This window comes from Microtus pennsylvanicus, chromosome 5 (genome assembly GCF_037038515.1).
Source record: "Microtus pennsylvanicus isolate mMicPen1 chromosome 5, mMicPen1.hap1, whole genome shotgun sequence".
NCBI classification, from domain to species: Eukaryota; Metazoa; Chordata; class Mammalia; order Rodentia; family Cricetidae; genus Microtus; species Microtus pennsylvanicus.
Window position 1 is genome coordinate 56,335,926 of NC_134583.1, and position 1,084,747 is coordinate 57,420,672.

The following is a 1,084,747-nucleotide window of genomic DNA, read 5'->3' on the forward strand; positions in this document are numbered from 1 at the left end:
ACCAATAACAACAAAACATATTCAATTAACTAATGACAATAAAACATATTCACAGCATATATCACCTCCCACATCACACTGGGCCTGGCTTGAGTTTACTGAAACTGTAAATCTCAACTCTAGTGACATACTTCCTCCAATGAGATCACACCTACTCCAACAAGGTCACACCCCCGATAGTGCCATTCCCTATGGGCCTATGTGGGCCATCTTCATTCAAGCCACCACACCTAGCTAGTCACACCTCAGTTCAAGTCCTCCTTTGAGTATCATCATTTTCCCCAAATCTCAAGCCCTCACTACTTTCCTGTATTCCCTACTTTGGCCAGTCTCTTCTAGTACCATGCTCTGTGGCTGGATCTGTTCCCATGGAGAGGCATGTCTGTGATGGTCAGTCTTCATCACTTGACACAAGTTAGTCATCTCCCAAGAGGGAACTTTGACCGAGGAATAGTCTCATCCAATTGGCGCAAAGTTACGTCTATCAGGGCATTTCCTTTATTTGATTACTGATGCCACCCATGAGCAAGCGATCTTGGGTTGTACAAGAAAGGAAGCTGAGCTCAAGAAACAGCTTTGGGGTCTAAAGAAATGCTCAGTTGCTTAAATGAGTTCAATCCCCAAAACTATGTTAAAAAACAATACACAGCCAGGCATAATGGTGTTTGCTTGTAATATCAGTGCAAGGCAGGTGAAGATAGAAGAATCCCCAGCGTTTACAGTCAGCCAGTTTAGCATGCTGGTCTTCTGGGACAGTGAGAGGCTCTGTATGAAAAACTAAAATAAGTCCACAGTGCCTGAGGAAAGACAACCAAGGCTGGCCTTTGGCCTCCACAAGTATATGTGTGCATGTGAACCTACACACATGAGAGCACCCCCACACAAACATGGCCTCTCTCTCTCTTTCAAAAGCCATATACTCCAATGTAGCAAATCTTTCACAGCCCTTTGGTAGAGTCACCCCATTACAGAACATCTCAGGCACCAGAGACCTTGCGGTTCCATCCACAGCACCTTCACGTACTATGTTCTTCATGAGTCGAGCCAAAGCCTCTCTGTGTCAGGAACTGTGTTCGATAGTCTCTTAGCTCTTTCTTCTGACCTTCCATGATGCCCCCACACAGCTTGGGGAGAGCTCAGATCACTCCCAGGAAGGCTAATCAGCCCCCAGTTTATAACTCTCTTCTGAAGCAACCAAAATTCCATTTTTCTTTAAATGTTCCCGCGGGGCTATGAAGAGTGTCTGATAAGAAGCTAAAGCCGTGAGTTCAAAAGCCCATTTTAGGTCATTAACACACACCACTGTCTTCAAGGCATTTACTTATGCTCCGTCCTAAGGAAAATCATCACCCAGTCCCACTTCATCTGTTCCCTGCAGCTTTGAACCAGTGCAGGACCCTTGACAGCTGAGGGCAGCCCCACCCTGTAACCCACCCCCAAACTCCATGCCTGTACACACTTCACATCTCTAACACCCTCCGCCAGGGGCTCTAGCTTTTTTACATGCAAATTTCACATAAAATCCTTCAAATGAAAACAGGTACTTTTCATTTTGCTCCCATAAACAGACACTTTCTAAATATTTAGACATCTGTATATAATGCCCTTAAACTGTTTGTTCTGAAGCATAAATAGGTATCTACATGTTTGAGTTACTGTCTGATGTGTTTCTCGTTTAAGGAGAAAACATAAAAAATAATTGGAATAACCACAGCCAGGAACAATGCTTACCCAGCATGTCAGTGTCTTTTATTATGTCTGAAAGTAAAAGCTTCAATTGTGAGTCTTTCTTCTGCAGGAAAAGAACCACAACATGTGCTGATTAACCCTTTCCAGTTTTCAACCGGCTCTGAACAAGGGCACCAGCTACATGCTCCGCTTCAGAGTCCAGTATGCTTGAGGCCAGTGACTGGTTCTCCGTTCACCATCACTTTGTCATTGGAGGAGATATATTCTCAGGCTATTTCCAATGTGAGAAAAGCATGTCCTTGTCTTCTGTCTGCTGTTTACCTCCCAAAGTGTAGAGGAGGTGAGGAGTAAGGACAGAAGTCCAGGAGATTTTCTCCTCTGACTTTTAGTTTGTATGGGCGCCACTAGGCAGGCCTGTGTTTCCCCAACCATTTTACATGGGTCAAGAAGTCTAGTTCAGGAGAAAAGGGAAGATTTAAGACCCAGGATAGAGAGATCAAAGTCATTCTCTCTATTGACTTTATGCTAAATTTCTCTTTTTCATTCTTCTGACTCTAGTGGGTTTTTGTTTATTTTAATATACATGTATGTGGATCTCCCCTTGTCTGTGTGTGTGTATTTCATGGATGTGGTCATGGTTGGACATCAGGGACCTACCTCCATCTCTCTACCCCTTACTCTTTTGGGACAGGTTCTCCTACGGCACCAATAGTCCATCAGTTTGGCTAGACTGGTTGACCAGTGAGACACAGAGCTCCACTTGTCTGTGTCTCTCCTTGCAGCTCTGGATGACAGGCATATACCTCCAGGCTTTTATGTGTTCCCGGGGATCTGAACTTAGGCGATCATTTCTGATCAACCAGCATTTTACAGTCATAACCTTTTCCACAGCCCCTTTGTAGTTCATTTAGATGGCTGATTTTTATACAGTGGGATAAGTTTTACATCTAAATTTTTTACTATCAAACTGGATACCCCTGACTCCTGAAATTCCTTCTGTGAGTGGATGAGATATTAAACTTTACATCCTTATGGGAAAGCCCGTGCAGATCATTATTTATGACTTGCTTCTGGGAGATCGAATTCATCTCTCCCCATAGCATCTTTCGACAGCCAAAGAGTTACCAGCCCCTGTCTGGACCTCCCAGCTATGGGGAATTCTCTCCTGTAGGAGTCAGTCTCTTACATTGTTGATGATTCCTGGTGAATAGAACTATTTTTTTGTTAGGTTTTGTTTACTTTGTTTAACTAGATAATCTTGTGTACCCAAGGCTGGCCTTGATCTCACTGGATAGCTGAGGATGCCTTGAGCTCCAGCCTTCACCACAAGTGCTGGAATTACAGGTGTGTACCACTACACCTACTTTATGTAGAGCTAGCGAACCAATACAGGGATTTGTGCATGCCTGATTAGCACACTAGTCCCTGAGTTATAGCCCTGGAACAGTGCTGTTCTTTGTAATAAGTAAGATTCCCTGTAACATCTGAGCATGGGTTCCATTCATTCATTGTTTGACTTACAAAGTAGATAAATCTTCTAGAATCATCTTCAGAAGTACGGAGAAGCAGAGACCATTTCCGCCATAGGTTCAGAACCTTGAGTCTGTGGAGACCCCAGGATCTCACAAGCCCACATTCAGAGTAGAGGAGTGGGTTTCCCTAGCCCTTGGCTGAGCAGCTCAGGGTGGATGGGATGGACAAACCAATGCACTCTTCCTCCTCTTTCTTCTCCTCTTCCTCTTCTCCTTTCTCAATGAAGCAGGCAGAGGGACCTTCTCAGAGGTTAGATCATGTCACCGCTCACTATAGAGCCCCCTAGAGTCTGAAGAGAACCAGAGGAAAAGCTAAAGTGCTCTGAGGCCAGGAAGGCCTGGATAACCCCGCATTCTTGATCTGTCTTCTTTTACTATTATAATAACATAAAATTAGATTGGTAAGTTATAAAGAGAAGTGTTTATTTTGGTTTATGATTCTGGAAGTCTAAATGTGACGTGACTTTTAGTCACCGTGTCCCAAGGTGTCACAGGACAACACATGGCAAGAACCAGGGAGCTCATACGTATCCATCTATTCTCTCTCTCATGTTCAGTCGCCCGAACTTTAGAATCTAACAACTAATTCAAGCTAAAAACCAAAACAAACAAGTAAAATACTGTACAGGCCAACAGGAATACCTTTATCCCCATTATTGCCATAGTTTTCCACCGAAGACGTTGGATGGTCATTACCAGGCCACACAACACCCCTGTAAAAACTTTAAAAAGTTTCACCTCTATGCAATGCACCATCTTGATTCGTAGTTCAAAGAACAAGTAATGCCTGAGTTTCAGTGCTTTTAAATCCTTTCAACTGTAGCTTTGTACAATGCACTAAGTACTCAACCACTTCACTCCATGCCTCTCTTGAGTCATGCTGACACCAACCACCTCCAGTCCCTATCCCTGGCCCTAATTCACCCAGGGCCATTGGCTCCCTGGTTTGTTGTCAATGGCATAATTACTTAGCCTGTGGCTGTCTTTCCAACTGTGTGCTATATTGGAGGAGGGTGTCATCTATCCTCACTGATGGGCAGAGTCATAGAAGGTATCTGACAAATATTGATGCAATAACCAATCAAAAACAGCGCTACTATGAGTCGGCTCCTTATCCCAGACTTGAGATGTTCCCAAACCTGAAGTCATTTTAGTCTATTGTTTGGGCTACCTGATCATCTCGACACTAGCATGTTCTCTTCTTCTTCAGCCTGGTGTACTCAGGCTCTGGGTTCCTCGTCAGCCTAGTTGGCACCTTTGGGACTCAGTTTCTCTCATCACTGGTGTTTGAAAATGTTTTGACTCTTCGGCATGCAGCTCTGGCTAGCAGAAGAATGGAAACTTGGGCTTACATTATCAAGTATGTGGAACCTGATACTTTCTCCAAAGCAGAAAACAGCTTTGGCTAGAACATTTGCCCCATTCTGTCAGAAGAACAAATGAGAAATCCTGAAGATGAAATTACTGCTCTAACCAAAGTCACATTGCTTAACTGGAGGGACTGGGACTCAAACTTCGATTGTTCTGCCTCCCTGAAGCCATGTTTTTTCCAGTATGACAGGTCTCTGTGTTCCATCAAATTAGATTTACATGCCAAGTCAGGGACCATCCTGGGTCCAGATATCACAAGCATGAGTGAGCTGGGACTATGGAGGCAGGAGAGGTCAGAGTCTGGAGTTAGATCCACTGAGAGCCCAGCGCTAGTCACTCCACTGAAAACCAAGCCCCAGCCTCACAAAGGAGAAAATGGCTTAGGCTGGGGACAGCTAAAAGGATGTTTATGGGGACAATTCAGAGGAGATTAAATCCCGTTCACTTAGGACGCCCCTGAGCCTGCTCTGCTGTTTACTGCCAGAGAAGAGAAAAGCCAAACAGAAACTTGTTTTTCCTCTTTTGCTGGTAATAGCTTCTGGCATTCATCTCAGGACAAAGAGAAAAGGTTACAGACCTGGGCCAGCTGCCATCTCACTCCATCTTCTAAATAAAAGACACATAACCCCCCAAATGAGGGCAGCAGAAGGCCGAACTTCTTAACTTTTAAATATAAGAGACTTCTGGGGTCACCAATAACCAGATGGATTATTTGAGTTTGGTATGATCTTCAGAATTCTGTCTTGTTATAAGGGACATGTCAAGGAAGCTGGAAAAGATGCATGAGGCCAGTCATCTGTGAACAAAATCCTCAAACCTCAGCTGGGGGAAAAAATCAAGCTAATATTTCAGAGCCAAAGAACACATCACCTGTTGGTTCTAGTCTTATTTTTACCTCTGAAATGTACAATTAAGACAAGCACATTGAAAGAATTAGAGAAAAATTTACAGAAGCAGATTTTTAAATCACATAGACAGGATTTACCTCTCAGCATCTTATCCAGATGCTCTGTGTGTTTGTATTTCTGTTTCGTCTTTCTGAGCTTCTATGTGTAACTGGGTTATAATCACCCTAGTGATCATCTGACTCGATACTCGTGGTGATCACTTTGTCAACAACTTTGAAAATATGATCTCAGGGTTGGAAAGGCGACTCAGTGGCTTAGAGCATTCGTTCTTACAGAGGACCTGGGTTCAATTCCAGGCACTCCTATGGTGGCTCACGACCATCTGTAATTGTAGTTGCAGGGTGTTTGGTGCTTTCATCTGACTTCTGAAGGCAGTAGGCATGTACCTGGTGCACCTATATACATGCAGGCAAAACATTCACCCATATAAAATAAACTAAATTCTAAACAAAAGAGAAAGAAAACGTTATAGCACCTACCACCATAGAGAATTGTCTAATGTAGTTTTAATTGTTCATCGACTGTGGCATTTAAGCTGAGTTTTATTAAGGCATCAGATAGCTATTATTAATGCAATAGGTTGTTAGTAAATTAATTATTGTTTAAATGTAGTTGTTCTTAAATTCAAAGATAGTGAATGCAAGAGGCCTTATTTCGTAGGGAACTGCACATCATACAGCATACTGATTAAATAAAAGTTAACTACTAGATTCTTAGCATTGGCCGAGAATGTTATAATCAGCGAACTCCAATTCTAATTGACGATAGTCTCCTTTAAGTCTGTGGTGAGCATGCTCAGTGTGGGAAAGTCTGTCTCTGTGCATGGAAGTGACTGGGTCCACCTTCGTGACGAAGACACATTCCTGTCAGCAGCTTCCCCACAGAATGAGGAAAAAATGAGGTTCTTCCTTTCCTGTAAGATTGTCACTCCCTCTTCTCCCGGTCTAAGAGAGCAATTACAAAGTCACTTAATTTGTGTCTAATCATTTAATAAATATTTATTGAGGGCTTCCCACATGTCAAACACTTCCTTAGGCACTGGATTGGAGTGAAGAACCCCCCCCACACCTCAGTCTCCAGGGACCTTTCAGGATTCCAATGTAGGCATGCGTTGGAAAGACACATGTAGCTATCTTTCGCAGACAGCAAAGAAAGGGAAGGCAGCTCAGAGGAAGGACTCCAGAGCTGAGACAAAAAAGTTGGGTCAGCCATTCAAAATTCTACAGAAGGTATGTTAGGCAAAAGACAGTATCCACGGAGATTAGGGACTGAGGACATCGGAGATGCACAGCAAGCGTGGGCAAGCATGGCAGCAGCCTCGCACTTTCTTGAGCACTTCGGACTCAAGCTTCTCGGGCGACACACTGCCCTTTCGATTAAAGAAGCACAGGGCGTCCTAGAACTAAGTAATCACAGGTGTCACAGCCCTGTGGGTTATCTAGAGATGCCCCGTGGCCCTGTTTCCCAGAGTGTGTGTTGAGGAACACTGCTTCCTTGCGTCTTAAAGGCTTATAGGGATGAAAAGACTTCTTTGTCAAAGCACATTCCAGACAGATACGGTTAAGAAAAGAACACCTTCCAGATAGACAAGGTTAAAGAAAGATGAGGACATGTCTTCACCGGGCGCTGTTTAGTGTGTTCCCCAGGTGTACCAGCATGGTCGGTCGTTCTTTAGGTGACTTTGATACGTGTAGGGTTTCTAAGCATTGTGCCACAAAATCCTCCTCCAGGAGATGCCTGGTGACACTAAGCTTCAGTGGAAACCTTTCTCTTCAGGAAGTTCAGAGCAGTTCTGACTTTTTCATTAATAGAGATACCAAGGCTGGAGAGGGGGAAAGAAGACAAAGACAGAGAAGACCCACCAGGTCTGACCCTCAGATTACTGCCTGCTCAAGTGTAATTTGCTCTCCTTTTGACGTAAAGTCTCCCCTACAGGCTCCTGTGTTTGAAGTTGTCCCTGGCTAGTGACACTCTTCTGAGCAGCTGGGAACCTTCAGGAGGCTGGGCCATGTTGAAGGAGGTGGAGCTTCCAAAGGTGGTCCCTGAAGGTGAAAGTTCGGATTTCTGTTTGGCCTGACTCTCTGCTTCCTGGTCTTCCCATATATCTGGTAGCTAGACAGAGTGACTAGACAAGTCATTAATACAGTCACCAAGCTAATGTCACCATAAGCTATTTTTCAGCCTGTCCTAGAAACTACCATATCTTAGCTGTTAAGTGCACAGCTGCCCTGAAAAGTGGGGGTCTGGCAACCTCAGGTCTACGCAATGTTATAAACACCTTTTTCCAAGACCTGCCTATCCTTGCTGGAAGTACCTAGGTTCTGTATCCCATCCTACCCTTTTTTGATGGGCCTGCTCTTCTAGTTCTAGTGATGAATGGGCCTTAGACTCGGGAGAGGCCAAGTAAAAGTGATTTTAACAATCGCCCCATCTCAGCCCTGTGGTCAGCCAGTTTAGAAATATCTATCTGTCCTTTATGCCATGGTTTCTAAGAACATCGCACTCACCAGCTAAGCCCCTCTGAGTCTGGATTGCTTTTCCAAAATAGTTATCCATGCCCTGCCCAGAAACCCAGCAAGAACCCATATCCAGAATCCCCAGTCTTTGGGGCTTAGGGCAGGTGGCTGCTGGGCAAAACCATTTAGCTTCAAAGGCTACCTACCCATGCTCTTCTCGTTCCCTCCAGCTACACTGTAGAGATGACTGGAACCTACCCTGGGGGCTCGGTGCTGGCAGCCAGCAGCTGTCGTGTTTGACTTGGGTAGCAAAGAGTTTCAAGATGATTTGTCTGAAGAGAAGCAGCTATAGATTTTCCTTTGATTGCTCTTAATTCTCATAATGAGAAAATCTATAAAAAGCACCAGGAGGAAGAGGGATTTTTATTGTCTTTCTTTCTCTCTTTAATGACAACAGAGAGACATAATGAGGAGAGAAGGGGCTTTCTTGTGGATGCTGGGGTCTCTCTCCCACAAGAAGGGCCTGGCTGGCTCCCAGCTCCTGAAGAAGGAATGTGTGAGAAAATGAGGCCGTGGGGAACAATAAAACTTCCAGGGAAGGACATGTGTCTCTTCAGGGAAAACAGGAGCAGCTGAGGGAACAGAGGGATCCTGATGAGATCAAGATTTGTGTGTGGCTGCAGCCACAGACCTCAGGACAGGCGAGGCAGGCGACTGCTTCGGAGATGGAATCTCCGGGAGGAAGCACGCACAGCCAGCTCACAGCTCATAGCTCACAGCTTGCGCTGTGGCCTATTCTTACCCGAACTTTCTCATGTGAGAAGTGTGAGAGGCTCCAGCGGAGGCAGAGGAGGGCAAGGAAGCAAGTGTGAGCTGTGTCTGCTCATTTTTCGGTCAGTCAAAAGCAAGGTGGCTATCCTAAAACCCCTAATTAGGGTTGTAGATTTTTTAATGTTAACTCCCTGACCTCCTGGACCCTCTAGGTACCATCCTAGAAGAAAGATAATACGCTTAAATTAGCTACCACAGGCCCAGAAGAAAGCATCTAGCCTCTAGACCTAGCTTCCTACATGGGGCACTGTATTAGGCCTGGTCTTCAGAAACATTTCAAGCCAAAGAAATAGGTTTCCCTGAGTAGGTACCCAATCAAGAGTCAGCTATATTCTAATGGAACCAAGTGATATAAAAAGTAGGGACCAAGGTGGAAAACCCAGTGGTCTTGACCACAGCTTTATGGTTGGAGGATGATGCAGGATGGATGGAAAGACCAGGAGGCACAATGCTGATATTCCAGCTTGGGCAAGGTTTCTTGAGATCCCTAGTCTTCAACAGTGTCTGATACCAGAATCTCCTGGGAAAACTAAACCATGAGTCAATCAGAATCATAAACTGTTCTTAAGAAAAGAAGATTCAAAATGATCAAATTTCATTTTTTCTTAATGAGTCAACCAGAATAAAATGGCATTGTTCTTCAAAGCTCCCCTGGATAATTCTTCAACAATGCTTCTATTAGATCCATTGTCATCATTAATAACATCTATTACTTCCTAAAGTAATTTGTAATTTGGCTGCTGTGTTCCTGTTCATGATCATAATGAATTGAATCTCTGAAATTGTAGGAAAGGCACTCTCAATTAAATTTCTTTATATTTATCAAAGTTGCTGAAGTCATAGTGTCTCTTCACAGAAATAGTAAACCCTAAGACAATGTTCAACAGTATTTCATACACATGCTGCATATACATGCACTCATATACATATGCACATAAAATAAATAAATAAAATTTTAAATTACTCTTGAGCCAAAGAGGCAATAAGGAAGAAAGTTATGGCCATGCTTTCTTGTCTTAAAATAGGCAAGGTTCTGTCCCTATGGTCATCACATTCCTTGGATTGGATTCATGCATCCATGTAACACCTGTTAAGCACCTGTTATATCTTAGCAGCTTCTTGAGTGCAGAAAAGATGCTTGGACAGGCTGTAGCTGGCTAATAGGGAGAAACATCCTACTTCAGAATGACGTCACTGAATTATAGCTTGAGAAACGGAGATGAAAATGAGATGGGTTACGGTTGCCTGCTTCAGCTGGGCAGCAGAGCTCTAGCTCTCGCTGCCACAATGGCTCATAGATGGGCACTTAAACCGCATTGTTTCTTTCTATAAACAAGATTGTTTGCTAGCTGAGCAGAGATTATCTGGACATGTGCCAAGGACTAATATAGACCCAAGGGCTATCAGGCTATATCTTATAACCACAAGGTCAACCGTAAGATGAAACTAAGCCATAAAGTGGCAAGGAGATAGAAACTGAGCCTAAGTGACATCCTGGATTAAACTCAGCCCAACACTGTCCCTTTCCAGTGGGCACCACAATCTCTAGCTCTTAAGCTAGTTTGAGTTGACTTAGCTGATACTCTCCACATAGAATCTTTTCTAATGCATTAATAGCACTTGCAAGGCATTTGTAATAGAAATGATACATATTAATAGAATATAAATGGTATCTATGACCACATAGAAGGAAATGCCACCAAGTGAAATTAAACCTTGTACAAACTCTTCAGATTTGTTTGACTTTATATATGCGAAGGAATTATGCGAGGGTATCTGAAAACACTAGAGGACAGTAGATGATGGGGTTCCCACTGTCTATCTTAGCTAGCTCACCTGTGGAGACCAAAACCCACCAGAAAGTCTCTAAGTCAGTGAGCAACCTCCTCTTCTCAACCCCAGGGGAAAAGCAGGCTCTGGACCCAGCATGTCTATGATGCTATATACTAGGTTATGGTGGCAACTTCTGCTTCCCTAATGCCAACACAACGGCCCATCTCAGAGACTTACTTCTCCACAGTTCCTGCTGGGTCTACAAATTCCCTGCTAAATTTGTCACTCTAGCCTACACCCAGAACAGATGGCCAGGGGCTGACAATCCCATCATCTCTTTGCATTCATTTTATTCATGCAACTAGCTAGTGCACACACATGTGCAAAGATGTCCGTGTTCCCCACCGCACCCTCCCCACACCATGCCAGGGTAAGCCTGTGCTTGCCTGTGATTGCAGGGAGGTCCCTGTTCTCCCTGCGTCCTCAGGCAATTCTCAGTTGCAGAACCGCAGCTTGTCAAGACGCACAATGTGACAGTAAGGCATTCAGCACACCTGCATGTGCCTTCCTCAAGGAGGGAGAAGATTCAGGGGCTCTGTGCCCCTAGCTGTCCTCTGTGAGTCAGAGAATGACATCTACCATCACTGTTCCTCATGGTCCATCCCCGAGTAGCTTCTCCTTCTAGTCTGATGCTCAGTGAAGGATTTGATTTTCCCTCTGCCATGTCCAAAGTTTGCACAATTTCCCGTTACAGAATAATTAAGAACCTAAGTTGTTGCAATGTTCTTTATTACTTCTTATCAATGACTTCAAAAGAAAACAACAACAACAAAATAATCCACAATAATCCCTGGCTCACTAGTTCCATCATGGTCACTTTCAGAACCTAATCATATACCAAAGCATTTGTCACTCTGACCAGACAGAAAGATTTGACTTATACAACATCTTGTCCGTGCCTGTGTTCTAGCCCCTGATTTCATAACTGACACAAAGAAATGCCATCACCATTCATCGAATTTTTAAAAACTACATAGATGTGTGTGTGTGTGTGTATGTGTGTGTGTAGATGTATATATAGATGCTACAATAATTGTCACCAGGGCTAAGGACAGAGTTCCTCAGAATGGGAAGGGACCTCAGTGAACAGCTAGCATGTGCTGTTATCAATACAGAAACCCCTTTCAGTCCCCACATGAGGCTGCGCCAGTCCTGCTGAACACAGGCTGTAATTGAGTCAGTGTGAAGAGGTGGCGAGAGTTCAGATTCCAGTTCACTCTCATGCCTCCAGAGCAAGAAAGGATTAGCAAACACCGGCATCATTTATTACAGCTTAAAAGGTCTTTCCTAAAGATTTACTCTTTTGACCCTGCCGATTTACAATATTTTATAGTATATTATCTATTTTACTGGTGAGGAAATATACTTAAAAGAAGTCCCCTGAGCAACCAACCAGCTGCTGTTTCATTTCAGGCCTAAATTTAGGTCTTAAACTTCAGAGCCAAGGTTTCAACCTTGGTGCTACTCTTTACAAGACAGCGATTGTTTTTATCTGTTTGTTTTCCTTTTGGAGAAGGCAGTAGATGCTATCTAAGGACTGAACCTAGAGCTTCATGCTTGCTGGACTAACACTGAGCTATATTTCCAGCCTTCTTTTTACATTTCACTTGATGACAGGTTCTTACCAAGTTGTTCAGACTGGCCTTGAACTTACAATCCTTCTGTGAGCACCTGGCATTACAAGTTTGCACCTCCAGGCCTAGTTCCTTTAAATTCTTGAAATGACATTATTTTTTTTCCGTTTTTTAGAAATAAGTGCTTATTGCATAAAAAGCCTGATAGCTGGGAGAAAGCAATGGTTCCAGTTGGCAGGGTGCTTGCTTTGTGGACCTGAGTTCAGACCTGCAACAACTACGTGAAAATTCAGGTATGTTGGGGAGCACCTGCAATCTGAGTGCTTAGGAGGTGGAGATAGGAGGGTCCCTGAGCTCATCTTACTGACCCTGTGAGCTTCTGGATCAGTACAAGACTCTGTCTCAAAACATAAGGTGGAGACACTTGACATTAACCTCTGGCCTCCACAACCATGTGCGTACAGTGCACCAACATGCACACACACAACAGAGAGAGGGGAAAATGGAGAGAAAGAAAGAGAGGGAGGGAGAGAGAGGGAAGGAGGGAGAGAGAGGGAGGGAGGGAGGAAGGGAGGGAGAGGGAGGGAGGGAGGGAGGGAGGGAGGGAGGGAGAGAGGGAGAATTTGCTGATAGCATGAAAGAATACAGAGGGACAGAACATAAGAATAGACTGAGCTATTGCTGGAGAAAACATTTGTATTTAATATTATTTTACTTTCTTTTCTTCTTTAGAAAATAAACCACCACCAACTTGCAACAATTAGGTTGTAGTTACAGACAGCTTAGAACAGGATGTTTTAAATTAACAACTAAATTGTCAGGTTTCTTTGTAAAGCATTTACTAGCGGGCACATTTGGAGAGAATCAATCCCAGGGGAGGCCTGTCTGCTGTTCCCTCCACTCTGTGGAGCAGATGAAGGCCACATAGCATGTCTCCTCTTTCCTCCCTCCAGATTTTTATACTCTAGCCACGCTTCCTTGGGCCACCAAGAGTGTGTGCAGGGTTTCTCAGAAGGGAAAGGACCTCAAGGAATAACACGACCCTTTACCTGCAGAGGAATACCCCCCTCTTCTCTCCTCAACCCCCAGTGAGACTTCACAAATCCTGTTGAGTGCTGACTGTAATTGAGTTAGAGTGAAGAGGTGTCAGGACTTCAAATTAAGCTCTCTGTAGCTCTGGGGACTCAGACCAATTCTGAAAACTCTGGAATTCATTGTGTACCAATTTCAGAACTCCAGAGAATAGCATACAGAATGCCCAGCCCAGGCGCTGGCTGGTCATAGTGAGCACTTAATAAATGTCAACACTTCTTCCAGTCAGTCATTGCTGGGCTCCTTTGCGGCTTTCTAGGTCCAGTTCATCTGACTGTGGAGAGCAAATCTTTCTGTCACCCTTTGCATATTGACTAAGGGCCTCCTATGCCCCACATCCCATTTCCTTCTGCACTAAACACATGGATTTTCTGTTCTTTCTTATTAAGTATGGCTTGACCTGTGCCCTTTGTCCAAGTGATTTGTGTGCACCCTGCATTCCAAAAACCCCTCCCTACCAGTGTCTAACTTCAATCAGAAGCTCAGCAGTATAGACAACCAAGTTAGATGAAGTTTATACTTCATGCTTCCTGTCTCTCCTTCTGTTGTGTAAATATATCATTTGAACGGAACCATTGTACTTCTGGGGAAGGGAGGCTCCTAAGACCAAGAAAGCTAAAGAAATATTAGGAGATTCAGGAAGCTCCCAAAATGTACAAGATTCAGGAAACTCAGAAGGTTAAGAGACCCAGAAGGACCCCTCTTCAGGGTTTTATAAGCAGTCAAGTATTCCTGTGGAGGAGAAGAGTCTTCAGTGGAGCTGCCTACAGCATGGGCAGATAACCCCAGGGTTGTAGCTTCCTTGAGCTGTCACTCAAGCTGGGGTGAGCCTTTTGGTGAGTAGACTTTGACCCACTTATTCTCCTGCAGCACCAATGAAGTCATCAGCTCACCACGCTAGACATTGGGTGGAATCATGTCTTCCTCTGTTGTCAGTGTCCTAGCTCACAGGAAAGTCACATGGAACTTTCCTTTCTTCTTCCACCTTAACCTCAGGTTCTTTCGATCTTTGAATGCTATGAATTCCTTACTCACTGACGGCCCAGGAAGGGGAAGGCCTATTGCTGAATTCAGGCAAGGTGTAAGCATATATGCTATGAGAAAGATGTGTGTCCATCTGTCTGTGATGTGACTACATAAAGGACCCCAAGAATCCCTCTGGCATCAGCACCCCTGCCCCAATGAAGAAGGACCCACATTGCTCACCCTTGACTTGATGCTCTGAAGAATATTCTTACTTCCCTAAGGGCTTCTGAGTTCCCAGGACAGGTGGACACAGCATGGATGAGCAGGGGCCTGTGCTTATTCATGCGAAGGACCCTGAATTCCTCATAAGCACTAGCAGTTACTGCAAAGGGAAACTAGTAGTTGGAGCAACAGCCAATTTGGGTCCCTCCCATCCTTGTGCCAATTAGAGATGCTTTTGTGAAAAGCCAGGACAGTGCTAACCTCATAAATATGGGCTGAGCTCTTTAATGTGCATCCAAAACATTAGAATATATAAAGAGATTTGCAATAATTAGGGGCAGATTTTTGAGATTTTTAGCAACCCCTTCCCCTAATGTCTGATTTATTTATTATTGGGAAATCAAAGACTGCTTTGTGTCAATGCGATATCCAGGCCAGAGCCTCTGAATGTGTAGAGCTGGCTTTAAAGGGACAGACATGTGTTCTAGAAGCAACTCAAGTGTGTGCATTTAAAACTAGGACTGAAGAGGCTAGGCCAGGTGTTGAGGGCTCAGCTTGAGTCACCCAGGTGAAGGCTAGAGGAACCCTCACACTGCCTGCTCATGACCACCTTCAAAACAAGTGTTCAGAGACTGGTGTGTGTGTTGATGTTAACACTTAGGAAGGTACCACAAACTGAAGAAACACCCCCAACTGTTGATTTCAAATGTAGGATTCTGAAAATGTAACCTTTCTTCAGATCTTTTTGGGTCAGAATCTGTGGAGATAGCTCGGCCAATAGTGTTTGCCTTCTTTAAATTTCATACACCCTTTCTTTTTCCGAGGTAAAAATGCACATTACCTTAGGATAAGCTAACAAATGCTTCACTGAAAAGCTAATTCTGAGCTCTGTTTCTTTAATATGTGTTTTCCCTGTGTTCTAACCACGATACCTTGTAGAGCCCGAACCCCCAAGTCAAATTTCTTTCTTTCCCCTTTCCCAATAAAAACACCAAAAAGCAAAGAGTCTCTGGGTTAGTTTCTCTAGAGCCCAAGACTTAGGTCAGCAAAACATGCTGACCTCCACTGGACACCAGTTGGCACTGGGGCCCAGAGAGGGAAAAGCAAACTCAAGAGTCGAGAGAACTTTAAGCAGCACCTGAAATATAAGTGTGTTAAAGCCACCAACTGTGGAGCATGGGGCAAGTAACCTTAAGTCAGTGTTCACGTCTGGAAACAAAGATCATTTCTAGTGCTGGGGAGGTACTGTGGCCAGCAGATGAGGCCAACACCGGAGCCCTGTCTACACAGGTTTAGTGTTAGACATCAAACACATTTCTGCTGGCTCTGAACTCTTACTTCAACTAGGAAGTAGGAACCAGTTGCCCATGAGCACCATGGAGCGAGAGAGTGGGGGGAGGGCTCTTGTCGGGCTTGGAAGCTCCTCAGGGGCCAAGTGCAAGGCTCCTGCAGCTTCAGGGAAATGGAGTAGCGAGGAAACAGACCGAGGTCCATCTCTTAGTTCTGTAAACATCAAATAGCCCACTGTGCTTGGTGTCCAAGGAAGAACAAATATAGATGCCCTTATCTTCCCCGAACCATTGATTCTGTTTGTTGAGGGAAAAAATTATATGGCCATCTTTATGGCAAACTGTAAAAAAGTATTTTTGTTCCTCATTTATCCAAGAATAACACAATCCCCCTCTAAATAGCTATTTTATTATGACCGCAATCAAAGCTGAAAACAATTTCATTTTCCTCCTTTGAGGTCTTCGGAAACAATTTTAATTTCCTAATAAAGTGAGGCAGCCCGGGGTTCGTTTCTAAGAGGCAGCAGTCGGGGAGTGTGAAGTAAGAACCCAGGAAGCGGAGCTGAGTCTGTGCCGCGGGGTCCTCTTGCAACCTGTATTCCAGATGGCTTAGAAAGCATCCCAGAAGTCACTTTCAGGATCCTTTCTGAGAAGGTTCTGGTCCCAGGAAAGGCGGAACACACATGCAGGTCATGTAGATAAGCCTCAGGAGAGATACAGCATTATGGAAGTCATCCAGCCCTTCAGCAGGTAGCACTGGGCTAAGGACTTCCCAGGGGCCACGGGCATCAGACTTCCTGTCATGAGTCATGACAGTGACCAGAAATGCTCAGCCTGTGGACCCTCTTGGAGAATGCCCTGAACTATCCAATGTCTCCTGTCACTGCATGTCTTCAGATGCCAAGTCTTGCTCATTGTTCCCTTGCATTTTCCTGGGATTGTTTTTTTGACATTTGCCTGTGGCAGTGATCCTTGCTCCTGAGCTCCCTTGGCTTTCACAGAACTGTCCCCTGCTGCCATTGAGTCCCCAGCTATTCCCCCTCACCAGCTCTGCCTTGCATTTAAGTCCTCTACCTAAATTGTTCAAGGTCACTCAATTACTTCTAGCATTAAAGTCCCAGGTCCTTAAGACTCATCATTGTTCTGTCTCTGCTTACCCCCTGAGCCTTCTCACCCATTTTTCTGCACCCCTACATATTCTGAACTATAGTCATTCAGGTCTTGCTTCTGCTTCCAAGCCAAATAAGCTGAAGTGCTTTTTCTTCCCTTGTCTGCCTAGTGAGCCCCTTCCTCTTTCAAAAGCATTACATTCCTTGAGAGGCCATCATGCACTCTCTTTTGTATGGACCCTTCAAATGGTTCTGTTTGAATTTGCTTACCTAACCATGTGCCGTCTCCTTGATTAGTCCGTCCACATTTGAATTATATTTATAGTTCCCTGTGACCAATACACTGTTACACATATGAGAGCAAAGTAAACAAGGAATGGGGAGGGAGCAGAAAAGACAAAGAGGAGAAAGAGAGAGGAAGGAAGGAGAGGGGAAAAGAGAAGAGGGTAGAGAAAAGGAGAAAGGGGAAGGAAAGGAAAAGGAAGGCATCTCAGCCCACAGACACATCTTTTCGTGGTTTCCTAAAGATCTTTCCACTTGGAGACATAAAACTTAAACTTGTATGGAATTTAGGACCTCAACAAGACAGCAAAGACACATTGCACACACGCCTGGGTATGGACATTTCCAAGAGCTTGTATGTGTCAGCTGTGTGCTTTGGGGAGTGGTGAGATTGGTACTGAGAAACCCCACAAAATGTTATTCTATAGAAGAGTCTTATAAAAGTGCAGCCAGATCCTTATTGACATATTTCCTAAACATTCCATGGTGAAAATTTTAATTGCCAAAAATTGAAAGAATTATGTCATAAGCATCCATATACCCCCAAACTATAACTAATATTTCACAGTACTTGTTTTCACGTACTGCATATCCATCCATTTCTCCACCAGGCATCAGTTCAACTTCATTTTTGACGCATTTCAGAATAATTCCCACACGTACCTGTGCTCTTACCCACTCCTTCCTTACACACAGCTACTGACTGATGGAAAGAAGTGAGACTTACAGACGCAGCAGGATGCTGAAAGATGAAGGTAGGATGATGGGAGAGAAAAAGAACTTGCCAGACATCTCCCTACTACTACCTCCTAATATAGTAGACCTCCTATATCCAGTTACCCATCACAGTCTGAAAATATTAAGTGGGTAATTCCAGAAGCAAACTATAATTCTTAAGTCTCTTGTCATTCTGGACCACATGGTGATTGATAGCTTGCTTCATCTTTCTCTCTTGACCAGGTCATGAATCTATTATGTTTTCCAGCATCCATACTATATATATGATTCTCCCATTGATCACTTAGTATCATCTCAGTTACCAAATAACTGTTAAAGTGTCCCAGTGCTAGTGTTCAAGCAACTCTCAGGCAGCAGCCTACGGCTATGTCGCAAGGCCTGTGTCAGCTCCCTTCACCTGATAACATGAGTATTTTGTCCTGCCACATTATTGCAAGACAGATGAGCACAGCGTAGTAGGACATCCTGAGACATGGAGATGCCATTTTCACATGCCTCTATTACTGCACACTGTGGCAATTATCTGACTTCACTATTAGCTATTATTGTTCATGTCCTATTGTGTCTAATTTCTAAATTCAACTTCATCACAGACATCCATGTACCATGTAGGGGAAAATGTGCTAAGGTTGAGAATCCCATTTTTAAAATTGTTAGGACCTGGGGTGGGGTGGTTCCTATTCTGGAGTTTTTCAGATTTTGGAACCTTTGCCAAGACTTAAGAAAGTTGGCAACTTTGAAGATCACCTAGGTGGTGGAAAAAGTGTTGTCCTCAGAGCACTCTAGAGCTGGGTTTTCACATGCGGGGTGCTAGCTTGAATGTTCATGGCTGAGTAGTGTCTGTCCCTGGGCTCCGTCATCACTGGAGGTCTTGAAAGCAGAGAATCCCAGGAGTCTACTGGCCAGCCAGCCTGGCTGAACTGACAAGTTCCAGGTTTGGTGAGAGGGTCTTCCTTAGAACATAAGGAAGACAAAATGCGCACACACACACACACAGACACACACACACACACGTGGGGGAGGGGAAAGAGAAAGGTGACAGGGGAGAGAAGAGAGAAGGGAAAGGCGGTGGGGAGCGAGGATGGAAGGGGGAAATGAGGAGGGAGCAACCGGAACTGTAGAAGCCCAGGTCTTGAAACCTTCCCCAGTGTCCCTCTTAGCTCATGCACCTGCACTGGGACTTCAGTTTGCATTCTGCCTCCAAACAATTTGCATTCATTGCAACATGAATTTCCAGAAAGCACAACCCTAAGGAACTTTCGAGTTCTGCACACACTCAGGCAAGGAGAAAAGGGAAGCATTTCAGCTACCTACAAAATCGAAGTTTCTCTGGAAAAGGTCCCAGGTTCAATGAAACCGGAAAGGTTGTCCCAGTCAAGTCAGAAGACAGCAAGAAGTTCAGGGCCTCGGATGGAGGAGTCTGGACTCAGCCAGGCGGCAAGGGCATTGGGAGCAGAGAGTAACGAATGGATTTCAGCCTTGTCAGGCCACGGCCTTCACGCATTTCCGATTACGGGTTCTTGGTGCCCGACCTTGCACTATCACCATGGCGAATGCGGTTAGTGTCACCCTTATCACAGCAGCCTGTATTTCTGCTGGGTCACCTAAGGAGAGGAGCATAAAACTTGCTCCGATGAGGGCCGCATGCATTGGGTCACCTAAGGAGAGGAGCATAAAACTTGCTCCGATGAGGGCCGCATGCATCCCAGCAATCTCTCGCCCATTATCCTGATGCTCATTTGCATGCGCTCCTCCTCGGATTGCATCGGTTAGCAGAGGCTTTTATAGGTGTGCATTGTGCTGTCAGCTTGCTTTACAGCGCAGTTAGCCCGTAGACACTTACAATGGATGAGCTTCTCGCCAGTGCTCACAAACACATTAACAGCGAGCAGGTAGCAAATTATCCACTGCTTCCCATAATCTGCACTTATGTAAATACCAGGTTCTTAGTAGGCTGGGATTGTTTAAAAGTCCCTCGTCATTTGTCAGGTGGTATGTCAGCTTAATGGGTCTCTGTGCTCATTTGTGGACCACCATATCCCACTAAAATATCTGCATTGTCTGGCTGCTCATTGTGCTTCCAGAAACCAACCATGTCTGAACATGAGCCAAACTTAAAGCCTGAGTATTTAAATACCTATTTCTTGTATGTTCTGCTAAGGGATCCCAGAGAAATTCCCCAAATCAACGTCCACAAGAAAGATATAGATGCAGGCAATGATGAAGAAGGCAAGTCTGGACTGAATTTGAGTCTCTCTTCTACTTACTAACTGGGTTATTGGTGGCATATTGCCTCAGTTTCCCACATGCAAATGGGAATAGCAGTAGCTCAGACATAAGTATGGAATGAAGTAAAGAGCATTGGACGACAGCAAACTTAGCTAGCGCCGAGCTGAGAGGTATAAATGGTGCAACCTCATCTCTCATAGGTCCCAGCTCTTGTTACTGTGACTCCATCTGCAAACTAAAGCCCCTGGGAGGCTCAAAGGCACAGCCAGCCAGTGACAGCTGTGTTCTTCTCAAAGAGCTACTGTTCCACTGTGCTGGCCAGGGAGACCAGAGAAAGCGGTGGGGGGGGGGGGGGTAGTGCTCTGAGAGCAGGGAATCTAGGGAGACAAATGTATCTGGCACCTTGGCGTTCGGAAACACCAATCTGTCGGGGAGACAAGACCATTGGACCCTTTGGTTCGTGTGCCGCTGGAGTAACCACACCACTGGCTACTATGTAACAGTAAGCTATGACTTAGAGCAGCAGGGTCCATGAGACAGGAGCCCATTGCCGGTGAACAGGGTCCTCTGCATACCCAAGGTGAGCAACATGCTCCTTTCTAGGTTTGAGATCATCTTTCTGCCCATGCTGAGGCAGAATTCAGGTGCTTGCTTACGGAAGTGCAGAAACCAAGTCCCTCCCTGATGGACAGGTCACCTACTGCCACCTGCCTGAAACTTAAAATGTGAAGCGCTTAGATCATCTGACCACTAGACCTGTTCAGACCAATCACACTCAGCTCTCTGTTGGGGACACATTTGAAAACTCCCATAAAAAAATAAGGAGAAAAAAAAGCCTGCCAACAATATAGATATTAAGTATACATTGAGATTTTCATAGGGTCCCACCCAAAAAAAGCAAATGTTTCTTGAGAGTCCTTCATGTGCCAAACACTAAGCTCAATGCTGAATGAAAAGCACGTCCACGAAGGAGGTGTCAGAGCCCATTTTACAGACAGAGATACTGAGGTTGAGATCAATGAATGGTTGCATCTTTGTGTTGGATGCAAATGAAAGATAAGCTAAGGGTTGTAGAAACAGACCACAGAATAATAGACTATGTGCAAAGGCGTAAAATCTTGCGTGGGGTTGATAAAATACGGACACAGGGGAGAGCCCCCTGAGGGAGATGTGGTACCAGAAATGGATCAAAGAGGAGTTCCCAGAGGCAGAAACTCCCAGAACAGAACGGGAAGCAAATGCGACACAGTGTGAAATCCTGATATAGTTTATGGTGGGACAGAGGCGCTCATGACAGTGCTTGCAACACATTTCAGAATGTGCTGGAATATGCATAATAAAAATAAAATCAAACAGATGAAACACACAAAGGCCTCGCAGATCAGTTAAGGCTTTGATCACCAACATTGGTTCTCCTCAGGAACTGTCCATGGGTGAGTCTCTGCCTGCCCTAGTCACAAACATGCCCCGTGAAGACAGGTCTTGAGTGGGTCTTTGAACATGGCTTACACAGTCCCAGCTAGACAACCGGAAGTTTATAGTTCAGAAAAGCACTACACTCCAGCTGTGGCAACCAGGAGCTGTGCTGGGTAGGGTCCAGTGTACTTCAGGAGACAGAGAAACTAATGTCCTCAGCTGGGAAGAGGCTTGGCATCTGGAGTCCCACAGGCCTAGAGGGTGACCTTGAGAGGGACGCAGTTTTGAGAGAGATGAGGAGACAGACGTGGAGTGCTTCTTGTTCTTAGAAATCTATAAAGGTCTCAAAACAGTCACCCTATCAACTCTGTACAATAGGCAATAGGTAGCTACAACTATACCCATTTTACATGACCTTGACTATGACCCAAACTGATAAAAAAAAAAAAAAACACAAGATATGCAAGAGGAGACGGAAGCCCTGGAATCTACCTGCCCAGATCTCTTGTGATTCTAACACAGCTGCTCTCATTCCACCACTATTTGCCCCTCTGGAAATTCCTTTCTAATCTCTTGGTGTCCTCCTCTGTCCTATAGCAAGCAGCCAGAGTGGGTCTGTTACCTGGAGGACTGAGGAAGGCAGAAGCAAGAGCTGCGATGGCCAGTGAAGTGTTTGCCATGCAGACATGAGGATCTGAGGTTGATCAATCCCTAGAACCTACCTAGAAAATATGCTGCATGCTTCTCATTGCTGAGCAGGGCTAGGCAGGGACCAGCAGATCCTGGAGATAACCAGATGGCCAGTGTAGTTGACACAATGAGTCCAGGCCAGTGAGAAAATATTTCAAAGAACAAGGTAGGTAGTGTCCTGACATCTGCTGCTGTCCTCTGGCTTACAACACACACACACACACACACACACACACACACTTAGAGAGAGAGAGACAGAGAGGCAGAGAGAGAGAGAGACAGGAAGGTAGTAGGTTGCATAGGTTGCAAGAGAAGTCAAGCCAAGGAAATCAAGACTGCGGTGCGCTGGATGGTTTTGCGTATTTCTTGCCATACAGAATGGCAACAGGCACAGGGCTGTCCTGAGAGGCGAGGAGGAGGATCAGACACACTAGACCAACATCAATGGAAGAGTTTCCATCTTGGTTTCCAAAACAATGGATGCCCTAGAAGAAAACAGAGTGTATCTGAAGGGAGAAGGGCAGGGGAGCATGGAAGGGGTGGAACTAAGGCCAGCTCCAGGGGTATCAAACACCAGGCTTTTGGGCACCAGGAGCAAATGCCATCCACAGCACTAAGCATGTCCGGTTGCCCGGGAGGCATGATAGCCACCCATGCTTCGAACAATTTATAGAAAGACCGCAGTCCCAGTTCTTGCGTGAATAGCAGACATTGTCATAGAAAGAGTCTCTTCAGTTCATCTCTTCCTCAGAAAAAATTTCTCAGTGAGAGAGAAGAAGAAGAAAAACAAAAACTAAAACAGACCAATGGTGTGGTAGACACTTAGGCATGTAAATTCACTCCAAAGAAAGAGTTAAAGTGCTTTCTAATATAAATTGGTTTTCGGCATTTCAGTGCCAATATAATTAGATTGTAACAAGCGAAGCCCTGTAACATAACACAGCGAAAATTTAAAAATTTGATTCTGCCTGGCAAACAACCAAGTCCCTGCGTGTGCGCAAACCTGACATTAATAAGCTACAAGAGATTACACGATTTAGAAAAGAAGCACGTGGTGTTACCAAATCAAATAATAGATCTCTAGGCTATAATTAGGAGAATTGGGACTCAACAATGAAGTCATAATACTGTAATTTAGCTGTGAGTAACAGAGCCACAAAGTCACATTAGGAGGTGGGATGGTGTCACGGTGGCATGGAGCTCCCAGCGGGGCCACTGCTCCAACATGCCACACACAGCCACCTGTTGCTACCAGGAAGCCACATCCTGGATCCTGGCCCTTGGCAGCTTCGTGGGACCCTCACAGCGCTTTAGAAACACCACCTTCAGGTAGAACTCTCCAGGGGGAGCTTAGAGGGGGAAGAGCTCCTGCCAGGGTGATGTGGGGGCAAATTGGTCCCTCAGCGTGTGCTGAGGTCTAACAAAGGACACATTATAAACATAGAAACATACGCAAAGCAAAACAAACACCATGAAACATAAAAAGGAGAGAGTGAGAGAGTCCACCAGTACGGTTTATAGTCCCCGGGCTGCAGGGGATTGTCAGGTTGGCCGAGCACGGTTTTCCTTTGAAATCGTTTCAACTTAGACCAGACAGGGCTACACTCAGCCACCTCCTGGCAGAGTAACACAATCCGCACTCATAGGTCATAAAACCATATAATTTCATGTTGAAAAGAAATCCTAGCAGGCCTTCTTAATCTAGGGACCCCCCAAGGGGTCTGTGGATAGAACTGAATTTCAATATAATTGGCTTGCTTTGTAATCCAATGTATTTTATGTATTTCAGAATGCGATCCTGGGGGGGGGGGTCTGTGGTAGACGTTGGAAGTGCCTCTCCACACATCCCTTCAACTTTCCCATAGGCCCAGCTGGCTTCCAAAGCCAGTCTCTGCGAATGCCTTCCATGAGCAGCTATGCAAGCAGCACTGTCTAGATGCCCACAGGACAGGTACAAGAGCCAGAGCCTGAGCACCATGGAACTCCCCAGCTCCTTCTCTTCTCTGGGATAATTCAGAGAGGTAGTCTTGCATCTAGCCCTAGCATCCCTGTAGGCTAAAGCTCCAATTTTCCACTCTACTGCCTTCCCACAGCTCCAGGGATATTTTCTGTTCCTCCCAATGCAAGTGACTTGTGCTGTGGGTCTGCTTCTGGGAAAATCCAAACAAAGACAGGGTCATACATGGATCAACTGCCAGGGGGACCTGTGGCAGGCAGGAAGGTTAAGAGCCCTAGGAGGTCTGCTCTCTCCAATCACCGTTTCACAGATGAAGAACCCACAGTGCAGAGCTCAGCACCTTCCATGTATGAGTTTCAAATCGTGGCATCTTCTCACTGCCTTTTCGGTCTTGATTCTCAAGATCATATGTGGTTTATGTTTGTGTTTCATGGATTCTGCTCTTTCAGCCAGACTTGTTCCTGTCCAAATTCTCTCTATAGATAGCCGCGAGGAAGCACTCCCCCCTCACACAACACTCCCACCTTGGATGCATCTGGCAAGACCTTTGTCCTGCTTGACCCTACTTCTGCACCCACTTCCAAGCCTGAACCCCAACAAAGTATGGGTGAGGCATCTCTCTTATTACAGCTAACACAAGTGTCAGTCACCATTGGGTCAGAGGACACCAGAGCGCTCACCGTCTCTTTCCATCGCTGGGTTCCAGAAGAACAGCTAAGGGGTACAATGACATCACACTCCTATTGGTCCTAGCTTGCTTTTTAGAGCTGTGATAAACATTGACCAAAAGCAAACAGAAGAGGAAAGGGTTTATTTGGCTTACAAGTTGCAACCCATTGTTAAAGACAGCCAAGGCAGGAGCCTGGGCGCAGGAAGTGAAGCAGAGACTATGGAGGAATGCTGTTTACTGACTTTCTCTCCCCTGCTCACATTCAACTGCCTTTCTTATACACGCCAGGCCCACCTGCCTAGAGCGGTACCACCCACAGTGGACTGAGCCTTTCCATGTCAATCAACAGTCAAACAAACATCCCACAGACATGTCAAGCCGATGGAGGCAAATCCTTCATGAGGTCCTGTCTTCCTGGGCGATTCTAGTTTGTGTCAAGTTACCAGCTGAAGCCGTTATGATTCCACTCATACTCATGTTGGCTTCTGAAGGACACTGATGCAGTCATGATGTAATAATGCTACAATGTATTGAAAGGAGGTTACAAGGGTAACAGATAGAAGGAAGACGAAGGTGCGGCTGCGCCAGGGGTTCCGTGATGCATACTTGGCACAGGTGGCAGCACATTGGTGGTCTTACTTGCTTGTCACTAGCGGCTCTAGAAGTACATATTGCTACTTGGAGATAAGAAAACTTCTCAAGAACTTTTGCTTTACTTTGATTTCTAATGCTGAGAAAAATCACCATGACTGGTGAAAACGGTTTATTTGGGCTTACAACTCTCAGGTCACACTCCATCACTGGGCGAGGTCAGGGCAGGAACTCAAGGCAGGAGCCTGGAGGCAGGAACTAAAGCAGAGGCTGTAGAGGAAATTTCCTACTGGTTGCTCTTCACGGCTCCTCAGCCTGCTTTCTTACACACCCCAAGACTTCCTGCCCCAGAGTGGCATCCTCCACAATGGATTGGCCCTTCTACATCAAACATTAACCAAGAGAATGCACTACAGACTTACTCATAGGCCAATCTGGTAGGGGCATTTTCTCAATTGCGGTTTCTTCTGTTTAAATGCTCCTATCTTGTGTCAAGTTGACGTGAAACTTAACACAGCTTATGTTTTACCATTTGATCCTCAAACCTGCAAGCTACTTCCTTTTTTTTTTTTTACTCTTCCAGACTATAAAACGTCTCCTTTCCCTCTTCCCTCCAAGATGGAGAGTGAAGGGTGGCTTGCTGTGGTGACAGAAATCCAGTCCATATGTTCTATTTTGCTATAAATGACTTCTAAGATCTTGGGATGATTGTCTCCAGTGAATTAATATAAATCACTGAGCTTTATATATTTTGACACAGAAAATAATGCAAAAATTATTTCAGGGTACTATAGGTAGATTGCCTCCAGGCAATATGGGCTTTCTGGATTCCACAAAATTAATTCTAAGACAGTTGGAGTTTCCAGCCAGTAGGCAATGGTCAGAAAGCGAAGGGAAGGAAAGGGAAGGGAAGAAAAGGGGAGAGGAGGGGAAGGGAGAGGAGGAGAGAGGAGGGAAAGAGAGGGTAAGGGAGGAAAGGAGAGGGAAGCGGAAGGGAGAGGAAGAAAGGGGAGGACACGGGAGAGGAGAGGAGGTAAAAGAAGGGAAGAAAAGGAAAGGAAGGAAGCCCTGAAGTAGGCAGACCACCCGTGGGCTCCAAAGGCGATTCCTCCCACACAACAGCCTTGCCTTCTTTGGTCTGCCCTGCATCACCTCAAATAATGGAGAAAATGAAGAGCTCTGATGATGGTCTTTCCTCCTGTGACCTTCACTGCGTCACCATAAGAAAAGGGTCAAGATCTAGGGTCTGCAAAATTTATTGTCAACCCAACCAACTTGATGTTCAAATAACACCTCACAGCAGCCCCTTTGGTTGTGGCTTTGATTTCTGTGCTTTTGGTTCCCCATAGTCAACTAGACTGCAAGAATCACCACATCACATTCATACCCCAAATCATCATATAGTACACTTTCACATTGACAGGACCAGATATCGTACTGACACACATTTTACCACAATAATCTTGCCATAGTGCTCAACTTTATAATCCATTATTGCACAATTTCTTATTGTCCATAATTAATGCATTAAATGTTATTATAGAAGCTATCACATAGGGAAGAACACAGGCTATGTAGACTTGAGTGTTGACGCAAGTTGAAAGGTGTCATGCAGTCGCTGCAGGTCTTAAAAGGGGTGTCCCAAGGCTGACAGGACTGCCATACCTCTCTGCGCTCCCACAGCAAAGTCAGCCTGGTTCTTCCTCTTCCCTTCGCTCGGTGTCATTCACTTCACTTCTCCCCTTGCCGCAGGCACACACTGCACTGCTGCTGTGAGCAGAGCTACTGAGCAAAGGGATGACACACTGGGGGACTTTCCTTCCGCCATCCCCTTTCGTTCTCTATGCAGACCCTATTTCTAACTTTGCATAATTTCTTGTGAGGGAGATAAATGAGAGGTGAATTCTCTTTGTTTCTGTTGATCAGACAATATCTTTGCTTTTTCTTTACCATGGAAGAACAGTTAAAGTGCATAGAGAATTCTAGGTTGATGCTTGTTCCGGTTAATACTGTACATCCTTAATTCCACCCTCTTCTTACATGGCTTCTGGAGGTGGATCTTCTAGAACTCTTATCTGGTTCTCTTTCAAGACTCTCTCGCTGCTTTTGTTTGGTTTGGTTTCATTTTCCTTGACTAATAAACTTAAGTAAAGGGTTTGATCTGTGACTTAGTGTCTGTCATTCATTCTGGAAATTTCTAGAGACCCTCATCAGAGCAACAGACTGAGTTCCCAAGGTCCAGTTGAAGAGCAGAAGGAGGGAGAAGATGAGCAAGGAAGTCAGGACCATGAGGGGTTGGTCCACCCACTGAGACAGCATGCCTGATCTAATGAGAGCTCACCAAATCCAGCTGGACTGGGACTGAACGAGCATGTGATCAAACTGGACTCTCTGAATGTGGCTGCCAATGGGGGCAGACTGAGAAGCCATCGATAATAGCACTGGGACCTGTTTCTACTGCATGTGCTGGCTTTTTGGGACCCTAGTCTATTTAGATGCACACCTTCCTAGGCCTGGATGGAGGGGGTGGGCCTTGGACTTCCCACAGTGGCCCTCTTAAGGAGGGAGGAGGAGGGAGGAGGGGAAGTGGGAGAGTGAGAGGGGAATGGGAGGAGGGGAGGAAGTGTAAATTTTTGAATGGAAAAATAAATAAAAAAAAAGGAAAAAATATTTTTTGGATTCCATTCTCTTTTCTTCTGTTTTCCGAACACACATATGTGCTACCATCTGGATTTTCTCACAGTCCTTGGATAGTGTCTGTTTCTCCCCACCATCCATTTTTCTCTTTGCATTTCATTTTCCAGAGAGTCTCCTGTTTGACTCATGCATGACTGTTTAGTCTACCGACGAGACTGAAAGCTCGTCAAAGGGTTCTCTTCGCTTCTGTCCCGATGCTTCTGATTTCTAGCATTTCCCTTTGGTTCTTAGGATCTGCATCAACCTAGTTACATGATGCATCCACTCATCAACATAGTCAGCTTTCTGCATTAGAATTTAAAAAAAAAACATTTATTTTGTATTTAGTTCTGTGTGTATATGTGTATGCATTTGTATTGGTATGGATACTTGCGAGCACAGGTACTTTCCAAGGCCAGAAGACAGTGTCGAAGCCCCTTGGACCTGGAGTGAGATAGTAGTGTGTAACCTATGTGGGTGCTGAGACCCAAACACAAGTCCTTTGCAAAAGCAGTAGCACATGCCCTTAGCGGCTGAGCCATCTCTCCAGCTCCTGCAGTATAATCCTTAGCAAATTAATGGTGGCTATGTTAAATGCCACATCTGGTAATGACAACATCTGTGCGGTGTCTGAGGCTGGTCCTCAAGCTTCACAGTGTCTTGACTTCAGCACGTCTGGTAATGTTATTTGTTGAAAGGCGGACATGCTGTGCTGAGCTGAGGAAAAGAGGCCTTTAGTGGGATGGTTTGCAATGATCTGGCTTGGATTTGGGCAATGTTAAAATTGACTGCAGCTGAGATTGCAAGAGGCTTTGAGTTCCTCTAGTTGACCTGGGTTTTGTCTCCACTGTTGCCTTCGGGCTTCACTGAGTATTCTTCAAATAATTGGGGACCTACCACCAAATTAGTTCTAAGTCACTGTTACTATGCTGGAGCCCTGCTGCTAAGGTGGTAAGGCTTGTAGGAATAAAGTGTTCTTTAATTTCAGTACAATCCCATCTCTTACTAGGCCTGGGACACCCACCCTGAGTGTTATGAAATTGTTCTCCACTGTTTTTCCCCTAGCTGAGACAGGAAGGATGGAGAGGCTTACGGTAGGAAGAAGGTCCTTTCCTCTGCAAGGTGAGGTCTAGGGAAGTCCTTCCAAACCTCTTCTTCCCATGGATGGCCTCCTTGTCATAGAGAGCGTTCTGGGTGTTTCATGATGGTTATCCCTCTTCCATGCCTGAGCCACCCACAGATTTTTCTCTGGTCTTGCTGATAGAAGATGTGGCGTTCCTTGAGGCAACTCATGAGAGTAGGAGGGACTGCAGCCACCTAGGCCACACAACCACAAACAATTCATCGGGGTCCCCCTTGCACTGTCCCTGCCAGTGTCTGGCCCCGGTGGCTTGTGATGCACTGAGCAGATTTCAGCTGTGACTCTCACGCCTATCCATCTCTTCAGATTTGCAGGAGCTGCTTTACCTACGCTTCCCTGACAGGCCAAGGGAAGTCACAAGTTAGAGTGACTTGCTCTGCTTTCCCTTGCAGGAGAACAGAAATGCATGCAGCGTCTTGACTTTGGAGTAGAAAGTTTAGACGAAGACGGGGAAAGCTGGTGTTCTGTACATGAGATCTTCCTTGCAGCCAAACGTAAGAAACAAGCCCAGAAGCAACACGTTATATTCTCCTGCCATATCAAATTACAGACTGCTCTATGAATATTAAACCTATCCTGTGATAACCCAGGAAACAAAGAACATCAGACTACTAGAAGTGCGTGTGTCTGTGTGTGTACGCATGTGCATGTATATGTGGATGTATACATGCATGCATGTGGGGATCAGAGGACAACGTTTGATGCCATTTTCCCAGACACAGTCCACTTGTTTTGTGACAGGGGCTCTCACTGACTAGTAGTCTAGTCTGGCTGGCCACTGAGCTCCAAGGATCTGCCTGTGTTCATCTCTTCATCACCGGGACTACAAGCTTGCACTTTGTACTTTTATGCAATAGTACCAGAGATGGGACTACTCAAGTCCACATGCTTGTAGGGGAAGCAATTAATCAAATCCGTTTCTCCAACCCCATGGACTTAGGTAAGATACGTCATCTCTGCGACCATTTGACAGTACCTTGTTTGATCAATCTGTCTATATCAGTAGTCTGTCTCACTCACCACTATGCCTTGATCACTGAGGTATAGTCTACCATTTAGAAGGTGTGTGACCAATAATCACTGGATGAATATTTTTATAGATCTTTATCAGTTGAAACACATAGGTGAACCTCAAAATATTGTTACATAAATTATTATCAATTGCTAAAGACATCTTGTGTTACCGTATCTAAATACATAAAGTCAATAAGGTTGACAGTCACTAACCCAAAAATCTGAAATCCAAAGTGTTACAACATAATTCTATTGGTACAGTTTATAATTGGAGTGTTTGGACAAGGAGTGTTCAACAGAAATATTCAAGTATTGCAGATAAGGATACTCGGCCTGAATCTTTAGCCACTGTTTTCAAATGAGGCAACTGAGGCACAAAGGGCTGATGTGACACACTCAAGGTCACAGGGCCCTTGAGAGTCGAAGCCTTGGCATTCTGCCACACCACCTCCTCCCCTCAGCTTCTCCTGTGTGGCCTCAGCTCACCGCCTCTGTCCCCTCCTCCCTTCACACCAGATGAGCCACAGACGGCTAAGTAGGCAGCGAACACTTCGCAAGATGTTTTCATCGATTTTGCCAACACTCAGCTGCTTTATCGGCTCTGATGAAACATTTGTGACAACCACAGCAATTGCAACGATCATTTCCATGCTGAAAACATTTGCCTACAAAGCAGACATTTTTTTTCTCTTTAAAGTAAACACTGGGGCTGCCTATGCTCCCTCTGAATCCTCGAAGGCAAAAACCCCCAAGCAAGTTGGCAGCGGGGGACAGGAGGTAGGCCTCTACTCCAAGGAAACTTGTCTGACATCTCCAGACTTCTTTTGAGGTACCTCCCCACCTACCTCCATCCCTCAGCCTGACATTGGCATTGCCGGTGCATGTGGTTGTATCTGCTCTGGGTCTTGTCCGCATCATGAAGGGAGTGGGTGGTGTCCTCATGATCTTCAGCCTAGAGCTCTCTACCTTTGCTTCACTAATGAATTAGCAGTACAAAAAACCGTGAACCCCACTTCAGCTACACTGTTTTGGGGGGGGATGAGACAAAAGGTAACACAGTAGAATGGAAAGAGGAAGAAACTTCAGGACAATTTCTTTCTTTTTATTTTATTTTAAAAGAAAACAAGCTATCAAGGCATCTTTTTTCATTTACATACCAACCCCAGTTCCCACTTCCTCCCCTTCTCCCATTTCCTTCACCTACACCCCCATCCACTCCTCAGAGAGGGTAAGGCACATTACTTTGGGTGAATGTCCAAGGACCTCCCTACTATATCTAGGCTGAACAAGGTATCCATCCAAAGAGAATAGAATCCCAAAAAGCCAGTACATGCAGTGGGGATAAATCCTGGTGCCTCTGCCAGTGGCCCCACAGTTTGCCCCAGCCATACAACTGTGACCCACATTCAGAGGGACTAGTTTGCTCCTATGCTGGTTCCTTCCCTGTCTGGCTGGAGTTGGTGAGCTCCCATGAGCTCAGGTAGACTGTTTCAGTGGGTATAGAACAATTTCTTTAAGTGTGTCTCCTTAAATCCCCTTTCAATGGGTGCCAAAGGGCAGCATTGGTTTCACTGTCAAATAGGTTAAAGCTGAATGTAAAGTGAAATGTTTTTGGTGGGTCTTCTTGGAGCCTTGGGCACACTAGCTTGCATGTTAAGTTGTCAAAAAGGTCATATATACAGTGCCCGGCAAATGCCGTTGAGATTACATCAGTTCTTGTCTGGCTCTTCTGGGTCCTGGTGTACCACAGAAATGCTGTCTATACAGCCATGGTTAGAGCCTCCAAACATGATGGTGCTTGCGCAGAAACGTGGGTATAGTCCACAGAGATCAGTAGCCTTCCCTAGGCTAGATGAATGAAGCCTTCCGAGAACAGAGAGACTCTCTAGGTGATACAGCACCTTGGTTGGATCAGCCTGACAGACAGAGGGAAGATCTGATTATAGGGCCACACTAGATCCTCTCCGGAACCTAATTCAGCCTCGTCCAGTCTTACAGATGTGCATGGCATCCTATCACCAGGGTCAGAGAGTCTAACAGGGATATCCAGTTTCTTGATAGTGCATCCAATGTTATCTGCAAATGTGCTGGACCAGTTCATAACTGTCATCGGATGCATGTCGTCTATGCTCTGAAAGTTGGACACGCAAGGTAGAGCCACAGAGGCTTGGCAGTAAGTGCATGTAGATAAGGTAGGAGTTATGATCCCTGACTTGTCCAGATGAGGGCTGCATTCTGAAAGCCACGCTCAATGTGCCTTTCATCAAAGATGTGAGGATCTGAAAGTCTCATCCTGTCTTTGTAGGACCTGACCAAAGCCCAACTACAACTCATGCCAGCCAGTGGGCATAACAGAGAGCCGCACCCAAGTCAGCCAGACTCTCCCCGGTGTCTGATCCACACGGCGACTCATGAACTTTGTCAGCTCCCCTAACTGACTGTGACTGCTTCGTTTTCAAAATATCAGTCGGCCTGTTCGAGTAATTTTATACTTAAATTATTTAAATGCAATCTATCTATTGAAGCAATTTCCCCTGCACTGGAGAAGTGTTTTCTTTTTTAGGAACTGAAGCATGATAAATAAATGAATAAAGACTTATCGCTGTGTGTCTCTCCTGAAGAAGCACTTCAGCCGCGCGTCCCTCCTGCCAGAGATCTTGGAACTCATAATATTCCCTGTGGCTCTGCTGCTCAGCATTAAAAATAACCAAAGACCCGAGTCACAGTTATTTTTTTCTTCTTCCTAGACATGAAGCACATTTTATGCCACAATGACTGGGACATCACGGGGACAGTGCAGAGCTTGCTAATGTTCTCCGCTGCCTCTCTCCCCAGGCCTGCAAGCAGTTAGAATGGCTTAGCGATGATCACAAACACTGTCCCATTTGGAAAGCTCTTCTTTAAGACAGCGCGGATTAAAATTCATGAAAGGCGTCTTGCTTGCATAAATAAATTAAAAGATGCAAAACTAAAGTTTAAACACCCATACACAACTAGCATTTTGCAAACAGCATATGCACCACAGTTCTCAATTCGGGGCTGTCATGCAAGGAGGAAGGAAAGAGGCCTCATTGGGGTTGAAAGCGTAAAATCGGGAGCACCAAGAGCACCTTTGGCACAGAGCGGCTCCGCAGCAAAGTGTGAACTAATTGATTTGAACCTTTCTAAATGGGTATGGATTTTAGAGGCACATGCGGATGTCTGGAGCATCCTGTAGACTCTGAGAGAGAAAAGCACGCCATGCGAGGTTCAATGCCGAGGCCTTGGCTGCCTTTGCTAAATCATGGCAGCGGACTGACACCCCTGTTTTGTCATTTGCGAGATAATCAAAGGATGGCTGAGGAGACAGGTCAGGCAGTTAAGTGTTTACCTTGCAAGCTCGAGGGCACAAGTTTGCTCTCTAAAAACTGCATAAGGCTAAGTGTAGTGGTGTGCACTGTAATCTCAGGGCTGGAAGCAGGGACAGGCAGATCCCCAGGGCTTGCTGGATGCTCAGCCTAGCCTACTTGGTGAGCTCTGGGTCAGTGGATGACATTCAAAAAATGACAGCTGAGGTTTCCCTCTAGACTTCATACACACACACACACACACACACACACACACACAATGTATGCACAGATGCACATAGTGCATGCATGCACACACACTCACATATGTATATCTACACAAGTGTATGCACAGATACACACATGAACACACACATGCGTGCATACACACATACTCACACATGTGCACCTACACAGATGTATGCACAGGTATGCACATAAACACACACACAATAAACAAAGGAAAATGAAACCATGATAAAGACCGTCATGTGGAAATGGAGGCCTCTCCTACTCCCACATCAGCTGGTTTACAGTGGACACTCCCTCCCTTTCTATCTCCATCGTCTTACTATTTGCTGTACTTTTATCCTGTGGTGACTTCATGGAAAGAGAATGAGTTCTCAGAGTGGCGATTTCTACATCTGCTGCTTACTTGCTGCTTGACCTCAAAGAGTTCACTTCATCTCTTTGAGCTTCCATTTCTCTATTTGTCAACTTAGGATGCAACGCCTGCCGAGGATCTGGTCTTTGCAAGGCTATGAGGTAAGCATCATAACAAGCTCATCACCATTTTAATAGACATAAACTGATGGGAAAAGATGAAACTCAGAGTCACTTGGCAGGTGAGTGGCTGAGCAGGGACCAATGGTCTCTGAAGCTAAGCCCCAGCAACTGCATGGCTTGTGTATTTTTGGTCTTGTTCTATGCCTTTTCTCTCACTCTACAGGTGACCACCACCTACCAGGTTAACGTCTGGTCCGGTTCTATGTAGCCGTGGACATGTTGGGGTCTGACTTGCTCTGGTGGGATGAATGATTCATCCTGAAGCTTCAAAGCTTTGCCACCCAATTCTGACTCTTCAGTGCAGCTGGCATCAACACAATGGAGTTTGTTCCTTGCTGTGAAACAGGCGTGCTTTCTGATAAGGTTTTTCAAGGAGTCTGAGCTGCTGGCCTCAGACAGGGAGGATGATGAGCTAGAAACTGGAGAACCTTTGCATGGAGTGCTGAGTTCTTGAGAAACAGCCTACAACAAGCATAAACTACCAGTTACTCTAATGGGGATCCCAGAAGCAACCATTTAGCATTCTCAGATGGGCACTTTTGAAAACACAGACCTCAGGCCCAGATCCAATGGAGCAGATTCTAAAGCACCTTGCATCTGTCAATGTTCTTGATGTCCAGCAAGAAAAACAAATTAGGAACAGTGGAAATGATTTTAAACGTGAGCCAATGTTTTGCAAAGAATCTCAGGAGAAATATCCTTCCAAGGCAAGATGGTAGCCTGAACTCCTCATTTCCCAAAACACCTAGAATGCCAGAGAGAAATGATGGGCAAGGGTGACGGTTTAACTGGTAAAGCGCTTGCCTCACGTGCACGATGGCTTTCGATTGATCCCCAGAACCCGTGACAAAAACTTGGCACGGTAGCACACCCTTGTCATCCCAGAGATGGCAAGAGGGCCAACGCAGACAGACTCCTGAAGCTCCCGGCTCAACCACTTTAGCCTCCTTGGCAAAGTTTCAGGGCAATTAAAGGCCCTGTCTCAAGCAGCAAGAGGACCATGTTTCAGGGGGGAAATAAACCATCACTGCCCATGCACTGACCTGGGAACTGCTCTGGTAAGTGGGTGGGAGGTGGGGAAGGCAGGAATCCAAGCATTATTGACCTAAAAGCTTGAGGTTTTATGCTGACATCTTAAAAAAATGATGAAACCTGCACAATTTGATGCTTGAACAGAAACCCCCACAGAAATCCAGAATACTCAAGTAAGAAGGAACAGACTTAACAGTCCCTCCGTGCACAGCCTTTACATGGGATACTCACTTAGCTCAAAGGGTCTCTAGGGCGAAAGATAAAATCTTAGCTAAGAATATGTACTCTTAAAGTCATTTGTTTCATAGGTCTGGATTTCTAATTTATATTGCATTGTTCGAAAGAATGTCTTACAACTAAACTATGGGATTGCAAAAAGCTTCAGAAGCCATAAGAGAAGAAAATGGGTTAGTGGACTGTCAGAATGATTATCCAAAGGAGCCAAGGGAACAGAACTTAGAGGAATAATATTGTCAAAGCAGTAGAGAAAATGTTTGTCAACCTTGAGTTCTAGACACAAATAAATGCTATCCTTTAATCATAAGATTAATGGCATGGACATCTCTGGACACACAAAGACTAAGAGAACTGGAGCTGAGAACTAAACAATGAACACTGGGGTGAGAAGGAAGAATTAAGCTCTCAGAGTTTAAATGCTAAGCACAGAGGAAATGGAAGAAACATAGCTTTTGGTAAAGAGATAAAATTCCCCTAAGGACTGAGGAAAAGCATGGGAACTTTTGGTTAAAACTAGAGGGCTCGGTACATTATTAACTACACTGTTATGCCTCTGAAATCTCACTAAGTGACAGTGGTAAATTTTCAAAGCTATACTCTAGGAGAGAGAAAATAAATAAAAACAAAAACATAAGAGGAGAAAACAGTAAGACGAAAAACTCTTTTGAACTTGAAATGTTAAATAAAAATTCACTGAGTGTAGATGCGCCTTCCAGCACTGGAGAAACTGAGGCAGGGAGGGGACTGAGTTCAAGGCAGCCTAAGTTACATAGTGTGAGTTTCATGCCAGCTTGGAATACATCATGAGATGAGAAGCAAATAAATACCTAACAGTAAAACTGAGAAAGTTGCATTCTAAGGCAGCAATGGGAAAAGTTAGGAGTCAAACCAGTTTACATCATAGAACTTTCCATAGAATCAAAATTGCATAGCAGATTTTGGGAACTGGCATGAAGATGGGGGCTAAAATCCCATGAACTGGATTTAAAGTCTGCATGGTAACCAACTGGGTCCCACTCTGCTGCCTACATCCAGGCCTCTGCAGCCATTTGCCATTAAAGGCCAAGCCTCTAGAGCTGCAATCTCTGCATTCCCTGGAGACTCCTCAGCCCAGCAAGCCATGGTCACTGAACCCACCCAGCACCCTGGGGTATCTCATCCTCTCCAGGTGAAGTCAGGGAATGCTGCTTTAAAGCAAGGGGGTTTTGAGGAGCAGGATGCTGAACACTGTTGACACCGATGCTGGTTCTGAAACCTAAAGGTCGTTGGTAAGAATTTGCTTGCTGAATATCGTGACCCATCTTACTGACTGAGCCATCTCATAAAGCATCTAAAACCCCTCTTCAGCTTGGAAGTCTGAAATATGGTCAGACAGCCCCAACCTGTAAACACCTCCTGTTATCTACAAAAGCACCCGACAGCCCCCATCTTTTTAATGGCATAAAACCAAGGAAGAGGAGAGGAGAGCTCTAGAGAAACTCAACTGGTTATACTCTTTCTCTTCCAATAATATTCTTTAAAAACATGGGTACAGCCAGGCAATGGTGGTGCATGCCTTTAATCCTAGCACTCAGGAGGCAGAGACGGTGGATCTCTGAGAGGTTGAGGCCAGCCTGGTCTATAAGAGCTAGTTCCAGGATAGCCAGAGCTGTTACACAGAGAACCCCTGTCTCAAAAAACTAAAATATACAAATAGACAAATGAATAAATAAGTAAGTAAACAAGCAAACAAATATAAAAAATAGAAGCATCAATACAGTAAAATTTGGAAGTGGAATGTTACAAGGAAAAGAGTAGACTGTGGAAATCTAAACCATTATAGCAAAAAGAAAAGAAATGCAGAGATTAGAAAAACTCCCATAAAATACAGAGGAAAATGCAGAGCAAAGTATAAAATCGATTAAATGGAAGCTTTGGAAGCTAGTAACCAAATAATAGAATTTCTAGGAAATTTGAGGAAATGAAACATACATATAGATACATATATACATATATGTTCATAGATACATATGTATATGTACATATGTATGCATTTGTGTGTGCAGATATAATATTTACATACACAAATATGTGTATTAATGTATTAAAATAAAAATAACAAGGACTGAAGACCGTAAGTTCTTAAGATAAAAAAGTTCATCAAGACATGAATTTTTTCAAAGTCCTTTTTAAAGATCACACAGCAAGGTTCATTACTGTGAATTTTTCAAATGCTAAAGACTTAGAAGCCAGTGCATGGTTTTAGGAGACAGAAGTCAAGATCACTAGCCCATGCTGCAGTGAAACCGTGTCTCAAAATCCAACAAAAAATATAATAACCAAGAAAAGTCTCCCAGTTTTCACAAGTGTTCAGAAAAACATACATCGCAGAAACTCAAGAGTGAGAACAGCTTCTGACCAGGACCAAGAACGAGGCTGGAAGACACCGGAGTGTTTGATTCTGTTCCTAAACTATCGTTAAAGTGCGAGAACAGAGCAGAAACATCCCGGAGATATCCGTTCACCTATCTCGGGAAGCTACTAGAGTGTACTCCAACAGAATGAGAGGGAACCGGGAGTAAGGAAAGGATCCAGGGGCTGTGGAGATGGCTCAGGCAGTAAGTGTCCACCTCACAACTGTAAGAACCTCAGTTTGGATCTCCAGAACTCACATAAAAAGCCAGTGTGGTGCGCATGCCTGCAACCAGAAAGATAGTGAGACAGGAGACACAAACAGGAAGATCCCCGGAGCTCACTGGCTAGAGAGCTTAGTCTATTCATTGAGGCTCCTGGTCAGCAAAGATCCCGTATCAAAGGTGGAAGGCACCTGAGCAAAGGCACCCGAAGTTGTCCCCTGGACATACACACGCACACACATGCACACACATGAATACACATACCCACATACACACAACAGAAAAGGAAGCAAAGAGAAACCCAGCACAATCAAAAGGTGGAATCTAAACTGAACAGTCAAGCGAGTGTGTGTCGCTGAGTATCATGGGAGTTAGTAACGGTGCTCTGAGCCCTTGTGAGTGGAGTGGCTGCCTCTACAAGGGAAAAGATGAATGCAGGGACTCTGGAAGGCTATCGAATTTTTTGATCCTTATTCTACAATTCTTCAGAATTTGCCTGTCACAGCCAGATCCTGGTCAGAACAGAAAAAAATCCTGACAGTTGCCATCACTGACCCAAGATGACCTAGAGTCAGAAATTTCAAGTGTTATTGGATTCTTCAACATTTTTCCTTAGTTGACTAAAATAAGAATAATTCAAAAACAAAGGGAAACATTAAAAACTAAAGGGTCCAGAAAATTACAGTTTTACTTAAATATGATCATCTTTAAGAAACAATGTAACCAACAGAGGTGTGGTCATTTTTTTCCTACTCAAATTAGTTCATTTTAGTTAATGTATTTTCAGATGTTTGAAGAGTAGGTGGGGTGGGGACATACTGTTTTGAAGGTGAAGTGACTGCTCTGAGATTCTGGTCTTTTTACTGCTCCTGGGAAAGGCAGAAGAGGTGAACAAGTTTATCCCTTCCAGTTGCTTGAAGACCTTGCTGGAGTCACATGGCAACTCCCCAGAGTGCTGGAAACACTCCTGACAAAGCCAAAATGGCAAGTGGCTGCATCTTCTGCTTTGGATTTTCCAAACAGGAAAGGAGAACACACAAAATATTTATTATTTTATTATTATTTTCCACAGCCCTGAAGGAAATTCGCTCCAATTTTAATGACGTTTCTCTTGCTTGTTTATCATCACACAAGCCTTATAAAAACTGCAGACTCTAAGAGTGTGGGATTCGGAGAAAGAAGGGAAAAAAAGAGACTGTTTCTTCCATCTAGTCTTTAATTTTATTTAACTAAAAATAAGACCTATGTTAATTTTGCAGGAGAAAGTAGACGGACAATAGATGGCCCAGTCCTGCCCAGCCAAGCCCCGAAGTGTGCTAAAGGTGACACACGGCACTGGTAAAGAGCGCCGGGCAATTCCCGCCTCCCGTGGGCCTGACCTTGCCTCCCACGCACGCTCAGGCCATAACCTGCCATGGACAGTGTTCGGTGCTGCTCTGTATGTATCCTCCAGTTATGTTCCACTCTTCAAATGCCAGGATGACAAGCAAGCTTCCTCGGGGTCACTATTTCCTGCTTCACTGGCTCGATTAGAAGCCCACTAGTGTTTCTGCTGGTGTTTTCTCCAGATCACAAATCCTTCCTGTGGCTACAAGGAGAGCTAGGAAGGTGATCATATAGCATGTTCACCTATCTACCAACACCCATAGACGGTCATGCCAGGGGCAGGGAAAATAACCGAACACTATTACCTGTGGGAAGTAGTGAGTACTGCCACGTGGTAGTGAAGTGTGCAGCACCTAAAGGCAGGTTACTGAGTCCAAGTCCTGACCCTTCTTTTCTGTTAGTTATTCAGTCAAGCATCCTCTTAACTCGGGACCTTCCTTCCTACCTCCCCTCTCCCTAGGACTTTCTTCTTTGCATATAGGACTCTTCATAAAATTCATTCTGGAGAAAGACACTATTGACATGCACATCATCCACAGTGCCCCCAACCCTCCTCCATAATTTATATGTAGCCCTGACACTCGTCAACCCAGGTTCTGCTATCTGATTATGTAGTTATCTTTTTCCTTATTATTTCCCCCATAGTTGTCCCTTTTGAATGTAAGATCCACTAAAAAAAGGAGACTTTGCCGGTCTTTGCTAAATTTTCTAATATTTGAATTCAAACTATAAATACTTGTGGTTGTACAAGTTGCAGAAGCTACAAGGTTGCTTCTCTGGGTCACAGCTCATGATCTATAAGAGGGATTAACAATTAAAGCTGCATTTTAAGGTCCTGTGAAAGATTAAGTAGGCTTAGGTAGACAAGTGGTGACCACACCCACTCAGCTTGCCTCCCCTGATTCCATCTAAAGCCTCCCCTGTGGGAGCAATTGGGCTGACACTCCTCCCTTTTAAGAAAGCTGACGTGGTAGATACAGAGAGCAAAGATGATGCATTCTTAGCTTTAAAGTTCAATGCCCTCTGTCCAGAAGGAAGACGGAAAATACTTGAGAGTGTTGCAAGATATTTGATTACACTGTGCGAGGAGATGTGTCACTGTGGTTAGTTTAATAAAATGCATAATGGCCAATAGCTATGCAGGATCTTCAGACAGAGAGTATGCTGGGAAGAAGAAGGGCAGAGATGCAGAAAGTCACCAGACAGACAGAGGAAACAGCATGAGCAATACGGAGTAAAGATTATAAAGCCACGAAACAAAAAGTAGATTGATAAAAATGGGTTGATTTAAGTTGTAAGAGCTAGTTACTATCAAATCTAAGCTATAGGCCAAGCTTTTATAATTTATAGTAAGTCTCTGTGCTTTTTGGGGAACTAGCTGGTGGAACAGAGAAAGTCTGACTGCATGAGCGAGCAGGCGATCTACTAACTCCTATTTTCACTGTCTTGTTGGTTGCCTGTATACAATTCTCCGAGTATAACATAGCAAGCAGAAGAGGTGTGAACTTTCTAATAAGCTCCATCCCCAACCTTATACCCGTGGCAGCAGAGAGGAGAGATAATAGGCCTATGGATACTAGGGGAGTAGACCCATCCTCAGGGTCCATCTAACCATCCAGAACATAGCAGCCTGAAGATGAACAGCATCAGAGAGCAGAGGGGGAAACAAAGCTCCTAGATTCTTAGGAGTCTCCAACAGCCACTGCATGGTACTTTGAAAGCACGCCTTTGCACGCCACTAAATGATATTAGAATTCAGAGAGAAAGATGTTGTGGAAGGAAGCAGCAGGGACCATACAGCTAAGGACCAGGCAGTATGATAGAACAGTTTCTGTGTGCTGGGACAAGAATCCCAGTGACCCAGAGTAGGAGTTGCATCTTGGCAGCCACTACCATTAGGAAAAGAATGACCTTGGGCCAGAACCTCAGACTTCTCCTTCCGTCTCCCTGAGCTGGATGATTCTCAACCTTGGAATGGAAGTGTCCTATGAAGAGAGTGATGGGGGAAAATGTTGAACTTCTCCTGAGCTTAAACCCAAAGCAACTTGTAAGATGCCCCAGCACCTGATTTTCTCTGGTGGCAACTAGAATTGTATATATGTCACCAGACTGCATGAAGACTTGAAATAAAACATTTAGAGAGATAATTTTGAAAAAATTGGAGAAAATTCAGGATAAATAGGCAGAGAATGATATGCATTTAACTCATGGAGTGTGTAGCTTCTTGCATACCATCCCTACAAAAATATGCAAAGAACTCATTGAGGTCTGGCATAGGTGAGGAGGAAGTTAAGTATGGGCTGCTGTAACCATAGTTAGACTGGCCTGACATAGGTCATCCGCTTTATGTGTATCATCCCTACCTCCCCCAACTGCCCTGTGAGGGAGGATTCTAATTGTTTTCTATTTACAAATAAGAAAATTGGAGCTTTGGAAAAAATTCAAAGATGTGCCAAAGTCATAGCTCAGACTTTGGATTTGGGTTGCCTGGTTCTGTCTCAATCACGTCACTGCTCTGTTTAGGTAGGGGATACCTGGACTTGGACACAACTGGTCACTGCCTGGTCACACTGCCAGTCACTGAGGTCATCCTGCCCAGTCATTGCAAGGGATCCAGGCCATGAGTGGATGCCCAAGGTTGTGTTGGCTTCTCCAAGGTTCTACAGTAGACAGGATTTCTCTGTGGTGTTGAGAGAAGCCTAGGGCCTCTGGGCTTTGAACTGGGACATTGATGGGTTTTCCCTTCAAGGTCTTGAAAGCCCTCAGCCTCAATACTCTCAAGCTGGCAGAATATATGAGAGAAAAGCAAAGACTTCCTCTGAGAATCCATAAGGTGAGGCACAGAGGGACAAAATCCTTAGCATCTCAACAAGACACCACAGTTGAAAGGACATAGCCGTGGATCCACCCTCCCCATGAGAAACAGAGGTCCAAACTGGGTTTGCAGTCCAGGAGGAGCCACAGAGCCCAATGTTCTTCACAGCAACAGTGAGTCGTGTGGATTTTAAAGGGGAAATGAGGGCTAGGTCTCAGAACCAGACACATTCAATTTCCAAAAACCCATAGATACATACTCCTAGATTTTGCTCACTGAATTGGGAGGTGGATAGAGAAACAAGGGGCAATGTAATTGTGCACACACTTCTGGGTAACTTGACTCTGTTGTTTCACCCACTTTCAACAAGTCTCTCTCTCTCTGTCTCTCTCTCCCTCCCTCCTTTCCTCTCTGTCTCTCTGTCTCTGTCTCTCCGTCTCTCTCTCTGTCTCTCTCTCTCCCTCCCTCCTTCCCTCTCTGTCTCTCTGTCTCTTTCTCTCCATCTCTCTCTCCCTCCCTCCTTCCCTCTCTGTCTCTCTGTCTCTGTCTCTTCGTCTCTCTCTCTCTCTGTCTCTCTCTGTCCCTCCCTCCTTCCCTCTCTGTCTCTCTCTGTCTCTCTATCTCTCCCTCCTTCTGTCTCTCTGTCTCTGTCTCTCTGTCTCTGTCTCTGTCTCTGTCTCTCTCTCTCTCTCTCTCTCTCTCTCTCTCACACACACACACACACACACACACACACACACACACACACACACATTCTGCTCTAGCAAAGTCTGCCCTGTCAGTGACTTGTTGGAACTGTTATTTATTTGCAGGATTCCTCTAGCCTAACTCCATTTCATCTCCCATCTCTGCACAGCAGCCCAACACCCGCCAGACATTGTTCCCTAGACTTAGAGTCTAACTTTCCCTGTAGCTGCTCTATCCAAGGCAAACCTATTGGAGGCAGATGTTGCCTGCTTTGTGAAGCACCTCCTAGGCTGCAGGCATCCAGGAATGTCCCAGGCTCCACTGGAGAACAAGAAGAACTCAACACAACCATGGCATAGTCTTCCTGAGCTAAGACTCCAGACAGAACACCACCACCCAGTACAGTGAGCCCACACCACCACCACCCAGTGCTTTGAGCCCACACCACCACCACCCAGTGCTTTGAGCCCATACCACCACCCAGTGCAGTGAATGCACACCACCACCACCACCCAGTGCAGTGAGCCCACACCACCACCACCCAGTGCAGTGAGCCCACACCACCACCCAGTGCAGTGAGCCCACACCACCACCACCTAGTGCTTTGAGCCCACACCACCACCCAGTGCAGTGAGCCCACACCACCACCCAGTGCAGTGAATGCACACCACCACCACCACCCAGTGTAGTGAGTCCACACCACCACCACCACCACCACCACCACCACCATCACCACCACCACCACCACCACCACCACCACCACCACCACCACCACCACCACCACCACCACCCAGTGCAGTGAGTCCACACCACCACAACCACCACTACCCAGTGCAGTGAGTCCACACCACCACCACCACCCAGTGCAGTGAGCCCACACCACCACCCAGTGCAGTGAGCCCACACCACCACCCAGTGCAGTGAGCCCACACCACCACCCAGTGCAGTGAATGCACACCACCACCACCACCCAGTGTAGTGAGTCCACACCACCACCACCACCACCACCACCACCACCCAGTGCAGTGAGCCCACACCACCACCACCACCCAGTGTAGTGAGTCCACACCACCACCACCACCACCACCACCACCACCCAGTGCAGTGAGCCCACACCACCACCCAGTGCAGTGAATGCACACCACCACCACCACCCAGTGCAGTGAGCCCACACCACCACCACCACCACCACCACCACCCAGTGCAGTGAGTCCACACCACCACCCAGTGCAGTGAGCCCACACCACCACCCAGTGCAGTGAATGCACACCACCACCACCACCACCAAAACCACCATCACCACCACCACAACCACCACCCAGTGCAGTGAGTCCACACCACCACCACAACCACCACCCAGTGCAGTGAGTCCACACCACCACCACCACCACCACCCAGTGCAGTGAGTCCACACCACCACCACCACCACCACCCAGTGCAGTTAGCCCACACCACCACCCAGTCAAGTCAGCTCACACCATCACCACCACCCAGTGTAGTGAGCTCCCCACCACCACCCAGTGTAGTGAGCCCACACCACCACCACCACCCAATGCAGTGAGCCTACACCACCACCCAGTGCAGTGAGCCCACACCACCACCTAGTGCAGTGAGCTCCCCACCACCACCCAGTGTAGTGAGCCCACACCACCACCACCACCCAATGCAGTGAGCCTACACCACCACCCAGTGCAGTGAGCCCACACCACCCAGTGCAAGAGCCCAGGCCTAAAGAGTGAGAAATCTGGAACCACACTGCTCACTCTGTGAAGAGGCTTCTGTGTAACATCAGGACTGAGTAGCAAGGCTACAGAAGCAGAGAACACCGCTGAAGCCAATGAAAACTGCCTGATAGGTTGGCACCCATCCATGCCAAGTTGGATTCCTCTATCCATACCCAGAGAAGGGCTGAAGGAGGCATCCTTGTGATGGAATTCTTTGGACAGAAGCCCAGAAGGGCACACACAGATGTTTCTGCTCTGTAGTAGTATTTTAAGATGTTGAGCAAAAAGACTCTGGTGACACATCCAAACCACACCCATCACAGAAAAGGGGGCTCCATTCTGCACATCCATGGAGGGGTATGTGTTCCAAATGGAGGGTTCTCTATGCAGAAGAGAGGACACCAAACCTGTTTTAAACTTGTGGCCTGCGAAACAATCATGAGGCATGCATCTCCTCTGATGCTGATCTCTTTGAACTGTGATGTCTTTACCCTCATAAAAGCTCCCCACTCTGGCAGAGAAAGAAGAGGCCTGAAGCCAAGCATCAAGGTGCTCTCAAAGAATTCTGCTGAGTCTCTGCTACGTGTCAGGACCTGTGCTAGGTGTGATTCAGTTCCCAGCCCACATAACCCTCTCCTCTCCCTGCAGGTAGGTACAGCTTGCTTATCCTCATTGTATAGGCAAGAAGGCTGCGTGTCATGCTCCTATCTAGTTATCTGCCCCACCCTGGTCATAAGATGCCCGAAGGCAGACACGGTATCTTTTTTTTATCTATATTTATTCTCAAATCCCAGCAAAGGTTATAACTATAACCAATGCTCAGTAAATGCTTTGTCGAACCCCAGGTCTGTCCTGCAAAAAATCTGCACCTCTGTAGAGAGGAAAAACAGTTACCTATTGAGCTCTGGCCACCTGTGGCTTTTGCCATGACGAAGACCAATTAGGACTCCTCAAAAAACGGGATGAGAGGAGAAAGTGGGCACTAGAGAGGAACGTGAGCCAAAACCAACTACCACGTGCGAGTACTGATGGAAAACAAAGATAAGAGGTCAAGAGAGGGGTCAGGGTTCCTCCTGGTGAAGAGGCTGCAGCTCCCTGGCAGATCTGCTTAAGGCTGGAGGATGGAGGAAGCTAATGAGTCCTTTCCCTCCCACCCCTTGGGTGCGCAGTCTGTGGGGTCAAATCTAAAAGCGAGGTCTTCCACCACTTGGCCAGGTGAAACGGATCAGTCAGGAGTTTGTCTCTTTCCTAGACAAGTTCCCTTGCTTGGTTGTTTGATGTATACATACAGTGTCTATGTGACACTGGTGTCAGGCATGAATATCCACTCCACACATCTACACACACACACGTGCTCTCGCGCGCGCGCACACACACAGACAGACAGACACACACACACACACACACACACAGAGAGAGAGAGAGAGAGAGAGAGAGAGAGAGAAAGAGAGAGGGAGAGAGAAAGATACCTACAGACAAATATCTTTAGGCACATAGACATACGCATGCACTCATACACACAGAGATACATACAGACACAGATACACTTACACACACACACACACTGCTAATGACCAGAGGCTTAATGAAATCCTCCCCCCGTCTGTGTGTGCTGCATTCATGATTCTATCTAGTAATAAATAAGCCTCTCAAATCGAAAACTAAAAACTTCCAGATTTCACCCTGCTTTTCCTTCTGTCACTTATTTTATGCCGCATGAATTGAATATTAGTTTCCCGTTTCGCTGAAATGTCGGATCACTGGGGTAGCTTGAGCAGACTCAATTTCGCTTCCAGTAATAGAGTGAGATTATTCAAAATTATTTCCAGTGGGCTGCGCCGGCCTATTCCTTCTGTTAGGAGAATAGAAGTAAACAGGTCCCCACCCTCCTCCCGGGCTGACATCCTGACCTGGCGCCCCTCTGCCTAGCTCCTTAATCACGGGAGCATTTTGGCATTAGCCACGCTCAATTAATTCATCCAGGAAAGTGTCCAGTCAGAGGGATTGATTTGAAGTAAGATAAACTGGGCATCTGCTTGCAGAACCAGATGATCCCAGACACGCACGTCTTCTGCGTCCCGAGAACTTGTCGCGCTCTCTCCACATTTAAAGAAGTCACTTTCCGGCGCTGTTGTCTTTTTTCCCCTCTTGATAATTTAAGCAGCAGCACTGGCAGAGGCAGTAAATGGCGAGCTTCTCAGGAAACCTAGCAAGACACCAAGAGGTCCCCCTGGGAACTTGCATTTCCCAGCAGACCCCAAGACTGGCCTGACCAGGTGGCGAGCACTAGGGCATCTGAGTGGAGCGAAGTTTTTCCTCCCACGCTGGACATGCGCAGCTGGTTCTCTCCAGCGAAGCAAAAAGGGCTGAGCCAGCACTTAACAAAATAGGATGTCAATTTTTTTTTCTTCTCGAATTTGATAAGCAACGGGAGATTAGCTCCCTTCCTCTAGACTCCATTTGGAACAATGTTCCTTTCAAGGCATCCAAATTGGCAAGAAAGCCCAGGTCTTGCAGACAGCCCTGAAGCTTGTGGGGAGAGAAGAATGTGTTGTCATAGACCCAAGCCTAGTTTTGGGTGCAGTGGTGTTCTCATGGGGCAAGACGAATCTACCCTGTGAGCTTTACCAGACCAGTCACACAGCGCTCTGAAGAGGACAGATAGGGAAGGATTTGCCCAGTGGAGAAGAGGACCCGAGCTGCTAGTGACCTCAAGTCACCCCCAGAATCCTACTTTCACAGTAAGGAGAGCATTACACTGCCCAAGCATGCTGGGAAACCAAGGACCAATGGGAACGCTGAAAACAGGCGTTCTGCTCCAGGGACGGGTAAGGTTTCCACCCTGCTGCCACCCCTCACATTTTCCACTGATGTCACCTCAAGCAAATAATTGGTGAAAAGGAGACTTAAAGGGGAATAAAAGGCCTGTATGGAAGGACAGAGGGATGGAGGGAAAGACAAACAAAAGGCCGGCCCCTACTGGGACCCGGGAGGTCTTTCAGTCCCGTGGCAAGCAGAGCTGTGTGCCAGCCCTTTTCCTGCAGTATGCAGCTTCCTGCGCTGACCCCTGGAAACCACACTGAGGAAGGCATGCTTCTCCACCAGAGAGGAGCCTCTGCCTCACTCTGTAACCCATGCAAAGAAGCAGAGTGGTAAACCAAGGCTGGGGACCCCGCCCTCTCTCCACCGTGCTCTGGTACTGAAGGCCAGCAACCCTCTAGGCTTTGCCTCTGGAGAGATAGCCCTTGGCCAGGGTCCGTTTCTGTAAAAAGCTGACTATGCTACCAGCAACCCAGCCTGAAGGCCTCCACAGGTAGCTCACAGCAGTTGCCGCGTGTGAAATAATGATTGCATATCTCCTGCGAGCCAGGCACCGGGCCAGGTACTTTGCTAGAACAATTTTATTCGACTTGTGTATCAACAAATGATTAGTTCCGTGCTCTCTGTGTAATCACTCGGCCAAGCACTAGGACAAAACAGTCGGTGTGACAAATACCCCCGTCCCCAGCGCGAACACTCGAGCTTGCTCGGTTTTACCTGGCGGCACCATAATGAAGTACTAATGACAGGCTATGCTATATCACATGCGCGGAGACAGCAGCTCCACGAGGTGCACTAACTTGCTCAGGGTCACGAAGAGAACCTCGGTGTACTGGCTCTCAACTCATGATTCTGCCCATTCAAGTCGGAGTTCCCTGCACGAATCAGAAAGGATGTCAAAACGCTCTCCCATTTATGAGAGGGGAACTGTGGGGAGGAGGGGAAGTGAAAGAGGAAGGAGGAGAAACAGTGGAGGGAGGAGAGAGGGAGAAAGATAGATAGAAGAGAGAGAGAGAGAGAGAGAGAGAGAGAGAGAGAGAGAGAGAGAGATCTTTAAGTCTCATAACAAAATGTTTTTGTAGATCTGCCCCTAGCTATCACTCTCTGGGAGGCCAAAGCTATGACCTGAACAAATTATAATATGATAAATCCAAATATTTCTTGTACCAACCGGGAAAGAAATGCTGAAGGGGCCAACAAGGAAAAAAAAAAGAAGAAAGAAAAAGAGCCAACCAAAAAATAAAGCTCTTATCATAATAATAGTCTTACATTAAGCCAAATCAAATTCTGAAATGACTATAGAGAAGCCGCGGAGGCGTCGCGCCCCTGGGCTGGCGCTCTGTTTATGCCCTGCACATTACACCTTCCGTCACAATCACCTAAAGTGGTACATTTGTAATTCCATAATGTATGGAATTCATTACATAGTTTTGCAATGAAATTATCACACTGTGCTTGGGACATCTGCACTCTGTCATACATCATTCTATTCATTTCTAGTTAATTTAATCCCAATATCTGCCCACATGATAAGACAGATGTTCAGCTACACTGCAGCTTCAATGGCTTTCTGCCTTGAAGAAAGTTGAAGCCGTTGAAAGAAATGACATCTATCAGACGGAGCGCTTACAGTATTAAAAGTTGGGGCGTTTGCCTCTTCGATGTCATTAGCTTCATTATTTGCTGGTCTATTGCAGTAACCTTTGCCATGAGGCTCAACATAGGCTCTCGGAGGCAGGGGGCTAATGGGAGAGCCTCCGTGAGCATTTCTGGAGCCTCTGGAAATGAGTTCCCATGAAAACTCATTTAGAAATATCTGCATATCACTCAGGGGGGAAAAATGAGATAATCGGCACTATTCTGTGAGTCACAAACAGTCCCTGCTTCCGGGAGGGAAGGAGACTGCATGGAGAGGCTCCTGTCTGCCTCCCCAGTCTGAACTCTTTTGCCTTGTGGAACCTCCTTGACACCCTTAGCTCCCCTGGAAGGCAGTTACAGGGTTCCCAGACTTGTGACTTAAATCCCCACTGCTCACCACTGCGCTAATGGAGACTTTCATTGAAACCCATGTCATCTACAGAATAGCTTCCCCTGGGTGGGGAACCCAGTGGGAGAAGCGCCATCTGCGGGATGTGGGTAACTGATTCACTAGTTTAGAACCACAGCTCTGCCATTTTGTAAACACTAATGTCTAAGTCATAGAGGTGGAACAATCAGATGAGATAAAGTACCGAGTGCTAGACATCATAAAGTACTTAGCTTGTCATATAAATAATAAAATCATGAATATTTTTAACAATAGAGTCAGATTTCACACATGTGGGAAGCAACTGGCATGATTCCCGCTCCATGGTGGCCCCTAAGGACGTTCACACGGTTGCTTTTAATGCTACTCCACAGTGAATCATTTTACATAAATGATTTTTGTCCCCAGAAGCTATACATTAAAATCATTTCTAATGTTGGCAAAGGTCAATTATTGTCCTCATTAGGTCATACAAAAGTGGACCCTAGAAATACTGTAGGGTTTAAGTGTTGCTGATAAGGAATGACAAGTGAAATAAAAACATCATTTAGCGGAGGACAGCAGGGTGTAGATGCACACCCCAGCAGGGCTGCCTCCTTAAGGACAGGCGGAGTCACTGCATAAGACAAGAGGAACCTAACTGCTGCTCCATATATATGTGAAACATTGGTTCCCTACTAAGTACCAGGAACTCTGATAGGACATTGTATAGTTCAACACTACAGCAGGTACTGCAAGAACGTACATACATGAGCACATTTCACAGGTGGATGTACATGCACAGACATATATTTTGCAAGGGACTTACAAATACAAATATGTATTTTAACACAAAATAACTGAGTAGACCTCGGGTTTAGACTGACATTCTTCATTCCCCTACCATTTAAGCAGGCACCAGCTCCAAGTTGGCAAAACTCTACCCTACAGATTGTCTGTATAACACAATCTTCAACGTCTTTTTCCATTGCCCCAGGATGTTAACAACATCTAATATAGTCTCTTTATTTTCATTTTTACTCTGTTCTAAATTGCCATATTTATATGTTCATGCATTCATGGGACTTATCTTCTATAATTTTATCTTGTTTTTCCCTCATATAACTTATCATAAACACAGCAAGAGGCTTGTGAAGGGTTCCATGGAAGGACTGACTGAATCTTGGTGTTCTACCCATCCACCACTCTACTCTGCCACCAAAATCTGCCCCTTCCTGACTCACGTCTTCTGTTACAGCGTTAGAGTAAATGGAGCATTCAGCAGCAAACCACAGCAGACGAGGAGGGGGAAGGGCTGGAGAGGCGCACTGGCTCTGGGTACTATGGTCTAACTAGAAGCATAAAGGATGAGACATTGGATGGAATCACAGATACTGCTTCACTCGGGAACTCAGCCAAAACTGAGTAAATGCTGGAGAACTTGGAATTCAGAGCAGTGTTATAGGAGATGGAGGAAAAGTAAAGGAACTTCCCTTTTGGCAAGCAAGCCCTGACCACCAGCTTTTTGGATTTAGCAATACCAATGCGAAACCAGGGAGAGAGAATGGCTCATTCCCTGCGAAGAGTTTGGGAGTCACGTTCTGAGATGGTTACACTGAGTGGCACTGAATATCAGCAGTAATGGTCTCCTGTATAGATGACACCCTCATGACTGGGGAGAATATTTCTATGCTATCCGCCCACCACCTCTTCTCATTGTGACCATCCTTTTGACTTTGTGTACCAAATTCTTGCCCAGTGATGAGATCCCTGGTGGCTGTTAAATGGTGGTTTAATATACAAAATGAGGTGAATGCCAGAGAGATTTAAGGATATACTAAATTAATGGAAGGATCCCCAGTGGAACCCCCACTTCCAGTTTAAACAACCTTTTTTTTGGATCCAAACACCACCAAATTTGCCTTCCCAGAGCCCTGGTCCCAGAAGGACCTATGACAAAGACTGGGGAGCTATTTCATCACGTGCATCACTGCTTTGCTCATTGTTCCAGGACCCCCATCATTTGCAAATCTTGGCTTGAACTTTGAAATCAAAGGTCAAGTCTATGTATCCTTTGGACCTTAGTTTTGTCATCTTTAGCTTGAGGTAACTGGCTATGTCACTCAGATATGTTTTCCTAGATTCTGTTCTCTCATTGCTGAATTCCCAGGGCTTCAAAGAGCACCCTAATGTAGTCAGTTTTTAAATATTTAATGAGCACACAAGTAAGTCAACAATGTAGGTGTTTAACCAGGTTTCAGCTCATAGGATACTCATTATTAGAAGCAAATTCCGAGAGCCCCACTTTAAGAAGACACTGAAGACAATCCTGGGGTTATCAAGGAATGAGTGTGGGAACTAATGAGCTAGGCTGTCATGGGCACAGGACTTTATAGTGCTGGTGTTAACTGATGTCAGGCTTGGTGGCTACCACCAGGAGTTTTGGGTTTTCATGTCTCCAAAGAATCAAGTAGAGACACACAATGGCAGCAGAGCAAACACAGTAGGATACTTCCAGGAGGGAAATGAGTCAGAGCAGGGCAGAGAGCAAGAGCAATAGCTAGAGCAAGAGAAAGAACCGTATGAGCCTCCACCCACTTTGCACAAAAGACGGGGTTTTTGTGCAACCTCAGAATGAGTTCATGACTCATTCTCATAGAATGCTGTTATGGCTTAGAAGAAGAGTATCTCCAGTCGACTTGTGTATCTGAAAACTGGATCCTAGTTGGTGGCATTGTTGGAGTGAGAAGGGGTTATGGGACCTGTTGAACACAGAACTTTGCAGAAAGAAGTACATCGGTGGTGCCTGGTTTGGAAGGTTTACAACCTCACTCCACTTTCTCCTAGCTCAGAGGCTTCCTGTGTGCAGTTGAGATGTGATCTCTCAGCTTCCTGCTGCCATGCCTCACCCTTCCATTATAGATGGCCTCTTTCGGTCATAATGTTTTTTCCCAGTATTAGAAAAGTATACCCAGTTTTTGTCTCACTTGCACAGTACAAGCTTCTGCTTGTTGTATTAGCACCTTAAATGTCCATGCAGGGATATAAGATTTAGTATTACAGTGAGCCATCACTTACAGATCAGACAGTCTAAAGATCCTCTGTACCTTGACCAGTGTTGTGAACCAGGTTTCGTTGATGACTGCTCTTAGACCCCAGCTTTCCTGTTTGCCAGTTTTTTCCTAATATTCTAATTCTTTGAATAAGACTTTTGGGTCCTCAGCCTCTATTTTCTTCTGCCTTGGGATGGCAAAATAGTCACTGTCATCACACAAGCTAAAACAATAGGAGGGAAAGAGAGGAAGGGTAGTATGTTATTTGTTTTGGTGCGAGGAAATCCAGAGTGATAAATTGGAATCAAAGGTGAGATGAAAGATAAAAGCAACTCCCTTCTGCCTCCAACACACTCATCTTAAAAGGGGGTGCATTCCTGCTATTGAGAGCCCCCACTTAAGGCAGAGCTGAGCACTCTTTTCAACAAGCTGGCACCTCCACTTCAGAGGGCTCCTCCCTCTTTTCAGAAAAGCCCTCTTTCTAAGTCCCAGAATCTGGCCAGGCTGGCAGGACTTTTCCACTGAGAGCAGAGATTGTTTCTGATGCGTAGGCAGTGCATAACTCCGGTTCCAAGGTGGTGGGGGTAGGGGGCAAACACAGCTCACTCTGGTAACCAGCTCTGCAAATCACGCCTTGTTTGACACAGGAAAAGAGAATTATTCTCTCTTTATAAAACAGAGCGTAAGGATAATGGCGTCACTCCACGGCATTAGAAGAAGTGAAAGGGCTTGGCACTCTGGGCATCTTTGTCTTAAGGCATCCCTTTCCTGTCTCACTTGTCTTAGAACAGCCACTTTTAGGCTGCCCCAATATTATCCCCAAAGAGCCACCATTGCTTAAGTGGGTGGAAAGAAGAGGCCTCTCCTCTGTGGTTTGCTGCCATAGGAGCTGTTCTTTCTAGATTCTGGAAGCCAGTTTAATATTGAGTTTCCCGGCTGGGGGCCTCCAGATACGCCCTGAGCATATTGAACTCCAGCTGTTGAGCTGAGCAACAGCTGGAAATTACACAATTGACACCTAAATGGGGGCGGTGATCCCTGCACAATCACCTCTCTGTTACCTACACGATACTTTCCGCCTCAGCCTTGCTGAGTTTTTTCCCTGTGGTAGCCCAAGGCCATGCTGACTTCCCAAGCTGGTCCAAGCAGGGACGTATCTGCAGGTGGTGGTCATGGTGATGATGAGGTGTGTGCGTGGATGCTCACTTATGTGTGTGTGTTGGCTGATTATCATAGCCAAATTGACACAGAGCCTGGGGAAAGCATACTGATTTTTCTCATCTGCAGCTCTGCTTCCTAATGTATCAAAACCCTGCAGCATCTCTTGAAGCAGTCATACACTGAGCTGAGCAAAGCTGTTCTTGGCTGCTTTCAGCCCTGGGGACTGAAGCACTGACTGGTCCTGAGAGACTGGCTAGGGAGAGCATAATAGCATGGTGGGCAGAACACAAACTTCTGCTTTAGCCAAGCCCGCATTCCAGCTCGCTTGTGCCCAGCTGTGTGACTTTGAACCGCTCCCCCACCCCATCTCTCTAGCATAGGTAACTTACACAGGCCACACTGGGGAGAGCTGAAAGACAAAGATTCATAGTGTGGCTATCCTGTGTCCAGATGAGTGTCTTTGCCTCGAGTCCTGGCTTATATTCTTTTCACATTATTCTGTTATCAAATACCAGGCAAGAGGTCACTCAAACAAAGAAGATTTGCTTTGGCTTTGGGCTTGAGGGTACCGTTCATTAAGGTGGGAAGGCATGGCACCAGGCTCAGCTGTGGCAGGCCCTAACTAGGTGAATCAGAAAACTGAGAAAGGGCAGGAAATAGGCCTGGCTATAAACCTCAAGCCTTTCTCTACCCCAAACAGCCCACTTCCTCCATATAGGCTGTACCTCAAACACAGCCCACAACTTCAAAAGCAGTGCCACCAGCTAGGAACCAGATGCTCAAACACACGAGATGACCGGACACTTCACAATCAAGCCAGGACAGTCTTGCCCAGCTCTTGAGCAAATGGCCTTCCTCATTTCTACGCCAGTCAAATCTGATCCCATGCAATTATCCATACCTAAAGGCCTTGCCTAGGTCCAGGCCACCTATCTGCCACTCCCTCCAGTACATACTGAAGACGTCTCCGTGTCTGTGGCCCAGATAGAAGGACTCTCCCTATATCCATTCCCGACTCTCTTTTCCTTACAAAAAACAAGAAAAGAGAAATAACCATTAAGGTATGTCTACAATCTTTCAGGAGAGGGCTGAGGTTGCTAATTAATCTGCTCATCAAGCATCCTTCCTTTCTGACTTGTAAACTGTGTTTCTGAGAACTCTGGAGACAACGTGCCGCACCTACATTCCCAGAGGTAACAAATAAAACACCACTGACTTCGGTGATCAGTCCTTAGTAGAAAAGATCATCCCAGCCAGATGACAAGATCATAAGCCTGGCCACCTAAATCTTTAGCAGTGACCAGGGAGGTAACCTGAGGCAACTGGGCAAGGGCAGTAGTTAGAGCTGACAGAAAGGAGCCAAATGATGGGGGCCAGAAAGTGAGTGAAGAAATGGCTCATGAGCATCTCGGGAGAAGAAAACCTGAGGCAAAGAGAAGACAGTGGAAAGTAAGAGACCCTTAGGAAGATACTACATTCAGTCAGTCTCTCTCCATTTCTCTCCCCCTCCTCTCTCCCCCCATCGCTCCTCCCCCATTGTGTGTGAGTGACACTTTCCTTGATCTCCTTCTTTTACCTTATGTTCAGAGAAAGGGTCTCTCACTGAACCTGGAGCTCATCCGTTCAGTCAGGCTGGCTGGCCAGCAGACTCCAAGGATGCCCCGGCCTCTGTCTCTCTAAGCAATAGAATAGCAGACACATGCCATCTCCCCTGGTGCTGTGAGCCAGATCTTTGCGCCTCCACAGCAAGCCCTTTGCCCTCTGAGCCATCTCCTTAGAGATCAGAGACCACAGCCACCATTTCTCCATCCCCAAGGCCCATGTTATTATCATGACTCCCTTCTTCAGCTGGAACAGCTTAACGAAGTCAGACACACATTTCCAGAAAGTGGAGCTCTGTCTCCTCGTGTGCATTGAAGGAATATATATTGGCATCCGCACCAGATGTCGGCTGAGACTCCGGGAACACAAGGCAGGCAGGTCTCGGCCTCCACAGAGCCCTCACTCCTATGAAAGGAGACAGACGATGATCATAAGAACCTAAGCTGGTGGTCCTCACCTGGGCTGGTCCCCCTGCCCCGAGGGACACTAGCTACCTAAGGGGGCAGGAGGAGTGGCGTGTAATAAAGACTGTCTCTTTCCATTCACTCCACTGTTACAGACTAAGTGAGAGATGCCCTGCACAGGTTCCTGTATTTAAAATTGGCATCTTTGGGGGCAGGCTCTGGAAATATGTCATGGGGAGTGTGGCGCTTTGTTTTCCGTATTATGAATGTGCTATCAGACAGCTTCCTGATCAGGCCAACTGCCACCGTGCCTTCCTTCTCACTGGGAACTCTCCCTCAGGAATCATAGGCTAAGCTGGGATAAACTCTTCCTTCTTTAAGCTACTTTTGGCCATGATATTTTACCAGAGTAACAGAAAGTAACTGGTACACCCATCCTCATATGAAGTGGGGTAAAAAACCATGGAAACCCGCAGGCCTAGGAATGAAAATTTCTCTTCCGTGTGATAAATATCTACCCCGCTCTAAATGCCACCACGCATTCTGGTTGGGACCCCTGTGGAAAAGCATGATGAGAAAAGAAGTTTGCATGTTGGGACAGACACTGCACAAGCAAAAGATCGAGGCAACGAGATTAAGGACGCCATGGAACTGATTTTCACTGTGTAACAGGGGAATGAACGCTGGCCCTCCCAGAAGCTGCAACTTCCTTGTAACAGTTCCATGAACCCACCAAGGCTCCCTCACTTGGAAACGCATCTGGGGGGATACATCTTAGATGGCCTCAGTGACCCTCGAACCCAGGGTCACAGGCCTTTATAAGACAAAGATCGACAAGCTGAGAAAGACAGGAGAGAAGAGGACGCACAGTGGTGTGGTCAGGGTAGTGTGGTCATACATCAAAGAAGATTTCAGAACAGCAAGAAATGAAATGAATCCCAACAAAGAAAGAGAGGTGGTCGGAGGAGGTGCCTCTGAGGAGGTCACCTTCATACTGATACCTGAGATCTCAGAGGGAGCCTGAACCTGCCTTCTTCAGATATAAGGAGGAATGAAGTTTCTAGGCTAAATGATTCATGCAAAGACAGAGGATTTCAGCCCTGTGTGCCAGAAATTGACCCCCAGCGTTTGAATCTTGATTGCATCCATTGGTCGCTACGAAACTGGACAAGCTATAACCTGAGCCTGTCTCCCTGACCTGGGAACCCTCTTAGCCACCTTGTCCTTGCCAAAGTTAAGGGAAAGGGTTCGTTAAGCAAGCCAACTGCCTCTGACAGTGAGCTCTCAATATTAGCTATCATCGCTATTATTGTTACCGCATCAGCTTCAAGTCACAAATAGCCAGAATTCCTTCTTGATCCCTGAGAGCAAAGAGAAAGGATTATGCAGTGTGTGGTACTATGAAAAGGCCGTGTTTTGCTGCCGAGTCCCAGGGCTGAGCCTCCCAGTTTGGAGTGAGTGGCACAGATGACTGCTTGGGCTTGAACTGCACACAGCCTGCAGATTCCTGCCTTTCAGAGATCCGTGTACGTGCCCCGCACAGATCTCTAAGGCACAAAGCAGCCTGATAAACAGATGACTGTCAGCGCCTCTGATCTCACACCTGAGGGCCCCGGGGAAGGGAGAGGCCTACCGCCTTGTCTCTTTTCCAGGAGCTGCAGGCTGGCCCAGCAAGCGCAGTCCTGCTCAGCACCGTCCTTCATTGAAAGTGCCAGAAAAAAATGTCCTGATGTATGCAGAAGAAATGCCTGCAGAGGGAGAGCCCAGCGTCCTACTTCCTCCCGACACCTCCCAGAGGCCCAACACTACTGCTAAGCCTATGATCAGCATCTCAGGACACCATGCTCCCCTCCTCCACTTGTGGTCAGAGGTCAAAGTGGGACCCCATAGTATAAGTGGGGCAGTCAGAGGGAAGAAGATGCCAGCTTCAGAATGAGGGTTGATCCCTGGGACAGCCTGAATGTTGAAGAAAGTGAGGGAAGAGCTGGGTTAGGAAACAGAGTCATTTAACTCTGGGTGACTCGTGGGGTAGAGCTATGAAATCCTGGGAGGAAATAGGTCCTGAGGGACTTAGTTAAACCAAGCAGACTTGCCTCCCTGGTTTTTACCACCCAAGGGGAATGAGCACCCAACTAAATCATCCCCCTGAAACAAGTGCAGAATTCAATCGCAAATGAGATTCACTTCCGTCATCAGCCACCCCAGCCGTCTCCCCTGGGCAGTTTGCTGTGTTCCAGGCTTCTCAGCTTCTTCCTTTAGTCCCTAAACTCTAGGTCTGATCTCTACCACCCAGGGCATGTTGCCATTTGCAGCCAAAGTTCTAGACCTGTGGGGGTTGGCCAAGGCCCGGCCCCCCTCATCACCGAGACATTTCTCCATCCAGGCTTTGAGACTAAACTCTTATGTATACGTTTCAGAGAGAAAGAGACTAGACTGGTGAGGTCCTAGTAGACAGAAGTCATGACATCTGTGAATACATGGAGAAGGAAAGGAATGAGTTTAGCAGAGGGTGAGCCAGGTGGCCATGAAACCCCTTACCAGGAACAACGTCCATTTCAAGAGGTATCTCATGGAGATGTTAGACTAGAGCATCTCTGTCTGTCAGACTGTCCCATCTTTCACTCCACCCCACCTTCCCACCTTCACTGCCACCTCAAACTCCTTCTTCACTTTCCTTCTCAAAGAGACTAACTCTCAACACCATCTAGACCTGGGTTCCTAAGGTAGCTCAACTACCCAGTAGGTAGTTACCCTCACTTCAAAACTAGCTCACAGAGGAGGTGGCAAGATCCTGTATTTAAGTCAAGACACGCGGTGCCCTTGTTTAAGATTATGGACCGCATGTATGTCTGAGTCTTCTAAACCAAAGACAGCAGGCATAACTTGGTGACAGTGGTGGCGGCAGCTGGGTCAGATAATCACAGAGGAGGTGGGTGTCAATTGAGAAAAATGTTCAGAGATTTAGCAAACTCTCTGGAGGGAAGTGAGGTTCCAGGAGAAGGAAGGACCTTACTGAGGAACACCCAGCTGATATCTGGTGGGACCCAAATCTCCTGAGTCCTTCCATAGTGCCATCCGTCCGCACAAGCTTTGTCATTTGATCCATCTGCCTGAAGAGAACACACCTTGCTGAAAACGGCACTCTTGAGTATTTGCACTTGCGTCAGAAGTCCCAAAATTAAAAATGTCTTTGAAATGTTATAAATTTTGCTCTTTCAAAGTGATGTTCAGATCATTTTATTAACTGGGTGATTCAATGCATTCTTATTAAATGTCTTTTGGTACCAACTTTTGTCTATGTGGAGAAATCTAGTGTAGAAACTGCTGGTTCTGACCACTGTGATGCAGAATCTTGAATGTGACATCTAACCCCTCTTTGCTTTAGTTTCTTCATCTAGAAAGTGGTGATAAACACAGTGTCTGTTTTACAAGTTTACTTATGACCCAAGTGAGTCTGGCAGAGAAGTGTTTGGGATAGTGCCCAGGCAGATGGAGAGAGAACAGGAAAAGCCTGCTGCTGGAGCACCAGCCTGGCTGTTTTGTATAGCTGAAGTCTGCCATCCTCAAACCGGGCGTTCGGGATTAGATTCAAGTATGCTACAAATGCTGTCCTTCTATCTGTCTCCACTGAAGACCCAAGTTCCTTACTCTCTGGATCTGCCAGGAAAGAGACGCCACACACAGGCCATAGAGGAGAATTGAATAAAGGTTTAGGAAGGATTAAAAGAAATCAACAAGAAGTGGCGGGTGGCATTCTAGAGCTGGCAACAGTGTAGGCTGTGACCACTCCCTGGCCCTGGGAGCTATCAGAGAGCATGGTGATTTGAAATTTAAAGGGTTCCATGAAGCTGTCAAATAAGTCACCTAGCAGGACCTAGGACTCTAAAGAAGGGACCCACCACCCAAGGGACTCCGGCAGGGAGGCCCTGAGTTCTGTGCTGCCAGACCTAGCTGGCACAACACACATCAAAATCAAGCAGAGCCAGAGGACACGACAGTGAGGGCATGTGAGCAGGATTCCCAGGGAGGCTTCAGTCTCCTATGACAGGACTGGACAGAGAAATGGGAGACCAGCGTGGGCAGAGGACAGTGGGGGAGATCCCACCCAATTCCTTTCTTACTTGGCTATAATGTTTTTGTTTTATGTTTCCTTTTATGTGAATGTGCGAGTTGCATGCCTCTATGTTTGTTTATTACTCATATGCATGGTGTCTCTGGATACCAGAGGAGGGCCTCAGATCTCCTGCATCTGAACTCACAGAACAGAGAGCTTTGAGCTGCCTTGTGGCGCCGGGACTTGAACTCGGGGTCCCGTAGAAGAGCAGCTAGTGCTCTTATCCACTGAGCTCTCACGCCAGGGCCTCTTTCACTTCCTTGATAAGTGCTACACTTAGGAGGAAAGGTCTGTGCTGGTGGCCTCGTGGCAGACCCAGGTCCCCAGCGCAGTCTCTACCCTGGAGGCTCAGGATGGAGTTTGGAATAACTCCCTGAGTAACAAGGAACTTTGCAGTCTCAGGAGAGGAATAATTAGAACAAATGGTGCAATTTGGCTCCGTCCTCGACGGAAAGATACAAGGAGATAATCAACATCAAACAGCCTCCTGGTCCGGATGTCTGTGAGGAAGTAACGAAGGAGTTTGTGCTTTTAATTTTTAGCTGAACTAGGTCTTAATTAGAACAATATCATTTATTGTGAACATGTCTCCATGTGGTCTCCTAATCTGCTGCAGATAAGGAAGGATTCCTACTGTGGACTCCTTTATGACTCTCTGTGTCTCCTGCCTTGTGTAAGGGGACAAGGGAGTGCGGGGTGACTCGTTCTGCCGTAGAGATATCATGGACAGCTGGCAACGTTATTGAGCTTGCCCGTCCCCATCCAAACAGACAGATCTCTCCTTCCCCTGCAAAGAACAGCAATAATTAAGACGTCTGGTCACCAACACTTTTATAACTAACTCCAGAATTTGCCTGGAGAGAAGAGATTTCAGACACTTTCTTGAACCAAGTGTGAAACTTCTGTTGAACACCTGTGGTGCTCGGCAGTTGTGGGATGATACATATTCAAACAGAATATATATCCCAGCAAGTAGCTTAGAATTGGGCTCAAAGATAAAGGCAGAGACAGGAACTGTGACCAGCAGTGACATAAGCTTGCCGGAGGGCTGGGGATTCCTCCCGGATCCCACAAGCTCAGCTCATCACAAAATGCTTCTGGGTCACATAGTCCCTAGGGTCCTAGTATGTGCCTCTGTGGGACATTGCCATGCCTAGCTCAGAGTATTGCTGTGGGAATTAAAGACTCTTTGTGGGGGGAAAAATGCTCTATCCCAAGTAGTATATTCCAAAGTGTACAAAAGTGTTACAAAGGTGTCAGGGGAACTGATTCTTTTCTTGTTTGGTGTGTGTGTCTATGTCTGTCTGTCTGTCTGTGTAAATGTGTGTGTCTATGTATGTCTGTGTGTCTGTGTGTAAATGTGTGTATGTATGTGTGTCTGTCTGTCCGTCTGTGTGTGTCTGTGTGTGTGTGTGTCTGTGTGTGTGTGTGTTGCCATCCACCTGTTTGTTTGAAAGCGTCTCATGCTGGCCTGAAGCTTTATGATTTAGCTAGCAGGACTGACCCGCAAGGCCAGGATCCCCTGTCTCTTCCAACAATGAGGTTGTCAGTAGGTGCTGCCATGCCCATTCTTTTCGCGTGGGTTCCAGGGATAGTACTCAAGTCCCTGGGCTTGTATGGCAGGCACTTTGTAGACTGAGTCATCTTCCCAATCTTAGAAATTCATTTTAAGGGACTGTCATCAGGTAAATCTAAAATAGTTTCTTAATTTGACTAAGTAATACAACTAACCATAGCCCACGGGATATCAGAACTGTTGAGCCTAGACTAAGAAATAAATTGCATTAGAAATTTAAGGAAGGAACAAATTTTGAGAAAAAGAGCTATTGTCCCTTACAGTAGAATGCAAACGCTAACAACTGTGTCAAGAATTTGATACAAGGAGAGGGCAACTTCTTGCGACAGTGACAAGTGATTCAGAGAAGAACTGCAAATCTAGGCTGAAACCAGCGAGTGGAATTGCGATGAGATATAGGACATATATTTATTCAGAATGTCTATCTTCTGAAAATATTAATTCATTTCAGGGAGGGAAATAGTGAACACATGAAGAAGCCTGTAGTTATCACCTTAGCTGAATGATCAAAGTCAGCACCATCCCTAGTGGAGCAGAGCTGTATCCTGAGGCAGATGTGCTGTAAGGAGAATTACCAACATTAACCCCTGTGATGTCTGAGCCAGAATAACTAATCTTAATCTGATCGTGGAAACTGAAATTACATACAAACTGAGGGACTGGTGCCCTAAAACTGACCAGTAATCTTCAAGAGTATCAATATCATGAAAGAAGAAGAAGGGGAAGGGGAGGAAAATGAGGTGAAGGAGAAGGAGGAAGAAAAGGAAAAGAAGGAGAAGGAGGAGAAGGAGGAAGAGGAGGAGAATAATAATAATAATGATAATAATAATAATAATAATAATAAGAAGAAGAAGAAGAAGAAGAAGAAGAAGAAGAAGAAGAAGAAGAAGAAGAAAAGACAAAGATCTGAGAAACGACCCACCCCCATCCAACTTTCACTCCACTTCATCCCAACCCCACCACACCTCCACCCTGCATACTGCATGAAAGGAAAGACATTACAAATAAATACAATGCATGACCTTGGTTAGAATCAGAAGAAGAACTTTTGTTTGTTTGTCATTAAGACTATTACAACAATTAGAACATTTGATTAAAGTCTATATGGTAGATGATAGCATTATATACTTAATTTTTAAATTTCTATTGTTTGAGACACTATGTTTTTTCAAAAGGTAATATAACAACATAAGTTTAGGATAAAGAAGAACCAGGTAGTTAGAACCAGGTATTCAGTCAATTCTATTTAATTTTTAAAAATATCTTATGTGTATGAGTGTTTGCCTGTTTGTATGTCTATGCACCATGTGCATGTCTGATGCTTTGGGAAGCTAAAAGAGGGCATTAGGTCTCCTGAAACCAGAGCTACAGTGGTTGTGAGCCACCATGTGGGTGCTGTGAATCAAACCGGAGTCCTCTACAGGAGCAAGCAGCTAGTTCTCTTCACCGATGAGTCGTCTCTCCCACTCTCCAACCAATTCTTAACTGGTTCAGAAAATAAAGCAGGATAATAAAATATACATGACAAAATGTAAACATGAAGAAAAAGTGAAAGGGGATATTGGAATAATTTATGCTATTTTTACAGTAAGTTTTCTGTAAGTTTGAATTATTTAAAAAGAAAAAGTTTAAGATACAGCACTGGGTTCTGGAGTTGACTTTACTAAATGATTTTGCATTCCTTAAACATTTTACAACTAATACGCAATTAACCGAGATCAGCTCAGATAGTCCTATGAATACATCCACGGAACAGTTTTACATTGACTTTGCTGTCAATATCTCTATTGTGTTTGATGCTTTACTGCAACACATCGATGGTTTTCTAATTGTTACCGATTCTTTAAAATAAAACCTGATATTTAATACTTTCTTAAGCTTTTGATGAATAGTAGGTAACTCCTGATTATAAAGAAACTAGGAAGGAACTGTTCAGCTACCCTCTAGAAATATAACAAAGAAGATCTGAGATAGGACCAAGGGGATACAAGTTCGATGTACATATCTACCACTGTGCAGCAAACATAATAGCAACCTACTCCCACTGAAACTTCAGGTGGCTAGCAATCAAACTACCTCTTACGTTACTCTTAGCTACACACTGCCTGCTTTCTGGGGTTCTGTTATGCATGTCTTCCTCATCTTAGAAACAAGTATGAGAAAGTCTTCTCTATTTTGGTGTCATGATTAAGGAAACAGAATAAATGGATGCAATGGACCTGTGTCTGTTCACACTGTCACATGAAAATGGCACTCACATGTGATTGATCAGAAAAGTTACATGAATAAACAAAAGACATGGGACGATAAAGCGTATTTATTCCCCAGCGATGCTCCGCAAACACATGGCAAGAGCAAAGATACATCATGTTGGAAAACAAGGACAATAAAAAAGAAACAATATAGTATTGAATAACACATAAATATCTGCTGCCTTCCATTCTACATACAAACTATTGCTCTTATCCAAGGAAGAAGGCCAAAAGCCTCTGGATTATAATATTTCAGTAAAAACACAGGTTCTTATAATACCAACTATCACAAATATGATCAAAACTCAGCTCCTCTCGATTCAATGATTAGATGGCTGATGTACTGCTCTGAGGAGTCGTCAGCAGACACTACAGATCTCAAATTGACACTTCAATAAGACCTTCGCTAGAATCTTTGAGTCTTCCTATAGAGAATACTCACTTCTACGTGATCATTTACAGTGCCTTTTGACAACAACACCGCCCGCTTATTTGGTCAGGCTGCCTAAGACACTCGCCACTGGTCACCCTCGTATGCATCTGAAAGCCTTCCACACACCATATTGATTTCATCGAATCCTCCTGAGAACTGTTTGTTCCTTCTTCTGAAGTCTGGGTTTACTCAGGAGGAAGAACATTGTATTGTCGATTTCATCTCTGGCCATTTCTTTCATCAGCGAATAACTTATGGAAGTAGCAGAGCCTTGTGCCCGCCAAACTTCACACATTGTTGTGATGGAATTAAAATAAGATGAACCCTAACAAACCTCATTCCCCAGTATTCATGCCCCATTTTTGACTTCCTATCTGTGTTGAATCTCTGAGCCTCTGTAACCAACAGAACATAGTATGCTGTGCCAAATTGGAGCCTAAGATTTAAGAACAACTGATGCCCCCTTTCATCCTTAGGAACCCTGAAGTCTTGTAAGTTTTATAATCTCCTGGGAAGTATACATATAGAACCACTGTCGAGAGGTGACCTGTGACCCACAGAGTGAATGGTTCTAGATTCAGAAAGACTCAGAGAAAGACCGCTCATATTAGCATTCCAGCAAACCTTCCCCAATTTTTGTAGCTACAGTGTAAGGTCATGTAAACTACAGAGATATGTTTCGATAGCACCCAAATTTGTGTTATTTTACATTCAATTGATCCTGCCTACTGGATATATAGCTTAGCCAGGCTATAGTAGATAGGACAAGTTGACATTATCCTGGAGAATCTCCCATCAGAAAAGAGAGGGCACTTACATGTAGTGACAGCCTTGTAGGCTACAGCGTGCCCCTGCTCAGTTCTTGTATGAACCACAGGAGTGGGAGGGGCACCAGGAGAGTCAGGATGTGGGACGGAATTTGGGTGGCATATGCCTCTGAAGGTCAGAACATATAATGAAACAGTCACACCACCTCTCCTGGGGGAGGCAGATTTGTCATGGCACATTCTGGAAAAATCAACTAAATGGCTATGGGTTCTGTTATTTCAAGAGCTCAGGGTCTTGGAGGAGAATGAGCAAGGTGAGGCGGAGCTAGCTCCAAGGTGCTAGAATTCTAGCCAGCCTCTCCTCGGGAGACACAGGGAAGTCTTTGAAGCCAAGGATCCTCTGAAATAGCCTTGGTTCCTGGAAATGCCTCCAGTCCTTGGAGAGAGATCAAAAGTCCCTGGAAAAAAGCCAGGACATGGGCAAGACAGGAGATACACTAATAAAGAGACAGCACCACAGATTCACAGTGTGGTTCCAAGAGCTAAAAGGAAAATAAATGAGGGAAAGCTAAATTCGCTCCCAACGACTGTGGCCACAGCAAGCCTCAGGAAGGAGGGCGGCTTCACAGGCAGTTGAACCACAAGCCCGGGTGTCCTGGATGATCTGCCAGGGTGAGACAGAGCTGCATTCCCAATGCTTCACCACTGAGATAGCCCTTCTCGAGGCTAGGGGAATTCTAGAACAAACAGAGCTTTCAGGACTCAGTTAAGACATGGGTGCTTTCTTTCTTAGCATCCCAAAGGGAGATTTTTTATAGTTCCGCCCTGGACAGACCTATCCCGAGCCATGCTGGAACCTCAGCTGCGCAGAAGTAGGGGATGGAGAGGATAAGAACTGATCCTGGAATAGAGGAAGAAACAGAGGACTGTGAAGGAATCCAACTGCATGTGGCGAGAAGGAGCTTTAACTGGGATGAGCTGCGTGTCAAAAGAAACGTCGTCATGGGGCCAACTTGAAACCAAGAAGTCCAATCTGAATGAGTCAAGAGTAATGGGAAATCAAAAATGGAAGGTGCTGGAGTCACGAACACACTCCGGGCCCAATGCAGCAAAAGCAAAGTCTAGGTTCTTAGAGACACAGGCCTGAGCCTAGCAGATATTTGGTCAGCTTTGGTCACTACTTGGTTGAGCACTCGAGTGTCAGAACCTCAAGAATGGGTCATCTCAATGATGGGGAACTATTAGGTCTTTTAGCTTTCTCAAATTTTCCCATTAGACCAACAAATTTAATCTAGCAAAAGCTATAACTTTATCAAAATTCATGTTTGGAGAGGCCAGTTCTCACTATGTATTTCTTTAAAAAAAAAAAAACCCTCCTGATGCTATAACCAAAGGCTCAACATCTCTCTCCTTCCAGAGATAAGAACTGAAAGCATGGTCCCCTCCTGTCCTCCTCCGTGACTCTAATCCCACCTGGGAAGATGAAGTTTTCTTCAGTGACCGTGTCAGTACTCTCTTGTGGCCTCCTTTACTCCAGCGGATTATCTGAAGCTTTTCCTCCCCCATGTGTAGGCCTCATCTTCATCTCTGCCCAGACAAACCCCAAACACCTCAAAGGCATATTTTAGTGAAGAAGAGAAGGCATAATGCAGATTCAGAAACAAAAACAAAAACCACCATAAACTATTTAGGTTCATTGTGGAACTTTCTTTTCTTTCTAAATAGTATCTTACACAGCAATCCAGTCCACATCCATGACAGAAATGCCCTGTTAAAAGTGGGAAAGGATGTTGAGAAGGCGAATTTTTGGGTCTCTGAGGGATTCACAGGTCCCTGCAAGGAAAAATAAAACATTTTAAATCCAATTGCCTAATTGACAAAAAAGAAAATGGAGACCCAGAGAACAGTAGTCTGCTCTGATTCATGGAACACATTGGTGTCAGAGTCTAAGAAACAAGGACCTTCCTGATCCCAGACTCTGCCTGAAAAATGTATTCAAAATCTTTACGTATCAAGTCATCAAATATATCCATTTGACTTGGACCCTATTTGGTAAATAAGCAAATAAATCTAATAAGGTGTGAAGCCATAATTTATTAATTTCATCTCCCCTTATTAGAGTTATTATAAACACTTTAGTAAATAGGTTAAATAGAAATTTGCACATTGAAAGAATAATTCAGGAGCTAAGGAGATGGCTCATTCAGTAAAGGGTTTGCCGTGAAATCATGGAGGATCTTAGTTCAATTCCCCCAGAACCCAAGTGAAAAAGTCAGGCTTAGGAGTAAGTGCTTATAATCCTAGTGTTGAAACAAGCAAAGACTGGGCTGTCTGTCCAGATGTTGTAGCCAAATGAATGACCTCTGGGGTCAGTGAGAGACCCTGTCTCAGGAAACAAGATATAGGAGCCGGAGAGATGGCTCCTCAGTTTCAAAACACTAGCTATTCTTGCAGAGGGCCTGGGTTTGATTCCCAGCACCCACATGGTGACTGTCAATCATCTGTAACCCCAAGGGATCTGACCTCCTCTTCTGGCCTCCACACGTAGCAGACATGAAAGTGTTGTGCAGATATACATGTAGGCAAAACACCCATATGCATAAAATAAGGCAAAAAATTTTAAAAGTTTTTCAAGAAAGTAAAGGACAAATGAGGAGGATGCCAATGCTGACCTCTTGACCCCCCCACAGACACAGCACACACACACATTCACTCCCCCAGGGATCCCCCCAACACACAAAAGAGATGATTCAAATATGTTCTGAAAATTATAATTCTCCAAAATGCCACTGAAATCATCTTTTTAGCAAAAACTAAGTTATTGTTTTAAGGATACTGAGAGCTAGAATCAGCATTTGTTTGAAGCAAGCAGCAAGTGTAGACCACTGAGCAGGATACGAGGTTTAGCAATGCCTATAGCTGGTTAGTCCTGGGATTCAAGTTTTATAACACACATATGGTAGCCATATTTTCTTAAGGAAAAATCAGGACATGCAGTTGACAAGCAGGACTATCCTTATGGGGACAATGGAATAGATGCAGCAACTAGGTCTACACCAGAGACCCTGGACCATATGGTCCAGAAAGCAACCTGCAGTGATAATTTTGTGGGACCTGTCTCCTTCACGATTTACTGTCACAGTCCCGGGTTAACAAAGTGATGTATTTTCACCATACCTGAGTCCTTAGCTTTCACTTCGTCCTCCTAAAGCAAACTTTACTAACAAAAATACACTCTGCAGAGTTCATGTACTGTAGAATTATCAACATGTGTTACTGTTAACATGATTATAAAACAACTGCACTGGTCACTTTTCTCATTACAAAACTCCTGACAGAAGCAGTTTGAGCAAGAGTGGGGTTTAACTTGTCTCACAGTTTGAGGGGATGGTGACAGAGAAAGTGTGGAGGCAGATGTGAGGTGTGGCTGCTCAGAGTGTGTCCTCAGTCAGGAAGCAGAGAGAGTTGGGGACCCCAGCTGTGGGCTATTGTCTCCCACACTGAAGGTGGGTCGCTCAAATCTCTCTGAAAACACCTCTCCAGATATGCTCAGAGATGTGTCTCCTAGACAATTCTGAATCCAGTTAAGGTGACAATGACAGTGATCTTTCACAACTACTTAAAAAAATGTGTTGTTTTTTGGACAAAATATATGTTCCTTTATCCACCCCACATGTATCTATAACAGTAGTGGACTCTGTGCTGGACATTGGAGACACAGTGATGAATCCGACTTCGAGCCTTCTTCCCCAGGAAGCTCAGTCCCAACACAGCACATTATGATGGCCACAATCACACCATAAAGTCTATATGTCTGTTAGTGACAGACCTTGGCTTATACACTCTATGACTGAGTTCATCGGAACAGATACTTTGACTTCAATAAGCCCCCATTTGCTCATCTTTCACATGAACATAATTAATCCTCATTCCCCATAGTGTGGAAGGCCAAAGAGACGTGTAAACATAATTTGTCATTACCCAAAACCCACCTAAAATTTGATTCTTTATATTAAAGGTTGGAAAGAGAGATGTAAAAATAATGTCAGGGTATTCAGTCCTTCAGGTGAATAATCTCTGCATAGCAGACTGCAAACTGCTAGGATGTAAGAGACCCCACAACCATCAGTTCAGTTCTCTCAGACTCAGAAAATAACGTCCTTCAGCTAGAGGGCTGTTCTGCGCATCTCTTCTGTACGTCCCATAGAGCACCACAATTCTGTATTGTCAAATACACAAATCTGTAATGGTCTCTGAATGTTGCAAAGAGAAGTTTCCCTGATGGGAGCTGAGGCCTACTCTTATCTATGAGTATAAGGACACATATTTAGAACGAAGTTACGAATTACACTAAAGTAAAGGAATGGTTGTAGGACCTCCTCCAAGATGTAAGACTTACTAGCCCTGGGTAGCTGGCTAGGTTTCCAGTACACGAGGTATCATTTTTGAGAATCATCTTTTCAAGTCCATCTTCAGTCCAGTTAGAGAGCTATTGGTTAGTGCCCAGGTATGTGGGCTTCTACTACTGAACCAATAGTGTGATTCCTTAGAACCTTTTTAGACATCTTTATCATTATTTTACCTCCTCCTTCCTTCTTCTGCATTACCCCCTCTAATTAGAGTCCTCCGTTTTCCCCTTTCCCCCTCAGAGCACTCATACCCTCTCTGCTGCCCCACCATGGCCCTATCCACACAATAGTCACTTTTTACTTTCCTGACTTCTGTCCTGTTTTTATTTCCAGGTTTAATAGGTTTGGCATCATTGCATGATATCCTAGCAGGTGAGTTTCAAATCCTAACTCCACAAAGACACACGGGATACTTGATCATCACTCCCTACACACAGACACATCCTGGCAAGCTTTATTCTTTTTACCCTTCACATGTGCATGTGTGCAAAATGTGTGCACATATACGTGCATGCTTTGTGAGAGTGCACATGTGTGTGCATGTAGGGAAGGCCTGAGACTGATGCCAGGAATCTTTAAAGGGTCTTCTTGTGCACTGAGACAGGGTCTCTTTATTGAGCCTGGAACTCTCAATTATAGCTGTTCTTGCTATCTAGCTTGCCTTAAGGATCCCTGTGTCTGCCTCCCGGTATTTAGCGGGCTCCCACCTAATGCTTGTGTGTCAAGCGTTTTAAATACTAAACTGTCTCCCCAAGCTTGTACCCCTTAAACACTCATGAGAGCATCCCCTTGCACTGTGCCCTCTTAGGCTGATCTCTACCAGAGAAATGCAGGTGTTCTTTGGACAGAGAAATACTCACTTGGTATTGATGGAACATTCCATGACCTTCCATGTCCCTAACATCCCACTTAGGACTCTAGCAACTGACAACCAGAGCCTAAACCCCAGCCAATGGCCCTCTCCCTTGTCTTTTCTCCTGTGTGGAGTGTAGAAGGAGAGATGACAGTGTCTCTTTTGGAACCAGTAAATAAGGGAGCTAGGGTCACTCTGCACCCAACACCCTATTCTGCAAAAGTCATGATCTGACTCCCATCCCCAGAGGCAGGAGGCAGGGGCCTCAGTGCAGCAGCAACAGCACCCTGTCTGTGGTCTGTGGTTCTCTGCTGGCTACACCCCACAGGGCTCTCCTCCTCCAGACATGAAGGCAGTGGAGACAGGAAAGGATTTCTCGGGAGGCCAGGAAGCCGGCCGGGCACCTGGGAACATAGCCATGAGTGACACATCCAGCATTCTCGCCATAACAACTGGTTAAAGGGAATAAACCATCTTTTATTTAAATGACAGGTGATGAGGGCTGTTCATTTTTGCTTTCAATAACAGTACAAAAGGAAAAATGTTTAAGGGAATGAAAAATGAGCCAAACTCACTATTTGAGCAGGGAGGCAAGGATTAGAAGAGGCGCCCTACATTGAGATCCTAGCAGTGGGTCCCCAAATGGCCCCTTTTCATCATCCTCGCTCATTTAAATCTCTTTCTTCTTTCCCTCCTATGCCAACCTCCTGTTAAGCAGGAAACTTTGTGGGTGAGTGATACAAATTCAGTTGCCATGCTATCTGACTTTTATATTGATGGGCTCTAACTCTACACACAAGCACCTCTTTTTCTTTTCTTTCCTTTCTTTTTTTCTTTCTTTCTTCCTTTGTTTGTTTCTTTCTCTCTCTCTCTTTCTTTCTCTCTTTCTTTCTTTCTTTGTTTCTTCCTTTTTGGTTCATATACGTGCATGTAATGTATCCATGCATATGTTGTCTTCACATGTGTGGGTAGACGTGTGGGCACACACGTGGAGATCCAAGATTGATGTTGATCATCTTTTATAGCTCTCTTTTATTTACTGTGTGGGGCCTCTGGGTGAACTGGGTGCTCACCGGGTCTGCCAATCTGGCCAGCCAGCTTGCTCCAGGAACTCCCATTTTGTCTCACCACACCCACCCAGCTTCTTCATAGGTCCTGGGGATCTGAACTCGTGTCTTCCTACTTGTATAGAGTGTGCTTTACCCACTGAGCCTTCTCCCCAGCCCTGTTATACAAACTCTCATCTGTACGTAAAGCCCAAAGGACAGGATCCTCTCTCAGATGTCAAGTTCGTCCTGCCTGAGGCCTCTACCCAGAGCTTGGTGGTTGACTGTGTGAAGAAACAAATGAATAAATAGCATCACAAAAAAAGATCTTATCTCCTCCTCCCATCCTCCCAGATTTGATTTTCCTGCACAATTTTTGTGATAAGTCGTCCGATAGATTTAGAATGTTATCTTCATCAAGGGCGGCTTGGTTTCAAACTACAAAAACGGCTATGGAATCCTGCCTGATTCCCTAGGATGCCTCTTCTTGCTGGGGGACTTTGTGTCTGGTTTTGGTTGTTTCAAAGTCGCTTTACATCCATGTGTCCCTTCACTCTTGCTGTGAATTGGGATGAAATCCAGCACCCAGAGCATGCTAGAAAGGGTTTTCCTGCTGACCCACACCTCCAGAGACTGTCGCAGAACAGCAGCCTGGGTGTGCTGGTCTTCGCTCTCCACTAAAGAAAGGCCAAGGACTCCTTTCAGTTGGGGGGAGCCCACCTGCACCACTACTAACAGCGACATCTCATGCTCTGGAAATCTCTGTCAGCCTCAAAGAAACATTCAAAGTGTTTAGAGGAAAATAAAATGCCTCAACATCACTGCCAAATATTTCCTGGGGAGAGAACCGCAGCAATCACCACAGGCCTGACTGGGAAGTCTATGCAAAATCCTGTTTAGCAAAGGCTCCCTCTGGGCAAAGGAGAGAGCCCTGAGTATACAAAGGTGGATGCTAGACCTGAGTCCACACCTCAGGCTGCAGAGAATCGGTGCATTTTAAAAAATGATGTTTATCAGGGCTCGGTTGTTTTTTTCAGTTTAAAACTCAGACACAAAAATGGAATTTTTAGCCAGTAACTCATACATTTAGATTCCTGGTTTTTAGGTTTTGGAAAAAATGCACCTAGTTGTTTTCTTATTACAATGCTGCTGGTTTTGTTCACCGGTTCGTGTTTTTCTTGGACTGTGGTAGAGTGGAATGTTTTAAATTACGGGCTTTTGCTTTTTACCCTCCGATGCGTACTAAATAAATCCGTTGTCTAATTCTAAAATTGTGAAGCAGCAAACTTGCTGCTGTGGCCAACAAAGCTACACTTTTATTTCAGAAAGGGTATTTCTGTTCTAAATTTACAGCAAAATAGCTCCAAAGACAAAGGCGGGATTTTGGCTAAACCAGAAGTGCTCCTTGTAACAGCACGTCGCTTCGGACGTGCTGGCTGGCTTTCCACCACGCTGAGATCTTCTGTACATTGTTAAAACCCATAGTAAGTGTTTGAAGCCCTGACTGATGTTGAGAAACAAACAAATAAAAATAAACAATCGGATCTGGGTATAGTGGCGCACACCTTTAATCCCAGCTCCAGGAGGCAGAAGCAGACAGATTTCTAAGTTTGAGGTCTGTCTGGTCTACCTAGGGAGTATCAGGACACCAAGGGCCACGCAAAGAAACGCGGTCTTGAAACAAACAAGCAAAACCAAAACCAAAAGAGACTGGCTGTGTTTTGATTTGAGCCGATAAAACAAAATCCCAACAACAACTGAAAAAACAGACTGTGGGAGGAAGCAGACTGGTGTGCTTGGACTCAAAGGCTGGGTTGCATTTTAGGCTTTCAATACCAGGCATATCACCAATCCAAAATCCGAAGTTAAATGAAATGGACTAAGTCCCCGTGGGTGGAGCTACTGCAGTAGGGTTGCATTCCTTGCTCCTCTTTCCCTACAGAAATCTTTTCCATGCCTGGGCTCAGGGCTGCATGCTTCTGACCTTCAGTACCCCTGCCCCATGGGAGATTCCAGACTTCTTTAATCAAGCCGCTCTACATTAGTAATTCTGACTCTCTGTCCCCTGTGTGCCGCAGGCACTGCCCCAGAACACAGGGTGCTCCCTAGCTGTTGGAAAGACTCATGAGTCTTTATGACTAACAAAGTCAGCACCCTTGCGCCTTCTAAGAAGGCATCCAGTAACTGATTCTAATCCTGCCAGCAGCTAGGAAACCAAAGGTAAAATGAGAGGCTCTGGTGGTGGCGGGGGCGGGGAGGGGGTTACCTTAAGTCCCTTATAGAAAACAAACAACAAAAATTCTCCATGAATACACTGTATTGTATTCACAGTTAGCGCTCCTACCAAGAATAAATAAATCAAACGCAGACAGGAAAGATACTTGGTAATTACTCCCTCTCCCACCTTCTTTCCTTCTGTTTTTCTTTGAGTTTGAATCAGTCAGCTTTAGTGACCATGTAAAACCGGCCAGTTGGCAGGGACACAATGATGTCACTGGTTCCATGTGACGGGGGTGTGTTTTAGGAGTCAGGAAAGGATGAGTGAGCTGAAGAGGCCACCACCTTCCAGCCACCCACACTCTTCAAAGGCCAGTCTCCTGCTAGCCATACAGGATGGTGAGGCGAGGATATTCTGTCTTTGTCCCTAAACAGCCATAGGACATCTATGCTGCTCACACAGATGCCTTTTCTCAGCTCCTGTTCTAAGTTACTAAGCTATGTCTTTTTCATTTCCCACCCACTCCAGGCCAAGAGGAGAATCTGGGATCCTGACAGAAGGCTTATGATCACAGGACAGGGAATCAGGGTGGGAGAGAAGAAAGTTTCACATTCATAAAACATACTATGCGAGATGGAGGTCAATGCTTCAATCCCCAACATGGCATATAAGGGGCATGGCAATGTATGCCTTTAATCAGAGCAGTCAGAAGGTAGAGGCAGAAGGATCAAAATCTCAAGGCCACCCCCAGATCTACAACATAATTTGCAAAAAGCTAACTGGTCTACCTTGGCACCTTCCTTACAAATTTCTTGTCTTTTTGACCCCTACTACTTAGGCTCTTGCCTTTTCTCAGGTGCTAAGTCCACTGCTCATTTTCCTGGCTCATAAATCATCTAATGAGTACAGTTCCACCAACCCTCACCTCCTTTTCCCTCCCTTACATTATATGTGTGTGCTGTGTGGATCCACGCTTGATATGTGTGGGTATATTTGTGTGCAGGGTGCATGTATGTAGATGACAGAGTTTGACATAGATTATCTTCCTAAGTTGTTCTCCCACCTTATATCTTGAGGTAGATCTTTCACCTGAACCCAAAGCTCCCTGATTCATCCAGGCAAGGTAGCCATCTTGCTCCTGAGATCACCTATCTCTGCCTCCTGAGCATTATTGCTGCCCCCCACCCCCATACCTACCTGACCAGTATTGAGATGCAGGCTGGGGATCTGACCCAAACTCTGGTCCTGGAGCTTGCAGCAAACATTTTATCAACTGAGCCATGTCTCCAACTCTACACAGTTACACCTGCTGTTTCCCCAGCCCCCTGGGACTTGCTCCTTTGGGACCTCACTCAGCACCAGTCAAGGTTAGGATATCACAGATACTGAGAGGGAAGGGGACAGTTTTTGTTACAGGTGAGATACCATGTGATTCTAAACACAGCCCTGTGGATCGTTGTACTCATTAGAGAGAAAACAGCTGTTGCTGCCTATGGTTTGAAAGGCTGAAGCTAACTCTTCCATATTCCTCCATTCTGGGAATGCTCTAGGGTCCAGAATGCATGGGTCAACCTACTGAAGTTCCCTATGGAAATGATGTCAATTGTTTGGGAAATGTATCTACACTTGAGTTTGTTCTGTATAAAACTGTAACAAACATACTCTCCATATTCATCAAAGGTTCTCAGGTGTCTCCTACTCTATCAGCTCTATCATTATGCCAAAGGAGAACCCATTCATCTCCGCACGGTTCCCTGCTTCATATGTTTAACAGTGATCCTACGATGCTGAGCCACGACTGGGATTAAAATTCTTCTTTATCGTTTTGGTTTGGAGCTATTATAAAAATTCTCTATTAAGTAAATATTACTTAATTTCAATTAAAGGGGGGGACTTTATTGTCTTAAAGATAAAACAAGTTCCATCCCAGATGAGCCAAATCCTGCAACCCTTATATTGTCTTTTGTGACCTTCGTCCTGGCATCTGACCAAAGCCCTTAATCTTTCTTCTTTACGACGTGCAGGTATACTTTTATCTTCTTTTTGCTCCCACTCTTTCTGATGTATATGTACTTTTCCAGTCTTAAGTACTGTAATAACTGATTTTAAGACTTAAAGGTTTGACATTACATCTTGTACTTTGGATTCACTATTTAAACCCTTCAATATTCCTATGAATAGTGTTCCTGCCAGTTAAGCAGTAGTGATGGTGCTATGATATGCTCTCTCAGAGAATGTCATGGTCATGAACTAGGAAGACCTACAGTGGGCCAAGATTCCCCATTTGGAGGAATTTGACTCCAAGGTATCGTGAGTAGTTCCTAAATACCGGGAAATGGTGTAAATTAGTATAGCCAAAGCTTAGTTCCTTCTTGTAATGAGTTCTCCCTTTCTCTATGTGAGATTATTGTAAGGTTAAAGAATTCCAAGAAAATGCCTAGGAAAAATGTCTTGTGATGGTTAATATTGTCACCTTGGCAGGAGCTATGGTCACCTAGGAAACAGGCCTTCAGAAACACCCGCAAGGGATCATTTAGTTGGGTTAACCTATATGTATGTCTGCCAGAACTGACCCATCATGGTGGAGTATACTCTAACTGTGAGTTACAGTCAACCCTTTCTTCCTTAAGTTATTGCCAGTGTGTTTATCACAGCAATGGGGAAAATGACTAAGATATATCTGTTGCATAGAAGGCCTTTTCCTATCAGCTTCACTTCCTACTTTGGTAAATACATGTTCAAATAACCAGGACCTCAAGTGGCCAGACTGTCGTCTCCCGCACACATGGCTAACTGCCCTGCAGGAAGTCACTTCTGTCCTGTATGTGGTAGTTCGCCTAGGGTCTACTAGATATGTGACAATAGAAAGCCCTTAGTGCTCTTGAAATTTTTCTCTATTGTCTGTCATGTTTCCGCAATGGCCTTGTGTCAATGATATAAAGGCATGAGATTAGAAAATGTAACTATTTGTAATAACACAGTTTTTCATATTTATGCCAGAATTGGGGGACTTGTAAGAGGTTTTCAAGGACACTGCCATCTGTTTTTCATAGCAACTCTGTCCATTTGGGACTTCTAACCCCACATTACAAATTAGCAACTTGATATCTGAAGCATTTCAATGACCAGCTCGAAGTCACAGAGCCAATGGAGGATCTGGTCCACAGCTTGCATCTTGTGATGGCTGGTTTGGCACTCCTTCAGTCTGCCCAAACCTATTTTGGTTGTAAGAATAACTAATTATCTCAAAGGCTATGAGGGAGTAGATGGGGAAGATGACCTGGCTTAACACAGATCAGAATCATTTCTCCACGAGCTGCACGAATCTGTTCACCAGATCAGCCCAGGTAAAGAGCAGGTAACTTAAAGGGCCAGAAACATAACGCAAGGAGGAACAGGAAGTGACCACTCAAAGGCCCACACAGTTTCACTATGGTGTGACTCAACCCCAAGAAACCTGGAAGACAAAGGTAACATTGGAGACAGTCTGTCAACATCACAGTCAATCCAATCTAGCTCTATTTATAATGTCTGTATCTGTACTCTTCACCCTGAGGTATCAGAGAACACCTTTCTGCTCCTAAGTATTCCCCATGAGCCCTGGCCTTGCCTCCTCTAGGGGCTGTATGGTTTGCCTACAATCATTCACAAAGTAACTGCCCACAGATTATGCCAAGAAAAACGTATGCATAGTGTGGCCATGGTCAGGGTCTGAAAAACTCCGTTTAACACAGTGGGGCTCAGCTCCTTCTTGTTAAGGATGCCTTCTCCTGTGTTCTCTAAAGAGCTCAGAACAGTCAACTATGGTGGCAGTTGACCATCAGATCTACAGGAGGTGACCAGCATCACACTAGGCACAAGAAAAGAAACCCCATCCCAAAGCATGCGCACACATGCACACATGCACACACACACACACACACACACACAAACACACACATGCTAGCATATTTGTAGATTTCTTGGCCTTATTTTGTGCAAGTATGCATTTTCCATTAGGCTTACTTATTTATCTAAATATTTGTTTGTGTGCATTCATGTCCCATTTCTTCCCACTAAGTATTTGAAGTGACCATAGTGCATAAAAGCAAACATCAAAACAAAAATAAATGAAATGAAAAAGTAGAGAAGTGAAAGCGTAAATGGAGCACCAATATGAAAAACCAGGAGCATCAACATGAATATGCCAACCTCTGGGTCAGCAGGAGTGGTTTTGAAAGGCGGCCATCCTGCCACATATGTATGGCTGGTAACAAAATCAATTCGATTTTTATTGAAAGGGGGATTTCTGTTGCTTCAAAACCTGAAAAAGCACTAAGAACTCTTGCTTTGGCCTAATGTTTTCAGACCTCAGCATTTCTAAACAATACAGCTAAAGTTCATTCCTGTCTGAACACTTGCTCTCCATCCTAATAAGCCCTTAATAAACCAACGAGAAGTAACAGAAAAAAAGAAAGAAACAGGCCCACAGAGCATACAGCCCTCCTCCTTTCCCTCTCAATTTGGCATTTTTAGAAAGGGATGGAGAACTCCCCCCCCCAAGCACAAGCAAACATTATTAAAAGGGTGTGAAACCCAAGAAATCACTCCATCACTGTAGACTATGCACATGGGGGCTTATGAGCTAGAAACAGTGCCAGAATATTTAAGTCAACAAGTGGCCAACTTGCCAGAAGTTAAAAAAACATCAGCAATAGAATTAATATCCATTTTGGTGTTTTGAATAGGTGGGAACTTTCAATAGAAGGTGCTGAAGTGAACTGAAACATATAATCAGCTGGAGGGTGGCAAATTTGCTCTTAGAGAGACTTGCAAATAGTAAATATTTTAGGCTTCACAGGTCATATACTTCATAATTATTAGACTCAGTAGGTAGAGTTACAGCATGAAGGAAGGCATGAAAAATGTGCAAATGAATAGATTTGGCTGCATTCTAATACACTTTATAAGACAGAGTAACATCTGGTTTGGATCGTAGGCCATAGTTTGTTGATTTCTGCCAAAAATGGAAAACAAAATGCTAAGCTCTTCCTTTGAACAATGACCTCAAAGACTACTCTTAAGAGTGGCTGTGTGCTGGCAGTGGCAGTGCATACCTTTAATCCAGCACTCAGGAACCAGAGGCAAGCCGATTTCTGTGGTCTGAGGTCAATCTGGTCTACAGAGTGAGTTCCAGGACAGCCAGGGCTACACAGAAATACTGTCTCAAAAAACAAAGCAAAACAAAAGAGAGGGAGTAGCTGTGCATTGTGAGCTCTATGTGTTCTTGAAGTTTCCACAAATGCCAGTCAAAGAGCATGCCTCCTGACTTGTGTTTCTTACCCAAAAGATGCTTGGTCTGAGAGTTTCTGCACTGCAAATAAACATGAGATAAGGTGTAAATAGAGACTGCTCTTTCATTCCTGGCCACCCAGACCCAAATAATCACACAAAGACTATATTAATTACAACACTGCTTAGCCTGATGACTCAGGCATATTTCTAGCCAGCTCTTACATCTTAAAGTAACCCATTTCTATTCATCTATGTATCACTACAAGGCTGTGACCTACGAGTAAGTGTCTGGAATCTTTTTATTTCAGCAGCTACAGGGCATCTGTCTGACTGTGCCTTCTTTCCTCCTCTATCTCCTCTTGGATTTCTAGCCTTGCTATATTCTGTCCTGCCATAGGCCAAAGCACTTTCTTTATTCACCAATGATAATAAAACATATTAATAGAATACATAGGGGAATCCCACAAATTCCATTTTCTGTCTAAATAAAAAGGTTTTAACTTAAATATAGTAAAATCACATATGCAAACAGTTATCAAGTAAGAATTATAATAGTTAGTCCATTTATATTTGGCAACTTAAGGAAAATACTCTATCATCTATCCTATTTTTGTAAATCTAAAGTTTCATATCTAATTTATCTTTTATCATAATTAAGGAAAACTTTAATTATAACGATCTAGTCTTCAACTCCATCAAAGACTCCAGAAGGATATAATATTACCTAAGTAAACAGAAAGTGTATTGTAAGCAACTTCCAAAACTCTAGAATTGGCAGAGACATCTCCCTGCCTGGATAGTCACCTAGAGTTCTTTTGTAACATTGGGCATCTGTCCCTAGCCTACAGGCCCATAGTATCTGGCATAATTTTCCATGAAGCAGGGAATTTGAAAGACTGATTTGCATATATTGGTAGTTTGTCAGTCACTTTCTTCTGTGTCCTGCAGAATGTCTGGCACTTTCCTCTATGAAGCAGGAACCCTGAAGGATTATCTCATCTTTTGGAAAGTTCAGCAGTCAATTGTTTTTCTGTGGGTCCTGCATGTCCAGTTCATGCAGCATACCATCAAGCAGTCCAGGCAAGAGTAGTTTCTTGGCCAAATGGCTAGCAAACTCCATAAGGAGACCCTTCAATACCTGTCTTTCTCTTGAAGTAGATTGGTGCCACCAGAAACAGACATGTCTCACTGTTGAGAAAAGTCTAAGTTCTTAAAACTTTTTAATCGTCATTTTCTGTAGGCTTTTAAAGTGTTAAAGATTATCTAACTGAAATACATTTCTATATATCTAGAAAACCTAACTAACATAACTATAAGTTTGACTATTATAAATGATTATCTATTAATCTGTAATTTTTAATTATGCATAATATTTTAAAATGAGCATTATAAACATAATACCTTAAACAAGAATAGAAATATACATACATACAGTGTAACAAAATTGACTTTAAATTTGTATCAGTAGACCATGATCCATACCATGCAAAGTATTCATCTCTATCATATCCCCTTATTTCTTTTTTTTAGAAATTGACTGTGACCATAAATTATTTATACTCAACCTCTTTTAAATGAAAATAAGTATGTATAAACAATCATTTTGGGAATTTGGGCAAAGTTTTCTCCAAACTGCTTCCTGTTGTTTGTTGGGCAAAATATTTTTAGGGTTCTTAAAGACCTTTCAGGAGGTCTTGGTACATCAAACCACATTAGTTTGGAAGGAATCCACAGGTTCTCATCCTCTGTGGAAACAAAAGTAGAACCTCTTTTCCAGAGAAACGTATCCCTAGACTCAAATTTTAAAGTCAAGATCCCTTTAATTTATATATATATATATATATATATATATATATATATATATATATGTTGATTTAGCTTAGCAGCCTGTACAATGAGATGTCTCTCTGTACTTAGTTCATTCAGTCAAAAAAATTCAAAGAAAATACAATAATATACAGAATAGAGACTCTCTATGTATATTCCATCTTTACATGGCTTATTTTTTAACTCTATTACTTTTTAATATTTATTTTATTTATATTTACTCTATGACTGTCTGTACTCTTGTCTATACTTTTTTTCCTCACTCTCTTAAGCCTACATACATTTTTAAACACAGTGTGACCCATTCAGAGATTTATTTTTGCCTGAATCTGTCTTTATTGCATATCTGTAATCATTTTCTGATCAGAAACACCTTTCTTCTTTTCTTTTACATGCTAAGCAGTGTGATTAGGACTACTGTTGCTTTGCCTTCTGACTCTGCCCAGTCCAACATGGTGGAGGTCTGTTCACAGCCAGCTCTGCAAGCTATGGTCACCGACCCAGCTGCAAGGATGCAGCAGGTCTATGTTGCCATTAAGCAACTTGTAGCACTCTTCCCACAAACCCCATTTAAGTGCTCTGTAAAAGGACTTTTCAAGAGAGTCAGAGCCATTTGTGACACCAGCATAAACCAGGAAGCTGTGTCTTAAAGGAGCCACACAGTTTTTCCTGCTACTTAAAGGAGCCAAGTCTCTGCTCACCACAGCAAACAGAGCCTATCTGGGGGAAAAATGTGGCTACCAAGAAGTTGTGCTTGGCTCCCATTTTTGTAGGTCTAGAGCTCTTTTTTTCATTTTTTTTTTGCTTTCTTATGCTTTATGTGTATGAACATTGCTCTACATTAGTCACCATTAGGAAAATGGAGACTGCTCTTTCATTCCTGCCCACCCAGACTAAATAATCTGTATTATATTTTCACAAAGACTATATTAATTATAACACTACTTGGCTGGTGACTCAGGTGTTTTCTAGCTAGCTCTTACATCTTGACCTATTTCTATTCATCTATGTATCATTACGAGGCTGTGGCCTATCAGTAATGTATTGGCATCTTTTTTCTTCAACAGCTACATGGAATCTCTCTGACTCCGCCTTCTTTCCTCCTCTATCTCTGCTTTAATTTCCTGCCTTGCTATATTCTGTCCTGCCATAGGCCAAAGTAGCTTCTTTATTCAGCAATGATAATAAAAACCTATTCATAGCATACAGAAGGGAATTCCACATCAATCAGAAAGCATGTACACTATTGAAAATTCTAATGATACTTTTTGGTACATTGAAGGTGCTTATCTCTTTAATAATCTACTTATTTATTTGATTGTTACAGGATAACCTTTTGGTATGCTCTGAAGATGTGTCTCTACCAAGGCACCTTCTGATTGGTTTAGTAAAGAGATAAATGGCCAGTAGCTAGTCAGGAGAGGATAGGTAGAACTTCTAGGCAGAGATGGAAACCCTGGGAAGCAATCAAAAGGCAGAGATTTGCCAGCCAGATGAGGAGGAAGTAGGATGCATGATATTGAGAAGAGGTAAAGAGTCATGTGACAGAATATAGAGTAATATAAATAGGCTAATTTAAGTTTTAAGAGCTAGTTGAGAACATGACTATGCTAAAGCCAAGCTTTCATAATTGTAAGTCTTCATGTCATTAATTAGGAGCTGGTGGTACAAAGAAAGAGCCATTACATTTGATGCAAAGTCTCATGTATCCCAGGTTGACCTTGAACTGCTATATAGCTGAGGATGACCCTGAATTGAAGATCCTTCTGCCTTCACCTCTAAGTCACCACCTCCACCTACCTCACAGTTTGGGCAGCTAGAAGCAAAATCTAACTTTGTAAACCATATTACACAGATTGTAGGCTTCCATCTTTTTGCCATACCCTTATACATTAGAATGATGGTTAGCATCCTCTTTATAAGCCACTAATCCATTAATGAGGGCTATGCCTCCATGGCCTTATCATCTCTAATGGCCAGACTTCTAAATATTATCACCTAAGATTTCAACATATGAATTTGAGGTAACACGTTGAGTCGTTGCATATACTATGGTATTTGCATTTACCCAAGACTCAAAAACTGTCCTACCTCCTACACCCCATCATTACTGAGAAGCAAACTGGAGAGTGTGGCTCCCAACATTTATGGGAAATGTTCAGGAGGCTAGAGATGGGTTTCGGCAAGTTATGCAGAAATGATATGCTGTACTGAAGTCACCCTGATTTCTACAGTCCCTCATTGTGACACTAACTCCCCTTCTGACTTCTCAGAAGACCTGTCTTGTTCCCCTTCATGTCCTAATGCACAGTTCCACTGATAGTTCTGAGTCTCCTAGCTCAGAACTACTCAGAAAGGGTTTGAGTAGGAGTCTACCTACCAAGAAACAGTTTACAATGCTCTTAAAAACATTCCTTTGATCAGTCTAATGCCATTAAGTACAGTGTCCAAGAGACAGGTTTCTTGTTAGTCCCTTAAACAATGCAGAAGATTAGTTGACATTAAAGGAAGGACTCTCTGGTGTTACTCTTAAAATGAATTGTGCACATTGAACTAGAATATTACAATTAGGAGGGATAGCAGAGATCCTAGAATCCTCTTGCCAACCTTTAAAATGTTGTGAACCACTGATGTAATAGGAACCTGACTATATTACAAAGAAACATTTTGGACAATGCTGATATGGAAATAGTTCATGCCCATTGCTTCTATTATTTGACTCCTTTGAGTTCCTGATTAAAGTTAAACTAATATTCACTATAGCTATCAGTTTTGTTAAATACAGATAGAACACTATGAAACATGTGATTTCATCAATGACTGTGACCAAAATGTGAACCACATCAGTAATCTCAGACAGAGTCTGTTGTGCACACTCTTTCCTCAGCTACTCTGTGTAACCACTCACCTAACTGTGAAATCCCCACACAGTCTCTGAGCAGTGTGACATCCAGAGATGAAGTCTCCTTGATGACAGGAAAAGACTAAGAATAAGGAATGCCTAATCAGCCTGACCAACTTCAGACTGGATTCTGTGGATCTCTGGCTATGGGCCAATGACAATGAATCTCTACCTGAAAGTGCCCCAAGCTGAGCTAGGAAGAAGTTGGTGGATACGCATTTGACAAATGGCTGCGAAGGAATAGTATGACCTAGTGGACTGATTCTATTTCCAGGCATTACTATGAGTGTAGAATACCACACAGAATAAAGCTACTCTGGTTGCAGTCCATATTCTCACTCAGGAGGGTTCCAGAGCGACTCCATGGACATGCTTGGAGACACACATGAGAAAACAACTCACAAATCATCACTGTAGGACCAGTCCCAGTGCTTGAGTCTGCTCAAATCTGCTCTGAGCAGGACTTTCCATTGAAGCAAAGTGAAGTTAATGGAAGTAAGTTTTGTTTTTCCGGCAATGCTGGGACTCTTTATAGTCATTATATCATTAAATCCCCTAACTCTCTTACATCAAGGCCACCCAAGAAAGTGATGTGTCAACCATGGCACCAGTGGAAATATTTATATGGGTGGGAGAGGATTCTTAATCATGTAATAGTTGTACCAGCCCAAGCTATACTTCCTGCACAACTCATAAATTGAAGCTATTGTTTCTACTTAAAACTTTTTGCAAGGCCAGAAATATGCTTGGGAAAAAAGAGCAATTTTCCCTGTTATAATATATGGCTCCAGAAAGTGAAACACTTTATTCACAGAATTCCTTTTTAAACAGAATCATTCGCTTTGCCATGAGGCATTTGATTTTTTTATTCTGTATTTTGTAAATATCCATCAGCTTTACTAAACTTGACACCTGTTGCAAAGCACATTTTCATTGTTTCATCACAGAAAGTCCAAATTGTGTAAAAAATATACTAAAGACAATAACATTTACGAAGCAAATGGATAAAAACAACAGATCCTTTACTATCAAGATATTTGTTTTGGTCTGGCTCTTCTGTTATTCACAATATAACCTATGATGGTCTCAAAAATCATGACAATCTTCCAGCCTTGCCACCAAGATTTTGTCAAACCATTTTTCTAGGTCATTCAATTTCAAATTTGTTTGCATCTTTTCCTCAACCATATATAGATTTGCATATTTTTAAAGACAAAATTAGTTTCCATGGAAGATACCAATGTCCTACCATTTAAAGGCGCATTTCTCTTTCTGTTGTTCTGGTTTGTTTCACTGCTAAATATAATTCTTCATAAAACATACATATTTTGTTTCCAATTATCCCCATAAGATACATTCTTATTAATGGGGCATTTGAGATCTACAGCAGGGGCACAGGACACGTTGTATCTTTCAAATCCTACCTTTCTGTTTCATGGTCATTCCATCTACTGACTTCAACATGAATTCTTCTATTTCCTTACGTCCCTCCCAGATATGGATCTTGCCTCTTTTGCTCGTCAGCAGTCTCAGGCTGCACAATGAACCCAAGCCCTGACTTTTCTGGTTTCATTTCATCAGCAGTTGAGTGACTTCTTCAGGTGTTTATGGACATTTGTATTTGTTTTCTTTTGATGGCTGCTTACAATTTCTACCCAATTTTCAATCTAGTTGTTTGGCATTTCTCTCATTTGATAATGTTTCACAGTTTTTTCCTAGAATTTTGATTCTACATAATTTTCCTTACACAGAAATGTTTAACAGGGTCAAACTCTGACTTTACTGTTTATGAGTTTTGCGGTTTACCCTAAGAAAATAATAACGTTTATGACCATTTTTAGTATCCATGACTTTAATTTTTATATTTCAATATATGAGCTGTATGAAATTCATTTCTATACAAAATATAAAATATGAATTCATTTTCTCAAATGGTGAATTAACTTCTAACACTATTTATGACCTAGTCTATATTTCCAGCCACTCATTTGAAATGTCATTCATAAAATACATTCCCACATTTATTGGAATTCGCCTCTGAACTGATCAATTTTCGTCAATTGAACTATCTTTCTAGTCCTAAAGGAATACTGCACTATTTTAATTAAAACATCTCTGCAGGAGCTGGAAAGCTGGCTCAGCTGTGAGCAGGACCTTCTGCCTTCCCAGACGCCTGAGCTCAGTTCCCATCACCCACATCGGGCAGCTCATAACCACCTGTAACTCCAGCTGTAGGGACTCTTATGCCGTCTTTCGGCCTCCACAGGTTCTTCCTTCCCCACCACCACACACATACGCATAAACAAAAACTAAAACTTAAAACAGAGATTTGTAGGGATTTTTAATCTTGCATACAGTATTATTATTTATAGCAAGCCTTGTATATTTGCTCTCCCAGAGTTTAATTTAAGGGTAATTCTGCTTAGTTTCCATTACAGAGACAATGGGGATACTGTTGAGGCTTTAATTAAATTTGATGTTAAGAGGTGTTTTACACTAGTAAGTGCACTAATGCCAGACAAGAACTATTTCCCCTGGAGGCTGAGATTGTAGTGACAGAGCTGTTGCCAACATGTGTGAGGCCCTAGGTTACATGCCCAGCACTGAAAACTAGCAAGAGGTGGAGGAGGGGCAGGAAGAAAGAGAGAAGGGGGAGGAGGTAGAGAGGGGGGCGAAGTGGGGGAGGGGGTATTCCCTACTCCTGTGTTTATGTTAGCATGCTGTCTATTGGCTTCTTCAAACAGAACTAGAACATTTCTTGCTGATTTTACTAACGTGTTATTTTTTTCCCTACAAGAAATGAGCACTTTATTTCACTTATTTGTTCTTTGTAGTTGAAATGTAGGAAAGCTATTATGTCTTGTTTTCATTAATCATTACATGAGCCTTTTAACTTAATACTTGTTATTTTCTAATAGCAGCTGATTATTATGCAATCATACCAGCGAGTAATAATTGCTGTTTCCTTCCTAATATTTGTTCACACAGCGTTCTGTGCTAACAGCAATATGGACTGTGGTGGGAGAATCTGTTTCCCAGACTGCCACACTGCCCGTCACAAGCAAGGCCAGTTTATGGTGTTAGCGACCTGGAGGTAGATCCCAGGCGTGGGCAGGTGTGTTCCTTTCTCCGAACTCCAATGGGAAAGGGATTTCCTTGGCCTTCTCCATTCCTCCTGTGGTGTCTCACAGGCCCTTCTCCAACTTCAAAGCGAGTGACCTTGAATGTCTCTGTGCCTGACCTCTGCCCACTACTTTTAAGGGTCACAAGGCAACTTTGTCTCTGTTTAGTGACTTTAACTCCATGTCCTTGTCCTTTGCTGGGGAATGTAACCTGCTCCTGGTTTCTGGGCAAGAGAACCTGGGTGACTTCAGACGATCAGTATGCTGCCTAACACAGCGGCTGTCTTTGTTTCACCGCTGAATTTAACCAGAACCGTCTAGTGACTCTTAACCAAGCGTATTTCAATGTGTGCACACCCAAGAAATAGAAACTGCCTTTCTACCTACTCTTAGGATGTTGCTGTCGTTGTTTTAGAATCAAGAAAAGAATTTCCGTTTTGGTAAGTTTCCTATACTCAGGGCAATATGGTGGTCTTTTTCTTTTGGTCTCTGTTAGGGTACTACTGACTTATGCCAATATATGTCATAGTATTTGAGGCAGAGTCTTACTATGTAACCTTGTCTGCATTGGAACTCCCCAGGTAATCCAGACTGGCCTCCAGATGCTGTAGTATGAACATGTTGATCGTAGCTCAGAACGGGAAATCTATGATAGGCAGGGACATTCATCTGTCGTCTTTACAGTTACACACCCACACACCGGAGCATCACAGCTCCTCCGTGGTGGTTCAGTACATCAGTCTGATCATTGAATTACTTGTATTTCATTCCTTTTGAAATTTTTAATCAAAATTTATGAATGGGATACAGTCATGCTTTTGAAAACCAAACTTATTGACAATCATCAATTCCACCCTTCTTCCCCTGAAAGAAAGTAGTCATTTTATTTGTATTATTCTCATGTTGTTTTTACTTAAACTTTACCTTATGTTTCTTTAAAAACTATACCATTTACAAACATTGTCACTGTGATTACCCTGTTCTTGAGGTATAATTATATGTTTATCATATTTAATGCTCAATTCAATCCTTCCATACTCAGTTTTACCCATTCTTGAACATTTCACATTCATTATACTCAAATATCCCCTGGCTGCCTGAAATTATATTTTTTTTGTTTTCAAGAAAAGCGGGTGAACAAAATATTTTCCAAGACCTTTTATATTTCAGCACGTTTTCTTCCCTTTACACACTGGTTAGCAGCTTAACTGTTCACAGAGTTACAGACTCTTGCTCATCTTTTCATGAATCTTGGTCAACTTTATTTTTCCCTTTTTGAAATTAATAGCCTCATTGGACGAGAGATAATAGAGTTTTGTTCTCAACAGGATCTGTCCTTCAAGTTAGAAATCAGTCACTCTGTCACCTCGGACCCGTCTTCTCTTGTGTCTTGGGATGCCTTTCTCGGCCAGCTGTAGCGCTTCCTATCGTTAAACACCTTGACTAGCTCTTTAGTGTCTGTCTTTCTGGTTGCATGGTCCTGCAGGTGAACAGGTCCGTCACTTCCCTGTTCTTTATCCTCTGGTTTTCTTAACACTTGCTCCACATGCGTTTTCAGGCATTGGTCATGGAATCTGGTGTGACTGCTACCGATTATTCTTTTCATTCTATTCCTTCTCTCATCTCTCCCAGTTTTATTTTCATCAGTTGCATGATTCTTGATAGTATCTGAGTCCCCACAGTCTGTTCTCCTTGAGGCTGTGAATTAGCTTAACTACAGCAGTTTTCCCAATGCACTTGTAAAAAGCTGGTTACAGCAGAACATGTCTGTGACCTTGGCCCTGGGAAGGACAGATGGATTTCCAGGGGATCCCTGGCCAGTGAGTCTAGCCAAAATAGAGAACTCCGGGCTCAGTGAGAGACTCTGTCTCCAAAATAAGGTGGAGAGTAATAGGGAAAGACAATTGATATTAACCTCTGGTCTCTACATGTACACACACACACACACACACACACAAATAGAAAGTTAAAAACTGAGATATTTTTCTATTTTCTTAAACATATCTTCTTTCAAAATTTGCTCTATTTGGGCTGATGAGATGATTCAGGAGGAAGGCCCTTGCTGTTGGAGCATAAAAACCAAGTTTACTTCCCTGGTGTATACAGAGACTGTGCCTTGGTTTCCCACCCACCCAGACCTGAACAATCACATAGAACCTGTATTAATTACAACACTGTTTGGCCAATGCCTCAAGCATATTCCTAGGTAGCTCTTATGTCTTAAACTAACTCATTTCTATTAATCTGTTTATCGCCACAAGGCTGTGGCTTACCGATAAGGTTCTGGCGTCTTTCTCCTTCAGCAGCTACATGGCATCTGCCTGACTCCACCTTCTGGACTCCCTGAATTCAGTTTAGCCTACTTATATTCTGCCATGCCCTAGGCCAAAGAAGCTTCTTTATTAATCAATGGTAATAAAACATACTCACAGCATACAGAGGGGAACCCCACATCACCCTAGATCCCACACAAAAGCTAAGTGATGGTATAGCAGCTCAGCTGTAATCCCAGGGTGTTGAAGGACACAGGTGATTCCCTCTGGCAAGCTGTGTAGCTAGACCAGCAGAAACAACAAGATCCAGGCTCAGTGACAGACCAACCCTGCATCAATACATATGTGAAAAGGAAGACAACCAAGGTCAGCTTCAATCTTGTACATGCAGAGCAAGCACATGTGCACTTCAACATGTAAGCACACATGCACAGCACACATATGCAGAAGATAAAATTTGCTCCATTCATATTTTTGTCATGTTGCACTACGCGTGCACTTTTTCATTGTTGCCAGTTCTTACTGTGGTCTCCTGTGGGGGAACGGCTTCCCATCTGCTTTGAATGGGGCCATTGTGTCTGAAGCTGCTCCTTCCCTGTTCTGCTGTGCTCTGTGGGAATCCTCTCCTTGCAAAATGAATTGGGATTGGGCCCTCCCACCTCCACCCTCCAGTCGCTTAAATATCCAAAGGGTGTGGACAAGATGCTGGAGGCTCATGTAACCACAACCAGAGAATTCTGTCTTTTTTATTTCTATAATCATTGGAAATAACTAACAAGAACATCCCTTGGTTGGCAACTCAGTCTGCCTGACACGAAGGACCAAGGCTGAGTTTTGGGCTTGTGCTGGCTCCGAGCTCTCTCAACAACCGACTTTAAAAGGTGCTGGCATCCTCGGTATCCTTGTCTCCAAGAAGCCTTTGACTTGACTTATACGTGTATCAACTTCCACACGCAACTGAGGCTGTTTGCTGCTGCTGCTGGATCAGTCCGACTTGACCCCTAAGAAACTGCCTGTCCGTGCCTCTCCTACCATCTGTCCTACCAGAGGTCAGAGGAAATATTGGCAGTAATTCCTGACAGCTTTATGGTGCATTTTATCAGCGTGGGGAAAGGTTCTTCACGGAAGGTAGTTCCCGGAACAGGCTGTATCTCAACCCCAGTAACTCCGGATCTGGAAAGTCAGCGAGTTCAGTGTTTCCTGCCCTTTCTTCTGGCTTAATGCTTGCTAAGAGTTAGGTGCCCACAGTAGGCATCTTTATTCAATAACACCTAAATCTGGAAACAACCTTTCCACTCTTAGAGTATGAAACCAGGGCACATGTCCAGTTTCTGTTACTCCTCCAGAGTTTGCTACAGTTGCTTCAATACTTTAAATTATTATTTATTTAAAAAGAACTTATGTACAAGTTACCATTTGAGTGTGACTTTCTTTCATTTTTATTTTCTAATTCCCAAATCCTTTCTTCCTTCTTTTCTTCCTTTATTTCTTTCTTCCTTCCTTCTTTCCTGTCTTCCTTCCTTCCTTTCTGTCTTTGTTTCTTTCTTTCAATTTTTTGGGGGGGTACGTTGTCTTAGCTTTGCAGTCTGAGCTATCTTTGAGTTCATTTAGCCCAGGCTAGCCTTGAACTCACAGAAATCCTCCTGTCTTGTCTTCCTGAGTATTGGGATCACAGGAGTGAGCCAGTGTTTCTCATTTCTGCACCCACTTGTCTCACAGTCTGCTTTAATAAAATGACAGAACATCAGAAGCATCCTGCAGAAACATCATTCATTCGTGTATCACCTACAGTGTCCCTCGCCCCTCTGCCATTATCCCCCGTCAGGCAGTCTTTCATCACTTTCCCTTGTTCTAGGAGTTCATAGGATGGGAAATACTAACCTGGATCTCTGAGATTTATCATTGTCCTTGGTGTCACGGAGCTGTCTAGAAAGTGCTCGGAGTGACAGGAAAGAAATGAGTTCTAATCTGTCACTAAATCACCTGGATCTGAGCGCACACAACTGTGAGCAGCTCCAGCATCCTGCTGGAATCCCAGCCCTGAGACTTTAAGAGTCTGACAAACAATCCAAAGGAAAACAATGGTTCAGATTTCAGCCACTGACTTGGACCGTTAACACATCTATCTGGCAAGCCTCCCAACAGACATCGTAGCGGAGGGAGAATACTTGGAATCTGAATTTCGCTGCTAAAAATATGTATTCTTTGAGAGCCGTGGTGAAACTAGATGCAGCAGCAATCATCCCTCCATCCACTGGCACGGATTCACTGGTGGCTAATCACAGCCAACCAACCTTTTAGCTTAATGCTGGTTAAGCAAACAGACAAGTCTGCATCCCAGGAATTTCACAGATCTCAACCATATTTAAGCAACTCCATGCCTAAAGATGAAGACTAAGCTGTCCTCCACAAAGAGCCATTTTACTTCACTTATCCAAAATCTGAAGCCGAACTGTAACCCCATGATTCAAAGATGGAGAACCTGTGGAGTTCTGGATAGACACAACTCCCTACAGCACAGCATTCTTGAGGTCTGGGGGGTCATGAGGAAGCAGAGAAAGGCAGAGAGGTGGCTGAGGGGGACCGAGCAAAACGTGGCCAGTCCCTGAGGGAGGCCCACATTTCAATGCTTCCCAGGTTGCTAGCTGGCTTTGTGACTTTTGGTCCTAGTAATTCTGACATTTGGTTCTCCTGTCCTCCTTATTGTCTAGACAAAAATATTAATTATAAGAAGGAGTCCTAGTTTCATTTCATGTCATCTATGTGTCTACTGTAAATTCCAAAGGGCCTTGGAAATATGTATTCAGGTGGCCCTGCTTTGGGGTACTTTCTCTTTTCTATATAGATCCAGATATTAAATTCATTCTTGGACTGATGGGATGGCTTAATGGGTAAAAGTACTTGCAGCCAATCCTAAAGACCTAAGTTCGATCCCAAGGATCCACACTGTAGAAGAAAGAAACCAACTCCTGAAACCCTGAAAGTTGTCTGCTGGTTTCTACAGTCATCATGGGCAGCCTCTCTCTCTCTGTCTCTCTCTCTGTCTCTCTCTCTGTCTCTCTCTGTCTCTGTCTCTCTCTCTCTCTCTCTCACACACACACGCACACACACACACACACACTTTCATACATATAACTAAATGAAATATATTTCATCTCTTTGTAAAACTCCACTGATGTGCAGGACTGAGTCCTAGACAGAAAAGGACGACTTGGTGAGAACATGACACTGTCTGCCCTTACATCTTTTGGTGCCTTCTGCTTTTCTTCTCCTCTCCTCCTTCCCATCTTTATTGCTCACCTTCTCACATAATTTAATCACTCCTGTTTTTCCAGAACGCTTTCAGAATGTTGTTCTTAACTAAGCAGGTTCTACTATCAGACTTCGCCTGACAATGCCAATCTATTTGCCACCTAAACCAACTAATTCACAAAAGAGGGCAATTGAAGCCATTAGATTGTACTAGCAGAGGCAAAATACTGTAGACCTACCACTTGGGAGGCTGAGGCAGGAGATCACCAGGGACAGCTTGCACTCAAAGCCTGGGCTACAGAGCTAAGACTCTGTCTCAAAATAAACAAAAGCCAAGCCCTCTTGATGTGGTTACCTAGACTGTGTTAGAGGATGAACCTACAATTGGACCAGGATCTGGTGCTGAGCACTCTTTCCACTGTGTCAGTCAGATCTTTTATCTCCTCGGCTGTGGCTCCCAGTGTGGCCACGCCCCAACCCACAGCACCTGGCAGAGAAACCCTTTTGCTTGGCAAGCTGCACGACGCTCCAGAGACGCTGAGTGCACACTCTCCATAGGACAATAGGAAGGTTGTTCTACTTTGGTGGCCCTGAACTGTTTCTCAAGGCAATCCGATTTCACCTACCTGGGTTTAACCAAGGCCAACTGGAAACAACAGGGTGTCTTCGGATCCAATTAAAGATGTTGCCCATAAACAGTAAGTTTTTGTGGCATTCGTTAGATGGAAACACTATTTTATAGCCAAGTTTCGGAACAAAGTTGTTTTTTTTTTCAAAGGAGATTTCTATCCTGGAAAATGTGAAACAAGATGTGGGGGTGTGAACATGTTGTTGAAATGACTCCTCCAGACACAATGTAATCCGCCCAAGTTAATTATTTATCAAAACCCACCCGCCCTCTGGAAACATCTTTGTTTTGGCAGAGTATTTTCTATTCTTCAGGAAGTAGGTCAATGGATTTTTCTGCCACCTTCCCTTGCTGTGGAACCCGACTTTCAGCGTGAGCTCCTTCAGACATCTGCCGAGCACGCAGGTAGGCACCCAGATAGGCTGGTAAGAGAACAGCAAAGGCTAAGAAGATGCTTCAGTAGGTAAAGCGGTTGCCCCACATGGGTGAGAATCAGAACCCAAGCAGGTATGTCAGCCTGCCTGTGATCCCAGCACATCAGAGATAGAGACAGGATCCCTGGGACAAGTTGGTTAGCTAGACCAGCCTGAGTCTCCAAACTCCAGGCTGACTGAGAGACCATGCAGCAGTAAACAGAGAGTCATCAAGGATGTCAACATCCAGCCTCCACATACAGAGACGCGCACAGCTTTGGGTGTGCACCTGCACAAATAATGTGACCATGTGCACACAGCCAGCCACAAGAGATCCACAGACACATACAAAAAAGTTTAGAGAGGCAGAGATAGAGACAGACAGGCAAGAGTACCAAGGCTTCTGGTTCCTGATTCTCCTCTAGGTGCGATTCTAAACAGAATAGTCAAGAGCCAGCTAAACACTGTACATCAGGCCGGATAAGAGACACAGTCTGTTTTCATTAGTCCCATGAGACTAATTGTGAGTACATCAATTTAGCAGGGAGTGCAATTAGGTCCCAAGACCTGAAGCATGACCACTGCATCCCTGTCCGTCTAACTCCAGGCCATAGACTCCCCGTGTCTGAGGAGAAGAAGCATGAACTATGTAAACAAGGAAGCTATTGAACCAATGACTAGCCATAGTAACTTACAAAAGCCTATGGGGCTAGCCTTGACCAAGGACAACCCATGTATCAAGTGAGTTCAAGTCTGATGCCCTCACTCTAACCCTTAAGCCTTCTTTAAATTCCCAGGAACCTCTCTTTTGTCCAGATCTGAATCAGATACAACAAAAGCAGCAGAGAAAGGGAGAAAGAAAAGCAAGAGGAAGGCAATGTTAGGGAGGAAAAGGGGAAGACAGTTACACTCTGGGCTGTCTGGTCCTTGAAGACTTGCAGCAAGCAGCTTGACTCCCAGAAGGAGCACTCAGTTGGGTTGATTATGAGTACCATACCGCCATCTCTACCTCTTTTTAATGTTTTAGTTCAGGAAAAACCTTCTCCCCTCTAGACATGTCAGTGGGCGTGGCGTTACAATTTGGGGTGATGTCTTTTAGTTCTTCAAATTCACTTTCGAACAGTCCACCCAGCATGGTTTTATTTGGCCACCAGCCCTTAAGGACTGTCCAGTGAGAAGGGACCCACAGGGCATCCCCTTCTGAGTAGGAGTTCTATCATCTGCATCTGATCATTAGTCCCCATCCTTGTCAGCAATGCTTCCTCCTGTGGTACCATGTGGTGGCACTGCAGAACTCTGGCCTTCTTCCCTGCTGCTGGCACTGGGGAACATTCAGAATAATATCTCATTTGTCTCTATCTCTGGCTCGGGCCAATATGATCCTCTGAGGGGGCTGATCCCTAGGTGACTCCACTCCCTCAGGCCATTCTTGGTCCAGTTACTCAAAGTCTCCTTTAGGTGGTGGCACATAGCCCTTCTCACCTTCATCCCTTCTAGCCTCAGGGATGCTGTACCCCATCACCCAAGTGGATCAGTTTAATCTAGGTTTAATCTAAGAGCAGGACCTTTTGGATTTTTTTTATAGATTCCATATATCCAAGGAAGAAGTTGAATGTGATTGTTTTAAATATGTATCAATGATGATTCTGGTACGTGTGTTAGAACCCAAACTTGGGAGATAATGCTTTAGAAACGAACATCCCAGCTTACCCTAGAGTTTTCACAGTGAAGATAAGAACCTCTATACGTATTAGTGTGCTCAAAGCCTCCCCTACTCAGCATCCTTAAAGTCTTTCTCATCAAACAAAATGTCCTTTAGTGGGTTGCTAGCCCATCTGGGACACTGAATTTCTAAGCAAAGGCTGACCTGGAACCTCTTTCTGAAATGCCCCTGGGTAGTGGAGCAGACACTTGTGGTAGAGCAGGGGAACTCTTTCTAACCTGAGCTACTCTGGAGCAAAAGGCCATGGTGTGCAAACTGAAGAAGGATATACTAATTTGTCAAGGATAATTTGAAATTGTACCTATGTTTTCTTTATTATACATGGAGATGGCTCCTAGAACAGGGTAATTGGTTCTCGCTAGGTTTTCCATGCCCCCTCTTTGCTCCCTGGCCTCCCTTGTAATTGGACTGGGCCCATGTTAAAGCCCAGAACAAGCAACGAAGAGTGAACGTGATGTGACTGCTACTCTCAAACCAGAGCGTTTCAAATCCTATGTGCCCCCCTCCATCTCTCCCATTTCTGCAGGCTGAATGAAGATTTGCACTCCAAATTGGAGTAACAAGATTTTGGGGTGTTTGTCAGCCTGGGCCCCTGATGACTTCATGAAGTCAAGTCCCCATGATGACTGTTGGTGATGTCGTTAAATAAATGAAAAATAGACTTCCCTGTCATTGAGCTGTGTGGTCTGGGATTAATTCATTACTGTAGCCAATGATGGCTACTATAGCTACAATAGCAGAGAAATGTTCTAAGATCAATTTATTTAGCAGATCAAAAGGTTGACAAAACAGTAGAGTCAAAAGGCTAATGGCAATCTTCAAAACTGTCAGTGTGTGGCCGGTCTGCGGGCACCAATTTGTCACTTCTTAACATGAAGAGGTAAGACAAGAGCTACCATGTGCCAAATGCATTTTGCTGCCCATTTTATATAAATTCCTGCACTTAGCCTACCCAATAGTCTCTGAATTGGCTCCTGTTACTAGTTTGTGTACACAAAAACTAGTTTCGTTTGCCACATATCACTAGATGAATGGTAGAGCTAGAATTTGTGGGCAGGAGACTTACCTTCCATGGCTTTAAGTCTTGTAAAGTGGCTTCTAATGATTCAGATGGCTCAGGTCCTTACTGCTGCTGCCTGGAGTCTTCAGAGGTCTCTCAATAAGCATCCATGCTTTTCAAACCCTTCTGGTCCCCTCATTCCTATTATCTTCATGTCATCTGCTCTATTTCTATTGTCATTTCACCTATACGATTATTGTTACAAATCCCAGGATGCAATCTTGGGTATCCCTATATCAGGCATTCCTGACCCTACACACCCAAGTGCTAGAGATTGAATCTAGGGCCCCATGCATTAAAAGGCAAGTGCTATAACAGTTAACTCTATCCAAAGACATAGGATAACAACTTATTTTGAGATTGGATCTCACTAAGTTTCCCAGGCTGGCCTTGAACCTCAGTCTGCAGTGCTTGCTGCCCTTGAACTTGTGACCCTACTGTTTCAGCATCCTGAGTAGCTTAGATTACAGAACTGGTTCATAGTGGGAATTCTTAAGCTACCAGTAACATTTCTAAGCACAATGCAAAACAATCTAATGCTTTTTCAACTCACATAATCTAAAGACCCAAGGCAGGGGGTGTGGTCACAGTTTAGTATGTGCAGGCACCCTCTTAGAGTGAGTTTACTTACAGACTGACTTCTTTCGAGGTCCCAGAATGGTTGATCTGAACCACATGTTTCCTGTTCACACTCAGAAGGGACAGAAGAAACCCCGTGAACACTAACATGAAAAGCTTCACATCAGTATTTTGGGGTCCCAGGAGAATAACCTTGGTCTCTTTGGTTTGAGCCAGCATTGCCAAAACCAAATTGCTATAGCAGGGAAGAGACTCAGATTGATTTCCACCAATTAGGGCTCACCTCTAGAGCTGGTCTAGGTCCAGTCCAGCATGCTAGCCTGACGGTGCACAGAATGAGAAAGGGTGGATGCAGCATGGGTCCAGTCCCAAGGCTAACCACGAACGATTCACTCGTCACTTGCAATCCTTTTATTTGGGTGGATTCAAGTACAAATTAATTTCCACACTCCAGTACTCACTTTTTCTGGTCTATTTTATGTATTTTATAGAATGGAACATGTTCATTTACATCAAAAAATTAAAGCAATGAAACAAAACCCAAAGCAGAAGCAGAAGCAGCCTCTAGCTGCCTGAAGCAACTCTCAGCATCCCTGCTGCTGGGCATTTCTGTTCTGTGTTTGTCCTCTGAGGATTTGTTGGCGATGCGCAGAGGTTTGACTCTGCCCTGATGGTACCATTGATGCTGCCATTTCTACTATTGCTGAGAATACTCAAAAGATGCCGTACCACCTCATGCCAGAAACAGGTTAGCTAAGCATGCTGCCGGGGGTACTCACTGAGACAAATACTTGCTGGATATCTTTCAATTCTGGATTTTTTTTCCTGTGAAAAGTTTCTGATTAGCCATTCCTGTACTAATCTTTCAAGACTTGTATGTCAGGCTAGAGAGATGTTTCGCTTAATCAAATGATTGCACGGGGACCTGAGTTTGATCCCCTGAGCACCTATGTAAATGGCGTTCAAAGCCTTACAATCCAGGCTCTGGAGAGGTACAAAAGGGAGGATACCTGTGGCTCACTGGTTGGCGAGTGTTCGAGAATAATGAGAGACCCTGTCTTGGAAAACAAGGTGGATGGCACCTGAGCTGTTAACGACACTCAAAGGTGACCTTTGGCTGTGTGATAGGCGTTCACACAGATACACATGTACCCCATCCACGTGTGCATGCACACACATACACAGTGAGAGAGGGAGACAGACAAACAGATAGACAGACAGACAGACACAGACAGGAACGAGACAGAGAGGAACAAGTCATTTTCCATTATGTAAGTTTTGACACTGACTCAGAGTTCCAGAAAATAATTGCTCATTTCCACATATATCCCTCAGATTCTTCTTTCTTCTTTCCTTTTCCTATTTTCAACATGACTTCCATGAAGATCAAAATCAGATGCATCCCCACACTGGATATTTTTTTAAACACATGGCTTCACTGTATATCCAAGGCTGGTCTCAAACTCAAGGCCCTCCTGACTCAGCTTCCTGGGGGTTAGGACTACAAGTGTTTATCACAGTGTTCAGCTCTAAAGTTGTCTTTTATGGTTCCAATTGCTATACAACCCCTGCTCCTGAACCAACTTCATCATATATCTGCTCAGGGGCGTGGTGGTAAGATGTTCTTAATGCCAGATGATTGGCAATGAAACCGCCATTGCCAGACTCACTTGTCCACTGGCTAAAAGTTTCATGTGAGGTTCCCAAAAGGGATACTTTACAGTTATATCTTCAGACTCGGGATCTGATTGGAGCCAGTGGAAACAGAGATACTCTGAGTCAAGGACATCACAGCTCAGGGAAAAAAAAAAACAAAACAAAACAGAAGGGTGATTGGTCCACAGGGCCAGCTTGGTTTAAAGCGCAAGTGGCTTTCAGATCTGGTTCTCAGCCCTCCTTACAGTGAATCTCTCTGACCGATTGCCTCCTCTGCTTGCTATATGATCCGACTGAGGCTTCCCCAAAGGGCTCCCTTACCACTTTGCTTCACATCTTTGCACTGGTGTCTCTGGAGGGAGTTCAGCTCTGACTGTGTAAGTAGACAGCAAACATTGGGGACACTGAGGTGACTTACAGGATTTACGGAAGTTTTGAGACGGAGAACACAAGCGCTCACATACTCCCAGTCCTCGCCCCCGTCCCGGAACTGGCACTTTGTCTGGGCTCCAAACCCACTCACAACTTCTGCTGACCCAGCCAGGCCATTCGGACACACTCACTTGTGCAAAGGTACGGCTCTGCTCTGTCCCCCGCCAGCCTTCCTGAGGATTGTTCTGTGAACATGCAATCCTGTGCCCACGGCTGGCCTCGGGCTAAAGTGAGAAGGGGGAGAAGCTTGCATTTGGCTCTCCCCGCCTCCCTCAGACTCTCCCCAACTGCAGCTGCTGGCTGCACCCCTGACCTAGCTTTTCCCATCCCACTGTGCCTCCATTAGAAACCACCCTGTCTGACTGGCACTCCTCAGGGCCTTGCTCCTGGCTTGAAAAATACCAGTGGGTTTTCCTTAATAGGACTTTCCTAAGAGTCAGAGACTTAACCCCCAAATGCTGTCAAGTTGGAATGATGTCTTTGGGCAGAAAGAACACTATCCATTTAAGGAAACTGAGAGACACACCCAGGCAGTCCTAAGCCACCATGCCAGTCATCGCTTTGCGCACCAAGCCCTGAGTTTGTGCCCCTTGCTCCTTTGTGGCCTTTTGTGCTTCTGGCTTCAAGGGCCCCAGCCTCCCATTTCCCATGCAAAGCTCTCTCTCTTTGACCTCAGTCCACAGTGAAACAATCTTTAGCATAGCTGCCCCTCCCGCTCCTCGCATCCATCAAACCCTGCAGTCCTCTTGAGGCAAACCATACCCTCGCTGTACCCCTTAGCAGTCCCATCCCCCCTTTTCAAGCTCTGACCTCCTGTGGGATCTGTACAAAAGTGGCCCAAAGGCAGGAGTCCCAGATCTTAACAGAAAAGAGGTAAGTACTTGACCAACACTCACGGCTCAGATCTTAAAGCTACAGCATCTCTCTGCTTCAGGCCCCCACATTTTAACACAAATAGTCACTGCTGACTGCTCCCGAAGTGTCAATGGTGAACACTTAAAGACACGGACCTGCCTGGCACAGAACACGTGCTCTGAGTCTTGTCCAGTAACAGGAGCAGCCGTATTCCTGGCAGTGATGTTCTGGGTGTTCTGGGCCAGGCCCTGCAAATGATTTGTGACACGAGCTGTTTGGCCAGATGGGGGCAGCAGAGAGCTATCAGAGGGTCAAGCTGGGACCCATGGGGCCACTTGGGGGTCCAAAGTGGACAGCCAGGACCCAAGGCCTAGGACCAAACAGAGCAAACTGGACAGACAATAGAGCTAGGAAGAAGCTCTTCTGAGCTGTCTGGCCTCCCCCTTCCAATCCTCCCTTTGCTGCTTCAGGTTTCCCATCACCGTTTACTAAGTCCGGTCTTCCTAAACCCCGTGTTCCCTCACCAACTGACACATTTGAATGGCTCCACTGTGAGAAGGAAAAACTCAAATATCCTTACGTAGGAGTCCAAGGCTTTCAAGGAACCAAGAATGGCTCAAGCATGGTCCTGCTTCCTCCTCATGCAAAGCTGAACCAGTCCTTCATGAGCATGCCTCATCTTCTCTCTCTTAAGAATACTGCCTGACCCTATTCCCCCATGCAGTCAGAATCCTGCCTGCCTGCTTGCCACATTGAACTCAAAAGCTCTCTTTGCAAAGAAGCCTCCCTGGATCTGGCCAATACCTAACTAGAAACATTTCTCTTTGGACGCCTCTCAGTCTTTCAGGTCAGATTTTCCAGCGGTCTTTGTGGCTGTCAACATCCAATCAAGGTGATAAATAGCTGCGTCTCTGCCCCTGAGATGCAGGAAGCTCTGTCACACACTGTCTCCTCCAAGACGGAGTCACGGCAGCTTCCTCCTCTCACGCTGAAGACTGTAGGGAGAGAATGACTGCAAAGGACCTGGAGCCAGCCTGGTGGTAGCAAGCACATGGGACTGTTTCATCACTACCCTATCTTAATATCATCGTTATAGAGGGACTTTACTTCGCGATGTCTAGGGATGTAAAGCCTTAAGTCCTCAACGTGGCCTCAAGACAAACTCTAGATTGTAAAACAATAGCAATAGCAATAATGGAGACCAGCAAGAAGGTTCAACAAGTAAAGGTGCTTGCCTCCAAGCCTGAGGACTGGAGTTCAAACCCTAGGGCCTACGTGGTGGGAAGAGCGAAATGATTCCCACAGGTTGTCCTCTGACCTCATCAACACTGTGGCACACATGTGCACGGACATGCAGAGAGGGGGGCGACAGAGAGAGAGAGGGAGAGAGACAGAGAGACAGAGAGACAGAACTGTAATAAAAACTTTAAAGTAATAATAACCACTTGTTTAGGGCCAGCCTGGTAATTTCACCCCCAGTGTAACTGGAGAAGTCAGATGCCCCCTCGCTGAGGCGACATGAGAGCGGGGAAGAGGACAAACTATGACGGTGACAAGAGACGAAAACTTTTTGTTGTTGTTACTTATAAAGATAGTGATGTTTTCGATAAAAATTTCAACCCGGAAATTAAAATTTAAACAACGTAAGTGCCTGGGAGAACCACGCGGCAGCAAGCAGTCCCTTAATGGCAAGATACACAGCCTTTACTTTTTAATGTGGAGAAGGGAAGGATTTGTCATTAAAGTTTAAAAATAATCAGAATCTCAGAATCAAAATCCCTTTTGTTCCACTGGGCTGGCAGCGTTGAGGGGTTGATTGTGTGTGCTGAGTGGGTGTCCAGGAAACAGTGGTCGTTTGTGTGTGTGACGGGAGTCTCGTCCAAATCTAAATTTAAGCAAGTGTTGGCCTTCTTGGGTTGCATAATTTTTGGATAAATTATCTCAAACTAAGCGTCAGGGTAGCGTTTGCGTGCTTCTTTCTCTCTGTCCCCGCACCCTTCCTCTTCCCTGCATTTAATAATTATAACACTTGAGCCAAAAAATTTGCTGGCCAGCTGCAGTGGGCTAGCTGTCTGGTTCACTCATTATTTCTAGAACTTGATACAATCACGGCCTTTGAGCCAATTAGGGTAATATTTGGTGTGTTGGTATTCTGTCCCACCCTCCCACCACCTCGCCAATGTGAGACACAGACAGCTTGTGCATATCATCCTAGAGAATTCTGTCTTCTTGGATCCCATAAGCCACAGTAGCCACGGATGGGGCTGCCCTGCTCCCTCCCACAGTCTGAGAAGGGAGAGCCAGACAGCTCAGCTATGCTCCTAAACCAGCTGTGTGGCCTTGGTGCTCTGGACTGACTTCTCTGAGTTTCACTTTCTCATCCTGAACATTGTGGCAACATTGGTCAAGACAGAGGGGCTGAAGTCAAACTTCTTGTCTTCAAATATGTTTTAAGTTGCTTTTTACATTTATTTATTTGTGGTGTGCATGCGTGCATGGTGGAAGTTGGGCACAGCACAGCGTGAGTGGGGAAGTTAGAGGACAGCTCCGGGAATTAACTTTTCCTCCCACCATATGGGTCCTAACCATCAAACCTGGGCTTGGTAGCCAGTGCCTTTGTCTACTGAGCCATCTTCCCTGCCCAAATAGACAAATTATATGTCTGCTATTTTCTCCACAACACTGGGCAAATTATTTAACTTCTCTGGCTCTCAAAATATCTTTATCTGGAAAGCAGGTGTAATAACACCAACTGCAGAATGCAGAGTATGTGTGTGTATGCACACATGTGCACGTGCATGTATGCTAATTAATTAAAATAGGTGGAAAGAGAAAAATACAAACACTTCAAGTTTAAAGTCTGCAAGGTGTGGGGTCCTCCCTGCCTGATTTGTGTCCTTCTCCATCCACAGGAGGCAGGAGAATGCTGGTGATTTCCCTCGGATGAATGAGATGGCCAGTCTATGTTTATTCACTCACTTCTGGCTTGTTTTTAAAAACAATTCTTCATGATTCACAATAAAGAGAACACAATGAAAACAGAACACCAAAGCCCGGGAACAGGAAGCAGCAGGCCAAGGAGGGATGTGCCTGTCCTCAGAGTCACCCAGGCACAGAGCTAAACAGCTTCTGAGGATCCTTCTAGCCCTGACAGCAAGGGCCTCACTTGAGAGTAATAGCCAGGATTCCTGGCTTTGATATGACTTTGGCAACTAACTCTCTGATCCTATCCTAAGCCACTGTCTCTCCATCTGTAAAATGTGATGATTTCACCCAGGAAGCTAAAACTCACTATGGGAATAGAGTCAGCGGCAATGGGGATATAAAGACAAGAGCTATTTGATTTCTTATCAAGGCATTCCCAGTTCTTCCAGCATGCTGCAGGGCACATTGTGGGACTCTCTGAATCAGAGTAGAGAACACTACTACAGAGGGAAAGCTCCAAAGTCATGCACAGTGAAGGAAAAGAATCTTGTCTAAGAAAAATCAAAATCAATGTAGCCTTCTGCAAAAACTGTAGGTTGGAACCATCCTTTGATTATGAAAACAATTAACCAATATCCATGAGGATAGGATTCCTAGCTGATAGGAGGAAAATGGAGACGGGTAGAGGCTCTAGCACACAGTCCAAAGATAAAACTAAGAAGCCAAGCAGAGATCAGAGGTGGAAGATGTGTGTGCTGACTCCTCCAGATATTTGTCCATGGCCAGCCTCTCTAGTCAATCACAGCTGTATGCTGCTGAGTTGGTATGTGCATTCAGCACCCTTCTCAACCACTGTTCTAGGCAGTCACTCTTAAGCAATCACACAGGACAGAGGATGGAACTCAAGTTCCATTACACACATACTTCTATGGTATACGTGTAATTATATCTGCATCTAACATATACACACATATTTATACACATACACTAATGTTATTAATGTGAGCATATCTATGTCTAATACATACATACAAATATATGCCAATAGTATAAGTAAGCATATCTATGTTTTTATGATATATATATATAAAATGCCAATGTGTACATGTGTACACATCTGTCTATATCTCTCATATTTCTATAGGTTTATGATTGGTTTTGACCCAAAGAGCTAAAACCTACAGAAGAAAATAAGCCTAGAGAACAAGGCAGAACCAAATTATAGAAAGCTCTGGTGCTAGAACCAAGAACAGGAACAATGGACATGCTGGCATGTCCCTCTGGGCTCAGCTGCTCTCTTCACACTGACGGAATAGCTGTGAGGTTTGTGGGCAGCAGACCTCACAGTCACACACATACAAGAACTGTAGGAGTTGAAGCCATCCCTGCCGAGGATTTCCGCCCTTCATCTGGCCCGTAATCCACCTCCCAGGCCACACAGTGCCTGGCTTGTGCTTAAACAAGGCACACACTGTACCAGTGTTCTCACATCACGCTGCGGGAAGGCAAACAGAGCTGGGGACCTATGCCAAGGTTTTCAAAGCCTGCCCTGAAACGTAAATGTGGCCTCTGTACATTCTTCAGGCGACGCTGGGGATCATCTCTGTGGTACCAGGGCCGGCACAATTCCTCTATTACTACCCGATGGCGGCTCTTGATGAATGCATCTCTGTGACGGTTCCATTTAACCTGACGACAGGAAAAGGAAAATCTATGGAAGGGGGCGTGAGGCAGAGCTCCATGAGCTCATGTCTAGTGGGGAAAGCTAAAAGCATGTGAAGGCTGGGGGTGAGTGGATCACATTGTTTCAGGCTTCAGGGGCAATGCTTTCCCCCTTCCTCTGAGGACCTCCACACTCAGCCTCAACGGGTGAGGACGTCTACCAAGTGGGATTCAGTAGAGCAGGTCTGTGTATCCTGGCCCACATCCCCCTCAATTTCTCTCTCTCTCTCTCATATGTGTGTGTATACATATGCATGCACATACATACGTGTGTGTGTGTGTGTGTGTGTGTGTGTGTATCTAAAGCCTCCAGGTGGCTTCCCATACGCACGTCTAACATCGTGGAAGGGAATAAATTTTAAATAAAAGATGTGTACAGTTTTTGAAAGGCCAGATAAAGAGAACATAAAAGTCAGGTAAAGTCCAGAATAAAACAATCCACTTGGGTTTTCTGTGCCTCAGGCTCCACATCGTCAAATAAAGGAATAATGATCTCTTTGTAAGATGGCTGAGAGGGTTAGTGAAATGCCCTCTCCTACCTACCACCACAAGTAGGAAAAGGGGGGGGAGGATGTCAGAACACTCAGGTCTGGTCTAGCCTAGCTCCTAAACCACCTTCTCTTCCCAGAAACCTCTGCAAACTTAAAGCGACTCTATGAAGTGCAGACACCTGCCAGGCGCAGCAAGCAAAGAGAAGGGAGGCACTCTGGTGGTCAGTATCTGTAGACTACTTCTCGTGGCTCTATGAGGGACATGGATTTCTTCTGTGTCTAGGTTGTCTCTGCAGATTTCCTTGTCCCTCCCAAAACCATGGCAGGTCAGGAGAGCTGGGGAGACATCAGCCTTCATGGCTAAACGCGGAGTCCTGACCTCAGGAAACGTGTGATAGTGGTATCCTACTGGGGCCTGCGCTTAAGATGAAGGAAGGGATCCTGGAAGGAGAAACCGAGGCTGGCCCTGGGGGGTGATTTCCCTAGGAGCAATATCACGGAGAAGAGTTTCAGATGGAAGCGCCCAGGCAGGTGAAGCAGAAATACTAAAATGCCCAACCGTTTGTGAGAAAAGCAGACCAGAAGTGTCTTTTTGCAGCTCCCCATCAAGAGCTCTTCTTTGGGTAACGTGTCCATCACTTCTCTTATCCGTGGGACAAAAAAGCCACTCAGGAAAAGGTTTGACTCGCAGTTTAAGAAGGGATGGAGTTGGTTATGATGAGGTAAGCATGGCAGTAGGGGTGTGAGGAAGCAGAGCATGGACAGGAAGTAAGGCTTGGCTAAGAACCCACCCACGCACGCACACATGCACATATGCACGTACGCACACGCCGCTCCTGGTGACCCACTTCCTCCGCAGGGCTTCCTCTCCTCAGGTTCCACACTTTCACCACCGAAGATGTTTCATGTCCGAAACACTGCAGGTAACAACATTTGCACTGACTGGGGAATTCCTGCTGCCAGGCTCTGCATCTACCTGATTTGAATTAAATCAATCAATCTCATCCTCCTTAACTCGGGGGAGGGGGGGGTCACGTCATGTGGTTTCCGGCCCAGCCAATGAGAGAGCTTCGCCCCTTTGTCAGGGTGACTGTCTTAGGGGGTAGATGTAAGCTTGGAGATGACCCAGCGAGCCTCATAACGGAGCCTTCTCTGGAACAGTACAGAAGAAAAACGCTTTCTAACGGGGTCAAGGGTGTGAGCGGAACTGAATTGCCAGTCTTTTTGGCACCACAAACAGAAGTCACTCTGGGAGATAAAAGGGGAGATTCTCAACCTCGCGTGGGTCCCCTGCTCCAGCCTTACCTGCTCTCCTGGGTGCTGGCTGGTTTCACTATTCAGTATAAAGGCAATGACTGACTTTGAAAGTTTGTTTGTCCCTTTTGCGCTTGACCTAGGGAAGAAATATTCTCATTTATTTCATACTTAAACCAGATTGGCCCAAGCACTTGTCACTCACATCTCTAAGAACCCTGTCCAATGATTCAGATGAGTGGACATTAGCTCCTGCTGACAGGACTGTGGCTGTGTCTGGGAGGGATAATCGTTCCTGGGTGAGCTCTAGGCCGTGAGAGACCAAGGGAGCCTTGGACCTGCCAGAGTGGAGTGGTGATGAAACCCTAAGAGCCGAAGACTTGTTCGATGGAAACACAGCGTTAACTGGAGAAACAGCTCCTTGTCAATGGGAGAGAACCAATGGGCGTGGAACCATCCACGCTGCCTCCTGTTGCAAGCCCATAAGAACCCTAGGGCCAATCAGATGTGAGTGGAGCTGGACTGCCGACTCTAGCTCTCTCCTGGCTTGGTGCTGTGTGTTTGAGCCTCCTGCTGGGCCAAGCAGTGACTTTCCAGGCCCTGATGGATGCTCATGGTTTCCCAGGGGCCTTTCTGCTTGGGTTTGACTCCTATGCCAAGGCTCTGACAGCTTTATTAGCACCTATAATTCAATGCGAGCATCGATGTGTTGGGAAACACTTTGAGGCTATCTGTTAAAGTCTGTTTAATTCCCTCTCAAATGCCTCTTTGTTTGCCAAAGTGCCAGGCAGAAGACTTCCAGGTAGGAGGGGAGATGAACGCCAGACAGGGATCAGCGGGATGTGTCTGCTGTGCGCCCAAGTCACTTTGCTGGAGGCTGATGTCATTTCCAGTTAGTGGGCTCCTGGCAGAAAGGCCTGCAGAGGCTCAGATGACATCACTGGAGACCAGCCTGTCATTGGGGGAGATAACGAATGGAGCTCAGCCCTAAGTTCCTGCTGCCTCAGGAAGTCTCAATTCATTCCTTGGCCTCACTCTGAAAGGTGTCTGGAAAGGAGACACCTAGGACCCCAGCAAATGTTTCTGCTGGCTGCTTTATGGAAACAAAACAATGGGGCATCTGAACTTTTCTCAAAGCTCTCAGTGACCATTATCATAGTCTCAGGGCAACCTTCATGCAATAGCACACACTGCTGGTCTACCCAACGTCCATTCTCCCTCCTGCTTCTAGAATCTGCCATAGCCACTTGGGCATGCTGCTCTTCGAAAGACTGGATCTCACCTTGACACAGAACCTTCTAGTCTAAGCCATTAATTCATTCATTTAACTAGTTTTATCTAGTGCATATTTCAGTGAACATCTCGACCCCAAGGACACTTATTTTAAAAAGAAAACCCCCAAAGTCCCACGAGTCTCAATTCTCGCTGAGATGACAGGAAACAAGCACAAATTGTATTACAGAATAAACATTCGATGTCAGGCCAAAGCAATCTAAACACATGATGAAAACAAAGCTGGGGCATAGGCTGTCTGCTTTCAAGGAGGTGGTGATTGTGGAGATGGCATTTGAGTCTTGGGAAGAGTTGTTTCCAGTGAGGAATCCAGATTGGTTGAATGAGCGAATGAATGAATCCGTAAGCTCTGGTGCTCGCTCAAATCGTTTAGGTACATTAGAATCCGAATTGGCAGACCTGGCTTCTGAGCCTGGCTCGTTGGCCTGTTGATTAGAATTCTGAGTGAGAACATGGGCTTTTTTGGTCTCAGTTTCTCCACTTGCACACTGAGGAAATGGGGCTAAACAATCTCTGAGGGCCCAGCTTCCTCTGCCAGTCTATGAAATTGTAAAGACACAGGCTTTGGGACCTGATGTTCTGAGAATGTCTCCCTGCCACCTTGGTACGTAGCTTCCAGCAAGTCATAGCTCCTGTCCAGCAATGTCCTCATTTCTGGAAGGATGGTGACTTATGATCTATCCAGTTTAAGTTTCTGGGAAGTTATGATGTGGTCTCCTGAATTCCCCTTCTGCTAGAAATGGTGAAAGCAAAGAGACCAACCCCTGGATATAAACAAACACACAGGGACACACTTAGACACATATGCATAACCACATCAACACATGTACACTCATATATATGCACACACATGGAAGAAAAATTAAGCATTTCCTGTACTCTGGGTCTCTTCCTAGACACCAAGCCTGGTCAGGGTGGGCATGAGGGTGTTCCTGAGGGATCTGGGGGAGGAACTGACATCCTTCAACACTTCTTCAACAGCTAGGAGTCACCCTAAAAGTCCCAAGCTCAGATGTTCTGAGTCACTCCTGTGTGTCCACTGAGGGCTTGGGGATGAATCACAGCCTGTGGGTCTACAGAACTGTTGCAGGCTAGACACACAGTGATTGTTCAACTGTCTTCTAGCTCAGACTTCTGTGTCTGGAGGGTTAAAATAACAAGTGAGCGCAACAGTAGAGTGGGAGGCATCTACAGAGCTCAGAGTTTAGTGTGAGCAAAGTCAATGGTGTCCCAATCAGGCTCAGTCATTATTAAAATTTTCTAACAAAAATTGCTAGCTTCTGAAGGAAAAAACAAAAAGGAATACAGTGGAAAGCCTTCTTGCACTGTAGTTACTAAGCCCACCCAGGCTAACCAAAATGTCTGGCTTCCAATTATATCTGCTCCATGCTATTAACATTATTAACTCAATATCATTTGTTAAAGTTGCTTAAAAGTGGATGGAAAATTGTAACTTAAATGGTGCTCTATGTTTCAAGACTTGATCATTTGTAACTTACAGGAAGAGATTAATACAAGAGTTCTTCTATATCTAGAGATTGGGAGTCAGAAAGTTAAAACATTGACTTCCTGGCCAGAGGGTTTCTGGGCATTCTATCACCCCCTTTGATGTCCAGAGCCCAGGGACCTCTGAGCTTTGTAGGAGTGGCCCCAAAAGCACAGACTCCAGGGCAAAGGGGGAACAGACACTCCAGTGACAATGACTGATTTAATTTCCAGTTAACCAGCTTTGGGCAGATATGCTACAGATGTGCAGATGACCTCATTAGGGACCAGGATGTCAACAAGACAGATACGAAGAGTCCTGCTCAAGATCCCCACAGGACCTATGGCTTTGGGATCCCTTATTTCCCGAGCTTTTCAAAGGGAGATGATCTCATCTGATTTTATGTGGCATCATAAAGAAGTCTAGGGAAGATTCAGTCTATCTTGTTTGACATGGACAGGTCTCCATAAGAGCCCACATCTCCCCTGCCCTTCCATCCCCCTTTATGTGTTATCTTCAGTGATTGCTGTCTTATGAGGTCCCTCCCGGCAGATGGGAAAGTAGGATGCCTTCAGAGGTGCCAGGGTGTACAGTCACCATCTCCAAAGGAAAGAGAAAGCCTGTCTAAATAACCCTAATCACCAGGCTGCGTCAGGTGCTCAACTATGTGACGACCAGAGAAGCCAGGCATGGATATGTATTCACATCTGCCTCCATGCAGCCCGAGGCTGCACGTGGCAGGGGCCTCTGATTCTGCTTCCTGTCACATCGTCTCCCAGCCTGGGGTCACTCACTAAGGAACACTCAGTAGATAGTTTGCTCAGCACAGACCAGGGAAGTAAGAAGCAGGCCTGGAGAGCACAAAAACTCCAGGGGCATCATAGCAAACAATATCCTGCTAGAACCAGGAATTAAAAAAAAATGTATAGCACCTTGCAACATGATTGAAGATCTTGATTTTTACTTTGGTACAATTCAACAATTAAGGAGGGTCTCTCAGGTGTCAGGTATCACTCAAAAGTTAACTGTGGCAGTAGAATCAGACCTGGCACTTGCCCTCAGAGAACTCTCAGTGGAGCATGAATGAGATAGCAAATCATCGAAAGAATGATAGCAACCAATCAGCTCACACAGGGTACTTGCTGTATGTCAGACCCCAGGCTGACCGCCTAACACGTATCAACTCAGTTCCTTCTCATAACAACCATATGATATAGATAGGGGTATGAGCTTTGGGTGTCTTATCCAGAGAAAGCAAACAACAGAACCTGGATCCAAAGCCATCTGGCCCCTAGCTCTGTATTCTTCACCATCATAACCGTGAGCCCGCAGGATCCAGGCAGGTCAGTTCCCTTTGAAGAGTTCAGTAGAGCCCAGTTTCTCTCCCCACTGATAAAGGAAAAAGAAACAAGACAAAGCAAAACAAAAAACCCTTGTGGGACATTGAGATTTTTTTTCCTAAATCATTTCTCATTTTTTTATTTAGGCTTCACACTTTCCTTGCAGCCTCTGGGCTCCCTTCCAGGCCTGTATCCGTGATTGACTCTGAGTTCCCCAAGTAAGTGATCTGTCAGTCCTGGGCCCCGGGAAGGGGCAGAGGCAGCCCGACTGGGCTGGACTTGGCTCAGCCCCCTGACATTGTACACACTAATGTGATGTGAAGTAGCAAGTCTAAATAGCCTGTCCAACTTTTTTGATGTCCCTGAACTCACAGATGGGATTCATTTCCATGCTGTTCGCAAAACGTAAACGATACAAGGACATTAAAGAGCATTAAATGACTTGATGACATTTTGGTCACATTAATGAAAAGTGGCATTTTTTAAACTACCAAAAAGACAGTTTGGTGGGTGGGTGGGGAAGGGGGAAATAAAGAAGAGAAGAGACCTAGCAGGGCGTGGGGTGGAGGAAAAATAGGAGGATATGAAGCACCCAAACTGGAGAAGAAATGTTGGCAGTCTCAGCTCCTGACATAAGAGCTTCAGGAACTGGATGTACATACAAAACTAAAACTAACTCTCTCTCTCTCTCTCTCTCTCTCTCTCTCTCTCTCTCTCTCTCTCTCTCTCTCTCTTTCTCTTTGCGACAGACTCACAAAGGTTGTGTTCTCTTCCAGACCGCTTTGTCTGCCCAAAACTCATGGACATTGCCCACATGTACCTGAGGACGGAGCAATGTCCCGCCTCCTCCAGGAGCCACCTGTGGTGTCTACCAAACCACCCTCACTGAAGTCCGCACCACTTTGTCCTTTAGCTGGGAGTTAAGTTGTCAGAATCCCCTCTGCTTCCTGTGCTTCTTGGGGGATTAAATCAGGACAAGGAGAATAGAGCAAGTGAGAGGGATTATTAATTATATGTCCTGGAGCATAGCTCAGTGTCCTTTCTGGGTGTCCACAATGCCAGCAGGAAAATGGGCAGAGGAGAAAACTCAGCTCTGGCATTGTAATGGGGCCAAATGAGGTAGACAAGTGACTTAGCCTGATGCCTGGTTCTCAACATCTGTTATAGATTAGCCTCTGCCTTGTGCCCAGCACCCCAAGAACTTGGCACAGAGGGCACTCAATAAAGTCTACTTAAGAGGAGTATCTCAACAGACTCACTTAAGAGGGGGAAAAATCAACTCCCAGGGGAACTGAGGAATGGGATTTGGAGCCATAGAGAGAAAGAGTGGGTGGCAGAGACATAACTTATCAAGTCCTATACACCTTACTTGAAAACACAATTTTTAAATTTTAGTATTGGAACCTGTCTCTTACGGGTACCTGGGGAGGTGTCCTGCTCACTCCTTCCCCCACACACAGCCAGCCAACCAACCATAGCTGGCAAGAAGGGGTGAGCAGGCCCCCACTCCCTGCCCTCTGCAGCCTTGGCAGGGCTTTCTCCTTCTAGCCCTGGTGGTTACATTAATTGCTAATGACAATGGCAACCTTCACTCTGTGTGGTTTCCTGCCCACATTCTGGATACTTCACAAGGCTCCCTTTTCTTCTCTTTTTACCCCCGCAGATAGGAAATGCAATCTGAGACGTGTAAAGAAAAAAAGAGAGAGAGAAAGAAAGAGAAACAGTGCGCCTATTGTCATAATCTCCACTCCTCCTGGGCTCCCAGGCGTCGGGGCCGTGTGTGCTCTGGGGTGCCTGCCCCGCCACAGGGAAGAATAAACCCAGACTCAAATCATAGGAAATTCGTCCACCGGGCTTCTTAGAGCTGTGTCTTTCAAGGTCTGTTTCCCTGCCATATGATCTCTAGAAACCACAACGCTGCTAGCCAGGGCACAGGACCAGAGGCGCCGGGGGCGGGAGATAATGAATGCCAAATACATGTGACAATAGTCTGATCAGAGAGCAGGATGGAGACTTCTGAATCGTGTTTTTATACGCACATATAGACCTTCACACCTGTGTGTGTGGGTACGTGGGCGCTGGTCACACTTCTGCACATGTATGTGCATACGTAACCACGGGTCAGGCACACAGGAACTCTTCATGGACTAAGTCTCTTCTGCCAGACTCAGGTAACTAAGCTCTCAATCATGCCATTGAATTACGAAGATAAAGAAGCTCTACGGATCAAGAGAATCAAGTGAAACGGGGGACTAAAGAATCAGACACTGCTCAGCTGAAGGCATTTCACTGGAAAAATTACAGATTGGGCTCGCAAATTCAAGGCGTCCTGTGCCCTAGGATTGTCATAAGACACAGCACATACGGGGGGGGGGGGCACAACTGAACAGTTATAGGTGGGAACACATTCCTGAGCTCCAAAAGTGAATGGAATGAATGCCTGAAGTGGAATCAACCACCAGCAACCTTCCTGACAACAGTTTAGGTCCTGCTTAGTCTGTCCATGCTCTTCAGTAGCTAGCCAGTCACCAGTGAGGCCTGGGAGGCGGGAAGGAAGAAGAGGAACTCAGGGAAGAAACCAGCAGGCAACCAGAAGAAGGCAAAGAGGTAATTAATGTTATAGCCTTTTAGATTCTAGAAAATACTGCACTCAGAACTGCGAGTTGACGTGGCGGGCTGTCGGCGACCCATAAATGTTTCCATGTTCACCGGCATCAGCATTCTTCCCGTTACCAAAAGAAAAAAAAAGTAATAATACATACATATTAATGGATTACATTTTGTCCTTTGGGGAACATAATTTTTAAAAGGGCCAAGGCAGCAGTAATAGTTCCCTTAAAAAATTCTAAATGCTGTAATTGTTTTCTCTGAATTATGGTGCTAGGATTGAATTAGTGATGAACGTTCAGTGTGGGCTTTGGACATTTTTGATGAATTCAGCCAAACAGGAAAGTAGTCTTGTCCTGGTCGCTCTCTCCTCGTGGTCCACTGTATAAAAGCAGTGTGTTCGAGTCAGGTTTTTACTTTCGCCAGTCTGCCCAAGTTAGGAAGGAGGTTGATTTAACCAGAGTTCAAGGAAAAACGTGAAATGTCCTGCAACTCAGTGCACACTTGAAGTTGTTTGGCTAGGAGGACGAAAAATAATAGGTAAATGGCAGAAATATTCATATCTTTAGTAAGAAGTTGCTCAAATCTTGGGTCTGAGCTCTAGACTTGAAGGATCCCCGGGTGTTAGGGCTATAGGCATGGCCCCAGACTAGGGATTTTTTTCAGTCATCTCACAAATGGGTGGTAAGGTCTGCTGGGCCCAGATTCTAAACTGGGCATTGCTCACAGGGCCCTGGCAATAGAGTCCTTGCCTGGGGGCAAACACAATTGCTTTGTTCTGCTGTTCTGGCTAAACTGCTTCTTTATTAGAGTCCCTGGAGAGAAGCCCAGAGCAGCACTATCCACAGGGCAGAATCACAGTGGTCCACACAGCAGGGACCCTTGGGGCCCAGCTTGCTTCCCTGTTTACCTTCAGGACTTCTTTCATATAAGACCTGGATGCTGTCCTGGGGTCCCTGGATCCCCTATTAACATGCAAATATTCCTGGGAAAGGTCACACCTTGAGGCCCCATCAGCTGACCTCTGGCTCACTACTTTCTTCTTAGCAAGGATTAGTAGAAACAGAACACCAAAGAGGGTCCTGGTGCAAGCTGCCAGAGGTTCAGGTTGGTGGGGAAGGAAGGCCAAAGACCTCTTTCTCATGCTAACATTTTCTGCATAGTAAATTTTTTAAAATTTGATGGCAACAAGTCAATATTTTCATTCCAATATAAGGTTGATGTTTTAAAACTGCAAAAGAAAGCCAAGTCCAGTTCCCATGCCTTTCAAACTGTCCACTTAAATTTATTCATAAACCAGTTACCAGTGTGGACTCCAGGTCTCACAATAAGAGCACGGGAAAGCAGTCTTCACTCCCACCCCACCCTCGCCCCGCTGATATACTCTAAGTATCACCTGCTCCACAGTATTCCTGGAGAACAGAAATACTCACCCCCAAACGGCAGCTTCAGATGATCAGTAAAAAATGGCAGAGTCTGATGCTGTGTTCAAATGACAGACCTAGGTAGGTAGTAAACATGACAGGCCTGGGTAGTCAGTCCAAAAGGTAGATCTAGGTAGGTAATAAGCCAAAATCACATACCTAGGTGGTCAGTGGAAGTAGCGCTTGCTCTGTCTAATACTCATTTTGTTTCCCTCCATCTTCTCCCTCCTCTATCCCATTGTATTATTTGCGTCTCCTCTTGACACCATAGCAATTTATTATTCCCACACTCGCCCTCGCCCCCTACTCTTCTCTAGAGATCTGTTTAAGCCCATTGGTCCAGCAGCCCAGGAATTCCATCATTCCTCTCAATGAAAGACTTAAGATGCCATTCTGCAAATCATCATGTTTGAGAGCAGAGGACCCAGAAATCAGTAAGAAAACCTTGGTTCAAATCTTGGTTCAGCTACTTCTAGATACCGGGAAGCAAGTGACTTCTGTTCCCTACTCATCTGTGTCCTCATTTGTCTCACAAAGGAATGGGTGACATCAACGTAAGGGCTCAAGAAACATCTAGACTGTTGTTGCATAACATACTTCTATGTTTATGAAATAGAACTCCAAAATTAGGTTCAGGTGGTTAATACATATATGTATATACATAATGTATTTGTATATATTGAATGCATATGTGCATGTATATTATACAATGTGGCATGTGCATATATACATATATATTATATGTGCATATATGTGTGTGTGCATGTATACATATAAAGAGATGGAGGTGAGGGTAAGCATGTAGGTGGTCATGGCAGGCAGGGAAGTGAACCATGAAGAGCTGAAAATGGAAGCTCAGTTCAGACTGATTTGTCAGCCTGGATCAAGACCTCAGGGAGTCTGATCTCAGACAGTTATTCCCAACAAATTTAAGCACAGTATAATTGGGGGGGGGGTTCCTTGTATAATATATTCCCTGGTGCATAAGGAAGCATAATTACATCAAAATTCAACTCCAGGTATGCCATTTCCTCCAAGAAGATGTGTTATAGAGATAGGATACCTATGCTAGTTTGAGGGCCTCAGAAAGGGTCTGGCCTGGTCTCAGTCATACAGAGAGTGGAAAGGTCATTTGGGCTATGAACCACCTCTGGTCCTAGTTGTGGGAGTTAGGGGATCCTCAGTCTGTAATGGTCATTTAGATCAATAGCCACCTCCGGCCCTGGTTGTAGGAGCTTGATATGACCTGGCCCAACAGATAACACAGATCATCAGGTGATTAATTACTTCCAAATCCCAGCCTCTAGATGGAAGAATGGTTTTTGTTTTGTTTGTCTGTTTGTTTTACATCTTTCCATTGGTAAGACAATCCTGTGTGCTTAATATTCCTGGTTTCTCTGGAGATCAGTGGACACAAGGACCTTCATGCTGTGCTCCCAGCAGGGGTGGGGTGAGGTGGGGAGGTGCTCTAATAAACAGATCTAGTGAGTATATATCTCCAAAGTTACTCTTGTAGGAAATGGTTCTTTATTTCAACATGGTGTCACTTGTCGTAACTATAATTCATTCATGCCTTCTTCATTCAGACGAACAATGATTTAGCATACCTCCACTAAATATCAAGCACTGAACTGAGTGTCAGGACATGGAGCTGGACTAGCTTGATCTAGGCTTTTGTGAGCTCACTTTAGCATGTAAAAACCAAGTGAGCAACAATGGGTACGTGTGAATAATTATCAGAAAACTATCAGTAATAAACTAACTCTTGGGGTGGGGAAGATATTTGAGCTCTGAATTAAAAGAAGATAATTATTATTGAAATGTTTCAGGACTTTCTTTGTATACTTGCTGAGGAGGAGCTTATCATTTTAATTTAGTCTACAAATGGCTGTGCAGGGAAATTCCTTCCCATGTGGCAGACAATCCTGACGCCCAGAGAGTTGTATGTCTGCAACTGTATAACTCTATATTCAAGCAGCAGAGACTTCAGTAGCATGCCAATGAGCCAGACATATCAGTGAAGGAAAAAACAATAGCTTATCAAGACATCTGCTTTCAAATTCTATAATATTTATACATACAAAATAATGTGCTAGTACATTTATCATACATAAATGTATGCTTATTTTAGAAAAGCATGAAGAATAATACATTCAGGTTACAGGTATATATGAATATGTTTATTGTATGGGTGACCATCTTGCCAAGCATCTTCGTACATGGAGGAGACAATTTTATCAATATGTAGATATAAGCATGTGTACAACTTCCTTTCTTTGCTCAATGACAGATCAAATATCCTTTTTTAATGCCAGCAAATGCACACCTAACACACCTTATTGATCCTTCTTAGACAATCTTTGGATGGAAAGATGCTGTCATTGATTAGAAATTTCAATTTTCAAATTACTGTGATTTGACATGATGTTGATTATCTTCTAGGCACATTTCTAGAAGAAGAATTGAGTCACATGTTTTAAGATTACTTGGTGGATTTTACCACATTATGTCTTATCATGTACAAATTGACACATCTATTAACAGTTTATAGAGGTATCCCAACATTTCGAAGTTTTGATGCTGTCGTGTTTCTTTTTTTAAATCTTAGTGATTTGTAAGACTTCTTTACATATTAAGGCTTAATACATACTCTGCTTTTCATACATTTCATGGTACATTTTTCTTATAAACACTTTTACATTTTGTAAGTGGAATCTATCATTTTTATGACTTCTGCAATTGATGTAATGTTTAGGCAAACCTCTTCACAATTATCACCAGATATGTTGTGACACAATTTGGTTTTATGCTGTGGGAGCTCGATCTGTTTAGCCAATGACTTTTGGGTTGATTTGCCATGGGTGTGGTTATTTCTGGAGATAAAACAGAGAAGGGTTGCATGCACTCTCTTGGGTGGACAGAGCCGGAGCAAACCTTGGTTTGTCCTCATCAGCCTTGGGAGAATGACGGGACAGCAACAGCTGGATCAGGGGTGGCTTCTTCTTGGTTCTATGCTTGTGAGCTTGTTTTTCCATTGCATCCCTTAATAAATTGTTTAATAGACTTTTGTGGGTTCTCACTTCCATTTTACTTTCTAATTTGTCCACAATTTAATGCAGTGTATGGTATGTGGGAAGAATCCAAATCATGTGGCTCCCATCCCTCCACATACAAAACATGACTTTCCTTCTGATGAAATGTACGGAAGAGCTTCTATTATTTTCCATTGAACTACTTTTCCCCACAGAATCATTGCTGCTTCATGTAGTCTTTTCTGTTTCTTGATTCCAGAAGTGGACTATAAGGTGAAAGATGACCTTAAGTGTAGCAGTCTCTTACCTGGGACAGAGGATGCTGGTTCATTTCCACACCATGTAGGGACTGTTCTGGATTTTAGAGTTGGTCTTCAGTGTTCTCTCCACCTCTAGACCAGTTGCACGCTGTTTGCAGGGTTCTAGGCTGGTGGTTTGGTTCATTCTGTCCACTAGAAAGCCAAGTAGAATGACGGTTAAGAACACAGTTCCAGCTGTGTGACATTGGGGCAGCTATTCTACATCTCTGATGCTCAGGGCCCACCTCTGCCTTAGGACATTCACATAACACTAAAGCACAAATGACCATGTAAACGAAAGATGCTTAACCAATGTTAATTAGCATTATCACATCCCAACGGTCTTGACATCCCAAGAGTTTTCTGATTTATCTCATACCAGATGAAGAAAATTAATGAGAAGATGTTAAACCAGGAACGTCAGTTGAAGAACTTGATAAGCCTCTTTGTTAAAGTTTCTAGTAATGAGAAATTACCAAGAAGGTGTTCCTTCTCATTCTGAGATTCACAATGCTAGGTCTTTAAAGAAGACTCTGTGGGGCCATAGCGAGGTGAAGTGGTGTTATGTGAGGGTTCTGAGCAAGTCTGAGTTCATTAGAAGCTATTGTAGATTCTGCTTGGCATCCTGGCCTTGGCTTTGTCTGCCAGATCAGCTTAGGGTTCAGATGGTCACTCAGTACTACAGTTCTGTTGCTATTATAAAAAAAAAAATCCCATGAACTAAAGTAACTAAAGGACTCAAAGGGTTGGTTTGAATTATAGTCCCAAAGAGATCATCCATCACGGCAGGAAAGGCATGGCAGAAGGAAGAAGCTGACTGGTCACATTTTTCTCTACACATAGGAAGCTGAGAGAAAGAATAGGAAACAGGGTGTGGTTACAAACCCTCAGCCTTTAGTGATGTACTTCCTCAAGCAAGGCTCTACGTCATAGAGGTTCTATAACTTGCCCAAATAATGCCAACAACTGGGTACCAAATACTCAGATGCATGAGACTATGGAAGACATTTCTTATTCAAATTACCACACGATCTTTCCTGCTTGCTTCTGCTCTACTACCAGCTGACATTCGGGAGTCACATTGCCCTGGATTGACAGCACAGCTCTGTCCCAGATGGAGGAATGGGGATGCCAGGCTGTCCCTTCCACCCTCCCATAAGGACTGTGAGCATAAACTACATGGAAGCATTGCATGGAGTACAAAGCCTCATAAATGGTGCTGTATCAAGAAAGACTATCTGATTCTTAGTAGCAGAAAACTCAATCCAAACCAGGTAAACCACCGAAGGTAACGATAGGGTTGCAATAACTGGGAACCCAGGGAACAGCTACTTCAGAGGTGGTTTGGCTGAGCAGTGGAGCCATGTTTTCCATGTTGGCTCCTGATTTTGCCTCATGTCTCTTCTGCCTCCTCACAGTCAACTTCACCCTGAAGCTGTCCTGTCTCACAGTCCCAACCAGTCTGAAGCACCAGCAGAAAAAGACATGGCTCCAGGTGCGGAACAAGCACTCTCCTGAGAAGTCCAAGCATGTATCTCTTGAGGGGCCTCTCAGAAGTAGGAATGAGGGCTAAAGAGGGAGACGGGATTGCACATGTTAACTGGATGGTCCATGAACCTCACGATTAGAACTGAAATAGCCTTCATGCTATGTGTATTCATTACTTTTCTACTGCTCCAGGGCATAAGAGGCCATTGTGGTAGGAAGTCATAGAAGCAAGAGACAGAGCAAGTGTGGCAGCCAGGGCAGAAAGCTGAGAGACAAAATCTTCAGCACCCAACATGAGGCAGAGAGCTGAACCGGAAGTGAAGCAAGGCTATTAACCTCCAAAGCACACCCCCAGTGATGTGCTTCATCCAGCAAGTCTGCACAACCTCACAATCTTGGGGACCACGAGTTGAAATACTTGAGCCTATAGGGGACATTTCTCAGTCAAACAGACACACAGGGCCAAAATTGGAAAGAGGCAGACGAGCACAAACTAGACCAAGTTGGGTCATTCCTGACAGAAGGGGACATGGGGGCGGGAGGCAGCCACAATACACACTCCCATTTATTCAGTTCCCCAGCAGAAAACAGTTCCCTGCAGCTTGAGGCCTTCAAGTATGGAGCGATCCTGAGGCGGCACGGAGAGGCGTGTTCAGCCCACCACGTAGTGACTGAAAATGTTTTCATAAACAGCAACAGGGACGGCAATAATGACAAGGTACAGAGTGAAACATGCATTAAAAATAGTCTTTTCTAAAGGACAGAAATGCCATTGTCCTATCCAAACCACTCAAGAAGTAGTGATTCAGACCTGTGCTGATGGCCAGGGAGCCTTTAATGGGCACAGATGCCTCTCTCTCTCTCTCTCTCTCTCTCTCTCTCTCTCTCCTTACCTCCTCTCTGTTTCCTCTGTTTCTGAGACTCTCCTCCTCAGGCACCCTCTGGGACTGCTTTCTGGCTTCCTTTCCCCAGCACCTCAGAAGGTGAGGGAGAGGGGCCCCTCAGAAGGGCGGGAGTCTAGGTGAGTCCGTGGTATTTCTCAGCCCTCAGTACCCACTGAGGAAGACTTGTCCCCCTAAAAGGTCAAATGATCAAGCTCCAGTAAGCCTTTCATTGCCTCCAGGTTGCTAAGCAACAAACACTTCAAGCTTGGAAATCTTTATCCATACCGGATATATTATCCTGGCAAATTGGACTTTCAGATCTGGCAGCAATGGGAAGAGTAACTTCTTTAAAAATAGAGACAATTTAGATGATTTCAAAGACATCTGTTCTCTTTTTCCAGCATGCCAGGCTCTTCTCTTCCACCAGCACATGGGATCTAAACACTTCACATGGAGGAAGCCCAAGGTCTCTGAGGAAAGACCCATCTTAGTCACAGGACCCCAGCGACAGAGAAAGAGCACTGCCAGGTGAAAAGATCAAAATGGCCGGGGAGGTGGCAACAGGGTGCGTCTTCTTCCATTCCTTTGCTCTAACCTGGCTTATTTCTAGTCCTTCTCTCTCTCCAATTCTCTTAGTTACTACATTTCTTCTCTCTCTCTCTCTCTCTCTCTCTCTCTCTCTCTCTCTCTCTCTCTCCCTCTCCCTCTCCCTCTCCCTCTCCCTCTCCCTCTCCCTCCCCTATTTCTATTTCCCTCCCTCCACCACTGTCCTTAGTCTGTTCTCATTCTCTCTAACCTGCCTTTCCTCACATCAAGGCAACACATGGAGGCTAATGGCTGGGTTTCTTGATCTCCCTGCCTATCACCTCATAGGACCCTGGATATGGGCTTTCCTTTTTCGCTCAGTACTCATAGTTAGGGCGACCTCAGGTTCAGTTTTCTTCCCCTCCCCTACGTCCTTAAAAAAAAAATCAAGACAAAACCAAACACCCACATACCTCCTCCACCTGCATGTTAATAGCTGAAATTCCTCCAACAGAAAATGTTACATTCCACCAGTAAAGACCAAGGTTAAAGCATAAATAATAAACAGTTCACATCTGGGCAGCTAGTTTCCGTTTTCCAAACACATCCAGCTGTTTCCTACCCTTGTGTGACCCTCACAATCGTCTGGGGATGGAAGCGTTGGTACCGAGCCTCAGAGATAGTGGGTTGGTGCACCCTTCTGTCTGACTCTCTACAGTCCTTTCTCTCCTCCTGCCCCACCGCCCTTCTCAGGCGGGCTCCTACAGCATGGCATGATAGGATGCTGTCTCCACTTTCCCCAGTCCTCTGATGTCCTGCTGATTCCTGTCTCTACAGAATCCCCAACATGCAGTACTGCTGCCACCTGCCAGGGAGGTACGCTGCCACCAGATGGCGAATGAAACAGGCTTCCACAGAGAGCCCCAGGCTCTTACCATAGCTAAAAATGAGCCACATTTTTTCTATAGTTTATCTTTTTATAATCAAAATTACAGTTCACTTTAAAAAAAAATAGCTCAGCACAGCAGCGTTCCCCATCTATCCAGATGATGCTATGAAGCAAGATGTCTATTTAGAAGAATAAATACAGGTTGGTCGCATGCCTATGAAAATGCTCACCAATTCTTTCAACTCTGTCTCCTGCTAGCCCACCCTAGGGTTACTGTGATCCTCCCCTGAGTACCAGCTCTGTTGGAGAACAAAAGAATGGCTCTCCAACCCTGCAACCATCTAAAATACCCAAAGACTCCGAGTTTCTGGTTCAATGACCCCAACTGGAGCCAGACAACTTGCATCTCTAAGTAGTCCACAGACAAGTGCTGGTGGCAATGCTCTGGGGACATCTTTAAAGCCACTAGGCTAAGGCGATACCCTCTGTGTCCTCCCCTCTTCCTTCACCTCTCATCATACCATGGAGGAGGGAGGTTGGTTTTATGGGCTTCCTAGCTTGAGTTTAGGTTCCTTTAGCGAATGATTAACCAACATCCCTAAAACTGTAGCGTGTGTACCCAATTAATTTTGGGTCATATTCAAAAATCAGAACTCATGTAGCCCAGGCTATGCTAGAATGCTCTAAACCCTCTACACTACTGGGCATTCTCTTGCACGCCCAGGTTTACCTCACAAGTGCTAGGATCACAAGCATGCAACATCATGCCGGTTTTATGGGATGCTGGAGATAAATCCAGACCTTCTTGCATACTAGACAGGCACTCTCCCACCTGAGTGCCCAACCCTTAATAAATATTTCTGCTGTTTAATATCCATTCTGATCAGTTCCCCTGTCCAGTGTGTACAAGTACTATGCATACTGTTAATTATAATGAGAGGAAGAGCTAGCCATTGCTAACACTGTCAATCCTGAGGTAACGACTACTTTCACTGACTCATCAAACCATCGTCATCACTCTACCAGAAATGATTTTATTATGATTCCCCTTTTGCAGAAGAGGAAATGGAAGTCCAAGATTTTAAAACCAGGACATTCCAGCATCTGGACCAAATATCAATTTGTCTGTCTCCAAAGCACAAGCTGTTTGAACTTATAGAAAGTGGTTCTCAGTTTTACACGGACAGTAAATGTGGCTGTCTGTTTTCTCAAATTGGTTTCTCTGGACTCTGGCAGTAAAGGGTTATACTTGTCTCCCCTGGTCTGTGCTCATTCCCCCACCAGCCTTCAAACACTCAAATGTCCTCTGCCTTAGTCCACTACGCTGGATTGAAGGAGACATGGACAGAAGGATGGTTCTTCAGGCTCCTCTAGCATCCTAGGCTAAGTTGATTCCTGGATAGAAATGTTACTTTCAAGACAAGAAAGAAGCAAAACTTATAAAGAACATCAGGAGTGGGTGAGATAAGGGAGCCACAAAACATCTGTCCTTTCTTCAGAGAAGACCTAAGCAAATCTAGTTTCTAAAGAGAGAGATAGAAAGTTGAGGAAGAGAAAAAGAGGGAAAATGAGAACCAGCCTTGGAGGAAACACAGCAAAGAACAGGCCACCACTCTTTCATGTTGTATGCCATCTTAATAAGAACATAAATCCAGGAGCGTCAGGCCAGAAAGACAAGATAATGAGTTTAAAAACAAAAACGGAGATGGAGGGTCTAAGAGCGCAAACCAAGGACCCAAGCCACCTCATTACTGAACCAGCACCAAAGTCAGAGAGAAAAGAAGCAGGTAGAGCCTCTGAATGTAAATTATTTATGTGGCTAGAAGTTGGAGATGGAGTAAGTGCAGATTAAAAGAAAAACATTATGGCTGGGATAGAGAAACAAGTTAACTTTAAAGCACTTAATTATAAAAAGATAAGACTCCAAATCCAAAAGTAAAATATTTTAATTATCCAAATTTTAAAAATTGAATATAGAAATTAAAAGGCAAAACACAAAACCACTCAAGATACAGGCTGACTAAGTGATGATACTCCAGGCATTCAGACAGCCATGGAGAGTAGGTATCAAAGGGGTTACATCCTGGCTCCTTTCAGCACTCTCCAGACAGCACTCAAAGCCAAAAGAACAATATTCACAATGTGCTTAGAGAAAGAAAACGAACAGGGAGGGCACAGGATAGCATACAATAATGCTATGTAAAAACAACCGTTTCTCAAACGCAATAAACCCAGGGATACAATACCCACAAGCCCTTCTCGAGCCAAACTGTGACAGTGGTGGTCAGTCAACTGAGAAAGAAAGAGAAGAGAATAATTTAGTAGTAGAGCCCTGTAAGGAAGCTCTAATGGAAGCAATACATCCACCTGGTACTTATACTAACACTAAGCAACAGTGTTAGTATAAGTGAACCTCCTCTGTCTCGTGTACTTGGCAGAACTCCACCGGCAGCATCCTTAGCTCCTTCGCTCCACTCATGAGGTAGCATGTGGCTGTCTGTCTTCCTCGATACTCTTATCCTCCTGCCCCCCACCCTAGCTGTGCTACTTAACCTTGACTGGATTTGGAGTCACCCAAGGGACACAGCTCTGGACGTGTCTAGAAGAGGGTTTTCAGAGAGAATCTCCAAAGGGGGTGAGATCTACCGTGAATGTGGTGGCACCATCCCCTAGGCTGGAGTCCCAGACTGAATAAGAAGATGACAGTAGGGTAAACCCAGCACTCATTTCCTTCTTCCTCTGGACCGTGGATGCAGGGTCACCGGCCACCCTGCACTCCTGACACTGCACCTTCTAGCCATGGTAGACATGATCCCCTGAAACTCTTGCTTCCTTAAGCTGCTTTCTGTCAGGAATTTGCTCAGAGATTTTTTTTCCAGGAATAAACACACCCCTTCTGCCCACCAAGAGTAAATGGGCCAGAAGATGGAATAGCTGCATAAATAGGCTTATCCTAGCCATAGGGCTATTGGTCTGAGCTATGTCAAACCACTAAAGTAACCAATAAGACTCCAGCTGTCTAGGGAAGAGAGCAGGAGGAGGTCACAGGGCACTCATGAGCTCCTCCTTTAGAGACCAAACAGGACTGCCACACACCTGGATGTGGGTGTGGCCCTGCTCCGGGGTGCCAACAGATCCGGCTTTCTCCTCTCTCTTTTGCACCCTGTGCTTGCAACTATACTGAGGTCATTTGACATCTCTGATCATCATTTTACCAAGCAGGAAAATGGGTGCTGCTACTGGGCAGTTTCCAAATATTTCCTGGCATTTGATAGCCTGAGAAGTTCTTCCGTGAAGATTCTGGTGTTGGAGGGACATCCCCTGTGAGAAGGCGATACTGGCCTGTGAACAACTGAATCGTAGCCTTTTAAAGCAAATGGTGCCAGCCTCTTCGGATTAACCTTAGATGTGTTTTCAGGAAATACTACCCCACGGTAAAGATGTATTTCCTCAACAACTTCTGCAGTCTTATTGGAGCATATTTTCCTCTGTTAAATTCCAATGAAATTGAAAGTGGTGCTTTCATGTTTTAAAATAGTATTTAGAATTATGAGCTCATTTTATTAAAGTGGTTTTAGGGGTCTATATTTTTCTGTCTATGTATATGCAAAAGCCGTGGTTTCGTGTGTTCTTGTTTTCGGTGGATTGTTTCTTACTTTACTATGTTCATCTTTCAACTTTTTCTACTTTATTAATTGCTTTTAAGAAGCATATTTTCCTCAAACATAACGAAGTAGTTTGGCTTTGCCTTAAGAAGGGAGAGAGGAGGAGGGAGGGAGGAAGGGAAGTGGGGAGGGCAGAAGGAATCACAAATGTGACTCTCATGATACCAACAACTGAAGTTGAGCCTTCCTCTTCAGCTCTCTCTCCCCCTCCCCACCTCCCTTCTTTGACCTCCTCTAACACAGAAGGGAGAAAACCAATACTGACCTGAGAAGCCCACCAGGGACTTTCCTATAAACTCCTGGTTAAGATCATGGGATGAGGACCATTTCTTTGGCATAGAGGACAATCTATCTCGACAAGGTTTAGATCTGCCTGGTTTCATGGAAATAATAGTGACTGCTACATAAGTAGCTATGGTGAGCCGGGCCCCAAGCTAGGTAGGTCTATGAAGAGCTAATCCTTTTCCTGCTCCTAACAGTTAAATGTCAGTAAGTCTTATTCTTTTTAAAGCACAGTCAGGCAGATGAGCTTGTGCCACAAATGCTGCACAGCCCAGAAGAGGAGTGTCAGGGCTGGAGATCAGTCTGCCTTGCAGCCAGTCCTCCACTATTCTACTCTGTCTCCCCTAGGCTGGAAGTGGAGTGGCCTGTGCTGGCTACCATAGAATACTGTGGCAGCCAACCCAAGGGCTCCATGTGTTCAGAGGCCAGGGAAGGACAAGGAGCAAGGGAGGAGGTCAGGGAGAATGAGGGAGGGTGAGGGCTGGTCAAGAGGATCAGGAGGAGTCCGGGAAGGTGAGGGATGGTCAAGGAGGACCTGGGAGAGTCAGGGAGAGCCAGGCTCCCACTAGGAGCTGCTTCCTGACACTGTCTTACTTGTCTCCTCCCAGATGTCTGGGTTGAACTGGACCCACCGAAGGGAAGCTCTGATGATTTCCAAAGGTGGCCCCAGTGCCAGCTTCCAGAGAGCCTAGGACCTACCTCAGTGAGTATTTGGTGGGTATCCATGGCACAGTGAACACCCAGAATAAGTCCAAGAATGGGCATCATTGGGAAGTCTAGATTCCACTCTTCTCCTGCCACTCATCCTTGCGGTATGACCCCAGAAAAGCCACAGAATGACTCTGGGACTCATTTTCCCCATTGGTGTACTGAAACTGCACAGTCTCTGAAGGGGCAAGTTCAGTGTTTCCATGATTTCGTGGAGGAAAGAGGTTCCTTGTCCTTGTGCAGCCTGGGTGGTTGGGGATAGAATTCTCTCTGAGACGGCAAATGGCTGGAGCTAAGCCAGAAAGAGGCCAGAGGCTGCTGGCATTAACTCCAGATGAGCAAGGAAAGACTTAAAGACAGGCAGTTTCATTCCAAGGTCATGGGACAGGAGCACACTTAGGTCCAACCCGGTCCCTCCTCCTGCCATGGGTTTTGACAGGCAGGCTGCAGGCCTGGAAGGATCACGGGCTACAAGATTACCTGCTAATCATGGCCTGGACATGAGCCCATAAGAGGTGTCATCTGAAGAATGAGATGCTGTTTTATGATGTTGTAAAAGAGAAAATCACCTCGGCCTTTAGCCTCAGCTTGCATTCTATAAGAGAGAGAGAGACAGCAGCGTTGGGTCTCCGGTAGCCAAAGGCTCTGATCTCAAGTCTCCACCTAGGACTGCTGCTTCCTGATGAGGTCACAGTGTGGACAAGAGGACCTCACTCTCTCCCCAGACATTAAGGTGGGGCTGGGCATTGCCAGAGTTACAGGCACTAGTATTTGGAAGAGATGGAATCCCATGTGCGAGAAGAACAGTAGCAGGCATATATGGCTAGGCATTTCCTTCTAAGCTAATCCCTCATTCTCTCTGAAAAGTTGACTGCGCTCAGAGATGCTGTTCCATGCACGGGCCACTTCTACTCACTGTCGGAGCCTCTAGTGAGGATTTTCACCCCAAAGATAAAGCAGTGGGCTCAACCCTCATCACCTGGCTGCCAATGGTGGGCTTGTTGCAGGTGGACTGATCCCCTCAACATCCACCTGAGGGATGCAAAGCTGACAGCTCCAGGTGTCTTTCGAATTCTTACAGCTAGGGACATTCAGACAAACCCAAATTGCAGTCAAGGGCTTGGGGGTGTAGCTCATTGGCAGAATGCTCATTCAATCTGCAGGAAGCCCAGAGCCAGGTCCTCATCAATATATAAACTGGGTCTAGTGGTTTCTTCATAGAAGGCTAGCACGAGAGAAGTAGAGGTAGGAGGGTCAGAAATTCAAGGTCATGCTTGACCACATATCAAGTCCAAGTCTAGTTTGAATAAAATGTTTCTTCCTCAACTCAAGAAAAAAAACCCCATGGTATTAATATCACATCTCCATTTCACACATTGGTATACTGAGTCCCAGAGGGGCTAGATAACCTCTTCAGGATACTAGAGTTGTTGTGTTGGAGAGACACACATCAACCCTAGGTAGACTTGTGTCTGCACTCACATCTGCTTCTTGTAATTCAGAGAAATACTTTGCCCTCCCTCCTTTCGGGGGAATCCTTCATCTCAATTCAAGGAGGAGGCACCAATCTCTTGCGGAGCCAAGGTGTTAGGAAGACACCTGCATTCCCTTCCCCATGCCTTCCCTTAGTGCTGGAGTGTAACCTGAGAGCTGTAAACTAATGGAAACCCTTCACTCCCTGAGCTGCTTTTGGCGGGGGAGTTTGAATGCAGCAATAGAAACCTAACCAAGACAATCACCCACTTCCCAGGCGCAGCAGGGTACCTGTCTGTCATCTAGACCTCTGCTTTTTAAAAATAGGAGCTGGACCAGGCAGTGGTGGTGCACACCTTTAATTCCAGCACTTGGGGGGCAGAGGCAGGTGGATCTCTGTGAGTTCAAGGCCAACCTGGTCTACAGAGCAAATTCCAGGAAAGCTATGACTGTTACACAGAGAAACCCTGTCTTGAACAAAGAAAAGAAAAATAGGAGCTGGACATTGTCTTTACATAACTCAGAAGAACATCAAAGGCTTGTCCAAGATCAAAAGAACAGACACCCTATCTAGATGTGGGGGAGAGGCAGAGAGTGGAGGAGAGAAACGGATGATCTGTGTTCAGAGAGACAGGGGGGCTCTACCTTCCAAGGATATAATTTCTCTCATTAATAGACAGGAATCTTAGGTTTGGGGGGTTTAAACAACAGTTCTGGGATCTATAACTGTTAAACAACCAAGAGATACAAAATTACTCAGAACCTTTGCCCACTGATTGCAGCTTTATAAGTGACAGGTCCCAACACCCAAGCTTTCTTTATAAGAGCCTGCCTGAGCGCTGTCCCGGCAGAGGAGTTGGGGGCTGGAAGACTGAACTCTGAGGCAGCAGGGCAGGCAGCCCCCAGGATTCTAGCCCCCATGATCTCTGCATCCTCACGTAGGGCGTTCTTTTGAGACCCTTCCACACAGAGAAGCCCTTAGTCCGCAGTCACTTATGGGACTCAGGCATCTTCTGTTCGCTACTGAGTGTCAAGGACCACAGCGATCCCATGTTGGTCTTCCCGAAGTCATCTCCAATCTTTGCAGAAACTGTGCCCTTGCTTCTGTAATTCCCAACCCGCCGTGCTTCTGTGCGACAAACGACGCGGGGTGCGGAGAAGAGGTACCAGACAGACTTTGATTTTAAAAGGAGGAATCGGGACTAAGCAAAGGTGAGTGAGAGCAGGGCACCCTGACTGACAGCCATCGCGGTATAATTCTGACCCTTGCCCTGCATTGGTCACTGACATCTCCCTCCCACTGGCACCTGTCTTCCACCTCTAGACCCCAGCATCCCCTACTCCTAATTGCACACCCCTCCAAGCCTCTAAACCTCTCTTGCAAGACTTTATTTTTCCTGTCTCTTTCCTCCTTGCCTGCTTTCTCCCCTTTGACTGATTAATGCCTATTCGTCTTTTTGAGCCCAGTAGGTTTAGGCCCCTCCTCTAGGAAGTCCCCAGCTTGTCCCTTTTTTCTGGGCTTCACTTGTACTCAGTGCACCTGCATCCTTCCATCGCGGTGCTCCTGCATCCTTCCATCAGGTGCTCCTGCATCCTTCCATCGCGGTGCTCCTGCATCCTTCCATCAGGTGCTCCTGCATCCTTCCATCACGGTGCTCCTGGATCCTTCCATCACGGTGCTCCTGGATCCTTCCATCACGGTGCTCCTGCATCCTTCCATCACGGTGCTCCTGCATCCTTCCATCACGGTGCTCCTGCATTACACCACTCTCCTGTCTCAGCCGGTTCGCAGCAAATAATCTCTGGCAGCTGGAGAGATGGCTCAGAGGTTAAAAGCAAGTACTGCTCTTGCAGAGGACCCAGCAGTAATTGCCAGCACCCACCTGAGGGAGGTTACAACCTCTGGTAACTCCAGCTCCAGGGGATTTCTAGTTTCTCCTCTAGCCTCCAAAAACACCTAAATTGACCTCAACATACCCCCACACAGGCACACATGCATACACACAATTTAAACAAAATTAATTATCTTAAGAAGTATCTTCAGATGTGTTGCTATTAACTTGTAATCTATCATTTAAAAAAAAAGGTCTAAGATTCTCTATGGACTCCAATACTGCAATAGGGTCTCTAAGGTCCCACCAACTCTATTTTTCCTATTGCCATCAGAAAGGAAGAAGGAAGAGAGACATTGGCACAAACCCATAAGTTCCCTAGGATTCTAGATGGTTTTCATGCCCCTCACCCTATGCCTGGGACCAGCATCTCAAGTCACCTGTAAAGCAGGGCTTTTTAACATGTTCTACATGCAGCCCCTTACATGACCCTGGACATATAGATCTATCAAGCAGTTATAAAAGCCAAATGCTTACTGATAAGTCATCAATTTATTTAAATGCCTTTATGGCACAGGTATTATGATGGTTAATATTGAATGTCAATGTGAAAACCTTCAAAGTCACTAAAAAGACAAGCCTCTGGGGTTTAAAAGAAATTTTCTAAATTATGTTAATTAAGCCCAAAAGATTTATATTTATACAGGTGACACCATCCCATAGGCTGGGGTCCCAGACTGATTAGGAGAGAGTGCGTCACTACCCTTTCTGTTCTCTCTGTTGCCCTTGTTGTGCAATGGGACCAGCTGGTTCTAACTCCTTATGTCATGGTGTCCCCTGGTTCGAACTCCTGATGCCATGGCGTCCCCTCCAAGATGGGCTGCAGCCTCAAACTTTTTAACCAAAGTAAATCCTTCTTCTCTTAGGTTGATTTTGTCAGGTTGTTTTTTTACAACAATGACAAGTAAAACTAACACAGACACAGGTTTACCTAAAGATAAAAGTGAATGTATACAAATTAGATGGGTGCGCTTGTTGATTTTTACCAGAGCCCCTTTGGTGAATTTGGTACTGTAGGACATGGAGCATCTTCAACACTCCTCAGAGCTGATCAGTATTCTGATTTTAAATCAGTCAGTGCTGGGCACACTGCTGCCCATAAGTCTGTAGTGCACAGCGACGGGCGGGTGTGCTGAGGGCCGTTTCAGAATCCCTGCAAAGTCCTAATCTCAAGTCAAAATTCACTTCCTAGCTTTCTCTGCATTTTTGTTGTTTTGTTGTTGTTGTTGTGAATGAAACTCAAGTCAGCAGGTCCAATAGCAGTTTTTAAAAATATCAAACATTCCAATCCAACCCAATGACTAATTTGCTATTTTATGCTGCGGAATGATAATGGAAAGATACCAAGTTTTTACTTTCTGTAATTAAGCCATTGTCTGCATAATATCTGAAAACTTTCTGTTAAAATTACTGCCATTTATAATATGCTTTTCACTCTCACAAAAACACATCTCAAGGCTCCTTCTGGAACATTCTTCATTGTGTATCTGTATTATTCCATGGTAAATTCTTAGGTCACTTGCTGTGTATAAAACTCGTGCATCTTTACGCTCGGTGTGTGTTTGTGTGTTGCTGCACTAAGTCAAAATCCCTGACAGAACCATTTGAAAGGGGGAAGAATTTATGTTGGCTCGTGGTTTCAGAGGGCAAAGTGTATGTTTACTGGTTACCACAAGCGTGGGCTGAATGTTGTGGCAGCAGGAACAAGCTGCTCATTGTGTGGCCATCCAGAAAGCAGCCGGGATCATAGAGTCCAACAGGCCTGCCCCCAGTGACCTACTTTCTCCCCCTCAGTCCTACTTCCTAGATTTGCAGAGCGTTTGAATCATAAACCTGTGGGGAACACCATGCATTAATATGCTCTCCTATCATCTTGTAAGGTAGTACCTGGCTCCTAATGTGCTCATCAAAACTAGAAATCGGCAGTACTTAACTGCTCTTAGCATCATGGCTAAAGCATGCTTTCTCCTCTTGATTTCCTTTTTGCTACCACAGAGGCTGAGAGTTGTCTCGTGAGTTTAAGACGATGGCTGCTCTATTTCACCCCACTGTAGGTGAACAGCAATCGCCCCGTTATTTGACTTCTTGGTAGTGATGCCCTTATGTGTAATCATTTCTTCTGCAGATGAGCTCAACCTAGTGGTTTGCTTCTTGGGGACAGAATAAATGAGGGATGCCAGTTTGTGCTTCAGAGCTTGGTTTACAAGGGATGTGCTTCCACACTGTCTCTCTGTCTCATCTTCAACTGGATTAGGCAAAGTGCCACTGCTTGCTTCTGTTTTTAGCATGTTAAAACCTGGGACTAGAATCAGGACCTTGCACACGCTACTCAAGTACTCTGCCTCTGCTGCCTTCAGATCTGTCCTCTAGAGAAGCTCACAAGGCCAAGAACCAAACGTGGCTCCTAGGACGCAACCAACAAGGAACTGAGGGTCTCCATGCAAAACCATGTGGTAGTTTGAAAGAAAATGGCCCCCGAAGGAAGTGGCACTTTTAGGAGGTGTGGCTTTATTGAGGTGGGTATGGCCTTGTTGGAAGAAGAGTGTCACTGTGGAGGTGGGTTTTGAGGTCCCAGATATGCTCAAGCCGTGCTCAGTCTCAGTTCACTTCTGTTGCCTTTGAATCAAGATGTCGAATTCTCCATCACTGCATCTGCCTGCATGCCACCATACTCCAAGCTGCCATGCTCCCCACCGTGATACTAATGGGGGCTAAACCTCTGAAACTAGAAGCCACCCTCTCAGTTAAAGGTTTTTCCTTTGTACGAGTTGCCAGGGTCATGGTATCTTTTCACAGCAATAGAAACCCTAAGGCACCCTGAGAGCCATGGAATCCTGTGGCCCACAAGTGACAGAGTTTGGAAAGGGGCCTTCTCCAGTGTACCTCGAGATCATCACTACCCTGGCCAATGTCTTCACTGCAGCCCCTCAGGAGATGTGAAGCAAAAAGATACAGCTAAGTCAGGTCAGGTTCCGCCCTGCAGACCATGAGACAAATGTTTATTGTATAGCTGCAGGCAACAAGGGCATAGCCTTTGCCTCCCCGACCTTTCCATCCATAGGCATTGTGTGATAAAGGATTCAGATATTCTCTACCAAACTTTGGTTATTATTAACGTGGGTCATCAACTTAAAACTTTTTAATTTCCTCAACTACATAAATTATCTTTGAAAATCGGCACCTTGCTTTAAAAGTCTTATTTTTAAGTACAGAGTCGCTTACATGGAGATTATGCACCCCCTTCGTTTGGCCTTCTGGACACTGAATTCTGTGAGGATTGGGGCAAGGCATGCCCTGAGGCTTGTTTGTCTCCAGACTTAGAGGCCAAGCCCTGAGTTTAGAGAATGGCCCTCAAGGGGAGCTGGCATTCAGGGAAGGCATTCTACAGACAGACTTTCCAAGTCCGCATTCCTCCCTCTGTGTATTTGCCCTGGTGTCTAATGTGTTACCTGAGTCAGGAGTGGGCGTGCATCTCTGTTTCCTCTTTGCTAAAATAGAGAATAAATCCCCTCCACCCCCTCCCATCCCTTCCATTCCTGGCTCTGGTTAAGCACGTGAACGCTGCTGCCTTTCTCTGTAACTGCACAGTGGGACTCCTCAAATCGCTACAATGCCAAAGGCCTCACCACTCTAAAAGAGAAAACAGACTAAAGTAACCTGAGGATTTCACTTCAAGTGCCAGGGAGGATTGATTGTCAAGGGATGTAAGAATTTACAGCAAGACTTAAATTGACCAGAAGATACATTTGAGGAGAAGGTGAACCTAATCGAGCCCTGACTCTACCCAGGTCTCTAAGATGAAATTAAGAAGCTAACAGGGACTACAGCCAGCACAAAGAGACCTCGAAGTCAGAGGACCCAGGCCAGGGCAGGACCCTTTGACATGCGGCACTGGACAAAGAGTTAAAGTTCGGAGGGATAAATGAAACAGGCACATGGCTGTCATTTAATATAGAAAAGGAAAGGATGGCTGAGACTTTCATGCCACCTGGCTGCCATCAACATGAAACCAAGTCCCAGAGAAGTGAGGTGAACTGTCCACAGAACCATTTCCTGTTGACACGGTCGGGGCTTTTTCCATGGAAACAGAGAGACACGGGATCCAGGAGGGAGTCGAGACTCCAAGTAGAAGAATGCCTGTCTTACTTGGTATGTCTAGAAGACTGAGCGTGAAAAATCCTTTTCCTGGGGAAGCGGAGAAGAGAGCTCGCTGCTGACATTCCATCCCCACACTGCACTGGGAGAAGGCAGGGTTTTGAGATCTTACATCTGGGCATTTAACTTGCTCTGTTTGGACTCTATGGAGTCTGTTATTGGCCAGGGACATGGAGCCCTGGTAGATCAAAGTCAGACATTGCGTTTGGGGTAAGAAGTTCACCCATCAGAATCAGAACTAGAGTGCAGAATGGACCCCATAGCCAGAGATGGGAGGAAATGTCAAAAGCAGCCCCAGCAGCATCCTCTAGGATTCTAAGTCAATTAGAGAAAGAACCCTTTCATCAAAATAGCTAACCAGCCAGCTGCTGGGTACCTGATAGCCAAGTACAGTAAACAGAGTTGGGAAGATGGCAGAAGCCGTGAAGTGCTTGCTGTACAAGCGTAAAGACTTGAGTTCCTTCCTCAGGCCTCCCAATACGGTGGTGCCTGCTGTGATCCCAGCAAAGGGTGAGACAGGTCAATCTAGAGATTCACTGGTCAGGCTTTTTTGATGAGTTTGTGAGCCCCAGATCATGTTTTAGAAAATAAAACGGAGAACAATTGAAATAGATACTTGAGTGTGACCTCTGATTTCCACATCCACATACATGCACTCACATACATGTACGTGTGCATACACATACAAACAAGGTGTACAGCAACTGAATAAGACATCTCTGGCCTCCACACAAATGCACACTCACACACATATGTATATATAGGAACACACACACACACGTACAAATAAACCAATCTACAATGAAAGGATAATAATGGCATATTTGGAGTCCCACAAGGCATAAACACAATAATGATAAATCAGCCCAAACCAACATATTCACCCTGATACTGCTGCGGGTGTTATTCCTGGAGCCAGACCAGTCAAAGCTATCCCAACCCCAGGATATGTTTCATTCTACTTCTGGCCTTAGGCTCCTTGCCGTACATTTGCATGTGACTTCTTAATTTTCCCCCTTCTATTTTATTAAGTCCTATGCCAGAATTTACTATATTATCACCCATGATAACATGTTTGAACTTGAAAATATTCTCCTTTCAGGTATTTATCCGGAGGAAAACAGAAGAGAAAAAGAGCATTTTAATAATCTATCTATAAACCTGCAAAGTCCCACTTAAAACATTCAACCCACAAGCTTGCTCATAGAAACTACTAAAGTAAGACCTCAGCCGCAGATGTTGCTGAGGATGCAGAGCAACTGGAATGCCCAGGCATTGCTGAGAATAATAACAAGCTGGTACAACCACTTTGGGATATCAGAAGAATTGACCAAAGATAGCCAAATCTATTTCCTGGGATCCAGAAATTACATGCTTGAGTTTATACCTAAGAGAAGTCAGTCCTTACGCCTTCCAAAACACTATTAGTCATAACCCCAAAATGTTCCTTAATACTGAGCACAGGGGAAAATGTCTAAACTTCTAAAATGGGATGGGGCAGGATATGCAAGCAACAGGATAAGGCACATCAGTGAGGAAGAATGGACTGTACAACATGGGAGAGTCTCACAGGCTTAGTAATGAGTAAGAGAATCAGGCACAGAACACATACTATGCCCTTTTAGTCATACACATTGAAGGACAAGGAAGGCCATGGTGATGGAATACTAGAAGCCATCATTGTTGCCTTTACACATGGGCACAAGGGAGCCTTCTGGGAGCTGGGCTGAGTGATGCTTACGTGTGTGTGTGTGTGTGTGTACAATGCAGTTATCCATCATGGATTTATATACAATAAAGAGACACCCTGTTAAACCTCAACAAAGAACAAAAGAGAAAAACTCTTAAGAACCAGACAGCAAGGATTCTTTCATGGTTTCCAGATTTTCACCAATGAAGAAATACAAATTTCTGGATTCTACCACTGACCTTCTAGATGCCACAGGAAGAGTCTAGAAGTCTGTTTTAGAGCCCGGGATATTTCAAAACATGCTAATACTTTAAGCAACTCTGTCATAAAGGAAGGTCTCATGAGCCCTTCTTCCACATATATGGAAAAATAATATTCATAGAGAAAAACTAATAGGTCCAAGTAGAATTTGAAGCCATATCAGGTCCTATTCCATATTCCTTTTAATCAAACCTTGTCAAGTACCTGTATAAAAAGATGACTTACCCACAAGGGCATGATGGGAAACTCTTATATGTATTTTTCCCATTCATAGAAAGAGGATTCTAGCTCTGGGTACTTGTGCTTCAGACAAGGCAGAAGGGCATGAGATTTAATCTCACAGGTCTTTGCAGAGAAGAAAGCCAACTGAGAACTAGCTCCTTCTTTCCCTACACTGGCCTAATCCTGGAAGGGGTTGCTGGAGATGAAAATGGAGAAAGTAAGGAGAGTATGATGCTTTGAATCTGAGCTGAAGAATTTGAACTTCCATATGAGGACAGCACGCCATGGGAACTGCCTCTTCTCCTCCCTCCACGTGAGCATGCACAGGAAGGTGAGCACTATGCCTTTCATTTGCAGTGCACACCCTACCCATGTTAGTTGGTAGAGATTATATCAACATGTATTAAATTTGTTGGTTATTTTGGGTTGTTTCTAAAGCCTAGTGAAGATGGACGTGAAAAAGAAATCCCACACTGGCTCAGAATTGAGTATAATAAAGGGTTATTTCTTTAGGGGTCGACTCACAGATCACAGTCCTCTGCATGAACAGAGAACAGGAACCGAATCCAGCAGCCAGAAGAGAGAGAGAATTTATAGGCATTACAGTGTAAGAGGCTACGCCCAAGTGGGTGGGTAACTTAAAGGCTACTACTGGCTGTAAGATTTCCTACAGCAACCTAGCCTTGGTGGAAGGGTGAAGAGTTCATGTGAAGAGATTAAAGGTAGACACAATGAGAGACTTTTTGGAAGATCCAGTCCAAGCCAAAGCAGCAGAGAGCCAGGTTCCTGTCTGGAAGGATGGAGAGAAGGAAATTAACCCCTGTACTGAGTAGCATATACTCAGTCAAGTGACATCTGGACCAGGCATATGCCTTGGAGATCTTTTCACCTGGAATCCGGGGATAACTAGAGCATGAATTTTATAGAACTTGGAGGGTCAAATGAGATCCTGGCTCAAAGCTCAGTACCTACTCAGGATGTAGAATAGTCTTCAGGGTTGATGACTCAGCAGGCAAGAGCATCTGCCATTAAGTCTGATGACCTGAATTTGATTCCTACATGGTAGAAAAAAGAGAACAGATTCTTGCAAGTTGTCTACTGACCTCCGCAGGCACACAACACTAGAATATTTACACATACACACACACAACATGCATACACAAAATAAGCAAATGCAATTAAAGGCTGAAGAAACATAGCATTCAACAATATATTGCTGTTGTTATTTCAAATGCTAAACCTTGGAAGGAGGCTTACATTGGCAATTTCATGACCTCACCATGGCTCTGGTTGAGTCTGAACAATCATTTTTGCTGTTCTTATCAAAAAAACCAGAAAAATGACTGACTGTGTGGACCTTTTAGCCCTCATATTCCCTGCATACGTTAGCTTTGATCCATCAGACAAAAACCATATCTCAGGAGAGGGTGAAACAAAGACCCACGCAGCAGAGAGATTTAGTGCCTGTCATATTTTTGGTTTGATCCCCGTGTTGTTGAATATCGCAGGAGCCAATTGGAAGACAAAGAATGTTAAGTGTAACACGTCTTCAAGGGCTCTTTATTAGTGGGATCATTAGTGCAAGGAGCGGGAGGCAGATCTCCACGTTGCTGAATATCTGTTTTCTTCATGGAAGACAGGGAACAGAATCCAAGCTTTCAGACTGTTTGTAAAGTAATCAGCATTAATTTGTTCTGCTCAGGTTTTAATTATACACTGCAGGCCATTCTGACAGGACACTGCCACCACCCGAGTCTGTCAGAGGAAATAATTTCCCACCAGGATGACCACGTACCTCATGAATTATACATGAAACTCCGTTTCCCTGTGACTGTTGCTAAAAGATGCTGTCAGCCTCCTGAGATCTCTCAAGATCCACAATTGTTTTTCCGAGAAGTCTAATTAGCAGGAAGTAGGTGGGGAGGTGTTAAGAATGACTTCCCAGGGATGTGAGATGCTGAGAGTCCCTGAGTGGTCCCCTTCTCAGCTAGGGACCCCAGAGGGCTTCATGCAGGCCTTGGTTCTGCATTGGGCGTTGAAGTCAGGTCAGGGAACTTGCTCCCAGGGGTAACAAGATTTACACTTGTTTCAGAGAGACTGAGCCCCAGCCAGACAGCCTGAGACCCTAGACATAATTCTGTTACTCAAATGGGAGAAGAGTTTGATAGCTATGCTAATGACTTTTATCTGTGAAAACATAACTAATAGCTTGGTTTACATTTGCGTACATTTATGAGCATAATTTTAGCACATAATTTTATTGCACAATAAAACATAATGCAGCATTAGTCTGCTTTGCCAAAAAAAAAGAAAAAGAAAAAAAGAAAGAATAAAAAAGAAAAAAGATACCTTCGAGTGATCTGTACATAAACCTTCACATCGCATTTATATGACAGTGTCATGTAAAAACATTGGCCCATTTGAATTAATGAAAGGGTTTCCTGGTTAACAATTAGCTACATAAGGCCATTTTCTACAGGCATAATATTGGAGGCAATGCTTATGATTTGCTACATAACTCACCATACCATTTATTGCTAAAGATTGTTTTTCAACACTGTTATTTTTCTTCTTAAATTGGCTTGAACGGAGGTGGTCCTTGCTGTGGCCATGTATAAGCTTCCTCAGAGCTCGGCCATGTGGCTCCCATTTAAGGGAAACAAACACCCACTAGACCAAAGGGTCTCCCTTTGCGTTTGAGGAACACAAGAACTTGAGAATGGAATGAGGCACCCCTTTGCAAGAGTGATCTAAGGATGCAGAATCCAAATATGAGGTTCTGGGGGACAAGAAAAGATGATACCCTAGACTGGAGGTAAGAGTTACAAATAGCCAAGGCACAGTAAGGACATAGTGATGCTTAGGGGGTCACAAAGGAAGCAATCTGAATGGCTTTGGCTGAAGGGAGAGTCAGAAAGGAGAAAGGTTGGTGATGTCCAGGGCCAAGCCCAGCTGTCATTTCTAGGTGGGTCACGACCCTTGTGGGGTCAAGCAACTCTTTCACAGAGATCACCTAAGATCTAAGACCATCAGAAAACATATATTTACATTACAATTCTTAAAAGTAGCAAAATTACAGTTATGATGTATCAATGAAAATAATTTTATAGATGGGGTCACCACAACATGAGGAACCGTACTAATGGGTCAAAGCTTTAGGAAGGGTGAGAACCAACATGTTAGACTCTTAATTGTGTGTATGCACCCAGAACAGAACACAGAGAAGAGCACCTTTCTGAGTTAAGCAGGAATATTGAAAGCAAGCAGCAGATAGGACAGGGATATCAGGGTCTGTGAGAAGCAACCGTGGTCCCTGTGTCAGCTTTCTATTGCTATTTAATACGTGCTTTTTGAACCAAATGACTTAAAATAAAATGGGCTTTTAAGATCAAAAACACCAATGACAACTTATGCTAGAGAGGTTGTGGGGAAAGGGGAACACTTATGCATTGCTTGTGGGAGTTTAAGGTGGTACAGCCCCTTTGGATGTCAGTATGGCGATTTCTTAGAAAATTAGGATACAACCTTCCTCAAGACCCAGCAATACCACTTTTGGGTATATAACCAAAGGATGCACAATTGTACCACAAGGACATGTGCTCAACTATGTTCATAACAGTTTTGTTTGTCATAGCCAGAACTTGGAAACAACCTTAATGCCCCTCGACCGAAGAATGGATAAGGAAAACATGGTACATTTACACAATAGAGTACTACGTAGCTGAAAAAAATAATGACATCGTGAAATTTGCAGGCAAATAGATAGATCTAGAAAACATCATATTGAAAGAAGTAACCCAGATCCAAAAAGACAATTATCATATGTACTCACTCATAAGTGTTTTTTTAACATAAAGCAAAGAAAACCAGCCTACAAATCACAATCCCAGAGAACCTAGACAACAATGAGGACCCTAAGAGAGACATAATGGATGTCTAATCTGCATGGGAAGTAGAAAAAGACAAGATCTCTTGAGAAAATTGGGAGCATGGGGACTATGGAAGAAGGTCAAAGGGGAGGAGAGAGACGGGAAGGGGAGGAGAGAAAAATGTAGAGCTCAATTAAATAAATAAAAAGGCTTTAATTTCTTTCTCTACAATTTACCTGGAGGCCAGAGTTAAAGAGGTCCAGGACCACTTTCTCCTAATCCCCCAAAAAAAAGGGTTCCAGGAGACAGTCCTTCCTGCCTTTCTGGTCTTGATGACTACATCACCCAGATTCTGTCTCTCCTGTCTCCCATTGGACATTTGTCATTGGAGTTACGGTCCACCCAGGAGACAGAATTGTCTCATCTCCATATAACCTAGTGACATCTGCAAACACCCCTTTCTAAATAAAGTCACACTTACACTTACAAATGACTTGCTATACAACCCTAGCAAGAGAGGGGTTTTGAACAGGTATTGCCATGTGGGAGGCTACCATGTAACCACTGCAACCAGCACCAGGTTTGGGGACATCACAGGTGTTTCTCAGTAACAGAAGACAAACTGACTTCAGGCAAAGCTAGCATCAATTCCAAACTCTCAGTGAAGTTCATGATTTGCATTCAAGAAGAGGGAAAAGATAAAAGCACCTTGTGTGTCTGTATACCTCCTGGGGGAAAAAGGTGAAACTCCCCCAGTAGGCTGCAAACAAAATTTGAATCCCTAGAGTTTATCTCTGCCTGACTCTCATTATATAGATATCCATTTCCTTGTTTAGTAAATAACCGCAATGTGTCTCTTAGCATTTTAGACGGTTTAGGAAATAAGTGACCTACATTGATAAATACTTGCAAAGAAATCAACTGTCTAACTGAACCATGAGACATCTCAAAGCTAGACAGCAATTGTAGAATCAATGAGAGTGTGGATGGCCACATTTACCGGATGCTTGGAGCTGGCTGACTGCTCCAAGAAAGACATTGTGATTTAATCAATCTGCCCTGCCTGAATGCTGGCTCTGTCAAGTTCCCTGAAGTGTGATATCTTAACTGGGAGGCTAAAGCTGAGCACAGGGCCATGCTCCTGCCTTACAGAGGATATCCTCCGCACCAACAACAATGAGCTTCCTCGGCAGGGGCACGGTGGAGCTCCTGAAGGCAGGCGGACCAGTGGTGATGCAGAGAGAGAAGCCCTTTCCTTCTCTTCTACTGTCTTTTACTTGCCCCACTTTGCAGAGGGAAGAAAAATGGAGTGTCTTGGAAGAGAAAGATGCACCCTCCCTCTCACAGATTGTAAGTGGCCAGGCTGATGTTTAAACATAAGTTCTTGTAAACCTTGATATTCTTTTGGGGACAGGTGCTGTTTTATGTAACCCAGGTTAGCCTTCAGCTCTTTGCTTGTCCCAACTCTGTGTGAGCGTGTCAGGGTTACAAGTGTGTACTCCTGTGTACAGTTAGTAGGCTACTAATAATCGTTCCTAACCTTACCTGTTGGCACAACCTATGGGCCCATCTGTCCTGCTTATATGTTTGAAACAACGGTTAAGCCAAGTTCTTACCACAAATGCCACACATGGCTAAGTCAGGAGAGGCAACACCATTAGCGGCTCTCCTTAAGTTGACTGACATCAAAGGGTAAGAAAGTTACATTTTCCTTAAACGTAGGGAGATAAAAGTGTGCAGGATATATGAGGAAGTGAAGGGGAATCCCTTTCTCTGTCAGACTCTGCAGGATTTAGAAGCAGCCATGGTTTGAAGATTCCTATCTTAATAGTATTCTGAAAGCCTTTTTCCCTTTCCTGTCTTTGCCTCCACAGTCACAGAGGGAGACCAGAAACATGTTTCAGTTTCTTGTTTGAGGAACAGTCCTCTGGTCCCAACTCACCAGACTTCACTCTTTCCTCTTTTTCTCGCCTCCTTCTTTGCCCCCTCCCTTTTTAAAATAACATCTTATACTTAGTCCTTTGTCCAGCCAGCTCGCCCTGGAGAATGCAGCCTACCCCTTTACAAACCACTAATGACACTTACTTTGGTTCCTGAGGAGATAATGGCTTAGAAAGCTTTCTCTGTGGGACTGGAGCTCCTGCCTAGTCATATGTCCCAACCCCAGCACGTGGCAAGCTTTGTGCAAGTGGGGACAACTCCATTTAGAAAAAAAGCACAGAGACCTGGCTGGGCTGGTTGTGTCTAAAAGACACAGGCCCTTGGAATGTTTTGAAGCCAAATAGCTAGCCCACTCTGGGATATCTTTCTTAGAACCCCTGAAAAAGACAAGTCAACCCCTATAAACAGACAAGTCCAGGGAAAGGGAGCATAAAGAGTATAGGCAAGCAGCCAATTCCAGCCTCCTACTAGTTAGCCAAAGGGTGGTCTTGGTTTTGCTCTCCCCTACCTGACCCATAGTTCCAGGTTTTTCTGAAATACTGAGCAAAGTTCCCTGTTTTCTCTTTGGGGTAATCAGGGAAACTCAGCCATTATTTCCTCAGTTGCTTGGGGAAGGGCTGGTTCAAATGTCTCTGGGCCTCCCAGGGCCCTGGGTTGGATTTTGAGGGCAGTTGCCTGAGGTTCCTCACACTTCTCAGTAAGTTATATCTCTCTGATCTCTGGGCCCAGAGAGTCAGGGCCAGTCAGTCCCCATTTGTTGAGGGAAAGAATAGCATTTAACCCGAATTTTATCTTCCCCACTTACAGATAGTCTGGCCAAATGGCAGAAAATGCACAGTAGGCAAAGAGATGGGGAAAAGGCAACAAACCAGACTGGGTTCACAAGGGATTGTCATGGCAGAGCAGTAATTCCAGAAGCCCCAGCAGAGTGGTCACAGCTTTCCCTTAAGGGGAGAGTATTAGTAAATATTTATTATGAAGTCTTTGCCTTTATTATTTTGAGACAATATCTCTCAGTGTAGCCCAGGTTAGCCTAAAACTCTTGTCAGTCCTCCTGCCTTAGGTTCGAGCCACAACTCTTGTCCCCCCTTCCCCATCCCAATCCTTAATGTTATCTGTAAAGCTAATGAACATAAATGAAGTGAATAATAGATACAAAGAGACGTGGAGGTTGCTAGGGTTGGAACTTGGTATTGTACAAAGGCCTGGGTTCAAATCTCAGTATTTCAAGAAATAGTTTAGATAAATAAAATTTCACCAGGTTCAACTTCTTAGAATAGAAGCCTCTGATGGGACCACCCAACACTAGGGCCTGGTGAACTGAAACAAATGTGACAGACAGGTGCCATTCTCTCTTGTGGAACAGAATATTTGTTTAACTAAGTAAAGATGTGCTATGCTACATTTGTTTAACTGTAAAGATGTGTTGCTGTTTTACCTGGCCTGCCTAAGGCACCTAATTGTTCTAATAAAAAGCTGAGCAGCCAATAGCTAGGAGAGGAAGGATAGGCGGGGCTGATGGGCAGAGAGAAAAGGGAGCCAGGGAGTCAGTCAGTGGCCAGCTAGCCAGCCAGGCTCAGAGAAAGCAGGATGGAGAGCGGGTGGATGAGGGAAACAAACCTCAGGGCAGCACATAGGTTAATAGAAGTGGGTTTAGAAAAAAAGAAAAAAAGCTAGCTAGCTAAGGTCGAGCATTCATAATTAAAAGTAAGTTGGTAGCCCAAGAAAGCCTGCTACAATTCTCCTTCTTTTTTTTTTTCAAAGTCTTAGCTGAACCTTTTTGTAGGTGAAAGGCTAGGCTCAGTGCCCTGTGTCTTGAAATTGGATGGGACCCAGAAACTTCCAATAATGCTATACTCTTAGTTTTCTGACGATGAGGCACAAACTAGAGACTCCTGGGATGAGGCAACTGAGCAAGTGCCTCATCAGATTGGTCTGATTTAATTTTTTTTAATTAATGGTTGATGTTGATGTGGCAGGGTCCAGCCCACGGTGAGCAGCATCAACGACCATAGGCAAGTGGTAGTCCTGGAATATGCAGGAAATTAGGCTAAGCTAAGTATGAGGAACAAAGCAATAAACAGCATCCCCCATGGTCTCTGCTTCAGTTCCTGCCTCCAGGTTCTTCTCTGGAGTTCCTGCCCTGACTTCCCTCTGTGACTGGACTGTGACCTGGAAGTATCACTTTCCTCTCCAAGGTGCTTTTGATCACGGTGTTTATCACAGGAAGCAGAAAGCAACCTAGGGCTGTTCCTGGGCAGGCAGAGTGTTCATCCTTCTTCAGCAGTGCCTTCAAAGTACTGAGTGGCCGTAAAGGGTGAGGGAAGGAAAGAACTACAGGTGGCTTGAGGTGGGCTGCAGCATTGCCCTGGTTTCCAGAAAGTTCCAGCATATGCATCTCCTGAGGGACCCAGAAGATGAGGTGTGGAAGTTACTGCCTGGTAACAGCCTCATCCATAAAAGTAACACTGCGAAAACCCCATTTGGTGGGTAACAATGAGAAGTTAACGCAGGAGCCATTACCCTCTCATTAGCGCGAACCTTGGCAGCGACTTTTCCGGGCTCCAGACAAGCCTCCGGAGAGCACCAGCGCAACCCAGAAGCACTCCATCACTTCTGCGAGAGAAAACGAGTGCAAACAGATTGTCGAGATGTCTGCTCCTATCACCTCTTTTTTCTTGCAAGGGATCCCCTCTGTAATTACATTTTGACTGTCAGTTCATAAATTTTTCTTATTACAAACTGGCCATTATTGATTGCTTTTTAAAAGTACTAAAACCGAGCCCAAAGCTGTAGATCTCTCTGTAAATTCAAAACATGCTGTGTCAAGTCTCGGTCCCCGGCCAGGGAGGCAAAGGGGAAAGTCTCGGAGCCCCTTTGAGGCCTCTGAGCAGAGCCAGGCCCCCTACCACACAGGCTTCACTTTATAGGCCAAGCATCGAGGCCTTTGTGTTTTAAGCCACAGTGAAAATAATACAGAAAGGATAAACTGGCTTGGCAAACGCTGGAGCTTTGTTAGCCAAGGTCTCATTGTTCTTCCGCTGGGGCTGACTGCTCAAAGGGGTCTGTTTGGGCTTTAGCTTTTATGAGCAGATGCCACCAGCTAAAGAAGAGAAGGACGGTAGAGTGGAAGGACAATAAACACCCCCATGTGAAGCTCCTAAACAGGATGGGACTTTCTAAAATGTTTCATCATGTGGTTCTGTACTTAAGCTTCTCTGGCTTAAAAAATGAAAATAAAATCTCAGGTGAAGTCCGTGTTCTGGGAAAAGAATGGGGTTTGCCATTGCTTAAGATTGGAGGGAAATTTCTAGAATCTTCCCCAGTCACAAGGAAGGGAATGTACCGTCAAAAGACGCATTCCAACCCTCTGCTTTGGCTGAGAAGTCTGAGCAAGAGAAGGCACCCAGGGTAGAAACTCCCGGATGCCTTCAACGCAGTCCCTTAATGCAGTCTCAGGAAACCCCAGGGCAGGCTGCCAGCGCTCAACCCTGGAACCCGCAGCTACACAGCCTGGGCTGGGCAGGAGGAGAGGAAAGAAGCTGCACGCGGACGGTGATTACTGATTGGGACTGGATGGAGCCCAGGAACCAGAGGGCCCCTGGGCGGTTTGCATGGCCCCCTGTCTTGGGTTGCTGGCTCAGGCAGGCAGTGCTACCAACCTGGCCTAGGAACAAAGCCTCTTTCAAGTTTGAGTCTGTCCTTAATATCAAGATAGCAGCTGGAGTCTCCATCAAGGAGGAAGCTAAGCCAGGCCAGGATGGCAATCACACCCGAGTCAACCAAGGGCACAAGATGGGAGACAGAGTGTCTGAAAGTGGAAATCACTTAGGGTCCTCCTATTGTCTGAACAAGGCACCAGCCACACTTGGGAGCTGGAAGCTATAACTCCTGTCGGCCCATGGCCTTTTGGCTCTGTGTTCTGATGTTTTTCTTCCTAGTTAGGCATCTGTGGGCTGTGGCTGCATAGTATTCACCCTGCAGACCCAACACTAGGGCTTAGCAAGAGAAGGGGTGGGTAGGAAAAACAATTTAGTCACATATTGTCTTGGTAGCTTGGATACACCCATCACCACCACCACCAGCATCATCACCACCATCACCATCATGTCTTGTTTGGTTTACAAGATAGCCCCACCCATGATACCAAACCCAGGGTACAAGTAAAAAAATCACAACCCCAGGCTTTGGCAGTGTTCCTGAGCACTGTTGGACTAGGTTGGAGGTGAGACTACTCATTGGTTTCCTGTGAGATACTAGATAAGACGAGAAAGGGCCGGGCTGCTAGAAGGGGCCAGAAATCCAGCCTCTAACCCAGGGGTAAATCTTCTGCCTAGATCCGCCCCTACTCAACCTGGTGTGGATGGAGACTCTGTTGGGCTCTGGGGAAATGTCTCCATCGTGGCATTGGGAGCTGGAGGGAACAAGGTTGGCCTAGAGGAAGGCCAGCAGGAAAATGAAGAGATGGAGGTAAGGACCACGTAAGAGGACTTTTGACAGCTTACCCTAAGCTTTGCAGATGGGCATGTCTCTCATCCCTTATCCAGTACCCTAGTGTTCTCAACAGCCTTACCTGATGAAAAGAGCACGGAAAAGGTCACATATCTGGCCCAAGGTCTTCCAGGCAGAGTCAGAAACTAACCCCAGAGCATTTTCTCAGGCCCTTTGCTATACCAGGAGAGACAACGTGACTCAAAGTAGAGACTTCTTAAAAAGCAGGAGCTGAGGGGTGGAGAAATAGCTGAGCAGTTAAGAGTACTTGCTGCTCTTGCAAATGACCTAGGTTTGGTTGCAAGCACCCACATAATAGCTCATAAACATATGTAACTCCAGTTCCAGGGGACCTAACGTCCTCTTCTGGCTTCTGTGGGTCCCAAACATGCAAGTGATGCACAGATTTATATGCAGGTAAAAAACCCATACATAAAAAAAGTTATAAAGAAAAGTGGGGGCCAAGGATCCCCTGCAATGCTACCAGTCCTCCGCTGAGTCAAGCTTGCTAGTGGGGGAAGGAGACAGCTCCATTCTCTTTGCTCCTGCCCTGGTTCCATCAGTTTTGTGTTGGTAAGAATTTTCAGGCTGAGAACAGTATCACTTAGAGGGTGGCCCTGGATAGGTGTCAGCCTCTTGAGGATGCCAGAAATGCAAGCTCACGGTCCCCTTCTGCCCCCCAGGCTTTAGCCATTCCCCTGTGTTCTTGTGTAGAAGACTCCAAGGTGGAACATAGTCCTAAATGCCTCCTGGAAGTGAGTGAGGGGCCAGCAAAGGCCACAAGAAAGCACCTTTCTCGGTATGGTTATGCCTTCGCCACCAGGACCAACTTTGATTGTGACTTCTCTCCACACTGACGAGAGGTGGGAGGGAGTCACTGTCCTGTTTCCCGGTTCTCTCGGAGCTGATTCCCCATCCCAGAGGAATGCAGCTTCCGTTTCCACACCAGCCACTGGTTAGGAAGAAGGTGGACGGGAGCCACCTCCAAACCTCAAACCCAGACTTGAGCGTTGCCCTCTCTCCCCCGCCCCTGACAACACATCTGCAGTGGGATCCTGATGGCACCAGGTAAGAAGCCAACCACACCAGGCAGATGGTACCGAGGGAACCAAAGGACAAGTAGAAGAGGATGAACACAGTCTCTGTTCCTGGGTGGAGCCGGCAGCTCCAGTTCCCAGGGCATCTTTGTCTTCATCATGCACAGTGCTAGAGGTCCTATCGCCTATATCCTGGTCACCACAGTGGGAAGGAGCCAAGGGAAGCTGGAGGACCCCACTGAGCACAATCCTGCCTCCTGTCCCAGAACCACACAGAAGCATCCAATGCAGATCCAGGACCACAGGAAGGTGTGCCCTTCATGGACAAGGACCCAGCCTCAGCCCTGCCTGAGTGTCTCATCAAGTACTTCCATGTGTTCTCTGGAATCCTTCCTACTTCTTCAGGAGAGGAAAGTCTGAAGACCTGAAGCCTAGCCCCCCTGAGTCATTCATCTATGGGAATCACACTGATTTCAGTGGGTACAACTTATGTGGAGGTGGGCAGGGCTGGCTCCTCCCTCAGGCAGCAGGGTCTGTCTATATTGGTATAACCCAAAGCAGCACCCTAGGCGACCTTCCTCCACTGCTGGCAAGTACTAAGCTAATACTCCGACAGACATGTAAAATTTTTTTTGTTGTTTGTTTTTTCTCTTCCACTGTTTTCCAAGGGGACCAGGAATGGGCTTGCCAACATTTAGACTGCACATCAGAGCAGCCTCTGGAATCTTCTCTGCCAGTTCCGGCTGTCCCCACTGTTCTCCTTATGCCCTGAGCCCACACTCTCCATGTCCCTCGTTAACAGCAGAGTCAATAATTGCACTTCTTTGACAAGTAAGAGTCAGACCCATCCCCAGGCACCCCAGATGCTCCAGTTCTGTGTACTTTTCTGGAAGATATATTGAAGAAAATAGAATAATGACGGTTTGCTCCAAATGGCAGAGTCCTCCTGACCTGTGGCTTCGGTTTTTGCTCCTGAGCTCAATTCTGAGGCCTGAAGCCCAAGGGCCTTCATGTGCAGGCAGAAGGGCCCAGCAGGCCTTGGGGCACCCCTTCCCCGCCCCTCCCAGTAAGTGATGGGAACAGTCTCCTTAATTAGACTCTCTCTTTAAGTTCCCTAGCCTGCTAATGAGTGCCAGCACCAAGACACTTGGGAGCCCTGGAGAAATGATTTGAAAGAAAAACGAAGTGGTCTCCATAAAATCTCTCACTAGTTTAGTCAAAGGAGTTACCCTTCCCCCCACCTCACACAGGACCACCTGACACAGCTCAGCTGGGGTGTGGTGAGAAATCAGACACACTGGCTTTCCTAGGGGAACAGGCCTCTCTTTGTATTCCCAGGTCCCTCTGTCCGAGGCAAATTGTTTCCCTATCAGCCGACCTCTGTTTGACCCCAAATGTCACTCACCAAGTGAGTAACCAGGCTCTCCTCTTGTTCTGCTGAAGGCCCGGGGAGGGTAAATAAATTGTTTGATGTTGCCCAGTAAGGATACAGGGGGTAATACTCGCACTTCAGGCTACAGGTTTGAGGGCATCTGATCGAATAGCTAAAAATCCTGAGTGTTCCTGAGTGGCAGGCATTGACTTATGTGTCTCTTTGTCACGTTCAGTTACAGGCCTGCTGAGCCACATCTCAACCATGTCTCCAACAGGACGCACATATATAAGACGGTGTCCCCTACTGCCCACAGCATCCCGAAGAAAAATGCACAAGAGAGGCAAATGCAGAGGGGCTGGATATGTGAGAGGGAAGTCAGGGTGGCCCATCTAAGGAGGGGGGCAGCTGAGCAGAGGTAGGTGTAGGGGTTTCCTATGCATCTTCTAAGGAGCAAACATTCTAGACTGAGGGAATAGCAGGGACAAAGGGCCTGAGGCAGAAGCCTGGTCAGCAACATACAATCAAGGACCTAGTGTGTGTGTATGTGTGTGTGTGTGTGTGTGTGTGTGTACGTGTGTGTGTGTGTGTGTGTGTGAGAGAGAGAGAGAGAGAGAGAGAGAGAGAGAGAGAGAGAGAGAAAGAAAGAGAGACAGAAAGAGAGAGAGACAGAAAGAGAGACAGAAAGAGAAAGGGGGGAGAAAGAGAGAGATACAGAGACAGACAGAGAGAGACAGAGACAGAGAGACAGAGTGGGGGGAGAGAGAAGCTGGGGCCTAAGGACAGGGCAGACGACCAGTGGGTAAAATCGTCAGCAACTGTATCAAATGGGTCCTGTTACAATGAAGTCACTGGAGCAGGAGAGATTAAGGAATTGGCTTTATTCCAATTACTGCAGACAGATTGTGCATGAGTGGCTTTTGTCCCAAGCTTGGAGCCCCAAAACTCGAAGACTTAAGAAGCTCTCTTCTTTCACCAGTATTTGCCCAACCCCCCAAGTCTGCCTCAGTTTACTTACAAGCTGGCATTCAGGGGGCCTCACTCTGTCCAGGCACCAGCAGCGAGCATTCGGGGGCCTCACTATATCCAGGCACCAGCAGCCAGGGCTTTGATGGTCAGGATCTCATCCTAATCCGCCCAACAGCCCAGTGTATGTTATCCAGAGTTAACATATGACAAGGATCCCATTCTCTCAGCAGAGAGAGCGAACACATTCCAAAGCCGATTTGGGTTTAACTCACAGAAATTTCAGCACTTAATCAACCAAACCAGAAAGTAATCCTCCTCTTGGCTGGCCCAGGAGTCTGGGGTTGCCTGCAGTCATGGGGATCCATGACTTGCCTTCACCCAAGAGCCCACTGACACATATTCCAGGATCCAGTGCCCTAAATTAAGGTCCCTGAGGTACTGAGTAGGAATCCCAGCCACTCTCTCTCTGTGGTCCATGGCATATGCCTCTCGCCTTGGCAAGACAGCAGTGGGGTTCACACTGTGCCTCGTCTGCCTTACTTCAGCGTGCGCCTCTAGATCCCCCAGGTCTATGAGGTTTTGTATTAAATCCCAACAGACTGGGTTAGACTTTGTTCTAAATTTTATTTTATTTATTTATTTATTTACTTACTTACTTATTTATTTATTGGTTTTTCGAGACAGGGTTTCTCTGTGGTTTTGAAGCCTGTCCTGGCACTAGCTCTTATAGACCAGGCTGGTCTCGAACTCACAGAGATCCGCCTGCCTCTGCCTCCCAAGTGCTGAGTTCTAAATTTTAAAGCACCTACTCTCTGCTAGCTGTGCCTTAGGTGTGGCAGCAAGGGAGTTAAGCAGCATTTCTGTAACTCAACGCATGACTCCAGCATGGAATGAACTCTGTCCTGCAAGGTTCTTCACACTGCTAATGAGAAGAGAAGAACGTTCTGGGCAGACTACACTGTGTCACCAAGACAAGGGATTTTAGAAAGCTCTGCAGATGATGCTTGTAATGACCAAGGCCAAACCACTGATCTAGGAGTTCAAATCTCTGCGCCACCAGCACTGGTCGGTTACTTCAGGTGGCCCAAATTCCCAAGCTCCGTGGCTTGGAAGGACAGAAAGGGATAAGGAAGTGCTGACTTATGGGAAGAGCAGTGCACATCAGGCTTCCAGCAAGAGGGGTGCACATTCAAGCATACCCCAAGCTGCCAAAACATGGTATACCTGCTATCCTTGGTATCCCCAGAGACAGGGAGTGCTAGGCTAGAGTTTATGCAGAAAAAAAACAGCCCCATAGGGACTGACTGCTGTCCTGGAGTTCCTCTAGTCAAACTCCTAAGGTTCCTCCTGAACCTTCCCTGGGAACTTGGCCTCCTTTGTCAGGCTGGTCATTTGGGCCCTCTCTGGGACCCTTTCCAAACAGTTCTGTGAAGCAATTAAAGATTCAAGGAAACATAGACCCTGATGTCTACCACCTTCCCCTCCTGTCTCCTCAGAGATTTGGTTTCATGGTCCTCCTGCCCAACCCCAAAGAATTCCAGCCAGTGAGGCTGAGGGACAAGGCCCTTAGCACTCCCACACTGGCCTCCATGCCCTCCCCCAGTACCCAGAAATTTCATCACATGGATTCATAAAGAGCAGAGACTCCTACCAAATTCTCAGCTGCCTCTCAGACTGCCCACATTCCCTTTCACTCTCTGGCCTTCTTCTCTTCTCCCTGACTGTCTATGCTGCAAAGGCTACATTCATCAAGGGGAGGAGGCTTCCCTCCTGCCACTGGGGCATCTTGATGACCAAGAGCAAGATGCTGGCCTGCTGAACACCTGATCTCAGCCTGCTTCCGTAGCCTTCTCATGCTCCCACCAGTCCCCAACCTGAAAGCAGGCCTGTGGAAGTTCACAGCTCAGTTTTTGGGAAGGGCATGGGTGCCTCAGGGGCTCTTCTTCTCTGTAGATTAAGAGCTGCGAACCCAGAAATAAGCAAGGACCACAATGCTCAACAGAGATGGCACTTGGAGGTGTGGCGAACCCTCCAGGGCCCAAGCAAGATGACTTTCTGCGGGGAAAAGAGTTGACTTGGGCTAGGTTCCTCCTAGATCTCCATCATAGAGATAGTCACCTTGGCCTGCTGGCTGGGGGCTGGTGTCTGAGCAACTGAGTCACCTTGTGGAATTCTAACCCCATGGCCCCCCTGCAGGCCCCAGGGCTACTTGGTGTGACCAGGTCGGTAAGGCATCATGGTTGGTGTTGCAATGCTTTGAGCCATCTCCGTGTATTCATTATTTTTCATATTACTGGGATCAAATACCTGACAAGAGGCATTTTGACATAGGTTTGACATTTGCTCATGGGTTAAGAGGGACTAGAATCCATTTTGACTGAAAAGAATGGCATGGGAGTTTGAGGGTGTTTTGTCCCATCAAAAGGCAGAGAAAGATGAATTCTGCTACTCAGCTCAGCTTCTGCTTTATATTCAGTCTGGGGCCCTAGCCTGTGAGATGGTGCCTCCCATATTCTAAGTGAGTCTTCCTTCCTCAAATACTGTCTCCGAAGCCGGGCGGTGGTGGCGCACGCCTTTAATCCCAGCACTCAGGAGGCAGAGACAGGTGGATCTCTGTGAGTTCGAGACCAGCCTGGTCTACAAGAGCTAGTTCCAGGACAGGCTCCAAAACCACAAGAGAAACCCTGTCTCGAAAAACCAAAAAAAAAAAAAAATACTGTCTCCGAGGTGAATTCTGAATCTAGTCAATGGAAAAGTAACGATCACAGACTCCTAGTCTCCTCTCTTCATCTCCCAAGCAGGCTACAGCCATGCTGCTGACAGTGTGGTCCATGTCTCAGTCAAGCTGTGGGCTGCTTAGTTCTGGCCTATGAGAAGCAAAGAACTTGCACCAGGGCGGAAACCGACTGTGTCGCCGCGCGTATAGTTTGGCTCTGTTAACATTTCTTTTTCCTAGCTAAACTTTCTTGTTGAAAGGACATCAAGACAGTTATTCTGCAACAGAGGAAGGCTCATGCCAGATCTGTCTGCCCTCTGGCCTGTCCTTTAGACCTGGTGACTAGCTATCCCTAAAACTTGGAGCTGAGCATCAGCAGAGGGAATGAGATCCTCCGTGCTCTGAGCCTGACTCCCCAGGGTTTTTGTGAGGAATCACTAGATTTGTGTTAGATTATAAAAAAGTGTTTTGTTTTTGTTTTTCATTATCCCTCATGTGGCCCCATCTCCAATAACCTACCAGGGAGGAGGAGGATTGGCCAGACAGAATTCAGGTTTATATAATTCATTCTCTACACACACACACACACACACACACACACACAAACACACACACACCGTGACCCTAGTCCCTATGTAGTTGCATTGTATTTTAACAATGCTTGCCAGTGTGTCCATGGTTACTTTGAAAGAAGCAACAGGTTTTAATGGCTGGTTATGTCATGTGGAATATGACAGGTCTGCACATGGACCTGGAAATCAAAAGTTCAGGAAATACTATACAAAGCATCCTCCTAAATACAAGCTAGCTCTTGGGGTGGCTAGGACCTGTTCAAATAACCAGCAGTGTCTCCCATGGCAATAAGCACACCTTTCCCAATCTGGAGTGATGTATGAATCTTATCACTCTTAGGATGATAGTTTAGGGCAAATGGTCTCAAGATGTTCATTTTAACATTTATTAAGTGTGAGCCAATGTGGCAGTTGAAAAATGCATTTCCACCTTGTCTGACCATCAGAGAATTTGGAGTTTAATAAGCATAGTTGCACATCCCAACTCAGGTGCGATTCCTTGGTTCTTTTGAAATTAAGATAGGTCCATGCCATCCTGACAGGTGGTCAAGATATGCAAATGTACTTCTGTTCCTTCTTTTGTAACTATGAGGTCACCTGGGGATACCTGATCAAGAGCACCTTTGCTACCTAGACCACAGAATGCTAATGATTGGATGTCTCAGAGTGATAAAGCCATTGACTGTGTGAGTTATCCTGGGTATTATATTAATAAAGACCTTTATTATGCTGGGTATGAAATCTGTGGCAAAATAAATGCGGGTGAATTTCAGGATCTCAGTCACTGGAATGCCCTTCTGATACTTTCTATGTTTTGTCCTGTTATTCTTTAAGTGTCTTCATATTCTTTTTTAATAAAATTCCCACGCCCCTACCCTGGTAAGAAGTATTTTTGTCGAGGCCAGTCCTCGACAAGCCAAGAATGCAGCCAAGACTCGATGTCCCTATCTGCGAAATGCGAGTCGAACTGGACATCCTGGGAAGAGTTTCTCTGTTTGGAAGACTTCCACAGGGAGGGAAGCCTAGGGCTGGACTGATTCTAAGGAGTCTGACAGTTGCTGATATCCGCAAGAAGGCTGACCAAGAGCGTGGATCCTAATGCCCCATGCAAAGTCCATCATAGTTCTGGACGTTAAGAGGGGTCAAAAGTCATACTAGAAGACAGAAATCCACCAGCCTTAACTAGAACCCCTGGATGTTTTTCCCTGGCCTCCAAGGGTCCGAGGGCTCAGGGTTCATGTGTCACTCAGCTGATTAAATATGACTGCAGAGAACAGCATGCATATATGTGCATATATATAAAGTATAATATATATACATATATGTATATATAAACATTATACATATATATTTATACACACACACACACACACACACACATATATCAGCTTTTCATTCCTAATGCTTTAGTAGTCCATGATCCTCACCAGGCAGCCTGTCCTGTACCATGCACAGTGGCCTGAGGAGGAAGTTTCTGTGATAAGGAGCAAAGCAGGAGATTGGCCTGTAGACTCCAGCCATCTTGTACAAGACTGGCCATGGTGTTGGTCACCAGGATGCTGCGAGTCTGTTTCTTGCCTTGACCTTTCGTCTCACTTCCTAATTGACACAGAATATGGGAGCAAGACAGTAGTATTTACCAAGCTCTTTTGTACCCCCACACAGAAGGTACGTGCCTGTTGCCGGACTGAAGTGTGATGTCACATGAGGACGTGCACAGTGCAAGCCAGAGTAGGTCGGCCTGGCCACTCATTTCCTTCTCTACCCCCAGCAGCCCCTCGAAGCCCTGCATATCGGGAAGGCACCGCAGCTGGCATGGAAGCCACCTGATTCCTGGGCTCCTGAGCCGATTGGATCCCAGAGCCAAAGGCCCAAGCCTCAGACACTGTCAGCTCCCAAGTGGGTGGTAATCAGAGATTCTAGCACAAGCTTTGATGCTGCAGCCGGCGAGGCAAGCCGGCACTGTTTGAAGTGTCTGCCTGTGTAATAGGGATTCCTAATTCGCTCGAACCAAAGCAACATTTTCAGTAAAGATCATTTTTGGAATGAAAAATAAATTGTGACTGGAGGGTCTGGGTTTGTTTCAAAAAGGGAGATCACCCACAAGCGTCGCGTCTCCAAGAAGCCAGCCGCCAGTGTGCGCTCAGATGGAGCGCGCGCCACTTGGAATTTCAAAGTGCTACTAATTAAGAACAGTTTATTAAAATGTCAATCTTTTCAACCAAAACAACTCTCTTCCCCTGCTTGCTGAGTGGCTTGCCCTGCCACTTTTCCCACCTCAAATAATCCAGTGGGCAGCTTCACCTGGGACCCCTGAAGTAACTGTTGCCCCCAACAGCTCGAGGAGAGTTTCTAAGAATTGCCATTCGGCTAAGGAGAATCTCACAGACTCCGTCTTCCAAGAGTTACATTAACCAGGCTTGCTGGCACAGGACTGCAATTTAAGCGCTTGGAAGACTGAGACAGGAGAATTGAAGTGAGTTTGAGGCCGCCCTGGGTGAGTTAGAAGCCAGAGTCGGAGCTGGGGTGGGGCTGTATCTCAAAATAACAGGACTGAGCCTGAGCATGGTGGTGCGTACCTGTAGTCCTAGCACTCGGGAGGTGGAGACAGGAGGATGAGGAGTTCAAGGCCATCCTCAGTTACACAAAACATTGAAGCCAGCCTGGGCTTCATGAAACCCTATCTCAGGGGGCAAGGGCAAAGACCAAGTACATGGACATTGAAGCTATGTGACTGTGAGCAAATAAGAAATAATCTTTTTGTGTCCCATTTATTCCTCTGTAAGTGGAGTAATGGTGTTCCAGCCTACTGGAGGTGACGGCGAGGAGCGAGAGCAGTGGTGTGTGCAAAGTTGCTGGACTGATGGCTGCTGAATACTAACATCTGGTGGGCGTTAACACTGCTGCTTCCTGAGTGTGCCATGAGAAGGCACTCTCGTGGCTCACATCTTTCCAGAGGCATGTCTCTTTCACGGTAGAAATGAACTTTCTCAGCTTTCCAGCTTCAACAGTTGAGGCCCAGCAAATATTTGTTGATAAATGTCGATTAGTCTGCACACGAATGAACATGTGTAATGTGCAACCCACCCTTAGATTCAGTGAACACGGCAATATTAGCGTGGGTCGGTGAACTGATAGCTGTCTACAAAGGATCAGGCTGTGAGGTGACCTTGACCTGTTGGCTACTCCGTGATGTCAGCACCTCCCCTGAGTATACTCCAGACCTTGACCATCTACCTAGGGAACAGAATTCAGCAAAAGCAAAGAGAGGCAACAAAGAAACCCTGCCTTGAAAAAGCCAAATAATGGTGATGCTGATGATAATTGTGGTGGTTTGAATATATTTGCCCCCCATAAGCACATAGGGAGTGGCACTATTTAATGGTGTGGTCTTGGTGAAGGAAATTGGATGACAGACATCTTTAATCCAGACTTTGAGGCTATAGTGCACACCTTTAATCTGGGCCTCAACTTCTAAAGGAAGTGTGTCACTGCAGGCAGGGGTGGGCTTTGAGGTTTCATATACTCAGGATACCACCCAATGAGTCCTATTGCCTGCAAGATGTGGTACACAAAACTATTTCTCCAGCACCATGCCTGTGTGCATGCCACCATGCTCCCTGCCATGATGGTTGACCCTCTGAACTGTAAGCAAACTGCCTCAATTAAATGATTTCTTTATAAGAGTTATGGTCATGGTGTCTTCACAGCAATAAAAAAACACCCTAAGACAACAAATAATAAAATCATTTTAGAAAGCAAAAGGAGGCAATTCCATGTAGCATTTCTTTTTTTTAATTAGACTAAAAAAAAAATACCAATCCAAATTCCCACCTTCTCCCATCTTCTCATTCCCTCCACACACTCTCCCACCCCACCCCCTCTAATCCTAAGAGAGGGTAAGGCACTTTGCTTTGTGGAAGGTCCAAGGCCTTTCCTACTACATCTAGGCTGAGCAAGATATACATCCAAAGAGAATAGGATACCAAAAAGCCAGTACGTGCAGTAGAGATAAATCTCAGTGTCACTGCTAGTGGCCCCACAGTCTGCCCCAGCCATACACTGTCAGCCACTTTCAGAAGGATTGGTTTGGGCCTATGCTTGTTCCTTCCCAGTCCAGCTGGAGTTGGTGAGCTCTCATTAGCTCAGGTAAACTGTTTCAGTAGATGAACCTTTCATGGTCTTGACCTCTTTGCTCATAGTCTCATTCCCTCTACTCTTCAACTTGTCCTTGGGAGCTCAGTCCAGTGCTCCAAAGTGGGACTCTGCCTCTGTTTCCATCTGTTGTTGGACAAAGGTTCTATAGTGATATTTAAAATAATCATCAGTCTGAATACAGGACAAAGTCAATTTGGGCACCCTCTCCTCTATTGCTTAGGGTGTTAGCTGGGGTCATTCTTGTGGATTCCTGGGAATTTTTCTAGAGCCAGGTTTCTTGCTAATCCCATAAAGGCTCCCTCAATCAAGGTATCTCTTTCCTTGCTCTCATATCTGTCCTTCCTTCATCTCCTCAACCCCAGTCAAACTGTATAAGAACCTCTTACCTACAGAAACCATGACATAAGAAATGTGTCATTTCAAATTGCTGTATTTGGGGTTCATTTGTTACTCAACAGTACAGACTGTAAGGGAAAGAAACTCTTGACTGGGAACATAGATGCTATCTCCTACCTATCTGGGATCACCCATCCTTCAACTTGCTCTACCAGCCACACAGGGGTCATAATCCAGCCCAAGAGACCCTGGAAAGAAAGTGCATATAAATAAAGTGAACTGAGTTTAGGTCCTAATGCATGTTATTCAGAGAAAGTCTCTCTGCTACTCCTCTGTTAGAGGGAGATCAGTGAGCTGACCACTGGTTGTATTGGGAAGTCACCATTATATATGAGAAATGGGTGGGCAAAATTCTAGACCTTTCAGAGTGGAAGCAGCTAGAGAGATGGCCAGATGAGTCCTGGCTGTCTCTTGCAGGAATCAGAACACAATTATGGGCATCTATACTGTGTTCCAGGTATGGTGCCAAGCAGTGAGAATACAGCAGTAAAGAGACAGCACATTCCCAAACACTCCTCACAGAGGTCCTCCTGTGGGGGCAGAGTTGCTGACAGGGTATGAAACACAGCCCATGAAGTGTGGTCATAGAAGTCTTCCGGCTGTAGGAGGGAAGAAATGAGGGATATGACTTAATAGAGGTCTTCAAAAAGACATAGCCTTTGAGCTCCAACTGGAAGGGGCAGGGGAATTTCCTGAGTGGAAAACATGGATGACTAAAAGGCCCAGCATGCATTAATAACAGAACCAGTTCCCTTATGGACAGTAGACTCAGCACACCCAGTACGCCAGACACCGTTCTAGGCAACTGGGTCAAAGCACTGAGAAAAATAGATCACTTCCTTCCTATTGAAGTGTATGCTCAGGTGGAGTTATCTTTCTCAAGTGAGATAAAGACAATAATATAGCAGAAGCCTCTAGGGCTGCCATCTGACCTGGGACCTTGGTCATGTGAACAAGCACAACTTATGAAGATACATTGGAAAAGGAGTTTAGGCAATAAAGCCACACTAGACCAAGTATCCTGAAGGCAGTCATTCCCAAGGTAAACTCAGATTACAAAAGAAAGAGCAAAAGTATGTTTGCATATCCTGGGTATACTTGTATGAATCATCTTAATGCCAAAAGAACTAAGTGACCACATCCTGATTCACGATGTATAGCCACATTTGTTGTCAACAATTTTGAGCAACCTCTAAACTCTCTGACTATCAGATAAGGTAAAAATAGGGCCTTGTCACATCTTTGGGCCTCCACAATTCCTCCCTTTTCAATCATTTTAATAAAGCCTGTGCTTCTACAACAGGACAGATGATTATGTCTGCCTTAGGTGAACACTTTACAGTTTCCCAGACTTACCCGTCTTGGTGCATGCATCCCAAATTACGCATGTCCTTGTCTTAGGTACCTGTGGGGAAAAAAGATCAAACCTGTCATTGATAGCCAATCCCTGTAAGCAAAGGTTTAAAGGGAGAAAATAGCTCTGGGCTCTATCTCTCTGAGCCAAGTTTTTGTCAAGAGAGTCCATCTGCAATTAGATAGTGTTTTGTGAATATACGTGTCCCTATGGCTACAATCTCTGTCAATTAAAGGTGTGGAAGCTCACTAGGGTTGGGAATGCCCCTTTTAATTGGTCTGGAGTGTTTTTTTAAAACAATTTTTAGCTGTATTAAAATTTAAACTTTTTATCAAATATGTCAAATCCATAAATTCATTGGAAATGTCAAACATTTCTTGATATCTTATAGTGAACCAAAGCAGTTACAAACATTAACAGGTCAAAACCAACTGCTAAAGTATCTCCTAGATTTCATCCTGCTCTTCTGTGCTATGCAAGCTATTGCTTCAAAATAAGGGTTTTTAATACCTTAACTGGTGAAATGAACAGGTGTAGCCATAAAAGCAGACCATTTTGTCATAATACTGCTGTAGAAGTAAGTTTAGTAGGTAATACTTGCCAAGGCTGATAATAATTAATATAATGTACTTGCAGTTTTTGTATAGCATATTCTATCTAGGTGAGTACCTGTCTGGCAGCTTCTGAAGAATGTCTACTGGAATTTCATCACTATTCCCTTTAAGAATTTTACTTAGTGGCTCAAGGTCTCCCATAATACATTTTAAATAAAGGTTTTACCTTTGGATATTTTATTAAAAGTTTGTAAGCTATCTTTTAAAATCAAGTTGCAAGTCTGTATAGCTGGTAGGCTTAACTTGCACATTTGCATCTTTAGACACTTGACTGGACTAAAGCTGTAGATTTTTGAGGCTACTTTTTTTGCAGGTTGGATGTCAGGCCAGGACTCAGGATCTTGGCACGCAGTTAAAACTGGGCCATACAGCGGGACACAGGGCATGCTTTCTGCTTGGCAGTATCCTGCCAGGGACTTGGGACCAGGAGGTGTCAGTCCCTCATTGCCTGCTGTGGGCACAGGTCATGATTTTTACACTTAGCAGTACCATCAGAAGCCAGTGTTAGAGGTGGCTGACAAATTTACAGGCTCTCTGCTGTCGGCCGTTGTAGCAGCTCTGAGACTACAGCATGGGACCACAAGCTTAGGTGGGTACAGCCATGCCAATTTGTACTATTTTACTTATTTATTTTAAATTTTGTAATCACAAAATGAAGAGAATTCCTGAATTCTCTCCTCTATTAAAAGTCATAATTTTATCCATTATAGAATCCTTGGCTCATGGGCCAAATAGCCTCTAGGCATTTCCATTGACCAGCTCTGGGCACTGACTATGGGAAGTACAGCCCTTTAAATGTCTTTGTCTCCTGCCTTTCCTGGCTCCATCACACAGCATGGGTCAGACTCAGCTGGCTACTGCATGTGTGCATTGCTTGCCACAATCTCGGCAGTAACCTGGGCCATTGCTAGGTCAAATGCCACATTTTCAATCCTCTTTTCATCCATTCAGCAGCAATAGAGGATGCAGCTCAGTGACCACAGCACCGCCACTTGCAGGGGCAAAGGCGAGGCCGTGCTTTGACCTCTCCTAGTCCCAGAGCAACCTGAAGGACTGGCAGGTACACCACCAGCATGGGGGTGGGAATATAATATTTGCAAACTCTAAATATCTCTGCTTTTGATTTTGCTCCACTTTAGCTCCTCTAGCTATCAAAATATATTCAAATAACTGTACAAATAGTTGAATACTATTTTTTTTGGCTCATATCTACAACTATTTACAGTTGTACTCCTGACTCTTTTGCCCACCTTTCTCTTTCTAGTTTTATCTACTATTCATTTCCAAACACTCATTATTCACCTCTCCACTTGTGGTACAATTTTTTGTGGGGGGTCCCTCAATTACTCCCTTGCATGCCTGACCATACTTCTGTGTGTTTCAGGGTTCACTGATCAGCCCCATGTTGGGCATCATAAGTCAAGGACCAGCCTCTACAAAAATACCTCTTACCAGGCAGGATAGGGGCCTGGGAATCAGAAATATAAGTAAAGAATATGAAGATGCATTTAGGAATAATAAAACAAAAAACATAGTACTGGGAGGGAGTTCCAGTGAATACTAAAATTGTTCATGTTTAAATTATCCATATGCTTTTATACCTCAATACAGAAAGGGTGCAACAAAAGACTTCTTTATCATGGTACAAAGGCAACTTGAACAGTTAATTGCTTCAACACATTGAGACAACAAGTCATTAGCATTTTGTTGTTTAGGCAGTGAAGCCACTCTAGACCAAGTATCCTGAAGGCAGCCACTCCCCAGGTAACCTCATATTATAAAAGAAGAAGCAAAAGTACATTTGCATATCCTGACCATGTGTACAACAGCCATTAGATCTATTGCTAAACAGTTTCTTCAATCTATAATTTACCATTGCATATATGACATCTTACTGGCTGATTCAAACACAGATATTTTAGAAAAAATGTTTGATGAAGTAAAGAGAATTTTGCTTTGTTGGAGATTACAAACTGCTCCTGCAAAAACATAAAGAGGAGATTCTATTGATTATTTAGGATATAAAGTAGGTTTACAGAAAATTAAACCAAAGAAATTACAAGTCAGGAGAGATCAATGATGAACGCTTAATGATTTTTTTAAAAAAATTGCTGAGAGCCGGGCGGTGGTGGCGCACGCCTTTAATCCCAGCACTCGGGAGGCAGAGGCAGGTGGATCTCTGTGAGTTCGAGACCAGCCTGGTCTACAAGAGCTAGTTCCAGGACAGGAACCAAAAGCTACAGAGAAACCCTGTCTCGAAAAATCAAAAAAAAAAAAAAATTGCTGAGAGATATTAACTGGCTATGCCCTACATCTAGATTAACAACTCAATAACTTAGTAATTTATTTCATACCTTACAAGGCAATAAAGAGTTAAATAGTCCAAGAAAAGTATCAGCTGAGGTTGAAAGAGAATTGGCTCTGGTAGAAAAAAATTACAGAATGTATAAGTGGATAACTTTAATCCAAAGCTGGATTGTATTTCAGTAATTTTACCTTCTACACATCCTCCTATGGGAATTCTTATGCAGAGAGAAGATAATATCTTAGAATGGATATTTTTTACCACAGAATCAGAATAAAAAATTAAAGACCTATGTAAAAAAGGTTTCTGTATTGATTCTGAAGGGAAAGTTGAGACTTCATCAGTTAAGAGAAATAGACCTAGCAGAAACTGTGGTACCTTTTACTAATGTTGCAATTGCCTCATTATGGGCAGAAAATGAACATTGGGAAAGAACTTGCAGTAATTTTTGGAAAAGATTAGTAACAAATACCCCAAAGCAAAAGACTTTTGTTTATAAAAAGAACTAATTGGATTCTTCCTCACATAATAAAATGCACCTCAGTTTCTGGTGCTCCTAAATTCTATACTGATGCAAATAAGTCAGAAATAGCAGGTTATAAGTCATGAAAAATAAGTTAAGTGGCTCAAAGCCCTTATGATTCCATTCTGAAATAAGAATTATATGCTATTCTCATAGTATTAGATTTTCTTAATATAGTTACTGACTCTCAATATACAGAAAGAATTGTTTTACATATTAAAACTGCTGAAATTATTCCAGATGATGCAGAATTAATTTTAATATTTATTCAACTACAAAAAATAATTAAAAGTAGAAATCATCCCTTGTTTATAACACCTACCAGATTCCATATGGGTCTACCAGGCCCTCTAGTAAAAGATAATGATGGAATTGATCAGCTATTAGTAAGAAATGTGCTAGAAGTCTCAGAATTTCATAAGAAATACCATATTAATAGCAACAGTTTGAAAAAAATGTTTTTTATACTTGAAAACAAGCCAAAAAATTATAAGGAAATGTCTTACTTATTCTTTATATAACCAAACTCTACTGCCTGCAGGAAATAACCCAAAGGGTACTCAAAGAAATTAAATTTGGCAAATGGATGTGTTTCACTTTGCAGAGCTGAGAAAATTAAAATATATGCACCAAATTATGATGCTTATTCAGGATGTCAATGGACCAATACTTTAAATTCTGAAAAGGCTGATTCTGTAATTGCATATTTATTAGAGGTCATGGCCATTATGGAGATACGTGTACAAAATAAGGCTGATAATGCTCCAGCATGTGCCTCTAGTAAAATGAAACAGTTTTCTGCATATTACAGCAATAAGCATTTTACAGTTATACCACACAATCTTACAGGACAAGCAGTTATAGAAAGATCAAATTGCATTTTATAAGACAAGCTTAATACATAAAAAGAGTAATAATTAACAAGGTAAATAAATAAAAAGAGATTACACAGTGTTTTATTAACTTTAATTTTTAAATACTAATAAAAAAAGAAAAAAGCAACTACAGAGAGACATTGAATAATAAAGAAAAACTTCTGAGTTAAATCAACCTATATATTTTAAAGATGTGTTAACCTCAGAATAGAAACCAGGATATGTGTTACATTGAGGAAGAGGTTTGGCTTTTCTTTCCACAGAAGAAGAAAAGCTATGGATATCATTAAGATTGATAAAGATTAGATCGAAAAAGGATAGTCTTCCTGATGAGGAGAGTTTATAGTTTATTAGTGTGGCCATGCAATCCAAGCTAACTTATAAAACTAACAAATGCCTTTCATTATGAAAAAATGAATAATAAATTAGTAAAAGACAATGCTTTTTCTGTTGCCACAAAACATTTTGTCAACAAAGATGTAATCTGACAGAAAAGAAACTCCCCAAATTTAGTGTTGGGGCATGTTGCGGGAGGTCCTCCCACTCCTCCAGCCTATCGCCGCTGAGATACCAGCCCCTTGGGGCGTGGTCTCTCTCCCTTTAAAAAAGCGGCCACTTCCCTCTCCTCTCTCTCTTCACTTCCTGCTCCGCCGGCGACTAGACTCCTGGTTGCATTGCGTAGAGGGCCGTTGCCTGGGACAGTGATCTGTAAGTTTTTTCCCCTTTAAATAAATATCACCCTATTAATCATAATCCCAAATTGGTGTGGCATTGTTTGTGACTTACGCCTTCAGGGGCATGGTTTTGTTTTTGTCTTTCCAGGAAAATAAAAGCATCCAATTAAGGACTGTTAAAACCACTGGACAAATGAGACATCTTGCAGGTAGATTTTTTTTCCCATTCACCAGTTTACAAATAAGCAACAAGAGATTTAATATGAATTATAAATGCTTGGCCAATAGCTTAGGCTTATTACTAGCTAACTCTTACATTTGAAATTAATCCATGTTTCTTATCTATGTTTTGCCACATTATCCACAGTCTGTTACCTCATTTTCTGCATGTTCTGCTTCCTCAGGGTCTGGCTGGTGTCTTCTCTGAATCTGTCACTCTTCATCCTAGCAACCTTAGTTTGGTTATCCCATCTAAACTTCCTGCCTGGCTAGTGGCCAATCAACTTTTTTATTAACAATGAGAACAATACATTTTTTTCAGTATACAGGATTATTCCACAGCATTTTCCCCTTTCTGTCTAGTTAAAAAGAAAGGTTTTAGCCTTGACATAATAAAACTATATATAACAAAAAGTTATCAAGTAAGAATTACAGTAATAATGTCCAGTTTGCTTATATTTGGCAAAATTAGAGAAAATGCTTTACTATCTATGTTAACTTTGTGAGTCTAAAGTTTTATATCTAACTTACCTTATCAAGAAAACTATAACACTGTCTAGTATTCAACTCCATCAAAGCCCCCAGAAAGATATACTATTACCTGAGTAAACAGGAAGAGTATAGCAAGTGATTTTCAAAAACTGAAATTACAGAAACAACTGGCTGTCAGAACAGCCACCCAAGTTTTTTCTGTTGTGTTGGGTACCCTTCCCTGACCTATAGACTTAGAATAACTGGCAAGATTTTTTTGAAAAGCAGGAAATTTTAAAGGACCATCTTACCTTGTTTGAGCAAAGTTTGGCAGTCACCTTTTCTTTTTCATCCTGTTGGTCCAATTTGACCAGTAACTCTCAGCAACTGAGGTAAGGGCAATTTCTTTGTCCATATGGCTAGTTTGGGCTATAAAGAAAACAAACTCCCTATGGAGTATTCAATACCCATTATCTTCTCTGAAGTACATTGGTGCTGTTAGGAGCAGACATATCTCACTGTTATGAAAAACCTTAGGTTATTAAACATATTAAAAGTCATATTCTGTAGGCCTTTGAAGTATTTTAAGAGTTTATATCTATGTCAGTATATCAAGTTATGATCTTGAAATGTGTAATATTACTATAAGTTTGACTATTAAAGATGACTATTAATCTGTATTTCTTAATTATATACTACATTTTTTAAAAGCTGTAATAAACAGAATACTCCAAACAAGAGTATAAATATACATATAGAATAACAAAATTAACTTTAAATTTGTATTAATATACAAAAATCTTTACCAATGTAAAATATTTAAGGCTAGTAGTTGTGCTTTTTTTGGTTTAAAGATAGATTCAATAACCCACCCTTTAATCCTACAATTTATACATCCCCCCTTTTAGTAATAAGAGTGGCGGGGCTGCGACCCCAGCACCCCAGCCACCTGGCTAGCTTATGCCCTGAAATAACAACACACAAACTGTATTCATTTAAACACTGCTTGGCCCTTTAGCTCTAGCCCTTACTGGCTAATTCTGATATCCCGATCAACCCATCTCTAATAATCTGTGAGTACCAGTCTTTCCGGGAAGATTCTAGCCTACATCCATCCTGGATCGGAGCTTCATCGTGTGTGTCTGCCCAGGAGCGGGGCATGGCATCTCTTCTGAGGCATCTGCTCCCGAGAGGAGAGCTGTTGAGTCTAAGCTCACTTCCTCTTCCTCCCAGCATTCTGTTCTGTTTTCTCCACCCACCTGTGTTCTAACCTATGAGGGCCAGCCAAGCAGTTTCTTTATTTTTTTTAGCCAATGACCTTCCTCCATCACCCCCTTTTTAATTTCCAGAAATAGATTCTTGAAACCTAATCTCCTTTGTTCAGTTTTTTTCCTGACCATTACTAATAACAGCATGTAACCAACCCCATGTTAAGTGATAAGAAACATCCACTACTTATTTTTTTAAAGTGTGGGTATCATTCTCTAGACTATTTCCTATTGTTTGGGGGTGTTGGTAATCTTGGACCCTGAGAAAATTTAGGAAAATGGTTAAGTCTTGGCTGTAATATTCTGTGTGATTGGATCACCTAAGTCAGCAGCCTTGAAGCTCTCTTGAATGCTGGATCACCTGGGTTATCTATTTTCATTGGTGTTTGGTCTCTTGTTCTGAAAATACATAAACTTCTAAAGGTAATTCACACAGTTGTATTAATACAAGTATAGACTGTGTACTGTACAGAAATTAGCCAAAGATGTTTTTTGCTTTATGTTTGAGCAGGTAAAATGTATGTGACATGTTTCTGCAGTTTTTCTAGGTTTATTTTGTTATTTTGGTATCCAGGATTTCCAGAGGATCTTCCTTGATCAACCTTGATCATCTTAAACCTTGTGTGAATCCACAGCCTCTCATTTCCTGTAGAAATAAAAGCATAACCTCTTCCCCAAAGTAACACATCTTTTGACTCCCATTTTGAAATTAAGACATTTTTAAAATATATAGGTTGGTTTAATTTAGCAGCTTTCATAATCCAATGTGTCTTAGCAGTTTCCTTTCCTTCCTTAGCAGTCAAAAATTCAAAGACAGCATAATAACATACAATGTCAAGATTCTCTGTATATTTTCCATATTTATGTGACCTTTTTATTACTTTACTCCCTTTTTAAGGACTCTATTTGATTACTTTAAAACTATATTTTTAAATCTAAGAATGAATAAACTCTCTCTTCTCTATCTCCATCATATATATATGTATATATATATATATATACATATATAGTAACCCATTTAGAGTTTTTTTTTTCATCTGAATCTTATATAATCTTTTTCTGACCACATGAGCCTTTAAACAGCTAAACAGTAAGGCTAGGACCTCCTCTGCTTTGGTAGCTGGCTCCACCTTGGTTCTCTGATAGACTAGCTTTATGGCAGATGTATCAGTGAGAGCCACATTTACCACTCCAACTCCGGGGAGGTTTTGGGTCCATGCTGCTACCAAGTAGTGTGCTGCCCATTGCTCACAAACCCCATTTAAGTGATAGGTAGCAGGGCCTCTATAAAGATCCTTGCCCATGTCTGTCACTAGCATGAGCCAAGAAGCTGCCTCTTAAAGGAATCATGCCTCTGCTTGCTGCTAGCAAACAGAGAAGGTAGTTACCAAGAAGCTGTGTTTGACTCCTTTTTTTGTGTTTAGAATCCTTTTTAAAGCTTTGTCAGGTCTTACGTGGAAATTCCAGCCCCACATTGGAACACAATTTGTCAGTGGACATTTCTTTCCTGCCCACCAATTTCCAAACAACCAACACAGAAAGTTAATATGAATTATGAATGCTCAGTCAGTAGCTCAGGCTTGTTACTATACCAGCTAACTCTTATATTTTAAATTGATTCATATTTCTTATTTATGTTTTACCAAGTGGCTAATGGTTTGTGACCTCATTTTCTACATGTACTGTTTCCTCAAAATCTAGCTGAGGTCTCCTCTGACTCAACTGGTTTTCATCCCAGCATCCTTAGTTTGGTTGTCCCATATATACTTCCTGTCCTGCTTTTTAATACAATGAGAGCAACATATTTTTTATACTGTACAGGATTGTTCCATAGCAATATCTGAAGAAGGACAAGTTATTTTCAGAAAAAAGTCCCAAGAAAAAAAGTAAAATTGGACTAATGTTATAATACATTTCCTACAGGATAAAATGTCATAAAATTTCCCAAATGGTGGTTTCTGTTGCTTTTTCAATCATAAAATGCAAATAGTCTTTTTGTGGCTCTGATTCAATTAAAAATCAAAGTTGACTTTGGAGTTGGAATATGACTCGCACTGTCTCTAAACTCAAGCATACTTGTTAAAGGACAATCCAAAATCTCTGTTTTGTGTCAGTTGAGCCACCTTGCATGAGACAGAAGAAATCCCAAAATCAGAGACTATTCTATTGTCACTGGTCTTTAAGGCATAAATATTAGCTCTAAAATTATAAAATTATTACATATTATATATATTAAACTTCCTGTTGTGATAATATATGGCCATACTAAGTAATTCTAGAAATGTACTTTATCTAGCTTTTATATAAATTCAAATTCGATTTTGAAGCAGGTGACTAGGAATGAAGTTTGTGCACCCAGGATATACACAATAGATTGTGATCCTTTAGCCTCTGTGAGGTCTGCGATATATGGCATTTACAGTGTTTACATTTCCTGCAATGAACCATAACCATTCTTAACGGTGATCTTTGAAGTCTCTAAAAAGATGATGGGGCCCTACAACAACAATTTCACCTGGATTGTGGTAATGCTATTAAACTGACAAACGCCACCCAAAACCGGTCTCATATTACAAACTTCTCAGGACAACATCAAAGCTGCTTGATGAGAGGTTTCAGCCTTACAAACCACTCTAGCCAGGACTTCTGATAAACCTTGCATTTTTTCCCCATTACACAGAGACTGGACAACAAATGTTACAGTTAGTTTCCCCAGGACTTGACTGTTATCTCAATTTTCTTAGGGTTCCCTAAAAGTATATTGCCCCAAGACAATAGGAAGTAATTTTAAAATCTCAACACTGACATTACAAGAGGTAGGTTGAGTGGTTTTTGTTCATTTGGCAGGTTATGGATAATTCTCATCATTTGGAGGATTGGTTGCAAATTGTTGTTGGTTGTGGTAAGGAAAGAAACTAAACAAGGGAGGTTAGAACAAAGGTCCTTTTCTAAAAAGAAATAGGGGAATATAGGAATGATAGGATAAAAGGGTAGATTATTGAATCTACTTTAAACTAAAAGGCAACTTTTAATCTCAAATATTTTACATTGGTAAGGATTTTTCTATATTGATACAAACTTTAGGTCATTTGTGTTGTACTGTATATATGTTACTACTCTTGAGGAATTTTTATATTTAATACAAATTAGGAATATTTTTGTTAAAACATAATATGTATATGTTTACACGCTTGTTTAAGGTATTGTACCTACGCAGTTAAACCATTTAGGATAATTAAGAAACTCAGATTAGTAATTATTTATAGCAATCAAATTTGTAGTCATGTTAGGTATGTTTTGAAGATCATATAAAGCTATATTTTAGATAAATATGTGGTCTTCAAGCACTTCAAAGATCTACAGAATATGGCATTAAAATATTTTGTTTGTCTGGGCAGTGGTGGTACATGTCTTTAATCCCAGAACCCAGAAGGCAGAAGTAGGTGGATCTCTATAAGTTTGAGCCAACCTGGTCTTCAAGAACTAGTTCCAGGATAGCTAGAGCTTTTATACAGAGAAATCCTGTCTTGAAAAAAACAACATAGAATAGCTTTGATAACATCAGGCTTTTTATGGCAGTGAGACATATCTGCTCTTGGTAGTACCTATTTGCTTTAGAAAGGATGATGAGCATCAAAGAACTTCCATATGGAGTTTTCTTTCAATGCAGCAAGGCTAGCCATTTGGCAAGAAAGTGCTCTTGCCTTAAATGCTAATAGTATGCTGTGCAAATTGGGGAAGAAAGACACAAAGAAAAAAGATTGCCAAACTTTGCCAAGACAAGGTTAGGCAGTTTTTCAAAATTCCTGCTTTGCAGAAAAGTCTGCCAGATATTCTAGGTCTGTTGGCTAAAGATGGAAGTCCCTGTATTGCAGAGAAACCTTGGGTGACTGTCCAGGCAGCCAGATGTCTCTATCTTTATTCTGAATTTTTAAAAGTTGCTTGCTTTGTACTTTCTGTTTATTCAGGTAATATTATATCCTTCTGGGGTCTTTGATGAAGTTGAAGACTAGACAGTTATAGTTACAGTTTTTCTTAGTTATGGTAAAAGACAAATTAGGTACAAAACTTTGTACTCAGTAAGATAGGATAAAGGAGTATTTTTTTTCTGAATTTGCCAAATACAAATGGACTGGATATTGTAAATGTAATTTGTACTTGATAACTGTTCCTATTGTTCATAGTTTTATTAGGTTAAAGTTAAAACCCTTCCTTTTTATTTGGACAAAAGGGGGAAATGCTGTGGAATACTACTTTAACTAGGCAAAGACATCTTCCATTTGTTTATGCTACATTTGTTGAACGATATAAAGATTTGCTGCTTTGCCTGCTCAAGGCATCTGATTGGTCTAATAAAAAGATGAATCGTCAATAGTGAGGCAGTAGAGGGCTAGGCAGAGGTTGGAAGACAAAGAGAGTAAGCAGAATGAGGAGTCTAGGCTCAGGAGAACAGAGAGAATGAGGGAGAAAGGAAGGGATTTGCCTTGGGCCAGCCAGCCAGATGCCAGACAGACAGACACAGAGTAGGACATACAGTTTGAAAGAAAGGCAGAAAGCTCCGAGGCAAAACATAGATGAAGAGAGATGGCTTAAATTAAGTTCTTTTTTTTTTAATTTATTTATTTATTAAAGATTTCTGTCTCTTCCCCGCCACCGCCTCCCATTTCCCTCCCCCTCCCCCAATTAAGTCTCCCCCCAGCCCAAAAAGCAATCAGGGTTCCCTGTCCTGTGGGAAGTCCAAGGAACCCCCACCTCTATCCAGGTCTAGTAAGTTGAGCATCCAAACTTAAATTAAGTTCTAAGAGCCAGTGGGAGAAACACAAGGCCAAGCATTCATGACTAATAATAAATCTCCCTGTTAGGATTCGGGAGCTGATTGGTGACCCAAAAGAAAGTCTGTTACACTCTACCCTTGAGGATCTTAACTTTCAGTAGAGGGGAGACCTACAAGAAGTGTTATGAGTGTCTAGAAAATAATCACCTGTTAGGGAGAACTGTAGACTTCTTTGACTTGGGATATTTTTTGTTTGTTTGTTTTTCGAGACAGGGTTTCTCTGTAGCTTTGGAGCATGTCCTGGCACTAGCTCTTGTAGACCAGGTTGGCCTCGAACTCACAGAAATCCTCCTGTCTCTGCCTCCCGAGTGCTGGGATTAAAGGTGTGCGCCACCACCAACTTGGGATATTTTGATAGATGGTTTTTCTACTTTAAAGTGTGCATAAAGTCAGATACAGGGAAGCAAGCCAGTAATCCCAACACTGGGTGGGGGGAAGGTCAGAGTTCAAGGCTAGGCTAGGCTGCATGAAATCCTGTCTCAAATTAAATTAAAATAAAAACAAAACAAAACTCCAGGCACAGTAGCACATGACTTTAATCTCAGCACTTTTGAGGCAGAGGCAGGAGGGTTTCTATGAGTTTGCGGCCGGCATAGTTTATACAGCAAGTTCTAGACCACATAGCATTACACAGTGCAACCATGTCTCAAATAAGTAAGTTTGTGCTTCAGCATGACACATCCAGCATAAACTATGCTCTGGCTTTTGAATTTTGACCACCTCCCAAGCTAGTCCAAGGCAGAACAGGCGAGTAGCCATAGCTCTAAACCAGCCCCAAGCTCAGGATCCAAGACAACGGATACTGCAGAGGGCCACACTAAGATGAAATCTTTGTTGGTTCAGGTCACTATCTGCCTGCAGGACTCCTGACATGTTCTCTTCGCAATGAGTTTCTGTGGACCTGGCTGCTTGCTCAGTGGAACAATCCCTGTCTCTGCTAGAGGAGAAGAGGATCTGATCAGGCCTCGTGGAGAATGTGACAGCAAGCAACCAGAAGGGAACAAGGGGCATCAGGTGAGGGAAACACTGGCAAAGGCTCTGAAGCTTGACCTCCCTGACAAAGGACTGAAGAGAAGGCCCAGTTTGAGAGAATGTAGACAAAGAGCAGGAGGATGGAGGGAATGAGGAAAGGGCAGGGAAGCTGTAGGGGTAGGTGAGGTGTCCCTGGGGAAATACTACGAGCATCCCACCAGCCAACTGAGCCACCCTCACCCTGATCGATGCAGTCTCGGGCTCTGCCTTGGATATTTTGCTCCTTAACGCAGGTCAAGGCTCAATCCCACTGCTCACTCGTGTTCATGACAGCCCTGTCTTCTAAGTACTCCCTTTGGGAACTGACCACCACCCAGACTACAACTCACAGCCAGAACTAGTCCCCACAGTTTCCCGTGACCCCACCAGCCCCAGGCATAGAAAAGCTCTCCATTAAGAAGAGGCTATGCCTGCAGCTTGGTCTGCTTTCCTCCCCAGGCCCAGAGACCACATCAGACAGCTATGGAGGGTGGGAGTAAGGCGTTGGGGGAAGAGGAAGGTAAGGGCCAGTAGAGGGCAGCCCTGCCTGTGCCCAGGGCCTAGGACATCTGTCCCTGGGGACTCTCCCCCTTTGGTGATTGTTTCCCAGGCTCCCTGGAGCCAGAGGAGGATGGAATGTTCTTATCGCTTCCCAGAGGGAAGACTTTCTTCTTCACAAAAATGTTAAGCCTCATAATCCGATGGAGAACCTGGACAGGCTGCAGCTGGCGGCCTGGGTCCTGCTTCTGGGAACTGCAAAGAAAGAGAGAGAGACATGGGGGAGGGTTCGGGTGGTGGGGGTGAGCCCTGGTGAAGTACTCTAGCGAAGAGGGACTGAAAATGAGCGTGTTCTGTCTGTGGGGAGCTTTCATCCAGAAGTACCGCTGTCCCACACTCAGGGATTGGAGGTGCCGACCTGTGGTCCTGGTACTGGAGAGGATGAGACAGGAAACCAGTTCGTGCTGTGCCGTGAGACTTTGTCAATAAATAAGTCAACACATGAAATTTAAAATGTCCCTACTCACTGGCAGTCTTGTTATGGAGTCACTGCCCTCTCTGTGGGGACGAGGCCTGTGCAGGAGAGAGCGAGACAGAGGAGAGAGGTGGTTCAGTGATGCCCCATTCCCACGAGGCTCCCTGACTCCCTGAGACACAGAAGTCCTGCAGACAATGTCACCAAGGTGACTTGGCACTGTTTGCTCAGTTGAACATTTTATAAATATTTACTCAGTGTCTCTGGGTAAAAGCCAACTACAGATCTACCTGGGCCTTGTGAAGTCTTCCAGAACTCTCACAGCCATGGGGACCACAGCTCTGGGAAGCCAGCAGGCCAGCCACTCCCCGGAGCTCCCCAGAAAAAGAGTCTTCCATCATCACCAGGCCATTCGTGTGAAGGAAGAGGCATGTCAGGGGACTCAGGGCTGGGCCTGGCAGAGTCAGCTTGTTTTCTTTCTCCTCTTCTGTATTCTATTCCACAGGAGCAACCACGGCTAACTGCATGAAATGGGTAATCCTATTGCTTAGCTCCAGCTTATAGGTGTGTGCCTGACCAGTCAGACAAGACCAGCACACCTTCCCCCAGAGCTTGCTACCCACTGGGTGGCTCAATCCACAGGTGGGCAGTCTGTTAGATAGCCCTTTCCATTTTAGTCAAAATAAAACATGAGCAGTCATGAGTGGAAACTGGCTTCTTAAAGTCAACGCTATAGGGTGGACATCTTTCTCCAAATGGATTAATTTCATCTTTACATATGCAAATACACATATACACGTAGATTAAAAAACAGCACAGTGTCTAAATACATTTCCATCTAAGAGGTATATGTTGCCTGAATTTTTATAAAGTATACATTATTTTATAATAAAAACAAGTACAGTGATAGTCTAAAATTATATTGTTTAGTAAAAGAGAGCCCTTATTTTGGAGCACTGGAATAAACTATAGAAAAAGAATATGGGAATAAAATTGATCAACTTGGTGCCCCTTCTAGAACACCAGCATTTCTGGGGTAAGCTTGGCCCAGGAAAGGACCCAGCCTGGTTCCAGAGCATTTGCAAGCCAACAGAATCAAAGTCTAGCTACCGACCTAAGAGCTGCGCCCTGTAACACCAGTCTGTAACCTTTGGGAAAGACGGAAAGTCCCCTGGGTCCAGGGTGCTGTTTTCCTGTGGCCCTGAGATAGAAGCAGGCACACATGTGGACCTCTCTGAAAGTGCCACCTCGCCACTGCTCAGGGGACAGACTCCAGCCCCTGCAGGCCACACCTACTCAATGCTGGCCAGCATCCAGGATCTCACACTGAAGAAAACTGAAGAACTACAGTGAGCGATGGCCTTCGGGAAGATTCCTTTCAAGGGTCCGGAGAGAGGCACACCCACGGGTCTCCACAGAAGACACTGCGAGAGCTCTAGGGGAAAGGGGGCGAGAGGAACCTCTAGACACCCCAGCCCATCTGTCCTTACTCTTAGGAAATCAAAACCAAAGTAAACGAAATTTGTGGACTGCTCACCTGAAAGCTTCCTGCACACCTCTGTGCTGGTCATTTGTCACCTATGAACATTTCTATTCCTCTACATCAGAGGCTCTTTCCCAGAGCCTCTGGAGTTGTCTGGAGACAACCCACCTTTTTTTTTTTTTTAACAGAAGCCAAAACTTAACCTTCCACATTCTCTTGTGGTGAAAACTCAGGTCCCCTCACCCAAAGGCTCCCTCACCCAGGGACTTTTCTCACCCAAAGGCTCCCCTCTCCCAGAGGCTCCCCTCACCCAGAGGCTCCCCTCCCCCACAGAGGCTCCCCTCACTCAGGGGCTCCCCTCAATCAGTTGAAGGGAACCCCTTCAACTCCAGGTCCAGTGAGGGCAGCTACACCCACCACCTTTGATTCCAGAAACCCAAAGCTTAGTTTCTAGAACATCTAACCACCAGGATAGCTGACTACAATGTAGGCCCGTGATGACAGCTGAGACACTCTCCTGGGACTAGCCCGTTTTAGGAGGTGGTTTTGGATACTCCTCCTGGCTGAAGGGCGTCCAGCCAGGGGCCATTGCTCTCCAGAGATCCCGACTGGTTCTGAACACATTTTAATAAAGCTTGTTGGCCCACATTAGCCAGAATTAGCTGCTGTGTTTGTGAGAGAAAGCCAGGCCTGCATCAGAGACCTGCAAGAATCAGAAAACAAACAAACAAACAACAACAAAAACCATCCCTTGCCACTGCCTATCTGGCCCTGGCTGTTCCTAACCCAGCACAAGAAGAAACAAATTCCTTCCAGATCTGTGGCTGTGGCTGTCACAGACCTTAGGTGTACAGGCTTAGGGATGAGTTAAAGTCCCCTTTCCCAGGACCGCTTGTCTGAACCAGTCAACAACGCAATCAAGACAGTCTTGCGCCATATTCAACAGAATGCCCTCCCTCTACCCCCTGAGAGTAACACCTTCACTGGCAACAGAGATGAGTATTTGGGGCTGAGCCTGTGGTAAGTATGGGCTGGCAGAGTGGAAGGCTTTTGCCTCATCCAGTATTTCTGTTCTCTCAGCTTCCCTGAGGCACGCACTCTCAGTCCCTACTTTCTTGGTCTAGATACTCCTCCCCCAGCGCCCCTTTTCCTCAATTATTTCACTACTGAGTGTCTGCCTGTGAGCCTCCCTTCAAGGCCAGTGCTAGAAGGGCTTGGGGAGCAACTGTGAGGATCTGACTACTCAAAGATGGCACATACCCATCTCTGGAGGCCCAAAATGCCAGTGGCAGCTCCTCACACTTGCGCTGCTGGTTACCGCAGCCAGAGCCACAGATTCGTCTGGTTCTGAGTCCTACTCCATCCCCTGGAATGAAGAGCCAGGTATCTGGCTTTAGCTGGCCAAGCTCTCAGCAACACCTGGGACCTGTGCTAGGCCATTAGTTCATCTCGCCCACTGACCACCAGACTCGGAAGCAAGGCCTCTGTGCCTCTCCCATTAGCAGCCACCCATCACTCCCTTCCTCAGCCCAGGCCGGCCTTGGCAGAGGGCTGGAGAGAGCAAACTGGATAGGGCGCTCTGGCTCACTGAGCTCCCCAGGACCTTTCCATGTGGCAAAGCGAAACCCAAGCTGAGGCCAGAAACAGAACATTTTGAATGACTTGAAGGAAAAAATTACTCTGACCAATTTTAAGACATCTGAGAGCTCAAAGGGAAAACCCACAGCCCCCTCTTTGGGAGCTGGTGTGTGTTCTCGCCAAACCCAGACAGCTTGGACTGCAGCAGCTTAAAAACAGAGGGCTGGCCTGATGCCTGGGTGCTGCTCTCTGGGCTACTGGCTGCTCTGGGACACTGGGCATTTCCTCTCCTCTGAAGTCCACCACGTCCTGTGTTTTCAGGACTCCTACCGTGCCAGGCCTAGGCTCAGCGGCACAGCTATCAGCCAGTCATATCCTTCCCCCTAAAGCCCAGCTCACACACTCTCCCCCCTGACCATTCCTGGACACCTGGTCAAGTACACGCTCACACACTATCCCCTGCCCCCTCCAGGACACCTGATCGTGTACACGCTGTTGAATGAGTACTACCGAGCCCTAGGCTCTGTGCAGGGTGTTTCAAATGAGTCATGCTGGGTGTGAGGTGTGCCAAGCAGGGTAAGAGGGATCAGCATAGAGAGTCTGCTGAGTGTCTGTCACCCTGTTGACCTGACCTATGTAGCCACACAGATATACAATACATACACACAATAGACAACAGACAGATACTCTACACACACACCCTACAAACAGCACTCCCACATGCTATGCAACAATACATATATGCCTAGCATAACGCCCATACAAGAGAAAACAAATCCCATAAAAACATGAATACCCCACATATATACTATCCCCAATATACCATACAAACATATACCACAACACACACAATATACACACCACACATCACACATACTGTATAAGGCACACACCATACCCCCACATGCCACACCATGCATACAATATCACATATGCAGCGTAGCAAACATACACCAGTCACACACCCTTTATATGGACATACATCATACAACAACACATATTAACTTACCACATACCACACATAGATACAACATGATCATATTATATACACATATACCATGTATCCCACACATTACACATGCTACACATAAAAATAAATTATGCACACATACATACCAATATATCAAAACAAACATACATCATACATGCAAATACCTCACACTGCACATAAATGCATGTACCACAACATTACACATACTATACATAATTTATACATATACCTCATACACTGTACACCCCACATACCATGCATACATACTACTCACCACATACCATGTAAATACATGTTACATGCATCACACATACCTCAGTTCATATATACACACCACTTGCTCACATAGCACATGGCACATAACATAAACATCTTACTACATGTGCCACACATGCACATACAACAGAAACACATATACCACACTCATAGTGTCCAGATGATACATATAGATGGCATACATACCACATACACCACCATATCATACCTACATACACCCCACACCCCACACAAATCACAGGTAACACAAACCTATATGCCATACTCATGACCTACTACACAAACACACTCTAAAAAAGCACATACACTACATATATACTACACATTAACACTACACCGTGTCTACCACACGCGTGTGCACACACACGTGCATGCATGCGTACATACAAACACATGTGCACACACACACTGCACACAGTTTGCTCTGTGAGTCCCTTGATGGGCACACCTGAGGGAGGTGGAGGCATCAGACCTGACATGACAGCTATCTTTCCCAACCAGTCCCAGCGGGGCCTACTCATGGGCAGTCTCAGGACAGCCACAATGTTCTTTGAGGCTGTGGACCAGCAACAATGAAGAGATCATATCTGCGGGGGGGGGGGGGTCTTAAATCAGATAACTTTAAAACAATATGTCATCTACTTTCTGTGGCATTTGATCATATTTAATGACAAAGCTATTTTGTTTAGTTTTTGTTTTAAAAACAAAACCCTTTAAAAAGTTATGGGTGGCTATAGCAAATGAATTTTAGCGTTCAGAGTCCAGATACCACCAAAGACATGTCACCTTCCTTTCGCTCCTGCCCACTCCCCTCCCCAGAGATTATCACTTCAACAAGCCTGATCCTTGCTATTTGCACGCACACATGCACGCACACACACACACATACACACACACACACACACACACGGGTCAGAACAACTTTCTTAGGTAAGAGCTCTACACATTTTTGCCCTTTAAATATATTATCCAACGAACCAATAAATCTTTGCTGGGACAGGGAAGTCAGGCCCTTGTTATCCCAGCTTCCAGAGTCCAGGGACAGACAGTGTTGGGGGTCTTCTTGCTACAGGCCATGAAAGCCACTGTGTGAGAATGAGAACCTGCTGGCCGCAAATGGGTGAAGACAGTCTTCTCATGGAGGAAGCCACTTCAGCTGAGGCCTAAAACATGTGTTGGAGGGAAGGCCATCAGCACGGAGGGACCAGGCCTGTGGAGGGCTGAGGTGATGAACTTAGCTCATGACTGAAGAGCAAGAGGGTTTTAGGAAGGACAGAGATGCTATCTGCAAAGTGATACCCAGTTCACAGTCTGGTCCAGACACCTCAAAGTGTTACGCTTTCTGGAAAGGAGATTTGGGACAGAATTAAGGTTGCTAAGCAACTAACCTGAAGACCAGAAGACCACCCTGACTGTGGAAAGAATCCAGTGTAACCATAAAGATCCTTAAGAAAGGGGAAATGACTCAGTGGCTAACATGTAGCTGCACAAGCTGAGGATTTGAGTTCGGATCCCCAGCACCCACTTAAAATCCAAACATGGTAGCTGTGGGGGCAGAGATGAGCAGATACTTATGGCTCACTGCCCAGTCAATAATCCAACCTGCCATCTCCAGATTCAAAGAGACTCTGTCTCAAAAAAGTAAGGTGGAAAGCAATTGAAGAAGACACTGTTCTTTGCCTTGGGCCCTTGTATGAATGCACACACATGCACACACACCTATACCACATACACACACACAGCATACATGCATAAAAAACGAGGGGGAGGGTGGCAGGAATGGGTAGTCAGAAGATGCAGTGCAGAATTGGGCCTGCCATCACTGGCTTTGAGAAGGAATGCAGTGGCTTCTAGAACTCGAAAGAGGCAAGGAACTAGTTTCCTGATAGAGCGCCCAGCAATTGATGAAACCGTGCTCATACCAAGTTTCACCCAGTGAGACTAGTGTCAACTTCAGAACTATAGAACTTCAGGATTATGAGATAGAAAAAAAGATGTTGGCTTAAGCCACTACATCGTTATACAGTTAAACAGGAAGCTAACTCAGAAACTGGGAGCTCCTGGGCTGTGGAGCAGTGAGGTGATACAGACCAGACAGATCGTAATGAGAAAGAGAGGAATGAGAAAAAGAGAGTCCTGGGAGGGGTAGGGAGCAATAGCCTGATATCTCCAGCAGCATGAGAGACCTGCAATGCATTAAGATGGGAAGAAAGATGTATACTTTTGCAAGGTCCATGAGGGCAAAGACCTTCTATCTCCCATTGCTGTGTCCCCATCATCCATCAGAATGCCCTGAACACAGCACCTGCTCAACAGCTGCTTTTTAAATGATTTTAGTAATTAAATAAAAGAGAATCAGAGAAGCTCCAGTTTGAGAATGAAAACATGAATTCAAAACTCGGTACCACCTCTTCTAAATTCCCTAAGTATTCCCTCTCAGCATCAGCTGTGTCCTCTGATGGACTGCCCGCCCTGCTGGGAGCCCCAGGCTGCTCCGACTCCCTGGGAGGGGCGCCAAAGGCATCCCAGCTAGAGGCTCGGTGGTGCTGACATTCCCCACTAATAGGAGGTCCTTAGCACCTGGGATGGAGCTGGACGCTCCACTTAATTCAGGCGAAAGCTACTCTCCGGGAAACAGGTGCCAATTTATAGCAATCACAATGAGAAACATCCTCTCTCTGGCTGATGCAAGCCAACAAGGTAATAGGGCATTGTGCGGTGGGAAGAGATCAAAAGGATTTTCCCCCGAAGCCCACGGTGCGCACTTAATACATCTTTTGCTCTCGCTCTCTCCCTCCCTCCATTATGGCCCGTGGACATACTATTTATGGCACCTGCATTAGTACAGCCACAAAACCACTTCGGAAGGAAAGTGAATTAGAAATGAATTTGAGCTATAACAGAGGGGCTCTCACCACTGCCTCCCCACCCTGGCCACCAGCACCCTCCCGGCCCTGTGAAGCCATAACTCCCGGCACCAGGGGAATCCATTCAGACTATGGACACAATGGCTACAGCCCGTGAGGCAGTTGTGGGATGAATCATGGGCGGAGAGTGTCAGCTGACCAGAGCAGGAAGTGCCAGTACGGGAAGAGAGGCTGAAAGAAGGACTTCCAGGAAACGGGAGCTGGAGGACTGGTCCCTTTGGACAGAGTCCTGTGTGTACCATCACAGTTCTGTGGGGTCTTGTCAGGGCCAGTGTCCCAGCCTTCCTTCCAGCCTTTCTACCTTTCTTTAACTATGGTAGCCACACGATTGAGAGGTCAGGACCATGGCTGTGCGATGGTCACTGCCCAGCCCCCCACTCCCACCCTTTTCTTCTTAGCTCTCTCCCTGATATTCCACTCTCTCTGACACAGATACACTCCAGGTATAAGATTCCATGAGGGCAGAAAGGAAGTGTCCCCTAAAAGTTTTGAAGTCAACAACTCTCCAACGAGGGGAGAAATGAGGACATGAGGTGTGCATGCCCGCCATCCTTGCTGCCTCACTGGGGTGACACACTGTAGGGGCTTTGGGTGACTAACGTCCAAGACTACGGTTTGTGATTCCTTCTCTTGAGCGCCAGCTTGACCCAGACACTGATTTCCACACATGAAGTATGACAGAAGGTCCCAGAAATTCTACTTCCGTCTTCTCCAGTCATACTCATGAATTCACTCTGGTCCTGGCCCTGCGACAGCTGCCACAAGCACCGTGGAAAGCTTCCGTTCAAGGAGACCTGCTTGGTTAGCACTCAAGGAGCCGGGCCCACAGCTGGGGGATGGACGCCCCAACCGGGGCTGTTTTCTGTTCTCAAGAATGATGAGAGTAAATGTTGAGGCAAGATAACTTATCTTGGGACAGAACATAGCATGTGCAGGACACTTTCTGGAGGAGAGCATTTCATGAAAAGGTCCAAGCTGAGGAAGCAGAAGCTGCCATGGTAATACCACATTATGGCGACCAGTGAGGAGACCTAGGCTTCTGCAGCTCCTCCAGGCTGCGGCCTTAGGCAAGCTCCTGGACTATACGCCCTCCCCTGCTCCTCCAATGCTCTGTGAGAGGTGGGGATGGGTCTGCTATGTCTTGTGTGTGTCCCAAGACTGGGAAAGGGAGGCTAGCTGCCGAAGGTGACAGCTAAGGTCATGAGAAAGGTGATAAACTGTCTTCTGCTCTCCTCTCCAGACCTGACCCCCATGACATGGGCCTGGTCTCAGCCTTCAGAGACTCTGTGATCTCAGAGGCCTGGGAGACCTCCAGAGCCTGGAGAGGAAATCTCTAAACACAGGGATTTCTTGAAGCTTCCATCCTGCTCCATGTTCAACATGTGGCCTGCTCAGTGTGGATCCCACTTTCTGTCTCAGAGAATTCTAATTTCTAGTTCTCTTTTCCCTCCATCACTCACTGAAGACTCCTGGCTCAGTCCCTAGCCTTGGGTAGAAGACATCTTAGGGCCTTGGTGTTAAGAGGAGACCTTGGAGGCAAACACTACACCCTTTTGTTCCCCATCTTTTCCCATAGGTCCCCGAGAAGGGACACTCTTCCCCAGACCTTCCCTTCTGTGCCCAGGAGGGGGATGGGTACCCTTCCCTCCACACCAGGCTGGCATGGTCCCCAAGGTCCCACTTCCCTCCCTGGAGTAACAGGAAGGCCTGGGAAAATGCAGGCAGCCTTACAGCTTCTGGGACAAAAACAAGCCCAAATAAGGGTCCATTTCTGAAACATTCTTGTAGTCTGAGGGGAATGCCAGGCCAGGGCAGGCTCCCATTGCTGCCAGCCTCTGAGCAAGGCCAGGCCAAGCTTTCAGAATTCACTCTGGGAAGAGCTATCCTATATCAGTCCTCTCTGAAGCCCAGGCAACAGGGCCTGTGGGAACCAGCTCTACCCTCCAACACAGCGCTGGGAGACCAGGACTGTCTGGGACTCTTGCAGCCACAGTGGGGCAAGGTACAAGGTTCTCTGATTATCCTGGGGGCTCCTATAACCTTCTAGGCTCTGGCCAACCCTCTCTATCCCTCTAGATTCTGGAGTCTCCAAGTCTAGAGACTAGAAGCTACGTAATCCTCTCAATTCAGGACTTTGGACTTGTCTACACTGCCATCAGGACTAGTTAGTTGTTGAGGTGGGGGCCAGGGGACCCTTTTCTGGCCACTGTAGAATATTCATAAGCATCCCTGGTTTCTACCCACTAGATGTCAGTAGCAATCCCCCACCCTGAAAATTGTACCAGCCAAAAATATCTCCGGGCCTGCCAGCTCGCAGCCCCAGTGGAGAACCACTGTCCTAAACGGGTAGAGGGACATTTTGCTGGCCACCGGCCATGTACCCTGCCTGCAGGGCTTAGTAGGAAGGCAGGAAGGAGCAGAGGGGAAGGAAATCCACTGGTTCCGTGTCTCATCCCTCCATCACGTCCTCTTTCTTAGTAGACACCCTGGATCCAGAGCAGATTAACCCAATGCCCCTGACCCCGAGAGGCTAGTGCAAACATTCACATTGTTAAGGAAGTGCCAGAGGGTCAGGTGGCTCTTCCAAGGTCACACAGCTAAGCAGAAACAGGGCTGGGACTGAGGGCAGGCTTGTAGTACCGCCCTGTAAGCCAAGCATAATGCCAGGTTGACGTGCAACCATTCCACATTGACCGACAACCCTCCGCACCTTCGGGGCACCAAAACAAAAGGTATTCCCTTCACGGTCATACTGCTGGGGGTACCAGTCCACCCGCACACACAGCCTGCCACATCTCTTGGTCTTCCTTGATGAACTGTGTATTCCAGTTACTCAGTGGTCCCGATGTCTGGTAATCGATTTGCATACCATATCGATCTCAAGGGCTGTGTAATATGTTTGATTTGTGGCACTTTGCATAATTTTCTGATTAAGTTACTTATTTAACCTATTGACCTTTTCTCTTAATTAGAATACCTGGGTATGGCAAATGTTGAGTAGTAATTAAGTTGTATATTTCCATAGTGAAATTCACGTCCTCCCCCCCTCCCTGCTACTTCAAGCTCTGCCTTCCTCTGGAGAGGGTTGTATTGAACCATCTGGCCTTCCACCTACCCAAGAAGAATGAGCTGTGAACACGGGGACCAGGCTTTCCCTGTCCCCTGCTGTTCAGAAGTTTGGAAATAAACCGAGACAGGAAACAATGTTGGCTCAGGTTAAGTATTCCCAGCTGAGTGGACATACGAAGACCAGAGAGAGGCAGAGGTTTGGACACTGTATCAGGTAGCTCTGTGTACATCACCCCAGGTATAGTTGCCTAAAATATCAATTCTTTACAATAAAAATTCATTCCCGTTTTTCAAGAGGCTCTCTGGGTTGTCTAGTCCTGACACTCATCATAATGTGGGCTGAGTTCAGGGGTTTTTTTTTGTTTTGTTTTTCAATCATTTTGTCCTGAGTGAGCTGGGGATGGGCATATCTACTGTAGCGTTAACAGGGTCACCAGGGTTGTCTCTACTGTATCTCATAATGCCTCCGCATGCTGATTTTTTTCTACCAGACAAGACAGCCATGTTCTCATGGAGGCAAAGAAAAAGGATAAGTGACCAGAAGGAAGAAGTATGAATGACCAGAGAACGATACCTGCTGCGTGAAGATCCATGAAGGTTCTGTGGGTGTCGCATTTCTTCCCATCCTAATGGCCAAAGCAAGCTGGCTCAAGTTAAGGGCCTGGTCCACAGTGGGAGGAGTTAAGAGTTAGATCCCACAGAGCTTCTTCTGCTTCGCAGGAAGATACGTCCAACTTAATGATGGCAGTCTTCACACGCGCGTGCAATCAAGGTGGACCTCCTCTTCCTGATGTACCTGCCTGAGTGCCCATTTCAAACCTGAAAGTCTGCATGCCATAAACTTGGGGCCCAGGGAAGTGAGAGCTCTCAGGACACAGTCCTCCAATGCCTCTTGCCGGATGTCTACTTCTTGGAGGACTTGAATAAACACCTCTTTTAATCTGCTTAGCTTCTAGCCTCCCTAAGGGGAAGGCTTGCAGAACTCTCCTAACCTCCCCTGCCTTGAGGGACTGTATTTTCCTTCAGTCAAACAGTTTCCAGTTCTCGGAACTTCTCAGGTTGGGTGGGGCTTCCCTCTACTCCCAGATCATCACACCTGTCTACAATGGGGAAAGCTAGCATCAGAGAGGGCTTTAGACCATTGGTCAGAGACACCCTTGTCCCCTCCCTTCTGTGTTAGACTGCCAGTCTGGTCAAAGTCGGCTATCTGCTCCATCAAAGAGCTGGAATGAGCATGGTTAGCCCTTTTGGCCTTCTACCACAAGGACAGCATTCAACTCCTCCTGCCCTGGGAGACCTCAGCAAGAGGGATCATCTCTGAAGCAAGAAGCCTTTACCAAACACGGAAGCTGCTTGTATGTTGGTCTTAAAGTTCCTGATATCTAGAGCTATGAGAAGATAATTTTTATTGTTCATACGATGCTCAGTCTAGTGGATTTTTTGCAGCCGGTAGAAAGGACCAACACAGGATGGTTAATTACCAGTAATGTTGTTACAGTGTTGAACAGTCTCCATCTGTAGAAGCAGATTGTCTAGGTGTGTGATAGATTGTTTACCCTTTTAGGAAACTGTCAAACTGAGCTGGGTTTAATGACAATTTTTATTTTTGTTTATGAGAATGTGTGTGTGTGTGTGTGTGTGTGTGTGTGTGTGTGTGTCTGTGTCTGTGTCTGTGTCTGTGTGCGCACACAGGCACGAGTGTGCAATGCCTACAGAGGCCAGAAGAGGGCAACATATCCACTGGAGCTTGAGTTACAGACATGGATTTTGGGAATCAAATTCCAACCCTGTGGAAGAGTAGGAAGTATTCTTAAGCACTGAATCATGTATTCAGCCATCAGCTGAGATGATTTTGTTTTGTTTTGTTTTGCTTTTAAGACAGGGTTTCTTTGTGTCTTGACTGCCCTGGAACTAGCTCTGTAGGTTAAACTAGCCTCAAACTCAGAGATCTGCCTGCCTCTGCCTCCAAGTGCTGGGATTAAAGGTGTTTACCACCAGCTAAGCTGATTTTTTTAAGTGGTAGCAAAATATTGTATGAGAATTCTAGTTGTCCCACACTCTTGCTAAATTGTTAAATGACCAGCCTTTTTAATTTTAGCCACTCCTAAGTGGTAGTTTAGAAGGGTCTTCATGGTTTAATGTGTCTTTCTTCGGTGACTAGTGAGTTTACATTCATATGCCTATCTGCCATCCATTCTCTTTCTTCAAATGGGGAATTTGATTATTTAACTAGAAAATGATTCTTCCAGATTCTCTTGCAGCTATGTGTACACATTTTTTATTAAGATTCCACCTTGTATTTTTTTTATTTAATAGCTTAAAAGATTGCTTGCCCTCAATTTATGTACTGTATCTGTCAGCTTTTTCTGTTATATAATATGACTCCCTAATTCAGATGCTAATAAGTCTAAGTTTCTTGCTCCCGGGACTGTAGGCTTCAGGCCCAGACCAGTGGATCTGTTCCAGGTCAGTGTAGAATCCAGGTCAGTTGCACGTGTTTCATTCTTGTACCAAGTTCTACAGGTGGCAGCTACCTCACGCAAGACCAACACATAGCTCAGAAGCTGTCAGGAGCACACACTCATGTCACTTCCTGCAGCTTTGATGTGGTCGTAAGGCAGGGAGGTTGATTGCCAAGTAAAACTAGGTCCAAAGAAACAGATTTGCTGAGCAATGAATTTACCAGTGCATTCTTCCTTTTCCACCAGGTGGATGCGAGTGTGTCTGGAATCCACACTTGACCCTGAAGCTGAGAGGAGAAGAGGTAGAGGGATCTAAATCCCTGAGAGTCCTTATGCAGCACAACTCTGCCACTGTGGCCTGCCCTTACCTGAGGCTCACTGCATGAGGACAAAGCATTTTCCTCCTCATCCATGACATGTTTATGATATATGTTTCATATATGTGCGATGTATCTGTCCATGTCAAATACCAAGACCAGAGAAGGGATGCCATGGGTCTTACTCAGTTACTCTCTACCTTATTCCCTCGAGACAAGGTCCCTCACTGAACCTAGAGTTCTAGGCTGGCAGCCAACAAGCCCCAGCCATTTTCCCATGTCTGTCCCTACAGTGCTGATGTAGTAGGCATCTATGGCCATGCCAGGCTTTTTACATAGATCCTGGGCTTTCACACCCCTCAAACTTGTACAACAGGTGGTTTAACCCACTGAACCATCATCTCTCCAGCCCCCTTGAATGCACCTTATTCCAGCAGCCCAAACTTTAATTCATGGTCTGGATTTATCTTTCCAATCACAGGGTAAATTTCTGTTTTTGCTTTATTTAATCTCTTCTCAGGTAGGTGCAGGGGGAACTCCAAAATAGCCCACAGGTATTCTTTCTTGTCTATGAATCCAGAAGAGAGAAGATACAGAGATCAAAATGCAGACATTATCGCCTCACACTTCCACCCCCCACAACCTGAGCTTCCGCCCTGATATTTCTAAGCATTCAGAGATGCAATCTTGTGTTGGTTCGACTGTATCCTTCCAAGTACCCTCTTCCTCTCAAGCAGGAACACCTTCCCTCCTACCCCAGGCCAGCCTAGCAAAGCCAGGTGTCGGCCCTGGCAGGGCCTCCAGGCAGCCTTGTGGCTCCACTCCACAGACACTAAATGACAGGCTGAGCATCTCCTGAAGCTCTGTGCTCATTAGCACACTAGGAGGTAAGTGTAGGCAACCAGGGAGAAATTACCCTGCAGCAACAGGCTTCCCCAGTTGAGGCCAAACACATCCCAGCAGGTAGCAAGTGCAGAGATGGGGGTCCCTCAAAATGTGCCTTTTTAACCTCCTGAAAAGCCATTCCCACTAATGCCCGCATCTCTGGTAGCTCTTGTCCATTCTCAGAGTTTCTTTAGCAGCCATGACTGACAGCCTTTTCTTTCCCAAGGTCATTCCTGAGAGCCTGCATTGCTTCAGCTTCATCTGGTACCTCTTCTGCTGGGACACACTCTGCCCACCTCCAATTCCACACCAATCCCTTGAGCCGCAATCCCTACAATCTACTCTCGCCTGCCTGCCATATCCAAGCCTTCTTCTTTACTTGGCAAGCTGCCATCCTGTCTCCAAATTCTGACCAGATTTGACCTTCTTGAGGCCTCCCAAGCGCGGTGGTTATTTTGTCCCCCTGCTTCATTCTGTATCCTTGTTCCAATGGCAGCAAAGTATCGATTTCTCCCATGTGTCAGCCCCTGCAAACTCTGAGGACAAGGTCAAGATCATTTACATACCCAGTGCCTGGATTAGTGGCCAGGCCATGACAGTGTTTGTGCCTGACTGGAAGAGGAACAATGTACAAAAACAGACAAATGAGTAAGCCAGCAGCCAGAGGGATGGATGGATGGAAAGTTACTAGGATGCACTTTCCTGGTCTTGCAACCCCTCTCAGGCATGTGTCTGGCATCTCCTCTCTTACCCTCTTAGCAGCTTCCGAAAGGCATGGGCCATGTCTATTTTACTGACGGCTCTAACCTCAGTAACCAGTTTGGCTAGGATCTCAGAGGGTGCAGAATAAATATCCTCCGTGTAAGACAGGAAGGAAGAGCTTGCCAGATTGTGGGGTAAGTGGGTGAGGGACTGGTGCTCAGATAAAAGCTAGATGGCCCCAGGCATTCTGGCATCTGGAAAGACTTGGAGCTTTCTCTTGGGGGAAGATGGCTCTTTTTAGGTAAGGTAGTGCTGTAACTGATCTCCTGTGTATTTTGTTAAGTCTGGGCTGTGGGTACCATCACACAGCATGCAGGAGGAGGCGAAGGCCAATTACCAAATTCTTTCTGAATCTTTTCTATGCACAAGAGAAAGTAGGTATATGTTCATGTTTTCATGTTAAGAAAGACAGGTTTTCACTGAGCTGTTCTATTAATCCTAGTGAGTAGATAGGATTCTCTAGCTATCTGATAGATTCATTCATGGCTCTGAGTACAGACAGAGAAAAGAAACAAGAAAAGTCCCTGGACTGAGTGGACATAGCAATATCTCTCCTTAGCCCCTGCAGCAGGTGAAGAGAATACCAGGAAAGAGTTCCTGATGATGGGCCATGTAGTGTGTGAGGCTGAACTAATCCTTGTCTGTGTAACCATTCCCTTTGGATGTCACAGGACCACAACTTGATGTCCTCAGGGTTTTTGAAACTGAATATGGATGTCGCATCTGTGCCTGAGCATGTTTGCTATAGCAGAAGAAAAGCATCCAGAAGAAAATGAGCAGAGAAACCAACATATAACTCATTGCGGACACACAATGGATGGATGGATGGATGGATGGATGGATGGATGGATGGATGGATGGATAAATAGATGGATAAGCAGATATATAGTGGCAGTTCAATGAATGAATGTTCACATGCATAGGTAGGCAGAGACATGAGTTCATGGAGTGATGGGTAAATTCATTGATAAGAGGTGGGGGGCAGGTGATGGGTAACTTGCTATAGTTATCACCTCTACCTTCAGATTATAGGCCAAACACAGTGAGTGGTTACAAAGGAACTGAATGCCTATATTACTTATCTGGAAAGCTCTTCCCTTTCTAGAGATGACAGTAAAAACTTCACTGTCTTTTTTGTTTCTTGGTCTTCTGCCCTGGAAACCCCTGTGCCAAGAAGACAGTCCTTGCACCTCAATCAGTCTGGAGGAAGAAAGCCCTAATTCAAAACATTCAACTGAGCACCAGGTATGTGTCTGACTTAGCAAAGGGCAAGCTGTGTCCAGCAACTGCATGCATGCATGCAGCAGCAGCAGCAGCAGCAGCAGCAGCAGCAGCAGCAGGCTGAGGGCCTTGCTCTTCCTCACAGCTGGCTTGGCTCTGCAGGTAACTGGGCAGGCAGAGGGACCATCAGCCTTACTCCCGGCCTCCTGCTGGCCTCTAAGTGAAGGACCCACCCTCATTGTTTGCCAGGTTGGGTCACGTTGCTAAGTGTCCCATGTAATCATCAAATGACTGGCCTTCTTTGGGGTTGATATGTCTGTGCTCATTCTTTAGATGAGAAGATTGGAATTCAGAAAAGTTATCCGGGACATAGAGCCAGATTTCAAGCCCAGGTCCTAAGTCCTTGTTTAATATTGCCCCTGAAACAGGGTCAGAGCGTGTTTAAATAGAAGAAAAGGACCCCTAAACCCTGAAAAGATTTCTAGGTAGGGTGAGGCTCAGGAAGGTTTCACTCTTTTTGAGTGCTTACTTTAGCTTCCCTGGATTAGAAGGTTTCAGAGACCTCCATCTTGGAACACAAGAACTAGCCCATCACTCTGCCTACCCCTAGCCTCATAGCTCTCTCCTCCTCCTGCAGCTTCACACCCTGAGAAGGCCTCTGGCTTCCTGGTTGCCGTGAGTAGAGTTGTTGGCTCTGGACCCACACAGAGAGCCTTTCTTCTTGTCAGTTTCACAGTGTGCTGTATAATACCAACTAGCTCATAACCAAAGCAAGTGGGCTCTGTGCTATGTCTCTTACTCCTTGCTCTTCCTAGACACCCCTCTCTCTCCCATCTGTATTCCAGAACACACTGCCTAGAGCTCCCAGTATTCTACCTTCAGCCAGTGCTATAAGGATATACCCAGCCTGGCTAATCTCCCACAGTGCCACTGGCTTCCATTCCCTCCCTTCTCATCTACCTGGTAAACACTAGCTGCTCTTTCAAGACTCAGCTTAAGCATCCTTTCTTGGTCCTCTTAGAACCCTCTTCCACGCATCCTTTATGTCCTGCCCAGTCTGCTTCATGGCATCAGAAGCCCACTAACCAATGAATGTTCTTCTATTGGCCTGTTTGCCATCTCTAAAAGAACGACAGAACTTGAAACTCTGAAGACAAGCTCTCTGTCTCCTTCAAACCGCTGTCTTCCTCATCTTTATTCTTCCAGCACTGCCTGAGGTGGGCACTTGATGACCACTTGGTGGCTGCGTAATCCTCATCCTGTGCAGCGTGACACCTGACACTTTGCAGTCACTTTGTGAAAGTGGACGGGCGGGTACTGGGGAAGCACCTGTTGTTCAGCATAGGTTCAGGTATCTTCGGTGAGGAAGCAGTTTTGTGTCCCCCGTAAGAAGACAGTGGAGAGCCTCCTCTAACCCACTGGAGAGCCCCAACGATACCATAGTGGCTTCTAGAATTTTCTAACATTTTACACTTAGGTTGCATTGTTTCTGTTTGTGTCCAATCAGAGAAGACACAAGAGAGCTGATGCCTGAAGCCCATGACATTGCTAAGAAAGCAGATGATTGACAGACACCTCTGGACACCCAGCTAGCCACAAATAACTCGGGTTGGAATCTGGTACCCTTCAATCCATCAACCAACCCACAGGGGCCAAGACTGGTGAAGGACAAAGCATCTCTACAGTCAGTACAAGGGTTTCCTTGGTGAATTTTTCTTCTAGGAATAATTAATTAGAAAATACTCAGAGACCGATTTGGTTCTGTTTTCATGTGCAACCCTTGGCTGCCAGAGAGACTGCCACTGTGGAACACTAGAGTTGGGTTGTGTTTTCTCAGGGATATGGCTGGAAAGTACTAGAAGACTTATCAATATTCTAACTATGTCTCTCTGGTAATCTTATTTTTTTATAAATCAGATAAAATCAATTTGGGGGTGAAGCAGAATACGAGATGGCATTATTTTACTCTGTATTCTCTTTCCCCCTCTCCCTCCTCCTCCTCCCTAATCCCTCTTTCTCTGCCTCCGATTTCCCCCACATTTTATTAAATAGCATTGAGCAATTTCTTCTTTGGTCCTTCTACCTAAGATCTGAAAAGAACAATGAGTTTAATTTACCTATCAGCCCAGGAATTCTCCTTTTGCTAGTTTGAAAGCTAAAAGTGTTTTTACATAGATGCTCACCACAGTGCTTTGCACATTAACAAAACATTATATACATAGAAGTAATGTAGAACCTGAAATTTAAAAATAAAGGGTTAAATAACTATAGTGCAACAACTTCCTGAGATATGATATCGTTGATAGCCGTGATGACCAGGACAATGTCTAGTACTGCGTAGGAAGCCAAGCCTGAAGATGAGACCATCACCTCAGAAGCCCGTCTCATTCATATGAGACACACCAGCTGCCTGAGACACGCTATCTCCTTCGTTCTGCGCACCTCAGGGATGTTGCCCTGCCCTGCCCAGTGTCTAGGGCTCCCAATGTCCTGGAAGCTTCATCCTGCTCAGAACCCATGATAGAGGCCCAGCCAGAGCATGGAATTGTTTCTATGCTGCTCTGCCTGGGAAATCAGCTTCAATAATCTCTCAAAGCCCCATCTCTGGACACCACACTGATTACAGCAAGCAGAATTCTAACAACGAAACATGGTCTTAAAACAGACCATCTCCCCCACAAATGAAGCTAACTCAGAAAGAGCCCACAACAGACATGACCAGACTCATCTGGAATGAGTGAGAGTCTGAAGGCTGACAAACATTTAGCCCTCCGGATCTTGGCATATTGAAACCTTAATGTGTAGACTACAAATAGACCCTTATGCCCAACAAGAGAGGGCAAACACATTGAGCTAAACATGTGCAAGAAATAGGAAACTCCCAAAAGTGTCCAAGTAGATATGAAAATAAATAATATGATTTTTTTTTAGAAATGAAACAGAATTTTTTAGGTGTTGAACTTTGGGTGAATATGTCAAAACAGCAGATAAGACACACTGAATGGAGGATCAGTGGTTTGGAAGACAGAGCTGAAGGAATGTTTAAGGCTGTAGGTCAGATAGGGAGGGAATACACAAGAGGTGGAGCAGTGAGCAGTGGGCAGCAAACCAGGGGACCTGGCTGTGGCAGCACACACTTGGGAGACTGAGGCAGCCTGGGTGGTACAAGACCACTTCAAGGAGAAAAGAGGAGGGAAGAGAACAGGGAAGGGAGAGAAAAGAGAAGGACTGTATTAAAAGAAGCAATATTTGAGGGCCCAAAGGCCAACAAGATTGCTAGTGTGTTAAGGTACCTGCTACCAAATCTAACAATCTGAGTTTGATTCCCGGGACCCCCAGGGAAGAAGAAGAAAACCAGTTTCAACAGCTGTCCTCTGGCCTCCACATTCATGGCTTGGCATGAACATATGCAAATATATAAAGTTTTTGTAATAAAAGCTGCTAAATTAAAAATTAACAGTTGAGAATTCTTTTTAGAACCAACAATATGAATCTATAAATACAGAAACACAAATATGCCAAGCAAGGGAAATAAGTGAGCAAATAAATCCAGACCTATAATGAAATAAACACAAAGGAATGGACACAGCAACACCCCGTAAAGCAGCCAGGGAACAAAAGCAGCTCATTTGTGAGTGGCTAGGTGATGTTAGTTGCTGGACCACAGCCCGGTGGGGAACAGTGGGGAACAGCGGTGAAACAAGACATAGCAGAATGAAGCTACCAGTCTGCTAAGAAAGCACTAGTCCCAGAAAGTGAAAGATGTGGCTCAGTGCTTGCCTAGCATGCAGAAGGCTGTGGGGTCAAAAACAAACAAACAAACAATGGTGACGACAGCAACAAGCCAGGTGAGGAGAAACTAAAGACACCTGACATAAGCAAAAGCCAACTTTGTGATCAGACTGGCCTTCTACAAAGCGATTTCTAAATCATCAGCTTCAGAAAGAAAAAGTTGGTCTCACAAGCATCACAGTCAAAAACAAAGAAGTTGGGAAACATGTAGATAAACACAACCCCGGCGCTACTACCACTCAGACAGCGATGGAGACTACGCCGCTCACTAAAGCAAACAACTGACCCAAAGGCTCCACAACAGAACCACCGAGAACAGTGTCTGCAGTGGGAGTGGGAGTGGCTGTAGCTGAAGCATTTGAACATGCTCACGCTCCTTCTTGTGTGGTGTCAAGTGTGCAAGACCAAGATCCAACACAGGAACTAAGAGGATGGAAACTAAATTGGTAACTTACAAAACTGTAGACATGAGGGGGAAAAAAGTTAAATCAATGGCAAAACCACACAAGGAAGAAACAGTACAGAAGGGGAAAGCAAAGAGAAAGAACAGTGAGATACAATGTGTCAACAACCAGGACCAACAGAAAATCAAAAGGACTAAAGTCACAAACTGATATGCAGAGCTTATTAGACTTGACTTTTCAAATTTTTAAAGTGTGTGTGTGTGTGTGTGTGTGTGTGTGTGTGTGTGTGCAATGCCCTTGGAAGCCAATAGAGGGCATCGGATTCTTTCCAGCTGCAATTATGGGCAGGTATGAGCAAACTAACTCTGGTGCTACAAATTGAACTAAGGTCCTCTGTAAGCACAGCAAGTGTTCTTAACTGCTGAGCCATCTCTCCAGTCCCTAACTTCATTCTTTTCAAAACTATTTACTGTTTAAAAGAGAAAGGTCTAAAACATAAAGTCATAAAAAGGTTAAAAGTAAAATAATGGAAACATATAGCCAGCTAAGTTTACCTAAGCAAATCTAGGTTGGCTGTATTGTTTTAAACATACACTTTGAAAAACATGGGTGTCAACGTGTTTCAAAAACTGTTCCACTCTCCAGGATGTGGTGGAGCCTATTAGCTTACATCAAATTAATAAAATATCTTTGAAGATAGTTAGAAACAGAGACAGAATTTAAAGTAAAATTTAAAAAAAAACAAAAAAACATAAAACTTAACTCCATAGTTAAAGAAAGTTCAACACAGCTCTCTAATTTTGCAAGAAAAACAAATTTAACAACAGAACCAACTCCCTGAATTAATACTCCATAATCTATTATTGCTTGACATTTCCTCAGGAATACATGAGAAATTTATAAAATTGGATCACATTTTTAAAAGTAAGAAAAAGCACCAATCAATCAACAAGCCTAAAAACAATGGGTTGCATACGGGGCCACCAAATAGTTTACAAACAATTCTCCTGACTAGTCACCAAGAGATCACTTCTAAATTCTCCTTCTAATGCAAGTGTCAGGACAGCCCTGGACATTTCACGGAACATCTGACACACAGGATCTAAATTACAGAAGCTCCCAGTGAAGCAGGTGAGGTTATCACCATTGTGCAAATGAAAAAGTCCCAACTGTGCGTCCACACACACAGACCAGCCACCGATGGCCCCTAAACATGTTCACTGCAAAACCTCACCACACATCTCTATCAAAAAAACTTCCCCTTCCAGAAAACATCTCTGGGGCTCTGAGGCAGTTTGGTTCTTAGAAGCCCAGTAGGCAGAGCTTCCATGCCAGAGGGCAAAGGGCAGCAGGCTAGGTTTAGCAAGCCGGATTCCTCCAGCTGTCCCTGGAAGGGGCCCCTGCCAGCTTCTTTGATGTCTCCACTTGAGGATTGGGATGGGATTAGTGTTCCCCCACACCCAACATACTTACAGATGGACAGGAAGCTCTGCGAGGGGAAGAAGCTGAATTAACATTCGCACGCTCTGAGCTCTGGCTTCGGCTCTGCCATGCAGCATACGACCAGCAGAGTCTCATCTATAATGCACACGTGGGGGCTTCTGGGAGCAGGAGGGGCTGTCTTTGGAGGGATGTGTTGGCAGGAGGGAAAACCGTGCTTCTGACGGCATTGTCTGGCTATTTGGACCTAGCCTGTCATGAGTGGTGAGTCTCTGGGGGATGCTCGGAAGAATCACAAATCCCACATGTGTTAAGTGGTCCAAGCGCTGTCACCGAACTCAAAGTTGCAGTGACCCAGGTAAAGTAGGACTGTTTCCTCTGGCAGCACAAGCAGCCCAGGATGATGGTCACGGTGTAGGATTCTTGCAGCTGCCACTGGGCTGTCCTTCTTAGCATATGGTTTAAATGCTGCTCAGCCTGTCTCCGTTTCAGGAAGCAGGTGGGAGGAACAAGAGTTCCCCCTCTCCATCACCCCCCGCCTTCCACAAGATCCCATTGGATGGAATCTAGTCATATGGCCACATTTCACCGCAGGCGAAGAAGCTGAGTTATACAGCTGTTGACTATGCTATATCCAGTTATTTATTTTTACTAATAAAAAGGAGGCAAAGACACTACGGGGAGACTTTGGGCCTTTCCACGCCACCATCCTTCTACCCACATGAAGGGAGAAGAGAGACTAACAGCTTGGGGCTTGGCAAATATTATGCATTGGCTATGATTTATTGAGTTCTTATTCAGCAGTCATTAACTCAGAAACCTCAGCAAATTAGCACCGCTTCATCCAGATGAATGCAGGACTACAATAAGGAATGCCCCAATGAGGTTAGCCCTGATTGCCAGCTGTTTGCATCTGGAATCAGTGAGGATGCTCTGGGCCGGTCTGCGGGGGCTTTTCCAAGAAACAATAACTTCGGAGGAGAAGCCCTCCGGAATGGGTAGCACCTTTGAGGTGGCCCAGACATAAAGGGGTCCTGGAAGGGGGCGCTGCTTGGTTTATCTACCTTTGCTTCTTGCTGCTAATCCCGTCCACCCTGATGCTATTGCTGGCACTATCACCCATCCTTCACTGCCTTCAGAAGCCAGCTTCTTCAGCTTTCCAGCAGTGAACCGATCCCAGAGGCTCTCTAGGAACACTCCAGGGCTACTTGGTTCTCAGCCTCTCCTTTATAGCCAGCCATTGTGCTACCCAGTCAATCCAATACAATCCTTTTGTAATAGATAGTCATTCCATTGTCTCTTTTTCTCTAGAGAACCTTAATAAGATTCTGCCACAGTTGCTAAAACACAAGATTGGAATATTCCAGAAGAGGTTTCCTAATAACCAGAGTAACGTTCACGCAAAAAGCCTCCCTCCATCCCATGGAATGCCTGGAACTGGGTCGCCACACCTCGTATCTCCAGGACAGCAATGAGAGACACAGGCATGCAGACAACCCATGCACCCACCACCCTGAGCTTGTCATCTGCAGAAAGCAGGGGTTGGGAGCAGAGCCCAAAGCTCGGAGCTGAAGCTCAGGGCAACACCTTGTCTTCTGCTCAAAGGCTGATGCTTCGTCATCAGCGGCAGGCTCCTGTGTGAGGCCACCAGGACCGGCAAGGTAGGTGACCAGGCAGATGTAGCTGGAATCTCAGGTGTCCCTCACGGAGCTGTGAATCCCTGTTGTAGACCCGGGGTTAAATGATAAGGGTTAACAGAACCTTGTATACAGGCCAAGAAAGGTGCTAACCACATCCCCTGGAGCACAGCCCTGAATCATAGAAGAGAATCAGAATGCCAATGTTAGCAGTTGATAGAGGCCTTTTTGTGTCAGGAGTCGTGATAAGGACTTCGTGTATATATTTAATAGAGATAAATGTATTTGTTGTTCACTGGAAGCCCTATGGGGAACGAGGAAGGTGACAGTTAAAGAAGTCAGATGACTAGCGGGAAAGAAGCAGGTCTCCTTGCCACTGCACCACGCTCCGAAGCCAGTGAGCTCAGCAGAGCCAGCGGACTGCAAGGGCCGGGGGCGTGACTTGGAGTTAGTGGGTGTGGCTGGGAATCTTAGCCTGTCACTCCCATTGTCAGCCATGTCCTCTTTGACAGAGCACTGTGTGGTTTACGTGACATGCCACCTACCCAGAGCCTTCGCGAGCACCTGACCAGGAGCGGGTTCCAGATGTGGGGACTTTTTCAACATCTTTCCTCCTGGCTCTGTCTCCAGGGCCTGGGACACTGTCTTCTCTGACCCCACATCTTGCCACCTCTCCAGCTCCCTTCTTGTACTGGTTACTTATCTCACTACTGGGACAAAAATCCTTGACAAAAGCAACTGGAGGAAGAAAGGGCTCATCTTTGTCCACACTTTGAGAGGAATGTTGACCGTGGAGGGAAAGGCATCAGCGTGAGGCAGCTGCTCACACAGCAACCCCAGCCAAGGAGAAATGAGCAGCAGCGGGGGAAGGAAGAAGAGCGAGGCTATAAAATTTCAACCCCTCCCACACCCTGGGACACCCACTTCCTTTAGTAAGGCTCCATCCACTTCCTAAAGTTTCCACATCCTTCCAAAAAAAGTCACCAGTGGGGAGGAGGGGCTGTTCAAACAACCTAAACGGGGAAGGGTGTATTCATATTCAAATCATATCACAGGGCTGTCTTCACTGCGCCTATACCGTTCTCGGCGTATTTCATTCTCTGCTGTGTTAATCTTCTTTATTATCTGTCTAGACTTGAGGATGCAGGCTTAAGTAGGACAGACTTTTCCTGGCTGCCTCCTGTGCTTTTAACATCCAGGTAATGACAGCAAAGTGTGCATACTGGCAACTTTTTGTTTCCTCTTAAAAGATGTGCTTTTTAGGGGGTGGACACTTGAGAGATGACTCGATGCTTAAGGGCCTTTACTGCTTTTCCTGAGGACCCAAATTTGATTCCCAGCACCTATGCAGGGCTCACATGGGTCTATAACTTCTGTCCTGGGCGATCCATTGCCCTCTTCTGGCCTCCTGGGGTACTGCACATACACGGTGCATAGACAACTTGCAGGCAAAACAGCTATCACATAAAGTAAAAAAGAGTTTTTTATTTATATGTATGTGGTGGGGGGTACCTGCACAGGACAGAAGAGGGTGCTGGATTCCCTGGAGCTGGAATCAGAGGTGGTTGTGAGCTGTGTAGCAGGCTTTCTTTTGGGCTGCCAACTAACTCCCAAATAAAGACAGAGACGCCTTATTAATTGTGAATACTTGGCCTTGTCTTCTGTGTGTTCCACTAGCTCTTATAACTTAATTTTTAGGGCCTCGCTTCACTTCCTTTCTGCTCTCTCCTTCCAGTTTGAGGATACGGTGTGACCAGCCTCCTCCCACCTATGCCTTCGCCTTTGTGATGGACGATCTCCTCAAACTGTAAGACAAAGCGAGTTCAAAAACAAATGCTAGTAGATTTGATGCAAATTCAGACACGAATGAACTCCTAACAGATTATACAGATGCCTTCATATGTTCCACCTCTAATGGAGGGTTAAGGAAAGCCTGCTGTGCCTAGGTGAGCACATGTTCACACGCACACGCACACGCACGTGCACACACTGAGGCAGATATGGGGGTCTGTGTCTGCAATCCCAGCATTCAGAAAGCTGAGGCAGGAGGATCTGAAACTGGAGGTGAATCTGAATTACATAGTGCTTTGATCTGGAAACAAAATAATGAACAAAATGAAATCCCTATACTGCCATGGGCTGGCGTATGCCCTCCTTGAGAAACGGAGACATGGCATAGGCCCAGGGCCATCAGTTCCCTTGCCTGAACTCACTCGCTTCCAGCTGCCCACACAAGGCGATGAACACTCTCTTCCAGCAGCATCTAAACCACCCTTCAGAGTTCCCTCCCCCACCGCCTTCTCCGAGGCCACAAGCCTCTTTAGAAGACAGCTTCTTCGGGTTCCCCAAAGCAGGACACCATGTCACTTGGCATCCCAAACAAGCTTCTATTTGCTTTCACCACACACAGAGGGTTCTGGAACGTTCTGAGGAATGGGCTTTCCTGGCCAGCAAAGTCAAACCCCAAGAATCAGATAAACAGCAGCAGCGGGGCCTCCACCCCTCTTGGGGCAGATTCATGAGGCCCACGGGTGCCCTTTAGCTGCCAGCACAGGACCCTGTGCGCTCAGAAAAATCCTGCCTGGGGTCTGAGGCGGCGGCCGGCTCCTGAGAAGAGCACCGCCTTCATAAGCAGGCGGCCGCCTCTGCCCGGGAGCCCATCCGTTATTCCCCACAGTACAAACACCTTCCACTTTGTACTAACATTTTGGCAGTTTCCTACAAACAAGCACTTAGCGCTGCTCCATAACTCTGCATTGTTGCTGGGCCCTGACTGGCACAGCAGCCAAGTGGACTGTAAAAACAACAAAAAAGGTCGAAAAGCAAACGAACCATTTGGGCTTTTCTTTTTTTTTTTCTTTCTTCTTTTTTTTTTTTTTTTTGATAAGCCCCTGCAGCCCCGCTGCTCTCCTGCTTGGTGCCATATACACAAGTATGAGTTCAGCCCTTGCACCCCACATATCTTTGGAGAGGCCCTTAAGGATGCCAGCTCCAAGGGTTTCAACAGGATGGATTGCAAAGCCCCCAGGGTGCCACTTTGTGTCCTGGGCCAGTGACTTCCTGTATCATTGCCCTGGATCTACAGAGTCCTTGCTCAGTCACCTCTCACTCACAGATAGGGCTTCATTTATCATTTGGGTACCCGTGTCACAGGCTGTTCTGAAAGGGAGGATGGAGAGTCTTAAAGGCAGTGCTGGCTACCCAAACGTCTGTCTCCACAAGCCTGCCTCACACAGATCTTGGCCCTAACAGATCAAAGACTCCAAGCTTTGCCTGGCAGGGTTAGAGAGTCTCCACCACAAGAAACAGGTCCAGGGGACTGCCAACAGCCACCGCAAGGGCTTGTCTAGACCAGAACCAGCGAAGTGACTCCCTGGCTGTCTCATGCCCCTCTCTGGACTCCGGGGACTGCTGGTGCATCCACTTAGCTGTCACCTTTGTACGTTTCCTGGCTCCTCCAAGAGCACACAACGGTTAGTTGTATTAGAAGACCAGACCTGGGCCCTTCACTTGCAGAAGTCCTAGGCCAGAAAGGAGGAGGCACGGTTCCGTGTTTTACACAGCTCTCACCCACAGGATGCTCTCCTTAAAAACTGCCCATCTTTCTACTCCAGCGCCCTTCTCCTTCCCGTCCATCCACAGTTGAGGCACTGGCCTCCAGATGCCTCCCTGTCTCTAGTAGACACGTGCGCAGTGCACCAACAGAAACCCCCCTGGACAGTGTAGGCAACTACAACAAAATGCACACACTCCAGCTCACAGGCCAAGTTCTTAAGTTCTGGCACCTACACCCAGGGACAAAGCAAGCGGGGACAGTAGAGGACTGGGGAAGAGGCCAGGCTCAGGTTGAACAAGGAGATGCAGCTGACCTAAGTCCAGCTCAGTTTGACTGAGGACATTGGCACTGGAACGGGTGGGTTGAGGTGGGAGGGGGTCAACAAGCCTCCTCTCAGATATAACTGGAGGTAGGGCACAGGCTAACCAGAGCAAGCTGGGTTCAGTCCTGAGCAGATGTCGGCTGGCTGGAGAGATGGCTCAGAAGGAAAAGCATTTGCTGCATGGGTGTTCAGAGCTCAGGTCCCCAGCACTCAGGTGGATGTCAGAAGGGTGTGGTGTCCTGCTTTAACCTCACCTTGGGGCAGACAGAAACAGGAAATATTCAAAGCAAGCTGGGTAGCAAGACTAGCCAACTACGGGAGCTCTGGGTTCAAGCGAAAGGTCTTGCCTCAAAATAGAAGGCAGGAAAGTGATGACGTCACCCAGCACTGACCTCTGACCTCCACACACATGCACATGGACATCCACACATGTCTTCCTACCCATGCACGAGCACGTATACACACCCTACACACACAAGCATTACACAGAAAGAGTAGGGGTGGGGAAGAAGCCCCCCCTGCCCGAGCTTCTAGCAGACAAGCTGGCGCTAAGATAGAAAACCAGGGAAAGTGAGCCATCTGATCAAAGGTCAGGCCTGGTAGAAAAATCTCAAAACCCAAGAACCTCACTACCTTGGTGAGGAGCCTTGCTATTACTTTTGTGTGGAAGAGGGAGTCGGTAAGAAGTCTCCCCTCCCAGGCTCAGCCTTGATCACAGCAGAAAGGCTTAGACCGCGTCTCAGGGAGACCAGCCTGCCTAGTCATCTTTCCCAGGGGAAACCCCAGCCTCAGACTGGCCGCAAGGTTCTGCCTGCCCTGCCACTCAGGCCTGGGAATTGACAGACCCAGCCCACCCAAATTATCCTCTCCTGGCATCTGCCTTTAGTTAAAGGCACAGCTCCTCTCCGTGGCTCAGAACGTCAGCCATAAACAGTGCATCTGCATGGCGCATGCTGTCGTTTAAAAATAGCTCAGCCTTGGGAACCACATTTTCCTGCCCTGGGAGTTCTTGGAATAGACGAAGAAGCATCTTTGGCGAATTTAGCCCTGTAGCATGCCTCTCCATCCTTGGTCTCAAGGCCCTGGACAAGAACAGGCTGCCATGATGACGCAGTTCCCCAAATGGCCACGAGGTGGCGCCAGGGCTGCCTTCTGGGGGCCTATGGACTCTGGGGGCCCCGTACTGCAGTCCTGGCTCGCCCACCCCTGGGCCCGGGAGCTGGCTGCGGGCAGCGGCTTGGCAGCCTAGAGCTGGGGGCGGAAGGCGGGTGGTGTGGGGTTTCAGCCTCCCCGAAGGGCCCTCTCTGCTGTGTGCTGAGCAAACGTTCGGGCCTGATGTCGGCAACATGCGGAACCAATTTGCAAGGGAACTCAGCAGCCAAACCAGCCACCTTTGCAGGGAGGCAGGATCCCTGTCGCCCCCCGGGGATTCGGGGGTCTCCTGTTTGGGAAACCAGAAGCCTCCTTATTCAGAGGCTAGCTCTGCTGAAACTTTGGAGCCACGGGGTGGGGAGGGTGAGCTCACCTGCCCTGGGCAGTACAATTTAATTCAGGGCTCTATAGGCATGGTTCCTGAACTACCTAGTATCCAGGCCATCCTCCAGGGCCCAGTCTTTAAGGAGTGCTGAGACATCGCTGGAATAAACTAGAAATTGCAACATGGGTTCAGGACACCCACACAAAGTAACCCAACTCCTCGGGTGCTCCAGGGCTCTTAAGCACAGATCACCTCAAGAGCAAGGTCATGGGGTCTACACCAGAACGGCTCCCAGTGTAGGCAGCAAAAGCAAGACGAGCGAAAGCGTTTCCTTTGACTCATGGTTGCAGGGTCAATCATGGCAGAGTAGTCACGGCAGCGGACACTTGAGGAATCTGGTCACTTTATGTCCTCACGACAGCAGGCGCTTGAGGGATCTGGTCACTTTACGTCTGTAATCAAGAAGCAAAGAGCAGTAGTCTCGAATGTTCGCCTGTCTTCATTTGATACAGTCCAGAAGCCTCAAACAGGGAATGGCTCTGCCCACAGTGGACGAGTAAGTGCATCTCAATGAACACAAGATAATTTCCTACAGGCCTGTCCAGAGGCCTGTCTTCCAGGTCGTTCTAGGTTCGGTCACGATAAGAACACTAACCATCAGACCATCTGATTGCGGGGCAGCGGCTAAGCGTAATGCCCTGCTCTTGAAACTTCTAAAGAAGTCAATTCTCAGCTTGCTAACTTGCTAAAGGCCAAGCCTGATCTCAACTTTGCAGGAGACTGGTGTAGAATGGATTCCAAGTTCAAGGCCAGCGTGGACAGCTTAAGCTCTTGTTTCTAAAAAGAGAGTGAGAAACAGGCGTCGGGAAGGGAGTTCAATGTTAGAGCACAAGGCCATGGATTCTATCTGCAGTTCCCCAAAACAAACAACAAACAAACATTAAGTCCTCATTTTCTTCCAACCAGTCAAGGTCCCTCTGATATGTGTCCCAGAGCCAGTCAGACCTAATTGCTCTTCCTCTAGCTGCCTGCTTCAGCCACCTCCTGTGCTTGCTAGATGCATGCCCCTCCCCCCTCATTGCTTCCTTGGGCAGACAGATACAAGAGTGGTCAGCTCTGCTCATCTGGCCCTTACCAGCAGGTGTGGCCGACCCTGAGGATCAACCAGGATTCATTTGCCCATTCCTTAATTAAGGAAACCTTGAAAGGCCCCAGAGAGTTTATGTTGAGTAAAGCCAACGGATAGGAATCAATGAATCAAAAAAAAAAAAAGTAAACTAGCAGCAGGAGTCCTGGTCTCAGTGGGCAGGGCCTGCAATTCAGGGACAACAGGACACAGGACCTTTTAGACAGGTCTTCATTTACATGTACGAGTAGAATCCCGGTACTGTCAGTTGAGCAAGGAGGGCTGCTCCCCTAGGCACAGGCATCTGGAGACAGGGAGAGCCGTGGATCAGCATCATTGAGACGGAAGATCCAACCCCCAAAGGAGGCCAGAGGCTCAGAGGCAGCATGGCTGAGGGCTGCAGCAGGTGTCCATTTTGACAAGCCGGGATTAGTGTTGAACTGCGAGGCGTGTGACCTTGAACAAGCTAAATCCTGTCACCTCTTTCCCCCAGCTCTAATACATGGATGATAATTTGTCCTGTCAAGCAAATCATGGAGGTGATGACACTCCGTACCATGTAGAGTGTAGGGAAGGAGAGGCCGTAATATTTCCCCGCGGGGACCATGAACCCAGGACCAGGAGCCTTCCTCCGAGATCAGGAAGCAAGGGGCACTTGCCATTTCCTCCCTCCCCACCGGGATGTCCGTGTGTCCTGTAATAGATATGACCCAGGAGTGATGAGTTCCTACATGCCCTCACCACCTGCCGCCAGGGTGCAAATGTCCAGGGGAATGCAAGCAATGTCTCTGCCCTGCCATTCATGTGCCCTCCAAATGTTCTTCCTTTATCACGTGTGTGTGTGTGTCTGTGTGTGTGTGTGTGTCTGTGTGTGTGTGTCTGTGTGTGTGTGTCTGTGTGTGTGTGTCTGTGTGTGTGTGTGTGTGTCTGTGTGTGTGTGTGTGTCTGTGTGTGTGTGTGTCTGTGTGTGTGTGTGTCTGTGTGTGTGTCTGTGTGTGTGTGTGTGTCTGTGTGTGTGTGTGTGTGTCTGTGTGTGTGTGTGTCTGTGTGTGTGTGTGTCTGTGTGTGTGTGTGTGTCTGTGTGTGTGTGTGTGTCTGTGTGTGTGTGTGTCTGTGTGTGTGTGTGTGTGTGTGTATGTCACGGTGGGCAAGCATGAAGCCGTGTGGCTGCAGCTTACCATGCAGTTTTGTTCCCATGTTAGCAAATCAGGAAGCCCAGAGCTGGATCAGAAGAAAACGGGGCCCACAGTCCTCAAAGCCCTCGGCTAGTAGCCTACGTCCGGCAGATTGCCCCAATGATTCCATAACCACCCATAAGTGTGCCACCAGCTGGGGACCAAGTACTCGAACACACAAGTCCAATGAGAACATTTTTGGTACAAACTATCACAATGTACTTCACTGGCTAAGAGTGTTTGTGGCAACCGCTAATGGGGGTACCTGCTGCTAGGAAAATGATGAAGAGGATGATACAGAAGATCATGAGAGTTCGAGGTCAGCCAGACCCCCCCCCCCCCACACACACACGCATACAGATGGAGGGTGGAGCAGAGAGGATTTGCTTCTATTCCCAATTCACTAAAAGTTTATTGAGAGAAAAGGAATTCAATGGGGCTCAAGTTTTTTCTGCATCACTTGGGTAATAACATTGCTTTTATCGTTTGTTCTTTCACATGTGAATTGCATGTATTGCTTTTAAAATATTAACCCGGAAGCCTGCAGGAGGCTCAGTGGTTAATAGCCCTAGCTGCCCTTGCAGAGGACCCAGGTTTGGTTCTCAGCACCCACGGGGCTGCCCACAATCTGCAGCTCTAGTTCCCGGGGACCCAGCCTCCTCTCTTGACGTCCATGGGCTGCTGCGTGCACGTGTTACACATGAGCCCCTGCAAGCCTACACGATGCATGGGAAATAAATGAAATTACTGAAGAAAGAAATAAGATAATATATTAAACCAACCTTGAATTCCCAAAATAAACCTCCCTTGGTCATGATTTATTTTTCTTTTGATACATTGTGAAGTTTCATTTGCTAATGTCAAAGATTCTTACATCTGTACACCAAAGATGCTTCTCTTCGTTTGTCCATCCCTCCACCCCTCACCCCTCCCACCTACCCCTTCTACCCCTCCCACCCACACTTCTACCCCTCCCACCCACCCCTTCCACCCCTCCCACCCACACTTCTACCCCTCCCACCCACCCCTTCTACCCCTCCCACCCACACTTCTACCCTTCCCTCCCATTCATTCACCCATCCACCCTTGCTATCCATACATCCCTCCTGCGTATCCCTCCCATCCCTCTTGCCCATCCCTCCCATCTACCCACCCCTCCCCTTCCTCCCTCCCTTCCACCTATCCCTCCTGTCTGTCTATCCCCTTCCTTCTTGCCTCCCTTCCTCCCTCCTTCCCTGTGAAGTATCCGTCTGGATTTAACATCAGGATAATACTAAAATCCTAGAAGGAACTAGCTGAGCCTGCATTGCTGTTTTATTTAAATGTTTGTGTTTACCATTGAAGCCTCCAAACTTGGAATTTTCTTTGTGGGGAGAATTTTAACCACAAGACCTCAACTCATAAAACTAGAAAATTATTCATACTTTGTATTGTTCTATACTCTCCTTGCTAATTTTTAAATTGCCCTGCAAATTTATTGACACCAGAGAATTTTTGTAGCGTTTCTTATTATCTGTTGCCCCCCCGTTCCTGGTGTCGATGGGGCTTGGAGCCTTTCTCTTCCTCTAGCTCCCTCTCCATGGAGGTTCATCCATTGTATCGACCTTCTAAAGGAAGTGGTTGATGGCGTCTTTGATTTTTCCCATTGCTTTCTGTTTTCTAGCTCATTGAGTTCTACTTTTTACTGTGTCTGCCTCCTACGTTCTTTGAGCTAAAAGAGACTTTCAAGCCCTTGGGTTTGCCTTCCTACAACGACAAGTGCATTTTCAAATAGCACCCCTGCTCCCTTCCACCCTGCACCCTACCCGCCCCCATCCCTCCTCCGGGTCTATCAGTCCGTAACTTCCCCGGGACTGCTTGAAAACAGAGTCAGACTGTCCTGTCATCTGTCCAACAGCAAGAAATAAAAGTCGACTGCAAATGACACGGTCATACTGCCACCCTCCCCTCTCACACTGGGCTGGAGGCTGCGATTGCACAGACCCTTCCCGGGTCTAATGGGTCAGGCCCCTCCCTGTGCAGGTCAGACACACCTGCTTGGAGTGGCTCTCCAAACAGGTGGCACTCACATTGGAAGCGACACAGCTCACTCCCACACTTCAGATGCAGCCCTGTGCTTACAGCTAGTCACCGCAATCAGCTTCTACTTTTTTAGTCTCCCCTCCCCCAAAGTCAGTGTTTCAGAGAGTGGCCTGTTAAAACGGATGCTTGCGCCTCTTGCTAACCCAGGACTCCCACTACCACTGCCTCTCTCCATAAACAAGTCCACGGGCAGCTCCTGGCTTAGGCCGGCTGGGTGCTCAGCCCCCAAGTCCTCTAACCTCCACGGGTGTCAACCCCAAACTGTATCTGGTTGTTCAGGTCTTGCCTCTCAGGCCCATCTTCCTGCTGTGTTCATTCTGTTGCATTCAGAAGATGAGCCAGTTCTGGAGACCCCAGGCTATAGAGGATGGCTGTCTGAAAGGAGCAGGGCCATCCAGATGTGGACCTCTGCTTGCATTGATGGCCATGGCTCTTCCAAATGCCCCTCCTTACTCTCTATGTCCCATGTCCTCTGACATCCCGGCAAAGAGACTCAGACTGGATAGCTTCTTGTCCAGCAACTTGAAGGAGTCCCGTGACACATTCATACCTCACCGAGGACCCTTACCTCACACAGACACTTCCTAAACTATATGCCTCTGAGGGCCCAGGTTCCCAGGAAGCCAATAAAAAGTTAAATTAAATTTAAAAAGAACGGTATCCAGAAAAAAATGTTTTACGATATCTGTTGCCTATAGACCCAGCTGAATTCTCACGGGACAGAAGAGGTTCTCACAGGAGATGCTGGAGACAAGAACGCCTGCCGGAAGAGTCCCCTCTGCGCTCATAGGGCCCCACTGGCTATCTCTGGGATTAACTACTGTACTCCAGCTTTTGGTTAGTGGCCGCCCTGTGCTTTTCTCTCTCAGCTTTAATTCAGGCTGATTCATGGATGTGGGAAGATTCCTGAGCAGGAACCCCTATGAGGCTCCGGAGGCTGTGGCAAGGCTTGTTGGGGGTTTCCCAAGCATGCTTTTGTATTTACTGCTTCTTCCTAAATGGCCCCTCCCATTTAAGTCATCCATGGCTCCATGATGACCAATGTGGCACTGCTGGCCTCGTGATAGTTTATGCCTTGACTCTCAGCACTTGGGAGCTAGAGGTAGGAGGACCAGGAGCTCAAAGTTGTTCTATGCTACATGGTGAATTCGAGGCTAGTCTGGGCTACGTGAAACACTGCTCCTCCAAAATTTAAAATTCAATGAAACAAAAAAATCAGTTCTCAATGACCCTGGTCACATTGCATCAGCACCTGTGGCCAGAGGCCCCTCTGGGCCGGTGCAGGCTTTCTGTTCTTCCAGAAAGTCCCGACAGATAGTGTTGCTCTGTCTGGGTCGTCACTGACTCACGATGTGGACATGAAGCCGGCTGCATTCAGGGCATTGTGGGGTTAGCAGCCTCTGTCCTGATCAGAGCTGAATGGGGCACTGGCCTCCTGCATCTGCTTGGAGAAGAAGCAAATCTGTCTTTGGATTTGATGAACATCTGTACTGTGTCAGGCCCTCTGCCAGGTGTTTCAAGGGCGAGATGAGTACTGTGCCCTCCCTGGGAAGGTCATGTCCAAGGGCTCAGCACTCACTGGAAGATGAGCTAGAGGGCTTGAGAAAGCAGCCCATCCTCTAAGTAAGGACTGTGGGGTCCCCTGGTGGTCCCCGCCAAGAAGGTAGTTCCAAGAATGAAGAAGAGACGTTGTGCTTCCATGAAAAGCAAGATGTGGTCCAAAGGGCTGGGTACTGTAGCTGAATTGATTTGTGTGTAGGACAGATTAACCCAGCATTGCCCCAACACCCTCACAAAACACCACACAGATTAGCTGCTCAGTAAGTACGCAGACAGCTGAACACTGGTTCTACAACCCCAGGGTTCGAGAACTGTAAATCTGTTATTCTAATCTTCAATTGAATTTCTCTGTAGTCCTCATCGTGTCTGGGTGCTAGAAACTGAGATTAAGGGATTATGGATACCTTCTCTCTCTGGGTCTCTCTGGGGTAATGGATCAGGTCTCTTCAGAAGGTTGGTCTCCTCTGGAAATGACTTTATGAATATTTTTATTTAACCCTTGGTTTTTCAAGACAGGGTTTCTCTCTGTAGCTCTGGCTGCCCTGTAACTTGCTATGTAGACCAGGCTGGTCTTAAACTCTGTCTGTCTCTGCTTCCCAAGCACCAGTATTAAGTCATGCGCCACCACACCCAGCTAATTGTTGTGTTTTTAAGCTGCATAAGGTTCAGATTTTCTGCAGTAAATAAGCTCATTTACAGGAAGGAAATTGGGACTTTAAGAATTTGAGTGAATGGATCCCATTCTGGAGAAAGTGGCAGAATCATTTGGAAGACATGCTAGAACAATGATTTCCCAGTCCCATCCTCGAACACAGAGTTTCAACCTTGAACTTGAATTTGCAACAATCTCTGCCTGCTGCAATGTAGCAACTTCATTTTCACTGGCTCAATCTTACTCGGCTGACCAGAGTCACTATCAATAAGCTGCCAAGGACTGAAATCTGTTCTCTTTGACTCTAAGCCCACAACTTTCTCTAGCCAATTATACTGGTAGAGAGAGTCTGATGAGGGATTCCAGCAGGAGAATGCTGCCGTGACTACTTTTGGTCAACTTGACACAAACCTAGACATACTTGAGACGAGGGAATCTCAGCTGAGGACCGCCTCCATCTGCTTGGCCTATGGGCATGTCCGTGGGGGCCTTGTCTTGAATGCTAGGCTTCTGTTGACAGTGCCACGCCTGAGCGGGTGGGTTTGGGCTGCAGAGGAAAGGTAGATAGCTGAAGCAAGCCAGGAAGCAGCATTCCTCTAGGGCCTCAGCTTCAGTTCCGTGTTCCTGTCTTGAGTTCCTGCCCTGAATTCCCTCAGTGGTGGAGTATAACCTGGGGGGATTTAATAAACTCTTTTCTCCTCGCCTTGGTTTTGGTTAGTGTTTTATCTTAACAATAGAAAATCAAACTAGAACCGATCCTAAATGTGTTTGTTTTACTCACAACCAGGAAAAGATGGCATGAGGGCTGGGCTAGAGGGCTGGAGTCAGTCGTTCGTAACCGCCCTTGTTTGAGCACTATGCCTTCGAGCTGCCAGCCTTGCCCCCAGACTGGCTGTCCTCCGCCTCTTCACACACACAGTGCTTCATTATGTGAGCCCCCTAATTCCACGCACAAGGCGGAATGAAATTTCATATGCCCATGTGGAGTCGCACCAGGCAATATTTTCATGTTCCTTTCAGTCCTCGTGTGAAAGTCATAACCTCACTGCCACGTAATTTCTTAGAAATTCACACCTAATACTGCACGAGTTAATGCTAAAACCAAGGAAACTTTCTCCCCCTTCCTCCCCCATCCCTGCATCCTTTCCTCAAAAGCCCAATTGCTGCTGCAGGGAACATTAAATGCATGGGAGACCCGGGAAAAGAGAAAATCCTTAATATAAAATTGATCTGTGTCTCCAATGTCAAGGAGGCCGGAGACCTGGGTGTCCCATTTGGGCCAAGTAGTTGGTGTGTGTGTGTCTTGAGTAATATGTATTTCACCCCTGGAGGATTTAAAGATTGGGGTTTGCCTTGCTCTGTAGATTGAGAAAGAACAGGAAAAGACTAGTGGAGAAAGATCAGGAAGAAGGGGCGAGAACACACCTCGCAAACCCAAAGCCACAAGGAAGGAAGGTCGTCTGGAGGCCTGGAATTACCCACGTGTGGGTAGCATCCTGGCGGATTTCAATCCACTTACGTGTGGAATGTAAGCCCGTGGGAGCTTGGGCTGTGCTCATTTAAATCCAGTAAACATTTACTGCACAGAAGAGGAGGCCGGCCCTGTGCTAAGGGCAGGGGACCCGGAGATGAAGGGAGCACTTTCTCTGCGTGCCAATGGTGGCTGGGGATTTAGGTCAGACACTAGGGTGCAGAGGTGGCATCAACCCACAGAGATTTTCAGCAGGGCCGTGATTCCAGTTACCGTTAGGGGAAGGGCATTTTAGCCGGAGGCCATTGTTGTCAGTCTGAGGCCAGGGGTTATTGCTTCTCTGTCACTATGCTAGAATACTATGGCCCGGGAACATCACAGAAGAATGAGTCTAGCAGGGTTTACCATCCAAAGGGACACGAGCCCATCAAGGTGGGAAGGTATGGCGGCAAACAGGCATGGCAGCTGGAGTAGGGAACCGAGACAGCCAACTTAAAGCAGAGTGAAGGTTTTCATTTCAAAGTCTTCTCCCACTTACTCCAGCAGGGCCAGCCCCCTAAACTTCCTCGACCAGCACCACCAACTGGGCACCAAGTCTTCAAAGGCCTCAGAGTATGGGAGGCATTTCTCATTGGAAGCAGCACAGATAGGGTACTGCCCTGGGATGCAAATGTCTGGGCAGTGATCGCACCACATGTTCAGGGAAGAACTCTCACAGGCTGCAGATCCCGCGGGACTGTCAGGAAAGCTAGGCCGGGGAGACTAGTTTGCACAAGACGGAGAGTTGACATCAACTCATTCATCCAGAACTGATTAAAGTAGCCACCCTCAAATTCATGGCTAACCTTTGAAGATTCTGGGTAGTTACCCCTGCCTGGTAGAAAAGGAGTTAAGCATCCTATGTGATTCCCAAGCACAGCCATGACAACTCACAGTTTATCGCAGGCTTTTCCAGAGGTGGAGCCAGGGACTTCCTACTGGATTTTGGAGTGTGGCCTGATTTCTCCCAGGCCTGGCTTGTTTCAGAATCTCCATATGCATTCAGATCTCATCCTCTGAAGATCAAGAGGGAGAAGGATTTTGTGGATCCTGGGGATACCTTGGAGCCAGGGGCTGGTGCCTTACCCACAGAGCCAGAGATGAACTGTACTGCAGCTCTGAAACATATGTGCCTGCTACCTTTCGGTCACTGTGCCCAAAATACCTGAATGAGACAGCATAAGGAGGAAGGGTGTCTCTTGAGTCACCAGCCCCTCATGGAGGAACGGGACTGTTCTTTTATGTAGCAGCCAGAACAGGACAGTTCCCATCATGTAGCCACCAGCAAGAGGAGAAGGGGGAAGCTGGCATTCTCTGGACTCCCTGGATCATCCAGCTCGCAGGATGAAGTACCCACAACCCCAGGTGGGTCTTTCTCTCTTTAGTTGGTCACCTCAAAAAGCCATCACAGACAAACCCACAGATATGTGTTACCAGTTGCCTAGGTGTTCCTAAATAAAATCAAGTAGACGGTGAAGATAGTTCATTGGAGGTGGGGGGTGACAGGAAACTTTTGCTGTAAGAAGTCTGAACAACTGTCTCACATATTTTGGATTATAAAGCCTCCCTTCCATTCGCTCACATTCGCTCAGCCCTGCCACTGGCATTAAAAAACAAAAACAAACAAAAACCAACAACGTAGCATCAGCCAGACTTTTAGAAGTGCGTGTGAATTGTAGGCATGTATATTTGTATTTGTGTATATGTGTACATGTATGTGTGCATGCATGCGTGTATGGTTTATGTGAATGTATATATGTGTATATGTATGTGTCTGTGTCTATATGTATGTATTTGTGTTTGTGTGTTTCAGTTATGTAAGTCACCAACTCCATTTTACTCTCTAAACCATTTAGACTGATTTCCAGTCACTTATTATAGCCAATAACTCATAACCTAAATATAAGTGATAGTTTATGGTGTTTGCTCTCTTTTGTTTCTGAGATCAGGTGCTTTAGCTCTGAACCAAGCACTCCACAGATGGCCAATCAGAAAACAGGCTGCAATTCACATGTCTGACTATTTGGATCTTAATACTGTAGAAATCAATCTGTCAATCAATCAGTCATCAGCCAATGCTCGGCCTTGTCTAGCAGTCCTCTCTTCAGTCTGTCAGCAGCCAGGAGCTGAATCGACACAGGGGGCCCCATTCTGTCTCCAAGCAGCCTATTAAGATTCGCGAAGGTAATTCCAGCTCCACGATTTGATGGACCCATTTACCCCTTCTGTTCGTCATTTCCGCAGATTTTCTTGCTTAAATTAACTGGACTTTTGCCACCCCTTGCAGCAGAGTTGCAAAAATAGAGATCCCCAGATTTCACACTCAGTTTGGCAGGCATTTGAAGTTCAACAGCCCGCCAGCCAGTCCAGTTTCTGGGCTGTACTCATAGCTGCAGATTTAGCCCCCTTGGTGCATCTTATCTGACACAGTTCAAAGTCACTTGTTTCCACAGCATTGTCCAGGGCAGGCATGCCTGGCTCATACATCCCAACACATCCACGACCTGCCTTCCTGGTACCTGTGGAAGCCCTGGTGACCTCCGCAAGTGGAGACCCCAAGGTGCTAGGGCCCAGGCATAGGGGACTGTGACTGCTTGTGACTCATCTCTCCAGTGGCCCGAGTCCAGTCAATTAATCAGGTGTTACTATTTTCAACACTCACAAACAAGTATCTTCCCGAAGCAAGTGAACTTCTTTAAGATGGGCAGTAATTGCAAGTGGTTTTATGAGGGTATTTATCCAAATGTAGACTGTGGTTACTTTTCGCAGTTAAGTGCATTCTAATTTCCCTGATAGCCATGACAGCAGGACAGTGCATCATGGCTGAACAGCTGGCTCATCCCTGGCTCAGGATTCTGACAGTTCTTGGGTCATCATGTAATTTGGATTTTTTTTCTCTGTCTTAATTTTCCCACCAGTCTGTGAAACCCATTAATAATGATATCACTACTTCTTTAATTTGCAAAGAGTACCTGCGTTATTTGCCAGGAAATTGATAGAAAGAATCCCAACTCATCATGTTCTATGATACCGTGACATGATTTACACCTTTCTGTCCCATTGTTTACAAAGGGAGTGATGAGGGCTCACAAAAAATAACACATCCTGTTACCTTCAATAGACCTGTAAACAAGATCCAAAGAAGAGAATGCACTAGTCACCTCCTTGTTTGAGTGAGCATGCTAATGTTGATGAGCCTATCAGCCTTGATCCAAGATCAGAAACTCTGGAGATTTTGTTGAGATTGACAGTTTCCCTCAATCTAACCTTTTAAGTGGAGTCGATGATACAGGTCTTTTAAGGACTGTTAGAACTTGGCACTAATATTTTCTGAGTCAGAAACCTGGTAAATTATTTTTCTTTGACTCTGTGGCTTCTCTGCTGATTATTGCTGCTTTAAGGCATCTCTTGTTGCAGTGCGGACAGAAACATCAATACGGGCTCTGTGCTGCCACTGCTATTTTGCTGAGTGACATTGCTTTCCTTGATGGGCTTGTATAGAAATGAATATTAGTCAAGTTCTATTACAAATACTCCAGGGAACTCACCCTAATACGCACACTGGCATAGGCCAGTTGAATGTTTCTGTGAGTATCTGGTCTGAGAGGGAGTCCAAACCCCTTACCATCAAGGCTGTAACTGTAACACCTATTCCTCACAGTTTGTTTGGGAGTGGGTGCTCTGTGAGCTACTTGATTCCAGCTGTCCTCTTCTGGAATTTGTGGGGCCTAGTAGCTACATACTGGCCTTGGTAAGATTGGACCACAGCTCAATTTAAGATATTGATGTCAATTTCAGGCCTTGGTGTCAACACTGGCCCTATGCAAAGGCCCTGTGGAGATAAGCTATATTTGGGTGTGGGGTATCCCAATCAGGCACCTAGTGTAGCAGACTATGCTTGCCAGAGGGTCACGGCAGCACCCAGACCCTTCCATAACTCCCCCAACAGAGGTAGGGTTGTTTTCCATCACCCTCAAACCAGGTGAGAATCCTGACTTGCAGTTTGGGTTATAAAAGAAGATACAGCTTGGCCTGCGCCTCTTTCTCTCACATGCTGTTCACTCTGAACGTACAACCCACCATGTTGTGAGGCAGATAGGGCCACACTCTGGCCTGGGCACAGGAGCAGCTGGAGGGAAGTCTGTGATGGTCAGTCTTGTTGACTTGACCACATTCAGAACCACCTAGAAGACACATTTCTGGGGAGATGAGTTTCCAGAAATTACCAGGAGGAAAGAAAGATGCAACCTAAATGTAGGTATCCCCATTCGATGGGCTAGGGGTCCTAAGCTGAATGAAAGGAAGAAAGCAAGGCACATACCAGCATCACTCTCCTTTGCTTCCTGACTGTGGGTGCCAGCCCGTGAGGCCCCTGCAGACACCTTCTCCACCATGAGGGACTGAACCCTCAAACTGTGAACCATGATAAAGCAATAAAGCCTTCTGCTCCCTGGAGACTTCCGTCAAGAATTGGTCAGCTATATTGGGAAAATAATATACTGTCTAAAATGGTAGGGGTAATGAAGACCTAAAACAGATGAAGGAACTCTGATCCAGAAAGACCTGGAAGAGTCAGATCTAAGAACGACTCCCACTCTGGTTGGCCAGAAACCCCAGAAATGGATTTGACTTCTATGAGTTCCAGTTTTTCTCCTCGGAAAAACACAGGATAACAATAGCCACAATGTGGAAACTGAGGCACACATATCCTTCCAAAGTGTTGTGCCCAAGCTTCGAAACTGGGGCCTGGGGAAGACCCGAGAACCTGGTGACAAAAGTAAGTGGAGATTTCCCAAATAGAAGGATGAGATTTAACTCAAAAGAAGGGAAACTACATGGCCCAGAGGAGTGTTGAGAGACGCAGAAAGGAATTGTGGGTACTTTAGGTCTGGACAAGATGAGAATGCGAAGGCTTGACTGTCAAGGGAGGAAGAGAGTTGGAGCTGCTCATCATGAAAGGCTAAAGACGACAGGAAAGCATGGGAGCAGGCCTGGGATTTGTGAGGACCAGTGACAGAGGATGATCTGGGAGTGAGGACAGCTTGCAAGAGGGAGTCAGAGCCTCAAATAGGCCTTGTCCTTTACTTGGCTCAGTAGGTGACAGCCCCGACATTCTCTCTGGCTTGGACGTGGGCTTGGATGTGGCAGGTCATCTCCTGGTCAGGTTCTGTGCTGACCCGCAGCATTGCGTGTTATACTTGCCAAGCTCCCGCACCCTGAGAGGTAGAGACCAGGATCCCATTTGACACAAGAGAAAACCTGACTCAGCTGGCAGAGCCACCATTACTGGGAGCAGAAACTCCCTCTAGGGGGACTCAACTGTGGAAAGAGCTAGGAGCTTCCTGCAGGAGGCAGGAATCACTGAGGGGACACCAGGTCAGCACTCCCATGTACCATAAGATGCTATGCTTGGAAAAGCTGGGTGAGGGAGGAGACCGGTGAGGGGACTCGGGGGAGGGTGCTAGTGGGGGAGGGGCTGATGTGGAGGGTCTTCCCATTTTTTCCAGCTCATTCACTCTCCAAAAGAAGTCAGGAGACAGGCAGTGACCTTCCCTCGCATCTTTGAAGAACCCACAAGCATGTCTTGATGCAGCAGTGTGTGGGCCAGGAGACACAGACGTGTCTTCCCAAGTGAAGGGCTTGGAAACTCTCAGCCCAGCCTCCCTCCCTTGTGGTGGGTTCAGACAGACACCACCAGAGGAAGCTTGGGACCTCCAGGCTCTGGCAGAAGGTGTTTCCTCGTTTGGGTCTCGCTGTGCTCTGTGGAGGAAGGGTTTGGGGGCATAGACTAAGCCAAACGCAGATGTCATAAAACAAAATTTATCTTTAATTGGTAAGTGTCAACAGCAGTACAAAAGATGGAGTGATGACAGCTAGTTTAGGGTAAGGACAGTCTTGAGGTAAATGAGATAAATAGGCAGTTCCTATAGACTCCCCGGGGCCTGGGCCCATCATGGCATATACATTATCACCCAAGGACGGCATGGCGAACACATCAGCAAAGCACCTTGTGCAAAGAAGGGGAAAGGAGCTAAGGTGCCAACATGTTCCAGGATAGACAAAGACGGCACGCCTTTCCATCACATCTTTCCCCTTAATGGTGAGGCAGAGCAGGGAAGAAGCCCTGCAGAAGTTCCACGGGAGGGTGTTCCATGCTGAGTTTGTCTCATGCCAATACTGTCCGACAAGATCCAAGAGGTCTGTGTATGTGACAGGCTAAGGGCAGTGATCCACGCCTTCTGATCGAAGTCTCCTTTCCGTTCAGTCCTTAGCAAACTTCTCTTTTTCACTATCCAGAGGAGAGCGCGCGAAAGCTGTGATGGTAACCCTTCAGGTCATTTAAAAACTTTACACTGGACTGTACAAGATTTTTTTTTGATAAACTATTTACATTTTCAGACTTTCAAACATATTCAAAGCAGCAATAGACACTAGTTTTTTAATGCTTGTTTGTTTTTCTAATTGCCCAAAATAGTTACCAGCCAAAGGCCAAGTAGGTACCTGTGGTATTCATAGAACTTCAACAAAGAAAATCTGCACTTAAAATTTGCTGGAGGGTGTGATGAATGTCCCTGGAGTTTAAAGGGCCACACCCACAGTGTTGCTATGGGAACCAATGCACAGTACCTTGACAACAGAGTTGTAGTTGTCCGGACAGCCCGACACAAGCTTTACACTTCAAAACAGCAGCCAGCATGTCAGTCCAGCATGTCAGTGAGTTGTGCTGATTAAATTAACATAGAATACAATCTCACAATATACATCACAAACAAATACAATGTAGGCAAAGAAAAGAGTTACAGTAAAGATAAGTTACGTAGTAACAGCTTAGAGGCTTGGATAGGGTGATTCAAAATTGTACACAGCAAATACAAGAACGAGCCAAAACAAGTGCTCATCTGTTTTGTATCCTAATGTGCTACGGGCTGGAGGAGGATACAAGAGAACTGCACTGAGAGAGAGAGAAGAGAGAGAGAGAGAGAGAGAGAGAGAGAGAGAGAGAGAGAGAGAGAGAGAGCGAGCAGATGCACATATGACGGAGACAGACAACTAGGGATGCACACGAGCAGACCTGTAATCTGTAGCAATGACAAATGCTTGCACATCCCCAGACTCCAAGAGTGCCCACACTGAAGCCCTGCTCTATGCCTGCTATTCCGTGGAAATAAGACACCAGCAAGGAACATCACCTACTGCCTTCCTCCCGCTCCTTGGTCGACAAAAGGGAATCTGCAGGAAGCCTTACTCTTTCATCCCGTGCCAAGTCACTCCATCTCTGCCCTCAAGCATCCCCGGTGCCAGCTTATAAGTGCTTGGAAATGATGGGATGGGGACAAAAAAGATCCTTGCTTGCATGTCATGATTTTCGGTCTATTTTTGATGTGCAGAGCCATGAGCAAGCGTGTGTGGCGTCAGAAACAATGTGATTGGCAGGAGAAATAGCTGCTTCCGAGGAAGCCGTGTCAGGGGTAGAGGACCTAAATAAATGCAGTGCAAGTGAGACAGTGAGGTCACCACTGTCATTATTCGTTCAGAGGGAGCTGATGTGCCAGCCCCATCCTTGGAGGAATCGTGGACCCCAGGCAAGGCTACAGCTGGCGGTGCTGTCACTGTGTTGGTAATAAGGTAGACCCCGCCGTCATCTCAGTCTCTTCCTCCGGACACAGCTCTGCTGTTGTTGGCACTTGGTACAGGGCTTCTATGGCTCAAAACTATGAAGGAATCCTTGGCTCCTTTCCCTAAGGAGCTGGGAAAGTCAACTTATCAAAAAGGAGTGACTAGAGCAACAGCCTCCGGGGTGGATCATGTGACCAGGCCATGTTTCTTCTGAGGGAGGTGCCCATCCCCAGAAAAGCAGGCTTTACTCTAGCCTGCTCTCAGTTCTAAAGCGATCACACCCTTCTTTAGCACTGCTGGCTCCCATGGGGCTGATGTCCAGAGGAGGCCAGCATTTGACAAGCGGGCTCTGTGAGCCCACACCTGAATTTAGAAGATGGCCTAGGAGTCTGTGTCAAGACCTTGGGGAAGGGATTCAGGCCCAGGACAGGATAGAAGGTATCAAATACCAAATGAGGCAAACCCGAAAGGCTGAGAGAGTGTTTGCAAAAACAACATGGCCTGGAACTTGCCAATGATGAAGGGAAATTGCCAACTAGGCTTCTTGTGTCCATGGATGGGCCTTCTCTCTCTCTGTCCCCTCTCTATCCCATAGAGCCCATACACTAAAAAGAGGATTGTCTGACAATACCACTATTCCCAGGCGACGAAGGAAAGCCTGATCCTGATCCTGGGAGTTCTTTCCTGGAGACAAACCTGGGTTTTTATTTAAAGCTAGTGTAAAAGAGGGGATGCTGCAGGAAGGTAACTTTAGAACCCCTTGACTGGTACCGTGAGGTTTATACTAATACCGCAGACAGATCTTTACCTCTAAAATGCAACTCTTGACTTTCTCCTAGCTCTGCTGGAAACTGAGTGTGTGCAAGGATCTTCTTTCTTTATAGAAAGTCCTCGGCTTCCCATAAGGAAAGAGGGGGAGGTCTGAGTGGGGGACCAAGGGGCTCGGGACCACATGAGAACCAGGCAGGGGTCCTGCTGTCTTGGCCGAGGATGGACACCGCCTCACTGGAGCTGACAGCTCTCTGTCCACACTAAATCTGCCTGGCCAGCTTTTAGTGTGGAGCCACACATACGGATAAAGAATAGAAAGAAGATACATAACTTATATGTCACTAGGAACTCATGAACCAAAAATAAATTCTATTTCTATGTTATATTTACACAATTAGAAAACTCTAAAAATGAGATGGTGAAGTCATAAAAACTCTGTTTAAGCCCCACTGATGTAAGCGATCTCTGTGATTGTCATTCTCATTCCCATGGATATTTAGAGCCAAATGTGGCTAATAAATAGAATAAACTGTGTACGCAAAAAATTTAGATTAGAATACAGCATCACTGTCTGAGCCAATGAGAGGCGTTCCCACCCAGTCATTCCCAGACAACCTTTGTGTTTGAGAATACGGCTAGAAGTTACTGGACCCAGTGCCGAGGCAGAGTTGGAGCGGACACGAAGTTCCTACACACATGTATTTTGCATAAATAAATGAAATAACAAGACATAAAAATGACTCAGATCCGGCAACTGTGAGGCAAGCCCACACGAGTCGAGACAGATGACTTTTGTTCATGTAGTTTCCATACCAGCTTCACATTAGTCAGTGATAAAAATACCATTTATATCCAGTGCTTGTAACACTTACGAAACAGCATCTGTGAGTGTGTGTGGTTTTTGTTTGTTTGTTTTTTCTCTCTCTTTTTATTTTTAAAGCAAATCAAGTTTCAATCCTAAAGAACAGTCCTTTGTTCTCCACCAGCCCAGAATATTATTTTGGCATGGTCATAAAAACAAACAAAATTAACTATTATGCTAAATGTTTACCTTTGTGCAAAATTAATTACATACAATACAATGCTAGCCGTATAACACTCTACCTATACAGCACAATTTAAAAAACAAAAACAAAAAAACAAAACAAACTTACCAGTGAGAGCAGAAGCCAAAGAGAAAGGAAGAAGCATGAGGAGGAATTGAGGAGAGACAGAGAGTCCAAGAAATCAGTAAGACATAATAAATACTTATTTTGTTTTTGAAAAGTGACCTCCTCCTCATATGAAATCAACGTACAATAACAAAGTTCCATTCCCCAATCAATATTAAGAACAAAACATTCCTATCAGTACCTTAAACAGCCTATGGAGAGCACTCACAGCGAATGACAGGGCTCATCTCTTGGCTGGACCTATTTATTGCTAGTAGGTATGGCCTGGAGCACTCTTTAAATAAATATGAAGTTTTACTACTTTCTTCCAAGTGACAAAATGGCTCAAAAAAATCTGATGGAGCTGTTCTTTGTCCTGACACTCAGATTCTGGGCTGTCCTGTCCACTGACTCACTCCCAAGGAAGGGCTCTGGGTAAGGCTCCTGTAAGCAACCAGGCCTAGGTTCAGGAAGGTCAAAGTTACAACACAGTAGAACCACCTGCAGTGAGGAGATGGGACAGGAAGCCTGTGCCTCCCAGCCCAGCAGCATGTCTCTGGAGCAGATCACCTCATCCACAAGCAGCCTCGCAGACATGAGGTCTGCCAGCAGAGCAGGTGGACCACCCCAGCAGCTGTCTGTCTGTCCTCCTGGCTATCAGCTCTCTCATGCTTGCCCTTCCCTGTGGTTTCCTTTTGCCCTGGTCTTTGTGTTGAGGCCTCTAACATCCTGGAAATTTTGCACAGCTCTCCATGGATGTGCCAGTCAGGACCAGCTTCCTCAGTAAAAGTGACAGCAGGCCAGCTCCACTGTAGATTCCTGTGTGGCCTATGGCCCTTGGGCTTCAGAGTGGCTGTGAGAGGCTCCTTGACTGGCGGTGACCGCTGCTGACCTTCACTGCTGCGTGGAACTCAGGTTCTACTGTTCTCTGAAAACTGAATGAAGGAGGAACTCCAGGCAAAGACCTGAGCTCACAGTGACTCACAGGGGCATACATGTTTACATGTAAGACACCTTTGACCCAGATAGACACTCATCTTTAAAAACAACAACATATGCATTTACTAGCATCAATTCAGAAATGTTTCCAGGGGCTCTGGGGACATGAGATTGCTATGTACATCTTTTGTATCCAGCAGGAAAAATAGGTGAAAGGGCAAGGAGGGCAAACAAAAAAGAAAAATTATTAAATTAATGCCACCAATAATTTTTAAAATAAATAGTAAGTGAACCCTTGACATTCTGGAATGAATAAATTATTTAAGAGAACAATGTGTTAAGATTGAATGTCAGGGTGAAAGGCAGGGGAGAATGGATGTAGTGAAAGGCAGTCTCAGGCAGGGAGACCACCGTGTCGTGTCTGGTGTGGAGACTGCTCTGACGCGTGTCGTCCCACGCCACACACTGATGGCACGTCAAGAGGCAAACACAATTGGGTTCATGCACTGTGGCAGCCTTGCTCATTCCTTACAATATCTTGTCTCCAGATTCCTGAGTACTTCACCATTTTCTGGGAAAAAAAAAAGTGTGGTTTGCTATTTTATTTTAAGATGCCAAAGATTGTCTAAGACTTTGCAGTGTCTCCAGTAAGACTTTCAAAATAGTTAAGATTCAAAAGTTATGAAAAAAGTTTGGCACATTCAAAGTTGAATTCTACACATGGAAAAAAAATGGAATTCCGAGGCCTTTTGAACATGTTCTATATGCAGCCGCACACACCGTGGACTTGTCCGGTCTCACAATACGAAATCCTCAGTTGTTCTCTAAAGTAATTCAGAATAAAAACACATTCACAACCTGTAGCCGGCACAGCATACCTGAGTGAGAATGTTTAACCCCATCTAAAACAGTAACTTAAACCCTTTGTCAACATCCCAAAGAAAAATAGTAAGACAGAAATGTAAGACTTGAAAGACGGCGATGGGCGGAGATAAGTTTCCAAGTCCCCGTGTCTCATATTTAATACGTCTTCACCTAAATAAACAACAACAGTAACGGTAACGACAAAAACTCAAGTTTATGAAAACTCAGGAAAACTTAATCTGTCTCACACGTTACGAAGCGATTAAGACCACTCTGCTGATGTATGGTGGAGCCACAAATGCATGCGGGCTCTTTAAGAACTTTGTTGTTGTTGGGGAAAGGGGGTGAAATGTCAGAGTGTTCTAATTCAGCAAACAAAAGCTCCTCAGTTGGCACTGACAGGCTCTGGGGCCTCGTTTTCGCTGCTATAGTCTGATTTGGGATCATCTTCGTAGTCGTCATAGGCTTCCATTTCATCCTCTCCATTAATCATGTCGTTCCCAGCCAGGCTTGCGCCGTCCATCTTCATACCATACGTGCTCTGGATGACAGGGAGGCTGGGCTCTGGGCTGGCAGAGGTGCTAGAGCAGTCAGATGTCATCTGAGGTGACGGTGTGGTCGTTGCCATAGTAATAGCACCAGGATACACAACACCTGTTCCTGTGGTGATGGGAATCTGAGGCTGTTGCCTGTATAGATTCAGAGACAAAATGAAAGAGGGGGAATTCTTTATAGGTTCTCACATGGGATCGGGACTTCCTAACCCACATTCTCCAAACCAGGCCCTCTATAGCATGTCAGGGGCCAGAAGTGACAACAACGTTCCTTGGAAGAATCCCTGGGCTGTCCTGATGCTGTGGCTGGTGGTTAAATAATACAACGCAGCAATCTGCTGACAGCTTCCCAACGTAAAGGCAGAACTTTCAACTTGGCAAATTTCACTAAGCTCAGATCACACTTGGCATTGGGTCAGGCACAAATGCTGAGGTTAAGACCACAACAGTCCATGTGAGACCGTTTTAAAAGAGACCAGAGTGTTTTTTTTTTAAAAAAAATAGTCAAGAGGCATGGGCATATTGTAATGATACTCTTAAGAGGGTTGGTGTCATCTTCAACTTAGTTTGAGAACTACAGATGAAAGAGAAAAATGGGAAAGGACCTGGCAAGTCGCAAATAGTCAGATTTGGCAGATTTCCTTCCTTCTCTGTTCTAATGTGTACTTGCTGGAGCTGGACTTGCCAGGCCAGGATCCTTCCAGAATAGTCATCTCAGATGCCACTGCTCCTGAGGCAGAGGATGGAGCCGGGGCGGGAGGACGCGGTAATAAAGAGCAGTGAGCTTTGCACCCTAATAATAAGATGCGCCAGGCATGCCGCTCCCGCTACATCCCAGAAGAGGCCAAGTCACACCAGATCACTCACAGATCACACACAGGCTTCATACCGTGTCCCCAGCTCAAACAAGCCAGCAGATCTTGTGAAGGTCGTGCTCTCCTGTGCAGGAAGAGCTGCCACTGTGTGCCTCCTTTCACCCTGCCCACAATTAAACTTCCACCAAGCTCAGACACTATCTCTGAGGTGACATTTTTAACTATGTAAAATTTATCAAATGAGTCTCAGTGAATTTGGGCAGCAGATTATAGTCAACATACACCTCAAGTATCATTGTTATAGCTCTTGCTAAGCTGTGGTATTCATATGTTTGTAAAAATGGGGTCAAGGTGTTCTGGAAGGCCCTCCTACCTGCTGGAACCAAGGCTTTTAGTCACCTGTCATCTGAGCAAATGGCCTTCTCATCGGCCTTCTACATCAGCAAGACTTTCTATCCACCCCACTCTCAGGAAACAAATGCATATGTATGAAGCAGCTTTGGTGCCAGCTGGTCAGGGACACCCCAGGATGGTGTCATTTCCTCGCAGAGGTCTCCACTCTCTTTTTGTAGGAGAAAGGCCAAGATGCCTGGAGATGTGTGCTTACACTGCCTTTAGGGACCTTCAGCCACCATGGGGTGTCCCCTAATTCTTTAACCCTTTACTAATATAACGTATGTTGTGTGGTTATAACACATACCTAGATAGATAAATAGATAGATAGACAGACAGACAGACAGACAGACAGACAGTTATAACTTCATTCAACGAACATAACCACCCCTTGAATATTTACTGCTCCTGAGAAGACATAAGTTGACAACTCAGCAGCACCTATCTGAGCTGGCACTGACCCTGGACTTGACATTAATCCGGTTCCTATGATTCCTATGTTGAATCTGATCTCCTGAAGAAAGCAAGTGACAGGAGAAACTCCTGTATCTGTAGATGCACCTACAAAATCCTGCTCCGTCTCAAATTCTAAAAACCTATGCTTCTTGATTCTTAAATTTGGGATACATTTGCACAAATTTAATTTCATGCTAATATTCCCAGGGGATACTGTATTACATTTATTGTGGATAATTATAATAGAATTATTTTTGCCTTAAATTGCAAGTGTAGATAGAACACTCGCCTACAATATTGGCCCATTTTACAGATTTCCTAGTGTTACAGCTATTCTAAACTTTTCAGACCAACACAAACTATCAAATGGTATATTTTCTTTAAATACAGAAAACATGTGCTTTTCACAAGAACAGGTGGTTGCTTTTTGAAATTAAATTAAAATATCTGTGTTGTGTGTGTTATTTTTATGTCTTAAATAAATGTAAGTTGAGTCCAAAGTCTGGTTCTTGGTTCTGTAGAGCCCTCTCCTAACCTAACTTTCTTTGCACTCCTGGGATTCTTCCATGGTTCACTGCTATGCTCCTCCCCTGGCCTCTGCTCCACCTCCCACCTCTCTAAAAGTCGCCTTACTAGAGGTCTGGAGATGGGGTCACTCCCTCCCTGCTCTGACAGGCAGGCACCCAGATGAACTTGGGCAGAGAAAATGCAGTTCCCTGCTTCTGCTCCTTACCTTTACAATGTGGGTTTTGTACTAGTCTCTGGTGTTGTCCTGACAGCAGCATAGGCACCTTCTCCCAGCCCACACCTCTCTCTCCTAGACAGCCCTTGAATACTTTCAACACTCATCAAATACCTGACTTCTCTCTCTGAGATGATGGTCTGACTTTCCATTGCATGTGGCAATGAGACACAGCAAGAAGAGACGTTCTGCATGCTCCCACCATCACACTGCCTCACTGGTGTTTCTGAGCCCAACCCTCTGCTTGCACTGTGCATGTTTAGTGAATTCCGAATCTGACACAGACTTCTTGTTTGTCCACTGAACCTATTTTCCATGGCTTACTATCTCTCCCCTCCTCTAGCTACGGCTCTACTTACTCTGATGTTCTAAAAGAACTAAAGAACGCTGTCTCTCTCTCAGTTCTTCCTTAGTCCCATTTCAATTTCTCCTGACACTGTACTGAAACAACTCAGGAGGAGAACACCAATAATCTCCAAAATACTAAATCCAAAATCAGCTTGATCCAAAATCCAATACTGTGGCATTAAATAGTGTCTGTGTGCTGATGATGCCAAAGTTTGTATCTCTAAGCAAGTACCTTCCTCCTAAACTCTTTCTCTCTCTCGTCTGTCTGTCTGTCTGTCTGTCTGTCTGTCTCTCTCTCTCTCTCTCTCTCTCTCTCTCTCTCTCTCTCTCACACACACACACACACACTCACACTTGCGTGTGCTTTTATTTGAATGCTAAAGGCTATCTCAGTCTTACAAGTGCAAAACCAAACTTCTAGTCATTCTCTGGATTTCCAGCCTTCAGTGGCCATTCAGATCTTGGCTAACAAATACTTCCCATCTTTCCAGTTCCTCAAGCCAATTCTTAATAAGAGTCCTTTCAAGTACTGCAGCTAATCCATTAGCAAACCTTGTACGGTCTCCATCAGGAAAATGTCTAGAATCTATCTACTTCTTGGCACCTCTACTCCTACACACCTGGTCAAACCACCATCAATTCAAGCATGATTTATCCTAGGAGCTCAGCTTCTTTCTAACAGGCTGCTCCTCCTCAGACAAGTTTCAACACAGTGACTAGAGTGATCCTGTCAAAGCCCAGCATCTTTTTTGCTTTGTTTTTAATTCTTCAAAGCCTTTCCTCTGTGCCCAGAGTCAAATTCAGCTTCACAATGGCCTATAAGGTCTTTCACAGTTTGGCTCTCTGTCATCTCTCTGACATCTACAATTCTTCCCACTGATTCCCTCTGCTCTGCTCCCGTCTTCTTGAATGAGCATAGTTATATCTGGAGACCTGGAGGGCTGTGTTTCCTCTGCCCACTTGCTGCACAGCTTGCTTCCTCACCTGCTCAGTTCTCACTCCCTCGGGAAAATACTGGGGCTACCCTAACCACTGCACCAGCCTCCAAAACACTCTGCCACTGTCCCTTTCTGTTTCATTGTTCTCTGAAGGTGCTTGTATCTATTTCATACTTATTCATTCATTCATTGATTGAATGTAACTTCATAAGGACAGGATTCTTCATTAATATAGCTCCAGAGTCCAGGAAATGCCTGACACAGAGAACATGCAGTAAATACATAGAGTTAGTGATTCTCTGATGCTGTTCTGTTGAATACATTGAGTTAGTGGATGAGGGGACAGACCAGTGAATGGGAGGGGAAAAAACGGAAAAATGTAAGTAGTATCTCAGACAAGAAAAGAAATGAGAATAGAAGTCTGAGAAGGAGCCGGATGGTGGTGGCACATACCTCTAATCCCAGCACTAGGGAGGCAGAAGCAGGAAGATCTAGATAAGCATTTCATCATTCCATACTGTAAACACCACCCATACTGTGGCTGGTGTACAAGCTACTGTCAGCCAACCCAGTGTGGTAGTTTGAATGTAACTGGCTCCCATAATCTCTTAGGCAGAGGTACTATTTGGAGGGGTGGCTTTGTTGGAATGGGTATGGCCTTGTTGGAGGAAGTATGACACTGTTGGGGAGGGCTTTGAGGATTTCTATGCACAGGATACTTCCCAGTATCACAAATGACTTCCTGTTGCCTGCAAGATGTATCTCAGTTTTTTCTCCAGTACCACATCTGCCTGCATGCTGTCATGCTCCCCACCATGATGATAAAGTATCAGCAAACCCCCTCAATTAAATGTTTTCCTTATAAGAGTTGTTGTGGTCATGATGTCACTTCACAGCAATAGTAACTCTAAGACAGAAGTTGGTACTAGGGACTGGAGTATTGTTGTGATAGGTTGGACCATGTGTTTGTTTAGAGTAATAATGAACTTTGATACTTAAAAAGCAGTGGAATGCTTTGAGCACTACTTAATGGGCCATACTAAGAGGAGCATGGGAAACAGAGGTACTAAGAGTTATTTGAACTGTCAGGGGCTCATTCAAGAGGTTTCAGAGAAGAATCTTAGTATGTTGCCTAGAGATCATTTTTGTAATGTTTTGGTGAAGAAAGTGGTTGTCTTTTGCCCGTGTTCAAAGACTCTGCTAAAGTGAAGAGTTTTGAATTAATTCCATTGGCAGAGGAACTCTCAAAACAGCCTCGTATAGACTCTGTCTTGTGGTTACTAGTGTCCATGCTTATGAAGATTTATAATGAAAAGGAGCAAGCTAAGCAGGGCAAATTACAAAATGTAAATTTTTAGGATCCCACGTGGCTAAATTTCCAATTTGTAAAAAGGAACTAGAGAAAAACTTAGAGCTGGGTGTGGTGGGACACACCTTCAATCTCAGCATTAGGAAGGCAGAGGCTGGCAGATCTCTAAGTCTGAAGGCAGCCTGGTCCGCAGAGCAAGTTTCAGCACAGCCACGGCAGGGAAACACAGAAAGCTGGTGAAGACATAATTGAACAAAGGGACCATGTTCCAGTCCCAGGAAGTAGCAGAATTTGGCAGATTCAGCCATGTGGTTCTGGGATTAGAGTTAAGGGCAGAAGAAAGAAGTTATAGAATAAAGTCTGCTGAGACCAGGCATGTGTCAGGGGCGTCCCTGAATGGAGGCCTAGTAAAGAAGCATTTGCATGAAGCTGTAAAGTTGAAGCCTGGACTATCATGGAGACCCCAAGATGTTAGAGGTGCCAGAGTCATGGGACACCTGCCAAGGAGAGGTGCTAACAGGGAGTGGAACCAGCCCAAGAGAAAAAGAGTGTTGCAGTCAACAAAGCTGAATGGAATTGAAGATCTGAAGGGCATTTCAACATCAGACATGGAGATGTAGAGTTAGGAGTTTGCTCAGCTGGCTTTCGGTCTTGCTTTGGTCCAGTATTTCCTCACTATGCTCCCTTCCCTGAGTTTTGGAATGGTAATGTATATCTTGTGCCATCATTTGTTGGAAGTATGTGATCTGTTTTTTTATTTTGATTTTACAATTAGGAGATTGCATGAGTCTCAGGAAAGACTTTGGACTTTGAAACAAATTTGAGACTGTTATTGACTATGTGGCTTCTGAAATCTTGCATTACAATATTGTTACAAGTTTATGGAAGCCAGGGAATGGAATATGGTAGCTTGGATGTAATTGGTCCTCATCATCTCATAGGGAGTGGCACTACTAGGAGGTGTGGCTTTGTTGGAGGAAGTGTGTTGTTGTGGGGGCAGGTTTCGAGGTTTCCTATACTCGGGATACTGCCTAGTGTCACAGTTGACTTCCTGTTGCCTACAAAATGTAGGACTCGCAGCTACTCCAGCACCACATCTGCCCGTATGCCGCCTTTTTTCCTGCCACGATGATAATGGACTGAACTTCTGAAACTGTAAGCTGCCCCCTCAATGAAATGTTTTCCTTAGAATAGTTGCCATGGTCACGGTGTTTCTTCAAAGCAATAGTAACCCTAACTAAGACACGCAGTCATGCATGTATCTGGCTTCTTTAGCTATGCACTGCTCTGAAAACTCTTGTCTATAGGAACAATGCCTGTGCTTTGGTGATTTAGTACAGAACTGGGCATCTTGCTGGTTTCTAACAGGCTCTTAGCAATTGACTGGTTAATCAATAAACAAACTGAAATAATCAGCAAGCAGCATCAATCAGATTCCTGATTGTCTATCAGGAATCACTTTCCTAGAGAGCACTTTTCCTTCCTTTACAGATCAATTTCAAAGTTGAGATTCAAACCCTGCAGATTTCACAGACATGAGTAGTTGGCAGGCCTTGGGCTCTACAAATAATCAATGTGTGCATCAAAATAGAAGCTGAAGATGTCTTGGAAGTATTTGCATGCAGCGACAAGAACAGAGTTGGCCAAGAACAGAGTAGTACCTGGGCTGGGTAGAGATCAGCACTGAGACATGGTTTTTAAATCACAAGAGGAGTTCTGGAACAGTCTAGCTTTACCAAATATAAAAGGATTAGATGTTTATACTGGCAAAGCCCTATGACTGTTTACCCTTAGACCTTGTCAAGGTCTGTAAGTGAAGGCAACAGGGCTCGGCTCATGAGAATGTGATCTGAGCATGACTCTGTGGCTGATGCTGTAGGAAGGGGTGGGAATATGAGCAGTCTTCTTGCATTATCTGCTGGTAGTTCTAAGCTGGTTCCTTACCAGACAGTGCAGACAACAATGTCTTACAGGTGTCACTTGACTCCCTTAGATTTACGATCAAAATGGGAGATTCCCAGATCACTTAGGGCACAATTATCTAGGAAAACAATACTTCTAATATAGTATGAAATAAATATCTGACACATAGATTTTTTTCTAAAATAACATGTCTCCATCCTACACAGTGTTTTTGGCATTTTCCATTTGCCAAGCCCTTCCGTCTTCCAAGGGACTCGTGTTATTGGTGCCATAGTCATCCTTACTCTACATCTAGAAAACTGGCAGGCAAAGAGCTTAAGGAAATGTCCTAAGGGCAAGTGGGGGCTTCTGAGGAACAAAGATCCATACATGCTAGTATAATGATGAAAACACAGTCCAGCATCGGAGCCGGTATTGGAGCTGGCATCGGAGCTGGCACAGGTTAACTGGAGTCAATGCCTTCACTACTATCCTACATGGGCTCTAATTGTGAGGTTCATACAACGTAAAGGCGAACCTGCATTAAACCCATATCAGCCTGACTTACATCTCAACAACGCACCTGACTATGTGCCTTGGACAAGTGGTTTCACGTCTACCAACACACTGCCTGTCAGTCCTCAAGGAGTGATGGTGTCTATTTAATACATTTGATATGTTTTCAATAACCTATATTCTTCACTCAGCAAAGCACATCGCATACTATGAGTACTCAATACTCTTCCAGCACTGCTGCTTACAATGACATCCCACTTGGATACGTTGCAGAATCTGTCTAATTTCCTACTAGTTCAGGGGTAAATCACTAAACATGTTCCAAATAAAAGGCAGTTTTAGCAATGATTTCTGAGAAAAATATAACATTGATGCCACGTAGGCCTCAGTGACTGTCAATTCTGTATTCATAGAATGATCACAAAATCCTGATACTTAATCTGCCATTTGAAGAAGTTAAATCCCATGTAAGAGGAAACTCTTTTATGTATTATTGACCAAACTTCTTTGTAACAGCTAAGCTTTCTGACTCAGCAGAGACAGTTGTAAAGTCACTGAAATGCTCAGAAATGTCAAGTAATGTGTGTGCTATGACTGGCTTGAGAAGGATGCATTGCTTTTCAAAATCAGCTAGAAAAATCCATCTTGCCCCATCAAGACGTCAATAGTAATCTTTGAGTTTTTGTTTGTTTTGCTTTCTGCTTCTCTGGTTGTAACCTTAGAGCTAATGAAGATCACTTTCCAAAGCTGATCCTATCTATCAGATTTAATGCTTTTTTCTTACCATTTTTTTAATTTACCAATCTATCAGATTTAACTATTTAAAAGAAAACAAAAGTCTGTAATAAGCAGGGATAACACCTAGCTTTGTGTAGCAGATATCCCTGGAACTGGGGAGAGGGAAGCAGTTAGCACTGGGAATTAAGAATGAGCCTGGTGGTGGTGGTACCCTCCTTTAGTCCCAGCACTCAGACAGCCAGGGCTACACAAAGAAACCCTTTTTTAAAAAACAAAACAAACAAACAAAACCCACACAAACAAAACACAAAACCAGGATGGATGCTCTGGCCATTGCCTGTCCTCTCGCAGCACTGTTCACTCCAGAGACTGAAGTTACCCATCTTCCACATGTCCTCCTGCCCTGTCAGGAGCAGCTCAGCCCCTGCAGCTCACGTCAGCACACCCCGCAGTCATGTGCTGCACTGATTTCAGGGTCCACAAGCACTTCGCAAACTGCATGGCTATGCTCATATCTGCTCCAGAAGAGCTTATGAAGCACCTTGTGAGGAAATATGGTAAGGAGAGCTTCTTTGCTGTTGGGATGGCAGAGGTGAAGACCTGAAGTTGGGCTTTCATGTCTCTTCAGCTTTGAGAACCATGGGGACTCTCTTCCTGGATCTTATTTAAAGGGTTATGGATTGTGTGACTTGGGTATAGAAAACACCTAGTGCAGTGTGGGCACCCAATACACCGTAGATGTCACTAAGTCATCTGAGGGTCAGGGAGTTACTGATATATTATGTCTCAAAGAAATCACCAGTCTGCACCAGTATGTACTAGTATTTGGATACAGACCTATTTTAATATATTCTGTAGCAAAACTAAGTTAAATACCATTGCTACAACTCATCTGTTCAAATAAGTGTCAGGAGACAAACAGTACTTCTGATAACCTTTCAGACTGTGGTCAAAGGGACCCACCGAGTATCACTCAACACACAGGGGCATAAGAAGGCCAGGAATCACAAAAGCTCTCAAATTTAAACTTTTCAAAAGATAAATACAGTCTCAGGGATGCAGTACCAGGTTAAACACACAAGATGTTTATCATGCAGTCTTAAATCCATATTGTGTTAAAATGACTAGCCTACTGAAAGGGCGCTGTGAACCTGTATTTTTCACAAATCGTCTCATTACCATGTGAATGGTCCAATTACATTGCATTGTACATTTTGTGTTAAAAGCATTATTTCAAAAGGCACAAACACTCATAGCACAGAAGTATTTGATAAGCCCATTTCTGTAACATCTTCATTTATTAACATGTTAGAATCTTCAATTAATAAGGTGGGACAATTCCCTTTATTCCTGAAAAGGTCTGTTTGCCGGAGTCTAGAGAAACTCACTGGTGAACTAGGGTGCTAGATAGTTTTGCTGGGGTAGTGGATACATAGTAAGTCAAACTGCAGATCCTGTCTTTGCAGCTGCTGTCCTGAGTATTGTCTTCTGGAAGTTCTGCCTTCTTGAATAGTCTCAATGATGACACAGGACACCTGCTGTCGTCCCTCCCATTTCACTTGGGAGGAAATGGAAACTGGGTAAAGGTAAGGGCCCTACCCAAGTAGTTGGCAGGGTCAGCAGTTACTGCCCAGTCATCAAACCTCAATGCCCCAGTTCTCCCCAAGACCCTGGCACAGCACATGTAGAAGACTTTTAGTAACTTCCCAATTGTGCTCTGTTTATTATTTGAATTTATTTCACCCTTTTAAACATGTGCTTCTAAGACCAGCATGTTCCATTGGGGTTTCCCTTGGAGCATCCTTAAACATAAAGAGCATCTCACCTCCCCTGGAAGGTCTCCCTCTTTGCTCCTTTAAGTAGAACTCTCTTAGTTGGCCAGGGCACCGCTTCCCTTTCTCCTTCACATGTCCAGCTTTCTGTTTCCTCGGCTCCTCTCTCTCATCTCTCTCCTAGGATTCTCCCTCTGCCTGCAGCCACAGCCTCTGTCTCCAGAGTGCCTCCCCCACACCCATAGGCTGCTAAGGTCTGTGTGCTGGAATCTCCAGGCATCTGCCCACTTATCCTGACTACTGTGGTCAGGAGGGGCCGCTTTGAATGCAGACAGCCCGTCAGCCAAGTCGAAATTTATACCAGAAATCTATTACCTAATTTTTAAACAAAATGACATGAAATCAGACTTGAAGATATCAAAAACATGCCCAGTTTCTGATTTAAGCAAGAAAATCCACATTGTTACTGCTTCCACCACAGAATAATTTACTGCAACAGGAGTTCTGGATACGATGCCAAAAATGAGGTCTTCTAACCAATGTCAAGGCCAATTATCTTGTGGTAGATCCCACAACAAAAGCAGACCATTGTGACTACAGTCAGAAGCACCACCAGAGAAGCCGGGAAGCTGTGGGGAGTTCTAAGAGGCAGTTTTTACTTTTTCTCTCTGTGTGTCTATCTAAATAAACTACCAGGAACTCTGTGTGTGGGCACTGGCTATATCGGGTGAGCATGGAAGACATGCGATCAGCAGGTTTGTGCAGAGTGGGGGCAGGAGACAAGCTGTAGGCTTGTGACAGGGCAGAGTCCCATAGCCATGACCTCCACAGGTCACAATCCTCCCTTCACTAACCTTTTCCCAAACACACACGCCAGGAGCATCCTATAGTTCTTTCCTGGGAAGGGGAGGGTGGGTCTCCACTCGGGACTACGTACCCAACAGTGAAGAACTGTCTCATCTCCTGCCTCCGGGAGCGCATCAGTTGCTTGTACTCTCCAATCCGGAGCTTCTTGCCATCCACGATGCACGTGCGTTTCGGCCGGGGTTTGTACTTGTAATTTGGGTACTTCTCTAGGTGGATCTTGCTTAGCCGAGCCTGTTCTTCATAGTAAGGTTGCTTCTCCTGGTTGGACATGGATTTCCAGCGAGATCCTAAACATGAAATTAGCCTTAAATATATAAGCAGTCATGGCGATGGCGACATGTTCCAGACCTAAATGACTGGTCATTTCTCCCATTACTTCACTGCCTTTGCTCAGGAGCTCCTGTTACTACCCACGGCTGAGCCTCCCAACTTGTTCTTTAAACTACAGAGCCAAAAAAAGAGCAAAGTCTACAATGTATTTATTGCATTTTTTCTCTCAATGTTTTATGACTGGTGATATTATGTTTTTCGTGTACATGTACATGGGTGTTCAGGTGTGTCAGAGGACATCTTTGGGAAATTAGTTCTCTCCTTCCACTTTTATATTGACTCTGAGGATTGAACTTAGGTCACCTCACCAGGCTTATGAGACAAGTATCTTTGCCTTCTGAGCCAGCCCTATTGTGCAACTGTAAAATGGCTTTGCTGCCATAGCCAAGAGCTTCCCTGATTAGCTGTCTTTCAGCTTCCACCTCTCTCTCCTCTGCCCTCTTCTCTCTCTCCCCAAGGGTTAACAGCACAAACTTTCAAGGCATGCTTCTGAGATTGACAGAATTCTTCTCAGAAACTTGAACCTGTCCCACACTCCAAGCCTCTTTAGGCACATGCTAGCATTCTTACATATATAGACACCTCCCTGTGCACTGTCACCTCTAGGGTGACACACCTCTACTTGAAAGGTTGTAGCTATAGAAGGGGAAGTGCAGTTGAAGTCATATGCACCATTCTCAAATTCTATAAATGATCACTCAAAGATGAACTAATAAAAGCACAGAGTCTTTAAAGTATGGTTTATACAGGAAGAAGGAAAAGTATTCCCTTCTCTAATATTGTTTACAAAGAATTATCTAAACACTTGACAGAGAAGGGATGTGTTTCTTCACATGTATTGAATTGCATTTCTGTGTCTGCTGGATAAAGTGGCCACAGCTGTGCAGACTGGAGGTTAGCAGTTCTTCAGCGGCGACTCTTCACACATAAACAAATGGCCAAGTTGTACAAATAGTCTCAGTAGCCAGCAATACCCTGGTTTGCTCTCACAGCATCCCTGTCCTTTCCTGATGGTTGCATGAAATTGTGCAGACCCAGTGGCTGTGCCAATCAGCTTGTTATGCTGGCTGCCAGCAACGTAGGGCCCCAGGTTAGGATTCCTGGCACCCTTGAAATGTGAAATGTTCGTGCATAACAGTTTACATTTTAATGAATATACTTTTCATGTTCCTCATCATGTTTTCACAGGATGCATATCAATAATAGAGATTCTTCAAGGCTGCCAAGATGGAAACAGAGGGCGTCTGTGCCCATCTGAAAGCTTACAAATGCTGCTACCGAAAAGACAAGAAACAAACATGGAGTTATCAGCAGCTGCGAGGCTGGAGTAACACTGATTTCTTTTATGTCTTTGAATTTAGTATATATATATATATATATATATATATATATATATATATATATATATATATATATTCTACCCATTAGGAACATTTTAGCTTGTATTTAAATTAAAAAGAATATCACTCCTCTGCCTATCTCTGAAACCCTAAAATTGAAGTTTCTCTAAATGGAAGTGATATTTAGCACTTGTTTTAGAATTCAAAAGTACCAAACAAAAAGGAAAAAGCCCGTGTTTCCATGTTCTACATCTATTTGGTCCAAAGTATGTTTTAAATTTTCTTAGAGGCTCTTGCCTCGAAATGTCTCAGAATCAAGTTAAATCATTTATTTTGTGACAAAACACGTGTATTTGTGTATGCCCAGATCACTAGTATTTACTCAGGTTAAATATTTATTGCTCTTGAACAAAACATTTAAAGAATTAAAGCCACAGTTTAAGCCTGGTGCTTTCCAGCATCTTACGCAGCTCCTTCGGGCTCTGTTCTACAGTGGCGGCTTAAACAGAACAGGGCCGTCTGTGTTTCTTCTCTCTAAAGAGGAAACATGTTGACTGTAATGCTGCATGTTGAATAAAATATGTTCAATATGTTGAGCACAACAGCTCCAAACTGTGTAATCTATGCTAGCAGGCTTACCCTGATGGTCTAAGGCTTGAGTTTAAGCTGGGAACGTGCAGGACCGTGCTGAAGAAGCAGGGCTCTGCCCTGAGGTTGCAGCTCAGCACATGGCTATAATGTGAACTAGGCATGCAGTGTCAGATTAAATCTAGCTTTAGTTTACAAGCCGTCAAGTTATCATTAGAGACAGTGTTCTGCACCCATGAATTTCACACCATTTGGGAGGCACCCCTTGTACTTGGCGAATTCTGCCAGTGACCATGTGAACCTGGGAGAACTCACCAAGTAGAACCACTACCTGTAAGGTCTGTCTGTCCTTGTGAGTCCTGTGATCTCACTCAATAGTTGCTAAATTTACAAGGTGAGCACACCACTCTAAGAAGTTCAGCTCTAAATTAAAGCGCTTAGCCAGGCTTACCCTAGTGATAATTCTGTCCGAGAAGAAAGTTTGCAGGCCTTGTCTTAGCAGACGCAACAACCCTTCACCTAAACTGTGGTGCGGCGGCACTCTGAGGCTGCTGTGGGCACTTGCCTTAATTTCATTTGCCCTAGCAAAGGGTTTCTCTTAGGAGGTCACTTCTGCCCGTTTTCCACCCTTACACCCACCCCACCCTCCTTGTAGGCCGTAGCACTCGCCTAAGATTTTGCTAATGTTTGAGTTATGCATGTCAGGGAAAGCCTGAAGAATTTTCCTCCTTTCGTCCTTCGCCCAAACCATGAACGCATTCATTGGTCGCTTGATGTGAGGCTCGCTGCTGGCACGACCGCGGGCATCCCTGTAGACGCGTGCTTCAGCCACAGTGGCGCCTCCTGTTGGCCAACAATAATACTGCTGTAGTTTAGCTGCAGAGCCATTCATTGCTTTGCTTCCTGTGATGTTAGGGTAGGAAGAACAAGATGAGGAAAGCATTATTATGAGGGCATACCACACTTTTGTGCCTGGCTCCACTGCTGTCCCCAGCCCCGCCCGTCTTCTGTTCTAAGAGGTCTTTCAGAAGCAGGCAATTTTAAATGATGTTTCCACAAGCCTTGCTGACACATTGCCAGAGACAGGAGGCTGAGCTGATCTTGCATGTTGTTCTCTACACCACACACTACATCGGTTGTAGGTGGTAAGGAAATACGATTGGTGGGCTCCCTGATATAATGCTTTCCTTCAAAAGCAAACTCTTACCAATCATTTCTAAAAATCTGCGACTTCAAACTATGTGTGTCCCCAAATGTGCCCCTGAGGCCTTCTACTCCTCCAAGCTAGACGCACTATCTTTCAAGTCGTATTCAATTGTTGCTGCTTAAGGAATGAATTAATTCAATCAAATGCACTCATTGAGCAATCACTTATGAGGGAACCTTTTGCACTGTGGATAAAAAGGTGGATAAAGCCTTCGAGAAGCTCACAGTCAGGAAGGCAGACAGTTATGACTGGCTATGTGGAAAATAGGGCAAGACTGGAATTAGCAGAGCACCTCCCATGTCCTGGGAGGCATGACATCAGCTGACCCTGGAAGGAGGAACTGGAATCAGCAGGTAAGTGAGGGAGGGGATAAAAGGCAACCAGGAAGGGCATTCAAGTTACAAGAGCAGCCAGGACGGTGAGGATCTCCATTCAGGATGCACTGGCCCCTCTGGCTGCCAGGCTCACGCCCTGAAGTAATTATTGCATATGTGACTATCTCCTTCTGACAGTTCCACTCCATCCCTGGAACATGCAATCCCTAAAGTCAGAAATTCTCTTATTCTTATACTTGTATATTGGTAATTCCCAAACAACATAGTAAATACTAAGTAAAAGGTAACTGGTCTTCAATTCATATGCAAAAATAGTAGACTATTAAATACCTGATATGCTTCTGTTGATAAAAAGGATTTCTTTATTGTTTACGAAACCTTGGCACTCTCTGAAGGTCTAACTTATTAGCACACTGGAGAGACAACTCCTCCAGGATGGGGGGGGGGCGCGGAGACTTGACTTGCAGCTGGAGTCCTGGAATCTGGTGATGTATCTGGTACACAAAATTCTAATTCCTAATATGTGTTAGATGAATGAGTGAATGAGGCTCTGGTACACAAAATTCTAATTCCTAATGTGTATTAGATGAATGAGTGAATGAGGCTCTGGCTTCTTCATACACCCGAGTGTGACACACTGATGTGTGCTCTGCCTTGTCTTTTTTTTTGTTTTGTTTTGTTTTTGTTTATTTATTTATTAAAGATTTCTGTCTCTTCCCCGCCACCACCTCCCATTTCCCTCCCCCTCCCCCAATTAAGTCTCCCCCCAGCCTGAAAAGCAATCAGGGTTCCCTGTCCTGTGGGAAGTCCAAGGAACCCCCACCTCCATCCAGGTCTAGTAAGTTGAGCATCCAAACTGCCTAGGCTCCCACAAAGCCAGTGCGTGCAGTAGGATCAGAAACCCATTGCCATTGTTCTTGAGTTCTCAGTAGTCCTCATTGTCCGCTATGTTCAGAGAGTCATTGAGCCTATAATTAGTGATCCTAGAGAAGCTAAATAAGGAGAACCCAAAGAAAAACATATAGGCATCCTCCTGAATATTAACCTACAGCAAGCGATGAAAGGAGACAGAGACAGAGATCCACATTGGAGCACAGGACTGAAATCTCAAGGTCCAAATCAGGAGCAGAAGGAGAGAGAGCACGAGCAAGGAACTCAGGACCGCGAGGGGTGCACCCACACACTGGGACAATGTGGATGTTCTACTGGGAACTCACCAAGACCAGCTGGCCTGGGTCTGGAAAAGCCTGGGATAAAACCGGACTCTCTGCCTTGTCTTTTTTATTTATATAATTTATTAACTATTTATTAAAGATTTCTGCCTCCTCCCCGCCACTGCCTCCCATTTCCCTCCCCCTCTCCCGGTCAAGTTCCCCTCCCTTGTCAGCCCAAAGAGCAATCAGAAGTTCTCAATCTACATAGAGATAGCAGTAGTTAATTGCCTTGTCTTAACTACTGCTATCTCTATGTAGATTGAGAAGTTCTATGGTGAAATGTGGAGTAGGTACAGTTGATAGCTTCAGTCAGTGTTCCTACTATACAAACTAGAAATCCTGTACCCCCCTTCCAAAATTCAGTATGAATTAAAACCAACACCTCCATTTTCTAGAACAATCCATTCAGTGTAAGCACTGGGATTTTACAGGAGCAACACGCCCCATCAATTTCTGGCCCTTCTGTCCTATTTCCAGATACCTTGCTTAAAGGAGCAATTTGTTTGTGTCAAAGCCAGTAATAAATTAGGACATTAAGGGGTGCTATTATTTGAAAAATATGGTCATCATTTACTACAGACAAAAGATAGGATAAAAGAATGGAATTTGGCTAATATTGTGGATTTTTCCCTGAAAATGAAGGAGGGCAGTGAGGCCACTTTCTGAAGATGATGAAAAAAATAACACACATTTTATAAAGAGCCCTTTCTCAAGCTCACTAGACAGAATGATGCGTTACTCAGAAAGGCTCAGGTCCCAGGATGCATAACTAATATGCTACCTTTTTGCCACCATACCCACAGTACATTAATTTCATTTAAAATGCACTGACCATACAGGATAAATTGATTTCACTTTTCGTAGCGTTGACAGCCATGTTTATTGTGCAGTGCAATGCAGTGTAGCTTCCAGCTGACAATATCCATCAACATGGGGCGATGTGCTGACTGCTGGGCCAGATGAAGGCATGCATTACTGTGGACGTGGAACACTCATTCAGATACGACAGTGTCTTCTCCTGAGGATCACTGTGGTGATTTACGACACCCTTGGTGCCATTACTTTACAACTGACATGGATGCAGCAATTTATATACTGGCATGTGTACACATAAAAGGAGACAGGTTTGTGGAGAATGTCAGATGTGAAAGCAGTTCAGTATTATTCTAAGTTAACTGTTATGCCACAGGTGATTAACACTCAGGACCTAATTTTACTGCTGGATTTTCCTCTACTAGAAAAACCCAAGAGCCAGCTTCTCACTTCTTTTTTTTTTTTTTTTTTTTTTTTTTTGCAATGGTATTTCATGGTGAATGAGATGTTCTACCCTCCCATAGATTGGCAGAAATCATGGTAGGACTTTAGAACTTAGTCCAGAGACCATATACCCCATACCACACTACTGATACTGATATTAATTCTTCTAGATTTGTGCCCAGTTCTCTCTCTTCTGTTTTTCTTCTTCTTCCCAGCCCCACTTCTCTTTTTCCCCTCTCCTAAGGCTGCTACACTGCCTTAGCTTATTCTTCTTTTAGGAGCTCCAGTGGTATTCTGCATCTTGTAAGCCACATAGATCAGCTTCTCCCTCCACCAAAGTCTTTTGCCTTTCCCAGAATGCACCACTTTTACCATGAGTCCCAGAGAGGAACTTTAGAGCTCCAAGGATAAATCTAGAATGAAAAAAATCTGAGCCAAGTGCATACTCCTATAAAACGCAAAGTAAGAAGAAGGCGGGCAGTACTTGAAGATGCTGGTCTGTGTCACCCTCCCTGCCCCTTCTCTTCTCTCTTTTTCTTGTCACCTCTTTTCTCTTCCAGAAGGAATGAACTGAAAGATGAAGGGTTATCTTAAACTGGGAGTCCTGTTAGGAAGAACCAAGATTTTGGAAGAAGAAACTTATCCTAGAAGAGCAAAGCTTAAAATCATGAACTGGACCTGATATCTGACCAGCTGCTACTGCACTGTGACTTTTAATATGTTCAGATCTGATGTGCCCAGGCCCCACTGCAAACCTCAGATAGACATAGGTGTTTGCCTGGCTTCCTTCCTTATCCTCCACTTCCTTCTCCTCTTCGTGTTCATATCCTTTCTCTCCTGACTTCCAAATCTCCTAAGGTAACCCACGAACATAGATGATGTCTGAGATGTCACTCTCCTTAACTATTGCTGATACCCTAGAAAGAGGATGTCCTTTCCAAGACATTACAATACTTTGATTTGTGTTCAGGTTCATAGAGGAAACAGTGATAAACTACAGATGCTTCGCAGGGACGTGCTGAGGGCATGTTGGATTGTCATGTTTTTGCAGTGGCTGCACCTCACACAGCTTCTATGAAGCTGTATAGAGCTCCCTATGCAGAAAGATGCTTTCCAGCAAAGACTTCCTGGGCCAACCCTTTTGATAGGAAATGTCTCTTGTGTCACTTTCTTTTTTTTTTAATTTATTTATTTATTAAGGATTTCTGCCTCCTCCCCGCCACCGCCTCCCATTTCCCTCCCCCTCCCCCCGATCAAGTCACCCTCCCTCATCTGCTCGAAGAGCAATCAGGGTTCCCTGACCTGTGGGAAGTCCAAGGACCGCCCACCTCTATCCAGGTCTCCTAAGGTGAGCATCCAAACTGCCTAGGCTCCCCCAAAGCCAGTACGTGCAGTAGGATCAAAATCCCACTGCAATTGTTCTTGAGATCTCAGTAGTCCTCATTGTCCGCTATGTTCAGCTAGTCCGGATTTGTCACTTTCTTTTTTACTGAAAGACAACAGCTCTTCTATCACTTGAGCTTTAGCTCGAGATTTGGAAAAAATGGGGAGAGAATTTCACAAAAATGTGAGAGGTGGGCGGAGTCTTACAAAGTGTACTAAACTTCCGTAAAATCTTCCTTAGAATGCAAGAGGATTGGGGACTGTTGTAGCCCTAGAAATAAACACATGCACTCTACATGCATGTATAAATTCAGAGATTAAAATGGAAATTACATTTTAAAACCCTTTTTAAAGATAGAAAATGTTTTACAGAACACTATACATTATTTTCAAAAGATATCCCATCAATCTATATATTAGAAACTCCAAATTGACCTGTTTTAAGTAACTTCTAAATTATATATATATATATATATATATATATATATATATATATATATATATATATATATAATTAAGTGATCCCTGATGATCACTCAGTGTTGCATGAGGGACTTCTACCAGTGGAGAAAAGATTTGTGAAGTCAAGAGGCTCCCACCGAAAGTGGCTGGAAGGAGTGTAGACTCACAGCAATGTATCCCATCCCGGGACCACAGCTTCCCTGCTGACTTTGAGTCTTTACTGGGCCAGCATCAGCAGCCCAAAGGACAGCAACTGAAGGCCAGGACAGCAGCACCTCCCGGGAGGCTGAAGATCCTGTCTGCTGGGATCTCCTGCTCTGTACAGTATCCCTGCACCAAGGGGCCTGTGTTGGTTAACTCAGCCTTCATCTCCAGAGAAGGCTGTGCAAGTACAAAATTTCAGGTAAACAAAGGAATCTGCAGGGAGAGGATGGAAGCTGCCAAGACAAAGATTTCCTTAGGAAGCTGTGAAGTGAGTGATTTAGAGAGGACAGAAAGCTGAGTTTTTCCAGGTGGGTTGTTAACAAGGCCCAGTTCACCATCACAGCCTGTGGCAATGGTCCTGAACCAACCTTACAAAGGGGCCTTCCTGGGTAAATCCCAGCAGCTGTCTGGGGGAGTGAGTATTCAGTGTGGGGTTTGTATATACAAAGTTTTCTCTAGGAAGACATTCTGGATATTTCTATACTGTGCTTGGTAATCACCCACACACGAATTCAGTAAATTCTCACAACAAATTCTTAGTGTACGGGAAGCACCAGGATATGCCTTCCCAGAGCTAACTAGCACAGGCACTAGTTTGGATAGGGGAAGGGCACCGGGTTAAAAGCTAGACACCAGTGCTAACAAAAGTGATCTCAGAGCACTGTGAAAGGGCATCCTTGGGGTGCACGGAGGTCATTATGACAGACCTGAGAGATAAAGCACAGCTTGAACCCTTCAAGAAGGGCAGGATTCGGTGAGCATGGTGTCAAAGTGCCCCAGGGAATCAGTATGAATAAAGACACAGACTTGCATCTGGAGCACAGAAAGATGCTGGCATTGGCTGGAGTTTCTGGAGAAGGGAGGGACACACTAACAGATGAAACTAGAAAAATAAACAGCGCTGGATTGCTAAGCACCTTGAATACCAACCTCAGAAGCCTCTAAGGTATTTAAGCTGAGGAGAGCAAATGTATTCTAGAGGAGATCAAAGCAGAAGCTAAATGAGCGAATCCCACCAAACTGTCTCAGTGATTAACTGAGAGCACATGAGGAAGAGAGAAGGATGGTACCTAAATACTTTCTGAAGGCTTTTAGAACTTACATTTTGTCAGACCGAATGAAAAAGACTGGCGTGAAGCAAATCTACCCTGGCATCTAGTAGTAGCAGATAGCTTTCTTCTGACCAAACCTGAAGGAGATAAACACTCGAAACTCGGCAGCAATCTGAAGACACCAGAGGGCTATCAAAACCCAGCAGAAACTGTGGAGGACTTTATCCCAGAAGGAAGGGAATTTCATGTAATGAAATCCTGTTTTTGCAGATTTTCCACATGGAGATACTTCCCAGTGTTCATGCACAGAATGGCTAGATGCAAACAGAAACCCTGTCAGTGCTGTTGATGGTGTAAGAACAGGCTGTGGCTTCTGGTTCTGAACCCAGAATTCCACAGGTAAAGGTAAAGGGCGAGAGCTCTCAGGTTTTTAACATATGAATGGTAAAGAGATTAGCTGTGGGACAACATAGCACAGTGGTTCAGGAAACTGAAGTGACAAACTTTAACTGTAAGAACACACCCTCCGAGACACCATTCGAAATACAGGTGCAGAGCGGAGGGAGGCTCTCAGCACAGGGGAGGCAGGCATGGAGAAGCAACATGGAAGCAGGGAGGATGTTTTTAAAATGCAGATTATATGATCTAAGCCCATCACACAGTCAGGCTAGAAAAAACAAGTCAAATAACTAAATTTTAATTTAGAGGTTTTTCCAGAATGAAAACCAATGAAATACAAGAGAGACACAATAAAAATAATTTTTAAAACATGAAGACTTAGTAATTTGAAAAACAATCAATAAAATTGGCATACCTATTTCAGACTAATCAACAGACAGAGAGAAAAATACAAAACATCAATATTTACATTGAAAGAGGGAATTTCACTATGGGTCCTAGTCACATTAAAAAGACAATAAAGGGATATTATCAATGATCGAATTTTTATCAACCTGTCAATTTAGATGAAATGAACAAATTGCCTGAAATTTGTTACTAAAATTCATCCAGTCAGTAGAAAGCATGAATTCTCTGAGAGCTCAGGAAGGTATTTTAACTTATACACTAGAAACCTCCCTGAAAAATCTAATCCTTTTTTCCTAGTGACATGATTCACAGGGAAATTCCATCATGTGAGAGAATGATGAGCATCAGCATCCCCAACGCAAGGACAGAGAAAGAAGGAGCACTTGACAATCAACAGGGCAACTCAGGAATGTAAGATTAGTTTAAAACTTAAAACTCAGACAATAACCTCCCTTGTACCGAAACAAAGAGGAGAACATGAGCAACACAGATTCAGACCCTGGCGCTGATGAAATCTAACGTTCTCTCTCCGGACAAAGGGACTCAAGAAGGTGGAACAGCAGAGAACTTTGTCATTCTGTTCAGTGCATTTAAGAAGCCTACAGCTCACCCCACACTTAACCATTATTAGTCAACAGGCAACAGAAACACACAGAAGAGCAGGTGCCACTATCTGTTCAAAACAATTGTCTGCAAAGAAAATTCTAAGGCATCTACAAAGATGGTTACTAGAATAAGTGAGTTTTTCAGTATTGTGACATCAAATAACACAGAAGTCAATTGTATTTCTGTGCACTGGCAGTAAACAATAAAAATCATTTAAAAAAAAATTGAACTAGGCATGGTGACACCCATTTTTAATCCCAGCATTTAGGAGACAAAGAAAAGTGGATCTCTGTGAGTTTGAGGCTACCCTGGTCTACACAGTGAGTGCTAGGCTAACTAGGGCTCCACAATGAGACCGTGTCTCAAAAACAATTTACATACATAATAATACCTGACAGAAAAAAAACTAAATTCAACCAAAAAATGTTCAAGAAATCTATATGGAAAACAAAGTGCTTGGACAATCAGAGGGCTTAAATAAATCAAGAATGCACCATGTTCATGAAGCAGAAAAATTAACTTAATTAATTTATCAGTACTTCCCAAATTTACTTATTCCTCAAAGAGTTTCTTATAAATATTGACACATGATTTCAAAACTCATATGAAAAGGAAAGCAAGGAGAAGAGCAAGGCAGACTTGAGGCAAGCTGGAAGACTTAATAGACTTATTGGAAAGAGGCCATGCCAGCCACCATGAGAACTGATAGTCTCAACAGCTAGCACTAAGAAAGGGAATAAATACAGTGAAAAGAGTGACCTCTGACCTCTCACCTCACACTCAACAATTCATTTGAGATGAGTTATGACTTAAAATCAAAAGTAAAATTATAACACTCTACACAAAATAAAGAGCGATATTGCAGAGTGACTTTGAGTTAAGAGTCTTTCGATGGCATACACAGCTCCAAGTTTGCAAGAAAAAGAACAAATTGAACTGCATCAAAATAAAAGCTCCACTCATCAAGAGTCATCGTTGACTGTGGGGACAGCTACAGGTGACCTGTCCTCCTAGCACTCTACTAGTTGAGGAAGGAGGGTCATCAGGAGTGCCAGGCCTGCTTGGCCACAAAACGTGTCCCATGTCAGTCTGGGCAACAGAGTGAGACCCTGTTTCTGAAGACAAAAAAATAAACAAACAGTATACAAATGTAAAGAACAGGTTGGGGGAAATTATTCAACTCATTCATCTGGTAAGACTTTTGATCTAGAATATACATATAACAGCTACATAACAACAAAATCAGAGTACCCATCTCTCTGCTTCCTGACTGCAGACAGTGACCAGCCAGCCACCCACACTCCTCCTGCCACACCTTCCCCACCTTCAACTCTACCCTCCAACCGTGAGCCAAGATCAATCATTCATCCCTTAGAAACAAATGGATAAAAGTAAACATCTCATTTTAAAAAGGGCAGAAGAAAAACAGTTTATAAAAGAAGTTATAGCCAATGGAGGCAGGGAGAGCTATTCTGTATAATTAATCATCAGGAAAATGCAAATTAAAACCACAATGAGATCTCACTCCACATTCGCTACAATGGCTTAGAAATGAAATGTTGGCAAGCATAGGGACAACCAGCACAAATGTGAGACAGAAAATAACTTCCTGGCAGTCTGTCCCCCAATACAACAGTTTCACTCCCAAGTGCCTCTCCAAAATAAAGGAAACATTCTGTCCAGAAATATCGTAGAAGTACTAGACAAAATTTGAAATAATTGGAAAATAAGTAAAGTATACATACAATAGGACACTGCCCCAAGAAAAATGTTTTAAATACATTTAGTAAAAATGAAAATAATAAAAGTATAAAATGAAAAGCCAACCAACTTACAAAATGTTTTTTTTTCTTAAGATTTTTCCTAGGAACATTAAGAAATATGTGATATTTTTAGGTCATGTTTAACTCAAAGATATTCCTGTTGACCAAAACAACATCATTATGAAGGGTCAAAAAGCTATCATTGGTTGCTTATGAGTAAATGGAGGTGGGACCAGCATCAGGTGGCACCATAGGACAGTGCACAATTGCATCATTTCAGACTGTTTCATTGTCACCAAAATGATGGCTTCTCTCCCCGAGTTACTCTTTTGAGTTACCTGCTGCACATGCTAGCCTCTTACGCGGTTAGTAGGGGCATGTGGATGGGAAGGGAATTCTGGAAAGGGACATGGAATATTAGAAAGAGAAGTTAGAAACCATGTTCAATTGACTCACCATGCTCATCCTACAAAATCCAAATCGCTGTGGTAGAGATAGCTCACTATTGTTGACAGCTATCTGTCTCCAATCAGGAGAGCCCTTTGCTAACTTCTGTTCCAGCTTACCACCAGAATGGTAACTTACTTTCATTACAAGAATGCTTATTGAAATTAAAATTTGATTTCCTCTTGTTCAAAATGAAACAACGTAAAAATGGGGAAAGGAGTTGGCTTTCCTAGTGGCTAACTTAGTAGGAAACATTCTGTGGCTGAGAAAGCCTTCATCGCAAGGGAAGCAGTTGCTCATCATGTTTAAGAAACAGACTGCCAGGCCTGCAGGGCATGGCTTGTCCCTCTGTCTTAGAGATCATCAGCTAGGTGTGTTCGTTTGTTTATTTTGCAGTGCTGGAGACCAACCCAGTGCCTTGCACATGCGAGCTAGGCAAGTGCCACACTGCTGAGCTACAGGGCCAAGCCCTAGCTGGGCAGATTAGTGACACCGGCCTGCTGTAGGGGATCTGACTTGAGGAAGACAGTAGATAGATGATTGTTTCTTCGGAACTAGAGACTGGTGAAAAACTGAGAACCAACAATGCAGAAGCGAAAGATGGGATGTCTGTGGTCCTTTGCCGAAGGACCAGTTCTTCATCTGCCAATGGGGAATACCATAGGTATGTTTCCATCCCAGGATTCTACAACTCCACTATGACAAGTACCCTACATTTACTGCAACTACAGAACTTGTCTATACTAAGAAACTTAATAGATAAACAATAAAGGTGGACAGACAGATAGTAACATGCAGTATACAAACAAAGCAAAAGCCTCCTTGAATACAGGAACAGTTAATCAGTTGCCATTCTAAAATGATCCTTTGGGAAGCAACTCAGCGTTTAGATAGACGAAGCCAGAAGTCACATTCCAGAAGAGCACACCAGGTGCAATTGTGCACAAAGCAATACTCACAGAGTGTTCTCACCAAACACATGATCTCAGTCCTCCTCACAATACTTTGCAATGGGTAGGAAGGTAGACATCATTTGGACCTAGGCTCCCAGATCATGTGATCACTCCCTGGGGTAACCAGCCTCCACCATATTAATAAGGAACAGCCACACCTAGAACTCAGGTCTGCCAGATTTCAGTCTAGCACGCCTCCTTTAGGTCAAAGTTCCCAAGTCACTATGGGGGGATTTGAGAAAACTGAATTTTAGAGTCACCATTCTCTAGCTGGGATGTTACGTTTCTCCCTGTAAGGATGCTCTTCCTTGCACAGCTAAGCACACCCAAGCAGCCCATTGCAGGATTTGAAGTTCACGCCCTTAACTGCGTTCTGAGATGCTGCCCCTGAACATGGAAGTCCTCTTGGAGAAAGCAGAGGAACTGAAATTGCAGCAGGGATTAGAAGGGTGTTAAATGAAGGCATCCTCTGGTTTCAGGGCTCTGAGAGTGTCACTGTAGCCAGCGCTTCTCTGGTTTTCCATTAGAAACTCCCTTCTTTTTAAAAGATTAACAAGAAGAACCAAAAGGGAATTCCCTAAGGTCAGCTCCGAAAAAACATAGACTCTAATTCAATAACTCGGCTACTGCCCTGAAAAAGGCTTTATTATTGCGACATCCATATGGAGCCAATTGGACATTAATGGCTAATCAATCCCTCTGCTTTCTATTCTACTTAAAGTGTCACAAACCATGTTTAGATTAGCCCATTTCCTGCTAAGGATTGCTCAAGATGTCTTTTGTTCTTTCAGGCCCAGCCCGATGCAGGCAGCTTAAACAAACACACGAGCGGAGTGGCGCAGGAGTTATAAAGTGCCATATGTGGATGAACAAAGGGGGCTACACTAAAGCCTTTTGTGGGATTTGTTAATGTTTTTCATCTGAGCTTAAAAAGGCTTAATGACTTTGCGGTGAGCTGGTGCATGTGGCCCGTGGCTTTGCAAAATGAAGGGAATTCTCACCAGTGGCTCAGCGTCTCCTGCTCTAGGTTTTGGTTTAATTTTTTTTTTAATTCTCAAGTTATATTTGCTTTATACAGATAGCTGAAGAGAGTCCTTCAGCTTGTTTCAGCTACAGGCTCCTATGGCAGCTGGCATGACTTCTGTGCTTCTCTGTTTTAATGACCAGGAAGTGGCAGAGAGCACGGAATATTCCACTTATCTGTATGCCGTGTGTAGCTCGGGAGGGCTCGTGTGCCAGTGAGCCCAGGTGGACAGCAACGTTTAAACTTGAACTAGAGACTGCTGGGTTTGAAATAAGACAATAAGCTGTTTTGGCTTCTTAGGACTTCAGGGGAACCAGCGTCTGGTAACAGCAGAGGCCCGTGGAGGACACAGAGACTGCTGAAAGCTGGTAAACTAAATAATTCACGCAGCCCAGCAGCGTCTGGCTTCACCCAGCCCTCGTTCCTACCACAGACTATGTGGAATGAAGCACCAACCAAGGCAAAGAAAAGCTTATAAACAAGACACTACCTGATCCATCTTCCCAATTCTCCCTTTGCCGATTGCTGCAGTCCTCCAGGTCTCTGCCAGACTCCTTTAAAATCTAGCCTTCTACTTTGTATGCTTCCTTTTCAGGTTCAAATACTTTAACCTCCACAGAAATACCATTTTCTGATTTCAGACAGAGTGCACTTCACACACTGACTTCTGACCAGGCCACTCTGTATCTGCACGTGTCCAGTGCTCCACCCATGCCCATAGATGAATCTCAACCTCCAGAGCAGTAGGCAAGTTTGTCTCTTGGTATGGCTCCAGTGCCATCTCTTGCCTTCTACTCAAAGCATGGGCTTTTTGTTTTGTTTTCGTGTTTGATTTTTTCAGTAGTGGAGTGTACTACCTCTAGTTCATACATACTGGTTTCAGGCTACAGATCCCAGCTCTCTATTTTCCTGCCATGGCATGTCCACCTTGCAATCACTCCCTGATGACCCATTTTAAGGACTGTTCATCCTAGGAAAGTCTGACATGCTCACCATGTTTGGCTAAGCATTCTAGGTTCCAATAGCCTGTGCCCTATGTCTACCTCTAACATGATGCTTATTCTAACTCACCCTTATCCCCAGTTACATGTGCCCACCTTCACCAGACGCAGTAAGTGCATGATGTCCTATCCATAGCTCACCCCAGGGACTAGCACAACCAGCCATAAAGTAAATACTTTAGCATGTACTGAGACAGCAGGAAATAGCAGCTATCTGCTACAGTAGGGATTTGAGAGACATGTCTGTTGTTTCCCTGGTATCTGGGAATTTCTGTAGTTGGACTGTAACCATGTCCCCATTTGATTTCTTATATTTTGTCAAGTGCCTGATAAGAACAGTTGCAATGGAAAAAACATACACTGATGGTGGTTTGAAGGTCACACACTGTCATTAATGCTTTTGCTATTTCTGTTGACTTGCCACACTGAGCAGTTCTCGTCTGCTACCCCACCACTTCCTGGACAACCTTGGCAGGAGGGTAAGAGGGTCTGAACTTCTTGGGAGTATTAAGTCTGAATGCTGTTGCCAGTGCCATGGAGTGGGTATAAGTAGGCAGAGGGATGCATGCATGAGCTCATAAAAGCACACAGTGAAACCTTCCTGAATAGCATAAAATCAGGGTAAGACATCCTCATGAAATCAGAGAACTTGTACATAAAAGGGATAATAAGAGCACTTAATACACATCTATTGTTCCATGGGAAGAAAATGAGAAGTCAAATGATGCCTGAGTCTCAGTAAATGACTCATTGGCAGCTCCGATGTGACTGCCCAAAGGTCACATGCTTGCCATCAACATGAACTTCATGGCCCCTTTCTCTTCTGTGTTTCATTTTATTTCATTTGTTCTAGGGAGTCTTTCTATTTGACAGTAGAAACAGAGAATGCAGTTTATGGGTATAGGAAAAACTAACTTTGTTTTCAAAGCTAGGAGATGTAAAGGGTATGCGAAGGTGGCTCAAGGGCTCAGAGTAGTGACTCCAACTACAAATATCTCCATCCTGAAACTTCAACACAATAATTAATGGCGTCTGATATTTCTGTGGTTCAAGTGTTAAAAAAATAAAGCTTTTACATGTGTTTTTTCTCTTGATTTTTAATGAAAACCATAGGAAACACTATTCATACAAGGGCCATTGGTCCAATCGGCTCTTTTTGGAGAAAACTGGGAAACAGTGTAGCTAAGATGCTATGTGTACATTTTAATAGATCCAAGTACGAATTATACAGTTAATCTTTCTTAGAAAAGTGAGTTATTTCTCTGGTCTATAATTTCATTTGCCTATATAAGAGGGTTAACAGTTTCTACTTTGCAACATTTTGCTGAGGAGCAATGGGAATGCATATAAATTCCCAGCACAGGGACTGGAGTCCTGAGAATCTGCAGCAGCGCTGTGGGGGCGGGGGAGGTGTTCACTCTAGTTCTGCAAGGGCAGAACAAGTGACCTCACTAGCATCTGAAGTCTTTCTGAGCTCTCTTCATATCTGGTTGATGCCTTCTAGATTTCATACTCTGTTCTTTAGATGGTTAAAAATAAACTCCCAGGTTAACTGGAGGGAGTGGGCACAATTTACTCATTAACAAAATAAAGCTCCAAAGCCAAACGTATTTCCAGAGGGTCTGTGTGATGCAAACTAAAAGAAAGTGGACGTTCATGAAGTCTGACCAAGGTCATCCCATACCTCCTGTTTCCCCTGACACCAGGTTCCCATGTGAGACCCGCCACCAAACCAGGATGCTGGGCCAGAAACGGGAGAAACTTTTCTTTTTCTTTTCTCTTATTTTCTTTTGAGAAATGTCTCAGGTCACCTAGCTTTAAACACACTATAAAGCTGGAGATGACCTTAAACAGCCAATCCTGCTGCTTTAATCCTGGGATCACAGGTATGCACTACTACTACCCGTAGCATATGAAGCTGGAGGGATGGGACCCTGGACTTCCTGTGTTCTAGGCGGACACTCAACCAACTGAGCTCCACCCCCAGTGCTGGAAGACAGTCTTATCATATGAACTTAGGCTTCAGGTTTTTCATGAAGATCCTGGTGTAGGAGGTCCTTCTGTTTGTGTGTTGCTTCCATTGGTTAATGAAAAAAGAAACTGCCTTGACCTAGTTGATAGGGCAGAACTTAGGTAGGTGGGGAAGACAGAACTGAATGCTGGGAGAAAGAAAGCAGAGTCAGAGAGAGAGATTCCATGGATCTCTGGCCAGAGGCAGCCATGCTGAATTTTACCCGGTAAGCCGCTGTCACGTGGCAATATACAGATTAATAGAAATGGGCTAAACTAAGGTTTAAGAGATAGCCAATAAAAAGTTGGCCAGTGTTTTAATTAATAGTTTCTGGTTATTTCGGTAGCCGAGTGGACGAGACGAACAGATGGGCCCTCTCCTTGCAACAGGACCCAATGTAGTGAGAAAGGATTGGGGTTATTGGTTGTAAACTTAACAAACAGAGGAGAAGGCCCTGGGGCTCTTTCCTAGTTGCTTTTCTACCTTCCACTCTAAGTGGTTGTGACCATCAGTGCAGAGCCATGCTTTACTTTGTCCCCAAGCAGAACCCACCTTCCCGCAGAACAAGGAATGGATACTGGGATTTCTCTGCCATGAAAGTAGCCTGTATTATATTTACTTGAGATACTACATTGTAGTTCAGTTGGTTTTTATGAATGAATCCTGAATGGGCCTGCAGACAACACTGATGTGTTACTGTGTGAGCTCTCTGGCACCATGATCTAATGTGGGGCAGCATGTGTAGGAAGTTTAAGTGTACACTGGACAAAAGCATTTGGAGAATTTGCTCTCCTGAGTGAGGGATCCAAGTCCAAAACTGACTTGTCACTCAGGCAGATGGATTTGTTCACATCTCAGAAGAGAGGAGACCACCAGCTGTTTCCAGTAGATCCCCATGGAAACCCATCCAACGCCTGCTCACTTTCTTCTGACTCAACAAGGACTGAGGAGGAATTAAGGGCATAGCTGAGCTCTAAGACCTCCTATGCTTTCCCTTACTCTCAATCTCATGGATCTATGTTATGCTTTAACAATTGAAGGGTAATGCCTGTGTAGTTAATGACAAATCTCAAATTCCTCACCCTGGCACACAAGGCCCTCTGCAGCAGGGAGTCCAGCTACTTGTGGGAGGTATTCAAGTCAGCAAATCTGAATGGAGTATAAACATGAGCGGAGCTTTGTGTTCCAGAGGAGGACACAGGTGAGGATGACTCCATGCTCCCGGAGCCTCCCGCCAGCTTTACTGTCTGGGTCTGCTTTTATGGTTCTGTCAGCTGAGCACCCCTGCTTTCTGTTTGTCCACCCTCAGCGTTCTTCCAGTAATACCCTCAGGTCTAGAGTTTGTGCTGTCCACAGCACTGCAGCTTCCTCCTCTAACTGGCACTTCTTCTCTCTCCCAAAGACGAGCATGAGTATGGGATATGGCAGGCTGCTTTGCCTCCTGTGGTGCTGCCATGGGATGCCAGCTATACGAGTAGTTCTTTGAGAAACAATGCCGCAAACATTTTTAATTCCTTTCTTATACATGGGGAGTGGAGAAAACCCAAGTTAATAAAGTCTTAAATGAATGCGTACATGTCAAAGATCACAGTGTTAGACAATAGAAAAATATAGGATGAGGAAAAAATGAGGAAGTCAATAACAGAAAAGTGGAAAGTTCTTTATAGGTGCTGGTCCTTTAAAACAATAAAAACAAACAAACAAACCAGAGTTCCAAACTTTGAGGAGAAGTAAAAGAGTCAATTAGGCTAAAAGGTTAGTTTCAAGTTCAGTCCTGACATTAAGCAAGGAAATTTATGCCTTTTGAATCCCATCAACCTAAGCTTGAGCTGAATGTTACATCCTCATATGGAAAGTCCAATGGTTCTTGCTGTCAGGAGTGGAGGATTATGGTTCAGGGACTTAGACAAAGATCACACCTCAAGAGCTACACAGTCCATGCATACATGTTAGATAGACCTCTGTGAGCATGCTCACTCTAGTACACTGGTTTATGTGAAGTCAACAGGCTGAGAAAGCAGTCTCACAGGAGCGTGTGCTGGCTGCTCTTGTCTTGGGTCTGATTTTCATGGTAGGAGGTAGCAACCCTTGTCATTTGTTTGTTGTAGAGCTGGGGCTCCCTGTGGTAGAAACAACGCATACGGCATCTCTCCCTTGGGATCAGGGCATTTTGTCTGAAGACTATCGTGTGTGTGTGTGTGTGTGTGTGTGTGTGTGTGTGTGTGTCTTTACAGTGAAGTCTACAGAGAAAACACCCACTGGGCGGGACTCAGTTCCTCACAGGTGGATGGGTGTTTGACTCTTTAAGCCCAGCAACTATGGGAAGCAGACTGAGTTCCCCTTATGAAGTATTGGGATGCAGCTACACAAAACCCTTGACATTTCACTCTGTTGCCCCATCAGGCCCATCTATCACTTGAAGAGTTCAATGGAAATTGTTTTCTCCCAACATTAAAAGTTATTTGGGAGCTTTTAAGACACAGCAAATATATTTCTGTAAAAGAAGTTTATTTGCTTGTTTAAGAGCCCTGCACTTTATATATAGAGCTGATATAAACTGGTGCACAGGAGCCTCTAAAACGGTTTATATCCACAGTAAAATACATTTTTGTGATACTCATACAACAGTTAGCCCAGAGCAGAGGGCTCCATGAACCCTGCTGATCCCCCTGTCAGTGCAGCTCGTACACCTCCCTAGCACATCTCAGACCTCCCTCATGCCTGGCCTGCCTCAGACACCTGCCTACGAGTTCCTCACGGTACTTCTGACTAGGGTCTCTAAGATGCCTGAACATGTCGCTTCAGGCAGCCCTCGAGGGCGAGATACTAGGCCTGAAGCACTGCGCTGGCTACCACACCTGGTTCACTGGAGTCTTCTCTGCTTTTAGGTTTATTTCTTTACTCGTTATTCCTGGCACACATTCTACGAGCTGGATACCCTTCTGAGAAAAGACACATCAGAGCTGGCATATGTCTACCCAGAAAACCATTTATCTGAAAGATTACATTAGGCTGGGTGTATAGCTCAGTGACAGATCACTTGCCTAGCACGGGCAAGGTTCAGTGTTCAATTCTCACTACTACAAGAAGAGACCAACAAACACATGGCAAGATCACATGGTCCCTAATTGATACTTGCTATATTCTAGTGGTGTCAGGGGTAAATGAGTACAATTACAAGGCAGTAAAATTGGAGAGTTAAAGAAACCAACAGCCCCGTCACTAGAAACCATCTAAATGATATCAGTTTCTTAATCTCTGGGTCACTAGCCGCACGGGATCATTTAGCCAAACTTAGAGCTGTGAAGAGGGCAGCAACAGTAAAGGCCCGTGAACACACAGTGACTCAAAATCAAGCACATGATGGACCAGAAGTGTTTCTGGAAGCATCCACCTGTGTTAGATCGAGTATGCTCACTGCAGCCTCGGCTCTGAACACAGACTATCTGCCCAGCACTGTACTGGGCAAACAACTCCAAACAGCAGAGAGAGAGCTGCCTTCCCTCCTCTGGTCAGGCCTGAGATTACAGCATGCTGTGAATCACAGCGTTTCCCCTGTGCTCACAATCTTATGTTCGTACAGAGACATAATGGTTTTACTATAGGAAACGAAGATTTCTATTATCCTTCTACCATCATCTGTCAACATGTTAGCATCAATCAAACAGAATTTCTACAGATTGTATTGCATTAGAACGTTCAGTTTTAAAAATTGCCATTTGAAATGCTGACTTGAGTTTCATAAAAGTCACTGAATTAAATTTTTGCTTGGGATTAGGACAATTACCAGCAATTTCTGAAATGGGTCTAAACACACTTCTGCCATTTTGTACTACCTATTTAGACAGAGGGGTTGCCTCTGCATTGATAATTATAAAATCTGAGTGTCAATCAACTCTGAAAAGTACTGAAGGTGCCCTGCCTCCTGGAGCATCAAATATATAGCCAACCTCTAGTTCCGCCTATAAAAATTAACAAGCAAGTGTGCTTTTGTCTTTAATAAATGACAAAATTAGATTTATACCAAGGAATTGTTTTAAAATATATTTCATTGTTACTTATTATGAGTAAATATTCGATTCATGTACCTCTTTTATATAGCTATATGGGTATATACGACACTCACGGTCTTGTAACTTTCTCAAGTGAGGGTGGGTAAGGAGGAAAGTTCAGAGCCTTGCCCCGCATCAGCCTCCTGACTCGGGCTAGAGAAACTGTGCAGAGAAGGGAACAATGGGACACAAGTCCTCTACCTCTTGAGCAGACGTGATGGATGAGGGGAGGGTGGCATCTAGTGTGGTCCCAAGTCTTATTCTGTCAGAGTCTAGAAGTCAGGCTAGATCCTTTGGATAGAAGTTAAAGGAAGCAGACATACATCGGTCTAAAAATTATTAACAGAGAAGCACAGTGCATCTGTCAAGAACAAGCCAGTTTCTCATTCTGGATCATCTGAACAAAGTAAAGCCTCCACTTCTCAGGGACAAGAGAGGGGACTTCTAAGCTAAAGCTGCAGGTATCAGGACCCCTGTCCTTTGTCTCAGACCTGAGGATCTGGTGTTGGAAGGTAAAGCAATGTACTCTGGTGGGCTTGCACCAGTGACCCTCACACTCCAAGGCATAAGCAGCCATAGCATCTGAATCCCACTTTGGACTAGGTTACAGTTTCTTCTGCTGCCTCCAGTGAGTTCTGCTTCATGGGAGCAACCCTCTTTTTCCTGGAGGAGTAAGAATGCAGAGAGACCAAAAGAAAGCAGAAAGTATGGGGGATTGCAGACTGGGGGATTGCAGAGTATGGCCGAGGGGAAGGGGGGACTGCTGTGAGGGTATGCTCTCTAACTGAGCACAGGGGAAGGGGGTATTGCTGTGAGGGTATACTCTCTAAGTGAGCCCAGGGGAAGGGGGGGACCGCTGTGAGGGTATGCTCTCTGACTGACAGATTTTGAAGGAAAAGAAAAAATACTGCAGTCTTCCATTTCTACAAGCAGAGAGCTCTAAGCTGGTGATAAATAAAACTGACCTAAGATAGAAGACTCTGAGGCTCAAAGAGGAGGAGGACCGGGAGGAAGTGTTTCTGGAAGCATCTACCTGTGTTATGGTAGGCTCACTGGTGATGGGGAGGAAAAGGGGTTGCTTTAAGAAAGAAAACTCTTGTTGTAATCCAGTTCGCCCCTTCTGAAGCTAAGGAGAGCTGCTGAGAGCCACACACCTACATAGGGAGTCCCTGGAATGGAAATATCCATCCCCATCAAATTCACCTGAGTGCCTATCACACAGAACAACATACTGGTACAATTCCAACGCAGGTTCCAAAAAATCAGCTGAAGACAATCATCTTCAGGGCCTGTCCCTAAAGGACAGGTGCATATTCCACTGTTCTTCACATCAAAACGAGGGGCAGATCCCTCCAAGGGTAGGACATAGTAGCTGAAGGTGGAAGTATGAAAAGTCAGGTTTCCTTACACAAAACCCACTGCAAAGCAGTGCAAAACCACAGATTCAAAAGGGAAACTGAGAGGGAAGGAAGAGAGAAAAAGATGGGGGGAGGGAGGGAAGGAGAGAGAGATGGAAGAGGAGGGAGGGGAGGAAAGGGGGAGAGGAGGAGGAAGAGAGGGAGGGGAGGAAGAAGGGCGACAGAGAGAGAGCATGTACAGGGGAGGAGAGGCTCGTCTATGGTAGGTGACAAGTATGTTTTCATGAATAAGCAGGGAAGCTCAAAGAACACGAAAACTCGCTTCAGCAAGTTTCAGAAATATATCCTCGAAGGCATTGTTCTCTTATTTCTCTGAAAATGAAAACCTAAATGGAACTGACTGAGCTTTCCTCACTGGAAACAGACTCTGTTTGCTAAGACGATTACAACAACCATGGGATTGGAAGGAAACATAGAGATAATCAAATCCAACATGCCTCTTTTAGAAGATAAAGATACTTATGCTGGGGGCATCAGTCGCTTGTTTCCAGCCATTGAGCAAAAGAGCTTTTATCCAAACTTCCCAATAACCAAGTCAGAGCCCTTTCCATTACACAATGCAACTTTGAAATCACAGGATTGGGGTAGGAAGTAAACTCTTGCCTACGAAGAGCTCAGGGAGGGGAAACACCACACAGAAAGTCTACGAACAGTTCAACAGCTGTTTGTCATTTTTAACACAAGGTCACAAACCCAACTAATCAAGTCTTCGCATTCTTACAAGTCCTAGAGGGAAGTGCAAATGTTGTGTGGACTTGAGTTGAGTTCAGTCCTCATCGGCTTCTAAACATAACAGGACCTTACCCACGCTTCCTAAGTCCCCAGCGCCAGTGAAGTCGCAGCTTTATAAATATCACGGTGAAGAAGAAATGCTGTCTTGTCACATTCAAGCCAAATAACAGCTGGACTTTAAAAATAAAATTTTGAAGACATTTGCCTTTTATATTTCTAATTTCTGTTTTCCTTGCTTATGGTTTGTCATTTGATTTTGATGAGTGGTTAATACACGTGCACAGCTGCCTCTTTGGGTGACCTTTTCTCTGCCGCCTCCAGGCCCAGGGCTGTGAAGCAGGCCTCTAAGCTGCTCACTGAGAATTGCCATCCTTTGTATGGCTGGCAGACAGTCCTAAGAGGATGGCTGGGACAGGACCTGTCTTCTGGCTGACTTTCTTTTGTACTTAAGAAGCCCCACAAGAAGAATGAGTCCTGCAAGGAGGGTACAGCCCTTTGAGGCTGGAGGGAGCTGGGGGATGATTGAACATGGATGGAAGGAGGTGTTCTCCCTAGGTGGAGGCATAGCTCACCTTTCAGCTTGGCCTTCCTAAGGAGCTTGCTTTCTGGGTACTTGGTAGAGCATCACAAAATCTTCCTCTTAGAGTTTTGTTCTCGGTGATGAAAAGTTAACGCATGGGCACAGATTTCCTTTTGAATCTTGTCTTTCCTCACTAGATCGTAAGCTCTAGCTGCTGAAGGGCATCAGTATTTTGATTTCACATGGTTTACCCAGGGTCTAGTGCAAGGGACTGGCACACTGTGGGCACTCAAGAACTGTTGGCCGAGTGTCTGTTTTGTTGGACTGCACAGGCTAGTGGGTGAGTAAATACACTTGGCTGTTGTTACTGACGCTCAACCCCTTTCCAGTCTTCATGCCGAGGGGAATATGAACAAGCAGAGTAGAGGCTATTCTGTGTACCTGCTGCCTATCCTGACTTTAATAGGAATTGGAACTCCAACAGGATTTGCAATCAGTTCAGGCTTGAACGGACGCCAGGAACCCTCCTGGAGTCAGCAGAAGGCTGCTCCCCACAAAGGCACTGTGCCGCTGTCCATATTAGTGCAGGTAACTCGACTCCATTCATGAACTCAGAGTCCCCCAGAGGCACATGAGGTCTCAATGGCAACTCTGGGCAGGCTTCTGAAGGGAGGTTTTCACACGCTCTGTAAGCTCCTAGGCCACTCCAGCCTGTCTACTGTTACACTCATCAGCATGCTGCTCCGTGTGATGGGGTAACACGAGAACTGACGGATGGCATGACCAGCTATATTTAGGGGAGAGGAAATGGGCCTTACTGAGGAAGGTCACAAGAAGTCTGTTCAGAAAAATGAAGGCATTACAATTATCTGACTACACAGAAGTATAATACAGAAGCTAGAACTTGAATCCTCCATCCATTTTAGCTCATCATTACTGGCATTGTCGCCTACACCACATTATTTTTTTAGCCTCAATCTTTTAACCTGTAAAATGGGAAAAAGTAATACCAGCCAGGTGTTATGGAATATAGATAGTATTTGGGAGACTGACGTAGAAACATCATGTGTTTGAGGCCAGCCTGGGCTACATAATAATACCCTATATAATAATGATGAGGACGATGATGATGACTTATTCAAAGAGTATCTAAAGATTATATGAGGAAGGCTTTAAAATAACAGATTCTCTAGCATATGACCACTGGATAGATGTTTATTTAAAAATGTCATTAGGAAAATGTACTTGAAGCTATACAATGTGGATATTGAGAGGAATTTCTACTATCCTTCTGCAGACTTTTCTCTGTTGTTAAGGTTTTTATCGTCTTACAATGGCCAGTAGTTCCATTCACACAGTCTCATCACTTGATTAGCAGTGCTACTGAGAGGCAGCTCCCTATATTTACAGCTAACGCGTAGTTAAGGAATCAAATGGAAGTGCTGGTAGAGCTAGGATCAGGGGACAGGGCTCTGTATCCCCTGGTTCATAGCCAAACGAACAGACTCAATTTCCCCAAAGTGATGGAGACTGCTTGGCTCACTACAGACAGCCAGAGACTTAGGCCCTCCACAGTACAGCTTCGCAAGGAGACTGACATGGGCCTGATGTGAAATACTTCTTTGCAGACCACCAGGCCAGCTACTATGTCTGTGTTGCAGTCAAACTATTAATCATGTCAGTCGTTTGGATTCCATGGCTGACTAGACCGAAGAATCTTAACTCTTGCCAGTGGAAGCCTGCTGGTCTATGTGCCTATGTCTGTGTGCCCCTGATACGCACTCTCTATGCTGGAGAGCAGGTAGAGTCCTTCATCTCTCACTTTCCACCACCTTCCTTTTCCTCTTCCCCTTTCCTTCTACTTGCCTCTTTCTATCACACAAGCATGCACACACACACACACACACACACACACACACACACACACACACACCATTCAGCATTTATGTTGACTCTCCGCACCTTTGTAGCACTATCCTTAAGAATTAGTATCTCCATCTAACATGGAAGCTGTACCTTCCAGAGATCTGAGGCCTTGCTGCTGTTACACCAGCCAGCTCTCAGTATTCATACAGCAATTTCCAAACTGTCTGGGGAGACTCTGTTCAGATGTTGCTGAGAACTCTCTTTGTGTGTGTGTTTAAGGGATCAGGGTCCTGTAAGAAACTCTGCCAGTAAAAAGTTAACTAGTAAGATTCTTCCCTTAAGCTAAAATAGGACTTTCACTAGGATCTGAGATTGGTAAAGGATTCTGTTACTCTTAAGAGAGCAAATTAATCTTCCCTGACTGGTGGGATGGATTCTGCCAAAGAAACAGCTAACGGGAAAGCCAGTCTCCACTCCGTGATGACACAGTAAATAACCAGGCCACATTACTAGCAAAGTGCTGACCTAACCTATAAATTGTACCCGGCCTCTGGGGAACAATTTCTGCTGACGGCTGCTTGGTACATTTAAGACAAACAAACAAAAAGGAAGCAATGAAGACGGGCATTGACAGAGCTGCAGGTAGACATCCTGAGAGTGAGGCTGCCCTTTTCAACAAACACTGAACAGGCTTCCGCCACAGTTAGTGCACACGCCCCAAGCAGGGCCTTTTCTAAGCCACCAGTAGGTTTCTGCTGAATCTGTCAGTCCCAAAGGGTTTGACTACACCTAGGAATTACTTGATCGAGGTTTTTTAAAGAAGTCCTCTTTGCATGTTTCTTTTTTTTTTTCTCAGTAAAACTCCAGTGAGGTGGGAGACACTTGGGGATCTGTTAAGGGGATGTAGTTGGATTTCTCACTACAACTTTGAAATAACATTGTGAGGTCCTTGGATTGCTGTGTGTTCACTAGTAAAGAGTCCAGCAGTGTCTCAAAGTCCTCAGCCTTAACACATACGGAGGATCAACGTTTCTGTCCCCTAGAGAATCCAGACAGTGACTCTCAAAAACGGCCATGAGGATCCCATGCCTAACTCAGACCCACCTTGAGAAACACAAGCCAGGAAAAAGTCACTCACCCTCTGCGTCTTCTGGCCGAGTGAGATCGATGACGCCTGGGCCCAGCTTCCCATCTTCACCTGACTTTCCTGTTAACTGGGGCCCCAAGTTCTCAAAGCGTGTTCTTTCCTAGGAGAAAGGATAGTCAGAGGCTTATTCTAGTCACAGCAGCCATTTGCCTCCTCCCCATTGCCTTTTGTGTAGTCGGCAAAGCATGGCCTCATGAACATCATGTCTGACCTACTCGGGCTCTGGAGACCACTGCAGGCTGAGCATGTCACTGGCAAAACCAGCAGTGTCTAGAAGGCCAGACCTGGAAGGAAGCAGAGGCCGTGGCAGGGAACCTGCCAGCACCGCTCTGCCTGTCCAGTCCTGATGTGTTGGACTCGCTTCTGGAATCTACAAGGAATGCAATAGAGAGGGGGCCAGTGCAAAACTTAAGAAAGTTCTTACTAAATGGGAGGACAATCATCCCATTTAGAGATTACAATTTTGGTTAGTATTCCTAAGAAAAGGACAAATTCGAATGTTATGTGCCAATATTTCAAAGGCAAGTGTGTCAACCTTGGTTGAGTGGACATTGGCATTGTTCCTTTTCTTGAAGCAAATCTTTCAACTGTGAGTTCCTGGGCACTGAACTTTACCTTGTAAAGAACTCAGAAAGGTTCAATAGTCCTGCTGCTTTAGAAGGGAACTCCAAAGGTGTTTGCTTATTCTCCAGTTCTTCTAAGAGCAGAAGTCTGAGACAGCACCTCTCAGATCAGTGCAGGGGCTCACTGGCCGTGCTAACATGGTGGTGTGATCTGCACAAGCCCAGCACTGGTACCCATTCTCACCTCCCATCTCTGTGCTTAGTCTCCAGACCCACACTTGGCTTTGTGTTATCCTTATGAATGAATGAGGCCTTGTTTGTTACTATGACACGATATTAAATGTCATGTCAGCTTGAATGTACAGACATGAAATAGCAGCTTGCAGCTCGGGGAATGGTTTCTGCATGTTATACTAATACATTATGCAGCAGTAGAGGGCTGATTGCTGTGCAGTCTATTGTTCAATGACCTAGTTCTGCACGGAGCATGTTCGGCATCTGACGGAAACACGCCGAGCGTTCTGTTCCGTAAGATGTTTAGAAACTTGGGAATATTCGGAAGGAGCAAACATACAATTACTTGATAGAGGATGTGCCTCATTTGTACAGCCTCACTGCGTTTGTGCTTTCTAATACGATTATTTTTGAATATCATTATATTTCTATAATTAATTCCCATCAGTCAAATTGTTGCAGTAAATCTTCCAGTTCCCCTTCATCAGAGACGGCGTTGAAATCTTGGTTGGAAGAAAACACAGCATAAACTGTGCTTTAATCTAGCACTGCTTCTAGGAAAGCTTTGCAACAAAACACAACTAGCCATCATTTCTTCAACTGGGTAACACTAACTAGCTAGTTTCAACAGCGGAGTGTGGGGGAAATTCGGAAATATGACCCGTATAACAGACAGACTGAAAATCAAAACCAAAGTGAATGTTGTTCCCTAACACCTCCTCATGTGAAAACGCGGCTGCTCGGGAACAAATTAACCCAGATGCAGCACACAACACAACGCTACCGCAGCCATGAGCTGTGTGGGAGCTTCACACGTGGTCAGGGAAGGACAGCTGCTTTCTATCAGCCCCGGTCTATTTTTGAGTAGCGCTGGGTTGTGGCAGTGTGAAGAACGTCAAAGAGAAGCGCACTGCAAAGCCACTATCAACCTTTGTCTCTGGCAGTGTCTCTCTGGCGTATTTGCATGTGAATGCCTGTTACAGGCCCAGAGTCCTCCCACCTCCTCGGAAGAACAAACTTTCAGGGCAGGTGGGGCAGGACAACTTTCTCTAAAAGACAACACTGTGCAACCTATCAATAGGCAGATTCTAAGGCTCGTTCTAGTCATCCATTCTCTTTGATTTTACTGGGAAACATTCTCAGTTTAAAAAAAAAAGTTCCTAGAAGAATATTAGTATTTTTCACAGGGAAAAGGAAGCAGGAGGATTATATGCCATGCTTTGTAAGATCCCCAAGACAACAAAGCTTACATGACGATCATCTCTTTTCCTTTCTAAAAGTGAAGCGCACTCACAATGCAGTGGTATCAGCTTGTTTTTAATCATAACAAAAACATCCAGGACGCTCCACAACACATTCACCGTGCCTTTGAAGTCAGACAATTTTTCTGACTTCATTGAAAAGAAGATTCTTTGGCAAAGACACTTTCCCTGTAAAATATCAATATTTGACAGCATAGAAGACAAGGAAGAGCATCCTATAAAATACTGGTTAAATAGGCAGGAAATAAATCAATGATAAAAAGTGTTGGGGGCAGTGGGTTGTATTTTCAATTTGATAATATTAAGCACTGTGTTTGAGATTAAAGCAGGGCCCTGCAAAGCCAAGCCCTTTCATATAAATTTCCCCCAGTCTCCCAGAAGATTTCCTTCTTTTCTTCAAAGAATAGCTCAGAATATTTATTTGCCCGCCACAGAACCCTAAGACAAGAGGGCCTGGTGTCTACCGCTTAGGTCTGTGTGGCTGAGCTAGGCACAGCTTTTCAGTGCGATAGACAGGAGCCTGTGTAAGAAGCTGAGTTTCTGGGTGTTAAACACCAATGGGTTTGTCATTGTGAGAAACACAGACAGTGAAGGGCATGTCCTCAGGTCCCAAGTTACCCATTCCCACCCCCTTGAACTATCCCTCCCTAGGCACAAAGCTCCCAAGTAGGGTGATGCAGAGATAATTCCTCAGTGTGAACTTGACCCCGTGTCCCATTCTCGAAATCCCCCTGGTTTTCACATTGGTAGTGGAATGCACACTCACTGTGCTGCCCCATGAGCAGGCTCTCGCTTGTGCATTGTTGGCCACAAGCATGCAGGCAACATGAAAGTTACCGGAAAAAATTTAAAAGTCAGCTCTACAGCGTTGTAGAGACTGTTGGCTCTCTAAGTACTTTGAAATTATGATGTATGAGGTAGATGTTGCATATTAAATAAAGATATTTAAATGATAAAGCCCCCGTTAGTGGGAGCTGATGAATGTTAAATGTTACAAGCCACAAGATGGTAGCATCCATCATCTCCACGTGTTATCGAAATCAATGATGGGGCGGCCTCACTGCTGACAGAAAGACTCTGATTATTATCCCTTATTTCCAGAGTCAGTGAACAAACCACTCAGATTCTCTGAAATTATTTTTAACTTTGCATTAAATTAGCAACTTTTCCCTCCCTACCGTGGCAAGATTGATCAGTTACATCTTGGCACCAGTGGAGAGAGAATGAATTTGGGGGTAAATAAAGACCAGGGGTTTGTTCTCATTTAAGCGAGGAAATCAGCTGCCTTTTCCTGGCAGCAAACGTGAAACTGTGATCTGGGGAAGGAACAGTGATGAAACAGTCAGCACACAATAATGGCTTTTCTTTGCACTTAGATAAAAGCTGAATTTTTGATGTACACAGTATATTTTAATAAAATTTTATATACTGTGTTTTATACACTTATTGGCTATTCCATAATAATGTGTGTGCTCACAGTAAAATTGCTCTTAAATTTATGTGTGTTATTTATACGTTCCCACGTAACAATGCTTTTTGTTGTAAAAAATATTCTGTTTATTAATGTAACTTTACAACCACTGCATCCAAGATCCGTGGTAAATTAATGACATTTTTATTATTTTATAGTGTCATTAAATTTTTACTGATCACTCCATCAAACAGAGGCAGTAAAGGCCATAATGTAAACTGGGACACTTAGATCAGGCAGCAGGAAGACAGCCATGGAGTCTGAAGAAAACTGCTGGCAATAAATGATATTTATACTATCTTTAAGCATGTGAGACTACTTGGATAAGTTTGGCAAAACCGTTTCAGTAGTAGAGTGGATGGTGTACTTAAATAACAGTTTGCTTGCCAGTGCGACAAGCCACTTTCAAACCATATGCAAGATGACGGATTGTAGCTGTCTCCAGAAAACTAATACATGAAATGCAATTCTGTACCTCACCTTCCCTCTGGGTCACTGGGGTGGCCAGCCTGTATTGTGCTTCAAGTCCTTTCAAGGTGGCCCCCTTTCTACAGCCAGAAGGGGAAAGTGGTACATGCTCAAGGAGCTTTTGTTTGTTACTTCACAAATGGATATATTCCATTCTAGACCTGTCTAGATAATGGTACCATATACTTTACTCTTGCGGTCTAAAGAGAGGCACTTTACCGACCTTCATTCAAAAGCCCATTTGTACAGATTGTCTGAGTGTGGTGTCATTCACAGTAGCCACAAAGCAAACAGATGCGCACAGGGTGCGGGACTGTTACCCATACTGTAGTTTAAAGAGGTGAAGATTATCTTGGGTTATTTTTACACATAAAATACATTATAATTGGGATTTGCTCAACATCAACTTTTTAAAATAAACTAAATATATGTTATTAACTAATTGCCAAATATTCTATTTATGTATATATGAGGTAGTAAATAGAAATTTCTATGCCCATATAATTGTGGAATTAGTAGCACCAATCTCTCACAAGGGGAATATGACATGATTCTTTTTTATGTAAATAAGAATTTTGTTGTTACATAGCCAAATGAGCATTTAAACATTTTAAATATTTAAAAACCTTTCAGATTTGCAATAAAGGTTAACATCACAGCTCGTCAATCATGTTTTTGTGCCCTTCCAAAGCACAGGTATTGCAGAATTCTGAAATACTGTCTACCCTTAAAGTTCCAGTTATGCCTAGTTATTGGGCACTTCCTAAATGAAGTCTTTTTGTCTTCATCCCGGTTCTAAGCTTCAATCTTTTCTGGACATTTGATTTCACTTATATATTGGACTGGTTCTTCAATCCAGGAGAACACAGTCCTAAACTAAATATAACCATCACCCTTTACCCAGCATCCCCCTGTCCTGCATTTGTACCAGTGCCAACTGGCTGATAGTTCTTGTCTCATTTCCTTCTTTATCCTGGTCTATCCAGGCACCTGGGATGGCTGATTTTCTTCCACAAAGCCTTTTGTTTTCCCATCAAGGACCTCATGTCACCTTTAGCCTGGCAGAAGCCTTGTGGCCTGCAGCCTTCACTGGCTGCCATAGCCTCCTGGCTGGTCCTGGCCCTGGTATCTGTCTTTTCTGATCTCTGTTCACAGTGCATCCTCAACTTGTGCAATTCCAGTGTCTAGGTCAGAACATTCTGTCACCTCCTGTTTCCCACTGCATTTTAGCCAAACCCTGGTTTGCAAGGTACGTCATTCACTGCCCATATGCCTTGAAATTTCTGTAGGTAAACACAGGCATTTTTGCAAAACCTTTGTCAAATTCCAGCAACAGAAGACATTCTCCACCAAAGACACTTGACTTATAAAGCAGTACACATTTCAGAATAAATGGTTTTATTTTATTTTGTTTTGTAAGCAGGAAAATACAGGGGAAAGCGATTCTCTGGCCCATGATGACCTGCTTTAGACATAACCGTCTGTGACTGTTCTCCCAAGACATTCTCAACCACACACATAGTCCTATTGAGTCGTCATATACATCCTTTTAATATATATCCTGTAGTTTATAATCAGTAATCTAATGATAAAAATGTTTGCTAATGTGCAATAAACATGCTCAGTGAGTAAGAATACTCACTGCTCTTGCAGAGGATTGGAATTTGGTTCCCAGCACTGACATAGGACAGCTCACAACCACTGCCTGTAACTCTAGCTCCAGGGGATCTGCCTGTGGCTGCTGTGTGGAACATAAACTCACACAGGCACGCACACACACGTACATACTAAAAATGTAGGTCTGACATATAAAAGGTGACTTTCTGATGAAGTTGTCCTAGAAGCACGGATGTTTCCAGAGTTGGTATTGAAGAGAGTAAAGCCTCTGGCTGGGAAAAAGGAAGCTCATCATTGAACTCTCTAGTCCAGTACAACTGTGTTAGCCAACATTCTTACTTTTTATAGCTCCTAATGTATCATTAACACCAGTATTGTACTGGTTAGTATTCATGAATGAGTTAAGCCTGAGTTTTTTAACCGTATTTGCTCCAGACCACAAAGATACCTGTTGGAAGAGAAGGGAGAAGAAGATCACATGCCAACCAACTTGATATAATGGAAGTCTCTCCTATGAGAATTTCCACCAAGTTGGTCAGTATGTGGCCCTCTGTCCTCTTACTTCTAAAAGAAATTAAACTGAGATTAAAACGGCTTTGCTTAAGGTTCATTCTACTATCTTTCATCAGAAATAGACATCTTTCTGTTTTGTTCTGTTTTTGTTTTTCCAGACAGAATTTCTTTATGTAGTCCTGGCTGTCTTGGACTCTGCTCTGTAGAGCAGGCTGGTCTCCAGCTCAGAGATCCACTTGATTCTGCCTCCTCTGAGAGCTGGGATTAAAGGTGTGTGCCACCATCCCCTGGCAGAAATGGACATATTTTTAACTGCTAAGTGGGGTAAGAGGAACATTCTAGGAGAGCTGAGGCTATAAGGAGAGATGTTATGGGAAGCTCTGCCATATAATTAGAGTAAGGTGGGTCTCCCATTTCCCAACAGCGGCCCAGACTGACCAGAAGGGCATTCTATTGAATTACACATATTAATTTGCATTTATCTGTCTTTTAATAATTAAATATATCTATGTAAAATAATTAAATTTGATTTCATTGTTTTTGTAAAAAATTAAAAATTAATTTTACTTTGTTTAAAAGTAAAACTAAAATAGAAGAAGAAAGGGAAGCTATTTTGGCAGGATTTAGCTACTGGATTGCCTAATCTGTTGTAAAGCCCATAAGACAGACATTATATCTTTAACAAACTGAGAAGCCACATGGACAGACCCATAAGTCAACTGTAATATGTGTTCTCTATAGTCTTGGTGTCAGAAGAAAAGGGAATGTGACAGAGTACACTTGGGACTGGCAAAAAGTCAACACAAGATTTTGTCAAGAAGAAATGCTTTAGTTGGCCTAATTGTAATGTCATCAGGAAGAGAATGGCATGTGAGGAAAATGTTTAACATATGAGAGTCCAAAGGGCTTTGAAATCCTACATTCAGAAAACTCAAAGGAGTTGTATCTGAACCTAAGATTCCAACTGAGCAGGGAATGAAGCTGAGCAGGGAGGGAGAGTCAGGGAACCTCTGAGTGCTTAAAAATGGATGTGAGATCTGACTAACACATGATTGCTGGAACAAAGGCCTAACTTTAGTTCTGGGATGCTTAGTCAAGGCAAAAGGAATGCACTCTGGTTGTCTAGGTCAGCAACTGATGCAGGAGAATGCATGGTTTTAGATCAGGGTCTGTTAATGTTTAGCTTGGAATATTTAGCAATAATGTCTTTATCTGTTATGATATTTTATTAATTTATTTTTCCTTCTTTCCTTCTATCTTGCCTTTCTGCAAAGTGTCTACACATATGACCTCTCATTCAATCATTTATCTGACAGGTTATTTTACTAATCTACACCCCCCTAATTTCTCTCTCTCTTTCTGGGAAGCATTCATACATATAACCTTTTAATCACTGCAACCCCATGGCACCAGCATTTCCTCAGCAATTTAAGGATTGGGAAAAGACACACAATAACCAAATTTTAGATTTATGATCCTGAATTTACCTCAGTACAAATACCTACCTAAATTGTAATTTATATCTTACTATTGTTTTCTAAGGATGGCCATAGATGTAACCCAGTCCAATGAGGTTGTGACAGTCAGTGCTACCACAGTCTGACTAGGTATATTAAGTAGGAGTTTGGACACAAGTGTGTTTACACTGAAGAAAGACCATGTAAGAGCAAGAAGGGCAGATATAGAAGCCAAGGATGGAGGCCTCAGAAGAAAACAACCCCACCGGCATCTAGACCGAGGATTTCCAGCTTCTAAGACCAAGACAGTAAATTTCAGCTTTTTGGGCCACCCGATCTGTATGTATGTATGTATGTATGTATATATATATATATATATATATATATATATATATATATATATATATATATACTGTTAGGATTACAGATTTTGTTTCTTCATAAAAGTTTTCTTGCTACTCATCAAAATTTATCACATAATCAAAAAGTAAAGTTTAGAGAGGTTATTAGTTTTAGCAATGATCCTTCAAAAGTATTTGCAATCAGAACCAAGTAGCAGTCTATGTTGATAATCCTATTATCTATCTATCTATTCATCTATCTATCTAGCTGCCTGTCATCTACACTTAATTATCATTAATCTACCTATCTTTTTATCATCTAGCTATCTACCATATATCTACCAATCATCTACCTATCACTTACCAGCCATTTACCTACCTACCTATAATCTATCACTTAACTATCATCTATTTGCCTATCTATCAATGAATAATTCTTCAAAGAATTTAGCCTTAAAGGGAAGAAAAACTTAAAAGAACTCATCAAATGTTGTCAAAAACCAGAAGAAGAAAACTAGAAAAAATGAATCACAATCAATAAGGGTGACATGAGCTGTTCAAATTTCTTCTTGGGGTGTTGGATTAGTGTTTGTTAACCCCTGGACCATAGGCTCCCCCTCGCAAGCACTGGGCCCTGTAAGCAGAGCAGGGCCATGCAGGACATGCCTGCTGAAATGAACAACTGTCGGCAGAGCTTCTTGTGGATGTGTTTTATGGGGCTTTCAAAGACATTCTCAAATGATGTATGACAAGTTTCCCCCAGGATGCGAAGGGTGCACCAAGCCAGAAGAGTTCTGTCTCTATAATCCTGGCAACATCCAGGTCCCATGTACCTCCTGCAACATGCTCAGACTCATGTCACCAACCATCACTTGGCAAGTGACATGGCAGCGTTAGTCCTGAAGACAGGAGCCCATTTTAGCCTTGGGAAGCACTGAATTCAATTATGTTTCTCTGGGTGATAGTGCTTACTGAAGTCCTGTAGCTAAACGCTTTCTGTTTTGCTCATATGGTTTTAATATGGCTTTAACCAATTGCAAGGTTATTTATAAGTTTGCGACTCCCAAGTAGACTTATAAAGCACCCAGATTTAAGCAGATCCAGTTGTGTGGCAACTGGAGTCCTGCTTATATGTGGTTTCAACTTTTTATTCCTACACAGAGGCATGTGGCAGATTTGTTCCTGAATATTCTCCAATTATTCGGTAACAAGTTCACAAAAGGTTTCATTGTAAAGCTGCAGAAGCTACTTCGAAAGCTAAAACATGATTTAAAAACAGGGAATTCTATCTCACTGAAGCCACCAATAACAACAATGTTAGCCTAACATTCCCACGTGAGCAAAGGACAGCAGCACAAAACTAGCGGCGAGTTAGCAAACATCTTTGTCCGAAATGGTATCTTGGGGGTCGTAGGAATTTGATTTCAGACATCTTGTAATTTGCAGTGTGTATTTTCAACATTGTTTGTGGGAACACAGGTACAATTTATTCAAGCTAAAGACATCAAAACGATACAAACCAAGAATAAATATTTTCTTCAAAATTATGCATTCTACTTCAGTTTTAGCAGGCCAACTGATAATTTTGAAGATGTTTCCCCCACAGAAATATAAACACACAAAAATGGAAAACATAAGCATTACCACAATGTATCTGTTTTAATTTATGAGCTGTATAAATACATTGCATCCCCTAAGAGGTTTTCCTGTAATTTAAAGAAAATGTGTGCTGCAAAAATAGTATATGTTCTTAAGAGAAAATCAGGGGAACGGGGAAGCTGTCACTCCAAAAGGAAACATAAAGGCCTCTTCACTCAGAGATCATGGAGGCCAGAGAGGCCAGGAGGCTTGCTTGAAGCCCGTCAGCCCCTGCGAACGTGTCCAGTGTCTACCCCAGGACCTCCAGGCTCTCTCAAGCCTCTGCTCCTTTGACTCCACCACTCTGGGCCAGCCATGCTACTCTGGGGGCTTCATCTGCGGAATCGGGGAGTTAGCTTCTCTCCGTGAATTCGTCCAGCTCTGAAACTCTCCGGCCCCGTGATATCTGCCTCTAGCTCCCAGCTCTCCCGCACACACTTCACTGGGTCACAAAACGTTCTCAACAATTATCATAGTCTCAAGAAGAGCACTCAAAATTAAGCCCTTTGTCAAACATGCCTACCAAGCTGTGGTCATATCTGGTCCCAAAGCGTCTGTTTGCTGGTTCAGAGACTCTTTGGCCTCTCCAGGCAATGGAAGGCAGGGGGTCACAGGGGAAAGCAAGACAAGGGGGCAGTGAAAATCAGAGGGAAGTCACTTTCATCTAACTGGCTTTAAATCTGCCTCTGTCTCCAGGCTGGTGTCCACTGTGGGGGCATCAGGGTACCAGGTACAGGGCAGCCCTCCCACCTACAAGCCCAGTTAGAGAGAGTGATTGTGACTCACTTTCAGAGCCACTCCTCCATGTCAAGAGTTCGTGAAAGGAACTACTGTAGAACCAAGGACACCACCAACAAATTTGTAATAAAAGTCATGGAGAACTTTAATTACATCTGATCAGAAGAGAGGCTTTCATTGAGTAAAATTAAAATTTAAGAAATGTTCTAGTTTAGTAGTAACGTTTAGAAATAACTCTAAAAATTGACAATTTTTAAAAGGCATTTAAAAGAAGGAGAAAATATTTAGGAACACTGTTGAAAATAGTACTCTAAGATGGCACGCCACAGAGGACAAAAGAAGTGTCCAACTGTGGCGATATGTGCTAATTGCACGGCTTTCCAAAGCTGTGGGAGAACTGGTGTCAATTACAATATAATTACCATCACTTCCAACAGAGTTAACATGTAGTTACTACAAAGTAGTGCACAATTAACTGTGTCACACTGCAGACTAAATAAGATACAAATGAAAATTCCCAAATGGGGTCACAATATTTTTCTAAAAAATAAACCTAAAGATAAAAGTAAAATTAAACAAGTTTTTCCTGATAACATCACACACAGGCTTTTCACATGAAATACTTCACGGGGTGGGGGATGTTCAGGAGATTTAAGTGAGGGCACACTATTTCTAGTCATTACATAAAAATGCATAAAGACAGAAATGTAAACATTAACAAAGACTTTAAATTTCTTAAGTTAAATCTATCACAAATAAAATTAAAGTTTTCTCACTTCTTTCAATTCTTGAACATTGAAACCAAATTCATGAAAATTCTCAGTTTTTAAAATGATCAACGTATTTTGATTTAATCAAGACTGGACTAGAGACTGCCTGAGCGGGACTCCAGTGCCACACAGAGAAAAATAAGTAAGGCTGAGTCTGGGGGCAGGGGAGGGAGGGTCTTACACAGACTGACTAACAGGTTATTTGCTGTGTGTGGCCGTAAATCCTGTCAACTCTTTATCAGGAGGTGAAGGGAAGGCAGGAAGAATGCTACAGCTTAGCCAGAGGAGTGAGATTCCTTGCTGGGATGTCTCAAGTCAGCAATAACCACACAGGAGACAAGGGTGGGGGCGGGCGGGGATGTGGACAAGCTAAACACACATCTAGGTTTAATTGGAAGGGAGCTGTGAAGCTGATGAGAGGACAAAGGGAAAGTAGCTGTCTTTAAAACAGCTACAGTGTGTCTGCTGTATCCTTTTCAAACATCTGGGCTTCTGGTTGAATTCCTGTGTAAGCGTTATTCAGAAATACTGCTCAGGACTATAGAAAGCTGATGGCTTTGTAACAAACTTCCAGGATAGAACTCTTGCTACAGTCTTAAGTAATCTGAGTGGAAAGTGCTATGGGATTGTCATCTTCTCGTTAGTATGCTAAGAATAAACTTTGTAAATAACATGTTAACTAGTGTAGCAGACAATATTTTATTAGCAACTTGTGTTTTGCATATTTTTGAACTTTTTTTCTTTTAATTTCCCATGCCTGACTTTTCTTCCTTCATTTTTTTTCCTTCTGGCATCCAATGCCTGCTTGAGATTAAATGCACCAGGCACATTTGTGAAAGGCTGTGCATCTTCTCTGAAAATGACATAAGCATATGTACAGATCCACAAAGCTTTGGGGCAGTTTGTTCTCCCTGAAGCCAACTCTTTCCTCTTTTTACTGAATATGAAGCCTACGAATAGACATTTATTCTTGTTCCTGTTTCTGTAATTTACGCTACTAGATTTCTGACGTTTTGTTAGGCACCCAGGGAAACCAACCTGGTGCAGAGGGGTGACGGAACAGGGATGGGTGTGTGATGATACCAGAGCACTTCCCCTTGTTCCCACAGTGCTGCTACATTCCTCTGATCATTGCAGTCTCAAGAATGTGCTGATCACCGTGCGTGTTGTGCAATTCCATCAAACCTGAGAAGCTAATATCCCAGCTAGCGTACATTATGCATGTGATGTAAATGAGCTAGGGGCTCCCTACATATATACAGTCTGTCAGAGCCCACAGACAGAGGATGCTGCTAATTACTGCCCCCATCCTCGGAGTGAATAAACGATGAAGTAGATAAAGATCACCTGATCTTGACAACGGATTCTGACTGACACAAACTCAAAGTATGTTCAATTCAAAGAATAGTCTGGGTGGATAATTTAATTTATTGTTATTCTACAGAGGGGAGAGGTTGTTGTAGTGGCATTTCATTTGTATTTTAATAAATAAATCTTGCCTGAAGATCAGAAAAGTAAAACAGCCACACTGGCTAGTCTTACAGACCAGGCAGTGATGACACACACCTTTAACCCCAGTAGCCACACCAGCTTGCCATAGAAACCAGGCGGTAGTAGTGCATGCCCTTAATCCCAGAACTAGAGAGGATTATAAAACAGGAGGAGACAGCTCTCAGTCTCAGTCTCATCTGGGGTTTCCTGGAGGCAGGATCGCCATTTCGGGCTGAGGTCAAGGTAAGAGCCAGTAGCTGGCTGCTTTGCTTTTCTGGTCTCCAGGTTGAACCCCAATATGTCTCCAAGTTCTTATTAATCATGCTTCAGGTTGTCATCTCCATATTCAGAGATGAGAGACTGAAATGCCTTATGTTATAGCTGAGACAATGAAGTTTGAGACTGCATCAACTTTGGTTTTTACTAAGTCAGAAAGCAGTCTTCAGATTTATATTTAAACAATTTAAATGTCAAGATGATGGCAGCATTAAAACTGAATTTAATTTAGTTCATAACTTTGAATTTTGGCTCATCATTCAGGGCCAGGCACTAAATAGTGAGGTGCTTTAAAATGCTGGATTTCAATTCTTGTGTAAAAGTTTCTATATATTTTAACAGTCATTTCTTCAAAGTTAGAAATGGTGATTCTTCCACATGAACTTTTTTCTAAATGAAAAAAGAGCGACCCCTCCAAGAGTCTGAGACTCACTAAATCAGCATGTGTGTCCTGTCCCCTCCCTGCCTTGTCCACAAAAGACCTGGAAACCCAGCAGAGGCAAATAACATGTTCACTCAACCCAAGACCAGCGAAGGAGAGTTGCTTAAAATGGATCTACACAGTCTCAAGGGGAAAAATCAACAGTTATTCATGGAACAAACAACGTCCCATGTGAATATTATAATTAGCAGAGGTTTTAAATGTCCGCAGAATTTTTTAACAGTAATTTCAGACCAATTAATGACTTAAGAAGACCACGAGAATTATTGAAGTTTTAAGAATTATAGTTCCTTCTATTTTGTATTTGATTTTGTTTTTGAGACAAGTCTCACTATGTAGCCCTGTTGGCCTAGAACTTGCTATATAGACCAAGCTGGCCTCTAACTTACAGAGATTCACCTGCCTCTGCCTCCCAGGTGCTGGGATTAAAGGTGTGCAACATGCCTATTAAAATCTGATTCTTGCTGGGCGTTATGGCCACAACTCAGGAGGCAGAGACAGACGAATCTCTGTGAGTTCGAGGCCAGCCTGGTCTGTCTACAGAGCGAGTTCCAATATAGTCAGGGCTGTTATATAGAGAAAACCAAAAGAAAAAAATACTTTTAAAAGTTGATTCTTATGAAACTCTACTATCAAATGTAATCCACAGAAAAGCAAAAAATAAAAATAAAACAGAGGTAAAATGACAAAATAAAGGCTAAATCTGTTTTTAACCAATTAAATAAGATCATATTTAAATTTGTATTGATTAGAACAGTTGGTTTTAATAAATGAGGTGATAGCCAAAATAGTAGCAAATTTATTAATTAATTAAAATAAACTTGGCTACGCAGGTTAAGATCTGCCATTCAAACAAGGTTCTGAGTTGTGGGCTTGCTCTCCTGTGGGCACTAGAGTGTGAGGACAGAATATAGAATGCTCAGACCCAAGGTAACAGGTCTGAAAATAAATGCATCTATTTAGGAGCTGTCTGGTTTAAAATATCAGCCTTCCCTGAAGACTAGTCAAGATGTCTGTGGGCCCGTTCACATCTTCGTCACGGCTTTAAAACACATGTGCGCTGCTCTAAACAGTCACCAGTGGTCTTACCCTCGAGACAGACAGACTTAACTCCAAAAGGCACTCTTAGTATGGCTTCTGTGTGAGTGGAAACCAGTGTCTTTTGTCTTTAAAGATCCCTTTATGCTTTTTATTTCACTAAGCAGCCTTTCAATAGTCTAAAAACTGGGGATGATAATGCTCGGAAAACAGTCTTGGTGCAACATGAAATCCAGACCCCTCAGTATTGTGGCCTTGCCGTGGAGCTGGGTCAGTAGATACCTCAGTGCTTAGCTAACTTTCAGGTCTTATGCACTGCTCTGAGGCAATTCTAAAGTGTGTCCTCTAAACACCAGAGATCTTGGGCACAGCAGACCTGATTTACTTGAAACTGACTACACTCCTCTACAGCCTCGCCTTTCCACCACCACCCACAAGGATAATAAACAATTTTTTTTTTATTTATGGAAAACCAGAGAGGACACACTACTTATTTATGTATCAGCCCAAGGCTGCCAATTTCATTCCATTCCAAGGAGGCTGCAGGCAGGAATCCCAGAGCACGGCCACAGTACCCTCCTAAGCAGAAGTCACTGCCTTACTTCTCTGGGCCCCTCAGACACCCAAGAGCCCTACTCAGCCATGGGGACACCAAACAGACTCTCAGCCTTGAGCCTACAGTCTTATGGGAAGACATGATCTACGGATGCTCCAGAACTCCCTTAGGGAGGCTCAGTAATTAGAGACTCCCCCAAGTCCCCTAGAGAACGGGCCTCTGCCTTAGCATCTTGCTCAACTCCTTCTGCATTGCTTAGTTTCTAAGACTTTGATTAGTGTTGTAGGTGTACATCAGGCCACGAGGAAGGTCGCCGTCCACATCAACTCCTGAAGCTCTGCATCTAGGCACTCGCTTCATAAACTGAAATTTCTGAAGCTCTTCAAGGCCAAGACTTCATGTCCTTAGTGCTTAAATAAATGAAACCAACCTTAAATTCTGCACAAGTCTGTCCCCTGCCACCCTCTGCACTGTGCTACCTCTTCCTCATGCAGCAATTCCTATGTGGCTTGGGGAACCCTTTGGAGATCCTGTGGCTATGTTGCTACAGAGGACACAGAACATACAAGGAGACACAGTTATATACGGTAGCCCTTCTCCACAGCAATCCAGAAGCAGCAAGTTCCTCTTACCACTGTACAGTTCAGAGAAAAATCACCAGTCATCAGAAAGCTTCAGACTGTGGCAGGGGTGCAGGAAGGAGGGAGAAGGGGATGACGCAGGGAAGGGCAGCAACTCAGAAAAAGAGAAATGCTTCCTCATACACAGGAGGAGGCAGAGACAGGCAGTGCACACTCCACAGCAGAAACACCGCCACCGGGAGGCAGGAAGTCAGCAGTGAAGCAGAACAAGGAGAGACACTGATGGTGAAGCTCTGCTGAAGCCCAGCAAGAAAGCTTCTGTAAGGTTCCCTGACTGAGCCAAGCCAGGCACATGCCAATGTGGAAACAGACTGAAAGGAAAAATAGCTTTGTGTGGCTCAGAGGAGCTAGTACAGTCTGATTTCTCGACAGAAGCACACAGATTCTGTGTCAGGGAAAGGCATGGGGACAGTCAGGACAACAGTTCTTCCTTTGCATTAGCAGTAACAGCCACAATGGGGGTAGAAAGGCATAGAGCACGGGGAAGTGCTGGGTTTGAGTCCTCAGTGCCTCCCTTGAAAGAGGACAGCAGAAAATAAGAGCTCTGTCAGGCTTCTCCTGAGAGGAGGATAAGACTCCTCACCAGAGGACTCATTAGTCATAAAAGACTATGAACTAAGATAATTACTTCAGCTTTTCTTTTGTGTTTACAGCTGCACATCCCTACCTTTGTCGCTGGGAAGAAACAACTTACCAGTTGCTATGTAACAAGTTCATTGTCTGAAAGTTTATCTGGGGAAATACTCCATTTACCTCAGCCACTACCCTCCCTTCTCCTCCTTCCCTCTTTCCTCCATCTCTCTCCCTTCTCCTCTGTCTCTCTCTGTCTTCTTCCCCTCCCCCTCCCTCTCTTAATCACAACCATTCACTCATTCTCTCCCCAGATATTCAAGACCCCCTGTCACTGGAACCCTGGAGTATGGTCTCCATCCCAGCCCAGATGAGAAGACAAATGCCAGGGTGCCCGGAGGACGCTGTACTGGGGACCTCATCTGGATGTTTCCCATAAGTCTTTCTAAGGACCACTACAAGCGCTTCCTGTTCTCCAGACCACTCTTACCCTTAGTCAGCAGTGCCTCAAGCCCCTGGCTAATAGGTGTTCTGCAAGTGGCACATGAGTCTGATCTATCTTGTCTCCTAAACACAACTGCATTTCCATCAGGGCAGAGAGGGACGAGCCAAGCCTGTGCACAAACTTGCCTATCAGATGAGACGCTCTTCTTGCCCAACTCTCGTGATGCCCTCCTGCTGGAAACCATGGAAGCCAGAAGATTTACTTCCATCTGCATTACTTCACACATACTATGTTACTGCCTCTGCCCACAGCCCTGTATATTATCATTTCTGCCTTCCCAGTGAGTGAACAAAGGCACTCGAAAGTAAGAGGCCACAGGTGTCCCAAGCTGTAAGGCCATGTGGTTGAAGTGAATGGAGTAGTCTTTAGGCTGAAGCAGCGACTCTGACCTCACTGTGACTTATTTAAAAGAGTTTTGTTTCTTCTTCCACTGATGATGCTTGACTAGACCCTTGACTAGACCTGAGGATATCATACTATGTCAGCTACATCACTGGTCTAGAATACAAAAGACTAAATCTGCTTCCAACCTCCTTTTCAAGGGTGTTACTAATTTAGGGAATTCATACTCTTAGAAGAACAAAAGGGCCCCATCCCCCTTTTTCTATAATGGTAGGGATCAAAACCAGGGTCCTATGTATGGCAGTCAAATCTGTACCACAGAACTTCATCCCCAATCCTAGGAAGTTCTTGATATGCCAATGCAACTTTTAAAATCATGAATACATGAAATTGTTTTTTTAAAATTTGTTTCTATTCTGGAGGTGGAAAGATGAAAATTGATTTTAATGTTGAAAGTTTACTATCAACATATATAAGAGGATCCCAAACTTAATGTTTTACTTTTTCATAAAAACTGTGTTGATTCTCCTTAATAGAACAAATTCGAATCATCTCTTTGGGAGTTTCTGGGGACTGACAGTCAAGAAGATATATGAACTAGGGCTAGTGGGTAATGCATGTCACAAGACACTCTTTGTGTTTCTTCAAAGCCAGTGCTGTTGACTTCATTTATAAAAAGACATAAAGGGCAAATCAGGGTTGTACCAAAAATAAAAGCAAGCGTTTCTCTCCATAGCAGGAAGACAGTACTTTGGGAAATTCTAATCTTAGTTGCAAATGTCAAGATTACAAACTGGATCTTAGCTAAAAGTGAACCTCTGCCAGAGAGCTCCTGAAGGTACATTTGGGACAAGTAGATTCAAGACAATGCTGAGAGGGAATCCAGTATGGAAAGAAGATCACATCCACTGTAAAATGCTCACATAGTCTAAAGAGGCAGAACTGACACCAACTGAACACAAAAACAACCAAACATAGCAACAGCCGCAAACATCAAGAGAGTAGAACAAAATCAGAGATGAACACAGACAGATATCATATTCCATCATAAAGCAGCCTCATGTGCATATCAACACACACACACACACACACACACACACACACGGAGTTTTGGGTTCACTAGGACACATGTCAGAAACTGACACTGTGGGAGAAGATGCAGGCTATGAAGACATGAGTAGAGTGTGAAGGGCTTCACTTTCAGTGCTCTCTGTAAGCACGCTGTCCAATAATTTGTGCTCTTGGAACCTCATCTTTACCGGCAAAGGGGAACGATGGAAAAAAATTTATAAGAGGGTTGTGAGGACAGATTGTAATGGATAAACAAGAAAAATGTTTCCTAACAAAACTCTGACATTCCCATTATTTTCAAAACTGCCAGAAAGAGACTAGTGCTACTCACCTGCCTAACATGAGAAAGGCTTATGTAAACCTTTGACAAGTGTGAACTACTGAGAACTAAAATGTCATATAAAATGTATGTACAAACATTGTTATTGGCATCAAGTTAAATCATTCCATATGCTACCAGGTGCTTACTGTGTACTGAACATACCCAGGAGACAAATGTCTCCTTTGACCTTAGCTCTAATAAGGTATTATATAACATATATATCATATGTTATATATTGTGTGGACAATATATCATATGTGCATGGCTCACTATTGCAGGGATTATAACATGTAACAGAGAAGGACTACACTGAAGTCAGTACTATGTAAACTCCAGAGTCACCAACATTGTTATCTTAGGACTTGGACATTGTCCTGGGATATGGAATACACCATGGCCTGAATGCCAGGGATGTGGGTTTTTGTGCCATTCTCTAATACCTTGTAATTTAAAGCAGGCAATTGCCCCCATTCTTTCTGCCTCAGTTTCCTCATCTATAAAGTGAGAGTCTGTACTAACTGGTCTGTACAACATAACTGTCCTCACAGAGAGATAGGTTAGAGAAGTGCTGGCTAGCACTACTTTGGTTAAGAGAACACAGAGTGTGAATTTTTACTTCTGTAAAGATGAAAAGGCTCTTAATTTATGCCTCTGAAGAGAAAATCTATCATTACCAGGGGAGAAAAAAACAGAGTGAACTTCCAATTCTGTAATGGCATTTGTAACAGGTCTCTCAAGACAAGGCAGACACAAGGTCCCCAGTTCACAGGATAAAGATCCCCGAATAGGTCACATGAACTGAGACAGCCAGGTCTCAAGAAAGGCCTATGGCTTAGAAACAGAGAGCTGAGAGTGCAGGTTCCAGGGTCCAGAGGCACCTAGGCAAGTGACAGGTGTTGCTTCTCTGGCAAGGTTGTGATCCCCAGGAGCCTTCTGTATCATCCCCAGGGGCTTGGTTAGAACAGGAAACAGGTTGGAGATTATGCAACATTCCTAAGGTTGTGTTTTAAACAGAATCTCACTTTATATTCAAAGTGTTATTAACCTTTTAAAAACATGACAACCATTCTCCTGAGAAGCAATTTTACTTATACAATAAACAGGCACACCGGGGCTCTTACAACACATTCCCATTTTGCCTGTTTACCAGGAAGCTCAGAACTGAGTCGTGACCCCCCTCATTACCAATTAAGCAAATATGAATATCAAAAATTTGTGTGCTTATTTTTCCACAGCTACATGACTTCATTTCACTCTACCTATGGACCTTAGTTTCTCACCAGTTGTTTCTTTTTCACACTATCTCCTTACCCCATACTTCTTATTCCTTACTTTATGGTATGTATCACTGTAAATCACTCATAATGATTTTTTCTACATTCAGACAAGGTATAAATACAAGTTACACAGTTTGGTTAACAGTTTTTGCCCCTTAACTCCAAGAGAATTCAACCTCAAAACTCCACTTATTTCGAAATAAATATGATGTTTGAGTGGAAGATGTTTTAAAATTAAGGTGCATACAATTCAAACATTAATGCAGATATGTGTATGATACTATCTAGAACAGCATATATGTTATAACCCCTGCCCTGAAAATTTATAGACCTTTTAGGAGGGTGGCCCAATAAGCCAAAATGCTTTCCACAGTAGAACTAAGGTATTATTTTTCCATTTAGGTACCTTTCTCTATTGTACAAACAATGGCGCTCAAAATATTATATGTCTAGGATATAATTTTAATGACAAAGCAGAAAAGAGAGACTGGCTATTTCCAAAATGAATTAGTCACTAAAGGAGTCTGTAAAAATTAAAAGCAAAGACATTCACGTTGTAATTTTGCTTTAAAATGCATAGCTACCACTCAAAATGGTACTTATAGTAATATCTAATTGAGCTGTGATTATTTTAAGCAAATAAATATCCTAATGCTCCAGTTTGTATATCCAATATGATGGATATTGGTTGTTATCATCCATGTAATCTATCTCCTTACCCCATACCCACATTCAAAGTCTCTGAGGTCTTTAGTAATTTTTAGGAGTGTAGAAGGGCCTTGAAAGCCCAAGAGCTGAAAACAGCTAGTAGAAAGACTAGACCTGGACAGATGGAGGCTTGCAGAGTGCCTGCACTGGTGAGGGCTTAATTAACACGTGTGTTTTACACACTGTGCAGACAATAAATCTTCCAGAAGATGAGTACAAACTACTACCTGACTGTGTAGAATCTTAATATGTTCACTGGGAGAAGTGGTAACTGGGTTTGGTATTTTGACCTAAATACTTATAAACAAAACTAAAAGCTTCATTTCTGCTGCAAACCCTCACCTCTGTCCTTAAAAAGCATCTCGAATCATAAGTCCATAACTATTCCCACCATTCTTCCTAGTGAGAGCACAGATGAAACAAGAATCAGAACCAAGTAAGATGTTGTTTTTTCTTTTCCTTTCTTTCTTTCTTTTTTCTTTTGTTTTCTTTCTTTTTTTATGAATTAAGCCTTAAACCAGTAGCTAGGCAACCAATGAAGTAGCCCTGACAACAGGAAAGAAAGAAGGCAATGGTTGTATTCAGCCAGAGCCTACACACAGCACCATGGAGTTGCCCAGTGCTACTGGTTTAAGTGCAAAAACGAACATTAACAAACCCGCATTACTCTCTTCTAATTTTATACCACCTCTGTACATATTACGTTTGGAAAACACCAATGCAAGTATAACTATAGCTCTTTATCTCAGAGAGAATACAGAAACACGTGTTTAGGTAGCTGCCCACAGTCACAAATAGTGATGTGTTCATTAAAATGTATGTTTGAAACTTCGATATACACCTCAGCTTAGATTCCGAGTGAAACAGCCCATCTATCTCTGGAGACATGGGGAACAAATGCAATGATGGAGAGAAGGCATGATGGGAAGAGTGGCCTTAGCTGATCTTTGCTTCCTCACCTGTGAAACAGGACCAGCAGATCCTTGAACAGATCGGTATGTAATAAATAGTATTTTTGGAGCATAAAGCACTATTTAAGCATTGTTTGTCATGTTGTGAAAGTATTGTACATTATCTTTTGAACTGACTGCTGTTCTGCCTTGCAAACAAAGATGACTATGGCCTCTGTCCCTTCCTGGGAAGTCTCCACTGTGCTCTACATTCCTCCATAGTGTATTTTTTTGGGAGCAGATTGACTGAGGAAACACTGCAACAGAGCATGCCAGTCAATTGCAAAGACAATAATCCCCATTAACTGGTTTTGTGTACACTTGATTTGGAAACAGTAAGCACCCATTGGTCTGTATAAGGAGTTCAGTCATTCCACAGTTTGCCAAATAGCTTGATCTCAGTATTGATCTTTTGATTACCCTTATCCTGTCATGCAGCAGTGAATATCTGAATCAGCTATAGAAATAATGAGAAGTTGTGGCAACTGAGCATCAGAAGCAGAGTCTCCTTCATGTGTTTCTTTCCCAGGGAGAGGCGACGCTTTATGTCACTGTGGTGTGGATGTTCTGAGTTTGCAAAGTTAGGTGAGGACTAAGGATCCACACTTGTGAAAATGCAACAGTGGCTTTGAAATAACTAACAACATATGTACCATGTGCCTCAGTGAGGAGCTTATCAGTGTTCTATTTTACTTGACTAGGAAAAACATACCATTTGAATATGAGTAATGATTGTTGCTATCAAATACAAGGCAGATTTAAAAAGAAAGTATGTATTAAAGTACATTAAATCAGAAGATAAAAAAGCTCCGTACCAACAACAAATCATATCTGAAAATTATCTTATTGGCTACACCCAGATTCTAGAAGGTCACTAGTACATGAAAGTTCCCCGAGGGTCAGTGAGATGGCTCGGAGGGTAAAGACACTTGGCAGCCTGCCTGAGATCTGAGCACAATCTCCAGAAGCCACATTAAGGCAGGAGAGAACTGGCTCTACAGCATCCTCTGACCTCCCGTGTGGCACACGTACTCACACCATCATGTACACACATCCGATAGAAACAACAAACACCATTTAAAACCTTAAAGTTCCTTCGAAAACAGAAAAGCAAAATGCATAGGTGAATTTGTGAGCAGCTTCCTGTTAGGGTCTTCGCAACCTTCACTCTGTTCTTTAGACACTGTGGCCCCAAGACACAGTAGTCCCCCCCTTTCTCCTGGAGTTTATCCAAGAGAGGGACAACTAATGAGCACAGAGTTGGCACACGGGTTTAAAGTGAGAGAGAAGCCAATACCAACAGAACGTTTTCCACATGCGATGATTGTTAGACTCATCTTCAAACAGCCTTCCAGGGAAATGAGTCCCACCTTCATCTCATAGCCCTGATCATTGAAACTCACAAAGGTAAGATGTCATACTTAGGTAAGACAGACAGAAAACACCATGGACAGAACAGAGACCCATGGTGAGTCCACACCAAGAGCCAGGCTCTCTCTCATCTATTTGTGGCCTCACCTAGCCACTTCTGTTTCTATGTCCACACCACTCAATCTTCCATTATGAATCCAGAGTAACAGGAACAAGGCACCGTGGAGACAGAAATCAGCATTTGTATGGAAAGCAGGAAGTTCATGGTTCTTTACACTATATATAGCTTTTACCTATTCCATCAAAGGTTTGAGACGGTCAGGGCAAAAGTTGTTTCATATGCCCAAGGCTTAAAGTATCATAGAAAGTTGCTAACTAAATCTGATACTGTTCTCTCTGTGGAAAGAGTAACCTGGACGAGGAACACCAAGACTTAACTGTGTTTCTGCTGTAAGTCGCTGATAGTCAGTAAGCCCCTTCCTTTCACTGGGCCCATTTCTCCTCTGGCACCGTAGTCACGGCACCAGATGGATGGAATGCTGACTCCAATACCCTTGTGTTTTGGTGGTGGTGGCTGAATGGTCTGATGTGCTCTGATTTTGGCAGACCGGGCACTGCGAACCCGCAGAGCAAGCTCCCTAGCAGTAAGCTCCACCTGCCCACACTGCAGCTCCAGTTGCAGCCACTGTACTTCAGACACAGGTAAGTGCAGTCCTTTGCCACTGTGCTCATTTGGACATCTCCCGAGGGTCAGGATCTTTCTCAAGCGATTCCCTGAGAGCCACATCTGTATGCCTGCACATTCTGCCCACTTCTGAGATCTGTGACCTGACATGAATTTTGTATCCAACCACTGAGTACACACACACACACACACACACACACACTTCAAACATACCACAGACCAAGAAGGCTACCCTGACTCACCTCTTTCTTAGTCAGATGCCCTGAGCTCAGCTCCATGACATTTATAAGTAGTGTGACTGAAATTCTGTGGTGGATTGTCATGACAAAAATACTTAGAATTGTCAGAACAATACAATGTGGTAAGGAATTCACCATAATTTGATCATATGATCTAATCGCACTGGTGCTCCAGCACAGATGCGGCCGGCTGGTGTTCTTGGTGGGAAAAGCTAACTGACGGATGAGACTCAGCCTTCTGCTGGCAGGACATTCACAGTGTGTGTGCAGAGGCTCATGGAGATGAGGGCACAGATGAAAGACCCTGAGGTGCTGTCACAGTCTATTGTCCACACAATCTAAGTATTTAGCAGACCCTGCACACCCTGCAACAGCCACCCAGAGCATCTCCACTGGCGTCGTTCTGGCCCATCAAGTCAGTGATGTTTCATACTAAAGTGGCAAAATAAAGATTTGCTCAATAAAGTGAAACAGATCATGGGTAAATATATATTCATATGGACACACATGAGCCTGTGTGTGTGATAAAAACACAGCTTTCCTGTGTCTGGGTCTGTTCACTAGCCCACAGTGGTTATATATACAGAGTCTGTTTACTCACACCTAGTGTGATGAACGTAACAGACAATGGTTGACACTGGGATGTGCTGCTCCATCCCCTTCAGCACTGGAAGGTTCTCTCTCTCCTATTTGGCTTTGCTTCAGCTAAAGACAGTCACCTCAGACAAGATCAAGTCCTCTTTTCAGGGAAGCTTTTCTTATCCAAGTACTGATTGGCATGAGTATGCAAAACTAATGTCCCTCTTGAAATTTGGAGCAATTTTCACTAATGATGGGTCCTGAAGCTTGTGAAGGGGTTGCTGGTGGAGGCACAGTGCACCATTTCCTCACCCAGTCCTGCTTTTCCCTGTCCCTTCTACAGATGCCAATTTTGGAGATTACCCCCCCACACACCCCTGCCACTAACATCCAGTGGGTAGCCCGCTTCCCAGGGAACTCAGGTGTGTGCTATGTTCTTCTGTAAAGAAGGTTTAAGTAAAAGAGAGAAGTGTGCTTAATAAATGATAAGGCCGTGATAGCAATGCTATGAAACTTACCTAAAACTATGACATGGGGTCCAAGAAACAAATTACCATGTCTATTTTACAGTTTACGGGTCTTTTTAGTTAAGGAAAACTGGGGCAGCAATTCAAAGCTGGGCAATTTTGAAGCCAGATAGCAAACTGGATTTGTCCCAATCGACTTCTTAGTCTTACTGCATATTATATACTTAACCTTTGACTTGGAAGAAAAAGTGAGAAGAAATAGCGATGTTCTTAAGGAAGGAAAGTCACAACTTTAGGATGGAGCTCTGCATGGTAAGAGCTGAAGCTGCCTCCCTCACGGGGCTCTGAAATACTGCTCTCCATACATTCCGCTAACTGCAACTAGCCCAACTAGCCTGGCAAACACAGAGATCTTCCAATAAGGCCCACACACCCACGCCAATCACCTCAAACAGCGATCTTGTTCAGGAGGCTCGAGATCCTCTGAGAAGAGCTGACAAACACATACAGCATTCCTAAAGAGCACGGGCTTTTCCGTGTCTCACATCCAACCCCAGGAACTGTATCTACTGACACAATGACTCCCTCAGCTAGGGACACCGCTTCCTGTTCTATAGAAACCACTTTGCAGCTTACCTTCAGGGACTCAGTTCTCTTCAATATATTGTAGGTTAGATTATAATTTACCAATGTGTTCAAAGTCAACCTTACTTCTCGTTTTTTCTCTCATGCCTTCTATGGGAAAAATAAAGTGTTTTTTTTTTCATTTTTAGCTTCAGATTTCTTCCTTCCTCACAAATGAATTGAGAAAAGTCAATGGGAAATAAAAATTAATCTTTGGAATTTGAAGTGTACAGTGTCCACTTTTGACCTTTGGCTCCAAATGATAATAGTAAATAACTACATATAGTGTAAGACATTAATTTTTTATTTTTTATTTTTATTTACTACCCTATAGGTACCCTATAGGTATGTGTGTGCACCTACGTTTATATATGATGTTCCACATCCTGTAGGGGAATGGAGGGAAAATCACATCTTTACTTGGCTTTGGGAAGACATCTCTCTCTGTCCATATGAGTCTTAGAGTGTCCCATCCTATTACCAACCCCATCCTACCCTGCACCCCTAGTCTCCTAGTATGGCCCAAGAGTACAGCAGTATGGTCAAAAGCTATAGTTGTGCAGATCTTGTAATGGGTCATATTGTATCCTTAACAGAAAAGTCTTAACTTTATGCAATTGGGAATTTGAGCTTGTTTTGAAATAGAGTTTTATAGATGTCATCGAGTTAGAGTAAGGTCACAACAGATTAGATGGGTTAGGTAGCAGACATACAGACAGAAGGCAAGTAGGAAAGACAGAAGGAAATCAGGAGAAGGCAGAAGTAAGCCAGGGTTCTTTTAACAATTAGAAGGCAGGAAGAGGAGGGCTTGGCCCTCCTTGAAAGCTGCAGAGAGCATGGCTGTAACACCTCGCCTGCAGACTGGCCTCCAGAGCCGCACAGCTTAAGTCCCTGCTTCTCTAGGCAAGCCAGTGTGTAGTCACTTAGGAAAGGATTACACCTGTGCTTCCAGACGGTCCCGCCACACAGGAACACAAATAGCACTGCACACCTCCCAGCTTCTTCAAGAGCAAACAGAAAAGCCCTGTGGGGAACTGCGGAAACCACAAGCTTTTATCTTACTGTGCACACTCTGCCACCGTGTCCTCACTACAGTTAGCCAGGACTGAAACAAAGGGGAGACTCCTGGCCTGAGCCCAGCAGCCTGCAGTTTTAGTTCACTAAATAAACACATGTAAGTGTTTTTAACATTTTATTAACAGCTACTACTATTGTCTGTTACAATATTCATCTGTCCCTCTCCAATAGCCCCATATTTAAACATAAATAAATAAGCATTTTCTCACAGTTTAGTGCCGGGCAAGTATTTGTGTATAAAAGGAATGAATGAGCTGTCCTGCCAGGTGCACTCCTCCCAGTCCCCCTTTCCCACTCTTCTTCAATGTCAATGAAATCTCATTCACACACTGGAGAGATCCAGTGCGGGATGAAATGAAGAGGCTTCTCAGAGTCCACCAGGCAGTGACTTCTACCTCATGTTCTCAGCTATCCCCTTTCTTGTGACTTTCTGGCCACACTGGCCCGTGCTTGCATAGCTCTACCTGTCTGGAGTGCCTCCACTCTGATCCTCCTGCAGCCGCACCATGACTTCATTCAGGTCTCTATCCTGAGTCATATCCAGACAGTCCGTATTGCCACTTCTGAAATAACCGCCCTAAGCTGGTTTCTTCCCTTTAACTTGCTTTTATTTCCCTTTGGTTCCCAGCCATGTACTGACACAGCCTTCTCCACAGTCTCTGTCCCCTACTGGTGTGTATGCTGTTTAGTTCCGGCATTCACTCCAGATTTCCTTACTTCTGTATGCGTCTATCCCAGAACAAGCACCTGATAAATTGTTTTGCTGAATCAAAATGATGAAAATTAATTGCAGTTTGAAATTTGCTTGTTTTGTTTTTTACTTTTGGATAGGAAGCTTAGCATTAAATTTAATGGTGAGCCACAATTCACTTAACCGTTACTGTGTATCCTTTTAAATATTGTTACATTCTATTCTCATTCCAACTATACAATTTACAATCTTTGCAAGAAAGTCCCTAAATAGTGCAGCCTGGGACAGAGAGACACCAACAGGCAGGTAGGTTGAGTACCTGGGAGGCAACCTAAGTGCCAGCCAGCAGTAATGTGAGCATGTGACACAGAGCAGATCTGAGTAAATGACAAGGCGGCCCTCCAGCTGGAAACCCAGATCACTGGTAAGAGCCAGGAGCCTAAAGAGAGATGAGAGTGACCCCATGGGCCTGCTATGGAGTGGGGAGGGATGCAGGGTTACCTTCTCATTCCTGCAGTTGCTCAGCCCCATATTGTTCATGGAAGACAGTTTCCCATCGACCCCGTGTGGCTGCTGTTGCTGCTCCCGCTGGATCTGCTCTCGCATCTTCCGAGCCTCCTGAATGGCTTTCATCACTGTGTCCTGGTCCCCAAACAGGGCAGGAGAGTTGAGACTGGACAGGATATCTGCATACATAGGGTGTGTTATTAGAGGTGTGTGGGGACAGTCCCTCGAGTGCTGATTGTGACCCACTCCCCAGGGGAAAACTGTATTCTCTGGACAAGGAGGGGGCACATTTGTTTTTAAGAAAACTACAACGCTAGTTAGAGTACAGAAAGCCTAGTGAAGCAAGCTGTATTGGCTCAGGGTGCAGCTAGGCCATGGAGGTACCTTGGCCCTCCAGGCTGGTAGGCTATCCCACACCCTCTCACAGTTCTAATCTTGCATGCACAGGGGAAGTATTTGCCACTTGTGCCTCCAGTTATCAATGCTCCTACATCCCCTTCCTAGCTTTCTGTGTGTCTATTCTTTGTGTACAATCTTTCCTGATAGGTGGGGGAGGAACAAGGAGGGAAGAAGGCAGAGAGATGGCTGGGATTTCTGTCCAGACACTCTTGTATTTGGTGTGTCATGTGTAGGGGAACAGTTTGAAAGCTACCAGGAGGAGACCTGTGAGGGTACATGGGTGTTATGGTGACATCTGTATGTGTGTGTTTTGTGTCCATTGCAGAAGCGAGGGGGTGGGAAGGAGCACACCACACGCTCCTTTCTCCCAGAGCCGGCTGGTTAATGAAGCATTCTTCTTATCACGCTGCCTCGGTTGTTTACCAAGAGGATGGCAACGCTGCCCCATCCCTAGCTCGGACACCCACTGCTCCCAGCCTCTCCTCCCACCCCCAGTCCTGACATACAGCGAAGCAGTATGTGTGGCAATGGCTTTCACGTGAGCACAAACCCTCAAATCAACTAAGAATAAACATTTTCTTCCATTATATTCCATGTAACCCAGAGGGGAAAAAAGGAATAGAAACTAATTTTCCTCTATGCCTTGTGCTTTACTCAGCTTAATTGAATACTTTGAATCAGTTTTTCCATTTTTTAGACAAAAGAGGCCAATTATTTGATTACTGTTAGATTTCAGCTGTTGTGTATTTGACATTATCTACTTGTGTAAGGTCCTTCCTATTTCCTCATACATGGGTATGACAGGCATGTATGCAGACACCTCACACAGACAGAGACAGGGAAACTACACTACAATCAAGCTCATGCCACACACCTTGTATGACAACACATGTGCATATCTGTGTGATTTGTGAAGTTCCAGAAACTATCTATGAAAATGTTTTTAAAAGTCAGTTCCTTTATAGGATATTAAGCTTTTTTTTTCTTTTGAAGTTTTCTGGATAAAAGGGCCACCTTCGTGCAATATTCTGTGCAGAGACTGCTCTAGCAGCAGCCACTTTCACTCTGGGCCTCCCCCACCCCGACCTAAGACGGCTTCTCTGCTGCTGACAGGAGCAGGGCCTGAGGCAAAGGAGCTCCTTCCCTCCTTGCAGATGAGCAGCCCAGGAACAAGTGCCTTCCAGACAGAATGTGGAAGTGCACTGCACAAGGCCACTTCAAGAGGCAGGCTAGCTTTCCTCTGTTGACTTTCTTTGTTCTCATCTTCCTACTCCCAAGTTGCCAGCCAAAAGAAGCAGTTGGCACAATGGTCCAGGCATGCACCTCTTCTCTTCTCACTGAGCTTCCCTGGCAGGGAGTGAAAAGCTGTGACTCCTATGCGGCAAGCCTGACTGGAAGTCAGAACAGGCTGTTGCTCACATCCTATCCTAACTCCCCAAGTGTCAGAGAGGGCACCGCATCTCACCCTCAGCCCAGTCGAGCACACCTCGACCAGGGAGCTTCCTGAGAGCAGCAGGATCTGGGTATCTGTCCTGATTCTGCTATTTCACAGCCCAGGTCTGGAGCTCAGCATTCTCCCAGAAAGAACTAAGTTGTCTAACTTGTAAAGTCAAGTGAAATGAATAAAGTGGAAGACTAGATAAAAAGAGTTGTAGTGGGTCTACCCACACATCACCGTGTCCAATCATAATAAGCAAGAGGCTCCATGAGTAGATAACATAAGGAGGAGAACATGGTAAAGAAATGGTGGGTCGGATTCCCAACCTCTTTGAATCTCACTACCTTTATTTGGAAAGCAAGGGACAAGAAGAGTCCGGTAACAACATCCTTAATGCATTTGGTTTGTTCCTGCTGACAAATGTTTTCTTGCCTATTGCTTCATTCTACCCAAGGACATGAATGTGTTGGGATTCACCTATCCTAGTCTTTCAAAATAGAGCTCCGATGCGCTGGACACTGCAAGACCCTTGTCAGGCAGACTATTTTCTTCTGGCCTACACAATACTATTCCCCATGTAGGTGTAGGGTTTAGGAAATACTAAAGTCCAGAGCCACAACACCAGCCAGTGAAGGTTTTTGGTTGAGGCATGTCCTGTTGTAAAACCCATGCTTTTGCTCCACAATTTCAAACAGCTGTGAGAAAACCTCTAGAGAGTCTTGAAAAAGCAAGAAGGAAAAGGCACCTTGTGACATGGCTTCCTGAATGAAGCCAGTTCTTGATGTCCTTACAGAATTACTTTTAGGCAAAATCTTGATAAAATTAAGACCACCTCCTTACTTTTCTAATGGCCAGGATCCATTATTATCTCAAAAAAATGGATCCGAGCAGGATTTGAGACATTTTTCAAAAGTTCTAGTCACCCAAGATACCAAGTTGGGTTCTGGTTCGGTGGAAAGAATATCACTATCCTTCCCAAAGAGCACACAGGGCCCAAGGGCAAGGCATCCTGGCCAGCATGCTTCTGTTCTAGGTCATAGGTCCCTTCCTGAAGTTGACTGTCCCATTTACCTAGAGAGGATCCTCTCCCCAGGCTCCCTCCAATGGGGCTGGGGACGCTGCTCTTGTTCGGAAGGTTGACAGGGCTGGTTTTGCTGGCTGGGAAGAGGCTCTGGGTGGGAGATGTTGGGGACTTCACAGGCTCTGCTGTCTTAGGCCGCGATGAGAGATTCAGCGGCTGGGCTGTTGTTTCATCCTACAAGAGTTTAACATAAATAATTATTTTAAAAAAGACAAATGAAGCACATTATCACTTAGTAAGCCACAGTTATTTTACACCTCCGAGACAATGCCACGTTCTCCTACAACAATAACAAAAGAAGCTAATTATCTACCTCCTTGAAGATTCATCGAAAGGAACCTCATTAATTTCCCTGTGTTATGCTTCTATTTACATTAACTGTGTAGTTGGATCATTCTTTTTGCCAAATTAAAATCTGAATTAGCTCACATTACAGCTTAATTTCCTAATGTGTTTTCAGGGATCTAAATTAACCTAGGGCATTTACAAAGAATTATTTAAAATTTCAGTAGCTCTGTAGTGCTTTTGTGTTCGTCTCTCAGAAAAGTTCCTGTGACTATAAATAGTCCCTGCAGCTAATTTTTTAATATATATTTTAAATCAAACAATTGCAAGTACTTTAGAATGGAAACATGGAGAGTCTTCTTTTGCTTTCCAGGGCCCCTGCTCTCAGAGTCCCATGCCACACCACAGGCTTCTATGTGGCTTTCTGGGTGTGGGTGCTCTCGTGGTTTATATTCTGGTCTCTATTCATGTTTAAAATTAATTTTTGTGAAGAGCAAGCATACATTATAATTATGTTTTACATGCTATGCTATATGCAATTTATTTTTCATGTTTAAAGTGATGTCTTGTTACAATCTTTGCTACATATATTTATGGAATGTCTATTTTAAGACCATATCCCTCCACACTGAACCCATTATTTCCATCTCTGGCTTGGAACTCTAGGATAGCCAGTGACTCGAAACTTAAGCAACTTTTTTTCATTTTGTCTCATTTATTCTACCATCAAAGAGCTGCAGATAATAATCATTTCAGAAATATGGATATGAGTATGTGATTTAAAGGTTCAATGTTAAGATCTACATTATTGCATTCTGAAGCAAAATCATCAGCAAATGTCAGATTCTGTTTTGTCACTGGGAGGGCACAGAGAACCTGCTTTCAATGACATTATTGAAAATACACAACGGCATCTGGTAACAGAACATTCTCTCCCATGGTTAACATGTGACCTCACTGAGGCTTTATTTCTCCATCTATAAAAAGATGGCCATATACTACGGGATGTCAATCAACAGATGTGCCAGAAAACAGCACTGGAGGAGGAAAGGCGAGAGGGAGAGCAGGGACAGAGAGCAGGGCCATGCCCAGAGGTGGCCGTGCACCAAGCATCACACCAGGCTCTCAGTGCATTAGCCCACTCAGCCACCGATGCCACCAGGAGGATGGGCTAGACTACTCAGACTTTACAAACCGGAAGGTGAAAATCAGAACAATGAAAAGCATCTTTCCAAGGCCATCAAGGGAGAAAAGAATTTGAGTCTAATTTATTGGACTACAAATCTCCACCTCCCTTTCTACCAAATGAGCAGAGGAAAAATCATTTGTATATTAATGTAGTGATGGTCTATGTTGTTGTTTGTTTTGGTTTGTTTGGTATTAATATGAAACAAGTGCTCTGTCCCATCTGTGTTGCAATACACTTTATATTTAGAAGAGGACATGTTCTGGGGAAACAAGATTAGATCCACTATGAATGTCAAAATTATCTGATGTACTAAACTAAATTGCTTCTTTTTGCCCTTAATTCAAAAGATATTTAAACTAGTCTCTTCCTTCGTGAATATTGGAATCATAGCACTTTATATGCTGTTTGGTTCATATTCTCTATGCTGCCTTCATTTGGGGTTTGCTAAACTTCTAAAATGTCTGAGTTTAGAGTTTTTGTCAAGTTAAAGAAATGTTCAGCTATTATTTCTTCAAACATAAATCCAATTCTGTCCTCTAGTTGCACGTGCTAGACAAACCCTTTCCGGTGCCATTCCGGGACCATCTTTCCTGTGTTTCAGCTTGCAGAGTTCTGTCCTGTGACTTCTCTCTCACTGCTTTTTTCCTTCTACAGGTGTAGAAACTGCCACTAATCCCATCTAAAGTGCTGCACTTATCACTTGTAGGCAACTAGTTACGTTTTCTGTGCCTTGTCTTACTCTATTGATGTTTTCTTCAATTTCCTTGAAAATATGGAGTTTATAACACCCTTTTCAGTTTTAATATCTCTAACTTATTACTTATAACTCACAATTAATGTCAAATGCTCTCTATTATAATCATGTTAGAGGGACAGGATTGGGTTTACTTTTGAGGTTAAAGACCCACCCTCCAGACAGGATCTGATTATTAGGCAGTGCTCTTCAGACATCGATGCTAAGATCCTGGGACAGCAATTTCTGAAATAAGTGAATTCTAGACTGGTCCACGTTACTATGGAGAAGGAGTTGTTGGTAAATGGTACAGGTAGCTTGGCAGCCTCCCTGAATTGAGAGTTCAGAGGTTATAAATGTTAATGTAGGCAGAACTTTTGAGGCAGGGTACCAGCAAGGTCAGATCTGCAGAGAAAGAGAGAGAATGCTACAAAGCTGCAAAAGATTGGACTGCAGGTTTAGTTTAGGGCTGATCAGCAAGTGCGTATGAGGAGGCAACTTGAGTGTGGGGGGAGTGAAGAAGAGAGTAGGCAAATGACTGCACATTCATGAAGGACTGAGAATGGCTTACTCTCCCAAGAACACAGTGCAACGGTCCTTGGACGCACATACAGGGCATTAAGTAAAGTGTCCAGGAAGTTGCTGCCTCATGATGGGGATACACTATCCTGAGATTCTTGGTTGTTCTGAACCTGACGAACAAATATGAAAAGTATATCCAAAGAGGATCCAGGGGTTCTGTGTCTCAGTAGATTTCTGATATTTAAAAAGATGCAAACACTTTAACAGTCAACACTGTGGAATTCAAAATGTGTAGCATCTATTTAATAACGATGGGCTTACACAGAAACATGAAAGTACAAATAAGGAAGAAAAAATCCAATTTCAAAATGGACACGGATGATAGAGCTAGCAGATAAGATAAGAAAAAACTTAGAGGTGGCTAAGATGCAGGCAAATCACTCTACTACAAGCTAGAAAAAATTGACAAAGACCATGTCATCAGTCTAAATATATAATCTGAGAAAACATTTATGTTCTTTCTATGTAAGGATCATGAAATGTTGAGACATTTTTGATGGGGTTAATTATATACCCCTCCAACCAGTCTAAGATAACACAAAATGTTTGTCAGGGGAAAGGCTGCAGGGACAAAGAATGCCTTGCCAGGTTGAGAAGGCTTTTGCTGTATGTAGAGCTGATAGGTGATACTCACCGTCCAGCTCAATAATTCTGGATCTTTCTCATTGTGGAACTATGTAACCAGACACTTCCATCCCCTACTTCTGCTTCTTCATGACCACTGTGAGGATCCCCACTACCACCACCATTTATAGAATGCTCATTACATGATAGAGAACATATGGCCTCATGTAAGGCCCATAATATTATCAACTCCCAGATTACAGTGACAGACTTTTAACAGATGAAACCCTGTGTTTATCTCATTAACTTCAGCAAACATTGCCCTGCAATATTTCACTCTACCATGCATGACCATTCTCTATAGAGGGAAAATGGCTAGAGTGAGGACCACGACGAATTTGGGTGAAGAAATCTCCTCAGTTAGTAGACTGAGTTTACTTCCAGAAGTTCTTCAGTAATAGGAACATTCAATTTAAATGCTCACTTTATGTCTTGGTTTATATATTTCTGCTCACATCCATAATATATGATCTAAGAAGTATAAGAAATGGCTCCTTTGTTACTAACATAAAATACTGTCAAGTCAAACCATACAGAACTCTTATGCCTAAGCATTTGCATGTGGTCAAGTGAGTAATAAAATCTGTTGGCCCACAGAGCTGGAATGGTAAAAGCAGATAGAAACTTGAATTTAGCCAGGGAACATTTACTCATCCAGTAAAGGCTTGGTTTGGTACAGTTCCAGTTGGCCAACTTAAATTACAAAATGACTTTTTCATGTTAAAATATTTAATACCCAAATAGCCCGAGTTGCTGGCATTTCACATACTCTTTCTCTGACAACTATGAAGAGACTTAGTCCTTGGGTTGAGCTGCTTGCTGTGCTATGATTTGGATTCACAAATAGGTTTTTGGAATATAAAACAATCTATTTCTACAAACTTACAATTCCTGTGTTATTGTGACAGCTCAAGATTTCTAACAATTAAGTGTAATTTCACCCTGTTTCTCTAGAGAATCTTTAAGTTCATATTCGTGAATGGAGCACAAACAGGTCGTCTGGAGGATGCTCATGTGTTTAGTCTTCAATACTTGGAGTCCATTATTTTTGCAGACTTTCTGAAATCTCAATATTGCTATCTGCGATTTACTAAAATCAAGCAGCTTCAGTGACTGCAGAGCACCCACTAGTGATATCGGTTACTCTCAACTGTTTGCTGTGTGAAGATTCAATAACTGCCCAAACTCCCTACATGCAGTACTTCTGCAAAATTACAACCATGCATTCACACTTAGCACACTTCTCCAAGTTCACAGTCAATTTACATACAGCAACTGCTTCTCCAAACTGTGTGAATTTATTAATTCAATATAGGAAGCAGAAACAATCCCCCCAAGCAACTTGTACTGTGAAGGGGCCAGATTTGAAGTGTCTGATTATAGCCCTTGTCACCAAGTACCCCCGCCCCCAGGGGACCAGTTTGAGGACACTGAAAATCAGTTAAGAAAAACATGTATCAACACTCTACCCATAACTGTGAAAGCCCATTTATCCTGTCGTAATGACATGGTCAAAAGCACCACCAGCCATTGATATTCCTCAGCACCGCTTTGCAGCCAGTTCTGAAGAACAGAGTGCCCCAAAGCTACGCCAAGTCCAGCATTAGATCCCCTTTGATCCTCTCAGGGATCCTAGGTCATACTCTGATACGCTGAGTGGGCTCCCCACCTGTTTAAGGAATGTGGATAAGTGTTGCAGGTCTGTGACAAAGACTGACAATAAAAGCACAGCCATTCCTGCCAGTGAACACTAAAAAATGAAATCCAGACTCTGAAGGGAGAGATTTTTTTGAGGAGTGAGTTTTCGGAGTTAGGGTAGGATCTCACAATATAGCACTATTGTTATCAAAAGGCAAGCACCTGTTTCTCAATGCTCACTCATGGCGTTCCCCATAAAGAGGGCTGCTTACTCCCAGCATAGCCCGCTTCACCACCTTTCTTACAAAGCTATTTTCCAAACCATTTCCATAATCCTGCAAAGCAAGTACCTTAACTTGAGTTACAGGGCTGGTCCCTCTCTTTTCATTTTTCATCCCAGTAGGTGAGACCGCCCCTGCTGTGTTTGGTGGCTGTGGAGTTGATGGCATCTTTGCTCCAGGTGACACCTGCATGCTGGCCAGCTGAGCGGCATAGAGCTGCTGCAAAACAGAGAAGGCGACCATTGGTCTCATTAAACGTGGCTGGGACAGGCTCAGGAAAACTTACCGTGCTGCCAGATAGCATCTCTCACAACCCTGCATTCCTCTCTCACTTTTTTAAAGAGGAAAATAAGAAAAATCAAGTAACTCAGAAAGGAAGAGGACTAGAATGAGAAGCATGGTACTGTAAGTGTTCCAGCAACGACACCATGGGCTGGGACAAGACTGGTCTCTCGAGAACTCGGTTCCTTCAATTGTACTAAAAGGAGTTTGGCACACCAGCCTATGAGATCCCTTCTAAGAGGCTGAAATCACTACATAATGTTCTTTAATATCTGGCGTGTCCACTTGTGAACTAAGAAACTGAACCGAATTTCCTTGAGTGTCCTTGATCTTCCCATATTTCTCTGGGGTTGCAGATCCTTGAAGATCAGTGCTGCCCCTATGCCCATAGAGTCCACCAGCAGCCACCTCCCTCTCAGTCTTTTCTCTTGGCAGTATTTAATGACCATTGACAGGGTACAGCCAGATTGGAAGTCATATAAACAAAAAAATCAAGCTAGTGTCCCCTTTATGGCTAGAACAGCTCAGCTGGTGTCTCCCCACGTTCTCCTTTGGATTGGAACTCTGGGCTTATCTCCCTCTGTTTCAACTGCTGTTTCTTGGGTCCTTTCTAAGTACTTGCTATCTTATCCATCCTCTGCTCCCTCTCACAAGTGCTCCTCTGACGTGGGAGTGTCATACATCAATCTGTTGATTTCATTGGTTAAGCAATAAAGAAACTGCTTGGCTGGCCCTCACAGGTTAAAACATAGGTAGGCGGAGTAAACAGAACAGAATGCGGGGAGAAAGAAGCTGAGTCAAGGAGTCGCTATGATTCTCCCACTCCAGGCAGATGCAGGTTAAGATCATTCCTGGTAAGCCAGCTCATGGGCTACACAGATTATAAGAAATGGGCTAGTCCAGGTGCGAGAGTTAGCCGAGAAAAGGCTAGATATAATGGGCCAAGCGGTGTTTAAAAGAATACAGTTTCCGTGTAATTATTTCGGGTAAAGCTAGCCGTGCGGGCGGCTGGGTGCTGGGGACACAGCCCCACTGCTCTTAACTCAACACTCCTCTTCTGGAGACAAAGTAAACAGATAATCTGATACTATTCATCTTAAAATGATCAACATTAAGTATATTGAATTAGATGAATGTAGACTCAAGATTGAAATATGGGCCAATGTCACTTTTAGATAATTTTAACTTTTATCAAAATAATGTTATTCATTATTTAATAAATTCAATATTACTTTAAGGCCTTTAAATAAAAAGAAAATCACAACAACACAGTCACCTTAAATAAGGTAAAGCCTCTACAACCATACCTGATCACCTTGGCATCCCCACATTGCCCTCCCCACCTCACTCCTACTTTGAGGAGACCATTCCCTTTCAACTTGGTTGACTTTTCTTACTTATCATCTCATTTGTATATGTTTATATGCTGTTCTCACACAGGAGGATAAAAGCTTAGCTTTCTACCTCACCAGCTATATATGCCTTCATGTGTCCCTCTAATAGCTTAGTGTTAATGTCAGAGATTCTAAGACAGTCTTACTGTTCATTCTACTCTGGCACTATTCGTAGCTGAGCTATGACAAGAACTATATTTCATTCTCCTCTCCTAGCCCCCTCTCTCTGGTACTAGGATTGAAGCTAGGTCCTCAGGATTGCTAGGTAATGCCACTTAGCCATATCTCCAGACTTCTTTCAATATTTTATTTTGAGACAGGCTATCATCACGAAGTTGTTCAGGCTAAACTTAAACTCACTCTGAAAGTCAGACATACCCTGGACTTGGGAACCACCTGTCTCAGTCTCCCAAGTAGTTGGGACTATATGGATTAAATTCAGCGGTAACTCTTCTCTTTAGCTCTTTGTTAGATTTAATATGTGTATTGTTTATCATTTTATCTCTCATTTATCTCTTTCTGGTTTCTAGAACTATCATGGGGAATTCAGACTCTCCCAAAGACCAAGAAACCTCAATACAATACAGTTGAATATATGGCTAATCACTGTATACATTTCCCACCTCTTAGAGATGCCTTCTAGAATTCTCTACACTTTTGCTCCAGCTCTTCATTAGACCAGTGTTACACAGAATTCCCCTTGTCTCTCCTATTTTTGATTCCATTTTCTGTCTGTCATAGCTTCCTGTTTCTTAGTTAATTGTCATATTTTCGATAGTACATACCCTCCAGGAAATACCTGAGAAAAGTGCCCGTGAGGTTAGTATTTTAGGAACAAAGGACTCAGGAAACTTATTATTATTATATTCCCTTGATACAGAATTCTAAGTTAAAAATTATTCCCAGAATTCCAAGGACAATGACTTACTGTCCTTTTACTCTTATTGCCAAGGAAGTCTGATGTCATTCTGATCTCAGATTCTTTGCATGAAATCAGTTTTCACTTGAGACAGCATTCCCTTCTTTCCTGTATACCAAGTGCAGAGATTTCCTCCTGAGGGCTGTCTGCCTGTTGACTTTGAACTCACTGGTCTGGAGCCTAGCTCTTCCAATGTATAAAACCACATGCTTCAACTCTAGGAAACACTCTGAGGCTCCCCATCAACTCACACTAATAAATGTTTGACATCCTCATGAACCCTCTGGTTTTAGTTTTTCCTTCTATCTCACACTCTTAAATGTTTTATTCTCCTCTATGACAGATTATTTCCATCAGCTTATTCTAAGACTTCTATGAACTTTCCACCATCACGATTTTAAGGATCCTTTTTGTTCTGACTGTTTCTCTTTATAGCACCTTGCTCACTATTCTGTTGAGTAATAATAATGATGGTTTTGGATTTCTGTTCATTTTCTGATCTCTGCACTTCTCTCTCTCTCTTCTTTTAATCGTTTGAGCTCTTTCTTTTATAGTTTTTGGTTGTGAACCTAGCCTTTAATGAATGAGCCATCTCTCCAGCCCCTGAACACTTTCTCACTGAAGGACTTCTAAAGTCTCTGGTGATCATTGACTAACATAAGTGACATCACCAGGAGCTGACTGGGAAGTCTAGCTGTAGGGGGACAATTAGTGAATTGCAGGATTCATTATAAAATTATGATGTCGAAAGTAGACTTTTTTTCCCTAGAGAATCCAAAGTGTCAACACTCACATATTGTTTCTCTTACTCTGGGCCATTTTATTTGTTCTTAAAGGGATACCCTCAAATCCTCGTCTTAGCTTGAAGATTCGTTTGAATGCCACTATTATTAGGACTGATGTTCCAAGACAAAAACCTATAAATACAGCTTCTCAAGAGATCAACCTTTCAGTCCCTTGCTTGGGCTGTATGCTGCTAATGAATGGTGGGAGGACTCAGTAGCCTTACCATGCATCAGGCTGAGGGTCCGTCTTTTATTGATTTCAATCAGTCATTTTGTTGACCATTCTCCTCCTATCTGTGCCTTCAATGGCATATCACCCTTTTCTTTTCTGATAGCAGTTATAACTCAAATATCAATTTCTCATGCCACTCAAACTTTTACCAGCTCTCTTTCTATTGTACTCAAAGGCTGCCGCATCTAATGCTTAACTGTCCTTGTATTAGGACTTGTGTGAAAGTGGTAATAAATGAATGTGTAATTTGCCGTGGTTAACCCACAGTCGGATATCACAGTCTTAACACTGCTGGTACCTAAAAACATCATTCAAATATTTTCTTTTCCTCTTATAATCAAGATTAAGCCAGTACCTTGATGGTCAGATTTCTATATAGAATGCTTCCTCGTTCATCAACTACAGAAAAAAGAGCTCACACTTAGCCATATTAGTAGAAGAGAAAAAACAGGTGGTTTGTATATAATTTCCAGCATTACTATCATTCAGATGGACAAATAAAAAAAATTATAGTAATCAAAAACAGACCTTTCAGCACATGTAATTAAATGAAAGCTTAATAAAGAATAATTTGCAAGAGCCAGATGTGCCTATGTCATGATTGTTGCTTTCTTTGGAACAATTTTTCTAATATAACAAGCCTCTAAAGGAATTAAAGTTTCTTAATTCTATATGCAATGACTCAGTGGCAAGAAAAATTCACAAGTACGAGTCAAACTGCTATAATTTAGCCAAAGGAAAGGCTGCAGTTTCATTCCTTTTTCACTTTAATGGATCTTTTTCTTTTGAAACTCAGCAAGGCTGAGCATGAAGCTCAGTTGGCAGAGTGCTTGCCTAGCATGCGCAAAGCCTGGGGTTCCTTCCCAGCAGTGCATGAACTAGGCATGTTAGCATGTCTGTCATCCCAGGACTTGGGAAGTAGAGGCAGAAAGACCAAGAGTTCAAGGTTCATGCATACCAGGTTTGAGGTCAGTCTGAACTACATGAGACCATAACTCAAAAATAAATAAATAAACAAATCAAAACAAGTTGGTAGGACACAGTAAACAACTTCTCTGAACCTTCTGCTTGGACTAAGCCAGCAAAGCAAAGTTTGATACCGAAAGACATGGATAGAGGCAGCTACAAATAGAAAATGCATTGGCTACTTTTGGGAGCTATAAACTATAACTGGATATTAAAGAGCCATAATGTCTTAAAGATACAGGTTCTTACAAAGAATCTACGCCTCATCAAAAGAAAGCCTATTTTGTTTTACTCAATCTTGAATCTTTCAGAGAGCTGCAACTAATAATTCAAGGGAAAAAAATCTTTGGAAATAAGTCTATATTCTAAATATCTGACTCAATTAAATGACCTTCAGATTTACTGGAAAACATAATTAATTTTTAGAAATAAGGCAGTATTAATTGTTTTCTCTGAAGTTCTAACAACCATTTCATACCCATATTCAATAAGTTCTACTTAAATGTAACAAGACCCATTTAAACTCATCCTGCTCAGAACCAGTTCTTGTGAGTTGTGATTCCTAGAGCACCGGAGTCAGGGAAAAGAGCCACTGAGTGGGGTGGACAGCAGGATGCAATAAGACTCAGTACAACAAGCTTTGAGACAAAACTCAGAAAATGGAATACAACAAAAAGAAAGCAGGCAGCCATGAAAATCAGTTTATCACATTCTACCCAATGAAGCATAATCATTTAGCTGTAATTATCACCTTCAAATTGGAGATTTTAGATTTGATTTAGATAATAAGAATGCAATTTATCAAATAGGCATGTATTTACAAAGCAATTTCATAGTTCACTTTCTAAGCTACTGTCGGCTGAATGCATTCTGCATGCAAGGCTCTGCACTGGGAGTGGAGGATCCAAAGGCTCAAGCATTCAGCCCTGAAGGTGTAAAATGGAGCTCTCCAACCTCTGACTGGCAGCATTCCTGTGGTGTCCATCACTTCAGAAACTTGTGCTGGTCAAGCATGTGTTGCTTCCTATCCTTGACAGACTGTAAACTTCCTGAAGACATGAGAGATCTATTTTTTGTTGAATGCCCGACACTAATGACGGCAGCTTAGGAGTAACAAGTACCCAAGGATTATTTTTGAATTGACATACTACATAGATCACTGAAAAGCTGCTGCAAATGAGACAAAGTCACATTTTATATTTCATGAAAAATGTAATAATGTAGAATTCTAAGAAATATAAAGCCAAGGGAATATACACTCAGTCTTTGCTATGTTATATTGTTTCACATGAGTAGTGGGAGAGGAAAGGGAAAAGAAAGAAAATGAAATTTAAGTCACAGAGGTATGAACAGGTCTCAAAGGGATCCATTACTTTATATACCAACCTAAGTACTGATTAAAACATAAATTTTAAAAACTATTTTGTTTAACAAAAATGTGTATTTTAAAACTGGCTTTATAAAAAACAACAAACAAACAAAAAATAAAGTAATTTGATAGCATATTTACTAGGCGTTAAAGAACTAATAGCTCCACTGAGGGGTGCTGCCAAAGTTCGTCACACAGATAACAGATGGAGCATAACGAAGGAAGAGCGCCAGGCCTTCCTTTTTCGTATGTTTACAAAGAACTCTGACATGTTTCTGGTATTGTGCCTTTTTGGGGGGAGAATAAAAAAATACTAGTTATTCTAATGATATAGCTCTAGTTAGAAAATCCCTTTGCAGACTAGAGGGTTCGGAAGGAGAGGGTCAGATTCTGATTATGTAGCTCATATGGTTTATAAGAGTTTCATTCCATGCAGGGTTCTCAGGCCAGAGTTCACAGTCTAGGGATGACTGTGAACCACACACAGCTGAGGTCTGAGAAATTAACAATACAGAAAAGTGGGCCACAGGTTGAGTAAAAGTCCCATAAATATTTCAACTTGGTGAAGACTTTTTGGTAAATGCAGATTTTTTTTTTCCATTGCAATTTTGTAAAATGCTTAGTGATTTTTTTGGAGGGATAGTGAAATACTTTTTCAGAAATACGTACAAAAGACATGCACATAAAATTGAACCTACTTGAACTTTTCAAAATTATAAAAGTGCTTATATTTTATAGTGTATTAAAAATTATTTTTAACTTTATTGTTAAAACTGCTCCATCCTTACTAGCAGAGGTTTAAACATCATACTTAGCATTGGAACTTGGGTAAGGGGAGCAATGACACACAGAGCCTTGAAGGGGCATATTGCTTAAACTAGCCTGACATCGTCATTCTACTGGTTAAGCAAGGTTCAAATGAGCTGAATTATTTCCCAAGGCCATACTGTTTATTCCTAGAGCTAGAGGAACCTCCTAGTTACCAGAATGTCACTGGAAGTAGACACTGGTTATGTGATCAATCCTTGCACCTTCCAAACATATTTCCAGCATCGATTAATTGTTCATTGACCAAACTTTACTCCATACTTATTAATTAAGCCTTGTACTAAACATCAGAAATGCGTCAACAAGACACTCAGAAACAACACCTGATTTCATAAGAAACTAATACAACACAGCTGCCTAGACAGGCTCATAAAGTTAAAGTTAGAAACCACTGAAAAACACAAGCAGAGGATTTCAAGAAACTCCCTAACAGAGGCACTTGAAACTTCTGGAGGATCAGCACAGCTTCTCCAAGGAAGACATGTTTTATGTAAGTAAAAAAGGCTCCCAGGGAGAAAGATTGACAGGAAGCCCTCTAGAATGAAAAACATTGAGCACTCTATCTCTGGGGTGGAAACAACAGCAAGCTGTCGGGGACTTAAAGACCACCGTGTCAGGGCTGCCCAGTGCATGACAGGCTTGGCACAGGTGGCTGCAGGCTTGCCTTGGTCCACAATAAAACACGAGTGGGGTGACGGAATAAAAGAAACGCATTTCTCACAGCTCCTAAGGCAGGGATGCCCAAGGCCAAAGCACAGGACTCCACATATGGTAGGGACCTGCTTCCTTCTAGATTATCCTCTTACTCTGCCTTCCATGGTAGAAAAAGTAAGTGCTCTCTTTGGGACTCCTTTTATGAGGGCTCCTTACTCATGAGCCAATCACTTCCTGTAGGTTGGTTTTCTGACATCACTGTGTGGGGATTAAGGCTTTCAGCATATGACTTTCGGTGGGAATATAAATAGGCAGCCCAGTGCCAGGCTACATTAATAATCCTAGAATTTATCTCTGAAGACAAGGACTTAGAAAGAGAAGTCAGCATCTTTTCCATGTGATTACTAGCCACTCATCAACCTTTAACACAAATGGATTAAGAAAATCCTCTGAGGAGTGCACAAACCTACAAACTATATACCTCTAACGAAGCTCTCTAGATCTCAGGACCAGCCAGAGGAAGGCCTTTCTCATCTCGGTGTTCTAGTGATATTTTCAAAAGCAAGTCTGTGCAGACTCCACACAAGGCAATGGCTTTTACCAGTCTAACTCAGTCTTAAGGCCAAATGCTTGAGAATCTTCTGGGACACGCACTGACTGATGCACTTTGTCAGAGTCATGCCACCACCCTTGTGCTTTGTACCCAAAACAGCTAAAGTAATGCCAAACTATATGAGTGGCAACATGATGAATCTACATTTATCATATAAAAAACATTCTGTATCATGTAAGATCTCCAGTAGAGAAGACCACAGAGAGGGGGCACCAGGCTTTTTTCAACCATAGTCACATCATTTTCACGTAACTATTCTGCCCGGCACCTAGAGATCTCTCCCATTCATCCACAAATGGCATTCAGCAACTACACAGTGAATACTAAACTAAGGTACAGTGCTAAATATTTGAATTTATTGCCTTATTTAATCTTCATTATAATTAGATAGGAAAAATAGTTATCTGTACTATCCAGCATCACCTTTAATCCCATTTCTTCTTTTAAAATCAAATTGTTTTAAATAATTAAACAGTGACTTGCAGTGAAACCCATATCTGGTTCTTAGCCAACAGACAAGGATCATTGTCGAAGGAGAAGAAAGATTTTGATGTGCCCACTGGTCCGAGTTCTCAAGCAGTCAACAACACCTCTAGATAGTTGATACGACTCCTTTATAAATGGCATTCCACAGTGCCCAAATAGTGAGAGAAAAGTTAACAGTACCACCAGCCAGCATCATCTAGACAAATCCCTCTTCAAGCAATCTAAGCCTCACTAAAAGACCTAGAACCCCTTAGTTCAACAGACTGACAGATCAGAGAGTAGAACCATGCAGAATGTTGGTAGAAACAGTGGGACTCAATAGACAGTCTAAACAACCCCAAGTATTTTCCAAAAATGGAAAATCAGCACAAAAATCACAGCATAACTTTATACATTCTAAATTCTCTTTGGAGCAGAGTCTCCTTGCATGTCATTTCATCTAATAAGGACAAAGAGTGCCCTGCTCACATCTGTCTCAAAACAAAAGGAAAATTCTCCTTCAAGCATATGCTGCCTACTGGTCGCTAATGATGAAAGGAAGGGAAGGCATACGCTGTCCAACAAAACCACATACCACCGTTACTAGCAACAGATTCAACTCTTACTTGCTTATTTATGCCCATTAATACCTAGAGCCCAGGCCTAGTGCAGACCCAGGTTAACAGATTCCACCCTGGTGTGTCACGCAATGCTCAAGAGGACAGCAGAAGTGGGAAGTAACAAGTGGGGGAGGAGAGGGACGCATCCTGAAGGAAGTGACATTCTTTACCTGGCTGATGCCCCAAGCCTAGCTCAGTTCTCCAGGCATCCCCTGGGTTCCTCTGCCTACCCAGGAAACCATGCTGTAAAACTGGACAAGTTCAGCTGTGAAGAGGTGGAAACAGAGGCAGGCAATTAAGAAACCTGATTTAGTGCTTGTTTAGCAGAGAGGAAAATATGCCAGTAGCAGTCATTTCTGACTGAAGGAGGGGCAAAGGGAGAGTTTAAAAATAATTACTTGAAAGGTTTACAAATACTTTTACTTCTCATAAACCTTCAATGTCAACAGAATGATCCAGGAAATACAGCTGCGGTTTTCTGGAAGGACAGAAATGAAGTCCCTGTTTTCAACACAGAAGGAACTTGTGTGTGGCTAGTCCATTAATATTTGAGGCCAAAGAACCCTGCCAGTGGGGCTAGAAGGTGAGAGAAGGAATAGAGGGGGTCAGGCAGCTTTCATTCTATGTACTGAGTTCATTGCCAAGTCAGCCTTGCCTTTCTGCATACTTTTATCCTACACTCTTTGCCTTTCTTTTTTTCCATTTTTAATTAAACTACAATTCCATCATTTCCTCCCTTCCTCCCTTCAACTCCTTCCATAACTTTCCCCGAGCTCCCTTTCACATTCATGGCCTCTTTTTCTTCAATCATTATTGAAGTGTGTGTGTGTGTGTGTGTGTGTGTGTGTGTGTGTGTGAATAAATGCATACATACAACCTGCTGATTCCATTTAGTGTTTCTTGTCTGTATATGGTTTTCAGAGCTGATCACTTGGTATTGAACAACCATTTAAGGGGCTCGTCCCTGTAGGGTGTGACCAAATTTCCTTCTCTCAGTAGTCATGAACTGCCTGTTGCTCTTCATCTAGGGGTGGAGCCCATGAGCTCTCCCCCATCCACATGGGTATGTCATAATTCTACCTACCTCTGCATCTCAAAACAAAGTGTGGTTCTCTGTGAAACCTGTTCTCTCGTCTGCCCCACCACATGCACCCCTCAAACCTCAATACTTTCCTTTATTTTCTCCATGTCTTTCTCTTACCCAAAATTTCCAGCTCTTCAAGAAGAGAATGACTGGGTTTTCTTTAATCTACCTTCCTACTATACAAGACAATGTCTGGCATTTAATAGCAGCCCTGCTCACACTTGGCCGTTAAACCCGTTTCATTTCCATTTGGTGTCATCTTGGGATTGCTACCATTTCTGCCAACAGCCTTTTCTCCATTTCACTTTTCCTCTCTGTACTGGCTGGTTTTATGTGTCAACTCGACACGAAGTCATCAGAGGAAGGAGCCTCAGTGGAGGAAATGCCTCCTTTAGCTCTAGCTAGTGATGAATGGGGTGGGCCCAGTCCATGGTGGGTGGTGCCATCCCTGGCCTGGTGGTCCTGGGTTCTATAAGAAGGTGAACAAGCCATGGGAAGCAAGGCAGTGAGCAGCACTTCTCCATGGCCTCTGCATTAGCTCCTACATCCAAGATCCTGCCTGTTTGAGTTCCTGTCCTGACTTCCTTCAATAATAAACAGCAATGCTAAAATGTAAGCCAAAAACCCTTTTCCCTCCCAACTTGCTTTTTTGGTCATGGTGTTTCATTGCAGCAATAGAAACCTAAAGGAATCTCAAATACAGAGGCCATCTTTGTTTCTGTCTTACTGAGGTTCTTTCTTACACAGAAACACTGGGCACTGTGATATTAGCACAATCACTGTGAGTATCGTCCTCTAGTCTCTCCTCTGCACACCTGAGCAAATCTCAAGTCCAGAGTATACAAGTGGTCTGCTTAAAAACACCAGCTGTCAAGCAGCAGGAAGAGTAAAATCCAGACTCAGGTTCGTGGTCTTCCCCAACCACCTTTATATGTGCTTGTGCTTCCATGTCCTCTGTTCCCTTAGGGAAGGGGCTGCAAACAGAATTTGTACATTTCATCAGAGATAATTTTATCCTGAAAATACTTAAGAGTTACTCTGTGGATATCGAAGAATAATTTGTTTTAGAGAACGCTTTTTTTAATATTTGTTTTTAAATGTACATATTTAAAAGTGCCACCACAGTAATTAGGTTAAGGTAATTATAATCATGTTAAGGTATTTTCAGATTTTTAAAACTAAAGCTTATGCAATTATAAAGGGGTGAAAATGTGTCTCGGGTAAGAGTAGACCTGAGACTTTACTTGGTCTTTCTATAATAGCCTAAAGCAAAATAGAACAAGTAAGTTACTGTAAGGCGCTGGAAAACAGGGCTTGTTGCATTTGATTCACTACTTCCTGCAGGCAACTCAGGAAGGTCAACAGAGGAAAGAATGCGGAAGAGCAGCCCCACTGGAGTCCTCCTGTCTGCTTCTCAAGCATTCAGTAACTCGCTTCTCTGACTTGACTCACAACAAACGGGGCAGGCAATGTGTTGGGTGTGGAGGAGAAGAGAGACCATAAGAAGGAAAGAGGATACAAGAGGAGCTCAGGACACCTTTTTAAAAACCAGACTCCATCGGATAGCAGAACTTCCAATGCTTTGCTACAACAATAATCAACTGAGATACATTCTCCCATTGCACAGGTTACATTGGGCTACATATGCTGTGTGGTACAATTGCTAAGAATAAGCAAAGCACACCCCCCCTCCATCTCTTCTCTTTTCTTTCGTGATGCTAAAGAAAATACATCAATATACAATGCCTTATTTACAAAATAAAATCAAGTCACTAAAACAACTGGTGAGTCCATTCTCAAACAAGATATTCAAAGAGGAAACCACCATTTTAGAAGCAAGCCGCTCCATGCCCATTCCCAAGAGCTGAGCAGGCGCTGCTGAGAGATCCATTTTTCTGAATGCAGTAATACCCCTGTGGCTTTCTAATCACAAAGCCAGAGTTCATGAGCAAAACCCCAGGCTCGTGCATCTCGACTCCATCAAGAGGATAGAAAGACTCATTCATGAGTCAGAAGTTTGGGTTTGAAACATAAACACTAATTCGCACACACATGGATCTGTATTTTTTAGCACATGTGTTGTTTGGTATAAATGTGAGTTTACTAATATTTGAGCGTACAGTTTCTTAGCAAACATACATAAAGTCATTCATCCCATAATCCATTTATCCAAAAATTATTTGTTGTGAGTGTGGCTCTATGGGTACTAGTGGATTTTAGAAAAACACAAGTGAGGAGTGCTCTGGTAGGGAGGGACAGGGAACAGACGGACAAATAAGCATCCATCTGGACAATCCTGCTGTGTTACTTACTATGAAATATATTTTAAAAAAATTGGGTGTGTCAGCATGCTTGGTGGTTATAGTATTGAACAGAAAGAAATGGAAAACTCAAGAGGAATGCTGGGCACAGAACTCAGTGTGAGACAATATGTGGATGCAGGCCTGTGACAAAGGTGCCCTTAGGAATCACAGAATCCAGGGTGGTAGGAGTAAGTTGTACCAGGCACCAGAGAAAGGGGAATGTGTCAGACAGACAGAAGGACGCATCCTGTGGGTCTTACATGTTATGAAATGGACTTTGGATCCAACACTGCGTTTCTGGGTTTCTAGGAAATACCATGTTAAAACAACATGGCTGGCCTGGAAATTTCTCAGTAGTACCAACATGGGAATCTGGAGAGAGGCCAGGCTGCCTGCCTGGGCCCACAATGATTGCCAAGGAACCAGCTGTTGTTGCTTGAAAAATATTCTACAACTGCCTGGCTTCGATGTTCTTCAAATTCCATCTTTAATGAAGCTTCCAGGCCAATACTGAATGAAGACAAATATGGGTTACTATGTAACTAAATAAAAATATTTAAATTGTTAAAAATATATATGAGAAACAAAAATTGCATGAAAATACAACATTTTCTAAATGGTACCTTTCTGCGTTAGTTATTGAACAGAAAAAATGCTGCTAATTGGAAATGGGTATTTAGTATGTAAAACATTGTGCGAGTTTCATGATGAACTTGCTTTTTATTTCTCGGTTTGGAAGACTGAGCAGACTCATGCTAGTAAACACAATTCACACCTATACTAAAACCCACAGATTTATTAAAAATCCATTTTATATTAATACTAAACTAAAATTTGCATTTTTAGAACTATTGGAGGAGAAAGGGATGTAGACTGAGCTCACCTGTAAGGAATCAGGTAAACGGTGAGGAATAATGTAAAATATTCTCTTAATTTTCTCATATTTTCTTCTATACTTTCTTTAAATTTGAGTGAATGTTTTGCCCTATTTCAGGGCCAATTCCGCTGTCACTATTTAAACAGCAAATTATTACTATTGCCAACTGGAGAACTTTGTCATATTTTGTAGTATGTAAATATGCCAACTGCACCTTGCAGCTATACCCATGGTTTACTCTCTAATTAGCAGAGAGGGAATACCTTGTATGTGGTGGTCATAGTGAAAAACCATTCACATGGTGGATAACAGCACACAACTTGCTTTCTTGTCAGTAGACACTGAGAGGTTTGAGCATTTCTTACAGCAGACTAACGAGGATAGCTACACAGAGGGTTGGATGTGAAATGTAGAAAAGTTAGATTGCTGAAGTTGCTCTCCGCAGCAGGATGTCATTGCCATCAGAGCCCACCTCCTTTAGTCATCCCTCTGCTCACTAACTGTGATCTTCAAAAAGGCATTTGTCTCTCAGAGGTGGGAAGTGGAGACTCAGACAGAACATTCTCCACAGGTTATTTCTGCAGTAAACTGAACTATCTTGGCATGCAGAAAGCCAGAGGTGAGGTGGGTGGGGAGAAAAAGGGAGGGAGAGAGGAAAAGAGGGAGGAGGAGAGAGGACATTATTGGTTGGGGATGTAGTTCGGTGGTAGCAGGATACCTGCCTAGGGATTTAATCCCTAACATGGTGCGGGAGGAGGGATGAGATATCAAAACTGAAAACAAGCAAACAACAAACCAGGACAAAAACACTAGTCTAACTAGTCACTCACAAAGGACAGAAAGACTAGTCTAACTAGTCACTCACAAAGGACAGAAAGACCACAGCAGAAAGCGGTTTCCACTAAGGGCACTTAGCTGAGCTTTGCTCCAGTGAAGCCCAGAAATAGGCCCTTTGTTAGTTAAAAGGTAAAAGATCACCATGAACAGAATGAGCCCAATCCCTGCAGCACACCTTGGCTATGTTTAGTAATGTCTCTTCCCTGCCCAATCCTTGGGGCCATATTGGGAGGCTGCACACTACAGAAATAAGATGTTCATGCTAAGGGTCAATGTGGCGAGATTTATAAACGTTCCCCTCCCCTCTGGTAACAGGGAAAGCGCTTGGCTATTCTCTGGGGAACAGGAACTTTGTTCAGTGTCGTCACTGCCTATTCTTGGATCAGGAGAAGACGTCAAACATTCAAAGCCCTAGCATTCTGCAGGGCATTCTGACTGTCACATCTCTTCTAGGCCTACTGTATCACATCCAGAAAACTCTACTCCTGATGTCAAATCACAACTTCGGTTTTTTAAGACAGCATCTTTCCAATGGACCATGGAATATTTATGTCTCTGTGCAGCTCTTTGAAGGAAAAATCTTTCAGTGTTGTGCCTGTCTTGGGTCAGGGGTTCACATCAGCATTTCTTTCTGTCGTTCCTTATATGCTGTGTGATAATCTACAGCACAGAAAGACCAATCACCAAACAAAGTGGCTGTCTGACTTCAGCAGCTAGTTCTAGCTAACCAGAGACTTTCAGCCTCATCTCAGCATGAAATGCTGTGTGAAAAGTATGAGAAGAACAAAGCATTTTGTCAAGTAAGGCACCTCGTGACATAAACACGTATGTCTCTTCAAGGAAGTTTTATCATTTCCACATCATCGGCGCACAAAAGGCACATTCTTGTTGCAGACCTGGTATGACGCGGAGTCATCGACGTTGGAAAACAGAGCCTGATTAGGTTCCCACACAGATATGAATAGACCACCCTCCTTTTTTTTTAATAGCTGCTTTTATTTCTTTTCAAACAGACTGCTAATTGTCACCCTAAAAGCACTGAATGATTCTCAGGCAACATTTGTTTCTGCTCTTCCTTCCTGCCTTTTTAGAATCAGCCAATACTGTTACTGTCCCTTCTGGTTGATCTTCTTCTGGTGAGTCCGAGTTAATCCACAGCTGTGTGGATGTGGAAAAGGTACACAGCAGGCTGCGGCTGCTGGGTCTCTTGTCTGCTAATAAAGTATGCAGTCTGCAGGACAGATGTTAGGAGGATCTGTTAAATAAGTCAGTGACAGAGATCCTGACCTCTGCCAAGGAACATTTTATTACTCCAGAAAGGGGCAGAGTTGCAGCATGTTAACAATGAGAAGAACCGTAGCCTTTCTCTCCAGATTTAACTTCTTGTTACATGTTGAGTGGAATAAGAGTATCCAGGCCTGCTCACTGAGAAGCAGTTTGATTGGGTTGAGCACAAACTGCAGATTATGGGATTTCCCCAAATCCCCAGGAAATGGTTGGACCCTGGCTTTGTGTCAATCTTCCCCAGTGTTGTTTATTCAGCGTGTATCGTTACACTATTTGTACAGTGTCACTTGCCACAGGGCACCATTGTTCTGAAGGGACTATCAATTTTACAAAACACAGTCCCCTAACTATTAAATCCAGTATAATGGGAAATGAAAACTAGAGATCAAATTAATAGAGGAATAGCACTCACTAAAGTTGTTCAGTAGACCTTACACTGGTTTAGTGTTTCTGGTGTGAGTAAAATCACGTCTACTATAGGCATTGCTGATCCCCTCACATTGAGTGAAAGACATGCTGTTCTCTGACCCCATGCTGACCTCTCCAGTCTCACCTCTGATTGCTCCTGCACACTCCACCCAGACCAAATACTTCTAAAGGTGCCACGCTGCCTGCTGCTATTGTCCGCACGTCGCCCTGCTGCTCTGTTTGTCTGGGCATCTTCTTCAGGTTCCTGCCATTGCACCCCTCTCCCCACACTCTCTTTCCAGGAGTCAATACTGCCAGCATCTCACCCAGAGTGTCTGCCAGAACTTCCCCAGGCAGCGCTAAGTACTTCCTCCTCCCACAGTGATTTCAAACTGGGAACATATCTATTTTAACAATTATTATATTGCTTGCTAGGTCATAGCTCTCAGAGGGCACAGGTTGAGTTTTATTGATCTTACTATATCCCAAACAGAAAAAGGTGCTTACTATGTAGTAGACATTTAATAAACATTTAGGAAATTAATGTGTAAGTGAACTAAATAATCATTTATTAAGACTACCAGCACTATAGCGGAGTCTTACTTTGGTATTTTTAATGGATAAACAATTAGATCGGTAGAACCAAATGCAAACTCTCCCGCACAGCATGCAAGCGTGCACACACACACTCACACACACCTAGGAGCTATATCACTCCAAAAAGGTAACAACATAAGATATACTGTCTTCTTGGTTGTCTTTCTCAATTCAGCCATCACTTGCTTATATGAAGCAATGGTTGCATTGGTACCTGCACTTCTCTGTACCTTCACCCAGACCCCTGATAAGCACTGCAGCTTTAGGTAAGCTAGTCTAGCTCTTTGAACCTCAATTTCTTCAACCATAAAATCAAAAGATTCATATAGCACTTGGCAGTGTACAAAGAACTTTCCACAGGAATTTTCTTAGCCCCACCAGCATCATCCCTAAAGCTACTTAACAGAAGCATTTGGGGATTGGGAACGTTAATTTTCTCAAGTTCAAGTAACAGGCTAGAAGTAGGGCTTGGCAGTTGAGACTACTCAAGGCCTATCTTTCCAGCTACGGAAATCTGTGGCTTTAACAATCTTACTTGTGAATTTTTTTTCTTTCTGCATCTTTGGTTTTTCTTAAAAAAAAAAAAAAGTACTCTAATTGCCAATGGGTTGTGATTTCTACTAGAATGCACCATGTTGGAACTTTATGATTTTTGAAGTCAGAAGCATCAGATGCAGATATGACCTGAAAATATTTTTCAGTGCCTAGATTCAAACAGTTTTGTAAGTGGGCAAACACCTATAACAAGTGAACACCCTGTGCTCTCTGCCCCATCACTCTTCACTTCCGCTCATTGCTTGGTTTTCCACCTGGACTAGAAGAAAGCAGGAAATTGCTTAGCCTGCTTGTTTAACTGAATGACATCGTACACGACTTAAAAATGTTTGTTAAATGAATAAGTGAATTACAATATAAGTACAAAGATCCAGAGGCAAAGAATAGTGAGCAACCAACCATGTATCAGACCTTGTGCTCCTTTGGTTTCCTTTAATTCTCATGACCACCCAGTAGGAGATGGGAGTCCCATTTCACAGGTGAGGAGAACGGGGTTTAGAGGAAGTTAGTCAGTGGACACTTGGTTCTGTCGAGGACCGTGTGGAACTAGGAGGAGCTGCTTTCACAAAACCTCCAAGCTACTCACTAAGTCATAGATCAGAAAGCTTGAGAAGAGAGCGAGCTAGGACTGGCAAGATGGCCCAGGGGTACAGCAGCGGCTGCACAAACCTGGCAATCCGGGTCAGATCAATCTTTAAGAGCCACAGTGGGAATACAAAAGGAAAGAACTCTCAAAACCTTCCTCTGAGCTCCACATGCAGGACATAGCCTGTTCGCACACTTTCGTGGCTTGTCTTTCTTTTTTTGAGAGAGCAAACCAGCTGCTACACAAAATGCGACATGCTGCAGTTTGAGTCACTCGCCCTGACCTGATATATAGTGACCTTCAGGTCTCCTAGAGAGGGCAGGAAAGCCCAGCAGATGGAGGTGCAGAACTAATAGGTTGTGTCTTCATAGAGGGAAATTCTAGAGGTCCATTTTGTTCTGCAACTCCTAAATGTTGTTTTTTGAAGACCACTGGTAAATGGATGGGAAACTTAGGCACCTACGTCCAAGGAGCCACATGAAGGCCTCCACTACCTGAATAAGGCCTCTCTATTGTGAGCTCTGGTGCTAGGTCTGAGCCAATCCCACAACTATACACTATTCACAGTCCCTGGAGTGTGAAGCCAGCACATCCTGTATGTAAGGAAGATGTCTTAAGCAGGTGGCCAGCACCCCCTCCAGGAGGGTGTCTGTGGTGTGGAGCTGAGCTGCTGAGACTGGAAGCATAAAGAATGCCATAGGCAGCATTTCTCCTTTTATTTTAAAGTTTGATTTCTTATTTACTTGCATTTCTCTTCAAGCAGATCAAGTGATAATCCGTTGGGGATGCCATGCTAAAGCACTTTTCCTACTGAGTTTTGAAACGGGGCCTCAGAGAAAGAGCTTGATACAATTCAGTGAGTGAAGCAATACCTTTGTCCCTTTGAGCATTAAATGGCCCATTGCAAAATAGCTTAGTTAGAGAGAAGTTCAGAAAAGAGGACTTTGTTTCTTTTTTAAAATTTCTTTCCCAGTTGAACAGAGTGAGACTTGGAAAATGGAGCTCCCTCACTTTCCCCAGCCTCTCACCAGCGTTAATTAAATACAAATCACATAGAAAGGGAGCGGTTAACCGAGAGCCACACAATGTTCCTCCCCAACACATTCCTGGGGGCACAGATGTGGTGATCTGTTATAAGAAGGTTCTAGAGCACAGAGGTCTTACGGGAGAAAAATTGTAAGAGGCAAGGCAACATAATGTGACAATTGTTCATAGAAAACACATTTTAAACTCCCCATTTCCATATCCATTGTGCTTAACTAACACATATCATAAAGGAAATTGGCATAACAGATGCTTTCGGCATTCGGGAGCCAATGCAGACTTCACGTGGATGAAGTCAAAGCTCCATGCGAGCCAGCTGGCTTCTTACCTACCAAGTCTACTTTCCCTCAAGTTAGAAAAATTTCCCCAGCACCACAAGTATCAGCATATTTTCTCCTTGTGTCAGACACCCTGTCGTCTACAGCGTCAACTGGACAAGTTGCCCAAACTCTAAAAATGGAGCTTGCTGAACCGGCGCTTCTGTCCCGGCCACTTTAAATTAGAAAACTCTTCAGCTGCTTCACTAATGGTTCTGGAAGTTTCATACACTGTCTGGATCTATTTGTAAATTAAATCGTTTAAAGTAAAGCTCTTTAATACTCCATAATCAGTCCTGTCTCTCGGAACGCGACTTTACTGCGAGCGCTCCTTCCTGACTCTCCTATTGTCCCGAGCTTCCCCGGAAAGAGGCGCCCAAGCGGTAATTCAGCATTATCGCTGCTCCAGTGCACTAATCGCTTGACGAGCAGCGAAGGCTCGGTGCTCTCTTGCCCTGGCTCCTGAGGCCCCCTGGCCCCAGGCAGGCATGGCGACCCAGCCACAGCCAGATGTCAGGAGGCATGCTCAGCTCCTCATGCAGCAGGCGCTCACTCCAGTATGGTCAAACATCTGCTTCCTCTGCGGGCGAGCAACCTGCTGAACACAATCTGAGGGCTGCGCGAGGGAGGGATGGCCAAGGACACAGTCCCCAGCTCCTCCAGGAGACTCATCAAAACTCAAACTGTAAGACGGCCCCAGGCTCTCCAAAGGATAGAACCGCGCATAGCAGAAGCACGCAAAGCGTTTCCTCCGACAAAAGAAAGCTAAGGAGTAAGATGAGTTTCCTCACAGTCCTTCTCAGTTTTCTTCAATTCTATTCAGCTTGAAGTTTCTTCTAGACAGCTGGAAATTTGAGAAAGGGTATAAACTTCTTGGGGGTGTGGAGAAGACCACACTGACTTTGAAATATTTTCCCCTTTATGATGTAATGAAATCACCTTCCATTCACTTACATGCTACCATAAGAAAGGAATAAATTGTGTAAGGAGTTCCTAAATGGTTATGCATCCTGCAGTATGGGGCTTCCTACTGTGTCACCACCAGTCATCTGAGTCTAAAGCAAAGAAGCCTCGCTGAGAAATAAATTCTAAGATACATTCCATCACTACTAGAGTCCCACCTTGTCACTAGGTAAGGAACCTGGTCCAAGTCACTTAGTTTACCCAAGTTTTCATTTCTTCTTTAAACATATAGTGTTAATGTTAAAAACATTTCTTACAAAGGCTAAATATGAATTGCTTTTTATGTCGGAAACTAGGTACTATGTAAGTATATTCGTGTACATACCTGCACACATGCATAGCATCACAATATTCAGTCAGTGCACAGTTAGCATGCGAGTGATGTGTTTCAGCTTGATGTTTTTATGTACATACATCATTACACCTAGCTCTATTTAATGATGTCTATAGCTAGCTTTTGTTTGCTTTGTATCAGAAGGGAATTCAGGTTTCCTTTGTATCATTTATTTAATATACCAGATACAGATCCTCTGCCAAGAATGGCCTCATTCATACTATTGGCTCTAAGGAAAAAGTATCCCCTGTAAAAGCTAATGACCATATTCATATCACTCTTACAGATTTATATGCTGTCGAAGTAAAAATTAACACCTCCTTATTGAAAGCTAAGCACATACTGTGCCCAGTTCCATTGGGAGAGCTGTGGCTGCTCTCAGCAGAACTGGCTGGCTAGTTTAAAACTTGCAGTTTTAAGGATCAGAGAAAAGCAAACTGAGGACAGAGTACTCAAATGGGTCTTTATTTGTAACCATCTGCCCATGGGCAGATAGGTGGACAAGGATATTTCTGCCACAGTGAGTGATAGCCGGGTCCTATGAAAACCTCCATCTTTTCTTTGTCCTTGCAGAATGCAAGCTCAGTGAGGGCAGGGGCTTCCTGGCATCCACCTGGTATCTGGATGCTTTTTTCAAGCTCAGCACTGCTGACGGTGTAGGCAGCATGGGCCTCCAATTCTAGTGACTGTGATTGCTAGTTTAAATATTCACCTGACCAACGGATGAAGAAGATAAAATCATAGAAAATACATTTAGTTCTACTCAGCTTTCATTCCTTTTAGTATAGTAAACAAGGCAATTTTTTAGATATATCTGCATTAATTGCTTATTGATATAATGGAATTGTGTCTGTTTATAAGACTTGGGGAAGAGAGCACTTATTCCTCTCAAAATTTTGATGTATTAACTACTACGGTCACCAATTATGAAGATTTGAACATACAATGGTTATTTTTATACATGTATAAAATAGCATGTAGCACAGAGTAGATGTTTACAATGAACTGAAAATGAACACTGTGTTAGTAACATTATGTCTATCAACCCATCAATCTATCATATAAAATTATAACTCATTATCACAAGTCTTATAATCTAGACTAGCCAAAATAAACTGAGATGGTTTCAAACAATTATGTAGAGGTGAACTGTTACAAAACTCCCCGGAAATAACAATTGGATGGATTCCTACACAGCTGCAGACAAGTAGCATATAAAGTTCCCAGAGTAAAGCAGACAGGTAGATCAGGGAGGTTAACCAAAACATGCCAGCCCTCAGCAAGAAAGAAGTTTTGCAGTGCACTTGGGTTATGTCTAGGAGGGAAATTTCTGCATCCCTCCAGCTTCTCAGTCTTCTTCACTTATTGAAATACCACTAAGAAATGTGTTGATCTTGATCAGTCTCATGTCACCCGATAGATAAGCTTGGGACTCCATTTTCCAGTACAAATTTCCCAACTATTGACTGTACTTACTTGTCCTGTCATTGGCCTCTTCTGCCACAGAATGTCTTACTTTCTAACTTTCTGACCCACTCTTAGTCATACTGTGTCTCTAATTCCAGTATAGACATATGTAGATACTACCAATCCAAGATGCTACAAGGCTTATTTGGCGAAACAATGCTATTATGGAAGATCTGTCACTGTTTACTTACATGCAAGGACCTCCGTATCAGTGGGGGATTTGTTCTCACCCCTTTGATATCCAAATCTCTGGATGCTCAAGACCCTTCATGCAACCTTTACATATCTTTCTATGTTCTTCAGCTCATCCCTAAATCCTGTACAACACCTAATGCAATGTAAATGCTATGCAAACACTTGTTCTGTTGTATTATGTGTAACCTGTACACATTCATTAGAGATGCAGTTTTCAAAACATTGTCTCCCCATGGATGGTTGAAATCATGGATTGTAAAAGCCACCAAAAAAGTAAGGGCTGACAATTTTTTGCATAGCAGAGTTTCTTGATTGCAGAGTGACTGGTGGGGCTGGAGCTGGGTGACTCCTTGCAGGGGTGGGGGGCTCCTCACGTTAGTAGAGAAAGACTGCACAGATTTTACATTTTCAGTGTACTGACTTCTACTAACTATCTCTGAGGGCATAGTTCAAATAACAACAAAAGGTAAAGAATCTGTGAGAGAAGAGCCAACTCTCTCAACTTCAGGCACTTCCTTTAAAGTAAATAAAAATCAATAATCCAAAAGAAAACTTTCATTCAATGCTTGATTACTCATCGCTGGGAAGAGTACAAATTTCTACTTTGCCAACCACAGTAACTAGTCAGATTCCCAAAGACTGGAGAATGCCTCTGTATCTAGCAGCTTCCTTGATCTTATTTGTATTCCTCCATCCTCCATCAGGATTCCCCAAGAACATGCATGTTTTCTTCAAGAGTCATCTAGAAATGAAGGCTTTGTTTTCATGTTCCCTACAGATAGAGCAAAAGACCAAACCTTTTTAGAATGGCTTTGAAGAAGGTTAGACCTGATGCCACCAAATACAAAATTCACTCATTCATTCATTCACTTGTTTTATTAAATGTAATGCCAGAAAATGTAAGGGATTTCACATCAAAAAGAAAGAAAAGAAAGCTTAAATCTGAGTTCAGTGCCCGGCAGTCCTGTCTGTTAGATGACTCTAAGGCACTTAGAATGTCGGAAAGATTTTATTTCATTGCCAGCATTTGGGGAAGTATGTAGTTACTTCATGATCCTGTGTGCTATTCATGGCAACCCTGAGAATATATATTATGCTTTTCTCACTATTTAAAGGCTGTCAAAAGAAAGCATTCTGGAAACAGTGCTGGGTAAACAGCAAATAAGACATGGGAGGAACTAGAGCTCAGGGTCTGATTCTGTTAGCTCAAGGCACATTGAATCCAGCTGCTGTGGTTCTCTCAAGTTTTCGTGCTCCCTGAAAGTCAAGAAAAGAAGCTGAGAGGGTGAGTGTGGGCTGATTAAGAGGCAAGTATTGCTCCTAGAAGCGCAGGTCCTTGGTTGATATCTTCAAGACAAACTGAGTCAACAATTCCCATTCTCTCCACTGGGTGGGTAGCACTGCCTCTCTCGGATAATACTGTCTTAGCTTTCAAGCCCATCCAGCAAAGTTAACTTGCCCTACTGTCCCCATCCCCATGATGAGGCTGGAGCAGCCAGAGAGCCCCTAAACACAACAGCCAACAGATGAAGCTGGAGCTAATTTAGCAATGTAGACTCTCCACACAAATGGACACTGCTTCTCTTTCCACATGAAACACTGAATTTGACAGTGTTGTTTAAATAACAAATGTGTTCCTTTTAATTTTAGAAAAACCTTCAGTGTACTCTTCCATCTTTATAAACTTGGCAAGACTTTCCCCCTAAGCCACTCAGAATAACCAACAAACGTGAAAACCTAATTCTATTGATATTTTTTTGAATTTCCACACCCAATTCCTCCATTTAGGCTACTACCTATGCTACCACTATAAGAACCAGTTTCTTAAAATATGGTCCAACTAAAGCTTGGTGGGCTTGGAATGCTGGAAAATCCTTCTCGGGGGCTAATGAAGACAGAAACTGCCCGTGACAATATTAAGTTTGTTTCCTCTGGTGATTCAGAGAAGTGAGCAATCTGTCAGCAATGCACTGAGGGAAATTACTTTCTTGGAGGAATAACTGCTGACAGTCACTTTATCTCAGGGCTGACCCAAGCATCTCCCCACTGACAAACAAATTACTGTCTAACTTTGAAAAGGTAGCTAGCTGGTTTTAATTTTCATTGCTCTTCAAAATCTTTTATATAAATATTCACTCCCACCATTCACTGTATTTTTAAAGGGGTAACAGATATATGTAGCAGTGTGTGTGGAAGAGTAGGTTTAAATTCATAAGTGAGAAAAAAGGAAGGAAAAAACGATAAGGAAAAGAGCTGTGAGGTTTCAAGACTGCGCATGCCGAAGCTGGGAGCCGACTCGCATTAAGACAGGCAGCATTGCCAGTGACTGACGGGGTGAGTGAACACATTACCCACACAGTACTGTAGGAATTAATTTTCTTCAATAAAATGATTTTTAAGGATCATATATTTCACAATCTAAACATATGTCACTGTTTCATAAACAAAATAAATGGATTAAAATAATACATTACCAATATGCTGACATGTGGAGATATTTTAATTAGAAATTCTTAAGCTGTGTGGTGTTTAACTGCTGGATTCGCCGAAGAGAAGCACGCGTCATTTACTAAGACAGCAAGAGGCAGGTGTACCACTTTGCACATGGGACCAGATTGTGTTTAATATAAGCTGAAACTACGAGACAACATTGCTCCCAATTAAACACAAAACAAAGCAAAATTACCCTAGGTTCTATCATAATGATAGTTACTATATGAAATGAATCAATACACTGAAAACACTTTTAAATGAAAAATATAATCCAGAAGTCAGGTTCTGAGACAGTATTTTCTTCAGACAGATTCTAAGATCCTGTCTATTTAAAGGCCATATTTACATGACCGCCTCATTATTCTAGTCCCCTTTTCTGAACGTTCTTTTTGACTTACTTAAGGACCAGTGCTAACACAGCTACGGAAAGCAAATGGCAAGTGGTCCAGAAATGTATACGGTGAGAGCCCCGGAGTAAGTAGCAATATAATATATTGTTTACCGTGGAAAGTGCCCTCTGTTCTGGAAAGGTCAAAAGCATTGTAACCTTAGAGTTACAGTTTCCGATTGTTCCCAGGGTTAAATACATTATCAAAATTAATGATTCAAGCCCCCCAGCCTTCAGATATATGAGCATTCGTCCCTCCATCTGCTGAACTGTTTAACTAAAAATAGCACCTTTGGCCTCCTCTCTCCTGATATTGTGCCCCTGAGGCAGAGACAACCAGGCCTTAGATCAGAAAAGCTTTCAGTGTCTTCCTTAATTTAAGACTCACTGGAATATGCTAATGTCAGAAGGTCATTCAGTTTTTTTATGCCTTTCTCCACAGGATGCAAACTTTCAGACTTTAGGGTGTGGCTAGTGCTGCTGAAGCGCAGACTTACTGACATTTGAAATGACAGCTTCTGAAGGAAAGTCAAGAGGTAGAGAAAGTCCTGTGCCTGCATCGACTGAGGGCCAGTTTGTTAGCGAGCTCCTCCCAGAGAGCAGGCACTGTCACAGCTTATCACGACTCCAATGATTGACAGAACCATGACATTTTAGCCTGTCAGAGAGAGGAAGAGAACCCGGGCTTACAGAGGCGGTGATTTAACAGTAATAAAGCAAGTTATTAAGTTTTTCCTCTAAATAGTCTAATATTGTTCTAAACAGTACTGCCCAGCATCTTAGATATAGGTTTCTGCTGTGGCGTTTAAAGATATCCTGGTAAATACGCCATGCTCAAGCCAGGGAGCCTGGGAAACCTGCATCTCAGACAAGTGCAGCCAAGGCAGCACAGAAATAAACATCAAGGTTTGTAGACACGCAGGAAAATAATATTTTTGATGGAAAGGTAAAACCACATATCCTTTCTCAGAATCAGATTTAATCTACGAGGTATACACTTCTATACACAGATAATTATAAATGTGGATACAGTATAACATTTAGAAAGAAAACCAGGAGAAGGTAATATTGGGTAACAAGGAAAAGACAGAATGCAGGCAAAAGGATACAGGAGCTATGAAAGAGGATATAAACTAGTTGTTTTTCTAGTTTCAGCTTTGTTGTACTTTTTTTGTGGTGGATAAGTACATAAACACTTAGCTTACAGTGAAAGTGTAAAGCCCTAGTTGAAGCTTAAATGGCCAAAGTAACTGTGTGAAGCTCACTGAGACTCAGGGAGTTTGGGAGTGGCTTCCTTAAGCCAGCTAGGTGATATTTTTATTTGTGAGTTCATTACAATAAGTTAACTTTCTTTTTTCAAGACAGGGTTTTTCTGAGTAGTCCTAGCTGTCCTGGAACTAGCTTTGTAGACCAGGCTGGCCTCAAACTCTGGGAGATTCACCTATCTCTGCCTCCAGAGCACTGACATTAAATGTGTGCACCACCACCAACCAACTTATCATGAAATTTTTAAATTAAGTAAATAAATTTTTTAATGGAGGCAAGAGAACATAGTACAAATAAAATCTCAGGATACTCTCAGACCAGGTACACTTAAACTTCAAAGCTATAAAAGCTCTTGCATTGAATGGGTTTGCTATCTGGCCCAATTAAAGTGATAGACAAGTGACATCTCCCTAGCTTCTCAGTCAGCACCTTTGTGACTCTGGAAAGCTATGGTACCCCTGTGTATGACAAAAGGGGTTCCAGAAGCCAGATCTGACACAACAAGCATTTGTGCCTGTGAGGGGGAATATGGGGGGGGGGTGAAGCATGGGGTAACGTGAGAGATTTGGTGGAAACCTAGCTAAAGGAAGGAGAAAGCTCAGAGCGCAATATCCCTAGAGAGGACCTTTGAAAGACAAAGAGTGAGACAAGGTCACCTGCTTTCCCAATCTCCTAGGCACTTATAGCTCTTGTGCTTTGTGTCTTGAGTGTGTTACCCTGCTACCTACAGTCACACAGATGCCCCCAATCTCTACACACTTCTCTTTAGTTCTCTGGATCAAGCTGGTTTTCACAAAGACATGGTACATTTCTATAGCCATCAGAAGGCCTTTGAAAGAACTCTTTTCCGGCTGTGTAGAAGACAGCAGGTGTTGAGCCCATCTGAGTCTAGTTATGGCAGAGTGGAAACCCCAGTCCTCCCGCGCCCATCACTGGGAAGTAACAGAGAGTACTGCAGCTTGTCTTTGGGACATTTTAAGGTGGCCTTTTATCTTGTCCTCCTTCTTCTTAGGTGTGGTCACCTCATCATTTTCCGAACAGGTGGATTGAAAAGTGGCAGAGGAGATCATATCTAAAGTCAGAGATTACTGATGTATCTACACTGACAGGACCAAAGGGCTGAGCATAGATACAATGAGTGTTTTTAGAGGAGAGAATTAGGTAAAGGTTCTCATCTGGATTAGAATATAAAGTTTGGTATTTGATCTAACCCAGAAAATTAATCTTTTTTTAAAATCAGTGGCTCCCTGGCAGCCCTACAATATCTGACAGTCCCAGAGAGGGACGCCAATGATTGATACAGGAGAAGGACCAGTGTGGCACTACAGAGAGGAGGGCTGAGTTCCCGTGCAGAGAAGGACGTCGTCTTCTAAAGGGACACAGACAATGAGGTATAAATTTCCAACAACACAAAAGAGCATTTTTCTGGGTAGTTAAACACTTTAAGGGCATCCAAGAAACTTGTGAGCCCAGCCAGACCCAGGCACCCAACTTCAACCAGAGAAAACTAAGGAAACCAGCTCAGACAGGGTTAAGCAACTGTGGGTAGTCACCCCAACACCCAGAGTATTTAACAGCTGTGGTAGATTCTCTGGATCTCTCTGCCCCTCAGCTGTAGAACTATAGAGTCAGCACCATAGTTGATCAAGGTTACAGGGGACTGTAAGGTCAAATGGAAAATGATCTTTAAAGTTTAAGTATTTGTTAAACATTACAACAGCATACACAAGAACTGGAAGGAGTGTGGAAAGACAGCTTTGAAACCACTCGCAAAAACATGGCAAAACATAGCTAGTTTAAGGGGTTTGGGTTAGGTTTTCCTTTTTTTTTTTTCTGAAGGAAAAGGAAAAAAAGAAAAGCATCCTTAGGAATGAAGAAGAAGAGACCAGCTTTAGCATTTAGGCTGTTTGTCACTTTTCAAAAGGCTAGAATATGCTGGAACCATCCAGTCCCCCACCCAAAGAAGCACCAACAGAAGCATTCATACCTCAATCTGTTTGTGGTTGTAAGAGTGGCCACCACCATGTTCAAAGGTGTCCAAATTCCTGCCAAAACGGTCACTTATGCCCTTTAGCCTTGGGTTAGTTTGTGGGTGGGAGACATGACCCTTCTGTTTAATGGCATATTCAGAAAAAAAAAGACAAAACATATTGTCAGAACTCATGAGACAACATGGAATTCAATGCAGGGTATAGACCACATCAAAAGATGGAACGCAGGCCTAGACCCAGTCTCTGTTGTACAGAAACTGGGCAGAGGATCAGCCAGAGAGGACTTCCCCCGTCTCTAACTTAAGAGAACGCCTACTGCACTGTCACAGCGGGGCCAGGAGAACTAGAGTAGAGTCACCCATGGGAGGACCCCTTTTAGACCTTCCCCTGGGAGCCCACTGTTGGGAGTCTAAAGCAAATGACTGTGAAGAGAAGCAGCAGGACATCCTGCTGCCAAGATGCCCCTGTCCCAGGTACCTCTCGTCAGGGCAATTTTATGCTGCCAATGTGAGGCTTGTCACAGAAACTTCTCCAGTGTTGCAAAATTTCTTCCTACTGCCCCAACAGAAAATGTTTTTAGTTTTGGGGTTTGTTTGTTTTCATCGTTGTTACGGCAGTGGCCTGTGTTTATGGTCACGTCTCACAGGCGGTAGCTACACAAAAACCCTATCTGTCCAAGAAGTTCCTCCCGAGATTCAAAAGGAAAGCTCAAATAAAATCAAACAAAGACTGTCTTTAAGGAACTTCGAACTGTGTGGAAATTTAACTTATCATGTATTTCTAACTAATCAAATGCTAAAACTTTGACTCTTTGTTTTTACCACTAAATATATTCATATTTAAAGTCAATTTATGGCTCTAGTGGGGTTGTTAAAAGTGTGTAAAGGCCACACAGGCCTATTCAAAATACTTCATTTTACTATGAAGAATGTAAGGTGCAAATAATTTTTTGGTCAGCCTCCAAAAATGATTAGTTTGATAAACAAAAGATGCTGACCCTGAACTAAGTTGGGTTTCATGCCTAGACCTTCAGCCCTGGTGATAACAATGTCACATTACACTCTCAGGAACAGTGTTTCTATATTTCACTAAACAGTCAAAGCAACTCAGAATAATGGCTCCTTATTCCATGAGTTACGTGGAAGAAAAGTCTCTGGTCTAAAACTGACAGTGGACAAGCTAATCTGTATATTTGTGCATAATGGAAAGGCAGATGAAACACTGATAAGGAAAAGGGTAACACATTCAATGACCAGCCTTAATGTGAAACTGTTAACTTTCTGAAAGAGAGCTCACAGTACCAAACTGTGACATCAGGGTTCCTTTAAAGATGGCTGGAACTGGTCTTTTTCTCTTCCATTTCCAGTGCATTAAGTACATAAGGTGTTAATTCTCTGGACACTGATTAAAACATGATTTAACATTCGGGCCATTATTTAGGATACAGCTGGCTTGCAGGTTTCCACTAAAGCATTGGCCCTTCTCCCACATTCTTTTCACCTCCTGGCACTTACCTGGAGCTGTAAAGGGCTGAGTCCAGAAGCAGCAGCAGCTGCCATTGTTGACGGAATGAACTGTACGGGGTAGTTATCACCTGTCGGAAAGAACAATGCGCACAGGTTTAGACAATGCACGGGGAATCGCAGCAGACAAGTATAAACATGGTCCTTGGCTCGCCCGAGCTTTACAACATTGCCCTAAGCCCAAACATCTGCAGAAACAAAAGGCTTAGCTGGGCACAGGCTTGCGCTGCCGCCTTGGAACTTTTTGTTAACAGATAGCTGGTAGGCAAACTGGCAAAACATGAATGTGATGTTGAAAAAAATTAAATGTGCAATTCAAGCATGTTCGCTCCACTACAAATCTTGTAATACATCATTTTTTTAAGAGTCAAAAAAAAATCTTAAAGCCAGGTTGATGCTCAGCACACTGTGAAAAGAGGTTTTTCTCTTAGAAGAAACAAAGTTTGAGCTTGGTAGGTAAAGTGTAGTCTTAGAGTCCAAAAGAGATTATTTGCTAGTGGCTGACCATAATGCTAAGCTTTATTTCATGAAAAGTAAGTAACATGATTTAAAAAACATCCTCTTTGATATGGCTAATCTTACCTGCTGGCACTTTGTGAAATGCTGACACCTTACTGACAGTGGAAATCTGTGTCTTTCGGTTTAACCCCAGTACTAGAGTAGGGCAGCCTAGTGTAGAATCAGGCACACAGGCACTGACTGAATCCTTTTTAGTGATGATAGTTAAATAACTACACATTTTGCATGGACTGTCTGCACTGAAAACCTAGGAGTGTTTCAAGACCATGCCAACAGCTACCCAGGAGATTGAAACACCTCCTGTCACCTGAGAACACAGGCCATCACCCGAACCCCAAAGAGCCAAGAGAGGGGATGAGAGACATATTGGAATGGCGTTAAGTGAACTAAAAATTAATATTTGTGGATGAATCACACAATATCAATGACTTAATGTAGTAGCACTCTGGTCCCAGCTACTTATTTAAAGTCAGTGTTATGCACTATCTCTAGGCTATATTTTAATAGGCTGTTCCCCCACACATTTTTGACATGTATAATAATCATGCTGTTTTGCATGAACTTTTCCACACTGAACACGGAATGTAATAATGAAGAGACATTGCAGGAAGAATTCCAGGCACTGAGGCTGTCAACCAGAAAGCAAGAGAACCTCTTGTTTTTCTGTCTGCATGGGCGCGAACACCTGCAGCTTGCCTGGTATCCCCGGTTCCCTGGAACTCGTCCTGCTTGCCATGTAAAGTGCTACTCAGCTGGCCCAATGTAAATGTTAAGTTGCTTTCACTTTTAACAAATTGTTAGCTTCTGATCTGCACAGTCTCTTTGCGTCATATCCATAATACCTCATCAGACCATTGAGCACAGTGTGCGCCTGTGCACAGTTCAGTAACAATTGGCTTCTGATTGCAAACGGGGTGCTGCTGCAGTGCACTCGCTAACGCCACATTGTGCTGGTCTCCTATGGAGTAATGTTCAAAATATCTGACCTTGTTTTTCCCCTTCCATGAGGTTGATTTGAGTCTGTCCTACTCTACGAGCTTTTTTAAAAAATAACTAGGCAAAATTATTTTTATAGTAAATGACTATCACTTTATGCTTAAATAAGTCTACTGATCGTCTTGATATTTAAACTAAATTATCTGAAGAAAGAATATCTTGATCTAAGTCAAACGGTATTTTTTTTCCATTTGGTGGATATCTTATGAGCTTTTTTTAAAAAAAAAAACACAAATGATACTGAATTAATGATGTTTCAAAAATAGAGGGGAAAAAATAACCGTTCCACCCATCAACACAGACCTCCTCCCCAAACATTTTAAATCTGTTCTTTCTTTAAATGTCATGCATTATTCATGCAACTCTACACCACAACCCCCTCCCTGAAAGTTTAATACCAGTGGCTTTATTTGTACTAAAACATTTTTCATGTCAAACATATTTTAAAAAATCAAACTCTGAAAGAATTCCCCAGGGCACTCCTTCTCCATAGCTGTCATGCCACTGTGCCGTGAAATAGTCGGCTTTTTACATGGTTTCTGGCTTGCCAGTTAATTTATGACTATCTCTACCACACCCTGTAGTACTCTCCAGCTCACCTGCTGGCTACAAACAGCTTTCTTTCCACTGTTGACAAGCATATTTTCAAAATATTTTTAACCTTTCTGCGGGTTTGAATCTGCATATCTGAATAGATCTTCAGAAAGCTATTTCTCCAGAACCCATCATTGTATCAGTACTAAAAGTCAAAATGAATACATTAGAGCAATGGAGTATATCACCAAGGATGGTTAGAAGAGGGAGGGGAGTATAAAGGCAGGGAAGGGGGATGAGGGTAAACCATAGAGGAAGAAAAACTGTAACAGAAAGGGAGATTTCAGGGCAATACGAGTTTAGTTTGTGATAAAGTCACACACTTCCGTCTACACACTCTAATGTTCTTTGTAAAAGTCGATCAAGGAAAGTTTGCAGTGGCTGACTTGGCAGGGAATCAGCCAACATGTTGCAGCATTTTTTTTTTCAAATTTGTTTCTGGATGTGAAATGTTTGCATGAGGACCATTCTTTTTAAATTTGTACAAAGAAAGAGGCAGCCTGTTGGAACAGGTTCACTTTAGACATGACTGTAATCTGGCCCTTGTTACCTCAAGTCTAAAAAGACAATCCCCAAACACCAATCTGAAATGCAGCGGTCACTCTATAAGTCCATCTTCTGACCATCTTGCTATGCTTGTAGAGTGAGCACAAAACAGAATTGAGACCCGCATAAATGTGGCTGGCACTGAATTCATTCATCAAAACAGGCAGCATTCCTTTGGCATTCCCTCCACACCAAGAGTCCCGAGAGAGAGAGAGAGAGAGAGAGAGAGAGAGAGAGAGAGAGAGAGAGAGAGAGAGAGAGAGAGAGAGTAAATTCTTAAATTTACAGAGACACTGAGATAAGCCCAAACCTTAGTGCATTTAATTAATCACTAGAGGAGGCAAACTTATCCCAAGAACCTGGAACACACTAGACACCTCCAGAATAATTTTAGTGGGTACATTTCATATATAAATCCTACTTTCTAAAAGGAGTCATTTAAAAATCAGAAAAACACAGTCAAAAGCTCACAGCAAAATTCTGTACATCTATTTTCATTCTTCAGAGAGGCAAGGGGTTGGGAGAGTTGTAGATTCTTAGATTTCTAAATCATTGATATTAACACATTGTAAAAGTCATTTTGAGACTTGGGAAGAGTAGGAGGGAAAAAAATCCCAGAACTAGAAGTGAGGACTCAGATTCTTCAGTAAAAGAATAAAGTCTCCTATTTCATTTCCCACCCTCTTACACAGAAGACCAGTATGTTACACATCCCTAACTTCACAAATTATTATGGTGGCATCACAGGACATTGACAAACCTATGGGCCTTACTTTCATGGGGTACCATTGTTCTTGCCACTGCACAAAAGTTTCTAATGCAGACTTGAGTGTGTCACTTTTGCACATCATCTCTTGGTCCTCTGCGAAGATCCAGCAGGTCCAGACTTAGCCCTGCATGATGCTGCACTGTGGCAAAGGTTTGCAGGCAATAAGCAATGTATTTAAAGCTCTCACACACTGCTTTCACTTTGTTCAGGGCACACAAAAATAGAAAACATTAGGATATGCATTTCTGAAACCAGCATATTCTCATTTCTCCTGCTAAATTCCTCTTCTATTCATCAAGTACTAGCACAAGTGAAAAGATTTTTTTGCTTGGTTTTACTTATTCATTTTACTATCACATAGACTGTCCCACAGACCTCTTAAAAAGCTGAAACTCATGGCCACATTTATCCTATCACTTACTTTGTGTCTGCATCTTAGACCCTTGGCCAACCACGTGAAAATCGTGGCACTTTCTTAATGCAATTAAGAAAGTGAATCTGAATGAACAGATACAAACCATCCCCATAAGAAGTCAACTCAGATGACAACTCAAAGCTCATGTCTAGTGAGGGCTCATCTGTGACAGGAGCTCCGTACATGAGAAGACCCAGGAAATAAACCTTGATGTTCTCACAGGTTGGGCTACACTGGTGAGTATATCTTCTTGCTGGACCTCACCACTCACACTAATATAGAGGCACTGGTGGGAGCATGGCAGAAATGCTTTCATTCTAGATATATGGATTGCATTAATCTATGTTCCAATGTTGGTGATATGCCCCTACTTTGAAACAGTCTGAAAGAGCAATGGCTGGCATTGTAAGATGCTGTTTTGGTAAACTCACTCAAAATTATATTTTAAACAAAAAGTTTAAACATTCCTTTAAATCATACCCATTTCTATTATTCTCCCAAGAGTATGAGCTATCCATCTGGAGAACTTTAGCCTGAGTGCTAAAACCATTGTTTTTGAGATGTGAAGCTCTAGAAAATTTAATTAACACTTAAATTTTTATTTTATTCTTTTCATTTAATAAAATAGAACACCACTTATCCCCACTTATATCTTAGGGTAGTTATAAAAATTAATGAGATTACTCACACACATGGGGTTATCTTGGCAACAAATGGTATGCAATAAAAGAAAAATCAGCTAACAACTGTAAGCATTGTATGCCAGGCAATTAAACAACTCAGAAGAAACAGAAAACACAAAAATTACCTAACTACTTAAGCTCAAATAGGAAATCTCAGCAGATCTATAACAAGAAAAGAATGGAATTAGTGATCAAAACCCCCAAAAAAGAAATGACTGGACTAGAAGGGTTCCCCAGCATTCTGTCAAATGCTGAAGAAGCATTTATACCACCTTTATGAACCCTTCCAAAAAATAGAAGAGAATAGTTCTTTTCTATTCTATAAGGCCTCAAATAGCTTGATGACAGGTAAGTATGTCACAGGAAAAGAAAATTTAAAACCAATATTCTTTATGAATGTAAATGCAGTATCCTTAAGAAAACATGAGCAAATTCTAGCCAACAGAATATTGGAAGTATTATTTGCCATAACAAGTAGAATTTATCCCAGAAATTATAAGGTAGTTCCATCTAAGCAAATCAATTAACTGCATTACATAATAGAACAAAGGTGTGTATGGGAGTCCTGCATGATCATCTCAAATTTATATAAAAAACATACTTAACCATTCTGTGATGAGGACTCTAGAACTCTGAGTAAAAGAAAAAATTCATAATGACCGAGAGTTAATTAAAGATACCCAGTTAACACTGTACTCAACGGCAAGAAACTAAAAGCTTCCCCTGAGACACCAGGAACCAAACAATACCCATCTCACTGGTGCCGTCATCACTGTCTTAAAAGCTCCATCCAGTACTACTGCACAATAAAAACATGGAAAGACATCAAAACTGGTAAGAAGAGTAAAAAATAATCTATTTTGGAAAACACACACAAATTCATATATATGTGTATATGCATATATAATACACCCCGTATACACGTATTAGGATTAACAGAAAAATTCTCAATTTAGTTATTTATGCCAAAAGTAAATATAAATAACCCAAACGGAAATTAAGAAAGAAATTCCATTTATAATGCTGCCTAAAAGAATTTAACACCTGGGTATAAATCTAACCAAAGAGATGGAAAGAGTTACACCCTGAAAACTATAAAACACTGTTGAAATAAATAATGAAGCCATAAAATTGCCTAAGTGTCCACCAACTGAAAAAAATGGGGGAAAACGTGGACACACACATGGAGCACTATTTAACCATAAAAGGATAAAATGTGTCATTTGTGTTAACATGCACGGAACTGACCATTGTGTTAAGAGAAACAAGCCAAAGCACAGAAGGACAAGGATTGCATGCTCCTGTTCATATGTAGAAATCTAAAGTCAGTAGATGTCATAAAAATTGGAGGTAGAACAGCGATTGTCAAAGAGTCATGGAAACTCAAAGGGAAGAAGGCATGAAGACAGTTTGATCAATAAGTACTAAGATGCTGTTAGGAGAAACAAGCCCCAGCATCCCACTGCCCAGGACGATGACTGCAGGTCACAATAAAGAGGAAGTATGTATTTCAGAAAGGACTTTAAGTGTTCCAGCATGAAAACAAAATTACAAATGTTTGAGGATATTGGTAGGCTTACCCGGTTGAACATTATATAATCTATCCATGTATCAAAACATACACCACGGGGAACACCAGAAATACGTACAATCTTCATTTGTTAGTGGATATTTTTTAATGAAAGAAGTAGAGACAGATATACACAAAAAGAAGTATCTGTATTGACAAGAAGACAACATTATTATGATGTTAAGACTATTCAAAGAAATCTACATATTCAAGGCAATCCCTATCAATAACCCCTTACACAAAATAGAAAAGAGTAGTTTTTAAGCTCATACCTAATTCCAAGAGTCCCTCAAAACTGCAACAATCTTTTAAGAGATGAGCAAAGGCAGAGGACTAGCGCCACCTGAACACTGACTACAAAGCTACAGGACTGTACTGACACAGAGACAAGCTGGCCAGCACAGCAGAGTGAACAGCCAGACATAAGCCCTCACATATACATCTAATTTATTTTTGAGAAGGTGTCACAACCATTAAAAGGAAGAGGGTGGTTTTTTTCAACAAATTGTGTCAGAAAAACTGGATGCCCACTTGCAAAACATGTGGATATCCAATTTCTATATTTTGTGTATGACTTTTTCTTACACAGCAGCCATACAATAAGCCTTAGCTACAGCGTAGAACAAGGAGTACCTGCAGGGTCCAGGCACATAATGGCTTTAAAATCTCAACTGCCTCATCCTTGGAATACAAAGCAGGTTGGACATGGTTTTATTTTTCAGGCTGGCAACTGTGAAGGGGTTTTCTCCTTTGATATCAGGCATCCATGCTCAAATGTGGTTACTGTCTCTCTGATTTTTGCATTTAGGGCTCACAAATGAGAGCAAGCAGAGCAACTTAACGTCCTGAGCCCTAGTGAATCCCTATCTGAAAGATGTCTTTAATTATAGGACCAAATAAGAATAAAATTGAGGGATTAGAATGTATTAAAGCTACTTCTATAAATGCCAGTCTGAGAGATGCCCCCTGAAGATGCTTCCTATACCGTATCCTGCTAGCAAGCTTCCTCAACTACTTGGAGATGGAAGATCTCATGTGGTGGGCACCATAGCTGGCACCCTGCAACTTCCAGAGATACAGTCAGATCACCTGGAGGGGAGCGAAGGCTCGAAGCCCTAAATGTGTCTGTGACACTACTCTAGCATAGGATTCAATTTGGCCAATTTCAACAAGCAGAAAGAGACAACCCACAATGGTCCTTGCTTCTGGCAATCAAGACAGTTGTTCAATCAGGTGAATCAGTTTCCTCAGCTCAAAACACCAGGAAAATATTGCAGTTCCAGGAGGGAGAAATGGAAGAAGCAAAAAAGAAAGGCTTTTATGTTCCATTTTATAAAGACAAGGAAGCACTTGTTCCTCTTCTCACTTAGGGGCCCAGATAGGAATGAATGCCACTGTCTCCATATCTTATAGTTGCTCATATACATTTCAAGTCAAGTGATCAGGATTCAGTTTGGGGCAGAAGGTTTGCTTGTCCAGATTCCAGTCCAACAGTGTTCACCCCAACTCCTGTCATGACCAAAGACTGCATGGCTTAGTTTCACAAATCTGTAAATTCTCTACTCACAGCTTAAGAGTGCTTAATCCATTTCAAACATAGCTTGTATTTATAATAAAGTTTAGATTAGCCAAAATATTAAAGAACTTAAAATTCTGCATAAATTATTTGATAAAAGATTTAGGTTAATAGAAAATACCTTGAAATAGAAGCTTGCCTGTGAGTAAGACTCTTCCTACAAACCTGACCCCACTGTGCTGCTCTCAACAGGGTTAGCCAGCCTAACCAAGCACATCTTTGCTATCCAAGTACACATCTCTGAGTTTACTGAAAAGTCACTAAGTCCTGTACCAAATTGTTCCCATCTTACATGGTACAGCCTCAACAACGCCGGTGGGAGAGAAACAACCTTAATTCAATGAACACATAGCCATATCTAACCCCTGAGAAATGACGCCATTGCTATAATCAGATTAAGTACCATACAGTAAGATGTCTACAATAACAAAGAACAAGGCCCATGTGTGGTCTGGAGCTGCAGAGAATATTAGCAGTAAGAATATTAAACCAACAGATAATGTCTGTTGGTTTCAGAATAATACTGAAAGCCTTCCCCCAAACTGGGTCAGGGATGCCAGCTCTAAATCAAGATGAAACAATAAACTCAGTTTACATCAATGTCGAAACGAAGTTGCCATAAAGAACTAACTCAGAGCCGATGGACATGTGCTCTCTTATACCTAATGCGGAGGCCAACTTTATAGGGAGGGGTAACTTGCTGTGAGAATTCCATTGTAGGAAATCGAATGTTTAATAATTTGAATGACATAATTTCTTCCACTCAGGTTTCTAAAAACCTCATGGGAATACAGGACCAGCACTCCTAATCTAAAATGTGGAAACCAGCAGTACCTCAGATTTTAGAATATCTGCACAGATTTAATGATGAAGAAAAAATGAATACAATGTGTTTTAAAAGCCAGAACTTTTCAACATCATTGTACACCTATCATTTCCAAAGCCTATCCTTGACCTTTTTGTGTTTGAAGGTTTTTTTTTTTTTTTTGGTCAGCCCTCAGAAGGAGCAGTCCCTCAGCACCGGTATCCCTTGGATCAGCTGAGCCTCCCCAGATGCCTTCCTCACAGGGAAGGGAGTTCCCTACCAAACACAAGTGAGGCGTTCATGGGCAGACTTCCGGGCTGTTCCATCTGCTCCTGTAGCATCTCTGAGAGGAGGTTTATATCTGTGGCTCAGGCATATGTAAATGCCTTTGTTCACACTTGAAGCCACATATGCAAAGAAACCGCTGCCCTCAGATTGGCTATACCCTGACTAGGTGGTTCATATAATCAGGTTAATGTGTTAAAAAGAACTTGACAAAGAAATTATTAATGAGCAGAACAAGGTCACTACTTCTGAGCTGGGGTCACTTACAAAGAACGCACAAATGAAATTGAGGTTGGCTTCTGTGTACTTGGCTATTTTCTTACATTGGATTCCTTTGGCAACCTATCTTTAAACATTTAAAGCCATGTTTACAAGGAGGCTCTGAAAAAGCTTCAAACCATTATACCCCTAATTGAATTCCCCAGGAGTCCAGTAAACTCAGAGGAAAAAAGAAAAATCATAACATTTGCTAAATCATCTCAAAGCATATTTCACTACAAGGTTATGTGACCTGCTTTTTTTTTTTTGAGGTTCAAGGATGAATGAAGAATATTACTGAATGCTTCATTATTTAGACCAAAATGAAAAAGAACTTTACCATTAGTGGTGAGCTAATTAAATCAGCAGTTTTAGCTTTTTTTTTATTCTGAAATAAATCTTACAAAAAATAACAGCAGCATTTTCTACTGTATGTGATTAGTTTTCCAGTGTGTGGAAGCTCAAGGGAGAAAAAAAAGATCCGTGAACAACCGAAGACACAGCTAACAGTAAAGGTGTATTACAAGAGAGAAGCAAGAGCAGCACAGGACTTCATCTGTGAGTTCAGAACAAACTCAAACGTGAGCAAAGAAAGTCAAAGTTCTAGAGACTTTGGTTTAGCAAGAATTAGTTCTTACAATGCCCTGCCTCCCCAGCCCTGGTTTTACTTTAAAATAGGCTGTTTGTGTGTGTTTTTATCCATAGCTCCCTTGTCTGCGCCTGTGTTTGTTGTGACTACTGAGTAAAAACATGTGGGCCCGAGCACTTCCAAAACCGTGCCGCAGCTCTCCACTTACCTGGCTTGTATGTTATTCCAGGGGGGAAGAGGAATCCCTGTTGGGCGGCAGCAGCTGCTGCCAGGGTCCGCTGGTCATGTGGGAAAATTGGGATCATGAGCGGAGGCATGTGCCCCTGAACCTGCTAAACAGAAGAGAGCCTGTGATCAGACAGGGAGCAGATGTCGCCAAAAGCATTTGTTTTCCACTGCTGGAGCTGCTCTGGTGCCACCCGCCTCTAACCCCTTCCAGATCTGAACTTGAGAAAGTACAGGCAAACTTCACCTAAGGCCTCTCCTTAGATGTCATCAGGACATCCATGCCATGGACTCACCATAGCCCGGCCACACCCCTGCTTCCACTAGGTGGTTAATGGCTCCTGACTTGTTTTTCTCACCCTTTTTCTTAAAGAAAGAACAGAAAACTAAATGTTTCTTTCTCTCACCCTGTGAGTGAGAGGCTTTGCCCTTTCCCCTGCATTGCATTCTGAGCGTCGTCGTGAAAAAGTATTCAGTGTCCTGGTCCAGAAAGTAACGTCTAATTGTTATATATTCCAGAAGCTGTGTCTCCCTCGTTGAGAGGCTTCTTCCAAAGCCTCGCTGCATTATATTAAACACACAGAGCTTCAGATTTAAGGCTACTATATCTTGGCGCCCAATTAAACTAATATCCTTTGCCATACACACCTCGACGCAACATATAAATTGCTTGTCAGCTTTATGCACTGCCATGTAGCTCAGTAATTATGGAGTTGTATCCACTGAACAACTCATAATAAATCCTACTATATCAGATTTCATTTGACCTCAATAAACGTATCAAAGACCACAAAAATGTGAAAGAGAGAAATATTCACTCTCCATCAGTATTTGTACTCCATATAAAGGAAATCAGAGCTATGACAGAATCATGCTCCTGGAAACCACATTTTAATCTCCTAGCTCCCTTCTTCACTCTAGCATGCTGTCCTGGTTCCAGCACGGCGGAGAGGGAAGGCTTTGTCCTGGCTTTAGGGTCTGAGTCCACAGGCTGAGCTATGGGACTTTTCTCATTGCAAGATCAAAACAGAAATGTGCCAAAAGGCACAGTCTTTTGGTTTAGACAAACCTATGGCTTTTTAAAAGCAGGAAAGGGCTATATTATATACTATTTAAGATAGAAATGTTTGCCAGCAATTCCACACACCCAAATGGTTCCTCGGCCTAAATTCCTAATTCTCTTCTTTAGACAAAATACCATATATGAGCGATGCCCCTGTCTAAACAGTACCAGCTTGCCTTCTCCTGGCCCTGGCCATTCTCAGCCAGGGACATCATGCACATGTGTCTGTGCAGGTCTGAGAGGTTTCATTCGCCAACAGTCTTTCTCTGGGGAATACCCCAAGATGTGGGTTAATAAAGGGCAAGCAAAATATAAACACTTTAAAGTATTTTTCTGAATTCATTTCTCAGGAAAATCAACTTATAATAAAAAGGTCTTTGTGCAATTACTACCTTGCCAGTGGGGCGTGACAGAAAGTAGCTTTGAGCAGCTGTTTCTTCTGTTTTAGCTGAGCTAAGCCCAAGCTTTGTCCATGGGAGAACACACTTAGCCTGCTCAAACTGGTGCTGAGCCCCTGGTGCCCGTGTCTCACCTTTAGCCTGAAAGAAAAGCACCAGGTTTGCTGTTCGAGCCATTTCCTGTGACCCTGTGTGATGTCCAAGATGAAAGTGGCATGTTCCATGTCAGAAAACAGAACACAATGTCTTTATGAGTGACAGCTGCATAGGGCACCCTTTCATGGTCCTCCAGAAATGTGGTCCTAACATGTGCCTAGAGCACCATGCAGATGCTTCACCCTGAAAATGAGGCAACATGTTTCTCTTTTCTTCCTTCTTCTTTACCCATCAATGTAATAAGCTGCTATTGTGTATTAGGGAAGTGAGAAGCAGTTGAAGAAATCACTCCTACTCAGTTTGAGGGAGAGAAGGAGGGGGGAGAGAGGAAGGAGAGAGAGAGAGAGAGAGAGAGAGAGAGAGAGAGAGAGAGAGAGAGAGAGAGAGAGAGAGAGAGAGAGAGAGAATAACATGTCATGTGTCATGTATGGAAGACAGAGCAGACAGGGAGAGAACTAGTCTCAAGAAAAATGTAATGCTTTTAGCAAAGCATTGTATATAGATGAATTTTCTAATAAGCTTATCAAAAATGTCTCTGAGATGGGGCAGCACCTGCCTTTTCCCTAGAGTTGCTGAATACTTCTACATAAGCAGGTGTGTGTGTGTATATTTATACACACACGCACACACACACACACACACACACACAAAACATATGGAGTCATTCCAACTTTATGGTTCTCTGATTACTAAAAATCTACCACTAAGAAGCGAGTGCCAGTGGAGTGACACAAACGGGCATCTGTATCACCCACCTCTCCAAGGCTCAGAGAACATCACAGAAGAGGGAGAAAAGAGTCTAAGAAGTCGGGTCAGGAAGATAGTGTGCTCAGGATATAACAGGATGGCTGTGCTCACAAGCTCACAGCAGCTGTGGCTGCCTGCACACGATGAAGCCGGCAACATTCCAGCAAGAAGGGAAAGTTTGTGAGCCTCTGCCTCTGAGGAGTTATGGACGGCTGATGGCTTCTGGGGCACAGAGTCAGTTTTCTTTAAGGATGTGGCCCCATAGATTGACCACTCTCCAGGTGATGGCCTCCCACTCAGGAGGGAGAATATGGGCAGTCCAAATTGTACTAGATGAGTTCCTTTTAAAGTGATGGGGTGCAGCGGGGTGCTGCGGAGATGGCCCAGATGATAAGGGCACTTTCTGCTCTCATGGAAGACAGAGTTTGGTTCCTATCACCTACATGGAGTCCTGCAAGCATCTGTTAGCACAATTCCAGGGGACCTGATGTCCTCTCCTAATCTCAGTGCATACAAGGCATGTGTATGGTAAACATACATATGTTTAGGCAAAATGTTCATATAAATAAAATAAAAAAGAGGACATACAGAGGTATAGAGAGGTGGGGATAGATCTGGGAGGAACTGAGGGACGAGCGGAAGATCAGGGTGAACATGACCAAATTGCATTATGTTAAAAAGAATTGACAAAAGTACTCTTAAAAGAAGATAGCGCAATGCACTTCCTTCATTTACACAGCATACATTTATTGAGAACGTACACTGTCTTTGTTAGGGAACAAGCCCAAGTCCAAGTCTGTACTCTATATTTTCTGAGCTGTGTGGTCTTGAAAGTCTTAACTCTCCTGACTCTATCTGTCAAAGCTGTGAACAGAGACGAGGCACTTTACACAGTCATTGTGAGGATACAACAGATAACCAAAGCCAAAACAGCACACTCACTAACGTAACGATGATACAGTATTATAGTCAAAATTGGCTCTTTAGTTTTCTGTATACTTGATAACAGAAAATTATCAAGTTATGGATAAGCAGAAAAGAGTGGATCTTACGCATAACTCTACTTTCAAGAAGGAAAATCTGCGCTAAAGGAGTCACTCATTTGAGAGAGCAGAGGCTCGTCATGCACTTAGCAGACAATATGTCTTGACGAGTGTAATCCAGTCCCAAGTTTCTAGGAAGAAGAAAGTTTGGAAAAAAAGAAGAGGTGGAATTACAAAAACTGTCTGGAGATGAGACATATAGGTCTCTACTGCTCCTTATTAGTTAGCATCTTAGAAAGAAACCAAATTTCCCATCAGCCGTGTCGGGGAGCAGACAACACAAGGAGCAGTTGACAGGGGCCAGGCCTTAGCTCTTGGCTGTGATTGACCATCTGAAGGTACTGTTTTTGCAGCGTTTAGCAAATGAATGTGGTTGTTTGATTTTTATTATGCATATAATGTGGTTTTTTTATGGTGTCTGTAATTTGAATGTGTATGCTCATGTGTGTGAATGCTGTGTGTCTAAATAAGCGCACCTATGGTGGTCAGAGGACAAACGGGTGCTAGTCCTCAACTTTCACCTTGATTAAGAGCATCTTTGTCGTTGATCACTGCAAATGCTAGGCTATCTGGCCTGCAGGCTTTCAGAGATTCTCCTGCCTCTGCCTCCTAGCTCGCTCTAAGAGTACCGGGATGACAGATGTGTGCTACCACACCCAGCTTTATGTAACTCAGATCCTCAGATGCACACAACAAATACCCTGCACTGAACCATCTCTCCAGTCCCTGGGGTTGTTTTTAACACTAAATAACAAAAGTATAGGTGTTTCCTTAACTCATTCTGTAAGAATTTGGGACCATTCCTTTCTATCACACTCTACAAATTAAGAAGTTTAAAAAAACAAAGTCCTCACTGGTAACTATTGTCCAGAGACTGTTTAGGTAAAGAGAAGGAATAGAGACACGTGAGAGCATAAGTGCTGATGGACCCAGAGCTGGACTGGAGCACAGAGAAGATCTAAGTACCTGGCAAATGCAGTGTCTGGCCAACAGCATCAGCCGCATTTTCAAAGAGCAAAATCTCTGGGTCCGGGTACACAGCACTTCTGAGTCAAATGCTATGAGGTGAAGTCCAATTATCCAAATATTAAAACCAAATTTTACTGGAGAGTGGTAATGTTTTGATGTGCATCCAAACAAACCAGAGGGTCCTTTAAGCCAGTGTTCTGCCCCATCCTTATGGACTTGGGGAATTTTTGTATTGAAGGCAAAGTTGGATAGTGGACATTTCATGGATATTCCCAAATAAAGCTGGCACTGCTGGCCCAGGGACCATTCCTTGAGAATCCCCATTTTAGTCCAATCCTCAAATTTGACATGCAAGCGAACCAATTACCAGCACATTTAGATCCAAGCCTAGAGTTACACAGCCTCTGACAGCTGAACCTGGAGTCCAGAACTGCCAGTCACTCTATGAAGTATGTTTGTTATTACATGGTGACTTCAGTAGTCGTAAAAAGAGGGATTGGTTTTAGCCAAAGGACCCGGAGGTCTCCAGCTGATAGTAATTCTGCATGTCAGGACCATATTCTTGAAAACATTTTTTGAGTTTGGATGATGTGAGCACTGTCAAATCTTAAATGAAGTTGCCTCTGCTCTCTCACTGTTACCCAGAATTCATTTGCTCTTGATATTTACTATCACTAATTCCAATCGCTGATTACAACGCATCCACTAGCTATGATCATTTAGCTCCACAATATGAAATTGTCCTTAACATTTTATTGCAAGTGATGGGGATCAAACCCAGGTCTTTGAGCACGCAGGCAAGAGCTCTACCAGTGAGCTACATACCCAGCACCTTGCCTTTCACTCATTTTAAATAAAGCAATGATGTGGTGGGGCAGAGAGCCCTTTATTAAAGCCAGGATAGGCATCCACTGGTGAGAACGCTGTCTGAGTGCAGACATGACATTTCCTCCTAGAGCTTTAATTAGAGAAGTGGTGATTCTGTCTAATAGCTTCCATTGTTTCCTTTGCGTCTCCCTTGAAAAGGTGATGTGTTTATCCTGTCCCATTTAATCCTCAAAAGCCCATGAGGCACTCAGTTTTAGCCCTATTCATTTAATGAGAAAGACAAAGCTGGATGAAGTTAAATAACTCTACCAACTAAAGAGTGGCATGTCCAGGATCCAAGGTCAGGGCTAAAGCTTCTACTATGAATTACCATGCTATATTAAGCATGAAGTTGTATTTTACAAAGCAGATCTAAATGGCATTAGGAATGCAGTTCTTTGTAATAACAAAGAAGTGACAGTTTTCTAGACAAAGTTGTAGTTTCATTCAGTTGTAGTAAACAATGCAGTGAGATCATAGACAGCCTTTATCTCATGTCCCTCAATTGGAAGATACTAGAATTTATACTTTTAGAGCACAACGAGACTGATAGCATTCCCACAACTTACTCAGATCTGCCCAGTGTGTGGAAAACATTGTCATAAAAGATTAGCAAGAGTGAAAAGGCCCGTTGATACTTCTATCATCTTCTACAGCCTGCTCACCAGCAGGTTCTCCATGTGTACACTATAGTCTGTTGAACATGGGAACAAAATGGAAAGAAGGGTTGAGTAATGAGTAAAGACTGGGAGAGAGGGCTTGGCGGCCACCACACAAAGAGCACAGAGGAGACAAAATATCTTCATCTTCTACAGGCTGAGAACTAAGGTCACTGCTCTGAGTGTCAGTGGCTAGGGCAGATGAAGCATTATGAAAATAAAGTTCTATGCATTCTGAAAAATTTGATCTATCTTGACTTCTCTCCTCCTTCGCATATCCCACTCACCCATTTGGTGACTTGCTGGTAAGGGTAGTCATGTGAAAGAAGGCAACTTCGCAAAGAATTTTACTAAAAGATAAAACTAATCAAATTCCCCACACTCCATCACAGAGCAACCAGTCTCCACATGTCTTGTCATGTGGACATATCAGATTTTCAGATAGCACTTCTCTTTCTTGAAACTGTAACTTTCCTTGCATATATTGAGATATTCTTTAATTATTCTATAGATAAAGAGAAGAAAATGATTTTATTAGTACAAAGAATAAAGCTTGATGTAGCCAAAATAAATCTCAGCATGAAAATGTCATTATTTTTACTGCTTTGGAAGAAAGCACTAATTGGCAGGGTATCGAGTGAGTTAATGAGAAGGAAGAATCTTATCACGGGTCAAGCTTAGTGCATCCTGGAAGAACAAACGACCCCCAAGCACAACTGTGTCCCTGTCCTACCCTTCTGCAACCCCTGACTAACGTATTTCCCTTTCAGAGAGGGTGGGGAAAACATCTTCCATCCGACAGCCTGCATGCCTAGAAATTTTAATTGGTAGGGTGTTCCTTGAATCGTTCAGGATGGAAGACAGCAGCAGATGCGTGTGAAACACTTGGGTCCGCTCCCTTCCAAATTCATGAAATAGCATTGCTGTGTCAAGACTCATGCCTTTGTTTTTCCTGTGCTAAGTTGTTGACGATGCCATTTCTTGCCATCTGCCCCCAGCTTCATTAAAGATACATGAATGGGCTAACTCTTGCCTGATAGCTTGTGAGGGACAGGTGCTATTGTTTGTCCCTGAAGACTTGCACTAAAGATCTGACTCAGAATACTTGAGAAAGAGCATCTGTAGCAGTCAGTCAGAGAGCAACTTGGCAGAGACCTGGCTGCCTGCTAATATGCAAACAGAGTGACACTCAGGGGGCCTCATTTTCTTTTTCATGGAGATGATTTCACTTTTTTTTAGTGATATGCGATAAGTATTTGTATTGAAAAATCATGTGTATATTAATGTCTGTGCCTAAGTTTAAAGACTGGGCAAGTGAGGTTTGCTTTGTTTTGTTTTATTTTTTAATGATTTATTTCTAGAATATAATTCCTGATGTGGTTTAATTGGAGAAAGTTTTTTGAAATGTTAGATAGAAAATCTCCAATGTGTGTACACCATGACAAAAAGAAAGAGGAAGATGGGGGAGAAAGAAAGAGAAAGTGAGAGAGAGAAAAAGAGAAAGAGAGAGAGAGGGGGGGAGAGAGAGAAGAGAGAAGAGAGAGAGAGAGAGAGAGAGAGAGAGAGAGAGAGAGAGAGAGAGAGAGAGAGAGAGGCAGAACTAGAACACAGACAGACACGGTGATGGTGAAGGGTCAGTTTCTAGAATTGCCACACTTTTCATTACAAAGAATACCTGAGTCATTTGCATAATGCATTATTACCACTGTAAAAAACCACAGCATCTAGAACAATGAATAAAAGGCTCAGGAAACTTATATGAAGAACTCTCAAATGTAGACAGGAGTCCCCTCTTTGTCATAAAGTACACATCAAACCATAGTACTTGAACAGTTAATTTTGGAGGATTATGAAATAGAAGGTCTCATTTGGTAGGGTATATTCTTGCCTTAGTAGTACATTTTTTTAGTGGAAAATGTTCTGCTAAGTGCTGTGGAATACCAGAAGACTCTGCTCTGCCCTTTCTTAGAAAAACTGTACACTGAATTCTGTTGACCCCAATTTCAAGTATCCACCAAGCTCTTCAATTCATTAGCCATGTCTTTCTAAATACATGCAAAGACCCTGAACAACCAGTGGCATATTTATTTTAATTCACTCCATTGTTCTCAACATAGGGATAAGAACCTAACAGACATTGTGCAATGACTGACCAGTGGTTCAGAACAAGACCAGGAATTCCCACATTGTGGTAACATTGTGCCTACAGCTGCAGAGGGTTATGGATTGCAGTGTTTTTGTTTCAGAAGAAAGTGTCAATGTACATCTTCAGGTAACCTTGCTTGTATTTGCTTGCCTTTTCTAGCAAATGTCTATCTTACTGCAGTTGGAGAATAATCAAAGGGAAATCCCAGCAAGAGCAGGTCTGAAACACACCTCTCCTAGAGAATTTGTACCCAGAATCCCACCACCAGTCAATGCACGCACACTGGGTGGATGATGTAGTCCACCCACAAAATGATGCTTGGTTACTTCTGTTGTTAGGAGGGTTTTTATCTCACCATCTCTTTCCTTCTGGCTCCCTCTCCTTTTTATCTACTCTCTCTTCCCTTTCTCCTCATCTTCTCATCTTTCTTGGGTGCCAGTATGACAACAGACAAAATAGTCTGTTGTCATTGTTAATTATTTAATTTTAATATAATTCGGTGTCCTCCAAAATTTTCAAAATTCTTACTAATTGGCCAACAAGAACTTCCCAAAGGTAGAACCAACTAAATATAGTTGAACAGCATCCTTTACAAAACTTGGGCTGGAGAGATGGCTCAGCAGTTTAAGAGCACTGCCTGCTCCTCCAAAGGTCCTGAGTTCAATTCCTAGCAACCACATTGTGGCTCACAACCATCTATAATGAGATCTGGTGTTCTCTTGAGAAAGAAACCTTGTCAGTCATCCACATCAACTTAGACCATAAAACCCAATATGAACAAGTTCAACAGAACCGTCATATACAGGCTACCCATAAATGGTTCAGCATTGCCAGGGCATAAGAAAGATGGTTGAGAAGAAGATGGTTTACAAAACTTGGTCTTTTACTTCAGTATTCTTCTTTGGTGAGCAAATTAACAAAGATCTAACTTTATATTGCAGGCATACCATTTGTCCTGGCTCTTTTCTGTTGCTGTGATAAACACAATGACTAAAAGGAACCTGGGAGGAATGGACTCCTCCCAGTCACAGTCCCTCAATGGGATGCCAGGACAAGAACTCAAGCAGGAGCCCGGACGGAGGCAAGAACTGAAGCAGAGATCATGGAGGATGCTGTTTACTGGCTTGCTCCTTGCAACTTACTCATCCTGCTCTCTTATACCATTCAGGACCACCTTCCCAGGATGGCATCACCCACAGTGAGCTGGGCACTCCTCCATCAGTCGTTAATCCAGAAAATGCCCCAACAGACTTGCCTACAGGTCAGTCTGATGGAGGCCATCCCTCACTGACTTTCCCTCTCCCAAGATGACCCTAGCTTGTGTCAAGGTCACAGTAAACAGCACACTATTCTACGCATTCCACATCAACAAGTTAACCTAAGAGAGCAGCCACAGCACTTATATCTCCTTACAAACCACAACTTTAAGCAATGAAACATGAAAGAAATAATTACAGAAGAAAGAGACACAGCTTGTCCACAGCTTCTCATTATCCTCACAACTTTGCCAAGAGTGAGCAAAATAGGCAAAACTCAATCAATTTGCTCCATCATCCTCATGACAACTATGCACACCCCTTCCAGTCCTTTCTGTTTTCCTCCTTGGTTATCAGGAGGGAAGGGGTCCATGAAAGGATGAGCACAGCAGCTGTCAGCCAATGGCACATGACTTACAACACTTCTCCAGACATACCCCAAAGAGCAAAGCCAGTCCTGATGGAGACATGCATCCTTCCCAATACCTCTTTATACCCGCTGCATATGGTATACACTGGCCCAATTCATATTTTAAGTGGCCTGACATATTATTAATCTACCAGATCCCAATAATGAAGACTATCACTTGTCTGTATGTTTTCTAGGTGCAGAGCTTTTCAGAGGAAAGAACATGGTCTTGACACTAACTGACTTACTTTCTACCATTGTCTCCCATTCACTTGTCCCTTGTTCCTCGTTCCACAAAAATGAAGAGCTTGACACAATTAATTCAGCTCTTCAAATATATATCCCAGTCTATCACTGGATGGCTGATAGCCTGGCACTAGAAATATAAAGATGTCCATGACCTCATCTCATCACAAAGTATAGGTCCTCCTGTCTGTCAGACTGCTTGGAATAATGTAAGCTAAGCAAGGAAGGATTTGCTTAAGGAGAAAATCAAATTATGGCCAAAAAATTCTGTTAAGTATTGCTCCATAGTCTTTCCATAGTGCATACACCAGAAAAAAAAATCAAGAATATTTATGAGGACATAAGTCAGATCACTTTCTAAAAAAGATGATAAATGTTAATTAAATGTGCTTAAGTTTCCTTACTATGTCTTAAGAAAATCTCACCAGGAGGGAAATAGAATATCCCAGCCATAAAGAAATTAATAAAACATGTTATGCAAAAGTAAAATTTATGATTCATTTGGAATTAGATATCTACCACCTTTTCAATCCATACAAATGCATAATCTTGTCAATTAAATATTATTGTTAAGGTCTAGTAGTATGTTAAAATCACTTTAGAGTGCGACTAAGGAAAATTCATGTGTGTTTATTACTCCTTAAGGGTCTATTAGTGGGCATTTTATTCAGATCCGTGCTGTAAAATCTGCATAAACTCAGCATATTGTTATCCCCATGTGTGCATTTGTTTGGTTAAAGCAGAACAGCAAATCTCAATTTTTGCAACTTCTGGAAAAGTCAAGAGAACTAAAACAGTCTTAATTTTAATCAGATCCAAACAGTTATCACTACAGAAGTGAAGAGTTGACTATTATGCAAATAGTCACAGTTAGTGGTCACCAGGCCATCACAGAAGACCGAGCTAGTCAATTACTCTGGATATTTCCAAAGACTAGTGAAGATGAATGTCTTTTGCTAGCCTGTCTTCTGTCCAGAGAAGTATGAAGCATTTTAGAGACTGATGATTGTTGTTCTTAAGTGGAAACCTCATTAAATACACAATGATCAAAGTGTTTTGCCAAGATGAAAATGATTTCTTTTTCATATTTTGTACAAATGCCGTGCGAGTCCATTCCCATTTGTGAAGAATGTGGTGTTCCAGTCTCTGCAGCAGCCGCATTCAGATATAAACCTTTCATAAACTTTTGACCTGTAATGAAGGCAAACTGGCTTTGACTCCTCAACTATTTTATACAAGCTTATTCTGTTAGCAATGACCACAGTTCAATTATTAAATTCCTCATCTAGAAATGTAGGTTGACTTTTGAAACTGCTGGTCTTATTAAAGTCCTGTTCAAGCAGCTTGAAGACCAGGGCTTTGTACTCGCCAGGGCTTAGGAAGGGACCTTGAACAAAGCAGGCTTGCAGGAGTTTGTGACAGATGCGTCCAAAACTTGTATTTGACTTAAAAACCAAGCCGAGGCCTGATGAAGACCAAAGACTTTTAACTGCTTGATCTAGTCGAACCTCACTCATCCTCACATGACGGGAACAAGAATAGAAACCTCCAGGCACAATTCACGATGGTGAGCTTGGGGCTGGCTATAAGTCTAACTTTAATCAATTTTAAAATTGATTTTATTCATTTATCAAGATTTTTTTCTAATTTTAACAGTTGAAATTTCTCTTTACTATAATTTGTAGACAATGCTAATAGCCTTCACCAATTGCATCATTCTTGGCTGAAAGAATAAAATGTTCTCAACAGAACCAGGAGCATAATTTTCTAAAATAATGATTAAAAAAGTTGTTATGCTATCTTGGACTAGTTATATGATACATATTCTAGACGAACATTAAGCTTCAACTCTCAGAGAAAACAAAAGCTGTTTTCTTTTCAAGCAAGATGGCCCAAAAAAGACACAGTGCTGGGTATAAAGAGAAGGCCTCCATGTTGTTGATGGCTGGCATAGGGACAGTCTTAAGAGGTGACATTGGGAGATGGCTCTGTACAGTGTGTGTGGTTGGAGGATAGCAGGTGATACTCAGAAAGTGGGTCCTGAGGACAAGCAGAAACAGTAATTGTGAGTACAAGCCAGAAGGCCTTCTGGTTTATCTACATACCATGTTTTTAAACAACAACAACAACACCAGTGCACTGTGATGTCATCCTGGACCACCCTACTCCACTTTCAGAGTGTATACCATACATACACACATATTCACAACAATACAACATACACACAAAACACACTCACACAGTACACATAATATACACACCAAAAAGCCACCCTCGCATAATACATACTAAACACAAATCATATGCACACAAAACACACACATACAAAAACAGCATGTACATATGCACATATACTACTCACACACACACAAAACACAATATAACACACATATAAGCACACATACACTATACATATATATATCACATACTCACAAAACATATACATGTTCACCCACATGTTGTAATACACACACAAAACCACACACAACATACTTTCATACATCACACATACACACAACATACACATGCTCACACACACTATGCAACACACAACACATACATTATATTCTCATATACCACACATAAATTCACATACAACATATACATGCTCATCTATACACTATACATACATGTGAAACATACATACAACAAACTTACATACATCACACTCACGTATACAACATACTCTTATCTACCATGCACATACAGTGTACACACATTCACACATATGCATACTCATACAATATCTACAAACTCACACACACAATCCTACATCAACTTGGTGACCATGTCAGTCACTGGGCCAGCAGGAAGTTGGTGTGGGAGGCAGGAAGGACAGAAGGCTTTTTGAATGGAAATGTTCAAAAGCTTCTCAATGGAAGACAGACAATAATTGTGGAAAAATATGCACCAACGTTAGCTGAGAGGAGAGAGACTCGGGCAGAGGGCTGTCAGAGCCAAGGCACTAAGGCAGCAATGATAGCCTAGAGGGGGCAGTGCCACCAAAAGGAGTATGCAGAGAGGAGAGACTAGAAAGTCAGAGACACATCAGATCCCCTAGGGCAGAGAAGAGCTTGGGAAGAAAGTGGGGTTTTATTGTCAGAGTGTTGCAAAGTCACTGGGAAAGATTGAAGAAAGTAGTGGCTTGAGACCTGATTTAAGCTTAGCACAGGAACAATGAAAATAGAAATCAATTTAGAAACTTCCTTAGTAGTCCACAAGCAGGGGTAATGTGGGCCTATTTCCCTCTTCCATACTTTTTCTGTACAAACAGAAGGAAACATGTGGCAGACACAGTCACAATAGGCTGCGGGAGAGTGTCTCCAAATGCTCCAGGAAAAGAGGGACTAAGATACTGGCTGACCCATGGTCGGCCTCTTCAACACAGCTTCTCCATTATGCTGCCAGTTGAGACGATCTTCCAAACTGGGTGGAGCCTGCTGTGTCACTGGACCTTTCTCCTACCAACTAATCCCTTAACAAAATTTTAGGCAATGGAGAAAGTTACGACAGAAACTAAATGCAAAGTATTTCTTAATTCAGTCTCTGTGTAGGAAATTAATATTCAAAATACTTAAAGTCACCTACAACATTTTTAATGGAAAAATATCAATAATAAAGATCACAAAGTCAGAATTTAATAAATGCAAACTGGCCCAAATATTGGTAACTCTTCTCTTACATTTTCTTTCTTTTTTTTTTTTTTGGTAATTAAATCTAATGCCACATTTGCCAAATGAAGATGGACTCTACAGTATTGAATCAGATGTGAGTCATTCACCTCTCAGGGCACCCTGCTGCTAAAATGACTAGCCAGTAGTGTTGTTCAATGCAGATTAGCACTAACTCAAAGCAATAAATACCTCAACAATATAACTGCATATAAAGAAACAGAAACCAATGGTGAGGAGAAACAGAAAGAAGCTGCTGAGCCACTAGGATAAAGAGAAAAACAGAATTCACACTGCAAAAAGAAACCAGTGACTCTTTAGTGTGATTGCATGAGCTAAAACATCTAAGAACTGGTCAGAAAGGGGTGAAAACACAGGGGACACAGAGGGGCATGAGGAGTGCCCCAGGACAAGATCTGTAGTGGTTAATAAGACTCTGTATAAAGAGGAAAAAGAACAAAACAAGCTAAGCATGGCAATTACATTACCTCTGTAGCAGAAACAGGATAGCCTACAAGTCTGAGACCAACCTGGCTTGCACAGCAAGTTCTAAGCCAGCCAGGACTACATAAAAAGACTTCATCTCTAAAAAAGAACACAGAAGAGGAGAGAGACAGAGACAGAGAGATAAAGATGAACAGACAGAGAGATAAATTTTAAGAACCTGTGTTTTGATGCATCCATATTTTCTGTGTAGCAGACTATTGCATTCCCTCTGATGACAATTCCTGATGGAAATACAGTAAGAATGCACAGGATAGATTTAAAAGTGCACCCATATAAAGTCATCCCTAAGCTCTTGGACCAATAAAAGAACATTGCTACACAGGTTTGCTCTAATCATGAGTAGTTAAGAAAAGAAAATGACTAAAACCAGTATGGCAGGAGCTTTGAGGAGAAGAGCAGAAGGGAGCAAAGGTGCCACCTCTGTAGCAAGCCACATCATGACTCCACTGATGCGTTCTACTCCCCGTGTTTCAACAGAAGGACACTCGGAAGTGAAGACTCCTACTACCTTAGGAATATTATGTAATGATCAGGATGACAAAGTGCTCCTTGCAAAAAAATGGAATTTCTATGGAAATTTTAAAATTTTAATATATACAAAATGTGTGTGTGAACGTGTACATCTTTGTATCTGTAGTATAGCTGTAGTTCCCCGTGCTTTTCTCTGGCTGTTTTTCTTCTATTCATTTTGTGTGGAGGATCTGGGTGGAGTTAGGGGAGGGAAAACCATAATCAGAAAATATTGTGTAAAAAAAATCTATTTTCGATTCAAAAATAGAAGAAACCCTTTAATACACACATTCATTTCATCCTTTTGTGTAGATATGTGTTTGTTCATGTGTGTGCACATATGTGAAAGAGTACATTTATATAAGTGTATGCATGCATGTAGGAGTCAGAGGTCAACTTCATGTGTCCTCCATTATTCTTCATATATTTTTTGAGGCAAACTCTCGAGTCCACTAATTTGGCAAGAACAGCTGACTGGCAAGCACCCACTGATCCACTTAGCTCTGCTCACAGCTCACAGCCTCCTGAGCTAGAGTGACAAGCATATACCACACCTGAACTTTTAGGTGGATTCTGGGGATCTGAACTCAGCTTCTTACATTTTGAGTTATATATTCAGGCCCATATGTTCACTTGTATGAATTATTTTAAACTGAAACTTCAGGTTAACATTGAAAAGTTGTGTATTTAGATTGCTAACCAAGTCAGTATAAATACATGGGCTTGATCTACCAGTGCCCCAAGTACATCCCCCTGGTGTAGGAGATGGTGCTCATTGTACCATATAACCATGCAGTGGGAGTGTATTTCCAAACCAAGCCTTTCCGACTTATACAAGTCATTTTAGGCTGTATAAATTTCTATAGGTACAAAAGTGAAGTGAGGAGAAAAAGAGACACTTATTCTCTACTGCACCCCTTCAACAAAAGGGCAGGAGAGAGAAAGCAGGGGTGTCGATCTCCTGTTTTCACCATGCTCTGACCAGCACTTCTGCACTAACGAGAGGCAGTCATGCTTTCTGTTGCAAACGGGAATACGGGAGAAGTGCCCACAGACATCCCACATTGCTATTACAGAACTGGCTTAACATAATGATCCGCAGATCCCCGTCTCCAGCTGCAGCACTCATGATAAAGGAATCACGTGGCAAAGCCTCAATCCTCAAATTTAAGTTTTTGACATTGAATAGTTTTTTTGTTACAATTTGAACTCCTAAATATTTAGCTGTCAACTTGTGAGCAGACACTGTCCATAGTCTTATTACCAAGTTCACAATGAACTGGAATCATGATCAAAGTCATGGGTAGTTCCTTTTTTTTTAAAGATGCACATTAAAATTTCCCCAAGTCAATGACACAAAGCCTAGCTTTGATTCTCTTTAGCTCTTTTTGATTTAAGTTTAAAAAATAAGCCCTTGTTAGGTTCTTCAATGCTACACTATGGCTGCAGTCTCCACGGGAGAATGAGGGTTGAATGTACATGGAAATTATGGGCCAATAACAATAGGTCTTTGTCCAGCTGTGACTACTTCCCTCCTCTACAACCAGTCCTTATCTGGCTCAGGAAATGCCTGTTTTAACTGACAGGTAGGAGATTAAATCTACAGCTGCTGCAACACAATCTCAGCTCTGTTAGATGGGCTTTCATTGAAAAGCACTACAAACACGTAATTTGTTTATGTTGTACCAGCAATCTCTGACAAAGCAGACTGTCTAGCTGAGACAAATGTGGTTAAACCCATTTATTGTATTATTTCTGCTACACAGAACAAGCTCTTAAAACGCAGGAACTAGACAAGGCACAAGGCTCTCGCTGTCTAAAGAAATCAGGAATAGACGACTTCTTGCTACCCTGGCCTTTTACACGGAAAGTGCAGGCTCCCCTGAACAGCGTAGATCCCAGTTTCTCTTTTAAGTAGGCACAGCGATTAGGTTCCTGCTTTCAGTTTCTAAGTTTCTTTTGTTCCTCACCCATAAACACACATGAAATCCCGGATCTAAACATCTCTAAACTCAGCACTATGACGAATGTTCACAGCGAGTCATGTCCTCCAAAAATACCCAAAATGATAATGCTGATGACAAATGTTTATTGCAAGTCCTGACCATGCTACTTGATTTCTTTATTTAATGACAAAGATAACTTCATAACTCAAAGACTATAGATAGGATTTCTTTCAAGTTCAATAGTTGTGCAAAAAGATATATAACTGTGTAAAATGTTGAAGGAGGATTTTAACAACAGGATTGGGAAGGGTAGTCATTGTCACCCTGTGATTACTGCTCTCTATTACAGATTACTAGTAACTAGAGTAATAAAAAATTAACTAGAAATGGAAACTAATTTTGCTTTCATATCTAAAGTTTCTTCTTGATATTTATGTTTTTATATCTAAAGTATTCTTACTCACCTCTAGTACCCTGAATATGTTTATGTATAAACTGTAACATTAGGAATAGCTACAGGTTAATACTTTACATACACATATACATACATATGTGCATGTGTTTTAAGAGTAAAAATCAGTATAACCAGATAGCAGATGGTATATAATTTAATTTTAAAACAGGAAAACATGCCATAATTCAAACTGCCTGAAGAATTAGGAAGACTGGTATAATAGACAGAAGGATTGTAGAACTGCATAGGAAACGGGCAAGGGCCTCGCACTTGAACACATCATCACTCTTTAAAATCTTACTCTATTTTACCTTAATCATCACCATAAAAGAGGAGAGTGAGAGAAGAATCTTCCAAGTTAGAATGCTTGGAACCCTGAGTTAGTTTTAAAATACAGCAAGTATGCAATAAACTAGCTGAATCCATGGGGTCTCCCTCAAACAGTATGGATAATGAGGGGAATCCATAACAGACATAAACAAACCCAGAAAGATGTCTAGACCCCGCATCATTACGTATGATATATGCCCAAGATAGATGGGCAGACATTTGAATGTTCAAGTTCAAACTTGGCTTCTATTAGACTGATTCAGTCACAGCATGGGGCTTTTTTAATAAACAAACCTCAGTGTTAGAAAATATTGGGAACTCAAATCATGTATTATGCCACAGCTAGTTAAAGGTGTGGTGTTCTAATGCCTTGTATTCCTTGAAGCTTTCTTACAACGAACTATAAATAATAATAAAGGAAAACCATAGCACATAAAGCATACAGAAGTCTTAAGATTCTTGTGTTGTATGTTCAGAACAGCGTATGCAATGCCAGCATTTCAACACATAATTAAAATTAGAAATGGTATTAACTATGTGGGCGTTGGTTTTTACTTTCTGTTACTAAAGACGTAGACTACATTCATATAAAATATCTAATGGTAATTATTTATCTTAATTCAGTAAGTTCCCTGAGAGGCTGACATACATATTATACATACACACAATATAAAAAGAATCACTAGGATCATATAGACTTTAAAAACTAGAAAGGTTTTTAGAAAAACATTTTCCAATGTACTCATTTCAAACATAAAGACAATGGGGCCCAGAGAGAACAGATTGGCCAAAATCTCAAAACCTGAGGACAAAGCCCAAACTGAAAGCCAGGACTGTCTCTGTTACTACTCAAAACAGCATAAAATCCATCTTTTAGGGATGAAAAGATTTAGACTACAGTCCAGTCATTCTCACGTAGACAAGGCAGTGCTTGTGTGCTTTTCCAGGACTGCATTTGCCCCCACCTGCTTTCCCAGTACCAACAACCACAGGTGACAGAGAACCAGACACTCATGGGGAGGCTCTGACTTGTTGGAGGCATTACCAGGTAAAGAACATGGGTGAAATCTTATTTCAGGAATTTTTATTTCCATTTCCAGTTTTCTTTTTGTCTTTTACCATAGAACTTAAAAACAGGCCCCCTTTTCTTCTCCCAACTTAACTCTAAATGAGTGTTTGGACACAAGTCCACACCATGGGGAGAGAATGAAGACAAATCTGAAAGGACATTTGACAACTAGGCTACCAGGTGACACTGGCAATTGCCCTTCTTCCTCTCAGCCACCCCACCAATGTTTATGCCTGTGATATACATTCAAATTAGTCATACATTATTTTTCTAAAAGATATATGAAACCATAAATTCTGTGAGCAGAATGATAACCTTGGCCTTCACATTCCCAGTAATATACAGAGATTTCAAAAAACACCCTAGTAAAATGTAAATTGAGTGTGTTGCGCATAATCCTGAAATTGAGTTTTAAATGCCTACACATGGGCAGGCTAAGTAGAATATAATACATGAAAAAACAATATATCATACCTAAGTGGGGGTTGTTTAGGGAATGCAAACTTGGTTTAGCATTTAAAAACCAACCAATGTAATTCATTACAATGAAGCCAAAAGAGCAACAACCATGTTAACAATTCAAAAAAATTTTAAATTAAAATTCATTTATGATTTAATAAAGAAAATCTTCAACAAACTCAACTGGAAGGGAAGTTTCCCACTACCAGTAAGGTTAATTGATGAACCAGCAGTTTCTGAAAATAAATAAAATTCACACAGTATGGAAAGAAATAATTTTTATCTGTGAAAAACATGATCATGACTACAGACAACCAGAAAAAAATCAAAATATTATAAAAAACAAAGAATTAACAAGTGAATTGAAAGGCAACTTGTTAATAACAAAAAGCCAGTTTCCTTTCTGTATATTAACAATAAGCAGCTAGAAAAAATATTTTGAAAATTCCACTTATGCTAGTAAAAAACAGACTAAGGAAACCTTAACCAAAGTATACAAGACTTTTATGCAGAGATAACATAGGACACTGGAAGCACAGTACACAACCTGAGACCCAGTCAACAACACTGCTGCTATTCAACACAGGCGAAGAATGAGGAGTTCTGGCATTCTTACCACTCGAAGAAAATACTTATGTAAAGCAAAGGAGACACTGTGATCGTTTAATTATACAGAGCACATAAAAGCAGAATATTATAAAGGAAGATCTAAAATAGCATAGTAAGAAAGAAAAACAATACATTCCTGGAATGGAAGAGTAATATTGTTAAGATAGCAATTCTCTTCAAATTGATACATAGAATAAAGTATATAAAAATTCCAGAAGTGTGTGAGTATGTAGCTCAACAGTAGAGTACTTGCCTAACACGCCCTTTGGTCGTAGGATAGATCTCAGCACTGCAAAAACAGAAGATACATAGATAGATAGATAGATAGATAGATAGATAGATAGATAGATAGATAGATAGATAACATAGATAAAGGCAATAGATACCAGTAGATATCATCAATACATATAGATGATAGGTGATATGCGGTAGCTAGATAAAATACCCTTAAACAATGATGTTAAAGTATAATAAGGAAAGGATAGTCTCTTAAGAAATTTTGTCAGAAATAAATACAGCAAGGAAAAGTAAGATTTCTTATTTGTCTTAAATTATACATAAAATTTAATTCAAATGGATCAATATATAATCATACATTAAAATTAGAAAACTTCTAGACAAAAACATAGGAAGGGGCTTTGTGACATTGTATTAGACAAATAATTAAAATCTGAGAACATAATGGAAGCTAAAAAGAGAAACAACTGCTCATCAACTAACTGAAAACACAAATCACAAGCTGGGAGAAAAGATTTCCAAAATATATATTCTGTGTATGTGAATATATGTATATGCATGTGAATCTGTGTGAGTGTGTACACTGTGTGAAGATGTTACATTTGTGTATGTGTATGCATGTATATTTGTGTGTATGTGTGAGTAGATCAGTGTGTGTTCTGTGGTGGGATGGCAGATCTATGTGATTTGAGAATCACAAAAGCATGTTTTAAAGAACAGCACATCAGATCCCAAGGAAGTACAGAGTCCTTTAAAGGTTAGAAGGCTAGCAGTAGAAATTCTAAATCACTTTATCAGACACAAAAGTAAGAGGGGCAGAACGAAGACGTAATGACAGATGCTAATCTGAATCTTATGACATTAAAATGATATTATAGTGTTATTACCCTGCTTTAAGCCACTGTGGTAATTACATGGGTGATGATAACAATGATAATGTAATAATACTAATGAAGGCCACACCAAGTCAGCATCTGCAACATGTCAGGCACTTTTCTATGATCTTCATATGAACTAACACATGTAATTCTTAAAACATGTAGAGGAGGTAGGTACTGTTGTTTTCCCACTTTATGGGTAAGCACTGAAAAGCTCACTAGCTCCCTTGAGGTCATCCAATTCATAAGGGGAGGGCTCAGGATTTGAATTCAGTCCTAGGGTCCTACTCCTAACTAGTGTGCCTTGAGGACATGTATATGCTTCAAGGCTGGAGCTCTGGGCCACACTGTGGGGGAGAGTGGGGAGGAAAGGAAAAAGTAGGAGGAGAAGAGGGTGCTGCACAGAGAAGATGTGTATGGTGCCTGTCACAGTATGGACGTGTACGGGCACCTCATGTCAGAAACGAGGTTCTTAAACACACAGCCACCATGCTGGCTTTGCCGTGGTTATGTGGTTACATGCATGTGTTAAGAGTAACTGACTCTGCCCTCACCTACCACTGTTTATGGAAAACTCACAAATATTGAAAAGCATGTATCTTGGAAGATAAAAATAAATTCTGTTGCCATATTAAACTAAATTTAAACTTAATTTTTTTTTAATCGTTAAGGATTGAATGAGGTATTTTTGCTTATCTGGGGGACAAGTGGCTCTGAAAAAGGTCAGCAAGAAAGGCTGGAAATAGACCAATATTCCTATCTGCAAAAGCTATGTTGTACTCTTGGATTTTCCTACCATCTTAGTCTTGAACCAGTATATCTTGGTTTCCTTAGAAATAAATGAGAAAATGATATTTTTGTTTATCTTGAGGGATCAAGGTAAAGTTACCAAAGAGATGGCAGAAATTATATGAAAATAAAATATCATGAAGCCCTGCATAAGACTACATCAGTATTGACAGCACCCATCTGCAAACATGGTACCTCACACAGTAATGTCTAGAGAGAACAAAGCTCAGAAGGAGAGACACTAACTCCTGAAGTCCCCAGGCTCCAGGAGATGCATCCAACCTTCACACTTTATCTCCACCAGTCCACAGAACAGTGTGTTGTACTCATTCAACCTCGGAAGGGTAAAGAATAGAGTCATCAGATTGACAAAACCAGGAGCCAAAACCAAGCAATTCTGATGCTCGTCCTCCGTCAGTAACAGTCCTGAAGCGTCCCCTACAACCTGTATTATGTCTCCATCTCTTCTGAACTAGAAGCGATCCAGGTCTTTCTTGAACTTACAACCATAGCAACTTAGAGATCTCCAAGCCAGCTATTTTGCAGACTGTGCTTAAGTTGTTTTATTTTTCACTGGATGCCTTTTATGGTTGAATTTGGATTATATTTTTTGGCAGGCATCTGACAAAAGATGTGGTTCCCTTCACCACATCCCATCAGACACTATAGGACACTAATTTGTCCCACCACTGTTAGTGCCATATGAACAGTGTGGTATTGGCCAGGCTTCTCCACCACACTGAGGAATTTTCCTTTGGCTTCCTTGTATGGTGTCTGGGGAAATGCTTTGAGACTAGGTAGATAATCTCTGGCACCTCAGCATCCCTTCATGTTCCTCTTCCAAATTCATATGACTAGCTAGGTTGGATGCCAAGTGGCTTCCCTAAGCTCTTGGACATTTTGTAGTTGGCCCTCTATTACAGAAGAGTGTTACCTTACCTATTGTTCTTATTTTTAATACACATTAACAAATACACATAGAAACCAGTTTTGTCGTGGCCCTATAGGTACTTTAGATACTTCCTCACTTTCTAGAATAGTCATTATTTTCCCTTTACCAAAAAGACTCAGGAGATGGTATTTTGAGGATATGGTATGTAATGTGTAGACAACCACCAGGGGATGCTTTATTCCTGCGGTGCTCAACCTGGAGGTGGCGACCCCTTTGGCCCTTTCACAGGAGTTGCCTATGACCATTGGAAAACACAGATATTTATATTATGATTCATTAACAGCAGCTAAATTATAGCTATAAAGCAGCAAAAAAATAATTTTATGGTTGGGGTCATCACAACATAAGGAACTGTATTTAAGGGTCACAGCATTATGAAGGTTGAGGGCCACTGCTTTATTCCTAGACCATTTCATTCACAGAAGTGAGAAATATTCTTATACGTGTGTTATGTATGCACACATGTACTGACAACTATATTCATATATAGATAGAAAAGTCTCCATATTACTATGGTTTTGATACATAAGATCATGAAATTATATTAGTACTTTGAATTCTAATCAAGTACCTGAATTTATTCTTGTCTTGTTCCAATCCATACTTGGAACTCTTTCCTTAAAGTAGTGAAAGGCCTAGAAATCATTACATAATATGCATATATTACATAAACCAATATGTAATAATATATATATATATATATACATGTATGGTTATACATGATACAATATGTGTGTGCTATCTACACATAGTATAGCACATATATTACAAATATTATAATCAGATATATATGTGTGTAATCTACACACACATTTTGTATATCTCTTCCTTGTTACTAATGTATGGCCTCATCCTTGAGCCACTTCTGAATTCAATAATCTTAATTTAGTGGGCCCTAAGTCTTCCCATCACCATGATAAGCTACTTCTATAACAGGGCTGCTTGCAGCCTAGTCAACTTCCTCAGTGTGTCCTGCCCAACATTTTCAACTGAACAAGAAAAGGAAGAATGATAAGAAGTAGGAAGTATTCTAGCTTCTGCGTCGGTCTCGACCTTCTATTAATTAACGGCTATGCCACCCCACACTCTTCATTTTTCTGGGAGTAGCGTGGCATAGTAGAGTGAACACAGGTTTTGAAACCAAAGAAAAATAAGCTGACTACCACAGCCAGATTGCTACCTCAGTTTTCCCCTCTATTAGGTGGTAAAAGTTAAAAATCATGTTGTTGTATATTTATTAAAATTAAATAAAAGGCACATCAAAACTAGACTGATGTTTGGTAGATAGAACCATAAATGGAAATTAGAATTCACTTGTCAAGCCTAGATGATAAGCACTAACATAAAGGCCTTGTGGTTTATCTGTCCTGGGTTTGGGGTGTAGCAACATGAGATATTGGCAGAACATTGACTTCTGGACTGGCTTTTGACACACAAGGGCTTGGCTCATGAACCATCACTGCTGCCTTCTGCCAAGGGTAAATGAAGAGTGTGTTATGTAAAGCATAATAGCAGTGTAGGGAAAATAAAATTTAAGAAAGAATTAAATAGATGCCCCATAAATAGAATCTTTAAAATGTCTCTTCATGCTCAGAGTGTAAGAGATGAGACAATGAGGACCATCCCATGCCCCCAGCAGCATTTGGTTAGAGTTCTCCATTAGGCCTCCAGTGGAAGTGTCCTCATGAAGTTCAATACTTCTCCACTAAGACTAGAAATGAACCAGGTTATTATTCAAACACATGATCCTAGGGAGGGATTGAGTTGGTCCCAGCCTGGACGGCTTCATCTTTTCCAGTAAAAATTTCAGAAAAGCCATTATGTCTTAGAAACTGAGTACTTTATGACACCTGGGTATCTTTAAATAGCCTACAAAAAAATTTCTATCACAGCATATTTCCTCAAAAGGGAAAGGCTAGTAGAGTTTGATATGGTTAAGCACAGCAGGATGAATTCTGCTTCCTAAGTCATTTCTTTTCCAGCGTTCTATGCGATCCCCTCTCCCTCAAAAGCAAAGTGGGAGGAAAAGGAAAAGCCTGCTCCTGCACTGTGCTCACACTTCTTATCTCCTGTCTTCCAGGCAGAATGCATGTGACTAACAGTGCTTCAGCATCCTGAGGGCACAGCCAACATACTGTCCCTGCATTCTAGGACAGATCTCAACTTTTCAGCTCCTCTTCTCTTCCCCAACCTCTGTTACTCACTGTGAGAGTTAAAGCCTGCTAGTGACTGCACGCAGGAAGCCTGAAGAAGCTGGGAATTGCTATGAGCCTCAAGTGAGCCTTCTTCATACCTTTCAAAGAGGACTCTCGCCATCACTTCAAAACTACTTAGTTCAGTGTCTTCTCACACAAACACACTGCTTTTCAGCAGCTCAAAAGTAGCAAACTGTCTCACTGAGACAATCTTGGGTACTGTTCCCTTTTCCTGCATGCTAGCAATTATCAAACAAGGGAAAAGTAATGCCTAACATTTACCATTCTACAAAAATCCAAAGTATGTTCTGCCAATCAGTTACTGAACTAGACCACCCATGTCCATATTTTAATTCTTCCACGTTGGAATAATACGGGAGGAAATTTCGTGTGCGCTGTCCTCTTTCTGCGTTTTCCAGCTAGATTAAGCTGTTGTCTACGCAATTGCCTCCCAGCTGCCGTGACTTATGAAAACAACAGACCCTGCTCTGTTGTCTGGAGAAAAGCGGGATTGTTATGAGTAACTTTATTGCAGGCACATGAGTGTGTTAAGACTTTAAAACACGCTCAAATGTCATGTGCACACCCAATGACGGGCAAGAATAATGATGAAAAAACAAGAGATCTATGTCTATGAAACCGTGTTGGACAAAATGGGCCATTCATTGTGTTCCCCTGGGAATGCCTGGACTCTGCAGTCAGAAAACAAAAAAGGCACTTTTTTCCTGCCGTAGGCTGAATGCTTAGCTTTGCCATCTGAGCCGTAAGAAAACACGGGCCCCTCTGCTGCTGGTGCACCCACACACGCTAAGAAATATTAATGTCTCTCTCTCTCCTGGTGTTTTTCCCCCCTTTCCAGGCAATCCTCTCTGTGTAGGCTGTAGCCAATATAATGTCAACACAAAGACAAACTAGTTTATCTAACAGCAGTCCCGAACAATTTCCCTCTTGTCCTCAGCTAATTGCCCTTCCCCCAACATTCAAAAAGAAAAGCAAATAAAAAGATAACCTTTACTCCAGTGGAGAGCCTGGTACTGGCACAGATTTCATACATAGCAACATCCCCTTGTATCCCTTGCATGTGGCTACTGTGAACGTTTTACCGTACACATAAACGAGCTTGTTCACCTCTGCATTTCTGCTCCTTCCCTTGGAAGCTCCAGAGTCTTTTTCACATTCTGAAAAGTACCCTCCTCTCCCCATCAACTACCAAAGACCCTTCCTGCCAGTGTGGACACACGTATTATAGGACAGAGTGACAAATGAACCCGCAGATCATTTGAGCCCCAACACATCTTAATGTGCTTGTTTCACCGGGAGTTCAAAGCTTTTGTGCTTTATTGCAATTTTGAAGCATAGTCATTCTCTATAAACAGACAAGGTAAGTTATTCAGTGATTTTCCTAGATGGATACACTTGCACGTTGATGTTCCACTATAGATGCTACAGTAATTTCCTTGGCAGCTGAATCAGCAGAAAGAATAAACAAATTTCCAAAGCAGTGAGCTTTATCTCAGGATCTTCAATCTTGAACCCTTCTGGTACACTCCAGGAAAGCAATGGAGGGTTCTTGCTCCACCACAAGCTGGGGAAGAAAGTGTCAGAGAGCTGGTGGAAAGCCATCAATCCCCATCTCATCTTCCTTTCCGGACCTCAGCTCCTTGTTCTTGTATTCCCACCCAGCAACCACTGACATTAGAGTCTGTCACTATGCTTGGGGCAAGCTGCAGAAGACAAAACCTTCTTTGACTGTTTCTAAGAGTTAAACACAACACACATATGTCAATCCTCTCTCTGACAGCAGGAAATATTTGAAAACGCTTCAAGTTCCAAATGTACCTTCTTTTTAGCTAATGAGAAAATGGCTTGTTAAAGTAACAGTTGAAGAAGTGAGATATAAATTTTATCTGTCAATAAAATATGGTTCTTTTATTTAGCTGACTGGTGTTAATAGAGCAGGTAAGCCAAAAGACAGGCAATTGTGGGTGTGTGTATATACCCCAGAGGACAGAAGGTGTATTTAAACAGTCTACTGGTTGTTCTCAGTATGCTCCCAAAGCCGTTGATTTCATGGACTAAGTAGTTAAGTTTGAATCTGTAACTGAACTAAGGAGGTCAGAAAGAATTTTAGAAACCATCTAGTTGCTTAATGCTGGGTCAGTTTACTCACTTTTTAACCTAAGTCTATTGGGAACACAGGCACTGACAGAAAAATCATTCAAGCCAGGGTCAAAGGCAGAGTATCAAAGAAGTTGGTGGCATCAAATAATCCTGATGAGAGAAGCTTACACCTTCCAAAGGAAGGAAGCATACCAGGCCCAAGTCTAGACCTTGAGTTCAGCTCCGATATTTTCCAGAAAAGACTTAGTGCTAGCAATGCCTGTACCATTCTGCAGAGAGGCCCAAGCACCAGAGCACTGAGAAAAGACCTCATTGAGGTCACAAGATATGGCCATGAACAGCACTTCTAGAGTCACTCATGGAGTGTGAGGGTCATCTCCGGAGGTTTGCTAGCCTACAGATCCAAACATGGGTCCCAAATCAGCACATTAGCCTGACACTGAAAACACACTGACAAGGGCCCTAGAATCAGTCCTGTCTCCTTGACTGAGAGATAACCACTTCCAACCTTGCCGAGCCTTCATCAGAGCAGCTCTGAATTTGTTTTAACAATTCAACAACATCACCATTCCTCATTCATCCACTTAGCTTAATTTTCCTAGCATCACTTGCGATGCTGAGGTTGTCTCTATTAAGCCATTTTTCTTGCATCATTAACTTTTAACCAGGCATCGATAGCTTTATTGTTTAAATTGCATATGACTTTATTTAACGTCAGCATTTCTTCTAGCTCCTGACAAGAAGTCACATTTTATAACTAATTAAATTGATCCCTGGGAAGCAAAAGCCACTAAACGGAATTATTCGAACCCAAGTGTCAATATATTAAATCAAAGGGCTAATGAGTTGGGTCACTGCTTCTTTTATTGGGAGGCTACAGCAGAATAGGACTCATATTATCCTCTATTTTCTGCCTTAACAATCAATTTTATTTAAACCAAAGGCAGCTAATTAATAATTTTGGATCTTATAGTAAATAGTGCCTCTTTTCATAACACACAAATGGGGGTGGGAATCTTTCTCTGATGATGCAAGCAAGGTTTTCTTTGTATTTTTTACAGAAATAAGCAAGGTGATGCATACGGTGTTCAGCAGGCAGCCAATTTTGAGATATTCTGGGTTTCAAGGCCTAGCATCCTGGATATAAACAGCAATGGAAATCTGCCTTATGGAGCTGACAATAGGGCCGAATGAGTGTGACGGGGAAACAGCAAAAATTGTCACATCAGCTTTTCCTCTCGCTCCTGCCGCCTCTGAGTAACTCTGCCGACTAACTTCATTACTTCTGTCTGGACATTGCATTTCAATCCACTACTCTGTAAGCTAGTCATTTCAGTTTTCTGCCCTACTTCACACCTTCTGACAATACTTCTGTTGTCACCTTTGCTTCCTGGCAAAGACTCTGTCGGTAGCCATATCCCCTTGTTTTCCCTCGATGTGGCTACCGCGAAAGCTCTGCCGTATATGTAAGTGAGCTTGTTCACCTCTGCATTTCTGCTTCTTCCCTCAGAAAACTTTTTAGTCATTTTGTTAAGTTTGCCAAGAGCTCCCTCCTCTTCTCTCCACATCAAATACCAGGCGTCCTTCCTGCCAGTGTAGGCACATATGTTATAGGATGCGATGACAAATGAGCCTCCAGATTGTTTAAACCCCAAACATCTTAAATGTGGTTATTTTGCTGGGATCTCCCAAGGTACTCAGAGATAAAATTTCCATTTAACATTTTACATTTTTTACATTTTTGGGGAGACAATATCTCCAAATTTATAATTTTTTTGTATTTTGAAAAGAATAGAAAACAAACAACATAAAATTAGCACAGAATCTCTCCCCATCTCCAAAACTATAAATCAAACAATCTTTAAATTACAAGTATCATACAAGCACTTAGCAAACATGGAAATCAAGAAATTGAGTCCTATACAATCAGGCCTTTAGCAGCCAACCTTACAACAGTGCGGAGCCCACTCCTGTGAAACAAAATGCGAGGACAAAGTAGAAAATGAGAGAATTGTGAACACATACACAGCCAACTGCAGTCGCTAGATACAATTCAGGCAACACCTTTAATGTGGGTGAAAGAATTTCATTGTGTGTATCTGGCATAGTTCCAGCACCACCACAGTTTAAAGGTGGCTTGAGAGTATTTTGGTTAAATGAATATTATTTATCACTTAATAAGTTGCCAAAAATCAATTCTGTCTCTAATACTGAGCTTTTTTGATTTATCAGCACGATGACATGCAGTGTGGAGGGACGTCCCCAATGCTTTTGACAAAAACATGTTCTTTCACCCACACATAGCTTGCTTTTGCAAATATTGAATTATGGTTGCCTACTTTGTAGACACAGTGGTTCTTTTTTGAAGCAACCTTAAATAGTCACTTTTCTCCATTTACAAACGTGTATGTTTTAGAAGTCCAGCAAGTGCTCTTGCTGTTTGCCACAAATGCTTTGCTCTGTTTCCAATGGTCACAAGTCACAGGCATATTTGATCCCACCCACAGTCAGCTCTGTTCCTTAGCTAGAGAAGTGATGACCGACTTCACAAATCCCAACCCAGGCCTATTGGTAAGTTATACTAATGAAATAGTAATTGCTGCTTTCTATGGAACAGATATGCATTTAAAGTCAGAAAACATCGTTTGCCATTAGCACAGATGACTGACAGAAGTGAACATACTAAGATAGTCTTGATAAATACTGATTCTGATTAAGAATTATATTTTCCTCAGCTTCCTAGTTTCATGTTAATTTACACATGTGCACACACACATACACACATACCAAGGATAGCAGATTTACTACTTTTAAGGGAAGAAATATTAATAGCCTTAGGAAAGGAAATATTTGTGAACTGAGAGGTTCACCTAATCTGTTTGGTGTCCTATGACCCTATAGAGCAATTCTGCACTAAACCCTTCTCCAGACAGAACAAACAGCCTCTAATAGGACCAGTTATTCAAATAAATTAAGCCTCTCATCCATTTACCACCCCTGCAAATAAGATAATAGTAAGGGTTCATTCCACAAAGTATTGAGCAATTGAATATACCAGGGACAGACACCCACTGAACCTATCAGAACTCCATCTGTCTCACTGTGTCTCAAGGGCTCCTTGGCTGCTGCAGCCACTGGTCTCTGGTCTCCTTGCACACAAAACACTTGAATCTTCTAGTTGTTACTCCTGAAATGCCAGGAGAACTGGAGGCTAAAATGGTAATTGATCCCAACTTGAGCTTCCTAGCTTATATACTACTAGCAAGATGTGAAGGATAATTTAGTTACTCTTAATGCTAGAAAATACAAAGTCCCAGGTGGAGACACAATAAACCTTATTTTCTCCTCAGAGTGCCATGCTCGCTGATCCTGACAAGCATCATTCTAAGAATGGACCGTGGCACAGAAAGCATGGATTTGTCCATTCTGTCCAGAACTACAAAAGAAGTAAGTAAACTAGAACTGCAATTTCTTCTCTCTAGATCTTTGCCTTTACTACAGTGGCTGGCCACCACCTGGACAGCTTTGTGATCTGCTTGGGTTTTTTGTTTGTTTGTTGTGTGTGTGTGGTATGCACACATGTGCATGTGTTTTGATATCTGACAAATCTGAGCCATAACAAAACTATACAATGAGCTCAAAATCACCCAGGGGCAGACTATAAACCTTAATAAAGTTAAAGAACTGTGTTATGATCAGGATCCTAAGTTTCTCTTACAAACACATGAAAGCAGTTGAAGTTAAGTGCACCACTGAACAGTATAAAGGGGATAGGAAAGGAGTATTGGCAGACAGTTATCTTAATAGGTTCATTTGTATGTGCACACAAGCACATTTGTGCTTATGCACACATACACAGAAACATAATTTTAAAATGTCTCTCATTTTGTGCAATTGTGAGTTTGGCCACACATCTCTGGTCGTTACCCTTTCCATTCTTACAGAACCAGCCCTTCCTCTACAGTGCGTGGAAGTTCACAAACACTGCAGAAGCTTTTTTCTACACTCCAAAGCATCCATATTGTCTTAGGTGACAACTGTCCACACCTAAACCTGGCCTTTCTATTCTCCCAGTTCTGGAGTAAATCAAGTCCAACAGCCTCCGGAAACATTCCACCACAGCATGATTATTTTAAAGTCACTTCATATAAGTCCATGGGAAGTATACAAGGTGGCTTTTTAAAAAGAGAAATAGAATTCTAGTGATATTCACATCAAATTTTCCCATTTTCGTTAACCCATCTTATGGACAACCACATCATAATATGCAGGGTTTTGTCTACCTTGAAATAAGTTACACCTTGAGTTTATAGAGAGGCATTCCTGGGGCAACCAGTCCTCTAGGGAGTGTTCAAATATTTGTATGGGACAGTTTGGGTTGCACATATTTGACTTCTTACTCATGCATTCCTCGTTTACAAGTTGTGAACCTGGTAGATTTCCCATTTTTGAAACTATATTGCTCCCTCCCTTTTTTTGTACATGTTTTTGAATTATACTCTTTGCTTGACCATAGAGTATAAGCAAAGCTAATTGTCAAAAAAATAAATAAATACATAAAACATTTTTTTCACAAGCGAATTGTTTTTTTCAAGCTTAATCCTAATTTCTACTTTGACAAAGGAATCTACAGGTCTGTCAGTCAAAGCCCCTGTGTAGGAAGACAGCGAGAGTGTGGTCACTATGGAACCATTAGCCCTAAAGACACAGACAGAGAAAGGAGAAACACTGGACGCAGGAATTAAGATGTGGATTCCAGGCTTAACTCTCAGCGTCACAGTGGATTAACCTAGGACAGATTGCTTGAGCTCTCTCGACCTCATTTTCCTCATCTATGAATGGGGATAATATTTCATACCCTGGAGTATTATCTGAAGGAATCCATGAATTCAAGTGTCTGGAGCCTTAGAGCAGTGTTCAAATTGTATGAAACACTATGTGCCTGTTCTCGCTAGGTAGAATTCTGATGGGGCGTTTTAACGTGATACTTGGCCCAAGGTCCTGACTTCCCACACTTCTGTTTTCTCAATGGCCAGCAAAGAATTACTCTGCTAATCACATGACATCAAGCATATGGATATTTATTACAGTGCAAGTGCAGAGACCAGTAAACAAACATCAGTAATTATACTGACATATACACACTCGCTATCTTGTTATCCACCTTCCTCTTCCATAGTAATTTCCTATTGCTTCCTCTCTGTCAAGCACAGCCTTTACTCTGACAAACTTTCTGAGTGTGTCTCCCTGTTCCCTAGTAGGAGCTGTATGAACCCAAGACAGGAAGAGCGGTTTCATAGGCGTCACGATGATATGCCCTCTCTTCCTTGCCTCAGTGTTCACACTCATATCTGCCCCCTCCTTTAGTAACCCAATCCTACCTCCTCTGTAGACCAAGTTATAGAAAATTCTTTGTAGCTCTTCTAATCCACTGTCCTTTCTGTTTCTCAGAGGAACAGAGACAGAATGGGTCCAGAAGCTCAAATTCCAGACCTGTCATTGTCACTATCAAATTATAGCCTGAGGGTGTCACTCTGTCTTTGGGCACAATTGCCTCAAAAACAAAGTGCTTTAAATGAGTGATTTATTTTCTAAACTAGTACAGATTAATTGTACAAAATAATGGGTTCTAACATGACACTTTTACATGCTTACATGCTGATCATAGTCAACCTGCTATTTTCTCTCTGCCATCCCCATTAGTGGCTCCCTTTCCTTTCCCCCAAACTCCCTGTTCTAACTTCCTTTTCTGTTGCTCTGACAATAGCATAATGGGAACATGGGTACATTTCAGTTTACAGGCTACATCTAGCCCACCATGGAGGGAAATCAGAACAGAAACTCAACCTGAAGCAGAAACCACAGAGGACCACTGTTTGCAAGCTTACTCTCTGGCTCACTCACAAGCCCATGCTTAGCTAGCTCACTTGAATAAGCCACAACCTAAGGCTGGTGCTGCCCAGATGGGCTGTGCCTTCCTACCTCAGTTAACAGTCAAGATAATCCCCACAGGCATACCTCAGGCAAACCTAACCTAGACAGTTCCTTTAGAGACTTTCCTCTCAGACGACTTTAGAAAGCTGACAATGCTGACCACTACATTTCCCTTCTTAATTTCACATTGTTCTTGTGGTGCTTTTGTTGGCCTGATTTTTTTTTTAAATCTAGGTTCTGCATATGAGAAAACATTCTATTTGTCTTCTTGTTGTGTTTTGCTTGTTTGTTCTGTTTTGTTTTGACAGAGTCTCACTCTGCAGCCAAGACTGGCCATAAATTCACATCAATCCTCCTGCCTCAGTCTCCCAAGAGTTAGGTTTACAAGCATAAGTCACCATTAATATTTGACTTTCTTAATCTAATGATAATTCCCAGTTCCATCCATTTTCCTGAAAATTATTTAATTTTGCTCTTGTTTGTGACGGAATAAAACTCTACCATGTACTTATTTCACATTTTTAATGAATCCATCTGCCTGTAACTACTGATCCTTATGACTAGTACTACCAGTATGGAGACACCAGTGTCTTCCAGTATACTTAGTCCTTCAGGCATATGTGCAGGAGGAGTATATCACTGAATCTCACCATAGTTCTATTTTTTTAGTTTTTGAAGAGTGAGGTTACATAGTGACCAAACTAGTTTAATTTCTACCGGCAAATATATAAAGGTTTCTTTTTCCCTGTGTCCTAATTAATATTTGCTGTTTGTTTGTTTTTTATGACAATCACTGCTACTGGTGTATTGGTGTAATAAAGAATCACCAAACAGTTTTGACTTACATATCCCTGATGATTAAGGATGTTGAAGACTTTCATGATTTATTTACTTTTTAAAAAACCTTTTTTAAAGACTGCATGAGGCGTCACAAGCTCGTTGTCGCAGTGGTAGGAGAAATGTGCCTTCACCAGAGTCTCCCACATGGACAGGAAGTGAGAGCCTGTCCAAGAATGCCGAAATCTGTAATGTACGTCGTTAGAAGAGGGGAGAGAGCATACATATTTTCAGAGTATGAGTGATTGTTGTCTACTTTAGTGCTGCTCCGTTTTAGACAATGTCATGTCAAAAAAAAATAAAACAAGATTTTTGTGTGTTATTTAAAAAAAAAAAACCTTTTTTAAGGACCATTCAAATTCATTTGCCTCTTTATTGGGCTAATAGTTCTTCTGGCATTTAATTTTTAGAGTCCTTGTATATTGTTCATATTTATATCTTGTCCCATGGATAACAATAATCTTCTCAAGACCTTCAGGCTAGGCTATCTTTTCACTCTGGCATTTGTTTCCTCTGTGGAGCATACAGTTTTTAATTTGAGGCAATATCCTTTTGTTGTTTCTTGTTATTATTTCCTTAGTTATTCAGAAGGCTGGTGCCTGTGCCTATATTTTGAAATAGTTTTCCCCAGAATTGCATATTTTTGGGTCTTACAGTCAGGTTTTTTATCCATTTTGTAGTGATTTTTGTGCAGGGTAAAAATTAGGGATGCTTTTTAAATCACTTATATAGGAATATCCAAGTTTTCAGCACCAATTGTTGAAGAGGCCATAATTTCTTCAATGTGTGTTTCTACCATCATCACAAATCCAGATATCTGTAATCATGTAGATTTGTCAGTTTTCTATTCTTTTTTATTGATCCACATATCTGCTTTATGTTTAGGGTCTTGTTTCTCTTGTTTGTGCAGTATAATTTGAAATCAGATGTGATATATTCAGGATTATTTTGGACCCTATGGGATTTTTTTGTGCTTCCATATGAATTTAGATTTTTTAAAAAAAATCTTGTAAAGAATGTTATGGAAATTTGAATAGGGATTGAATCTGTGAATTGCATTCAGCAATGATCTTTTTCTCAATATGAATTCTGCCAATCCATGTACATGGGATGCCTTTCTATCTCCTAGTACATTTCATTTCTTTCTTCAGTGGTTTAAAGTTTCAGTTGAAGAGGTCTGTGCTGGCTAATTTTATGTCTCCTTAACCATTTTGTCTCTGTGATATTACCGCTTGTCAGCATTTGTTTACTGTTCTGACAGTACTTGAAATGGCTCTTAGTGTACAGCAGCTACCTGGTAAACCTTTGTGGAATCATGCAGTAGTAATCTTTTTTGGTGTCATGCAGAAATGTGAGGACTAGCTTAAATCTGTTCTTCTTCTTACACCAGAGAGCCATTTGCTCGCCCTAGATTCATTTCCTGAGCATCCTTCAAGTCTGTTTCCATCTTTACACCCACTGTAGCTCGAATCCCGTATTTCCTCCATTTTGGATTGCTTCAATGGGACGTTAAACATCCTCTGACTCTACTTTGATTCCTCCCCCCATACTGTTCTTCACAATGATGTCAAAGCGGCCCTTCAGAGTTGAAAAGAACATCTCATTCTCTTCCTTAAAGTCTATAGAGAACTGGTTATAGTTTGCCGTCTGAGGGTCACCAAATAGACCGTTTCAGCTTTGTTCTGTCACACTTGTGCTTGTGCACTCTGCTGTAGCCTACTGAGACTAACTTAGTAACAGCCCATCAACTGTATTTGTTAGCATCCTCTAAAACAGTGGTTCTCCAGCTGTGGGTTATAACCCCTTTGCGGACTGCATAGCAGATATTTACATTTTTATTCATAACAGTAGCAAAATTATTTATGAGGTAGCAATGAAATAATTTTATGATTGGAAGGTCATCACAACATGAGGAACTGTATTAAAGGATCACAGCATTAGGAAGGTTGAGAACCACTGCAAAGGAAGAGAACTGATAAACTGAATATATATGGGTTTTATTATATTGGCTAACAAGGTACATTAAGGACAGTTGAAAACTGACTGTCACATACTAGAGAATCCAAAAACACTGGAGCTGTTCAGTCTACAATGCTGGATGTCCTGGCGGTTTCTACTGGCATTGGAGGCCTGGAGAGCTGCTGATCTTCAGTCTGCATTGGCAAGTCAAAGAAGCTGGTTCTCATATAGGTGAAGGAATGCTTTGGCAACAGGGTAGAAAATGTGTCAGCAGGAGTGAGAGCTATCAGGCAAAAGCAAAGTCTCCTTCTTCTGTATTCTTTTATCTAGGCTGTTACCAAAAGGTGCTGCCCACATGTAGGGTTAGTTTCCTACTTCAATAATCTAACCAAGAGAGCACCCCACAGGAGTGCAAAGCAGCTTGGGTTATAGCTGATTGCAAATGTAGCCCAGCTGACAAATGAGCCATTCTACCAACAAACACACTTCTATATCCCTAAGACCCTTTGTCCAGAATCCTCATGTTCTGGTTCCATTCCCGGTCTCACTTTAAACTCCAGATTTGGTTCAGATTGCCCTCAGATCATCACTCAAGCTTTTCAATTGGGAACGAGTGTCACTCTCTGCCTTGTAGTGATAATGGGTGAATACATACAGCATGTTGGTTAGCACATCACAGTGTTGGCCATAAGGAATGTGTCTTTCTTTTGTTTCAGTGAAGTTACTCAAAGAGTAGTCAAAGCTAGTTATAAGTAAAATTTGTTTTTTCTTAAAAAATCATTTAGGCAAGCCATTAACTAAGGCTAGGTGAGCATGTTCCATTAACTAAAAACTATAACTACCTCATTGAGATATATATATTATTCTCAATGATGGGAACAGTTTGCTTACTATGTCTGTCCAAACTACTCTTCCACTGTCCTTCTTCTGCTCCATTACAAAAAAATGAGAAAATAGAAAGGGATGGAGAGGACTGGAAGGTTAAAAAAGGAAGAAAAGGAATTAAATATTCTGAAATTCAGGAATAGGTTTCTCTAAATATTTAAATTTATTTAAGTTAGAGTACCTGAAATACTGGAACACAGGGCATCCAATGGTTTTTGCCATGGTAGAGGGTGGATATATCTCACATCATCTGACTGCAAACCATTTTATATTGTACATTTTAGAAAAAGAGCAGAATATGAAATAAATGTATCATCTATAGAAGAAAGACAATGCCTACAGTCCCCAGAGGACTCCATGTCTAAATTGTATCTATCGATGAGCTCAAGGACATAGCAACAGGCCATTCAGAGAACACCCTCATGGAACACATCATCAGTGCTGCTGATGCTGGCTAGAAACCTGACATGAGTACCTTGTCTAAGATCCTGTTAGGTCAGCGGTGAAGGCTGCTGAGCTCACTCCTGCTCCAGCTGAGAGAATGAATGCCACCTCTCAGATGGGAACAGGTAACTTCGTTAAATATTAACAACATCGGGGTGCTTAGAGTTGCTCACATTTATGTCATGCCCATCTATTTTATTTCTCAACATTTTCCTTCAGCTCTCCAAAACTGTTATGAGAGGGAATTGCTTCTCATTAAAGGAAAGACATGGTTCCTGTTTTGAATTTTTTGATTTGGCCTCACAGGATCAAAAGGTAATTCAATGAAAAAATATTAGGTGATGTGAACTTGTGAACCGATAGGGGGGGAAAATGAGCACAAAAGACTGTTATGCAGTGCTCTGAGTAATATAAGATCTAAACTATAAACTCATGGATTTTAGTAACCAAGTAACTGTACACACAACTGTGGAATCTTTTAAATTTTTGACCAAGTGGAATTTTAGCTTAAATTTAAAATGTAATAAAGTTTGTAACATATACAGTTACTATTAAATAGTCTCCTTTCTATTGGTTTTTATTGGCACACAGAACAATCAGACTTTTGATAAGTCTGTTTCTACCTATAAAACTCTAGTTAATGCAACAGAACGCTGGGCTCAGTGAAACTTCATTACCAAACATGCCCAAGGAGCAGGGGTGGGAGAACAGGTACTGAGATGGGAGCTAAGCCTCTTATGCACAGGGTTTTGTTTTGAGTTTCTCATGGAGTAGGGGTGGGACTATGTAAAAGGACTGCCTTACTGGGAGTGCAGGGCTGGGCTGCACTGGCCAGACCTGACAAAACTGCCTTGGCATACAAGTAGACATGCTCAGGCTGCAGCAGGGTAAGCTCTCTCTGAAAGTAGAAAGGGAAGACAATGGGATACTTAATAACGAGCTATTCTTGAAAGCTGAGGAAAAGGACCTAAGATAGGGCAGGGGAAGGGACCTACCATCAGAACTTAACAAAACGTCACCCAACAGGCAGAAAGCTCTGAACTCAGTATCTGTCTGGCTTCTGAGCAAAAACATGCTGACCTTCAGATCTAAAGCCTCTTCCCATGGAGGATCCCAGAGAAGCGCAGGGTGCTGGGCATGGAGGCTTTCTTAGAGAGTGCTCTGGACATCACTGGCCTATTTCTCCCACAGTCACTTTCCCTAAACACCAGTTGAGCCATTACACACAGTGTGATAAGTTGCTTAACAGAGACAGAAGACGGTATGGCTCCATATTAGAAACCAGCGTCATAAGAATTCTCTTTGTGTTAAAATAGGTTAGTTCACAGATCACTTCAGGTACTGATGATACACTGTTTAAAACAGTCATGGACTAAGGATAAAAATTAATTGTGGATTGTTTCATTTTCTTAGGGTAGATTTTGTTCGAAATTCTAAATTGTCCTTTTCCTGGAGTCTACAAAAGCAGCAAAGTGAACCCACAGGGCTAATTATTATTTCTAGCTGTGAATAACTTTAACATATTTTTAAATTAGTCAATGTTTGGAGCTGAGCTCTCTTAATTTTTTTTATTATTAAATACAAATTCTTACCAAAGCTTCAAGAAGTTATTCTAACTCCTAATGCTATACTAATGATTCTGGCTCCTCAAGTGGTATCAAATGCCCTTAGTTTAATAATCAGTTAGTTTGTTGTTCTCTTTGATATTCCCCCCATTGCATGCTGGGAAGCCAAATCTCAAAGAAGAAAATGCTCTGAGTTATTTGTCAGTTTCCATTGGTGCACAGAGATTTCAATCAACCAATATGATTGCACTGGACCAGAATTTGGTAAAGATGCAATTGGTTGGCGCAAAGCAATGGATTAGCTCCCACGCTTCACCACCTGTACCTTAATAATGCATCTGTTAGAATGCCCATATATTTAGAAATCTTGGCAGAAGCTGATGGTCTGGCACTTGACAGGAAGGTATAAATCAGTAGTTCCTCATCTCTGGTTTCTTTTAGCTTAGAGCCAGGTTAACTTGGACCACCCTTTGCTCCTCAGCACCGTATGTCATAGGAATTCCCCACTGGCAGAGTCAACTGCATGTCCACAATAAAAGTGAATTTTCCTGTAGTATATGCCTTTTACAATAAAACAATATAACAATTCACCTGATATTGTATAATTTGAAAGTGATGGATGGAAAGACACCTCTTCTAATCAAAGGCAAAAGCCATCATCTTTCTTGTTGTAACTTACTGTTAACTAGAGGGAAAATGTGGGGAGTAGAGAGAAAAGAGAAGAGAACCCGGAAGAGGAAAGAAATGAAAACAACTCCACCAGACGAGGCAGAGGAGGTCCTGCTGTGGAGGGCACGTGCGCAGCACCTCTGCTTCTGTCACACATATGCCCGAGCCCTGTATGTGGCTAGCAGCACTGAAAGTGAGTGATCCACGCTACCCTCCTGCCAGCTTCCTTCCAGCCAAAATAATCTAAGACCTTATCTATTTTGATTTTATCTTTCATAAAAGAACTAATTTAATGAGTAGGGCCATTATAGGAAAAAGCATGATGCATAATGGCAGAACATGTGATTTTAACCTTCCAGACTATTAAGAACCACTCATTGTTCATGAAAAAAATACGGCTAAACCACATGTCAAGAAAAGTAAAATTCAAAAAAGAAAGAAACTTTCTACATATCCAGATCAAATCCCATGATGAAAACTCTCCGTGTGTCTTAAAGATAGGAGAAAATGTGGTTAGAAAGATGGCTCAGCAGTTGAGTGCTTGTTGCTCTTCCAGAGGACCTGAGTCTGGTTCCCGGAATCCATATTGGGTTTTGTTTCTTTCTTTTTTTTTTTGAAAAAATTTCCACCTCCTTCCCACCTCCCATTTCCCTCCCCCTCCCCCAACTCCTCTTTCCCTCCCTCGTCAGCCCAAAGAGCAGTCAGGGTTCCCTGTCCTGTGGGAAGTCCAAGGTCCTCCCCCCTCCATCCAGGTCTAGGAAGGCGAGCAGGTTTTGTTTCTTTAATTCATTTACAACTACAGTTTTCTCCAGTTGGTTACAACATAATAGATAGCGTTATGGTGAAATGGTGTTTTACTTGTAGAGGAATACCTCTCAGTATGATTTCTCAGGAATTCCAAAAATGCTCTTGTTCCCCTTGGTGTGATAACTTCTACACTGTAATACCTACCTCACATTTTGGGGATGCCCTTGATGTTGCATTTTAATGAACACTTGGGTCCATCAAAAACAGATCAGTACAACTGTTTTTAATGCACCAACTATTATTTCATCCATAGTGATAACTTCATCAAGTTGATGTTAAGAGCCAGTTTGTCAGCAAATGAATGTCCAAATTGGACAACTTCACCCTGATGAGGTCAATACCAAGAGAACCCATCAAACCCCCGCATGCCCACTTTACTCATGGAGCCATAAGCTAAATATTTTAGCAGAATTTGTTTCAGACATGTGCTTTTAAAATACTTGCTTCAGTAACTAATGGGCATACAAAAAGATAAACTTAGTAATTATGGGTGTCTTCCACTAAAATGATTGAAGACCACATTTATCCTATAATATCCACCAAGCCTTCACCATGTACAATGAATGCACCATCCAGGCCTATTTAGACTGTGAAAATGTATTTGTCTCATCTTTAAATGAACACTTATCTTCTAGTAGGATAAAACATTTACAAGTAGCTAAAGTCCAATGCCCATAATAAGTGTTATGAAAAGGCCCAAGGGTTGTGGAAAGCCACAAGAGAACTGTGCTAAAAGGTGCTGGTCACTGGTGATCAGTGAAGGCTTCATTGAACCAGCACTTAATAGAACTCCAAGGCTTTAGGACATGGATGGATGTCTTAGTTTCTTTTATATTGTCACTGTGATAAGACGAATGACTAAGGAAGCTTATAGAAGAGTTTATTTGGGGCTTACAGTTTCAGAGGATGAGTCCATGACCGTCATGGCAAGGAACATGGCAGCAGGTAGGTAGGCATGGCACTGGAGCAGTAGCTGAGAGTTTATAGAGTTTTTATCTTGAGACACAAACTCCAGGTAGAGACATTTAATGCAATGGTGTGGACTTTAGAAACCTAAGCCTGCCCCCAGATACACACCTCCTTCAATAAGACAATAACTCCTAATCCTTACCAAATATTTATACCAACTAGAGACCTAGTGTTCAAATATTATGACCCTAAAGGGACCATTCTCATTCAAACAATTGCAAGGGGTATTCCAAGTAAAAAATTAATGTGACAGCTGGCCTGCACATTGGAAAGTACAAAGATGGTCAGAAGGTTGCATACGGGCAATTCAGTCATGTAAGAAAACATGGAGGAAGTTTAAGATATCAGACCATTGAACTCTGAAGACCATCACATGCTGACACATGTTACATGTACACTCCCAGTCCTTTGAATTCCAGGTTGTATGTCTTCCTGCCTGCTCAGCATGACTACCTGTTGCTCTAAAACTACTTCAACATCTTAGTTCCACACTGACTTCCAAATGCTCTGCTCTCCCTCCATTGCCCAACCTTGTTGCCTGTTCTTATCAACTCCCAGTGAACTACAGCACCTCAGTGGCAGCTCCATGTGGCCACTAGCTTAGGTCCAAATCTTTGGCGTTGCCCTGACTCCCCCCACGTTCTCTCCATGTCCCTTTGTTTCCACCTTCTCATCACATATAGAGTCATTTTCACTGTTTCTGTGGCTTTCGTCCAAGTAGCCAGCAGTTTGCCAAATTACCTTTCTTGTAGTTTCCCTGTGTTCACTTTTGACACCTTTACATCATTTACAACACTCCAAATCTTGATCAAGCTGAAATTAGTTTGCTGAACACAACTTGACACAGAATAAGCTTGCTTGGCACAACTTGACACAAGCTAGAGTCATCAGAGAGAGAAAGGAGCTTCAATTGAGGAAATGCCTCCATAAGATCCAGTTGTAAGGTATTTTTTTCAATTAGTGATAATGAGGGAGGGCCCAGTCCATTCTGGATGGTACCATCCCTGGGCTGGTGGTCCCAACTTCTATAAGAAATCAGATTAAGCAAGCCATATGAAGTAAGCCAGTAGGCAGCAGTCTTCCAGGGCCTTTGCATCAGCTCCTTGCCTCCAGGTTCCCTGTTTGAGTTCCTATCCTGACTTTCTTTAATAACAAAAAGAAATGTGGAAGTGTAAGCCAAATAAACCCTTTCCTCCCCAACTTGCTTTTTTGACATGGTATTTCACTGCAGCAATAACCCTAACTAAGACATCTTATTAAAATCCCAGTCAGGGGCCTAGAGAGATGGCTCAGAGCTTAAGAACATTAGCTGCTCTTTCAGAGGTCCTGAGTTCAATTCCCAGAAATCGCATGGTGGCTCACAGCCATCTGTAATGAGATCTGGTGCTCCATGTCTGGCGTGCAGACATACATGCAGGCAGAACACTGTACACAATAAATAAATAAATCTTTTTTAAAAACACAATCAGTAGTCACATCCTTCTTTTCAATGGTTGCCCATCTCACTAAAACATTAGAGTTATTGCTGTCTGCCAGTCACACCAGCTCTCTGGTACTCCTTCCCTACAGCCTGACGTACTTGCCTTCTGAGTTCTGCATATGCTCTTCTCTCACCCTAAAAATGTCTTCCTCCATATCCACACAACTGGCTCTCTCGATCCTTAGGATCTCTGTGCTGACCTTTTCAGTCAGTGCTTGCTCACCCTATTATAATCGCAGTTCCTCTTCTCACACGTCCTCCAGCTCTCGGCTGTCCACCATGCAGCTTGTTCTAGCTTGCTGTGTTACTCACCCTCGGGTACTGTCTGCCTGTCCCAGCTGCAATGGAAACTTAGCGGGGCAAAGGTTACCTTACCCTCAAACACTAGAATGATGTCAGAAGTACAAGCATAGGATAAAAACTGCTGAGTGGTTCAAAATCAGAAGCTAGAGGGCCCCACTGGAGACATCTAAGCACAAGAGAAATGAAGAGAAATGACTTTATGAAGACTACTTTGGAGCAGATACACAGAGGGAAGTAGAGACAGAGATCATAAGATGAGGAATCAGTTTAAACCATATCAGCAATCTGTTGATGAGGTATAGCCAGAGTCTTGTTAGCAACTGCAAGACTGAAAAAAACAAAACAAAACCAGAGGCTAGACCAGGGATACTTGAGGTGAATTGGACTAGCATTGGCAATTCCATGATGCTCAAGAGAAATCAAGTAACACATATGACATGGGAATAAAATAGGGTTGTACATAAGAATCAGAAACATAAGAATTGAGGGGGGCTTACCAAAGGCTATTGACTGTTAATTTTGGATACCCTCCTTAATAAAAATGGGGAGCAAGCTTAACTTAATTGACACATGTTAACTGTAAGAGTGCTTGAATGTTTTTGGCTCATATCTGAACACTACCTAATGTTTGGCTATGGGTCTCTGCATTTGCTCCATTAGTTGCTAGATGAATCCTCTCTGATAATGATTGGGCTAGGGTCTAGTCTATGAGTATATATAATACCATTAAAAACCTGCAGACATTTTTCATCATCGTATGCATTTTAATCTCGAGCAAATGTGGCTTGGTCAACTTAAGTGGATTGCAACATTTACTCCTAGAGCGTTCTTTATCATATAAATCACAGTCATTCTGGGTAGAAAGCTAGGTTCCTAAGAAAAAACACTTGGGAGGAAATAGCTTCATAAAATTAATTTGGCAATGTTCCTTCTGTTGCTCTTTTATGGAATAATTTGAGGAGCATTGGCATTAGCAGTTCTTTGAAAGTCTGGTAGAATTCCACAATAAAACTATCTGGCCCTGATTATTTATAAATGTATTTATTTATTTTGGGGGGAATTAATAATTGCTTCTATTTCCTTAGAGGTTATAGGTCTATTTAAATTGTTTGTTTGATCTTGATTTAACTTCAATAATGGGTATTTATTGAGACAATTGTCTATTTCTTCTAGATTTTCCAATTTTGTGGACTACAGGTTTTTAATGGTATTCTGTATACTCACAGACTAGACCCTGGCCCAATCATCATCAGAGAGCATTCATCTAGCAACTGACAGAACAGATGCAAAGACCCATAGCCAAACATTGGGTAGAGTTCAGAGAACCCGCAGAAGAGGGGGGGAAGGATTGTAGGAGCCAGAGGAATCGAGGACACCAGAAGAAAATTACCCACAGAATCAATTAAGCAGGCTCATAGGTGCTCACAGAGACTGAAGCAACAGAGAGCCTATAAGGCTCTGGGCTAGTGTCTCTATATATGCTTTGGTTGTATAGCCAGGTGTTTTTGTGTGTCTCCTAACAGTGGGTGTGGGCGTGTCTCTGATTATTTTGCCTGCTCTTGGGACCTTTTTCCTCTTACTGGGTTGCCTCAACCAGTCTTGATATGAGGGTTTGTGCCTAGTCTTACTGTAACTTGTTATTTCGTGTTCAGATGATATCCCTGAGAGGCCTCCTCTTTTCTGAAGGGAAATGGAGGAATGGATCTGGGGAAGAGGGGAGATGTTAGAAGGACTGAGAGGAGAGGAGGGAAGGGAAAAGGCAGTTGGGATATAATGTATGGAAGAAAAATAAATACATTTTTAAAAAGTCATCTGAAAAAATAAAGGAAATAGCTTTTACTTTTTTTCTTCCCTGAGTCAAGTCAACATTTTCACACTCTTAGTAAAGCATCTTGCCATTTCCTTCAGAGTCACCCACACTCTAGTCAAAACAGTTATGGCATGAAGTTGTGGTTTTTCCGTCACACCTGCTAGTACATTCACAAAGACCACTTCACTAGTCAAATGCCATCAGATCCCCACAACCATAACGAATAGCTCCCAATTTCCTATTATGTCACATAGAGTCTACCATGTATAGTATAACACTGCTCCATGCAATGAGCATGAGGTGTTCGAGCTTGTGTCAAGAGTCCATATATGAAGATTTCCCAATTTTATGTTAGACATATTAAATGTAGAAAGTATTGAAGGGGGACTTTTAAGAACATCTATTGTGAGTACTCTGTAATTTATTTCATATCATAAACCCTTACCTTATTCAGAGTCTGGAGAGATCTCCAGTTACAGTAACCTAAAGTTTACAGTTTACAAAAACCCAAAGAACTGGTAATCCCTGCTTTAAGAATGTAAAAAAACCAATGATGAATCAAAAGATGTCATTTCTCCTGAGTAGCCCTACCTTTATAATTTTCTATGTTCCCATACAAACACATTGAAACTAAACAAGCATGGCTGGAAGGTTCTAATCCAGAAAAGAACACTCTTCTGCATTAAAGATCAGTAGTCAAAAAACAGGACCAAGTGTGAAAGATGTACTTCTTCAGTTTTCCTTTCTACTGAGGCATGTGTAGAGTTTATCTGTCCTGGTGTAAGGCATTTGTCCCCATTGTATAACTGACTGATACATAAGTAGAGGGGCATAGTACAACTCTAATGAAGATAAAATGGCCTAGTGTACAGTCCTGATAATGACACGAACAGAGCAAAGAAAAATATACAACTTCCCACTTGCACCCTTTAACAATAAGAATCCCTTTGAGACAAATGAAAGATTCAAAGCCTGAACTTCACAGAAAATGCTGTCATAAAGACCCCTCCACATTTGAGGCCAGTGCTGTCAAAAGAAAAGGTTCACAGAGTGTCCAGGGGTGCCATTTAGTAAATAGTTTAAATTCCTTCCACTTGAGACAGAAATCCCAAGTATATTGGCCTCTCCCCTCCCCCTCTATTGAATTAATATTCCATGATATACACCAGGACTGCTGAGGGGCACACCTCTCTTCAAACAGCAGAGATCAGCAAATGGCTATTTCACAGAGAATAAAAATATACCGTTGTAATTTTAATATATGTTTATGTTTTTTTTAAAAAAAACTTGTGGCAGACCCATGTTAATAAACCTTCAGTAGTGAAAAATATAAAATAGTGGCTAAGCAGAGAAAGTAATTAGCCTTTAGCATCCTCTTCCTTCGAGAATGCTTCCTCCTGTGTTAGTCCTTTTGAACAGCTCCAGCCCTGGCTGCCTTTGTTGGGCTTGGAAATTGTTCACATATGAGAGAAATTAAGCCCTCATTTAACAGAGGCACATGCCTGTCAAGACCAGAGGAACAAAGACTAGTCCCTGGGGTCTGTTCAGCTCCCAGAGGCTGCCACTCATTCTGTTAGCAATGCTAACCCTTCACAGAATGTGCATAAAACCCAATGAATCATTTCATCTGCTCTGCGCAGAGCATAAGAGCCCAGCCAGTTTTCAGTGTTTTTCTTGTACAACTTCACAGCTAGTTGGGAAGGAAAAAAAGCCTCCTATTGTTTGTTTTCAAAATGTAATAAGGATTTTTTTTTGTAATGAAAATGTCCCAACATAAGTGGCCCACATAAGTGAAGAGGCGGTGTCTCCTCAGATTTCCTCCCACAGATCTTTCCCACGTGGATGGTTAATCTTGGCTCACTCATCCTGTAAAATGCCAATGCCTCTCACAGCTGGGTTTAAGCCCAGCTACAGGAGCCATTCCTGGCAACACTAAAATGGAAAGGCCTAGAACACCACAGACTTGCTATCCTATTCAAATTCAATACCTCACCTCTCAGGATACAAGGGTGATACATCTCTCAAGGCAGAGATGGCAAGGACTGCCTACTGCCAGCTCTTTCCACTAGGAAAGCTTAACAGCCTTCTTAGAAGCCCAAGCAAATCCCCTTCCTGAATTCTCATTTCCCAGGATACACAATGCTCTTGGGGGTGGGGGTATGATGAGGCAATCTGCAGAGTGTTGCCTCTCACCCCATCCTTACTTACTCCTTTCCCTGACGATAAACATGGAGGCTGTGGAGAAAAAGTATCAACCATACTTCAAGGGGCTTCAGTTTACCAAAAGCACTGAAGGGATGGGCTATAGAAAAATAAAGATGTGTTCATAATTACTAAAATGACTACTACATTTAAAAGTAAAATGCTTGTCTTATCTGTGTTATATGAAGAGAGAGAGAGAGAGAGAGAGAGAGAGAGAGAGAGAGAGAGAGAGAATATGCCAAAGGTTTGCTACAGCAGTGTTAATCTTTCTAGGGCTGTCAGCTTCCATGCTTTAAGATGCCCTGAACTCTGGAGTCCTAAGAACCTGGTAGCACAAGGACTTCACCCTAAGCAGCAGGGAACAAAAGCATGCCTGGATCTGATAAGTAAAACCAGATCTAGCCAATGGATATATGGCAAAGTCCTGTAATTAATGGGGACCATAAACAACCCATGGGAGCAGCGTGGCCACAGTTTCCCAAGAATCTGCTTCACTCATATCTACTTAGATAGCAGTCAGTTGTACATGGCACAAATGCCTTATGCAAGAACAGATAAACTGTAAACATGCCTCAGCAGAGAAGGAAGGAAGAAGTGGAAGTACATCTGACTCCTTCTCATTCACATTTATGCATCCTCCCCAGAGGGTTTATCAATTTTCAAATAGCAAATTGTTTTCACATTTAAAGCACAATCACAATCATATCCTGCAGGTCTTGGCAGAGGCAGACATCAGAATGTGACATTACAACAAAAATTAAATAACCCTTGAAAAAATAAAACAAAGTTTATTTATTAAAAATGGCATTAAGGTGAACTGCCTAATAAGAACTTGGATTTGCTTAAATAGAACATTATATGGTTCTGTTTTAGATTCATCCCTAAAGCCCTGAAATATATTAGAATTTTAGTGAGTAATTACCCTATTTACTTCAAACAAAATGGGAAGAAATCGGAAAACCATATTAAGCACTGCCACACAGAATTTCAGAAATGAAATTCTCTTATATTTTCATCATACAAACCAATAAATAAATTGTAGTTGGAAAATTCATTGGTACCAGAAGATAAAACATAACTAGCTGCAAATGAAGAAATGGCCACAAGGATCCTTGTCTACATTGTCGACACAGGAAACTTACTTCCAGGAAGCAGGTAGGGAGACCTGCCCTTCACTGACTGAACCACACCCCACCCACCCCTAGGGCTAGACGAAGTTGCAATCACTTAACATCTCTAAATGAACCACGGCTGAGGATAAAAACAAGAGCACTGAGAGCTGCAGTTGCACATTCTGTAAGCCACTGACGTAACACTTCAGGGGGATGTGTTGTAATTTCCTGCAATTAATACCTTGGAAAGTTGTGAATTTTTCCCAAAAATTGTAATATTTTACTTGTAACACTAAAATTAAGTTTGAGTCACCCTTTCCATTATGGATCCCTAGTGCCAGGAATTTGTCATTAGCGGCAAGATATGTTTGCTGTCCCCTGAAAGGAGGCATTTATGGTCCTCTTCCTAAATGAAGTTTTCTAAAAAGCCCCATAGACTGCATCTAGGTAGCAAGCATTGCCGTCCATGGCAATGTCCCACAAAGGGACTTCAAGATTCTATCTTCCTTGTTTTACAACAGAGGCATCCTCCTCTGTGAACATGGCCAGTGCTACTATGGTCAACATGGCATTTGTCCTCAAGATTTATTGGCAAGAATGCCCATGCCCTCTCCTTTCCTCTAAGGAGCCATATCCATTCTTTCACCCAGAATCACAGCTCCTTGGAACTTCAGGGGCAGGGTCTGGAACCCTTGTTCTAAACGTGGGAAAGCAGAATATCTGAAGGTCAAGCAGTAGGGCAGAACGAAGACCAGGCACCAATGGCTGAATCCAAGTCTGGGTTTCCTTCTGCCATTGAGCAAATCTTTTGTCTCTGCCCTGATTCTATTTTGTCTCCAACTTGGGTATTCAGGTACCCCACCAAGATGGGAATAAGTTCTACAGAGAGCAGTGCAGTCACCATCGTGAATCCTCTTCTACAGGTGACAAAGTGATAGCTTGCAAGAGCCAAGAAGATTATTCAAGTGCATAAAATGAACTTGTTATTGCAGGCAAAGTTAGGAGAATTAGTCAGAAACAGGTGCAGGAATCAGGAAAAATGAGCTTCAAACACTGGGAAAAACTTGACCTGCGTATTTGCAAGCTATTTGGAGACTGTTTTCCTCTGAAAGTTCTGTGGAAGCAACCAGCAACCACAGGCGGTTGTCCAGTTGTCCTAAGAGGTGGGGATTATATATGATGAGGGCAGACACAGGATAACAAGATTGACAGCCAGTCTTTCCTGAAAGAGGAATGATGACATTAACCAGGCAAGCACTACCTTCTCTTCCAGGCTCTCTCTTGAGGCTTGTTTTTAAGTAACCTTATAAGATCATACTGTTTTTGAATTATTGTATCCTGTGTTTCTTTCCAAGCAATATTATACTATAAACATCATCTAAAATCATTAAAAACTGAATAGGCAATAAATTTAATTTAATACTAAAGATCTTTCAATATACATTTAATTTTTAACAAACTTTTTTTATATAAAAGCACTTAGAAAAAATTTTAATTCTAAACTAAAAACAACAGATAACTTAAGTCTACTATTCAAACACATTTGCTTTAATGACTGTGTATAGGAATGGGTATAGAGAGGACATCACAAATCAGGGTTACTAGTTAGGGATTCATCTCACTATGAAGGACCAATGTCATCAATATGGAGGTCAAGTCTTTGTCACAGAGTTCAGCTTACCCACTCTACACACTACTACAGTCTGACCTCTCGCCACGAGAGATTATCCAGGGCTTAGGAATTCCAAGGATATTCTCCATCCTAAAATGGGGTCTGTGTGGGGCCTCTTGGAACCCAGTGAATCTAATGATCCAATCAGAATGAAGTCAGGAAAATCTCAGCAGAAACACAGCTGTGGTGTGGACAGCCCACTGCAGAGTGCTGCTCTCTGCCCTTGCATTACAGACAGTCAGCAAGGAGCTGGAATTTCCCAAGTCGGTAAAGTGCATGCTGGTTCCATCACTGTGATACTAATCTGGGCAACCTGATCCTCTAAGGCTAACCTCTAGAACCTAGTAATTCATACTTCTAGAGCACTATTGCCATAGACAATCCCAGGTCAGTAAATGGTGCCTCCACTTTATCTTGCTGCCACATGACAGAGACACCTGGGGACACAGAGACAGCAGAAAGACTTCAGTGGAGTAGTATACAGATTTTCTTAAGCTACCACTAATCACAAAATAGCCATCTCAGAAACCAAATTTTCTCTTCCTGGACACTGGTGCTCTGATATCTGCCACTACATTCCGTTTTCTCTTTCGAGCCACAGATCCCAGGGTAAAGCTGCTCAGAGCTCAGCGCTTGTACTGCAGTGCAAGTCAGGAGAAGGGAGGGCAGACATGATGACTGAGAAGAAGAAGCCCTTCACTGAACAGACACCTGCCTGCCCTTCAGCTGGGCTCCCTTCTCTCGTGGAAGTTCCCAGTTTCCAACTGCCTTCCCAGGCTCCGTTCAAGCATAATAACCTCAGAGTACCCCATATTTAACTGATTCGTCAATGTTTACAAACAACTTCTGCCAAATCCAGTTTCAGAAACACCAGTATTCTGGTAATAGTAAATAAGAAATGCTTTATTCACTTGGGACGCTGTTTCCTTAAGTGACTACTGTGGAAAAGAAAACTGACATCAGTTTCAAATCTTTTTTCCCTAAAATGAATATATATTCATTTATATATTATATATAAAGATGATATATCAATAAATATACTTAATGTTTATATTAAAAAGAAGAGTCAATGGATGAGACGATTCTAGCACACAATGGGCCTAGCCTGCTTCCCATCAGTCTGTCCCAACAGCAGTCAAGTAGCCCAGTGGAGAGCCTGGCACCATACTAATCTCAGCTACTGCTGGCAAGACATTCTAAGAGAAAATGCGTTCACTTAAATACACAGGTGACAACAGTCAAGTCTGCACTTGACTGAGGATGGACTCTAGTCTCATTCTGATCTGGGAAATACTGAAATTTCCTCCTTGAAGGATCCAACTTTACATTCTTAATGGACTGGGTGGTGGATGAAATAAACATAGGATCTGGCAAGAGATATTACTGGTTTTACATAATTTATTTTCTTTTATTTTTGAATAGGTAAAAATATTGGACTCTGGCCCTGATAACTTAGAGTGGGAATTACTATTTATGAATTAAAAATGGTTACGTCAGGACATCCCTCAGAACTCAGAGGGTATTCCCTTGTGCTCCATCAAGTCCCACACAGTATATCAATTTTTATTCCCCTCTCTCAAGCCTGGTATGCATATTGTTTAACTTCTTAAATTCTAAGTGTAGATATAACTCACAGAAGCCAGGCAAGGACTTGACTTATGGGAGATGGCACATGTAAGATTTATATCAACAACTTTATGTTAGACAAGGTCTTCCGTGTCTGGTAGCCATACTGCACAACTTCATCTGTGTTTAAAAAGCTATAAAATAAATTGGAAAGGTTCATTTACTATCCTAATTTCTCAAGCACTATCGATCTGATAACAAGGCCTGTTTTAGTGTGAGAGCTAAGAATCGGACCCTGTTTTTCCAGAATAAAATACCCTGCTCCCTCTTGATCATCTCCAGGCAGCGCTAATTCTCAGTTGACCATTTCTGCAAGCCTGATAAGCCTTACTCCGTGACAATGGAAACAGCTCTCATTTGGCAACCAGAGGAAGTAGTTGTTCTTTCTTTGCCTCAAGTCAATATGAAGATAATAATTAATTACAATGTTACATAATGATTATCTTATATTCACATTACTAATTTGTAGGTTCTGAATGCACATGTGTGTATCTACACAGAATATGCCCATACCGGCTCCTCCTCTAGGAGCACTGAAAGTATCCCTGCACCCATCATCCAGGAGCACCACTAATGATAGCATGGACACAGATACTGGGCATGGGCTTCCTTAGGGTCTTTTACAGTTTTCTCTAACCTCAAAACTACTGTAAGGTACCATAATCATCCATTTCTAGGGATTAGGAAACGCAGGCCTATGGATCTAAAGTAACGTCTCTCAGCTAATAAACAGTAAAACAGACTACAAACCTAATATTTGGCTGGATTGGAACCTGCATCCTGACTCATTCATCTCCAAAACCTGTACCAGATGCCCGTGTTCTAATATAGCATGCCTGAATCCAGATTGGTTGTTTTGTGGGCAGGAATGTAGATTTAAATGTCCCTAGACTTCTGCATTTGTCATGGATGTTAAAGTGTAGTCAATTTTATAATTTTAAACACTTTAAGAAAACAACAGGTAATGAGCTGAGGATGTAGCAGAGTTGGTAAAGTTCTTACCTAGCATAAACAAAGCCCTGGGTTGATCCCCAACATCAAATAAACAAGGCCTGGTGACTCATGCCTGCAATCCCAGCACTCAGGAGATGAAAACAAGAACATCATTGTCATCCTCAGTTATATTGGGAGTTCTAGGGTAGCCTGAGTTACATGAGACCCCACCTCAAAATTAATTAACTAATTAAATAAACAGAATTTTGAATGAGCACATATGTAAATGTAGTATGTGTGATATACACGCATATGTGGTATGCAGTTGCATATATAAATATATCACAGCAGGACAGAGTGTCCTGCTCTATCTCTCTGCACCCTACTCCCTTGAGACAGGGCATCTCAGTGAATTTGGAGTTTAGCTGGTGACCAGCAAGTCCCAAAAATCTTCCTGTCTCCACCACTTACAAAGCTAGGTTTCAGGCATGAGCATGTCCACATCCAGCTTATAATGTAGATGCTGGGATTTGATCTCAGATCTTATGCTTGTTGAGCAAGCACTGTTACCTGCTAAGCCATCTATCCATCCCATAAAGTATACGTCAGAGTGAGGATTAGTTCATGTTGCTGGTTAAAAAAAAATCTGTTTAGAACAATACAAAAAATAAGCCAGGTAGTCTCTGAAATATCACTAAATGGTTTTTGTCCCTTTTTATAGACCATATCTGATTTTTAAATGAACTGTCTCCTAAAACCATACATCTAACACCATCATTTTCTTGTGTTCCTTATATACTGCTACAAAAATTAAAAGTCAAACTACTAGAAAAACTAGCTACAGTTATTTACTTTATACACAGTCTGTTTAAGGTTGCTAGGAAGCTAAGTGTCTGTGACCAAAGATAAAAGTATATTTTAACTACTCATTTAGTTTTTAATCTATGTCCCAATCCTCTACACTTTTGGATGGACAGATAGATTGATAGATGGGTGGATGATGGGTGGGTGAGTGGGAGGGTGAACGAATGGCTGGATAGTTGGATAGAGAAAGCAAATTTAAGCAACTTAGAATTCACATTTAAGTGTGTAATCCATATTACCATGTACAGGTCAACACTTCTCAATTTTTATTATAATTATACACAAAGAACTTTTAGCCTTGCCCATGCTGTGACTGTACCCTAACTGAATAATTAAATCAAAGTATTTGACATGGGCATGAGATGTCAGTACTTTTAGAAGTCTTCCATGTAATGACAAAGTGCAAACAAGATTAAGAACCACTAACATGTAATCTCTATTGAACTAAGCAGGAAACTCTGTCCCTGCTGGCTAGCTTCCACCGTGCCAGAGGGCTCCTGGAAAAGCTACCGATGGTCAACCCAGTACTGGACCTTGCATGCAACAATACCAACATTCTAGGCAATATGTAAAATAGTGGCATGATTATTATGGAGTAATAAACTTCTATCTGATTGATTTTGAGGCTCTTATTATAAACCAGGTCAAAAGTCCTTGACAAAGAAGGTCATTGAACCTAGTGAGGGAACTTAGCATTGTTTTGTTAAATGGCCATTCTGTCAAACTGCCTTCTAAGTATTTATTTATATTCATATATTTTTGCTGCTCTCAACTTTGGTCAGAGAAACTTATTTTTACAATGGGCAATCTCTCATAACTGGTCAAAGTATTGACTATCAAGGACTGAGTGCTCAGATTCAATAAAGTATGTGTTTTTTAAAAAATATTCTAGAAGGAAATAAATAAGCAAATAATCAGAGGGGATATGTGGTGGCCCCTGTTCTTAATGGTAGCACTCTGAAGCCGAGGCAGAAAAATCACTGCCAGTACAAGGCCAGTATGGGCTATGCAGTGAGACTTCATCCCCAAAAAAGACAATAAAGAAAAGAATATATATATATATATACTTATGTTATTCCATTATGGTCATATACCCCTATGTCTCTCTCTCTCTCTCTCTCTCTCTCTCTCTCTCTCTCTCTCTCATACACACACACACAAAGGAGGAGGATGAGATTAACTCAAGACTTATACAAAACTACACACTCAGTGTAAAGAGGACCAAGAAACAAACAGAAGAAAGTGACCTTCTTCTTATAAGACCAAGTCAGCGTTGTGTGATTGTGTGATGTCACCTGCTGATAACCACCAGAATCATCTTGCCCACCTAGGAGGTGAGGAGACTTTCTAGCACTTTAATATGAAGTAAGAAGCAAAGCCTCTGGCTTCCATGAATTTGCAGAATCTCTGATTTGGGAAGCTGGGGATCTAGGATCTGAGAGGTGAATAGGTCTGATGAGATAGGAATGTGTAGACTAGACAGGGTAAAGGAGGGGAGGAACACACACAGGAAAAACCAGACTTAGAACCTTCAGTTCTCGCCTGCCTAGCAGCTTTGCACAGGCCACATTTGGAAAGTAAGTAGCTAGTGGATTAAGTCTGCAGAGCATCTCATAGGAACTTGTCTATGCTCTTCATATTTCTAGACCCATTCAAAACTAAACAATCTAGAGTGATTAATGTATAGTTTTAAACCACTTTAAGACTTTGTCATTTTAGCTTTTATGGTCCTTGCAATTCATAAATTACAGCAGCTTTACCTATTCTTTATAATCTAGAAACTTCATTATTAAAATGTTTCAAGCAGGCTATAGAGCATCTATCATTACTTTAAAAGTTAATTATATTACAGAAAAGAAATAATTAGATTTGCATTTTTATCTTGGTTTTAAACTTCCAAAGAAGATCACCACAGCTTGCCTGTAGGCAACTGAAAACAGCACACAGCAGAGAAAGAGAGAGGAGAGAGGGTCTGTTTTTCTTGGCTAATTCATGATTGAAGATAGAATTACAAGATATTTTAAGGGCTTGCTGAAGCTGGGGGCTAATCCTAGACTTCTAAGCTTTGTTTATTTCATTGCAATGGCAAGAGACTACCAGACACATGTACAATGCCAATAGAAGTATCAAATTGCTTTCGATGGATTTATTTGCTTCTTTCCGAGGCTTTTGGAAGGAGATCCATTACCGATCGATACCACACAGAACCAGACTGTTTGCTAGAGCCCAAACAGGAGCCCTGTAATTGCCTTCTGCTTCTCAACCCTAAATGCAGTTAGAAAAGAGATGCAAGCCTAAGCTGGCCTGAGAGTGGAAGCCAGCTCTCGACTGTGCTCTGCTCTAGCCATCTTGGAGAGACAATAAATGGAAGGCCCAGCTCTTAAAATTAGAGGTCAATTAGATACTTAACGATGAAGCATATCCTTAAATATATATCTATTATTTTATGCTAGCAAAAAATTAATTAACCAGGTCAAGCAGGCCATGAAGGCTAATGTACAAAGCAATTATTTCTGATCTCTAGACAACTACTTCACATACAAAGGTAGTCCTTTATCCTGCTCAGCAGATACCTGAAATGTCTGCAGTTAATCATGCTGAAGGGAGCCACAGGCAAAGTTTAGCTCAAAGCCAGAGGCTGCCTCAAACCACCACGTTTGATTGCTTAAGATAATCATGTTCTTGCTTAGAGTATTTGTATATCTCTGATTAACTCACAGGGAAGGGAGAACACACATTTACTGGTGCTCTACCACACAAGTAATATGCACATGAAATACAACGACAACATGTAGGAATAACTAAACTAGAAAATAATAGATATGAAAATACTAAATATTCATGTGCTCCTAATAAAAGAATAATCTTTCTTGGAATATATCTGAAAAACAGTTTGGGTCCTACAGCAGTTAAAAGAGAAGCTTCCAGCATAACAAAGTCTCTGGAAAAAAACAGCATGGCGCTTGTTTCTGGTTCTCTATAACCTATAACCTAACATGTATCTGAAATGATGGATGGGGGCAATCATTTGGATATTTATCATAAAATAGAGAGATAATGATTCCAAGTTTCCCAGTTTTACTCAAGAAGATACGTTGCATGAACTGACATCAGCTCCTGCTGTCCAGAAAGTCAAGTGCCTAGGAAACCCCCAGCAGTCAGTTCATCCATAGGAGACTATTCTTTAGTCAGTCTTGAAGTCAGACCACTTGATTGACTCTATACCCTAGTCTGAAAAGACTTTGATAATTGGGTAACTCCATACATCTCGGGAAATGTAAGGATTTTTTTTCACAAAGTTATTTTAATGAGCTGGACTCTCTTGTAAAGATGAAATTGCAGCATGAGATGCCATCGTTAAATGTAATCCTAATGACAGGGTGCAGGTGCCTCAGTATAGGATATTGTATCCATGAAGAAAGACTTCTCTGATTCAAACCCAAGATATGGCCAAATGAGACTAGATGAAGAAATGCATAAGGAAATCAAGGTATCTGGATTTATAACCTAATAAAGCCTTCCCTTGACTAACTGATTAAAACACTATAACAACAGTTCGATACATCAAAAGTGGGTTTTGTATGTCAGTTCACATAATACAAGAATAAAGTGCTTCAGAACACTGGCTGAGGTACCACAGTGCAGCTCTTAGGGAAGGTGGGTTGAAATGACTGAAGCCAGTATCTTTCTTTGGAAGTACAGCATTAAGAAGCAACATTGGCAAGTAGGAAGACCCACATTCCATGAGCTCTTAGCTTTACATTTTATGGTCATGCTGTTCTGGGAATATAAATCATGCCTGACTTTTCCTGGGTTCCATTGAGGAGATCCACTAGTATGTAACAACTTCGAGGGGTCACCAGCTCCCCCGTAGACACCAGTGGATTTGAGTTCACCAGGCAACAGCATCTGTTAACATTAAACTGTGTTAATTATCATTTAAGTTATTATCCTGATTTTTTTAATGGTAAACATTAGATCAAGAAAACTATTTTAAAAGTTCACAAAATCATTTATTATATTTTTAACTCTATTTACACAGTCTTAGAAGAATCTTTTAAAAAGTATAGTTAGGATCCACCAAGAAAAATTATGATATATATGTATGTGTGTGGATATATATATATATAAATATATATATATATATATATATATGCACAAAGAAGAAAAACATAAAGGAAAAATTATCTCAATTGCACATATAGGTTCTGAATGATTACAAAGAAAATTCTCATGGAACTTTTATAATACCATCTCAATAATGTCTTTTCCTAATTCTAATGAAAGACCATGGTTTTCATTTTTGGTAAATCATTGAAGTTTTCATTTGTTGCTCTTAAAACAGGTCCAGATGTGTTTGTATGCAGTTGTTAAGAGAGTTTAGACACTTTTCCCTTTATGCTAAAGCTTGCCAATTGAAAAACAAATTAGCATACTAAATTAGAATAATGTCTTGAATATAGCAACTTAATACCTACATCTGATTATGAGGGCAATTCTTGCTGAACATGTGGGCTAACAGGTTTTAAGACTAAGATTGTAGAAGGTTAAAAGTGTTAAAGCTTTCAAATTGCCTTTGGAGTCATTGGGAACTTTACAAAAAGCAGTTAAGCTGGTCTTAAATCACAGAGCTAGGGAGGCAGAACTGTTGATCTCTCTAAATTCTAGGCCAGCCTGGTCTACATAGTGAGACTCTGTCTCAGAAAAAGAAAACATTAAAGGGCTAGATTTAATTTTTAATCATCTGGTTAGTTCTGTTTAAGATGGAAACATATTTTCCTTTGTGTGATTTTTTTTAAAAAGTATTATTGAAGTAGCTTTTAATCTCACATTTTCCCTCCAAAAGTACATTAAAATTAACCCAACTGTAATCTTATAAATAAGATTGTGTCTATGGCTGGTGAGAAACTATCTTTAAAAATACAACTAACTCATGTTCTCTCCCAAAGAACTAGCTGAAAGGTTGAATATCAAAACTTGCTTTGTAAGTGTCAGAGATAAATATGTTTTGTGCAAGGAGTGTTTTCAGCATTTGAAATATTCTTAGAATGGTCTCCCGCTGATAAGATAAGTGCTGACAAGATAGGTCATGTAGCAGGAGCCCAGGACAGAAGGAACAGTAAACATAAGCCTTACTGTTCTCTTGTTTTGAAAAGCACGGATTCTTGTTAGAAAGAAATCTAGATCCCTAAAACGAGTCTAACACTGACGTTGTGTATCTTAGCTATTTTATAACTTGATTTCTGAGTTCAATTGCTGATTAGATTTTTTAAAATTTAAATAAGTAAAGTTGTGTCAAAATTAGATAATTAAAAATCTATTAGAAAACAGTTTATATTCTCTTTGTGTGTATGTGTGTGTGATGTGTGTGTGTGCACGCGCACATGTATGTTTGAGTGGATACATATGTGGAAGCGTCCACATACATGTATTGCATGCCTGTGGAGGCTAACAGTCAACCTTGCATGCTATTTCTTGTGCGCTGTCCATTTTATTTTATTAAGATAGTGTCTCTCATTGGCCTAGAGCTTACACCACTGAGGCTATATCTGGTTAGCCAGCAAATCCTAGGAGTACACCTGTCTCCGTTTCCCCAGTGCTGGGATTCTAAGTAGGGTTCTGAGAATGAAACTTGGGTCTTTATGTTGCATGCCAAGCATTTTACCAGCTGGGCTATGGGATCTCTATTTTCTTAAAGTGAATATTCAGATTAATATTTTAAGATTGTGTCCCATATTTACTGAAAACACATCAATTTCATGTTACAACAATGAAACCATATGTAGTTAATAACTATACTATTTTCATAAAAATACTACTAACTGACAGCTATTCATCTGATATTTTCAGGAGCATGGAAAGATGCCAATCAAGACTGTCAGTTGCATAAATAACATTGGATGAAAAAGCAGAATATATTAGAAATACATAAATACATACCCTTATAGGAGAGTCTAGAAAGGGAACTAACTTATCATGTTACTTAACACCCCTGAGTTCTTGGAGAAAGCTAGAGAAACATGTAAGAAACCACAGACTAAAAACCTTAACCCCAGGAGTAGGAAATTCACTGGAAACTTTAACAAGTGTAGACAAGGGGACACCTGGATAGCCATGTAATTAAGGACCTCAGCATGAGGCATGAAAGAGATGAGAAATTATTCCCAGATTTAATTGTGAAGCCTGACCATCAAAATGCAAAAGACATTCTATCTTGATTTTGAAATGTGGATTTTAATATAGAATACAGAATTGGGACAAAACCAGACAACACATTCCAGCTAAATCCTCAAAGTAAAGTTGCCCAAACAAAAAGCTAAATTGAAGAGAGGTACCTCTTCAGACACTGTTGGAATTTTCAGTGTAGTCATCGTGCCCAGAACACTAAGAATGATTAATAAAATGAAGGAAAGATCTAAGTTAAAATCACTGGCATTCATCAATACAGTAGAACATTAGAGGAACTATGAGTTTATGTCACTGGTGCTTTGGGAGTGAAAGAAGGCACTTAGTAAAGGTGCTCAGCCTCAATAAAGGTGCTGAGAAGCCTCCGAAGACACTGGCTCAGCTGTAGTGGGCTAGATTCCAGCAGATTAGAACATACAAAGACAAGAGAAGAATTCTATGGTTGGCTAAGCATAGCTCTGGGATGAATGTTCTGCAGGTTAATCTAGACAACCAGTGCCTTATTCTAGCACTTTCTACAATTCACACACTTGGGTTTTTATTCAGAAATAGAAGGCATTCTCCCTACTTATAAGAAAGAGCTGTTAGCTGATTTAATCATTAAGTGTCTAAAGGAACAACATAAATCAGGCCATCACCTTCCCTTCGCAGACCCTGTAATGAACTGCACATTTTTATATTGCCACTAGAAAAATAAATAAATAAAAATAATGACTTGACTTCTCCAAAATAGGTTATAATTATTCAGAACCTTTTTTTTTCCTGTCTGGATTGTAAATTCCTTGAAGACAGGCCACTGTTCATTTCTCAGTCTGTTTACCTTAGCATCCAAAGACAGTGCAGCTAGAACTTGCTAAGAAAAAAATTAATACCAGGCTTTTCCCAGATTCTTCTCAGAATTGACCCAACCAGTCCTAATGAGGAAATAAAAGTAATCTTCTCTCCGTGACCCTATTACATAATAAAACACAAAGCAGAAAGTGGCTTTTAGCAGTGAAAACAGCCATCTATGTATGTATGCTGCCTTGGAAACCAGGAAGTTTTAGCTTGGTGGCATTAGGGCAAATGGAAGAAGGCAGGGCTGAGGAGGGTGGGTAAGTGTATTCTGCTCATATACCATACCAGAGAATGCTGTGACCACCACCTGGTCGTCCCCTTGGACAACAACTGTGTACCGCATCATCCTCGAATAACAGACACACTGGCACTGTTGATAAGACAGTCGTGCATTTACAACACCTTAAATTCCATTTTCAATGAGAAGCACATTGGGTAATCAGATGAGGTAATAAAACACACTGACCTGGATCTGTTGCTGCAGGAGATTAATCTTGTGCTGCTGCTGGAGAAGTTGCTGCTGTTGTCTTGCGATCTATCAGAAATAAAGTTCCATTAGGTTAAAATGAAATGCTTTGCAGCTTTGCCATTACCCCCGCGTCTCTCCTACTACTGTACAAACGCTTTGCTGCTCCTCCATATGAAAGACTCCCTTTGGATGGAGGCAGTGCGACCAGAGAGGAAAGAAGGAGATTCTGAGCCAATGAGGTGCTCCTACTTTACCCAAAGGTGCAAACTACAGTCTTGTGCTCTAACTGAGAGCAAGCTCCTCAGTTTACATTGACTGGTTGGAAACCACAGAACTTTGGAAACTAGATCCTTCCAGAATAAAACAGGAGAACCCTGACCGCTTTTGTCCAGAGGTTAGCCTTGCTGGGAAAAGTAAAATCTGCAACAATGGGCTTCCTAATGTTCCACCGGTCTACTTATGTCATTTGACATGGTACACTAACAAATATTCTCAAAGGGACATAAAAACATAGTAAACAATAAAACAAAAAAATAGCTTTTTGGATGGCATTCTCTGACCTACAAAGCATTTTTAGGACAGAGATGCACATGTTCTATTATACAGGATTTGCATGCACTTGTTCTATTATACAGGATTTGCATGCACTTGTTCTATTATACAGGATTTGCATACAGGTATTATAGTTCCTTGCCTTACACAGCAACCAAACTCAGCATCTGGAAAAGTTATCTGGTCTATAAAAAGAAATACTAGTCATGAAATTCAAACCTTACTGGAGATCACATCTGCCCCTTAGGATGGCAAAAGACTTCCATAAGAAAGCAGAGCTTGCTGCCTAACTAACCAGGTGCTCCCTGTCTGCCCACTCACTGCCCACCTTACAATTGACCATAGACTTAGGCTCTAAACAGGATTCTTCCAGATCATGAACTGTGAAACAAGGAGACATGGAGAGCCCAAGAGCATAGCACCCAGGAGGACATAATTCCACAGTGTTTGTGGTTAAGAGTTCCTCCTCCTACCTATTTCCAAAAGCCAGGATTCTAGACCAAGCTGTGTTGGATGTGAAAATAGGTGTGGATGGCTCCAGTGCCCACCTGTATACATCCTCCTGTCACACTCCCTCACCTAGAACCCGGGAAACACCCAAGCATGTCATCCAGCGTGTGACAACACAGAGGGAGACTTCCTGATGCTGCTCCATGGTCTGACAACAGCTGCCTCAAACTGGAAATATAATGCTGGGGCCTCTAAGTGACTCCAGTTTGAGAACTGGGATTTCTCTTCCCTAGAGCTTACAGTCCAACAAAAACAGTATTTAACCAGGTTAGGATGGGCTTGCTAACACTCAAATCAGAAACGGACCACTCACTCTGTAGCTCTAGATATGGACACTGGAACCCTTGACTATTTATTTCCTCTTAGCAAGCTGGTGAAACACCACCAGGCATCTAATATTGATGGTCCCTCGTAAATGATGAAGTGCTGCCTAGAAATGCATCGGAAACACCACAGCGCAATTACCATCATCCACTCTCCACACATGGGTTTGACACAGTGAAGTATGGTACATAAGCACCATGTGGCTCAAACTCGGAATTTTATTTGCCAATCGGTTGAGCTACATGCTCGCTTCATTGAGCATGACAACCTAGTTTTAAGTGTCATTTAATTTTCATTTTGAAATATAATTACAAAGTGTTCACTGTAAGATATCACTCGTCTGCAAATGTGTCAAGATTAATTTGTGCTAGCTTATTCACAAGTGTCAATAGTTAATTACTGTGTCATCTCTGGATGGCTAAATGACATTCTAACTTCTGATTTTTTACAGTGTTCCTTTATGTTATTTTCCATTAGGGGCTGAGTCCATATTCCTACATGTGGGCAAATACTCAAGCATATAAAATACCAGACGTCACAACTCATTAAAATCAACAGAGCATATACTGCTCTATATATCCCTGTAAAATACATTTAACTGAAAAGATAATTCCAGTAATAATGTCAGATTTCTAAAAACTGCACATTAATTTGGGTCTGTCTGATCTAGGGCATGAGAGACTATGCTATAGGATCATTGTTATATTAATGCACTCTGGGAGACAAGAAAATCATTTGTAAAAGTAGTTCATTTTCTAAAAGACATACATTTAAACTCTGATACCTTTTCTTCATACTCATTTCTGACTCAATCATGTCTTTTAAGGAGCCATGAACTGATTTGCTTTCAGTGACTTATCTGCACTCTAGAAAGTGACTAACTCACCACCCAAACCAATCCGACCTTCATGGAGGAGGGACAGAGTAGTCATAATTACCTTGGACAGTAAGCATAAGCCAGACAGGGATATCTGGCGGGAATGAGCTGTATGGGGCTGGGGAGGAATCACTGGGCAAGTGAGCTAAAAAGTCCCACGTTTCTCCAGAAGATAATTCCTTCTTTTCTAGAGAGGAAAGTGAGGCCCGGAGAGAACTGCGGCAGCACTGGGATTAGCTGGGCACCTCTGCAGATTCCTATACCTAAGCAATTCAAGTCACACACTTTCCAAAAGTCATGTCTGCTTAGCTAGGATGTTCCCTTAGCTCGGATGCATTTTCCCTCAGTTTTCTTAAAGACTTGATTTCTAGAAGTCTCCCTCCTCTTTTCCTGCCTCCTCCCTTCTTTCTTTTCCTTTTCTTCTTTTAAATTTTCCTTGTTTTATATTCTGAAGAAGCCTACAACAAAAAGACCAATCAGTGTGATTGCTCGGGGAGTTTGGCGCCCACCCCACCTCATCTCCAGCTCCCTGGCTCCTTTTGCCAGCCTCACCTGTTCTTGTTGTTGGCGAGCAAGGTCCATTTGCTGCCGCTGTTTCTCGATCTGTGAGGCTGCCAGCTTTTTCTGTTCATCGTGCGCTGCCAGGAGCTGCTCCCGCAAGCTGATCAGCTGAGTGATCATGGTGGAGAGCTGGCGTTCCTTCTCTGCTAGGCTCTCAGGTGTACCTAAATGAAAACGAGAAGAAATCTCACAAGCTTGAGGAATGTCTGAAGGAATCAGAGAAAGAAGAGCAGAGTTTTGAAGGAGAACCCCTTAGACAAGGGTCTGGGACAGTCACTATGAGTCACTGTGAGCGCATGTGTGCTGTGATGTAGTTAGTGTTGTCCATGCTTAGAACCATATTGTCACCTAGACTCTCCCTCCCCCTCTAAAACCAAAACCAAAGCAGAACAATCTACCCATCTACTCCTTCTTATGACACACCCATCTTTTGAGCAAACCAAGAAATCTGAGGTTCTATAGGTACTTGATGGTGAGTGTGAGGGAGAGAGATTTTCTTCAGTGGTGTAGCTACGAATAAGGAGCCCCAACTCCTGAAAATGACCCTTTACCCATGTTCTGAAAATGACCCTTTACCCATGTTCTGGAAGTAGCCCTAAATAAAGTCATTGGGTTACCAAAAAATAATCAAACAAAAACAAATTAGAAAAAAAAATCAACAACAACAAAAGACAAGAAAACACGGGTGTGGGGGAGACTAGCTGAGAAGGGGAAGGCCATAAACTCCAGCAGAAGGGGACAGCAGAGTGGAATGAGAGGCAAGTATCAACAAAATACATCACACACGTGTGAAAGTGGTGTGACAACCACCCTACTATGTGTAACTAATATGTGCTAACAAACACGTTTAAAAAGAAAACAAAGTTCTATAATTATGACTAAAATTCAAAAACTTTAATATCTTAATGTTCTATAACTTCCCTCTCCTCAATGACGCAGTATCAATAGCGAGGAAGGATATAGCAGGTGCTTACTAAACAGTATCTAAGGAGCTTCCTCATCACTGTCCTCAAAGGCTTTCTATTGTCAAATGGTCTGTCTGAACAGAGGTAGGGGGTCACTCTCTTGGCCATAGAATAAGTTTTCAAGAGAATCAAAGCTGCTTTAGGTAAGAAAGTATTAAGGTTTTGTTGTTTGTTTGTTTGTTTGGGTTGGGTTTGTTTTTGACTAGGGATCAAGCTAAGGTTTCCACATTAGTCCTCAAAGGCAAAAATGTTTCTTGGGGCCCCCCTCGCCCTTTTGCCATTTGTCACTCGTCGAAGGAAGAAAACAAGCTCAGAGGCTGGAAAGGTTATGCATAAGGATGTGCAGTTTAATGAACGCAAAGATGCTGAGCACTTACGGTATGCGTTAATGGCACTGCACAGTCTTTTATGGACAAATTGCACAGCTTTCCTAAGTAAGGGGGACAGGATCCTTTTGTGAATCTAAATTAGAGCATTTTACCGCAGCATAGGATAAGGATCACAGCCACTATGTTGGAGCCTCACCGGTTTCATTATAAAGAGGAGACCTTTGCTTTGAAAGCTTTTCAGGAAGATCCAGCAGCTGTCAAAGGGGCTGAAGAGTGCTGATTTTTGTGAATGTGGAAGGGGAGACTTTCAGCCCTGTGAAGCCCTACCCATACCTACTAAGAAACAATCGAAGAAGCTAAAAATATCTTAATTATGTATGTCTCTACTTTCTGAGTGGCCCCTAGGAAGAAGGTGTCTTCGGAGAACACTGGCGAGCCCTTGTTGGCATGTGATTCCTTCAGGGGAAGACAGATGGCTGCAGAAGAGCAACCCAGTTAGAAACACCTTCGGATCACAAATTATAGGCTCAATGTCCTTTATTTATGGCTAGAAACCAAATATGAGTGAGTATATCCCATGTTCCTCTTTTTGGGTCTGGCTTACCTCACTCAGGATAGTGTTTTCTATTTCCATCTATTTGTATTTTGTATTTTATTCAAGAAGTCCTTGTTTTTTACTGCTGAGTAGTACTCTAATATGTATATATTCCATACTTTCTTCATCCATTCTTCCATTGAAGGGCATCTAGGTTGTTTCCAGAGAACTCAAGAACAATGGCAAAGGGTTTTTGATCTTACTGCATGTACTGGCTTTGGGGGAGCCTAGGCAGTTTGGATGCTCACCTTACTAGACCTGGATGGAGGTGGGTGGTCCTTGGACTTCCCACAGGTCAGGGAACCCTGATTGCTCTTCTAGCTGGTAATGGAGGGGGACTTGATTGGGGGAGGGGGAGGGAAATGGGAGGCGGTGGCAGGGAGGAGGCAGAAATCTTTAATAAATAAATAAATTTAAAAAGATAAAAAAAGAAACACCTTCGGATTTTTAATACCAACTCAGATCCTTAATAAAGAAGAACTCCCTGTGTCCCTGCAAGGAGGACTGTTCTAAAAGAGTATCTACAATCAAAATTAAAAGACAAGAATGAGATACAAAAATGGAGAGACACTGATTATGGAAATATACAGCGAATCAGGAATGGCACTTGGAGATCATTAAAGAAGGAGAACGGATTTTTATTTCATCAGTAGAATTTTAGGTTTGGTTTAAAAAAAGAAGTTCTTAACCCAGAAATATTAAATAAGAAACCTATAAATGTAGGTTGCCAAAGGAAACCAAAAAGTATCTTTAAAAGCACAGAAAGATCCACTATGTGCAGAAATGAGAAGATACAAGAAAACTAAGAAACTCATTTATTTACTGATTTCTTCGTTATCAATCCAGTTCACACCTTTTGGATGGGAGCAATGTGCCAGGTGCTATGGCAAATAATCACCGTCTGAATGTAAACTACAACAGACAAATTGCAAGCAAACCAAGTATTTAAAGGGAGCTTAACCCAAGTTTGGATCTAAGTTCAAGGAAGGAACCATAGAAAAGCAACAATTTAAAGAGAAGAACAAGAATTAACTAGGTAAAGAGTGGTGATGGCTTTTGATCAAAGAACTTTGAAGAAAAAAATGAAACATTGCCATGGAAAGGGAACTACAACTAAAGGGCCATGAGTAGTGGGTGATCAAGAGCTTCCCAGAAGGAAAAAAAAATATAGGCTAGGCTATGCCTGTGTATGCTGGGCGTATATGGGCTTTGGTGTGTTTCAGAGATTACATAAAGGTGATCAAATATGAATAAGGAAAATAAAGGAAAGGAGGGTACCAGATGCGGCTAAAGAGGCAAGAAAATGTTACTCTGTCCAGTTCATATAGAGCATGTTTGATGAGTTTTCTCTCCATTCTAAGAATAATGCAACATCACTAACATTTTAAGCATGGTAGCTCTGACTGTGATGTGGAGAAAAGGCTAAAAATTTCAGAAATCCATGGAGAGTATGCATGCTTTATTGCCTATGCATTGTGTCCTATCCTTAATCCACTAATTTCCTTCTTATACATAACTACATGAGGTGAGTTCAGAGGCTTGCTGAAAACCAGGACAGCTGTCCTACACTGTTCTTGGTTAACAAAGCACCAAAGACACTTTATTAAACTTTTGGACAAGGACCAAAGGCACACAACTTGGATTTATGTTTATATTTCTCAGTGAAGATGAAATTTTACTTTCTCCAGTTTTAAAGCTTTTTCAATAATCTTTCATTTATTTCTCTTTTCCTTCCATTTGGCAAACAGAGAAGCTGAAGATGGTGTGTAAATGACAACTTCTCATTCAAGGTGAGGCCAACAGTGCTATCTATAAATGCTTAGGTGACTCTGTTATATAGACCAGAATAATAACATTTAACTGAATCATTTTACAGAGTATGAAGACAATGAAACTGCTTGTAAACATTAAAGGTGACCTTAAAACTCTGTCATTAGACTTAGCCAGGTGTTTAAGGAAAATAAAAAGAGACAGTAACATTTACAATTTAAGGATTTAGGTACTCATATAATACTATCACTATTTTTTAACTTAAGTAAAACTTATCCAATAGATTGATAGATGATTAATAATTTATAGATGATTGATATAGATGATAGAAAAGGTATATTATTTATAGATAGATAGATAGATAGATAGATAGATAGATAGATAGATAGATGATTTGTAGACAGAGGAAAATGGTAGATAATAAATGATACATAGATATAAATAGATGACAGGTAATAGCTAGATGATAAATGATAGCTAAATAGATATAAATGATGTGTGATGGGTGATAGCTAGATGACAAGCAGAAAATAGATGTTTATGTAGCTATAAACCGCAACAAATGGCCCTGGGTGAAATGTACCAGTATAGCATATCTAAAATTCCTTGAGAATGAGAAATTCTATGTATAACCATGTAGCTAGCCCTTGAGTTCAGATCAGGGAGCAATGCATTCAAACAACACAATAGCTTATGTTCTTTCTCTATATGCATAGGTGTTGCAGGGCGGAGTGACTTTTATGTTCCATACCCATTGTATAAGTTTGGCACAATTAATTTAAAGATCAATATTTGAACCTATGCTAATAGATAGTTCTGGTAAATTGATGAAGTGTTTATCTACCTTGCTGTAATAGAAATAATAAGAGGTGTGAATCATAGTGACCAAACCAATCTGAGAGTACAATTTATTTCATTCCCAAACACATTTAGTTGAACTAAGATTCTGCTATTACAGAGAAACTAGAATGGCCAAAGTGGGAGAAGAGGCAGCCAATGGAGCACATGGGACTCCTAAATACAGTCAGGGCTTGTGAAGGTGGCAAAAGACTATAGGACACTTCTTTAATTAACTTAAGGAGATGAGGAAAAATCTTACCCTACATCATGTTTTATGACTTGACAAAATCAATTTGAGAGATAGATATAAAGAGATAGATAGATAGATAGATAGATAGATAGATAGATAGATAGATAGATAGATAGATAGATAGATGAGAAATAAACAGTGGTGTCTAAGGATGCACTGAGACAGCAGAGGTCATGGGTAGCCTGACGCCATCTGTTTCACATCTTTAGACTATCTTGAAATGACTCTCTCAAATGCATCGCCAGGAAATAGCCTCCTCTGCCTCCCACACAAAGCCAGAGGTGTTTCATAAACCACAAAAAGGGAGCCAGCGAAAAAGCTTCTGTACATAGCCTTTCTCCAAGTCAGTGTGCCTGCTTTTATTGTATGTCACACACGGGGTGTGCCTGACACTCCACTGTAAACCGTATCTATTCTCCGACTGCAGAGGCAGAGCTGCGAGCTGCAGGATGATTTTTCCTTTCTTTTTTTCTTTCTTCCCTTTTTTCTTCCATGGGGTCATCTTTATCCCCAAACCACATCTGTCTTGAGTTTCTCTCGGATTAGTAAGGTGGATCAGTGCTCCCCAGGGCCTGCTCTAGCTGAAGTATTTTAATTTGACTAAACACCTGATTTATTTTATCTCTCCGATGAGAAAGGCAGTTTGTCTTAATAGAGCCTGTCAGCCCACAGCCCCATTCACAGCAATTTACAGGCAGCCGGGGACGCGGCGAGAGAAGAGTGCTGCGATTCTGTAGTTTACCCTCCTCTGGAAAGCACCTAAAAGCAGCTATTCACTGCTACTGCATGTGGTATTTTAGAAATGAATTAGCTTTTTATTCAAGTAACTACACTTGTTGTGAATAGCTTATCTGTAAAATTGCTACATTCACTACTGATTTTATTAACCTTTGGCTCTATCACAAAATGGTCTTCAGTTAGGAAAGACCTTTAAAATTGACACATTTTTTTTCTGAGGGGCCTTTATTCCAATGACTTTAGATTTACCGAATTTGATCCATTGAATTCTTTACCAGTTGTAGTTAAAATTTTGAGTCTCAATAGGAAGTCAATAGTGTGTAAATAAGGAAACACTTTCCAATATGTAAATATGGTGGCAAATTCCCTCGTCAAAAGTTTTCAAATACCATCTTTTATTATAACAGTTTCAGAAGCAGCCCTCTAGCCTTTTTTTTTTTTTGGTCAGAATCTGGAGAACCTTGAAAAATTTACTAAAATAGGTAATTTAATTTTTAACTTTTATAAGTCTATCTTCAGGTACAACACCAAAGGAAAAAACCACAAAAATATGTAAGAATTTACAGGAAACAGATAATTTCTTTCTTGGTATAAGATAAAACATTAAAATAGTAATTTTAATTAAATTTGAAATCAAAAGTCATATTTAAGACTAAATTAAAGGCCTTTCACACACACACACACATCAGTTCATAAAAGTTAGCACCATAATCTGCTAGCTAATTTTGCCCATATGAAACACATGTAATTAAAATTGGTAGCACTAGAAAAATGCAGGGCATTGGAAATATAAGGAGGGCTCCACTTTGGGTGTGGGCTTGCCTCACTTCTTTTTAAATAATCCCATGCCTGTAACTTCCAGAGCACAGGGATTTTCATAGATCATCCCCTCAATACATGTTCTCTTGAAGCAGATCACTAGAGTCCTGAGAGCTAAATTTTTGTAGGAAGAAAATGCAGAAATGTGCATAGCAGTAAAGAGACAGAAAGAGAAAGAGATACTTGAAGAGAAAGGAGGAGGGAGGGCAGAGGGATAAAGGGAGAAAAGGAGGGGAAAAGGTCAGAGGGATGGGAGGAGAGGGAGAAAGACGGAGAGAGAAAAGAGTACAGCTAAATTAAATTCTGTGCATTTCCTTGTATGCCTTTTATTTCTAATAAAATGAGGGACTGTGTTGTCAAAGCAAAATTGACAAAGCCAAATAAAACCAATAGCAAGTAGCAGTATCTGAAGCATGTCCAAGGGGCTCCAACATGGAACAGCACCTAACCAGCCTGAGTTACTTTAGCAGAATTGATAGAACGTCACAGTGAAATTACAAGAATCCACAGCTAAAAATGTCTGTGCTTGGACTGATGGAGAGGGTGGGCAGAGATGCTGGATTAGGGTCCAGTGAAAATAGACTTTTCCACATCAGTCCTAAAAAGTTTAAAGCACTTAACAGTAATTCCAAAGTGACATCAATCCAGGATTTCAGCCAATAATCCAGAAAGATTTTTAAATTATGTTGAAAAGAAAAGCTTCTATGAATCAACTCCCTGGGCAGGTCTAATTGTTTTTAAATGGACATTGTTCAAGAGGAAAGCTGAAAACACAATGCCAGTCACAGAAGAAAGCCACATTTGATCCTTTCTGCCCTCAGATAACCTGGTCAAACTGTTGCTTCTCCCACTGCAGCCCTGCACACATCAGATGGGCTGTGATGTTGCTACTTCACAAGCCCAGTACATCATTTAGCCCTGGCCTTTTTTCATGGAATCTTCTTTTAAATGTCACAAAATAGGGCATCAAAAAGTCAACAAAAAAATAAACAGGGTGAGCTGAGGAGACCCACAACACACTAGAAGGTTCCTTGATAAAAGTTACTTTGTGGTGACTGCCTGAGAAAGGAACCCCTGTCCCAGGATACCAGCAGATAATTGAGTCCTGAATCCAACAGCAATTTTAAAAGCTTTCTACTCTAAGGGCCCCAATGCATCATAAAGATAAAGGATTTCAGAAAAGAAAAAAACTCACAAAGCCCTCTATTATCTTATCAGGCTTTGGTTACAACAGCTGAACCAATAGGAGCAAATCCTGAATGACTTTTTTCAAGACAGCAGAACACTGGAATTGCTTTGTTTCTCCTCAGTCGGCTATTGTCATGGCTCCCATATGCTCCCATCCACTCCTCAGTAAATAAAAAGTTTAATAAATGCAGCAGTTGTGCTCTTAGGAATGACTTCATGGGTGCCACACGGGAAGCTGGCCTCATGGATTGAGACAGAGGCTTTTCTTTCTTTCTTTCTTTTTCTTTCTTTCTCTTTTTTCTTTTTTATTAAATATATGAGAATTTCCTTTTCAAAATGTAAATAAATCTTATTGAAAATGTCTTTTAAATCTGTTAAAGAAGACCCTGGTCCTCTCTAAACGAAGACCAGTCTGCTGTCTATGCCAGGCACACTCACCTCTCCTTAGCGTCCCTTCTTCCTGGCTGTAAAAGGAAGCGTGTTTCCTGGATCGACTGAGGTCTATTCATGTTGCAGATCCTAACTGAGCAAGAACAATCCATGGAACTCTGCCATCTGGGCTCCCAACCTCACAGCTGGGCATCAGCCCATTGTGCTTTATTATCCAACCATTTTGGGGTCCGGAAATGAAGGCATCCTGACACATCTCTTCTTCAGCAGGAGACAGGCTGCCATGACAGTACTACTAGGTGTTTGTGATGGGCAATAGCTATGTCTTCATAACATATACATAAAAAATAATAACTGCCTTTCAGAAACAAGGAAGTCTCTGCTCCTTTATGGAGAAGAACAATGACACGTTTTGTTTCAATCATCAAGTGCTGCAGACTTGACTTCTTTGGACAGTCCATCACATCTAAAGGCTGGGAAGCAGGGAGTAAGACAGATAGGCAGACCTTACTAGGGGTGCTTTGTCTAACATCACTTATGTGTTACATTACGAAGTCTGAACTCTTAACATGGCAATGCTGTGTTCAGTTCACAGGAGAACAGCTAGATCATAGCTAGATGAACAGCTAAATAACTTGACCAAATCACAAAGCAGTTGACTGGATCTGAATCCACATTGTCCAGAGTCAAGGTTACTATCCCTCACTCAGGCTGAGATATAATCAGGGACTGTGCAGAAGTGAGAAAAAAAATGTTGTTTGGACCCACTAAGCATTTTTAATGCCAGGTAAGTGTTAGAAACAGACAACTGATACGTTTTATATTTGTTATCCTTTTAAAGAGTTTTTAAATTGTGTGTGTGTGTGTGTGTGTGTGTGTGTGTGTGTGTGTGTGTGTGTGTGTGTACGTACATTTGAGTACAAAGACCCCCTGCCCCCGGAGCTAGAGTTACAAGCAATTGTGAGTCACCCAACAAAAATGCTGGGAACTAAACTTGGGTCCTTCACAAGAGCAGTATATTTAACCACTGAGCTGTTTCTCTGGTCTCAAGAAAAAAAAATACAGTTTCTCTTTAAAGTTTTATTGCAAAATAAGTTTAAAAGCTGGACTAGGAAATCAAATAGCTAAAGACGTTAGCAAATTGGACTTTGACATGTCATGGATGTGAAAACAGATCTTGACACTGAGTGGCAGGTCTAGAGTTTTTCAAGAATCGAGCAGCCTGGCTCATAGGGAAGACCCTCTATGTACTTATTTCCTAAACCTACACTCCTCTCCCCAAACAACATATGGCCTCCTGGTTCCAAGCCCAGACACAATGATTATGCAGGCCACGGCATTCTCCGGCATTCTCTAACATTCCAGATACAATATTTACAACACCCATGAAAATCTGAGAACTTCTCAAATATTTGCATGCATCAAGTGTCAAGTGGGCTGCTGCCCTGGATGCAGTGCATCTGCAGATGAAGGTAAGTGCTGGCCAAGAGGAAGTTACATAGGGAAACCTGGCAAAGTCAGAGAAAACACCTACGTACCACTAAGGTTGGAACAATTTCTGTCAGCATAAACACACACACACACACAACACACACACACAGTATGCCCATTTCCCAGGTGATTTTGCAATTTATCTAATGTAAGTCAGGACAGCTCCTGACCTAGCCCAACTCACTTGTCACACAGTAGTCCAGTTTAGATTTCCACAGCGACTGTTTTGTGCTAAGAGTTTTATGTACATAGTCTTCTGGACAGTTTTTAGTAGAGGCATTTTATTTTTTATCCTAGTTTATGTTTTGTTTACCTGATTCATAAACATATATATCAATTGTATAATTATTGTATTTTGCATGTATATGAAAAAGAAAATCCGTGTTCTTATGTAACCATATATATGTTCTTGGTAGTTTCCAGAATTTCATGGCTGAGCACCTAGCTAGGCAACAGGCCAAGTGTGCATCCTACCCCACTGTAAACTCAGATGACGAGTCTGTAAAGACTCAGATGGCTGTGAAACTTTGCTTTTTTTTCCATTGTAATTTCATAGTTAAGCACGGATGCATATGTTCCTTTCAATCTCAGCTTGAACTGATACTGTCTTCAGGTGAAAACAGTGTTGTCAGATTTAACTCACCATAGTTTTACGGAGATGCACTATGTTGAGAGTAATGCTTTGCAGTTTTCGAGTAGTTTCCTTTCATAGTTCACAACAGTTAGAATAAAGGAATTAATGAATGTCAGAGTTAGAGAAAAAGACAATTGAACCTGGATCCAGAAGTGATCAGGGGTTTCCTATCACAGGATGATGTTGAACATGCTAAACTACAATATGAGAAAAATATCCATAATATTTTCTGTCCTTTTCTTATAAAAATTAAATTAAAGGTTGATGTACTTTGTTTAACTTATAAATAATAATTTCTTTATACTCTCATAATAAGACATCCATAAGTACACAGAAAGAAAGTTCAATTCAAGGTTTTCAATAGATCATTTTATGACTGTAGATTCCAATGAGAACAGAAATAATTTCATAAACTCATTTTTAACTTTAAAATATTTCTGGTTTTACAATCGTTCTCTCAATTAAAAGTAAAGATTTTAAACCATGTTTTAACATAATAGCAAAATCTGAGTGTGAAATACAGAAGCAAGATAGAACTATTTGAAACTTACAATAAATAGAACACCACAACAGATATGATGGAGAGAAATACAACTCAGAAGTGATGGGATCACAGTTTGAAGAGATGAACGGCAGTAAGACTATTTAAAGAAATTGAATTTAAATGTAAAACTTTTCTAAAGATGGCAATTTGAGAACACATAAACTTCAAAAACAACCATAGATGATCACAGACAGACCTTCTTGATTCCAGGCCCAAGTTTAATACCTGCTCTATTGATTATAGTGCCACTCAAATTGATCGGGAAGGTCATTACCATGGACAAGTGAACAGCTAGCGTGTATTTTCCCACCTGAATGCCAGCTCTTCAGTGGCAATGACTACATTACCAGCATCACAGAGAAAAAGTGCAGATGTGATGCTGACTAGCACTTCTCAGCTCAGGAAAGTTGAAATTACCTAATAACCAATCCTAAATCAGGAGTTCTCAACAGTTGGAGGTGGGCAGCTGCAGTGGTTCACAACCCAGATGGACGACTCTGAATCCCAGGAATCCTTGTGATGTATGTGACTTTCTTCCAGTTTGGGGACCACTCTAACCAAATGAACCTACTGGCCATTTCCATCACTATGTATGTAGCAGAAAAACGAATTCAGAGAAAGGAGAGAGGTAATTTAAGTAAGTTAAATATTAAAGAAGTTCAGGCTTAGGTTAATAAAAGTTTTCAAGCACTTATGATGATCCCAATCCCTACTGTGTGCTGGGGCTAGTCATATTTTTATCTGTATTTCAACAAACTTGGGAAAGTGAGAATGAGAAAGGTTAAAACCATGTCCAAGATCACATGGCTTGTAATTGGTTGAGGCATGACTCTAAGCTAGTTGGTCTGATCGCCAAGTCTCTATCCAGCAAATCACAGGTGCTTTTTAAAAGAAAGAAAACCACAGATAAAATCCAGTTACCAGATACTTTATACATAGTTCTCAAGAAGTACTTCTGGGTTTTTAAATTTTTAAATACTTTATTGGTAGATACAATATTAATAATAGGTAAGGTACACTTCGGGAAATTATAATTTAATATTAAGATCTTATAAACAAATGGAGGGGGACTGAATGTACATGAACTAATTTGAAAATACTCCAGAAAATGTTACAACTAGAAATTTAATTTCAAACTGAAAAGTTTTGTCAAATAATTTTATGAATTTAAACTGAAAGTTAGAAAAAGAGAATTAAGTGGAGGACTGTATGAATTACACAACCTAAGCATTTAAGGGCACATTTAAAAGAGGTTTATATTATTGAAGAAACCACTTCTAAAATCACTTGTTTCAATAAAATTGGCTTATATACCAATACCCTACAGCTAGAGAACAGATTAGGATTCTTAATTGCTCAGAGAAAAAAAACCGTCAAAGAAGTTAAAGTTGAATGATAAGCTAAAATCACCAAACCGTTTTTAGGAAGCTAGTCTACAAGAGCTAGTTCTGGGACAGGCACTAAAGCTACAGAGAAACCTTGTCTCAAAAAACCAAAAAGAAAAAAAGGAAATACATGAAAATATATGAGTAAACTAATTCTTTTTTTAATTTCAAAAATTGGAGAATGACCTTTATTGTGATCCAGATCTGCGTTTCCTAACATTTTAAAATAAATATATCTATTACTTTATTAAACAAACTATAGAAAGTCAATCATATGAACAAAATCTCCTTGGTTAATGGAAATATATAGAGCACAGGAAGAAAACTGGTGCATTGAATAGGCTTTTATAGGCTATTAGCAACTCCATTTGATAATCCAGCTCTGCTCATCAAGAAGAATCCTAATTAATGGAGTATTGGCAGATTGTTTCCAGCTAAACAATCTCAAGCTCTCTCTGACTGTATGAAGGCAATGCAGTTTTCCATCACACTGACACATGCACAGAACATTTGTCGATTTTCTTTTTAAATGTTGGTAAATTCTTCCTGCCTAACTAATGTGCTGGATTCTTGAAAAAACTCAGTTGTCATGCGGAGTTACTGTTTATTTTTTATGTTACATGGCAAAGAAAATTTACCTAATCTCATTTTTGGCAACCATAACATATAAAACCTGGTTTGTCTCATAACTTGTTCACTCTTAGCTTCCTAACATCTACAGCAGAGCTGGGCACATAGGTGAGTGCGCTTTCAAAAACTATTTGAATTCTGTCGTATGACGTCTTTGGAAAACATATCATCCATGCTAGGTGACTCCTTCCATGACGGGAGATAGCATTACTATTATCTCAACAACATGAGTGTGAACTCCAGGACGCCCTGGGAAGCCTGTGTGTAGGAACTCCACTCATAACTTACCCTCAGTGCCGATTTCTAAGTAACATCACAGACACAGAGGATAGAATCCACGATTGATAAATAAATCTCCCAAGAGTCCCATGACATAAGTCTAACTAATCTGCAAACCTGAGATAGGGATGATGAAATTTTAAAAAATAAGTAAATTCAATTAGTTATTTCAAATATGTAGAAATTCATAATAAAATTTATTTTGTAAATATATAGGTGAATACAAAGGTAGACAAATATAGTTTTTATTTAGACTAAATCTACCAATGAACCGTGTTATATAATCTTGGTTCCATGATTTCAGAATTGTCATATATTTTGGAGAGAATTTTTAAATTTAACTAACAAAAATGTTCTATGAATTCTCATGAAAGGTGATTCTTAATTCAAGGAATTTTCAGACTATATAGATTTCTTTTCCTTTTAGAAAAAAAAACAGATTAATAGTTTTACTCAGTAGTTAACTAAACAACAGGAAGCTGCCCATCCAAAATATACTGAGCAACAAAATGTTTATATTTTATAGCATTATATTAGTATAAGCTTTAAGTTTGATGTTAAGTACATAATGAAAATATAAACTCATAAATAAACATGTCATTTATGTTTGTTCCTGAAGATTCTAAACTCATATGCATATATAATGAGGAAATAGTAAAGTTCTTTATAAAGAGAGAGACTAGTCAAATGTCCCATCTAACATAAAGAAGATAAAGCAAAATTTTTCATAATGCCAGTGAAAAATGGTACCAACTTTATGCAGGTGTAGGCAGGACTTACAGTTCAAAGGAGCTAGAGCTAACGGCTTCTGAACAGATGCTTTATAACATCATCTCTCCTAATGTACATGACAGGCCTAAAATATTCACACACCAATATTGCTTCAAAGACTTTTATAGCTAATTGCTTGAAAATTAGTGGCAACATTACTAAATGCCTTACTAATCCCAAAAGTATCTCCCACAATATGAGTAGAATAGCATGAAAGGAAGTGGCCTGTCCTCCAGAACTGATACCTGCCTGAGCCCTAATTACATTTTCAAGTTCATACCTCATGAGTTCTATCTAACCTCTCAGACACTTCTAATTGTCTTAACAATAAGGCATCCAAGGGTCTGTATAAAATACAACAAGGAATAGTGGGTGTAAAAACACCAATGGCTCCAAACTAGGTAAACAAGCGAACAGAATAGTGAGGAAATATCCTAAATATGCTTTGAAAAAGGAACGATGGTTCTGCCAGACCTGGCGACATGGCTCCACAAGATCCTGGAGGTATGTCTTAGCTGGGTTACCTCATATTATGAAGGTCATAGTAAGAAAAAATGTGTAAGAAGCAGTGGGATCAAAATTTTTAAATGAAAAAGACTAGATTATTAAAACATGTTTTAATTAAGAATTTAATTAATTTAATTTAATTAGGAATTAATCAAGAAACTAGCCAGATATGGTGGCCCACATCTTTAATCCTAGCACTTGGGAGGCAGAGTTAGGTAGATCTCTAAGATTGAACCCAGCTTGGTCTACAGAGTAAGTTGCAGGACAACCAAGCCTATACAGAGAAACCCTGTCTGTAAAAGAAAAACAAAAAACAAATAAGAATTTTGAAAACAAATGACTGAATTACTGCAACCCAATGTCACTAAATACAGGCACGGCACCTTTGAAGTTTCTGTTCTTTTCCTTTCCTTCTAGAACAATTTCAATTAAATTGTTAACTATTAACATTTGGAGAAAACTGGGTCTTCTGACATCCTTTTTAAAGCTAAGAACCAGTCATGTCAAAGCAGAAAAGGACAGAAACTAAAAATGAGCACTCATGTTTTCTGTGTGGCAGGGAGATAAACAGGCCAAACATTGGCCCGAGAAACCCACACACTGCAGGAGTTTGGGGCCAAATGTATTCTAGATGAAAAAGTGTACTTTGGATTCAGGCAAAAGCACTTCCAAGTTTTAATTATCTTTGCATCAAACCAAACATATGGGCAAGCAAAATATCAGCCATGGTTGTGGTCATGTGTAAACATGCAAGCCCATTCATGAGCTAAGTACAAGCACGCGTGCAGCTGTTGTCCGAGTTCTGCGTGCGAGCGAGAGCACAGGTAGGCAGCCGGCTCCCAGAGTCCTTCAGATCAGCTGGACAACTGCTGTAGCTCAGATCCCCAGGAAAGAGCAAGACAAGAAATATAAAGCACGTCATCAGCAAGATGAGGAGATGTAGTCATTTATCTAGCCATTAAAAATCAAAGCCACAATAGCCTACCAGGGTACTCTCTCTTCCAATAAAAAAATACACAGTAAGTAATTTTGAACATGAAGTAACTTATTTTAGCCTACTTTCCTACTGAATCAATAAACTGATAAAATAACCTATCAGTAAACTGACTTGCCTAAATAGGTATCAAATGAGATCACATGGAAACTGTAGCTTGCAATCCAGTAAGACAGGAAGGGTGACACTGTTTTAGCTAATTTCTTCATGAAAATCAACCAGACACAATAATAATCCGAGGACTGAAAAAGACCGGGACATGCTTTGAAAGCTAGGATATTATCTACAATCACCATTTTGCATTATAGATATTATAAAAAATGGTAATGTGTTAAAGCTAAATGTAGTTAATCCACAATGCATATATCACAAACATCAAATAATGCCTAATAGTACGTACAATTTTGTCATTTAAAAAACTATTTTTAACAGTTGCTATTGTCATCCCCACCACTTTATCAATGATGGGTCACACAGGGAGTCACATAGGCAGCACTCAAAGAGCACAGAGCCAGACTTTGAACTCTAACACAAAACTATTTGCTTTTCTCATTCAAAGCACACAAGTTGTATAGACACACACGCTGATAGTATATGCTGAAGAGGCAAAGGGCAGGAGGGTCACGAGCTCTAATTCAAAACACACTGTTCTTCCATTTTTCCCCACACTTCATGTGAGTATGTAGATTTGCTTGTGTGGGGCACATGTGTACGTGTACAACTGTACACTCATAAGTAGTGTACACCACACACACAATGTGTGGAGGCTTGAGGCTGCTGCCAGGGGTCGTTCTCAACCGCTCTCTACCTCATTGAGGCAGGTATCTCAGATGAACCCTAAGCTAGCCAGTTTGCCTGGGGGATCAGCAGCCTCTGCCTTCCAAATGTTGGAATTACAAGACGGGAACCACACCGCCCAGCATTTGTGTGAGCTCTGGGGATATAAGCTCTAGTCCCCACTCGTGTGCAATGAGCACTTGACCACTGAGACATTTCTCCAGTCCCCAAATATATCCTTTTAGATTGGTATCTGAGAACATTTTCCTCATCTTGAAATTTTTGGAGCTCTCATTAGCATCCAAGCACCATCAGACTGTTTTGTGTTTTGTTTTTCCTTTCTGAAGTCCCAGTCAGCCCCCATATGCAGCAGCTAGGAGAGCCACAGGAGGAAGCGTGAGTGTGGCTGTGTGCATAGTGGCCTTGTGTCTGTGTCCGTCTCCACTGCAGCTCCGGCTTCAGACACCTGAGCGTATAGGGCACAGGAACTTTATGCAAAGAGAAGTACTTTCCCCAGCACTCCCTACTGCTCCTCATGCTGGTTTTGTCACCGGATGGGGATGGCTTCTAAAATCAATCTTATCTATTCAAAACTAATTGCAAAGTCTTTTTTGAAAAGCGTGATTATCCAGTCACAGACTCATAAAATCACTGTTGGAAAGAATCAAGGGATCATTAAACCCCACATTTTATAAGTAAAGAAGCTAAAAGCAAGAAAGGGAGGGAGGCACAGTTGTAGCTGATGTCATGTAGTTAATTAGCTCCTGGCAGAGTCAGGAATGGAACAGACCTGTGTATCACTGGGAATTGAACCCACAGCCTGTGCACGCCTGTGAACTTGGACCAAGCTTTTTCCCAGCTCTTGGAATCAGACACCTTGGTCTCAGAACAGAGTTCTTTCTGCTACAGCATGTTTCTTAAATTAAATAATTCACTTTAATTTCTCATTAGTTGACTCTGTTAACCATTTTCCTGCCTAAAGGAGTAACATGGATCCTTTACTTATTTTAGCAAATTTGAATTTCCAAAGTATACCATACAATCTATCAATGAAATGCCAATCAAATGACCGAAGCAATCATTGGGGTGGGGAGAGCATGTCAACAATAGCACGGCTTTCCCTCTAGACTCCAGAGTCTTAAAGCCAGCATGAAAGTCTTCCCATAATGCTGGTTTGGAGAGGTTAATAATAGTTTCGGTGTAATGAATATAATAGAACCAGATACCTAAAATACAGATATAAAACTTTTTTATAAAATTGCTATTTTTCTTTTTCACTGTATTGACATTTGCCCTGATGTGCAAAAGTAACAGCAGGTAAAACCGCTCTGACTTTAGCATGAATTAAGGCACCAGCACTGCCCTCTGCTAGCACACACTGACACCTGGGAGCACATGCTCACATTTTATCAACAGGATGACTTCACCTAAAATTTCTTGATAAAGCAGCAAAATAAATTAATTTTTAAAGTTAAATTTGGAGTAAACTTTACAAAATAATGTGCATAACCAAATGAGAAATAAGAAATATTTTTTGCTACATGCCAAAATATAGCACGTTGTCTTGAAGAAAAGCACTTGTATGATGCTCTGAGGCCTGAACTGAATGCTTTTCCTAGAGAAAATTACAGTTGGTGGAGAAAATGAATGGTGGATGAAGTATGGTCATTCAGATTTGCATCTTTGACAAGGATTTTGAAATAAAATAAATTCAGTGTGCTTTTGAAAAAAAAGGATTTTAAAATTAGGTCTACAATTCCTGGTCTTTGTGGTTTAGAACAAGTTATTTGTATGTTTCTAGAACATTGGCTTTCCTTTGTATGAGATTTGGAATCTCCACCAAGAGGAACTGTTGTGATATCACTCTAGATGTTTTTCTATGTTCAATAAAAGATGAGTGTGCAGCTCTTCATCTGGGACTAGGAGGAGCTACAAGCAGTAGACGGCTGCTGAGAGAGGGAGAGTCCATGTCCTCCAGGGCTGAGGTCCTGCACACGTTCTCCAGTCCCAAGGATCACCTGGGCATGCATCCAAGTGAACAACACTACGCAAACCAGTAGGTTGTGTATGTGTGTGTACACAGATGTAACAGTAATATTAAGGAAGAGGCCGTGACTTCGCGTGTGGAATACTTGGGAGGAGTTACAGGGAAGAGAAGGTACAGAAGTGATCTAGATGCAGTGCTTGAGTATTCCCCAAAAATACTTTTGAAAGCAGAAGAAGAACCTATAAGTCATGCACATTGTTGGTAAGAAGGCAAAATGGCAGCTATCAACTGACAGCTGGCTGAAAAAAATGTGGTCTAGATTTTTTCACAAAACAGTACTGGAGAAAAAGGATGAACTGCAGTCACAGAAGATGAAGCCAACGAGGCAAAGAGAGTTCAGGACTTAGGAAGAACAACAGGAACAGGCCTGCACTCTGGAGCTAGCTGCAGTGCAAACTGACCCGAAGGATAAAAAGATGGGCCCTGGAATGTAAGGTTATGAAAAGGTCAAAATCCAGACCAGCAATCCAACAAAAGAGCTGAGACAGGAAGTCCACAGCAACTCCCCTAGTCTCTGTTTCTGCTCTTTGTCTCCCATTGCCTCAACCCAGAATCCAGTCACTGTTGAAGTCCATAATGCTAGCTGGGACCTGCTGTGCAAAACTAGGCTCAGAATTAGGGAAGTGGTGTTGGTAAATCTGGGAGATGAAGTTGGGAGTACCTTTCTATCCAAGCTGGATGTAAAGTTTTCAGAGGGAAACTGATGACAAAAAGCTGCCTCTATCCAGCTGAAAAACTCAGAGACAAGGTCTGTGCTGGAGAAAGCAATCTGAACTCTACCTGTCCAAAGTTTGAGACACTGAAGAAGGCATAATGATGCTTGCTAACCCAAATGACTCTCTTTATTTAAAATACAATCCTTCTATTTCTTGAAGAAAAATAAATCTAAATCATAATTTGACCAATTTCTCTTTAACATCCTCATAATTATGAACTAAACTCAGTTGTCACCTGAATGTTGCTGGAGATGGTTGGCTTTTACAGAAAGGCCTACATGTTAGCCATCTTTACATCCCTAACACCTAGCACTTGAGAACTTCTTTATAAAGATTTGTCATAGAACTGGAGAGATGGCTTGGTGGGTAAGAATATTTGCTGTACATGCATGAAAACTTGAATTGGGATCCCAGCACCCATGTAAAAGCCCAGGGCATGGCCAGGTTTATGCCCTGTAATCCCTGCACTATCAGAGGCAGAAACAGGGAGAATCATTGAGTCCCCAGCTTAGCTCCAGTTTAGTTCCATGCTTTTTCTCAAGTGAAGAAAGTGGAGAGCAATAGAGCAGGATTGACAACAACTACTCTGGCTTCTACATGTGTACCTACACACATGTGCACACATACCCTCCCCACACACACACAAATACACACTGGAAAGAGTGTTGACCAGACTAGTGGAACTGGTGAAAATATAAAGACTGAAAATGCACGGGAAATTACAGACTGTCCCTAAAGTTCTGGCAGCAGTGCAGTTCTAATGAGAATTGCTTGCTTCTACAAAAAGAACCTCCTCAACTTACAGTAGACTCCGTGTTCTCACTCTTCCTGTGGCAGGAAGTCAGGGGGAGGACAATAGCCACACTTCTAAGGACAGTGTGAGGAGGCTAGGCAACTCTCAAGGCTGTTGTGAAGCAGACAACATGGTGGGGGTGGGGAGCAGTGAGAGCCACTTGTAGCTCTGACACTGAGTGGTAACAAATCACATGTATCTAATTGTTTCCTCTGCTGTAGAAGCACAGCCTCCTTCTACTTAAAACAACAACAAACAAGAACTATTTAATGGACTCGATATATGGTAAATGTTTATCAATCCAACACATTTCATATTGCTGCCACATGAGTTCATATGAAAGTCTACAGGGTTGTTTTATGTTTCCATTTTATATAAATTAGATACTAGAGATGCAATCTTTGCAGTTTTAGTTTAATATTTCCAAATATTAAGCATGTTGGTTTCTGTAGTTCTTTCCCTGTGTCTGTGGTTTGACTGCGATTAAAAGCTACACTAGAAGAATATTCTCATGTGTATAAGGAGTTTCCTTGGCACAGCAGTGCGCCAGCACAGAAGCCCCTCCTCGGTATTGCTAGGTGTCTGGCAACTGTGCTGACAGCAGCTTGCTGCAAGTACTCGCTCCCTACACTGATTGCTAGTCCGAGATGAAACGGTGTCTGTCTGCCACTTTGTCTTTTCCTTTTCTTCAGATAATTCTTTCCATGAAGTGTCTAGTTCATGTTGAACCGGTTTGGATCTAGTGTAGTCCTAGGCTTTGGTAGCCTGAACTGGCTTCATTACGAGACCCCAAATCTAAGCTAAGGGACTGCACATGAGCATGAAGAAGGATAGAAAGAGTTCCATGCGTTAAATTGTCTCCATCCAGTGTTAGGGAAAGTTGGCAGAGTTTAGGAGATCCAAGAAAAGGGTATATACTTACAAATACAAAAGCTGCCTGTCTCCGAGTTCCATTGACTTTGAAGGGAAACACTGGTACTCTTTGAACTCAATTCCTCACTAATGTTCTCCTTAGAATGTCTAATCTCTTCTCTCCTCCCTTTACCCTGGATACTTTCACATCTAACATGTACTTAAACACACAAAATTAGAAAGATACAATGAACAATGCATACATTAAAGCACACTGAAGCTGGAAGCTGTCTAGTTCACACTTGGTTTTTTTAAAACTAAGATGCAAGAAAGGACTTTCCTATCAGCTACTAGTGGAGATAACTTAGAATAGTAAAAGTGTGTTACCCCATACACTCACACAGCCTTGTGTCTGGTTACAATCCATTCCAATGAGAATGAAATACATCTTCATAGTGAAGAAAGAAAACAACATTGTAACAGTGTGTAAATAGATAAATGCAAATTAGGAACACCAGTTTCAAAACCAGCCTCACATAATAAAACTCTTCTAACAAAACTGTTTCCAGAAACCTCATTAAATTTGACAGACTATTTCTTGTTGGCACCTTTAAAGTCTATTGTCACAGAGATGACTTGTTAAGGATACTTCTGCATACATTTTGATTACTAGATGGTCTTATGACTTTCATACCTTACAACAATACTGTACAACAGAACTTTCCAGACAGCGGAGATTTTCTGCCGTTTGCTGGTTACTATGACAGTCACTAAACAGATACAATGATTAAGCACTTAAAATGTGGTGGAGGAGCTAAATTTTAATTCTGGTGACTTCCCATTAACTTGAATTTATTAAATAGCCATATATTTCTAGTCGTCCATATTGGGTAGCAGATCTAGAGCTATCTCAAAATCCTTTCCATTTATCAAAGCCTAAACACTGGTTTCTAACTACACAACGTAAGTAGTCGGAATTGGAAAATGTCACCCCAAGATCAAATACTATCAACAATGAGTAGTTTTTCTCCTTTTAGTGTTGAAATTCTACACATATGCTGCCGTGTAGCCGTGTCTTATGGCCTGGATCCCATTTTCACTGCTGTTATCTAACCTGGGTAACTTAGCTTTGTGTTCTGTATTCTGCTGATCTGTGCCCTTGGGCGTCTCTGCTTGGTCCTGCAGGATGATTCAGCTGTATTAACCATGAGCCCAGGCTCCCACACTCTCTTTCTCCATAAAGAGATGCAGTTTCCACTGGAGTCATATTTCATTGGTATTTTAATAAATAAATTACAACAGCCACACTGACTAGCTTTACAGACCAGGCAGTGGTGACACACACCTTTAATCCAAGTAGTCACACTAGTTTGTCATAGAAACCAGGTGGTAGTGGTGCAAGCCTTTAATCCCAAAACTAGAGAGACATATAAACCGGGAGGAGACAGCTCTCAGACACGGTCTCATTCTGAGATTCCTGGAGGCAGGATTGCCTATTCGAACTAAGGTAGAGGTAAAAGCCAGTGGTTGGCTCTTTTGCTTTTCTGACCTTCATGTTGAACCCCAATTTCTGTCTCTGGGTTTTTATGAATTGTGCTACATTCCATTCCAGATCATGACTAGGCATCAAGTCCATGGTTCTAAATTCATGCCTGGTTCTGCTTTCTCATCTTCTCAAAGCTGTACCTCCTTGAATGGAAACTGTTGTACACAATTTGATGACATGATCCTTAAAATAATACTGTTATATTTACTACAACAATCGTCTGTAGCCCTCAAATCCAAAACACTGGTCACTCAGAGAGTAGCAGCAATCCTATTGTTTGGGTGAGAGAAAAAAAAAGGCTAAAGCTGACTCCTGATATTTCTTCACAGAGAGCAGAAAATTACACTAACAGCACCTGGTGTGACAGGAAGATTTTTGATCAGAACCACACAGGGTCGTTGTTTCAGAGAGATGGCAATCTTCTCCAACTGCTTCTCATAGTTTTAACTTAATAATTAACTGGAGTACAATCTGTTATTAAAATTCTATTCATGGTTCATAAGGTTTTGCAGTAAACACAGAAGTCTGCATGCCATTGTGCTAGAAGTATAAAGAGCCCAGAAGCCTTCCTAGCAGCAGTGTCTGCAGCTTATCGTCTACTGTTGTTTAGGTGACATACCGCACATCCTTCACTGCAGAGCAGCAGATCGGCTAACCTAGAAAACCAGAGGATACTATAGCACAATACCATGCAGAGACAGGGCAGGTCTACACTGCAGTTAATAGCAAACTAGAGAAACCAAGGTGCAGTTCCACTAAAGGACAACCAAGAACCTCCAACTTAGAGAACTTACACTAGCAGAAAGAGGAGATTTGCACTTAAAAGACTATAAATGGAAAAATTAAAGACATAAGAGAATAGAAATGATGACCAAATTCTCAAAACAAGGAAATGCACAGTTCCTATTGTGATGTCATAGCCAGGACAGTAGTAATTGGTGCCTGTTGTTTAGCTTGCCCTCTCTGTTCGTCTATCTGGTTCAAACACTAGCTCAAAAGAGTTGAGAAACTCATGAAGTAGTGTGACCCAGTGGCGTCTGGGTGGCCCAGAAGGGGCCAGAATGCAGCAGCTATGATCCCAGCAGCTCAGAAAAGACAGTAGCTTAGCAGCATAGAGTCCTTGATTTAAACCTTGGCATAGCCACTATTATTATCTTGGTGTCTGGAGAAGATTGCTCTTTATTCCTGAACTCTTCTTCCTCTTTACTAAAAGAAGAGTGATGATGCCCACCTCATAGCCTTAACTTGAAGATTGTTTGAGATAAAAAACACAAAGCAATGTGACATACAGCATTTGCTTAATAAATGTTATTTCTTATTATTGTCATATTTTCTGCTCTTGGTTTTAAGAAAGTCTTTAAAACAAGAAATTCTTGGGACTGGAGACATGGCCCAGCAGTTAAGAGTACTTGCTGTATTTGTTGAAGACCTGGTCTGATTCCCAGCACCCACCTGGCAGCTGACATCCATCTGCCACTCCAGTTTCACGAGATCCAATGCCCTCCTTGGGGACTGCACACATGTAGTGCACAAACATATACACAGTTAAACATTCATACATATAAATATGCAAACCCCACAATGAGCAGTCAAGGTGGATCTATAGGTTGACTGAAATTCTACAAATATATTCCTTCTTGAAAAACAGAAGAATGAGTAAAATGCATTCTCAAGATCTCATCTTGGCTATGAGATTTATGTTCAATAAGAAAAGTTTCGTTCTGGTTGGCAAGATGGCTCTGCAGATAAAGGTGCCTGCCATTAGGGCTGACAACTCAAGTTCAGCCCCACGGACCCACGTGGTAGAAGGACAAAACAGACTCCTACAAGTTGTCCTCTGCCCTACTCAAGGGCAGCACAGTGAGTGCCCACACACATACACGCCTCTAGTTTTCTTCATGAAACAGAATATATAATGCAGAAGGCCTCCTCAGAGTCCTTCCTGGTACTTTACAGGGAAAAGAATCAATCATGTTACTTCCTCTAGTATTGTTTGAAGCTTACCAGTCACTTCTGCATTAATTCTGAGGCCATCTCACAGGAGAGTCTGTAAAGAATATTCCCTCGGGTCACAGAGATCTCCTCCCTTTTCCTGACATCCCAACTGAATTTACACAGAGACCTGGGACAAGTAAGAAGCCTAGGAGAAGAATCTTTCACATCCACCTGGGAGGGCAGACAGACACAGTGCGCAGCCACCATGCTTCCAGGCAAAAGCCCACTGGCACAAATTGTGCCTGAAAAAAATAAAAGGGCTCCTTTCAGTAAGCAGTAGAAAAGAAATCCAGGGCTCTAGGTGGATCCAAAAACCTGTGTTTAAGCAAAACCACAGCGTGGCTGTGCCTATTTTGTTTTCTTTAGCTTTCCTAAAAAACTTCTATTTATGTGTTCTTGATGTTACCAACCTAAAGTCTGGCCCTCAGTAGGTTTCCCCACGCTCAGCCACAGACATGAGTAAAGTACTCCATGAGCTTCACTGTCTCGCAGCCTCAGTACCAGGGATAGGATCCAACAGTAGAGGAAGATGCTTCGGGAAAAGGCATAGAAGCTGAAAGTTGCTGCAAATTAAAGTCAACATGGTAAAAGCCTGCTTCTTCACAAGATAGTGGAAGGTATATCTCAAAACACTCCCGGACTAGAACGTAAGTCAGAGTCTCTAGTTGAGACTGTCGAAGAGCCAGGACTGAAAATGTCGTAAGTTAATAACAATATGCAGGATTCTTTTATAATCTCTCTCCTATTGGTAACCACACTGCTTCTAACAGACCTTAAAATGAGTCTACTCCCAATAGAAAACTGAGATTTCTCTCCAATCATCTCAACTTCTGACTTGATTTGAAAAATGTGGTCAGAGCCGGGAGCCATGCGCACGTGTGGATTTGATTCCATCTGCACTCCTGCCCTAATTCTTGTGGCTTGGACCTCCTCCAGATGCTCTGCCTTACTCTGTGGTTTGTATTTGAGATCCCTTCTCCTGATTCATTGCATTCTCCTGATTGACAAACAGATTTAGATATGAAAACAAACAGTTACCTGCCTGTAATTGGTTTCTAACAGCTGCGCTGTTGTAGGCTTTTAAACCACAGTGAAGTTGCCGCCCAGATATGCTTCCTGCTCAGTTCAGGGCGGGGGAGGGGAGCGGGTGCTGGAGTTTTACTTGTATTCTACCATTTAGGAGACTTGACTATTCACCAAAATAATCCATGACTTAGATGTATCTATAACCTATTTACTCTATAAACTGAAATATTTATATAATTTTATATTTCATAAATTGAATTTAAGTGAGCATACACTAAACTTTAATTTTCTAGACTGGTAGGCCTTTTGATTGATCAAATGCAGAATAATCTTCAAAGGAAACGAGTTACCTGCTGTTATATGCACCACTTTCCTGATAGGTTAAAATATTATACCAAAATTAATTATCTAATAATAGTTTCCCTTATAACACCAACTGAATTACACAAAGCACATCAGACTAGTTACAAGAACAACTTTCATGCTACCAACAATTGTAACTTCCTCTGAATTCCAGAGTAAGAGAGTGGGGCCTAGCATTTTAAAATTCCTGTGGAAATCAAATGTATTTTAAGTATCAGCTTTGATTATTTAATCAGACAACTTGCATTTTGCCCTGGCTAATTTTGAAGGCTGATAATATTTTACTCATAAAATAATTGCGCACCTGTTGTGATGGGAGCCCGGTTAAACAAATGTGAGCAGCAACACAACTCTTCACTTTAACTGCGGAACACAGATCTCTTATTATTGTGTGAAGAAACCTATTTTTAAAGGCACAGAATGGATCTCATTTAGATCCAATCTCTTCTATACAGAGATGTTAAAGAATATCATAAAAGCACACATAACAAATAGCTGAGAGGAAACACTGGATGAGTCTACTGAACCAGATGCCTGTGGAATCCCACCTATCATCAAAAACCTGTCTTCTTCTGCCTCGCTCCCTCTCCTGGCCAAACCATCTTAATGATGGTAAGCCATTTCTGTGAAGCGTGTACTTCCTTTCCAGTTTATGATCAAAGGAGAAAATAAAACGAGGGTCGACAGAAACTCTACCCCTCTCGCACTTTTCTTATTTTCAGACCCTTTCAGCATTAGGGGTCTTTTTCAGTACCCAAATTCTCTGAGCTTTAAAAAAAAAAAAGTCTGGGCAATCATGAAGAGAGTCAAACTTGGACCTTTTCTCTGTGGTTTCTGTCATTTTGAACAGACTTCCTAAAAGCTACCAACTTGTGTCTATTTAGTCCATTCTTGGTGTAATCCATACCAAAGTGCTGGAAAGAGGCTCAAGGAAAAATAATTTATCTGAAGTTAAGCTAGCTAAAACGTGCATTCAGTTATAATGTCTCCACTGATTCTGGAGGCAGGTGGTGTGGCCAATGGTCCACCCCCTTGAAGGCTGTATTCAAAGTAGGGTTTATTTTATGTTACTAAACTTGGAGACTGTATCCTTTACAATGTAGGGCCTATGCTAATTTCATCCTGGCTAATGTAACATATGTTTACCACCAGGGTTCAGAAAGTGAGTGAATTTTTAAAAGTGACCTAAATTCTCCAGAGTTTTCTTTTTCAATAGTTTAATGTAGACATTTAGATTGAAGGGGAATCACAAATAAACGAATAATTGCATCAAATTCCCCCAGTACATTAAATATGCACTCAGTGGTAATTACCAACATTGGTAACAAATTTAATGTAGAGAATAATGTACAATTTATGCTCAGTGCATAGTCCTTATTCAGAAGAACAGCATTTGGACAAAAATACACACATTTTATTAAGTGGTCTGCCTGTTTTTTGCTTTTTTCCCATTCAGACAAATGACCTAAACAACTAGGATTGTAGAGATCCAGAAGCACATGCCAGTTTTTATGGGATGCAGCCATGCCACCACCCTGAGAATTTGCTCAAGAGCTAACTCTACACTAAAACAATATCTAGGGTGCACCCTGGCTCCTTTACTGTGCTAAACACAGAGCACTGGTAGGCCCCAAAAGAACAAGAGACTAAAAATGTTCCAGGACTTTTTCTTCCAAAAATTAGTCATGTATAAATATTACCACAAATGTATATTTTAAACCTCTGTAATTTATTCAAATGAAAAAGGCTGAGGTGAAATACAGCAAATGAATGTTAGTATATTTAACTTTTTTTCTAGTTTGTATTTACTAAAGTCTCTAAGTGCTAAGACAAGTGTGTACATAGTAAATTTCATCTACCACAGCTACTTTCAAAACAAATTAAGCCAATACAGGAGAGGTAGCTCCAACAATAATCTCAGAACTCAGGAGGTTGAAGCAGGAGGATTGCCTTGAGTCCTAGACTAGCCTGAGCTACAGTGTAAAATTTATTCCCAAAAACCCCTTCCAAAACAAAAACAAACAAAAAACCTTATGCAAACTATGTGTCCGAATTTTTAACTGTGGAATCCTATTTTAACAAAAAGAACCAGTTACATTGAAAGTCATTTAAATTTTTGAGTAAGACAATTCGACCTTGCTTAAACACAATAGTTTAATAATACTACAAACGACTTGGGAGGTCTGTGATATCTACCTTGCCTATTGTCACAAGATGGAAATAAAGCTGGACTAATGTGTACAGACCTAACTTATCTGAAAGTACTTTAATTATCAACAAGATGATTTTTGGTTGAGCAAACATTAACAACATACTCTGTGTTGTAAACTTGACAGATGTATATGATAATGGCAGTTTCTTGGCCTATGAGATATCCTCTCAGACTTACACTTGCTGGCTCCTTTCCTATAAAATCACTTGTGATATAAGAGGTAGTTACCAAATACCCTTCTTCCTGTTCCCACTGGAAACCAACCAGAAACTTCTTTCTTTACAATTATATATGACCTAATGAATACATATACTTGCCTCTATATTCCTGTCACCACTAAATGTTTCAGACATCCCAGCCCTCTTGAAGCCAACCAATCATTTCAGATAAGTTGCACTCTCTACATGGCTGATTCTACCTCCATGGAATCATCAAAATGCAGAGTAAGTAAAACTTAAATAGATGTCTTGGAAGACATATTACACTCAGTTCTTCTCACTTTGATGAACATGGAAAACTGTGACGATGAGAGCGAGCAGTCTCATTCAGTTTGACTAGACGTGCCATTGCGCTTGCAGACCCTCTTGTACAGTGCCCCTGTTAGTGAGTTCTACTCGCCACAGAACGTATGGGTGAATGTATGGGTGCTAATGGCTATGTTCTGGGTTTGTATACTAATTTTGAATTTTTTTTTTTAAAAAAGGCGGATCTCTGTGAGTTCGAGACCAGCCTGGTCTACAAGAGCTAGTTCCAGGACAGGCTCCAAAGCTACAGAGAAACCCTGTCTCGAAAAAACCAAAAGAAAAAAAAGTTTCTGTTTAAAGAATATTACCTACTGTGGTAGAGAACTCCACCCTGCCCCACCACTGTCAGCCTATATCTGATATACACCATTAAAACTCCAGTGTGTTTCACTAATTCCACCAGGAGAACTACAGATGTCCTGCTAGCTACCATTTCCTGGTAAGCAATCTAAAGGCTTCCAGGAAATTGCTAATGACCTTCATTTGACTGAAAAATCTAGGCTGCAATTAGTGAAGTTTTTCTCCTCCATACTGTTGGGATATTTATTTTCATCACAGAAACCAGGAAGGAAAAAGTAAGGTGCATTGTTTTCACGTTATATCAAAACGTATCCCTTTTAATTTTGCTATATCCCGGATGGACTAATGCATATTAATGTAATCATAATTGCACAAGAATCCTTTAGTTCTTTTTACTTCTTCCTAATTTTGCCTTCTTTCTGACTCTGGTATGTAGCTCTTGCTAAAATTAGCCTTTTAAAAATGGAATCACTGGGAATATTTTATAATTGAGACTATTTTTACATTTAAGAATCTTTCATAATTAAAACTTTTGAAACCAGATATGATTTTAAAGTTTTGTGTTCTAATTATAATAATTAACTACAAGAGAGAAGTTTCTGATTCTTATTCATTGAATTTAAAATATGATTATGTGGTCAATGCAGTAACAATAAAGAACAATTTTAGCCAGTGTTATATTTATAAGCAGAACCTGCTATTAAACTTTAGTATTTTCTTTTATGTAAACATTGATTTCGTTAATTAGATTCAGCTGATCTCACCCCAACATATCGATTTCTTTTAATCCCAACAGTTAACAATGAGTCTAATGTATCATAATACTTTAGACCTTAATCATATAGTAGGAATTTTTGCCGGTAGCTTTTGTTAGAATTTTAATTAAGAAGACCTTGCGTCTCCAACCTCCAGTGGAGGGGGGAGGTTTTAATTGCTTGCATGTATATCACACAGACTTTAAAAGAAGGAAAAGATGTTTATAGCAGAGAGTATAAAGGAGAGCTCCGAGATGTCTACACTCATGCAAAGCGGTATAATTAGAAACCGTGGGTGCTGCTGGATTCAGATGTGTATGTGTTCAGAAGGGGCTGCTCTGTGCATTTGTTGCTGGCTAAAGGAATCCAGGAGTTCTCCTGTAATTACTCGCTATTGATTACAAGACGTCCAAAAGACTTTGTGAAATTGGCTAAACATGTTATTTGGAGCAGAATACTAAGTTTCTGCTGCAATTTACCATGTGGTTTAGAGCAGTGACTTTCTGGACTGATCTGGAGAAACGCAAGTCAGATTGTGTAGCAGACAAAAAGCCTCCAGCCCTAATTTTTGGAGTGCCGGTGATTTTTGGTGTGATTCTGAAATCCTACACTACAGGGACATGTACTAGAGGTACTGGACCAATCAACAGCACCAGCTCATAAGACCAGAGGTAAGAAGGCGGCATCCCTGAACTCACAAGTTAGCATCTAAAGCAACTCAGTGCATTAAAAAAAAATCAATTTAGAAGTTTCAGATACATGGAATCTAAACAAGCAATGACATGCTATTATTGGAATAGTTTTTTAAAAAAATCCCCAAATGAATATCCTTTGGTGGGTTTATTGGCAAGTTGGCATAAGATTCGCCCTCAAGTGTTCCTGTTTTGTTTTGTTTCTAGGATTTAGTAATTTTCATAAATATATGTGAGAGCCAGCTTATATGTATGAGCATCATGTGCATGCCTGGTGTCTATAGAAGCCTGACGCAGACATCAGGTGCCTTGGAGCACCATCTGGGTGCTGGGAACTGAACCTGGGTCCCCTGCAAGAGCACCAATATTCTTAACCACTGAGCCATCTCTCCAGGTCCGTCTCTTATTTTTTGAAGCCTCCCCAGAGGAGGAAGAGATTACTATAAATTTATGAGTAGAAATTCAGGAAAACTCATTTATAAATAAATATGCAAAGTATACAGTAGTAGTTCCTACCCAGCCAAGTGAATCCTATGATTGCTTATAGCAGAAAACGGTGGGCAGCATTAGTCCTAGAACAGAGGATTATGGAAACAAAACAAAACAGAAGAGGCCAAGGTAGGGAGCAAGTACCCACGCACTCTAGTGTAGTTTAGGTCCATAAGAGACTAAACAAAACAGGAGGCACTAGACAGGTCAGTCAGCGACTGTGGTGCTGAATACTGATTCTGTGGGAACTGGAAGATCCATTCTGACCCTGCTTAAGCTACTTCTAAAACACCCCACCCTGTTTGACCTTTAAGACCCATTGTGTCCTGAAATTAAACCACAACTCTGCATACCTGTCCTTCCATGGAGGGTTCTTGTTGGCATCAAAATGGAAATGAATCCAGGCCCTCAGAAGTATTTCACAGGTCTGTTGGAATGAAGTTCCTTTGTGGTCCCTGCTGTACTTTACTTATGTGCTCTCTCTGGTTTTGGGAACAGTCTCACTGTGTAGTCCAGGCTCACCTCAAACCCACAATCCTCCTGCCTCAGCCTTGTGAGTTCTAGGATTACAGTCCTGACCCCATACCCAGATTACCTTTATGTTTTCACTTCAGTTGTTGCTACAAGCACAGTTGTTGTAGTTTGCATTATATGTGGCATATAGTTTCTAACTTTAAGTCTTTTCAAAGCAGCCCTGACAAAAGAACAGGGCAGCATCTCTGCTCTTCAGCATGAATGTTGAGAACTGAAGCTGGCTAAAGTCAAATCCCTCAGACACAGAAGTGAATACATGATTGTACTTCAGTAATAGCTTTGAAAAACACTGGAACCATTTACAGAAATGCCGCTGAAAATGTATTTTCAGTCATTTTTCCATCAGAAAACAAACTACTTCATCTTTCTAAGCTATAGGTGGCCATACCTACCTTGTATGCTTTTACCTTATACCTAAATGTATGTAGTGAAACATTTACTCATAATTAACACTAGAAAGGAATCATTCTTTTCCTTATTTCCTTCATCACACATCATCTTTTGGTGTCTCTTGTCATCTGGGTGTTTGACAAACACAGCACAGTTCAGTCCGTGCTATCGCAAACAACTGTTTCCCTGGCACAGTTCCCAAAGAAGTGCCTTCACATGAAGCACGAGATGCCAGCCACCATATCCAGGGGAAGATTGGGAAGCAGGGAGACTGGCTTAAAACCTTTCCCACAAACTGAATAGGGTGAGCCTCTGCACAGCAATAGGACGCAGATCCATATGCTGTAGGCATGGCTCGGGGTCACCACTGCATTCAGAAATGTGTCAAACCATGGCTATCCTGGAATCCTCCCAAACTTGGCACAACTCAAACTTGACCACACTTCTGTCTTGTACTGTCTTCTTATCACAAGTCTCCACCCTTCTTCCAGTCATTTAAGCAGGGATGGCAGTAAGGTTTGTATAGTGAGGCCATGTTGTCATGTTACATGTCAAAATCAAAGGTACGCACAGAGCCAGTGCATGCCACGGGGAGACAGGGGCCTGGTCCAGTTTTCCCTCTGACAGTGGTAAGACCTCAGAAAACTTAAAGACACTCTACCACATCAGGCAGAGACTTCTGGAGCCCCCACTCTACAACTTCCTGCATCACTCTGAATGGCTTGTTTTCTGTTCTGCTTTACTCAGTTGTCAGAGTCAACTATCATAAACATTAAATATTTTAGAACTTTTGTTATTTTCTCTTTGGTTGATTTTGAGACAGTCTCCTTGTGTAGCCCTGGCTGGCCTGGGAACGTGTAGTCTAGGCTAGGATAAATCTACTGCCTCCCTAGTGCTAGGATTAAAGGAGAAAACCATCATATATGGACTCTTGCTCTGTTTTTTTTAAAGAGAGGGTCTCATGCAATCCTGACTATCCTGGATTTCACTAAATAGACCATGGTGGTCTTTAACACCCAGAGAGCTACCTGTCTCTGCTCCCAAGTGCTGGGATTAAAGGTTTGCACTGCCATGCCTGCCTCAGCCTCCAGAGTTAAAGGTGTGAGTCAGCACTCACAATTTTAGGTACTTTTACACTTCTATTGTGTGAGCAATAAAGAATCTCATATTCCCTGTTGACACGGGATGGAAACCTCATGTTTCAGACACCCTAAGTTAACACACACACACACACACACACACTCCAACTATATCAATATCAAATTCCACAACTTCTTCAAATGTTGTTTTGTGTTTTAAGAACAAGCTCCCTGTTATCCCAACTCCCTAAAACAGCACAAAACAGAAATTTTTTCTCCTAGCCAACACAACTTCAAGTCAGATAGTATGTGTGAGGCTGATCCCTCCTTCCTGTCACAATAAATGTTTGGGGCTTTTCTCACGAGACTGCTGCTCTTAAACTCGTGCACGTTACCCCATTTTAGTCCCAAGTATTGTGGTGACTGGAAAGGAGGTGGCCTGCAGAAATGTGGCAGTGCACAACGCTGTGAAGTCTCCTCTTGGCATATTTAAAGGGTGCTTGGGGAGTATTTCAGACGTTCTTACCATACTGAGAAAAACAGAACTCTTTGAGGTAATGTTCTTATCAATTGGCTTGACTGCAAACCACCCAACCAGAATCTATGTGTAATAGAAACATACTGTTATCTGCCTTAAATATAAACAATAAAAGCAGTGGCTGGAGAGATGACTCAGTGGTTTTAACACTTGCTGCTCTTCCAGAGGACTCAAGTGTGGTTCCCAGCATCCATGCATAACAGCTCCCAAACACCTATAACTCCAATTCAATTTGATCTGACCCCTCTAGGTTCCTCAGGGACCTTCATTCCTGTGCATATAGCCACACAGGCACATACATACACTTAACTAAAAATAATAAAATAAACCACTAAAGAAACAACAACAACAAAAAAAAAAAACACTAGTCAACACAGACTCAATGGCAACTCATACTAACTCAGTGTCTCTCCAATTTCAGCTGTAGTTTGAGCACTATTCACTATCCCCTGATTTTAGCAGCCTTGTGGTGCTTCATTTGGATAGTATTACATGAAGCAAGTTTTAAAGTGAAATCTTTAAAAGAAATTACTGTTTCTTAGTTGTATAGAACTATTAAGCTCTCTGGATTGAAGGCTCATTTTTCAATAATCTTTTATCCATTCTATGATTTCTCGATTATCCCACCAGGATTGATGGTGGCTATTCCCTCCTTTCAGTAACTTTGTTACACTGTATGACTTGTTTGTTTCTCTGTAGCTTTGGAGTTTGTCCTGGAACTCACCCTATAGACCAGGCTGGCCTCGAACTCACAGAGATCTGTCTGCCTCTGCCTCCTGAGTGCTGGTATTAAAAGCATGTGCCACCACACTCAAAGTCATACTCACTGTATGACTTTAAAACTTATAGAAAATATTTAAAGACAGATTAGCTAGCAAGTCATGTAATTATTAAACATTCATAAAATGACAAAAATTCTAAAAGCAAGATGATGTGACTGGTGTGCTGGAAAGGAGTGGGACCAACACACAAGCCCTAACATCGCCCCTTTAAGGGAGAGGGGAAGTAGTAGAAAACCTACTGCCAGGGGAAAGTGAATGGCAAGAGGAAAAATAAATTTGCAAAAGTAAAATTCAGATATATAACAGAAAACATGCAGGAGACCTGAAATAGCAGATGCTGTATATTAAATCCATGTTAATACATTTGAAAATCTCACAAACTATATGATTTTTTTAAAAAAATATACTTTATGACAAAACTGACACCTAAAAAAGTATGAAGCTCTGGTGTTTTTCTGAATATATTATTCAAATTTCAAGAAAGAAAAAATATATAATCTACTTGATATTTTACATTATCTAGAAAGGAAAGAAAAGGCCAATTCTACTTTGAACTCTGAAAGTAATATATTATATAATATGTGTATATGTATGTCATATATTCTATTACATATATGCTATATACTACAAATAAAAAAGTCACAAATTAACACAATTTATGAGAGATACATCCTGCAGGACATGGTGGGGCATGTCTGTCATATCAGCACAAGGAAGCTAGAGGCAGGGGAGGCAAGGTCATCCTTGGCTATTATAAATTCAAGGCCAGCCTGAGCTACATGAGATGGTATTTAAAAAATAAATTAGGTTATTTTAATACAAAGTTTAAAATACTAAAACCAACACTATAAATTAAAAACTATGCCAAAATCCCTGCTACTGACTGTATTGCTCAGTACTGTTCTTAGCAATCTAGGCAGGGTGATGCAAGGTGATGAGGAGACAGGGAGTCATTCTTGTCAGCTGCAACATGATTAGGACTAGTGAGCCCCCAAAAGGGAAATTAAGGAGTGAGCCAGTAAAATTAATCTGTAAAACTTAGTATAATCTCTAACTATAGGAACAGAAATATCTCAAATATGGATAAAACAAAAGGAAATGTGCAGAATTAAAGCCAAAACTTTCATGAGGGACATAAGAATTGATTTGGGAGATTGAGAGGTAGCATTATAGTAGTCGTCTGGGTTCTGTTCCCAGTACCTTCATGGTGGTTCACAACTGCCTGTAACTTCAGTTCTGGGGGAATTTAATGCCCTCTTCTAGACACAGTGGGCACTGCCTGCACATACTTGCAGGCAACACACACAAATATAAAGAATCTTCAAAAAAGAATTGAATAAATTGTGCTCAATAAAAATATGCAATTTTATAAATACATCTGCTCACCCAATAGTTTTATATAAAAGTAAATTTAAGACATTTTGCAATGTTAATTATCACACTGATATAAAACCACCCAAGAAAAACTTTAGTAAAAATTGAAAATATGTTGGAAAAAAGTTATGATAAATATGAAATATACTATATTAACTATTATTGAAGTACTAGTAAAAGTTTATATAAATGGTTCCAAATGTATAATTAAGTGTAAGGAGAAATCCTATTCCCAGTCAAGAGGGGTCTGAACATTCAGTCGGAGTGTATAATGTTATTTTATAACTGCTTAAAACAACTATAACTCTAGTTGACATAACACATCAAAATATAGTCAGGAGGGAAGAAAAAGTTAAATGCTTCTACACAGAACTAATTGAAAGAAAATATGGCAAAATCGTATCTAATCTCAAGAGTGGGAGAAGCCGGCACAAACCAACTGCAACAGTCACGCATGCAAAGGGGAAGAAAGACAGGCATGTGTGCACCAGGGTGTGATGCTATGAAATACACCCCAGAGTTCTCAAGTTCTGACAGTCCTCGCGCTCTGGACAAGCCCTTTAGAAGGAAATGAGAAACTCTGTGTTGAACAAAAGGCTTGGTTGACTCAGGGAAGCCTCATTTTGTGCCTCGTATTTGCCAAAAATGATTTTTAAAGATTGTCTATCCAAATGAAACCTATACTGAGAAGTAGCAGCTCATAGGGGATGTACTAACTTTATACAAAACTTAGGGAATAGACAGATAAAAGCTGAAACAGAAATCTTGTGCCACAGGATTTAGGCAGAATTAAAGAATGCTTTTGTTTTATTGTGTGCTTTTTTTCTGTTTTTTACAAATAAATATGTACAAACTGCAGCTGGCCAAGTCACACACAGAACCAAGAAAAGAAGTGTGTTCTCCCAGCAACAGTTAAAGTATTCAAATTACCGCTTTAGCTACAATTTTAATGTCTAAGTTAATATATGATGTATGTAATATTTGTGGTGCAAAATGCTAAAATTTATAAAAAGAAAAATTGTAGAACACATTAAATGGAAAATTCAGTAATAATATTAACATTTATGTCTATAAAATTCAAAATAGCTCACCATTGGAAGCTCAAACAACTACAGGACCTCCAGAGAAACAAAGTGGAAAGGCGTGGGTCTGCGTGGTTCACTTTTGAGAATTAAAAATTTTGAGCACCCAAAACTTTTGTTATTTTTTGGCTTTTTAAACTCATAATTAGAATTAAATATAAATAAGAGTGAAAGGTATGGGGAAACACTCCCTGAAGTGTATAAAAGCCAGAGTTCCTCATCACAGAGATAATAAAGTGTTAGCTTCCATGCTGCTAGGAGAAAGCAAGACCCCCATCACTCATGTTGGCAAACGCTTGCCTTTGCATAAGCCATTTCTGTCCTCACTATTATAAAACCAATGACTCTGGGAGGAGGAGAAAACACAAAATGACGTGTGAAGTCACACAGCCCATGTTATTGCAGCTGGATGGAGAATATGTCACTAATGACTTTTCTTTCTACCCATCAGTTATGTTGAGATTCCTTTTTTTTTCCAAAATAGCAAATGGCCTTTATGAGTACAAAGCAGAAGCAGTAAAATTCAAAATAATATTCCGTTTTACTTGATTCCGACACTCTGTTAGTTAATGGAATGAGTTGTTAATTATTTGTGAGATGACTGACAGCATTAATAGGTGGCCTGGCTTCCTCTCATGACATGGAAGTGTAAGAATGTGACACTTTTTCCTGAGTCCACAGAAGAGCTGGGTTAGGCCAGAAGCACAGACTTCTTCACGCACAGGTGATGCAATGCTGAAATACATGGTACTCCTTCATCTCCTAATATTTCAAAAGGATTACATACAGGCAGAAGTGAAGCTATAGGACTTCCTAGCACCTTGTCTCATGCCTGCCTAGTTCAGTTCCCAGAACCACAACAATAAATAAATTAAAAGACAAAGATATTCTTGGAGTCAATTCCAGCACTCTCTTTGCTGTGACTCAATCCCCAATCTATGGGCACATCAACAGTGACCATCACTGTACTGTGCTCCCAGTGCTCTGCTGAGTGCCAGGCACTACAGTGGTGAGACCTTCACTTGTGCCGACTCATCACCTCCGCAGAGACATGGAGGACAAAACGTAGAAAACGCCAGTGCTTTGGCCAAAATTCAGGCATAATGAGAGGCTGGATGGGAACCAAGATAAACAGGTTTTAGAAGTCAGTCATAAAATGCAATGTAGGGTATATTCCATCTGCTTTTGTTGGATTGTATACATAGCCTCTTTCCAGCAAGAGAAATTCCACAAATAACTTTAATCTGTAAATTTAGCTACTATTATGAGTCTAAGAGAAAAGCCAGGTATCTCTAAGCCACACTGCATTCTCTGACGAGACTTTCCCTCTATCATGTCTGTCAAGTAAATTCACAAGGCAGTCTGTACACTGATGTCAGGGAGGGCAAAGGTCCATAGTGTACACCTAAGAGCAAAGACATCCAGGAGGGTGTCACCCCTACTCTTCCATGGATAACCTAGTTTAGAAGTCAGAGTTTAGGGTCCTGGCACAAAGGCCGGCAGCTGCATGGGGTACGTGAAGTAATATCTGCACATTTGATACTTCTTATATTTTACCTTTGATTTCTCCAAGAAGGTCACTCGTATTTAGTCTTTCCATTTTTTCCTTCCAATCTTTTGAAAGAAGTTTTTCCATGCAGGAGGAATCTATTAAAATACAAAGGTAAGTATTAAAGATGTATACTACAGACCCAGAGAGCTAGACAATGGAGCAACTGGCTCGGTGGGAAACAAACAAAAGCTGTTGCTGTTGCTGTATTTTAATTCTACCATTACTCTAATCATAAAACACCGTGACTGAGGTAAACTATGACCCCAGGGTGACAGTGCTTGTAACCCATGCTTATCTGCATAAATCTAAAGATATTTAATCAATGTTTATCATTTATCAAACTGATAAGACAGAACAAAGGCTCTCCCCTACAGGTTTAAATTTATATGATATTTTTTTAGCTCAGGTTATATTTTAAAAGTGTAAGCAAAATTTATATGCTGTACAAGGGACAATGGTAAATCATTAAGGAAGAAGAGGCCAATTAACCTGTAACCACGTAGTCCTTAAAAAAGAAATCCAACTTCTGCAAAACTAAAAAATAGACAAGTAAATAAAATCAAGATGCTTTTTGTCCCCTCATAGTGAAAACTACTAAAACTTTTATATAGAAATGACACATGTGTTCATTAAAGAAAACACCTGTTTAAATAGCATCTGCACTAGGGTGTGTTAGAATACTGTTCTAGACTACAGGGAGCAATTACATCTGTTTTCATAAAGACTCATAAGATTACGGAAATATAAACATTAGAATGCCCTAATAATGATCTCTTTTTCCTACATGCACTGTTTTCTTTTCTGGATTCAGATGGATTTACAAGCAGGCCTCCTGCTTACAACTGTCTACATGTACTTTTCCAGATCTGACTCTTAGCAAAATAGGCCATGTTTCCAGAGAATGCAGGCAAGTTTGAAAACTCCCATTAAACTTTAGCATTCCAAGTGTCAAAGTTCTGATAATTTTCTTTTTAAATTATATTTAAAATGATTTCTCCAGTTCCAAATACTTTTTCTCCCCCATATCAGCACCTATCTCTTGAGTATTTTCTCTTTTGTTTTTTTCCCCCTCTAGCTTCCAAATCAGCCTTGAATTTTTCAGATTGACAGTTAGATCATGATGGCTCTAAAGGGCTTTAGAGAATAGATAAGCTTTGGAAAAAGCAGGGATCCTTACTTAAGAGATGAGAAGACCACATGATTAGAAAGTCTTGCTGAAAACAATTAACATTTGTTCGTGACAAGAGCAATCAATTTGAAATAGGATGGAATCCAGATCCTAGTGTCATTAAAGGACTGATATTGTCACAGAACCCCACGTCCTTTCTACATAGACATTCCATTAAGTAAATGCCATCTGCCTCTTCCCTGACTTCTCTCCATTTCACAGTCATAAATGAGGTATGTAGTCTGTTCGATACCTATATTTTTTTCCAGTATTAAAACTGAGTTTATAGGATTAACAAGGCTTCAAATCTTCAAAGGAATGCCTGCCAGACATTTTGGTTTCTCCAATCAGTTTGGGATTTCGAAGCAAGACGATGATAACATTAAATAACAGATGAGAAAGATCAGTAAAAGGTCTTAAATTTTATACTCTACTAGGCTTGCTATATTTTTACCCATTCTTGTATGTTCTACCATTGCACTGTACTGATAACCATCAGCACAGATGCAGGAGTCCAAAACGTTTGGTTAAGTTAACCCAATACATCAAGGATGGCTACAAAGTCAGGTCAAGTGGACACATGCACACTAAATGTAAAGCTTGTCTCTACTTTCTATAAATAGATTTGAAATACCCCAGAGGCCCAAGGAAAGAATGCTGATGCTCCATGAGAGACAAACATAGCTCTATGGACAACAAGAATATATGCTGCAGCATAAACTCAATCAGCTTCACACAAGCTACGCATTCCCAGGCTGGAGCATTTGACATTCTACTAAAACATCCTTTCTTGTTAATGCTGAAATCCAGCTACACCAGATCCTGCTTCAGTAGAAAAGGGCGAAGGAAAAGAGAAAATAGACAAAGGGAACACTATATAAATGAGTCCTTACATACACAAAAAGAACAAAACAGTGTCTTCATACAATAGTCACAGTGATTCTAATGGGATTAAAAAAAAAAAAGGAAATGTCCCCTGAATAGTTTGCAGTTCTGTCACAAAACAAATATGTTTTATTTTATTAATTGGAAAATAACTTTCCACTCAAAGAAACAATGACAATAAATTTTAATATCTAAGTTTATGGTTCAAACTTCTGTGACTAAACTATCTGAACTACAGAACCAAATGAGTCGTCAAGATGAGGAGAAAGGATCACAATACTACAGTACACATTGTAGTATCCCTACAATATAGGCACATTAAAGATTACAGTGCCCCAAATTTGTGTAGCATGCCATCTGAGGCCAGAGCTCACCCCTCCTACCATGAGAGAGTTTAATAACATCAATCAACACCTACTCAATAAAACACAGGGCTTCGGGTTATTTTGCCTATTGTTTTACAGATGGTGGGGATTTGATTCTAACTAGTCTCTATCTGAAGCAAAGGCATAAAGATTCCACACCTCTAGACTAGTACTCGGGTATATAGTTTTGGGTAGGCTGTGGTTTGAGGGGTGAGGATGGGGTTTTTGCTTGTTTATTGTTTGAAATTTAACAATTTATCTTTCAGAAAACTTACTTTAAATTGTTTCTATCAAAAGAAAGATATGTTTCAAGAATGATTGTATTTACAATGTGCCATACACAGATTGCCAAACATGGTTCTGCTTCTTAGAAACTGAGACTTTAGGCTAAGTAAGGAATGTGATTTGCCATGGTGTGCTAATGCATTGGCTCATAACAAATGGAATAAGAAATAAATGCTCAAAGTGGGATTATCTCCTAATCTGTAGACTGATATTTTGGAATCATTTTCAGTTACTATACATATGGAATGTGTGTGTGTGTGTGTGTGTGTGTGTGTGTGTGTGTGTGTGTGTGTGTGACTTCAGGAGTTCTAACAATGATAAAGGTTTATCTTCTGTGTCAAGAAGTGTAAATAAATCATAATTAAAGCAAAGGAAAAAGACAAAATAATGGGAATGCTTTGGAATATTTTGAAACAGTTTATCTGTGAGTAAACATTTATTATTCCTTTCACTTCTGTGTCATATTGGAAGTCAGAGGGCAAAAATATCACAAACATGACACAAAAATCTTTCAAATATTTGGTGAAGAATCAAATGCTTCAGTCCCTATGTACACATTTCTTCTTGCTCTAGTGATGCTTAAGACAATAGTAAAGGCATCCCTTTATTTTACCATGGAATCAGAAGTTTCAGATGCAATCACTTGCTCTGCATTCACAACCACTGATAATTGATCTGAAGAGCTCATGCCTTTAGTTTCCAGCCAAAATGCTTGCATTTTCGTTGGGGACATACAGATGCTGTTATCAGTTACTGTACTTTTTTTTCACAGTGGCAAGAGCGCCACAATACAGTGGGATAAAATTGGAGCTTGGAGAGCTTGAAGAGCACTCTTAAATTTTAATTAAAACCCTCCAAGCTCACTAAAAATAATTAGACACTAAAATGTGCCAGTTTTATTTTGAAATCACTATAACATACAAAGCAATGCTCTATGATGACTGTCCCTACACACACACACACACACACACATACACACACAATGAAACAACTGACTTTCCAAATAAGAACAAGGGGTATAAATAGAGTATGTTTTCAAGCAAGCGCTTCATGCCGGGAGCTAGCAGAAAAGCCCACAGAGTGTGTTTTTCAGACTGAACCAAACAAACCTAGAAATAACTTCCCTAGCCCAGTGTGCAGATCTCCAACCAACTCCACAGAAAATCCAGTGTGGAAAGAACAGTGCGCACTGTATCACTGAGCTTTTCTGATCCAAGAGCCAAACCTTTAACCTCTTAAATGTTTCTGCTATCTTAAAATATCTCATACAATGCTATACCCCATCCTATTTTTAGGCAAGTAGCGAGAGAAAGCATGCCTTTCCCATACAGCAGGGCAGCGGTCTAAACATCAACACAGATGCTCTGCCAGGAAGAACTGGGCTTCTCAAGCACTTGATCATTAAGGAATGCACCAACTGTTTCGGATAATCTCGTGCCAGCCCCCTTGTGCTCCACACTCCCCCGTGGGAGTGGCCAATCTTGTCCTGCTCCTAATTCTTCATTTTCCTCCTCCACAGCATACCCTCTATCCAAAAAGATGAGAAGTAAGGCATTTATGCCTAGCAATGAGAAAGCAGGCTCACTTCCCCAAACAGACCAAAACTTTAAAACAATTAACCCTCCCCTCTTCTTTCAGATAAATTGCTAAGTATAAAATGCAATCTGTTCCCTTTGTTTACTCAATAAGAACAATTTGTAAATGACTCAAGGATAAAATTCAGAAAATGTTGTGCTAAATTAGAACCATTATAAACATGCTAATGACTCAATGCTCAAGTAAAACATGCATGATCGGTGTGAAGGGAGAGATTTCATTCCTGTAAAATTCTGTTGTGCTGCCTTAAAATGATTTGGTCATTAAATCAGATATAGTCCTTCCAGGAAATATGCTAATTCCACAGACACTCTACTGAACAATGTGCTGTGAGTGTGGGGTGTGTTTGCGAGCAGGGGCGCGTAGGGGAAACAACTGAGGTGTTGGAAATGCGGCTAGGATGTTCAGAAGGAAACAGGCCCCACATCTAAAACCTGCCAGACTCACGTGCAGGCATTTTCATGCCAGGGGCAATCTTTTCTCCAGTTACTATTTTTATCCACCGGACCTTTCTTTAGGCTACCCTGACAACTGGCACTAAGCATACATTCAATAAAGTCACACTGTTCTATATGAGCAGGCAGAAGGCATCTCTCTCATCTGCTCACCAAGACTGCTAGCACCTAAAACATGAACACAAGAATCATTAGCAACCCAGTTCCTCTCATCTGTTCATCAAGGCATAACCACTCCGGTGTCAACACACTCATGGTAAATCCTAGCTTACAGTCTGGCACTGGAGATAGAGCGCTCATTTTGGAAATGAGGAAAAATGGAGTAAAGATGAGGAAGCCGCTGGCATTGTTGACTTGAGATGGTGACAGCTCAGGCACATGTCAGTGCTTGCTTTACTGAATACTATTTAAATCACTGTTCAAACATCAGTTTTATGGCCTGTACAATGCAGTAGTCAGCTTCGGAGGTGGACAGAAACACGAGCCCTTTGGACAGGGGTGAAAACAATGCAGGACATGCCAGGACAAAGCAGAAGTGTCCAGCAGCCTTGTCTTAGGACACATGGTGCTTGGCTAGTCTTTCAGACCCTCCACTTGGCTTTTTCCACAGTGCTTCATATGGATTGAACTAAAAGCTTTCCTTTCTTGAATACAATCCATAAACACTCAGTGCAAAGTTCATTTAAAAAAAAAAAAGGCCTTGAACTCAACAGGTCATTTCTTCCAAGACAGGTTTTGTTTTCCTGAGTGAGAACCACATACATGTGCAGCCTTGGGCCTTGTTTCTCTTCTGTTAACCCTTGTACATGAGACCCTCAGATGCTCCAGATTTACCATAATAGAAATGTCTGTTAGAAACTGCACATACCCATATTTACTAAAATCTATCTTATCAATGACATTTTCCCATTACTGCTGCTCCTGTTGTTTATATTCATCAATTACCTGTTTTACTATGTCAGATTCACATATAACTCATTTTAAGAAACAATATAAGATTATGGCTATAAATTATTTTGTGTGTCCATTTGTTTATTTGTTTGTTTGTTTTAGACAAGATCTGTATATCCCAGTATGCCCAGCCTAGAACTCCCTATGTAGTCCAGAATGATCCTCCAGCTGTATATAAAGTGCTAGGGACCCAATCCACAGCTTTGTACCTGCTAGCCAAGCACGCTACCAACTGAGTTATATCCCCCAACCCTCTAGTCCTTCTTTTGAGAAAGGTTTTTTAATTCTATGATTCTGGGTATATGTGTATCCCTGTGTATGGGGGTTACATATAGAAGCCAAAGGGAGACAGATATGTTCCTCAGTTGACCTCTATATATTTTTAAGCAGGGTCTCTCACTGAATTTAAGAGCTCACAATTCTTTTAGAGTGGTTGGCCATCGAGTCCCAAGGGTCCTCTTGCCTCTGCCTCCCCAATATTTATGCCATGCTCTGCATGATTTCCCATTTGGTTCTGAGAATCAAGCTGAGGTCCTCGCCTACTGAGCGATCTCTCCAGCACTCGGAATGCTCCTGCTGTCTTGTAGCTGCCAACCGCAGACCTACATTCTCTGCTTTCCATTGGTCCTCCTGACCGCACAAAGAATTTGACCCATCAGAATGTTCTTCTGGGACTATTGAAAGCCATTCTCATGCTCAGGTCAGAAACTAAAATGTGTGAACCTGAGATTTTTGTGGACAACACAGTCAGGACCTTATAGCACGACTAAGAAAAACCCAGAGCCAGATAATGGGTCCAAGCTGAAAGATCAGAGAAGCAATCAGCCACTAGCCACTTACCTCTCTGAAATCTTCAGACTGAAAAGAGAATGAGTTCCTGTCTCATCCCGCCATATATATATGAGTGAAACAACATATAACAACAGAGTGAAAAAAAAGACACATCGGAGCTCAACAGACTTCCAGTTTCTAAATATCATACAAACAACTTCCTGCTGAACTGTTATCAAGTTAAAGTGTAATATAACCTTTAATCAATGGCATCCCGATAGGTCTATTTTATTATGTACTGGCAACCCATGAAAGAACAATGTGATAGGAGGTTATACTATCCAGTGGGTTTCATGTCCCTTCATTATTGGCCCTAGTTGATGCCTCTTATCTGTAATTCTTGGTTTTGCCATGTTTAGGTGAGTCCTCAAAAATTGTCTCACTCCCTTCTGCATGCCTGGTGCTTTCTCAACCATTCTCTCATACATCCTCCTGACCAAAATGTCTCCCTCTTCTTAGTAAAAACACACGCCACCTACTATTTTTGATTGCCTATACTGACTGACCACTCCAAATATCAACTCTCTTTTTCTAGATAGAAAATAATACTTACTAAGCGTCTATTATCTCATTAATCTCCCACTTAATTTACCTCTGAGCTTTACAATTCCTGTATCTATTACTACCACTATTTATCAGTTTTCACCATTGTATGACTAACATATGGTCAAGTTCACTCTATTTTACCTATCATTAAGTTGTCTAAGGGCAAGAAATTACTCTAACACCACTCAGTATTTCTCCAAATTTGATTAACTTCAGACTCTAAAAATTCTTTGATGTGATTTTAAAAAATAATTTTTATTTCACACCAAGTAATTACAGAAATTGCTTTATTTACATTTGTATTATTGGTCTTTTTCTTGGGTTTTTATGTTTCTGCATGTTTATATTAACCAATATCATATATTATATATACATGGAAACAATTTAAACATATATCAAGTCTGTCAGAATATATATCATTATTTTACCTTCTTTACATTGTGCCTAACTTACACTATAAAGTGCTTTTTGATGAGCTATAGATTTTATATATTATTATTTTTCCCTTTATGACTAGTATTTCTAAGTCCTATAACATGTTGTCTACACTAAGACCTGAAATGTTTTTCTCCTGTTTCCTTGTAAAAGTTTTCTAGTTCTGCTGACCTGTATGCCCCTCTTTGAGGATTAGACTTCATGGTACCGGAAAGCTCTGTGTAAACTTCCAAAGGAGGGAAGCAACCAACAGTACTATTCAGCTATGATGCCTATGAACCACATCAATGACCAGCATGGCACGATAACCCTAAGGGTACAGTAGTGGCATGCTTATCTTGGCAGTAATCAGCAGCTCTCTAATTGGACTGAAGGCGTGCTCAACAAGAGGGAACTCATAACTGGTACTGGGAACCGAGCCAGCACCCAAAAACAGTAAACTCATAGATCTTGGAGGAGAACCCACAACACCATGTTACTAATCCAGTATAATCACTACCTATATCACAAATATTGGTCGTTATACCCACAGATAAGTGCAGTAGTCACCCCTCATCAAAGAAACTTCTCTTTGCAACAGACAGAGATCATTACAGAAAACTACAACCAATCAAAATTAGAGGTCGGAAGCCCAGTCCCAGTGAATATATCTCCAAAACAACTGCCATTCTAAGGTTCAGGGAACATTGAAGAAGAGGCAGCAGAAAGATAAGAGACAGAGGATCAGGGAATTTGCTGTGTCTCCTAGTAACCTCAAAAGCTGCCCCCATAAAGTCTCACCAACATGACTGCCTAACTGTGACCTGAACAAGGAGAACAACAGACATGTGAAAGTGAACGGGAAAAGCCATTAGGCCTCAACCCTACACAAAGAATTAAAGGCACCTAAATAATGCTGCGAGTGGAAGAAATAGTCCTCTAGGGAAGAGCGCACCAATTGGTTAACCAATACCAAATGGTCAGCCCTGAAAACACACACACGCATCACAATTCAAAGTAAAAGAAAAGAAGCCTTGGATTTTAAAAAGAGCAATTTGGATTAATTGGGAAGGTGTAGACGTAGAAAAGAGAAAGGGGAAATGATGTAATTATAATCTCAAAAACAAAAGAAATAAAAATTTTATAATTCTAGTTTTGTATATAGAATGAAGTTTATTTGTTTTGTGTGTTCTATGAGTGAAAACAAACTTTGTTTCATGCGTGTGTCCAGTTGTTTCAACATTATTTGTTGTCTTTTTCCTTCTTAACTGATCTGGGTAGGGCTTTGAGAGTCTGGAGTGACCACTGCTTTGGCTTTGCATGATTTTGCTTTTCTAGCACTGTGACACCTTGAGCTCACACGGAATGAGTGCATGCTCGTGGCTGTACTTGGTCCTTAGCTGCTTTAAATATGTTTTGGGATTGCCTTACTTACAAAACAAAAGGTTTGGTGAGATTATTCTGAAATGTATAGGTCAATTTTAAATCATATTTATTACTTACTATGTGTGCACAAAGTTTCGCATTTCTCTCGAGCATTGCCCTAGCTGGTCTGTACATTCTCATTAGGGTAATTTTCCATTATCATCTAGTTAAATATATTTTGTAGCTGTATATGATACTTCTCCTCTAATCCATGGCTGATATAGAATATGTGGTTTAATTGCTGTTTGAGAAATTTTTATTTTGCTTTTGTTATCAATTTCTAATCTATTCCCATATAACCAGAGAATCTACTCTTTATAAATTGAATCCTTTAATTTTTTACAGAGATTTACTTATAGCACAACTTGAACTTTATACAAAATGCTCCAAATTCACTTAAAATGAATAATTATGCAGAAGTTTGCATGTACTACGTGTTGTCACCATCAATTACGATCTAGCAATTCATATTTTGTTCTTAATTCCCTGGATTTTCCAACAAAACTGAACTGTGGGCGTACCTTCTGTTTCATTTCCCTCGAGTCTTCTCTTTATTTTGAACCTGAATTCTGAGGAATACATAGAGATGGAGCAGAAACACCATCTGACACTTGTTGTTTCTGCTCCATGGGACTGGAGGTTTACATTCTTTTTTTGTTTTGTTTTGTTTTTTGTTTTTTGTTTTTTTTTTTTTTTTGGTTTTTCGAGACAGGGTTTCTCTGTAGCTTTGGAGTCTGTCCTGGAACTAGCTCTGTAGACCAGGCTGGTCTCGAACTCACAGAGATCCGCCTGCCTCTGCCTCCCGAGTGCTGGGATTAAAGGCGTGCGCCACCATCTCCCGGCTGAGGTTTACATTCTTAAACACATTTAGAATTGTCTTCAAAGCTTCGCCAGTGTCTCCTCGGGCTCACCACCACCCCAATGGCTCTGGGTCCATTCATTGCATGCCATGTTTCTATTACTTGTTCTTGTTCTCTGGTTTGGATAGTTTCTACAGTGGAGTCTTATGTTTAATTCTTTCTTAACCTGCACTTGTTTGCAGTTATGTTCTCTAAGTACTGCTTTGCTCAGCTCTTGGGTATGTAAATCTTCTGTTTTCTGGTTTGCATTTCTCCCTTCACTGCTGACATTCCTGCAGTTTCCTGTTTTCTACTTTCTGAAGACACTTGAAGGGGGCTCTGACTGCTTGTACTGGAGAGGGAGTCAACCCAGGACCAGTTATTCCTGTGTGGCCAAAACCAAGAGTAGAATATATTTTTTTTATAAGCGACATTGTAACATAGAAAAAAAAACGTTGACGATGACAGATTAGTATAACAATTCATGGTTAATATGAAGAACTTTACATTGAAAATTGTAGGTAAAATACAAAATTTGTTGGAAATGCATATGCCAAGATAGAAAACTGATCACTGAAGTGACTCCAGGCACAAATTGCCAGACTGGTGAATTTTTCCAAACAGTCAAGGAAGAAATATGAATAATCTCATACAAACACTTCCTGAACATGAAAAACCAAACACTGTCCAACTAATAAGATCAACAATTCTGATCAAAATGTTTATGATAAAATAATTCATAGGTGAATCTCCTTTATAATCTAGATACAAAAAAAAAAACCATAACAGGAATCTGCAAGATGCCTCACAAGTAAAAGGACTCTGTCACCAAGCCCGATGTCCTGAGTTGATCCTGAGAACCCACCTAGTTAAAGGAGAGAACCAGCTCCAGCAGGCTCTCTTCTAACCTGCATACACACACACACACATACACACACACACACACACTGTGGCACTCATGTGCCCACACATACATACTCACAAACACACACATAATAAATATTTTATAGATAATTTATAAATAACTAAGTAAAATGGGAATGAACATTTTAAGTCATTTACACCCACAAAAAATGTTGCCAAGTATAACTACTGAAAAAAGAACAAGAAGGATTTATTCTAGGACTGTAAAGTTCCATAAAGACTCAGATGCTGTGTAGTTATGCAGTACTGTAATAAAGGTAAAGAGCCATCTGGTCGTTCTGTTAGGTATAGAAAAAGCACTTTATAATGCTTAATCCCCACTAACGGTGTAACTTAAATACTCTGTCATCTAAGAACAAGAGGGACTTCTATCAGGTGTGATTATTAAAGGCAAAACATGGATAGCTACACTTATTCTTCAGTTCTCTGTTATCCTGGGAATTCTACTTAGCCAGAGATATAAGGAGGGGAGGAGACACAGTATAGTATACATAGTCAACTTCCAATTTCCAATCCAGATCAATAGAGTGAAAATCAACAACTCTGCCTAGATCATTTAGAAAAATAAGATCATGTAAAAAAAAAGAAAAAGAAAAAAAGAAAGAAAGAAAAAGGAAAAAGAAAAGAAAAACTGCTGTCCCTGAATGGGAAGTGCAGAAGTCAGACACACAGAACTACTACTCACACACAGACACACAGAACCACAACTCACACACACAGACAGACACACAGAACCACAACTCACACACACAGACAGGCATGAAGAATCACAACACACACAGACAGAATGACAGACAGACAGAACCACAACTCACATACATACATACAACTCACACACAGACACACAGAACCACAACTCACACAGAGACACACAACTCATACTGCAAGAGATACAGCACACAGAACCACAATTCATATACACACAGACATACAGAATCATAATTCACATACATATACACAGAACCACAACCTACAATACAAGAGAAAACAAACACAACTCAGAACACAGATGGGCTCACAATAACCAACAATTTACAATAGGGGCAAACAAAAAAAACTCACAAGAAATGCAAAGAACACCTAGAATGATACATGTGTATTTGCCATTTTTATGTTTTCACATGTGTGCTTTAGTGTTTTTTGCATGCCGTCTTTCTATGGTTTGGTCTTTGACAGTAAATTATCAATAATTACTGTTTGAATACTCTGTTTCTTAGTATTAATTTTCCCCTTTTCTATTCTATTGTGAAGGTTTCTACCAATGTGCTCTCAAGCTCAGATACTCCCAAGTACCTATGTCGTCTGCTAAGGAGCCACCAAATACATTGTTCTGTATTGTTTTCATCTTTATCTTCAATTCTTGGAGTTCCTGTCTTCTTCCTGATGTAGCTGGTCTACCTCTGCAGGTTGTCTACTTTCTCCATTAAACCTTTTTTGTTTGCTTGCTTGTTCACTTGTTTTTGTTTTTTTGAGACAGGACTTCTCTGTAGCTTGGGAGCCTGTCCTGGAACTAGCTCTTGTAGACTAGGCTGGCTTTGAACTCACAGAAATCTGCCTGCCTCTGCTGGGCTTAAAAGCATGTGCCACCACCATCAGGCTTTCCATTAAAACTTTTAACACATTAAGCGTACTTTAAAACCACATTGATCTTCCAGTTCTGAACAACTCGTTCTTGAAGATGCTCTTGGCCATGCTGTCTTATCCCAGCAACGGGAAGTAACTGGCACGTCATCCCACCCCCACGGTGGGAACTGTCCATAAGGGAGCAGCCACATGCTCTAATCACTTGAGAAAGACCCCACTTCACCACCACTGTACTGAAGCTAAAACTGAGGAATGCATCCAAACCACACCACCAAGCAAGCAAGAAATAAAAAAAATCATTTAGAACTCTGTACCCTGTGAAGTTACCTTTCAAAAAAGAGGTGCAAAAGGAAGATTTCCTCAAACAAAAGCTGCCTTACAAGAAAAGTGAAAGTGGTGCTTCAGAAAGAAGCAGATAGTGCTGGTCAGAGTCTCAATGGTAGGAAAGAGATCAGTGCGGATCACTGGAAACAAAAGTGATGCCTGTACTGGTCTTAGGCACAATTGACCCAATTAATTCAAGACAATAGCAACGTGAGTTCAACCACATGCTTATAAAAGACGTACGTTCTTCAACACATATTCCATTTCTAACGGTGACTGTGTCTGAGTGAGAAGTGTGATGGCAACAGTAGGAAGGTTGGACAGAAAGACGTACAGACAAAGGTTGTTATAAGGTTTTTGTTCTGTGTGTGAGCTCAGGCAGTTGCTGGAACACTGACTTGGATTTGTTGTAAATCTAGACTGCAAACTCGAGGCAATGACTAAGAAATGTTTTCTTAAAGAAACTGTAGCTGAAAACCTAAGTGAGAAGAAGAACTAGAATCATGTAAAGTTCTAGACTCAAACCACAAAAGGAGTGACCAGAGAAATACAGGAGAAGGAAGGATAAGGACACATATTGTGATGATCCATGCTAAAACCCATTACTTTGTTTGCAACCCTACAAAATGATTCAAATAGATCCACAACAGGTATTAAAAGCATAGAAGGCAAAGCTGGGAATAAAAGCAAAGGCAAAGCATAGACAACAGCACCACATAGGTACATACGGATCCCACTATAAGGAAAACATACACAATCAAGGGCCTAAATATACCAAGGTAAGGGGTAGAGTGTCCTCTCCCAGAGTGCCCAATTATATTTTATCTAAAAGAAATCACTGTTGATATACAGATAAGTAATAAGGTAGAAGAAGCTTTGCCAAGCTAACACTGTGAAGATGAAACAGGAGTATCTGTAGTGGATTCAGACTGATGACACTTCAGAGCAGAGGATGTTATCAGGGTTAAGGAGGTCACTGTCCCTAGCAACCCCACAAGACATGACAATCATTGATGTGCATACACCAGCAACCGAGCATCCCAACACACTGGGCAAGATTTGCTTGGAGAAATAGATGGATCCACTCTCACAGCTGGAGACTTTAACATCCTTTTGTCATAAAGTGGACAGAGCCAATAGGCATAAAATCAGTAAGGACAAGGGTGACCTTAACACCATCAATCATCTGGACATAATTAGCACCTACAGACTACCTCACACCCAGCAGAATAGTCTTTAAACTCACAGTGAACAGCCACAAAATCTGAGCATACTGTGAACTGTAAAACACAACAGGCAAATTTAAAAAAAGAGAATTGGTACATTTCTCTTAAACCAAAGTGGCATTAAGATAGTAATCTACAATAGCAATCTGAATACTCCTGGGACAATGAAGAAATTTCAAAAGAAATGATGAAAAATTGTTTTAAATAAAAATAGAAATACAGATTATCAAAATTCTTAATAGGTAGCAAAAATCATGCTTAGAGGGGAAAGTATAGCACTTATCTAAACTTAGCAAGCTTTCTGCCAACAAAAGGAGGGCATATTAATCTCCAAATAGGAGAAGAAAAGAAATAACAACTAATGTAAAAAACACTGAAAACAGATAACTCAGGTGTGGTAACTCTAAACTCATACTTGTCCCAACATTTGGGAGGCTGAGGCAGGAGAATTGCCATGAGTTCAAGGACTTTGAGACAAGTTTGGGCTACAAAATGTGATTCTTCTCAAAAACAAGAGGGAGGGGGGAAAAGAGAGGAGGGGAGAAAAAGGGGAGGGAGAGGAAATATAATTTTTATAATTGTTAATTTCTAGAAAAAGGTTTTTGGGATTTGAATAAGCATCTTTAGATCAGTTTGGGCAGGGCTTATATCTTGACATATTATGACTTTCAAAATCTGAGCATAACATCCTTCCATTTGTTTGGAATTTAAGACATTTATTTTATTGGGATTTTACTATATGTATATGTAAAGGTTCTGCATATTTTATAAACTCATTGCTTTTATATTTTCTCTATTTTTCAAATATATAGTAATACATTTTATGTTAGCCACATAGTCAATGATCTTGTTAAAATACTTATTAATTCTCATAGTTTATTTCAGGCTTACATTTATTTCTTTGCACAGGATAAAATGGTAATGTATTTTATTTACTTTCTACTGTACTTTCTTAAACTTATAAGCACGTTTCACAGTAGTTGAGTGGGTAATACAGAACATGCATATTTAGACTTTCTTTCTGTCAGACTTGCAGCCTCCCCCACTGCTAACTTACAGCCCCATCTATTAGAGCCAGTGGACCTGTCTCAACATTACGGACTCCCCAGTTTCCTCAGTCCACAAAAGTTCCCTTTGTCCATCTGGGGGTTCAATGGTGTGTCTGTCACTGTGGCTGGCTCTGCTGTCCTGCTCACTCGTCCTCCCTTCCCAGGCAGCCCCTAGCACTCACTCGTTAGCATGGTTTCCCTTTTCTAGGATGTCTTGTATTAAGAAATAGTATGCAGTCTTCTCAGACTGGCTTCTTTCACTTGGTTGGTATTATGGTATATATTGAAGTTCCCTCCATGTATTGTCATGATTTGATAGCTCAGTTATTTTTAGTGTTGAATAGTATTCCATTGTCTGGATCCACCACATATTACCCGTTCACCGGTACAATGGCAGCTTGACTGGTTCCCAGTTTGGGAAATTTGAGTGAAGCTGCTGTAACCATTTACATGTAGGTTTTGGTGCATATCTAAGTTTTCTGTTTGTATGGGGAAAAAAACTCAAAATTGTGTTATTAGAGAATGTTTAGTTTGGAGACTAACTGCCACATATTGCCCCACTGGCTATGCTACTATACACTGTGCCATGTCTTGCTGGTATTTCGTGCCATGGTCTCAGTCTTCCCATTCTAATATGTGTGAAGTACCCATCTCATGCCCCAGTGACGAAGGTACTGCTCATCTTTCCACATGCTTACCATCTGTGTCTCTCTGTGCTGTCTGTTCAGATAATTTTGGCACTTTAAATTGTATTGTCTGTTTTCTTATTGTCAGCTTAAAGTTCTTTGTGTTTCGGATAACATGCCTTTATCAAATGTATTTAGCAAATAATTCTACTCTGTAACTTATTTTCAGTTTCTCTTGACTGTTTTTGACAGAGTAGCAGTCTTTCAGTCTGGAAGATGAACATTTATCTTTCAAAACTTCAACTTTGTCTTTGATCTTGGATTGTGTCTTTGGTACCCTGACTACAAAGTCATCATCATAATGCAGTCATGTAGGCCTATGGTTCCCATGCTGGCTTCTATGAACTTGGTTGTTTTGTGTGTTGCACTGAGGACTGCCATCTATTACTAGTTACATTCTATCACAAGAGTGAGCTTTGTGTTTAGATTTCTTGTTTGTGTGTGGATGTCCAGTTGTCACAGCTCCATTTATTGGGAAGATATATCTTTTCTCCATTCCATTATGACTCTATCAAAGATCGGTTAATAAATTTAAATGGGCCAATTTTTGTTCTCTATTTTGCTCCATTCAGAGACTTTTTTTTTCTGGTATCAAATGGTCTTGTTTGCTGTAATTTACTAAGACCAGAAGTTGACTTAACGCCAGTCCTCTGACTAAGCTCTTTTTCAGCTACAAGTTGGTTACAGGTTCTTCTGTGTCTCCATGAAAACTTTAAATTTACTTGTTGATGTTCTTTAAATAGTTGGCTGGAATTTTAATTGGGACCGCACTCAATTGTAGTAATATGGGAGCGGCGGCAGGGTTGCGTCCCCAAACACCCCAGCCGCCTGCCCAGCTCGGCTAGCTTATGCCCCAAATAATTACACGGACACTGTATTCTTTTAAACACTGCTCTGGCCCATTTCTAATCATCTGTGTAGCGCCCCTAGGTGCGCTTACCGGGAAGATTCTAGCCTAAGTCCATCCTGGGTCGGAGCTGGGGCATGGTGTGCGTCTTCCCTGGAGCAGGTAGCATGGCGTCTCTCCTGAGGCGTCTGCTCAGGAGAGGAGAGCTGAGGAGTCTGACCTCACTTCCTCTTCCTCTGGGCGTTCTGTTCTGTTTACTCCACCCACCTAAGGGTGGGCCTATCAAATGGGCCTAGCAGTTTCTTTATTGCTTAGCCAAAGGAATCAACAAATTGATATATGACACTCCCACATCACTTCCCCTTTTTCTGTTTAAACAAAAAAAGGAAGGCTTTAACCTTAACATAGCAAAATTACATATAACAAAACAGTTATCAAGTAAAGGTTACATCAGAAACATTTATACATATAACAAAATTGACCATAAATCTCTATCAATGCAAATTATTCATACCTATATCATTTCCCCCTTTAAATGTAAAAGAACATTTATAAACAATATTTGGGAACATGGGCGCAGTTTTTTCTCTCCAAACTGCTTCCTGCTGAATGGGGGCGTCGTTAACGATTTTAGGGTGTAACCTATGTGCCAGGTTTATCTCAGTTGGCAGTTGAGCAAGGCAATTTTCTGAAGATGTTCACAGCAACCCTTCAGGAGGACGTGGTCCATCATACCAAATCGGAATAGAAGAAATCCATAGAGTCTCATCCTCTGTGAAAACAAAAGAAGACTCTCTCCAAAGCATCATATCCTTAGACCCAAATTCTGAAGTCATACCCTCATGATATCCGTTCTGGTTCCACTTGGCAGCCCATATAATGAAATGTCTCTCTGTACTTAGCTCCTTCACAGTCAAAAATTTTAAAGAAAACACAATAATACAAAGAATCCAGACTCTCTGTGAATTTTTCATCTTTACGCGGCTTATTTTTACTCTATCAATTTACTTTATTCTGTCTCTTTAAAGACTTTACCTTTTTTTTTTAAACCATTAACTTTATTCTCTATATTCTTTTTCTTCTCTCTCCCAAGCCTACGTACATTCATCCAACAGTGTGACTCGTTTAGTGGTCTGAATCTGTCCTATTGTGAATCTGCAAATTTTTTACTATCCAGGAGCACTTTTGATTTACGCCTTTAAATCACTAGGCGCTTAAGAATCTAAGCTGTGACATTCCTAGGTTAACTTTTTGCTTTTTTGAGCGTATATCTGTAGACCAGGCTGCCTTTGAACTCTCAGAGATCCGCCTGTCTCTGCCTCCCAGGCATTGGGATTAAAGGTGTTTGCTACTACTTGAACTCACAGACATCTGTTTGTCTCTGCCTTCTAGGCACTGGGATTAAAGGCGTGTGCTACCACACCTTGAAGTCACAGAGGTCTATCTCCCTCTGCCTCCCAAGTGTTGGGATTAAAGGTGTGTACTAGGACACACAACAACTCTCTTCCTTTTTTTTTTTAAGAACTTCAACTTTTAGCTTGCATATATTTTTAACACACAGTAAACCATTCAGAAATTTTCTCTGTCTTTGAATCTCTCTTTACTGTATATCTCTTTTTCTGACCACCTAAGTCTTTAATTTACCAAGCAATCTCAGTAGGACTAAAGGCATGGCTTTGACGGCTAGATGTAGCCCATTCCTTAGCTTTCCAGCCTCATGGCTGATGTACAGGCTGCAGCCACGTTTATAGCCACACCTGGCATTTCAAGGTCCCTGCCAGCCAGCAAGCTACAACAGACGATACTCAAGTCCTCTCTCCGGCCCTCCTGCCTCAAACAGTCAGAGTTTGCCCTGGCAGGATGGCCCAGAAAGCCGGCATTTTTAAACAACACAGGTTTGTTCCTGCTGCTGAGTCAGGAAAATTTCAAAATGGAGGACATACCATTTTGTGCTAGCTCTGGGGCCACCAGGTAGGAGCGGCACTCAGCACTTTAATTCTGAGACTGAGCGTGCAGCACAGAAATTCTTTTCATCCAAGTTACATCCAAATCTGACACGCAGAGCACTGCGCAGTCTGAAAACACGTCTCTGTATGGCGGCAAGAATCCGCCATGCTCTTCCGCCTGCCTAAGCCTGATTCTGCCTTCTGCCCAGGAGCAGGCAGGGAGCTCTGAGTCATCGTCAAGGTCTCAGAGCACTCTCCTTCAGATCCCAAGCGGGAACACAAACATAAAGCCAGAGTTTGCACTGGCGGCAAAGCCCCAGGAAGCCACACTTTAAAATGACACAGCGTTTTTTCTGCTGCTGTTGCCGAATCAGGAAATCTCTCTACAGCACGCCACCAACAAACAGCAAAAATCTGTGTTAAACTCTCTCTCCATTATTTTTAAGCCTTCTCAGGTTTTTTAAGTGGGTTTAGTCCATCACGTGGGGCGTCATTTGTAGTAATATGGACGGCGGCAGGGTTGCGTCCCCAAACACCCCAGCCGCCTGCCCAGCTCGGCTAGCTTATGCCCCAAATAATTACACGGACACTGTATTCTTTTAAACACTGCTCTGGCCCATTTCTAATCATCTGTGTAGCGCCCCTAGGTGCGCTTACCGGGAAGATTCTAGCCTAAGTCCATCCTGGGTCGGAGCTGGGGCATGGTGTGCGTCTTCCCTGGAGCAGGTAGCATGGCGTCTCTCCTGAGGCGTCTGCTCAGGAGAGGAGAGCTGAGGAGTCTGACCTCACTTCCTCTTCCTCTGGGCGTTCTGTTCTGTTTACTCCACCCACCTAAGGGTGGGCCTATCAAATGGGCCTAGCAGTTTCTTTATTGCTTAGCCAAAGGAATCAACAAATTGATATATGACACTCCCACATCACTCAATCTACAGACCAGATTAGAAGAACTCAACATATTGGTGATATTGAGTCCCTCAGTCTTTAAAATTGGCAGGAGTCTACTTTATTTACTCTTAGTTATTTTTATTAGAGTCTTATTGCTGTTCTTAAATAAAGTTTTGACATACTTTATTAGATTCATACCTAAATACTTCATTTTATGGTGACACTAATGCAGACTGCATTGTGTTTTAAATGTCAGATCCCACTTGCTACTGATAGGAATATGCTTGATTTTTTATTTATTAATCTTGTATCCCTCAGCTTTGTTGTAACCACTTAATGAAAACTCATGCTGATTTTATGCTTTGGTTAGTATTTTGGTATTTTCTACATAGATGACCAATTTATGACATTATCAACACTCTGTCTGTCCTCTACTTTTTTTGTTGTCATATTCATTGACTAGGACCTGCAGGCTGACACTGAAGAGCAGCAATGAAAAGGGGCATCTATGGCTTGTTCCTAATCTCCCTGGGACGGGTTTGATCCCATAACTCTTAAGTATGGTATTAGCTGTATTTCATTTTTAGATGCTCTTTATGAAGTTGATTCTTGTCTATTTTAGCAGGAATGGGTACATAAATCTTTTTCATGTGACTTTTCTTTATCTCTTGATATGATCATGTGGTTTTCCCTTCTTTGACCTGCTGGCGTGATTTGAAATGATTGTTTTTGAATCTTGAATCACCTTTGCATATCTTGGACAAATCTCACTTGACCGTTGTATATGATTTCTTTTAAGCATTGTTGGATTTGAGTTGATAATGTTTTGGGTTATAATTTTCTTAGAATATCTTGGTTTGGTTTTGGCATTTGGGAAATGCTGCCCTATACAATGAGACTTTCTGTTTCTACTTTCTGAGAGGAGAAATGGTGTAGAATTGGTGTTATTTCTTCCTGAAAGGTGTGGTAGAATTCACTGGCATCTGGTGCATCCAGTTTGGGCTCTTCAATGAATATAGATATAGGCCTTCAAATTCTCTCATTGCTCTCTGAAGTTTTAGCAGATTGTGTCTTTATTTAGTTATTGTATCCTACTTTAGCTAGGACTGGAAATACATATGTGCGTACGGAAGGTTAATAACATTCCTCTATTCTCCATTAGTCGTTGTAGGATCTGCAGCCTGCAGCAATGTCTTTCTTTTTATTTATGGTCTTAGTGATTTTGTAATCTCTCTCTCTCTCTCTCTCTCTTTCTCTTCCCCCCCCCCTTTATCTTAGCTTGGCTAGAAACGTGCCTAGTATTTTCAAAGGAGTAGCTTTCAGTCTTTTGATTTCCTATTTCCTTTCCTTAACTTTTTTTATTTTCCTCTCCCTCCCACAGGGCAGGGAACCCTGACTGCTCTTTGGACTGGAGAGGGAGGGAGAGGGGAGTGGGACATGGGGAGTAGGGGGAAGGGGGAGGGAAAATGGAGGAGGGGAAGAGGCGGAAATTTTTAATTAAAAAATAATAAAATAAAAAATATATTTCAGAGAAATGTTTACAAAGAGTCAAGAATATTTTGAATAAGAAGAAAATTATCAGAGTGGACTATCACACAGGTATGTCACAAGCCTAATTATTCAATGTTGGGTATTCAGCAATGAAAACCAACACATATGGAATGTTAAAAATGAAAAAAAGTAACAAGCTCCCTTCAACAAAGATACACTGTCAAGCAACAAGAAGACCCAGGTAGGACAGTACTGTCTGCATGAGGGTTACGGACAGGCACATGAGTCTATGTACCGACTGTCTTGCCGAGGTTATAGTAGGGAGGAAGAATGAGGGAGTCTCTGGAATATTAGAATATACTACATCTTGCTACAAGTGGTGTGTGCATGCATATGAGAGAACATGCACAAATTTATTGAAAACCACATGAGTAGCACCTCATAACTAATCAATTATTACTGTGTTTGGGTAAATTCTTATGGATTTTATGCTTATACTGTGAATGGTATTGAATAGCATTTTGAAAAATTACTAATGAAGTAAAATGTTTAACTTGGCAGTTGTCCGAGAATACTTAACAGCAAGACATGACAATGTCCAACACAAAGAGAGTTTTTCTGGTGTCTGGCTATAGACAAGTCTAATTCCTCAGAATAAGATGAGAAAAATCGTAATGAGCTAGCAAATGGCACAGTTGGTAAAAACACTTGCCAACATAACTACTGAAGTTTGGTCCTCCATGCACACAGTGGGACATGCACACCTCTACACACATGCACATTCACACATAAACACATTAAATGGAAATATGAATTCATGCTTTAAATTTATATCGTAATAAAACTATAATATAATATGTCATAGTACTTGAACAGAACGTATTCTTTCCTTTGTCCAGAGAGAGGGACAAATGTCAAGTCACTGTGAGCTTACTATGCTTCTAAGGGAGGGAAATAGAATATTCCATGACAGAGAGGTACAAGCATCTCCAACCTTTGATTTCAAGTCCTCAAACGTTTACCTTGGAGTAAGGTCCGAATTCTTTAGTGTTGCTTCAGAGACTTCCACGTTCCAGAAGGCACTCTTCTCTCCACCCATTCTTAGCCCTCCCTATCCATCCTTTCCACTACGTCTCTCACAGAAGGTCTCTCAGTGTCCCAAAGACCAGTTGCCACCGCCTAAGTGTCCTCTTGCCTGGAACTTTTATGTGTGCTCTTCTCAGCACACTCTCTCCCCCAACTAGACTGCTGACTTAGTGACAATCTGGCATTCATGTCTGAGCCAGTGAGATGGCTCAGGAGCTCAAAGCACTTGCCACCAAGGCTGATGACTGGACCCCAGATGATGGAAACAGAGAACTGACCCATCGGTTATCCTCTGACCTCAGATGCACACTGTGGCATGCATATACACACACAATAAATGTAATTCCCCAGGGGTGCCTCTGATAGACTCCACTAGGGTAGAAGGCTGCCTCTACCATGACTTGTAACACACTATTGTAGTTACTTCACCATTGAGCCCCTCTAGCAGTCAGGAAGCTCTTTCAGATCAGCAAGCCCACCCAGCTGCTTGCAAGCGTACCCTTACTGTTCAGATAACAAAAGGAGATAACTAAAGTCTCGCCCCTAGAGTTAGTTAAAATGAATGAATGACAGTGGAATTTGAAGCCCAGATCCTCCAGGGGATCCACTGAATAGGCAGACAGTATTCCATATATTTTAGTTTTGCTCGCCATTGATGTGAGCCACACTGGCCTTGGGCTTGTTACTTGCCTGCTTTTGCCTACCTAAGGGTAGGATTCTGTACAACCATACCTAGTTGCAGACTTTCTGAAATTTCTTGCTCTTTGCTCTGTTATAGATTTCAGTTGTTTTACTGTATATGGAAAAAATGCTACAGATCCCACATGCTCAGCCACTGTGGGAGAGACCCAGGGAAGAACCCTAGATGGGGAGGCGCCATCTCAGGAGCAAATGCGTGACATTCTATTTCATAAAGGATGCTTCCTACAAGATACTCTCCACTAAGTTTTCTGCAGTTTTTTTTTTCTTAGTAACCAAATGCTCCCTATTTATATGAGAAAATGGCCTACACATAAATAGGAACTTACAAATTCCCAGCAGGGTGAGGCTGTCCATTAGTTCTTCAAAGAATGCCTTCTCTCAGAGCTAAGACAATAAATTAAGTAATCATCGAGATTATAAAAGCTTCTGTCTGAACATGATTTTTTTTTTCAATTTTAACCTGGCTTAGTTTTCAACATTTACATTTTGAGTGAAAGGAGAACCAAAGCTAAAATTATGTTTTAGAAAAGGAAGAATGTTAAAGCCACAAAAAACCCTACTGAACTCTAAATAAATTCCCCTTTCTTTTTCTTTTGAGAGAGAACAGGAAGAATGACAACAAATTCTCAACTGACTATTGTCTTGTGAGGATGCCAAACACTGACCAGTTCTCTTGATCACACAGAGCACAAAGGCCCTTTCAACAGTTCCCTGCACAGCTTGAAGATGGACTACATGTGCCTCTTAATCCTCTATTCAAACTTGGCAACAGTTAGTGGTGTCAAAGAGAATCCGGCTACACGCTAAGTTAGACGCTGGTAATTCTGTATGGCTGCGAATTTGTGTGTGCATCAGATATAAGTACTGCAAAATTTCTAACCACAGAAGCCACACATCCAGCACATGAACAAGTGAACCACTAAGTCACGCAACTGTCAAGATTTAAAGGCTGTGTGCACATTACTGGTCTAAATGTATATAAGAAAAGACAGTAAAATATACAGACTCACGCTACATAGTCACCACCAGGATGGGCAGAGAACATTCTTCTGTTGTCAATGATAGAAGCCTAGGCTCAAATGTGATATCACTGAATAAGCAAAAACCTGAAGAATAGGTCTCAAAGTGCACTCTAAAAGCAAAGATGATATCTCAGAGTGCAAGGTCTGTAAACCATTGACCACAGCCACAAACTCGTGAAATGTATACAGAATAGAATAGCAGCCATGGTCACAGGACCTGTTCTGCCATGGATTTCACAGGCTCTGGGGGTCTATAGATGGACAGTCATTACTAGCAGATCTGTTAGCCAGATAACAGCATGCTTTTTACATATAAAGTCCTATAAGTGCTTAAAGGAAAATAACAGGCATTGCCTTAGCTGCAATAAATGACCCTTGTCAATCAGCACAGGAAGAGAAACTGCAGTCGCATCCCAGGGTAGGATCAATGGTGCATTAAGATCAAAGCACTGAGAGGAGTTCTGAGGTAGGAATTATAAATGACAAAATAATTAGTTGTGGACAAAGACATTTCTGTGGGCTGTGTGATGCCTCTATACCTGGAAAACTGCAAACTCCACTCGCATCTCACCTGGTCTCACACCTCACACAAATACCGTCAAGCGATCTGCTGACAGGTGGCTTTACTCCCTTGAAGTCACCTAACACACCCTTTGTAAAAAGTTCTCAGATTCCAAAGCTTACATATTTGCAAGTGAACTAAGAGTTTTATGATCAGGGTTTTATTTCAAGTGGCTTCTATGGAGGATAACAACAGTAATAAAAATATTAATAATGACTGTCAAAGTGATTACAAACTTGAGAGAGCACTAGACAAGAGTTAAAAAGACTAAGAAGAATAGCCTTAATTTCATCTCAATTTATAGTTTCCCAGAGAGCCCTTGGGTTCTTCTAGATATAACTTCTGTAGCACAATACTGAGTCCTAGTCACTCCTACTGCTGCTTCCTGACCAAAACAAAACCTCAGGAGTAATTGCACTCGTCTTACTATGGTTTCACTGTGTGAATGAAAGAGGATACATTCTGTGCCTCTTATTCCAAACTTTCATGGGGAATGAGTGGGAGACTCTGAGCAAAATGTTTGATATGCCTTCAAGTAGACCATTCAGCAGGTAGGGAGGTAGAAATGGTTCATGAGTGCCTGGTGGTTTATCAATTTGTGTTCTTAAAGTTCTCAGTTATCGGCTCCTGGACACTTGGCCTTTAATAATTACTGAATATCAGAACAGGTTTAAGTAACTGCCAACAGTCTTAGAATCTTCTTAATGCTCATTGAGAAAACATGTTTTTCAACATAAAAACTATGACCAATATTTCTTGCTTTTTTTATTTTGAACACACAAACAGTGTTAAGGAGATCCAAAGCTCATTCTTTACCTAGTTTTAAATGTTAAGCAATCTTAAAATAATATATTTATTATAATTCTGTCTCTTAAGAAGTGTGTTCTTAAATGGTTCCTTTCTTTACCTTGGGCTATATAATCCAAATACTCACTAACCCAAAGTTACTGAGGTCAGTTCGAGTGACCCACACTCCAACCATGCTTGCACTGCAGCTATGCTATTTGCAGTATAGTGGCTTTTCTAATTGTTCTTTCCATTCCTTTAGGCTCTTTATGCCTATTCGCTTGTTGTTCAGAATGAATAGCATAGTTCCAGTATACACAGTGACATAAAACTGTGCTAAGCTACAGAAGGCTTTCATACCTTGTCTTTCCCAGCAGTCTCACCTCCCTGGCCATCCCTTTTAATCTGCTACACCATAACCATCTCTCCTATTCCACTTGTGCCTATGTCTACAGGGATCCACTCCTGTCATTTTCTATTTTTTATTCTGTTTCTCTCTATGTGATTGGACAGAAAATCCTTGCTTGTACACAGAATACAGTGTTTCTTAAATCTCTCTCTCCTCTCTTTCTCTCTATCTCTCTCTGTCTCTGTCTGTGTCTGTCTCTCTCTCTCTCTCTGTGTGTGTGTGTGTGTGTGTGTGTTTGTGTGTGTGTGTGTGTGTGACTTTTCCAGGATATATTTATATTATACTATATTATACTAGTAATAACTCCAAGTCAGTTTAGTCTTTTTTTCCATTCCATATAACATGGTGAGTATTTACGCTGTTCCCCTTGACATTAACGTCACAGTGACCCACTTTTTATGGACATTCTTGAGTCATGTCAGGGAATCTCTAGAGTAAATTATAGAAGTGTACTGATATATCATAAGAAAGTGTATGTGTAACATTGAGATACACTGTTGCTGGGAGCTGGCCAGATATTAGCTGGCTTGAGTGTCTTTGGGGATGAAGCTCTCCTTATAACCAGGAGCTTGGAAAAGCAGGAACTGGAACCATAGGGTTAACGTTATTGATTAGGACCATATCTGAGGGTTTCTCTAGCCCTAGTTGGGGAGAAGCCACTCTGAATTGCACCAACAGTTCTAAAACTACTATCTAGATGGAGGCATTCTGGTAGAGAACAAAGACACACCACTGCCCCATCCCTTAAGAGTTGATCCAAACAGGGAAGTGTCCCTTAGAGAAAGTTGCCATTTCTAGATTTTAGAAACAGCACAAAGCCTTCCTAACTGTAAGTCTGTGTGAGGTTCCCTTGGCCATTGCCACTGTCAGCCTTGAGAGAGCTGCATTTCACTCAATAGACTCTTCCTGTCTCCTATGCCACACTCTGTGTCTCATCTGAATTCTTTCCCTGAGATCACAAGGACTGGGGAGCCAAGGGGAGGCCAGAGCCAGATGCTAGAAACACTGTGAATTTCAATGCCAAAGAATTGTGCCAATTTTCATTCTCCTCAAAGAGCACCCTTTTCTTCACAGGCTTACCAGAAGAATGTGCTTCATGGTTTTAACTGTAAATAATTTGATACATTTGACTATTATTTCATTTTGTATGGGTTCCTCATCTATTTCACTTTTGAGTAGATAGGCACAGAAGTTATTTAGCTTCCTAAATTATGTTCAAAGTGGAAAAAAACATTATGAATAAGATTTCACAGATAAGATATCTGATGACCAAGAATAGTATTCCCTAAGAGATGCAGGACAAATGCATGAGCCCTAAAGTTGGTCTAGCTTACTGCCCGGCAGAGACAGGAAGTAAGCCCAGGCAAAGGCTACCTACTTTCCTGAGAAGATTGTACTGCAGGTTCCTGGAGATGGAGATGGCTGGAGTTTCCAGCACAAAGTAAAGGAGAAGGGGAAATCACACAGAGAGAAAAAGCTAGCCATGCACAAAAGAACACTAGAGAAGACAGAGGTGAGAAGAAACACTCAGAATTACACACCTGGGACAGTCCCCACACTCAGTATCCAAGGTACAAAACATCAGCACTCATGGACATCTCATAATGTAGTTGAAGGGTTTGCCTCCGTGGTGGGTAAATCTACTTACTCTAGGCCAGGTAAACGCTACCTAAAAATAAGACCTGCAGAGATCAAAGTGCTTCCAAGTGACTGGACATCATACTGGAATGAGGACGAAGAACATTGATAGTAAATGCCTGTAATGTAAAACTATGCCTAGATAAACACCACACTATGGTGCAGAAAGAATTCCAGTGAAATTGACATCTGAGGAAGAGAAGATTTTTGTTCCCTTTTTACACAAGGACACCCCTAATCACACTGCTTATACCTTGAAACAGAGAAGCCTGACAAGCTAGCAGCATCTTGTGGAAACATAGTTGGAGGAGAACCAATTCTCTACTGAAAACAAGGAAGGTAAAAAGACAATTATGCAACATTTTTTACATTGTAAAAGAAAATGATAAAATGATCTAACTAAAACCTTATACCCAACAAAAATGTTTCCCAGAAGCAAAAATGAAATGAGATGTTTTTGAATACACAAAACTGATGGGATTAGTTGCAGTAGATATCTACGCAAAGAAATGTTCAAGGGAATTCTTCAAATAGAAGAAAATTATATTGGGGGATCTGAATGTACCCAGTGAAATTTAGGGTGCCAGGAATAGAAGTAACAAAACTATATGTGAATGTTTTTTTTAACTATGTAGTTATTTTTAAGATAATTTAACACACACACACCTAAAAGTGTGATACTTAGTCTTCCTTGTGGGCCTAACTGAATAAAGACTCACTTTGGAAAGGACAGTTGGGCACTGCACACATACATCTGTGGGGTTATTTTCAGGAAGGTTCACCTGAGAAGGAGAGGTCTATCCAGCATGTGGGTAGAGCCGTCCCGTGGGCTAGGAGCTTGGACTAAACAAAATCAGCGAAGGGAGAAGCCTGAGGAGCAGCGGCATCTACTGCTCTGGGCTTCCTGACCTCCAGCTGTAAAGGCGTCCATCTTCTTGATGGACTGGACCCTCAAACTGGAGACACAATAAACCTTCCTCAAGCTGCTCCTCAGTAGGTAAAGAGAAAAGTAATGAACACATCATGTATTGTAGGACTTTTACAATTGGTATGATTTTAAGATGTACAGTGTCAGGGAAAACTCTACAAAAAGAAATTGAAGAATTCTGTATGGTTCCTGTACTAGTATGTGAATAGTTTGACAGCTTGGGGATAACCTATGATTAAGTTAAAGATCTGCATGTTCATCACAACACAAAGACATCATTAATAATCCAACAAAAGATGGAAATAGAATTATTTTAAAATCTGTTAAAAGAAAACAGAAAAGGGAGGATAAAATAATGAGTGTTGCATTTAGAAAACAAATGTCAAAACAGGTGATTCCGTATAACCACAAACCTACATACATCACCGCAATTAGAAATAAAGAAGGAGATGGCTTGATGTGGGAGTGTCATATATCAATCTGTTGATTTCTTTGGCTAAGCAATAAAGAAACTGCTAGGCCCATTTGATAGGCCCACCCTTAGGTGGGTGGAGTAGACAGAACAGAATGCCAGGAGGAAGAGGAAGTGAGGTCAGACTCCACAGCTCTCCTCTCCGGAGCAGACGTTTCAGAGAGACGCCATGCTACCTGCTCCAGGGAAGACGCACGCTATGAAGCTCCGACCCAGGATGGACTTAGGCTAGAATCTTCCCGGTAAGCGCACCTAGGGGCGCTACACAGATGACTAGAAATGGGCTAAATTAATATGTGAGAATTAGCCTAGAAGAGGCTAGATAGGAATGGGCCAGAACAGTGTTTAAATGAATACAGTGTCCGTGTAATTATTTCGGGTAAAGCTAGCCGGGCAGGGCAGGCGGCTGGGGTTTTGGGGACGTAGCCCCGCCGCAGCGCCCCTATTACTACAATGGCTCAGCAAGTAGAAGTACTTGCTGCACAAGCCTGAACACTGAGTTCTGTTCCCAGAATCCATGTCAGAAAGTCACATGTGGCAATGTGATCTCAGTACTCTTATGGGAGACAGGAAAAAGAATCGCCCAGAATCTTGAGGACAGTAGCCTGGAAGTCAGGATATCAGAAGTAAGAGACTCAATAAGGGAGAAAGGGAGGGAAGGAGGGAGGGGGTGAAGGAGGGAGGGAGGGAGGGAGGGAAGGAGGGAGGGAGAGAGAGAGAGAGAGAGAGAGAGAGAGAGAGAGAGAGAGAGAGAGCGCAGATTGGCTTTTTTGCTATAAGATATCCACATGAGCAGGGCGATGGTGGCGCACACCTTTAATCCCAGCACTCAGGAGGCCAAGGCAGGCGGATCTCTATGAGTTTGATTCCAGCCTTGTCTACAAGAGCTAGTTCCAGGACAGGAACCAAAAAGCTACAGAGAAACCCTGTCTCGAAAATCAAAAAAAAAAAAAAGATATCCACATGAAAATGTAAAAGACAAATAAAAATTAAATTAAGAGTAAGGTTATGGAGATATCTATATATCTTTACTAAGAGTAATTATCAGATAAAGTCGAGTTTAGTGCAAAAGGTACTGGTAGATAAGGACAGGCATTTCCTGACAAAGGAATGAAAGATACAGGATCTGACAAACAATGTGTAAATGATAAGATGGAGAACTGACCCTTTTAATTGCTTGCACACCTAAAAACACAGCCTCAACAATGGAGCATCAACTGACCAATGCGTAAGAGAAAAGCGAAAATCCACAATTAAAAGTCAGAGACATCCAGCCTCATTTTTCAAGAATGGATAATAGGAGCTCTTTGCTGTCTTTGTTATTATATTTATATGTGTATGTATGCGTGAAGACAGGGTATATGTGTGCCATGGCCAGTGGAGATGAGACGCTGGATTCAATTTGCAGGAAGTTGTCACCTTGCACCATGTGGGTCCTAGGAATCAAACTTGGGTCCTCAGGCTTGGCAGCAAGCAATACACACTGAGCTATCTCATGGGCCTCCTACATAGTTTTAAGAGATATTTTTTATACTTGTGTTTGGATAGTCTATCCTGTCTTTCTTGCTCTATCATATCATACCTTTCACCATCACATTTTTTATTTAACAAAAAAAATTAGACACATATACTACATTATATTCTCCCAATAAAGGGGGTGGATTTATGATTATCAAGACATAGCGAAATTATATCAGAAACTCTAGTGTATGGCTCAACATATGGAAGTATAATGGCAACACAAATTGGAGTCAGCAAGTTATTTTTAAGAAAGACACAAAGTTAGAGGGCAGAAAGATAGGGTACATCGAGGAGAAGGTAGACGAAGGAGTTACAGGTAAATGTGATCAAAATACATTGTATGACATCCAAAAAAATTAATAAAAACTATTAAGAAAAACTAGGTCACACATTTTGCTTCCCTAAGTACTAATTAAATAAAACGAGGGTTTGGGTTTTGTTTTGTTTTGTTTCTGTTTTCTCACCAAGAACATGCAAACAACGTAAAACCACTAATATAACATGTCAAAAACTTGTGACCAAGAAAGAAACAGGGATGCTGTAGATGAGTCAGCAAAATGCTAAGAAAATCATTAATCATCACAGACTGGAAAACAATCAAGTGAGCTCTCGTGGCCTTTTCATCAGATGAAGTGAACTAGTGGGGAAGAGAGGGGAGAAAGCCAAAAGATCTTTGGCTTACAGACATGATCATTCAGGTCTATACAATAAATGTGAAGAAGAATACCAAGATTGTCCACCTCAAGAAATGGTGGACCCTGGAAACAACCTAGATGCCCTTCAACGGAAGAATGGATGAAGAAAGTATGGAATATAAACATATTAGAGTACTACTCAGCAGTAAAAAAAACAAGGACTTCTTGAATTTTGCATACAAATGGATGGAAATAGAAAACACTATCCTGAGTGAGGTAAGCCAGACCCAAAAAGAGGAACATGGGATGTACTCACTCATATTTGGTTTCTAGCCATAAATAAAGGACATTGAGCCTATAATTCGTGATCCTAGAGAAGCTAAATAAGAAGGAGAACCCAAAGAAAAACATATAGGCATCCTCCTGAATATTAACCTTCATCAGGCAAGGAAAGGAGACGGAGACAGAGACCCACATTGGAGCACCGGACAGAAATCTCAAGGTCCAAATCAGGAGCAGAAAGAGAGAGAGCACGAGCAAGGAACTCAGGACCGCGAGGGGTGCACCCATACACTGAGACAATGGGGATGTTCTATTGGGAACTCACCAAGGCCAGCTGGCCTGGGTCTGAAAAAGCCTGGGATAAAACCGGACTCACTGAACATAGCGGACAATGAGGACTACTGAGAACTCAAGAACAATGGCAATGGGTTTCTGATCTTACTGCACGTACTGGCTTTGTGGGAGCCTAGGCAGTTTGGATGCTCACCTTACTAGACCTGGATGGAGGTGGGTGGTCCTTGGACTTCCCACAGGGCAAGGAACCCTGATTGATCTTTGGGCTGACGAGGGAGGGGGACTTGATTGGGCGAGAGGGAGGGAAATGGGAGGCGGTGGCGGGGAAGAGACAGAAATTTTTAATAAATAAATAAATTTTTAAAAAAAGATAAAAAAAAGAAATGGTGGACCCTGATCAGTTATTACTGAGGGCAGACTGAACTATGATGTTAGGCACAGAATCTCAGAAAAGACAACTCAGCCCAAATAAGAGTCAGGTCACCTCTGCTGAACTCTCCTGACTTCATTCTGTTCTCACTCAGGAGGAATAATTTTTTTTTCTGACTTTCAAAAAAGAAAAGCAAAGAAACAGCAAGGAAGAAATATACACAAAAAGCCAGGAAGGTAGCAAGCCTGAGCAAGAATATAATGCTAAAGAAATGTATTATTCGTATATAAAGAGAGAAGGTAGATAGATGCAAATGTAAAAACCCCTAAGCCTTTTGTCAGGGACAGCGCCCTTCAGCCCTCTGCAAGGAAAATTAATTGCTCTAAATCCAGGCAACCAAAGTGAAGCGAAGTCAGAAGAAATGAGATGTATTCAAAGGAGTAGTGATGGCTGTTCCAGCCGTATACCTATGAAATAATATCAATGTGTGGGCACCACAGGCGATGGTGTGAAAGTTGTCAGCCCAGACAGAGCAGGAGCAAAGCAAACACAAACGCAGTATGGCAAGCAGCAGGAAAGCCAGCTAGTTCTGTCAAACACCTAATTGTTCACAGAGCGCCCTCTTGATTTTAAAGATGAAGGGGACTCTTTGACAGAAAATTATTTCTGTGATTGAAATAAACACTTATTTAGAATTCAGCAACTCCTTTAACTCAAGTTCACTTTCTTTTCTATTAAAGTAAAGAAAAACATTTCTGTTCACACTCACGTCCACAATATGACCCCACATTTACAAGCCTTCCCATCTAATTCTAGTGCTATCATACCTGCCTTGTAGGCATGAAAGTTTCTAAGTGACTGCTTTGACACTTTTCAAATTTTTCTATGTTGAAGTTTTACTCCAAAAGATACATATTTCTTGTTAAACTATACTTATTTTTCTATCAAAGTACACTAAAATAAATATGCCTGAAGACTGACTATGTTTAATTCTGGGTGGTATCAACACAATTGACCATCTGCCTTTTTTGTATTTTTTTAATTTGTTAAAAATAAACTAAAAATTTTAAGACTTAAGGGGCTGTACTCATCACATTGCTCCAGTCCAAAGCTAATCCCTGGAAACCTAATACAAAGCCCACAGCCAGGCCTTTGTTCTCAAGTGTCTTTACACAGTTAACCAAAGACAGCAGAGTCTCTGCTGAGTCACTCATTGTCTACAGAGCATGCATGAGACTTTCAGCTCTTTGAGACAAATAAGCACCTGGCCGGGCATGAAAACACAATGTGTGCACATCATCTAGGCGAGGATTGGAAAGCTAAGGCTTACTGTCTAAATGTCCCCATTATTTTATGGGAAAGGGGAAATAAAAGCTAGAGTGAATATAAAGTGGCAAAATCTTTAAATGTTTAAAACGTAAGTAAAGGTACTTAAGATTTTAATATAACATTTTCTGTTTTGTATAATCAAGGTTATTAAATAACAGATTTTCTTAAATCCCCTTTACATGTGACACAAACTTTGGATTCTTTTTTTTATTATTTTTTTTTAATTTATTTATTTTTTAAGGATTTCTGCCTCCTCCCCGCCACCGCCTCCCATTTCCCTCCCCCTCCACCGATCAAGTCCCCCTCCCTCATCTGCTCGAAGAGCAATCAGGGTTCCCTGACCTGTGGGAAGCCCAAGGACCGCCCACCTCTATCCAGGTCTCCTAAGGTGAGCATCCAAACTGCCTAGGCTCCCCCAAAGCTAGTACGTGCAATGGGATCAAAAACCCACTGCGACTGTTCTTGAGTTCCCAGTCTTCCTCATTGTCGGCTATGTTCAGCGAGTCTGGTTTTATCCCAGCTTTTTCAGACCCAGGCCAGCTGGCCTTGGTGAGTTCATTTTTTGTAACATATGAGCTTATCTCAGAAGAAAACCACCTCTTCCTTTGAAGAGTTAATGAACCAATTGGTCATTAACATCTTGTTATGAGTTATCTCAGTCAAATGTTGAATCATTTCTCTTTCTCCTATCACCTCAGATCACTTATACAAAGTGTCAGTTTACCAAACTGAAAGGAAGGGAGCGTGATTCTGGGGAAGGGGTGCTAAGGACACACAGCCAGCACAGGAACAGATTTGGAGAAGGGGACAAAGGAATCAAACGTGTTTTCTGCTTTCTTCAGAAACCAGTCCGGGTTTTAAATCTCACTTCATATACTGTCTAAACTTGGCTTGGAACAGACAGTCAACATCATCTTAGATCTTGTCCGTTAGACAGTGATGAACATAAATGGACTCATGCTGTACTTCACAACACTGTGCTCTGGGAAGCTTCTTCTGCTCAGAGTGTTAGTGATTATCCACAGTTGTTAAATGCTTGTGAGATCACGCCTGACTGTATCTAATATGCTCTATACTACAGAGAACAAGAAACTTCCTGGATAATAGACAGCTAATTTTGTGGTAGAAACAATGTTTGAATCTGATCTGAGTCTGGAACCTTTGTTCTCAGGCCCTCACTGAGATTCATCAAGTGTGTTTCTGCTATTTTCCATAAATGTACCAAAATTCTTCCTGAAAATAAACTGAAATACAACTGCTCAATTTTTTTTGAAAGTATAAGTAATCCCTGCTCAGTAAAGCTCAAGGATTGGACAGAGAGCAAATGAAATCATACAACTGCTCAATTTTTTTAAGTATAAGTAATCCCTGCTTCAAGACTGTCAAGACTTGGACAGAGAGCAAATAAAATCAAAGGACAGAACCTAGGATGTCTTCCCTGGAAGAGACTTCTAACCCATTCATAGCCCCTTTCCTTCTCTACTATCTCCCGGTAGAAAAGCTGGACAAACAAGCCATTTGCTTTTGTCTCCTTCAGAGCTGCGGTAATCGGTCCTATAACCTAATTCTAGACGAGACAGAGGAAAACGTCTGCAATGAGGCTACTGAACAGACTCCCTTGTCTTGATTCCCTCTACCCTTCCCCTGCACGGAAAGAGGAGCATGTGGGATAATTCATTCATGCGCTATTTTCTGTTCCCACTTCTGGACTGTGGGGCTACTGCAGCTAATGGAAGGCCATAAGATTTGTAAGTATGCAAACCATGTTCCTAAATTATTAGCCTCCTGTACTAACACCAGTGTCTTTCGTCTCCAGACTGCTTGTTATGTAAAAAAAAAAAAAAGTTAAATAGCCATTTGTTTTTAATAATATTTTTATTTGTTCTTTGGAAATTTCATCTATTTATACACCATATTTTGATCATATCCATCCACCACCTCCTCCCTCTACTCGCCCTCTGACCTGCCCCTCGACTCCTCTTATGTTGCTGCTATTAATATCTCTGAGCAACAGTGCGGTGGGTATTTTGTATGGTTTGATTTTTCTTCTTTTTAGTTATTCATTCTTGTAACCTAATACATTCCCAACACAGAAGTTTTATCACTTAATTGTGCCATGTGAAGTATGACTAAGCCAAATTTTCCTCAGGTGCCACACAAATTAAATGAAGTACATCTGAGAAACCCTAGGCTCCTTACACACCATGAACTGTATGATAGAAAACAGTTTTATCTAAGAGATAAATGTTTGTCATATCTGTCATCACACACACTCTAGGAGAAAATAAAACTAAATACTCATTTTCATCAAACAATCCATGTTCAAGGGCTGAGTACCTCAGGGGACAGGAGGGCTATGTACTAGGACTGAATTGTGTCCCCGATACTGCACATGTTGAAACCCTGACACCCTGATTCATGGAACACAGAGAAAGATCTGGGGAGTAGTTAGGTGAGGATGAGATCCTCAAGATGAGATGAGCGCCTGTAAAATGAGATACTAGTGTCCTCTTTCTTGTTCCCTCACCCTTATGCCTCCCACCCTTGTCATGTGAAGACCCAGGAGAATATGGGCACCAGCCAGCCCCAAAGAACCCTGACTAAAAACCTTAATTTTGGACTACTTAGACTCTGCAATACAAGAAAAATAGTCCTATTGTTTAAGCCGTCCAGCCTACGGTATTTTATGTAAGACAGTGGCCCAAAGTGACTGGGAATCTAGGTGATCGGCTCCTCTTGGAAATAAGCAGACAGACAAGGGGTCTAGAGAGATGGATTGACAGTTAAGAGCACCGGCTGCTCTTCCAAAGGGTTTGGATTCAATTCTCAGCATCTTCATCATAGCTTACAACAATTTGTAACTCCAGTCCTGAGGATCTGACACTCTCTTCTGTGGGCACTGCACATACATGATGCATAGTCACGCAGGCTGGCAAAACATCCATACACATAAAAATAAATAAATATTCAAAAAAGAAAGAAAGAAACAGCAGGCATGTTCTGGAATTTAATCACAGCACTAGGGAGGCAGAGGCAGGCAGATCATGTGAGTTTGGTATACATAGTGAGTTCCAGGACAGCCAGGACAAGTGAGAACCTGCCTGGAAAAAAGAGAAAAGAAGAAGAGAATCACATTGCTTAATGAAGTTTGCCTTCTCCCACAAGTATTTAACAAAAGATAAATCTTCTTTGTAGATTATCTACCTTCTATTTATCCTCAACCTGTAACTGTTCCAAGACTCCAACATTGCTGGATCGGGTGGGGAAAAGGAATGCTAGTTCATTTGTTTTCCTGTCCTCCCAACTGGAAGAGGGAGCTGGAAAACTCCCTCCACAGTCAGTTTTCCTTGCAACTTACTATGCAGCACACAGGGATTCACACTGAGCTTGCAGAGACTCAATGTGGTTTGAAATTTTAGTTCTACCAATTTCTAACTTTGCAGACTTGATTAGGGCACACATGGAGATCATGTGTGCTAAAAGCACATTAGCCCGTTGTTGTGTCTGGCATTATGAAATTGTTTGATAAGTATCACAACGACAACAAAGTATCAGTGAAAGAATTAATTATGAACAGCCCAGAAAACTCTCCCCAAATCTGATTAAATGTTTAGTCACCCCACCTCAGGCATTAACAAAGATAGATTTCTCTGTATCTGCTACTGCTTAGGCTAGCTTATTTCCAAAATGTCAAAGGATTAAAAAAAAATAAGCAAAGAAAATGTGCAGTTTACTCCAAGTACTTTTCATTTAAATAAAATATCCCAAATGGGATCTAATTATTACCTACCAGAAACCTTTCAAGTTAAAAACAAATATGTTTCGAATATCTCAACAAGATATAATTGCCTAATGAGTGTGTCCTATAAACACTAATAATTATGACCTACAGTACAACTCCAAATAATACAACCTACTTTCCCCCATAACTGCACTCTCCATCTGATCAAACTATATGCTAGAAGATATTACTCAGAGCTCAAATGCCAAGCTTTGTAGCAGGCCTTAACTTGCACCTGCAAAAGGATTGGTTAATGCTCCTCTTCCAGCTAAAAACTAAATCAAACATGGAGATCTGAGGATCTGAGGCCTCAGAGTTTCAATACCAAGTTTGGAGAATGAATAAGGAAGGAAAACAAAGAAGATGGAAAGAGGGAAAGAGGAAGAGGGAGAACATGGGGGAAGGGAGGAGAAGAAACAGGGAAGGAGGAAAGTGAGAGGGGAAGACAAACTAGAAAATAAAAATATATTCACCCATTTGAGCTTGGATAAAGGTAAAGATTACAAACCATTTTATCAATAAAAATTTAAGATTTTTACAGACGAACTACTGAGAGTGGGATACAGGTTTGGAATTAAAAGGAAAGGGTAGTTCAGAGGCCTCCCAAAATGGAAACCTAGACAGAAAATCCTAGCGATCGAAGATTTCACATCCCTGCTCTTAGGCACAAGACCAAGTTTGAATGGTAAATGATGAACCAGTACCAGGAGGCAGCTGTGGCCTATACCCAAGCTACAGAACTTTTCACGTACCTGTTCTGCAGGTGATGCAACGTAGGATTGCAGAACTAGATTGCTACAGGGGCTACACCCCCTCTTTTCACTGTGGAAGAATTAATTTCAGTTACAATGGAAAGTCACAACTGAAATATTAGAGATGGCACACCCTAAACTGTACAAAGAGATTTAGAGAGCAACAAGTCCAAAAAACAGAAGCTTGCTACTGTAAAACTGAAAACTGAAATAATTTAAATTCTTAATTTGTTTGAGATTACTTCAGATCTATACAATGCAAATTAGCCTCTCTGAAGTAAGATAATACATTTTAAAAAGTTGGGGGTAAGTAAATGATACATCTTTCCTTCTTTTTTTTAAATTTATTTATTTATTAAAAATTTCTGTCTCTTCCCCGCCATCGCCTCCCATTTCCCTCCCCCTCCCCCAACTAAGTCCCTCCCCCCTCCTCAGCCCGAAGAGTAATCAGGGTTCCCTGCCCTGTGGGAAGTCCAAGGAACCCCCACCTCCATCCAGGTCTAGTAAGGTGAGCATCCAAACTGCCTAGGCTCCCACAAAGCCAGTACGTGCAGTAAGATCAGAAACCCATTGCCATTGTTCTTGAGTTCTCAGTAGTCCTCACTGTCCGCTATGTTCAGAGAGGCCGGTTTTATCCCAGGCTTTTTCAGACCCAGGTTCTTTTACATGCCATTGGAAATAGAACTGTTCAAGTCTTACTTGTAATCTGATTTGTGACAAGTTTAATTATTGTGCTATGTTCTCTCACATGATAAATACCACATTTATTAAAATTTCACCAATGTTGTTTTCTTAATATTAATAGATACAGACTTCTTAACCTCAAGAGTGTCATGTTTTGAGCTTCTCAGAGAATCAAACTGAAATCTACCTTCTTCAAAATAAGTAACAAATTTCACAATTTAAACATTTGCAAAAAGGCTTGCACCTCAACTTAATTTTATATTTTTATGTGACTTAGTTTTTGAAAATAGATTAACTTTAATCCATGGGGGGAAACTCTTGGTTTAATTGGTACCTGTTTTAAACACAGAATCATCAATGTGTAATAAAATTCCATACCAACAAGTATATTAACTCTAAAAGAAATCTATACTAGATGCCATATTCAGATCTGACTTAAATAAAATCAGAAAAGAGTGGAGATGACCAGAAAGATCTAAAAATTGGTTTAGATTTGCCCACATCATCTGAACACAGTCTCTTCATGAAACACAAACAGCAAAACTTATTAAAAACTTAGCTGGTCCAAAGAGACAACTTCTTTTTGAACGTTGGACTCAAAAGTCTTATGGGACACACCACATATGCATTTTAAAAGTTTATGTGAGAGGTAAAGATTTCCTTGGACATGTCAGTTTTGTCAAAAATGCAGATAAAGTATTCCTGGTGCCAAAAAAAGGTATCAAATTCATTTCCACCCACAAAAAATTTGGACTTCATCCTTGCTTTATCAAAAACAGAGACTTCTGTGGAAGGAGGAATGCTCAAATTGGTTAGCCCACCAAAATGCTAAAACAAAATACAAAGTTACCATACTTTATTTGAGCTGATTTTTATAGGAACCGTATGGATGACTTTCACTCTCTAGAAAGTGGTTTTTTCTTGAACACACATCAGAACCATTCATCATAACATAATTGCAAGCTGTCAGTCAGGGCCGCACCCTTAGCTTGTGGCGAACCGCCAACACATCTGTCAGAAGCAGGAATAAGCTTCCGTGTGTCACTGTAATCCTTTACAAAGGAAACAAGCCCAGTCACCGATTTTACATTCTCCAAATGAAACAATGACTCGCTTAAAACCACAAATGAAATTGTCCTCTTTTTCTATAGACCCTGAGCTACTTTCTCACCAAGTTACTGACTGCACTGGTACCTCAAGGGAATCAATCACAGATCTATTCTACAAGGAGAATTCTTTATGTGTTTGGATATGCTTGTCTAAAAACAAAAAGACGTGCACATTTCATCTGGCTATATGTATGAAGATTCAAATGTCCTGTTCTTAACTGGCTAGAAGGCTGACTCTGTTAGTATTCTATTTTAATAAGTTCCTTTTCCTTAATCATCATTCTCTGGTTCAAAGGCAATTCAGGGAGAGAAATCAAACCTGGTTCAGAAAGAACAAAATTCGTTCTGGAATTACAGTACTTAGTTCAATTATATTTATTTGAATCATCCTTATAGTCTGAAAAATCAGCTTCTAGAGAGTAGCAGAGAGGAAAGAGTATAAGATTCCTTATAGCCACCATCAACCAGAGTTAAGTGATGGCTCTTTTTATTCATTCCAAAGAAGTTCCAGTATCAGAGACATAAATGCTGTAATGAGACTACAGAACAAACTGACGGATAACGAATGGGATCTGAGGTATCAAATGTTTGTGAGACCTAACTTTTTCCTTTGGTTTTGTTTATGTACATATATAAGCAAATGGGAAGGGAAGAGGAGAGGCGGGAGGAGGAGGGGATGGAAGGAGTGGAGGGAGAAGGAGGATTGCCACATCCCACTGCTGCTTTTCTGAATCTCTCTCTCTCCTCCTCTCTCTCCTCTCTCCTCTCTCTGCTCTCTCTCTCTCTCTCTCTCTCTCTCTCTCTCTCTCTCTCTCTCTCTCTCTCTCTCTCCCCCCCCATCTCTCTCTCTCTCCTCACACATAACTGCTACATCAAAAAGGTTTTTTATATTTATTATTTGAATGAGATATGTGAGCTACTGTATTAAAGAAACAAGGATCTTCTACCTGTGATACAGAAATCCTCACACACCCACGTTTATCAACACAAATATACATAGTTTGCCTAGTAGGTTTTTCCAGTGATACTCAACCTTTCCAGAATTATATGGACAAAATTTCTAAATACAGTAAAACAAAAGATCTAAATATAGTATATTATTGATGGTTCTTAGCCATCAATAACATACACATTTTTACTAGATGTTTTGATGTCTATACCAAACACAGACTCCATGTTAATATCTATAACAAAGAATTTAGGTTATGAAGACACTCAGCTGTAATCTCAAGTTCAAGGTTGGACTGGGATACATTGTGAATTCCATCCATCGTGGCTTACAGAAAGAGATTCTTAAAACAATAACAGCAACAAAATATAAACAATAATACATAATTCAAATATCAGAATATGACACTATTAAACTTTGTTTACTGATACTTAAATGTATCAATTACATGATAATAATGTCCCAATATTACAAAAGATTCAGAGGTTAAGTAGCTTTCTCAAGTACACACAGCAACCACAAATGCCTGTCCAGGTCCTAAAAAATCCATGTATGTCTCCACTGAGTTATACTCAAATATAAAAATAAACATTAACATGAAAGCAAGCTACAGTATCTGAAATGCAAGCATGTTATATGTAATGTTACTACCTATATAAGCTGCACATATTACAACACACAAGATACTTTAAAATGCACAACATATATTAACTTCCACATATAGCTTGTCCATATCTCATATGTAAACTTCCATTCACATCAGTTTTTATATATTAACTTATAAAACACACATGTACCTTTATATTGAAAATAAAACTATTGATTTTGAGAATGCTGGACATATAATAATGCACAATAATTGCAAAAAAACATAATTTAAGTTGCTGTATCTCACAATTCATCTAATACTTTAGCTGCAATATGCCAGTGGATTTCTTTCAAAATAAAATACAGGCACGAAGCACAAAACTTCTCATACCCACCCCTTCCATGGGGCTGAGGAGACAATTTATGCCTCACTGGATTCTCTAAGAGGATAGCAGAGTCATGCTGCAAGTCTTCACTAGAAGAAAGGTCAGCTAGCTGTGTGGGCCTTCCTTGTTTTCAATAAAATGGTAAAATTCTAGAATAACCGTGGTTTGTTTGAATACATTTACAAGCTTAACTGTAAGGAAATCACCAGTGGAGTGGCTGCTGAGCCAGGGTTGGTAGAGATTTTCATGCATATAGCAGCTAGCTCTAAAAGACTGGCTGACTACCCCTACTTTTTGAAGCTCTTATTTTAAGCTGGCTCCCTCCCAAAAGGTTAGTTTCTCAGGACACAAACCACCTGTTATTATATTAACACAAAATCTTCCTTTCGTTAAATTCAGAATCAGTACAATCATTTATTTAGAGACTGCTCTTGATCAATCGCTTCCCACAATGAAATTTTAAGAAAGAAGTCAAGGCAGCAATGCAAACTACCCAAAACTCAACTAATGCTAATTAGTGTTTGTGATTAAAATATTATAGAGAATAGATTGCCTTAAAAATGATTATAACAGTTATTTGCTTTAGTTATTTCAGAAAATAATGTGTATAATTACCCCAATTTCCTGACATAAAGTCCAAAGTTAAATATATAAAGAATTTTAGCTAAGACTACCACATACTTGCTTTCCTTTTTAAGAAAACAGCTGGAAAAGTATATTTCAGTAATAAGAATTTTTGACTCTGTGCAGTTTTTGCAAGTCTATTTTTAATTTTAAAGATATAATTTATTATTGTTAAAACATTAATTTTTATTTTACGTATCCTAAAAATGTACATTTTGAGTATATTTATAGAAAGTATAAGGTAAATAGGATATGCCAAGTATATATACACCTAAAAAGCTATACATTTAATAATTAATTTCTACTTTTTCAGATATAAAAATTTATTAAAATTAATCTTTTCAATATTTGAAATCTGATTATTTATGTGTGTATGTGTGTGATATATTCTGGCACATATCAGATGTAATTCTATAAATTATGACAGAATTTGTAGGGTATGCTGTTCTAAGTCTATAATCCTAATATTTAGAAGGCTGAGACAGGAGGAACCTGAGCTACATAGCAAGTTATGTCTATCCTGGGCTACAAATTAAGGCCTTGTCTCAAAAATAAATAAATAAAAAATAAACAAGACAAACAACGAGGTAGAATTAAAATGTATTTAATTTTCCATACGAATATGAGAACCTGAGGAAAAAAAGACAAAGAGGAGCTACACATACACTCAGAGCCTGAACGGCCACTTGAGTTTGAAGTCAAAATAGGCAGTAGGTAATTAGAACAGAATCAATGCAAGTATTGGGCAATGTTATTATGTTAAACAATTGCAAACAAAAAAATATGCCAACTTTTAACAGTAAGTTGAATTCAAAATTTTAAAACAGAAATATAACACTAATGTCACTGCATGAGATCCTTCAGGTGTTTTCCAACAAAAACGAATGGGTTTTTATATGAAATAGAAATGTTCAAAATATCATACTTAAAAAAAAAACTTGTCACAGTGTACTTGAAGAAAGTTTAGCAGTGAATTGTTATCTTTAACCATAACTTATGAAGAAGAACAGAAACATACATATACACCAGCATGGAACCTTTCTGAAAACACAAAAACTGATTGGATTGGTTTTGATTTTATTTTCATTGAAACTAATAAAACTTGCTGAAAGTCTTTGAAAATTTTGGCCATATTGTGATTGTGTACTATGTAACAGGACATCAGTCTCTCAAATAAATGGCAAGAAACTATAAAGAAACAAATAAATGGAATTAAACCACAAAAGAACCTACAACCAAAATGACTGTATTTACTTAAAGGTTCTTTTTTATCAAAAAGGAAACACAACTCAATGGTAATGTTCAGAATTTCCATTTTGTTTAAAACAAAATCTCCTAGACTACAGAATGGGAAAAGATATTCACCAATCCCACATTGGACAGAGGATTGATCTTCAAAATAAACAAAGAACTCAAGAAATTGGTCATCAGAAGAACAAACAATCCAGTTTAAAAATGGAGTACAGACCTAAATAGAGAACTCTCAATGGAGGAATTTAAAATGGCTGAAAGACACTTAAGTAAATGCTTAACATCCTCAACCATCAGAGAAATGCAAATCAAAACAACTCTGAGATTCCATCTTACACCTGTAAGAATGGCCAAGATCAAAACACGGATGACAACTTATGCTGGAGAAGATGTGGAGTAAAGGGAACACTCCTGACTGACAATTTCTCAAAAAATTGGGAAACAACTCTCCTCAAGACCCAGTAATACCACTTTTGAGTATACACCCAAAGGATACTCAATCATGTCACAAGGACATGTGTTCAACTATGTTCATAGCAGCATTGTTTGTCATAGCCAGAACCTAGAAACAACCTAAATGTCCCTCGACCAAAGAATGGATAAGGAAAATGTGGTACATTTACACAATGGAGCACTACACAGCAGAAAAAAATAACAACATCTTGAATTTTGCAGGAAAATGGATGGAGCTAGAAAACATTATTTTGAGTGAGGTAACCCAGATCCAGAAAGACAAATATCACATGTACTCACTTATAAGCGGTTTTTAAACATAAAGCAAAGAAAACCAGCCCACAAATCACAATCCCAGAGAACCTAGACAACAATGAGGACCCTAAAAGAGACATACATAGATCTAATCTACATGGTAAGTAGAAAAAAACAAATCTCCTAAGTAAATTGGGAGCATGGGGACCTTGTGAGAGGGTTGAAGGAGAGGGGAGAGGCAGAAAGGGGAGCAGAGAAAATTGTAAAGCTCAGTAAAATCAATTTTAAAAAAAGAAATCAGGAATCTTTGAACTTATGAAAAAGAAAAACTCCCTGAAAAATGTCATATGGGCTTTATAAATATTAGCGTTTAAAAAGTTGCTAACATGGGTAAAATCATTCCTTGCGTATAATCAGTGTCCATCTAGGTTCCTTGTGTGGGAGATTTCTAAGTTACCTCTGTGTCATAGCCCACCAGAGGAACATGAAAGGACCAAAAAAGCAGTTAGTAGCCAAATTTCTCCCTATCATATCCATGCCCCATGCCTCACTCATAACCTCCTGAACTGTAAGACATTATTAGTAAAGGCTGATACTCCCCCCTCCCAAAAAAATCCCCTAAGTCCATGACACCCTTTTAAATGGCTATAATTTAAAGTCATTAAAGAAGCTCTGATACAATGAAATAAAAAAATTGCTGCAAAATGTAACTATAAGCAGTTCAGATCACAATCACATAGAGTTTATAATGCTGGTATGTAAACACTGAGTTCATATTTAATAGGATGAAATGTTCTTGTTTTATGCTAGTATTTAACAAGAAGAGGTATTATTTTCCACCCTAAAATGTTAACTCCAAATACCTTTAAAAAATACCTCTCCATCAAGTGTACCATTTGTCTCTGGTATCTACTGAAGTCAAAACTCCCGTTAATCCAATAATCTAATTTTAAACAGCTATTATATAGCATGTGGGTCACTACTTTTCACAGAATTTGGATGATCTGCTACTATACATACTAAGTTCTTATTGCTTTAGGAATTACTACATAATTTGACAATACCATTTTCATTTGTCAACAGGCCAAAATAGCTACTAAAAGAGTGTTCTCATAGAATACAAACTAAACGAGTTTTAATTGAATCCAGTTATAATATTTCCAAACTTACTCACTTCAAATAAAATGGCTTTGTAGATGGGAGGGTTGGTAGCTAGGTTGGAAACAAGGTCTTCCAGACACAGCAGGACTGACACACATGTGAACTCAGAGGCTGTGGCAGCATGCACAGGGCCTGCACCACTCTGGATCAGCTGAAGTACCGGTGTTGAGAGGTAAAGTAGGAAAAGCCCCAATTCCTAATCCTGAGATAATCCCGAGAGTATCTCCAGTTGACAAGCGCTCACAATGGGAAAATTAGTTTTTTCCAACAGAGTCTCACTAGGTATACAAACCACTCTTGTTTGTTTAAGACAAGATTTCTCTGTGTAACAGTCCACGCAGGAATTCATTTTATAGGCCAGGCTTGCCTCGAACTCACAGAGATCCACCTGCCTCTGCCTCTCAAATCCTGGGATTAAAGGTGTACACCACCACCACCACCCAGTTTACAAACTACTCTTAAAGTCACATTGGATACCCAGAAGAGGGTCGATACAAAATAAACTAAATGGCACTTTCTGTACTTCTTTGTCTCATATGCTTTGTCTGGGCATTATCTTTAATTTTTGTCTTTAATTTTTTCTTCCACCTCTTCATTACATGTCTTTTGGGTAAATATTGTCACTTCTGGTTTTGTGTTTCATGGGATTTCTGTGTGTACAAACATGTGTCTCTGTATCTATATATAGTTCTTGTTCTTTTTCTTTGGATATTTTCTTCTGTCTGTCTGTTTCATCTTTTCTGTTTTATTGGTATTGTATCATTATTTTTTAGATGTCTGTTTTCTAATGAAGGATAGAAAGAAAGGGTGTGAACTTGAGAGGGTGGGAAGTAATGGAGGATCTGGGAAGAATTTGGGAAGGGAAAATCGTAATTAGAATACATTGTATGAAAAAAAAACCTGTTTTCAATTAAAAAAGAAGCCAAAGGCTTTGCTCTCCTGTGCCCTTCATTTAGCCCTGACCTCTTTACCAAGGCCTCTTCTACAGAGCTTACCATCTCGTATTACTACAACTCTTTAGAGCCATCCTGTGACTCAGTACTAAACTAGTTACGGGAAGAAAAGGGCAAATCTTTAAAATGGGGTACTGTCTGGCTGGGCTTCAGTCTTGTAGGGAACACTAGACACATAACCAGCACATTTTAAAAGCCTGTGGAAGTGCTGTGGTAGGGGTGGCATTGTAGCTACAGAAACTAGGGAACAGGTCTGGTCTACCTCCCACCAAGAAAAAATCACCTACTACTACTTTCCTTCCTCTTCTAGAAGTTCTGTCTTGCCAAACTTTTGTCATTTGTACCTATAACTTCGGTCATTTCAATTTTAAATATCCTGACTTACTTCTAAAGAATGACAAAATTTGTTGTAAACTCTAAACACTCTCCTACCTTATTATTTATGATCATTAATAATAGCTCATATACCTAAAAAGCATATAGCATTTACTGTAACTATAAATCAGACTATAAGTTACACATTTTAAGTGTTTTTAAAAGGTCTTTGCTACCTTTCAGAAACATGAAATGTCTACATTTTGACATATGTATATCCCAACAATGTATTTGTTTCTTATGTAATTGTTTCTTAAACTGTCTTTTCTCTTATACCAGTTCCTTCTCTTTTTTTCTTATGAAGCTAATACAACCTACAAAAGAGTTGATAGGATTACTATTTTAGAATATTATCATATTAGTCAATCAAAAAGTAGCTTCATAAAAGATTATAACTTACACTTTGTTATGGGAAGCAGGTTATTGCTAGGTTTGTTTGGTGAAGTGATACGATTAAGTAATGTTGCCTGTCAGATAACCTGCCAGTCCACTTTTCGTGAACACCAAAATCAAAGGAAATCACATTACATTTCGGTTAAAAGACTACAATGAACATAATGCTAATTTGACAAGTAGACTTTTCTACTGAGCTGAGAAAAAAGGGTAATTGATTAAAGGGGAGGGATAGAGTGTGTTGGTTAGGAACTGGGTTGGGTCCATGAATCCAAGTAACAAAGCTAAGTGCAGTGCAGATTTGCACTCCCAGCACTGAGGGGCAGATCCAGGGTGCTCCCCGGCAGCCACGCTAGCCACTTGGCAAGCACCAGGCCAGTGAGAGATCCTGGTTCAAAAAAAGAAAAAAAAACAAGAAAAGGATAGTACCTGAGGAATAATGGCCAAACTGTCCTTTCTACAAATATAATCTACACTCGTGAGCACACACTCTCTCACACACACAAGCACCTGCATGGTCATGCATGAATGAGCACATTTAAAATATGGACACAGATCATGAGGAGAGGTATGTTTAATGTTCAAGTAGTTTGAATGGCTGTCACTGTGCTGTGGAGCTCAGCAAATGTTTCTGAACAAATAAATGAATGATTCTCTCCATATTTTGTTTCTATCATTCAAAGATTCAGCGGTATGCTGAGATATTGCCTGAGCCTAAATCGATCAAACTTACTCAAATTATGTTACCTATACTGAACTGCTAGGGGTGGAAAATGACCAAAAGTTTTTATACATATTTTCAATAGCTGTGGGAAAACTGAGCTTTCTAATGAATCCTTAAAAATAATGTCATAGATTTTTTTAAGGATTAAGTAGCACAAGGCCAGTCATTGTTGTATTTAGTATGTCTAGAGAGAATTTCTCCAACAAAAGCATGCTCTGGACATGGGCCGAAAGTGATTCTCAGAAGGTTCTAGATAGAGGTAGCTTAGTGTAATTGCCAATCATCTCAGCTGGGTCTAATGGCAGAGCACACTTATCAGTGTAAGGGAGTTTGAACAGACAGCGGTGACTTCCCAATGGGCACACCTAACAGTAAGAAATTGTGAGTATTCACCAAGGCAGAGAGAGCGCTCAAGGAACACCTATGATCCAACTGCAGGCCAAAGTGCCTCTGTTACAGTACTATCACCTGACATATGACTGCCACCGTGTTCAAGAAGGCATTTAGGAGCCACACCAATTGTTATGTAGAATTCTATTTTTAAAGACATGATAGCAGCATGTTCTGGTAAATTACAAAATGCTTTTATTACACCCTTCTTAGTTTGTGTGCTCTGTGTCTATTTTCAATCTTTCAATTATTGCAGCTCATTATTATGTTTGACACACAAAAATAATGTATGCTGACTAATAGCGGCAGAAATTTGAGTGCATGTACTATTATTTTCTAGATACTTGGCATATTTTGTAATTTACATTTTAAATTAAACTTTAATCAAATAAAAATAGTGAGTTGGGGAAATATTGGTAACGTTTAAGCTAGATAAATGGTCCATAAGGGATAGTACCATCCTCTTATTTTTTTTATTTCTTTGAAATCTTTCTTAATAAAATTGGGGAGGCTTATTTTGTTTAAAACCAGATTGTGATTATTGTGAAAATTTCAAGGAAGAAATATAAAGCTGGCAGTTCTTCAACCACCATGAGAATCTGCCCTCTTTTTTCCATTGGAGTTCATGCAGTTGTGCAGGTGGATCGCTGAGGTGTAAATGTGTTCTTATGAAACCAACCATTCAGGAAAGAAGGACAATAGTGGGAGTCTGGGGACAAAGAGAAACACACTATTTTGTCTGTGCCACTCTTTCAGACTCTCCTGTCCCTCCTTCCCACCCCCTCATACACACACACACACACGCACACACGCACACACACACACACACACACACACACACATCATTACTATCCCTGAAGGAACCACCTCCTCCCCTGAAGGCAAATCAACTTCTTTGAGGCTCCTAAGCAGCTAAGCCTGTTGCTCCTTACCTGAGGGCTTCTTCACCTCTAGCTCCTCCATATGCCACCATGCTTATCATGTGCAGCATAATACAGGAGACTAAAAAGGGTCCTGAAGCAGCAAGTGACCTGAATTTTCACTCCAGCTCCTTTTTCCTGGGTAATCAATATATTAATCATCAATCCCCTCCTTCTAGGACAGCATAAAAAAATAATATCCTGTCTATCTTCGTACTTCAAACTTGTATGGGATTCAAATGATGCATAAGAAAGATCTTTGAAAACTCTAAAGACATATACAATTAAAGCATTATCAACCTAACAAAATAGGATACAGTAATTTCCTGGTACACCCAGTTGTGTAAAATAAGGTTTACGGGAGTGTGTGGGAATCTCAAGTACCAATACTGGGTTCCTAAGTTTCTCAAAAACTTCAAAATAGTGAATAAGAAAGAAAAGGTAGTTTGTGAACTGGCGTTAGAATGTCTTTAAGCTGCTGTACATGCAATCTGCACTGCCTGCCTCCAAGTGCTCTGCTATCTACCCTTCCGGCTCCAGGCTGCCTTTCTGTCTTCATGGCACAGTGGCTATTCATTAACTAGACTTTACCTGACAGAGCTAGGAGTAGAGTACGATTGCCCAAGGGTCCAATACCTCTAAAAAAAAGTTCCTGGATGCAGAAGAAAGCCATCAAATCACATACTTTCTTCAAGTCTTTGCTTAAGTCCTAAACATGGCAAGTATTTGAACTGTTAATGTGCTTCCTGTAATAGACACCTAAATAGCCACCTAAATATTCATGTGACCTCATGCATCTATTTTGCTGTTCAGTTTTGTTTTTTAAATCTGTCTTCAGCCTCATTCTTATCCTTTCCAACTTTACAACATAATAGTTTATAAGCTTTTGTTCATTTACTTGAATATTAGATATACTAAGTATAACGGAAAGTGGGTATCAAGGTAGAGAAAGCATACACATTTGAAAGCTAGAGTTCACTTAAAATAATTCTTTCATTTAGAAGCATCTCAAAGAATACTTATAGATGCCTGGGATATGAAAATCTACACAGGTTTGTCAATGGTATGGCAGGCAGGGAATTTCATAACGCCTTGTCTGTCAAAAGGTGCACCCTAATTTCCCCAGTATCACTGCATGATGACTTGATAGAGAACTTAGCATATGACAAAGGGAAGGGCTTGTGTGAAAGGCTTTGTTATCCAGAACAAATCCAAAGATATATGGTTCTAATATATCTCATGCTTCTCATTTCTATTAAACAATTTATATTTGACATGAATACACTTAATGCATAATTTCTTACAAATTAAAATTAAAACTAATTTTTACCACTGTTTTTAAATATTCCAATCAATAAACTGATGGGTATAAAAGTCAGATAAAGTATTATAAAGAAATCCTTTTTATAAAGAATTCTGAGTGTTAAATATCTTCACAATAATAGAATAAACTGAGGGAATTTTTTTAAGTAATAGTATCAAATCAAATTACAAAAGTTTAATTGACCGAGAAATTTATATCAGTTGTACAGTTAAAAGCAATGATTTGCCTCACCAAAACTAGTCAAATGAAGCTAGGTTAAGATTGCTCTTATTGGGCAGTGATGGTGCATGCCTTTAATCCCAGCACTCAGGAGGCAGAGGGAAGTAGATCTCTATGAGTCTGAGGTCAGCATGGTCTACAGAGCTAGTTCCAGAACAGTCAAGGACTGTTATATAGAAAAAACAAATAATAAAAATATTGTTCTTAATCTTTTTAAACAAGGCCACCTAACAAATATTGAAATATAAAATAATTTAATTACAAAGAACTAGAGTTGTGTGAACAAAAACTGAGACTCAGACATGTGTCTAAACCTGCACTCTGAAGTAACTGAAGAGTTTGACCTGGGGGGGATCAGACTTCTATTCTTGGGACTGGCATGGAGAGGGTGATTCTATTTTCTATTTTTGAGTTTGTGGTACCTGTCCTATATTTGTTAGTTTTAGGGTGGAGATCTTTTATCTTGTGCTTCTTGAGCACAGCCACATTGGAATTTTCATCATCCAAACAGCCAAGTTTTCAACAAGCAGTACATAATGTGTTTGGAAGGAATTGGGGTATCTCACTTTTATCTTTTTAATCAAGAGTCAGACTGCAATGCCTAAAGACATTTCCCTCTTCAACTTAAAGAAATGAAGAAGTCAGATTAGATAAATCACTAGACAGCTGTAACAAAAGCCCTAGGTGTGCCTCTTAGCTTCCTTGAGCCTGGATGCAGTCAAAAATCAAAGAACGAAAGAGCCCATAAATGGCAAGCCCCTAGAAAACTTTCTGGATTCATTGGGGCTTTATTCAGAACCTGTCAATTCCACGCCTGACAAACTGTACTGGACTTAAATTCACGTAAGAAATAAAGTCAAGAAGTTGATTGTCCCAAAAGGAAAATGGATTTACTAGAAGCCTGAAGTCCAGCTGAATACGCTCTAACGACTATGTCCCAAAGAACACCATGTTCAAGGAAAGAATCCAATGATGGAAATGGACTCCAAATACTTCCACAGTGGTACTTCTGGAAGCTGAAGTCTAATTAGGGTCATTAGATGTAAAGTCTTTTAACAAGCATAATTTTAATAAAGCATAAAACCTGAAATTTCCTCCACCTGCAAAGATTTGCTGGGTTCCAGCTTCAATTGAGACACTCACTGTACTTGTCCCAGCTACTACCTACAGATTGGAGTGAGTCAACACGGACACGCTGCCTCTTACAGTGGCAGGGAGACCTCCCTCTAGCCCGTGAATCTCCCCTCCTGACAAACATAAGCCACGCACAAGATCTCTCAAAATCAGAGTGAAAATAAACACCCCAGAGTCGAAGGGAAAATAAAATTGCTTTCCAGTTTTCTCAGTGGGTGAACTATCTGCATCTGAAACTTGGGAAATGATCCATTTTTTATGACACTTTTAATAGTAATATTTGGGATTATTAACATGATAAACTTCTCACCTATTCATCTTTTACTTTAAAAATCTGCTCATCTTATGACTAACACCTTGGCATTCAAACAAATGTGATGCTGAGACAGAAAAAATAAAACCTGTATAAATGACAGAGTGTTCAACCATGAACACATTGTCTTTTATGAATATTATAATCACAGAATCAATAAGCCTACAAAGAAAAAACAGGACACAAAACGTGTTTTGTCATTTCTGACGAAGTTATAAAAACAACAGACATTCAATATGCCAAGTGTTCTTCAATCCCTCATAATCATAGCCTTATTGAAGTGAGGACAAAAAGGGTCTAATTGCATAGGAGCAATCTCAATGTAATAGGTTATACACCCAGGCACTGCTGCACAATACAACAAAAACAGCGTTCCCTGTGTATAGCAGAATGTCATCTCTCATTTTCAGGCAATTACCTTCTTTCTTGTCAACAGTTTTAATAACCTCCATCATCTCTAAAAGACTTTTGCTTCAGTTAAATAATTTTCAGCTTTTTAATATGCAAATGTGCTTGTTCATATGCATGGGTGAAGTGGCACTGCTACTTGAAATGTGTCAGTACATTGTGGAGCACCTGCACCTCGGGGAAGCTTGATTTAATTGACACCTAATACTATTCATTATTCCACTTAGTGAGCAACTCCTATTAGTCACCTGTAGGTTTGCCTATAAGCACTGCTTTGGCCACCAATAAAAATATGATATTTCTATAAATAGAATCTCCATATTTAGCAAATGGGGTTCACTACTGTTGAAGCTTTGAGGGGACATAGGGAGATGGTATGGAATCGATAGGTCTTTCAGTGGACAGTTTATAAACTCATTTCTCTGTAGATTTCTATACACGTGAAGACTTCCACTGGTTTGGTAGACACAAAATGCTATGTTTTCTCTGACATGGTTCAATAAGTAACGTCTCGCTCCATGGAATAAATGACTGGCTGGAAGGATGGGTGGGTAGATGAATATGTGGATGATGGATAGACAAATGAAAAAATAAACAAAACTACCTTCCAAAGCATACTACTAGCTTGTTTGTTTGCTTGTTTGTTTGTTTGTTTGTTTGTTTTAATCTAGAGTGTATTCTTCATTCTTTTGGTCTCAGCTTATGGTGTATTTAAGGTTGTATTGTTTACCACAATAAACAACCTCAGTGTGCCACAAAGTTGAAAGACGAAAGCAGAGTCTTACAGACAAGCAGCCATTTGTTGGTAGATCTCCTGAAGCAGTCGTGACAAAGAGAGCGCTACTGTGGGGCATGTGGAGCGCTTTAAACAACTTCCAAACAGCAGCTCACAGAATTATAACACATATGGGATTTTGTGTATTTGTTGGTATTAATGTAATAAACATGTACTGTAAATGATTACAACTTAAGTCTATTAATCTTCTTGCCTTTATGAAAATGGAAGGATTAGTGTTGAAAAGAATGTGCAGACTTAATAATATTGGGGATGCTGCCTCGCCACATGGTCTGTGACCTTATCGTCCAGGCTACTTTTCTTTCTGGCATTAATGCATTTGTTAGTCCCAGAGGCTTAAACTACAGATGTTTAACATCCTGCTTATGGACAGATCATCTGGAATACAAAGTGAGAAATCTATACTACTTATTAGTATATATTATGAGTGTAACAGAGATTTAATAGCCCATTCAAATAAGATTAGTGGGACCATAGCTCAGAAAAAAAGAGGGGATCATCTGAACTGAGACACTCTCAAACCTGTGATGGGAAGACAAAGAAAGAATGAGAAGCACATTTTCATCTGGAATATGTTTTAGAACATCAAAGAAATTGTCACTAATTAATGTTGTTTATATAGTAGCATAAGAAACATTAATTATATCCTTCAATGTAAACCTAAAACCTTTTTATGGAAGGGATTTATAAATAAGGTGGTAACCTGCACTGTGGAAGCTTATCTACAGCATGCTCTGAGTGATAATAAATCATGTTTATGTCTAGAAGTCAAAAAAAAAGTGAGGTCATAGTGGGAAAAATATTGAATCCTCCTTCCCCCAGGCCCAGTCATTTCTAAGGAACACAGGAGAAAAAAGGAAAGAGAAAGCAGTGGTCAACCAGACCTTTGTTGGTATCCCCCCAAATATAATCTCCAAACTGAAGAATGGCAGCTGGCAGAACAGCTGGTGAATAGGATTAATGTCAGAAGAAAGAAATAAAACTCAACATATGTCCAAGCCTGCGGTGCTGGGACCAAGCATGATTATACCCCGGCGGAGAGCCTGAGTGCAGCTGGAAAGGGCCACTGTGCCATGTCGCTCTAGCCCGCAAGGTCATTGCTGAGAAGCGGGGAATTTCTGAGCTAAACTCAACTTCGCCTGCAAAACTCTGTAACTGGGAAGGAGAGCGGCCCGGATTTATAACTGTACCAGTGTGCTGGGCACTTTAACCCTTGGTGCCTGCTTCACTGTGAAGCAAACCAATGGCAGATTACCACTGAATCTAACAGATTGCACTAAAGTAAATATAATTTTTAAATCATTTAAACCCCTTAATCTCATCTCAATCATATCAAATATTTAGAGCAAACATATTTCCATCTTTCATTTAGAGTTTAAATAGGTACCAAGGGGGGAAATCTAATTAAACAGATGACAGTAGGTAGGGGTTTTGTAAATTGTCAATACTTCAAAATGAACATTTTTTTTACAGTTATGGCATCACAATTGGCAAAAGAATAATGTGATGGGGCTGTTTTTTTTTTTTTTATTGCAGGATTCTCGTATTCTCACATCGTGTAACACCAGCAAATTCTGCCTCCCTGTGCCACTCCCCTGCTGGAGTGGGCCGATTTTAGCTTTCTGTAACAGTAGATGAAAGACGACATTGGACGTAAGCATCCTAGCTGTGGTACAAAACAGCAACCACGTGGATATGACGGGTGGATGAAACATAGACAGAATGCAGACTACCCAGTTGTTTCTCTCTCCTCGGAAGAATATTAAGCACTACTGTAGTTCCTGTGTCCTTCCTGTCCTCGTGATGACTGTTTCCATCAGAAACTCAGCTAACTTGAGCTCAGCAAGTAGGTAATCAGAGGCCAGAGATCATCTGCCCATGTAAAAGCAGCCAGCATGCTCACTGTCTTCCTTAAGTAAGGGTGACAATGTTAGGGCCCATAGAGAATTGTGTAATAGAGAATAATGGAGATGCCATTCTCAGGAGCCCAAAGGCACGCTCCCAGACCTCAAAAGAAACCCATGCAGATACCACCCAACAAACAGAAACCTAACTAAGCAGCCACACTCTTGAGAAGTTTCAGTTCCCTTCTCATATTCAGGATTGGTCATAGGGGTTCTCAAGATGAGAAATGGTCAGGCCCTACAGCACGACATTGCTCTGAGGCTATAGAAATGCCAGCAGGCTTACTTTCTGAACTCAGCAGTGAAATAAGCCATCTCCAACTTGCTTGCTCTGATTTTTCCTCTGTACACATAAACGAGTGATCAGTGACACAAATCACAATTGCTTCATTTAAAAAAAATAAAGACAGAAAGAAAGTCTAGAAATTAGCAAACACAACAGTCTAATTCTTAAAGGGACTTCAAAAAAGCAAGTCATGTTTGTAAATCGAGGCTCAATTCCAGATGAAAATATTCAATGGGCTTTTCAAGTGATATTTTGAGCAATATATCAAGATAGAAAAATGGCCTATGGTATTATTGGTTTTGCTCCCGGAATTATTCTATGCAAATATCTGATCATTTTGTGGACATGTTAGGCTTTACCAGCTTCTGGGGGCAGCAGCCTTCAATGATTGCAGACATTCAAACATTCTTATTTTATATGTGGATTTTACAAATTCACATTTTAAGAGCCTCCTCAGTAGTTGGTATTTTTTTAAATGTTAATGTGGTGCTGTCTACAACTTCATTAAAAATCAAATTGTCTTACATTAAATTAGAAAATAATGTTTCCTACTTACATTAAAGTAAAAAAAATAGTCATTTCTGCAACATACTAATGTTAGAAAAGTCTAGGTCAAGTCTGAATAAAGATCTAAATAGAGTTATCAATTTAATGTTCTTATAATGGCTACCATTGTATAAAATACCAAGACTGCAAGCGTGGAGTTGTAGTGGCATGCAACGTTGCCTAGATTCTTTACATGCTGAAAAAAAAATGTTTCTATTTATCATTGTAGAGTATGGAGAGAAACCCACATAGCTTATTAATGTCTTCTGAATTGTTTAAGAGGATTTTAAGATATGAGTTAAAAGAATTTCATAATCTTAATTTCAATTTCTCCTTTTCATTTAATAGTAGACATTCATTAGGACCCACACACTGTAATAAATTATAATAATTTCAAACAAGAATTAAATTACTAGGTACCTAGTGAAAGAGCCATTTTTCCTTAGGTACCCTGTAATCTAACTGTCAGATTTAAAATCTATTCCCAATCAACTCTTCACAACACTCACATTTATTCATCTATGTTAAATTAATAAAAGGTGTGAATAATACTGACAAAATTGATCATTATTGTTCATGTAGATTTAGAAAATTATAAGGTAATCTAAAATGTAAAAGGAATTGAGAGAAACTATTAAGGTTCTTATAAATAAATTCATCCTATGCTATTTTTTCAAATCAAGACTGAAACTTCTATGAGACTTATTTAAATTGACTACACATGCTATTTGATAAATTGTACATTTTTAGAGCTTAAACCACTTTCATTATTTTTGACAAATATCAGTACAAAGACTCTACTATAGGCTTAGAGTGTAACAAATACTTTAGGAGTATATGCCAAGAGGATTCCAGAAAGTAACAACCTAATAGTGGGCAGGAACAATATAGCTTGCTAAAGAAAAGATACACTCTCAGAGAATATCAGGGAGTTTTCCAAAAACAAATATCAGCCCCTATCTTTGTCCCTAGGTGTAGCAATGTGTGTAAGTTCTTACACAGTCACCAAAGATAGTACAAATCTAAGCACTAACATGCCGGTAGAAGCCCTGTGTAGCCCCCGCTTGCGTACTCCAGCGCGCCTTCCACCCTAGCCTCGCTGACCTCTCCTTTCTAATGGACATCCCTGAAGATGGTGGGAAGCATGGCGACATCTGTTCCCATTCACACCGATTTTAATTTACCAAAAGAGTTCCGCTATTTTCAGAGCAGACTGCAGAGCACAATGACAGATTTAGGGCCTTGGCTGGGGTTGCATTTCCAGTGTGTCAGCATTTCCTCCTCACTGAGAGTAAATTCCAGGGGGTCACAACAGAGGAATCGCTGAAATCCTAGCTTCAGTGAACACACTTTTCCCACCCTTCCTTATTTCATCATAACTGGACCCACCACCATGCTGCCCCGTCTGTGGCATGGGTGGTGCTGCACAGTAACAGGGCGAACATTATCTCATCTTCAGCAAAAGTGGAGGTCCTTCCTGTGAGCTTCCCCACACAAACGTCTCTTCCAGGGCTGGCTGAAATCTACTGCTATAATATGAAAATTTTTGTAGCTACACATTCGTAAAGGACTCATTTTTCAAAACATGTCCACATACCCTGTTTCATAATCTGATCACAGGAACAGTTTTAAGTTACAAATATTCTTCCTAACCTAAGAGTTCCACAGTTACATGATTTTTTTCCTATGGAGTGCTTTGTTGCAGACAATTTAAATACAAGCGAGGAAAGTCACTCGCACCCACACCACGGCAGTTTCCCTGGATAATTCAGAGTTTTCAAGGCACAATATGAACAGCAACTTGGGAGAAACAATGCCCAAGTTGTGTTGTGATTACTCAGATCTGAGCAGCTGAGCAGGGAAGACGGGCAATGGAATGCTGTGCAGCAATCAGCACTGTTGACTAATCAGAATTTGAGACACTGGAAGGTAATAAGGGTATTATAAAGAATGGCTTATTGAGGGAGCAGCTGTTTATGTGCAGCGCACTAGACTGCCATGGTATGTTTTGGTGAAAATGTTTAACTCCTTTTAAAATGATCATTAGGGAAGAGACGACAGCAAGCACCAAGTGGCAAGTTTGGAGGAATCAAAACACCAAGATTTAACAGCTTTGGGGTGGTTATCTGGGTGCCTTGTAATGGTCAGAAATGCCTATTCCAAGGAGCTTTTTGAATTAAAAGTCCCTGCTATTCACTCTTGCTTTTAAAAGCTTAGCAGTTAGGCCATCATCATTACTAGGTTGATAGGGGCGCAGAGTGAGGCAGCAATATAATAGGAAAATCCTCAGGGCAGAACAAAAAGAAAGAGGCAGCTGGAAAGAGCCACGGGGCAAACACAAACCAGAGACTGCCTTGGAATTCAGAAATGGGCCCATCGCCTCAATAAACAGAAACAAGGGAGATACCCATGTCAGACACAGCTTTAAGTTTCAAATGCAGGTTTTGCTCAAAATAGAACTACTAACACTCTCTCCTATTTTGACGTCAGAGGAGTAAATAATTTTTAAGATGTGAGGGAAGAATATAAAACAACATTTAATTCACTGATGTTATTTCCACAAAACAGCAATCACCCCTGTTGACTGCCGGTCATACATGTGCTAGCTTCCTACTCAGGGCTGATTTACAGCTTGTCTTCTTTTCTCTTACCCCAGAAGCAACTGGCTGCTCTTTTTTCCCCGAACCACAACAGAGAAAACAACAAAAATCTATAAAGTATACTATAAAAGTAACAAGCATTTAATTGGTTTATCATAATATAGCATTATGAATACTTCATTCTGACAAGTGTTCACTAATATTTTAAATCAGTCAGCGAGCGGTCAAAACTCTGCTATCTTTTGTAACAGTTCACATGTCAAACTGGCAAAGTGCCCACAGTGTAAGGCTGGAAAAAAAATCTATTTAATGTCTGCCCCACAAGGCGACACATGAGGTTTGATTGGCAGAAAGCAGAGAGTGGCTTTTGATCATGTGTCCTAACAAGCAGTTCCAGCTCCTGTCTTCTCAGCTGATGGGCTCCGCATTACCCATTCAAATAGAAGTGACAGACCACTGTACCACTCCCTGGCTGCAGTCACACGCAGTGGGAGCTAGGCTGGGGACAGCGCCACTGATTAAATATATCACTTTTTCAAGACAAGCAGGTTGTCTGAATCAAAGTTGGACAGAATAGACTCAACATTATTAAAAGGGGATATAAAACTAGGATTGAGTGATGTTCAGCCAGTTTGCACAGCCTCGGGGATTCCCGGGCTGACAGGGGGAATAAGGAAGAGCAGAACTCATAAAACAGGGACAGAAATTAGCTATGACACCTTGCCTATTTTCCCATCACTTCAGGACCAGTGAGTTTCAAAATCCTGGAGTCCCCTTTTCCCTTTTTAACTTTCATTTAAAAAGAAAGGGGGGGGGGATTCAGTAGAGGAAGAAAAGCACAGGAAAGCAAGATCACGGCAGTTTGTCAATTACTGTCTTAAATGGAATAAAATGCCAGATGCAGGCTTTTGCATCTTATTCCAAAAGACACTAATACAGGTTCTTCTAACGAGGATTCTTATTTTAGAATTTTATTGCATTTATTCACTTGGCATTATACTGTAACTTTCAAATCTAGAAATATTAATCATAGACATCTTTCAGTTTAAGATTTTACAAGTTTTCTGACTACTAGAGGGTTATGGGAATGCTAGTGATCATATTTAGCCCTACTATATTCTCTGCTATAGTATATATAGTATTTAAACATTTTCCTAAAATACGTTTATGTACATAAACATCCAAAATGAGGACATGCTCAGTACAAAATTTTATTGTCTTCATTTTATGTTTTTTAATTACTGAATGTATCTTCTTATAACCTGCAGAGCATTAACAGCTACCTACATAGTGTGAAGAAATAAAATCTAAAGTCATTTTCTATTTAGAAGAGTAAAAATAAACTCCCAAAGAAATAAAACCTATAACCAACTATCTGGCAATGGAAACTAAAGAAATATACTAAAATATAAAGAACTGCATGAAACAAATTATTTGAAATCAAAATACACAGCCAGTAAATGGTCAGTTCACGTGTGATTTTGAAGCCCTCAAGAGAGTTTAATTTCTTCATGCCTCTGCTATGAGGACCGGCTTTTGTTGATTTATGGCTGTTAGTGGCACACGCCAGCTATTTCTTGGAGTACCTATGCTCTTGTTATTCACTTTGGCATCACTGTGTGTATTTAGCAGCAACCTGCTTGTTAGATATTTAAGATACCATTAAAGGATTAACTATTCCCACCAAAGCCAAGACAGCTTTAGTATAGGATGGTAAGGTGCTCAGCAGCACCATCAAACAAGATACAGAAGTAACTGGGGACGGACAGGACCAGCAGAGGCAACTGCTAGACAATGGAAACATTACAGGAAAAAAATGCTGGGGCCAAATTTATAGAGTTGCATATTGCTTATTGTATAATTCGGTTAAGTTACTTTAAATTTCAAAGTTAATTTAATGCTTGCTAGTATATATTGGTTAAGCCATGTACTATATCTCAGAATAATCTTAATACAGACAGTGCTTGATTTATGTTCCTTCTACCATAGGCTTGCTATACAATTGAGCAATTACTTCATATTAATAAAATACGCATTCCATTGAATGAGAAATAAGTTCCATGTTGTGCGGCATCTGTACTTGTGTGGTCTCTGAGGGTGAGAAGAGAGATAGTGACAAATGCCATCCAAGTTCTCGGGGCACAACCACACTGGAATCTGGGGTCTGGTGCTAGAAAACTGCCAAGAAGAAGATAATTTGACTTCCTGTGTAAACCCAGATTTTTCTGGAAAAGGGAGGGGTGAGAGAGGCTTGATAGGCAAATGCTTCTGAAAACCTGGACTGCAGCAAAGTTTTCTCCTCCCAGATACAGATTATATTACTGCCCTCCACCATCGCCATGTGCATTTTCTAAAGCCTAGTGGGAAAGAAGAGGAGATCACTAGGATGAGCTGTCACCTGGACTAGGTCCGAGGAAACGAGACCTCCACAGTGTTGCCAAGGAAAACACATTAGACCAAGTAAACCTGAAGCTCTCCAAAGCACACTCTCCCTGTTCTATAATCCAATTGTGAAACAAGGGGAAAAAATCCATTGTTCAGAATAAAATTTTCTATTACTCCTGCTTTACCACTTGAGCCTCTCATATTCAGTGCCAGAAAATTCAAAGAAAGGAAGAATAAATCCACAAAATGTTCTGCAACAATATTTTTAGATAGAGAAGGAATATTTTCTTTTTTAAAAAAATCAAAATAATTAATTATTTTAGCCACTATATTATTGCTTACAGTAATACACGGCAATAACATTTACATTGATTGAATTCTGTTTCCTTAATGTGAAATTTGTTTGGGGTTAATTAGCACGGCTGAGGAATAAGCTTAATAATTTTATCTTGTTTACACTGGAGGCAGTTTTCCGAGAGCACTGCTCAGGGAGGAAGTGACATCTAATTCCAGACAAAACATGGCGGTGAGGGCGGCTGCTCACTGTGGGGTGGCAAGTCAGGCCTTCCTCCTTCAGCAAGACTCCCTCTACTAGGGGAGTCTAATGGTAGCCAGAGAAAGTTGTCAAATTATTTCTCAGACATGCTAAGTTTTTAAAACAAATATGGAGCTGAGCAGGGAAGAAAGAAAAGGACGTATACAAATGGAGAAAGTCTGCGATATTAGGCATTTTTACTGTCCCTTTCTAAAGAAAAAGCAGGTCTAATTAGTTGTCTTCCTAAAATGCGTACCTAGCATTTTTATTATGTATTATAACATTTTGCTCAGAGCTGACATTTTTATTCTGACAAGCACTGTCTGGAGAGCTCTCAATAAATAATACATTGACAATTTTCAGTAAATAAGCAGTGGACACAAATCGTTATCCTTACTTACAGCTGGCCCACTCTAATAGTGCTTTTACAAGTGAGGTGACTATTCAGTCTAATGCAATCCTCTCAGTGCTAGAGAGACATTTTCATTCATTACCACGGTCACAAGCACTTAAAGCACTTTTAAGCCCTGTTGCAAAACAGCAGGAATGGCAGAGTGAGTGGGGCTGACGAAAACTCAAGTTCATCACCAGAGAAACCTGAGGCTGTTCACCTAGGCACTGTGAAATTCACTTCTGCCCAGGTCACCTACGCACCCCTAGAGTTGACTGTCCAAGAATACAGAATTTCCTTTGGTAATTAAATGTCTATCTTATTGAGTCCTGTGATGGTGAGCTTTGTTTTCTGTAATAAGTATAGCTTCATCAACCAGTGCTATTTTTTAAGCACCATAAAGGTCATGTTGTAACCTGCGGTTATATCTTTGAGGAAAGTACAGAACTGAAATAAAATTGGAATCCAGATGAATACATTTGAAATCAAATAGCAACTTTTCTTCTTTGCTTTGAGAGTGTGTCTTCCCTGACAAGTCCCTAACACCAGCACTCCAACCAGTCATTAGACCAGTAAGGCAGACTCAGGCTTCATTTGCCTTTAAGCTATGACATCAGTTTGACTGTTAAGCTACATGAAAATGCAAACCTACAGAACAAGTAATCAAATGGGAAATTCATGCCTATACACCTTGACCTAGCTCCCCCACAGCTAGTATGTTCACCCAGCTACTCAAATCTACAAACAATTATTTGAACACTTTGGTCATGGAAGTGTATTACTCTGTTTAAAGGTAATTCTATAGTGTTTCATTGTCATAGGCCTGTTATGATGCTTTGGTCAAATGCAGAATGCATACCACAGAGGCACCAGATGATAATTGAGTTAAAAACTCATATCACTATATTGAACAAGTTGTCATAATATAGCTCCTTTATCAGGTATTATAGTGATCCTAGCATAAACAAATCCATTGTCCTACAAGTTCCCAAGTCTGTCATTGCCACATGCAGTTGTGTGGAGCATATAACACTTGGAGCTATATAACCACTATGTCATTAGCGTACTGTTTTTTCCTCAAGGGTATTTTTGACTTATAAAAAGTTTAATATAAAGCAGCATGCCAGCTACACAGACAGTATCTTTGTTCATCTTGTATCTACTGCTTCATTTGATAGCACTAACGGGCCAGGGGTAGTGACTGTCCTGTATCATCAAGGACTGTGACCCTTCAAAAATGACTTCACTACAAAAAGAGTTCAGTCCATGGCAATGACAGGCAAGGGGCTCCAGAGGGTACTCCTTTTTTAATTTCTTGGATAGTCCCTTGTACGTCTGCATGCTGGGTATATTTTTCTTTTCTTTTTTTTTTGGTTATTTATTTATTTATTAAAAATTTCCACCTCCTCCCCTCCTCCCATTTCCCTCCCACTACCCCCACTCCCTCTCCAGTCTTAAGAGCAGTCAGGGTTTCGTGCCCTGTGGGAAGTTCAAGGTCCTTCCCCCTCCATCCAGGTCTAGGAAGGTAAGCATCCAAACAGACTAATATTTTTCTTTTCTATTCACAGAGAGAATACTAAAACTCAGTACATCTAAACCCAAACCTTTCCCTGAAACTTGTCATCCGTAGTAGATGGACCATCTCAATAGCCTCAAATCTCCTTTCCAGTTGTCTCTCCAACTTCATATACCACAGCCAATTAGCTACTTCAACTACATCTCTAAAAGCTAGTTCCCATATGTTCGCTGCTGGTGCTTTAGCTGTTATCAGTACATGCCTAGGTCATACAAGAGCCTATAACAGACTGTTCCTCACTGCCCTGCCCATTGCCTTTGTGCGACTGATGATCAGGATGCCAACAAAGTTACTTTTCTTTAAAAAAAAAATCCAATCTGTCTCTCATCACCCTACTTAAAAGTTCTCATCTGCTTTCCAGCACCAAATAACCAAATTCAATCCTTTTAGTATGCCTTCAACCTATTTTTTCTCACATTCAGATCTCCTGAATTAGCCACAACACAGTTCTTGAGAAGCTCACTCATACTACTGACATTTCACGTACATTTCTGCTCTACCATGGGTCCCAATCTATCCCTTGTTCAGGATAATCATCTTGCAGTTACTCAAAATTCAACTCTAATCACTTAAGGGCTTTTCTAGCCTGAGACAAAACAACGGTTCCCTTCTGTCCTAAGGGAACACTGACAGCACCCTTCTATTACAGCATGTACAGCCTTTACTTAGGTCATGTTTTCCTTCCCAACTATAAGCCATACACACACACACACACACACACACACACACATATATATATTTTCCTTTCCTACTTTCCCTACTTTTACCTCTCCCACCTTGGTTCACTACAATACCATTTGAAAGAACTTAATAAATGCCTTACAAAATTATATGATCATGGCCACATGCAGTCAAAGACAGCTATGAATTTGGTCCAAAACAAAATCATAAATTTTCTTTAAAAGTTATGAGATTTTAATAATCTATTTCATAACTTGATTGCACAGTTCTCAGAAATGAACCTTGTGAAATGACTATATGTTGCAGCATTGAAAGGTTGGACTTGCCTGTAAGTTTGTTTATAAAAAATTCAAATATGATGATGTACTATTACTTACTAGGTCTTACCAGATTTTAATAGGAACCACATTAAATATGCAGGTCATTTGTGGGAGAACTGACATCTTCAACACAGTAAGTTTTCGAGTACATGAATATATGAATATCATATTCTCCTTTTAAATTTAGGTTGCTGCTTTTTATGAACATTTTGCAATTTCTGCATATGGGTTCTGTACAATGTGATAAGTGCATACCAAAAATTTTTACTTTATTGAGAGAAACTGCAATAATTTTTGTTTTTAATTTCAGTTTCAAGCCTAAATGTTTCTGCCCTCCCATGTCCACATGCTAAAATCGAATCCCAGTGTGCAGATATTCAGAGATAGGATTTGGTGTGAGTGAAGCTAGTGGGCCTATGGAAAAGGCCTATGTGTGCTTGCTTGTCCGTAATGATACATGAAGACACAGCGGCAAAATACCAAACTAAGAAGAAGGAAGTATCCCAGACACCAGTTCTCCTAACACCTTGGTCTTGGGATTCCTAATATGAGAAATAGATCTCTGTTTTTTGTAAGTTTCCCAGTTTGCAACACTTTGCTGTAGCAGTCTGTAAGGACTAAGACATGTCCCTACTGCTGTAGAGAACTGTGATTGATTTCTGTTGATGTTATCCTGTAACTGATGAGTCATGACCTCCAGATAATTTCTGTTCTAACCATTACTACAGCTGCCATCGTTTTGCTGTGTTCTTTTGTTCATGACTCATAGGGGCTTCCTATGTAGCCAATTCTGTCATTTACAGTATGAATCAATAGAGGCAGACAAGCCTTTTCAACAGAGGCAGTAACTATCCATTAGCTAAAAACATAAAAGTGAGTTCTGACTTAAATCCCACACCTTATACAAAAGTTACCTCCAAATTATATATGGACTTAAAAGTAAATTATGCTCTATACATCCTTCAGGGGAAAAAGTAGGAGGCTATGTTTAAAATCCATGACTTGGCAAGTTGTTCTAAAAACTTATATCAAAAGTATGATTTATAAAGCAGAGAATTGTTCATCCAGACCTCATTAAGACTCTAAACTTGCAGCTATGTGGGCACATGAGAAGGCAAGCTAAAGACTGGGAGAAGATACTTCCAACCCATATCTATAATGTAGGCCTATTACTTAGAACAACAAAAAGTGGCCAAACACAAAAGGGAAAGAATATCTGATTTTGTACAAAAGACAGATGACAAAAACAGTACATACAATGAATATCACTAGCCATAAAAAATACACATTAATTCACCATGAAATGGAATAACATACGCATTGGATGTCTAAAAGGAAAATGAGGAAGCTGAGTATTGACGAAGATGCAGGTAAACTGAGTCACTCCGCTGGGACTAATGGAAAAGCAAAATGGCGCAGTGATTCCACAGCATAGTGCAGCAACTTTTTATCAAATTCTAACGGAAACCACTACCTAACTCAGCGGCCATTCTGGACATTGATGCTTGAGAAATAGAAATTTGTTTTCAGCCAAAAAGTGATGTTTTATAAGAGTTCATGGAGTTTGTGATATTGCCCCACTGAAACCTGGGCAGATTTACTTGATCTGAGAAATGTGTCGCAAATTCATACTAAGGAAAAAATAGGAACTACTTATATTCACAGCAACACTGATGAAGTATTAGAAAACAAATCTAGTCTGGAAAAATATCCCAGAAGCTGTTTCCCATCAGGTAAAAAGAGCACACCTTATCCCTGAGGCTGATGCCACAGCAGGCAAAAGGTGGAGCATCAACACTTAGGGAGACAGTAAATTCATATGTTGTCATGATGTGATTGCATGAGAAGACTTATGACTTCATACACCTGTGGTGAACTTAGAACTGTTTGATTATGAGTCTACATAAGGCTGAACTGAGGACTAATGGCTATGGATTCAGAATAGAGAGGGCAACTCCAATCCAACGGATGATGGAAAATGACATCATACCAAAATCAGATTGACAGAATGACTTTTAAAACAGATCTTCTAAATCTCCAAGGAAGTGACTTTTTTTGTTTTGATATTTTCTATTCTATTTAATTGTGTGTGGGTGTAAGTGGCACACAAGTCATGACGTATGTGGAGGTTAAAGGACACTCCAAAGGAATCATTTCTCTCCTTCTATCATATTGGTACTGGGGGTTGAACTCAGATCATCAAGTTTGGCAGTGAGCTCTTTTATCCACCGAGTAATCCAGGCCTACCCAGAACTGAAATCTGAGTAAACAGAAGCCAGGCACAGGGATGTATAGGCTCATCCTTTAAAAAGGCCCGAATGAAGGCAATCACTCAGGGGTAAAAGTGCTTGCTGAACAAACTTGATGAAGAGAGACCCACATAAAAAGCCAGATGTGGATATGGGGCAAGCATCTGTAATCCCAGCATTCCTAGAGAGATGGAAGGCAGAGACAGCAGACCAGCTGGAAGCTGGCTAGCCACTTAGCCTGGAATATGCTGTGCAGAAACAGCAGAAGAAACAGAGCCTCAGAAATAATGTGGAAGGAGAGAGAGAACTCCTAAAAGAAGTTATCCTCTTACCTCCACACATGGCACACATGTTCACAGCCACACACTAATTAACTAAAAATGAATAAATAAATAAATAAAAACATTTAAATAAATTTCATTCTGAAGTGCAATGGAATTTCAGTGCACACAGTTTATTGGGTCTCTCTCTCTCTCTCTCTCTCTCTCTCTCACTTTCTCTTTAACTTTGGAGCCTGTCCTGGAACTCTCTCTGGAGACCAGGATGGCCTCAAACTCAGAGATCTGCCTACCTCTGTGTCCCAACTGCTAGGATTAAAGGGCCTACCTTAAGACTTCCCTTGACCTTTGTTTGTATTCATTGGTGTGCTTGATTTTGCTGTTGTTCATGCTATGGCATTTCTCAGCACAATTCAATGCTTTGTTTTATACCTATTTAGTATACCTTCATCATTTTGTTCTAATAATCTATCTATATTTACTTGTTTTTAACATATTCATTATCTGTGAGCAGTTGTGCAAACCCATAAGGCTCTAACTTTAGCACTCCAAGTGGTAGTGGACAGTCTGCATCCTCTGATTTCATGTGGAGGACTTGCCTGGACTTGTGTGAGGCACCTCACACATAAACTTTCAAGACATCAACTAAGAAAGTGCATACATTTCAGTGCCACAGATAATTCAGTGCTAAGCTAGGGTCTTGAAGCCATGGCTTTGTAAGTACTTCATTGGACAATGTCTTCTTCAGACATCAAAACTGCATAGCTGCTTTTATCTCTCACTTCATAAATATTCCAGGATCAAAAAGAAGGGATAATAACGAACACTTTCAAGAATAAAAGAAAAGGAGTCATGAGATTGGTTGAATTGAGTGATTTATTTCGAAAACAGTTTGGGAGAGAGGCACCCTGATTAGTAGACTCTGAAGTTTAGATATGATATTTTTTGAAAAAAATCATTATGGCTAGAATTTTAGAATTTATGCTTTAATAATTATATAGGCCAGCATCATTTTATAAATTTAAAAAATAGATTTAAATCAATTAGTTAATTACTTGATACCATGAAGTAAGTTACTAAGGGTCATGAAAGAATGCATATCAAGTCCAGGCCAATATCTGAAAGAATTTCTTTTTTTTATTTTTATTGGAGTGTGCATGCATGCCTGGTAAATATATATTCACATGTATGAGTATGTATATAAACTTGTGGAGATCAGATGTTGTCTTTGGGCCTCTTTCTCTACCAGTCTTCACCATAAATATTGAAGCAAAGTCTCACTTGAACCCAAAGTTCATAGATTTGTCTAGTCTAGCTAGCCAGCATGGGACCCTCCACCTCAGAGGACTAGGGTAGACAGGCCTCCAACTATCTGGTGTTGTGAATATGAACCACTGAGCCATCTTTCCATTCTCCTGAAAGAATTCTTAAACCTTTTTTAAATGGCTAAGAATTGAACCTAGACTCCTCATGTATGCAATGCAAGCACACAGATGCTGAGTTATATGCCTGGCTCTCTTTTTCCTTTCCTTATGTTGAGATAGCACTGTTCAGGATGGTTTTAAACTTACTATGTAGACCAGAATGGCCTTGTACTTGTGACCTTCCTGCCTCAGCCTTCTAAGTAGCTGGAATTACATGTCTATGACACTCAAGAGAGAGGCAAAGATTTCCATCAAACATGTCAATTGGCTAAAAAAAATTTCTGTTTCAGTAGAAATGATAGGATAGAACAATAATCAAAGGCTTGTAATTTTTAATTTAAAGTATTTCAGAAAAATATGAAGGCTGTGAACCCAAGATAATTAGAGGTCAGGAGTTAACTCTAATCCTAAAACCACATCATAAGATAGAAACATCAGTAAAGAAGATCAAAAAGGGAACAACGTGTTTCCTAACAAATCCAGTAATAACAGTTCAGCAGGAGAACAAGGAACCTGTGTTTGGCCATTGTTGAAAGGACTGAAAACATTCTATTATGACACAATAAAAAGAAAGTTGCAGAAAAGGGCCCCCTCGAGACTCTTGTTGAGTTTCCAGAAATTGTTAGTGATTAATGAAATGTATATATTATATATTTTTATACATACATATATACACTAATGAACATTTGAGGAAGATAGACCCAAGAGTTCTAGACAGCTAAAGCTTCCAGAGAACACATGCACAGAGAGGGGCAGAGGGAGAGAGAAAGAAAGAGAGACAGAAATCAAACTCTGCTTTAAAGCAAGTGAAAAAAGAGCACACATATTGGTCACAGTCAACACTGCTCCCTAAGGGATTCCAGGGAGGACGTGCATCATGCCAAGTATAGGGAACTCCCTGACACTATTGTCTGCACTACTGACAACTATGAAAACTTCAAATATCTAGAGACAGAAGCCGGATAATAGACTGTTACATGCCACACCATGGAGCAGTGTGTGGAATATTATACAAAAGTGAAAATGCCTACACTACACAGAAAAATAGTCATGTAGTATTGTCATGAGGACACAAAATAGGTCTCAGAAAACCACGGGGTGGCATCATTTTTATAATATCCCAAAGCAAACAAAACTAAATATATTGTTTAGAAACTAATTCAAAATTATTTCAGAACAAAACAGAAGATAACAGCAAAGTCCAGGCACATCTAAAGCAAAAAGTACACAGGTGAAGAGCACATAGGCAGTCCTGAAGATGGCTGTCTCTAGCAAGCTAGACCCTGGGCCCATGAGCTTTGTCCCTGTTCATGAGCTAAGCATCAGCTCCATGTTTAAATGACCCACTTTCTTATCTGTTCATTTCCATTTTTAGGTATAAAGAAAATAGTAAAAGTCAAAACTGTCCCCTACTTATTTCTTGAAGCTCCCAAACTAAATGCTGAAAAAAAATGTAATGGATTTTCAAGAGAAAATGCAAAATCCACAAATGCAAAGGGGAGGGGAGAATGAGGCTGGCTCCAGAAAGCCATAGGGAGCTGCCTCTGTCTAAACAACAGAATGCCTGGAGCACCTTCAACACCCCTCCCTGTTCACTCAGAGACAAACCTGAAACAATTACCCATGTCTGCTAACATTATTAGTGAAAAGAGCCAGGGGAAAAACCTTTTAAATCTGAGGCACTAGAAACAGGCCAAGAAATCTACAGTATCTTTTCAAAGAAGAAGCCGAGCAGAGAGAAGTTAAGGAGAGGGTTTAACTGAATAGTGTGCTACCTGGACTGTACAGGGAGCCACAAAACAGCTGCAGACAGAGGTAGCCACAATTTCTCCAAAAGGTCTGAGGCCTCAGAACACTTGTTCATGCTCTGATTCCTAGAGTGACATTAAGAAAATGACCAATTTTCAAAAATTTGAAAGGAAATACACCTAAACTCAGAAATATACTAAACATTATTCCTACGCAAAATAGTCCAAAGTAGCAGCAAGAACACAAGGATTATCAGGAGGAAATATATTTTAGAAGAAAAACTGAATTTAAATGAAGTCGTAGCAGCACTGTTCTGACTACTCAACCCCTTCCTCGCCAAACTGTAAGCAGAGTGTGAAATCTTAGTGTTCACTTGAGATGTTTGAGATGATACTCTGCAGGGACTTTAATGAGTAATCAAAGCCTTTCTGTGTGTATGTGTTCATGTACATGTGTATAACAAGTATGCATATGTGTATGTGTGTGGGTGCATCCATACATGCACAGGGGGCCTGAAATCTAGGTGTCTCCCTCAATCCCTCTCCACTTATTTTTTGAGATTGTACCTGGAGCTCAGCAATCTGGCAAGCCTACAGGATCCTCCTGTCTACCTCCCAGTACTGGAGAGGTCTTTTAAGTGGGATCTGGGGATCAAACACTCACCTTCATGCTAGAGAAACAAGCACTTCACTGATGAAGCCATATCCCTCTGGCTTTTTACTATGTTTTTATACATAAATCTCACAAGTGAAAACCAGAAAAGGTTTAGAGATGTTAAGACTTCAACAACCAATCAAAATAGGGGTAAAACCCTAATATTCATATATTCTGCCTTAAACTTGTTTGATGCTACAGCATGGCCTGAATGTCAAGGTGCTCTCATTATTGCACCACAGGATTTCATAGATTGTATTGCAACAGGAACATTGTTCCTGACAGGAGTCTGAAATCTCATCCAAGATTCCACCAACCTCGGTGGCTGACAACACTGCATTCCACATTTCACAGCAGGGAAGACTGGTTTCCAGTGGGGAAACTTTAGTATTCGCTTTTCCAGAAGGCCTGAAAGGCCAGCAAAACTGAATTGCTCTTCCAGAACACAAGCAACACCAATGCCGGCAAATATTAAATCCCTTAACACCCTGGGACATTTCCTACCATCTGAGGCACGCAATGAGATTTTTATAATATTTCTCTTCGAAAGTTTCTTCAAATAACAACTACTGTAATCGTAGTTACAATAACAATAGCAATGATAGTTGTGATGAGAAAAGTGATATCCAGTCCCCACAATCCAGCTTCATGGAATGAAGAAACTGAAGAACAGAAGAGTTAAGTCACACATGCAAGATCTCATGGCTCTGAGACAACTCTGGCTCCATTTGAGTGCTATCCTGTGTAGCCACAGTATTCCATGTGCCTTAGTGATTGACTAAAGCTTGATTTTAATAACAATACTATAATTTTGGAGGTTTCAAAGAGAATGACCCCCGTAGGCTCATGTGTTTGGATACTTGGTCCCCAGTTAGTGGGACTGTTTGGGAAGGATTCAGAGGTGTGACTTTGTTGGAGAAGATGTGTCACCAGGGGGCAGACTAATTAGTAATCTCTGCCTCCTGGTTGTAGATCAAGATGTGAGCTCTCAGCCGTTTCCTCACTTCACCATCATGGACTCTAGCCATCTGAAACTGCAAGCTAAATTAAATGCTTGCTTTTATCACATTGGTCATGGTGTTTTATCACAGCAATAGAAAAGTAATTACGAAAATAATGATGCACATTTAGGGTTTAAAAACAAACAAAGCAGAGGAAAATTCAGTGGTGTGCACCCTGGAGTTCAAGTTATAAATGCTGAGTGATCACAAACTCCAGTATCTTGCTTTAGCTCCAACTCTAACTCCATGTGGCAGTTTGTAGTGTTTTTATGAGTTTCATGAATCTTGGACTCAAATCCAGATCTACCCCAATCTAACATATGACTTTCAAAGCTGAATTTTCTCATCATTTTAACTACACTAGACAGCACCTTTAGTACAATGAAATATATAACATATACCCTACACTTCAGTGGGAACACAGACCAGATGACTGCTTAGAAATGTAAATGATACCAGTGTGCCTGCTATACACAGAGACAGACAATCATTCTGGTATTCCTAACAGTTACAGCATCCTTTGAGAATATTGTCTTACCAGAAGCCCAAGCTCACTGCCCTTTGTGTGTGAGCACAGCAAGATGGATCTATGTGTTTGCATCACCCTGATGGTCTAAGGCACACCATTCAATGGAGCAAATTCATACTCTAGTCTCTGACCCAGTCATGTCTATGGAACCCTGCTTAAGCTGTGTGCTCTCCATGCTCTCCAAAAAGACGTCAGCCACTCTGATATTTCTGCCTAATTCCAAGCACCGTTGCTTTCCCATGATAACAGTAATTAATACCCAAAGGGGAGTCTTGAAAATTGCAGAGAGTCAGAAAGTCTTGTTAGACACTTGAGAGTTTTCCTGTTGTGTCCTTGTCCCTCACGTGACTCCCACTCTTGACTGCAACCCATCCCAGGGGCCCAGGATCATATACTTAGTAGTGTGGTACACAAGACATGACAGTGGCTGGAACTCTATTATTAAAGAGAGATTAAACAGCTGTACATTATGCTGAAGCACTCGCTCTTCCCTCCACAAACAGACGGTCCTGGATTACAAGCAGCACTTGACCGTTTAAATCACGACAGCCACCACATTTAACCAGCTGGGCCATATTCTCCTAGCGCTGCCTGTTGACCTCCTCAGTCGCAGCTGCTCAAATGAAATTCTCATTAGACAACTTATTTTCAGAAGCCAAAGGACTCTCTGATTAAATATATGTATTTAGATATAGAAGTCCTTTTTAAGTATTCATTTTCTGACAACTGTCGCTTATGTTAGGACCCAGTTACGCTGGCCACAAGATGGGTAACACAAGGATAACCAGAATTCATCATTTAATCACAGCCCAAGGATTTTTATCTTGGAAGCATTCTAACCTGACTCTATTAATCAAAGCCTTTCTGTGTGCTCTCCCCACCAGTAGCAATAGGCTTTTATAAAGAAGCTTCTGATTCATTCAGCCCACCCCTGTGTTTATCTTCTCACCCTTTCCCTACCTGCCACCTACCCATTCGTCTACTTATGACACTAAATCAAAGTTAAATTCACAAAAGGTGGAACCTCTGTTCATCTTCCCATCGGCTTCACTGTTAGAGGGGGGTGCTTCTGACAGAATGTCATTGTTCATCAGATTCTCTGCAATCCAGTCAGGGCAAGGCTTGGGAAGAACAGTAATACAGTGAACGAAGGCCTCCGTCTGGAACATTGCTGTTTTGTCATGTGAGCAATGGTTTAAAATGGACAGGGATAAACTTCATATAGATGAGCTTCTTCACTAAGAGGAATGAGAAGGAGGTGCTTTTAATTTGATAAAGAGTCGAAGCATTCTCTGGGAATAACTCTAGAAAGGTCTTCATTTATCATGTAATCCATACAGGCTTGTCAATCAGCTGATCCTAAAATATGACCCTCAAACCATGAAGGAGACATAAGGCAGAAACAGATGACACATGTGAAAAACTCTTACATGCCCTGTAAGTTGGCATGTCTCACCTGAGGGGCTGGACCCGAGTCTTTAAAGAGCCAAAGTCAAGCAGAAGCTGGGATAACTGTTTGACCTCCAGAGACCTATGCTATACTCATTTTAGAACCAGAAATCAAACCTACTTTTTAATAATCTTTCTATATCTCTTTGTTCTCCCAGTATATCATTCTATTCTACTACCAGAAGATAACTGGAATTAGTATTCAGGACTGAAGAGGTGACTGAGTGGGTATAGCACTGACTGTAAGAGTGCCAAGACATGAGTTCACAATCCTGGCACACATGTAATGATGGACATAGTGGTGGGCATTTATAATCCCAGCATGCCTATGCAACCAGAGAAGATGAGATGGGACAGTTCTTGGTAGCTTGTAGGGCAGTTAGCCTGATATCCACAGTGACAATCAACAAGAAATGCTACCTGCAATAGGGTGCAAAGTCAGGGCTGACACTTGAAGCTGCCCTCCAATCTTCCCACAGTCACTAAAGAAGGTATGTTGTATAAAGACACTTGGGTATGTGCATACACGCACACACACTCTTAAGAATGGGATTCAAACTAAAAACATTATAAAACTCAATAAAAATTAGAAGCCATGCCTTGCTCCCATTTGCAAACCATATTTGTTCATTTCTTTTACTGATTGTATTACCACCAAGATCCAGTTGGACATCCTCTTGGTTTTCACACTTATGCATCATCTTCTCAATGCCTCTCCTGATTCCACCTCCATATGCAGCCCTCCTTCCCATTTCTGCTGGCTTAGTTGAGGCACCTACCAGCTCTAGCCTAGAACAATGTCCTTAATGCCTGTCCCTGCTTCCATCCACCCTACACCTAAATGCCAGATTCACTTTCTCTGAGGAAAGTTCCAATCCTTTTCTTCCTAGGATAAAACACTCAGCAGTTCCTCCATTGTTTTCAATATAGCATTAGAATTCCTTAGCCCAAACTGCAAAGCCTGTCACCATCTGAACATGGGCTAGTTTTTTCATCTTTATATATCACATGCAAATTCAACTCAAGTTGGAATTTTCATGGCTGTTTTAAGTGCAATGCCTGTTCCTCAGCCTGAAATGTCTCTCCCATGCATTCCACCTATAGAGACCCTTTCACTCTCCATGACTAGTTAGGAGTTATTCCCCATAGAACCTTCCTTCCTTGTAAACACCCCAAACATTTTATCTGTACTGCTTCCATGGAACCTGCCACTGTTAGACTTCAAACTAGACTTCATTCAATTTATGTTTACACCTTTTACTAGAATATGAATTGTTTAAAATAAGAGATTACTGTCTTATGCATTGTGAGCATAGCATAGCATCTAGCATCAGAGATCTCAATATTGAGTCCACAGACCCCAAGAGATACAGGCTGACAGAGCTCAGATGGAAAGGCAACCTTGCTCAGATGGAAATTTTTGCGTGTCCTTAAGTGATGCGTGAAAACAACAGTCTACTGTGCCTACTATAATGTCATCACACCAACAACAGGCAACTCTCTATCCCACTGTTCTCATTAAAACTGTAGATGCTAAACTAGAATGGCATTGATGGGTCCTACCTTAAAATTTATTTTACTGTATTAGTGAAGGATCACATTCTGCCTTATCACATTTTAAAAATTATTTGGCAGTTTAATATAACTCACTTCTCTCCAAGTCTAGTATTTTATTTTCTGAGTTTACCATGCCTCTAAGGAAGGAAAAATATAGGCTTCAGTAGACTGTTGGAGAAAGTCAGAGAAAATAAAACTCTGAAAAAGCAGAAGAGTCAGCACAGAGTTCACACACTAATGATCATATGTTCTCCATAATTGTTCATTGGCCTCTCTGGAGCACATTTGTTCATGTTTTAAATAAAGACCATTATGTACCAATTGTCTTATTTCACAATCTAAAGATAAGTGGGATAAACATACTAGAACTTACTAATAAGTTGGAAAGAAATAAACAGCTTGTCACCTAATGTTGAAGAAGCAATCAGTGAGTGCATCTGAGCACACATGCACGCACAGCCACAGGTGACAAAAAAGCCACAATCACACATGGATGTATAAAAAGATACATATGGATGTATGCATCAAGCAAACACAAAAACTCTAAAGGTCTGTAAATGAAGAGAAGCGACTGTAAAGATGAACATCCTGACTACCTCAGTGGTCTCCATAGGCATTATTACATTAAAGTACAGTGGAATAATTCACATTTATAATGTGATAATTATCAGAGATGTCTCAAAATCACATAGTTTGCAGCTTACAAGAGACATATTCATTGTCTGAGTTAATTATCAAAACGTTTGAGTTGCCATGTCAAACACAGGACCACAGCAACTTTCGAATTCTGTGACTTAGAGAAACTAAAGAACTTGAAATTAAGCAGGTGTTAGGGCTGCAGTTCCTAAGTTACCGCAGAGCAACGCTGGGTCGTCAAAAGCATTTATGGACATGCCAATAATCTGATTGACATGACAAGGACATCAGCAAGATCAATTAAAGACAAACTTTAAATCTTTACAAGAATAAAATTAAGTGAGGTGGGCACTACCAGCTCACCAAATCCTAGTTCCTCTACAGTGCCTTGGAGGTCAAAATTTCACTTACAAGTGAAAACTCCAGGGCTGTTAGGCCTGAAGTACACAGATAAAGAACGCATGCACACAGTCACTGTAATAACCACACAAAGCATTTTGTTGAATAGTCTATCGAAGACTCCTGTCGAGAAATTGAGCGCAGGACAGCTATGGCAGGTGCCACATCAAAGCCCCACCCTCAGAGGTCATTAGCACCTCTTCAGTCTATTCCAACATTCAAGGTGAACATAAAATTTAAAATGTGTAACAGCCATAAAATGGCAGGAAAAATACATTAGAAAAAGAAGGCTCATTTGGTTTTTAAATGGGACATGGGATCACAAAAAAAAAAAACTATCTGCCAAAAGGAAATAAGAGAAAAAGCACCAAAATTGTAGTTAGGAAAATTCCCTTGCTATCTTTTTTCAGGGTGATGGTTAAAATAAGTTCAAATCCTTGGGGTGTTGTAAAAATAAAGCAAAATGCACAGGTTTTGAGAAACCCGGGGCTATCTGCTTAGCACTGCTAATGGACTTCGGTCAGCTATCACCATAGTAACCTCTGAGTGACTGTTGCTAGCTTGTGGCACTTAGACACCTTGCACCCTTGGGATTCTGGTCATTTTGCTATGGCCAGAAGAAACGCCCAGAGGGGAAGTCCACATACCCTCTTGTTCCGACCGAGTCATCTCCTCCAGCTTCTTCTGCTTCAGCGTATCCACCACGTCGGCAAGGCTCCCTTTGCGGCGTTCCGGGGTTCCAAAAGTAACACTGCTCATTATCTCGCGCTCCCGACTCCCTTCGTCAGGCTTATGTGGTGAGGTAGACGTATTTCGGAAGGAATATAGGGAACATAATTTATTATTCTCTGACTCCTAGAAAAATGAAATGAGAGTTAAAAAATAGTTATTAGTGTATATTATTCAAAACCACTCCAAAATAAATAAATAAATAAAGTCCCTAACTAAAGGTTAATAGCATGTGATGGTCACTGGATCAAATAAACTATATCAATAAAATAAAGTAACACACTCAGTTAAAAAAAAAAAAAACCTATTCTTCTGCTAAGCAGTGCGGAACTCTAAAGTAGTTAAGTACCCAAGGGACTAAACTAAAATCCCAGGTTCAAGCTGCTTCGGTTTTGAGATAATAAAACAACAAAACTGGACATTTTGGCCTTTCATTCACTCATGCTTTGGGTTTATGAATGTTCAGGTTCAGTGAATCAGTATTAGAATTGATAAAGTTTTTCTCCCCAATAGGGTCTTCTTACCAGCTATACTCTCCCCACAGACCAAACACAAAGATTGTTTTTCTCTCATTTAGAAACAATGGAAGTTGGTTTCCATGCCCAACATTCACTGATCACTAGGTATTTAAATAAAATGTCTAAACCTTTGAAAGAGCCAACAATCTGAATATTTTTGCACGCTGGGGTTTGTAGGAATTTCCTATTTCAATTGCTTGTCCATAGTAACAGAAGCTCCTGTCCACTCCTCAGCTTGCCCCTGATGTTCCAGCACGCTGTAGCATGCTTCTCACGTGGCATTTTAAAACTGTGTTTAACAACAATAAAATGCTCATTGCAGAAATGTTTGCACAGAAATTACTTCACAGTATACAAAAGTTTGCTAACTGCTAGTAGGCTCCATCTATCAGCTGCAGAGGGGCGGGGGGGAGCAAATCTTAGGTTAAAAAACAAACACCACGTGGGAGTTTTTTTGAAAAGGAAATAGTTTTGTTATCTTTAACTCAGAACTGAGGATTCAGAGATCGAGAGATGGTTCAGCTGCTAACAGTGCATGCTGCCTTTGCGGAGGACCAGAGGCCTGGTCCTAACCCTCCCATGGCTCATTTCACAATTCTGTAATTCCAGTCTCTATGTGCAACTGTATTTACACATTCGTACCTACAAACTCACACACAAACCCATACATACACGTATTTTAAAATAAAATAATAATAAAAAACATTTAAGAACCAAGGATTAGAGGCAACTGTTACATGGCTAGAGCCCTCAAGTAGTCCCCCATACACCTTATCTGAATAAAAATGTTCTTTTCCTGATTAAAAACAACAAGGTCTGTGAAGTTTCTAGTCTTTAGAAGCTTCAAAATCCTAATGGCTCCTAACCTCTTCCCTTCTAAAAGCAGCCCAGCCAGCTTGAGAGAAGGAGGGCTGGGACTGGGTCAGCAGCAGAGCACTGGCCAGGCATGCACAAGGTGCCAGGTTTGGTCTCCAAGAACAAGCAATAGAACTAAATTAGCACTGAAAAACTAGGAGGCTAAGGCAGCAGAGTTGGTGCACAATGGTGGGGGGAGAAACTGAAAGTGAAAGCAGCGGTCTCCTTGTGCAGTAAATGAGACAATAGCTGTGCTAAAAAGGTGCTGGGATTTGGGAACTACTGTCACTGTTCCCAAGTGAAGGGGGCCCTATTTTCAAGGTTGTCGGGACCACAGAATGAAGTAGCACTTGAAAAGCCTCTGTGCATGGTCAGTCGTCATCCCCCCACCCCCAACTGAGGTGATGCCCTAAAGGAAGGGGCAGATACAGGACTGGGAGTAGAGGGGTTGTGAAGGAAAAGCATTGATATGACCCTGAGATTAACTTAAATACCATGAGTACCGAAAATCTACTAACCTGTCTGTTAAATGGATAAACTGCATGGTATGTATTTCAATCTAGTTACTTAATACTGTGAGATAAGTCTTCAGCTCCCTGCCTTCGTATTGTTACTAGCACAGTGCTGGGAGTGGGGGTGGATGTATGCAATGGCTTCAATCTGAAAAAACTTGAAAAGGACAAAGTAAATGAGTGGGACAGAATTCTTTATCTTGTACCTAAGATCACCTCAGTCACCCATGAAAGACTCACCATCTCAGTTAACATGTACAAACATTCTGTGGAAGAGAGGCAGAGAAGCCCGTCTTTGAGATGCCTACTATGCTTAGGTCTTGACTCCTTAGGATGGTCAGTTCATTCTCCATATTGTGCAAACAAAACCCCAGGAAACACAGCTGCCACTGTGTCTGTGGTATTGATGAATCAACAATCATCATGAAATCGTTTATTCTTTACTTTTCTTCTGGTGCTCATATAGCCTAAAAATCAAAACTAAAACCCTGGCACAAACTAAGAAGAGCTGAGTGACAAAAAACCAGTGGCCAGAAACCTGCTCCCCTTCAGGTGACTCCACTGGCCAAAATGAAGGCCTTCCCTTCCCATTGGTATCAGGTGGAGGCTGAAAGGCTCTAGAGAGGCACTTCAGACTAGAACTCCATGCATGCAGTGCCATTTGTCCCTCGGGCTCATGTTCAAGCAGTCCTATGAGCTGGCTGTCACTTCCCTGTTAGACTGTGTTCTTTCTTTTATAGTCATGGAATGTGATTACAGCCATCCGATACCAAAGACAAAAACCATGGGCTCTTTTGCTTCAGAGATGACCCATGCTGTCCTCTGTCCCACTGTCTGTGCAAAGTGCCTCTATACTACCAAGTACAGAACATGAGGTTGTAAAGTCAGGATTTCTCTTGTGTATTGCAAAGAACTTTTGTAATACATTGCCAAGGCACCAACATGAGGGATAAGTAAAGTCATGAGAGGCTAAAGATGTATACATTTATAGTAGCCTTTGGAAACATGGGGGGTGCCTATCACTTTTAAACTTTATAAAACAATAAACACAGGGTTTTTCATGACCAGAGATTTACCCCTAATTCATTTGAGTAAAACTGACAAGGAAGTCAATTTAGCTTTAAAAAATTTGTCTCATGAGACAGCAACAACTCCAAATGAGAGGGAGAAAGAGGATGAAGTGTCCTTTTCCACAAAGACTCAGAAAACATCATCCAAGAGAGGATGGAAAGATCCTCAGAATCAGAGGCTGGGGAGAACTGTTTCAAAATAGTGTTTTCTGGATATGACAGGGACATTGCACACATGAAGTCACAGAAGCTGTGGCACCTGCACAAGACCTGTACAAGATCAAGCTGTCATACACTCCAACATGGCTAGAGGAGGGGCCATGCAGCTCCACCCCTAGTTGAGAGCTCTTGGCAACTGATATTGCTGAAAGGAGGGTCAGCTTTCTACAGCAGTACGGCCTGCCAAGTAAAATAAATATTTAAGAAAAATGTAAAGCACCAGATAAGAATTTGGGAGGAAAATGGGCAAGACAGCAGTTAGGGGAGTAGGAAGTTACAATTAAAAACATTGAATCTTTGTGTGAACTTACCAAAGAAGTATCCTTAAAATAGAGGGAAAACATATATGGAGAACAGCAAACGAGCTTTGACACAGCATTTCTAAACCACCCCAGAGACTTGCATCATTGTGTGGAAATTTTCTTAAGGAATAGGAGCCTAGTTTGTTTGTAATTTTCTGGGTCCAGACAGGTCCTATGCTAGACCAACTGAGGCAAATGTGCAAAGGCTGTCCTACATTCCCAGCAAGATCTCAAGAACATGAGTGCAGTGGCTCAGAGACATAGGTCCCGGCTGCCTGGCAGGAAATACTGCTCCCTAAGAAGATGGTAAAATAAATGTACATGGGAACTGGAGAGCTAGATCCACCTGTAAAGTGCTTGCTATGCAAACATGAAGACCCGAATTCAGATCCTCAGCCCTGGTGTAAAAGCTGGACGTGCTTTTGTACACTTACAATCCAACTGCTAGGGACACAGTGACAAGCCAATCCCTGGAACTGATTGGCCAACCATTTTACACAAATGGGTGAGCTATAGATCCAGGGAGGGACCCTGTCTGGAAATAAATGAGGAAAGAGATAGAAGACATCCAGTTTTAACCCTAGCCTACCAAAGGACACACACACACACACACACACACACACATATAGTACAAAAACAATTTTGTAAACTTTTAAATTGTACTTAGCCTTAACATTGTGATGTGTATTTTTTTTTTACTAATGTGTATATTTTTTTAAAAAAAGACAAAATCAATAACTCTGGTGAGCTGTGAGTTTTTATAAATAACAACACAGGAGATGACTCCCCTCCTTTTGATCTTTCTTTGGAAAATAATTATTAAGTTACATGAGTGATCACAGGAATATTACAAAAAGCCAAGAATGAGGAACTCAGTGAGTTCTGGAGCCATTGTCACATTCAAAGAAATTTACAATAGACTTGTTTTCTCTCAGCCCCTAATCTCAATGGTTCCACCAAAAATAACAGTAAAGAAAAATGTTAATATCATTTAAAAGAATTATTGTGCCAACACAAGACTAAGACGACACAGATTCAGACTGTGCAAAAAACACATCACTGTGGATCTATTAAAGACATGAAATGCATGGGGATGGCTGAGAAAAGCAGAGTAGTGCAAAAAACATCAGTAGCTCCAGAAAAGAAAAGGCCGTTCTCACAAGTCAAGAATTTCAATGAAAATGTTTCCCAGTGACTGAGAGGACAGATAAGTAAATATTTTTAAACACAAGATATTTTTAATTGCTCAGATTTTCCAGAATTCTTACCCCAAAGTGAATGTTGAACATTAGTATTTTGAAGGAATTTGAATTACTCTAATCTATGCCTCTGCATGTCTCATCAAAGTTCACAGCAACTGCATTTCAGCTCTGAAGCCCTCCTGACCCCACAGGACTTGCCAATCTGCTGCTGCCCAGATTACACATCGAAGAACTTAACCAAATGCATGTAATCCAACAGCTAATGATATGCTATAATAGGTGATTCTTTACTATTTTGGATGTCATGGAAACATTTACAATTGAGTTTTAACTCTTGAAGTTGCATACTAGAAGCTGCAAACTGATGAACTTCCAACAAAACTCTCCAAATATATTCAAAGAACTAAAAAATAAAACCAAGGGAAGATTTCTTTAACAACCATGTGAGTATATAAACAAAATCCTTAAAATCTATATGCTTAAAAATAAGTAATTGATGATACAGATATAACATAGAATACCACAAAACCATCAAAATTCCTCTAACATAGTTGAATATAGAATTTATCATAGAGAATAAATATAAGCAATCTCTCTGCCTGATTATAGGGACTGTTTGAGAGCACTGTGGCTTTATACACATAAAGGAGTACTTGAAAACCATTGAAAATCATAGTTTTGCAGAATGTTTAATCACGCAAATATTCACAATGTACTATGAATGAGAAAATAGGTTGGCAAAAATCTTTAATATACCTATTTTGAGAAAAATATGCACATTTAGAAACCAAAATATCTAACAAACAAAATACTGATGATGCTATTGTTGAAATATTATTTTCTTTTTGAGGTTCCTTATTGAAAATATTTTATATAGATAGCATCCTTAATCAAAACAAATATAATTTTCAAAGTTAAATGTGGACATTTAAAATGTTGTATGGTAAAAAAATTCTATTCATAGAGAAGGTACTAATAAATAGAAAAAGGACATATATCACAGCATTTAAAATATAAAAGTGATTACTTCTACTTGTGCACAAAGGTTAGTATCTGCCCCTCCGCCCTTCCACCAGAAAAATATATTCTAAAACATTTATGATGATTTCTAAATGATGGTAAGATTACTGGGAGTCTTACTTTATATTTTTACTCACGCAGTTTTCTACTTTCATCAATGAAGAGATTACTTTTGTAATAGAGAAAAACAAAAGTTATTTTGGAGTTGGCCATTTAGGAGAAATGGAAAAGAGGCACTCATGAGCCTAAAGCCTGGCCTGCTGAGGGTCTTCAGAGTCCTTCCCTTTGTCATGGTCTCCTTGAACAGAGAACAGCCACTTCCATCTGCAAGTGACGCATTTCAAATAATACCTAGCACTAAATGTAATTATTTACAAGAGATTCCTTATAAGCTAAAATCTAGGTCCTCACTTCTGTGGTTTAAATATATACCCCTCTAAAACCGCTACGTTAGACTCTATGACCTAATCATGGTATTAAGAGATAGAGTCTTAAGGAGATAGTTACTGATGAGGCCAAAGTCTTTGTGGATGAAATTTGTGTCCCAAAGAACCTGGTAACAACTTAAGTAGGCCCTTTTTTGTCACCCTCCCTTTCAAACAGTAATTGTCCCCCTCTCTCTAGGGGGTGCAGCAATGGACACCTGTTACCACCTCAAAGCTGAACAAAGTCCCACCAGATTGAAACCACCAGTGCCTTGATGTTAGAGTTTTCTGACCACCTTAGTTTTCTATTACTGTAACAAATACCTGAGATAAGTCAACTTATAAGGAAGAAAACTTCACTTTGCCTTATAGCTTTAGTGGTTTTGATCTCTGACCTATGAACTCCAAGCCCATTTTGGGCCTGGGGTGCACGTCATGATGAAAACATATTAAGGGGAAAGGTTTAACCATGGAGAGTGTGGGAATGAGAAGGGAAGGAGGGAAAGAGACCAATATTAGCAGCCTACATTGCCCTTCAAGGGTACAACTCCAATAGCTAAAACCTCCCAGTAGGTTTCGCTTCCCAACACCTCACAATATCACCCTGCACTAAGAGCCAAACTTAAAACATACACATTAGGGACATTCATCCAAACCATGGCACCTGCTTTCAGAGTAACTGTGTGGTGTTTATAGATTTCTGTTTATGAGATTTTAGTCAGGGGATATTTTGTTGTAGCAGCAGAAAGTACTAATACTTTATTACATCATTTCCTGTTCACCCTCCAAAACTGTGCAACATCAGTCTATGTCCCCTTCCATATTAAAGTTGTTGAAACAGCTTAAGACATCAAATTAATAGCATCTAAGTGAGCTCTGTCTACCTTTCCCCTCTCATTTCTCACTTGGCATAATTCTCAGGCCCCTTATACAATCTCCATATATCTTTGAAAATACTCCACCAGCACTAAATACTGAATTCCCAATCTTCATTCTGAGTGGGAAGCAAGCCAGCCCTCAGCAAAGGGATCTTCACCAGGCCACTTGGGTGGAGCTGGAAAGCTAATACCTAAATGTGGGTTTTCTGACTCCGAATCCAAAGTTCTTTCTATTCCACATACCTGGAAAACATTCACCTCCATAGCAAGATGCTATGATTCTAAACAAGACCACTTTGTAAGTTTTTCTGTTTCCATACATCTATCTCCAGGAAGGAGATTTTCTTACTATAAGTCTAAAAAAGTAATATAATTAATCTAACCTGGGAATTAGCAAAAGGAAATTGTAGTACTTGAGTGCTGTCATATAACAGAGCCTTCCCAAATTAAATACATATAACAACAATCAGAACTGCCCGGAGTCTGTCTCAAAATTCCTTGTGATGCTGCAGTTAAGTCTGTATAATGGCTGGGTCCCAGAGACTTCCCTACTCTTAGAAATGTGGTACCTGACTAGGTCTTCAAGGGTTCTGCAGTGACTAGGGTTTCATGCCTTCCTCTATTTCTGTGGGACTGCTGTCCACAACGCTCAGAGAGAGTCAGATGAAGGCTATTGCCGACATTGTTTAAGTTAGTCACAGCTTTCTATGCAATACTTGAATCACTGAGGCTTGACCACAGTCCAGAAGACTCTACCTTTTTTATAGGATGGAGTTATAATTACATCCTCAAGTAGTTGCTATGAGAAATGAATCACTTATAAAGCATGTCATAAGGTACCCACTATTAACTATTCAGGAACTCTTATTACTATGTTCTTTGTCCATGTGCTTTGTGTCACTTGTCACTTTGGCATACTGTCATGATAGCCACTGGTACTATTTTTAGGATTTTATTCATACTGATTAATCTAATGGAACAGTGAGCCTAAACTACATTATGACCTTTGCTCCCAAGCTGAATCCACTAAGTATTGGCTCCTCACAAAACTCAAAACTCCAGAAACATTAGCAATTAGGTTTTTTTTTCTAGGAATGTTATCAGTGAGCACTTATCCTAAGTGCACCTGAGCTATCTCCTCCCTTACACAATGCTCTGAGTCAGCTGGGCTGCAGTCACACCTAGGTGAGGAATGTAGATGGGCAGTCCTCATAGACAAGCAGAGGAGTGAAGTGGACTAGAGGTGCTAACATCGTAAGTGGTGCTCAGAGCTGGGAGCTAGACAGCATGGGTCAGGAATGGGATTTTGCCTGTATACTGGAGTCAGGACCCATAAACATGTGGAAGTCATTGCAGCTGAGAGAAAGGCTTGAGAAATGACCTGCATAGCTGCATGAATCCACTCTGGGACTAGTTGCCCAATGTGACTGTTGGGACAAAGCATTGGCCTCTCTTTAGCCTTCCTTGAGCCCATAAACAAAACTGAATGAAAAGCATCCATTTTGCTGCATTGTACACTGTCAATAGAATGTGTTTTCTTACTTACTTTTTCTTTTAAAATATTGGCTCATAAATCCCAAACTCTCCTGGAACTAAGTAGCCAAAGATGACATTGAACTTGTGATTCTCCTGCCTCTGTGTCCTGAGTGCTGAGATTACTGGTATGCATCACCATGCCTGGTTTATGCAGTGTTAGACCCAGGCTCTGTACACACTAGACAAGCACTCCACCACCAGAGTGACATCCCAGACCCTGATGCCCATTTTAGGTTCAGCTTTTCTAGTCACAGTTTTATCCTTACTTTACCTGATTCTCCCTAAATATAAGGGTTATTTAAATGAAAAGGTGTGTTTATTCACCACCAATAACATAATTTAGAACTGTCCAGTAAAGAAAGCTAAACAAGTTTCCCAATGTTTTCCAGATTCATGGTGTGTTATTCTTTGAGATTCAGCACAAATAAATCAGAATTCTGGAGTAGTCTTAGAGTTTTTAAACTTCTGATATTTTAAACACACTTCTAACAATCTTTACACTCTATATTCTGAATAGCTGAAACTCTTGTTTAAAGACTAAAAGATGCCTAGCTTAGTACAGTGGAGAACAAGAACCTACGGAACAGCCAATGAAAACAGTTCAGGTCTCACAGTAAGGGGGATCCCAGGTGCATAATGTCCGTTCCAGGACGGTCCATTATTTTGCACTGAAAATGTGATATATCTAGAGAGATAATTCAAAGGATTTACAAGAAGTATACTAAGTATATGAACTCACTGGTGAGCATTTTGTCTTTATCCTTCCTGTTCTCCTTTCTAAATGCTATATCACACATACATTTGCTTGCATACATACATGCTTGTGCTATAGGCTAAGCTCCATCAAGGAGAGAGAGCATGTAGCTTTTTTCCTTATGAGACTGTGTGGTATCACTTAATATTAATGTCCTTAGTCCATCAATTTTCCTGAAAATTTTGTGATTTCACTTTTTAAAGTTGAATAGCATTCTGTTTTCTATATGTACCAGATTTTATTATCTGTTTATCTATTGATGGACAACTAGATTGGTTCCAATACCCTTTTATAGTAAAGAGATCTGCAGCAAACATGAAGTGCAAATATCTCTATGGCAGGCACAGAGATCTCTAGGTACATGTCCAGGAGTGAAATATTGTGGTCGTATGGTAGTTCTATTTTTAATTTTTTGAGGAGCCTCCAAAACTGATTACTGCCATGGCCATAGCAATTTGCAAACCCCAGCAACAATGATTCCTGTTTTTCAGCATCCTCTGCAACATTTGTTGTTAGATTTCTTGATAGCTGTTATGACTGGGTGAGTGCCACCCCATTCAAAAATAATGTTTACTGAGATTCGAAATCATAGATTTGTGCTTGAATGCTGATCCCACTCAATATATAGTGACCATCCTTAGCCCATACACAGAGTCATTTGAAAAAGCCCAAATCAATAATCAATCCAATTTATTTAATTATAGTGTGTTCTTGGAAATTCTAGAGAGAATTACAGAGGTGCAGTATCTACAAAGATGCTAAAAACAATAAGATATCAACTAAAAATTGATATAATAAAAATAAACTAAAAGTTGTGCTTCCTTTGACAACCTAAAACAACCTAAAACAAACATGCCAGAGGGTCAATTTTCCCTGTCAAGGTGGAGAGTTCCATGACCTCAAGTCTCTCTGTGAACACTGCTTGTATCTACTTTAAGTTACAATGGGCTGTTAAATTTGTATTAGATAAGTGGCATGTATTTCACATCCCATATGCATCCAGTGACATTATATACACACAATATTTGCACCATGCTCAGATGAAGCTTTTCATGTCACAACTTTACCATCACTGTAGCCCCACCCTCCCTAAAGAAAAGGTTTACATAAAGAAAAAAATGTTTACTCATCAATTATACAATGTAGAATTATAACATACAGCAGTTGAAAAATAAAAAGTTTATCTTTTTCTTCCAGATTATCACTTTAAAATGTTTTCAGATGACCCAAAACCCACCTTCTGGTTGCCCTGTGGCATAGGCCTTCTATTGTCTTAGTATCAGGAAAGGGTTGCCTGCTCTAGGTTCTAATAGCTTCTGGCTAAAAAGGAAATTTAACTTCTTTAACAAGTTGAAGACTAAATGTCTAACACACGAATCATAACTTTTGGGTTTATCATGACACGTAACAAATGGAAGTTAGTATATTGACAAAGAATACATAGAAATGGAAGAAAGGAAGAGAGGGAGGGAGGGAGGGAGGGAGGGAGGGAGGGAGGGAGGGAGGGAGGGAGGGGAAGAAAGGAAACCTTAAAGCCCAAACTGTGGAGACAAGTTCGTAAGAACACCTTGTGTTGTCGCCATACAATCTCCCTTTCATGCTAATGTCCTCAAAACCATAGTTCTGCAGTCAGCCAGTGCACGGATCCCTGTGAAGAACATGGAATGATAAACTCCTTAACTAGGGGACAGGCAGTAGGGCCCTGTTTTTCTAGTCTAACTCCCAGTTTTCGTCCATTTAAACTCAGACAACTTAATTAAACTCATTTAGCTTTAATTCCCTTCTCTCTAAAATGGAAGCAATAGCACTATCAATAAAGAATAGACCTCACTGAGTTGTTCTTAAATGCATGACTAAACATAGGACTCTTGGACTTGTGCAAATTATATAAGCACTGAATGATGGTGGTGGGGTGGGGGGAGTGATTGTGGAAAGCCCTGACAATCAACTGTGTGGTTTTTCTGCAAATGCCTCCCCTCCATGGAGGACTCACTACCTCCCAAAACAGTCTATCCCATTTCGGGAGAGATGGCAAAAAATTATCTTTATAGGAATATAAAATTGATTTCAATGTATAAATCTGTCCCATGAAAACAATCAGATTGAAACACTTTCAGTACAAACACACGGCTACCATAGTACCTTTGTATCTTATTTTTCTGAAATTGGGGTAATATCCCAGTTTCCCTCATTTCTTCTTCATAGAGATATGATCCAGAGACATATGCGAGGTGGCACATGCCTTTACTCCTAGCACTCAGAAAGCAGAGGCAGGTGGACCTCCATTAGTTTAAAGTTAGCATGATTTACATAGTGAGTTACAAGTCAGCTAAGGCTACAAAGTAAGACCCTCTCTCAAATAAATAAGTAAGGCCGGGCAGTGGTGGCGCACGCCTTTAATCCCAGCACTCGGGAGGCAGAGGCAGGCAGATCTCTGTGAGTTCGAGGCCAGCCTGGTCTACAAGAGCTAGTTCCAGGACAGGAACCAAAAGCTATGGAGAAACCCTGTCTCGAAAATTAAAAAAAAAAATCAAATAAGTAAGTAAATAAAAATCAAAAGACAGTTCAAGTCAGGTATGTGCCAGCTTGGTTTTTCGCTCTCCTAAAGAGTAGTGAACTGAGCAAACTCATGAAGTCACCCATCAACACTGCCTTAGAGCTGCTGTTTTCACAGTCAGGAAGCCTCTGAGATGACAATACTCAGTAGTGTTTGGATTTGTTTTTGTTGTTGTTACTGGTCTTGCTGTTGTTTGGGGGAGGGGGCTGGTAGTAGGCCTTAAGCATTTTCAGGCAGAAAGGCTAATGTTGAACTTCTCAGAGGCCAAGCCGTCGGCTTCTACATCAAGGCTCGGCTCCTGGCATACTCACGTGCCCGTCTTCACAGGCAGTCACTCACCTGGAACGTCACTGGGTGCTAACAGTGCTGCTAGGCGGAACCAGCTCAAACAGCTCAACTCTGAAACTGGGAAGTTAAAAGTGGTTTGAGATCTGGCAATTACAGCTCAAACCTTCCCTTTCTGAGATGAGGAAATTCAAGACAGGAGTTAGAGTGGCTTTCCTGAGGTCACATGACAAATCAGTGACCGAGCCGAGCACGGGCTTTTTGTAAAGTAACAAACTTCTTCTGACATGTCTCCTCCCAGTCACCAGGGACAACAACTCCACTGAAAGGAGGATTCCCCTAGTTTCCTTTCTTGACGGCCTGAGGCACTGGGTGTGGGGATTATGCAGTAACTGGAGATGCTGCACACATTCTTACAGACCACAGGTCCCCTGTGCAGAGCGGCCCAAGATTCCACAGTTTTTATCAAAGCTAACTGTTTATTCGAATGTCAATTCCATTGCCTTCTGTTATGTTCTGTGCAGTTGTTTTCCTTTCTTTCTTATCTGAGAGACACTGGGGTGCTTAAAAAAATAACCGTGTGTTATCATTATGGTTGTTACAATCAGCAAGACAACAGGAGTGCTTGAAGTTAGACAAACCACTGGGGCCATTAAGTCCCTCAGGCCTTTCTCAGCGCAAAAAAACTTCTCTTCCTTGGATTCTGTCCAGTACATGCTCCAATTTGAGGACTTCACTGCCAAAGTCTTCAAACATCTTCCTAATACATCAATACCTACGGTGAGTGAGCTTAACAGGAAACCTGTGATAATCTAGGAAAACATGTAACATCGCTAGCATTCTGATTTCAGTTTCTACAATTAGAACAGATTATGAGCAGATTAAAAATGATCTCCAGAGGCTGCAGTGCTGCAGAACTACCATCCACCCACCCAACCATTCATGTGTCTACCTACTTCTCTCTGTGTTTGCCGAAAAGGGGAAAACTAGGCGCTTAATGTCCCAACATTGACACAAAGCAGCAGGAAGTCTAACCTGCCATCAGGTAGCCCGGTGCCTGAACCTCTGACTTTCCCCACCTCAGGCAAAAAACCTTCAACTGATGTTACTGGACAATCACATAGCCAGCCACCAGTGCTTTCCCTCTGAGATGGAACTTTCAAATACCAAAAATCTAAGATGCATCCCTTAACCTATTCTGTCATTTTCAAAAGAACAACAGTCAAAACTATTAGACTCAAGTTACAAACAAAATACAATAGTGTTTGTGCAAAATGAAAGTGTGTTATCAAAGACTAAAATGTGCAAAATAAATTAAAACAACTAAAGGCCAAATATTAATAATGAATTCAAGTGCAAAAGTTCTCTCAATTTCTTAATGAAGACAAGAAGGAATTACCTGAAGAATTCCGTACGAGAGAATATGCATAAATCCAAACCACCTGTGGACTGAAAGCATGCTATACAGTCCTTCGTAAGCAGAAAAGTATTAGTGTCCTCAATTTGTTTAATCATAACTACTTACCAGTAATTACAAAGACAGAGACAGACACACACACACACACACACACACACACACACACACATACACACAAACACGCACACACACAAACTTCAAAATAAAAATGATTGGTTTTCATCTAAGTGTTCTAGTCCTTTCTTTTCTATTTCATTGACATTTCAAGTCAATGAGTCCCTTCTATGATACCACTATAATTTATCTGTGCTTAAAAGGGCACAATTCAATCAGAAATCTGATGGATTTAAGACTATTGTATTCAAGGTACTCTTAACACACTGGTGGTGAAAATAACTTGGAGTGAAATTATAATGAAAGCAAACGTTTACAAAATAATTTCTAATCATTTTGTTAAACAAGGTTTTCCATTTTCTAGATGATAATGAAATATAAAGAAGATAAATGAAATAAATGCATAAATATTCATTCTAATTTCAACTTGATTGTAAAATTTTATTAGTGAAGGTTTGTAATTTATACTTTGGATCTAAGAATGCAGATCACGCAAAGATACATCATTGAACTCAATTTGCATCACCTAGAAAAATAATACCTATGGGTTATGGGAATACAGTAGCACCAAAATAATAGTTAGAAGGTTAATATTACAAAAAAAAACAAGTTATCTCATGGAAGGCTACTTTAACAAAAGGAATAATAACTTAGTGTTGCTCTTTTAAAAGGTTACACTTCTCTCTTGGAAAGCAAAGAAAACTTTTAATTGAGAAGGACAATCGAACAGTGGGATAATTTGCATACTAAGGTGATGAAGGCACATTTATTGGAGGCTTGTATAATAAAGATTTGATGTGTTTGTAGAGAGAAGAGTGGGGTCTCTCCTGCTTGATGCAGGAGGTTTGAGTCCTCATTAGAACCTTTCAAACTCTCCTCTAAATGGTGCAGGTAGGATTCAATTGCCTTCTGTTCCCTTGGAATAAGAGACGACAGATCCTAAGGAGTGCAAACAGCCCTGATTTGTGGTTTCAGTGCTGTCTGCTCCATCTTATTCTATCAGTCTAGAGGGCTGGGAAAGTAAGTTCATGCTCCCCCAAAAGTTCAAAGTAGTCCTGTAAACCACTACATGCCACTCAATCTATACCTCCCCAATAGAATGTTGCTTAGAACATCACAAATGTTCATGTTTCATTATTATAGTTACTGTTTTCATTCTGATGATATACCCAAATCCAGGCAAGAAGGGATGGCATTAAGAATTTTGAAAGAATGCATACATGAGCACAAACCACCTGCAGACTGAAAGCAAGCCTATGGAGTTCTACTTTAAGCAGAAAATTGACAATACACTCTACAGTAGACCAGCAACACAGGGAAGAGCAGCACAGTGACAATACACTCTACAGTAGACCAGCAACACAGGGAGGAGCAGCATAGTGACAATACACTCTACAGTAGACCAGCAACAAAGAGAAGAGCACCATGTATACTATTGTCATTCAGGAAAAGAAAACTATTCACGAAAAAAAATCTATAAAACTGAAGAAAATTAAGAAAAGATGGTTGAAGCCCCCCCACCCCCAAAAGACAATATCCATGGTTGGGCAGGAATGTGTAAATGACAAGTGACATCAGTGACAGAATTTTGAGATTCAATCTCTAGTCAGTGCTCTGCAAGCCCAGCCATGAGGTTCACACAGCCTAAAAGAGCAAAGAGAGTTGAACACAGCAAAGCCCAGTTCCTTAAAGATACACCGTATGCTGCTTTTTTATAGTGGCAGAAAAGATATCAGGGTCTGATTTTCCTCAATCTGTCAAATTACAGGAGAAATGCAAGTCTTTGCATGGATAGAGCAAAATATGGGATTCTTAGATTTTGGCAGGTGTTCAATATGTAGCCCACATAATCACATGTTAATGACTGGATTGTGCTAATCAGCGTGCATACCTGATCCCTTCGTGCCTAAGGGGAAGTCAACCATTGCAGAGCAGTTAGTGTTTCTCCTTCTGATAAAGACTTGATGACATGCCAGGTAAGGAGAAAAACTTTTCCAGAAAGTGTCTTTATAAAGAGCTATGACATCGCTAATAAAACCAAGTAGGACAAGGCCACTCAGACTTCCATAAGCATCAAACCGTTCCTAAGGACCATTCCAGTAACCATTTTATTTTTTATTTAAACAGCCTAGCTTTAAAAAAAAAAAAACCCTTTTAGAGTACACTGGAAGAAAAAAAAAAACAGCAAAGAAACACAACAGGGAATGATCCAGGCATAAGAGTTACAGTGGAGTATCAGTGTGTTAAACATTCAGACGAGTTTCCTACTTCACAGCCACACCAAGGCTTAACAAATTACACAGAGTGAAACATGTTTCTACTCTGTAGAATTAATTGCAAGTAAGTCTGTGATTAAATTTCTGAGATAGATTTTTAAAAAGAAATAGTGCTGTGTGCTAATTTCAAAGTTATGGGAAAAGGAAATCCTTCCTAGAGAATACTATTCGGTGGCTTCTGGGCCACATTGAACATCTTCACTTAACACCTATAACTTTTAACTCAAAGTTGAATGGATTTCCAAAATCAGAGAATGAGAAAAGTAGTGTGGTGATTTGAACGAAAATAGCCCCATTAGGTTCATGTATTTGAATGCTTGGTCCCCAGTTGGTGGAACTCCTTGGGAAGGATTAGGAGACGTGACTTTGTTAGAGGAGGTGTGTCTCTTGGGGTTCTGTTGCTGTGAAGAGACATTATGGCCAAGGCAACTTTTAGGAAAACACTTAATTGGGGCTGGTTTACAATTTCAGAGGCTTAGTCCATTAACTTCATGGCAGTGGGCCTGGTAGCATGCATGCAGGCATGGCCCTGGAGAACTAGCTAAGAGTTTTACATTCAGATCTTCAGACAACAGACAGAGTGACACTCAGATTAATGAAGGTTTTTGAAACCTCTACAACAAAGCCAACCTCCCAAAAGGCCGCACCTACTCCAGCAAGGCCGCACCTCCTAATCCTCTCAAACCTGGGGACTATGCATTCAATTACATGAGCCTATTGGGACCATTCACATTCAAACCACCACAGAGGGTATTGAGATTTCAAATGCACATGCATTCCCAGTATGTCTCTCTCTGCCTTGTGCTTATGGATCAGATGTGAGCTCTCAGCTACTGCTCCAACACCATGTCTTCCTGCCTGCGGCCATACTTCTTGCCATGAGGGTCATGAACCCACCCTTTGAAACTCCTATTAAACTATTTTTTCTATAGGTTGCCTTGGTCATGGTGATTTGTCATAGCAGAAGCAAAGTAACTAAGACAGGTAGTGACCAACTTTCTCAAGAAGCCTAAATCTTGCCAGTTTCTGATTTTTTTCTCTGGGAGGCTCAGAAATTGGTCAAACACCACACAGTAGACATAGATCAACCTGACCTTCTGCATGAGGACTACATGCTAGTCAGACCAGGTGAACTACACTTTCTGAATTACAATTCCAATTAAATTCATCTGGGCGGTGCCTTGTATCTTAAATTACTAAATCTCTTTCTCTCACACATATACACACACAAAAAAAACCTTGGCAACAACTCAACATTCTTAAATCTTTCAAAAAGAAGCAAGATGAGAAATGTTCTAAAAGTCTGTCACAACATGAAGTGTAGCTGAAGATTAAATCCTCGGTAAGAATTCCTGGACTATGCTATCACACAATGACAACAGCCCTGTTCCCAGAAATGGCACAAAGTCCACACCAGAAATTTTATGACTCCAAGTGAACTATGTAAAGCACTGCAGAGCTGACTAGCAACTTCTCTGGGCAAGAAAGGCGGAGAGGAGCAAAAGCTTGCAAGTAATGAAATATTGTTCCTGTCACTAATTATTAAATGTCTGACATGGCTAGTATTATTTTCTTTTAATTAAAAAAAAGGAGAGTCTTCAAATCTTTTATTGATGTGGATCTTACTTTAAAACTTTTCTAAAGAATGAAAATCGCCACCTAAATCTTGCTCATTTCTCTATTTTTTTGAAAGTTTCAATAGATTGATCAGGTAGTACATATGCCCTATGGTAGGCTGCAGGTAATCAGCACCAGACAGCCTATACTTGCTAACCTAGAGTCCTAATACAAGTAAGGAAAGCTATTTTATTTGCATCTCTAAAAGAAGGGGTTCAAACATTCTGGGCTGAGGGTATACTGCAGTTCTTTCTATTTAATTAAGTAGATAATTCAAACTCAGATATAGATAAAAACATTTTGCCTAAAATAAATATCAATATGATTATGAATATAAGTGCACAAGGGCATATGTGCAAGAGTCCTACTTTAAATTTACTGTCATATTGTACAGTTTTCAAGAAAGACCTGTCACGGACAGGGCATATGGCTCAGTGGATAAAGCACTTCCCAGCAAGCCAAGTTGGAATCCCCAGGACTCATGAAAGTCAGGCAGGTAAGATAGCCATTTTGTAATCACAGGATCTGTGAGTTAGAGACCAAAACTCTGGGGAAAGTTAGCCAGACTAGGTAAAGTGGCAAGCCCTGGGTTCAGCAACAGATAGGTACTGAACTACCTATCTCAGTAAATAAAGTGGGAAGAGTAGGGGAAGACAACCAATGCCATCCTCTGTCCTCCATAAACACATATACACATGTGTCCTCCCAAACATACAGCTGTACATATTAATCCCACACACAGGCATACACACTCCATAAACACATATACACATGTGTCCTCCCAAACATACAGCTGTACATATTAATCCCACACATACAGCCGTACATATTAATCCCACACACATGCATACACACACACATACAGCTGTACATATTAATCCCACACACACGCATACACACGTGCACTCCACATATAAATACAGAGAAAAAGGCAGACCATTGATGCCTCACCCACATTTTCATGTCCTACCACAGAAGTGCCCATGGTTTGATCAGGAACATGTCTATTCCCTTGTTCTTGATCCTCAGTGTCACTTATTTCACTCCATTTTTACTAAGCTCATGCCTTTGTACTCTCCATGAACAACTTCCCTAACTGTCCACTCTTCCAGCCCCATCTCAGTCACACCTACACAGTAGCCAATGTGATCTTTTAGAGAGCTAAATAAAGCGTGATTGCTGTCTTGCTTAAAATCTCCCAATGGCTTCTTCTTCCATTTGAAATAAGTTCATACACTTCATTAGCACCTTTGGCTCTCTATCTATCTATCTATCTATCTATCTATCTATCTAAAATGTCTGCCTCCTTGACTTCATTCCAGATCATCTCTCCTCTCTAGTCACTCTTGCTGTGGGCCATAGTTCAAATGCACTAGTCAAAAGATGATTTACTAACTACTAAATCACTACCCACGTTGGTTACAGGACATTAAGAAATCACAAACTGACTAGGAAAGTCTCTCCCTGATGGCTAGCTTTTGAAGTAATAATAGTAAGTGATATCCGGGCCCACTGGAGCAGGAAAGACATTTCCCAGTACTAGACTTTGCACGCTACAGCATCAATCTGCCAGAAAAGATGTTTCCACTGGTGTAATCATAGTATGACTATTATGATAGCGACCAACTTCCTTCTGATTGAATTTGAGACTTGCTCTATTAGAGGGAGTTCATGTCTAATATTGGCACAATAGTCCATGACTTGCAAGATCATAGGTCCTAGTGGGGAATAGACTGAGGCTGTTTCACTAAATGGACAATTGTCAAACTGTCCTCTCAGTATTTATTTTCATACCTGTATAGTAGTGCTACTCCCAGCCTTGGTCAGAGGAATTTCTTATTGCAGTTGATAGTAGTTAATGTGGAGACTCACAACTGGTCAAAGTGCTGACTTTAGGTACTCAGCAATAGCTGGATTGTTTATATTATTCTCTCCATATCTAAGGTATAGGGAACATCATGGAAAAGTGGGAATAAAGGACATAAGAGCCAGAATATGAGGAGGAGCATTGCGGAATGTTGCCTTCTGAACATGACTTGGCTGGTGCACACATCGATTCATATCAGTGGTGGTTACTTGTATAAGACCTGAACAAGAGCAAACCAGTAAAAATTCCAGCATGGACGAGGAAGGATTGCTTAGGCTCCATCCCTACCAAAGGATATGCCTATTGGTAAGTAGTCTGTGCCCCAGTGGATGGCTCTACATCCTTTCACATGTGTTTAGCACTAATTGAACTCAGAGAACTACTAATATAATTTATTAATATAATAATACATTTTTAAAAAAGACATGAAGTCAAAAAGGAGTTAGGATGGTAGTTCCCACAGAAAGTTGGAGAGAGGTGGTGGGCAGGAAGTGAATAAATATAAATATATTATATATATGAAATTTACAAAGAATAAAAACATGTTTTAAATCCAAAAATGTAAAAAATTTAAATAATAATCTTTAAAAAGACTTTTGTACTTATTACACACTTTCTAGGTGCCCACCCCAAATCTCTGCACAGTTGACTTGTTCCAAACTTCAGCTCAAGATTCTCGTCTCCAGCTAGCTCTTCCTTCTGTGCTGCTGTTCTCCTCACTGGATTTCCCCACTGTTTGAACTGTCTTACTCTGAGACCGTGTGCTGTGTAAATTCCATTTAAACAGAGATCTGATATTATTACAAGGTAGTCTTGGTATCTGGAACCGAGTGGACACTCCCAACGCCCTTACCAGTGATGATGCAGATGACAGCTCTTTAAATTATATTTTAAAGCAAAACAAAAAAAAATGTATTGGAAGGAGAACACAGAACAACATACACCTCTCTACTCATTTATTTGATACAATTTGCTACATATAAATATCTTCACAACATAACCCCCAATAAACAAATCTGTGTATTTTCAGAGACATTTACTAGCAATACCTAGGCTCACATATCTTTTCCGCACTTGGAAATTGTATGGGAAATGACCACATATGAGAATAGATACTGTCACTGCAAGCTATCACAAAGACGTTCCTTTACACTGACATACAAAAGAATGGTGCCCTATACATTTTAACATGGAGAAATTATGTAGCTACATTGCTTATTGACAGCACAAGGCCAATGAGAACAATAATACATGTCACTGAATGGTGCCAATGTTCCTGTGTCAAAATGTATCAGTACCCTAAAGCCGTGACAAAAACAGAGTACTTAAAGTGAAAAGCACTTTTTATGTTTACTAGCTTTTCAACCATCAAAAAATTAAGTCACCAATTGCTATAAGATATGAAATTTAAAAACAGATGTTCTGGTTTCTGTAATTCTTTAAAATCTGTCCAAATGCTTTATATTGCATTAGCCTGTGAATCCCTCCCCTGAAGTCTCAATCCTCCTTCTGTGCTTGGATTGTTATGCATTGTTTCACTTGTTGGAAACGGTGTGGCATTTTATTTCGTTAAATTTCTACTTCAAAATAATCAGAATTCTAGCATGTAACTTGTTTTCTAGTCAAGTGATGAAGACTGGCAGAATTTCATTGTTTTTTCTACCTTGGCTTAGAGAAAGCCACCTCTCAGGTTTTCATATTTCCCAGTGAAACTCTTTTGAACTCAGTAGACAAAATGCTCTCAGGTATATGAGGACCATTGTGGAAACTAAATTACAGAAATGGAAGGGGTCCTAACAAGTGTGTTGTGGTTAGCACGCTCATTCTTAGCTTTTGTTTCACTGCAGTATTTGATGAGACTCAGCTGATGGTAAGTGAGAAAACCACAAACAGCAGAAGCAAGAAAGATCCACAGACGAGAACTGCAAATTCAAGTCTCTGTGTCATGCTCTTTTGGACTTCATATTTAATGAAATAATTAGAATTTTACTTCAGTTACAGTCTTCCAATTACAACACACACACACACACACACACACACACACACACACCTCACATGTTTGCAGATCTGGCAGGAACCTAAAACTCTCCATTGTTTTTCTTTACAAAAAAAAACAGAACCTGACTGGTGACCTGATCTGCGGCCTAGGTCATCATAGGTCTGAGGTTACAGTTGCCACATTGTTGAATCTATCTGTGAGGAGGGAACACAAAGAGAGTTTCCACATGCAGCTGCTATTTCCCATTTGTTAAATCCTTTCATTGCACCATCTAAGTACACAGCTGGGAACTGCTATAGAGTGGGAGGTAAACAAATATTTTGGCTTCCCAGAGTTCAGAGAACACAAAAGCTCTAGGAGAAAGCAGAGTAAAAGTTTGGAAACATTTCTATGAGAATGATCTCTCACACTCATCTATAACATGCTTGCAACCTTAAGCTATTTTATACTACCATAAATCACATGTAACAGAAGTTATTACATATACATTAGTATCTTTTTTGACAAATTATGCATAACCAAAAGTTTCAGACTAACTCAGCAAAGCAACTTGCCAAAAATAAAGTTTTTCTGGTAAAAATAAGGAAAGTGCCCTCTGAAGAAACAACTTGAACTGTATTGTCCCTGCCTCTACCCATACATTTTCCATTCCAGTTACTTTTATTTTGTCAGGTCTGCACATGGCATAAAAGCAAAACTATCTTGAACCAATCCCTCTCCGTGTCCCCTCTTTGTCTACACTAATCCAAGCTACTGTAATCTTTCATCTAGATTTCTGAAATAGAAATCCCAGTGGCTCCCCCTGCTTTCACTCTTGACGCCTGCCCGTCCATTCACTGTGCTACAGTTGGAATTATCTGTGAGAAATGTTCTTCAGCCCTTCAAAGGCTGTTCCCACTGCACTCAGATGAAATCTCCCTGCCACAATGCCATCTCCAAGGCCTGTATGATATAGGCCCTATCTGTTTTTCCAACCACTTCTGATGTATCTTCATTCATTATCCTCTGATCGCAAAGACCGTCTTGCATTTCCTTAAATTAATTTATGGTTTTATCACCTCAGACACTCCACATGCACTTCCCTCTCAATGGATTTCCTCTGCCCTGCTCTGACTACTTCCTGTCATCCTCAGCTTGGAGAGGGCATCCTCGTCATCTATTCGAAGTTAGACTCGCTTCACTGTGCTTTCAGACAATATCCTGATCTTCACAGCACAGTCACAGTGTTAACTATGTATGTGTTAGCATATCTATCCCTGTCCAACAACACAAACTTCAGGATGGCACGCATCACATCTGCTTCACCATAATACAAATGTAGTTAGTAGAAAATCTGGCATCCAGAAGGTACCCAGTAAATATTTGTTCAAATAAAGACGACGCAGAGTCTTATTGTCCTGCTGAGAAGCAAGGAGCAGAGACTGACTGTCCATCTCGGCCGTGCCACCTTGGAGACAAGGAATGAACAAATTCAATCAGAAAATATATTTCATCCTTGACTCATATATTTGCTTTCCCCTTCTCTTGGAAGGTAAATTTCTAGCCAGAAAATTGTACACTGTTGATTCCCAACAAGCCAATGATAATGGCACTGGAATTTGATTCTACTACATGTTCTGGCTTTGTAGGAGCCTAATCTATTTGGATGCACACCTTCCTAGACCTGGATGGAGGGGAGAGGGCCTTGGACTACCCACAGGGCAGGCTACCCTGACTTCTCTAAGGACTGGATAGGGAGGGGGAGGGGGAAAAGTGGGAGGGAAATGGGAGGAGGGGAGGAGGTGGAAATTTTTAATAAATAAAAAAAAGAAAAACAAATGATGTCATTTGGGAAAATCTGGAGATTATCATTTTAAGTGAAATAAGTCAAATGCACAAAGACAAGTATCTCCACCACATGTGACATTTAAGCCGAGTATGGAGGGACAGGGGAACATTGACCTAAAAGGACTATTAGGAATGTAAAAGAGCAGAGAAAGACGGTGCTTAAGAAATGATAGTAGAGCAGGAAACTAAAACAAAAATTCTATATGCATGTATGGAAATGTCAATGAAATTTGTTAATCTGTATAATTGAGATATGTTAACAAATAAATAAAAGTCTTTGGATCCTGGAATAAAACTAAAATTATTCAAAACTTGCTTCATTCATCTTTTGATCCCCACCCCCTTTCCTCATACTGCTCCAGAGCATAGGCTGTGTCTACAAAAATCATGCGAAAATAAAACTTTCTCCCTCTACAATCATCCATCTCCATATGCGCATCAGTTAGTAAGGCATTTTGAACGATATATTGTTTTTTGTTAAGAAATAAAACTCTCATTGTCTACTTAAGATTTTTTTTTCATTAACTTAATTTTTGGTTACCCACAAGTTAAGAAATACAAGCCAGGGTTGAAACTTCTAATTTAATAAAATAAATTAAGGTTCTAGTTTCTTCTAGTTGATAAAAAATAAAAGGTTTTATTTGGAATAGGTAATTAAGTCACTCGTAAGGTTTCTATTTTGATGGTTAAAAGACAAAATTTACCTTGGGAAAGCTTCCTACTCTCCTCACAACATGATATTTCATTTCTGCTTATAGAGGAAGCCAAACAGTCTGAATAGTTACCCAGGAGCCTTGCTTGTTCCTTTGAAATTAATATATAAATACAGGAGGAAAATCTTTATTATAAATCAAAACTTGTCATTAAAAATGATAGATTCCGATATTGTCTTACTGGAGATGTAGTCATGCTAGGATCTCATTCAAACAGATATATTTGCTTAACTTAATTTCTCAATATTAATACACAACCGCACTTCATTTTACTACCTATTTATGACATTACTAAATTCATCACATTAAACTGGAATAGAAAAATAAGATAACTGACTTTTTTTTTAAAAAAAAAAAAAGTAAATCAGTACTCTTTTGTCAAGGAGACCTAATGGTGGGACATAGCCTAGATCACAAACTGCTTTCCCAGTTTTCCCAGTTACTAAAATAGTAACAACTGTATGTCTCTTGTTTGTTTTGTGACCTGAGCAGGAATAACAGTGGAGCCATGTATTTTAACTTTCCTCCAAACACCTACTAATAATGAGGATGCAGACATAGTCGGGAGCAGTCGCCAGACTTTCAGTGCTCACCATTCTTTGCTGAGATGACAGAACGCTGTCCCAGTCAGCATCTTGTTGAATGGTACTGACAAGCGTCGGTAGCTCCTCAGAGTGAGGTTTGTTGTGCATTATGGGGTGCAGAGGCAGATGGGAGGCCGCATGTTGGTCACTGCCCTCTTCCTTTTCCCTTGAGGTCAAATCCTGGGTCATTGTTTCCTCTCCATCAGTTGTACAGGCAAATGGAGAGGTGGCTTGCTTGGAAGACATTCTTCTGCAGAAAAAGGGAAACACCATGGATCAAAGAGGACTCTCAACAACAAAAGTAGATGTCATTCATTGTATTTGACTAATTTGAGCATAAAATAAATAAAAATCCTTGAAACTGAGAGACAGTGTAAATCACAGACAAAGGGTGGATTGCTTATCTGTTCTATGCCTCCTCTTTGCTTCCACTCTCTAAACATCTTCCCGCTAACTGCTGCACATTTCCCCTTACGTAATCCCCAAATAAGATCTTTCTAAGTTTTTGTGATGTACAATATATGTATTTGTATGCCCTTCCTCCTAGTTTTCCCAACTAGACTATGAGTTTCTGGAGAGTGATTAGATTGGTGGTTAGCAATGAAATTAACAAGTGAATGGACTGATTGATGAGCCAGTTTGAAGAAAGACTTCAGAGTAAAAACATCTTTCTCCCAAAGCTCTGAAGAATAGAAATAAGCCTAAGTAGAAAACAGAAACTGAGTAAATAATTTGTCCTTAATATGCTAAGCAATTTGGCCATGATTTCCTAGCTTACATCTTTATTGTGAATGCCAGACCTTACACCAATGTGAAGCTTTTCTGAAGGCCTCCAAGATACAGTAAGTATTGCTTGTTAACTTTTAAGTGACATGTTAACTGAGTAACTTCTAGAGTTAGATAAATCTTTTTTTTTTTTTTTTTTTTTTTTGGTTTTTCCAGATAGGGTTTCTCTGTGGTTTTGGAGCCTGTCCTGGAACTAGCTTTTGTAGACCAGGCTGGTCTCGAACTCACAGAGATCTGCCTGCCTCTGCCTGAGTTAGATAAATCTTATAACAACTTTGTGACATTTGACTTGAGTTTTTGAAGTAATTATACCTCTATTTTATGACTGGAAGTAGATACATGATTTATAGCATTTACTATGAAAAAATTAAATGCTTACTGTGCATACCAAAAGCTCGTAAACCAGAATCATTTGTTGAAGTCTCCACAAAGAAACAATCAAGAGACTGTGTGATGAGACCTTCATTTTGTACTTTATATGAGATCAGAAACTGTGATGTTATATGAAATTACAAAACTTTGAAACATCACTTTAGAAAGATCAATATCTTGGGGAAGTGGTTAGTGACCAAACCACTAAAAGTTTACAAATTGAGGGAAGAAACCATTTTTCCCCTAAAACTTCAGTTTGACTTTCATTTATTGTATTTCCTTTGAAACTGCTGTGTAATGATGGGAATACAATCGCCACCTTAATTGCTCTTTAACATTAATTGATTTCATACCATTTTTAAATGCACAAATCAGTTAACATAGGGAACCACATGAGCATTTTTCAAATTAGCAAATCATTAACTTGCCTGTACTGTTTCTACAGACAAATAAATACTGATTAAAGGGTCTAGAAATCTGAGATTAACAGTTAAATTTACAAATCTGTCACATGCTTTCATGAATATTGCAGTGAAGGAAATATCAAGTGCAAGGAAAAATAATTAAGTTAATTCCAATTTAAACAGTAGTTTTTATGTAGCAGCCCATGTTTCACATAGGATTTAACAGCTAATGCTAAATTTCTCACAATTAATGAGGGGGCTCGGAGTTAGTATCCTACAGTGAAAAACATTAATAGAAGATCAGCTAATCTAATTATGCACAGTTCTAAATAAAAGTATTACAGGCTTTTGAAGTGCTTTGAAACATATTAAAATGCTGATACCTACTTATAATAATCATTGTACAAATACTAAAACTTTCATCTATTTAGATGAGACTGAAAAATAAAATAGGGAAAGTGTGCAGAAGAATAGCTCTATTTTCCCTAAAAAGAGAAACAATGTTCTAGAGTACTGTCTCAAAGACTCAGACGCATCCTTGAGTGACTTCTCTTGGTACTGACAAATGGACACATACATGTACACACGGAAAATCATAACCAGAGGATGGATTTTAGTATTGAAAGTCACTACAGAACCCACTGTAATGGCCCCAGAAATACTCCAGCAAAACCAGGCAATTACAACTGTCCTGCAAGTTATCAAGGGTGATCACAGACAGCAGGAGTGTTTTCATTGTTCAGATAATGGGCAGTTAGTGTTAAAGCAATCACACACAATAAAAACAAATGAATGAGTATACCACCACCTTTTAAAAACAGTTAAATACAAGTGAAAGTCATAACCCAAAACTCAGAGTGACTTTGGTTCTCCCAACAAATAACTCTTATTACAAAGTTATCTGGTGCCTTCCAACAGCAGTATCTGTGATTAATGCTTAAGTAAAAATTAATCAGGATACAAAACCCAAAAGTGCAAACAGTCTCTTAAAGAATCATTTTGATGACAGACTATACTGGTTAACAATAGTGTACGATCCTAATTAAACAGCCCTGCAGCTGTAAAAATAGATTCAATCTGTCCAAAGCTATGAGTTGAGTTTAAAGGCTGGTTGGTGAGAGTGTTTTTCTTAAGGAAGGCTGGGTCTTCAGTCTTAATCAGCCAATAAATTATTTCCTGCAATTACATTAAATAGAAAATTATCTTCAAATGGGGAGTGTTAATTGAAAATCAAAATTCAGAGGGAAGTTTAGAAATTACACGCTGAATACAATTAGTGGGGAAGGCTTCACCTCTCCTTCATCAGCAGTCTTCTGGTGAGCCCTCCAGTGACCCATGAGAGCCTATTTACACCGGCACACAAGCTGTCTTTTCTTTTACACCCACAAACACAAATGTGTATCGAGGTTGTAAATACCAGATAGGCTGCCAATATATCAAAGCCGACTGTTCATCCTCAGCTCACACCACAACTGGGACAGAAGAGTATGGGAGGTAGGAGGACCAGGTAAGGAAGGCACGCCTGGCTCCCCAGCCCATCCCTTTGTAACGAGGTCAACATGCTGTGTCCCAAGAGCACTTTTCAGATCACACTTTACTTCCCCGCTGTGCTTGTTTTATTAGCATTCTTAACTATGTTGTACACAGAGGAAAAGAAGACTCTTGTTCTCTCACCCTTTTGATAAAAATGTTGGGCTCTTTCAGTTTGTTCTCAACAGTAGCTTTGTCATTGTATCGTATTATTCTAGGTCAGTAGTTCTCAGCCTTAAACAATTCCTCATGTTGTGGCAACCCTCAACCATAAAATTATTTGGTATCTAGCTCATAACTGTAATTTGTTATTGTTATGTATCATAATGTAAATGTCTATTATGCAGGGTATCTTATATGTGACCCCTATAGGGGTTGCAGCCTACAGGCTGAGAATCACTGTTCTAAGAGGTGCTTTTGTTTGTTTGTTTTATAGGAAAATGCACACGACTCACTTTTAACACATATTTTTTTTAAATATTAAGATCATTGTGTGTGTGCCAAGCATGCATGTGTGAAGGACAGACAACAACTTACAGGAGTCAGTTCTCTCCTTCCTCCATACAGATCCTAGGGACAGGACTCGAGTTGTCATTGCTTTTAGCTGCAAGCACCTTTATCTGCTGAGCCAGCTTGCTATCATGTAGTTTAGAAAATAAATCATAGATTTACTACTATCAGATCTGGTTTGCTAATTTTTATATGTAAATCGTTATACAATCTTTCAATTTAACTGATACATCCTCATTCGTTTCCTTTCTTAAGTATTACCCTTTTTCTGTTCTTTTTAACATTGGGTGAGGGAATGGAGGGGGAGGTGCAAGCATGCACTTGCCAAGCAGTGCATGCGGAGGTCAGAGGACAACTTTCAGGAGTGAGCTCTGCTCTAGGAACTGAACACACATCAGGCTTGCACGGCAAGCTCTTGTAAGTAACCTCACTTTGGCACTCTTGCTAGCCCTAGAATTTCCCTTCCGCACATTTTCCTAGAGTAATTGGACTGCACTCTAGAAAGCACAGACACTAGGCTTTGGTGAAACCCTTACTCCAATCACTGTACCCACGTCACCTGCTTTAGGAATCCATGAATCAAATACACCTTATTGAGATTTTCCAGCTTTGAGTGCAATTCTTGCACTTATTTTGAATGCACACATGAATGATACTATGCATCACAAAAATGTTCCCACCTACTCCATCCCTCTGTACATCAGCTAGCACCTTACCTAGCTATGTCCCACACAACTAATGAGCAAAAAAAAATTAAAATCCTTGTGAAAATAGTCAATTTCTATGTGACTTTACTTTGTTTTATTTTTGCTCTATTATAACTTAAAAATCATTCAAATGAATTGTTTTTTTAATTTGTATTAAAAAAAATATCTTCCTAGTTAGAGCCCCTGAAAACAGGGGTTTATAATGGAAGTGCTGACACAACCCTACTAAAGCAGCGCAAATGCTGCCGCTATAATACACAAAATCAAGTTCTATTATTCTCAACTCTCCTCGCTCATGGGATTTTTCTTTGCTGTGCTCCCAGCCAAACTGCTGAAGCATGAAAAATTTAAATGCAATCAAATGTGCCCAATTCTACTTTACTAGAACAAGTGTCTACAGTGGTACAATCTTAAAAGGAAATGCAACAGATTTGTTTGGTGTTTTTTTTAACTGTTTATTTATAATACAGTGCATTGGAGATCAAATAAAAGAGGAAATTACACTCACATGGTACCAGTGTATTGACTACACAGAGCACATTATAATCAGAGAGGAAAACTACATTGTCAACTTATCACACTGGTTAAACAAGATGGTTTTCTGGGGCATAGCTATTATCAAGGAAAACCTCCAAAAAGAATTGTATTGTATATCTTTGGGACATGTAAAACTCAGTTCCCATCATATGTTCCCTACACTCGAACTGTCTCTGCCCAACAGATCAGGTGAATTCTCTGAATGCTAGACCACTGGAAATAACTTCCAGTTTGAGATTTGGGGGAACAAGATGGATAGAGATAAGCCTCCATAATTAATAATGCCCTCCAGGATGCCAGCAGGAGCAGGTCCATCTCTATAAAAGTAAAAACCCTCCACTCCAGCCCTACAGCCAGGTAGGAATGCTTAAGTCATTACAAAGTAACTCAGATGATAAAAGTACTTCCTGTTCTTAAATAGGAAAGGTGAGGAGGTCTGGGCTATATAGAAGAAAGGAGGGTGGGGCTTCCATCCATATATTAAGTCCTCTGCTTCAGATGAGTTTGCTTATGTTCCAATATGATGGCACAGAAATAATTTTTAATATTTCATTACTTTTTTGATTATTATCAAATTAACACTCACTTTGGGGTATGTTACACTTATTATTCAAAAGAATTATGTGCGTGTGTGTGTGCGTGCGTGCATGCGTGTGTGTGCGTGCGTGTGCGTGCGTGCGTGTGTGTGCATGTGTGTGTGTGCATGTGTGTGTGTGCATGTGTGTGTGTGTGCGTGCGTGCATGCGTGTGCGTGCATGTGTGTGTGTGTGTGACAACAATGAAAAAAGAAAAAGAGGCCACGAATTTGAAAAAGAGCAAGGAGGGGTATATGGGAGGGTTTGGAGTAAGGAAAGGGAGAAGGAAATGATGTAATTATTATAATCTCAAGAATAAAAGAAGCAATAAAACTAAAAGCAAAAAAGACATACTGTTCTAACATAAAGCAGCACTTTAATAGTTCATTTACTTATGAGAAAAATTTTAAAGTTCAGTCCAACGCTTACAGTTATATTTTGAAGATCTGTTCTGGACAATTCATGTAGACTCATCCCAGTTAAAGAGGTTACTTGAATACTACACTTGATCTGATACTGAGAAATTAGCTGGTTTTCCAAAACATAACATAATGCTTTTGACTCTAAGGAGCATGAGTAACAGATACGCTCAGCTGCCAAAATGCACAATGCCCAGGAACCTCACAAAGGATTCCAGTCCACCCAGCCCAGGGCAAAGAATGACTTCCAAACCTCTTCCTGTGCCTCTAATTCCCACGTTCAGGGACTCAAGAGGGTTATAAGGAAAAGCTTAGCTCTAAAGTGAAGAAAGTCCTTGGGGGCTGCAGAGATGGCCCATTTGGTGAAGAACACTTGTTGCTCTTGCAGAGGACTTGTGTTTGATTTCCACCACCCACATGGTAGTTGACAACCCTCGGTAATTCTGGCTCCAGAATTCAGTGTCCCCTTCTGACATCCAAGCTCACCAAGCACCGGTGTGATACACAGATGTGCATGCAGGCAGAACATCCATTTACACAAATAAATAGATCTTAAAATGTTTAATTTACACATAATAATCAAATGAAGAAACTCCTTGTAGGACCTTCTCCCGGAGAGGTCACGGCTGCTGCTGGGTCTCTGTGTTCTCTGAAGCCACAATCCCGTGTCATCTCCACTCCACCTCTAAACGCCCATGGGCTTTTTGCAAGGGTTTTCTTCCTTGTCTAAGTTTAATAAGCAACTGACAGAATGCAAGCTCTCAGGGCTACTGGAAAACCTACAACCCTGTCTTCCTCCTAGCATCTCAGCCCTTCTCTTCGAGTTTCTATAGAGCCACTGAGAGGTGAAGCCTGTTAGGAACCTCACTGATCTGAGCAAGCTGCAAAGTTGACAGAGCTGAGGCAAAATGACATACACTTGATGTGTGAGTAAGAAGGGGCTTAAATTAATGGGTCTTGACTTTCTTAAGGCCTCTAATTTTCCATACCAATGCACCAAAATTGTTACCAAAGGCCCTCTGAGGTTGTTACAGAACAGGAACTACCTGGAACAGATTCCTCTCAAGTCATCAGAGTTTGTATCTCTGGTGTCTATATTTAGCTGACAATGTTGCTGTCACTTTATATAGCTTAAGACTGTTCTTTGGACTAGAGCTCATATGTCTTGGAATGCTTTGACTCATGAATTGTTTCTCCTGATAATGTTACATCACGTAACCACCTCTGTCTAATTGGTCAGTGTCTGCTAAAAGGCACAGGCAACCCGCCCAACGACTGGCCTCTGGTTGACTGCCTATGGAAAACCTAAAATTATCACATTTGTCCCTGTGTATCCAGTTTCTTTCTAAGATCAAAACAACTTGATATCATGGAGCCACTACACTTTTTGCTTGATAGAAATAAAACTGAGTTTTCTCATAGTTTATCTACCAGTAGCTGTTGGAAATTTTGCTTTGGAAAGCCACTACCAGAGAATATAAATAAAATCAGTGGCTTGACAGTCAGATCAAAACCAAACAATGGCTACTATAAATACACACCCTAACCCAGAGGGTTTTAATCAAGCTCAGCCACTGAACAGCTCAACTGAAAGACCTCTTCATGGCTTGTGTGCAAGAAGGCTGTCTAAAATAACAGCATGAGGATTTATTCCAGCATGCCCACTTAGAACATTATCTTCACAGGGGATGGGAACCCTAATTTTTCAAGGGGTGTCCCCACTAAGCTGAAACCAATCCACCAATAAAAGTGTCCAGTTTGGGGACATCTCATCTGCTTATTAAGAAAAGTTACAAACTAGAGTCACATCTTCACAGACAGAAAGTATAAAAAGTTATCCCTGCATTTATTTGCCCACTCTTCTTCCACTGTGACTTTCTGATTAATATTTTCAGAAAAGAAGAGAGAGATGAAAATCAGATACTATTGAGATATTTTTTCCAATATGAAATCTCAAACATGGCGATATTGGGCAAAATTATGTAAAGAAGCTGATTTTCTAGGGTCTCTTCAGTTACATAAAGCTATGGGGCAATTCTCTCTGGTAAGGAAATATCACACATTTCAGATTCCTATCCAAGAAGGGTGGGAAAGAAAATAAGGCAGGGAGAAGGAAGAGGGGGGGTGAGAGAAAGGAAGAAGGAGAGCAGTGGGGGTGGGGGCAGAGGAAAGGGAGGGGAGCAAGAAGCCTGGCTTTACAGCTCATTTTCAGTTTTGTCTCCTTAATGAAAACCTCATTGCATAGTCCTGAAAACCGTCTCTGAAGCATTTCTGATTCAGCAGAGGTTACACAAGCATCAAAGCAGTTAAATATAGGTGCCAAACCGCATTGCCAGGAGCTTTCAGTACTGTGAGTTAGTATTACCTGACAGCTTGGTGAATATAAAATTACTTGTTTCTCCAATTGAAGACAATCAAATTGTCACCTTCCATTGTAATAATGCACAAGTAGTGATCAGCAAAGTGCAAACATAATTACCACAAAGAAAACAAAAAATCAAATCTAAACCTCTCTACAGAGTAAACACATCTATCTGGCTCCCCCAATAAGGAAAACGCTTTAATCCTGAGTGTGCGATGCAAGCCCCATATTGTGTAACAATAAGATTTATTAGTCTTACATCAAATAAAAATGGAAAACAACAAGAAACACCAATTTATGGAGAATGAAACAAATATAAATGGGAGCCTCACAACCTTACCGACAGGGTGCAAAGACCTACAGGTGACATCACAGTGGCTTACACCAATTACACTCAGCAGCACATCCATCACAAAAACAAAAAAATCCTCACCTCCAGAAATTTCTTTCTAGCATAGACTCCTTCCTGAGAGTGGAAATCCAACCTCATTATCTTTTACTTAACTTTTCTTTAAAAGAGAAAGAAGCTGTATACTTTGTCTTCTAAATTGGCTTAAATTTTTGAGGTTGGAAATTTATCCTACAAATTAATTATTTCTATAAAAATTTAGAAAAAAATGAATTCTTTTTGAGACCTTAAGCATCTGAAATTCTTGCTCAAGACTGGTGACCAAACTGACTCGCTCTCCCGAGGACTCCATAACTCCAAACAGGTTTGGCTTTGAAGCTGGAACTGGCTCTCCCACACACTGATGATGCCATGGTCCAAGCAAAAACTATTGTCATCAGTATCCTGACACATAAAAAGGAAACCTACCACATAAAGCTCTCTTAGCAAAGTCATTAATGCTCTTTTATATTTAACTCTTTTATATCTAACTCAAAATTTAAAATGCTCAGATTCAGATAGTTCCCTCCAATATGGTAACACACACACACACATACACACACACACACACACTTCCCTTTCCCCAAACACTCCCACTTTAGGGGACTCTTCTTCCATCAACAGTGTCCTTCCTTTACTAGAAAGATGTATAAGGTTGCTAAGTCTGGTCCTCCACTTCTGCCTCTCACCTCTGCTCTACAAAGTCTCACTTCTAATCACTCACCCACCCACAAGCAGCTAGTTAGCAGAGGAGCAGAGAGACCTGCACCAGGTGAAGGAACAAACTGGGCACCATCAACAGCTCAGGATTGCCTGAGCCTGAATCTAAGAATACAAATCAAAGAGTGACAATCTGGTATGTCATTCCCTGTCTGGACACTTCCTTGAGACCAGTCTGAATTCTCCTTGCATTCCACTTTCTTCATTCTGTGTTGTCACGGAAGTGTAAGAGATGCTCACACAGGCAGACTGCATGCACAGTCAGAAACTCTAGGTGGGGAGAACCAGAAGGGAGAAGTCAGGTCTCAGGGGCAAGTTTTGACTATGATATCTGATAAATTTCCTGTTGTCTAGTAAAACATTTGGATGAGGGGAGAATAATACTTTTAGAAAATTATCATTTCCCTCATTCTTACAGTTTTCACATAACATAACAACCTTTTTCTTTCCAAGAAATCCTTACACAGTGAACATCTCCTAGCTGAGGGGATGTGAGGATGTGACCAGGAGTTTTGAACTTCAGAGATGTTCATTCCTTGACATTCCCAGAGATAACATAGAATATCTACAAGAAAAGGCATGCCTTGTCAGAGAAACACTGCTAGGGCTCCAGCAGACACTGTCACTGGCTTTGTAAGTGGAAGAAAAGATTTTTATATGTTGTGACCCACAGACAGACTCCCACCTGTCCTGTTCATTGCTGAATCTCAGTGCCTGGCAGCATGCACCACACCTTACAGATGCTCAGTGGTACTAGGAAGACAGGCAGAGGAAAAGTAGAGAGGGCATAATGAGAAAATGAATCATTCTTTTTTACTTAAGTGAACAATTACAAACATTCGCGTCACACGCCGAGGCTGCCACTGTCACCTCTCTTCTGCCCCTGTGCTCTTCTTGATCAGGCCTCTCCAGGCTTTATTTCTAAAGCTCGTGATTACCTTTTCTAGTTCCTTCCCTGAAAGGCCCCAAACAACCACAAGTTGTTAATATTAAGATACACTCTGCAATGCCATAGCAACAGAATTTAAAACTAGCTTCATCGAAATTTTCCACAGTGCCTTCCCTTGTTTACCCAGGTCCAGAAGAGCATGATTCTCAGAGGTGTCCATGCTCCTCACTGCCAGCCTGCCTCAGCTGCATCAGACTGCCTTGGTGATGTCCCTCAGGCCCTCCTTGCTCACCATACTTATAATTACCTCAGGACAGGGTTTACTGCGCATCAGGCTCAAACTCCAGCAACCTACTCTAAACTAGCTTGTCTTTTTCATTGCCTTCCCCTTTCAAATGAATTGCTGCCATTCCACCTGCCTCCACTTTCCTAATCAAAACATCAGTAGCTCTCCCCTGGAGACACAATGAAATCAAAACTCCTGACCCAGGCATTCAAGACCCTGCACCCGAATCCACCCAGCCTTTCTAACCTGCCTTCTCCAGGCTACGCCTGCACTTTCCACTCTGTGTACACTGGTAGTCTCAAGCTTTTCTCAGGTTTTCTGCCTTTGTTCTACCTACTCCCTGTCATTTCCCTCACCTCCCAGGAAGTCATTCTTGCAACATTTATTCAATATTTGATACACACACCCTACACAACCTTATTTTTTTAAGAAAATTAAAGAATGATAAAACATAAACAATTGTATAAATTATCCCAACTAGGCTCTTTCTTTCCGAGAAAGAGAACAAAATTCCATGTTTCTCTGCATCCCCTGGTGCCAACCTAGCACAATATTTGGTGCAAAAACAAATCAGTAAATATTGTCCAGTTGTTTAAATGCTATTCAAGTAAGGAGAAACAGGTAGGATATTAAACTAACCATAAAAACAGCAGCTGTAACAGAAGATTTAAAGTGAAGCTTCAGTGGACGAGGGTAGGTTGGGGGAGGGGAAGAGGAAGGTGGAAGGAGGGGAGAGAAGGGAAACTGTGGCTGGTATGTAAAATGAATAAAAAAAATTCTAAAATAAAAAATAATAAAATGAAACTTCTAAACCAATTCCATACACAATTAAGTGTCTCATCTTCCCAAATGCTCTGAACCATTAAATACACTTTGAATTTTAAACATAAGGGCAATTAAAAAGCCACACCAATCATTAATTTATGTTTCCAGGAACATTAAAAAGATGAGCAAATGTGGTAGTAAGTGGATATATGATGGTTAGACAGATGGACATTGGAGAAATCACTGAAAGACGCAGTTTCCCCTGGAAGCTTAGAAAGTCCTTGCCCTATGCTCTATGTTACCACACACAGTGTGAACTCATGTTCTCAGGGAGCTGTAGGAGTTAGGTGATGTTTCTGCTCAGTTTAATTTTAAGGAAACCAAAGAACAACACTGCTTATTTTTAAAAAGATAAAATAAAACTTAAGGCCAAGTGAGATTACACATGCCTATAATTCCAGCACTCAGGAGGCAGAGACAGGAAGATAGTTCCAGGTTCAAGGCTTTCTTAGTCTACATAGGAACTCAGAGGCCAGCCAGGACCATATTACAAAAACCCTGTCTCATAAAGAGAAACAGAAAATAAAACAGCACTCACCCAAGGCCATACCGAGCAAACAGAGGGCAGAATGCTGGTAGTCTAACTCCTAGGCAGAAAATAGGGTTAAAGATTTTTTAAATATAAACTATTAGTTCTTTCCAATTATCACATGAATCCTTCATTACTAATATATTCCATCCATATAGAATTTTATTATAAATACTGTGTGTGTTTGTATGTTCTAAATTGTTCACTTAATTAAACCTTAGTGAAAAGACCCATTTTCATTTTTTCTTTTGGCCTGAGGTATAGCTCGATGGCAGAGTGTTTTCCTAGCTCTGGATTTGATGACTAGTACTTTAAACATGAAAGATAATTACTAATCCTAGAGTTAGAGGTACTTGAATACTAGATAACAACTGGGAGTAGGGACAGAGGTAAAGACAGGCAGAGGGAGATGAGAAAGAAGAGGAGAAAGAAGAGGCAGGGAAAGAGGGGTAAAGAAGAGGAGTGGTATGGTAGCTGAATGAGAATGGTCCCCACAGGCTCATATAGTTGGATGTTTGGATGCAGTTAGTAGTACTGTTTGGGAAGAATTAGGAGGTGTGACCTTGTTGAAGGAGATGTGTCACTGGGGATGGTCTCTCTCTCTCTCTCTCTCTCTCTCTCTCTCTCTCTCTCTCTCTCTCCTCTCTCTCTCTCTCTCTCTCTCTCTCTCTCTCTCTCTCTCTCTCTCTCTTCTCTCTTTCTCTCTCTCTCTGCCTTGTGGTTGTTGTCTCAACATCTAAGCCCTTAGTTACTGCTCCAGCACCAATGCCTACTACCTGTTGCCACTTCTCTACCATGATGGTAGTGAACCTTAACGAGGTTCCCCAAATTAAAAGCTTTCTTTTATAAGTTGCTTTAGTCATAGTCTGTAATGGCAATAGAAAAGTAACTAAGACAAGCAGGACGAAGAAGAGGTTGTTGAACAGGCCACCCTGACTCTCCTTCCAGGCACTTTGACAGCAAAATCAGTTGAGCAAGTAACTACAGCTTCTAGTACAAGAGACTGGGAGGGGCACTGTAGTTTCTAAGAATTGTTTCTTAACATAAACCATGTTTTTCTAGTTTGAATTTTCTGGTAAACATTGATTACCCACATATAACTATGTCCTTAAATGGTCAATAGTAAAATTCAAGAATATCACTGCTCATTCATTTCAAGGTCTAGAGAATGAGAATCAATTTCTACTCACCAGCTCTGACCACAGAAGCTACCCTGGACACAGGTCAGGGCTGGAACCACTTCAAGAGGTATAGCTCCTACTGCTATACCATCTAGAAAAGCAGGTGTCAGGGGAGCCCTGAGGGAAAAGGAAACAAGAGCTCTGGCAATATTCATTTAGCTACAGCTGTTCAGCTGATCCCAGTAAGGGCACAGGAACTCAAACAGCCTCTCAAAAACTTAAAAACTGACTGCATAGGATATTACGTATACCCTAACTTCTAGGGAAAAAAGCAGAAAAGCTTCAGACACGAGGACATGACTTGTTCTAAACTGTCACTGTCTGTCACCAGCATCATAGAGATTTCTGAGTGTTTCCTATGTGCAAAGCAGCCTGCCTTCACAGATAACTAAGGTGCCACTATCATGGGTTTTCACTCCATATTTCTGCAACTTTCTACCTTCCTTATAGCTATTTGCTTTAAATTTCTCACTTGCATTTGCTGGTAACATATTATCATAAACAGCTCCAGGAGAACATGAGAATCCAATTGTCTCCATGAATCACTGCACAGAATTGTTTTGCTTATCATTATGAAAGTCAAATGTGGCTGTCCACAGTCTTGCATGTTAAGAGACTCTTTACTGAGCACCTAACTACATCTATCAAGCTAAGAACCTCTGGCTTTCCCCAGCTCTGGTGTTTGCTGTAAGAAAGAATTGGATATTATTTGTAGTCATAGGCCCCGATCATGAATGCATGTCTTTCAACTTCCCAAACCTGACTGAGACAGGTATCTGGATGACTGTTAGTACTGCCATGCCTAGTCTGTCATCTACTTAGATTTCTTTAAAAATAAATATTTATTTGTATCTATGGTGCCTAAAGCTGGAAAACACCACACTTGTCTTAACAGAATCTATTGTCAGATGGAAGACTGGTATGGTTGGAAGATTTTTATATGGAATTTAAATCTTGGACCCCTCGCTTAATAGAACTATGAACTTGAGAAATCACTTAACTTTCTGAGCTTCCATATCCCTATTTGTACAACAAGGGTCAACTCATGTACCTTTAAGTTGATGTGAAGGTTAAACTAGTGACTATGAAAGTACCTAGCATTTAGTAGAAATAGAACGAGTGCTAAATTACTTCAAATAAAAGTTAAAGAAAAAATATTTGGGCCCAAACAAAACCAATAAAAATTCTTAAAGGAAGAAATTCTGAATTTTTAGAAACACACATTTAAAGTTCTACTCAGTGAAAGATTACTAGTTTCAGTCTATCTGTGACCCAGTAAATGAACCAGTGACAAAGTACGTTTTATAGAGAGAGGCTCATACACAACACCTCTGCAGAGAGCTACAGATAAGACAGTCTTTAAACTGGAAGACCAGATCCTACTTGCCACACTCCTGAGAGCTGTTTTCCAAGAACAGAGTAGAGTATGAGATGCTGGCTGTTTATTTGGGCCTCCCTATGTCCATCTCCTTCCTTGATTTTCAATAGCAATAAACAAACAAACAAACAAACAGTCCAAAAATTTGGATACTGTAACCACTCGATTTAAATTGATTTTTAAACAAATCAGTCTTATTATAAACCTTATTTCCATTAGTACTGAGATTAACTTGACAGTACACAGAAAGTCTAAGCCACTCATGTTTCCAAAATGCATGAATGCTTTTCAGAGTACACTTGCTTTTCTTTCGGGGAAACCAGTGCCCTGAGCAGCAGTGATTCCTGGCCTTGCATGAGAAGCTCCAAAATGCTTCTTGTTTTACACAATTTTCTCTATTTCTAAATCAAGTCGAGGAGCCAGTTCCTAAGGCTGTGCTAAAGAACCGCAAGGCAGCTTCATGGGCTGACTGAAGACACAGGACATGTTTCCTCTCACTGCGATTTACGTTAAGGAAGCAAACGTGTCCTGTCTGGAGTTTTAGTGACTTAATTATTGCAAAATAGATGTTCTTCTCTGAGGCTCGGTCAAAAACGCTATTCACTGCCGCTTGGGGTGCCTATTTGTATGATTTGAGCTGAACGTCCCAATAGTACAAACTCGCCTGAGGACGGAGCTCATAGACAGTGAGGTTTCTAGGGTAGCTGGATGAGAAAAGAAACAAATAAATATTTTGAACTTTGCCAAGCACTACAGGGAATAAACTCAGGGAGTTTGTTGCTCAGAAAAAAAAATATAGAAGAAACAAACGACAGAATAAAGGGGGTTGAAGTGAAGAGATTAATGAAGCACTGTTGTAATTCATTTCTCAGAAGTCAATTCAATGCACTACAGTTTCATGGGAAAATGCCTTTATTTAATATAGGTATAAGGTTCAGCACTGTAAATCCTGATAGGATAGCAGTCTATCTTAGTTAAATTGCTGTGAGCATTGATCACTCTAAGTTCTTTAGTTAAAGCACACCAGTAATTACCCAGTGGCCTGCTTGACAATTGTACCTATTTGAAATGTTTATTACAATGAAATATTTTCATTAGAGAGGTATCTCTACCACAGTACATAAGGTACCTTGTCAGATGCAACATGCCTTAGAAAACAGCAAGGAGTGAGGGACAGGCTGATTTTGCCGAAAGAGTTCCTGTATGAAGTCTGTCATTCTTCCTACATAATAATATACCAGGACCTTATACTACACAGGAAAAAGAAATACGTGCATTTTAAAAATCTAATAAATACTACTCAGAAAGGTGTGTGTGTGTGTGTTAAACCCCCAGGAAAATCAAATCCTTTTTTTAAAAAAAATCATTACAATTCCCTAGCAAGATTAAAAATGTCATACAAAAATGCCTTTCAAGTTATTAGTTCGTTACCGTGACATCAGCAGCTCCTCACACACAGTCGACCCACCCAATCAGGGAGGCTTTGAAGTTTCGAAAATTAGAAGGGAAAGTAACACAGTTAAGACCTGTGACAGCTAAAAGAGGCACAAATCACTCACACGAAGTGGCTGCTCCTCCACGCTTCAATTCGGCTTTCTCTTGCCACATCAGCCAGGACTTCAGAACTCGAGGGCATAGCCCTCTGACACCTTCCCAAATCACAAAACCACTAACTGCCAACCAAAAAAAAAATTAATTTAAAAAAAAAAACAGATAATTATTCTTTCCTGAGTCCCAGGCTACCAAGTGCTGCCATGGCTTCAAACCGCATCTAGTCTGCTCAAACAAAGCAGTGTCAATTCTGTTCAACAATTAAGAGAGTTAAAAGCATAAAAGTCGATGGAAGAAGTGAAGGCTGCTGGCCTGTGGGGAGATACAGTACCCACATGCCTTCTGCCACTGCTGCTACAGTTAAGCAAACTTTACAAGCTAGTCAAGCCATCATGCAATAGAGCCTATTTGCTGAGCAACAGTGGAGCTTTGTGGTCGGCCTCACAGTTGACAGTAAGTTATGAGCCCTTTGTGAGCACAGGGGAAGGGAAACAGAGATCGGAATTTGGCAGGAAAATATAATACAGAATTCTCCTGTCTGTGGAACCTGAATTTTTGTGAAAACAATCAAGCATTGTTGAAAGAAAGAAAAGCAACTTTGACAGATGAAATATAGAGGGGCCCCTTTTAGGAAAACAGTAAACAAAGCGCCATTCAGGCCAGGTCCATTCTGTCATTTATAAAGATAGCTCCTTCTGTGTGTGAGAGTTTACAGCAAAGAGTTCAGATTCAACAAATCAAGTGTAAAATCTCCCACAGTCCCCACTAAAAAAGCCTGCTAGGAAAAGACAGGAATGCCAAAGAGAAAAATATCACAGTTTTTCTGTGTGGTGGAGAGGACACAATGAGTAGAAGGGTGAAAGGAGCTCTAAGAGAAGTCTGAGAGACAAGCCAAAAATCTAACAATTGTTAATTATAAAGGGCTAATTTTGTCAGAGACAGGAAAAGAGAAGGACACTGGAGATCACTCAATAGAAATATGAAAGGAAGAAGCCATTCTTCATCATTGTTGGAGAACTATGTCTCTCTTTCTCCAGGCTGGACCTCATGAGGTCATCATTGGCACGAAAGCCTCAAACCTTGGGCTTGGTTCTACTCTAGTTTGGCCATCTGGAATGCCAGCACACAGTGCAGTACTTTCTCCAAAGTATCTTAATTCCTCTTTCCAAAAATAGGCACCCTGGCCAGCTTTAGTCACCCAAACTGGAAAATGTACAGCAGAGAATGAAATGAAAAGCATTTTTGTTTCCTCACCCTCCTCAACTAGAACTGAGATTTCAGGGTGGGGATTCAGGAAAAGGAGCTCAAAACACTGAAGCTCTGACTACAGAGACTGTTTCTGCTAAGCACACGGTCCCAAATTGTCTAGCAAGTATTACCAACCTGAGTTTGGGACATCTAAGAGATTCTTAAACACATGTCTTTGCCACCAGCACAGTCATTGTTTAGGCTTGAAGGAATTTTTTTAAGAGCAGAAGCCAATAAAGTCACAGTTAGAATCAAATGACACACGACTTGCACATCATTTGGAAAACATGTATAAAACGACTTTCTTTTTGCTACGCCCGGCTAAAGTGACAGCCTCTGCTCTGTGCTAATCTGGAATCAAACCAAGCCACACCTAAGCAAATAATGCTTAGGAGATGCAAAATAATACAGATTCCTTTATTTAGACTACACAAACAGTTTATTTCGCCAATGAAATCCCATAATAACTAGCTACATTTTAAACATTCCTTTTAAAACAAAGCCCACAAAATGCTCAAGTGTGCCCATAGGTCAAGAATAATAAAAGCAAGCATGCATATGGATTCAATGCTGCAGATTTATTCAGCATTGGTTAATGGTTTCTATAGAGATTGATGTCAATCTCTCTGGCCTTTCTTGTGTCAACAGTAAGTTACAACAAGAAAGATCGTGGCTTTTGCCTTTGATTAGAAGAGGTGTCTTTCTCTGGTTGGCTGAAGGTCACAGAACTGCAGTATGCACTCACTTATTACAGCTCCCAAGCAGAGTGGATACAGAAAAAAGCTTATTTACACCCCAAAATGGCCAGAGCCAGACAGAACAAAAGATGTCTCTGATCACATTAACCAGTTTTCCTCTCAAAGAAATTTGATCCTGATAAACCATTAAACACAGCACAGGGCTATTAAACCATGAGTGGGAGACCAACCTCCCTACCATTTTCTTTTCATCCTCACTTTCAAATTATACAAGATCAGGTGAATTGTTATATTGCTTTATTGTAAAAGGCATATGCTAGAGGAAAATTCATTTTTATTGTGGACATGCAGTTGACTCTGCCAGTGGGGAATTCCTATGACACACTGTGCTGAGGAGCAAAGGGTGGTCCAAGTTAACCTGGCTCTAAGCTGGAAGAGAACCAGAGACGAGGAACTACTGATCTATGCCTTCCTGTCAAGTGCCAGACCACCAGCTTCTGCCAAAATTTCTAGGCTACATGATCTAAGAAACAGTCCAGAGGAGGAAAGAAAACTAGCAAACTTGAAGTTAAGCTTATTTTTAATGTTAGAGAATTTTCTGGGAAAAGATTGTATTCTGAAGGAAAGAGACATTTGACCTGTTGAAGGAAAAAAATAAGATTTTCCTTTCCATTCTGAATTCATCTACAAAAATGAGATCTATGAGGCAGTAGCTCTGTATTAATCCTCAAACTTTGTCTAACAAGACTTAAAAGTCACCAGCCCGAATCTACTACCTCTTTAATTTAGCACAGATATATTTACTACCTGCTCCCTATCATGTACTGTAATGACTACCAAACTCATAGAGGTATCCAATACTGTGACATCTGACCACATGTGCCTCATCTTGTGACAGGGTTTTACCTGATGAATCCATGACTGGAAAATTTATAACTGCATTTCATAAGCCACACCTACCAAGCAGGCAGCAGAGCTTAGCAACTGGGTACCCTGTGCTGGCTGCTGATCCTCATGACTGGTATCTGAGCAGGAGCTGCGCCTTGCTGCTATGTCAGCAATGGCTGAGTAAACCACACCTCAGGTGCTAGCCTTGGTTAAGAAGAACTGCATGCAACATTTGAAGCACAGCTTCTACTAAGAGTGGATCGCTTTTATTGAAAAAAAAAAAAGTAAGTCGGGAACCATTTGCTTTACACTACAGCAAGAAATAGAAATAAAGTATAAATCACTGTAAGACGATATACACAAGCAGGTGCCGTCTAGATACATTTTGGAAACCCAAAAGTACAAATAATTCATTGTGGAGAGATCAGAGGAGACATAGAAGTCCCATTCAGTGGGTTCCTGAAGGATGAGTAAAAATTTGTCTGGTGGGAAGCGGAGATTCCATAATGTGTAAAGACCCTGAGAACAAAAACTTCAAAGCAGTAGAGATACAGGGTATCTTGGGAAAGTATCAGGGAAAAGTCTGGAAAGACGGGCAGCCAGCAAAGCAGAAAGGATTTCGATGCTGTTCAAACGGTTAGGATTTATCCTCTGGGAGATAAAATGTTGATGAAGAAATTTAACCAAGACAGCAGTGTGGTCAAAATTCCTCTTAAGAAGAAAATCCCTCAGTGGCCTTAATAAGGATGACTCGGTCAAAGGGGTGCATGTGTGTTTATGCTCCTGCTGCCGTGCTTATGTGCGTTTAGCTGCCCTTTCCTTATCTGCTCCTTGTTGCCCTGCTGGCCATGTGGTGCTGACCAGTTCCTCTACCTCCACATTCTTCTAAGCCTCTGTTTTCAGTCTCTGCAGCCACAGCTGATAAATGCTGTTGAAAGAAGACAGATGAACAGAAGAGCAGAGGGAAGCGAGACTAGAATAACTGCCATGAAAGTGTCAGTGAGAAAGCAGAGCTGCAGAAGAAACAGCTCAAACTATGAGCTGAGCTCATGAGTTACCCTCCACAGTACCTCACTAAGTCTCAAAACAACTCTGCAAAGAACCTACTATCCAACCTCCATTTTCAGGTCCAAGGAGGTCTTTCATCTTTCAGCCCAGCACTTGGAAGGCTAGACAGGAAGATCCAGAGTCCAAAGTCAGCCTGAGTTATACAGTCACAAAACAATGAAAAAGACAAAATCAACCTCATTTCAAATGATCCACCTTAAGCTCTGAAGTAGTTCAGCAGCTTGGCCATGGTTATGTGCATCGGCTCCTATTCCAATGTTTTTCGGCTGTTAGAGTGTATACCAAACGAAGCTGCTTCCTAAATATTAACTGCATCAAAAACTGCACTAGCTGCTTTGCATGGGCACGTATCTTTATCCCCATTTTACAGAAGAGAAAACTGAAGCTTTGGGTACTTAAGTGACTTCACTAGGACAACACAGGAAGTACCATGCAGCACCCTATCCTTGCTCTGTCTGGCTTTGTTTGGCAGCAACTGTCTACTACATTTGGGTATGTGCATTCCCAACCCCCTCATCTTTCTACCCACCTCCCTGCTTCCAGATCCACTTTCCAGGCTCAGCACAACTTCCCCAGAAGCTTTTCAAGACAGTATCAATTTTTCATGACTTTCTTATTTCACCAATTTATATAGTATTCATTTAACTTGATCAAAACAGACTTGTATTTATTTCCTCTCCTGTTTATGTATTGTGCTCCCCCATACAATTAACATGGAGACATATCCTTTGTGGGTTCCCTGGGCCATCCAAACCATTCAAACATATCATATTTCACACTCACTTTTCAGGATGGCATAGGAATTGTACCTTGATACTGTATGACCCCCAAGATAACAGGCAGGCTCCTAGCTACAGAAACAAGGTGTGGAATTTTAAAAGTAGGGAGGATTTCAGAATGATAGCAGAAGGAATAGCTAACTTTCAATATATGAATAAATGTATATCTACAAATTCAACTGTCACATACCACGTGATATAGGATCTCCAATCCTATCTTACAAAGGAAACTGAAGGAAATAAAAAAAAAAATAGAGCTAAGCGATCTGTCCAAGTTTCATGTCAACAAAACCACACGTCTCGCTCCAGAGTCAATGTGTCCTTAACTACTTTTCAACACTGTCTCTGTGTATTGTAGCTCCATGTTGCTGGAACATATTGTTCCAACATTAAGCAATTCTTATACCTTTGAAAAGAATGGTAAAAACATTCTTTAATTCTGCTGCAAACAGTTTGGAGACGTGAAGGGAGGGGTGGGAAATCTGAGCAACAGGTATCAGAAGGAACTGCTGGGAAAATAAGAATCAAGAAAATCGAGGTGTAGTCCTCCTTAAAATATGTGTACCAAGGATGCCATTTTTGCATGTTTCTGTGAATTATAAAACACCCACATCATCATCTAAGTAATACACCAAGTTACATAGAATCCCTGAGAGTGAACAGTCATTGTTCACTCAGAACTGAAACTCTATTCCAGACTCTGCAACCCAAAACCAGCCCAAGGCACCCTCCTCAGAACTGACACACGACAGCTGTGAGGGGTCAGAGCAGTGGCTGGTGAAGACACCAAGGAAAGCCTGGAGCAGTGCTGAGCACCACATCCATTCAGCTTGAGAAGGTTGTTGCAAAAGTCAGGACAAACCACAGGATACAGTCTCACTTCAGCAAAAGCCCCTAAGAATTCAGATATTGGGGAAAAAAACCTGCCGTTTGCTTTCAGATAAATTTATAATTCTCAAAGCCTATTCATTATTTTCTACAGTTCATGAAGCAATTTGGTGAAATGGATAGGTAGTCTCTTATCTATACAATCATCCCGTACAGACAGTTCAGAGAATATGACATCCCACATCTATCCAGCTTGAGGGTGTGAAGCTGAGAGTGAAACCCATGTCTTCTTTGAAAATGGAAAACAACAAAAACACACAGGCCTCCCCTCTACAACACAAAAACACACAGCCCTCCCCACTACTGTGCAGTTCCTTTTCAAAAGAGAAATGTGAACCCCTATGATACTTATGAAGGGGAAAGTAAAAGGAACTGGAAAAATGCACAGTGACCCAACCATGAAAATGGTACTCCTCTGTCTCTGCTCTTTCAAGCAAGGTCACACCTTCCCCTTTGAAAAAAGGATAGCAAGTAATGAAGAAAACCACCATCAAGTGATGAATACCACCACCATCAAGTGATGAATACCACCACCATCAAGTGATGAATACCACCACCATCAAGTGATGAAGACCACCACCATCAAGTGATGAAGACCACCACCATCAAGTGATGAATACCACCACCATCAAGTGATGAAGACCACCACCATCAAGTGATGAAGACCACCACCATCAAGTGATGAAGACCACCACCATCAAGTGATGAAGACCACCACCATCAAGTGATGAAGACCACCACCATCAAGTGATGAAGACCACCACCATCAAGTGATGAAGACCACCACCATCAAGTGATGAAGACCACCACCATCAAGTGATGAAGACCACCACCATCAAGTGATGAAGACCACCACCATCAAGTGATGAAGACCACCACCATCAATTGCTGGGTCCACACTGCTCCCAACTCATCCTCCTCTCCTTGCACCTTACGGAACAGCAGGGCAGCATGGCCACAGCAGGACCACACACAAGTCCCACCACTCTGCTACTTCCCTGTGTGGAACAACATGCTAATTCTCCAGAAGACTGCAAAATATACCAATAGTGTCCAGAGACACTGGGAGGAGTGCCTAATGTCCACTTAAGGAAAGAGAGGTCTAGAGCCTGACAGTACAAGCAGGGAAAGCTACGCAGAGTTGAGGAATTCTATACTGCAAAAATTCTCTGGAAAACAGAGATCAATATGCACATTGACTCTTTCTCAGAACATGGAACTTTTTCACATTCATGTAAAAGTAACACTTCACCTGTCTCATTCACATGTGGCCAGAGTGATGATGGTCACATAGAACAGCCCAGAACAACTCAACTCTCTAGTCATAGAGATGTTCATAAGCCTGGGCACCTTGCTCAAATAACTGTAAGCACATAGTTAAAGATTAAAAAAAAAAACTAATCCAAGTATTCTCTCTCTCACACTATTCTTCCTTATTAATTAATGGGTTACTATGGATACACATGTGCATGGTCCAGTTCTAGAGTCTAGGGATAAAGCAGTGATGAAGATAAGATTTCTTCCTTAATAAATTCAAGAGATGCCACCCCCCAGATTTCCTCCAACTCTGTGGTCCTACGGTTAGCACCACCATGAATTAAAGGAGAGCATATGAACTGCACAGGTCCATAGCTGAAAGGCACTCTTCACAGCTGAGGAAGGAGTTCCCCTAGCCTCGGACCTGACATATTATCTAGTCATCTAAAAAAGCATTTAAGCAAATAAAGATAACTTTGTTCGGGATGGGGAGGCAGATTCTCATTGTTAAATAAATGACCTGTAGCAAGCAGATGGTTGAGTAGAAGAGCTCAAGTCTGAAGCCTGGCCTAGTGCTAATTTATAAGCTCATAATCTGGGGGGAGGGGAGTTGCCTTAAAAACAGGTTAAGATCTTATTTTAAGAACTTCAGTCAATAAAAGTTATTTTTAGTAGAAAGTCTCTTATCTTTGCTTATTCTTATTGGAAACATAGTCTAACATTTAATTTTTCAATAAATGGCATCAAGTGGTAAAATTTGAAGAATTGAAAGACAAAAATACACATAAAATTTACCAAAAACACCTATAGACAGAGGTAGAAGGATGAGGCCAGCCTTAGTTACACAGCCAACTTTGTAGTCAATCTCCTTGAGTCCCTGTCTCAAAACAATAAACAACAGAATAAAACCAAACATATCATCTAGTTCTGCCATTTCACTTATCAAGTAAAGGCTGATCAGAGAAGAGAAGCAGTTTGTGCCAAGTCTACAGCTACTTCAGGGCACACAGTACTGATACTCAAGAGTTCCCAGACCTTGCCAGACTTCAGGAAGTATTCATAGATGGTTTCATTGTTTTCCTTACTCTACAGTTTAAAAGGATATAATGCTACTAGCACACAATATTTGTAATCAATTACCTATAAGAAAGTTTCCTTTTCAAACTTAACTCTTCTTCATCCCCAAACTTCTCTATTCAATTACCCTTGAGAATTTTATTTTTTTTTTATTGAGAAAAGGAAAAAAAGTATCCGCTTCCTCCCAGCCTCCCCTTTCCCTCCCCCTCCTCCCACCCCTCTCCCCCTCCCCCAATCTCCTCTCCCCCTCTCTCTCCAGTCCATAGAGCAGTCAGGTTTCCCTGCCCTGTGGAAAGTCCAAGGTCCGCCCCACTCCGTCCGTGTCTAGGAAGGTGAACAACCAGACTGGCTAGGCTCCCACAAAGCCAGAACATGAAGTAGGGTCAAAACCCCGTGCCAATGTCCTTGGCTTCTCATCAGCCCTCATTGTTCGCCATGTTCAGAGAGTCCGGTTTTATCCCATGCTTTTTCAGTCACAGTCCAGCTGGCCTTGGTGAGCTCCCACTAGATCAGCCCCCTTGTCTCAGTGGGTGGGTGCGCCCCTCATGGTCCTGACTTCCTTGAAAGGCTGCTAAAACAAGGTACCAGCCTAACACAGATTCCTATCTGCTGTGTTTCATTCATAACAATAATAACTCTATGCTTTCCCTGGATACAGCATCAGGATTCGAAGGATAAGCCCACCCCTACTCCCAAGCGAATTTTCCAGAAAATGATTAAGTGGGCAAAGACTTGCATTTTCAGGGAAAAAAAGACCCTCCTCCTTAGACTGGCTAATGAAATATTCTTGCAGTTATACAGTCACTGTTCTCTGTGCTAAATCAACCTCCCTAGGAACACACACTTAGTTTTGCCAAACTACGGACAAAACATTTGTAGCTTTGTTCTGAGAGCTGTCTGACATGGAAAATCAACACCCTCTCTGGGCTTGTTTTACCCATCTGTGAACAGGAATCACAGTTTTATGGCAGTCAGGCAGAGCTCACCACTTAACAGACATAACATCGGGGTGAAAGATAGCGTATGTGCACATGGAAAGCAGCAAAATCTCTGACTATTACCAAGTTTAGAGAGCAGGAAGCCATCTTACAGAAAAATTTAGGAAAGTCTTAAGCAGTGAGGCACAGCAAGAATATCAAAACACAGACATTAGATCACCCTAGTAAGAGCCAGTCTTTTGCAACCTTAAAAGGTTATTTAAATTCCTTAATCCTCAGCCTCCTTGTCCATAGAATGGGATGGTTTTACTTTAGAATTGCTACAAAGAATAGAAATAAACACAGACAGCCACCTTGAATTATCTAGAATGTTAATCAAAATTATTATAAATTTTTCCTTCTAGAGAAATTCAAATCCCAGGGCTTCATTTTTCCCATTATATATACATTTGAAGCATCTGTAATATAAAACAGTATCAGCACAAATACCATTCTAGGGCTTGAAGAGATGGCTCAGTGGATAAAGTGCTGGCTGTCCAAGCTTAAGAACCTGAGTTAGAATTCTCAGAACATGCATGGAGTCAGCCATGGTAATTCATGCATCAGTAATCCCAGAACTCCTGTGGTAAACTGGGGGATGGAGACAACTGAATCCCCAGGAAGCCAGCTAGCCTACTGTAGGCAGCAGCTGAATCTACTAGATCCTGCCTTAGACAATACAGAAGCTATAGTGCTGTACCCAAGCTTGTCACTGACCAGCACACACATGCTGCCCTTGCAGATGCAAACACATGCACAAACAATAGCATTTCTGGTCAATACAGAACAACAAAAATTAGAACACTAGTTGATCAACACACTAGCGACTGCGCCAAGGTTTAGGAATCAGTTCTGTGATTGGTGTTTTCTGTCACTCACCCCAGTGCTCTGTACATTTCAGATCCCAGGCTCTGCAGCCTTCTTTTTGGCCACGGACTACAAGGATGGTGTCTTCTGAGAAAATGCCAGATGTACAGATGTCTCAGTTCTGAGGTAAAATGTTAGTCCTGGTATATATCATCTATTTGGTGCCACGTTGATGCCTATTGATGATGTTCACAACTTTTTACGCCTCTATTTTATTGTTTGTTTTCAATAAAAACATGAGCAAAAAGCCCTCAGACTAATGAATTCAGACATTTTCAGACACAGCCTTACTTCCTTTCCATGAGACCAGGAGCAGGGACATTTCTGGTTGCAGACATATGTGGCACAGACATGAGATCACGCTCTGGGCTTAATAGGAGAACATAACAATCTACTCATTGTTTACACTTTAACCCACAGGGCAGCTGGGAATCACATACAGCCATATGCAGTGCTGAACAAGTGGTCATGACTTCATTAAAGCCAAGTCTTAATGCATACAGTTTGGACAGTGTGCTGAGGGGCAGGACTCTTGCCCTGGGCTGCTCTGGGTCCAGTCAAAGGGTCCAGGCAGTTGTTGCAAATGTCCTCTGGGATTAGATTGTTCTCTTTGCCAGGATTTCATCTGCCATCCTTCCCACTTCCCAGTTCTCCGCAGTGTTTAATCAGCTGCTAGGAAGGCTAGAGGGGTCTCTCCATGCTTACCTCCTGACATCTTGCAAAGGGAGCCAATTATAAAATGATCTACATACAATTGCATCAACCTACACATACAGAAGTGCTTTTGTGTCATAAAGAATGAATTCAAGTAGAGAAAGAAATGAAAGGGATTTCTTACTTAATCTTTCCACATCTATGACAGGTATAGGGAATATTATATCCAATTTACAGACAAGAGACTGATATTGAGAAAGAACACTGCAGGCAAATTGCAAGACGAAGATTTATATGTGGGTCTAAATTTGCTGTTTTTATTATTCAATGGCTCAGAGAACAAATTACTTCATAAGCTGCAGCCTATCACGGTCCTTTCTACGTGGGGCTCGGCACAAATTGACCGGGAAAATGTGCTCCTCAAGATGGATCACTGTTTAACAGGGCAGGAGTTCTTTTGTGCAAGAAGTTCTCCGCCTCGGTTTTGTTGCTATTGTTTTGGTGTTGGTGTTTGTTTGTTTGCAATGCTCGAACTTAAAAACAGGTAAGTGCTCTACCTCTGAGCTACATCCACAGCCCTGCTTCTTACGTTTCTTTTTCATGCCTAACCCACTATCAAGATAAAAGACAACAAAAGTAAAAAAAATTCAGTGTGAGAGAATAGACCATCAAAACACTTCCAATGCTTCATCATAGTGAATGAGCCTTCTTAGAGCCTTGGGCAAGAATTAAACATTCAAGCAGGCCATGGTGGTACATGTCTAGAATCTCAGCATTTAAAAGACTGAGGCAGGAGGATTACCACAAATCAAGGCTACTTGCATTACATAGTGAGACTTTGTCTCAAAATAAATAAATGAATGAACAAACAAACAAATAAAAGTTCTTACTGGGAAGCCTACCATCAGACAGCTGCTAGAGTAAATCAACTTTCACAGTGAGTTTATCAGATGTGAGAAAACGGAACTCTGGATTCGCCATCTGTTTCCTCAGGGATCCGTGTGCACTATGAGTCTTTCTGAGACACACTTTAAACCCAGGCATTCTACTTGGGGTTTTGCTTTTTTATTTTGTCTCTGAAACAGGAGTGAAATTTATTTCAACTGCATTTTTGTTGGAATTTTCACTTTCAGAATAATTACACCTCTAGGTCTCTACTGGACCCAACATAGAACTAGGAAACAAAGCACCATGTTCTGAACGTGCTCTCTTGTCCTGTGTCAGGCTCGTGGTTTTCAGGGACAGCGAGTCCTTCTTCTCAGAAACCTCGTGATGTCACTGGTGCCCAAGTTGTCAACAAAGTTCTAACATGGGATGCAGCCACACTTCTGCCTTGAGGTTCCCAGAGAGGAGAGAGGTGACAGGTAGGGTGTGCTTGCTCTCACAGATAGAATCTAGATTTGACTATGTGTATATAAATACATATCATACATACATGTGTGTATGTATATGTGTACATATGCATTCTAAGATATGTCAACAACAAAAGCAGAGAACAGAAGAGGAACTGTGTGGATGGGTAAGGCAACAAGAAGAGAAGGGAAGTAGAGAGGAAAGTGACTGACTGTAAGCAAAGTACAATGATATACATATCAGAACGTATCACAGTGAAATCCAATATTATGTATGCTAAATTTAAAAATAACTATAAATTCCTCATGGTGAGAAACATCTTTCTGTTTACTCCTGTTCCTGTTACTTCACTCATTTGACTCCAGTCACTCTGGCCCTCACCCCTGTTCTGAAATATGTCGGGTTCATTTCCTCCCGCCTGGGGTAAGGGGTCTTTGCACTAGCAGCTCCCTCTACCTCAGATTCTCTTCCCCAGATGCCTAATGCTCCTTTCTCTGTCTACATTTCTTGTTTTTATTCTGCCCCACAGAATTTAACTTCTAACTTAGAAGATATTACTTTACTTGCTGGGGTTGCTTTTCTGTTACTGCCTATATCTCCCTGTTAGAATGTAAGCTCCTGGGAGCTAGGTATTCTTTTGTGCTCACAGATGTATCATGCTGGACACCTCGTATGTGTTCAGTGAACACCTGTGAAGAAGTCTTAACTTCCAAAGAATGAGTGGATATATGCACAGGTGGAAATATTGTGAAACATACATCATAAATTCATCCACACATGGTCTTGACTTCATTCTGAAGAGTGACACTTTATTATAAACTCCAGTAGGGACCAGCATTACACCTCATTTCCTACCAAAATCTCACATCTACAATCTGACACGAGTGAGGCTCTCTAGCATTGCATTCAAAGCAGCCTGCCTGCCCTGACTCAGTCTTTTCCTATTAGTTTTGCGGTCCCAGGCAAGTGGCTTGACCTCTGTGCTTCATACTCTTTATCATAAAATCAACATAATAAACATAGCTCATGGAGATTACATAAGAGATTAAACTATGCAACATACCTACAAATCTTCAGCACAGTATCCTGCCCATAGGTAATCATGGGTCCCACCTATCATTATTATAAAAATATTTGTTAAATGACATGAAACTCCAAATTCAATATTTTACACTACTTTAACTGGTTTATATTGCTTTCTTGATTGCTAAACATTAAAAATGTATTAAAGATAAGAACCTCGCTGGACAGTGGTGGATACCTTTAACCCCAGCACTCAGGAGGCAGAGGCAGGTGGATCTCTGTGAGTTCAAGGCTAAACCTGGTCTATAAAGTGAGTTCCATAACAGCCTTAACTATTTCACAGCAAAATTCTGTCTCAAAAAACAAACAAACAAACAAAGGATCTCTGATATTTAATTAGATAGTTGATTGATCTATGATATTTGTGTGGTGTACATGTGTGTATAAATGTGTACACCTGTTCTGTACAGGTGCATGAGGAGGCCAGAGGACGACCTCTACTGTGATTCCTCGGGCATTACTGGCCTTTACTGCATTACTGGCATTCTATTTATTTAGTGTGTGTGTTCAGATGCATGTACCATGCCATAAACATGGTAGAGGAGCAAAAAGAACAGGAAAGTGGGGTCAGATGGCAGGCTTTTCAACCAGCAGCATTGTAAGGAAGAAAGCATCAGCAAAGACTTGAACTGACAGCAGAGAGTGAACTCTGTTGGAAAGATTACTTCTCCAAAGATCACTGAAAGACAAGGCCAGTAGAGAGACAGTGACTGACTTCATGGAAGCAGCAGTGAGCCCTGGTCACAGGGAGCTGGGCACTGCACTCTCAAAGAAGGATAAGCGCAGAGGACAATGACGGGAGAGTTAGGTATTCCTCAGCTGCTCTGAAATGGTGATTTCACAGGAACTGTTCGTATTAAATAGGTTATTACCTGCCAAACACCTAGACAGTAATTGATCTAGCATTTCCTTACTCTGTGTGTGCTTTATTTGAGGCTATAAAAACTTACATTACTATCTAGCTACAACCCAAATAAATTGTCTTTATAAAAAAAAAACCCTTACATTACCAATGTGAACAATGTTTGGAATTTTCAATGTTTCAATGCTGGTATACATGACAAACACTTTCTTAAAATTCTTCACCAATGTGGTTCAGAGTGTGGGGTGGCAGCATGACAGGATGCGGAATGCTATTGGCAGCAATGTGCATCGTGTGTGCCGTCTGCAAGCACCGGTACACAAAAATACACTCTCACTAGAAAACATTGGCAGTGACACTGAACATTTAAGCTATATGGCTAACACAGGCTCTGTATTCAGGGAGAGCCAGCAAGGACAAGTCATGGTGCTCACTCCCATATACAAAGCAACGGGTTTTAGACATAGGTCCAAAACAGACAGCCTGCTCTCCCTTCCAGTCTTGTTCTTATCCCTGGTCTAACTTCCTCCTCTGTGTTATTCTCTCACTCTCAGAAGAATTAAGAATCCACTGAGGTAACTCTTGTCATCTGTAAATTTCTCTTCCTGCTAGGGCCTCTTCATCCTTCAGTATCTTAAGATTGCTATGCAAACATCCGAGACCTAACACTTAGAAACATTGAAATCCGACAAAAGTCTACAAGAACATAGGAAACCTATTCAACAGCTGCCATCATGAGAGACTCTACCTAACTTCTCATTCCTTAGCATCCTTACTTCTGACAGCAGGAGCTCTGTCTTACACCATCACTTATTCCCAGGTCTGCAGCTTTCCTTTCTAAAACTTTTTCAAGTCTTCGTGGTTTGTCAGATAAAATTATGACTATGTATATCAAACTAATGTTAAAAATTAACTTTGTAGCAATGCAATATATGGTACTTCAAATAACATGTGGGATACATTTTTAAAAAAAAATTAATTCAGTATTAATGTTTTTATATTTTTTCATACCCAGCAGTTTTACTTATTTCTCAGACTCTGCTTAAGTGTGTCACAATGTGATTCAAATATTTTATAGTTATAATGTGGGGACCAAGAGAAAAAGCAGCTCAGCAGTTAAGAGCACTGGCTGCTCCTGCAGAGGACCTGGGTTCAGGTCTCAGCACCCACAGGTTGGCTCACAACAACCTATAGTTCCAGTCTTAAGGGATCTGACACCCTTTCCTGGCATCCACAGGCAATGCAGGAACATGGTGCACATTCACACATGCAGCCAAACATTTATATGCATTAAATAAAAATAAATCAATCCTATAAAATTCAGTTTTAAAGACAGCTGAGATGATATTTGTGAAATACAAAACAAACAAATCCTAATGTGGCAAAACAATTATTCAGCCTCCACATGCAAGAAAGAGCAGAATAAAATTGTGTGTGTGGGGGGGGGGGTTAACAGAGAAGTGTGGAGAAAGAGGGGAGAGGTCCATCTCACTGCAGTTTCTCTGATGGCTCCTCTCCCCTCTTTCTCCACACTGCACTCTCTATTTTTGAAATGACTGCTGCTTGCCCCTTGTGTATCATTGGTTTAGGAAGGTGACAATCATGGTCAAACACGCAGGATGGGTGTGACATGGTAACACACATCTACAGTACCTGAGAAGATGAGACAGGAGGATCACACGTTCAAGACAGCCTATGCTACGCTAATTTTTAAAAATTATAGGATAAAAGACAGAGAAACATTAGGACTGACATGAAGTTTTAAGAGTTTGAAAACATATCTGAAACTTCAAACAGTTATCATTAGCTTTCAATGAGAAAAAAATCTTACAATTTATTACAAAAAGGAATCACAAACAAATTTATATGAAAAAGAAACCTATTAGTAACAAAAAAAACTCTCAAAAGCTCTTCAGACTTTGCTAGTTCACACCAATGAACACTCTGATTTCCCATGCACACAGAACTTACACAAATCACCACACAGAGTAATGGTGCTCTGTTTTCATCAAAACTTACCTCATGAAAGTAGAAAGGATGCAGTACAAGAGGGGAGAAAGAACTCCAAAAGAAGGGGAAGGAGGTCTCAGAACAGATGTGTCATGAAGGTAGAAGGCATAAATATTTGGGGGAAAGGGACACATTGAGGGAAGAGAGAAACTTCATAAGCAAGCAACTTTTGCTCTTATCAGAAGATCACAAGCATCTTCATAAGTATAAAACATTTGAAGATAGGGAGAAAATGACCCCTAGAAGACCTGATCCTAAAATAACAATTGTCAGGGATCTTTATGGCTGTCCTTATCTGCTGTGGTGTGCATGTGACTCCACCCGAGCACACTGGCACCCGCTCCACAGGCTCCAGCTTTCACTGTCCATGCAGTGAGTATGACATGCTGTTTATCTCCTCCACGTTTAGACAATATTAGCACACCCTAAAAGTAAAACTATTTCTTTTCCACAAAACATCAGTTCCAAACTCAGTAGAGTGGCACAGCTGCTTATGAGAGACAGAGAAGAAGCTGATCAGAGCCCTTGGTTGGTAGAGTCTAAATCTGCACACACGCTCACGGGGTCAGCTCCGTAGTCCACATCAAACTCTAGGCTCTATCTAGAAATCTAGAACTCGTGCACTCAAGAGACCCTTCACCACATCCTACAGGAGGGAACTAGATCTGAGATGTCTAAGAATGCATTTTAATTTAAATTAAAAGATTACTGCCAGCTTGCTTTATAAATTTAATATAGTTCTAGTAAAACTGCGAAATTTAACAAAATGGTCCAGATGTGGATGCAGGAACGTAGCCCAGTGGTTTAGTGAATTCTCAGTACACGTGAAGCTGAGATCGAGTCTCCAGTACTGGTAAACCATAAATAATATGAAATCTCATTACTTAAAGTTTGTCAAAAGAAGCCAGCAGTGGTGGCACTCGCCATTAATCCCAGCACTCAGGAGACAGAGGCAGGTGGATGTCTGGGAATTCATGGCCTGCCTGATCTACAAGAGCTAGTTCCAGGACAGGCACCAAAGCTACACAGAAAACCCCTGTCTCAAAGTAAAAATAAAAAATATTAAAAAAATAAAGTTTGTCAAAAGTATAGGCATATACAAAACATATTGAAAAGCAAATCCAAATGTCTCTAAGAACTTCATAGTAATTGTAACATTAAGTGATGAATTATGCTAGCTGTGGTGGTACATGCTTTTATTTTTTTATTTTATTTTATTTTTTTGATTTTTCGAGACAGGGTTTCTCTGTAGCTTTTGGTTCCTGTCCTGGAACTAGCTCTTGTAGACCAGGCTGGCCTCGAACTCACAGAGATCCGCCTGCCTCTGCCTCCCGAGTGCTGGGATTAAAGGTGTGCGCCACCACCGCCTGGCAGTGGTACATGCTTTTAATACCAGCACTCAGGAGGCTAACCTGGCCCACATAGTGAGTTTTAAGCCGAATGGAGTACATTGGGAGACCTTGTCTCAAAAAAGGGGAGGGAGAATTGTAGGAATAATATGGTTGGAAGTTAGTTCTAGCGTGGCATGGATGTATGCACTACAGTCCAGATATTTGGAAGGATGCCCTGGAAGCATCATCCCCTTAGCCCAGGGATCCCATCAAGACAGCCTCTAAAAGAAAGACACAAAAACAGAGAAGTCCACACCATCAAAGACAAAGGGCTAAGATTTTAAACATATAAATAAATATCTCTTTAAAAAATATCCAGTATCCATTTAAATAGCATTATATTTCTTTGTGTTCAGCTGTCCAAAATATTTAGTTACATATATGTACATATGTAGTCATTCATTTGACCCTTGCAGCAATCTGATAACATGCAGTTATGAGCAAGAAATGTATTTTTAATAGACATTCAGACAGTCCAAAAAATAAAGAAGTATTCCATTTAACTATTAATAAAATAAATGTAAATTATACTAAAAAACTAGCTGTCATTTTCTACGTCACACTGACAGTGGTTAAAAACAATGGCAATGTGTTGGTAAAGATGAGATAAAGTGACCTCACATCCTAGGATTAAGAATGAACTGACTGAGGGCTTTTTGGCAATATGTATCAAAGATCTTTAAAGATCAGCCCACAGTGCATCTCTGAGAATTTAAACTGAAGAAACAGCTGCAGATATGTGCAGAAATGGAACTCTAGTAGGGCTTAACAAGAGGTTGCTAGTGTTACTAGAGAAAACTTGAGGCAACCATAACTATAAGCTATCAGCCAACATGTGCAACGTTCATAATAGGACAGTAGGAAATCATGAAAAGCAATCAAGTAGAGTCGGGGAGAAGGCTCAGCTGCAAAAGGCACTTGCCACTAAACCTGAGGACATGAGTTCAGACCAGAACCCACAGGTAGAAGGAGGGAACCAGTTCCTGTAGGTTGACCTCTGACCTCCACACATGTACACACACACACACACACACACACACACACCACAAATAAGACGATGCTTTTCTCAAGGTATAATTTTATTTAATAAAAGGGTAATTATTATGTTAACGAATATGTAGCATCATGGAAATGACAGATTGCTAAAGCAAGAAAACGAAACATTTGCTGTTATTTGATCCCATTATTATTTTAAAAGTAAATATATACACTATATAGATTATAGATAAATGCATTATTGATAAATAGATGATGAATAGACAGAGGATAGATAGATGGATTTAATAGGCGGACAAACAGGTAAGGCATTTATTAATGAAGACGTTAGACTAGGACAAAGGAAGCAGGCTCTTTTCCTTGACTATCTGTCTTCTATGAACTTCTCAGATGCAGTACCTGTTACTTTTATACAGATGATGCAGTCATTTTAAAAACAAAATATTGGTGAAGAAGAGCATTTAGTAATATGAGGAGCAATGCTAATGAGATGCTGATGTTCAAAAAGTAGCTCTCACCTAGGGGCTATGTGCTGATGCCAACATTCTGTTCCTTGGACATGGCAGTGGGCTTGTGGATACGTTCTTATTTACAAAAGATAAACTAGAAAATAATGTAACTAAATAGAACCATGACTTGGCTGCTTATAGAATAGTGCCAATGCATCGATGTGGATTTATGATAAAGCTATATAAAATTTATAAGGTAAATTTTGCAAGGAGAAGAAATAAAACATGATAACTATTAACATCTCTGGGGAGTTAAGATAAGATTTCAAAATTGTTTTCATTTTACCATGTTTTATAATGCTTTCAGAGTAACTACATATAATGATGTTTTTAATTTTTTCAAATTGAAGAAATTTACAAAATAGCATATTTAATAGTATTTCATTTTCTTCTAGAAACAGAAACACCTAGGTAAAAATTTGTCTAAAATATATTCTTTTAGACACTTTGGACTGTTTCTCAGCATCACCCTAGAAGTTTACTCAGTTTTATCTTTCTTTTTATGTTTTCTGATTTCTCCAATAATCATGGAGTGTTTAAGTAGAAAAAAATTAATAAAAATATTGTATTTTATCCTTTTCTTCAAATCCATCTTATCAACTAACATTTTAAAGTCCATAATTATGTTTATTAACAAAAATCAAAAAATATACTTATTACCAAAATAATACCAACAAAATGATAGTTCCTCTAAGCACAGCAAATCTCAGAAATGCAGGGGTGTATTCTGTTGGGGAACGAGCTCCACGGCAACACGTGTGCGTACAAGTGTCACAGTGAAGCACACTAGCTTGTAAGGATATGAGAAGGTAGGAAAGAAAAAGAAACTTTCAAAAAATGCATTTAAAGTGTGGCACACCTGCTTACCACAACAAGCTGAGAGTGAGGCCTAAAGTCATTCAGGTCAAACCCCATCACCCATGTCGACCACCTGCAGCAAGGCAGAAGGATGAGTAAGGCTGCTACAGGAGGTGCAAGAGCGAGGAGGGGGAGCTGACAAAAGGTCCCTGGTACACGGAGACAAAAAGCAAACCAAAGACAGAGTCAGTTATTTGGGAAGGAGGGCTTGCTTTTGAAAAGTCCTAGCCTGGCCCCTAAGCATGCCTTCCTTAACACCAAGTAGGTAGGTCCTTGACTTGAAATAGGGAGTAACCTGTTACATGGTTCAGCTTTTAAATTACTGCACCAATTTGCACAAATATGACACTTTTTATATGGCAAGGCTACTTTAGACCTTGGAGTGTCATTGAAAGTAATGTTAATTTAATCAACCATACACAAAGATCTTCATGATGCCAAAAAGCACAAAAGACTTTTTGAAAGAAATGAAGAAAGAAAACAGCTTCCGCCCTGGACCATCAGGACTTCTACAGGGAGCAAAAGTTCAGCAATGGCAACTTTCTCCTACTTCAGAAAGCCTGTTTTCTCTTCTGGCTGCCAGCCCCAAGCTTAACTAATCACCCTAAAACACTTCTCCACGTGGAGAAATTGATATGGCATCAACAAATTCTTTATCAACATCAACACTTTGTAACACTGTCAAAATTAAAAGTGTTGTAATCTATAAATGGCCCAGCCTGTTCTGTTAAAACTTTATCCCAGCTGGCCACGATGCTTCAAATTTTGTTCAAAAAGTATTTTCTTCACCACTGCCTCATTTTTCAGTCATATATTTTTCTTCCATTTCTAGAAAGTTTGCTTGCTATTTTAATTCCATATTATATTCATAAATACTCTTTGTGGACATATGTAGCTTGCAGTGAGTTCACTTTTCTCACTAAGAGAGAAAGCATTCAAAACCCTTTATTTTTCAGTTTAAATTTCCACTCCTCTGAATCCAATATTGCTGACTTTCCATCCCCTTAAAATTTCACTTTTTCTCCACTCCTCCCCCAGTCCAAACAGACACCCACACAGGTGCACACAGGCACACTCACAGGCATATACACACTGTGTCAAACTCCTGGAAATAAATGTTTAAACACCACCCAAAGATGACAGCAAGATTGAGTACTACTTGTTCATAGTGGAAGGGAGGTTAGTTGGTTAAGGTCCTAAAACAGTATTATACATGTTCTTGAGAGTCTGGTAACTTTTCCTCTGAGTCAATGTTATTAGTTAAAAATGATAAACCATTATAAGAATAAGCCACTCTCACAATTAATTGGTATAACAGAGAAGCAACAGACCCAAGAAACAAAAGTCTTTGTCTATCAAAACATTGGAGTTTCACTCTGCTAATTGCAGGTGTCCTGGATACCTCAGGCTGCTCCTCTCCAGGCCACATCATGGAAACCTGCAGACAGCATCTCTGTCAAACAGTCACATCAGTTCATTAACAGCAGTGTCCCAGGCACCTGCACATACACGACAGTCTAAATGTTGAATCAAATACCTCTCTCAGGAATGAACTTCTTTCCTTCTTCCTCTGGTGGCGACGGTGTCCTCATTGGAAACCTCAATTGCTGTCATTATTTCTATTTGAAATTACTGTCTGCCTCCACACCCTTCCACGAAGGAAACATAGTTTTTATCTTTGTTTTGCACATGCACACCACAGAGGAGGGAGTAGTTCAGGGCTATTTGCCACTTTCTTCCAATAGTAAAGTAGCAGATGAACAAGGGATGCTGGCTCCATACTCAAGTTGGCTGCTGAACAGAACTACACTGTTACCCAGCTTGCCCAAAGGAAATTTGCACTTTCAAATAGCACAGAAAATGTGCACATCGTGTGAGATATTATCCCAAGGGGAAGAGATGCCCTTATGACCCTTCACCCGTAACTTGGGTCCTCTCTAAACAAAACCTTGCAACTTTAGATTGTTCTGTGTCTAGGACAAGAAATAGACCCAAAAGGCAATTACAGAGTTCACTGTGCAGTCACTCTCAACCTGAGGATAGACTTTAAGAAAAGAAAAACAGAAATAATGAGATACGGTGTTAGTTATTTGTGAGATAAAACTGAAATACATAGATCAGTGAAAGCTTCTGCTTTTCAGAGACTGTTAACCGTTTTCACAAACATTGAGTTTTAAAAAATAGGTTTAAAAATTCAAATTAGAAAAGAGAAGAAAAAAGGAAAAAAAGAAAAAACAAACAGAAAAAAACCTAAAATTCAAATTAGAACCATAATAGCTAACATTTGTAACTCAATTAATATAAAAGCTTTATGCTAATTATTTCTACATATATTAACTTCTTTGGTTCTAAAAACAAAGCATGTAGGAGTAGGTCCTATGAGCAGGTATATTGCTACTTTCCCTATTATTCTTTTTTTTTTTTTATTTTTTATTTTTTTTTTAAATTTATTCATTTATTAAAGATCTCTGTCTCTTCCCCGCCACCGCCTCCCATTTCCCTCCCCCTCCCCCAATTAAGTCTCCCCCTAAGCCCGAAAAGCAATCAGGGTTCCCTGTCCTGTGGGAAGTCCAAGGAACCCCCACCTCCATCCAGGTCTATGAGGAACCTATTATTCATTCATAAGAGAAACCAAATACATACATGAACTTGCTTGGATATACCCATTCATAGTGAGCTAGGATTTGAACCTAGAAAGATGAACTTTAAAGACTACGCTCTGAAACCCTGTCTCATCTAGATGCATACAGAGAGATTAATATCTGCATCCCTGAGAATCATGGTCGTTAGGATCACTGCCATGCTATTAGAGGTTACCTGCTCCTTCCTAAATCATGAATCCTATGCCCCAGTATAAGAAACATAGTAAAGCGTGTACTCAGGATTCTGCAAGTCCGAAAGAGCTTCGGGCCACAGGAGAAGATTGCCCCTTCTGGCTGAGGGCTTTGAAGGTCCTTTCAACATGTTTGTCCTGAATACTAGGCTTCTTAGACCCTTCCACAGTGTACCAGCAGTAATGCTGTAGGGATGGCGAGAATCAGAATGGATTCAGATCCCACAGAGATGCCCCAAGGTCCTGTGTTAGAACTTCTTAAAGGAGAGTCTTCAGTTCAGAATCTATCTACTCTACTTAAATAGCACTGAATTCATTCTAACTACTTAAGAACCACACCTGGGATCAAATTCTGCTTCTAACATTTACCAGTAATACACTCAGCTTATTCAATTTCTCTGACTCTATGGATTTTTATCTGTATGAATACAACTTGCTGGACTGTTTCAGGAATAAGCCCAATAGGCAGACAGATATAAGGTTCTGTCTTGGCATATGCTAAATGCTCAATTAGGTCTTCAGTATTTAAAGAAAAAAGGAGTAACTGTTTAAGAACTGGAAAAATAGGGCTGCAGAGATGGCGAGGAGTTAAGAGCACTTGCTATTTTTCCAGAAGACCACAGTTCAGTTCTCAGTATACATGTCAGGTGGCCCACAACTGTCCAGAAAGCCAGCTCCCAGGACCAGGGAATCTGATGTCTCTGAAGGTACCTGCATTCACATACACATGTCCACATGCAAACATATACACATAATTAAGAATAATAAAAATAAATGGTAACATTCCTGTGCAAGCACATTTGTCATATTTGGCAACAGAAGACGCTCATTTAAAGGCTATGTTTTCCCTGCTTTTATCTAATTTGTCAGTTCACAGCCAAATGTAAGTAGCGGCTTAAAGTATAAGAAAATTGATCTTGCTAAAGGCCAAAATAATAACAAGAGAAATAACAACCTTGAGTCTGGAAACAAAGGTGAAGACAGGAAACCCAATTACAGATGCAGAAGTTCAAAAGACACAGAGTTGTACAGAGGCAAGAGGTCAGCAGAACCTCCTCAGCTCAGGGGACAGATCAGGATTAGATGTTCATGGTGACTGTTCTGAGCCATCATGACAAACTAGCAAGAAATGAAACTGAAAACCCAGAAGATAAAATATTCTATCACATCAGCTGCACACACATCACACCAGAACAAGAACAGGGCTGCTCACATAAACGTTATGTATTGCCATTATTGTGATTGTAAACGCGCACCTATGTATGCACCACAGTGTACTCCTGAATAAACCTTAAGGAGTTTGATTTTCTCTTTCCACTATGGATTCTAGGATTCAAACTCAAGTATACAGGCTTGTGTAAAGAGAGCTCTTATCTGCTGAACCATCTCACCCAGCCAGGAGCTGTATTTAATACTGGAGTTGTAGATCATTGCAATTAACTTTCTGTGTTTGCAGAGTTAAACGGTAAAAATATAGAGCTGACTCTTAAAACAGAAACCTAGAACTCAAGGAGCACATGCACATATGACAGGGAATACTCACTGCCTGTTAGAATTCCTTCTCACATAACCTGTGCTGTCCCTAGAAGAACAAAGGTTAACCAAAGTGTAAAAAAAAAACTGTTATCCAACAAATTCACCTGAAAAGAATGCTAAAAGAGGATGAGCATGCAGCTTAAATTATGGTTCATGTGTGAGTCCTTTGTCTTTGCACAGAAAATTCTGACACATCCTTATTCTAAGAGTTTAAGAAATGTTTAAACAACCCTGGGGAAAGAAAAAAACACATGGATAAAATGGAGAAAGTTCAGGATATGTCATCATAAATGAAGTGCATTTTACCTTCTATAAGAAATTTACTGTGTTAGCAAATTTTGGTATTGTCATTAATTGTTGACATTGCACAGATGATAGAGAAAGAAACAGATCAGAAAGCGAACTACAATATCAAAAGAGAAGCTGTGGCAACAATACTCATTGCTAACCCACGGCAGCTCATGGAATTGTCTTACCACAGAGATCATGCCAGAAAGACACAGCAGCAGACACCAGAGGATGTTCCATTCCAAAAGTGTGAATCTTCTGGAAGTACAAATCATCTTCCACTTGTTTACAAATCAGAGCTCTTACTTTAAGAAGAATGAAAAGGCAAAGAATAAAAAGATACCAAGTCCTGGAATACTTTAAAATCTCAATTACTTTAAATACTGACATGTTACCAGCATTGTGTTACAGTGCTAGCGCAGATTGAGATGGACTGAAGGAACACCCATCATGAGACTGACCTCTGGTAAAAATCAGGACTAGAATTTATAACATATATATCCCATTCCAATTAATATTCAATTTACTCTTTTATAATTTTCCTAAAATTTGGTGTCCCCAGATATGATGCTGTAGCTGACTCAGCTAACGTGGAGTTATTTCTTTCTTTTTTTTTTTAATCCCCTTCCAGGGATTAACGGCAATGAACACCATCTCTGAACACAGGTACATTTTACAGTGCAAAGAAGATAAACCCCAGTCCATTCTGAAAGGTACTTCCAGAGGCATTCTATCCTTAGCAGTGGTACATTTTCAAGAGTCTTATTTCTGTCACTTAAAAGAAAAAAATGTTTCCATTAAAATGATAGTTTAAAAAATAATGAAAACAAATATCCTCCCCTTACTATTATGTCTGGGAGAATATTTTAATCCACTTTAAATTGGATATACCAAGTCTTAGAAATGCAAACTCCTATGATCACAGGAGACTACGAGAGTTTTGAGATCTTAAAAGAAAGAAGGGCATAATAAATAAATTTCTGGTTCTGATTCATTTTTCCCTTGTTTGAATTAATTAATGCTGTGGAAATCCCAGGCAACTGCTATTTCATTTGTGACTGAATTGAGTCCAAAGGAGAAAAATATGCAAAACATTATTTAATTAAATTTTCGCAGTTTTTTCCCACTTCCTCTCCTACCAGCTAATACACATTCTAACTCAGAGGAGAGTTTCATGTTGCAGCCTTGGGCAGCTTTCCTGTGTTCAGAGCTCCGTGGTATCGGGAGTCATATTGTTCTTTAGTTCAAACCCTTGAGTCAAGCCTCATGCTCCTGGCCTTACTTCAAAGCCATCTTCAGCTAAATTCAAAACTCAGAGGAAGATTGCATGTATTGGTACGCATAAGACTCTTGAGGGAAGATGTGGTTTTTCTATCTTTTATTATTATTTTTATTAATTTATTTGTTACTCATATATAGAGATTTGCCTTTACCTTGAGAAGTATCATAATAATGAGAATTGGAGAAATCTGTAAGTTCATTTATTTTTAATAATTTTTATTGCAACACAAAAAATACAAAACAGAAGTTTCCTTCCTGATTCCAAGTTGAGAACTCTTGGAGGGGTGATGTTGAAAGGTAGAAGAGGTGGGAGTGGGAATTTTTTAATATCTACAGTGTGACCCCCAAACAATATCTAAGTAGATTACTCTCCTGCTTTAAGAGCTTTGTTATCCCCCATCACCTACAGTACATGGACCTGTTGGTCTCATTTCCTGGCCCTTGTGCTCATATTAAGCAATGTCTTTGTATCTTAGAGCATCACTACTCAGTGGTTTCAAATGTGGGTACATCTTAAAATAAGATGAAGACCTTAAAAAACTACTGATACCTGTATCTCACTTCCAAAGACTGATTTTCTTGGTTAATGGATAGCCTAATCATAGGGCCACTTTAAAAAACAAAGTGAGTATCTGGAGTAATGAACAGGAGTAGTGCTTGCCTACCATGTGTGGGGCCCTGGGTTTGATCTTCAACACCACAAAAGGATAGTAAGATGCCAGGTTTCTTCCCAGGCTAGATGATTGCTTCACGGGTCTTTCCACAATTGCTCTCCATTTTATTTTTTCAGGAAGGATCCCTTATTGAACCTGTGATTCAACAATTTGGATTTTCAGACCAGCAATCAAAATTAACCATCCCTCCTAGGAAAGAATAACTAAAGCAAGAGGCCTTTTGAAAAGCCATGTGGAAACCTACTACTCTAGAAGTTCCCTAAAGTATATACATATATAAAAGGAATTTAAATGGAGTTATTATATAATGTGGTGGACAATGTCCCAACTAGATCTACATCATATGATTCCAAGTAAAACTTCTAGTTTCAGAAATGAGTTATGTCTTGCTGAGTTGTTGATCAAAGAAGCCCCATAGACCCCAACATTACAGGCCATTGTCAATTGGTTACACTACTATTACTGCTGCTATTGGTTACACTCCATAATAAGATGGTAAGGCACTATTGTTGAAGACACCACTTACCAATGCCATCAAACACTGAGAAATTTAGCTGATGATTAACTAGAGATTTCACCCCTAATGACCAGTATTAATAGTGCCGGAAGTCTCTATACACACAACCAGAGGTGAAAAGTAATCATCAGTCTCACCCAACTACAAACCCTGTGATCAACAACAGTCATCTGCCTATAATATATACTGGTGCAAAAATGGCACAAATTTTATGGGAGCAACCAACCACTTTTTGCTTGGATATAAGGTCACTCTAAGAGTTGGGACCCACCCCTAATACTACTCTTGAGGCTAAAAACCAGAGACTACATAGGTCCCTAGAGGAAAATCTATTTTCTAAATGAACATAGCAATAAAATAATTCCCAATGACATATTCCTATATCTATAGATCACTCCATTACTCAGCCTTCACCCAAGACGCTTCTCCTTACAGTCAATGGTAATTAACATATTAACCCTCAACTGGACAATGTGCAGACAGTCAGAGATCTTGGAGTCCTCACTCCTTAATCGAATATCTATATCAAATCCTTCCCCTCAAAGCTTAGGGATCTACGTGGAAGAAGAGGTGGAAAGATTGTTAAAGACCAGAGTAAATAATTCCAAGGAAACAGCATCTTCCAGACACAACAAGGCAGATGCACACATGAACTCACAGATACTATGGAAGTATATACAAGACCTGCACAGACTTAAGCAGGACAAAATCCTGGCACAAAAAATGTGAACTGGACACCAAATCCCACCACTCACCAAGCTCTTTACCACTGATCCCTTCTGGGAGAAGGAAATTAGTGTCCTCCAATGGAGTGACGCTGGAGAAACATATCCACCACACCTCAGAGCAGGTCTCATGCTCAAGAGTAGTTACGCAACACAAATAAACTGCATGGTTTTTGTCCTTTGTAATGGTTTGGTGGCTTTTGTGTGTATATCTTTTTAGGTTTTATTTTGTTTTTCTTGGGCATTTTTGCTGTTTTGTCTATTTGGTTGTTTTGTTTTAGAGAGAGGGAACATAAATATGGGGAGGGAAAGAGCTAGGAGTACTTAGGAAAGAAGAAAGTATATGCATGAAATTTTTTAAATAAAAAATTTAACCATCAGAGTTGGTGTCACAAATGACTTAAAAATTATGTCCTTTCTTTTTTTTTAAATATTTTTTGTAAGGCTAGTGGGTTTTTTTTTTTCTTAAGTATTTGATAGAATTTACCTTTACCCAATGAAGCCATTTGGGCCTGGAGTTTTCTTTGTAGTATCTTTTAATTTGAATTAACATTCAAATTTCTTTAATACCCAAATTTTAATTAGCACTCAAATTTCTTTTATAAAAGTACTATTTAGATTTTCTCATTTATCTTTTATCACTTCTGGTAAGCTGTATTTCCTGCAATTTATTTATTTCATCTAAATCGTACAATTTCTGGTCTAAAGATGTTCATGAGTCCAGGAAGTAGTTATATAACCTAGGCTAGAGCTGACAATCCTCCGGCCTCTGTCTCCCAATTGAACTTGTTACAGCTATGCACCAATAAGGAAAAAAATGTTTAATTTTAATTTTGCTTATTTCTATTATCTATGATGTACATAAATTGCTTTTCCTTATATTTATGTTACTTGGGACTTAGTGGCTTTCTTAAATCTGTACTTGGGGTCATTGTGTCTTCAGAAACTTTTTCTCTGGGTTCTATTGGCAACAACACAGACTGGAACCTGTTCTCAAAGTTGAAATCTAAAAAATAAATAAATAAATAAATAAATAAATAAATAAATAAATAAATAAAATAAAAAACCTTGCTCGGTTCCCTCCCTTCTTCTAAATACCTTCCAAGATTTAGCTTACTTCAAATGGCTCATCAGTCCCTTTAAGTTGTTATTTTTTGTGTGCTTTTTCCCAAGGTTTTTCATTTTTTAAATCAGTTTTCACATGTGCATTTGGTATGTGTGTGTATATAAGCATTACTGTGTGTGCATGTGCATGCCGATATATGTAGAGGCTAGGAGTTTTTCTCAAATGTTTTTTTCTCAATGTCTCTGTTTTTTGAGATAGGCACTCACTGAAACCGGAGCTTACAATTTTCCTGGACTGACTTGCCAGTCAGTTCCAAGGATTCTTCCTATCTCTGCCCTCCTCCCACACACTCAGCTCTGCTGGGGTTACAGATGCCTTCTGCACCCAGCTTTTCCATGAGTTCTGGGGAACTGAACTCTAGTCTTCATGGGTTCACATCAAGCGCTTTACCTCCTAACCAATTTTCAGTGGACTCAAGTCTCCTTTGCTCACTACCAGCCACTCTCTATGCATAAAAACATCTTATATTTTCCCAGTGACAAACTAAATGGTACCTTGCTTTATTCACTTGCCCAAGCCCTTATTATACCTTACAATACTACCTGTCATTTCCTTTGTATTATCTGTTCAATTAAATGGTAGTGACACTTTAATCTCTACCACAATTATCATCTACCTTGTAAAAACCTTCCCTGATCACCCCATTTTTGATTTATTCAGTCTTCTATCATATTACATATTTTATTAGTTTATGTGTCTGTCTTGCCCACGAATGTGTGAGATTCTTATAAACTAGCATTATCTAGATCCTGTATGCATGTGTAAAAACATGGGTTTCTTTCCACAGAATGAGAGACAGAGACAAAGAGGAAGTTTTGATGGTCTCCTTGATGCCTAGGATAGAGTAACCACACACTGAGTGGATTCATGAGGGAAAGAGGTCTTGAGTAGTCACCTGAAACAGCCATAGACCAAGGATCAAACATTCAATAAGCCACACAAATAAAGAAACAACATATTAGAGAAGATAAAAAGAGACTGAATAATTACATATCCATATTTTTCCACTGTAAATGACTTAAGGAAAGATGGGCGGGAGAGAAGGATTAATCTTTGTTGAGTATACGAGTACCAGGTACCCTTATCTACCCATAGGATTGTCTTGATCCTTTCCAGCTGCCTTATTTATATGTTCTTAAAAATAACTTACATTTTATCATTCCTAACTTTTAAACATCTAAAATTTTACTTGAGGATATTTAAGCTGGATAACTCAGAAGACTATGATGTAGCAATGGTACACACACAGCATAATACCATGTAGAAGAAAATGAGGTTAAGTTCTGTAAACGAACGTAGCATTCCTGTCATAATTTCAAATGAAAAAAGAAAATGCAAAAAACAAACCAATATGTGCGAAAGGGGGGAGTGTTACCTAACTACAAATAAAACTGCATGTTTCTAAATAATTGGATATGTTTATATATGATTATATAGGAAGAACTTTGGAGGGAAAACACAAATTGAAAATAGCAGTTATGAGAAAGTAGTTAATTTTGGAAGTAGAAACAGAATTTAAGTTGAAGATCTTTAATTAATTTTTCTAATTAAGGAAATTTTTCTTCCTTTTCTCAATAATTATTCATTTAAGAAGTATTTGATGGTTCTTTCGGAAGTGTCCAACGTTATTCTATGACAGAACTCACTGGACTATAATTAGTTTCATTTTTTTTTAATGTTTTTCACTTTTTTAATAGTTCCTCAATGAAGGGAACCTAAAATAACAGAATAGGGTAAGGCACTTTAAAAAAAACAATCCAGTCTTTTCATCACACCAAACAGAGACCTTTAAAAAGGGATAAGTGAATCTGTTTTTGAATCTTCTCTTGTTAACTCAGATTAAAAACTACTCTTGTTTGTTTTCAGCCCAGGGCTGAGGCCTGTGCTCCGGGCCTTGCATCTTCATTGCACACCACTGAGCTCCAGCCCAGTCCTGGAATCTCTGCCCTCCTGTTTCCTCTTTTCATGCCCAGTTTTCTGACATCCACTCTTTTTGTGGTTTGGAGGCAGCTGATGGGGTCTAAAATCCTCACTTGAGCTAACGGTAGACATCACTGCCTAACTACTAACATGTGAAAATGCACACCATATTTTTATTCCTAGTTTGAACAAGCCAGAAAGCAAACTTGAACTCATGAAGTTCGCATACTAGAAGAATGCATAAATGTATGTCCCTTGGGTCAAGTCATTTCCCTTTCTGAGATAAGAGACTTGTAAAAGACAGCTTCTTTTAAGAACTAACATTGAACTCATTTGATATAGCTCAGAATTTTGTATAAAAGTCTGGCTAGGTTTAGTTAAGCTGGCTTTGAACTCTTTCGGGCAGGCCCTGAACATAGGATCTTGCTGCAGCCTCTGGAATAGCTGGGGTTAAAGGTCTCTAGCATCAGGCCTGAGTAAGCTCTTACAATCTCGAGGATTAATGTGCCTGGTTCTTTAAGCTCAGGACGCTTCTGCCACCATGAGCAGACATATTTCTCCTCAGCCTTTGTCCAACCTGAAACAAAGAAGTTTGTCCTTCTTAAAGCACACTGGCTTTCTCAGGTAATCATTACAAATACCTCCTGGAATTCATCTCAAAAAAAAAAAAAAGAATCCCTCTGCTTGCTACTTGTCTGACCATGTAACAGAAACACATATACCCTCCACTTCTTCTTTAAGATAATCTAAATGGACACCTTCCTTTGAACAATTAAGTATGCACCCAGGAGGCCCAAGCAGTCTGCTATTACATGGTTTCACTGTTTTGTTCTTTTCCAGTCACACTTCTGCCTTATTTTGAATCTCTAAGATATCAGGCAAGGACCTAGCTCATTAAACTTCAGTCAGTAATCCTTAACATATAGTAAGTTCAGTGGTGTATCTCTATTGATTATAAGCATCTAGATAATTGTATTAACCACTCAGCATTTTTAGGAAATGGGAGGGGGTGGGGGAAGGGAAGGATCAAGTCAAAACATCTAAGATATCTACCAAAGCCACTAAACACATCCTTTGCCTTTGGCTTGAGCCTTCGGGGGGTCAGGGTGAACAAATATTCATTTTTCCTGGAAAGTTACATCTAGGAATTTCTTTAAAATAGTCTCAGTCTGCTCCTGCTTAAGCTCTTGTGAAACAATGACAGCAGAATTCTTGCTGCCATTACTTCCCAGGTTCCATAAGAACTGTATAAGATGGGCTGCTGAGATGGCTGTGTAGAGAAAAGTGATGCCACCAAAGCCAACAACCTGGGGCGAAGAGTCCCAGAAACCAAAGGATAGACTGTAAGAACCACCCCCAGAAGCCGTCCTCTGACCTCCAAGTGCTTGCTGGAACAGAAGCACACACACAAAGTAAGTAAATAAATATCATAAGAAGAGGATCTCAGAGGACTTGGGGAGGGGAAATCATAATCAGAATATATTGTATGAAAGAATATTTATTTTAATAAAAGGAAAATAAGTAAGTAAAGAGTAAAGTAATAAAAATTTTAATTATATAAAATGATACGTAAAAACTTTACTCAAAAGCATGAGCTAAATTCTTCATATCATCGTTTTCATTTTATCTTTTTTCCCTACCATTACCACCAAAAATATGAGTATAATCGCATAGCCTTGAACTTTAACTATAAATGTCAGCAAAGATATTTGATAAGTCCCACCTACCTCACAGACTGACTTCATTTTCTTTATTCAAACAAACAAAACAAGACAAGACAAAACAAACAAAGAGCCTCACCTACCATCCTGAAAACAAAACTATGTGACAGTATCCTGACAACTGTCCCTACCAGGGGTACTGCAATTCTAGTCACCTGCTGTAAAACTCCTACAATTGATCTCATGCTTTTTGTTTCCTCGGTTAAATCTTAAATTCCCCCAGATTTTAGGAGTCCCATAGAGCACTTGTACAATAGGATTATAGCCACTGGACTACCCTATAAACCTGTAGAGTTCCTGTGTCTCTACAAAAGAACTGCTGAGAATCTAAAGTCAGGCAGAACATAGGAGGTCCTTACCACTTCCTCATCTCATTCTTTTGCATTTGAAATGTAGAGTTCTGTCTACACTGCATATCCAAACAGAACAGTCGACAATACACCCCGTTTTCAAAGACTTGTCTTCTTCATCTCCATCTCCCCTTTTCCTTCTTCCTTGTTTACTACGTCCTCTTCCTGATAGTAACAGATACTTATTGAATGTCTGTGATGTGTAAGATCATGTGTGCCAAGATCATGTGTAAGATCAAGTATGCCAAAACAAAAAATCTAATAACAGAATAGGCCATTCCAAAGCAAAGAGACAATATCCAAGCAAAAAAGTTAAGCCTATCAATAGATCATTTAAAATGGCAATATCTGCCATTTATTAAGTGGAGTATTCAGCAAGAATTTTGTAGGCAAACAGTTTTTGAATTGGAAGGATCAAGGACAATTTCTCTGAAGAAATGACTTTGAAATGAGGACCTGAACTGCTGAGATGCCCCATATGCCCACAGCCTGAGCCCATTCCTGGAACCAATGAGAAGAAGGGACAGGACTCTGAAAGGTGTCCTCTGACCTCCAGATGTCCGCTGCGGCACACACTGGCCCATATCTACGCCCCTTCTGCAAAATGAATCAATAATAAATTAATAGATCAAATTAAATAAAATAAAACTGTGACCTGAAAAAAAAACATGAAGGACAAGTCAGAATTTGCTGTTAAAGACTGGAGAGACATGTACTACAAGGGAGAAGAGAGCCTTCTGTGAAGATCTTGTGGCAGGAAATAAGTTAGAGGAGTCAAGCAACTAACAGGAAACTGGTCCAGCCACAGTATCAGAAAGGATGAAGAGCTGCTGCCAGCAGGGAGCTTCAGGTTTTGTGGGAAAGGGCCTTGACTTGTGGTGGCTGTTGTTTAGTTTATTTCAATCAAAGTATTGTGGGAAGCAAAGGATCCAAAGAGTGGTAAGTAGGGATCTTCCTACTACACATGAACATGAAATTTGAGTCAGGTTAGAAAGAAAACAAGAAATTGGGGCTGGAGAGATGGCTCAGTGGTTTAAGAGCACTAACAGTTCTTCCAGAAGACCTGGGTTCAATTCTCAGCACCCACATGGCAGCTTACAACTGCCTGTAACTCTACCTCCAGGGAATCTGATACCCTCACACAGACATAAATGCAGACAAAATACCAATGCACATAAAGTAAAAATAAATAAATCATTTAAAAAAAGAAAGCAAGAAGAAATGAAACATAAGCTCAAAAAAATAGTTACTTTTGGCATGAAGAAAGGAGGGTGCAAGACTGAGAGAGGCTTGGTCTTTGTGGTGACATTTTACTTCTTATAAATGTGTACATATTTGATATGCTGTACTATATAATTGATAGTTATATTTATATAACTGGAATTCCACAATAACATTTGTTAAAGAATTAATGAATGCAAAGAATTTGCTGATTAGTTCCCTATCCTTCCCTTCCTTCCTGGCCTTATATCAAAGTCTCTGAGTTTTAAGACAAGCATACCAAATTCAGGTATTTTCCCTCTTACACATTCTGGTTCCTGAGCCTTGACTCTGTAGACTTTTAATATCAGATGCTAAGGGATCTTTAATTAGCCTAACTTTTGTTTCAGCATATAACTTAATCCGCACAGGTTTCCATGAACCACGGAGCTAATGTGAGGATTAAATGAGCTAAGACATGCACTTAGCTCTAAGAACTACACAAATTTAACTAATTTTCTCATTATTTCATTTACTATACTCTGCGCTTCCCAGTACTAAATATAAGCCAGGACACGAGAAACAAACACAAACTAAGTATGTGGCCCCCATGGTGTCCTGGTGATCCGAAAACACAATTTCTTATCTGCACTCAAATGCACTCACAGACAAATGTGCACACACACAGAATTTACTTCCAACTTCGAATTCATAGTTTTTTTAAAAAGCTATCTTCACTCATTTAAGCATTAACTAATTAAATATTAACTTGAAGTGATGTTATCTCCAAAAATATATATTTCCAAAAGTGTTCACTTGTTGTACACAACTGCAATTGAGAGAAAGTGTTACTGACTTCTAAGAATAATAGCATCATATTCAAATTATTTATTACACAAGGTTGTGATAGTACTTGTTATGCTCCACATTACATTTTAAAGGCTTATTTCTGAAATATCAGGCAAAATTTCAACCTTACAGAATTGAATATTGACATCAAATTTTTTTTTCAACAGGAGCAGTCTTTGGTGAGAGAACATTATTAAAATGCTACCTTTCACTTAATTTTCGTTGTACAAATAGCACAGATCTTCTCATTTCTCTTTCCTTCCAATTCACAAATACAATAAAAGCTGCCTTTAGAAAAGGACTTTAAATTAAACACGGCAAGGAAATGAGTCTTGGGACCCTGAAAATACCAAAACCTATGACAGTTTTTGTTTCCTCGATTTCTGGAAAATATCTCAGTGAATCTTTATATGAATGTTATGGTTTAAATTATATTAAATACCAAAGAGTCCAGCATGTGCTCTTGTGGGGAAAAAAAAAGCAGAGACAGACACACAGACACACAGAGAAAGAGACAGAAAAGAAAGCCAGTTTGTCACTGGAGATTCTTCAGTTTATATTACTTGAGGTTTGGACTTAGATTATCTTACTAATCATTCCTCCATGCCCACTTCCGTGTTCTTAATCAGCAATCTAATCGCGTATTTTCAAAATTAAATATATTTATCCACTCATGCAAACACTTTCTGTGAACTTCTACCGATAAAGTGTACAGGGATCTCATCGACAAGAACATTAGAAACTTTTTAGAATGTTCTAGCAGCTTGTGAAATCATATTAGACTTAATTGTTTACATCAACATTCTACTCATTCAAAAATGAATATGAAATATTAATGCCAAGTTTTGTTTTACTTACCAAGCTCTGCCATTCCACCCCACCGCCTGAACAATATTATCCACTCGTTGGATACTCATTCTTGCTAAGTAAAAGGATATTTCTTCTCTAGCTGGATTAATAATCAACTTTCTAGATAGTTCATTTGTAATTCTCTTCTGGTTAACCCTTAGCACGACAGCAGTCTGTCTAATCAACTTACGAAGTGGAGAGAAAAAGAGGAAACGTAACCATGTGTTTGACAAATGGAGAGTAAAATAAAAACTGGGTAAGGCCAAAAAGAACCATCTGCCTCCCAGTTTTACAGAAAAGGTTTAAATGTTTGTTAGACATTACGAAAGCACTCGGGTCATAAACACAGGAAGCAAGAGACATGAGGAGAAAAAGCTAGCAGGTTTACAGCACCCCAGGCCAGTGCATACCAGCCCGTGTTTACTGCGCTCCTGCATGCAGATAAACACAACTGGACTCTGAGCAAAAGAAATCTGTTTCTTTTAGCAGAAAGGTCTGACTTTCAAATTCTAAACACCTCCTTCCTCTCCCAGCAGCAGTAGCCACTAGGTCCCCTGTCCCACAATAAGTGCTTCCTGACAATTTAGGGCAATTTTCTCCAAATGTGCTCTGCAAACACTTGAATCTGAATGATCTGGCATGCTAGTGGAATTGTAGAGACCTGGCCCCTATATCGCCAGTCCCAAGCACCCAAAGCTTTTCTTGTGTGCTCTTTAACGGTTTAAAAGACCCGTCTAGAGAAATCATTTCTGACCTCCTGCCAGAGATTCCAGTACAAATTCTTGGGATTAAGAATGAAATTATTTACTCTTGCTGCTGTTAGTTTGACCTTGACCTTTCCAAGGTTTATTTTTATGTTTTTTAATTACATTCATGTTAGAGCCATAAAAACCAGTGGCATAGGATGGCCCCTTGAGCCAGAGTTACAAGCAGTTGTGAGCTGCTGGGAACCAAGTCTGGTCATCTGCAAGAAGAGTATGAACATTTAGCCACTGAGCCATCTCTTTAGCCCTATGACCTTGACTTTTTGCCTTGATTTTAGACCCTAAGATTCTGCCTTGCTTTACCACTGAAGACTGGGTGCTGGCAGTTCTCCATATATAGATCACCCAGAAACTAGAGTTTATTCTCTAACACTGTTTGATGCTGGGATCAGACCCTAGGCTAGGCACAAGAGAGGCATTTTTTTTCTTTTCTTTTTATTTATTTATTTATTAAAGATTTCTGCCTCCTCTCCGCCACCGCCTCCCATTTCCCTCCCCCTCCCCCCACGTATCCCCCTCCCTCGTCAGTCCAAAGACAAATCAGGGTTCCCTGCCCTGTGGGAAGTCCAAGGACCACCCACCTCCATCCAGGTCTTCCTGGTCTGCTTTGTGAAACACTTCAGCTCCTCTTTTGTGCCTCATTTCCATAATGATCTATGCTTTGCTGGTATCTAGTGTCCAATCTCTTAGGTGACACACTGTGCTTACTGTGTTAACTTGTCGACTCTTCCCAACCTAGTTTGCCCTTCCCAGTATTCTGTACCTGCTCTGATGTCTAATCATACACAGGGACTAATAACAGTGGTTTCTTGTGCCAAATGAAAGCCTGTGTGCACTGTAAGAATGAAGAAAGTAGAAGAGAGTCAAGAATAGCTAAAGTCCTTGAGAAATAAAGTAGCAGCCCTAGGAAAATAAAAGCCAAGACCTAGGCCCAGAACCCCGGCCTGTGATCTTGGCAAAGACAAAAGCTCTCGCAGCAAGATTGAGGGTTCAAAGCCAGCGCAAATGAACGACATAACAAGATCATGTCTGGGGGGGGGGGGGGGTGAATAAAAACCACAAATAAAATTTTAAACTTTTTACATTCTAAGCATTTACTTTTATTTTCAAGGAATATATTAAGGATGGCCAACAAAAAGATGATGATTTAATCCAGAGAAAAGTTTATAAAATGGCTAAACAGTGCATGTATCTGCACCTGTGGGAACATGCATAAGTGTGGACACACATATGCGGAGGCCCATGTCAGGTGTCTTTCCTCACTATCTCTCCACTTTCATTTTTAAGACAGGGTCTCCCACTACACCTGAAATTCACCCACTAGGGAAGGTTGTCTGGCAAATGAGTTTCAGGAGTCGGCCTATCTCTGCCCACTCCTCTGGAGCTGAGCAACAGCTGTGCCATCACACCTGACTTTGGACGTGGGTCCTGAGGCTCTGAACTCAGGCCCTCAGACTTGTGTAGCAGGCACTTTTCCAACTGAGCCATCGTCCTAGCTGTTGTTACATTATTTTAAGGAAATGTATAAAATTAGCCCAGTGAAAACAGTAAACAGAAGTTTGTAGGATGTTCTTCCTAAAGAAATGTTGGAGAAAGATCCAATATCACTTGGAAACAGGATACTGTAAAATCATCCCAAATTTTAATCAGATATTCTGAGATTGTAACCAGACCAGAACCTTAGGGGTCTTATCAGAAGAACTTGAGGATGAAAAACAAAGGATGAACAGTTTGGCATAGAAACATCTACCTAAAGCCAGAGTTCAACTTTATGTGAAAAACCTCAAGAAAACTCAATTAGCAACACAAATGTGATGTTTTTACTCAACTAAATAATAAGGATATATCAAAACTGGATCTAGACCCCAAGTGCGGGATCTAGAGAGATTATTCAGCAGTTAAGCCCTATCTTGGGAAAAAAAATAAAAATAAACAACAAACGAGTGTTTACTGTTCCTGCTGAGAACTGGGACTCAGTTCCCAGCACCTACACAGCAGCTTACAACTGCCTGTGACTCTAGCTCAAGAAGAAGCCCTGCATGCACATGGTGCATGTACACTCACGCAGGTTCACAAGCATACATACACATAAATTTGAAAATAAACCAAAAATCTAGGAAAATGGAAGTCCTTGGTGATTGTACTAATTGGTTAATAAGTGTTGCTCATATGTGTAATAAATCATTGACTTGAAATATGCAAAATAAGCATTTCTATTTTCAAGTTTCAGCCAATGTATTCAGTATTACTACTGAGACACTGAAATAGTGTAAGCATTGTTCTAGGCATGAGGAGTGCATGACCATAACTCCCTGTTACCACAGAGCTGGTATTCTTATGGGAAAGAAGATCAAGAATGTCAGAAGATACTAAACTGGTCAAGTATGGAAACACAATGCAAACAGGCAGACCTACTAGGGAGCTGAGAGCTAAATACAGACATGAAAAAAAGACGGCACTTCGTGGGCTACTACAATTAGGAGGGGTTTGCTTTTATTAATAAAAAACTACTACTTTAGTAATAAATAGACCATGCTTTTCTAAATTAATGTATACACGGCAATAAAAATTACAAAATGTTTAATTAAATGATAAAACACAGTATGGTGGATTGTGTGTGGTCACATGATATAGTCATTTTAAAATGTCCTAAAAGACACTATTAACATGAACAAATGCAATAAAAAATGATTCCAATATAAAAATGTGAATTTGTTGCCACATACTCAGTATCTATTTGTTATATGCCTAGTATAAGACAAGCACCATTCTGGGCATCAGAGGCAGAACGTAAATGAACTACCACATTCTTTTGTCTGACACACAGAGATGAAAGGCTGAAATAAAGTGTCAGGGAGGGGCAAAGATTTTTCAATATGAAATAATAAGGTAAGAATATGGGTCATTTCCTTTGATATCTAAACAGCCTAAAATTTCTAAATACTTTCTGAGTGATTCCAAACATAAACTCTGGCATTTCTATTAATTTTATTAAATAATATCGTGGTCTGTACTTGCTTCTGGGTATCTGTTTAAGTATAGCACAAATTTATGCTCTAACCATAGTCTCCCAAATGTACATTGCATTTTCAGTTCAGGTAACAACTCTAATGTCTCAAAATATCTAAAAAAAAATTGAATAATCTCAAGTCCTTGTCTACAGACAGAAAAACAAGAAACTAACAAATCTGCTGCCATTGGAAGAAAGGGTTAAAACCACTGATTATAATAACAACTTGAAAGCACATCAGAAAAACGCAAGATGGGAAGGGGAGGACTCTGGTGACCAGGTTTCCACCCCAAAGCTTGTCTCTCCAGGGTTATCGAGATGCCATCTTAAACTGAACTGCCATATTTGTTTTGTTCCTGATATGGAAAGTTTCATTTATGCAAACAGAGCTTCAATTGCTATCAAAAATGTTCATCTGAATCCTCCCACCATTGCCAGATATTAGCTTTACCCTTTCTCTTCCAGTCACTCAGAGAACCAGTAAGCAAGTTAAACATGTTTGGATAATATTTCCTCATTTTTTATCCAGGTTTTCCTATTTAGACAATATAGCAAATGAAGCCATTTAGCTCTAATGAGGAGGATTTCCATCTAATCTCTTCACTTTTCAAATCTAGGAATTGTGACTAGCTGATGACAAATGTCCTGAAACCTTGGAGTTTCACGACTGCTGTGTCAAGTCTAAAAGATCTTACATTGAACTAAAGGGGCACAGCTTCCCCACAGAACAAAGGTTACCACAGTGAGGATGGTACCAGAGGCAAAAGACTGGATTAAAAGAGAATCTGAAATCTCCCCAACCCCTGGACCAAGTTCAGCTTCAACCACACAGTCATGGTGGGACAGCAGAGGGAAAAAAAAAATGAAGGTTTCTGAGATCATCAAAGACAGTTTTTTTTGTTTATAAAATACAACAGTCCCTTCCTTCATTCCTTTTAGCTCTACACACACACACACACACACACACACACACACACACACACACACACACGAGAGAAAGAGAGAGAGAGAGAGAGAGAGAGAGAGAGAGAGAGAGAGAGAGAGAGAGAGAGAAACTAAATGTTTTAATATTGATATGGATGGAAAAAAAAGTCCATCATTTTGCTGAACTAAAAATATTTTGACCTGGGAGGGTGATTTGGTTTCGAGTATTTTAAAGAAATGGCACTGTATTCAGTCTTTTTCTATCATCATCCCCATATACAAAGGCCCTAGTAGATCCTAAAATTGGCCATTTTTTTCTGTACATAAAAAAAAAATCATGCTGCTATTGCAGCAACATCTAAACAGTTTCCTGTAAACTTTCTGGGATGGAAGTCATAGAATTTATGGTAAAACCCTGTGGAGTGCTGAAACAAATTTCCTTCATATTTATCATTCATTTTATTCTGTGTGCATTTTAAGGGAAACCTTTTAAGGGTACCAATAATGGGAGAAAGCGACAACAACTAAATTTATTGTTAAGTACCACATCACTGATCCTCCGGGAGCCCAAAGAGAAAGCTTAAATCAGTCTCCTCACATGCTGGAGAGGTTCCCAGGGATGTGCTGAGCACAGAGGCGAGCCATCCAGAGCACACTGGAATCTCTGGTGGCGACAAAGAACTGCCACTCTAACAGGAGCAGATCGGAGTCATTTGCTTTCTCTCTTCCTTTTCTAAAGCATAGCACAAATTCTCTCCCCACATTTCTCCCCCCCTCCACCTCTACCTCCTGTTTCACCTGACTAAACTGTAGGTATTTGTCCCATCACCTGACTTAAAGGCTGCCTTGAAATATTAGAAAGGGAAAAAAAATAGACCCACAATCTACCATTGTTTCAGCAGACAACGACCTTTCGTGTCCTTGAGGCTCACCGTGACCTTTTCATCTTTCCTATCCAACGGCCTCTCCTAACAACTACAACTGCACTCAGTTGGGCTGAATTCCAGATTGTCATAAAAAGAACCCTGTCCTTTCAAAACAAAACCAATTTTTACACCAAGGTGGGGGAGAAACACAAGTCCATTGTTCCCTCCCAGATGGAAGTTGGAGTTACTAAGGCAACTGCTCTAATCCTCCTTTTTACCACCTTTTTCACATCGCTGGCCTATCCAGTATGCTACCTTTTAACTCATAAGCTCAAAAGCTGGTAGTCTAACTGGCTGCCCTAATTAGCTACGATTTTCACACTACAGACAACATGATGAGCTAATCGAAATTTGCAAAATAATGACGTACCTCCAGCAAATATTCCTCCTCTTGAGGCCCAGTCTTAGAATAACAATAATGAGACCATTATTAGAGAAGGGCATTAAAATGCTGCACTGCTGCTAAACAGAGAACTTAATTGTTCTGGTCTTGTCCATTGAATCAACAACCTATTGTTGTGGACTTGAAAAATAAAGGACTTGAGAATGGGTGCCATGATGATTGGTCTGTGGCCATACCGGCACTCTGTAGAATTGTTTTCTTTTCAAACTCTTGATGGACTAGTAGTTTTGTTTAAAAGTAACATAAAAGGCGATTGTCTGGATTTAAAAAAAAAAAAAAAAGTCCTCTTTATTGAAATCCTTAGAAGCAGTTGCATGGATTTGTTCCTGACCCTGAGATAAAGACACAGTGATCATAATAGCACCATTTGTGGAGCCTGGTCACCACTGCCTACAGTAACACGAGATAAGAGACTGTCTTTTCTAGCTACAGTAGGAAGGAAGGAAGTACTTCTGAGCAGAAAGCAAGAATGATGAAAGGTCAAATGCGGGAGAAAGCTCATTAATCTCTGAAAGGGAGACTTTAAAAATAATGCTAGTTTAAGAATTCTGTGTAATTGCATGTAAAAAGCACGCAGCTTTTCCTCCCTGCCCACCCCACCCCCAACCCTTGAGATTCTTTCCTTTGGTGAAAGACAATTAAAATAAAATGATTATTAAATAACCTAGGCAACAAGTCTAGGGCAACCTGGAGAATGAGAAACCTAAAGGCTTTCAGGTCGCTATTCTTGTGCTCACCTCTTGTCTGCAGCAGAACTAATAAAACACTGGAGTTAAAGGTTAACTACTGTAGGATTCTTACAGGAGAAAAGCCCTGTTTACACACTGGAGAACTGTCTTCCATATGGAGCCATGGCTGGCTTTCTGTGAGGTCGGGCCAGGAGCTCCATGTGGAACTGTTGGGTGGGGGTATATTTTGTTGTTAGTATTTGGGGTGTGTTTGTTTTTTAAACCAAGTGAAAACTGCATTATATAAAAAAAAATGTATTAAATTGTAAATAAGACCTCTTGCTTCCTTCAGTCTGTGCTTTGCTTCATTCATCTTCATCTTGTTAGGCTAAATTAATTAACAATCTCACTGCTGCACACTTTCTCTTTTCATTACATCAAATAATGGCGGGCATGTGGAGAATGCCTTCACCACGGGAATTCTGCAACTGCAGGGCCAGAAGAGTTCCTAGGTATCCGTGCAGTCAGATTTTCTGGTGAGTATTTATTCAGTGTGCCTTTCACAGTTAACAATCAATTAAACACTAACTCCTGAATGTATTATCAAAAGAAAACCATTTTCAAATAAAAGAAAAACTAAACTAAAAGTTGCAAGATACTTTAAACACAGACACACACAGACACACACACACACACACACACACACACACATATTCCACTACCAAGTCTCACTGTCCATTTCAGCTAAAATAAACTTTACAAATTTGGCAGGTGTGTTTTCACAACCTCAACAGGAGGCTGCACGGAAGGCTGAAAAGACACACCCGACACTGTTCCGCCCCTTGCCTTGGAATGTCTAGCATGTGATAAATTGCATGATTAGAATCGCACTGGTCAGTCCCATTATTTTAAATCTGTGAGTGCAATGTGATCAGGACTTCTGTAAGTTTCTTCTCATCCTGAAACCCTGTGGCATCTGGGGCTATGCAAATGGACAAAAAACGTAAAGCCCTTTTTAATCTTTTCCTTCATCAACCGGTGCTTCTTTCTCCAATCACAGCTTTGTGCGTGCTATCTTTCTGCTAGCATTTCTTATTTAATTAAAACAGACACTGACAGAAGGACATGGATTAGTACTGTAATGATGCATTTACTCAGATTAATCGGAGGCTCCTTTTAGAGTAATGGCTTAAACAAAGAACAAAAGGAAATTGTTATGAAACAGCCTTTTATCCCAGGCAAAGGTCGCATTATGAGGTTTTTAATTTTGTCAGCTTCTGTTATGCTCTGCCTTGCTAGTGGAACATGAGAAGTGCTTTTACCCCCAATAAAGCCAGTTATTATAAAAACAGCCATTAAAGCTGCAAATTAAAATGTCTGATTTTAAAACAGGTTACTTAGCTTTCAGAATCCTCTAATTAGCATGTTGTGCATTGTTGTGAGGGAAAGGAGACTAAAAATGCTAATGACCTACCGCCAGGTGACCACACTGCTGCGCAAAGTGGTAGGACCTTCCAAGGAGCTGGATGAGCTAACCAAGGATAAAGTAATAAGGACTTTCCCAGGGAACTGGATAAGTTAACCAAGGGCAGGAGCTGGCCAATGCCCTTCAAGTACAGCTCCAGAAACAAAAGGCCATAGCTTCCCGGAAGCAGGTTGCAAGACTGCCAATGTTCAGAGGATTCTCAGCCAGCTCCTTTTTATAACAGCGCCAAAATGAAAGCAGACTTCTTTCACACACACACACACACACACACACACACACACACACACACAAAGGAAAGGAAATAGCAGTGCTTTACACAACACTTACATTAGGAAAAACAACAGCCTTCTGACTTCCAAGGTCAAAGTGCAAAGCAAAGAATTACTCACTCAATAAAACTTGCTGTGACTCTTGTTAACCAGCCTTCCTTCCCTCTCTTGGGTAAGCTAGACCTGCCATGTCTGTAGTTAAGGTTCAATAGCTCAGTCTATATTCACAGCATTTATCTATACTGTCTATCTTTAAATGGTCTGGAGATAAAGTAGGTTTTACTTTTCTGAGCCTCGCTTTTCTTCATGTTATTGACTCTACTTGAAACTAGTTCTTAGTTAAAAGTTGCTCTTGACTAAAAATAATCATGTGTCACATAATGACAGGGATGTGGATTTCCATAGTTGTACATCACAGACAGAAATACTCAGTAGAATAATTTTATGAGATTACACACCACACTTTCACACACAGCGTTTCCCACTAACCAAACTGCCCTTATAAGTCTGTAGGTCTTGTCATATTTCCTACTGTATATACTCAACTCGATGACTTACCTGTATCATTCTTTATAGACTATATGACTCCACATTCTAGAAGGCTACTATACACTAGGTCCATGCTCAGATTGGGGAAGGAGTACCTTTAAAATTCCACAAAAAGAATACCTACTTTATCCACACAAGTACCACTGAATACTTTGCTCTCTGAAGTTCCTGAGAGCAGCAGTGGTCAAGGTTTCCTCTTTTCTCATGCCAGCCAATGAGAAACAAGCTGCAGTGGGATAGCAAGAAGCAAGTAACCCAGGATCATTAGTGTCGTTAGCTGAGTTATATCCTTGGGAGACTGGATTATCTGAGATTATATGATAGATTTATGAGTATAAGAACATTGAAAAGTTTGACCACTGAAAAACAGTGGCTTAAGACAATTTACTCACAGTCGGGAGGTGGTGGCGCACGCCTTTAATCCCAGCACTTGGGAGGCAGAGGCAGGTGGATCTTTGTGAGTTCGAGACCAGCCTGGTCTACAAGAGCTAGTTCCAGGACAGGCTCCAAAACCACAGAGAAACCCTGTCTCGAAAAACCAAAAAAAAAAAAAAAAAAAAAAAAGACAATTTACTCACATGTTTGTAGGTTATCTGATTTTAGGTGAGTTCATGAACGTACCTTGAATGGCTGACTTTTTTTGGTAATCTAGTACGGCATGGTAGGGACAGATGGGGTCACTAAACTATACCTCCTCCATTTTATCCTTCATTAGGAGAGCTCAATCTGACCAGAGTGTGGAAACCTTGTCTGTGACACATTTGCTCAATGACTAATAGTCCAAGGGGGGAAAGGACACTGTGAAATGTCATGGGAAAGGCTATGAATATGGAAAAGAATGGAGAATAATCAGGTCTTTAAAATGTCACCCCTAGCAATGTCAAGGTCACTTACATGATGACCAAGGCTCTGCAGAGGGTTCCAGCTCATTCCATCGTAACCAATGTTGTGGAAACAGCCATTCAAAATGATGGGACTTTCACTTTGATGGTGAGAAAAGCTCTTCACAATGAACAAACAGTCCTCTCACATCTTGTCCCCACTGATTCTCAGAGAGAAAACTCAGGTTTGAAGGCAGTCTTAAAGGCCTATACCAATTCAATATGGATTTTATTTTTTGATAGACGTGAGTCAGATACACATTAATAAAAGAAGATTTCAAAACTACAAACTTCTGTGAACCAGAGTCTCCAATGCCACACATAGTATTAGCAAAGTTTGAGGAAACATCTAACACAGTGGTTCTTAATCTGAGGGTTGCAACCCTTTGTGGGGTGTAATGACCCTTTCACAAGGGTTGCCTAAGATCATCAGAAAACACAGATGTTTACATGATGATTCATAACAGAAGAAAAATTAGTTATCAAGTAGTAACAAAAATAATTGTATGGTTGGGGGTCAGCACAACATGAGGACTGTATTAAAGGGTCCCAGCATTAGGAAGGTTGAGAACCGCTGCCTAACAGATGATGAACCTATATTTTCCTTAGATCTGTATCTCAGAAATGTATAAAAAGGCAGAAAAAGCTAAATCATGGTCCTTTACTATAACAGTGTTTCAATACCACAAGAGCAAAATTAGGATGTATTTCTTAAAGATTATTTTCAAACCTTAGTCCATAGCACTCCCAAAACTATTGTTCCTCCCACATCTTCAACTAAGATAAAGGAGGACAAAGGAAACCAACCTGACGGCAGTCCACAAGAAGGCACACTTGAAGACAATTAGGAAGCTAACTGAGCACCCTGTAGATTCTATGTTTGGTCTTAGAGGTGAAATAAGAGTGGAAAAGGCATCTACAGTGACCATGCCTCCTTCCACAAGCTGATCTGGCAGACACACTACATAACTCTGGGGGTTTACCTAAAGCCAATCACCAGTCAATCTACTCACAATTGCCTACCCATTAAGAGTAGAGGTGATAACAGTGCAGGATCACTAAACTCTGTGGCTGGGGAAATCCGATCCTATAGCATTACTGAACACTTTCTCCTGTGAGCAACTAAAACAGACTGCAGAGTGAGTCTCCAGCACCTTCAGACACTGATCCCTTTGAACTAACACTGATAAACGCTGCCAAAGCCAGCAATGATACTCAAGGAACAAAAAAATAAAGTCATAAGAGAGAAGAGTAGAAACAGAATACAGATATGGGATAAATATTGCTTAAGGTATTTTGAAAAATCTATATGGAAACCTATAACAGTAGAAGGTTCCTAAATAGTATACATATATTAAAAAGTATAAGTGAAGTTACCCTAAAATGGGAGGGCAAAACCCTAACTAGACACTACATACTACCAAATAAAAGTACCAATACCAGGAATGGATTATCTCTTTTTGAATTGTTGGTCCTTGGGATTCCAGAATCCTCTAAACATTATAGATTATTGCCAGTGCTTTTGATTACCCTTCAGAAGTTAACAGTAAGTTTCTATCGCTGAAGACACCACATACTTGAGTCATAAGCATGAAAAAGTAAAGTATGTAATAATCTGTAAGCTTCAACCCTACTAGCTAATCTTCATAGTGCTAGAAGGTGTCAAGAACACTACTAAAGAAGAAAGGTAATAACCAATCTCACCTAGCTGTGAACCCTGTCTGGCAAGATACACCTACTGTTTTAAGAGTGGCACAAATGCTCTTAGCCAATCATTTTCTGCCTATATTTGAAGCCTTCTCCACAAGATGGAATCCATAGCTCACACTGGTAAAAGAGTGGCCAGATAAGTCATAGGCTTTAGGGGAAAAGCTACTATTATTACTCTGCTAAAGAAACATAGCATTGAAATGACTCCTAATGACTTGTTGTTATATCCATAGATCAATATATCATTCAACACACATCAGCAAAGCTTCTTTAAGTAGAACCACAGAGAACCAAAACTGGACAACATACAGAGAATAAAAGACTTGGCCCTTCCTAAATGGGACATCTGTATCACTCCCCTCCCCTCAAAGTTCAGGACATTCACAGAAGAGGGAGCAGAAAGATTATAAGAGCCAGAGTCAACAGATGATTTCAGAGAAACTGCATTGTCCAGTCACAACAGGCAGATGCACATATGAACACACAGCAATTGTGACAGCATGCATAAGACTTCCACAAGCTCAAGCCAGACAAAAATCCTAGCATGGGTTCAGGGAAGATGGACAAGTAACCCCACCTCTTCCTGAGGAGTACGGGCATTTGAGGAGCTTCTGTGAAAGGCAGAAAGCTGGTTTGAACAGGAATGGTCCTCATAGGCTATGTTTAAATACCCAGTTGGTAGAACTATTTGGGAAGGATTAGGAGGTGTGAACTTGCTGGAGGAGATGTGTCATGGAATAGGGATTGAGGCTCAGCTCAAGAGGTTTTAGAGGGAAACAATATTAGTAACTGGGGCAGAGACAATTCTTGTGTTTTCTTGATAAAGAATGTGGCTGCCTTCTGCCTCTTCTAAGAATTTTCCTGAGGCTAAAATGAAATGCAATGAACTAATTTCTTTGGTGGGGAAGATTTCAAGACAGATTAATATTGACTGTGTTGTATGGTTATTGGTAATCATTCTCACATAGGTTTACTATTAAAAAAACTAGCAGGGAAAAAAGAAATACAAAATGTACAAAAATACAAAGAAAAAGAGCACCAAGAAAATGCGATGTTGAAGCCAAGGCTTGTGGTGAACAAGAAAAGGAGATTAAGGACAGGCATAATTGCCTTGGATTGCAAATATGATTTAAGACTCATCATCCCAAGTGGGCAGCAGAATTTGGCAATGTTGTCCATGTGGCTTTGGCTTTAGAGTCATGAGGACACATGAGTGATAGGGTTGCAGACTCTTGCTCTGAAGTTAGGGAAAGCTGCTGAGGCCAGGAATGTGGCAACAGGGTCCATTCATGGAGGCCCTAAGAGACCATTTTGCGAAACTGTGAAAATGAAACCTGGATTATGTTGGCAACTCAAAGATGTTAGGTGACAGAGCTGTGGGATGTCTGCCAAAAAGAGCTACAGACAGGGAGTGGAACCAGCCCAAGAGAGACAAGTGTGTTGCAGGCAGCGAAACTGAAGCCCTCTGACATGGAGCTACAAGATTTGGAGTTTGCCTTACTTTGGATGCACATTTTCGCACTATGCCTGCTTGTGTCCACAATTCCCTCTGATATTAAAATATTCCATAATTAAGGGATGCTCCTTAAGTAGGAAGTAAACAACAAAAATAGCTCCAGGAAGTCCCTGAAACTGACCCGATTCACTAAGCCCCCTCCCTATAAGAATAAGCAATAAAAGCTGAGAGTACCTCTAGGGTTAGCCAAACAGATCTGCAGAGAAGACTCAGAGACCACACCAGCTGTGTGGAAGAGAGTTAGACCAACTGAGATACCTGGAAAGGACACTCTCCAACCTGTTGAGCTGCCTACAAAGTGTGCTCCAAGTTCCCAGCCTTGTGAGCTGTCACCCATGCTGGGGTGGGCTTTGGTGAAGCAGCTGTCTCTCAGTCATTTCTGCTCCCATAAGTAACCCCTCATCCATGTTCCTGTAAGCAATCCCAATAAAACGTACTGGTTCACCAACCTATACTTTGGTGGTATCTGCACTTTGGTCTGTCATAGGCGCCATCTCTGGGATGAGTAGAGATGTATTGTGTCTCCCAGGAAAAGTTTTATCACACAAAACACCCCAATCTCTCTTTTGGAATAACAATTCATATTCTGTGCCATTGTATGTTGGAAGTATATAATTTGCCTTTTGATTTTCAGGGGGTTACTAGTAAGAGATTGCCTTGAGTCTTAGAAGGGACAGACATTGGACTTTTTTTTTTCCTATTTATTTACTTATTTTTGGTTTTTCGAGACAAGGTTTCTCTGTAGCCTTGGAGGCTGTCCTGGAACTAGCTCTTATAGACCAGACTGGCCTCAAACTCACAGAGATCCATATGTCTCTGCCTCCCAAGTGCTGGAATTAAAGGTATGTGACACCACTGCCCGGCTGACACTGGACTTTTTCTTTTTTTTTTTTTTTTTTTTTTGGTTTTTTCGAGACAAGGTTTCTCTGTGGTTTTAGAGCCTGGTCCTGGAACTAGCTCTTGTAGACCAGGCTGGTCTCGAACTCACAGAGATCCGCCTGCCTCTGCCTCCCTGGTGCTGGGATTACAGGCGTGCGCCACCACCGCCCGGCCCTGACACTGGACTTTTAAACAGGGTTAAAATGTAAAAGACTATGAGGAATTTTGAAGTTGGACTAAGCGCATTTTACATGCTATTAGCCATGTGCCTATGGGGGTTATTGAGTGGAACGAGGTGGTCTGAATGAGAACGGCCCACACAGGTTCATATGTTTGAATATTTAGTGCCTGCTTGGTAGAACTATTTAGAAAAGATTAGGAGGTGAAGCCTTGCTGGAGATGTGTCACTGGACAGAGTTGCAGCTTCAAGAGCCTGGCACCATCCCCAGTGCACTCTCTGCTTCCTGTCCGTGAATGGAATGTAAGCTCTCTGCAGCTGCTTACAGGCTGCTATGCTCCCCACCATGATGGTGATGCACTCCTATCCCTCTAGAACTGTAAGCCCCAAATAAACCCTTCTTTTATAGACTGCCTTGGTCAGAATGTCTTATCACAGTAACAGAAAAGTAAGCAACACAGGTAGATTCAGCTTTCTTTATGGTGTGAACCCTAGTATATTGACTGCACTCCAGGATAAGATTCACTCCTAAGTGAGCTGGGAACCACAAACTGTACTCAATAGGGAGTGGGAGAGAGAGGGAAAGGAGGGGGAAAGAGAGCTTCCACACTTTTCTGGATATGGAGGCAGGAGTAGATCTGAGAGGAGTAGGCAGAAGGGAAGGTCAATATGATTAAAATATATTGTTTAAGATTCTCGAATAAATAATTAAAATATTATTGTAAAAACAGACCAGCAAGGCCCACTACTGTATCTGAAAATTAAAAAGGAAGTGCTTGAAGAAAGCTACCTTAAAGTTTTCCTACCTAGAGAAAAAAATAGCATAAGAGAGAGCATTTAAGTGTCCATTGCTCTTCTGCATCAATTTACAACTTATCTTAACAATGATTTTGTTTTACATCAAAGCCCTAAGTTATGGTTTGCATTTTGTCAATAAGTACAGCACCAGGCAAGCATTGCGCTGACTTTCCATGGTCTGATCCTCCATCCTCTCACCTTCATCGAGTTTCTGTCATTAGGGCAGCAATCCAAGAGCACAGAACAGAAGAAAGGAATAAGTCCAAGTGAGAGTCACAGTAGCTTTGTGCCTTCACTGACACTGGCTTCTAAACAAACAAATAAGCCAAGTTCACAAAATGGAGTCAATTGTTCTCAGGAAGGAACTTGACTTTAACTAGAAATTTTCATTAAAAGGCTCTTTGCTTTGACAGAGAGGAAAGTGAAAGATAAACACAAGGGTATTATAAAAGGAGAGAACTATAGAGGACAAGATAAAAAAAATGGAAGAACGATTGCCTCAGAGTATGCAGTACCTGGCACACAGCACAAGTGCAAACCCTGTGCACTGATTAAAGCTGTCACACATTTGGAACAGATAGGGATCCAAGACAATGAGCTCATCTGGAAGAAACCACCTCACTGGCCACAGCACACATTCATGATGCACAAACCTTACTGTCCTAATGTTGGCATCAGTCAGCCTTTTCACAGGAACAGAGGAGTCACAGCTGCTTCTCTAGATGTGGAGACAAAATGGGGCTGAGATTGGTCCCAAGAAGAGACTTAAGAGGGACACTGGCTCAATATGACCAGGAGCTGAGAGGGGAGGGGCCTGAAAGGGAAGATCTGTATGGGGCTTGAGAGGGGGGGCTTGGGTCTTGGAAAGAGTTAAAATCTCAGATTAACTCTCACTGGGTACCCGAACCTTCTGTTTAGTTAACACCTTCGCTGGTATTTTCCCAGAACCTTCTGTTCTCTTACTTCCAAAGAACTGCTCCAAAAGCCACCCAAGAAATAATCAAGGACAGAAGCAGAACAGCCACTCTGCTATGTGGGAGCCAATGCAGCCACCCAGACATCTCCATCTTCTCTATCCCAACTTCCCCATTACCTGTGTCGCCCAACAATGATGACAACACTATCTTAAGTTGACATTTTCAAATCCTTTAAGAATAAAATAATCTCTCTCCCAATTACAGTGTATATTTAAATTACAAAGGCCTCCAAGGAAAGGTAATGTCAGAAGTTCTTCTCAGACTAACAGCTATATGATCCTCAACCCATTTTACAAGGTAGAGTGTTCTGAATTACAGAGCAAAATGCAGACACCATAAGAAGAGAAAATTATGGTTAATCTCATTTATGAACAGAGATGAAAAACATTTTTCAAGTTTAATCAATTCTGAAACTGAAAGAAGGTAGGTTCTATGCCATTTCTTCCACATGGTTCAGAAAATCTACCAATAACAGCATACTTACAAATAAAAAAATTCAAAGAAAAAAGAAAAATACCTTCATAGAAGTTCATAGTTATCAGAAAAATGTCAGAATGCAATCCCACAGAAGACAGAAACAATGTCTTCCCTCAAGAAAAGAAGAACCTTTCAGACTGTTGTGGGAAGGAATACCCCAAGGCCTTCAGGAAGATGAAGGCCCAACTGCAAAGCCAAAACTCACATGTTCTCCCTTGTAAGGAATCTAAAACAATCACAGACAAAGAAGCAGAGCAGGATGTGTATAAAGTAGGGATGGACCCAGAGTAGTTCTGCTGGAAATTATAGGTGATAAGATTGGAAGGTGTATTAATTAGCTTAATTCTAGCATTTCTCTACACACATCTCACTGCATTCCCCCAAATTATTAACGATTACTAACTTGTCAAATTAAACAAATTTTTAAAAATAAAATATAACCCTTAACTAGTTTATAAAAATAAAATAGGAGCATCACCCAAAGCAGGCAAGATTTACCTGGGGTCCCACACATATCTGTGTGGCAATGCTTGGTGACTTGGTAGATGATGCTTAGTGTACAGCATTAAGAAAAAATAACTTGGAATCACGGTGATATCTGTCACTAGTGAATGATTTGTGTAAAAGCACAAGTGGAGCAGTGAACAGTGGCTCACATCTGTAATCCCAGCACTTGAAAGCTGAGGGAGAGGGATCGCCAAGAACCAGAGACCAGTCTGGGCTATGAGTATGAGACAGTGTCTCAGGAAACAAAAGAACAGCAACGAGGACATGAGGGCGGGCAGAGAACTGTGGCGTGACCGCAAGGTCTCTTCTTCCCCTCACTCTTGAAACAGTGCAAATGCTGGCTCAGAAGCAATGGTAAAGTGGAGAGGCCCTGCTATGTGACTCTCTCCTGCCAGGAGTGTGGGGGGGTGAGGAAGACAGTGAAATGAGATAGGAAGGCAACATTACAAGTTCGAAAGAACTTCTCTCAGAGTGGGTCAGCCTTGGAATTATGTCCACTTTGAGTGTGATTTACCCTGGGTTAAAATTCATTTGAGAAAAGGGTCAATTCTTCTTAATGACTAGAAATGAAACTTCAAACATAAGAAACTAAGAAACCCCACCATAATATGGCTCAGAGACAATGTCTTCCAAAAGTGCTATGGGAGGAGGTGGAGGGTGAGCAGGCTTGGCTTGATCCTAAATGGCTCTGATGTGAGTGTTATTCTTCTAAACTAGTAGTCAGAAACCCAAATATGGGCAAGAGCATTTCCAAGTGAAAACTCCACACTCCAAAGGCTTCTGTCTGAGACCGTTAGGTCTCTATGCTTTTCAGGACCAGGGAGAAAATGGCCAGCTTAGCACAGGAGCATTGAAGGCTTGCAAGGTAAAAAGGAGCAAATTTGATTAAGAATGTACTCATGGAAAAAATAACAAGAAAACCAGGATGTTTTTTCTGATGATGCTTTTAACTTTTAAGCAATAAAATCTTACAACAAAAAGACCCAGCATATGTTTAAGGGAAGCACAATTAGCCTGGACTTTTCATGTATATTTCAGATCAAATTAAAACAGACAAATGGAGGACTCCTATATGACTATGTAAATAATATATATTAAAAATATCCCCCTTTAAATATAATTTATAAGAAACAAATAGATTCTCCATGGCAACATTAGAGAGTAATTTTCCTATCAAATGCAGATTATTTTTTCCAGGCAAACAACAAAATCTGTACTACAGAATTTATTCCTGTTTTGTTTTGTAAACTAGTGAGAAAATCTCTAATTTAGAGCAAATTCATTACTGTTGATCTTAAGTAGAATTATATACTAATGAATAGGATTAGCGTCTGAAAATGTCACATATAGGCAGATGAAGTATGGGGCGCTCATTCTTGTAGAAGGCAGGCATCTAACAAAAATGTCAAACTGAAACAGAAGTTAATATTAAAAATGTAAGCAAATTTCAACTTCTTTTATTGATGGAAAAGGAAAACTATACTTTTAATCCAAAAGGAAAATCTATAAGCTTTCTATTTTCAAAATAACATAAACTGAAAGGCTGAAATTTGTCTAGCTATATCATCTTGTTTGCATTCTATTCTTTGACAGTGCTAATAAAATCATCCAGTAGTGGCTGTTTAAACAGTAATGACTTTCCGTATCTTACCCACACTCCTTCACGCTGCTAGAAAATGAAGCATAGTAAATAAACCACAATATCGGATGAGTCAGTGCTTCACATGGCCACCCCACACCAGGAGTGCCAGCTTTGGTTGCATTTATTACAACACTTTTAGTGGAAAGTGATAAGAACCAATTCAAACTGGCTTTATAAAAGTAACCACATGTTCACAGAAATGAGAAATCCTGGCTTCTGACAGTGGGGCTTAGTTCCTTGATCTAAGTAGGAACCAGTCTTTCTCCATCTGTCTCCCAGGCCTATGCCCCCTTATGAAAGGGCCAATGACTACCTGCATCTCCATTATTAAGTCCAGTAGAAAGATGGTATTTCATTTCCACTAACTGGAGAAAGTCTGAAGAGAGTAGGAAGTCACTGAAGGATGGGTTTCTAAGGGAGAGAGACAATTTTCAATCTCATCATGATGGTTCACACACCTATTTTATGCACGTGTTTAGAGCACAGTGTGCAAACTGTGGGGTTAAGAGGATATAAACAATATGACCCATGGTGCAGCCCTGATGCTCCAGTAGGATAAAAAAATGTAACAATGACAGAGAGGTTGGCAGGACAGTTTCTTCTCTCCCCCCACTCCATCACAAGCCCCAGATTCTCTTAGCATCTCATTATATGTAAAGTGCTTTACATTTTTAAAGATGTTTATTCAATTCATCTGGAAATGATTTCTTTGTTTCTTGCCTAATACCCAGGATAACATGGGAAAGCAAGCAGTGCACATAAGTAAAGCTGGATGTAAATTTGGTGCATTATAGAAAGGATTAGGAGTATAGGTATCTTAGAATAACTTTTACTTAATTTGATCAATAATTTTAAACTGCGTGCTCATTGGATAGTAGGAATTATATAACTGTGTGTATTATTTAAGATGGATTAGATGTAATACCCCTGCCTGAGAGAAAAAAAAAATCAATCAGAAACTGACTTTTTAGGACTATTTGCAAAAAAAAAAAAAACACTAAGAAGACCAAGCGTGATTAGCACAACAAGAGAGATAGAAAATGCAATGGGATCTGGTAAAGTGAGATCACAAGACTACCAGGGACCGGCGTCTGATGACACATGATCCCCACAAGTGAACATGTTTGTCAGAAATAGGTAAAGAAGAGTTGGTATGAAACACATTGCAAAAATAGAATAGGCTCCTGATACTAGTTGGTTCTACATATCAAGATAATTTTGGATAAAGATACCACTTATGTAAAAGCTATTTTTAATGCCCCAAATTTTAATGCATTGTATTATTCAAAACTAGAATATTTTGAGAGCTATAAATGATATATTCAAGAATATTGTGGCAGTCAAAATATTTGCAATGTATAAAGAACACAATCTGTGGCCACCATTTACATGCCAAAGATACTCAAGATATATGTTCTTCTTTATTATTTACATTTTAGCAAATGAATAATAAAATATGAGAAAAGTCTCCTACATATAATGGGAAGTACTTTAAATATTTGAGAGGCCATATAAATTATCTGCTTAACTGGGCAGGTATATTGCCTCGCTATAAAAATAACTGGGTGTCCACAAAGATTTCTATTCCCCCGTGGCCAGTAAATAAAACGTCTACTATTTACACAAATACACCATGGACTATGTAAGCAGAAAAATGATCAATTATGGGGGACTTCAGCAAGCCTCGAGATATCCTGATGGTCTAGATGGTATTTCAATATGCAAAATAATAGGAAAAGAATCTAGAAAGAAAGGCTGCCTGCTGAGTACACCCGTTGCAGCATTAAAATAGTTGAGACATGAGGAACATTGCAGTTGGATTTTGGGCAGTCCTTTAATTTTTAAATATTTAAAGGAAAGCTTAGCAGGTACATTCACTGTGTATTTGTCCTAACATGTGGCTCTATGAAGAAAATGGTTTTCCCTCCATGTGTAATGAACAGGGTCACAGAAATTACCCATGAGCATCGGAAGTAGTTCAATGTCATGATGGCACTCTGGCTGATCCACTACATTGTTTAGCCTGCATAAAACCCACCTGTCTGTTTAAAGCTCCATGTAGAAAAGCAATTAACTCACCACCAACATTCCACTTAGTTGTCTATAGACAGGAATGGTGACTTTCCTACTAGAAAATGTCATTTCTCTAACATTTTTTAAAAAGCAAAGGACCAGATACAGAATTTTCCCAAACATCTTTGGTACTGCCTATGACATCCTAGAGGAGCCGACTGAGTCTGAAACAGACTTGTAAAACTCAACGCCACCTGAAAACACTTGGGGACAAGAGGTGGCTAATTTGTGCTATCTTGAAAAAATATTTAAAAATTTGCTCAAATTACAGAAAGCTACAACTGGTCAAAATGCAGAGCTATATCTATACCAGAACCCCTAAAGCTCCACCTAAAACTCAGAGAACAGCATGAAAGAGTGGATATAGGAAGACTGTAAAAGCCAGAAAGTTAGGAATTCTCTTGTGAGGTCATTCCTGTAATAAAAAGCCACACCCATGAAGTATCAACAACATGGCTGCCTAAACAAGACTAGAACAATAACAACACCAGTTGACATCACATGGTGGATAAAGAAAATCTCATAGGCCCCACCACTGGATAAAGAGCAATTAATGACTGCTGAGAGAGAGAATCAGTCTTCCTCAGGCATGAATCCTCCACTTGACTATTTAATACCAAACAGCCAACCCAAAAAACATATACACACAAGCAATAAGAAATGGGCTCAGTAGGATAATATTTATATACATATTATATATTTATATATACAATGCACATATTTGTATTTGTGTATATGTGTATAACAATAACAAAGAAAAAGAAGTCTTGCATTTAAGAGGGAATATAGTGGAACAGAGAGAGAAGAGAGGGAGGGTAGTGATGTAAATACAGTACATTGCCAGATATGAGAAATTTTAAAAATAAAATAATTTAGGGTATGAAAAACTGGCTGCCTCATTTCGATGAGTGACAGTTAGCTGTGGAATCTAGACTTTGAGTGAGAATAGCACTAGAGGCTTCTGTAACTTGCCTCTCCTCTCCTGCCAACATTTCCCACACTTTACTCATTCATTGGTTAGTCATTGACTAAATATTTACTGGATGCTTACTATAGCAGTCCATGCAACAAAGAATCAGAGGCTTGGAGTTTGTCTTTTGGATTTTTACCCAATTTGGGGGACTACAAGAGAATATGATAACTATGCAAAGACACTACCAAATAACCAAACACTTTATATCTACGGTAGGAGTGAGGCGGGCAGAATAGAAGACAAAGAGACCAGAATAATATAGGACTAACACTGTCTGCCTTACCCTGAACCATGGAGTAAAGAGCTCAAACTCCTCTGTGTAACTTTGGTGCCTCTTCACAATGAACAAACCCGCCTACTCAAATGTAGAACTTGTTGTGAAATATGAAGAATTCTCTTGTTTGGAGAAAAATTGTGAGCTGAGTTGTCTGTATGTCTGTCTGTCTATCCATCTACCCAATTATCCATCTATGTGATACTGGGGATGAAGGCTAGACATGTGCTTGATCACTAAGCTGCCTCCCCATCCAGAGCTGCTTCTGATGACAAGGAGCCAGGCAACAACACAGAACACAGAACATCATAGTGATACAATGACACTACCAAAAAGCAAACACTTTAATTCCAAAGGTCTTTGAAAAACTCCAGACTAACCTTGAGGATCTCATTAACAAGAAATATTTTGGGAAAATGCTTACTTGGCATTGCATCCAGACCATACCAGCATTGCCTCCTGGCCATCCACATCCTGCCCTATCCCATCAAAAGCAATGCATTGTGTTTTCTATATGAAAGTCACAGGGCTAGAATATAACTAAATCAACAAAACTTCACCTCCTCTAGGTGGTAGGGTAAGCAGATCAGTTCAGGCTCTTGACAGACAAATAAGGTCTCGGTCTTCGGGAATTAAAAGGGTCCCCATCTCCAAGAGGACCAATACAAAAACACAGAGTAATGGAATCAGTAAGATCAGAATGCACTTGAGGGAAAGAAGAGAAGGAACAGATCTTACTGCAAACTTGCAATGACTTAATTTAGAATAGGGAAAATTAGAATAAGCTAATTCTCACATCTGAATATATTTTTCTTTAAAATGTTAAGCATCCCAACCACTCTCATAAAGAAATGCTAATATAGTTGTGGAGCACAATACTCTAAACCTTGTACAGATATTAGTACACAGAAATTGCAACATTTTGAATTTATTTTCCATTTCTTCAGGCAAAACAGTCTTCACTTAACTCTCTCGCGTGTCTTTTTAAAGGGCCCTGTCCGTTACAAATCACTCCTCACAGTTTATTCTGCACCCAACCTGTACTCATTTTACTCAAAAAGGGTGAGATGTTTTGAAATACCTTAAAGGCTCTTTAAGTAAACTCTAACATTCCTTTTGCTACCTTAAAAGACTGGTTTAATTAAAGGAGAAAATTGTACATTTCACAGACTGCTTGTCTAGGTGATCTTCCTACTCTATGCTTGTGAGTGCCTAGAGTCTTCAGCCCCTGCCTCACAGACACAGGCATTTCAAATGCTGTCCTCCTCTCATGCCACTATGTCCTGATGAAGCCACTGATGTGGGATCACACAGATGGCTCACAACCTGTAGGGTCTATACAGCCCCTCATCTCAGCACTCCTGAGGCAGAGCACATTGCTTTGCCTCATTTAAATCGAATGTGTAAAGCAGATCATTTTAAACAAGTCACGGTGGTCCTTGTTGTGTCAGTTCTTCTGTTTTCTTTAAAAGAGAGAGAGAGAGAGAGAAGGAAGGAAGGAAAAGGGCCTGAGATTCAAATGCATTGTGGGAGACCGGAGAGTTTAAGATCAGAATTTTTATTGGGAGCTTGTCATCTTAAAGCAGATGCCTCCAATGTCTCTACTGTCAAGTGGAATACAGCATGGACCCCAAAGAAAAGGTCAATGGGACAAGAGAATTGAGAAGAGGGAAGTACGTGGCTCTTGCCTGACCTGTAACCGATAGGCATCTCCACATATTCTTAGCAGAGTTTAGTAGGCCAGGTATCTTTGGCTTTCACTTCCTTCTATTTTCTTTTATTTCTGTGGAATTTTTTAAATGGGGGATAAAACTGGGGGAGAGACCAGGAGAAGGATCAGGGAGGAATAGAAGCTGGACGCCCATTTTTGGGCAGCTCAGTATATGCACCTTCAACTACTATGGAAAGCTCAACAGAATGCTTTTTTACGAGCTGGCACCGCCTCCATAAGGAGAGGGGTTGTCAGTTCTCACTAAGTGAAATATTTGTGTTGCCATGAAGCTAAACAAATGCGCCTTTTCACTTTCACTTAAGACAGCCTCCCACTCCAGTGTCTCTACACAGCAAAGGCAAGCCCGCCCGTAACACGTGTAGTCTACACAGTATGCTTCCCACCGTACAAATGGAGTATTTATATTAACATTCCAGATTCACAGGGAATTCTGGAACCTCCACGAATTAAGACAACATAAATTTCTGCTATTTTAATACCTTCACTTATCAACCAGTGCAACTTCACACGCAGAGAAAGCATCCAGTGTGGTAACTCACCAAGTGCTCCAGAGTTAGGCTGCTTGCTGCCAGATTGTTTGCATATTACTAGGTTTGATACTGTGGCTCTTCCCTGCATAAAATGTGATGAACCCACAGGATGATTATCCAATTCATAGCATGTGCTCCCCATACCACACCACACATTATGGGTTTGTAGCTTGTTTGCCCTAAAGTAACAAAGATTTGCATAGCATTCAAATGAGTGGTCTACATACACCATGGTTAAGATATTATTGCAGTTCTATGCATTTCCATATAAACCCGTAAAAACAAAACATGTTTCTTTCTTCTCTGGGACAGTATTTTATTACAATTAAGTGAAAACCTAAGCTTGGCTACTTTTCTGAAGACAAAATCAAGACCAAAAAAGAATAGTTGAAGAACTAGAGCACTTTTCAACCCAAAGGTTAACCAAATATCTTGTTTCAGGTCTAAAACAAAAGTATTATTCCCCTGAAAATGAGAGAGCAATGAAAACCCTCACAGACACTTGACACATGGGCATTATCAGGAAAAGCTGGGTATCCCTAGTCTTTACCCTGTGTTTGGGCCGGACAGCATCTCAGGCCCCTGCCCCACTACTACTGCACCATGTCTGGTGTCAATTTCCCATCAGCCCACCTCAGCAGAGGGGTCCCTCTATCTGGGAAGTTCTTTTTCACAGAGTTCAAAGTTGGAAAGCCTTCCAATGAGCAGTTCCCTTTGAACTTAAGAAACAGTCCTCAGGAAGGGGGCAAGAGGGGCAGAATAGGTCTAAAACATTTCTAAGGTGAATCCAACTCCAAAGTAATTCTCCAGCTCTGCTTTAACCATTATTGGGGAATGCACTGTATCTTGCATGAGGCTTGACTCTCTGACAGCTGTCATGGGCAATTGTTCTTTGTTCACTGTGACCTCTCAAGCTCTGGATCCAGCAAAAGTTAAGCCACGTTTGAAACAAACAAGAGAAGAAAGAAGAATAGAAGAAATTCTTCAGAGTAAATATAAATTTAGGGAAAGGTAAAAATGACTAAGACTGGCGAGCCACTATTACTAAGATGTTAAAAGGGAGAAGTCTGCTGCTTTATCTTGTCTTGTTTGGGATGGCATTTACTTTTCATGGGCAATGAAAAAAAAAAACTCAGTAAAATCTTCCAACACGAGACAACAGTGACAGACTATATTTTTCAAAGGAAAGTCTTTAAAGAAGTGAAAATGTGCACTCCTTTCCATTCTCATAATCTTCAACATTGACTCTGACATTTATTTAAGGTGACAGTTTCTGTGGCAGTGGGGTGTGCTCAGCACAGCTCCCCACACACGCTCATGTACTCCAGAGCAGACACTGTCTGGCCTATCTAAGAAAGGCAACTGAGAAGAGAGGTGGATGAAAGTCAGGAGTGAGACTCTAGAAGACTTCGGAGATAGTTTCTTAGGGGTGGCATATTTCCTGACAGATTCCTCTCAGTGTCCAGATCTTCTGTACCAAGATAAATAAGTCAAGTAAGAAATTCCTTTAAATTAGTATTGCACCTCAATCTCTCTGTGATATGAGGAGTTATTTCTGAGCAAGACTTACTCCTTTCAGCTATATACTGATTAAAATTTAGTAATCCTTAGTCTATTCCATGCCTACATCAGAGCTATTTATCAAAGGTATCATAAGAAGAGACAACAGACCAAGGACATTATGTCTTTCAAGCTTAGTGGCACTTAACAGATTCCTGGGCCTCCAAGGCCTAACAGATTCAACCAAGACTTTTCACACAATCAGGTAAAGAGGCACTGCTAGTCAGCAGATGTCTAATTCAGATAACAAAGAGGATATCTTAGTGACAATGTGAGAAGAAGAAAAATAAACCAGCAAAAATGGATGCAAACCCATTGGACCCTTTTGCTCTGTCTGCAGAATTCAGCCTCAAGTCTGACAAGGGCATTATCTATATTCTTGAGCAAATATGAAGATAATCGTGCACTTTTAGTTATAAGCAGCCCAAAAATAAAATACTCAGAGAATACCAGCCTATCCGTGTAAGCTCTAATACAAACATAGTGACTACATATTGATATCCTTGTCTTTAAGAAAAAGAAAGAAAAGAATTTTTGTAGTATTGCTGGGCAGTTTGCCCTTAATTTCACTTCTGACTTAATATTAGCATCTAATAAGTCTACCTTTATTGCATGAGATATAGAAAATGTACAGGAGCTGGAGCAGTGTATCAGTGGTTAAGACCACTAGCCGCTCTCCCAGAGGACTGGGATTCAATCTAGCACCCAAGTGCAGCTTGTAATTGTCTGTAACTCCACTTGCAGGAGAACCAATGTCCTTTTCTGGCATACATAAAACCTTAGTTAGAATATAGTTTTGGCCTAGAATATGGAGGAATATGACTGCTCTTTTAGAGACCAAATTTAAAGAAGAAATTTTTGGGTAAACTTGTGCCCCATTTTAAGTTTTAAAAAAAAGCTGTGAGTGAAGACAGTTCGCAGAGGCACTTGGTGCTGGGGTGGAAGCATGGTAGGGATCAGTCAGAGCAGTTTAGACATCGTCCGGCTTACTTTCCAGCCATCTGTATCAAATATGCTTCATTAAAACAGAACCATATGGAAAACAAGCTGGCAATTAGCACAGCTTCTGCATGCGCCCCTAGCACAGTGGCCTGCAGACTGCGAGAGGAATTCGTGACCTCCTACCTCCATATTGCTGCTGTGGAGGACCTGGCAGCCATCCCTAGACTGGCCTCATCTTCAGCACTACACCATTTCAAGATATCGCTGGGTTAGTGAAAGAAGCACAAATGAAATAGTAAGGATTTTCTTAATTTTTCGCTGTAGTTAGGTTAGCTACTCAAGCATAGGCACACTGCAGCAATCAGCCTTTTAGATGACACTAATACTATACGAAGTCCCCGGAATCTACTTTCAAGTTATATAAATCACTCAGTGGCTTTACACTCATTAGCTCAGGTCTCCTAACCATAGAAATAAGTTGCAATGACTAGGTCTTGCTGGCATAATGAACTGTTAGGCCTCGGGAATTTAGTATAATGACAAGTGTAAAAATTTGTCATGAAATAATCTGTTCTTTGTCTCCATCAAGAAGTACCAAATAACAGGTTTATCAGGACAGACACTGAAGCAAAGAGGGAGTTATCCTGGCATAAACGTGTGGCTGGAAAGATTCAATCGTGTGAAGTGATAAGGGTCTGGATAAGACTAATAATGATAGAAAATAAATTGGATTGGAGCGTGTTATAGATTGAGATGGGTAAGTAGGTGGAACGCTTGCCATGTAAGCATGAAGACCTGTGTTCCACCCCAGCACCATGTTAAAAGCCAGTTATGATGGTATACGCTTATAGTCTCAGAGCTGAGGAGGTAGAGACAGGTGGATCGTGGGGCACAGCACCTTAGGAAGAACACCTAGGTCATCCTCTGCCCTCCGTATTCAGGCGTGCACATGCGCGCACACACGCGTGCGCAAACACACACACCTTTTTTTAAAGTGTCTTATCACTCACTTTCCTACTATTCAGGATGGCTACACATCATTATTTCACTTACCTACTATTCAGAGTTTCTGAACGTCTTCTCCACTTCTGATCCTTCCACTCCTAAAAAGGCCAAGTTGTATCCTAACTGAAAGAGCTGAGCATTTAAATAACAACTCTTTATTTTGGGACAAAAATCTTTCCCCACCCAATGACACAGGACAATGAAAAGAATCAGTGCCACTTGCAAAACTCTTGGAGGACTCAGAACTCCTGCTCTTAGCAAAAAGGCATACACGCCAGGTAATTACAGTCAAAGGTGGGCTTGGGGGGATGTCAAGTCAAAGGGTTCAAAAGCAATTTGTGACTGGTACTGAGACGATGCAAATGAGCTGCTGCTGCTGCTGTTTTAGTGCTAGGGACCGAACCTTCACCTGCACCAATGCCTACAGCACCAACATCCACCCCACTCTTAAGAAGCTGACATTTAAACAAGTAGTTAAGGAGTGAGACTTCACTGTCATCACTATAGCAGGTGCATTTGGCCATAAAACTGCCTAAACCCAAAATCTAGTCTTACATTTTCTTCATTGTCTTAAGGTCTCACATCAATTGGTCTTTTTCTAGGACAGTCATGGGGGGAGTCTCCATCTCCATTTTTGTGGTGAATCAAATCACCCAACGATATTGTTGATATAATAGTTCAGTTCTTGAAATGTTCCCTGTCATAGACTACTCCAGGAATGACATGTATACCATTGTGCAGGAAGGGTTAGGCTCACAAGTGCACCCCACAATTTGGGAGGCATTAAAGGACTTCCCTCGGTAGACCAGATTCAGAACATGACCAATAAAAATACAATCAGCATTCAGTCATCCACCAAGGGGTCCTCACTTGTCACATCTAATTACATTTCTAGTCATTGATATAGTAGTCCTATAAATAACATCTGTCCAAATTGATTATTTTATTATTGCTCTTCACACCAAAAAAAATTATTTCTTGCCTTTGCGCTATTCAACACACCCTTAACCTCCAAAGAGAGAAAGTCTGTGTTTAATCATGGCAGTAAATGTATGCAGTCTGTTCCCCATTTGGAGGGCACAACCAAGTAACAGAGCAATGTGAGCAGAATGGGGAGGCAAACTTGGGCAGCAGAGGATCATGAATAGGATAAATTCTCCTTTGTAAGTGGTCAGTTGTTTCTTTCCGTCAATGGTGATAACATTCAGGAGCTAACCAGTACTTATAAGACTCCAGTCACACACAGAGCAGTTCAGACTCTGATTATACAAGGTGCGTCAGCATCTTCACCACCTGAATCCTTCCAGTCACAGACCCATCACATTCTCAAAAAACGAAAGAAAGTAATAATGACTTAATGATTTATATAATGTTTTCCAATGAATAAACATGTTATCAGGCACTTCATATGGTCATATTATATAAACAAATTATTATAAAATATTTTTGGGATGGGTTATCATGTCTCTGAAGCTACCCATAAACTTGTTATATAGTAAAGGGCAATCCTCCTGCCTCTTCCTCTGGAGTGCTAGAATTACAGACTTATGCCTGGTTATGAGGATACTGGGCATCAAATCCAGGGCCTCATGCTTGCTAGATAAGCCCTCTACCAACTAGCTCCTTCCTCAGCCTTTTTACTAGTTGTATTAATTTTTATTTATTATAGTGTGTATGTGTGTGCGTGTATTTTCTGTGTCCATGTACACATGTATATCAAATGCATGTATGGGGATCAGAGGACAACCTATGGTGTCAGTTCTCTCCTTCAACCTTGTGGGCCTAGGAATTGAACTCCAGTCATCAGATTTAGCACCAAATGAATTTACCTAATCACAAATCCATCTGGACAGCCACATTGGCTGTATATTAAAGTGGAAAAAAAGACTCTACATTTGACCCTTTGTCACCAAAAGTGATCTAAGAGGAAGACAAGATTCAAAGTCTACGCCTGAGGATGTAGCTGAACGGTAGAGAATTTGCCTAGCTGACATCGCTGGATACCAAAAAACTATTTTTCTTAAAGAACGAATTGTAAAGTTTCTGCTCCCATTTGTAATACTTTTGTATATGTCATGATCTTCAGTGTCTGAGTACTGTCACTGATGTTCCTGCTCCTGGAAACAAGTTTATTTGATCATGTCTCTACTGCAGACACAAATGGTTGCCAAAGCTTGTGGGGGGGGGCGGTTTCAAGACAGGGTTTCTCTGTGTTACAGCCCTAGCTGTCTTGGAATTCACTCTGTAGATCAGGCTGGCCTTGAACTCACAGAGATCCGCCTACCTCTGCCTCTCAAGTGCTGAGATTAAAGGCCTGCTCCGCCACCACATAATCAAAGCTGCCAAAAGTGTCTGGCATAATTCTAGGCAAGAGCATGGAAACAGTTGTTATCATAGACCTTGCTTTCTGAGTCTAGTTCCAGATACCAGTGGTGGCTGTTTTCATGAAATTTTCTTTTAAATATGCTTTGTAAATCTCTTACACAGCACTTTATAAAGACCCTGACTACATTGCACCATAATCATCTATGTATCTAGAGCATCTTTCCCTCTAAACCATCAACTCTGACACAAAGAACCCTTTCTTATTTAGATATGATCTAGCCCAGGAAAATATCTTGTTCATAAGCACTCACTAAGCATTTTGTTAACCTATAGAAAACCACACCAAATATTCATCTGAGGTGGTGTATTTATGGTCCACTTGAGTTAAACATTAAAATATCTAAGAGAAAAATCATATGATTTCATTCATAAAATCAGTACGGAAAAAGTGATAGCCATGATGATATAAAGATATGTTTACATTTTCCCTGGGTGCTTTTCAGTGTTTGAGTTTATATTAGATGTCACACTGAATATTGGACAGTACAACCTGTCTTACATATTAAGCCAGTTGCTAAAAGTGCATAACTATTCTGCCTCCTAGTTCATCATGTAGGATAAAGAGTAGCATTCACCACAGTCAAGGCTTGATATTATTTATAACTGAGAGCTCATCTGCTCTGCCAGTAGAATTGTAGATATTAATTCTTCAGTGTTCTGCTGTTGGCTTATTAATAGTCATAATTCAAACTAACTATTAATTAAAAATGACACAAATATCAATGACTGTATGGATTATAAACAATTTTATGTCTGTGTTTATTACTGTTAGATCACAGAAATTAGAATGGAAATCAAATTTCTTAAAAGGTAATGGTTTCAAGAACTGAAAAATTGGGATTAGAATTTATATTTTTTTCTCTTTATTTTACTGTATCTTGTGGGCTTTTTTGTTTGTTTGTTTGTTTTCGTAGGCTCTGGATATGCAGCCAGGCTGGCCTTTAACTTGAGAGCTCCCTGCTTCACCCTGGCCAAGGAGTGTTGGGTGTATATTGCCATGCCCAACTCTTTAGATTATCATTTATACTTGTTTAATTGTTTGTTTTCATATATTTTGCAAATTAAAAATTATTCCAAACTCTTTTCACATGACACACAAAACACTGACTTACAGGCTTAACAGACAAACATGAAATCTAACACACATCTCCCCACAAAAACATGAACTCCAGATTTTAGATTGGGACCAGTGATACCATCAAATTGCAAGTAGCTAGAAACAGACAGTGAAAGTCTCAAGAGAAGCATGAGCCTCCAGCCCCTTGGTTTTGGAGTCTAGCCTCTAGCAAAATGAAACAATAAATATCTTTTTAAGCCACACAGCTTACAGTGCTTTGTTATAGCAATTGCGGTAAACATCTAGCAAATGCCCTCAAGTAAAACTATTTCAAGAACAGGGGTGCTATTTCCTCTCTTTCTATGTCTTCTTTTGGCTTTCTCCCTCCCCTCTGTTTCACATCTGTTTATAAACATGTTTGTGTTTTCCCTATCAAAGAAAGAGAGGGTGATGAGTTGGTCAGTTGATAAACATGCATGCTGTACAAATCACATGGCTGGAGTCCACCACGGAAGGAGGAAAACAATTTCCCAAAGTTGTCCTCTGCCCTCCAAATGCACCCACTATGGGAAGTTGGGGCATACACACACACACACACACAGAGAGAGAGAGAGAGAGAGAGAGAGAGAGAGAGAGAGAGAGAGAGAGAGATAACTAATAAAAATTTTAAAGGGGGCGGTCACTGTTCATTAAGGGACTGTCCTCCCCCCCATCACTTGTTTTAGAGGAAATTCCATCTCTCATGACACCTCCATCATCTTTCTACAGCAACCCTTGGCCATCCATGGCCTTAGCAACAAGCTGCTGTAGACTAGTTTCATTGGCAGAGCAGATGACCTTCCAGCTATAGGTGATATTGTCACTGTGGTGAGTGCTCTCTCCTTCATCTCAGTTATTCTAAAACTCTCAGTGAAACCAGCCAACGCTTTATCAGATCAACAACTGCTGCTCCAGTCACTCCCCTCTGGAGTCTCCTCTTTCCTGACCATTATGTTAGAAAGGTCCACTTTTCAGTAAAGCCTTTGGTCCCTTTCACCATCTTCCCAATGATTCCATCTTAGGGTTCTTTCTCCCCGCTTCCTCTGGATCTCCCTTCTCTCATCTGTCTCCTCTCTCACCCTAGCTCCTTTTATCTTTCCCTCTCTCTTCCTCTCCCTCCCTCTCTGTCTCTTCTCTCCTTTCTCCCTCTCTCTGTTCTTTCCTCCTCCGCTCTCTGTGTGTGTGTGTGTCTCTGTAGAGAGATAGGAGACACTTTCTGATTAGATGGTGTATCTACCAATCCTTTGTAAATAACTCCCAAATCTGTATCCTTGCCAGCCACACTTTCACACTGTGCAGTGTTAGCAAGCACTGTATTTTGGACTTTAAATGACCCCGGATCCCCATGTTGAAAGGCTTGGCATTATTTTCAGGTGACAACACTGTAAGAGAAATGGCCTAGTGGGAGGTTTTAGGTCTCGGCAGGTGTGCCCTCAGAGGAGACACTGAAAATCCAGCCCTCTTCCCTCACACCTGTCTTTCACATTAAGCAAAAGGCCTTTGCCCCACAGTCCACACCCTCTATTGCTGCACTGCCTCCACACACACAGGCCCCAGGGCAACAGTGCCACCAACCATAGGCTGAAACCTCTAAAACTCTGAGCCAAAATCCATCTTTCCTCTGTATATGTTGATCGATCTAGCTCATGTATTTGTTGGTTTTTATCCCGTCTCAGCTTCCTTACTCATAAGAGACATTATTATTTTCTATTTCTGGGTAGTTGGAAAACAAGTGAAGAAACATATTCTGAGCAATAAGTAGTTGTCAGGGCTCTTCTATGGGAAGTTGTCAATAAATGCAGCCTGCTGCAGTGTCAGCTGCCATCGCTCATTGTTACCTCTTCTATTGCTCCAACTAGAATCTTAAGTATGAAATCACCCCCTGTGCTCTGTCCCCAACACACTGGGAACAGAATGCTAACAAAGCATGAGGTCTGGTCAAAGGCCATCGCACTTCTCTCCTAAACTAGAAAACTGATCACACTCTACCCAGGACTATCCTCATTCTTTCCTCATATCCATGCTCCTGCCTCCACTAGACCGAGAGCAACACAGCAGCAAAACACTCTCTGACCTCAGAGCACCCAAAGCGAGCTTCACTTCAGCATTCGGAGAACCATTTTAAGCTCTCTGAGCACCAGGTTCACAGGCTAGGTTTCCGGGACAGCTAGTCTAGTTACTCCACCTCTAGAATAAGCTCCATCATCACAATAGTGAAGAGTCTTCAAGTATTGGTGTACACTCAGGACAACAAGCACTTGGCCACAAAACCAATATTAGCGGTTGTGCTGCTGGTATTTTATCAACTTGACACAAACTGAATCACCTAGGAGGAAGAAACCTCCATTAAGGAATTGCCTCCATCAGCTAAATAGATCTGTGGGCATATCTATGGAACACTTCTTTAACTAATGATTAATGGGGAGGCCCAGTCCATCCTACTGTGGGTGCTACTATGCCTGGACAGGTAGTCCTGAGAGGTATAAAAAGGGCTTTTGAACATGAGCCTGAGAGACAGCAAAGCAGTAAACAGAATTCCATCCCATAGTCTCTGCTTCAGTTCCTGCCTCCAAGTTCCTGCTTTGTGCTCCTCTCCTGGTTCTCCTTGATGATGGACTCTCTGTATGATGAAATGAACTTTTCCTCTCCTGGTTCCTTTTGGTCATGATGTTTACCACAGCAACAGAAGTCTGACTAGGTCAGAAACCAATACAGTGTAGCTGACCTTCTATATGCCAGGCATTTGATATCCTAATACAGTTATTCCTTCTTCTATAAACTATGTAGTTTAACAAAACTATTTAACCTGTTTGTGCTCAGTTTCTTCACCAATAAAAGTAGAATCTACACACACACACACATGTACCTCAAAGAGGTTTTTTTCTAGTTTCACATGAGAACATCCACATAAAATGATTACCACGATATCTGGTATTGTGGCATACTCAATAAATGTCAGCTGTTGGGCCTGCTCCAGAAACATGAGCAGATATAAGTAAAGGAAAGGCCATGTTCAGAACTCCAGTCAGCAGTGAAGCACTCATAGACATCTGAAAAACAAACGGATCTGACTCAGGAAACAAATATACTGCTGTAAAAGAAGGTACTGATGAGATTATCCAGGAAATACAAATTAAATCTTGGCTTTATGGAAATGTGTGTATGTGTATATACATATATTAAATACACATACATACACAGAATAAATAATGGACTATCGCTTATCTATTTTTAAATAAAATTTAACATATGATTCAAGTTGCTTTGATTCTAGTAAGGAGTATAGAGAAACAAACTTGCATATTTCCTAGACATTAGTTTTTAGTTATAATAAGAGAGTTTTAGAGATTAAAATGGCCAGAAACAGCCTAAGTGACATTATGAAAGAAAAATTTTGCAAACAGAGGAATCTTTGCTTCTTTTGTTTATTTTTCTGGGCATGCTGATGGAAGTGCAGGAAACATTTGAAGAGACCGGAGCTGGGCGGATACAGAATCACAATGACAAGCTTAGTGTGGCAGGTCCTTTATTCTGGAGACTGTAGGAAGACAGCAGCCCTCAGTTCTTAGAGCTTACAGAAGTGGTTATAGGATGCTGACCAGGACCTGTGCTAGGCCCTGAGTGCTAACCATCTGCAATTTCAGTGGAGAAAAGAAGAAGAAAAGAAGGGCCTACGGGTGGAGGAGCCCCTTCCTTTTCTAAGGCACAATAGAGTCCATGACGAGGAGGGTCCAGCAGGCCTGCAGCCTATGGGTGCAGCCTATGGGTGCAGGGAGGGCGGTTTTGTCTCCTCCGTACTCACCAGCACCTCCTCCAAGCTTCTCCTGCTACAAAGCCACAGACAAAACCTCAGAATAGCCTTGTGCTGGCAAGAATGGCATGAGCCGGATGAGAAGAGCGTGTGTTCACCCAGTCTCCAGTCAACAGGAGCCTACGTGTTCCATCAGGTGAGCAGAGGAAAAAGCTTAAAGAACCTAGCCTGATAGTCACCTCCAGTGATTGATGGAGAGAACCAAACTAGGTATCTCGAAACTGAATGGTCAGCAGAAAAAGCATGGGCAAAACTGATGCTATTTTTTAGGATAATGCTACTCCCATCTCCAATTCTTCTAAGTTAAAACTTAGAGGAAATGCTCTATGGAGATACAGAAACTGATAGCCTTTATTACAACACTCCAGACACAATTCTGTTTCTTTTATTTAAGTTTAATTGTATCTCTAGCTTGTGTTTCAAGTAGTATCTTGTGCATTCGTTTTTCTTGTTAATGATAACAATAAATGGCCACATGTGATAGCATTTATCAGCTGCCCACTAAAACAAAGGAACCTAGCAGCCAGTTTACAATGAAGATCACAGATAAAGAAAATCCTCTAAAGAGCACCGCACAGGACTTCCAATTTATTCGGCTGAAGACTGTCCCACTCTGTCAACAGCAACAAAAATGCCTCGTGTCCAAGAGGTACCCCTGCTTCCATTGCAGCAGGGACGAGATCTTGAGATGCCTAATTCACAAATTGTAGAATAAACTATCCATGGCATCATTACTCACATAAAACTCTGGGTTTTCACAACTGAAACTTACAGTAGGGCAACAGTATCTTTCCACAGCTAGGCTGTCCTGATAACTCCTACACCTTGCAGTTCCCGTTTAAAGCTGTTAACTACAGACTATAATTAAGTTTAGCACCAAGACCTTGCTGCACCTCTCTGTAAAGTGCAAACACGATTTGGCACACAACTGGTATCTCTGAAGGGACTGGGGATTCCTTCATTCACACAGCTGAGCTACCCCGGATGCACACAGTAAGTGCTAGGCAGAGCCTTGGCGCTAAAGGGAATGGGAGACACTATGCTAACACGGCTACAGTATTGATGAATAAAAAAACATAACCCCAAGGCTAAGCTGCCAAATAAGTAGTGAATTAATTCCTGTAAAGTACTCCAATATTACAAAGGTGTGTTGAAAGGTGTCTGCTCATGTTTCAAATTAAACGCACTGCTGGTCAGCGTTAGCACTTCGGCTTTGAACACCAGCCATTTGCCTATAACACTTCAGGGGCTAGGAAAAACGGATTTGCCGTTCACACTGGAATAATTAGAACATGTCAGGAAGAATTAATTTCCTCATTTTTCAAAAGGATACACAGAAATTACCATGTTATTATATGACAGGGTCCCTTGGAGAATTATATTAAATTTAATTTCTAGCGCAGCCCACACAACAAATTAAAGTCATAAATAAGATGGAAAGAAGCGGGACGCGGAGCATATGTTTATGGCAATGAGTGAAGCCAAGGGACCAGAAACAACTATCTTCATTTCATTTTATTTAAATCAGCCAGACACTGTGTATCTGAATGACAGCACTTGTTAATGGTGCTGAGATTATAGGCTCCCTGATCCTGGAAAACAGAAGCAGTCAGTCAGGGTCTAAAACAGTGCATTTCCTACAATGTGAAAATTAGTAGGAATTTACTCCCCTTTCAAGTCCATTTCCTTTTTTGCCCTGCAGCAAGTTCAACAAAGATAAAGTTATTGTTTATAACACTCTTCCTCTATTTGTCTTCTCTCTGGGCAATTTTCTGGGGTCAGGAAAATGAAAGAAGTAAGAGTCCCCAGGATAGGCGATGCTATGAACAGTCTGTCAGAACACACTTCCGGCTCCATCCTGCAAATGTGTCTACCACTGAGCACTGGGAGGTGAATTTCTCCAGAGGAAAACTTGATTTTCACAAGAAATAAAAAAACATCTTTTTGATACTGCTTATCAAATTGGAGAAAAACTGCGAAGGATATTGTTCAGCCAACCAGAAGTCACACAACTTTTCATCTATTTGAACAAGAGTGAGTACTGCGCCTAACTCATTAAGCTGCCTCTTATGTCCGGGGACCTTCTAACCACCCTGGATGCTGCACCCTTGACCTGGTCAGTCCTGGGCCCTAAGAAAGGGTTCTCTCCTAAGCCCTACTTATATGCTCTAGAATCAGCCCAAACCAGCATAAAAAGGTAATAAAACTTTAATAAATGTATTATAAAATATTGATGGTATTGATTCTCCCCTTCTGCTTGTACATAGGTATACTTTTATTTGTTATTTAAGTTATGGGTGAAATAACTAGACTGGAAGCAAGTGTTTATGATGCTTTTAATTTGTTCTTATATGCTATTTTTTAAAAGCCTCAAGGTGTTTTCTACAAACTGACTGCACTGGCAAGGCAGCACTCTCTCCAGAACTTAAGGCTGGCATCTTAGACTCCTCAGGAGCCCAAAGGCCTCAAACATCAATTATCAAAACCATTCACATTGTGTTCTCACCCATTCAAGGCTTTAGAGGATGCATACTTACATTGTCTTTAGTGTGAAATACATGCAACATTTAGCAGTTCCAAAAATTAAAAGAGCGATGTCTAGAAAACTCTTCCAGAAAGAGCCGTAACAAACTGCCTCAGGAGAGAGAGAAGCCTCCTCAGAGACGGAATCTCTACATTCTCACCTATGAATCTGACTCGTCGGGTCTAGAAACGCCCTGGCATTTTATCAGTCTTAATCACCCAAGACATTCTTAAGGAGAAAAAAGGAGTTTGTGCACTTTAAGAAATGACTATCGTGAAACGGAGCACCCCCTTGGGTGCAACAAACTTTAAATAATTTGTGAATCAATTAACTGGCGACTCTCTTTCTAACACAGATTTCACACTCCCAGGTCACTGCATTATCAGCCTGATACGAATCATAACATTTTGAAGAAAAGTTCATAATTGAAATCATTAATTAATTTAACAGGACTTTTAGTTATGCATTGCATTAAGCAGCTGTAAAGGAGCAGAGATTAATTAGTTGTTTCTCTGACAATTTTCTGCACTGCTGTGACTTAGTAGAAAACTTTCTACTTGTAGACACATCCTGCTCTCTGTGTTCTGGCCATGACCTGCCCAAACCATCTCAGTTCAGAGGGGCTGTGATGTTGCCTGAATGAGGCTGGGAGCTTCTGAAGTGTTCCTCTGGAGGGAAACAAAATACTAAGAAGGAATGCAAAGCCTGTCTCCCTTCCAAATGAAAACCTGCAACTAGAGGACAGCCTTAGATGTGTAAGTCACATGTGGCTCACAGAATGCAAGATGGCAAAGTCACGAGTAAGCGACCATGATAATACACAGTTTTAAGGTTTGTGTATTAATGTTTTCTTTAAGACAGCAATAAAAACTGACTCTTAAGTTCTATGCTGAACCCACTGCCTGTATATCTGAGAATTTATCTGACTGAGCAATAAATTGTCTATAAAGAGAATTGATGCCAAACTATAGGGAAATCTAAAGATTTACTTGAGAAAAAGAACTGAAGGAAAACTGACAAGCACGTTTTCTAATACTACATAGGGTTCTTTCATACTCTGTTCCTCTCTGCACCACGAGTTCATTTTAGTAGGCTAGCAGCTCTGCTACTTTAATAATGGCACTAAGAGGCATATATCATAGACATGTGATAAAACAGTGAATCCTACAAAAATGCATATCCTGGGCCAGCAGTGGAGGTACACACCAGAAATCCTTGTATGTCAGAGGCTAAGGCAAGCAGATTAAAACTTCTTGGCCAACCTGGGCTACATAACAAGAACCTATATTAAATAAAAACCAGGAAAAGAAAAGTACACGTTTACCAAAGATCTGAAATTAAACATTTTCCTAGTCCATATTAAGAAATTAGTCAAACCAACAAAGTCTCTGCTTTTCAGCCTTATCCTTTTCTCCGTGCCTTTTACCTAATTTGTGGCAATCACAGTGAGCATCCAGTTTCTAAGCATGCCAGATCTCTTTGTACATATATACGTTTACAAATACTTCACTTCAACTTAGAATAGCCCAATGGCTTCTATGTGGCCTCCAGACAAAGCTCTCCCATTCTTATGGGAAGCCATTTGAGTGGAAACTACTTGATGAAGACTTGCCCTAGTTCTCCCTAGGAGATTTCAAATTTCTTAAGTGTCATTATGATTTCTCCTTTCTCCTGTCTCTGTTAGTGTTTTGAGATACTTCAAAATGACTTTAGTATGTTAACATTTAAATTTTAACATGGCCCGTGAATGCAAACTGGAGACTACGCAAATGAGCCCGAATCACTTTTTCCCGTGCTCACCTCCATAGAGTATGCAGTTAGTAGCTGCTGCAGATCAATCATGGAGCTGAGTGTTGGACAAAAAGTCTACACAAATTTTTCACTTAAGCATGAAAGCAGGCATGGTGGTGTATGCCTGGAATCCTGGTGACTCGGAATGATGCAGGAGGATTGCATGAGCCCAGTAGCTAAAACCTAGCCTGGGCAATGCAATTATACAAAATAAAACAAACTAAGCTGGGCGGTGCTGGCACACAACTTTAATCCCAGCATTTGGGAGGCAGAGGCAGGTGGATCTCTGTGAGTTCAAGGCCAGCCTGGTCTACAAGAGCTAGTTCCATGACAGGCTTCAAAGCTACAGAAAAACCTGTCTCAAAAAAACTAACTAAATAAATAAAACCAAAAAGTCTTCTATGATTTTTAAACAATTGACTTCTGTTTTGTTTTATCAGTATTTTATTTAAGCACTGGTAATTTAATTAGTGAGATTTGGAATAAGACAATAAGGAGTAGAAACTATAAATTTTTAAAAATCAAAGTCTCTTTACCATCAAAAGGTATGTTTCCTGAGAGTCAAATTAAATGCACAAGTTAAAACTTAGTTTATGTTTGTGGATTTACAGAGATTCTTTTACCTATTTGAGCAGAAGAGAAAGAAATCCCTTGCCTTTGCTAAGATACCATGCTGTAAAGCAACATTAATTGCAATGTTATATAACTAGTAAATACACTACTTCTGAGAACTCACTGCTGAGGTGAGGCAGGAAGTGACTGCTTGCCTGATCTCTCCCATTTTGTCAGGCATATTTGTTCTATCTTCCTTATTTCTCACTTGATCCCTATAATATAAAATCCTTCCCATAAGAACCTGGGGCAAGTTCACTCTTTTTACAGTAAATATTCTCTGTAAATATAAAGGTCAGATCATGGAGCGCATATAAAAAGTAAATGATGCAATATGTGTATGCACTCGAGTGTGAGTTCCCTTTCCCCTGTGTCAGTCTGAAACACACACCTAGAAACCCTGTCCTCAGGCAGGTCACTCCTGTCAAATCATTCTGACGTGACAGTTTACACCCTGGCTTGCATTTTGCATTAGTTGACAAAACTATTTGACACGAGGTCACAAAGAAGGAAAGTCCCATGGGGTCTCTATTAGTAGTCTCTGGATATGTGAACAGAATAAGAATGATGATTGCCAATATTTACATGAAATAGTATAAAAACTGATAAGCCAACCACTTTTTAAAAATAAAGAGAAGGGTTGTTACTTGTTTTGGTTAGTTTTGAAGTATCTGTAAGCAGAAATACAGGTTATTGGAAATGTGATCATTTTTCTCTGCCAATTTTTTTTATTGCCAAGAAATTTTTCTTATTGCTGACCATGGTTAGATTGATGGCCAAACTCATAAAACAACAAAGCAAGATAATAGCTGGAACAGTAATCACACTCAACATGTTGCTGCATTGCCCATCATAAAAGCATCCTAAATAATTACTACAATCTCAGGTGCTATGTGAGGGGGATATCTTAATGATCTAAGACACAGAAAAATCTTGAATCGATAATGAAATCCACATCTTAAAATGTATAGACTTAGGTTCTACATGAAGATGCATTAAAATATATAAGCTAATTAATAGTAGGGCAATATTAGGTCAAAAAATCAGGTGCTCATAAAATTCCTTTAACTGGCGTGGCCTATCAGCTCCACAAGAGCTTTACCTGATTGCTCTTTCACCCCAACATTGTTGAAGACACATCTGACTAGGCCATTGCTTTGAATTTACTCAAATTACTCGATGACTTGCAGTTTTGTCCAGTGTGGTACAGTCATAGGTCCGTGAGTGTTTTCACATCCTTATTTCTGGAATCCAATCTATCTACCCAAGAACGTCGGGAGGCTTCATCATTCCATCCTCCATGTGCCTCTCATCGACTGCAGTCTGACTATGCTCTACATCGCTGAAAGTTCTTCTCGCCTTCTGGCCCCCAGAGTGCGTTTATACAACAGTATTTTCACCCAAGTTCATCATTCTATCTTGTCTAAACACCCTTGAAAAGGCTGGCTTTAAATGCCAGCCTTGACTTCAACAAGTCCTAGATCCCATTCTCAGCTAGAGAGCTGGGATAGGGATCCCTCTGTGATTACCTACTGAACAAGCCCATCTCTTTACGTGTCTTTCAATGGGCTCATTACAGAGGCAGAACTATCTGACCAGATCCAGTTTCAGAGTGAACTTTTGTTTTCCTTTCTAATGGGCACATTAGATGAATCTCATCCGTGAGAAAATAGGGAGTGGAAGACAGCATCTCAACATCTGCAGAAACAGGACAGCATTTCTGTGTTGATATGGATTAAAAAAAGAGAAAAGTATAAGAAGGCAGAGAGACAAATGTTCTTCTAGAAGGCTCCCTTAAACAGCAAACACAGAGTCCCTTCTCATGTCTTCCAGGACGCAAGAGAACAAAGGTCATAACGGCAGTTGTAGAGACTTCACCGAAGAAATCAGAATGATAGAAGGGACAGAAGATGATAAAGTGGAGAAGAGAGTGGTGGAGAGAGAAAACAGAGAAGGGGAAGAAAAAAGAAACAAAACAGAAAACCACGGGGGAGGGAGGGAGAGAAGGAAAGAAAGGAATAGGTAAACCGGGAAAGCGGTAGGAGTGGGGAGAGGAAACAGAAGTCACAGAAGCCAGCTACAGCCAGTATTTTCTTTTCAAAATATGTTCTCTTTCACAAAAAACTAGGAAAGCGAGGTAAGTGAGTTCTTTCACAGATAGTCAATCTTGTATGACTTGGTTCCTCTCATGTATCCAACAGCCCCACACCTTGGTTACAACTTCAGTGGTCACATTTCTGCAAAGTCAAAGCAGTCCCGAATAATGTCTCCAGTGTCTGAGACACACAAACAAGCTGCTCTTCAAAACCAAGCACGATGGTCACTTTTTCCTCCATTTTCTCTTCAATAAACATAGCTATTATAGAAAGCAAAAGGAAAATTCCACACTTCATTCAGGTCTGACTTCCTTTGGCTTGCCGAAATATCCTGGCCGGTGGAGTAAGATGTTAGTTATTCCTTGTCTATCTACTTTTTTTCCATTAAAAATAAAAATCTTACAAGATTCAACTATGCAATACTTAAATACAGCAGTAACTTTTTCTGCCCACTACTGTAAATTTTTTTTCCTTTATTTTCTTCCTTTCCCCTTCTGTATTTTCTTCTTTTTGTTTTTTAGAAAAAAAAATATCGAAAATTTCAATTTACATCTTAATGCATCATTACAGGTATGTTTTCTTTGCTTTGTGACAGATACTCTTCACAGCTAAGAAATTACTAGCACTCAGGAAAAGAAAATGAACATCAATTAAGATGATCCCAAACTGAAGACTGGCTCTACCAGTATGTGCTTTTTTGGGGGGACAATAATCCTTAATTCTACTTGCCAAAGTAGTTATATAAAATAAATGAAGTATGAAGCATTCTTTTGATCATTCTCTCTCTCTCTCTCTCTCTCTCTCTCTCTCTCTCTCACACACACACACACACACACACACACACACACACACACACAAAGCAGGTCCTAAAAATAAATGTCAAAAATAAGAGCCAGGAGCTGGAGGAAAGCCCAGCAGTTATGAGTGCTTGCTGCTTTTTCAGAGGACCTAAGTTCAGTTCCCAGCACCTATATCAGGCAGCTCACAACCACCTTTAACTACAGGTTCTGGAGATCTGGAGTCCTGGCACCCACAAGCACCAATATACATCTGACATACAAAACTCACATGGACAGATGCACATAAATAAAAAAACCAAAATAAATAAATAATGCCATTAACCACATTTTCATTTCAGCTATACTGTGTATTATTGGGTCAGCAGATAAATTTATTTCTTATACTGAATCATGGTCAAACAGTTGGAAAACCTCTTGGCTCTGTGGGAACTAGAACATGTGAAGCTGTGAGCTTCAGAAACAACCACCTTTGTATCACTTATTGTAGGTCTCTTTAGTCCATAGAATTCTGGATATCTACTGATTTAAAACACTGAGACCAAAATATCTGCCTATCAAGGCCATCTAACGACAAGACAGAAAGACTAGGTGGGTCTAAATAACTTTTCAAGTTCTAGGATCATAAAGTCCAGCAGTAATTTAAAATGAAGAAAAATTAGTGCAATTATAAGAGTTAAAAATGTCATTCTTTTCATATTCAATAAACCAAGGACTTACAAATGATAGGCCAAGGAAAATGTCTCTCCTGCTATGAATGGGTGTAGACTAAACAGAAAGAAAAGTACCACCCAGTGGCTAAGCTTTGCTTGAAGAAAGTTCTCATCCTGTTCTTTTTCTGAAGTGTATAGTGAATATGTGCTTGGGAAGGTAGGGAGCGTGAACTAGTAGACACGAGGATGGGGTATGCAGTGCACATGTTCACTTTGGTTTCATTGTAGCCAAACAAGTACAGGAATCAACTATCAAGAGGGATGCTAATCAAACTGAGTTAACTCAGTCATTGCCCAGAAATCTGCACAGCTCTAGTCTCCTGGCAGTGCAGCTGGTGTTCTATATAGAGCTTATGAGTGTGTCCTTACCATTGGCGTCTTGCCAGTGAGTGCAGTCCACACACCAGACAGCTCGGTGTGAGAGTGGCCCACCTATGTGCCCATAGGATGGAGTTCAGATTTCTCACGCGGTTGACATGAAGTCAGCTGAGTTTTTAATTTCTGGTTTCTCCCTTTTATTCTAAATGCTCCTGATTAAGAATAATACATAGTTTATTCCACAAAGCATTTTGTCCTGCCCTGCATTTTGAGCTGATGTGTATGTATCCTTTGGAAACTAAATCTTTCTAAGTATTTTATTTATAATTCATTAAACTGTTTTTCCTACACTAACTATTTAAATGTATTGAGTCTTTTAAATAATGTCCTCTGTCCCTACTTCTCCTTTCTTCATAGTTCCCCAACTTGACAGTAACAATAAATATAATTTTTCAGATCATAAATGAAAGGAATTAACATGATTCAAAACTGCTGAAACTCGGATATGCTTTAGCATGTCAAAAAAGCCTCCTACCACTGTGTTCAGGATACACTATGGTTAAACAGTAATGAACTACTTACTATTCTGTTTGTCGTCTATTAAGGAATATTTAATTCTGAAACAACTTCAGCCACTTCCTATACGTATATTCACTATCTCACGTAAGACTTCATAAATAATATTTTCCAAGACTGTTCAAAACTAACTCTCACCAGTGCTGTTGGACTGAAAACAAAGATCCCAAAGTGCAGGAGGAACAGACTAAGTACTGACATGCCACACAAATGTGTGCATTCTGTGGGCTGCACGAACGAACAGTACTGCATCTCCCACTCTTTGAAACATTCGTGCGAACTTAAGCAGAGCTCTCTCCATCCTCACACTGCAGAATCCTCCAATAGGATGACCACTGTGCCTAAACAGACATCTGGCTCCACTCCTGGATCGCCAGACCACACATTCCTGCCTACCTTAGCTAGGGTACCCAGTTTTCCTCTTTCTACTGAAGGTTATGATGAAGCCCTGGCCTCCCAATTCCATCTCAAAGGGGTTTTCTCTCTAATGCTTCATACTAATGAGGTGAAGCAGCCTCAGTCAGATCTTCCACTAGGCATTACAAGAAGAACATTATGAAAGTTAGGCTTTAAAGTGAGATTATATAAGCATTTAACAGTAGCTAGCTATTAGAGTTAGAAAAAATATGGTGAGCTAAATGGGACTCAGGTTTCCTAAGAAATCATATATGACATGTTTTCCATGAGAAACTACTCCAGGGAACAAATTCTCAGGATGCTACCTACTGGTTCATAGGAACTACCTACAAAAATACTCCTGTGCAAGGGTTCTTGAAATTTGAAATGTAGACAAATACTAAAAATAAAAACAGGAAATTATTAACCTTCAAGTATATCATATGTTTCAACAAAAGAGAAGTACAATAGAGAAATACATAGGAAGAACTCAGTATTGACATTATAAATGATTTTTTACTGACTAAAACTCTAAGGTTTTAAAATACAGAATTGGAAGTGTACGAAAACAAAGTATTTGGGGGATTGTAGCACAATCGCTGATAATAACAAGTGAAAACCATATACCCCTATTATAAACCGGAGGCAGGGGAAATACAAACAGCTTCTAAAGCTACTGCAGTTCAGATGGAAAACACAGATCCAAGCTTCCAGGCTAGCAGCACTGGAGAAGTCAGCACAGCTACAAGTCAACCATCCTGGTGGGAATTCCAGAGACAGAACTAATGTCCATTTACATTTTCACATGACCCAGTGCTTGACTTTGCTACACGAGCAAGGTTGCATGGTCTATAAGAACATCGTCTGGGCAGAGCTTTGTACATCTCTCATCAGAACTTCTCAAATATCTGATACACTATGGAGCCTAATTGATTACCAAACAAAAGCAGATTTCAGTGGTTATGAAACTAGATTGTAATAGAAGGCAAACAACATCCCCTGGCAAAGCTGGAGCCCAAAGGTTGGAGAAACATAAATTACAAAAGCGTTTTTTAAAAGTTCATGGACTTTTCATTTAAAATAAAAATAGAATTCAGGCTAGGCAGCTAAGCTGGAGAGGTAGCTCAGACAGTACAGTGCTTGCCTTGTAAGCATGAGGACCTGAGTTGAAACCCACATAAAAATGTCAGGTATGGTGCCCACCTTTGTTATCCCAGCACAGAAAACATAAAAGTAAATCAATCTCTGGGACTCACTGGTCAGCCAGTCTAGCCCAATTGGTGAGCTGTAGGCCAATGAGAAACCTTTTCTCAAAGGAGGTGGATAGCATTCATAGCATTCCTGAAGATGACACCTGAGTGTCTTCTAGCCCCCCTCCTCTCTCTCTCCCTCTCTCTCTCTCTCTCTCTCTCTCTCTCTCTCTCTCTCTCTCTCTCTCTCTCTCTCTCTCTCTCTCTCTCTCTCTCTCTCTCTCTCACACACACACACACACACACACACACAGAATTTACTTTTTTTTTTTAGGAAACTGGTGTTGGAAATTTAACCATCTCCTTAAGTACCACAAGGGGTTAACTGAATGTCAGATGGTTGTCTCAGTTTTTAATAAGTAAGAGATTGACATGCACAGTCTGAAACAAAGTAAAGCCATCACCAGCTACCTGGTCAACCTGAAATTCCACACCTGCTGGAGGCTCTGGATATCCACTCAGGACTTCCACACCCTACATCTAAGCTAGCACACAGCACATCTCAAATGTCCTTACTTGTTCTAGGACTTCTCTGTCCACTACCACTGATCATTTTCCTCACCTGTCACAGAAGTCATGCATGGAAATGAAGACCTACTAGGCATCTCTGCCAGTGTAGAAAGACTGGGGGCCATGCATTCCCTTTCATTTACCAAAATGGGTCCTCGTCTGAATGTTATTCATTCTATTCAACTAGAAAGTCTTCATTAATGAGTACATTTAAATGATGTACCCTTATTTGTGACGCAACAAAGGTATCTGTGTTAGTGTGTGTTGGTTGAAGGTGAAAAAGGTATGGATGTGGATGAAGGTATGCATGTGGATGAAGATGAGGGTGTGGATGAAGGTGTGAATAAAGGTGACGGTATTGATGAAGGTGAAGGTGTGGATGAAGGTACAGGTGTGCTTGAAAATGAAGATGAAGGTGTGCATGAAGATGAAATGAAGGGGCATACCTCAGCATAAGCCTGCATTCAAACATCTTAAAGCACAAGAGCTCATGGAACTGAGTTTATCATTTTCCTATTGAAAAACATGTGTGCAGGCAAAAGATGTCTAGCACTTGGTTTGTAGGTACAGCCCTACAAACACAAAAAATTTGTGTTTGTAGGGCTGTACATAACAGGATATCAGGACAGGTCTCTCACACATAAGTAATGGTAGGTATGGGGGATACTGTGTACTTTCTTTGCCTATACAGTAGAGATTTAGACTATAAATCTCTTAGCTAGACATGTTGCCACATGACTTGTAATTCTGGCATTTGGGAAGTAGAGGCAAGAGGATCAGGAATTCAAAGATCTCCTGAGCTACACAGAGTTTAAGGTCAGGGTTGGCTATATAAGATCCTATCAGGAAGGATGGAGACTAAACCTCCTGAGGAAAATAGCCAAAAGGAGGGAAGGGAAAAAATTGTTTTTTTTTTCTATTTTTGAGACAGGGTCTCTCTACATAGCCCTGGCTACCCTGGAACTCACAATGTAGACCAGGTTGCCCTTAAGCTCACAGAGATCATCCTGCCTCTGCCTTCTGGGGTACTGGAATTAAAGATGTTTACTACTATGCTCGGCTAAAAAGTAATTTTTTCAAAAGTCATCAGTTTTCCAGGGAAAGGGCAATTAAGGAAGATGGAGGTTTCACAGCAAAAAAACCCAACAGCATTCCTTCCGGATAGATGGTGTGTTCCTCTACAAATAAATGGAAACAAAAGGACGGTTATGGTCACAAGAACCGTGTTCAAAGAAATGTTCCTTTGTAAAGCCGATCAAGAAGAAGACCCAGTGTTTCAGTTTCTATTATGTGCTAAGAAACACTGCGGGCCACAAAACAGGGGTGAACAGTGTATCCCTCCACTGTGCAGCTGCAGCCTGTCAGGTTTGGATGGCACAAATGAGACCTCACAGAACTTTATTTTTTCTTAAAAAGGAAGCTAGGAAAAAAAAACATTTTCTAAGTCATGAGGCAAGAGGGTAAGAAACAGACACTCAAATAACAGCTAGCTTGGCATGAAGGGCCCCAAGAAACAGGGAGCCCAAGAAGGGCACACATCAAATAAAATGGACAAATGGCTTTGTTTTAGCTCCAACTGTATCCCTTTGCAGGACTCCTTCCCTTTGGCTCGCCACTGACAATTCACGGACAGCCTATGAGGGAGACAAGTTCCTGAGTAAGATGAACAGGGCCACTCTAAGGCAGGTAAATAAATTTGTTTCTCTGAGATAATTATTCTTCCCATGTGCCACCAATCTTGTGGCATAAACAGGACAGGTGATGACATCCTATGAAATGCAATTTTTATTTCCTTACTCCTGACACTGAAATACATAGCTCATTCCATTCTTCATAATTTTTTTTGCTCTAAAACTGAGTGGGGTTTTGTTACTGTTGCTGTTTTGTATTTTTTTTTAAGTCATCACCAATTATGTGATACTGTTAGCAATGAAGTCGGGTAGCTAAGTGGGTAGGAGCACTTGCTCTGTAAGTTTAAGGGACTGAGTTCAAATCCTAGCACCTATATAAAAGTTAGGCATGACACTAAGAATACTAATAGACAGAGACAGAGGCCCAAGAGCTCTCTTGGCTAGGAAATCCAACCTAGTTTAAATGGCAATCCTCTGGTCAAGCAAGAGACACTGTCTCAAAAAAAAAAAAAAAGAGGACAGCAACAGATGAAGAATCCCTATACCCTATCCTGACTTCTAGGTGTGTATGGGCATGCATGCCTATTCATACACAACATGCACAGGAGAGACAGAGGTAGGAAGGTAGGTAGGTGCGGGGGGGAGAGAGGGAGAGGAGAAATTTAGGCAAAATAAGACTGTCGTTGTTTAATGTTTCTTGGCTGCCTATCAGAATCTTGTATGCTATTATATGAGACAGCAAAATGTAACTTCTGGATTTAATATTAGCCTGTGTATCACATGACCCTGTGGGGTACCTGCATCCTCAAATCAGTGCCCTCTCCCAAAAGTCATTGCCTTTTATTCCTCACCTTGAAAAAACAAGAAATCACCAGTCTTTGTACCAGCAAATAATTTTTGCAACTATAATTCATTGCTACCTTATTCCAAAGGCATATGAATACTTACAAGATGGTTAATCCTCATTAAAAACTAAGATTACATGACATAATTACATGTAAATAAGAAAAGTGAATTAAACTCTTACCCTTTCCTATGCTGGGCACTAGTTCTGAATCATATATACAATTATAGTTATATTGCTAAGCTAAAAATATTGGTAAAGATCTAAAAATGACAAACAGTGCCTTTTAAATTAATGTCTTATTAGTTGAGTGAAGTACGCTGACAAAGAATAATTTATGCTCATTCAAACCGCACTCGACATCTTCAGGTGTTTCCAAATGAGCTCACAGAAGAGTGATTAAATGCATCTGATAACAAGCCACACATTGCTGAAATTACTTACCGCCTCATTTTATGATTAATTAAACATGTAGATTAAAGTTGCAAAAGAATTTAGATTAATGAGCAAGTTAAGTCTTGCTGATATAAGTGAATTGGGAATTGGATGCTCTGTGGAACTTTATAAACATGCATTTTATAATGAATAAGACAAGGCTACATGCAGAAGCGTGGCCACCAGGGCCTTCTGACGATGCAGTCTTTTTTAACATGGTTTGACAGCTTTCAAATAACATTCCTCTGTAAGCTTTAAACTTCGTGCTTTGCTGTAAAACACAAGACTGCATGTACCAGGAGTATGATTATTTCCCAGCTCTCCAAGGTAATGACCCCCTGTAGCAGCAGCTGTTCAGAAAGAATTACAAGCTCAATTGTTATTTTAATCAGAGCTAGTTTAGTCGTTAAATGCAGTTATGCAACTTGTAAAATTATATGACACCTCATCAGTAGCTTCTCCCCAACACTCCTTCTTCCCAAAAGAAAACTATGCCTACATCCTAGCTTCTAGAGGACTTAGCAAAGCAGGGTGCATGGCCGTTCATAAATATCCAAAGCCTTTTATTAGTGGAGCTTCTCTACTAGGAAAAGTAATATTTAAATTTGTAGCAACTCCTGTTAGCGCCAAGAGTTTCTGTGGTGCCCTGCTGAGCATCCAGTTTTTCTCTTTTAAGATCAGCTTTACCTAATCCCAGCAGCTCAGACTGTGTCAGAAGCCAAGTTGGACTTGATGGTTTTCTATGGGAAGAGAGAAAAGCAGGTTGTTCCCAGAGATGGAGTGTGTTCTCCTTTTCAAAAGGCCCAGGAGAGGGAAAAAATTGAACCAAAGTCACTAAACTAGTCTGTGGTTTAAAATCTCATTTTTATTGCTAACAGTGTAGCACAGTGCTATTTGTTAGCACCACGGCACAGGAAGACGCTCTGGACAGCCTTTATGGGGACCTGCTCTGCTACTGAAAATACACTTCTCATCCTTTTCAACCCAAGTTCAGAAGTAACATTTTTAGATGCTGTTAAATCTTTTTCTTCTTTAATTCATTTTTTTTTAATCTAAAGACTTACCAAGAAAACTAGGGAAATTTCTAAGTGGGACTCAGAAGGCGCTTCCCGACACAGGTGGCAAATTACCATCATTATCTCCACGTATGTGTCATGTGGACATAATTGCCCATTGGATGATTTATGTTAATGAGCATATAATATCAAGATAGATCTCTGGCTATTGGATTTATTCAACGTTAAAATCAACTTCATAAACGGTCAAAACAATCACCATCTTATTTTATCATTTCCTTTTAGTTTTATTGCCAATGTCTCACACCAAGTAATAGACCATATTTCACTGGAGTGGCTGTTTCAAATATATTCACTTACTCCCCTGATGTGTGCCCTAAATGTTGTAGTAGAGATTTCTAGAAACAAAGACAGATATTTAAATGCTTTAGGGGCACTCAGGCATACTTTTTCTCTAAGCAAAAGTTTAAATCTTTAATTTCTAACCTTTGGTAGCCTGAAGTCATAGTGGCCATGGCAGCCTGAAGCACTGCCTTGAGCAATGCTTTAACTTAGCTCTGCAGAAGTCACATGTGCTTTTGTGAGTGCCAGGAAGACACAGCTTCATAAGCCACCACACCTCAGGAAGCCAGGTCTTCCACACCAGTCACCGAATATTGTTCCTAGTCACCACAAGCTATGACTATGACAAGTGTGTGCTGGGATCAGTAATGTTTAATATTGTGTCATCTCTATGGTATTTTAATATGAGAAGGTATATTGATCTTACCCTGAAAATAATTTTGTAAAGTGACCTTCAAGTCCTAAGCACTAAGCTATTATGTGAGTTCATTATTATTAATATGTCATAGGTTTCCCAACTTTCTTATACTTTACATGTACAAAATGCATAAATTTACTGGTGTGAGGCTTATATATTCGCCTGAAATATCAAAATCGGCATTTCACCTAATATTTTGGACTAAAGTACAATTTTAAATATCCAAAATCAGTCATAATATGATATAAAATCAAGAGCGGAACTTACATAATGCTCACTTTGTTTCACATTTCACTGTCCTGTAGACTACAGACCTGTATTTCTAGAGTAGGTTCTGCATCTCTTCTAAAGTTGAAGTATTAAAATGAGAGGACTACACTTATTTTCTCTCGTGACTACACCACCTGTGTCCAGGGGAACTGTGAAGGCTGCATCTCTACAGCACTGCCAAACACTCAGAGCTTGCCTGTGCCTTGCTTTGGGTTCTTTCATATAGAGAGATTCTGAGAAATTTGTAAAAACACTGTGTTGCAAGATGTTTACAAGCATCCTGGTGGCCCATCTGGAATTAAAAATAAGGCAGGTCTTAACAAAGAACCTGCCATCAGGCCAGACTGAGGGTTGGAAATGTAAAGGCCAGGCTGAAGGAACGCCAGCTGAGGAAGGTGGGTACTTGCCAGCTCAGCAGACTGTAGCTGTCAAGCAAGCAGACATATCTACAGGCAGGTCTACACTGGGCACATGAGCAGCAGTATGTTTGATACCTGTTTCCTGTAGTCAATGCAAAGACAGGAAAGACAACTCCCTGAGTCGTATGCCAATCATTTATCCTACTAACAGTTCTCTCAAACACATATCAATTCAAATGAAGGAATGTTGAACTTTTCCTGTGGTGAAGAAACTAGAATCTCTCTGTTTTTTGGATTAGTTATGCTAGAAACACCTTCGAAGTTCCTAGAGGTCCATAATAGTTCATGGGCATGTGTACATTGGCCACGGTATTTATAAAACGGACTGGGGATAATTGTTTTGGAATGTCTGAGTTTCTAAACATTATTTATTGTGTAATATATCATTTCAATGATGAAAATTAAAGCAAAACTGATTTCATTCTCCAAGTAATCAAGTTAAATAATGAAAATGGGCTCAATGCTTGGGAAAATTTAAGGTGTCAGAGCTTCATATTTCTTATCTTCCATTCTATTTTTAAAATCCCTGAAAATACAGAATTGTGGTAGTAATTTGTGTATAAGGTTTAATTCACAATCCTAATAGCTCGGGCACATTTTAAAGCTAGAATACGTGAGAATGCTGATATACACACTCCCTAGTTCTTAGGGATAGATAACAAAACAGAATAATGTTATCCTAGATTGCCATGAAGATGGACAATATTAATAAATGGGAACATCAGTTATAAAACATATATTACACTTCAGCTGATTACAAAATTTTTCTCAGGCTGACTTTGAATTCAATATGAACCTTAGAATGGCCTTGAACTTCTCATCCTCCTGCCTCCTCTTCCCAAGTACTGGGGTTTACTCAATTTATGCAGCACTGAGAACAGAACCAAGGTTTTATGCATACTAAGCAATTACTCTACCAAGTGAGCAACCCCCCCCCAAAGGGCACTTTATAAGTTAATGAAAGACCACTGAGTTAGGAAACATTTTCCTCACCTCATCAGAATTTAAAAATGCTTGAAAAAATAAAAAATAGTACTTATTGGGTCCATTAGCTACCAGATACAGAGTAAATATCTACTCTATCATCCTTCCCAACAACAACACCCATGCACAGATGAGGGAACTGACATTCATGATAACAACTCGCCCATAGATCTATAGAAATCATACCTTAGAGTAAGCATTGGAGACACCAGGATTGTCAGTCATGGGGGCTTATTTTCTTCAGTAGAAGGAAATAGATGATGACTAGTCACTTGGAATGTCAGAAAGAAAAGTCAGCAATCAACCTGGTGAGTCTTTGCTATTCTTTTAAGAGCCAATCTCTGCCTGAATCCCACCAATATCCTGAGAATTGTTCAGGCCCTAATCCTTCAGTGAATAGAACACATCCCTATGAAAGAGGCCCCAGGTACTTTTCATCCTTCACCAACAGAATCTATCCTTATGCTTATCACAGATCCTTCCTCTATGCCCTAACCCTGACCTCTATCAACCAATAGAATTCATTCTTATTGTAAAGGTCACAGGTCATTAGTTCTGTTGTGTATAAATATGTAAGAATAGTCTCTGGGAGATTTTGAACCAGTACCTGCAAAGATGATACTTTTTTATTCTTTACCTTGTCTGGATAGTCGCCGAGCTGCTCATGAGGCTTTCAGGAGAGGATGGGCCCTGACATAGTACTATCAAAAACAGAGCAAGAATGAAGTCTTCTGTGCCTAACTCCAGGATTCAACTGTTCTTCTAAGACAACATACTCAATTATGGTTTATGATAAGTATGGTTCTGCTTTTCTGTCTAGAATTCCTATCTGCTTCTTATCACTCCCTTCTAAGGTTCATCTACTCCAAAAATAACTTCCCTAATACATCTTCTAAAATCCCCTATAGTAACAGACCAAGTTACACTAACTAGCACGATACATATTGACATACTGCTACCAAGGTTACCATTTACATCATAGCACTGTGCTGAAAACAACGTAGATTTTTGATCCATTGACATATTGCAAAATAATGCTTCATCTTCTATTTTATATTTCTCTGCACTCTTACCATCACAGGACCTTATATTACTATTACTATTATAATATCCTCATCATTATAATTATTAATTATCCAAATTATTACCCAAATCAATCAACCACTTTTTTATCTCATGTTGCTCTTTAGATATCCTGAATCTTATTTCCCCTCTCAGTTTTTACTTTACTTAAATGCCCTCATTCTCCCCGAACCTTCCTCTTCCATTCTATCTTAAAATTGGTAGACTGTCTAAGATCAATAACACAAGTGGTGACAACTAATGTTGGCAAAGGATGTGGACCAAGGAGAACACTCCTCCATTGCTGGTGGGAGTGCAAACTTTTACAGACACCATGGAAATCAATATAGCAGTTCCTCAAAAAGTTGGTAATCAATCTACCTCAAGATCCAGTTATACCACTCTTGGGCATATATCCAAAGGACACTCTATCCTACCACAAGAACACATTCTCAACCATGTTCATTGTGGCTTTATTCATAATAGCCAGAAACTGTAAATGACTTAGATGTTCCTCAACGGAAGAATGGGTAAAGAAAATACGGTACATTTACACAATGGAGTATTACTCCACTATTTAAAAGAAATCACATCATGAAATTTGCAGGCAAATAAATGGAATTAGAGAAGATCATCCTGAGTGAGGTAACCCAGACCCAGCAAGAAAAACATGGTGTGTATCCACTCATAAGTGGACATTAGTCATCAAGTAAATGATAACTAAGCTATAATCCACAGACCCAGAGAGGTTAGGTTAAGAGAAGGGGTCCTCTGGGGACACATGGATTATTCTGGGAGGGGAAAATAGATTTTACAGGTGGTCTGGGGGGCAAGTCTAGACAGGAGCAGAGTGATCATATTGGGGGGATGCAAGGGGATAGAGTATGGAGAAAGATGGCTGGAACTGGGGAGCCCTTGAGGAGTGGTGTGGAAACCTGGTGCAGTGGAAACTTATTGGAATGTATGAAGTTGATCCTAGTGAGGACTTGAAGTAGAGTTGGATATAGAATCTCAGCTGGCCATTTCTTGTCACCAGGTGAGTCTTCCAGTTGCAGGACTGGGTTGCATTCAATTGAGTTGTTGGCCAAGAGGGTCCCATGGAAACCCCCAAACCAACCATGCTATTGCTAAGATAAAGGGTTGCTCTTTGCAGACAGACATCAGGGTCCCATTGTCAAGGACAATGCCCATACAACTCATTGAACATGGAGAGGTCAAGTTGGTGCCTTCATGGAGTCCTGAGGGTACTCTGCAGGCTATTGAAGGAGAGGCATGAACACCAACCCAGCCACAAAACCTTTGACCTATGATCTGTCCTACCTGCAGACTATGCTGGAGCAGTAGTGGCACGGAACTTGTTGGAATAGCCAATCGGTATCTGATTTGATTTAAGGCTCACTCCACAAGAGAGAGCACATACCTGACACTGCTTGAGTGACCAAGAACCAGAGACTAGATATCCAGGGACCTAGAGACTAGATATCCAGGGACCTAGAGACTAGATATTCCAGGGACCTAGAGACTAGATATTCCAGGGACCTAGAGACTAGATATCCAGGGACCTAGAGACTAGATATCCAGGGACCTAGAGACTAGATATCCAGGGACCTAGAGACTAGATATTCCAGGGACCTAGAGACTAGATATTCCAGGGACCTAGAGACTAGATATCCAGGGACCTAGAGACTAGATATCCCAGGGACCTAGAGACTAGATATCCAGGGACCTAGAGACTAGATATCCAGGGACCTAGAGACTAGATATCCAGGGACCTAGAGACTAGATATCCAGGGACCTAGAGACTAGATATTCCAGGGACCTAGAGACTAGATATCCAGGGACCTAGAGACTAGATATCCAGGGACCTAGAGACTAGATATTCCAGGGACCTAGAGACTAGATATCCCAGGGACCTAGAGACTAGATATCCCAGGGACCTAGAGACTAGATATCCCAGGGACCTAGAGTAAAACCAAACACTACCGGTCTGAAAAACAAAAATTATCAATAAAATTACAACTAATGATAATTTGCTGTAGTCATAGATCAGCATCCAGTCATTGCCAGAGAGGTTCCCTCCGCAGCAGATGGTAACAGATGCAGAAAGCCACAGCCAGAGAGAAAAAGTCTACATGGGAGAAAGAGTGTACAAGGGAGGTCTTCATCAGGCCCCTCCCCTTGGAGCTCAGGGAATCCTGAGGAAGAGGAAGTGGAGGGATTGTGAGATCCAGAGGGGATGGAAGACACCTGGAGAACAAGACCCTCTAAATCAACTAAGCAAGGTGCACATGAGCTCACAGAGACTGAGGCAGCAAGCACAGGGCTTACATGGGTCTGTACCAGGTCCTCTGAGTATATATTATGACTTTTAACTTAGAGTTTTTATGGAACTCATGACTGTGAGAACAAATGGGTCTTTGACTCTTGTGCCTGATCTTGGGACTCCTTTCCTCCTGTTGAGTTGCCATGTTCAATATGATAGTTTTGTTTCATCTCATTATATTTTTTTTTCATGTTCAACTGTTATCTCTTAGAGTCCTGTCATTTTCTAATGAGAGATGGTAGGAGAGTAGATATGGAAGGGAGGGGTGATGGGGGCAGAACTTGGAAGAGTAGAGGGAGGGGAAACTATAATTGGGTTGTATTGGTTGTATTGTATGAGAGAAGTTATGTTCAATAAGAGGAAGCGGAAGAAGGGGGAGGAGGGGAGGGAAGGGAAGAATGAAAGGGAAAGAGGAGAGGGAGAGGAAGAAGAAATGTTGTGAGGAAACTAATGTTAAATGATATATTCAAAAGAGCAGATAAAATGGTACCCAGATCACATCCAAGGCAAAGAAGAGGTCATTTTTCCTATCTCATATCTGCAAACTTCATACTACAAAAGGTATTCTCCAGGGTACTCAAGACTATATGCCTCAGTATTAAAGAGAATTGACCCTATGGTAGATATGCCAGTTCCAGCTGGCATAACTTAGATGCAGGCACTGTAAATTGTTCTTCTTGCCTCAACTGTCTACCAAAGAAAATCCAAAAGTATCAACAGGAAAATAAAAACAGTTTGCCTTCAATATAGTAAAAATAAATTATTTTTGATATCCCATGAAAGATTACTGCTCAGGGCTGGACAGCTGGCTCAGCAGTAAAGAGCACTGGCTGTTCTTCTAGAGGATGGGGACCCAGCACCCAAGGGCAGTTAACAAGCATTTGTAACTCCAGTTCCATGGGATTTAACACCTTCTTCTGACCTCTGTGGGCACTGTGCTCAACTGTTACACAGACATGTGCACAGAAAAAATAGTCATACACATAAAATAAAGAAAAATTTTACTGACCATACAAACTACATCTCTGTTGCAAGAGAAACTCAACCAACTAAAGCAGAAAGGGATGAAAAAATGAGTAGAGGATAGCAAAGTGGGTATTATAAATGGTTATATTATTTGTACATGGAGTCAAATGAAAAACCAATCATATTAACTGAAAAAAGGAAAACATTTTAAAAGACTCAAATTGAGCTCTTTATGATAAAAAACATAATAAGATGAGAAAACACTGGAAATTAAAAGCAGATTGCACACTGTAGGACATGGTGATTAAACCTGAAGACATACCAACAGCAGCAATCCAAAACAAAACAAAACATAGTGAGTGAGAAAGAGGAGGATGTAAGCTACAGAACTTCAATCTGTGGATACTTGAACCTCCAGAGGAGGGGCATGAGAAAACAGAACCTGCAGAAGATATAATGGCTGAAATTGTGCCTAATGTGATGAAAGGCATAAACCCACAGGTATAAGCATCTCAAAGATCCAAAGGTTGAGAAATAGTTAAGAAGACCTCATTGAGGCACATAACAATTAGACTGTGTAAATTCACTGATAATATCTTCAAAGTAGTCAGCCAAAGGTTACACACTACACACAGGACAATATGTATAGCAGTGGTTCTCAACCTGTGGATCACAATCCCTTTGTGTAGCCCAATAATCCTTTCCCAGGAGTTGCATCTCAGATACTTACATTACGAGTCATATCAACAGCAAAATCACAGTTACAAAATAGCAAAGAAAACAATGTTCTTTCTGGTTGGGGGTCTCCACAACATGAGGAACTAACCGTATTAGATGATCACAGCATTAGGAAGGTTGAGAACCACTGGTGTATAGGAACTACAGAAGAATAGGGATTTTTGCAAGCCAAAGAACAGTGAATCAGTAAAAGAACAGCCAAATAAAATTCCATCTGCAATACATACAAGAAACAAAGTTTTTTCTGGATAATGTGCTTGGAGTAATAGAGTGATTGCCTGGCATATGCAAAGCAATATAAGGTAACATAATTGAAAGAAAATCAGAATTTAAACAAAGGTGTAAGTCACAACCAAAACAGTAAGCATGTGAGCAAATTAAAAAGAATTTGTATTTTTCATCTTCTATCTCTTTGTAAAATACATTTCTAAATCTTATTGAAAATTCAAAGCAAAAATATAATATATTCTGAGGATCACAACATGTGTGAACTAACGTGGCAGAAGCATCAAGGCCAGCAAGGGTAGAAAAGTGACACCGTACCATTGGAAGACTTTACATCATGTGAAATAGTGTGTGAAATCACTAGTACTAGTCTGTAAGGGCTGAACAGGATTGCTTTAAGCCCCAAAGAAATCACAAAGGTTAATAAAACAAACATTCAGGTGCTGGCATAACCAGATGCCAACATGTAGAAGAATGAAAATAGATCCATATCTATCCCCATTCACAAAACTCAAGTCCAAATGGATTAATGACCTACATAAAAACCCGAGCACACTAAACTAATAGAAGAGAAAGTAGGAAGTAGCCTTCAATGCATGGGCAGAGGAGACCACTTCATAATATAACACCAGTAGCACAGACACTGAGAGTAACAATAAATAAATGGGACCTCCTAAAACTGAGAAGCTTCTATAAAGTAAAGGACACAGTCAATAAAACAAAAAGGCAACCTACTGAATAGGAAAAGATCTTCACCAATCCCACATTAGACAGAGGACTGATCTCCAAAATACTTAAAGAACTCAAGAAACTAGTCATCAAAATTCTAAATAACCCAATTGAAAAAATGGGGTAAACAGAACTAAACAGAGAATTCTCAACAGAGGAATCTCAAATGGCAGAAGAAAATGTTTAGCATCCTTAGCCATCAGGAAAATGCAAACCAAAACAACTCTGAAATACCATCTTACACCAGTCAGAATGGCTAAGATAAAAAACACTAATAACAGCTTATGCTGGAGAGGATGTGGAGTAAGGGGAACACTTCTTCATCGCTGGTGGGAATGCAAACTTGTACGGCCACTTTGGAAATCAGTATGGCGGTTTCTCAGAAAATTGGGAATCAACCTACCTCAGGACCCAGCAATACTACTCTTGGGCATATACCCAAAAGATGCTCAACCATACTACAAGGACACTTGTTCAGCTAGGTTCATAGCAGCATTGTTTGTAATAGCCAGAAACTGGAAACAACCTAGATGTTGTTTCTCAACTGAAGAATGGATAAAGAAAATATGGCACATTTACACATTAACTCAGTGGTTAAAAAAAAAGACATCTTGAAATTTGCATGCAAATGGATGGAACCAGAAAAAAATCATCCTGAGTGAGATAACCCAGACCCAGAAGATGAACATGGTAGGTACTCACTCATAAGTGGGTACTAGCTGTAAAGCAAAGGGATATTGAGCCTATAGTTCATGATCCTAGAGAAGCTAAGTAACAAGGTAAACCCTAAGAAAAACATACATAGATCCACCTGGAAAGGGGAAACAAACAAGATCACCTGACAAAACTGGGAGCATGGGGATGGGGGGAGTAGGGATGATGGAAGGGGAAGATAAGGAGACAAGGGGAGGGGGGAAGAGAACTTGAGGGACCTGGATAGTTGAGATGGAGGAAGGACAGAGATGAGATGAAGGAAAGAGATAGTTTGATTGAAGGAGCCATTATGGGGTTAGCAAGAAACCTGGCACTAGAGAAATTCCCAGGAATTCACAAGGATGACCCCAGCTAAAATCCTAAGCAATAGAGAAGAGGGTGCCCGAACTGGCCTTGCCCTGTAGTCAGACTGATGAATATCTTAAATATCACCATAGAACCTTCATCCAGCAACTGATGGAGACAGGCAGAGACCTGCAACCGAATACTTGACTGAGCTCCCAAAGTCCAGCTGAAGAGTGGGAGGAGTGAGAATATGAGCAAAGAGGTCAAAACCATGATGGGTACACCCATTGAAACAGTTTGCTGAGATAATGGGAGCTCACCAACTCTAGTCAGACAGGAAAGGAAACACCATAGGCCCAAACTAGTCCCTTTGAATGTGAGTGACGGGTGGGCAGACTGCGGGGCCACTGGCAGTGGCAACGGGATTTATCCCTACTCCTTGTACTGCCTTTTTTGGAACCTATTCTCTTTGGATGATACCTTGCTCAGCCTAGATATAGTAGGGAGGGCCTTGGACCTTCCCCAAAGCAATGTGCCTTGTCCTCTCTAAGAAGTGGCTGGAGGGTGTGGTAAGAGCATTAGGTGGAGAAAAGGGGAGGAAGGGGAGGAAGGGAGGGAGTGGGAACTGGGATTGGTATGTAAAATGAAAAAAGATTGTTTTGCCAGGTGGTGGTGGCGCAGGCCTTTAATCCCAGCACTCGGAGGCAGAGGCAGGCGGATCTCTGTAAGTTTGAGGCCAGCCTGGTCTAGAAGAGCTAGTTCCAGGACAGGAACCAAAAAAGCTACAGAGAAACCCTGTCTCAAAAATCAAAAAAAAAAGAAAAAAGAAAGAAAGAAAAAGAAAAAAGATTGTTTTATTTTTAAAATCAATAAATAAAAATTTTAAAATAAAATAAAAAAGAATTTAAAAATTAAAAATTCTCAACAAATTTAAAAGAAGGCGAGAAAAACTGAAGAATGAATAGGTAGCAAAATAGAAAAGAAAGACTATATATTGATACTTAGCCAAGCTAATAATTGCATTAAATATAAACAGTCTAAACTTCCAAGTTAAAAGTCAGATTTACAATATTATACAAAATTATATGCAATCTATAAGAAATCAATTTCAAACACAAACACAATGATTCAAAAGTGAAAGAGTTTGTTGTTCCTCTCAGGGCTCAAAGGACGCAGCCAGAGCAACACACGAAAGCAAGTTCATAGCATAACAAGGACCACCAGCCAGCAGCCTCAGCTTCAGCTTCATAAATGAAAAAATCATGAAGAAAATGGGAAACATTGACATTAAGATAGAAATAGGCAAATTAGAAAATAGAAAAATCAATATTAAATTCTGAGATGTTGTATTTATACTCTCAGATCAGAGTGATGGTTTCATTAAATAGTTCATATACAGTAAAAATATAATGAGTGGGTATTATGAACAAATCCCAATAAAACTAACAATTTAAATGAAATGCACCAAAAAATGTGGCTTAGAATATGTAAAAAATAATACAACTCAACGAGAAAAACAACCACAACTCAAAAACCAGCAAAGGATTGGAAGATACTTCGGCAAAGTAGAGAAGATTAGATCCATGAAAAGATAGTCATCATCAGTCATCAGGGAAGACAAACACACAATGTGGACTGGTGAGATGGCTCAGCTTGTAAGGGCCTTCACCATGCCTGACCACCTGACTTCAATCCCTGGAACACACACCATGAGAGAAGAGAACTGACGTCGACAAACCGTCTTCTGACCCTCACATGCACACACATATACATGCTAAATTAATTATTCAATTAATTATACACTTTCAAAAACATACATCAGAAAATGCTAGTATAAGTCATGAGAATAGGTAAAGGTGAAGGCTAAATGTAGCAACTGCTGTTAAGAATATGGAGTGCCTGAGCTGCTCACTCACTGTGGCAGGGACGTAAGGAATGTAAAGTTGTACTTTGTGAAAGTTCAGCAGCCTTGCAAAGTCAAGCATACATTTGTCCTCTAAATACCCCATTTCCTCTCATCTGCTTATCCAGGAGACAGAACAGCACAGGAACACACAAAAATGGATGTTAGCAGCAGCCTCACTTGTAATAAATAAGTCAAAAACAAACTCAGAAAAACAGAAAAAAATAAATGGACAATCAAAGGCATATTGATAAAATAAGAACTATTCCACAATTTTAAAAATAAGATATTAGCATGCACATGACTGAATCTCAAAACAAATCCATCTAGTGAAAGAAACTCTAGAAAACAGAACATATACTGCATGATTCCACTAATGCAAAGTTCTATAAAGTGCAGACTGCACCATGATAGCATAGCAGTGACGGCCTGGGTCAGGCAAAGGAGCAAGGGTGAAGACATACTGGTAATAATGAAATGTTACCTTGCTGTGGAAATGGCTTCATTCCTGTGTCCCACCTCAGTTTGCCTAGTGATTCATACAATTTATTGTACATCAATTACAGTTCAATAAAGCTATCAAAACCAGCATGCACAGGTGGCATTCTATGCTTTATCTAACATTGCTGCTAGCTCAAGCACAGCCCAGGGTGTCAGGAATCCCACAGGTCTTACTTCAAAACTGTTACAACACTTTCACAGGTCTTCCCACAGTCAGTGGGGCTGAGAGTTGTGAGCTAATACCGAGAAAAAAACCTTGAGTGCATTGTGCCCTGATACTATGCTAGTGGCAGCTGTCACTCAGTGAAGTGGAGAGGGGGAGATGCACATGGAACACCTAAATACACCTTGATCCACAGAGGAATTTTAAAAGTTATATTCATTGTTTTGTTTATTCTTAAAGTACAAAGGTATAAGAAGCTAAGATGTGAAATATTAATAAATGTTAGCTTTCTCATACGATATTCAAATTTTTAAGATTTTTAGCACACAAAAACTTTAACTGATAGACCATATATGTGGGATATAGAGTTCATGCAATTCATGTGAAAAATACTTTGGTATTGTATACACAGAGAGAGAGAGAGATGTATATATCTGATGTTCATGTTCATTAGTCCTAAGAACAAGTAAAACTGGTTTTTCAGTCACACAAAGGCTATGAAAGCGCATACACTGTGTCCAGAGCAATGAACAGCTTCCCAGGGAGGAAGAGCTTGATATTCTGTCAGTTTCCTTTGCATTTTTCAGATGTGTATTTCATCTCTTCTCACAGATTGTAAATTCCTGGTCTATTTGAAATCTGTCCTTTTTCTCTTTTAAATTTTGCCTCACGTGAAAGATTCTTGAATTTAAATTCTTATGAAGGACTTGAGAGACAGCTTAAGAGTTAAGTACTTTTGCTGCCCTAGCATAGGACCTAGGCTTAGTTCCCAGCACCTACATGGCAGCTTGCAACTGCCTATAACTCCAGAACCAGGAAATCCAATACCCTCTTCTGGACTCCTCAGTTATCAGGCACACATGTGGTATACATACTTAAAGGCAGTCAAAGCACATATACATATAAATAAAATAAATCTTTTTTTTAACTCTCATGGAGAAAAATTCAAATTCATGAGTAAATTGGCTGGCTGGATGGATGGATGGATGGATGGATGGATGGATGGATGGATTGGCAAATGAATATATGGATACATGATGAATGGACAGATAATGAATAATGGGTAAACAGGCAAATGGATAGATAGATAATTGAATGGTGGATGAACAGATGGTTGGATGGGTAGACAGATGGATGGATGGACAGAAGGACATGTGGATCGACAGGTGGATGAATGAACAGATACATGAGTGAATAGAAGGTTGAAGGATAGATGAATGGATAAATAGGTGGATGGACATGTAAGGTAAATGAGATAAATGAGTGGATAAAAGGATTATGGATGGATGAATAAGTGAGTGGATGGTATCTGTACAGTTGGATGGATAGATGGAGGCTAATGTCTTTCTGGATGATAATGTAACAAAATATCCAAGATCCTCAAGGAGTTGTGAGGTTAGATGTAATTTCATGAAACATCTATTTTCTACATTTCACTTCAGTAGGAGCTTTCTCACATTGGATGTACTTCTCAGCTCTGCCCTTCTTGCCTTCAACAGAACAAGTAAAATAGAACATGTTTTATAAGTGTAATTATCTGATGTAACCATACCTGTTGTGACAACTGACCAGAGAGCCACTATCATCAAGACCCGAGATGATCACTCTTTACAGAGGCCGTGCAGTAACGCTCCTGAGAAAGCCACCTAAAAAGCCTGCCCCAATCTCAAAGATCTTCACTTTGTTCATGCTCACACCTGCCTGGCTCCACAATAAGCCTTTAAAATCAACAAGTCCCTGCCTTTGTCCTTGAGCTCCTAGAGCTCATATCTGTCTGTGTTCTTGTTAGATGCATTTCCATGTTATGTATTCATTCTCGTGTCTCTAAATTTTCAAGGTACTTTTATCCTTAAACCTAATTTTGTTTCTTTAAAAAAAACATGTATTTTCCTAGTATTCTGTGGAAAGGGAAGAAAAAATGCTCAATTTTAAGTGAAGATTTAATTAATGAGATGAAAAAGAGTGTACACATTGGCAAGATGTATTTTAGTAGGTCCTTTCTACTTGTCTTTTATAAATCCCATGCTGTAATAAGCACAAGAAACAGAGCGAAGGCAACAAGGGTCATTTTCCCCTTGGAGCCTCCTGCAAGTCTTACTAAGCCTTTGCCTAAGCACCTTTACCTCTTACTGGACGATGTACAGTGTCGCTCACAAGCAGTTTCCCTTGCTCAAATCTTAGCCCCCTCTACCAACCCTGCTAACTGCTGCCAGAGTTGGGTTTTCAGAGGTAAACTCTCACCACGCCTCTGAATTCCAGTTGTGATGGACCCTGTGATCTTTTTTTTTTACTTTGAAAAGAATTTTACTTAAATATCATCATTAACAAAACTTTAAAGTCTCTAGAATGAAGCCACCAGCCACATAACGCTCTAATTAAAATTAAACAAAACGGCCTATTCCATGTCTCTGAAGTACAAGTGACTATCCATTATTCTTATTAGTACAAGTTCATTGTACAATCATGGTTTCATCATCAATTAAATAGATCATTTACACTGATCAGTTCACCTCTTTCTCTCTGGTCCACTCTCCACACTCCCACTGGTCTCAGGTACTGTGATGTCATATGTATATGAGGGAAACAATGCAGTCTACAGAGCAGGAAACTGCAAAAATATATCTTTGATAAAACTCTATAATGTCTAGAACTACAACAATTAAAAAACAATTCAATATAAAAAAAATAGCTGAGAGCCGGGTGGTGGTGGCGCACGCCTTTAATCCCAGCACTCGGGAGGCAGAGGCAGGCGGATCTCTGTGAGTTCGAGGCCAGTCTGGTCTACAAGAGCTAGTTCCAGGACAGGAACCAAAAGCTACGGAAAAACCCTGTCTCGAAAATTCAAAAAAAAAATAGCTGAAGGACTTAGACATTTCTCAAAAAAAAAAAATACAAATGGCTAATGGACAGATTAAACAAGGCTCAATGCTATTAATCCAATAAAGATACAGGACTGGAGAGATTGCTCAGTGGTCAGGGCTGCTTGCTACAAAGTCACAAGGATGGGGTTGACTCTCACTAATAAACCAGGCATCCCACAAACACCTGCAATTCCAGTTCTTAGGGATCTGATGCCATTCCTGGGCTCTATCTCTATATGGACCCTGTGATCTACTTGGTGTGACATGGCATTCCACAATCATATGATCATACCTACATTCCACAACCACAAGCTGTTCCCCATGAAACTGAACTTCTCACTGTGCACCTGGCTCCCTCCCTGCTGTTACCTATCCTATGTTGGTCCCCACACTAGCAGGACACGGCTTTCTTCATACCTATTCCATTTACAAATTTGTACTCAATTGTCAAAGAATGCCAAAAGTTGATTTCTTGGGCCAAGTGCCATGGCTCAGCAGGTAATATATATGCACCCATAAATAGGCACAAATAAATAAATAAATAAGTAGATGTGTGCTTCTAATATTCTTCTTCTTAGATTTTTGGTTGTGAGCCCAGCCTTTAACAGATTAGCCATCTCTCCAACCTCTAATATCCTTTTTCTAATATGTGTATTTTTAAAGCTAGACTCTAGAATGCTGCATTTCTCTCTGCAAGGTACTTAATATATTCTGTATGGAGACTATAACATCTCTGAAACAACCATAACCATTATAGCTTAGTTGGTATTTATTACTACCTTCTTTGGAGTATATGTTGTCTTGTTAGATACTTAGAACATGGCAGGGAGTAAAAGCACTGCACAGTTCTCAGCCCAGGAACCTATGTACACATTTGCATTTATTTCCAGTGTAGCATCAATGGTGTGCTGAGTATACTCAGCATGCAGTGTATGGTTGTGGAGCCGATTCGTTTCCAGCAGGTACTAAACACTCTTATGAGATGAAAACCTTTGTGATTTTCCTTAACTGGGAAAAGAGCTGATCACACATAGAAGTTGGTTTCAGGGATTAAGTTGGACATTGGCTGACCACTGGTTACATCTATGAAATATGTAATGGGGCTGGATCAATCCTTACTATGATTCTAACTTCGAGGAAACTGGCAAAGAGGCTGCTTCAAATAATTTCTTTTAGAAAAGGGGCATTAGAAGTACACATTTTATTTATTTGGAGGGGTTTTTTTATGCCATAGACTGCATGTGGAGGTCAAAGGACAACTTCTGGGAGCCAGTTCTTTCCCTCCAGTGTGTGAGTTCCATGGATTGAGCGCAAGTCCTTAGTCTTGGTGGCAACACCTTTACCTGCTGAGCCATCCCACTAGCCCCTGGAAGCTGACTTTTGATGTTCTTTGATAGTTGATCATATAGTCAAAGCATCCAGATCATAATTTGGCCTGCGTAAAGGTGAATATTGCTTGATACCAAAGAAATCCGTTTTTTGTACTATCTTGAAATGACATATGAACTTAACCTTTCTGGTACTATAGTATATGTACCCCATTATATTTAAGTGGAATTAGTTGTTCTTAAGAAATAGCAGTGTCAGCAAGGCGGTAGTAGTGCATGCCTTTAATGCCAGCACTCGGGAGGCAGAGGCAGGTGGATCTCTGTGAATTTGAGACCAGCCTGGTCTACAAGAGCTAGTTCCAGGACGGGCTCCAAAGCTACAGAGAAATCCTGTCTTGAAAAACCAAGAAAAAAAGTAAAAAGTAAAAAAGAAGGAAGAGGAGGAGAGGGAGGAGGAAAGAAAGAAAGAAAGAAAGAAAGAAAGAAAGAAAGAAAGAAAGAAAGAAAGAAAGAAAGAAAGAAAGAAAGAAAGAAAGATAGATAGATAGCAGTGTCAAGAACTAAGTCTAATTTATCCTCCAAAGAGCAAACACCCAAGAGACACAGCAGCTGGTAAGTATACAGTGATAGCCAGAAAGCTCACTGTTGGGGACCTTCTAAATCCTTTTTAAAGAGGTGCTTGCTCCCCTATTCTGTTCTAAGAAAACGTTCAATAAACCTTAAAATTTGACAAACCTTAATTCTGGCTTAGAAAGACTCTAAGACAATAAAGATTACAATTTCTTTCCAAATATCCTATTTGCCTCACCTTGCAATAATAAAACTAATCCCAACAACTCCTCCACTTCCTTAGATTGCACAGAATGGACTAGAGAGACCTTAGTTCATTGTTTTAAATGAAACAAAACAAAACAAAGAACAATCAGGACTCTGTAGCCCCCATCAGAACAGTGATACTGCACAGGACTTCAGGGGCAAGTGCCAACTGTCATCTTCAACTTACCACACGGTACAGACTAAATTAGCAAAGCAGTCACCAGTGAAACAAAGAAGGGACAGGGAGAAGAAGAAAGCAAAGGGAAGGAGGAAAGCTAGGAAGCAGAAGGCAGACCCACCACACTGTAACTTGCCTTAGAAGATTGGCTCCACATGCGTTCCAACACACAAAATTAAGTATGGCATATTTCCCTCACATGCATAATCTATGCTTTAAAAAAGATGAGAACTAAGAGGGGAAACATATCCTATTTGTCTTTCTATGCTTCACTTATTTCAGCTACCATGACAATCTCTAGTTTCATGCATTTTCCTACAAGTGACATCATTTTGTTCTTTATGGCTGACTAGTACTCTATTTCATATATGTACCATATCTTCTTTATCCTTCATCTCTTGATGGCTGTCTAGAGTGGCTCCCTATCTTGGGGACTGTAAAAGCCCTGAAATATGCATGGGGTGCAACTATCTGGGGAATGCTGACCTGGTGAGTGAACTGTCCAGTTCTCCCACATAATGTTAACATGTGCTACATGGGTGATTATTTTCACATACATTTATATGCAGAAAAAGTAAAATTATTCTCATTAGCTTCTTTACAGAATCTATACATCCTAGAATGTCTTAAGTTGTACTTTTAAAACCATTGAATTAAAATAAATACATTTGCAATAAATCGGGAGAAAATGTAGAAGTCCTTTTAAATAGCTGTTGCCAAATCCCAACAAGTATTTCTAAATCTTGGGAAACAATCCCAAAACCCACTTTGTGATCTACAGAAAGCCTCCTAGTTGAGCTGTCTCGTGTCCACACATCTCTGTGTCTCTGTTCTTCAGCTGTATCTCCTTCTCAAAGGCTTTGGGTTCTTTAATAATTGTCTTGTCTGCCCTATATCATGCTTAGATTTCTAAGTGTCCCCAGATGTTTCTCAAGCTGTCTGCCCTACAACTGTAGGCTCATGAAAAAATCCACTTAATTAGTCATAGAATCAACACATTCAGTGGGTTCATATCATTACTAAGAGAAATTCCAGAATATTCCCTTCCCTTAAAGCTGTCAACCTTCAGTGAATATGAACTTGAGCACATATTTTTGTCAGTCACCCGTTCTAACTTGTGATGTAGTGATATACATAATAAAAGAAAATAGTATTCCCATGAGGAATATTACATCTAAATTTCTTCATTAGCTAGTTTCATGAAACTCGAACATTAGTAGAAGTCACTAAAAACCAAGCCATGGGCTTCTTAACAGCCTGCCCCAGCTAGAAAAAAAAAATGTATTCTGTTCAGTCCAGGTAGCTACAAGGGCGTAGACTGTATTTCATTAATGCTGTTGCTTAATTGTTTGTAATGCCAGTCTCAAACAGGGAAAAGTAACAATTAACTGGCAAACACGCCTTGTGCTGTGCTTGTGCCTTCCAAATCTATAGAAGAGTCGGAGAAGAGATGAAGTGGAAAGCCTAATGCTGTTGGTGGGTCTGCTCATTTCTGTCCATAGGAAACTGAGCTGAAGGGGAAAAGCAGCAACTCTGTCCAGGGAAAGCTCCACCCCAGGAAACTCTCAAGGAACAGCTCAAGCTTTTAGCCCTCGGTGGAAACACCTCCCTTCTCTTCTAAGTTCTGTGCTAAAGTCTTATTGTTCAGCAAATAATAATAACAACAAACATACATCATGGGAATCAACTTTTTGATTGATAGACATTAAAAGTAAGTCTTTTTGCCAGTCATCTGTGCAAGCATCTCTTTCACTATATTTAACTCATGTTTTCGAAAACTCGCAGTAAGAAATATGTAAGTAATACACTGAAAGAGAAAGAAAATACACACCATTTTCTCCTTACTGGTGATATCTAACTCACATTCCTGGCAAAAAATTGGTGAAATGATTATCTTCATACCAAAATTCCAAAATAACATGTCAATATGTTTAGCATAAAACGATATAAAGTAATGCAGAAGTATGCAACAAAATAGATTTCCTTCCTAAACTGGATAGTTACTTGTGGTAATCAATGACTTATTTTCACTAAATAATGGGCAGAGTATATGTCCTGCCCTTAGCTGTGCAGTAGTGTGTTTGCTGATAATCCTTCACCTTACAGTTGAGAGCACTACCCAGCTGAGGCAATAACTGTATTTATCCTTCTCTATATGCATTTGGTCCTTTCATTGAGAATTAGCGCAATGTAAGAATATAGGGAAATGATTGAGTCTCTCTTTTGGTTAAAACAAACTCAGAAGGCAACTTGGAGTGGTTATCTCCAGACCCAACTGTTTCCTTTCTCCAGTGGGTACTGACCATGTCAGCATTGACCCTTGTGTGGTTCCACCACACCTTCAAATGCAGCCTTTCCACAGTCCTATAAAAACATGAAAGGACCATTACAGCATCTAAAATTGGAGCTTTTGCTGCACTATTAGTTTAGAGAAAACCTTATGAATGCTGAAACAAAAACGTAATATTACTTTGCTTCGTTGTCAAAAGCATTACAATAATCCTGTTGTGATGCATGAGTTATCTTGGAGGCGTCAGGGTGTCGCTGGGAAGCAGTCAATGAGCACTCAAAGTCACTGTTCTTGGAGACGTGTTTTCATCACGAAAAGATAATAACACACATGTCACTGTCCTCTGTCCCCACATGGGGCATGACCACCAATGCATTATTCCATACCCTTCAGAAGCTTCCTGTGTGGCACCAAGGTAGGCCCACCTTGCATCAAGTTCACTTTATAGGGAATTTGTGAATGTGAGCTTCTACAATACTCAGACAGAAATCTGTGCAGCTTACTTTCCTTTTATTCCATAAACCACCCAAATTGTTGGCGCTGAAAAGTAAACCAAGATCAAATTTAGACATGTTGTTTGAAATCAGCGAAGATGAAACACTTTGGTGCCAGACAAAAGCACTGATTTTAAGAGTGAGTTTTTGGCCTTCTCTTAAATGATAAGCTTAGGCTGTGTGTTTTATGTCTGCATATATTGGCATGCCTCACATTTAAGATTATGACACACCAACTTATTTTGAAATTTTAAAGATCTTCCACTGTGCGTGTTTCGAGTCCTCTGTGACTATCATTGATAATTGAGCAATTAATTGAAATTACCTAGTGAGCTGTGATGGCGCAATGTGCAGCAAGCAACATGAAAGAGGAAAGACCGGAGGAGTGCTGCAGAGGCAGAGACGTCATAAGGCGGAAAAGAGACCATAATGACAGCAGCAGTTCTGAGTTCGTTTTAATGGTCCTAGGTCTCAGATCTGAGTGTGCTCGTAGAATAAGTTAATGGACCAAGTCCTGAGTCTTGAGAACCCTTTAGAGCAGTGTGTTCTAGTGCTACAAAAAGAAACTTTCTAACTGGTCTCTGTGATACTCAGGGATTGCTCCAAAAAGCAAGTGAGAGAGTTTCATTAAACAACAAAACAATTAGGTTCAAAACCTTGACAAACAGATCTAATGAAATACAAGCTCATAAGGTCTCACTTTACATGGAAGCCAGACAAAGCAAAATCTCTAAAGTCTGATTTCAAGAAGGCATTGAGATACAAGCCAGAAATGAAAGGGCAAGGCATGGCATGGAGACGGCGAACGGCAGCTCTACCAGAAAACCCAGGATCTCTCTGAGCTGCTCATCTGTTCAGGATCTGCAGATCTGGGCTTTTTCTCTACAGCTGCAGAGTGGGTCTGATGAGGAGCACGGTGTTAGCTTCCACACAGGCTACAGAGCACTCCATAAACCTAAATCCTACCTGACTTCAGCGCAGGCCATTCTAAAGGTTTATAAACCAAAAGTCTAGGAAGTCAGAGAAAAGAAACACTATTAATCACGGGGTTTTTTTTTTCTAAAAATCCCATTGATATTACTACAAAACACTGGTCTGAAGTAAAAATAGAGCAGGCTGGCCTTTCGGGGATGAATTAGAAAGACAGCAGACAGCATATAAAGAGCAAGAGTGCATGGACATCAGTATATAAAACTTAAAAGCTTGTGATGTAATGGATATGCAGTCAGATTAGCAGCTCCTTTCAATTAAAGTAGATTTCTGGCCTTGGTTCACAAATGTATAGTAGGTCTGTGCATTAATGTAGATACTTCAAATGTCAGTATATCTCTAATTAACATGAGCACACAACTGTAAAACTGAGAAGGCACAATTCTAAATTCCTTACATTCCCAGCATTAGTGCTTTCGTGGGGCAGCTCCCGTTGTCATGGAAAATGGCATTCAAGGCCTATTTGTGGATTTTCACAGCTCATCTTTTTTATTTACCTGCTCTGTGTCAAGATTAGACTGAATAATATTTTTTAAAGATAATGCACTTAGACCTACTTCCCTTAAATTCACAGATGTTCTCCCTGAGGGAGCCCTGGTCTGGGCTATGCTGTTTGCCACAGATTTCTTTTCATAAAGAAAAAAAGCCACAAAGATATGAATTAATGATTCATTACAACCCCCCCCAATCAATTAATTCAAAAAAAATCCAGTAAAGCATGTAGTAGCAATAAACAGAAGTGTAGAAAAATTCCAAGAAGGCCCCAACACTCTAGAAAAGTGGAGAAATGAGTGGGAAGAGGGAGTTGGGTCACTGCTCCCCTGAATCTGACCTGCAGCAAGGAACTGAGGTCAGAGAGAATGACAAAAACAAGAGAAAGAAAATTCCCTCTCTCATTCCCCCCGGGTGTGTGTGTGTGTGTGTGTGTGTGTGTGTGTGTGTGTTTGCACCTGACAAGAAAATACTTGGTGGTCTTAGGGAAAGTTTACTGTTATTAAGACCATGAGGAGGTAGCATTTTCTACGTAGGAATTCATTTCAAACTGCAGGAGTTGTCTCGGTAGATTAGAAAAGCTAAGTACCTACTGAATCTTTGAATTTTGTTGTTGTTTGCTTTATTTATTTAATCATTCATTATCCTGATAAAATTTGATAGAAAGAATTACATATTTTTCGTTAAAAATAAAAAAAAATTAAAGTGACATACTGCATACAGAACAAGATCATTTTGCCCAATGCTTACTTTGAAAAAATATCTCATTTTATTCCTTAACAAGGGAGAAAGACAGAAAGGAAGAGAGAGTTCTGGAATAAGACATGTTGTCAAAAGCCACAGTCAATCTGCTTCACAGTGCTTTCCTCCTCCGACCAGAATGGCAGATCTGAACAGATAGATTCTAATCAGTCCTCACACACCCTTGGTGTGGCCTATCCATTATGAATGTGCAAAATAATATCCCACCTTCCTTATCTCCTAGACATTCACGTGGCTGTGAGGTGTAACTTTCTGCTTCCGACCATGCAGTGACCATGAAGGTAATAAGGTTCACAGAGCCTCTAGTGCTGCCCCATCCACTGTCCCTGTGAGTCGGCCTGACTAGGTGAGGGTTTCTACCCCTGAAGCTCTCATGCAGTGTAAGTGGTGACTAGCTCCACAGCAACTAAAGAAATAGCAACTCGGTCATGGCATCTGCCAAATCTCTTCCGATAGCCCTTCAGCATAAGGCAGACTTACCAAAGCTTGACTCGCTGGCCATGCCTTAAACTAAGCATTTTCTTAAAACTTGCTACTTCTCTATAACAAACATATAACAATTAAAGCATTTCAATTAATCTTTGGAAGTATTCAATTTTTTTCTTAAAATTTAGCTTCTCTCTTGAGAAAAAGTTCTTCCTTCTCCAAAACACGGTTTAAAAGTATAAAGGTATTTGGGGATGAGAGAAAGAGGGGAACACAACTGTTTTGATGTACATTATATATTCACCACAGAGTCTGTACCAAAGCACAAAATCTCCCTGAACTGACTGCTCCTCGGGATCTCTCTTACCTCACTCTTCTCTGAGAATAGGCACAGGACACTTTTCAAGCCCAGATAACCAGAAGAAGTACAACGTCGTCATGGTAAACCACTCATCTATACATACAGGAGAATTGTTAGGGTAACTTGTTCCTACAGTGGGGCCCTATTTCCCAAAATAGCAAGTTTATTACTTAAGCTTCGGGGGATGGGGCTGCAATGTGCACAGGAAGTCACAATCAACAAGCTTTTACAGCAGCTGACGTTTTCTTCTATGTTCTTCATCCCAAAACAATCACTTATGAAAAACTAATAATATTTACTAAACAGCTGTTTACAAGCTAACCAGAAATTGCATATGGGTTAATTTGTTTGCAAACTGTGACTTTTTCTTTATATAATGAGAAAAGCAATGACTAAATCAATACTCACAATTACACACGAGGATCACCCCAGCACCCAGAAGTCACTGGTAAATTGCCTTTGAATTCATGAAAGTGACCTAAAAAATTGGACACAAATGAAATGAAAAAGCATAAGTAAAATGCGTTAGAGCTTTGCTGAAGAAATGCACGTGCTGGCAATGGCAGCAATGTTTCCAAACAGAGTCAGTGTCCTCACCCTCTCTAAGAACTTTGCCAAGACTTTCATGCCAAAAGCAACAATTATTTCATTGTTCTACATCTAAAAATACAACATCTCCATCCACTATGACTTTTTCTAAGAAACCATCAGCAATAACGGAGGTGTTCAAAAGTAGGAGTGAAAATTACTAAAGGAATTTTTTTTTCAAAAGGGAAAATTAAACTTGCAAGCTACATTTGAAAACTAGGTTTCACTTATCCTGAAGGTTAAATGGAATTCACTTCATTGGGAATATAACCAGCATGTTCAACAGAAATGCCATATAGGTAGAATTAGTAAGAAAAGAGGCAGATTTTGCTCTACCTAAGGGGTGAACTGCTAGCTGCTGAGGCTGTACATAGTGCATCCTGACTGGGCCGCAGCTCTACCCATCATTCTTGTGCTTTCCCACACTTTATTACACCCTGAAGTAGCAGATGTAGTCAAACATGCAGGGCCGGCTTCATAAAAACGGCACTAGCACAATGAGTCACTTATGCCTCTAAATATCTATGGTTTCCTCCCTCTAGAGCCACCATGCATTAGAAAGTAGTTAGGTCGTTTGTTTTTATTGTTTGGCCTAAATAAAGCACATTTTGGTTCCATGAAAACAAAGGAACTCTGTTACAGAAGCTGTGTTCTTTCCAGAATGTGAGGAAGCTGATGAGTGGTGTTCAAATGAAAGTAATGATGGAACTTGAGTTACTAATTTAGCTCAGAAACTTTCCTGGACTCTAGGGATGAGTTTGACTCATTCTGCAACTTTAAAAATATAAATGGCAAACACACAAGTTAGAACTAACTAGGTTTGAATAAAACTCATTCTAGAAAACAAAGAAAATTTTGGTCAATATCGTTGTAGGAGCCACCACAATCACCACAAATGATTGTAATAGATTAAGGGTGAGCATCTGAAAATGAGTGACAAAACAAAGGAAATATCTAATTCTGCTCCTTCACAGCACATAAAGTACACTTTGATCTAAGGAATCGTGATAAATTACTAAGAATGGACGGACAGTGGAAGCCTGGCATTTGAGCAGAGGAGAGTTTGGTTAGAGCAGCTTTTCTCAATCTGAGGGTCATATATCAGATTTCCTGCATATCAGATATTTACATTATGATTTATAACAGTAGCAAAATACAGTTATGAAGTAACAACAAAAATGATTTTATGGTTGGGGATCACCACAACATGAGAAACTATTAAAGGATCACAGCATTAGGAGGTTGAGAGTCTCACTGGGTTTCCTCACGACATGGTCCTGTAGAGAGTTGCACCTCAGGCCAATCCTGCTCACCAGGGTTCAGTAACTATATGATGCTGTCTGTCCAGGAAGACAGCATTGCCACTCATGCTTGGTATTTTACCCTTCCCTGCTTGGAGACATCAGACGTCTTAGGATCTATGGGTGCAATGTTACCTGGAATACAGCAACCCTATCCAGAAACTCAGCATGAGTACACAAAGCAGCAAAGTATTTGGCTCTTGCGGGAAGAGGGGGGCGCTGCTTTTTTTTTTACTTGATCCCCTTACTTCTTTATGAAGATACTACTTAGATTCAACTCCAGTGGCACAGGCCTGGATCCCAGCTACTGGGACAGCTGAGGCAGGACTGCAACCTCAAAGCCAGCCTGAGCTACAGAGTGAGTTCAATGAGACCCTGCATCAGCATGGGCAATAAAGAGAGGGTTCGGAAATGCAGCTCCTGAAAGAGCACTGCTTCTCTTGCCCGAGGCCCTGAGTTCAATTGGCTCTCAGGGAAAGAAAATTCTCAAGAAAGAATCTGCAGCAAAATGCAAGAAATCAAAAACAAAAAAACCTACGTGGTTTTCTAAAAAAAAAAAAAAAAAAACAACCTTTTTTCTTTGGTGCCTATTTTTTAAAAGGCATGAATTGTAATTATGAGAAAAGCATAATTCACTGTCATGTAAACAATGGAGAGGAAAAAAAACAACAACTAGAAAATATTGCAACTAATAAGGCTTAACCTTTTTCAATAATTGAGCTGTTTAGGAGTTAAGATTTTTAACTCTAAAATATTTTAAAACTTGAAACAAACCAGATTCTAGGCATTTGGGGCAAAAATGTATTTTGATATACACTAAAGGAAATTCTGTATATTCCATCTGTCAAATCATTGCAGTCTTGCTACATGTGGGCAAAGCTATCTCCAGATCAGACTGCCAATTGACTTACACTTACTGGTAAATTCCAGGGCAAACAACTGGAAGAGAGCATATATTCCTAACATCGCTTAGCTCATTGTATGAACAACAGAAAGAATTGCTGTGTCTTCCTCACACATAGAAAGCAGACGTAAAGAAGCCACGTGTTAGAGAAGGTCCGGTGTGACAACCAGCGCGTATTTCATGTTTCTAAGATTTCCCTTTAAGACCTGGGAGAGAAGAGGCTAAAGAAGACATTTCCAAAAGTACAAGTGGCCGCTTTGGTCCTAAGGGCAGCACAGATGTGAGAAGTTATGGAGGAAACGCCCAAGAAAACCACAATCTGTTTGGTCCAGGGAATCACCAGAACAACTAGTACCCACAGACGGCCAAAATCTCTGCGTACACTCAGCAAATAGTGGCGATGGGGCAGGGGTCGCATTGGAGCATGAAAACACAGAAATGAGTGTTTTTTAAAAAGTCTTCCCCTTCAAAATCTTCTATCATAGACTTTTACACTTAACACAGTGGTAACTTAACACTGCTCCCTACTGTTTATGTCAACCCTTCACATGTTCTTAGTTAAATTTTAAATTTTAGTAGTATACTTCAATATTTAAAAAAACAAAAATCTGAAGGAAAGAGTACCATGAAGAAATACTAATAATCCAATAATACAAAAACATTAGTAACATAAAATACTAACCGTATAGAAAGAGATAAAAGTAAACCATTTACCCATAATACTACAAAGATGACTTCTAAACTGGGTCAAACAGTACTGGAGAGGGAGTAGATAAATAGGAACACTCATGTACAAGAATGGACTATAAATTGGGGTAACTTTCTGAACAGAAATTTAGCAGTGTTAAAGTACTAAATGTCTGCATCCTTTAAATTGTCTAACAGTTATCCTAAAGGAACCAGTCACAAACAAGGGAAAAAATACAGTCCATGTACTATTTATGCTCATTATAACATTTCTATGTTAGTGAAAAACCAAAAAGAACCTTCTGGATAGAAAAATTAATTATAACACAGAGACATTACTTTGTAACTATTTAAAATTTTGATGTAAATCTTATATTTACTGACATAATATTGCCATGATAGATTCTTGAATAAAAATAATTTATATACTAAAAGCAAATTGATAGAAAACCAAATGGTTATATGTATATATGTGAAAATAAAATACATGTATATATTTTCAAGTCTTAAAAAGTACAATTTCACTGAAACTTTTATATTAAGTAAAGGCACAAAGTTCATATTAATTGTTATTAATGCAGATTGATCTCATTTGGGGGTTTATATGTAACATGTTTGACAGATGCAAAAGCAGCAAAACTACTTCTAAAATTCAGTTTGCTATTTACACATTCAAAGAAATCAGATATATAGTAACTTGCTATTAGTCTAGGAACAAAAGCCACGTGTTAACATTAGGGATATTTAGAAGAAAAAGAAACTCAGAGTTACCAGGCAACTTCAGACCCGTGTCTGAACATCAAATAAAGGAACTATGAACACTCAAAAAAGCCTGTCCCATTCTGCCAAAAATAGCTGACAGATCAAAGGTAAACAGCAAATAAAAACACAGGGCCCCTCCCCATGTAATTAGACTTTAAAAGCTTTCAGGCTAAATTTTTAATCCTACATAAAGTTCTGTCTCTAGGTCACACCTATTTCTTTTTTAGCACTCCTCTATTTTTTCTTTATTGTTTGATTTAGCATGAAGGTTCAAACATCAACTAGGTGGTTACATTAAATGACCTTCCAATCCTGACAGTTAGTAAAGTACTTTAAAAACAAATACCTGTAAACAAAATTGTGTTCACCTTTACATTAAGTTGCAGCATTACACATCAAAGAACTGATGAAGAATTAAAAAATTTTACTTTGTAGATTCACTGATTTGAAAAAGTTATATGTAGTGAACCACAGAGATAAACCAACTGCCTTCAAAACATTTCTTTCCTCAGTGCTAATCTTTTACATTCCAAAATAAAAACTGAGATATTAAGATATCTGAAGTATCCTGTGTGCAAATCTAACTCATTTCCTAGAGATATAAATTTACATTAAAACCTTTACTATCCTGCTATAGGCACCCTTTAACTACATGGATCTAAAACAGAACAAAAAGGAACAAACAAAATTTTTCCTCACAATTTTACAAAACTGACCTCATCTTTCCTGAACTCCATAAGGCTTAACTTTATGCATTTAGTGTTCTTAATAATCATACAAAGTACTGAAGCTATACAAATACACCATCAATTTTTACTTTCAAAAGAATTGGTACCAAGGCTAACACCCATGTGTACAGGTGCACACATGTATGGAGGACAGGGGTCGACTTCTGGTGCTGTTTCTAAGGAGTTACACACTTGGTTTTCTGCTAGTGCAGCACCCTTCCCTAGAATAGCCTTCTTCGTAAGTGAGATAGGAATTCTACTCTTAAAGAGTTTCAAAGACAGTTATTTAAAAAGCCAGATCAATTATTAAAGCAGTGTATTCTGCACTGCTCAGTCTACAGGGTCAACAGTATTTCAGTTCCCATCCCACCTCAAAAGCAATCAGAAGAGATAACTGAGCAGCACAGAACAGGATGACATTAAGATGGTCTCCTATCCAAAGACGACATTGCTACTCTACTGGTAGTCAAACTCCTTTATATTCCTTAAATTTTACTACAAGTCACCAAAGGCTAATGCTATATTTAAGAGTATTCATTTTGCTAGAAACTGAAACTTGGTTAGTTTTTAAAGTATTTTATTTAAAACAGCAACAATAAATCTACTATAGAGCAATATGATAGTTAATGAAAGGCATTGTTTCTTATTTTTGTAAATTTCTTAAATGCTTTCTTCCCTAAAAGAGAGCTATGTTCTCCTGGTGCCTGTTGACAGGCTGGTTTGGTGACAGCAGTGAGAAGTATCCATTTTTACAAAGATACATACTTGGAAAGAGGCTCAATGTTTTGTAGCCTTTCCAGATAATTGTGATTTTTTCTTTGATCTATATCAAAAACTGACAAGTAACCATTTCTCAAAGGGCAAGGGCAAGGTAGAATCTGAAGCCCAAACATCAATTTACTCTTGAGTCCCCTGACTTCAAGGCCTCTGGTCCTTGCCTGGGTCTTTTGGGCACACATGACTGTAGCATCGTTCATTCACTCATTTGAAAAATACTGGCTCACTCATTGAGTTACGCAGATCTCCAAAACACTCACATATTTTATTAAATAGTAGTTTTTAAATGACATTTCCTAATATTTCTGATTCTACCAGAAATGTTTTTAAACATATTGTGAAGCCATCAAGTTCATTGTGGTAGATTCAAGTTTTCCAAACTATTAATTTTCTCCTGAAAGACTGAACTTTACTAACAAAGGGTAGTGTCAGTTGCCTTTCTTTTCTTCTTCCTTTCTTTTTTCCTTCTTCTTAAAGTCTCATTTCCTACAACAAATAAGCTCACTGCTCATTTTTTGGAGATAAATCTGCCAAGGACCAGACATAGCTATTGTGTGTCTGGTTAGCTGTGCTTTCAAGTAAAGACTACTCCACCAAAAACATGCTCAAACACATATATGACTTTCCTCACAATGCCCATAACACTGGGTATGCAGCATGAGTACTCTGTGCATTCTTCCAATTTCGGAGTATTAAAACAATACTAAATAATTAATAAAATCAATAATTTTTACTCATGTATAAAATTAAACAATTTTATACTTTTCTATTTTTTATTTTTATCATGAGTGATGGGAAATGAGTTCTGTATTGTTTCTCCTAGGCACTTAAAATCACATCTAGTAAAAGATGTAGCTTCATCAGGCTTACATTTGGGTACCACTTCCATGCAACTGCCTGTACAGGGAACACAGATAACACAACTAAACATAGGGTGAAGGTGGCTTTGACTTTGAAGACAAAGGCCCTTGAGGGTTCCTACTGTGCAGGCCACTTTTTGATAACTGCTTATGTACTCTAAAACGCCACTCTGCTGTAAGGAAAAGAAACTAGTTTAATATTATCAAGCCAACAAAGAAAAAGAAAGGAAATTAAGAATAGCAGTTATGATATGGGAAGTACTAATTAAGAGATATTTTTTCTTTTCTATTTCCAAAAGTATAATGCTATTGGGTAGAAATCACAAAATGACCAATTTTAGTTAAGTATGAGACAAAACTTTTTTAAAACAATGGAATAATTTGCTCACAAAATAAAAGGTATTCAGTCTGCTGGGTGGTGGTGGTAGTGAAGTCTTTAATCCCAGTACTCAGGAAACAGAGGTAGGCAGATATCTGTAAGTTTAAGGCCAGCCTGGTCTCAGAGCTAGTTCCAGGACAGCCAGGGCTATGCAGAGAAACATTGTCTCAAAACAACAACAATAAAAAGTGTGTCTAGTCTACACTGAATGCTTGTTAGGGGGTTATCAAAAGAACTTTTATGCCACATTAGAAGTTGAAAGTTGTGGGATGGAGTGGTAGGTAGTATTGCCATGAGCACTAAGACCCAAATTCAGGTCCTAGAATCCAGGTGAAAATTACCACAGTGGCTCACATCTCTATTCCCAGTGCTGGGGTGTGGGAGAAAGACAGGCAAATCCTGAAAGTTCGATGACCAGCTAGTCTAACTGAATCAGTGAGCTTTTTCAGGACAAAAGGAACTGATGTTGCACAATGCAGGCCCATGGTTCACCTCTGCCAAGCTGTGAGGCTGAACTGTAAATCAGAGCTAGGATTGCCTAAGTGTGACATGTTTACACAGTCACCAACACTGTATTGCTCTTTCAACTACTGTGGACAAGTGGGCACAAATCAGTACTCACAGGAAAAACAATGAGGTTGTTTAGAAGAAGAAAGTATGTCTTTACAAGGGTATTTTACAAAGGCAGCTTATCACCACGAATCAAGATCAAAATATAGACCACAAGCTTTCAAGAGCTGTTTCTAGATTCATCATGTGACTTAGTCTAAAGTGTCTGCACTGACTACAGAAAAACTCCCCGCGTTCTCTGAATGCAGCATACAGGAGGAAGGCTATTCGAGCAGAACCAAGCGTTATTAATTGGCCAAAAAGAACTGGGATACATTTTGTAATTTCTTCATTCGATAAACATGTATGCTTTTTATCTTTACTTCCCCTTATTTTTCTTAGCAAACACATTCTTTGAAATACCTATTGTTGTGACAGAGTTCTTCATTTGTTTCATTTTGTTTTGTTTTTGCTGGGGATGGAACTCATTACTTTGTGCTTCCTAGGCAAGTGTTCTTCCACTGAGATACACCCTCAACCTCCTGTTTAGAAATTATCACCTTTTTCCTTATCTCTTCATCATCTGTGTGGTTTGGGGCATACATGTGCCGCTTTTTTTTTTTAAAAAAAAAAAAGGCAGCAAGAGGTTTTATATGAGTAAAATTGGTAAAACAATAGCCAGAGTGCTTCTAAAATAAGATTTTAAAAGTAAAAAATAAAGGCCCATCCAGACATACCACCTGTGTGGTCCTGAATCCTATTCTTATAAAAATAGGTTTGCCCAGAAACCTATTTTTATGCAGTTTCCCCAGGTATTTTCTACCGTGCTAAAATTCAAGACCTGCTGGACTGAAAAGACAATGTATTGCACATGGGTAAGATCATAAAAACTTTAGTAAATTTTTAAAATTTTGCAACTAGTAAAATGTTTTATCTCATTGAATTTTTAAAGTACAACATATTTCTTTCAGTGTAAAATGGAATTGGAAACTAGACCTAGACTTAAAGATCTTAATTATTACTGTGTGGGTTGTTTTTTTATTTTGGATATGAAGTAAAGATACAAGAATTTGGTTAGCATTTCTGAGAGCCCACGGGTGTGAGGCATGGACCAGGATCTCAGGGATTCGGAACAATAAAGCTCAGTTCCAGCGCTCCTGCAGCTGAGGTCTGGGTTCCTCCTCTTGTGATACAATCTGTAGCTAAAAGTCTCACATTGGTGGAGAGGATTTCTTCCTCTAGTCAGCTTTCCCTCCAAGAATTATACTTACTAGTAAGAATGGAGAGCAGGACACTGAAAATAGCAATAATGTAACAAAATCTTGCAAATAAATACCTGATCCCTAAGAAGTACAGGCACCATTTCATTCAGCCTGCTGTTTCCTAGTAAGTACACTGGTGAAAACAAGGAAGCCGGGACTGTTATTTACACCAGGGCAGGTAAACCGAGATACATTTAGAGACATCTTAAAAGGGTCAATTTGATCCTCGTTTTAAGAAACTTCTTGTTGCTGCTCTCAGAACCACTCCCTCTTAACCACAAATAATGACTTGGGTAATGGAGCTTGGTAATTGAAAGTATCAGGCAAATAACGCCAAGATGAGTTGACACCGCCTGTTGTGCAAATATGTACTTAGGATTATTATAAAAATAACAGCTGCATTATCACTGGACACCAACCAGAACAACTTACATGAGCACAGAGGGTGAGTGCGGTCTGAACTTGCTGTGCAGCATGGATGTGGCACTTTGTACACTTTAAGCATTTCTAAATTCATGGCAGAAATTTAAAAGGGGAGAGATCAGAAACACAAAGATTTTGTAACTCAGGTCACTAAGAGTCAAATGTCTGGAGTGTGTCCTAATTACTCACTGGGCAGTGCACGCTTTCTCTGCTGGGCACCACGCTAAGCCCTGAGAAGCACAAGTAACAAGAGTAGAGCTGGTGACATCAAGGTACTCACAGCTGGTGAAGAAGTTTCTGCAGCAGTGTAGAAACATCCAGTAAAGATGCAGAATATAAACTATAATTTCATATTCTTTGATAAAGGATGTGTATTCTAGAATGAGAATATTGCTGTTCCCTTCCCAGTTTTTGTGAACCTGATTCCTGCGTGAGGCACAGCTTTCACATATGCATCCGTTCTCTGCCCTTACACTGAGATTCAGCTAAAATGTGTCCAAGTCACAAATTATACAGATGACATGCTAGCTGGTATAGCTACCAACTTGTGCGTCCTTAAGTGCCTACGCAGAGAGCAGAAGTCAAGGTTGGGTATCTTTTGCTATTGCTTTCCACCTTATTGTTTAAAATGGGGTCTCTCATTGGACCTGAAGCACTAATTAGTATAAGATCCACAACTCTCCACCTCCCAGTGCTGGGATCACAGGTATACGGTGCCATGCCTGGTTTTCACTCAGGTGCTAAAAATCTGAACTCAAGTCCTCATGCGTACTCAGTAATCGCCTCACCCATGGAGCCATTTCCTCAGCCCGATAGCCAATACTTTTTTTAAAAGACTAACAAGAATATCAGGACCCTAGAGCTGATGCCTCTGGAAATGCTGTCATAGCAGCAGTGTGCTGGGTGACTAACCACAGCAGACACACTGGAGATTAGATGCACACTGTGAGCTAGTCCTCCCCAGTCTAAACAGGCCATTTGCCCACTCTCGAAACACAGCAACAAGTATCATGGAGAAAGCCACTTACCCGGTCACTACATTTTCAGAATAGCTTAAGGGTCTCATTGTGAAGTACAGAGGAAATCTGGCCTGGCATCTCACAGGAAATGCCCCACCTCTGAGGTGGAAACTGTGGTCAAGGAAGCAAACACAAAGCTAAGAGTAGGCCCTGCCACAGGTTGGTGGCAGAAATGGCATGCTAAGTCCAAGTTTACAATTACTAGGCTTTGTCCACTCTAAGGCAAAAAGAAATGTCTCCTGTTGTTTCATCTGTAAAATGGGATGGTAGACACCAAGTTTCAGTCCTTTACCTTTATACTTAACTCGCTTGACAAAAAATATTTTGTACTTAGTTCAAATGGAAGCAGGAACAGCTTGGGTTTAGATACATTTTTCCAGCACTAGCATCCTCCCACCTCCCCAAACAACTGCCAATTCTTTTGTCCTGTCTACAAATTTTCACTTTCTCTTGGTAACTCCCTCTCCAAACAAGATTTAAATGAACAGTGGTGTATGTGTGTGTGTGTGTGTGTGTGTGTGTGTGTGTGTGTTTATACACAAGAAAAAATGCCCTGCATACTCTACATCATTCTATTCCTGATGCTGCTATGCTAAGGCTAGAAATGGGCAATAACTACTTTTTTAATTTGAAAAAATGGAAATGTCCTAAGCTCTCCAACATGCCAGCCCTAGATCTCATGTCATCCCCATCAGCCCCGATTCTATGGAACTGATGGTAAGAAAGGAAGACAACTAGGGCCAGAAGGATGGCTCAGTGAGTAAAGGTGCTTGCCACCAAGCCTGGGGACCCAAGTTCAATCCCTGGAGTCCACACAGTGGAAGGAGAGGACTGACTCCCACAAATGTTACCAGAACCACACACACACACACACAGAGAGAGAGAGAGAGACAGACAGACAGACAGACAGACAGACAGACAGACAGACAGGATAGGTAAGCAAACAAAAGTGTTTCATAAAGAAAGGAGGACAAATACTATAAAGCAAGTTCTATCACCCACACACAGGTCAGCTGATGTCGATCTCTGAGTGAATCTCCACAATCACCAATAAGGGATGACTGTCCCACTGTATGAATAAAAGACCTGGGATATCAACGGGCTTAAACATTCACTTCTCAGCAAGTGCTGTGGCCAGTGTTGAAGCTCTACCAAGTTTCATTTCAAACCTCCTGCTCACTTCCTGCCCCATAGCAGTGCTGCTTAGCATCTCTGGCCCCAACCCCTTCAAAACTTGTTGTTTCTTATACCAAGAACTCCTTTTTAGAAATTCTAAATGCTGCCATCTGTGTCCACTGACCCCAGCCCTGCTTTTCAGTTCCCGTAATTCCTTAAGACAGATACTGAACCAAGCACACATGTCAGCCCACCCAAACCTTTTCTGCACTGCTTCCATTTCTGAGTAACTTCTGGGATAAACCTGGACGAAGCCTTTGTGCATGCCAAGCAAGCACTCCGCCACCTGCCACACTCCAGCCTCCAGTTATTCTTCTTTTCAAAAATAGTCAAAAATAAAACTTTAAAATATATGTATTATATACATTATATGAAAACTTAAAGAAATTAAAAAAATATTCTCTGGTCAAGGATGTTATATTTGTGTTCAAATAAATGACTTAAGTACTGGATGTTTTTTTTAAAAAAAATAAAGTTTAATATCTTCCCAAGAACAAAATAATATGCATGAGCCTTAGGTTTAAAACCTCTAGCGTAAATATTTCTAGAGTACAACAACTGAAGAAGATGTTACTGGTACAAAAACTCACAAGCAGACCAATGAACAACAGAATATTTTTCGAAAGAAGAATATGTAGAATTTAGAATACTGACACTTCAAGTTAGTAAAGGAAAATAAACTACTCAACAAATGATCCTGAGAAAAATATTTATTTACAAAGAAAACAACAGTATTGAACACCTACCTACCTCACATGTCATACTAAAGCAAATTCCCATGTAAAAATGAAACTTATAATCTAAAAGAAAAACCGAGATGACTGCTTGTATAGTGTTACTGAGAAATATTTCTAAACATGCTATTAAAATAAATAATATTAATACAAAGTATAATTTTATTGTTTAATTTCTACATAAGTATAATGAAGGGACAAAGCACAATTTTTTAAATATGTATGTTTGGAACAGCGTGACAGAGAAGAGTAAAGGCTCCAAAAGTAACTAAGAAAATGGAGAACAGTGTGCTGCATAGGTAGGTGTTTACAAATAACAAAGCAGGACAGCGAGTAAGCTTTAAAAATGTCCAGCATCACATTAATTCTCAAAATGCAACATTCATGAGCATAAGGAAAAGCAGTGCCTCTCCTTCACTGGTGAGAACAACAGAGCCTTCCGGAAGCCAACTTGGCAGATTTGCTTTCATTACACATACAGTCACTGATGGCAAAAATTCAAATGTGAAAAGATATAAAAAGTAAAATATCCTGATTCTAATACACATAAAATTTTGATGGAGATGGCCGTAGATACAAAGACTCCTGTTTGTCTCTTTGCTAAGTGTTGGACTAGAGAGAAAACATACAGCACTCACAGTGTTGCTCCTGACAGTAAGGGATATGAGCTAGCAAAGGCCTGAGGAAGACCCTAGCTCAGGACAGAGTACAGTGCAGGCATTAAAGCTGGAACACAAATTTATATATTATATTTATCAGAAAAAAGAGGGTCATAACTATGAAAAAGGGGACTGAAGAAGCTAAGCTGCAATGTGTTCCATTAACATAAAAACAAAACTATCTTGTGTATATAAACACACATTAATATAAGAAGGATACAGATACACAGGGAACCAATCTGAGTAGTGATATATGTTTGAGTATGGAAATATATGCATAAATAAAAACAAAAAACTATTCAGAAAAAGATTTTGGTAAGTGTTGGCAGCATAAGTGGCTTTTGCTCTTCTTCCTCTCTCTCTTCCCATACTGTCCAGATTATTTACATGCATGGGTACTCATTTCTCATAGAATCAGAGAAAAGGGCTCTTTTATTTTTAAATAAATTAAAAATTGGGTAAAGAGTAAATTAAGACTCATGCACAAGTTATTTTAGGACAAATTATAAGCTCCAAAATGATGCTGGAAAAGATAGATGATAGGTTGAAATAGTGCTATGAAATGATTAAATTTACTTTATTAAATAAATCCAATGCTTATGTATGTATATAAATATGATACATGTATATCAACATTTATCTTCTTACATTATAAATGATTAAACCTTTACAAAAAGGTTGAAGGAAATTGGAAAACTATGTTTCCAGGAAGTCTGTTTTGATATGAGCATGATTATTCTTATGATTTAAAACACAGAAGAAAAGAAGATGAAATAGCAAGGAGAGGAATCTAAAGCTACCTGTGATCACATATTTAAGTAAAACATAGTTGACTTACATTGCATAAAATTATGTAGTTATTAAAATTTTTATTTAGACTCCTAGGCAATAACACAACAACAATATGTTAGTGTCCGCACACAAAGCAAAAATAGGGACACAGATTCTATTTGCATGCTTTAAAAAGAAATCAATCCTAAATTTAAACAAAAGGCTAAAAAGAACTATTGAACTGTTAACTAAGGCTGCCACTAGGTTTTGGAACAGGGATAAGGTTCGTTCTTTTCTTTCTAGTTTTGTAGTTTTTGAAATTTTCATAGTGCTGAATGGTTTTCATTAGAAAAATATAAAGACCCTACAAAAGTATACAGTTCCAAATGGAGTTCACATTTACAAAGTTCACAATCCTGACCAGTATTCAGGACTTTTTCTAGACCGTACACATGCAGGACCCCTCCTTAGCCAGTAATATGAGCTCTATAACCTATATTCAAAGTCCGTCTTCTAGATAGAGCACCGAATACTTGCAGCTTTCATCCAGGAATGGGCATGCTGTGTAGTCTCTATTGTGTGTACTGAAGAAGTTCTGAGTTAATGATCAGTATTACTAAACTTCTCATGGATCAACAATGTTCCTCAAAGATACAGAATGGAATAGTTTACCTATTTTTTCCTTCATGAGTAATTTTCATTTCCTCATCTATGAATGGCACACCATAAATCTGTCTTGTGACTCTGATGCTATGGTCCCTAGCATGAAACAGTGCTTGACAACTGGTAGCAACTATCATTGGTATGTTTAAATGTTTAATTTTACTTCACAATATTGATGCTCTTTAAACTGTTGATATTCTCCTCGGCATCTTAGTTTTCTCATCTGTAATATAAAAAGAACCTTACCTATCACAAAGAGATTTTTAGGGTCATTAAAATTATCCACTGGAGGGCTAAAGCAGTTAAGACCACTGGCTGTTCTTTCAGAAGATCTAGGTTCAATTCCCAGCACCCACATGGCAGCTCAAAGCTGCCTATAACTCCAGTTCCAGAGTAACTCATGCAGGTAAAACACCAAAGCACATAAATTTTAAAAAGGGGGAAAAAAGATTATTCTCCAGGCAGTGGTGGTGCACACCTTTAATTCTAGCACTCAGGAGGCAGAGGCAGCAGATCTCTGAGTTCAAGGTCAGCCTACAGAGCAAGTTCCAGGACATCCAGGACTACACAGGTAGCACAGAGACTCCTGGATGGCTGCACAGTTGTTTAATGATGTGCACACTGCTAAGTGATAAGGAAAGATGGGTCCCACCGGACAACTTTATAGAAAACAGCAATATACCTGGCCTAGTTCTCACACTCCAAATCCATTCTGGATGCTCCATGACTCTAAACTTCCAAAGTGAGACAGTGGCCAAGAGTCTCAAATGAAAACCCAGTGGATCATAGCTATCCTGTGGAAGTGTTTTCAAGATTCCATTACCACTTTAAAATTGTTCAGATGCTGTAATTTTTTTCTAGAGAAAGGAATGGCAGGTGTCCGGTGTCGGGGTTCTTTAGCCCGGTGCAGTCTGCAGACTACAGTGTTTGCTCTCATATGGCTGCACACACGTCTCCCCTTCTTCAGGCCTTCCTCTTGAAGGTACCCGGAGGGTTACCCCAGGACAGGTTCAGCAGTAGCTGGGGTTATAAATGCCCCTGAAGGAAAATCTCTACAGAGCATGGGTTTTAGGCTCTTCCTTCAGGAAGGCACCAGTGACCCAGTCAAGGCCCCTTCATCTTCCCAGCCTCCCAGCCAATACCTGCACTCTTCTTCCCTAAGGCTGCCTGCCCCAGATGTTGCCACAGCCTCATTGCTGTTGGGAACCACCTACCATGAATTGGTTTTCCTCCACAGCACATCTGGGGCTCCTACAAAGTCAGTAGGGAGAGACAAATGACTGAATAAGACAGAGGTTTGAAAATAAGTAAGATTCATAAAGGAGGACTTCTAAATGGCCTACAAACTTTTAAAGGTATGAAAATTTAGTCATCCTTTGAGAAATACAACTTAAAACCATAAGAAGATGTCCCACCATGCCCCAGAATGCTGCAGCCACAAAATCTGATAACAATGATGGGAGCAGGAGCTGTGCCACAAGTAGCAGTGGGGAAGGACTTGTATCTAAGTAAAGAACACACCTCATCCTGGAATCCAGAAGCTCCACCTCTCTGATTTCCCCACCAAAGGTGCATGCACCTGTGCACCCGAGAGAGAGAGAGCACTTACCACTGAACCTGGAAATGTATGACAACACAAGAATGGATAATTGTGACCAGGACCCAATGAAATAGTACACAATAATGAAAAAAGCATCACACAGACCAATCAGAATGGATCTCTCACAGACAATGTGGATTGAAAGATCTAGAGGAAAAGGACAGAAATCTACAAATCTATTTATATTCAAGTATAGAAAATAAGCAAAGCAAAATTGTCTTGTTTAGGCATGTCTGATCTAGGGTGAAAGTACAAAGAAAATAGAAAACACTACAATCTCAAAAGAAAGGCAATGTCAACTTTATCTTTGGATGGGGTGTGGGCTTTAAGAGGCTGAAAACACTGGGCCTTTTAACTAAGGCATCGGTTGTAGATGCTTTCCCCATGATAAAACACCTTTTTAAAATCCAGGTGCAATATCATGATCCTGAATTCCCAGCTTTTGGGGAATAGAGAAAAAAGGCAAAGGGTTCAAGCTCTGCCTCAGCTGCACAGTAATTTCTAGAACAGCCTTTGAGCATGAGATTTAGCTCAAAAAATTTCTTTAATAAAAGAAAAACCTTCTTGTTTTGTGTAACTTTCTATGTAATATATTTTATAATAAAAATGTTAAGGACACATATTAATATCTGACATTTAAACATAAGGCAAACAATCTAATTGGATGAAAATATAAATTAAACAATGAGGTCTGTTTTCACCTGTATGGTGTAGGGTATGGAGAAAGAAGAACTGATGATAATTTTAAGGTTAGAAACTGACAGACCAACTACGGAAAAACATTTGACCACTTTCATTTAAAATTTCAATTCCTGGGAAGACATAGTGAAGCCCAGAACCTGAGAAGTAGATGAAGAGGATCAGGAGTTTAAGGCCAACTTCAGCTACAAAGAGTTCAAGGCCAGCCCTGGTTACATAAGACACCATCCCCACCCCACCTCAAAAAAAAGTAAAATAAAATACAATCTTTATATATAATCTTTAGTTCACAATTCATTGTCTAGAAATTTCCCATATATCATTTACACATAATCACATATTCTACAGAAATATTTGCTACAATATTGTTAATAGCAAAGTACTAGAACCAGTAAAGTAAGTATCCATTAAAGAGGATTAAATTGGTGCTAGTATATACATATATTTGAATATAATGTAGTGTAAAAGAATATAAACATTATATGTCCTGATAAAAATATTCTCAACACACTATGAAATTTTCAAAAATAACATACAAACAAATACACTTAATACAGGACCACTTATACTGAGGAGATAAAGCCACTTTACTGGTTATTCTCTGGTGGGTTTATAGGAAAACAGTAATAGCCATGACATTGGGGAATAGAACTTAGGATCTTGAGGGACTTGAAGGAAATAAATTTCTACTTTTTGAACTGTATATCTTTCGTGATTTTATAAATTATTACTATATATTTATGTGATCTTTTCAAATAAGTTTATTTTGGAATTTAATTTCACAGAAGTCCTCACAGACCTTGGCACATAATAAAACCTAACCCTGGGAAGGTTTCTCAAGCTGGCTTATTTTTAACACACACTAATCTAGGCACAATTGGTATATTAGGTAGCAACATCTCTGAGATGCCCTGGAGGGAGCACAATGGACAAAGCCTAAAAATGAAGTTTGGGGACCTGTAGTCCTGGCATGATGGTCTCACTGCAAAGAAAGAGACTTTAAGATGGCATGTCTATAAAAATACACTACTAAATACTGTTGAGTAGAGCAAAGATGAGAGGCATTTTAGCCTTGTGCTAGTAAACGCCAGAGTAAACATCACAAGCTCACACACATGAAGGGAGAACAAGCCGTACCCATGCCCAAACAGGCCCATAGAACATACACGCCCAGTATGAAATTTTTTAATAAATTTCATTTCTCTTTACCTAGGCATTCTTGAGCAATAAGTTATTCTTTCTTCCAGTTGATTTTGCCTATTTTCTGGTACTTATGCCCTCCGGGACACGGTGAGGTTTAACAATTTATGCAGAATTAAAACGGTTGCTATAAGTTGAATCAAACAGATTGTTTCAGCTTGACCCCCTCCCTTGCAAAGGCAGCTCAACCAATGCAGCAGCGCTGTAGCTATGACTTTAGCCCACATTCCATGAGCACTCAGGAGTCTAGCTTTGTCAGGCTGTTTATGAATATCTCATTTCAGCTGGCTCAGTTATCCACAGGTCTCACTTGTGTGCAGCCACGAGTGGTGTGCAGATCATCAATCTGAGTCCCATCAGAACAGGAGGGATCACACCTGGATGAGGTGAGCACTGCCTCTCTGAGAACTGGGAAGCTGTTCACTCACCAGTAGGTAGGAGGTGGTGCAACTCCCTCCTTATTCACAGAGTACAGACTCCTGAGTTAACAGCCTACCGGGAGTTTTATCTTTTTACTTGCTTGTGTTACAATCTACAAAAAAAGCTATTATTCTGGCCAAGCCAACATCAACAGTTTTATTTCATTTTTTTCCTTTCCACAGGTACTGAGTATCTGGTCTTGGACTACAGTACACCTAAATTCTTTCAGTTCTACCTGGGGTCAGACCTTTTAATGCTTGATTAATTAATTTTTTCAGTATGAAAAATCATGAATTCCATTATGACGTTGTCTGTCGCTGTGCTTTGCCCATGTCCCCCTCCTGCTGGTCGCCTCCATAATGGACCTATTGAGAGAATTGTTCCCTGTCTTTCCTTTTATACTATACCTTAGGATACAGCCTTCGGTAAACATTGTATTAAAGCACAAAGTTCAATTTAGGTAGTATAATTTTATAAATTGAAAGATTATATAATCAAAGAACTTTTAAATCAGCCATTTCGGTGGTAAATTGTGATTACTAGCATCCTGGCTTTTGCTTTCTATGAAATATCTCATAGGGCAGTTTATCTGAACTTGTCTGTGTCACAGCTTTTGTTGTGTGCTGGTAGTGTCTTGGAGACTGCTGCCAAATTGCTTTCAATTTCGAGTCCATTACCAAGACATCCAATATAGAAATGATTTTTATCCCCCCATTTTTCAAAATAAGGAAACTGATCAGGAGCACGGGAGGCAGTGGAAAGCAGTGAGCAATCCTCTTGCAGGCTGATTGCAGAAAATAATAAAAACTCTCGGGTTTTTATCTTAGTGAGAATCTTCACTGACTAAAAAGCAAGCTGAAAATCCAACATCATTGCCCAGAAAAGAGGAAAGCAGAGTAAGAAGAAACGGCTGTGGGCTGTGTATAAGCATCCTGAACTTTCTTTGGAGCTGGCTGGAAACATTTCTACTTTTCAAATCTTGGTTCGTTGTTTGTCTCTGTGTCACAGCAGCATATGGATGTGCTGCTGTGGATGATGGTGGCTACAGAACCACAGAGTGTACCACAGCATCAGTCACCAGGGCTCCCACCCATAGTGTCACCCTCACAGACCATCTGGTGCTCCTTCTGCATAATGACCAAAATATTGACTTAGCACTTAACACTCTGGGGAGGCTTAGACCGATTTTTTTAAAGCAAGAAAAATTCTTGCCAATTCAAAACAGAATTGCACTGTGTAAATCTGTTTCCAACAGAGACTTTCCATGGCCAGGGTTACCTGTTGTTAGAGAACTGTTATTGTCACAAGTGGACTCTGCAAACAGTGTAATCCATGAGGACAGCGGACACAGAGCAGATGATGCCCAGACATCCACCCACTAAATCCTGCTCCTGATGTAGTCAGTTCACTTCAGAGGTGAATCAGAGCAAGGGGACCCACCTTGAGAAGGGACATCTGTGGCTCTCCACCTTAAAGAAGAAATGTTAAGCTACTAAAACCGAAAAGCATCAGAGCTAACCAGGTTCCAAAATAACACTCCCAGACCACGGCTTCTCTATCACTCTGTTCTTCTCAGAACAGCTGTCTAAAACGAGTTCCTCACATTAAAGACAAAAGGGAGGAGATTAAGGTTTTGAACTGTGCCTCTGACAAGCCCATATGAGTGTCTCACCATCATCGGAATGCATTCAAGGGGAAAGCAAGCAAGGCAAATCGGAACTCAGCAAAGCATCACACTAAAAAATGTCTCATTTCAGAACAGCAGATTGCACATATGTTCTTTTTTTGTCCGAACTTTTGTGCACCAAATGCTTACCTAAGTACAACAAAAGCAACCATTATCCTCTAAATGGTGTGTGCCAGGGAAACGTGTCATGGTGGATGAGAGATGCACATAAAGCTGTAGCTGGCAAACTGTGTCAAAGCATTCGAATACACCCACTCATGATAAAGAATTCACATAAGCACTGTGGAATATCTTAACTTTGCAAGAAAAGCAGCAGTGCACAACATCTTCTGATCAGCAGTCAGCTACAAAAGGATTGCTTCGGAGTCAGTATTACATCACACTGTGTTCATGCCTATGACTCCTCTTTGAAAGACTGGATTTTCAGCAGTTACTATGATAAGCAACTGTGCTACGATGAATGTGAAACAGGAAGCTAAGGTAACAATGTGCAGTCTGTTTGCAAAGTTTAAAAAGAGGCAAATATATCTCATTAGTAACAATGATTTAAGAATGAGATCATCCGGTTATGTTGCATACCTTTAATCCCAACAATCAGAAGGCAAGAGGCAGGCAGATCTCTGTGAATTCCAAGCTGGCCTGGGCTACATAGTGAGACTATGTCATACAAAAAATAGAAAGAACTGAGATTAAACTAATGGTTTTGCTTGCAGTTTATGTGTATTATCTTTTACAAAGAGCTACAAAGTTAGGAGCATATAAGCACTTAAACTGGGTGATTCCACCATGTGATGAAGTGAATGAACTGTGGCTAGTTCTTTTGAACAAGAATCACTGCAATAAAATCGCTGACACCCTAAGTACACCAAAAACCAAGTAAATTTGACTTCTGGTATGAACCTGTTAGAGCCTGCACAATCCCAAATGTATAAAACTCAAGGAAACCAAAGTACTTCTTATAAAGAAACAGAAATGACAAGAATCTGATAATCCACTTCCCAAGCAAAGCAGCCTCATCTGCATGCAGAGGAGCAAGGCTGGCCCTGGAGGCCCTAGAAGCAAATCTCGAAGGTTCAGTACCTTGCAAAGCAAACATACTCTGAAAGAAGCCCCTGAGAGGGGCAAGGGAGACAGACTACACAAGAGGATGACGCTCTTGGAAACCTCACCACCAGGCCTGCTTAGGGAGTGACTGCCGCATAAACAATGTTTGTGTGACTTCACATTCCGTGTGCTGACTGCATCTGATGATACTGAACTCAGACCAAATGTACCAGAAAAAAATGTACAGTAGCTTGAGGGTGAAATAGATAACTAAAATGAAAAACAAAACCAATTGAAAGACCCTAACCATCAGCCCGTCCCACACCCGAGAGACAAGTGAGAGGGTAACAGTAGGAAGAAGCGAGGAGAGATATAGTCACACAATAAAATAAAAAAGATCAGGAACCTAACTACCAACACATGATGTCAAAGGGAAAACACAGATGAGGTCGGGGAGTGTCCACAGCTGTGATCCCAAAAGACTGCAAAACACCACAACCACAGCAGCCAACTAAAAAAAAGAGAGAAGACTCAAATTTGAGCATTTCACATATTCTTCCTGACAAATGAGTTTTTATTAATGAAAAATCAATTTTTCATGCAAATATATGACTACACAATATCAATAATAACTATTTGGTATTTTTCTTTAATACCAAGAACCACACTATTGTTCTGCTCTTGTGTTCTTTAATGAATTCAACACAATGGACTGATTATCTGGACTTATCTGTGCAGCTATTTTACTAAAACTAGGTCAGACCGAAGGAAAGCTTTGGTACAAGCAGAGTAATTTGATACATAATAGTCCAAAAATCACTCTTTCTCCTCCCTGCTAAGAGCTAACTGTGCCTGTAACTTACTGCTTCCCAGACTCCTCAAATTTATAAAATATAGTTTTTTAAAAACAATATGTTGAGCCAGAAGTGCTGTAATGAGTTAGGGTGACAGAATAAAAATAATTTGAATACAGGAAGTTCTACAAAGCACGTTGTTAACAAGCGTGAAAGACAGACTCTTACTGTCACTCTCACATGAGCTGATCTCAATACTTAGATGAATAATATCGCACGTGCATAGACACACTTCCAATAGTATGACATAAGCAAAGGCCATTAGTAATGACCAGAGAAAACAACTGCCACTGGGACTGGATATTTAAAACAGGAAATGAGAACTGTTTCTTAGGGCTACAGGTGGAGCTCAACAATTGAGTCCTTGTCTGATGTGTGCCAGACCCTTATTTAAATCCTCAGTACAAAGAAATAACAATGGACAGATTAGCCAATAAAATGATCCTGAATAAGTAACTGGTCATCAGACTAGAAAACAAAAATAGTCTATAATTATTTCCTTTTCTAATAAGAGTGGGTATTAACGTTGGTCATTTCCAAGGTACTTCTTAGACTACCTTCCACCATTCCCTCTCACCTGTCTGAATAGCCCCTTCTTGCCTTTCACCTTAATATCTATATACCAAAATTTCAACTTCTCCTCTTTTTGGTGACTGCTTGGCCGATCCACAAGCTTCAAGGTATTTTTCTTAAATAAAAGGTGAGCATATCACTATCAGGCTCAAAATTGGCAGATCTCCCTGGCACCCCTCATCATAACCCTAAAATCTTTACTATATTCAAGATTTTTGTAAATCTGGCCTCAAAATAAATTGTCTATTCCTTTCATTAGGCCTTTGTTCCTGTTTTTCTCCAAAGCCATTGAAATGTATTCCTCTCGACCTCCAGCTGGCTACCTCTCTTTTCTTTAGCCTTTATTCACAGTGTGTGTGTGTGTGTGTGTGTGTGTGTGTGTGTGTGTGTGTGTGCAAACTCATGAGCCATGTGCAAGTGGAGATCAGAGAACAAGTTGCAGGAGCTGGTTCCACAGATGGAAGTCAGGTTGTCAGGCTTGGTGGCAAGCACCTTTATCTCCTGAACCACCACAGTAATGCACCTGACAAGTACTTTTGAGAATAAAGTCTTCGGACTAGAATGCAAGCCTTGAGTACCGAGAACATGACCTTTGTGTCTCCTGAACACACAAACTTGCTCTGTGTGTAATGTCTTTTGTCATCTTCACTAGGCTATCTTCTCATGAAGAGAAGACTTACCTTGTTCATTTTAATTTCCCCAGCAAAGTCTATACAAGTGCTCTGACTACCAGGAACTCGGTAACATTCTGTGAAATGTAAATATGAAGCAATTTATGCAAACAAGACTTCTAGAGAAATCACAACTGAAAGAGAAATTAAGAAGAGGACACTCCCATAGTGGAAGGATAAAAATACTTGCTATTGGCATGCCACACCTTATTATACATCTTATCCACTTCAGTCAGCAACTGTTTTTAAAAACAAACAAATTATAGAAGCAGTATGTGTATCCATCAACATGTTTTCAAACCGTGGGGTGATGTCTTCAGCAACAATGTTTCTCAGCAAAGCAACTGTATCTGCCTTTTCAAAACTTTCTATTTCCTGAATTTATTTCTTGAATATAAATAATTACCTCTTAAAGGCTAGGCAAAAAAGTAGATCATTATTGAAAATATCTTTTATTCACATCTCATTAGATTTCTCCTTTATATTTAGACCACTAACGGAATCTCAGTTACAGCACTTTTCCCAGTAAGAAAGGCAGAGCTTGCTCGTGTTTTTACTCACTTGCTAGATTTTGAGAAAATGAGATAAAAGAAGAAAAAGAACATAAATGAATCTTCATTTTCAGCAGCTAGGATAAAAATCCAACATATTATTAACCATCTCTTCCAGGTTCTATTCAATAAGCTAATCATGAAGAAAATTTATTTTCCAAATTTCATGGTGTGATATTAAGTTTTAAAACTACTGGTTTTGACTAGAGAGATGGTGCAGCAGTTAAAAGTACTGGTTGCTTTTCCAGAGTACCTGGGTTCAATTCTCAGCACCAATACAGTGACTCACAAACTATCCGCCACTCCAGTTCCGTTCTGGGGCTCCAACACATAAAAAAGTACTGGTCTACCTGAAAATTAGCATTTCTTCCTCCTACAAAAAGTTTACTTAATATAAGATCCAGATATATTTTGGGTAAAAAGGAATAGAGATATATAACACAGAAGAGAAATTAAGGACTCAGAGTGAATTTCAAGGTAGCATAGGAAGAGATTCTTAATCCTATCAAATTTTCCTCTAGTCAGCTTCTGGGGGACTCTGAATCACATTACAGGACTAAATACGGAAGGGCGTGGCTGGCAGACAGTTCAGCAGCAAAGCTTTCTCTGCACAAGCCTAACGACCTGCATTCGGTCCTGGGAACTCACTGTGAAGGAAAGAACTCAGTCACAGAAGTTGTCCTGTGACCCCCACAAGGGCACTGTGGTGCACACGTACTCCAGTTCACACACGATACACACACATGTTCACCCACATAATAATAACAATAATGATGATGAACATTTAAAAATCAATCTATGGAAAGAACTTTTGCAGGCTATATGACAGACAAAGGCTTTCTAAATGGACCTGCGATCCGAATACCAATCCAGAGAAGTGGGACCAGTGGCCAACTCAGCAACCAGACTGCAAATATCACTGCTGCAAGCATCCTGTCTAGAAGCTCAGTTACTTTAAAGAGGCTCATAAAAATTCCTACAGTCCTGAGGAAAGAAAAGAAGAAGGGAGGATTTAAAAAAAAATGGCAATGAGTCAAATGGAAAGGGCCATTGCCACAGCAATTTCATTTTAGAGCCCTGGAAACTGACAACATCATGAATTATTTCTGAGGTGGGACGTTTCCTGACTTTAGAAGGCATCTGCGTAGATCCAGCCCCTTCTGATAGCTAACTTTTCTTTACACTCTTTCTTGTGGCCTTTGAAGCCTCAGCTTAAAAGTCCACAGTGAGTAAAGCAAAGCTAATTTCACCTGCCACTCCCAAGCCTGTTAGTACTTTATACCTCTCAGTCATCCTGGAGTGGGGAGAGAAGGATTCTACAAGCGAAAGTCTGCTGTGACTACACTGCACTGCTTCCAACTGTCTGCCTTGGCTAGGACTCCCAGGGCCTCTCGACAGACAAAGTAGAGGTCCCTGACCCATCACCAGGCTGCAAAAGATGGTAGAATGTGGGGATACGTGACATATCCCTGCCTCTATGGAAGCTCTCAGTGCACCTCTTTTACTCCTGGGTCTGATGTGAGAATATCATGTCCCCAACAAAAGCTTTTCCTTCAACTTAGGTCACAGGCTAAGAAGACATTTGGCCAAGCAAAACAAAACACAGCCACAGCCAGACTGTAGGTCCAGGACTGAGAAATAAATGCTTGTGGTTGTAATCTGACTGGGGGTTCTTTGTGACTGCAGCAAAGCAAAGCTGACACATTCAGAAACTGGTAAACAAGGTGGTATCGTGTTATATAACAACCTCAAAGACTCTGTGACTTACAGCAACAAGTATTCATTTCCCTGCTTGTGTTACATATCAGTGGGAACAGGTCATCTTCCATGCCTGTGTTCCAGGTCTGTCCTGTTGTCTTCTCATTCTGGACCTTGAGTTGAGGATGATATATCTCATGGCTGAAATATGCCCTTCTCATAACAGAGGACATGATAAGAAGAGGCTTAATATGATCCTACAGTGCTTCTAAGAGTCTGCAAAAGGCTCAGTGCTAGAAGGGCCTGGTGAAAGCCTGTGATGCTTCTAGACGAGCCTGTGAACCCTGAAATGCTTCTGGAAGAGTCTGATGAAAGCCTGCAGGCTTCTAAAAGTTTCTGCTCAGAAATTACACGATTAAGACCCAAGTCAGTGAGAAGATTAAATAGACTTCATCTTTAAGAAATAGAGAACAAACGACAGTGGCTAACAGTGGGATGCACCCTGTATATGGTCTCCTGTTGTTCCAGCTCAGCTTTGGTTAGTTAGTCAGTCTCCCTCATAATTGGTCCCCGTTCTGTAAGAAATGCACTAGGTTTGTAAAAGTCAAGTTCAGGGAAGTTAGCAGTTGTTGAAAATCATCTGAGGAGAGCTGGGTGCACCAGAGTATGTGAAAGGATAGCCACGCACTTCCCTTACCCTGACCCAGACTTGAGTTCTGGCTTTCTCAGGGAGTGTTAAATATTATTTCAACAGGTGGGCTCCTTTCTATGGAAGCCAGCATTTGCCTAAAAAGAGCTTCAGGAAGCAACCATTTTCAGTGAAAATAGGAAAGCATTCTAAGAGAAAATGGGAGAGGAGGCCTATGAACACAGATTTAAGGAAAGACTGGCAGGAATGAGCGGGCATAAGGGACTGGAAAACAAGTGGAGAGACTACCATACTTCTGTACAAGAGCACATATAAAAACAGCCTGCCTCGGGGGAAACTTTTACATTCTGATTCACAGACCACAAGCAAAGCACTAGGATGTTTCCCTCATCTTTAAAGGGTGTACATTCAGGTTTCCTTCAAGCTGCCCGAACACTACCACATCTGCACAGCGGTGTCTGTCTTGCAGTCTCCTGACTAAAGTATCAACTGCTTTCTAAAGCCACACCATTCCCAGTACCCCTTCTCCACACAGTGAGGGGGGTCCCTGCTCATTTGAGCCACCACAATCTGCTTGGCCTCTTTTCTACAATTTTCTACTTTCTACAATTTTAATTCCATTTGAAATATTAACATGCTATAACAATAAAGTCAGTTCTAAGCTGTTATTACTGGTTATTTAATTCAAAATTTTAAAAACATTAAATACATAATTGCATCAGAAGAAAGAGTTCTAGCCATCAGGTAAGTAATGACAGCTGTGGAATCTAGGTAGGACAATACTTGTGACAAAATGCTGGACAATGTCATAGCTGGTCTCTAGCCCACATAGCCAAGCTAACACTGGAGCATAGCACTAAATAAAGTCTTATACAAGTATCCAGTGCTATTATGTTTGGGAACACTTGAAGTCACCTTTCTCCTTACACAATAATGGGAGAACAAAATGAAAAGAGAAAAGCAGGCAAATATTCTGCCAAATAGAAGCAGCAACAATTCAAGACATACAACCCAGGACTAACTGGTTATCCTTCTAGATGCCCCCAAATGTTGCCTTCTAGTTAATTATCCACAAACTTCCAGAAATGTGACTAAGTTATATTGCACAAGCACAGCCTTGGATATTTTCTTACAATTCAGAATGCTCAATAAATCACAAAAGGACTGAAGACATGACTCCACCTTAAAATCACTTACTGCTCTTACACAGACCCTGGTTCAAGTCCCAGCATTTACATGACATCCCACAACCATCTGTATGTAACTCCAGTTCCAGAGAATCAAATGCCCTCTTCTGGCCTACACAGGCACAAAGAACACATGTAGTACACATATATACATGCAGGCAAATATACATATAAAATAAATCTTTAAATTATAAGGTAGACTAAGTCAATATGAATTTATTTGATATATTGTCAATGCATCTTAGAAACATCCTCTTGTTCATTCTCAGGCATCAATCAATGGTTCTGGTTGATGAGCCTGACCAAGCAATCTACTCTGGTCCCTGCCATAGATAACTCAGTGGACACAGTGCACTAATGCACTTTAACCCTTCATGATATAACACGGTCATTAAAGTCAACTCATGACCTATAACACTATCATACTTATATGTTGTAACATGAGGGCCTGATTGTTGGGGGTTTCTGTCCTCCCACCAAGTCCCACAGCTGTTTAGCCCCAAAGAAAATGACATAGAGGTCTCCATAAGTTATAAACTGATTGGCCCATTAGCTCAGGCTTCTTACTAGCTCTTATAACTTATATTAGCTCATTATTCTAGTATATGTTAGCCACATAGCTAGGTATCCTTTTCAGTGGGGCAGGTTCACATCTTGCTTCTTCGGTGTCTGGGCAGGACTACAGAGAAATTGGCTTCCTCCTTCCCAGAATTCTCCTGTTCTCTTTGACCCATCTCTACTTCCTGTCTGGTTGTCCCGCCTATACTTCCTGCCTGCTTACTGGCCAATCAGCACTTATTTAAAACATAATTGACAGAATATAGAATTGTCCCACACCAATATGTGTGAGTAGATGAATGACAGATATATTTACTAAATTTAAATGAGCCAAACGGTAACAATAGGAGATCTAATTATAATAGATGGCATCATATATTATTGGTTAAAACTTTTTAATTATTCAAACAGGGACCATATGGCAGAAAAATTACACTATTGAAGTCAAAAAGCTATGGATTCTAATTTCAATTCTACTACAGTGTGACATAGACAATCAACTTAATCTGGATCTCAAATGACTAATCTTTACACAAAACAGTATTGAAAACATTACTGTATTTTTAAAGATTCAAAGTGATAATAGTTACTTACAGTTCATTGAACAAAACTTGATACATGAAAGGCAATAAAGTTTAGGAAAGGTTTAACTGGGAAAGTATAGATAATATATCTATAAATCCTTTGGGTTTTTTTCTTTGTTTCAAGACAGGGTCCTAACTGCCCTGGAACTCAATCTGTAGATCAGGCTATCCTCACAAAGATCTGCCTGGTTCTTGCTCCCAAATTCTGGGACTAAAAATGTACACCACCATGCCTGGCTTATAAATCTTTTTACAAGTCAGAATACTAGCTAAACATGGCACTCAAGTATGGATGTGAAAAACTGACCAAGTTAGGTCTCCAAGGTGATGCTATTGAGTCACTAGGACAGCTCTGAGAAGTAAGTGGGACTCCAGCCATTTCTCCTCTTTTGCTCTCTGACTTGATGATGCAAACAGAGAGCTCCATCATACACCCCTGTCATATGAGTTGCCACCATAGCCATGTGTAACAGGAGGGGGTCCCCCACGTTGGGCGCCATTCTGTAACATGAACAGTTCCTGTTTGTTAGTTGGGGTTTTTGTCCTGTCCTGTACCCCACAACTGTTTAGCCCCAAAAGAAATCACACATAGGTCTCCATAAATTATAAGCTGATTGGCCCATTAGCTCTAGCCTCTCACTGGCTAACTCTCACATCTTGATTAACCAATTTTTCTGATCTATGTTAGCCATGTTGCTCAGTACCTTTTTCAGTGATGCAGCTCACATCCTGCTGCTTCAGTGGTCTGGGCAGGAGTGGGAGGAATCAACTTCCTCCTTCCCAGAATTCTCCTGTTCTCATTACATCATTTCTACTTCCTGTCTGGTTTTTCCACCTATATTTCCTGCCTGACCAATCAGCATTTATTTATAACATGATTGACAGAATACAGACAATTCTCCCTCACCAGCCATGGAGTGATGGAGGAAGGTCATTGGCTAATAAAGGAACTGCCTTGGCCCATTTTATTGGTTAGAACATAGGTACGTGGAGTAAACAGAACAGAACGCTGGGAGGAAGAGGAAGTGAGCTCAGACTCGACAGCTCTCCTCTAGGGAGCAGATGCCTCAGAGAGACGCCATACCCCGCTCCCGGGCAGACACAGGCGATGAAGCTCCGACCTAGAATCTTCCCGGTAAGACCGGTGCTCACAGATTATTAGAGATGGGTTGATCGGGATATCAGAATTAGCCAGTAAGGGCTAGAGCTAAAGGGCCAAGCAGTGATTAAAAGAATACAGTGTCCGTGTAATTATTTCGGGGCATAAGCTAGCCGAGCAGGCGGCTGGGGTGTTGGGGACGCAGCCCCGCCGCTCGTATTACTACAGTGGAGTCTGGATCACAGACTAGAACTTCCAAACTAAACCAAAGCCAGCCTTCCCTCTTTATAATTTTACTCCAGGGACAGAAATCTGATCAACACAGATGAAATAAATCATTTTTCTCTACTCTTTCCTCTTAAAAGCAACCAAAAGAATGAAAATTGGAAATGACTTAATAAAATGATTTTTTAAAAAAAACCTATAAGATTAATGCAAAAAAAAATCTTCCAAATGCATTCAAACCAGAATAAGGTTTCAATACCTTCTTATACCAACTTCACACTCAAAGTAATAATACATTTCTCTCAAAATAAGAAAACAGACCAAATGAGCCTTTGATGGAAGTGATATGCATTAGGAGCACTGAAAACAACAGAACTAGTAAGGAATAGTCCCATGAAGAAATATCCCTTTTCTGCACCAAGGAAATTCCAGGTAGAGTTCAATAAAGAAGAAACACACAGGCAGACCATCTTGTCTGTGATCTAATATCTTAAGATACTGTCTAGGGTAGAAAAAATTAAGCAGAGACCACCAGATCACAACACAGATAGCCTAACTTACAGAGCTTCAATGTAAGCCATACCAAAGCTCTAGCGCCACAAACTGGGGAAACAAGCAGGCTTCAACTATAAGGGGTGAGGGTGACACCAAGTGCTAGCAAAAGCTGCTGAGAGTAATGACGAATAAAAAACACTAAAAATCTTCTGAGAAGCTTCAAGTAGAGGGTACCAGTTAAGCAGAAACTTGGAACTGATCAAAGCACAAAGAATAAATGTCTGGGGACACTCGGCTACCAGTAAGATATCTATACCACATAATTTCCCCACACGGCTCAGGGAACATCACAGTAGAGGGGGCAGAAAGATTGTGAGAGTCTCCCAGACGTGACAGGACTGATGCAGTCACGAACTCACAGAAAATGTGCAGATCTATAAGAGACCTGCAAAAGATCAAGTCAGCCAACACTCCGGCATGAAAAGGACAAGGATTCGTGGAAAGCTGATAGCTTCTAGAGGAGGAAGGGTCAGGTTAGAAGTGCAGTCCCTGGAAGGTCAATCATGTTTCAGAGGATAGACACATACACAGAACAGAACAACACAAATTGGGCTCAGTGTGTGGTACTTTTTAAATTATATGGAGTTGGAAGTCATGTAACAGGTAAGTCATCCTCTGCTGACCTCTAGATTTGCTCTGACTCTATTTGCTTCTGAAAACACAATAACAAAATCTGACTTTCCAGTCTGGTCTTTGTTGTTTGTTTTTGCTTAAGGATAGGATGCTGCTATACTTTGTTTTTATTATTTTTCCTCATAGTATCCATAATTCCTTTTGATTTGGGGGTCACAACACAAAAGCCCCTAAAATAATTGCCTATTCTATGTAAAAAGTCAAAGTCAAGTATTATTGTTCAGGTCTTAAATAGGAAAGGAACTAGAAAAACTCAAATAACAAAAAACTCTTTTTGATATAAGTGAAAATTATCCCCTATTTCCTTTATATTCAACTATCTTTAAAATTTTTGTATATTAGACATTCTTATTTTCAAGACTTTTTATATTACTATATATCAACTTATATAATAATGGGTTTAATTGTGATACTTAGCCATTCTTTATTGATGTGTACCACCTGAAGAACTTAAAATAGTCTTTTTTTCCATTGAAAAAGGAGATGTATCTGTATATTCAGACTAACATGGAAGGGGAGAATCTCATGAGGCTCCACCCCTAGTCAAAAAACTACAGAAAATTAATGACTGCTGAGAGAAGGAGGATTAGTCTTCCTCAGAGATGAGCCCCTAATTGGTTCTTCAATACAAAGTGGTCAGTCCTGAAATCATGTACTTAAATGCAACACTAAATGAACTCGGCAAGTTGTATTTCTCTCTCTCTCTCTCTCTCTCTCTCTCTCTCTCTCTCTCTCTGTGTGTGTGTGTGTGTGTGTGTGTGTGTGTGTGTGTGTGTGTGTGTGCTTAACAATGATAATCAAAGAGAGGAGGCCATGAATTTGAGAAGGAGTAAGGGGGAATCACATAGGGTTAGAGACATGGGAGAGATTGGATGAGAGGATATGGGAGGGTTGGAAAGAGAAAAGGGAGTGGAGCAATTATATAATTACATTTTAATTTAAATTTTAAAACTTTAGACACTAGGCTGGGACTAGGGACTCAGGGTAGAAGCTGCTTTTTCCATTAGACAGCAGTTTAACCAAGAACCACACTGAACCATGTGCAGACAGTGAGAGACCCTCAGCATGAAGCTTCAAATGGAATGTTTGTAGCAAAAGGCTCTGGGATCTTTGTGGAGGAGAAGGTGGAAAGACTGTAAGAGCCAGAGGTGGTGGATAACTCCAAGGGAACAGAATTGCAGACACAACAAGACTGGTGCACACATGAGCTCACAGCCTCTAACAGCGTGCACAGGACCTACACGGATTCAGACTAGCCGAGATCCCAGAGCTGAGAAGGGAGAGTGGATACAAAGTCCCACTCGTAATCAAGAAGCTGTTTGCCATGGGTACCTGCTAGTAAAAGGAAAAGCCAGTTTTCTCCAGTGAAGTGTCACTGGGTATGTCAATCACACTCCAGGGCAGACCCCATACTCAGGAATAGCTAACCAACACAAAATGGATTCCATATTTTTTGTGTGGTTTTTTTCTTTTTGGATTTTTTTGGTCTTGTTCTAGGTTTTTAAGTTAGTTTGGTTTGCTTTTTTGTTTGGGGATTTTTGGTTGGAGTTTTATTTTTAGAAAGAAAGAAGATGAAGTTGTGTTGGTAGGGAGGTGGGAGTCTGCTGGGGGAGTAGGGGAGAAAAAAATATGGTCAAAATATATTGTATAAAAATTAATTTAAAATGAAATAAAGAGTTTACATTAAAATGCCTTTTAAGTGACTGGTCTTGGAATAGATCTCTAAACACCATTCTCTTAACACTGCTCATTCTCTGTATCTATTTACTCCTAAATCTAGAAGTGAGGCAGGGTGGTATGTGCCTTCATTCTGAGCACTCAGGAGTTAGATGCAGGAAGATTCTCAGTTTGAGGCTAGCCTGGCTACCAACGCAAAAAAGAAGGAAACAAAGAGGAGGAGGTTGAGGAGGGGAAGAAGGAAGCAGGAAGAAAGTGGTGTAAGAGGTCCTTCTGTATTTGTGTTGCTTTCATTGCTTAATAAAGAAACTGCTTTGGGCCCCTGATAGGGCAGAACTTAGGTAGGCAGAGAAGACAGATCTGAATGCTGGGAGGAAGAAAGCAGAGTCAGAAAGCTGCCATGGAGCCACCAGAATCAGACATGCTGAGTCTTTCCCGGTAAGCCACTGCCATGTGGCAATACACAAATTAATAGAAATGGGTTAAGTCAAGATGTAAGAGTTAGCCAATAAGAGGCTAGAGCAAATGTGCCAAGCAGTGTTTTAATTAATACAATTTCTGTGTGGCTATTTTGGGTGTAAGCTAGCCAGGCAGGCCAGGACAAACAAGCAGCCCCTCTCTACAACAAGAAGGAAGAAAGAAAGGAAGGAAAGAAGGAAGGAAGGAAGGAAGGAAGGAAGGAAGGAAGGAAGGAAGGAAGGAAGGAAGGAAGGAAGGAGAAGGGAGGCACATAACCAACTGGTTCACAAACATGCCACTTTACACTTATCTGCCCTGGGCTCTACACCCAATGCTCTGAAATCATAGGACTTTGCTAATTCTATAATATTATTTTTATTAATTAAATTTGTTCTTTGACAGTTTAATACATATATATAAAATATATTCTGGCTGCTCTCAGTCCTCACTCTCTCACCTGCTTATCTCCCCTTGCAGGCCTCTTCCCATGTTTATGTCTTTATATAATAAATGCTCAATTCTGGTGACCAACATGCAGTTATATCTAATAGTAATCTAACTTATTTAATTAACCAAATTAAGCTACTTAATCCTACTTAAACTATGTTACTATATCATGCTATAAAATCTTGTTGAAATAGCATATTCCTCAGAAACTGGAGGAAACTGATCCAGGGAAACAGACTGAGAAGGCTGGCTGTAGTGGAGCACTTGCCGCACATGCACGACACTCAGTTTGGTCCCCAGTAGTGCCAGGGAAAAACAGACCAAGAGCTCTTTCTGCTTCCTGGGCACTGAGAGGGGAGTAGCTGTGTTCTACTCACATTTCCTGTGATCATGCTTTGCCTCATCACCCCTAACCTGTGAAAGCATGAGCCAAAATCAATTGTTTATCCCTAAGTTGATTTTATATGATACCTTATCATACTAGCAGAACACTCACTAATACAGTCACTCTGGAGGCATGCCAGACTTTAAGCACACTACAGTTTCAGTGACTTCAGAATCAATCAAATCCTTTGATATTTCTCTAATTCAAAAAGGTAAAACTTTCCAAACAGTTCCTACAAAGGCTCTCAAGAAAGAAGAAATAGAGACTAGAGAAAGATGCATGCCTACCATAACTGAAACCCTAGAGTTTGATCCCTATGCTCAAATATATATATATGACCTAGATATAATATATTGATGTAAACACAAAATAAATGTAGTGTCAATGTGAATTTCTGGTCTCACTAATATAATGACAAGATTTACAATAGTCCAAACATCTTCTGAAGCACAGCACATTAGAGCTCCAAACACTGGGCACTCAAAGCTATGGTGTGAACTGCAGAGCTCCAGATACTGGGTACTCAAAGCTATGGTGTGAACTGCAGAGCTCCAGACACTGGGCACTCAAAGCTGTGGTGTGAACTGCAGAGCTCCAGACACTGGGTACTCAAAGCTATGGTGTGAACTCTAGAACTCCAGATACTGGGCACTCAAAGCTGTGGTGTGAACTGCAGAGTTACAGACACTGGGTATGAATGACAAAGATTCTATGACTTACAAAGCTTAATGTTCCTTCACAGGTGAGGTATTCTGTGCATTCCATGGAGGAACACTTCAATTTAAATTAAACTTTTTGATGTTTGGTGATTACTGGGAAGAGAAAAGCATGTGGCATCATGTTCAGCATAATACAAGTAGAATATGAATTTCTGATAGAAATATTTTCAAGAAAATGAAATCACTGAATTAAATTTTCATTTAATATTGATGCCCTGTATCATCAAAAAATACTTAGACACAAAATTACAGATTGGAATCTGTTTAAAACATAATACTTAGCATACTGATTATATTCATTCAGGAAAAAAATCACAAAAAATTTCCAACATAAATCAAGAGTATATAACACCACTATCTTGTGATAGAAACATAATATTTAAACATAAGTGAACATATCTTTAATAAACATATAGGCATCCTCCTGAATATTAACCTTCATCAGGCGAGGAAAAGAGACAGAGACAGAGACCCACATTGGAGCACCGGACTGAAATCCCAAGGTCCAAATCAGGAGCAGAAGGAGAGAGCACGAGCAAGGAACTCAGGACCGGGAGGGGTGCACCCACACACTGAGACAAGGGGGATGTTCTATCGGGAACTCACCAAGGCCAGCTGGCCTGGGTCTGAAAAAGCGTGGGATAAAACCGGACTCGCTGAACATAGCGGACAATGAGTATTACTGAGAACTCAAGAACAATGGCACTGGGTTTTGATCCAACTGCACGTACTGGCTTTGTGGGAGCCTAGGCAGTTTGGATGCTCACCTTACTAAACCTGGATGGAGGTGGGTGGTCCTTGGCTTCCCACAGGGCAGGGAACCCTGATTGCTCTTCGGGCTGATGAGGGAGGGGGACTTGATTGGGGGAGAGGGAGGGAAATGGGAGGCAGTGGCGGGGAGAAGGCAGAAATCTTTAATAAATAAATAAATAAAAATACTTTTTGAATAGTTTCATCTGTGAGGTTGAGTGAGAAGCGGATGACTGACAGCTGAAAGCTGCTATCTCCTAAAATTAGCGATGACAGAGAGAACTAAGAGAAGGCTCCGAGACGAGGACTGACCCTTAAGAAAACCTGCGTCTTTACATTGTTAAGACTTGTACTTCAGAGCTGAGACTGTCTCTTGGTGAGGAAAGAGTTTGCTGCATGAGCTGCAGCCCTGGGTTCAGATCCCATTCCTGTAGAAGCCCAGGAACAGCTGCAGGCACTGGGACCTGCACTGGGCAGAGCGTTGCAGCAGGGGAACAAGTAGATCACAGGTTTGGTGGCCACCAAGTCTGGCTCCAAGGAGCGATCTTGTCTCAAAAATAAGGTGGAGAGCAAAAGACGAAGACACCCAGTCTTGACCTCTGTCTTCTCACGAGCATGCGCGCGCGCACATACACACACATCATACTCTAAAATTTTAATTCTGAAGAAATTGAAGATGAAAACACATTTGAAAGCCATCTATTGATTGTTTCTTTCCACTCCTTTTTCTGCAGCAGTGAACAATTGTTATGCTTTTTCGTACTTAAGTAAAAATGTTTAAAATGAGAAGTTTTGACGATAATGGTATATATGCCTTTGCTGAAAACATGAAATTCTGTCTTAAGTGTATAAATAGCATTTCAAACTTTTTATCTTATCTTATTACAGTATATGTTTGGATCGATAAGAGTAATAAGAAAACTTTCAATATTGCAAGGAAATTATTTATATGCTAAAATAATCATATTTCCTCTTTGATAACAAATTTGTTTCAAATATCACTTTAAAAACAAATATAATTCTTTCCACATATTCATTTATATTCAGTATAATGTCTGACCCCAGCATTGCATGAGTCAAGCAGATATTTTTGTCCGCCGGCCTGTACATGACAGCAGTATACTATTAGAAACTACCAAGAACATATGCAGATTCAAAGAGACACACTGAACTCTAAAGTTCATCTCTTCAGGACCAGTCACCAGTCATCTAAAATAACCCTGTGCCTCCATATCACTTTTTCAACATGATACTAAATACACCTAATAAGACAACATAACAGAGGCAAATGGGCCTAAGAAATACACTGTCTCGCATCTTTTCTTCTGCAGCTTGCATAACATTGGTTTGTGATTCAGAAATCCTCACAGAGACACCTAGAAAATTCTCAAAGGATGAGATCTTGGGCCTTTACATCACAGAACTATGAATAATTTTAAAAAACAGGAGTCTTGGGACCCACAAAGAAGCAAAGTTATAGATTGCATTAGGTTTTCTCAATGCTCTAAAGATACAATCCCATGAGATCACTTTTCCAGTCAAGCTGGACTGGTGTTTCTTTTAGAATTCTGGCCTATCTATAAAATAAATTTGAAATGGATGACCTCCAAGATTCTTTCAACTCTAAAATAATGCTGTTCTCTAGACTGTAGAGTATCAGAAATCCCCAGCTGGAAACGGATTAGCCCCAGAAGTTCCTAACAGTTGAAATGCTGCACCTTCACATAAAAACATCAATACTCAGCAGCAGCCAGGATTCTATGCCAGTCCATTCATAACATGGTGGAGCACTGAACTGTAATCTCATTTCTATGAAAAAATCAGAGTTGAGCAGGGTTATGCCGAGGAGACTGATGCCGGTGTGTCATGCTTTAAGGCCAGTCTGAGCAACAGAGTTCAAGACCAACCTGAGTATGAAACCCTGTTTCAAAAAGAGAAAAGAGGAGAATAGAGATGAAGGGAAAGAGATCTGAAGAAACAGTCTACCTACAATTCAAACTGAAAGGAGGGAAGGTAGTAGAAGAACAAAGGAGCAGAGAAGGAAAAAAGAGAGATGGGAGGGAAGGAGGGAAAGAGTTGGAGAAGTAAAGAGAAGGGAGGGGGAGAGGAGGAGAGAGGAGGGGAGAGGGCAGGAGAGGAGAGGTGAGGCTTAACTGAAATCCACCTGGGAATTCCAAGAATAAATTATGCTTGCTCCTGACCCTCACATGTGTACAATCCTTAAAAAAAAAATGACCTTTCATCCTACAGGCAGAACCTTCACCAAGCTACAGACAAGGCACTAGTGATCATGTAATTACCAGAGAGAACGAGGTTTCCACAGAAGTCTTAGGCTGAATAGTGCTTGGTGAGGAACCATCTTTACCTAAGCCTAAGTGGAGATGTGCTCATGTTTTTACAACACGGAGTTCCATGATGATGGACTCTTACCCTGTATGTTCAAAGGTACCTTAGTTGTGGGTTGTTTTTTTAATTTTGGAACACCAATATTGACTCACTGAAACCAGTATAAGAATCTCTCTAAGAATCAATACACTTTTTTAAAATGAAGAAAGAAAGAAAGAAAGAAAGAAAGAAAGAAAGAATTGTAAACTATTGAAAATGTGTAAAGGTAATGGTATTTTTAATATATTTGCATCATTGATATAATTTTTAATATATATTTTATTTTGTGTGTGTATGTATATGTGTTTGAGTATATGTATCACACCAGATTGTGCAGAAGCCCAAGGAAATCAGAATAGATGTAGGATCCCCTGAAAGTGGAGTTACAGAGAGTAGTGAGCTACCATGTGATGCTAGGAACCAAACCTGTTACAGGGACAAAAACTGCTCTCTCTCGGGCCCAGAACTGATATCATTCTTCAGCTGACAAACTACTTTCCACAAAACTCCAGAGCATACACCTTCCTAGACCTGGATGGGGTGCGCGGGGGGGGGGGGGGGTGTCCTTGGACTTCCCACAGGGCAGGGAACCCTGACTGCTCTTCGGACTGGAGAGGGAAAGGGAGGGGAATGGGAGGAGGAGGGGGAGGGAAATGGGAGGTGGGGAGGAGGCGGAAATTTTTAAATAAATAAATAAGAAATAAAAAAAAAACTCCAGAGCATAAAGGTCCAAATGATAAATCTGCTTATATTTCCTTTGAAAAGATGATCAATAATTTCTAAGTTTAGTCCCAAATGATAATTTTAGTTTTCCCTAAAAGCAGCAGTAGGGAATGAGTAAAGTCCAGGCACTGCTCATCAAGCCTTTGTAGTTGTAAAAGCTGCCCCGTTCGGACTTAGGAGGTCATTTATTTCACCCGGCAGAGGCATAGTATGCACACTCACAACCAAAGAGCGAGTCTCCCTGAGAAAAGATGCTGTGAGCCATCCAGCTGTTAATACCGTCCTTTCTCAAAATATTTGCTTAGATAAGTTCGGCTTTTTTACTTTTGTACAGGACCTGGGCCACATTTATCTCAGCTTCTGGGACTTAAATATGTAAGCATTACTTTCCATCTTGCCAGCATGTTCCTCTCCAGCTTACCCTCACATGAGGGACCATCATCAATTGTGAAGGCACAACAGGTGGGTCACATCAGAGGTCACACCAGTTTTGTTCGCCAGCCCAGACATGAGGTTTTCATTATCCTCAATAGAAACAGAAGCCAGCAATAAAACTCTATCACTGAAATAACATCTCTCTCCATTCATTCAGATGCAATAACTCACAGAAGAACATTCCACGTTCTGCTGCTAGCTATCAAGACATGTTTATTTTGTGGTGTTAGTTATTTTTTTTAAGTATAAATCTGATAACCTTTCCTGAAGAAGTAGAAAAAATGATATTATAAATTTATATGAAACTGCCAAGGACCCTGAGTAACCAAGACAATCTTGAAAAGCGTCTGCACTAGAACACTTCCTAATCTCCAAATTTACCAGAAAGGCACAGTAAACAGATTTGGTGCTGGTCAAAGAACAAATAAACAAATGGAAGAGAAGAAAAAACTCAGAAGCAAGTCTAGGCAGCCACAAATGGATGAGGCCCAAGGCATTCAATGAGTAAAAAGTGGTCTATTTAATAAAATGTAAGAAAACTGAAAATATACGTGCAAATCCTCACTTCACACCATGTGCAGGAGAAATTACTGCAAAATATATCAAAGTCCTAAACCTATGAACTACAGCAGAGTCCTTGGGTGAAAGCCCAGGGGTATATCTTAACAGTCTTGGACTTGGCGATTATCTCCTAGCTGTAACAGCAAAGGGACTGTGAGAGAGCTCAGCAGTAAGGTGTTTACCATACAAGCCTGCTGATCTGAACTCAGTTCCTAGAACTAAGGTGAAGGTGGAAGCAGAGAACTGACACAACTGAGCTGTTTTCTGACTTAGAAAGTCAGAAGCATATGGTGGTACGTGAGCACACACACACACATCATACACACACATATACACACACATACAAATACACACAGACATACATATACACACTATAACAATGATAAAACTAAAGATAACACCCAACAAAAAAGTAACTGAAGAAAATAGATGTATTCAATTTTTTTCAAATTTTAGAATACTTTTTAAAATGTGTTATTATTTTTTTAATTATGTGTCTGTGTAGGTATGTGCCCATGAGTGCAGATGCTCTAAGAAGTTGGAAGTCTTGGGCCTCTTGGTCCTAGAGTTATGGATAGTTGTGAAACGCTAGGCATGGATACTGGGAATTAAACTCAGGTCCTCTGCAAGAGTGATAAGTGTTCATGTATCCTCTGTAAGAGTGATGAAAGCCATCTAGCATCCAAATTTTGGAACTTTTATGTATCAAATGACACTACTGAACTTGAAAAAAACCCACAGGATGTAGAAAATCTTAGTAGAACACAGTACTAGTGAATATCTAATATCCCAAATACAAATGAGCTCTTCACAACTCAACACTAAAATACTTTAACTGAAGCTACTGCAGGCTCAGCCATTTCCCAAAGAAAATGTACAAATAGCCAAGAAGCACATAAAGAGATGCTTCACAGCACTGTACACTAGGAAAATATAAATCTGAACCACAACAAGGTACCACTGAGTGCTCACTATGAGGGAAATTGAAAGCTTCTGGGTGTTGCTTGTGGGAATCTTAAAAACACATCCACTGTGGAAAACAATTTCACACATCCCCAAAAAGTTGAACACAAAATCACCAGATCCTGCAAATCAAAAACAGGTTCTTGGAAAAATTTCCATGTTACACCCATCACAACTGTATTCACAGCAGCCAAAAGGTAGCCACAGCCCATTTCCATCAACAGGAGACTGGACAACCAACTGAGGTACTGCTGTACAATGGAACACTATCCACCCATAAAAATAAGATGGTACAACATGGATGAGCCGAGAAGACACACAAAAGAGTAAGCTAGAAACAAAAGAGGTGTGTTTTCATGATGCCATTCATATAATGTATTCAAAATGGGAAAGACCAGAGGAGCTACAAGTTTGGTTATTGCTTTTGAGGAACAGAAATCTCCTTTTTTTTTTTTTGGCATATTAACTTCGCATTCTATGAGCTTGCTAAAGTCATTTATTGATTGTAAAAATTGGCAGGTTCTCTCTCTCTCGCTCTCTCTCTCTCTCTGTGTGTGTGTGTGTGTGTGTGTGTGAGAGAGAGAGAGAGAGAGAGAGAGAGAGAGAGAGAGAGAGAGAGAGAGAGATTGTGTCTGTACCTGTATACACACATACCTGCATGTGGAGGCCACAGACCAACATCGGGTGTCCTCCTATACCACCTTGAGTTTTAAAACTTATTACTATGTGAGGGTGAGGATGTGGATACCTTGGTGAGTGTGTGTCTGTGTGTCTATGTGTCAGAAGACAACTGTGGGATTGAAGTCAAGTCATTGGGCTTGAACAGCAATTGTTTTCATCTCCTGACCATCTCACCAATCCTCCACCTTTGCCTTGGGACAAGGTCTCTCATTAAACCTAATGCTCACTGAGACAGTTAGGCTGCTGGCTGGCCAAGTCCCAGGGATCCTCCCTGCTCCCAGCTCTTCAGTGCTGAGCTTACAGATGTGGACTACAATATCCAACTTTTTGCATGGGTGCTAGGGATTCAAACTCAGGGTCTCAAAATGTGTGGTAAGTACTTTATTGACTGAGCCATCTCTCCATCCCAGAAAAATCTACTTTTATTGGGCAGTTCTTCTATATTGGCAAGGTAGGAAATATTGTGCTAAATGGGAACCCAGGATTTGCCTCTAAAAGAAACAGTGAGTCAGTTTTACTAGGTCTTTTTAATACAAAAAAGTATGATCATGTTGATAATGTACATGTAAATAATTTTACTATTAATTTCAAAGGTGAATTAGATGTTATAGAAGAAAATAAAAACAAAACCCTTCACTACTTTGAAATTATCTTTTGCCTTTTGTGATGCTGAAATTATGACTAGCATTTAATTCTTTGACTTATGACCCTTAAAACATTTTATTATATTTATTTATTCATCCATGTATTTAAGAGGGATATGTGTGTGCCAAAGCACTCTTACAAAGATCACAGGACAACTTGTAAGAGTCATTCCTTTCCTTCCTTGTGTGGGTCCTGAGAAGGGAACTCAAGGAGCTGGGCTTGGCAGCAGACACCTCTACCAATTGATTCATCTCAATATGACTTTTTTAAAAGTGAGTGATCAGGAAGGTCATCAAAATTTGAGTTGTGCATTCTTGTTAAAATTACTTTTTAAAGATGGTTGTAAATGAGTAAAAGTTAGCTGTTTGTCAGAAAACCAGACATTTGGTATGAGGTGCAAATGTATATGCAGGTGTTTCCTGCATCTTTGGGAGTTCTGACTTTTAAAATACCAAGACTCCAGTTTGTTATCAGATTGGAAGTTCTGGGGGCACAGATGACAACAATTTGTAGAGCAGGCTGGAGTCTCCCCCTGTGGCCACCTGTCTAGTGGATATTTAAGACAAAGTGGAGGCAGAGGGAGACAAACAAAGCTCTCCATCTGCAGGAGGAAGTTAGAGAATCATCTTTTTCAGTAAAGGCCATTTCCCTCAACCCTGAATCTTAAGTTTGGAGAAGAAACTGACTGGTTGTACCTTTTATTGTTTTCTGTTCTCTTATCTCTTCATTTTTATAATTTAACAGCAAGATTTATTAGATTATTTTTGTAGATTTCCAGGTAGGACAACAAAAATTATATGAAAAAAAACTACTCTACGAATGGGTTTGTGTAGAAGTTTATTCATTTAAAAATGAATAGGGTTGTAGTCTACAAATTATAGAAACATAGAAATTGATGATTCCTATATAAATTTTAAGCCTAGTGTTGCATTACTTAGTCAAATGTTGGTTTTGAACAAAGACAATGCAGACCAGTGAGTACCAGTGGTTCCTATGCACAGCCCTGCTGGTATTCAGAGCCTCCACCTTCAGAGCTGTTGACCTCCAGCACTTTGCCTTTAATGCAAACACATCTTTAAAAACTACTTATTAATTTTTTCTATCCTAGTACTTGACTTTAAATTTGCTAGTCCATTTTGCTTTTGCATTATAGTGCCCTCTCTAAACATAACTTTTTGCCTAATGAAATAAGACTGTTTTCTAAGCTCTTAATGGCCACTGACAAATGGCATTAGCTACCTTTGTGCCTCTTTTCATTCATCCAAAGACTATAAAACCTCTCGGACCATTCCTGAGCTTTCATCTTATTTTTACTCCAGTTCTATAGCCCCACTTAACACTGTAGGAGCCATGTACTGCCAATGATCTCAACCAGTCAAATGATACAATCCCAGCCTGGAACTCTACCCATCCACTTTTGACAGACCTGCTCTCTCTCTCTCTCTCTCTCTCTCTCTCTCTCTCTCTCTCTCTCTCTCTCTCGTAAATCTGAGTTGCCTGTGGTAAAGTCAGGTAAACTTAGCTTCACCAATGCCAGCCTTGAGCCAGCACAGCACTTCCTGACGGCAGCTGGATACGCCTGGGGAGATGCTTTGCATGGGCTCAGATAAGGCCATTCCGTTCTCTAGATCCCCGGCGCATTTATAGCACTTAAGGGATTCATACAAGAAAATATTTGCTTGCCCAAGGAGGGCCTTTCTCTTCTGTCCAATTTTCCAATTAAATGGCTGTTCCAGAATTTATGGTATCATGTCACTTGAGAAAAGATTCATCTTAAGGTCTTGTTCAGGCTAAGAATGTCCATGCTGGGGCTGGGTGTGGAAGGCCGGTTGGAGGCAGGATGGAAGCAGGATAGGGGCAGAGAGTAACAAAAGAGACATCTTGATAGGGGGTATATTTTGGGGTTAGGGAGAAACTTGATGCTAGGAAAACCCCCAGGAACCCACAAGGATGGCTCCAACTAAGACTCCTAGCAATAGTAGGGAGTGTGCCTGAATTGGCCATCTACTGTAAGGAGATTGATAACTTCCCTAATTCCCATCAGAGAATATTCTATTCAGTAACAGATGGAAGCAGAGGCAGAGACTCACAGACAAGCACTGCACTGAGCTCCCAGAGTCTTGTGGAAGAAAGGGAGGAAGGACTGTAAGAGGGGGGTCATGATGGAGGAACCCACAGAGACAGCTGGTCTGAGCTCTCCAGAGCTCATGAACGCTGGACCAACAGTTAGGGAGCCTGCATGGGACCGACCTATGCCCTCTGGATGTGTGTGACAATCATGTAGCTTAGTCTCTTAGTAAGGCTTCTAACAGTAGGATCAGGACCTCTCCCTGGCACTTAGCTAGCTGTTAGTAACCTGTTCCCCATGCTGGGTTACCACATCCCACTCAGGGGAGGAGCTTAGTCCTGCCTCAACTTGATGTGCCATTGACATGGGATTCCCCTTTGTAGGCTGTGAATGTTTTGTTACCATTGGTTAATAAAAAAGCTGCTTTGCCCTATAGCAGGGCAGAATATAGGTAGGCAGGAAAACTAAACTAAATGAAGGAAGAAAGAAGGCAAGACAGGCAGACATCATGTAGCTGCTGAAGGAGAAATACACCAGAATCTTACTGGTAGGCCACAGCCTCATGGTGAAACACAATTAATAGAAATGTGTTAATTTAAGATGCAAGGGCTAGCTAGAAATAAACTTGAGCTCTCTGTCAAACAGTGTTGTAATTGATATAGTGTTTGGGCGATTATTTGAGTCTAGGTAGCCAGGAAACAGAAGCACGATCTCTGTTTACATGCCATGCTTTGTGCAAGCCCATGGGAGGCCTGCCCCTTTCTGAATGGAGATGGAGAAGGAGAAGATAGAAAGGGGGAGGAGGTAGGAGGAGAGGAGGGAGGGAAAACTGGTTGGTATGTAAAATAAATGAAAAAATGTGGTTTTTTTGGTTTTTTTTTTTTTTTGGTTTTTAAAGACAGGGTTCTCTGTAGCTTTGGGAGCCTGTGCTGGCACTCATTCTGTAGACCAGGCTGGCCTCAAAATCACAGAGATCAGTCTGCCTCTGCCTCCCGAATGCGGGGATTAAAGGAGTGCGCCACCACCTCCTACCTATTTAAATAATTTTTAAAAATAAAAAAAGTGCCCATAATGGTTGTTTCCTTGCAAAGATTGTTTGGTCCAGCTGGGGAATGATGAAGACCTGCACTGTAGAGGTGACAAGAAGGGTTACTAAGTTACAATCCTGACCTGATAGAGCCATTTTTCCCCTCCAATGGAGACAATGTCTTCAGTTTTTGTGAGACAGGGCCCCTTGTGCTGCCCAAGCTTGAAGTACCCATGTCTTATGTCTGAATACATCTGTAGTTCTAAAGTCTCACCTCCAACTCAGCTTCCCTGAGTCTTCTCTGATGTAAACATCAAAGAGAAACAAGTTGATCCTAGTAGAATAGAATTGTTTGTATATATTATTCCCAAAAATACAAAAGAAATTTTATTTTGTACAGTAGAAAAGGACATATCACAACTGGGAAACCTCTCTATTTCAAAAGATGTCTTTCCATTGAATTACTAAGAAATGCATGTATTGAAGAAGAGACATTTCGTATTGAAGAAGAGACATTTCAAATTGAAACAGGACAGGTGGAAGAAGTATTTACAGTGCACATTCAAGAGAAGGTTTGTCAAGGATAGCCAATGCCGGAAACAAGACACTTAGTTCTCAGCTCTTAATTATTAACTCCTCATTTGGATAGGAAATGTGTTTGGGGATGTAATTAAAGGAACAGGCATGGCAAGGACATCAGAAAATACAGAAGTAAACAGTGAAAAATCTGCCACATTGCCCAGTATTGAAGAGTGTAGAGAATGAAAAGAAAGTGGTGATTGAGAAACATTCTCAAAAGATATATAGTTAAAAAATATCAGAATAATTAAAAAAACATGGGAAATATATGTCCAAATATAAGAACTGTACAATAGCTATAAAATATACGAAAGCGTCCGAAACACAGATAGTGCAAAGGTTCCTAATAAAGCAGATATATCCAGGCTGCTGTTTCATTGAGCCATGTACTCAAGACTAATAATCTCCACACTTAACAAAGAGTAACAAGACAGTTGTTTTGGAGATTCCTGAAATTGACCCATGGCAAGCCAAAGCACTGTACCATCAGAAAGAGTCATGGAATATGATCAAGCATTAGCTGCTGTTAAGAACACTCAGGAGACAGAAGATAAACTATACAGGCAACACCACTGAAAGTCAAACAGAGGATAAGGGCACAGAAAGAAAATGAGAATGCAAAATGTTTGCTCCTCCCAACATGCCCACACTTCAGAGGATAAACTGTTCTGGAAACAAACAACGAAATAGCCTAGAAACATCATGAATGTGCTAAACACTGCTGAATTATACAACTGGAAATTGATGAAACGAACTAATGTTATGTGAATAGTAAAATATTACAACAGATTGTGATAGGCTTACAAAGAAGCAGAAAAACATGACCTATGGCAAGGAGAAAAATAAGTCAATAGAAACAGACCCAGAAATGAAAAATAACAGTTTTAAAGGTAAGTATATGAAATAGCTATATAAAATGCCAGTGTTTTCAAAAGTACAAACTTGTTTTTAAAATGGAAGGTACAAAACGACAGAACTTATAAAGCAAGAAAGAAAATAACAGCAAGAATGGAAGCACATCAGATTGGATTAACAATAGAACTTGATGAGGTAGCAGTACAAACTATTCAAGATGAAGCACAGAGAGAAAAGAAGAAAATTAACAGGGCATCAAGCAGTCTAACATACATGGAGTCCCAAGAGAAAAGAGAAATCAAATGAAGAATCTAGCCAAAGCTTTACAAATGTGAAGAAAACTATAAAGTCGCAGATCTGGGAACCTCTAGAAAGGCACAAGAAGAATTAACAAACATAATCACTTGAAGAAAACAGAAGTACATCATAATCAAGCTACTGCCCAAAAAGAAAAAGAAATGCTTTAGAATTAGCCACAAGAAAAGCTAATTAATACATATAACACACTACAGGTAGAGCAATGGATTGTGACAGCAGGCTTTGCATTAGAAACTATGTGAGCCAAAGACCATGACACAACAACATCCGCATACAAAAAAGTGACCAACTTAAAATCTAAGCCTATAGGAAATATCTTTCTAAAACAAGGCAAAACCAAGATTTTTTTCACACAGATAAAAGTTAACAGATAATTCTTTATCAGCAAACCCACACTACAAGAAATTTTAAAGTTAAATAAACTGAGCACTGTTATCACAAACAACACCTAGAGCTAGCCACAAATGAAAACAATTGTTCTAAACATTTATCCACAAACTATTGCTATCACTGTTTAGCTCACTTAGCATAACAGAGATTTGGGTCGTGTGTGTGTGTGTGTGTGTGTGTGTGTGTGTGTGTGTGTGTGTGCACCACATGTACCTAAATGCTGTATATAACATTTCTGAACCTTATAAATGAAGACCTGAAAGGTTACAATGAGACCCCCTGTGCCATAAGTAATCAGAGCCTTTCTCTGGGCTGACATTTGTAAGTCAGGATTTGGTAAATATCACAGGTCTCTGACACAGTTTGAGAACCAGGAAAATTAAAACAGCGTTGCATAATTCCTATCTTAATGGGAATGAAAATCTCTAATTCTGAGAAACAATACTATATAAGTACATGGACCATTTTCATACAATAGTAATCACTTCATTTCATAATAAATATAATAATTACTAAATATTAGTATTACCAAAAGGATGGAACTCTAAACCTGAAGCCTGTGAATTTATCATTCTCAAAAATATTTTCTCTGTTTATATCTCTCTTCCTAGGGACTAATCTTCCTGATACAACAGCACTTCATAACTACCCAGCATCCACCGCATCCTGCTGAGACCCCAGGATCATCCAGCAAAGATTTGAGCCTAGTGTGATCGAGCTCCTAAATGTCCCCTGAAGGCCTTATGTGGAGCACTTGGCAAGGAAATTAGAGCCAGCAAACCTTTAAGAGGTGGGGCCTATTGAAACAAGTCAGGTCACTAGAGACACACTTTTGGAGGAAGTTTGGGCTGGCTCTCATGCTCAGCTTCCCAGCTGCCACAAGGCTAGCAGTTTTGCTTTCCCAAGTACTCCCCTCCATAATTGTTCTGCTTTGCCACAGACTCAAAACAATGGGGCCAAGTGACCATGGACTGAACTCTCTAAAACTGTGAAACAAAACATTTTTCATCATAAGTTGCTTCTTTTGGGTATTTTTGTCACAGCAACAGATCCAGGGAAATGCATTAAAATAAAAAAATTCATAATGACAGAATAGATGAGTTTCATTTCTGATATGACTTCATTATTCAAGTCTTTTACCAGTCTTAAACTCTAACATTATAATCAAGACTTACCTACAAGACAAATAATATATAACTTTCAGTCAGTAGACTAGCAAATAATTTTTGGTTTAAAAAAAAAAGTTCATAGGTGTCATCAAAGCTTTCCTTGCAATGTTATATGTAACTCTCTCGCCTTGCTGTTTCCAACACTGACCAGTAGAAAACACACAAGGAAAAGAGTAGAGCAAAGTGCGCCCAACCCTTTGGGATGGGTTTCTCAAACTTCTGCCATTGTCATGCTCAAAGTAAGATGGTTTTCCTGTTGTTCTGCAATTAGATGAAAATCACCACAAGAGGAGGGTGTAGAACTAAGGACTGTGTCCTCTCTTCCCTCCCATTGACCCCCTTCTCTTTCAGTCACCACTGACCATCTAAGACATGCAGCCCACACGCTGAGACAGACAGTTCAGAAGGCATCATCCCTGCCTTCATACGCATCTTTGATTTTACCCAAGAGGCAGTAACTGGAACAGCTAATTATATATTATCTGGCCCAACTCTTGATAACAATTTCTCTCAAATTACCTAAAACTATCCTTATCCCTTAACAATATAACTATACCATAAATGATGACAATTTCAGAAGACATAAAATAATAATTTCCTGTAAGCTACTAGAATTAAAATGAAATCTTTCAAGAGAGAGGTCAGTCTGAACTCTTCCAATAAGTCCTCCACGCAATGAAAATACAAATGCAGAGGGAGAGGAGAAAAGAAACCTTTGTACCTGCCAAAACTCAGCAGTTAAGCTCCCACTTAAAAGAACCAGTTGTTCTGCACGTAGCGATATAATGATGGGGGGGTAATTATAATTAGGTGGCTATTTTGATTTCTCTTGCCATAGTATCTGTATTGAATGTTACTTGATTTGTGCAAAAAATAAGGTCAATGGCTGCCTAAAATATATACAGGATTACTCCTATGAGTACTTCATGGAGAAATGTCTAAAAATGGAGAATATCTCCATTTCAATCACATACTAGCCAGTTGGACAATTTGCAAAATTCACAACCAAAAATAAACAGTCAAAAAAAAGACAAATAAGCAAATGGAATTTATAGTCTCAATAGCAAAATTCAACAATCTGAAAGAAAAGAGCGCTTTAACTTGCACCTTAAAAACTTGACAATGCTATGAAAACATATTACAGCTTTCAGTGTGTGGATTTAATTTAAATTACCGCTAATTAGCTGATCATCTACCAAGATAGCTATAATTATTTCTTTTTTAAATCATTTTTTTCTTCAGGTGTGATATGTAATTTAAGCATGTGCTTCTCAAAATATACTGTCATCGTTATTATTACATATAAAGTTTTAAGCACATAAGATTTCTACCAAAAAAATTTGTCCACCAGAATATTAAATTACTTTTAGAAATAGAAATATTATTAAACAGACGTGCTTTAACCATGTATCTTTAATTACTTAGGTAAAATTGTGAATATATTCATATTTACCGATGATCTAGTGACACTCCAGTAATTTTACATCCAGATGTGTTTAATATAAATAGTTCCCAAGACTCTGATCTAGATAAGCTGATTGAGAAGCTGACATGGCACTTCTGGACTTCTTACATCTCTATTATTTATGTAATAAAAGCTTTCCTGCATTTGATTCAAAATGAGGATGTACAAGAAATCACAGCTCTCATTTATCTTCTATTATCTTCTACCTCATTCATCTAACAAAAGGCCCTTAACTGAACATATAGAAACTGGTCCCTTACTGACAGTTCAAATAGTCAGAATGACTGGGAACATTACTCAGATAATTATGATAATTATCAAAAACTCATTATAGCCTGAAAGCGGGGAAGAAAACAAATCAAAACCACTGATAGCACAGGTCTCCAAATTAACACTGTCAATGAAATGAAGACTGTCACTGCTTGGTAGCTTACTCGTTGTCTCCAAGTCACACAATTATTACACTTTAACTCAAACAAAATTACTCCACTGGATCTTGTTTGTTTTGTTGTCTGTCTGCTTTGAGTCAAGGTCTCATGCTTCCCAGGCTGGCCTCAAACTCGTCATAGCTGAGAATGACCTTCAACTCCTGATCCTTCTGCTTCCACTTCCCAAGTGCTGGGATGACAGGCATCTGTGACCATGCCCTACTCCGCTGAGTTTGTCATTCCAATATTCAAATGCAATTAAAGCTCAACTTTGTGTAGCTTGGTCTTCTTGTGGACTCCTAACAGCGGGAGCTAGGGCTTTCTATGACTCTTTTGCTGGCTTTTGGGACCCTGTTCCTCATTGGGTTGCCTTGCCCAGCCTTAGTACAAGGAAAGGTGTTTGATATGCCCTGTTTTTGATATCCATAGGAGGCCTGCCCCTGTCTGAGTAGAAATAGGGGAGTAAATAGGGGTGGGGGGAGCCAGAGGGAAGTGGGGGGAGAGGGAGTAGGAGGAGGGAGGAGAAACTACAGTTGGCATGTAAAATAAATAAAGGGATGGGTTTTTTCGTGTGCACATTAAACCTTTCTGTTTGGGAATTATTCCAATACAGTTGCAGGATTGCACAGAGAATTGATCTTTAAAACAAATATTTTAACCTATACAAGTCTCTATAATCTTCTCTTCGTAGATTAAAATATTTAATGTTCCAGACAGATAAAATACCCAGTATAAAGTCATGTAAAATGGTTTTCCTTTCAGCAGATAACATTTTATTCTAATCATAGTTAGATCTATCTAGTTTAAACACATTGATATAACACTTAAAAACTGTTCTTTAACTTTATTTTTAATTTAAAAAACATGGAAATTTAACTGATAAAATATAAATGCAAACAGATTTGATTCTTGTGAGCCAATAAGAGCCCTAATAGGTCTCAGCTAAGACTTACTGAGGTGATGGTAGGCAGATTCACAGCAAAAATTCTGGCTTTACTCTCTGGTTGTTCATTATGTTTACATTCTATGACTTGACTGCCACATTTGATTTTCCATTTTCAGTGTCAAGTAAAGGTGCTCCAAGCGTGGTGCTTCTCTTTATTGACCAAGGCCATATTAGATGCTTTGGCCAGAACTTGTGAATACATCTGTCTTTTACATATAATTTCAAATCTCCATCCCAACTACCCTTATATACTGTAAAATGTTACTGAAGATGTCAAAGTGCCCTAAATATAATTAGCTTATGTGTGCCCATGTGGAGCGTGAGGACAGGCCAAGCAGGGCTAGGAAATTTTCAACAGGGCATATAAAATGCATGAGAAAGATTTCTTAACCCTCATTCCTCTCCACTTTATAACTTTTCTGTCTACTTTATAGCCTAAATCTCCTCTGTAAATGTATTCCTTATTAAAGGTCTCCAGTAAACCCATTTTATATCCAAATCCCTTCCCAACTACATATTGCCTCTGGAATTTTCTTGCTAGTTCCACCTTAACAATTCCCACTGTGAGGCTATTGTTTAACTAACAGAGATCTAGCAATCTCCACATGGAAGTAAATAATCTAAACAAAATTCCATCCCCCTCATTGTTCTGTAATTGCCCTTTGCTTATACATATGATCTTTTTAGGTGAGTAACACAAATACCCTCATTTCTCACCTGAAAGCTTGTCTTCATAATTCCAAACTATAACATTGGCAACAGCTATTATTTATTATAGCTATTATTTATTAGCTATAATCAATAATACCAGTAATATTCTCATAATTAGCTCTTACAAGGCCATGGGAGTCTTTCCTGTCTCATGTGGCACAAGAATTGCCCCTTTTCAGACCAAAGTATCATCATTGTGTTTGAGGTAACAAAGAGACCCCACAGCCCTTTTGTTAAAGAGCTACATCACAATGACTTACAAAGGCCAGCTTGGTGACAAGATGAGCTCCATCAGCTAAAGACCCCTGCACATTTCACATGCTGGATCTGCCCTTAACTACTCAAAGCACAATTCCAAAAATCAGCCAACATATTAAATACTTTTCTACAGCAGTTTTCTAATTATTGAGAACGTGTGAATCCTCTTCACTTCACCAGATGTTTGGGGAAGAAGTTAACTTAATGACCTCAGGAACTGAAGAAGCATCTAGAAGACTCCCCCAGGTTGTGGAGTACAGCACAGAAAGCTCTATACACTAACACTGCTGGCCAAAAAAAAAAAAAGAGGGAAGGAAGAAAGAAAGAAAGAAAGAGGAAAGATATGAAAAGATATCAAGTAATTAAGTAATTTATTCTAAGCTCTCTACCCCACCCTCATAACCATCTGTCCTAGGCTTTTCCCTGAAAAGTTGTTTTCTAGCACATGAAAATGTTTTGATCTTTCATCTGCTCAACACTCTCCAGAAAGACATCAAGCCTCTTTACCCTATCTTCAAGAGATTCAGGAATTGCTCTCATGCCTTTCAAATCCCACTGAGCAGAAAGGATCGCTTTCTTTAATGGAGTTGTTCACTGGGGACTCTAAGCTGTGCTCCTCAGCTAGGAATTTCTCACATGTCCCTTTGGGAATTTTTATCCACAGCAGAAGCTCCAGATTTCTGACCTTGTAGTGGTGAAGGGCTGCACTCTGGCCAACTGAAAAGGCAAGGCGCTTGCATTTCAGCCATGATTATACAAAGATTTAAGTCCAGGAACTGATCAACGGTGTTGTAAAAGCTAACCCTGTAAGCAACCAAGACTGTAGCAATGTGTGCCCTCTCCTGTTTTAACACTAAGAATTCTCAGCTAAATAGCAGCCTTTCCTTCCGAGTGAAAAACAAAGCCTTCTCACAGTGCTTGCTTTCGTGATACATCTGTAAAAAGTGGCTTTTTTAGCATCAGAAAGCATTTTAATTGTAGTAAACTGAACAATGCTGAAATTGTTTGAAGAGGAGATTAAATTTAATGAAATTCACAAACAACCCCTTTTAGGAAGTAACAACAATTTTTGAACATTAAAGAGGAGCTCATTATATCAAGACAGCTCCTCTGTGAAAAGCGGTCTGACTTCAATCACTGCATATCCACATGTTAATGAACTTCTGTGTAAAAGCAGGCACTGAGAGGAAAGTAATAGGAACACAGGCTCCATGCATGTTTGCAAGAGGAAAATCTCCTTTAATCAATAAAAACCCTCCTCATATGCACCTCAATACTATCTGAGATTCTTTCAAAGGACACAAAAGGAAGATGCAGCTTGAAAGTTGCCTTAAGACATTACACAGCTTGCTCTTTCTTCAGGGTTCGCATGTTGTCAGCAACCTGGCTCCAAAGACTTTCAAGTTCCAACAGACGCAGCCTATACAGACTTCATTGCCATCACTTCATTGCTGCCCCTGATCAAACAGACAAATCTGAAACCGAAGAATGAGGGGCAAACAGTGACCTTTGGTTAGGGCCTTGAGCCTCCATTGTAATAAAACACCTCATTCATAGTTCTCTGGGACCAACAAGGAAGCACATTGCTGACTGAAGAAGGGATGTCACAAGCAGGCTTACACCCTCACAAAGTTTTCCATCATTAACCGTTAAAAATTTCATTTGCAGCAAGTGGCACCAGGTGTTTTTAAAATAACAAAAACAGAGAAAGCAGTTTTCTACTTTGCAAATAAATGGACCATTTTACCCCCAGCTCTTGTCTATTTGTTACTGACTTCCAAGCTTTAGTAACTGCATTGTGCTAATCTTGTTGCTATTACTTAGAGTCTAAAAAATGCTGGTAATATTTCCTTTTGAGCCTCTGACTTTCCTAGGCTATTCGTGACCAATCATATACATGCCCATAAAGTTTATTTTAATCAAAGCAAAGTTTTGAATTTTAAGTTTATTTTGCCTCTTCTTTACAATGTTCTCTGCCAAGAAAAAGGGAGAGAAGCTTTTCAGACTACAGCCATAGTTAGATGTTTTGATGGCAAATATTAGGCTTCCCTTAAGAGCAACCGCTGAAGAGAGTAAAAATCAAGTTCAATTATGGTTTAGGTACTCGGTGTCTACACGGGGTTGGGGAAATTTCAAAGAAAACCCATCATAAATATGTTAGAATGACACAAAGAAGCTGTTAAAGTGAGTTAAGATGAAAAGCTAGAATGAGTAGGCTCTGCAGCACACACACCGCATAGACACTTCAACACACCACAACATTAAAACACTCTAGGTCTAGCTGGGTGTTGATGCATGCCTTTGATCCTAACACTCAGGAGGCAGAGGCAGGCACATCTCTGTCAGTCTGAGGTCAGCCTGGTCTACAGATTGAGTTATAGGACACACTGCACTACATAGAAATCCCCTGTCTCAAAACAAACGAACAAACAAAACCAAAAAATCATTCCAATACTATTCTAAACCTTCAAGTTTCATATACAATGGCCAGTGTTGTCATCTTTCAGTGAGCCCCCAACAGCAAGTTCTTGGCATTACACAAATATACATTATTGATATAGGAATGTGTTCTATAGATATGCATGGACTGTGTGTATTCATGTAAAATAGATACAAATTGGAAGGTAATAATTAGAAAAGTGACCTATCTAATTGAAGCTGGAAGAAGGAAGGAAGGAAGGAAGGAAGGAAGGAAGGAAGGAAGGAAGGAAAGAAAGAAAGAAAGAAAGAAAGAAAGAAAGAAAGAAAGAAAGAAAAGAAGAGGAGAGAAAAGAAAGGGAGGGAAAAGCCAGAAGAAGGAAAGACGGGGCAAGGAGAGTCTGCTACATCATTCTGTCTGGTCAGCAACTGTGCCTTGCCACCCACCTGATGGCATCATTCTACTGCTTTGGATACCACTTTTCTCAGTAATCTAAATTCCTCCTATCAACACCTATGGCTGTAATGCTTTGCCTAAGATAAACAAAGACACCAAACTGAGACAAATCCTGAGAAATGAATACAAGGACTTGGCCTATGGAAAACATACAACTTCTATCAGTTGCCAAGTCAACTGAGTCAAAAAACTAAAGCTCATGAGGCCCAAGTCCTGTTGACACACTGCTGTATCTCAGCACTAGAATAATAAGCACTTAACAAAAATTTGTTTTAAAATATATGTTGTCGGCTATACTGCCCAATACCTCCTCTCTCTTCCTATGCCATCCAGCTTACATCCAGATCCCCCACCCCCTGTCTCCCTCCCTCCCTCCCTTCTTTGGAGGCATAGCACCTCCCAGCTCAGCCTGCTCGGGCACTGGGACCGAACCCGAATCGGGAGGGCAAAGGGGAGGGCGGTAGTTCCTCTGTCTCCATAGCCTGCCTGCAGCAAGCAGGGTGGGCCCTTTGTTTGTGAGCTACCCAAGCGGTACGGAATTTCGATCTGGGCACCGGGAGAGACAATCATTGTGGTGAGTGAGTGCTGCGGCAGCCGGAAACAGGGAACTCAGACGTTCCTCATCCCTCCTACACTTCCTGGTCATCCTGTAGGGGCTATACTGCCCGATACCTCCTCTCTCTTCCCATCCCATCCAGCTTACATCCAGATCCCCCCATCCCCTGTCTCCCTCCCTCCCTCCCTTCTTTGGAGGCATAGCACCTCCCAGCTCAGCCTGCTCGGGCACTGGGACCGAACCCGAATCGGGAGGGCAAAGGGGAGGACGGTAGTTCCTCTGTCTCCATAGCCTGCCTGCAGCAAGCAGGGTGGGCTCTTTGTTTGCGATACACCAAAGCAGCACGGAGTTTCGATCTGGTCACCGGGAGAGACATCATTGTAGTGAGTGAGTGCTGCGGCAGCCGGAAACAGGAAACTCAGACGTTCCTCATCCATCCTACACTTCCTGGTCATCCTGCAGGGGCTATACTGCCCAATACCTCCTCTCTCTTCCTATCCCATCCAGCTTATATCCAGATCCCCCACCCCCTGTCTCCCTCCCTCCCTCCCTTCTTTGGAGGCATAGCACCTCCCAGCTCAGCCTGCTCGGGCACTGGGACCGAACCCGAATCGGGAGGGCAAAGGAGAGGGCGGTAGTTCCTCTGTCTCCATAGCCTGCCTACAGCAAGCAGGGTGGGCCTTTGTTTGCGAGCTACACAAGCAGCACAGTGATCCAATCTGGACACCAGGAGAAACATCACTGGGGAGTGACATCACTGGGAAGGTACATCAGTGGGCAAGAAGACCTGATCCTGTAAAAGAAGATCCATAGGGGAGCATTCAGGGAAAAAAAGATGGGCAGGCGCCAAGGCAAGAATTCAACCAACAATCTGAAAAACAACATGAAACCACCAGAACCCAGAGACCTCACAACAGGAGGACATGAACACCTTAATCAAGAAGAAGTAGAAAAAACTGACTTTATGAAAGTGATAGAGGCCCTTAAACAGCATATAAAAAATGCCCTTATAGAAATGGATGAGAAGTATAACAGAAAGTTTGAGGAATTGAGTAAATCAGTGAATGATACCCTAGGAAACCAAGGAAAAACAATCAAGCAGATAATGGAAACAGTTCATGACTTGAAAACTGAAATGGAGGCAAAGAAGAAAACACAAACAGAGGGCCGGCTGGACATGGAAAATCTAGGTAAACGAATAGAGACTACAGAAACAAGCATAACCAGCAGAATACAAGAGATAGAAGAAAGAATCTCAGATTCTGAAGATAACATAGAGAAAATAAACGCACTGATCAAAGAAAACAGCAAGTCCAACAAACTCTCATCACAAAACATTCAGGAAATATGGGACACAATAAAAAAACCAAACCTAAGAATAATTGGAGTAGAAGAAGGAGAAGTGCACCTCAACGGTCCAGAAAATATACTTAATAAAATTATAGAAGAAAACTTTCCCAACCTGAAGAAAGATGTACCTATGAAGGTTCAAGAAGCATACAGAACACCAAATAGGCTGGATCAAAAAAAAACATCCCCTCGCCATATAATTATCAAAACACAAAGCATACAGAATAAGGAAAGAATATTAAGAGCTGCAAAGGAAAAAGGCCAAGTTACTTATAAAGGTAAACCTATCAGACTTACACCTGACTTCTCTATGGAAACCATGAAAGCCAGAAGGGCCTGGATAGACGTACTGCAAAAACTAAGAGACCATGGATGCAAGCCCAGACTACTATACCCAGCCAAGCTTTCGTTCACTATAAATGGAGAAAACAAAATTTTCCAGGATAAAAACAAATTTAAACAATACGTAGCCACAAATCCAGCCTTACAGAAAATAATAGAAGGAAAATCACTAACCAAGGAGTCCAACAATGACCACAATAACTCAGACATCTAGAGACCCTTCATCAACACAAACCAAAGAAGGGAAACACACAAACCCTACTACTAAAAAAGTGACCAGAGTTAACAACCACTGGTCATTAATATCACTTAATGTTAATGGGCTCAACTCACCTATAAAAAGGCACAGGCTAAAACAGGATCCAACATTCTGCTGTTTACAAGAAACACACCTCAACCACAAAGACAGGCACCTACTCAGAGTAAAGGGCTGGGAAAAGGCTTATCAAACAAATGGACCTAAGAAACAAGCAGGTGTGGCCATACTAATTTCTAACAAAGTTGACTTCAAACTTAAATCAATCAGAAGAGATGGAGAGGGACATTTTATACTCATAACAGGAACAATTCAGCAGGATGAAGTCTCAATCCTGAATATCTACGCCCCTAATATAAAAGCACCCACGTACGTAAAAGAAACATTACTAAAACTCAAGGCAGCCATCAAACCACACACACTAATAGTAGGAGACTTCAACACTCCTCTCTCACCAATGGACAGGTCAATCAAACAGAAACCTAACAGAGAAATTAGAGAATTAATGGAGGTAATGAAGCAAATGGACTTAACAGACATCTATAGATTATTCCACCCAAATAGGAAAGAATATACCTTCTTCTCTGCAGCTCATGGAACCTTCTCGAAAATTGACCACATACTCGGTAGCAAAGCTAACTTACACAGTTACAAAAAAATATTAGTAACCACCTGTGTCTTATCAGATCACCATGGATTAAAGTTAGAATTCAACAACAATGCTACCCCCAGAAAGCCTACAAACTCATGGAAACTGAACAGTCAACTACTGAGCCATACCTGGATTAAGGAAGAAATAAAGAAAGAAAATAAAGTCTTCCTTGAATTCAATGAAAATAAATATACAACATACTCGAACTTACGGGACACTATGAAAGCGGTGCTAAGGAGGAAAGTTCATCGCACTAAGTGCCCACATAAAGAAAACAGAGAAAGCACATATTGGAGACTTAACAGCCCACCTGAAAGCTCTTGAAAAAAAAGAAGCAGACTCACCTAGGAGGAGTAGAAGACTGGAAATAATCAAACTGAGGGGTGAAATCAACAAAATAGAAACACAGAAAACAATCCAAAAAATCAATGAAACAAAAAGCTGGTTCCTGGAGAAAATCAACAAGATTGATAAACCCCTATCCAAACTAATCAAACGGCAGAGAGAGAATACGCAAATTAATAAGATCAGAAATGAAAAGGGGGACATAACCACAGACACAGAGGAAATTCAGAGAATCATTAGATCTTACTACAAAAGCCTGTATAACACAAAATTGGAAAATGTAAAAGAAATGGACACTTTTTTAGATAAATACCATATACCAAAGTTAAACAAGGACCAGGTGAACAATCTAAACAGACCTGTTGGTCGCGAAGAATTAAAAGCTGTTATCAAAAACCTCCCTACCAAAAAAAAGCCCAGGACCAGATGGTTTCAATGCAGAATTCTACCAGAACTTCCAAGAAGAGCTAATACCTATACACCTTAATGTATTCCACAATATAGAAACAGAAGTGTCATTACCAAATTCCTTTTATGAAGCTACAATTACTCTGATACCAAAACCACACAAAGACTCAACCAGGAAAGAGAATTACAGGCCAATCTCACTCATGAACATCGACGTAAAAATCCTTAACAAAATACTGGCAAACCGAATCCAAGAACACATCTGAAAAATTATCCATTATGATCAAGTAGGCTTCATTCCAGAGATGCAGGGCTGGTTCAACACACGAAAATCTATCAATGTAATCCATCATATAAATAAACTGAAAGAAAAAAACCATATGATCATTTCATTAGATGCTGAAAAAGCATTTGACAAAATTCAACATCCATTTATGATAAAAGTATTGTAGAGATTAGGGATACAAGGGTCATACCTAAATATAATAAAAGCTATATACAGCAAGCTGACAGCTAACATCAAATTAAACGGAGAGAAACTCAAACCATCCTGCTAAACTCAGGAACACGACAAGGCTGTCCACTCTCGCCATACCTCTTCAATATAGTGCTTGAAATTCTAGCAATAGCAATAAGACAACATAATGGGATCAAGGGGATTCGAATTGGAAAGGAAGAAGTTAAAATTTCGTTATTTGCAGATAATATGATAGTGTACATAAGCGACCCCCAAAACTCCACCAAAGAACTTTTACAGCTGATAAACACCTTTAGTAATGTGGCAGGATACAAGATCAACTCCAAAAAAATCAGTCGCCCTCTTATACACAAAGGATATGGAATCAGAGAGGAAAATCCGAGAAGCTTCACCATTCACGATAGCCACAAACAGCATAAAATATCTTGGGGTAAATCTAACCAAGGAAGATCTATTTGACAAGAACTTTAAGGCATTGAAGAAAGAAATTGAAGAATACCAGAAAATGGATGGACCTTCCTTGCTCTTGGATTGGGAGGATCAACATAGTAAAAATGGCAATTCTACCAAAGGCAATTTATAGATTCAATGCAATCCCCATCAAGATCCCATCAAAATTCTTCACAGATCTGGAGAGAACAATAATCAACTTTATATGGAAAAACAAAAAACCCAGGATAGCCAAAACAATCCTATACAATAAAGGATCCTCTGGAGGCATTACTATCCCTGACTTCAAACTCTATTACAGAGCTACAGTAATGAAAACAGTGTGGTACTGGCATAAAAACAGAGAAGTTGACCAATGGAATCGTATAGAAGACCCGGATTTTAACCCACAAACCTTTGAACACCTCATATTCGATAAAGGAGCTAAAAGTATACAATGGAAGAAAGAAAGCATCTTCAACAAATGGTGCTGGCACAACTGGATGTCAACCTGTAGAAGAATGAAAATAGACCCATATCTATCACCATGCACAAAACTCAAGTCCAAGTGGATTAAAGACCTCAATATCAGTCCGAACACACTGAACCTGATAGAAGAGAAAGTGGGAAGTACCCTACAACAGATGGGCACAGGAGATCGCTTCCTATGTATAACCCCAGCAGCACAGACATTAAGGGCAACATTGAATAAATGGGACCTACTAAAAATGAGAAGCTTCTGTAAAGCAAAGGACACTGTCACTAAGACAAAAAGGCAACCTACTGACTGGGAGATGATCTTCACCAACCCCGCAACAGACAAAGGTCTGATCTCCAAAATATATAGAGAACTCAAGAAACTAGACTTTAAAATGCTAATTAACCCAATTAAAAAATGGGGCACTGAACTGAACAGAGAATTCTCAACAGAAGAAGTTCAAATGGCCAAAAGACACTTAAGGTCATGCTCAACCTCCTTAGCTATCAGGGAAATGCAAATCAAAACAACTTTGAGATATCATCTTACACCTGTCAGAATGGCTAAAGTCAAAAACACCAAGGATAGCCTTTGCTGGAGAGGTTGTTGAGGAAGGGGTACTCTCAGCCATTGCTGGTGGGAATGCAATCTTGTGCAACCACTGTGGAAATCAGTGTTTCGGTTTCTCAGGAAATTCGGGATCAACCTACCCCTGGACCCAGCAATACCACTCTTGGGAATATACCCAAGAGATGCCCTATCATATGACAAAAGCATTTGTTCAACTATGTTCATAGCAGTATTATTTGTAATAGCCAAAACCTGGAAACAACCTAGATGCCCTTCAATGGAAGAATGGATGAAGAAAGTATGGAATATATACACATTAGAGTACTACGCTGCGGTAAAAAACAATGACTTCTCGAATTTTGCATGCAAATGGATGGAAATAGAAAACACTATCCTGAGTGAGGTATCCCAGACCCAAAAAGATGAACATGGGATGTACTCACTCATAATTGGTTTCTAGCCATAAATAAGGGTCACGGAGACTACAATTGGTGAACCTAAAGAAACTAAATAAGAAGGTGAACCCAAGGAAAAACATATAGTTATCCTCTTGGCTATGGGAAGTAGACAAAATTGCCGGGGAGAAAATTGGGATCTTGGGGGTGGGGTGGGATGGGGGTAAGGGGAAATGGGGAGAGAAAGGTTAGAAGGGAAGGAGGGGGGGACTTGGGGAAACAGGAGGATTGGGATAAAGGAAGGTTGGACAGGGGAGCACAGAACCACAATTCTTAGTTAAGGGAGCCATTTTAGGATTGGCAAGAGACTTGACCCTAGAGTGGCTCCCAGGAGCCCATGGTGATGTCCCCAGTTAGTCCCTTGGGCAGCTGAGGATAGGCAACCTGAAATGACCCTATCCTATAGCAATACTGACGAATATCTTGCATACCACCATAGAACCTTCATCTGGTGATGGATGGAGATAGAAACAGAGACCCACACTGGAGCACTGGTCTGAGGTCCCAAGGTCCCAATGAGGAGCGGATGGAAGGAGAAGATGAGCAAGGAAGTCAGGACCACGAGGGGTGCACCCACCCACTGAGACAAGGGGGCTGATCTATTGGGAGCTCACCAAGGCCAGCTGGACTGTGACTGAAAAAGCATGGGATAAAACCGGACTCTCTGAACATGGCGAACAATGAGGGCTGATGAGAAGCCAAGGACATTGGCACGGGGTTTTGACCCTACTTCATGTTCTGGCTTTGTGGGGGCCTGGCCAGTTTGGTTGTTCACCTTCCTAGACATGGACAGAGGGGGGAGGACCTTGGACTTTCCACAGGGCAGGGAACCCTGACTGCTCTATGGACTGGAGAGGGAGGGGGAGAGGAGTTTGGGGGAGGGGGAGAAGGGTGGGAGGAGGGGGAGGGAAATGGGAGGCTGGGAGGAAGTGGATACTTTTTTTTCCTTTTCTCAATAAATAAAAAAATAAAAAATAAAATAAATAAAATAAAAATATATATGTTGTCAGAGGCTAGAGAGATGGTTCAGTGGTTAAGGACACTGTTGCTCTCCCTCTCTCTCTCTCTCTCTCTCTGAAGACCAGAGCAGAGTTCCCAGCACCCACACAAAATGACTCACCTATAACCTCTGGATCTAAAAGATTCATGCTTTCTTCTGTCCTCCATAGATATCTGCACACACATGTGCATATACACAATATACAGCACACATATAAATAAAAATAAATCTTAAAGTAATAAAAATATTGAAATTTTTTCATATTGTCAACATGAGTGTTTTCTGATCCAGAGCAGTAGTTCCTAAGACTTGGTCATGGGATCCTTCCAGGAGCCTTCAAGATAAAATTTTTGCATATTAACAATAAGATGCTATTTCCCATTTTCACTCTTTTCTCTGTACCCACAGATAGCTTGATGACATTATTCCTCTAGAGGTAACTATGCTCTTACATTGTACATCTCTAGATTAAGGGTTTCCAATTCTGAAAAGATGGAGTAGGATTCTTTTTCATTTTCTCTCCTCTCTATGTACAACTAAAATAAACATAAGGAGACAGCAACAGAAAGATGAAACAGCAAGAAAAGTTACAACACTCTTGTGACTTCCCTAAGCTTCCTTTCAGCTTCATCTTTCCCCTTGAACTGAAAACACAAACAGTCAAGGAACACCAATAGACATGGGCAAAATGTCCCAAGAGCAAGCAATCTGCTCTCTCTGGCCTAAGGACCAGGAAACTCACATCTTTAGGCAAGACAACCCATTCCACAATAACCATTCTGATTTCAAGTAGACACTGGAGGGAAAAAAAAAGCCTTCTGATCCTCTCCCAGATGACTCAAACAAAAGCCAGATGGGAACTAGAATCCCACTCTGTCATGGTTATAAATAAGGCTCCCAACACTCACCCTCCAAGAAGTGTCAAAAAAAAAAAAGGTCAGACAGAGACCTGGGACCTTTACCCTTCCAGTCAGTAATAGCCTCTCTGACTGTGCTTATCCCAGGCCTGGGCATCCTCTCACTCCCACTCCAGATAGCAGAGAGCACTACTGCCCATTGTTTCTTCAAAGGCCATTTCCACTTGTCAGTGAGGAGGACCATTCAGGGAGTCAAAAAGTTTCACTTAACAATAACAGGGATCCTGTCCCAAGATAGGCACATGAACTACTGGATCCACCTAGTAGTGGAGAGTAACAACCTTCTTCCCTGCTACAAAGAGATCTGGCTAATACATAATGTTTTTTATAAGATATTATAAAAATGTCCAAGTTTAAATCAAAATGCACTGTCAAAAAAACAGGAAACTTTACAATTAGATGAAGTTAATCAATAGATACTACACCAAAATGTTAGAATGGCTGGCAAACATGTTAAAGCAGCCATGATTTAACAAAGTGTTTAAATGTCCTGCACAGAAGGCAGCCATGAGCCAACATGGAACGATAGGGTCCTATAGCAAGAACTGGCAGCAGTGAGTGGACATTTAGTTCAATCAGCCAGCCCAGAAGATCCACAGACCAAGGCCCAGCTGTTGAAAGCATACCATGTTGGCTCACACCCTGCATCAGGCCCATAGAGAGGCACCCTGCAGTGAGTAAACACACCAAGGTGCAAGATCACAGGGGGCTTCAGCCTAGAATGGCTCAGGGTAGCCAACATTCATAGGAAAATGCTCAGACCATGGCATCTCTGTGAACCCACTGAAGTTGGTCCTCAAGGCTGTGATCCTCAAGGCTGATATGCAGTGATGAAGGCCCCTTCCAAGCACATCCTCTTCCCCTTGAAATGCTCTATTGCAAGAAGTGAGACAGATCTGCTAAGTGGATACCCAGATAACATCCCAGAAGGTCTACAGAAAGAGAAAGCCAGTATCATCATGACCAAGAGAAGAGTTTTATGGGTTCTGCCAGTCTCTACATGGTTCATGCCAATGTCCAGCTCTTAGGCATCCCAACAAACAGAGTCAAGGAAGCTGTAGAGCAAAATACTGAATAGAAAAAATAATGTTCTGTTTGATAACTCTAATAAATTTTCAGTAAAACAGAAAAAATGAAGAATTTTAGAATTGGAAAGTACTGTAATTGAAATAAAACATTCAATAGAGGGCTTGATTAGGATTACAAAAACTGAGAGATCCGTGCCTCTTACAACAGTAGAATACATCCAATCTAAGCAACAGAGACAAATTGGGCTGCAAAAAAAGAAATCAAGTCTTAGGGACCTTTGGGACTACAGAAAAAGATGTAACATTCATATCATCAGAGTCCTGAGGGACAAGAGAAGGATGAGCTGGAAAGATACCTAACGTAATGATGGCTCGTCCAAAATTTAGCCAGACATAACTAGACCTATAGAGTCATGAAACTGAGGACAGCCTATGTGGGATGCTCTCAAAGAAATTTATCCCAAGTCACATCATAACTAAATTTCTGAAAATGAGAAACTCTTGAAAATCTCCAAAGAAAAATACCATATCAGTTGCAGGGAAACAACCCACATGCAAGTAGATTTCTCATCAAAAACCATCAGAGCCAGAAGGAAGTGGCATGATGTTTTTCAATTGTTAAAATATAGCCAAAATCCTACACAGTGAAAACATTCTTTAGGAATGTGTGAAATCTAAACATTTCTCAGGGAAAAAAAAATCAAGAGTTTATCCAGAGCAAGATCACACACAAAGAATGTAGAAGGAAGTTCTTCAAGCAGAAAGGACACAAAACCCTGAAAGATCAAGAAGAGGGGATCAGGGCAGGTAGCCTAGTGGTAAAGAATTTGACTAGCATGCATGAGGCTTTGAGTTCAATCCTTAGAGGAAGTAAGAGAGGGAACCAAGGAAAACATGAGTAAATCAATCAACTTTAATTCTCCTTTTGAGTTTCCTAGATTGTATAAGCACACTGCCCAAGGTTCTAAAGGTTAAGCCGAGAAAATATTTAAGCTAAGTACATTACAAACAAGCAAAGTAATGATACATATGATCCCCCATTCTACTTGGACTAGTACAACCACTACCCTAGCAGTAATAGCTGATAGAACTGCACCAGGAACACAGAAAGGACATGGAACTCCACTAATGATCAACATAAAATAATCAAAGTTTACAGAATGCTCCATCCAGCTATACAATACCCACTGTTGTTAAGTGCTCCCAGACAACATATCAAGATACACTACTATAAACTGCTATCAAATGAGCCTCAAGGAATTACTCAGTCAGTTCACTGGGATCCTAGTTCAATCTCTAGAATCCACATTTTAAAAAGCTAAATAAAAAGCCAAATGACCATGATGAATTTGAGAAGGAGCAATGGAAGGGGTACATGGAAGGGATCAGAGAAAGGGATTCTGAAAGAACTAAACTTTAATTAAATAAAAGACTTGAAGGGAGCTGGGCAGTGGTGGCATGCACCTTTGATCCCAGCACAGGGGAGGCAGAGGCAGGTAGATCTCTGAGTTCAAGTCTAATCTATAGAGTGAGTTCCAGAACAGCCAGATCAACAAAGAGAAACCTTGTCTCGAAAAAGAAAATAAAACTTTGAAGGGGAAAAAAAGCCAGTAAGGTGTTGGATACTTATAAATCCCAGTACTAGGGAGGCAGAAACAGGGGGATCTCTGGTGCTCCCTGGCCGACCAACTTAGCCTGCCTGGTAAGTTCCAGGCCAATAAGAGATCCTTTCTCAAAAACAGAGTGTACAGCTCCTGAGCAATGATAACCGACGTGTCCTCTCTGGCCTGCACACACACACACCACACACACAGCTACATACACATATACATTTTCATGCACAAACACACATCTGCACGCACACACATCTGCACAATTGCGCACACATACACACACACATGCACAAACTAATTTTGAAGAAATGGTACACAGCATGTCCTCTGACCAATATGAAATCAGACCAGAAATCAATAACAGAATAACAAATCCTTAGAAACTACACAATGTATAGGTCAAAGGTGAAATCTCAAAAATAGAAAAAAGGTGAATGAACTAAAAGAAAATGAGAACATACCAAAGCGTGTGCAGCATAGCTAACACAGGGCCAAACCGGACAGCTATAGCACTGAATGCACACATAAAACAAGAAGTCTAACATCAGTAATTGTCACCCTTGAGAACCCAGAGAAATGGGACAAGGCTAACCAAAGGAAGCAGAAGAGAAAAAAGCAATAAAATTAAAAAGATAAAAATAATATCTAGGAAAAAAAATCATGGAACAAGGCTTGGAGTAAGCTAAATAGTAAGGTACTTGATAATTATTATAATAATGAAGCAAACAACTGTTTTTTAATTGTCTATAAAATTAACAAATCTTTATCAAAACCGATAGAAAGAGAGAAGATGTAAACTTGGGATGTCAGGAACAAGACCAGACACCCACAGCACAATGAGATGACGGGGACGTGAGTGAGGAGAGGGTTAGCTCTATATGCACAGCTTTGGCCACTTGGATAAAGTGAGCACTCCCTGCACACAATACAGCTCATCCAAAGTGGAGCACTTTCAACAGCTCCGCAACTTTTAAGGAAGCTAAATTCACAAATTTAAATACTTCCCCCTCCAAAAAAAAACTCTAAGTCCAAATATCTGTCCAAATGTTGAACAATGACAGCGACTCTACATAATCTCATCCATAAAACAGAAAAGAAAGAAATATAGGCTAGTGCATCCAAGTGTTTATATTATCCTGAGACTATAACAAACACCAAAAGCTCACAGAAAAAATCAGCACAAAAAAACTTTTAAAGGTTCCAGCCAATATCATTCAATAATCCTTGTCTTTGCATGAAAAAAACCTAACCACACAAGCCTAACAGCCCCAGTTCATGAGTTGAGACCCCAGAACCCAGTGTGGTCATGCAAGTAAGCGTCTGCCATGCCAGGGCGCCCCAACAAGAAAATTCGTGAAACTGAGACCAGAGAATCATGGAAGGAAGCTTGCAGGCCAGCTAGGCTAGCCCACACAGCAATAAGCAAAGGGGTCCCTTCCTCATGCAATGTGGAAGACACAGGCTAACACTACAGTGTGGCACGTGCATGCCCCCATACACACACACATGCAAACTCATCATACGCACCATTTTTTAAGGTTTTAATCATTAAGTAAGCATCAATTGTAATGTACTATACATTCTCTTCATGGACCAAAACAATTCTAAAGTAAATGAAATAATCAGCAAGGAAAATAATCCAATGCAGTAAATACAAATTAAAATAGCATGTGAGCTATTTTAAATGTGCAAACAGGCACCAATAGTAAGGAACATGAGAGCCTCTGATTAAGGGTACTACTGGCCCTTCATATTGTTCAGAGTAACCTAAAGCAAACATGAGAAGCCTCAAGTATAGGCAACTTCTTTGGCTCATTTTCAAAGTCCTGTAAGGCTGAAAAGAACATTCCCAGTCTTTAAAACATGTTTAATTTTCACATGTCCTAGGAGAGTTAAATCCTGCTCTTGTGACAGAAAACTCTGAAAAATTAACCATCCATGTAGCATTGAGGTATATTCAGCTAGAGATATCTTTAGGAATTGCGATCAGTCCTACTGAGGGAAAAAAGTAGACCAAGCCTTTAAGACTAAGTATATTTCATCATATCCAGAGTTCAACCAAATTCCTACTACGCTATTATTTTTAGAACTCGCCAGCCCTCTCCCTTTAAGAAATAGACATCACAGAGGAGAGGAGGGATATGAAAACCTATACCTGTAGAAACTTACACACACACACAGACACACACACAGAGACACAAATACTGAGAGAGAGAGAGAGAGAGAGAGAGAGAGAGAGAGAGAGAGAGAGAGAGAGAGAGAGAGAATATTAAAATGGGGAAATGGAGTTATTCTACAACAGGCCAATAACGCAATAACGCCCTACCTATTAGGTAAAACAATGTCCTTACCTATTAGGTAAAACAACCCAGTGACAGGAATATGTTTCCTTTTTCAGAATTATTGCCCAGTGAGGTACCATAAACCCCCAAAACAATATATTGTCAGTGCTCTTGGTTGCCCTCCAGAACTTGATGCTAAGAGCTGTCACCACACATTTGAATAATTGGACATGGACAAATAAGATAATGGTCCAGAATCTTCATTCCTACTTCTTAGCTTTCATAGTGCTGGAAGGAGCTATGCATGCTACATATTAGAAAAGCTATCACCAAACAGTATCCAGCTGCGAACCCTGCAAGCTACAATAATGACGAGCTTGGCAAGATATGCCCATTAGTGCAATAGTGGCATTAACATGGTAGGTGTATCCAACCACTTTCTAATTGAATTTAAATCCCTCTCTACGAGATGAAACCCATACTTTGCACCAAGTATGGGTCAAGAATCTATGGCTAGACATGTCATATGCCCTAAGAGAAAACCTACACTATTATCATTCTGCTAAGACACAGTATTAAACTTTTAATGACTTATCATTTTACCCATAGATTTAATGTATTTTTAACTCTCAAAAGAGAAGCTTCTATTGGCAGTACATGGTTATTAACACAGAGATCCACTATTGGTCAAGGTACAAAGAATAAGAGAGTTCAAAATGCTCATCCCTAAAGAGAACACATACACTGTACTTCCTCTTCCCAAGATTCTTGGAATTGTTATGGAAGAAGGGGCAGAAAGGGTTTAAGATCCAGAGGTGGTAGATGACTAGCCAGGAAACTACCTTCTGGACACAGTGTGGTAGCTGCACATATGTACTTAGTGATTGTGACAGAATGCACAAAATATGTGCAAACCCAAGCCAGACCAAATCCCAGCATGGAGATGAGAGTTAGCTATGAAATCCCACCCCTAACCAAGAAGCTTTTGGGAGAAGTGGGGTCTTTTTTACAAGAGTGCAGCCTCTATAAGTCAACCATGCTCTAGTGGAAAGCTGCATGTCCAAGAATATATGGGCAGTACAAGTGAGTTCCAATGGGTTTTTGTTTTTGAGTTTTTGTTTTGTGAGTTTTTGTTTTGTGTTTGCTGTTGTTGTTGTTTTTCGAGACAGGGTTTCTCTGTGAAATAGTCCTGGCTCATCATGTGGATCAGGCTGACAACAAACTCACAGAGATCCACCTGCCTCTGCCTCCTGAGTGCTGGGATTAAAGGCTTGCATCACCACCACCTGACCCAATGGGGATTTTTTTTAAGACTTACAAAGTTGAAAGGGTAGATAAGGAGATAGATATGGAAAGAATTAGGAGATGGATGTAAATATGATCAAAAGACATAAAATTCTCAAAGAACTAATAAAGATAGTTTAAAAGAGAAATTATATAAGTTCAGAAAATAAGAAATAAGACATCAAAGGTATTTAATACACTCACTAAGGTGGCAATAAATATTTTAATAGAAAGTAAGCTGATTAGTATGTAGAGAAATTGGAAGCTTCATACACTGATAATGGAAATGAAAGGTATAACCATTGTGGAAAACAGTACAATAGTTCCTCAGAAAGTTAAAGAGAATTGTCACATGACCTAGAAACTCTATTGCAGTGAACATAATCAAAATAATGAAAATCAGTGTCCAGTCAAAAACATGCACATGGATATTCCTAGCTGCACCACACGCAAAAGTCAGTAGGCAGAAATGACCCACATGTCCACATGTGCAATAGAATATTACTCAGTCTTTAAAAGAAGTATTGACATGTACTGAAACATTCGTAGACATAGAAACACTGTGCTGAGTAAAAACAGCCATGAACAGAAGGTTATGAATTCAATGGTTGCATTTTTATGAAATTATTTGCAGTAAATCCATAGAGTCAGAAAGCAGATTAGTGGCTACCAAGTACTAAAAAGGACAGAGAAGCAATATATTGACTGGTTTCCTTTTCAAGTGATGGCTAGTTTATGCCCCAAAATAACAACACACAAACTGTATTCATTTAAACACTGCCTGGCCCATTTCTATTAATGTGTGTAGCACCAAGGTGCGCTTACCGGGAAGATTCTAGCCTACGTCCATCCTAGGTTGGAGCTTCATCGCATCTGCCCCAGAGAGCAGAGCTAAGGCGTATGAGCTCACTTCCCTTCTTCCCAGCATTCTGTTCTGTTTACTCCACCCACCTCAAGGCTGGCCTATCAAATGGACCAAGGCAATGACCTTCCTCCATCATTTTCCCTTTTTCTATTTAAACAAAAAAAGGTTTTAACTTTAACATAGCAAAATTACATATAACAAAAGAGTTATCAAGTAAAAATTACAATATTTACATCTATTTTATCTTTATCATAACTAAGGAAAACTATAACTAACTATTCTTCAACTCCATCAAAGACCCCAGAAAGATATAATATTACCTAAGTAAATGAGAAGTAAGCAACTTACAAAACTCTAGAAATCACAGAGACATCTCACTGCCTGGACAGTCACCCAAAGTTCCTCTGTACCGTTGGGGCATCCATCTTCGGCCTACAGGCCCATAGTTTCCAGCAGACATTTCAATGAAGCAGGAAATTTCAAAGGCAGTTCAGTCACTATCTGCTGTGCCCTGCAGAATGTCTCGCAGACTCTTTCATGAATCAGGAACCCCGAAAGATCATCTCACCTTTAGGCAAGTTCAGTAGTCCTCTCTCTGCAGGTTCTCTGTGTCCAGTTTATGCAACAGTCCAGGCAAGAGCAGTTTCTTGCCCAAATGGCTATCAAACTCCATAAGGATCCTCTTCGATGCCCATCTTCCTCTTGAAGTAGATTGGTGCTGCCAGGAGCAGAGTGTCTCATTGTCATGAAAAACCCTAAATTATTAAAACATTAAATAGCATATTCCGTAGTCTTTGAAAGATATGAAAAATGCTGATCTAACTGAAATATATATCTATATATCTAGAAAATCTAACTAACATGACTACAAACTTGACTATTATTAATGATTATCCATTAACAACCTATATACATTACATTTTTAAATGAACTACAACAATCACAACACCTTAATCAAGATCAGAAACACATATACATATAACAAAATTTACCTTAAATTTAAATCACTAAAGCAAAATCCATATCAATGTAAATTATTCATACCTATATCATATCCTCCTTTAAATGTAAAAGAACATTTATAAACAATATATGGGAACATGGGCGCAGTTATTTCTCTCCAAACTGCTTCCTGCTGAATGGGGGCGCTGTTAATCAGGTCTTTTATGGTATAACCTGTCTGCTAGGTTCATCTCAGTTGGCAGTTGAATGAAGTAATTTTCTGAAGGTGTTCACAGCAACCTTTCAGGAGGGCGTGGTCTATCATACCATATTGGGATAGAAGCAATCAACAGGGTTTTATCCTCTGTGAAAACAAAAGAAACTCTTTTCCAAAATATCATATCCTTAGATCCAAATTTTAAAGTCAAGGTATTTTCAAAATATCTATGTTGGATTAGTTCAGCAGCATTTATAAACAAATATCTTTTAGCATCTGTTGCTCTTTCCTCAGCATTCAAACAATTCAAACAGAGCATAATAGCATACAGTATCAAAATTCTCTGTTTATTTTCCATCTTTGTATGGCTTTATTTTAACTCTATTTTGTTTATTTTTACTTTTTGAGACAGGTTTTCTGTATATCTTTGTCCTGGAATAACTCTGAAGACCAGGCTGTCCTTGAACTCTCAGAGATTCGTCTGTCTCTGCCTCCCAGGCATTGGGATTAAAGGCGTGTGCTACCACACCTTGAAGTCACAGAGGTCAATCTCCCTCTGCCTTCCAAGTGTTGGGATTAAAGATGTGTACTACCACACCCAACTACTCTCTTTCTTCCTTTTTTTTTAATTTAAGAACTTTAACTTTTAGCCTGCATATATTTTTAACACACTGTAAATCATTTAGAAGTTTTCTGTTTTTGACGCTCTCTTTACTGTATCTCTCTCTCTGTTTTTCTGACCACATGAGTCTTTAATTTACCAAGCAATATCAGTAGGACGAAAGCTGTGGCTTTGACTGCTGGATTCAGCACATTCTTTAGCTTTCAGCCTCATGGCAGAGGTACCGCCTGTAGCCATGTTTATTGCCACAAGTCTATGGCGTTTCAAGGTCCCTGCCAGCAGGCAAGCTTCAGCAGCATGTGCTTGCAAACCACATGAACCGCCTGCATGAAAGAGTCAGAATTTGCCCTGGCAGGACGGGCCAGAAAGCTGGCATTTTAAAACAACTCAGGTTTTTTCCTGCTACTGCTAAAAACAAACAAGCATTCAGTCGGCTTTTATCAACACCATTTAAGTGTTTTGTAGCAGGACCTGTTAAAACAGCTGCCAGGTTTTGCAGCTAAAGCTGAGTCAGGAAGCCTCTCTTAGATGAGAGTGCTTGCTTGCCTCTATCAAGCAGAGCAGAACCACGAGAAATTGCTGCTACCACGTCGGGCACCATTCTGTAGTAAGAGCTGCAGGCCTCTTCCCACAGCCCGGCTCCCGGCCGCCTGACTAGCTTATGCCCCAAAATAACAACACACAAACTGTATTCATTTAAACACTGCCTGGCCCATTTCTATTAATGTGTGTAGCACCAAGGTGCGCTTACCGGGAAGATTCTAGCCTAAGTCCATCCTGGGTTGGAGCTTCATCGCATCTGCCCCAGAAAGCAGAGCTAAGGCGTATGAGCTCACTTCCCTTCTTCCCAGCATTCTGTTCTGTTTACTCCACCCACCTCAAGGCTGGTCTATCAAATGGGCCAAGGCAGTTTCTTTATTAGCCAATGAACTTCCTCCATCAGTACAACATGTGAGTATAGTAAATATCACTGAATCAGACAGTTCTATGATGTGCAAAGTTTACCTACAAAATTACTCACAGTGAGATTAAGGACATGTTGACCTAGTACCACTTAAGACAATGTACTGAACAATGAAAATTCATATTATATGCATAAAAATAATACTAGAGAGTCATTTACTTAGTCAAAATTAATGTTCTCTCTTAAACGCCCCTACAATCCTTTGTCCACTATTTTATGGAAATGCCCATAGTATAATAAATAGCAGAGTGATGGCTTACACATTGCCCACCCCTCTTCAGCTACCTTTTACCTCCATCTTCCTCATTCCTCAGTCTGTCTTTTCCCACTCCCTGGCGGTAAACACTTTAGACTTTATGTTTGTGTCCTCAATGCCTGGCAGAATGGATGAGCACTAAGTCTGCCAAGTGAAGGGAAGGCGAAACAGATTCGTAAGCCCCTGGTAGAACAGCGTGTGGCCATCAGAGAGGAAAGCAGCCACTATCAAGTTTCCTTCTGCATCCTGAGGTGGAGACTCTAATCCTGAGAAGTTGTTCCGTTTATTTTTTTACCATACCAACTGATTGTAAATTTTGAACACTTTGTAAAATAACGGAGTGATCTGAAATTGAAGTTATGTCAATCTTTTTAATTTTTAAATAAGTAAATGCATCTTAGAACCCTTTTGAAAGAACTGAAAACAAACAGCAGTAGAACTGGACGGAGCTCACTTTACCCACTCTTGTCTTCTGAAAAGGTAATGAAATGTCAGTGTTAGCCAGAGCAAGTATCCTTTACATTTTCTACCAAATTATATACTAAGAAAAATAATTTGAGCCTGGGTATTATCAAAAAATGATAATATGGTCATTCTTTGAATATCCACATAAAAATAAAAAATAAATGATAAATTTTGTTTCTTAGATATAGCAATGTACCAGTTTCTTAATGAGACTGCTTAAATGATCTTGTTTATTTTACTTTGTATGATATAAAAAATATAGTGTAGTTTGGGTATCTGTTCTACACAAAAAGAAAATATGACTTACTACATCAAAACAAACTTAAAGACAATGTTTGAGGATTCTTAATTACATATATGTGTGTATGGATGTATATAACATGCAAGTGCACATGTCAGACCCTAAAACTGGTGTTACAGGTGTCTGTGACCCACCTAATGTTGGTGCTACCAACCGAACTCAAGTCCTCTAGAAGAGCAGCGAGTGCTCTTAACCACTGTCTAGTCAAGTACTCTTAGGCCATCTCTCTAGTTCCCAATGTTGAGATTTTTTACTCACAGTTCAGCAATTCTGTAATATTTTATTTTGGGTTTTAGATAATCTGTCCACTTTTAGATTTCCTGGCATTTACCAGACACATTATCTATAATATTGTTGAAGTGTTGAACAATATTAACCTCTGATCCTAAGATTTATAAAAATTTGCCAAGACATACCTAATTATGAGACTTGCTTAATACTATCTCTTAAATATTTTCATCTGAAAGGTGAGAACTTTCTATCTTTTTAGAACTCCCCACTTCTGTCATTTAACAAACAGCACTGAAAATTTGGTCTCTATCACATGGCCTGTTCTCTAGTGGAATTTTCAAGTCATTTTTCCTGCTGGCCATTAAAAGGAAACAAAGATACTGTGTTGATTTAAAAAGCTGTATGGCATAGAAAACTAGGCTTCTTGATTTTTAGTGGTGAAAAGTCTTGAGTTATTTCTTTAGTAGTTTGACCACCCACTGTAAAAACATTCAAATAACACAAACACAAAAACAAAACAGAGGCAGAAGCAAACCATCCACCCCGAGAAGGCACAGTCCAAATCCAGTCAGGCCTTTAAGGTGCTCCTTTTGGTTTGGTATGGTTTGGGTTTTGAAATGGTATCACCTGTCTCAGTCTCAAACTCACTAGCAGCCAAGAATTACCTTTAACTTCTAGTCCTCCTGCTTCCTCCTCCCTCCCAAGTACTGGGTTTACAGGTGTGTCACCATTCCAGGTTTTTCCAGTGCTGAGGATCATAACAGAACCTTGTGCATGGCCGGCAAGCACTCTACTAACTGGATACATCCCAACCCAAGTCCTTGAAGGTTTTATTCTGAAGTTTCTTTGCTGAATTCCTGCAGCTGATTTTATTCTCTCTCATCTCAGAAGGTGTACACCCAAACACTGCCTAACAATTGAGTAGATACCTTCCAGTATCTTACTGTTAAGTTCTCTGTGTTCAGAGAGATACACAATTTTCTGTTCCCATGACAGCTGGCAATAGTCAGTACCTAATAAGTACTTGTTGATTGAAAGGCTCATTTAAGACGTATTTAGCATGAACACTGATGGATTCAGTAGGGATTTCTCGTTCCTGAAAGGATTTGGTACACAGACCCTTTTTCTAAAATGACAACTATGCGTCTTCAATTATAAATCTCCCCAATTAGTCTCTAAATGTATATCATGAAAGCCTTCATTGAAACATGTGCTTTTCCTTTCGATGTCCCTCCCAGTAACAATTGGCTCTACCCACAGACAGTGTTTTCTTTTCGGCAGACATTTATCAAAGTTTATTTCCAAAGACATTTTTTAAATAAATGTAACGCTTCAAGACATAACCCTCAGATTGAATATTATTTTCCCTTCTATCTCTGAAAGCACAGCTCCATTTCTTCCAGCACCTTCGGTTTACTGAAGGTGTCTTGTATTTGCTGGTTCTTTTGAATCTGACATGACTTTCCTTCTAGATTGTGTTTCCCTCCTGTTTGGTATTCTGCAGCCTCCTAGGGCTGTGCCTCGTGAGCAGCACTTTAAAACCCTTACACTGGACTGTTAAGACAACTTTTCATCTGGTGATGTACAGTTAGGGCAACTTCTTAATCTGCTGGGGTCAGTTTTACAGGTATTGTAACTCACCAGACCTTAAAGTACTTTTTAAACCATTCACATAAGCTAAAGCATCTATACCTTGTATTCTATGACACAGAACAAACTCTTCAGCCCCTCAGGCTGTCGGTTAGTGGAAGTAGTAGAAACATCCAGCACACCTAGGTTACATCTAGGCAGCCTATGAAATCCTGCCATCCATATGAACTCTGGAACTGTGATCCCTCAAAGCATTTGAATGAGGATTTACAGGTAAAAGCAAAAGAATTGAAGACCATACTGAAAATACTAATTTTTCTACATGATTGATTGCTGCTTATAAATGAGTAAGTATCCATCTCAATATTCTCTTTTTCCTCTCAAATACTATAATTTTAAATTATAGCTCTTTTAAAAGAAAAATATTAAATATCCTTAAACTGTTCTGAGACAAGAGATCTTAGGTGCTTTAAATGCTGTGAAGAAATGTCTCTATGAACAAACTGATACTTCTTACTGGGCTTTTGTTATGCCAAAAATAAAATCAAACTAAAACATTGAAAGCATAAAAGCATTTTAGATAATGAAATCCACTTCAATCTGCAATTCAAGGTAGCACATCCCACAAATGACAGACACACACTCACAGGCTCCTGGGGCATCAGCCTTTAATCATTCTAATGACAATAGAGGATGGAGCAATGAAGGGCAGGCCAGGGAGGAATCTTTACAATCCACTTCCTAAATGAGGGTTTTCATGGCTATATTATGCATTACCCTGAAATGGAAGAAAACTATCCTAAAGCATAATCAAAAGAACAGAACCTATAAAGACTCAGGGAGATTTTGCTCCAGATACTTTTTAATAACAGCATCAGAATTTTAATATTTAGAACATATTTTTGACATATCTAATTTACAGGTAACAAAAGTTGTGCTTACTATTTAACAAAAAGGTAAGTATAATTCTTAGGCTGTGTTCACTTTAAAGTTTAGCTTACTTGCTTGGCTTCTAAAATTAATTGACATTTCATAATCTCAGTATTTATGAAAATAACATAGTAATGCTGCAATGACAGAAACTCGGGTTTCACAACAAAAAAAGAAAACAATACTTAACATCACAGTGCCTCACTGATTTTTCTTAACTACAAAGCCAGTTCAGACAGAAGTACGTAATAGCAATCCTCAGCATCTCGGTTAGCTTTCCCTAGAGACAGCATAGTGATCTGATCAGACTCAAGTCACTTCCATGTATACAACTGTAGCAACCAAGGCTCCCCAGCTGCAGGTGTGTCTGTGTTCACTCGCATCTGAAGCTGCCTGTCTGTGATTCTACCCAGGTGTGTGGTCTGGTCTTTTTAACTAACTTTCATTGGCAAGAAGCGAGTCAGGCCACTGCAATCACTGTCCACATGTTCATGCACATCAACGCTCTCTAGAGCAAACCACCCACTTTTATTTCACAAAGGATTATTTCTTCTTTATTCCATTATGTCTTTCTGCAAGTGATCAGCTACTCTGGCATTAGCATAATGGCCATTTGTACTGGTTATAGAAGTTAAAAAAAGAAATAAAATTTGGCTTGAACAAGGAAAGACTAAATGGACAGTCCATGGATTGATCATTTCTTCAGCCTTCCTTACACTATTCTAATTCTGTCTCTGCCTCTTATATTAAAGTCTAACCATATATATTTAATCAGTTCTTTAAATTTTCAGCAGACAACTTCAGTGCTAACCCACCACTGCCCTGTCTGAAAATCTTTGATGTCACAGCATAATAGCTCCTGAAAGAGCAGTGCTAATACCTAATGTAACATGAAACCAGGGCTCTGCACTGGGGCTGTCTGCTGTCAGAAGCAAGCAGTCTCACTGCTGCTCCCCAGAAGTGACAAGGTTAGGACCTATCTGTACAAGTATCCCCAACTACCAATGGAGACGAGATGAATGATTATCACAAACTGGGACAACCTGCTTCATAATCTCTTTTTTGAAAACAAACAATAAATTACATGATGCATCTGGCTTAATTTTGCTCTGGAGCCTACAAGTTGCACACTAAAGAAGGCCTCTGGTGATTTCAAAAAATGAATAGAGACCAAACAGAAATAGCTAGACTTCCAACTAAGAAGCAACTCAGGCAAGGCATCGTTTCATTACTTTGGAGCTTAAAATAAGCACACAGTTCAAGCACATAACACCAAGACATCTATTTAAGAGTAGGTATTTCAGGCAAAGGGTCTATCCATACAGAAAAAGAAACAGTAAGACAGTGCCAATAAAACAACTAGGACACTGATTTTCTCTTTTACTTATTGACTAAATAAAAGTATGGTAATTTGCATATTATTTCCATATTACAAAACACCTATGAAGAGACAAATATAATACTGTTTAATTTTCTCCTTCAGTGTCTCTATTTTGAAACAATTGGTGTCTTTGTTCCTGCCACAACAATTCACACTACTTCTGTTATTCCTTAAGCAGACAACTCTTTGTTTCTATTTTCTTAAAGTGCTTTTTATTTCTTTTAATGTCCATCTTGCATAAGACCTATAAGGAAAAATTAAAACTATATTTGGATACTTTAAAAATAGTAAAATAAATGGAGAATACAATATGTTCACAGAGTTGGAAACTGAACATTTTAAAGTATTATTTCTCCCCTAACATTTTTAACATTGTAAATAAAAACAAACTACATTAGAAATCTGTGTGTGTGTGTGTGCATGTGTGTATATAACTTAATTCTAAATTCATTCAAAATACAATAGGACAAGAAGCATTAAGACACTCTTGAAAAATAAGAACTGGGCTGGATAGTGGTGGCTCATGCCTTTAATCTCAGCACTCAGGAGGCAGAGGCAGTTGGATCTCTGCAAATTCGAGGCCAGCCTGCTCTATAAGGTGAGTTCCAGGACAGTCAAAGCTGCTCAGAGAAATCGTGTCTTGAAAAAAATAAGCAAACAAACAAAAAATGGGCAGTGGTGGTGCGTGCCTTTAATTCCAGAACTCAAGAGGCAGAGGCAGGCAGATCTTTGTGAGTTCAAGACCATCCTAGATTACAGAGCAAGTTCCAGGCCAGGCTCCAAAGCTACATAGAAAAACCCTGTATTGACAAATGGAAAGATAGAAAGAAAGAAAGAAAGAAAGAAAGAAAGAAAGAAAGAAAGAAAGAAAGAAAGAAAGAAAGAAAGAGGGAAGGAAGGAAGGAAGGAAGGAAGGAAGGAAGGAAGGAAGGAAGGAAGGAAGGAAGGAAGGAAGGAAGGAAGGGGGAGAGGGAGGGGAAGAGAAAGAAAGGAAGGGGAGAAAGGAAGGGGAAGGGAAGGGAAGGAAAGATAATAAGAACCAGGTAACAAGACTTAAATCTATGAGGCAGCAAAACTCACTGCAGTGCCAATGTGAGGAAGACAGGGAGGCATGAACGCGAGCACAAGCAGGTGCCTCATAGGACATGAACTCAAGGACAGGCATGTCAGAGGGCACAAATAAAATGAGAGGACACCAATACAAGGACAGACAGCTGCAACAAAAGACACAATAAAGGTTTTTTTTAAAAATCTAAGGAGAAGCTGACAGATGACAAAGGTAAAATGCAGAACCATGAGGGAGAGATGAGTTTTTAGCAAATTATCTGGAACAGATGGATATCCATATTATCTCAAATAATAGGCCAACACAAAACCTGGGTCAGTGAATACCAGTGTAGAGCTCACTAGAGATTATTTTTTGGACCAGATAGAGAAATGTTTCCTGGACAGCACAGAAAAACACTAACCATAAAAAAAAGAGCAATATATATTCAACAACAAAAAAACTAAAAACATCTTCCCATCAGAAGATTCTCTACATTAGAAAACAAACCAAGTGCTGGAGAGATGACTCAGTGGTTAAGAGCAGTTGACGTTCCTGCAGAGGACTTGGGTTCATGTCCCAGTGCCCACATGACAACTTACAACTGCCTGTACCCCAGTTCAAGTGGTGCCAACACCCCCTTCAGGCTTTCATTGGCACTAAGTACAGACTTGGGACATATACCTACTTGCAGGCAAAACATTCACACACATTAGAAATATAAATAGGTGAATTTAAAGATGTCCTGGGTAAAATACCAAAGCACATATGAAAAGTTTCTTTTCACAATCACAAACAACCATGTGCATGCTCATTTTTGGGTTGGTTAATTATTAGAATCAACCTCACTCATAATTACCAAACAGGAAAAGCCTACATTACAAAATCCTCTGCCTCACAACATGTCCCATCACCTTAAAGTACTAAGTCACATCCTCTGCAACATCATTTTGTTTGTTTGTTTGGGTTTATGAGACGGGTTTTTGTGTAGTCCTGGCTGTCCTGGAAATCACTCTGTAGACTAGTGTGACCTAGAACTCATGGAGATTCACCTGTCTCTACCTCCCGAGTGCTGGGATTAAAGATGTGTGCCACCATTGTCCAGCATGAAATACCATTTTTTAAGCATGAAATACCATTTTTTAAGAGATTTTTAAAACATCAATTTGAAAAAGATTTTTTCCTCTAAATTAAAATATAATCATTTTTACTTTAAATTCCTCCAGAAAAGATGCAAAAGCAGAGAACTAAGACTATAAGAAATGTATGAAGAGTTACAATATAAAGACTCAGAGATTCTCAGATTTAGAATAAGTATTTTATATCTCTATATTCTTACACTAAAGGCCTTTATATCATTTAATGATCTTCCTAAGATGATATAGATTAGATATTTTTAAATGAAGAGAAAAATTTTCAAAGTGTTTAATAACTAATGGAAATAAACGTTTAAATTAGACAAAACAAAAGAGAAGGAATGAGAGAAGAAAGAGCAAGGTTGCTTATATAAATTTATATTTTTGAGAACAAAACCTCAGATACACTCAAATTCCAAGTTCAAATATGTGCATGTGGCTATCTCACTTCTTTAGCTGGCAAATTAAATAGGCATGAATCAAAAAGTATTTAACCATATTATGCTTTATAAAATAATAAACATGCATTCACTGTCCTGTTTCCTGAATTGCTCCTCATTTCCCTTGCTAGCACAGCTCTCTTCATCATGCTCCTAGTTCTGGAGAGCTAGTAGGAATGGGACAGTTGAAGCTTACCGCAACTGTATGTTGAGCTTTGGAAAACCGACCAAGTGCTTTGTAAGTTGACTGTACCATGTTATATTCCCATAAGCAATGACTGAGCATTCCAGTTTCTCCACAAGCTTGTCCACATTTGTTGGTTTCTGCTTACAGTGACCCTGGAATGTGTGAAGTTATGAAGCAGAACCTCACTGTGATTCTGATTAACACTCCCTAATGTTTGATGACATTGAGCATTTTGTGTTTGTGTGTATATTGGCTAACTACATAATTGGAGAAAATATTGATTGACTCTTCTGCCCTTTATTGAATTGGAGTCGCCTTTCCTTTTCTAAGAATTTTTTTTAATACAGGAAGAGTCGATACTATCGAGTTTTCTTTTCACTGCTAAGAGCTCTTAGAATATTTATGGGAACAAATACCTTATCAGACACACAATCTGTAAATATTCTCTCCTTTCCACATGTTATCCTTAACTTTTTGGTGGTTTCCTCCTAAGCACAAAATTCTTAATGTTGATGAAATCCAGTTTCTCTTCTTTTTCACAGATATCCATAAAACCATTCCCTAATCCTAGTTCATAGAAATGTATCCCCTTTTTCTTCTATGACTTTACTCTCTTCCATTTAAGCGTTGGCACATTTGGAGTTGGTTCTTTTATCTGGTTTAAGGTAAGGTTCAGATTCATTTCTATGGGGACATTTTATCGTCTCAGTTGCATTTGTTGAAAACTATTTTCTCATTACGGAAGCTGAGGTGAGATTTAGTGGCGAAGTACTTGCAGAGTAAGCATGAGGGCATCACTGATGTGGTCATCAAACCTAGGAATTTCTACTCGTGGAACTTCTTGTCAATGAACACAGTCTGAAATGTCAAGTTTGAGGAATCAGTATACTAATCATTCAGTTGAAAGTAGAGATCTTTTAAATCTTATCTTTCCACATTTTAACTTTCTGTCTAGCAATTGAAATATTTTTGGATGGCATAAAATAACTGATTATTAGTACCCAAGAAGTCCTCTGTACACGTCTGTTTCCTTGCCTATAAAGAGACAAAATTGGGCTGTCTTATGTTTAGTCAGTTCCCCCAAAGAGTGCACCTCTGTGGGACAAACAGGAATGGATGAACTAAGAAGGATGAGCTGAAAGTCAATCAAAGAGGAAGTCAAGGTTTTGCCATCTTTGTAAGATTTTCATGACTCAGACAGCTTTAAAACTGAGTTTCCTTGCTTACAAAAGACCTGAAAGTTATAGAATCCTAGGATCACTGAGAAGAAAGAGTGTTGGACAAAATATTAGAGATCTAAAGAGAGATAAAAACAGACTAGGTTTAAGGTTGTGTCCCAAACAGTACTCCATGAGGCCACCTAGAAAGTGAAGAGTGACAGTGTAAAAATTCAGGCACCAGAATAAGCAGCAGGAAATTACAAGGAGAGAGGAAAGGCTAGGAGAGTAAAAAGACCTCTATTTAATGCTCTTTGTTTTGTATCTCCAACAGGGCTAAAGAAAGCTTGTTTTCTTCAGATTTTCTCCTCTTTCCTCATAAAAAAAGACAAAAATATTTTTATTTAAGCTGTGTCATGCTTATTCTGAAACCAAAAGCAACTATACTAGTAACTTAAGGAACCACCTAGATGCCTTAACTCATTACTTTTAATTACGTTTTCCATACTTCCATACTGTAGGTTAATATAAATGTGAGCACACTCTTGGAAATCAGCTTTACTGTAAATGGAGCTGGGGAGAGGGTCCCTTTAGAACCCAGAAGGTCTTTTCTCTTCTGTTGAGTACTCTGCTTTTATGAAAATGAACATTTTCAGTAACCTGTATATAGATAAGGTTCACTACTCTCAAGTTTGGGTAATAAATGTGAGTGTATATGCAGTATTCTTCCGTGTTTTCATCACCCAGACCAAAACACAAAACTCCCAAAATCCAGAAGTTTCTTAAACTTCCCTTCGTAACTGAAAAGCCATCCCCAAAGATGAGCACTCTTCCCACTCCATCACTGCCTGCTTCCTCCAGAACATGCCCCATTTCCTCTCTCCAGTCTTTTCCTGCCTCTGTTCTACCTCGTTAATCTAGTTCTCTATGCCCCCGTAATGGCTGTGAGTTTCATTCACGTTGTGAATATCACAAGACTTTCGTTTACTGCTCCATAGTTTTTCACTGGGTATCTGGCTTGTTTAATACCTGGTTATTAGAAACAAAGACCTACACTCAATGCTGCACATGTCTGTTGGTTGCAAAGGCCCTTTTTCTTCTGAGTTATATCCAGATCTGAATCCACTGCCATAGCGGAGGCATAAACCTTACTTCAGTAAATTTTCCAAAATATTTTTAATTGTCTACAACAATTGACACTTTCACCAGCAGTATATGAGCCCTAGTGGCTGGAAAATCTCACCAACATGAAGCATGGCTGTTGGCCTTTTTAATTTTAGCCTTAATGGCCTATTTATTACTTTTATAAAATGTGTCCTTTTATTACTTACAGAATAAGAAACGCCGCACCCTTCACCTTTCAGCTACTTAAAGTGTGGCCCAGTCAGCACCACTGAGGAAAAGCAGCAGAGACATGGTCTAGTGGGGACTGGACTTGTTGGGAACGTAATGAACCTTGAGCTCCACTCCAAATAGAATCAGAATCTGAATTTTACTAAAGACCTCCAGGTGACATACATGCCTGCTTAAATTTAAGAAGCAATTTTCTAGATGATAAAATTTACAAAGTTTCTGAAATGATTAAAACATCCCCTAACATACACAATCTGTCATCATTTTTATATTGTAAACATGTAAAATGTTTCACAAAAAAAAAAAAACATCCCCTAAAAGTCTCCCTAACAGACTATGAATTTAAGTATCAAGACGAGATGCCCAGTTCTATACAACTAACTGCCGACGAGGCAAGAGATATCATATGGACCAAGCATTCAGCAGAGGGTGGGGGGAGGTCCTGTCTTGTTACTGTTTTTCTGGATGTAAGGCTGCATTAGAAACAGAATGTCAGAACCTCAGCATGGTGTTTATAATCATCCTCAAACATCCTTACTACACTCTAAAGTTCTTAAGGCAGGATCCTGTTAGAATCACCTTTGGAGTCTTTAGCCACTCTCTGATATATAGAAGACACTGTATTTATTGAATTGTACTCAATTAAGCCTTGTAAATATGTAATGAATGCAAACTGTGTGCCGCCATTTCTAATAACTAATGTGTTAAATGATATAATCAGATCTAAAAAGATCACAAAATTATTTAAAACAAAAGGAAAAATATAGAATATAACCCATAGGTACAGAAATGTAGAAAACACTTTTAAAAGCATATTAATTAGTGCCAATATATTTTCAGAGGGTTCTTTGACATCTATTGATTTTGTCTTTGTTGGTACTGGGGTATGTAGAGGTCAGAGGACAGTGTTTGGGAGTCAGTTCTCTCCTTCCACCATGTGGGTCCAGGGTATCAAACTCGGGCATTGAGCCTTTACCAAATGAGTTTTCTTAATGACCTCAATATATTTTTAAATCAAGAAGAAAAGAGGATTCCATAACAAAATACAAATTACAAATCCTAGCTCAAGGAATGATAGAAAATACTGAGATAAATAAAATATAATGAAATATATCCTTAAAATGTGTAGTGATAGGGGCTGGAGAGATGGCTCAGAGGTAAGAGCACTGGCTGCTCTTCCAGAGGTCCTGAGTTCAATTCCCAGCAACTACATGGTGGCTCACAACCATCTATAATAAGATCTGGTATCCTCTTCTGGACTGCAGGATACATGCAGGAAGAACCTGTATACATAATAAATAAATTTTTTAAAAATGTGTAGTGATAAAATAGTTCTATAGTGATGATTTGTTTTTTTCTTAACAATTAAAGAATTGACAAATTTCTATGCTCTCCTAGTGATTCCAGAACATTCCTATTCCTAACTCTATAATTATGGCATTAAAACACATGAATTATAGATATAAATTTATATCTACATATATAATTTAAATTCAGCAATATGCATTTATACACAATATAACTAGCTAGTTTAGTAAAAGAATATAAGGAAGTATAAGCACTAGAAAATCTACAAAATGTTTTATACTATATTAATAATATTAAGAAGTAAAAATTTGTTTGATCAGAAAATACCAAAAAAACTGTTTGAGGAAACTATAAAACTATATAACCCCAAATAACTCAAGAAAGAAAGCTTAGGTGAATGTAGCCAGAGGATGACTATATGAAATGAAGCCAGCACAGGGCAAGTCACAGTAAATAAAAGGCTTAAGAGTTTGAGTTGGCAGCAAGATTAATGAGTCAACAGTAAGAGGTGGCTTCCATTAAAGAAAAAAAAAGGTTCTATTAATAGATGATTATCTAGGACAAGAAAGGTGATAATTCCTAGTACTCTATAACAGTTGTACTTAAAGTTTCAAATCCTGACCACTATGTCTTAACAATGTCACCTAAAGTAAATTTTTTAATTCTTAAGTGCCCTTCATCTGTAAACCATAAATAATAACACACACTTCACAAGGTTAAGGAAAACATATATGAGATAATACTTGAAACATATAATCATTGAACACATGAAAGAAAAAAATGGGACTTTCTTCTTACATTCATTTATTTTGTGTGTATGTGCGGGTGCATATATGGAATTCAGAGGACGATTTTCAGAATTCAGTTCTCTCCTTTTACCATGTGGGTTCCAGGGAGTGAACTCAGGTTATCAGGCATGGTGGCAAAGAACCCTTACCCTCTACGGCTTAGAGCCATCTTGCCAACACAAATCCAATCAAGTACTCCAGGTATCCTTTCATTGAACAATATCTGCCAAGCCCGTCTTTGGTGCCAGACACAAAATTAGTGAACAGACATACAAATATCAAGCCCACATGGAGCTTGGTGTCTAGGAGGTCATACTATCATTGCTCCCCTGTCAGCAATGGATAATCACAGTGAATCCTATCATGAATCCTTCAGCACTAGCTATCTTTCATAATACAAAGACTGGCTTTATCATCTGAAGAGCACATGCCCAGAAGGCATCCCAAGGCTCTCACATGCCCACAGGTGGCTAGAGGGACTCTGTAACCTGCATTAAAAACCTCATAGCATTCTAGCACACGGGAAGCTGCCTTCTCTACTATCACCTCGCCATCAGTTTAGATGCCAAACTCACAGATGCCTCCAGGGACGCTTCTCCTGTCTTTCTCCCCAGTGCGCTCTTCTCTGAGTACTATCAGACAAACTCAGGTTCAGATCCTAGATCTAACATAGCCAGTTTGCAGCCTCTGTTGGGATCTTTCTAGAACCTACAAATTCCTGGCACTGTTGGAGTGAGGGCCCTCTGGAGGGATGCCATCTGGGGAAAGGGGTCACCTGGAGTCCATGTCATAAAAGAAACTTAAGAGAAATAGAGGATTACAAATGCCACAACCTAATCTCAGCCAGACACCTCCACTCAAGCCTTCTGGGTCTAGGAAACAAGGCACAGTCAATGGGAGTGAGCTACTAGGTCCAAGCTGAGTGTACTAAAGCTCAGTAGGCAGCTGCTGCTTCCTGGAAGCTCCTGATGCTACTACTCTTACCACTTGGGTTACAGGTCTGAGCCCAAGAATCTCACACCCAGGCTCACTGAGTACCTCTATCAGCTCCTCCCTACAAACTATGACACTAAAGAGGAATGAGGCTGACCTTGTAATAAAATAATTTTAGCTCCAACAGGTTTATTGGTTTGTGGTTGAAATGAATCTCAAAGTACATGTTACTATAGATCAGTCAGGCTTCTCTCAAAAGTCCTAAGGACTATGTGGTAGAGTACAGAATTCCTTTGCATTACATTTAGTAGTGTTCATTTTTACCCCTTAAATGAAGTATGTGGAATGTAATATTCTTTTGTCTTGATCCAGACTGCTCTTTTACAGGCACTCACTTTAATGATAGTTAATACTATACCACGAGCTGTCTTAAGTACTAATATTTACTCCTTTGCACCTTAAAACAACCCTAAGAAGTAAGTATAATCTTGAGGATAAGGAGATGAAACTGTGATGAGACTGACAAACTCACACCACTGAGTTTCCTGAACCCCAAACCAACTCTCCAGCGCTGCACACGTCAGAAAGCAAAAGTGTGCCCACCCGTGAGCTCTGGCCTTCAGAAAATTTGACTGAAAACTGGTTTCCCACACAATCTTGCCACAGAGTGCAATAGAGACTTGAGGAAGAATATTTTAAGCTTTAGAGCCAAGAGGAGATTCAAAGCCTCAGTATTTTCATTGCCTCATTCTAAAACTGATATCAACACAATAGCCTTCAGGTTGAAATGATTACTGTCCTTAAAAAGCACTTAAAAGTCTATATCTAAAGAAATTTAAATAGACCCAGTGCTGCTTAAAACTTATATGTCACTCTCCATATAATAAAACACCAACTGAGAGGTAACTGACCACACTGGCCTTGGAACTAGCAAACACATAAAAAGAAGTACCTCCACTTAGAAAGACATTAGGCACATAATGAGAGATGGGGAGACATCAAAAGGAAAGGAAGACAGGTGTTTCTGTATAAATCAGCGAAGTTCTAGCACTAAACACAATAAATGTCAGAGACAGCAACCTTCACCGCACAGCCTTAGCAGGAGCAAGCAAAATCCTAAAGGAAACACAAAAGGCCATCAACTGAAAGGAACAATACAATTAGTCCAGAGGAAAAGTAATTTGAGATTTCTACATGTGAAAGTGAAGCTGAGAGAAACTCGGGCAGTCCATCATGTTAACTGAACTAGTCCATACTGGAACCAAGGCCTCTCTTTGTAAGACTCCATAGTAACTGATGTCAAATCCCAGCATAGAAACCATATAAAGCTGATGTTGCAGCTCTGAATATAAGCACTGCAGTCAACATCAAGTCATGTTCAGGAAAGACTACTTGAATAACCACACTGGTGAGATTCCACAACACACACAGCTCCTAAGTACCCTGATTATCCCACCTACCTGCTTAATCACCTTGGTTCATGACTGGGGGCCGGGAGGATCTCTTGACTCATTTGCCTCTTAGAACAGCTTTGTTAGAAGCAAACATGTTCAGGCTCTCAAGCTAGGACATCTATGCCTACCATGGCTTTGCTACTCAAGGGCTGCTTGATTGTAAGGAGGCCATTTTCCCTTTTCAACTTTAATTTGTTTTTATATAAAACAAATATAATATCTAATTCTGAAATAATTGTGAACATTTAATAATAAAATAACAACAAATGTTCAATGAGAACTTACAACTCTTATTATATCTGTTTCTTCAAGTGTATCTGTTCATTCAAAGTTCCCAGGAACTGTGTTACAAGTGCCATTATTACCTCTGTCCTATGAAAGGACCCAGAAATATGCATGGTGCACAGTAACTTCTCAGCACATACTTGGGAGACACTCATCCACCCCACTACTCAATACTGCATCCATGGCCATAAGTAGGTCCTGAAGAGAAAAATGAAAAAGGCTGAAGTCTGTTAATCTACAATAAAAATTAGTAGAAGAAAAGTAAACTTTTCAAGAAAATAGTAGAGTTTCTGTTCCTAGAGTTCCTTCATCTTTCTTCTCTTGAGAGCCAGTTGCACTTAAGATTCTAGAAGAGGCTAAGTAACACACTTCAAAGACAGCCAACTCTCTTGGTGACAGAAACCATACTCAAAAGGCCTGGCAGTGGCCACTGCTGCCTGCCTGGCCAAGCACATGCAATGAACTGATGGCTGTATCCCAACATTCTTCTATCTCATCCAGCCCAAGCTCTTTCACACATATGAGCCTTAACATGTTAAGCCCCCCTTCCTGAGATACTCCCTAGACACTGGGCTAGAAAGCATTAGCACATCACAGAAATGCATTCTGTCAGAATCTGTCTGGAGAAGTAGAATTCTACCGTATTTGTTTATGAACCTACTAGCATGACAACCATATATTTGATTCCTAGCATTGCTGCTCCAGAAGGCACTGGGGTCATGGAGGTCTAAAACTGGTGTGCAGAACAGGAAACCCCTCTAAAAGTTTTATATAAAGAAATGGTACTGTTCAGAAGGAAATGAACAGGGCAGCAGAGCCAAACCTCTTTTTCTTAGATTATCACTTACTTCCCAGTCTGACAATAAAAGAACTTATCCCTAGAGAAAAATGATATAGCAAACATCACCCAAAGTTTGCTGAGGTGAAGTTCCCAAACTGTGTTTTTGTTTATGCTGTTAAACCACCTAGAAAATAAGCCACTGAGTTGGGTGGAGTGGGAGAAAGAGAAAACGCTGGTGATGATGTTGCCAGGCAGTCATCCCTGGGTGCTGCCTTTCTCAGCTTTTCTGACTTCTACTCTTGCTGAGTTTAGAAACAAGGAAGAGCCCCAGACATCACACTAGACTCACTCGGGCCCCACCCCCAGAAGCACAACTTTAAATTTCAAAACCTTCCTTGTTCCTCCACATTTAAAAAAAAACTGAAATTGGCCAGGCGGTGGGGGCGCACGCCTTTAATCCCAGCACTTGAGAGGCAGAGGCAGGTGAATCTCTGTGAGTTCAAGGCCAGCCTGTTCTACAGAGTGAGTTCCAGGACAGGCTCCAAAGCAAAGAGAAACCTTGTCTAGAAAAAAACAAAACAAAAGGCTGAAATTATTTGCCACAAGAAATAAAGGGTCAAAAAAAAAAAAAAAAGGAAACGAAGTGTCTATTTGCCTCCTCTCTTATATCAGAGCCCCAAAACGTGTCATACTACTTTTTCCTAAACCCCAACACAGGTGAATCAACAACTGTACTTCCTGCTGCTGCCCTGGGTTTCTGAAGGCAGCTATATTCTCCCAGTAATGCTGTCCCAAGAAGAAACCTCAGGACCTCTTCATTTACCTCTCATCACTGTACTGCCCCCATCACTCTCACCTACTTTTCCACCCTAGTGGTCTCCTAAATGGATGAACCATCCTAGGAAAATATTTTGTAAAAAACAGGGCTTATATATTTATTTAAAAGACAGAGAATGACTCCTTATTTAAATTTAAGTTCTGAATGACACACTGCTCTCTATATCAATCATTATTGTCCCATATCCAATATAAAAAAATATTCTGAATAAAAAAATGGAGCTTAATTTTAGATATTAATATCTAGTTTCTTTATTAAATTAAGCCAGAATAAGTGCCCAGGTAGTTTAAAAGTTCCTTCCAAATACACAAGTTAGTGGTTAATACTAATACCATAAGCCTTAGTGACAAGCTATGTCACTGTAAGCCAGGGCTCTTGAATGGTACATTTCAAAATAGGTGATGATCCAAGCAGATCTGGTGGAAATTAGCCAATGCTCTTCCTAATTATCAAGAAGACAGTGAGAAATACAGATTCTATCCCATGATATTGACAGTGTACCTGGCCCTAGTGTGTTTTGAGAGGCTAAATAATGAGAATATGGAGACTTTACAATCTGCAACGTATTTGAAAACTAAGTACACAGATATAAATTTAAATAGTTGCAATTCTTTCCAACAATGTCTTTAAAATCAATATGAAAATTCAATCCAGTATTTTACAAATTTATACCAATACATTAGAGGCTTAGAAGCCTTTTCTGAGTTCCTTTGTAAAACACAGGCTACGTGTTTGCTCTTGCTGCTGCTATCAAGAAGGCTAGAAAAATACACAACAAACAGTAGGACAACAAGACAAAATGCCTTGCCGCAATTAAAAATCATAGCTGCTTGATACACTACTCTGGAGCAGCCATTCGCAAAGAATGCAATGTGAACAGCGTCCTTTGCGGTGCACAGCAGGTCTGTCTCAAACAAGACTGAAAGGCTCATAGAAAGCACAGCTGAAATTTTGCACAAAGACTTATGCCTTGTTTTTCAGATTAATAAATGAACGTATTTCTTAGCATGCTAAAGAGCTACTTCTGAATGAACCACTCCAATATGTGAGAAGATACGATCTTAGCCATAGTTTTGTTTTTAATGAAAGTAATTTTCAGGGATAACTGGGGAAGTGTAACCGCTGGTGATGTGGCCATCCTGACTGAAACAGAGGGAGAAAAGATGCAGTTATAGACAGCTTGATGGGCTCCACTAACTTCATTGTTCAGAGTCAAACAACTGCCACCAAATGCTGAAGCCTGTAATGTAACTCTGCCCTTAGAAGCAAACCTGTGAAACAGAAGATATATGCTTCTAAAAGTGGATGGAAAGCACGAGGGAGAATTATTCATACATCCACAGGTTCGCCTGCTTATCTCACAGTAAAGTTTCGAGACTTAAGGAAAGGAACAGAAACAAAAGACCTAACATACTGAATGTGCTGAACTTTCCTACAATAACAAGAAAGAATGTGTGTCACTAGGTACATAAGTCAGGGAGAGAGAGAGATGGTTGACAGATAGATCTTCAAATGGGTAATTAAATAGATAGGATAGATAATAGGTAAATTGATGATAAAGTAGACAGAGGGATATTCATGTAAGTAATTAGAAACATACAAGCAAACAATGTCTCTTCAAGGTAAAGGCCTTGAACCAAGCAAATAAGTGCCATTTATACATTTATTTGAAAATAGACTTATGGTGTGGTTTGGCCACCAAAATTCTATGACTATTACCTTTAAAAAATCTCATTTGTTCTCAGTTTTAAAGTTGGCAATGGAATTTCTAATCTGTTTAATGATGTTCAAAGAGTTTTGATGGATTTTGAGTCTGTTTATTAAGATACTAAAATACTATACTTTTATTCCCTCTGGCAAAACTAATCAATTGGAAGATGGTGATTTAGCAGTCAAACTTTAAAAAAAAAACAAGGTCTTTGCATGCTTTGTGCATAGTACTAAAAAATTAATATCACACTTTAGAAAATGTAATTGGTGATGTAACTCTCCCACTGTGTGTGTCTGTGTTCCTTCTACAGAATTACTGCTTAAATGTGACAGCGTTAAAAGCACACAGCAAAGCAAGGCAAGTCTAGAGTCAGATGCCGAATCACTTCATCACAGTGTACAGCCAAGACTTCACAAATAACAAAACATGTCCTGGGTTACAGTATGGGAAACCACAGTTAATGTTAGAATATTTATTCCATCTATAGCTTTCCTTTAAATATCTATATAGGGATGTTTGTAGCATACATCACCACAACATGACATATGTACAATTTCAAATATTTATGCACGAGTGCTAGGGAACATGATCCATGCATGGTTCTGACAGAACTTCTCCTGAACCTTACCACTGTCTTGTCGGATTCTCTAGTTGTGCTTGGATTCCTACACTACGTTGGTTCTCAGTTTCTGTCTCTCCTTGAACATCCTACATCTCTTTGACCTAAACTACAGGAAGTCTTTCCTCTGCTTACCCCAATGGGTACCAGCTACAGTACTCCCGTGCTCTTACACTGGAATGAACATTAGTTATCAAGGGTATTTTAAGATGCATCAGCAATAGCCTTAGCTGAGCAGAGGACCCATCTGGGAAATTTTCAGATGACCATATAATTTAATGCCCCTCTTACTACATTTAATAAAATTGTACTTCTTTTTAAATTATTTTAATATAAACTTGATAAGTAAGCAAAACTAACATGCATATTATTTCAGCTTCTTAAACTATAAAAGACATTGACACAAATATCCTATTATATTGGTATTTAGTTACAAAGACTAGCTTATGTCCACAATGGAAAGCTAAAAGAATAAGAACACAGACAAGCAAAAGCAGAGCTAAAATACAAAGCAATCCTAAGATACAATAGGAAGGTCAGTCCACACATCTGATAACCTCTCTACATGGCTTTGACAAAGACATATATCATACACAAATATCACAGCTTACATATAGCTAAGTATGAACAGTGATTTGGAAAATGTGTCATAATTGCAACAACTATTTTTCATTCCTCCTTTGTTACATCACACATAAGAATTTGAGTCTTCAGGTTCACTTATTCTATCCAATTTAATCTGGTTGTAAACATGTGTGCACACACACACACACTAAAAAAAAGCCTATTACAAAATACCACAAAATTTAAAATATGAAACTATTCTGTATAATAAACATCCTATAAACCACATAAACCTATACAAATGTACAGCTCAAAGTGCCCTCTGGGACTATTGTCTATAAAACTCAAAATATTCTAGCCTTGGGCTGATAATTTTTGTTAGTAATGTCTTAAAATATTGTAGTAGAGTGTTTGCTGAATACGTATGAGGCTCTGGTATGACAAGAAATAGAAATCAACTATAATGTTATACAAGTTTAGGAATACCAAGATTAAAATTATTTTTAAGTCTCAATACATATGCTCTCAACAAAAATTTTAATAGTGAGAAAGAACTAGAGCCAGGTGTGGTGACACACACCTTTAATCCCAGTACTTGGGAGCAGAGGCAGGTGGAGCTCTGTGAATTTGAGGTCAACATGCTCAACATAATGAGTTCCAGGACAATCAGAAGCATATAGGAAGACCCTGTCCCAAAAGAATAAATACACACACACACACACACACACACCTATAAGAGAAAGGACTATATCTAAGAAATTTTTAAGTAGTCAAATTTTCCTTCAGCACATATTTGGGTTTTCTAATGCAAGAGTAAATATATATAATATGTATATATATATATATGTATATGTATATATATTCATTCCTGGGACTCGGTTAGCTAATACATTGTGCTCTGAATTACTTAAAACTTTTTTTCAGCCTCCATATTATTTTAATTTATTTTCTTTTTGTTTGAGTCGTTGCTTCTTTAGAGGAAACACAACTAATTTTCTAAAACTTAGGTCATGTTAAGATGTCTTCTACAGGTCTCACCCTCCCACTGCTGGCTCAGTTTCAGAACACGTCTTTATAATGTAGAGGTGGCATCATTTTCTTCATGCTGTCATATGTACAGCAGGGAGGGTGACCACCAGTCCTTTCTCAGTCAGTCATTATGTCACAGTCACCTGAATTGCAAGATCTTGGTGAGCTTGTATAATTTGGAGAAATGAGTTGTTAAACACTAAAGAAACTCCAGATCAAAACCAGACAAGAAGCCTGCCACTCTAAAAAAAGGTCTTTACAAACCTAGAATACATGAGTTTCCAGATGAAAAGACTAACAAGAAGGAATTCAGGAGTGGGAAGAAGCTTGTGCTACCCCTGCTTCTGCCATAATCACTGTTCACTATTGTTGTTTAATAATTCCCATTTCTCTACTCTGAGGAAGGATTTACTTTCATGCTACACTTCAATTCAAAGTTATGGAGAGTCGGGGGAAATGGATCAGTTGGTAAAGTTCTTGCCATACAAGAAGCATGAAGACCTGAGTTCAACTTCTAGAATACATGAAGAGCTTGGCATGGTACTATGCACTTGCAGTCCTTAAACTGGGGAGACAGGAGCAGATCCCTGAAATTCTGAGCAAGTTCCAGGCTAGTGAGAGACCCTGTCTCAAAACATAAGGTAGATAGCATCTGAGAAAAGACATTAAGGTTGACCTCTAGCTTTTACACACACACACATACACTCTCCTGAATACAAGAACAGACATGCCTACACAAACACAACAAAAATATGAAATATGTTAACTTCATACTTATGAAAATTAAAACTATTAATTTATAGCACCAAGAACAATAAAATAAATTCAAAACTAATACCCAGATCTGAAATTTTCCAAATAATGTTTTCTCTGCAACTATGTCAAATGAATAGAAGGAGCATGTGACAGTACAAGATACAAGGTTGTATTAATTCATAATCTTGATTTAGTAGCTCATTTACTTTGACAGTTTTCTTGGTGTGTGCATGTGTTGCTGGGTATTGAACTGAAGACTTTGTACATGCTAAACAAGCACTCTACCTATATTCCCAGCCCCAAGTGCATCTATGAATAAACCACTTCTTTTAATTTTCATATCTATCTGAAAAACTTGAAGAAAAAATAAATCTGAGGCCAGGCAGTGGTGGCACACACCTTTAATCCCAGCACTTGAGAGGCAAAGTCTGGCAGATCTCTCTGAATTTGAGGCCAGCCTGGTCTACAGAGCGAGTTTCAGGACAGCTAGGGCTGTTAAACAGAGGAACCCTGTCTCACAAAAAATATATATAAAATATTTCTTTGTACCTTCAAATATACCCACAAAGTTACTAACCACAAAATCCAGTTAAAAAGAAGAAGGGGGGGGGGAACAGTGATTAAGCTACTGGTCTATGGCCATATCACATTTATGACAGATATGGCCTTTCTAAAGTCACAAAGATCAGTGAGAAATTTCACTATCAGACTCACCAAACAGTAAGTAGTGGTAGCAAATGTTGCCCCAGTGCTTCCTGAGGTCTCTTTGCCTGACTCCTACCCCCAACCATCCTTCACATCACACACCAAAGGCCTCCTTGTACTATGTTTTACTCAGCATAGGAACTTCTCATACGCATGTCTCCACGGTAGGAATTACCACACTCCTCAGAATTACCCACATTCATAGCTCCTCAAGGACTAGGCATTTTCAGCTTTGAAATCATGTAATCAAGTGATTACCAACCTTCCCACCATCAAGGACACTAGCATATATTCCCCTTCCTGAACCCCATATTTGAAACTAGTCACCTATGTTATGCAACTGTCAAATCATTTTCTACTTTTCATTCATTGAGGACATACAGAGCAAATGCAATGTTCTTATCCCATCAGAGCATTGCTCATTTGTGTTGGTCATGGGAAATACATTATGGCATCTCTGGAAGTGACCATAAGGATACGGCAAATAAGCACTGAGATGGCGAGACAAGAAGGCCAAACAGCCAGTGCTGGCTGATAGACTACAAACTGCTCAGAATAAGTACTGTCCTGAAGCGAAGCCCAAAGAAACATTCATTCACGTCACTGAGACAGAGAGGCAGTGTGATGGGTAAGCCTATGTGTCCTACATACTCTTTATCGAAAGAGACAGTGGATATGAATGCAGTTTAAAAACTGGATAAATCTATAAAATATTAGAGAATAAGGCCACTTCTCATGTCAAGGGTCTAGTACGGATCACACAACCACTGTCTATCTATCCTGACATAGCTATCCACAAGTATTCTACATACTTTTGTATCTAGTATCTTAACATTTGATCTTCACAACAATTCTATGTGATCGATTCTATCACTGTCCCATGTTTTAAATTAGTACACACAGACTCAAAGAGGTTGGTTAACTTTCCCAAGGTTATACAACTAATTGGGGTAAGGTATAAATGGAAAGATTCAAGGAATAAAAACTGAAGGTCTTATTCTGGTCTTTTCAGGTCTATTGTTCAAATGAAGGAAAACAATTATTTCCATTTATCCTTAAAATATAAGAAAAAGAAAAAGAATGAAATGTATATATTGAACAAAAGAATTCTCCAGTGTTGTGAACCATTTATATACATAACCAAACTCAGTTATAAAATATCTTTCATTGCAGGCATACAAAAAGAAGAGAGATTCTTAATTGATTAGACTGGAGTAAGGATCATCAGTATTAAATGGATAGTGACAGATGAAATGGCTTTCACAATCTTTTCCAGAATTTAAGACTGGAGTTTCATCAAATATAAGAGGTTATAAATTAAGACACTACGTTTACTCACTTGGGACTCTCCCAAGTCTTCTAGAATCCGGGTGAGTTCTTTCTAGGAAATAAAAGAATATACATGGATGTTTCTATTTTACAGGGGGGGGGGCAGCAAGTTGTGCAACTAGCCAAATGCCACGTTTGGCAGTGAAGCTGGAATGGAAGCCTAAGTCTCCTGTAACCATTACCAATGTCCTCAGCAGAAAGGAATGACCCTTGAAAAGCAAGGTTTCCACCTTCAAAGATGTTCCTTGGGTGCTGATAACTGAGTACCAACCACATTTCCCAGGGATACATCTGCGTACAAAAAGAAGCCTTCACAGTCATGTGCCAGAATGGGTTCCTTTTTAAATCTGTGCTCTTCATTTAAAAAAAAAAAAGTACATTTCTTCTTACACACACTGGGCTTTTTAGACTTGGAAAGTGAAACATTTTCAATTTTCTTTGTCTAATTTTAAAGAACTACTTTCTTCAAAGGAGCAGAGACTGTATTTAGAAGGTGAAATCAAAAACAGCACTGCACTCCCTTTTTGTATTTGGATGAATATATTAAGACAAACAATTCAATACAGCTCTTCACTCTGACTAGAAACAATGAGTTGACGAAGGTGACAGCAATGAAATATCATGTAAGGAGTTATCTTGTGATATTTTTATAGAAAAACAATCAAAAGAACACGAGATGGCATAAAAAGTCTGCATAGCAAAATATGCACAGCAGACGATCATTCATCCTATTCTTACTGTGCCGATTTACATGTGACACCACTGAAAAGCATCAAATTAATATACATAAGTAATTTCATTCAAAATAATTAAAACACAGAAAATTCTTACAGGATTCATAGCATATCAGGCATATATACATATGAACAGTAATACTTCAGTCCAGAGAAAGCATTAAAAAGGCTTTATTGACCCTGGAAGCTTCCTCACGCAATACACCAATGGAGCATTGCCACGAGCACCACAGCAGAATGTGCATAGAGAGAAAACACAGAAATAGAAAGTCCAGAAAATCACAGAGCACATTCAAGCTGCTTCCCAGAGATGCAAGACACCCTAAAATAGACACAGCATTAGAGACCAAATGTTAGGGCCTCCTACCTCACCGTTCCATTCATGACAGGTTTCACTGTATCACAAAAGGTTAAGACATTAATTCAATTTCTTATAAATAAAATCAAGCATCTCTTCTGTAAATGCAAAGAAATAACTCTTTAAATAAATAGCAATTTCTACAGTTACAAAGTATTGCTTCTCACTTGGCGTATGAAAGAGAATGTCATCACACATTTTCATGCTATAAAAAAGTAAAACAGAAAATCTCCAAATTCTCTAAACATTTTGAAAAGAAATTTCCCCAACATTATATACTATGCAAGTTACTGAGGAGTACTAAATATATTAGCATTGTAAAGCACAAATAACTAGGCAGTTGACTTTTAATGTGGCTTATTAGTTTATAGTGGATTGCAGCATCTCCAATTAACCCCAGAAAATAACTCACATCCTTCCTAAAGATGAAAGTTTTTTGAGTGAATGGTAAAATGAGTGATATATTAGGGGTCTTAGAGGAGCAAGAAGAGATTCTGAATATAAACAAGCCATCATTCTGGTAAAAAGAAATACAAACAACTAGAATAAAAATAGTTGATGCACAAAAGCCATAATGAGGGGGTAGCTCGAAAAATAACTTCGACTTTGAATGGTTTGGATGAAATACAAATTATCCACAGAAAAGTGTGGACTGGCATAAATGTTTGTACAAAATCATAAGTGTATTTCAAGAAGTATGCAGAGGCACCCGCCTGCATGATGCACAAGGCCCAGCGATGCTCTAAGTGCCAGTGCAGAGCCTAAACCACTGCATCTTAATTACCATGCAGCCTCAGATATATTGCCTTTGATATGGAAATGTTCTTGTTCTCTCATCTTCACATATGGTCTCATGCACAGAAATCTTTATCTGATTCATAAAAAATAAAGTAGAATCCAATCTCAACACCTGACCTCAGTGCTTAGAAGTTTTTTACTAAGCGTGGTGTCACTATAAAAAGAATGGCTAATATTGGTGCAAAGTTAGATATTTTGAGCAATGATATGAAGGATTTGCAGTTACGAATTGAATCAATACTGCTTCTCTGAGATTTTAGGGTTTCATGGTCCCTTTTTTTAGACTACCACAGATCTGGGGGGAAAAATCAGCACCCTGTTTTGGAGGTGAGAGCCTGGAGGAGAATTAAATGATATTCCATTTCTCAGCCTCAATCCACAGTCTTCAATTGATATTTATATATAAACTATAACAATCAGATACTAAATACTTGAAAAGCTCTATCAATACCATAATGCAAATTTTGAACTACTTCCAGTTTGACTAAATGTCTAAACAAAATAATTAGCTGAAAAGCTTTACCCTCTTCCACAGAACAAGGAAAATAAAAACATCCTTCCTAAGAGTGAATAATGAATATATAATGAGAGGATGGTGAGAATCTCTGATACCTCTCACCAAACAATTAGCGCTCTGCTAACAATTGAAGAACTTAAGCAACAAGGCAATATCGTTCATTTAAAGAGTGCATGTATCTAGTAAAAACTGTTTTCATATACTCTCAAGCACTGGCTTTTTAACTAGACTATTTTCACTTTGGGGACATAATCATAAGGAAATGCAGAATCGGGCTGAGAACATGAAATGCTGTGTTATGTAGCATCTTATTTCTCCATGTTTGAAAAAAAAGGAAGGAAGATGGAAGGAAGGATGGAAGGAAGGAAGGAAGGAAGGAAGGAAGGAAGGAAGGAAGGAAGAAAGAAAGGACCATATTCATAAGCAAGTTTCAGTCCAAACCCAGAGAAGTTTCATTTCTTCTTCTACAAAAGCAGTGAGTTTTTAGGTTGTTCATTATAGCAGGTTTCTATAGTAATACTTGCCCTCATTAAACCTCATAGATCCACATAACTTGATCAATCTGAAAGCCTAAATTAATTTTTTTAAATATATATAGTAACATGACCCATCTGACCTCATGACGGCAGATAACACATCCCATCTGCAAATCGTCTTACAGCAGGTTATCTGTGTTTGATCATCCTAGCACCTGTCTGTGCCTGATATGGAACTCTCGGACAGACACACTAGCTTGAGAATGTTCTACTTGACTTCAAAAACATCAGTTGATGTATATGAGTGTGTGTGTGTGTGTGTGAGTGTGTGTCCAAACTATGTTTAAGCAAATAGTTCTCATTTAAATCCAAACTACAATTTCATAACATGTTGGTTTTAAGTAGTAGAGATATATAGATGAAATACATATAGATATATGGATTATCTCACTAGTGATGAAATTGTTTTTAAAATTTAGAGATAAGAAAACTAACCAATCTGAAAAGACAAAAATATTAAAAGCCTTAAAGTCAGTGTATCATCTTATTAACAAGAAACACCATTCCTTCTAGTACTTACTGTACCAATTGAAAGAGAATCATATAAAACATTACAGATTTATGATATTTAAGATAGATATTGTAGCAATTTAATCGGTGACTTAAAACCCAATATCTCCTAAATCAGAAGAAATAGAAACTGATATAAAAATCTCAATAATGCCACCAAAATTTATAATTTATATGTTTAAGGTTATGTACTTTGAAGCCTTATAAAAAGGAAGGTTTGCTGGCATGTTGACATGTAAATCTTCGCTTTTCCCTTATAAAGGAAAATGTGTGTTGTTTTCTGCTGCTACTGAGAAGATGCTTAGCAGACAATATTCTCACTACTTATCACTCCATCTAAGACTAATGCATTACAGAGTCAGCTTAAGGAACAGGCACATGATAACTGCTTGATAAGTAGTCTTTCAACATTTTTTGTTACAATATATTGTTAAGTGTTGTAGCTACGTAATATACTGCAAAGTATATCATACCTAATAATTCTTTTTTAAAAAAGCTCAAATTATTGCATTTTTTAAAAAGCACATATACACTAAAAGAACATTCCTTTTCATCACTTCAAACATAACAAATAAAACCAACAATGAACCAGATACACAATGAACGAACAGCTTCCCATCCTGCCTTGATAAGAAATGTGGAAGGGAGAGGGGAAGGTGTTCGTGCTCATGAAGTGACCAAGGATGTCAGCTTGCCTGAGGAACGCATCCGGGTCCTGGTCACTAGCTGTCTTTGGCCATAAACTGGATCAAATGACTGCAGTGTACATTTGCTTTCGAAACGTCAAACAGTGTTTGGTAGCTTGTTCCCCTTTCTTAAGAACAGGAGCAATATCTCTTATGAGGTTTCACAAATATTTACAAGAAATCTACATGTCTTTTTGCCTATGCACATGCTCACATATGTGTATTCAACAAAGACGCTTTGGAAAGTGCATAGATAATACATTCATAGACTGAGAAACTGAAAATTCAGTTATAATCTTGTTTCTGCTATTAGAAAATACTGCATTGGTTCAATCAAAAGCAAGTGAAACTTAATAAGCATGCCCCTACTTCCCACCATGGAAATAACTTTTGCTGCTGAAAAAGCTAACTCTATCCCACTAATTTGTGGAAGGTTTTAGGAAATTTTTTGTTCATTTGTTTTGAAATAAAGAGCCTCTTCCCAATAGCATGTCTGAGAAGCCTAGAAGCAAGGGGAGGAGGAGGCCTGATCCCAGTGTCTAAGACTGAGTGCTGAATTTCACAAGGTACACAGGGTGGCAGAGGGATGACAAAGAGGGTTATGGTGGAGGCTGCACTACACCGGGCAGCAAACCTTAAAGCTGGCCTCAGGCTGGGATGGGGAAGCTGAGAGGGAACCTCCAGCACCCATCTGAGCAGACAGAGGGGACAAGGCACTGCTCCAAAAGCCCAGGAATGAACAGAAATGAAGAGGGAGCCAACAGACCTCCCCAGCTCCCGCACAGGTTCACTAGCAGCCCCAAGCAGCTAGGCCTGAAGAGGGAAACGGAAGCTACAATCAGGGCACTAACACTAAATTATTGTGAGAGACCTCTGAGATTGGAGGAAGCGGGAAGACAAGGGAGCAGTTCTGACACAGTGCAAAGTCTGGCTGTTCCCAATAGATTAGTGCACACAGAGGGGTTCTAGCAGACTCCCCAGTGCAGCAAGTGGAGAAGAGTACGGTCAGATTCCCCTTCCCCATCTAGCCTGCAACCTGCCTGCCTTGATATTGAGTATCCTCTCCTAAACCGTACTTTTCCCTCAGCCGAAAACCAAGAAAAAATGTAGACGCAGAAAGGGCAAAAATCAAAAGCGAAGCTTCATGGCCAGTCTTCCCTGCCAGGGCCTCCCCAGGCTGTCTTGGCCGGTTCGGCTTCCCTCGGGAATCCTGTAATCCAGAACTGAACTGAGCTGCTCAAGTCAGCCAAGCCCGTGCCTATGGGTCTTGGGGATGAGGTGCTGAGTGCGCAAGCTAATTATACATGTGGCATTTGGGCAGCCGACTGTTCAGTTGACACCTTACCTTATGAGGAAGCGTCCACCCCAGCAACTGTTCAAAACAAAATGCCATCTCTGGATCAGCTTCGCCTGCACTAGGCCGGTTCAGGGTTGCCTTTCCTGCGGCCTCTCGCACTTAGCACAAGAATGTGGCCTAGGGAGGCCAGTCGCAGGCAGGCAGGCCCGCCAGGGTTGGGGGGACAGGCGGGGCGGGTCTTGCCAGGTGTCCGTCCTGTCCCCCCTCACTGTGACCCAGCTCGGGAACCTAACCACTTGACCTTTTTATTCACCAAACCCACCTTCTAGAAATAGACTGGGCGGGGCTGTGTCTGTTCTCGGGACCAGGGGGAAAACCCGGACATGTGACTACAAAGGACAGAAGAGAGGAGACCCTGGTGGGCGGGGGAAGGGGCACCGCTCTCCACTGGGTTTCTGGCTGGGCGGTTCCGCCAGGGCCAAAAGCCAAGCCACTGGAGTGCGCGCTGGAGCCCAGCGTACAGGACAGAGGAGTCACCCGTACAGTGAGGCTGAAGATCCGGAGCTCAGTCCAGTGTGCCGCCGGGACAGCTTTGGGCTATCCTGAGACAGAAACTTCAAGTGCGACCCTTACAGAAGGCGACACACAGAAGCAGTCCAGAACAGCTCATCTTGCAAGCTGCCAGCCCTGCCAGCCCAGTAGATGACTTATTTTAGACCCCAAATAGGAGCAGCAGTCACACAAACAAGCATATTCAAACTTGATCAGAATGAGACAAGCTTAAATAAAACTCAAAATACGCCAGCAACGACCACCTTTTATCTGTCCGAACACACCAATTCTCTCTTTTTATCTCAAAGCTGCGAGGACCCGGAGCTAATCTGTCCTCCGCAGAGCCCGGCGGTTCCTTTGCCGCAGTTCAACCCCAGCAGCCTTTGCACAAGTCCGGGTACTTCTACGCACTGCCCTTTAAGGGAGAAAGCCGAAAGCAGCTCCCCCGGGGCAGGCGGGCCTCGGCAGCACCGCCTCCCACCCAGCGGCCCAGCCGGAGCTGCGGACCTCGGTCGGCTGCAGATAGGGCAGCAGACAGGGGGCGGCGGGCCGGGCAGGGAGCCTAGAGGGACGAAGGTGGCGGGCCAGGCTCTGAGCCGCGGGTGCCGGCAGAAGTGCCAGGGACCTGGAGGCCGAACCAGCGCGCGCCTTACGGGACGGCCCCTCGCCCACGCCGCCAGAGGTCCAGCCTGCGCTGCCTGCGTGCTGAGCAAAGGGACCACCGTGGGGCTGCTGGACTGCCTTGGAGTTCGGTTTGTTTATTGCTGAGAAGATCATAAAAAGTAAAGTGCAATAATGGAGGGAGCAAGGGGAACTGGAACTCAAGCGTCCTGGGAAAGTCGTGGGCAGCCTCTGTGGGCGAGGGCTAGGAGGGAGCGCGCGGCTTCTGGCAACCCGGGTTTTCTTTAGGCGTTCCTCCGGGTAAACTTCACCCCCGCGCGCAGCGCAGGGGAGATCCTGGAGTCCCGCCCGTCCTAGGCCAGCGTCAACCCCGCAACTAGCCAACGGTCCCAAACCGAAATGGGAGGGGGCGTCAGAAGCCCAGCGGGTCCTCCCGGCCCCTGCGCCCAGCCTGGCTGACACGGACGCCTCTTAGTACTTCGGTGGTGCAGTCACACGGCGAATCAACCGGACACTTTTCAAGAAAACAAAATATTCATTCGCTAAGAAAACTTACTTTGCATTTAGTCTCTATTTGGGAAGTGCGGTTTAGGTCGGCTCTAAAGGAAGCCCGTTTTGTCCAGGTTGGATATTGTCTACTTATGGATCAGCCCTTGGGTGAGGGTAAAATTTATGGCTTATGCATTCTTTTAAGGTCGATTTACATGACCTCCGGCTACAACTGAGACTGCCGAGGAGGGCACTCCAGTCGTCAGTCGGCCAAACCCACAATTACAACAGCCCTCCCCCCCCCCCCCCCCCCCCCCGTCTCCTGTAGCTCTAACTCTCCTGGCAAGCTGACTGTTCTCTTCTCTTCTCTTCTCTCTCTCTCTCTCTCTCTCTCTCTCGTTTCTTCTTTCCTTTTTATGACTTTACTTCTTTTTAATATTATGAATAAGATGAGATATCACTTTGAAAGTTTCGTTAAAACTTTCTCAAAACCCAAACAAGCGCGCAGCGATGAGAAATCCAGCGTTCACAAAGCCCTCAATATGTTGCCCTCTTGTGGGCACAAAGGGCATTACCACCCAAGAGCCCCATCTGAATCCTAAACTGGAGAATAGAGGAAGAGCAAGAGAAAGAGAGAGGGGGTAGGAACATAGAGGGGAGAGCGGAGAGGGGGAAAAAGAGGAAGGGAGGGAGGGAGGGAGGGAGGGAGGGAGAGAGAGAGAGAGAGAGAGAGAGAGAGAGAGAGAGAGAGAGAGAGAGAGAGAACACTAAACACAACACAGGCTGGCACACCAACTTCTTCCATCCCACACTTGTGCGAACTTTCATGAAATACCTACCTCGAACTTTACGGAGACTTAACAATTCATTCTCTAAGCCACCTGACTTCTTTTTCATTTCATTCCCACTTCTATAGATTAGAGTATTTACTTGGGGAAGCGAAGGAGAAAGAATTAGGTGGGCCAAGAGGGCAGACAGATTTCCGGACGAATACTTGCGATGGCGATAACAGTTCTGCTGTCAAAGGTGGTTTTGGCTGTCTCTCCCTGCCCTTTTGCCTCGGTGTCCTACGCACAGTTATCTGAGGCTATAACATGTGTTTTCTCGGAGTGATTTGGGGGAAGGGGGGGCAAGAAAACCAGAAACCCGCCTCGCAGATCTGTCACCGTCTCTGGAGTAGGACACAACTCTCCGAGAGAGGCAGGCATCCTGAGGATCGGCGTGTCCACCGCAGGCGAGCAGCGCCAGGCCCCTTTCTCTACCTCGGCTCGCCTGCCCGCCCGCCCTCCCGCGAGCGCCCTCCTCCCAGTTCCCTCCCGGCAAGCCACGGCTTTGCCAAGGGCTCGCCTGCCTCGCGTCCCTCCGCTGTCCCACCCCAGCCGCCGTCCCCGCTCGGAGAAACTAACCCCAGAGGTGCCGGGAAAGGCAGGAGTGGGAGGCGCTGGGGCCAGTGTCCGGCCCGGTGCGGGGCTCCGGTCCCCTGCCCCCTCCGGCGCCCCAACAGGTAGCTCTTACAGCTGCTCTCTCACACTGCCTCCCTCGCTCTCTCAAGTCGCTCACTCCGTCCCGGTTACCTGGGCAGGCTCCAGGATGGTACCTCACGGGAGGGCTCCTTGTGCGCTGCGCCGCGGGAGTAAAAGGCATTAAAGAAAAGGGGAAAGATACAAATTTTAAAAATTAAAGAAAGGGGAGTCGGTGCTAGGTCAATTAGCTGCTGCCTTAGGAGCAAGGGAGCAGGTCCCCAGCGCTGCTGCCCCGGCCCGTCGCCCGTTAACTCAAGTCTGCGGGGGTGTCCTGCCCCGGACCAGGGGGGAGCGCTAAGCGCACAAGTTTGCTGCCGGGGTGCCAGGAGGTGCACGCGGAGCCGGCTGACAGGGGGCTTCCCCCCCGTGAAACAAGTGAAGGCGATGGTTAGTGCTGTCAATCTTGGCAATCAGTGTGAGCGGCCATGTCGTAAGTATTCAAAGCATTTCCCGTCGTGCAACATCAGAAAGTGAGTGGCCAGGGCATTGATCTGAGCGAGGGAGAGGAGGCAGGGCTCCCCTCCCAGACAACACAGGCAAGACGAGACAAGAGGCGAAGGAGGCAGCAAGCCAGGCGGGGCGGCTGGGAGGGAGGGGGAAGGGCTGGGGAAGAAGGAGGGGAGAGCAAGAGGCAGAGGCTAGAGCAAGCCTCGGAGAGAGGAGGGCAGAGAGACCGGCGCGAGCTGAGACTGGAATTGGACGCTCCGGGGGAAGCAGAGAGTGAAGCAACCACTACAAGGGGAGGAAGAAGAGGGTGATTCCGGGCAAGAGGGAACAAGGGACAAGAACTAGGTAGAGGAGAGGCAGGCTGAAAAGAAAGAACCGAGAGAGCAATGCTAGGGGCTGGGGCTGCTGTGAAGGAACCAAGAACAAGGTAAAGCGAAGAGGGAGAAAGGTAGGCGGCTCTCGAGAAAAAGAGGAGCAAAGGAGACGTGAAGAAATCAAATGAGAGGAAAGTCAGAATGACCATTTGAGTTTGGGAAAAGTTAAGTGACTGGGGGTTAAAATTTTCTATACTGAGCTAGACAGTCACAGTGAGAAGTGGGAGAAACACAGAAGGAGAAGGACAGGGGCTGAAATGGACCAGGGAGGAGAAAAGTGACTTTGGGGTAAGTACTAGAGATGAGAAAGAAGTAGTCAGCAGAATGGAGAGAAACAGATTGAGGAAGCAGAGATCATGAAACCTTCGATTAGTAGAACCTGGGTAAATGGAAAGAAAAACTTAAAGAATATAAGAGGAGAATTTGAAAGTAAAAGAAATGGGCATATAAATCCCAACTTTGTGGATAGCCTTGTCCTAGAGACCATATGATTGATGGAGTTTGCGGAATAAATTTTCTATGAAAATATATGCACAAACACCACAGATGGCTTTATACCTGTATAACAATAAATAAAATGGCCGAACATCTATCCTACGGATGAGCCTTGTTTCGCGGAACTGAGTGGGTGATACATGTTCATTACCTTCAACCTTGCAAAGGCAGACTTGGAGGAACAATCTCAGGTGACTGAGCTGGAGCCTGGAGAAGATGAAGCATTTCAAGTCAACCAAAATAGCGTATAAAATTGCATAGTCAGATATAAACAATCCTCTAATAAAAAGACACCGCTCCCCAATAAAGGCCCTGCACATGTTCAAGATCCCCTTTGAGCCATGTGTAGGGTAGGATAATGGTGTGAAAGACACAGAATGGCCTAAATGAGTAGAGACCTGGAACTTTATCTCAAGGCCGAGACAGCTGGAGGTCCAGAAAAGGAGGGAGCATTGTTGAGATGGAAAAGAAAAAGAGGTAAGTGAGAAAACTATCTGTGACCTCATGGTGGAGCAAAGGTGAGGTTGGCTGGCCTCAAACCAGGCCCAGAAAAATCCTAAGGTCAGTGGAGACCCACATCAGAAATAAAAGCTGAGAGGAGCTTTAGCTAACCAACGTACCTGCCAAGACTTTACAAGTTCTACTTTGTAGAAACTGACAAAAGAGGGCTCCTTTGAGGTGCCTCTGAAAGAGAGACACTGAAATAAACCGAGAAGGAACAGAAATGATGACCAGCATAGGGAAGACCTCCCATAGAGGCAAGGAGAAAAGGGAGAAAGCCTCATCTTTATCAACCAGGCAATGGAAGGAGCTGACTCCTTCCTGTACACTTGACGTTAGTCAGCTTCCAGAGGAACTCCAGACAAGAGAGAAAGGGTGGGATGAAGGCAGTGATCACACCTAGTAGGAGCCTGGAAGAAGGCAGAGACTGGATGTTTCTGCTTTATGGGAAACACAGGGCTTGAGGGTTTGGAGTTTTGGGACCATGTGTTAAAATGACTTGAAGGTTGACTGGGAGGAAAATAGTCCTGAGCAAGAAATTTTGAGATTTCCATTGCTCACAGCTGCCTCCAGGCACTGGAATTACCATGAGGGGTAATCTCCAGCGCCTAGCAGGCCAGATTCTTATTTGGAAGGGTTCCCCAAATGCTGGACCATTCTTAGATCTGACACACGGGGTAAAGCCCAAATCTGCACTTCCAACATAGAAAGCTCTCCCATCTGTGTCTGACCTAGGCTCCACCTGGCCCAACCCTTAATTCCTGAGCCAACTCTTCTGCTGCCTTCCTTAGAATTCCAATTCGGGGGTGGGGTGAGGTGGGAGGTGGCAGAGATACTCTCCAAATCCTATGGGTCAAACCAAATGACCTGCCCAAAAAGCCTACAAAGAGAAGAAGGCCAAGTTAGGTCTCAAAGACCAATTCGCAGGGAAAAGTCACTCAAACAGATGAGCCTTCGCATAAACAAACATGGTTGCCCCTGGGTTCCTCCAAAATGCGGAGACCGGTTTGGTTTAACCAACACCAACTCACTGGTGTTTTTAAATCACAGAGCACTCTGGGCTCTGGGAGGCAGACATAGCCGACCAGAAAGCAGGCCGCTGGGCTGGGGAAGGCAAGAAAGAAGAAGGAAACGTTAACAAGATTTTTGTGATCCAAGGCCCTAGTACCTTTTGAAAAGGAGCTTAGGAGCCCTCTTTAGATTTTAGTTAATAAACTAGTACCAAAGTAGATGGCTGAGGGATAGGCAACTGGAGCCCCAAAAGAAGGAAACTAAACTTTGGGATCTGGGTGTCACAATCCAGACCGCACTCCCTGGGCGACATGTGGCCCGGGGGAAATAGGGGTGTGTGCTTGCTAAGGGTTTCCTCCAAAGCCTGGGGTACCAGCTGTACAACACAAGTAGGTGAGGCACAGAGCCAGGCGTCCGCTGATGTGGTGGGCTTTCCACCTGGTCCGCACCGCCTGCGAATTCCAAGAAGACTATGAAGGGCACACGACATCGCATCCAGATCCTGGAACACACCAGCTCACTTCTTCCCCTGGGGGCCGGAGCCAGCTCTACGTGAACTCAGGCAGTGAAATGGGAGGGAGGGAGGGAAGAAGGGGCCAGCGGGGTGAAGCTGACTTACCTGCCTGCTGCGGTTGCTGCCTGGGCGCCCGCTGTGTTTGTGTCCCTGCGCACCTCGACCAACCAAAGGCAACTCGGCTTTGCTAAGTTTGCCTCGCACCTCCAGAGAAGAGGCACGAACTGGCAGAGACAAGGCGCGCTCGATTCCTGGAGAGAGGTTCCCCCTGAACTTGGGAAGGGCAACGCAATTAATCCTGCTTTAGAAGTTAATATTTAAAACACCCACGCAAAAAAAAAAAAAACGTAGCAGCGGTTAAAACCTCGAATTCCCCCCTTTGAAAGGTTCCCTTACAACAGCCGGGTGGATCATTCGGACCTGCGTGACTTCATCCTAAGGTGGCCAACTTCTCACAGGAAGGGCTTCATAGCTACTGTGCAAACATGACAAATATGCCACTCACTCCAAAACACCAAGGAGAACTTTTAACAAAACGAAGAATATGTGAAAGAATGTAAAAGGCAAAAGGGAAGAAGTTGAAAAACTTTAATTACAGCGTGGAGAAAAGTTTTCGCCGTTGGTTTCCTTAAACCGGGATAACAAACACCCAATGTTCCTGCAGCCCGTGACGCTTCGCCTAAGTTTGGGAGAAGCTGATAACATCAACTCCCCAAGTAACAGTGCCCTTGGGACAGCACCTCAAAGAAATCGCAACTCCTGTTTCAGCAACAAAAGCAAACTGTGAATAATAGTCTTCATCCTTTAAGATGTCATTTGCAAAAGGACAAGGCACTGCTCCTGGACTTTAAACGATGGAGAATAACATTAAATTTCATTGAGTCTGCGAGTCGTCCAGTTGAGAAAAGCACAGCTACAGTGACAGTAGCAGCAGAGCCCGTCACAAAGAAGGTAGGGAAAGTGGTAAAAATGCATGAACTTCTGTTTTCAAAGAAAAATAAAGATAAATAAAAAGTAAGTTTTATAGACATGCCTTTCCTAGATTAGGAAAGTTAATTTCCCAGTGTGCTTTTGCTGTCAAAGGTGCAAAGCCAAGGCGAGGGAGTGCGTGGCTGGAATCTGCATGCCGATAAGAGAAGGGTGATGTACTTACAGTGACAGAGGGCAGGCTGCGGGAGAAAAGCTGTTTGTGTTAGCCTGCGAGTTACCCAGGGCTGCAGTGAGAGCCGAAGGGAGGAGGCGTGGGAGTGCCCGTCTGCGTACACCTTCACCGCGTCTCATTACATCTGCCAGCCTCTCTCTCCCTCTCTCTTTCATTTCCACATTCCCTTTGTTCCTGAAAAAAAAATCTACACGTCACATCAGAGTCCCCAGATGCAGTCTACACCAAAGAAAAAAATGAATAATTCAATCAAACTGTGCATAGTCTCTAAGGCAATAAATCTATCGCACTTAAAGAAACGAAGGGTAATTACTACCATAGAATTAGAATAAGGCCAAAGACCAGCGATGACGCTGAGTCTCTGTATTAACTCCACAGTCAAATAAAGTTTTATTTATTTAATCCTTTTTACATCTTGAACGGAAAGTCAGACGAAGATTTTTTTAACTTATTTTAGAGCTATTTGTGTCTTCTGAAACACGTTCTAGAAGGTGGGGGGAGGGTACTGGAGGGTCTACCTTGTTCGAACGCTCCCAAAGACATCAGCTGAGCACACGGCACTGACACCAAGACAATGCGTGCTGGGGTAGCCTGTCCAGAGCTCATTTCTCCCCACTCCACCCTCCTCCACTCCCGCTCTCAATAGTGGAGAGTCCTCCACTAGCCCACCACTGCGAATCTGCGGCAGGGCAGCTACAATCTGAGAGCCTTACCTGCGGCAGTGCGAAGACCCAAAAGAAACGGTCTTTCGCTGCCACCAACACCTCGTGCCATCCCTACGCACCCCTCCAAAGTCCTATAACCATCTACTTCTTCCATCTGCCTACGAGAAACTGTAAACCGGATCCCCCCCACACACACACACACACACACACACACCGCCACGACTGAATGGAAGCTCTATATGGAACTGACTTCTGGATATGCCCTAGGTTGAGTTAAAGCGACGTCTGGAAAGGAAAAGGAGAGGAAAGTAGGAGGGGGCAGCTCAAGCTCTGTCCAAGTTTCTCAGAAGGCGGTGTTAGGCGGGAAGCGCTTACGGGAGAAACAGCTGGGCTGCACACTGACCAGTTCGCAGTTCTAGGAACCGTGTCCTTCGTCCCAGAGGTAAGACTGTATGACTGTCGCATGCTTATTCTTTTACTGTCTGTATCTATCTTCCCCACCCACAATTATCCCTACCCTTGGGTCGGCCTGCGCGCACCCTAGAGAACGCCTCCAGCGCTCCGAAGCGCTATATTTTCCGGACCCACTCATAAATTGTGGTTGTCACTGAACAGAGATCTGCAAATCTGCTGTTTGCGACAGCGACCAAACCCTCTGTCCAGCCAGTTACTCACTGACCCAGGCTACTCGGGAGGCACAACGGGCGGGAGCCCAAGTCTCCTGGGTCGCAGGGCCTGCGAGCCTTGAGGACCCAGGTGATGCTAGGAAGGTTCAAGCGTCCCAAACGGGTTGGGGCTAGAGTTTCCATCCCAGAAGCGCTCTGCCTGCTTCGGCCCGGCCGATACACAAGTGCACGCGAGACACACACATACACACACGCATGCACGCACGCACGCTCTGCTGACATTCCGGCCCAACGATCCATCTACAAGGGTCCCTTTAACAGTCAATTCGGCCCTCTGGGGAGCAGCTGGGGAACTGAAATTCGTGCCCCTGGGTGCCAACCGCCAGCGCAGCCGGGCTTTGTTTACGTGCCTCGGTCGCCACCTTGAGGTGGGAGCGCAAGAGTGCGCTGGGCTCAGAGCCACGGGGACCCGCCGAACAGATGTCGCAGGCAGCTAGAGGGACCTCTGGGACAGTTTAAAAGAAAAGCCCAAGAAGGACCCCCTGGAGTAGAGGAACCCTGAAGGCTGTTCCGCTGTGAGAAACCCGAGCCAGGAGGTGACCTGCAAAGTAGCCGATGTCAGTACCCGGTGCATTCTCTCCGCGGAGTATAAAATTGGGGTCAGACCCGAGGCAGGGACTCCTGCGGTTAGGGAAGTTTTGGCACTAACTACCCAGGTAGAGGATGGGGCCTGCTTGAGACTCAGTCTCGGTTCCCGCTTAGGTCGCTTTCCCACCTCCAGGAAGGGAGACAAAGGTCTTAGAGATGCAAACAGCTCCAAGGTCATAAACCTGGGTCTCCAGGTGAGACCTGAGGACAGTAGAGCTATCAAAAAAATAGATTAAAAAAAAAAGTAGAGCTATGCAAAAGCTGGGTCTAGGGTGGCCCAATTTCCAAAAAAATCGGTGCGATCAGGTGTCTTAAGAATGGGTTGGTAAAACTAAGGAACATGTTATTAATTGTATCACCTGCTCTCCATCTTCTGTCCCTCCATCTTCTGAAGCCCGTTTCACTCGCTGCTCTGCAGATATTTTTGCTCTCTGGATACCAAGCTTTAAATAGCACTCTTGCTGACTCCTGCAACAACCTACTGCGGTTGTTCTTTGTTGTTCCTGGACATTGCCTTCAAGGTTTAGAGACTTCTTACAAGGCCATCCCAAAGGGCCTCCTCAGAGAAGTGCCCCTAGGGCACTTCTGAGATTTTTCTCACTGCTACTTGGGTACATAAATGTTATTTAAATATGATGTTTTACAAAAGAATTGTTTAAGAAAAAGTACACTGGGGAACTATTTTGAGTTCTAGGAAAGCTTGAACCAGAGCTGGCTGACACCAACTGGGGCCTGCCAGTATTTGGCCAGCAATAAATAAATAATGAAATAAAATGTGTAAATATGTCCACAACAATCTGATCCTATTAGCCAGTAAGAAATGTTTTCTCTGAAAGAAGAAACAGTCCTCTAAGCCAGAACCCTCTCTCCTGATTCAAACCACAGCCCAGCAAATCAACATTGCCTTCACTCATGCGGAAAGCTGAGTGGTACTGCAGTACTGAATTTTCCCAGGGAATCCCAATTATAGAAACACCTGTGCTAAGTAATGTTATTCTAATCCACTATGAAAACTGTAAGTATGTAATAGCCCTCAAATCATCTCATTTCTCAGCCACAGTGGGGTGGGCCAACTTCATGGAAGAACGTTAGACTTGTACAATGCCCCAGAGCCTCACCTCAAAGGAAGCTTGGCTTTGCTATACATAATTCTGGACATTCAATTTATCTTAAATGGAAGAGTTATACACTGGAGCCAACATAACTGGCAGAGACCAAGCTTAGGTAGAAACATCAGTTAAAGAAACTAGAACACACGTTGAATGTGCAGTCAGAGACCAATTCCATAACTTTTAAGCAAAAATCCTTGTATTATCAGTTGACATTATTCAGTAGACATACTTTGCTTTATTAAAAAAATAGAACATTAATGGGAAAATGTATTGCTATTAAACCATCATAAATAAAGGTATGGTAGGGAAACATTGTAAGCTTCTACTACTTATGACTCCAAAATCCATATAAATCATTCATACTTGTAAAAAAAAGTCAAGCTAACCTTTTTGAAATGTTCCATGAAAGAATGCATTAAGATAACAGCTGATTTATCACTGAAGGCTACTGAAGCTAATGCCCCTGAAAAGTTCACATGAAAAGAGAAAAGCTAATCATGCATCCAAATGTTTCTCTGACAATTCTACATGGAACTGTGGGGGGGGGTTAAAACCAAAATAAAAGTGATCCAGGTAATTAGCACATCTCTCCCTCCCTCCCTTCTTCCCTCTCTCTCACTCACACACACAAACACACACACACATGCATGAACCTGAAAAATACAACAAAAGGTTATATTTCAACCACAGAAGTAAACTTTGCTCACTAAAATTCCAAGCACCCTCACAATAACTGTGATACTGTGCCATCTTTTCCCCATCAAGTGAAAAGCATTCACACTGCCTCATAGGTGCTGCTAACTGACTAAAGACACTGGCCTCTTCCCAGGCCTGAAGTTTGCCACTCATTAATATGACCGTCATTGCATTTAGTATGTACTTGAGCCACACCAGAAACACTGAAAAAACCAACATGATGCCTATTGTAATGCCTCATAAAAGACAGGCAAGGGTCCGCTCCCCAGTAGCTGCCAGTAGAGCTGCTTACTGACATTATCCTTCTTCAGAAGTCTGAATATTTGCCTTGGGAATTTGATGTTTTATGCATTGTATTTTTAAGACTGAATTTGATATCCTATAATTTTAAAATTTGGTACTTATTTTTTCTTTTCAAACCACAGATTGCTTTCTAAAATGTCTAAATGTAGGATTTCTGTTGCATATGTGTTATTTCACTGAGTGCCTAATATGTGAAAAGAAAATAATTAAAAGCATGTTACCCAAGGACTTATTTTTGTATTTTTATAATTCATTAACATTAATTTAAAATGACTTTTATAAAATATGCCAGCAAAAGCATTGTGTTTGGTATTTGATAATTCCACATGATGTTATCATATCTTATTCAGTGTATGCTATTTAAATTAAATTACCCAGTTATTTTTATCAACCAACAAATTATATACATTTCTAAAATACAAATTTGAAAATTATACATTTCTAATCTACCAAATAATATATCTAAAAGCATCTTTAACAAGAGAGTGTATAGTTATAAGCAATTCTAAATAGCATCGTTTATTTTAAAATCACTTCTAAAAAATATTTAAACTGTATTTCAAATCAAAATGTTTAATATAATTGCTAGACAAAATATCTTTAACCTGATGCAATACATGTCTTTATCACATATTATAATCATACATTTATGAGAGAGATGTTAGCTTCTTGAACTCAAACAATAAAAGTTTAAAGAATAAGCCAGCGTTCCCAAAGATCTGAATATTCACTATTATTTGAGTAGCTCATTGGATTTTATTGACTTTTTAGTTTTTATTAGAATTTGTTACATTGAATTTGAATATATTGTCTTCCCAATAAGGGCAGAGATGGAAACAGTCATGTTGAAAGCCTGCTGCATGTGTTCACTCTACACTCGTTCCTATCTCTTCAAGAAAATAGGGAATGAAAAGCTTCTTTTGTGCATGCTTAAAAGTTGAGGAACTGTAGATCTCTGGGGAAAACGTTTAAACTCAAGAGTTCATACAAAATCTCTTTTAATTGTATGCAGCATGTTACCATCTGACTTTGAAAGCTGATGAAGCCCAGTACTAAAATGAATATTAAGCAAATAAGTGTTGACTACACTTACAAGAATTAGCATACTTCAGATTGTAGTTTATAAATTTTTAAGAACATAAGCATCATGATATGGTTGTCATAGAAACTGTAACAATATGTCATTTAAATTAATTTTCTATGCAGTGATAAGGCCTAGTTCTACATCACTCCAAGTTTGAAAAGCAAAAGAAATGCAGTAGGAGTCCAACTTCTACCAACATAGAAAATGGCAAAGTACAAGTTTTTAAAAAGGAAAAATAACAATACTTTCTAATTGCATAGTAAGATGGCAATTCAATAAAGGTTATAAAATGCTTCTAAATGAGAACATTCTGAAAAAAAGTTTTTATTAACAATCAGCTACTTCTCTTAGTATTCCTTACTCTTGTTACATGGGCCTATTTATAGGTAACAAAAATTATTGGTTATTATGTGTTACTTAATTATTAAATTATGGATGCTCTTTATGTTCTTGAGAGATGGGTGCAGTTGCTTTCACATTATAAATTCAGAACAACTAGACCAGAATTTTAATATTTTTAGTAATTATTTCAACAGTCCCTCTGATTTAGAAGGAAGTACCACTGCATTACTGCAAAAACCTTCATAGTATATCACTGCCAGGGATACTCTGTTGACATTAATGGCTCGATTATTGGAACAGAAAAAGCCTATGAAAATAAAGCATCTTTCCTAAAGAATAATTATAGCAGAAGATTTGAAGTCCTAAATTAATTTCTTTTCAGCTACCAAATACCTTTTCCTTATATTTTTCTATCATTGAACATTCAATATGCAATATACCCATGAAAAATCTGAATATACACATTATATATTTAAACTCTATTTATCTTGCACATTTTGTAATTTACCCTTTGTTAGTAATAATTTCAACTAATTACAGAAAGAAATTTCATTAAACTATCAATAAAAATATTGTACTTATAAAAGTAATTTTTGAAAAGTGAATGAAGGATAGCACATTTTTAAAAATCTGAAAACCATCTGAAAGAGAAAAGATAAACGTATATAATGTATTCTTCTTGATAGGATTAGGAGGATTCCAAAGGCTTTAAATGCCAGTTTTCCTGACAATTAACAATGAAAAGCAGATGTTTACAAAGCTGTTTCCTATGCTGTCTTAAAAGATGATAAAGGATGGTTTATGGAGAGTAAGAATGAAAAGCCAGATAACTGCTTGTCGGGTGTGTATTTAAAAAGCATTTTCATTGGCTCACTTATTGTTAATAGAGAAAGAAAACACTTCGTGCTGCACAAACTGCATGACTGTGACTATAGAAACTGCCATCGTAAAGTCCTCAAAAACTCTTCAGATGTAATTTACAAAGATAATAATAACACAGAATTATTTCACTTCTCTGGATACCACACATTTGCATACCAGGACTTTGTACAATGTAGTCATAATGTACATTCATAATGGTAAGGGTTCCATAGCACTTTAGCTGCAGCACAAGATCTGTGCATTGCACAATCTGTCTCACCAAGTTTTCCTCTGTTGTCAAAGTGTTCATCGTAATGGTAGTAAGCCAGGTGTTCAAATGCATACAGAACTGAGGGACTACATTAACCACTACAGCACCACTGTAAGAAAATAAGAGGAAGCTGAAAACCATGTGACCTTGAAAACAGTAAGAGGACATGACTTGGGAAAGTTTGAAGGGAATATTTTTAATAGTTATATGTGATAAACACAGACCTTTATTACCAGACATAAACTTCAAAAGTTGCTGATGTTCAGTGTTTAAATGATTTTGGTATTATTATCTATTGAGCCAAGTATGTACTAGATGTTTTTAATGTTTTTTTTAATATTCATTTTAGGTTTTTATGTTTGTTTTTTGTTTTGGTGGTGGCAGTGGGGTTTTTGGTTGGTTGGTTGGTTGGTTGGTTAGTTCATTGATTTGGTTTTGGTTTTTTGAGACAGGATCTCTCTGTGTAGCTCTGTAGACCAGGCTGGCCTCAAACTCACAGAGATCTGCCTGCCTCTGTCTCCCAGTGGCGTGAGCCACTACCGCCCTGCCTCTTCTGATGCTTTGCATTATTTGTCAAAATGGAAAAGATATTTTTGAAGCTCAGTGAGGAGAAAAAGAAGCATAATTTGTAACATTACCTGGTTGAATATAAGCTGAGCATAAATATCTAATTAGGAAATTTTGAATACACTAAAATATTTATGTTAAAATTAAAATTTTATTTATATGGAAAATGACAGGTAATTTTTGTCCCTACAACTTAATAGATATTACTAACCAGTAGGCACTTATTCATTGTTGAAATTAAATATATTTCACCATGAACTTTCGATTGGTTCTCAAATTATGATAACATATGAAGTATAGGCACATACTTCATTCAATTAAAAAGGGTGTTTTGACATGTAAGTTGAACATTACATGAACATTTCAATGTGTATTAAAATCATGATACCAAACCATAAGGAAAAAGAAAACTCTTAGCTAACAAATATTTTAGCTGTTGGCATTATTTTGTTAGCTAAAAAATCACTAAAATCTTCAACAGTCTCTATATAACCCTATCTTCATATATATACAACAGGGAGAAGTTTGTAAAACTGCTGTAGTTTGTAAAAAGTCAAATTAATGAAAATCTCATATAGTCTAAATTTTCAGATGGAATTCCAAAATTTTTACTCTCTTTTTCAAATATATTTAAGATAATATCCACTAATGTTTAAGAAATAGTTCACAAAGTTAATAAGACATTTGCTTTTACCACTAATATACACCCCGCTTCTCTCTCTTTCCAGGGCCTCACTGTATCTCAGGATATCCCGGATAGAACTCAGTGTGTAACCCAGTCCAGGCTTGCCTTGAACTTTCAGTCTTCCTGCCTCAGCCTCTTAAGTATCACTGGTGTTTTCTTGGGAGGGTGAATTATGGATTTAAAAAAAAAAGCCAGAGGAGCTTCTAGGATGACAGGAAGTGAACCACTCTCAACACAAGCACTGAAAACTTTCCTGTTGCTGTGATAAACATGATGATCAGAAGCAATTTAGGGAAAGGGTTATCTAGCTTATGTTACCAGGTCACTGAGGTAGTCAGAGCAGGAACTGAAGCACAAACCAAGAAGACTGGTGCATTTTCTCTCTTTCAGTCTCTCTCCGTGTCTGTCTCTGTTTTCTATCTATCTATTTATCTATCTCTACCTCTATCTGTGAGTGTCACTCCCTCATCTCTGCCTCTCTCTCTCTCTCTCTCTCTCTCTCTCTCTCTCTCTCTCTCTCTCTCAGTAAAGATTGTGATTTTATTGTCTTCATAACAAAATCAGCTTAGAACTAGATCACTTGGTCCTTTCTCTTCTTATAACCTCTGAACTCAAAATGCTCACATCTCTTACCACCAGCATTCTCTTAGAATAAGTTAGGCTCAACACACTCAAGTCTCAGCACAATTTTCTTTGTTGTTTTAGCTTTTTTCGGAAAATAGGCTTAGTCTGCCCACCATTGCCACTGTTTCCTGTCATCATGCCACTTTCCATAGGCATACAAAGAACCCTTGCCCTGTGTTACTTGGTGGCTGCTGCTTGCCACATTTCTCGCAGAAAGTCCGGCGGGTCTTAGGAATATTCAACATTTGCAGGAATAGTATTGGTACAGAAAGCTGCTCTCTCTTACATCCAGGTACCTTTCTTTTTTTTTTTTTTTACCATTTAAAATATTTTTATTGTTTGTATATATGCATATTTATATACACATATATTTATTGTATATATAATAAAGTGATCCCTTACTGAATTCACAACTCTTTTTTTTTGTTTTGTTTTGTTTTTATTTATTTATTTATTTATTAAGGATTTCTGCCTCCTCCCCGCAACCGCCTCCCATTTCCCTCCCCCTCCCCCAATCAAGTCACCCTCCCTCATCTGCTCTAAGAGCAATAAGGGTTCCCTGACCTGTGGGAAGCCCAAGGACCGCCCACCTCTATCCAGGATCTGAGCTGTATAAGAAAGGTACCTGGACCCATTATATTCAACAAAATAATGGGTCCAGGTACCTTTCTTATACAGCTCAGATCCACTTGTCCAATGATGGATCCTCCTGCAATAGACTGGGCCCATCTACATCAATCAGCAATCAAAAAAATGCCTCACAGATGTGTCCACAAGACACAGAGGTAACCTCTGGTAGGTAACCTCTTTCAGATTTAAGACTCCCTCAGATAACTTTGGGTTGTGTCACATTGATGTGTTCTCATGTTTAATCTATTTCCTACTATCACATAGATACTTCTCTAACAGCTATTAGGAGATCTATTCTTTTATTCTTTGACAAATCTGAGCATAGAAAGTGTGAACTTTAGCAAATTTTATTCCTACATCTGGAAAAACATCAAAATATAAATGTTTTCTACCAAATGACTAATATTTATAAACATACAGAAGAGGTATCTTGTAATGAGCAGACTTCTTTTAGTCTGTAACTACAGGTTATATCCAACTTATGATGGTCCAACTTAAAATTCTTCAACTTTGCAGTAATGCAAAGTGATATATAGTCAGTAGAAACCCTGCCATGAATACTCATCTTCTCCTGGGGATCGTTAAGAGCCTCTATTGAGATGCTAGGCAGTCACAACGAACTTTCCGTCAGCCATATGAACATGAAGGACATGAGTAAGAGACCAGCACATATATTGCTAAGCCAACATGGCTGGTAGGTCGGGTGTATTACATTCATTTTTAACTAATGCTACTTTCAGCCTGAAACTAATTATGTTTTCAACTTATCATGGGTTTATCTGGATGTAATTCCTTACATAGAAGGCATCTGCACTGTTGTGTTAGGAGCGGCGGGCTACTTTCCCAGCACCCGGCCGCCCGCACGGCTAGCTTTACTGGAAATAATTACAAGGAAACTGTATTCTTTTAAACACTGCCTGGCCCATTAGTTCCAGCCTCTTATTGACTAGCTCTTACATATTGACCTAACCCATTTCTAATAATCTGTGTAGCCTACAAGGTGGCTGTAGGGATAAGTCCCGCCCCTTAGGGGGCGTGTTCGCCTCGGGCTAATGTCTGCCTATAAATTTGGCGAGCGTGCTCCGAGCTGTCTCTTCTACTTTCCTGGTCTCCACGGGAACGGTGGTTCTGTAAGTCTATTTCTACATTAAAACTATATATATTTTTACAAACTGTCTGCATTCATTTACGCCGCTACATTTTGGCGTCCAAGGTCGGGCTATTTTGCCCCCGACTCAAGCGGGTAGCCCGCTAGCTATCACAGCACCCTCCCGGGTGCTGTTTTTCAGTTCGTGACTCCGGTCCCAGTGCCGAGTCTGAGACATACTCGGCCACACAGGCCCATTCTGCCTGCCTTGGCTAAGTTTTGCAGCGGAACCCCACTGCCTGAATTAGCAGAAGCTCAAGTACCTGCGGTTTTGCGACAAAAGCTGCCACAGCGGCAGATTTGGTCTGACACAAAGTGACTTGGCCGCGCAGTGGTGGTGCACGCTTTTGATACCGGCACTTGGGAAGCAGAGGCAGGCGGATCTCTGCGAGTTTGAGGCCGGCCAGGCAGTGGTAGCGCACACCTTTAATCCCAGCACTTGGGAAGCAGAGGCAGGCGGATCTCTGTGAGTTTGAGGCTGGCCAGGCAGTGGTAGTGCATGCCTTTAATCCCAGCACTTAGGAGGCAGAGACAGGCGGATCTCTGTGAGTTCGAGGCCAGCCTGGTCTACAAGAGCTAGTTCCAGGACAGGAACCAAAACCACAGAGACCAACAACTGGCAGGAACCGATCATTGCAGGTAAAAAATTTTTCTTTTATAAATAAAATGTCTGAACACATTACTGTTCAAGAATTTAACAGTTTTTTTAATTGTACCACGTGGGAGATTTTACAAGAGGTGTCTATCACGCCACCTCTATGGATCCTTCTGGGATTCGTAGTTTTCATTGGCACCAAATGGTTTGATAATAGAAATATGATAAAGTCTTTACGAGACGAATCCAGGATTCTTAAGGCAGAGATTGAACGCTTAAAAACAATTGAGAATGATAACAATCTTCTCAAGAATCAGTTTGAAGTTCTCCAGACTGATAACAATCTTCTCAAGAATCAGTTTGAAGTTCTCCAGACTGATAACCATCTTCTCAAGAATCAGTTTGGAGTTCTCCAGACTGATAACAATCTTCTCGAGAATCAGTTTGAAGTTCTCCAGGCTGATAACAATCTTCTCAAGAATCAGTTTGAAGTTCTCCAGGCTGATGTTAAGGAGAAATTCATTACTATGGAAAAGGGAACAGCTGATCTGGATCGTAAGGTTCAGTCCCTCTCTGTAGGAACTGAAACATTAGTGGCTGATATTAAGGAGAAATTCATTACTATGGAAGAGGGAACAGCTGATTTGGACAATAAGATTCAGTCCCTTTCTGTAGGAAATGAAACATTAACTGAGAGAATCAAAACTGCTGAATGTGACAATCGGATTTTGTCTAAAGCTTATGACAGATTGACAGAAAGATTGTCAATACAAGAAGGCACGGTTTATGCCATAAAAATTATGTCCAAAGATGATATGTTATCTCTAACGGACAAACTTCATACTTTAGAATCCTCAATGAAGGCTTTGGAACATAATTCTGGACAGGAGATTCAGACATTGCAGAAGGCAATAGTGAATAGAATTGAAAAGAGGAATTTCTAAATTCTGATGAAGAAGAGCAAAGGGTAGAAGGGCAAATTTTAACTACATCTGTGGGTAAATCTCTCCGGGACAATTTCCACAAAGCTCTACCTACAGCTCTACCTGCCTTTCCAGTAATAACAACAGAGAAGGTGGTTGGTTCCAGAAACCCTAGGGTCATCAAGGAGGATACATGGGAGCCTGTCCGTATGAATGACCTCAAGGAAATTAAACAGGCTGTCATGACTTTTGGGATGCAAGCCTCTTTTGTTAAAGAGATGCTAAGATCTTGGGCCACGACAAACAGAGCAACCCCCTTGGACTGGCTCCAGCTGAGCTCTGCAGTACTTGAGAGTGGACCGCAATTGAAATGGCAATGCTTATTCAGGCAAGAGGCTAGACTCTTAGAACAGCAGGAAAAAGCAAAGGGAATTGACATTTCCCTAGATAAAATTCTAGGTGAAGGGCTCTTTTCCGACCCTCAGGAACAAGCTAATTTGGATGAAAACACACTCTCCATGTGTACTACAGCAGCCTTAAGGGCTTGGGACAGGGTACAAGACCCAGGACAGAGAATGGAATCATTTGTCAGAGTTAAACAGGGTCAGAGAGAACCCTTTAGTGACTTTTTACAAAGATTAACTAAGGCTGTACAAATAGGGATATCTGACCCAGAAGCAAGACGTATAATGATTGAGTCTTTGGCTTATGAAAATGCAAATGTGGAATGCAAAAGGATTTTGGGGCCTTTAAAGCTCAGATCAGCACCTTTGTAAGAATGGGTCTTGCATACACTCAATGTTGATACATTTGATTATGGCACTGAAGCATGGGTAGAAGAAGCAATTTCCAATGGTAAAAGGAGACACCAGAATACCAAATGTTTTAATTGTGGCAAAATGGGTCATATGAAAAGGAATTGTAGACAACGGATTTTCAGAAATAATAATAATAATGCATCTTTCAGAAATAATAATAATAATGCATCTTCTAGAAATAACAGAAATAGGAGGACTCAGCCTTCAGGTTTATGTAGAAGATGTGGAAAAGGCAGACACTGGACAAATGAATGCAGGTCTACAAGAGATAGACAAGGCAACCTGATACAGTCGGGAAACGTGAGAGGGGGGCCTCACAGGCCCCCATGGCAAACATGGTTCAGTCATATCCAGTTTCTGCAGAGAACGTGCCTCATCAGGACAATTAGGAAGCCCCATGCCTACTGTTACAAGCAATAATGATCAGAAAGATAAGTTACGTGTGTTTTGGCAAACTTCTATAAATGATCAAAGACCTAAACTGAGAGTGTGTGTAAATGGCATTTTTATTACTGGCCTGCTGGACACAGGTGCTGATGTAAGTATCATTACCCCAGAATCTTGGCATCCGTATTGGCCTCTTCAGAATGTAAATGTTCAGCTCCTGGGAATTGGAACCCTATCTCGAGTAAGGCAGAGCACGAGATGGGTTGAATGTATAGGGCCAGAGGGACAAATAGGAAAATTAAAGCCATATGTAGCCAATATCGCAATGAATTTATGGGGTCGTGACCTATTACAACAATGGAATACCGAAATTAACATTCCTGCTACTTCTAGAGCTTATAGTTCTGAGAATAATATTAAAAGATATTACAAACGGAGAAAACCGGCCATTCGGGCTGTACAAGAACAAGCAATTGATGTCCCTTCAGAGATACCAACAGCCTTGCCTCTAAAATGGTTGACTGAGAAACCAATATGGACAAAGCAATGGCCTTTAGCTGAGGAAAAGTTACAGGCTTTAGAACAGCTGGTACAAGAACAATTAGATGCTGGACATATAGAAGAATCTACCAGCCCTTGGAATTCTCCTGTATTTGTGGTTAAGAAAAAAATCAGGTAAATGGAGAATGGTGACAGATCTCAGGGCCATCAACAAGGTTATTCAACCTATGGGCCCTCTGCAATCTGGAATTCCTTTGCCCTCTTTATTACCAAAAGGATGGCCTCTCATAGTTATTGATTTAAAGGACTGTTTTTTCACTATACCTTTGCAAAAAGAAGATAGAGAAAAATTTGCCTTCACAGTGCCTACTTATAACAATTCTCAACCTTCGAGGAGGTACCACTGGACCGTTCTCCCCCAGGGTATGTTAAATAGCCCCTCCCTGTGCCAATATTTTGTGAACCAACCGTTGCAAATACTACTCAAGAAATTTCCCAAATCTATAGTATACCATTACATGGACGACATCTTGTTATCCGATTCAAACATGGATACCTTGAACAGACTGTTTGAAGAAATAAAGATACTTTTACCTAAATGGGGATTGCAAATTGCTCCTGAAAAGATTCAGAAGGGAGATTCTTAATTATTTAGGTTATAAAATAGGTTTGCAAAAAATTAAGACACAAAAAGCACAAATTAGGAGAGATCACCTACGGACTCTTAATGACTTTCAAAGACTGTTAGGAGACATTTCCAGTCTACGACCAGCTATTGGAATAACACCTGATCTAATAATTCATTTGAACAAAACCTTGGATGGTGATAAAGATTTAAACAGTCCCAGAGAATTAACAGCTGAAGCAGAAAAGGAACTGACAATGATTGAGGAAAAATTACAACAGGCACATATGGACAGGGTGAATCCAGAGCTCGATTGTATTCTCGTCATACTACCATCAAAAATTTCTCCTGCAGGAATTTTAATGCAGAGAGATGATATTATTTTGGAATGGATCTTTTTACCACATAAACCAAGTAAGAAACTGAAAACTTATGTGGAAAAAGTCTCTGAGTTAATTATAAAAGGCAAGCTGAGACTTCGTCAACTAGCAGGCATAGACCCAGCAGAAATTATAGTGCCCTTCACTGCTGATGAACTAAAGAAATTATGGGAAGATAATGAACCATGGCAAAGAGCTTGTGCTAATTTTTTGGGAGACATTAATAACAACTATCCAAAAAGCAAGCGGCTTAACTTCATAAAGAGAACTTCTTGGATCCTTCCTCAAATCGTCCGTGATGCTCCAATAACTGGAGCCCGTACATTCTATACTGATGCCAATAAATCAGGGAAGGCAGGTTACAAATCAGAAGACTTGGATAAGGTGGAACAAAGTCCGTATAATTCTGTCCAGAAGGCAGAATTATATGCCATTCTTATGGTGCTAAGGGATTTTAAAGAACCTATTAATATAGTTACATTATATATAACTTAATATAGATTCACAATACGCAGAAAGAGTTATTTTACATATTGAAACTGCTGAATTTATACCTGATGATACTGAACTAACCTCATTGTTTCTCCAGGTTCAAGATTTGATCAGGAACAGGCTTTGCCCTATGTACATAACACACATCCGATCCCATACGGGTCTGCCAGGTCCTCTAGCACAAGGTAATGCAGAAATTGATCAATTACTGATTGGTAGTGTGCTACAAGCCTCTGAATTTCATAAAAAACATCATGTTAATAGCAAAGGTTTGAAGAAAGAGTTTTCAATTACATGGCAACAAGCTAAGGAGATTGTAAAGAAATGCCCTACTTGCTCTTTCTATAACCAAACGCCACTGCCTGCAGGGGCTAATCCAAAGGGCACCCAAAGGAATGAAATCTGGCAGATGGATGTGTTCCACTTTGCAGAATTTGGCAAATTAAAATATGTTCATCACACCATTGACACTTATTCAGGCTTTCAGTGGGCAACTGCTTTAAGTTCAGAAAAAGCTGATTCAGTAATCACTCATTTATTAGAAGTCATGGCTATCATGGGTATACCTACACAAATAAAAATGGACAATGGTCCTGCTTATGTTTCTAGGAAAATGAAACGGTTTTTTGATTATTACAATATCAAGCATGTTACAGGTATACCATACAATCCTACAGGTCAAGCAGTCATAGAAAGATCAAATCGAACTATAAAAGATATGTTGAACAAACAGAAAGGGGTGGAAAACACCCCCAGAAATAGGCTACATAATGCTTTGTTAACCTTGAATTTTCTCAACGCTAATGAGAAGGGAACAACGGCTGCAGAAAGACATTGGATAATGGAAAAGTCTACTGAACTAAATCAACCAGTTTATTTCAAGGATGTGTTGACCTCACAATGGAAGCCAGGATATGTGCTACGTTGGGGAAGGGGTTTTGCTCTTATCTCCACAGGTGAGGAAAAATTGTGGATACCATCAAAATTAATAAAGGTTCGGTTTGAAGAAGAGAAGCCACTTGGAAAAGATAAATAACAATTCTTTCATAAGGATGGAGAACATACTGATGGTAAGAAATACAGATAGGTTGGAGGCAGGGTTCTTTTCTTATCTCCACAGAAAAATACTCATCTTCAAAGAAAATGAGGGACCCTGAATATTTAATTACTGATGGATGGACACATTTTGTAAGTATTAATTTTTATTTATATGTCTTATTAAACATTTCTTTATAAATATATAGAGCTGGTTTTGAAGTTGGACTCTGGCTCAGTCCCTCTCCAATTCCAAGCCTGCTAGTAAGAGAAAAACCCAGAGTTTCTGGAGTTTCTGTCTCATGTCAAGAGCCATGATATGGGACAGAAAGAAATATGAGTTTAGAAACATCTTTGCTTTTCTTCATATCTATCATACTTTTCATTGAATATATCTATCATGCCTTTTATTGAATATATATATGTATGTATATATATATATATATATATATATATATATGTCTATATGATTAATGTTTAAGTTTTTCACAATGAACAATGAGTTTTTCCTGAAGTGACATTTGAAGTTTCCAGGAAGAAGATGGGGCCCCACAACAACAACTCTACCTGGTTGATATGACGTCATGATACTGATAGCGCTACTACAAGACCTGTTTTGGATACCAGCTGCACAAGACGATCCCAACTTGGTTAGCTGAAATGGTGCACATCTTGTACAACATTCTGGCCAGACCTCCACAAAATACTCAGAAACTATTTGCAATTTTAAAAGACATTGATCTTGAAATTTAACCATCATTTTACTTTCACAGGATCCCCCAGAAAGAACGTCGCCCCCATGACAGCTGGAAGTAATTCTAGAGGACGACGTCCCCTCTCCCAGTAAAGTTTACCCCTGGGTTTAGGGGCATCATTTAGGGGTTGGGAGGTTGGGGGAGGAATTTTATTAGCTCAGGGATCGTTTTGAAAAAAAAAGAGGGAATGATGGGATAATAGATTTATAATTGTGAGTTACTGCTTTTAGACAAATATATTGGTATCAATTCTTGTATATTGAAACAAAGTTAAATTATATTGACTATTGTATGCATGCATGTTTCTATGTCTGTTTAAAACATTTTTATGTATTGACATATATTGTATTGATATATATATATTGTATATATTTACCATATTGCAATGTACATTTCTACCTCTGATTAAGATACTTATATAATGTTTGTGTATTGATATATATTTACCATATTGCAATGTATATTTGTACAGTGCTTATATTTGGAGGTCATTATCCTCATTTGTTACACAGTTGTTTATTGTCTTAGTCTTTAAGTTAGATAGATATTGAGAATTATATAGATAAATAGTCATCTAAGTTTGTCATTTATAATCAGACTAATCAGGTTCTTTAGATATATAGAGATTATACTCAGTATAGATAGATAATCTTCAACCTCTTCAAAGAGCTGTTGAAAATGGCCTTTAATCTAACTCAGAGTTTCGTGATAGTGAGACACAATTGCTCCTGGCAACACCGCTCTATTCCCGAGAGAATGTTGAGCACCAAAGACACTCCACCTGGAGCCTTTCTATTTGGCAGAACTGGCCTTTGGGCAAAGAAATGCCCATACCTCAACCACTGACACAGATACAGAGCGTGCATCAATGGATAAAACAGGACTGTCATATCCTGCCAAGACAGGGTAAGATAGTTTTGAAAAGTTCCTTGCCTTTAATAATGGTATGTCAGTTATGTTAGGCCTTAGCCAAAATTGGTTGACTCAACATTGCAAACGAGACTTTGGGTGATTGCCCAGGTAGTCAGTTGTCTCTGTCAATTGTTGCACATTTTGGATATATCTCGTTTGTTGAGTAGTGTTTATTCCCTTCTCAGATCTTTGACGGAGTTGAAGATTATATAATTGTAGTTACTCTTTACATTATTTGGACTCCTTGAGATAGAATGTTTAGCAAAGCTTTTGTTCTCAATATTGTTTGTTATATTTATTATTTGTTGTTATTGTATGTAGTTGTATTTGGTTTAGTTCTGTCTTATTTAGACAAAAAGGGGAGATGTAGGGATAAGTCCCGCCCCTTAGGGGGCGTGTTCGCCTCGGGCTAATGTCTGCCTATAAATTTGGCGAGCGTGCTCCGAGCTGTCTCTTCTACTTTCCTGGTCTCCGCGGGAATGGTGGTTCTGTAAGTCTATTTCTACATTAAAACTATATATATTTTTACAAACTGTCTGCATTCGTTTATGCCGCTACAGGTGGCTTACCAGGGAAGATCTTAACCTGCAGCTGTGTCAAGAGTGAGAATCATGGCGACTCCTCGACTCAGCTTCTTTCTCCCAGTGTTCTGTTCTGTTTACTCCGCCTACCTAATTTTATGTCCTATTAAAGGGCCAAGGCAGTCTCTTTAGTTAACTAATGAAATTAACACAAAAACAGAAGACTCTCCCCCATCACTGCACCACTACATAAGCAGTTACAAATTCAGTAGCTGATAGTCTACTGCATGTCCACAGAAGTGCTCAAGGGCTACTGCAAATTATTTTGTGATGTCCTCAGGAGTACTGTAGAAGGAGCTGTGGGGCTGCATTCCGCCACCAGCTCCTGCCACCGGCTAGCTTTACCCAAAATAACAACACACAAACTATATTCTTTTAAACACTGCTTGGCCCATTATATCTAGCCTCTTCTCGGCTAACTCTCGCACCTGGACTAGCCCATTTCTAATAATGTGTGTAGCACCCCAAGGTGCACTTACCGGGAAGATTCTAGCCTAAGTCCATCCTGGGTCAGAGTTCATTGCATCTGCCTCAGAGAGCAGAGCTATCGCATCTGCCCGGGAGAGGGGAGCATGGCGTCTCTGAGCTCACTTCCTCTTCCTCCCAGCATTCTGTTCTGTTTACTCCACCCACCTATGTTCTAACCAAGAAAATGGGCCAAGGCAGTTTCTTTATTTTTTAACCAATGACCTTCCTCCATCATTATGATAAAGATAAAATAGATGTAAATATTGTAATTTTTACTTGATTACTGTTTTGTTATATGTAATTTTCCTATGTTAAAGTTAAAGCCTTCCTTTTTTTTTGTTTAAACAGAAAAAGGGGAAATGATGGAGGAAGGCCATATTTAGATTATGAGATAAGGTTGCTAAGATCCAAGAAGAATAAGAAAAAGGATCATGCCGGGCGGTGGTGGCGCATGCCTTTAATCCCAGCACTCGGGAGGCAGAGGCAGGCGGATCTCTGTGAGTTCGAGACCAGCCTGGTCTACAAGAGATAGTTCCAGGACAGGCTTCAAAACCACAGAAAACCCTGTCTCGAAAAACAAAAAAAAGAAAAGAAAAGAAAAAGGATCATGGTGTCTGGATTCCACTGGTACAGAGCACACAAATCATTGCAATAGGTTCACTGAACACTGCATCAGGTATGTGAAAAGAAATGGTTACTCAACTACCACAAGAGGCAGAGTTTACCCAGAAGTGGAAGTATAGTAGTATCTTTGCTGACCATATATGGGTGTACATAAAGACAAGCTAGAGTACTAGAATGACACTGTCCTAGACAAGATGCAGCATATAATCTAACCAACAAGCTTTTAAAATATCTTACAAAGATCATCCAACTGCAGGAGTTTTCACTGGCAATGTCCTGGAGTACAGTATTGACAACTCTCCATTTACATCGTGCCTATTTCCTAAGTACCACTTTTTTTTTTAAAGATCTGTTTTCATTTTATGAGTATGGTTATTTTCCCCTAATGTCTATCTGTATACCACATATGTGCAGTACCTGTAGAGGCCAGAAGAGGGTGTTGTATCCTCTTGGAAATGTAGTCACAGATAGTAATTAGCCATCATGTGGATGCAGGGTATCTCTCCAGCCCCCGAAGTACTACATCCTCAGAAACAGTCAAGAAACCAAAGGCACCTCTCGCAGGGTATCTCTCCAGCCCCCGAAGTACTACATCCTCAGAAACAGTCAAGAAAACAAAAGCACCTCTCACAGAGGTGCCCCAAGAATACCTGTACAGGAAGACTCCACAAAACTCAATAAGAATCAGGAACTTTGGAATTTCTTTTGTTCATAATCCAAATGTATCTGGTATAACTATTTTTCTGTCTAGTCCAAATTTCTTGTCTTTAAAATACACATATTTTTTACTTAGTTACGAAAAATCAATGAAAAGGGTGTTGCCGGGTCAACTCAAAGAATTTTGCTTTTTATTCTTAATTGATTTTCTTAAAGCAATGCTTGCAGAAGATAAAAGCTAACATTTCACTAAAAAGCTTATGCAATATGAGGCCCTACCACACCCTCCTCCTTCCCCTGTATGTGGCCCTTGGCAATCACAGCCAAATCCTCTGGCTTTCTTTTGATATTTAGCTGCACATTTTTTAAATACCATGCTTTTAAATGTACCATAAACTTTGGCATATGTGCTGATTTCTTTAGTCATACCCACAGTCTTCTGGTTTTGACAGGTGAATATTTAGTTCTCTCATATCTTCTCCCCCACTTTCTCCATATAGTAGTGTAATAACCTGAGGTTGAAGAGATGACTCAGCAGGAAACAGCACCACATACTGCTTTCTTATAGAGGACCAAAGTTTAGTTCCCAGCACACATATCAGACAGCTCACACTTCCCTGTGACTTCAGTTCTGGAGATCTGACCCCTTGGACATCTGAAGGCACTCACATGCACACACATACACATAATGAAAAATAAAAACAATAATATAATAACTTTAATCTAATTCAAGGCAGTGCTTCCATAATCACACAAAATAAATTTTGTTTACAGAAGAGTCAATCAACCTACTACAAGTACATATTGCTTTTTATAGCATTTTTAGCTTTCCTATTGAAAACCCTGTTTATAGAATTTTCTTTCTTCCTATGAACCTATCATCACTTTCTCCATATTTTTTGTCTATCAACATTATTTCCCCAATAGACAAATTTTCAGTTAATGAATGCCAATTTTGGCAACTATCAGTATCTATTTTTCTGGCTCACCATATCCAGGTATGTAGTCCAATACTATTCTTAGTATTTCTGTTAGGGTATGATAAGTGGGTGTCTTAGTGTTTTTCTTGCTGTGAAGAGACACCATGACCATGGCAACTCTTATAAAGAAAAACATTTAAGTGGTGGTACTTACAGTTCAAAGGTTTAACTTGTTATCATCATGGAAGGAAGCAAAGAAGCATGCAGGCAGGTATGGTGCTAGAGAAGGAGCTGAGAGTTCTTACATCTTGACTCACAGGCAACAGGAAGTGGTCTGAGACACTGAGTGTGGCTTGAGCATATATGAGACCTCAGTGCCTGCCTCCACAGTGACACACTTCCTCTAACAAGACTACATCTACTCCCACAAAGCTATACCTCCTAATAGTATCAATCCCTTTGGGGACCATTTTTGTTTTTCAAACTACCACAGTGGGCTACATCCACTTGGTTGAAGACATCAATAGAACTAAAATACTGAGCCTCCCCCAGGGGATAATCCTTGGACTATAACCAGGACATTTCTCCTTCTCAGTTTCCAGGCTGATTGTCATCCACTGTATTTTAGACTTCAGCATGACACTGTGACAGCTGATTTCTGGTCCTATGTGACCTACTATTTTCTCTTTCTGGATGCCTTCAATTCTAGACACTTTTTAATTTTTTATTTCTTTTTCTTCCTTACTCAGCTTTCTATTCTCTTTGTCCAGAATGCCTATTGAACTTCTAAAATGACTATCTGAAATGTGAGCCTTTGCTTTGCTTTCCATCTCCTTATCTTTACCCTAGACTCTTGGTGTTTCTGGGAAGGTTTTCTTACTCTTACAGAAGGATACAGGTCCATAAGACTCTTTCCCACCACATCTCTAAACTTCCTCCTCTTGAAGATGGCCACCATGCCCTGGGTGGTAAGAACCAAAAACCATTTAAGTATGGGGATGAAAAAAATAATTTCAAAAATTCAAAAGCATATAAAACTGTTCCCAGCACACAATAAGAATGCTACAAATTTGTAAAATTTAATTGCAGCTAAATAACAATAGCTAAAGGATGGAGTTGAAAACTTTAATGGCTTTACTGCACTGTTCACTAGTCTAAACTTCAAAACTCCAAACTTATAAAACACATTCATTGCCTAAGACACTGTAGTCAAAAACTTCCCTTGCTGTCATGTGAACATGATAACCACACTATAGAGGACTTCTTACTATCATGGATTTACCACAAGGATCCAGATAATGCTAATCTTAGCTTTATTCGGGATGCTCATTTCTATGTATAGTACTAGTGACATGGTTTCCCTTCACCCCAATTTCATATGTGGAAAGCTTACATGACTGCAGTGTGGGGCAGTGGAACTTTTCAGAGGTGAGACCAAATGCAAAGTATTTAGGACCTGGGGGCTCCATCCTCTCAGTTCATTAATGCTGTCCTGAGAAACTAAGGAAAATATGGTAGAAGGGAATTTGTTCCCATGACAGTAGGTTGCAAGAGGAGGAAGACAAGAAGGGGGAGGAGGAGCAGCAGGCCTAGCTTGAACACACAAACTTCCCTTTGCACTTGGCCAGTTACCATTCCACTTTTCCACCAGTAGTTGTGAGACAACAAGAAGGGCTCACAAGAAAGCTGGCAACCATGCTGTTTGGACCTTCAAGTCACCAGACTCATTAAGACAAGCAAACCTGTTCCTCTTCTACATTACCCAGTATCCAGTATTTTGTGGTAACAACACAAAATGGATTAAGACAATCACTCTTTTCTTTCTGTCCAGTCAAAATTCTAGTAATACTTGACGCTCTGCCCATTGGTTTTTCTACATCTCCTTAAAGCTGTGGATTCTGGAGTCATGTACTACTCACTGAAAACAACTTACACATTTTCTCACAAAAGGTCACAGCAAGTTGGGAGCATGGGGGACAAGGGGTAGAAGGAAGGGGAAAGGGGGAGGGTTGAGGAGAACTTGAGGAAATGGGATAGTCAAGATGGAGGAAGGACAGATATGAGAGCAAGGAAAGATATCTTGATCGTGGGAGCCATTATGGGTTTAGCAAGAAACCTGGCCCTAGAAAAATTCCCAGGAATCCACAAGGATGACCCTAGCTAAGACCCTAAGCAATAGAGAGAGAGAGGCCTTGCCCTGTAGTCAGAATGATGATTATCTTAAAAATCACCATAGAACCTTCGTCCAACAATAGATGGAAACAGAGGCAGAGAACCACACCAGTGGAGTTTATGAGCTCCCAAGGTCGAGTTGAAGAGTGGAAGGAGTGAGAATATGAGCAAGGAGGTCAAGACCATGAGGGGGTCATCCACTGAGACAGATTGCCTGAGCTAATGGGAGCTCATAAACTCCAACTGGACTGGGAGTGAATGAGCATGGGATCAAACTAGTACCTCTGAATGTGGCTGACAGTTGGGGCAGACTGAGGGGCCACCGATAGTGGCACTGGGATTTGTCTCTACTGCATGGACTGGCTTTTTGGGATCCTGTTCTCTTTGGATGTATACCTTGCTCAACCTAGATGTAGTAGGGAGGGCCTTGGACTCCCTTAGGACTGGAGGGGGAGAGGTGGAAGGTTGTATGGAGGGAGTGGGAGGAGGAGAGGGAGTGGGACTTTGGATTGGTATTTTTTTAAGTAATAAAATAATAATTTTAAAAAAGGTCACAGCAAGAGGAGAGGACATTAATTTTTGTCATATAATTTATTTATCTTTAATCACATTTGGTGTTTTTGTTCATTTGCTTAATAATCCAGGGACAAAGGAAAGAGAGGAAGCACTTCCTAAGTGGCTGGGAGGCTAAGGAAAGAGGATCCAGAGTCAAAGGCCAGCCTTGGGTACATAATAAGATCCTTCCTCAAACAAACAAAAACCACAACATCACAAAAGTCTTAAATGATCATAATCAGTAACAGTGTCTCCCCTGAAAAACAGTGTTCCTATGAGCTTACAGATAATCATGCTTGACCATGCTCAGTCATCTGTTGGTACAGCCTGTCTCATCTTGGACAGGCAACTTCAGGGAAACAGAAGCTACAAGAAGCTCTGTGTGGCAATCATTCCCATTCCTAAAGGGTGGAAGCCATCTTGCTTCTCTGGGGTCTCTTCAACCACCCAGGTGGGAGAGAGGCTGCCCCTCACTGTGTGTGCCAATAAGCAGTCCTGTCTGCTGAAATATCTAGCTCTTGTCTCTTCTTCTGCCTTCAATCTCTTTACACGGTTCCAGAAATCTAACAACCAGCATGTTGCATTCTGAAACCTCTATTATATTCCTTTTTAAACTTTCTAAAGGAATAAGAATAATATTCATTGTAACTAGTGAAACAACGTTAAGGTTATCAGAAAAAGATTTTTTAAAGACTCCCACACCCTGCCCCCGACAAGGAAATTGAATAGTCTCAGTGTAGTTTTCAACTTTTTGTATTTATTACAAAGTATATGCATATATACAAAGAAGCTTAAGAAAAAAGCCAGAAAGACTCACAATGAATTCAGGTATTAATATTAAGTAAAATAGGAACTCACTGCTGGGCATACTGCATAGAAAGTATATGACCTTAGGTTTTTACATTGCTCTAAAATGAATCCCAAGGGGGTAAAAAGCAAGGAAATTGGAGAGAAGTTTGATGAAATAACCCCAGGAAAGAAAAATAATCACCTAGAAGGGGTCAAACTCAAGATGAATTTTGAAGAACGAACTATGGGATTTGCTGCGGACTGTCAGAACGATATGAAGGAGTTCAGTCTGTTTGCCTATTCTTTGGCTGGATTACCTGGGTGGATTACCTATTCTATTTGAGTTCTTTATATAATGTAGTCATGATATTAATCCCCTGTCAGATTAATAGATAGCAAAGATCTTCTTCTGTAGGCCAGCCCTTCAGTCTAGTGATTATTTCTTTTGCTGCATAGAGGTTTCTAATTTCATGTAATTCCATATGTTAATCCTTGCTATTATCCCTGGGCTATTAGAGTGCTATTTGGAAAATCCTCACCTATAGCCTATGTCCTGAAGTGCTTCCCCTACTTTTCCCATAGTAACTTCAAACTTTCAAGTCTTTCATTTGTTGTTTGCTCCTGGTATTGTTTTTCAAGTCAGGGTTTCTCTGTGTGGACCTCACTGTCCTGGAACTTGCTCTGTAGACCAGGCTGGCCTTGAACTCACAGAAATCTGCCTGCCTCTCCTTCCCTTTAAAGGCATGTACCACCACCACCTGAAAAACTTTCAAGTCTTACATTAATACACTTTATTGATTTTGATCTGATTTTTTTTCTCAGAAAGGGAATGGAGATCTCATTTCATCCATCTACATATAAGTATACATTTTCCCCCAGCATTTGTTAAAGTAGTCAACATTTCTCCAATAGTTGATTTGTCCCCTTTGCCCAAGAACAGTGACTGTAGCTATGTGGGTTTATTTCTGGGTCTTCTATTCTACTCCAGGACCACTGTGTCTTCTTTTGTGTCAATAGCCAGGGATTTCATCACTGTGACATGCATGGTACTATGACACTCTCAGCGTTGCTCTTTCTACTAAGATTTCTTTGACTATTGGGAGTCTTTTTTGATGCCATGTGAAATTTAAGTCTTTTTCTGTTTCTGTGGAAAACACTGGAATTTTGGTGGGGACTACGGAGACTCTATATGTAGATTACTTTTGGAAATGGAGCCAGTTTTACAAGATCAGTTCTCCTTATCCATTAGCATGGGCTCTCTTTCCATATTCTAGTGTATTCTTCAGTTTCCTTCTTCATTGTTTCATAGGGTTTTTTTTTTTCAGAAGTCTTTCCCCAACATTGTTGTTCCTCAAAACATTTTATGACTGTCATGGATGGACTATTTTTCTTGACTAGTCTTTCCAGGCAAATTCATTACTGATCTTATATGTTGATTTTGTATTCTGCAACTTGGCTAAAAGTGTTCATTAGATCTAAGAGTTTTCCAGTAGGGTCTTTGGGGACCTTTAGGTACCAGATCATGTCATTTGTAAACATAAATAATTTGATTTCATTCTTTCCTATTTATATCATTTCTTTATCTTGACTTATTGTTCTGATTAAGGACTCAAACACTATATTGAACTATGAGCTTATGAGCAGTCAGAGTGCACACGCCTGTCTCATTTCTGATTTTAGAAAGAAGGCTTTCAGGTTTTCCCTAGTTTGTCTTAGGTTAGTTTGCCTTACAGCCTTCCTAATACTAAGAAATGTTCTTCCTATTCCTAGTTTCCTCAGAGATTTTTTTTTCATTTCATCTGCAATTGTTTTTGGCCAAAATGGGAATATTATACATTTCCTCCTGATAAGCACATTGGAGGCCATATGCTGGCCAACTACATGTGGAAAGTTTCTGCGGCACTTCTAGACATAGGTTTTAACAACTCTAAGGATTTGTTATTTCCTCTTTTTCTTCTACCATGACAACTAGCAATGTTTTCAGTACAGATGGTTCTATCAGCTTATATCCAGGTGTGAAAAATACAAATGCAGAAATGACTGGTTAATCTAATCAATACAGAACATATAAAATTAGTGGAAAATACAGCTTTGTAGTTGCACACTAATAATCCTATAGGATCACTGTAATTCAACTTAATGATCTGTATTTAACTTAGTTAACCTAGAGTGAAAGAGATACTTTTCTAACTTTCTTTTAATTTATTTGAATTTATTCTTCTTTTTATGTTCACATTTTTCTGTGTGAGGGTATCAGATCCCTGGAACTGGAGTTACAAACAGTTGTGAGCTGCCATGTGAGTGCTGGGAATTGAACCCAGGTCTTCTAAAAGAGCAGCCATTGCTCTTAACTGCTGAGCCATATCTCTAGCCCTGAATTTATTCTTACTTATGGACTCAATTGTGTGCTCTCCAAATCCACGTGTTGAGATTCTATCTCCATGTGTGACGGGCTGGACTTGGAATTGAGGCCTGTATTGAAGTATGCTAGAAAAAGTTCTGCCACTGTAACAAAACATCTGAACGGCTACCTAGGATAGACAAAAGCTTTCATGGGCCCCAGAATTTTGAAAGTTTTCAACTATTACTATCTCCTTTGCTGTAGACCTGTGGCAACACAACACTGTGTCAGGAGTGTGTAGTTAAACCACAACCATTTATATCAGAATCCAGGGAACAAGAGAAAAAGTCCATTTTCCCATAATCCCCTTTGTGCATACACTTACAACAACCTAGAGACTTCCTAAAAAGTCTCATCTCCCAAAAGTTCTACCACCTTCGAAGAACATCACCCTGAGGACCAAACCTTAAGTGCATGGACCTCTGCAGGACATTTGACATCCAAACTTTTTTTTAAGATTTATTTATTTATTAAACAGTGTTCTGCATGCCTGTATGCCAGAAGAGGCCACCAGATCTCATTATAGGTACCTGGGAGGCACCATGTGGTTGCTGGGGATTGAACTCATGACCTCTGGAAGAATAGCTAGTGCTCTTAACCTCTGAGCCATCTCTTCAGCCCCCAACATCCAAACTCTTGCAAGTCGAAAGGGTGGGGCTGGTTCTATAAGATTTGTGTTTATATTTAAAGAGACAGCAGAGAGCCCACACTTTCTCTCTTCCCACCATGGCAGACAGAGCAGTAAGACTTTCATCAGCAAACCAGAAAGACAGCTCATGCTAGAGGTCCCAACACAAGGCTGCATGAGCTTTCTTCCTGATTTTAGTGGGATCGCTTTGAGTTTCTCTCCATTTAGTTTGATGTTTGCTGTTGGCTTGCTGTATATTGCCTTTATTATGTTTAGGTATGTTCCTTGTATCCCTGCTCACTCCAAGACCTTTATCATGAAGGGATGTTGTATTTTGTCAAAGGCTTTTTCAGCATCTAATGAGATGATAATGTGGCTTTTTTTCCCAGTTTGTTTATATGGTGGATAACATTGACAGATTTTTTTATGTTGAGCCATCCCTCCATATCTGAGATGAAGCCTACTTGGTTATGGTGGATAATTTTTCTGATGTGTTCTTGGATTCAATTTGCCAGTATTTTATTGAGTATTTTGCATGAGTGAGATTGGTCTGTAATTCTCTTTCTTAGCAATGTCTTTGTGTGACATATCAGAGTAATTGTAGTCTTGTAAAAAGAGCTTGGCAACGATCCTTCTGTATCCATTGTATGAAACAATTTGATATTGGTATTAGTTCTTTGAAAATCTCGTAGACTTCTGAGCTGAAACCATCTGGTCCTTGGCTTTTTGTTTTTTTGGCTAGGAGACTTTTGATGACTGTTTCTATTTCTTTAGTAGTTATAGGTCTATTTAATTTGTTTATCTCATCTTGATTTAATTTTGGCAAGTAATATTTATCCAGAAAATTATTCATTTCCTTTAAGTTTTCTAATTTTGTGGAGTAAAGTACCTGATGATTCTCTGGATTTTTTTCTATATATGTTCCCATTTTCATTTCTAATTTTGTTAATTTGGATTCTCTCTCTATTTCTCTCTCTCTTTCTCTCTCTTTCTCTCTCTCTCTCTCTCTCTTGCCTTTTGGTTAGTATGGATAAAGGTTTGTCTATTTTGTTGATTTTCTCAAAGAACCAATTCTTTGTCTCATTGATTCTTTGTATTGTTTTCTTTGTTTTATTTTGTTGATTTCAGCTCTCAATTTGATTATTTCCTGCTGTCTAGTCCTCCTGGGTGAGTTTACTTCTTTTTGTTCTAGAGTTTTCAGGTGTTCTGTTAATTTACTAGTGTGAGATTTTTCCAGCTTCTTTATGAAGGCATTTAGTTCTATGAACTTCCCTCTTAACACTGCTTTCACAGTGTCCATGGGTTTGGGTATGTTGTGCCTTCATTTTTGTTGAATTCTAGGAAGGCTTTAATTTCATTATTTCATCCTTGACCATTGGTGATTAAGATGAGCATTGTTTAATTTTCATGTGTTTGTGGGCTTTCCGAAATTAGTGTTGCTGTTACATTTTAATTTTAAGCCATGGTGATCCGATAAGATACATGGCATTATTCCAATTTTTTGTATCTGTTGAGGTTTGTTTTGTTACCTAGTATGTGGTCAATTTTTGAGAAGGTTTCATGAGGTGCAGAGAAGAAGGTATATTCTTTTTATCTTTGGATGGAATGTTCTACAGATGTCTGTTAAATCCATTTGAGTCATAACATCTGTTAGTTCCCTTATTTCTCTGTTAAGTTTCTGTCTGGCAGACCTGTCCAGTGGTGAGAGTCGAGTGTTGAAGTCTCCCACTATTAGTATGTGGGGTTTAATGTGTAATTTAAGCTTTAGTAGTGTTTCTTTTACATATGAGGGTGCCCTTGTATTTGGGTCATAGATGTTCAGTATTGAGATTTCCTCTTGATGAATTTTTCCTTCTTTGTCTCTTTTGGTTGATTTTAGTTTGAAGTCTATTTTTTTAGTAATTAGGATAGCTACACCAGCTTGTTTCTTAGGTCCATTTGATTGAAATTTTTTTCCCAACCCTTTACTCTGAGATGATGTCTGTCTTTGAAGTTGAGATGTGTTTCTTGCATGCAGCAAAAGGATGGATTTTGTTTTTGTATCCAATCTGTTAGCCTATGCTGTTTTATAGGTGATTTGAGTCCATTTATATTAAGGATTATTAATGACCAGTGATTGCTAATTCTTGTTACTTTAATTTTTGTTGTTGGTGATGTTATTGTGTGTGTTTTCCCCTTCTTTGGGATTTGCTGCTGTGAGATCATCTGTGTTTTTGTGGATGTAGGTAACTTCCTTGGGTTGGAGTTTTCCTTCTAGTACTTTGTATAGGGCTAGGTATTGGTTAAATCTAGGTATTGGTTAAATCTGTCATGGAATATCTAGTTTTGTCCATCTATGGTGATTAAAAATTTTGCTGGGTATAGTAGTCTGAGCTAGCATCCATGGTCTCTTAATGTTTGCATAACACTTGACCAGGACCTTCTGGCTTTCATTGTTTCCAATGAGAAGTCAGGTGTAATTCTGATAGGTCTGCCTTTATATGTTATCTGACCTTTTTCCTTTACAGCTCTTAATATTCTTCCTTTATTCTGTATGTTTAGTGTTTTGATTATTATATGGTGAGGGGATTTTTTTTGGTCCAGTCTATTTGGTGTTCTGTAAGCTTCTTCTATCTTTATATGTATATCTTTCTTTGGGTTAGAAAAGTTTTCTTTTATGATTATGTTGAATATATTTTTCTGTGCTTTTGAGTTAGACATTTTCTCCTTCTTCTATCCCTATTATTCTTAGGTTTGGTCTTTTCATGGTGTCCCATATTCCTGGATATTTTGTGTTAAGTGTTTTTTAGACTTAATGCTTTCTTTGACCAATGAGTGTATTTCCTCTATTGTATCTTCAGTGCTTGAGATTCTCTCTTCTATCTCTTGTATTCTGCTGTTTATTCTTGCATTTGTGGTTCCTGATTGTTTTCCTGTATTTCATTCTCAGAATTCCCTCAGTTTGTTTTTTTTTTATTGTCTCTATTTTGGTTTTCAAGTCTTGAATCACTTTTTTCATCTGTTTGATTGCTTTTTCTTGGTTTTCTTTAAGGGATTTGTTGATTTCTTCCAATTTTTCTGTCTTTTCCTTCATTTCTTTGAGAGGATTTTTCATTTTCTCTTTAAGGGCCTCAAACATTCTCTGAGTTACTTTTTAGATCATTTTCTTCTGTTTCATCTATATTGGGGTGTTCAAGTCTTGTGTTGTAGAGCCACTAGCTTTTGTTGGTGTTGTGTTGCCCTCTGTGTAATTGAGTGTGTTTTTATCTTGTCTACCCATCTTTTCTCTCATTAGTGGTTGGGGCTGTGTCTCTGGTGATCAATCTTACAGGTGACAGTGAATCCATGGCTTAGATACTTGCTCCCCATAGTACAGTTGGGGCCATGATTCCAGTCACCCCGAAGGTCACTCGGCATTCCCAGAGGTCACTAAGCATTCCAAGGGGTCACTCTGCAATTCTGGTTGTCATTCAGGCCTGCTCCCATGGAGGTCACTTGCTATGGCCTGCTCCCATTGAGGTCGCTGGCTCGCTCCTGTTCCCACGTATGTCCCTGGCTCAGGCCTGGTGTCCCAGATGTCTCTGGCCTGCTCCCTGTGTGTTTGCTCCCTCGTACCTGCTCCTGCAGAAGTTGCTGACTGGGGCCTGCTCTGGCGGAGGTTACTTCCTCCGGTCAGGTCTGGTCCCTTGAGGTTGCTGGCTTGAGCTTAGTCCTGTGGAGGACTGCCTCAGAATTTGCTCCTTTGTACCTGCTCTGGAAGTCTTTTTTTCTTTCTTTTTTAACTTTTTACTGATTCTTTGAAGCACTTTCTCTTGTTCATTTACTCTTTCCTTTGGATTCACTGGGCTACTGTGTGTTTTGATTTTGGTTGTTTTGATGGGTAATTCCAAGACAAGGTTGAAGGTATGTGGTAAAAATGGGCATCCTACTCTATTTTCAGATCTTAGGAAAAAGATGCTGATGGTTCACATCTGGTATGATGTCAGCTGTGGGCTTCTTTATGGCCTCTCTCTGCCATCAACCTATAGTTAATTTGTTCAGAGTTTTTTTTCATAAAATCTTGAATTTTAAGGAAGGCTTCTCTGCATCTACTGAGATGACTACAAGATTTTATGCATCAGCCTGCTAATATTAGGTATCACATTTATGGATTTATACTGAACCTTCCTTGTACTCTTGTAATTGTACACTTAATTACAACATCTCATCCTCCTATGCCCTATTTGTTTGGGATTGTTAGGGTTCTGTTTAGGATTTTTTTCCCAAGGATATCCAAGGACACTTGCCCACAGTTTTCATTTTGGGGATGTGATCTGATTTTGTTGTGAGATAATTTTGTCTTTATAGAGTATGTTTGGAGGGAAGAATTCCTTCCCTTCAACTTTCTAGCCTTTGATAAAAACTGGTATCAATTCTAAAAATTTGAATAAAAATTTAGCAATGAGTCTGTCTGGACCTGGGCTTTTCCATGTTGAGAGACCTTTTATTACTCATTCAGTGTTGTTTGGGAAAAACTCTCTCTCTCTCTCTCTCTCTCTCTCTCTCTGTGTGTGTGTGTGTGTGTGTGTGTGTGTGTGTGTGTGTGTGTGTGTGTGTTCAAGTCATAAAATGCTTGTGGAGGTTGGAGTACAACTTGTGGAAGTCAATTCTGTCCTTTCATCATGAGTTTCTGGGAAACTCAGGTCATCAGGCTTGGTCTCAAGCATCTTTATCTGCTGAGCCATCTCACAGACACCCCACCCCTTCTTTTCTGAAGGGTGTCTTTACTGCATATGGCAATTTTTTTCCCATAAGCACTGTAAATAACCCTGCTACTTCCTCCTGGTCTACACTGTGGTTTTCATAGAGAAGTGTGCTGTTAAGTAGAAATACCCTTGAGTGTTCCTTTCCTCTTACCACTTTGAGATTCCTGTCTTTGCCTTAAACTTTGAGAACTTTATTATAATAGGTCCAGTGGTAAACTTGGTTGAGTTCTATCTGATTGGTGCCTTTTAACCAGCCTCTACCCGGGTACTGACATCTTTCCCTAGGTCTGGGAAACTTTCTGGTATCTGTCTTGAACATGTGTACTATCCCTTTGGTATAGTCAAGGCTCACTTGAAACCTAACAGTCTGAATACTACCCAGTATGATCTACACATGCAATTCTCTTCAAAATATTCACGCTTTTAATGCTGTACCAAACTTCCTGTGCATTACCTTCAATCCTCCTCCTCCTTGCTTTGTTTTGTTTTGTTTTTCTCCCTCAACTGTGTATTTTCAAACAGTCCATCCTGGACTTCACTGATTATTTCCTCTGTTTGATGGATTCTGCTATGAGTGCCTTCCATTATGTTTATCATTTTATTGAGTGTACTTTTTAGTTTAAGGATTACTGTTTAATTTTTATTATTTAAATCTTTTTACTGTTTCTCTGATAAAGCACTGAGATGTTTCTCTAAGTTTTCTTGAAGTTTATTGGGCTTCCTTAAAACAAGTCTTTGAAAAAAAATTGCCCTTAGTTCATACATGTTGACAGCTTTATGACCAGTTTTTGCTGCTTTATTTTAATCCATTAGGTAGGATGCTCCTGAAATAATGTTGGTATATGAAAAAGTCTACACTTTGAAGTATTTATTTTAATCTTTGTAATCAGACTTTGTGGCTATTCTTCCAGAAATTCTAAGCAGGGTGCTTCCTCTCACAATAAAAGCCATTGCCACTATTTTATCCTACAGCAAGGTTTACTATGTCTACAATCAGTGTACTGCTCCTATTTCAGCACTAGAGGGATCTCCAAGGTCACATTTTTTTCAAAAATCCAACTGATGTGTTGTTTAGGATAGTCTGAAGAAGTGTTTTTAAAATGTTAGTGCATTCTTGCATGCCTCCTCCGGTGGGAAGATTCAACACACGCAAGCCAATAAATGTGGTATCACACCAACAGAATCAAGGATTAACCACCATATGACCACCACAATAGATGAAGAAAAGGCATTCCTTAGAATTTGTCATTCAGTCAAGAGAAAACTCTAACATAGTAATGGCCATTTAAAAGGCCATTTATACATAATACTAAGCGTGGAACTGTTGAAAACTTTATAAACTAGGACAAGATAAAGATGCACACTTCCATCATCTTTTTGTTGCTGGACTGAACCTCCAGAGCCTTGCACGTGCTATATCCCCAATCCACAATTGAATGCTTTCTCCACTTTCATTCAACATATTCCCGAAGTCCTCACCAACACTATCAGACAACAGAAATAGAGGGCAATTAAAACCAGAAAGAGATGTTAAACTGTCCCTGTCCAGAAAACAATCCCCAGGAGCCTACCAAACACCTGTCAACTGATAAAAGTCACAATGTTGCAGGATACAAAACCCAATATACAAAAATCAGCAGTGTTTCTATTTAAACTAATATTTTTTGAAAAGGGAAATCAGGAAAACAATCTTACTCAAAATAAATAGTAAGCAAATAAATAACCTATAAATAAATTTAACCAAGGAAGTAAAACATCTGTACATCAAACATGATGAAAGGGTAGGGAGGAACTCAGGCTATAACTGCATTCTTGAAAAGCATGAGAACCAGAGTTTGATCCTCAGAACCCACATTTTTTCAAGAGAAAATGCTAGAAGCTGGAGAGGTGTTTGGCAGTTAAAAGCTCTTGCTGGCTCTTGGTTTGGTTCCCTGCATCCATGTCAGACAGCCCACAACTGCCTGCACTCCAGTTCCAGAGGATTCAATGCCCTCTTCTGGTCTCTGTAGGTATCTGCACATATGTGGCATATACTCACACACACACACATAAGTTAAAAATTAAAACAAAATCTTGGAGGTTGGAGAAATGGCTCAGTGGTTAAGATTGCTTGCTGCTCTTCTAGAGGATCTAAGTTGGGTTTCCAATACCCATGATGGGCAGCTTATACAACTTTCTGTTACCCCCATTACAGGTGATCTGATACATTTCTTGTCATCACAAGCATCCACATACAAAGCATCTATGCACTCAGACACATACACATAAATAAAAATAACATAAAAGGTAAATAAGTAAATCTCTTTTAAAATATAAATATGGACCAGGTGGTGGCGGCACACGCCTTTAAGTCCAGCACTCGGAAGGCAGAGGCAGGTGGATCTCTGTGAGTTCGAGGCCAGCCTGGCCTACAAGAACTAGTTCCAGAACAAGCTTCAACAGGCAGCAAAGCTACAGGAAAACCCTGTCTCGAAAACCAAAACAAAACATATATATTGTTGGCACCTAAGGAATGACATCTGAGGTTGATCTCTTTGGTCTCCACTTGCATGTGCACAGGCACAGACAAACATGAGCAGCCTCCACATACATGAGCACACTCACACCGAAGATAGCCACTAAAGAGGGACCAGAGTGTAGCTCAGTGGTGGAGTTCATTCTGAGCATGTGAGGTTTGGGTTCAATCTCAAGAACTGAGAGCAAAGAGAGGTGCTGAAAAGAACACACACAAAACAAGGAAAAGGCATGTCATATTCATTGATTGGAATAACCAATATTCTTAAAATGCCCATATGACCCACTATGATTTTTAGATCTGATGTAATCCTTTTCAAAACATCAGTGACATTCTTCACATAGAAAATGTAATCCACAAATGCAAATCAAAACTACAATGAGATTCCATCTCAGCTCAGTCAAGATAGCTATCTTCAAGAAATCAAACAAGCCTTTATAATGGCACCTTATATGTCATTAGTGAGAATATCACTAATCAGTGCAACCACTATGAAAGTTAGTATGGAAGTTCCTCAAAAAATTAAAAACAGAAAGTATGATCCAACTATATCCTTCCTAAGGAATTACTTCAAGGATTCCAAGTCAGTGTCCCACAGCAATGCAACAAATCTATATCTATTGCTTAACTACACACAGTAGTCTAAATGTCCATCAACAGACGGAAGGATTAAAAACTATGGTACACACGCAACGTGGGGTTTTGTTGCACTCTAAAGAAGACTGGAATTATGGCATCCTCAGGAAAGTAGATATAACTGAAAATCATGTGGTAGGCAAAATAAGCCAAATCCGCAAAAGCAAATATCACATTTTCTCCCATATGTAGACCCTAGACTGAAGTGTATGTGTGTGTGTGTGTGTGTGTGTGTGTGTGTGAGAGAGAGAGAGAGAGAGAGAGAGAGAGAGAGAGAGAGAGAGAGACTGAGACAGAGACACAAAAATGGGACATAAAAACTGGAAGGTGTCACTGAGAAGAGAAGAGGTCTCAGAGAGTGGAAGGAAAACAGGAAAAAATAATGTTGTCTGTGTTATGAAGGCAGGAGCAGAGACGATTTGGGAAAAGGAAGGAGAGCAAAAGAAGAATGAAGCAGGGACAGAGGACACTGTAGGCAAATAGCAACAAGGCATGACTTTAGATGTATGCATGAAAACGGCACAATGAAAGCCATTTATTTTTATGCTAAACATTTAGTTGAAACTTTTAGTTACTTTAAAAAAAAACTTGCTAACAGCTAGAATGCCCTTCAACAGCAAGTGGGATCACTATACAATAGAATACTGCTCAAGAAAGAACCCAAGCCACACATACACAGAGGACACAGGAGGATATCAAAAGCATTGTAATAAATAGAATCATTCCCCTTAATAGATTGTCTACATGAGGCAAAATCTAATGTCAGGGAACATGTGTTAGTCAAGCACTGAAAAGGGAAAAGGTTTGGTGAAAGAAACGTGGAACTTTCATACACTGCTTTGTACCCTAATTGTGATGGTGGTTATATGGAACTGTACATACACTAGGAATTGAAATACACTAAGTCACTGAGATATTCTTTTTATGTTATGCTAAGATTTAAGTTTTTAATAGAAATAGAATTTAGATGAAGGCAAACATGCACGGCTTAGCTCAGATGCCCTAGAAAGCATGTGACAGCATCCAAGTTGTTGTTCTCCTTTGCCTCCCACATCCATTCTTTTTTTTAATATTTATTTATTTATTATGTATACAATATTCTGTCTGTGTGTATTCTGCAGGCCAGAAGAGGGCACCAGACCTCATTACAGATGGTTGTGAGCCACCATGTGGTTGCCGGGAATTGAACTCAGGAACTTTGGAAGAGCAGGCAATGCTCTTAACCACTGAGCCGTCTCTCCAGCCCCCCACATCCATTCTTGAAGTATTCACTCTCTCAGAAGTGTGGCTTTATATTTAAATGTGTTTATACATAAATGGAACATAAAGGGTTTCATATAAGATTATTATAAAAGAAGAACAGTCTTCCTGTCTATTTGTGTATAATATAAATGCATAGTTCTCATAAGGGAATCTAAAAAAATCGATCCTGTTCTATTGTGACCCTCTATAACTTTACTTCCCACCAATGGCTACCAGGGCATAAGAATTGGACTTGACAAAATACAATTCAACTCTTCTCTGTATAAGTTATAACATTATAGGGAATGTTTTGGAATATGAAGACAACTTAATGGCATTCAGATATTTTCTTGGCAGCTTTTAAAAGCATCATTTAACAGAAAAGAATTCTATTTCCATGAAGCAAACAGAGACTGAGATCTTTTGTCTTTCAGCCCTGCTCATTACTCTCATAGAAGTGGGAATCTGCCAATCATAAAAAGGTTCTTCTCTTTTGCCTCTTAAGCAACAGCAATAAATTTGCTCATCAGATGCCCATGTTCCTCACTCCCATCCCTGTGTCAAGCACTGCCTTCTCCTGATGATCCTCTTTCTAACTAAAATGGAAGATTATGGAGCTGGAGAGGCGGCTCAGCAGTGAGTATTGACAGCTCCTCCAGAGAGGACTGAGGTTCAACTCCCAACACCTGTATGGAGGCTCACAAACATATGAAACTCCAGTTGCAGTGAATCAGACGCTCTCTTCTGGCCTCTGCAAGTGCCTGCATGTGGTACACAGACATACATGTAGGCAAAACACCCAGATACATAAAATAACTCTTTTTTAAAAAATAAAAAAATGAAAGCTTGTGAAGGGTGACAAATAGCCTGCCCAAGCTATTCCTAACCTCCTGGAATTAAATAAGACCACATCAAGTGAAGGCACTGGCTGTCTGACATGGTGGAGTCACTGAAGAAGGAAGTGGAAGCAGAAAAGGAGCCAGGAATGCCCGAGCAACTAAGGACAAAGCAGTTCATTATCACCACCTTCTTCCTCTGCTCTCCTTGCTAACTCAGATTTCATTTCTCCTTTCACTCAGCTAACTACACTTAATACAGGCATACTTATTTACTCTCTAGTTTTTTGAGAGTTTTCTGGGAAAGAAAGCTTCATCGCTAGAGGTGCTGGGAACGAACCTGAGGCCTAATGCATGCTAGACATTCCTGTACGGCTGAGATACATCCCCAACCCTTTCACTCTTATTTTCAATCTCCCTTCCTTTCTTTCATTCGTCTACTCAATAGGATATCTCTAAAGATAATTAAACCATAGGGTCTGTTCATTTATTTGCTTGTTTAAGAGAAATGGCCTGACTATGCTGCTCAGGTTAGCCTCAAACTCCTGTGCTCAAGCAGTTCTACCTTAGCCTCTGGAGTACCTGGCACTACAGACTCACACCAACACATCCAGCTGTAGACTTCTCAATTTTTCTTTAAAATATTTGTTGCAGAATGGATGGTGGTGCACACCTTTAATCCCAGCACTCAGGAGGCATAAGCAGGTGGATCTCTGTGAGTTTAAGACCAGCATGGTCTACGTAGAGAGTTCTAGGCCAGCCAGGGCTACGTAGCAAAACCCTGTCTCAAACAAACAACAAAATACTTATTGCAGATCCCAGCAACTTCTCTCTCCTATTCCCAGGAATTTCCAGTTCTGAAACTTAAAAACGGTTATTCTCCATCAATACACCGAGCATTTCACTATCTGCCACTTGACAACCCACAGTCTCTTCATCTCACTTGACTATCTTCAACATCTCTAGCATCCGTTCTCCAGCCCTCCTACATACAATCCTATACAACAGTCTAATGAGGATGCAAGTTACCTATGGACTGCCTCCCATTTAAAGTGCTCAACAGAGCTTAGTGCATTTGCAGAATTGCACCCCCATCACCAGTTTCAGAAAGTTTTGTTGACCCTGTCCCTGCCAAATAAACTCAAATGTCCATCTGAAGCAATTTCCCACTTCCTAATTTCCAGCTCACCAGTAACAATCTACTTTTCATTTTGTAGATTCACTTATTCTGGCCAGTTCATTAATTATATACTATGTAATATCTTGTGACTACTTTCAATGTTATAAATGGTATCTTATGATTCTCATTTGTTACTAATGTACACATCTCACTTGCCCTCTAGGTTTAAGTTCACTGAAAGAAGTAGTATGTTAGGAGCACCTTCAATGCCCTTCATAAATCACTTGAAAAAAAAAACTATTGAAAACAAGTAAATAGCTGAGCAGTGGTGGCACACACCTTTAATCCCAGAACTTGGGAGGCAGAGGCAGGTGGATCTCTGTTAGCCAAGGCTAGCCTGGTCTATGAAGCAGGCTCCAGGACAGCCAGGGCTATTGCACAGAGAAATCATGTCTTGAAAAACTAAAAACAAACAAAAAATGGATAAATAGGTTTCTTTCACTATAGTTCTTTTTTTATTTTTTAATCTCATTGCTATACTCCCTGCATATTAACATATTGCTTTTAACTATGAACTTTTTTTTCCATATAGAAAGTTTAAGATTAAGGAACAAAGAGGAAGAAGAAATGATTTTAAAAGCAGAAGAATGGGGAAGAGTGTTGTGAAACCCATCTTCTAGACACAGCCATTGCAAACTCAAATTCATGGCTCACAGCAGACTTGAACACCTGTACAAGATGTGACTTGTGAACACTCCATCATAGATGGTGGAGAGGCTCCAAGGATGTACTTCTGAGAAGCCGCTGGCATTTGATCATTGCTAGGGAAGGGAGAGTCATTGTCTTCAGTGGTGGAGCCGCTGTTAAGCTGCCCATGCTTCAGCAAACAGCACCCACTTATGCTCACACAAGCAACTTGTTTAAACTCAGTGGGTCACACAAAACAAAACAAAGCACATGGAAGTGGAAGGGAGATTTGCTGAGAAGGAGATTAGCAGGAGTGGGAGGGGTGAGAGAGTAGTTGGGGTGAAAGTGAGTAAAATATAGTGTGAGTGAGTTTGTGAGTGTGTGTGTGAAGCTGTCAGATAATTTTCAAATTTTTAGGTAAAACACTAATAGAATAGCTGGGAAATATAGTGTACACCAGAGGCAGGCAGACCTCTGAGTTTAAGGCCAGCCTGGTCTACAGACTGAGTTCCAGGACAGCCAGAGCTACACAGAGAAACCCTGTCTCAAAAAAAAAAAAAAGACTGGGCTGGAGAGATGGCTCAGTGGTTAAGAGCACTGGCTGCTCTTCCAGAGGTCCTGAGCTCAATTCCCAGCAACCACATCAACCACATGGTGGCTCACAACCATCTGTAATGAGATCTGGCTCCCTCTTCTGGCATGTGGGCATACATGGAGGCAGAATGTTGTATACATAAGAAATAATAAAAAAAATGTTTAAAAAAAAAGACTGAATGAGAATGTTTCTTCTCCTCTTCAATAATTATATCTTCTTTTTGTTGCTGTTTTGTTTTAACAGTTATCTTAGGAGGCGGAGTATGTGGCAGTCACAGGAAAGACTGGAGGAGTCAGTTTTCTCTTTCCCAGGTGAATCTAGGGTATAGAACTTAGGCCATTGGGCCTGGCTGCCAATGCCCTAAGTCATCTAACTGCCTTTTTTATTTATATGAATTCTCTTGTCTTAGGTTGATTCCTTCAACCTAATTTGACTTACTAATTCACCACTGGACCTGATTTTACTTACCTTTCTCAGCCTGTACTCAAAGCAAGGGCAGACAAAAATCAGGGACTCCTATGAATTGAACTAGTTTGCTTATTTAAAGTATAACAGTGTTCATTCTTTCATCCTACAAATATGTGTTATGCATAACATATACCTGTGAAGGCAATGAGAACATAATATTAAACAAAATAAGCCAGGCCCTTGCTCCATGGATCTCTTATTGTAATGACACAAAAATAAACAAGGCACACAATACATAAAATAGTTATAAATTATGAATGGAAGGAATAAAACAGGTGATAATACTAGAGAATGTGTAAATGGACCATCCCAGGCTCCCAGAGAACTTTTAAGTAGTATTCATCCTTCTCTCTTTCTCTCTCTCTCTCTCTCTCTCTCTCTCTCTCTCTCTCTCTCTTACACACACACACACACACACACACACACACACACAGGTTCCTACCCCAGGTTCACATGTTTTGACCCTTGCTCCCCAGCTGGTGGTGCTATTTTCAAGGCTGTAGAAGCTATAGCAACTGGGCCTTGCAGAAGGAAGTAGATGACTTAGGTAGGTCCCTGGGAGTAGATTATCCTGGGCTCCTTCCTGTCACCCACTCTGCTTCACAGCCATGGACTAGTAAGCAGCTTCTGTTATAATGCCTTCCCAACACAATGGACTGAAATCAGGGCACAAATAAACCTTTCTTCTCTATCAGGTATTTTTTGACAGCAACAAAAAAAGTAAGTAGTGAAATGCTTAGGTAATAAGAACTAGATTGCAAATCTATTTAACTCTAGGGCTAGGGCCTAGCTCAGTGGTATGGTGCATGCCAAGCATGTATAAAGTTCTGAATTATATCCCCAGAACTGACATGTTTTAAGCTAACTATAATACCACTAATGGCCATAATTTCACAAAGATTGATAACTTTTTAGATAATTATACTTTGAAGTACAACTCTTTGATAAAAAGTGATCAGATAACCTCAATCAGCTTAAATACAACCTATACTTTCTGCTGACAAGCTTTAAGAGTAACATTTGCTTTGATTTTTCTAAATACAGTAAAAATTAAATTGTCTTGCATTGAATCAGTAAAACTTTTATACTTTTGGATAAATTGTGTTTCAAAATACTTTATATCCTCTTTTTCTACAACATCTGATAAATACTTATCCTATGCACAAATGTCCATTTTTAACTTTTTATTTTTTTAAATATTTATTTATTTATTATGTATACAATATTCTCTCTGTGTATATGCCTGCAGGCCAGAAGAGGGCACCAGACCCCATTACAGATGGTTGTAAGCCACCATGTGGTTGCTGGGAATTGAACTCAGGACCTTTGGAAGAGCAGGCAATGCTCTTAACCTCTGAGCCATCTCTCCAGCCCCCTTAACTTTTTATTTTTATTAAGTTTTTAGGCAGGGCCTCTCTATGTAACCCAGGCTGGCCTGGAACTCAGAGACCCACCTGCCTGTGCCTCCTGCCCCAGCGGGTCTGACTCTGTTAAGCTCACTGACACTCCTTCCCCTACTCCAGCACTCTGCTTCTGGGTGTGGGATGTCCTAACTTTCAGTAGACTGAAACAGGCGTTTGTGAACAAATGTATCTTTCCATAATAATACTAACCCTCTAAATAAGTAAACTACTCCAACTGGGATGGAGTCTTTCTCATTACGTGGCTCAGACTGGCATGGAACTCACAGCTCTGCTGCCCCCGGGTCCTGAGTGCTGAGAGTAGAGGCCAACACCACCTGCCATGCCAGTCAAGGCTGGAGCTGAAGTTGTGGGCTTCTTTCCACTTTAGCCCAGTTCTTCCTCTTTTTCAGGATTACTTCAAAATGATGCCAAATAAAATCCTTCACCTAGAATTTCGTTCATACATCACAAACTAAGCAAGTAAACCTTTATTTTATTTAAAATAAATTAGCAATTCTTTCTAATTCTTTGTTTAACACTAAGAAAAGTGATACAGTTCATTTTAAGTATAAAACTAAGTATACTTAGTTTCATGTCTGCGCGTCAAAGGAAAATAACAAACTTAATGAGGAATGTAAAAAAGTAAAATAAAAAACAAGGAGAACCCATTAGTTTAAAGATACAAGGAGCAGCCAAAGATGACAAACATGACTGAAATTCAAAACATGCTGGATGAGGGAGTAGGCACCGAACACATAAGTCGGTGTTTTGAATTCTCTTTCTCTGTGGGTATAATTGTACCTTATTTTCTTATAATGATTTATTGAGGTAAATATTCTGTATGGTTTAACAGCTACAGCTTCAAAGTGTCAGGCACAAGCTCTCCTTTATTCATGAGGCAGCTGAGTATTGGGATGTGAATTCACTTCTGTATTCTGGGACTTGGCAAAGTTTGTTTTAAGGTCCTTATAAAGAATTCATGTTGATGTAGTCTATTCAAATGTGAAAAACACTGTGCTGTAATGAGTGAAATAGAAAACCTTTACAGTAATTCTGCAGAAAAAAGTAAATAAATTGAAGTAAGACACACAGAATTACTTTCAGCAAAGTACAGAATGCCCCTGAGTTCATCTCAAAATACTTTTTCAGGTTTAGGAGATGCCTACAAACCCGTAACTGGGTAGCAGCTAAACTGGGGATTGAATTTAAAATCAAGACAAAAAGAAAATGATCAGAATTAGAATAAACCTCAGTATTAGTCACCTGGAAGTCTTCTGGGCTGACTTTCAATATGCACAGGCTGCCACTCTGGGACCAGAGTCTATCCAAAGGCAACTAGTAAAGACAACCACATGACAGATAGAAACTTCATAGTTCTGAAAGGGGAAATAAGTAACTTACCAGATATGTCTGCTTTAAAAGTATCATGCCAATACAAGTTAGACACAGACACCTAAGGCACAGAGAGACTTTAATAACTCATCTCTCTGCTTATCGAAGCCAAGTCTTCATACAGGAAATCCATAACTTTGCCAGAAAATAGATGCACCTAAAATATATAATCTCTGCACAAAGTGGACACTCAACCTTTATGCACAGTAGTTCCCTGGTGCATCAATACTCCTACCCACAGGCCATAGTAGCATTGTGATTCTAGGACCTTAGTTTGACTACTATCATCATATCCAGCAATTTACAAATGCATTTAATGCCAACTTCAGGGGATCTGCTACCTTCTTCTGGTCTCAGAGGTCACCTACACTCACATGTACATACTCACACAGAGACATACACATACACAGTTAAAAACTACAAGTAAAATTTTTAAAAATGGTTGGGGACCAGCCTTGACAAAAATACCTCTCACTAGGGTAAGGGCATGAGGATTAGAAATATAGTAAAGAATATGAAGATGAGAATAAAAATAATAAAATGGAGAAATATATAGGATAGTATTGGGAGGGAATTTCCATGAGTACTAAAAATTTGCCCGCATTTAATTTCCAACTACTTAAAATACCCTTGCTCCCAAAAGGTAGGCACTTGGTACAAATGATGTATTTTTCTACTATAAAAATTATTTGAGGGCTGGAGAGATGGCTCAGAGGTTAAGAGCACTGACTGCTCTTCCAGAGGTCTTGAGTTCCCAGCAACCACATGGTGGCTCACAGCCATCTATAATGAGATCTGGTGTCCTTTTCTGGCATGCAAGCAAACATGGAAGGAATGTTGTATACATAATAAATAAATAAATCTTTAAAAAATTATTTGAATTCTGTGTGTATGTGTTTGTGTGTGTACCTATTATTTTATAAGCTAACTTTAAAATTAACTTAAAATATAATATTTAGTTCTGGCGTTTTTGTGTATTTTTTGTTGTGGTACTTACTAGGGACTCAATGTAGGATCCCGAGCATGCTAAGCAAATGTTCCATTGAGCTATGCCCTCAACCCCAGCATTTTCTATCTTATAGCTTTTGACAAAACAGAATTTGCAGAAACAATTTAATATCTTTGACTGATGGTTATGCACACTCAACTGATTCAGTTTCAAAGACCATCACAAAGCTAGAACAGGAAGGAACTAGTATCAAACAGGTATTCCACATTTGTCAGAAAGTTCCGGTGGACAGCTCATTAATCCTCACAAGCACGTGTAGGAAGCAGTTATCCCTTCTTCTTAAGATGAGAAAGCCAGGATACAGTAACTTAAAATGAAGAGTTGCCCGTTATACAACTAGTAAGCAGCAGAGAGTTAGAATTCAAACCAGATGCTGCCAAATCCAACGGCTGCATCTCTGCTATCTAGCGACTTATTAGCATTCAACGTCACCAAAATCACTTGCTTCTTACTGCTGACCTCTCTTGGGCTCCAAAGACTAGACTCTCTTGGCTTATTCCATCCTCACCGATAGCCAGTCCCTTTCAGGGGCACTGATTCTGTGTCTTCTCTCTGACTTAAGTCCTAATGCTCCTTCCAGGCAGGCCAGGGCCTTCTGAGAAAGCTCTCCTTTCCTGTGTAACTTCATCTACTCTCTTGGCTTTAGTACACTCTTATTTAAAATACTCATCCCTCGCCCCTAAAAATAGAGACATTTTGGAAACAATACAAAAATAAATATCCTATAAGATAAAGTGCTGTTATCTGACTGAAGTCCTGATTTGCTGATTATCTATTCCATGTGTTCACTAATATGAACTTCAAGTTTGACTAATATCTTCTCTGTCTATTGTTCAAACCAGAAACTCAAGAGCCATCCCATTGCTTCATTTCCATTATCCCCAGTATCCTTAAAGTAAACTTCTTGAGGAAATCATACTTCATCCTTATGTTTTCTTGATAAGCAGTTTAGCTCTCTAGAATGGAAACACTTCTGAAAGTAAACAATAAACTAGCTGGTGTGGCATTGATGCTTGTCATTTCAGTACTCAAGAGGCTGAAGTACAGGACTGCCCAGAGTTTGAGACCAGGCTATGCTACAGAGAGGACAGTGGGGAAAGGGGAGGAAAAAGGAAGGAAAGGAGGGAAAAGAGAGGGAAGGAGGGGAGAGTGGAAGGCGTGAAGGAGAGAGAGAGAATAAAACAGGAGTTGAAGAGTTGCTCTTGCAGAGGACCCAGATTTGATTCCCAGCACCAATATGACAGCACACAGCTATCTGTAACTGAAGTTTCAGGAGATCCACCTCTCAGTCAGTAGACAGCACACATACATGTAATGCTTAATACATATAAGCAAGTGAAACACTCACACACATAAATTTTTTTTTTGGTTTTTCAAGAATAAAGTAAATTTTTAAAAACCAATAAAATATAAGTTCTTGTATTTTTAGCATTGTAATACTATTTATTTCTAAAAATAATAAGTATTTCATCTATACTATAGTTCTAAGAAGTTTATGTAGGTTTTCTAAGTGAATAAGGAAGTTAATTGTATATAGTTGCTCTAGAAAAAAGTATTGCTTCCATGAACCTTTTTATTTGACTGATTTCCCAATTACTCCATGATTACTAAATTTCCAAGTTCCCTTTGTCAACTTTATTGCTTTCCCCCATAAAGGACTTATGGTTTTCCATATGCCTTAATGGTTTACTTACCAACACTTCTGCATGTTGTATTCCTTCATTTTCTTTGGGTATGTTTTCCCACCAGACACAGATCTTGCTATTGCTCATTCCAATACACAGATTGCTTTGAAATATTCTGGGCTTCTATCATCTTCAAAGCTCTAAGCTGAAAGTTGTCGTTCAGAATCTGTCATGGCAGCCTGTTAAAAAAGTTTCAAAACATTAAATTTAGAAGTAGAGTTCAGAGCACTTTCCTGCTTGTTCTAGAAACTCAAAATTCTTGTAAAACTGTCTAGTTTTAGACATTGTTAGAGTTCCCTTTGATGGAAAGCTGCTAAAGGCATGCTTAGCTGTAAGTCACAGCTACCTTGTACAGCATGGAGCGCTACCCAGTCTATCATGGGAAGCCCAAATGTCTGTTCTCTAATATCGTAACCGACACCTGCCTGTAACTTTTGGGTCCTGGAAGTGTGCCTGCCTCTGACTAAGATGTGCTGTAGTATTAAAATATATACAAAATTGCTGAAGAAAAGAGGATATTTCACTACCTATATTTATTATGATTACATGTGATTATGATTACTATATTACAACTATTTTATGAATATTGGGTCTTCTAAAACACATTAACATTAATTTTACCTGTTTCTTTTTATTTTACTATTTTAAAAGATTTGTTTTTATGTATATGAATGTGTATGTACTTCCCTTTTCTCTCTTGCTTGCTCTGTATTTGTGTGTGTGTATGAGTGTGTTTGTGTGTGCGTGTGTGTGCACGCATACATATATGCAGTGCCAAAGGAGATCAGAAGATGGCATCAGATCCCTGGCAGTGGAGTTACAGGTGATTGTGAGCTGCCCAACCTGGGTATTAGAAATTAAACCCAGGTCCTCTGCAAGGATACTATGCACTCTTAACTACTGAGCCATCTCCCCAGCCTCATCTTTTTATTTTTCATGGTTGTATCTACAGAAAAATTTAAATTACATATGCCTCATATTTGTGACATTATACAACTGTTTCCATAACATATGGGTTTTTAAAAATTAGCTTGTGGTGTTTTATTTTCCCTGAAGAAACAGCTTATCATTAATATGTTATTGTGGATTGTCTAAATGAAGCAAGTTCCTTGGTGAAACTTAGCCATTCAGAAAATTAGGAAGTGAAAGAGTGAAACGATTAGATAATAAACATTAATTATCTCTCTGCTCAATGTAGAAGACACTATATATTCAAGAAAGTTCCAACAGTTTAAGGAATAAACGATTATTCTGAGCCAAGCAGTGGTGGTGCTTGCCTTTAATTCCAGCACTCAGGAGGCAGAGACAAGTTGATCTCTGTGGGTTCAAGGCCATCCTGATCTAAAAGTGAGTTCCAGGGCTATTATACAATTAAACCCTGTTTCAGAAAACAAAAACTATCTGTCAAAAAAGTTAATAATATAAAAACAATAGTTTATGATTTTGAAGTCTTACTTTTTTCTAATAACTCAGTTCTCTGAGAAAACAAAAATTAGCAACAAATTAGTTCCTTTACTATTTATCAAATTATATTTGTAAGGAATCCCAAAGATCAAAAAGGAACACTACAACATTTTCAAAAGTGGGATGCTAAAGAGATGGCTCAGCAGTTAAGAGTATATACTGATCTTGCAGAGGACACAACTGCAATTTCCAAGCACCCTGATAAAGTAGCTCACAACCACCTGTAATTCCAGCTCCAGGGGATCTACTGACAACTGCATACCCACACATACACAAAAATACACATAATTAAAATATATTTTAATATTAAAAATGGGCGGGGCTGGAGAGATGACTCCGTGGTTAAGACTGCTCTTCCAGAGGACCCAGGTTCAATTCCCAGCACCCACATGGCAGCTCACAACTGTCTGAAGATCCAGTTGCAAGGGATCTGACACCTTCACACCAATGCACATAAAACAAAATTAAATAAACCATAAAAAATATTTTAAAAAAATATTTAAAATGGGCATTATGAAGCTCATGTATTTATATATTCATTTCTTCTCCAAATGTTTTATATCGGAGGCCATTTTATTGTACGAGACATAAAGAATATGATTCAATTATACTACCTAAGAAAAAGAGAGTATAAAGTGATTCCAATGCTTTGGAAAATCTATTAGGATTATTTTCTATTCCTAAATATAATCCCAGTGCATATATGTAAAATATACAAAAGTCTTTGTAGCCAGATAGTTAATAATAGTGAAAAACTGTAAACAACCCATCATATGCTGTATGGTTGTACTAGAATCATACAGAAAACTACGACTCAGAAAGAAGATGAAGCAGATGCTATCATATATGAACAGTGACAGTCCTCATAAAAATCAGTCTTAAAGAAGACACTGGGTAAAAAATAATACATGCTATACTAGTTAAGTGAAACTCAAACAGTGAGAAAATTAAATTATGATATTCACAGAAGGTAGCAACTGATAGAAAAGGCTTCAGGACACTGAAAATACTTTATTCCTTGAGCAAGGCAACAGCAAGATGGACATGTTCACTTGGTGGCAAAGGAGCATCTGAGACTTATGCATATCTTGTATGCTACTATAAAAAAAACTTATTCACAAAATACAAATCCATGATTATACTAAAGTGTGTGTGTGTGTGTGTGTGTGTGTGTGTGTGTGTGTGTGTGTGTGTGTGTTGTGCCTTTAAGTGTAGATGCCTGCGGAGACCAGAGAGGGCATTGGATCTCCTTGAACCAGAATTACAGGCAGTTGACAATCATAGACATGAACCAAAGAATTGAACTCAGGTCCTCTGGAAGAGCAAGCAAGTGCTCCTAATCATTGAGCCATCTCTCCAGCCCTTGGTTTCTGTTATGTTTTTGTCCTTTTTTTTTTCCTTCTTTGGTTTTTTGAGACATGGTTTCTCAGTGTGGTCTGAGCTGTCCTCAAACTCACTCTGTAGATTAGACTGGCCTAGAACTCAGAGACCTACTTGTCTTTGGCTCTGGAGTGCTGAGATTAAAGGATTACACCACCATGCCTGGCTTGTTTTTGTCTTTATTTTTGCTTGTTTGTTTTTCATGTAGTGGATACTGAACCCAGGACTTTGAACATTCTGAGAAAGGACCTACCACTGAACTTTATCTCTGCCTCAGTGACCAGTTCTTCTATCAGTGTTAAAAAAAAAAACCAGTGAGTAGTGGCTTAGCGTGGAGAGAACTGACTGCTCTTCCAGAGGACCCAGGTTCAGTTCTCCGTGCGTGCCTACATGGTGTTTCACACTTTCTAATTCACAAATGTGGTACATGGGAATGTATGCAGGCAAAAATCAATACGCATAAAATAAATAAAATTTTTTAAAAAGAATGAATAAATCACAAAACGAGGGAGGAAAGTCATAGTCTTTTTGTAAAGAACTTTACAAGAACAAGTATTTCAGGCCCTTTGATCAGTTTCTAAAACCTTGTTCATAAAGACAGGCACAGAGCATTGTTCTTTAACTAAACACGGCATCAGTAAAGAGTGTCAATATACAGCATTGTTTTTTTTGCAGCTTCTTTAAAAACAAACTTAGGAGCAGAGAACCAAGAGGTGCCGGTTTCTGCTAGAAATGTTCCTTTCGAGCCACTAGCAACCGACAGCTTTCTGCCAAAGACACAATCACTTCTTTTTCCCTCGCTTCCAAATACAGCAACTCTTCTTGTTTTGTTTTTTCCCCCGTTTATTACAGTTCAGAAACTTAAAATAGGCCATGAGCAACATCCTTTATGTCTTTTTTTTTTTCAGTTTAATTTCCTTCCCCACACCTTCCAAGTATTTTGTTTGGGGCTGGGGTGGGGAGGATGAAACAGAGTTCTAAGAAAGCTTTTATAACAGGTTCAAAAGTATAAAAGCCATTTCAAGCTCCAGACATTTGTAGCCTTTATTTCCTTAGTCCCTGAAAGGGCTTTGTAAATGTTAACAGCCCAGAGAGGGCTGCTCTCCTACACTGACATCCCCGGCTTTATTTCCTTTGTAGTCTTGAGTTCTTCCCTACCCTCAACACCCCAATAACCTCTATGCCAGCCTTTAAAACAAAACAGAACAACAACTTAAAAGCAACAACAATAATGAAAAAGGATTCCATTCACCATTATAAACATGCAGAGGTAATTTCTAAGAGCCCATATGTGTGTTTCCTATAAATCATAAAACTAAGATATTCTAATTCTATACTTGGGAATTTAGTATGTCAGCTTAACATACTTCATTTAGAACTGGAAAGTTATTTCAGCTAAATGCTGTTGGTCTTTCCTCAGAAGTGCTGAAACACAATTATCAGCATCAAAAACATACTCATCTCTATACTCTTAAGCTTCAAATAGGATGCCAATGAATATGTGATGTGTCAGCCTAGTTTACAAGAGAATTACTTATGAATAAAATATCAAGTCTGAACGAATGAGATTATAAGTGCATTTATTGACTTATTACTTTGAGACACAGCCTTGCTAGAGAGCCCAGACTCATTATCCTCCTGCCTCAGCCTCCTGAGTGCTTGTGTTAAAGGCATATACCACCACACTTGGATCATAATAAAAAAAATATTATTTTTAAAATATTCTAACTTATTTTCAAAGCACGTTTACTATTTGTGACAAGGGAAAATAATACTTGTTTTAAAGTACTTGTTCACCCACACACGCATGAACATACAGTACCGTACTGTTTTATTATTTTTCAGGACATCATGAGATGTCTTGAGTCTTGAGGGTTAGTAAAATTTTTAATAACAAGGGCAATAGAATATCTATGATAGAAGAGCAGAGGGGAGGGGCTGGAGAGCTGGATCAGCAATTAAGAGCTTTGCAGAGAACCCAAGTTTGGTTCCCAGCACCCAGAGGCATCAACCACCTCTGGCCTCAGAAGTAACCTTCACGCATATGCAAATCCACACAAACAGACACACCCAGAAATGCATAATGAAAAAGTAAAATAAATGTTTAAGACTTGTTTTAAAAGCAGAAAAAAATCTACTAGGGAGAGGAAAGGGACCCGTTGGAGTGGGTAGAGGAACAAGGACGGTAGCGTGGGAAGATCAACAAAAATAGTGTGTACAAAATGCCACAATGAAATTCATTATTATATGTACTGATTTTTATTTCCTTGTTTTTGTTTTGTTCTGTTTGGTTTTTTAAGACAGGGTCTCACTACATAACTCAGGTAGTTCAGGCTGTTCTGGATGGAACTCACTATGTAGACCAGGCTGGCCTCAAACTGAGAGATCCTCCTATCTCTGCCTTTCAGGTGCTGGGATTAAAGGTGTGTGCCACTATGTCCAGTGTGTGTGTTGATTTTTTAAAACACTAAAAAGAAATGAAACATATCCGTGACCCCCTGCCTCACTAACTTTATAAGATTAGGAAGAAGATGAGGCTGGAGAGATGGCTCATCTGCTAAGAGTCCATGCTGCTCTTGCAGAGGACCCAAGTTCAATTCCTAACACCTGCATCAGGCAGCTCAGAATCAACTGTAACTCCAGCTCTAAGGGATTCTCAGACCTTTGGCCTCTTCCAGCAACTGTATTCACATGCACATACCCCAATATACACATGCATAGCTCATTAAAAATAATAATAATAACAATAATAATAATAAATTCTTTTAAAATTTAGAGGCACAATGGCCATCAGTAATTGAAAGAGAAATAGTGGGGGATGGTGGAATAGCTGGAATATTTTTCTGAGAATTTCATTTTAAAATTGCACTTGAATCAGGCATGGTGGTAGACTCTTGTAATCCCACACTTTATAAACCCGAAACAAAAGGATTAAGAGTTTGAGGCCAACCTGAGCTCCAGCCCATGTCTCAAAACATATAAATTATAAATTTTAAAAATTGAACTTGACTTAAAAAAAAGGCTACAATACCTGACTGAGCCTGGCAGGGGGGGGGGGATCTAACAGAGTGTATAAACATTTCCCAAAAGAAGACACACAGGCAAGAGATAGATGAGAAAATGCTCATCACTGCTAACCATTAGAGAACAAACAAAATCACAGTGTGATTGCCTCAATCCAGAAAGAACTAGTATCGATATAAATATTGTGAGTGAGAAGGCTGAGAAAAGATGAAGTTCACACACTACTAATGGATGGATATTGGGACAGCCATTATAGAAAACAGCATGGAGGTTTCTCAGAAAATTAAAAATAGAACTATCATATGGTGCACAGCAATCATCCAACTGGTATGTATACAAAGGAGATGAAGGCAGTATGTTGAAGAGACATCTGTGCTCCCATTTTTACCACAGCATTATTTATATAATAGCCAAGAAATGGAAGCAAGCTAAGCATCAATCAATGGATGAATAGATGACACAGTATATATACACAACAGCACCATTCAGCCTTACAAAGGAACAGGATCCTGTCATGTGTGCCATTATGCATGGAACTGGAGAGCACTGAGTGAAATCAACGAGAAACAGAAAGACAAGTCCTGACTGATTTATTCATGCATAGATTATTTAAAAGTTGACCTCATGGAAGATGAGTGTGTTTGACAGAGAAAGAACTGAGAAAAGAGAAGAATGGAGACAGGCTGGGGAATAGATACTAAGCTCAAGTCTCGTAAGTATGAGAAGTTCTGGTGTATAGTAGGGTGGTTAGTGATGATGATAATGTAGCTAATGCGCTGTATTTCTTTAAGAACTAAAATGTTTGTAATGCTAGCACTTGGGAGGCTAAGATAGGAAACTCGTGAGTTCAAGAACACACGGGGTTACACAGAATTTCAGGCCCACATGGGCTAGTAAGATCTTGTTTCCAAACATCAGCAAAAGATAAAAAGATAGGAGGAAAGATTATGAATGTTTTCATTATTTAAAATGTATCTGAATAGCTAGATATTTGTAAACAATAAAAGTGAGCACTCGCTTAGAATAAAATAACCCTTACAGGTTCAGTCCCTAGACATTCAGCACTCCCATGACTGTAATTCAGTATTCATTTTTGCTCATTTCTTTTTTTTGGCAAATAGTCCTGATATATTTGATAAATCGATAAGCTGAAACTTAAACTGTTACACACAAAATCTAAATTCCTTGAATGCAGAAAATATGTCCCTTATGTACTCACTGAGAGTGTTTGGTAAAATCTCCATAACATGTAGACACTCAAGAGTATCAGAGACTATCTGAGATAGTACAAACTTAAGACATCCACTAACCACCACTCTGGGCTATTGTGCTTGAAAACACAAACAAAAAATGAAACTGAACTGGTCTCAGTGTTAAAGTGTTTCATAGCGCCCGCCATTGGAGCCTGAGTCTCTTCTCGTTAACAAGGAAGATCACTGCCGAGTCTCTGCGTCAAGCGTTTCTACTGCTACACAAGTTCATCTTCCCATCTAGCTTTCTGAACGTGAACTGAGCCAAGTCTGTTTTAATGATACAGTCTTTATGTTATTCTGAGGTTTGTTTGTGATGATGTTTTATAAGTTGAAGACATGGTCATCCAGATGTGCCACAAATCTGGTGAATAAAAGGCATGTTGGCAACTCATTAAATTTTTCTGGACTTCTATCTACTAGTAAAGTTAAAGTCTTTAGTAGCTACTAACCTTACTAATAATCTTTTTTAATCCTAGAATTACTTAGCTGTCTTTAAGTAGCTATTGAGCCATCTTATTTTGTCAGTAACATGGCTAAGTGTTCTAAATTGTGTCTATTTCAATTTGTCAAATTTATTTGCAGTAAATTATAATAATCTACTTTGTAACTTAAATTCCATTATAATTGCATTTATAAAAACTAAGTGGGTTTATGAAGTTATTAAGTAAAATATTTTAATTCTAGTGACTAAGAAACCACTTCTAAAAATGGTTTTCCTCCTCACAGGTTTATTCCTTTATTGGGGTTTATTTTAACATAGAAATAACAGGCTAATCTGTGTTTTGCTTTTATGCTTATTATATATAGCTTCAAATATATTTCTATATAATTTACTTAAAAGCTATTATACTTCAAAAATAAAGGAACAGAATCTGGATCTATGACTGCAAAACTTAAGAAACTGTCTTTCAGTGTGCACAGTTCTAAGTTTTGGTTTTGGTTGGGGGGAGGGTTGTTGTTTTGTTTATTTAGGTTTTTTGAGAGGAGGTCAAACCTAGACAGACCTGCCCAACAAACTATGTAGGAGGGGACGATCTTGAACTTCTCATCCTTTACCACCTCCCCTGTACTATGTTCACAGGCATGGCATGCCTCACTCCGGGCAAGATTCTATCACTGGTTAGGCTTTATCTAAAATGTAGGAAAGTAGTACTTGTCCACAAGCAGTGAAGCTAGGATAACTATTGAGTCCTGAAGCCGACAGTGAAGTTTGTTTCACACACCACTCAGTATGGAGGTTTATACTAAACATTTGTTTTACTTCAAAAATCATCGTTTTGCCAGACAGTGGTGGCGCATGCCTTCAACCCCAGCACTCAGGAGGCAGATGCAGGTGGATCTGTGTGTAGGCCAGCATGGTCTACAGAGCAAGTTTCAGGACAGGCTCCAAAGCTACATAGAGAAACCCTGTCTGGAAAATCCAAAACAAAACAAAATTTGGTTTGTTTTTGTAAACCAAGGTCAGAAAACACGCAGAAGTTCACTTTTAATATCTGAACACTTGAACTACAAGGTTTTAGCTTAATCATTGCTGGGGCTGGGAAGACAGAAGGGAAACGGGGAGCGGGAAATGGAGCCGGGCCTGTAAATGGGAAGAACAGTGAAGCATCTTTCCTAAGGGTTGGTGTCTTGGAACTAGACTGAGGTGACAGTTGAAGTGTGAACGCTCCTAAATGTCACTGTATTGTAACTTCAAAGGGGTTTGTTTTATGTGCAATTCATCACCACCACCACCCGCAAGGGGGGAAACGATATAGGATTATCTGGCAGAGGCAGATTTAGTCGGTAAAGTCTCAATACGCTATACAAACGGGTCACACTAAGCCCCATGGAAAGCGGTCCACAACTCCCTCCCGTGGACCTGTTTCAAAAACAAGCCAATTAACCAGCCATCAGCATTATACTGAACTCATTTCGGTGAATACTAGAAAATTGCGAGAAACTAATCAGAATTGTCTAGACATCCTTAGCGAGCAATAGAGATCACGCTTCAGGGTGGGGAAAGAAACCATTTTTTAAAAGGTTTTTGTCTTGGGCCGAGGAACTCGTATTCAATACGTCTCAAACATTACATTTAAAGCTATGTGTTTAACTGTGATGGGTGTGTTTGCCAACAGGGCAGAATCTCACAGAAAATGAGCGAAAACCCACTCTTGGCCTCTCTGTGGCAACGAAGTTCTTCACCAAAGATCACCGTCATACCCATCCGCGGGAAAGCTCCCTCTACACGCCGCCGAAGAAAGTGTCGCCTCTGAGGGCACTCCCGCCACGCCGCGCGAGGGGTATCGCTAGGCCTCCTGGGAATTGTAGTTTAAGCCATTGAAGACGGCCTAGTCAGGCCAGTAAAAAGCGAGTCCGAAAAACTACAACTCCCGGAGTGCTCCGGGGCGGCGAGCGGCCGCAGCAGTGACGACTGTGGCGGAGAAGGCCCGGAGGGGCTCTGCGTTCTGGAGTGGCGCTGCTTGGGCCGGTGGCTGAGTGAGGGCAACTGGTGTCGTAATTGAGGAGAGCTGCGAGTGTGTTCGGCATATCCCGGTCGGGATCCCAGCCACGATGAGTGCTGCCCGGGAGTCTCACCCACACGGGGTGAAGCGTTCGGCCTCCCCCGACGACGATGTAAATAACAATGGATGAGGGTTGAGGCCTACTAAAGGCTGGGGTAGGCCGGGAAGGGTGGATGGAGTAGGAAGCGCCCGAGGTGACTGGAGGGGAGGGAGGCGCAAGTGAGGGGATGTCTCCTATTTCTTACTAAAATCTGAGGATTTGAAGAGTCCCGGAGCTGAGAGATCCAAGGACCAGCGTGGGGAGGGGGGGCGGCTAGAGGAGATGTTTAGGAAGGAAACCCTGAGAAGGCTCGAAAAGGAAAAGAGCTTTTTCGTTTCCAGATAAATTCAGATTGGCGGGGGCGGACACGGCTGCTGAAGTTCCTTTCATAGGCATTTCAGGATAGATATGTCATACCCGTTTTAGGTTTAAAATGCTCCTCTGACGATGACGAAATAGTCAATCACATTTGGACAAATTTTCCGGCCTGAATAATTTTTTCTTTTTGCAGTATACTGGTAATTGCTACCCTTATCTGCACCAGTCATAATAAACAGAGACCAGTATTGAGCCGAAGATTGTGATAGACAATTTGGTAATGGAATAATGGCGAGGCTAGAGGCATTGAGACCCAGAAATCCCATTTTTGATGTCAGATACCTTTCCTCTCATGCCTTGAGCTTATAAGTTTAAATACTAAACTGTCCCTTATAACCTGTTAAATACTGACTGCAGTGCCAGATTCTGGGGATTGAAAGATTAATAAATATGATGCTTATGTTATATTTGTCTTAGCTTTAGCATAGGGTCATGGAAACTTGTACTCTTAAAACTAGGTCCTCCTATAATGAAATGCTTGGGAACATTGGTGGGGAAATTAGAACATGAGGAAGTCGTCTTTGAGATAGGTTAAAGCTGGTCTCATTTAACTTATTAATACACTGTCAGCTTCAGGATCACAATTTTTAGTGCAGTTTGGTGTCTTTCCTGCGTCCCTTTGTGAGCCATAAAAGGTTCCCTGGATTGTGTTAATGAGAGACCACCAAGAGCCACCCTTTGGTTGGAAAATGAGGTGAGGACCAGAATAGTAAGAGCATTTAAATAAATTTTAACCCTGTGAGGAAGATTAGTAATCAATATAAAATTGGGGGAATTACTGGTTCTACTAAATCTACTGAGATTTATTCATGCCCACTGCCCCCCCTGCTCTGGAATTTAGATCTTACATTGTTAATACAATTTTCCTGCATTTGTTAGAAATTTGTCTAGGTTTTTAGTGATCTAGACTTTAAAATAGATCTAAAAGAGCTGTTACATTGTTTTTCTCTTGATACTAACTGGATTTCTGGGATGTCACATGCCTGCTTTGATAGACTCAGAAATAAAACAACTTTTAGCTGTATCGAGAAATCTAGTTGACATTAGAAATTTAATAGAAGGCCTTTGATGAAATCAATTTAAAGTAGATGAGTGCTGATAGATATCCAATCCTATAAGTATTGCCTTTAAGGGTGAGTATAGTTATATTTCAAGATTGGAACCTGGCACTTTACCTATACTGTCATAAAAATGATTGTGTTGTTACGTTATGGTTTATACAGTAACTTGGCCCTTAGCAGTGGTTTTTATAAGTCAGTTTCCTTTGTGTATGTTTATTATTTTTACTACTAATTGGATTTTTTTAGTCTCATCTATATTTTCAAAATATACCTGGAAATTCTAGAAAATCAACTAACAATAATGTATTACTGTCCACTGCATGTAACAGATTTGAGTTTTTGATTCAATGACTTCACATATAATTGAGGGCAACCAAACACTTTTAAAAGATACTGGAAGTCGATATCACAGAATGGCATAGACGTAAGCTCAGGTAGTCAGTGGGATATGTATATGAAGAGCAAACTTGATTGCAGTCTACTGTAAGAGTAATGAAGAGTTTATTGGGGTGTCATTTGGTTTGCTTGAAAGCTGTTTTATCAGAGTGGGAGGTAAAGAATCACAAGTAGTTGGTCAGGCAGTGTGTTTCGGAATATAGCGTTTATGAAATGTGCTTGCTGTTCTTGGAAAGGAAGAACAAAAAAAAAGCTTTAGAAACAATTGAGATTAGAGATTACAGAAGGAAGATAGGATAAGTTAGGTAAAAACCTTGTCAAGATGTTTGCTGCTATGTGCTTGTGGATATATGTGTGCAAGCTTTAACCCTGTGGCTTGAAGATAAGAATACTAGCTAATTTGGTCCCATGCAGAATGGTGGGAAATAGGCAGAAGTTGTGGCCAGGGCCCGGGATCAGCTCACTTGGCGCCTTGGTGTCTTTATTATCTGTCTGTTGGTTCGCTTTTTGAACTGCTCTGAGAAGCTCTAGAGGGAATGGAAGTGGAAGTTAAAGAACATTGCAGGTTGAGTATCCCTAAGGCTGAGGACCAGTGTGATTTGAGTTTCAGAATTTGTTGATTTGGGAATATTTCCATATTCATAAGCTATCTTAAGGATAAATTCTGAGTATAGATAGTTGATTCACTTGTTTCATGCACACATACACATAGTAGTTTGAGTGCACCTACCCTGACTATGAGTTACCTTGTGAGGCCAGATGAATACTTTGTCCCATGTTGGCATTCAGAAGAACTTTAGAGTCAGAGATTTTTATATTAGATTCTTAACATGTATGCTCTTAGTGTTTTATTGAGACTGTTTTTTGTTGGTGGTGATTTGGTTTTTGGTTCTCGGAATTAAACCCAGGATTCAAACCTTCTAAGCAAGTGCTCTGCCACTGAGCTATGCCCCCAGCCCTTGGGGTTTTGACTAAAGGCTACTATGTAGCTGAGGCTGGTATGAAGTTTTCTGTGTAGCACCAAGATAATTAGACTTAAGACAATGCTGCCTTCATCTCTCATGATTATAGGCATCCACCACCATAAAATAGACTTCTGAAAAGTCTTGGTAAATAAGGAATTAAAACTAAATTAAATGTCTGTATTGGCTCACAGAGCAAGTGGTTTAGTGAGAATAAGAATTGGGGCAGTTTTGGTACTTTATTATCATATTGAGCTAGAAATATTTAAGACTAATTGACCTATAAAAAGACCTGTGTGTCATATAAAAAGGAATAGAGATTTATAAGTTAGGCAGCCAGAATTATGAGAACATATAATCCCCTCCACCAAATATAATTTTGAACAAGTGGGTCTGGTATGGTGCAAAAGCTTTAACTCTCATATGCTAAGGAGGAGTTTTCGTTATTTTAAAAAGCCTATATTTTTATTTTAAATAAAAATTTATTTAGAATTTTAAAAATTCTTTATGTGTGTAATTTTCAGAGAAAGACAGGAATATTAATGTCTACTAGGAACTTTAATATAAATTTAACAATAACAAATCCACACTTTTACTCTGTAGGTTTCTGATTTTATCAGTTATAAACCTAGAGAGTGAGTATCTTGTTTATACCAGTGGCACCATGTATGAACAAGAACATACAGTTAAAGATTGCTTAGTTACTTCTAATAAGTTTCAGCTTTATCATTACCCATACTTGCATTTTCATAGTCAAAATGTAATACTTGGAATCTTTGAAAACTGAGTACTTACCATTTTGTGTTGGAGGTTTGCACCTTTGCTCCATAATTGTAAAACATTTTCATTTTCTTATAAATTTAGTTAGAATGATCAATCCAATGAATGTCTTCATTTCTATATCATCTTTTTCTTTTAGTCACCTTTGTATGCACACCTGCCTTCAGCCTTTGCCCATTACAAATCAAGTAAATGTTGCACACATACAATAAAAGATGAAGTAAAAGTCAAGCATCCTTTTAGAAAAATGAGATGGCCCCAGCTCTTCTTGCAAAATGAAACTCTTACTGCAAAACGGAGCCCTTCCTGTTGAGTGGCTTTCAGGATGAGGGTACCATATTCTCTTATTCTTGTTTTTGTCTCACATTGATTCGTTGGTTGGAAAAGTACTTTATAATACAAAGAATCAGTCTGAGTTATTTGTACCTAACTTCATTATTTTTAGCCCATAATTCTATACTACATGCTATTTTGCATTGTTTTTACTGTTTATTAATTTTTTGTATGAGAGTGCATTTTGCCTGCATATGTGCCTGCACCACATGTGTGCCTGGTGCCCATCCAGGCCAAAGGAGGGCATGTGGATTTACTGAAACAGGAGTTAACAGACAGTTGTGAACTGCCACGTGAGTGCTGAGAATTAAACTTAGATTCCCATAAGAGTATCCATGGTTCTTAACCACTGCGTCAACTCTCCAGCCCTCTTCTCTTAAAGTCTTGATTCTGAAATGCCTTCAGTCAGTTTTTTTGGGGGCCGGGGGTGGAAAATTAATTCTGCACAACAGATCCATGATAACTTGACATTTTGACATAATATATTGCCAAAAGTTTTTCACGGTTTCCTTTTAGTCATATTTAGTATGGCTGAAGTGATTGGTAGAGTATAATGAAATCTTACGTTTGTTTCAAAATGTATAGAAAAATATAGTTAATAGGAGTCTATAGTACTTAAACTGACGAAACAATCCAATGAACCTATTGTTTGAAATATGCAATGTTTTGGGTGTTTTGTTTTTGTCTTTTTATTTTTTTCGAGAAGGGTTTCTCTGTGTAGCCCTGGCTGTCCTAAAGCTCACTCTATAGACCAGGCTGGCCTCGAACTCAGATATCTGCCTGCTTTGTCTCCCAAGTGCTGGGAGTATTTTAGTCTTTTTAAAAGTAAATTTTCTTCTTGTTTTTTGGAGGGTCTGTAAGAAAGAATGAAAATTATAACATTTTGGTTCTAATAAATAATTGGAATTTCTCCTCCCTCCCCCCAGAAAGAAACTGAAAGATTATGATGACATGCTGTCTCCTAAATATCAGCAAAGTAGTTGTTTTTTTTATCTGTTTGTGTGCATGTACATGCACACTCAGCATCATTCCATGCCATACATGTGAAGGTCAAAGGACAACTTGTGGGAGGCAGTTTCCTCCCTCCACCTTGTGAATCCCATTGAACAAGCCTAGGTTGTCAGGCATGGCTGCAAACACCTTTTCCCATCGTGACATCTCACTGGCCTAAACTCAGAATTTTTAAAGCTCTGGTTACCAATCCTGGCAGCCTTCTGGTACTAGGTGCTCTAGTGCCCTTCAGGGCTTGATCTAGGGCAGTGGGTATCAAAGGGCATCACAGTGGGTGTTACAGATTTGCATCCTGGAGCCCAGGACCCAAAGACTTTGAAACAGGAGTGTGTGCACAGTAATATATGAGCACGCCATTTAATTCTGGCCTCTGTAGGTTCTAATGACAGAGCTGTGGTAGTAACAAAAGTAAAGGGCTCTGCCATGAGGGGAGAGAAGGGAGCCTAGCTGAATTCCCATGTGACATATTGGTTAACTTCCTGAGAACCATGAGTCCCAGTTAGTTATAACTGACAGAAGAAAAGTTTGAGTCACAGACGGACTTTAAATATTTTAATATTTGTAAATGCAAAAACAAAATACAAGATAATCTTTTGCAGCTTGGATCTAGCAATTGGGAAGCAGCGGACTTGGGCAATGAAGAGAGAAAACAAAAGTTCTTGAGACTTATGGGTGCAGGAAAGGTAAGCATTATATGTTTATGTTTTTATCTTTTTAAAAATAATGCTGTGTTTGTTTGCGTTAAGTGAGGAGGAAGGGGCACTTCAGGATACGTTTTCTTCTTGGTTTATTTTTGGCTTTGGGAAATAAACCAAACACTTTGAGTTTATACTATTTCTGAACCAGTTCTGGACTTTTCTGCATCTTTGGCTGTGTGGTTAGAGACTGTGTGGAGAAAATTGGATTTGTGTAGACTCAACTAATTGCCTGATACCTGATGGTTTTCATAGAGGGCATTTGTTTTGTTTGTTTTGGTTTTTCAAGACAGTTTGTGTGTGTAACAGCCCTGACTGTCCTGGAACTCACATTGTGGACTAGGCTGGTCTCAGAACTCAATCTGCCTCTGCCTCTGCCTCTGCCTCCTGAGGACTGAGATTAAAGACGTGTGTCACCACCACCCAGACATAGAAGACATTTCTAAACATGTTATATTGTAGAAACCTGTGCCCATAAAGTAACAGCCAAGGGAATATCCCTTATCAGAGGCCTAATTTTGGAAATGTTCTATGTAATTCGTAGTACATCCCAGTTTTATTGAAGGTGTAGTCACAGGTGCTAAGAAAGGACTCTCTGAAAAACCTTTCTTTTCCTAGCCGCCTTGTTTTACAAACTACATTGAAAGCATTAGGAGAGCATTTTCTTCTTTTCAGCTCTCAAGGTAAAACCCCACCCTTTGTTTTTGTCGCATAGGGGAGCCCTAGTCCATTCCACTACCTAGTGCAGTTACTGGTTGCCTATCACATGCTAGCACCACTCTGGGTTCTGGGTGTCACAGATGGTTGTGTGCTGAGAGCTATTGTGCATTTGAAGAATCTGAAACCAATACAGAATCCTGTCTGTGAGAGAGCTTACAGTGGTGGCCGTTTCCTCTGGCTTTGCTGTGCAGTAAAGCTTCCCAGAAATTACTCAATTTGCAGGCTGTGTTCCCCAGATCCCAGCAGATGCTTCCGAGTGGAGAGGGATTGAGGAAGTCAAACCCTCACAGAGCCTTCAGGGCACATTTGTGTAGTGAATCCATAATTCTTGGTATGATTTTCAGATTCTCATAGTACACATTCTCTCTTGACTTCTATATATAAAATTTGTTGAAAGGTATATAAAGTAATAATTTAGGGTACATGTTCAACTACTAGAATGAAAACTTTGAAAGTACTAAAAAAAATCCTAACTGAATCTGTAAAATTTGGTGACCAGTAGATGGGTTCTCCAGGGAAATGGCGCTCACACATAGGGTGTGTCCTTAGGTGGAGACCAGGCAGGCACACAGGTGTCTGCACATGTGCTCTCAGCAGGGCTCTTCCCCCTCATGGGTCCTGTAAAGAGTGGACTGAACTAACAAAATGAAACTAGTTATGTAGTTATTTTGAATCAAATTATCTTTATGTTTTGTATTAAATTGTTTTAAGGTCTGTTTTTGACAGGTTGAAGTTGAGTTTATTGTTATTTGATTAACTAGTTAATTGTAATGTATTGTAAAGAATAACGGGCATTTCCATTTTCCATTACTTGGTACATTATAAGTCTGTTATTTTGCTTTGAATCTACATAAATAATTTGCTTTCTTTTTAAGATATTCTTGAGACCTCACAAATAGATGGTATAAAGGTTTTAATGAAAATCAGTAGACCTAGGCGTGATGATGGCACACGTTTTTAATCCCAGCACTCAGGAGGCAGACAGAGTTACGGGCCAGCCTGGTGTACAGAACAGAGCAAGTTCCAAGATAGTGCACAGAGGAACGAGTGGGAGCCGCAGGGCACTCTGCAGCAAAGAGCATGCTTGGGCTGGCTTAATTTTCTTGTTATCTATCTCATTTAAAATTCTAGTCTGGGCTGAGCATGGTGGTGGTGCTTGCCTTTAACCCTAGCACTTGGGAGGCAGAAACAAGCAGATCTCTGGTCTACATAGTGAGACCTTGCTCAAAAAATCTCAAAGAAAAGAAAAAATCCAACCTGCTCTAGCCTTTGAGTTTTCTGTTCCCTTAGTCCCTATTTTATTTTGATGATATTACCTTCTAGCAGCAAATGATTTACTTACTGACTACGTTTGTGTACCTCTTTCTAATTCTTCCCCTGGCTAGGGTGTATTTCCATAAAGATGGGGATCTTGATTTATGTCTTGATCTTCATAACGTTCCAGAAGCCTGAGATAGTTTCCACTACATAGTAGTGGACATCCAATAATTACATTGAATGAGCAATTTCAATTTTAATTACATTTTTTTTTTTACCTTCTTACAGAAAGAACACACTGGTCGTCTTGTTATAGGAGATCACAAATCAACATCTCACTTCCGAACAGGTAAGAAAGTAAAACATTAAAATAGAGGAACTAAGTCTGTATTGTTTTATGCTTCGCTATGCATAGTTCTGTTAATTAAGGCATTCTAAGGGAGACTGGAAATGCATCCTTTTGGTATTAACAATTGCCGGGCATGTACAAGGCCCTGACTTCCTGCACCAGAAAAGAAAAATGGGGGGAACTTTTTTAAAAATAAAAACTGCAAATAAATTTGATTTTAAATCAGTCTGTTGGAAATTAAACCATTAGTCCTAGTTGCTATTAATTAACAGCATAATCTAAATTAAATATAACAATTTTAACTGAATCGTTTAACTTTATACTGATCTATCTTATGTATTATATTTCAGAAATCAGTTCACCTCTCATTTTTCTGACATTAGTTATTTCAGAATAATTTGCATTGTTCTATAAGGCAAAACATTAGCTTTGCAAAGTGGAAAATAATTTTAGCATTTAACACTTCCTCTTTTAAAATTGAGGATTGTAGCAAAATGAAATGGCATATATGTATGAAGGTGCCATAACAAAATTCAACACATGGCATGCTTGCTGAATAATAAATACCAAAAACATTGAGAGAGCTATATAGAAAAAATGACCCAAAGCACAAATATTTGTGATTGGAACCTAAAGTTGCTTTCACGTTTATATACTAAAGCACCGTACCCAAAGTCTTGAGTGCACACTGTTGGGGACCATGAATTTTAAGTGGGGTTCACTAGGCTGTTGGTGGTTCTGTATCATAGTATGAAGTGAGTACAAACACAGAAGTGTTGCATTAACAGATAACTTGGGTTTTTAGTTTGTTTCTGTTGGCTGATACACGAAGACAAGCATAAAAAACCATTGCCAGGCCACTCTGAGATGACCTTGAACTCTGAGTAGAATACTCGCATTTTCATTCTCTCTGTTCAGAAACAGACGCTCTGGTTTGTCAGAGGTTTTTAGGTGACTTGGAGAGAACCTTCAGAGTTAAGGCCGTTAGAGACTTAATTTAGAAGGCTGGCTCCTAAAAGTCACCATAAATATGTCTGTCAGCCACTGTGTTTGTTAGGTGACCACAGAACGCTGAAGTGGTCACAGTTAGAGAACTCAGGCCTGAGTAGAGTAGCACCTGTGTTGTGGGTCTTTTTGTGTAATCAAATGTTTTTGTTAATTTGACTGAAACATAACCAAAGTCCAATGGACACGCAGGGGAAGAAGACAAGAAAATTAATGAAGAACTGGAGTCTCAGTACCAGCAGAGCATGGACAGTAAACTCTCAGGCCGGTACCGGCGGCACTGTGGACTCGGCTTCAGCGAGGTAGTGACTGTGTTTCCGTTGACTGGGGCATAATCAGTTTCACCAGAACAGCCAAGAGTGCTATTAGAGGAAGAAAACTAGCGATAGACAAACAGACAAGGAAGCGCCTGTCAAATACCTACAATACTCTTATAGCACACCTGTCACTCATAATCAGAGTGATGTTCTTAAGGATTTAAAACACGTGTTCTAATGTTGGCTTACTGGAAATCCTGCTTAACCTCTAGGTACAACTTTAATGGGCATAAATAAATGCTTATAAGATAAAATAAAATATTTCATGTAAGTTAAAAATCCTGGCTTAGGTTTCTTAGCTGTTTCTTGAGTGGTCTCTGTAATACATGTGCTGTGTAATGACTGGTACAGTATTAATTTACTAGTAGAAGCTGTATCGGGAAGAGAAAATACAGTCCTTTTTGAGCTAGGGGAAGTAGACAGGTGCCCCTGAGAAGCTTTTCTTAAAGTCAGAGATAACTGTCCCCAGTCTCTCCTTGGCAGCGAGGGATTTTAAGTTGTAAAATAGTAACCTAATACTATCAAGTGGGCTGGTCTTTTGTTTTGCTTAATTTGTTTGTTTGAAACAGAATCTCACTATGTAGCCCCTGCTAGTCTTGAACTCAGAGACCCACCTGCCTCTCCCAAGTGCTGGGATTAAAGGTGTGCACCACTATGCCCAGCTAAGTGGGCCGTTTTTAAGACAGATGAAAATAGGGTTGGTCTCAGTTTCCAAGGTTCTACAGTGGCCAGTGGTGCTTATTTTTCCTTAACAGGCCATTGTTTGGTATTGTAGGTAGAAGATCATGATGGGGAAGGTGATGTGGCTGGAGATGATGATGACGACGACTCACCTGATGCTGAGAGTCCAGATGACTCGGACAGTGATTCTGAGTCTGAGAAGGAGGAGTCTGCAGAAGAACTCCACGCTGCTGAGCATCCTGATGATGCAGAAGACCCGAAGAGCAAAAAAGATGCCAAGAGCAATTATAAGATGATGTTTGTCAAGTCCAGCGGCTCATAACTATTAAACATTTAGTCTTTGTATTAAAAGTAAGCCTTATTGTTATAATGCACAGTGGAGGACTGCTTATAGAGCACAGACCTTTGTATTATAATTTTTAAAAAGGCCCTTTTAAATAACTACAAAGAGTGTTTGCTTTCAAATGCCATGGGTTACACTTTTCCAGGCATGACTATAACCATTTTTGTAAAGAGTCAGAGTTGTATAAAATGAGAAATAAATACTGTACTCAGCTTCCTTCTATATTAGCATCGTCAGCCCTCTCACCACCTTCTCGCCCCTGCAGGTGCATTATGGGGGACACTTACTTTGTTTGTGGTGGCTCTTTCATCTTTGTGTTTGAGGTTTGTTCCTGTTTCTCTCTTATGTAATTCATGTGATACTGTGACGTGTTCATGAGAAGTGTTCCCTTGATTACACTTTGTTAAAGTAGACCTGTCCGTCATGGATATTCCTGCGCCGGCCACGCTGCCACGCTGCAGACCATTGTTGACAGAGCAGCACAGGAGCCAGCACAGGACAGTGGTGGGTGGAGGTGTAGCCGTCACATCATTCAGAAGGTGACGAACCCAAAATGTCTTTATATGATTTGATTTCAGTGTGTGGTAAAGTTTTGATAAAATCTGGCCAGTTTTTACAGAAGAAATTATTTCTCTGCTCCTTTAGTCCTGTGTATTTAGAAATATGTAAAACTGGATTTTTTTTAAGGTACTGTGTGACCAAAGTTCATTTTTTTTTCTCCTAAGGTCTAAATAAAGAGAAAGCAGTTTCCCATATTTGATTGTGATGCCTTTATCCTCATTGTCTGTAAATGGGGAACAGGCTTATTGAGTAAGAACTGGAAGCATGTTCATCTACACTCTTTTCTAGACTGGTGGCTGGAAGGAAGCGTTACCAGGTGTTTGTGCTGCTGCGTAAGACAGAATTCACCTACCTGTTCTGTACTTGAGCTGTACAGTGGATAACACGTGCATTATGGGTTAGTTATCAAAATTTTGACAGGCTTACAGATGAGAATCCCATTTGTATGAGAACTAATCTGTCAGCATGTCTGGACTACAGTGTGTGCCTGGTGGGCGAGACTTTGTAAAGCTGTCCTTTTGAAAGTTCAGATATGGGAGATGGAGCACAGAGCAGGTGATTTCTGATTTATAGACTAGGTTTTGTATTTTTACCCAAAGGATCTTCTTGTTTTATTTTTTTAATTCCTCACGGTATACAAGTACGCACTGCCTGTATGTTAAAATTACTCACGGATGATTGACAATTTGTGTAAAACACTTTGAAGAAGTTTGGTTTTAGTTTGAACACTGGATTTCAATTCCAGCTTCTGAGATTACACATTATAGTTAATTTAAGTAGAAACTGAAAACTGATTTGTGTTTCAGAATAGATGCGGGCCTAGAGAGAAAGCTCAGTGGTTAAGAGCACTGCCCATACTTTCAGGAATTCTATTCCAGCTCCTACGTGATAGCTCGCAACTGTAATTCTAGTTCCAGGGAATCCAATACCCCCTTCTCACTTCTGCAAGGACCAGGCACATAAGTGATACACAAACATGCAGGCAAAACACCATACACAGGAAATTTTCAAACTTGAGATGTGAGGGTGCTGTCCTGTCATCTTAGTGCTAGGGAGGCCAAGACAAGGATTGCCTTGAGTTCATGGAAACAGCTGGGCTGCATTGAGGGACTATCTCAAAGTAATAGGGGAGGCTGGGACACCCAGCTGCCTGGGACAGTACTTTGCTAGCATAGATCAGAGGGTTTTTAAAGCATTCCCATCAATTTATTATTAAATATGCAGGGCTATCTAAAACATTTTCAGTTTCTATTAAGCCATATATAACAACTGACACTTAACAAAATTCAGAGTTTTAATAGGTTTTTGGAGTATTGGTCCATGAATCCCTGCAGCCTGTAGTCCCTAAACCACATTAAACACTTTATCTATCTTATATAAGTGAATATCAAGGAACTTTAGCAAAAATGGAAGAAAAACAAAAGACTTGGTGTGCCATCTTATACCTACTTTTTAAAAATATTTCAGAAAATAGGACCAGCGAGATGGCTCAGTGGCTAACAGCACTGGCTGTCAGTCCTGACCTTGACCTGAGTTTGATCTCCAGTACTCACGTGGTGGAAGTCAAAGAACAACCTCTTCCAATTGTCCTCTGAATCTGCACACGAGCTGTGGCACCTGAATGCACACTAAGTAAATGGAATAGAAAGTCAGAGAATACAAATTATTTTTGTGCGGTTAGTGAAAAGGTTACGATTTTCCATACTGATACCTTTATCCAGAAATGTCCTTGTCCCAACACTGCACCCAGAGGTTCACCCTTACCAAGGTTCCAGCTGCCCTTAATGTTTAAAATTCATGTCATTTGTAGTAGGTAAAAGCCTTCCAGGTATTTAGCATCTGGGAGAACTGAAGGTGCAGAAGTGTCAGGCATGATGAAACGCACTTGAAAAGGTTGGATCACCCTTCACACTGTGGGGAAATAAATTAGAGCTGCCAGTGAGCACACAGGAAGGTATCTTGCTGCTCTGTCACCACTACAGCCACACCCCCAGGGCATTGAGCCCTGTCCACTGAAACCAGTAACTTGCTTCTGAGCGGTGCTAGTCTCAGTTGCTGTATGGGTTCAGTGTCATGACACCGGTCTTCGAGGAGCAGGCTCCATCATGTCACCCAGCCAAGTATCTACCACGTCTGCATATTCTCATGACCTGAAGGTTATTCTGGAAAAATGCCAACAATCCAGTAAAAACTGGACCTCACTGTGCTTCTGACTCTTTTTGTTCATTTGTGGAGTTTGTTTCTTGTTTGTTGGTATCTTTATGTATCTCTTATCTCTGGCTGTTCTGGAACTCAGAGATCCTCCTGCCTTCTGAGTGTTGATTAAAGGTGTGTGGCACTACACCTAACTGTGTGTGTGTGTGTGTGTGTGTGTGTGTGTGTGTGTGTGTGTGTGTGAAGGATGCAAGTATTTTTGTAGTTGAGATTTTCTTTTTTTAAAAAAAAAATTTACTTATTATGTATACAACATTTTGCCTCCATGTATGCCTGCAGGCCAGAAGAGGGCACCAGATCTCATTACAGATGGTTGTGAGCCACTATGTGGTTGCTGGGAATTGAACTCAGGACCTCTGGAATAGCAGCCACTGCTCTTAACCACTGAGCCATCTCTCCAGCACCCTAGTTGAAATTTTCTTTGGGCTGCCGACCAGCTCCCAAAGACAGACATGGAGACTTATCAATTACGAATGTTCAGCCTTAACATAGGCTGTCCCATTAGTTCTTTTCCTCAGGGCTATTTACCTTTCATTCTGTATGTCTGACTTTCCTGCAATCTGTGTCTTGACTGGCTGGCCCTGGCATCTCTCTGCCTTCTCTTTTTCTTTCCTTTAGAGCCTAAATTCCTCCTATTTATCTCCTTGGCAGAAATTTCATCAATACCTCCTACCTCACTGCTGGCTGTTGAGTTTTTAATTAAACCAATCAGGTGCCTTGGCCAGGCAAGGTAAAACAGCAACACATCTTTACATAATTGAACAAATGCAACGTATCTTTGCATAGTTAAACAAATGTTCTGCAACCTTCCCCCTTTTTGTCTAAATGAAGAGGTTTTAGTTTTAACATAGTAAGACTATATACAATAAGAACAATTATTAAGAATTACATTTACAATATCCAGTTGATTTACATTTGGCAAATTCAGAGAAAATACTCCATTATTTATTCTATCTTGGTAAGTCCAAAGTTATGCACCTAATTTACTTTCTATCCTAACTTGTATTACCAACACAAAATTATCTTTTTAGAACTCAAAACATTTTCTTAAATAAACAATTTAAGCCCTGTTTCTTAACCTTATAAATTTATATCATGTAAATTTCTTTTCTGAATTTGGTAACAAGGAAAACTATAATAACTGTCTTGTCTTCAACCCCATCAGAGACCCAAGAAGGATATACTATTACCTGAGTAAACAGGAAGTGTAGAGCAAGCAACTTCCAAACTATAGAAATGACAAAAGCAACTGGCTGCCCGAACAATCACCCGAGATTCCTCTGCACCATTGGGGCATCTGTCTTTGGCATACAGACATAGAATATCTGATAGACTTTTCTGTGAAGCTGGAAATTTGAAGAACTGTCCTACTTTGTCTTGGCAAAGTTCAACAGTCTTCTTCCTTTGTGTTCTGCTTGTACAGTATACTGTCAGCAGTCAAGGCAAGGGCAGTTTCTTGCCCAAATGACTATCATGGACACAATCAAAATGAACTCCATATGGAAGTTTTTTGACACCCATCATACTTTTATGAAGTAGATTGGTCCTGCTAGGAGTAGATGTGTCTTGCTGTCATAAAAAGATTTAGGTTATTAAACATCTGAAATGCCATATTCTATAGGTCTCTGAGGCATTTGAAGATCACCTATCTAAAATATATCTGTTTAACCTTGAAAGTATACCTAATATGACTACAAGTTTGATACTTTTGATTATAGATAGAGAAGACTAACTGCTAACCTCTATTGTTTTAGTTATCCTAAGCAGTTTGTAATAATAGCTTTCAAAGACTAGAACTTTAAATTGCAATTTTAAATAAGCCCCGTAGGTACAATACCTTAAACAAGGGTAGAAACATATATATCGTATAACAAAAATAACCTTAAATTTGTATCAATATACAAAAATCCATACCAATATAAAATATTTGAGATTAATAGTTGTCTTTTTGTCACATATTTGTATATCCCAAATAAATGATGACAAACATCCATAACCCACCAAATGACCCAAAAACACCTCCCTCACCCCTTGGGAATGTGGGCATTGTGTTCTCTAGACTACTTCCTGTTTTCTGAGGGTACAGCATCTGCAGGAGACCCTGAGAAAATTGAGACAATGGTCAACTCCTATAAAAACTGGCTGTAACATTTGTTGTCTAGTCTCTGTTTAATAAGAAAGTACAAAGCTTATCTTAAGTTCCAGCTAGAATAATCTGTGAGACTGGACCATCTCAACTAGCAGCTTTGAAGTTGTTTTTGGATGCAAAACTCAGAGGAAACTGGAAAGAGGCACTCTGAAAGACTGAATGGCCCGGGCCACCCATTTTCATTGGTGTGTGGTCCACTTGCTCTGAAAACACACAAACTTTTAAAGGTAACATACATATCTGCATTAAGACAAGTATGGACTGTGCATTGTACACAAGCCAGCCAAAGATGCTATTTTTGTTTGTTTTAAGTTTGGATAAGTAAAAGACATCTGTCAACTTTATAAGTCATGAGGACTCTGACCAACAAGGTCTATCATGTCTTATTCAGTCTCAGAGATGTTCCCATGCAAAGGGATCAGCATATATGTAACCTGTCTTATTGATTTTTTGTTTGTATTATTTTGTTTATCTTTTTGGTTTTTGGGTTTATTTTAGTATGTCTATAGCCAAGATTTTCAGGGGGTATCCCTCAATCAAATCTGGTCTCTATGAATTTTGAGGGAAATGCCTTTCATTTCCTATGGTTATAAAAGTATAACTTTTCCCCATTAAAATACATTTTCTGAATTCAATTTTAAAGTAAGGACATCCCTAAAGTGTCAAGGCTGTGTTAATTCGGCAGTTCCTTTTACAATCCCATGTCTCTCAGCAGCCTCCCAGAGATAAATTGCACGATGATTTATTAATTTTAAATTTTCTAAATGCTCACGAGAAAGAAATGACAGCTGTGGGGAGTCACTGGATAATAGGAAAAAAAACTGCTGAGTTAAATCAGCCTGTATACTTTAAAGATGTGTTGAGCACAGAATAGAAACCAGAATATATGTAATGTTGGGGGAAGAAGTTTTGATTTTGTTTCCACAGAAGGAAAACTATGGATACCATCAAACTTGATAAAGATTAAATTTGAGCAAGAGAGACCTCTTGATTAAAAGAGGACATAGTTCATCAAACAGCATGACCATTCAATCTGAACTAACTTATAAGACTAACAAATGTTTTGCATTTGATCAGATATAACTTGCCAAAAGAGGAACCCCAAAGTTAGGGTTGGGGCAGGGTTTTGTTTTTCTTTCCCAGAAAATGAAGGTATCCAACTAAGGAATCTGAAGACCACTGGAAAAATGAGATATCTGTAGATAAGGGACAAATCATTCAAAGAAAATGTCCCAAGAAAAATAATAAATTGGCCTTTTGGTATATCACATCTCCAACAGGATAAAATTTCATAAATCTTCCCAAATGTTTGCTTCTGCTGGTCTCTACAGACATATAATATAAATGGTCTTTCTGTACTTCCAGTTCAATTAAAAGTTAAAGCTGGCTTTGGAGCTGGAGTATGGCCCTCTCCTCTAAACACAAGCATACTTGTTAAAGGAAAATCCAAACTCTTTCTCATATCTGAAAAGCCATCTAATATGGACAGAAGAAAAAACAAAATTGGGAACTATTCTATTACCACTAATCTTATAATTCTTTGGTTTTATTTTGACTCTTTAAAATTTGCCCAAAATTTACAAAATTAATATATATTAAACTTTTTTGTCAGGATATTAACGATCATACAGAATAGTAATTGTGTGGGGAGGGTTGAGATAGAGTTTCTCTATGGCTTTGGAGCCTGTCCTGGAACTAGCTCTTGTAGCCAGGCTGGCCTCAAACTCACAAAGATCTGCCTGCCTCTGTCTCCCAAGTGCTGGGATTAAAGATGTGTGCCACCACTGCCCAGCTGAATACTATCTAATTCTAGAAAAAAAAGCTTCCTCTAACTTCCTGTACATTTCAGGTTTGAGACTCTATCGGGTAGCTAGGAAGAAGTTTTGTGCTCTTGATGTACATAATGAAGTATGAGCCTTCAACCTCTTTGAGATCTTCTGCATATGACATTTAAAATGTTTAAGTTTCCTGCAGTGAACCATGACCATGCCAAACAATGGCCTTTAAAGTCTCCAAAAGGAGGATGGGGCCCCACAATAAAGATTCCACCAGGGCAATGGTAAAGTCACTAAACTGACAAACAGAACCCAAAGATTAGCTTTGAACTACAAACTGCTCAGGACAATTTCAAGGTCGCTAACTGACATGGTCCAGCCTCACAGACTATTCTAGCCAGGACTGAGTGAGATAAGACCTGCATTTTCCTATTACACACAGACCAGACAACAAATGGTACAGCTAGCTCTTCCAGGACTTGAGAATTATTCCAATTTTTTCAGGGTTCCCTAAAGATGCCATTACCCCCAGACAACAGAAAGAAATTTTAAGGACACAACACCCATATTGTCAAGAGGTGGGGTTTTTGTTCATTCAGTGGGTTATGGATATTTGTCCTCATTTATGGGGGGGGGTTGGTTGCAAATTGTTATTGGTAATGGTCAGGAAAAAAGCTGAACAAAACAGATTAGATTCAAGGATCTTGTTCTAAAAAAGGGGGGGGGATATAGAAGTGACAGGATAAAAGAGTAGATTATTGAATTATTGAATCTACCTTTGAACCAAAAAAGCAACTACTGGTCTTAAATATTTTATATGGTATAAATTTTGTATATTGATACAAAGTTGAGGTTATTTTTGTCATACTGCATATGTTTCTACTCTTAAGATATTTTTGTATATTGATACAAATTTAAGGTTATTTTTGTTAGAACATAATATACATATGATTCTACTATTGTTTAAGGTATTGTATGTATGCAACTCATTTAACAAACTAATGTAAATTTTTAATCCTTGAAAGTTATAATTACAAACTATTTAGGATAATAAGGAAATGCAGGTTCGTAATTAGTCACCTATTACATTCAAACTTATCATGTTATATATGTTTTCAAGGTCAAACATATATTTTAGATAGACAGGTGGTCTTCATACACTTCAGATATCTACAGAATATGACATTTAAGATGTTTTAATAACATAATGTTCTGTGTTTTTTTTATGGCAATGAAACATGTCTGCTCCTAACAGCACCAATCTACTTCGGAGAAGATGATAGACACTGAAGAAACTTCATATGGAATTTACTTTCTTTGTAGCAAAATATAGCCACTGGGCAAGAAACTGCCCTTGCCTCAACTACTGATAGTATAACGTCCAAACTGGAAAAACAGGACACAAAAGAAAGTGACTGTTGAACTTTGCCAAGATAAGGCAGGATAGTCCTCCAAAAATCCTGCTTTACAGAAGAGTCTGTCAGATATTCTAGGTGTGTATGCTGAAAATGGATGCCCCAGTGTTGCAGGCAGCTGTTACTGTCATTTCTTAATTTTGGAAGTAGCTTGCTCTGCACTTCCTGTTTACTAAGGTAATATTACATACTTCTTAGATCTCTGATGGAGCTGAAGACTAGTTATCATTATAATCTTCCTTGTTACCAAATTCAGAAAAGAAATGCACAATAAAAATGTGTAAAATGTATAAGGTTGAGAGACATAAAAGATAGTTCTGGGTTGGTAATGAAAGTTAGGATAGAAAATGAGGTGCAATACTTTGTAGTCACAAAGATAATGTAGAAAATGGAGTATTATCTCTGAATTTGTCAAATCCAAATGGACTAGACATTGTTAATGTAATTATTTATTTATTTATTATGTATACAATATTCTGTCTGTGTTATGCCTGCAGGCCAGAAGAGGGCACCAGACCTCATTATAGATGGTTGTGAGACACCATGTGGTTGCTGGGAATTGAACTCAGGACCTTTGGAAGAGCAGGCAATGCTCTTAACCTCTGAGCCATCTCTCCAGCCCCCTGTTAATGTAATTATTGCCTGTATATATTTGTATACAGCTTTATATTTTTGCATATCATTTTTTTGTCTCATTTAAAACATTTGCTTTTTATTTAGATTAAAAAGAGAAAAATGTGTTAATATTTTGTTTGTGTTCTAACAAATAAAGCTTCTTTGGAATCAGAGGTCAGAGCTAGCCACCATAGATGTCTGTATAGAGAGGAGACAGGAAGTAATAAGATAGGGCAGAGAGAGGATCTAAGCCCTTTTGGATGGATGAACAAGAGAGGTAGGAAGTAACTGGCAACTGCTCCTCTGCTTCTCTGATCTTTCAGATTTTTACCCCAGTTTCTGACTCCTGGTTTTTATTATTAAAATTAGTCAGGTTTATGCTTCAGCTGTTGTTTGTACGTCAGCATCCAAAAAATTCAAAGTCAACAAAACTTCATATAAGATCCAGACCCCTTGTGCATTTCCCATCTTTACATGGCATATATATATTACCTTATTCTTTCTTTAAAATTTTTAAACTATTTATTTTTTCCTATGACCGTCTATACACATTTTTTTCTTTCTTAAGCACCTACACACACCATAACCTGCTTAAAGTATACTGCATACCTGTAGCATTTTCTTTTTTTTTTCTTTTTTTTCTTTTTTGAGACAGGGTTTCTCCATAGCTTTTGGTTCCTGTCCTGGAACTAGCTCTTGTAGACCAGGCTGGCCTCGAACTCACAGAGATCTGCCTGTCTCTGCCTCCAGAGTGCTGGGATTAAAGGCGTGCGCCACCACCCCCTGACACCTGTAGCATTTTCTGACCACATGAGTCAAACCTTAAACTGCTAAGCAGCTCTGCCACCTCCTCAGGTCCATGAAAGCCAAAACTTAAGCCCGCGGGCCTGGTTGAGAACTACATTTAATTATCCAAGCTCTAGGATGTTGGTACCCACTCTGTGGCAGTTGTTTTTACTTGGCTTATTGTCTCTACTTAGCATGCTGACTGCTCAAATGCTCTGCTACACAGCAGAGGCTCCTAAAGGAGCCATATCTGTTTTATTGTTGTTGTTTTGTTTTGTTTATTCCAGCTTTCTCTGGCTCTCTGTGGAAATGTGGGCCCCATGTTGGGTGCTATATTTTTATTTCTTTAATTTAATAATGCAAAATGCATGTGTTGACTTGACTGGATAGTCACATACAACTTTTTTCTCATATCCACAAGTCAACAGTGGGTGACTCCAGAGGAATGACCATGATCATCATATGAAGTAGACTATATTAAATATTTCCAAGGATTATCCCAGTTCGTTTCTTGTATACTCAAAAAGTCTTCATTATGCTGTTTGATGAGATCGATCCACAGGAAAACCATGGTTCCCAAGTTAGGCCCAACTTTCAGCCAGTTAGACTTGACTTTGGGCTGCTTCCAGACGTGGAACCTTGACCATGTGGACAAGCAGCTCCAGAGCAGAGCATGGGACCACCAGCCACAAAATCAGACACAGTACCAAGGACAGCACCATCTTGCCCCACCTGATTTATTCTTAATGTATGAAAACGTTCTGCAAGCTGTGACCCTCCTTTATCTTCCTGTGTCTATAACATGTCCTTCTGTCATCCCTGAACTAAGCTGGTGGCTTCCCAAGTACAGATACTTCCCACTAAACCAGACAAGCTGGGTTCAGTCCTGAAATCTGACATGGTGGAAGTTGAGAGCCAACAACTCCCACAAGTTGCCCCTGACCTCCGGGCATCATGTGCTATGCTATACATCACCCCATTAATCCATGTATATGTGTGTGTGTTTATATATTTTTTTAATTCCATGAACATCTGCCTATTAAAGCTGCAGCATGGACAGGCGTCTCACAACCCAGCTCTCCATTATTGGTGACAAACTAAACAACTTGAACTACATGCTGAGTGGCCTTTCCTTGCATCAGGAAAATGGTGGCAGGGTGATCACCTTGATTCGTCACTGTGAGAGAAAACAAAGCTCTAGCTCTGGACAGGCAGCAAGTGGCTAAGAAATGCCAGCACCAATAGAACAAGTGCTGGGCTGGAGAATGGCCTGGCATTCAAGGGCACTTGTTGCTCTCATAGAGGATGCAGGTTTTTATTCCTAGCTTCCACATGGTGACTCAACCACCTGCGACCTGGGCGTTTTTTAGATGATTGCAAGCCGCAATACGGATGCTAGGAATCGAACTCAGGTCCTCCACAAGAACAAGTGCTCTTAACTACTGAACCAACTTGCAGCCCCTCCTAGAATGCATTTTAATAACTGTTTCTATTATTACCTACTTCCATTTCTTCCTGCAATCCACTCCAATATGGCTTCTACCAACCAGATTTCCATTTTCCTAAACCTTGTCTTAGCTTGTTTCTTCCTTGGCTTGTTATCAGAATCTGTCATTGGGCTGGAGAGATGGCTCAGCAGTTAAGAGCATTGCCTGGTCTTCCGAAGGTCCTGAGTTCAATTCCCAGCAACCACATGGTGGCTCACAACCATCTGTAATGAGGTCTGGTGCCCTCTTCAGGCATACATGCAGACAGAATATTGTATACATAATAAATAAATAAATATTTTTAAAAAAATAATCTGTCATTATGACTCAATGAACATCACGCAGGGATATGCATGCCCCTATGGTGAAGGGGGTCTGCTGAGAGCCTCCCATTCCTGAGCACATGGAGATGCTTCCTCCTAACGCCATCTCACTAGTAGGTTTTACTGGAGGGAAAGACGTTGCTTTCCAGCCGCCCTGTAGCCCGACTGTTTTAGTCCCCAGGAATACAGTCTTTCAAGGCTCCTAACAAAAGTAAAATTGGAAGCGCTTGCTGACTCCTTGCAATTCAGATGATGTGTGCTTGAAATGTCCCCTCTGGAGCAGATGACCAGCAGGGTCCAGTTTTCTGAGGGTCTGGACATGCAGTCTAGGGCTTTCCCATGTGAAGCAAGCACTCTGCCCCTTAACCACACCCACAGCCCCACAAGCTGAGATGGAGCAGGTCCTGAGGACACTGGCCTGGTGAGCTAGTTAGCGTAAGAGCAGCTGGCTATAAAGCAAGCAGAGCACCTGTGCTGATCCACATCTTTCTTACCCTCTGCTCTTCTGCCAAGGGTGACACAGCACAGAGCCTTTGACATTTTGTACAATGTTCTTGACTGTCCCAACCTCAGAACTAGAAGAAAATTGTCTTTCCTTTTTGAGTTGAAGCTGGTGGAACCCAGGGCCTCAACAAACTAGGTATGTGCATAGTTGTATATAGCCCCATCCTGAATTGTTTGCTTTTGTTTGTTTGTTTTTGTAGATAGGTTTTCTCTGTGTAACAGCTCTGACTGTCTTAGAACTCACTCTATAGAACAGACTGGCCTCGAACTCACAGAGATCCTCCCACCTCTGCCGCCCGAGTGCTGGAATTAAAAGTATGTGCCACGCAGGGCGGTGGTGGCGCATGCCTTTAATCCCAGCACTGGGGAGGCAGAGGCAGGCGGATCTCTGTGAGTTCGAGACCAGCCTGGTCTACAGAGCTAGTTCCAGGACAGGCTCCAAAGCCACAGAGAAACCCTGCCTCGAAAAAGAAAAAAAAAAAAGTATGTGCCACGATCAGCCAACATTTTTTTTAAGGTTGCCCAGACTGGTCTTGAACTCCTGAGCTAAAGAAACTATTTTCATGCTCCTCCATGCTCAGTTAAAAGCTGTGTGTGTGTGTGTGTGTGTGTGTGTGTGTGTGTGTGTGTGCGTGCGCACGTGTGTGTATGTATGTGTGTTGCACCAGGGTTTTACATTCACTAGGTGAGCATTCTATCACTCAGCTGCATTCCTGTCTTCTTTTCTTTTTTTAAATATTTATTTATTATGCATACAATATTCTGTCCACGTGTATGCCTGAAGGCCAGAAGAGGGCACCAGATCTCATTACAGATGGTTGTGAGCCACCATGTGGTTGCTGGGAATTGAACTCAGGACCTTTGGAAGAACAGGCAATGCTCTTAATCTCTGAGCCATCTCTCCAGCCCTTGTCTTCTTTTCTTTATAAATCACTCAGTCTGTGGTATCCTGTCATGGTGATGTAAAACAGACTAGCCGAGAATTTCCGGTTATAAGTCCTCAGTGAAGCTGAGAGAGAACAAGAGATGGCTCAGCAGTTAAGAATGCTTCCTGGTTTTATAGAGGACCCAGGTTCAATTCCCAGCACCTACATGATGACTCCATCATCTGTAACTTCAGTTCTAGGGATCTGATGCCCTCTTGTGGCCTCAGTGGGCACCAAGATGTAAGAAAAGAAAAGAAATCTTAAAATCAAAATAAAAAATCCAGCCGGGGGGCTGGAGAGATGGCTCAGTGGTTAAGAGCATTGCCTGCTCTTCCAAAGGTCCTGAGTTCAATTCCCAGCAACCACATGGTGGCTCACAACCATCTGTAATGAGGTTTGGTGCCCTCTTCTGGCCTGCAAACATACACACAGACAGAATATTGTATACATAATAAATAAATAAATGTTTAAAAAAAATCCAGCCGGGCAGTGGTGACACACACCTTTAATCCCAGCACTTGGGAGGCAGAGACAGGCAAATCTCAGTGAGTTCAAGGCCAGCCTGGGTCAGGACAGCCAGGACTGTCACACAGAGAAACCCTGACTCAAAAAACAAAACAAAAATCAACTAAATAAAATTAGAAATCCCCTTAGTTCTTCCATCTCACTCTCGTTCCTCACTGTGTTGTCTAGTTTCTGGAGAGTGCGTTCCTGCCTCTGCTGGGTAGTTTCCTTATACAAGCTTAGCTGCTGCTTCTGCTGCTGCTGCTTCCCCCCTCCCCCTCCTCCTTCTCTTCTTCCTCTTTTATGTTGATCAACTACAAATCTTTCCTGAGAACCAGACACTATTGTAGAACACCTAAGTTGTTTTCCAGTACCCATACCAAGCAGCTTATCCCCCACTCCCACCCCCATACCTACATCCCTAGGGGATCCAACATCCTCTTTTGGCCCTTACATGCGTGTGCACGCACGTGCACACACACACATTTACAAATAAAACGTGTACCAACAATCCAGAGAAGCAGATGCTGTATACCTGTGTGCTCTGCTGTCACCTGACCAACAGCCCCACCTTAGGCAGACACTGGCCATCTGGCTCAGAGCTTGTGCAGGCAAACATCCTTCTGTGCCCCCTTTCCAGTGCTTCCATCCGGTTTCAAGTTTGCTTCAGTGCCTTTGAGTTCCATGGAAGCCGGTGTCTGCACTTCCATTTCTCCTTGCTGCTTTGGGTGATGGCCAGAAGAGGGAAGCGATGACGTCACTTCTGTCTCCAGACTCGATCACCACATCACTACGGCATGAGCTTGCGCTGGCTTGGTTTCTGGCCTTTTAATAGGCCAGTCCTTAGGTAGGCAGAGTAGACAGAACAAAATGCTGGGAGGAAGAAGGCAGTGTGGCAGACGCCATGGTTCTCCTCTCCGAGATGGACGCTGGTTAGACTCATGCCAGTAAGCCACAGTCACTTGGCGATACACATGAATAGAAATGGGTTAATTAAGGTGTGAGAGTTAGCCAATATGAGACTAGAAATAATGGGCCAGGCAGTGTTTAAATGAATACAGTTTCTGTGTAATTATTTCGGGTAAAGCTAGCCCGGTGGCAGGGCGGGACGAAAAGCAGCCCGCTCCCCTATTACAACAGGGGGGCACGTGTTTTTGTTTTGTTTTGGTTTGGTTTGGTTTTGGTTTTTTGAGACAGGGTTTCTCTGTGGCTTTGGAGCCTATCCTGGAACTAGCTCTTGTAGACCAGGCTGGCCTCAAACTCACAGAGATCTGCCTACCTCTGTCTCCCAAATTCTGGGATTAAAAGTGTGCACCACCACTGCCCAGCTTAGGGGCATGTGTTTTCGATCCCAACACTCAGGAGCAGACTTGTCAAGCCTGATTCACTAGGGATGAATTACTAGCTCTGGTCCATATTGAAGGAGAAGAGACTGCAGAGTGTGTATGCCAAGTATGAAGAGTGGGGGATGGTCTCAGAGACTGCCCACCACAGTGAAGCTCGGTAGTAACAAGATACAATAGCAGACACAAAGTAGCATTACTAGTATGGGCAACACCTGGGGATTTTGCTTGCTTGCTTGCTTGCTTGCTTGCTTGCTTGCTTGCTTGCTTGCTTGGTTTTCTTAGAGACCTCTGTAATTCCGGATGGATTTAGAATTACAATCCTCCCGTCTCAGCCTCCTGAGTGCTGAAATTACAGGCATGTGCCACGAGGCCCTGCTTCAATTTGGTACCTTCTAAGCTGAAGATATACTTATGACCAAGGCGTTTACAATAGTCTCTGCAACAGCTCTTAGCACAAAGCACCCAGGTGTCCTTCAGCAGTGCAGAAAAAAAGGGATAGGTGTTCATACAGTCCGGATGATATCACAGCAGAAGTGAGGCAATTAGGGGCTGGAGAGATGGCTCAGTGGTTAAGAGCACTGGCTGCTCTTCCAGAGGTCCTGAGTTCAATTCCCAGCAACCACATGATGGCTCACAACCATCTGTAATGAGATCTGGCGCCCTCTTCTGGCATGTGGGCATACATGGAGGCAGAATGTTGTATACATAATAAATAAATAAATCTTTTTTTTAAAAAAAGTGAGGGAATTACATGCAACATGACCGTCATAGGCATGAACTTCAGTGGGAAAGAAACAAATACATTCTATGGTTAATCTCCAGTGTCAAGCAGCTGTGGGACTGCTAGGAGACACTCCTGGGGCACTTCCAGGAGGGCAGGCTCTTCCCGGGAACTTTAACTGAGGGCAACCACTTATCCCCGGTATGAGTTCTCACAAGCTGCGGTCCTGGAGTGAATAAAAAAAGAAAAAAGAAAAAGAAAGTGAGCTGTTAGCCAGCCTTCCTCTTTTTCTGCTCTCCTCCAGTGTCTGTGGTCACCTAAACACACGTGGTATACATACAGACAAGCAGGCATACACATATACACCTAAGAACAATTTTTTTGTTAAAAACAAACAAAAAACCCATGTTGCATAATAATGTAAGTCATTTCTGTTGAAATTTTCTTTATTCCTGCAATTTTTTTCTCCTTTTTATCAAGAAAGAAACAATTCTTCAAATTCAAAGTTAAAAAGTTACATATATATTCTATATAATTTTATGTATGCATATCTACAAATGTACAAATATATCCATATTTGTATCCATAAAAAGTCTCATTATATATCTCATGATACATAGTGGACTTAATTTCACTAGATAGCCTAGGCTGGCTTTTAACTCCAGGTAATCCTCCTGCCTTGTCTCCAGAGTACTGAGATCAGATGGATATTTCCCCTTCCCACAACTGAGAATTCAGCCCAGGACTTCCCAGCCTTATGCTCCAATTGGACTTGAGAACTTTTGAGGGGCGTCAAATCCTTTCAGGACTGATGAAGTGATGAAAATTTCTGAGCCAGGCAAGATGGTGCATGTATGATCCGAACGTTCAGGAACAGACTTGAGGGTGGACTGGACTAGACAGCGAGTGACTGTGTTGTGGGTGCTACCCCACGGCTCTGCTGCCAAGCCTTTCCTGTCGTGATAGACAGTGTCCCTTCTTAAGTCACCCACCAAGACAAACCCTTCCCAGAGTAGATTGTTTATAGCAAGTATTTGTCATAGCCATGGGAAAAATAACTTCACCAAACAAGTGAAGTCATTGCATGTGTGATCTTTAAGCTAGACATGGTTGGCACATGCCTTTAATTCCAGCGCTTGGGAGGCAGCATCGGGAAGATCTCTGTGAGTTCCAGGCCAGTCAGAGCGACATAGTGAGACACTATCTCAAATAAACAAACAAACACACACACACACACACACACACACACACACACACCAACAAAGATATGGTCTTTGTCAGTACTTCACTAGGTTAGGTTAAACAGTAAAGAAACTCTGGTGTCTGGCTAGCACAGAAGCGGGCAGAGCGACTGCCAGGGCAGTGACCTCCTGAGCAGTCCAGCTGGGACAACTGGTGCCGTGTCTGGTTATGACATGAGTGTGCTATTCGGTGTACCTTCTATGTGTGCACTATGCTTTGTCTACATAACATACGAAGGTGCACAGAAGCAAATGCAGCCCAGTGTCTGGGCCTGGGCCTCCTTTGGGCCGGCTATCCATGGCACCCTCTTGACCACCTCAGCCCTGGACGGTCAGATTCTGTAAGGGAAAGGTGGCAAGATGGGATCACAAACCCCACCATTCCCAGCAGGGTTTGCCTTGCGGGGCTGAGGCCTCTCTTCCTCTAAGAGACTCAGCCTTTCACAGTCACGCCAAGGCAGAGCAGGGAGAGGAGGGGCAGGGAGGGGCTGAGTACCTGGTACGCTTGTTTGCAGTGCGGTTACTGAGGCCTCAGGAACCACCAGCCTGCCCCAGGTGGCTTTCATGAGAAGACACCAGAACCCTCTCCAACGCCCCCACCCCTGACTTCAATGAAAAGGTCAAGGGAATTTTCCTTCTCTTTAAATGCAACGACTCTTTTCTTGGGCCCAGAAAGAATTATTTATCAGGGGCTCACGGTACTCCGCGTGCCTTTACAGGGCCCGGCTGGTTGCTCTGAGGCACAACAGACAACTTTCTTCCTGAAAGCTCAGTTTATAGGCCAACTTCAAAGCCTGGGTCCTCAGAGCAGGGCGCCAGGCTCCAGTTTGGGGACTGACATCAAAGGGACTGCACAGGTTGATGTGATGAAGGGTGGACAGCCGCAGGGCTGCAGGAGCGGTCCTCCAAGGACCCGCCTGTCCTCGGCACCTGGAGGGCTCTGGGAGGCAGCTCCATTGCGGCCAGGTTCCTTGAATCCTAGCTTCAAAAGCCTTGGGCTGCTGCAGGTGAGTGCCTGAGATGGCAGAGGGTGAGAGCAGAAGGCCAGGGCAGAGGGGTAGCGGAGGACCCCCCCCCAAACCTGCGCTCCTTGGCCAGCCCTTAAGAAGGGTAGGGTTTAAATACGGGTGAACCACCGCAAGGCTGCTGCTCACAAAAAGGATCTGCGGCGAGGGTGACAGTGGCTGATGATGTAATGAATGCTCTCCAGCCCAGGACTGTGCAGAATGGTGACCTCGTGTGGACTCCATCATGACCCAGCTGGGGCAGACATTACTAGGTCCATTTTTCAAAGGAGGAAATGGAAGCTCGGGGAGGGAGTGGTGGTTTGCTGGATTCCATACTTGCTCAGGGAATTAGGGATGCTTCCTGGGGGCTAAGACATACACCAGAGCCAAGTAAAGTCTTCCTGGCAAGTGTCCCTGGCAATGGGACGGCATCATTCATTCACGGAACAATAATTTTGTGTGTGTGTGATTATACGTACACTAGAATAATAAGGAAATAAGTTAACGTCCCAACTCTCATACAGCTTAAATATATTAAGTTCTATCATTAGTGTTTGTGTGTGGGTCCATACATGTGTGCCACGGTGCGCATGTGGAGGACAGAGTCCTTCAGAGTTGGTCCTCTCTTCCCACCTTTATGGAATCTAGGGATTGAGCTCAGGTCTCCAGGCTGGTGTGGCAAGGGCCTGTACCAGCTGAGCCATCAGCTGGTGTTCTTGGTGTAAGAGGTCCTTCTGTATTTGTGTTGCTTTTATTGGTTATTAAAGAAATTGCCTTGGCCTAGTTGATAGGGCGAAACTCAGGCAGGCTGGGAAGACAGAACAAAATAGCTTCACTGTTATTTTAATCCCAGCACTTGGAAAACAGAGGCAGGCAGATCTTGTGAATTCAAAGCTAGGTCTACAAAGAGAGTTCCAGGACAGCCAGGGCTGTTACACAGAAAACCCTGTCTCAAAAAAAAAAAAATCCCCCACTACCCAAAAAGCCATTGTTAGCTGGGTATAGTGGTGCACACCTTTAGTTCCAGCACTCTGGAGGCAGAGGCCAGCCTGGTCTACATAGCAAGCTCCAGGCTAGACAAGACTACATATTAAGACACTATCTCAGGGCTGGAGAGATGACTCAGAGGTTAAGAGTGCTCACTACTCTTGCAGAGGACAGGATTCAATTCCCAGAACCTACTTGGCAGCTCACAACTGTGTATAACTCCAGTTCCAAGTAATTCAATACCCCCACACAGACGTATATGCAGGTAAAACACCAATTCAGAGAAATAAAATTAAATACATTTTTTAAAAAGACACTGTTTCAAACTAACCAAGAACTATGTTTTTGTTTGTTTGTTTGTTTTTGATTTTGATTTCGAGACAGGGTTTTTCTCTGTGTAATAACTCTGGTTGTCCTGGAACTCACTTTGTAGACCAACCTGGCCTCAAACTCACAGAGCACCTGGCTTTGCCTCCCGAGTGCTGGGATTAAAGGTGTGTGCCACCACTGCCTGGCAGTGCCAAAACCATTTTCAATGTAGCAATCCCCTTACTTTCTAAGCAGATGAGGAGTAACAGACTCCAAGAGACTTGACTGGCAAAGCAGAACTGGGTTCTGGGTAGACTGGCTCCCACATGGCACCCTCTCCTTTCCAGTCCTTCCACCTTACATGGGAGTTGACCAACCACGGCCCAAGTGTGGGCAGCAGGTGAGGTGGTGGGGTTGGAGACATCACCTCTGCTTGATGTAGCTCAGCAACCAGGCACCCCATGGCTACCCTGGTCCCAGGACTGCCAGGGAAGCCTGTGTTGGAGGGTATTTGATCACACTGTTAACCTTGAGATTGTAAATTTACTGAAAAAACCTGATTCTAGTTGTGGTATGGTTCAGCCCCCAGCACACACCTTCGATCCAAGAGCTTTCTGCTTGAATACTGTAACAGGATTAAATAAAGCCAATCATAGGTCAGAAGGTGGAGCAAGCAACCAGTTGACAGGAAGTGAGCATAGGATTATTAAGTAAAAAAAAAAAACAGAGAGAGTAAGAGGGGGGAGGGAGTCAGGAGGATGGAGAGAAAGACACAATGAGGAGAGGGGAGGGACATTCAGTTTGGGGAGGCTGGGTGGAGATGGCCTAGGGGGAGAAACAGGCTTCTGAGTGCTCTCTCTGCCTCTCTGAGCTAGCAGGTTTTCACCCCAGCATCGGGCTCCTGAGTCTTTATGGGTAAAATCAAATGATTGGGGTTTTGTTAAAAACAATAGACCCACCAGACTGTACAGCCCACCAGACTGTACAGCCCACCAGACTGTGCTGACCAAGTCTTGTTGATTAGAATTGAAGAAATACCTGTCTATAATTTTTTTCACTAAATATTGTATTTAGGGTCTGAAGAGATGACTCAGTGGTTAAGAGCACTTGCTTAACTAATCCTAGATTCAGTTTCCAAGAATCTGATGCCCCCATCTGGCCTCTGCAGACACCAGGCATGCACATGGTTCATATATATACATATAGGTTCGTACATATACATATAAAATAAATCTTGTAAAAAGGGTGTGTGAGTACGTGTGTGGAGGCTGGCAAACCACTTATGGGAGTCAGACTGCTTCTTCCTTCCACTACATGGGTCCAGGAATCTAACACGGATCAGTAGTCAGGTTTGGCTAGAATCACCTTTAACCTGAGTCAGTTCCAACATTGCCGTAAACCACCCCTGACATAAAGAGTAACACAAAGTATCGGACATAATCAATGGTAACAGGTACTTGCTTCCCATCAAGCACGGCCACTTAAGTTTGCCACTGAGATCCACATAATAAAAGGCAAGAACTAACGTGTAGGGTGTCCTCTAACATCTACACACATGCTATGGCACGAGTATCTCCCTGCCCCCCCCAAATAAATAATAAATATAATTTTTTTAATGGTAACAAGCATCATGAATAATAAAAATCTAGCAAACGAGTCTAACTGGACGCTAGTAGGATGAAGTACAACCTCGGAGCATCAGAGGTAGACAAATTTCTGGGCTGGGAAGAGGTGCTAACCATGATGGGCCATCATCCTTGCCCCCTCTGACATGCCCTGCTCCCAAATGAAAGCTCTGTAAGTGAAGTCCTTTATAGCCTCACTTCCCAGCTCTCCAGAGGCTCACCCTGACCCTGCTCAGTCTCTGAAAGGTGTCCCTGGACCAGTCCTCCTGGAATAGAAAGAAGTGGAGAAGCAGAGCACGGCATAGCCGACGCCGACACCTGCCTGCTTCTTTCCCTCTTGCTGTAGGAGAGGTCAACAAACATCTGTGATCAGCTGGGTACCAAGCCCAATTCAGTCTTCCAGATCCTCACAGGCTGGCAGTGAGACAGGAGACTTCCAACAGCTCTCCAAACAGCACCACCTGCTGGTAAGCACAAGAACCTGCAGTACACCCTGCAGGGAACATGCGTTTCCACACCACATCCCACGCCCCGAGAGAGCGTCACTACATAGCTCAGTGTGTCCTCAAGCTCACAATCCTCCTACCTCAGCCTCTCAAGTGCTGAGATTACGGGTACAAGCTACCATGCCTGGCTCGGGCCTGATTTCTAAAGATCTGGCAGTATGACTTCCTAGGAAAAACAGCTCGGGTGAGGAGTACACATTTCCTCCACGTTGTAAGAAAGTCTAAGCAGTCATGTGAGGAGTCTCGGGTAGAGGCGGATACTCGGCCACCCCAGTTTATCCAGACAGCCCCATTATAATGCCACCAAAGTGAAAAAGCCACCTCAGACAGTACACTGACTGCTTCTACTTTTGCAAGCTCAAAGAGAAAAGAGCTGGGCAGTGATGGGAAAGTCCTCTGCAACCTCCCAGCCTTGCTTTGGATCAGAGCAGCAAATCTTCTGCCGTATGTGTGCACCATGAGCTTGGCTGGGAGGAGGATAACGATCTATAAGGAAAAAGATACTCTGGTAGGTCTGGGGCTTGTAGCTGGGAGAGATGATCACCAGCCCAGGAAGGGACCGCTTTCCTGAAGCGCAGGAATGAGAGGCCATCTTGGGGCACTTTCCCAGCCAGCAGAAGTTGCCAGTTGGGGAAGTCAAGCTGGAGAGGACTGCAGTGCACCCAGCAAGGGATACTCAGGGACTCCCAGGAAGGACAAGGGGTGATGCTGGCAAGACACCCCGCCCCTCGCTGGAACAGACCAATGGAGAACAAGACTTGCTAATGTTCTCATTGGCTACTGTGGTCACGGCAGGAGGCCTGAAAGTGACAACCAAGTAAACAAGTGTGGGTGAACTTCAGCGTCAGAGGCTAGCAGGACAAGGCTCTCGGGGGCGGGCACTGGACTGAAGTGGTGTGGTGCCTGCGTTTGTGGGCAGAGACCTGCAGAGTCAATTTTTGCGGTGATTCCGACCTTACAGCGACTCCCCCTGGCCACTGTCTTTAAAGCAGTAATTTTGCCCTGGGAACTTTGCAGAGATGTTCACACCCCACATTCTTTGGGTGTAGTGAGGACTGGCTCTGTCTACTCCTTTGGGGTGATTCTGCCTCTGAGCCTAAACTCTGGGTCTAGGAAGAAAATGTTTTGGGGAGTCAAAAGTCTCCAGAGGCAAACAGGAACTCAGACCAACAAGGAACCAGGAACTTGGCCAAAAGGAGCCATGAGGGGGGCTGGAGAGGTGGCGCAGTGTAAGAGCACTGGCTGCTCTGCCAGAGGACCTGGGTCTGACTCCCGGCATCCACAAGACAGCTCACAACTGCCTGTAACTCCTAATCCAGAGGAGCCAGTGTCCTCTTCTGGCCTCCTCCAGCACTGCACACATGCGGTACATACATACACACATGTGGTCCATACATACACACATGTGAAACAACCATACACATACATTACTTTTATTATTTGTATTATTAACACACATAAGTTATTATTATCATTAATCTAACAGAGAAGGCATGAGCCTTAAGTGGACCAAGAGTCTCTTAACTATGTTTGAGAAGCGTGAGGCTTCTAGATGGTTCCGAGGACTAGGGCTGGAATGGCACACGGGACTCACACAAACAGTAAACTGCCCAAGACCCTGATCCATGAAGGATTAAGAACTCAGAGTTCAGAGGGAGAGCACCTGTGACAGGCTGATGAGGTCTTAGGTGAAAGACCCTCAGAGAGGACCTTTCCTCTCTGATGAAGACCCCAGACCCAGGACACTCCGAGACCAGGCCACAGGATGCAATTAGCAAGAGGTTTATTGAGTAAACACAGGTACCTGCGGGCAGCAAGTCTTTCAGAGGACTTGCGCACCTGCCAACTGGAGGACGGGCTTTTTATAGGGAAGAGCAAAAAGCAAGTTTACAGAAGCAAAAGCGTGGTTATCGATCGACCGGAATGAGGCGGGGGCATGAATGGTTTCCCCTCTTAGCATGGGTGTCAGCAAGAAGCAAGTTTACAGAAGCAAAAGCGTGGTTATCGGAATGCGGCGGGGGGCATGAAAGGTTTCCTCTCTGAGCATGGATGCCTGGCAACAGTCATCCTGTTCCTATCTTATAACTAACCTGCTTTGTTGACATCCTATCTTATTGACATCTTGCCTTGCAGTCTTCCTATCTCTATCTCCTGTTCTCTCAGGCACCTGGGATGTTCTTACGGGAGCAGGCTGGCTGCTGATCCGGAGATTTGTTTAAAACAAACAGGACGTTCCCCCGGGAGCATGCTAGCTGCGGATTTTGAGGAGGGGGTCTGTAGGGTCTTTCATTTCCCCCTTTTTCTTTTGTTAATGAGTTAAATCTTTTACTCAAAGCAATTACAGAACCTCGGTATCTTGTTGTGGTAACATGTGATACTGATGGGTCAGTACTAGGGCCTGAATGACTGACAGCCTGTCTTTTATAAACTGGACCAGGCGGTTTAAGATGCAAGGCCCAAACAGGAGTAGCAGAAGGAGGATAATCAAGGGACCCATCAAAGAAGACAATAGAGTTGTAAACCAGGGAGACTTATTAACCCATCCGTCGAACCATCCTTGTTGTGATTCGAACAGCTTTGTCTCTGTCTTAACCTCTCTCTAAGCTTGGTCATGGATCTTCTAACCAATCCAGTACGGTCAGCATAAAAGTAACATTTTCCCCTGAGTGTAGCACAAAGACTCCCTTTCTTTAAAAGCAACAGGTCCAGGCCCCTCCTGTTATGGAGCACCACCTCTGAAAGATTTGCTCAGACAATAGCCATATGAAAACTAGTACAACTGATGGGACAAAATAACTTATACTTTACAGAGCAGTATTGGGAGAAGATAGTAGAACATCTCTAGGGTGTACATAGCTCTTAACAAAATTATCTGAATGAGGCTTGAAAGTAACTACATGGTAGACATTGTGAACCACTGTAGACCCGAGAATAGCACCCAACACTGTGGCAATAATAGTCTATTGACTACAAAGAGCTTAACTCAGCCCTAAGAAACACATGGATGCCTTCTCATAAGAGGCAAGTTCAGTATTATGAATACAAATCTCTTTTGCTGTAGACACCGGGAGTGTTGTTCCTCAACTCCAGAGAATGTGCCGGAGAAGTCAGTTTCGGTCCAGCTGGCACCACATGGCATTTAAGGGTTTCCATTGCATCCTGTAGCATCAGCTTTATCCAAATGTACAGGGTTGTGTCCATTGTGAGAACTTTAACAAACAATGAGAGAAAATGCAATACAGGATGACAAATGTTTAAAACAAAACAAAAAGCCCTAAAACCAGAGGACAGCGAATGAGGACATAAATATCTTTTTGAGGCTGACTTACTCAGGCTTTACATTTGTAAGTACAGCATTAAAAAAAGTTTTAACATCCCATTGACATCTATTTTATCATATATTAAACCATATCTGTTTATCTTTTGAAAGCCATATCATTTCATAACCCCACAGATTAAAACAAGATTTTCCTGTAGAAAAACAAAACCTGTCAAGAGGTAAGGAAGCTTTAGGTGTGTTTGCTTTTTCTCTGAAGTTATCTGCACAAAACGGTCTGATCCGGAAAAATCTCAAACTGTAAAAAAATAATTCCTGTCAATAGGTCCCAGACACACAGTGGAGGAACAGAACAGAATTGCCTTTTGCTTCTGCTGTCTGATATTGTGCTTCAAAAGACCCTAAAAAAATGAGCAGAGCCCTGTGGGTTTCTGACTCTAGGAAAGAAGAGCCTTAAAGGTGATGTAAGCCCACCTTATAGCGGATGTGCCTGCCCTGTGTAAGCCTTGAGCTCAGGATTTCATCTCCAGGGTCAGCCACTGTCAGTGGATACCTGAGCAGCAGCTAACTAGCCAGGCAACAGAACTAGTGGCAGCGATTGCCGGGGTGTTTTGAACCCAGGACAGGACAGGAGGGAGGGAGGTCTGTCCAGTCATTTTTGCTGGTCTCCAAGGCCAATTATGTCAATTTGTTCTTTCAGAATCTTATTTATCCTATCTATCTGACCTGAGCTTTGGGGTTGGTAAGCTTAAGTTCCAATTGATCCCCAATGTCTTGGCCACACCCTAACTTACCTGGGCAACAAAGGCAGGTCTATTATGGGACATGATTATCTTGGGCATCCCAAACCTTAGGATGATTTTTTTTTTTTTTATGATCTTCTTAGCCATTACATTGGATGTCTCAATCTTGGTCAATGTATGATGGCTGTCTTCTTTGGCAAATGTGTGGCCTCCTGGAGGCTCAAAATTTCCGCAGATGTCAACAGTCCTTTTTGTCTGTATATTGCTTTGAAGCATACCTGCTGTTAGTATAGACGTTTCCTCTGCCATCTGTAGAGCTTGTATCAAAGCCACAAGTTCAGCGTTCTGGTTGGGTTGCCATCCCTGAACGGAGGCTACTGGCCCAGATCATTTGCTTCCTGTCCACCAATGTTGCCCCCGCCTTCCGCTTACCTTCAGTCTTGTGTACCTGCTTAGCTCGGACCGCCAGCCTTGTGCTCCTGGCAAGCTTTGCCCTCATTTTCGGCTCTGCCTGGCACAGCTTAGCCTGCCATTTTGCCATTCGCCTGTCCTTTATGCAGATGCTGGTAGGATCCTTAGTCCATCGACGTCAGCCCAGCACAGGAGCAGTAGTCTGGCACAGGAGGGCACCTGTGGTAGCATGGTGACTGCTGTATCACAGTCTGACATGGGTGAGGGGAGCAAGACTGTAGAGTGAGCAGTCAGGGCTCATGCAGGCTTTAGAGCAAACACAGCACCAAGGCAGTTGCTAGGAGGTGAGGATTTCTTCAGCGGTGATGGCAGGGAGAGGTGGTCATCCTGGTGAGGAGGGCGTGGTAGAGGCAGAGGCAGACAAGCAGCCTGCGTCTCCTGCAGAACTGAAAACAGCAGCGAAAGCAAAAGTCCCTCGTTTGGTCAACAAAAGGCTTTGGTCATACATTCAGAAGTGACCAGGGAGGAACGAGTCATTTATTTGTCTTTTTCCCAAATTTCTAGTTCGTACGGTGTCCAGTTTGTATTCTTTACTCAGTTCCAGTGTTCCTCTTCATTTGTCTTTGATCTTCTGTTGCCCAGGCTCCTAATCTGTCTGAGTCCTATCTTTCTTTTGCTTCCCGCCTCTCTCTCTTTCGCTTCCCTTTCTCTGTCCCTCGTTTAACATTTTTTTTTTTTTTGGTCTCTCCAAATTTTACTAGGTATAATCTTGTGACCTATCTACTTGCTGTAACTTTTTCTTATATCTGATGTTGCCTGTCCTATGTAGGCCATGGCTACTGCTGTCTGCTGACCTTCAGAGGTTGGGTAAAATGCCTGTAAACTTTTATTAATCATTTAAGGAGCATAGATTTTAACTGGTCCCTGGAGAACCTCTCTTACCTTGGCCGAATTAGTGGGGTGCCTTGCAGCCCCCCCCTGAGATTTGCCATGAGCCCAGCATTTTGACTGTCAGTTTCTCCCTTTAAGAATTAATTAGACATTATCATGTAGAAGAATGAAGATAGATCCATATTTATCTCTATGCACAAAACTGAAATCCAAACAAATTAAAGACCTTAACATAAAACCAACAATATTGAACTTTTTATAGAAGGAAAAAATGTTTAAAATTCATTTTCAAACACAGCCTCAGTGGCATAGACGTTGAGAGAAACAATCAATAAATAAGATTTTTAAAACTGAGACGCTTTTTGTATAGCAAAGGATATAATCAACGGAATGTAATATCAACCTGTAGAATGGGGAGGTATCATGAGGCATATAAGGAACTTAGGAACTTAATCCTCATAAAAACAAATATTTCAGTACAATTATGTCACAGACCAAATCTGTAAATTCTCAACAAATGAACTTGAAATGACTGAAAGATATTTAAAATTTGCTTAAATATAACATCCTTAATCATCAGGGAAATGCAAATTAAACAATTCTGAGATTTTATCTTATTCCTGTAAAACTGACCAAGATTAAAAATATCATTTGACAATTTATGCTTACAGCTACTTTGAACATTAGCATGGTGGATTTTCAGAATTAGATAACATATTACCTTAAAAACTTAGCGACATCCTTTATATTATCATTGACAGAATCTGAAAACAACCCGAAATGCACCTTTTTTATATTAATAATAAATGAGAATCTTTGCCATGTTTTTTTTTAAAAAGCCATAAACATTATAAAGAGTCAAAAGGGCCATTTTAACTCAACCTCATCATTCAGTAACACCCCCTTTGCCATCGTAGTGGGGTGAGAGGCTTTAGCAGATCTTTGCCTTGTGGGGCAACTCGGGGCCCCCACCTTATCACAAGCATTGTGAGCAAACAAGTGTTAAATTCAGATCTAAACATGGGCTGGCTTAGAAGCTCAGCTGGGCTGTTCATATGGCCCTGGCCCTGTGCCAGGCCTTTTACAGCAATAGTTCTTGAAGACAGTGTAGTCCTGCATCCATCTAAACAGAGCTGGGAATTTACTTTCCTCTGGACACACTGCATAGTAAGAAATATAGAAACCAACAATCTGTAGGTTTTTTTATAAGCATATTATTTTAAGGTGACTTAATTTAATTTTCCCAATTTTTAAACCAGAGGCTTTTACCTGGATGCAGCACATGATGACTGGTATAGAGCATCCCCAGAAGACAGATGTTATCAGGGCTGGTAGGCCCTTTTAATGTCAGCTTACTCCATTACCTGCCACTCCTGAATCCACATTCACCATTTACCAACAGCCACAGGGATATTTACTTGCAATCTCTTGCCCTACTGCCAAAATGGAAAGGTCCAGGTTCTTTAGGGGACCTTTGCTTTTTAATAGGGTATCCGACCCCAGAGAAATAGCCTACTGTAGGTTCCCAGGCTTACTGGGTCCTGTGGGGAGGAATGAGCACCAGCTTGGACCCAACTGGCTGGCATGTGTCTCCACAGGAGGCCTTAGTTCTGTGACCCTGGCGTTAGCACCAGCTATTTCCCCTGGGCAAGGGCCACAGATCTTTGGCACAAGGTTTTACATGGCATTTGCAGATGGGGGCTGCCATTCAATCTCTAGCACCTTATTTTCCAGGGAAAACAAGCCTTCTCCACAGGGAACCCCACTGGGGATCCTCCCAGGACCTGGCTTCAGTCTCAGCTCTGTCCATAGTGAGCTCCTAGTTGTATAGCACAAGCTTCCCATACCCCACCTCAGTACTCACAGCAATCTAGCAGCTTTTCTCTGAATGGGATTCCAGAGGCCCCAGGAGGAATTCCCTCCAGGGAACTTGTGAGGTCAGGATTGGTCCACCGTCTGGAAGCCTCAACTCAGTTCCTCTTTAGCCCTCACACTGCCAGTAGCAGCTGTGAAGACCTTTGCACTGGCTGTAGGGGGAGGGAACACCTTGGACTGTCTAAGGCAGCCCTCCTCCCCCAGTCCTCCCCTTCGGTGCTGGTGGACTTCAGGTCAGCAAGAGAGGACGTCACTCTCAGCACAAGGATTTCAGGGGGTGCCCACAGCTGCCCCCTTCTCTGACTTGGGCCAGGGTTGCTGCCATGCCCTGCGTCCTGCTGAGAAGTTTGCTCAGAGGCTGGTTGCCCGCCTAGGCCTGGCTCCAGGCTGCGCCGCAGGAGATCACAGCCCTGCTCCCTCCCCCCTTGCAATAGCAAGCAGGGCAGTTCAGCAGCACAGCCTCAGCAAGGCACAGCCTAGAGAAGTAAAGGAGGGGCAGACTGTCAGCATTCCTTTTGGATTTTCATAGAGTTGGGGTCAAAGAGGTGGTTATTTACTGCCCCATGGTACCAGATTTAGACTCGAGTACAAACAGATATACAAAACAAAGAACATATTAAGCACAAAAATACACAGACAATACAGATGCGCCGGCGCGGATTCGGCGTAATGCCGAAAGCAGAATTTCAGACGGAGACAATGGGAGTCCAGACCTCCCTTCTCCAACCAGATCCACGTATCTTTCCGACACGGGTTGAGCCCCGAAGGCTCCAGACGCCCCTGGAACGTCTTCCAAAAGGCTGCGAGGGAAAGTCCGAACTCGTCAGTTCCTTTCTACCTCGCCAGATTCAGAGCACTCAGATCTGAGCGTACAGAGCTTAACAAAGAACACAAATGACACAGACACAGACTAACGAATGGGTGCTGGCCAGCTTACCTCCCGGTGGTGGGTCGGTAGCTCCTGGGTGAAGGTCTTCAATTCCCGGCCAATGCACCAAATGAAAGACCCTCAGAGAGGACCTTTCCTCTCTGATGAAGACCCCAGACCCAGGACACTCCGAGACCAGGCCACAGGATGCAATTAGCAAGAGGTTTATTGAGTAAACACAGGTACCTGCGGGCAGCAAGTCTTTCAGAGGACTTGCGCACCTGCCAACTGGAGGACGGGCTTTTTATAGGGAAGAGCAAAAAGCAAGTTTACAGAAGCAAAAGCGTGGTTATCGATCGACCGGAATGAGGCGGGGGCATGAATGGTTTCCCCTCTTAGCATGGGTGTCAGCAAGAAGCAAGTTTACAGAAGCAAAAGCGTGGTTATCGGAATGCGGCGGGGGGCATGAAAGGTTTCCTCTCTCAGCATGGATGCCTGGCAACAGTCATCCTGTTCCTATCTTATAACTAACCTGCTTTGTTGACATCCTATCTTATTGACATCTTGCCTTGCAGTCTTCCTATCTCTATCTCCTGTTCTCTCAGGCACCTGGGATGTTCTTACGGGAGCAGGCTGGCTGCTGATCCGGAGATTTGTTTAAAACAAACAGGACGTTCCCCCGGGAGCATGCTAGCTGCGGATTTTGAGGAGGGGGTCTGTAGGGTCTTTCATTGGGATGATACGGGCAAGGTGTGGTGACTCAAACTGGGACCTAAGCTAAGCGACTTTGCCTGCCTACTTCCTTCTCAGCTTCCTTAAGAATGTGGGAGAGTGGGCAGCTGAGCAGGACAACAGGCCTCCTCCATGCAAGAGCTGAAACTGCTCGCCTGTGGCTACGCTGGTCTCATGCACTCAGAAGGGTCCCCTTTAGGGTCTATGCTGTTTCCCAACCTGGGGTTTAGCCCCTCTGCAAAGCCTGGCTCTCCCACAGGGCAGGGTTGGTCCATATGCGGCAGCCTCTGGCGGCACCCACACTAGCAGCCTCCTCCTTCAGCTTCATCTGCATTTAACATGCCTTGTTGGGCTGCGGCAAAGAATACTCAACAGATTCATATTAAAAATGCCCTTTAAATTTCAAAAGCTTTGAACTAAAGAAATACCTCGAGAAGTTCTCGTGGAAAGTTCAGTCCCGTTGATTCAATTCACCACAGTTAGATGCACCTTTTCAAATAATAGGGAAAAAATGTAACAGGGTCAGGCCCAATCAATATGCTTGTTCAAACAGAATTGCGGGGACTCTGATGTGCGTGCGTTTTGTGCTCTGCCTTTGTACACGACCACTCGCTCTGAAGAAAGGTTTCTTTTGCTAGGGGAGCAATGAAAGTGGTCGCCTTTTGAGTGCAGGCAGCAAAGTGACGGCGTGTTTACCGCGCTGGGAGGGGCTGCCATTTTTTCACGTCTCCCCTAGCCCAGTCTCTTTGTTCTTTTCAGAACAACCTGAGAAGTCCCTCGCAGAGCCCCCGCCCCACCGCGAGAGCAAACCTGAAGCAGAGGGCTTCCCGCACTGGCCCGCTATGTCTCAGAAATGTGATTTTGCGGATTAGACAAATAATTTGCTGTTTCGTTCCCACCCTTAGTGAGAACACAAAAGGACTTAGCACAGAGTGCTGGGCTGTTATCTTGGGGAACTCCTGGAGCCCACAACAGCCTCCGGGCTGGCTGGGCCAGCGTCTGGACCCATTAATGTCGTCCTCCTTCACACACACTGACTCCAGGCTCCCCTGGAGAACAGGTCCGAGCGAAGGTGACCAAGGCCCCCTCCCTCAGTCTGGCACACCTACCTCATAAAAACTGTACATAAAGTGTTACTTAGATGGCATCTCAAATATGTAAAAAATGCAGGCAGTTCTGGAAGGTCAAGAGGGGATTAGGAATCTCATTCCCAGGGCCTGTTCGACAGTTGATCTTAACATTCTCTTGTTGGCTCTGGACCTGATTAGACAAGACAGCCTGGGTCTCACCTGGGATCCAAGTTACAGTCTGAATTAAGAGGTGAGCGGGGCTGCTGAGATGGGTAATGGGCAAAGGCTCTTGTTGCCAAGTCTCATGGCCTGAGTTTGATTCCCTGGGACCCACGTAGTAAGAGTGGGACTATAAATTGTCCTCTGCCTGTCACACAGGTCACAGAACATGCACACCTACACGCACACACATCATACATGAAGGCAAAAGGAAAGGTGGTTAGCGAATAGACACAAAGACACATTCTCGTCCCCCGCGACTTAGCACTCTGCTGAGGTCCTGGGCCTGTACGGATGTACATTCTGAAATGCTGGGCCATTCAGTTCTTAATCAGAGTGCATGCGCCTAGTCAGTCTACAAATGGCCCCATCTGGTTTTTAACTACGCACCGGTAGTTTGCATGTGCATGTGTGTAGGTGTGCTTCCATGTGTGGAAGGCAGAGGCTAATGACCAGTTTCTTCCTCAATTGCTTAGGTTTACTTATGTGGATGAGTGTTTTGCCTGTGTGTACATATATGCGCTGCTTGTGTGCTGAGTGCCCATGGAGGTCAGAAAAGGGTGGCAGATACTCTGGAATTGGAGTGACAGAGGTTTGTGAGCCACATAGGGTTCTGGGAAGCAAATCAGGTCCTCTGTAAGAGCAAGTGTTCGTGGCCACTAAACCATCTCTCAAGCTCCTAACTTACTGCTTGAGACAGCGTTCCTCTGGAGCTAGGCTGGTTATCTGGTGAGCTCCAGGGATCCTCTTGTCTCCACCTTCCAGGGATCCTCTAGGGATGGGATTACAGATGCGTGCCACCAAGCCTGCTTTTCCCTTGGCTTCCTTCTAGCAACTGAACTCAGGTCCTCACGCTTCTGGAGAAAATACTCTCCTGACTGAGCCCAGCATCGGGCCACACTGCCTCCTACACAGACACTGCCATCCTGTGACCTTTCTTTTGAGTGCTCTGCACTGAGCTTGGCTGAAGCTCTTTCACCCTGTGGATTAAGCTCGAAGCCACAACTCTCCTAGAATGGTGTATGCCTCCCTCCCTGACAGAGAACAACAGGAACAGCAGCCACGCTCCCTCAAACACAGGGCTGTAGCAGTGAAACACAAACCAAGACCAAAAGTTTGAAACCACATATGCAGTCCTGCTGAAAAACCACCTACAGATGGCTTTCCCGTGCGGCGGGCATCGACTGTGGGCTTTTTGTCTTTTCAGGCAATTCTGCATTTAGTTGCAGAATCGTCCCCTCCCTCACTTTAATCTGTTATGTGACATTTCCAGCTAATGTTTAAAACTAGAAGAGTATTTTTTTATTTTTAAATTCAAAACGAACAGTGGTTAACATAGCATTCTCCCCTCCGCCCATCCAGAATGCGTCGGAATCCACTTCTCCAAGTTTAAATACTTGGAAGGCTTCTCCAAACCTCTAGCACACTCCTTGGCCATGCAGAAACTTGGAAACCACACACATCCCTAAACCAAACTGGCCCCTAGCCTTCTGCCTTCAGCATGAATCACAAGTCAAGATGAATTAAATGCAAATCCAGTTTGCAATGGTCCATCACTAACAGGCCTAATTGGAATGGGCAGTGTGTGGGTTGGATGGGAGCCCATTGTACCCCGTGTGCTATCTTGGATTAGATTGGGGCTGGCCAGCTCAAACCAGTCCCACATGGGGGTCCGTGGCCCTCGGGCCTCCACAGTTACTCAACTATCGAGGAGCTGTCAGGAAGAGGAATGAATGCGTCTTCAGTGAACACGGTAAGCAGGAGACAGAGAGCTGACAAGGGGAGAGTGCATACAGGTCATGGGGTAAACACAGCCAGCAAGAAAAAGGACACGGGTAACATTAATATTTTAATCTGTACATCACTTCTTTTTCTTTTTTGCAAACCATTACACTTTTATTTAAATTAACTTTTTCTTGCAAAATATTCATTTCATTTTTTCCAACAAAATCTTATAAAGGCAAAAATAAAATTTTATTTTGGCAAATGTCATGAAGTTGATACTGGCAGCATATGGAGTTAGTTAAAAATAGACAGCAACTTCTAAATATATTCAAGGATTTTTTTTTCTTTTAAGTAGTCAAAGACAAATTTTCATTTAAATGTGGCTCCACCCAATGGAGGGGTTTTTAGTTTGTTTTCTTTCAACCATTGCTTCCTGTATGTAGAAAACCAGGAGACAAGTTAAATATGGGGCCAAGAACACTGTGTCTGGCATGGTCACCTCTTCCTCAGTTGGGCTAGAGTCAGGTCAAAGTCCTGTGCCCTGGTTCTGCCTGCCCTCCTCACCAGTCCCAGGGAGGCTGTCCCGGGTTTCCCCACAGCAGGCAGCCGAGGTCCCTCAGTCCGCCTGGCTGGAGGGATGGTGGTAGGTTAGGCATTTGTATGCAGATTCCACCCAGTAGAATTTATTGCTACAACACATCTCCCAATTCCACTTCACAGTGGCTTCTGTTTTTCTGAGAACTGTTCACTGAGGGAACTTCACTGCTTCATGACAGGCTGAAGAAGCCACCACTTTTGAACATACGTGGTTGCTCCTCAGTCAGCACCAAGGCCCAGACAGGCTCCATGGGCCATCCCGGTGGAGTTTCCAAGGCTGGGCCTCAGCTCAGGGGTACGGACCTCGGCAGTCAACTGCTCCTCACTTTCTGGGGAGCATGGTAACAAGCCTCATGCTGGAACCCACAGGAAGCACATCCCCAAATCCAGCCGCTCTCTGGCTTCGTGGGCAGTTGGAATGGCCCCTGCCTGTTCTGCCCTTCTCCCCACCCACTATGCCCCCCCCCCCCACCGTAGTACCTGAATCCCTATGTGTGGCTACAAAACCCTGCAGGCTCACCTTTCAGCCACTCAGACCTTGAGGTGAGCATATAAAATACATTCTGATCCTAAAATACAGTATATTTCACATCGTGTATCAAAAGTGCTTCTGTCATCTGTAGGAAGGACTCTGGACCGAAACAATGGGCTTGTGTTGGGACGGAACCCTTGTTCCATGCTGCACCCACCATGCTGGGTGGGCTCTTCCCTCCTCCAGCGCGAGCCCTGTTCAGTTGGAAGGGTTTCCACTGGGCAGAGGAGACAATATTTCATGAAGATGCTGGTTGAGCTGGGCCCCCAGGTCCAGACTTCTCCTCTGCACACTGGATCATGGGTCTGCTACTGCCTGGGCTGGAAAAAGCACAAGAGACAGTGAGAGGTTGGCAGACCTTTGCTTCTGCCCTCATAGTGGGCATGTTTGTGCACACACACGATGGGCTGGCAGATGGAGTACGAGAGCAGGGGTGTGGGCAAAGCGGCCGCTGTCAAGGGACCTTTGCTTCTAGGACCCAGTGCGCTGTTTTTTTTTTTTCTTCAGGTTCATAAATTTGTCCTCTGCAGTAGGCCAAGACCTGGGCAAACCCCTGGGGTAGTTAATGGTTCTACACTTCATTCTCTGGAAGATCAGAGAGCCAAGCCTATGGGACCTTGCTCGCTTGCTTTATTTATTTATTTTTATTCTTTTCTCATGTTTTTAACCTAACGGAGTGCTTTTAACCTGCCTGTGGTGCTATGAGAGGAAGAGGCACAGCTAAGCTCTGGAGAGAGCATCTCAGTCCTAGCACAAGGCTACAGGGGCTTGGAAAACCAGGGTGAACGGAGCCTCCCCTGGCACCTCTACCTGCTCAGATCTCTAAGAAGAAAACACAACCATGGCCCTGGCAAGTCCTGTAGGACTTTACAAAGGACATGGCTGGAGCCTTTCATGACGTTCCTCTGCTCTGCCCCTCTTGTGGGCCATGGTAGACCCAAGCCAGCTCACCTCCTCCTGTTCTCGGACTGGCTGGCTGCAGGCTCTAAAGTAGGGACAGTCCAAAGCTGGAGGGCCCAGTGCAAAGTGATGTCCTCTGCACCCTCTTCTGCAGACCCACGGAGTTTCCGGGATGGCCCAGATGAGCCCGCTAGCCAGCAGTCATGGAGAATGGAAGTTGTGGGTTCACACCAAAAGCGTCTGCACTCTGACACGCGCGTGTTTCAACTCTTTAGGAAGTCCCTCAGATGTCTGGGCCTCGTTTCCTCATCTACACGCGGAGCAAAGAGAATCACGGGGCTGTTGCAAGCACCAGGAGATACTCAACACAATGGCTAGCAGGAAGTAGTCCCTCAACAAGGTCAACCATAACCCAGTTAGGGTATAGATGGGAACTCTGAGAAGTGACAGCAAGAGACTGCGAGGGACCTCTGGTGTGACCTCTGTGGTCCAGGTCTGGATACAGCCGGGGCAGCTGTCCCAGGCCATGAAATCACTCCACAGCTAATGGTTACTGGCCTACTGGCTCCCGGGGGGCTCCTTCCTGTCTGGGTCAGACACTCACTTAGTGGAGTTATACCAAGCATCTCAACGGACTGTGGTCCTGGACTTGCATCTGTCTCTTCCCTAAGACACTCAGTGACTGATACAGTCTCAGGCCTTGCTGTATGAGGAGACCCCTTGAGGTCTCAGCTTGCCTTCTGTAACTTTGGACTTAACAGTTCTTCAGTCCCTTTGGGAAGGCCACCAAAGAGTGAGATGTGATTCTTCTTTTCCTTGGAGACTGGCAGTGTGCCCTATGCTGCTCTTTGGGGCATCAAGCTGCCGTGGGAAAGAGAAACAGGCAGGAGCGGCAAGGGCCCTAGCAGACATGTCCGATCCATGGCCCACAGAATACATGTGATCCAGGACGGCTGTGGATGCAGCCCAACACAAAATCCTAAACTTACTTAAAATATGAGAAGTCTTTTTTTTTTTTTGTAGTTTTTTCCCTTGTACCTCAACCACACAGTAATAAAGCCAAAGGGTTGAAAACCATGGAGATATTTCAGCACGACAGCACCTTTAATGGCAGCCTCTGTTGAGGCCTGAGGTCAGAATACTAAAATGCGAATCACCTCCAGCCACCTACCATCTAGCAGGTCCCCCCCAGCGGCCGCAGTGCCAATGGAAGGAAGCAGCAGCAGGTGGCATTGCAGTCAGCTCAGCAGCAGCGGGAAGGCGGGAGGGGCATGCTCAGACTACGGGGTGCACAGCAGCAGGACAGCCAGGCAGGGGCTCTTACTTGGAAGGTGTTAGACAAAGGTGTAGTGCAGTCCGTTGCTTAAGGGGGGATAAGGTGGCACCGTCCTGGCGGACAGGGGGGCTTTAGGCGGGAGGAGGGCCAGCTGCTGCACTAGACAGAGCACACAGGAATCACACGGTGTATTAGAGTGACCTGTCCACCCACACCACCATATGCCCTGCTTGGCAGGACTGTGTGGCTTGGCCCCACGGCCCCCAACTGATGGCTGCTCTTGGGAGCAGATCCATGGGGCATAGCTTGCCTGTAGTTTCTGATTCAGGGGAGAGAGCAAGAGTGAAGAAAGGTATAGATTGGGGAGTAGGGCAGAAGGTGTCAGGGCTAAGGTCATCAGCTGTGTGGGAGGACTGAGAACAAGCCGGGAACGTAGCTCAGTGACAGTGGGCCAGCCTAGCGTACAGAGGCCCTGGGTTCATCTCCAGCAGCACCTAAAATGTGGTGGGGGCAGAGTGAGAGCAAGCGCAGCTGTGAGGAGGGTGCCTGGAGAGGAGGGGAAGCCTCACAGGAGGGGCTCGGAGGCTGCCGTGATGAGCTCTGGGGACACCAGCAAGAGGGTCTGCCTGAGTCCCAGTCACAGAGCAACACAGACCGCTTCCAGCCCCTTTACGTGTCTCGGACAGAGCAGGGACAGCAGAGATCTCAGGCTGGCCTAGTCTGCTTGGTTTCAAGACACGACCTCAGTGTGGCCCATGATGGGCTTGAACTCGCTGTAATCTAGGATGACTTTGGAGCCCTGATCCTCCTGCCTGCATCTCCCTAGCTGGGATTACGGATGTAAGCTAACACACAAGGCTGGATTTCTGGAACTCTGGAGGGTCAGGGTATGGGGACAGAACAGGTCTCTCCTCATTAGTCAATCATGGGGCCTCCCGAAGTGATGTCAAAGCTGCTCCCCACACCAGACTCCTAAGGGCCAGCAGCCACTTGGTCAATCGGATTAGAGGGCCGATAGGGAGAAGGCACCACTTTGGGTCCTCTGACCATCCATCCGTGAAGTACACCTGGCCAGAGGCACTATAGAGACACACAACAGCCTCTGCATCCACAGACAAACTACACGGGATGGACCGTGAGGATACCACAGGGAGGCAGATGCTGGTGAAGGAAGGAGCCCAGGGTTCTTTTTCTGGGAGGCTCTTGTATTGTTTTCTTTGTGACAGGGTCTCACTCTGTAGTTCAGGCTAGCCAAGCCTATAGCATACATGTAGCAATTCTCCTGCCTCAGCTTCCTGACAGCTGGGATCCCAGGCATGAGCTTAAAGCAGCCTTCACACACCACACAGCTGTGTGCTGCTTCTACACCATGGTGATATTCTTTTGGCTAGGCTGGCAAAGCCTCGGTTCCTGAGTCCTGCTTTGTGCCACAGGGTAACTGGCAGGGTTGAGTGGCTCTGGCGTGAGGACCAAGGAAGGGTTTCTAGGCAGGAGTTCTCGCCCCACAAGAAACGCCCGCTGGGGCATCACTTCTGTTCCCTTCTTCCTACGGAAAGAAACTCGAGCCCTGCCCCCTTGGTTCAGAGCTGGCCAATACAGAGCAGAGTGGCTGCTCTTCTCCTGCTTGGGTCAGGCAGGACAGAGAACACACCCTTAACTGTTACTGTCTGCTAACTTCCTGGCTCTAGGACAAGTTATACTGGGAGCAGCCGGCAGGAACTGTCCCCGAAGGTCGTCACCCACAGCCTTACCTGCTACCTGCTTGCTACGCTGAGAGGCCTCTGAGGCCAGGGCATAGGAGATGTTGATGATCCGCTCCTGTTCCTGCAGCTGCGAGTCCAGGTCGGCCAGGCTGTTGCGGTCCTGGCCTGGGGGCTGCAGGTTACACATGCTGTGAGGACAGAGAGAAAGCATGAGTCTCCGCACCCTGGCCCTCAGCCTCCCCTGTGGAGTGTCTCCCCGGCTGTGGGGAGGAGCGTCTTCAACACTTTGGGGGCATCAGATGTGTGTTGCCTCCTTTCTTCCCAGACAAGAGTGTCTACGTCTCGGGAAACCCACAGTGAACATAGCTCTGTTCCTCCTTGCAGGCTGGAGACTCCTGATCCATCCAGATATGAAGTGGGTAATGGAACTCTGAAAGGGAGGCTCACAGGCCAGAGAATTCACTTCCTTGGGTCCAATGCTCGGGGTTCAGGAAGTATGTAAAACCCCCAGTGCCCTCAGGACAAACTGAACCCCATTTATGGAGTCTGTGTGAGGAACACAGGCCCTAGTCTAGCACCTTCTGGGTTGGCCTGGCCCAGCTATGGATCTACAACGCAATATGGACACAAATGTTAAAAGAACCATCATTGGAGGTGACCTCAACTGAGTCTACTTCACTAAGGTCTGGCTTGATGGCCCACACTTACCCATCACTGGGGACAGATCTGAAGGCATGGACCTTGGGCATGGACCCTGTACAAGTTCTCCAGAGCCTTCAGACGGCTGAGGGAGGATGCTCACCTGAGAACCTGCCTCTTCAATCAGAGGAATTCACTTGAAATAAAGCCTAGCAAAATATTGACCAGTCAGCCTAGCCTGGCTCTCCCACGGCTGAGCTATCACCTGGATGGGGTTTGTGTGACTTCTAGGGTTGAGCAAGCAAGGGCTGACCTTGAACGAGCGAGGATATTTCGGATCTTCTCAGCCTTCCGGTACCGTGCCTGCAGCTCTTCAAGGCTGGGTGGCTCCTCGGGATCCAGTTCCACGTACCGCTCGGGGATGGAGACCTTCTCTGGCTTAGACAGCTGGGGAGAGGATCGGGTGGTAGAACGGAGGATAACCTCAGATGCTCTGATCTGAGATCTGTCTTTTCCACCCTCCCACCTTGTGACAAAGCAAACAGAGTCCACAGAGGTGAAGAAACTTGCTAAGATCATCAAATGAACCAGCTGTGGAACCAACGACTTGACCCTGGGTCTCACACCAAAGCAATGCTGTACTTCCTGCTACACTAGACAGCTTTCTAGAGGCCAAGGGGAACAGCAAGGCGAGCAACACGGAGAGCATCTCACAGGAAGGACGAGATCCCTAGTGCTACACCCAAGGCCTCCTCGCTCTGACTCCACACCCACTCAGCGGGAGCTCCAGTGTCCTTAACAGCTAAGGGCCTTTCTTCTGCCCTTTGTAATTCAGAGACCCGGAGGTGGGACACCCTTCAGAAAACCCTCCATAATGGATGAGTACTGGATCAATGGATGGATGCAGAAATGCTTCAGACCTGGGCTGCATTTAACTCCAGCACTAGGGAGGCAGAGACAAGTGGATCTCCAGACTACAGAGTGAGTCCCAGGCCAGCCAGGGCTACCTAGAAAGATCCTGTCTTGAAACAGAAAGCAACAAAACCCAACCAACCAACCAACCAAACAAACAAAATGATCTACAGTCTGGCAGCAGAGAGACCACCAAAGCTGATGGGAGACATTTCCTGTCTCAAACACACTTCTGAGTCTGGGGGGCATACAGATCAAACTGCGCTGACTGGAAAGTTTAAGCCATCAATAACAGCATGCGACTGGTTGATAAGCAAGGTCATTTCCACACTTCTGGGCAGAGTAGATTTTCCACTCACCTCAATAAAAGTGTCAGTGGATGAAGACACGTGACCCTCTTTTCAGTTCTCTGCCTCCTTCCTCTCAGCCTGACTCTGCACGGTTTATCTCTGTCACCATTACTAAAGGCTCTCTCATCCTTTCCTCTGGGACAGGGCCCTAGAGGCACCTCATCCCTAACCTTAGGGGGTGTCACCCAAGGACAGAAGTGATTCTCTAGTTCCCAGGTGACAAGAGCTCTCCCCTCATACTACCTAGAGTCTCAGCGCCCCCAGCACCCTTTCCTACAGGGATGCTTAACTAGCGCCAGAGACAGAAGGCTCAGCAGGTAAAGGTACTTGCTGCCAAGCCCGATGACCCAAGTTTGATCTCGGGGACCCCACATGGTGGAAAGAACCAGTCAACAGGCTCTATACTCAAGGGTTTACAAGCACAGGTGCCCACACACGCGCACATACACACTGAATTTTAAATTTAAAATAAATAAATAAGTAGGTAAGTAAATAAATAATAAATGTAAAGGTAATCTTGCCAGCACCAACCACTCAGAGTCCCTGTTTTCACCGGCAGTCTAAAGCTCTGAAAACATCTGATCGCACTTTTAGGGCCATTGAAGGCCATGACTTTCAAAAACATAACCTAACGTGCCTCAAGGCAGTTTTCTTTGCCCTTGACTGGGTTGATTTCAGTCTCAGTAACAGAACTGAACCCACATGGCCCTTCGCTTTGTTAAAAGGCGGCAAGAAATATCTGCTATTCCCAACCAGGACAGATCTAGAGGAAGGAAGTGGATTGCATTGTAGCAGGATTTAGGTTAGAGATAAAGAAGGACATTTTCCCTGGGCTAGCGGGCCAATTAGGACACCAGAGGGCATCCTTGCATTGCCAAGGCAGAACATGGAGGTTCTTTATGAATGAAAAAGTCCAGCCTGTTGGCTTCCGCTGCTAAGGGTGTCAGAGAAAGGCCTGGTGGCAGGAGGCTGGCCATGGAGCAAGAATGAAGAATGCAGTAATTCAAGCATCAACTTACCTACACTGTTCTTTGTTCTCAGAGCCCCCTCCCTCATGAAACCCTAACCATTGGCAGAACCAGCTTGTAAATGGATCTGCCCTGCCTGTTGGAGACAGAAGGGCTGGGCAGTTCTGTGCTCGGCATATGTGAGAGCCAGGTTTACACACACACACACACACACACACACACACACACACACACACACACTATAACAGTGGCAACCCCCGAGGAGGGTACTTGAGACTGTCTCGTGTCAAACAGACCTGTGGAAGACTTAAGAGTCCCACTCAAACTCATACTACACATGGGGAAAATGCAGTAGGCCAAGTCCCAATACAAAGGTTTGGGGACACTGAAAATTCATACAGCCGTCTTCCATCTGCAAAGATGTACAGCATACCAACTGTGTGCCACCCCAGGGCTAGGGATGCAAAGAATCAAAGCAGCTGCCGACACTGCCACAGACCGACGGTGAACAGGGATGTCTAAAGACTTGCCCCTTTCCTTTCTCTTGCCACGTTTTCCTTGGCCTGCCCTGTCATGAGGCAAGTGAGCCACTAGAGGGAACCAGAAGCATTCAAAACCAAAACTCTCCACTCCCGACTGGCAATGTCTTCTGTGACGTTTCAGACAGGCCCTGTATTTCACGCCATGTATGAAAACTACAGTCTGCCTAACAGGCCATTTGCATAGGCCATCACTAATGATCCGGGGAACATTCTCTAAACCTCTTGGGAACATGCCACTTAATCCCCCCACACCACCATTAAGGGCACAGGGTACAATTTGCTCCCAAATAGAGAAACTGGCTTAAACATTACTAGAAAACACTGACGACTTTATGGTCTCAAGGCGCTATTTATGTATGCACCTTCTTGGTCCACAGTGAAGTCGAACCCTGACTGGGTGAGACTGCAAGACAGGCTAGAAGCCTTAATAATTCCATAGCTTTTCGGAAGTGTGAAAGAAGCCCCCATCCTCACCTCTCTGCTGATGTCCAAATCATAGTCTTGTGGCTCTAGGTCCAACTCCATGACAGGTGTGGCCTGCACTTTTAGCCAGCCGTCTTCTCTGTCTTTTCTGTCCCCCTGAGCAGCCCGCTCCAGCAGCTGCAGGTCAAAATCTTGTTCTCGCTTCCACTAGCAACAGAGGAGAGGGTTAACCTCACTTCCCGATCCATCAATGAGCCACACAGGACCCCGAGGCCTGGTGTCCATGAGATGGACCTTTGAGACATTAAGCAAGTGTTGGAGCCATGTGTGTGTCACTGAAAACAAGGCCTCTTCTCGGTCCTGTGGCCTCTTCCACACACCGTGTTCCACAGGCCGTGTTCTAAGACCTGAGTGTTCAAATGTGCATCCTTAGGGAACTGGCGGAAGACCCGTGACTTTTTCCTCACAGTGGTCCACACGTATCTAAAACGTTCCCAGATATAAAAGGGTGACCCCAGAATGACCTGCCCCATCCAAATTCCTCTCCCCAAGGCCTTCTGGCTTAGGAGCCGTACACTCCAAGAGCACAAACAATGGGGAAAAAACCAAGTCCTTCACAGCCTTCAAGCTCTTGGGGATGAACTCTCTACAGAGCTCTCAGCAGGGCTGATTCGGAGTGCAGGGACCTGTACCCCAGCAGGGGGAGAGTGCAGTTCCCAGGAGCAAAGGACTGGGGAAAATGGTAACCGCTTGAGATAAGACATTTTCCTTACACTAGAAAGGGAACTAAAACTGACTCTAAATGTAAGGCCAGATGCACCTGCCCCAAGGCCATTTCACAGTGGCGACTCTGTGTCTGTTAGTCTGTTAGTCTCGTCACAGGAGGGGAAAATCTACCCAAGAATGTCTGCCCAGCTCCAAAATGGCTTCCTGTTCCGCCAGGCCTCTGACCTTAAGGGCTGCCCTTATGAGGGTGGAAGGATGGATACTTAGGCATCAAGCCATTGCCTCTGTCTCACTCCATTACCTCACAAGGCCCTAGCAGCCATGGATGCTTCACACCCCACCCCACCCCCAAGCCTGTGGCCATATCAGCACGGTCCACACATTCATGCACAAGCTCAAGGTCTCCATGTCAAACCAATCCAGTTGGGTTTGGTGATGGTTTGCCAATTACAGTTGGGGAGAATTAGGCCATTAAAGTTCAGGGATAAATTTACTGATTTACAAAGGAAACACACATTTTCTTACACGCTCACAAGTGCTCAAATAGAGACAAGTCCTCATTTAAACCCAGCCTGATTGCTTCCACAAACAGCAAAAGCTCACCACACTCTGCAAAGTGCCCTGGGGAAGAACCACGCCAATCCGTCATAGAAAGCAATATGTTTGTTTATTGGCGTTGATGAGACTTACACAAGCCTTTTTTTTTTTCCTTTCCAAAGAAAAATTACAAGGTATTGGAGTTCCGGTTCTGAGATACTCTCTACATTTCCGACAGCACGTTATAGAAAGTCAGGGTTACCCCATATGATACTTACTTATAAAGCTTAAAGTTAATGGGTTTGTAGCTTTTAAAGACAGTATTCCAGTCCTTTGGTGACAGACAGTTGGAGAGGCCCTCTGCACACAGTTTGCTTTGTTATTCACTCAATTACTACATCTGAATTGCAAAGGCTTTTCCATAAGGAATGGTGTGATGGGATCAGAGGAGTTAAAACCAAATGGCCCCAGACTCTGTAGAACATACATGTGCACTCTCTAACGTTCACATCTGCTGTCCAGTGTAAGGCATGGAATCTGATAAATTCCCAATGCCCAGCCCTCTGCTAATGATTATGGTCCCCACAGAGCAGCTTTTGGGATGGACGCATTATCAGTAGTTGGCCTACACAAAGCAGGGTTGTGGAAAGAAAGTCACACCTAGAGATGTCCACTAGGCTAGGGAGACAGCTGCTAACACAAGCCTGGTCAGAGACAGCACTGGCCGGTTAGAGAAGGCCAGTGCCAATCGGAGCGTCTGTGAAGACAATCAGGCAGGATTAGAGGCAGTGAGCGGCGACACTAGAAGCGAGAGAGCTTGTGCAATGAATTAGGGAGAGCAGACAGGCTAGAGGGCTGGGGAACTGGGGCTCCAAACCCAAACGCCAAATGGAATGTCTCCACAATGGGCCTAAGGCAACCGTGGGCAGGTAGCACACCAGCCATCAGGAGGCAGCACCGAGCGCCCCAGCCCTCCTGAGTACCCGAGTGCTCAGCACCACAGGTTGTGGGAGACAACCAGCACCTCAGGGTTGGGGCACTAACCCTTCCTTAGTCAATTGCCTCCCCTGGCTCCAGTATCTGCTGGGGGGAGGTTATGTGGTTGACTTGCACATAATCTCTTTCCTCACCATCTTCCTCTCCTCCTTCAACCCTACATTCTCAAGTCCTTAATTCAGTTGGGAGGCCCCTCCCACTTAGCTTGGAGGATGGGCGAGACCTCTGTCACTAGAAACCTCCCTATTACTCTGATTCCGGGTCATCCTCTGGCCAGCTCACACGTGCAGCTGGGGTCGTGGACAAACAGCCCCTCAGGATGTTCTTTCAACCATGTAGGTCACCCTGGGAGGTGACATGTGTACACTTGGGGGACTTGGGGAAAACTCTGGCCTCTGTCCCAGCCCCATCTAACATACTGAGCCAAGATCTCCAGGCAGTGGCTGGCTGAGGTATCTGGCTGAGAGCAGGCCAGGTCTCTCTCCTTGGCTCAGGGTCCTCTTGCGCTCCCGGACCAAGGCCTTCTGGTGTCGCTTCATCCGCTCCAGCTGTTCCTCCGCGCTCATCTTGCCCCGCTGGTGGTCCCCTGAGTACAGGCGCTCCAAGGCACTCTTGGGTCTCTGCAAAAGAGGTGAGATGCAGAGTGGACGGAGCTAGAAGCACAGCTGCTTCCTGCTTTTAGCACAGGGTCTCAGGAAGCCCAGGCTGGCCTCGCTCTGTAGCTGAGGACAGTCTTAAACTCCTGATCCTCCCACCTGTACCTCACAAGTGCTGGATTACCGATGTTGGTGATCAAACCTGATTTCTGCAGTGCTGGGGATGAGTCAAGCCCAGGGCCTTGTACATACTAGGCACATACTCTACCAATTGAACTGCACCCTTGCCCTCTCCCCGCTTAGCCTCTCTTTGCAGTACACTACACGGGAAAATCACTTCCTCTCAGTACCCAGTGCCCCCACCCTAATGAGTCTTCTGGGCAGAGGCAGACGCTGAGGCTGGGCCTATCCAACTGAGCCAATAATCTGCACTCCAGGACGGACCTAGGGTACAGGCTTCTTGGACTTCTCATGACCCTGACAGGTTTGATAGCCATCAGAAAATAGAGATGGCAGCCCAGTGGTGGTGGCGCACGCCTTTAATCCCAGCACTTGGGAAGCAGAGGCAGGCGGATCTCTATGAGTTCAAGGTCAGTCTGGTCTACAAAGCAAGTTCCAGGACAGCCAGAGCTACACACAGAGAAACCCTGTCTCGAAAAACCAAAAGGGAAATAGAGATGGCAGGTTAGTGGCCTTCTTGGTAAGCAGGGGGGTGACAGAACCCTAAATTCCCCAAGGCTCACTGGTCACTGCACACCCCAAGGCCCCTTCCACTGAGTGTGAGTCCCTCCACATCCCCGGCCACTTACAGAGAAGGTCACACTGCTGTTTCCGGCATTCGGACCCCTCCGGAGAGTGACGTAGGGAGCAATGGTGGATGACTGCTGGAGCCTGGATGTGGAGCCCGAGAGCCCTAAGCAAGGAAGGAGAATCAGGTGGCTGTGGCACGGTTCCGCGCTCCCAGGCCTTCCCTAGCCACCCCACTCTCCTGAGGGCCAGCAGGCTCCACTCATAACCCACTTGTTTGCTCTTTTCTCCTTGAGCCTAGATGGGGCACCCCAGGAAGAGAGGAAGCTTGGCCTGAGGGTGGCCTTCGTCCCTGTAGAAGCTTTGTGATAAAGCTCTGCTCCTGGGCAGAAATGCTGGGTGTGGCAGGTGAAAAGGGGGGTACAAGAACATTCACCCCTCTGCTTCAGTGGAGAACCCAGCTAGGGATGAGCAGGGAGCCCAGTCAAGGAGACCATGGGTGTAAGAAAGGACGGACCGAGTCTCAGGCTGACGGTTCTTAGCGCTCCAGCCTGCAGTCCACAGCGATCTGGAGCCAGAGCTCAGGACTGGCGGCTTCCTCTGTGATCAGCTAACCGCACTTGTTTAGTTTCTCTCACCCTCAGTTTCTTTCTTTTTTACTTATTTTATGTGGATCAGTGTTTTGCCTGCATATATATCTGTATGCCACATGGGTGAGCTATGGACAGTTGGGAACCAGCACATGGATGCTGGGCATTGAACCGGGTCCTCTGGAGCAATCAGCACCCTTTAATCACTACGCCGTCTCTCCAGCCCCTGACTCAGTTTCTTGATCTCTAAAATGGGGGTCATAATAGCCCCTGCCTACCAGTGCTATTAAATATAGGGCTAATATAAAATACTTTGACAGTGTCAGATTTTAGGGCAATCACTATTGTTGCTCCTGGAAATAGGAAAGGGAGGAAAAACAGACTACTCGAAAAGAAAAGAGGGCTGTGGGTGGGAGGAGGTCGGGCCAGTCCTCCCTTCTCAGCAGTCACAGTTAGACCCAAGCTGCAGACTGAGGCCTAGGATCTGAGGCCCAGGTAGGGGCTATGAGTGGTATAGTGTGGACCCTGAAGGGCTCCACAAGGGTCTTGCCTTACCTCTGCCTGGCAGTGTCTGGTACCTGCTCTCAGAGCCCACGAGGCCCAGGGAGGGCTGAGGCACGTCCCCACTGAGGCTGGCCAGCTCTGGCTCGCTCACATAGGACCGGAGCTCCACCTGCGGACAGAGTCTGAGGCTATGACATCACTAGTGTCACACCACCCTTCCCACACTCCGCGGGCATGCTCCGTCTTTTCAGCTCACCTTCGAGTCGCCATTCACACACTGGCCCTGCTCCCGGTCCCTCTTTCTTTCGTCAGACTGTCGCTTGAGGCCCCGTACAGATGTGTGCCGTATGACGGTGGCTTCCTTAGGCAGAGGTGGCACAGCTGGGGGCTGGTCCTCTGGGCTGTAGAGTTCAGGAAGTGGTGGCCTGGGGGGTGCCTCGTCTTCCTATTCAAAAGAGAACCAGACCCCGTGTCCAGAGGGATGGAATTAAAGTGGGGAGGAGGGCTGGCTATTACTCAGCATTGCTACACGCTTGACCACTTCAGGGTCACATAACCATCCCAGCCAAGGAAGCTTCTGGGGCCACTTCCACTCCAACTGCTTTTGATCCAACATTCTTTCTAGTTTCAAAGTGTTACCCAGTAACAGTGTGTCCCCAGGTCCTGCACTTGGTGTCCTGGATCTACATCCTTGGCAGTGTCAAATGACACCGGCTTCCCATGTCCTCCAGAGGAGGTGGGAGCCTGACCATCTCTCCTGAGATGATGACAGCACCCTGGGGAAGAGACATCTACCAGCCCCATGTGGTCAGCCTGAGCAGACTATGTGGCTCGACTCCTGGACTTGGGTCCTCTGTGTGGGGATCTGCTCACCAGCCTGCACCCTCCTGCTCTTTCTCTGGGAAATAATCATTCTTACAGAGTCTCTACTTCTTTCTGGCTCTGACACTGCTGTTCACTTCCTGGGAGGCAGGGAATAAGACCAGGCTCCTTGGTACGCCATGTGCTCGGCTGGTTCTTAGGGGCTGTGGCTCCTTCATGCTAGGAGACCATGCCTGATTACCATGAAAATTCATCCAGATGGCTGTTGTACCTCCTTCCTCTCTTTTATTTTCTTTCAGTTTTTGGAGACAGGGTTTCTTCATGTAGCTCTGGCTATCCTTGCACTCACTATATAGACTAGGCTGGCCTCAGAGATCCACCTGCCTCAGCCTCAAACTCAGTGCTGGGATTAAAGGTGTGCGCCTTCCTTGGCTCCCCCTTCCTTTCTCCAGTTTGACACTTAGACACTTTTTAAAAAAATATTTTATTTATTTATTATGTATACAATAGTCTGTCTACATGTATGCCTGCAGGCCAGAAGAGGGCACCAGACCTCATTACAGATGGTTGTGAGCCACCATGTGGTTGCTGGGAATTGAACTCAGGACCTTTGGAAGAGCAGGCAATGCTCTTAACCACTGAGCCATCTCTCCAGCCCCCTTAGACACTTTTTTTTTGTGGCCCTTGTTTCTGTGTTCTTTGAAATTAGCCAATCCTGTATTTATTTATTTATTTAGGTATTTTGAGACAGGGTTTCTCTGCATAGCCCTGGCTAGCCTGGAACTCAGAGATTCACATGCCTCTGCCAGCATTAAAGGTATGTGCCATGATGCTGGGGCCATTTTGTAAATGCTTTTTAAAATGATAGTAAATTAAAGAAATAAGCCGAGCAACAGTGTGGGATCCCTGTATGCACAGTGGGGAACACACAGAGGAGCTGTGCTCTCTCCTGGCCTAATTCAAGTGCTTAGGGATGCAGACACAGGAAGCCAAGGAAGAAAAGGGTAAGGGAATTACACAGGAAGCCAAGACCTGTGGTCCTCTTTTTATATCCTGATCAGTAGTGAGGGAATTCTGTTTCCTCAGGCAAATCTAGAACGGAACTTAAAAATCTCTGTCCCTCTGAAGAACTCAAGGTTCACGGTTTGAGGGGGAACTCTGCTGAACAGCAAGCTGCTCACCTGCACAGGGTTTCTCTGCAGCTTTGAAACCTGTCCTGGGACTCTCTCTATAGACCGGGCTGGCCTCACACTCACAGTGATTCCCCTGCCTCTGCCTTCTAAGTATTGGGATTAAAGGCGTGTACCACACCATCCAGCTCACTGTCACATTTTTACATGTTACCTTCAAAATGGATATTTTAATAAAGATTTCGCACTATATTCAGGCGCATGTGGGTATGTGCAAATGCCCTTGGAAGCCAGAGGCTTCAGATCTCCTGGAGCTGGAGTTATAGATGGCTGTGAGCCATCTGACATTGGTGCTGGAACTAAATTTCCACCCTCTGGAAGAGCAGCAAGTGCTCTCAATCACTGAGCTGTCTCTCCAGCCCCTATATCCTTCTTTAAACATTTTTAACATTTAGTTTTATTTTCTATCTACAGGTATTTTGCCTCATGGATGTCTATGCACAAGTGCTTGGAGTCCATGGAGGCCAGAAGAGAGCTCATCAGACGCCCCAGAACTGGGGTTACAGTCAGTGTTAGCTGTCATATGGGTGCTGGGAATGGAACCCCAGCCTTCTGGAAAAGCAATTAGTGCTCTTAACTGCTTAGCCATCTCTCCAGCCCCAGGACCGATACTTCTGTTACACAAATATAAATGTCTAAAACAAGCAAACAACCATACGAAATAGTAACAACCAGGGCTGTCAACAGTTAAAAGCACTGACTGTTCTTCTAAGAGGAAACTGAGGTAGCTCAGAAAAATGATGAACTTTTTTAAGAACCCAGGGAAAAGCTGAGGACAGGCTAGCACCTTCGGCGCTGTTTTTAACTCTGGCTGCCAGGCACCCTTCAGCACATTGGCAGCCTCCTGTCCAGCAAGGCTGCTGGGGTTGGAGAAAAAGATCTCAAGACGGATTGAAAACAGTGATTCTCTCAGTGCAGCTTTTAAGAGTCATCACCCAAGCTGGGGTGGACTCTGCAACGATGCGGATGTTGGGGCGTCACTCAAGTTGCTGTAAGTCAACCCTGCTTAAGGAAGTCCAGTCAATGCATCGGTCACCAGGTACTGGGGTGGTGTCATTTCTTTGGTCTGCTGTCTGTGCCTTATACTTGTTCCTCTCTCTGCAGGAACTCACACAGCATGCCCTCTGGCCCTAGCTGCCACAGCTTACCACCTGAGGCTTCGCCTTGGTTGGTGACTGAAGAGGGGACATCACTTTCCTCAGCTGGGGCGGGTGAGGTCGGTATGGCACGTAGGTCTGCAGCTGCGGGAAAAGTCGGACCTCCAGAGGTGTCCGCACAGGGCTGGTGGGAGGACTAGGCTGCAGGGCCGGCTTGCTCTCAGTTGGAGAGAGTGAAGGCACGGACGGGTGAGGGAACAAAGGCACCGTTTTCCTTTCTGAGAGGATGTACAGAAACGATACACGGTGGAATCAAGACGCTGTTTCACCATGGAGACGCAGCCTCTCTGAGAGCCATCCCGGTGCCCACCCTGTCCCTGCACTCAGGAAGATGGTTGCTGTCTTACCTGGATTTTTGACAGACCCCACCAGGACTCTGTAGTTCTCTTTATTCGCACTCAAGCCTGCCATGACATCTTCGATCCTCCACAGATCCTTCTGTATCTGAGACTTCTCCTGGGAAAGACAGGGGCTCGTTCAGGCTCTTGGCTCCTCACTTCTGAGGATTTATAATACCTCTTCAGTCATAGTCCCTCAACACAGGGGCGGTAAAAACCTTTGAAAACCTGCCAGGGCAAGCACCAAGCCTACTCAGTCTCCTTGAGAAGCAGACCAGTGAGGAATGCTGGGAGCAGTGTTCATCAGCTTACCTGGCCTACTTTAGTTAACTTAAAATAAATTGCCTTGAGCAACACAGGACTCAACCCCAATGATGTACGCAACACCCCGTCAATTTCACAGAGACAGAGAGGGAAGAGAAGAGGGGAAGCCATAGGATCGGGCAAGGCGAGGGGAAGAGAACAGATTTTCAGTTTCACAAGATGGAAAATTCTGAAATATGGCTGTACAACATGAGAACAGACTTAACACGACTCTAGAGAACTCTTAGGATGCCTGGTGTGAGGGTGCACACCCTTGCTGCCAGCACTCAGGAGGCAGAGGCAGTCCTGCTCCTGCTTTACATAGCTGGAGGCCAGCCTGGGCTACAGGATGAAACAAGAGAGATAGACAGAGACAGAGACAGAGAGGGGGTGTGTTAAGGTTAGCATTTCAAGTTCATGGCCTGGGTTATAAAGTGAGACTTGTCTCAAAAACCATGGCCTACAATAAACCTCAGCTACAACCAGAAACAACATTTGGGAAGATTTTACCAATGGCAGTCACTTAGAATGTTCAAGTGTTACACTACATACGGCGGAATGTCTCCAGTGAAGGGTATTACGGGAGGAATAGCAGCAGGAGAACAGCATACCCTGGGGATTCTCTAAGGTCATCCTTGAACCAGAGGCAAGGCTCTCCAGTGTCCTGGGCTGGTCTCTCAGAACCACCTGAGTGATGGATGACATTAGGCCCATAGGGGGCAAGAGGAACTCTCCAAAGAAGTTCCTTGGCTTCCTAGGGCAACATCTGAGTCTACATCTGGGTCAGAACTCCATCGTTATTTAGCAAGCCCAGCTCCCAAAGTGGCATAGCATGCTGTCCTGTGCACAAGAAACCTCTAGGAATACTTGCTGATTCAAATAAATACACTGAATCAATGTTAGAGCCCCAAGAAACAGAAATAGACCTGAAGCAGAGTTGGAAAGCAGGCCATTTTCCATTTTTAAAATGTGAGGGTTGGGACAGCAGCCTGCTGCCTACTGCAATAGGAGAACACAGGCCAGCTAGAATGGCCTGACCTTTAAGCTAAAGCCACCTTTTCCAAATTGACCACAGGACACAGAAATGGGGGTCACCCAGCCTGGCCTCCAGAAAGGCAAATGAGTATAGATGAGAGAAGAGGACCCTCCAGGGACTGAATTCACACTTTCTCCTCAGGTCAAGGAGACTGCCAGAAGCAAGAGGAGGCTGAACCTCCTACGATTGTACAGAGAATCCAAGAGAAACTTGCCCTGCATTCCAATTGCCTCCCAGGTGGGTATGGGTCCTGAACTGGGCTCCTCTTGCCTCTGCTCTTTTAAAGGACCAGCCCTTCCCCAAACACTGAGGGCTAGACATTGAGAGCAAAGAAGCAGGGGAACTGAGGTGAAGCTTCTCATCATGGCAGAAGGAATCCCCAAGGGAGAGCTTGGGGTAGCTGTTTGGCAAGCTCACAGCCTAATAGGAGGTTAGGGAGTCGAGGGAGGTGACAACTCTCTTTCTTGTTCACCTGGAAGAAAAAGGTTCTTCTGTGTCGTTCCTGCAGGGTCTGCTTCAGCTGTTCCACATCCCTCTCCAACTTCAGGTACTCATTCCAGGCATTTTCCATCTCCTATTGGCCAAGAAAACACTTCTGGTCCCCAGGTCCCCCTCAGCCCAGTCCCCTCGAGAATACCCACCCCCCTAACCTGATAACTACTAGGTAAATGGGAAGGAGAGGCTTTAGGCAACCTGGTGGAAAGGAGATGGAAACAGGTAACCCTGGCTACCTGTGTTGCTCACTCCCTACCCCAAAACGGGTTCCCCCCGTCTGGTAAAAATGCCAGCACCACATTGGATTGACAGCTGCAACAGCGGAAATGCTGGCATGCTGGAGCGCACTGTGCACAGACTGGACTACAGCCTGAAGACCTCTCCACAGAACTGGCTCTCCCTCAACTATCCTGATGGGAAGAAGCTGAAGGAGAGGTGAGTCAGACATGATACCCCTGGATAACCTGCCACCAGGAGGCAGCGACAGGTTCTCACCCCTGGCCTTCAACTCAACAGCAAGGGTGATGAGAATACAGCCCCCAGGGAAGTGCCTATCACCTCTTCACCCTCCACATACCGTAGACTCTCTGCAGAGCTCTGCCCGGATGTGGACGAGGTCCTCCTGGAGGAGTCTCTGCTGACACGTGATCTTTTCCAGGTGCTGTGGCTGGTCTCGGTATTGCTCTGTCTGCCTGTGCAGCACCTCCAGCACGGACTCTAGCTGGTCCTGTGTCAGAACAGGCCAAGAAAACAGGATGGGAGGACTGTCCTCCCTAGAGGAACCAAACAACTGAGACCAAAGAGGCCAGAGCTGAGCTGGAGCTAAGACACAGGGCTTTAGACAGCAGCTTAGACTGGCCCATTAGGCAAGTCTCCAAAATCTCCATGCCTCAGTTTTCTTATCTACAAGGTGGGTACAGAACCTTTTGAGTCTTTATAGATTATATAAAAACAAATGAAAGAAATGACAGAAAAATTTTGCAAACTCTTCTGACAAAAAGGCACAGATCTTCAACACCATGAATATGTCTTATTAAAATACAAAAAGGAAAAATGTCTCTCTGAGAGTCTCACTGAAGCCCCAGCTCACTCCTGTCTTCCCATCTAGACTTGCAGCCTTCACAGCCCAGATCCCTGGGGAAAGGAACCTGAGGAAGTGAAAGGTTTTGCCCATTGTGACGAGGGCCATTCTCTCCACGGCAGACCTTTGGGTTCCTCACGTCAAGTCATCAGGCCTGCCAGTGGTTCAGACTCCCAGGCTGAGACATGGGTCAGAACAGAATTAGGGGTACTAAAACCAAGCAGACTAAGGTTCTCGCGAAAAGGACAAGAGACTCAGATACAAGTCTTTGGGGAACACCCTCAGACAAAAAAAGGACTGAATAAACTAACGCCCATTTTATTTATTGTTTGTGGTTTTTAAACAGGGCCAAGCACTGCATAGCTGAGGATGACCTTAAAATTCTGATTTCCCCTGGAGTCTACCTTTCAAGTGCCAAGGTTATAGGTGTGTGCTAATCACCCCTGGTTTATATGTGATGCTGAGGATGGATGCTGGGGCTTCATGCATGTTAGGCAAGCACTATATAACCTGAGCTACATTCCCGGCACCTCCTGTTGGCTGATGCTAACACGAGAGTGCAAACGCTGCGCCAGCAAAGACAAGAGTGACTGCATGTCCCTCTGCCCACCCACTAGGAAGCAAAGATGATGCGTACTTTATTCTCCTTGAGAGCTCGGATCTTGTCTTCCAAGTCCTGGAGGATCCTGTCTTGTTCACAGAAAACACTCAACTTGACCTATAAGCAAGAACAAGTTGGAGAGGACAGGGGTGGGGTGGGGGAGGTGAGAACAGGGAATGGACTCAGGAATAGGAGCAGAAGGCCTATGGGGAGAGCACCACGCGGACCCTGCGGGTCCAGTCAGGAGGTGGCCGAAGAGCCAGCCTGGCACTGGTAACTCACATCAATGTCACTTTCAGCGATCTTCATCGGCTTCAGACTTCGATCCTTAAGAAGATCTCGGCCTGTCATCTGGGAGGTGAACAATTTAATGATTAACTTGGTGGGCGGAGCCAAAACTCAGGAAGGAAGGTTAGTCCTATGGTAGATGGAGGTGGGAGTCTCAGCGGAGGCAGGAGGCTCATGGCACAAGATGGGCAGAAACTTGAGCAATATCTGCATTGTTTTAATTTTCACTTTATGGAAAAACTGAAACCTTTTGATGACCCTAAGACTATTACATTTCTCAAATTAAAGAAAACACAGGTGCTCAAGTTACAGGGTTATTGGTTTTAAAGGTGTCTGCCCCAAGTGAGCATGACACATTTCTGTGCCAAAAATAAGAGAGGCCTGCTACCCTACCTAGGGACAACACAGGACTACACCCCACTGTCCAGTCTGTTTCTGGTCTCTGAGAAGCCCCCTTCCCCATGGACAAAGTCAGCCTTCCTAACCCTATACTGCTAAAAGATCCAGCCAAAGGGAGAAGGTGCCCAGGTCAGGTTCACACCTAGACAACAGGTTTGGCTGCCTTACCATCTCAAAAAGCAATGAACAAGTCACCCACACGTCCAGCCAGTGGCGCATCCCTGTCCACATCCTCGGTCAACAGTAAGCAGGCAGCTTGCTGCCTCCCTGCTCCCGCTGACCCCCTAGCAGCTGACTCCAACTCTCTATTTCATGCTTCCATTTCCCTGAGGCACCTTCCTGCCACAGGCTGTGTAGGTGTGGGCTCCCAGGGTCAAGACAAGGCTAGGTTTAATGCATCTCAAACCATGAGCCCATCTCTGTTCTGTTCTGAGGCTCTGAGCAGTGGACACAGAGAAGAGCAGGTAGTGTATGTGCTAGGCAGAAGGCCCCAGGATGGACAGTTGTTGGACAGATAGCTTTGTTTTCTCTTCACTCCATCTGGAAGGCCCAAGACGCTTGTGAGTCTGAATCAGGAGTCAAAATGCATTAGCAATCATTCCCTTCAGACTAACCACATCCACGTGCCCAGCTGTCCTACACCCGACCTTAGCAAGTCCAGGCCAATAGCAAATGACTACTTTTAAAGGAAATATTATTTGCCGGGCAGTGGTGGCACACGCCTTTAATTACAGTACTTGAGAGGCAGAGGCAGGTGGATCTCTGAATTCGAGGCCAGCCTGGTCTACAGAGAGTTCCAGGACAGCCAGGGCTACACCAAGAAACCCTGTCTCAAAAAACAACAAAAGAAATTATTTATTTTACATGCATGGGTGTTTTGTCTGCATGTGTGTCTGTGTACCATATGCATGGGTCTGTGTACTCATGGAGACCAGAGAAGGTACTGGATCTCCTGTAATTGGAGTTACAGTTGTAAATTGCCACATGGGTGCTGGGAATGGAAACCGAGTCTTCTGGAAGAACATCCAGCACTTTCAACCACTGGGCCGTCTCACTACCCCCATCAAATGACTTCTTGCTTTGAGCTGAGGACTGATTCTATTCGGCCACACAGCAGTGGGCAGGGACTCTGGCCTGGTTTGTTTTGTGATAAAGCCTGACCTGGCTTAAGGGAGGGTGCTCACCAAGCATTCATGGAACTTCTTGGGGTCTGTGTCAGAGTATGTGTGCATACATGCATGTACACAGTTAGAACATATGGATCCCTGAAACAAGCCCTTCCAAGGGGAGGGCTGTGAGTCGGTCTCTTCTCTGAAGAAGCTGGCCTGGGCTCATGAACCAGCTAGAAATCACTTTCAAATTGAGGTGTACTTGGGGATTTCCCCAGCAAACTCCTCCCCCTTTTCCCCTGAAGTTTTTTTATTGTGGATGTCTCTGATGCTTAAATAAGGCAGAGTCTCTAACTGAGCAGCATTTCGTTTATCCAGCACCATCAGGAAGAAATGAGGTGTCCACACACAAAGGCGTTCTGAGAAAGCAGGTCTAAATTAGGCTTTCTCGTGGCATCCCCTCTGAAACGGTGCCCTTCACTGCTGTCCTTAGTGCGACTCTGGAGCCAATCTTTTGCTCCCCCACCACCTGGGAAGGTCACATTCCCTCTTTTCTAAGGAACAGGCCCCCCTTGTCCTCTTTACTGTGCCGTTTATAGGATGCTGGGAGCTAGGAATGCAAAGTCCTCATCTTTCTTTCTTCCCTTTGAGTGGGTCTGGTGCCCTGCAGGGTGTCCCTCTCCCAGGGTGCCTGTCACTGCTGTGGCGCTTAGAGTATCTGATAACAATGATGCTTGCTCAGTTCTCCTCTCCAGACCTCTAAACCACGTTAGGGGGTCACTGTGGAGAATAAGATGTCTTTTCTATCCTTGAAGCCCAGCCAAGACCTGGCATATGGAGGAGATACGGAGAATGTTTGCTAAGTGAGTTCATGAACATGTCAAGATCAGATTGGCCAGTTTGGCTTCCAATGGAGTAAAGGTCACAGGCCATAGGGCACCAGCTTCCTAGAAGCTCTTCTACAGCTCCGAGGTCCCTCGGCTTAGCTCCGTTCCAGAGAAAGGATGCTCTAATGAATAGTCACAGCCAGAGGTAGTATGTGGCATCTAAGTTCCCTTTTTTAAAATTACACTGTGATAACATTATTTACATCCACGTAAAATGTCAACAAGTGCCCCAACTATCTGTCACCAGAAAAAATCAAAGGTCTTGGGTCCTCATTCATCCTAAGGAATCTCTATGTGGAAAGAGACTCAGGGTTCATGGACCATTCCACTTCTCCACTACATCAGGACCTGACACCTGCCTTCCCCGCCTAGAGCCTCCCTCAGAATGTCCCAAAAGCTGTCTACATTGCAAAAGAGACCATCTAAAGGGTGGCTATCCAGTTCCAGACTGGGACCTGCATGCCAACACCCTGCCTTAGCGAAGGCAGAGACAGTGGAATCCATTGCCTCTCTATAGTGGTTAGGAACTGCTGCTCCCTCCCAAGAAACTCATGCTCGGCCCTATCTACATGGAGGCAGACATGTGAGGATGGAGACACAACACAAGATGATGGCAAGCCAGGCAAGCTCCCCATCCCTCTGCAACATAAAAGATGGAGCCACAAGACACCACAGATGAGCAGCTCAGCCCAATGTGTTGGCCACAATGCTGAAGAGAGCTTTGGGTTAAAGAAAATCAACCGAAATGACTTGCAGGAAGCGTGGGGCGTCAGGAGAGCAACTGCTTAAGCAAGTGATGATGCCGGCACTGAGGCAGAAGCAATGGAATGGCCCCGCCTGGAGACACGGATCCGATCATCTTACGCTTCTCCCGGGCCGACAGCCCCGTGCTGACTTCTTCAGCACTTTGTAAAGCACGTTGATCAAAGGTTCATTATTTTTAATCTGTTCCGAACAGAAAGGCAAATACAACAAAACGTAACAGGTGAGACATCCAACGACACTTGAAGCAGCCACAGTCTGGGGGCTGGCGAAGGGGAGCCTCAGAGGGGAGGAGTGCAGACAGGTATGACAGCCTCCCAGCCGCCTGCCTCTGAAGAACAGGCCCTGAATCAGCTTTGCTTACTTGAGGGTGGGGGGCTGTGTAGGCTGACCAAGTACAAGGCCACTTCCTTCTTAGTTCTGCTGCAGAAGGCGAGGGGAAGCCTAACAGAAGAGATCTGCTTCTTCCTGCCTCCCTCACCGTGTTCTGGAACACCTGGAAGCTTGGTTTAGAGTGGCTCCATGCTCTCGGCTCATTTTTAACAATTATTTTTCAAAACAAAACAAACAAAATACAATTATTTTCCACAGAAAGTCCTCAAATTCCACCTCCACACATGTGGTACAGCTAAACATCCATGACTGACCAATGGTCCCAAATGCTTATAATTGGTGCTAGAATAGTCTGGCAGACCTCCGAGATGGCTCAGTCAGTGGGCAATGCTGCCACTGAACCTGACGACCCGAGCTTAATCCAGGGACCCACATAGAGCAGGAGAGAACCAGCCCCTGCAGGCTATCCTGATTGCCACACGCATGCCTCAACGTATGCACACAGACACGTTAAAGAAATGCAAAGAAAAGAAAAACCCACAGTCCTCACCCTCCAGGTGAGTAGATCCCAGGCCAACAGAAGTTTTATCTTTTATTAGCAGGTTGAAAATTGAATCCAGGGCCCCTCGTATCATAGACAACTGCTTTATCCTAAGTTACACCCCTAGTCTGGCATCAGGATTCCTATGCTGGTTCTATAACTTCGGGGTAAAAAAAATCATTTGAGTGGTGCAGAATCACCTGGAAGGCTCAGGTGCCACCAGAGGCAGACCTGGAGTAGGACTCGAGATTTTGCATTACTAACAGGTTCCCAGAGACCGCACTTTGAGAGCCACCACTTCTTAGCGAGGTGTATAGCTCAGCTGGTAGAGTGCTTGGCTAGCCTCCGTGAAGCAGTGGGCTCCTCTAGTACCACATAAACCAGTCATGGATGCACTTTATAATCCCAGACTCGGGGACAGAGGCAGGAAGACACAAGTCCAAGGTCATTGGGCATCCAAGAACAACCCAGGGTAGACGAGACCTTGTCTCAAAACAAAACAAAACAAAACAAAAAATACAAAACAACCACTTTGAGGCAATCTTTCTCAACCTTGGCTGTACTTTAAAAACACCTAAGGGACTGTCTGTTTGGTTTTTAGAGAGGAATGCTTGAATATCTTCAGTTAGGTCAGAGTATCTAAGCATGGGGCTCTCGCATTGATGTGCGTTTTTCAAGTTCCCCAGTGGTTGAGCTCACAGCTGGGATGGTATTCTCTGTCCCTGAATGGCAGACCTCAAATTTTAGGGTGCACAAGAGTCACACTAGAGCTTGAGCCCAGGACTCTGAGCACAAGGGTGCTAACTCAGTAAAGACCTCCAAATATGCCTTAAACAAAACAAAACAAAACATATCTGTGTGTGCATCCTATAGTGTGTGTGGGGGGGGGGCGCGAAGGTCAGCTTGTGGAGACAGTGCTCTCCTTACACTGCGTGGTACTGGGGCTCAAATTCAGGTCATAGGGCTTGGCAGCAAGTGCCTTTATCTGCTTTACCTTTGAGTCAGGGTCTCTGTCTCCTTGGCTAGCCTGGAACTACGTAGCTCAAGGTGGCCTTGAACTTGAAGCAATCCTGTCTCTGTCCTACTGAGTGCTGGAACTACAGGCATGGATTGTGTCAGGCTCTGAAGTTTGTTTATTTGTTCTTTGAGTCTCTATGGGAAGCTTTGGTAGCTGTCCTGGAACTCCCTGTATAAACCAGCCTACCAGCCTGGCCTCAAGCTCACAGAAATCCACCCACCTCCAAGGTGTGAACCACTATGGCCAGCTTTTTTTTTTTCAAGACGGAGTTTCTCTGTGTAATCCTAGCCATCCTGGAACTCAGTCTGTAGACCAGGCTGGCCTCAAACTCAAAGATCCACCTGCCTCTGCCTCCCAGGTGCTGGGATTAAAGGCGTGCACCATTACTGTCTGGCAGTTTGTTTGACTGAGGGAGTCCTTATGTTCCGTGGGCTGGCCTCTAATTTACAGGCTCAAATGATCCTCCTATCTCAGTCCCCTAAGAAATGGGTGTGTATCATCATACCTGGCTCAGATCTATATTTTTAAAAACCAAGTTCCCAGGTGTTCTAGAAATAGCTGATGTCCCAGATAACAAACCTAAAAAACTCTGCCTGAGAAGCTGACGTTGGAAATGGATAAGCCCTGATCTCAGGCTCAAACTATCAGAGAAAACTCACAGTGCCACGGATGTGAAGCTGCAATGGCACTCCTTCCCAGAGAAAAGGGACTCCCTGGGGTTGAAGGCAACCTTCTGGATCTACAAAGATATCCCCCAACAGCCAAAGACACCCTGCTCAACCTCACGTGGATGTGTTTCACAGCTGTATAAAAACAACTCAAAGCCAAGAGCACAGGCACACATCCATAGCCTAGGAGCATCATTTGAGTCTGGGCAACACTATTAGATTCCATCTAAAAGAATAATTCTTTTAAAACGCTGTGGACAACAGCAACCCCACCACAGCCCACGCCTGGAAGCCAATCAGTGGAGTCCAGGTTCTGGGAGACAGAATTTCCATGAAGACAAACTCAGGGCTGAAGTCAGCTCCAGTCACGGAACTTTGCAGAAGTCCTTTAACGTCTCTGAGACACAAGTTCTTGGTTAACAGGGTAGGGACAATAATTCCTATTACTCGGAGCTACTGAGAGAATCAAAACACAAATGAACCAAGTGCCCACACTGCCAGGCAGAAGAGAAGCTTCATCATTGCTCAGTCCTTTTTACCCTGGCATCTCCAAGAGAAAGAGCAGAGAAGCAAGCACTCCCCAAAACACCCTAGCTAAGAGCGTCTTCTAAGAGGTGCCTTCATCTGACCGTCTGGCCCCACAGCAGCAATGTCCACCTGAGGGAGGAAAACTCGCCCAAGGTGCTAGGGAGAACACACCACCAGTGAACTCAGAAAACTGGGGGTCAGCTAATCAGAGGGGTGGATGGGCCCTGGAACCTTGGCTCTTGGATAAGAGCATGAAAGAGCATAGGTCAACATAGCAGAGTGAAGGGATTAGCAGATCAGATATGAGAAGGGGCAATCTCTAGAGAAGCTTGCTCTAGGGCTGGAAACAGAGCAGTGGGAAGCACAAGGCCCTGGGTTATACCCCTATTAACTAATACACACACACACACACACACACACACACACACACACACACACACACACACACACCTGACTTTAGTGACACTGGCCAGTTATTGCAGCTACCGGAGTGGTTGGTGCAAGTTCAAAGCCAGCCTGGGCTAAAAAAAGGAATTCAATGCTAACCCGGGAATTTATTAATAGTAAGACCTTATCTTAAAACAAAAAGGAAAAAGAGAATTGGTGACATAGTTGAGTATGGCTCAGTGGTAGGTGCTTGCCCCATATGCATGAGGCTGGAGGCTCAATCTATCCCACCATAGAAAGAGGAAGTTGGTCCTAGAGAGACTGAGCTTGTCTCCCGTGCCCAGAATGGTCTTCGGGGCTTACTCAAGTGCACCCGCTTTCCTAGATGTGTGACTTGTTCTCTCTTCCTCATTTCAAGGACATTCTGCCCAGTATGTCATAGGATCCATGACCCAATATGTCTTGGAGTTCCAGCCGTGCAGCCCAGGGACAGGGCATTCAGCACTATGGAGAGGCCCTTTCAGAAGAGCATGTCTACCAGCTGAACCCTGTCTGCCTGACAGGGCTCACTCCTCTTTAGAGTCACAGGAAACACATGGTGACACACCAGAGCTTTGCAGCCTGTCTCCATTTCTCCCAAGTTCCCCTAGCTCCCTGTCACTGCACTGCTGCTGTGAGTCTTCTCACAGGCACACATCCCACTGTGGAAATGCTCCCTGGCTCATAGAGAAGCTGGGGAAGAGAACCGAAGTTCACAGGTGAAGGGGACATCAGCATACAGCATATCAAGGTAAGCAGAGACCCACCCTGGACCACTACCCCAGACAATGGAAACTGGACCAATACTTTTAGACTTAGATTTATGCTTTGAACATCTGTACACATTCATCTGGAGACCCTCAATCCTGGGCTCTGGGTCCTGCAGTTGGCTATTCCTTTGAGAATCTAATATCCCAGCTGGGTCCGTGCAGGGCAGAGCTGGTCCCTGTCCTCTGGTGGAAGCCATGGAGGCACACTAGCCTTTCTTATCAACTCTGCACACACAGTCTAGCATCTACTCTCACATGGGCAGTGGGAGAGTCAAGCTTCTCTCAGCTTCAGGAGAGGCTCATCTGGGGACTAGTTCCCTGAGAAGAGCTTAGTAATTACATTTAGCAGATACACCACCAGGAAAATGTGGCTGCAAGCCCAGCTATTCTCATGACAAACAATGGCAGCATCCAGAAATCCTCCTCGGGTGACATTGCTGCTAGCTAGGAAAGCACCTCCCCCTTCCTCCGGATATAACTTGCCTCTTCAGTCTATCAAATCCATTCCCTGCCACTGGAACCCAAGTTTGCCTCCCCCCAAAGTTTAATGCCTTTGGGACCACAGCAGCACACATGGCGTGTTATGAAAGCTGGTAACAAGGTGAATGTGAGCTTCAGGGTAGCACGGGAGCCAATTTATCTCTGTCTCCAATGTGGCCTCGAGGAAGTAATTTACTTCCCTTATAGGGCTACTGTGCAGGCTAATGCAACAAAATAAAACACAGTCCACGGGCCAGACAGCTTCTGTTGCAGTCTGGACAAACAGGAACTCTTGCTCTGAAGCCTGTGCCTCAGTTTCTCCTCTTAATCTCTGTGCTCCCTGAGCTTTTCTTCCTAAGGCCTAGGAGAGAAATTAGGAGTCAGCAGGATTTGTTTCCACCTCTCCCCATGGCTCTAATCTCACCACTGTACCCCAGCTCTCTTTGGCTCATTCTGGTCCTGTCCCCACCTACTTCCTAAAAATTACTCTGAGCCATGATTCCTCAAAGCTCTGTTGTTCATCTGCTCCCTGCTTCCTCAGGAGCCTTTCTCACGGCCCATAGGAATTCTCATGACTCCAGCTCAGAACTGAGCCAAATAGATCTCTGTATGATCACTGTATATACTATCATGTGGGGATATTTTCTTTCCCCAGCCCACATTATTTGGAAATTTCTTATGAGTAGGACCTTAGTTTTTCTTTTGCATCTGCCTTTGTAGAGCTAGCTGGACATACCACAAATGCTTAATAGATACCTAAGTGAACTGGGAGATATCTAAGCAAGACCTTGGTGGACTGTCAGCATGGGAAAACCCTCCGCCTGCCACCTTATGTGCTAGTATTACAGCTGAGCCCCATGAGGCCTGAAGGCGACCCCTGCATTAGCAGCATCTTGAGCCAGGTTCACAGTGCAGTGAAGATGAGCAAGGTCCACAGGTCCCTTCCCTCCCCGGACTGACTAAGGTTAGTCTCCTCCAGTCTGGTCCACAGCACCAGCATGAGGAACTGTTCTCAGAGGGAATATGCAGAGTTGTAGCAAGTCGGGAGCAGCTTTCTCCAGGGAGGAATGTATCCCATTTCCCCAGGAGCCCTTCAGGTCTGTTGTGAAGGCTGAGTCAGAGCCTGGGCCTTAAGCATGCATGGGCTCCTAGTGCTCAGCTTTAAAGGGAGAGGCAATGGGTGGGCCTCAAAGTCCCATCATTCCATGTGGAACTTGCTCCCTCATCAACAAACCCAAAGGACCCATGAAGCCACTTGTGGCTGAAGACATACATCAGCCACTCCCTATGAACCAAACACACTCCCAGCAGCAGCAGAGATTCTGATGAAGCCAGTGGTTACTTCCTAGGAACCTCTGGGTCTAATCAAGGGAAGGAAAAGATCAAAATCATGGTCCTCATTCTCTAAGTCAGAGACCTCCCACCAGGGTTCACAAGCAACTTCACAAGAGTCACACTGTAAGCAATGAAGTTCATCTGATTCAGACAAGACTTTTCACTTAAGGTCTGCAGCGTGAGTGTTGGGCTCCAGCAGGTAATACTCTCAGAAAAATGAGTGTCCATGGGAGGTGGGATCCTGATGCCACTCGCCTTCAAAGATGTATTATCTTTACTTAGGAGTAGTGCGTGTGCCTGTGTGAGCTTACTGCACCATGTGCATGTGGGTGCCAGTGGAGGGAATTGAATGCTCTAGAACAGAACAGTAGGTGGCAGTGAACTGCCTGAGGTGGGTGCTGGAAACCGAACTGAGCCATCTCTCCAGCTCCACCACCCACCTTTAGATCCAGGTACTCCAGGTCCTTCTTCAGCTGGAGGTAGGTATCATCAGCCTTCCAAGGAAACAGGGAGGAAAAACAAAACAAAACAGTTACAAACACTAGTGTTAAAATAACTGGTCTTCATAGTAGAACCTTTACATCACACAGCTCTGAAGACACGGGACCACAGCAGACGAACACACCGGGCCATGGAGGAAGCACAGAGAAACTCAGAGCCCTCTTTCGGCATAGTAGAGCTGGTGGGTCACTATGGGAAAAGCCAGCTTATCCCTGCATCCATTGTGGTTTGATGGGGAGGACCCAACAAGGCGGCTAGGGCAGTAGAGCAGATGAGGCAGATGGGGCTCCTGAGGCAGAACCGGGAGATCTGCCTGGAAGAGCACTTGCCATCCACAGAGCTAGGATCCCATGGACAGCACTGCTCTAACCCTTGGCATCAAACCTCTGGGCTGGGCTGTCTCACATGCATGAAGTAATATGACCCCAAGTGATGTGGATGAATTGCTGGAAAAGGCAGGGAGAAACAACTTGGGTGATCCAGCAGGTCCCACTAAGGGTGACCTTGGGCTCCTGCTACAAGTTTCCTGGAAGCTTTGCTCTTGAAGGGGTCCCTGGGTAAGACTGTTGGTGGTGTCTCTCATGGTCTATCAAGCTATTATTAAGAATAAGACTTCCCACAAGTTACACTCGCGTTCAGCAGATCACAGAAGCTAATTGAGGCAGAAGAGTTGTGAGAGCTTACTTAAGAATAGTCCAGAGCTCTTAGTGGACTGGGGGCCTCCAGCTGAGCAAGCCAAGGATGGGGAAGGTAGACAAATACGGTGCGAGACCATCTCCTACACACAGTTCACACATGAGACGCTCACACAGTGCTTTAGGCCTGGAAGCCCTATCTGTAAGGGACGCTTATGGTTTGCACAGGCTTTGGCTATATTGCCTCCTTCACCGCCCCACGTCCCCAAGTCATTGCCCCTACACACTTTGAACATGAGGAGAAAAGATAGCTGAAGCATGTTATTTAAAATTAAATTCGTGATTTATGACTTTTCTTTTTCTTTGTGTGTGTGTGGTATGCATGTGGGTGTGCATGTTTTTGCATGTGTGGGGCACACACATGTGTGAGAGCATTCCGTTGCTCTTCTACCTATTTATAAGGCAGGGCTCACTGATACAGCAGTCTTACTAGTGAGCTTGCTCTGGGGTTGGAATCACAGGAGGACAGCCACACCCAGCCAGCATTTAACAGGTTTCACACAATTTCATGGCAAGCTCTTTAACCACGAATAATCTGCTTAGTCTCACAACTTAGGTTTGCTCGTTTGTTTTTAACAAACAAACCCATTCTCTTACACCCATTTTCTAATTACATTTCCTGGGTCCTCCAGATCCTGCTAAAAGGGGAAGTGACAATGCCAGCACCCTCATCTGTCCTCTGCCTTGCTCTGTGCTGCATGAAGGGACGAGGCTGGTATGGCTGAATCACCGCTGCCCAAGCACAACTCTCTGTGCAGCCTCATGAAGCCTGAAATCCAAGGCCCTGGTGCTATTTAACACTCTAAAACAGGGATTCTGGCTCCAGCCTGCAAGCTCCTGGAAACACAGTGAGTTACTGCCCCTTCAGGAGCCTCTTGTCCCATAATGACAATTCAGTCCCACCTTACCTATGCGGGTTCCTACAAGGCCAAATAGGACAAGAGATGAGGGCTGTTCTGCAAGGGGAGGTGCCCTACATTTCCCTCCGGGCTGACCCACATGTCTTCAATGAATGACAAGGCAGAGTGACAATGAGTGACAGGGCACAGCTCTTAGACAAGATGACCATGTGCCAGCCTGGCAACTGCACAGCTCAAGAAGCAAGGTTCAGGTCTGTCCCACCCCATGCATCCTCTCCCCTGTGCCAGAGCGAGGTAGGGGTACGCTCCACCATTGCCCACAGTGACTGGCTATAGCACCCAGAAGCAAACAGGCAAGGGAAGAAGGAGAGGGCCAGCCAGCAGGACAGACCAGAGCACACTGCACGGGGAGACATGAGTGGCAGGCCATCCCTGCGTGGGCCCAGGAGAGCCCACCGGCGCTGACCTGGCAGGCAGGAAAGGTCAAGTAGTGGTGCAGTAACTGGCCCACGGCGAAATTGCGCACGCTGGCCAACTTGGCCTGGTGCCGCTGCAACCGGGTGAGCAGCAGCGAGAGCTCTTCCAGCTGCGGGCGTGTAGACACATCAGGAGGGAGTCAGCCACCGCAGGGCACACCGCTGCAATTATACTCTTCACCCCGTGCCAGGACAACATTGATGTGACACCACTAGGCAATGATCGCATTGTCTCTGTCATTAGGGCAAATAAAGGCACCGCCAGCATAGGGCACAGGAAGCTGCTTGCTCAGAAGCCACCAGTTCAGCTTCACCAGAAGGATGGGTGCTTTGAAGGGAGAGTTAACCAATCACAGTGAACTTTGAAGGGAGAGTTAACCAATCACAGTGAAGGCCAGGGAAGAAAGGAGGGGTGTTAAAGGAGAAAGCAGGTAGGTAGAAGAAAGAGGGGACCAGCCCAATATTCTCCTCCACTTTTCTCAGTCTTTGGAGGGTCTGCTACAAAGCCCGAGTGAGCCGCTGGGCCTCTCTGTCACCTCATCACTAAAAAGAGGTCAAAAGTTGCCTTGTGGGCTGCAGTAGATTAGCTCTGAGGGAGGAAATACCATGGGCTAGGGTCTCATATGCTAAGGCACACATCAATCACCTGGAGGGGGAAGTGGGGAGCCGCTTACCGATTTTCCATGTAAGCTGGGAGCACTGACTGTGTGGGTCATGTAGCCCATGGAAGGCATGGAACGCCGGTCCACATGAGAGGAGTTCTGTAACAGGAGAGGAGAAGCCAGACTGAGGCCAGGCAAGGAGACCTCAGTCACTCACTGCTAGGCCCACCTACCACGTGCTGCCTGTTTGAGCCCTGGGTGCCTGGTCTCCAAAAGGAACACATAGCCTTCCTCACTAGGCATAGTACAGCAAACTGAAAGTCGCCCCTGGAGAGGTAAGTCTCAGCTAGGTTGTTATGGATTCATGGACTGACTGAAGGCAAACACCTTTTCCTGCCTTGTAGGCTGCCAAGAAGCCAGAGTGACTCTGTCTCTCAATCTCAGACCCCAGTCACCCGGCAGAAGTTCCTAGGCCTCACCTTAAGAGCATGACCCCGTGCCTTCCTGGGAGAACCTCCCAAAGAGATGTCCACACTCCTCCTCTGCTCTGGTGGCTTCACTGTGACTCTTTCTGCTGGTGTATGTGGCCGCCGGGGTGGTAAGGGCTTGGGAGGCCCTAGAGGAGGGATGTCAGAAGGAGATGGAGGCACAGAGATGGAGCGGGGCACCTCTAGCAGGCTCCGGCTGCGGCCCTGCTCAGTGAACTCCGGGGAGCCAGCTCCTATGGGCGCCGTGGGGCTGCCATGCCGGAACTGCTGCCTCTGCTGCCACTCATAGAGCTGCCACACGGTACCATCCCTGTGTGCCCGACGCTCCTCACTGGACATCTTCAGATGGCTTGCTCTGTCCTGTGCGTACTTGTAGTCACTGGGCAGGTTCCGGGGAGGGGGTGAAGAGCTCCCAGAAGGATGTCTAGTGTTTTTGGGAAGAGTCTGGTAGTTTTCCGGGAAGGACAGGGGCTGACTGGGACCCTGGCGAGGAAGTGTCTGGTCTAAGGGCAAGCTGAGAAAGGGAGAAAGAGCATGTCAGACCATCACTCAAGGCAACACAGCTAAGGAAACTCACAAGATCAACTTGCTGGGGAGACTGTGAGGACCCCAAACAGTGGCTGAAGCAGACACATAGGGCTTTGCACTGAAGAAGACCCCAGACACAGTTTTCTCTGACAGCCAGGATCACCAGGGGGTTCCCTTGCCCATCACTCCTGGTGCAGAATGATTAAACTGCCTCTCTTCTCCTGGAAAGGTCCCATAGTTTTTTTCTTCTGCCTGGGAGCCTAGCACTGTTGGAGGAATTCCTACAGCCAGTAGCCTTTAAGTTACCAGCCCACTTGGGCGTGGCCTCTTATACTAAACAAGCCAACAGCAAAGTGTACATCCAGCCTCTCTCTTCAGGCTATTTGGTTGCTGTTCCCCATTTGTTCAAGCAGACGACTATAATCTGTGAGTCTACCCCTAAATAAATAACCCTCTACTATACTCAATTCTGAGCTACTGTGGGATTTCTTTTAAGCATCCGTCATCATAGCACCAACCCCTGAAGCTCACAAAGAAAATGGCTGGAGCTGGAGTCTTCCCTTTACTACCTTTCTAACCCAGAGACAGCTTCCTTCCCTCCTCCAGACAACTCTGAGGGCCTCCTAATGTGTTTCCTGTACATCTGACCACTCCAGTGTGCCCCAAGCCCCCTCAGTGCCCTGCTGTCTACAGAGTTCAAATCCTGATTCCGTTTTATCAACGTCATATAGCAAACTTATACAGAGTGCACTGCTGTGTGTCAGACATTGCTCTGGGCCAGTGAAGGCAGTGGCGGCGGCAGCACCCAAGGCCTGTTCAGAAGGTAGATTCCTGAATTGTTAGACACTGTACACGCTCACTTCTATGGGGATGCAGAGAAGCCATGAGTAAAGCTGTGGTTACCAGACCTGGGGACGGCAGAAATAAATGGGGAGATGTTGGTCAGTGTGAGCCAGGCTTCAGCTGGACCAAGTGAGCATGTATTAGAGCCCCACTGCACAACGCGGTGATAATACATACTTCAAGACTGGGTGTTCTCACCACATACACACAAGGGTATGTGGGTGGGGTGATGCGCATTCATCGGCTTGTTTCAACTACATCAGTGTGTGAATACACTAGTCTGCCCCATCTAGTACATCAATATATAATTAATACTTTCTAAAGATGAATGATTATGTGTATGTACACGTGTTGGGTGTACATGACCGTGTACATGTGTGTAGACAAGTATCCTGCTCTAACACCCTCGGCCTATTCCTTTGAGACAGTGTCTCTCACCGGCCCAGAACTTCTTGTTCTGACTAAGCTGGCCAGCCGGGAAGCTCCTAGATCCACCTGTCTGTGCCCAAACACTGGGGTTGCCTGGCATGGGCAAAACCCCTGGTGCTAATGTGGGTGCGGAAGACCTGAGCTCAGTTTCTCAGGCTTGCACATAAAACACTCTTGCCAACTGCCCCATGATTATTTCTTTATGATTAAAAGGAAAAGCTGGAGGGAAGCCTTAGCACTGGCTGCTCTTGCAAAGGACCTGGGTTCAATCCTCAGCACCCACATGGTGACTCACAACCATCTGTAATGCTAGTTTCAGGGACTCTAACTCTCTTTTCTGACCTCTGCAGATAGCAGAAATATACATGGTACACATACATGCAGGCAAAACATTCATATGTATAAAATAAATCTAAAAAGTCTTTTAAATACAGGGCTAGGATATAACTTAGTTGCTAAGAGTCCTTGCCAGGCATACACAAAGCCCTGAGTTCAGGACCCTATCTAAAATATAGTTTTGAAATGTAGGTTTTCTCAGCCCTACTAGACTTATGAGTGCTAACTTCCGGCAGAGTGTGTTCACCCTATTTAAACAAGTGCTCTTCAAATGGCCTATTAAATCTGTCTGACCTCAGGTCTGTGTTTTTTCTGAGTCTCCCTTCCCTTTCTATAACTTGTGGATAAGAGCCTCCGACTAGATCACTGTGAGGAGTAGAGGGGAGCCGTCAAGCAGGGTAGCTTCCCTTGACAGCTTCTTTTCATTTAGCTGAGGGGATTTTAAGATCTCTTCAATCCAAACCCATCTAGCATGCAAGTGTGTTTGCTTGCCACTAGGTGGCAGAGATTTTTCATTAATTTTTCCAAATTCCATGTCTGACGTGGTGACAGGAGCAGAAACCAGGTGTGGGGGTTCCCCTGGAGGCCAGGACTTTGGAACCATTGTTTATTTTGCCTGAAGCAAAACTTGAAGAATGTAAAGTATGTCCCAGCCAAACCCCTGTTTCTCCAGCCCATGTGCAGGGCACGCCTATCACGTTTAGATGATCACAACCCTCACCAGACACTGCCCCAAATCCTGAGCCCACCCTCCAGACCATGCCTTCCATTTGTGCATTGTCTGCTATGTGGGGTCATCTCAGACATTAGGATGATGGCCACTGGCCCCTGCAGCCAGACTATAATGATTAACTGGCTGATGGAGACAGGGACCTGATGGCTCCCAGGAGCAGGTATGTGCTCCCGGGGCAGCTCTGCCCTGACAACCTGGCCTTATACAGACAGGAATCAGGAGCTCCTGGTCTCTTACCTGTTCTGTGGCCCCAAGAACAGAAAGTTAAACAGGATACCCTGAGAAAGTTGCCTCAGATACAGCCACGTCAAAGCAGAAGATCAACCTGTGTGACCACTCCCGCTCACTGGAGAAATTCCTCACCCTCGCTTCCACATCAATCACACGGGCCTTTCATTTCCTATTGTGTTCCCTCAAATCCACGTTTAATCCCCAGCCCCACCTCGCCTTTTTATTTTACAAGTATACTTTACCTTAAACACTGGGTGTGGGTGGAGAATTCTTGAAGGCTAGAATTTCAAAAACAAGCTCACAGAACATGCTATGACTCAGGGTATGTGAGACTCTTGCTCATCCCATTCCAAGAGAGTTAAATGAAGGAAATGCAAAGTAGATGCACCTCAAAAATGCAGGGATAAATTAAAAATAGTTCCCTATGTGGACCAAAGCAGTCTGTCCCCCTTCCAATGCCAGCCACCATGTGCTGTGACAACGTTGTCCAGTGACAACGAGGTCAGCACAGTCTTAACTATACACAAAGCAGAGATAACCAGCTTCTTCCTCTGTATTTTCAAGTGGAAAATTTGAATGAAAATTCAAATGGAAAGTTCCTTCATTAAGCAGCCAGATCCCTCTATCACTTACTATTGGAAATTACAATAATACTTATATATACGAGTGTGAGTGTGTGTGTGTGTGTGTAGAACAGACTGGCCTGGAACTTACAGCTACCCTCTGGTGATCTCAGACATGTGTCATGAGGCCCCACTACATACATCTTTAAGAACAAATATCTGGGAATGAAGGATGCAGTCACTTTAAGACATGGTGCAACCTCGTGCTGACGGGCATTCTCTACACTTCAGAACTGATTCACTGTGACCCACTTTCAATTCCATTGAGATCAGCTTCCACCCTGGACTCTGCAGTGATCTCCAAGGCTAGTGAACTGCTCTCTACAGATGGATGACCCCCCCCCCCCAAATCCCCAGTCCTTTACATAAGAATGGCTCCAACTCCCACCACACATGGGGAAAACCAGCACCATCAGCTCTTAGTGGCCGCCTCTCATCCTTATGCTGACCACTCACCCTTGGCTGCTTGACACAGGCTGCCCCTGTGCCTCCTGCAGGACAGGCCATTGTGTGTAGTGGAGTAAGGGAGGTCTGTAGGCTGTCAGGAAGGCTTATAGAGACACATTTCATCAGCGACAAGTGAGAACCTCAGTTGTCTGCTTTTTGCAAATACTTCCTCCCATGAAAGGTTCTCTCTGGCAAGGCATCCCAGTGGCGCCTTTATTCCTACAGTCAACTGCCTTCAGACTTGAACCGTGAAACTAGCTCTGCCCAGGTGTGGTATGCACATCTTTCATCATGGCACTTGGGAAGTAGAGGCAGATGGAGCTCTGTGAGTTCAAGGCCAGCCTGGGCTACATAGCAAGACCCTATCTAAAAAAGAAAAAGAAAAAGAAAGAAAGAAAGAAAGAAAGAAAAGGGTATAGAGACACAGCGTGCCTGTTAAGAGCACCTGCTGTTCCTATAGAGGACTCAGGTTTGGTTTCTAGCGTTCACATGGTACCGTTTTTAACTCCAGTTCAAGGAACCCAATACCCTCTTCTGGCCTCTGTAGGCATTGGCCACATAGCTGGTACAGAGACATATATGCAGGCAAAACACCCATACGTATAAATTTAAATTTTTTCAAGTGAAAAAAGACATTAGCTCTGTCAAGAAGGATAACACAAGATGTCCCCACCTAGGTCCAAGACACTCAGTGGAAGCAAAAAAAGATCTCCCTTAGCCTTCTTCAGCTCAGCTGCCACTCACGTGCGCAAGTCCAAATCCCAGGGCTTATTCTCTCCCCGCTCCTTCACCATGCATATCTAAAACATGGACATACCTAGCCTTTGCTAACCTCATGTTTGTTCCTAGGTGTGGCATTGCCGTCCTGGGCTACTACGGCAGCCACCTCCTCCCAAGCTCTGCAGCAGTTACAGCATCAGAGTCTATGACTCACCGCACACGACCTTCCAGTCATTCCTCCTACTGCTCTTTTGTTCATTTAAATGCCTGACCTTGAACTAGGAGGCTCTGTGACGTTACCCTATCAGCTCTGCAAGCTCACTAAGCCATGGGTCACCTCACAACCACCAGCTCAGCACCAAGGACAACAGTGTCACTCCCCTCTGTTCTGGGGCCACAGCTTTTTGTTTTCAGTAAAACAGAACATTTAAACAAACAGAGCTGACACCTGTTCTTTCCTAGGGAGTACAACCTGGAAGGCTTCCCCTTCTGGCCAGTCCCATAGCCATGTCTCCAAGCGAAGCTCTTCCTTAGAGTTTCTTCACCAGCCACTCTCCCTCACATGGGCAGACACCCCGCCATCTGACAACAGGCTGCAGCTATCCTCTCAAGAGCAGTTCTAGAGCCACAGGTGAGCTGGATTCCCTGACACACAAGTGTCCGCAGAGCCTAGGTTCCTCCCTGGACTCCTCGTCTCAGTGTCCTCAAGAATCTACAAGGACTCCTTGGAAGCAGAGGGGCAGCCTTGAAGAGTCAACCACAGATTCTGCCGGCCATCTCTGTGTCCTCTTGGTGGGCAGAAGCCCAGACCACACTTTAAACTCTGGCCTTGCCGCCAATCTGTGTGTCCTACGCAGGTTGCTTCCCTTCTCCAAGCCCATTTCTCTGGTCTGTAAATTAGAGGAGAGATCACCCCTTCCTGGAGGGCTGTTAAGGGCATTCAAATCAAGGTAGAGGGGTTAATCAGCTGAGTAGGTACAGGGGAAATGACAGCTGTACACACACACAAGCACACACACGCATGCACGCACACACGCACCCCATTATCATGTTCATTAGCAGTACTTCAATGCCATAACTGACCTCCTGCTGTCCCCCTTCTGAGTCTTTGCCCAGTGCTCTGTCTGGGCCAGGTTGGTCTTCCTCTGGCTGTGTTTTTCCGGGTTGGTCCTGGGAGGAGCAACACGTTGGTACCCACTGGTACCATTTTGTTCTCCTGGGCCATAAGAGACAGGTGGGATGCCATTCCTCTCAGGCCGCTGTGGCTGTGCTTGCTGGCCTCGGGGTCCACCGGGTAGATCCACAAACAAAGCATCTTCCTCAGCTGGCAAGTACGGGGACCTGGCCTTGTTCCTGTCCCGCCTGCCCTCCAGTGGGTCCCTTTGAGAACGGAAACGCTCATCCTCCAGCTCCCTCCTGTCGAAGCCAAAAGAGTCTTCATAGCCTCGCTGAGGACAGTCTCTTGAGTGACCAGGTCCCACATGGCCACATTCTTGACAAGCTTCCGTGTGGTTGGCCTGTGGCATGGCTTGCCTCTCCACCTTGTCCATGTCCCTGTAACGGCAGCAGCATATTCAGCCTGCACACAGCCATGACTCCCCTTAGCATGCTATACTCATCTCTGGAATCCCCCTCCCCTCATGCTCATTCCTTCCGACTGCTGCGGGAAGCTGACTTAAAAACCACCTCCTCAGGGGTGGAGAGATGGCTCAGTGGTTAAGAGCATTGCTTGCTCTTCCAAAGGTCCTGAGTTCAATTCCCAGCAACTACATGGTGGCTCACAACCATCTGTAATGAGGTCTGGTGCCCTCTTCTGGCCTGCAGGCACATACACAGACAGAATATTGTATACATAATAAATAAATAAATATTGAAAAAAAAAACAACACCTCCTCTAGAAAGTCCCTCAGTGTAAAGGACTGCACCCTGACACAGTCACCGTATTGAGACTGCTTCTCCAGGGCCGCACATTTTAGATTCTGCCTCCCACTGCCTTTGTGTCCTCACCCCACCCCCACATGCACACGAACCTGGCAAGTATTAGGAGAGGAACTGGGTGCCAACTAAAGGTGTGAGCTAATGCTAAATGAGGGGCTCTGTGACAGTGGGCAGGGCTCTCCTGTCGAGGCTTGCCCACACTGAGCACAATTAGTCTGGTGCTCTGTCTGAGTTCCTGCTCATGTGTCCATCTAGGCGGCAGTGAGTGCATCTGACTCCAGAGAGCCATTGTTCTGTCTTGAGTGATGGGCATACAAAACTAGGGCCTGTCCCTGGGAGGCTTTCAGTACTTCTCTACAATTTTTCATTTTGTTTTGTTTTTCCAAGGCAGGGTTCTCTGTGTAGCCCTGGCTGTCCAAGAGCTCACTCTGTAGACCAGGCTCATCTTGAACTCAGAGATCCACCTGCCTCTGCTTCCTAAGTGCTGGGATTAAACGTGTTTGCCACCACTGTCTGGATTCTTTACAAGTTTTTATTATTTACTTGTTTACCCATTTATTAGTGTGTTTGTGTGCGCACACATGTCATGGCGCATGTGTGGAGGTGAGAGCATAACCTGCAAGAATCGGATCTCTCTTTTCACCACGTAGCTCCTGGGCGTAGAATTCAGGCTGCCAGCCTTGGTGGCAAGTACTTTCACCTGCTGAGCCACCTTGCCAGATCTATGCCTCCTTTTTGTTGTTTTAAAATAGGGTCTCAAGGAGCCCAGGCTGGCCTTGAACTTGCTATGTAACTGAGAATTGCTTTAATAAACTCTTGATCCTCTTGCCTTTATAGGATTACATCACCAGCCCTGGTTCCCATCTCATTTTATTCATATCTGAGAGACATCTCACCTCCCCAACATATATCTCTGTCCACTGCCTGTCTGACAATATTTCTGTCTTCATTTGGGCTCACCCTTCCCCACTTTGTTTTGGGTGCTGCTGACTTTCTTATTTCTTATTCTGCCAAAGCTCCAAGTCTCAGGATTGGTTCAGGGGGAGGCCAATGGCTTAATAGAGGCTAGTCAGACTCTGGCTTGAGCTGCCTTGAGCTCATGTTGCCTCTGGATGAGGTGCTGTTTGAAGGAAGCCAGGAGCAAGTCCTGCGGACTCAGCATGAGGTCTCACATACAGTCATATCACTGATCTTCCTCATTGTGACCCGATAAATCCCCTTTCCTGAGTACATGGTAGACTCTGGCTCATGTTACACCGCAGAGGCTGTTACATCTCATGATGATGGATTAGGTCTGAGGGACCTTCCACTCCAACCCAGTGGGTCTATATGCCCTAGTAACAGGAAAATATTTAGAGACCTAAGCTTAAAAAATTTTGCCAGTCAGTGGTGGTGCACACCTTTAATCCCAGCACTCGGGAGGCAGAAGCAGGCAGATCTCTGTGAGTTCAAGGCCAGCCTAATCTACAAGAGCTAGTTCCAGGTCAGGCTCCAAAGCTACAGAGAAACCCTGTCTTGAACTCCCCATCCTTAAGAAAAGCAAATTTCTTGAACTAGAGATGGCTTAGAGGTTAAGAGCACTGGCTGCTCTTCCAGAGGTCCTGCATTCAAGTCCCAGCAACCATGTGATGGCTCACAACCATCTGTAATGAGATCTAGTACTCTCTTATGGTTTACAGGTAGACATGTAGGCAGAACACTGTATACATAAAAAAAAAAAAACAATCTTAAAAAAAAAAAGAAAGGAAAATCCCCACAAAAACAAACAAAAAAGCAATTCTTGGGCTTGTAAGAAGGCTCAGCAGATACAGGTTCTTGACAATAACACCAACAACCTGAGTTCCATCCCCAGAACCCACATGACAGAGGGAAAGAATCAACTCCAGGAAGCTGTCTTTTTTTCTTTTGGTTTTTCGAGACAGGGTTTCTCTGTAGCTTTGGAGCCTGTCCTGGAACTCCCTTTGTAGACCAGGTTGGACTCAAACTCACAGAGATCTGCCTGCCTCTGCCTCCCGAGTGCTGGTATTAAAGGCGTGTGCCACCACCGCCCGGCAGGAAGCTGTCTTTTGAATTCCACAAGCACGCCTGCATTCGTATATGCACAGACACACACAAAATAAATACTTTAAAACCGAGTCTTACTGTAAGCTCACAGATAAGAAATTCTGTTCCAAAGGTCACTTGAGTGGTTTGCCTGGCCTTCTATTCTTCTTTCTTGGTGCACCCTACCAACAGCTTTCCAGTAGCCAACCTTGGCCTTTGTCCTCCTCACTCCCTGCCTCTCATCCTTATAGGTTATGCTCTACAGCTGCCTCTGAGATGGTGAAAGCCCGGCTGCCTTCTGGGCTATCCCTGGGAGAGTCACAGGGTTGTTTGGTTTCATCTGTTCCCATACCGTCAAGTGGTCGCTCCAGCTTGGAAACACAAAGAGATCTATATTTTTTGGGGGGTGGGAGACTTGTGAATTCTAGGCTTTCTTCAAACTCTTATATAGCTGAAAAAGGCCCGCCTCCATCTCCCAAGTTCCAGGATGACAGACCTGGAGTATGCTATGGTAGGGTTGGAGCCCATGTTTATGCGTGCTAGACAAGTATCTACCAACTGGGCTTCACCTCCATCTCCAAGTAGCTCTATCTTCCTACTACGTGAACTAAGAGTAGCAGTCAGACAGACACTGCACTATCATGTATGCATCAGAACTGAAGGAAGCACTGCTAACCCCAAAGTCTCTTCTCGTCTCAGAGCTAACTTTATAACAATAGATCTTGGTTTTTACTGTACATGTGCAAAGGAGGATATACCCTCCCACACGTGCTAATACTTCCTGGAAATCAATTTGATGGGGAACAATTACATCTATGACTTGGATGAACAGCAGAATTCCTGCAGAATAAACCTCTAGGGTGGGGTTGAAAGCAGGGTGTGGAAAAGACTGGAGAGATGGGGCCTCACAGTACCTGGAAGGCCAGCAGGTAACTTCCTTCACTCTGCTTAGTGCTTAGCATCAAGGAAGGAGCTGCTGAGAGCTGCGAGGAGTCATTTCCTTTTATCCACCTGGAGTTAAATAGGGCAGCCCCTGGCCCTCGCCCCAGGGAAAATCTCACTCCTCTTCAACTGGCTCCGTTTTCCCTGAATTAGCAACAGTGGACCTGACCTGTGCTAAGGACACTCTGCCACCCTCAGCTGTCTCCCTAGTGAGTCACGAAACACATGCAACAGCCCAATCTTGCATCAGAGTGGCATGTGACAAAATCCCTTGTAAAGTTGAAAACTCCACAGTAGTCTCAGCCTGGGTCATCTACATTTGAAAGTTGATGCTATCGTTTCTATATATGCAAGGTCTAACCTGTGCCAGGAAGTTGACCATCTCTCAACCCTGCGGCAACACTGCCAAGTCAGCTCGGCCATGCCCAGAGAGGCTGAGGACACCCCCATATGGGGTTATCTACAATACAGTGTCTAATGGAAGGGAGGGACAGTGACAATGGGCGTGCTGACTATGAGCAAACCTCACAAGGCAGAACCCTGAGCAAAACACTTCTGTTAGCCACACAACCCCAACCCCACAGGCTGCATGTCACCTTCATTACAGCTGAGGAAAGTGAAGCTCAGAGGTAAACTACTTTGTGCCGGACACTGTACCAGTGACACACACCAGACTCCAACTCCACCATATCTGACTCTAAAGTCTGTAGACACAGGGCTGAAAATATGTTTATCAAGTACTTCCGCTGAGGCTTATCCAGCCATGCATCACCTAGGGTGAACAGAGACTGGAAGGAAGGCCAAAGAAAGTGCAGAGAGCTTTTAACGTGGGGCCATTTCTGAGACGGCTGGTTCCTTACACAGAATCCGAGAGCAGGGTTCACACTGTACCGTGTCATCCCAACTTTTTAAACTTTTCTTTGGGGGAGCAGGTGTGGAGGACCAAGGACAACTTGTTAGAGTTGTGGGTCCTGAGGACTCGAACTCAGGTTGTCAGGCTTGGAGGTAAGTTTTTTCAACTCGCTGTACCACCTTGCCAGTGCCATGTCAAGTTCACAGCTGTTTAGTTCACCAACTCCTCCACTCGCCAGCCAGCCAAACAGTCATGCACTTAAGTAAACACTTACTCTGGGCAAGGTACTAAATGAGCTGCTTTTCAAGATGGTGATGAGGCGCAGATGCATGCCACAGCATCCGGCTACCCCATCCCCCTTGAACGTGGCATTGGGGACCAGACTCTGGTCAGGCCTGCTCAGCAAGCTCTTTGACTCACCAGCCCCATATATGCTCTGCCTCAGTTACACTATCTGACTTCCTTGTACTATGAGGCCTCCTCTCCACAGCCCTCACCTAAAGAGGCTTTTCTTGATCACACACACACACACACACACACACACACACACACACACACACGCACACGGCTGCTTCCCACCCACTGGCCCCACCCTTGTCCATGCCCCATCTTACTGCCTCTGTCCTTAGATTCTGGTAAAAGTCATCTTTTATAGGGTATCTTCTCCCCACTCCCAAATGCAGGTTGACTTAGACACTACCTCTCCTCTGCTATGATTTCAGTATCAAATGCCCTCCACGAATATTTGCAGGATAAAAGATGAACGAATGTGCAGGTCTAAGTTCAGGGAGACTCAGGTGGTTGGGGCACTGAGAATAGGGAAGGCAAGAGATAAGTTTGCAGGGATCAGACATACATGGCAGCTGCCAAGTCTGTCAAGGAAACGGGATTTTATTCCAAAGGTGACTGGAATGTAAGCTCCTACAGTCCCAAGACAGGACTGGAAGCAGGGGAGACTGGAGGTACCATCTGATAAACCTCATCTCTCTCCTCTTGTGAGCTGCAAAAGCAAACGGGCCTCCTTGCTCAGTGCTCTGAAAAAGACAAGGCATCCTTAGACAAGCTGGGAAGATGGATGTCAAGATGGCCCCAGAAAATCAGGCGAGGCCCAGATGTGATGGTGAGAAGACAGAAATGGAGTGGGGGGGGGGAGAGAAAGGGAGGGAAGGGATGGAGGGAGGATGGTATCTCATTCCCTTTCCACCCCAGGAAGTGGGGTGGGGTGCGTATCATGGGGATCTGAAACTTATGTAGGAAACAAAATGATGCAAATCAGGTGCAGTCAAGGAGGTGCACGAAGGAATTCCCTTGGAGCTGGGGTGAGCTACGCACACTGCGAGGAGATACACTGGCAGAGAAGAGAGTGTCATTCTCTCAAACACTCACAGTTGAAACTGGAAGGATGCACAAAAAAAAAAAAAAGGTGGATGGTGTTACTATGCCAGGAGCTACAGAAGATGGCGTGTCTGTCAGGGAGTACTGACTGCATCTCAGGCTCCTTTAAGGGTGTTTAATCCTTGGAAGGGTCTTAAGAACAGTGAGAAACTGATGTGTGAAAAATGCAAGTAATTCTCACAGTAACAGCAGGGAAGCTCTGGGAGGAGGTGTTCAAGGAAGGGAGGGTGGGGTGGGCTGGAGACATGGCTCAGAAGTTAGGGGCACTGGCTGCCTTTCCAGAGGACCTGGGTTCGATGCCCAGCACCCACATGACAGCTCACAACCGTCTATAGTTCCAGTTCCAGGGAATCCAACACCCTCTTCCTACTCCAGTGGGCACCAGGCACATACAGACATAAAAACAGGCAAAACATCCATACACACAAAACAAAATATAAATAAAAAAGATAATACTACAGCAGGAGGCCAGGGGTACTTTGGTCAGCTTGAGTAATGGCTACTGGTGTTCTACCACTCATGCCAACAAGCCATCTCCAGGTTCTCGTCCTGATGCCCTCAGCCTTCCCATGGAACAAGCCCTTACTTTTGCTTTCAGTCCCTGTGGCCCACAGGACTCCACTCTTGTCCTGGGGGTGAGGTGTGTGCTTTGAACAGCCAGTGATATCAATGAGTGCCTTCTCTGGGCACCGAGGATGGTGAAGAGCCTTGGTGTGGCTAAGGTTGACTTGAGGGTGCAGCTTAGCGCTTCTCGGGCAAGAACTCCCCTCCCCCATCCCGGCTCTGCTGCTGGGCTTCAAACAAGATGGCCAGAGTCTGGGAGTGCTACAAGCCCTTAACCCTCAGATCCAGATGTTCCCTGGACCTCCTCACAGAGCCCAAGACTGAATCCAGCCCAGAGCCTGAGAGGATGACAGTCTCTGAGCCCCAACCCAGCTGCTCTAGAGTTGGGTGTATCTTCAACACTTCAGGGGCCTGAAGCAGTAAATCCCTCCTATCCTGTTAGAGTCACCTACAATCAAATGTACTGACTGATGCCACAATTCTTAAGAACAAGGCAGAAGATCTGGGTGAGAACAGGAGACAGGAGGCTGCTGCAGGGGTGGGGGCACAAGCTCTAATGGGGAGAGGGGAAGGTCAGTGGATCACCAGACTGGAGGAGAGGTAAGATTCTGTCCTGCCCGACAAAACATTGTAACTAACCAAATGCCTGAACATCTTATTCTGGAAACCCAGAGGATTATTGAGTCTCTGTCTGTTTGGTTGGCATTTTCATCTTCCAGGTTTTGTTTTGTTTTTTGTTTTTTTTTGTATTTTTGAGACAGGGTTTCTCTGTAGCTTTTGGTTCCTGTTCTGGAACTAGTTCTTGTAGACCAGGCTGGCCTCGAACTCACAGAGATCCGCCTGCCTCTGCCTCCCGAGTGCTGGGATTAAAGGCGTGCGCCACCACTGCCCGGCCATCTTCCAGGTTGTTAAGTCTTGATTCTGACTCAGAAGGCAAGAGTTTTTGCAACTTTTGAAAGGGAAAGAACTTTGAGCAAATAGGATAAGTTTTTTATGAGTTTGTTAGAAGTGAAAATGGTATAATTTTCAGAGAAAATGCTTAAGACAGGATCCCTTGCAAAACCAGTATCAACTATAATTCGCTGGTAGGAATAGAGCTGTCCAAATCTTAGCCATGAATTAGTTAATTCTCAAAAGTTCTTCCGACACAGCCAATAGCATTCTCTGCCTGTCTTCACTCACCAACGGGGACACAAGCATTAACGTAACCAGGTACTGCAGAGTCCGGTGGCTCAAGCTGTGCTCTCTACATTTTGGAGTTTGAGTAGGAGGACTACGGTGAGTTCAAAGCAGTCTAGGTTACAAAGTGAGAAGCTGTGTTTAAAAAAACAAAAATAAAAACAACAACAAAAAATAACCTGACTCTACGCAGCAGATCAGTTACTCCAAAGACTGATAAGATCGACCGCCAGTAAAGGCACGTGACCCAACACTCACAAGTGGAACACACCTTGCTCCTTGCTGCTTATAAAATAAAAAGGGGTGGTATTTTGAACAGCAGTCTGGAGAGCTCGCGTGTGAAGAGCTGGTGGAGGGTTTTTGATCTAGAACCTATTTATAAGACTATCTTAGGAAACACGTCAGAGATGACCAAGGATTTGCACATGTCTAAAGACATGACAGTCACACGGTGGACACCTCACAGTGGCACACTGTGGCAAACTAAACAGTTACCAGGGTTTGGGTGTGGTTTTCATCCTACAAGTTCACAAATTTGGTCTCAAATGTGATAGGAGTAAGAGACGGGGCTTAGCACCAGGTCAAGGCAATTAAGTCATTGCCGATGCTACAGCAAAAGCGATGGATACTGCTCTCCCTCTTGCAGGAGCTCCTGTCATGGTGGCACTTGCCTTTGCTACAGTAACCAGTGTGTGTATGGGAGGTCCACTGTAGATTCCAAACCACGCTGGTTAGATAGACTTCAGCCTCCAAGACTATGAGGCCAGTAAAACTCTTTTCTTTATATATACCAGACTTGGGTATTTTGTTATTAGCAGAAGAACACAGACTGATATATTGATCTATGTCTACTGGTACTAAATAATATGGATTTTTTTTTCAAGACAGGGTTTCTCTGTAGTTTTAGTGCCTGTCCTGAAACTAGCTCTTGTAGACCAGCCTGGCCTCGAATTCAGAGATCCGCCTGCCTCTGCCTCCCGAGTGCTGGGATTAAAGGCGTGCACCAAAACCGACCAGCTAATGTGGATATTCTTTAATAAAGCTGTGCTTTAAAATGAAAAGAAAGGTGATCCAATGGATAAGGTGCCCACTACCAAGCCTGACAACCCGAGTTCAATTCCTGGGACACATGTCATGGAAGGAGAGAACTTCCAAAAGCTGTCCTCTGACCTCCAAAGTGGTGCCATGGCATCAGCACACACCATATACATACATACATACATACATACATACATACATACATACATACATACATACATACAATTTTAAAGGTAAGAAAGAAACCTGCATACATCTGTACATATCTATTCCATAAACAGAAAGTTATTTTAAAGGCTATCAATTAACCTAACAGAGGTTACCTGGGAATGTGATTTGGAAGATCTCTATCCCTTCTACCACAAAGACAAAAATCTGAGAACATGACATGTCAGGTCCCACGGCTGTGCATCCTAAGGAGTCAGGGCATAGGCACCAAGGTATTAGACGCTGTCTAGAGGAGCTGCCAGCCTGGAGAGATGCATGTGCTACTAGAATGTACTTGAGAGAGAAGGCCATCCTGAACACAGCATGGCCAGTGGAACTGCAGCCCCATGGAGTTCTCTAGCTCCCACCCCGGGACCCTCCGTCAAGACTGACCTCTTGAGTGATGATCGAGACAGCACCTGTGCAGCCTGGTTCATGGCCCTGACCCAGGCGTTCATGTCCTCCAGGGTGTCAGCACTGAAGAAGTAGGTCCTCATGCCCGAATGCTCAGCCTGGGAGCCCGCTGTGGTGGTGCTGTAGATGAGCGCCCTCATGCCCGTATGCACAGCCTGCAGCGGGGGACAGACAGGTTAGTGCACGTTCTCTCTGCTGGACCAAGATGGTCCCTTCCTCTCTGCTCTGGGCTCCTCAGCTAGCACAACCCTACGAGGCAACTTCGCATGACTGAACAGAAACCAGGCTACACCAAAAGAAAGCTAGGATGAGAGTAACGGAGAGTCTACCTCAGAAACAGTCTGCCCCAGGACATGGCTGTGCTAATCCAATACTAATGGAGAGTCTACCTCAGAAACAGTCTGCCCCAGGACATGGCTGTGCTAATCCAATACCAACCGAGAGTCTACCTCAGAAACAGTCTGCCCCAGGACATGGCTGTGCTAATCCAATACTAATGGAGAGTCTACCTCGGAAACAGTCTGCCCCAGGACATGGCTGTGCTAATCCAATACCAACCGAGAGTCTACCTCAGAAACAGTCTGCCCCAGGACATGGCTGTGCTAATCCAATACCAACCGAGAGTCTACCTCAGAAACAGTCTGCCCCAGGACATGGCTGTGCTAATCCAATACCAACCCAGAGTCTACCTCAGAAACAGTCTGCCCCAGGACATGGCTGTGCTAATCCAATACTAATGGAGAGTCTACCTCAGAAACAGTCTGCCCCAGACATGGCTGTGCTAATCCAATACTAAGGAAGCCCAGATCCTCCCCCTCGAACCCCAAGATCAGATTTCAGGACAGTAAGAACCACCATAAATAATAAGGGAGCATGCAAAGGTCCCCAAATGACAGATTCTCAAGTTTACTCCCCTTGCAATAATTCAGCGTCTGTTGAGTGTTTAGTTCATGGAAAGCTAGTGCGCGCGCGCACGCACACACACACACACGCACACACACACACACACAGAGTTTGGGACGCTGTGGAAGAGGGAAAACAGCACTTGACCTAGACTCATCTGAGGATGGATATTCAAGATGTCTTCTTCCTGACAGGCAATTCCTGAATAAGAGGAAGAGACTCTCAGGCCCTGAGAAGCATTTAGTATTTATCTTCATAGACAAGGCCACCAGGCCGGCTCGGGGGAGGAAAGGGAAGGGCGGCACATGGCGAGGCTATGATGCTGCCCAGGTGGGGTGCTCGGGGCCTTGCAGGTCACATTAAGGATCTGTGTTCAGTTAGAGAACAGTGAGAAGCTACTGAGGGGGCCAAGCTCGGGCTGCAAAAGGATGTGACTGGATCTTGGAAAGACCACTGGCTAGAGGACAGAAGGGAGGGGTGAGGACACAAGAAGATGCTTTCTCGGCACCTATCTCCCATTTCACAATGAAGTGTGACGATAAACTGTACACAGCCATGACAAACTACCACAACGCCACTCCAAAGTCTGCCTCTCCTGGTCCACAATTATTTACCCCCCGTGACGCTCAATCCCAATGTGGTAGTTCGAATGAAAAGCATCCCACATAGGCTCCAGTATTTGAACACTTAGCTCCAAAGTAGTGCTGTCTGATGAGGTTTAGGTTGTGCAGCCTTGCTAGAGGGAGAAAGCTATTGGGGGTGAGCTTGGAGATTAAAAGCCTCAAGCCACATCCAGTCCCTCCCCCTTCATTTGCACTTACAGTTTAAAAAGTGAACTCAGCTTCCACTTCGCACCTCCCTGCCATGAGCAACTCATGCCTCTGCAACTGTAACCCAAAATAAACCCTTTCCCCTGTACGTTGCTTCTGGTCACAGCACAGAAAAGGATCCACTACGCCCAGAAAGGGAAGACTTTCTGAAGAAGACTTTACCACCAAAGATAATTCTAGAAGCCACTGAACAAAATGATTTCAGAGCAGCTCCTAGACTACAGAATAGAAGGGGCTGCACTTCATGGCTAGGGTGATAACCATTTTTTAAGAAAAATAAAATAAAAAATAAAGACAGTGTCTCACTATGTAGTCCTGGCTAGGCTAGGGTAGACCAGACAAGGCTGGCCTTGATGTGGAGAGATCTGCCTGCCTCTGCCTCCCGGATACTGGATTACAGGTGTGGGCCCACCACACTTGGCCATGATTTTATTAAGTCATTTAGACCTCATTAGTCTGAGTCTGAGACTCTCTAGCCTCCTAACTTCCTTTCCTGTCCCATGAAGGTGTTCCTGAGAACACTGCTTCTTAAGATGGCACGAATGGCCGAAGAGAGACAGTACCTTAAAAGAATACTTGCGGCTTATGCGATCCTCAGGGGCCACAGGGGAGATGACATAGCTGGGTAGAGGGATGCTCCCGAGAACTGCTTCTTCTCGGCTGTCTTTGGATGGAAAAACACATCAGAACAGCATTCTGGGAATCCTGTCTGCACTGCCCCCTTTCTGGCCCCTCTGTACTACCAGGACCCAGAAGTGAGGCCCGCAGGGCACTTTCCCCGAGGCAGAGAGGGGCGGAGTGCACTCCAGTAGGACAGCATGCCACACGTTGTGGGGCAGAGACAAGAGAGGCAATCCTGCTCTCCCTTCCTCCACATACCTCTCCACTGGACACTAAGCCCATGCCCCCCCTTCTGCGACAGCCCTTGCATTTAGCCCCCATCCACTTGAGCCTTGCCTCCCAGGATAATCCCTGGGATCGTCTCATCTGGCCCGCACACATGTGTCTGTCCTTCCAACTCCTTATGCATCTAGAACTTTCCTCAAGTGTGTCCTTGTAATGCCTATCTCCTCCCACACAGACAAAGCACCCACCATCCTTAAAACGCCAAATGCAAATCCTAAGCCTTCTAAAAACGTCTTCCCAGAATTCCCAAAGACAAGCACTTGCTATTTCCCCTGAGGAACCTAAGGACTTTGTGTCTTCAAAAGCACTCAGCAGAGTCCATACTTCCCTTTCTCTTCCGTATTTTAAGATTTCCACACTGCTCAGTCCCTGACTTTACACAGCGCTCCATAAATGCTCAAATGGGCAGTTCAACTCCAGTGTCCTGTCCAGTACCACAGGAGACACCCAGACAGTGTCTACTTCTTCTCAGCTCTCCAGGGCCTCCAAGGTAAACTGCATCCAAGTGGGGCAAAAGCCCACGTGACTCTGGGTCTTGAGACCATAACTGAATCTTTCTTACTTGAATTCAACAAGTACAACTTCTGGGGTCTGCAGGGGTAAAGCTGCAGCCACCAGCCATATACACCAGTGAACATGCTCACAGGGTAACAGGCTGAGGAGCAGGACACTGCTCTAACAATGGACTCCCTCACCAGCCTCTCCAGCACAAGACTGAGACTCCAGCTCACCTTTATAATAAAACAAACAGTAATCAGCGAGCACGAACCACCGTCTTTTCCACAGCCTCATCCCGGAGCTGTCCTGCAAAGCACAGACAACAGTCAGGGCAGCCTATTACACCCAGCCCTCTACTCATAGGAAGCTGATCCCAGAGCCAAGACCTGCCCATAGCCCTCTTTCACATTTTCATTTTTTATTACTTTTTATTTTTTGGTTTTTCGAGACAGGGTTTCTCTGTAGCTTTGGGGCCTGTCCTGGAACTAGCTCTTGTAGACCAGGCTGGCCTCGAACTCACAGAGATCCGCCTGCCTCTGCCTTCCGAGTGCTGGGATTAAAGGTGTGTGCTACCACCGCCCAGCCACATTTTTATTTTTTAAGATTTATTTTCAGGGCTAGAGAGATGGCTCAGGAGTTAAGAATACTAATTGCTCTTCCAGAGGATCTAGGCTCAATTTTTAGAACTAAGATGGCAACTCACAACCATTTGTAACTGGAGTCCCAGGGCATCTGACATCCTTTTCTGGACTCCCCACACCTGTGCACAAATATACATCAGGAAAGATGCCCAGACACTCAAAATAAATTTAACATTTAAATGTATCTTAACATTCCTCTGTGTGTGTGTGTGTGTGTGTGTGTGTGTGTGTGTGTGTGTGTGTCCACAGGAGCCAGAAGAGGGTGTTAGAGCCCTAGAGATAGAGTTATAGGCCATTGTGAGTAACTGATGTGGATGCTAACAACTGACTTTGGGTCCTCTGCAAGAGTGGCATGTGCTTTTACCCAGTGAGCCAACTGTTGTCACTTCTCTTTTATCTGTCTGCTTGTCTGTCTGTCTGTCTGTCTGTCTGTTGATCAAGACAAGGTTTCCATGTGTAACCCTGGCTGTCTTAGAACTTACTCTGTAGATCAGGCTGGCCTCGAACTCAGAGATCCACTTGCCTCTGCCTCTTGAGTGCTGGGATTAAAGACATGTACCACCACATCTCTTATATTTTTATTTTACTTTACTTTTTAATGAGATGGTCTCATGTAGCCCAGGCTGACCTCAAATTCACTACATAGCTGAGGATGACCTTGAACTTGTAACCCTTCCCTTCCACCTTCTGAGTGTTGGTATTATAGGTGGGCAACACCAGGCCTGGTTTATGCAGCCCTGAGATCCAGCCCAGAACCTGTGCTTGTCTCGCACGCACCCATAAACTGAGCCACATCTCTGGCCCCCATATTCCCCCCCACCCCCCGCCTCCGCGTTTTTCAATAAACCAGACATCTTACTAAATAGCTATTCTTCGAATAGGACATTAAACTTAGACTAAGTGATGGCTTATATTCCCTCCCTCTTTCAGTGAATGTCTTATTGAAAAGCTACACTTTAAATAGAAATTAACTTAGACTCACTGATGGTTTATCTCAGGAAGTAAGGTTTTCTGGTCTCCTAGGAACAAATTATTATAATCCATTTACTTCTAAGAAAGGAAAGTTCAAAAATAGATGTTAACTACTGATAATAAATTCTTATTAAAAATGAAGTATTTTGGTTTTGTCTTAGGATCTAGGCTATAAAATATCTTCATTCATTCTGATTAAAAAGTAAATTTACATAGGGTAGTATTGAATAATTTTAAGTTAGGTAATTGAGACAAAGCTCTCAGCTAATCAACTCCGTTTTCTAACACAGGACTGATTTTGTTATTTTCTTTCCATTCAATGTAAAGGTCTGAATTCTCTTTGCAATCAAATTTTCTCATAACAAAAGCCTACAACAAACAAAAAAAACTTGGTTACAGGGAAAATAGCAATATTATATACCAGTCTTCTCCAACACCTAGGAGAATCTGAGAGTTGGGTTTAACTGACAAAACATCTTTCCTTGCCATGCGGCAGTGGCACACACCTTTAATTCCAGCACTTTGCAGGCAGAGGCAGGCCAGCCTGGTCTACAGAGTGAATTCCAAGACAGCCAGGGCAGTTACACAGTGAAATCTTGTCTCAAAAAAAGCCAAAGAGGGGGGGGATCTCTCCTTGAAGCTGGAGAGATAGCTTAGTGGTTAAGAGCACTTGCTGCTCTTGCAGGAACCTGAGTTCAGTTCTTAGAACCACGCGACAGCTCACAACTGTCTCCGCTCCAGTTTCGAGAGATGAGATGCCCTTTCCTGGCTTCCATGGTCTCCAAGCATGAGCATGGAACACATACAAACGTAAACAAAATATTCATACACATAAAAATAAAATCTTTTCCTAGTTTTGACAGGCTTGAATTAAAACAGAACAGCCTGGCGGTGGTGGTGCACGCCTTTAATCCCAGCACTTGGGAGGCAGAGGCAGGTGGATTTCTGTGAGTTTTGAGGCCAGTCTGGTCTACAAAGAGTTCTAGGACAGCCAGGACTGTTACATAGAGAAACTCTGTCTTGAAAAACAAAAAAAACAAACATAAAAACAGTTTCCAACCTAAATACGACATGAGACTTGTCTGCTATGCACCCTCACCCACAACACACACTAAAGCGACAAAACCAAATTAGCTTGATGCTGTCATCCATGGTCAGTTCTGCAGACTGGTGAAATGATTTCTACAGTCTAGACAGCATTTCCCTTCTTTTTACTGGCAGGCCTTAATCCATCCTCCATACATGGTTCAAATGCCACTTTCTGGGGGAAGCTTCCTGGGCTGAGTGAGCACAGCTCTGCTTCTGCTGTGAGTATGCAATGCTCTAAACAGACCGTTATGGAAGCAGAGCAGCAAAAGGGGTGGGAGGTGGGAAGAATTATTTACAGTCCTTTCCCTCTCCTGCCACATTTCCAACCAGTGTCCTTTCTTTAACGGGGCATGTCAGATAGGATAATTACTCAGATGAGGACAGCCATGGAAGAAAAGAGGAAAGACCAGAGCTATGGAAGCAGACATAGGACCAGGAGCAGATAAAGAGATTTGGGACTCCGCTTCCATGGGAAGGGGGCTCTGGAACCCCTCCTATACAGCGTACAGTGCAAAGTCCTTCTCACAAATGCTATCCTCAAATGGGCATCATTGATCTTGGAGTCTGATTGGCTTTGTCGCTGCCAGTAGGTGATAGATTAGGGATGGGTGACAGTGTGGTGTGAAAAATGCCTTCTTTGTTTCCCTCTGCAGATGACAAGTTCCTGAGGAAACCTTATTTACCTCTTCACACATGTTGTGTGAGCCCCACAAACCATGGCACAGACATGCGGAGCAAATTAATGAAGAAATGACAAGGAGAAAAGGAAGGGGCCAACGAGACATAGTTCCGGGGTTGGAAGCTCAGAGCTGTCTGAAAGATCAGAGACAAAGCAATGAGGGTGTATGTGTCATGAAGCTGAAGGAGACAGGGTTGCCATGTTTCCTGACTAAACAGATGTGGGAAAAGAAGAAGTAGGTGATGGTATTGGGGTCTCTTCCCTGCACACCTGAGAGAGGAATGATGGTTCCTCATTACTAAGATCCAGGGAAAGTGGCTGGAGAGAGGGTGGGGCAGGAAGCAAGTGATGAATCTGGCAGATCTGGGTTTCCAAGTGCTAGGGAGCTAGCCATACATCCTAGGCAAGGGCTGGGCGATGGTGGCGCACGCCTTTAATCCCAACACTCAGGAGGCAGAGGATCTCTGTGAGTTTGAGACCAACCTGGTCTACAGAGAGAATTCCAGGACAGGCTCCAAAGCTACACAGAGAAACTCTGCCTCGAAAAACCAAAAAACATTTTAAGCAAGGAAAAGATAGCATTTGTAGGTAAACAATAACGAAGGCACCGTCACTAGGAAAGCAGGTGCTGGCAAAGGGTGAACTGGAGCTGGGTTCTGGCCAACTCATCCATTCACACTGTAGCCCTGGGCTTCAATACGCAGCCCTCTCCCCTCATCTCCATCACCCCACACTGCATTTGACCAGCCCCTGGTCACCAAGAGCACCGGGCCAAAGTGGTGAAGTGGTTTTGGGGAGGGAAGCTGCAGTCCTGGGCAAACAGCTCACTCACAAACAATTAACTGGTCATCGTGCACAGTGGACAGATAGATCCCAGCTGCCCCTAACAAACTCTGGAACAAGAAGCTTCTCCAGCTATTCACAGCCTCCCAAGGCCGGAGGAGAGGAAAGCAAGCAAGATCCACTCTTCCACCTCACTCCCACCTCAGCCTCCTCACCTGCTTGTGCAGCCAGCCCCTCACCACCACCGGGACATTGAGGTTCCTCCGAATGGCCTGGTCTCTCTTCCCAAAGCTGTGCACTTTGCTGCTGGACTTGAGGATCTAGGAAAAGCAGACTCTGTTCTAGCGGCAGGGACTGAGCGGGGCACACACATGTTGTGTGACAGGAGGACTGTTTGCACCCTGCTGTCACTGTGTGCCCTTGGTCACAGCATCCCTCCCAGTCAAACAGCACGACCCAGACACAGCAAACGCCTCATGGTTCACACAGAGTGATATGAGTTAAGGGAGTTTTCCATTAAGAGCTGCTGCCATGGCATCCCGAAACAAAGTCACTTTCAGTCCCTGACTTTGTCAGTATCCAGTACTTGGTCCCCCAATCTGTTTCACCTGTCTAAGTCAGTGATCCTACATTTTGAACAAAAACATCTGGGCATTTTGCTCTTCAAGCCTGTCTGTCACTGAAACTTGCCAGTATCTAACACCATATACACGTAAACAGAGGTGTTGCTTTCTGAACACACGCCAGGACAGTGAAGAAAGCATTCAAGCAACTAGATGCCAGTCCTGGTCACTCAGCAACCACCCGTTTCCTTGGACAAGGCTCCTATCTCCTGATCTGTAATTTTGGGGGAGCATTTATTATGGGTGAACCCCACAAAACTGTGTACAATCAAATGGACTTCTGGTTACAAATGGGCTTGGAAAAATACAGAAGGGACATGAAGAACCTGTGACTGGGGGCTCACCTTGGGTCCAGGCTTGGCTTCCAGGGTGGATGTGGTCCCAGCCGTTGATGTCTCACTGACCATGCTGGATGGTCTTTGGTTTCGCTCTTGCTTCGACATATGTGGGTGTGGCCTGCAGGAAGGCGTAGGGGAATCCTGTGAGTATGTGCCCAGCTGCAGAGTGGACAGTCTATGACCTGTCCTAGGTTGGAGCTGGCTGCTTGGCATCAGAACAACTCAGGTCCCAGTTTTTGAAGTTCATCTGATCCCAGATTGTAGACAGAGGTCAAAAAATTCGCCTGTCCCTGTCCTTCAGAAGACCAAAAAGATGGCAGATGGACACACCACCACAGCCAGACATTCCAGAAAAGGGTGCACACCGTGCTCCCTGTCTGTGATCCTAAGGTACCCACACTCATTCTCTTACTAGGGTGTCCTGGCGACTGCTCAAGGCGCACAATACTCTTCACAGAAGGAGGGAGTCATCATACCGTTATACATACACACACACACACACACACCTCCACTTCCACAACTCCCAAAAGAAGCTGTTTATAATTAGTAACAAGAAATCACTTGCGCACACATCCACACCCCCAGATATACACAGAGAATGCTTACATAAACGCCAGTGGGGCTTGCCACCCAAAATAGACCTACTCAACAAAGAGTCCTATTCTGGGAACACTCCATTTGCCCCAAAATAGAGCCACTGGAGATATTAACCCCCTGTGCCATGCCTGGATAGCAGGAAGTCATGAAGTATCTGTAAGGCCACAGTAGGGAACCCTGGTGCTTCCCTATCAGCATCCCAGCCACATGGACTTCCTGCTGAGAGGTCAGGTGGCTCAGAGCTCGGGAGCGCTACTCTAAAGAGATGTGGAAGAACATCCTTCTCACCTGCTTTCCGAGGAGCCCATATCTGTGTCAGTCTTTTCCACACACAAGTGTCAAAGCCTTCACCCAAGCTCAATACCTATCCTTGAACAGCATGATGCATGACGACAAGACCCTGCCAGCTCCACAATCTGTAGGCTGTCCCTGAGCAGAAAGCAGAAAGCACAGCATTCCTTGACTGCATTTTGTCTGCTGCTCCAATAGGCAGCAGGATCCAGCAGGTCTACATATAATGTTGTTGAGGCTTCCTGCTTCAGGAGTTGAGAAAAATTACTTCGGAGAACTTAGCCAGGACCCTGAAAAGACAGAGCTGGAGGATCCAGGCCAGACGAAGCTGAGAGAAAAGAGCTCAGAATGTCCCGCATCACTTGCTTTTACAGGGCGTGATGGAAAAATTCTAGTCTTCACCTAGAGATACCATACTCCCTTCAGGCACCACCACTGCTCAAAAGACATGGATCCTTGTAGCGCTCTGATCTCAACACCAGCACTGCCCCAGGAGGCGACTTTTCTGCAGAAGTTGTGTGGCCACTATGCTTCCCCTGCAGCAGGCAGGCATCAGCTTCCCAATGGGCCAGCCCCATAAAATGCTCAGCAGTAGCAAATGCACTACCCACCAGGCGGAAAGCCGGCCGACTCCGTATCAGCCAGACTCATCCAGAATCCCTGCCCACGACTTCCATCGCAGCCAAAAAACACTGTTACTGCTCCCTGCTCAGATGGGGAAATGTCACCAGGCTGGGCCTCTCCCTTGGCAGAGGCTGCAGCAGCAAATTCACAGTTTGGGGGTGGGAAGAGGCTCTGTGAGGCCGCTGTGCCATATCTCTGCCTCTCAGCAGGACAACCAGCCATCTTCCCAGGACCTGGTCCTGCCCAGCTTTCCAGAGGGGAGTCAAGAAAGGAGAACTCTTGGGTTGTCTGTTAGGCAACTTTTTCCCCCACTGAAATCTAAGACACAATGGGTGGATGAGAGATGGGAAAGGCGTTTGCCTCCAAGTCTGAGGACCTGAGTTCAATACCTGGGACCTCCATGGTAAAAGAGAGAACCAATTCCTACCAGCTGTCCTCTCACCTACACAGACACACAGGTATACATACATACACAAATTCAAGACCTACGAGACAATCTCACAAAAGGTTTAGTTTTGACTTTACCAACTTCAATTGGATTTCCTTTGAAATACTAATAGAAACATTATAGGATATTTAAGAAAATACAAAAAACGTTACATGGTGAAGTAAGGAGGGGGATCCTCCATAGTCCAGCCACCCAAAACAAAAGCATTTTAACATTTATTTACGTCTGTCCTTTCTGTTATACCTGGTTTGATTTTGGGGGTGCTGTTTTGTGTTTGTTAGTTTTTTTGTTTTTCTCTGTAATTGTGATGTGTTCATGATCTTATTTATACCTGAGGTTTTAAACTATTTTAGCTTGCAAGGTACAGTAACACATAACTTTAATCCCAGCACTCAGGAAGCAGAGGCGGGTGGATCTCTGTGAGTTCAAGGTTAACAGGGTCTACACAGTGAGTTCCAGAACAGCCAGAGTCACATAGTGAAACCCTGTCTCAAACAAAACAAAGCAAAACAAAACAAAAATCAAGAACATGCATGCGCATATGCACGCACACACATGTACACATACTTTAACATAAACATTTTTTTATCACTTATTTTGGGGGGTGGTGAGACAGGGTTTCTCTGGGTAACTGCCCTGGCTGTCCTCGAACTCACACCTATCTGGATCTGTGGCTGGTCCAGGAAACTCAGAATGAGTGAGAGCTTTGCCATTTCTTTGCCTTAGTCTGGCCATCATAACTTTACTCCTGGCCATGGGTACTCGCTGGCTGGGAGTTTTCTCAGCCAATAGCATGAGGAGAAAGACAAAACTTGGCCACAGGTTTGGGTAAAAAGAGGACAGAGCTCCTGCTGGAGGAACCAGATACAGAGAGATTTTGTTTGGAGTAAGACTGGTTATGGCCACACCACAGACATCTAAGAAGCAGTGGGAGGCAGGGGAGGAAAGGAAAACCCCAAATCTGCCCTAGGAAGGTGACTGTGTTGTCTACTAACGCTGCAAGAAGGATCCCCAATCAACCAACAGTCTTCAGTGTTATATGTAGCCTGACCCAGCACTCTGAAAAAATGAAGACAGACACATGCAGTCTAGCCATCCAAGACAAGGCCATCCCCTCACCACGGAACACACTGAAAGATGACCTTGGAAATGAGCACAAGTTACTTACTAGAATCACAACTAGCAATCCATTTTATATCATGAGAATTTAATAGACATGAGAAAGTATCAAAACAACTTCCTCAGTGGGATGAAAAGCTGGCTCTCACGAAAGCTCCCATAGCAGTTTAGCCCGTTGATTTAAGCACGGGAGCACCCAGGATGTATTTACGAAGCCTCCTGAACAGACAAGCCAGGGGACCCACAATGAGTGAACGGGGCATCATTCAACAGAGGGAGATCTGGTGCATTTGCTTCAGCGAGGCTACTGGACAGGAAAGTCCCCACTGAAGAATGTGGCTGGACAGACATACTGATCTGTCTTCAAGTCCTCAGCCTGGATGTACTCTGCTAATAAGTTTCACCCAAGAATGTCCCCAGAAGACAAACAGTTCCCATCAGCATGCCCTCAGGCACACTGCATCCTACAGAGGAGACCACAGAACCTGCATGCTCAGACTCTTAGTGTCCTTAAATAAGATCTATTCACTGTAAGCCTGCTTGTTGGGTTTCTGTGCTGTCTGGATTCCCAGGACAGTGGGATGGCTGAAACAAAGACCTCCCTTTCCTTCACTTAAGCTACATGAATGCAGATTATTTTGCTGCAGGGGTGTAGGCTGAAGTTCAAAACAGTGAGCTAAACTTTGAGCTCAGCTGCCTCCTGTCAGAACCAAACAAAAGAAATGAAGAGTAGACGAAATCAGCCGGGAGAAGTCCCATTGGGAAAGGGCTGGATTCTACGCGATCGTAGCCAAGAAGTGACTTTCTCTGCCTCAAGACAAAGTGCTCATAACCTGATAGGCAGAGCCAGAACCTTTATAAATGCGGAAGCCATTTGCTCTGGGCACCTGAGTGTCAACATAGCAGAACCCTTCTGTCTGCAGGTCACTACAGACAGGTCACCCAAGCTCCGAGGACAGATGCACGAAGTACAGCAAGTATGCTGGGTGATGGTGGCGCAAGCCTTTAATCCCAGCACTGGAGAAGCAGAGGAAGGTGGGATCTCTGTGAGTCTGAGACTAACCTGGTCTACAGAACGAGTTCCAAACAAACCCCAAAGCTACAGAGAAACTCTGTTTCGGAAAAACTAAACCAAAACAGAACAAAAAAGTAAAGAAGAACTTGACTGTAGCTCAGGGGTAGAGTGCTTGCCTAGTACTCATGAAAACCTAGGTTCAATCCCTAGAACTGTAAAAATTTAAATTAAGTTAAAAACAATGAACTGGGTGGGGTCTGCCATAAAGAGATTTCAATTCCAAGTGCCAAGCCCCAAGATCTGTGAGATATTGATCTGGGCTATCACAACCCAAAGGACAATCCTCAAACCAGGGAATCTGGTGTAGGGAAAGAGCAAGAGCAGAGACAACAGGATTTCAGCTGGGCTCTGATATGTTTTCACTCTCCCACAAATCGGCTCTTTGGGCCTCAGTTTCCATTTTAAATGGGGTGAAAACTTCTCTCCACAAGGCAGCTTGTGCATTAAGACGACTTTCTGAGAACTAGGGGCACTGTAAGATATGCACCGTTCCTGCATCACCACTGGAGACCCCAGAACCTAAATCCCAGGTACAGTTTATTTTTACTACCAAGTCCCTTCTCTCCGGAAAGCTCAAGATGCCAACCGAGTAGCTGGGACCACAATGGTTTCTTAGCAACACCTTACCTGTGACTTTTTTTTAGTCAAAATATAGAAACTATGGCAGGCTTCCTTTCTAGTGGTTAAGGCAATGGCTGAAAGTCGTCTGACTTATGGGGAAACAGAACTATATTATTAAAAAGACCTTATTGGGCTGGGGATCTGGCTGGGTGACAGTGTACTTGTATAGTGTTAGCAAGACCCTCAATTAGATCCTTGGCACTGAAACAAAACAAAACAACTCATTTAATGTTATCCCATGAATCCTGAGATAAAAGGAACCCCAACTTCAGGCGCTGTCCTCAAGGATTCCAAAGACCAGAGAATTCAGCTGGGAGAGGGCTGTGGATGGAGGATTGCGTACAAGAGTGGGCACACTTGCAAACACAAGCACTCATTTAAGGAGCACAATCTACAGTGAAAATGACAGAGAAGGAAGGAAGAGAGGGAGGGAGAGAGAGAAGGAGGGAGGGAGAAGGGAAAATTAGTTGTTGTCCCAAGCAGGCTGACACACCTTCTCTTCCCAGATAGAGACACAGACAGGCTGCCAATGCTTACTGTCAACTTCCAGTAACCCGTGGGAGGCTGTCTGACAAGGGATTTCACGGGTGAGGTTGAGTAGCTGCAACCTCACCCCAGCACAGTTCACTATGCACTTTCCCCATCCCCCTCAATTCCTTAAACACAGGCTGGGAAAGAGCCCAAATAGCACCTCCTCACCTGGCATGAAGACAGCCCAGACAGTTGTGCCCCCACCCCTCAATCAGAGCATTGTCCTGAATTTGGCATCAGAGTCCCCAAGCTGGACTGCCTTGGGCTAGACTCTTCCTGCTTCAGACTCCAAGACTGCAGGATGAGAGAAAGACACCGACCTCGGAGACTCTCCCATTCTAATCTGTCCCCTTCCAGCCTGCCTGCTCCTCCTGCCTGATCTACCAAGCAGTTGCCCTTCTCATCAGACCACAACAATTGTCAAATGGCAACCAGAGCAATTCCCAGGTTGTGGGGAAGGAAAAGAACTAGAGAAGCCACAGGAAGAAACAAGGCTTCTGTTTTAAAGCAACAGCTTCCCTTCCACATAGCAAAGCCACCACGACTGCATATTTGGCCAGCAGAAAAGAGCCGAAGATGTGGGTGTCATGTGGCAAGGACTGCATTCCCAACTGACAATGCCCTTCGAAACATCCACACCAAAAACTGCCACTTGTCCCTGAGTGAACTAAGGACCCCATTCCCGTGTCTCCCCTTACCTGTGACTGTCACAAATGCTGCCTGAAAATCCGGAGAGGAAAACCAGTCAAGTTCCTGCATCTGCTTGCCAGGTGTTTGCATTTCTCCTCATCTTTTCTGCTGCCATGGCAACCAAATGCAACAGGCAAAGCTAGCCCAAGACTATCAGTGTCTGGAGACAAGGTGCTGGTTCTACCAGTCACTGATGGCCATAGATGAGACTCCCACAGCCCAGAACCACGAGGGTGAGCACGAGCTGGCCTCCTCCTGGAGCTGGAGAGCCTTCTCCCATGCTCACTCGCCCTTACCTCTGGCTGTCAGCTTTTACTAACATGTAGCTGCAGGAAGAACAGCAGACAGAATCGCCTAGCAGCGGGAGATTTCCACCTAAACCCACAATCTGCAGCAGCTTCAGGAGAGCTTTGCCCTGAAACCCGTAAAATAAAGTCTCTTCGGCAAAGGGGCCAAAGTTCAGTAAGAGACCGCCTACCTTCAGCAGGCTCAGGCCTCTCTCAGAGCTGTCTTCAGACACCGCTCACATCACCAGCCATTCCAACCGTGTTTTCTCTCCAAATACGCAAATGGAATGGGAGGACAGTTGAAACTGACTGAGCACCGGGAAAGGCATTCCAAGTAAAGGTCTTCTTGGTGAGGACCCCCAAGGGAGCCCACATGCCTTGCAGTTGGTTGCCCAGCACAACAGTGGGCTTTTGAACTTCCAAAGCAAGTGGCTCTCTCTCAAGCCTGGCCCCACCTCCACATGAAATGCTTTGCGGAGTCTGGGGATTGGTGTACACAGCTCACTGTCAGTCAGCTGCCGTCACTGCTCAGGAATGTTTCTCTCTTCCCCAAAGCTGTAGAGGCACCCGTATGGAGAAGAAAGTATGTGCCTGTGCTCGAGGCTCAGACGTGGAATCGCATTCCTGAGCCTTGGGTGTGAGTAGACCCTGATAGCTACTGTGATGAACAGCTCTAATTGTCAACTTGACACAATTTGAGAACCACCTGCAAGGAAGTGTCTAGATGAGGCGTTGGTCTACATTGGTTTAGCCTATGGGCATGTCTATTAGGGACTGTCTTAATTAAGTTAACTGATCTAAGAAGACCCAGCCCACTGTGGGCAGCACCATCCTCTAGGCAGGAGGTCCTGAAGCGTTTTAAGGGTGGAGAAATCAAGCTGAGCACAAGCAAGCAAGCGATCACGCACTAATTTATCTCTGCTCTTGACTAGATGTGCTGTGACTAGCTGTCTGTCTGATTTGACTTCCCCATGCTATCATTTCTATCACCCAAGGTAAGAGCTGACACTTTGGGTTCCACAGTTGTGGATGCGCCATGAAGCCTTCTGGCAAATTACATAGCCACCCAGGATCCTCAAGTCCTAGTGATCTATGCGTAAAGAGGCTACATAAACCCATGCGTGCGTGCGTGTGTGCATGCACTAGACAGTCTTTAAAAGCTGGACACACTTGTAATATGCTCTCTTCCCGCACCAAATTTCCGACAGGCCCTGAGCACCTTCTTCTCTCCTCCTGTTAATAAATTACTCCCCCGCCCCCCTGAGGCAGGGTTTCTCTATAGCTTTGGAACCTGTCTAGCTCTTGTAGACCAGGCTAGCCTCGAACTCAGAGAGATCTGCCTGCCTCTGCCTCCCGAGTGCTGAGATTAAAGGTCTTAATAAACTCTTAAAGTAGGTTCCGTTGTGTGTCTTGTGATTCGTTTTCATGCCCCGTAATTTCATAATGACAGAATTGTAAGCTGATATAAACCCCTTCCCCACTAAGTTGCTTTTTGTCAGGATATTTTATCACAGCAACGGAAATAAAACTAGCACAACCACAAAGGGCCAGACACGCGCTGACAATTGAAGAAAAAAATTCAGTGAGCATCAGGAAGCGGCTTCAGAAGAGTGGCACAGATAATCCGATCATGAGCAATGAGGCCCAATACCAATGCTGGGGACGGGTTCCTGAAGAAGAGGCAGCAGAGGAAGCTTGGTGTCTCTGAAGCAAGGCTAAGGTTAGGTTAGAATCTCCACGCAACAAGAGCCGCAGCCCACTCAGACAGCACAGTGAGTCCAGCTAATGACGAGGGTTTTCTCCCTGAAGAGCACTGCCTCTCCTCTAGCCCCCACCTTTGGATTTCTACTTGATGGCTTTAGCGGTTTTGTTTATGTACAACTGCAGCAGAAGAGCAGGATGGAAATAAGCAGATAAAGAAAGGCTGGAAACCCTCTCCACCGAGGTTGACATGTAAAAGGGCGTGTAAAGAAAAATGTGAGCTATGCGTCGGCCCAAAGCCCACCGTACTGAAATATACAACCCTCTGTATAGCTTCTGTCACTGAGTCTGATCTTTTTCCAGCTCTGGCCTGTTTCCACACTTGGAGAAGCTGTGTTCCCTTAGTAAACTTTTCCGTTACTATCTGCTATCTCTGTCCAGATCCTTGCTCAGGGACAAGAACATGGGAATTCCTGCAGGTAGCCTTGGCACCCAATCTCACCTCTTACCACCTTCCCACCAGGTGAGGAGTCTAGTCAGAGGGCAGCTTGTGTGCAAGCTGGATGTCTCAGCAGAAAGGGGATTTTAAGAGGCTGTGATAGCACCCCCACATCCTGTAGCATCTCTCCACCAGACATGTGGAGACTGAAAACCAAAACTCCTCTCAATCCACTCTAAGACCATCTACCCCACCACAAGACAAACACGCAAACCAAAACAGCAGAAACCGCCTAGCAGGTTGTGTTTTGATGAACTCAAAACATGAACTATCTCCAAGCTCTCAACTTACTCTATCTGAGTAAGAACATAAAGAAATACTTACTCCTCCTGAAGAATGAATTCACTGTTTTCTGGAGAAAACTGTCCAGTCATAGGATGCCTGAAGGTTGTGGTCTGCTGGTTGTGGCTAGAAAGACAGAAAGATAAGAAGTCACATGATTAAGGGGACTAGGACACCAAGAGATGATGTGCTAGAGACCCAGGTCATCAAACATTCCTCTGGGAAGGAGGAATTCGGTATACATTAGCCCAGGCTGCCCTCAAACACATACAGGTCCCCTGTCTCTGACTCCTAAGCTTCCAACTAGTTTTGTTTTTTGAAACAGGGTCTGTTTGGATGGAAGAATCATCCCAGGGCTGGAAGGCCACCCGGGAGCATTGGTATCCATTAAACCTGGGCTTTTTCTAATTCGGTTGATTTGGTCTGATTTGGATTATTAGGTCGGCAGAGAGGTTTATCTGGACGCAAAAACTTTTCAGGTCTAGCTACATATCTTTGACTGCCCTGGAATTTTTGTGTAGACTAGGCTGGCCTCAAACTTTAGACAATCCTCCTATCTGTTTTGCACATAGTGGAATTACAGGTATGTGTCACCATGCCCAGGAATACACAATATCTTAAAGATACATTTCACAAAGTTCCAAAACACTGAAACACTAAAAAGAAAAAAAAAACCTCTATAAGATGGCAAGCTGATACAAGAATGAAGGAAAATAGGCGGCACTCTCAACATCCCCAAACTGTATGTCAGGGAAAGAATCCTAAGAATTAACCACCCAGCCAGCAAATCCTATCTTCTTAAAATTCTCCTCAGTGCTACCAAATGTCTTCAGTTCACTGAAGGGAAAATAAACGTATGGGCATGTCTCTGCAACGTGACCTGCTTGGTTCCAACACCCAAGCCTTCTACCACCCTTCGGAAGTCAGGAGGGGCTGCTTCCATGCCAAGATGACAGACTTGCCCAAGTGTAGGTGTTCTGTGTGTTGACAAAGACTGCCTGGAGTTTCAAAAGATGCAGAGTCGGCTCTGAAGGCTGCTGGTTTGTTTCGCAAATAAGCAAATAAATGAATCTCCTTTCTCAAAAGGGAATGTGATGGATTGAAAAATAATTTCCCAAGCACAAAATCATAGTTGCTTTTAGATTTTTAGAAAATCTAGAAACAAACTAACGAAAAGCACCTGTGGCATCATTATATGTGTGGAAAACTCCAAGGCAGTTTGGGGTTTATTTTTTGCCTTCTATTTAAAAACATAATAATAATTTTTAAAAAAATTGTTACTGCATTTGTTTGTTTATAGGTGGCACACAAGCAGAGGTCAGAGGGCAACTTTCAGGAGTTTGTTCTCTCACTGAACTCAGGTCCCTTACCTACTAAGCCCAAGTTGGCAGAGTCTTCTCCACATAGAAAAATATGTTGTGGCTGGAGAGATGGCTCAGCGGTTAAGAGCACTGACTGCTCTTCCAGAGGGCCTAGAGGGCCTGAGTTCAATTCCCAGCAACCACATGGTGCTCACAACCATCTAGAGTGGGATCTGATGCTCTCTTCTGGCATAAAGGTATATATGCAGATAGAGCACTCATATACATAAAATTAAAAGTCTTTTTAAAAATGCTGCTTTTTTTCAGTTTTTTTTTTTGGTTTTTTTTTTTTTTTTTTTTTGGTTTTTTGAGACAGGGTTTCTCTGTGGTTTTGGAGCCTGTCCTGGAACTAGCTCTTGTAGACCAGGCTGGTCTCGAATTCAGTTTTTTTATTTGATGTTAACTTTCTTTTTGAAAAAAAAATCTTCAAGTCAACATACAAAGTAAAGGTTCCACTGTGGTTTTGTTTTTTGTTTTTTTTCTATATGTAACTCATGCAGGAGAAACACTTTCATTCCGGTGCCTTCATTTGAATTACTGAGTCTGACATATGAACATAATATTTTTCACACCTTCAAATTACATTCATTGCCTCTGTGTGAGACATTGCTGTGGATACAAGGGAGCAGGGAAACAAAAGCATCCCTACTCCCCAACCCCATGGTGCTTCTGTTTAGACCCATATACTCTGCTAATGCTGGAGATTTTATGGGGTCTCTCCCATCATAATCAGCAACTTTGAGTATAGATGCCCCCTCACCCCAATTCAAAAATATTTCCTTGAGTTGAAGCCTCCAAATTAAAATTGCTAAATCAGGGGGTATGGGCTCTTTTCAAAAGCTCTTAACACAGGCAGGGAAGAGACTTTTGCTCTCCCAGCCAATAGATCATCTCAGCTTAGTGATGTTAAGCTGTTAGCTTCACCCCCTAACTGAGCACCGAGTCTCTCTGGAGATTAGTGGATCTAAATCTGCACAGCACACAGTTTAGGAAGACAATATCTAAAAGCCCGAGACTTTCCTTACTCTGTCCTGGTGCCTGATGTAACCTTAGCACCGGGAGCTAGTGTGGCCCAAGTCCTAACAAGCCATCAGACCAGGCTGCTTGTTGACAGACCGAGCCACAGAGAACCACCCCTACCAAACCTTCACTCATCCCAGCACAGATGGCCTCTCAATTCCCAGTCCTATTCTTGGGCCAGCCCACAGAATCCTATGACCTCATCTGGCAGGCAGCAGCCTGGGCCTCCCAAAAAAGCACTTTCCAGTCGGGATGGGAACAGCCCCCTGCAACACCTGTTTCAGACAGCCTTGCATCACATTCAAGGGCTGGGCCTTATTTCACCTAGCTTTTTCACAGTCAACTCCAGGAAGCTTGAGAGTAAAAACTCTGGGTTGGTCCCATTTGCAATCTGGTGGGGAAACAACTGGTCGGTAGAGAGTAATCAAGCAACAACACCACTGACCTCTAGAGCCTCGGAAGCACTTTAGAGTCCACAAACATTTACTCACACATCCAGCCATCAGCACACCAGCTCCACACTTTGTTAGAGAGAAAACTGGGCTAAGAAGATGAGGGTGTGCACAGGACAACCTCAGGGAAGTGTTAAGACAGGGGCTGAATCTAGGTTCTGTTTGTAAATCCCAGGCCTTCTGCATGATGTACTGTCCCCTTCCCTTAAGAAGCAGAGACTGATGTTTTCTTGACTATGGTCAGAAAGCCCTGTGGGCAGGGCATCAGAAACACAGTGCCATATTCACCTACCCTTTCATCCCCCTTGTGCCCAGGGCCAAAGTTCTAAATGATACTTGTAGGGCAAGCAGTATACCCCAAGGAGCCTCTGGTCCTATCATCAGGTCAGGTGATGGACCCTCTGGTAGACAGGAGCACAGGGCCAATCTTCTATGTGCCTGGAACAAATCCAGCAGCCAGTGGCCACCTTTTCTACACACAATATCAACCCTGAGGGCAGTCAGTCTGTCTCCTACCCCCAACTCATGTCATATAAATAAACCCAGAGAGTCCCAGGCTCATGAATCCTGAGCTACAAGGTGTTGGTACTTAATTCAGAAGTACAAGCACTCTAACATTGGAAGGACGATGAGTTAAACTGATGAAAAATAGCTGTTGCTTGGTCACACCTAGAGCAATTCCTCACACTCCCTTCCCCACTATGCCTGCTCCCCTTGATGCCAACACCATCAGCCTCGGCCCTCCCAGTTTCTGCTCATTCTCCTTGTCCAACACTCTCAGGTACCCAAGGAGGTTAGAAGCACAAATCATGTTATTTCCGTGATAGAAATGAAAGAAATAAGGTTCCAGATTATGAACTATTATCAGAAAGAGAAAGAGAGAGGACATAACCGACATAACCATTGGAAGAGGAGACGGACCTACGTGGATGAATGAATCCTGAATTCTGGGATCCTGAAACTTCATCGCTTTTGATTGAATGTACCCAGCTTGCTCTTGGCAGAGCTTCCAGCTCAGCACTCTTAGAACAAAAAGAGTAAGGTTCCTAGGCTACACCATTCAACCTAATACCAGTAGGCAAGTTACCTGTTGTTAGTAGGCCATTAGGGAGAAAGGCGAGCCCCACAAGAGGTAGACAACCTGTCTACTGATACAGTCATCTACTGTGCTCTCTACAGAGCTCCAGACCCACCACTGCCCAACAAAGGCTGCCTGTTACATAAGCTTGAGACTCCAAGTCTAGTCGTGCATGCTTCATTCCTTGTCCCTTTTTTGACCTTAAAATGCCATTAAGTTTCCTGATCCTAAAACCCACAGTCGCATGTCCCATTACCCTGACTCAAGAAGCATTTGCAAACCTGTATCGACACATCCCCGAAATACCTGTCCTGAAACCTGACTTCCCACCTCTGCTCCTCAGCATGGCAGACATGGCCCGGCTGGGAGCCAGGCGACTGGATTCAAGGGAATAGAAACTCTCCTCGCGCAGGAGTTTCTGTTTCTCTTCAGGCTACTGAGAAAGCAATCTGCCAAATGATTTAAACACGATCTAGTCTTCTTTTTTCAAATCCCACTCTTCCCCCTAGAAGCAACTTCTGGGAAAGGCCTGGCAGCCAGGGCGACCTGGAGAGTCCCAGGAAACATGGAGGGAAGGCAGCAAGGGAGAGTAAGCGCCCAAATAAATAAACACACCTTCACAAAAGCCCTGGACTGGGAAGGAAAGCCCACAGAGGGCTGGCAGCAAACACAAGAGCCTTGATAACAGAACACAGAGGACCGTGGAGAACAGAGAACTGAGCTCAATAGAGCTCACCTGCACCACACATGGGGCTGGTCAGAATGTGAGGGCCTCACCGTTTTCTGCCAAGTTTTGGGAAGGGGAATTTTTCATTCATAAAGAATGAGCATAGACTGGTATGGTGGTGCACGCCTTTAATCCTAGCACTCAGGAGGCAGAGGCTGGAGGATCCCTAAATTGGAGGCCAGCCTGGTCTGCAGAGCAAGTTCTAAGGCAGCCAGGGCTACACAGAGAAACCCTGACTTAGAAAACCAAAATCAAACCAAAAAAAAACTTCGATTAGTTAAACATAAAAGTTCCAATTACTTATCTAGCAAGTTGATTTTTTTATTGACTTTTTTTTAATGCAGGGAGCTCTGGAAAGCTGTGAACGACTCTTGACAGGAGGCCAGAGCACACTGTTGAGTGCGGCTCTCTGATGGCTGTGGCATTGGTATGTGGAGTGTGGCAGATGTGCTGTCGGCACTAGCTCTTATCAGGTTCTAGCTATAAAAAGAAGAAACAGCTTAAAATGTAAGGAAAGTATCCAGTCAAAGCCAGCAGAGCCTCATCAACATACAGAGCAAAGCCTGTCAGTCCCCTGTCCCCAGCCTCCCAACCCGACACTGGAGAACAGTCACCCGCAGGCTAAGGCCGCCTTCAACATCGCCTCCAGGCTTTTTACGGCACATTTTCTCTTTGGCCTCAGTGTCTCAACAGAACTGTGGGTCACCTAGTAGTACCCCAGAAAATGCTCAAAAATGAAAACGGAAACTCCACAAACGAGAAGAAATTGCCTTAGCTATGTCAGCTCTCATCTGGGCTCCTCAGCAGAGAGGGTATAATCGGGAGCAGAAACTATCTTCAGGGCTAGGCATCAGCTCAGTTGGCAGAGTGCACAAGGCTGTGGGTTTAACCCCCAGCACCATAAGCGGGCTGAGGTGGCTCACACCACCATCCATCCCAGCACTGAGGAGGTGGGGACAATGTTAGCAGTTCAAAGTCATCCTCCCTCACCTGGAGTTAGCCTGGGCTAGATGAGATGGTATCAAAAAGACAGTATCTTCGAATTGCGAACATTTCCTAAGCTCCTTTTGGTTTGTTTTACTTGGCACTTTTACTAATTTGTTCACTTAACAGGAAGTGTCACCGTAATGTGGCACTTCTAAGGAGGCTGACGATCTTATGAGAGTGGTCTTTCAAGCTTGCAGTCTTGAATCCGTCAACATTGACAACAGTTCTCTCCACACAGCCACTTCCCTGCCAGCCCTTCTTCCTGTGGCCTGAGAATAGGCCTGGATGAGCCAGCAAGCCTATGGTCCTATCCTGTCCCCAAGAGAAAACTATCCACGCAGTACTAAGGTATCTCTTTCAACATGTGCCCTGAGCAATCGTCAGCCCAGAGCTTTGGAGCTGGGCTGGATTCCAACCAAAGCAAGCCTCTTCACCTCTCTAAGCCTTGGCTCCATCATTACAAATGGGATTTTAAAATGTTCCTAGGGGTTAAAACAAAGGGGCATACACACTTAAACATACAGAAGGCATTCAATGTTTCTTGAACCCAACTGAGCCTTGACTATAGCAACAACAGACATCTAAGTTTTAACTAAAGAACAATAAGCTGTCTTTGTCCCAAACCAAACTTTTCTGGTAACAATGTCCTCAATTGGAGTCATTCTCTGTTCCTTCTATGGCCTAACTTTGGCTTGGGATATGCATGTGAGTTCTACTGGCTTTTTCTCTAAGATGCTCTATATTCATTCACCCTTGCTTTCCACCACCTCCACTACTTGCCTCTGGCCACACCCCACCCACCCGCACCAGCACTAGGGACCAAACCTAGGGCCTCGGGAATGTGAGGCAAGTGCCCTCGTGACAAAAGTCTGTCTCCAGCCTTCATTTCACCTTTTAGTTGGAGACAGTCTCTCACTAAATCAGACTCACTCTGTGGCCCGGGCAGATCTTGCAGTTGTGATCCTCCTGCCTCAGCTTCCCAAGTAGCTGGAATTATAGCCTTGCAACTACCAGGCTTAGCTTTTGTCTCCCGATTAGCCTCTGCAACAGTTAAGCACATCCTTTCTCAGCTTCTGTGACTTCACTGGAAGTGAGATCATGGCAGGCTCCTCCATGAAGCACTGGAAGCACCACACCATCCAGAGTGAAAATTAGTTGCTTTGCCTTGGCTTGGAAAATGCTAGAAGATGGGTTAGCAATGGTTTTAGATCAGCTGGCACAGTGCTTGCCCAGCACACACAAAGCCCTGGGTTCCATTTCTGGTGCCACACAAGCAGGCACTGCAGCACACACTAGATGGAGCAGGAGGCCTAGAAGCTCAAGGTCACCCTCAACTACAAAGTGAGTTCCAGGCTACCCTGGGCTACACGAGAATCTGTCTCAGAACAAACAAAACCTCAAGATGACATGACTCCTAGCTGGCGACAGTCTCGTCATATACTATTCTGTCCCTGACTACCTCACTTCCTGAACACCAGGCCTTTCCCACTTGGCACCCTCTGTCCTCACAGTCTGCACGTTCCTTGCCTGTATCCATACAGCTGGCACCTTGTCCTTTAGATCTGGGCAGGGCTGTCACCACCTCAGCCCATCCCACTGTCACTTCATACCACATCGGCCTATTTTAGTTATTAACAGCTGAGATGTTTCGCACTTAGGCGCACATGCGATTACTGTGGGTCCCTCTGACAAGCACGCAGATCTGACCTGTCTCTACTACATCAGTTTGTAGAGGTGTCTGGCACCCGGGAGATGCTCAGAAGCATCTCTGGACTCAATGAATAGGAAAAAACTAATGGGATTCTGACCTTCAAGTGAGCCCTCTAGTGAACTGCCTACACCTGCAGAAAGCAGAACTCAGGCAACGGAGACAAGAACCTAATGGTCGGGGGCTGGAGAGATAGCTCAGCGGTTAAGAGCATTGCCTGCTCTTCCAAAGGTCCTGAGTTCAATTCCCAGCAACCACATGGTGGCTCACAACCATCTGTAATGAGGTCTGGTGCCCTCTCCTGGCCTGCAGGGATACACACAGACAGAATATTGTATATATACACAATAAATAAATAAATATTTAAAAAAATATAAAAGAACCTAATGGTCATTGGCCATCAAGATGCAGCAACTGGCCGCGCAAGAGACATTAGCACGCCAGAAGCCTCTGCAGGCCCACAAGGGAAGGTTAATACCCTCAATGCAGAAAGTGAGGATCAAGTGCCTGAGAGGAAACTGCTGAGTGATTAAGAAGACACAGGGTGGGGTAGGAGTATAAACACGCTCTCCTATGTCTCACTTGTATGAACTAGAAGAGTGTGAGGCTAAGCTAACAGTTCAGGGAAAGATATGAAGGCTCTTTCGTTATTCTTAGTTCCCCCAACTAATACTTTTCCTCCAGTCTTCTCTAGGTGCCAGTCCTCAGTTCTTCGAAGGCTGGCTCCTGTATTTCTCGTGTTTTTCCTAGAGCATGGGAACAGAGCAAGAGCCACCTTTGGCAGGAGGTTGTGCAGAGTCTATCAACCCATCACAAAGTCCAGACAGGTGACCCGGGCGGGGCTCCCAGGCCCAGAAGAAGGAACCTACGCCAGTGCCAGAAGCACCCATTATCCCTGGGGAGCCAGAAATACAGCAGCGCCAGGCTACCAGCATCCACACTACCCACATCTGGCTTACTTCACCCATCCCAAACTAGGGGTTCAGATACTGCCCCTTCTGTGCCTAAGGCACAAGAAAGAGTGGCATCTGAGAGGGTCACAGCATGACTGTCCACCTCGGAAAGAGGTATCTCTGTCCTTCTGGTCCCCTGGATAGAGCAGACTGATGATTTCCAGCACAATCTAGAAAGCTCTGTCACACAGGTTATATATGGGTTTCACAGATCCACTGGGTGGCCACTCCATTTGTAAAACTCTCTCCCAAGCAAGTAACCTGGCCGAAGGAAGAAACCTACCTGCATCTCAGATCCTACAAGGGGTCCCATAGCTAGAATCCCACCTGCCAAATAGGGAGCTTTATTTTGGCTTCCCGTGATTATGAATGAAAAGATGAAAGTCAAACTCCTACTAGAATGAGGAAGTCAAACGCCGACAGCCCTGCCCACTTTGTGAAGGAAGTTTTCAGAGAAACAAGGTAATAGAATGTCAGCCTTGTTAGCAGTGACTCCTCAACCTCTCAGGGCTCTGGTTTCCTCATCCTGGGTTCTCCATCGCAGAGGCCACCCAGGCAGATCAGATTGGAGTTCAAGCCTTAGCTCTGTCCAGTGCATAACAGCGAATGAGTGGGTGAGTGCTAGGCTTATCTGTAAAGGGAGGAGATAATCCAGCTCAGCACAGTTAGGAAACACTTCCGCATTTGGGGCCTGCTAGGCTTTTCCTTGGCTGGCTCTAGAATGCTCTGCATTACAACTCCAGCAGGACAAGCTTGCAAAGACAGAGACTCAAGCACGGGCTTTCCTCCTCTTGGGTCAAGGCACACAAAACCCCAGATCACTGTTAACATCTATTTAAAGAACTCGCCTGCCAGGCAGTGGTTTCAGATCAGCAGGCACAGCCCCTCAACCACACCCTTGTCCCTCAGAGGGTCTGTCACCATGGTGCTGAAAGAACAGACCAAGAAAATCCACCTCCCCTACAGACTGAGCTCAGCCAGGGACACAGAGCCTACAGGAGGACTGAAATCATAGGGAGGCATTCTCAACCTCAGAGCGCCCATTCATACTTCCATTCAGTGCCTCCTGAATCCGGTGCCTCGGCAGCCACTTGAGAAAACAGGGCCAGGTGTTACCAGCACCTCCCATCCCAGGCAGTGAGGATGTTTTAGGTGACAGGATCTTCTCAAACTCCTACCATCCAGCCAACCCCAGTCGAACTGGAAGTTCGATGACACTACAGGTAACTTAAAACACAAAGAACCTTCCCCTCCTCATCTCCAACAGGACACCTTTCCGTCCATAGGAACGTGAGGGAGGTAAGAGTTCAGGACACTTTTGTCCTCCTTTTTCCTAATAAAATGGCGCTCTTGCTGAGCCATCTGAAACTTCGGGAACCAAAATCTACCACACACCGAATCCTTACAGATCCATCCGGGACTCACCCGCTCGCTCACTTCCTGCAGACAGGCCCACACTTGCCCTGAGTCCCATGGTCAGAACCGTGTCTTTCCTGGTGGTAGTCTGATGAAATCTGCACTCAGCTCAGGGCAGGCGAGAGGAAGGCTTGTTCTCTCTTTCTCCACAACTGCTCCCAGTGTTACAATCCAGCAAGCCACCCTGTTCCTGTTCCTGCTCATTCATTCTCCCTCCTCTCCACACCCCAAGCACAATCAGGCACCAGGCAGGCACACACCTCCAGCTCTGAGTCACCACCTCCTGTGGCCAAAGGGAATGTGGATGACTGGCTGTACACATCCAGGCGAGCTCTAAGGGACCCAGTGCGTTGTTCTTGGAGCCTGGGAGGTTGGCTCCCTCTAGCATCAGGACAGAGCCTAACACCCAGCCCTGATGTCAGAAAGAACCATCCGGTTATTTTCTTCCATCCTGCGCTGGGTTAAAATCAGCCCTAAGACCAAGCCTCGTCTTGGTGGAGAAGCACTACCATACCCATCTACCTGCCTGGTAAAACTCGAGGATTCTTCCAGAACTGCCTGGGAATGGCTAGGGCTCTTTGAGGACAATATAACCAGGAAGCTTTCACTCCCAAAAGAGGCAGGAGAGAGAAAGGGAAACTAAGATACTGAGGTCACAGAACAGCAGTGGCTCTTTCGCTGTAACCTACACAGGTCTACAGATCACAAGGTGGGTGACAGCCCTATGGGGTCGAAGGGGACAGGGAATTGCACGCTGTTACACAGCTGCATTCTAGAGTTGTTGCCACAGTGCTGGCATAGGTAGGAGCTCAAGAAACATATACTGAGGACACAATAAAGGAGATTTTGTTCTCAGTCTATTTAGGATGGCAGTTGGGCAGGTTTTCTAAACTTTGCTACTGCTTTCAGCACTTTGATGGTAAAACCTGAGGTATTGTCTTTAAAAAAATGGGGGGGGGGGCGGTTAAAAGCCTTCAAGATTATAAGACAAGGGCTGGAGAGATGGCTCAGCACTGGTTGCTCTTCCAAAGACCCGGGTTCAATTCCTAGTACCCACATGGCAGGCAGCTCACAACTGTCTGTAACTCCAGTTCCAGAGAATTTAACACCCTTAAACAGATATACATGTAGGCAAAACACCAAGGCACATAAAATATAAATAAATAAATAAATAAAAAGATTATAAGACAATGTGAGTCTGCCACAGCAAAATGAAAGAGTAAGTGACCAGATGAAGGCGCATCAGGTCCAAAGGAAACTCCAGACATCCAGAGCCGGGTTCCGCCTGGGCTACAGAAGCATTTCTGGAGGTCAGATAAGAGCCAGCACTCTCAGGAACTTGTGAAGCCGGTTCCCCTCTACCAAACAGGAGTCATTTCCCTTCCTACTGACAGAAGGGGCAAAGGGCTACCTATGGTGCCTATTAGCATACCAAAGCGCGTGCTGGCCTCCAGGCTCCCTCGGGGTCACCAGAACCTGGCTCTTCACCTCTCCCAGTTATCTGGCTTCCCTCCCACCAGCTACTCATTCTCCTTACAACCCTGCTATTCTGGCGATGCCTGAGTGTAGACACGTGCTTCTCTGTTTTCTCGATTCTCTTTCTCTTGCGGTTTTCCTCTCTCTCACAAAGGCCTTGGGCCATGTCCAGTCTACTTCTTTCTCTTCTAGACGCCTCTGTTTTCTCTCTCTCATATCTACAATATAAACCTTCCCCTTAACCATACCATGGAGTGGTCATGTCATCAGTTTATACAAGGAGCTACTACTGGCTGCTGGTGGAGGAAGAACGTTCTTTTTTGAGGGTGCTCTGGGGATGGCTCCAAACCCATTCACCTACAGGCCGCAGTAACTGGACTAAGTGGGTTATCCAAACAAACAGCAACAACAAAGACATAAATTGGGAGGGTACACAATGGAGGGAATAAAGGGGAGTTGGAAGACAGAAATAGGAAGTAGATATGATCATATTTCATTGTATACATGTATGAAATTCTCAAAAATAAAGAAAATGTGTGTGTGTGAGAGAGAGAGAGAGAGAGAGAGACAGACAGAGAGAGAGAGAGACAGAGACAGAGACAGAGACAGAGAGACAGACAGACCAGGAGCCATTCTCACAATTGTCTTCCCTAACAAAATAGTTTTAACTACAAAAGAGAATATAATAATCACAAATCCATTGTTATAAAGACTGAATTAGTTGGGTGATGATGGCACACACCTTTAATCCCAGCATTCAGGAGGCAGAGGCCAGCCTGGTCTACATAGTGAGTTCCAGGACAGACAGGGCTACACAGAGAAACCTTGTCTTGAAAAACCAAAACCAAACAAAAAACCTGAATTAGGCTTACAAGCACAAACACCACATAGTTAATACTTATTTGGTCCTACTGTGTGCTTAGCACTGTGTACTTTGGGGGATAGAGAATGATTTACTGCCTCACCTGCCTCATGATATAAGCACTCAATCCAACAGGACAGGCAGCTGTGGTCATTTGCGCTGTGCACCCAGGTTAGGGCAGGTGTCCAATGTAAACACAAGCGTGACTTCATCTAGAAATCCTGTTGTAAGAACAACGCCCTTGTATGTAGTACTATGTCCATTTCACAAACAAAGAAATCAGAGCAGAAAGCAGCCCAGAGCCTTTCTTCAACCTCATGACCAAAACTCAAGTTCTAATTAGCACAAAGTGGGGGCTTAGTCTTTTTCCTGCTCACTCTTCAGGCAAAGGCCACCTCTGGCCCCAGTGGGCCAGATGCCAAGGAGCCAGTGAAGGAACAGGAAGTGCCCTGGGCATAGTCATCAGGTACCAGACTTAACCCTCTATCACCAGTAACACCCTGAAAGAGATCAGTGACAGGTATGTGAGAACCAGAAAGGCCACAAAGACTGTTCCCCACTCTGCCCAATGGCCCTACCTCCAAAATCCCTGGCCATGCTGTCCTTGCTGCCAGATCAGTTGTGCTGGAGCCCAGGTTTCTTCGATTATCTCCCCTCTCCCACCTTGCTTTTGTATCTGACCACTCCACATCCTGTGAGATTAACTGTCCGCCAGCTCCAATCACTTTGTCGCTCCCACCCCTGAGTGTGTCTCCCACTGCCATCTTCCCTGCTACATTCTGTGTAACCTTCAAGGTCTCTTTTCTTCTAAGTGGCCCTGCCTGGTCACCTCCAGCCCCTCTGACTTCTGAAGGCTTAAACTACACTGGTATTCTTCCCAATTCTTATTTGCGTTTCAAAATTTTTCAAGAGCTACATATTCCAGAAGGATTATGAACCATGAATCCAAATGCAGTAGCAGTGTTAAACTCAGGTGGTGGACACTTGTGCCTGTTTGACCCTGTGTCATTATTGTTATTTGTGTTTATGGATTACTTAGTCATTTAAAATTTTAGTTGGCCAGTGAGACAGCTCAGTAGGTCAAGGCTTTCACCACTGAGACTGGCTACCTGAGTTCAATCCCTAGGACCTGCACAGTGGAAGAAGAGAACCGATACAAGCTATCCTCTGACACACACACACACACACACACACACACACACACACACACACACGAGGTGGTTAGAAATAATTCTAAAAATTTTAAGGGTCAACAAGATGACTTACTGGGTAAAGGCACTTGCTGCCAAGCCTGATAACCTGAGTTTAATTGCCTAGAGCAGAGCCCACATGGTGGAAAGAACCAAGTCCCTTGTTTTGTCTTCTGAGCTCCACATTTGTTGTGGTAGTACATGCACTCCTCCATACACACACACACACACGCAAACACACACACACACACACACACACACACACACACACACACACACAGTAGATACTGTGCATGTTCTCCAAGTTGCTTTGTGCTTTACACAGCACGAACTCCTCCATGTCCACAACAAAGATGGCCATTGCACTCACCTTCACATATAGCTCCCAGGGCCCTCAGCATTCCTTATACAGAGACAATCCTGGGCCCATCCCACATGTCAACCTACCCGCCACATAGCAGGCATTGCAAACCGACGACTGTGAACTAGTATGTCCCCAAGACAAGGTTTACTTGAATTCCAATGAGGCTAAAAATCCAGTTGAATTTTAAAAGCCAAAAATGTCACACATTCATTTTAAAAAGAATCCAGTCCACCTTGAAAAAGCAAACACTTTTGCAAGACTGGGAAGCAGACCCACCTTTCGGCTCACTGTGGTCACTGTGGCCATCACCACACCCTCTGTTCCAGGCTTGACCTGGGAGCCCATCTGTCATTGCATGCACACTCAGTTTTCTCACACTCACTTCTTTATATCGGAAGCTCTGCCAGAATGTGGAAAACAAAGGGCTAAGCCACGGTAGGAGTGTTTAAGAAGCAAACTGGAGCTCACAGACGCACAAGCTCAACTGCTCAGGGAGCCCCACCCTCTGACCTTGCAACACACGCTGCTACCTACAAAACTCACAATGGAGTCTTTGAAAATAATCTAATCATGTTTTAAATAAGTTTACAATTCTGTGTTGGGCCAACTTCATAGCTGTGCTTGGCCTTGGACCTCGGGCTGGATGCACCTGCTGGAGTGGGGATTCTACCTTGTACCAACACTGGCAACTAGAGAGGACCTTCCGTTAGCATGACATGTTTAGAAGAATCTGACGTGAGAGAACAAAAGGCGAATGGCAAAAATTGGCTACAAAGTTTTCTTCTTACTGAATGAATATGTACCGTATACACATTCATCGTATCTTGGAAGAAACTCCCAGTGGCTGATGGGATCTTGCCCTTACAGCTTCCTGCCTGGACTACAGCACAGCTAAATCCAGACCACTGGGCTCTTCCCTGCCAAAGAACACCCAGCAAATGCCACCAGCATCATCCCAGAAGAACCCAAGAACAGGTAGTAGTGAATGCTGCTCTGATGATGGACACCAAAAGTGATCCCAGACAGCAGGCAGGGGCTCTGGGCACAGAAAAGCATCTCTGGAGAGGAACACACACTTCCCCTAACACTGAACATGGCATTTAGACTATAATTCAGAATGTAGCCTTTAACAGCTTGGTCCAGAAACTGCTCCAGAGAGCCACAGGGAAAAGTTGCCGCTGTCAGATCGTGTAGTCGGGAGAAATCTTTCTAGGTGACAAGACCTGAAAGATGCTGCCTCACCTGTCCCCAACAATGACTGTGAGCTCAGTCAGCATCCTCACCTCACTTCATCCTCCCACTTACTCAATACATAGATACATATCTGAGAAACACCTCGTCCCCAAGTCCGTAGTGCCCACACCTGCACGCAAGTAATGGAGAGGAGGGAGTAAGGGCGGCTCACACCCTACCCCTGTCAAAGGCAAACGGCATGAAAGCCTTTTAGATTTTCACAAATGATAACTGTCTTTTAGGGGCTGGAGAGATGGCTCAGAGGTTAAAAACACTGGCTGCCCTTCTAGAAGTCCTGAGTTCAATTCCCAGCAACCACATGGTGGCTCACAACCATCTACAAGGAGAACAATGAGATCTAGTGCCCTCTTCTGGCATGCAGTCATACATGGAGGCAGAACACCGTATTGTATACATAATAAATAAAATCTTTTTTTAAAAAAAAGATAACCTGTTTTAGTCAAGAGCAGCAAATACCCCATTTATGAAGTCATGTTGGAGTGACTCACTTTCTTAGTAGGGTAACCCTGTTTTCCAGAAATCACTATCAGACTTTAGCGGGCCACAACACTGCTGGAATCCACAGTGGGAGGAAGAACCGGCTCCTGCAGGCAAGTCTCTGGCATTCATATATAGGTATGGCATGGCAAGTCAGCTCACACCAAAATAAACTTTAAAAATATAATTTAATTTTTTAAAGGACAAAAGCGTTTAGAGCTGAAATCTCCTCTGATTGCCCTCCTCCAATCTCCACTCTGTAGCCGAGGAAACAGGCCTGGGAAGGTTAGGAGAACGGCTGGAGGTCACAGTAATTAGGAACCAGGAATTAGCAGGAGTTCCTGCAAACAGGGCTGGAGGGAAACCCATCCAACCTTGTTTTTAATTAATTTCCTGCCTTGAACAAAATCCATCTTCCAATGACTCATTTCCATTCCCCAAAATGAAAAAGGCCTTTCAGAAGCGGGTCTAGTCTCAAGGCTTCATGAGAACTGGAGAAAGTACATCTGGGTCTGAAGCCCTAGAAGTGTACACAGGAGAGAAACCACAGGAGACCAGATGCAGAGACCAGGGTGACACATGCAGAGCTGGGGAAGATGTCGGCTTCCACGCCTAGAAGCAGGAAGAAGCAGGGGCATGGAATGGAACCAAGCCTGCTGATATGCTGATTTCTGACCCCCAGACAAACAAAATTAAGACAAAGAATAAACTCAGTTGTTTGGAGTCATTGGATTTGTGGTCCATTGTTCTGACAGCCCAGAGAATACATTCTGCATTAGTTCTGAGGTTTGAACTAACTCTAGATCCAATTGGTCCAGTGTGGAAAAGCTGCAGGAGCACCAATAGACCTTTGGACTCAACACTAGAACAGAGTCCAAAACAAGTAAGATTAACTGGTCATTTTTGACTGGTCAGAGCCCACTCAGATATCAAGTCCACTTCGGGACCCACACATATCAGCCAGATGGGAAAGTTGGAACAAGCACAGGAGAGTTGGACCAGAACTGAGAAGAACTAAAAACAGGTCCCTATCACTGAAAGAGCTGGAGCTTTTTGTGGCCTGGGAAGACTCTGGAAACATGGCTACTGTACTGGCTAGTTTTATGGTCAACTTGACACAAGCCACAGTCATCTGAAAGGGAGGAACCTCAATTGAGAAAATGCCTCCATAGGTTCAGGCTGCAGGCAAACCTCTAGGACATTTTCCTAATGATAGATGGAGGAGGGCCCCACCAATTGTGGTACTGTCGTCCCTGGGCTGGTGGCCCTGGGTTCTATAAGAAAGCAGGCTGAGCCAGCCACGAGGAGCAAGTCAGTAAGTGGCAATTCCTCCACAACCCCTGCATCAGTTCCTGACTCCAGGTTCCAGCCCTGTGTGAATTCCTGTCCCGGTTTCCTTTTATGATGAGCAGTGATGCAGAAGTATAAACCAAACAAACCCTTTCCTCCCCAACTTGCTTCGATCGTGATATTTGATCACAGCAATAGTGACCTTCCATGCCGGAAGGACGATTAAGAAGTAGAGTTGGACAACTAAACAAACTTTTTCTTAATGTTTCGTGGTTTCAGGGGGTTGGGGGATAGCTCAGTGGCTGAGCACTTGCCTAGCAATAAGGCCCTGGATTCAGGCCCTTAGCATATGTGGACAGGGTGAGTGTCAATAATGTCAGAATGGCCTCTGACCATCACTGGTGTTGTACATTTTCAAGCCAAAAACCACCTACCAAGCATGTTAGTAATGAAAGAATGGTGATCCCAGACCGGCCATGAGTGAGGTGGCCACTTTCTACTCTCCAGCTTTGAGTCTACACTGTTTAGTAATCATCTCTGCAGTATGTGACTTCCTGAGCACAAAGTGGTACTTATGGGGAAGCAGAACCAAGGACCTGAGCAGAGCTACAGGGAGAACTTGGGCCAACTCCCAAGGAGGCTGTGTTGGGCTAGTTAAATCCTTTCTCACAGGAATCTTACACCAAATTCCTACATCAAGTGCTCGTATTTATTTCTGTGTGTTCCTATGGAAGTCCACATGCGTGTAAGTGCATGCACGCACATGTGTGACTTTGCTGTGTGGTCAAAGACATCAGGTGTCTACACTAAGTAGGCTAGCTGGCTGGCGAATGAGCTTCAAGGGAGTCACTCTTGTGTGATTCATCTTGCCATTGCTGGGGTTAGAACATTCCTCCCTGCCTCCACTACCATACCCAAAAATCTCAGCTCCGCATAGTGGCACATGCTTTTCATCCCAGCACTCGGGAGGCAGAGGCAGGCAGGTTCCAGGACAGTTCTGCCACATCTTGCTTGTTACAAGGAGACTGAAGTTGGGTCCCCATGCTTGTTAAGTCTGTCAACCTTAGACACCTCCCCAGTTCCTAAAATTTATTTCTCACACTCCTGGAGGTCAAAAGTCTAACATTACAGTTCCCACAGGTTCCCTGTCTTGGTGAGGGCCCATTCCTCATGAACAGATCTTCTATTTCCTTGAGTACTGGGATGTGGTAAACAAGCTCTTTGAAGTTTTTTTCTCTTCTTTCATGTGTAAGTGTGGCATGTGTGCAAACATGTATGTGTGACTACATATAGGCAAACACATGCAAGAGTGTGTGTGTGCCTGTGTTGGTTACTGTAGGGAGCCATCTCAACCACTCTCCATACAGGCAAACACATGCAAGAGTGTGTGTGTGCCCGTGTGGTTACTGTAGGGAGCCATCTCAACCACTCTCCATACAGGCAAACACATGCAAGAGTGTGTGTGTGCCCGTGTGGTTACTGTAGGGAGCCATCTCAACCACTCTCCATACAGGCAAACACATGCAAGAGTGTGTGTGTGCCCGTGTGGTTACTGTAGGGAGCCATCTCAACCACTCTCCATACAGGCAAACACATGCAAGAGTGTGTGTGTGCCCGTGTGGTTACTGTAGGGAGCCATCTCAACCACTCTCCATACAGGCAAACACATGCAAGAGTGTGTGTGTGTGCCCGTGTGGTTACTGTAGGGAGCCATCTCAACCACTCTCCATACAGGCAAACACATGCAAGAGTGTGTGTGTGCCCGTGTGGTTACTGTAGGGAGCCATCTCAACCACTCTCCATACAGGCAAACACATGCAAGAGTGTGTGTGTGCCCGTGTGGTTACTGTAGGGAGCCATCTCAACCACTCTCCATACAGGCAAACACATGCAAGAGTGTGTGTGTGCCCGTGTGGTTACTGTAGGGAGCCATCTCAACCACTCTCCATACAGGCAAACACATGCAAGAGTGTGTGTGTGCCCGTGTGGTTACTGTAGGGAGCCATCTCAACCACTCTCCATACAGGCAAACACATGCAAGAGTGTGTGTGTGCCCGTGTGGTTACTGTAGGGCGCCATCTCAACCACTCTCCATACAGGCAAACACATGCAAGAGTGTGTGTGTGCCCGTGTGGTTACTGTAGGGAGCCATCTCAACCACTCTCCATACAGGCAAACACATGCAAGAGTGTGTGTGTGCCCGTGTGGTTACTGTAGGGAGCCATCTCAACCACTCTCCATACAGGCAAACACATGCAAGAGTGTGTGTGTGCCCGTGTGGTTACTGTAGGGAGCCATCTCAACCACTCTCCATACAGGCAAACACATGCAAGAGTGTGTGTGTGCCCGTGTGGTTACTGTAGGGAGCCATCTCAACCACTCTCCACCAAATTCTTTTTGAAACAGGATCTCTCAGTCTAACCCAGAGTTGTTGCTATGGTGAGTCTCACTACTCAACTTGTTCCAGGGAGTCCTCTCTCTACCTTCCCAATCTGGGATCACAGGGAGCTACCTACCCACCCAAGGAGCCTCTTTTATAAGGGCACGAATCCCATTTGTGTGGGTTCTGCCATTCCATTTTGTCCATATGCACCTTTCCTATTTCAGTGTCCAGTATCCTCTAACAGCCACGGGAACTATCTGCACCAGTCATCATTTCTTGCATACTGACCATTGTGACTGGAAACGGCTGTTATGTACAATCCCCAGAGGTCACTATTCATTTTAAGAATAACCACAAAAGGGGAGAAAACATTGGCTCAAGACTACACACTGCAGGACTTGAAGTCCAGTGCCAAATGCTTCTTCTGAGACTTGTGGCCTCCTCTGCACCCTACTGTGTGGTTATGGCAACCAAGAGGCAGGTCCTCTGGTGCACACCCGGCTGCTGCCCTGTAAGGGGATGTTTTCTAGAATCCTCTCTTGGAGCTGCGCAGAGGGCTCAGCAGGCAAGAGCACTTGCTACTCTTCCAGGGGATCTGGGTTCCGTTCCCAGCCTCTAAGGCAGCTCACAGTTGTCTCTAACTTTGGTGCCAGGGGAGCCAGCGCCTTCTTCTGGCCTCTTTGGGGACCACAGGTGCAAGAGACAAAACATTCATACACAAAATATAAAAAGGTAAATAATGTAAAGACTAATTTTATTCCCTTTTCCCTAGAATTACCTCTACATTGTTGGGCATGAAAATTTTCTGGTGGGGGAAGTGGTGCCTCTCCAGAACCTAGGAAACAGCCCAAGCCCTGAGAGTAGGAGCAGTATAGTAATGAGGAAACCAACGAGAGGCAGAGTGGGCACATGGGCTCACTCGGTGGCCTGCTAAATCCTGACCTTTAGCCCTTCATTCTGTCAAACCCAGGCTGTGCCTGGGAAAATCTGCACATAGATCTGAGGCAGTGGCTCTCAGCTTTCCTAATGCTGTGACCCTTTAATACAGTCCTCATGTTGTGATGACCCCAACCATAACATTATTTTGTTGCTACTTCATAACTGTACTGTTGCCACTGCTATGAATCGTGACGTAAATGTGTTTTCGGATTGCCTTAGGTAAACCCAGTGAAAGGGAACCACTGATCTGTGGGCTCCTGGTGCCCAGAGTCCAGGGACATCCCCAGGGTCTTTGTTTATCATAGTGTAGGGGATAAAGTGGGCTGGTCACATTCCAATGGGAAGAGCCTCCTGTAGTAGCTTCTGTGTTGTTCTACCCTAGATGGCCCCAAGGATCAGGTTACTCAGCACCTAACCTCCCTGTCCCAGACCTCCTGCCTGGTAAAACCTGTTATTTACTAGGTGTCCACTTCAAGGGATGTCTAACAATAGAATTGACAGTCTAAGGACAGTGCTTCTCCCTGCTCCAGCCGGTATCCTCACAGGACCCAGGGAAGAAGGACCTTGCTCTACCTTGCATCTGCGGAAACAGATTCCAAACACCTTTTGAAGAGGGTGGGATGGGATGACTCTGGAAATCCCCACCTAACCAGTTTCCTGCTCTATTTCCGAGTTGTGCCCATTCAGGAAGGGAGTCCTGTTTGAGGAGCACAGCAGGAAAACCGGGCCTGACCCACAGGGACCCCAAGTATCCAGAGTTTCCACCGTATACAGCATGAGCACAGACAACACCCTGAGAGAACTTTTTATCTTGATTCTAGTTATTTCTTTCCTTTCTTTTTCCTTCTGATTTTTCAAGACATTCAGCGGGGTAGGAGAGAGGAGGGAGCAAAAGAGAGGCATCAAGCCAGAACTGGGCTCTGACTTCAGTTCCCCCAACAGAGGGTAGACTTCATAGAAAACTTCTCTGTGATGTCTGGTAGCAAGAAGGTGAACCAGAAATGTTCTCACTGGGGTCTACTGCCCCACCCTAAAAAGCCCTGCAGATTCTCCACATCCCCAGAAAGGGCCCACGGTGGGCTATCCGCCTTCTCCCACAGCTAGCCAGTCTGGAGACTGGTGGTAGACATAGATACCAGAGCAAGACGGACATCCAGAATAATAACTCTAGTGAGCACACTCTTTTATTTTAAACATTTATTATTTTTAATTATGCATATTTCTCTGTGTGTGTGTGTGTGTGTGTGTGCGCGCGCACACACACACACACACACACACACACACCTGAGTACGGGTGTCCATGGAAGTCAAGAGGGTGTTAGGTCTCCCTGGAGTTGGAATTACAGGTAGTTGTGGGTGCTGGCAACTGTACCCAGGTCCCCTAGAAGAGCACTAAGTGCTCTTAAGTGTTCAGCCCTCTCCCCAGCCCCTATATCACATTCTGTGTTGCCTTCTATTCCAGGCATCTCCCACCTGAATCTAACCCTAGAAGCAGGTGCTGTTCTTGTCATTTCACGGAGGAAACTGAGAATAAGAGCCACTAAGAGAGCCAGGTGGTGGTGGTGGCGCACACCTTTAATCCCAACATTCAGGAGGCAGAGACAGGTGGATCTCTGTAAATTCAAGGCCAGCCACGTCTACAAATCAAGTTCCAGGACAGCCAGGGCTGTTACACAGAGAAACCCGTTTCAAATAAAACAAAACAACAACAAAAACCCACTAAGAAATCTGTAGAAGGTCACACAGCTAGAGAGGGCTGGAGCCAGGCCTTCTGACCTAAAAGATTTGGGCGGAGGTCAAAGGTTGGACTACTGTCCATCAGACAAGGCGGCTCTGTTTGCGGAGTGCCTGTCCATCATGCGCAAGGCCCTGAGTTCCATCCATCCCTGGTACGTCTGTATTTCAGCACCCACCCCATAATCCTCTCACTGAGGAGGTGGGAAAAGGAGGATCAAGGATTCAAAGTGATATACAGGAATATATCAAGTTTTAGACTAGTGTGGACTTCATGAGATCTTGACCTCATAAAGGGAAAAAGACAACAAGGCACAAATCAGTTTTTTATATTGTCAAGGCAAGAGGGAAGGGTGGGTTGCTCTTTCTAGATTCTCCACCCCCTAGAAACAACCCCCAGGCCTCTACTTCCCCATGGAAGTCCCAGCACTCTGGGATGCATGCAAATAAGAGCCCAGAATTTGATGGTTTTCACTAGCAAGGATTCCTGCCTGGTTTTTTTCAATGATTTATTTATTTTTATTTTCTGTGCACTCATGTTTTATCTGCATGTATGTCTGCCTGTGTGAAGGTGTCAAATTGCTTGGAGCTGGTGCTCCAGACAACTATGAGCTGCCATGTGGGTGCTAGGAATTGAGTCTAGGTCATCTGGAAAAGCAGACTGTGCTCCTAACTGCTGAGACATCTCTCCAGCCCCAGGATTCCTGCTTTTGAAGAGGATTGTGTAAAGAAATGAGCCTGGTCATGATGGCGCATGCCTTTAATCTCAGCACTTGGAAGGCAGAAGCAGGTGGATCCTTGTGAGTGCAAGGCCAGCTCGATCTTCAAAGTGAGCTCTAGGACAGCTAGAACTGTTACACAAAGAAACCCTGTCTAGAAAAACTAAAAAAGGAAAGAGAGAGAGAGAGAGATGAGTGCATGATGCACCCTCCTAGCACCTCCCACTATACGCTGCACACCACTGCCTCTGAATCACACATTGAAACCGAGCCTTTCCCAATCCAAGTTCCATTCCCCTGTGTCAAGCTGTGTGGGCAGGGAAGGACACAGACAGCAGTGAGCTTGCTCAGTGAATGGCTTTCTCTGCTGAGTGATGGTATCTGATGCATGTTAAATGCCTCCCTGTGATTCCTCAAGTGACTATTAATCAATGAACCAAGAACAGAGAGCTCCAGGGGAAATCTGCTACAGCAGAAGAAAGCAAATCATGAGCAGCATCCTGGCTGACGCATAGGTGCAGACAGCCTTGGTCAGTACTGTCACAGGTAGACAACAAAAGAGCCACCTACAAATAGACAAAGGTCTACCTTTTCGCAGGCTTACCTGGGTACTGGCCAAGCCAAGAAGAGAACTCCCCAAAACTGTCTAAAGGAGAGATGTGGATAAGTGTTATAATCCCAGCTGCTTGGGGCTGTGGGTGAGGGTGGAGTTGGGGGAACTGCTTGGGCCCAGGAGTTTGAGGTGAGTCTGAACAATATTATGAGATCACATTTTAAAAATAAATAGGTAGGGTTGAGGGTTGCTAAGTATCGGTAAAATGTTTGCTGCACAGGCAAGAGGTCCAGAACCAGAGAAGGAAAGGCAGGGAGATCCCTGGAGCTCACTGGCCATCCATCAGGCTAGCCTGGGCAAATCAGAGAGCCTTGGGTCAGTGTGAAAGCCTGCCTCAAAACACAAAGAGGACAGCATCTGAGAGTTCAACCTCTAGTGCATGCTCACACACACACACACACACACACACACACACAGAGGGTGGGGAAAATGAGAAAGAAGTAAAACATAGAAAAACCATTTGTTCTTACTGGACTTGGTTTCCCTTCCACTGGAAAAGTCATCTCGTGACTGAGACACGCACTGCGCTCCACCATTCCCCTTCTTCCTCCCGACAGGCCAACAAGCTGCATGGTGGCTACAGTTCCCAGTGCCAAGGGATGGGAGGCCTGGTGGCAGCACTCAGAGTGGCCATGCATTGTCTCCTCATTCTGAAGGGAAGGGCTGTAGGGCTGATGCACCTCTCCTCAGTGACCCAGAAAGGCTGCTGGTTGCTAATCGCCTTATTTGAGTTCTCCCCAGCACCTTGCATCCGCTGGTTTTGCCTTGGGAACAGAGAGCAATTAGAACTGGATTCAGCCTTCATGGCTGCAACTGTGGCTGTCGTGGGAGGGCCTGCCCCCGCAGGCACACATGTGGCTTAAATGTGAATTTAAAAAGCTATTAAGGAAATATGCAGTTTGGTACTGACGGCCTCTCAGGGAGTGAGGAAAATGGCAAATGCTCGTTTCAGGGCTCTGGGTAGCAATCACTACCCACTCCTGGTGTATTCAGTCATCACCATGACAACCACCCAAAGTCTTCCTTCCTTTGTGGCAAAGACAATAGAAATTTTAATTAAGGCCTTTTTTTCCCCTTTTTATCAGTTGTAAGAAAACATCCAGATACTGTCATCCAGAAATACATGACCAGGAACAGTTTGGGAACTCAAAAATATTTTCACCAAGTCACATGACCCTACCCCTGCATCTACAAAGCCCAGTCTCCATCCTTCTCAACAACTCAGATTTTACAGAGCTCATAAATTTAGATTTGTCTGGATATTTGATCTAACATCATGAAGCTGTGTAAACATTCCAATTTAATTTTCTGGCTCTGACTGAGAACAGGGTTCCTACCTATTTTTATTTCAGCCATAAACTCAAAAGGTCTGATACACTTTCATTAGGTTTGTTGCTCAACGGCCTTTGGACAGAACAGATCTGGATCCCTGTGGTGCGCCCTGTGTGATAGGGGCTAGCTTTTTACCTTCTGTAGACCTTCCTACCTGGAAGACAGAAGTAAGAACACCATAGTAAACCACATCAGTGAGAAGCAATAATGGTCATTTTATATATATGCATATATATGGATATGAGCTGTAAATAGCAACAGTGAAACCAAGTCATTATTGTTCTGCCCCAAGAAACACAGGAGGCCTGGTCCTCTCTTCCTATAAAATCTGTCAAGCATATGTTGGCTCCTCTCCCTCCTCCATCCTAAACCCAGGCTCTTGTAGCTCTTACTTGTATTATCCCAACAGCTTTTAGAAACTTCTGCACAGCTCCTGATCCGCAGCCCACCAACCTGCATAGAGGGCTCACTCTGCTCTATGTGAACTTCCAGTAGGATTTTGGGGGCGGGAGTGGGGAGGAGAGTGGATGACACTGGGTTTTACTGAAAACATTTTTATTTTAAAGGCCTTTTAAATAAATGGAGGGCTAGGAACACCAATGTTAGCCAGTGAGATGGCTTAGCTGGTAGGCTTGCTGGTAGCCTGACACCCCAGAAAACTTACATGGAGAGATTTCTAGCTCCTGAAAATTGTTCTCTTACCTCCACATGTGCACAGCAATACACACATGCTTGGATACACACAGATACATACGGTTTTTTAATGAGGGGCATGGTGCAGGCACTCAGTGGAGCTGCCCTCCACCCTCCTCCATCATGGCACAGAGACCTTACATGCAAGCAGATACCCCTGCACAAATGAGCAGGAAGGTTTTGATGTCCCAGATATGCTATCTGTAAGCTCAAGAAACGCAGGTCATACTCCACGCTGCCAATGCTCTGTGCACAGTTCAGCTGCATTCTGACTGTGACTACACATTCTGCTCTCAAACACGCAGCCTATGCAATGCTGGCCTAACAAGTGTGCTTAGACAACAGAGCGAAATACGGTCTCAGGCGCACAGACACTGTGACGGTTCTTTCCTGGACTTTGGTGTAGCTTGCTGTGTCTCTTCCTCTATTTATTTATTTATTGATTGATTGATTGATTATGTATACAATATTCTGTCTGTGTGTATGCCTGCAGGCCAGAAGAGGGCACCAGACCTCATTACAGATGGTTGTGAGCCATCATGTGATTGCTAGGAATTAAACTCAAGACCTTTGGAAGAGCAGGCAATGCTCTTAACCTCTGAGCCATCTCTCCAGCCCCCGTGTGTCTCTTCCTCTTGACCTGACCATTCAGCTCCACCACCATCAAGGTCATCTTCTCTTTGTCACAAAGTCCATACAAATTTATACAAACCAAAATGATGAGAAGAACTGGTCCAGGTCCTTAGTGGTCTGACAGAGAGAAAGGAAGGGGATAAAAGACAGGAGGCTCCAAAGCAGGACCTCACTGTGTTTGTCAGGCCAGTTTGTGGACAATATGAGATCAGTCACTTTTTTTCCCTAAGAAAACTAGCTTCCTAGAATAAAAATTCTAAATTTAATCTTTAAGCTGCTCACCAGGTAGAAGTCATGCATAACCCAATGGAATATATATTTCATGAAAGTTTATTTTTTGCTTGTTATTTACAAAAAGCAATATGCAGTCCTTAGGGGAAAAAAGCTAGAAATGGAGAAAAGCTGAGGGGGGAATATTACTTCTAGGTCCACTGACACAATCACCTGAGAGCTAAATATTTAATTTTGTGCTAAAGCAAGCCCTTTTGTCCCAGTAGATTTTGTTGAAGATAAACTAATAAAAGCCAAAAGTTAAAAAAAAATGTGTGGGACTTAATCACTCTCTTTTCAATTCTATTGTCGTTTAGGTGAGCAAGATCCTTTCCGGCATGTTTGTTGGGGTGGAAGGAGCATAGAGGACAGTTGTTTGGATTTTTTTGTTTTGTTTGATTTGGTTTGGTTTTTTGAGACAGGGTTTCTCTTGTAGTTTTGGTGCCTGTCCTGGAACTAGCTCTTGTAGACCAGGCTAGCCTCAGACTCACAGAGATCCACCTGCCTCTGCTTCCTGAGTATTGGAATTAAAGGCATGGGCCAAGGACAGCTTTATTGAGATACAGTTCACAAGTCAATCAAGGTTCCATTTTATAAGTTCACTATAACAGCTTTGAGTACATTCCAAGTGGTACAGTCATCACGTCAGTTTGCCCCACTAAGAACACGCCCCATCCCACACTGGTACCTTGCCTTATGCCTGTAGATGCAGCTAAGACAAAGGACCAGTTGAATACAAGACCAGCCTGAGTAACATCAAGACCCTATCTTAAAAAATAAAATTAAAAAGACCTTTTACCTAATCTTCTAGCCATCACCCCCTAACTCCATCCCTGGGCAACAATTAATCTACTTTCTGCCTTCATTAACTTTTCCTCTTCTAAATACTAGCAGAATCATATCACTCAGAATAAACCTGCTAAGGCTTATCTTTATAGCATTCCCAGTATTTTGCTCCCTTTTGTTATCAAGTAATATTCCATTGTACAGAGATATATCCCATTTTTCGCTCAGCTGGCAGACATAGGGTTAGACTTTTAGGGTGCCACAGATAATGCTGTTGTGGACAAGGGGTTTCTGTGGAAGCTTACATTCTCATTCTCCTGGGAGTGGAATTCATCAGTTTTATGGGAATTCTACATTTATGCTTTTGAGACGCATCAAACTGATTTCCTCAGTGGCTCCCCACATGAACTATTCATCTTTAAAATGCAGAATATGGGCGGTGCATATCTTTAATCCCAGTACTTGGGAGGAAGAGGCAGGAGGATCTCTGTGAGTTCGAGGCCAGCCTGGTCTACAAGAGCTAGTTCCAGGATAGCCAGAGCTACAGAGAGAAACTCTGTCTTGAAAACCAAAATCTAAAAAACAAACAAAGCATAAACAAACAAACAAATAGAATGTAGAATGCCCCAATCTGAGTTTTCACCTTCCATGTTTTCAGGTACTCACTCTCAACTATAACCCCAAAATGTTAAATGGAAAATGTTTACAAATAAACAATTCCTAAGTTTGACGCTGTTTGCTGTTCTAAACCACATAATAAAATCTTGCACTGTGTGCTTCATCCCACCCCAGATGTGAACCACACTTTGTTCATCGAATCCATGTCGTACATGTGACCTGTCCATTCAATACCTGGCATCTCCTTGGTTATCACATGAACTATCTCAGCATCATAACACTTTATGCTCAAGTAACCCATGTTTTACTTAGTAACAGCCACAGGAAGCAAGGAACGTGATGCAAAGTTGAACACAATGTTTCACATCCAGAATCCCCAGCCCTCTGGGAGGTTGAGATGGGAGAATCACAAGCTCTACGCCAACCTGGCCTACAAAAGAGACCCTGTCCTTGAAAGGAATGTGAGGATAGTATGGGCAGGGGGCAACAGGGTGTGGGAGGGCAGACAGCTGTACTCTGGTGCTATGTTGCCACTGCAGGTAAAAGGGAAGAAGCACAGAATTGCTGGGTTCACCATCCCTAGGGTGATGGTGGTGGTGGGTACCATCTGTGATGGAAGGTACACATACCAGCAGACAGCACAACTACCGTAGAGACATCTGTGTGTCAAGAGTCACCACACTTTCCTCAATAGTTAACGACATTTATTGGGCATCTTCCTGTGTGCTCAATGAACATTTATATATCTTATTTAACCCAACTAAGCTTAAAAAAAAAAAAAGGCAAGTCCTAGGCGCTGGAGAGATGGCTCAGCAGTTAGCACTGGCAGTTCTTTCAGAGGACCTAGATTCCCAACCACCATGTGGTAACTCATAATCAGCTGTTCATTCTAGTCCCAGGGGATCCGACACCCTCTGTTGGCCTCTGAGGCCATTGCACACACATGCTGTACAAATAACATATGCAAGCAAAATACTCAAACACATCAAATAAAAATAAATATATATTAAAATTTTAATTGCAAGTCCTTTGGACAGGACCAATATCTGAATTCAAATGTCTTTTATAGTTGAACTGTCCTGGGCAAGTCACCTTTTATGAGCTTTCTATTTCTGATTTACATGCAGATAGTAACCTAACTACCAGAGAGGGAACACTGAGATACAGTGTGTCTAACACACAGCTGGACACACATGCCCTGCACACAACAGTTACTAACAAGCTTGATGTTAACACTTTGTAACCCGTAAAGCCTTTCAAACAGTTCAACGCACAGGGAGAAGCTATAACTGGCAGAAACTGGAAACACAGGGCAGGGAGCACCAAAGGAGGTAGGGGGAGGAGCAGAAGGATAGACCCGCAGTTAGAATAGCCCATTTTCAATTCCTCTTAGCTATCTATCACTGTCAAAGTCAGTTCTGAACTTGCTCTTCTCCCATTCAATACTGATCCAAGCACCAAACCCACTGAATTAAGCTCTGAATTTTTGTTTGGAAGAGCTTAAGTAGGCCAGCAAGATGGCTCAGTGGGTAAGGACACTTGCCACCACACAAGGTGACCCAGGCTCAATCCCTGGAATCCATACAATAAAAGGAGAGAACTGACTCCTGCAAGTGGTTCACTGACATGCTGTAGCAACCCCCACCACACACATAGGTACAAATAAATACATGTAATAAGTGATTTTGGAGTCATGTGTCTGCTACCTCATTGAATTCTTACTGAACAGGAAGGAAGCAGGTCTTACTCACTGGATATTGGCATAGCCGGACACTGCATGGCACACGAACATCAAGTGATGGATAACTGGCCGAACAAGTCACAAGGATGAGTGGACAAACAGGAGTGTATTTGGGATCTATATCTCTTTGCTATGGGTCCTAAAGGATTCTGCTTTCCTCTTCAAGTTGTGAGTGAGGAGGGGAAGTCTCCTCTATGCACGCTTCTTGCCATGTAAACAGCTCAGAGCAGAAAAGGAAGGAGAGCAGTGGCTTCAAATTCGGAATAAAGACAGCTGTTCTGACAAGGTCTAAATTATACCTCACCACAAGTAAGAATAACAAGACACTCTTCACAGAAAAAGTCTGTTTGCCATTCAACACCCAAAGAGTCAAGCCAAAAAGAAAGAGAAAAGCCTTCTCCCACAAGTTGACATGGTTCCAGAAGCCATTTATTTGGACAGCGCACAGTCAGAGAGCAATCAGCCCTCTGGCATTTGTTCTTCCTACTGCTTTGGAGACCCAGAATGTACTGCTGCCACTTGACTGGTCTGCAAGGCCCAAAGCCAAAGCAAGCTCTATATCCTTGCTGCACAACTGTGTAGATCACTATTTACCCTGGTGGGTTTTTTTGTTTGTTTGTTTTTAGATTTATTTATGTATACAACATTCTGCCTCCACATATGCCTGCACGCCAGAGGAGGGCGCCAGATCTCATTACAAATGGTTGTGAGCCACCATGTGGTTGCTGGAAATTGAACTCAGGACCTCTGGAAGAGCAGTCAGTGCTCTTAACCTCTGTGCCATCTCTCCTGGTGTTTTTGACAGGTGAAACGGCAGAGCCTTCCCCAAGCCCTTGAAACTGTCAATGTGTGACAGGCTTGCACTTTTCAACTTCTTCTAAGGTTCCTCTGGACGGACCACCAATGCCTTAAAATAATCCCCTTGTTCCTAAGGTTTGAGAGAGAGCTCAGTAGTTAAGAATACTTGTTACTCTTGCTAAGGACCTAGGTTCAGTTGCCAGCACCCACATAGTTGCTAACAAATATCTGTAATTCTGGTTCTGGGGATGTGATGCCCTCTTCTGGCCTCCATTGGCATTGCACTCAACTGGTTAATTCAGATGCATGCAAAGCATCCATTCATATAAAATAGCTATATTTTTTAAACACAGCAACATACATGCTAAAATTGGAAGAATACAGAGAAGATTAGCATGGCTGCTGCATGAGGATAACATGCAAATTTGTAAAGTGTTCCATATTTTAAAAAAATCCTCATTTTTTCCTTTTAGCATTTATCAAAGTTATCTACAATTCTATAGGAATGCATTGCTCTACTATGTCCCTCATTCACTAGACACAAGCAAGTGCTGGGGGCCTCCTACATCCCCATTAATGGAACATAAAATCTCAAATTTCACCATAATTTTTTTCCAGATCAACATTTCTATAGTCTGTTTCAGAAGTTGGTCAGCATGGTTGTAAGCTGTTTTTACAGTCAAAGAATAGAAATTACGTATGTGTCTGACCCTCAAAAAAGGGCTATGCCAAAGGTGTTTCTGTTTGATTAAATAACATAGGGATTCCGAGCTTAAGTGCTTACTCAGTGAAAACCAGGCAAGATCATATGGTATCTCAAACATAGCCTCCTAGATGGCGAGACCCGACTGCTGGAGATACCACACATTTTGGCTGCAGGACATAAAAAAATCAAGCTATAACTGAGGTGGGAGCTCCCTCCCTGTCAACATTCCAGCAAGGATGGAGAGAGGGGATCTGAGGCCCTGCCCCTAACTGAGGACTACTGACAGTTGGCTGTGGGGAGAGGGGGATCATTTTTCTCAGTGTTATAGCCACTAGTGAGTCCTGCCCATGCTCACACAAGCAGCAATAATTAAACTCTGTGAACCATGGGAAGAAGGGTCCATAGGGAATGAGGGAACCAGAGAGGGAAATGGGGGATGAATAGAATCAAAATGCATTATGTACATGTATAAAGTTGCCAAATAAGATATACATACACCCACACACCCTCAACTATGTTTATGAAATACAAGAAATGAATGGATAAAAGCAGATCAAGAATGCTGATCTAACATCCTGAAATTATGGATTCTATCTCTTCTGTCGGTTTCTGTGAAGATCCCGCTCATTGTGGAAAATTCAGAAAATAAAGCAGGCTGGGATGTGGCTCAGTTAGCAGAGGGCTTGCCTAGCCAAGGCTTGATCCCCAGCACCACATAAACCCCAGGATCTGGAAAATCAAGGTAGAAGAATCAGAGGTTCAAGGTCATCCTCAGCTACTCAGGGGCTTTAGGGCAGCCTGGGACTCTCAGGGTCCTGAAAAAGGACGGAAGTAAAGAGGAAAAGAAAGGGAAGAAATGGGAAAAGGAGGGAGGGGAGCCATAAAGATGTAAATTACCCATAACCACCGCCAGTGATACTAATTTGGTGTTCTGCCACCTGTTATTTATGTAAGAATTAAAATTCATAAGTACATTTTGCACGTACTGCTTGCAAAGGTTTTTGGCCTTTAAAATGAGAGAGTATACGAAATGTTTAGATAAGAGTGGAGGACGAAGCAAGGGAAAGAAAGCACGGGGCTGTGTGTACAGGGTGGCTGAAGGCAGCTTAGCCATGCCACGTACCCGGCCACACTGCACCATAGCGAGTGCACCTACTGCAAACAGGGATCCTTTCAGCCTTTCCCTGAAGCTCCAGAGGCACACAGATTGAAATGAACATGGGCGCTTCACCTGTTCGTTTGCTTAATTGGTTTATTGTTTTGAGCTTTTGAGTCTTTGTTGACCTAATATTCATAACAATTCTCTGGCCTCAGCCTCCTAAGTGCTAAGAGTATGTTGTGTATCACCAGGTCTGGTTTCCTTCTTTTAAAAAAACAAGCCAGATTCTCTTTAGTGGTGTACATGTGAGTGCAGGCACACACAAGTCCAGAGAGGGCATGGTATCCCTTAGAGCCTTAGTTAAAGATGGCTGTGAGCACCTGACAAGGCTCCTCCGTGAGAAAGAACATTTCCCATTCTTAATCACTAATCACTAAGCCATCTCTCTAGTTCCCCACCCCTCCATCTTGGCCCCCTCTCAATTATTGTCTTATGTAAGAATATTTTGCCTACATATCTGGCATATCTGGTACCTGCAGAGACCAGAAGAGTATGTTAGTATGTTAGACATCCTGGAACTGGAGTTACAGATAGTTGTGAACTGCCAAGTGGTGCTGGGAACTGAACCTGGATCCTCTATAAGAACAAGCATTCTGGACCATCGAGCCATTGCTGTAGCCCCCAATTTCTTGACTCTCTGACTCCTTGTACACTGATGTAATACTTCTACCCTAGTGAAAATGAGTCTAAACTACTTTCCTCAAGGTCACTATAACCCAAACATCTGATAGGCAGTTTCCTTTTAAGCCATCTCAGCCTCCATCCCACTCTCACTCCTAGTAGACAGCAGGACATAGTCTCTGCATCTACAAGAAACAGCTGCCAGAAGCTCTTTTGCTCACATCCCCCAAGAGGATAGAGAAGTAGAAATAGCCCTGGAGAAGCCGGCCGAGAGTCAGTTCTCAGTGGTGGGTTTTACCCGGTTCTGTGTTACATCCCCAGAGCCCCAGGGGCCAGGGATCAAGTACTGGGTGGAAGTCACACCCCCCTGAGCTCAGCACTTACAGTCCATCTTCTTCCCCCTGTCCCCTAAGTCAGGGTCTCACTACATAGTCCTAACTGTCCCGGAACTCACTACGTAGACCAGGCTGGCCTTGAACTCACAGAGATCAGCCAGCCTCTGCCTCCCGAATGCTGGGATTACAGGAGTGCCCCCTAGCCTCAGCACTTTTAATAGGAAGCATTTTTTTTGCATTTCTTTTTTTAAAATTTATTTATTTATTAAAGATTTCTGTCTCTTCCCTGCCACCGCCTCCCATTTCCCTCCCCTCCCCCAATCAAATCCCCCTCCCTCGTCAGCCCAAAGAGCAATCAGGGTTCCCTGCCCTGTGGGAAGTCCAAGGACCACCCACCTCCATCCAAGTCTAGAAAGGTGAGCATCTAAACTGCCTAGGCTCCCACAAAGCCAGTACGTGCAGTAGGATCAAAAACCCATTGCCGTTGTTCTTGAGTTCTCGGTAGTCCTCATTGAATAGGAAGCATTTAATCTATCCAAGGCAGACCTGACTCCACAGTAGGGAAGATGAGGTTCCAGAAGGTTACAGGTTTGTCCAGGTAGATGCAGACCTTGTGGATAAAGGTGTGATTCCAGACAGCAGGTAGTCTTGAGGCTCCCTGTGTCGGCAGGCTTAGTACTGCCAGGGGTCAAACAGCAGCTTACCAAGCTGGGTGTCACCCATCAAAATGGGTACCTGACACACAGGGCTGCTGTAGGCTGACCCATGTCCCCTAATAAAATTCACATTTGAAGTCCTCCCCCACTGGACTTTAGAATATAGTCATATTCAGAGGAGAGATCACTCAAAAGGTCACTGAGCTAGAATTTGAACCCTAGACTAGACATGGCAATGGCACCTGAAGTTCCAGCTGCTCACAAGACTGGAGCAAGATTTCTTGGGCTCTAAAAGGGAGCAAGGAGATTTCTTGAGCTCTAAAAAGAGCAAGGAGATTTCTTGAGCTCTAAAGGTCAAGACCAGCCTGGACAGCACAGAGAGACCATGTCTCAAAACAAATAAGACACATATAACTGGGCTCTTATGAGAGGAAGAAGAGCTGACAACTAGAAGAAGTAGGTGGTCTCAGCCTGCTCGCCTAGGACATAGGTCTCTGACGACAAACATATGGACACCTTGACCATTACCCTCCAGCCTGAATGCCTAGGACACAGGTCTCCGAGGTCAAACATGTGGACACCTTGACCATTAGCCTCCAGGCTGAAAACACTTATGTTGCTTAAGACACCCAGCATTTTGCAACAGCAGTCCAGGCACACTAACACAGAAGCCTGTAAGCATCTACTGATGAGTGGGGCTGATCTGCAGGTGGGGGCACTGTAACTGCAGGGTAGGAAGGAGGCCACGCCAGCTTCATGAACAGTAGGGATCCAATTCTCATTTCTCCCAGTGTGTGACTTTAAGTATGCCATTCAACCTGCTTCCCCACTTTCAAAATGGAGAGAGTACAGTGCCTTCCCTGTGAGGTGATGTGTGGATGAAATGAGGTGTGCAATAATGACTGACCACATGTGCACTGGCGTAAACAACACTCAACCATAAGTATCAGTCACATCACCATTAATATGAAAGGCCACATTATCAGAGCAACCCTCAGTAGAAGAACTGGTCAAATGGGCTGCCTAGTTTTTATGTCAGTTTGACATAAACTAGTCTCCTGAGAGGACGGAACCTCAACTGAGAAAATATCTGAAGACTGTGCACATGGCAATGCACATGGCAAGCCTGTAGGGCTTGATGAGTGATTGATGTGGGAAGGCTCAACCCACTGTGGTCCTGGGTTTGATTAGAAAGCAGGCTGAGCAAGCCATGAGGAACAAGCCAGTAAGTAGCACTCCTCCTCCACGGCCGCTACATCAGCTCCTGCTTCCAGCCAGGTTCCTGCCAGGTTTCTATTCTTGCCTTGGCTTCCCTCACTGGATTATGATTCAAGATATGTAAGCCAAATACATCTTTTTCTCCCAACACTGTTTTTGGTCACGGTGTTTCAGCACAGCAAGAGTAACCCTAACTAAGACACCAAGGCTCAAGGATGTGGGGAAAATGAAAAGATTTCAGCTCCTGTGACCATTATTTTTGCCAGGCATCCATCCTCACAGGAACCTTTTTTGTTGTTACTGTTGTTATTTTCTGGTTTTTCTCTGCAGCTTTGGAGCCTGTCCTGGCTCTCTCTGTAGACCAGGCTGGCCTCGAACTCACAGAGATCCACCTGTCTCTGCCTCGCAAGTGCTGGGATTAAAGGCATGTACCACCACCACCCAGCCCCTTTTATGTTCTTGCCTTCTCCCTTGAGATGTTCTAAGACAATCACACATGTGTCATGTATATTCTGATAAAATCCCATTCATAAGTTACTGGAGCAAGACTGGTTCACAAGACCTACAGAGCAGCACCTGAAGGGTTTGAGAGTAGCTACAGCAGCCTGCATGTCCTTCCTGACCCACCCCACCATCTGACGCAGCAGCTGGAAGGTGCAGCTGTCACACCAGAGCCTTAGAACCTGGAGCGCCTGGGCCTCCGTCTCACCCTACCCTGTGACATTCGGATGCAGCCCACCTCTGGGCTGTTTCTCACCTGCCAGTGGAAAGACTACATGGGTGGAGTGTGCTTCAGGTTCACCTAAGAGCATCTCTGCAGGCTCATACCGGCTTTTCACCTGACCCTCTGAGGTGTCGAGTGGCTTGGTTTTCACAAAACATTTGACAGCCTTTCAGAAATTCACCGTTAAAAGAAAAATAAATAAATAATGAAAACTGGTTTCTGTCAGTCAAATGAAAAGCCAACTGATCAGTCGTGCAAGACAATGGGCCCCAGAAGGCCCTGCAATAGTCACCTGGGAGAAGAGGAAGATTAAATTTAAGGTGAGAAGGGAGAAGATAAAACTCCAAGAAGCATAATATACTTGGCCAATATCACAACTAGAATCACTGTGCTGAGATCTGCACTTTCAAACCTAAGAAGTCTCAAGTGGTGGTAATTAGACCTGAATTTTATCATTGCCACTTAATAGATGAGTAATGTTTCATAAACATTTCCACATGCAAGGTGTCACTTCATTCTCACTGACAACAAACACTTCTTTTCATCAAAATCATCTACGGCAAGGCACGGGGAGAAGGGGAAGCGACTTGCCCAAGACTGCACAGCTGGGAAGCACAGGGCTGGCAGAGAAGCCACAGACTAGAATCCAAAGCAAGAGGTCTTTCCAAATTGATTTATGCCTTCCTCCATGGGCCCAGATGTAGATGAAGGGAGAGCTCATATGCAGTGTGACTTCTATTTATGTGTGCAACCCTGTGCATTAGCCAAGCCGGGAAGAAGCCAATTATGCAGATTATAAAAGTAAAATCCCCAAACATAAAGCTATCAGGGAGCAGCTCGAGCCACAGCTTCTCCCACGAAACTGGTGGTCTTGACTGGGATGATTTTGCCCCCAGTGGATGTTTGGCAACACTGGAGACATTTTTCATACTTACAAAGAGGAGGGCCTACTAGTGTATTATATATGGTACACACACACACACACACACACACACACACACACACACACACACACACAAAGTCATTCCTTAGTGTAGAGGACAGCTCCCCACAACAGGGAATAATCTGCTCCCAGACAATGATCTCAGCAAACAAGAGCAGCAGAAAGATGGGCCAGGCTTCTCAACAGTGTGAACATTACGCAAATTTGATGTGATGGTGTTAGCCTTCCAGGTTCTTGGGCAAGTTAACCACATTGCATTTCTCTACTATAAAACAAGATAGGGGGCAATGTGACGTAGTCATTCTCAAACATTCTTGGGCCCAAACAATGGCCTTGGAGTCTCCCTAAAATATAAAATCTAGCCGGGCAATGGTGGCGCACGCCTTTAATCCCAGCACTCTGGAGGCAGAGGCAGGTGGATCTCTGTGAGTTCGAGACCAGCCTGGCCTACAGAGCTAGTTCCAGGACAGGCTCCAAAGCCGCAGAGAAACCCTGTCTCGAAAAAGCAAAAAAATAAAATAAAATAAAATCTATTCCTAGAAACTCTGCAGTAGTCACCATCACCGGGGCATTGGCTGTGATTGCAGGTAACCCGCAAACTGCAGCCTGAAACGGTGCAGGTGGGCAGGTGACTCTCAATTTTTCTAGGCAAGATTTGCAAGTCTGGGAACACTGGCACCCCACTGCTAGCCTAGAGGTAACTAGGGCTTTCTTCCTTCAGGGAGTGCCAGCTTCTGCAAGGCTGAGATGGCTGGGGCAGCCCAGCAGATGAAAGGAGCAGCTGCCCCACAAAAACAGCCCACACAGAGCAAAGCTCCAGCCACGGAGAACAGTCATGAGCTAGTCCAGAAAGATGCGTGGACACACCCAAGCATGGCAAATGACACCACCCCAGCAGTGATTTGCCCCCTGTTAACTCCTTTGGGGAAAGGTATCCACAACGTTCTCCAGGAAGCTGGCTGACCTGAGCCTCAGGGTGGAAGAGTGCCACCACGCTGCAGGCACCCAATCCTTTGACTTGTCTTTTCTCTAAGGCACAAATCAAAAACTTACGGTCTGGTATTACAGCTTTATCCTCACCCTCCAAAGAGCTAAAAGAGAAAGAAAAAGGAAAAGGGAGGGAGAGGATTCCAGGCCCTGGCTGAAGAACCACAGAGAGGCAAATGATATCCTATTTCTTCTTTTTCATCTTTTGACCTGAACTAAGCATCCTCATCCTGCCCACATCAGCTGCTCAAGTGCCAGGCAGAGCAACACAGTTAGAGCACGGCCTCCACGGGGATATCCACAAAAACATCCCAGCAAGCTGACCCCACTCAGGAAAGCCTGGGCTTTCAGCTGTCATTCCCCCTTCTTTTTCCCAAGTTCATATGAAACAGACTTCTGCTGTAGGCATCTTGGGTCTCAGATGCTTGTCCTCCCATAAAGGACAGCACTGATAGGGTGTGGCAGGGGCAGGCACCCCTTACTCATAACTTTAGGAGAATCAGAGTGCATTAGGACCAAAAGCATTTTTTTTTTTTGTAAAACAATATCCCAGTCCAAAACAGAACCTCTGCAACAGCTCCTGGGTATCTACCCGGGGAATCCTCACTATAGTATAGCCAGAGATAGCATTTATGGGCACAGACTTTGCAGAGGGGATCTTGGGCTCCAACTTAGAGTTAAGCACCAGGGAAATTCAGCATAGAAGTGACTCTGGGCTAACAAAGAAAGGAGGCAGAAAGATGCACTCTTAAAAGAGGGAGTGACATCGGGGAAGAGACAGAAATCTTTAATAAATTAATTAGTTAATTAATTAATTAAAAAAAAAGAGGGAGTGACAGCCTGGTGTGGCTGGTTAAGGTGGGAGCACAGGAGACACTGGTTTTATTTCAGCCCAGCATTAGACTGTGTCAAGGAAGGAAACAGTACCTTGTAAGAACTAGCATCTCCTTTTAGGACTATTCACCCAAGCATAGCATCAGTGTGCTCACAAGGAGGTGGCATCTGCTGGTGCCCAGGAAAGGAAGGACGGCATGCAGCTGGAGGAGGCCAGCCAGCCTGGGCCAGGTCCCTGAGGACACTGACTCCATCTCTTACAGCAGGTAATCCCCCAGGGGCTGGGGGGCCTCTAGTCCTAAACTCTATCCTCAGAGACTTGCTCCACCCTGATGGGGCTGTTGTCAGCCAACTCTAAAATGCTCAAGTGGGCTACAAAGGGCACTCTGGCTGCCCTCGAAGTTACAGCTCTCTGCAAGCATCTCCCTTCTACAATAGCATGTTCCTTTCTGGATATAAAGCTCGGGTCTCCTGAAGAAGGACACCAGCTAAGAGAGGTGGCCCAGCCTGTTTCCAGCTGCTATTTGGCCAGGGTGGGTGGCCCAGGCTGGACCCAGCCTCTCGCACTTACAAGAGCTGTCCCGAGACCAGAACAAACCTTATGCCCATCCCTTTGGGAGCATCCTTCTTCAATGTATACCAATATCTCAGTCAAATCTCTTGGGAGACAATTCCATCAGCGACCCCAATCACATCTTTTCCCAGAGAATGAATCTGCGAGACCCACGGTGTCCCACACAGCCTGCATGATAACTGCCCCACAAGCTCTGTAGACGGCAGGGGAGGTCTGGACGATGGCCTCTACAGAATGGCCTCTCTGGGGTGCAGAAACCCTACCTGGCGTTATCAGTGGCAACTTGATGCGGAGACCGCCCCCCCAGTCGTGACAGCATTAGCCAGAGCCCCTCAAGTTTCCTCCAGGGTAACATAAGGCTGGCGGCCGGAGTTAAGCTGGACTGCTTGAAGATGGTGTGTGCTTCTGCTCTGCTCCACTTCACTGAGAGGAGCCAGCAGCAGTGAGGATTTAAAATGCAGCAGATGAGATTTAGGTTAGATCCACGGGCGAACTTCCTGACTAAGAGGGAAGCATTGGAAAGGCTGACCCATTACTTAAATTTCACTGACAAGCCACAAGAGGCTGATTGTACTGTCCCCCAGGACTGGGGGTAAGAAACAAGGAGGCAGCATCAGTGCACAATGGTCAGAAGCAGGGGCCTCACCCTGACTGCCAAGAGTCGCTTCACCACTGACATGCACGAACTAGAAAATCAAGTCCAAAGAATTGAAGAAAATAGGAGAAAGTCAAATATTCTATGCCCTTCAGGAGAAAAGGTCTACCGAGCAAGGAGCACCAACCACTCAGGAGAAAAGGTCTACCGGGCAGGGAGCACCAACCACCATCACAAAGCCGATGAAACGCTTCAAGGCTGCGATGACCTGGCTGTGTGACAAGTGTGTGAGACTCATTAAAAGCTGTGCTCTGCCAAACATGTAGCTGTGCGTTTTAGACAAGAATAGAGGTGCTGCGGTGTGGGCTGTGGCAGGGTCCACACAGTACGCAAGAGTTCAACCTTCAGAGATTGGGGGGGGGGGGGGGACTGGGCCTGTCACACACACCTTTAGCCCCAGGACTTAGCCCAGAAAGACTAGGATCCTATACACAGCAAGTTCAAGGATAACCTGGGCTACCCCCCAGGACAGGGGTAGGGTGGACAGATCCACTAAAACCCAACTTGAGGCACCAATGATTTTACTGGGCTGACTTACAGAACATGGGTGAAGGGTTACTTATAAGAGTGTGAGTGACCCCAAAACATCCACACCATAGGAGAGGGAGGGAGGGGTAACACAACAGCGGAAATTAGCAGTAACTATCTCTGGGTGTGGAGGTATATATTCTTATTTTCTTCTTTTGGATATTTTCCAAATATTATAAAGTAAGAATAACCAGAAAGCATTCCCAAGGTGGGAAACAGCAGAGAGGTGGAGAGCCTGGTCCCTGACAACACTCCATGACTGAGTCCACCTCATCGGCACAGACATTATTCCCAGAAAGCAAAAGGCTGACACTCGATCTCGTACTTGGCAAGACAAACACAGTCTGCCTTCCAGAACGGCCTGGCGTGCCCACTGAAGCACCTGGAAACCACACATCATGGCTCCTCTCGGAGGCACAGGCGTCCTTCCCAAGAGAGCCTGGGGTGCCCAATTCCTGTCTAGCCCCTCTGCTCATCTCACCCAGTGTGGGGGTGAACAGCAGGAGAGGGAGGAGGGGTCTGCTCAGAAGGGCCTCCTGGAATGACCCTGAGAACATTCCAGAGTAAGAGTCGGTCCCTGCCAACTGCTCACCCAGTGTAGCTGGGGCACAGCAGGTCTCATTCAAAGTCTACAAAGTAGAAACTTTTGGCTTCGTTCCAAAAAAAAAAATTCAAGGTTCTTTCCCTTAAGTCACACCAAAGGAAATTAAGTGGCAGGGCTGGGATAAAATCCTGCTCAACCTCCCCATGTCAGGGAAAGTGTCTTCTCAGCCACTTCTAGCAAGGGTGTCCATGCAGAGAGCATGACGTAGATCACACCTCCCCTCTATATTTTTATACTTCATCCTCTTGATGCTGTGAGACAGGCTGCCTCACTCTCTCCACGGATGTAGATCAGTAGCTCTCCATGGATACCTCAATGGCTCCCTGTGGCCAAGTCCCCCAACCCTCCTCAAGGACACTGAAGGATGCTGAGCATCAGGAGGGGAGCTGCCTGTGAGCATCCACTCTGGAGATACACCAACAGCTTGTGTCCTGGAGTTCACAGGATCCCCTTCCCACTCACCGCAGACCTCTCGGCCTTCCTACAGATTGGGAAACTGAGGCTAAAAAGTTGGCCTTCTCTGAATCTATAAAGAAGCAGACCTAGGACTGGAACTGAGGTGCCGTTGGAACTCTTGCCCTGAAAAGTTGTAAACTCTATAGAGCCCCAACTGCAAGGCTGAATCCTCAGGATCTGTCTGTAGCGTTCGTTTCGTGCCGTGCTACCACAAACTAATTGAAAACAACACAAACGGCACAATCTAGTGAGAAGGAAACCTTACCAAACTACACCAGGCCGGGTACTGTGGCGTGTGCTCATTATCCCAGCACTCGGGTGTCTGAAGCAAGTGGACTACAGAAATTTCAAGATCAGCCTGGGCAATATAGCTAGCACGAGACCAGCCAGGGCTATGTAGTACAACCCTGTCAAAACAAAACCAAAACCAAACAAACAAATCCCCACAAACATAAGTCAGATAAATAAGTCTCTTAAAAATTGTGTTAAATGTCACAGGAGGATAGGAGTCTGCAATATAAAAATAAAGGGCCAGGCTGGGGAGAGAGTTCAGCGGGCAAAAGCAGTTGCCCCCAATCCCAACCTGAGTTCCATACCCAGAACCTATGTGGTGAATCAATGGACCCAACTGGCATAGGATGCCCTCTGACCTCTACATACAGCCATGTCATACAGAGCCTCATACACCCTCTACACACATACACACACACTAATAGGTGTGCTCAGATGCATGCACACACACAAATAAGTAAAAATAATCACATTTTTAAAATTTAAGTGTTTATTATAAGAATTTGATTACTGGGGCTGGAGAGATAGCTCAGAGGTTAAGAGCATTGCTTGCTCTTCCAAAGGTCCTGAGTTCAATTCCCAGCAACCACATGGTGGCTCACAACCATCTGTAATGGGGTCTGGTGCCCTCTTCTGGCCTGCAGGCATACACACAGACAGAATATTGTATACATAATAAATAAATAAATAAATAAATAAATAAATAAATAAATAAATAAATATTTTAAAAAAAGAATTTGATTACAGCTGACGCATGTCTGGATCCCAACACTCAGGAAGCTGAGGATAAAAATTCAAAGTCTGCCCAGGCTACAGTGTGAATATGAGATTTTTTTTTTTGAGAGGGAGAGGAGAAATTATTCACGGTTTCTTTTCAGTGGTTTAATAAAAAGCAAAAACAACTTGAATGTCTGTAAATAGGGGAACAGATAATTATGACTATAGTAGTTAAATAAATTAGACACCTATACATTGACATTAAAGAGTCTAAAAGAAATGGTGAGCTTTAAAAAACAGACAACAAAGGGTTGGCTGGAGAGGTGGCACAGTGGGTAAAGGCACTGGACACCAAGTGTGACGACCTGAGTCCCATCCCTGGGACCTACACATGAGCACTGTTGCACACATGTGTGTACAGACATATAGTAAACAAACAAACCAATACCTTAATGGGTGATAAACTGAGCATGAAGTACACACTTAAAATTCTAGTACTTGGGAAGAAGAGGCTAGACCAGTGGTTCTCAAGCTTCCCAACACTATGACCCTTTAACACAGTTCCTCATGTTGTGTTGACCCCCAACCATAGAGTTATTTTCATTGCTACTTCATGACTCTAATTTTGCTATTGTTATGAATGGTAATGTAAGTATCTGATATGGAAGCTATCTGATAATAGACCCCGTGAAAGGGTCACTTGATTCCCAAAGTGATCATGACCCACAGGTTGAGATCCACTGGGATAAAGGGTTGTAAATTTGAGACCAATCTGGGCCAAATACTAAGGCTCTTTCTCAAAATAATAGTTACAATAATAAATTTAATTTTAAAAAATTAATTTTATCAAACTTAATTTTTAAATTTTTTTTAAAAAGAATTTACTAGATACCTTACTTTTCTCATAAACAAACTTGAATTTCTCTTCGGATAAGTATGATAAAGATCTACTAACAGAAGAGTAACAAAACACACTCACCCATACACACCTAACACACTTACACTCGTGAATGCAAAGCTCTAGTGATCACAAATACAAAATCTGCTTCACTGGGCAAGAGTATCAGCAGGTTATCAGAAGGGCAAGGGCAAAATCCACCTCTGACCTCTGTCAGCCTCCAGGGGCTGCCCATGTTCCTGGACCCACAGCCCATATCCCTCCACCACCTGTCATGCCTTTCCTCCTTCTCTCTGCTCTGTCTAGGCACCAGGTAATCCAAACTCCTTCCCTCCCTCAACCTGTAACTCTCTTTACCACGGGAGGCGGCACATCCATGGGTTCTGGGATTAGAATCTGGGTATCTTGGGGCCACTTGGTCCAGCTGTCACAACATCTGTGGGTAGCACACAGGCAGTGACGAAAGCTCGGTGGCAGGCACTATGGGAACATCACAGTAAAACCCCTTTCATTCTGCTGGTGAGCTGAGCTAACCACTGTAATAACCACTGTGCTCTACTGAGACACTACACCAGTAACGGGCAGCCCTTGGCGGGGCTGGGACGGGGTACAAAACTGCAAACGGATGTTCATAGGCTCTTGTTGATTCTCTGAATGCTGGAAACACAGACACATGACTGAGTCTCAAAACCCATGTAACAATTACCCTTTAGAGAAACTGACAGGCACGAACCTCGTCTTCCTGGAGTCATGTGGCATCACCACAACGGGAACACAAGCCAAATGTCAGAAGGATAAGTAATCTATCACTTAAACGCATGAGTCAGATTTGATAAATTCCAGTCTTTGAAATTCTATCAAAATGAAGCCTTAAATTAACAGGCTATGACGGCAACCTAGCAACCCAGCCTCATTCACTGCCACCTGAGCCCAGTACTGTAGAAGTCGGATCTCAACAGGAGTCCAGCCCACACAAAAGGATGGCTGGGTCCCAGCACACAACCTGTGGAAAACTAAATGCTAAAATGAGTAACTGGAGCAGGCTGAGAGCTGAACCCTAACTCCATTTCCCGTCCTCTCTGACCTTGGGTGTAGGGACCTTTGGAGCTTTCTGAATACCAAGGGCCACCTCGCTGACTCACAGTAAGACACTCAGCACACAGAAGGGGTTCACTAAGCGCTAGTTCCTTCTTCCGTCCCTTAAGTACTAAAGCCAACAGGCAAGCCCCTCCCTCACTGGAAGAGTGTAACCACACCTCACCCACACACTGCCTCTGAAATCTCAGCCTGTACTCAGCCTGCCCAACCTGTACTTCTACTTTTTCTTTAAATAGACCACAGATTCTGGCCACATCCAAAGCCATAATAACTGCCAAATGAGGAGCTTCAAGTTTTAGCTGCATTATTTTGCAAATTATGTGGGGGAAAAAAAACCCTGATATGTGCAACTGTTAAAATAAGTATGAACCCCTGCATGACAGCATTTCACTGAGCCCTGAGAAATGGGTGGGAGGGGAGAGCCTAAGTTCTGAAGGTCTTGGATCAATTAGAAATGTTCTGTATATTCCAGTCAGTTCTGAGACTCAGTTTCCCCTATTGATAAAGGCAAGAGTCAAAACTTTTCTATCCCTTCCAGTTTTGATAGTCTGATATTAATTATCAAATGACCAAAACAAGCAAAATAATCCAAGTAGAGAATTTCTTTAAAAAGAATGGATGGCCTGGCGGTGGTGGTGCATGCCTGGATACTGGGTGTCACTGTGTGCCTGTGGGCACCAGCAGACTGCACAGACTCCACTCTGAATGTCTTGCTCATCTTTCTCTCCACCCACAGTGCAGAGACAGTCAGAGTGACCTGACTCCATAAGGAAACAAGGCTTATAGGAAGAGTACCTGAAAGACTACCTGTTCCAAGGCACAAAACCAATCTGCCCAGAGGTAATAATGACCTAATCTCCCCTCCCACAAAAACAAATGCCCCCACTTCCTTAAGAGAAAAAAAAAAGTTGAAAGCTCCAAGATGCAAAGTGCTTATCTCCAGACTTATCCACAGTTCTTCCCTTTTATCTCCTTTTGTAATATTGAAGCTTTACAATATATTATTGAAAGGAAAATTATTAAAACTATTAAGCAAGACTGCCTGCCACAGTTTGACCTTGACCTAAGTCGGGTCAGAGCACCAAGCATCATTCAGTGTGTGCGCGTGTGCGTGTGAGGAGGTGGGGTGGGGGTGTGAGGGCACCTGGCCTCAGGCAAGTCACTGCAATTTGCTGTGAAATGAAGGGAATGTCACCTGCTCTGACGACATACTTCATCAGGCTGCTGTGGGCGGAGGCTCAGGAACACACCGTAGGATCGCTGTGCCTCCTAGAGCTCCTACCTTCCCTACTCCTGGAGTCCTACCTGTTGCTTTCACTTTTCCTCCCAAAGCAGAATTTATTGCTTCACGTCACACCTTCATAATGTTGCTTTTATCATTAAAAGAGAGAACAGTCCACAAGGATGCAGCCTTTGCTTCTGAGCAAGCTACCAAACTACAAAAACAAACTGGGCCCGAGCACAACTCTGGCAATGAGCAATTCTGAGTTGAAAACACCACAGCCGCGAGCCCTTGTTTTCCAGGGGTGTTCTGTTCCTTTCTTCTTTCTGGCATTTTTTTTTCCTCTAACATTTTGAGAACTTCAAACCACAGTGCATCCTGGTAGATGGTAGGAAGCAAAGGCAAAATGAAGGAGAAGTGTTCATTGAAGAGTCAGAGACCTGGAACCTTTGGAAGTGCTGAGCCCAATGACCAGACTCTTCCTGCCCAACACCAAATCAAAAGGATACCTTTGGGTTTGTTTTTTTTTTTTTACTTTCTCTCTCCTGCTCTCTCTCTCTCTCTCTCTCTCTCTCTCTCTCTCTCTCTCTCTCTCTCTCTCTCTCTCTCTCGTCCCCTCCTCCCCCGGGAGGTACGTATGTGTATGCATGTGTGTATGTTCAGATGCACTCACCTGTACATGTGAGCATATAGGTCAGAGGTCAAAGTCACCTTCCCGCCTTACTTTGAGACAGAATCTCTCACTGAAACCAGAGCTGGCTGAATTCAGAAGCTGGCCAGAGAGCTCCAATATTAGCTGAAGTAACATACACCCACGGCCACACTTAGCTTTCAGTGGGTGCTGGGGATCTGAACTCAGGTCCTCACGCTTGAGCAGCAGGCACTCTATCTAACCAAGCCATCTCCCCAGCCAGTAGACAACTTCTTAAAAGGTAAAAGTGAGGGCGAGAGGTAAGAGAGTTGCACACAAGAGACATTCAAAAGTTAGAGACAAGAGCGTGTTTGCCCATTAGCTCCAGAGCCTGTGGGATGATGGGAAGGAGAGACCCCAAAAGAACAAGGAACCAATAAGAACATTCTACTCATTTTACAACTTATGCCTGATTTTGCCTACAATAGCAGAACGGGTCAATGAAGAAATACATTTGAGGAAATTTGAATTCAGAGACTCTCAAATGATGGTTTCAATGGAGGCAACCAAATAATTGCTAACAATTCAACTTCCTCATCAATAAAATGTGAGCAATAGAATCTGCCTCCAACACTGTAAAGACTTCAACAACACAACACAGCCCCAGGTAACGTGGAATGTCAGGCCACATTCGCACCTAGGATTCCATTATATCACAAAGGCTGTATTTCCTGAGTCAATGACAGGCACTGGCTGGTCGGTCCTAAGACTGACTTAGGACACCTTTCAGTGGCCCTGACATCTGAGTCCTGCTAAAGAGGCTCCAGAGGCCTCCTTCAGTGCTGGAAGCTGGAAGCCAAGTTTGATGTTCAAGTCTGATTAAACCCTCCCAAGACAGTTGCCACATCTGATCCCTAGGAGCCCAGATACAGTTTCTAACATTCTTACTTCCTGTGTGAAAACAGCTCCCCCAGTTGATGACCCAGTGATCCTCTAGGTACCAATTAGTCAGCATATGCTGAATCCTTTCCAAACATCTCCTATAATCCTCCCAATGTGGGGTTGGCACAGAGTTTCCTCATTCCTATTTCACAGGTGAAGACACTGACTCAGCCTCAGGACACAGAGCAGAGATTGAGTTCAAACCCAAGTTCACAGAGAAAATGACACCCATCCACACACACACCCTTCTTCCTCAATCCACCCCTCACCCCTTATTCTCTCCTGGTTTCGGCATGCCTAGAGGCCTAACAGGGGCCCCTTTTGCCTCTCACAAGAGACAGTGCAATCACCAGAAGGATCTTTGTGTTTTTGCAAACACAGCTACTGGAATCTTTTTCCCTATGTCCTGATTCAGAACAAACCTTCAGAACACTCCCCTCTTGCTCTCAGAGGCTCCTGGAGTCAGTGTCCAGCTGAGGCCTCAGCTGCTGCTGGACTCAAGTCTACCTATTTCACTCAGAGTAGAGATAAGGAACAAGATGGGGGATGTGGGGGTGAAACACACAACACAAGGACACCTCCAAACAGTCACAGCCCGTCCTCTGACCTCACAACCCACCCCATAATCCCAAAGCCTCCCTGAAAACCCTCCACCCTCTGGTCGCTTTCTATTCAGTTCACGGTGTCTAGGAGACACTGCTATTCACTGTTGCTTTGCGGAGTCCCCTTGGATAGCCTCACCAGATAGAGATGGGGCCATTAACAGTGAGTATTGAGACACGGACAGCAAGCCAAAAGGTGAGCAGGCACAGTCAGATGCCAGGTTTGGGCCAGCTTCCTAAATAGAGGAAAACTGGCTTATAATCAGAGCTGCCTCCACACACTCTCCAGCACCAATAGCTCGGGTCACCAACAGAGACGACAACGCTCCTGGGTGCTGGCAGTGGCATCCAGCGTGTACAGACCAGCAGGCCCTCCCTGCTGAAGAAACCCATGGTTCCATTTCCCCAATTATCTGGGATATTAGGGAACAGCAGTTTCCTTATAGAAAAAGTCTGGGGTGAGATGGCTGTCTAAGCAGCCACTGGAGAGGCCAGCCCACAGAGCTGGAGGGAAGGGGAGAGGAACCTCATGAGCCAGCTTCCTGAGGAAGTTTTCAGAGAGCTGGAATGAAGAGGGCACCAGGCCTGTTTCAGAGCCTGTCACCTGGCAGACTCACAGGCAGAGTTAACATGGGCCTCCTTGCCCCCCACTTCCAACAGTCCTTCTTCTCCCCACACTTCTGCACCCTGGACCCTTCATTTCCCAGACCGAGCATCCTATCCTAAGCTGGAAAGGCATCCCGACACAGCTTCCCAGCTCTGAAGACTCAAAACTGCCAGGAAGGATGAAGTTGTCCTCAGGCTTGCTTCCGTTTATGCCCAGAGCCCATTTGCAGCTCTTCCCCTCCGTTCCTGGGGCCCAGGTAGAAATACCCCAGCTGCCTGCACACCTTCTGCCAAGGCCAGAAAGGAAACTGAAACTGCCTGAGGGAGCGCTCCACTCCACCCCACCCCACCCCCACAGCTCTCCACCCAGGCTTGTCTTCCTCTCTACTGGAGGCACAGCTTGGGTGCCACCTGTCAGGGTCCTGCCAGAGGTCCTCCTACAGACCCAAGTTCTCAAAGCAGCATGGGAGGCACTTGTAGAGTGAGAGCCACTGCAGGCAGCATTCGCAGCTCACACTCTGGGTGCGCACTGAAAGAGCTCAGTCTGCTGTTAGACAGCAGTTGGTTTCCAAAAGGCAAGAGAAAAGGTGCATATGCTCAAATAAATGAATAAATAAAAATGAAGGGATACTGTCTTGCTGTTCCCCCAGGGAGTCTGTCTGTCCTACAGACAAGAAAGAAAAGGGGTTCCCTCCCGAATACTGGTTTCCTGGGAGAATGCCCATTCTCCTTGGAAATCCACTGCAGTATCATGGACTAAAACAGTAAGGGGGGGGGGGGAGTGCAAGCCACCAATCTCATTTCCAGTGTCTCTGTCGCCAGCCAATACATATTAATAATTAACCTGCCTACTAGGAGCTGCGGTTGCCAAGAAAGATGAGTGACAGCACAGGGAGCCTTAACCCTAGACCCCCCCAGGCTTCCAGGCTTGGGGTGCAAAGGAAGCCTGGAACAAAGCCCTGCCTTCCTTCAGAAAGATGTATCTGACATGTGAGTTGTCACTCACGAGGGGCTGACCCCTGACCTTTCCACAGCCAGCTTCAGGCTTTTGCTCTCCAGAAAGCGGACAAGGAAAGGCTCTGGGAGGGCAGGGGAGGCAGGATCATTGGCCCACCCGGTGCAAAACCACTGACCACCTCCCACCTCCTTCAGAGCCAGTCTCCGACCTACAGCTCGCACGCCTCTGTGGCCTCTAATTCCCACGCACCACCGGCGATTTTTGGAAAGCCGTACTGTCTGCAGAGAGAGAATCCTGTTACCATGAACACAGGCAGGACTTGGAGATGCGATTCTTTAACCCTGCTGGGCATCTACCGGCGCGCCCTTCCCAAGAGGAGAGAAGCCAGGGGCTAGTTGAATTCTCTCCTAATCCACCGCGCCCAGACACAAAGCACCAGACCATTGCCCGCGATCCCCGCGTCCTGCCCGAGAAAGTTCGTGCGTGCACACACCTGCAGGCTGCCTGCGGTTCTCCCCAGCACTCCAGGGCGGCGGGCCGTGCATCCCGGGGCGGGCAGCGCCAAGGCTCCATGCGCCCGCTCCGGCCCCGGTGGGCCACCGGTCAACAGCTTTGGGCCACGGAACGTGGCTGGGCCTCCAAGCGCCCACCGCACATTGTGCGCCCTCCTCGTCCTCGCCGGGGCCTTTGCGAAGAGCCCACACCCACTTGACATCAGCGCCGACCCAAGCGCGCCGCGCAGCGCCAGACGCCGGCCCCTAGCAGTCCAGAGGGCGCCCTAGGTGCTGCCTCGCGGCCAGGACGGCGCGTCCCAGACTGGCACATTCCTTTCCTTGCAGAGGATGCTGCAAGCTGGAGGAGGCTGAGATGGAGGAGGGGAGAGAGGCAAGCGCGCGGGAAGGGCAGGACCTACGGCCTCACCACTGTGGCGTTCTGGCGCCCAGCCAGTCACCAAAAGCCCTGCCAAGCCCTTGCAGCAAGTACCCATCAACTGTGAGAACCAGGCTGTAGGTTACGTGGTGTGATGTCCACACGCCGGCAAAAACCCTCTGAAAGCCCTGACCTTGAATTCTTCCGCACTCTGTTTCTGGAAGCTCCGCTTCAACAACAAGCACCCCCGCCCCACCGGAGGATTGCCCGGCTGATTCTGGTAAGCCAGGAAAGAATGCTTGGTTGGACGTGGCTGCTCACCCCCATACCCTAGGGGTCCACTGACAAGCACCAGAGAAGTAGACCATACCCACTAGCTTTGGCAGCCCCAACTGTGTTTTTCTTCTCTCAATATCCTTGGTAATAAGGGACTTCTCTTCTGCTTCTGCAGGCAGTCAGAAACAGAACCGCCCAGCAACCCACACACACTTCTAATTCATTCATTAGTATCTAAATATTCAAATAAAAATAAGGCTCAGAATGTGCCTGCAGCTACACATAGAGGATAAAGTTCCTGCACTCACAGCCAGGATAATACAGTCAGGATGAGATCTTAAACGTAGAACAAGCTCTCTATAGTGGTCTGGCGCAGATACAGAGGCTTAAGGAGGAACACTGATAACTAAGGTTTACTTGCGCTCCTGTCAACAGGTGGAGATGCTGGGCAGAAGTGGGCCTCCATGCCTGAGAGCTTTTGTCCAGAGAGCATGTGAGGCTGCCTACGGGCCCTGGAAAACAGTCCACCTCTCTGTCCTGAGACCTTCAAGTGCTCTCTCATCTCCGCCTGTCCATGGCTGTCTCACCTCAATGAGCAAACACTGAGGAGAATTGGGAACCTTCGCATATGGCTCCAGTGCCACCATCACTGTTCTACATGGTCCTTCAGAAACACTTTTGCTCTCTGGTCTCAGTGTTTTCTCTATAGGGCAGAGATGGGTTAGGACAATCCTTCTCCCGAGATCTGTTTAACTCCTGTCTTCTTTGGATAAGTATACAAATGTCATTTTCATTCCAGCGCCTCTATGATACAAGACAGTGAATTATTTTCCAAATCAAATCATATTGAAGGGATGGCTCAGTGGAAACAAAATTCCAATCCCCAGCACCAATGTAATGGTGGGTGGGTGTCGTGGCCTGCCTATAATCCCAGGGCAAGGGAGGTAAAGAAGAGGTTCTGGGACCAAGTTGGCTCCAAGCTGGCTATCTAGACTAGCTGAACCAGTGACCTCCCAGTTCAATGAGGCGATCTATAAGGTACACCTGAGAAAGACAGCATCAACCTCCAGCCTCCATATGCACGTCACATGTGTCCACACATGCAAACACAAACACACACACAGGCATACCAAAATAAGAATAAAGAAATTGGGGCTGGGAAGATGGTTAAGAGCACCAGCTGCACCAGGTGGTGGCAGCTCACGCCTTTAACCCTGGCACTCAGGAGGAAGAGGCAGGCGGAGCAAAGTGAGTGTCAGGACAGCTAGGACTACACAGAAAAACTCTGTCCCAGGAGGAACATGAGCACCAACTACTTCCCCAAAGGGTCTGGATTCAAATCCTAAACCCACATCCACCTCCAGCTCCAGTGCCAGGAGATCTGATGCCCTCTTTCAGTTTGCTCAGGCATAACGCATGCCTGTAGTGTACAGACATGCAGGCAAAATACCTACACACATAAAAATTAAAAATAAATTTAAAAAGAAACCTTAAAAATCATACCAAAAACACACTTGTTGAAGCTACATGTGCCCTTTAAGTATTACTCTACTATTTTTAGATGTTTATGAAGTCAGTTTGAAAAAAACAGATAGCAAGCTCTCTCTTCCACAAGAAGCCAGACACCAGTATTCACTTATCTCCAGCCTCACTTAAAAAACTTCTCCCAGGGGGCTGGAGAGATGGCTCAGAGGTTAAGAGCACTGCCTGCTCTTCCAGAGGTCCTGAGTTCAATTCCCAGCAACCACATGTTGGCTCACAACCATCTGTAATGAGGTCTGGTGCCTTCGTCTGGCCTGCATACATACACACAGACAGAATATTGTATACATAACAAATAAATAAATATTAAAAAAAAAAAAACTTCTCCCATACAAATTGGCCAAGCAATGAACAGAACACTTGGCCATCCAAAAATAAAGAAGAGGAATGCTGTGGAAGAGTCTTTTGAATAATTTCTAGTTTAGTGCAGGGGAATAGACCCATTGTAGATGTGTACAATGTTCCTGGAGACAATATGGCAATATGAAATAAAAGCCTTAAAATCACTCAGCTTCTGGGAGTCATCAGCTTCAAGATGAAGTATTTATCCACAAAAGGCAGTCACTGGCGCCACATTTGCATAGCAGTACATAATTACAATGACCTAAACACAGCAGAGACTAGCTAATACAATATGGTGCATCCTTACAGTAAAATATGCCCCAAGTTTAGAAATCATATACTCGGGGGCTGGGTGCAGCAGTGCACACCTTTAATCCCAGCACTCAGGAAGCAGGGGCAGGCAGAGCTCTGTGAGTCCAAGGCCAGCTCGCTCCACGTAGTGAAATACACATACAATATTTACTGCAGACTAAACAAAAGATTCTAAGATGAACGATCCTGACCGTGTACATGTGTTCACGGGGGGGGGGGGGGGGGGGGGGACGGGACAACTTTCCATGGCGTTTCCTGATGCTCGTTTTTCTTAATAACTAATTTCACCCATGCCCTGCGGCAAACATGAGCCTCACTGGTAAATCTATTATCCCATATTAGAGCTGTAAAACTCTAATGTTAACGCAGAATGGAACAAACCTCCCAGGCAAACAGGAATACAGACCAATTCTTCACCCCCACACACTAGCCACTGGGGATGGGTTCTTGTCTTAAAAGGGGAATCACTTTGTTCCCAGCCTTCTTGTAGAGATTTGTCAGTTATCCTAGCTCACAGGTATTCAAACTTAATGTGCACAGATTACTGTCCATGGTGGTGTGGGGTATGTCTGATTTTATGATTTTTTTTTAAACCTTGCATGCTACTTCTATGATGGAGGAAGGTCATTGGTTAAATTAAAAGAAACTGCTTGGCTCTCATTGGTTAGGAGATAGGTGGGAGGAGTAAACAGAACAAAACGCTGGGAGGAAGAGGAAGTGAAGTCAGACTCCACAGTTCTCGTCTCCGGAGCAGACGCCCGAGAGAGACGCCATGCCCCGCTCCCAGGAAGCTCCGGCCTAGAATCTTCCCCGTAAGACCGGTGCTCACAGATTATTAGAGATGGGTTGATTGGGATATCAGAATTAGCCAGTAAAGGCTAGAGCTAAGAGCCAAGCAGTGATTAAAAGAATACAGTGTCTGTGTAATTATTTCGGGGCATAAGCTAGCCGGGCAGGCGGCTGGGGTATTGGGGACACAGCCCCGCCGCCCCTATTACTACACTTCTAGAACCTAATCAACGTACGGTTCAGTAAAGCAGACAACCAGGCGTGTGAGCCACTATGCAACAATGTCAGAACCATGTGGTTTTGTATCTTCTTCTTGAGATTTCCTGGTGTGGCTAACTTGTCTCGCAATAAACATATATTACTTTGATGATCAGATCATAAAATGCTACTTAAAAATGACTGAATTTAGGGAACCTTTAAAAATACAGGTTTGGGTGGGGCATGCCTGTAATCACAGTGCTTGGGAGACTGAGGCAGGAGGATTGCTATGGGTTCAGGATAAACATGGGCTTCGGGGTGAGGCTCAAGGAGTGCTCTTAACTACTGAGTGATCTCTCCAGCCCCTGCATTGATTTTTAAAACGCCAGCTCTGACTGTGCCCTTCGTATCCCTCCTTTTGGTGAGTGCTGACACTGTCCCAGCCAGCGCCCCAACATCCAAGGACAGCCAGACCACGGTCGCTAGGATACCGTGTAGAAAAAACTGGCAAGAAAATTATTTTTACATTTACCTCCTGGGATGTGCTTATAACAATGCCCAGGAATTTAGTAAAGGCTCCAAATGAAGCAGCCATGACCAGGAGCTAAGGATTCTGTACCTGCTCCCAAATGTTACCATTGTATGCTAATTATTATAATATTAAAATACTAGGTGTGATATTTTGGGTTCCTAGTGAGCTCAGTGATTATAAAGCTTATGCCCTAGATCCAAAGAAAAAAACAAAAACCCTGCTTTTCCAAGGCCTTTGGGGTTTACCAAGCACACAGTTAAAGACTAGTTAGCAAGTCACACATTAAACTAGATTCAGCTGGTAAGTAGGCGGGCGCTCCGCTTCCTCTTTCAGACAGCCTACCAGATCAGGGTTCCCTTTTGTCGGGGGGGGGTGGGGGGGGGATGAAAAAGCACTTGGAGAAGCTAGCACCCTAGCATGGAGCTTTGCTACTTAATAAAAGCATACATGGGGATTTACAGGTAAAGAAGGGAGCTGCTAGCTGTGGGTGTTCAGCAAAAGGTGTCCAGTTATAATTATTTCTCTTAAAAAAAAAAAACTTAAAAAAAAATTTGCCTGGCACACCTTTAATCCCAGCACTCAAGAGGTAGGATAATCTCTGTGAGTTCGAGGCCAGCCTGTTTCATAGAGCTGGTTCCAGGAGAGCCAGGGCTACACAGAGAAACCCTGTCCCAACAACAAATAAAAACATTTATACTTACTTATTTGAGAGAAGGGCATGTGTGCCATGATGTGCATGAGGAGGCTGGAGGACAGCTGCCCACATGGGTTTCTCTACTGCCATCACGTGGGCCCTGGGGACTGAACTCTGGCCATCAGACCTGGCAGTGGGTATCTTTGCCTGCTAAGGCATCTCACAGGCCCTACCTCCCATTCCTAGCTCTCCAGCAACCCGGAAAGTACTCAGGGGCATGAGTAGAGGTGGAGGGTGACTGTGCTAACATTTGTGATATAAACAACCAAGGACAGAAGGCAGAAGGACTGCACTCTGCGCGGGGGTTCAGGGTTCTCAGATTTTAATAGGCTAAAAGCCAGGAAGCAGGATCTAAAGATGGCCACTTTAATTCAATCATCCTCCATACCCCAGTCACCGCGACACTCACATCCTATGCACAAAATGAGACGCATGGCTTCCAAGCCAGGCAGAGATGCCATTAGGTTACATTTTAAATCCACCTGGAGCTTAATCAAGCTAATTTTACTGTTATTGTGCCTATTAAAACACGCAGCCTTTGTTTAGAAAGAGAACAGAGGGGAGGAAAGCAGAGCCATTAATGCTGGGAACTGATTAGTCCAGAGCTGTTTCTGGGAAGAAGTTAACAAAAACAAACACAGCATCAGGCTGATAATGTGAAGTCTGTGATCCAGGCAATCAGGAGCTGCTCCCGTCCAGCCTGGGCTGCAACACAAAGAGACTCTATGAAAACACAAACCAATTCTGAATTAAAAGTAGTTTCAGGAGGGCCAGAGAGCTGACTCCAGGACAGACAGAAGACACACTCAACAAGTGACCAAGGAGCTAACATGCATGAGATGTGGGATCTGGGGTGAAACGTCACCCTGCTCCACGGTCAGAGACCAAAAGCCACCCAAGTAAAGAGTTCTGATAAAATTAATAATTAAGAGTGCTGGGAAGATGTCTCAGTGATTAAGAGCACTTACTGCTCTTGAGGAGACTCAAGGTTGGTTTCCAGTACCCATGTTAGGCGGCTCAAAACCGCCTGTAACTCCAGCTCCAGGGGATCTGACACCCTCTTCTGGACTCCATTGGCACTCACGTGATATGCACACACACTGGAGACAAACACATAAATGTTTCAAATTGAAAAAAAGAAAGGCACAAGACATCCAGTCAGCTGGAGAACACACAAGGCCAGTGAGCATCTCCTTCCACTTTGATTGGAATAACTATGTAGGAGCAGGGACTTACTCCCACAGAGAATCTAAAATAAAAACCCAGAAACCAGCCCTTGTTCTGTTTACTTGCTTAGATGCTTATTTGTGTATTTATGTGGTGGTGATGGGCTGCCCAGGACCTTGTACAAGCTGCCCAGGACCTTGTGCAAGCTACTCTCTAGCACTTAGTTCTATGCCCAGGGGGAGTGTGAAGTAGGCTAGTCACCTCCCACACAGCCGTGATTTGTTCCTGCAGTTTAGAGCCCAACTATGAGACTTTCTAAGCTTAAAAAAAATGAGTTTAACACGCGGACCACCCTTAGCAATGATCACCCAGATGAGTCTTGGATCAATTCATAATCAAAGTTAAACAGAATCTAATGGGTACCTGTTCTGAACTCTCACCCCACACGGTAAGACTACAGCATAATGGATGCTCAAAAAACACGTGAACGGAAGACTATTCGCTTTCAGATGGGGTGGTCTCAGCCGGCACAGCGAGGAAGGAACTCTCTCATCTCACCGTAGTTAAAAGCCCGCAGACTTAGACCTGAGTAAAATCTAGGCTCATTCTCTTCACAGTTGGGTGACCTGGTATCCGTTGTTTTTCCTTCTTGGACTCTCATTTCTTCAACTCTAAAACAAGATTTAAACAGCCACCCCTGCTGTAGGGTAAGAAGGACTTAATAACAGAACTTGGGAAGTGTATGGGACACAGAGAATAGGAAGTGATGGATTCACTGGGGCCGGAGAATTGGCTCAGTTAAGATCACTTGTTTTTCCAAGGACCCAAGCTGAAGTCCCTATATGGAGGCTGCTCACCACCTCCTCAGCACCAGGCACACAGACATACACAGGCAAGACACTCATACACACAAAATAATAAAATAAAATCTAGAAGTGGTGGTGTCATTATTCAGTCTTGGTAAGGATAATTAAGGCTTCTCCAAGGAAGGCCCAGAAAGCACTGGGATATGGTAGTGACAGAATAGAGAAGGGCAGGTAAAGACCATAAGGCAGCAGCCACACGTGGGTCAGGTGAGCATCAGCAAGGGCCTAGGATGTGGCACTTGGGCCAAGCTCTAAAGGTTGGTCCAAGCATGAAAAGAGGTGGAAGACACTAAGAGTATCCATGGTAAGGAAATACCATGAGCAGGAGAACCTGGTGGCTTGTGGAAAAGAACATAAAATATAAGACTGGGGAGGCACGTTAGTGGGAGGTACTTATGGCCATGTAATACCTTGTGGGAACTCAATTCTGCTCCAAACCAGGAGATGGACTATAAGAGAAAAGACCAAAGTTGTTTCTTACAAAGGTTTCTGTAGCTTCTACATGGAGAATGGCCACAAGTGGGAACAAGGAAAAATCCACTATTTATTCAGTGCTCAGCTGTGTGCTCTGGGCTGCGCAAGAACTCTGTATGTGAAGAACTTTAATCCTCCGGGAAGCATTTTGGTATGAGCCCTACTGCTGCCCTGATTTTACAGAAAACAAAGCCAAGGCATAGTGAAATAAGAAAACTAACCCATCCCTGTTGGTCTTCTAGGGCAGGGCAGCCTGCGTGCAGTGCGAGGGACAGCACACAGTAGGGAAAAGCAGGGAGAGGAGAAGAGGCCCTGGAGTGTGCAGTGAGAGAGGCTGGGGACTGGCCCAGCAGCCTGAAGCTAGAACCAAGGCAACCAGGACTTACTGATGTAAGCTACAGGGACAAAGTAAAGGAAAACCAAAGCTACTTCCAGGTTTCTGGCTGAGAAATGGAGGTCAATTTTGTGTCCTGAGATGATGGGGACAGGGGCAAAGGGAGTTCAAATCTATATGAGCTGGACATGTCTGGTGGATGTAGGAGTAGGGTAAGCCACGGAGGCGGCGGGTGGCAGCAGGAGCTGAGTGACAGTGGGAAGAAGAGGAGAGCGGCTCTCCTGAACACAGCACCTGCCCAGCCTACCCTTGGTAACCCAGCAAGATTGACATCTCAGCTCCATGCTCTGGGCCAGCTTCCCAGGAGCTCCTGAGGACCTCCAGAAGGCAACAAAGTTCACCGTGGCCCTGGGGCACAAGGTTATCCCCTCCCCCCCAGCATCCCCTTCAAGTCAACACTACCTTTTTTGGTTCCCTTATCACTGCAGCCCACCAGAGAGAGCGTGAGGCCCTGGAGACACTTGCAAGCCTGAGTGTCAGGACAATGAAGTTTCTTAAAATAATCTCCCCACAAGGGTCCCTTCCAAATGCTCGATGCCACCCAGGTCACAGCACAGGCCTGATAAAACCATTTCCTCTTGACACTGTCTGGAATCTCAGAAAGAGGGAGCGTGCTAGAAAGGGTTGTGGGGGCACAGTTCTGAGATCCAGCAGGGCTGTCCACACATCAGACAGCCATGTTTTCACACAGCCTTCCAGAACCGTGTACGCTTCAACCTAAGGTACTACTCCCACCCTCCTGCCCCCCACCAGGGCTTCACCTCCAAAGTGGACGTACATTCTTGTGTTATTTTAAGTCACCTTTGCCCCTTCCCACAAGCTGCTTAGAATCCATGGTGGAACAGCATAAAGAAATAAATGAACAAAGGACGCTCGAATGAAAGGCACAGAAGCTGCTATAGTCCCGGATGTCATTCCATCAGAGCCATTTCACCAACAAAGGCTGTTTATGCAGAGAGTAATAAAGATTAGAAGGAGGAAATACCCCAGTTTACAGGTAAGATCCCTAATACTTTGATCTCTTTATGTTTGAAAAGAAAAACCAGGTCTGCAACAGGGTGTGGAGGCAGACACCTTCAATCCCAGCACTTGGGAGTTTAGATCTGTGTGAGCTAGAGGCCAGCCTGGTCCACACAGGGAAACTGTGTCTCAAAACAATCAATAAACAAACAAACAAAGATCAGTTTACATTTGGTTCCTCTGTTCTTCCTTCTTCCCTCTCCTTACCGACCAACAGCAATCTAGTGGGAAAAGAGTAAACACTCAACACCCGCCAGTGTGGGTGACTTTGGTGCCATTCTCAAGGTCACCAATTCCACACTGGCTACTTCATCTTCCAGTGAGACCTGTCAAAGCCACGGCAGGGAAGCAAGCCCTTTGAATCTACCCGCCCGTGAGTTGGGGGCTCTGCCCATTCTCTTCTGGAGCCTGTGCTGCTCTTCCCAAGAGTCTTTCTGAGCGCAGACACAAGCTGGCAAATGTGAAGCGCACAGAGGCCTGGCAGCACGACTTTGCAGCTATAAAAATTAAGAGATTTTCTCAATGCTGTCTCGTGCCAAAACCCTTCCCGAGCCTAGTAGGCCAAAGATAGAACCAAACACCCGTCTTATGTACAAACACCACTAGGGCCCTTCCTCGGGGACTCATCTTCCCTAACAAACCCAAAGGCAGCAATTATTCCAATCCCATGTGTTGGCTACGTGTGTTTGTGACGAGGTTCACTCTCCAGGGAATGAAGGAAAAGGATAATTTTTGCCTAGCATTTGTGAATCAGTAGAAGCCACTAGCACTCCTTGAGCACACAGTGATGACAGATGCTTATGTTTGTCCTGAGTTCTGGCAACCTTGTAGAAGCATTAATTGATGCTTGATGTAATTTGAAATGGGTTTTATTGCCTGGTATTTTTGAAGACTGACAATCCACACAGCACACACTAGGGGGCAACATTAAGCAACAAGATAGACTCATTTGCCAACCATGTTGAATAATGTTTAATTAAATAATGAACCCCATTCTCAAAATTAGGTCTCTATTTAAATAATGACAACAGAGACAAAGTAATTAAAAACACATGCCTGGCAAATCCAGCCCTACAAACACCATCCAATGCACTTCTTGGCGTGTTGTTACTTCCCACAAATCCAATTATTCCTGCAGATACCCAAACTGTCTCTCCCTTCCCTTTCTCCCCAGTGGCTTTTATGAAAATAATATCCATCTTTAATGTGCCTTCACTTCAGGAGACGGTGTGACAAGAACAATAAACACATTCTGCTTGTGCAGAGACCAGAGAGAATGAGTTCTGAGGACTCTGCCGGCCCCAGGTGTGGGCTTTCTTCTCCCCAGACTGGAGAGAGGCTGGAACGAAGCAGCTGTCAGAGCAGCCATGGAAAATCCGCACTGAGCTGCTGCGATAGCCCCAAGAAGCAGAGATCCTGGCTCACAAGGGGCAGGCAGCAAAGAGAGATGCAGCTTTAGCCAGACAAGCTTCAGAGCAGCTCCAATCAGGGATGATTCCCTCCTCTGTGCCTCAGTCTCCGCACCTGTGGCAACCAGTGACAATGTGCACAGCATGGCCACCCTGGATGGGGCCATCTGCGGGCACACCACCACCCCGGGAGATGTTATTGCTATTAACACTATGAAGGGCACTGGAAGTGGGGGGAAAGTGAGCTGAGAGATGGGGGTAAAGTTCTCTGGGCATGTGGGAGTGTGTTCTCTTGAAAGGGCCTTGATTTTATGAGAAGACGGGACCAGACTCAGTCACGAAGGGCTTACAATCACATGGGGTCGCATAAAGCAAAGAACAAAGGGCAGACTCCGCCCCGGGAGGCCAAAGTGAAGGAACGGCCCCTGGAGAGGTGACTGACTGCGGTGACCAGTAAGAACCAGCTGCACTACACCAGCACCCGGGTCTGCCATGACCCGGGTAGAAGTAAGTAGGAAACCATGAGAATACAGACAGCACCCAGAGGACCAAGCCAAACACGGGCTGGACAAGAAGAACCGAGGGCAGGGCCACCAGGAAAATAGTCTGGGTGGATCTGTCTCCTTCATAAGCCCCCAGAGCTTAGTGCTTTCCTCTGTGGGGCTGACCATTCACCCTGCTGGCCCATGTTATGAGACCAGGCTCTTTTTCACCCAGCTTCTTTGGCTCCAGCAGAGTGACACACAGGAGGACAGAAGACTCTCTTCTCTCCTGCCCCCTGCTGGCTGTCATTTGTCTCTGCAAATGCTCTTTGACAAGCAAATAAGCTGCCTGACATAATTGTGTTTAAAATTAAGATAATTACCATCATTAAGATAGCGTGGGCCATACACCTCCTTGGTATGGCACGCGACTTATCTAGGACACACAAGGTCCCAAGTTTGGTCCCTAGCACTGAAGAAGAAAAAAAGATGTGTGTGGGTGGAGGAAGGGGACAGAGAGAGAATCCACGAGTCTCTTCAGGAAAGTAGTTTAACCCTCAGAGGCATCAGCAGTCAGTAGTCCCCTAATAAAGCATCTCACCAAGAAGTGGCATGTCTCTCTCTAACCCTACCTACTGCCTGGCTCCAAGAAGCAACTCCACTAAGACTGGGTACAGTGGCGAGCACCTGTAATCCCAACACTTGGGAGACTGAAACAGGAAGACCAAGAGTTCAAGATCAGCCCAGGCTGCATCGTGAGACTCTCTCAAAAATAAAATGGAAGAAGGAGTCCAGAGAACGTGATACTGAGTGTGAGCAAAGTATAATGCTAGTGATACACGTGTGTAAAAATGTGTAATGAAACCCATTATTTTGTAAATTAGCTGAAAATGAAAAAATTACTTTTAAAAAATAAGCCCAGGGACCTCCTGAAACTGAAAAGCTTCTGTAAACAAAGGACACGTCAACAAGACAAAACGACAGCCTACATAATGGAAAGATCTTCACCAACCCCACATGAAACAAAGGTCTCATCTCCAAAATACAACAAAGAACTTGAGAAATTGGTCATCAAAAGAAAATAATCCAATAAAAAAAAATGGAGTACAAACCTAAACAGAGAACTCTCAATAGAGGAATCTAAAATGGCTGAAAGACACTTAAGAAAATGTTCAACATTCTTAGTCCTCAGAGAAATGCAGATCAAAACAACTCTGAGATTCCATCTTAGACCTGTAAGAATGGCCAAGATCAAAAACACTGATGACAGATTATGCTGGAGAGGATGTGGGGAAAAGTGAACACTTCTGCATTGGTGGTGGGAGTGCAAACTGGTACAGCCCCTTTGGATGTCAGTGTGGCGATTTCTCAGAAAATTAGGACACAACCTTCCTCAAAACCCAGCAATACCACTTTTGGGTATATATCCAAAGGATGCTCAATCGTGCCACAAGGACATGCGCTCAACTATGTTCATAGCAGCATTGTTTGTCATAGCCAGAACCTGCAAACAACCTAAATGCCCTTGATTGAAGAATGGATAAGGAAAATGTGCTACATTTACACAATGGAGTACTACACAGCGAGGAAAAAATAATGACATCTTGAAATTTGCTGGCAAATGAATGGATCTAGAAAACAATATATTGAGTGCAGTAACACAGACCCAGAAAGACAAATACAATATGTACTCACTCATAAGTGGCTTTTACACATAAAGCAAAGAAAACCAGTCTACAAATCACAATCCCAGAGAACCTAGACAACAAAGAGGACCCTAAAAGAGACATACATGGATCTAATCTACATGGGAAGTAGAAAAAGCCAAGATCTCCTGAGTCAATTGGGAGCATAGGGACCATGGGAGAAGGTTGAAGGGGAGGGAAGAAGAAAGGAGGGAAGCATAGAAAAATGTAGAGCTCAATAAAATAAAATAATAAAAAAAAGTACGCCCAGGGAAAAACCATGTCTTAAGAGAAAGGTCAAAGTGACACACATACTCGAGACCACAGATGCCCTTCAGAAAAAGGCACCTGGTCACATCAGTACACGCTGAACGGGTGTACACATCAGAAACAGGCACACCCCACACACACACAACGTGTCTTTACCCAGCTGGGTTAAATGTTAATGTCCATAAAATCAGAGCTGGATGCAGCCTTCAGAACCACAGGCCACGGCTCATCTGCAGGACGCCCACAGAGAGATCCTGCTGAAATGCTCTCCACTGAGACCCTCAGGAAAGCCCACGTCTGTCTCCTAACAGTCCTAGTGCTGGCGTGGGTCTTTACTGTCTTCTTCCAGAGGAGACTGTTTCCCAGGCACGCGAGCTCACAAGACCACGGAGAGAAGGAGACACCATGATCTCCCTCCCAGCAGCCCATGGAGATTCCAGTTTGGAGCCACTGGCTCGAATCTCTGGAACGGGAAGTGATGCAAGCAGCTAGTATTTAAGAGCACTCACTATGGGTCCAGCACAGCCAAGGGCCTACAGTTGTCAGCTCATTTAACATAGTATTTAGTGCTCAGATCTCCTTCGCACAGTATCATTCGCTGCCTTTTTATGCATGAAGACAGAAGGCCTCTGAACGTTGAGGAACCTGCTCGGTACAGGAAAGGTGGGGGTAAACTTTGGGGCTGTGCTAGCATGAGTCCCTGAGCTTGAATCTCCACCACCCATGGAAAAGGCTGCGCACCACAGTGTCAGGGAGACAGGAGGATGGCGGGCTTGCTGGCCAACCAGTCCAGCCAGTCCACGAGCTCCAGGCTCAGTGAGACCCTGACTCAGAAGAACAAAGCAATTACCAGGCATGGCAGTGCACTCCTTTAATCCCAGCACTGGGGAGACGGAGGCAGATGGATCTAGTTCTAGGCCAGCCTGGTCTACAGAGCGAGTTCCAAGACAGGACTACACAGAGAAACCCTTTCAGGGGCTGGGAGGAGAAAAAGGCAGAGAGAGATCAACGAGGAAGACATTCATACACACACACACACACACACACACACACACACACACACAAGTACACTCAATTTTAAAAAAGAAACAAGTTTCTATTCTGTTCTGTTTAGCAGTACAATCTTACCAAACAACAACAGACCCCTCATATCAAAGCCACCCTGGTGAAAGGCCGAAAGCAGTACCTACGGTTCCTCTGGGAAGGACCTCTTGCACGCTCCAACACAGTGGGCTATCAACCTTCCTAAGGATGCGACCCTTTAATACAGTTCCTCATGTTGTGCTGACCCCCGGCCATAAAATCACTTCGCTGTTACTTCATAACTGTAATTTTGCTGCTGTTACGGATCGTTATGTAAATATCTAACCCCAAAGGGTCTCGACCCCCAGGTTGAGAACTGCTGCTAATGGACCCCGCAGCCTTGTTCACAGCTGTGCTGAGGGAAGCTTTCGGATGGACCTCACACTATTAGCCCACAGGGCTAGGGATGCGGCTCAGCTGATGGAGTTTCCCTGTCATGCTGGAGGCCCTAGGTTCAAGGCCAAGTGCCACACACAAACCAGGGTTGGTGGCTTAAGCCTTAAACCTCAGCATTTAGGAGGAAGTGCAGATGGATCAGTTCAGGTCATTCTTGGCTACAGAGAGGCCAGCCTGGATTACAGGAGGTCGGGTCTCAAAAACAAAAACAAGCCAGATGTGGTGGTGCAAGCCTTTAGTCCCAGCAATCGGGAGGCAAAGGCAGGCAGATCTCTGTGAGTTCGAGGCCAGCCTGGTCTACAGAGCAAGTTTCAGGACAGCATAGCCTATGTAAAGATCCTGTCAACAAAACAAAAGCAAAACAAATGAAACAAAAATAAAGAACAACAAAATCATATATGAGGTCAGTTAACCCTCCTTATGCCCATTCTACAGATAAGAAAATTGAGGCAGAGTGCTTAAGCAGCTTTCCCAAGGTCACATGGATGAATTCAAATTCAAACTCCAGGGTTTAGACTTTATTTCACTGACCCCACACAGAACTGATCCACTCCTTAGCCAGATCTTAGGAGGAAGTCCTGAGGCTACAGGACTCAAAGTCACATAAACAGCTAACGGCAGTGCCCAGATATCTGGCCTAGCTTGTACTGCCAACAAGTTCTCTACTTCTAGAATCCTTTTAATTTCTCTCTTCTTCCCACACTGCCCAGAGCACATAACAGGTGGCAACTTTGGAGAAGAATGCTCGGAGTGCTGGGGCACCAGACAGGAAGACAGGATGGTGGCACCCACCACACAGCAGACACGCAAGCACTGAATGGGCTCATCCTGCTGGGGAGTGCTCAGGTGCCATTCTCGTTGTGATCCCTAAGCAGGGAAAGAGAGGGCAGCTGAATATGCCAGAGAGACCCAAGAAGGAGAGGTGGGGGCGTCAGAAACCCGCAGCAGGTTTACCTCAAGCCGTGGCTTTAAAATGAGCCTGGGGCCTGAGGAGAGGTCTTCACACAAGATGAGCATGGACTGCTTCGGCAGAAGCCCCAGTTCACAGCAGGGTAGCTCACAACTGGCTGGATTCCAGTCCCAAGGTTTCTTACACCCGTTTCTGACCTCCGAGGGCACCAGACACACACATGGTGCACATTCTTATACATGCAGGCAAAATGCTCATACACAAAATAAAAACAAATTCTGAAAGACCCTACAGCACTGCGACACAGCTTCAGTCTGAGCAGAGCCATTTCTCCACTGAGGCAGCCTTCCCGGTCACCCCAGAGCCCTTAGAAGACTGGGAAAAGTCCTTTAAAATAACAGAAACTACAAACAGCCCTGTTTGGATGGAGATTTCACCCCAGCCCTTGGCATCCATATACCCAGAATCTGGAATATTTGGGTTGGGGCTCCAGTCCAAGCCCCCTCCCCAGGAGCTGCCTCAGTCCAGACCCGCCAAACGATGACCCCCTCCCCAGAGATACTCATGACCACTCCCAAAGGGTATTTAAACTGCCCCCCAGAGAACAACACATGGTTTCCAGTCTTCTCCTCTCTGGGGGGCTGGAAAGCCATCTGGGAGTGTTGGTATCCATTAAACCTGGGCTTTTTCTAATTCGGTTTGATGTGGTCTGATTTGGATTACTGTGCAGGCAGAGAGGCTTATCAGGGTGCAGAAACTTTTCACCCTTTAAATCAGACTGCATGAAACTTCCACTCCAAACAAAGCGAGTGGTAACGAAGTGGTAACAGTCACAGAACTTCAAGGTCAAGTCGGCTGGCTCAGAACAGCTGCTCTGGACGCAGGCCTCAGATTAAAAGCCTGCCTTTCCCAAGCAGCCCTAGAAAGAGGAGCCTGGGAACAAAACATCCCTCAAGAGCACCAGACGAATAGCAAGGCAATCAGTTGTCAGTCACGTGGCACACACCTTTAATCCCAACATTCAGGAGACAGAGGCAGGAGGATCTCTGTGAGTTGGAGCCAGTTCCAGGGCAGTTCCAGGACTGCTACCTCAAAACAAAAAAAACAAAACAAAACAAAAAGATTATTTTGTAGCTTTACTAGCATACATGTGTGTCTGTATAAGAATGGATGTGTGAGGGCAGGTACACACAGACACAAGAAGCAGGATCTCCTGAACTAGAATGACAGTGGACAGCCACCCATCCTGGGCATGGGAACCCAGCTCAGAGCCTCTGCAAGAGCAGCGAGTGCGCCCAGCAGCTGAGCCATCTCTCTCTGTCCCACTGCTGACTTTTTAATAGGTTCTCCAAACTGACTTAAGAAACCAACTTGGTCATGTGACAAAACAAAATGTCAAAAATCTGCAAGGAGCCACATTTTCAACGTAAAAATGAAATTAATTTTAATGCATTTTACTTGATCCAACATATTAAAAACATTTTCAACACATGATCAGGGTACAACTTCAATACTTGATTTCATTTTATTTTTTCAGTGCACTAGTTCACACTGACAGCACATCTCAAACCTGACCAGTTGGACACAAGTGATCGTGGCCACTTTGAGGCTAGTGGTGACTCTTTGGACAGCAGGGATCTGATGCCTTCAAGTCTGACTGTTAAACACACATAGCTCCTCCCTCCGCCAGACATGGGGAAAATGTAGCTTACAGTAACAGGCCACCTTTGTTTTTCAGATTTATTTTATTATTTATTTATGTGTCTATGCATCTGTGGTGGGGAGCGGGTGTGAACAAACATGGAATCCCATGAAGCGGGAGTTACAGGTGGGTGTGAGCCACCCAGTGAGGCTGCTGAGAATCAAACCCTTGTTCTCTGTGAGAGCAGTTTTAAATATTCGTAATTGCTGTTTCTCCAGCCCCTCCCCTCTCCCTTTTTTTTCCTTTAAAGGTAGGGTCTGTAGTGGCCCAGACTTCTACTTCCACTTCTTGAGCACTAGGGTTAGAGGTGTGGCCTTGTTCTCATGCATACCAGGCAAGCACTACCACCAGCTGGCCACATTCCCAAACCCCAAGTCAGAGGATTTTTGAACATCAAGAATTTGCTACTGAGCCAAACTCCTTATCTTACAACATTAAATCCTGTCAGGCCGACTGCAGGCTTAAACGATAAAAGCTCAGTGTGGTCCTGATTAAGTTCTGGGGCAGGAGCAAGACTGAGAGAAAGACTGGTAAGCTCTCATGTTCAGAGGCCACCAGTTCTCATGGGACACCCACGTCCAGGGACCCTTAAATAACAAAGGCCAGTGACCAAATCAGCCCGGAGCACCAGCAGAGGGGAAGTCCAACAGTGTCCAGGGATCCCAAACAGCCACAAAAGCAACACTACCTAAGACGTTTAACACACACACTGATAAGCTGGGGGAGGTGGCACAAGCCTGTCATCCCAGAACTTGGGAGGTGCAAGCCAGGGGGAAGCTGGAGGGTCAAGATCATCCTTCCCTGAATAGCAAGTTCCAGGCCTGGCTACAGGAGACCCTGTCTCTAAACAAACGCTGCGGCCTAATGAGATACACTGAAGCTGTTTTTAAAAGACATTTCCCAACTAATTCTGGTGCAGCCTCTGTAGAAAGAGACTACACTAAACCATCTTGCAAATATTAAATTATCACCTTGTTTTATTTTATGTGTATGTACCACATTGGTCCTGGGGCCTTTGGAAGCCAGAAGAAAGTGTTGGATTCCCCGGAGCTGTAGTTACAAAGTTGTGGGCTGCCATGTGGGTGCTGAGAATGGAACCCAGGTCCTCTGGAAGAACCAATTTTTCCAGCCCAAAATGCCTCGGGGGGAGGGGAGTAATTCCCAGAAGCTGATAGGCTGATAGAGGAAAATTTTGACTTCTGGACTAACCTGAGATATATGTGTTTGTGTGAACACATACACATGCATAGTATATACACACACATATATATGCATATATATACATAGAGAGAGAGAGAGAGTATCTCAAAAACTAACAACAAAAAAGGTGAAATAAGACAGATTAAGGACAGGTATGTTTTCTCTAGTTTGTGGATTCTAGATTGCATATAGACATAAAATCATTTATGTATATGACTGAATAGAAGCAAAACTATCTAGAACAGAGGCTCTCAATCTCTGTGTCATGACCACTTTGGAGGTCCCATATCAGATATCATGCATATCTGATATTTACACCACGATTCATAAGAGTAGCAAAATTAGTTATGAAGTAACAACGAAATAATTTTCTGGTTGGGGTCAGCACAGCATGATGAACTGTATTAAAGGGTCACAGCATTGGGGAGGACCTCTAGTCTACAAGAAGAAATGGGAAGGGGGCAGGGTACCTGATGTATTTATATGAAAATGCCTTTATGAAACCCATCACTATGTACAATGAATATGTGCCAATAAAAGATAATAAAAAAACACTTAAAATAATGTGCCTTATCTCCCAGGAGACCTCCCATCCAAGACTCCTTTCACTAAACTGAAATTACCATTTGCTCATGCTGAGGCGTGATACAACAGATAGGATTGTAAAACCCTCTAAACACACGCTGAGCAAACCGCTGAAGTCATTTTATTACACAAGAATCCTGGAGAAAACACCTCCTTCCTTGATAATAACCACTCAATCAATAGCCAGTATTAGCTGAGCACTCTTAGACACTACTTTTCCTCTTCCATCCTTTGGAGCTGCTGTTTCCAAAGGACTCTAGCTGGGAGTCATAACATGATTCTAATCCCAGCACTGATGGAGGCAGAGGCAGACAAATCTCTTGAGCTGAAGGCCAACAAACCTAGTCTACATAAGAAGTTTCTGGCCAGCCTGGGCTACATATGGAGATTCTGCTGTGCCCCACTCCCAGAGTCTGGACCTGGGGAGTGGAGTGTTTTAAGCATCTCTGGTGAACACTGACAAAGATACTGTACTTTCAACAAGTGGGTCATAAAAACTATTATCAAAAAGACACGGGCCAGCAAGATGGCTCTGCAGGTAAAAGCACCTGCCACCAAGCCTGACAACCTGAGTTTATCCCCAGACCTACAGAGTGGAAGGAGAGAACTGACTCCTGGAAGCTGTCCTCTGACTCCACATAGATAGCATGGCACACATCCTCCAAACACACATCTCCCCAGATACTCGTGTGTGCACTCACACATACGATAGACAGACGGATGGACGGACGGACGGACAGACGGACGGACGGACGAACGGACGGATGGATGGGCGGGCAGGCAACCTGGGAGCTGAAAAGATAGCTCAGTTAGCAAAACAGTTGCCTTGCAAGAATGAGAACCTGAGTTTGATCCCTAAACCTGAGTTTTGATACGCATGTAGAAAGTGGGGAGCATGCATCTATAATCCAGTGCAGAGAAAGTGAACATAGGTAGATTCCTGAAGCTTGCTGGCTAGCTAACCTGGTGAACTCCGGGCTCAAGAAGAGACTCTTTCAAGAAACAAAATGGAGGGGGGCTGAAGAGTTGGCTCTGCAGTTAAAAGCACTTGTTGCTCTTAAAGAGGACCCATGTTCGATTCCCAGCATCTACATGAAGGCTCACAACCACCTGTAACGCCAGACCTAGAGGATACAGGACCTTCTATCCTCTTCAGGTACCACATGCTGCCCAGAGACACACGCAGACAAAACACTCAGACACATAAGATAACAAAATAAATAAATCTTTTTTTTTTTTTTTTTGGTTTTTAGAGCAGGGTTTCTCTGTGGTTTTTGGAGCCTGCCCTGGAACTAGCTCTGTAGACCAGGCTGGTCTCGAACTCACAGAGATCTGCCTGCCTCTGCCTCTCGAGTGCTGGGATTAAAGGCGTGCGCCACCACCGCCCGGCCAAAATAAATAAATCTTTAAAAAAGAACAAAGTGGAGTGCAAGAAGAGAAGAGGACACCCAATGTCAACTTCTGACTCCATATTCTCATGTGTACCCGCATGCACACATTACATACCCATGAACACATATACAAAGAAAGAAAGGGGGGCAAGGAAGGGAAATATATGCTGGTGTAGAATAAATAGTCCCAATCCCTAAGCATGGCCCATAGGGCCCTTCACAATCAGGAGTTCTAGTCCAAATGGACTTCCATCACAGTCTCTCAGGCACCTCAGGGGCATGCCTATCCTCACCCCACAACCTGGCCTTAGACCCGCGTGCCTATCCTAACTCTAGATTCCTTGGTCTCCCACCTCCAGGCCAATGCCCCTGGCAATGTCCTTAACCCTCTTTACCCTCTACTCTGGCATCTTTGCTGAACTCCCTAGCCCTGAAGCCCCAGATCAAATACCTCTTCCCCCAGGATGGAGAGATATCTCTGTGATTAAGAACATTTTCTGCTCTTCCAGAAGATCTGGGTTTGGTTCCCAGAACCCACATAGTTCACAACCATCCATAGCTCCAGTAGCAGGGGATCGAGTGCCTCCTCTGATCTCCATGGACACTAGGTGTGCAGGCGGTGCACATACATATCACATACATATATGATGGCAAAAATGCACTCTCTCTCTCTCTCTCTCTCTCTCTCTCTCTCTCTCTCTCTCTCTCTCTCACACACACACACACACACACACACACACACATCTTCCCTACCAGCTCCCTGTTCACTTCTTCCCACCTACTCACCCCTCACCTCTTCGTTCTCACAACACTTGGCAAATCCTTCTTAGAACTCAGCACACATCCAGAAATCACCCCTTCCATGCCTGCCTCCCACACACAACTGTCAGTTCCTGAAGAGCTGGAAAGCATCCTCTTTCTATCCCCAGTAACCCTTCGCTATTTTAAATAACATCTGCTGGATACTTGCTATTTGCCACAAGCAATGCTAGGAATTCTGTACCACCTCTTTAACCCTTCCTACCCCACAGAGGTTATGATGGCTTTGATAAGCAAAGCCTAGAAACATTAAGTCATACACATGAGGTCACACAGTTAGGATAGGGTCCGAACACAGGAACCCAGGCAGCCTCACTGCTTGAGTCAGACTCCCCATGAGCGTGGGAGAGGTGAGGTGGCCAGTAAACCTTTGCTGAGTAAAGAGGTGAGTAAAGAGGGACAGCCTCCACCAGACATGCCCTTCAGTGAAAGTCTGGCAACCTGAGGTTGATTTCTAGAACGCACATGCAGTGGAATGAGAGAAGGAACTCCACAAGCTGTTCCTCTGACCTCCATGTGTTCTATGCCCATGTAGACACATCATGCACACACACATTAATAAAATTTTAAAAATCAAAAGCAATAAAACAGCCCCAGGATCACACTCACACATCTGATACGAAGCTGTCATCTTATGCTCCGTGTATTTTTGAGATCAGTAGAACTCACACTGACAAAGCTCACACCAAGTGTGCTGGGCTGATTAAATGCTAACAAGTGGGTAACTAGTACTTCATATGGGGCTCAACACAAACTTAAATGGGATTAAACTGACCTGGCTGTCTGTAAAGGAACACGTCATTCTAGTTTTACTTTCCTGTTCAAATACACAAAAGTCCTGCTTACTCTGCAGGAAAATGTAAAGCAAACTAGAGTCTGTGTCCTTCCCCTTCCAGCTCCAGGAAGCTGAGGTAAGGACTGTAATGAGTTTATAGAACAGTAAGATGTCCTTGATTGCAAAACTGATTGGATCAGAGAGTCTTGGACAAAGTTTGGAGATTGACTGTGTAGACACAGAGGCATCTACACTATCGGAGTCAGACTCAAAGTTCTGGGTGGTGCCAGATAAAAAGCACACTGCAACACATGGAGACAACATCGCAGGCCAAGAAGGGCTTGCAGAATTCCTGCTCTTAGATAGTTTATTAAATATAATAGGGTTATTAAATAATTATCTTCTTACCCGCCACTACTGAAGAATAAAGAATTAGAAATGAGGGCTGGGACAGAGGTCAACTGATAGGTGCTTATCTAGCACGGTGAAGCCCTGTGTTCCATCCCCAACACCACATAAAGCATGACCAGGCTTGGTGGCGCACGCCTTTAATCCCAGCACTTGGGAGGCAGAGGCAGGCGGATCTCTGTGAGTTCGAGACCAGCCTGGTCTACAGAGCTAGTTCCAGGACAGGCTCCAAAAACCACAGAGAAACCCTGTCTCGAAAAAAAACCAAAAAAAAAAAAAAAAAAAAAAAGCATGACCAGGCACAGGGAAGCACACCTGTAATTCCAGCCCTCAGGTGGCAGGAGGATCAAGTTCAAGGTCATCTTTGGCTACTATGAATGTTTGAGGCTAGCCTGCCTCAAAAAGAAAGCAAAACAAAAAGAATTAAAGAAAATGTAAGATTACTTGAAAAGTCACAGAAACAGAAATGACCAAGAACACTATTTGGGAAGGAATAAAACAAGGTAACTTATATAAACAAAACAAACAAACAACCGATATATTGGGGGCTGGTGAGATGGTTCAGAGGTTAAGAGCAGTGGTTATACTTCCAGAGGACCTGGGTTCAATTCCCAGTACCCACACAGCAGTTCACAACTATCTGTAACTCCAGTTCCAGGGGATCCGACACCCTCACACAAATGTGCATATAAAATAAAATTAAAAAACAAAACAAAAAAACCCTGATATATTAACTACTTACCCTATCCCTGGCCTCTGCTTATTTATTTATTTGTTGGATTTTTGTTGTTGTTGTTGTTTTTGTTTTTTCTGAGACAAGGTTACTATGAAATAACCCTTCTGTATGCTGTGAATATATGTTGTTCTCATTAGTTGATAATAAAAGCTGCTTCGACCAATAGCAAGGCAGAATATAGCTAGGCGGGAAAACCAAACTGAATACAGCAAGAAAGAATGGCGGAGTTGAGAGAAGTGCAAACCAGCTGCTGAAGAAACAAGATGGCAGACTAGTAAAAGCCATGGCTATGTGGCAATACACAAATTAATAGAAATGGGTTAATTTAAATGTAAGAGCGAGTTAGTAATAAGCCTAAACTATAGGCTAAACAGTCTGTAATTAATATTAAGCCTCTGGGTGGTTATTTAGAAGTGACTGCAGGACAGGGTGAGACAGAGAACCCTCCATTTACACGGGGTTTCTCTACAGCAGCTCTCACTGTCCTGGAACTTACTTTGTAGACCAGGCTGACCTCAAACTCACAGAAATCCACCTGCCTCTGCCTCCTGAGTGCTGGGATTAAAGGCAAGTGACACAACTGCCCAGCTTCTTCTTTGTCATTGTCTTCTCCCTTCTCCCTTCTCCTTCTTCTGTTTTGCTTTTGTGAGACAGGGTTTCTCTGTCACTTTGGGACCTGTCCTGGAGCTAGCTCTTGTAGACCAGGCTGGCCTCAATCTGCTTTGTATTTCTACATGTCTATCTCCCTGAATTCATGGATAAAGGCTGAAATTTTACTCAAAACTGTTGCATAGAAAATACGATGCTAGGTACCTGCAGTGGTTTGAATAGGTATACCCTCTGCCCCCCTCTCTAGACTCACGTATTTGAGTGTCTGGCCCAGAGGGAGTGGCAGTATTAGAAGGTGTGGCTTTGTTGGAATATACGTGGCCTTGTTGGAGGAAGTATGTCACTGTGGAGGCAGGTTTTTCATACGCCCAAGCTATGCCAAGTGTGGCACACAGTTGCTGCTTCTGTTGCCTGTGGATCAAGATCTAGGACTCTTAGCTCCTTCTCCAGCACCATGTCCGCCTGCATGCTACCATTATAAGCCAGCCCCAATTAAATGTTTTCCTTTAAAAGAGTTGCTGTGGTCATGGTGTCTCTTCACAGCAAGGAGAACCATAACTAAGACAGCACTCTACAAAAAGGAAAATCTAAACTCGCAGTGACCCATGAGGTATAGGCTACAGCAGGCTTATAGGAGAGGACGGAGGGAGGGAAGCACCCTTCCTGTGACACCTTTCCACCCACTCTTGGGGCCCATCCAATTGCTGGCCAACTGACCAGCATTCCCTCTTCCTTCCCCTGTGGGACAGCCCCTTCCCTTCTCAGCCCATTGGGGACACTTGCTGTCCTATGGTTGTTTCCACTTTCCATCCCATAGGTGCATCTTAGGAGCCATAACTTACTTATTTATTTTTATCCCTCGGCATCTACCACAAGGCCTAGCATGCAGACGCAGTTTGGCTGGAGACTGAATTGAACATGTCACTTGTTTTCAGTATATCAGAAGAAATAATGATACCCGAGTTCAGAATCAATGAAGGGTAGAGACCACCCCTAGCCTGACAGTCATGAGTCTGTATTCTCAGGCTTCAGAGCATGTTATACATGAGCCAGGTAATGAGAGGACAGTGAAGATAACTTCAGAAAGTTCTGGAATGAGGTAAAGGGAGGAAAGATTAAGGGATGTCCCTGGCTATGTAAGATGAAGGTCACTTCAGTGAGATCATAGGAGAGATGGTTAGAGGCTATGGTGGTTTGAATGAGACTGTCCCCCATAGTCTCCGACACTTGAAAACATGGTCTCCAGTTGGTGGTGCTGTTTGGGAGGTTTAGGTGGTGTGACCTTGCTGGAGGGAGTCACTGGGGGTGGGATTTGAGAGTAAAAAGCCTCACCTACTTCCGGTTTGCTGTTTCCTACTTGTGCTTTAAATTGTGAGCTCTCAGCTTCCTGCTCCTGTTGCCACCATACCTCTCTGTCTCTGTCTCTGTCTCTGTCTCTGTCTCTGTCCCTCTCTCTCTCTCTCTCTCTCTCTCTCTCTCTCTCTCTCTCTCTCTCTCACACACACACACACACACACACACACACACACACACACACACGATGCTCACCCAGCACCAGGGACTGTGCTAGCCCAACATGCAGTTCTGCAGAGAGCTGCAACCCTCCAGACAAGTTAGCACCCACTGATAATGTGGACTCCCAGAGGAAATGGACATCTTAGTCAAGTTACACAACCAACATCAGACCCACAGCTCATCACTCTCCTATCAGCCACCTCAGTGGTTCCCTCTGCTGACCCACAGGACAGTGCCTCTGTGAGGTTCAGAGATGGCCCTGTTTTAATTACATATAAGCCAGACCTGTGACATGGAAAAAGGAAAAGCTTCACTCTTGCTTGGCTTCTGTGGGAGATCCACAGTCACCTCCTGGCTGCAACCCTAACCCCCAATGTGTCTGCACAGGACACCACAGCCAGCCTAACTCTAGCCTCACCTTCACCCAAGCGAGAGACAGGAACCAGTGCAGACCACCCAGTCTCTAGAACATATAGTGTCACCTGTCTGTGTGAAAGCTATGATTCACTTAAAGAACAGAAAGAGCCAACAGACAGTGAAGACACTCCCAAAATCCTGGAAGTGAATGTAAGTGCTACCTTTGTGTAAAGTGGGCATTGTCACCTTCCTGGTTCCAGCCAGCATTAGTCACCCTTGCTAAGGAACTGCTTTGACAAAGGAGATAAGACTTACCGTGCCACATAAAGGCGTGAAAGGTTAGAGAATGAGACGGGGCGAGATAGAGTGAGTGAGCACACATGCATTTGAGCAAGAGTCTGCAGCCATCATTTTCAAACTAAATTGCATATGGGATATAAGAGATATTAGAGCGTATTGAGCACAAATATGTCAAACACATTATAACTTACAGGCATTAACAAAAAACTAAAGCCAGGTAGTGCATATACCTTTAATTCCAGCACTCAGCAGGCAGAGGTGGTGAATCTCTGAGTGAAAGGCCAGCCTGGTCTACAGAGTGAGTTCCAGGGCAGCCAGGACTACACAGAGAAACCCTGTCTCAAAATAAACAAACAAACAAACAAACACAATAGGGCTAGAGAAATGACTCAACAGTTAAAATCAGTAACTACTGTGTAGAGGACCTAGCTTTGATCCCCAGCACCCATGTGATGGCTCACAACCATCATAACTCCACTTCCAGGTGCCCTTTTCTGGTCTCTGAGCAAAGGCATACACTTAGGCAAAACACAAATCACACAACATTTATAAAACAACTTATTTATTAAAAAATAAAATAAGAGACTATTATATTACTTGAATTTCATCTCAATAAAGACTTTTCTAAAAAAAAAATATGTGTGTGTATGGGGGGGGGGGGAACCCACAGGGTCTATGTCCTGGAACTCACTATGTAGACTAGGCTGGCCTTGAACTCACAAAGATCCATCCTCTACTGGAATTAAAGGTGTGTGCCACCATCATGCCTGGAGATTTCTGAAAATATTTTAATTATGTGGATGTCAGGGAGAAGGATGTGTGTATGTTGGTGCAGAGGCCAGAAGAAGGTATCAGATCACCTAGAGTTTCAGGCAGCCTGTGTGGGTGCAAGGAACTAAACTCAGGTCCTCTGTAAGCACACTAGGCACTCTTAACTATTAAGCTATCTCTCCAGCCCCAAAAGACTATTTTCAGTTATTTACTTTCTTGTTTATTTGAATGTTTGGTTTTGTTTTTGAGACAAGATCTCACTGTGCATATAGCTCCTAATGGTCTGGAAGTTCCCAGCCTTAAACTCAGAGACCCACCTGTCTCTACTTCCTGAGTGCTGGGATTAGATGCGTGCCACTCTGCCTGGCTAACTTATTTTGTACATGTGTCTATACATGCATGTGCATGCTACAGTGCACATGGGAAGGCAGGGGGACAACTTATAGAAGTTAGTTCTCTCTTTATACCATGCGGGTCCCAAAGATTGAACTCAGGTCGTGCTTGGTGGCAAAGTGCTTTTACCTGATGAGACATCTCACTGGCCTTCAACTTACCATCATCATAGCCGGGCGATGGTGGCGCACGCCTTTAATCCCAGCACTCGGGAGGCAGAGGTAGGCGGATCTCTGTGAGTTCGAGACCAGCCTGGTCTACAGAGCTAGTTCCAGGACAGGCTCCAAAGCCACAGAGAAACCCTATCTCGAAAAACCAAAAAAAAAAAAACAAAAAAAAAAAAACTTACCATCATCATCATTGTTGTCATCTTTATGTAGGGGTTTTGGCTGCATGTATGCCTGAGTACCATGTGCATGCCAGAAGAGGGTATAGAATCTCCTGGAACTAGAATTACCCTTGTGATCTGCCAAGACTGTACTAGAAATCTAACATGGATTCTTTGGAAGATCATCACTGCTCTTAACCACTCTCTAGCCCAAATAACTTATTTTTTAAAGCTTATGTCTCAGAAGAAAATTTCACACCTTGACATGTTTGTCAGACATTTTATAACAGGAGAGGAAAGGTGCCTGCACAGGCGTGGCCCCAGCGGGAAGGAGAGACTGTGCTCATCTGTGAGTGCACAGAGCAGAGGGCTTGTCCCAGGGCACACAGCAGAACTTCATTGTTCGTTTCTGTGCTCCTCCTCCATGTTCCCATACTCATATATTAGTTTTTCTGTTTGTTTTGTTGTCTTGCTGTGTAGCCCAGGCTAACCTCAAATTTACCATCCTCCAGCCTCAGCCTCCTAAGTACTAAGATTATAATATACACCAGCATGTTTAACTCAAATGTGCATTATTTCTATAATAAGAGAATTAGCTATTCTGTGAGATTTTATATGGAAAATGTGAAGACCCCAATCCTACTTTGACTGGGGAAAAAAATTCTAGAAGGAAAAATGCAAAATTTTGGTTCTTATTATTTTGAGTGGTTGGATGGTAGATGGTTTGTTGTCTTCTCTGAACTTGCTAGAATTTTGCAGGTATAACCACAGAGAAATCTTGAAAAGGAAACAGCGTGGAGGCCCAAGCAACAACAGAAGAGTCAAGGCTTGGCCATAGGGTCCCAGCCCAGCCAGCCAGCTCTTCCCTTTACTCTTGGGGACAGGCCACCAGGCACAAGCCGCCAGCCACTGTCCCTTTCGCACTTTCAGCCTGCCACCCTCGGTACCACTTCTGATCACTTTCTCTCCACACAGTGGGAGCTGATGGAATTATTAATAAACATGACTAGAGGAAGAGAATCCAAATCCCATCATGTTTGTGCCAGATTATGTCAGGAATTTGCAGCAAACATGTTTGTAAATGTTTAATGAAATCCCACAGCCAAGCAGTGTGCCTACGTTCCTGAGTTGCCTTATTCCAGGCCCAGCATCCTCCCTGGGTATAGATATCTGAGGGAGACGTCAGCCCAGGAGTAAACCAAGTTTGAAACACTGGACCTAACAAGGCCATAAGTAATAACATCAGGTCTGAATGCCCAGGGCAGTAACAGACCAAGGTAATGAACCTGAAATGACTCTGAGAAACCACAGAAGTACTGAAACCATCTTGATTACAAAGGCTCCTGCAACAAAAGGCCCACTCAACTGAAATCTAATCTGTGTTAATTAACGCCCCCAGAATGAAAAACATCTTTATCAGCCTGTGGTTCCTGGCTCAAGCTCTCCCTCAAACCTGGCTACTGGATGGAGGAAGCTGTAGTCTCTTTTCTAGGAGGTGGGGGATACTTAGGTGCAGGGGGGTGGAGCCTGACACTCTGACCAAACACAAGGAAGGAGCCAGCTGATGCTGGTGGGTTCTTGGAGCTCCATTCTGCTCTCCCCAGGACCCTCTGAGACCAGAATACTAGCACTGACTGACAAGGCCTGTCCACTGTCCCACAAGGGTGGACCCCACACTCCCTCATGGCCACACCTGCTCTCACGCCCTCCTGTTCTCTTGGCTTCCCTCTATCTTGAGTCACCTCCTCTCCATCCCTTCTGACCAGAAATATACAGCCCTTCCTCCTGTCGCTAGTCCACAGTCTCAAGCCCCAACAGCCCTAAGGAAGCCTGTTACTGTCCCGAAGCACTGGGCACCAGTGCAAGAAGCAGAGGCACCCAGGACATAGGAATGAGCGCAGAAGTTACCAACACACTAGATTCTAAATGCCCCAGTCCTTATTTCCTGAGATCTAAGTGACTGGCACCATGGCAGTGAGGGTGAGGGTCAGCTAGGCCCTCAAGGTGAGTGAGGGGTTGGAGTGGGGGAGACATGCACCCCAAAAGGAAAGAAACAAAAGCTACAATCTGTCAGAAGATGAGGGAAGAATTTCCTGGGGGATTCTGGGAAAGCTGCTTAGTCCCATGACACTAACTCATGTGAGGAATGGAGCCCAGTGTCACTAGCAAAGGCAGGTGCAACCTACAAACTTAGGACAGCAGGGAGCAAAGGAGCCCACAGCTCAACGAGATCTCCCCCCTCCCAGGAGCTCAGTCACAGAAGAAGCACTTAAATAATAAATATCAACAACAATGGCCATGCAACAAGTACGCCAAGAACCAGGCCTCCCAAAGCCAGTGGGCAACTTAATCCCCAACATGCAGATGGGGACACTGAGGAACACAAGGCCTAGTCAAAGATGGAGGAGCAGCTCATGCTCCAGTAACCTGCCAGTTCCCTGAACCCATACCAGTTCACCACTCCGGCCCCCATGGCCCTGGACTAACCTCCAAAGGACAGACCCAGCTAGCAGCGGCCCCTCTTTTCCCCCAGACAGGCCACTGTCCCTGTGCCTTGAGCCTTGGGGTGAGGAACTTCATTCTCTGAACTGTCCCTTCTCATTTTCTGGGTACAGCTTCCCGCTCCCCAAACGCAAAGCCCTCAAGTTATAGAAAATCAGTCATTCAAAAAACCTTTCTCATCGAGGTCCCCAAACCACCCAACTCCCAAGTCATGGCTCGGACACTCACTAGGACTATGGAGGGTCCAGATGAAAGGGCAGAATCCCAACAGCGAAGCCGGGAAGGCTGTAGAAGGCACCCCAGCTTCTTAAGGCGGTTCCTGCGTTGTGAGGGGCTCACCAGAGGCTGGGTCTCAGGGGAGAAGCACACCTGCGTCTCACACCTGCGCTGGCCCCGCAAAGGCACTGAGCCTCAGCTTCCCGCCAGGCAGTCAGCACTCCAGAGCGGTTACAGTTACAGCTGCAGGCAACCGGAGAACCAAGAAGTGGCCCAGAAAAGAGGCCCCACACCCACGGCTGGCCACACCCTAAGGGGACATCCGCAGCTGTTCTTCTGCCCTGAGAGAGGTCGGGTGCTGTTCCAGCCTTGGTCCTCCGACCCTCCTTCACTTCACAGAAGACTGGCTGTTAGCAGAGCCAGGACAGAAAGGGCCACGGCCTCCCTGCTGCACCCTCCCGGGCCAGGGTGGCAAACCACAGGTTTCTCAGTCAGCCCTGCCGTCCAAATAAGATTCTGCCATTATTAGCTATTTAACTTGTGCAGCCTAAGTTAGTCACTTCTCAGTCTCAGCACGGCCCATTGCACGTTGGGAACAGTAACATCCACCTCACTGTCGGGGTGTTACAGGAGGAAACCCCGCTGGAGGGTCTACAGCAAGACAGTGCTCAGGAGTGTGTTCTGGTTGGCCAAAGGCACCAGGCACAAAGTGTGTCTGCCCGACACCACCCCCAATACACAAGGGAATCAGGGGGGCAATTAAGTTAACCTTAACTCTGCCTTCTGTCCCAAACAGGAGCAGTGGGACTGAGCCCCAGCTATGCTCTCCCTCCTCAGCTGCGCATGCCTAGAAACAGGCTGGGCCTGCATCCCATGCCTACCCAGGTCTGAAGACCTCCTTCCCAGCCCAGCCTCCCAGAAGTGGGCTGAGCCATGAGCTTCCTCTTGTGCAGCCCAGACACTGCAACAAGAGGTGGTAGGCACAGATCATCGAGGAGAAGCATGTGACCAAGCAGCCATATTTTGTATTTCCCGGAGTTCAAACTTTTTATTTTTAGAGGCATGTGTTCCAGTTTTGGTGAGGTACCTGTAGATCCCTCAGACCTTGTTTAATTTAGGACGTTTTCTTTCATCTTTGGTGGTGGAGGTAAGGTTAGGGTTTTTTTCCCCCATCATGTTATGCTAAGCACTAAATATAACTCCAAAGAAACTTTTCTGTCCTACTTCAGGACTGCAGAGACCCCAGCACATATTTCTGAACAGCAGAGCTCCGACACTGGACCATCGGGGCAACGCCCCTTACCACAGGGCACTGAGTTACAGCGTCCATGCTACAATCAGCTGAAAGGGGGACAAATGGCTGTACTTAGTGGCCTAAATCGAGACCATTTCCCCTTGGGGAGACAAGAGAGCTGTTGGTACAGCCAACTAGAATGCACAGGGCGTGGCCACAGGTGTCCAATTCTAGCAGCCCTGGTGTCTAGCAGAAAGTGTCCACAGGAATAGGGACATTGTGGCATCTGACTGGCAGCTGTTCCACATTTGAACAAAGGAATTAATGACATGGCCTTCCACTACAGCCCAGGCCCCTCGGTGCTCTGCTTTATCAGTTACAAGGTTTGGCATGTTGTTTTTGCTGTTTGTTTGTTTGGGGGTTTTTTTGAGACAGGGTTTCTCTGTGTAGCCTTGTCTGTCCTGGAACTTGTTCTATAGACCAGGCTAGCCATGAACCCAGAGATCCACCTATGTATGTCTGCCTTCCAGGTGCTGGATTAAAGGTGTGTACCAACATGGTCTGGCATTTGTTTGTTTATTGATACATGCTCTTATGTATACTAGACTGTCCCTGGACGGTAGCTAAGGATGACCCTGAATTTCTGATCCTCCTGCCTCCCAAGTACAAGCCTACAACAGCACACCTAGATTATATAGTCCAGGACTGAGCCCAAGATACTGTAAACACAAGCAAGCATTTGAGCCACATCCCCTTAAAATGATTTATTTATTTATATGCATGTGCATATGCCTGTGTGCGTTTAGGGAACTATGTGTGCGGGGGATGTGAACCTGGGCCCTGTACAGAGTAGCAAATGTTCTTACCACAGAACCATTGCTCCAGCCGCAAACCAGCTTATTTCTAAAAGTTTCCATTCAACAAGACAGGTGCTGTTACCATTAGCGAGCATCAGCTCTCCATTCTGCCTCGCCCAACCCTGGGGCGTCTGATCCACTCTGTGTCTACACATTTACTGTTCTATGTGACTCCAATACATGGAGTAGTCCGCTGTATGTGTCTTTGTAACTGCTTTATTCCACTTAGCACAGTGTCTTTGCATTGGTCCATGCTGTGGATGAAATACTGTTAAGTATTTCCTTCTTGTATGGGGTGGCAGATGACAGTCAATTGTACATCAATGTCACATTTTGTTTATCGCTCACCTACTGATGTACACTTGGACCCTTTTCACCTCTGGGCTACTGCATGCTGCAAGAGAATCGGTGCACAATGACCTGAGCCCTGCTCTCAATTCCTTTGCGTCTATACCTAGAGGTGGAACTGCTGGACCACATGATGTCTTAGATGTCTGAGGAGCCCCAGACTGTTTTCTACAGCAGCTGCCCTACTTTAAACTCCTACAGTAATACGTGAGAACCAACTTCTCCATACCCTCATAACCTCTGAGTTGTATTCAAGTCCCAGGAAACAGTGTTTCTCTTGCACCCCAGGATAGCTACAAACTGTTGTGATCTCAAACTCCACTGTGTGGCCTAGGCTAGCCCCAATTTACAGCAAAACTTCTGCCCCAGTTCCAGGGTGCTGGGAATGTACACACAAGCCACAGAATCTTTAGCTCTTTTTCTACTACTTTTTCTTTTCACCTGAAAAAGAAGAGCATTATGGTAACCACATTTACTTCACTGAGCAGTTATGAGAAAGTACACGCCAAACCAGTGGGCATAGCCTACTTGTCACATACTATTCTTTCAAACACATAGGAATGAAGGTGTACAAAAAGGTTGAAGGAAAATCTGAAGATAGTGAAGATCAAATCATGGCAGGAGAGATGCGTGTGTGTGCCTGTGTATATATGTATGAATATGCATATGTGCAGTAACATGAGTATGTGGGTGCATGTGTATGCATGTGTGTATGACGATGTGTATGTGTAGAAGCCTGAGTGAGTGCATGTGTGTTCCATATATATGTGAGCATGTATGTATATGTGTAGATACATGAGGGTATATGCATGTGCATATATGTGTATGAGTATGTATATAGATGCATAAGTGTGTATATGCATGTGTGTGCTCATGCTGCACAGTACTAATGTATATTACTAATATACATCTTGAAAGATACAGACATGAGTCAGAGTCCAACCTTGGGACCTCACACTATAAACCACAAGGCCACCAGGGTCCCAGGAAGAGCAAGAAGGCTTTGAGACACCTGGAGTCACTAACCAGAGTGTGAAGCGAGACCTGATTGAACCCCAAACCTTTCCCACTGGTGCATCTCCAACAGTGACATACACGGCTCAGAATCCAAGGGGAGCCTTTGTTTCAGCTCTGTTTTTCTAAATTTTCCATTCTGCTTTTTTTTTTTAATCTTTTCTCTTTTCTAAAGCAAACTCCTCAGAAGGACTTTGTCATCTCAGATATCTGAGCAGTAACTCCACTCCCTGCTTTATTCATGGGGCCAGCCACACCCTGCTTGGGACATCCTAAGCTTTGACCCAGGATTGTGCTGCTGCCCATGCCTGCCACAGCAGGGACATCATGAATCTGATTCCTTGACTCCCTTCTCCACAGAAGTCTCCTTCCCTGGACTGCCCCGCTCTGGGAAGAGCTGCAGCACTCCGTGGCTTCACAGAGTTCTCAAACAGCTCCCTGGTTTATCAGCACGGAGGCCGTACACTGTTACTTTTCAGAGACAAATCGTCGGGATAACCACCTCCTGGAGAAGAGCCAGCAGAACCCCCAGTCAGCACAAAGTCAGAGACGGAAATCACTCCAGGACACACGTGCTCTCAGTGACCTACTTGTTAAATTCCCTACCTTGGGTTTTTAAACCGCCTGTCAAAGTTCAGTTCAGCAACTCGCCAAGTACGTTATTAACCGCAAACGCTTCAGTGGCTCTGCTGGTTAAAGTTTAGGAAAGAGCGTTCTCATTAGAGCACAGTGTTTCCAGCGGCTCCTAAACAGCAGTTTGTTGGGGCCAGCCCCAGCCAGCCCCCGGCCCACCCCAGCTGACATCAGGCTTTCCCAAACATGCTCCGGCTTTTCTGTAGCAAAGACAACCAACAACAACAATTCGAGTGATTCAAAAACCCTAAGTTGGGTGGCCAAGAACTGGCAGGGGCCCATCATCATGAACCTTGGCTAGGTGGGAAGGGAGGGGACAATGAAGGTCTGCTAGCCCTCAGGCCGTCCAGCCCTCAAAGCTGCAGCATGGCATGCATCAACCTGGCCAGGGAACATCCCAAGCCCCAGGGAGTACTGCTCCCACAGCACCCAAGCCCCAGGGAGTACTGCTCCCACAGCACCCAAGCCCCAGGGAGTACTGCTCCCACAGCACCCAAGCCCCAGGGAGTACTGCTCCCACAGCACCCAAGCCCCAGAGAGTACTGCTCACACAGCACCCAAGCCCCAGGGAGTACTGCTCCCACAGCACCCAAGCCCCAGAGAGTACTGCTCCCACAGCACCCAAGCCCCAGAGAAAGAACCGTAAAGTCTAACTCTTGTGCCCACTTCCCACCTCTCATACCTGTTCCCCAACACACAGGCACTCTCCAAATCAGGTCCTTGACAAACACGCTTGTGCCAGGATGGTTTGGACACTGTTATCTGATACTCACATGTGCCACTTCCTGCCTCAACCAGCACACAACCAAGCTTAACATCAAACTCTACATACATCCTTGTGTCTTGTTTCCTGCACAGGAAAGAGAACATCTGAGGATGAAGAAGGCAATACCTGTCTAACCACCTCTCAGGCTCTCTTAGGGCCTCAGGGGCATACCGGAAAGAGGCAAAAAGAAGAGGCGAGAAAGGAATGGAGAAAGGGAGGGAAGAGAATAGATAGAATTATGTTTAGTCCAAGCCAAACCAAAACACCAACCATGACCTGGTGCAGGCCAAGGAAGGAGAGCTACGAGGCTCCGCTCAGAAGACATCCTCTGAGCGCTAATGGATGGAGGCTTAGAATAGCAAGGGGTTTCCCAAGGCCACCTTGGGGTGAGGTGACCTCATCCCTGCAACACTCATTCGACAGAGATCTGCCTCTCTCTCCTCCCAGACACAAGGAGAGGAACTGCTCGAAGCAGATCTAGACAGCCCACAGCATTCAAGGTGTTCCAGCAGCCCCATGGGCTGTAGGTAAAAGGCTGTTCCAGGCCCAGTCCAGCAAGTCAGGGGCTGGCCCAGCACTCCCTCCTGGCTATCTGCAGACTCACAGCCTTCAGGGAAGGGCTTACCACTGCTCTCTGTCCCCCAGGAGACCTCTGGGTGCTGCTGTCCAGCTCTGCTTCTGCCAGGCAATCTGGGAGCCTGCCCCAGGGTTGCATTAGATTAACTCGACACAGGGTCAGAAGTTCCTGCCCACCCTTTCTGAAGGGCTGCTTTGTGCTTCTTGCTTACCAAGAAAGAAAACTGTTTTAGCAGCTGAAGGACACTGTTTCCAGTCTTGAAAAGAGCCACAAAGCCCAAAGCCACCCGGCACACCCTTGCCCCTCCACCATGAATGCCTGTGTGCGCAGGCAGAGGAAATGGCCTGCAAGCTCCAGGCTCAGAGACTTCCAATCCTTTTGGACACCTCACACCACTCATGCTGTACTCAGAAGCATGTGTGCCAGCACCTGGCCATGTCCAGCTGTGTTGTTACTGCAGCTTGCTACTACAGACCTCCCATGGCCACCTATGCCTGGGCATTTATAATGTCTAGTCAGTCTTTACTACTCATCCATTTGGGGCCTCAGAAGAAACGGTGACTGTGACCAGGTACAGTGGCACACATCTATAATCAACTCTAAATGCTGAGGCAGGAGCATAACAAAGTTGAAGCCAGCCTGAGCTATATGGCAAGACCCTGTTGAGAAAAAAAGAAAGGAAAGCAAAGAAGAGAAAGAGAAAGGGGAAGAAAAAGGGAGGAAGAGAGAAACAAAAAGGAATTTAAGAAAAGGAGAGATAACCTTCTTGGTGGCCTCTGATATACCAGAAACCCAGCAGACTTCACCATGGGTCAAGGGAAGAAAACTATAAGGGTTTGGTGGGTGTGAGGGTGCAGGTGATGGGAGAGGAGATTCTGGTCCTTCTGAAGCAGCTCACCACCTGGAGCAGTCTCTCCCCCATCTCCCTTCCCCTCAAGATCACTGGCAGCCTACCACCAGACTACAGAAGCACAGGACTTAGTGGGGTCAGCAGGAAGCAGAGTTCAAACTGGGGCCAAAGGCATCAAGGTGTGACATGGCAACTTACCTGTGCGCCCAGCACTTGGGAACTAAAGGCAGAAGGATCAGGCATTTGCGGTCATACTCAGCTATAGCTAAAGGCAGCCATGGGCAATACAATGAGACCAAATTGAAGAGAAATATAATATTAAAGAGAAAGAGAAGGAAGCACCTTAACAGTCTGACTCTCTGGACTCAAAACAGCCACATGAATCTAAGTTGAAGTCAGTGGCTTCCCAGCAGACCTAGCAGGTGGGCAAAGTATTTATCATGATTCGTTAGCAATGGAGGCCTCGATAGGTTTCAGGCTGCATTAGTAAAGTTATAATACTTCCAGGCACGATGATGTATCTATAGTGCCAGTTGCACGAGGAGCTAAGGCAGATGGATCACCTAAACAAAGGAATTGGAGCCACCCTAGGCAACAGAACCAGACCTCATCTCACAGTAGTAATAGTGGTGGGAATAATAATTAATAATAATAATAATTCTGAGAAATGGAGATGATGGTCCCATACTCTTCTGAGCTGACCAGTCACTACTAGGCATACTATTCACCTCTGCACATCACAACACATGAAAACACACTCTATCACAACACATGGAACACACTGCTGACCAGCATCTCTCCAAGGACAAAACCACATCTCATGTCATCAAGCTATCAATCAGTCAGCATGCCAGACTCCCAGGGTGGGCCCAAGAGTCAAACAGAGTCAACCAAATTTTCTTTAAGAAGTGATGGACAGGGGCTGGAGAGATGACTCAGAGGTTAAGAGTACTGGTTGCTCTTCCAGAGGTCCCAAGTTCAATTCCCAGTAACCACATGGCGGCTCACAACCATCTAGAATGAGATCTGGCATCCTCTTCTTGTACACTGGATACATAATAAATTAAAAAAAAATTTTTTTTTTTAAAAAGTGATATACAGGGGCTGGAGAGATGGCTCAGTCGCTAAGAGCACTGACTGCTCTTCCAGAGGACCCAGGTTCAGTTCCTAAAACCCACATGGCAGATACAATTGTCTAACTCCAGTTCCAGGTAATCTGATACCCTCAAACAGACCAACATGCAGATAAAAACACCAATGTATATAAAACAAAAATAAAATAATCATTAAAAAGAGAGAGAGAGAAGTGCTGTACAGCCAGGTAGTCAGGTGTGGTAGTGCAGGCCTTTAATCCCAGCACTCAGGAGGCAGAGGCAGATGAAAATCTGTGTATTACAAGCCAGGTCTACATAATGAGTTCTAGGGCTACACAGAAAACGGAGAGACCTTAACTTGCCTTAAAAAAAAAAAGCCAGTTAGCCAGTTTGACTTATTTATTATTTCTAAGCTGAGTTGACTAACATACTTTAAGACGCTCTTCAGATAAAGCAGAATGTGCCCAGAATGGAGTCAGAGACAGTGAGTAAACTAACTAAGCATCAATCTGTCAAAGGGAAAAAGAAGTTTAAGCCTGAACAGGAGGCACTCAGCACCTATCCTGAGCCTCTACACTGGGGGCGGAGGCAAGGGACACTACAAAACATCAATCTACATGCCCCTGCTGTCCCTCCCCCATTAAAGAAATTCTCCTTCCCTGTCTTACAAAAACGGCGCTTCTATAAACAAGCCATGAGGATAATAATCCCCTCCAAGCTCCACCACATTAAAAATCAAAAACTCAACAGACAATGTTTTATTGGATGCTGATATCCTGGTCCTGAGAAAGCAACTTCTAAACAAATCAATCTAAGATAGTCACAAAGACAAGCATGTCAATAACACTGTCACTTATAAAACTGAAAATACAAACAAACAAAAAACAATAAAAACAATTCCAGGTCCAAGGACTGAGGATCAATTAGAAAAGTGCCCCACTCCACAGTCCAGGAAATCATGTTGCAGAAGAGAGATTAATGGGGGAAAAGGGGGGGACAGGGATCCACAACTGATTGAAGAAGCAATTAAATGCACTGACTGCTCTTGCAGAAGACCCAGGTTCAGTTCCCAGCATCCACTCAGCAGCTCACAACCATCTGTATAGCATCAGACCCAGGGGACCTGACACCAGCCTCTGTGGGCACCAGCCACTGCACACAGTACATAACATACATTCAGACACATAAAATGAATAAACCCTTAAAAAACACTAAAAAACAAAACCATATGAGTAACTTGGAATGGTGGCGAATGCTATAATCCAGCACTTGGGAGGCTGAGGCAGAATTGCCATGAGTTCAAGGTCAGCCTCAGCCTAGGTGACAAAATGAGACCATCTCTCAAAAATAAAAAGGTGAATACCTAAGTAAGTAAATCCTATGTGTAAAATGATCCAAGTTTATGAAATTTACATTTGCCAAAATATAAAAAGGCAGGATGAAGAAATGCAGCGGCGATCACCCTGCAGAATTAGAAATGTGTTCCTCCTGGGCTTTTCTTTCTGATAATTACCTAAGAATGATAGTCTTTGCCACTTGTCAAGGGGAGTGCAGATGCAATGGTGCGGTGTCAAATGGCCTCCCTGATCTCTTCTGATCCAAACATACACCCCAGTCTAGCTCAAACTCACGACGCTGCTGAGGACAACTTCTAAACTTTAGTCTTCCTGCCTCCATCTCCCAAATTCTAGGATTACAGGCCAGGCCAGCAGCGCCATGCAGCTCAGGGGATGGAACTCAGGGCATGCTGCACGGATGACAAGCACTCTACCAATTGCCCTCAGAATTGTTATTTCTTAATAAAGAAAAACAAATGAGTCTTAATATGGGTCAAGGTTCACATTCCGTGTGACCTTCAGCCATGTGGATTTCCTCTAGTAAAGCAGGAGGCTGAGCACATCACCTTATTTGTATAGAGGGTTGAGTGGCCCAGTTCATATTTATTTTTTATCTCCTGGCATACAGGGGAATTGCCCATATCCTTGGTCAATATAACAGATAAACAGGAGTCTACTGGACACTGGTACCATGATGGGTTTGAGCAATGGGTGGGGAGGGTTTTTAAATTATTGTCCCTTTTATTTCTGAAGGGAAACATTCCACAGGCTGTAAGCTCTGACTGTGGGAAGTTCCTACAGCATGCACTTGGTAAACATGAACGATATGGCTGCCATAACTACAACTGCTGTCGACCCAGTTACAGTGGGACACCCAAGGTTAGCTGAACAGCTGAGGCATTTGAAGACATTTTCCTAGAACCTAGCAAGAAGTTGGTGATAAAGGTAAGTATTCGAAACATCAAAATAAAAATGCAAGGCTAGTTGTGGTGGTACACGCCTTTAATCCCAGTACTCAGGAGGCAGGCAGATATATGAGTCTCTGAGTTCGAGGTCAGCCTGGTCTACATAGTGAGTTCCAGGACAGCCAGAGCTACATAATAGAGAGATCCTATCTCAAAACAAAACAAAGCAAAAAGATAAAAGGGATATTTGTGAATTTTGTCTCTGCCCTTTTTTCTAATCACTCTGCAGAGTAGGCACTGGGATGCTGGGATTTGCAACCGGCTCTTCAGAAATGCCTGGAAAATGGGAAACATCAGGCCACGACAAAAGGGTCTCCATCGCCATCCCATCCCCACCCAACCTCACTTCTGACCGGCCTGCCTGCCTTACAGGCTTGCTGTTGGGGCTGGAGTATAACCACATCTGAAAGCAGTCTTTGGTCTACAGTACCTGGAGACTTAGGGAATGCCAAGGTCTCTCTCTAATCTACCAACTCCCTCAGACAGGCCAGTCGGCGCTAGTTCCTCCTGAATGGGCAGCACTCAGCAACTAGGAAGTCACTGACTGAGGTGCTCTAAGTGACAAGATGCATGGCACCAGAACCCAACCCTCGACCCACAGAGGGACCACCAGGTCACCTGCATAGCATCAGCTGCCATCTCACACTCCCAGGCAGCAGTAGGGGTGAGGACAGTGGCTTCCCTTGTGTCCCTCCTGAAGGCATGTGCTATACCAAGCCCCAAAATAAAGGGGACAATTTTAGAGCCTAAGCACAGAGCTACCAACCCTGGCCGAATATTAAAGTCAGCAGAAACCATAGCCAAGGGCTCATGAAATGACAGAAAGGAGCCCAGGCATTACGCCCATCAGAAACACCAGGTGTTCTAACCATGCCTGGAGGGTGAAGGACCCAAGAGAAGCATCCATTCCATCAGATATAGAGTGGGGGACAGACACTGAGACTGCGTGTGTCACCCCATGGAGCCCAGGCTTTGTGCTGCAGGCTCCCAGTCTCACTCCAGGCCCACGGTCCACTCTGCCTCATTACAGGACGCGAGTCTTCCTAGTCATTGTATGAAAAAGGCCCTGCTCAGCCTTAGTGAAGTCCCCACTGCAGCCTGTTCTCCAAATCCTCCCCTCTCCTTAGGGCCCACCCCAAGCTTTGTTACTCACTCAGTATCTGAGGTCCTGGGGCACTCCTACTGACATCAGGGCCCACTTCCCACCAGGGCTGCAGGTAAGCATGGAGGGAGGGGAGGGGATTCTGAGACAGGGTCTTACTCTATAGACCAGGCTAGCCTGGAACTCATGATGCTGCCTAGATTAACTTTGAACTCTTGGCAATTCCCTTGCCTCAGACTTCCAAATCCTGGGATCACAGGCATGAGGCATCACACCTCACTTAAGTAAGCATTTACTTAAATCCATTTGTAATTTTGGACTCACACAGAAGTTACAGACTAGCTCAGTGGCTCATGAACATCTGTAGTCACAGCACCAGGAAAACAGAGGCAGGAAGACCACAAGTTCAAGGCCAGCCAGATCTACGTAGTCAGGGCTACATAGTGAGACTCTAAGAATTAAGTGATTATAAGTGATGTCTTTAATCCCAGCACCTGGGAGGCAGAGGCAGGAGAATCTCTGCATGTTGGAGGACAGCCTAGTCTACCTTGTAAGTTCCAGGCCAGCCAGGGCCCCATGGAGAAACTCTGTCTCAAAAGAAAAAAAAAAAAGAACAATATGCAAGCTTTGAGGCTGGAGTTTTACTCAGCCTGAGCATGTATCACAGTGAGTTACTGCAATAAAAATGCTCTTTTCAAACTCCTTTCCCCAGATCTCATCCATTATAGCCAGTAAAGCATGGTAAACTACATGGTGAATTAGTGCGCTGATATTAAAACTGATGATGCAGTATCAATTCACGACAAAAAGTTTTCTTACACTTACGTAAAGAAAAAATAACATAACAATATACCATGTTATCCCATTTTTGTTGACTCATGCCCACAGATCTAGAAACAACATCTATAATGCTGGCATTTGGTAGGCTAAGGTAGAAGTAACACAAGTTTCAGGCTAGCTTGAGCTACATAGTAAATTACAGGCAAGCCTGGGCTATAAAGTAGAATGCTGCCTCAGAAGCCCCCCCCCCCAATTCCACAGTGACTATTTCTGAGTTAACAAGATTACGAGGCGTTTGTTTTCTCCTTATTGCTTATCTACATTGCCTAAATTCACAAGGAACATGAATAACTTTATAAAACAAACACTGTTTTAAAAAAGATTTTGAGTAAAGATCCAATTTCTCTACCTTCCCAGCGTCCAGCCAAAATCATGGCCTTCCTCCAGCTGGCAGGTGCTGGCAGGCCTCCACTCTGGGACACATTTCGTTCAGGCTCAGCCCAGCAAGCACCTCCTACAAATGGGCTGTGGTCACTGCCCACCTCGCTAACACCCTTGAAAACCCAAGCATTCGCCAATGGAGTGAACTGAACCTGCAGCCACACCATGGGTGCTTAGCCAGAGCTGGGGGACCTAAAGAAAAGCCTTCAAAAGTAGCAACTTCTTGCTCCTCATAAAACTGGGTCTTAAGAAATAGGCCCTATGAGAAAGCTGCCACCACTGAGGAACTGATGAAGGCTGAGGCCAGTCAAAGATGCCTTGAATCCCTAATGTGGGGTCTTTGCCAGTCCATCTACCCTTTCCTCATCCTCCCCCATCCCCCGTTTTGAGACAAGATCTTATGCAGTCCAGACTGACTTCAAACTCATTATGTAGCCAAGAATGACCTAGCCTTCACCTTCTGAGTGCTAGGATCAGTCACCCAGGGTTTTGTGTGTGCCGGGCAAGAACTCTCCAACTAAGCTTCACCCCTGCCTGCAGAGCCCATTTTCACCCACCCAAGATAGCAAGCAGTCTGGAAAAGCTGGCTTGACCACACAGCAAAGCCAACATGACATGGGACAGGAGTGCTGGAAGCGTGGAGACCTCAGAGAGCATGACAAACAGCTGGAAGGAATCCCCCAACTTGTCTAACACCCATTCCTCTTGTCTATAAACTAAGTAGGTTGGCGTAGATGTCTAAACTCTACGCCTCTGGACAGCCCATCTGACCAGAGCATCTGTGAAGATCCTGTCTTAAGAACAGAGCTTCAACTACACTTGGAGGGAGCAACTGCACTCTGCGAGCGGTTCACATGCTTTTCTTGTCACTTGTCCTCTTATATCACACTGACATCCAAAGGGAACCCCAGGAAGGAGCTTTGTGTCTGCCATACACCTGGCTCCAGTGTCGTGGGGATAGCAATTGTCTGCGTGAACAAACATACCTGGACATTCTTCAGAATGAGGACACGGCAGTACGCCGTCACACTCAACGACACAACACGCACATGGCTGTTTGTTCCCTCCTTCTGTCAGGACCGTCGCTTACCCAGGGCAACGCTTGAGGTTCTGCTCAGCCAGCATGTCTGCATCTTCCTATCCCCATTATCACAGCTGAGTGATGTCCTAGCTCACCTCCTCCCATCCCCTTCCAGATACATCACTGATGTGCCAACTCGTCAAAAGCACCCAACAGCTGCTCCCTGTCTCCCAGAGAACTTGGTGGAACTCTTCAATCAGTATCCAAGCTTCACCTTCAAGACCCCCGTATTCACACAGGCTCCCTATCTCTACACTGCGTATCCCCTACCTTGAGGAAGCCTTCTCAGTGCTCCTTGGTCCTACCAGCTGCTACACTGATAACCTCCATCTCCTATTTTCTGTGCCTCTATTTATACCAACCCACACCCTGTCCTATCTCTCCAGATAAAACAAGTGACTTCAACCAGATGGCTGAGCAAACAATACAGTGTCATCCTGGCCCCTTTTCTGCATCCCCTCAGGACCTGCTATCTACACACAGTGATCTGAAGGAATATCTGACTGCCCATCATGACTAAACCACACCCTCACTGCAGGAGTGCTCACCTGCCTGGATGTGGCCCAGCCCCTGCTCTCTGATGACTGGCAGCTAGAGTAAAGCACACAGATCCGAGGGCAGATCTTGGCTCCACCACTTAGAGCAACACATTTCTTCATCTCCCAGACATGAATAGAGATTAGGCAAGGTGCCAGCCTCCAATACACATGAAGGAAATCCTTCCTCTCCCCTCTACCACCCACCAAAGCCCCCAGGCTTGAGTGTTGCGTACACACACACACACACACACACACACACACACACACACGGAAAACCGGTTGGACAGCAGACACACCTCATCCCCTGGCTGCCAGTTGGCTCCCTAAAGCAGAAGAAAACAAAGCTTGACTTTACTTCTGCCCCACTCAAGCAAGGTCTTTAGAAGAAGTCTTTGTTAACACTGGGGCTGCTTAAAGGCCTCTTTATGAGCCAGACACACTGGCTGTGTTTGCAAGTGAGCAGGCGGAGTCCACCTGAACCGGCCTTCCCTCCACAGGTCTCGATTAAATCCGGCCACTAGTGAGCAGCCATCTACCCCTGTTTCTTGACGAAAACAAGGGAGGGTGGCACGAAGGAGGACCCAACACTGTTCATAGGGATCAGACATAACACAGCTAGTGCCGGCGACAAAGAGTTACACAGGCCGGAGAAATACTCACCTGGGGAAGATTTGTCTTGAAAGCAGAAGAACCTGAGTTGGAGCCACAAAACTCACATTAAAAACAAGACAGGCGGGTGGCATGTCATGTACCCAGCTTTAAAGAGGTAGAGACAGGCAGGTCCCTGGGGTTCACCGGACAACCAGTCTAGCCTATTTGGCAAGCCCCAAGAAAGTAAGGGACCCTGTCTCAAAATAAGCAAATAAAAATTTAAAAATAAAGTGAACTGTACCTGAAGAAGAATGATGCCTGAGATTCTTCTCTGGCCTCCATGCACACGTGCACATACACACACCTGCGTCCCCTGTCTCTGTCCATGCACGCCCTGGTCTCACTTCAGGCCAGCATGGTGTTTCATTTACTCATGTGTAGTGGCAAAAACCTGTAATCCCAGCATTTTGGGAAACTGAGGCAGAGGTATTGCACATTCTGGGCCAGCCTGGACTAGCAAAATCCTCTCTCAAAACAAAAGCAAAACCCATGGGATTAGAAAGATGGGTTAGCCCGGCGGTGGTGGCGCACACCTTTAATCCCAGCACTCAGGAGGCAGAGGCAGGTGGATCTCTGTGAGTTAAAGACCAGCCTGGTCTACAAGAGCTAGTTCCAGGACAGGCACCAAAAATGCAGAGAAACCTTGTCTCAAAAAAACAAAAAAAGAAAGGAAGGAAGGAAAGAAGAAAGGGAGAGAGGGAGGGAGGAAAAGAGGGAGGGAGGGGAAGGGGAGGGAAGGGAAGGAAGGAAGGAAGGAAGGAAGGAAGGAAGGAAGGAAGGAAGGAAGGAAGGAAGGAAGGAAAATAGATGGGTGAAAGCACAGGCTGCTCTTGCAGGGGACCTGGGCTCAGATCCCAGGCACCCACATTATCAGCTCACAAGTGCCTGTAACTATAGTTCCAGGGAATCTGAGACTTCTTCTGACCAGAATTACTCATGGTACACATACATACATACATACATACATACATACATACATACATACACACACACACACATACACATCAGCCTATTAGCTGTCTAGCAGGTCTCCCTGACATTGTTAGGTTCTCCCTCCTTGTAGCCATCAGAATAAGATTTTCAACACACCACTATGTGCTACAGGGGCCTTAGTCACTATGTTCCACCCATAGCCTGGTCCCAGAGCAGCCTCTTTCCCATGTGCCCCACAACCTCCAGCCCTCATTAGATTTCCAGAGTGCTGAGCCTGTTGGCCAGAACATCCCCCGTCCATTTATGATTTACTTGAGAGTCACGTTCTCTAGGATGCTGCGCTGACCTCTCAGAGCTAAATAGCACAGCCCTCTCTTCATGCCCCTATCAGAGGACTCAGCAAACTGCAGTGAGCTTCCTTCCGCTCACACTACCCTCCCCCACTGTCTTCTCTGGGCTCCAGGACAGAAGAGACCATATTTTAGTCATCCTTGGGTGCACAGTTGTGGAACCCAGTGTGTGTGATGCATGAGCCTTAGCTCCTGAAGCCTCCTGTGGGAGGCAGGTACAGCGAGGCGAGCAGAAGCAAAGGCCCAACTGCTCACGGCCAGTGAGTTAGTTGCTAACAGCACAGAGGATGCCAGGCTCTCCCATAATCAGAACTGAGGTGCCAGGAACCATGCCCATGGTCGCAGCTCCCTGGCCACTCTCCCACACCCATCTTTTACCTTCCTAAGGTCCCTCACCATGGTTTAGAATGTGAGCTATTTTCAAGATAATCTTTCAGAGTTTGGCCCTATAAAGCCAGGATTATAGAGGAACCACTTCCTGCCCCTGGCTGTTTGGTATGAAGTGTTTCCCCTCATTTGGCTCCTTGGCAGCCCATTCACAGCAGGGAAGACCTTCAGCGGCATGTGTGCACACAGGCCAGACCACCACATCTCCTGAGCCCACCCTGTGTCTGTCACTATAAGGAGTGCACCCAGAGGCTGAGAAACAAGAGGTTCTTCCACAAGCAGTAGGAGGGGGGCAAAAGCAGCTATGAAATACAGCAACACCAATCACCACAGGAAGGGCAGGAACACGGACCTGTGTACGACCTCACCCACACCCTTAACTCCTCAACTACTGGTTCCCCTAAAGAAACTCAGTCCAATTACGCCTAAGAGAATAAAATCCAAACAGAAATGTCCTTAGTCTTTGGAAGAACTGGGGTGGCCAGAGACTTGCATTCGTGGGGTTCTCCCAGTAGCTAGACACATGTTGCCATGCTCTGCACACAGGAGTGCAGCTTCCCTGGGGCCCACTGCTGTAAAGAATGTCTAGAGGCCACATGCAAAGTGGAGACAGGATGCAAAGACAGAGGCTGGCAAGTGGGCTTTTGTAGAGATGAGTCCAGTGGGGCTGGTGGTGTGGAGACAAGCCTGGCAGACGACAGGCCGAGCACAAGTCTGGAAAAAGCTGTTCTTTGAGACATGTATGTTCTTATTTGGCTTGGACTTAGGACAAGGAGGGAGAAAAAATGAGCAAAATAGAGCCACATGAGGGTTTCAGTCTCTAAATGAGAGTATGGTGCATGCAGTAGGTCTCCAATAAGTGTGAGTTTTGTGTACTCAGCTCACAGTGGGCCTTTAATAAATGGAGTTCTTATGCAGAAAGGTCAATGAGACACACTGAAACAATGTAATCAAATTTGCATTCTGGTAGGCATGTTGTGCTGGTCCTCAGAACTCCTGAGGTGAATAAAATGTCGATGATCGCGACACAACATTAAAACAGCACAAGGCAAGAAGAAATGTAGCTGTGGAGTTTGCTGGAGTCCAGGGATTATCTTCATAATTTTCTGTTAAACTTCCTTAATCCTCATAATAATCCTGAGCTAGGCATGGGGGAGGACACGCATTTGTGCATGCAAGCACATGTAAAGACTAGGAGCTAGGACGGAAGGTCAAGTGTCTTCAATCACTGCAGTTTATTTTTTTAATTTCTTTGTGTGTGCGTTCTTTTTTTTGTTTGTTTTTTTCTCTTTTTCTTTCTTATTCATTCATTTATTTATTTATTTTCAAGACAGGGTTTCTCTGTGTAACAGCTCTGGCTGTCCTGAAACTCGTTGTGTTGACCAGGCTGACCTCACACTCACAGAGATCCTCCTGTCTCTGCCTCCCGAGTGCTGGGATTAAAGGCATGTGCTACCACATTATTTTTTGAGGCAAAGGTCTCTCACTGAATCTGAAGTTTACCAATTCTGCCAGATTGACAACTAGCTAGTGAACCCCAGAGATTTACCTGCCCCTACCTGCTCAGTGTTGGAACTACAAGCATATACCCCCATGGCACCCTGCTTTTTCAAGAAGTTCTAGGGGATCCAACTTGGGCCCTCACGCTTACACGGCATGCACTTGAACTAAGTCATCTCCCCAGCCCACATGAGACATGTCATTCTATATAATTTGCAAATGAGGAAACTGGGGCACAGGATTTAACTAAGAAATGTTGCCACTAGGATTCTAACCCACTCCATTTAACTTTCAAGCCAGTCAGGTTACAGGGATGTCAACGAACCCCTTTGGCCATCACCCAGCCTTCCTTTTACCATTGTGGAACACAAACCAGTCCAAGCTGGAAAGGGAACAAGGGGGCTGTAATAACTTGGCTCTGAAGCTGCAAAGACGAAATGAATGGGCGAGGACTGGGCCACCAGATCCGCACAGATCTCAGGGTGGAAAGTGCTCAATTAAAATGCATTTGTTCAGAGCCCAGCGTCAGCCTTTCAACAGAGCCACCATTGTCCATCTCAACTGCCACTGCCCACAGCCTGTCGTCATGGAGCCGGAATGCGGGGTCTTGGCCCTCTCGACGGCACCAGAAATGCTGCTCTGTTTACCCACGTTGCCCTTATTTAAAAACAAAACAAAAGGCTCCACTCCACCCTCAGCCCTTCAGCGTCATGGCACCGGCGAAGGACAGGCGCTGCTGGGCAGACACTCCATATGACAGTGGGGTGAGGCCAGGCTGAGAGAAGGGTCCCGGTGACCCAAACAGGCCTCCCTCGGGATACTGGGAAAGGGCTCTGGGGAACCACAGAATTTCGCATTGGATATAAACAGAAACTGCGAAGCCTTGGAAAGGCCCCAAGCCCCTTTAGAAAATCTTTATGTCCAAAGAATTTGGAATGTTTGGCCAAGGGCTCAAGTCCAGGTTCCCATTAATGCAGACTCTCTGCCTAAATCAAATAACCTGCAGGGCAGTGTGTCCAGCCAACTAAGGGACAGAAGACCAGCCAGCCAGGGCTACCGAACCCAGGAAAAGGGTGTTCCAGAGGCAAGGGCCTAGACCTACTCGCCCACACTAAATGGTGAGATTCACATCCACATCCACCATGCTGGCCTGTTCTGGCTTTATGTGTACAGGTTCCCAGGATAGGTTTAATCAATAACCCCATCCAGAGTGGGAAGGAAAGACCTGCAAACCCACAGGTCTTTACGGGTGAGATCCACGGTGGCAGGGCCCAAACAAACAGGCTCTAAACCCGCTCTCCAGGTAACCTGCTGACCTCAGGCACACAGGGCTGAAGAGGAAGTCCACGTGCTCTGGGACACCTGTTACCTCTCAGCCTCACCCCTCCCTGCCCCAACACTCACACACAGGCACAAGACTCATAAGCTGACAGCCCCAGTGATGCTCAACCACTTCCAACTGCAGGATTCTGCATCACTGATGATGGGATATTGCCTCCTGGTTCAAGGACCTCCCTCGAGCCTCCTGTGCTCCGAGAAGACTCCCTTGCCACCCAACCCACCCAGGGGATTGCTCCAAGTAACACAGCAAGAAGCGAACAGAGCTTCCTGGGAAACTATCCCCTAAAGGAGCTGGGGGTGGGTAAATGGGTAGGAGAAGGTGGAGAGAGGCTGTTTAAGAACTAAAAGCAGGGGTGCTAGGGAGATGGCTCACTGGTTAAGACCACAGGCTATTCTTCTATTGAGAAAACCTGAAAACCCAGGTGCCATCTCCTCCTATAGCCACCCTCCTAACTCACCAACGCCCCCACCTCCGATACACCGCAGCCCTCCTTGCTCCCCAGCACCCACCTCACACACCTGCAATCCTCCGACCACATACCGTAACAATTTGATTCACCATCTTTGTCTCCACTACAAAGTCAGCCCAATGAGCACAGAGTTTGTGGATTACATGTCCCAGTCTGACCTCTGCAACCATGCCTGGCAGCCACAGGAAGTCAATAAAGTTCAGTCAGTGGACCAGTGACTGGTAAGGAAGGCATTCTTCCTAGAGGCTGATTACAAATGGAAACTGAAACTCAGAGAGGGGCAGGGACACAAAGTATGAGGACCTATTTCTATGAGAATGTCAAAATGGCTTGCCCAGAACGCACGAAACCCTGGGTGTGAGTCCCAGCACCATATAAACTGGTGTGTGGGTTTGTACCCGGAACCCTACCATTGAGAAGGTAGAAAAGAGTTCAAGGTTAAGGCTAGTCTGTGATACATGAGACCTTGTTCCTCCCCCCAAAAAAAGCCACAGTGAAAGCTACTTATTTATATGCTAAACAAAAAATAATTCTAGCTGTATAAGTGGTGCACACTTTTAATCCTAGCACTTAAGAGGCAGAGGCAGGCAGATCTCTCTGAGTTTGAGACAAGCATTGTCTATATAGCCAAGATCCAGGCCAGTCAGGGTTACATAATGAGACTCTGTCTCAGAGAAAGAGATTCATTCTAAGGAGAAATGGGCTTACATGTCATTGTAAACCAGCACCTTGCCCAACGCTGGCACACAGCAAGAGCTCTGAACAAGCCCCAGGTTCCTGGTGTGCCCTTACACTGGGATTTCCTTACACCCTGCTGACGTAGTACCTGTCACACTTATTGACATGTGGAAGAACAGAAATCTTAACAAACAAAATTGAACCAGAAATGGAAAGAAAAAAAAACAGAAGGAGAAATACAGCTACAAAAGTGTCCTTCAAAGCAAGCCAGTTCTCTGAGCACCACCGCAGTACCCAGGAGCACACGGGGGATGAGGGACAACAAAGTGTAGCCCTCAACACCCCTGTAGGATGCTGCAAAACCAGCAAGGGGAGATGCTGACAGGAATCCCCAAGACAAGCAGGGGCCAGGAGGAAGTCAGGAAAATCCACACGAATCCTTCACTGTGTACGTCACTTTCCCTTTGAACACACTAGGCAAGTGCAGTGGAGGAACCTGGCTGGAGTCCAGCTGTCACCAGCAAAGTGAGTAACCTTGGACAGGTGAGCTCACTGCTGAGGCTTAGTTGTACCTATAAACGGTGTGGCCACCGGGAGATCCTAATAGTTCCCTAGAAAGACTCCAATCATATCCTCGAGGCTTTCAGAGAGCACCTACTGTGTGCTCAAATCTGAACCAGCAGGTAACACAGGAGCCAGGGGAGGGGGCCTTACCATGCACACAATCAGACCATCCTACTGCCCAGCCCAGGGAGGATCTAGAGGAAGCAGGAGCTGGGTTGCAATCCATCAAATTAATTGCCCCAAACTTGCCTCCTCCAGCCTCCTGTGTATGTCCTAATCTCTCCAGCCCTGCTGTCCAGAAGAATGTGAGAGCTGGAAACTGCTCAGCCCTCTATGTTCAGAGGCTGTTCTTGGGGGGGGGGGGGGGACAAACAAACAAACAAAAAAAACCAAACAAACCTCAGACACCACTTGGCAGTCACCCCAAACAAAAAATTCCCCAGTGGTGAACTTTCTGTGGCCGGCTCAGGCCTGCCTCCACCCACCTTCACCTTCCCTCCACCAGGAACCACCAGAGCAAATCTGGTCTCAACCTTGGTCTCCCCTTAAGCTTTTAACCTTGCAAAGCAGACCTGTTCAACCAGCCCCTGTGGTAAACAAGACTTGCTTCCTCTACCTTTTCCACCTAAAGCTGACTAGCCTGGAGGAGTGGGCCAGGAAAAGCTGGGGTTGACCAGGCCTGGACAGCGGCTCCTTTATGGGTGGGTGTGGGGCAAAAAGCCCAGGCTGAAGCCAGGTTCTAACTAGTTCAGCCCTGCTGGAAAACCACCTGCCCTTCTCTGGCCCTCAGATTCACACAAAAAAAGAAAAGAAAAAAGAAAAAGCAGAAGAAGAAGGAAGAGAATGTGACACAGCCTTCAGGAACTTCTCTGCCTGTTTCTGACCTAGGTTTGACCAGAACACTCGGTAAACTGACCTTTAGAGCCCGAGGGTTGCAAGCACTGTGTGGGAAGCAGAAGAGGGCCTCTCCCACGGGAGGTTCCCTGACATTCCCACGTCTTCTCTCCCCTGCGGCCCCTTGACGTCCCAGACCTTTGATTCTATGATAACCTTTGTCCCCTTCCCTGCGTGACAGAATTCTGAGACAGTCACACAGAACTTCCTAGTCCCAGTCTCTCCTACCTCCTTTCCTCAGCTGGCCTCAGGAGCAGAGTCCTTCACTGAAAAGTTACAAGTGGGTAATCACAGTGGGGCCCCTGGGGAAGAATAGAGTCCAAACCCAAAGTTGACTAGTGAGTGTGAGGCCAGGCTGAGCTGTAAGAGATCAAATCTTCGACAACGAAACAGAAAACAAACAACAAAAGGAGCTCGTAACACACCCCTAAGTCTCTGCCCAGACCTGAGGTAATGAACGTGAGCTAAACTCTCTTCTAGTGGACCTGGGACCACTTATCTGGGGCCTGCATACCTGTGCCTGCTCACCTTGCATTTCCAGTCACCCTGGGTTTTACTAAGAGGTCACATAGCTACAGGAGGCAAAGCCAAGCCTCAGAGCCAAGGCTTCTGACTCTGGTTCTAGCCCAGCGTGTTCCCTGCACATGTAATCTGGCTACTCGAGGAACCAACTGGAGATCTGGGCTTGAAGAGATGACCCTGAGAATCCTCCAGAAGCCACACCCCCAAGCAGAAGAGGGACAGTGACACACCGGGACTCTGAACAGAAGAGCAACAGAGGGCATTTACAACCTGCAGCCTCCGCCCCATACTTGATAAGCTCTGCTGGCTGGCAGGCCTAGAACTCAAAATCTTGAGAGAAAGGAAGGAACCACCCAAACTACAGCCCTAGTAACCACTTTCCCGCTAGACCCCATAAAAGAAGCCCCAGGCTTCTCACTCTGTGGCCAGCTGCTCTTTGACGACACAGCCCTCCCTGACCTGTACAGTTTACTGAGTACTTAGGAAGTCTGCGTGCTTCTGTCTCTCACACCCTAGATGCTCAATCATATCACCTAGACACACTAGTAGTGCACAGTTGCTTACAGGGGCACACAAAAGCACAGTTGGGACCGTCCATGACCACAGGAATGTCTAGGCCCCTAGAACTCACCGAGTACAGAGCGCTCCCTACAGTTAGTTACTAGGCCACCCTGCCTTACTTCCCTGTGGTTGGTCATTTGTGCACAAGCAAAATAGCAATGTCTGTTTGCAGAAAGTACCCCCAGCACACACAGGGAGAGGCGATGACTCAACAAGGGTTCTATATGGCCCCCAGACTCTCTGGGGTCTCTCTGGGGACTCAATCCATCCCTCTGCTGAGTGCTAGGAGGAGGGACGGGCAGGAGGTGGCAGAAGAAGGTACCAGCCTGTGAGTGAAGGTGAGGACAGCTGTCGTGTTGCCAGGACTTAGGTTTTAACTAGGCCACCACTAGGACAAGCACACTACTCCTCTCTATGTCTGTCCCTTCTATTTTTAAGACAGAAGTGCTGCCAAGCAAGGTATGTGTTACAAGCTGTCTGCTTCAGAGGCCAGGCCTCACCTGCCAGGGAGAGTCTCACAGGCACCACCTGCTTCCACCAGCTCCACCCTGTGGACAACAGCACGAGCTGTCTTAGAACGACAAACACTTTCCACACTCCCTACATCCCCTACAGTCTATGTTCCTCCAGTGATCAGCCCGGGCACACCCCTGCAGACCCTTTCCAGGGAGCCTCATGACCCACAGGATGCAGCTACGACACCTCTAAGTGACCAACTTTGCAGCCTCGACTCTCCCAGTGTCACCAATGTGACATGCTTCCCACGGCTCTGCCCAACCTTCACCCTCTCCCTCCAACACCCATGATCCCAATAAGCCCCTACATGGTTTTCAAGATCAACCTGGAGGCTTGACCAGCACCCCAAGCTTTCCCTGGCCTGCCTGCCACTTGTCCACCAAAGTTCCCAGGGTCCTCTTATCAAATCGCTTGCATGGTGTCCTCTAGTTGGTGACACAGCTGTGTCATGTCTAGCCCAGGCTCGGTGCTTGTTGGGCACACCAGTGGGGCTGTGAATCATTAACTTGGTGCTTGCTATGTATGCACCAGAAGTTTCTGGGAGCACCATATAGCAGTGAACGACCCAGACAAAGCATCTACCTTGAACTGACCTAGTACTAATAAAAAGCCAGCACACACAAATAGTTTCTACACTCAAGACCCTCGTGAGTACCCCACATTTTAAACCCCATCACACTTATCATTATTCCCATTTCACACATGAGGAAGCTGAGGCCCCAGATTATATCCCTGCTCAGGATCACACCAGAAGTCAGGAAGTGGCAGGGCTGGCCTCAAACACAGACAACCCTGTGTCAGAACCTGTGTTCCTAACCTCTGTCCAATCGGCTTATTCTTCTCATTTGGATGCTCACAGAGCCTAGACCTGAGCTAGCTGTATGTTAATATATCAAGGGCTCAATGTAAGTCCACCTCAGGAAGAGCCCTCAACGACAAATGCTGGATCAGTCCTCCCTGCCACCCCAGCCTGAGACCCAAAGCTTCCCTGGCTAGTCAGCCCCCACGCTGTTCCCTCCTGGGTACTTCCCTCCGTCACCCACGTCACCCACGCTTTTCCCCCTGGGAGCTCACCACACTCTCTGGCCATCCCTTCATCTGAAGCAGAATGGATACCTTAATCCCCCAGCTACCTGGACGCTTAATACTCCCCAGGGGCACAGCAAAGGTAGATAAAGAAATGCTAAACTGAGTTCGAACCTCCCCTCCAGCTCCTCCAGCATTACTGGAGCCTTTTCTGCCTTGCCACAGGAAGGAAGGCAGGGCTCAGGGAGACAGGACTTGTGCTACAAATTATTCTCAGATTGCCTCCACAAGTGTTACCAGCCAAGGTCACAATTAGGATGCAGCACTGGACCTTTTTATCCGCTTGGTTAAACCTGACAGGACAACTGATGCTGTCGTCTGGAAAATGCTGAGCTGGCTGGACAAGACATCCAGGTGATCCCTGGAGGCCTGTGTGACTGGAGCCAAGGAACTAAGGAATCTCCCACCACATCTGGACAGCACAGCTACTACAGAGCATAAACCGCCTGTGCACACAAATATGAGCCAGATGTATTAAACAATCCTGCTGTGTTCTGGGAATTAATACCCACATACTTTTGTTGTTGCCTTTTGGGAGAGTGATTTTGTTTAATTTTCTTGAGACAAGGTGTTACAGTGTTGCCCACGGTGCACTTAAGTGCACAATCCTCCTGATTCTGCCTTCCAAGTGCAAGATTACAGGTGAACACTACCACCTGTCTATATTATCCTTGTTTAATCAAGGCAAAAGAACCTTGGAAAAGATACCAACACTCATCCCATTTTACAGAGGCTTAATAAGTCACCCAGTTCCACAGCCCATGTGTTCTCTCATGACCCCACAGCCAAGCTAACTGAAGTCTAGAGTAAGTCAGCTGAAGCTGGGTGTAAGGCCAAGTCGGGCTAAGGCCTCAGTACTGGGAGAGCCAGGAACTCTGAGTGGTGGTTCCTCCTCTCCCATTTGAGCACACACCAGGCAGGCCCAGCAGACTTTCCCCTGGGAAGGGGTACCACAGTGAAGCACACCACAGAGCCCACTGAACCACATCAGCTCATAAAGATAGTCAGGAAAGGGAGACTGAGGCACACCAGTAAGAAAAAGTCAAGAATTTGAGGCAGACCAGTTGTGGCATAAGCTTTTTGTTTATTATTGATTTTTTATTGAGCTCTACATTTTTCTCTAGTGGCATAAGCTTTTAACCTCAGACGCAGAAGCTGACAAATCTTTATGAGTTCAAGAATAGAACGGTCTCCATAGACAGTTGCAGGCCAGCCAGGGCTCCATATAAGAAAAAGTGGGTATGTTGGCTGGGCTTATGTCAACTTGACACAAGCTAGAGTTATCTGAAAGGAGAAAAACTCAACTGAGAAAATGCCTCCATAAGATCCAGCTGTAAGGCATTTTCGTAATCAGTGATTGATGGGTAGGTCCAGCCCATTGTGGGTGGTGCCACCCCTGGGCTGGTGGTGGCACACACCTTTAACTCCAGCACTTGGGAAGCAGAGGCAGGCAGATATTTGAGTTCGAGGCCAGCCTGGTCTACAAAGCAAGTTCCAGGACAGCCAGGACTACACAAGAAACCCTGTCTCTTAAAAAAAAAAAAAAAGAAAGAAAGAAACCCTGTTTCAATAAATAAATAAACAAACAAACAGGTCGTGGGAAGCAAGCCAGTAAGCCTCTGCATCAGCTCCGGCCTCCAGAATCCTACCCTGTTTGAGTTGCTGTCCCAACTTCCTTCAGTGATGAACAGGACTTCAAAGAGTAAGCCAAATACACACTTTGCTCCCCAGCTTGCTTTTTGGCTATGGTGCTTTGCCGCAGCAATAGAAATCCTAAGACAGCAGGGTTGTGAGGAGAATGAATATGAATGAATGAAAATGAACTTGAGCCTGGCATAGTGGCTCACACCTATAATCCCAGCACTCAGTAGGCTGAAGCAAGTGGACTGCCATGAGTTCCACAACAGCCTGACTACAGTTGCTGAACTACAGAGTGAAACCAAGGCTACACAGAGAAACCCTGTCTCGAAAAACCAAACCAAACAAAACCAAACAAAACAAAAGGCCAGGATGGTGGTGCGCACCTTTAATCCCAGCAGTGGCAGATCTCTGAGAGTTCAGGGCCAGCCTGTCTACAGTGAGTTCCAGGTCAGCCAGGCCTACACAGCAAAACCGAGGGCATAGCTAAGTATGTGCTATGCAGGCTTTTAGACCTGAGTTCCACACCCAGCACCCATGGAAAAGGTTGAGTACGGTGGAACAAACTTATAAACAAAGTACTGGGGCAGAAGAAATAAGCAGATCCTTGGGCATCCCTGATCAGCCATCTCAACCTAAGCAGCAGGCCAAACCCAATGAAATCCTGTCTCAAAATAAAACAGTAGATAGTTCCTGAGAATCAACAGCCAAGGTTGACCTCTAACCTCCACACCCAAGTGCACACACAGGCACGTATAACCTCCCATATGCATACACCCACCCATCCATACCCACCTACACACAGGTTCTAGACCAGCAGGTGCCAACCTCCAGCTCAGCTAGGCCCCCTGCTTGAGTTACCAGGCCTGCTAAGCCCCTTCCCATTAAGATGAAGCATTAGAACCTGGGGGGTTTCCTGAGTTCCAACCTGAGACAGGTCATTTCTGCTCCCAGCCCAGGGGCCACTGCTCCATCACCAGCCCCCTGTCAAAACAAGACGTTGGGACAGGAAAGTCATCACCTTCTCTCTGCCCCATCCTACAGTCTTCCTCCCACAAGAAGTGTCCACAGACAGTTGCTGAGAAATGACCTCTGAAGTGACGTCCAAAGCCCAGCCACAAGTAGCAGGAAAGCTCTACTAGAGGGCAGATCCTTCCCCTGGGGACACACTTTGCTTTGTCCTTTTTTAGCTTTACTTTATTTATTTGTGTGTGTGTGTGTGTGTACACGGAGAGGTCAGAGAAAGTTCTCTCTTTCCACCCTTCGTGGGTTCCAGGAATCAAGCCTGCTTCATCAGGCTTGCACAGAAAGCATCTTTATCCCCTGAGCCATCTCATGGGCCCATTAATTTTGAAATCCTATCTCCACTTCAGGTGGCACTAGGGAAGGAGACTTCATCTCTACAGACAGCCAAAGTTACAGACGTGAACCAGGACAGCTGTCTCCTCTCCCAGACGCTGCCCTCCTTGTGGAAGAACCTTCAATCTGCCAGATATGGGAGGGGAACAACCCATGGAGAGGCGACCCTAGATACTGGCAGCTGTCCTGTACCCTTTGCACCTGGTACTTGGCATGTGACAGGCAGGGGGCAGCATGGTCAGACCCCAGGCCTGCCTGGACAAGCTGTGGCCCCAGTGTAGCACCGTCCATGCCCTCTACAAAGCCAGCCACCTCCTCAGACCCCCACAAAGCCCAGGAACTCATCTACTGTCCCCCTGTTATGGGGAGAGGGGGCACCTGCCACAGTGGGACTCTGCCCAGAAGCTTCCTCAACAAAAGACTCCCCAAGTTTGTTCCCCGTAGTGTTTCCAACACACCTCTCTTTCACGGGCCCTAGCCTCTAACTGAACTTGTACAGGTTGAGGGTTTTTTCTGAAACAAACCCCCTGGCCTCCACTGTACTCACTGTCAGGATTGGTGGAGGCAGGCCAAGCAGGGAAAGGGGCTGTGGTAAGACAAATAAAGGCTGCTAGGCAGCGCTTGCCCTGCTTCCTAATCCAAGGGCACCAGTTCCTCCCTGTGTCATAGGGAGATTAAAAGAGCTGTTCCTGTCAAGTCTGATATGCATGTCAGTGTAGAAAGACAGACATAAAATAAACAAATAAGTAGATATGTGTTGCAAACCCGTAATCCCAACACCCAAGAGGTAGAGGCAGGAGGACTGCCCGCAAGTCCCAAGGCACATCAATCTATGTTCCAAGCCAACGACAATACATGGTAAGAGTTTGTCTCAAAATAAAGTAAAAACAACAGCAAAACCCTATACAAACACAAAATAAGTAAATCAGGACTTAAGAAAACCAACTGGCTTCTCAGGGTACCAGTCCTTCTACCCATCTTATAGCTCACTTTTAAGAACAAACTCCGAAACCTTCCTGCTTAGGCTAGGAGGTAACCAGTACCAACTCAGCGCCCCCCACCTCAGACGCCAAGATCATCTTCAAGACGGCATCACCTGCCAGCACGGAGCACCCATGCTGCTTTCAGAATAAAGGGGTGCACTATGAGTTCTAACTTAAATATCTATTGCCAGAACTTGAAGCTAATTACTTTCCTTTCCCCCAAAGAATTAATATCCCCTGCATTTCAGAACCTATCTGGTGCCAAACACAGAGACACACCTACAGTCTCCGGTGAGAAGGTTGGAAAAACCAAAGGCGACCAGCTCAGAGAGGCCAGCTGAGTTCTCTCCAGCTCCTGCTCACACGTCAAAGAGAAAAAAGTAATTATTCAAAGCCTACATAAATGGATGTAATTTTAGGTACTACCAGTTCCATTTTAAAATGCATGCATGGGTACAGTGATTATAGATATTTAGCTCACAGCAGCTGTCTGTCTATTATTTTCTAAATTCCAGCTCAAAATGTGCTAAGAAAAATGCATTTCTGAGAACTTCCCTGGCCAGGCTACGTAAGCATTTCTCCTCCCTTGAACCCTGACTGTGGGTTCTGGTCCTTCTTCCCATCTCAGCTCACAAAGTCTTACTTTCACCCAACTCTAACCTACTCTTCTTGTAAATCAGCCTGTTTCTGGGGAGACAGGTCAAAGGTTAAATCAGCAAACCTGCATATCTACTTGGCTGAACATTGACCCTGTACCCAACACTGTCCACGGGGAGCTGGGGAGCTGTTTGGGACACAGAGTCAGAATTCTAGTCCTGCTAGGATACCCCAGGACCAGCTCAGAGATAACAAGATCAGTATGTTGGTGTGGGAGGTCCTCCTGTTAATGTGTTGTTTTTATTGGTTAATGAATAAAGAAACTGCCTTGGCCTGTGATAGAGTAAAGCTCTATAGAGTAGAGTAGGCGAAAACTAAACTGAATGCTGGGAGAAAGAAAGCAGAGTCAGCCACCACCGGAAACAGACAAACCAGAACCTTGCCAGTAAGCCACAGCCTCGTGGTCACAGCCTCATAGCGATACACAGATTAATGGAGATGGGTTCATTTAAGATATGAGTTGGCCAGAAATACGTTTAAGCTATTGGCCAAACAGTACTGCAAATAATATGGTTTCTGTGTAATTATTTCGGGGCTGAGCAGCCAGGAACAAACAAGCAGCCTCACACAACAGTATGGTACTGTCACTTACCATCACCACCATCTGCTGGCACTCAGTCTCCCACGCAAGACAATCATCCCTGGTTCTGAGCTGAAGCCTGCTTGCCTCCAGCCAGGCCTCCTCTGCCCTCAGAGAATCTCTACATACTTGTGGTTTCTGAGGTGGGATATCACCACCCTCAGGAAGACACAGCCCCACTCTATGGTCAGCCTCGAGATTGACCAGATCGTTATTAGACTGGCAGCATAACCTGGGCAGAGGTGAGAGTGGTACAGTCCATCTCCACAGGAAACAAGACCAGACTCCTGCTCCCAGAATTTCCTCTGAGCAAAAGCATGGGCACTGGCAGACAGTTGTGGCCTGTCCCCTAAGACCTTTCATCCAGCTCTATTTGACAGACTGGCATGGATGAGGAGCTTCTGCCATGAAAGCCACATGCCCACAGGCCTACAATGTGCAGAGCAGTGGGCACGGACCTGCAGCTAGGTTATCACTTTTCCATCTCAAATGACACTGGGAGGAAAAGAGCATCACTGCTGTGCAGATGCAGAAGCTGAAACTAGATGTGGTTTCACTTTCAGCACCATGAGAACCACCTGTGGCACCTGTGCGGGTTCCCAGCTCTGCCCCCAGAGGCTTAGATCCAGGCTCTAGCTGAAGCAGCTCATTAAGTGTGTCTAATAGAGACACCGAAGTTACTGCCTACCCGCAAATGAGCAAGATGCCCTGCCTGATAGTCCAAGCTGGAACCCCAAAGAAGCCTTCCAGAGGGCAGCACAGAGATCAGGGAGTGAAAAGGACATACCAGTCCTGAGCCCAGGAAACCTGTTCATGCTCCCTCCTGATAGACACAGTCACACAACATTTCCAAGATCAATAACTGCTCTTTGGTATTCAGCACCAATCATTTAGTTCCCAGCTTTCAATTACACACCCGTCTCAATACAAAATCATGGTTTTCAGTGAGGCATGCTGGCAAGCCTGCAGTCCCAGTACTTGGGAGGCTGGGATAGGAGAACTTCCATGAGTTCAAGACCAGCCTGGACTACAAAATGAGATCCTGTCTAAACAACAAGAACAAAGATGAAAAGGAAAAGCATATAGGCACAAATCTCCCTCTCTAGCCAGGCTTCAGGAGACTTTTCCAAGGACAGTACAGCAGCCCCTTGGCCAACAGCCCTGCACCTCTCCTAGCAAGGCACGTCCTTCACAGAACTAACAAAGCAGCCGTGCTAAGGGTTAATTCTCAGCATGTGCACTGCTCTAGCTGGTCCATGAAGCCACTGTGGTCACTACCCCCACTTTCTAGGTAAAGAAACATGTGGACACAGAGACTGACATGGCCCAAGCTAGAGACAGAATTAGGGTTTCAAACCAGCACTCAGACTATAACATCGCTGATTTGTTCTTTTTGATCAGGGTTTCATGTAGACCAGGTTAGCCTTGACCTTACTGTGTAACTAAGGATAATCTTGAAGTTCTGATCCTCCTGCCTTCACCTCCTGCCACCCATGCCAGGCTTAGGCAGCGCTTGGGGCTAAACCCAAGGCTTCGTGTAAACTATGCAAGCACTTCACCATTCAAGCTCCACCCCCAAGCCAGCATCCTTGTTCTATAACCACTGTGAGGCTCAGACTCAGACCAGCAATGGGAGCCCCTTGGGCGATGTTCCACCGTCCCTATCCCATCAGCCCTCCTTCCAGAAGCCAAGTTGCCATTGCAGGCTTTGATCCAGGGCCCACCCGCCCACCCAACACCTCCACTCCTCACACAGATGCTATGACCCACACCACCTGCTCCCCAGAACATGTCAGCACTGGCTTGCTGCACAGCTGCCTGCCTTCCTCAATCTTCCCATGAAGATCCTCAGGCCCCTCCTCTCAGAGCCCAGCCCCCAACACCCAGACTGAAACTGGTCAGGATCCACTCTGTTCTTGCCCTGGGCATTGCTGGAAGCAGGTAGTGTCTTCTGTCTCTGTCCACAGAGCCCAGTATGAAGACCTGTCCGCTTCCAACCCTGTAACTGAATAGATAACTCTGCCAAACCACCCAGCCTCTGGCTAAATTCTTTAATGAGGCACTCGCCTCTTCACAACCCACTGGGTCCATCTATGAACAACTATGGCCAACTCAGTTTACAAATGGAGACAACACAAATATGGCAGTTTTTGAGACCTTGTCTGGTCTTGGCCCATAGGAAGGCCAGGCAGCATCGGCCTGAGCACAGGATGGAATGGTCCTTGCTACATTCCTACATGGTAGAATGGGTTCCTGGGAGGCCCAGGAGAGTGAGAACATGCTAACTCCAAGCTGCCAGGCCTAGATAGAAAGTGCTGGAGAGCCCCTGAGAGCACTGGCTGAGACGGTCTGGGATGTGGACATGCTCTCTGGCAGGCCCTGAAAGACAGCCTGGCTCTTTAAGGAGGCTTAAGAGGCTCATCAGTCCCTAAGCTGGGTCAGTTGACATCTGGGGAGGAGGAAAAAGGAGAGGTGGAAAGGATTAAGGTGCGGGGGGGGGGGGGGGGGGGAGGGTGTACTCCAAATGAAGAGCTCCACACCTCCCTCCAGAGCACCAGGAATCTCCTCACCACCCTTACCTGCCTGAGAAGCACAGCTCACTCACTCTTTCCTCAGGGGGTCTTTCTGAGGGAAGCCCAAGATGCTTCAGCCTTGGGATCCTCTGGGAAGGTGCAGAGAAGGAATGGGAATTGGAGCAGGAGGCACCATGGGCCAGGGTAGAAACAACACTAAATTTGGAGTCAGGATGACTCAGGTTCAAGTCCCAACTGATGCTCTGGTTGCAGGCAGCTCTTTAGCCCTATCTGTACAAATGACAATTGAAATGCCTGCCTCCAGGAGTTGTTTAACTGTAAAGTGTCAGAGGTTGACACCTATGATCTGAAAAACACCAGACACCTTGTCTGTTCTCCAGTGGCCAAGGCTGATACCAGATGGCTGCCAGGTTAAAGAGTACCACTCACACAGCCTAGGAAGGAGACAGACCCCAGCCATTCCACACCACCCTGGGCTCTTCAGCCTAGATCCCTATGCCTAGGCAAGTACCTGTGACCTCAGGCAGCCTGGCCCTTTACAGACAAAGGGCGGTTGAGGGTTTTTGCTTCAGGGTTCTTAGCATGCTTGTTACTTACTTACTTACTTAGTTTGATTGATTGTTTTGAGACAGGGTTTTGCTATAGGCTGAGCTCAAACTCACAGCATTGATGCCCCTGCCTCAGCCTCCTGAGAGCTGAAAGTCCAGGCATGCACCACAATGCCTGTCTTAATTAACTCTTTACTTGGAATCACTGTAAATGTATGTAAAACATGCAAGAGTAAAGAGAATACGAAGATGGACGGCAGCTCAAGAGCACCTGTTCTTCCAGGGGACCTAGGCTGGGTTCCCAGCACCCACAATCACCTGTAACTCCAGCTCCAGGGAACCCAACTCCCTCTCTGACCTGCAGGCACAAGGCACACATGTGGTGCACAGATATAAACAAAGGGAAATTTTCATACACATAAAATAAAATAAATAAACAAATCCATAAAAGGCTGGTTGGCTTGCTTGCTTGCCTTTTGGTTTTTCAAGACAGGGTTTCTCTGTGTCACAGCCTTGGTTGTCCTGGAACTCACTCTGTAGACCAGGCTGGCCTTGAACTCACAGAGATCCTTCTGCCTTTGCCTCCTGAGTGCTGGGATTAAAGGTGTGTGTGGTGGCTCTGAGCAAGCTGGATGAGAGATACATCTCTAGTACAACTCAGTCCAAGCAAATTCAGCCCAGATTAGAAGCCAAGCCTGGCAAAGTGGCACACGCTTTTAATCCCAGAATTTAAAAGGCAGAGGGAAAGAACTCTGTGAGTTCAAGACCAGTATGGTCAATCCAGAGAATTTCAGGCCAATCACAGTTACATAAGAATGCCCTGTCCAAAGAAAGAGAGGCAGAGGGAGAGAGAGGGAAAGAGGGAAGGAGGGAAGAAAGGAAGGAAGGAAGATGACCTGAGGTCGCAGCAGCTGTTGGATGGCTTTCCTCCAGGCACTAACAGTATTTTGGGGACCAAGACCCAAAGAGACTAGAAAGACAATGACTGGTCTCCCGATACTTCCTTGTCACCTAGGACTTTGAAGAGAAGCTAGCACCTCCTGGGGCAGATGTTTTTATTTGGGAAAATGCAGCCATACAGCTGATCTGATACAGCTTACCAAAGCAGTGATCCCAAGATAGGTAAGGGAGAGGATGAATCAATTGTAAAGTCTGCAGAAGTCAGGTGTGGTGGAGCAGGCCTGTTATACCAGCACTTGGGAGGGGGGGGAGGCAGAGGCAGGAAGACCAGCAGTGTGGCCAGCTTGGGACTCACAGTAAGACCCTTTTTTGACCACTAAGGGTGGGAAGTCATTCAGTGGTAGAGAGCTTGCACAGCAGTTCCAAAGCCCTGGCTTCCAACCTCAGCACAGCAAAAATGAAGTCTGCATGTATGACATTTCTCTATCCTAGTCTCCTAGGAAAGCAGATCTTCCTTCCCCTTCTGTCATTAAATCTGTGGTTCCTGTGTCTGAGAAGCCCACGCTAGGGTAAAAATACCTCCAGGCCTCTCCCCGAGTCTGGAAAGGGGGAACTAATAGGTGACTGTAGAAAATCACTTTACCCTACGGACCAAATAAAATCATGTTAAGAGTTGAAGCAGATAATGTTCATAGAACACTCTGCAGACAACAAAAACATTCATTCAAAACGCTTCTCTTTCCCAGAAGCCAAAAAACAAATGTATTGACAGCAGTGTGACAAGAGGCAAGCACCACCATATTCCTCCAGGTTCTTGCCTGTGCCAATATTGACTCACAACACCACGCCAGTCTGAGATGCTGACTCCCACAAGGAGCTGGAGTGGGCATCGCATTAAGCCACCCAGCATCCCATATCCTAGTCGGTCCTGCTAGCTGCCCTGCCCACCCTCCAAAATGGTGACTTGACCTAGAGTCTTGTATGTGCAATTCAATGATCCACTACTAAGCGGGGAAACACCCCCCCCCCCATTCCCCTGCCCTTTTATTACTTTTACATTTGCATCAGCCTCACTAAACAGCCTGCACCGATTCTGGACTCAATTGCTCTGTAGCCCAGGAAGATCTGGGATTTGCCATCCTCCTGCTTCCTGCTCATAACCTTCTTGTCAAAACCCTAAGAAGTGCCAAATTTGTCCCCTTAGTATGTAAGGAGAATAAAAAGACTGTCCCGAGGCACAAGCAAGTGTTTCTTATTATTTTTTCTTTTGTAGTGCTGGGAGCAGAAGGAACCCAGTCCTCCAGTACTCAACACAGAAGAGACTCAATGCAGGAGAGATTCCCACCCACCCTCTTCACATAGACCTACCTGCTGCAGGGGTAACTGGCTCCCCCATGGGTCAAGAGCCTGGCAGCTTTAACCATTTTTCTTAGAGGTTTCTCCAGCTCTTTGGAGGGCCTGCTTTGAGATTGTGCCACAAACCACAGCTTTAAATCCTTCCTCCAGCTTTTCACAGAAAACTGTTAGTACTTTCCCACAGATCCAGTGCTAAATCCATGATCCGGCTTTCCCCCCACCCCCATAAAGTCACCAGGAAGGCAAGATAAAGTGTGGGGTTATACACAAACCAGCCAAGCGGGAGAGCCTGCTCGCCTTCCAACAATGAGGCTTCGGGAGTTCCATTTCAAATACACGTATGCCATTAGCACCCAGAATCATTGTGAGACTGTCAATTTCTGGTCTGAAATAAAGTTCTGGAAATGCTGTGTCCAAGTTTCAATAGCTTTCCTCAAGGGCCTTCCAGCTAATAGGGACGTCCCCCTCGACATCTGTCACATCTGGTTGACTCTTCAGTACCTCTTTAAACTGACTGAAAGATGAGATGCTGCATGCACAAGGCACATCCTAAACACCGGGTATGGTCTACAGCAGGGTGTCTTTGAAGGAGGCTAGAAGCCATAGCTCTCGCCTAGCCCAGCTTTCTTGCTTCTCCCAGCCTATGGCCCTATGCGCCACGTGGCCTCCCTTCCCCTCACCCTGTCCAGTGGGCCTTGAGCCTGCACACTCCCGTACTGTGTTTTACAGGAGGGCATGGTGCTGATGAGTCATTCAGCATCAGAGATGAAATAACCTGATATCTACATGTAAATCAATATTGATATTTGAAATAGACATGAATAATAAAACATATAATATATACTTTAAGCTTTTCTTTACTTAGAATGATATTAAACAAACCAGAAAATAATGATGTGCACCATTAATCCCAGCACTGGGGAGAGGCAAAAGCAGGCAGACCTCTCTGAGTTTGAGGCCAGCCTAATGTAAGAAGCAAATTCCAGACCAGCCAGGGCTATGCAGTGAGACTGTCTCAAAAAAAAAAAAAAACCCACATGAAATAGCAAATTAAAAAAAAAATGACAAGTCTAAAAAATATGCAAAAGAAACAAGTTTTATATTGTAGATTTGTTGATTTATCTCCTTTTCTTTGACAAAGGGGCTCAAGTAACCCAGGCTGGCTTCTTATACAATTCAGTATTATATCTGAAGATGGCCTTGAACTCTTGGACCTCCTGACTCCACCTCCAGAATGCTAGAATTGTTGGTTGAACACAGTCTTACATTGCAGCTTTGTTTTGTTGTTGTGTTTTGGAGACAGAGACTCCAATAGGTCAGAGTCTCCTGTAGCCCAGACAGGGCTCTAACTCAGTGTGTCACCAAGGACGACCTTGGACTCTTGCTAGCCTCACCTCCTACTCCCAAGTGCAAAGATTGGTGTGCCACCACACCCATTTGACTACAGCACCTTCACTGCCCCCCCCCTTCCCTTTCAATAAAGGGCCTTTCCTTTTCATTTTGCACGGGACCTGGAAGCTACATCACTGGCTCTGCCCCTAGGGTGTTTCAGGCCACAGAGCTGGGGGAAACAATAAAAAACCAGCTCCGCTCCGAGCCTTCAGTGTGTCTTACTCAAGTCCTACTACCTAGGGAATAGCACCTGCACAGGATAGCCCTACAACTCCCCAAAGATAAGTCTGGAGGACCGGAGCTACGTGGCACCTTGTTGGTCCCTGTCAGGACCTGGGAACAAAGGTAGAAGATGTCAAGAAAAGTCAAGGAAAGTGGGGGGTCTAGTCCAATGGCCAATATATAAGGACATCCCCCGATGTGAAGCGCTGAGCTCATATGACCAAGGAGCCAGAAAAGGCTGCCTCGGCCCTACTGGCCAGGATCCTGCTTTGAGCGTTGTTATTGACAATGAGTAACTACATCCAAGATGCCTGGGTCCAAACACCAGCCCCAACAGGTCTTCTCTTGGCTTCCCTGCCTCTATTCCATACACAAGTCTCCTCTCTAGCCAGGAATATTAAAAGACTGGACTACTTAATGAATACCCAAGGTTTCTTGGGGACACAGCCTCTCCTATGAATACAGAGGACAGATGGACTGGTGCCAAGCCTCAGAAGCAGTGGACATGTCTGCTCTCTGTGCAGAGTATGGTGTCCCCCTGACCCTCAGAACACAAGTGCACAGCCCTAGAGCTGAGCCAATGGCTCAGACCTGTAAGATCCCAACTACTTGGGAACTAAGGCACAAAGACTGCAAGTTCAAGGCTGGCCTAGGCAGCTCAGTGAGAGTCTGTCTCAAAATGAAGAGTAAAAACGGCTGGGGCGGGTGGTGCACAGCTTTCTGACAGAGTATTTGCCTAACACCCTTGAGCACCTAGGTTCATTACAGGAGGCTACTGTCTTAAAACAAAACAAAAAGCTAGGTACAGTGATACACGCCAATAATTCTAACACTAAGAAAACTGAGGTAGGGGGATTATTACTTGTCCAAGGCCAGCAGGGCTACAGAGTGAGACCCTGTCTCTAAGTAAATAAATCAGACAACAGCTATGAATAGCAGTAACAGTTCCTGTATTTTTTCTAAGAACTCAAAAAGATTAAGTAAGTACCATGTGGTGCTTAACTAGCTCTTAGGGAGCTAGAAAGTTCAAGGCCAGCGCCCAGGCTACACTGCAAAACCTTGTCTTAAAAAAAAAAAAGAGAGAGAGAGAGAGAGAGAGTGCCAGATGGTGCAGATCTCTGTGAGTGCAAGGTCACCCTGGTCTACAAAGTGAGTTCCAGGATGGCCAGAGCCATAAAGTGAGACCTTATATCATTAAGAACAGGAGCTGGAAAGACAGCTCAATGGTCAAGAGCCTGTTCTTCCAGAGGACCCAAGTTCAATGTTCAATTCCCAATTCCCACATGGCAGCTTACAATTGCCTGTAACTCCATCTCCAAGAGATCCAACACCCTCACACAGACATATATGCAAGCAAAACACCAATTCACATAAAATGAAAATAAATAAATCATAGAAGGGAGGGATGGAGGGAGGGAGAGAGGGAGGGAGGGAGGGAGGGAGGGAAGAAAAGAAAAGGCTGGAGAGATGGCTCAGCAGTTAAGAGTACTGACTGCTCTTCCACAGGACCCAGGTTCAGTTCCCAGCACCTGCATGGCAGTTGAGCTTCCTGTAACTCCAAGATCTGACACCCTCACACAGGCATACATGTAAGAAAAATACCAACGCACTTGGGTGCTGGGATAAAAGGTGTGCACTACCATCACCTGGCCACAAAACCTTTTCTTAAAGGGGATGGTCACACCATCTCATCTGTAGTTGGGAGAATCATTAATGTAAAACGTAGCCAAAAGTGCAGAAATAAGCTAAAATCCATATCTCATAGTTCAAGGTTTTCTGCTTTAAGAAACAGACTCTAGATTAACATCTCTGCTACACAGGATGCAATGGCACACACCTGGGATCCCAGCCCTAGGAAGACAGAGACAAGAGGATTCTGAATTCAAGACCAGTCAGGAGGCTCAGCAGTTGAGAGCACTGGCTGCTCTTCCAGGGGACCTGGGTTCAATTCCCAGCACCTACATGGCAGTTCACAACTGTCTGTAACTCCAGTTCCTGGTGATCTGACACCCTCATACAGACAGACACACAGGCAAAATCCCAATGCACATAAAATAAAGAAATAAATTTTTTAAAAAAGACTAGTTAGTCTAAGGATCACAGCAACATCTTGTCTCAGAAAACTAGATGAGGGGGCTGGAGAGACGGCTCAGTGGTTAAGAGCATTGCCTGCTCTTCCAAAGGTCCTGAGTTCAATTCCCGGCAACCAAATGGTGGCTCACAACCATCTGTAATGAGGTCTGGTGCCCTCTTCTGGCCTGCAGACATACACACAGAGAATACCGTATGCATAATAAATAAATATAAATAAATAAATATAAATAAATAAAGATAGATAGATAGATAGATAGATAGATAGATAGAGAAAACTAGACGAGGCTTAGAGACGACACATTTGTCCAGTATGTGCTATTTCCTACATTCATGCCTCCATACTTCCAAAGAAATTTAAAAAACAAACAAACAAAACAATGAAAGGAGGGGGGACTTGTGAGGAAGAAGGGATCCAGAGGGAGTGGGAATGGGTAGGAGGAGTAATGTGGTGGAGGGGTGGTGATCAGAACACATTAAACAACTGGACAGGATCTGGAATCACCTGGAGAGGACATGCTTCCAGGAACATCTGTGACTCAGTTATTCAGATTCGGTTAGTTTCTGATCATGCCTGTGAGAGATTATTGGAATTAAGTAAATCGAAATAGAAAGATCCACCTAAAAAGTAAGAAGCATTATTCCTGAGCTTAAAAAGGAGAAAGACAGCAAGCAGCATAAGCATTTTCCATGTCCTCCTGACTGACAGTGCAGTGTGAGCGGCTGCTTCAGTTCCTGCTGTCTTGACTCCTGCCATGTTAGACTGTGACCTTGAACTGTGAGCTGGAAATAAGCTCTTCTGTGGCCCCCATAGGCTCATATTTCTGGATGCTTTGTCACCAGGGAGTGGGACTGTTTGAAAGGATTAGAAGGACTAGGAGGTATGGCTTTGCTGGAGGAAGTGTGTCACTGGGCGTGTGTTTAGGTTTCAAAAGCCCACGCCAAGCCCAGTCTCTCTCTCTCTCTCTCTCTCTCTCTCTCTCTGCCTGTGGCTGGGGATGTACTGCTCCAGCACAACGACTACCTCATGCTTCCTGCCATGATGAGAACGGACTGACCCTCTGAAACTGTCAGTGAGCCCCAAGTTTCCTTTAGAAGAACTGCCTATGGCCACGGTGTCTCTTCACAATAGAACAGTAACTAAGACAACTTCCTTCAATAAATTATTCCTGTCCAGGCATTTGATCACAGCAACAGGAAAGAAACTAAGGCACTCATGGATGGCATTGTCAACAAACCAAAAGAAAAACAAAACCTACCTCTGGTAAGTAGCAGGAACAACTGACGCATCCCAAAAACACCACGTGCCTTTCCCCCAGTAAGAAAACAAAGTCAGTCATGACTCTGCTCGGTCCCTCTGACTTTACTGACTCTTTAGAAGATGCCCCCCCCCTCCAAAAATCACAAATCCAGAAATTCTCAGTCTAAGAAAGCAGGCAGAGTCAGGCAGATAGTTCAGTGAGCAAAATGTGCTCACCACTAATCCTGACAATGACCTCAGTTTGACCCCTTTCTCCAGGAACCACATGATGCCAGGAGAGAAGACTCCCCAGGATTGTCCTCTGACCTTTGCACACCCCACGGCCCACTGCAGCACACATGTGCATATGCACACATTCGCTCACCCTCAACCCCAAGCTTCAGAGTCACACAGCTATCTCAACCTTCCTAACGCTGCGGCCCTTTAATGTCATTCCTCATGTTGTTATGGTGACACCGACCATAAAATTATTTTCATTCTACTTCCTAACAGTAATTTTATTGTTGTGAATTGTAAATATCCAAGTTTTCTTGTGATGAATTGTAATGTAAATATCCATGTTTTCCAATGGACTTAGGTGACCTCTGTTGAAAGAGTTGTCAGACCCCCAGAGGAGTCATGATCCGCAGGTTGAGAACCACTGATCTATATATGGCCTATTCCCAACTTTTTTTTTAAAAGATTTTTTTATTTACTATGTTTCCAGTGTTCTGCCTGCATGTATACCGGCATGACAGAAGAGGGCATCAGATGGTTGAAAGGGAACTGAACTGAGGTCCTCTGGAAGGGCAGCCAGTGCTCTTAACCCCTGAGCCATCTCTCCAGCCCCATATATTCCCATCTTAAATGTAAAACAGCAAAATGAGATCATTTTATTGTAGTTGTTGTTTTTCAAGGAGTTTCTCTGCATAACAGGGTTTCTCTGGCTGTCCTGGAACTTGCTCTGTAGACCACGCTGGCCTCAAACTCACAGAGATCCACCTGCCTCTGCCTCCCAGTGCTGGGATCAAAAGTGTGTGCCAACACTGGCTGGCATAAATCTTTTTTTAAAATCATCTATTCAAGCCTGTTTCTACCACAGCCTTCCCATCTCAAAGATATGGGCACCACCATTCAGGTACCTCTAGAAGTCATCTGTGTGCATGTGTAAGTGGGTACGGGTATATTTGTGTGTGTCCTTGTGTGTGCACATGCACATGTGCATGAGTGTGTATGTATGTGTGTACCTGTAGATACACAAGTCAAAAGCCAAGTCAAACTCATGTGTGTTTTCAGATGTCCACTTTGGTTTTGAGACAGCTTCTCTCCCTGGGATCTGGGACTTACAGACTAGGCTAGGATGACTGGCCAGCAAGCCCCAGACTTTCCTGTCTCCATCTCCCCAGGGCTAGGATTGCAAGTGCACGTTCCTATGCTGGATTTTTATGGGCTCTAACAGGAGTCCTCATGCCTGCGTGACAAGCACTTTATGAACTGAGTGAGCTCTCTCCCTAGTTTGCTAGAGTCGTCTTTGAATGTTCTTTCTCTTAGACAGCGTCCAATCCGTTAGAAAGGTCTAAACCCTCCATTCAAAGCACAGCCTGAATCTAACGACAGTTCTCCATGTCTGTTCTCCACCCTCCACTGGTTTTCTCTGGACCACAGTCACAGCCTCCATTACTCTCTGCTTCCCTGGCACAGCTGCCCACCCAGACCCCATTCTGCCTAAAACTGCCAAGCAGAGCATGCCATTGTCCCATTTAAAACCTGAGCCTCCCTGTGCTCAGACGAGAGCTTAGCGGCTCTTTACCTTGGTCCAGTTTCACCATTTACCTCCCTACCTGGGATTCCCCAGCACCACTCTCCCTCGGTCACCACCTTCAAGCCACACGCAACTCTTCTCTCGCTGAACTTGAAGGTTTTGGGGCCTTAAACTTCTGAAATGTTTTGCCCCTACTGGTCACCACAGCAAGGATCCTTCTTGTCATTCAAACTTCAAATGTCACCTCCTCAGAAAAGGTCATCACAACCTTCCAATCCAACAAATCATCCAACACTCCTCACATCCCCTCCCGTTAATTTTCTGCACAGCAGTCGCCGCTGCCTGCTCGCTCAGTTTTCTTTCCTCCTGTGGGTATCAAACCAGCAAGCAGGAACAGTGAGCACCTCCCTTCCATAAATCTCATCCATCAGTCCCAGCGAGTCCCAAGCGGTGAAAGAGGCTCGGGGACTTTCTTCACATATTCTGACCCAGGTCTAAACCGTGTTTCCAACTTGGTGAAGATATCAATTCTGAATCACAGTCCCCTACAGTACATACACCTAGTGCCAGTCAAACCACCCGCCGGAAGACCTTTGGCTAATTCATTCATTCGCTAAACAAACATTTACCGAGCTCCTACTCTATGCCAGTGGGGCAAAGGATCAAAGACAAGTTCTGACTCCCAGGAACCACAGGAAGCAAAGCGAGGAACGCTGACACACAGGTACCTTCCCAGAGCGGGAAAGACTAAGACTGTACGCGTGCCCCTTGTGGCTTCGAGGTCAGATCCACACAGCCCAACGGACCCAGAGAAACTGGTGGAGCAGCACCCCGCGGCTCAGGCGGCAAAGCTCCCACTCTACTAGCCCAGGCAAAGCAGACACAGCGCGTTCGTCTGCGACCGGCGCCCGCCGAAGACGCGCGGGTAGAGTTCCAGGATTACCATTGGCTGACCGGGAGCCCCACCCCCATCCATCACAGGGGGAGAGGGATGCAGCCGCCGGGGTCGCGCTCCAACTCTCCAAGGCGATCCCAGCCAGCGTGGCCAGACACCACCTTTCACTAGCGTCGCGGGCCCTCTTCCCTCTCCCCCACGCCCAAGCCCTCAGGCCACACTCCCGACCCACACGAGCCCCACTCCCAGACACCCGCCACTGTGCCCAACGCATGCCCTGGGGGTAGGCGTGTCCCGGGAGCCGCGGAGTTTGCTGGCTCGACCGTGGGCGGGCGGGACCAGGCCAGGCCCCCTGCGGCGCTGCGAGCCCCGGTGCGCGACCGTCCCCAAGCCCGCCACCCGTCGGCCACACAAACCCCGAGGGCCGAGCCCGCCAAGGCTGCGCAGGAGCGAGTCAGGTGCGGCCGCGGTGCGGGCTCACTCACTCGATGAAGAAGCTGGCGCCCTCCTCCGTGAAGCCCTCCTCCCAGCCGCGCGGCAAGTCTGCGGGAAGGCGACAAAAGTCGGTCAAACTCCCGAGGCCGTGGCGCCCCCCGCACCCGCCACCGCCCCCCGCCGGCCCCGCGCCCACCTGAGCGGATCATGTGACCCGAGTTGACCGGCTCGCCGGTCCGCGGGTGCAGCCAGGTCGTGCAGCCGAGCTGGTCACTGCGGGAGAGGTGCACCTGTTAGCGCCACCGCCCCACACGGCCGCCCAGGGCCCCAGCCCCCGGCGCCCGACCCCACCCGAGTGCCGCCGCCCCTCGCGCACTTGATAAAGAAGACGCGGCCGTCCCGACAGACGCCGTACGACCAGTGCTCAGGTAGGGTGTCCCGCCCGACCGCCGCCGCCATGTTCGCCCAGCGCCAGAGCCCCGGACCGGGGGAGGGGGGAGGGGTGAAGGGGTGGGGCAAGGGGCGGGGCACGGCGGGAGGGGGGGGACAGGGGTGCACGAAGTTGGGACTGAGTGAATGGGAGGGATAAGAAACAGGGAGCTGGAGTAGCAAGAAGTGGGGGGCAAGGAGTTAGGTGGGGATAGGGAGGGAAGGGACAAAATGTGGGGAGGGGTAGGGAGAGGAGTCCAAGAAGTTGGAAGGAGTGAGGGAGCGAGGCTAAAGTGGGAAGGGGCTGGGAAACGAGCGACTTGGATGGACCTCACTGTGTTCTCCTGTGCTGGATGTTGCGTGGGCTCCCAACTTTGGTGACTTGGTCTGGTGCCTGAGCCCGAGATGTCGCGGCTGGTGACTCCAAAGTTCCCTGGTGCAGGGGCCGGGCCGGAGTGCAGGGCCCCTCAGCCTTTGTCCCCTGAGATCCGCGGGCCATGAAACAGACTGGCCCCACCACACACTCACACACACACACACACACACACACACACACACTTGCTTCAGGAAAACCAGCCGACCTGCACACCGCAGCTTCTTTTTCCCGGAAGTGTGCTTCTTTCTTAGCCTAGGAGCACCGAACAGGTTTCTTCTGGATTCCGGAGCAGCCTCCAGGGCTTCTGTAAAATAAGTGAAAGGCTGGCCACTGATTCCGGCTCTGGGAAGACTGAATTGCCTGTGATTCCGGCTCTGGGAAGACTGAAGCAGGAGGATTGCTGCGAGTAGAGAGACAGCCAGAGCTGTTTAAGAATTTTGGGACAGCAGGGGTTACTATGAGACACTGTCTTAAAAAAACAAAAAGTTAAGAATGAGGTCTAGGAGGGGTTGTGAACAGAGTTGGTGGAGTAGCTTCGCTGAACCCTGGCACACAGTGGGTGCTCTAGTAACCGCCAGGGCAAGCTGGCATTCCCCCAGCTCACAGCAGGGCCGTGGGCCAGGACCACACTGGTCCTCTTCATGCCCCCACATATCTGAAGCTGCCGAGATCACAGGCTGCATCTGCCTTCACTTCTCACGAGTGACAAAAAAAAGAGACACTGCCTGGATTTCCCTACTCAGTCCCCAGCCTGTAACACTTGCCTCTTTAAGTATTCAACTCTTGGGGGGGGGGGTCTCTCCTGAACCCCCAGAGCAAAAGAGACCCTTCTGCTTCTTTAACTCACTTGTTTGCACCTAATTGACATTTGTGTGCTTACTCTCTTGTTCTCCCCAAAACTAAATGTGTCAGTTGGACAAGAGAAGGGGACTTGGTCTGTCCCGAACTATAGGGACAATCCTGGGTGCCTCAACAATCCTGCATCGTGCTTATAGTAATTCCTCAATGAGAGAATAGAAAACCCTCAGACACCCTGTCCTGTCACACTGCAAGTGGGTGGAGCAGGAAGTTAGGCTCTGGGCAAGGGTCAGGCCAGCCTTGCAGGGACATAGCTGCAGGTCTGCAAAGGCTCACCTGAGTGGGGCTGCACGGTGGGCCCTGGGAGGAGAGAGTGGGAGTAGGCTGGACCCTGAAGGAGGCACAGCTGGAGCGCTCCAGGCGAACCTACTGGAGCACAGGCTGACCTGTGGAAGGGGTGTGGAGTGCTGGGAAGACAAAGGGAGCCTTCCTCGGAAGAAGTTAGTAAGGAGAGAGCTGCTGTGCTTGGGGGTGCAGAGCCTTCTGTCTCTGACCCAGTTCTTGACCAAATGAACACAGAATAATAGCATCTTTATTATTAAACACTGACTTAAGAACAATCTATTAGATGGGCAAGGGTTTGAAGACACAGTTAAAAGAAACTGAACACAAGTGGCTTTTAAGTAAATGGGAAGATAATTGGCCCTTACATAATATCAAGTATACAAATGAAAATTATAGTGAAATTTTATTTTATAGACGTTGGATTGGCTTTTTTTTTTAAAAAAAAAAAAACACATTCAGGCCGGGCGGTCATGGCGCACATACCTTTAATCCCAGCACTCGGGAGGCAGGGGCAGGCGGATCTCTATGAATTCGAGGCCAGCCTGGTCTACAGAGCAAGTGCCAGGACAGGCTCCAAAGCTACAGAGAAACCCTGTCTCGAAAAGCCAAAAATAAATAAATAAATAAATAAACATTCTTGTTCGTTGTTGCTGGGACTATAAAAATGATTCTGCCTTTTTGAAGGCAATTTGGCAGCAACTATTACAAGGACACATTGCTTTGACCAGGCAACTCCACCACCAGGAGATTATCCCACATGATATCCCTGCAATGTGGCTCAACAGTTAAGTGTGCATGTTACTGCTGTTGTAGAGGACCTGGGTTCGGTTCCCAGCACCTACGTGGTGGGTCACAAACATTTGTACTCCTGTTCTGGGGGTTCCTATACCTTCTTCTGAACTTTGAGCACACGAAACACATGTAGTGCACATGCATGCAGGCAGGCAAAATGTATATGCATAAAATAAAAAAAATTAAAAATATTTTGATCACATACTACCATATGTCCCCGAAAGTATATTCATGTGTTTTTTTCCCTCATAAAAATGTGTGTATGATCATTTACAGCAGCTTCAACTATAAGGGCAAAAACTAGAAATGGCCTAAGGGTGGGTGGTTAAATAACCAGAACATCTCCTATGCCACAGAATTTGACTTCCCAACAAAAACTTGGCACACAGCCATGTGGGTGGATCTCAAGATGTTAATACCAGCTGGGTGGTGCTGCACGCCTACGATCCCAGCGTCAGGAGGCAGAGGCAGGTGGATCTCTGAGTTTGAGGTCAGTCTGGTCTACACGGCTAGTTTCAGGACAGCCAGATGCTGTGGAATAGTCATTTTGTACACTGTGAAGACTTGTTGCTCTCATTGTTAATAAAAAGATGATTGACCAATGGTTAGGCAGGATTTTCTGGACAGAGAGAATGCTGGGGGGGGGGAGAGGGTGGAGTCTCAGGAGAGGCCTTGAGACACAGAGTGAGTACGGTGGGAAGTACAAACGTGAGGTAAACAAGACTCAGGGAAGCACCCAGATCAATAGAAATGGGTTAATTTAAGTAATAAGAGCCAGCTAAAAGCCGGGCGGTGGTGGTGCACGCCTTTAATCCCAGCACTCTGGAGGCAGAGGCAGGCAGATCTCTGGGAGTTCGAGGCCAGTCTGGTCTACAAGAGCTAGTTCCAGGACAGGCACCAAAGCTACAGAGAAACCCTGTCTCGAAAAACCAAAAAAAAAAAAAAAGGAAAAAAAAAAGAGCTAGCTAAAAGTGAACCTAAGCAATTGGCTGAGCATTTATAATTAATATTAAGTCTCTGGTTATTTGGGAACTGGCTGGTGGGACAGAAAAGTCCGCCTACAACTAGGGCTACACAGAGAAACCCTGTATCAAAAACAAAAACAAAAAAAAGGGGGGGCTGGAGAGATGGCTCAGAGGTTAAGAACATTGCCTGCTCTTCTAGAGGTCCTGAGTTAATTTCCCAACAACCATATGGTGGCTCACAGCCATCTGTAATGAGGTCTGTTGCCCTCTTCTGGCCTGCCGGCATACACACAAACAGAATATTGTATACATAATAAATAAATAAATATTAAAAAAACAAAACAAAAAGACCAACAAAGATGTTAATACCAAGTTTTCAAAGAGCAAAGTCAGCCTAAAAAAATTCACATTTGACTCTATAACATTCTCAAAATCCAATATCCAATATTGATTTTAAAAATTCATTAGGGATCCGAAAACAATCATTAGGGCTGGGCATGGCAGCACATGCCTTTAATCCCAGCACTCGGGAGGCAGAGGCTGGTGGGTCTCTGAGTTTGAGGCCAGCCTGGTCTACAGAGTGAGTTCCAGGACAACCAGAGCTGTTACACAGAGAAACCTTGTCTCCAAAAACTAATAAACAAAAAGAGGTGTATTTTTATGTGTATGGGTGTTTTGCATCTATGTCTATGTGCCATATACATGTGGTGGCCTTAGAAGCTGGAAGCCAGTATCAGATTCCCTGGAACTGGAGGTATAGACCACTGCCAGCTGCTTTATAGGTGCTAGGAATTGAACCCGAGAAGAACAGCCAATGCTCTTAACTATTGAGCCATCTCTCCAATCCCCTAAGTGTAATTTAAATTATTTTATTTTTTAAAATTACAGCAATGAAGGGTTGGGAAGGTGATCACTTGACAGCACTTGCCTGGTTGAGGCAAGAGACTCTAATTCAAGCTAGTCTGGCCTACATATCAAGACCTTGTCTCTAAAACAAAACAAAAGCATCTCTCCAGCCCCTGACCCTTCTTTCTTAAAATATGTGGTTGTGGGCTGGAGAGATGGCTCAGCGGTTAAGAGCGCTGGCTGCTCTTCCAGAGGTGCTGTTCAATTCCCAGCAACCACATGGTGGCTCACAGCCATCTATAATGAGATCTGGTGCCCCCTTCTGGCCTGCAGGCATACACAAGGAAGGAATGTTGTATACATAATAAATAAATCTTTTTTTTTTGTTTTGTTTTTTTTTTTTTGTTTTTTTTTTTTTTTTTTTTTTGGTTTTTCGAGACAGGGTTTCTCTGTGGTTTTGGAGCCTGTCCTGGAACTAGCTCTTGTAGACCAGGCTGGTCTCGAACTCACAGAGATTCGCCTGCCTCTGCCTCCCAAGTGCTGGGATTAAAGGCGTGCGCCACCATCGCCCGGCAATAAATAAATCTTAAAAAAATAAAACATGTGGTTGTGAGAGGCCATGGATGCTAGGATTCTAACGCAGATCCTTTGGAAGTATAGACAGTGCTCTTAACCCCTGGACTTCTGCTCCAGAGTTAGAAACTCCTGCACGCACTAATTGTTGGCAAACTCTACATACTCCGGACAGTAGCCATTAACACGAGTTACAGCTGATCTGCACTCTGAGGTGAAATGCCCTCTCTGTGAAATGTACACCAGGTCTGGCATGGTGTTCCACATCAGTAACCCAAGCACTTGGAAAGTGAAGCCAGGAGGATGGAGAGTTCAAAGCCAGGCTACATAAGGAGCTTGAAGCCACTCTGGGCTATATAGACCCTGTCTCATACTACACCCCCACCCCCCAAAAAGGTATAGGAACTGAGAAGATAGCCCATCGGTAGATCATTCTTCTAACACGTGTGGGTCCCTGATCCATCCCCAGTACAATGAGAGAGACAGACACACAGAAAACAGCTTTTGTGGATCATCTCTTTGTGTGGGTACAGACCTTGCTGCCCCCTAGAATTACCTGAGAGTGCCAGGCGGTGGTGGAGCACGCCTTTAGTCCCAGTACTCAGGAGGCTGAGGCAGGTGGATCTCTGTGAGTTTGAGGGCAGCCTGGTCTACAGAGTGAGTTCCAGGACAGGTTTCAAAGCTACACAGAGAAACCCTGTCTCAAAAAAAAAACAAAAAAAGAAAGAAGAAAAGCATTACCTGGGAATTTTAGAAAAAGGAAAAAAAACCTACCTAAACCTCAATAGTGATATTGGGTAACCATGGTGTTATTGAAGCCTCCCCTAGCCAAAATTCATTTAATAATTTTGCTAGGAAACTCAACTCAGAACTCAAATAGTTTTGTTTGTTTTGGTTTTTAGGTTTTTTAAGACAGGGTTTTGGGTTTTTTTTGGGGGGGGGTTGTTTTTTTTTTTTTTTTACAGTGTAAGAGCTCTAGCTGTCCTGAAACTCGCTCTGTAGACCAGGGTGCCCTCGAGCTCACAGAGATCCGTCTGCCTCTGCCTCCCGAGTGCTGGGATTAAAGGCGTGCGCCACCACTGCCTGTCTTCAAATGGCAGTTTTTAAAACCAGCAATTCTAGGGCTAAAGAGATGGCTAAGTGGTTAAAGCTCTGGTTGAACTTCTAGAGGACTCAGGTTCAATTTCAGTACCCACAAGGCAGCTCACAACCATCTGTAACTTTCTTGGCTGGCCTTTGTGGGCAATGCAGATGGCTGGAACCTCCGACTCACCCCTGCATGATTCAGAAAGCCCCATTCCTGTCTCTTCTCCCTCACCAAACCCCGCCCACTCAGAGAATCTCCTAACAAAGAGAAGGCACCCAAAAGCCCAGTTCCAAATTCTTGGTGGCTACTGGAGTTTTCTCCCCTGAAGTTGCCAGCAGCCCAAGTCCCCACCTAAAGGGGTCAGCTTTTGACTATACTTGGGCATAAACCCAGCTTGTGGCAGACACATCATCACCCCTTGCCTTCAACCTATATAAGCTCCCTACTTTAGTTCAGGCGTGTGACTTCTCCTGCCTCAATCTCTGGGACTGGAGAATCTGCCCAGAAGTTGCTTTGCTCAAATAAACTTGTTGCTATACTTTTTCAGTTTGGCTTGATCTGACTTACTGCATCAGTGGAGTTCAGAAAACCTATTAATACATGCAGACAAAACACAAAACCTATTAATACATGCAGACAAAACACCCTTACAAGCCGGGCAGTGGTGGCATACGCCTTTAATCCCAGCACTCGGGAGGCAGAGGCAGGCGGATCTCTGTGAGTTCGAGGCCTGCCTGGTCTACAAGAGCTAGTGCCAGGACAGGCTCCAAAGCTACAGAGAAACCCTTTCTCAAAAAACTAAAAAAACAAAAAACAAAAATAAAACCAAAAAACAAAAACAAAAAAACCCTTACATGTAAAATAAAATATTTTTTAGATTTATTTATGTGTATGAATGTCTCGTGCACATGTATGTCTGTGGACCACATGCATGCCAGGTGCCCATGGAAGTCAGAACAGAGCATCAGATCCCCTGGAACTGGAGTTATGGATGGTTGTGAGTCCCTAAAATAAAATTTTATATCAAATATTCTAACACAATACAACCCAAAGATATGCTAATTTGACAGTTGCATCTTGAGGGATGAATCCTGTGAAAATATTAAAGTCTTTGTTTCCCATGATTAAACTATCACATTTCTCTCAAAGCAGAGAACAGCACGTACAGTAACAACACTGCAGTTCATAGCTGGGTAACCTTGGATCTCAACCAAGTGTTTCAGGCAGTGCTGGTTGGCACTGCGTGGCAATGATGGTGCACACACAGTGCAAGGTGACTATGATGTGTGTTCAGAACCAAGACTATGGTGAGGTCACGTGATGCAGCACGGGAAGAGCTTCCAGAAACACCTCAGAAGTATTACACATTTGGTTTTAAATTAATTTTTGGTGGTTCTGCACTCAGAAAGCTTTTGCCGTTGTCACCCTTTTGGGACCCTCACACTGAGTTTTTGAACTCCATATGATGTCATGGCCCACAGTTTGAGAAGCTGGAGTCTAGGCTTGGACCACTCTCGAGATTGCTTCCGTGAACTCTTGCCTACATAACTGTTTCCGGACAAAACACCAGCTATGGTAAATGGAATTTTCTTCCCAGAGGCTCTTTCCTTTGACTGGCCCTTGTGTTGGACTCTTGCTGAGCACAACACTGTCCCTTCAATTTAAGTGCGCAGTAATCCATATTCAAATGTGAGTCAAATTGTGACTTAGGGCTGACATGGCAGATCAACGCTGTAATTTCAGCTGTGATTCAGGAGACTGAGACAGGAGGATCTTGAGTTCCAGGTCAGCATGAGCTACCATAGTGAGACCCTGTCTCAAATAAACAACAAAAATGTGATTGTGTCAGCCAAATGTGTATGAAAGAATTTTCTACCTCCAGGTGATCCATTACTACCCTGTGTTATCTCTAGGGACAGCATGGCCTAGTGGCTTTAGAGTTAGCCCTGTGACTCCACATACTGCTCTCCTCAGCAGACTGTGGGGCATGGTAGCAGACTGTGACACAGCCTGGATCCCACATCCGGAGCTCTCACTACTGGAATAAGGGCTTAGGAATGAGTCCTTTCAATGTGGGAGGACAGGAGGCTGAAACCACTGCAGAGCCTGAAGCTAGAACACCAACATGGGCTGTCCTGTCCAGGTGACTAATAAACCCCACCTTGAAGATAGAACACCAACATGGGCTATCCTGGCCAGGTGCCTAATAAACCCCCACCCTGAAGCTAGAACCCCAACATGGGCTATCCTGGCCAGGTGCCTAATAAACCCCCACCCTGAAGCTAGAACACCAACATGGGCTATCCTGGCCAGGTGCCTAATAAGCCCCACCTTGCCCACCTGCTGTGAAGCTCCCCCACAAGCCATCATGGATCCCCACTGTAGTGAATCAGCCCCCCCACCCCCCACCCCGGGCTAGAGAAGGTCTCCTCAGCCCTCAACCCGTCTTCACTCCTCTGATATGAGCAGCTGTGTTTCTGTTGCTGTGTTTCTGTTGCTGCTTTTAAAATCCCTTTCCATGACTCAGTTGGGAGAATGCTTGCCTAGTTTGTATGAAGCCTTGGTTTCAATCCCAAGCACAAAAAAAAAAAACAAAAAACAAAAAAACAAAAACAAAACTAGGCAGGGCAGCACGTACTTGCAATCCCAGTACTCAGGAGGTTGAGGCAGAAGGATCCAAAGTTCAAGGTCTTCTTGGCTACACAAAAGTTCAAGGCCAAGACACATGTGAGCCTATCTAAAAAATTACAGAATCAGGGCTGGAGAGATGGCTCAGAGAATAAGAGCACAGGCTGCTCTTCCAGAAGTCCTGAGTTCAATTCCCAGCAACTACATGGTGGCTCACAACCATCTACAAGGAGATCTGGTACCCTCTTATGGCATACAGGCATATATGCAGGTAGAATACTGTATACATAATAAATAAATCTTTAAAAAAGTACAAAACCTCTACCCTGTCCTAAGAAACTATCTTGTTAGTCCAGAGTCAAAGACACATAGGGGGAGGAAGAGTGAGAAAATAAGCATCTTAGTCAGGGGTCTCTGGGGAACTAAAGCAGCTCAGGACCATTCCTGTCAACCACTGGTTGCATCACTGCTAGTCGTGACTCTGCAACCACGACACCTGCTGGAAAATAAAGATTATTACACCTAAAACAATTTACCAGCTCTCACAACAGGTAATCAATACGGCAGACTATATTAACATTGAAACGTTTAGTAACTTTTTTGCTAGTACTATGGACTGTATTCTTCAAGGCTTATATGGTTATGGTGATACATCCACTTATTGGATATTGGGACTCAGTTTTTTTCCTCATATTATATCCTTAAGAAAATGGTTTGAGGCTGGAGAGATGGCTCAGTGGTTAAGAGCATTGCCTTCTCTTCCAAAAGGTCCTGAGTTCAATTCCCAGCAACAACATGGTGGCTCACAACCATCTGTAATGAGGTCTGGTGCCCTCTTCTGGCCTGCAGGCATACATGTAGACAGGATATTATATACATAATAAATGAATAAATATTTTTAAAAAAATGGTTTTATAACAGAGCCAAGAATGAGGCACTTTTAGAAATGATACAGTCTTTACAGACTAATAATGAACAGTTAGTTGACAGGATTAATACCTTCGAAAATCAAAAAATTAATACTATTGAAAAGGGTAACATTAACTTGACAGACAAAATTGAATCCATGTCTAAGGGTACTGAGAAATTATCTGAAAGAATTCATACTGTTGAATTTGACAATCAAAATTTGTTAAACGTTATAATAGGTTAGCAGATAGAGTATCTCTCCAGGATGGCAATCTGCACACTATCAAAATAATATCCAAGGATTGAGGTGCTATCTTTAAAGGAGAAACTTCAGACCTTGGAATCATATGTTCAGAATGAGGACCAGAGGCTAGGTGCCTCAGTGAAATCACTAGAAATATATACAGGCCAGGAGATTCAGGCTTTACGAAAGACAGTAGTAAAAAGATTTGAAACAAGTAAGGAAATTATTGGAGCTAATGAGCAGGGAAAGAAGGCACAAGATCAGGATTCAACATCACCAGTAGCTATCAGAGATGACTTACCAAGGGTTTTAGCTTCCTACCCTGTAATCTACTCTGACAAAGCATCAAATACTAAAGGCCAAAAGGATACAAAGAAGGTAGATGGATACCTATAGGAATGAATGATCTAAAAGAAATTAAGCAAGCTGTCATAACTTATGGCTTGCATTCCGCATTTGTTAGAGAGATGATAAAGACATGGGCTTCTAAAGCATTAAGGCGACCCCACATGACTGGCTTCAGTTAGTTTTAGCAGAGCTAGATGATGGGCCCCAATTGATGTTTAAATGTTATTTCAGGAATGAGGCTAAAATTTTAGAACAACAGGGAAAAGCAAGAGGATTTGAGACTTCCCAAGATCAAATTCTTGAGAAAGGATACAGGAGGGAGAAGGAGAGGGAAACTGTGTGGGAGATGATTTCTTAATCCTAGCTATGTGGAGGTTGAGGCAGGAAGATTGCTTAAATCAAGAAGTTTGAGGTCTGGCAGAGACACATAGCGATTCCTGTCTCTAAAAATTAAATAGCTAAGGTGAAGGTTGTGTGTCCTTGTGTCTTCCTGCAGGTCCTCCATTCCCAGCTTTCCCTCCTTCTCTGCATTCATTTTTCCATTTAGGTTCAACAAAAACTAAAATATCTCTCTCTCTCTCTCTCAATCTCTCTCTCTCTCTCTCTCTCTCTCTTCCCGTGTGTGTGTGTCTGTGTATTTTTTATTTTTTTTCTCTTTTGATTACAAATAAAGTACAAAGAAAAATTTTTTCTCAAATCTTTTTGCACATACATCGCCCACATTATGTCCTGGGACCACCCAACCCAGTGCATCCCAACACTGTAAGGTATTTCCATGGCTGGGAAGAGCTGAGGTAGGGTACTTGACTAGCTCATGTTGGGAGCTATGTTCAATCCCCAGCACCACGAAACAAAACAAAAAGATGAATTCCAGCAGGGCGGTGGTGGCGCACGCCTTTAATCCCAGCACTTGGGAGGCAGAGGCAGGCGGATCTCTGTGAGTTCGAGACCAGCCTGGTCTACAAGAGCTAGTTCCAGGACAGGCTCCAAAACCACAGAGAAACCCTGTCTCGAAAAACCAAAAAAACAAAAAAAGGATGAATTCCCTGTGAACAAGGGCATCCTCCCATATGAGCAGTATAGGCTTTGACAATTAAAATCAGGCTTTTTTTTTTTAAATGATGCTCTTTTTCATTGTTCCTCTTTAGCTGCATACTTCTTCGAGCCAATAGCAGTCAATAGCTCACTGAAGCAGTGGACATAAACTTCATAATTTCAATGAGAACAATCACAAACTGTAACCAGATTACTACCCTCGAATCTGTTTGTTCGACTGTTACAGGCTGTCACTATGTAGTCTTGGATGACCTATAACTCAGAGATCCTCTTGCCTCTGCTTCCTGAGTGCTGGGACTAAAGGTGTGCATCACCAAGCTGGCTTCCCTCTAATCTTGAAGTTTCCTCATGTATCCATTCTTGTCAGCAAAAGCTTTCTGGAGGAACCGCCTCTCACTGGGTCCTGTCCTTTTCCCACTCACGCTCCACCTCCCAGAGCCATCTCTCAAGAGACATCCTCCTTACCCTGCTTGGCTTCTTTGGTGCCCTGTTCTTGACCAAGGAGGTTCCCCTTCTTCCCCTACTCCTCCTCACATGTACACATTGAGTATGCACTGCCTTCCCAGACCCTCCTAACATCTTCTAGACTGTTGTTTGTTAAGAGGAAAAGAGAAAAGCTAAGAGCCCTGAACACTTCTTAGCAGGCTGGTACCCTATTGTCACATCTCTGCTTATCAGGGTCAGTCAGCTTTCCAAAGTCACAGGGAACTACAAGACCATAAGGCTGACACATTATTCAAGAGTGGAGTGGTCCCAGAATTCCTCTGTGCTGTGACCTGATGCAGTATGTGCTGTCTGTGACACTGTTTTAGTGACTCCGGATTCCAGAGCACTGGAAACACCCTATCCCCATGCCCAGAGCACCTGCTAACATCACCAAGGCAGTCTACAAAGGCCAGTTGCTGTTTTGGAAGCACTTTACATTAGCCAAAACCAAAGTCCCTAGTGCCTTTTCATAGAAAAGACTCCTGCTTTGCAACTGCTCTCGTGGGAAGCAATAGAACACCATAGAAAGTCATAGCCATGCCTTGTTAGGCAATGGAGACAGATTCTAAGAAAGGTGACCTCCCAGCTAGGTGTGTAAGTGGTGGTTTCTCTCTCCCCAGCATGACTGAGACTCAGACAGGAAGATTACAAGTTGAAGGCAGCCTGGGCTACCTCAAGGGATCCACACTGTCTGCAGACATCTGAGTGATTTAGTTTCATCCTGTACAAACATCCTAGAGTGACTTCTATAAATAAGGTGACTGGGTGGTGGTGATGGTGGCAACATGTCTTTAATCCCAGCATTTGGGAGGCAGAGGCAGGTAGATCTCTGAGTTCAAGACCAGCCTGACCTACAGAGTGAGTTCCAGAACAGCCAGGGCTACACAGAGAAACCCTGTCTTGAAAAACCAAAATAAATAAATAAAACAAAGTAAAGATGACTATAGTGTCACTAGGTGGTATTTTATGGTACCATACCCATGTCTACAATATGTTATAGAATGGAAGTTGCTTATTTCTCTTAGGTAATTATGTTATAGAATGGAAACCAACAATGCGTGGGCATTTTAAAAATGTTTTGAAGATTTATGTGCAGGTGTGTGTGGGGCTGTGTGGGTGTGTGTACATGAGCATGGTGCCTGTGGAGACCAGAAAGGGGTGTCAGATTCCTGGAGCGGGGTTTACCCCACCTAATGTGAGTGATGGGAGCCTAACCTGGGTCTTCTGGATGAGAGCAGGCACTCTTCACGGCTCTCAACTGTTTTTGTTTTTAATTATATGGATTAAGTGTTGGTTTCAGGCTGCAGAGATGGCTCAGAGGGTAAGAGCATCGGCTGCTATTCCAGAGGCCCTGAGTTCAATTCCCAACAATCACATGGTGGCTCACAACCATCTATGAGATCTGGTGCCCTCTTCTGGTGGACAAGCATATATGCAGGCAGAGCACTATAATAAATAAATAAATCAATCTTTTTTTTTTTTTTAAAAAAAAAGTGATGGAGAGATGGCTCAGAGGTTAAGAGCATTGCCTGCTCTTCCAAAGGTCCTGAGTTCAATTCCCAGCAACCACATGGTGGCTCACAACCATCTGTAATGGGGTCTGGTGCCCTTTTCTGGCCTTCTGGCATACACACAGACAGAATATTGTATACATAATAAATAAGTTCTGGACTCAGGGTATAACTGAGGATAACCTTGATAGCGATTCCTGATTGAAAAGGATGATTCTTTTTTTTTTTAAAATTTTCGAGACAGGGTTTCTCCGTAGCTTTTGGTTCCTGATCTGGAACTAGCTCTTCTAGACCAGGCTGGCCTCGAACTCACAGAGATCCACCTGCCTCTGCCTCCCGAGTGCTGGGATTAAAGGCGTGCGCCACCACCACCCGGCAGGATGATTCTTTTTAAAAAAATATTTATTTATTATGTATACAACATTCTGCCTTCATTACAGATGGTTCTCTTCCAGAGGACCTGAGTTTGATTCCCAGTATCTTCATGGTGGTTCTTTGTGAAGGCCCAAAGAGACCAAAGGTCAGAGAGTTTGGGACTTGTTTTTTTTAACTTTTTAAATAATTATTTTATTTTTAGATTTATTTATTTATTATATATACAGTGTTCTGCCCATATGTATCCCTGCAGGCCAGAAGAGGGCACCAGAGCTCATTACAGATGGTTATGAGCCACCATGTGGTTGCTGGGAATTGAACTCAGGACCTTTGGAAGAGCAGGCAGTGCTCTTAACCACTGAGCCAGCTCTCTAGCCCTGGGACTTGTTTTTAGTTCATTCAAGTTTATTGTGCTTCTAACTCAAACAAAGGTCCCACCTAGTTGTAAATCAGAGTTCTGCTCTCTCAAGGCTATTGTCAACAGGTGTGGCTAGTTGCCAGACCTCATGCTCCTGAAATATGGAAGTAGTTGGTTCCTACCTAAAACAAAAGTCTAAGGATCCAACTAGGTTCCAGTTCCCTTTATGGAAATAATTTGGAATTCCACCCAGGGAGTGGTTTGCCTATGGAGTGTTTGGTCTAGGGCAGGAGACTAGGGCATGAGCAATGAATGTAGCCCATGACTTCCATTTTGTATGTTCATGCAGTCTTTTGTTTTACTCCTACATTTTAGGGTCAGGGGTATATTAACCAGCTGGAAATTAAACATGGGTGAATTTTCAGTACTCACTGAAAAATTCCCTCCCAATGCTATCCTATATATTTCTGCATTTTATTATTTTCATTTGTGTCTTCGTATTCTTTACTATATTTCTAAATTCCTTCGCTTCCACTCTGGAAGAGGGTATTTTTGTCGAGGCTGGCCCCTCGACAGTTCTTAACCATTTGTAACTCTAGTTCCAGGGATCTGATGTCCTCTTCTGGCTTCTGCAGGCACCAGGCATGCATATGGTACACAGACACACACGTAGCAAAACATGCACACACTTAAAAATAATCATTATCGGGGGCTGGAGAGATGGCTCAGGGGTTAAGCACACTGGCTATTCTTCCAAAAGACCTGGGTTCACTTCCCAGCACCCACATGGCAGCTCACAACTGTCTGTAACTCCAGCTCCAGAGGACCTGAGGTCACCTTCACACAGACACACAGCAGGGAATACACCAATGCATATAAAAATAAAAAAATCATTATCTTAAAAACACATCATATGAAATCCTCAAAGAATTACTAGAACATATTTTAAAATATTATTTAGACAGCATACCATTCTTCTCAATTAAAAAATATGAATTGAAGTAACCTTTTATTATCAAGTGGCATTAGTAGGCATTCAGTCAGTAAAAACTTCTCTTTTCTGCTCTCCACTCAAGCACCTACATCCGTCTTCTGTCCTCACTTCTTTCCCTCAGCTGTGCCACCATTTCTGAATTTCACTAAGTATTGCTGTGTCAGGCACTATTCAATTAGCTGCATACTCAAAACAGGCCCTGCCTACACTGGCCTGGTATTCTATTCCTACCCCCACACATTTTCATGTATTAATTCTTCTTTCCCTTCTTTATGTAGGCCATCCTCTCCCAAGCCCACAAGATCCTTTCTTCTCCCCTTCATGATTATTTAACCTAATTCTCCTCCAGGAAAATGCCCTGTCAATCATTGGAGAGATGGAGAGGAGGGAGGATTGGGCCAGGATCCTGTTGCCCTCCACTGCCTGCTGCCCTTTCTTCGCTGGGCTCCCAGGTAGCTCAAAGCCTGCCACCTTCCAGGTTATGTCTTTTATAGGGTTAACCTTGGCCTGTAATCCAGCAGCAGTAGAGAGGCAGGAGAATCGGGACTTCAGAGTTATCCTTGGTTGTTACTCATGAATTAAAGGCTACAAGAGACCTTGACTTGAAAAAAAAGAAAGGAAGAAAGAAAGGAGAAAAGGAAGTGGTGGCAAAGAGATTATTAATCTCTGCTGCATAGGTTTCATGTAAGGCTCAGATAAAATGGGCTTTTATAGACGTAATCCGTGAATTCTAAACATGAGGCTGGGTGGGAGTGCTCCTGAGGAGGAAATATTGTTATAAACAACAGTGTTATGGTTTAAGTAAAATACTTCAGGTCCCCTGGCAGGCAGCGGGCAGTGGGTTCTGAGACCACGGCAAGCCATGAAGGCAGCTGGGTCCCGGGCAGAGAGCCGCGTGGTGGGTGAGAGACTGAGATGGATAGACACGCCACAAGACCACGCCGCAGGTCTCCAAAGGCAGCTGGTCCCGGGCAGAGAGCCGCGTGGTGGGTGAGAGACTGAGATGGATAGACACGCCACAAGACCACGCTGCAGGTCTCCAAAGGCAGCTGGTCCCGGGCAGGGAGCCACACAGCAGGTGAGAGACAGAGACATAGATAGGCACGCCATGCAGAGTGAAGTTGGATATTTATTTAGTGGGTTATGGAAGGGAAAAGGGAGAAGGGGGAAAAGGAGAGAGAGAGACAGAGACAGAAAAAGAGAGAGGAAAAGAGAGAGAAACAGAAGGGGGAAGGGGAGAAATGGGGAGAAGGGAGAGACAGAAGCCCCCTCTTCAGGGGGCTGGAGAGATGGCTCAGTGGTTATGAGCATTGCCTGCTCTTCCAAAGGTCCTGAGTTCAATTCCCAGCAGCCACATGGTGGCTCACAACCACCATCTGTAGTGAGGTCTGGTGCCCTCTTCTGGCCTTCAGGCATACACACAAAAACATTGTATACATAATAAATAAATAAATATTTTTTTTTTAAAAAAAGAAGCTGCCTCTTCAAAAGAGAGATGAAAAAGAAGGAATTCAGGCTGGAAGCTGAAGATCAGCTTGCCTCAGCAGACAGGGGAGGGAGTGGGTGGGACTTGTCTCTTAAAGGAACAGGACAGATCATTACATTCTCATCTTTTTTTATGATAAAAAGGCAGGAGGTTAGGCACCATAGGTTAAAGGAATTGGGGCGGTGGATTCTCAAGACTGCTTCCTGCTTATTTGTGGGTATTGTCTTTGGGGAGGGGAACCTGAGAAAGCTGAGTGCTGGTCACATCCTGGGGTAGCTGGTCTCTTTGTTCCTGTCTGGTGTTTGTGATATGGAAATGTCTGGTGTCTCTTATAACTGTTTAAGGTATTGGCGGAACAGAAGACAAAGTTAGGTTTAGAAAAAAAAATTTAGGACCAGGGAATTGAAAGGGGTGTATCTGACCTGTTTAAGGTTGATCCTTTAACTCAGCTCCCTGGAACTCACAAGAATTCTTTAGGCTTATGAAAACATAAGTTTTAAACAGCAGCATATTTATATTAGAAAGACTGTAACAGACATTTTTGTACAATGAAAAGTATTTTTAAAACTATGGAAGGCAGCGTGAGAGAGAATTTTATTAACTTGTATTTGTCCTCACACCTTTATAACCTGAAGGTACACACCGTATTAACTTGTATTTGTGTTTTACTGAAATTCGTTTGGTGAGGTTGTCTTTTTAAATTGACAAAACCTCTCAGCTGTTAAACTGCATTAGAGATCTTTGAGAAGGAAATTTTTACTTGAGTTATTGATTAAAAAACAACAGAGAACTTACTTGGCTGGCACCTAGAGCCCCTCCTCAGGGTCCTTCATTGTCACTGAAGGTCATATTTGTCTTTTGCTGTTAAGCACAAGGCCTGCTAGGTTCCAGAAGATTCTGTGGGCTGGAAATCTATAGGCAGACAAGCTTACCTTGACCTGAGCAGTTAGGCTGTCGATTCCAGCGATTCTGTCCACGTCTGGTGATCTTCCGTGTAGATGAAAGGCACTCGGCAGTTGAAGCGAATTGTGGATGGATATTATATTGAAATACCATACTCCCCAGATCTCTGAGCAGTTGAGGGCTGTTTATCAGGTATAGCTACAGTATAGAATCTGCCTGGAGAACTGGGTCTGAGCTTGACTATATTGGCTCTTAACAGGTAAGATTTACACTTGTAGAAAGACAGAAAGAAGAAAAAACTGCTTGCAATAGAAGGTTAATGGCAGAACTGAATAGTAGAGAACATAATATATTTTAAATGAGGGTTAGATTAAATATAAAGTATTTTTGTAAGAGACTTAAAAGTACATTCCAGCCGGGCGGTGGTGGCACACACCTTTAATCCCAGCACTCGGGAGGCAGAGGCAGGCGAATCTCTGTGAGTTCGAGACCAGCCTGGTCTACAAGAGCTAGTTCCAGGAAACGCTCCAAAGCCACAGAGAAACCCTGTCTCGAAAAACCAAAAAAAAAAAAGTACATTCCAGTTTAAAACATGGGACTTATTGTTTTTGTAGTCTGAAATGAGATGCAATGGACAGACAGTTTTAACATTTAACAGTAAACATAGGTGCATTTAAGTTACATGTATGAACACACACACAGAGTGAATGGGAATTGGGCAAAGTGGATGCTCTTGGTGGGCCCTACCAAAGGCATGCCACTGTGCAAAACACACATGCAACAGAGTCAGCAAGGGGAAATTAGAGACAAAAAACAGAAGTAAACCAGGACCAGGCAGGGAATACCTCAGTAAAGATGGTGGAACTTGGTCACCTGACTGTTGTGCTTTCCTGTCACATTAAGAGACAAGCCACGCCCACTCCCTCCCCCATCCGCTGAGGCAGGCTGATCTTCAGCTTCCAGCCTGAGCTCACTCCTCTTTTCCATCTTCCTCTCGGAGAGGCAGCTTCGCTTCTGCCTCTCTCCCCACTCCTCTGCTTCCCCCCTTCTCTGTCTCTTTCTCCTCTTCTCTCTCTCTCTCTCTCTCTCTCTCTCTCTCTCTCTCTCTCTCTGTCCCCCCCTTCACCCTTCCTCTTCCATAACCCCCTGAATAAACATTCAACCTCACCCTGCATGTCATGTCTATCCATGTTTCTGTCTTCTGCCCGCCCGCCATGTGTCTCCCTGCCTGGAACCAGCCATTGCTCAGGGACCAGCAGCTGTCTCTGCCTGGGGCCCACTGCCTGCTGCCACATGGCCCGACACCACTGCTCTGAGACCAGCAGCTGTCTCTGCCTGGGACTGGCTGCTCCCAGGGCCCTCTATCTGCCGCCACATGGCCCTCCACCACCGCTCGGGCCGCTGCTCTGGGACCGGCAGCCATTTCTGCCTGGGACTGGCTGCTCCCAGAGCCCGCTACCTGCCACCACCTGGCTCACTACCACCATTTGGGACCTACAGCATTTCTGCTGCCTACTGCCATGGGGATCTTGCAGCATTTTTTAAAAAAGAATAACACTGACCTCAGTCAAAATGGCAGTGATCACATGTTGTATGGAAGAGAGACCTAGAGGCATGATCTGCCCTGTTGCCAAGCTACCATGCCGCAAGCTGCGGCAGGGTACAAAAGGCTGGAAGTGAAAATAGCCACCTCGTGGATCTGACCAATCTTGTTGGCAGCAGTAGTAGTGGCAGAGACAGTTTGAGGAAAAGTGGACCCTGTGGGATACGGGCAGAGTGAGGGTTTATACCATAGCCAAAAACATGAAAACTCACAGAAACGGTGACACCACAAGGCTTATAGGGAGATGTCTCCCCTCTATAGGCGGGGTGTGCAGCTACGAACACTGCAGGGCTTATATGAGAGCGTCCTCTATCTGCAGGTGGGTGTTAAAGCCTGACTGGCTCTGGTTGGGGCGACTCAGAAGCCAGAGAGGCCACGACAGGGACCACTGACAAGTCTAAGAGAAAAGAAAAAAGGAGAAAGAAAAATCTGAGGGACCCTGGGCCCCCAGTCGTGGGAGGGCTGATCCCGGGTTGTCCAAACATGATTTCAGCTAAGCCATTAAGACCATGGTTGGGGGCTGTCGTCCGTCCCCCCACCCCCAGAAATGGCTAAGCTGACCAGGATGGGTAAACTCACCAACTGAAGCCGGTGGTATATGTAGAAGTCATGCTCAGGCGGATGGAATGGAGAGCTTTGTAAAGAAACCTGGTTCACGAGGGACCTTAGCCGGTCTGTCCACAGGCGGGAGGAAACGTGTGCCTATCCATGTCTCTGTCTCTCACCCGCCGCCTGGCTCCTTGCCCAGGACCAGCTGCCTTCGGAGACCTGCGGCATGGTTTTGTGGTGTGTCTATCCCTCTCAGTCTCTCACCCACCATGCGCCTCCCTGCCTGGGACTTGCTCCCCTTCGGGACCCACAGGCCACTCAGGAGCTCCCTGCCCGGAACCTGGCTGCCTTTGTGGCCTGCCATGATCTCAGGACCGGCTGCCTGCCGTCATTTGGGAACCTGCGGCGTGGTCTCATCATGGCCCGCTGCCCACTGCTGCCACTCGGGGACCTGCAGCATTTTACTTAAACCATAACAGACAGTCCTTCAGTTAGTACCGGCTTTCAGCTTACATTTCCACTCCGTTTGGGTCTGTGAACCTATCACTGGGGTTGTTTTTCAGCCCTCACACAGGTGCCAGCCTCTAAGACATCTACGCGCTTCTCCAGTGACAGGAATTCAGACCCTGAAGCAAATTAGTGAGAGATGTGAGGAGGAGGCTCTGATGTGATCAGGCGTCCTTGAAGAATACTGGCCGATAAAGCCACAGGGTGGGGGCAAAGATGTTGTTGTGATAGAATGCCACTGTTAAGGCAACTTATAGAAGTTATTTGAGCTTATGGCTCCTCAGGGTTAGAGTCTATCACGTCAGGGAGACCCAGGAGGGCAGAGCCGGTAGCTGCTATCACATTGGCAGGTATGAAGCAGAGGGGCTGGAAGCCGAAGGAAGCCATACTCTTAGAATCTGTCCCCATCGTCACACTTCCTCCAGAAAGGCCACAGCTCCGAAACCTCCGCAAACATCAGCACCCACAGGGGGCTAAATGTTCAAATGCTTGAGCTAATAAAGCACACATGCACACGCACGCACACACGGGTGCCACCTCAACCAGTCTTGCGTCTTAGCGCTCTTAATTCTTCTGGATCACTGCCTGGTGCAGATTTAAGCACCCAGCAGCTTCTGGCCACTCTGCCCCGCCCCCATCCCCTAAGCTCAGTTCTTCTCAGACACACACTACTATCAGGAAAGAGGAAAGCAGTTTCTGGGAGAGTCTTCCTGATGCATGGCGCCCCTCTCGCCTCCACTCACTGCTGTCCTGTGAAGTGGTGTTCACTTTAGGACTGTTGGGGTCGTGGGATACTTCCCAGTAGAGAAACCAAATTCCTCTCAAGTTCTGACTTTCCTGTCCGGAGGAACTCCGAACAGGCATCTGAGAGGACAGACCCAAGCATAGGCAGCTGCTGGGATCCACTTGTCCCTAAGTCTGTCTCTTTATGCTTTGGCCCTTACTATGCCCACCCAGGCTGCAGAAAGCAAGCTGGCACTTCTTGCCCTCCCTGCTGGTGATTACAAGAGCAAAGGACTCTGGGCTGTTGCAGAGAGCCCCAACAACACGCTGCTAGCAGCAGTTTGGCCCCAGCCCTTTGGGAGTTCGCTCCTTTCCACTTTTCTTCCCGTTAGAGTAACTAGCCAAACTAAAGTGATTACTGGTCTCGTCAACCCCTCCTTTCTCCATGCTCTGCTCTTGCTGCTCCCTCTGCACAGAGGCACTTGCCTGGACTGTGCCCCTGCTCCCCAATGTATCTTCAAGATTCAGTGGCGCTAATCCCAGCACTCAGGAGGCAGAGGCAGGCGGATCTCTGTGAGTTCGAGACCAGCCAGGTCTACAAGAGCTAGTTCCAGGACAGGCTCCAAAACCACAGAGAAACCTTGTCTTGAAAAAACAAAAACAAAAACAAACAAACAAAAAAAGATTCAGTGGCGGTCTCCCTAGAGGCTTTAAAGCTCTGTGGTCTTTTCTTAACATCTACCGTCACCTTTCTTCTGAAGTTCATGAGGCATACCCACTTAATGAATAAAGCACACACACACACACACACACACACACACACATGCGCGCGCGCGCTCGCACGCGCACACACACACGGGTGCCACCTTAACCAGTCTTGGGTTTTTTTTTTTTTTTGAGACAGGGTCTTATGTAACCCAGAGTAGCCTTCAACTAACTATATAGTCAAGAATGGCCTTGCGCTCCTAATTCTTCTGCCCATACCTCTCCACTGTGGGGATTACAGGTGTTTGCCACCATGTCCAGCAGTCTGTGAACCTTCTGAGGCACATGATCATTGTGATCATCTTATTAGCGCCTAGCGTAGAGCTTTGTTTATAGCAAGCACCCAATAAATGCGTTGAGTTAATTAGCTATGCAGCCAGGTCCTAAAATGCTGCTCACTGAAGCGCACCAGTCACAAAAGTGACAAGCTCAGAAACATTTGCTGGGTGAATGGACTGCTTTCACAATTCTGGACCCCGCAGAGATTTAAAGGAATTTTTGGCAATACGAAAACAACCAACCCCTATGGAGACAGCCATGATCAAGCCCTGCCACCTTGCTTATAGCTGAAACATTAGCCACGGCTCAAACTCCCTGGCGGGCCTGGCTAAAGCTCAAGGAGGGACCGCTGTCCGGACTTGGGAGTTCAGCTAAATATTCCATTTGGTTTGTGGCCGCAGCAACACACAATGGTGTAAGAAGGAATGCGGCTGAGGTAAGGCTGCAGAGCCAGAAGCAGCGCCAGCAAGGAGGGGAAAAGCAACCCCATTTCTAAGAAACCTCGAATTTGTACGTGTTAGTAAAAACATTAGACAGAGGGAGAGTGTATGGGGGGGACAGGTGTTCAGCAGTAGAACATCGTACACAATGCAGTCCCTGGACCCCCATCCCCAGAACCCCACCTCCCCAGCCAAAAGGGACCTGCTGTGCGGTGGCACTCGGCTGCATTCCCAGCTCTTGGAAGGTGGAGACAAGAGGATCAGGAGTTCTTTATTCTCTCCTATGTAGTCAGTTCAAGAGTATACGCGAGGGGGCTGGAGAGATGGCTCAACAGTTAAGGGAACTGCCTGCTTTTCCAGAGGTCCTGAGTTCGATTCCCAGCAACCACATGGTGGCTCACGACCATCGGTAATAAGATCTGGTGCCCTCTACTGGCCTGCAGTTATGTATGAAGGCAGAACGCTGTACACATAATAAATAAATAAATTAAAAAAAAAGAGTCTACGCGATTCTGTCTGAAAAACAAACAAACGCAGGGTGGTGGTGGTGGTGGTGGTGGTGGTCATGGTGCACACCTTTAATCCCAGGACTCAGGAGGCGGAGACAAGAGGTGGATCTCTGTGAGTTCAAGGTCAGTCTGGGTTACAGAGTGAGTTCCAGGACAGCCAGAGCTGTCACATGGAGAAATCCTGTTTTGAAAAACCAAACCAAAACCAAAACAAACAAAAAAAACCCAAACCAAACAACTCTCCCACCCCCAAAAAGAATATTTCTAATTCTTGTTTTGTTTGAGACAGGATTTTACTGCGTGGAACTACACCGACGAGGCTGGCTCCGAGACAAAGGCACTCACCAGATACTCTTCTTCACAAAAATGGAAAGAATCCTAAGAAGAATAAAGCTGCCGTGATAGGAACGCTGAACGTCAGTGACTTGATTTTGAGTCTTAATTACTTTCCTCAGCCTCAGCTTTTGCACCGTAATCTTTTATTTATTTATTTATTTATTTATTTATTTTTGACTTTTTGAGTCAGGGTTCTATCATGTAGCCTTGGCTGGTCTAGAACTTGCTTTGTAGACCAGGCTGGTCTCAAACTTGCTGGCTGTACTCTCCCACCTGTATCTCCTGAGGGCTGGAATACAGGCATGCGTCACTACACCTGGCAATTTTACCGTCTTTAAAATGGGGGTGGGCTGGGGCTGGAGATGACTCAGAGCACTAACTCTCTTTTCAGAGAGCTGGGATTCAGTTCACATCACTCAGATGGTGGATCCCAACTGTCTGCGACTTCAGTCCAGGAGGATCAGCGACCTCTTCTGGCCTCTACAGGAACTGCGTACATGTGGTACATCTATAGAAGCAAAATACCCATACACATAAAATAAAATACATCATTTTTCTAAAATGGGGCTGGGGCTGACAATGTGGCTTAACAGGTAAGGCACATGCCACGGAGCCTAAAAGGGTGAGCTCAATTCCTGTGACCCACATGGTAGGAGAGAATCAGCTCCTGTAAGTTGTCTTCGAGCCTTTCCAGTCACCTTGGCATGCACATGTATACACACGTATACACACAATAAATAAATATGTAACCAATCCATAATCATGAATATAATTTAAAAGTTAAAATGGGTACAATTTTTTTCATTAATGAATTTAGATCTAGCCTCCTTCCAAAAATAGTCTGGAGTCAGCTTTCGGGGAAGTTATAAAATTAAAGAAACAAATGTGAGAGACTTTTCAAATTCCAAGCAGCTGTGGGTATTGGGCCAATGCCAACAGCAGCCATCTACAGCACCTACAGTGAAAGGAGAACATAAGCCTAGCAGGAAGCCTATAACAGGACCCTGATGCAGGTAAACACGGTTGCTATACTTGAGAATAGCTCTACTTTTTCATTTTTTTTTAAAGTTTTTTTTTTTTTTCACGACAGGGTTTCTCTGGCTGCCCTGGAACTTGCGTTTTAGACCAGGCTGGCCTTGAACTCACGGAGATCCACCCGTCTCTGCCTCCAGAGTGCAGAGATTAAAGGCGTGCACCACCGTGCCCAGCACAATCTAATGTAATTTTCGAAACAATTGCTAAAAGGAACTTAGAATAATGAAGAGGCAAGGACAGCTTCAGAAGTGTGTTTCTAGGATGACCAGATGCTACATTGATGATACAGGCCTTTACAAAAGTCACTGAGGAGAAAAAGATAAGCTCCGATCAGGGGGGTGCTGGAGGTGCTTCTGTGGGCTCACTAGAGCTGACTGTGAAGCGGGCACTGTGAGGGTTTTCACACTGTAGCGACAGGCAAGCCCTATTGATCAGAGTCAATATTATTGTCTCAAAGAGGCAGTATATCCCTGAGGCTGGGAACTACAAGAAAGTAAAACTGAGGAAATTACCAATATTAGAAGGTAACGTTGGAACTTGCCAAAGAGATAGGCAGCCGGTAAAAAGATGAGAAAATTAGGAGACCAGAGAGTCTAATGTGCAAAGAATAAGCTCTAAAAAACGTGAAAATAGGGGTGGGGTGAAGTTATTGAAGCAGTAATTCAAGAAAGTTTCCCACAGCAGCAGGGCAGTTGTGGCCTGATTTGGTACAGAGCACCGCGCAGAACAAAGGAGTAAAAGCCAAGCGTTGCTGCAAACCGTGCACTGCTGGGCGATGAGTCTTAGAGCAGAGGAGATGGGCGGAGCCAGGTTAGTAGGAGCCAGAACTGGAATGGCACCCGACTTTACAGCAACACCTATCTGCTTGCTCTTCAAGTCAGGAGCAATTAGCACCAAGTTCTCCATCAATCAGCAGTGTCCAAGACCTACACTGAGTCCCAGGTCAGCTAGTGCCATACAGAGACCCTGTCTCAAAACAAACAAACCCCCCCCACTTTTCCTACTATTCTTCAATTTGAGTACACTACACAGCAGTTTCCTGCCAGGAACACAAGACGTTGTCTTGTGCAGCAAGAGTAAGAACTTTAGAACATACTGAAAGAGTTGGACTACTAACTGGGAGATAGTAGTTATTTACTTATGGCTTTTTTTTTTCTTAAACATTTATTACATATACAGGGTTCTGCCTGCCTGCATCCCTACACACCAGAAGAGGGCACCAGATCTCATTATAGATGGCTGCGAGTCACCAGGTGGGTGCCCAGAGAGGCCAAGGGGTTATCCAATCCCCTAACTGCAGGTAGGCGGTTATCAGTTGTCTGACAAGATCACTGGGAACCAAACTCCTGCAAGTGATCAGCTGCTGAACCATCATCCAGTCTTGTTTTCTGAGAAAGGGTCTTATGCAGCTGTTGTTGGCCTGGAACTCACTATAGAGATCAGGCTGGCCTCAAATTCAGAGATTCACCTGCCTCTGCCTCTTACTTGATGACTGTAAAAATGCTACATAGTGAGACCAGCGATCCTATGTCGAGATAGAAAATAGAAAGGAGAATCATCCAGAAGTTCAAAGGCCAGCTAGCCTGCGTGCTCAGTACAAGGGCAAGACATAAGACATGCCACCCCGTCTGGTCTACAGGGGGAGTTCCAGAAACACACAGCGAAACGCTGTCTCTAAAACCACAAAGTGGCCTGCATACGCCTGCACTTACACACAGGGCATGTGTATTTGACTGTGGGGAAGCAAAAGGTAACAAACACTAAACGCCAGTGAATCACTCAATAAAGCAAGACATGTCAGAAATACAAACCTTGGGATAGTTATCTTCATGAACCTGGGGCTCTAAAAAGGCTGTTTTCTGTTGGGTGGTGGTGCACCTAGGATGGCACCTGGGAGGCAGAGGCAGGTGGATCTCTGTGAGTTAGCAGCCAGCCTGGTCTACAGAGTGAGTTCCAGGACAGCCAGGGCTACACAGGGAAACCCTGTCTTGAAAAAAATAAAAGACAAAAAAACCCTCAATCTTTGTCTAAGGTAAATAGCGGATATGGATTACTTGAATTTTTTTTCGAAAGGGGAACAACTATTGAAATAAACATGCAAACCCTCACAGGGAAGCATCTGGACAAATAACTGTGTATATGCTATGCCCAACTGTGTCAAAGTAGATGTTTACAAATATGAAATGCTTTTTAATTTTTTTTGTTTTGTGCATTGGTGTGCAAGTATCTGTGTCAGATCTTGGGAGTTACAGACAATTGTGAGCTGCCATGTGGGTGCTAGGAACTCGGGTCCTCTAGAACAGCCAGTTCTCTTAACCTTACTGATCCATCTCTCCAGTCCCCATAGGAAATGCTTTTAAAGAGTAAATGTACTTAGCTGGGAGAGGCACACACCTTTAATCCTAGCACTCAGAAAGCAGAGGCAGGTAAATCTGTAAATTTAGGGCCAGCATGGTCTACATAGTTCAGGCCAGTTTATGCTACAGTTGAGACCCTGACTCAAAATAGGGAAGGAGCAAGTAGAGAACAGATGAAATACCGGGACTAAAACAAAAAAACTAGAGACAAGGTCACATTGTGTAGTCCTGACTGACCTTGAACTCACTCAAGATTAAGATGTATTTTTTTTGTTTTTTCAGAGTTTTTTTTTTTTTTTCTGGTGTTGACAGCCAGGGCTGTCGTGGAACTCACTGCACTCTTCAACTTAAAAAAAAAAAAAAAGATTCAACTCTTGGAGCATGTTAAGTGAAATAACCTAAGAAAGGAACTTATTCCTAATGCTGCTGGGTGGTTAATCCCAGCACTCTGGAGGCAGAGGCAGGAGGACCGCTGTGAATTCAAGGCCAGCCTGGTCTACTACAGCAAAACTCTGTCTCAAATAACAAAAACAAAACAAATCTAACGCTGATGGGCTCAGTAGTCTTCAATCCCAGTTCTCAGAAGGGAGAGGCTGGCAGATTGGGAGTTCCTGACTGGCCAGGGTTCCCCTCAGGGAGTGGAAAAAAGATATAGCACATGCTATTTCAAGTTTGTGATTGAATCTCACCGTCCTGCTCAGGACATCCATGCTGGACCTGCTACCTTTTATTCACTTTAGGTAGTCTTCAGCGATCTCACCCACCATGGTATCTCCATGTGTCTGCACATCAGCATTACAGCAACTCTTACATAGTAGTTACAGATCACCTCCCTTCAACCCATTTTATCACGAATGTTTTGATATTTTTAAACATCTGTGTGCGCTTGCCTGTCATATTTTAAATTTAAATGTTTAAATTTTTTCCTTCCACCAAATGGTTCCCAGGAATTGAATGCCAGGCTTGGTGTCAAGTGTCCCTAACCTACTGAACTATATCGCTGGCCCAAAGGCTAAATATTTTATTACAGCCTAGTTAATAGTTCTGGCAACAT

At 42.7% G+C, this 1,084,747-nt stretch overlaps 3 protein-coding genes and 1 non-coding gene across 28 annotated transcripts; 2 read left to right on the forward strand and 2 right to left on the reverse strand.

Annotated features, from left to right (window-relative positions):
- Positions 1-214,752: 214,752 nt before the first annotated feature.
- Positions 214,753-766,499, reverse strand: Sox6 (SRY-box transcription factor 6). 17 transcript variants are annotated; one of them, XM_075971966.1, is made up of 19 exons: positions 762,848-763,452; positions 661,499-661,568; positions 578,331-578,474; positions 576,573-576,689; positions 536,325-536,565; positions 511,687-511,894; positions 435,196-435,285; positions 397,645-397,817; positions 394,827-394,895; positions 334,564-334,687; positions 324,742-324,821; positions 323,224-323,346; positions 295,178-295,327; positions 289,767-289,950; positions 286,853-287,037; positions 259,349-259,457; positions 234,566-234,799; positions 231,709-231,925; positions 214,753-220,977 (listed from the first exon to the last, which is right to left on the reverse strand). In XM_075971966.1, the coding sequence occupies exons 5-19, from the start codon at positions 536,559-536,561 to the stop codon at positions 220,674-220,676; spliced, it is 2,487 nt and encodes an 828-aa protein (XP_075828081.1). In that variant the 5' UTR covers positions 536,562-536,565; positions 576,573-576,689; positions 578,331-578,474; positions 661,499-661,568; positions 762,848-763,452; the 3' UTR covers positions 214,753-220,673. The 17 variants fall into 17 exon arrangements, with proteins under 17 accessions (XP_075828081.1, XP_075828084.1, XP_075828082.1 ...); XM_075971969.1 differs by lacking the exons at positions 576,573-576,689; positions 578,331-578,474; positions 762,848-763,452 and adding exons at positions 661,097-661,183; positions 765,868-765,981; XM_075971967.1 differs by lacking the exon at positions 576,573-576,689.
- A 59,294-nt stretch (positions 766,500-825,793) lies between these two features.
- On the forward strand, positions 825,794-836,987 carry C5H11orf58 (chromosome 5 C11orf58 homolog). Its single transcript, XM_075971976.1, has 5 exons — positions 825,794-826,016; positions 831,465-831,548; positions 833,826-833,886; positions 835,084-835,193; positions 835,984-836,987. Exons 1-5 carry the CDS (start codon positions 825,954-825,956, stop codon positions 836,209-836,211), a joined length of 546 nt encoding a protein of 181 aa, XP_075828091.1. The 5' UTR covers positions 825,794-825,953; the 3' UTR covers positions 836,212-836,987.
- Positions 836,988-869,393: 32,406 nt separating this feature from the next.
- Plekha7 (pleckstrin homology domain containing A7) lies at positions 869,394-1,057,565 on the reverse strand. Of its 9 annotated transcripts, XM_075971977.1 has the most exons (30): positions 1,057,458-1,057,552; positions 1,057,278-1,057,354; positions 1,057,132-1,057,189; positions 935,304-935,387; positions 926,503-926,614; positions 925,751-925,855; positions 921,605-921,677; positions 920,531-920,631; positions 918,214-918,389; positions 908,745-909,215; positions 902,763-903,285; positions 902,356-902,442; positions 901,672-901,791; positions 899,590-899,643; positions 893,153-893,233; positions 889,888-889,956; positions 889,642-889,722; positions 888,501-888,650; positions 887,901-888,002; positions 886,099-886,207; positions 885,743-885,969; positions 882,839-883,027; positions 882,634-882,751; positions 881,551-881,654; positions 880,565-880,765; positions 877,938-878,093; positions 875,005-875,138; positions 874,101-874,240; positions 872,398-872,508; positions 870,353-870,493 (listed from the first exon to the last, which is right to left on the reverse strand). In XM_075971977.1, exons 1-29 carry the CDS (start codon positions 1,057,538-1,057,540, stop codon positions 872,408-872,410), a joined length of 4,086 nt encoding a protein of 1,361 aa, XP_075828092.1. In that variant the 5' UTR covers positions 1,057,541-1,057,552; the 3' UTR covers positions 870,353-870,493; positions 872,398-872,407. The 9 variants fall into 9 exon arrangements, with proteins under 9 accessions (XP_075828097.1, XP_075828092.1, XP_075828093.1 ...); XM_075971978.1 differs by lacking the exon at positions 893,153-893,233; XM_075971980.1 differs by lacking the exons at positions 893,153-893,233; positions 901,672-901,791.
- Positions 965,472-965,582, forward strand: LOC142851517 (U6 spliceosomal RNA). The gene has a single exon (XR_012910829.1). It is a non-coding gene; the product is annotated as a U6 spliceosomal RNA (small nuclear RNA).
- Positions 1,057,566-1,084,747: the final 27,182 nt, after the last annotated feature.

Bases quoted from the DNA above. Each gene is read 5' to 3' on its own strand.
- Sox6 (XM_075971957.1), bottom strand. From the start codon at position 552,349: ATGCCCTCGAGTTCTGAAGTCCTGGCTGATGTGGCAAGAGAAAGCCGA. The intron at 394,896-397,644 runs GTGAGGCTGGCA...TATTTCTGATAG, and splicing joins CTCGCCAACAACAAGAACAG to ATCGCAAGACAACAGCAGCA. The intron at 289,951-295,177 runs GTACTTGCTTTG...AAACTCTTGTAG, and splicing joins GCCCTGTAACTCAAGTTAAG to GATGAAACAACAGCCCAGCC.
- C5H11orf58 (XM_075971976.1), top strand. From the start codon at position 825,954: ATGAGTGCTGCCCGGGAGTCTCACCCACACGGGGTGAAGCGTTCGGCC. The intron at 833,887-835,083 runs GTAAGAAAGTAA...ATGGACACGCAG, and splicing joins AACATCTCACTTCCGAACAG to GGGAAGAAGACAAGAAAATT. The intron at 835,194-835,983 runs GTAGTGACTGTG...TTGGTATTGTAG, and splicing joins GTGGACTCGGCTTCAGCGAG to GTAGAAGATCATGATGGGGA.
- Plekha7 (XM_075971977.1), bottom strand. From the start codon at position 1,057,540: ATGGCGGCGGCGGTCGGGCGGGACACCCTACCTGAGCACTGGTCGTAC. The intron at 909,216-918,213 runs GTCAGTCTTGAC...CTGCCGTTACAG, and splicing joins TCTCGATCATCACTCAAGAG to GGACATGGACAAGGTGGAGA. The intron at 882,752-882,838 runs GTGAGCTGAAAA...CTCTGTCCGCAG, and splicing joins GTGTGAATGGCGACTCGAAG to GTGGAGCTCCGGTCCTATGT.